We start from the raw sequence: 1110733 nt of genomic DNA, 5'->3' as shown, positions 1-1110733 counted from the left end.
TAACAAGTGAAGTTAGGAATTGTTATGATAACTCCCACAATGTAAACAAAACATTCGTAAAATATATAAAGATATTAATTTAATCTATAAATATTAATGCTCTTATGTCAAGGTATACCTTCGAATGATTGCTTTTTGAATTGTAACGTGATTTTAACTTAGATTAACACGTCATAGAGTTTTTATTTTCTTGGTTCTGAAACAGAGCTAAGCTGAGGGGAAGTAAATTACATGAATACAATTTTAAATTTAGTTAATTCTTGAATCTTACTGAGTCACAGAGAATCCAAGGCAATACATACGATCTCTCTATTCATAGACCAAATTAAGACTGAAATTAAAAAAAATCGTACACAACATACCTACTTCGAGAAGTTTTTTCTATAATGTAAATTCATAATACGATGGTCTCTACATAGCATTATGAATTAACATTGCACCTCTGTGCGCAATGCAATAATTTCAAAGAATTGATAATTGATAATATAAATCGCACAAACAATACATAACAATTCCGATCATTAAAATGTTTGCAATTTTTCTGAGATGATATACTTCATATTTTCCTCTAAATTATGGCTGTGTCATTTAATAGATACTACTGAATAATAGAAATAGTTGGTCTTTGATTTGCTTTTATTAAGAAAATATAGTATAGTCCCATAATTATATGAAACGAGGTTTACAAGTGAAAACATTGTGCTGTGTAAACGTGACTAAGGTAAATTGGGATTCATTTTTATATTATATATCTAGAGATTAATTATAAACTTGCCTATCCTAAGTATTAATATATTCTTATTTATTTATACTTTACCACAGTATAATAACTACAAGCTAGCTAACTTTACATCAGTTAACTTCCAAGAGATCGCTGATAATGAAGAGACGTCTGGTCTACTATTTTTTATTTCTTCTCTATGTATTTAAATATTAAATAGAGTTGTACCAAAAATAATTCATTAACAGTAACACGGTTACTAAAGAAATTAACTAGTCATTTTTACAACCGAAAAAGTCTCTATACATTAATAATTATTTCGTACCACTGTGGTACACACCAATTTTTATAAATAAATTTACAAACTCCTTTTCAAACGCGCGAAACTCTTCGCTATAATAAAAAAAAAAAACACCAAAGAGGTTACAGGTCCTATAGGGTCAATATTTCCCCCTCAAGCACCTTTCTCCATTCTTATGCCTATCTGATAACTACAATGCCACGGTCGGTCAGTGCATTTCTGAACGCAGCTCGCGGCAGTAGCCTCGCGAGGGCTGAAAAAAAAGTAAATGTTGTCTGTGATTCGTTATCTGTACTAGTGACATAATGGTGTGCAAAATAGCGCCAAAAGTTGACAGCCGTAAGTTTTTATGAAAAATTAATTTTTTTTTTTTGGGAAAATTAATTGCTGTCAGTTAATGTTAAATGGAATTTTAAGGGTTTAATATGAAATATATAATACGATCAATGAAATGAAATGCAATGAAAGGAAATGTATAAAATTCATACATGAATTAAGATCGCCGAATCAAGGAGTTTACGATAGCGTTTAATAATATTGTAGTAGGTGTTGTTTAAACACGAATTAGTAAAAGCAAGGAGGTGAAATGAATCTCTGAAGTATTAGGTACTTATAATTAATTTTTCATAGTATAATTAATTTATTGGAATGCTTTCAATAGAAAATTACGTAGCATTTTTCCCAAATTTTCTTCATATACATACGACTCTATTTTTAATGTTTCTTGAACTAAGAAATTTTTTTTTTATTCCAGCTCTTTTCCTTCAGTTAGATATTTCAAACAATAATATAATGTGTTCTTTTAAAATGTAATCACGTGCAATTTTTTAATTTTTAATAATTTTAGTATAATTCGTTTTAATTCATTTCAAAAGTAATTTTTCTTATTTATATTTCAAAATCCTATTCCATAATATTATTAACGGAAAGTTCGTTTAAAAAGATATGTAACAACTGAATTACACAGAAAGAAGAAAGTCGACAGTTCTATAATAACAATCTATTGCATAAAAAATTACCTTTAATTTTAAAATTTACAAACATCGCGGAATAGCGCATCCAACACGCAAAAAGACACAGTTGGAAAATAATGAACAAGATGTTTAAAATAATATTTATCCACCTCTATTAATTACGATTTTTTACATCTTTAATTAACATTTCAGAACATAAAACAATTTTATCACCAATCCAACACTTTGCTGATAAAACTATGAAGTTTGTAAACCTATACGTAATGTGTAATCGTTTGGAATTTTATATTTCGTCAATTTGATTTGTACTAATATTATTAGCTAATTTTTATAGGAATTATTTTTAGAGTTAAATGTATAAAAGAGTTTTGCAATAAAGTGTTAGTAACGAGAATATTTTACATGTTTAAATCAAAAGTATATGTACATAACCACACATTACTAAATAGTTAGTAAATAACCATATTTGAAAATGCAAAACAATATTGTTTGTTTTCAGTAGATGAAGTGTTTGGTTTTTTAATTAAAGATAATTTTTAGACACCTTATCGTAACACAATCGGAATTATCTAAGTATTTCTGATTCTTACAGTAGGTACGATACCTAATTTGTATATCCTGTTTTCTTAAATTGAAAATCGGAAAGTACTATGTTTTGTTGTTTTTACAGGAGCTTCTAAAGCTTCAAAACCAACTTGCATTTCCAATATTTTTGTCTTTTTTCAATAGTAATAAACTTTTCATCATATTTCACCACTACAATTAGGGTACAAGTGTTAGTAATTGTTACCTAAGCGTTCTAACAGACGAACTGCAAGACGACGGCAGCCGTCGACATATTGACTGCTGCCGACGACTGCCGTCGACATGAGGCGACGGCTGAAGTAGCCTCTGCCGTTCACAACTTGCCGTTCGTCTGAACTCTAAGCTGCGAATTTAGCATGGTAAGACTTAGGCGCCATCTCTTTGCATGTCTATATCAATAAATATATTTTGTTACAGCTTCCCACAGAGTGAATGGAGAAGCTCAAGATGCTGCCGAGATAGCCGATTATGAAACTGCGTTAGATGCAGCCGGTATGTATGAAATGTGTAATTTTATGTAACAACTTATAATGTGCTATCATTATTATTTATTACCTTGGTATAGACATAGGATATAACTGTAGAAAAACTTTACTTGTCTAGGCAATAGAAAGTTATATACTAGATTTGTGTCTTCATGGGTTCATAGGATTAGACTTATTTTTATCCAACTATGGTTTACCTATGTTTAGATTTATCTAAGGAAGGTTGTGCTGTTTAAAGTACACGGTAACGTAAGTACCTACATAGATTTTCGGCACCCCCTATGCCGTAGGCGACATAAAAATTTCCTTTCGTAAATATTAATTATGAATTACCTAAGTGTATCAAATGTAGTTTGTGTTAAGATTTATTTATTGATTTATATCTCATTAAAATTAATATTTTAAACAAATATTAGCATTCTGCACTCTCGTTAAAAAGAGCATTTTAGATAATTTATATGTTTATTTATGACCGGTTTCACATTTTTGGAAAAATGCGATTGAGCTTGTCTTTCAGTTTGTATTTACTTATAGGACTCTTTTCAATGATGGGCCGAAACATAATTATATACGTTTGCCTACCTCTACAAAAAAAAATGCAATGACATGTTATGCTATGGGTTCATACGCACTATGCGGGTAGCCGCATTGCGGGTAGCCGTCCGGCTGACCGCAGGATGCGGTTGCGAATGCGGCTACCCGCATAGTGCGGTTGAAGAACCGTTGCGATTTGCGGTCATGTCGATCCATTTCAAAGATGGATATGGAAGAAGTTGCAGCTATTTACTACATTTACACACGTTACGTATAGAAGAAAAGCAAAGAAAGAAGTACTGGGTGCATCCTTATTTGCAAACACGAGATGAGAGCAAGCATTTTGCAACCACGTGCACACACTCACTCAATGGCGGGCAGCCGCAGACTGAACCGCACAGTGCGTATAGCAACCGTCCGGCTGGCCGTCACTCGGGCCGCAGCTCTCCGAGCAACCGGAGCGGTCTGCGGGTAGCCGCATCGCAGTGCGCATAGAAATGAATATTACGTACATAATTGTGCTTGCGGTCAGCCGGACGGCTGCCCGCATAGTGCGTATGAACCCTAAGCTTCTACGTTTCTTAAGTTGATATAATAACATGGCGTGACCACAAATTATGACGCGGGAAATGCAAAAATGACTACGTTATTATAAGCAATAGTGTATTTCGTAATACCTTCTCCTGTAAACCAGATTTCTGATGCAATATGTCCGAACAGTCATTTATCATTTAAAGAAAATTCGAAACAAAAAATGACGGGACAGGCTGTATTTCTGGTTTTAAATACTGTTAAAATTGTCATGCGTCAGTTATGGTTGGAAAAAGAGGAACTGGTATTCTTCAAATTTGACAAGGAGGAAAAAGTACACTCACCGGCACGGAATCTTGGCCACTTACAAATTTGCCGATAAAATAAGTTTGAAGTGTTTTTCACGATTTTTTTGTATGCAGATATGTTAACATATTATTTGTTTAATTTTATGGTAAGAAATCATTGAGTTTGAGAATAATCTTTTACCACTTTTTAAGAGTTACTCGAAATTTGTGATTTGTGCGGTTAAACCGAAGTTACGAATTGTTCGTTTTAAACTTTTTTCGATATCTTTTATGCCGTTTTAAGATATTGTTATTGTTGTACTGTAGTCAATGATCATAACAAACAATAAAAAATGCCATTAACATCTGAACAACCTACTCAGGCCATCACAATGTTAGACCAATGACTGCCGCAACGTAAAGTACCTAATGTACAGTACGTACCTCGTTCAGCGATGCACTATGCATGGAGAAGATACCAGGAGACTGGCAGCCACATGTGCAGACCAGGAAATGAAGGTGTGAGGTGCACATCAGCTCGAGAAGACCCGTTTATTGTTCGAGAGATACTCAGAAATGGCTTTCTGACAGTTTTTAGGATACGCCACCGGCTCTAAAACACCAGGATAATAAATGTGAGTGAGCAATCGGTGAGAAGACTAATGAAAGAAGTTAATTTGAAGGTTTTCAGACCAGCACGCCGTCCAGAACTCCTCAGACATCACAGAGAAGCACGTCTTCGTTTTGCACGAGAACATGAAAACTGGACCCACAGCCAGTGCGCTCGTGAGGTGCTCACAGATGGCTGCTAAGGAACTTTACGAGCTTCTGATAGCCAACAGTCAGTATAGAGGAGACGAGAAGAGAGGTTTTCACACATCACCACACTCAAAATGCGATTTTTCATGGAGGGTCAATAATGGTATGGGGAGGTATAAGTTCCGATGCTCGCACGGAGTTATTTATCGTTGATAATGGCTTAAATTTGATCAGGTACATCGAGGAAATTCTCCAGGAACATTTTCAGCCCTATTACAGGTTTATCAGTGAAGAAAATTTGCTACTTATACACTATAACGCACGTCCGCGTGTCGTACGATACGTATAAGAGTACCTTTAAGAAGTTATTATTGAAAAATTGGAGTGTCCAGCTCGTAGCCCGGATCTTAATCCAATAGAACACATCTGGGACATGCTTAAAAGAAACATAAAGTTCGATTTCAACCCAGCACTAATGTTAGATGAGCTTAGAAATACAGCTGGGGCCGTTTGGTACACTATAGTCTTCTAGAGTATGCCAGACTGGATGCAAACAGTGTTTAAGGCAAGAGAAGGAAACACCCTTTATTAAAAGGTTCAATTTTTTTTATGGAAACGTTCTTTCTAATTTTTTAGCATTTTTTAAGAAATCATTTAAATTTCACAGGAAAAGCGTAAATTCTTGTTTAATTCATATCTACTCGGCAGTACTTCTTATTAACTTCCAATTATTACTAAAAGTTAGTAAAAACATTAAAGTAACTAGTTTTGATTAAATTTTTATTGAATTTTGTAGTAGAAAAGAAATAGTGTTATTTTACGCAAAAATTTGCAGTGGCCAAGATTCCGTGCCGGTGAGTGTAGTATTGGTAGTATGGATTAAAAAAAAATATGTACGTGTACTAGTGTACACACTTAAGAAGTGAAACTTCTTTATGACCTTATTTTTCAAAAAATAATTTTCTATATGCAACTTTACAGAAATACGTCATATCACGCGTGGTAGGGATAAGACAAAGAAGGCGCGTACAGAAAATGTCACACGTAACGAAAAAATGTTACACTAATTTTTTTTCCAACCCCGTTAAAGAAGTTTAACTTCAAAAATAAACATCGGGATATAAAGGAATTGTCACTTGAGCTTTTACATTTTTAGAAAATTTCATAAGCAAAAACATTTGGTTAGACTTTTACACGTTCATGTTAAGTGATGATATTAAATCTTTTCGTCGAAAGAACATTCCTCATCATACAATCATTAAATTATTAAACTAGTTATTTAAACAAGCCTTCTACCAATGCTATGATGGATCTATGATAAAATAAATCCAATTAACACAGTTAGTTCCTTTAAAGATTTGATAAAGTTTTACAGGTATGCTCTAGCTCTACGTCTAATTTACTTTACGTATTAGTTAGTACCTATTTTTTTGTTTGATTTTCACGAACTCTGTCTCTTATAACGGTAAACCTTATCGTATAAGTTTTCAGTATATTATGTTAATATTAAAATGTAGAGACTTATGGATAGAATTGGTTCCCATTTTTATTACCTGCTCTTTGTATGAAATTTTTCATAGTGAAATATGTGAGGTGACCACAAGAGTGAAATATTGAGCACTAAAAATATTCGGTCTATTACAATAATGTTAAACCAGATTTTTTGGAAGTAAAAATTGAAATAATTTTTTAAACAACACTCCTAAATTACCATGTTTCTATTTTAATTTTTAACTTAAATTTTTAAATTTTGTAAATTGTAGCTTAAACTTACACAATCAATATAGTTAAGTATATGATTTTCTTGAAAACAGGAAAAACTAGCGTCTTAATTTCACACAATACCAAAAACATTGTTACCAACGTCAATCATAGGCGCGGCAAGGCGTGCCCACTTTAGAAATTAAATTAATTAATATTAAATTAAAAAATCATACTAATAAATCTTTACTGGCGTAATTTGTACTTGCAAGATGTTAGAATTTATGAGAACGTTGTTATGTTTAATTTTGTCAACTTTTTTGGTATGGATAGAAGAAAACGTAAACATTCTTATTATAATACATTTTCATAGGCGTGAGTGCGGTAAATATCAACACATAACTGCAATTTAATCATAGTATAGGTATTATTTTTCTACTCATAGGGTATTTAATTTTATCGAAATACTTAGTAAATACAATTAATCATCAATATATTGTCATCTAATGTTGACACAAAAAAAAAGATTAATCTGTATCTTGCCTAACATATTTTAACACCTAAAAATAAGACTTAAAAAAATATTTGTGACATCTTCAATCTGAACCAGTAATGTGAGGCGCCATACCGAGCAAACCGGAGTGAGTTAAGTTGTATGACCTAAACGAGTTTCTGATGTAAGGAAATTGCAAATGATCGTCAACGTTTTTCAAAAAGTTACGGTTTTATAAGTTTACAGCTTATTTCTACTACGACTCTACAATAATGAAGTTTCGTTTTTTTGTCTGTTTATCTGTGCTGTTAAACTGTTTACCATCACTGTTAAACATACTTATAATGTACTAGCTTACTGCCCGCGGCTTCGCCCGCTTTGTCTAAAACCTATTATATTATATACTAAAACCTTCCTCTTGAATCACTCTATCTATTAAAAAACCGCATCAAAAACCGTTGCGTAGTTACAAAGGACATAGGGACAGAGAAAGTGACTTTGTTTTATACTATGTAGTGATGGTGACGAGTTGCAGGCAACTTAAAGCTCCCCCTAAAGAAGAAAAAAATGGAATTATTTTAAGTACACATTATTAAATCTGTTCATTTCTTACAACCTTAATTAAAAAGAATTTAATAAACTCTACATTCCCTGCAATATCCGATCCATCGCCCTCTAACCCATAAGTTGTGACGTCACAGAATTATGTCACACAAATACCCAATTCTAATTTTTGACACTCCCATAAACAGATAATATCTAGAACACAAGTAAAGAATCAATATAGGCTTATTAATTATATCACAATATTATATTATGTTTATGTTATTTTTTTCTCCGAAGCACGTACCTATGACGTCATTGGGCCTGCTACGTAGCAACATAGATAAATTAATACTAGATTATCATTATAACTAGATCTGTGCTAGATATCTTATCAATTGACCGTTTATTTTTATATAATAGGAAAGTAGAATTAAATATTTTTAACTTATAGGCATTGAAAGGATCTTAGATTTTAGAGATATCTTTTCATACGTAAAAGTTTTGTTTCTTATTGCGAAACAAACTTAACTACTAGAATAATATTATATTACACTAGCGACCCGCCTTCGGTTTCGCCCGCTTTGTCTAAACCCAATAAATGATATACATAATAAAACCTTCCTTGAAATCAGTCTATCTATGTATAAAAAAACGCATGAAAATCCGTTGCGTAAAGATTTAAGCATAGGGATATAGGGTTTTCTAGGGTTTGATTTTACGCGAGTATTATACATTTAGAAATTAAAGACTTTTTTAACGGATTTTAAACGCGATTTATATTATTAGCGAGCGTGGTCACGGGGAGACTGTAAAGTGTTAAACGTCGGGAAAATAATATAATGAATAAATCGCGTTTAAAATCCGTTAAAAAGTCTTTAATTTCTAAATACTTAGGGATATAGGGACAGAGAAAGCGACTTTGTTTATACTATGTAATGATGTGCCAAAATTAAGAAGGATTTTCTATTGTTTTCATGCTTTCAGATTATCAAATATTCCTCTTCTCGATATAGAGAAGAGGAATACCTTCTCATACCTTGTAATCCTGATAATGAACAAAAAGACTAAACGGAAACTGACAAGACTTTTACAGAAATGTAGACCAATCTTCTTAAGGTGATTAGAAACGGAAGTCATGTGCTACTGGGAATGGGGATAAAAAACCTTAGATAAGACCATTTGTTAACTTTTCCACGCAGTCTGGAGTTCTTCGTGATACTTGATATTTTCTCAATAAATCACAAAATCGCTTATATATTATTAAACAAATAAGTATAAAACAAACATCAATTACCACTAAAAAGTATGTATATCGCTTAATGTTATGTACTGACTTTCGCATACAAGGTCTTTTAATAAGAAAAGCTCTTCGTGTTTTAGTTATGAAAATTCAGCTTTATTTATTGACGTAGAAACTATATAAACGGTCATGCAATAGCCAATAAAATGCCCATAAAGATTATTTTTATTCTAAGTACATGGTTTTAAAGTATCTCGTACCGTATTTCACACATATGTAATTATTTTAACTGTTTTAAAATGGACATTCAAATTTTTACACTATTTATTCACATGGAGGTATGTAACTGCATACTAATTGTACAGTAAACAGTCTGTAATTTTGTTCTATATAATGTTGCAAATCTTACATAATATTATTTAAAACTGCATGGTATATAATAACAATAAAACACGTGGACGTCCAACCGAAGTGTTTTAGTTTTCGTTATGGGATACATCATAGCCAGGAATGCGCAATAGGGTTGTCAACGATGCAAAACTGGTCCTGGGGCTGGTTTTTGTTTGTCTTAGGTCTCTTGTAGGGTTTACATTGTACCGTTTAAAACAAGGTATGGAGAGTGCCTCATTATAATATAATTTTAACAATTTGTTAAACACTAAGGTTATAAAGCAAAATGTTTTTAATGGATACTGTTTGATATCATTGATAATTTTCTTGTAAACATGGCGGTGATCTGCTTTATTGCCTGCCAGATATAGTTTGTATGTAATTATTAAGCTATTGTATAGCTTCTATCGCGGGCTTTGAGCGCGGGGACCGAATCCAGAAATTCCGTAACGAAAAAACCTCACGCTCCCTACTCAGACGGGCACGGAGGTGTGGCTTGAAGGCAAGCTATGCAATAGCTTTACCACGGCAGTCCCCGAGTGCCACACGTCTTTTTTTTCTTATTGTGTCTTATGAACCGTTTTAAAAAAATTTTAAATAGTAAGAAAAATCTACACCTTGACGATTTCATAACAATTCAAAAAATATTCCCGTCTTACGTTTCACCGAAACTTTTTTTTACGTATTTCTCATAAAATATAAATGTATTTAAGCTATTGACAACCCTAAAACTGACCCTTATTTACCTTGACATTGGTATTGCAACGACTTTAATGGTCCGGCTTCGAGTGTTTATAGTGTGTTATAAAAACCGCATAATGGCCTATCAATATTTATCTAAAGATGTCTTATTTAAGATCCTTTATTTATTATGCTATTTAGACATTAGAAAGTACGCAGAAATAAAAATAGTACGATTTATTTAACGTAGCTATGGTACCTATAGGTATGTTTGTAAGCAAAAACTAACTAACTAGACTTAATATTATGGAGTAAATTAGTTGGTTGGTAAATTAGTTTAGAAAATCTAAATCTATCTCTTTTTATCAATATGACAACAAAAATACGACGTAAAATTACCATGTTTATGCATACATAATACAGGCACTCCAATCCACTAAAAAACAATGTTTATTCCACAATTTTTATAGCTATGGGGATCGAACCCACGTCCTCAGGGTCAATTCGCCAATAACCTCTGTACTTACCGAATCGTCGAAAGTCCACAAACTTAGTCAAACATAATTTTTACAGCTTTGGTGTACACCTACTTCATATTAGTTCACTGTAAAACTATCGTAAATAAACTACAAGGTTTTACTGTTGTGTCTGTTTGTTCATGGTGAAGGTCAGGGATGAGGGTAGGTATATGGGAATTCGATGCAAATAATACTTATGTTTTTTTGTGTGTTTGTTTAACATAATTACTCGAATACATTAAGCAAGTATTTAAACGTTTTGAAGTCGTTCATAGATTTTAATAGGTTTTAAAATAATTATCAAAATCTTAATTATGTAGAGTTAGGTTGAATATTCCTATTTAATATTATAAATTTATAACGTGTAATATTTGCTGATTTGACGAAATATTTTATAAAATAGTACATTATTTCCAATCAAGTTATTATATTTATTTGTATTAATTATTGTTTTAAAATGGTCTTACAATGTCTATGTTTTTCAGAACACTCTCCTTTTAGATTAAAGTGTAACCAAATATATGCGACAATCATTTCTAAGGCCTGTGACTATAATAAAATAGTAAAAGGCTTCGGACACACTTCTACAAAAATAGAGCATAATGCTAAATGATTAAAACTAATTATAGCTGTGCCCTGCGGCTTTACTCGCATTGCTCCGCTCTTGTTGATCTTAATCGTGATAAAATATAGCCTATAGCCTTCCTCGACAAATGGACTATCTAACACCGCAAGAATTTTTCTAATCGGACCTATAGTTCCTGAGATTAGCGTGTTCAAACAAACAAACTCTTCAGCTTTATAATATTAGTATAGATAATAATGATATAGTGCAGAATACCTAGCATATTTGAGCGAATGATACTAAAACAAACCCAGTAAATGATTTTGTTGTGAATGCTCAAGCATGGTTTTGATAGCTCGAATCCTCTCACACCTGACAGACAATGCTGTTATATAAATACCGTGTTATTGTTCTACAGATATTGTTCAATATGCTATAACTACGTGGTTAGGTAAGGTTAATAAGTATAGTAAACTATAAAATAATCCATTTCATTATTTAGTTATTTGGAAAATTATAAATGAGAAACATACATTGTTGTTTATGATTGTTTGTTGTTACTTGCAGATTGTTCGCTCTTTTTAGACACAAAATATCTAAAGAAGACCATTCATGATCAAAATAGGTTTTTTTCTTGTTAAGGTGGAATATGTAATATTATTTAAAAAACTCATATAAGTTAAATAATTTATTTTGTTCCTTCATCTGTTTGTTTCTTTATTCGTCTAGATTCGTTTAAATTCATAACCAATTTGATTGTTAATTTAATAAAGCATAGCGATAAATACCAAAAAATTAAGCCGAAAGACGCGGGTTCGAATCCTTAATAGAATAGAATTTCTTAAACAATACAATCTAATTTATTTAAAAAAATCATGTACATAAATAATTTGCTCTACGTTGGCACCCAAGCTCTTTTTTGACAGAGTATAGTCTTAATTCTTTTTATTACTTATCCTCAGGCTACGGCCGCTTCAGTCGGAGCGTGCTGGGGGCGTGCGCCTGCGCATTCTTCACGACAGGCGTGCAGAACTGCGTGATGTCATATGTATTGCCTGCTGCTAGGTGCGAATTGCAACTCACTACGTACCAGGCTGGGCTGATTAATATGGCTTTCATGAGTGGTAAGAGATTATTTTTGTGAAATTAATGAGAATAGATATATTTTCTCCTGAAATATAGCTAAACTTCTAACATGAATATATTACATGTTTACTAACTTACTAACTTTCTGTAAACTTGAATGACAATACATCTGATTAATATTTAACAAGTGATAACTGCGTTAAAAACAACCGACTTCAAACTGGCACTTGCAACATTTACAAATACAGACAAAAATGCTCATAAAATAAAAACTACTGGGCCTATCCGAATAAAATTTTTATGGGACCAATTCGACACCATCCCGCATCGAACAAAAAAAGAATCACGTAAATCGGTTCAGAAACCTCGGAGTAATTAGTGTACGTATACATAAAAAAAAACATACCGGCCGAATTGATAACCTCCTCCTTTTTTTGAAGTCGGTTAAAAATCAAAACAACGTGGTGGTAAGCTAATGAAATATGATTGTGTGAAGAAATTTAAATGTTACTTTTTGTTAGCAGCGAATAGGTGGTTGAAAAGGAACAATAATTAAATATATCGCTAAATATTGAGTGTTAAAAAATCTAAGGCTTTTGTATTTTTATGTCTCTGTTTTCGCTTAATTTTCGGAAACTGAACTGATTTGAAAAAAAAAATTGCTTGGTAGGTAATTGGTTTGGTAAAATAAAGACTACAAACATAGACTTTTAAAATTATAGAGACACATTCAGTTTAATAATCATAGAGTCATCAAAAATTCGGTGCTCTGTTTCGATCTTTCCAAAATAAAAAAAGCTAAATCAAATGATGTGACGGTCTTGCGGCGGTTTGTCAATGCATTAATTGATTGGCCATTTATTCCTTCCGGCTAATGGAGTAATTGCGTAATTGTCGAAACGTCTGCAAACTGCGGAATTGAAAACGATTACTAACATGTTTACAAGTTTGAAGATATTTATCTGATTGGGTGGTGCGTCATTTTTAGGGTTCCGTACCCAAAGGATAAAACGGGACCCTATTACTGAGACTTCGTTGTCTGTCTCCAGGCTGTATCTCTTAAACCGTGATGGCTAGAAAGCTGAATTGTATTTCCGTTGCCGCTATAACAGCAAATACTAAAAATTAAAAAAGTAAAATATTAAGGGGGGGTCCCCATAGTACGGAACCCTTCGTCCGACTCGCACTTGGCCGGTTTTTGTTTCAAGATTTTACACGCAAAATTCATAAAAGCAACCTTTCCGAAGAACAAGGTTTGGTCGATGGCAGTCTGAATATAAAATGGCGCCATATTCTGCCATTGGCTTTTATTAATTCCAAAAATTTAACTTTAGAATACAATTCGTAGTAATTATTTAGTTATCAATGGTAGAATATTAAATATAACATATTATTTGCTATTAATTACTAGTATTTTCCCGCGGCTTCGTTGTGAATATTAAATAATAAATATTGGTTTAATTTTCATTCTCTCCCGTTTTAATTTTTAATCTATCTGTATGTAGGCAGATCAAAATAGAGCATAACTATACATGGTGGTATACTGATCACGTAAAAATACTTATACAACAAAATAACGTCAAAAAATTTTGTTAAATTTTTCCTGAAAATCCATGTTTTCTTCCCTAACTTCGCGCAACCGACATACATATACCGCTTCGCTAATGTGAGCATTTTATCTATGAAAACATGCAAAGCTGGGCGGGTTGCTTGTTATGGGTGTACACTTAGAGTTTTAAGAATTCATCTATTTGAAAAAAACATGCGTCTGGAATTTTTAAGTACTTAGCGTATGCAAAACTATAACCTCCTATGAGCTTAATATACCAACAATGGGACACCCTGTATAATTAAGCGTAAAACCCAATCACGTGGAGTTTTCTTAAAATGAAGAATCTAATATTTTTTCGCAGTAACACACCTAAATAAACACAAAGTTAACTATGTGTGATTTAAAAAGAAACAGTTAAACTTACTAATCGATAACACACACACGGAATTACGTAAAAGGATAATATTTAACAATATAATGTGCTAATGTGATAAATTATTTGAAAAAAACACATAAGTACAATTCGCAAAACCATATTTGGTACTATATTTTGAGCGTGATCTAACTTTAGACCGGCATCACGTAGTACATAGCACCACTGATGAAAGGTAAATCTTAAATTTAATTTTTAGACCGCAGTTCCGCAAATCGGGTAAAAATTAGTTTATACTAGCTTTCCGCCCGCGGCTTCGCCCGCGTTTTCAAAGAAAAACCCGTTCCCGGGATAAAACCTATCCTATGTCCTTTCTCGGGTATCAAATATATCTCCATACCAAATTTCATGCAAATTGGTTCAGTAGTTAGGGCGTGATTGAGTAACAGACAGACAGACAGAGTTACTTTCGCATTTATAATATTAGTATGGATTATGGTCTTCTAGGTTATGCATGCCAAACTGCAGTTCAATGGGCCTATTTCTGGCACTAGAGTCCAGCCCTTATTTTTTAAATATTTCTGTGTTAGGGAACGATATTTTCAAAGTGTTTAGATGAAAACAAGCACCTTGCATGTATCTATAACCTAAATTGGTGTTATACGACTCTTCGATTTGAAAACAGTAAGAGCTAGCGCGCAAGAGCAACTTTTGTCTCCGCAACTATTTTGTCTCTCCCATCAACTCTATGGGGAGTTGCGTCGCTACGTGCGCGCACATTCTTACTAGCCCATGGAGAGATAGAAAAAGTTTCACTTCTGACACGTCTTATTGGCACATACGCTCTTCATATTTTAATTCCTAGCTACGAAAGGAAATCTCCATTTATGGCCAGTTATCTGTCAGTAAAAAGAAAAATTATATTATACTAGCTTACCGCCCGCGGCTTCGCCCGCTTTGTCTATAACCTAATAAATTATATACTAAAAACTTCCTCTTGAATCACTCTATCTATTAAAACAAACTGCAACAAAATCCGTTAAGTAGTTTTAAAGATTTATGCATACAAAGGGACATAAGGACATAAGGACAAAGAAAGCGACTTTGTTTTATACTATGTAGTCTTAAGTATGTAGTGATGATTTACGTCGAAAAATGTCAAATAGGCTATCAGATGCCCAGCAGTTAGAGGTAGCGCGCAAGAGCAACTTTTGTCTCCGCAACTTTTTTGTCTCTACGGTATAGTAATGACCTTGAACTTTGATTTTTCTGTTTTCAGGTGGTGTAGCAAGTGCATTCTTTTGGGGTATAGTAGGAGATGTATTTGGAAGAAAGAACATGCTCAGCATGACACTACTTATAGATTCTACTTTACTACTAGCACAGAGTACAGTATCAGATTATAGACTACTGTTGGCAGCGAGGTCTATTAACGGGTTTTTAGTGGGTAAGTAATTATACTAAAATAATTAGGAAGATTTTGTGTGGAGCAAAAGAATTTTTTTTGGTATTTGATTTTGTAGTTATATATTTTAGTTCTTTCTCTCTGTTTATTTTATATAATTCAACTGAATAATTATAAAATAATAATTTAATACTGAGAGATTTTATAAATAAGTACTCAAAATATGTACATAATAAATGACAGATCATAAAAATCTGTAAAGATGTATTATATGAAATTAAATTTTCCTAAATTACTTTTAAAAGTGTCTCTCGTCATTACTATTAAATTTAAAATTACTCAAAAACAATATTGAATTTTTATTTTAATACAATAAAATCTTGAAATTTTCATCGTAATTAATGTTATCTTTGAATGAATAATTATATATTTCTAGGAGCACCATCAACCCTTGTGTTCCCGTATCTGTCAGATTTAGTAGGGGTGAAAAAACGACAATTTTATCTCGACTTGACTGGCATGAGCTTTGTGGCTGCGTGGCTTTTGCTACCAGGTAAATGTTACTGTTTATTATAGGAAAGAAAACTAATAGATATTATTATAATAATTTAAAGAATGTTTGTCTATATGTTCTAATCACTACATAGTATACAAAGTGGCTTAGGCGCTCTATCCCCTATGTTTCTATGTATGCTTAAATCTTTAAAACTACGCAACGGATTTTCATGCATTTTTTTAAATAGAGAGAGTGATTAAAGTGGATGGTTTACATGTATAATTTATTAGATTAAAGACACAGCGGACGAAGCCGCGGGCGGAAAGCTAATTTTAAAATATTAACACCTCAACTTAACACCGCATTCCAATCAGTAAGAGAACTTTCATTCGCAAGTCATATTAAAATAGCAATTGTATTTAACTCGCTGTTACCAAGTGTTCTGTATGACCTTAACGGTAAAATAATATAAGGTTGTTGCAGCTTGTGAGCTAAGCGATAACGCGCTATACTTAGCTATATTGAAATTAATTATAAATCACTATACATACATTCATATTATGTCGCTATGAAGAGGAGATTATCGATTTATTGTACCAAAAAATAAATAACAAACACTGAAACGTGAACAGTTTTTACTCTAGAATGTAGATCAAAGGAAGAATCCATAATTTTAATTGATTATCTGGCAGTGTTTATTCCCTTTAAAAAAAGCGGAATAAATGTAATTAAAATGATTAAAAATGGAAAACCTTGTTTGGGAACGTCGATGAATTAAACAGTAATTTTAAAATACAATAAAATAAGTAAGCTATTTATTCGCTTGTAGTGGAAGACAACCCTTTCTTTAAAATAATAACCTCTAGAGAAAATATGAGGAGCTGTCAATCCAAATAAAACATTAATACAATCACACAGTACATCTAGGTAACCTAAAAGTTATCCTGGTATTAGTGTTAAGGCTAACTCTCACTGGAGTTTTGTTAAGTCATTGGTATTAATGATATAGTTTCTAAGGTTCTATAGATTAGTTATGAATATTGATACCGCTTCTGAGATCCAAGACACAGACAACAGCCTAGTTTGGATCTCCAGTAATACTGTAATGTTCTACACTTTTGGTTAAAAAATATTTTTATTATTTTTATTGAGTTAGATATACCTATGTAAGCGGACTTTGGAAAAAAAAGTAGGCAATGAAATGGATAATAAATGAAGTAATTTTGAAGCGAAACTTCTTTAGGCGTGTTGAGAGTAAAATTTCAAGGTCACGTCATGGCAATACCGTCACGTCATGGAGTTAGACGACGATTTTGGTAACTTTGAATCATGCCAAAGAAGCCACTTCTGACACGTGTGCTCGGCACACAAGCTTTTTTGGGGTATTTTTCACGATCCATTTTCTTTGTTTAGTTATAAAAATAATTTACTACGTAAGTAATCCTTTTTCGAAGATCAGTAAAGTATAACATTTCGATTTACCACCGAATATTTTATGAGAACTGCGTATTTGCTATTTTTGACTCTCAGCAGAACAATAAAAAAAAGTCATCGTAGGTACTGTTTCAGTTTGTTTAAAGGATTTATTTTAAAGTCTTCAACAAAATATTTCCAGCTGTCGCCTGGCTAGTTATCCCCTTCAAACTGGCTTCCTACTCCCACCTCCCCATCCACTCGTGGAGGCTGTACATTGCCCTGGGCAGCATTCCAGGGTTCGTCTCGGGGCTCTGGGTGTTATTCCTGCCTGAGAGTCCCAGGTTACTGACTGACACTAGCAGGGGAGATGACGCTGTGAAGATTATGGGTGATATTTGTAGGGGAAATGGAGGGGGTGAATATAAGGTTTGTATTTTTAGGACATTTTTTAATCGAATAGTAGAAAAAATAACCATAACTAACTAGGTACTTCTTTAAAAAGGCTATCGTTGGATTTCTTGGAAATCATGGTTAACTGGGTTGAAAAAAAGGTTCAGTTGCAAAATTAAAATATGAAGCAGTTTTTATCGTTTGTCGATTTCGCTAATGTTAAATTGCATGCGCTGTAATATATTTATGTTTGTAAATAAGCTATGCAAAAGTGGAACAGACAGACAGACATTCCCATACTTGTAATATAAGTATCGATTTATTTAATTATTGCCATAAATCTAAGGCCATAACGACCAAAAAAACAATTTTGATTTCCGACCCTGCTTTTCACTATTCATATTTATTGGTTAATTAATTTTCAGATAAAGAAGATAATCCAAGACAACATATTCGTAGCCAAATCACTGAATGGTGAAGAGAGTAGAACAAAGGCTTTATTTGTGAGCGTGTTGAAAGATCTAAAGATGTTTGTGTCTAAAGCCTATGCGGTGAAGTCTTCGTTGATACTCTTCGTCTTCTTCGCTAATATGGCTGCGTGAGTATTTTTTTTTTTTTTGAAGTTATACTTCTTTTGGCGCGATGGAGAAAAATGATGAGAGTGAATTTTTACGATGCGCGCGCACACCGACACCTAAATTAAACAGCATGAAGTTAGGTCTAGGTGGTATGGAAATTGATTACTATGTTCAAGTTGTATATTCTAGTATTTTTTTTCCATACGCCAAAGAAGTATAACTTCTTACGCGTGTACATAAGTACACACACTCTTTTTTTTAATTTTAGTTCCTAATAAATGTCATAATTAATGCTGTATTACAAAACATTTTTCGGGACTATAATTAATTTTTAAGGCAAATTTTATCATAGTAGAAATATGAAAAAATGTTGTAGGCGTAACCTATCAAAATAATTGTACCAAAACAAGTTAAATTAATTAAATATTTATTTAGCATTGTATGTTTTCTTTATTCATTCCCTTTTAATTTAATTTTTCTTTTCTCATGGTTAACTGGGTCAGACAGATTATTTGATACAAAAAGACCGCATAACGAAATTCAATTTTGTGCCGCTTTTAGTGTCAGTACTGCAACTTCTATAACTTTCTGATTACCTATGTCCCTTTCATTGTCCAATTAAGTGTTCTTCATATCCAACTATTGAAGTGAAACTTCTCTATCGGGGTTGGAAAAAAATTTAGTGTAACATTTTTTCGTTACGCGTGACATTTTTCCGTTACGCGCCAACTTTTTCTTATCCCTACCACGCGTGATTCGACGTATGTCTGTAAAGTTGCATATAGTAAATTATTTTTTGAAAAATAAGGTCATAAAGAAGTTACACTTCTTACGTTTGTACACTAGTACACGCACACATTTTTTTATTTTCATTTCTATTTGATTTCCAGTGGTTTCGGCCTAAACCTCTGGATACCAGAACTGCTCCTGCGCACTCAAGGCAAAGATTGCAGATCAGAACCAGAACAGGCGAAACTTTTGAACACTACGTGGAAGGGAAATTACGTGGAGCGGCATAATGGCAGCTATAACGAGCCCTGTGATGGAATTATTGACGATTCTGTGAGTATTTAGGGCATTTTTACTAGGCATATTTACTTAGTATAATTATTTTTAAAATAGCTGCATTGTTTTTATTAGTCTTCAGTCATTTTTATTAGTCAGCAGCCAATTTATTAGTATGCAGCCAGTTTTATTAGCCGATTTATTAGACTGCAGCCTTTTTTATGGCAGCTATAGGGAGCTCTGTGATGTATTGATGATTCTGTAAGTATTTTAGACTATATATAGTTCTGAATATTCTATATTCGAATGTGTGAAGATTTATATGTTTCCTATAAAATAAGGTGTATTACATAGTAACACATTCTCATCATTGAAGTGTAACTTCTTTATCGGGGTTGGAAAAAATTTAGTGTAACATTTTTTCGTTACGCGTGACATTTTTCCGTTACGCGCCATCTTTTTCCTATCCCTATCACGCGTGATTCGACGTATTTCTGTTAAGTTGCATATAGTAAATTATTTCTTGAAAAATAAGGTCATAAAGAAGTTTCACTTCTTACGTGTGTACACTAGTACACGCACACATTTTTTTTCTAGGTATTCACATCAGGCCTCATCGTCGGGGCAGTGTGCCTCTTGGGCAACATAACTTGCATCCTCTCAGCTCGGGGCAGTGGGGCACTTGGCATCCGTCGCTCCTCTGCCCTATGTGCTGGCGCGTGTGCACTCGCTTGCTGCGTGCTAGCGGCTGGCGCGTGTAGCTGTGCTGGGACAGTTGCTGTGGCAGCTGCGGCTGTGTTAAACGCGGCTTCGTTGAATGGGAATGTACTGCTTATTAGGTTACTGTTACATGCGCTACCGGCTAAGTTGAGGTGAGTAAAAGGCGGGGTCTTACTAATTTCAATGTTGGAAAGATATTACCGTGTTGTGTGCTAGTGGCTAGCATGTTCTTACTAATTCCAATGTGGTTGATACGTTGGGATGTGTATTTTACGTTGTGTATTGCATTGTTGTTGTTGTGCATTGTAATATAATTGTTTTTTTTTTTTCTGATTATGCGGAGCTGTTAAATTATGTGTGCATGCCAGTATAACTGGCAAATGTGCTGTACTTTCCAAAAAGTAATAACTTGTGAACCACATTTGAGAAAATAAATATATTTTTATTTTTTTATTGTACGTATCTCACGTGCCTCGGGGCCAATGTGCAATACGAATATACAGGGTGTCCCACTGTTGGTATACTAAGCTCAATGGAGGTTATAGTTTTGCATACGCTAAGTAAAACGTAAAAAATATTTATAAAATTCCAGACACATTTTTTTTTTCAAATAGATGAATTCTTAAAACTCTACCCATAACAATCAACCCGCCCAACTTTGTCACAAGCACGTGAGCTATCGTTTAAGATTATGTTTTCATGGACAAAATGCTCACATTAAAGAAGCGTTTTATGCCGGCTGCGCGAAGCTAGAGAAGAAAACATGAATTTTAAGGAAAAATTTAGCAAAAAATTTTTGGCGTAATTTTGTTGTTTAAGTATTTTTTACGTGATCAGTGTATGCAAAACTACAAGTCTCTTCGCGCTTAGTATACCGATAGTGGGACACCCTGTATAGTTTAAAATAAAATAATACTACCTAGATTTCGCTAGGCTTCGCCCGCGTTTGCAAAGGAAAACCCGCATAGTTCCCGTTCCCGTGGGATTTACGGGATAAAAACTATCCTATCCAAGTTACCCTCTATATGTGTGCTAAATTTCATTGTAATCGGTTCAGTAGTTTTTACGTGCATACAAATATCCATACATCCATTAAAAATTTCGCCTTTATAATAATACTAGAGGTCCGCCCCGGCTTCGCCCGTGGTCAAATTTCGCAATAAAAGGTAGCCTATGTCCTTTCTCGGGTATCAAAATATCTCCATACCAAATTTCATGCAAATTGGTTCAGTAGTTTAGGCGTGATTGAGTAACAGACAGACAGACAGACAGAGTTACTTTCGCATTTATAATATTAGTATGGATTAGTAGGATATATTATATTATATATTAAGATTATAATTCCAGCGGTCTGGGCGTGTGTTGGGGCGCGTGGTGGGGCCGGTTTGGCGGCGTGGCGTCCAACCTGGCGGTCGGCGCGCTGCTCGACTACTCCTGCCCCGCGCCTTTCCTCGCCGTCGCCGCGCTGCTCACACGTGAGTATGCTGCGTCGTCATCTACGTCATTATCGTCACCGTCATCGTCACCGTCATCGTCAATATCGTCGTCTCCACAGAACATATAAAAGAGGTTAGAATGGCAATAATTCGCCGTTCCTATAAGAACCGGTGTCACCTGTGGGTGTGGCCAAGTCCGTGCAAGTCCGCTTACGCACATATTTGCAATTTCAAATCTAGCCAATCATAGCGCCGTGCGATCACGCGATTTAAAATGGAACGAATCATACGCATGATGATGATGTGAGCAGTGCTCATATCCTTGGCGCGTTTGCCCCGCCTACAATGCCTCTCTACTCTTTTATATGTTCTGTGGTCGACACTGTCATATTCATCTTCATCGATATCTTCATTTTCATCGCCACCATCATCGTCTTTGGCTCCATCGTCGTCATTGTGAATAACACCGTTATCATTATCATAGTCACTATCGTCATCATTATCAGCCTTTTATTATCTACTGGACAAAATCCCTATTAATATAGGGGTCTAACATACTTCTGCATGAATTGGAACAGCAGGGATGGTAATACAGTTCCACAGAAGATGATGATAAGAGGATGGTCAGTAAGTAAGTAATAGCAGCAAATAAATAAATATTTCAGGACAATATTCACACACGGCACGATCTGATCCCATACTAAGCTTTTGCTTGTGTTATGGAAACCAGATGGCTGATAAACATTCATATTATATAATTTTAAATAAATACTTATATAGATAACTAGCGGTCCGCCCCGGCTTCGCCCGTGGTACATATTAACGTTTTGTCTACATAAGAACCATCCTCGTACTTCAAGGAATATAATAAAAAAAGAATTATCGAAATCGGTTCAGCCGTTCTCGAGTTATGGAATTACAACGAAAAGTGGCATTGATTTTTATATATTAGATTAACACCCAGACACAGAGCAAACATCTATGTTCATCACACAAATATTTGCCCCGGGTGGGAATCGAACCCACGACCTCTGGCTTGGAACTTGGAAGGCAGGGCCACTACCAAGCCAACCGGTCAGTCAAAGGCCATAATAATGTGACTGTTATTCTATACGGTAAGAAGAAGGTATAGTAAATAATTGATTTGCGAGTCAGTCTAGCAATCTGATTTGGAAATTCGGTTTTTGATAGGTTTTTAACTTATTAGCTGGAAGAAGAAAGGTGTTATACTCCAGCCAAAGTCTAGTCTAGTCTAGCCAGTATGGTAAAGATCAGCTCTTATCACGTAATTAAGACAAATGAACACCTAACCATTTTAACTAAATTGTAGAACTTGTAAGAGGAGAATATTAATTTATTTTTAAATTTTTATAACAGTATCAATCGGTGCCATAATGATGATTAAGTTGGAAACTACAGACGAAGAGAAGACTGAAGAATTCCCAGACAAGGGCTTTGAGAGATACATCTCTACACATATGTAGTTTTATAATACAATTGTGGAATATTTCCAATCGGAAAATTATGTAAAAAATGTTGTGTGGTTTTATGAAACCACAGTAAAAGTGAAACTTTTTTTCACATTATAGACATTTAACTAAAAATTATCGTATTTGTACGATAATTATCGTTGGTATCGTGCGTCACGCGACATGCGCTACACAGACCAAAAAGTTTGAGACGATGTAATAAAAGTTTCACTTTAAAAACTGAGGAATATTTCCAATCTAAAAGTTATGTGAGAACTATGAATTTTTCCAATCGAAAAAATCAAAAATGATAATAAGAGCTGTACCTGTACAATATTTCCAATTTTTGATTTTTCTAATACTGATTAGAAAATTCATTTATTATATTGTAAGAAAATATGTAGAATATTTTCGATCGGAAAATTATGTAACAATTGTGTAATTTTGTCAATCGAAAATATTATGTCTACAGTATTTTTTGTAAAGCTTTTGATGTGTGTGTATTTCGTTTCTGGACGCCCGTCTCTGTTTAAATGTTATTTTTGTAAAATTTGATGACATTTTTTGTTCTGTGATGAAGAAACAAAAACTACATGTATAAATTTTAATATCTTTTAGATTCTCATTAAGTCATCACTATTATAATAATTTATGTTACATATACTGAAAAAAAAAATGTGTGTGTGTACACACGTGTACACACGTAAGAAGTGAAACTTTATGACCTTATTTTTCAAAAAGTTATTCACTTTAAGCAACTTTACTGAAATTCGTGGAATCACGCGTGGTAGGGATAGGAAAGAGATGGCGCGTACCTAACGGAAACGTTAACGTTACGCTGTAGGTGTGACATTTTTGCGTTACGCCGTAGGCGTGACATTTTTGCGTTACGCCGTAGGCGTGACATTTTTGCGTTACGCCGTAGGCGTGACATTTTTGCGTTACGCCGTAGGCGTGACATTTAAGCATCACGCGCCAACTTTTTCTTATCCCTAAGTTTCACTTCTTACGTGTGTACTCTAGTACACGCACACATTTTTGTTTTGTTGCGTTTTGAATTTCGGAATATTTTACTATCTATTTTGATAAAAGATTGGTATTTACATCTTTTGAAGGTTCCTATCACAATCCGTCCGAAAAGAATATATTGGTTTTCAGAAGATTCGATATTTTCTAAGATCTGATTTAATGTGTGTGAAGTCCCATGTCCCCGTAGTGGGGTAAGGGGCAGATGCATTAAGCATAAATCTGTACTGATCGATTTTTCTTTAGAGACAAGTAGGTGATCAGCCTTCTGTGTCCTACCAGACCGAGACATTTTTTTTTCTTCGTCTCCACCGGGAATCGAACCCAGGACCCCTCGGATCGACGCTAACGCGTCAACCACTGTACCAAGGAGGCGGTCTGATTTAATATCAGTAGGTAAATATTTTTTGAAAATATTTTATACAGCTAGACAAATTTTTATTTAAGATATTATATCTGTAATGTTATGTGCCTTTTAATATAATAGGTGATAAAATCACTATGGAAAAGAAAACTAAAGGTACATTAAAATTTACATATAAAATGTATTTTATTAAATAATATAAAGTTGTATTGAACATATCTTTTTATAGAGATTTTTAACTTGCCTAGTATATTCGCGTTTTAAGGTGCTTTTTCACCATTAATGTGCGAGGAAGTGTAGCGAGGAATGTATTTATAAAGAACCAATCATATCGCTTCATTTAGTTTGGAGTTTGAAGCGATACGATTGGTTATTAACAAATACATTCCTCGCTACACATCCTCACACATTGGTGAAAAAGCACCCTTATGATAAAAATATATAGTTAAAAACAAAAACAAATGCTAAGCTTTAATCTTGGCTTGTGTATGAGAGAGAAATATGTAATATTGTGTAAATTTATATTTTATATGAACATGGTACATTTTATATGCATTTTTAATATCCAAAAAAATTAGTGCCAGTTTCATGACTTCCTGATAAAGTTACTGATAGCCTAAACATTTAGTCATTATAACAGATAGACAGATAAATAACTATAGTGACATAAATTGTGAAACTTACTTTTTGTATGTTTGTCCATATTTTTATATCATTAGCTACATACAATACTTCAACATATCGATAAGATTGTATTGTATGGAGGGTAGAGGTAATGGCAATTTTTATTTTGCGATAAGGTTAGACCGGCTACTCACATGCCTGCAGCAGGGGCAATATTGGTATTGAACCCTTAATTTGTGATGTGTATAGGCAAGCAGGGGCAATTTAGAGAACAACTGAAATTGCTCCGACCTCCAACCAACCGAGATTGTACCAATATTGCCCCTGCGGCAGGTACTTGAGTAGCCGGTCTTGACTGACTGAATGACTGACGATTGACTCTATTTCCTTATTTGATTCGAATTGTTTTTGTTTACCTATAAATTACTAGGTTTTTGGTAGCATCGCCAAAGGAAAACCTCATGGTTCCCGCTCCAGTGGGATGTCTTTTCTCAGTCTCCGACTATCTCTGTACCATATTTGATTCAAATCGGTTCAGTTTTCAGTGTTACTTTGATTCCTTAATTTCTACCCTCCATAGTTATCATTCGAAAAGTTTAAATTTAAACCTATAATAAGGATCTCTTAAAATAAGAAACATAATCTAGGAATATCTGTGATTAGCTTTATTTCATTAAGTATAACTATATTTAATTTAAATACATAGGCATTTATACACTTATTTCTAAGTATGAAATAGAAATATAATCCATGATTACATAAATATTGTTTTATTTTATTCAACCTCTACTACTACAGTAACTTTAACAATAACTTTAACGATTTCTTTGTTCTCACATTGACAACGAAGTAAAACAGTATTTAAATGTTACAAAATACACATTTTTCGTAAAAATATAAGTATCTTCACAACCAAAATATTGTACATTGAACCGGAGTTTGTTGTGTATTAGGTAATAAGTACATAATATCAAATCTATTGGATATAATATTGGATATCAAAATTCTAACGAAGGAAAATTCTTATCAAAATTAAATAATAATATAAATCTTAATTTGAAAATCAGCATATTTATAATCATTTTTTGTGTATACTGTATACATTTAGTAATAATACAGTATATGTATATAATTGGGTTTTACCCCACAGAGTTAAAAAAATACTTCTTATTTCTCTTCACTTTACAAAAACGCAAAACATTTCATTCCATACAATATTCCAAATCAAATTTCTTACAAAATTATTCATTAATACTAAAAAGTAATTAATTGGCTTGTTTCTTCTATCCTATTTACAAAAATAAAATCACAGTCAAGTTGCACACCCGATGTATCTCCCTATGTAAGTAAAAATAACGTCTTTTATTATAAAAATAATATATGGATTTTTCATCGTTTTTTGTTTGAGCTTAATATTTTGTACAAAACTGTGAACTTTTGAATTTTTTCACATAATTATTATTAATCACATCGAAATTACTTCATGTTATAATAATTTATCTAATTATACATGGCTCATTAAGCACTGTAATATATTCATCTTACTACAAAAAATCGACAATCCCTAACGGTACATTTAGATCAAACGAACATAGAGCTAGAGCAAGAGTATTATTTCGTGATTTTTTAGTATCAACGATAACTCAGTGTTGTTCATTATTAGAACATTGAATATAATCTTTTCAACGCACTAAGAACAACGAAAGAATACTCTACGCCTGTTTACACTAAAGGCTACCATTCACAAGCGCGCCCACCCGCTGGAGCTCCGCGCTGCACCCGAGCCGCGCCGGTGTGATTTGTCGGTGAACTTGTCAGTCATTCGCCTTCGCATTTCGCAGTTGTGTTGTTTGTTCACTAGTAAAATAAAATTACTAAATAACATGTCGTTTGACGATCATAGAGGGTTTTGGCGAGAATTTATTCTGCTGCTTAAAGAGAAAATTTGCTTAGAGCTAGCGCGCAAGAGCAACTTTTGTCTCCGCAACTATTTTGTCTCTCCCATCAACTCTGGGGAGTTGCGTCGCTACGTGCGCGCGCTTTCTTACTAGCCCAAAAAGCTTGCTCTTGCGCGCCAGCTCTTATGGGAAGTAAAAAGTAAGGGTAGCGTAATTATTAACAAAATCAGGTGGTTGATAGGACTGAATGCATTGCAACAATTTCATATGTGTATATTTTGTTCGTTGTTTCAGCCATTCCTTTGCCCATACGCGTATTATTATTATTTTTTTCTTTGTAAAAAGTATTGCACCGACTACTAGAGCCACTTTTAAGCGTTTTGAAAGCATCGGTCCCATGGTAGGGTAGATACGTGCAAAGCTCACCAAAGTTCACAGTCGTCTGGACTGCAACTCGGCGCTCGTGTAGTGTGTGGGTCATGACGGATTTTTCCAAGGATTGGTACAGCCTGGGGCTCGGCTCGCGGTGCGTGAATGGCGGCCTTAAAAGAATTTGACATAGTGGGGTTAGTATGAGTATTCGCTGGTTTGATGTAAATGCACCGTGATGAGCAGTTTTTTTTACACTCATAATAGACATCAAGTTTCTACAACACATATACTCTATATTCATATTTAATAACTAGCATAAAATTGTCTTAAACTGGTAATAGTAATAACATTTTTTTTAATACTGTATTAAAGCAAATTTTGTGTGAAACAAAACTTTCAAATATATATTTGCTTCTAAAACTCATTTATGGCAGCTCTTTTAATGGCATCTTTTATTTTAAGTTCTAGAGATTCTATTATAAAGTTGTAAGCTGTTGTTCTAGAGATTCTATTATAAAGTTGTAAGTTGTTCTAGAGATTCTATTATAGTAACTATTTAATAAATAAAGTAAGGGTTTAAACAAGGGGCTGTTTAACCTTATCCGATGGAAGGAACCATGCTACAACCACGCTACCTGAAAAGAATAATAAGGATATTAGCAGTTATTCTAAAAATTTCGTAACACTAATAATTAAAAAAGACGTGTGGCACTCGGGGACTGCCGCGGTAAAGCTATTGCATAGCATGCCTTCAAGCCACACCTCCGTGCCCGTCGGAGTGGGGAGCGTGAGGTTTTTTCGTTACGGAATTTTTCGATTCGGTCTCCGCGCTCAAGGCCCGCGATAGACGCTATGCAATAGCTTAAAATATAGCAAAATTATCTCTGCTTTATAGATTACCTATTTTAGATTCATAGTTCTTGTTTTTAGATTCTCATATTATAACTGCGTGGACATTCCATTTTATACATTTAGTTTTATGTTCATTTTATTTTATTTTGTACTAGTTTACCGCCTGCTTTGTCTAAAAACTAATAAATTATATACTAAAACCTTTCTTTTGAATCACTCTATTTATTAAAAAAAACCGCATCAAAATCCGTTGCTTAGTTTTAAAGATTTAAGCATACAAAGGGGCAGAGAAAGCGACTTTGTTTTATACTATGTAGTGATTTTTATAATTGCTTAGTATATAAATAAGTGTTTTTTCTTTCTTTCTTCTTTATCAAATATACAATTTATGTGAAAGTTTGTAAAAAAGTTATGAAATAGATATACATTTTGATTTTTTTTTTATCCTGAATTACTCTTTTAGCGTAGGTACATAACTAATTTAAAAGTAAATTAAAAGCATTTGGAAAACTTATTTTAGAGCTGATTTTACTTACTGAACACCAGCACAGAGCAGAAGTAGAAAGTGAAGTGGCAATGAGTGAATATGACGTTGCCAATCAGGTTGATACCAATGAACGCGCTGGTTCTGCCCACCATGATGCTAAGGCATGTCGCCATTCCTCTGAAAATTTATATAGAGTATTATAATTAGAATCATAATGTCATATTGAGTAGAGCATGAACTAAAGGTATTTTTATTTTAGTTTTTCTTCAGTCTTCCTTCCATTAGCCATGGTAAACGAAATTTTATAAATGTGTATAAAATATATTTACAACAAATTAAACAGATGTTTAAGCTTTCTCAAGAACCACGCAACTATTGAGTATTTTAAAGAAAAGACAGACAGATAAAACTATCAATTTTTAACAACCCAAACACTTCATTAGGTATCTACTAATAATATTATTATTTATTATCATCACATCACTCAATCAAATTTTATAGTGCCTTTAAAAGTTGTCTAAGCTATGTTCAATATATATCTTACTTAATCGGTAAAAGGTAAGCAACTCACCTACAAGACGTAGGATACAAATCTACAAAATACGACGCCAGAATACCCATTCCCAGATTCGTACCAGTAAATGCCATAACAAATATAACAGCAGATACAGGTTCTGGCATGATATTAATTAGCAGACCACTGAGCGCAGATAGGAAGAGTATGGTCAGAAGCACCACCTTTCTCCAGGGCATCAGGTAGGAAATTATAAAGTTTAGGAAAGCAAAGGTACATTGGGACATCGCTAGCGTGATTATCGTGTTGTTTTCTACGTAGCCAAGGCAGATTGGTTCCTGAAATAAAAGGTTATAGATAAGAATTCTAGTTTAATGTCGATAACTTTTGCGTATATTTGAATGTTTTCAAAATAGTTTTGGATATAAAAAATTGCAGTATAATCTGCATAAGGGACTTAATTAGCATGTTTTATTATTTTTGGCTTAACAAGATTTTTTTAATAAACTACCAAATAACGTAAAAAAGGACGATCTTATTTGATAGTAGGTAGCTTTCCACCCGCGGCATCGTAGAAGAAAGAAAAACCCGCATAGTTCCCGTTCCCGTGGGGATTCCGGGATAAAATCTATCCTATGTATCTCTATGTCCTATCTCGGGTATCAAAATATCTCTATACCAAATTTCATGCAAATTGGTTCAGTATTTAATTGAGTAACAGACAGACAGAGTTACTTTCGCATTTATAATATTAGTATCGATTTAATTGAAAATATTTAAAGAATAGAAAAAAATCTCATTAACCATCGATCTTTTTATCATCGTGCATTTCAACGAATACAAACTAAATATATTAATATATTATAAACTAGCGGTCCTCCCCTGGCTTCGCCCGTGGTACATATTTTGCAATAAAAGGTAGCCTATGTCCTTTCTCGGGTATCAAATTATCTCCATACCAAATTTCATGCAAATTGGTTCAGTAGTTTAGGCGTTATTGAGTAACAGACAGACAGACAGAGTTACTTTCGCATTTATAATATTAGTATGGATTACTGTTGTAATAAACTTACTGAAGACGTAGCATTGTCGAAACCAGTACTATTTACAGGTACACTACTCTTGGTAGAGATCAGTTGGCAGAGGTCCGTAAATTCGGTGGCGGAATCCAGTGAGGCTCGCACCACATTGAGGATAAATGGAAGCCAGACCAGGAAGCTGTTATTGCTGTAAAATATATAATTTCATTTGAAATCACTGTCTTAAATTTAATATAACACATTCTTAAATAGAATATATTATTTGCTTTTAAATAAACCTTTTTATCCCTAACTATTCCCATACACATTACGGTCTACCTGTGCGGGTATACCTGAACAGATGTTTGTGGCAGTAGATGTAGCCATTAGATATTTAGAATAAGCTATAAAGAGGACCCAGATCTAAAGAGATCACAAAATATAACTAACATCTCATCCAATTGAATGAACATAAAGCTATTCTTCCGGAGCCAAGAAAGATATGAAAATCCATACAAATTTCAAAGACGTGCCCCGAGTCATGAATCACTTCATACAAAAAGTATGCAATAATGTTTGATCGAGCCCCGTACGCAGCACGGCCTGGTCGCAGTAAAACACATACCGACCCTAAAACTGACTTACGTAATATACACAACGAAGACGATGAAGAAGAGCTGCAGGGTCCTCCAGAGTAGCGGGAGTCTGAACAGCGGCGCGCTCTGCTCGTGCATGGCGTGGAAGAGGGACTTGTGCTTCTTTATAACTGGCGCTTCTAGCATCATGGTGGCGAGCTGAAAGATTATCAAATTATTCACAAGAGAACATGGTTGATCCTTTGCATATTATTTTAATAACTTCCTTTGGAACAAAACATGTCTGCGCGTTCAATTGGAATCAAAAATTATCCAGGCTTTATTTCCTACATATTAAAAATATTTGCATGAATGCTTTATAGGATAGGAGGATAGGAGATAAGAATCTTCACAATATACCTGCCTACGTAGACAGAATAAACAGACTCAAAATCGAAGATCTAAAACATGTACTTAAGTCATCGCAAATTTAAAATTCATTTGAACAAAAATTATTTTTTTATGGGAAAAAAATACAGACAATTTTCTTTATTCATCGGAATCCAGTAAATTCATAGTTACCTGTTCATCGTGTTTATTCCGACCGTTGTTGATAGAATAAATAGATTTTAGTACATGTACAGCTTCCTTTTTTCTACCGCAGCTTGCCAGAAATTTGGGAGATTCGTGGAAAAAGCATATGGCAACACCACCCAATCCAGCTGGTAATGCCAGGACAATGTTTAAGAATCTCCATGGGGTAAATGTAATCCCTAATAAGGGGATATCAACGTTAAATGTCAGCTTGAGTGTTGGATAGGCTAGAACTGAAATAAAAAAAAGTGAAATTATAGTATTGCTTTTTCACTTACCTACTCCTATATAAAATTTGATAGCTAAAAAACAAATTATTTTCTGCATACATCCCTCATTTTAGTGGTTTCCTAAACTATAACTATACATTTTATAACAATTAATGATCTTCCTTAAATAATTTACTTTTAAATTAATTAACAAAATTTATTATAGACGAATTTAAACTCAATTATATTTTAAACAATTACATTACTCCTCAATTTAGGTTACCATTTTCTTCTATTACTATACTATTTTTCAAACAAACTTACTTGCAGCAAATCATTCATTGAACACTCCTCAGTCCTCAATCATCAACAAGTGATAACTGCGTTAAAAACAACCGACTTCAAACTTGCACTTGCAACATTTACAAATGCTCATAAAATAAAAACTACTGGGCCTATCCGAATAAAAATTTTTGGGACCAATTCGACACCATCCCGCATCGAACAAAAAAAGAATCACGTAAATCGGTTCAGAAACCTCGGAGTAATCGGTGTACATACATAAAAAAAAACATACCGGCCGAATTGATAACCTCCTCCTTTTTTTTGAAGTCGGTTAAAATGTTGACCTCATACAAACTTCTGTTACTATTTTTGAAACAAACTGACCTGCAGCAAATCCCGGAGAAAGGATCAGCAGACACGTTATAATCAGCACGTATTTCCCTCTCACTCGTTGCATACAAGACTCGCCGACCAGGGTGTACGTTGCAGAATTTGCCGCACAAGAACTGAAAATGGATCATTTTTATCTTTTTACAACTGTGTTCAAGCCTAAACAGTTATTTTAAACTATACAAGAAATTATCTTCTGCATGCTTAATATAATAAAGCTGAAGAGTTTGTTTGTTGTTTGTTTGAACGCGCTAATCTCAGGAACTACTGGTCCGATTTGAAAAATTCTGTCGTTGTTAGATAGCCCATTTATCGAGAGAGGCTATATATCATTACGCTGAGACCAACAGGAATGGAGCCATGAGGGTGTAACTGCGAAGCGCTGCAGCTAATTAACGATAATTCTTGATGATGATGAATGATTCTGAAATCGTTAAATTCGGATAATACTAAAATATTATATTATTTCTATAATCCCTTACATCCAAGCAAGCATTGACTTTTACTAGTCTGAAGCCAGAATCGAATTCGCGACTTGGCTAAAATTCTCTTATTCTAACTAACTTGTATTAGGAAGTTAACGGACTTGTAATTATTGTGAAATTGACAAATAATTTTAATTAAGATCTCAACGGTTATTTTCTTTCTGACGTGGTTGATAGGATAGATGTTCGTAGTATAAATTTACATTGCTGCGAAAAAATGGCCCTTAAAACCCACTTAGATCACTCCATAAGACCATACAAAACACTCAGCCAAACCTCGTAAACAGTCTACTTAATTAAAATATTTTCGTGTTAACAGTCTTCTGGAGTCTGGACATTATCAATTATGTTTACAATATTGTAACAGACGCGTACGAATTAATTTGACCTGTTTCGTTGATCTGTTGTAATGAGCGCGGATACTCGTGTCAAGTGTAAATATATACAAGAGGAACATTAGTTTCATAATAACTAGGAGCCCGGCTTTGTTTGTGAGCTCATCTCTTTTCAGGTCACGTTCTATCTATTCAGTACTAAATATAGGCATTTTACTTTTGAACTTGACTTAATTGAAATACATTTTTAACCCCGACCTTATCTACATGGTAATGATGTAGGTATATAGATATATAAGTGAAGTCCCGTGTCCCCTAGTGGGGTAAGGGGCAGATGCATTATGCATACATCTGTTTCACTGGTCGATTTTTAGTCATGTGTTTATTTATTTATTTATTTAATTTAGACATACCAACAGAGTACACATGAAAATTATCACAATTAAAACTAAACACTATCGAATATTAATATGATGTATGTACACCAATTACAGGTATGCACAAGAAAACTTATAATATAATTACGTTACTGTTGTTTTAAGTGCTTAAATAAATTTAATTACAAGAAAAGAAAAAATAAATCGTCAACACAATTTCTTCTACCGAATTTTTGTGCCAAACAAGAAATTTATAATTTTTTTGCGAAAAACTATAATTGAATCAAAATTTATGTCTATTATACCACCCAGCGACTTACATAGGTCATTAAAAGTACTACATATGCGAGTTACTGGAGAGTTTCTACCAACATTGTGTTGCCGGCCTTCAGGATATTATATGCCCTTTTTTGAAGATTTTCATCTTAGAAACACCTCAGATGGTACTTCATTCTGCCGCGATAACTAAGAATGCAGTAATCGCAAAATGGCGGTTTTGAGATAAACGCGGGAAAGACATTTTTACATATTTGAGGAAGATGTTTATATTTTATAGCCCTTGAAATCTATCAATAAAATTGGAAAAAATACAAGCTTTACAAAGATAATTATATCCATTAATAATGCGTATTATTGCGTTGAGGTTTAGCATCAGGCCATGTGAAAATCACAGGACACTAAGTCTAAATACAGTACTTGCGCTCATTACTGCATTATGTTCTAGCGCATGTTGATTACTGCGTTATTTTTTAGTATTTGATACAGGTTTTTAATGTCTGGGGCTAAGTAGATGTACACATAATATCTTCTCACTCTTACACAGATTTAAAAAAAATGCTCTACGGTTGAAACCTACTGCAATATTAAAATTAAACAATTAATTGTAGAAGAAAATTAAGTTTTATTAAGACAACATTTATTTTAACATCAGTTAAACTGACATGTACATGACTTAAAAAACAAACAGCGCGCAGGAGCAGCACACGTGCCGCACGTCTCACTTCACCGAACGACGACGACGCAGAGATTTGCTTCAACAAAACGCAGCACTGTATCGTACGGTTACGATCTCGCGAACTTTTACCTGTGCTTTTACTACACACAAATGCAGTAATGTGGAGAACTGCGTTTTGACGTAGCAATTGGTCTACAGACACTAGAATAAAATGCTACAGTAATGGCTATTACTGCACTTTGTTTTAGGGTATCTTAACAAGAACTGCATTATTTTTTAGCACTTGTTTAATACGGCGCTTTTTCTTATCATTGATATAGTTTTCATGTAAGTACTGCAAAAATCGTTAGCTAAAAAACATACTTCCGGGTACTTTTTTTATGAAATTATTTTTTTTTTCATGTTAATAAACCCCTTGGGATCCCATTTCTTGCAAAAAGTAAAAATCCCAAAAATGTCGATTACTGCATTCTTTGTTATCAGGGCAGCATTCCACAACGATGTTTTTCTTGGCAAAAATACCGAGAGAGTCGCTCTGTTGTAAATCGCCATACATCCAGATGGTGAGGATGATACTTATTTTTATACGTTATATCAAACTACACTGATTTATTATAGAAATTGTGTAAAATGTGTAATTATATATACTTACAAACAAACAGAGAGAAACTTGATCACTCCCAAGCATATCCAGTTGGGAGCGAGGCTGGCGAGACAGGACAGCACGAATGCGACTTGCACGGATATTATTAGCGAGAAACGACGACCTTTTGTGTCCGAGATGTAGCCCCACGGATAGGAGACTATGAGGATGCCTGAAAACATATATTTTATGTGTGATTTCTGTTTGATATTAATTATCCCTACTTCATTATCACTAAATACTATATGTATAGTACTTATAAAACAAAGTCGCTATCTCTGTCCCTATATTCCTATGTATGCTTAGATCTTTAAAACTGCGTAACCGATTTTGATGCGGTTTTTTAATAGATAGAGTGATTTTCTAGGAAGATTTTAGTACAATAATTTATTAGGTTTAAGACAAAGCAGGCGAAGCCGCGGGCGGATTGCTAGTAATACCTATAAAGTATATATTTTGTTTCTCACGCGTTCTTCTTTGAGTTAGCTTGAGACCTGAGAAAGGATATGGGATAATTTTTATCCCGGAAATCCCACAGGACCGCAAAATATGCGGATTTTTCTTTCAAAACGCGGGCGAAGTCGTGGGCGGAAGCTGGCTAATATGATTGGCATTTTGATGTTGCATGCATGTTATTATTTGCATTTAAATAGATTTATTATAGAAAATTCAGCACATTTTTAAAAATAAATTATCTATGCACTGATATTCTTGAAACGGAACAGCCAGCGCAAATAATGAGTTGGTTATGGTTTAAATACAACAGCATTGTAAATTGACGTAAGTTCATGACATAATAATGTATATCGAACAACACTATTGTTTTACTATGACTTTGATAAGGAATGAGACAGAATATATCTATATATTCTAATAATATATCTTGCATCTATCATATTAATAATAATCTTGCAAAAAGTCATCACATTTTTTTTTTTTAAAGGATTAGTTAGGTACATAAATTTTATTTTATTTTAAATATTTGACCTCATAAGATCCTACAAAAACATAAAAATGAGTCCCTTGACGTTTTTATTCTCAAAACAATAAACGAAATGATAGAAGACATTCATGAAAATTTAAAACATTAATTAAAGCGCTTTGTTGATTATTCGTATAATCGGTCGATTTGAACTTAATTAATATTTACAACGAAATGGTGAACTTTGGAATGTATTCTTTGCCCATTTAATATTACTAGATTTCCGTCCGCGGTTTCGCCCGCGCAGTCAAAGAAAAACACGCAGAGTTCCCGTTCCTGAGGGATTTCCGGGATTGCGTCATTTTCCCGGGATAAAAAGTAGCTCACTCGTGTATCAAAATAGCATACCAAATTTCATGAAAATTGGTTCAGTAGTTTAGGCTTGATTGAGTAACAGACAGACAGACAGAGTTACTTTCGAATTTATAATATTAATAAGTATGGATTGACGCATATACGATGGAGTAGTGATGCAACGAATACGAATACGAATATTCGTATTCGCCGAATAGTAGACATTTACCGAATATTCGTATTCGGCGAATATACAAATATTTAAAAACGAATATTTTTGTACGCAACTCTATTTACTACAGATTTAAAAATCGCGCGTAAAAATATGACGTGTGCAGAGGCCCTTAACCGCAACGACCCCGTTTTCCAAGTCTGAAAAATATTTTTCACTGAAGCCATGTACAGTCGCTTCGGAAAGACTTTTTTCAACGGCTGGAAACATCCAGACTGAAAAATAAAATCGCCTAAAACCAGAAAATCTACGAATTTTATGTTTTTTAAATAAAATTAGCCTATTGTAAATTTTCATTACTAGAAGAGTAAACATTTATTAAATAAATAAGTCTTTTATTACCAAGGTGAGACATTCGTATTCGTATTCGTATTCGTATTCGCCGAATATTAGGTTTGATATTCGTATTCGTATTCGTATTCGTAAAAGTAGTATTCGTTGCATCACTATTTCTACTTCAAGCATAAAAGTTTTCTTATGTGCAAAGACTAAAGAGAACTCGATCAGAGGTACAAATCTATGAATAATGCATCTGCCCCATACCCCACTAGGGGACACCGAACTTCATTTTAAAAACAACAACACGATAAACCCTTACTAGACCACCCACACTTAAATTTCGACGGACCTAAGGAAGTTTTTTCAAAACAACATTTAATTTAAACGTCTTTAATATGCGTTCCCTACATCCAGAATGAAATCTTAAACTATAGACTTATCGCTAAACAAAAATGCAACGCTGCAACAGCGTTCCAAGGATTACATGCAGGGTGGCCGCGTATATGTATGCCGCGATAACAAATACGACGTCACATGCATGTACTGCCGGTGGCCCTGATATAACTTAAGCTAAATAACTAACAGATAATTTACAAACAACAAATTTGAATACTGTATGGTAGTAGGTACCTACCATAAATTTATACAAACTCTTACCAATAAAAGGCAGCGAGGTGAGTATCCCCTTCTGCGTGGTATTGATGTCCAGGTCGCAAGCGGCCACCACCACCAGGCTGAAGCCGAACAGGTCCACTCCGATGCCCAGGAGAATGAGCCCGCAGGTCGCCACCAGTAGGATGTTGTAGAGCCCATTACCTGATACGTATAAAAAAACTATAATCATACATTGTATAAAACAAAGTCGCTTTCTCTGTCCCTATGTCCCTATGACCCTTTGTATGATTTTTATGCGTTTTTTTTAATAGATAGAGTGATTCAAGAGGAAGGTTTTAGTATATTATTTATTAGGTTTTAGACGGGCGAAGCCGCGGGCGGTAAGCTAGTTCACTTATAAAACAAATTCGTTTTCCGCCGTGCGTGCATATATGTTTAAATCTTTAAAAAAAACGCAAAAGATTTTTATGATTGTTTTAAATAGATTAATTCAAGGGGAACTATAATTTGTTAAGTTGAAAGCAAAGCGGGCGAAGCCGCAGGCGGAAAACTAGAATAGCATAAAGCTGAAAAATTTGTTGAATGAGCAGGAACTGCCGATATGACTTATTTAGACAACTGCAGGGGCTTGTGTCTCCATACACATTAATTACCGACTGAACCTTCGATTTTTACTTAGTCATGATTCCTCCATGACCTCCAATTTAGAGATATTCAGACTGTAATAATAATTTCAATAAATAATAAATAATTCTGCATTCAATTCACAAAAATAATCGGAAATATGAACTTAACACCTATGTAAGTACTATACAACCAGAGACATTATATTTCTTTATCGGGGTTGGAAAAAAATTTAGTGTAACATTTTTTCGTTACGCGTGACATTTTTCCGTTACAAGCCATCTTTTTCTTATCCCTACCACGCGTGATTCGACGTATTTCTGTAAAGTTGCAAATAGTAAATTATTTTTTGAAAAATAAGGTCATAAAGAAGTTTCACTTCTTACGTGTGTACAGTAGTAGCTACATGCACACATTTTTTTTAATGAATTCAGAAAATTAAAGTTAGTAGTAACTATTCCACATGATTAATTTACAGTAGTACTTTATGTTTTAAATAATATTAAATTATTGTAGTTAGTCATTAATTACGTTATTACAATCTTATATAATATCCAAAAAAAAAATGTAATCTTATCTAGTGATTAGGTACATATTGCTTTTTTTTTCCTCAAACACGACGACAAATATTCCTCATAAATACGTCGAAACTTGATAAAATTATTTTTGCAGACAATATTATTATGTCGATGATTTGATAACGTCGTCTACCTTTTGTTTTGATAAGAGACGTCAAGCATATTATGTTATATGGGTGGTATATGGGTGGTAGCTGTGGGTGGTAGAGAAACAGATAAAAACCATTGAGATAATATTAAGTCTACGTATGGAGGAGACACCACGAACAAAATCTGTGTGCCACCGCGGCGGCTCGGGGCGCATTTTTTTGCTCTAAGTTTTTAAAATTATTATCTAGTTAGGTGCTTACCGATGAAAAGTTATTCCTTTGCACTTTTCCGTATTATTTGTGCAATATCGTAACACACACGAAGGCATATTTGATGCGTTTCACTTAAAAACAAATAAAAAAGTTAAGCCATATGGCTTATGGTGAGCGGAACATAAGTGATGTAGGTGGTGTCGTCTCCATATGTATATCTCAATGATCAAAACGCGACAATTTTGTCGTGGCGCGCGTGCTATGCCGCAGGATCGCGTTAGCTGCTGCCCTCCCACATGAAAAGTTTTTTTTTTTTTTTTTTATTATAGAGGGAAAAAATACTGTTAAGTATCTCAGGTCATGATCTGCGACCTGGTATGTCGGTCTCGATCATGGTGTCATGATCCATACCGACTAAAACAACCCTCTTTCTCCAGCCCCATATCCCCGCGGGATGGCCGTTAGGCTTTACTTCACGGGGGGGACGTATAGCATTGCTGCTTTTCTTCTCCTTATTTAGGTGTTACGCCACAGCTTTTCGCATCTGCTCCTTGCTTCGTAGGTCTTTTAATACCTCTGTTGCGAAGTTGCTTGTTGCTTCCCAGGCTTGTTTGGATGAGAGCATCGCTGCTACTAGAGTTTGAGGACAAACTTCTGCTCCTACTATTCCCACATGAAAAGTGTTTGTTACTATCTGTTTGGTATTGGGCATGCAGTAGGGCCTATTCACAATGGGCAGCGTTGGCCCAACAAATGATCGTCGATGTTTGCCGCTTGTGAATTAACATCTACAATGATGGCCGATCATTTAGGCCCTCTACATTATAGCTGTGATTGCCTCTACTCGCCCAATGCTGCACATTGTGAAGAGGGCCCATTATTGCCATTTATCCATTTTTCCAACCTGGAAATAATAGTGCTTTCAAACATTGTAGTACGGGGGACAGATTTTGATTATAACCTTTTACTCTTATAACTTATTACACGTCCTACTGAAATTAGCTTGACATCTCCAATATACGATTTGTTTCTTTTTCAATACTGGTTATTTCTTACACGAGGAACCTAATCAAGTTACAAACGGTCTCTTTTGATTATTACGTGCTATATGATTCATTGTTATCATTTACAGTGATTTTCTCAATCAATGAGCCTTATATGGTGTAGAACAATGCGAACCAATTGAAGGTTATAATAGATGTTCAATATGAAATATGGTATTTGCTTTATTCGTTTGGAAATACAATGTTTTAAATTTACATTATAAGTATTGTTGCAACTATTTGCATGTAATCTTGTTATCAGGGCTTCAAAGATTTTATTTTTAAGCTATTGCATAGCTTCTATCGTGGGCCTTGAGCGCGGTGACCGAACCGAGAAATTCCGTAACGAAAAAAAGCCTCACGCTTCCCATTCCGACGGGCACGGAGGTGGGGCTTGAAGGCATAGTATGCAATAGCTTTACCGCGGCAGTCCCCGCGTGCCACACTTCTGTTTTATTATAATAGATTATCTAACCCTATTACTATGTAAAATAGATTTAAATTAAGTTTTATATCATCTGAATTATTTTTATTCTGAATAAAAATAATTCCCACTTTCAACTGTTCAGAAGAAGTAATCGTTCTTTTCACGTTAGTGCGTCAATTAATTAGTAGGTCTATCTTAAGAGATATACCAGGCAGCTAAACAGTTTAAACCAGTTAAAACTGTTCATCTACCGGTCCAGGTCTTAACGCGAACGCATGGGTGAACGGAAGGTTCACTCTGGTAGCGACATGCGCAAGGGCGTCCCCTTGACGGGCGGGCCAGGTCCACCACTCTTGTATCTATGCAAAATAATGTTAATCCCACCGTATGGAAAGTTTCTCGTGTCACATCTTTAGATAGCAATATAAAAAGTCAAGATAGTAATAACTCATAATTGTGATGTAACAAATCACTGACCAATTGCAATCACACATACATTCTTATCTGTCACATTTGGAAAATTATTAGTGATACTAGTAGATATTCGTATCAAAATCAGATTACTTGAGTGTCAGCAGGGGTTCTGATCTAAGTGGTCGATGGTATCTAATCATTTAAATTTTGGAACTTATCTTAATACATTCCTGAACGAAATCAGGTGGATGACTCTTATCTTGACTTTCAAAAGGCTTTCGATAAAATAGATAACTCTTAAATATACTTATCTCATCCGGATTTTGTCGTAAACTTTTGCAATTTTACACGGAAAGATCGTGTTTGCAATATTATGGTAACTACATAAGTAACATATTTATTTAACTTAATCAGGAATAAATAAAGGGCCGACGACCAACTCAGTTTTTAAACATTATATTATGATAGATAATGAGGATAGGATATTATTAATTATTATATAGGACAACGGCAGTGTCGTGATTTCTTTGCCGTGCCTGCAAGGCGTAGGGCTACCGCACATGGGCCACCGGCCACCGGCCACAAAACGCCGCCACCGGCATATTTCCTGCACTTTTCATACATTTTATATGGACTCGCTGCACACGGTTGACGCCTGTGGCGGCTACACGCTACACGCTTCTAGCTTCGCGTGGCGGCGTTTGTGAATTGTGGCTGTGGCCCGTGGCTCGTGTGCGGCGACCGTGTCTAGCACCGTAGTAGTCCGTAGCGGTCTAACCGGTCTCTCTGAGAGACCGGTTAGGTTAGGTTACACACGGCTCACTATATGTTTTTAGGCCCGAAAAAGTGATTTTCTTGTTTTATTGGATAAAACTAAGGAGCTTCTCTTTTTAAATGCACGAGTAGAACACCCAGAGTTTTATTTCAAAAACACGATTAGTACACGTCTACACGCACACATTTTTTTGTAGTTATTTTAATAAAATTCATATTATAACGCTATGATGATCTGATAAAGATTTTATTGAAGACGTTCTTTATCAAAACTACTGCCAATAATATTATTGCATGCACCTGCCACCTTGAACCTAGCGCGTGAGTTCAAGGCCAGTTGCGTTGGAGATTGAAAGAACATAGCAAGCTATGGAGACGATTTGATTATTATAAATAAATATTAGATATGTTACAATACTATAATACTGTATAATAAAATTATGTGATAAGTAGTATAACAATTTTTTCGTTTCATCATGTTAAGGTGTCGATACCTATCACGTCTGAGCAGTTTTCCTAGCTTATCTAATTTGACCCTGTATAATATGTATACAGGGTCAAATTAAATCGGTGTAGATAATATATATCTACACCATAATTAATGTAATAAACCCAAAGAAATTATTCATTATTTTTTTTTTGGGAATCAACCGAGGTGTAGTTGAAATATAATTTAAAAAAGAAAACAGTTTTTTGTGTTAATTTAACAAGACGTGATGGATCTTGATATCTAATATCCAAATACGACAAAAAAACAGATTTCTTAACTCATACTTCATGTAGCACCACTAGTTTGACCATGTTTTGAATATGTTTGTGTAGTTAGTGTTAAATAAAAATTCATAATTGCGAAAACTTTTTTTATTTCATAAAATAAATAAAGGTGTCTCTAATCCATCTATGTTCGCTATTCTAAAATCAAAATAATATAATAAAGTTGGAATATTCTGGCGACGCGCGACCACATGAGTAGGCTCATGTGGCGCGACGTTCGGCTCGCTCGCGGGAAATGAAACGCGGACCGCGGAGTGGCGGGGTGCATGGAGCAGCCCGCGGAGCTTACGTAGAAATTATTTTAGAGTGCCTGTGTTCCGAGACTAACGGCAGAGAATAGAATAAACGCTAAGGAATAGAAACTGCTATCGCTAATTTTTGACATACGGTCATGATATTTTAGTAATGGTTCGGTCACACTATCCACGACGACGACGACCACGACCAAAATTTTCATCCTGACAAAATTGGTTCAAAATAAAATATTAAAATTTCCCGTCATACTGGTAAGTACTCGGAAAGAAAAAAATTCGAGGTCAATTTAAAAAAAAAAAAGTTTTTTCGCGTTTTTCGCCTAGACGATAAGTTAATCATAGAATAACCTGGGACCAAAATTGTAGATCATAAAATTATCTATAAAAAACTTCAAATACATTTTTATCTAGGAGCCACCGTTTCTGCGAAAAATCTTTTTTTTTTTTCACTCGTTGATCTCAAAAAAAAATCCAATTCTTCCATTTATAATATTAGTAGGTTAGTAGGATAGGAATTATATTATAGCTAAAAGGTCTCTATAATTCGTTCATCTTAGATCATAATGTATCATTTTACGGGCAAAAAAATATTTTATCGTCATTAGCTCTTTCTCTGCCCTAATTGTAAAGTTTGGTTTTATTTATTCCAGTAAATGGTGTCACTGGACGATGAATAGATGGCATGTAATAGTACTACCCTTACCCTACACAGTACACTCCCTTAGAAACCTTCATACAAAAATTTCAGCTTCCTACGCTCAGTAGTTTCGTCTGTGTGTTGTCTGTCAGTCAGTCAGTTAGTCACTGAGTGACGGAAGAGTTTTATATTATATTATATTATACATAATTTATATTGATTGATTGATGATGATGATGATGATGGATGGCTGTTAACATATATTTACAATGTGTTAATATTTTGATACGTAACGTAACAGCGATTAGTTAAAACAAACAGTCTGGAAAAACAATTTATCTTTGACGAAATTGCTAGAATAAATAATTGAATATTATATCGATAAATTTACGATGCACTAATTAATTGAACATGTTAACTAGGTAGTAAAAACTATAATTATTATAAGTATAATGTCTTTATACCTTCACAGAACATAATATACTTACAATGCATAAAATTAAAACATCGTTTTAACTTTATTTAGGTACTTATAGAATATATTATATAACTATCTACATATTATCTATATTTCCACTTTTTAAATCAAACACTTGAATTCTATAAAACTAAATAGAAAATATTTAAATTGCATTATAATTACATTCACATATTATGATAAGTCAAATCAAACCGTTTAAACTAATTTAGTTTTCGCATCTAGATAGAGTTAGAAATCTATAGAAAACATAAAAATTAACGAAAAACGTAAAATTGAAGAGTTTGGACGCGATAATCTGGGAAACGCGGAACAGTTGGACCGATTTCAAAAATTCTTTCACCGTTGTATAATATGCACGTGGACACCGAGTGCTATCCTGACTAATATTTATAAATGCGAAAGTAACTCTGTCTGTCTGTCTTCTGTTTATGTTTCAACCACTGAACTGATTTACATGAAATTTCGCACAGATTCTGCTTGAGATTTGAGAAAGAATAGGATCTTGGAAATCCCAGGGGTATTATGTGGTGTCCAGTAAATATATTATGTGGTGTCGTAAATCGTCAATGGATACACCAAAGATGATACGGTTATTTTTTAAGCAAAGTTGCCAGGGTCCACATATTCTATTGGTCTACTTACATGGTGTATTTATGTATGGTGGTAAAAGAAACATAAAAGTAAATGATAAACTCTCATGGAAAATATTCTCAGGGTCTAAGCCAATATTGTAGGAAATAATATTAGTCGATACGTCGATTAGTTTTATGTTTTAATTTAATGAATTGTCAATAGCATTTTAGAGGTGGTTTAGTTTTGGTTTAGAAAAATTCTTTATTCATAAAAATGACTTTCGCGGAAAGAGACGATGAGTCGAACTCGTCGCGAGTTCGCCTCAAAGGGTTCCGTAGAACTATAAGCTGTTTTTATTTAATGAACCTTTTGAACCGCAATTGTAGCAAAATCTTGCATAAAATATTAATTTTTAATAAATTGATTTTATAAATCTAAATTTTTATTTTATTCTTATTTTTTTATATTCGTTGTTATAGAAACAACAGGAAAATAAATTTTCTCTGAAATTTTTAAATGTTAATGTAAATAACACAGTTCATGGAATAAGTACATCTTGGCGACAGACAGACAGGGAAGTCTCAGAACTTCAGAAGTCCCCTTTTAGTACGGAACCCTAAAAGCGACTGATAAGCCAATTGCTGTATGTTTTTATAAGTAATTTATTTTTTATAAAATGTCAGACATTGTTGGCATTGAAACAAATTGATACAGACATATAACATGAGATACATACTTTTGGAAATAATAAATAAATAAATGAATATTTTAAGGCCTTTTTCACACACGGGACGATCTGATAAACAAACATAAGTATATAATTTTAAATAAATAATTAATATATAGATAATAATTAACACCCAGACAGAGAGCAAACATCGGTGTTCATCACAAAATATTTGCCCTGGGTGGGAATCGAACCTACGACCTCGGAAGGTAGGGCACTACCAACGAAGCCCACCGGTCAGAAGAAGAATTGCAAATTATCCGGAGGTGTTTCTAGTTGATCAAAGCCAAATTCATAACATCCGATACTACTGAATAATAACACACACTACATAACCAACAAACCGCTGAATTTATGATATTTGAACTGTGAATAATAACACACACTACACTACCTATATTAGGTACTTGCTCTGTGTCCGATACTACGATAAGACGAGACAAGATTCAATTTACATTTTTCATTTTATATGTTTATATTATCTACTAGCGGTCCGCCCCGGCTTCGCCCGTGTTACATATTTCGCAATAAAAGGTAGACTATGGTCCTTTCTCGGGTATCAAAATATCTCCATACCTTCATGCAAATTGGTTCAGTATAGTTTAGGCATGATTGAGTAACAGACAGACAGACAGAGTTACTTTCGCATTTATAATATTAGTATGGATGTCGTAGATTAAAGAATTGGCCACTTGTATGTTTATCGTAAACATCACTTTGTCAGTCTGCATCTAATCTTGTATAAACCTACGACGTGTCGTGCCTATCTTATGACCTCAAGGATAATGTAAATATCGAGAGCGTCGGGCATATGATCTGATGAATATATTATATATTACCGAATAGTTACTACGTAGTAGATAAATCACTTCGTACAGAAATTTCCAAACCTACTGTTATCATCAACTACATTTTTTGCAATGTGATAGCTGCATGTGATAATAAACAGCTCGAACGCTCGACTGATTATTACGTAGGTATACATAATATTATCTAATTCGACGGCGCAAAGTCGCTCGCGCGTGACGAACAAAACTACCAGACGATATACAAACCAAAAGTCAACAATATCTTTTCGCCGCAGACGGGTAATTAGTAATCGCGATGTCAGATGTGAGAGACTGTCGGCAACCGCTGTTTGGGTCGGTGTAAGGTCGGTGTATACTGTATATGCCGCAGTCGGATTGTACAGGGTGCCTCAAAAGAAAGTTTATATTTTGTGGATGAATAAAAAAAAAGTAAGCGGTGTATTGAAAAAATGTTTATTAATTATTAAAGTGCATATTATATGGGAATTTATTTCTTAAAAATAATATCGTCCAAATGCAGTCCATTGCGTTCACGGCACTCATTTAATCGAACACTAAAATTATTTATGACAGCTCGGCAGGTAGACACAGTGACGGCTGCCATTTCGTGTCGGATATTTTCTTTTAAATGCACTAGAGAATATAAATTTATAAAGAATAGAAAAAATTCGATCACGAGGCGGGACTCGAACCCGCATCCTTCGCGCCATTCCGGGGCGGATGCCTAACCAACTCAGATAAGTCTTAAGGGACACACCGCGCGCCATCTATTGAGATGATTTAACAACCATCTCAACCAATATGAAGCACTTTTCAGTGAATACAATATTGTAACGATGGAACACGACCTTTTGTTGAATTTATATTTTTTGGTTTTTATGGCATTCAAATGCTTTATAAATATAAATTTATAAAGAATAGAAAAAATTCGATCACGAGGCGGGACTCGAACCCGCATCCATATCCTCGTGATCGAATTTTTTCATATTGGTTGAGATGGTTGTTAAATCATCTCAATAGATGGCGCGCGGTGTGTCCCTTAAGACACATAAAACTGAAAGAATAGATTAAATTCGATTGCTCAGGCGGGTCACGAGTGGCTGAGTTGGTTAGGCATCCGCCCCGGAATGGATGCGGGTTCGAGTCCCGATTTTTTCTATTCTTTATAAATTTTTATTTATAAAGCATTTGAATGCCATAAAAACCAAAAAATATAAATGCACTAGAGAAGTTGGTTTTTTGGCATACACTTTAGATTTAAGATACCCCCACAAGAAAAAATCCATGGGAGTTAAATCAGGGCTGCGTGGAGGCCAATTTATATCACCTCTCCTAGAGATCAATTTTCCCGGAAAAATTTCATGAATTCGAGGTAAAAACATATTGGATGTGTGTGATGTAGCTCCGTCTTGCTGCAACCATGTTCTCTGGTTATAGCCAGGAAAGTTTTGCAGTGCAGGCACTAAAAACTCGTCTACCATCGCTCTGAATTTACTGTAACTGCACGCCCCCTTTCGTCTTCGAAAAAGTAAGGGCCAATAATTCCTCGCTAATTTCTATTCTTGATAATTTCTTGTGGGGGTATCTTAAATCTGAAGGGTATGCCAACAAACCAACTTCTCTAGAGCATTTAAAAGAAAATATCCAGCACGAAATGGCAGCCATCACTGTGTGTACCTGCCGAGCTGTCATAAATACTGTAATTTTACTGTTCGATTAAATGAGTGCCGTGAACACAATGGACTGCATTTGGACGATATTATTTTTAAGAAATAAATTCCCATATTATGCACTTTAATAATTAATAAATATTTTTTCAATACACCGCTTACTTTTTTTTTATTCATCCACAAAATATAAACTTTCTTTTGAGACACCCTGTATAATCCGCCGTATTACATTAGGGCTAGCTGTTTTCAAAAACAGTGCTGTTTTGTAATGCGGTGGTTCAACGATTAGCCGTATTTCTGAGGATTTACCTTTTCCAACATTCTACAAAAAGACGGTCGCGAGCAGACGGAGGTCCACTTCGTGGGCCTCCTACTTCTGTGTAGTTTTAAAAACACGAACCTAATCTAACCCACCCCCTTATCCAAACGAAAAATTTCTGATTACGAATTCTCAAAATATTACAAAATGCCGAGCTTTTGTAAACGTTTATTTAGCCGCATGCAATACGGCTAATCGTTGAACCACCGCGGCCACATTACAAAACGGCCCTGTTTATGAAAACAGCTAGCCGTAATGTAATACGGCGGATTATACAATCCGACTGCGACATATACGCGATAAGCGATAGGTATTTGCGCGCAAGCACACATTGAGTGAGTGTGACGGAGACCTTGTAATAATATGGTCCGTAGATTTGCCCGTTGCAGCTGTAGTAATTGGTAGTAATCAGAATTTTTATATGGGGAGTTTATGGTTTGACTATAGCGATTAGCCGCGTGGAAATGCTTCGCTACCAGAGCATCTGGAATGTTCGCAAAGGGACATAAGGACTCATACTATCTATTCTTTATCCCGAAAACACGATTTCTTAAAAATTACTCGATAGAAAAAAATAGTTAAGTTAGGTCCGAAATTTCTTTGATAATTAGGATTGGACGTAATTAAAAAAACTGATAATATAATCATAAATTTATCAAATTTTTTACTCGTATTATTTTAATTGTGCTTGATAATAGCTTATTTAAACTTTATACATATAAGGAAGTATGATAGGAATATTAGCATAGATAAGATAGATTACATAACTAACATATCACGGGAATCAAAAATGCGACAAAAATTATTTGAAATTTTATCGACGGTTACTACATTTTTAAATTTGAATTCAATGTTATAAAGGGAATTCTGTTTTTTTCTTTTATTTGATTTTACGCGAGTATTATACATTTAGAAATAAAAGACTTTTAACGCATTTTAAACGCGATTCATTGATTATAATATTATTATTCTTCTTCTTCTTTTCAAATGGCAACTCCCGATCCTAGTGAGGACGGATTCTGCCAATGTCAGGTTTTGAACGGATGGTCAGTTTAAGTTAATGCTCATGTTAAGCGTGCTTTGTGCTGAGGAAAAATCACGGTTGAGATGATTTACTTTTTATTTACTCATAGACTTCTTACATGGAGCTGTATAACCTGACAAAGAACAAATATTAGTTATAGACAACACAACACATCACAAAAGCATAACATAAAATAGGTATAGGTAGTCAAGAGGGAGTTCAAAATTTTAGATTGTTAAAATTGATAAATTTTGATAGGATATTCACAAATGAGGTAGGGACAAGGCAAAGTAAACACTTAAAATTAGTAGGGAGGGGAACATCTGGGGGAAGGATATCCAGAAGTGAGATACGGAGCTTTGGGCAAACAAAGAATAAATGGTCATAACTACCTTCGTCTATTATACCACACTCACAGAGAATGGTCACGAACATGAATTTTAAATAAATGAATAGGAGTGGTATTGTGACCTAAACGGAGGCGGCAAATGGTGGAAACAGTAGGCTTGTCTATATTAGGGAAACGGAAGAACCAGGGCTTACGTGGAATTGAGGGTTGTATATCTCTATAAAATTTCCCTTCGGTTGAATTTTTCCACTGACTGTTCTATGTATGATCCAAGCGATCCTTAGAAAGAGAAGAGAGATCGTGGGCATAATTAGAGTAATGCTCTAGAGTACCATGTTGAATGGAAGATTTAGCCAGAACGTCAGCTTTCTCATTGCCTACAATACCAGAATGGCTTGGAATATGTACTAAATCTACCTGAAGCCCTTTTCTGAAGCAGTTGTAAAGTGCGGATTTGATTAGAAAGATGATAGGAAATTTAGACTTTGAGCGGAAAGGGTTAGAAGTAATAGACTGAAGACAGCTGAGGGAGTCTGAAAAAATTACTGCATTTTGGAGATTATGAGAGTCGATAAAATTGAGAGCTTCCAAGATAGCTGTGGCTTCACCAGTAAAAACAGAAGAGAGAGGGGGACATTTAAATTGTAAAATAATGTTGGAGTTATGGTGCCAAACAGCAATTCCTACAACAAGATGATTTGACACTTTTGAGGCATCCGTGAAAAAAAGATTATAAGCACGCCAGTAGGAAGAAACCAGAGAATTAAAAGCAACGTTAGAATCTGGAGCATATTTTTGAATACCAGAACTTAAATTAATGTTGGGGTTAAAAACTAGTGCATGAAATGGAGTTGAATATAAAGGATGGATACTAAATTGGAATGTTGGATCCGGAAGGCGGTTAAATTTGATGAGACTTTTAAGTAGGCAAGGAAAATCAGATGGACGACGGAGGTTGTTTAGGGTAAGTATTTGAAGTAAATTTCGAATTTTAGGAAGAAGGGGATGGGAGGATAATTGTATAAGTCGAAAGAAATACTTGTCTGCCAGATATTGACGGCGGAGAGATAAAGGAGGGTCTACACATTCTACCTGAAGGGTATTGACTGGGGTAGACTTCATGGCACCTGATTATAATATTATTATTTATTATCAATGTTTAAATGTGACAATGGCGTTTCAAAAAAAAAAAAGAAATATAATTTAATTTAATTCTTGAATTGGCATATATTTCCTTAATAATTCATCATGTCCCATGGTTGTTATTTTATTTTTCGCGTACGCCGTCATCGGCTGTGGTCAGAGACGAACGCGAGCGACACAACCGTCATCTGTTAGGGCGGGCGGATAGCCTGTGTACTGATTAAAAATTAATATGAAAAAAAATTAAAAGAAACTAATTTGAGTTATCAGGTAAGTACCTACTTATAAAAGTTAGATACATTGTTAAAAAAAGTTTCGTGACCTAATATTATAAAGTAGTAAGTTTTTTGATTGGTAGGATTTTGGAAAAAAAAAATTATATTACGACTTTTTTCCTGTCCGTTTATTCCGTGGGTCTTATTTCCAGACAGTTTACGCTGTGAATTGAACTGACTGGCAAATTCATATTATACCATAATTATGGCTGGTTATTTTAATCATAATAAGTTTTGGAAACAAATTTTTGTGTTGTCTGTGTAGTGTAAATTGGTTGTATGATGTTTTTTTATAAGTAGTACAAAATGAACTATTGAAGTATTGAACTATCGTGATCAGCACAATGCGTGACGCCACACAGCTGAAACAACCACCCTCATTGAAGGATGGATTCACACTAACAAAAAAACCGTCTTATAACTAAGCTATGGGGCAAACGACGACCATAGACTAAGAAATCAATAATTATGGAAGGAATGTAGATTAGGAAAAGAAATACTATCTATATTCTATACTAATATTAGAAAGATGAAGAGTTTGTTTGTTTGTTTGTTTGAACGCGCTAATCTCGGGAACTACTGCCCCCCTAGCCAAGTGGAGGGGGGCTGGTCCGATCTTTCGGTGTTAGATAGCCCATTTATCGAGGAAGGTTATAGGTTATATATCATCACGCTACCACCAACAGGAGTGGAGCCACGGGGGTGAAACCGCGCGTTGCAGCTAGTAAAAAATAAAGAAATATCAAGAACTTGAAAATACGTTGAAGTATATTTCTCGGTAGATACCTACTAATATAAATTTATGATAGAAAAACTAAATTTGAATGTAAAATACGTCCATATTTTTCGTTATAATTTGTATTGTGTGTAGGTACGCGTTAATTTCTGTGTACATAAGACGTAGATGTATGGAAGCTTATAGGTACTTGTTATCCAAGACAAAACTAATTTACTTTATAGAGCCCCTTCAACGAAGGTCATCCATTTAATCAATGGGAGCCATAGTATAATACTTGTATAATACAAAGTTGCTGTCGTCTATGTGTCTGTATACTTGTGTTGCTTAAATCTTTAAAGCTACGTAACGACTAACGAATAGTGATACAGGTTTTAATAGATAGAGTTATTATCGAGAAAGGTTTTAGTATATCATTGTTAATTCTTAATTCTACTAAGTACATACTATATTAATTGTTAGATTTTACTACTTATTGAATTCGTGAAGAAATTTAATGAACTTTAATTTGTAACTATGAATTATTGCAATAACTTAAATGTAGCGTTTATGTTATCTGTTAAGATATAGGTAATATAATCTTATTGTAACAATTTTTTTTATAAATGTATAAAATGTATTTTAAATAAGACATCCCTATCGCATTGGGTTAACTGTTAATGGAATGGTTTTGTTTATATTAATAAATAAATAAATTATAGTAATACATACTTGGAATATTCAATAACATTAATTACTAAATTTAATCAACCGGTATAACTGACTTACTATTTTATAAAAAAACAGGACTTTTATAAATAAAACGAGCATAGCTCTAATAATTATAAGTAAGTATATTATGTAGTTACAATTAAAAAACCTTTTAAAACATTTAAACGCAGAAATTTTTCATAAACACAAATTTTCAAACATCTCATCTGTAAATCCATTACCGAATTCAAAACAACAAATAACAATCTAAAAATAATTGAGAACGTACCTATTCCAACAAATAAAACGAAATAGTAGTTAAGTAATTTACCAGTTCTTTCTAAAGCTGCTTCGAAGCTCGAACCCTCGTCTTTTTCAGAAGTCATTGTAACACATCCGCACTTGAATAAATTCCTAATTGAACTGAACGAAAATTCTGAAACATTCAAGGTCTTAAGGCGAGACGCACACTGGGCAGGGGAAACGCGACGCGTGATTCACTGTACGCAGCTTTTCTGTTTCCCTTTCGGTTACATAATTTATATCATTTACAGCTATGTGACGTACGCATGACAATATTATGACGGAGTATACAGTTAATTTACGATATTACGATTTTTAAATTCTGGCGCAGGTTATTTTCTCTTAAAGGTAAGTTCGAAGTATAAAATTAAAATGTAATTTAACAAAAAGACGTCATAATTACATAATAAGTACGTATAACACTTGGAATAATAATTAATAAGCGATGAATAAAATTATGACGCTATGAATATATATAATTATATTTTTAGAATAATATTTTAATAATTTATTTTTACAGTTCGTTGTTTTCCAAACTAAAGGAAACCCTTAATAATAAATATTCTTCATTGTCATCAAACTTTTAAAAAATATACAACGTAAAAATTTCATTAATATTCAGCTGCTAAAAATTTTAGTTTAATTTATCTTTTAAAGTTCTACTTACATAAATATCATCATTAGTACTTTCATAAAAAGCTATCAAAAGAAAGAAGTATGCGTTTCTATCTTTCACTACAACACGACCCATTACGTCACTAAAATATTATAACGATGGTCGACTGAATTGATTGAACCAAATACATTTCTCGCTACTCTATCGTCTGCTTCGTAACTCAGATGTCAAAGGGTAATGTACGAGCAATAGACGCTTTGTGTGAAGATGGCGTTTTGCCAAATACGAACGAAATCGAAAACGCAAGGTCAGGAAAGTGACGTACGTAGTACCTACACGTAACGAAAATATAGGTATCAGCTTGAATCCACAGCTATAGATACATATTTATTATTTCCACAAGTAATGTGACAAACTTCTGATTCGGGAGATTATTTGTAATTGGCTGTTCGTTATTGCTTACACTTACACTATCCAATATACACACAAACGACACAAATCCAATATAAATTGACACAAATATTTCTGGTCCCGCGAACTTTGGTAGTCAGTTTTCTTCGGATATTTTCCGATGCTTTATTTATTTATAGAAGGCACAGTTACAGAATATTATAATCCAAAAACATTTACATCAATTTACTAAGTTAATTATATCTCAATTATTACAACTGCACACAACATTTAAATTAATACAATAAAATAAAAAGTGAATACCATTTACATAATTCAATCATGAATTATTGACTGACCTGTTGGCTTGGTTGGCAGTGGCCCTGCCTTCCGAGTCAGAGGTCGTGGGTTCGATTCCCACCCGGGGCAAATATTTGTGTGATGAACATAGATGTTTGCTCTGTGTCTGGGTGTTAATTATCTATATAAGTATTTATTTAAAATTATATAATATGAATGTTTATCAGCATCTGGTTACCATAACACAAGCAAAAGCTTAGTATGGGATCAGATCGTGCCGTGTGTGAAAATTGTCCTGAAAAAGAAATAAAATCACACAAAAATACACATTTGAAGCGGAGATAAATTCAACAATAAATTTTTCGGGCGTTTCTGTTTAAGTGTAACCCAGTCTAATTTGTACTTAAATAGCTGAAAAATGTGATGTTACCTCCGATACGCTTTTCACTATTCAGATCATTCAATCTGTGATCCGCCCTCCCAAAGATTGACTGATTTTTGAGGCAAACTCAATCCGGGGATCGCTTATTGGCATGATTTATGCGAAAAATGGATTGATATATCAATCAGAGATGGGCAAAACGGGATCAAGATTGATTATTAATTTCGGGCGTTAGAGTACTCTAATTATATTGGTCTTTAGATTAGCTTTACTTGAGTCAAGTCTGACTCAAGTATAAAGAGAGTGTAGTCACACTTTTGAATTATTCTCAGAGACACTTACTTACTATTTTAAAGTACTGTTTAATATGGAATACCGAATAATATTATATAAAGGTAGGTACTTACATTATGATCTTCTCGGGATTGTTGTATTAAAATAAAAATTTCTAGACTACTAAGTATTAACTACTTACTTACTTTTCTTTGAATGTCAAAAAAAAATTTGTCAAATAAGTTAAGCTATTTCCTACCTAGATATATGACATATTACAAGCACTAGATAGTATTTAAAAATATCCTAGTACTCATAATAATAAATAAATAAATACAAGAATTCTAAAAGTTAGTCCCTGATAAAAACTATAGCAATTACCATACTGAGAGAAAGTACTATAATTTTATTATAGGCGCTTTAAATTTCACATTTTGATAATCGTGCGTATATTAGGAACTTCCATAAATTATGTGATTAATGTCCAAGCATACATAATGTATTATTACAAAATTGATAGTTTATCTGGTTGATAAGCTTTTTTGGCTTAATATGGAGTAGTTGTATGAATTAAAAAAAATAACGAGAGTCAAACAAGTTTAGTTTCAAAAATCACAGTATAAAGAGTTAAGAAGAACATATTATAAGAAGCGTTTGCCATAGTAAAAAGCTCATTAATAATAATTATTATCCATACTATTAATATTATAAATCCGAAAGTAACTCTGTCTGTCTATCTGTTACTCAATCACGCCTTAACTACTGAACCAATTTGCATGAAATTTCGTATTCTAATAGAAAGGAGAAAGGACATAGGCTACTTTTTATCCCAGGAAAATGACGCAATCCCGGAAATCCCACGTGAAAGGGAACTATGCGGGTTTTTCTTTGACGCGGGCGAAGCCTCGGGCGGAAACCTAGTAGTATATGGGTTCGCAAAGCAGTTATAAAATAAATGAAACACCAATTTCTCAAAATAAGTAGGTACTTAAGCTAAAACCTTACACGTGTATCTAAAGCTTTGAAAGCAATAAGCTGACAATATTCAATTTCAATTTCGACGGTTGACTGACACAGACAAACAAATAATAATGAGAAAATAAAGATAGGTACTTATTATTTTCCTTTGTCTATAAATATAGAATAAATAAATAATAAATAAATATTATAGGACATTATTACACAAATCGACCTAGTCCCACAGTAAGCTCAATTAAGGCTTGTGTTGTGGGTACTAGGCGACGATAAATATAATATTTAATAAATACATATATAGATAATAACACCCAGACCCAAGAACAAATAATTGAGTTCATCACACAAATATTTGCCCTGACCGGGGATCGAACCCGGGACCGTCGGCTCAGTAGGCAGTTACTTTACCACTGCGCCAACCGCGTCGTCAAACAACAATATATTTTGTTATTTTATAAAGCTTCTATAAATGTTGGAAATCATGTCAGGGTTTAGGGTCATTTACAACTCTCATATTATCATTAGGTATTCATAATCTACACTAATATTATAAAGAGGAAAACTTTGTTTGTTTGATTGTAATGAATAGGCTCATAAACTACTGGACCGATTTTAATAAAATTTGGCAGAGACAATCTTTAGACCCTGACAAAGAACATAGGCTACCTTTTATTGCGAAATACCTATGTACCACGGGCGAAGTCGGGGCGGACCGCTAGTGATAAATAATATGAAGAAGTTAGAATGTAGGTATATTTGTTCTAAGTAGTCGTTGAAGTAGTCTCGATAATTACTAAAATATTTACGAAAAAAAAATTTCAACACAAGTAAAGTGAAGGAAAACATCTGCATCGTGAACTCAACATGTGAAAGAATCAAAAGTTCGACGACATGTGACACGAACCCGTACTTTTATAGGAGGCCCGTGTTCCAGCAGTGGAAACGTATGTGGGCTGATGATGATGATGATGATGAAAGTGAAATTCTGAACCCTATAATATACCTAGTTCATCGTCCATTCTGAAGTTTAGAATTTTTTTTTCAGGCTGCAAATCAACGGAGCCCTATAATTATTCATCTATAGTTTTGTAAAACCTAACCTAAAAAAAACCAACAAAACGATGATGCAACTGACCAATTACTATAGATATTCACTTTTTATTTCACTAAACATTATAAGTAAAAGTAAGACGTAATAAACAAATATTTTCGATATCATCCGTGAAATCTCTGATATTTCTCCATTTTCCTGTTACAGATAAAATATATTATATAATAGATAACGTCGCAGATATCGGTCAAGTCGCAGAGTATCTACAGTCTACACCCCATATTGACTAAGTTTCACAGTTAATAGTTATGTACACTATTCATTGCACATTTACTTCAGGTTGTCAAGTAGTGAAAAGTAAGGAAAGCCGCAACGTAAAACAATTTATAAGACAAGTGATACAGGATCACCTGTGTCCATAATTACGCAGTTGTTTGGCCTGTCTCCTTAAATTTAGATACTTTCCGCCCGCGGCTTCGTTTGCTTTGTAGAAAACTTTACAAATTTTATAATTATTATAACATACTGGCTTTCCGCCCGTGGCTTCGACCGCGTTTTGAAAGAAAAACCATGCGGGTTTTTCTATTTATTACGAATTTGATATTTTTTAATAGATAGAATGCTTCTAATATGCTTCTAATAGATTTTAATATCCTACTAATATTATAAATGTGAAAGTTAGTAAGGATGTGCGTGTGTGTGTTTGTTACTCTTTCACGCAAATGCTACTGAATCGATCACAATGAAATTTAGCACACCTATAGAGGGTAACTTGCACTAACACATAGGATAGGTTTTATCCCGGAAATCCCACAGGAACGGGAACTATGCGGGTTTTCCTTTAAAAACGCGGGCGAAGACGCGGCCGAAAGCTAGTCTTTAAATAAAACACTCACTAGGTTGAATAATTAAAATTGTGATATATTCCATAACCAAGGTTGAACAATATCTAAGATAATCACTGCAATCTCTTTCGCTTTTTTATTGTGATAGCTAATCCATATTATTCAATATAGTAACTATACTTAATATTATAAAGCTCAAGAGTTTGTTTGTTTGTTTGAATGCGCTAATCTTGGGAACTACTGGTCCGATTTGAAAAATTCTTTCGGTATTAGGTATATACCAGATACCTAGCCAATTTATGAAGGAAAGCTGTACCGCGTCGTTTTACCCGTATTGTTCGGCTCTTATTGGACAGCGTGATGATATATTATAATAACATGTAGCCTTCCTCGATAAATGGACTATCAAACAGTGAAATTATTCTTATCGGGTCCGTGGCTCCTGAGATTAGCGCGTTCAAACAAACAAACAAATTTCAGTATCGTCTTTATAATATTAGTATAGATAGAGGTCAATGTCATTAATAATTGTGAACTTTTATTTCACAGTATTGCACAATACAATGAATTGTTAAGAAATAATAAAAAATAATAAGTATTATTTAATCGGATATTTTAAGTACCCCAGTCCCCAAGCGATTTGGAGGATTAAAAATCAACAATTTAAACCGTAGGTTGTAGTTTTATATTTCGAGGACTTAAGGCCAAGAAGGGATCAGGGCTTTTACAAAATTTATTATTTTGTGTTTACTTTATAGTGAAGTACAGTTTAGCAGAATCTATAAAAATATATACTTAAATAAATAGACATCTATTAATATATTGTCTGTATTTTTTTTAGTTGGTTTTTTTGAAAGACCAGTTGTAAAAAAATAACGTAATTGATCACTTTTAAGATTTTAATCTATTCAATAATTATTAATTAATGTTTGTTTAATGAACATGTTTTTTACGTACACAACAAAAAGGCTTTTGCAATAAAATATCAATATCACGAGCATAAATTAGAGTCCAACAAGTCATTGTTGTTTCAACTCTTATCAATGACATTTTTGTTTGCTTAGATAAATACAATTTGTGATTTTCCTTAATTGATTTCATAATGCGACTTGACGGTCAAGGTAACATGTATTAGGTGCATGCCCGTCTCCGGACTCCGCCCGGAGTGCTGTTTTTATTTTTTTATCCGAACATAAAAGCCGAGATAAATCCAAGATACTGACAATTATTTATTTCCGTTCTTCAGTACATAGTATTTAACAAAGTCTTTATGGTCTTTCCCATGTCTTTCCCCAGATGTCGGTCTGTCTGTACAATTGTACACATATAAGTAGTATATAATTTATTAGGTTTTAAACAAAGCGGGCGAAGCGGCGGGCGGTAAGCTAGTATAATATATTATATAGCATTAAAACAAATTTTTTGCTTATTTACCCTCTAAATAAATTAAGAAATTGAACGTAATTTAATAATTTAAGTAAATTGAACGCATTACTACGGTAATAGAACACAATCTTTACTTTTTAACCGGGTTCCAAAATTTTGTCTTCAGCATGACAACACACAAAATTCTCGTCCTAGTTGATTAATTTGGAGCGGAACCGATAATTCCTGGATGTAATTACATTATTAGGAACGAGGAAGTCTTAATAATGGCCAGGATCAATAAACTATAGTAAGATTTCGATGGCCACTAGCAGGGTGGGCAACTATCAACCTTAAGTTGGTACTCACAAGTTTTTTTTAAGCTATTGCATAGCTTCTATCACGGGCCTTGAGCGCGGGGACCAAATCGAGAAATTCCGTAACGAAAAAACCTCACGCTCCACACTCCGACGCGCGGAGGTGTGGCTTTAAGGCATAGCATGCAATAGCTTTACCGCGGCAGTCCCCGAGTGCCACACGTCGTTTTTTTTTTTCTACTATTTTCGGAAGATCAGGAAATTTTTATAACTAGGTACTTATACCTACTTATCAAACTATTCACACCATTGATAGATAGATAATATGGATTAGAGAAGAAATACAAAAGCGATCTCTTCTAAGTTCTAGAATAAACTCAAACTCAAACTCAAACATTCATTTATTCAATTAGACTACTATTTAGTAGCACTTTCGAATCGTCATTACATAAGTATTTTTAACATTTACCACCGATTCGGAAAGCAGTATCTATGGAGAAGAATCGGCAAGAAACTCCATAGTTGCTCTTTTAAAATCATGTCAATATTACATAATATGTAACTTATATCTAACTTATACATAATATATCATAATATGCAAAGAACTGTCCTGTGGTTTTTACGCGACAACCCTCCATGGGTCTTTATCGTCCATATATTCCTGAATACTGTAGTACGCTCTCTGAACTAGTACATTTTTTATATAAGTTTTAAATTTAGAACTACTAAACTCTTTAATATTGAGAGGAATTCTATTGTATAAGCGTATACCTTGACCCATAAATGAATTTTTAACTTTAGCTAATCGGAAAAATGGCATTTCAATTCTATTCCTGTTCCTTGTGCCATAATCGTGTCTATCTCCTACTCTTGTGTGTAAGTCGGCGTTTTTGTGAACATGCAAAATATTATTAAATATATACTGTGATGGTACAGTAAGGATACCAGTATTCTTAAAATGATCTCTTAGTGAGTCCCGAGCACGTAAATTATATATAGAGCGAATGGCTCTTTTCTGTAAGATAAATATAGTTTCTATATCTGCAGCCTTGCCCCACAGTAGAATTCCATAGGACATAATGCTATGAAAGTAGCTGAAATAAACCAATCTAGCCGTATCTTCATCGGTGAGATGCCTTATTTTTCGGACTGCATATGCAGCTGAACTGAGCTTACCTGCAGCGGTGTTGACATGGGCTCCCCACTGTAGTTTCTCATCCAATGTTAACCCTAGAAATACAGTAGACTCAGTAGGATGCAATACCTCCCCGTTCAAGGTAATATCTCTGTTCAACTTTTTTACATTAGGAAGTAAAAATTCAACACAAGTGGTTTTTTTGGCATTTAATAATAAATTATTGGCAGTAAACCATTCAGATATGTGTAAAAGAGCACTGTTCACTTCGTCAACATTTGGGTCATGCCTATCCACATTAAAAATTAATGAGGTATCATCTGCAAACAGAACTATTTCACACCTATCCTGCAAATAATAGGGAAGATCATTGATATATACCAAGAACAAGAAGGGACCTAAAATGGACCCCTGTGGAACACCAATGTTAATTGACGCACCGCCAGAACGTTCTCCATTGACAACTACAGTCTGTATCCTATCATGCAGGTATGACGCTATGAGGTTCTGGGCTTTTCCTGTAATTCCATAGTGATTAAGTTTACGTAACAAAGTACAATGTTCAACGCAGTCAAATGCCTTGGAGAGGTCACAAAATATCCCCAGAGCATTTTTTGAGTTTTCCCATGCTTTATAAATATGTGTTAGAAGTGCAACTCCAGCATCTGTGGTTGAGCGCCCCTTTGTGAAACCAAACTGTTTGGTGTGCAGTAAATTATTAGATGCAATTAGATCAATTAATAGATAATGAAGTAGGTATGTTATGTAGGTAGGTATAAGATAAATAAAATTAATATAACGCGGGTAGCTGAAAACGTAATATTGAATAGTCGCAACAAACATAAACTCAAACTCAAACATTTATTTATTCAATTAGATTTCTTTTAGAAGCACTTTCTTATCGTCATTACTCATTACATATTTTTAACATTTACCACCGATTCGGAAAGCAGTATCTATGGAGAAGAACCGGCAAGAAACTCCATAGTTGCTCTTTTAAAATCATGTCAATATTACAATTTACAATCACTTACCAAACATAAAACTTGTGAGAATGTCTCGTTCTGGCAGGATACAGGAGACTGACCACCTACTTGTCCTTTAGGAAAATCGATGAGTGATCGCAATAACCAGACATGTTTAATTGTTATAATATGAATTTGCCAGTCAGTCCAATTCACGGCGTAAACTGTCTGGAAATAAGAGGTCATAATTCGGCCCCAGATCTTGAATGCATCTGCCTCTTACCTCTTACACGAGACTTCATTAAATAAATTTCGCATATTGACAAGCACATTCCTTATAATCAATTTAATCCCAGTCTTTCCATGATAACTAATTTCCACATCACCTTAGTTGGTCAAGGCGAGAGAACATGAGGCTTCGTCGGAGTAATCCCATTACAATATATAGGTACAAGTTCAAAGTTATTATTGTATTCTCCTTCAACTGTTAAGTCACTGATTTTGATTTGTATTTGTATTGATATAAAGTCTACCATCTTTGAGAATTAATATATGGGTATTGATTTTTCTTGGCGGTAGTTGGCTCTTTCTCAAGCGCCATTGTTTGTCGTTTGCATTTTATTTCTTTTTGTAAAAATCTTTTTAACATTTTAGTATTTTAATACTGCTTTTTAAAAATTGTATGAAAAGAGCAAAAGGATTATCTTTTCCTGGACTATTTAATAAGATCGAAGATTTCTAGTAGTACCTAATGATAAAAGTTTTTGGCAGCATTAATTAATTGTAAAAATGACTTTAACAATTTAGTAATTAGGTATATTATGCAGTGAATGATACCGTAAGGGCCACCGGATTATGGAACTCCCTGCCAGTTAGCATCCGACAAGCTCAAACGCTGTCCACCTTTACCAAACAAGTACGAAATCACTAATTGAACCTAGCATTCAACTCGGATTATTAAGATTAATTAATTTATTATTTGTATTTTTATTTCTTTTTCTAACTAAACTACAGTTTGAGTTTATGTATGTATGTAATATTGTAATATAATTATTATTTGTTTATGTATTATACTATATTATATGTAATATATATAATATTTCATATGTGTGTAATATGTATTTATAATAGATCATATATTTATGTATGTGTATATATATATACATATTTGTACTTCCTACCTACCTCCTTTTTCATAATATTACTCCACACAGTAGGTTGCCTGGAAGAGATCACTCTTAAGTGATAAGGCCGCCTTCTGTGCTGGACTAGTTTTAAATTTTAATTTTAAGAATTTATTTGTATGCTAGCACAATAAAGTGTTAATAAATAAATAAAATAAATAAATGATTACTATGTAGGAAGGTAGTAGGGTATATTAGTTCCGTTCAAAAAAAGCATTCAGAAATCTAAGTTCCGACTGGTTTTGTCCTTGAAATTATCAAAATTAAGCTCTTTTGCATATAGCAAGTCTTACCTAATTACATTCGAAATACTGTTACTATATGCTTAAAGTGTTATAATCCTGTTTATTTTTATTTCCGTTTCCTAATAAGATTAGAGAAATCTTGGCCTCAGCACAATGTCATGCTTGCACTAAATCAATTATATTTCTTTTGTTATTTCTTGGAAATAGTATTTGTTATGTTTTCACCTATTTCTTGGAATTCTTTTTTTTTTAATATTAAAGGTTGGTGTTGGAATTTCAAAGATGCAGTTTCTACAAGTAATTCAAGAATTTTAGATAACATTAAAATTAATTTTACGAGAGAACCCTCGTATCGTCAAATACAGGGAAAGTTGCGTGGGGATGGCCGTTAAAATATTCAATCATCTGCCAAATAACTTAAAGACGTGTAATGATTATAAATTTAGAAAACATCTTCTTATTTGGCTTAATGAAAAAAACTTCTATACCATAAAGGAGTTCATGGAAAGTTCAACCCGAACAGACCATTAACTCCTTTATGGTACCTAATTATTTTTGCATGCTTGTATTGGCTGAACATGTTTGTGCTTTATTAATATAATTGTATCACCATTGAATACCATGTTTAAAGCAAAATAAAGATTTTATTTATTTATTTATTTAATATTCAATACGCTGTTTGAAACTTTTGATTTTGTTAAAATAAGATATGTACTTCATATAATAATTATTTTTATTTAATTCTTGAATTTAAGTATACTAACTAATAGGTACCTCAAAATGGCATTGTCTGATACTTCTACGGTCTTTTGAAAATTAAAAATTTTCTTAATTACTTATTCAATACATTCAAATAAATTAAAAGCACGTACTAAATGTATCACTTAAACTAGGAAATAATATTGTAATACTGTGCTAATATCTTCATTTTATGATGTACTAGCTTCCGCCCGCGACTCCGTCCGCGCGGATGTCGGTCTTCGCGTGGATGGTTTATTTCTCCATTTTGAGTACCTCTGTCAATAAATATCTATTGGACCCAATTCCCAAATACGGCTAGGCGTGTGTTCGCGGTTCTACGGAACAACGTCTATGGATAAAACTGAAAAATTAAGATTAATTTTTTTCTACGTATTTTTCCAGGATAAAAAGTATCCTATTTTACGCCCAGGATAATAAGGTATAATTATACCAAGTTTCATCGAAATCGAACCGCTAGTTTTCACGTGATGCCTTCACATACAGACAGACAGACAGACAGACAGACAGACAGACAGACAGACAGACAAAAATTTTTTTAATCACATATTTGGGTTTGGTATCGATCCAGTAACACCCCCTGCTATTTATTTTTTCAATATTTTCAATGTACAGAATTGACCCTTCTACAGATTTATTATATTATGTACTAGCTTCCGCCCGCGACTCCGTCCGCGCGGATGACGGTCTTTGCGTGGATGGTTTATTTCTCCATTTTGAGTAACTCGGACAATGACATCTTATAAATATCTATTGGACCCAAATACGGCTAGGTCTATAATAATACGCAACGTGTGTTCGCGGTACCTACTACCTACTACAGAACAACGTCTATGGATAACTGAAAAATTGAGATTAATTTTTTTTCTACGTATTTTTACAGGATAAAAAGTATCCTATTTTACGCCCAGGATAATAAGGTATAATTATACCAAGTTTCATCGAAATCGAACCGGTAGTTTTCACGTGATGTCTTCGCATACAGACAGACAGACAGACAGACAGACAGACAGACAGACAAAAATTTTTTTAATCACATATTTGGGTTTGGTATCGATCCAGTAACACCCCCTGCTAGTTATTTTTTCAATATTTTCAATGTACAGAATTGACCCTTCTACAGATTTATTATATGTATAGATAGATAAATAAAATCTCTGACATCTTCAAACTATACTGTTTCTTTGTTTGTTTGAACGCGCTAATCTCGGGAACTACTTGTCCAATTTGAAAAATTCTTTCGGTGTTAGATAGTTCATTTATCGAGGAAGGCTATATATATCATCACGCTACGACTAACAGGAGTGGAGCCACGGCACGGGGGCGAAACCGCGCGGAGCAGCTACCTAGTTACTTATACAGGGTTACTTGTAAAACACCAGCAACCTCGCAGGACAAGATACCTAACATCATAAGTAACAACATTTGTTATACAACTTTTGATATTTTGTTAGATTTTATTTTCATACAAAAATAAATGTTCATTTCATTTTCGGTTTGAATATTATAAACTCTACGCGCATCACAAAAATTACATTACATTAAACAAGAAGCGAACGGGAGGGGAAAGGGGGCGTCGCGTCGCGGTTGTCCTTTCGATGATGAGACATGAGTACCTAGAACATAGACTTACAAACGTTAGGAGAGTATAATAAAAGCTTAAAAAATCATTTAAAAATAATTTATTTCGTTATGCCAAAAGTCGTAGAACAAATGTTGTTACTTAATATTATGATGTTAGCTATCTTGGCCTGCGAGGTTGCCGGTGTTTTACAAATAACCCTGTATATTTAGGAATTACAGATTGAATAAATAACTTTGCAATGTTTAAATCACTCCACTAAACAAATCTTGGAAAATGGTCTTCAGATATCCGAAAACGAATGAAGAATAAAACAAAAAAGATTCCATTAACCTTAACCTTTCTGCCAAATGTGTCCTTTAGAGATAAGAAGTCATTTTCATATTTTAATGCATTTCTAAGAGCGAATTTTTACAATTTCAAAGATTTGCATAACGCTGTAAAAGATTTTTGATTTTTTTTCAATTTTTTTTCAAAATATAGTAACATAGGTCAGTGAGAGCGATGTTATGAGCTGTGAATTTATAGCGAGATAATATTATCTCAGCTACCTATTTTTTTATTTATAATGGATTAAAACTACGCACAGTTTTCCAAAAAATTTCCCCGAAGGAAGCGGGCCTTGAGCGCGGGAACCGAATCGAGAAATTCCGTAACGAAAAAACCTCACGCTCCCCTCTCCAACGGGCTTGGAGGTGTGGCTTGAAGGCATAGCATGCAATTGCTCCCCGAGTGCCACACGTATGTTTTTCTTCATGCGCATACATAAAATTTAAATGATTGAGTTGAATCTACTCACTAAAAATAACGAAGCCATATTATGAAGCTATAGGAGATACACGTTTTCGAAAAAAGTACATTGTTTCTTCTTTACATTGTTTTAAGTTATAAATATTCCTTACAATTCTTACAAAGTACGAACGGTACTTACAGCTTATTATTAACCGACTTCAAAAAAAAGGAGGAGGTTATCAATTCGGCCGGTTTTTTTTTTATGTATGTACACCGATTACTCCGAGGTTTCTGAACCGATTTACGTGATTCTTTTTTTGTTCGATGCGGGATGGTGTCGAATTGGTCCCATAAAAATTTTATTCGGATAGGCCCAGTAGTTTTTATTTTATGAGCATTTTTGTCTGTAGGTATTTGTAAATTTTGCAAGTGCAAGTTTGAAGTCGGTTGTTTTTAACGCAGTTATCACTTGTTGTTATGCCAGCAAGCCTTAGTTGTGCACCAGATGGCGTTGTATATTGAAATATTTATTTATTTACCTTTGAAGTGATAATCTTTCCAAGAAAGTGATAATAACCCAAGTTAGTCCAGTTAGCATTAGCTCCTGAAACTCGGTCAGCAGGACAGTAAAGAAGCAACCCTGGAAATTAAGCCAAAACAAGGTTGGGATTTATTTGTGTATCTATACTAATATTATAAAGAGGAAAGGTTTGTATGTATGTATGTATGGTTTTCACGCATAAACTACTGAACCGATTACAATGAAATTTAGCACACATATAGAGGGTAACTTGGATTAACACATAGGATAGGTTTTATCCCGGAAATCCCATGGGAATGGGAACTATGCGGGTTTTCCTTTGAAAAAGCGGGCGAAGCCGCAGGCAGAAATCTAGTTTATTATATTTTACTAGCTGCGCGGTTTCACCCGCGTGGTACTCACTCCTGTTGGTCAGCGTGATGATATTATATAGCCTATATGAATGGGCCATCTAACACCGAAATAATTTTTCAAATCAGACCAGTATTTCCTGAGATTAGCGCGTTCAAACAAACTCTTCAGCTTTAAAATATAAGTAAAGATTAATAAGGTAGGTATATTAAATGAATCATATTGAGGAAGAATTACCTATTTCAATTGAGCAATATTCAAGTATGATGATGTCATTGTTTCCATGGATACGAGTTTTGAGAAAATTACGCTGAACAAAAATTGAGCTGTGTGTATTTGCCAGTAAAAATAATTGACTGCTAATAATTTTCTGTTTGCTATAAGAACAATATTTATTTATATGCTTGGTAAAAAGTAAATAGCAAGGTTTTAATTAAAAAAAAAAACGAAGTGTGGTCCTCAAGCGTAGAGTGAACAGGTACCTTCTAAGGAAGCGCGTTCCATCCACATACCACATTTCGGCGAGATTGTGGTCAAGCGCTTCCCTATCGACAATAAAAAAAAAATACTGTATCCAATAAAAATCCATCAAAATAAGTACTTACCTACCTACCTAAATAACTTGAAGTAATTATTCAGTTTAAGATTTAACTAGGTTCCATATAATTGATCTTTGTTCTAGATTTTGATAGACGTATTTAACATCAAATTAATGCTAAATTATTAAAAACAAAAATACGTAAACAAATTAAAATTGCATACAATTTATAAATTATATATCTGTATAATTGACCTGTTTGATATAAATTAATAAATAATTGTGCAACACTGTGTCGTTAAATAAAATAATTAAAATAATAAAATATATTGTATCACACTTATTCTTTTGTAAAAAAAAAAAACTATTAGGTGCGTACCTACATCACAAATAAAATTAATGGTATTTGTAACATCATAGTTATTGTACCTACATAATATTTTTAATTATTTTGTTAAAAACATTTTTTAATGAAAAAGTGATGTTTTCTAAAGAATTTTCCGTGAAATTCACTGAAATCAGCAAGAACCGCGGTAAAAATTATATTTCTATAAGCACATTATTGTAAGCTGCTAATTGTGTGCCTTGGGTGAGAATGAATATAATATTTTCTAGTCGATGCCGGGGTTTCTTGCATTCTCATTGTGTGTGGATGCGTTCTTATTTCTCATTTAACCTATTTAGTTTAGTACATTACTGGCCGACGCATCGCATAGACGCAGCTGTCAAAATTAAAAAGTTAACCTCACACGCCTGTTAAATTCCCGCGTGTTCGGTTTAAAATTCGAACGCTAAAATTCTAAATTATCTGTTATTGATTGAATAATACCTACGATAATTTCAATTCGTGTTGTAGCTAGATAATAATTGTTTATGAGTCTACGATTAGATTAAAAATGGTGTCAATGTTGGTCCAGAAATAAATCGACAGGGGAGCGCTTGGTTTTTATTAGTTTTACTTAAATTTAGAGAATAGTTAAGTATGTCGACTAATAATTCGGTGGACAATAGAAATGGGAAGTCGAATGGAGAGAAATCTGTGTCGGAGTCGAAGGCGAATGGTGCAAAAAATGGAAATCAGTCGAGTGATGTTGAAAGAAGTTTAGGGAAACTGAACGAGGTGTGCTTCGAGGATGCGTTTGAACTTACGGGTAAATTGATTTTTGGTTAAAATTAAATTTAATTGTAATAAATTATTATTTAATAGAATTTCTACTGAGGAAGACTATACTAATTAGTGAGTGTGAGTTAATTTTAATTAATTTAAACTATTAACACATTATTAATTAATAATTGCCATAAAACTTAGACAAAAAGGGAAAAATGAAAATTTGCCTGAAAATCAATAAATGGTTTTTGTTGCAAAAAAAAAATTATGAAAGTTCTACCTTTAATGTGATTGATTTGATAGCATCATTTTATTCACAAAATAATGAGCATGGATATCCATCCATGAGGAGGATGCATGAGGAGGCATGAGGTAGGAATGGGCTGAAAAATACATTGGTATTTGATTGAACATGGTTCATGGTTAAGAAATACCTATCTAGTAATTAATGTTTTTTAGGTGAGTACTGGGTAAAGTGGGTAATATTTAATTTTTATTTTTAAATGTTATCACTAAGAATTAAATACTGAAAAGAAAATGGATAGAAAAATATAAGTTTATAACAAAATGATTTACGCTAAAATAAACAATGATTACTTAAAAATATTATTCATAAATATTACAATTAGTTTAGTGTTATGGTAAAACATATTACGAAATAAATAAAACACTATAGGTAAATAGAATTACTTTCAATATAATTTTTTTTTAAATATAGTGAGCTAAAAATAAAATTCGTAATTATTTTTAGCATCTCTATTTAATCCGGAAATGAGTTCATATAGAGTTGTATGTACTCATAATTACGTACCTAATATTATTTATAAATACAAATATTATTGTTCACAATAAAACTATGATAACTCAATGTATGTGAAATAAACTATTGACTTTCATCATTTATGATATTTCTTATACATATAATATGTAGGTACCTATATGCAATTTATACTTTTCATTGTTCTTGATGGAACTGAATTTTATATTTTAAAGAAACACACAATGAAGTGAAATAAATACAATTTATTCGTATTTTTATACGACATTCCTGAAAATGATGATCATTTTTGATTGTATATACTTACTTTAATGTTTTATGTAGGGGTTAGATATTATTACAGACAGTTAAATTCAATATAGGTGTTTATGTCATAAGTAATGGCTTTGCCTATAATCGTGAAAGACTGATTCAATGATATATTCGTACTAGCTTTCCGCGCGCGGCTTCGCCCGCGTTTTGAAAAAAAATACCGCATAGTTCCCGTTCCCATGGGATTTCCGGGACGAAACCTATCCTTTGTGTCCAAGTTACCCTCTATATATTGTGTGCTAAATTTCATTGTAATCGGTTCAATAGTATTTGAAAGAGCAGATAACAAACACACACACACACACTCACACACACATCCTCACAGACTTTCGCATTTACAATATTAGTAGGATTAACATATTTTAAAATGTAAATTATATTCAATGATACCTTACTATTTAGTACTTGTTGTTTAAATTGACATTGTCTTAATTGTTTTATTTTTCGTACAATTCTAATAAAATTCGCAACTGATAATACTGTAAACTGTAATTGACATAATTAATTGTTATTACTGATAATTATTTGTTTGTTGTTATTTCGTTAATTAAAAATTGTACATTAAGGCATCCTAGATACCGGGATAAAACCTATCGTATGTGTTAATCCAAGTTACCTTCTATATGTGTGCTAAATTTCATCGTAATCGGTTCAGTAGTATTTGCGTGAAAGAGTAACATACAAACATCGTGTATGTATGTTTGTACACATATAAGTACATCCATTCTAACAAACTTTCGCATTTATAATATTAGTAGGACTAGCCGTCCTGGCAAACGTTTTTCTCTCTCTTATCACTTTGGGGGATCAAAAATATAATATGTGGTCCGATTCTCGGACCTACCCGATATGTACATATGTTCTTTTACATTGAATGTCGGTTAAATGGTAAACAAGAAATAAATTACTTAGTATAAAAAGTCTTTGTAACGGTTTCTTCAAGTTCTTGCGCTAAGTTCCAATAAGTAAAAGCGTATATATATACCTTATAAGCTACAAGACTTTATGAAGATGGATGCCTGAATGTAGATAGCGGTTTAAATCGTACGATAACGATGTATCGTTACGATATATCGTCGTGTCTACGATTTAACTACGACTGTGTCGAAAAAATTTGTACTTTTTAGAATTATTTATTTATTTATTTATTTATTTATTACAAAGAACATGTTACATGCGTTTCAGTAAGATATATAGGTACATAACAATTATTAGGTACAAACAAACATACTTCCCTCCGTGCTAGTCGCTGACGCCACTGTGTTACAGCAGGGAAGTTTATTATTATTTTATTTTAATTTATTTATTTACTTATTTTTTGCAAAATGTACACTACGGTTTATATAATATTATAAATGTTCTCGTTATACAAGTTCTGATGCACATATAAAACTTGAGTATAAATAATAGTAAGGTAACTTTAAGTAATAGGTTCTAGATGGTACTAGCCACAAACAGTTTTTCTGTCTCGTTGTAGTCGAGGCGAAGCAAAAATTTGTCCAAAGATTTACTGCAAAGGTATCTACTCATGTCTTTTATTTTAATTTTATTGTTAATATAATTATACAAATAGGGAGCAATATAATATGCAAAATTTTTCGCAAAACGAGTTTTACAACCCGGCACACAGTAGATCTCTTCAATGCGGGTTTTTCTTTTTGTAACAACGGTAGAAGATGGAAGAGCTGTGTGCTGCTCCAGGACTATTACTTTTATAAACAATTGCCTCACAGTCAGAACGCGGCATTCGTTGTACAAGAGATTTGTTGGATATCTAAACGGCTTAAATTGCAGTACTTTTAAGATACATCTCTGTGTGCGTTCAAGCTTAAGAAGTGTTGTTTTATTTGCGCCACCCCAAGCCGAGATACCATTATTAAGGAGTGATTGGCATAAAGACTGGTAGACGATTTCGTTCGTGGTTTCATCTTTAAGTCGTCTTATTTTTTTAAAAATTGGGATAAGTTTACGTATTCTACTTTTTAAAACATCTATTTGCGGCTTCCAGCTTAAGTTTTTATCTATTGTTATCCCTAAGTATTTTATAGTATCGACAGGACAAAGAGTATAGCAATCGCAGTTTCCTACATTTAAGCACGTATGCGCCTTTATGGTAAAATTATGGGGAGGTCTGGTATTATTTTTAAGAGAAAAAGGAGAATGCCCATGAAAGTATGGACCACAGTATAGTGTTGCGTCAATGCCAGAAAGGTTTTGGAGGGTTCTTCAATATTCAAAAGATTTTTACCAATTGATTTTTTGTGATAAAAACAGGGGTTTTCAAGATATTGAGAAAAATGTGAAATAACCTCAAAACTTAAATAACCCCGATTTAGTTAGGTTTATGTGTGATTTAGGTAGTATTTTATCGTCCGAAGGTTATTTTTCGTTTAACATATTTAATCTATACGTAGAGCTTATGCTTTCAGACAAAGTCTATCTGTTCATCGGCTAGTGTAGGTAGGCACCAGAAATCTTCCGGGACGGATTTCAAGAAAACCTAAATATATATTTAAAAAAGAGAAGAGTTTTTATTCGGTTTACATGTTGTTGTTGTTGTTTGAATCATTTTTTCACTACATATTCGAAGAAAGAAACAAATAAGAAATAACTGGTTACCTACCAAGCTATGTCATAATAATTTTTTTTTATATGTATTTATATTATTTTACTTCACTATCTATGTTAAAACAACCTACAGTGTATAAACAATACCTTAAAGAGTGATTTTATGTTAATTGATTTTTTTGTAATTCAATGAAAACAATATTAATACATGTTATTTACCATAGTAAATGTCATAATAGTTACCGCTTGGTTACCGTGGTAACCGGTAATGGATACTAAATCTATGGTAACCAAGGTAACGGATCTAAACAATTACATGTCTTATTAGATTTTACAAAACATTCCCTGATCAAAATATATTTTCCGGTAGTAAGAAGGCCTCTAAATTGCCGAGATTTTTTTAATATTATTGTTATCTTGATGCATGAGAAAAACCTTTACCAAAAATGTAAACGGTAATGGACACTAAATCTATAATAACGGATCTAAACAATTACATGTCTTATTAGATTTTACAAAACAATCCCTGTTCAAAATATATTTTCCGATGGTAAGAAGGCATCTAAATTGCCGAGATTTTTTTAAATATTATTGTTGTCTTGATGCATGAGAAAAACCAGTACCAAAAATGGGCATTCTCCTTTATATATTTAGTTTTTGTAAAATTTAAAGTTAAAAGATTATGATTTAGCCAATTTATTACCAATCGCATGCCTGATTCAGCTGCCAAACGAGCAGATTCCCATGTCTCCCCTTGAAAAACAATAACAGTATCATCAGCAAAACTTATTATCTTCGCGTCAGGTATATGTAGATTACATAGGTCATTTAGGTATATTAAAAAGAGCGTAGGGCCGAGTACCGATCCCTGAGGAACGCCAAAATTTATGGACCGCTTTTGGCTATGTACATCACCAATTTTAACAAATTGAGTCCTATTTGATAAATAATCTCTAAACAATTCTAGCGGAGTACCACGGATTCCTATTGATTCAAGTTTTGCCAGGAGCAGGGGGACAGAGACAGTATCGAACGCTTTCGCCAGATCCAAAAAAACACCCAAACATTTTATTATATTTGTAAGATATTGTAATTTGTGGTTAGGATTACAAATTACAGCATTTAGAGGCTTTTTCTTGAAAAATATATAATATTTTGCACATTCATAATATATCATATCAAATGATACGATGAAATTAAAAAAAAGTCCTCTGTAAAAAAGGTATTACACGATATTCTGACATTGTATAATATTTTATAAAATACTAGCTTTCCGACCGCGGCTTTGCCCGCTTTTTCTAGTACCTTATAAAACATCTTGATGGAACTGCATTTGCTAAAAACCTTCTACTTGAATCACTCTATCTATTTAAACAATACGCATCAGAATCCGCATACACATGGGCATAGGCCATAGGGACAGAGCTAAGGCACTTTGTTTTATACCTACTATGTGATATCCTACTAATATTATTAATGGCGAAAGTTTGTGAGGATGTGTGTGTGTGTGTGTTTGTTACTCTTTCACGCAAATACTACTAAACCGATTACAATAAAATTTAGCACACATATAGAGGGTAACTTGGATTAACATATAGTATAGGTTTCATCCCGGAAATCCCACGGGAACGGGAACTACTCGGGTTTTTCTTTCAAAACGCGGGCGAAGCCGCGGGCGTAAGGCTAGTTGTACATATTATTCATACCAAAGCAGAATATCGAATTCTTTGTCTCTATTATACACACATAAAATCCGTCAAGTAATGATAATCATAGTTTATCAAGGTTCAAGAGGTCGATGATAGTTTTATATATTTATCTATTTACTTCTTCAAACATTAAGTACATAATATGAGTATTTGAGTATGATATCTATGTATACTATTTGCTCAGTTTAGTTTGAGTTATCTATACTTATATTATAAAGCTGAAGAGTTTGTTTGTTTAAATGCGCTAATCTCGGGAACTACCTACTGGCCCGATTTGAAAAATTCTTTCGGTGTTAGATAGCCCATTTATCGAGGAAGGTTACAGGCTATATAATCTTAATATATACTAGCTTCCGCCCGCGACTCCGTCCGCGCGGATGTCGGTCTTCGCGTGGATGGTTATTTCTCCATTTTGAGTACCTCTGTCAATAACATCTTATAAATATCTATTGGACCCAATTCCCAAATACGGCTAGGCCTATAATAATACGCAACGTGTGTTCGCGGTTCTACGGAACAACGTCTATGGATAAAACTGAAAAATTAAGATTAAGTAATTTTTTTCTACGTATTTTTCCAGGATAAAAAGTATCCTATTTTACGCCCAGGATAATAAGGTATAATTATACCAAGTTTCATCGAAATCGAACCGCTAGTTTTCACGTGATGCCTTCACATACAGACAGACAGACAGACAGACAGACAGACAGACAGACAGACAAAAATTTTTTTAATCACATATTTGGGTTTGGTATCGATCCAGTAACACCACCTGCTATTTATTTTTTCAATATTTTCAATGTACAGAATTGACCCTTCTACAGATTTATTATCTAGATACATATGTATCTAGATAAATCTCGTGTCACAATGTTTGTCCTCAATGGACTCCTAAACCACTTAACCGATTATAATAAAATTCGCACACCATGTGCAGTTCGATCCAACTTGAGAGATAGGATAGTTTTTATGAAAAAAAACGTAAACATGTAGGTACCACGGGCGAAGCCGGGGCGAACCGCTAGTATATATATATATACAGGGTGTAATCGTTAAGTGTGCACAGGCGATTATTCCGTAACTATTACAGATATCAAAAAACTTTAAACTGATATCGAAAGTATTTAACCTAATGAGTAAAATGGCCATAATAAATTTTTAAAAATAAAACGAGAAATATCTAAAAAATTAACTTGAAACCCTCCCATACATTTAGTATGAGATACGAATATCCCATGTACACGGGTTGATCCAAAAGTAATGATAATCAATATTAAACAAGGTCATTACAGTTATAATAATTATGTAGTTCTCTAGATAGTCTTCTAACTAGAAAATATACTTCAATATTTTTTTCCTAAACTTAATAAAAAAAACTTTGACGTCTTCATCCACAAAAACCCCTCCACGCGGCCATCACTTCGCTGTTGTCTTAAAATAATTTATTGCTAAGAAAGTGTTTCTTGTGCCGAGGAAAGAGATAAAAGTAAATAAGAGCTAGATCAAAAAAATAGGATAGGTGTTCAAGCATTTGGAATGCCGATTTTTGAATGGCAGCCATCGCAATTGACGCTTTGTGATCTGGTGCGTTGTCTTGGTGAAACAGCGTTCAGGTCCGCAGTTTGCCATGTCTCTTTTCCTTACTAACCTACCGCAATTTTTTAATTTGGTCTGTTTAGTAAGAGCCCAATAAAGTGGCTACCTTTTTAAAATATTCCACCATAATTATTCCTTCAGCGTCCCAAAAAACTACCGCTTTAATCTAACCTACTGATTTTCACTTTGAATTTCTTCATCGTCACTTTGGAAGCTCGCATCCAGGACATTGATTGTTTTTTGGTTTCACCATAAAAATGGTGAACTCGGGTAACGTCCATGATCACAAAACGTGACAAAAAATTATCCTGATATCATTAAAAATTTAGAAATTTACCCTCTACATGTCGAATCGTTGTTTCTTCTTTTCGTCGGGAAACATTCTGGCACGCACTGTTCACATTCAAATTAATGTAAATAATTGGAAACGTGGCCTGTTGATATAATTTTTTTGTGATTACTTAGTGAATACATGAGCAAGCAAAAAACATTTATTTTATATTTTTATGTGCACAGGAAATACCCAATTATCATTACTTTTGGATCAACCTAGAACATTTAATATGAAATATTTTAGCTTTTTCTTTCTTTTTTTTGTTTTACGCTTTAATTACTTCGCAAATTTGAAGGGAAGTTCATTTAGAAACTGTAAATAGAGCACCTCATTGTATTGCACAATGAGGACATAACTTCGAAAATCTGCTATGAATACAAAATGTATGGGAAATTAAATGTATGGGAGCGTTTAATGTAACATTTTTGGATATTTCTCGTTTTATTTTTAAAAATTTATTATGGCCATTTTACTCATTAGGTTAAGTACTTTCGATATCAGTTCAAAGTTTTTTGGTATCTGCAATAGTTACGGAATAATCGCTTGTGCACACTTAACGATTACACCCTGTATATATATATATATATATATATATATATCACGCCATCACGCTACGACCAACAGGAGTGGAGCCACGGGGGTGCAACCGCGCGGAGCAGCTGGTGAGGTATATACATATACCTAGGTACATAATATTGTACTTATAGTCCGTTGTTTTATGATAAAATGTGTATCCTGTCAGGATTGTTAGAAGAAAAAAGTCACTTATATACTCTTTATCAAGTCCTCTAAATATAACACAAACGGGTTACACAAATGTTTATAATTGACCCTTTTCAATTTGCATACGATTTGATGCAGAGTTGAATTAAAATAGGTATAATGCAATCTTTGGAAACACTACTCGTTTTGGTTTAATTTTCTGTTTGCTGAAGGATTTTTAAAACTGACCTTTTTCGGATAAGGGTTCAAAACTTTGATTTTTTTATTATTTTATTTATAAGAAGTCGCTTTAGAATCTTTAAGGTGCATATTACAGTTTTTGTGTGTACAGAAAACAATGGATTAAATTCTTACATTTGAAAAAATCTGCTCAGATCCTAATAAACTAAACAACTGTTATGGGTCGTGTAACTAATATTATCATTATCTTTTGTTTAGAATTTAGGTTAATATAAAATACAGATGTATGATTATTTTCAGGGTACAATGTCAAATTGTTATGTTTTATTATTACACTAGCTTCCGCCCACGACTCCGTCCGCGCGGATGTCGGTCTTCGCGATGGTTTATTTCTCCATTTTGAACTGGGAAGACGTTTCTCACTAAATTAATATACCGTGTGTTCGCGGTTCTACAGAACAACGTCTATGGATAAAATTGAAAAATTAATATTTTTTTTTTCTACGTATTTTTCCAGGATAAAAAGTATCCTATTTTACGCCCAGGATAATAAGGTATAATTATACCACGTTTCATCGAAATCGAACTGTTAGTTTTCACGTGATGATTTGATTGAAAATTTTTTTAATCACATATTTGGGTTTGGTATCGATACAGTAACACCCCCTGCTATTTATTTTTTGAATATTTTCAATGTACAGAATTGACCCTGCTACAGATTTATTATATGTATAGATTAAGGTCATAGGCGATTATTTTTTTGCTTAACACGTGTAAGTATTCTGTATATACAAAATAAATTAGCATAACTTATCGATTTTTTACACATTTATAGCATAAAGAAATCACGCACAAATGGTGAAAGAATTTTTGAATTCAGTTGTACCTCATATTAGTGCGTACAAACAAATAAACAAACTCTTCAGTTTTATAAAATTGCTCATCCATAAAATACCAGCTCTAGCTGTACTTTCATTGATAAATAATACAAATAATATAATACTGCAAAAATGCATGTCGATAACCTTCACAAAAAACGGCGCAATAGCGGCAGACTAATAACTACCTACCTATAATGTATTTCATAATTTAACGACCCTTTTGTTATAAGTATGATTGTTTGATCAATACAAGACGGGTTCAATAACCTTGCACTGAAGGGTGAGAATATCATACATCGTATTATCATCGTATTCATGTGTCTTGATTTTTCTCTAACCCTATGCTATAAGGGCGTTTATACAACTAATTACTCTGCTTCTTGCGGCTACCCACCACTTAAATGTCTAATTAATTATAGTAGAGTTCATCCCAGTTCGTTTAAACTATTTTTAATAAACTAGTTTCAGTTAAACATTACGTCAATGACCTATCTGGGTCTATACTAAAAAAATTTTATGTTAACAAAGAATCCACGTTATAATACACGTTTTATTTTTACTAGATAGTAACAATTTTCATATTATATAGATAGCATACATGAAATTTAAAGAATCTCAATACAAAATAAATTACCAAACTTTAACTCCTTCCAGGCCACGGCAAGTTCAACCACTTAGTACTGCTGACATGCGGCCTGATCATGCTGAACGTGTCCATGGAATCCGTCGGCATGAGCTACGTCATCACGGCCGCGGAGTGCGAGCTGGAGCTCACAAGCGAACACAAGGGCCTGGTGAACGCGGCCGCGTTTATTGGTGAGTATCACGTGTTCTGTGTAGTGTGCTAGCATTGCAACCAGTGCTGTGACATTAATTGCCTGATCATGCTAAACTTGTCTATGGAATCCGTCGGCATGAGCTACGTCATCACGGCCGCGGAGTGCGAGCTGGAGCTCACCAGCGAACACAAGGGCCTGGTGAACGCGGCCGCGTTTATTGGTTAGTATCTCGACGTATGAGAGCAATAAAACAATATTTCCTATATTGTTAGACTGTGGTATGAGATCCGATTAATGGGCCCTCTTCACAATGGGCAGCGTTGGCCCAACAAAATATAACCGTTGATGAAACAGGAGTTCTAACGTTAGCTTGTATGTTTCATAAGTGATACTAAACTCCAGTACCTTTAATTATGAAGTTAATGCAAAGCAACCTTAAAAAAATGCATGCTTTTTTTCTGTTTTTTATGAGTGCATCCTGTTAGTTGATACATATAAAAATGTAGGTAAGTGATTAAATTTTGTAATAAATTTAAGATAACGCTTAGAATAATACTTTCAACGAACTAGAATGATAATGGATGTTAATTGTTAATAGATTCTTATGCAATTTAGTGATTTTTTTCTTTACATTTTTCCTGTTGTTATTTTTATTGATTTAACCTTTACGTTTTATTATATATTTTTATTTGATTTGTGTTAAATTCGATGTTCATTGTAGGTGTATGTGAATTATTTAAGACTTGTATACAAAATAATATTTTAATTGATATTCTTATGATTGGAAATTTCAATTTAAAATTTAAAATTTTATCGGCTAGAACTAAGCCTATATAGTCCTAAATTGCCTAAGAAAAAATTAATAACTATCAGAAGTTTTAGTGAAAAATGATACTTATGTTAAAGCAGAATTGTAATTAAATGAATACGAAGAATATTATTATAACATAAATTGTATAATCTATACTAATATTATAAAGCTGAAGAGTTTGTTTGTTTGTTTGTTTGAACGCGCTAATCTCGCGAACTACTGGTCCGATTTAAAAAATTCTTTCGGTGTTAGAAAGCTCATTTATCGAGGAAGGTTATGGGCTATATATCATCACTCTACGACCAACAGGAGTGGAGCCACGGGGGTGAAACCGCGCGGAGCAGCTAGTGATTAATATCTATCGATATAAAATCTAGTGGAGCTAAAACGACGCTATTATAAAGAGCAATATAATTAGGAATTTAGAAGTGTTTTGTGTTTCATACTTATGACGCAATTCAAACCGAATAATTACCTACGAGTTCCTACCAACAATACCATTCCTTCGATATATTGTTTTTATTTTTTTATCTTAATGTGAGCGAAAAGGGGTCGATGTTTTTATTACGAGAAATAACGCAAGTGCTAGCTAGCTGTGAACTTATAAATAATTTTCGTTCGATGACCACATATTATGTATGTAATACTACAAACAATTGAGTATTTGAATAAAAAATTTTTTTTGTGCTAAATGGAAAGATTATAATATATTAGTTTTATAACAAAACTATTTTTTTAAATTTTCTTTTGCAATAATTCAAAAGTTATTTCAAAATAAAAATTAGTCTTTGAATCCAGTACCGAACAGACACACCGTCAACTCCCGAAGCGTCACCCGGACGCGTGTGACGTCATAATGTTAGTTTTCACTTGGTTTTCACACATTGCAGTTGATAGAAAAACGTATACAACTAAAACATTTTGACGTCACATCTATGGTGATTGGTGACCAGTCATGGCGCGTTTATAGTCACGTGATTTTAATTTAAATTTCATCAATTTTTAATTGCTTATTTATAATTAATTGAAAAAAAAAAATTTTTGAGTTAAGATAATAAGGTTTTAAAGTACATAAAAAAAATATTTTTTTTTATTCAAATACTCAATTCCTTATTAATTAATAAATGGACTGAAATGGCAAGGAATCGGACCGCCCTTACTTATATTTTTTGTCACTATTTTTATCTAGAAGAGAAAAATTTTAACTTTTATTCTCAGTGGAAAGGTAATAAGTATAGTTTAATAAGTTTAATAACCCGTAATACAGATTATTATCCTAGAAAGGGATCAACTTTCTTTATTGTATGATTGTATTACAGACGGTAGATTTTTGATGCATGGCTGATGGATTTACGATAAGAGTTACGGATTATAATATTATGTTTGTTTGCATAACTGTTAATATTCGCTGTATAAACATTCTGATAATGCATCACACAGTAAATATTATGTTAAGTAGATCAAGTCTGCTCTGTAGTCAACGTCATGAGTCATGAGTCATGAACAGACCAAAACATTTTGTTTATGAAACTTTAGCAACATATAAATAATATAATAAACTAGCTACGCTCCGCGGTTTCACACACGTGGCTCCACTTCTGTTGGTTAGCGTGATAATATATAGCCTATAGCTTTCCTCGATAAAAGGGGCTATCCAACACCGACAGAATTTTTCAAATCGGACCAGTAGTTCCTGAGATTAGCGAGTTCAAACAAACAAACAAACTCTTCAGCTTTATAATATGAAAAAAAAACTTAGCATACTAGGCAAGGTGCGGTAGTATTGCACAAACAGCTATTAATTGCTTAAAAATATTTATTTGCTTAATAGTTAAAACATGGTACAGAGAGATGTCAAAATATTTGATTGTTCATCATGTTTTGCTTACTCTAAAGCAGGGATGCACAGACTTATTAAGACTAGGGGCCACTCGGGCAAATTATGAACTGATGGCGGGCCACGGGAAGTATAGGTAATTAAAGACAATAAAGAATTGATAATAATATATTAAAATTGAAAAAGAATTTATTAATTTGAAGCGTGGCACTGCATAGTTCTTACAATCTTTTTTATATTTGGCTCAAATTTACTTGTAGCGACACGTAAAACTGCTTCCAAACTTTCATTTGCAAGGCGGTTTCGATTTTTAGTTTTATTGTTATTTAATATTGAAAATGTTTGTTCACATGTATAGGTAGAACCGAATAAGCTGGCACATTTCAGAGCGTTTCTTCTCAACTCTTTGTACATATTTTGGTCAATACAGCGGTAAAAGTTCAGCAAGTCTCCTTCATTGAATTTGTTTCGTAAATCTTGGTTGTTTTGGATGTCGATAATTTCCAACTGCATTGACTCTGGCGCATTTTCGACTGAAATTGTGAAAGGATTGCTGAATATGTCCAACAGAGGTTTCAATTTTTTAAACTCTCCAAATCTGTCTTGAAAAGATTGAATCAAAATATCCAGCTTTTCTACATAACTGGAATTAATCGCAGTTTTGTTGAATTTTTCAGCCATTTTCTTATAATTCTGAAAATGGATGTTATTTCCAGAATTCAATTGCGATCTGAAAAGTGTCAGCTTGCATTGAAAGGATGATACATGAGCGTAGAGCTGAGATACCAGTTGATTTTTGCCTTGAAGCCGTGTGTTCAAGACATTCAAATGATTTGTTATATCAATTAAAAAAGCCAAATCACACAACCAATCAGGATTTATAAGTTCCGGTACATCCCTTTGCTTTTCCGCCAGAAATATTTCAATTTCTTCAATTAAATTTAGAAATCGTTCCAGTGTCAATCCACGACTTAGCCACCTTACTTCTGTATAATACAGTAAATCTCCATATTCGCTTTCGATGTCATCAAGGAATTGTTTGAATTGCCTGTGATTGAGTCCTCGTGATTTAATGACATTTACAGTCGAAACTACCACTTTCATGACATTTCGAAATTCAATTTTTTTAGAGCAGAGGGCTTCTTGGTGTATAATGCAGTGAAACTGCATGAGATCTTCAGCGTTTATGTTTTTTTCTTGCAGATGCTGTTTCAGCAAAGTAACTAACCCAGAATTGACACCAATCATCGAAGGAGCACCGTCCGTCGCAACTCCCGATAATTTTGATAAGTCCAAATCAGATTTAGAACACTCATCCAAAAGTACATTGAGTATATCAACTCCTCTGGTTTGACCTTTCAATGAACACATTCCTAATAACTCTTCTACGACTTCAAAGTCTTGAGTAACACCTCGTATGAATATGAGAAGTTGAGCGGTGGAACTAATATCAGTGGATTCGTCGAGTGCTAATGAAAAAAATTCAATGATCTTAGCTTTTTCATTTAATTGTTCTACAATATTACCTGACAAAGACATAATTCGTCTTTGGATAGTCATACGATTCAGTTGAATTTTCTCAAACTTTTTTGCTACTTCTGGACACATTTTCTTAGCAGCAATTTCTAGGCATTCTTTTACAAAATCCCCATCATTGAGGGGGCGACTTCGCTTTGCTATCATTCGAGAAATTTCATAACTAACTTCTGTAGCTGTTTCTGAATCTTGAATGGGTTTTGTAAACATAGCTTGCTGACCAATGAGCTCCCGTTTTAAAGTCAAAATTTTTTGCTTTCTCAATTCGCCTGTAAACTTGGTAAAAGTAGGATGCTGCGTTTCATAGTGCCTTTTTACATTATATTCCTTTGGAATCGCAACAGACTGCTTGCAAATTAAGCAAACGACTTTGTTATGCGACCATACAAAAAACAAATTTCTTGAAACTGCCGATTTTCATCTTTAACCTTACGTTTTTTACTAGGCCCTGGCTTATCCATGTTGCGTTCTAATCCTGGCTAGGATTAACACAGCACCTAAAAACAATTACAGTTCCTACTTAAATTACTTTTTTAAATTACCTACCTAAATAATTTAGAAAGTATATGTAGGGAAACACTTATTAATAAATTAATTAACAGCGTTTTACTTACGATTTCACAACACAATTATACACGGCACTTGACGGGAAATCTATTCAACTCAATTCTTTGTATGGCACTTGTACTACGTTGAATGTAAATCGAAATATATAATTATGACACCTAGACAATTAACACTTCACGCAATTAAAACAGAACTGTCGATATCGGTCGCTGCGGTTAGCGTGACTTTTATTACATGCGTATAGAGTCGAAAACTGACTGGAGAAATCTCGCCGGCCGCGGCGCGCGCTTCCTCAAGAAAACGAATTTAACTGTGTTCGGCACGAACATTACCGACCGCTTTTCGAACATATATTTTTTTTATTTTTTTATTCTGGAACATAATTCAATATTTTTCGAATGTACGAGAGTATTATATTTTATGCTGTCGGCGGGCCACCAGTATTCGACCGGCGGGCCGCATGCGGCCCGCGGGCCGCGGTCTGTGCATCGCTGCTCTAAAGCATGCAAATACTGTCTCAATTTAAATTAGTTCGGTCATACGTGGAATACCTACTGCTGCCACCTCTAGGTTATTAGGCACCTTCTAGGTAGATGTGAACGCCTCCTTGATACAGTGGTTGGCGCGTGAGCGTATCACCAAGGGGTCCTGGGTTCGATTCCCGGTAGAGACGAAGAAAAAAATGTCTCGGTCTGGTAGGATACAGAAGGCTGATCAACTACTTGTCCCTAAAGAAAATCGATCAGTGCAACAGATGTATAATGCATCTGACCGCTACCCTACTAGTAAAGTACTTACCTAAAAAGGGGAAAATTTGTTGTTTGTTTGGCTCAAAGCGCTAATCTCGGGAACTGCGGGTCAGAATTGAAAATTATTTCAGTTTTAGTTATTTATCGAAGGAGACTATAAGTGAAGATTTGAGCAGTTATGTTTACATAATAATAAAAGAAGTAAATCATGTCGTATATTTTGGTGATGTTTTAACCTGTTTTTAAGTGGAAGGGTTAAATTCGATCTTAAAATAAACACAGAGGTCTTTCACCCCTAAATAACGGCACTTAATGTATTTTTAAGTTAAACTCAATTGATGAATGACGATACGGGAACTTAACAAAGGTTAACTCATAAAAGTTACTTAATATGCTGGACTCCATTTAAACTCATTTCACTTCTGATATTGTGTCCCTATGATAAAATGCTAATTCTAATTATAGAGTTCGTATATCATATTTTCTTTTATTTTTCATAAGACAATGCATATACACTTGCATTTTTTGAAGTGAAACTTCTCGGGGTTGGAAAAAAAATTAGTGTAACATTTTTTCGTTGCGCGTGACATTTTTCCATTACGCGCCATCTTTTTCTTATCCCTACCACGCGGATTCGACGTATTTCTGTAAAGTTGCATAAAGTAAATTATTTTTTGAAAAATAATGTCATATAAAGAAGTTTCACTTCTTACGTGTGTACACTTAGTACACGCACACATTTTTTTTTCATTGTAACTTATTTTTTATAGCTAAAGCATTTAGCAGACATTGTCCTAAGAATTTTATTGGAGCGCAGCGTCCGCAGCGTTAAAAAAATATTTATTTTGTAAAATGACTTATCCAGTGACTTATCAAAATTGCAAAAAAATCTATTTTCCCTTATTACAGGTATAATAAGCACATCATTTCTATGGGGTTACCTGGGAGACCGATTCGGTCGAAGGGCCGTGATGCTGCCCTCCATGATAGCATCTGCTGTGTTATCTGTGGCTTCTTCGTTCTCTGTCAATGTGTGGATGCTGTTCGTGCTGCGGATCCTTACTGGATGTTTGTGAGTATTGTAATTATTTAAAATAGCTACTTATCGATTTTGCTCAACAATTTTTAATTTTGGAAATCTTTAAAAAAACATCGTGAAGTTTAGGTACAAATTAAATTCCCTTTCTTATGTACATTTTGCAGCCGAGTTAAATTAGCTTAAAGAAAATGCTATTTTTTCACTACGGTTAAATATTATGAAATGAATACAATATATTCAATGCGTAAATCTACACTTCTACACTAAAATTATAAAGAGGAATACTTTGTTTGATTGTAATGAATAGGCTCATAAACTACTGAACCGATTTAAAAATTCTTTCACCATTCGAAAGCTACATTATCCACGAGTAATATAGGCTATATTTTATCCAAGAAATCCCACGGGAACGGGAACTTGCGGGTTTTTCTTTGACTGCGCGGGCGATGCCGCGGGTGGAAAGCTAGTGTTAAATAAATAGCCAACCAAATTGTGTCTATACAAACGTATTGTTCAACAGTTAAATAAAATTAAAAGTTTATTTTCAGGAACAGTTTCTATTAAGGCCTTCTCATTTGTTACAGAGTATCAGCTTCCAGCGCAACAGTATACGCTTATCTCGGCGAGATGCACACGGGAACTAGAAGAGCGTCCGCCATCGCTTGGGGGTCTGCTTTTATATCATTTTCCTTTATTATTCTACCAGGTTAGTGAGAAATATCCATCTATACTAATATTATAAAGCTGAAGAGTTTGTTTGTTTGAACGCTCTAATCTCGGGAACTACTGATCTTTCGGTGTTAGATAGCCCATTTATCGAGGAAGGTGGTTATATAACATCACGCTACGACCAACAGTACTGGAGCCACGGGGGTGAAACCGCGCGGAGCAGCTAGTAATAGATAAAAAGAACCGATATAATAATTACCTATACATAAAATGTTTTTCTTTAGTAAAAAGTTAAAATGACAGTTTTTATTGGTTTTTATTTAGTATTATTCATAGAAAGTTTAAATTTAATAAAACAAAAATAGACCTACCATTTTCTTGACATGTTTTTTTCTGCCTGATGTGCTAAACGGATGAACTTTTAATGAGTTTAACGGGATATGTATATGAAAACAGAGTTAACTACCCGCAAAACTTTTATGCTGTTTACAAGCCAGGCTATTTTGTAATTGTATTTTATATAATTATAAAATATAGGTTAATGCTAGATAAGCTATCACGTGAGTTCGTCCTAACATTGTTGGAAACGTGTGACTTTATCACAATGTCAATGGTTACTAAATGTATATAACCTAAATCGATAAGGTACCTAGAACTAATTATTATTAAGGCAATGGGTCAATAGAATTATCTTAAATTTATTGGTTTATATTTAAAGTAACAAATTAACTATAATTAATAATTATACTTTTACTGGTTGTGTCCCACGGCTTTACTCGCGAAGTAATCCACTCGCAAAAGGTTCTCATCTCTTGTATCTTCACGGGCTGATTGTTGAAGAAAATTGTACAAATTTGATGAAATCAGTGCTGTGTAACTTTATGTCAGTTCGATTTTTAAAATGAAAGTAGTTGGAGACACAGGATCAAACATAGTCGACATTAGACATTTTGATTTTGTATTTACTAAATGAGATGATAAAGATAATGATGGTATTTTGCACGTGGTTATGTCCGCTAATGTCCTTGACCAAACTAGTCTAAATCTCTTTAAACTTTAACTGAACACTCGGACACCATAAATCTTTAGCTACCCGCAACTTCTAAACTTATTCCAACATGTCACAAGGTTCAATGTCACTAAATGCGTTTCAAATTTTCTTATCACCAACAAATAATAACATTCAACAAATGATATTATCAGCACGTGCAATTGATAGTAATATGTAGTTATGTATCAAAGTGCATTATTTTGATAACAGTGACCTATTAATCTGGGATCCCTGGGCTCATTTTATAATTTGTTACTATGGAGATATTTTGTGATTTCCCTTTGAAGACACATCCCATATTTTTTTACAAAGAATGTGACTTAAAGGCAGACAAGTTAAGTTTGATTTTACACTAGCTGTGCCGTGCGGTTTTACCCTCCGCTCCTGCTGGTTTTAGCGTGATGATATATAGCCTTTATTGATAAATGGGCTATCTTACAACGAAAGAATTTCTCAAATCATTCCAGTAGTTCCTGAGATTAGCGCGTTCAAAGAAACAATCAAACAAACTTTTCAGCTTTATAATCCATACTAATATTATAAATGCGAAAGTAACTCTGTCTGTCTGTCTGTTACTCAATCACGCCTAAACTACTGAACCAATTTGCATGAAATTTGGTATGGAGTTATTTTGATACCCAAGAAAGGACAAAGGCTACCTTTTATTGCGAAATATGTACCACGGGCGAGGCCGGGGCGGACCTCTGGTATTATATAAGTATAGATTACACTCTATTTACGTTATATAGAAAACGGTCTGTTTCAAATATCAGAAAAATTTATTGCAAACTGCGATGATGACTTTTATGCATGTTATGCATTATTGTTGCCCGCAGTGATCGCAAATTTCATCCCTTGCTTTATCATACCATTTATCAAAATCCTTTCCTAGCTGATATATATCTGCTATCTGCTGAAAATTTCATCCCGATCGGTCCAGTAGTTTATGCTGTGCTGATCTATCAGACAATCAGTCACTTCTGCGTTTTAAGTAGTAAGATTATTTCTTTATTTCCCATCAGGTCTGGCCTGGGTAATAATCCCTGGCCAATGGTCGTTCTCTCTCCTGGGCTTCCCCATCGTCCCCTGGCGAGCGTTTATTTGGTCTTGGTGTGCTCCAGGGCTCTTAGCTGCTGTCCTTTTGTTCTTATTACCAGAGAGCCCTAGGTATTTGCTAGCGGCTAAGGGCCCTGAGTTTGCGTTGCCTGTACTGGCTCAAATGTTCGCGTTTAATCAAAACGCGGAGGCGGGAAATTTTCCGGTAAGTGATTTTGATCATTATTTTTTTCTTATTTGTTCACAATTGATGGTTAATTTTCTGGGATTAGAAGTAATTATAAGTACTGTAGTGCTAGCAAAGTTGACATGCATTAAAACTAAATCAATTTTGATGAAATTAAAAATAAAAGAAATAGACTTTGACTTGGGAATGTTCGTAGATCTTATCAAAAACATTAAATAGGGGTTGGTAAATTGGGGCTGGCACGCGATGACACGAAGAGCACGCTTTTTTACCACGAAATATGTAAATATTAGATAAAAGATTTTAAAACATATTGGAAAACTTTCATAATAATAATACTTATTATGATTAAAAAAGATCACTGAAAAATTATTTTCTGTTCATAATAAATTCATACAATCCTTCCAAACATAAAGGATCTTGCGCCTTGTTTCTACTTATAATAAGTTACTACTACTTAAATTATTTTTATTTAAAAATAATCTTATTTTAGGTAGAGAAAATCGTAACAAGCAGCATGGAATCAAGATCTGGAGGTTTTGTGGGCGCTATTAAAAATATATCTCTGATGTTCCGCCCGCCGTTGCTACGATGTGTTATCATTTCTCATATATCTATGTTTGCAGTATTTATGTTGTGAGTATATTATCCATACTAATATTATAAATGCGAAAGTAACTCTGTCTGTCTGTCTGTCACACAATCACGCCTAAACTACTGAACCAATTTTCATGAAAATTGGTATGCAGATATTTTGATACCCGAGAAAGGACAGCTACTCTTTATCTCGGGAAAATGACGCATTCCCGGAAATCCCACGGGAACGGGAACTATGCGGGTTTTTCTTTGACAGCGCGGGTGAAGCCGCGGGCGGAAACCTAGTAACTGATAAATATCACTTATTCCTCCGCAGGATATTGTCTTTTGAAATTCAAATTGTTGTGTGCAAAAAATAAAAAAGAGAGCTTATGAAAGAGAGACCAATATGTTAATGACATCTAAAAAAAAGATTTTTCTTAACGATCAAATTATTCTTTTTTTTTTGTAATAAAATTTTCTTTTTCTTGTATTTTCAGGTCAAGTGGATTATACGTGTGGGTACCAGATATACTGAACAGTATGCTCAGTAACACAAGTGAGAAGAGTTTAACAATTTGTGAAATTATTCACAACAAGTTTCAAGCGGCTAGGAATGCTTCGGTAAGTTGTAGGAAAAATCAATAAAAACCATTACATAATTTGCTTATTTTTTTTTCAGTACAATAACATAAAATCATTTCGATATAATATTATGAATGAAGACTGTAGCGGCTTTATATATTTAGGATAGCGGAAATTAAACACCGGATTGACAACCTCTTTATATTTGAGCCAATTTAAGACTGAAGTACAATTAGTGACACAATACATATTAATGTTATATGATGCATGACCTAATAAGTAAGCTGTAATGTGCTGACGGCACATAGCTTTCCCCTAAATTTGGAAAAAAATTATACATTGAAAAAAATTTTTTTAACATTACTTGAATAATATAAGAATCATCACAAACATAAAAAATTATCTTTATACATCAATAAGCATGAACTTTAAATTTATAATCACAAAATTGTCTAAAAAAATCGCAAAAGGTATATATAATAAAATGTGTATATAAAAGTGTATAGCAAAAAACAACATTATACAGTTAAAAATGTAAATAAAACAATAGAAATAAATGTAAAAATAAAATTGAAAAGTTAATATAAACATAATGCATTGATATAAAAAATAAAATAAACATGTACTTCTAATTACAATTTAAATCTTACGACAGGTTTAACAATGCGACCTGATCGTGTTACAGTCGGCAAGTTGTTTACATTAGGCGCTTGCGCTACCGTATTCGGACTATAATTATTGTCATCAATGTTTATTATAAAGGCTGGTTTAAGTCGATCAATACTAATTATGTTCTCTTTGTCTGCCTGTAATATTTTGAAATATTTATCATTTCTTTCCAAAACTTTGTAAGGTCCTTGATATGGAGGTGTCAGCGATTTAACCATTTTGTCACAACGTACAAATACATGTTTGCATTTTTGCAATTCTGGGTGAACAAATATATTGCGTTTACTGGACTCTCTTTTAGGAACTGACGATATGTTGTGTATTTTCTCACGCAGTTGGCTAAGGAATGTTTCAGTCTCGGAAATATTAGGCTTTTGCAGCTGGAAAAAATCTCCGGGTAATCTTATTGCTTCACCATAAACCATTTCGGCGGCACTTGTCTGAGTGTCGTCTCGTAGACTCGCCCTTAGTCCAAACAAAACAGATGGTAATTGTCCAACCCAGTCGACTGTATTACCTCTACACATAAGAGCTGTTTTTAATACTCTGTGCCATCTTTCTATAGCACCGTTCGCTTGCGGGTGATATGCACAAGTCCTTATCTTTTTAATACCCATTCGCTTTGATAAATTTGTAAATAAGCTTGACTCGAATTGTCGTCCTTGATCGGTAGTTATCCGTATAGGACATCCAAACCGACAAATCCATCCTGTATAGACAATTTCAGCTACAGTCTCTGCTGTAATATCTTTTATGGGAAAAGCTTCTGGCCATGAAGTACTTCTGTCTATCATGGTTAGAATGTATCGATAACCATTGCAATATTGTAAAGGACCGACGATATCGATATGTAAATGCTCAAATCGGTCGCTTTTCGTAAAAGTTCCAGTAGGTGAAATAGTATGCCTATGTACTTTGGAACGTTGACACTCTATACATGCACGTGTCCAATTGGTTACATCTTTGTTTATAGATGTCCATATAAATCTGTCTCGCAAGAGTCTTCGTGTCGTACGTATGCTAGGATGACTAATTCCATGTATGGCGTTGTAAGCCGATATACGAAATTCTTCGGGCAAATATGGTCTTGCGTTCTGCATAGTTACATCACAATACACTGGCATGTTACTAGGTGGTAAAATTATCTTTTTAAAGTTTAGATTTTTTGATTTTAGTAATAATTTGAGTTCCTCGTCATTTTCTTGTGCTTTAGCTAGTTTTTCATAATCGATGGGCGATGGCATATCTATTGTAGCTATCCTTGATAAAGCGTCAGCCACTACATTTTCTGATCCGCTTATATGCTCGATCGATGTACAAAATTGCAGTATGAAATCGAGATGACGTAATCTTCGCGGCGTATCATTTTTGCTGATTGTATTGTTTTTGAATGTATGAATTAAAGGCTTGTGATCAGTATACACGGTTAATGGTCTGCCTTCGACCATATATCTAAAATGTTTTATAGCCATGTATATAGCTAGCAACTCTCGATCGAATGTACTATAGCGTTGTTGCGCTTCGCTTAATTTTTGTGAAAAAAATCCGAGAGGCTTCCATGAGTTTCCTTCTCTCTGTTGAAGTACTGCACCGGCACATGTGCTAGAACAATCGGTCATGATAGCAATAGAAGCGTTTGCTGCGGGAAATGACAATGTAACGGCACTTTGAAGGTTTTGTTTACATTGCTCGAAGGCTATTGATGCTTCATCAGTCCATAGTATCGGAGTTTTATCTTTCTTGCCGGAGTTATGTATATACTGATTAAGTTTTGATTGTATTTCTGCAGCATGAGGTAAATGACGTCTATAGAAATTTAGCATTCCTAGAAATCGTCTTAATTCTTCGACTGTCTGTGGTTTTGGGTATTCTTTTATGACCTTGACCTTATCTTCCAATGGTTTTAATCCTTGTTGTGAAATGTTAAATCCCAAAAAACTTAATTCAGTTTTGCCAAATTCACATTTTGATAAGTTGATAGTGATTCCAAATTCATTCAAACGTTCGAAAACCATTCGTAAGTGTTTCGTATGGCTCTGGTGTCCTGATGATGCAATGATGACGTCATCGATGTAGGAAAATAAAAATGGAACGTTTTCCTCGCTTTTCTCGCCATTACTATTTTCGGAATTAGTTGGAAAGTGAAGGTCACGGAACACAACGTTGTTTAAAAATCGTTGGAATGTCTGCGCTGCATTTTTCAGACCAAAAGTCATTCTTTTGAATTCATATAAACCAAAGGGTGTAGTTATAGCTGTTTTCTCAATATCTGATTCGGCGACACCAATATTATGATAGGCACGTTGCAAATCTAGCCTTGAAAATATAGTTTTTCCTGCCAATAGGTATGTACAGTCTTGTATACGCGGTATGGGATATCGGTCCGGCTTAGTTATAGCATTTAAGCGTCGATAATCTCCACAGGGTCTAATATCTCCGTTCTTTTTCATTACCACATGTAAAGGACTGGCCCAGCAACTTTTTGAAGGTTGACAAATCCCCATCTCTTGCATTCGCTGAAATTCTGCGCGAACTTTATTGTATTTGTCAGGCGGTAGAGGTCGCGGTCGCGAAAAAACGGGTGGGCCGCTTGTTTCGATGTGATGGACTATAGAATGTCGTGGAGTCTCTATGAAACGCATTGGCTTAGTTATGTTCGGAAATTGCGATAACAGATCACTATATTTATGATTAAAGTCGATTGTGTTCACTGGTATATGTTTACTCAAAGTTACTGAACCGATTACACATAAGTTTGTAACTGTATCAATTAATTTTTGACGATGAATGTCCACTAAAAGTTTGTAATGTCCTAAAAAATCAGCACCTAATATTGCTTGTTTCACTTCAGCTATAATAAAAGTCCACCGGTAAGGTCTACGTAATTTTAAATCTAATGTAAGTGTCTTTACACCATAAGTCTTTATAACGCTTCCGTTAGCAGCGTATAACTCGTAATTATCGCACTTTGGTCGCTTATGCAGAGTTTTAGTCACAGGTATCACTGATATATTCGCTCCCGTATCAATTAAAAATTGTAGTCCCGATGTTCTATCGGTAATGTTAAGGCGGTGCGATGGCTTAATAGTGCAAATCTCCGCCTGCGATTGCACTCTTTCTAGTTTTCCTGCTGTTTAGTTTTTTTATTCCAAGCACACGGCTCTATACATTTGTTAGCTCTATAATAAAATCGCGCGTGGTAATAACAAAGACTGTCGGCGCTCCGCGGCTCACGCCGTATCATGTTACGTCCACGGGATATAGGGCGATAGCGATTATGAATATTATTATTTCGTTTTCTGTGACGAGTTGTTTCCATATTCTGCAATTCAATTATTTGTCTTGATAACTGAGCTACTTGCTCTTGTAGTTTGCGAATATGGGCTTGTTCGCACCAAAATTCTGATGATGTAGCTGTTCTCTCGGATGCTGTGCTTGCTGACGGAGCTCTATTTTCAGTTGTCATTTTGTAGGTATATTCTTATGGCTTCGTGTAAAGTCCGGGGTCACGAAATACGTTGTCAGGTTGTCGTGTTGTCAGGCGTTGTTGTTTGTCAGGTGTTGTTGTCGGGGTCACCAAATTGTAGCGGCTTTATATATTTAGGATAGCGGAAATTAAACACCGGATTGACAACCTCTTTATATTTGAGCCAATTTAAGACTGAAGTACAATTAGTGACACAATACATATTAATGTTATATGATGCATGACCTAATAAGTAAGCTGTAATGTGCTGACGGCACAAAGACTAATGACTTGTGACTTGTTGATAAAGATTTTGGTGTTATTTTTTACTTGGCTTTTATTGGCGTGTGTTCACTATCTTCATAGGGATGGGCGACGTGTTCCCTGTCACGTATCTCGTCCTTAAAATCTAAATACATACTTATAATTTACGTCTCATTTCCTCACTTACAAGTTTTAAAAAAATAATAAATTTTCCTTACAATATTATACTCTTTATTTTGACAAAAAATACAACTATTTGTATAAAGTGTTTGTATCCCATCGTATTGTTTATTGTATTGTGCAAATTAAGTGGTATCATTTATTCATGAATACAACTAATTTACCAAAAACGGCTCACCAGCTATCCGTGAGCCACGGGGCGTGTGAGAGTCACGTGTCCATCGGCGTGTTCACCATCTCTATGGGGATGGGCGCCGTGTTCGCTGTCACGTACCTCGCTATCGGCCTCTTCATCACAAAAGTTGGCAGGAAGACGTTTTATTGTGAGTGACTTTTATTTATTTTAGGATAAGATAAAAGTAGTTAATATACTAGTTATATAGTAGTACATAGTAATGTAGTAAGTAAAATAAGTATATTAAAAAAAAATATTCAATATCATTTTTAGTCAGACGAAGGTGATGTTTTTTTTTTCACTGTTTATATTTGTGTAATGTGTCACATGTACACTGTACACTACTTAAACAGCGATTGTAGGTACCTAATGTACTATATAAAAATAAGTCGGGTTTTCCTTCCTGACGCTATAACTCCAGAACGCACCAACCGATTTCCACGGTTTTGCATTCGTTGGAAAGGTCTCGGGCTCCGTGAGGTTTATAGCAAAGAAAAGGTGTCTCTGGTGGCGAAACGGAGTTCGCCCGGTTTGCTAGTCTAAAAGGATAAAAATATTATAGAGTATAAACTACAATATTACAGTATGTACATGGGCAATTGTTAGTGGTGGTTTCAAACGCTTGCGTTCAAAGTTTGTGTATGTGCCCGTGTTTCTTTGTTTGTACCGTAAGCGCATGGGCTGCTTGCCGAGCTACTTGCCAGGCTGTTTGCCACTCGTCTGGACGTACCTGTAAACAACAACATAAAAGTATAGGTAATATTTTTAGGCATTGTGATATGTGCTATACTGTGAACTTATCATAAAACAAAAGTATTTGTAGGAATTGTGCTATACTGTGTAACACAGGTACAACCAAGGTACAACAGGCAGTACAAAGTATACACGATTCATACTTACCACATTACAGGCAGCATAATGTTCGTGTGCGGTGTGGCAACAGTGTGCGCGGCGCTCGTGCCGCAGGGCGGTGCGGCAACCGCGCTGCTCGTGCTCGCGCTCTGTGCGGGATGTGCCGCGTCCATACTCGCCGCTATCGCCGTCGATGTGTTCCCCACTGCGCTCAGGTGAGACTGACTGACTGACTTACTCACTCACTCACTCACTCACTCACTCACTCACTCACTCACTCGCAGGGTTGGAAAAATCATGATTTTGTGAAAAATACGAATAAAGCACGATGTATTGAAAAAATCCTAATTAATCATTACTTTTTTTCATTTTTTCATTTTATTATTTTAGTATATTTTTGAGCGAAACGGAACACGCTGCGTGCCTAATGAGACAGTACGGGGATTTCCCTTTAGTCTAACGCGTAATGTCAAACAAAAGGGGAATCCCCGCGCAGCAACTTTCATTCCAACAATCATTTATTGGTTCAGTTTTGTTTACTTCTTGCTACAATGCATACGTGCGTGACCAATTTGTTGTAAGTAATTTAATCAAAATGCCTCGCCCAAACAGATAGTATTTGGGAACATTTCACAGAAAAAAAACATTAGCAACAAAACTGGATGTCGGGCTATATGTAACAAATGCAAGAATGAAATTCAAGGTCTAGTTGCGAGAATGAGAATGCATTATGAAAAGTTTAATTAAGATATCTTAATCTGTTTTATGTTGATTTCTTTGAAAGAAAGTAAAATGAAACCTTTTTGTTTTAATCATTGGTTTTTTATGAAAAAGCCGGATGATTTTAATCAAAATGATTTAATCGTGCCGACCCTGCAGTCACTCACTCACTCACTCACTTACTTACTTTCCAGAGCAATGGCAATGTGCGTGATGTACATGGTGGGTAGGACTGGCGCGGCCGTGGGTTCTAATATATTGGGAGCCACACTAGACAGGCATTGTGAAGCGGCTTTCACTGTTTTTGGCGCTTTTACAGCGGGTAAGGAAGCAGAAATTGTTTTTGAAGTTATACTTCTTTTGGCGCGATGGAGAAAAATGATGAGAGTGAATTTTTACGATGCGCGCGCACACCGACACCTAAATTTAACGGCATGAAGTTAGTTCTAAGTGGTATGAAAATTGATAACTATGTTCAAGTTGTATATTCTAGTATTTTCCATATGCCAAAGAAGTACCTATAACTTCTAACGCGTGTACATAATTACACACACTCTTTTTTTTGTTACTAGATACTTTTATTGAGTGGATTTTACAATTTTGGTATATTTCAATTACAAGGATTTTATTGCAGATAATTTTGGGAATAGTCATTGGCTGTTGAATGTTGATTGAATAAAAAATAATCCTATTAAAAACAATTACCTACGTCCAGTTTATCAATTTAAAGAGCAAAAAATGTAATACCTAGTTAAGTACTTAAAATTAAAATATTTGTTTACCTACTTAGTATATTTTTACTGTACTTTTCTGACTTTATGAAAGCCAATATCTAACTATGATATTTTAAAAACCTTTTCCCATAACAGGTTCGTTTCCATTTTACAGGTTCAGTAATATTAATCATATTTTGGCCAAAGCCAGAGAAAGTTCGAGAAGAGTTGGAAAAAAAAGGATTTTCTTATTAATAATAATTCGTTTTTAATTTTAAATGTTGATAATTATTGTTATATGTCGTGTTCATAAGTGAGAGACTGAGTAAATTAATTTTACTAATGTAACAATGTATAATTGAAATTTAAGGAATAAAATATTTTTTAATAAAATATGTGTTTTTATTTACTGACCCACAATTCGTTGAAATAACTGACCCGATTATTATCGGCATTCATTGTTCAGCTGACAGGATGCTCTTATCACTTTGGGCGTATTCAGAAAGAAAGCTTGAAACTTATAAGCGCTTATAAGCGCCTATCGGCGCTTGTCAGCGTTGGTAACCCGCGCAGGAAAATATATGAAGATGACAAGCGCCGATAAGCGCTTATAAGTTTCAAGCTTTCTTTCTGAATACGCCCTTTGGGACACTAAAAATAAAAATGTTTTAAAACCATACTCAAAAAAAATATTTGAAATAATTGATTTCCGCTTCTTTTGGCCACAAACACATTATATTCTAGGAGGTAGCAACGTTGACAAGTGAGCATTTTAGTATAGTTGGTTCTTTGATATGCTGTTCCTCTTGCTATTTCGGTTACAGTCCGGGCTGTCTGGCTGGCCGCAGTGGTTGCGTTTATTAGTGCGCATCTTATCTGCACAGGAAAATATCCTTAATTTAAAGTCATTTTTTAACGCGTAATTTTTAATCGTTTGCCTTTAGATAGATCCATTAGACATACTTTTTTTATTGCAAGACGTTTTTTTCGTTGTTAAATAGGTGCCAGACGCAATTTTTATTTCAAAATAATTAAAATATCATCGAAATAAGTGAAATTACATCAACATGAGTCCCAGTGAAGGATAAGTAATCACTGTGTTACTTATACTATATATAATATTCATTTTACTATTTACAGTTTTTTTGCAACAATCTACCATATCGCCTCCTTTTCCCAACGAACCTCAAATAGGACGTTAATGTAAACTTGATAAAAACCAAATATCATCAAGAAATTAAAGACTTTTTAACGGATTTTAAACGCGATTTATTCATTGTATTATTTTCCCAAGTCTTTAATTTCAAAATGTATAATACTCGCGTAAAATCAAACACTAGAAAATACAAATATCATCAAATTCATATTTATACCCAAAAGTGTAATAAATATGAAACCATCTATTAAAAATATTAGTTTACTAATTATTCAATATAAGTATTAAAAAAGGATAATATAATATAAATAATAAAGTTATTACTTACCTTTTAAGCGGACTCATGTTGATGTAATTTCACTTATTTCGATGACATTTTAGTTATTTTGAAATAAAAATTGCGTATGGCACCTATTTTACAACGAAAAAAACGTCTTGCAATAAAAAATTATGTCTGATGGATCTATCTAAAGGCAAAAGATTAAAAATTACGCGTTAAAAAATGACTTTAAATTAAGGATATTTTCCTGTGCAGATAAGATGCGCACTAATAAACGCAACCACTGCGGCCAGCCAGACAGCCCGGACTCTAACCGAAATAGCAAGAGAAACAGTATATCAAAAACCCAACTATACTAAAATGACTTTTTTTTAAACGTTGCTAGCTCCCGTACTATTACACAATGACAAGAATATTAAAATTTTACAGATTAGAATTTTAGTACATTTTTTACAGCACCATCTAGTAAAATCATATAAAACTAAATGAAAGATTTAAAAGTACATTACAATGAAGTTACACACAAGTGTTCCTAGATGGCAGTAATATCAAATATTTTTTCACAATTGAGTCGATACATATATCAAACTCCGGTAAGTCCATTCTAACAGAAATGTGGGAATCGAGGTATTTTTAATAACTTAAAAAAACAATATGTTTGGACCTTTATAATTTAAGACGGATATAATATAATACATTAGAATTATTTTTACGAAGAAAAAGAAATGTATTACTTGATGATTATGTCACAAAATTAGATTTAAATCTGGACATACAGGCGTTTGATATGTACCAGCAAAACTTACCGGGTTTTGAAAAACATCGTCTTGGACTTACAGGAATTTGAAAAATCTCTAATGGACTTACAGGGATTTGATAGAACTCAGTTTTGGGACGTACTGAGGTGGTGGAAATGGGTAGATAGTTCGTCGCGTTGTAAGTATTGGACATTAAAATAAAATATGTAAATTAAAAGATACAAATTATTATTATTGTTAACCTTTATCATCCCACTGCTGGGCAAAGAGAGGGGTCAATAAATCAAAACGGTTGAAAAAATCTCAGTACGGCCCTGGGCTTCATGGCTGGGATTAACTACTGTGCGTGTGCGGTGCGTATAGTTTCATTTATCTTTTAGCTGTTTTCTGAGCCTTGTCTGTTTTAGCTTTTGGTATTGTTTTTTTCCTTGCTTTGTCTAGAACCACCACCTCTATAGTAAAACTGTTTTCTTCCATCATTTATCAATTAAAACGATTTATAAGCATTGGTCACACGTGTCAGCTTCAACAAAATTGAGAGAAATGGCAGCCATTTTAGTTCCATACTGCGCTGTGATTGGTCGAAATGGACTTATCTGAGTTTGATAAACCACTGTCGACGGACATACCCGAGTTTGAAAAAAAACATTTACTTTAAACCTTATTTTAATAGAGATACGATTGACTTACCTAACTTTGAAAAGTACAGACTGGTTTAGTTTTACAATTCAAAATTGGCGCCATTGTTATCTCAATTTTGGCGGGGAGTGGACTTACCGGAGTTTGATATGTATCGACTCAATTATGAAAACCAAGAAATTAATAAAAAATATCAGAGTCGATTGACAACACTTTTTATTGGTTAATAAAATATATGGTATAAAAATAGAATATAATTATTATTTCATTAATAGTGCGCATATATAGGGGAAGGTTAACTTATATTTTTCATAGATGGCACTACTAGCACGCAAAATTATGGCCATCGATTTGAAACAAAAACTTTTGAGAGAGCAAAATGAGTCTTATTTTTCTATTTTTTTTTTTAATAATATACTTTTTACGTATGATTAGTAAATACCAAATTATCATAGGGCTACAGACGACAGAAATACCTATTGCAATTACCTAGGTACCTACTTACCTACATACTCCAAATTTCAATAGGTAGGCCATATTTTTAGATGTCTGGTACCTATACTTAACTAGTATAGTATTTCTATGTTACAACGAATCATAATTATTCTTATTGGTATTTTAATAAGTACCTAGATTACTTTCAGTGCAATTTAGTTAAATTTCAGTAGGTACATGATGTAGCTAGGAAATCGTGTTATTTCACCCTTGATATCTATAAAAAAACATCACAGTCCTTGCGGAATTTCTAGCTGTTCCTTTGCCCTTCTTATACATCTATTTAAATAGATACTTTTTGTACCAATCACGTCACCAAAAGGGTTGATGGGGTGACAAATGACGGCCATTATTTATCTATCAGAGATCGCTAAGCATGTTAACACGACCTTGCAACACTTATGACACTTTTTTATAACGTAAAAATAATCTATCATAATCTCGTTAAAATAATCTGGTATTATTATGAACCGTTAACATTAGAGGACCTTGTTTAGGAAATCCCTGAAATTATAAGGCAGAAACTTCATATTTTTGTCTAATAGCTTTACCGCGTGGCTTCACATTGACCTAACAGCACCTATTTCTAGATCCACACATGTTTCTGACAGGTGCAAAAATAATTCGGTAAGTGGTTTTCTGGCGAAAGAGTAACAAACTTGGGAAAATTTCTAACATAGGTAACACAGTTTACATCAAACTGCAACCCGCCTTCTTGCCAAAACTTCTGACGCATTTTTTTCATGAATTTAGCTTAGATATGGCTTAGAAATAGAGAAGAATATACACTGTCAAGTTCATAGCATGTAAATGAGTAACGGTTGTCACGAGATACTAATAAAGAGCACCCGAGCGAAGCCGCGTGAAAAGCTCATATGGAAAACACGTTGAGCTTTTATCTTTCATTAGCGTTGGTTATTATGTATTCTGTGCTTTCATTTCTAATTAAATGTAATTATAATACCAACATCACTACATACCTACCTAGTATTAAGTAGGTACAAAGTCGCTTTCTCTGTCCCTTTGTATATCTTTAAAACTACGCAACGGATTTTGATGCGGTTTTTTTTAATAGACAGAGTGATTCAAGAGGAAGGTTTTAGTATATAATTTATTAGGTTTTAGACAAAGCGGGAGAAGTCACGGGCGGTAAGCTAGTTATTAGGTAATAAAATTAACAGTCTTGCATTCATGAAATAGGACCAAGAAAAAATTGCCTCTTCAATGAATGAATGTAAAATTCTTTATTGCACACAAAAATACAGGATTACAAAATAAGAGCGATACAAGTTATAATATGTACAGAGGGCGGTCTAATCGCTGTAAGCGAATTCTGCCAGACAACCCGCCTCTTATTTTTAAATAAGATATGTCACGACTCACGGGTCGCTTAGTGTCAGCCTAATTTTTGTACCGTTGTATTTCTGAATATTTGGTGTTATTTCATTAGGCATATTTTGTATCCAAATATCCAGGTTTATAGCTTAGGTACAATATAATACATATAATATTATATGTGGTACAGCCTAAGTGTACCTTCAATACTTATTGTAACAGTAACGATTAACACTTTATGCGATCGGTCGAATTCCACAAGACCGGAGCAATTTTGTAAACGTTTTATGACAAAATAATAGCGGCTAGGTATCATTTGGTAAAAACTGACGTGAAATTAAGAGGAGACGTAAAAAATACGGTACGGGTCAGGTAGAAGATGCGGTTCTTTGGCACAGATAAAAAATGTGTCGTCTTGCCTACTAGAGGTTTGATGGGAAATTCTAGATGTAATCTAGTTTAAAAGTAATGTTTTTGTTATTGCAAATAATTTATTAAATATACCAATACTTCGAATGCCTACTTAATACGCTAGGATTATTGACATAAAATATAAAAGAATAACATTGTATCTAGACTTTAAATAAAAAAATAAAACATCTTTGTTGCTCTACCACGAGCAAGCAAGAGCAATTTTTCGTGATCTTTATGTGTAAACGAAAACTCGTATTCAGTGTTGTTCAGTATTCGAACATAGCATAGAATCTTTTCGAACGCACTAAGAACAACGAATGAATGCTCTACGCCTGTTTACACTAAAATAATTTAACATAATGGAAGAACTGGGTTAGAATGAGCATTCGCTCGTTTGTTGTAAACGTACCGTTATAAATTCAAATTCAAATTGTCTTTATTTGTTTTGTCTTTATAGACTAATATTTAAATTCATATTCTAATCGTTATAAGCCTAGGTTTCTGTAAGAAAAATATTAATGTAAGTGACGTGAAAATATTAATGTAGGTAAGTGAATTTGTTTTGTGACGAAAAATTTTTCTTGTAGCAAAAAATAGTACCACAATATTTAAAATCGTAATACATTTTCAATTTAAATACTACAATATACATATACGTAATTTAACTCGACGCACCCTCATGTCAGAGGGTAAACGTTTGACCTTGTGTATTGACCGACGATTGTTACGTGGGGTGAAAGTTAATTAGGGTATTCGTCATTGACTTATGCAATTTTAATATCTATAAACGATGCGTTAACTGTTGTATGTTTATTTATTTTTATAATATAATTTTTGGTTTGTAGAAAAAGTTATTTTCATTTCAAGGTTTGGTGAGGGTAAGTAGAAGCTGATGCTGTTTTTAATCCGGTCAAATTAAACCAAATTATAAGAGAAGCAAAACAAAAATTCCCAACAAGCTGCAAATCAGTAAAGTTATTCAATTGAAATGCATGGAAATGGAAATTTCCCTGAAAATCGCGAAAAACTATTTTTTTGACCTTTGACCTTGATTAAAAAATTTTCTATGCATTGCAATGATTGGTAATTTTTAAATTTTATTTATGATTGTATTTTGAACAACATTACTGATTTTCAGCTTGTTGGGAAATAATGTATCACGGAATGTTTAGATTAACCGGATTATTGGAAACGATTCATGAATAGGTATACTACAAAAAAGACAGAAATTGCAGTTTTTAGACAATACCTAAATCATTCTAGTTAAAGCAAAAGTACATAGGATTCGATTTTTTGTTAAAATTTTCTATTTCTATACTAACTTAGTTATTCTGTAATTCGAATAGAAATCCCATCCATCCAATCACAGCAAATCCCATATTTAGAAATTGGCCTTACATATTATGGGTAGGTAATGTAGCGCGAGTGGAGGCATTGAAAATATTCATTTCGTTTTTCTTGAAATAGAGACAAAAAATATACTTCTAATCTAAAGGCTAGCTACCGTTTAAATTAAGCTTTTTGACTTCAATAACATTCTTAAATAACAATTAATTTGTGACTTTATCGCTTCACAAAACCAGATATTCTATGAACTGTGATATTTTCGTAGCATAGCTACTAGGTCACATCAAATTACCTAGTTCCAAACTGACGTATCCATCAAACGTATCATAGATAATAGAGCTTGAATTACCCAAATACAAAAACAACACAAAAACGGTATAGCACGTGCAGAATCAGGTGGTGCTAACGGACGGACATATGTCGGATCCGGAACGTCGGGTACCTGTAGTCGGAAATAATTGTTGATTAGTTGTATCGATGTATTTGTATTATAATGTATGGATTGATCATTAACGCACTTTATGACACTTCTAATAATTAAACTAAAGATTAGATAAAGATTAGCAGTTTTTGTCACACTACTAAAAGATCTTGTTTTCAGAACCAATTACTTCCATAGACTTACCTCAGATAACATAGACTGATAACTAAAATATGCATTACCAAAAAATTTCATTAATTACGAACTGAAGAATGTGTTGTAGCTATCTAGTATAATAATTGTAGACTATGATCTTTCCTACCTAATGTAATCCAGATAAATTGAGCCGTTCTGGAGTTATTGGACCTACAGGCTATAATTTTACACTTCTTTGCTAAATTTCATAAATACGAATTTTGCTGATTATAATATATACCTACTACTTTTATGAACTTATGTATTTAGTTACTACTTTTCCTGTTAATAACTGTTTTGCTTAGGAATCGCTCATAAACTAGGTATCTCAAGCAATCATTGATCAGTCTTTTGTGTTCGATAGAGAATTTCCCGCTCTATGACATATACGTAGATAGATCATTACATGAAAGAGGCCATAGGTACTTACTATAGATAAGTAATTATAGGAAGAAGTACATAGTCTCACACGCAAACGTAACTATAATTCACAAGGGTGCTCAATAAAGGTAAGTGCGCATATATACATACCAATAAGGGTGGTCACAGTGACTGCCCGTGCCTTATGGGAACAAGACATACATCACAATCTACATAACAGGTGGTACGTTTCCCACGATATTACCAATTACCATGTAGTCACCTTGGAGTGATGTTATGGTGCTATACTAAACTTATAGATGAACTAGACGTTTGGCCCGGGCTAGCACGATTTACCTATGTTGTTTGTACTCATGTCATGTTTTCGGATACCCAAAATAAAAAAAAAGCTTATGTTATTCGATATAGATGTAGGTTGTTTCTTAAAATCAGTTTACTTAGTAGTTTTTTGAGTTAAGGTATATTACAAACGATAAAATCTCTCTGTATTTATAATATTTTTTAACACTAGATTTACCTATTCGTAAATATCGCAGTTAACTTAGTTACTTAATTTTTCCGAATAGGAAAAACTTTTGAAGCTAAAGTGAAGCATAGCCTGAGAACCGTGTTACAAACACATTTTTAAACAGTTATATAATAATAGGAACAACTAAATATTCTAGCTCTACCTTCGCTGAAAAATGGACTTATCAATACATAATTGCTTTTAAAATTAACATCTTTCTTTAAATCAATCTAGTGTCATAAATGATGGTCAAAATGACCATATGTCACCGATGTTATCACAGGGTTAACGTACATCGGTCACGGGTTATGGTCACATACCAACGGTAAAGCACGCTGTTGTTAGAGGGTTAATTATAATTTTATAAACATTCGTATTTTTGGATTAACTTTATGCAGCGGGTAATGGTGTTACTGGATAGTTTGAATTTAATTTCATAGTATGAGTAGACTAAAGGTACAATTCCGAAACTGCAAACGACAACACTTGTTTCTATGAACATCTATGAATCGCTGCGCGTTGCGTCTGCAGGCAGCAGTGTCGCGAAGCTTAGAATCAATTTCATATAGATGTTCATAGAAACAAGTGGTGTCGCTTGCAGTTTGCTGTTGCAGTTTGCGGTCTGCGGCCCGTCTCGGACTTGTACCTTTACAATAATAAAAGACTGAGACAATTGAGACTTTTGTGTCTCTGTAAATTTCAGGATGTAATAAATCAAATCCAATTTATTTATTATCAGAACATGAAATTTGTTTACTACTAGGTATGTTAGTACAGTACATTAATTATATCAATTTACAATAAAGCCTTATTAGTTTTAACTTTATCTACACTTCTACACTAATATTATAAAGAGGAAAACTTTGTTTGTTTGTTTGTTTGATTGTAATGAATAGGCTCATAAACTACTGGCCCTATTTTAAAAATTCTTTCACCATTCGAAAGCTACATTATCCACGAGTAATATAGGCTATATTATATTATCACGCTAAGACCAACAGGAGCGGAGCCACGCGGATGAAACCGCGCGGCACAGCTAGTATTAAATAAAAGAAATATAGACCTAAACATGTGTAATGTGTATGTTGTTTCGCCATGAAAGAGCACAATAAAAATCTTTACCTTAGTTTTATAGAAATTATCAGAATAGACAAAATAGTAGATACCTATATTAATAAACACTCATTAAGGACTGTGGAAAGTTAAAATCCATCACACCATTGATGTTCCTAAATTCCTAATAGACTATTTTTCAGTCACGTAAACTTTATCGAATTTTTAATTTCTAACCTACTCATTATTTACAACCTTACATACCTACAAAAATATAACTCCTTTTACCACCTAACACCACAAAGCATAAAGCCAACACAAAGAATAAGACATTACCTATTCCCAATTTGGTGCGCAGGCGCCGATGCTGTGTTAATGCTACCGACATAATACCTGTAATCGATTAAACAAACATCCGCCGGAATCGACTAGCTCATAAATCATGGCCCGCTGATTGGATTGGATCATAGATTATAGAGTGTGTAGACTGTGCAAATGCTACGTCACCTTTAAAACTTGCTTTTAACCAACATGGCGCCTTTTAGTACTGACGTTACTCTTATTTACGCCTTGATGATTTTCTGTATTAAATTATTGTGTTTTTTCTGTGTTCTGGAATAGCTACGTACAATAAATAATTAAAAAAAAATTCCAGTTTAAATGGCATTTCAAATAATCTATACCCACTACTTTAAATTAAAACACAAACACATTTAATAAATAAGATATACCTAACTAATAATTATAATAATTATAGCTTCTCTGTATCTGATATTAATCATCTAAACGAGCTGAGTACGAGTGATTTTGCTTAGTAATTAGGTATTTTATAATACCAACTGGCAACTACTAATAAACGAGAGCATGACACCTCTACAAATTTTTAATCTATGTCGGGTGAAAACGCGGTTTTTGCCAAACCAATTAATTGAGGCAGCCTGTGCCTTATTGGATGCTGGTAACACCATAATTTGCTTTTATTACTGTTTATATAGCCTTTAATGATTTTATTTTGTTCACCGAAAACTAACAAGGCCCTAAACATTTTATTAACACGTTTATGAAACCTCTATCTTGATTTTTCGTGTGAAATTTTGTTTTAAGAATTTTAAAGTTAAGCTCGTATTTAAGGGTTAAGGAGAAACTTAATGAAGTTTATGCCGTATATTTAGTTTTCAGAATAAATATTCAAGCTAATATAAAAATAGGTAAGAGCTATAAGATTAGAGTAGTTCAATATATTATTATAGTAGGTATGTAGAGATATTTTTCAAGTATTTAATTTTAAGCATACTCTACGATAAATTATATCTAATCACTAATAGTTTAATTTACATATTTAAATTCCTAATAGTTGCGCAAATACGAATACCAACATAAAAATGGTTAAAACTTTCTATTAAGCTACAATTTTAAGAAAGTATTAAATCTAGTAAAAATAGACAAAAAATTAAAACTACTGGTCAAACTAAATTGGCGCCAAATAGTTTTTTCAACCATAAAATTATCGAACCGTTTTATTGTCTATCGGACTGCCGTTTCTATAATCATTGCAATTGGTCTATTAAATTAAAAAACTTTGCTATTATTGGTCTAACCGTTGTGGAGTAATTTAGAAAATTGTATTTGTTTATGATTATAATAAGTATTTTCGTTAAATATAACACGCTACTAGGTTGTAAAAAAATCTATACTTATAATATACTAGCTTACCGCCCGCGGCTTCGCCCGCTTTCTCTAAAACGATTTGATATTTAAACTATCCTATCTCTCAAGTTGGATCGAACTGCACATGGTGTGCGAATTTTATTATAATCGGTTAAGTGGTTTAAGAGTCCATTGAGGACAAACATTGTGACACGAGATTTATATATATTAAGATAAATAGAGTGCTTTTGATGATATTCGTATAACGCATAAAAAATTTCATGCCCTATTTCATTTGTGCATTTTTATAAACGACAAAAATGAACAAATATGAAATAATATTGATTATTGATGTAATAGGTTCGTCTTGATATTGTACCTATACATTTTTTTCTTAAAAGTATAGGTACCTCCTACTCCTAATATTTAATAAATTACTATTATTAAACACTAGGAGTAGGAGGTATGTTTTTATAATTACTAATTGAAAGATAAACTATAAGAGTACAGCTAGTAGAGTCATATTAGAGTTATTAAAAGAGTAAACTAACATTAATAGAGTATCACTGACTTTCTATATCTTTAGTATCTTAAAATAATTTTCTAGTTCCTAGAGGTAATTTGTTACAACCCTTACATTTTAAAACAAAAAACCGCTCACAACAGTGTTAACAAGGCCCGAAAATACACAAAAACAAACAAACATAATTTATTATATTTACACAGCAGAATTAGATTGCACCAAATCGGTATCAAATATCTATAATCGAACCCGCGACCCGCAACCAATAATCAGATTTAATAACATCATCATAGCTTGCAAAGCTTCGATGAAGGTGCCGAAATAATAATGTACCTACCAAATTATTTTTGCTACTAAAACGGATTTAAAATAATAGGTCGAACTTTAGTAAATATAATTTCTTCTATTTTTTATATTACCTACTTATGACTTCATAAAAAGATGTTAAAGACTTATTTTATGCAGTATAAAGGCAGGCTTTTAGGCTTTTTTTGGCATTCGATTCATCCTTACGTAAAAATATACAAACAATATTAATAACCGAACAAAAAATATTCAAAATTCGAATTACAATATTAGAAATCACAAAAACCAATACCGCAGAAAGCTGTCACCGAAACATCAAAAAATATGGACAATTATAAACCAATATTTTTGCTAATAACGCCGCTTACAAAGACAATAATTACTTTTTTTTCATATTTGTTTAACGAAGTGTGCTATTTAGTCGCGCTATACCAATTTTGTTTGTAACCACCAAATTGATTGAAGCTCTTAAAACAATAGGTGTAAGGTTTAAAATACAATACCTCTACTGAAAAAGATTGCTACTGTCAACATTTTTTGACAAAATTATAACGGCTGTAATAACTAATCACGCTTTTAAAATGAACTCTAATTCAATGTATTAGAGTCTGATTTACATAGATAACTATAATCATGTGCATGATTATCTTTGTAGTTTTCGTTTGCGGTTTGCGACAAAGACATTTTTTGCGCAGATTTTGCGTAGTTTTTGCAATTTGCATTAGTGCGAAGGTGGCCGGCGCCTGCGCACTGACTTGCGCTTTTCGTCTATTTGTCATAAATGCGGTGGTGGCCTTTGGAAAAAAAATGTAAATATTATTTTTGCAAATTATGGATCTGTTTTGTGTAATTATAGTAACTTTCTAATTATTTAATAACCGGTATATTTGTCGGTATTATTGGTATCAATTTCAAGGAGTTTCGAAATTAATATTACCTTAACTAATAATAACATATTTAATTTATCATTATATTAATTAGATTAGAGTTTAAATAAGCCCCAGTATCCAATTATTTTTTAAAACACAAATCGTTTAATTTACGAGAGCTTTCCTGATATAACCTATCTTTTTACAATTAATGTTATTAATAAGTAAGCTTTAACATCACTAACATAATATTTTTTTGGTTACTTTTACTAAAGAAACATAATATACCCAAATCATACCAAAGTTGTATGCACTGAATAGGTGCGGCGACGGTTATCAATGTATATGTTACAGTCAAAACCCTGAACCAGTCAATAACCTTATTGACCGGTAAAATTAGTCAATAAGGATTTTGACCAACACCCTCAGTCCAGACCTTATTGACTAATTTAAAGAATATTTATATTTATTATATTTTAATTGTTTACAGGGTGGTACAACGTATACCTACTAGTTACTATTTAGTAACTAAAATATAATTAATAACAGTATAAATAAATAATAATCATTAAACATTCTTTACAAGAAACAAACCGCATATGAAATAAGTTCAATAATGAGGAATAATTTTATATAATAAGCACTTCCTCCGGCCTTGGACCAAAATCAACAAACACACAATATTTTACCTTAAAAGCCTTACTTCATTGCGTGATCATTGTGAAGGAAACTCAATAGGCCTTCTTCAGAACAAAATTGAATGGAAAGCCAGGGCCAGACTTGATCGATCAAAATAAATGCAATTAAAAACAGTTTTTTATTTACTTACGCTTATGAAATAGAGATGCGTTTAAACCTACAACAATTATTTTCTTTGGTCTTATTTTAAACTTTTATTGCAAAAGATTTTTCATTGTTTTATGTCATAATCATCTTTTATCCACTCTTTATAAGGACGAAACAAGACGTGTTGTATTTCGTGAAATATGTACGTACGTAAGTATTACGTAGGTCTTAGATTAAGGATTGGTCTTATATATTAAGGCGCTACGACCGCGCGCGCGGAGACCAATCCATAATCTAATGCCTCCTCCACACTACTCGCGAAGTTCCTCGGCGAAGTACTCGGCCGAAGTTGACTGAAGTCCGCGGTGCTACACTACACACTCGTTCAACTTCGCGAGGAACGCATACGTTCATATTCAGAACGAACTTCAGGTAACTTCGTGCCCTTTGACTCGGGCGCAAAAACCGACAACAAACGGAAGTCGGCCGAGGCGAGGTAAAGTTGGACGAAGTAAGCCGAAGTGCCTCTCTACATTATTCTATTCGTCTAACCTCGTTCAACTTCGCGAGTAGTGTGGAGGAGGCATAAGACGTATGTATTGTTTATCAATATTATGCATACTTATTAGATTTGCAGAAAAAATTAACGCAGGTAAGTCATTCTAGAAAATCAAATTTTATCCGGTCGATCTTAGGCAGTTTGAGTTATTCCCGCCAGGAATCCCTTTCGAATCCAGCCCTGTAACAAGGGCAGGATACCGTTTACTTACAAATTACCTTTTATGTCTCAAAGGTCACAAAATGAGGTCCCCTTTTCAGCGTAATACTGTAAACTGTTAACTTGTGAAAAAGCGTAATTAGTTATTATGTAAGATGACCTAATTCTTAAAGCAATTCTTTACAAATTACGAAATTGTTCATGTAAGTATGAAACTATACTACACACTTCGTTTGTCTCCCGAACACTCGGGAACGGCGCGACTAACGTAGAAACAACTAATAATTGAAAACAAAGAAATAAATTTAAAATCTTTCACTACTTCTTACATGATTGAGCAACAAACATTCAAACTATGGTTTAATTTAATCAAAAATCAGAACAGATGCTGAAAAATAATATAATTGATTAAAAAACTATAATTTCAAATGCGTGTTGTTTTATCTGCCTCTAGGATTAGGTGTTGATTGTGGCCTCAGGCTAAAATCAACACTTTCAATTTCTTTGATTCGTTCAGAAATCGATTTAATATCATTATAATATTAAAATAATCGATGCGTGATACTACTATCTGTTTATTTTAATTGTATAACGTTAGTTTTTGCAAATTATATAAATGTTTTATTTGTTTGAACGTGCCGACGATTTAGTTTACACGGAATATACAGAAGATAAAAATAATAATAGTTTAAAAAAAACTAAAAAACACGCTTTTTATAGAAAACCGAACTAAAAAATAGAAAATTTTATCAAATTAGTGTATTGTCATCGGTCCTCAATAAATCTACAAAGTTTGAACGAAATCTGGCCGTTTAAAGTGGGTCAAAATCGCGCCCAAAGAAGTCGGTTACAAACATACCTACAAACATACAGGTGAAGCTAATATAAAGCGTGTAATAATTTATTTGTTAGCCCTTTTTAATCATCCTACATTAATAAACAATAAATCCTGCATATCACTATCTATTCGGAATATTTTCAGTAAAGAGACGTACATGCTTGATATATTTCTAATTAAATATTACCATGATATAAACATAATATGTTCAGTTTCATGATAATATGGTAGATGAACAGTTTAGATACAGTAATTCAAGGTAACTGTTAAGGTATATGAATGCTCAGAAATCCGTCGTGAAATTCTTCCCGCATTTTATTTCAGCTAAGTTTTTTATATTATGTAAATACTTAATAGTGGTGACGTTGTATTTATTTATAATTTCATTTCCAAGTTAAAATTCGAGCATTTTCTACTTTTTTATTAGTTTACTCGCTTTTCTATATAAACAGACTCTCTCAGTAGGTACCTAAGTTTTAAATCTTTTATCAAAGTGGAAGTCGTCTGTCACGGTCACTTAACATAGCCGGTCAGCGCAATTTGTCAAGAATTCTGCAATTGTATCAATTATTGCTGTCCAACGGTTTCTAATAAACGCGAAGAAAAGAAATATTACTCAGAAATCGTGTAGAGCAAGCAAAGCTTCAAAGAATAACAGGATGATAAACTTCGTTTGTTTAAAAATGAGCTTTATACTGATTTTAATAAATGTTACAGGTTCGATTAATGTATGGAAACAACAGGAACTTATGTTGTTTATAATTAAATATTAGTTTCTTACCAAATGCTGTCCATTTGAGAGGTTTTATTATAATGGTAATGGCACAGACGATTAATAATATACTACGTATACAAGTAATGGTACATATGGCTATCGATGTGCTACGCTCTTTAAAAGTATTTAGTACTTTTGAAGTGCTTTCTTCAAAAAATAAGAAGATACAATTTTATTTAATATTTCAATATCAAACTTTCCAAATAAAAACAAATACGCATTGGAAACGTCTGAGTCGCTTAGAACTTCCCATAACTCATAAAGTTCTTTTCTCGTAAGCTATGTTTAAAAATAAGGAAACTATAGTTATTTGGTATAAAGTCATATCCTCTCTGGAACTATTTATCTAGCTATAATATTAGTAAAAACCTCCCAAGTTGATCCAAAAATGGACCATTAAATGTGTCAATTTTAACAGCTTCTGTCCGCCGCTCTATAATTTCGATAAGCTATGTGTTATCTGTGTGTCATTTTTGACAGATGTAATTTGGCGGGAAACGTTTAGGACGATGTTTTTTTTTGCATATTGCACAAAGGTTTTACTGTTATTATTTTTATTTTAATGGTTCAAAATAAGATTCATTATAAAATACTAGCGGTCCGCCCCGGCTTCGCCCGTGGTACATATTAACGTTTTCTCTACATAAGAACCATCCTCGTACTTCAAGGAATATAATAAAAAAAGAATTATCGAAATCGGTTCAGCCGTTCTCGAGTTATGGAATTACAACGAAAAGTGGCATTGATTTTTATATATTAGAAGAAGAGAAGATATCATACTTAAGTAATTGTTTTCAGAAAAATATTTAGAAGCTTAGCTTTAAAGCGCAGTTACAATAATTATTGTAGGTATGTCAATGCGTTATGCGAGATCTTTTATTGATGACTGAATTAATTAATTTGTTAATATAATGATAATTTATTTATTTTATTTATTTATTTAATTTAGACATACCAACAGAGTACACATGAAAATTATCACAATTAAAACTAAACAACTATCGAATATTATTATGATGTATACACCAATTACAGGTATGCACAAGAAAACTTATAATATAATTACGTTACTGTTGTTTTAAGTGCTTAAATAAATTTAATTACAAGAATAGAAAAAATAAATCGTTAATAAAACATAATTTCTTCTACTGAATTTTTGTGCCAAACAAGAAATTTGTAATTTTTTTGCGAAAAACTATAATTGAATCAAAATTTATGTCTATTATACCACCCAGCGACTTACATAGGTCATTAAAAGTACTACATATGCGAGTTACTGGAGAGTTTCTACCAACATTATTACGACAATTTAATAATAATATAGATTTAGCAATAATTCGTAAGACTTGCAAGTTTTAAAAGGGAAGTTATTCAGTTTTGGCAATATCCGCCTATCTGTGTGGTCATGTAAAACAATCAAGTCAGATTATCATAATTTTACGATCTTTATAGCAGAAGATTATTTTTGAATAATTTACTGGCTATTGTTAGACTAATAAAGTTATTTCGATGGTAAATTATATTAATTAAGTGTTTAGGACTTGTAGACATTCTTGCATTTTTGCGAACTAAAAATGGTTTAAAATTAGAGATAGCTTAAAAAGCAGAATTCAAAAAGACAGAGATCTTAAGTAAATTCGTGATAAATGATTTTAAAGCTTTTGTAAATCCTTAAGATGAATTCAGATAACTATAAAAGCTTTTTTTGTTTTTTTTAATACTAAACGAAACATCTAAAGAACTAAAAGTAAAAGTTGAAAATTGAAGTCATAATCCTTTATTGCGTTTTTATGAACTAGGTCTTGTATACAGCTTTGCTTTTAAAAATAAGGTTAATTGCTTCTACCAAACAAAATCCGCAAGAAACTGGATACACCACATAAGTCACAGTTCGATTCAAAGATTCAACCCTTTTCGGAAGTAACCCGGAACAAATGAACATAACGGTTAACCCTCCGCTTACTGTATACGGTTACGAACGACCCCTACTTTTGTGGAAATTATCACGCGTCACTTGAAGTGGATCCCGTTACGTTTGAGGCTGTTTTGGTCTTAGTTTTAGAGTTTTAATTAAGTTATTTATTGTTTTATTTTGTATAGGTTATTTGGTAATTGTACACTGAAAGCTCGATATATTTTGGAACTTATGTTAGGAACAGAATAAGTGAATAATGAAAATTATCAATGATATTGATACCAACTGATTCTAATGGCAAATTGCAATTATTATCTTAGTAACATAACGCAGTCACATCACGCATTATTAATTACCTATTATGCAGGTTGTTTGTGAATACCACAACTACAGTTATAGGTAACTTAAATCAAAGAAATTAGGATTTGGTTTACTCCTTTCAATACTTACCTGTTTATCTTCTTTTCCTATTTTTAAGGTTTAATAAGTAATAATTACAATTACAATGTGAGTGAATAATAATTACAATTACAATATATATCCTAATCTCTTATTAGGACACAAATTAGGAGGATCTCAGTGTATTTTAAGCCGTTTCCCACAAAAATCATTCCAGGTACAATCGGCCGAGCGGGCGATTTTTTAGCGCGAAATCCGAGCCTTGTTGGGGGGTTAATGGCGCGGAAAATGGTGGAAAAAAACACGTTCCTGACCCGATTCGACCCATCGCAATGTTTAGACGTGACTCGTGACGACTGTCAAACATTGTTTGTTTATTTGATGAATATACAATTTAATTATTAAAAGCTTCAACAATTAAAGACCTGTGTGCCTGCGATGGGAACAAAAATTGGCTGTAAATGACGATAATACTTAAGGTAAGTATAATGAGCAATAAATTAAAAATGGTTTATTAACTATACATTTACGTAGCAGTAGCGACCAAAAATTGTAGACCGTACGGCTTTGTGCTCGATTTAGCAATTATGTACTTATGCGTTACGCAAAAAAATTATTTTCATCATCTTAATGTTATTTCTAACATTATAGTTGTAAAATATCTAACAACATGTACATTGTACAATATACATATTTAAAAAGAATAACAATAAAATGATAAATGAGATTATTTTGGTTGAAACCTTATTACTGAAACTAGAGTTCCCTAAATAAGTTCTGTAATTGTATATTATATAGGCCACTAATAGAATCGTTTGGTTGCAATTAAAATCATTGTTATTAACGAGTTCTTGCTAATAATTTTGGCTCTATATTTTATTGAAATTTAGGTAATTTTATAACAGAATTTTGAGTTAAAATGAACAAAATCGTGGATTTAGGTAACGTGGGTGAGATTCTGAAAATCGACCGGACCACCGGGTGGAGGATGATGCTACAAAGATGTATAGAAATGGAAGAGTTTTTAAATGTTAAATTTAAATCTTTATTAATTTAATGTATAGACTATAATTAGAAAATGGTGGAATATTTATAATAATTAAATTGTGAAAATGTGTGTTTTTTTATACGATAACGAAAAATTATTTATCTCTAGAGTTAATAAAGCAGTTAAGTGTTCAAAAATAACGATAAAAATAGTTCCAAAACCCGTATATTTTTTTTATTTTCAAAACAAGTAGGTACCTATACAAAAACATGGTAATTTTCAAATACCTTTATGAAACAGTTTATAGTTTTAGATTATAGTTTTTTTATACTTCTATTTTTGATAACTGGTCATTTCTTGTACATGTAGATCGTTGTAAATCACAGGCCACCTACAGTCCAGTGTTGTGTTTCACTCGCGACTGAAAACTATATCAGGTTCGATTCCCGGCGGTGTCGTATGGTGACTGGTTCTCACTTCATTCATTTTTATCTGCTTTTAGATTTTATTGAGGATTTAGGTCTTATTATTTAATGCTATTACAGGTTTATCCGTTTTAAAATACATACTTACATTTTATAATATATTAGGTAGGTAACCTAATTAATAAAAAAACATATTTATGAGGTTTACTTGAAATTTGAATACTATACCTACTGATAATGTACCTAAGGCAAGATTTATAGATTTGAACCCTTCAAATCATAATAAAAAAATGTATGACGACTTCTGAATAAAAGAAACTGTGGCAGAAATAAATGTAGTTCATTTTATTCATGTTTAGGAGCATAAATGAAATGAAATAAAATGCATAAGATACTAATGTTAAAGTACCTACGACAATTTGAAAGCGCTGAATAATTGACCGATAGAGTTAAGAAACATTGTATAGAATCAAACATATATATGCAAATTATGGTTACATCTTTATCTATTCAATTATTTTTTTAAGAAACATTTCTTATTAATTATACATAAATTCAATTTAAACTTAAATACGTTGCTATTCGCTGATAATTGTAAAAGTTTAAGTGAGTTGATTACTTGAAGTAGAGTAAAACAATGTTTATACTAATATGAGCCTTACCTATAAAGAATACCTTATAGAGTTATATGTATATAGTTTAAGTCCACCTTCACTACTTACTTACTCAATATACATATAATAAGGTTATTTAAATTATAAAATCTTAATTCAATGAGTATTATTATTTCGCTTTATACAAATGTCTATCATTCGTAACATTTTTAACATCCCCAATTAAGTATTAGCTGATATTACAATAAAAGGCATCCCAGTATCATTATCCAACATCAATTTAATATCTATAAATATCCTTTATTAATATTGTTATCTATTACAAAGGGCAAAAATAGGTTGGCACGAAAGTAGAGTATCAAACAATACTGTACAGTCGGCACACGCACTGCCGGGGAACAAATAATTAATGATGATTGGCCTCAAATTACCCTCGATCGCATCCTCCGTCCCTTTCCCTCACGAACACAAAGCCTTAACGCACTCTCTCCAACACAACAGGAAAATATATAAGGGTTGACAGGTAAACGGGAGCGGTAGAACCCTTCGGGACCTCGAAACGTGTGCACCTGTGTCAAAATAAAACTTAAAATGGCAACCGAAACTTACGGACATCGGCTATTGTACTCCGAGAAGGATATATTTTCGTCTGACGTCATGTTGGAGTATTCGACGGAGGACTGTTATCTGAATTGGCCAAGGTCGCCCGATTCTGGGCGGTCCAGCTTGGAGCCGACCCCATCGCTGGATGGAAGTCACGAGTCCAATCACATCGCGTACAGAGGATTGCCCAACGATATTCTAGAAGATTCTGAGGATGTGGACATGGAAGGTTCTGGCAAACGTCGTGGTAGAGCAACCAGTGCTGCCGTGTTAAGAAGACGCCGCTTGGCTGCGAATGCTAGGGAGAGGCGGCGAATGCAGAATCTCAACAAAGCCTTCGACAGACTCCGAGGGCATCTTCCTTCACTGGGAGCTGATCGCCAACTCTCCAAGTACGAGACCCTGCAAATGGCGCAGACCTACATCGCGGCATTGTACGAACTTCTGCAGTAATAGTGAAGTGTTTGTTAGCTTAAGATGTACATTGAAGACGAAGCCAATTAGAGATTCTAGGTAATTTGCCAAATTATTAGACTCCTACAGGGATATTTATATTAGTACCATAATACTCGTTACCGTAGTTGTAAACCCGCAGGTTTAAGTTGTATTTCATATAGATTGCCAATTTTAGATGCTTTTCGATAAGTCACTAATACGGTGTGTTTGTATCTCTCAGTTTGTACATTATGTTATGAAAACCTACGCTTATATTTTTAATGTAAATAGTTAGATTTAATTGCAAAGAAATCCGTCCTACCGATGTTTAGTTTTACTTATCTTTTGGATTTATTTTTATGTGAAACATCTTGCCGATATAGTATTACATTCCAATATAGTTAAGCTTAGACTAAGTAAATACAGTATTATATAAATTATTGTTAAAATATATAACTCTAGCATTAATATGTTTGTAAATACACAAATTCCGTTTATAATTTACTACTTTTATTTTAACCCTACCATTCAACACTCAAAAGAATATATAATTTTCAAATTATATATTTAAAAAAAACAGAAATAATATTAGCATCAAAAAAAAATTATAACAATTTCTCAAAAGTAAATTTCCTATATTATTCCATATACATTTGAAATTTAAACAGTATTTATAGTAAAATATAGGACATTTTTGGTTATTGATTCAATATTCGAATATAGCTGAAATTATAATAATCTGTAACATATTTATAAAACTGTGAGCAATTTTAACATGCTCCTTTAATCATTCATCATTAAACAGAACAGTTAATTGATTTCATATTAATTACAAAAGGCTTAAATTCAAAAATTAAACACAGTATTTATCTCAAAATAAGTTCAGTCAAACAGTAAAATTTGAAAAAATGTGACCGATTTTAATGAAAATATGTTTACCTTCTAATGTACGTTCCTACCTATTACACATTAGAAAACAGAGATAAGTATAGACTTTTTAAATAAAATCATAAAAATTACTTAAATAACATGTATACTTCTTACAAATAATGCACTTTATAATATAGACGTATAAATATAACTTCAGCCTAGATCAAGAAAGTATCTAGGTATGAATTACGCACTACGTTATTTTGGTTTGAACTCCATATAGAGTTAACAGTTTGCATCGAAAAAAACCTAACACTTATTTTCTGTTTATCAAATTATTGTTACAACATTAACAACGTAGACTTATATCACAACAATAGCACATTATGCTGATGCATATAACATAAGAATTTTTATCAAAAGATATAGGTTTGGTTTAATATTTAAATATAAACCAGGTGTGGTAGTGTTATTGGAAACAAGAAAAAGTAATAAGTACATACTTATAAATTTATTATTAACTAGCGGTCCGCCCCGGCTTCGCCCGTGGTACATGTTTACGTTTTTTCTACATCGTACGAACCAATAAGAACCATCCTCGTACTTCAAGGAATATAATAAAAAAAGAATTATCGAAATCGGTTCAACCGTTCTCGAGTTATGCGCTTACCAACACATTTTGCGATTCATTTTTATATATAAGATTATTGTAGATACAACGGTTTATGACTTCTTAGGACTTCATAAAAATAGGGCTAACTTGTCAAAACCTTATCCGTCACGGTCCAATCAGTCGGTGTATGCAAATCGGGCAGATGTACCGACTTTTGTTTTAAACGCCGTGATAATAAAATTTATTCAGTTCCTTTGAATAATCCATATTTTTATTTTGTTTGGAATTTCTAATGTAAATATAAATATTGTTTTTGTGCATTGTAGAGTTTTCTGGAATCTCTTTATATCGTTTTTTTTTTAATAATAAGTAGATACTTTTAAACCATTACAGACATTATCTGTAAAATGCTACGAAAATTATATAGAACTAGCTGTGCTCCGCAGTTTCACCTGCGTGGCTCCGCGCCTGTTGGTCGTAGCGTAATGATATATAGCCTATATAAGCCTTCCTCGATGAATGGACTTTTTCATGAAATTTTTCAAATCGGACCAGTAGTTCCTGAGGCTAGCGCGTTCAAACAAACAAACAAACTCTTCAGCTTTATAATATTAGTATGGATAATCGAAAAGTATGTTGTATGTTGTATCACTTTACAGCTTTACATTACGAAAATAAGAAGCCTTTAATAAAAGGCATCGACGTGGAGTAAGTAATCAAAAGATACCTATATCTTATAAATATTAATCATTAGGCAATAAATACTATTTGTTACTTTTCAATTTTCTGTGCCGGGAAAGTCAGAGAAACTTATTTGAAATCAGTCTTCATGTTGACTCTACATTAGGTACCTTACCGTGCTACGGATGCAGAAATGTTACACCAGTGTCGCTTATGACATAGTTTTAGTACTATATAAGAATAGAAGTTCAAATATCTTGAATATTTTTATAAGATTTTTATGTATTAAAAAAAAGTGTTTCATTGCAGTTTTATAGCCTTGTTTTAGCATAGTTACCTATATACTAGCAATTTCAAATTACTTAGCACTATAGAAATTATTAACATTTCTTCACTTATTTCATTTATGGTTTAACTCCTAAATATTAATGGTAATTTATTTAATTATACCTCCTATAATACTTATTTCAAAACGAAAGAAACTTCGTTCCAATCGGGTGTCTCACATGTGACACCTCAGACATTTTTTAGTACAAAATGTGATTTTATGTTAAAACACACCTTAATAAATATAATCTTTACGTTCTTCTCAATTAACCTATTCCAAATTAACACCTCTAACGGTCGATCTATTTAAAATTTTATAATTTTCCCATAAAAATGATAATAACCCATCTCGCCATGTAATTAAAACGAAATTGGCGCTAACGTAATCACCACTTACCCGCGTCTGACAGTTCTGCCGCCTTACGTCTTCATCGAGCTGTCAGATCTGACAGCTGACAGATTTGACAGCTGTCAAATGCGCCGAGTCATACGCGTTTCTTTGGCGTTGCGTATTAATATTGGCGTATATCGCGGTGTTAAATGTTAATAGGTGGATTTTTTTGCGTGACTCGTGTTTTTTACGTGAGAAATACTTGTCTCGTTAGCGGAGTAACGCCTCAATAGTTTGATGCCGCCCCTTTAATAATCATAATATGTTACTTTGAATCGTATTCTTTCCATATTTTTAAACAATGTATTGCTATTATCTCAGTTGTAAGCGCTAAAAAGTCCATGATATCGACTTGTTAATATGCCTTCTTGGTGAATGTCCGTAAAAACAGGTTAGAGTCATTGAAATAAGAATTAAACGCTACGAGGTAGTCTAAATTCGAATCAATTGAGTAAACGTTCAATAAGTCAAATTATTGTAGAGCTGTAGAGCTTTCGTATTTAAGTTTCTTAGTGTATATTTTTTAGTTTAAAAGCTTGGGTAGATATAAATTGTATTTAGATTATACCTATACCTATATAAGTGTTTGTATGTTGAATGTTTTATTCATTTATATGTATAGCATACTAGCGAACCCGGCGAACTCCGATTCGCCACCTTATGTTTAACGAAATGTTAAACATACCAAACTAAATGTTACATAAGGCGCTGTATGTGAAAAATGATTTTCCCTATTTTCCCGCTTTTCCGTTGAAATTTTTCCTGAATTTTCTTTGCTACAAACCTCACGGAGCCTGCAGAGACCTTTCCAACGAATAGTTCAGGATACATCGCCCATTTTTGCAAGTGACTACTATCAAGCTAATTTTCCGTTTGTAGCTTTATTTTGATGAGACGCCCAATAATTTCGTGTACGAAAGTCTCGATTGTGGTAGCTAACAGAGATAACAAGGATAAAAATTTTTGATTTGATGGTTCTCAAATATTTATTACTAACTGAATTTTTTTTTGTTCAATCTCAAGATAATTACCTAAATTATTCGAAAAAATTTTTGTCCTACAAAATCTATGGTTTGTTCAAAGAGTCCCCCTTTCCAAAGTGTATCGATAACGAGGTCATCATAAATGATTACTAACAAGCTGATTTATATAGCGTTAGGAAGGAAAACCCGACTTATTTTTATATAGTAAAAGAATATAAAGACATAAGATCTAACACAGACATCAAAATCTACACAATTGCCTTACAACGTATAACGTATTCTACATTAAACCTAGTACCTATATTATATATGATCAAACAGCGGAAACACATCAACAATATCATCAAAAGAAAGCTCAACACATACTTATTGTACTTAACTGTACATAAATCAGTATGCACTTGAAACCCGGTCCCCTATACCCATTGAAAGCTGTGTACAGTATTGGCTGGCTCTCGACCAATAGAAAACGAGTCATAGCGCACGCGCACTGCATAGAATGAATAAACAGAGTGTGTTTTGTTTATATATGTGTGTCTTTGTGTTAGAAAAAGTTAAGTGAAGTTGTAGCGATCTTTTAGAACTGATATTGTTCTGGTGTAAAGTATTTTGTATTACTCTACATATAAATAATAATAAGCAGAGAAAGCTTAAATTTTCATTTGTCCCATTGCATTGTCCTAAAAACTGGGGATTACATAAAAACTTGAAAATCTGTGATACTTGCAGATCTTGCGTTTTTCTTATATATCCGTTTTATTTATAATCACTAATTTTCCATACGAGTTTCTATCTTTTTTGTCAGACTTTACGAAAAAAAAGCTATTTTGTACGCAATGTCATTACCTGATTATTGTTTACATAAATTGTCACAAAACATATCTCCCAGAACAATCACTAAAAACGACCTTTACAAAGTTAACTTCTAATTCAAAAAAACCTTCCAATTACACAAATTAACGAATTTCACCTTAAGTACAATCGAAATTATCAAGTCAAGAGTCTTACCGATTGAACAATTACCGCGAAGGTCGACGAATTAACCCCACTATAATCGGTCCACGATTTACAGACGTACAGACAGACGGACGGATGTGTCGCAATTACGCTGTCGGCTAAACGCAAGTGAGATCAAGTTAGATTGTTGAATTGTATTTGCAGGTGTAAGTTTTATGTGGGACATGACCCATGGCCCAGTGGGACGATTAATTTTAGTGTAAGTATAAATATTAAAGGGTAGTGTAATCTTTACTAATAATATATAGGAACGGGGCTTAATGAAAAACACTTTTGAACTTCTTTAGATTTATTTTCAAACCACAGTCATAATTTTTAGAAAATTCTTTAACAGAGAAACAGCCGTCTTCACCCACGATTCCTATAAAAGAGAAAGATCATTCTTTATTCGTTCTCTGCTTCACATTCACTGAAAGTGTATCGCTCTTCCATTCATATCTTCGTTCAACAATTAATCTTACACACTTTCAGAAACACAAATTTCATTCATCTCATCTTGTCATCCCACGTATATGCAAAATATATCATTTACCACGACATTTTAGGGAACTTATGTAATATGGAAATTCATAAAACCGTTCATAGCTAGACCGACCATACGCACGCGTACCTATTTCTTACATAATATGACAAGCGCGACTGACGTACGCACTGATGGTCGGTGAAGCTCTGCAACCGGCCTATATCTATTATCGAAACAGGAATAAAAGGAAACTAATAAAACAAAAACCCTGAAAAAATGCCTCTGCGCATTATAAGGTTATAAAAAATGAAGATAGATCGTTAAAAAATTAAAAACGAAATTAAAAGTAAATAATCACATTAAACCAACACCACCCAGTAGTAAATGATTATTTGATTAATATATCAAACATAAATAACGGAAATTAATCTTAGCAACGGAAGATAAGGCGTGGTTAGAACCATCATAATGTATAAAAGTTAATTTTTAAGATATCTATTTTAGAGATCCGCTGATTATCCAAAAAATTCTCGAACTCTTACAAGTTAATTCTCTACCGAATTCTCGAACTCTTATTATTTGAATTCTTACAAGTTATTTGCATGATAGCAAAACATCAACTTGATTTCATGATTTTTGGCACGTTTCTGAAACATTTTCCTTCTTTACGATTATTCCTTATCAGTATATTATCTTCTACAATACTAGTACTAGATACTTATTATTTATTTTATACCTTATTTAATATTTTCTTGCTCTTATAAGGCGATATTAGTACTACAAAATCCTTTTACAAGCCTATAAAGATCTCCCGAATCGAACTAATACGTAGTTAAATATACACGTACGGAACCCCTTACCTATAGCAAATAAAACTCACGCTTCGTTAATTTTTTACCATTTCCCTATCCACCTACTTAATTAGTAGAAATTGGATTAAATTTCTCAACTATTACAAAGATTTACTGAATCTTCCAATTGTTTTAAAGAATGAGCAATATTTTATAGTATAGGTAGTCTGTATTCCTTTAAAAAAAGTAAATTTAATTTATCCGACGTTTGCTGTCGTTTTGCTTGAAGCTTTTCATTTCATAAAATAATAATTATTAGTTTTAAACTGACCCTAAGTTAACAAACAATTAAAAGCCCTTGTTCTCTTTATTATATTAGTATAGATAAGAATACCTTATTGATAGACATCGATACAATAGTTCAGCTGTCAGTACTCCGCTACAAATTGCTTCCTCATATCAAAGTTTAAATCTATGAAAAACGTAACGCAAAGAAATTTATCGCATTTAAAACAGGCATAAAAATTATCTCAATACAAATCTCCGGGAGTCAAAGCGAAACAAACAATAAAACATAAGAAGAGAGAGAGGGACACACTCATACGTGTGAATGAAACAAAACACCGCACTTCTTCCGGTTGCGCGGGCGCAGGTGACACGAAATTTATTCCGAATTTGAAAATCGAAGTGTATTTCATTCGAAATGATTCAAACGGCTTTTTAAATATGGACATCCTTTATGTTGCGGCAACGGTTGACAGTTTTATATTTGTCGATGGCAAAATGGCAAAAAAACGTATGATTTATATGGAAATAATGCAGTGGGTAGCCACTAGCCGCGAGATGCGGCAAAGAGTACTTATGGATTAGATATTTTGTTAGAACTTTTTTGTGATATTTGGTTTTAATTTTCGGTTTTTATTACACCATATTGAAAATTGAAAATAGTACCTAGTTCGGTTAATCTAAAATTACTTAATATGTATTAAAAATAAAGTTTAATGCACTTAACATAATATTATGAGCAATGGCCAAAAATAAAATAAGATTTTTAAAACAGTTGTGTGTAGTACATAAAGATTAAGCAATAATTTTTCGTCTCTACATAGAGACTCTGCATAATATCACAAACTATTTCCAAAACAAACATAATTCCCATATTATTTATTACATACATTAATGACCCAGACTCCAAACATAGTTATAAACTGCTTTTCATATTCCATATAATGGTCTATAATATCCATATATTCCATAATAAAATAAATCTAATACTTCTGCCACATCTACACTAGCATAATCTATACATGATCATTGAGATATCGAGCTTCAACACCTTCATCGCGGGTTTGCTCGTAAATCTCTCATATTAAGTAGGATACATCTGAAGATTATTATCGCAGGACTTTTCTCAGGATACCCCTGCGTACTAGCTTTACCTGTGACATCGTCTGCTTTTAGGAAGTTCACTATTTGTTATGCAACAGCAAGATACGTAAATCTTTTAGAAGCTTATTTTTAACATTACTTTCTATAGAATAGACATATTACATCAGCAAGATGTTTCAATTTTTTCAATACCCTTTAAACCTTGATTTTGATAATAAAAATACGTTTATCCTGTTGTGTTTGAATATGATATAAAATTTTGCAGTCAACAGATTGAACTGAATAAAACAACGTAGTTGGTAGAGCTTTTTTGGTATTTTTATAATAGGAAAAAGAGTAAATACTACAATTATTAACAAAAAATCTTTAATAATTATCCACTTCAAACACATACGGTCCTATAGACTATCGTAGAAACACTCGCAAAATATTCAATACAAGACATTACCTACATACATAGTTCATTTTAATAGAAAAAACAAATTTAAAAAAAGATAATATATAAATGCAGATAGGTTAGTCTATATGAAATAAATAACATCTCTATTAAAAATACGTATCGATGACAAAATTACCATAACAATACAGTTAATATTAATTTAGTCACGGTTGACAAATGTGATACTTAATATGATGTAAACCCTTCTAATAATGCTACTAATAGCTTCTGGATTGTTCGAATGAAATTTAAAGAATTTTTTGATGAATTATTCATTCATTTCTTTGTTAGATAGAGGCGGGTTACTTTAGAACTACCGATCAGCATTCATTGATATCATCATCATCATCATCATCATCAGCCCATATACGTTCCCACTGCTGGGACACGGGCCTCCTATGAGGGTACCTACAGGCCATAATCCACCACGCTGGCCAAGTGCGGGTTGGCGGATGACACATGTCGTCGAACTTTTTTTAATTCTTCGACATGTCGGTTTCCTCACGATGTTTTCCTTCACCGTTCGAGCAGTGGTGATGTTACAACATGCGCAGATAAATTGAAAAAATCAATTTATTTCCTGCGCGTTCGCCTGGTCTCGAACCACGGACTTATCGATTCGAAGTCCGAGGTCTCACCACTGAGCCACCACTGCTCACTGAGCCACCACTGCTCACTGAGCCACCACTGCTGCTTCATTGATATGCTTTCAATATATTACTGTTCCTTGACCAAGATTATTAACTGTCACTGAAAATTGTTATAAAATTGATATATTATGTTCATCTTAATAACTAGAAGTATTCAAGTTACAATTTAGAAAATTAAAAATCACGTTAATGAAAAAATTATGTATTTATTAGCATGTAAATGTAGGTACCTATATCTAATATCAGTGATTATTAACTGTCACTGAAAATTGTTATAAAATTGATATATTATTATGTTCATCAATAACTAGAAGTATTCAAGTTACAACTATTTAGAAAATTAAAAATCACGTTAATGAAAAAATTATGTATTTATTAGCATGTAAATGTAGGTACCTATATCTAATATCAGTTCTCCTTCTTAGTTCATTCCTTTATTCAAGACAATCCTTTCTTCTAAATCTAATATTTTGTTCTTAATATCTTATACAATATTAAAGAGGGGCAAAGCATTTGTAGAGGCACCTATGGGATAAATATTCATGGGCGGTGGATGTCGCTTACCATCACTCAGATACCGAAGCTTTGCTCCAATATAAAAAATAAACGTGCTGTCACACATACATACACACACACACACACACACACAGATTTTATTCTTTCTTTTCTTTTCTGTTTTTGCATTGTATTCTTATTGTTTTTTTTTTTCCTGTTTCTGTATCTAATAGTGTTAAGGAAGAGCGGAACCTCCTGACACAAGCATTTATTTGCTTACTAGGAGTGTTCCAATCACAAATTAGTTAAGGACATATTGTAAAAGGATGCATAGCATTATGTCCTATGGAATTCTACTTTGGGGCAAGGCTGCAGATATAGAAACTATATTTATCTTACAGAAAAGAGCCATTCGCTCTATATATAATTTACGTGCTCGGGACTCACTAAGAGATCATTTTAAGAATACTGGTATCCTTACTGTACCATCACAGTATATATTTAATAATATTTTGTATGTTCACAAAAACGCCGACTTACACACAAGAGTAGGAGATAGACACGATTATGGCACAAGGAACAGGAATAGAATTGAAATGCCATTCAGAAATAAATAATTTTGAATGTTTTTTTTTTTAATCACGCGATGCACCAGCATAGTTGCCCGCTATAACATAAAAAGTAACAGTATATTAAAAAAATAAAAAATCAAGTGTTTAAAGAACCCCTCCATATTGGTATCAAGCATGTATTAAGCATGCTTGCTTTTTTACTGACCATGTGTCAAATAAGAGAGTAAGTACGCTTTGCAAAAAAAGTCAATAGGCACTTACAGCAAAAATCCTTTACTTATATTTGATTTACTTAGTTCTTGTTGTTTAACGTAAAGTGGCAAGCTAATTTTGAAGAAAAACTTTAAGAAAAAGAGGTTGTTTTCTATGTTCCTGTATATTAAATAAAAATAAAAATAAATATGATATAAAAAGCTCATCGCCTCTACAAACGTTGATTTTGCGCAACCTGCAGCTAAAATAAATCAAAAAAAATCGAGTAAAACAGGACACGTCATCAAGGAGGCTTTAAGTATCGTTTTATTTGAGAAAGCGAACCGGAAGTCGCAAGATAGATGGGCGTAAGCCTCCGACAAATTGTGCTTCCGGTCTTGTTATGGTAATATATCGTGAGAATATATTTACTTTCAGCCGGATTTATCGCAGATTCGCTTTATTTATTACGGTTATAGAGGAAAACGGTAACAAGGTGTAAATAATAACAAACAGATAAATAAATAAATATTTCAGGACAAATAAATACTTACCTAAATAAATATTACAAGACAATTTTCTCACACGGCACGATCTGATCGCATACTAAGCTTTCGCTTGTGTTATGGAAACCAGATGGCTGATAAACATACATAATATATAATTTTAAATAGATAATTTACACCTAGACATAGAGCAAACATTTAACAGAAATATTTAACCTGGGTGGGAATCGAACCCACGACCTCTGGCTTGGAAGGCAGGGTCATTAGGTACCAACCAAGCAACCGGTCAGTCAGATGAGCAGAAAATGTCTATAAATCAAAATAGAAATGCTAAAACTAAAATTTAAGATTATTTTTTCAAGAAAAATCTTCTGGCACGTCAATCACTGCTATGGTTGTCACTTATAATAAAAAAAAATTCTCTATGCAACATCAAGTTGCGTAAAAATAAAAAGCAAAGTTGGCACAACATGCATAATAATTATATACAGGCATATAAACATATTAAAATTTGAAATTATTACACCAGTATCGGGAATTAAGACTTATTTTCAAATATTTTAAATCATCTTAGTTACTTTCAATGAATGAAAGAGCGTGAAAAAGTCATGGCACTTTAATAACACTGGAACGGTCTTGGTCATAGAAGGCTCATTTTCCAACATAATGGTGTGGCTTGAATTTTAATTTCTTTCAAACTTAGATGGCAACAAATAAAATAAACACTTATAACAGAACATAAAAGATGAAAAAGAAGAAACTGATTAAACTGATGAAACTGATTAGCTATATACTACACCTATATTTAAAAAAATCAACTATTCAATTAGATGTTAAACTACATCTACCCATAACGCAGGGAAATTAAGTGAATAGAGAACTAAAGCCAGTAGCTAGCTTGTTTTTTACTCACCAGAAAGAATGAAAAGATTCTATGTTTGTCTGTATATAATAAAGAACAGGTCCCCTAACCCCTTAATACAGGTTATACCTAGTAAGGCGACCTGAACCCTAATCCAATGTGAAAAATTAATGTATGAATTCAAATAAAGATTTTATTTATTTATTTATATATCTTTTATTGATTCTTGTGCGTGTTTTCAGAACGTGTAGTAGTTTACACTGAACAATCGGGATTTCTTTACATCAGAACCGTCACGTTAACAGGCTGTTAAGTCTCATTATTACGAGCTAACTGCCTCGTCAATCGAGATTATAAAATGCTACCACTGATTTGTACAGAGTAATGAAGTTATAGAGACATATTTTACACGATACCCTTAATTTCAGTTCGAAAGTTTTCTCTATTATGGATGCTTGAAATGTCACATCGTTTGTTAGGTACACTGTTTTTGTATAAATGTGGATTTTAAAGCTCATAATATACAAGTATGTTTATAATCACATATTAAAGAAGTAGTCTACTACTGAATTAACTTCTAGTTTTAAATATAGATATATGTGAATAAGAATATTACACTTAAATTAAAATTGACGTTTGTAAATTTGTGCGTGCATAGGTACCTAGATGAATTAAAGTTTTTCCTAAATACAATTAATGTAGAGTCATTCCAGATACTCATATTATTATCTCTCTGATATACTCGTAACAAGTTAATATAACCCCAATTTAATCAGATTTTTGGTCTTTAGGTAGTCTCTGTTTATCCCTACTCTTATAACTCCAAGTGACGGCACGCGCACCATAATGTTAGCCCGCGGCGCCGCCGATTGATCGCATCACGCTATCTATTAGCGCTCATTTAGCATGAACACTTTTATTCATATTCAATTTCGCGTAATCAGTAGCTGATTGCCTTCAAATTAATAAAAAATTTGGTAACACGACTTGGTTCATTGTGTAAGTTGATTTTTTTGGAAAATCAGTTTTAAAATCAAACATTTTTTATTTTTATGAGCTCCATTTAACTTCAATCTCTGCTACCGAAAGTAGACTGTGTCTATAGAATAAAGCCAGCAAAAGCGTATACTGGTGGAGACGACAATACAAAATAAACTCTTCAAATAATATCATACTTAAAATCCTTTTTTTATTGAGTAATCGTTTGACTACGATTTCGTCGGATGGTAAGTTGAGATGTAGCCTCCTTACTAACTCCTAAGTTGGAGCACGTTTCTCCAGCAGATACCTTTTCTCATTTCTCTTGAATATGCATTCATAATCTTGCAATAAAAACACAAACTATAGAAACTCATGTACCTACACTGATTTTTACGCACACGATTATTCACTTTATGCTGATTCTTGTTACGTAAGAACACCAACCACGGTTTAACTATCAAGTAGTTAAAATAACGAACTTCATTCATGATCTTAATAAGCGAACAATAATAAAGTACGTAATTTCGCAAAGTAGCAAGTTTTTCCCGTTTCCGTAATAGCCGCTGCAACAATACTGATTGCGATAATCAATTGGTTCACAATGGTCCATCTCTTTAGAAATATAACCCGTTTGGTAAATCATTTTCGGTGAAATATGATAAGCACCTTGTAGTCCTAAAACGTTATGCAATCTCGTTAAGATTTCGTAGAAAAATATTTCATGAGTAGGTATACATTATTATATTATGTATTATTGTTTCTAAGTGATACCTATAAATAAAATTAATAGGTATAAATGCCATTTGTATGCCCGTCTACGGTACAGCATGTATTTTTGATGACATTTTGAATGATTAGTTAAAAACCAGGGTCAAATAAGCAACACTTTAAATAATGCGTTATGGCCTAAAAGCTTGAAATAGCAGAAAGGTTTTTCTGTATTGATATATAATCTCGATAACGATATAGATTTCAGAGACGTTTATCCTTCGTTTATCTATCATACTTCACTTTACTGAAAAAAAAACACTTGCTCTTGCAGACAGGTTTAGTTTTTGTTACTTGTTTAAGTTTTTTGACAATAAAGTACTTGTTACTATGTATAGTTATTTATTTCAATAATATATTGAAGGAAAGCCTTATAATCCACGAATTATCTTAATCGTAGCAAATGCAAAGCCTAGTATCAAACACATATATACCAAGTTCAAACTTTTACAATGATGTTCTTTATATATTATCATATACTTGTAACGGATTACCTAATTGCACTTATATTAAAATTAGAAGTAAATCTTAGATGCGATAGTGTCCCAGGTGTGGGCTGCGATAAGCGAGCGGAACCGGCACCTGCGCACGCGCCGATGCCACGCGTAGTGACGTGACGCGTGGCATAGGGATGGGGTGAGAGTCGATAAAGGGTAACGTGGGTTGTAAAATTTGTACAATATTATTTTAAATATCTTGTATATTGTATGTGTCTGTCTTACTTAATAATTATTAACATTACTAATACAATAGTATAACATGTATATTGTATACATTTAGTATATTTTTTTTGTTGTTTGCTTATCATGAAATTATTATTATTAATAATATCATACGCCAAATATACGCCTTGTTAGTAATCTACATAAATTAATTTATATACCTACCTAATTCAAACCTAGAAACATCACTTAGCTTTTTGGAGTATTCATCGATATTATGAATACCTAAATAATAAGTAATCATCTTAGAAAAGGAATTATTCTTTGCTAGTTTATTAAGTATCATAAGATACTATGATAATAGGTTTATTACAATTTATAATTAACATGTCTTGTCTAACATGTAAGTATCTAATAAGATTTGAAGTGGTATTTATTCCTGTACTATCGATATTTTATTGATATGTAGGCACATCACTAAGTAACCCCTCGATCGCTAGGGAAGATACAGTACTTGCGCGTACGACGGGGCTCGTGCCACCTTTTTTCTTCAATTATACATACAGTACCACTAGTTAGTTAATTATGAACTCTATTTATACCCTACTAAGGTAGAAATTACGTCATGAAAATATTTCAAAATGGGGTGAAAATTTTTTCCAAGACGAACAAAATAATTGTATCGAAATGTAGTAATGCTTTGTTAATTTGAATACAGGGGTGAATTTTATTTAGGGCAGGGTGCGCACGCGCCGTTGGGGTAATTATTTAGAACTAATTCATGGATGAAAAGTTCGTTGTTTCTGAATAAACAATTCGTATTCAATTATAAATGTATTGTTTACTATCATGTACAAGTAAAACTTTATAAAAAAAATTAAGTATGTTTATTTGCCCGTTTTTGTGTGGGTAATAAAAGGAATGGCGCTCGCGTGGGATTCAATAGACTTTCGCTTGATGATAGGGAAAGGTCATATCGTCAATCCATCCCGTATTACGTAGTGTCTGTTTGTCTGTAACAAATCTTCGAAATACCTCAATGACATTCTACGTTTCTTTTACACACACACCTATAACTTTTGTCACTATTCTTTGTTCACATACGTATATTATTTCACTACCTTTTAATTGGCGTAGCTTAGTATTTATTCCTCTCAAAAATTGTATCACTAGCTGTGAGGTACCTTATCAGAAACAACAACTTATTGAAGTAGATCCAATCGATAGTAGATAGTAGATCCAATTATAAATATGAAAGTTTGTGAGCATCGATAGAGATTTAGCTTTTCTTGCAAAACCTTAGAGCGTAACTACCTACAGATAGTTCAGAGCATGTACAAAGTTTTTACCCAAGAAGCTTATATCTAATACACTGGAGATTTCAGTACTTGTAACAAGAAAATATGACATTGAATGACGCCTGTATGTTTTTTATCCCTTTCACACCTAACTTGGTCACCCCCACAGAAAGAGATAAAAAAACATACAGGCGTCATTCAAGGTCATATTTCTTGTTACAAGTTAATGTTCATACTGAAATCTCCAGTGTATTAGATATAAGCTTCTTGTTTTTACCTGATACCAGTAAAACCTCTTTAATAATAATAGCATCAGACAACCATGCCTCAGTAATTCCCCTTTCAATTACCTATAATACAATGTACTTTTAAAAGTAATAAACACAACATTAAACATTGTAGAATCAATAGCCGCAAAGGGCGGGCGCACATTAGTCAAGCCTCATTGGAACTTGTGCCATATGGACGTCCCCTAAATTATTATGGTCATCCCCTAAATAATTGGCGTCATCAACGTGTCATCTGTTAAGCATTTTATTGAAACAGCTAATAAAATGAATAATAATAAATTAATTTAAAGTTAATATTGTATGTAACATGTAATAAGCATTAAAAAAGTACCGGTATGAGAGGCTACTGATACTCTGAAATTAAATATAGTTTGTACAAAACAACTGTAATAAAGAGCTTTTTATTTCACGTACAGAATATTTCAAAATCTTTCATTTGAATATAAAAAATTAGAGATACATATTTATCTAACGAAAACTAATTGATAATCAACTCTACAATCTGTATATTTTGTTAAATTTTAAAACTGAAACGCCAAGTCCAAGAACTTTTATTGCAAAAAACAAATTTTCATATCCCCAACTAATAACATAAACTGACTATAATAACTCCCAAAAAAACCTAATTTAAAACAAAGGGGATGACGCCTAGTTAACAAAACGCAAACAAAGCCACGTGCAAGCTTTATAGCTAATGAGATCAGTCGCGTGGGGATCATTATTCATTTTGTTTCGCGTGATGTGACTAATCAATGGATACATTTTATATTCGTCGGATCAAACATTCTGTGTTCGCTCAATATTAAAATAATCGTCAAGACTTCTGATCCTTGTCCAATTTTGTGCAAGAATTTTTGAATTAGTAGGTAATTGCGTATATTTCTAAATTATTAATTTCGTAAACATTAAAAATAGGCTGTTGAAATTATTATTGAAGTTAATAACATTTCATTACCTTCAATTAAACCATCCAAAACTACGTAACAAGGAAAGTATTGCAATAGATGTTCATTATTAAGTACATAGCTAAGTCTGTGCTTAACTCAGTCAAATTTTCTGTGATCCTTAATTGGTGAGGTTGGTGAGGCTTAATTACCGATTTAACTACTAGTCTAAAAGTCAATTTCTTAATAAAAAAAAAGCCTAAAATCGCACCGTTTTTCACATAATACCAAAAACGTTACAATCCCCTAAGCTTCCATAGGGTAAACGCAGGTATTAACGACCCCTCTAAGGCAATTTCAAAATCAACCATATTTTTTAAGTATACTGGTTCTTCTAAAGATTTATAATTTCATTTTATATGCTAGTGTTATGTATAAAAAATGTATTTATTGAAGCAAATACATTCTAATAAAGGATTATCTTGTAAAAAATAATTTACAATGTGACTTAGTCGATTGTTGCTATTACCGACCCATAAAAACGGCTGTGAAGCTATTAACGATTTTTATGCAGCTATTCCCGATCGTATGTGAGAGGAAGCCTTTTTCCAGCAATGGAATGTATAGAAGCTAGTGATGATGATGATTACCGATCTTAATAAAATGAAATAAAAATGCAAATATATTCGTATTTTTTTATTGTAGTTATTTTTAATAAAACAAATGAGTACTTTTTAGTAATGAACTAAATAATTACAAACTTTTAAATTAATCAACATAATACTATTAATATATGTACATATATTAAATTAAGGATTTCAAACTCTAGGATATTTCGTTATGCTATTTGATTGATTGCTTCGGCGAGTTGTGTTTTACTGAATACTTTTCGCCGCTTTCGTGGCTCCATATTTCTGGAAAAAATATACCTAATTATATGTTTTATGTTAATTGAACCTAAAAAAAATATAATTTTTAATAGGCACCTATTATGTCATAAAAGTAATAAAAATATATTTGCACGCTCAATTACGAGCGGAATGTTTAAGGATCAATATTATCTGTATATACAAACATCTTTATTCTACATTCTGCAAATAAAGCAATTTGAATTTGAATTTGTAGATGAGAAACTAAACAATCTATATTCGATCGGTAATAGCTTCCTATAGTTGCTATTGCCGACCCACATGGGTCGGTATTAAAGTATGTAAGTATAAACCTAAATTGTATTACCGACCCATAAAAAAATGGTTATTTTAATTCATTTGACCATCAGACTATAAAATAGATTATAATTGATTAATGTCATACAAAATATGAACAAATGCATATTGTTTAAACAAAAAAAAAACAATGATTTACTACTGTAACTATTCGTTAAGGATCCTCGAAAATATCATAACTTTGTATAAATTGACAACGCTAAAAGACACAACACTAGACAAAAAAGTTTAGTCGCTAATAGATTTTTATGAAGACTCATAGCTTAGATTTAAACTGGTCCATAAGACCACTTGTGTTAGTGTGATATAATAACATAAAAGAAAATAAAACAAAAAGTTACGTTGCTGCCATTGCCGACTTACGGGTCGTTGATACCTGCCACGACTTAAACTGGTGAAGCTAACACCGTCCCATTTTAATTTTAAGTTTTATCGTTTCAAATTACTTTTTATTAATAAAATGTTGTAAGAAATGAAAAGTTGACACTTAAATGCATTGACATTTAGTAATATAAATTAAAGTATAGATGTCATTTGTTTGTAAATGTCTTAAAAAGATACTCACAGTACTTACCCGAAGGAACAACGGAACAGTACGACACGTCCTGCTTCCACGCTACCCCGCAGCAACTTACGCATTTTAACTCTTTTTTGCTCAGTTACTCACTCTAACGTTAAAGTATACGATGCTCAATTAATACATTCGTGTATAACTTTGCCTACCTATAGCTAGAATAGTTCTGGAAACGTTTAAATTTCGAATTACTTTTATAGGTCGGTAATACCTTCAGATTTTCGATGGGTCGTTGATAGCTGCGTTTACCTTAATATTGACTCTACGTAATCCGTAACAAACAGACAAACAAACAGGAGTGAACTCGCGAGGTCGCGATAAACATGGCTCGTCAAACACTGGCCTACACTCGGTGAAAATATAAACAGATGGGTTAAGGCGACGTTGTGTCCTATTTTTTAGATTATTTAATTTAATTCAATCATTGTGGATTTTTGATTAGAGAAGCTTAAGATTAAATGTAGCTAAAAAGTGAAAAGACTAATCTTTACGTTTCATTGAGCTTATCTATACTAATATAATAAAGCTGAAGAGTTTGTTTGTTTGTTTGTTTGAACGCACTAATCTCAGAAACTACTGGTCCGATTTGAAAAATTATTAAGGTGTTAGATAGCCCATTTATCGAGGAAGGTTATATGCTATGTATCATCACGCTAAGACCAACAGGAGCGAAGCAATGCGGGTGAAACCGCGGGGAACAGCTAGTATATATATAAATATACTACTATATACACATTTTTTTCATTTTAATCAAAATTGATATGTACCTGTAGACAAATAACACTTCACAGGAATACATACAAAAACAAACCGAAGATTTAACTTTTACAGTGAATTTTGTAGATACAAGGTACTGCTGTTACACGATACTTCTAGTGAAAAGCTTTTTTAGTCTGTGAAAGATTCAATGTTTAGACGGATATTTGCACAGATATTTGCGATTTGCACTCAATGTCTAGTGCTAGTGCTAGTGTGACTTTCAAAACGATAATTATGTATGGAGTGTCCGGGGTGTGCCCACAGCTCGTTGGTAATTTTATAAAAATTCGCCTGAATAGTCTGCGCCTTAAATCGCTGCGGACATAAAGCAAACAGACAAAATTGTGTTGACGTCCGTCCATCAGCTCAGCTAACAAGCCTTTTGTCCAACAAATGAATTTGCAGTACATTTTTATACGTGTTTTATGAATTTTAGGATATATTTCCGGTATTCCCGGCTAGCATGGTTCTGTGTTTGACATTTAAGAATGGGAATAGATTTTTAAACGCGGTCCTACGTATTTTTAGCAGACACATGATTTAATGTAGGGTTAAATACTATGATAATATACAATTACATATTTTGTAATTAAATTGTAATGCCTACTGACGTCTGGCATTATTAAAAAGAGCAACTATGGAGTTTCTTGCCGGTTCTTCTCCATAGATACTGCTTTCCGAATCGGTGGTAAGTTTTAAAAGTGCTTCTCAAAGAAGTCTAATTGAATAAATAAATGTTTGAGTTTGAGTTTGAATATTGTTACATGCTTAGACCAAGGACATTTCCATGGAAATGATAATAATGATTACAGAACCTATTATGTCAGTTGTAAATAATATACGCTTGTGCCACACTAGCAGTTTTTATAGTATATTATATGTTATTAACCATATTATTATTATATTATCCATAACTTTAACTGGTCTTTTCACCGTGATCACACAAATTGTCCCAGCAGAGACAGCGCTCTTCAATTTGGAGCATTTTAGTGAAATTAGTATAAAATTAAATCACTTCTCGGCTCCGGGAGTCGAACTCGTTATTATTTCAACGTAATCGTAACACTCGACACAAAGTCAACACGCTAACGAGCTGAAAATAATGTTTATACAGGGTGCTCTATAATCGCGAGTAAAAAAAATATACGTAGGTATAGATTAGGGTACGTTTCAGACTGAAACGTCGTATATTAAAGATGAATCAGTTCGATGAGTGGTCAATTGAATAAAAAACAATTGAAGTATCAACTCAATCTATACTTATATTATAAAGTTGAAGAGTTTGTTTGTTTGTTTGAACGCACTAATCTCGGGAACGACTGGTCCGATTTGATAAATTATTTCGGTGTTAGATAGCCCATTTATCGAGGAAGGTTATAGGCTATATTTCATCACGCTACGGGCAACAAGAGTGGAGCCACGGTGGTGAAACCGCGCGGAGCAGCTAGTCATAAAATAAAACTTTATAGTTTAACAAAAATGGTGGAATTAATAAAACATTCGTGATTTTTACAATGAATGAATATCTAGTTCAATTCTACTATTCTACACTGAATATAGGGACGACTCTTATCCTCACCTTACCCATCAATCATCATACATTAAATAAATTTATATTTAAAAGTAATAAGGCAATTATTATAATTCACAAATAATGTGCATCTCATAGACTGTCCGGGTCCTCACAAAAATGACAAACACTTCTAAATATTACCACAGCTCCTTTGCTGAGAGAATTATTGCCTAGTTTAGTGTGTTTCTTCGTAAACCTAAAATCGTTAAATTCCATTTATGAGGCAGTCTAAAGTAAGTTTACTCATGAAAAAAAATATGTGTGCGTGTACTTGTATACACACGTAAGAAGTGAAACTTCTTTATGACCTTATTTTTCAAAAAATAATTTACTGTATATGCAACTTTACAGAAATACGCCGAACCACGCGTGGTAAGGATAAGATAAAGATGGCGCGTAACGAAAAAATGTTACACTAAATTTTTTTCCAACCCCGATAAAGAAGTTTCACTTCAAAAAGAAATTGTAAATTAAACACCCTGTATATAAATGATCAAATGGTCAAAAGTGCCAAATCACTGGTCGCTGAGGTCGCGTGTCTGTAACTGAGAATATATTTAATTTCGTCATATTTTCACAGAAATTTCATAAGTGCTGCTCTGTTTTAAAGCGAATTTAATATGTGAATTAACGTTTTTTATCATAATTGACATGTGTTATACCTATTATGTACCTACTGCATGATTGCTGGGTTTTAAGAATTTAAATTTTATTTAACATTCAATTAAATGCTTTTCGGAAACTTATCTACAGGTAAAATGAATTGTATTGTAACGTACAAGTAATGTTTAAATAGTTTTTTATTTCAAAGTTACCTTTTAAAGTTTTAATATACCTACGTATATCTTTAATTTTCAAAAGTAGTTCTGTGCTTCTAGCCTTCTAAGAGATATTATATATATTTTCATGCTTTTCATTTTAAGGATAATTTAAAAATATCAAATTTGAATTCCCATTCACACAATTTACTAGAGAATCTTGAAAGCTACATTATTCGGTCATTTAGTAAAAAGTTACATGAAAAAGAGAGTCGAATTAGGATTCCGTTATAAAACGACTTATCATTATGTAGATTGCACATAATCTATACATATAATAAATCTGTAGAAGGTTCAATTCTGTACATTGAAAATATTGAAAAAATAAATAGCGGGGGGTGTTACTGGATCGATACCAAACCCAAATATGTGATTAAAAAAATTTTTGTCTGTCTGTCTGTCTGTATGTGAAGGCATCACGTGAAAACTAGCGGTTCGATTTCGATGAAACTTGGTATAATTATACCTTATTATCCTGGGCGTAAAATAGGATACTTTTTATCCTGGAAAAATACGTAGAAAAAAATTAATCTTAATTTTTCAGTTTTATCCATAGACGTTGTTCCGTAGAACCGCGAACACACGATGCGTATTAACAATTATTATAGGCCTAGCCGTATTTGGGAATTGGGTCCAATAGATATTTATAAGATGTCATTGTCAGAGTTACTCAAAATGGAGAAATAACCATCCACGCGAAGACCGACATCCGCGCGGACGGAGTCGCGGGCGGAAGCTAGTATCATAATATATTAGCAAGCCAAATAGCCGTGCTCCGCAGATTTACCCGCAGTGCTCCGCTCCTGTTGGTCTTAGCTCGACAAAGGGGCTATCTAACACAGAAAGAATTTTTCAAAGCGGACTAGTAGTTCCCGAGATCAGCGCGTTCAAACAAACAAACTCTTCAGTTTTATAACCTATGTATAGAATAAAATATTATTAAGTATAGATATGAGCCGGCGCGTGTCCAAAGCTTCAAGAATATTTCGAAGCTGTAATGTGTAAAAATGAAAGAATTTCAATATTTGTGAATCAACGAGACACGAAGCGCCGCGAGCGAACCATTTGTCTTTGCTAACTAAATGTTATTATCGCCTTTAAAATGCCCTTAAGTTACTGTATTAAATACAATAATTGAAACGTTTCAGAGGCATTTGGGAAGCGACAAATTTTTTAAGCATTTTGAATACGCTCGCGGTATGCGATAATGTCAAAAAAGAATATTTTATTTTCCTTATTCAATTTTTAACTTTCAGTAGCATTAATAATTGAAACGTTCTTGAATTTAATTGCTTTTAAAAATCCATAACGTTCCCGATATAAAATTTACATCAACTAAACCAATTCGTATTTGCACAAACTTCTGCAGTAGTGTCAAAATTATAAATAAATTGTGCATGAAGACAATATCATCTGTGTCTGCTATAAAAAAAAGAAAAAATAACTATATCAATAAACCTTACAACTGACATTATCTCATCCAAAGTTCATTAATATAAATCAGACTACAAAAGCAAGCTATAACACTAACAATTCCTTAACGGAAACTTCCCCGGATACGACCAAAACAAGATGCAATCAAAACAAATTCAAAATTAAACGCTACCAACCCCTTCGATAGCAGTTAATCTAAACCAAAACATATGTTTAAGGGTTGAACAATTACATAAATTAATAACAACATCCTCTTTATATAAGAAAGCTTGAAATATACGCGTAAAATCACTTCCTCTATCATTTACATGTTTTTTCCCGCCACATGACGTTATTTTTTCTTCAAGATGGCGGCTCCATATGTCGCGCAGCACGTGTGTTGGGTGTCTCATTAAAGACACGAGCGGCTCAAATTAAAATTATTTTGAGTGTGAAGACATGAGTAACTATAATTTACTTTGCGAAATTTGTCTTGTTAAGAAAATTTGGAGTTACACAGCGAGTTATGCCGTACTTAAGGGTTTAAACGGGAAAATGATTGGTAAGTGCAATCATTTGCTCCAAGTGTAGCAAAATCTGACATAAATAGACTGCATTTAATAATAATTTTTTTTCAATACCTGACCTAATCTGGAATAGCAAAGGAAAATTATATGTTTAAACTTTTAATCACTTGTTAAATTGCGTTTTAAAAGCCTGTTATCTCCTTTTGCTATTAGCTATTAACAGGGGTAGATACATTATAAGACATTTCGTTAGAAATAGTATTGATAAATGATTGATAGAGAACTAAGTTATTTAGGTATGTACATTTACCGATTGAGTTTTCATCTGAAAAATATTTTTTAAAATTATTTTTTTCTCTATCTAGGTAGTGTGTTTTGTGTATATCTGTATCAGTAGTACCTACTGTGATTTTTTTTGTAGAGTGAACTTTTTAAAACATCAAAAATTCCTAGAAACTGTTTGATATAAAAACACAAACATTCTTATGGACCTCCCATACAACAATAGCAGTGATTATTAATAAAACACCATTTTCCCAGGGTTAAGTTTATGCAAACGGCGTCAATTAGCGAAGGGAACGCAGCGGGAGAGTCTATAAAATTTTATAGCTCTGATTTTGATATTTCTATTAAATATGATACCAGACAGGTATTCTTTATTTTTATATTGGACAAATGCAAATTATTGTAGAAACTTTTGTGTTAAAAAAACTTCACTTTTAAAAATATTGGTTTAGATAGAGATGGACCAATTTATTTTACTAAATATCAACTTTAGTGAATTGAATTAACAATTCCTAATATTTTTAAAAACATTGCTTAATCCAATATACTTCATTTTACTTAATTCATTTATCGTGAATGAAGTAAGAATGCTAAAATGAAATGATGAAACTTTAATCGCGCATTAAAAAAATCAGAATAAAAACGAAAGACATATCATGAAGCAGTACGAAGTTCATCAATTAGGCACATTCAAAACTATATTGTGTATAATTACTTTATCCCACCGCTATTTATAACACCGACCATATTATAAACCGGAAGAAACTAGAATTGATAAAAAACAATAAATCAAAAAGAATAAAGGATCAAACACAACAATGTTAACCCTGCCCTGTGGGGTGTATGTAGGCACGGACGTTGCAGAATTAATTCGTATCATTTTCAATTTAATCGCATTATACCCCTTTTGTTCAATCGGCTAACCCATTGTTCACAAGGACACACGTCGCGTTTGATAAATCGCGATTTTATGCCCAAAACGGTTTGTAATTTTTTAATTTTGATAAAAGCGTTTGTTTCCCTAATTGGCGTAGATTTTTTCGTATTTGTGTGTGATTTTTTTTTATCAATCCCTTTTATGCGGTGTTTTATAAGAGATTCATCTGTTTTAGTTCCTTTTGTATTTTGAAAGATGTTGCAAAAAAACATTTTATTAATAAACAATGATAAAAATTTAAAAAACAAAAACGAAATTATTTGTACAATAGTTTTAGAAAATAGGTATGAATTTAAAAACCATATTTTTAATTACGAAACAATTCAAAACAATGGTCTTGAATCCCGAATAACTGTCGTTTTAAATATGTTTTCATAGTTAAAAATGTTCCATTTAATTACACTTCTGACTCGTATCTTTTCGAGATCAAAGTCGTGTCAAAAACATAATTTTCTCATCAAATGTGGACCATTCAAACTTAATATTTTGTTAACAAAACACTTGAATTTGTCAAGTGTTTATATTTGCTACTGATTTTTTACTTTTGCCACCCTCAGAGCACTTCAAGTTTGTTGTAAAAACTTTGGAAGAATTTTAATAGAAAAGATTTAAGAGGATTTTTTTATTTAGTCACACTTGAAACATCAACGACCTGTGTTAGATAAAACATAGATATTTAATATTACAGTAAATTATTAATTGTCCTCGTAATGGTTTAATTTAGACTCTGATTGTGAGTCAGTTACTTAGATACAACAATGATTACCCGAGAAAGGACATAGGATAGGTTTTATCCCGGAAATCCCACGGGAACGGGAACTATGCGGGTTTTTCTTTGACTGCGCGAGCGATGCCGCGGGTGGTAAAGCTAGTAATAATAATAAATTATTTATACACCACATACTAGTATGTAGTACATTTTCAGGCCATAGTCCAATTACTAGCGAAGAGAATACAATTTTTTTTAGATAGCACTTTTATTCCAAACTAACCTAACCCAGTATACCTCCAAAATCGAATTGACACATCAATTTTTTCCCACAGTCATCGTGGATTGATTTTTATTTGGATAATGCTGAGTCACTGTCGGCAGAGAGAAAGAGCTTCCTTCCTCCTCATGTGGCCTGTTGGGATTCTTTTTCTTGTACAAACAGACCACTGTATTTTTTAAGAATATTACTTTTTAGTTTATTTTACTTTTTTTCGATTTGGTTGGCTTGGTTGGTAGTGAGCCTGGTCGTGGGTTCGATTCCCACCCGGGGCAAATGTGTGATGAACATAGATGTTTGCTCTGTGTCTGGGTGTTAATTATCTCTATATGATGTATTAATTTAAAATTATATATGTACTAGCTTACCGCCCGCGGCCTCGCCCGCTTTCTCTAAAAAGATTGGAGATTTAAACTATCCTATCTCTCAAGTTGGATTGAACTGCACTTGGTGTGCGAATTTTATTATAATCGATTAAATGGTTTAGGAGTCCATTGAGGACAAACATTGTGACACGAGATTTATATATATTAAGATGTTTATCAGCCATTTGGTTTCCATAACACAAGCAAAAGCTTAGTATGGGATCAGATCGTGCCGTGTGTGAAAATTGTCCTGAAATATTTATTTATTTATTTAAGCATCAGTATAATGTGGTTTTTACCACTTTCAAATGATACGATTATTGGTGAAAATGACAACAGTTTGAGAGAATTGACTCGTAAGTTTTATTATAGCAATATTAATAAATGCAAAAACTATTTATTTTGCCCATTTTTTTCTTTATTTTAAAGCAAACAACTACTCTTAAGCTAACATAATAACTAAAATACATACTACTAAATATGGTCATGACTACAAATAAAATATGATAACTTAGAAGTTAGGTATTAAAATAAATTTATACAGAACCAAAGCAATAGAGTCTATCAATTCGCCATTAGTTTTTTTTTTTTTTTAATTGGGTGGCCTTTGCTATTTTATGCGACCCAAAATATCTCTATCTCGCTCTCTCCTCACCTAAAAAACAGAGACGGTCATCGTATTTTTTCAATAATTTCCCACAAGGCAAAGGCGTAAAATATTTTATCCTCATATTTTTTAAATTAATAATGACCGTGACAAAAGGGTGGCGGCAATTTTGGCGCCTCAAATTGGACTTTTTTAACTTTTTTCGCCAGCTTTTTGACTTTTATTTTGATTTAAAGTAATTGGGTAGCAACATTAGATCGTGACCACCCGGTTTTAGCCATAGATTGCAACCTAAATTTTTTAGGAAAAAAAACCATAAAAATTAAAACGAAAAAGTAGCATTTGAGCTGCCATACACAAAAAATAAGAAAGAGCATTTGACATTTGAGCCTACAATAAGTGCTTATAATTGTGAAGGTAGATCTACAAAATTCTCCTATTTCTGAATTCGTAATAAATAAATATGCAAGTGGAAATTATTTTTAAATACTTTTTTTGTGTCTTTTAAAGACATTAATAATTAAAATTATATTGCAAACAAAACATATTTAAATGTAAAATCTTCTCACTCGTATTCTTTACATAATATTTACTTAGAACCTACCTAGTCGAATTTTAAGTACAGATACCATCTTATACACACAAAATAATATACATATATATAGGTACAAGTTTTCCAGATCGATCCAAAATTAATAGGTACTCAAGCATATTTCTGTGTCCTTTATTTCGGTGGTTTTATGTAAAAAGAAGCTACAAAATTTCTCTTCTTATTTCCGATTTCTTCAGTATAATAAATCTATTGTTGCCTGTAATAGTTTCTTAGAACAGTAAAATGATATGGGAACCACAATCATTTTGATACAGGACGTCATTATACACAGGTAGTGATGTTGGGGTGGTTACACACTGAGTTCTTAGTGGAGCGATTTTAGTCAAAACTCTAGGATTCATGGATTATATTCTGTTTTTCAGTATGTTTTATTTACAGTATATTTTATAAATTCATGGTTCTCATTTATTTCCTCGCGATGTTCAAATTTCCAATTTATTAAAATTTAATTATTATGCACCAAGTGACGTAGATATACAAAAATATTAACCAATTCAATTTTGATAACCTGTATAAATCATTAAAATTCTAATTTTGGAAACTATGGTAAAAACTATTTTTGTTATAGATATTTATATCACATTATATTCAGAACTTAATTGACCATTAAACTGCTGTATATCCAAATAACTTACACCAAAATATGTATACTAATTTATTGCCATACTCTACTATAAAGCTTGGTGTGCCCCAAACCTAAAGATGCTGCGGAAGTCTTCCGTCCTTTTCGTACATTATCATTACAAACTTTTTTAATTACACAAAAACGTGTTCCCACAATACCTTGGGAAGTTACATTTCTCCCCACAAACAACCCTTCTAAACACTTGGTTACAATTTAAAAAGTAAGTATGAAAAACAAGATTTGAGTTTTTCTAGAGTTCTACCTAAGTAAGAGGTTTTCTTGTTTTTATCAGAAACTAGTTTCCCGCCCGCGGCTTCGCCCGCTTTGTCTAAAACCTAATAAATTATATACTAAAACCTTCCTCCTGAATCACTCTATCTATTAAAAAAAACCGCATCAAAATCCGTTGCGTAGTTTTAACGATTTAAGCATACAAAGGGACATAGGGAATAGGGATAGAGAAAGCGACTTTGTTTTATACTATGTAGTGATTCTCAAAACCTTAACGAGTATAGAAATTCAAATGCCGAGTCAATAACCTAGGTTTTAAAAAAATAAAATTTTTAACCAACAATTATTTCTGGACAAAATATCTAAAAAAAATGGAACCAAACCTGCTATGTGAAAACATGTGTAAACTTTACATGTAACTCAAACTAAGAGGCTAACTAGAGCTAACCTATCAACTATCCTTACAACTACCTACACTTTTTACACTATGTTACGCCATCAGGTTCCATCTATAATATAGATGTTATAGATTCTATAACATCTCAAAACAGATAGACACACTGCACACAGTAGCCCTAGGTCATACAGGTGAAGAGAACAGTAGGGTAGTGGGTTGCACTCGTGGGGCTTCAGGCACGCTTCGTTGGCCGCTAAATGTGTGGTCAAACTGATTTACACTCATTATAAAAGATTAATTAACTTGTTAAAGGTAAAATACAATTTTATATAGGTTTTTGCTGTCAGTTAGACGTACATAATTCGTTTTTCAGTAGTATATTATGATACAATATTATATCTTGTGTATAAAACGTTTGATTTATTAATAATGTGTTAGTCTCGCGCGTAACTAACACGTAAATTAACCATTCAGTTTTTTGGAAGAAAAACATATTATAGCAATTGTTTATTATAATAAACTACAATATAATAATATTAGTAGTTACCTGCATTATCTGCAAGATAACTTTCTCCACGAATATTTAATGAATGCTTTTTAACAATTTATGTTATGACAAATGTAAGAAACATAGGAAAAATCATATTTACTGGAACAACATCTCCCGAAATTCCCTGTCATTATAAAAAAAACTGCTCTCACAAATAAGCAAATTCATGGATGGCGTGGAAAATCAAGTTCACCATAATTCATTCCCATGAGAAAATATTCGTCCACTACTAATCCCGTCTGTCACAAATTCCCAAGACTGACCTACATCTGCCAAGATTCACACGTAAGTATGCAAAATGGCGAAAGATTACACCAATTACTCGCTTAATTACACCACGCAATAAACAATTAGCTGAGATTTTGTAAAAAACAAAGCATCTGTTCGCGCCAAGAAAAAGAAAAAGGCGCGAAAAGTGACAGTTGTGACAATTCGAGCAACATGGCGACTGTACGGCTTCGCGCCTTCGCGCATGCGCCAACAGATGGTTCGCAATTGGTCGCTTTTTGTTGATAGTAACAATAGGCAGGTGCTATGTTTTTACGAATGGCAACATGAGTTTTTCTTTGTAAAAAATTGCCAACAGTTGCTCTACATTGTAAAAAAATGCGTAATTAGTTTGTTAATCCAAAAATTTAAACATAAAGAGTTGAGATGTCTCCTTTCTTAACATTTATTTTCTGTAAATGTTACTAAAGTGATATAATATGTATCAATAACGCCCTAATGAAATTATTATAAAAATCAATTTCAATAAAAATAAGTTCTATGTCGTTATTTTACTTTCTTCGATACAAGTGAAACCTAAAATAGACAATTTGAATATGAATTTACAAATACACAATTGCAAATATGAACCAGTATTGGTTAAACAAACCTTTGTCAACGAAGTTTTTAAAAAGCGACGGAGTTGCTCACTTATTTTTACCTTGTACGTAAAGGTATAATTCTATATACTTTCTCGCATATTTTATTAACCTGAATTTTCATTCCATTTTAAAATAAAGTATCTGCTTATTACTTCACCATAGAAATAAAGAGCCATTATTGAATTTCCGTCGCGTTAAATTCTAATTAAACCTAACGTTTCCCCGAAACGGATAAATTTCAAAATAGCGTACAAAATTACTGCTTCCTATAACTCCCCAAAAAGGTTTCACAGCGGAAGTTAGCAGAATTTGTAAGATATCGCACTTCCGCTTAATAGCCAATAATGTCAATAAATACTGTGAACAACATGACTTGATGCTTGATCAAAAAATAATTAATATTTTATGTGAACAAAAATAGATAACAGGTAAGGCACTGTAATCATAATATTATGTAAAGAAATGGCTTACATACAGCTACATTTTCAACGCGAGAGGCGTTTATAATAACAGTGAAATAACATAAATAGTGTGGTAGAGCGCTATCTAAAACCGCCGTTTGTCTTGTTTTAATTGATTGTACGGCTTAAATATTTATGTACTTTATTGCAATAAAATTAATCCATTCCACTCGTTCATAGCAGGTAACAATAAGTAGTACCTAAGTTATTAGTTTATTTCAAGTATCAAGACTATTCAAATCAGGAAGCTTGATCACATCTCTGTACTTCCACAACGGTCATTTTGCACAGCTCAATGGGCTGGACACCGGAATTATTGTAACTAGCTCGGTACCCCGGCTTCGGTTGCGACGATTTATTTATAAAGTGATCCGAAACGGATGTGTTGTGACATTGATATTTAAAATGTAAGAGAGTTGTGTCATTTTGTGATTTTTTTTTGTTTTAATAGTTTTAAGTTCACTTTTAAATTACAGTTTGATGATAAGATTATAACACACATATTATACATACTAGAATATAATATACTAGAAAAGTGTGTGCCGAGTGTCAGAAGTGAAACTTCTTTTGCAAGACGCAAAGATACCAAAATCGTCGCTTTACTCCATAACGTGACGATATTGCCATGACGTAACCTTGAACATAACTTCCAATGCTATTATTACTTAACTCGAAATCTTTAAAAAATATTAACTACTTCTTTAATATCTCCGTTTTTATTTTGCGTAACAAATATCACACAGCTAATGCGTTTCACACATTAGAAGCAAATTATAGAAAAGGCATGAAGCTAATTTTATTATTGGCCGTGCAGGGCTAATAACTCTATCTATTATGGCTTAAGGCAAGACATTTTGGAAGACATACTTACGAATATAACGGAAACCCTTGTCTCATACTTTGCGATTCGTATTTTAAAAAACTGAGAATTCGCTTGAAACAAAACTTCGATCAGTCGTTAAATTTAATAAAAAGCAATATTTTTTAATGAATTTAAGCTTCTTGTTTGAAGGAGCTTTTCCTCTAGAATAGAAAGCACAAAATTATATATTTTTAGCATACATTTTTAGTTACGTATTGATTTTCGACTCTCTTTCCATTTCATTCATCTCTCATTAAATTACCAATCTCAGCTGATAATAATTGCCAAACATTGGACACGTTAAGTACAACTACCTTATTCTGTTTGTCGTGTTTTTTTCTTCACTAATCCGTAGTAAAACCACAGGTAACAAATCAACCGCATCTAATTCAATTATTCGCAAGGAACTGGCCGCAAATGTGAAAATTATACCTTGTTATTGTGCTCATAATTTGACTTATTGGTAGACATAGTTTTGAGAATACTATGATTTATTTTGTAAATTAAATCAATGTTTGTGTCGTTTCCTCTCGTTAGAGAATGTGGCCATTTGCTGATAAGTGATAACTTACCTGTATCTATTATGTTAAAAGTTAATCTAAAAAATAGAGCTTTTTGGCTGAAAAAGCTTTTGGTTTTGGTATTGTCTGAAAAATTCATATTTTATGTTATTTTTTAATCTCATATAAAGTATTTTTATTCTTGTTAGGATATAATTGTTTTGTAATGCTATTAAAATTAACTTTCATTTCAAAATTTCAAGATATAACTTCAAGTGTAGTATAGTGTTAAGTGTAGTGTTTTTTTGTAAGCAAAACCCTACCTACTATAACTTCTAGTTTATCCAAGTTTCCTTTTTAGGGTTCCGTAGCCAAAATGGCAAAAACGGAACCCTTATAGTTTCGTCATGTCCGTCTGTCCGTCTGTCCGTCTGTCCGTCTGTCACAGCCGATTTACTCGGAAACTATAAGTACTACAGTAATGAAATTTGATGGGAATATGTGTTGTATGAACCGCTACAAAAATATGACACTAAATAGTAAAAAAAAGAATTGGGGGTGGGGCCCCCCATACATGTAACTGAGGGATGAAATTTTTTTTTTCGATGTACATACCCGTGTGGGGTATCAATGGAAAGGTCTTTTAAAATGATATAAAGTTTTCTAAAAAACATTTTTCTTAAAGTGAACGGTTTTTGAGATATCAGCTCTCAAAGTCGTAAAAAGTATGTCCCCCCCCCTCTATTTTTATAACTACGGGGTATAAAATTCTAAAAAAAATAGAGGTGATGCATGCTAATTAACTCTTTCAACGATTTTTGGTTTGATCAAAGTATCTCTTATAGTTTTTGAGATAGGTTGATTTAACTGTAATTTTGGTTAAGTTATTGTGCTTACACTGAAAACGATGGCTGAACCTTATAAGATAGATCAAATAAGTTTATTATATTTGCTGCTACGGAACCCTTTGTGCGCGAGCCCGACTCGCACTTGGCCGGTTTTTAATCTTAGGTTCCCAAGTACTTTTCATTGGCCTGTGCTTTCGTCAAAACTTTGCGGTGACTTTTAATTTAACCGCAAAAACCCAGTAGATTATATCACATTAGCCAAATTGATAGTCGCTCCTAAGTAGATGATCGCTCTTTGACGACAAGCCTTTTTTGCAAGCCCTTAATAGAATGTAATACCCGATAATTTGGGACCTTCTGATGCTACCCTTCATCATGACATCCTGCTTCGCAAATTGATTGTGAGCATATTGTGACCCACTTGACCATGGTAAATAGACGCCATTTTTACATAATATGTCATTGGTCAGGAATCGTCCTTACATCAGCCGGTTGCAGTTGCTGAAAATGAAAAGAAAAAAGACGTGTGGTACTCGGGGACTGCCGCGGTAAAGCCATTGCATGCTATGCCTTCAAGCCACACCTCCGAGCCCGTCGGAATGGGGAGCGTGAGGTTTTTTCGTTACGGAATTTCTCGATTCGGTCCCCGCGATCAAGGCCTGCGATAGAAGCTATGCAATAGCTTAATAAGTGTAAAAAGCTATCAGGGACCTAGCCTTTTACACAAATCTCGACCTACATTTTCATAAATTGTTTGTCATGTTAATAGCAAGAAATTCTTTTAATTTATATCAATTTTGATTGGTAAATGATTTTTGAGTAATTTTTACTAAGATTATAATTTTATTTTTTGTATTAAATCTTCACATTTTCACGTAAATAAATAACTAATCTATACTAATATTATAAAGCTAAAGAGTTTGTTTGTTTGAACGCGCTAATGTCGGGAACTACTGGTTCGATTTGAAAAATTCTTTCGGTGTTAGATAGCTCATTTATCGAGGAAGGCTATATGGTATATATCTTGTATATATCATCACGCTAGGACCAACAGGAGTGGAGCCACGGGGGTGAAACCGCGCCGAGCAGCTAGTTTATAATAAGGATTTTTAACACATAAAAAAATAGCTTCGCTCCCTTTTAGTGTTTGCTGTCTATAAAAAATATGTATACTACAAACTTCAATAATTTAATGAACAATGTTTGTAAGCAACAGAAAAGCATTACATGTAAACTAAATGAAACAAATATAAAAGGTCGGTATTCCCCATAAAACACAATTCAATATCACCGTATATCACTTAAATTCATAAAAATATGGGAACGTTAACAATGACTAAAGCACTTATGGTCAAAACTGGGCCATACGATATAGTCATAAATTGACCATGCCACGCCCGGAGCATACCATAATGCACGGTTTTTTGCTACCTACCGCCATGTTCAAATTTATGATTTTATTTAGAAGTGCGTGTAGCAAAAACTTAATCGATTGGGTCCAGCAGTTTTGGGTGGACGCGGGGTTGAGAAGGCAGTAAATTAAAAATATGATTTTTTTCGATATTCACTGTCAACCCTTGATTTTGAATTGCTCTATTACTGTATTTTGAAGAAACTGCTTTTATTGTCTCTCAGTCACTCCCTTTTAAATATATATGTGTGGATAAGCATAAAACTGGATTATTAATTTTTAAACTAGCTTTCCACCCGCGGCTTCGCCTGCTTTGACTAAAACCTAATAAATTATATATCTAGATACTAAGACCTTCATCCAGAACCACTCTATCTATTAAAAAAAGCCGCATCAAAATCCGTTGTGTAGTTTTAAAGATTTAAGCATACAACTAGGGACATAGACAGAGAAAGCTACTTTGTTTTATACTATGTAGTGAGTGATACACGTACCTACCTTCTACTCATAGCAAGCTAAGGAATAGGTGCCTACTACATACATTCATTTTAAAATGATGTTCATTAAAAGGGCATGACATTTACTTCATAACACATGATACTTTATTACAAACCTGTAAGATCCATGAACGAACGATTTCAGAAAATAAATTACTACGATTCCAATGTTAACGCTTTTACGGATGCTCATAGCAATCATAAAGAAGCCCACTCACGAACCGAATAAATCTAGAAATCACTAATGAACCAAATCCTCTTCCAACTTAATCACCAAAGATTTAATACCCATAATTATAATCCCACCCATTACATTTAAAATTGAAATAAATCCATACGCCCTACTACAAAGGTATTTAAAAAATATTTTGATGTTTCGCAACCTCTTAATAGCCACTTGCGTGTAGAACCAGCAATTATACTATATTTAGGTGGAAATATCAATAGATTAATCGATGACTATCCATTATTTGTTGCAACTGAAAAACACCCAATGTAAAAGTGCATTAATACTATTTTGCGTTTTTTACGATTTTCAACTTTAGTCCTAAAACTTAAAGTCTATTTTTGTGATAGAGTTAGTTTCTCAGCTTCACTTATATTTTAGCGTGGCTAAAGAGATAATTAATAGGCTGTATAGAAGCTTACCGCGTGTGATATTATATACGATTAGCCATTGATATTACGTCAATCTGTCGATCAATCAAAAAATGCAACGATATATTTTTTAGCAATCTATAGAAGCATTTTTTACGTTTCTCAAACCATGTTAAGTGATATTAAAACTGATAAGTATTCAGAATGGCCGATTATTTTCATACCATTTGAATCAATGTACCTACCTTGAAACGTTGCTAATAGTTGTGGAAACTATTTTTGCGGTAGTTTCCACAGTTGGCATAGAAATTTCACGTGATAAATAAGAAAAATCCTTAAAATCTAATAATATTAAATTTATGAATTATATATGAACATTTAAATGAACCAATATTGCTATTAGCTGACATAGCTAGGCACGACAGAGTCGACAGATAAACTTCTTTGTTTAATAAAATATTTTTTCTTTCTTCTTTAGCAATTATTAGCAATGATAACAAACAAATCGATATTTTACCTTTCAATTATTGTCTTAGATAAGACGCACGTCATTAATTAAGTTTCCCAGACAGTCTATTGTCAAATTAAGAAGTCAAAGCTGCCCATCGACATTCGGTCACTCAAGTAGAGCAATAAAACTGAATTTATTGTGTCCACGCGTCGATAATATGAACAAACAGACAACCCTATTTTACGCTACAATAGACGCATTGCTTTGAATAAAAAATTTAAAAGAATTTGAACTTTAATTGTTTGAAATAAAGTACATTTTACATCGCACTCGTCGTAGCGCCAGCGAGGTCTTAAGGACAAAGGGGTTTAAGTCTTGAAACTATAAAATTAAAAAGGTTTTTTGCTTGTATTCTCTTTCAAGTTAAGACGTTTTAAAGTAAGATAGCATATACATAACTTATTAACGCCCTAAGGTGTAAAGTTATTGTAGCATAGATAAGTTAAGCTTTCGTTTTGTATTGTTTTAATTGTTTCTTTAAACACTTCTACGAAGAGATAATGTGATAATAAAAACGGAAGTCCAAAGCCATATAGTTTGAGGAGGGACAATTATACGGTGGTCAATAGATTTAAAAAATATAAACAATAAGGAAGTAGAGCTTATCAAAATGTGTAGAATTTTTGATACATACATTAATCTTTTATCTATTAATAATGAAAATTTAAAATCTTCGTATCGTTTCCGATCGTTAAATATTAATAAATTATAAATATTATAAAATATCTGAAAAGGCTGTATTCAGCAGAACACAGACCATGCGTGTAACTAGATGTGAACATATTCCGACTTTGCTTGTGTTGAGCCAAGGTAAAAAATATACACATTGTATGTTACTTACGTGTTTTTTTAATGATATTATGGGAAATTATTAATCGATCGAGATGGTAATTAATACCTTTGCTATACTGTCCCACTGTTCGTATACTAAGCTCAAAGGAGCTTATAGTTTTGCGTCACGCTGAGTACCTACATAAAAAATACTTATAAAATTCCAGACGCAGTTTTTTTTCAAATAGATGAATTCTGAATCTCTATGTGTTCACTGTTCACCCATAAGTCATAACAAGCAACCCGCCCAGCTTTGCTACCAGCACGTGACCTATCGTTGTTTTCATAGATAAAATGATCATATTAGCGAAGCGGTAGTTGCCGGCTGCGCGAAGCTAGAGGAGAATACGTGGATTTGCAGGAAAAATTTAGCAAACATTGTTTGATGTAATTTTGTTGTTTTTTTACGTGATCAGTGTGTGCAAGACTGCAAGTCCCTTCGCGCTTAGTAAACAAATAGTGGGACACCCTGTATTATTAAAATAGATCAAACATCCTGAATTCAATCGCAAAATACAGCTAGAAGCATCCGCTCACTATCTTAACGACATCACACAGTAGTTACATATAGATCCTTCTTACTATTTATTGTTTAGGAAACTAATAAATATCACTTTTTGTGACTAATTTGCTTTAATACGCCGTAAAAATTTGGCAAAAAAAACGCTTTGTCGCTCAACTGTTTTATTGTTTAATGTTTTGGCTCGAGGGCAAAAGATTAGCTGCTGTGAAATGTTATGACCGTCGTAAAAGTTTTTTGGTGTGAAAAATTACTTAACATTGTTTTATTTCAAAATTCAAGTGTTCTAAGTATTACGTAAAATAATTTAATCTTCGTACTTTGTGCATTTGTAGCCAGATCCTACATTTTTTTAATCTCAAGTAGGCAATGTACTTTTCAGTAGATCAAATAGTTAGTCTCACTTTTCATTTTTTTTACGAGTTTTCGAGTCAACACTTATTTTCGCCCTAACATCACCACTGCATAGGTATACATATACCTATTGTATTTACTATTACACTATTAACTAGAATTATAATAAACTACAAAAAAGACTTTTAAATAGATCATACGAATAGCGTTAAAAAAACGTAACTTAGGGGACAACATATGGCGCGTGCGCATCTCTTTGACAACCGAGCACCTGAGGGAGCGATGTTTTTGTTTGTTAATAAGTATACACTAAACGCATATGCTTTTTTGAAGGGGTATTAGTGATAAACTGTATAGCCTTTAGATTGGTTGTAAGATCTAGAAGTTGGAAATAATGTAAGGTCTACATCATGTACTGTTAACCGATCTTGGCAGTTCTTTCACAATCGGCTAAGGCATTTCTTCTATTGAAATGTGTGAACTTTAAGTGAAAATATACGTTAAATCTAACAATTGTTTCAATAAGACTTAGCTAAAAACAACTTCTAGGTACTAGCAAGATTTTCGATAAACAAACGTTAAAAATATTTGACTGTTTCATTGATGACCAATATTACTGGGTCCTTGAGGGTTTATTTAGCAAATAGCTGATGCTTTACCTAATGAATAGGTATACTTATATTAATATACTTATAGGAATACTTAGATTACTTTATAAAAAGCAAGTAGAGAGAGTCCCTCAAAGAATCACTTCTATCGCGGACAAAAGTTGTCACCGTCATTGAATCCAACCTCAAGAAAGTTTTTCAAATTTTAGGTAACGACAATCAGTGGGTACCTACCTACTAGAACTAGATTATAAGAGTACTACCAGTACAATTATTAAGGACCTGAGACTATCAGAAATCAAACTACCAATCAACATCACAAAAGATCGTGTCATTCAAATGAATAGACCAGAAAAGGTAGAATCGTACCAAGGGGTAATTTTGAAACCTCAATAACATATGGTGATGGCAGACGCCATACCAACTGGCGTGGTCACCATCTCCCTCACTCATCCACGTATCACATTTACAAAAAAGAGACAGAACATTCATTAGTTATATTTATTTATATATTTTTTTGAATCGCAAAGAATTGTAGCCACGTGCTCCGGAAGGGAGGGTAGGCTTTGACGCGAATTTCAAGTTTAAATTTGAATTTGAACAGGATATTGGAAATAACATATGGATTATTACAATGGAGTTTAATCTGAACTGGAAAGCTGGAACAAGAAAGGGTTGGATATTCGAGAAGTATAAGAAAGATATGAAAGTAGAAAGTATTGAGAAATAAATATGTTCCGTTGCTAAAATTACAGCAATTTGATTAGGAACATGCAAGTTGATAATGGTGATGTAGGAAGTGTAAGGCATTTTAATTCTTTGAATACAAGAAGATGTCATAATATAGTAGGTAGGTACAGTATGAAAAAATAAATGTTTGATCTTAATAGCATTCATATTTATAACAACGACTGCTGTGTTAATTTCATATTTTGGGAAAGAGAATTTTATTCCCAATTAAGGCTCTTTTTAAAAATATTGTCGAAAGTAATATACTTAACACTTACATACCTACCTACTTTATGACCTTTTTTCTTGATTTTAATTTGCTTAATTAGAGGCAGATAAAACCCTCTAAAACTCATGCCAATTAATACAAAAATCATAACTATCATCCCTTCATTAATCTTAAATAAATGTAAGGTAAACTCCAAATACTGTTTACGACATTTCTCCGAAAGTAGGTATAATAAGGGTTAAAAGTGCCGAGAAGCCTTCAAAGGGTTAAACGACACAATTTACATAAATTGGAGCGCGAAGTAACTATATAGCCTGTCTAACCTTTCTAATATTTATATAATTATTTGATGCCTTTTTTAAATATATGGCTATCAATTAAGTATTTTGTTTGATAAGTACATCATTTTCCTACAAAAAAGCATGTGTGCTGAGCACACGTGGCAGAAGTGAAACTTCTTTGGCAAGATTTCCCAAGTGGACCGCATTTGTATAATAAAAAAGATTGAAAGATACCAAAACCGTCGCCTTACTCCATGACGTGACGGTATTGCCATGACGTGACCTTGAAATTTTAAATTCACATCAAAATACAATACAATAGGTACCTTCACGATACTCACAATAAAACAATGCTCTGAGGTGGTATTCACAATTTTCCGACATTACCCCACATCCGAAATTCTCCCAATGCACTGTACATAATGATATTTAAATTTTAAACAAGTAAAGATGTACCTAGGTGATTATGTATTTCATTGATAATTGCACAATTTCATCTGAAATCTATCACAAAATTTATTTGCCTTTGTCTACACTTGAAGTAAATCGGTCCAGTCCATAGCAATCCTTGAAACCCAAAAAATATCTGTACTTTAACCTGAATTATTGTTACTTTTCCCAACCGTCCCGGTTGAAACACACCGCCATTTAATGTTCCCATTTAGTCGATTAGTGGACCAACAATGAAGTCATTTAGAAAAATCCCTTGTTTGTTTAGCATTAAATATTATAATAGGGGTCTAAACGATCGCGCCGGTAAATAAAGGGTTGATACTATTCGGTCAACATATGGCCGATTTATTTTTTTATACGCATCAAATAAACATGTGAGATTTGCTGGTGTTTTTGTTTAATTAGAAGTAAAATAAAGTTAAATAGAAAAATTCAGACTAAAAGAATAATCATGTTATAAATAATCTATACTAATATTATAAATGCGAAAGTAACTCTGTCTGTCACTCAATCACGCCTAAGCTACTGAACCAATTTGCATGAAATTTGGTATGGAGATATTTTGATACCCGAGAAAGGACATAGGCTAAGGTAGTAGAAGTTATTGCGAAATATGTACCACGGGCGAAGCCGGGGCGGACCACTATTCATAATATAAATAATAATATAATAATCATGTTATAGGCTATAGTTACAGATGGGGTGGTTGTGAACAATCCAACAAATAACAATCCAAGATTCAATCCAGTTATCAGTTTTCTTTTTTTGAAGTAAAATTTCAAGTCACGTCATGGTAATACCGTCACATCATGGAGTAAGGCGACGATTCTGGTACCTTAGAATATTGCCAATGAAGTTACACTTTTGACACGTGTGCTCGGCACACACGCTCTTTTTTAAGCGTTAAAATATTATGTTATTCTAGTTTTATAATTCAACTAGCCAATTTATCGAAATTGACGAGAAATCGAACAAAGATCGAGTACCTAGTTACAAAAATTAGAAAGTTCGCGGAAACTTGCAAAAAATTAAATTCCATCATGACAGCTTGTCTCTCGTGATATTATTTGTAGGTAACCTATATCAAAATGGAAAAAAAATCGCAAACTCCCGCCTTCACGGTAGCGGTGTCCCGCGGTGTGGCCAGTGGCGGCTAACAATTTAACAAAAAAGTGTTGCAAGTCGAAAAAATATTGATCGATTCGCAATGCTTTCCATGAACTTTCGATTTTGCACGCCCAATCAATAATTGATTGGGAATGTGCATCCAAAAACAATTTTTCGAAAACATTAGTAGATATGCTTTTAATAGAGGTTATCCTATTGAATATTGATAGCTTCGAATATTAATTATTAGATACTTAGATATTAATTAACAAACTCAAACATGTGTTTATTCAATTAGACTTTTTCTAGAAGCACTTTTGAATCGTCCTAACATATTTTTAACATTTACCACCGATCCGGAAAGCAATTTCTGAGAAAAACCGGCAAGAAACTGCATAGTTGCTCTTTTAAAATCATGTCAAAAATGATCAATATCGAAAAAATAATTGACAAAATACCTACTCTGGATAAAAATATAAAAGCTCAAACTAATTCTCGCCTGCAAAATATTCAAGGTTTTCATTAGTATCCTTGTTTCCCACCAATTTTAAATCCCAAACGAGGTGTCATTACTTTAATCTAGATTGCCTGTGATCAACATAACAGGATATCCAGATTAAGTCATCAACAGTAGCTTTGAGTCATTGTGTGAAAATTATCATTACATTTTATTGAAGTGATCATACAAAATTACCCCGAAATGCTGAGATTTTCTGCGGTTTTGGTTGTTTGTTACCTATTACTATAGTTCAATGCGAAAACGTTTATTGTTATTCATTTGAAATAATATAATAATAAATAATATAAATAAGTTAAACGATTAAAATACATACCTAGTTATACACTTGTAGAAAATGTAACAAATTTGCTCCCAGATAATAATCTCAATTTCTAGTTCTATTCCTACAATATTTTGTATTACGATGTCATTGAAAGCCACAATCATTAATCTTCTCCATTTTTTGCCGCACCATTTTGAATAATTCCTTGTTTTCAAATTAACTAATTTACCAATTTCAAAGAGGCCGCAAAAAGTTTCTATATCAAATGACAATAAAAAGAATTTTTTATCTGTGAACCCGCGAATAAAGAAACGGCGGGAAGTCTGAAATTCTAAATTCAAATGGACGTCAATTCGAACAAAGGTCTCCTGCAAGCGCGCCAATCGCCCCGCACAGACCACACAATGACATAGGCATAGATAAAAAAGTATTTTAAATTCACGGGCTACTGAATTAAACAAATTAATTATAGGTGTAGACATGTGTATAATTTAATTAGAATCGGTCAAGTGTGACTGTTGTTCAATGTGGTCGGAGAAATTAATAATTTGGCTCTACACGTGGTCACAGATAGTAATGTAATGATTTTTGCAATATATATAGATAATTTTAATTTTAATTAAATTTTTAATTTTAATTTTAATGTAAGGATAGTAATGATTTTTGAAATATACATAGATAATATTATATTGCATTGTTAATCAACATTAAAATGCAATACGTTTATACGAGTCTAATATAATTATCGAAAAGTATAATAAGCTCAATCGATGCAGAATATATTTTTACCTACACTAACATTTCTACATTTCTATATAATTTTTCACTTATTTATTTAAATATAACCTTTATGTAAAATATATATTCTTATTCATAAACAACATTAGCTTGACATGCCGTCACATTGGATTTATAATTTCAAATTCAAAAAACCGTATTTCAAATAATCCCGCAATAATGTAAATCTTCAGAAATACTTAATCATTTCCTAACCTTGCCATTGTACTTTGGCATGAGTTAGGGAACAACAAACACATAGGTAAATAGGTATGTAGAATAAAGAGCTAGTAATTGTTACGGATAATAATTTTAGAATTTTAGTATAAAAAAATTACGAAAATAATCAATAAGTACATAAGTACTTACTTAGTATAAAACAAAGTCACTTTCTCTGTCCCTATGTCCCTTTGTATGCTTAAATCTTTTAAACTGCGCAACGGATTTTAATGCGGTTTTTTTAATAGATAGAGTGATTCAAGAGGATGGTTTTAGTATGTAATTGTATTTTAGGTTTTGGACAAAGCGGGCGAAGCCGCGTGCGGTAAGCTACCTAGTACCTAATAAATCTATAGAGCGAGGTGGGTATTGAACTTGTGTTATCACATTTGGTGACAGCAAAAAAGCTCGAAGCAAATGTACATGCTTTTTAACCGACTTCAAAAAAAAAGGAGGAGGTTATCAATTCGGCCGGTATATTTTTTTTTTTTTTTTTTATGTATGTACACCGATTACTCCAAGGTTTCTGAACCGATTTACGTGATTCTTTTTTTGTTCGATGCGGGATGGTGTCGAATTGGTCCCATAAAAATTTTATTCGGATAGGCCCAGTAGTTTTTATTTTATGAGCATTTTTGTCTGTAGGTATTTGTAAATTTTGCAAGTGCAAGTTTGAAGTCGGTTGTTTTTAACGCAGTTATCACTTGTAGAAGGTAATTTTAAATATTTATTAAAAGCTACTTCTATCACACAGTTACGACTTCCTACTACAAAATGGCCGATATCGCAAAAGAGTATTTAGAAAATTCTTTAGACCGCTCAATAATTGAACAGCGTTCATACAATAACCCAAATGATTTGGACACCCGGCAAACATTGCAGGAATCAGAGGTCAGACATTTTTAAACCAATATTATGAAATTAACTGTTACCTTAGCTTTTATTGGTAGGAATAACGAAGCATACAGGACACTCTTCCTCATCATAAAAATATAGCCTATGCCTTCTGCTCGAGAAAGAATTATTGAGATTTTTAAGCTATTGCATAGCTATTAGCTTCTATCGCGGGTCTTGAGCGCGGGGACCAAATCCAGAAATTCCGTAACGAAAAACCTCACGCTCCCCACTCCGACGGGCACGGAGGTGTGGCTTGAAGGCATAGCATGCAATAGCTTTACCGCGGTAGTCCCCGAGTGCCACACGTCTTTTTTTTTTCATTTAAATAATTTGGTTTATCAATTGCAAAAAAATCAATTCTATCCTTTTCATAATTTGTAGAAAGAGTTCAACAGATTTCTTTTACCGCAATGAATTGAAAGGAAAAGCTTTTCCAGAGCATGGTCACAAACTCATCTTCATATGTTTTGGCACGTGACGACAGTCACCTCAGTAGAGAGGTTGACCGGTGGATCAGGGGGTCAGCAGACTCTAATGTGAATGGGCTTCAAAACCGCAGGTTGTAATATTGTATACTCTAAGTATTTATAGATATATTCGAGCTCTGCATAAACATACTTTATAGTTTATACGGAATACGAGCATACGAGTATCTACCTATTCATGATAAAGGAAAAAATCTATTTTTTTTCGCCAAATCGAGTAAATTGAGCATTTGCGATTTTTGTGTGATGTTATTTACCTATTAATTTTTGAATCACACTCATCTACACTATCAGTGATAAAAAGAAATTATTCCTATTCATTCCAATCACAAGAAGTTTACAATCCATAGTCGAGGCCAAGTTTTATTGAATACTAGCGGTCCGCCCCGGCTTCGCCCGTGGTACATATTAACGTTTTCTCTACATAAGAACCATCCTCGTACTTCAAGGAATATAATAAAAAAAGAATTATCGAAATCGGTTCAGCCGTTCTCGAGTTATGGAATTACAACGAAAAGTGGCATTGATTTTTATATATTAGAATTGAAATTAAAATAAAACATAATTATTACTTACTCCTTTTCCTTCTATACAGGCCGCCTGTCATACAAAGGTCAACTCTCACATCACGGAATTCCAGGCTAAGTTCAAGCTTCTGGTACATCGCTGCCTTGCTCCTCCCGTTATTCAGCGCAAATAATTCCTATTGGAGATGCACGCCAAGGTTTGTATGAAAATATAGTTTACTGCCATCTATCAATTCGAAGTGAAAACTTAAAACAGTTTGATTACAGCGCCATCTGTTATCTGCCTTTGTAAACGTGAAGAATTTGTTGTGTGGTCAGCTGCCGTAAATTTAGTGTTTCTGTATAGATGGCGCTTAAATAAAATGTAGTACGTATTAATACATACTAGATGGCGCTTTTATAAATCGTAAGCACCCATAAGAACTTATAAAATTTAGATTAAATTTAATTGTTAATTTATTGATAAACTGTAAATGTCTATGATACATTTAATTAAATTAATAATATAAAATAAAAATAAATCAGTCAGAAAATAACTTCAAATTTCAAAAAAAAAAATATCATTTTTGAACGTTACAAAGAACACGGAATTCAAAATTTATTTTCTTAGGTACCAGCTATTTTACACTTTTTTCAGTTCCACGATGGTTCCACGTTTATTTTTCGATAGTTATTGTTTATTAATAATTATTCCGCGTTTACAGTGCAATATTAAACACAGCAGAGTTACTCGTAGTGCAAGTTGGACGAGCTTGTAGCCGAGTGAGATGCCACATCCAAAGGTTAGCTCGCAACCAAGCCTCAAGGGAAATCTTTGCGACGTTCATGGACATCATTTTAGTGGTATATGCTGTTGGCTTTCTGATCCTATCGATGTACCAAGCGTCTCTCATTGGATAAATGTACGTTATAAATTATTAACAAAATATCATAGTGAATTACAGTGCTTGCAAAATATGTTGATTGTTTCTTTTGGCTAACTTTTCAAAAAAAAACGTTTTATTATTTCGCTGTAGTACATAGTAACTCAATGCGTGCTGTTTACATTTTATCTAGGTATTTTATTAATTGGGCGAGAATTTTCAAATACATTATTAAATTGCTGAAAACATGATAAAAATGTTATCACTAGTTTCCTTAGGTAGTACCTAGTATTATTTATTTTGTAGTCATTTAAAGCTTGCTTAATTTATTTAAAATAATTTTCTGTTATTCATGGAAGTGCTTCTCCCGAGAAAGAGCATTTCTCTACCAGGCTTTAAATAACTACATTATTACATTGTAACCAAGAACCCGTATTCACTACCCAGTAAAGTATAAATAAAACAAATTAACCCAAGCACTTACATAAACTAATAAGGGACTCGTTTGTTCTCAAGTGGGTAGATAATAGATTAACAGAAGTAAGTACCTACCTATTTAATATAATTGATTGGTGATTTATGCGCAGCTATTTTTATAAGAAGTACCTACCTAGTAACTAAGTTTGATATCGCTTTCGAGATAATATTATAGGAATAGGTACCTAGGGGCTAGGTACCTACTTGAATCCGTAGTCATTTCGTATAACCTATTTAATGTTTCTATATAAACAATATATATTTAATAGGTTAACAAATATACTACACCCTTTATAACATACCTAACCCTTGGTAGTATAAATAATAAAACAAAGTCGCTTTCTCTGACCCTATGTTCTTATGTGCGACGTATTCTGATAGTGATTCGAGAGGGAGGTTTAAGTATTTGCGGGCGAAGCCGCGGGCGGAATGCTAGTTCAATATAAAAAGAAGTGTTTTTCAATAACAATATCTACTTGTGAGAGTGTAAGCAAATATAGAGCCGCAAAATAAAGATTTAGTTCCCAGTATATCATTAACTAATAACAACAGTTATCTACCTACAATGTATTTGAGTATAACAAAACAACCGAAAACAATTCATTCTTTATAAGCCTTACTACTTAACTGTTTATTGTAGAGAATTTTGTTTATAACAGCTCTGCTCATAGGTATTTCTATTATAGTGTTATCAGCACTTTAATAAACTTCCGCATTAGTGGAGTGCGTAAGTAATTATATGCTACCTATCATATTTCTACTAGGTACTTATATAACTATTTATTTATTAATATGCTTTTCATTACATTTGTTAGGATGGATGAACTGTGCTCTTTTTTTTTTTAAGTGGGGAAATCTTCGAAAGATACCCACGGCCCCCGGGAAAGGAGCCGTGGGCTATGTCGGATTCTTACCGACTCAAACCCCACTGTGTTCCGTCAAGCCGCGCAGTAACCGGGGCCGCGGGTACTCCTTTGAAATCGTCCACGACCACGGCAGCGGACGCCCGGTAGCGGGCCCACCTCCGTCTAACACTCTACTCTGCGACTGCGCGCGTACGCGCCTCCTCATTCCTCTGCGAGGCCGCATGAGCATGAACTGTGCTCTAATGTTTGATATTTTATTCACATAAGTATCATGCAAACGTAGCCATGGGATGATGGGTTAAAGATTAAAAAATATAGGTACCTATTTCCACAAGCCGGCAACTCCGAGGGAAACAGAAAATTGCCTACTCTTTGTCTCCTTCATGTCTCCGATCTACTATTGAAATCTAAAAAAAACTCATTTTCTTGTATCTGCTTACTATCAGCCCTTGATTATAAAGATGAAAAAAAAATACATTTTTTATTATAGCTCCATCTATTTCAACTATTTACTTACTTAAAATATTAAAACATATAGACACTCTTATTTAACTATTGAATTAAGATAGATACCATACAACTTTTTACAATGAAGTAGGTAGGTAGTTAGTGACTATTCTCGACTCACACTTATTTCCATTTACGATGACAATATAGATTAGTTAGTCATCCTAAATTCCTTAGAATATCCGTTTTCCTAACACATATGGCCTAGAATGTGATAGTGTTATCATTTGCATCACTGTTAGCTATTGGTGATGCATTCTCATTGGTTATTCATCTTTAAGATATTTTAATTTTAATAATATTTATTGTTGTTTCAATGTTTCAAGGTTAAAATTGTTGTGAGTAATTGAAAAATGAAATAATGAAACATGTGAAACAACAACGTGGCGTGAAATTTCTAATTTTAAATGCAGGTAAGTTGCTTGAGTAGGTATGTAAGACTTTTTATATCGTCAGATCTATTAGGTCTGTACTCTGTAATACACATAAAGTACACGTCATAAATGACTTTTATTGAAAATAACATATTTTAATGAGCTATCTACATAATATAATTAATAATTATCATCATCATCACTACATAGTATAAAACAAAGTCGCTTTCTCTGTCCGTATGTCCCTATGTCCCTATGTAGGTATGCTTAAATCTTTAAAACTACGCAACGGATTTTGATGCGGTTTTTTTAATAGATAGAGTGATTCAAGAGGAAGGTTTTAGTATATAATTTATTATGTTTTAAACAAAGCGGGCGAAGCCGCGGGCGGAAAGCTAGTATTATATATACTTACGATTTTTATTTCTATCGCTAATCATTATAAGTCCTTATTTTTTATTTTAGAGTACCTAAATAATACGTACCTACCTACCTATTTAGATTAAAAAATGAGCAATATCATTTGTCAGCATGTGTTTAAATTGCATTGCAACAAATGAATAAATCTACCTACTTTTAATTACAATAATATAAGTTATTTAAGTCCGTCAATAAAATTAATACAGTCTCTCCAACATGAACATAATGCACTGTTTCTCCTAAACCGCGATAAACTTATAAATTCCTAGTACATACTTTGTAACTCTTGAACTTAGATCATCAGAGAAATGTGCACACTGCAGTGTTTACAAAACTCTCTCCTACGTGAATTCCTTGTAGTCCCAAATTATTTTGTCCACATACCGACACGTACTAAATACTAAATAACAAACTGGTTTTGAGAAATCATTTGGTATTTTAAACCCTTGACGTAATACCAGGGATCTTCATGAATGGAGTTCTGTGTTATAAATAGCCTTTCGATTTTAATTAGGTAATTGTGTATCTATACTTCTATACTTACTAATATTATAAAGAGGAAAGGTTTGTATGTATGTATGTATGTATGTATGGCTTTCACGCATAAACTACTGAACCGATTATAATGAAATTTAGCACACATATAGAGGGTAACTTGGTTTAACACATAGGATAGGTTTTATCCCGGAAATCCCACTACTTGCGAACTATGCGGGTTTTCCTTTGAAAACGCGGGCGAAGACGCGGGCGAAAAGCTAGTATATGTCTGCATATACTAGCTTTTCGCCCGCTTATAAGAACACACAAATAAAAGAAAATTAAGAAACGTGTTGTTGTTTTCCAGGTAATCTATTGAAAAGTTCTCTGGTGATTTATAAATTATTATAATATATTACAATATGTATTGCATTCATCTTATATCCACTTAATAATATTATGAAGTTGTTATTAGGTGAATAATATTTATGCGGCTATGAAAGCTAATTATTACATGTCCATTTCCTGCCTTCATAAATGTAATTTCCAGCTAAACATAAACTCTAGGTACTAACTATCATCGTATTATTGTGATAAGTACGTACCTAGGTATCTAGAATTATTTATTATAGAAATAAATAAAAGTACCTAATATAGCTAACCACCCGCGGCTTCGCCCGCTTTGTCTAAAACCTAATAAATTATTTACTAAAACCTTCCTCTTGAATCAATCTATCTATTAAAAAACCGCATCAAAATCCGTTGCGTAGTTTTAAAGATTAAAGCATACAAAGGGATATAGCTTAATGATCTAAGGGATATACCTAGGGACAAAGAAAGCGACTTTGTTTTATACTAGGTAGGTAAGTACCTAGTAAATAAGCTTGTACGCGAATAATTATTGTGCATATTTGTTTGATGTTTCTTTATTTCCTAAACTTATGAACTACATAATAATTTAAATATTTTTTCAAGGTTCAGTAACAGTGTCCCGTTTTTACCCTTTGGGTACGGAATCCTAAAAAACAAATAGGCTTAGGCAAGTACACCAATACAGGCATAATAATCCCTGTAGGAGCATAAATATATCTTGGACAGAGATACAGCCGTAATGCCATACCTATCATGTTTGCAATGACACTCTACAATTTCCGACAACCAAACCCTATAACACATGTTTATCTAGATGCACTGAGATTAGTGTATGAAATTGAAAACGTAGTCTCCATTCCTCAGTTTGGAGTAACGCGCGCGCAGTATGGCCGTCCGTTTAGTGTTTTTAGTGCTTTACGCGGTGCTATCGAACGCGAGTGCTGAGGTTTGTCAAATTATTTTTCAGATTAACTAATACAAATATTTTGCACGTAAGAATAGTATTGCGTATTTGGAATGTTTGGTTTGTTATCTGTAGACTTAATTAAATAATACATATTTTATCTGTGATACTTGTTGATTAATTTAAAAATAAACAACTGTCAAATAGTTTAAACTTATTACCATAGAAGAAAAAAACAAAAAACGCCGCGAAGTACAAATACTACCTAGTAAATAAAAAAAGACACCTAATTTCGAGAATATCTAAATTACAGCAATCAAATGCAATTTTTAATCTATGGATGCAAACGTGTTGAAATTTATTGGTATTCGATAACGTTTCTAACAGGGTTATATTGGTTAGTTTTTCTTTAATCGTTTTACCATATATTCTAAACTTGTTTCATGCGACAGAAAGAACATTTTGTAATACTTATTGAAAGCAACTTTTTAAATGCCAATTATCTTATAAGTATACCTAAATACTATAGGATGCATAATATTTTTATTTATTTAAATTTATTTTAAATCATCATTATGCATATGCAAGTATGGTAATTCAAAATCGGTAATCGTTTTATTAAATACCGTTCTATTATTGATAAGATTTTAATCTCACATAAGTAACTAATAGTGTAGATTAGAAATAATTTCCGTGTGGTGTCTAGCATTTCCACCTTCTAGCACTAATTTTATCTTGTAACTTTGTCTGCTTTTTGTTCCTAAATCTTTGTAAGATTTTTTGTTTTGATTCATTTTACAATAAAATTTAATTATTGGAGAAGTTATCCAATTTTTTTTTAGTTATAGTATCGCTAAAATAATTCTAGATCTTAGAAAGCTGAATAACCTTTTGCCCGTAAAAAAATTATATCAACAAGGACACAGGTGTCTCTTGTATAAAAGGTTAAAAATTAGTTTTATTTTATAAGTCTGTTTATACATAGGTACCTACATGCGATGTTTTAGAATATAGTGAATAATAATTATTATGATAACTTAGCGTTAAGTTACGATGTGTGTGGTAATGAAATACATAGATATTACATTACACAGAGATAAAGTATAGCTTCATGTAACTTTATACATTAATTATATAAATATACAATTATAAATAACTATCAACTTCTTCCGGCTTCGTCGGGTTAAAAATATCTTATATCCAAATCGATCGAAGATGAAGAGTTTGTTTGTTTGGGAAATAGGTAGGTACCTACCTAGGAAGTGGTCAGATTTCAAAAATTCTTTAGGTTTTAGGTAGATAGCCCATTCATCGAGGAAGGCTATACTCTATAGGCTACATATAAATTATAATTATTATCATAACGCGAACGCTAAGACCAACAGGAGCGGATAAAACCGCGGGGCACAGCTGGTTGTTATATAATTTGTTATGTTCCTAGTTATTTATTCCTTATAACATGCTTTGTTACATATGCACCTATCTAATTCGTATCTACCTATATTTTTTTTTATTACAATATATACCTAATCCATACTTACTTACCTACTAATATTATAAATGCGAAAGTAACTCTGTCTGTCTGTTACTCAATCACGCTTAAACTACTGAACCAATTTTCATGAAATTTAGTATGGAGATATTTTGATACCCGAGAAACGACATAGGCTACTTTTTACCCTGGGAAATAGGATAGGTTTTATCCCGGAAATCCCACGGGAACGGGAACTATGCGGGTTTTTTGACTGCGCGGGCGAAGCCGCGGGCGGAAACCTAGTGTTTTTATAATTATTTGCCGTGCTTAACTATTGTGTTACAAAATTTGTATATTTCGTACAGTGAACTACTATTTGCTCAGTTGGTTGTTTCGTAAATAATGAAATTCTTTTGATAAGCCGTGAGTAATTGTTATCAGTGAGTAATTTTCATATTTACAATTAAAATAAATAACTACAATGTTTACTAAATTATAACATTTGTGAAGGGCACAAAAATGTTTAACATACTAACCTTGGGTTGGGCCTAGGTTTTATTTCGCGAGTGGCTAAAATAATAACTAGGTACCTAATAAGAGTAGGTAAAGGTAAGTACTATAATATTCTTGAATCTTGACCACTATTGATCGATCTACTTACATTTATTCAAAGTCGACGCAGCAATTTTTGCATGAAAAAACATATTCATACATTAAAATTATTAATCCCAACAAATTCAGCTGTACAGACGTAATAAAAATACGGATTCAATCTTTTTATTACTTAGACTGTGGTCTACAATCAAGTGTGTCACAATAAAGTGGAAGGCCTGGAAGAAATCGCTTTTAAGCGATAAGGTCACCTTTTGTACTTCGCATCCATACAAATATATATATTAATACTGTACATTGTAATATTAAATGGTGTGGTACAATAAATGATTAAATAAAGTGATAAAATCAATTGGTTTTGAATAACATAGACATTTATTATTATGGGAAAAGATAAGATTAAAATCTTTGAAAATCGATTAATATTGATATCTTGTCTGAATTTTCATGGGTATTTTTATAAAACAAAACAAATTGTATACTTTTAAAAAATAAAAAATTAAATGATACCTACCTACCTTATTAAAAATTTAAAACCTACTAACTACTTACTATCTAATACGTACTAATACTACCTACCTCATTAAAATTAAAACATCCTTTACAAATATTCTTGATCTATATCGCTTTCTGTTCATCTCTTTAAAATTATCTGTAATTTTTGAGCCACATAAAAAGAAACAATAAATATTATACAGAACCCAGGTTTCAATGACACCTGCTGACCCGTAGAGTCGAATGGACCGTGAGACAATGTTGTGCTGTGTCGACTGTCTGTCTGGTTATCACATTCATCGTGATGGGTGTTATCAACTTATTACCTATATACCTAGGTATTATCCGGTTATTTTGGGAAAGAATATATCGATAAAAATTATGAGTAAATAATATTGTTATTGGTTATTTTTATACGTAGGTACCTACTTAAATAGCCATAGGCAACTAATAGATATTTCGTATTCTCACTTTTTTTAAACTAATCTTTTGTATTCTAATATCCTAAATCCTAATTAATTCTAAAAATATAAGTATTGCCCATAGAAAGTCATAATCAGCATGTTCCAGTGCCCTATGACGAACAGACAGATATTCCACACCAAGCACTTTCAACCTAAAAATTACACCAACAATAAACACACATGCACATAAATAAAATTATCAACACATCACAAACCGGACTCGATTATATAATAATTATAAACTGCAAGCTATAAATATACTATGACGCTGTCTGCAATGTGCAAGGTCACGTCACAATGCACATGACGTATGGCCTATTTAAATAAACCGTCGCTAATCTAAATAATGAGGAATAAGTCAATATTATGATCTGTAAACCTAGATGTTTGGACAAGTCAATTATTTTTGTTAACCGCTCGTTTTAACTGTAAATGGATTGAACTGGAATGAAAAAAAATGAGAAAATTTTAGCCTATGATAATCATGAATAATGTAGCTTTCTATTAGTAGAAGAATTTTTATAATAAGTTTTAATAGTTTTCGAGTTAATCCTTCGCAAACAAACAAATCTTTTTCTTTGCCATATTAGAAGAGACATTGATGAATTAATATGATTGTATCTACCTATAGGTTTAAAAATTTTGTCTGCTAGTGCATGCATTTTAAGTTTGGCAAAGGTTCGAATCCTGATTAACTTAGAAATTAATTCTTACTTGCCATTGAAAAACTTCTATCAGTTCTAAAATAAAGATGAACTGCATGTTTCAATAGTCAATAGTCAATACCAAGGGACACAGGAGTTTGTTATTATAAATAGACAGACATAGTTAAGTACACTTGTGAATTGATCTAGACGGATTAGACGTTCAGTCTAGCCGTCTAGATCTGAGATCAATTCTATAAAATAAATTGCATTATAATTGTATACAGGTATTTTCTCAATGGGTGTTACTAAAACATTTTGGTGTGTGTTTCTGTTTATATTAAATTACAAAATTTTGTCGAAATCTATGATTTGTAGCAGTATGTTATTTATGTTACATTTAAAATATGTCATCCCGAAGTCTGTCTCATCTAAATTCCAATATTTGATCGATCTATAAATTTTTCATGATGTGGGAAAAATATTTTTTGTTAAAAAAATATCATGCTTGCCTATTTCAAAAATACATTCCTTCTGTTTCACGACGGTTTCAACTAGTTTCAAGTTTATATTTACCCATACTTAATCTTACCTTCCTGTTTAAAATAGCTAACATTAAATACTAAAGCCATATAAAATTAAATATCCATTATTCCATTCATAAATCACGAAGAAACATCGAGCCTAGGTCCCGACCCTGCCTAGGTCCAAAACTAACGGGACCTGAGACCAGCTAGTAAAAATAATTTACCTGCTGAGCCTATTGCATACCTCGTATGGAATGTATTTATAAATTGTTTATCTGTGCTTATAAAATTGTTTTCAAGTCGTCGTCATAGATTGTAATAATTATGTCTTTCAAAGGAGTTAAATATGATAATTATATCGGGTAAAATCTTTATTGCGTGGAGTCATAACTCATAAGTAAATAGAGAAAACCACTTGACTTTGATCAATATGAAAGTTTCAGTGACGCTTGAAATAAGTAAAACATAGGCCTATATTTCGTTGAAGATACCGACTAAATGTTTATATAGGTAGGTAAACAAACAAACAAACAAAAACACTTTATTGTGCACCACAGAGAGTCGAAGTACAATAAAGGTAGGTACCTACTTATTTAGCAAAAAAAATACATACCACTAAGACATAAGTAATTGACTAAGTATTACTAAATTGTTTATTTTTTTCAGTTAGAGTTGTTAAACCAATGATTACTGCTACTATATAATATTATAATCAGTTAGTTACCTGTTAAATAATTCAATAATTTGTCACCTAAATAAAAATACATACCTTCATACATTCCGTGCCTGAAACCTATCAGTTAACAAGTATACGAGAATAGCCTCTATTACAAAGTAATACATAACATATTGCCGTAACACAATAGCTTGGTGTTTGGTTACTTAGGTATGAACAAACATGCTGAATAAACAGAGTTATCTCGCACGGTGATCTTGATCCACATTGTGATTTATTTACATAAACTAAGAATGTAATTTATTGTACCTATATATATATGATAATTTTATGCTCATGAGAAACTCATTCTAGATTTTATCGTAATAGTTCGTAATTCGTATCGTACCTAGTAGTTTCGGTAGGTACCATTTTTTTATTGATATAAAATGAAAATGTTAAAAATTATTGATATAAAAAGTCTCTGGACTATTTACCACAGACTATAATGCTCTAGACTTCTAGAGGAGGCTGAGACAATACCTTGATGTGGCGGGTGCCTCTAAAAAAAGTTACAATTGCATATATACCTATTACCTACATAATATTTATATGTACATATTATAATGCACTCAGAGATTATAACATATTCCTAAATATCAAAGTAGATTTAGAATTTATCGACGGACGGCAGAAACACATAAACTATGTCGGAACATTCATATGATGTCACCAAGGAAACATAAAGTTTATATTATATTCAAAATAAAATATGGCCGCTAATATAAATATAATTCATTTGATTACTCCAATGTGAAGTTACTTTTCTGTATTATTGCATTTGCGATTAAATTGTTTTGTATTAAGTATTGAAAATTAATCACAAGTAGGTACTTAGTCAATTATTTCCCGCCAAAATCGATGCATAGATTATAGCAACATTACGAAGATGTTACTTGGATACTGAACCTGAACCTAACTATAAAATTTTAAATCTATACATATAATAAATCTGTAGAAGGGTCAATTCTGTACATTGAAAATATTGAAAAAATAAATACCAGGGGGTGTTACTGGATCGATACCAAACCCAAATATGTGATTAAAAAATTTTTGTCTGTCTGTCTGTCTGTCTGTCTGTCTGTATGTGAAGGCATCACGTGAAAACTAGCGGTTCGATTTCGATGAAACTTGGTATAATTATACCTTATTATCCTGGGCGTAAAATAGGATACTTTTTATCCTTGAAAAATACGTAGAAAAAAATTAATCTTAATTTTTCAGTTTTATCCATAGACGTTGTTCCGTAGAACCGCGAACACACGTTGCGTATTATTATAGGCCTAGCCGTATTTGGGAATTGGGTCCAATAGATATTTATAAGATGTTATTGTCAGAGGTCTCAAAATGGAGAAATAAACCATCCACGCGAAGACCGACATCCGCGCGGACGGAGTCGCGGGCGGAAGCTAGTCTAGTTTAATAATAAATCGAAACGACAGAATGTGTACACTGTACATAGACTAGAGAGAGTCTTATTATAAACCAAAAATATAAAAAAAAAGTTAATATTTTCGTATTTTATGAAATACTTACAACTAACTGCCTCTGTGTTTATCCCGAGTTTTATCTATCCCTGTACCAAATTTCAAACAAATCCGATCAGTTGGTTTTACATAAATGTACATTATTAAAACCTTTCGCGATTTTATTATTCGGACGATTTTCTAGAAATGTACAGGGATAGATAACACTTATAATCAGCCCTCTAAGTTTATCTAATTAATTTATTGTAGGCATTTGTCAATCATAGCCTTATCAACATTGAATAATTTGAGGTCAAAGGGGTTAATGAATGTAAGTATCATCTACCTAGTAATAGTATGTAGGTAGTTATTATTAGGTTGCATATTTAGAGACATTTGGGTGTAGATACAATATAAAAATTATAGTAACGCAAAAGCCCCGAGTTCAATAATTTCTTAGAAAATCAAATTAGTCTATGTTTTAAATAAAAAATACTTTTAAAGTAAATTGGGATTCAAACTGGTATAAATCCATGTTTCAGTTGAGCCAACATCAGACTATATTCTCTGTTTTTTACTGACGATAAAACTGTAAAAGCATAGATAATTATTATATTAAACTATTATAATTTATAATCAATAGATACATTTGAAACTTTTTTTGCATTTGTAGTATTCCTGCATGCTCATAAACTTGATTAGATACTATCAATTATCATAGATATGCGTAATATGATCATATACATGTAGACTGTACGGCGACCGCAAAAATACGTCATATTAAAAATAAACAAGTTAGGTTGCATTCCTATTCCTAGCTAAGCAGCCGTGTAGGCAAGGCATAAAATAAAACTAGATAACTGGCTGATTAGAAACCTAAAGAAAACGAAAGCAAAAAAAAAATTGCCGCATTCTTTTTTCAAATGACTTGCTTTTTTTCGAGACGACAATATTACCGAGTAACTTTATATTTTTTGCATTGTGCAGCAAAAATATATTTTTTTTTGTATTCAAACTTCAAAGCCTACTTTGTGTAATGAAGTTTCGTTTTAATTTTATATCAATTTCTAATTATAAAATAATTAAATATAGGCGCGAAAGCTGAAAGTGAAAACAATACAGTGAAACAATGACGTTTGAAACTGGCACGTCACAAAAAAAAAGAGGAAACAACAAAAAGAACGCATATGCTTTTCTCATCAAGCGTTTACTGTTAATTATGTCGTAAACGATATTTTTATTTGCTAATGACGTAGGAATTTGCGTACCGAAGGCCGCTTTAGTGCTAACTTTTTAAATAACTGACTTTTCGCAATGCTTTTCGCGAACTTTTTAATGATCAGCCTATTCTATTTTCAAGGTAAGATAAAATGTTAAATTAAATAATGCATTTGTTATTTTAAAAATAATTTTTATTTTATTAAAATCAGTGTTAATTACATTATACGGACACATAATAATGTTATTCGCAGCATCGTTTATATTACTCGACCATAATAAATACTTCTATAAATGTTATTACAATAAATTATAGGAATGACTCAATCAATAACTCCTTAGTGATCATTTAATACGATATTTAACATTTTATAGCTAACAATATTAAACATAATGCATTTTTGATCTATAAAAAAGGCAGTTTTTTAGAAGCCTTTACAGAAAAATACATCAAACTTTGAACACTTAACACATATTAGCATAGGTGACATATACCTAAGTACCTAATAAGTTTAATTTCATATGTTTGCGTGTTTTTAAACCAAATTAATATCTTTACAGTCAGACGCGTCAATATGGGTGGACGTGACCCCAGAGAACCTGATCGAAAGGCGGTACACACCTGAGGTGATTGACGAGCTACACTCCGCGAAGGCAGATGCCCTCCTCCTATACACGGAGTACACTGCACAAGCCGGGTCGGATCTGAAGAATTTTATTAAGAATATATCGAAGTTGACTGAGGAAACTGTTCGGGGAATGGACAGGAGCGTTTTGGAGAATGCGGTGAGTGAAATTTATTCTGACTGGAACTCGCGGTTTTACTTGCAGGTAACTCGGGTAGAAGAAGATGTGCCAGCCAAGTTAATAACTGTACCAAATTTTTTAAAGCTGAAGAGTTTGTTTGTTTGTTGTTTGAACACGCTAATCTCAAGAACTAAATCGATTTGAAAAATTCTTTCGTGGTTGGATAGCCCATTTATCGAAGAAGGCTATAGCACAGAATACATAATAGTAGCTAAACGCTACAGAACGGACACTCTCCGCCTCCCGCCAAAATTAAACACTTACCTCACCCCGCACGATCAGACATGTTATGGTACCCATTTCCCCGCAAGGACGATACCAACGACGTCTTTAGACGAAACGCAACGAAGATTGACAACATTAATCAAATTGACTTAAAGCAATTTTATTATTTTGGATTTGTGATTATCGTTTTTCGTAGAAAATGGTTAGATATTGTGCTGTTTACGGATGTATTTCATCAGAAAAACGCGAATTTTTTTTTACGCTAGTCACAAATGTGCCAACCATAAAGAGTTTACACACACATTTGCAGTCTCTACAGTGTGACTGTCAAAACTATAATTTTGTATGGAGTGTCCGGGGTGTGGCTATAGGCTATATTATATCATAACGCTAAGATCAACAGCCGAGCCACGCGGGTGAAACCGCGGGACGCAGCTAGTTATAGGTATATAGCTAGGTATAAGTAGGATTATTCTGCTTGCCCCGGCTTGCACGGGTTCACCTGAGGTAAAGAAAACCTAACTCGATAAAGATGAATATTTCATTTTATAAGAATTTTTGAATCAATGCAGAAGTTTATGCGGTACATACAAACGGCAAATCTTTCTTCTTTATACATATATGCTTTTTTTACACTAAGATCTTCGAAAACCAAACCCTAGAAACCATAGATATCGATATGCAATATATTATCCATAGACAATAAATCTCATACATTGGAATGCGGTCTCAGTATGCAAAGTGCATGCATCGGCATATGTATCATGTACCGGCATTCCAAAATTATTCAGTCTATTATTAGCATATATGTGTTCCTTATTTATATTCAGGATGTGTTTTATTTTGATATGTTAATAGATGTTGAGAGAAAACGAATAAATAAGTGCAATAGTAAAATGTCACATGCACTGTGTAGTGTGTTTAACATCTACTTATAATAATATTATAAAGAGGAAAGGTTTGTAATTGTATGTATGTATGGTTTTCACGCATAAACTACTGGACCGATTTCAAAAATTCTTTCACCGTTAGAAAGCTGCATCTTCACTGAGCAACATAGGTTTTATCCAGGAAATCCCACGGGAGCGGGAACTATGCGAGTTTTTATTTGAAAACGCGGACGAATCCGCAGGCGGAAAGCTAGTATTTTATATAAATCTATACATAGGTATAATAAATCTGTAGAAGGGTCAATTCTGTACATTGAGAATATTGAAAAAATAAATAGCAGGGGGTGTTACTGGATCGATACCAAACCCAAATATGTGATTAAAAATTTTTTTGTCTGTCTGTCTGTCTGTCTGTCTGTCTGTCTGTCTGTCTGTCTGTCTGTATGTGAAGGCATCACGTGAAAACTAGCGGTTCGATTTCGATGAAACTTGGTATAATTATACCTTATTATCCTGGGCGTAAAATAGGATACTTTTTATCCTGGAAAAATACGTAGAAAAAAATTAATCTTAATTTTTCAGTTTTATCCATAGACGTTGTTCCGTAGAACCGCGAACACACGTTGCGTATTATTATACGCCTAGCCGTATTTGGGAATTGGGTCCAATAGATATTTATAAGATGTTATTGACAGAGGTACTCAAAATGGAGAAATAACCATCCACGCGAAGACCGACATCCGCGCGGACGAAGTCGCGGGCGGAAGCTAGTAAATAATAAAAATACATAGGTACAAATTTTTATAAACAAATAAAATATACATGGATGACCCACCGCATTATGTAAGTAATTAAAATCCATAATCAGATTAGAAACTCCAACTTTTTACATAAGTAATAATATATTTGTAGATAGGTATAAAGTATGTATCAAAATCAAGATAGATTGTGTCATGTGTGAAACACAAATACAGAATTTCAGCTATACGGTATAGGTACCTAGTATTCTTTTATTAGGACCACAATTTATTATTAGCTTCGCCCGCTTTGTCTAAAACCTAATAAATTATATAATAAAACCTTCCTCTTGAATCACTCTATCTATTAAAAAAAACCGCATCAAAATCCGTTGCGTAGTTTTAAATATTTAAGCATACAAAGGGACATAGGGACATATGGACAGAGAAAGCGACTTTGTTTTATACTATGTAGTGATTAACTAGGTTAAGAAAACCCTGAAAAAAATGTAATAGTTAACTATTTAACATTTTTACCATTTTTTTTAAATTTTCTTCTGTGTTCAAATTATTATTAATATAGGTATTTGAAATGTTAAACAATTCTCCATTCAAGATAACTGTAGCAATAATTATAATCCCAGTGCTTATGTGACATAGAAAGTTCTAACAGCTAAGTCACGAACCTAAGCGAAAGTAGGATAAATTTAGAGCTCGTATGTATATCACTTAAATCTTAAAGTACGTTGCAGTTAATGGAGTGCATCACGCATGTAGTAAAGAAACTCATATAAAATATCGAGTATAAATTACTCATAAATCAATTATTATCTTATCAGGTAACAACGAATTTGACCGCCTCCTTGGTACAGTGGTTGACGCGTGAGCGTAGCACCGATGGGTCCTGGGTTCGATTCCCGGTGGAGACGAAGAAAAAAAAGTGTCGGTGGTAGGACAAAGAAGGCTGATCACCTACTTGTCCCTAAAGAAAATCGATCAGTGAAACAGATGTATCTGCCCCTTAGGCCTTACCCCACTTGGGACATGGGACTTTTACTTTTTTTTAACTACGAATTAGTAGGTAAATTTGAATTCACGCAGCCAGAATAAATTAAATTCTCATGCGAAATCAATCAATCAAATCAATTCAATTTGAATACTATAGGCGTCATTATGTTTCAGTTCAGTTTTCTGTTCTGTGTGCCTAGTGCGAGTTTTCATCGAGTACGAAACGTTACTATCGCGTCTGCGTCACAGCGAAATTTGTATGGGGAATCAAAGCTTCCCCATACGTCCGCTAGGGGCGCTGTTCGATTTCCCATACTAATTCGGCTGTGACGCAAACGCGATAGTAACGTTTCGTACTCGATGAAAACTCGCACTAGGCACACTGAAATAATTTCCACTGATAATAATTGCAGTTATAGGTATAACAGGATATCTAGGAATGGTAGGTCCAGGTGATTATTAATAGAGGCTTTCTAAATAAATCACTACATAGTATAGTATATCACTACATAGTAGATATATAAAACAAAGTCGCTTTCTCTGTCCCTATGTCCCTTTGTATGCTTAAATCTTTAAAACTACGGAACGGATTTTGATGTGTTTTTTTTAATAGATAGAGTTATTCAAGAGGAAGGTTTTAGTATATAATTTATTAGGTTTTAGAAAAAGCGGGCGAAGCTGCGGGCGGTAAGCTAGTACTTACTAAATTATTTTTAAAAATATTTTATTTAACTATTGTATATTAATTTTCCTCTAATACAATTAAACGATGCTATTCTAAGGGAATTATTATTTGATTAAAATGTATTGGTATATTTTATACTGTAAGATGAACAACTAAATAAATAAACAAAAGTGCATTTCCCATCCACTGCGAGCCAACTTAAAATATCAAGCCAATACTCGTGTTACAATTTATTTATAGACAGTCGACAATAAGCCAATTTTTCCTATCAAATGACTAATCGATTTTAAATACTCTCAATTTCTGTAGCCTAGACCTGGTCTAGAAATATATTTTGTTACCTAATTGATATTAGGTAATACATCATATGACTTGAGTCAGCCAGCGTATTGTTTGTATACCTACTACCGTTTATTAAATGGCATTTATGATTTCCGGATGAAAAATTGAATCTTTCTTCTAATATATAAAAATCAATGCCACTTTTCGTTGTAATTCCATAACTCGAGAACGGCTGAACCGATTTCGATAATTCTTTTTTTATTATATTCCTTGAAGTACGAGGATGGTTCTTATGTAGAGAAAACGTTAATATGTACCACGGGCGAAGCCGGGGCGGACCGCTAGTAGTCCATAAATTGTAATGTATGTATTGGAAAACAGACTGACATAAGTTCCGTATCCATTTATATTGTCATACTTTTTAACCGACTTCAAAAAAAAGGAGGAGGTTATCAATTCGGCCGGTATATTTTTTTTTTTTTTTTATGTATGTACACCGATTACTCCGAGGTTTCTGAACCGATTTACGTGATTCTTTTTTTGTTCGATGCGGGATGGTGTCGAATTGGTCCCATAAAAATTTTATTCGGATAGGCCCAGTAGTTTTTTTTTTATGAGCATTTTTGTCTGTAGGTATTTGTAAATTTTGCAAGTGCAAGTTTGAAGTCGGTTGTTTTTAACGCAGTTATCACTTGTTATAATTTAAAATACGCAATGCATGCGTCAAACCAACTTTATCTGTGGTCAAATTTAGTTACGTTAAATAAATTTAACATTTACATTTATTTACATTTTTCTAATAGACTCGTGACATACGTAGACACCAAGTGCATATTATGACCTTATGTAAACTATGTCTATAGCTGCGACTCATTAATTAATGTTTACAATTAATTTTTTGCGAAATCTATGCTCACACACTTTCGCATTTACCTATTACAATATAGAGTAGGTACCTAGCTGTTTAAACTTCGATTGCTACGTTAATCTACACTAACATTTTAAACTTAAAAATGGTGCGTTTAAAACGAATGGAACCAGGAACTCGACCGATTTAGCTATTTTCTTCGATCAGCAAAAACCTACATTACTTCTGAGTTACATATTATGTTTATTCCGGGTCATACCTGTCACATCGAAACGAGTGCCTACTAATAAATATACTAAAATTTTCATACTTTTGGTAGGTATCTAATTCACATTGTTCCTATAATTCAGCACGCAGTGTAGGTACATTATAGTAGTACTATAATATGAGCAGAATACACCCAGATGTTTCCAAGTGGCACGCATTGCACAGATGAACTACATCTATGCTATTAGTACTTAAGATAATCCTCTCTGGTTATTTATTGGAGCCTGCAAATGGTTGCGTGGTTGGGTTTTGTGCATTTCCGATGTAATAGATGAGCTTTAGAGATAGTAGTTTTAGAATATGATTCATGTATTTGTTTGACTGTATTGAGTAAGAATGACCTATTAAAGAGTCGCAATTCTATTAAATTTTGAACAAAAAATCAGTTTGAAAAAATCAGTCAATTTTGTGGCAAGGCAACAAGAAATATAGTCTGAAATATGGACATTTTTGCATTTAAAAAATGTAAGGATAATAATTCGTAACAGAACGCTACCTCACCACCTTACCTTCACCCCGCAGCAGCATTAATGATCACTATTATAGAAGACTGATGAGTGGCAAACGAGATATCCATTACGTATAAATATATAATAAAATTAACGTTTATTTCTTATCCTTTTATCGTTTAAACAATAATAATATGTACATATTATATATTTTATTAATTATCAAATTACAATTTCATTTCCGATACTACACATGCGTAAACTTATAAATAGATTAATTTATATCATTCCAAAATAACCTAATAGTGAAATTATTTATAATTATTCAATAATTACTATTTACGCAGATGCAAGCGCAGGCGTTGCCAAAATTTGATATCACGCTTACATTTGGCTTAAATTGCGAACATTCAAGGCTTTCGTCTTGTTTAATGTTTTAATCAAAATATCTCAATTACTAATGGATAGCTATTTAGAACTAAGAAATGGTAATAGTTATATTTTGCACTAGCTTTCCGCTTGCGGCTTCGCCCGCGTTTTCAAAGAAAAACCGGGATAAAACCTAGCCTATGTTACTCGTGGATAATGTAGCTTTCGAATGGTGAAAGAATTTTTAAAATCGGTCCAGTGGTTTATGAGCCTATTCGTTACAAACAAACAAACAAACAAACAAAGTTTTCCTCTTTATAATATTAGTGTAGATGAATGTTTCATTATAGGAGAAGTTTAAATTAATAACACCTTATTCGTTATCTTTTCACCAGATACTCTTTTAAATTACGATTTAACAAGTTATTATTAAATAATGAAACGCTATACATATAGGTACTATTATTAAAATATTAGAAGGTTTTATTAAAATAATTTTTTGACTTAGATTTTTTTTAATGAGTTGGTTTTTATGTCCAATAAAAGAAACAGGTGTAGACACTATTCAGATACCTAAACATTATGTTTATAATCGAATACTACTATAATATTATAATATAAGTAATCAATGCTAGGAGCAATTATTAATAATTGCTCCGAGATAATAATGTGACTAGTTTATACTTTATAGGGACATATTCTTACAATAGATGGCGCTACTGTCTAGCGCTTGATTTTAAATCGCGCTATTATTATTTTTTTCTCTCCTATACTTAAACTCGGGAACAAGATATTTTCGATACTCTGGTTTCCCTTCAAAACGTATAAATCTTTCGCCTTTTACTAAAGATTTCCGTGGAGGGGAACACTCAAATGAGTCTAACTCTATTTTTGACACCCTTGGTCTAACCAAGGGTTAATAAACTTAAACTATACAAATCGTAATTATTATGAAATGAAATGCTAAATGCAATGTTTTATTTATGTAGTATATTATCTTAAATATTTATTTGCTCCTAAAGCTAAGTTTCATCTAAATCCGTCCAGTAGTTTTTATCCATCCATACCTACTAACTAACGTTTATAATATTAGTATGATTTATTCATTTTATCCGATAGTACGCTATATTAATTGCCAACAATGTATATATGTAGTTCAATTGTTATTTATTTTTATTTGAATGAATCTGCAAAAATGTGCATTATATTACAACTACGCTCATAATTATAAAATTAATGATATTTATTAATGAATACAATAATATCTCGCCTTGACTGCGATCAGTTCATGGTACTTCTGCAGCTCATTAGCATCATATATCCACATTTTATTACACGACCCTGAATAACTCGACAATAGTCTTCTGTAGTTTACTCGAATAAACTTTAATATTGTGCTAAAATTTATAAGTTTGCAATTTATTTACGCGGTAAAAATAAAATACGGTAATGTCGTGAAATAAAAAAAAATTATCCGATATCATCTCTCTATATCTCTAACAAAAAATATTTTATGTTTATCTGTCGACAAAACCAAAAAAGTTTTAAAATTTGTTTTGTTTATTCACTGCAAAATATTGTTTATTCATTAATATTAATGGTGTCCTTCATCTTTTCATAACCCCATACAAAATCTTTAGAAACTCTGAATTTTCATTCAGGTGACATGCATTTTCATCTATTATTCTTTACAGCCCACTATCATTTTAATAAAACTGCTTCTTTCTTAAAGCCTCTGAAAAATAGACGCATCACATAAACGTGAAGAATACATTAGAAACATGAGTGCAATATTATAAATATTTGCGTACCGTCAAGCATGAAGGTTGTTACAGTTTCAGCAAGTATTGCAAGGTTGCATTTTATGTAACGAGGATTGTTATTTTAACGACTTCCCGAGAAACATTTTATGGGGTTTTAAAACTTGTGAGAGACTATTGCTTGTGATAATAAACATTTTGTATTTGTAATTGTATTGACAGCTTGTTAATGGCCTAGTTCTGTGAAACGATTCGGTAATATAACTTATTTTTGTTTGGTCAAAGTTGATATGAATCAAAAAATATTTCGATTTATCGTTCATCTTATAACAGCTCTAAAAATGGAGAAACATTTGGCTAGGCTGACAATACATACCTATGAAGACTCTTTCATAAATAGATTTTTGCAGCATAGACATTTGTTTAATTCATAAACAGGATTTAATTAAATGTTTGTGATAAAGAAAATACATAATAATAATAGTTAATATGTATATAAGAAGAAGAGTGAAGATTTTTTTAACCTATAAATAACTAGGTAACTACCTACAGACCTACTGCATCAAAATGACCGTGATTTAAATCCGTTTAAACATGTGATTTAAAATATAGATGTCATCCAATATCCAATAGCATTGTGTAATCCGCTGCGCAAACCTTGACAGTGATAGTGACAGACATATTGTTGTGGCCATTACACGGGCGAAACAAGCTCTATTAATAATAATTGCGCGTAATTATTTTGCATTAATATAATAATATTAGAAATTTTGTTTTTAAGCTATTGCATAGCTTCTATCACGGGCCTTGAGCGCGGGGACCGAATAGAGAAATTCCGTAACGAAAAAACCTCACGCTCCCCAATCCGACGGGCGGAGGTGTGGCTTGAAGGCATAACATGCAATAGGTTTACCGCGGCAGTCCCCGAGTGCCACACGTCTTTTTTACTTAAAATACTGTTCGTGTGTATTCTTATTAGGTTTTATTTAAAGACTGCATATCTTTCACAATGTTAATTCTTAATACTTTCTTTTTAAAAGAGTACATTCATTATATTGTAATATTATGTTCTTCAAAAGATTAATGAGTTAAATAATAATAATAAAAAATTATAACATTTATTTAAAAATATTGTCAGTGTACACGAAACAATAATTGCCAAATACAGGGTGTTCAAAATATATACAGTTTCTTTTTTACACGTATAAGCTACTACCTTGTATAATTTAGTTTTAAATCGCTGTTTCAATAGCCCCAAGCAAGATCGATGAGATCATTCATGGCCCTATATTTTATCGATCGCTGTGAAAAACAATTTATTTTATATTTGACGGACATCATTACGTGCGGACGGAAACTCGAACTATTTTCAGTTGTTTTCATAACCTCCCGGTGTTAAATTAACTTATGAGTGAAATAAAAAATTACACGTAAATTTTGTAGACAAATTTGTAAATATTCAACATTCTTAACCTTTCGAAATTTTTCATTCACTAGTAACGAGTGATGGCTTCGTTTGAGATTTGTTATAAAGAAATTATACACTCGGACAGACAGTTCTTATCCCGGCATTGTTTCGTATAATGATAAGTGAAACTTAGTTAGTTGTTTTACATTTTATAAACTATCTCACTGCAGTATTACATCCGTCTTTGTTCAGCTGTTCTTAATGTGAGATTGAGCAACAAACATATCAAATTTCACTTTAAAATATAAGTGAAGCCCATTATTACACTTTAAGGGATAAGGATAACACCTGGATACACTTATAATAATAATGTGTAGTATAAATTTATAAAAAAAAACAAAACTGTAATCTGGTACCAAAATCTTTTAAAGCAAATTAAGCAAATCAGACAAGCCATTATTATCTAAAAAAACCCATATTTCCAGCCGCCATCATGCAGAGCAGAGTTCGAAAGAAAGCTAAAGAAGATAGAGTTCGACGCGCACCGAGCGGCGACCTTCAGTGGGGAGAACCACCACAAGTTCTTCTTGGGACACATGATTGTGTTCCGGATGCATCTTAATAAGGTACGTTGGTTTTATCTTTATGAATCATAGCTTCTGAAATAGCTCCTGAGAATTCGGTCACGATATGCAGTCTGGAAAGAGAATACTGAATAACCATCATTGCAGGACACATATTATGGCCTATAGGTGATATCGTGGTTAATTTTATTATTTAACAGCAACTCAGCTTCCTTTTTACATCTATCATACGACATTGGCTTTTATTTAAAGTTGCGTTTTAATAGGTACAAAATAACCTTATAAAAATTCATTTTCATTTTTCATACTTACCAAGATAAGATTTTTCACATAATTTGACATCATGAGAAGGTACCTACTTCAATCTATAAATACAAAAAAAAATATTCAATCATCATCTAACTAGGAAATAATCAAAAACTGTTCTTTTCCAGAGTGAAGAATACATAAAAAAGTGTGACAAAATCATCAAAACATGTGGCACGCCATGTGAAGTAAGTATACCTACTTTATTACCTATTTTTTCCCAATCACAATAGTAGTTCCCCATATTAACTAAATGAATCCCACCAAAATTCGTAATATATATTTAATATTTGCTATTCTCATAACAGTACATACTTATTATAAATATTATGCACTCGTGAATGACCAAGGTGAAAACTCAGAATACATATTGCATCACTATCTTTTGAAAACATTATGTCCGTCTACATCGCAATTAATAGGCTAAATATAAATCAAGATCATTGCACTAGTAAATTATACTACAGACGTTATTCATTGCAAATGTTCGCTTTGGTCTTTTTTGCAAATTAATTTGGATGCTTCGTAAATCGGAATCGGTTCTTTAAACTCATCGAATCGATTAGTTTGGAACATTGGTATGTGTAACGGTGTTTTATTGTTGGCAATATAATACATCATAATTGCCCATAAGCATCCAACAGCACACGTGTCATAAGTGAAACTTCTTTGACAAGATTCAAAGATACAAAAATCGTCGGCTTACTCCATGACCTGATGGTATTGAAATGACCACAGAACTATATCGAGATATAGTTCTGTGGAAATGACGTGAGTTTTAAATTTTCCTCTCAACACACCTATAGAAGTTTCACTTCAAAAAAGCCAAAACATAACACAAGTTCTAACCTGGCAACCATAGCACATTTTAATTAAAAAATAAAAAATTAACTTCCAGACAACACCCCGTATAACCCGATGGCGGCGTCTCGCTCTAACCGAGATCCACCGCGTGCGCGACGACATACAGCACTCGCGTAGATCCTACAAGGATCTACTTGTGCACGCGCATCGTAAACTTAATCATTTCAGAAAACGCGCCACCTTGCGTGCTCAGGACGCAATAAATACGCTACAGTCTTGTGTAAGACGTAGCTAGCTTAAATAAAATTAAAATATTGTTTAAAATACCGTATTTTCACTTTCGTGTGAAGCGACGTGACATGTTTACAGACGTTTATTTATTCAACTAGCTATGCCACGCGGTTTTACCCGCATTGCTCCGCGCATTAGTCTAAGCGACTAGCGTGATGATATAATATACCCTATATGTAGGCTCCGACCCGTTATTAATTTTCATGCAATAGAAGTAAATCCATGCAGTTTTGAGTTTAGCCCAGTCATACATACAGACAGACAGGCAAAAATAATAAAAACGATATTGTTGGCTTAAATGTCGATTGTAGATTACGCCCCAAGTATTCTTTAAAAAAAATATTAAATGTACAGTTTTGAATTTCCCAAAAAAAATTTTTATATGTAGGGGAGCGGGGGGCACGTTGTTACAATTTTTAGATAATTATTAATATCACAAAAGCTATCAAATAATGTATACATTTTATTGCTTTTATCATTAGTATGTCTATTCAGCTAGTAGAATAGCATTGGAAAAATATTAAAATTAACGTAATTTTTCTCATAATAGAGAATTATTGAAATAAGTCGATTGGAACAACTTACCCCTGACTTAGGGCTAGTTGTTACAGCTTCGGGGTACGATGTTACAGTAGGTAAATAAACAAAATGAACAATAATAAATCACTTATTTTTTATTATTTCAAAACGTCATGAATAAAAGAGACTATTTTGAACGGTCGTATAGCATTTATAAACTATTTTAATATCTATATCGTAATTTTCCAACTTTTTAACAGTAATAATCACATAACTTTGGCAGGAACTTTCTTGAATCTTATATAAAACACTTTTTCATTACTGAATTAGAAAACTTCGTCAGTAAATACTAACATGTAATAAATTATTTATACTTTTTTAACTTGGCACTTCAGTCAAGCTAAAATCTACTACTACATTTTGCTTTCTTTACGAATGCTCGTTTTATTCTGCAGTACTTCTGTCGCAGCAGATTCATAAACTTCTTGACTAGTTGTACCTCTTTCCGCTTTTCTTTTATAGTTTATCATTCTAAAAAAAACATTGAGTATTTAGAATTAAAAAATAATTGAAAGATGAACCATTGTTTTAAAAAGCAAGAATGCGCCCGTCGGAACGAAAGCTTCAATTTGTTCCATTTATTCTAATTTTTAAGTACCTACTGCGTAGTCATTTCTAAATGATACTAAATGAGATGAACGATAATACAAGGTCTGAGGCAAGTCTTTACATGTAACAACCTACCCCGAAAAATTGTAACAACCTGCCCCATGGTACGTTTTTTAATTAAAATTAAAGCCGCCATTAATGGATATCAATAGCAGAATAAAACGCTATTACAAATTAAAACTTGATACATTATGAACGTTCGAGGTGAAAAAAATTTAGAGAATAACAAATATAGACAGCAGGAATCAAAAATTTCGTAAAAGATTTTGTTACTTTCTTGATGGAAATCGAGACACGTGCACATAACCTAACAGTTTGCCGCTCGGCGGGTCACTGATTGTTTTTTTGCAACGCACTATGTTATAACGAAACAAATGAGTCCACTTACGTCTACCAAAGAGTTAAAAATCCCGGTAAAAAATGCGTGTAACTTCTTACCCCTGTAACAACAAGCCCCCCGCTCCCCTAAAGATTAGAATTTTTCTAGAAGCACTTTTGCATCGTTATAACTTGTTCGTCTCTCACGCGTCCTACTATAAAATACAGATTTAGTTACGCGCGAATAACGTGCGTAGGACGTGCGAAGGTTTAATATTTACTACATGTTCGTTGTTCGCTTCGCTGTTCGCTCGAAAGTGTGAATGCGGCATAAGGAAATTACAAAATATTCATTTAGATCTCGTCTAGGTATCGATTGGTTATGCGAGTGCTTTAAATTTAACATTAGTTTAGATTTTCGCCATATGATATGATTTATTGTAATAATAGTTTGTGAAGATTGAATAATTTTCAGTGAAATAAATTCGGAAATAGAAATAGTATGAGTTACCTATTTCTCTTTAATAATTAATATAGTTAAACTCACATTAAATGCCATGGATACTTCGTTATACAGGATGTGTTTAATTTTGCCTAAGTAATAAAAAACTTTTTTTTTTATCATCAAAACATTATGCTTGTTTGTTTATTCTGTACCCTAATATAAATTAAAAATTATTGTTATTGGTTTGTGTTCAAATTAAGATAAGATTTTACGTAAAGTTCCTAATTGGTATTAAAAGAGGTGTACGAATATATAAGTATAATTCCTACAGTGAAGTATTTTTATTTTTTGTTTAATTGATGATACGTAATCAAAATGAGACTCGACTCGTATTTTTTGGTTTTATGGCATTCAAATGCTTTATAAATATAAATTTATAAAGAATAGAAAAAATAGAATAAATTCGATTGCTCTGGCGGGTCACGAGTGGCTGAGTTGGTCAGGCATCCGCCCCGGAATCGCGCGAAAGGATGCGGGTTCGAGTCCCGCCTCGTGATCGAATTTTTTCTATTCTTTATAAATTTATAAAATGAGACTCTTCATTCGAAGTAATAAAAAGAATAAATATCTATAAAATAATATAATATTATGTGTATTAAATAGAATACAGTATTGCTTTATTTCATACAAAATGCATAAAGGCCTATTCAAATTAGAGCGGTATCCGCTACTGCCGTGGGTAGCGGTATCCAGCGGTATCCCGATGGCACGCGATAAATCTATTACGTAGTATAATAGAGACTAATCGCGTAGGTACACCGATCGGTACGCGATTAGAGCCATCGGGAGAACGCTACCCACGACACGGTAGCGGATACCGCTCTAATCTGAACAGGCCTTAACACTATACTTAATGTATAGGCCATAAAATATAACTACATTGGATAATATTTATTATTATTTATTATTTTTATATCTTTAAACGAGCTGTCGATAAACGATTGTAAAAATATTCGAACGATCTATAGAATTATATTAGTTAGATAATTTATTGAAATAAGTGAATAATAATTCCCGTACAAACATGTAATAACTGTATTTAACCTTATTGTATGTTGCTTACTTATTAATATATTTGTGCCATAGGTGTCTTAATTATTTGGTTATATAAGTACAATATAGTACTTATATAAGTACAATATATTATATACAGGGTGACCCGAATATGTTGTATTATGTTTGTTTCATGGAACTCATAGTTTTAAGTAGAGCCGAGTGGGACACCCTGTATACGGAAGATTTTTATAATAAGTTAACTAAATAAGTAATATGTATCTGAACGAATATTACACGACTTAATTCACTTAACAACTACCTACAACTACTAATCTTTGTTTAACCACTTAAATTTTTAGATTTGAAATTGACTGACTTTTCAAAAATATTTTAAATCTAAGGATAATCAATTTAAAATGATCCGTATCCTTTAAATCGTTTTGTTCAATCATTCATTTTGAATTTCTTATATTTCTTTTATAATACTTGCTTGATGTATAATTCTCTAGAGAAGTATTAAATATGTTTATGTACAAACTTTAAAATGTAACTTTAAACTAACTCAAACATACTCCAATAACCTAAGTTATAAATGTTTATTTTTTAACAATTTTTGTTAGTAGGTTAAGTTGATCGTGATTGAAAATATGTATTTTAATTTTTTTAGAATTATATATTTAAAAATAAAACCTTTTGAAAGACTAGTATAGATATCTTTCTATTTTTAATGTCGTATGGTTTCAATAAGTAGCCTTATTTATGCTTTTTTATTAACTTACTATAAAAAATACGTATTTTCAGTCACATTAAAATGTAAGTCTAGGACACGCTGGTGATCGTTTGATAAAATAAATTTCCCACTTATTATGTTCGAACTAGTTATTTTTATAGACAGGGGAAACTTAAACTTTATTGATAATTATTATGATTATTTAGAATGTTCAAAATATAGGGGAATAACGGCGAAATCAATGCTTACTAAAACGTTATTACAATGTAAAATATATTAAATATTATTTCAACATAATTATTGTTTTTTTTCTATGTTAATACGTAATGAACACTCAGACCATCCTATGTTTTTACAATCTCCTTACTCAGTGAGATTATGTCTATCAAAATTATGCATTATTATTCATTCGATCACCCTAGTTATTAATTAGACGTAGCTTAGAATAATCTGTACTTAGTCTCACTGTGATAGTCGTAATTTATTAAATTATTGTAAAATAACAAAATATGTTATATCGAGAGTACAACTATTGCTAATGTTTGTTGTTAATTTGATGAATATTTTTGTAATAAAGTCTTAACGAAGAATATGTGTTTTATTAATAATACCTACACCTAATCTTTACATGTAACCGTAATTTTATAATGTATAAGAAGATTTACCAAATTTACGTTTAGTACCTACTCTATTCTTAGTAGGATATCGAGAAGTCTTTTAAGTAGTTTGGATAGAAATGTTTTAAATTTTTAGCTTTTTATCTAGTTCGATTCCCGGACTAAGTGAGTATTTAAATGCTATTGCTGATTAAAAATAAACGAATGTTTCCGAAAAAATCATATCGACAGTAAGTAGGTACCTATTTAAAGAATGTTCCTCCAGGCCCATTCAAACTTTTCACCCTGTATAAAAAATAAAGTATGTAATAAACCTATTAAGTAAAAATCAAACAAACAAATTTTTATAACATCTCTTACTTACTTTACTTACTTACTAGAGTGGCGCAGGGACAAAAAGTGAGTCTTGGCCTCCGACAATAAGAGCCTCCATTTGACTCTATTTTATATCATCAACGCAACAAATTTAAAACAGCACAGCACGGGTTCAAAGCTAGTATATTCCCTTATCTATGTCCCTTGACTCTTAGAACTTGACATGCACTAATCTAGTGCTTGCACTGATGCGATTTAGATATGATGTGTCGTGTTTATTTCATTTTCTTACTTCTTAGTTATGTGCATTGTAAGGTGAGTGCAGATTGTTAATAAAAAAAAAAATACTATGTACCTAGAGATATAAATATACTTAACAATTGATATAATATTTTCTGATTTAACTTAGTTGTTATGATAAAATAAAGATTAGGGAAGGATGCAAAAATAAAACAAATAAATGATTCTAACAACTTCTTTATTTATCATTTCACATTTGATTATTTTAAAACTTCAAAATAATACAGAAAAAATATCCTACTAATATTTAAAACGCAAACTAGTTAGTTATGCAAAAGTTTCAAATTGCCATTTCGCGCGAAAACCATTAAACGGATTTGATTATAGATACTTGTCGCCAGAATAACCAGAAGTCCAGAAGAACCTAGAGTCAACTAGTTCTTCCATAGTTATAAACAAATAATTTTTCGAAACACTAATATGTTGCCAATTCCCAGATTGCACCAGCAACCATATCGGAAACATTACTCAAATACGAACAATATATAAAATCATCCCACGACCTCGACAAGAGTGACAAAGTTCTTCTGAAGAGCTGGGCCATGGAAAATCAGGTGTTCCTGGTCAATGTGACGTCACATTATAGACTGGATATGACCAGGCATAAGGAACACAGCTTTAACACTAATGTGGTTAGCCAGAATGTATGTTACTATAATTATTTTTGGAACAGTAGCATGTAAGTTAGTCTAGAAGTAGGTATGTGCGAAAGTATGCATGGATAGATAGATTTTTGTTATTTATTATAAAGATGTTGATGTAATTTCGCAGTCTAATGTAATTTGGTACCTTCAGCCCTACAATGACCATAATATTATATAAGATAGAGCGAAAACCAGTTATTCCTATAAAACTGATAACGAAACATTTTACTGATAACAAATCTATGATCTATTATTGATATATACCTAAGCAATGTTTTATGAATCCTTTTCAATTTTTTTTTCATTGAATCTGTCCTAAGACCTACTCTGTAATTATTTTATCAGTGGCTCGATTGCCTATCCCTACACGAGAAGGAAATAAGGAAATCGGAAAGTACGTACTATGAGAGTGAAAAGGAATGTCTCAAAGTAGCCAGTGTTGCTGATAATGCTGAAAGGAAAGCTGTTCATCAGGTTGCTAAGGAGGTCAGGGAACATAGTAAATTGATTATTTTTTTTGTAGTTATAGCAAAAAGAAACCCAAGATTTTTTTAAGAAGAAAACATCGATCACTGAGCGTGATTCGATCCGTGATGGATTTTTTTTTATTTAAAAAACTTCTCATTTTTATAGCATTTGAATAAGTACCAATTAGAACTAAAATATTATATAAAAATAGCACTTACACGTTAAATTATTTAAAACCTTTTCAGTAGGTTATAGAGTATAGCTAGATTTTTATGGAATCACTAAGTTTTTATAAATAAATTTGATATGGATTCCAAGAAAGAAGTAAAACTTAGTTCTTCGATGTTAGTTATTATAGTGTAATAGGCTCATTGAAATTTTGGATTTGATTCATTTAAAGTAATATTTTTAGATAAAAAAATGGCGGAAAAGCTACAGATATTTGGCTAATCAGTGTCACCAGGATAATCCGGGGAATGAAGAGGCTGTTGGATTGTGTTTAGTCGAATATGTAAGTACATTACATTCAGTTAGACCGTATAGACGAGTGTAAAAGCCAGTATTTTATATGTTAATATCTAGTATCAGATAAGTACATAGTCAGTTTGACTAAAACTAGGAATATAACATTCTTTAGTATGTACCTAGATACTGCTCAATTTATATCCTAAACTAGCTTACCGCCCGCGGCTTCGCCCGCTTTCTCTAAAACGATTTGAGATTTAAACTATCCTATCTCTCAAGTTGGATCGAACTGCACATTGTGTGTGAATTTTATTATAATCGGTTAAGTGGTTTAGGAGTCCATTGAGGACAAACATTGTGACACGAGATTTATATATATTAAGATTACTTAGCTAAATTACTACAAAAATACCATTGAAATATGCTTCAAATCTTACCTACTTGAATCTTTTTTCTAGATGCAGCGAGACAACTTCGACATAGCTTTTCAACGGCTAATCAATTTGAAACATAAAGCGATGGGCGATTTGTACCTTAAAATGGTGTATGCTTCGTTCAGTTTGGAAGAGTGTTTAAAATCATCTTTATCTCAATATCTAAATACAGTTAGAAGTATTATGGATAACTTGAATATATGTTATGATATGAAGAATAAAAATAGTGCAAAATATTTAGTGTTTTATTGCTTTTCCTTCTTCTTAGGGCCGATTTTACAATTTTGGTTGAAAATTATCCGTCCACTAAAATATTAGTCAGTAATATAAAAAATGTCACATGAAAATATCAGAGATGGGAAATTAGCACATTTTTGTAATGCTTGTTTAATACAATAGTCCACGACATTGAGTTACACAGGCCCATGTTGAAAAAGTTATGGGTCATTTGAACCACCAAGCGACCTATCTAGAACGATATATGAGCATAAAATAATAAGATTCAGCACTATGACGTCACTTGTAAGCTGTCCAACTGAGTGTAGATGAGAATTGGAAAGTACAGGTAGAGATTTTTTCCCCTTGTCTCCATGATTTTTGTACGGCGTTGCGGAATAAAGGATTAAAAGCAGTATAGAAATAGTATGACACAGATGCCATAGAGGTAAATCAAGAATTATTTTCAAAAATAAAACAACACAAATAGAAAAATCATCATTTATTCATTAATATCAAAGTGGTATCAAATACTTCGTTGTAAATGTACGTATGAAATATGTACAAAAATACTTATTATAGTATAAAATCTTATCTAAAAATATATTCTATTACATACTTTGTACAATATTTTGATTTTGAAATTCATAGACCATGAAAAATTTATAGATTTCATTGGTCGCTTAGTTTCCTGGTCGATGAATTTATTTTATTAATACAATTTTATGGCAATCTATTTTTGTAAATATGTATTCAGAAAAGTTTACACATTGAAAAATAATTCGATTTTGACACACCACACGTAAATATTCGAAAATATATGTATAATTGAAAAAAATATATGTAAATCATTAAAAATCGATTCATTAAATAATACCGTAAACTTTAATAAAAAAAAAATAATTTAAAATACATCATGGCTAAGATTTTGAGATTCTGTAAAAAATATCACAAAATTATTGTCTTGTGTTAGAAACGCGTAGAAAAATATTCATATAAGTAAAAATTGATACAAAAATTATCTATAATATTAAACTAAATATACAAATATATACTATAGGAGTATTTATACAATTAATGAACGTTGACGACGTATTACTGGTGACTAAAGATCAAAATTTGGTAGAAACAAGAAAGTAAGGAGCATTTAAAACGTATGGTTTTTAAAATAGAAATAAGTAAAGAAAATGTATAGTAATAATGTCGCATTACGAACATAATAAAATAATATTTAAATTATTACCACAAATGATACGATTTCTGTGTTGAGTATTCTATAAGAGTATTAACCGACTTCCAAAAAAAGGAGGTTCATAATTCGGCCGGTAAATTTTTCATGACACATAGTTTTTAACAAATAGAAATGTATGACACAATATATTGCAATTTGTACTATGATTAATCTGATATATCACACTTGGCAATATTAAAAAAAAAATCTATTTTTATTTTATGCAAAACAGGATTTTTAAAGTGAAACTTTTATTACATCGTCTCAAACTTTTTGGTCTGTGTAGCGCATGTCGCGTGACGCACGATACGTACGATAATTATCGTACAAATACGATAATTTTTAGTTAAATGTCTAGCGTGAAAAAAAAGTTTCACTTTTACCGTGGTTTCATAAAACCACACAACATTTTTTTACACAATATTCCATTTTTATATATTTTTGAGCATTTCAATGAATAATATAAATAATACGTCGCCAACATGCATGCATTTTTTATTATATTTACATAATATCAACTTATCGAGATACTTTCATCTCAAAGCTAATGACTCGTTTGTCGTATTATAATACGTATAAAATATACAGGTTTTACAAAATGTTTAATAATATTAAGTAATCTATACCATGGACCCAATAAATATCTAGAGGACTTATCATAGCCATAGTAAACAGCGTAATTCGTTTCTCAGTTCCCAATTTAGTCGATAGATGTCACTCGCAGTATCATTTGGCATTTTTTTATAATTGAATGGTTCTTGTCTCAACTAGATGTCGCTTCTAAAAAAAATCAATGTGCCAAATAGTATCCTAAGGTATCTTGACGTAAAATATAATACGCAAAAAACGTAAACTATAACGTAAAATATAAAACGTAAAATATTATAAAGGCAAGAGGCGGCTCGTAACAAAATTGTACGGGTGTTCAATTATTGAACTAAAACAAAGAAAATACAGTAGCGTAGTAAATTCATAACAAAAAAAATGAGCACCACATTATAAATGTCTATTTAAACACTAAAAATTATAAAGTACAGGCTATTTCAAAACGAATTCAATGATTATCAATTAATAATTAGAAAATCCCCGAATTTGCTTTCGCGAGCGTATTTTTATTGTTTGTTTATAATAATATAGGAGTGGCAACTGGCAACGTCGCGCGCTTGTCGCGCGCAATTGCTGCTGTCATGCGATGCGGCAACATCGCGGTTTCGCGCAGGACCTCCGCAGGACTGTCGCAAAATTTCTCTTTCACTCTTATTGGATTCCGTATTTAGGCATTTGATATTCGTATTGGAGTTTAGGTATACGATAAATTTAATTTTAAATTAAAGATATATTAATTGTTAAATGAATGAGCACAACTTTATTATAATAATTATTATTTATGAGAGTTCAAGGATGAACCGCCTATTTTTTCACGGACCACGCTGCTATGAACTGTTTTTATCTAAGAATTACTCGAACAATTAGAGCATAAATTTCAACGTAAGACGTATATGTGTCTGTAGCTGTATTGACTCAGTCTCGTACTTATAAACTGATGGACGCTGGTTCAAATCATCGCCGTACATCTAGATTTTTTTTTCTTTTCCCGTATTTTTTGCTCATATAAATATGTAATACTGTTTACAAGGGAATAATTAAGAAGAAAAAAGATATAGACATATTTTTTTTTTTTAACAGAAAATAAAGAATATAATTTATACACTACTCTGATCACTATGTCGAATGTTTGTAGTCCCGTCCGCTTAGGGCCCTTCTGGCCTCCTCCACTCAAGCGACAGCTCAAGCCGAGGTTCGTGGTCCCCGTCAAGGGGGGACGCCCTTGTGCATGTCGCTACCAGGGTGAACCTTCAGTTCACCCCCGCGTCCGCGTTAAAATGTAATAGCCCTTCTGGCTAACATTGAGAAACACCTTACAAAAAAAAAAAAAATGTTTGTAGTGGGTGTCGAAACCTTATTAAAGGTACTCACTTCCTTAGATGCTCCCTATGTTCTTTAGCGTATGACTTGCAGTGCGCTGGAACCAACGATAAGAGATTTTATGCCATGTTACCTGAAAAGAAGTCTTCTTGGAAATGTCCAGCATGTCTTAGCCAGCGACCCAAACTTGATAACACCAACACAGTCAGTCGCTTACGACTTACGTCCACAGAGTACTTTTTTATATATGAGAAACTTACGTCAGTGTGAAGCGTACGTGTTTGATCAAGCGGGTTACAAATTAAATTCAAATCTAATTGAAATAGTAGGTATATCTTGTTGGAAGTTTTTATTAGTGGTGCTTAAGTTATCAAAAACAATCTGATTTGTGGACGAATACGCGTTATACATCACGATTTATTATTAAAATTAACATTGGAAACTTTTTGCGTAAAAGTGATAAAAGTGGTTGACGGTATAATATATTAAAAACAAAAGTTACAAATAAAATTAACATTGTCATCTATCGTGACGATTTACCAGATACAATAAGAAACATAATTTCGTTGAAAATTACAAGACACTCGTAGCTCTGTACAAAGTGAACTGGACTTAGAACAGTTAGTAGGAAGATCGATCCTGACAGGGGTCATATTATCAGAAATATATTACTATTTTTTTTTTCTTAATTACTTAAATTTTCCAATCATTATGCAGTTTGCCTGTTGCAAAGCTACAACAGAAGGCAGCGCTGGGATTTTATCTTGCCCTCATTGTAAACGAAATTATCATAATATTGCATGTTTGTTCCCAACTGACAAAAAGAAACAATTGACAAGCGAATTAAAAAAAAAAATGGTTTTGCCCTGAATGTTCCACTCATCAGTCAAGATCTCTGAATACTGAAAATACCCCAGTACGCTCATGCGCTCAATTGTTACAACGAAGTCCTGATAACATTACAACACGTAGAGGTGGCACATCTTTTAAATCCCCTATCGCTGTGAATAATAATGCATTATCAGCTGACTCTATTCGAGAGATTATATCCGAAGAGATGGAAAAGCTGCGGCGCTCACTGGAATCATCAATTATGAATAGGATTTCGTAAGATTTAAATTGTATAAAGCAAGAAATTATTAGTTTCAAAGACAGTATCACATTTATAAACAGCAGATATGATGATTTCAGCAAAACTATTTCAACGCTTGAAAAAATTAATAATTCTAATTCGTAATTCTGCACTAAGCCCTGTGAAGAGCATGAACGCTCTTAACTAAAAACTAAAATAATTCAAAAACACCGGAGTTTTTAAAACAACGCCCTCTAGATGTAATAATTGAAAATCGATAGTTTGCTGTTTCCATAGTTCTAAAATTGGTCACTAGTGGTGCTTTTAAAGCTGCAAATTAAATAATAAGCTCAAATCAGAGCGCCATCTAGTAATAGTCTGAAATTACGGGGTACGATCTCTAGTATGACCATTATCAGTCCTTTTAGATTATATTCGTCCATGTCTATACTAATATTATAAAGCTGAAGAGTTTGTTTGTTTGTTTGAACGCGCTAATCTCAGGAACTACTGGTCCGATTTGAAAAATTATTTCGGTGTTAGATAGCCCATTCATCGAGGAAGGCTATAAATCTTCACGTTATGACCTACAGGAGCGGACCAATGCGGGTAAAACCGCAGGGCACAGCTAGTTTAAAATAATTCATTTACTTTTATTTTAGAACACTATTTTAAATTATAAAGTAACTTGAAAAGTTTATGTATCATTTTAAATAACGAAGTATTTTTTCGTTTTCATTTTTCTACCACCAAAAATAATTTCTCAATATTATAAACATTTTGTAAAACCGTATAATATATCAATAAATTTATCTACTTTAATATCTAGATGTAAAAATTTATAGGGGTCCCAACCCCGCGGGGCGCGGCGGGGGCTCCGGGGTGTTCGCTGTTGGGGGTTTGAATGTGCTACCCTGGAAATAAAAAGAACTTCCTTTTAACAAGAAAAAATTTTTTATTTTTTTTGATGGATCGTTTTCTATTCAATATTGGATTTATATAAATGAGACAACTTTAAATCCAAAACATATGGAAATGCTCGAAAAAATGTATGGTCTATACTTATAACTTTGTTTAAAATTAATAGTATAAAGCTGAAGAGCTTGTTTGTTTGAACGCGCTAATCTCAGGAACTGCTGGTCCGATTTGAAAAATTATTTCGGTGTTAGCCCATTTATCGAGGAATATAGTTTATAAGCATCACGTTAAGATCAATGGATGCGGAGCAATGCGGGTGAAACCGCTGAAAACAGCTAGTTTAAAATAAGCAAACCCAATTTATGTAATTGGTGTTATCGTTTTAATTATAAATAAAATGCGCGAATTTGCTATAAAATACTGTCATTGATAGTCTATTTGACACTTTCTTTACATTCTAACTGACAGATAAGAACAGAATAATAAAGCAGTATTGTATTATCTGTGCTAAAGCTATAAAACCTGAATGAATATTAACCTAACCGAATTAATTTGCATATTATTGTTAAAATTGTTAAAGGATGGAACTTATTTCATATATGGAGGTGGGCGTTGGCATCCGTGCCACAGCTCTTATGCTTTTAAGGATGTCATCGTAATTTAAGTTTATGTACAATTTGTTATTATGTTTCAAATAAAGCATTTTTGAATTAAAAAAAAAATAGGGGTAAACCACCCAATTATTGGCACTTTAAGCAGCTACTTCACAAAACCGGTAAAATTTGCATGTACAATTATGATTAAATTAAGAAAAAAATATTTGTATTGGTACTCTAATCTATGGAGAATATTATAAAGTAATTGTCATTTTTAAATTAAATCGCTTTATTTAATATAGTGAACCTTTAAAAAAAACTCAAATTACCAGTTGCTGGCATAGTCAAACCTTTTATTGGCAGTGATTTTTACCTATTGTCACTATTCAAGACTGAAAAATATTTACTAGATCATAAGTAGGGCTTTCAAAGTGTCTACTATGACATTTTAAAGTTAATTTGTACCTTGAAATAAACAAAATAAAACTCTTTGTTAAAAGAAATGTCAGATTTATTTGTATAGGAACATACCATTTCAGTTGGAACGCTATTTTTAAAATATGGTTTTAGACAACCAAAAAACCTAATTAAATAAAACATAGAACAATTTTAGCTTATGATTACCTTACATTTAATTAAATCGCAGCTCTGATTGAATGAGATCATAAGTAATTTTTAAGTCATGTTAGTCATCTGAATCAGTCTGAATTAACATTTTTGTGTGCCAATAAAATGGATAAACGGATTTTAAGCAGCCCAATTGTTGGCATACCACAAATAACTAAAAGTTGGCGGTTAAATTTTAAAATAATGTTTAAAATAGGCAGTTCATACATTCAATAATAAGTTAAAATGAATATGCATAAGAAAAACACAACGGAAGTGCAATTTCTTTTAAGTTCATGATAGCTCTTACCTTAGTAAAAAACGAATATTTCGAATATTTTTGCTACACAAGTCCCGGCTTGTCAAACAGATGGTTGATACGCCGCAATGTTTTAATAAATAAAAAACATTGATTACTAGTTGAGTAAAGAATAATACGCTACTTATTAATTTCTACTACAAAATTTATACGGGCTACAAAAAAATCTTAATTTTCTTAAAAAACTGGAGCATGCCAATAAATTGGTAGAGTGCCAATAATAGGGTGGTTTACCCTAATATATGGATATAACAAATAGCAGTATACCTGGAAGCCCATAGCGGTTTCGTGCGCGTCGGGCGAGTGGCGGCCGAGCGTCGCGTAGTCGCCGAGCCGCTCGCGCCCGCACGCTATCGTCGCGTACGTGTTGTCTACCGTCTGCACGTGCAATAATACTTGTTATTACTTTTATTACTTTTAATGTAATAAAAATGTAATGCGACCAATAAAAATCGATGGAACACTATGGCACGATCCGTACGAATGCACCACGATTCATAGCAAAACGGATATTTATAGGATTCGACAAATAAACAAGTTCTGACAGAAAAATAACAACACAGCTTTTTATCCATAAAAATATAAACCCAGAAGGTACATCTAAAGTATACTTATTAAACTCAAACATTTATTTATTTAACACCACTATTTATGTATTTCTATGCTCCGTTTCGCAGTATTTATTTCGAGTGTGGGAAAGTGATGACATAAAACGTCGAGACTGGGCTTGAAAGTTACAATATTGTATATAGTTCAGGATACATCGCCCATTTCTGCAAGTGACTACTATCAAGCTAATTTTCCGTTTGTAGCTTTATTTTGATGAGACGCCCAATAATTTCGTGTACGAAAGTCTCGATTGTGGACTCGATTGTGGATTTTTTTTTTGTTCAATCTCAATATAATCACCTAAATTATTCGAAAAAATATTTGTCCTACAAAATCTATGGTTGGTTCAAAGAGTCCCCCTTTCCAAAGTGTATCGATAACGAGGTCATCATAAATGATTACTAACAAGCTGATTTTTTTTGTTTTCACTTAGTTAATGTTTATATAATTCAACAGACATATTGTCCTACAAATTGCGTAATAAATATTTGAGAACCATCAAATCAAAATTTTTTATCCTTGTTATCTCTGTTAGCTACCACAATCGAGAGTTTCGTACACGAAATTATTCGGTGTCTCATCAAAATAAAGCTACAAACGGAAAATCAGCTTGATAGTAGTCACTTGCAAAAATGGGCGATGTATCCTGAACTAATAGCTGTTAGCTATAGAAATATCTGCATCCTATGTCTAAATTGTGAAGTTTCGTCTCTTCCTAATCACCAAGCACCTTCCTTATCGACTACACCTCTATTTTCTCCTAAATATCACTTACAGGCTGGTCCTGCGCCTCTTGCTGGTCAGCGAACACGTTCATGGTCAGTTCTTGTTCCTCATACGGCCGTAACTTGGCTTCTAACCACAATGGGTTCTCTGTAGTACTGAGTTCTTCGAGAATTCGTCGCCGGGCAAGACTGTCGCCTTTGCTTGATTGGAGCGATGGTGGGGGGATTACCCTGGAAAAGGAAGGTGATTTCATTGAAACTTTTATAAATCAGTCGAAAATTGACAAAAATGACTTTTAGTGCCTGTGCAGTCGAAAAGTAACAAAAATAACTTTTAGTGCCTGTGCAGTCGAAAAGTAACAAAAAGGACTTTTGGTGCTATGAAAAATAAGAAAAATTTTTGAGCAAATTCATTGTTATTTTTAAGAAAACCAAATATAATTTTAATTACTTAAAGGAAAACAACAATTAGTTCAATAGTTCATCTATAATTTTTATGTTATAACTTAGAAACATCATTCATTACTTTTTAATATATTTTAACGATTTATAGAATGTAAGGGAGCTAAAAAGATCTCCAGGAAATTTTCTAAATTTTGGCAGTTGGCGCAGAAGTAGAAGTAGTAGTAGAAGAACTGTTATATTATATTTTAGTTTATTGGCTTACCAGTGTTTGAGGCAGGCGCACACCACTACAAATGTAACAATTCCCGTGAAGAGCACTATTAATAGTGCTATTAATGTCGCCAGAGCGGGGTCGAAACTGTCCGGTACTGAAACAAAAACAACAATAATTTTATTACTTAGAAAAACTATGTTTTTTTTGAGTTACATCGTTTTTGGTATAGTGAGAAAAGAAGTGTCTAAAGAAGGGATTTATGTCCTGATGGTCCATATTAATATAAAAAAGGCAAAAGATGCGCTTTCACGGCTGCACTAGAGCATCAAAATCAATCAATCCATACTTAATATTATAAATGCGAAAGTAACTCTGTCTGTCTGTCTGTTACTCAATCACGCCTAACTACTGAACCAATTTGCATGAAATTTGGTATAGAGATATTTTGATACCCGAGAAAGGACATAGGCTACTATTTACCCCGGGATAGGTTTTATTACGGAAATCCCACGGGAACGGAAACTATGCGGGTTTTTCTTTGAAAACGCGGGTGAAGCCGCGGGCAGAAAGCTAGTAGAGTATAAAAATGAAGACCCAGGAACAAAACATAAGCTACTTCTTTCAAATATCAACTTTATATTATTTTAACAGCTAAAAAAGACGAGTCTTTGCACGAAGTTTAGTCTGCGGGTAAATATTCACAGATAGTTCTTTAAATTTAGTATTTCAAACTTTTTGATATTATTAATCGCTATCTTAAAACTTCTTGGGATTTAATACAAAAAAAATATGATATTTTTATTTGTTACTTGTTTTGGGTCGTATTTATACAAAATTTTATCGATTGTTTTGTATTTATGTATTATTTCGCCCGCGTTTTGAAAGAAAAACCCGCATAGTTTCCGTTCCCGTGGGATTTCCGGGATGAAACCTATCCTATGAGTTAATCCAAGTTACCCTCTATATGTGTGCTAAATTTCATTATAATCTGTTCAGTAGTATTTACGTGAAAGAGTAACAAACACACACAGATCCACACAAAATTTCGCATTTATAACATTAGTAGGATGTTCATCATTCGTCATGAGTCATCGTTCGTTAGTGAATCAGAATAGACGTGTATTACTTTTTACTATAAAGTGCTTTGCGATTTTAATAATTATTTACATGATAATAAGAATTCAAGTTGCATAATAAGTGTTTGGTATTTATATCACTTCAATTTACGTTCGAAACACAGCGAGCGTATCAAGCGGGAGCAAGACAATTGCAATTTTTTGTCCTGCACGCACCGTAGAACGACTCATATTCGTGCACAAATTATCCATTGCGGAGTAAATATGAGTGTACGCCGATCGCCAACACGTTTAACCAGCAGTGGTGCAGTGGGTACTGCCGGTGGATCGCATCCCGATCTATCGAAGCTAAGTTCGTTTTCAACGAGTTCTACGTCAACTGATACTCAAATCACTTACAGAAAACGGAAACAACCGCTAGAACAAGATTGCAGATGTAGTGATGATATGAAGGATATTCGCTCGGAGTTGAGCCGTATTAGTACATTACTTGAAAAATATGTTTGCTCAAACGAACAAATAATAAACAAAATTCATGAAAACATTTCTGAGGTAAAAACACAAATTACCGAAATTAAATCGTCCAACGAACAATCCTTGAATTTAATTCGCCAAAATACGAATCAAATCAATGAAATTAAGTCATCAGCATGTATGATAATTACTGAACAAAACATATTGAAGAGTACTATTTCTCAATTAGAATCCCAGATCAACCAGGGTGAGAGTAAAATAAAATCACTGGAGTTAAATCTTCAATCAATAAATCAGTCATCCAATCCATCGGGTTTTACGTCTAAAAATCAACTACATATTAATGAACACTTAATCAAGGAACTACGAGACAGAAAAAGCCGCGAAAAAAATGTAATTTTTGCTGGTTTCCCAGAATCGACATCTTATAACTCAGAGGAGAGGATATCTAAAGACAACTACGAAATTTTAAAAATTACCTCGCTAATAAGTTCAGACCTACCGAAGCCAGTAAATATATATAGAATTGGCAAGTATTCACCGGGGAAAAATCGTAGAATAAAGGTTTGCTATGACACAATTGAATCTGCTAAAATAATCCTACGTAACAAAAATAAACTACCCAACAATATTAAAGCTTTTAGTGATCAAACGCCAGCTCAGGAAAAATATCTTAAAAGTTTACAGGATGAACTAAACCGTCGCATTGGTGAAGGAGAAACAGATCTCACAATAAAATACGTTAACGGAATGCCTACTATAAAGAAAATTATGTCAAAAAACTAGAAATAAATTTAAAGACAAACAACCAAAATATCAACTCCTACGAAATACTAGACAGCTATGAAAATTTGCAACTCTCCCGATCCAGGCTTAGATTTATATACTTCAATGCGCGAAGCATAAGAAAAAAAGGTAAACTAGATGAAGTAAAATGTATCCTGAGCTCATTAATAAAACCTATCCACGTAATTCTAATTACTGAAACTTGGATAAATTCTGATGCGCAAGCTTCAGAATTAAATATTGATAATTACACACATTATTTTAACTACCGGACTGACGCAAGAGGAGGTGGAGTCTCAGCATACATCCACAACGATTTAAAACACAATCTTATTGAATCACGATACGAGGAAGGGAACAATTACTTATGGATAAGTTTAGAACGATGTAAAATTGATGTAGGCGTTATCTATAAACCGGGCTATACTAACTGTCAAAAATTCCTTGAAATGTATGAATCGCAATTACAACAAAGGCACAGAGCTATTATTTTTGGAGATTTTAATATCGACTTGTTAACAAAAGATAAAAATACCAAACTATACAAATATACTCTTAAGTGTAATGGACATATATTACTCAATAAACTAACTAAAAAATACAGCACAAGAGACTCTTCAAAAAAATCTATCATTGACCATGTAAGTACGAACCTTCAAAATGATAATTTTCATTTCGCAATAATAAACTCATGTATTTCCGACCATAAGCACATATACGTAGAATTAAAAAAATATTTACCCCCAAAAAGTGTTAAAACTCAATATAAAGCAATTAATTACGAAAGATTATCATCCCTGTCTGACTCTATAGTTGATACTGAAATAAACAAAGATTATACAATATTAGAAAATAAAATTAAATCTATTATAGATAAAAGTAAGATTACTAAAACTAAATTTCTAAATCTGCCCCGAAAAGACTGGATAAACAAAGCAATTTTAACAGAAATTAACGAAAGAAATTTATTATGGTCTCAACTAAAAAACAACCCTAAAAATAAAAACCTTCAAATAAAATTTAACACTCAAAAAATAAAGGTAAAAAAATTTATTCAAGACACAAAAGATTCTTACTATTACCAAGAATTTACAAGGAATATAAAAAAACCCAAGAAATTATGGACTTTAGTAAATAAATTAGCTAATAACAAAACTGTAAAATGTACTTTACCTACTAAATTACTTATAAATTCTGAATATATTACCGAGCCAAATGAAATATGCCAGATATTTAATCAATATTTTTCTACAATAGGATCTCGTCTAGCAAATTTAATACCCCTACAATATCAAACCAACTCTTCCTCAACCTTACCTAAATCACCATCAAAAAAGTACGAATTATCCACTTTTGATCCGTGTACACCTAATGAAATTTTAAAAATTATAAATAACCTTAATTCAAACTGTAGTACAGGTCTTGATGGTATTACCACAAAAGCAATTAAATGCATTAAAGAAAAATTGAATCATACCTTAAGCGATTGTTTCAACCAAGCTATAAGTCAAGGACGTTTTCCGGATTCGTTAAAAATAGCGAAGGTAACTCCTATCTATAAGAGTGGTTCAAAATTTGAACCTGGTAACTATAGGCCAATTTCGGTGTTGCCAGTGTTGTCAAAAATATTAGAGAAAATTTTACACACGAGATTAGAAAAATATTTAGACTCATTTAATTTTATTTCAGTGCGTCAATACGGTTTTAAGCCAAAAAGTAACACTCTGTCAGCGACTATAGACCTGACTACTAAAATAAAACAGAACATTGACGCAAAAAATTTAGTTTTGGGAGTATTTATTGACCTACAAAAGGCCTTCGATACCGTTTCTCACGAACTTTTAATAAAGAAATTAGCATCCATTAACATTACTGGTAAAGCACTAGACATGCTGAAATCATATTTAAAAAATCGATCACAAATCGTTAAAATAGATAACTACAATAGCATTCCCTTGCCAATTACGTGTGGCATACCACAAGGTTCGATTTTAGGCCCATTGCTTTTTTTAATTTATATTAATAATTTACAAGATTTAAAACTAAATGGTCATCTAACACTTTATGCGGATGACACCTGTCTGTTTTATTTTGGTCCCTCTATACATGACATGATAAAGCAAGCACAAAATGATTTAAATAAATTAAATAAATGGTTTCAATACAATCTACTAACAATAAATATATCTAAAACGTGTTATATTAAATTCAAAGCTCAGAACAAAATTATTCCACCACACGCTCCACTTAAAATTAACGGTGTTGTATTAGAACATAAAACCCACGAGAAATACCTAGGTTTGCGAATCGACAGCTCTCTAAAATGGAATTATCACATCGACCACCTAAAAAATAAATTATCAGCACTTCTTAGATCTCTGCGTAATATCACTTCTTGCATTCCTCATAAATTACGCCACACCATCTACAACACGTTAGTCAAACCTCACCTAATGTATTTAATAGAAGTATGGGGTAGCGCTTACAAAAATAAATTAGCGCCACTACAAATTTTACAAAATAAAATTATTAAAACCATTTTTAAATATCCTTTTTTAACTTCTACAAATAAAATCTACGACGATACTAAAATAATGAATTTAAAACAATTATACTTTTATAATACGTGTATGTTCATCCACAAAGCGCTACATAAAAACATAAATACAAATATAATATTCTCAACATCAAATCGCCACTATCCTAATAGACGAGCTAGCTATCTTGCCCTCCCGAAGATCCGAACGAATTATGGAAGGCGAACGGCAACATACGAGGGAGCACGTTTCTATAACGGATTGCCAAGCAAATTAAAAAGTGTAAACTCATTCATTGTATTCAAAAAACAATTAGCGAAACACATCCTGGAAGACCACACGCTTAAACTTTGAATGCAATGAATGAGTACCTAACCCAAACTTATGTTTATAGTATGTAACTTACTCTAAATTTTTAACTAACGAATGATATTTTTTATAAATACCTATGTTTAAAATTTAAGTTTCTCATGTAAGTGACTTAATGTCTTAATGGGAATAAATGTCTTTAAACCTTTGAAAGAGTAACAAACACACACAGATCCACACAAAATTTCGCATTTATAACATTAGTAGGATGTTTAACTTTAGTGCTGATTTACACAGGGTCAGTAACTGACTACAAATTCGAGGCAAATCAGTGCTGACCCGAAAAAAAACCCTGTGTAAACAGATTTGAAGTCAGTACAGAGGCTTGAAGTCTATGTAAACAGTTAAAGTCTACTGACCCTGTGTAAATCAGCACTTACCTTTGGAAGCAGCACTGGCAGCGACCAGGGTCTCGACCCCGTACTGCTGGTACACGTCCTTCAGCTCGTCGTACTTCGAGTCGATGTTCTCCAGCACCCGGTCTACTGGGAGCACTTGCCAAGTGGACGGGTCTACTGCGTGCAGGTGGATCTCGCACCTATAGAGATAGAATTAAATTAAACTTGTCTTTTAGAAGCAGGTTGTCGCGGAAGAATTTCAACCAATACCCGCGGCCACATCATTAGAGCGGCTCGACTGAAAACAGTGGGGTTTTAGTTGGTAAGAATCCGACATAACCCACGGCTCTTTCCCCGGGGAATGCAAGGGATGCAAGATTTCCCCACTTAAAAAAAAGTTTGAATCGTTAAAATAAAGTTCTGGAGCTTCCACAAATTTTCACAAATGATGTATTTCCGTTGCCACTATAACAACAAATAATAAAATAAAAATAAATAATAAAAAAATTAAGGGGGTTTCCCATAGTGAGGAACCCGTCGTGTGCGAGTCCGACTCGCAAGTGCGAGCCAAGTGGCCGGTTTATTATCATTGTTATGGTATCTCACCAGTCGGCCTGCCGGCGGGCCTGCACGAGCGGCAGGCGGCGGCCCGCCACGAGCAGCGCGTGCGCCGCGCCGCCCAGCCGCCGCGCCGCGCCCGCCAGCGGCCCGCCGCACCCGTGCGACACCACCAGCCGCAGTAACGCGCTGCGGTCGATTATCCACACCTGCGAAATAAATCTTTATTACTTTCTTTAACGATAAACACTAACACGCCAATTACATGTCCCGCAGCCGGTGGCCCCAAAAGAAACTAGATTTACTTTATTAACTACATTTATTAACTAAAATGAGACTTTACACCCATGTCCGCACGATGCAGACCGGAGTCAAAGAATGAATTTATACATTTTAATAATTATAAAAACGTAAGCTTGGATGCTAATTCAGGGAAATCGCACCCACATTCTATTCCCGTGCGAACGGCGTATTCAGCAGTTTTGTATGAAGGCAGGGCCGTAACTCACCCCACTCGACACACACAGAAAACACTTCCACGCGCATTAATTCAAATCACGAGCCGAAAACATGTGCGTCAGTGCGGGCGACACGCAACGCATGGCATGCCGAGTTTTGCAGTGCCGTGCGTCATTTTGGAAGAATAACAATAGAATAGATTCCAATGAAATGAGTTAGAGACTATGAATACCAAAACGCAAATACGCACGTAAGTGCATAAATCCCACACGATAATGCAAATTTGCACTGGAGCAATTACGCATAGGTGCGTTAACACGTAACATGTGATTCGATAATTATGGTAAAATAATTTTTAAATAATGAACAACAAATCTTTCTCGTGTGTAGGCAGGTCTGTGCGAGGTACGTCCGTTATTTACCTACGACGCAAGGCCAGGCCAGCGCACAGTGGTCACAAATTTAAGTTTCATTGACACAGGAGTCAATTTCGGTCTATCGCGCTGAATTTTTTTTTTTCAAGACAGATTATTGACCACCTATCAACTTTTTCTAATAAACATCCCCTAGGCGTTTAGTTTTTGAGTATTTTTTTTATAAGGTTGCTAATTTAAAATAGCACAATAGTATTGTGTACAAGCTAAATACCACTAACTTCGAGCCTTACCACTGTATCGCGTAGTGGTAAGGCTCGAATTTACTTATATCTTCTTGCCGAGTAATTCTTCTGTATCTAAAATATTCACTATTCTGAGGTGTAGTGAGTCTCACGTCTCATACGCATTTAAAATTCCTTGTACATTTTTGGTCCGCATCTGGTAAACGATGATACAGTACGTCATGAATGCAATTATTGGCCTGGCAAATTCTTCGTAAAATAAAAACTGATTCACATATTAGGCTAAAAAATGAAAGAAACAAATGCTAATACACCGAAATGTAATATTAAAGCTAAAAAAAATTATATACTTCTTTTCTTTCTTTCAAAAACACAAAACACTTACATAAACCTGCGCCTTCGCCTGTCGGTGCGGAGGTGCTTCCTCTTGTGCGATAATGTCTAACACGAAGCGATCCTGGTTGTACTCCGACATGAATGTCGCCGTTACTAGTATACCTGGGGAAAATATATTTATTTATGAACATCTATAATAGGCATATTAATTACGACTGCCGAACTGATTTCACTGTAAATTGGTATGGGGGTAACTTAGAACCAGGAGAAGGAAGGAAGGATACTATGGTGTGAGAATATTAGTCTTAATCGAATATTGTTATGTATGCTTCTGCAACATGGTTAAAGATTAAGGCCGTGTCAGCACTGCGGATATTTTCCGCGCGCATAAAATCTGCTCGATTTTTATTCCGCGGTCAAAATTACACATACAATTAGCAAGTAAATCAAAATTGATTCGTTATCCATTTTAGACGTTCATTTTGTACGGCGAACTGCATCGAACTGACAAATTCCGCGCGGTATTTAATCCGCAGTGCGGACATGGCCTAAGATGACTTCTTCCACTAGAAAATATAGGATTGTAATCCTATATTTTCTAGTGGAAGAAGTCTAATGTAAGTCGCAGAAGTTTCCATAGAGAATTCTTACCAGTAAAAGTGTTAATTATTATTTTATTCGATATGAGAAACAATAATTGCGAATGTTTTTGCCATTTTTTTCCAAGTCTATCCTGGGTCATATTACTTATTATACTTGTACAAAGTTTTTTTTTTAAATCACCTGTCCATGTTTTTAATACAATTTCAGTAGCAATTGGCACAATTTGCCGTATACTTGAAACTACCCTCACCGTCCTGCGTGATGTTGAAGGGCGAAGGCACGACACTGCCGCTGGAGGCCTGCGCGCCGAACTTGTACAGGTTGGAGGCCGCTATGGCGTACAGCAGCGTGCCGTTGGGGCCCAGGTCCGGGTCCAGGGCCAGCACTGTGGCTATGGGCTCGTTGATTCGTGCTGTGTGCTTTACACCTGAAAATTTTGTTTTATAGCAAATACTTTATAGCGAAGTCCCATGTCCCCTAGTGGGGTAAGGGGCAGGTGCGTTATACATCTGTTTCCCTGATCGATTTTCTATAAGGACAAGTAGGTGATCAGCCTGCTGTGTCCTTCCAGACCTAGACATTTATTTTTCTTCGTCTCCACCGGGAGTCGAACCCAGGACCCCTCGGTTCTATGATCACGCGTCAACCATTGTACCAAGGAGGCGGTCAAATACTTTATTTTACACCTTTTAAGAGTAAAAAAAAAAATAGATAACAAGGTTGGATTTAAACCCGCGTCTTTCGCCATTTCGAAGCGACCGCGACGCCTGACCTCTTTGCCACCCGTGATCTGGCCAGAGCAATCGAATTTATTCTACTCTATCAGTTTTATGTGCTTAAGAGAGACCCCACGATATCTATTGTGATGATTAAACAACCATCTCCACCAACATGCAGTTTTCGATTTTGCATGAAATTACTTAAAAAAAGTTTTCTCGCATGTAGTAACGTTATAAAGTATAAAACAACAGATACATACTCGAAACAAACTAGGAATCACAAAAAAGACCACAAACTACATCTGTTACAAAAACATACTAAAGTTTACTCGTAAAGTAAAGCATTCTGAACTTTCTTACCAGCATAATAAAGATTATTTTCGAATTTCGGCGCATTATCATTCTCATCTAATATTTTAACCTTCACCACAGTGAAGCTGCCATCTTGGCTATCTGTGGAGTTGTCTATGGAATTCAAAATGGCCGCTGCGTGCTCAAGTATCGGGTTGTTGCTTGCGTATATCGTCATTGAGTATTCGTCGCGTTTTTCTCTGTAAATGCAGTTTATTATTATTTAACAGTAAATTTATTAATGCGTTAAAAAAGGCGAGGTTCTTAACCCTGCAATTTTCGGTATAAAATACAAATTTGGACATTTTTATATTAAAAATATGGATGAATTATCGGACAATGCAGAAAATAATATTTTACAGTTACTATAATGACATATAATATGCAACAAAACATTTTAAAATAAGAATATTTTTTTTAACCTATCAAAACTGACGTTCGCTCTGATGATCCCTTGCGTTCTATCGAGCGTGAAGGCGCCATCTTGGTTACCTTCTAGCACGTGGTAGAATATTCTACCATTTTCACCTGAATCCTTGTCTATTGCTTTTACTGAGCCTGTAAACAAATAACAATTATGTTTCAATTTTTCCATAAAATCTTGTATTTAAACGTTCGTTCATGGCCAAAATAAATTAATTTTGCATTTGTTTTGACATCAGAAACATGTAATAAGTTTATTCGGCATTTTGAATGAATGAATGAATGAAACATTTATTGACAACAAAGTATACAAGCCGCACAGAAACAGAAAAAAAAGTAAGAACAAAAACATGGTGAAAAAAAAAAAACAAACTTAAAAACTAAAACAATATACCTATTACACAATCAAAAACTTACAACCTAAAAATTAGATAAGTACTGTGCGGCAACGTCTGTTGTCAAAAGGGGCTTCTCAGTATAAAGCTGCAGTGACTTTTGAGTCAACTAGCAACACTGATTTTCAGAAACCCCTATTGACAGTCGGAGTTACAGCCTGTGTGATGTGTGTGCGTGAGTGAGTGTGTGAGGGTGTATGTGTGTGTGTGTGTGAGTGTGTGTATGAGTGTGTGTGTGTGTGGGTGGGTCGGTGCGTAGGTATATAAGAAAATAAAAATAAAAATAAACGTAAACATATAAATAAGTGAGAACTATATAGCATTCAATAGGACAGGAAATTAAAAATACAAATAAATACATATCAACTATAAATACTTACTATACTTACAATATTATCAGAAATATGGTGACAGACACTACAACGCGGGTACTAAGGCTGATTCGTAGAACTTAGAAGGTAGTTTCGATACTTAAAACAAAAACTACTGACTGACGTTAATTTAGACAGAGGTGGAGGGAGATCGTTCCAGCACTTAGTGGCCCGGTAAGTGAATCCACCTCTAAAGGCTGCGGTGCGATGCTTCGGAACTGAAAGTTTCACGCTGGCGAATCTTGTAATATAGTTGATTTCACTACGTTGTCCCAACCATGCCAACTTGTTGTACAGATACAGTGGTATTTTTTTATGAATTATTCCAAACAACAAAGTGGCAAAGTGTAGTTTCCTACGTCCGTCCATATTCAAGATATTGGCATCTCTCAGATAAGGACTGACATGGCTTCTGGGCGGAATATACCAGCAAAACCGCGCACAGGCATTCTGCACTCTCTGTATAGCAGTCTTAGTTCGAGCTAGCAGTCTGGGTCCGTATACAGTGTCAGAAAAATTAAATTTTGATAAGACAAGGGCATCGCACAGACGAATACGCAACTTTAAATCTAGATATTTTCTTATCTTGTATAATACTTTTAATCTATAAAACGAATTGGAAATAACATTATTTATGTGTTTTTCGAATCTAAGATTCTCGTCAAATACTACTCCCAAGTTACGTGTTTCGCGTACGCGTTCTATTATATTATTATTCACAGCTACTTGGGGGTTATAGCGCTCAGATATTTCTAGAACCTTAGGACTGCCTATGATCATAAACTTTGTCTTTGACAAATTCAGGACCAATGAATTGCTCGTAGACCATGCGAATACTCGACTTAAATCCGAATTCAAAAGATTAAATGCATTTTGTGTTTCCCTGGGATGATATGATATATACAGTTGTACGTCATCGGCATACATTTGATACTTGCAATGTTTGATGCATGACACAATGTCGGCACTATAAAGAATGAACAATAGTGGGCCCAGTATCGAACCTTGCGGAACACCTCTTAAAATATTGCTGCATGCAGACAAGTGCTTTCTACCATCCTCTTCCGAAACCGACACCGTTTGCGTTCTGCTACAAAGATAACTACTGACCCATTTCACAGCATTTGTACTTAGGCCGTAATATGATAGTTTAGAAAGTAATAAATCAGTTTGGATTGTATCAAATGCGCGTGAATAGTCGAGCAGCAGCAGTCCTGTAGCCATACCTTCATCCTGTGCTTTCAAAATATTATCTACTACGTCGATTAAAGCCGTAGAAGTGCTTCTGTGCTTTCGGAAGCCAGATTGTTCATCAGGTAAAATGTTATTGGACTCCAAAAAATCCATAAGTTGTTTATGCACTATTTTTTCTGCGACTTTAGACATGCATGTTAGTATGCTTATGGGGCGAAGATCTTTAAATTCCTCCGGGTTATCTTTCTTGGGAATTGGAATTACCAAAGCATGACGCCACAGTTCCGGGAAAGTATTGGTACTAAAGGAAGTGTTAATGATCTTTGTTAGCACGGGAAGTGTTTTGGATAGAGTAAGGAGGAGCATGTCTAGTGAGATCCCATCTATGCCGACTGCTTGAGATTTTAATTCATTAATCACTTTAAGTACAACATTTTCATCAACTGATTTAAATTCAAACGATGCTTCAGAAAAACGATGAAATTCATAGAATGTGAGATTAGATAATGGTAGCTTATTAGTTCCGGGAATGTCTAGAAAGTGTGCGTTTATCTCATCAGGATCTCTTAAGTGTGAAGGTAAGACGCTGTTCTTTATAGCTTTGAAATTAACCTGGTCTTTGATATGTTTCCACATTTCTCGAGGTTTTTTAACGTTAGCATGTATAAACGTGTCAAAGTATGCTCGTTTCTCACAATCAAGGGCAACTTCAGTATATTTCTTTAACTGTTTATAATATTCTTTGTGAGAGTCAAGCTTTGTTTTCCGTGCTCGTGTATGTGCTTCGTTGCGGCATCTCATAATCAACTTCATGTTATAAGTTAACCATGGATGCTGTTTGTCTTTAATGTAATGGACTTTCATTGGTGCATAAAAATCAAATAAAGATAAAAGATTGTTCGTGAGGGCTATCACCATGTCATTGACGTTGTTGAGGCTAAGGATATTATCCCAAATGATATTTCCCAATGATTGATTAAAAATATCCATGTCTATGTCTTTAAGTGATCTAGACATCATTCGTCTGGATTGAGGTTTCTCTTTGGCTATTTTAAGAACACAAGATATAAAAGCGTGACTACTTAGAGTTTCAATATAATCAACTTTTATCTGAGAAACATTAACATTTGTACAGAGTAAATCGATAAGCGTCTCTGAATGAGCAGTAAAGTGAGTTGGTTCAGATACATATTGCCTTAGGTTATAGAAGTGTAGAAAATTTTCTAGTTTATAAAAATTGGGCTGGTCCTTATTTAAATAGTTAATATTAAAATCCCCTAATAAAGCTAGATAGTCGCACCATAAAAATGAGCCCATAGATTCCGCCAATGCACTAAAAAACACATCAGGGTCCAACCAGGGAGGACGATACGCTGTGCCAATGACCAATGTCTTACCGCGCAATGTAAGTTTTAACCACATTTGTTCAACTGCCGAAGAAACCGGATGTGACAGGGTACGTACCGTCAGGCCGTGTTTTACGTAAAAGCCGACCCCACCACCACGGGTGCGGACGCTGGCCGGGCGCGGAATGTGACGTAGTCTGTATCCAGGCACAGCCGGAGCCCGACCATCTTCTCCCGGACGCAGCCACGTCTCATTAATAGCCATAATATCGACGGCACAATTCTCCATGGCAAAAATAAATTCATCGTGCTTATTTCCAAGCGAGCATGGGTTAAGAAAGCCAATTTTTAATTTATTTTTAGAACGACACGTCATTTTTGTAAATAAAGATTATTATTGTAGCTTATAGGCAAATCAATTATAATTAAAAAATGTAATGAAATAGTATTGTAGGACCTTATGTAGGACAATATAAAATGCACAATTTCTGTAAGTATAATAATAATATTATTATATTTCATCGGGGATAACATAATATTGTAAAAAAATCTAATGAGATATAAAGTTATGTTATAGTAAATGTAATTTATTAATATATAGCACCATGAATAGTATAAATTAATTAAAAGTATTACCAAGTAGTGTTTGATATTTTTCAGCTGTTGTAATATTGAAATAAAAAGAATAGACAAATAGATATAGAAATTACGCCACCACACAGCACTTTTCGATAAAATGCAAGAGAGAATTATTTTAAAAGAGTACAATAATGTAAAATAAAATAAAAATTCTTGCAATACGTTTGGCTTAATCTGACCATTGTTATTATTAAAAAGACAGACATTATTACATTTAGATATAAAAAAAGCAAAAACATAAACATTTACGGTTGATGTTAACAAAATATGAATAGAATTTATGCGTACGTTATGAATCTGAAGACAGGTAAACATAATAATAATATAAATGTCGCAATCAAACAAAGTTACAGGGTAAAAACCTTATCCAAATCCTCCTGCGAGCGAATACTATAAAGCTTTGAGTTTTGATTACGCCTAGCAAAGATTCTCCCGCCACGGGTCCAAACAAAACGCCAGTTTTTTATACGCCCTAATTGCTCTCGTGTTGTATAGAATAAGTTATGCGTAAGGTGTTCATTGATATAAAACCTCCGCGGCTCCCCTCCCACCCCCGTGCCGCTGGTGTCTGCGCCGCGCCGCACACGCGCCGCGTGCAGCAGCTCGTCGCGCAGATGTCGCCGTGCGAGGCGCACGACTATGGGCCGCGGCCGCGCGCTCGCCCCGTCCGCCGCGCCCGCGCCGCCCGTGTCGCTGGCGCCTCCCGGTGCACGGCGCAGTCCCCGACGCTGTGCATTTACTATGTCTCGCTCGTCTAGGGTTATACCTATTTTTTGCGCTAGGGTGATTACGACGTGTAACAAATTTTCACTACTATTTTCTGATACTCCTGTTATTTCAATATCGTTAAGTAATTTCTCTTGTTCGGACTCATTTAATCGTTTTTTTAAATCGGTTATAGTGTCATTTATCTCCTTATTCTGTTGGCATTGATTTAAACAGCTCTCAGCGCAGGACGCTTTTGGTCTTCACAATGTTATCTTTGTTTCCCTCCCGACTTATTTGTTAAAGAAATAACTATGAGACTTTCTAAACATCAATTTTTTTCCGTTGTTAGGACGCCAAAGGAGCAGCAAAAACCGCACTTCTCCTGAGTGCCAAATAATTTTTTTCCGCTTAACTTTCTATTTCCTAAACTGTCATTACTTACCAATAATAATGCCACTGGGCAGGTTTTCAGCCACAGTAAACATATGTACAGGCTCTTGAAACACCGGCGCGTGGTCTTCATTGTCAATGAGTATGATCGTGAGCACGCGCAGGCTTTCAAACTGGGCTGGGGTTCCGTTGTCTACTGCTGCTATCACTAACTATATGAGAAATTAATTGAAATATATTGTATGAAAAATCAGTACATAGTATAAAACAAAGTCGCTTTCTCTGTCCCTATTTCCCTATGTCCCTTTGTACGCTTATCTTTAAAACTACGCAACGGATTTTGATGCGGTTTTTTTAATAGATAGAGTGATTCAAGAGGAAGGTTTTAGTATATAATTTATTAGGTTTTAGACAAAGCGGGCGAAGCCGCGGGCGGTAAGCTAGTAAGTTATATTATAAATGTTTGTTGGAATAAATAAGGACATTTCATTGTTAAAATGGCAACTGATTAACGTAGAAAACATATTTTGTTTTATACAAATAAATTGTGAAAGAAATCTTAAAATAAGAGAAACTGTATAAAAAGACCGATACCAAAATCTTTGAGCATTAGATACTGATTAAAAAATATTTTCCGTTCCGTTTGCTGCCTATATTAGTAGTTATTTTCTAAAATAGAAACCTTAGGGTCAATTATTTTTTGTCAAAAATAAATAACAAGTACAATTAATATTAACGGTACCTATTTGTTTTAAATATGTAATTCTTACCTGATATTCAGGCTGTATATCCCGATCCAAGAACGTCTTAGTCCTCAATTGACCACTATTAGGGTCTAGACTGAACTCCTGCGTCTCGAGCACGTTGCGATTATCGACCTTAAGGTAGTACGACACACGGCCATTTTCGCCTGTATCCGCGTCGACTGCTTTTATAGTTGTTACTAGATAGTCTGCTTGTGCTGCGTTCTGGAAAGTGTAATAGTTAATAGTTATAATTAGGAAAACAAATGGAGATGGTGAAGTAACTTTTTTGACGTGATAACGTCTTTAAAATCGTTTTAGTCGGGTGACATGTTCAGAAACTTGTGTCACACCAAAACCTCACGAGCGCGATCGCAGGTATAACGAGAGAGAGAGAGACGGACTGATCTCCCGTCTCATCTCATCATAAGACGTCATCACGTAAACATCTCGATCGTAAACCTACTTTACAAACAACCAAATTTTTACTTTTAAATTATAATATATTACTAGCTATCCGCCTGCGGCCTCGCCCGCATTTTCAAAGAAAAACCCGCATAGTTCCCGTTCCCGTGGGATTTCCGGGATAAAACCTAGCCTATGTGCCAGTGAAGATGCAGCTTTCTAATGGTGAAAAAATTTTTGAAATCGGTCCAGTAGTTTATGCGTGAAAACCATACATACATACATACATAATTACAAACTTTTCCTCTTTATAATATTAGTATACATTACTTACAATATACAGGATTAAAATATTTATTAACATCGCTCCTACTTTTAATTTTTCCTGACCTGCTGCCCTGACCAACTCGGCCAAACGACTCCAAGTTTTATGTGTCTAAATGTAACCCTTCTTACCACAGGAATCTCCACACTTCTCGTTTCCAAAGGCGGGGCCACAAACACGGGTGTATGTCTGTTCACGCTAACCACGTGTATATCCACGCGGGCTGTATCCGTGGACCCGTGACCGTCACCGTCAGACGCGGTTACGGTCAATGTGTATGTGTTGTCGCCCATTACGGGTTTTGATGGGTAGATTATACCCGAGGATGGGTCTACTGTGAATGTGCCTGGAGAATATGAAAGATTATTATTGACTAGCTGTGCTCCGCGGTTTTACCCGCATTGCTCCGCTCCTGTTGGTCTTAGCGAGATGATATATAGCCTATATGAAGTCTTCCTCCATGAATGAGCTATCTAACACCGAAATATTTTTTTAAATCGGACCAGTAGTTCCCGAAATTAGAGATTAGATTAGATTTTTCATCCTTATAATATGAGTATAGATAAATAATTGATATGAATATGATTTAGTTATAAATGTGACGAGTAAATTAATAATATATAAAAAATATAGGACGTTCGTGTCGTCGCAATGGGAGGAAATATGGATATTCTGTTATATTTATTTATTTATTCATTTATTTATAGTCAATATAATAAAAAAGCTATGAGAATTAAATAAACATTTCTCTGTCTTAAACTTTGTGAATGCTTATAGACAATTATTTTTCAGTTTAGCATCAATAGTAATTAATAATATAAATAAATAAGCATTCCACCCGCGTTTTCAAAGAAAAACCCAATCAAAGTTATTAAATTCTCTTACCTGGTACACTCTGCTCCGTAATATTATAGGTCACTTTTCCATTGATCCCTTCATCTTTATCTTCCGCCAACACTTGCAAGATGGCGGCCGGTGGGTTTAATTGGAGATTCTCGGCGATTGTACTTTTGTATACTTTCTGACTGAATATCGGCGGGTTGTCGTTTATGTCCAGGATTTTTATATGCAACTGGAAATATTATAGTTTTGATTTGAGATTAATACAATAATATAATATGGTATAGGTCTCGAATACTTAAGATTGAGATTTAAAAGTTTTAAATGTTGAGTTTACAGAAATTATTTCATCTATTTATTTTTTTTTTATTTATTCTGTTATAATGCTAAGTTATGCAAAGTTTGTGGAATTAAGATACTGAACAGTCTAGCAGTAAGCTAGCAAGTGGATTAAAGTAATGACCATTGAGTCAATATTAAGGTTATCATTCGAAGGAGGATGATTTTTTTTACCTTGCAAAATTGTTACCAATTGTATTAAAAATATTAACACTACTACTATGTTATTTTAGTCATATTTTAAAAGCGATTAAGTTCACAACCCTGCAACTTACCGGCACACTAGTACTCTTGCTCAAATGTGCAGGGGCCTTATCGGTAGCGACCACTCGTAACCTCACTTCTGCTACAGTCTCCCGGTCTATGTTGTCAGCCACACTGATCACCCCTGATGATGGGTCAATGGTGAACAGTGGGGACTGATCACCGGTTAGTGAGTAGCGTACTTCTCCGTATTCTCCTGGAAAAGCGATTGTGGAAAATTATATTTTATACGTATCTGTAATATACTATGAGAAATTAGTTCATTTTGCGTATAGAGATTATTTCAAGCTTTTTATTATAAAGAATATAATAAATTCGATTGCTCTGGCGGGTCACGAGTGGCTGAGTTGGTTAGGCATCCGCCCCGGAATGGCGCGAAGGATGCGGGTTCGAGTCCCGCCTCGTGATCGAATTTTTTCTATTCTTTATAAATTTATATTTATAAAGCATTTGAATGCCATAAAACCTAAAATATAAATTCAACCTAAGATGTTTTAACTAGACACTTGTTAATAAGAATTATTTCAACTCACCCTCATCCCCATCGTCAGCGTGCACAGTGAGCACAGTACTACCAACAGGTGCATGTTCATACACACTGCCCTCGTACTGCTCCCTTGAGAACACAGGCTCCTCATCATTCACATTGACCACTTGGACCAACACCCCCGCTGATGTGGACAATTGGGGCACACCGGAGTCCATAGCGATGAGCGTGAAGTTTATGGAATGGGTTGATTCGTAGTCGATTCGTTTGATTATTTTTACGATGCCTGGTGGAAAATACAAAATATGTTTAGATTATTTAACGGTGATTTTAAAGTGTTTTGTTCTAGAAATTACAAACATATTAAAGGTGGTAAATTATTGAATGTCTAAATTATTTAACGGTGATTTTAAAGTGTTTTGTTCTAGAAATAATAAACATATAATAGGTGATATTAAAAGATGAATGTTTTCCTGCTAAGATTGGTCAGGATATTAAAGTCTTTTTCACATTAAATTTGGGACATCATAAACAGTCTTGTTACACATTAATTTTAGGATTTCTTTTACTTTCTAATAACATTTTATAAAACAAAAATCCTAAATCATCATTCTAGACGATTAAAACAAATATTCTAATACTGTACTACGTCTTTAAGAAAAAATATTTGGTCTTAATGGTCCAAATATTCTAAAATTTCTTGACTCACCGGTAACATTATCAATCTCAAAGTACGGGCTAGGGGGGTGTATAACAATCGCCGATATCGGTGTTTCACTGTCCGTAGCGGTATAAGTCGCTAGAACAGTTCCGATTGGCTGCTCTTCAGGCACTCGTTCCAAGTACGAGGGCTGTGTGAACACGGGGGCATGACGGTTCACGTCTACTATGTTGATTATTAGCTCTCCTGTACATTAAAATGGAAATAATGAGAGAAAAATATTAAAAAGAAATTGTTACAAAATGCACTTCATATATATAAACAATAATCTTCTCTATATAAAAATTCCTATTTACTTTAGTCTATGTTTCATAGCTATAGATATTATCTTCTGTATATAAAATTAATTCCCATTTCCTTTGGTCTTTACATATTCAAATGAATCCCATTGTCATAATGCGTGAACAGTTAATTATTTTCTTGTTGTGTTTATCATCAGAATAGGATTTCACGAAAGAAAATGTTTTATAAAAAAAAATAGTAATTAAACGGTCATAAAAATAGTTATAATCTAAGGTTAATATAGAAAAATAAGTTGACAGTTCACGCAATCATAAATAATAATAGAATTCACAATATATGTACCAGTTACAAAAACTTTTTAAAACAACACAGCATTAGCCACAATATTCAATATAATACTGGCCAATTTTTAAGAAATCTATAATCTTTAAAGTTCCTTACCCTCAGTCCTCTGCAAGTTAGGCGCAGACGCATCAGTAACAACAACAGGCACAGTGACCACAGCAGCCACTTCTCTGTCGAGCTGCCGGTCCACCACCACGCTGCCGTTGGAGAGGACCTTGAACCAGGACCTCAGGGTGCCTTCGTTTGTCACCTGCAAGATAAATTATTTGGTCTTGGTGTTATGAATTTCGGAAAAAAGGAACATACTTTTAAATCCTGGTGAGAAATTCATTAGGTCTGGGCAAAACCACTAGTTAAATGCATTAAAGTATTACAATGTTGCATGTTACAATTTGGATAGCATTTGTTTTATTACTGTTTTTACTTATTAAATAAATAGTGTTAAAAAAATCCCAAAAAATGGCTAGGTTTGGAATCATATCAATGTCAAACTCTCTTTATACACCGGCACAGAATACATAATAGTAGCTAAACGCTACAGAACGGACACTCTCCGCCTCCCGCCAAAATTAAACACTTACCTCACCCCGCACGATCAGCCTAAAAATGGTCCGTATTTTTCTGCAAGGACGATACGCAACGAAGATTGACAACATTAATCAAATTGACTTATAATTTTATTATTTTGGATTTGTGATCATCGTTTTTCGTAGAAAATGGTTAGATATTGTGCTGTTTACGGATGTATTTCATCAGAAAAACGCGAATTTTTTTTTACGCTAGTCACAAATGTGCCAACCAAAAAGCGTTAAAACACACATTTGCAGTCTCTACAGTGTGACTGTCACAACGATAATTTTGTATGGAGTGTCCGGGGTGTGACACCGGTTTAAATAATGACATTGGGTTAAAGATAGTAACTACCTTGTAACTACAGTCAATATAGACAAAAGTATTTTAATGAATAAACAAGGCATAACATTTCCGCTAATTTTGTTTGCAACACAGCAAATAACTTAACACTTATTATCATATGATATATCACACTTTGCCACCCATAAAAGCCTACCTCTTTCCCATTCTTATCGACCACTTTAACCCCTGCTTCCATCCCAAAAACCAATAGATCATTATCACTGATATCCGGGTCCACAGCTATCAATCTATGCACTATAGTGGCAAGAGCAACAACGGCATAACATTTTAAGAATTCTGGTTGCAACACAGCATCATAACACTATTTATCATATCATTCATCACATTTTCCATCCTTCATCATACAATAACACTTGTTATTACACTTTTCCATCCTCCTCCATAAAATAACAATTATTTCCAAGCTTTTACCCACCTCTTTCCCATTCTAATCGACCGCTTTCGACCCAGTTTCCATCCCAAAGACCAGAAGCCCATTATTGCTGATATCCGGATCTACAGCTATCAAGTTATGTACTATGGTGCCCAGTGTATCATCAGCAGACAAATGTATTTAAATAATAAGGGCATAGCATTTGGAGATATACAATTGAAGAAATTATATTTGCAAGAAAGCAACATAACAATAAATATCCTAAGTTTATCACACTTTTCCACCCTTTACAATAAAATACCACTTGTTATTACACTATTCCTTCCTTCACCATAAAATAACCCTTCTTACACTTTTCTACCCATAAAAACCCACCTCTTTCCCATTCTTATCAACCGCTTTCACCCCAGCTTCCATCCCAAAGACCAGCATCCCATTATCACTGATATCCGGGTCCACAGCTATCAAGTTATGCACAATGGTGCCGGGTGCTGCGTCGGCGGAAACTTCCGCGCGTTGGATGGGCGGCGTGAAGTTGGGGAGTTTGTCGTTTACGTTGATCACGTGGACTGTTAGTTCGGTTGTGCCGGTGAGGCTGGGGATACCTGTGTGGGGATAAATGTATTATGAAAGAAAGAGTTAAGAAATTATTTAAAATAAAATATAGGAAACTAGCTTTTCGCCCGCGTCTTCACCCGCGTTTTCAAAGGAAAACCCGCATAGATCCCGTTCCCGTCGGATTTCCGGGATAAAACCTATCCTATGTCCCGGGGTAAAAAGTAGCCTATGTCCTTTCTCGGGTATCAAAATATCTCTATACCAAATTTCATGCAAATTGGTTCAGTAGTTCAGGCGTGATTGAGTAACAGACAGACAGACAGAGTTACTTTCGCATTTATAATATTAGTATAGATATAGGAGGTAGCGTGGTATTAAGGTAGGTAAAAAGAAGGATTTTTTGTAGATAGCCTTTGTTTGATTTTATTAAAGTTCAAATGTAAAAAAGCTGTCTTATAAACAGAACAATTACAGTCGATCAACAATTTTGCTGGAGACTTTGTTAAAATGTTATTTCTCTTCCAGCAAGACATTTTCAACATACGTTATTAATACAGCAACATACAATATTGCCAGAAATTGACTTCAAATCCACGATATGTTTAGTCAACTTTGTTCCTAAACACGTGTATTTAAGGCATGTTCTCGTATAAACATTTACTCACCGGAATCAGTAGCAACAACTTGTATCCTGTACGTGTTCCGTTTATCATAGTCCAGTTTAGCCGCAACACTAACGACCCCGGACACACTATCTATAGAGAACGCATCTAACGCGCCCTTCTGTATGTTGTATTTAATTTCTGAGTTCACTCCGCTGTCCAGATCCGTTGCGTGGACCACTGCTATTTCCGTACCTGAGGGAAATATGTATTTTAGTGATAAGTAGAAAGAGAGGTAAAAAAAGGAGGAAATTTTTGTTAATTGTAATGTTCTTTACGGTGTGGTAAATGATATAAACTATGGGTGAAAACCATTTCACATGATAATTGGGAAAAATATTTTGGTCATTTCAACAAATAAGTAGTGAAAAGAGAGGATTTTCTCTTTGCAATAAATAACGCACTGTAATAACTTTACAGATGACAAAGAATAACTTGTTTCGATGACATCTATTTATCTATTTATTATACATATATTTTTACCGACAAAAAAAAAAGGAGGAGGTTATCAATTCGGCCGGTATATTTTTTTTAGTAAATATTTATCACACTATTTCAACTTGAAAAATCTCACCAATAACAGCATCTTCCGCGATGTCAGCTTCATACCGATCCGTGTCGAAAGCCGGCGCGTGATTGTTCACATCTCGAATTGTGATCTCTACTCTACAGGTCGCGTTGTATATTCCGTCTGTTGCCTATTCATAGAATAATATAATAAATACATTATTTGTAAAGTATATAAGCAGATAACAATAATAATATTGGTATGAAATTTATATCTCGAAAAATGTTATTGAAGTAAAACTTCTTTAACGGGGTTGGAAAAAAATTTAGTGTAACATTTTTTCGTTACGCGTGACATTTTTTCGTTACGCGCGCCATCTTTTTCTTATCCCTACCACGCGTGATTCGACGTATTTCTGTAAAGTTGCATATAGTAAATTATTTTTTGAAAAATAAGGTCATAAAGAAGTTCACTTCTTACGTGTGTACACTAGTACACGTACACATTTTTTTGCACCATGTATCGATATACCCAAATCTAACCGAAGCAGGTAACCTTTGTTTGTGACCCTCAAATCTGTTTGACTCAAATACTTATCAAACAAGTGGTCTGGCGAATCAGTCATGAAGTAGCGAATGTCAGACGTTGTAATAGAGTCATTTTTTCAGTCAACTATATAAAATTATACTCACAAGCACAGTCAGCACGATCCTATTATCCTCCGCAGTCACTGTAGCATTAGGTCTGACGAGGATGCGACCAGACACAGGATCGATCCAGAACGGATGGTCTGGCGGATCTGTGATGGAGTAGCGGATGTCAGACGTCGTGTCCGGGTCGCGGGCTTGTACCTGGTGATGGAATATAAAAATATATTTATAAGAAATATACATGTTATGGTGTAAGGTGACCATTAGTAAAACATGTGTCATGCCAAAGGTTTATGGCAATTCAATATTATGCCAGTAAGCGTTCAATGAAATTCAATATTCATTTAATAAAGGTTGTTTTTATTATAATTCGGATTATGCTTTGGAAACTCTTAATCAGATAAACTTACAAGTTACTACCTATTGTGTTTTTGCATACTTATACATTTATGAAATCTGTATTTACAAGGTTAAAGATAAGGGAAATGGTACTTCCTACGTATAATATTATAAATGCGAAAGTTTGTGAGGATGGATGTGTATGCGTATGTTTGTTACTCTTTCACGCAAATACTACAGAACCGATTACAATGAAATTTAGCACACATATACGTAGAGGGTAGCTTGGATAAACACATAGGATAGGTTTTATTCCGGAAATCCCACCGGGACGGGAACTGTGTGGGATTTTCTTTGAAAACGCGGGCGAAGCCGCGGGCGGCAAGATAGTTGTCACATAAAGCAAGGTATTCTTCTTTCCATAAATATCTAGCTTCTGCATACGAGAACTTTAAAAAAAATACACACCATTCAAACTCAAACTCAAACTCAAACATTTATTTATTCAATTAGACTTCTTCGAGAAGCACTTTTGAAACGTCAATACATATTTTTAACATTTACCACCGATTCGGAAAGCAGTATCTATGGAGAAGAATCGGCAAGAAACTCCATAGTTGCTCCTTTAAACCATTTCAGTATTACAATTTAATTTTACAAAATATGTAAGTAATTGTACGTATATATCATAATATGCCAAAGAACTGTCCTGTGGTTTTTACGCGACAACCCTCCATGGGTTTTTATTTTCCATATATTCCTTAATGCTGTAATAGGCTCTCTGAACTAATACGTTCACATTCACATACACACACAGGTACATTCCTGACCTTTTTCAACCAAATAAAAAAACTTTTCATTTAAGACATAAAACATTACAACCATTACTTACTTGTAACTCAGGCTCGAACTTTAACGCATCTTCATCTATAGAAGCTCGATACACTGGTGTGAGGAACGCCGGCGGGTTATCATTGGAGTCCGTCACTGAGATGTGAAGCGATACTACGCTCATTTGCCCAGCACCATCATCGTCTGTCGCCTGGAAGTGAAATAAGATAAAAAAATAAAAAAAAATCTTTATTGAAAATGTTTTAAAATAATACAGTTTATATATTTGGGGAATATAAAGCCTGTGCTAGTTCAAAACTGTGTTACAGGTTTTAGAATACCCTCACAATTTTAGTAGATAGAAAGATATAACTGGTTCGTAAATAAGCAAGTAATTTTGTTCTGAACGGAGTCAAAGAAAAAGGAAATGGAGTTATGGAGTTTCTTGCCGGTTTTCCCCCGTATAAACTGCATTCGGAATCGGTGTTAAATGGTGAAACTAAATTCAATTAAAATTTTTCTAATTGAATAAGTTAATTTTTATAGTTTGAGGTTTGGTCAGTATATGTCAAAAGTAAGCTAGGTATTTCGTTCTGAACACAGTGAAATATTTTGTAGAAATTTACAAAAGATAGCATGATTTAATTCCTTAAGAAAGTTTAACGTAAAATATTGACCCGACAATTATATATTTTTTTTTATAACAGAGGACAGGAGCTTTTAAGGTTATGAATTCTTAAAATAAACATAGAGTATAGACGATAAGAATTTCAAATACAAAAATATCATTAAAAAATCGTAATTTTATATTTCTTTCTTACCTTGTATTGCAAGAAATAGTCCTTCCTTGTTTCGTAGTCTAAGCACGGGGGCGTGCCCGGCGTGGGGCAAGGGGCAACAGAAATCACCCCACTTCTATTGTCAACGTGGAATAGATCTGCCCCATTGCCTGACAGCTGGTATACGATGCCTTCTGTACCGAACCTGTGTGATAGATTTTGATATTAAAATTATGCAGGGAGTTAAGTTATTTTCAGGATTTATTTCTCGGAAACATTAACGATTGGTGTAATAATATAGTGTTTTTGAAGTGAAACTTCTTTAGGCGCATTACAACTTGAAATTTTACTCTAAATGCGCATATCATCACAGCAATATCGTCAGTGGCGGTACGTTCATACAAGCCGAAAAGCCCGGCTTGCCTAAGGAATTCGCTACGAGACAGGAAAATACCCAAATTCACTTTTGAATATTCGCGCGCAACGAGCAATTCAAAATTTGCTCCGAAATTCAATGAAAACTCACCAACAAACAATGTCGAATTCGAGTCAAACTTTTTAATTTCATCCTTCTTGCTATCTAAATAAAGTCGTACTTTGTATAAACAGTGCGGTGTCTTTCTTGAGTGACATATAGTTCTCTCGCTTGCACTCGTGGGCTTTTACCGGGCTTTGCGCTTATCTCTTCTAACGTATGAAATTTCGTTGAAGTAGCTACATACCTATCTATAGAATTCTATAGCAATTTATATGGCCAACAAAGCCGGGCTTTAACAGTGTGAAGATAGTTACGATTGCGCGTCGCGCGAACGAACGTCGTGAATATTATTGTTAGTATGGTTTAGCGCGTGATTATACCGGTGTAATTTAGGTTAAGTTTTTCGAATTTTGTGATAAAATAAGTGTCGCGACACAGATTGTATTGTAAATTGTGATGGTTTGCTTTGTGCTCAGCGGGGAAAGGTAAAATCATTAAACTTTACTGTAAAACAACGATTAATTTCTTTATCAAAACCAACTCCCGATTAGTGCAGTAAGTAACATAAACCAAATTTTAATTGTAATGTTTACGAATTAATCGATTTCATGAATGAGAATTGGTTAGAAGAAGCCTTCTGATGAATCTTGCACATATTTTGGTATTTACGATTCTTGCTAGTTGTTCTTCCACGGAGCGTGCTTTCTCAGCGTTAAATCGAATTCATAGGTAGGTAGGTACGTATTTAAGAAATACACAAGGCCAAGAACGCCTTTCTGAATTAACAATGACTGTCATTGAGAAAGAGCTGTTAATTGAATTAAAACAATCACCTATGACCTAAGTAGGTACCTACTTCTATTCTGATGTTATAAAATATTTCCTTCAGAAAGATCGGCGTTTTGAATTAGAATATAAATGATCTGTACAATTTTATAATATAATGTCATACAGTTTTATATAATTTATAGATATAGATTTTAATATGATTGTAATGGTAAACGTTTGACTCAACTGTTTGCGGGCGCGCGTGAAGATTTAGAAGATTTGATTCGTACCGTTCACATTTTTTATAAGTTTTATAACGAACATAGGTACCTACTTAGTAACACAGTGTATACCTAATGCAAGAAAAGGGTACACAGCAAACACTTCGAAAAATTTGGGCTTGCCCAGTCCTTACACCCTAGGCACGCCACTGAATATCGTCACATCATGGAGTTAGGTGACGATTTTGGTATTTTTTAATCTTGCCGAAGAAGTTTCACTTCTGACACGTGTTCTCGGTAAACACGTTCTTTTTTATCAACGTGTTCGAAACCTGACATAATCGATATTGATTTCTGAAAAACTTGATGCAGTTTCAGTTTTCATCAAAATCAACGTGTATTCCTATCATCGTTTTTTGATATTACCCTCAGTTTCGTACTCTGCCAACCACGCCCAGTTGAAAAAATGTGTGCGTGTACTAGTGTACACACGTAAGAAGTGAAACTTTATGACATTATAATTTACTATATGCAACTTTACATAAATACGTCGAATCACGCGTGGTAGGGATAAGAAAAAGATGGCGCGTAACGGAAAAATGTAACGCGTAACGAAAAAATGTTACACTAAATTTTTTTCCAACCCCGATAAAGAAGTTTCACTTCAAAAATGCATCCTACATGTACCACATGTGTAGTCTGTAAAGTGCCGTCCCGTCCCACAGGGACATAATTGGCACAGGGACATAATTGGACATAATTGGGACATAATTGGCACTCACCGTCCGGTATCTCTATCCGTAGCGCGTATGGCGAGCACGCGTGCGCCCGCGCCGCCCGCCTCCGGCACACTGCCCGCGTGCGCCTGCTCCACGAACTGCGGCGCGTTGTCGTTCACGTCCCACAGAGATATCGTGACACTGGCCTTGGAGGAAAGACGAGGGGATGTGTGCAGCTCTTCTGCTATCACCTAGATTAAAAAAAAAAAATTATAAAAATACTTTAAACAGTACAAGAAAGCAATATATGAACGAAATGTTCAATCTAAAACAGCGTTACAGCAAACACGCGACACGACAAAACAACTAAAAATTCGTGAATATTCTAAAGATTCGATTCAATAACAAAAACATTTTAAAAGACGTCGAAAATGTATTTAAACCGAAACAAAAAAAAATATCTGTAATGAAGGAATTATTATAAAACTTCAACTACCCACCTCTAAAATAAACTTCCTCTGGTTTTGATCTTCATAATCCAGACTAGAATTCAGTCTTAATGTTACAGTAGCGCTACCCGTGGCCGTGCTGGGTTCCACTATGAATGCTCCAAGCTCGTCTGATAGACGGAGACTGAATACTGAGTTTAGACCCTGCGAAACATTAAAAATATGGTAATAATGGGAAAGTATAAATATCTCAAAATATCAGATTAAGCTCGCACAAAAAAATGACTATCATGTTGAATATACAAATTTCATTTATTTTCAGAAATGAATAGAATAAGAACGTAGATAAATAACATATACGGATGAGAAATAAAATGTAAAGTTAAATCTACCCTCATTTATGTAAAGTTAAATCTACCCTCATTTCTGGCTATCCCTATCCATTCTATGTTTACGGTCGCATCAATGCACAATCGCAACGCAATGAATGCCTTGTGCATTTGGAAATCTCACGGTTGAGTAAGTGTACCGATTTTTTCATTAATAAGTGTTTCTAAATATTTGTTTATTTTAAATACCCATATCGAAAACTGTATAATCAAAAAAAATGTGTTTTAGGAGTATATTTCGCACATTTATTACTTTACTTTTAATCTACTTTTACGCAAACAAAACATTTTTTATTTTAATTCAGATTTTTGTTTTGAAGTCCTCAATAACTTTATTATTTAAATACTAACCACATCAGTATCCGTAACCACCATATCCAAATTCGGCAGGGGAGTACCAATAGGAAGGCTCTCCGGTATCTCCACACTGTACTCTCTCTTGTTGAAGCGGGGAGGCTCATCGTTCACATCCCGGATTGTTATGGTGACGGTTGCTAGGCTGGATGTCAGGTTTGATATTATGGGCACACCGTTTACTATTTCACTTGCCTGGAAGATATATCAAATTGTTGAAATGGATGTCTGTGTTAATACGTTGTCTTATGTTAATAATTGATTGAGATTAGAGCTAATGTCATTTCGTTTTAAGATTTCATAATTTATGCCTTACATATACATAATTGTTCACTTGAAAATAATGTGAATGTGCAAGATATTAATGACAAATTTTAACTGCATTTAAAAGTAGTAAATCACAAATAACGCACATTCAGAGATATTTTGTGAACAATAGTATAAAATAAATATAAATAAAATTATTAAAAATATCTCTCTGTTGTATGTTGTACTCACTCGAACAGTAAGATTGAGTGGTGACGATGGATCAGCTAAGGCTTCTCTGTCTAGAGGCTTTGCTGTTTTCAATTCACCAGTTTTGCTGTCAAGCCAAAAGAAGTCAAGAGGATCTGAAATAAGTTAATTAGACGAATAAAGTAACAGTCATCTTTCTATGATTGATTGCATTGCACTGAACATTGACAGACTATTCTGAAGATTGGCAGGTAATTGTGAACAATGGCAGGCAATTGTGAACATCGACACCTTTTTTAATAGCCCAGTAGACCAAACTAGACAAGCCCAAGCCTTCTACCAACCCAGGAAAGTTCTTCCTCCTAATTTTTATGCTTTTTTCCTTAAATCCTAAAACTTACTGGTAACCAGCTCAAGTCTAACATCCCTGGGCTGTGCTCTATCCGCATCTCTGGGTTTGATGACCAGCGCTACACTGCCAACCGCTGCATCTTCAGAGAGACTGCCACTTAGAGATCCGCTGAACATTGACAGACTATTCTGAATATTGGCAGGCAATTGTGAACATCGACACCTCTTTAATATCCCAGTAGACCAAACTAGACAAATCCAAGCCTACTACCAACCCAGGAAAGTTCTTCCTCCTAATTTTTATGCTTTTTTTCCCTAAATTCTACAACTTACTGGTAACCAGCTCAAGTCTGACATCCCTGGGCTGTGCTCTATCCGCATCTCTGGCTTTGATGACCAGCGCTACACTGCCAACTGCTGCATCTTCAGAGAGACTGCCACTTAGAGATCCGCTGAAAATTGGCGGACTGTTTTGGACGTCTACTACTTTTATTTCAACATGTGCTGTGGAATTTAGTGTTCCATCCTGAAATAATAAATGTTTAAATAAATATGTGTTGCATTTTTTCTAGAAAATAATAATGACAATATGTATAGTTGATATTTTTAACTACAACATTATATTTATCTGTTTTAAGTAAAATTATACAATATCTAATATTATAAAAAATTGTAAATATTGAGCAAATTAATGAAGCAATATTTTTTTAGTCTACACAGATTTCAGTTGCAATATTATTTCACAAATCTTGATAAAAAAACATAATAACTACTGGTAATAACTAATAATTAAAATGACTTTTAATAATCAACTCACCGTAGCTTGTAATTGAAACTGATAGAATTGCTTCTCATTATAATCCAACTGTTTTCGTAGCACTAAAGCGCCTGTATACTTATTGGCTGTCGATTCCAGGCTCACTACTTCGAAATAATCGCAGACATCGGGCCACTAAGAAAAAACACATTTTTAAAGGGTTTTACAAAAATATAATATTATGTATGAATCGTTATTATGACCGGTGAAATATTTATTTACGGTCTTACTAATAAAATGTTTCGCTATGCAATGGATTAGTTATTGCAATAACCTGTCTTGCTTTTATGATTGACGTTTCATGTGAGCAAGATCAGGACACAGCTATGGTATAAAATGGTAGAAATCCATTGTTTAACTTTTTATTAGTAAGGCCGTTAATGAATAAATTATTGTCAACAAGTGATAACTGCGTTAAAAACAACCGACTTCAAACTTGCACTTGCAAAATTTACAAATACCTACAGACAAAAATGCTCATAAAATAAAAACTACTGGGCCTATCCGAATAAAATTTGTATGGGACCAATTCGACACCATCCCGCATCGAACAAAAAAAGAATCACGTAAATCGGTTCAGAAACCTCGGAGTAATCGGTGTACATACATAAAAAAAAAAAAATATACCGGCCGAATTGATAACCTCCTCCTTTTTTTTGAAGTCGGTTAATTAATAATCTATACCGGGTGTAATCGTTTAATAAATTATTGGATATTTCTCGTTACATTTTTTAATAGTACTTTCGATATCAGTTGAAAGTTTCTTGGTATCTGTAATAGTTACGGAATAATAATCGCCTGTGTACACTTAACGATTCCACCGTGTATACACCTGCTATTATAAATTTGAGTGCATTGGTGGGTTCATGTGAACTACAGTCTAAGAGGTCTGTCTCATTAAGACGGCATGGCAACATCGCTGCCAAGTGAGATACATACAATAAATTGAAGTAGTTATGACACTTGGCGACGGTCTGGCAACGTCGCTCATTTGGACATTTCTGTATCATAAACTGCTTGATTATGTGCTCGGCGACGTTGCCATGACGTCTTCGATAGGCAGAGCTCTGTCCTCATACTTCCACCATATATTATTTAACTTTTTAACTACCTGTTCATTTACAATACATCCAACTTCCAGACTGTCTCCGACTGAATCTTTATCTTCTACTTCTATATTCCGTAATATTGTTGTGCCTATTGCTTCGTCTTCAGGCACATCTACTTCATAGGGACTCTGGAAAAAACATTGTAATGTTTATAAATGATATGGTACAGTGTTGAATATTAAGTGTTACCTCACTGTTTGAGTTTGAGAGAGTAGTTCTTTTATTTAAAATATTATAGTTATTATTGTTTCTTATTGCTCATGAAACGTTTATATAATTGCTTGGTCGTCTTCGCAATTAGATCATCAAAAGCGTCGTTTATGAAATGATTTTTTGCTTTTCAAAAATTAATTCGCAAATACTTACCTACTCTTTACATAGTCATTATTTTTATACGTTACGTTAAATAAAATTACATACATTTTTAAATATAGGCGGATTGTCGTTCTCATCTAGAACGATGACGGTAACGGGCTGAGTCTGTACCAGGTTGATCGCAGCATCTGGGTCCAGACTCTCGATTACCACTAGGAACTTTATTGTATCTTCTTTCTGCAATAATATAGAAATTTTACCTGAAAATAAAATTTGTATTATGTTTCCTAAGACGTCCGTAGTCCATTATGAGAGAGAGTACATCGCCTTTTTCCCCGTGAAGTCGCTAGATGGTGCTAGTTTTAAGCCCGTCACGTGGTACCGCCGCCAGCGCCGCGAGTGGTGGGGACAAAACTCACCACAGTTCCGGCAAGCCACCAGAAATATCCTCATTGTTCGTCTCATAAATGATACGGTAGCACTGGTGCAAAAATAACACCAGGAAGACCTTATCTGGACTACGGACGTCTTAGGAAACATAATACAAATTTTATTTTCAGGTAAAATTTCTATATTATGTGTTCCGTTTGACGTCCGTAGTCCATTATGAGAGAGTTGTTTGTTATCTCCTGGTGGCTTGATAAATAAAACGCAACAATGTGATAGAGTAATGCCCCAAAAAGGTTATAAATATCCTATAAACAAAGTATATACTTAATGTATAAAATCATGACTTTGATAATTATTGAAAATTTGTCTCAATACCTTATACATGGTACATAATACATCATAAATATACTACAAGTACCTATATCTTGTCAACATTTTAATCAGTATATGCCTTTCAACCTGAGTAGGCTGAAAAATCTCGATTGTGATTACTAATGACTTCTATTTTGATTAGCATTATATACACTACGACAATATAATAATAATTCCACCATGTGGCGGAAACACGGGGGTTCGAATCCCACCTTGTGATCGAATTTATTATATTCTTTAAAAAATTTGTATGTAAATACTAAATAATAATGTTTATAAACATCTCTCTAGTTTACTTTTGCAAGAATGTCATTAACTAGATATTTTTCCAAATAGATTGATGATGCTACTATAACTATGTAACATCACCCAGATTTCGACCTCGACTCGAAAACAGCTCGCTTTACCCTGCCACCTATGATAGCCGCTGTAGCTGGTCTCACCGGATGCTGTGTAGTAATAAACAAATTAGTCAGAGAACCTCTTATGGATTGGAAATGCAAAGAAACGTTCTTATGTGCCTTGAAACTGGATTTATATTTACATAATAATTGCTAGTATGTGGAAGAATATGTTTTGAAGCCCAATGCGGAATGCGAGGTTAAAACGCGTCTTCACTATCGACCCATTGTTTTGAATTGTAATGTAAACAGGAATAAATAGAGAACACGTCCAAAAGCTAATAACAGTAATCACATAGCTGCGCGATAATAAATGCAAACAATTTTTTGTTTATTTTATTAATCACATAGATAAATAATTATTATGCTGATTTATTTGAAAATTATTTCGATAAGAGTTCTTGAATAATCTTCCTTGCCTTCCGGATTTGTAATTTTGAAAGATTTGTTCTAGCTAAGGAAATACCCTGAGGTAATGTTTGCTTAAATGATCAGATGAAATTTTTATATAATTTTATTTTAATACAAACTGACTGATTTTATGTATAAGAATAGTGTACTAAACCGTCAGTTATACATAATTTAGCTAAGCATTTAGCATCCTTTTATAGCCTGGTCAGTAGTTACCAGCAGTCTATGTATGTTTCTATTTTTTTTTTTTTTTTTTTTAAGCTGTCCATCAAGGTGTACAACAGATTGACCTATCCAAAATGAGCCAGACTTTCAGCTGTAGGTTCTGTATTTGAGTTGGTGCTGAACCTGTGCGTGTTTGTCAGTGAACGATTGAGAAGACTTATCCTGATAGTAGCACGGCTTTTGAGGTCTGGGTGCAAAGACCGGTTCTTCCACTTGGGTAGTATTATAATGAACTCGAGGCAATAGAGCCGGTTGTTTAAGTTTAAGTCTGTCTTACTTGAGATGACGTAAGCTGTTTGAGCTGTGATTAAAATTTATTTGTAGAATTCCCCTCTGAATGGAAATGTTTGTGTCGACTGTTCGAGCACGTTGCATTAGGAGCCGGCGCGATTGCGCGAGGATTCGGCTTCCTAGCTGTACAGCTTGTGAAGTGTTCAAACGTTCAAACTAATAACTCTTGTCGAAGAGATCTCGTTCTGCCTTTGAATGAAATTTTTTCTTACTACCTCGACTGTCAAGGTTAGGAAAGCTATTACTGCAAACATTTCAATTTCCATACCAACTTTTTTGACACTGGGTCCAAGGTCCTTTCATTCAATGCTTTGACTTTCCTGTGAATTGGATACGGCTGGTAGATATACTTGTTTTTACACTTACTTGCTTTTAAAAGATGTTTTTGAACTAGATCTTTAACAAGTGCGGCAGTTCATTCTTCCCCGGAGGGAGACAAAGGTTTCAAAGTTGATTAGCCCTAAGAGGCGTTCCTGTAGCGCTGTGGCGTGTGTCAGTACATCCTTCCCCGGAGGATGATAAAATTTGCAACGATGACAAACCTTGATAGGCGTTCCTGTGGCGCTACAGCGTGCGTAAGTGCATCCTACCCCGGAGGGTGATGAAGGTTTCAAAATGAAAAGCCTGAGAGGCGGTCCTGTACCGCTGCAGCGTGCGCCACTGCATCCATCCCCGGAGGGTGATGGAGGTTGCAAAAATAATAAGCCCGTGGGGCGTTCGTGTAGCGCTGCAGCGTGCTCCAGTGCATCCTTACCCGGAGGGTGATAGAGGTTGCAAAAGTGCTAAGCCTGTGAGGCGTTTCTGTAGCGCTGCAGCGTGCGCCAGTGCATCCTTCCCCGGAGGGTGATGAAGGTTGCAAAGGTAATAAGCCCCGAGAGGCGTTCCCTTGGCGCTATAGCATGCGGCAGTGCATCCTTCCCCGGAGGGTGATGAAGGTTGCAAAGTTGAGAAACCCTAAGAGGTGGTGTGCCTGCTTGAGGGACCAACTGCCTGCTATTAAGCCTGTTTTTAGGCACTGACACTTTCAATTTACCATTTCCATCGCCTATTTCCAACTTGCTTCCGTGCTCCAAACCATTCGTAGAAAATCTTAAACGCTCGGGTGTCAGAATAGATTCTATCGGATTGATATTCCAAAGTAGGTTAGAGACGAACTTTATTTCGAATTGAGTTGAATTGCAATTCCAAAGTCTCTGCAAGCCAATCAATTGGCGATTTGTGCTGAACAATGAAACAATATAACATAATATGTAAATTTTTTACATTTCTTGCAAAATAAATAATTTCATTTCATTTCAATGTGGTATACATGCTGTTCTGGTGAATGCAAATCATTGCCCACGTAGATCACCAAGTAAAGGCCACAGTCCCTTGGTTCTTGAGCAGTCCAGTTTGTGACTGTCGCAAACATTCTATGAGCTGACGCTAGCCCGAAGGGCTGATACGTTATCTTAAGTAATCGACCTTCGTTTATGATGTATTTATAATATCGATATGGTATTCAATAGTGATACAAGGATATAGGAGGCGTCGATACGTACGGGTAGTCGATAGCCTCGCAAATACAAAAATTATAATTTTAAGTAGAGTATGTCATGTCACAGTTAACAGTGGGTGTGAAATTGAAAATTACTCTGTATTTGCAGAACTTGCTTTTCTTAATTATAAAAAGAGGTGATTAACAATAGAGTCATGGTGTTCGATTGACGAACCCCTGATGTTCAATAGTGGCTTGAATCTCCAAAGACATAAAATATGATGTCCGAGTTAAAGAATAAATAAATATTATTACCTCTAAGTGAAAACTATGGCTGGTTTTCGAATTACATGGTATTCGAGGGTGATGAGATTAATTTGAGCTTTGTTTGTTGAAAATCTCTCCCCCCCCCCCTTTTTATTCTTTTGGTGTTTCCCCTGATTCTAACTTTTGTATTGATGAAATGATTTGAAACGACTTAAAAAGTCGATCTCAGCGGTTATTGAATGTACTGGTAAAAACTGATTGTGACGAGTTTTAAACCAACTTATCAAATCCGCCTATCTGCGTATGCAGATAGGCGGATGGCGTATGCCATGATTAGTAAGTTAAAAAATACATTCCACAGCGGGAGGAATTTTATATGAATTTAAACTTATCAATAATCTCCTTCAAAGCATCTCTATTAATTCTTAAACATTTGTATAGAGAATAGAAATCGCATTTAAATTTAGCAGTAATTAGGCACAGAGTCGCGGACTAATTTAATACGTCAGGCAAAAATTATTATTTATATATTTGTAAGAAATTGATAATAATAATTTACCTATTTCTATTGTGCTTACAAGATATAGGCAACTTCATTCTACTTGATTCGACTCGTATCGGATGGATTTTCTAATCTAACGATATTAAGAAATCGTTTTTTTTTTTTTTTTTTTTTTTTTTTTTAATATTTACCCTCAATTCGGAAAAGGAAGGCACAATTCACATACATTTATAATGTCCGCGTAGCGAATACGATTCAAGGAGGAATAAAATCAAAAGATCGAAACACGTTTCCGATCTGCTTTCGGCAACTAATACTATCTTAAAACCGATATTTGTGAAAATGGATTATCTAACGTGTAACATCCAGTAATAACCATTCACGTTGAAAGATTTGTATTGAAATCATCGTAAATCACGTATAATTTATTAATAACATGACTCACCGTGTTGAGACAATATCTCAAACCTGCACACGAGCGGCTGAGCGCGCGCTGGCGGCGCCATACAGCTGCGGCGGTTCCTCGTCGTCGCTGGACCCCGAACAAGTAGAACTCAGCTCGGAAACACGTAGAAAGCGCACTGTTAAGACGCTCAACACGATTCGGTAGGCCCTTGGCCTGCGCTATAGACCTATGGTCGCGATGCCACGCTCGTGGTTGCAGATTTATACTTCATATAAATCCGAATTTCGTTCTTCGTTTGAAATAACGATAACGCAGGTAACACTTGAATATTCATTTCACTATGAAACGTAACGGACTTTTTATAAAACTATAAAACTATTTAAAAATAAAAAACTGAACTTTCTACTTCAATCTCGAAAGTTCGTTTAAAATTGTTACTTAAATTTAAATTATGAATACTTATATGTATTTTAAAATACAGTATTTTAAAATAACATATAATCTAACGACTTGCGTACGGTTTGAAAAACGACGCAACAATGAGGATATTTCTGGTGGCTTGCCGGAACTGTGGTGAGTTTTGTCCCCACCACTCGCGGCGCTGGCGGCGGTACCACGTGACGGGCTTAAAACTAGCACCATCTAGCGACTTCACGGGGAAAAAGGCGATGTACTCTCTCTCATAATGGACTACGGACGTCAAACGGAACACATAATATTAAATTATTAAACATTTGTCTTTTATCAAATATTGAAATTTTGATAACATTCCGGTCAATAAATACTAAAAGTCGCAACTAAATCTGTTTTGCCATTTGATTGATTAAGAATCAAACATACATACCTAAGCCAAAACATGCATTTGTATTAATAACCTATTTTAAAAATTAACAATAACTAAGTATACCTACACATATTCATACCTCTAGTGTTTGATATTCTTTCAAAGACAATGGTATAATTTTATACATTAACTGATACAACATCAATATTATTAATCATTATTGTATATATATTGCACTGTTGAAAGTTTTTTATACAATGCAAACTGCTATTGTCCTAACACCTCTTGCTATTTCAATGTTAATTGTTCTGTAAAATGGGTTAAATTTATCCATTTTCTAGTGTTGTCTAGTAGGTATAATAATTTTATTTGTTACCTTTCGTATTTTTTCCTACCATAAAAATATAACAGTAATATAACATACCTCTCTGTCCAACGGTTGAACAAGCGTGACCTCTCCAGTTTTGGTGTTCACAGAAAATTTATCTGTTCCCACTAGACCATATTTAATCTGAAAAAAACAGATATCAATCATGAATAAATAATCTTTTCACAATGTGAGAACAAAAAATAAAATGAATAAGAATACCTTAGTCACTTATTCACATAGTAACTCTATGTAATAGCAGTTAACATATTTTATGTATTGTGTATATTCTAATGTAAATGGCACATGTCAGACAGTCAGCTGCACGTTATTTTGGTGATAATTTACGATAAAAAATTAATAAGGTACTCTACGATACTTCTTGTGGCTTTTTATGATCAAACGCACGCCTACAAGAAGTATAGTTGAAAGACTACATGAATGGGTTTGAGTTTGAATCTTTGCTTCTTTTCTATACCGCTAATATTAGCGATAATATCGTAAAGATTTTACAACTTTTACAGTTTTACTCCTGCGTCAATATAAATGTAGATTAATAAATATTCGATAGATGATCAGTTCCATTTCTTTACTTACCATATTCATAAAAACTGCCAACTAAAAACTACCTACTATACTATGCTACTATCCTCAAATCAAAACAAACAAAGATCCTTGTTTTAGTTGCTTGGAAGACATCTCTGACGAGCGATAAAGCCGCTCTTTGTACATCTCTATTATAAGTAATAATTACCTAGCTATCTCAACCAAGTAACAAACTATATTTCTATGTAACAATATACGGTATTCATTTCATCCTATAAACATTCTCGACTTACAGGTAACCCCTCAGGGTCGGTTCCCAGCAAAGTGTACACCACCTCGCCGACTGGCGTGCTCTCTGATAGCGGCAGGTTATCCATATCCTGGACAAATACTGGCAGGCCTTTGGGACATCCTGGAATAATTAATCAAGTATTTAATATTACGGAAATACTGGGAAAATTATTACAATAGAAGGCGTCTAAAGGCAGTTAGAGAGGAGGTAGTTTTGCTGTATTCAATTAGGTTTAGATTTTTTTGTTAACTTAAACTTATTACTACAAAATGTTAATTACTTAAATTAATAATGAAGGTATAATCGCGGGATGGTCGTCGTGCGAAGAAATTACCACTTCGTATTTTAACTCGTTTACAGCGTTTTTTTTTGCTAAAATTCGCAACGATACAACATACAAACATAATATGTAGGTACATCATTTCGCAGTTCCGTTCACATAACCGAGACCAGGATACAACCCTAATTGCATTAAATCATAAAAAGAGCAAACAATGCTGAGAAAGCCACACTTTCTGCCCAAAATAATTCTCCAATTTAAAACTACAATATACTATAACATACAATATAAGATTCCGTTACTGGTACATTCATCAAATTTTAACAATGGACACATTGTGTAGGTGTTAACGTTCGCACTCGCCTGTGTTAATTAATGTTACTGGTTCGTATGGAGCGAAGAAAAGTTCAGAGGTACTATTTTTGACATAGCTGTTACAATTGTTAAGAGAAATATAGCCTACATAAAACCTCATAAACTTGTTAAGAGGAATATATGACACAAAATAATACTGAACACCGAAAAATTATATAATACTAGCTGCGCTTCGCCCGCGTGGATCCGCTTCAGTTGGTCTTAGCGTGATGATAAGCCTATAGCCTCCCTCGATAAATGGGCTATCCAACAAGTAAATAATTTTTCAAATCGGACCAGTAGTTCTTGAGAATAGTGCGGCCAAACAAACAAATGAAGATTTGATATTTCATATTTCTATACAGCCTCAGCCACAGCTCTAGGAGAGGTTTTTCAAGAGATCAGCATGTCGGTAACCTACCTACATGTTGATCGTTAAAAACTCAATATATATACCCTCACTACAAAACTGTGTATATCGACCATTAACATGTAATAGCTTAAAAAGTGTTACCTGGTCGAATAAATATAGTTGCCCATAGCACAATCGGAAGCCATCTTATCGCCATGTCGTAACTATTATCTGTAACAAAGTAATAAAATATGTAAATAAACTGTTCTTAAAGTTCATATAACTACAGGGTGTCCCACTATTGGTAGTTATACTAAGCGTGAAGGGACTTATAGTTTTGCATACACTGATCACGTAAAAAATATTTAATCGAAAAAAATTTTGTTTGCTAAATTTTGTTTTCTATCTTCGCGCAGCCGGCATATATTATACCGCTTCACTAATGTGAGCATTTTATTAATGAAAATATAATCTTAAAAGATAGCCCACGTGCAGGTGGCAAAGTTGGGCGGGTTGCTTGTAGTGTTGTCCAAATTCAGTCTTGGTCTTGCAGTCTTGGTCTTGGTCTTGCGTTTTTGCAAGACCAAGACCAAGAACAAGACCGCGTATTTTTAGCAAGACCAAGACCAAGACTGACCGTGCAAGACTTGAGCAAGAACAAGACTTAGCCTGCAAGACTCTTGCGTCTTGCAGCTAGGACTTTGATTTTCGAATTTCTTATCAAATCTTCAGTTATTTATTAATCTGCTAGATCTTTACCATGGCTATGTTAATTCAAGCTCACAATGTTCCAATTGAAATACGTTTTTCTAAGATTTAAAGTAAACTTTTTGCAAGACTTGCAAGACTCTTGCTGCAAGACCAAGACCAAGACCAAGACTGGGAGCGCAAGACCAAGACCAAGACCAAGACCAGGTGTATTGGCGCAAGACCAAGACCAAGACCAAGACCAGGTGTATTGGCGCAAGACCAAGACCAAGACTGGCTAAGTCTCGTCTTGTTCTTGCATTTGGGCAACACTAGTTGCTTGTTAGGGGTCTACACATAGCGTATACACCTTTGAGCAGGTGGGACACCTGTGTATTGCGTTATTATTAATTTCTTAAGTAATAGGATTTCTTACACTAGGCACCCAACATACACATTGTACCTACAAATACAATATACATCTAAAATTTATTCGTTCCCGAAGTAGGAAATTTCATTGTTTTCTACACTTTATTGAAATAATGCAGGTACATATTTTTTATATACATAATTAATAATTTTAATTGAATGTCACTCGTTGCAAAAGGTCATCGTCAGAATACAATCCAATGATCTTCGCCATTTATAAATCAATTGAGATGAGAAGTCTATGATCCATACATAGGCCGGAAACCTATCATTACTGAGCCAGCATAAATGTCATTATTGATCTAACATTCCTAGTTGATTATGTTATTTACAAATTATATCACTCAACAATAATGCAGCTTTCTATGTGTGAAAGAATATTCCATGGTTTATCCATTTTCGGGTTCATGCATAACAAACATACAAATCACATCTTCCTCAAAAATATGAGTATTACCTTATATTAGGACCTATTGTCAGTCCTACCGTATTTAAAACCAAAAGAATTTCATCACAATCGATCAAGCCGTTTCGGAGGAGTTGGATTAAAAACGCTGCGACACAACAATTTTAATATAATGAATAAAGTTATTATTCATTGCTGACCCTCCTTATATTTGCGAGGTCAAGAATTTATATACATAATTATTATTTAATATCATTAGCCAGCTAACGACTTTAGCTCATGGTAATTTATTAATAGAGACCTTGTAATGATTGACCCAAAGGTAATTAACCTTATTATGACAAATTGCATGCAAAGGTACCTTAATGTTACATAGGTATTATGTAGGTTAAGATGCACATACATACGTTTATTACAATAACTAGGTCTAGACTAGCAAACAATAAAAGTTGAAACCTAGTCTTAAATAAGTTCGCGATGTAAAACTCGAATATGAAGTGAACGTAAAAGTAAACCAGATACGAAATAATATTTGTTTTTTTATAAAATGCATTCATGTAGTTTTAAGTTCTATAAGTTATATTTGATCGAGTAGAGGTGGACCTGCGCGTGCTACAAGCCAATAATAATTGGCAAGAGACCGCTCAGGACCAGGGAGCGTATTGCTAAACTGTATACTGACCCAGACCGGGGTTGCTCTGAGTTCGATCGCAGTTTGCCTTTATAGTTGAAGAGCAAACTGTATAGTTACCTATTCAGAGCGTGTCTGAATCGAAATACATTTTGCTTTAAAATACTTGAGCAAAATACATACGAGTCCAGACGTCCATACTAGGTTAGGTTAGGTTAGGTTAGGCTCCTTCCCCGGGAGCCGTGGGTATCTTAGGCAAGATTTCCCCACTTGAAAAAAAAAAAGTTAGGTTAGGTTTTTTTTTTAAGCACCCGCCATCTCAGGGTGTTGTGTGCTTTTCTCTGGAATATAGTCCAGAGGTGTGGTTAGGTTAGGTTAGGTTAGGATAGTAATTTTTCAAAATACTTACTCGTACAACGGGTTTTCTTTCGTTATAACCCAAAATAATTCACAATAGGTATGTTTTAGGGAAAGTTGTTGTCACGGATAGGTATAACAACCACACACAACCAGATAACAAAAATATACGGGAAATTATTAAACACAGTGTATAGGTAGTTACAGATATTCGCATGTCACAGTTTGCTTTACATACAAGCGAGCAAAGTGCATACCTACTCAGATTGGTATGAGCTCGTATATACTTTGCTCCAATTTTCAATGAGCGCGACGTAGTTCAATACAGACTATGGGCGTCTGGGTCAGTATACAGTTTGGCAATACGCGACCGGGGAAGATGGAGAGTTCTCGTCTCAGAGGCCAAGACCCACTTTGGGGTTTCAGCGCCAGAGGAGTAAGTAAGTAATAACTAATAAGTAATATTTGATATTTTATTAAAACTATCTTATCTGAAAAGGCTTGAAAACTAATGTTTTTGACAAAAAAAAGAAACACACTGAACTATCTAATCTGAAAGAGCTTGAAAACTAATGTTTTAGACAAAAAAAAGAAACACACTGAACTATCTAATCTGAAAGAGCTTGAAAACTAATGTTTTTGCCAAAAATAAAAAAAAAAAACACACTGTACCTACGATGCAGTCATGCAGATGTGTGATTACCAACCAAAAGATTACAGAATTATTTGTCTAAAAACTCAACAATTCCAATTCCAATGAATACTTGTCGAAATAATAAAAACATGCAAGGCAATACTTGGTGAAATCATTAAATAACTAGTTTGCACAATTAAACAATTAGCGATTTATAATTGACATAAAGTTGGCCAAATTTATCGCTCTCACGAGATGTAAAATGGTGATTAAATATTATTTAACTAGCTTTCTATACTCGGCTTTGCTTGCCACATCCATCCATTCATACTTTCGCGGTTATTAGTCGGATTTATTTATTTGCTCAGTAGGTTCCTAAGTTTTTAATAATAAATATAAAATGTACTTCTCAAGCCCTTTACAACCCTTTGTTGTTGATATTCCAGATAAGAAGTTTCTACGGAAATCAGTTTTATTTGGATAACAAATCTCATCTCTGTTTGATAACTTAATTGATATAGGATATATAGTTTTTTGTTTAAGTTTATTTGAAGTTATGTTGCTGCTAATTCTTGATTAAATAATTTAAGTTTTGCTTAGTAAGAGACGGTAAATAATGCTTTATGATAAACTAAACTAATATTATGAAGCGAGGATTTAATTTTTGGTTAAAATTCTTATTATTTAACTTTAAAAATACACGAGGCCATTAATCATTCATTTTATCATAAGAAAGCTACTAACTACCGAATAACATGGTTATATTTAATTTATATAGGTATTAGAAACGGCTGAACCAATTTTATATCGATTTTCACAATGTGTAAATCTGCACTTACAGTAGTTAGTAGTTAGTACCTAGGTAAAGCATTCATTCTTATACGGAGTCACGGACAGCCTTTACAATAATAAAAAATAATTAAAGTAGGCACACGTTGACTTTTAAACTATTTATTAAATTCTCATATACCGAAGTATGTACATACCTTGCGAAAGATGATAGTACATAGTACAAAAAACATCATAGTCACATTTGCAAGCAATATCTTGTTATTTCTTCAAACGAGTTCATACATAACAAGAAATGCAATAAACCAGATCTGTGGGAACAATAAAATCGAAAGGTTTGTGCAAATCGCTCGTCTGTATTGTTTGTTACAAATTTCTTTATCTGTGTTAAGAAATTCGTATTTGAGGGCATTGTTATAACACTTATTAAGTAACACCTTAAAAACTGGTGTAAGTATCACGTATACAAATTACTAAACTCTAATTTCACTAGTGTGAGTGTTTAAAACTCAACGCTTCGATAAATTTTTTTTTTTCGGTGTATTAAAAAAATAATGTGTTTAAAATGAGACAACAATTTATGCTAGTTTTAACGCTATATATGCACAAACTAAGTTATTCCATAACATATTAATTATTATAATGCGTCTTAAACTGCGTAGCATGCGTTATGTTATTCAATGTAGACACTAGACAAACGTGATTTACTTTACATTGAATTAAAAGCAACAGAAATACATTAAACTACACGTAGGACATATAAAATCTATACTAATTGATTTGAAAAAAATCTTTCGGTGTTCCGAGATAGCCCCTTTGTCGAGGAAGGCTTTAGGCACGTTTTCATCACGCCACGTTAAGACCAACAAGAGCGGAGCAATGCGGGTAAAATCGCAGTGCACAGCTAGTAATAAATGAAACTAGATCTATTGGTATCATTCATTTTTCATACCTACAAGAAAATCTTGGTACCCGAGACGATTTAGAGTATAAAAACCCATTGAATTTTTTTTGATTAATTCAAAAATTTACCAAAAGTAACTATAAATATAATTATTAAAGAGTGAGTGAACAATGAATGCATTTATTTCAAAAATCAAGAAATTGAAGTTTCTTATAAATTCAAGTCTTTACTCTTTACATAGTTAGTTATTCCAACGGAACTTATCCAGGATATCCCGTTTGCCTTGCCATGGGAACACGGTAGCCGTAACCGCATCACTGGTTACAGTTAAAGTAATTTAACCAGACACCTTCTACAGTTACTTTGATTTACTTTTACTTGAACGTGGTTTAGTGCAGGTTTCGTGGCTTGTTTGAAATAACTTTTGCGGTTTATTACTTGTAAGGTCTTGATCTCGAAATTTGACATAACAACAAGACAAAGTATCATCGAAATACTTTTTTTTTAATACTACTACCTACCTACTTGTAACAGAAAAAAAATACCTACGGCAAAAATATTACGTTATTATATATTTATTTTTTATAAAAAGTGCAAAAGTATTTTTGTAGTGCATAATTATGAGAAATAAATATTAAGAGAATTAAATATTAATATTTATTTTAAATATAGATACCTATTTTTCGTAAATCGCATTAGGTCAAATTGATAATTTAAACTAGATGGATGTTACTTCATCTCAAGTAAGACAACATTAAGCATAACATTACTCAACTGATCATTTACATTAATTAAATACAAAATTAACATAAGCATAATGTTCTGGATTAACATCTTTAAAATGCTACAAATCTGTTGCTTGTATAATTTATAATTTACTCATAATTCACTTATGATTACGTTTTATGTGCAATAAATTTGTTTATTTTTTCGAGACTTTCTTTTATAGGCGATTCAATCCATATACTCCATTCACCTTAAATAATAGATATATATTGACGTTTCTTTATTAATTTACTAGATTTCCGCCCGCGGCTTCGCCCGCGTTTGCAAAGGAAAACCCGCATAGTTCCCGTTCCCGTGGGATTTCCGGGATAAAAACTATCCTATGTGTTAATCTAAGTTACCCTCTATATGTATGTGTGCTAAATTTCATTGTAATCGGTTCAGTAGTTTTTACGTGAAAGAGTAACAAACATCCATACATCCATACAAACTTTCGCATTTATAATATTAGTAGGATTATACTTTTTGTATAAGTACTTATATATTCATAACGTAACAAAATTTACAAAAAAAATTAAAAACAAACAAATTACTACTACAGAAAGGAATGTCGACGGTAAAAAATTCTCATGGAGAAAATTGCGCTGTGAATGACGTCACAAAAATATTCAAAATACGTGATAATCAAACGATTCGTTCGTCCCGAGATCACGTTCGCTATTGATTCTAAAAAGCAATTGATGTTATGTAAGCTGTTATATTATTTCATTATATTGTATGGAAATAAATCAGGTACGGTTTCATTTTTGTTGTACCAGAATCCTCCGAACCTACAAACATTATCCCCCACAAAAACATCTAATTCTAACAAATGCGTATCCAAAAGGTCTTCTTAAAAAGCTCTGTACCTACTAGAGAGCTCATAATTTCTATTACAAATTAAAATAGCGTACATAATTGATCCTCACCTATTTAATTAACTAACAATCAACTTTAATTCACTATTCAACTGCATATTACTAAATTAAGTTTATAATTACTAGGCCACCGTCATTTCGCGCCATTCGCTTCCCCTCTCACCATAAAATGAAAATATCTTGCAGGAGCTTAACAGGTATGGAGAAGACAAGATTTTTCCGTTACCGGCTAGGAATAAAAACTAATCTATGTTTTACCACAGATTGCGTAAGGAAGTATAGTAAGAGAGCTGGTTGCGTTATATCTCACTATATCTAATGACTAATGTAATTGTTAATTTTAAGTAATATGATTATAAGGAAAACAGCTTTACGCATTTACTTCAATTCTTCAGATATAAAAATATATTAATAAACAAAGTATTTAAAATATACAAAAATAATAGAGCACAGAACAGTAACGTCGTAAACAGCTTAATTAAAAAAAATGGTGTGCGTACACTACACACGTAAGAAGTGAAACTTCTTTATGACCTTATTTTTCAAAAAATAATTTACTATTACTATGCAACTTTACAAAAATACGTCGAATCACGCGTTGTAGTGATTAGAAAATATTGCGCGTAACGGAAAAATGTCACGCGTAACGAAAAAATGTTACACTAAATTTTTTTCCAACCCCGATAAAGAAGTTTCTCTTCAAAATCTGGAAGGTATGTTGCATTTGCCATTTTTCAGGGAAAAACTTAAGTACCTAAGTAATTAAATATCTCGTAGATATGTATTTTTATTTACATCCACAAAAAGAAAATATAACTAGACTTCACCGATTCAAAACAGATCCATAAAAATATAGCAAGCTCTCAAACCATAATTCAATACGACATTTTTCTATCTAGGAATAAATTACACGACAATCATGTCAATGTAACAAGAAATACTAGTTACTTATTAACTCTTTTCATGTAGATAACATCGTAAAGCATCAAAAGGTCACTATAAATGGATAAAAGTAATGGAATTGTATATTTTAATTTATTTTAGTATACGATAGTTGTACCTAAGTTGTAACTATGACGTCGTTGTAACTCTCAAGTCTCAGCTAAGATTTTAGATTTCAAGCCCATGGTCGAAAACTAGACAAGTAAAAATAAATGATGTTAACTAAGACAAATAGGAAATTGCAGTATTGATGTTATTTACCTTTTCAATACATTGACTTCACATGACATCGTAATTTGTATTGGAATCTAGGGCTTGATCCGTCCTAAAAGGACTCAGATAATGATAATTGTTCTGGACGCTATTACAATTTTGTACCTATTTGTTAAAAAGTCGTACCTAAGGATATTTTAAACTTTAGATACAACTTACAATTCATAAGTCCAAACTACTTTCCCCCTTTTTATAGTTTGTTAAAAAACTCCATTTTAAAGTCGGTTAACAACATCACTACATAGTATAAAACAAAGTCGTTTCTCTGTCCCTATTTCCCTATGTCCCTTTGTATGCTTAAGGGCCACTTGCAGCAAAATTTTTAAAATCTTGATTCTATTAAAACTAGATTTAGTTCTTAAACCCGGTTTAACTTAAATCTCATCGGTGTTGTCTTGCACGTCCTAAAATTACGTTCGATTTAACTAAATCAAGATTAAGCCCATCATTCACTCACCATTCATTCCTTACGTTCCGTTGTTATGTCAAGCGTGATTTCGTGTACAAAAAAACGTGCTTCCTGTCACTTGTCAGTGTCAGTTTTGTTTTAAGTTTTAACGTTCCCGTTATTCTGTGTTGTGTTTCCGAGTTTGTTTGCGATTGTGCGGTGTGCGTGTTATTTTTAAATACATATATCAAATTGTGCAGTAGTATGAACAATATGATGAAGAAATCCAGGGGACCTAATTTTTCTACTGCGGAAATAATGCATCTTTTAAAGCTAGTAGAAAAATACCCCATAATAGAAAATAAAAGAACAGATGGGGCTACAGCAAAAGACAAGCAAATGGCTTGGCAAAGGTTAACTGCTGAGTACAACTCCCAAACTAATTTCTCCCCCAGAACGGCAGACAAACTGTTGTCTTGTTACAAAAACCAAAAAGTTAAAGTGAAAAAGATGCACTCTAATGAAAAAATGGCTATCAGAGGTAAGATATTCATTAGTTGTACCTACCAATTAATTCCATAATACACTTAAAAAATAAACAATTTAAAATTAATCTATAATTTTTTTAGCACCTTTGCTACTCAATGCAGTGGAAGAGTATGGGCAGGACTGGAACCAGGTTGCACAGGCAACAGAAGCAAGCAGTTTAGACTGTAAAAATACATTCGAGGAGTTGGTAAAGGATGCAAAAAGAGAAGAAGCTTTACATAAAAAAGAAATTAATCGTACAGGTAAGTGTTCAGAATACTGTTAGCAGTGATGCATACTGCGTTGTTTGTTGACAGATAATTTCAAAAAGATGTTGTTTACAGGAGGAGGTCCACCTCCAGAGTCATCTGGTAGCCGTGACCCTGTAATTGAAAAGGTCAAAACAATAATTGGACCCTCACTGGAAGGGCTATACACTATTTATGACGGAGATGCAGAGTTTATGAAGGAGCAGCAAGAGTCAGCATCCATTAATACAGAGATGCAACCGATAGATATGATAGTAGTTGACTCACCACAGGTAGAAAATGGTAAGGTTCTTTGATATTATCACTGCATCAACCCTGATGAATAGATTTGCAGTGTGCAAATAATCTTAGCACCCATACATTAAGTGAATTGAATACAGACATCATTTTAAAAGAATTTAACAATATGTAATATTATTTCAGGCAATGATGACAAAAAAAGGTTAAATATTATGAAAAGGAAGGTAGACCCAAGTCTGGAGTCATTGAGAAAAGGTAAAATTACAGAGTAATTATTTTCATAACACTCATTAAAGACAGTTTTTCTATGAGAGTGGTTTGTTAACAATTTTCACAAGTCTTTTTAACTTTACAGGAAAGAAGCAAAACGTATCTCATTCTTTCAAAGAGTTAGCAGAGGATAAGAAGGACCTGGTGAAAGCCCAAAAAGAACTGGCTGAACTTCAAATTGAACATCAGAAGATATTAATTAAATTAGCTCAAGAAAAACTGCAATTTGAAGAGAAAAAAAATAAAATGGAGCTGGAATATCTCAAAGAAAAATATGCATTAGAATTAAATAAAAAACAATGAATTTATTTATTTTTTATTTTGTTTTGTATTTATCCATCTAATTATAATCTTGCAAAATATTCATTAATTAATAATGTTCGTTCAATGTTGCCGGCTATACTTCTGGACAAAGTTCTGGAGTTTGTTGGTATTGCTATTGGTATATCAGGTATATGTGGTATATCTTCATCTGTAGGTGGTTCTGAATCCTTTTGTAAAATTGCAATATTATGTAGAACTGCAGTAGCAACAATGATACCTGTAAAATGATAAGTGAGATATTTTATAAATAAAGGTCAAAAAATGTATAGCAAGGTAACATAGATGCAGCAGACTGCAATTACAAATGTATAGAACTCGGCTAAGCAAACCAAGCTGATTTGATTTTAGCTCTTGGTCTGCAACCCGCTAAGGTATGGAAATAGTTTTACCTGGCACTCTTCGTAATTTAACATTTATTCCTTTTGAAAGAATAGGGAATCTTCTCTTCCAAATACCAAACGTTCTCTCTATTACATTTCGAGTTCTTATTTGAGACTCCTGGTATAATTTTTCACCTCTTGTACTAGGTGTATTTTCAGGCAGTGGTGTCATCATGTATCTGGTCTGAGAATAACCACTATCCCCAACCAATAATTTTTCATTGTAAACTCCCTGAAAAGTAGTAAGTAACAGCATTTAAAATTGCGTGTGAAATTCAGTTTGTAGTACTTTCCTTAGATGAATAATAAAAATTTACTTCAATAGTATTTAATATTTATTAATGTTAATTTCTGACATACATTAGGTAAGTAATGTTATAACAAGAGAGTGGTGCCAGATAGTGCAGATATATTTCACTTAATTTTTAAATATTGGATGAAAATACCTACTTGAACAAAGTTTCTCTTTTGTGCACAGTTGTCCCAAATGTTAGCATCATGTACTGAACCATGCCAACGAGCCACTACATCTAGGAAAAGTAAATTAGCCGAGCATATGCACTGGGTATTAATGGAAAAATAGCCCTTTCGATTCCTATAAATTTCAGCATAATCACCACCTGTTTATTTTTTATTTTTTACTGTTTGTTTATTATATAATCTGGATATTTAATATTTATAGACATGCAAACAAAAACAGAACAAAGATATTTCAACATACCCGGAGATAAAATTTTTATATGTGTACAATCTATAGCACCAATACAACGGGGAAATTTTGCTATATCATAAAACTTTGCCACAACATTGTTTTGTTCATCAACAGTAACAGGCATTTTAATAAACTCTGAATATAAAGAAGCAATTGCATGTGTTACTCGATGCAATATTCTACAGGCAGTGGACTCATGAGCTCCAATAACATCTCCACAAGCTGTTAATTGACTACCAGTAGCATAATATCTCAGGGTGCATAGAAGCTGGTTCATTGGGGATACAGCATTTCTGAAAAAATAAAATGAAGTTTGGGTTCGAGTGTCGTTTGGTATTTTTAGGTATTAATAGTATTTTTACCCATACATTTTATTTAGGTTAGTTGAAGGCGGATGGATTCTAGTCTAGTAGGTACATGTTTATTCACAGCTTACCTGTTGAAAGTATTTGGAAAATTATGAATAATTTTATCAAGCAGGAATGTTGCACTGCGTTTACTTAACCGGAATCTTTTCAAGAATTCGTCATCTCGTAACGTGCTATATAAATCACTTCCATTATAGACTCTTCGAGAGAAAAACGGGGTTTCTAAATATTGCACGATTAGCTCGTCATCGTCTGATAACAAATCATTATCATTGTACGCCACTGTTAAAGCTAATAAATCCATTTTCACGTAATAAAAGAAAGAACAAATCTACAATAACGTTATCTGTCAATAAAATCGAGATTTAACAACTATAAACCGACCTACACGCCGGTTTAACTTTGACGCCAATTTAAATCGAGATTTTAAGCTAAATCATAATGAGCAAGACGTTAAATCAGATGTAGACCTAAATCGAGTTTTTGTTTCAGTAAATCTCGATTTAAAGTATTGCTGCAAGTGGCCCTAAATCTTTAAAACTACGCAACGGATTTAACGGATAGACAAAGCGGGCGAAGCCGCGGGCGGTAAGCTAGTCTTTTATAATTACAAGCATACAGATCTTGTTCATCTCCTTAGCCAACTGTACTATGCAATATATGCCCACGAAGAATGGCCACCTGGGAATCGGGTCATTTGTCGCGACCTTCAGTTTCGTGTGAAACATAGCGAAAATATTATAAATACCAATTTAAAATACACTTGAGGTCGTCGTTTGTTCTGTGGCAAAGCATCCAAGACATGAAGCAAAAATCTTTTGAATAATTTTGTAGTGGGAACAAGAAGTTCTGACTTTAATAATTTTTAAGAATTATTCAATGTCTTTATTTCAATTGAAGAAGAATTTATTCATTATAATGTATTTGTATTCAATATGTACCACTAAGTACCTACCTAAGTTTAATCCATATCTTTATTTACAATACAAGGTAACAAGTAATTTCTACTTCTAATCATATTCCTACCTTCCAACAATAGCATAGTTGTAATATTAGTAGAATATCTCTCATAACTGCATATTGCTATAGGCTTTTGACCTCAGCACGTATTTATTCATTTTACGTAGTTCAAGACTCGATGTAAATCATGCAAATTTGAATTAAATGTCATGGTCATTAGAATTGTATTTTGCATGCCAATGAGCGAGCGGATTTGCTGTCCTGTTTGGTTTTAGGATAATGACTGTATGGTTATTGTGTGAGATAATTATTGTAATGAGAAAGAGGCAAAGCGGATTTTGTATCAAATTTGCTGAAATTAAATATATAAGCTTAAAGCGAGGTTATTAAGGATAATTATTGAATGCTGGCAAAGAAATGTGATTGTATCACAAAATTTCCCTCCTCAGTGAGTCCACGGAACCTCTTCTTTTTTAAAATACCATTTTAGTTTAGAAAGATCACGACAGATAATTAAGTAATTTAAGAAGGCATAACAAAATATTTATAAAATTGAATGGCACTTGTTTTATTAATTTATCAAAAATTATCGAGTCGAATTCCGAAATGAATATTTTATAAATTCATTGAAGAACAATGAGAAATTAAGTTATAATTAGTTTCCCAGTCGGGGTATTTGACCCTGTAGTAATTGTTCTCATAATCTTTTGTCTTCTAAAATAAATTTTCCGATTATAATATGACCCAATTCTGACGTTTCACCCCCTATAGTGTTTTTTCTTTTTCGTTGTTTTTTACCCATTGTTCTAACAATAGTTCCTTGCAGCTGCATTTTATGATATAACAACATCGTAACGCTCATAAAGAATGTGATTCGTAATTATCGTTAGGTAATTCGCTAATTTATTCGCACATAATTCTTAAACTTTCAATTAACTATAAGGTATTTACTTTATGTGTGCGTTGTTAATTATTACATAATATTCATTAGGGCAAATCATCATCAATTACTGAGAAAGTTTGGACCTTTAATTAGATGAAATTTGTAGCATTACAGAGATGTAAGTACAGTGTATGATTTTTGAATGCTTTTTGAAGATTTTATCATGGTATAAAACAACAATAAAAGAACATCTTTTCGTTTTAATTTTGCTATCTTTAAGCAAATAACTTGTTTGTTAAACGATGCGTGGATCAGAATTATGGAAACAACTGTTTCAAACAAAAATAAACCGCAGGGGCGCAGGCTAACTAGCAGAAAACATCAGGATATAAAATTGTATAGTAGTGCAGTTTATTTTCAATAAGAGAGGATATGAATACAATTCGGAACACGGAGCGATTTCTGAACGAAACATTACGTGACCTCCGAAGCGAAACGCAAAATAAATTATTTGTATAGGAGTTTATCTGCAAGCTTTAACTACTCTCTCCTGCATTCCACTTTAAGCTTTACGCGAAAACAATGATTATAATTTATAATATTACCTGTAGCAATGTAAATGCCTTACCTACTTATTTAATCATAACCACTCATAACGATACGGACGAGGCAACGAATTACAGAAGAAATGATGATGGAATTTTTGACATTTATCATCAGATAAATCAATATCAAAATAATTTCTAGAAAATGAACCGTAAAATATGATAATATAAACGTAATTTCCATTGCTCTTTCATAATATTTTCTCCCATTAGTCATGTCTGTTGGTCAGCGTATAAAAGTGAAACTTAGAACTGTTGTGAACAATACAACTGCTATGGTGTCGGGTTTCTAAATTATATTTCCTGGTTGTTCCCAGTTGTTATTATGTTTAAGTAACGGAGAAAGATTACGTGAAACATAAAGGCATATCCTATAAAATAACACCTACTTAATTGAAAAAAGTTCAAAAATAGTTTGGAAAATCCAAAAGTGCACGCCTCATAATCTCATCCTTTACAATAAAGTTGATTATTTATAAAGAGTACGTGACTATAAATATAAAAAAGAAATAAAATAAAACATTTGGAAAAGTAAAGAAAGCGGTACCGTAATAATTGAGCTATTTTTCTTGTGGCCCCACCTAGATGTGAAACTGCGCCACACCCCGGACACTCCATACAAAATGATTGTTTTGACAGTCACACTGTAGAGACTGCAAATGTGTGTGTTAACGCTTTATGGTTGGCACATTTGTGACTAGCGTAAAAAAAAATTCGCGTTTTTCTGATGAAATACATCCGTAAACAGCACAATATTTAACCATTTTCTACGAAAAACGATAATCACAAATCCAAAATAATAAAATTACTTTATGTCAATTTGATTAATGTTGTCAATCTTCGTTGCGTTTCGTCTAAGACGTCGTTGGTATCGTCCTTGCGGGGAAATGGGTACCATAACATGTCTGATCGTGCGGGGTGAGGTAAGTGTTTAATTTTGGCGGGAGGCGGAGAGTGTCCGTTCTGTAGCGTTTAGCTACTATTATGTATTCTGTGACTGCGCAGGTTTAAGGGACTGACTACCAACTTATTTTTTTAAACCTTGGCTTATAGTATAAAGAATCGAGTTTATAATGGTGAATTTTGAGTACACTATAAAAAAAAAAAAAAAAAAAGTCGATATTTTTTTTTGTTTATTTAATAACAATTAAACCACATCGAATCAGACCCTGAAAAATGAAAGGGTTCTATTCCTGAGCATACTCAAGCGTAAGAGAAAAAAAAAGACTTGATTAGTAAAATATTTCGGTCGCTATCGTGTTAACAAGAAAATCCTCCGCACATACAGACACACGGACGTCCAAGACAGAACTTTTTTAAACTGTTTTTTAACTAGTTTAAATAACAAAAATGACATCAAAAATATCATGAATGTTAAAAATAGTGTTTTTTCTTAATATGTGTGTGTATGTTTTATCTTACAAGTGCAATGTATGATACATAAAGACATTTTAAGTTTGAAAAATCAGATGTTTTGCGCGAAGTGACAGTAGTACCCACCTCAACGCTTCGCTTATGAGGCGTGCAACATATTTTCATTCAAATAGGTATTCAAATCTTATCTTCTCTAATACCTATATAGGTATATAAATCTCGTGTCACAATGTTTGTCTTCAATGGACTCCTAAACCACTTAAGCGATTATAATAAAATTCGCACACCATGTGCAGTTCGATCCAACTTGAGAGATAGGATAGGTTTTATCCCGGAAATCCCTCGGGAACTAGAACTATGCGGGTTTTTCTTTGAAAACGCGGGCGAAGCCGCGGGCGGAAAGCTAGTAGGTATATACATAGGTAGTTCAATAGGGAATCTATACATTTTTATCGGCTGCATTTTGAATTGGCAGAGTTACGAATAAAATTTTAAGTAAGTCCATAATGTTCCTCTAGTTTTTTGCTATTTACGTATGCTTTAGTTTCAACAAACCCTTTGTCTGTTCGCCTCTCTGATTGTGCCGATAATCCATGAAACGATTTTGACATAACTTTCATTGGAACAAGCTTGTAGGGCAACATAGGTGAAATTATATCTCATAATGTAGGTAGATAAAGTCACGAAGGCCAGCCAATTATTAATAAATATTCGATATCAATCTTTCGTACCGGATCTGGGCTAATATCTTTGTCTATTCATTCAGTTTCAAGTCATTTATTTAGTATTTCAATACATAATCTGCAATATACCTATATATACATAATGTTCAGTAATATATTGTGAAGGAATGCCGATCGCCTTGACGCCACGTGTTTACTTGAAAGACGATCGACGAACCCAATAAGGTTAGAATATGGTTAGAGTCAAACTATTATCCAAATAATTTACTGATAAATAGCTATAACCTTCTTCTGGATTCATCCGGTTGAAATGCTGCTTTTCCAGACGTTAAACGTGTGCTTATTTCATCTAGATCTAAAGAGCTGTGAGAGAGTAACAAACATCCAATTCATGTTAACAAATACTGTTCTTGATTATTATTAAAGGACAAGTGCTAAAACTAAGATATGATGAGATGTTTACAATCTTTATTCTAACTTCTAACACAATATGGTAACCATGGTAACGGTAAATTACCGTTAATTTTAATCAGGTATGTAAACTAGATGTAAACATTAAACAAAGCAAAATAAACAAAAATTATGTTTTCCTAATGTTGATAAACCCGGTGTCATAGAATTATAGTTGTGTTACGGAAGTCGTTAATTTAAAACCATTTTTCAAAACGAAATAAGCTTTTTCTGAATAAAATTAAAATTATAATCTAGACCGCAATAAGAAACAAGGAAATACAAAAATTTAAATCTTAACACATCCGCTAGCGATCTTCAATACGAAGAATATTTTAATTTTTAGTCATAAGTTGCATAAAATTGATTGGGCAACCTTTTAAAGGTTAATGCAGTCAGATCTAAAAATAAGTATTTGTATTGCTTTGGATATCTGGAATTCATATTACTAAGAGGAAGGGACGTATTTCAAGTGTAGATTCATTTTATATTTCGTTTTTAGGGTTCCGTACCGAAAGTGAGCTAGCGGGAATCTATATTTAAATTTCCGCGTAATATTTGTTGAATAATACGAAATGTTACCAAAATATACCTACTTTAGTCGTAATTTTTTTAAATAGACGTACTTATTTGTTTTCTTTTACATTCAGCCATATTAAGATATAAAACTGTTCTCGTTACCTTGGCACTCTAAAATTGAGGTGACTGTTTTAAGCGTTGTGCAAGATTCGAGTCTCGACGCAAGCATTAGATGTTAGATCATTCATGATTGGTGGGCACCAATTTTTTTTTAGATCGCTCTACATTGCATTGTAGGCGATTGTTACAGAAAAATTAGGTCTATAGGTAGGTATAGTTATATATACGCTATCTTCATGATCCGTGCAATTTTCATTTAGGTATTCCTTACTGTATCAGTAGTTATTTTAGATATTTTTAATACGCTATGTACCTACCAATTCAATGGGTATTTTTATTTGATAATTTATATTTATTCTCTCGTAATCGTTGTATAACCTTTTGTGTTATCATGGACAAAGGATAGATACTTTTAGTATTAACTTGTAGCAGTTTTACTAGTGTGTCACTGCTACGGCTATGTTTAAAGCTATAATCTGTATATTTAACTAAATAATTTAACAATTCCTTTGGGTTAAAAGCTAGATCCGTTTCAAAGCCTTTAATTATATCTACAAAATATCGAAGGAAAGCTATGATTCATATCGACTCACGACCGGACCGTGCGTGACAAACCGAGAAACCGGTCGACTCGGACCTTTACTACAAGGCCGTACGCCGTTACTTCACTTTTTCAATTCGCATATAACATAGCAGTAGACTATGGTCTAGAGATGTGAACAATAATGACGTGGGAAGATAAAGCAATACGATGTTTGGGAACTAGCTCCCCGAGTGGTGTCGCTTGCGACCATAGCACACTATCGCGCGAAGGTTTTACAAATCCCCATGCCCTATCTACTGGAGGTTTATTGTGATAGAAGAAATGGGCTCTATTTTTTCCTTTTTTATAGAATTTCATTCAAAACTGTTTACCGGTTAGCTTTCGCATTTATAGCATAGCATTGAGAAAGGCATATTTTTGCGTTCCCTTCACATCGAATGTATTTCCTCGTAGGTAGTAAGTACCTAGTTCTCAACTTTATTGAATGACAATAAACTTTTTGTTACCAAGATCAATTAAAATAATTAGTTGTAGAATGCGGCGATTGGGTAGGACTTTTAACTTTTTAGTTTTTCTTTAATTGCGTGATAAATACGAAATTGTTAAAAACACGCTTGTACCTAATTATTTTTGAAGAGTCAATTAAAAGATCGGTCTGTGAAGCAGGTTGGTTCTCATATACCTAACAGAGCAGAGCTTTTCAAGATATTGCTCCTGGCGTAGGCCATTAAATTAAGTAGCTACCTACCTACTTAGTACTTACATTTAAAATTAATATCCCTACTTGAGTATAAATATACCTACAACTAGGTAGGCTGGCTATACCTATAGTTACAACGGCTGCAACTCCAGCTGTTTACTCCCACGTAAAAAGCTGCAAGCTTTCCACCCTCTATTTCAAAATTGTAATAATAATTCATTAGGTAAGTATGTTTTTGCAATTAAATGTCGCTATGGTCGCTATTTTAGTATATGTTTTAATATTAGGTATGTCACTAAATTGGAACGTGTCATGCATATCTCTTCCTTTGTCCTATTTAATCGTCCTAAGTTAGGACATCCGACCTTAAAAAATCGACTTTTTAAATGGTATACCTAAAAGTTATTCCTTGTTTAAAAATAACATGTCGAAGGTACGAGTAGGTATATCGATACTTAATTATATGTACCTACCTACCTACCTCTTACGGGGTGACTTTTTTGTGTCTGCAATTTTTGGAAGATTAACAGAGAACATATTGATCATTAATTTACCTTTAAACCTTCGGATTATAATATTAGTAGGAAATAGTCTTTCTGAGATTGCGTATGCAAACCTTCCTTATTTATTGCTCTCCGCATCATAATATCGGTTACGTGCGTCGTTCAGAAATAATCGGTAAACAAACAACTAACTACCTAAGTATTATAAAGATATAGGTCTTAAATTGAAAAAGGTAGGTAGATAGAGAAACAGAAGTTCTAACTCCGACATGCTCGAAGTACCTACCTACCTATGCAGTTGCATTACCTAATAATTAGGGATGTAACGATACATGATTTTGCCGATACGATACCGATACCGATATTTGTAATAAAATATCGGCGATACCGATATGCTTGGCTTGTTAGAAAAATAAATGGTGAATTATGCATAAAAGTTACCAACATTTAACAGAGACTCAACTGTAAATCGTATTCTTTTAAATAACAATGCCAAATCAAAAAACAAGAAAACCATTTATTTTAGTAGGTATTATTATTTTGCAAAGTCAGTTAAACTTTAAGTTATACACATACAATCAGTTCCTAATAAAAGTTTACTATTGGTAGTTTTTTTCAAAAAACAAAGTGCGCACGCGCGGGCGGCCTCCCGCATCGTTCATTGGGCGCGGTTTTTTGAATTGTTTGATATCGGTATCGGTTGTTTTACAATCGGCGATACCGATATATCGGTATCGGTATCGTTACATCCCTACTAATAATTATCTGTACCTATCAATCTAGATTACCAGTTACCTAAGCTACTTACGTTATAGGTACCTATTAGGTTGTTCGTTAATCGTTATGAACGAAAATCTCATATGGTCATAGGCAAGATGTTAGGTATTTTCTAATTAAAAAACATACCTAGGACCTAATATAAAAACAAAAACTGCGTAGACGTCCATAACAGGAACTTTAGAATAAGAGTAGGTACCGTAACTATAATAAACTCATTATTACCCTTCATTTTTGGCCCGCGTATTGGATTACAAAAGCTCGCATTGATATCGTCACAAATGGGGGTCTTTTAAGTTTTAACAATGGGATCATTGACATAATTGTTAAAATAATGAACTCAAGTCATACGGAAGCAGCTTTTAAATTAAAACAAAAGATGAACGTAATACCTATTAAGGTTTTGTGAGTTTACTTTACGATCGTAAAAAATATCTGACCTGACCAAGAAGATACGAATAGACACAATGCATAGGTAGCTGTTCTTTACGGAGTTTATGAAAATTAGTTAGGTATTGTAATTCGCAACGTGGTTTAGTTTGTTTTACAGTCATTTTTAATTTCTTATTTCACTCACTATTCCCACAAGTACTCCTTTAAACTTAACTCTATTAATAAAAGCTACCTACCTCACTTAAGTACTAACTTATATTCAAACTTCTTTTGAAGTAGCACTTACCGTTTGTAAAAGTTCAAATTAAAGTAGCATGGCATATATCCGGGTATTTCGACGCAAAGGAGGCTGCAGCATCTAGGTAGGTATGTTAAATTTCAGACAAAACTTCACGATTCAATACCGTAGCTACAAGATTCCGACATCGGCTTCACTGAATACAAATTGACACAAACAATCACTAAACACGAACAAATCGGCCACGAAACGGGAAAGTACACGCACTTTGTCACTTTTTTTAGTAAAAACTCGCGGTCACTAGGTTTTTAACTTGTTTCCCCAAAAAATTGTTACTTGCCACCGTGGTATTGTGCCCGCGACTGACATCAAAACTGACATCCTGACATGTTTACAATTTGTACTAAGTTGAATAACTTGAAATGCGAGTATTGCTATCTCTTTCGTTCTAACAAGAATGTCGCTTGCGTAAAAGAGACGGAGCTTACATGAGTACGCTTTACTAGCGCCCCTTGTGGTAGGAAAGTAAACTACTTCGTTTCTTTAGAATACCAATATCGATATTTTGCGTAGTTTATACAGAATGCAGTAGATGGCGCTTATTCTACTTTGTTTAATCTTATCAGATCACTAGATGTCTCTGTATATTGCGCTTTTAAAAAGCTTGGAATTCAATATTATTATTTTAAGAAAGTCGGTTGAAAATTATTGTTATACGAATGGTTATACGTCATAATATAATATTTAAGTTTAATTCAATTAATAATATATGTAGTATTTTTCACATATAAATTTTGTTGAATCTGCATAAGTAGTTAGTAGGTATGCGTAATGCTTATTTTTGGTACATAATATTATAATTCTGATTATCTGAATACCTTCTAAAACATTGAGATTCTATTTTGTAATACCTAATAGAGCCTCAATGTTCTAAAATTAAAAAATATATAAGTATATTAAATAAAACCACAGATAATAAAATAACACTATCTATATATATAAAAATCAATGCCACTTTTCGTTGTAATTCCATAACTCGAGAACGGCTGAACCGATTTCGATAATTCTTTTTTTATTATATTCCTTGAAGTACGAGGATGGTTCTTATGTAGAGAAAACGTTAATATGTACCACGGGCGAAGCCGGGGCGGACCGCTAGTATGTATATAAAAGTTAGTGTATCTTGCCCTTGCCATTTATTAAAAAGTTTTATTTAAAAATTAATATTAGGTAACTAATCTATGAGTAGGTATTCCTAAAAAATACAATGTAATTTATTACATTAATAACAGCTATAATAATTATCAAATTGCTTACTATGATCAAGTAGTATAAAATACCTACTTTAGCTAATCAGCGGATTGTCACAAATGATTCGCACATAATTACGTGTGATTACTGCGAGTAATTATGCATGCAAGTATGAAATTAATATGTTTGAATAATCACGACTAAAAATATCCATAACTACATCGTTGCAGCAAAGTTGCAATGAAATCTAGCCATATTTTTAGCAACCAACCTGTTTAATAATTATTCTTAATGCATTCTTAGCTTGAATGCATTCTTAGCTTTTAATGCATTCTTAGCTTTTAATGCATTCTTAGCTTTTAAAGAGTTTGTTTTTTTATCATTGAAAACTTAGATCCACAACCCAAATTGTGCTTAAATAATTAAGTAATGATCTAAGATTGAAAATAAGGCAGGATAAAATATTGAAACTTTTTGTATTGCCCGTGGGCCCCGGTGGACGCTGACCTCTGTTTTTGTATATTTCCGGGGCTAGTCTATGCGAAGCAGGGGTGAGTGACTAGTATTATTAATAAATAATAGTTAAGCAGGTGCCCAGCTGTGACCACAGTCGGATAACGACTGCCACTACACAAGTAAATGGCCACGCGCCTGCGGACTTCATTTCACTCTCTATAGCTCTGTTGTGCTCAACATTTTGATTGTTATGTAAATTATAGAGCCTCCATATTATAATTAAAAAAAACGATGTAAGTATAAATTTTACTTCTAAATAAATTATTGAAGTAATTAATTACCTTATTTGCTGTAAACGAACCGAGGTGCAAACTACTGTTTAGATTTTTTTTTAATATTACAGTAATAATTTTCTTCTTTAGGGTCCGATTTTTCAATGCTTGGATAAAACTTATTCGTCGAATAATGTATAAAACTGCCATTTTAAAAACGTATTCTAATTGCCCGTATTTGACACTTTACGTGACATTTTAATATATTATCGTGTAATACTTTATTGGACGGATAAGTTTTATCCAAGCATTGAAAAATCGGCCCTAAATAATATTATAAAAGTCAAATAATATCAAGACAATATGAAACTCCTTTTTTTTTTTTTTTTTTTAAGTGGGGAAATCTTGCCTAAGATTCCTACCGACTAAAACCCCACCGTGTACCAACGCGCTGCTTTAGACGGGATGCGGGTACACATTCGCAATCTTCCGCATGTCCCGCCCAGCAGTTGCCCGTTTCCAGGCCCTCCGCCACTTGCCCGTTTCCAGGCCCTCCACCAAATGCCCACCCCGGGGTGGCGCAAGCTGTACACGAGCTCACGCCACCCGCTCGCCGATGATGGATTGTTCCCCGTTCCATCATCGGCGTTCCCCAAACCCTCGACCCCAGCATCGACCGGCCGAAGGGCGCGCGCCGAAAGGCCCTCTGAAACGTGATTCACGCGTCGAAGGACCCTCCGGCGCACTTTTATAGAGGTTTCCCTCGCAGCCCCCACCTCACACCAGAGGTGGCGGCCCTCGGTCCGGCCCCACGGACCGGATTACGAGTTGGCAGACGGCTGTCACAGGACAGCCGCCGCCCTACACCCACCTACAGGAGCCAATCCTGGCCCCCCGGAGGATCCTAGCCAGCTAGCCAGCCATCCAGCCAGCCAGCCAGCCAGCCGGACAACCAGCCGGTGACAGCATGCCAGCCAGCCGCCGCGGCTCAAAGCAGCCAGCCAGCCAACCGGTGGGGCAGCCGGTATCAGCCAGCCTGCCAGCCGGCCCCCTAGCCAGCCAGCGAGGCAGCCGGTGTGACCAGCCGGTTCCAGCCAGCCCGGCCAGCCTGCCTTCAAGCCAGCCAGCCAGCTATATGGATCCCTGGCCGTCGAACCAATCATGTCGTCAGACGACAGACCGGCCTTTCAGCCCCTCCGCGTCCAATTAGCTTCACTCAGAGTACACGAGTGCACTCCAAGCTACTGAGCCCCCCCGGCCACGACAAGGCTTGGAACTGATGGGGGGGACAATATGAAACTCCTGCTAAAATATGATCGAATTTATAATTAATTATTTTATAATATTAAAAACTAGTATTCTCTATAAATTAATTACCAAAAATATCTACATTGTATTTACATACGATACTACATTAGCAGTATCATGTATGGTGTGACGATACAAAGTCATTAGCATCAGAACAAATGGTTGTTCACACCTGCATTGTTAAGCGCAACCACAACATTTCCCCAGTGGGGATAGGCGCCGGGGCACTACCTACGGAAAAAAGTAAAAATACTCTACTTAGTCAATAATAACAAATGCGCGCGCGCACCTTTTTTCCTATCATTTCCAATTCGAATACCGTCAACCACGGATGGTTCGAACCGATTCCATTTTCTATTTTTAATTTCGCGCGCCATTTCGAAATAAAACCAAAACGTCAATGTCACTTTTACCGCGCAAACGTGATCGTCAATTTGTCCGTGATGTAATGTTGCTTTTATAAAAATTAATGTGATAATGAACTTGTAGTATTTTTGTGTTGTAAATATGGCAGTGAAATGGTATAGAAGTGTTGTTGGTAGTGTGATAATATTTTATATATTATTCAATGTTTTTCGAAGTTGTGATGGCTACAGCCCAAGAGGTGAGTTTTTCACACTAACAACAGTATTTTCAGGGCGGAAGTAACGAAACAAATAGGTATTAAATTTTACTAAAATAATACAAAATAATAAGTATGTACTTCTAGATTGTTACTACCAAATAATAATTTCACTGGAATTAAAATTTATATCTACCAATTCAATACATTTCTAATCTAAAATTCTTTCTAAAAAAAAACTTCCTGTACGCACGTAGTAAGGAACTCGTTGGTAGGAACCTATTAATATCTTATATATAAAATTCTCGTGTCACAATGTTAGTCTGCATACTCCTCCGAAACGGCTGGACCGATTCTCATGAAATTTTCTGTGCATATCGGGTAAGTCTGAGAATCGGCCAACATCTATTTTTCATATGTACCACGGGCGAAGCCGGGGCGGACCGTTAGTTTTAATATAAAAATAGGAACTTACCTTACTTACCTTGTTTACATAGTAGGTTAGTATAGTCTGTTTAGCTTTTAGCATTTCGGTCGCTTAGGTACATATTTGTAAAAAATAAATACATAATTGAGAACCTTTCTCGTATTCTAAATCGGCTAAATGAGAATAAAGTAACTTTCTTCGAGAAATATTATGAACAAAAGACTATCAAAGACATTGTGCTAAGCATTAGGACAACCTTTTGTCCTAATACTTAGTACAACATGCACTGTTAATTTTACGTTTCATTTTTTTATTAATAATTAATTAATATTTATTTGTAACTTTGTTTTATGAAAAGTATAATAAAAATGTATCTAGAAATTTAAATTGAAACAAATGTTTTTTAAAGATATAAGATGCAGCTGTGGTGCATCGATTTAAAACGTTTATTTTGTTAAGTTGGACACAAATTACGGGGTTTCACCCTACAGCTCTAGGCATAGACAATTATCTTGGCAAATTCAATGAGTTCACTTTGATGTTTTAGAAAACTGAACTAGATTTAGTGCATTATTGTATCTAGAATTTATGTTTAGGATAAGAGATATTTATTTGGTATTTCATTAATACGTAGGTACCTACTATTTATTAATAACGCGTGCTAAGTGTCTTAAAAAAGAAGTGAATTGAAGATTTTTCGGTAATTGAAAATAGTAAGCATTTAATTGTGCATTTATCGACGATAGATAAAAATCATAGAAATACAATCTTCGATAACTACCTATACATTATTGTTTGTTTATTTGAAAAAAATTCGGAAAATCTCATGAAAAGCGGTTTAGCGTTTTCGTAATAATATATTATGTAGTACCAATATAGTACCTTTAGATTGTTTCATTTTAAAAGCTATACATGTTTTTGCGGTAATCTTGATTGGACAACAGCCATCAATTGAATAATTCTTGGTTTGATCCCAAAGACTCTCTCCTTTCTGTACAATTTAAATTTTATTTCATTTAGATCATGTATCTATTCTTAAAGGTATCGAGCAAAGGTATCGATTTTGGTAGGTATATTGTAAATACCTACTTACTCGTTGCCGATTTTCTAGCATAACATCGTTCCAATTAATAATATTTTATCTGCCTCTAAACCATTTAATTTAACTTATAAGAAATTCCCATCATGCTAAGACGAATAAGGTACTCATGAAACACTTAATTATCATGAAATCAATCCATATATTTTTTATAAAAAATACCTCCATATTTTGCAAACCACGAGTAGGTATCATCTCAGTCTAACCTTTCGAAAGTAACCAAATTTTATATTTTATGAATAAAAGTTTTATTAACGATACCATTGACCATTGCGATCGTCACAGTCAGAGCTAGCGCGCAAGAGCAACTTTTGTCTCCGCAATTATTTTGTCTCTCCCATCAACACTATGGGGAGTTGCGTCGCTACGTGCGCGCACTTTCTTACTAGCCCATAGAGTTGATGGGAGAGACAAATTAGTTGCGGAGACAAAAGTTGCTCTTGCGTGCTAGCTCTAAGACTAATAATTCACGGACAATAATTGTAAAAGCTATATTTCATGCCAAAGAAATATTCATCCAATCATATTCTCCTCCAAAAATCCATAAATCCTATAAAAATCCAACCAATACACCACATAACATTAGCAGAAATTAATTAAAAGTTACACTTTGTTACGAAACATCATGTACCGAGAAACACAATTATAAAAAACGTTCCGCCAATTACAATACAACGTGACAGCACAATGGAAGTATTGATGAATTTCTCGTTCCGGTTTATTCCACTTGGATCTATAATTTCTCTAAATTAATAGATCTGTGTGAGAATCAATTAATTTTATTGATAGATGCATATGTTGATATGTATTATTCGTAGTAAGAGTTGATTTGTATAGCCTTCCTCGATGAATCGGCTATCCGACACCGAAATAATTTTTCAACTAGTAGCTCCTGAGATTAGCGCGTTCAAACAGACAAATAATCAAACTCTTCAGCTTTATAATACTTATTAGTATGCTAAAGCTCAGTTGTGAATATGAGCTCAGCAGAAGTGTATTTTGGACGTATAAAAATATGTCATGATTCATTAGGACACATGTCTTTGGTAATTAACTTTAAATTTATCAAAATACTGTTAACAACTAAAATAAGACTTAAACAGATTAAGGTAAGTATGCCGTTAAATTCAGTTTGAAAGTGAGACTAATCTAATTTTGCTCGAGTAATGTTTAACACTAATTGAACTCTTATTCGCGTTAAGATATACAGTGTTAGTAAGCGTAAACTCATTGCATAATAATTATATAAAAATTACGATTAGAATATGTAATATGCGTGAGAAAAGAATTAATGTTTGAGTCATACTGTTATTGTTTTAAAACATAATTATGTAAATATAACTAGGGCACATCCGTTTTTACTGATTATCTGATAAAAGCCTACTTAATTTCATTGGATGTTTTTTTATAGCAGTAAGTAGTATAAGTGAAGTCCCATGTCCCTTAGTGGGGTAAGGGGCAGATGCATTATACATCTGTTTCACTGATCGATTTTCTTTAAGGACAAGTAGGTGATCAGCCTTCTGTGTCCTGCCAGACCGAGACATTTTTTTTTCTTCGTCTCCACCGGGAATCGAACCCAGGACCCCTCGGTTCTACGCTCACGCGTTAACCACTGCACCAAGGAGGCGGTCATGTAAGTAGTATGGTAGTTGTTAATTCATTAAATATTGATGATAGAGATTAATATGTTAAAAAAATATTATAAATTAATTATTTGATGGTCATCTTATGATCTTAGCCACCCGCGTTACATTTAATTTATTTATATTTCCTTAAGAGTATGGAACGTGAAAAGCCGAGATTATGCTCTAAGCTTAGGTTACCTTTTTCTTATAATTAACCTCCATTGTATTTTACGTACCTACATTATAATATTAATTAGTGCAAAAAAGCAATAAAAAAATGTTTGCTTTAATTAAGTAAAGCACAATTAGCCAGAAACAAGTGGAAATCAGCAATTATCAACCGGCAGGTCTACAGTTTTCAGATATTTATCGAGTTTCTAAGATAGTGACGATTGTTAAATCGAATTAGATGCACTTTCACGTGTTGACAGTCGATGCGGAAGTTATTGCGTGCTCTAGCAGATGTTGCAACGGGAATATAATATTTGTGTTATTTTTTTTTGCAATTTTTTATGTAGTTATCATCATGATTATTATATGTTATGTTATGTGGCTTAATATGTGCAAAATGTTATGTATAGTGGACCAAACATTATTTTTTTCTTTTTTCGATGATCGACATTTTGAGTACAGCTAACGATAGTTTCTATTATTATTTTGTGGTAAACAGCTAATAAAATGTTATATCCTCTACTTTTGTAAAGACGAACGGAAATAATGGTTAAGTCCAAGAGGTGATTTAAAATTATTTGAACCATTTAACATAATGAACGAAAAACATTTTAAAAGTAAAAAAAAATATTTCCTTGAATTGGCAGATCGGTAAAATGTAATGAAAAACATTATCTATCCATATATTGACTGTGATAGAAGGAAGGAAATGTTAAAAATTTGTAATTGTATTTCTTGAGTATTAACGCATAATAATTAATCAAACTAAAAACAAATGACTAGTAAAAGCGATCAAAGAAATACAAGTTATTGATAAAAGGGACATAACTCAATGGGAATATGTCTATATGCATCATGGTTAAATTGATCTCTATAAATATAGAGCGAGCTGATAAAACCTCTTAATTATTAGTCTTAATTATTCGACAATCGTAAAGGCTTTCACAACATGTCTTAGTATACCGACTGAGGGACACCCTGTATAAAAGTTTGAAAACAAACATTCTCGAATTTCAAGTGTTTAGTTACTGTATCATTAGCTTACATCTATACTAATATTATAAAGCTGAAAAGTTTGTTTGTTTGTTTGAACGCACTAATCTCGGGAACTACTCGTCCGATTTGAAAAATTGGAAAATCCAAAAGTGCACGCCTCATAATCTCATCCTTTACAATAAAATTGATTATTTATAAAGAGTACGTGACTATAAATATAAAAATGAAATAAAATAAAACATTTGGAAAAGTAAAGAAAGCGGTACCGTAATAATTGAGCTATTTTTCTTGTGGCCCCACCTAGATGTGAAACTGCGCAGGTTTAAGGGACTGACTACCAACTTATTTTTTTAAACCTTGGCTTATAGTATAAAGAATCGAGTTTATAATGGTGAATTTTGAGTACACTATAAAAAAATAAAAAAAAAGTCGATATTTTTTTTGTTTATTTAATAACAATTAAACCACATCGAATCAGACCCTGAAAAATGAAAGGGTTCTATTCCTGAGCATACTCAAGCGTAAGAGAAAAAAAAAGACTCGATTAGTAAAGTATTTCGGTCGCTATCGTGTTAACAAGAAAAAGGATCCGCACATACAGACACACGGACGTCCAAGACAGAACTTTTTTAAACTGTTTTTTAACTAGTTTAACAAAAATGACATCAAAAATATCATGAACGTTAAAAATAGTGTTTTTTCTTAATATGTGTGTGTATGTATTATCTTACAAGTGCAATGTATGATACATAAAGACATTTTAAGTTTGAAAAATCAGATGTTTTGCGCGAAGTGACAGTAGTACCCACCTCAACGCTTCGCTTATGAGGCGTGCAATTCTTTCGGTGTTAGATAGCCCATTTATCGAGGAAGGCTAGAGGCTATATATCATCATGCTAAGACCAACAGGAGCGGAGCAATGCGGGTGAAACCGCGGGGAACAGCTAGATGTTAATAACATCCAAATGACAGATATGCGTTTAGTTTCAGTAGCATGTAACTTTAAAGGGCGCTAAGATGAATTAAAAGACGTGAGTAATGTTCCCGCCTAAAGATCTATTTTCCTACAATAAACAGCTTATAAAGCAGTTTCTTCTTTTAATTCTTTCAAGTGCACACTGATCAGGGCTATACCCAATGCAGAACCGATAAGACAATATCATGCCTGCGTAATTATTAGAAAATAATTTTATAACAAGCGATCAAATCACGGAAATATATCGATTTTATTACTGGGTAATTCTAGATGGCGGTTTCTCAGCTTTCACTCTCAAGGGTCACGGGTTCGATGCCTGGCTGATGGACGTTGCAACCATGCGGCAAATTAACGTATACAGCTCCTGTATTCAATTATATTATTCATTTGTCAGATTTCAATTGTTGGACGATGTGCGGGATAATTTTGATTGCGTCTATTGTCACGTGTTTATCCGATTACGATAATTATAGGTATGTTGTGTTGCGCAAAGGGCTTGGATTATATCTTGAGATGATATTAAGTTTGTTAAATTGTCTCAGAGAGGGTTTATTTAAAAAATGAAAATAACAGTTTTGGCGCCAAATGACGACCCAAATAAGCTAACTTGTGGTTTATGTACTCATAGCTCTTAAAATTTGGTAACTATTGTTTCTATTGGAGCATCTTAAATTGCCATAAAAACATTATAAAATAATGCTTACTCAGAATTTACAGAAAAAGATTTTACATCGTAACACATACTCTTCAGACATTCCCATACAATTATAGTCCAGGAGGCAACCGCAACATTACGCAACCATTCTACCATTACATCACAACGTCATTGCGTCACAAGCCTCATGTAATCGGGAATAATCAATACACCATAATGGAAATGATAAGTGCATTATGAAAGACTTAACATTACGCAAAGATGAAGCACGAATAGATGATTAGAAGATTGATTGTGGAGAGATTTTGGTACATAAGAAGTTCTTAATTCAGTTTGTAAGATGGAATTTAATGATGTCGTGCTTTACGAGTGAAGTGCTTTTGGATGCATTGTAATATGGGATACTAATCACAGATTACTAAATAGTTACACTACGTTAATTTATTCAAGTTATTTCGTATATACGGAAAGAAAATGAAGATTGATGTAACTTATTCGTATATTCCTCCCCTCATAGGATGCCCGTGTCCCAGCAGTGGGAACGTATATTGGCTGATGTTGATTATTCATATATGTGTAACTGAATTCCTATGAATTGTTAATAGTTTATTTAACAATTTAACATCTTTATGTGCTTAATATTTTCTATTTTTATTTGATTCAAGTTTAACAACCTAACAATTACGTGTGCGATATGTCGATACATTTATATAATTATTATATTTTTATTTCGATAATAATATTAATCTCCGCCGTATTTATGTAGGACTTTAAAAACCACTGTATAAAACAAGGACCGTTTATAGCACTAATAAAGTCCCTTGTAAAATTCCTAATCCATACCTAATTCTGTAATCACTTAGTGTTCTGTTAACATTATGACATCATTCCGCGTCAGCGCATTACATATCCATTAATTCTAATTTATTCTTAACAACGCACGCGCCAAGGAAAGCACATTAAGAACTAATTGTGACAAGTGAATGACTCACAAATGGTAATGTTATTGGAAAACTTCCCGTTCAGTTCCGAGTTCCTTTTACTTTCTGCGTTAATGAGAGGAAAAACGGTATGACCGAAGTATGTCTAGCTCTTCAGCTATGAAATATTATTTATATGCTACAAATGAATAGTCGTAGTTGTCTTAGGCGATTTCTTTAGTCAATTATCCAGACAATTATGAACATTTAGTACGAAAATTTTGGAAATCAACTGAGTTACGGTGTTTCTTAGTTTATTTTTATTTATAATATAAATACATGTTGTGTGCTTTTGTATCTAGATTAAGTTACCACTTAAAAATCAATGTAAAAACACAAATGTATCGTTGGCCTATTTGATCTGTGTTAGATCATATATGCAGTTACATTTAAATTTCAAAAATTTTAATTTATTAGTGTTGCAATTTTCCTAATCAGTCATGATTTAGGGCAGCGTCGTTCGTGGCTAAAGAGCCCGATTCTGGAGCGACAATAACGCCCACAAGTCTTACACTTATATGATGATGATGTGGAAGGTGATAAATTGTTTAATCTAGTCCGACGATCACGGAGTGCATCGAACCAACTGCGATCATGTGCCTTACAACCCTCATGAATAAGACTACGCCAAGAAGTACGATCTTATAAAATTGAATTAAATTTTTACTTACCTACATTAATGTAAAGTGTCTGTGTATTGAATTTGAAGTAATAACACCATAAAAGAAAAGATTAGGAACTAATATAATACAATACACATTATTTAAAACAACAATTCCAAATGAATTAAAACCAAAACAAAAATAAAAAGACAGCAAAAATTATCGCCAGCTCTCTACCTACGAATATCAGTGACAATAAGATCAAAGATGGCACAAATAACGAGATGCAATCTGGACCAGAAGCTGGCGGCTAATTGCTCTCATTAATGTGATACCATCGGTACGGATATGAAAGTTTAATTTTATTACTTTTAAATTATCGGTGCACAGTATGGATAACTATTAACCTCTTATTTTCAAATATGCAAAGGCAAAATTTAAAATGAAAGTGTTTTCTGAAATTTTTTATTGGTAAACGTAATGCGCTTTCGTGATAAAGCTTGTATCAATATATTTATTTTAGTGTAAGCATTTAAAGTATTTTAACTTCTTGCCGATGATTTCGTATCTACGCACATTCTCGATCGAAACCGTGTCAATTTTCATGTTTATAAGCTAGCTCTAATATGTATAATATTAACGGAGTACTATACTATTATACTATACCACTATACTTTTATCTATACTAATATTATAAAGATAAAGAGTTTGTTTGTTTGAACGCGCTAATCTCAGGAACTATTGGTCCGATTTAAAAAATTATTTTGGTGTTAGACAGCCCATTTATCGAGGAAGGCTATAGGCTATATGTATAATATCATCACGCTAAGACCAATATGAGCGGAGCAACGCGGGTGAAACCACGGGACACAGCTAGTATAAAATATACTAAGAAAAGTGGGTAAATAATTTAATTACTCAAAATCTTGTACACTTTAAACGGCTCTTTTGTTGCGTTTACAATACCAACTTGACAATTCAGACAGTAGGTACCCGTCAATTTCCCACGAGTCCTTCAAAGCCATAAATACCTAAAAAAACACCATTTATCCGCACAATAGATCAGAGAAAGTGAAATCATTAGGAACGGCTGATGCGATCTTGATGAGGTTTGTGACCGCAAGCCGATGTGAGAACGTTCAATGCATAAGGAAATAATTATATGCTATGTGCTATTAGTTTTTGTGTGAGTTACTTACACAAGCTTCATGTGGTTTATTATTAAAGTTTCTATGACTTATCAGTGTGCGTTATGACTTAATACGGGAGACGGAGAAGTTAATTCTCATATTATGTAGTCATAGAGACTAAAACTGTTTTACGGTTTAGGTACTACATGAGTGGAATCGATAAAGATTATTTTTTATACATAGCTATAAGAAAATATTTTACTAACATGAGCTTTGATATATCTTAGGTAGATAAAGAAAGAAACGTATTTTCCGCACTAATACTAATAAAATAAAATAAATATATCAGGATAATTTTCACACACGGCACGATCTGATCCCATACTAAGCTTTCGCTTGTGTTATGGAAACCAGATGGCTGATAAACTACATATATACAATTTTAAATTTTATTTTTATTTTATTTTATTTATAAAAGGTACCTTACAGCTTATAATACAATAAAGAGTAATTAATAATAAAGTACGCCAATAACAAGGTACACCATTATCCGAACAACTAAGTGACAAAAACAAAGAAATATAGATATAGTGTTTAAAGTACTTAAAACTATACAAATGGGAATTGATTATTATAATTAAATAGCAAATTTCAAATTATTGATTATTATAATTAAATAGAGAATTTTTTATTGAAAACGTTGGGAATTCTTTGAAAGGGTGTGTTTTTAATATAATTTGTTGGTACATTGCAGAAATAAATACTTATATAGATAATTAACACTCAGACACAGAGCAAACATCTATGTTCATTACACAATTATTTGCCCCTCGTGGGAATCGAACCCACAACCTCTGGCTTGGAAGGCAGGGCCAGCAAAGCCAACCGGTCAGTCAAATTAATTAGGAATCTTATCGCGGGGCGTAACCCCTTCTCTCGTTGCAACTGAATATTTAAAAATATAGTAGGTAGTTTTATACATGTTGGCCTGAAGTCTGAACCGATGTAGTAGGCATGAGTAGTTTTAATGGAAAAAAGAGAGAGGATGACAAAATAAAAACGTATTTTTCTAACATACCTAAGTACTTAAACAATATTGAAGTAGTTCCCGTTCCCGTGGGATTGCCGGGATAAAACCTATCCTATTTCCCGGGGTAAAAAGTAGCCTATGTCCTTTCTCGGGTATCAAAATATCTCTACAAAATTTCATGCAAATTGCTTCAGTAGTTAAGGCGTGATTGAGTAACAGACAGACAGACAGAGTTACTTTCGCATTTATAATATTAGTCTATGTAGTGAATAGGTATCTAGGTATAGGAACAGGATAAAACTCAATCAATCAAGATATTACTTATCAAGCATCTCAATTTGAATGTCATGATATGTCGAATTGATAGCAATCAATGTGAAATTAAATTTAGCATTGTACAACACTATCTACACAGCTGATCTAGATTATTAATTAGTGCTTCAATAAAAATCTAGAATAGGAAATCGGAATAAAAGTTTTTGTAATATATCGCACGATGCATCTTGGGACGGAAGTGTGACTCATTATAACATTTAAATTTTATTTTTATGGACCGGCCATTTGGAAATTAAATATTATTAGTCTATAATATTCTTATCAATAGTTTGTTTATTTATATCCTTAAGATTTATATATGGAACTGTGCCGCGCGGTTTTATTCGGAACCTGCGTTCATAATCAAATACCTACTTCTATGTATAGTCTATGGCTTCTATTAAAATATGTATGTACCTGTAAAGTTTCACCCAAATCCGTCTAGTAATTTTTACGTAGGTACATATCCATCCATACTTACAAACTTTCGCGTTATTATTATGATTTAAAACCGAATTAAACTGAATGTTTTAATTTCTCAAATAAACCATAACAATAGAATTTCGCAAATCGATTCGGCCTTAATAATGGTCAATAAAATTATATAACCCGATGTAATGGTCGTCATAATGTTCAGTGTGGTCGAAATGATGTAATCTTTGTGGTTAGGTTTAGATTTTATGGGGAACGAATATTTAGTCATGACGTCTCTTGTGCAATCGAAATAAAAGGAGTTTATTAAGAGTAAGCTTATATTTCATGACTCGGTAATCATCAAAGCTAAATTGCATTTTTTCTTTGTACATAGTTATTGACTGCCTAGAGTCTAGACTAACATTATTTCGATGACAATTAAATAATTTAGCTGAGCTTCCTTTACTAAAAGGACGAAATTTTGTGAAGATATTTTTGTCTAACTTTTAAAGTTGTGTCATATCTTATATATTCATTAATAGTTTATTTTTTATAGGTACAGCAGGACACATCTACTCATGGCCCATACAAAAATTCAAATTTTTAATATAACTACATATTTCTTAGTTTAACGCAGAAACATTTTAGTACTAACAGTTGGTAATTATAATCAGCCAGAAAGTCTGGCACAATGATTACTCTATTATGCACCTAATTTACAACTAATTTCTAACCACAAAGCAATAACCATATTAAATAACCAAAATTCAAATTGAGTGGTCAATGACGGATCCGGTAAGCAATAGCATCACGTAATATTTTTTGCGACGAAGAAAGTTACAAGAGCCTATCGTAATGCACATAAATGACAAAAAATGTCAAGATTGTTTTCTATTTCATTGAGACTTTGGCTGATTTTGATGAATATTATTTTAGCATCAATACTATTTTGGAACCTTTATCAGCTGTTTAGCTTATTAGATAAACCTAAAGGTTATCGTACCTCGTACCGTGGAAATCAATTACGAAAACCCTAATTCACAAACAATATTTTAACCACAATGCAGCTCTTACAAGTCAGATAAATAATATCTACCTAGTACCTACGTCTGCTCTAAAAAGCAAATAGCATAAAGTGAAATCCCATGTTCCCAAGTGGGGCAAGGGGTAGATGCATTATACATCTGTTTTGCTTGCTGATCGATTTTCTTTAGGGATAAGTAGGTGATCAGCCTTCTGTGTCCTACCAGACCGAGACATTTTTTTTTTCTTCGTCTCCACCGGGAATCGAACCAGGACCCCTCGGTGTTACGCTCACGATTCAACCTCTGTACCAAGGAGGCGGTCGAAAAGCAAATAGCATAATAATATATAAACTTTATTTTGATTCGTAAGGTATTGAGCTGTGGTATTGAGTACCTATAGGTAGCTAATACATTTTCAGTTGATAATTGATATGAGTATACGTCCACTACTGAATGAACAAAACCGTCAATAATCTAAATCTAAACTAATATTGTAAGTGTTAGATTGATTTTTAAAATAAATAAAATAAAATAATATTTATTTGCTAAAAACATGGTACGTTTTGCTTAGTATAGATAGAACTATAGAGCATGCAAATATTGTCAAAAATTTAATTTTTAGACACAAGTTAATTCAAAATTCAATCGATCGATTTTAAAATTCCTTCTCCACTAGAAAGCTACATAATTACCTAATAACATAGACTATATTTTACTTATTTTTTTCCCCGGTTAAACCGGATGAAGCCCGGAAAAGCGGATACCAATTATTGAGTACTTATTTCCTGTACCATTGACTTTCATTACATGTCATCAGTTGTTATACAACGCACACATTAACATATTCACATACATAATTCAAATAAACTATTACTTAACACATTTGTCCTCTTTGTGTTTAACCTTACAAAAGCTAGGTAATTGGTATGTCTATGGTTTTCACTTAAATCTTTAGAAATTGGATCGATTTTGAAAAGATTTTGTAGGTACATTTTCGAATAAACAATCCTCTTATCTAGTGAGAAAATTCTGTAGTAGTTAATACATTCTTTAAATCAAATCGTAGCTTAGTACGTTTTATGTTTATTTATTATCTTAGTTGATGTAATGATCTAAATCTTTACTTGTATATGTAGTATGAACCTAATAGTTAAAAAAAGTTTCAATCAATTCATGACACTAAAAGCAATGTTACTAATATATTGCTATGTATAGTATATTTTTTATCTCTTCCTACCAAAAAATATATAAATAAACCTCTCTCATCTATTGAAAGCTCTTCATATTTAGCATAAGATTGCACTACTCTACACTCTATTACATAAAAAATTGAACAGTCTCCAAGTAAAATGCAAATATTTGCAAAAGTGAAACTAGTAACAGTTAAACAGTTATTTACTAAGGGCGTTCGGAATATCAATTAGATGATAAATGTTCCTTACAAATTGCGCAATCGGTTATATAAATCAGGGAAAGGAATGTCGACTATTGCAGCTTTTATGAGGTAAATAGAGTGGTGAGGTTTATGAGATGAAGGAAATTTTGTGTACTACGTTCGTTATTTATTATTGCAATGAAAAACTTTATGTAATCTTTGAGAATAGATAAGAGAGAGCAATAAGCTTTTGTTCATGTTCAAGCTCTTGACTATAAGCTGACAAATAACAAGAAAAGAAATTAATAAATTATGTACTTTATGTTTATGGTAAACTGATTGTAATTTATGGTGTGAATTTAAATATCTGACGATTTATAAATAAAACGAATGAATTGTCTAAAAAGTACGTTTATTTCTTATTACAAGCATTTTAATTTTTTAATTTAATATGATATCAACAGTTCCGTCACAGCATAATTAATAAACCAATGTAGTTCTCCCATTTATTAAAACATAATATATAATTTAATCGTAACATCCGTCGCGCGTCACCTGCTACAAAAAACATAAAGAAAACTGTCGGAAAAGCACGTGGAAATGATTATAATACAGGAAATACTCAGATAGCTATCATCACGGAGCGTGACGTCGCGTGAACATACTATATTTCCGTATGCTTGCATATGCAAACATAGGGAAAGTGAGTGACGTTTGCGGATGACTTAGTGCTTAACAGATAGTGCTAATCTAGACTTGAAAACTACGTTATGTAATAACTAACTATAATTATCTTTATAATACATACGTATACCTAGGACTCGATTTCAAGTCAACAAATATTGTCTTTTACACTATTATTTTGAAACAGACATCTAAAATCAAAGTTTTCAAGCGGTTCACCATAAAGCATATATACAATACATATGAATTTTTGAATATTCCTACCTTAATAGAGCTTTTTACAATAGCTTAAATGAAAACCAAAATGTATAATGTTTCAAATAGGTACCTATATTATTAAAAGACGAAGGTAATAATATGACAGTCAGGTTTTAATAATTTATTAAAATTCAGCTTATTATTCCAGAATGTGGCGTTCCCCTCCGAAGGCATACGAGGCAACCTCGCGAGAGATCAGCGGGACAGTTGAGGATCATTAAAGGAAGAGAATCCAAAAGAGGAGCATGGCCGTGGCAGGTCAGTATTCTGTACACGTACCTATTTTGTATAATTGACTATTCAGTATTTTCTTGGAATTTAATTGATATATCAAAGTTGTTCTATTTAGATAGAGGGAGTTATGTAATTGTTATATCATAGTTTAGCAATTATTGCGAAATGGTCGTTCTATATCTATATAAAGCATAGATGAAAAACTTTATGCTTAAGTATTTGCCTATCTATTACATATTCAAGTATGAAAATCGCCTCAAGAAATAATTAAAATATGGAAATTTTGTTAAAATATGATATTCCAGGTATCTCTCCAACTCTTGCATCCAAACTACGGTCTGATCGGCCACTGGTGCGGTGGAGTGCTCATACATCCTCTGTGGCTGCTAACTACCGCACACTGCATTCACAAGTAATTATTATTTCTATTAATGCCAAATTTTGCTAATAATACTCTATTATCACGTCTCTATTATTAGAGCATTTTTAGAATACACGTGAAATTAAATAACATATCTTTTTTATCAAAGTTATTTGAATCAAAACCAACAATGTTGTTGAAGATAGCCATAGTGCAAAATATAAAAGATCGTAGAATTGTTAGAGTATATTTTTGTTTCTGTTCCATGTCATTTTAATGTATGTTAAAACGTATCTTAAAAATATGTAATCCATCTTTCTATATTAAACTCATCATCATTTCTCAGAGTTATGATATAAACTGACCAGTTGGCTTGTTTGGTAGTGACTCTGCCTTCCAAGCCACTGGTCGTGGGTTCGATTCCCACCCGGTGCAAATATTTGTGTGATGAACATAGATGTTTTCTCTGTGTCTGGGTGTTAATTATCTATATAAGTATTTATTTAAAATTATATATGTGTGTTTATCAGCCATCTGGTTTCCACAACACAAGCGAAAGCTTAGCATGGGATAAGATCGTGCCGTGTGTGAAAATTGTCCCGAAAAAACTTAAGGTTAAAATCTAAAAAGTAAAAACTCCCATTCCAGCGAGCTCTTCAACCTCCCAGTGCCAGCACTCTGGACAGCAGTGCTGGGGGAATGGGATCGCGCTGAGCAGAGAGGAGCCTACCTTCCTGTCGAGAGGATCGTGCTGCATCACCGCTTTCATAACTATCAGCATGACATTGGTGAGGATTTGTTGAATTTGTTAATACTTTACTACTCCTTTTCATTCCTGTAGGAAGCCCTCTTATTTTTTTTTGTTATAAATTAGGTTGTTATAAAGTCGTAATTGATTCTGAGTTCGTAATTAAAAATCATAAACAGAATTATGAATAAAGAATACTTTTCAATTGAATTCACTTAAACTTCAAATGAAATGTTGGATGAGATATTACCCTCTCTTATAAATAATTTGAATTATAATCTTTTCAGCGTTAATGAAGCTAACAAGACCAGCAGATGTCAGCCCCGGGAGTCGAATCCGCACCATCTGTCTCCCTCCCTTCGAACCCACAGTTACCAACCCCAACACAGAACGAAGCTACACTAAGCCAGAGAAACGAAAACCCAAACCCAGACCTAACCCCGATACAGCAAATAAATACCTTGAAAAACTCAACAATTTAACTAAAAACGTGTTTTCAGCATTTTCCAAAAAACACAAAAACATGAAATACAACGTCAGAGTAGCAAACGAACAAACAGAAAGGAAGACAGATGAACAGCGAAGCGATGATAATAGAGATATTATTTACGACAGTGCCACGTTAGATAGTGTGATAAAACTAATTAAAGCTAAAATAGACGATAGAGAACCCAATTATAGAAATGGTAAAAACGAAGAAAATGATGAAATAGTAACAAGTGAAAGAAGTATAGATCGAAGTGATAAAAAACTAATGTTTGGTGAAGAAATAGATCCATTTATAGATGATAACAATGGTATAGATGAAAAAGAAGAATGTTATACTACAGGGTGGGGAAGGGAACAGACAAACGGGACTCTAACTGATGTTCTCTTGGAGGCAGAAGTACCAATATTGCCCTTAACGTTATGTAGGGATAAGTATTCATTGACTTTGCCGCTCAATGAGGGACATCTTTGCGCTGGCAGCACTGATGGTACTACTGGAGCGTGTGTGGTGAGTTCATTTTTTATTAATTAAAGTATATATGATAATTAGATCGCTAATATAGTTTCCAAAAGCATATTTTTGGCAGGTATTATAAAATTCTAAAGAACGATAAGTTGTCTAGTTACTTAAATAATTTTTTTTTTTTTTTGGTTTCTATCAATAATTTTATTTTTATTTCCAAGCATTTATTTTAAAGCAATTAACACAATCCATCACACAATAATGTTATCAAATACAAAAAATATCTCAAAGTAAATGATGAATTAAATCTAATACCAAAAAAGTAAACAAAAGTAATATCCTTCCCTATCAAGATTTAAAAAAGTTTCTCTACTTTTTCTGGAACCAAATATAAAATACAACAAAACTTCCCCAACTTCTATAAAATACAAATAAAATGCAGTACCTATGTATCTAGCAATTACATGACCCCTAATTGATTCCCAAATATCAAAAAGACTTTCTACAGTCGGAATGTATCTTATCTGAATCACGCGCTTGTCAATAGCTTGTGTTTCAATCATTTGATCGCGATTGATAAATGGATTTTTCTAAATCGCGCGGTGGATTATTCACTTGATCTTTCTAGCGATGGTTGAGTTGTGTGTTAGTTGGAATCATAATTTAAACTGTAGAGCTGGACTATACCTTCACAGTTCGAATTTAATTACATGAAACAAAAAATATTATGACGACAAAAATAATAATTTTATTGCACTATACAAACAATTATTATCTATTTAAAAAAACCGCATCAAAATCCGTTGTGTAGTTTTAAAGATTTAAGGACATAGGGACAGAGAAAGCGACTTTTATACCATGTAGGTAGTGATATGAACAAAAATATTCGTATCGGATTTTTTAAACCCTTTTTTTGAGCCTAAAATCGCATATTCATTCTTCTGAGCCTAAAATTATCATACCATACGTAATCTATACTTTTTAATGATTTAAAATGAAAACTTTTAATCCTTTTTTAAAAAAAATTAACTGTATTATTTTAAAACTTTTTCAATAAAGATTTTTTCTATTTCTATTTCTTTGGTTGATTACTTTTAAAAATGCTCAATTTTTATGGTAGATATAATCATTCATATTTAGTACTACTTCCTGCACATGTTTTTATTATAATATTTATCCGTAGGGCGACAGCGGAGGCCCGCTCCAGTGCCGGAGCACCCGCGGGCGCTGGGAGCTCCGGGGCCTCACGTCCTTCGGCTCGGGCTGCGCTAGACGCGGAGTGCCCGATGTGTACACTAATGTGGAGCACTATGTGGCGTGGATTTATGCGCATGTTTATGCTAGTTAGGGAAGAAGAACAATAAAGAAAATGGTGGAAGACTAGAAAAGAGCGTGCTAGATTGTGTATAGAAAGAAGAAAGGAAAAAATAAAATATCACTAAAAAAATAACGTCGATTAAGCATGTATTCTGTTTGTGTGAAAAAAATTCTGAAAGAAAAGTGATAGATTTGATTGTAAAATTTTATAGAGAATTTATTTACATTAACACAGATAGAAAACAGTGATTGTAATAGAATTTATTTTTTGTTAGCAAATTTTGTAACATTTTATAGATAATTTATTTACATTAATAAAGGCTCCATACAGGGCCCATTACCGAATGAGATACCTTAATAATTATTCATATTATGTTGACTAATATTATTTAAATATTTAATTTAATAATATATTATGAGTTGAATAAAATTATTATTAGTGTATATTCACCACCGTGCCAGTGATTTTGATAATTCATAGTCACGTAAGTTTAAAAATTAAAATACCTTTAGTATTATTAAATTTGATATTTATTGTAGGTTTTTATTTACTGTAGGATTTAAAGTGGATTACGATACAAATCATAATATTAAGGTGTATATATTTTTCATTTATTTTCTAATCTCTCTGTGGAATTTATGTATCTAATATTGAAAATGAAAATTTTGTAACGCTTCCAGACAAAACTCTAAACAAATAAATTACCTTTGATTACAGAAACTAATTAAATTTCTCTAAGCTGATGATGAGGTAAAATATGTTTTATGTTGCAATAACTACATCATATTTTTAAGAAATATGGTAACTGTTATAATCATTACAGGATATGAAAAGCCTTAAATATTTTTAATTTTATTTTCAATTAGTTTGTCATATTCTAAACTAGCTTTCCACCCGCGGCATCGCCCGCGCAGTCAAAGAAAAACCCGCATAGTTCCCGTTCCCGTGGAATTTCCGGGATAAAACCTATCCTATGTCCTTTCTCGGGTATCAAAATATCTCTATACCAAATTTCATGCAAATTGGTTCAGTAGTTAGGGCGTGATTGAGTAACAGACAGACAGACAGACAGAGTTACTTTCGCATTTATAATATTAGTATGGATATGGATTTACGTTTAACTAGATCAAAGTGTAAAAGTAACAATATAGTAAAGATGACTTTTTACATATTTTTAACACGCTTTTATTAGCTTCACCTAGAAAATAATTCTTAATTTAGGAATCAAGCAATAACCAATACATAGCATATTTGTTAAAAAAGCGTGGGGTGCCATGTAGAATGTATCCTATCTATTATACAATCAGCTCATGAAAAGCGCCCCACGCTTTTTGAAGTTATACTTCTTTTGGCGCGATGGAGGAAAATGATGAGAGTGAATTTTTACGATGCGCGCGCACACCGACACATAAATTTAACAGCATGAAGTTAGTTCTAGGTGGTATGAAAATTTATAACTATGTTCAAGTTGTATATTCTAGTATTTTTTCCATACGCCAAAGAAGTATAACTTCTAACGCGTGTACATAACACACTTTTTTTTACAAAAATACTATGTATGAATGATTTCTAGATTAAGAATTATTTTTCTACTTTTTAGTTGTAAGTATCTATCTTGAAAGCGTGTTTTATAGTTTTTCAAACTATATTTATTGTTAGTGTAAGATAACGTTTGATTACCATTTGTAAATATAATGTCTAGTCTTAAATGTTACTCAAGTGAAATAAAAGACAAATTTATTATAATAATGTTTTATTTATACTTCAGTCTATATTTACAACTTATAACTATACTAATATAATATCACATTATATTCGACAACTTCAATAATGGTAACAATGTATCACTAACATACATACATACACTTTTATAAAGAGTGAAATCTAAATAACAGGAAATACATATTTACATGATATTATTACAAAAACAATAATTTAATTGTAATTGAAGTGTGCTAGAAACATACACAATATACCTATAGATTTTAAATCTATGTAAGCAGAAAATATTAGTTTACAAAAAAAAAAAAATTCTCAAACGATTTGAAAAGTTACATTTTTCACAATATTTTTTTTTCTAAAAATATTACACTTCAGTTTCCACTCTATACTTTTAAGATACACTTTTCACTTTATTTTTTGGAGAAATATTACCATTTAGTTTTCACAGATTTCACTCTATATTTTTAAATAGAAGTCCTATCTATAAATTATATAAGTAAATATAAATAACAGGGATACCTTACTACTAATTGAGCAATTTTACAAAGGTGTAATCATTAATTCATAATTTATACAAAATTATTATAAAATATTTCAGTTTCTTGTTCATGTAGTAGACCTAACAATAACGTCATTATTGACACCCAAACTCAACTTTAAGTTCCCCATTTTTAGATTTAAAAATGAGAACTTAAGTATTTCTGGAATATTCTTTCTATTTCAATGCAATATTGTAATATAATGAATAGTGAAAATTCAGTTTAAAATTGTATTTTAACTAAATTAAAGCCCATTTTACCGCAATATTTGTTCATAATAATATTTCTTGAAATCTTTATATAAATAATATTGTAAAACAAAATATTATTATTGTAATATTGTAAAATTGGAATAGATGAAATTTTTAAGCAAAACGAAATTAGGTATTAAAAACCCATTATGATAAATATTCTGTGTTACCATAAACTAGGTAATAATAATATAAGTACATAACACAATACCATAAATATTATTACTCTATTGTAAATAGCATTATAATTATTACTAGACCCGTATCAGGGCCCAATGTAAACATTTAAAAATAATAATTCACCACTAAATCTATGGGCAAGAAAAATATCTTAAGGCAAGCAATATTATATTATGATAATTTTAACAACTTTAGAAGATGCGTTTTATACAATAATATAATATTATAATAATACGATAATATTTTCTAGTAAATTATAATTCTTTTTAATTTACAATTTTGGAGTGAAATCTTTTAAATAGAAAGTGATAGGATGGCTTTCTATTCTATACAGGATTTATTAAATTTTAATTTATTAAAAATATTAAATACAGAAAAGTTTACGTTATTACCAAACACTATAATGAAAAGCGAGGTAAAAGGCAATTTTGGTATGGAATGTATTTCAAACATCTCTATACTTCACTAAATTCAAAATAAGCTAGCATTTCTATGTATTGATGATTTTTGTCTAAATTTAACGCAGTTCAATAAAAAACATGTCACTACGTAAAATAAATGCCTCTTGAAAATTATTTAAATAATCTTTTTTTAAAGTAGTTCCTAAGTACCTAATTACAGACCCAGGACTGAAAAATGTCAGTCTAGAAAATTAGACTACATTTTTGTCCAAAAAATAGTACTATAAAGGCAAAAGGAATGTATTTATTTACTTAAATATATTATGTCACTGAGGATTATCGATTTAAAAGAAAAGTATGAAAAATTCAGAATTTCATAGTGTTGGTAATTACCAGTTATTAGGTAGATAACTAGTTTTTCTAAGATACATCTATACCTAGGATTCACAATATACATATTTGGTTAAATATATTCCAAACTATACATCTCAGAATTCCAAGATATACATTACCATTTCAAGTTTCACTTAACCTTTACTTATCGTCTTCAATAACTTACCCTCCACCTAATTCCTACCAAGGAATCCACTTATCACGAGATTCATATTTCTAGCATTTTCACAGCTTCCAGTTCTTTATGAGATTCCTCCCACCAACTCAAAAACACAAGTCACAATTATACTTTTTGAGAAACTTCCACTATTGGGCACATTGTTCCATTTTCACCACTAACATTTCTTGTTATTATTCCTAACCTTTAAATGTTCAAATCACGATTCATTCATCAATAAGTCCGGTAGATCCATATCTTCTTCCCTTATAGCTAGTAAGGAAACTGCTTCCTTCGCCAGTTCATCATCACTAAAGGTATCCGCCATGTTTAGAACCAGACTGGTCTTCCTTCTTTCCACGACCTTCATGGGTTTATCTTCTTGCTGCACGAGCTTGTACTTGGGTCTCCACATGCGGAGTACGCTGTGGGTGATGAGGGCAATGCCGCTGATGATGGAGAGGATCTCCAGGGTGAGGAGGAGGGGTGGGGCGATGACGAAACGGAGTCGGAGGATTGATGCCACTTCTGGGGGTGGCCCTTTGCAGTACTGTAAAGATAGGAAAAAATTGGTGAAAACGCTGTGTGTTTATAGTAGGTACAAGTGTACAAAATGTCTAATGCAATGTAAAAAATTATAAAAAAATATTAAGAAACAAAATCTAATAACCGCATTAACATACTATTTATAATAATCTATACATATAATAAATCTGTAGAAGGGTCAATTCTGTACATTGAAAATATTGAAAAAATAAATACCAGGGGGTGTTACTGGATCGATACCAAACCCAAATATGTGATTAAAAAAATTTTTGTCTGTCTGTCTGTCTGTCTGTCTGTCTGTCTGTATGTGAAGGCATCACGTGAAAACTAGCGGTTCGATTTCGATGAAACTTGGTATAATTATACCTTATTATCCTGGGCGTAAAATAGGATACTTTTTATCCTGGAAAAATACGTAGAAAAAAATTAATCTTAATTTTTCAGTTTTATCCATAGACGTTGTTCCGTAGAACCGCGAACACACGTTGCGTATTATTATAGGCCTAGCCGTATTTGGGAATTGGGTCCAACAGATATTTATAAGATGTTATTGTCAGAGGTCTCAAAATGGAGAAATAAACCATCCACGCGAAGACCGACATCCGCGCGGACGGAGTCGCGGGCGGAAGCTAGTTGATAATATATTTTAATGAATGATAATGAATGTGATTTATAGAGTGCAGTGTGTAGTGTACTGTCGTGCGTATGGTAAATGTTGCAATGCAGTGTTTGTATACAGTGTAGTAGAGTGTATTGCAATAACATTTATACTGAGTGTGGTATATAGAGCTGTGTGTCCGAAATACAGTGTGCTGAAATCGTAGTGTTTGTCATACAGTGTACTGTGAGTTGCAGGACTGCATGTCACAGTACTGTGAGTCGCTGTACTATTTGTTGCAGTAATGTGTATCTGTGTGTACAGTTCAATGTGTGTGTTTGTTTGTACAGTGCCGTGTGTACAATGACTGCGTGTACAGTATAGTGCAATATACAGGGTTACTTGTAAAACACCAGCAACCTCGCAGGACAAGATAGCTAACATCATAAGTAACAACATTTGTTCTACGACTTTTGATAATTTGTTAGATTTTTTTTCATACAAAAATAAATATTAATTTAATTTTCCGTTTGAATCTTATAAACTCTACGCGCATCCCAAAAATTACGTAAACAAGAAGCGAACGAGAGGGGGAAGGGGGCGTCGCGTCGTCCTTTCGATAATGAATAGAACATAGACTTACAAATGTTAGGAGAGTACAATAAGGCTTAAAAAATCATTTAAAAATAATTAATTGCGTTATGCCAAAAGTCGTAGAACAAATGTTGTTACTTATGATGTTAGCTATCTTGTCCTGCGAGGTTGCTGGTGTTTTACAAGTAACCCTGTATAGTGTCAGTGTACAGTACATTACATACAGTGTGTACTGTGTGTGTGTGTACTCACCAGCGAGAGCCAAATGAGCGGCAGCACGCGCCTGGCGAGCGGCGCCGCGACCGGGTTGCCGGCCGCAGAGCGCACCGCTATGTTCACCTGGATGTTGGTCTCTAGCGCCATTGGGACGCCGAGCCGCTGGGAATATATGGACTTTATATTTTTGGATCGAATTAAGTGAAGTTTTATAAAGGCGACAGTAATTAGACATTTTTATTTATTTGTCTTTGGGAAACAAAAAAATAATACTATACACGTCATATCAGCAAAGTTTCCACTGAAATTTACATTCTTAAAATATAAAAACACATTCAGTCACATACAGTAAACATTAAATTTTACATTCAAATTCTTAATATTTGTAAACAGCGTTAGACTATAAGATCTACCTCACGGAATTGTTAACTGTCGAAAAATTGTGGTCCTTAACATAAAGAATTAAAATTATGCCCCAAATAATAAGCGGCGCTACTGCTTACAGTGGGTGTTCTGCAAAGTTATGTTTTGGGTCCGTTTTTTTTTCTTATTTGTCAATCTTAAGAAACTGTCAATACAATTTGCTTATGTTACCTCCTTAATTTAGGAGATTAGAGCAATAAATTGTCAGCCGAAAAGAATGTAGAATGTCTATTGTTAGAGAGTCTAAATATTATTATCTAAGACGATTAACAATTATATATCTCATCTAACTAAACTCTGTTGAATTTGAGTTCAAGCATAAGTTTGAGTTACTTACAGTTTCAATATCCACATGTGAAGCATGCCTGACGGGGTCGGGATGCATGCCTTCGAAGAACGCTTGCTGCTGTGGGTCCGTGTCCAGGAAATGTGGTTTTGATAACGCGATTGGGAATCCTGTAAAGTAGATAAGTGTTAGATTAGTCGAGAAAAAAAAAGAACTATGGCACTCGGGGACTGCAGCAGTAAAGCTATTGCATGCTATGCCTTCAAGCCACACCTCCGCCCGTCGGAGTGGGGAGCGTGAGGTTTTTTCGTTACGGAATTTCTCGATTCGGTCCCCGCGCTCAAGGCCCGCGATAGAAGCTATGCAATAGCTTAATATAACAAAACGGGACTATAATATTTTATACACTTATTTTTGTATCTTTAATGATTGATTGAGGTCTTCTGCAATAATTATAAAGTCTATATTGGAACGAAGTCATTAGAAAATAAAGATATCACACAAAAACAGGTAAACGGATCTCAATAATATTACAATAGTAGAGCTTTAAAAACCATCTGGATTTATTCAAGATAACAGACATTTTATATTGGAATAAAATAGTATTTTGCAATTTAACTAATTGTAAAATAAATTGTTTTAGCTTTACAAATTGTAAATTGTGTTGCAATTTAACTTTAAGTGTTGCAATTTAACATTTTACCTGACATAAATTATTATTGTTAAAGTTTTTTTTTATTGTTTGATAGGAAAGCGCTTGACCAAATGTGCTGAGATGTGGCCTAAGATGGAGCGCGCTTTCCTAGAAGGTACCTGTTCACTCTTTTCTTGAAGACCTTCATATTGTACTCGTCGGGGAACACAGACTCAGGAATCATGTTCCTGTCCCTCGCGGTTCGGATGAAGAATGTCGATCCGAACCGCTTTGTCCGGGTACATGGAACGTCCACCATATGGCGGTGCCTAGAGTCTGTGCCCCTCGAGTTATAGTTTATATATTTAGTTTAGTTTCATATATTTACCATAATAACAGCTTCCTATATCGACGAAGCCGTCGGGCAAGCAGTGGTCCGTGCAGTCACACGCATAGCGATTAGTCTTGTTGAACGCTGACTCTTCCATTTGGAACCTGAAATATTTAAATATTTTTTATATATATCTGTGTTTGTTACTGAACTCATCCTACTTGGCTGGATCTTTTACTATGAAAAGTTTGTACCTATGTCTTCAAGTGGATTAAATAATGATTTAGACCTTAGATAATAAGAACACGAGCGAAGCTATTATACAAAAAAACCCAAGTAAACGTATTTATAAAATTCATTTCAGAGGAATCTCAAGAGGTCTCTTAAGCTATATTAATACAAAACGTAAATCTGCATATTTTAACTATTTTTGTTTTTGTTTTACGGTCAAGAAGACACGGGTCAGCTATTTAGTCATTTACCCACTTAGAAGATAATATGAATATTGGCTAGGATCAGATAATTCAGATTACGGTTAAAATTGCAAGGCAATCGAAATTATTGGGAATATTTATTGCTAAAGCCAATTTCACTCTACGCCATTTTGGTTTTGTTGTTTTTCGCTTAATTGAGCCCAAATGTTTTAGCGAATTAGAAAGTTGCCTTTTCTTAGAAATATTATATTTTGATGGATTTGTCATACTTTCATAAAATTTGTAATTTTATTTAAGTTATATGTATTATTCTTTAATCCAAATAATACGCTATAACTCATTCTATAAACCACAACAGTGACAGTGACGGTGTCCGTGACAATGTCAGTAACATTAACAGCAAGAGCGGCCGTACACGGGTGGCTCGAGCAGTTAACGGCTGAGCGACGTACAAAGACTGCTCGAGCCGTCGGTCGTTGACTGCTCAAGCTGTCGCTACAAACCGCGCAGTGTACCGCCGCCCTAACAGTAACATTAACAATAACATTAACACTGACAGTCACACTAACACTAAAATTAACAGTTACATTAACAATAACATTAATACTGACAGTCACACTAACACTAACATTAACAGTTACATTAACAATACATTAACACTGACAGTCACACTAACACTAACATTAACAGTTACATTAACAATAACATTAACACTGACAGTCACACTAACACTAACATTAACAGTAACATTGACATTAACACTAACACTAACATTAAAATTAACAGTAACAATCACGTCTAGAGTCTAGCCTCACCTGGTCACACTAAAGCCGAGGTCACCCACGAAGCTGCGCTGGAAGGCGAACGGGTGCACGCGGCACGCTTGCTTGCGGAACACGGGGATGGGGTTGCTCGTGTTGTAGTTCGGGGGTAGCATCAACCCTTCGAACGTGCCCTTGAGACGGTTGCACGGGATGCTGGGGAGGGTTCAATAATAAGTGTCGAACATAGTATAGCAGAATATCTTGAAAAGAAGAATTAGTGTAACATAATACAATTGCTTTCAAACTAAACTAAACAAAAACCAAAATGCAATGGAACCCATGAAAAGGACCATTAAGACATACAGTTGCAATGAGAATCAAAGGTTTTTAATAAAATAACAAAAATAATTTAATCCAATATTAATTGATTCAAATGAGCGCAATTTAATAAACAGAAACATGTATACTTACTTCAAGGAAAAGATCCTTCAAACAAAATAAAATCTAAACTACAATCACTTCCAAAAATACTCAAAACTAAGCCTAACCTACTAAATAAAATCTAATACACAGTTATGAAAACCTACCTGGTATTAAGCGTTTTAAAGCCCTGTTCAGGCAGACCAGGTAACTTGTTCCACGTGTTAATGGAGTATCTTGTTTTCGGATCCCGAAGTTCCACCTCCACCTCTTCTCGTCTTTGAGCATAGAACTGAAGATAATATGTTACTAATTAATATGGTTTCTCCTATTTAAACAATGATTTAAACATGATACGCTACACCGTGTTGGGGCCGGACCGTACTGGAGCCGGGAAACATGTGAAAAATTAATATTCATAGTAATTTCAACGCGCGTTTCAGTGCCCCGTCCGAGCCACGGTCAGGCGTGAATCACTTCATACAAAAAGTGCGACACCGTGTAGCGTAAATCATGCTTTATGGCTTCATCTTCATAATTTCAACAAAGAATACATTTATATAGGGCGTCTTCCTATACCTACGTGAAATATCGAGCAAACAAAACAAGGTACCTACCTAGATGAATCAAACTCTTTCTTTATTTACCAAATTATCAGGTACGCTTTTGAATCATCGTAGTAATATTATTACAGGTTACTAAAATATAATAACTATCTAAATATTATCGAGTAGAATTTTTTATCCATCCGTTAAAAAAACTTTTATCAAATAATATTTATTTGAAATTATAATTTTTAGACATAATATTCAAACCATCATTTCATCTTTTTTTAACAAAAGGACGACAAGTCGAATCTATAATTTATTTTATTTTTAAATTCCGTTAGAATCCTGCCAATGATACTTTGTGCCATGTTTACGGAAGCTTTCCAATAATAACAACAATTTACAAGTTTAAAAGGTATTTGCGATATTATGTAGAAACACAAACACTCAGGTAAAAAAACAAATACGTCAGAACTCATGTTTGAGACGGGGATAAACCGTAATGTAGTTGTCAGCAAGATCGCAAATGTTGTAATTTTGATAAAGATTCCACAAATATTTATATTATATAAGAAAACTAGCTTTCCGCCCGCAGCTTCGCCCGCTTTGTCTAAAACCTAATGAATTATATACTAAAACCTTCCCCTTGAATAACTCTATCTAAAAAACCGCATCAAAATCCGTTGCGTAGTTTTAAAGATTTAAGCATACAAAGGGACATTAGGACAGAGAAAGCGACTTTGTACTATGTAAGTAGTGATAATGTACGTATATAGCTATTTAGCTACTACGTATATTGTCTACTAGCTTCCGCCCGCGACTCCGTCCGCGCGGAACAATTGAGAAAAATTAAGATTTATTTTTTTTCTACGCATTTTTCCGGGATAAAAAGTATCCTATTTTATGCCCAGGATTATAAGGTATAATTATACCAAGTTTCATCGAAATCGAACCGTTACTTTTCACGTGTTGCCTTCACATACAGACAGACAGACAGACAGACAGACAAAATTTTTTTTAATCACATATTTGGGCTTGGTATCGATCCAGTAACACCCCCTGCTATTTATTTTTTCAATATTTTCAATGTACAGAATTGACCCTTCTACAGATTTATTATATGTATAGATATTGATTTAATTTAATTATACTGTCTATTAATTATACTATTATTATAAAAACAAAAAATCCGACTGTTAATTTTACTATTAATTATTTTTTTCCGTTTTTTAGATGTTTTGAATTAAGAAGAAGTATTCTTATAATTAAGATAATACAATAATAATAATAAAATCATCTTTATTTGGTTCTCACAACATTAAAAGGTTACAAAGCTTAATAATACTACACAAAGTACAGTAGAGGATAACGTTGTGAGAAACTGGTGCCTGATATAGACTAAATAGAAGTCTGAGGTACAGGTCACCAGCCCAGATGAATCTATTGACATCACTCACATACATATTATAAAAACACGACAAGTACATACACTCGAAAAACATAACCTTTCTGTCGCAGTCGAGTAATAAAATTTGGTACATTGGAAGTCTACTGTTTCCTCCAAATACATTTTTACGAGTAGGTATGATGAATATGACAAAATATATCACGAGTCACGGCTAGCAACTGTATTTAATACACAAGTCACAAGACAATAAAATTAATTTTCAAAATAGGCGTAGTTTATATTTTTCCTTCTAAGTGTGAGTTTCGCGATTTTTTGCTCGAACCACGGAAGTGCCTGCGTAGAACTTGTTTATTTTATAGACAATAATATTTGTCACTATATAAATTATAATTATGCAAATTTCAGCTATACTGAGATTTATAAAAATAATATAATAGGTAGATATAAACTGGAAAATTTCCTACAGTAAGTCGTCATACATATTTTAAAGCCTTCAATTACGCCACGTTATTATATGGTGGTTTTCGTAGTAGATAATATGTCTAATGTATGTGTCATCGCGATGGATACAGTAGAACGCAGGTAACAGTGGCTTTAGCAAACAGACCGACAATAAATGACAATCAAAATAAAAATAAAAGTATAAAAAATGCGAAAATAGTAAAGTTCCGAATTTATAAAGAGTCTGAGACTGTGATAAAAAAGAAAAAGGTTGAAATTCCAAAAAAATCTCTAAAAGATATTTAACTTATCACATATCCTTATTATAAAAAAACACTCACCCGATCCATAATTCCAATTTTCCCGAAATCAATCCACCCTGGTACCAAACTACTGGCCACCTTCACCAGTGGATCTTCATATCCCCATAAGAATTCACCAGCCGTCATCTCCTTGAAGAGTTCTGAGTCTAGAGCCTTTATCGTGTAGTAGGCTGCTGCATTGGCGAGATAGCCTAGCCCTTGGTCAGCTAAAAGCGTACTGATGGCCTGAAATAGATGGTAGAGAGGTAATTATGTGGAAAAATAGGGTAGATTTTACAGGTATACAGAGAATGTTTAAAAATTAGTGGCTACAGGTTACAGGTTTCAATATCAACGCACAAAGATCGGCTCTACTCATGAAGAAAATCTGTTTTTCTAATTGTAAATGATTGACAGTTTATATTTTTTATACTTGACATCCTAAAAAAATAAAATTATTCCAACAAAAAGCAGCTACTTTACAACATCAAGTAGCAATTTTGCATATCGTCAGCCGACCGCCAGTATAAATAACAAGACGCTACAAAAACGAGCAAAAAATACGCAAAAAATTAACAAAAACACGGCAAAAAGCAATTTGCTAATGTGCTTTGACACCTGGTACAGGTGACATGACCTCCAACCTTGCTATCGCTTCCCATGTATTCATGAGAATACACGTGCTTCCAAATGTGCCTCGTAATGTATGCTAATAATATTATAGAGCTAGAGATTTGCTTGTTTTTCACGTTTTTGTTTTAGAACTATTGGTTTGAATTTAAATTATTTGAGTTGATAGCCTCATTACTCCTGAACGACTAAGGTTACATTTTTAGACCGGTCGGTTCGGGGAGTCCGTAGTTAAGGATATTTTTAACCTCGAAGATCTTTATATTTATCATAATATCAGTCAAATATCTTAATAACAAAAACCCAGAATATAATACACTCATTTTATTTTTCAAAATCCATCAAATCCAAAAAAAATATTAATAACAGCTATAAGTTATGTATTATGCACGGGTGTCATTTTTTCTTAAATTCCGTTTAGCATAATATACTGATACTATCAATTTAATGGCACTAACTTGAAGTTGAGGAAAATCTTTGGTATCAAACGAATGGTAATAGACCTCACCCGCCCATGAACAAAAAAAGCCTCTGCAAATGGCTTTTTAAAGAAAAGACCGTAAAGATTTGCGATTAGATTAAGAAAAAGTATTTTAAAGATATCTTTGCACTTTGCAGGTATGGACAGTTACTTTTGCAATAAATAATAATTCACGCCATTCCCAAAAAATCTATTGGTCATCTATCTAGAAGTAGCTGCAGAACGCCTCCCTTACTTCCAGACATAAATAAAAAAAAATTACTCAAAATGACGCCCTCGTATTACAATTTGCAAATTCATACAATAAATCAAAGATTTAAGTCTGCTATATGTGGCTATGTAGGAAGAAGTCGCTTTAACATGGATGTAATAATATTAATGTCAAACAAAAGACATTCAACTCTCGTAATGCGTTGTGTACACGTGACCACGTGAGCCGATTTGTTTCATTGAGGAAACTTTGTGACAACTTTATAATTGCAATGCCGAAATGTATAAAAATGATTTATGAGACTGGTCCAGAGATTTTGAATTATAATGTTTTTTCTCAAATTCTTAAATTTTTCATAAAAATTTAAATGACTATCATCGATAACATTTATGACCAAATAAGTTAGATACATCTAGTCGTGATAGTCGCTTTATGTCCAAAAATATTCAACATATTCTAGAAGGTAGGTATCCCGTATCTGAAAACATGGAACCAATATTATAAGTAAACTAAAATTGACATACCTACATATCTACTACTACATAACTAAAATAGACTAAATTATAATCTAAAACACGTTTATACACCACTATACTGTGAAAAACTACGTGCTTGTAAGGGTGGAAGTAGTCTTCTAAATGCATTTTTAGGCAATGTTTTTTATATTGTGTGGAAGAGATTTAACTGGCTAGAAGACTGCCATTCGTTTATATTCATAAATTGTTAGTGCAATTAAGTACAAAATAAAATTGAACTCACGAGCAATGCAATATTCGGCACGACCACAGTATCGTTGTAGTGCCGCACCGACTGGTCCGGGAGGAACTTCAGCTTGATCACCGGGTTCATCGTCATCACCCCGCGCTCTTTGTCTATCGTTATGTTCTCGTTCGTTCTCATCTCCCTGCAAGTGATCTAATGTTAGTGTTGCTTTGTGATTACATGTTATGCTGTTTCTATGTGATTAAATGTTATGCTGTTTTTTTGTGATTAAATCTATATGCTCTTTCTGTGCGATTAAATGTTATGCTATTTCTGAGTGATCAAATTTTATGCTGTATCTATGTGATTAAATCTTATGCAGCTGTTTTTGTGTGATTAAAATATATTATGCTGTACCTATGTGAATAATGTTATGCTGTTTCTTCGTGATTAAACGAACAGGTGCTAGTTTTTATAATAGTCATTAGTCAGTTTAAATGTCTTCTTATTAATGAAGTTTACATGAAAGAAAATATTCTAAAATAAACGCCAAAAATAGTTTGAAGTAAGATGTGATTGAGCGATGATTATACGCGAGCAAATAAAACAAGTACGTAAAAAGGTTTTCTCATCGGCGTTCTCGCTACGGCGCTTACGAAACTTTTTACCGATCGCTACGAAAATTGCGTTAGCTCATTCTTTACTCCTTCCTCTCCTTGATTTTGCCGATTCATCCTATCCAGATCTCCATGAATACCAACTAGACACCCTTGAGAAGCTTCAAAATTTTTGTATACGATTTATTTATGGATTACGTAAATTTGATCATATTTCTGAGTTTAGAACAAAATTAAACTGGCTCCCCGTTCGCTTCCGCCGGAATACTCACATTCTTCATCTCCTGTATTGTATTTTATTTCACCCTAAAACACCGTCCTACTTAAAAAACAACTTTAACTATCTTAGCTCTACTCACACTCTCACTCTTCGTTCTTCCAACCTTTTATTATTATGTACTCCTGTCCATCGGTCAAACTTTTATGACAATTCGTTTACTGTTCGTGCCATTCAGCTCTGGAACGCCTTGCCGGAAAGTATCCGACGTGCACAAACACTTTGTTCTTTTAAGTCCCTATTGAAAGCTCATTATCTAGCCATGCAATAGTAGCATTAGTAAATAATTTATGTATGATTATAATTTTTGTATATATCGTTATATATATTGTAGTTTGTGTAGTGTATTATAGAAGTATATTTATATTACTGTGTAGTATATATGTACAGTATATGTAGTTTATGTAGTATGCAGGCATTTTTATTTATTTTTTTTATATTCTGTCTTTTATTTCTTTTTTGCGCTATCCTTATTCTTCTTACATTTCCTTTCCTACCAGGTTGCCTGGAAGAGATTGCTGTGTAGCAATAAGGCCGCCTATTGTGCAAAATTGTTGTACCTTATTAGTCTGTACCACATGTCTTAAATTGCTTTGTACAATAAAGAGTTATAAATAAATAAACTTTTTTGAAAAAATACCCTCCCTTGGAAAGGTAAATTATTATTCCTACACGACATGTTATGTAGGCTATATTTTAAAATTATGATCGAAACGTCTTGTGTCAAAAAATATGAATAAAAAAAGATATTTTGTTTTCTACTACATATAACATAACTAATCTCTAAATTTCTCTACTGTCCTAAATAAACATAAGATTAAAATATTTAAGTTACGGTACTAAACATAATAAAATTACGGTATATCGCATGATTTATTTTTATCTCTCGCCTGTGTTCGGTTAATTAACTTCAATATGTAAAAAACTTATCACAAGAACATACGATATTTTTATACTTAATGTCATTAACTCAAGACAAAAAGAAATTATCACTTCTGTTAAGTGTGTTCTTAAAACTTTAAGAAAATATAAAAAAGTTGTGAATTAATATAATTCCTACGAGTGGTATTCAAAATTGAAATGAGGATCATTATAAAATAATCTTCAAAAATGACTTCTAAACATTATAAATAGGTACCAAGCAAATACCATCTAAAAATTCATACCAAAAGAACTACCAAAACAACTATATTATTAACTACCAAATTTCGAAATAGTCGAAACACTACCTAGGTACTACTTTTAAACATTGTCAAACACATAAAACCGAAAGAGTAGTTAGGGTAAATTTGATTACTCTGGCGCGGCGTGATCACGGTTAGCCGTCAGGAATGGCGAAAGACGCGGGTTCGAACCGCCTCGTGATCGAATATTTTATATTAGGTAATTTATTGCATAGCTACTATCGCGGGCCTTGAGCGTGGGGACCGAATCCAGAAATTCCGTAACGAAAAAAACCTCACGCTCCCCACTCCGACGGGTACGGAGGTTTGGCTTGAAGGCATGCTATGCAATAGCTTTACCGCGGCAGTCCCCGAGTGCCACACGTCTTTTTATTTAAAATGCTTTATAACTATATACTCACTGAAACTTATAAGGTCCCAATTCCTGTACTTTTAGGACTTTATCCTCTCCCCTGAGGAACTCCTTGACGTTCGTATAGTTGAAGATGTAGACGTCAGAGAACACTTCATACGTCGGGTTCGACCACATGTTGTAGATGAATTTACCCTCCTTTATTTCTGCGTACTGGAAGTAATATATTTACTGTATTATTTTGAATAATATATATATAACTAGCTTACCGCCCGCGGCTTCGCCCGCTTTCTCTAAAACGATTTGAGATATAAACTATCCTATCTCTCAAGTTGGATCGAAGTTCGAACTGCACATGGTGTGTGAATTTTATTATAATCGGTTAAGTGGTTTAGGAGTCCATTGAGGACAAACATTGTGACACGAGATTTATATATATTAAGATTTAATATGTTTATTTTTGTCTTATTTCCTTGTGTTTGAGACTTCAGGGGTTTATATGTCTTATTGCAGTATTATGTAAGACATCATTGTATTTCGATTTCTTTCTTTCATCTTTTCTTTTTGAATTTGTTGTAATATAACAATTTATCCAGTAATGTTGAAAATACTTATTTATATACATATTAAACTATGACATTATTATGATTGTTTACAATGAAAATAATATGTTGCATACTTGAGACAAACTTAACAAAACACTACAGATACTGAAAATATTTAAGTAGCATTGAATAATACGAGAATGTATGTATGTATGTATGAAACTGTTTTCTATATCGTAACTATTATTATTGTTGAATAACATAAAATAAAGAAAAAAATAATTTCAAAAATATAAGTGCACGATCAATGCTTATTTATGTTATCATTCACCTTACAGTAACCAAAATATTGACAACAACAATATTTGGCATTGAGTATAATAATAAATAAACTTATCCTAAATAAAGAAGGTTACTGAAAATTACAAGATCACGATGCACATTATGACATAACGAAATAGGTCAAAAATATTTTATTTAATATTTAGCGTTATTAACTAATTATTATTATTAACTTTAGTTATTATTCAATAACAGTGTGTGTACATTGTTAAAAATAAATTAACAAAAATAGCCATTGCTTAGTTTTTTTTTCGTAAAAGATGACAAAAAATATTATGGATATAATAATACGGATAATTACTGTTATGTCATTAAAATAAATGAATAGTTTGTTATTTTCTAAGGAAGTTTGTTCAGCAAATCAATTACTAAAACACTTAGCAACTCAAACAAATAAATAATTATGTGAACAATTAAGTTTGTTTGCAATGACGCCAGCTCAGTGTTAAATGTTATATTTGTTTTCTGAGCAAACTAAAATAAGTTTTACTTATACAGTGTTTCCTGCAATGTATAAATAAGCTCTAAGGAAGGTTTTTAAAGAACAATGTATCAATTGATGAGTTGTAAATTGAATGCTCTTTTTCGCTTCGTTAGCGAAAATCTAAGTATTTTATTGGAAGAATAATATGATGAGATTTGTTCCTTTTATATAAATGTTAAATTTTATTGTATATGTATGTATCGGAATGTTTTTATTTACTCACGGTCACAATTCTTTAATATAAATAGATAAAGTATTCTTAAATAGGAACAGGAGTAAATGTCGAGGTCTCATCAAAAATGTTGAAGATGCATCTCTGCTGCATATTATATGAATTATAAGTTGCAAGAAAACCTTTTAACTATTGAATGAAAAATACATTAATAATTAACGTATTTTTTGGAATCAGTACCTAATTTTTTAAATAAACTTCTTTATTGTAGGCAAGACGCTCGATGTTGTCTAATGGGCCCTCTACACAATGGGCAGCGTTGGCCCAACAAATGATCAACGATATATAATATTGTCGCCAATACGGCGATTATGAATAAACATCTACATTCAACAATTATAGTTTTTAACTATAGCTCCCACACTAAGAGAACTTGTGTCGTGGGGGCTAAATGCCGACCGATTACAGACAGTACACTATCGTGATGGCCTTTTCTCGTCCAACGCTGTGACAACCATTGTGAAGAGGGCCCATAAGCCTGTGCGTTGGATTATGCCCTACAGTTTTACGGTGACACAGGCAATGAGAATAAACTGATGATGATGATGATTGATGATGATAAAACTTACCCAATTTGTGACTATCGTAATCGGATCGATGATCATTGATACCATTCCAACTATAATTAATAAACTTCCATAAACTAGCGTGACTACCGACTCTGTGAATAAAAAAAAACCTTATTTTTAGCAACTTCTCAGTCTACATTAAATCTATCCTACTAATAGTATAAATGCGAAAGTTTGTGAGGATGTGTGTGTGTGTGTTTGTTACTCTGTCACGCAAATTCACTGAATCGATTACAATGAAATTTAGCACACATACAGAGGGTAACTTGGATTAACACATATAATAGTAGTATTATCCCGGAAATCTAACGGGAACGGGAACTATGCGGGTTTTTCTTTTAAAACGCGGGCGAAGAGGCGGGCGAAGCCGCGGGCGGAAATCTAGTATACTAATATTAATGGTTATGATTATAATAAATTATTACAAAGCTGAAGAGCTTGTTTTAACGCGCTGATTTCAGGAACTACTGGTCCGAAAAAATATTTTGTTGTGTTAGATAGCCCATTTATCCATGCTAAGATCTAGAAGAGCGGAGCAATGCGAGTAAAACCCCGAGGCACAGCTAGTATCTAAATACTAATATGAAGAAAATGTATACATTTTACCAAATTCTGGTCAATAATTAATTAAGTTTTCGTCCCCATTGATCTAATCTCTTTATATTGATATATTTATCTGAAAGCCTGTAAATAATCCCCCTTTTTTAGAACTATTAGAAGGTTAGGCTAAATATGGTCGCTAATTATTCTTATTTTACAAGAATCTTCACCAGTGTACTGCGTCTGATGTTATTTAAAACTACTTATTAAAGTTTATTATGTCTTCATACTTAATCTAATATTTTTATTGTTATAAGATAATGGCAGATCAAATAGTTTATCTTTAAGGAAGGTCAGGTTCAATTCAGAAGGTTATTTCCTATTTTTATTTTAAGTAACGGTCGATAAAAACTCATTAACCTATATTTTATATAATTATATTATTAATAATCCACCGCAAAAAAGCAAATTTAAAAGATATATGAGTGCGATTAATTTGCTCAATTTGTCTCTCTGTATGAAATTAATTGGAAGTCAATTAAAATCTTCGGTAAAAAAGTTTTAATAAATTAAGTTTCGTATTAATTTTTAAACACACGCATGATTTAACGGTAACGGTTGTATGAAGAGTCTATTAGTCTATACTAATATTATAAAGCTGAAGAGTTTGTTTGTTTGTTTGTTTGAACGCGCTAATCTCGGGAACTACTGGTCCGATTTGAAAAATTCATTCGGTGTTAGATAGCCGATTTATCGAGGAAGGTAATTTATTTGTAATGATGAAAATTCAGTTACATATTATAGTCCCCTATTTAGTCTCTTGGGGGTAGTTTTTATCAAAATGTTTTCTTAGCGGCCTACATCATATCGGCTATCTGCATGCCAAATTTCATCCCGATCGGTTCTCTAGTTTGGGATATGCGTTGATACTTGATAGTCAGTTGATAACTAGATCATTTTATGTTTTAAGAAAAATAACATAAAAAAAGAGTAACTTACGTCTTTTTTGTACGGTAAAGTTCTGTATTTTCATAATAGATATCCTCCCCTTGCTGGGGACATGTTGTATTGCTTTCTTCGGCCCTAACACCATTTTGGACCTGTAACAAGACAAACATACATTGAACATAATTATTATTATGACTTAAATATTGCCCTCTGTCCCCTGAATGCTGCAAATTGTAATAGACTAACAGATGTGGTTATAGAGACTAGAAAAAAAAATAAGACTGAATCTATTTAATTTGGCTGAATAACATATAAATTCCGTCACATAATATTAAAATTAATTAATTATCAAATATACCTCACCTTTATCTTATTATAACCTTTGTCAAGAGGACTGTTCTTGTTCTTGCGTTGGTATTAAAATTTTGAAAATTTTTATTTCAGATTTATAGATAAATTTAGATATAATTAATTAGTTACTATATATTTATCAAAAGCTTTATAATATCTAATAATGGTAATCACTTAGGTATTTTATGTGTGATTGTGATTTTTTTCGGAAACACATTCAAATATAATTATCCTTATTATGACCCTAATATTATTTAATGGTTTATGTAAATTGTGATTTAAAGCCGGCAATACGTTCCCTTAGATATTCATTCGCATTAAAGTTTTACTAACAATAAAAGAATATATATTCTTACATCGTTGTTACCACGTAAGTATTATCAAAATTGATGAAAATAAAACGATAAAAGTCGAATCCTTTTACAGTTTTTTAAAGAATAGTCGAGATTCTGTGAAATTCGGCAAATCAGTTAAATATTATACCTAATAACCGGCTTGCACTAATAAACCTGAAGAATTTCTAAAACGTCATATCTGACCTCAAACATGTATTTATTTAGTTATTTATTATGTTTACGTCCAATATATTCACGTTGACGTTTGCCAAAACTTAAGGATGTGTAATATAGATAACGAACAGGTAATTATGCTAAACTTTACTTTAACAAGTTATGGGAATTGACGCAAATTCTCAAATGCCAGATTTGGCTATGTGACTATGTATTATTTTGAATAATTTTAGCGATATTTTTTTAACTGAGCAATGTCTTGTTTTGTAATAAACATTTTAGCGCGTACTTATAAAGTTTTATTGTCAAAAAAACGCTTATAACTGGATTTTTTAGAAGTGCTCTTGAATTGTCATATCACTACATAGTATAAAACAAAGTCGCTTTCTCTGTTCCCACGTAAGTATGATGGTTAAATGTTTAAAACTACGGAAAGCATAAGGCTGGGTCCACATTTGTAGCATATTGACGTATCACGATCAGTCGTATCGTATCGAGTATTTGTATCATAAATATGGACCCTCATTTGTCGATGTCGTATTATAAATCCGTATCTTGAAAAAAAACGCGTCCATACTTATCAAATGCTGTATCATGTCAGTGTATCATTATAACACTTTCGTTATCCCAGCTCATCTTCAATGTTTACTCCTCTTTCACAAACCACGAAATGGCGGGAACACAGGCAATGATCGCGTATCAATTGCATTCACGTCCAAACTTGATCGATACGATGTGTATCCTCTTTGATGATTGCGGAAAAACCGACACACGATGGTTCGCGGTGTATCACGTATATCGTATCGTAATACAGTATCAAAATACGTCCATACCACCGATCGTGATACGCGTATCAGATACAAGGTGTATCATGATACACGGTTAGTGCGGATCGGGCCGTATCAGATACGGCGTGTATCATCAACGGGTATCATCTTGCGTCCAAACTAGCGATCATGATACGCGCCGAGGCCACGCAACGGAGATACGATACACCGAAATGCTACAAATGTGGACTCAGCCTAATGATGCGTTTTTTAATAGATAGAGCGATACAAGAGGAAGGTTTTAGTGTATAATTTATTAGGTTTTAGACAAAGCGTGCGAAGCTGCGTGCGGAAAGTTAGTTATACATAATATTATAAAATCATGGTCATGGACTTGATAAAGATTTAATAGATTGTTGATATTAGAAGAGAGAGATGAACACTGAACAGATCACAAATAAATTTCTAATACCTACACTCGTGACTCGTCTAGAGTTAGGTACATAAAGTTGAAATAATTAACTTGAAAGAACTCTAAGAAAATAACGGCACGTGCGTCATTAGATCTCTTGACGCAATATGCAATATATTTTTATTTATTTCTGTCGAAGTTTTTATAAAAGATACATTGGATCAACCTGCAGAACAACTTTCAAAGCTCAATAGAGACATAAATACAAAGTAACAACTATCGCTCTTTATCAGCTCAATTTATTAGGTAAATTACTTTATAATACCAAACTAGATTATTATAGATATATTTTATAATAATTAATTGTATAAAATTTTAATGAACATGCCTAGGCGTTTAAAATTACTGTTCATAATTTGGTACCAAAGCTTTTGTTAACCGTTCAAGTTAGAATGAAGTGTTCAATTGAAACCATTACTAATTCGATTACTTTTTTGTTTAATTAATGGAATAGCAATAGATGTAGTACAGCTTAATTGATTTCCTATTTATTATTACAAACCACCTATTATTTTGCATAATTTTCCTGTCGTAATTCATGCTTAAAATGTATTTAAATTATTTTCAAACTGGTTGTATTATAATTATTTCAAGTTGCCATAATGTACCGCGTCACAGATCGTATGACACTGGTTTTAAACCCGTTTAATTTGCGATCACAGATCACAGAGATACGCTTTTATTGAAGTGACAATTAGCGCTGTTTTTTTATGTAAATATGATACTTTACGTATGTCATATAATATAAACCCGGTTTTATTTTTAGGCATTTTTCGTTATTTTCTCGCATCAAACTTGCCGACTTACGTGACTAGTTTTTAATTGTTGATCACGCAAATCTATGCAAAACTGGACTGATAATAAATGTCAATGAATAACAAGAGAATTAGCACATGATATCAACTTATTGAAGATGTTTTTTGAATACAGAGAACTATTTTTGGAGAGACGCAAACTATAACATTAGGTACGAAAGAACCATAATCAAGTTATTGTTGCTCAAATGCCAGAGTACTTTAAGTAACACTATTATGATTAATTGTATATTATATTTACGAGTACATAATTGTATTGTAATATGATACCTAATCAAAAATGAAACACTATTTATTATCCATCATCATAATCGCATGTATACTCTTTTTCTATTACATATAAAACCAAAAATATCAAATTCGCGTGTATACTTTTACAAATTAAATTTTAAATGGTATACTCGTATCTACGGAATAAGGATGCTAAAATACATGAATCATAAGTCATGCTCTACATTATTCGAGTCATTTTCAGGTGGACATTATTTTGTCGAATAACAGTATCATTTCTATAATAGAGTTTTAATCACATCACTACATATTATAATTATGTATTGTTTTTATTTTAATTTTACAATGTATTACGTTGTTATATATTTGTTATTCCAAGACACTGCGTCTATTACCATGTAACTAGCTATTGAGCATTTATTTATGTTTTTTATGTATGTCGGTGGGACGATTTAAGTAAATAAACATCTGCTGTGTTTTTTATATTTGAATAAGTATTAAGTAGGTATATTCTTTGAAATGCTCTACAGGCGAAATAACCGAACTTAGAAATATGAAACTTTACACGGAAAAGAACTTACAGAGCAGAGTATAAAACCCATCCACAAAAACACACTGTAGTTTATTAGGCGGCCTTATCACTTAGCAGTAGTCTCTTCCAGGCAACAGCTTATACAATATGAAATTATTGCTTGCTTTTGCATCCGTATGAAGTCGTGGCAGTAATAAAAATTACTAGAATTAAAGCAATAATAAATCATATTTAATGCGCAATATAATAAAGTTAAAATAGTTTCAAAGGTGTGCGTTAATTGCATTAAGTAATTTATTATAGTGCATTAAGTAAATAATAATCGTTATTATTGTGAGAAACACTTGAATTATATTTATGCTAGGTGATAGAAAATAATTATAGGATATTTTAAATTATTTAAACAAATAAAAATTATAAGATTATAATAATGTCTTCTTCGTAATCTTTTACAAAATCGATGCTCATAGTATAAAGCTTGTTTGCTTGCACGCGCTGATCTGGAACTACCGGTCCGATTTGAAAATTTATTTAGTGTTAGACAGCCTATTTATTTAAGAGCGGAGCAATGCGGGTAAAACCGCGGGGCACAACTGGCACAATTATTAAATTATATGCCGATCTTCATGTTTATTCCAACTAATCTACGATGTTTGGCATCAATTTAATTTTAATCGTATTAAGCGTCCAAAATAGACCAATTATTTTTTTATCCATTGATACCTACGTGATACTTATTACAAAGATATTATTATTTTGTAGATAAACGATAACAAACTAATGATATGCTATGTCTTATTCATTGAACAATAATAGTTTTATCTCCTTTTAATTTATTTCTAAATCCCGTACAATGAGCATGACACGTGACTACATTCCTGTGTTCAGATTTCTTTAGTCAGAGAGCTGGTTATAATTTGTTCTAAATGATTGAATATTTAGAATATCGGTCACCAAGAGACTGAGTAAAAATAATGTGATGGTTAAAAAAAACATCACATTACTTACAATAACAAACATGACATTGAAAAAATTCTAATTTTGATAGGTTTTTTTCGCACGTAACTAAACGAAATCGGCTTGAAAACGGATTGAGTATGACTGGGAATTACCCTTATTTGTATATCTTCGCGAGCACAGCCTGTGGATGAAGTTTGTAGTAATATATAACTTGTTTATACCTAGTGCCTTTTATACAAATGACGTAATCGATTTATATCTAGTACGAAAATGTGGCGATTTAAGATGGTTTAAACATTGATACAAAAATTCACCACTGCCTCCTGGACTACAAGCTATTCAACCAATTGAGATTCAAAGCACAAAACGTCCAGTTAAGATTATACGTACAAAAGAATTATGTTAATAGCCGAGTAAAGTTATATTCAAGGATATAACCTTTTGCAGATAAATAGCCATTAGGTATCTGCACTAATACACCCTGTCAATATAAATGCAATAATGTGTTTGTTTGTTTGTCTCTTCGGTACTCATTCATACTATAACAGCTGTATTATGTATTATATTGTGTTGGTTATGTTAAATTATAAATCACGTTGAAATTATCCTTATTGGGTAATGTACCTATTGGCTGGCAAATTCATATAATACCATATCATGGACCAACCACGGCATGGACATAGGTTTTAATACGGACCATGCTTTATTCAAATTCCTGCATACCTGATACCTTTAATTTGAGTATAATAAATCTAAATCGAATGGTCAATGTTTACCCATACTACCGACTACCTTTAGGCCCTGCGTCTGAGGTCAACAAACGACCTCAGCTTAACTAACAGTGGGTTCAATTCCTGACATTTGCGAGTGGTCAAGGATGAAAAATGAAACAAATTACATTTTAACTAACAGTTGAGTAATGTTATTGCGCTATGAAAACTATTTGTAAATAAACACGTATGAATATTTTCCCATGGTTGAAGAAATTATAGGGGAGTATGATTAAGTTTCAACTTTTAACGTATCAAAGGTCAATCTACGGAACTACTAGTTCAGGATACATCGCCTATTTTTGCAAGTGACTACTATCAAGCTAATTTTCCGTTTGTAGCTTTATTTTGATGAGACGCCCAATAATTTCGTGTACGAAAGTCTCGATTGTGGTAGCTAACAGAGATAACAAGGATAAAAATTTTTGATTTGATGGTTGAGAACCATATTTATTACTAACTGAATTTTTTTTTGTTCAATATCAAGATAATTACCTAAATTATTCGAAAAAATATTTGTCCTACAAAATCTATGGTTGGTTCAAAGAGTCCCCCTTTCCAAAGTGTATCGCTAACGAGGTCATCATAAATGATTACTAACAAGCTGATTTTTTTGTTTTCACTTAGTTAATGTTTATATAATTCAACAGACATATTGTCCTACAAATTGCGTAATAAATATTTGAGAACCATCAAATCAAAAAATTTTATCCTTGTTATCTCTGTTAGCTACCACAATCGAGAGTTTCGTACACGAAATTATTCGGTGTCTCATCAAAATAAAGCTACAAACGGAAATTCAGCTTGATAGTAGTCACTTGCAAAAATGGGCGATGTATCCTGAACTATACAGCATCTATTTCAAATATATTTCACGACTTGAAATATGAATGCATCTTATCTACACTTTTTGATACGAAATTTTTGTTATAAATAAGCTGTTATCAGACGAACCAACAATTTTTTGTGTTTTTTACAACGAATAAATTGAATATAAATGCTATCTATAAATATAACAAATAAATGCTACTTATTCCCATAAGGAATATTAAAGGTATATACCTTTAATATTTTACACGGATTAATAAACCATAACAAAAACTAATACATCAATAATTATCATGTGCTAATTGATGACATAAGTAAATAATAAGTGTGTTAGATGCGCCAGCGCATCGGAGCGTTGAAAAATTTCGCTTTTTACGTAACTGAACACGTTACGGATATAGCGAATTGTTATCAAACAAAAACAATGAATTATTGATAATTTTCTTTGCTATTTTCCTTTATATATTGGTTACAATCACTGAGCTAATATTACGAACTTTTGAGTTAGGTGAAAAATATGTAACAAATGTAAATACGCAGCCCTTTATCCATTCTGTGTGAAAATCCTCTTAAAATAATCCGGGATCAATTTCAATCATCATCAATCATTTAGATGGAATACATTATTAAAATACCAATATCAGGTGTCCTTTATCCAACCGCATTAACAATTAGGACCTCTACGTCATTGCAACTTAAAATTTATAATCCTTTCAACTTTTTTTCAAAAAAGGAGATGATTTTTTTGTGTTTGTTACCTTGAAACTTTTCACTGGGTGAAGCGATTTTTATGTTTTTTATATTTTGATAGCCTGGTGCCTTCCGGCGGACTCCGGTCCTATTAAAATTTTGTATAATTCTGACAATTTCATGGCAGTTTAAGTTAGTTTAAGTAGAATTTCGTTAATAAATAATATATGAAGCTATGGATACGTAGAAAAAAAATCTGTTTTTTTCATCGTGTAAAATATATAATAACTCAGACAATTTGGCTAAAATTTTATAGGTGTCGTGACCTTTTAAACTCGTCTTCATTCATCACAAATGAACATTGAATATATACCAGAGCTAGATTTGATTTCAAAGCGTACCTAATAACTGCCTTGAAGTTTTAACTGATAATTTAAAAGCGATTTTGGATCCAATGACGTGTTTTGCAAAAAATAAACAAATTTGTATGAAATGAGGCTTTTTTTGAGGTTACTTAAATAAAGCCATTGTGTTTGGTTGGCTTGAGCGGATATTATATGTAGGTATATTGTATAATATGGCATATATCATAAATGAATAATATAATATTTGGAAACAATACACTATAATAGACAAAAAAAGTTGTTTTTGCGTTCAATAAGTTATACAAAAATGGAATATAGATGATAAACCGGCTCCCATTGGCAAGTTAGTGTCAAAAAATTAATGTTTATCCCAATTCCAACGTACCTATACTTTTATTTAAAAATAATAAATACACAATTATATTAAATGGTTGATGGTTTAATAATCGAATTCGTCTCATCTTGCCTTTTTAAGGCTTTAAAGGAAATAAAGAGTTATCATAATTATTGACGAATGCCCAATTTCGATTCAGTAATTTTTCGGTAATTTCGTGCCTTGTTAACCTTTACATGTCATATTGGGCTTTAAGAAATTAAACATAATATTTTATATCTATATTCAATCCTATCCTATAAATGCGAAAGTTTGTGAGGATGTGTGTGTGTGTTTGTTAGTCTTTCACGCAAATACTTCTGAACCGATTACAATGAAATTTAGCACACATATAGAGGGTAACTTGGATTAAAACCTAGGATAGGTTTCATCCCGGAAATCCCACGGGAACGGGAAACTATACTAAAAACTATAGGGTTTTTCTTTTAAAACGCGGGCAAAGCCGCGGGTGGAAAGCTAGTCTATAGGTACATAATTTTGATGTCTATATACTAGTATACCTAGTATGTATTATATAATCTGTCTTCACAAATATTTTTTTGTTAGAAACATATTATTATTGATATAAATAGTTGAATTCGCAATACCGCATATTTTGATATTGAGGAAAAATATACATCGAATTTATAGTTTATGCTTAATCAATGAATGATTAGTACTCCACGTGTTCCTTCACGTGATTATGAGTTATTAAATCTTTTTGTTTTTTATTCAATTACTTAATTCGTCAAAATAAACCTAGGTGTGAAATAGTTGTAGGTATAGTAAAAAGACCAAAAAATATTACACCATGACCATTTTAAATATTTCGTATGTGTATTTATTTTCATTTAACAAAAGTATTGTATAATTATATACAATTATACAGGTTGTCCCACTGTTGGTATACTAAAGGAGGTTATAGTTTTGCATACGCTGAGTTCGTAAAAAATACGTATAAAATTAGAGACGTATTTTTTTTAAATAGATGAATTCTTAAAACTCTATGTGTACACCCATAACAAGCAACCCGCCCAACTTTACCACCAGCACGTGACCTTTCGTTGAAGATATCATAGATATAGCGAAGCTATAAAGACGAAAACATGAATTTAACGTAATTTTGTTGTTTAAGTATTTTTTACGTGATCAGTGTATGCTAAACTACAAGTCTCTTCGCGCTTAGTATACCAATAGTGTACTAGTATTATATACAGGGTTACTTGTAAAACACCGGCAACCTCGCAGGACAAGATAGCTAACATCATAAGCAACAACATTAATTGTTCTACGACTTTTGATAATTTGTTAGATTTTATTTTCATACAAAAATAAATATTCATTTAATTTTCCGTTTGAATATTATAAACTCTACGCCTCCCAAAAATTACGTTAACAAGAAGCGAACGAGAGGGGGAAGGGGGCGTCGCGTCGTCCATCCGATAATGAATAGAACATAGACTTACAAATGTTAGGAGAGTACAATAAAAGTTTAAAAAATCATTTAAAAATAATTTATTGCGTTATGCCAAAAGTCGAAGAAACAAATGTTGTTACTTATGATGTTAGCTATCTTGTCATGCGAGGTTGCTGGTGTTTTACAAGTAACCCTGTATACTGACAAATACTTTTATTAAACGAAAAAAAATAAAACCGGCCAAGTGCGAGTCGGGCTCGCGCACAAAGGGTTCCGTAGCAGCAAATATAATAAATTACAGTTAAATCAACCTATCTCAAAAACTATAAGAGATACTTTGATCAAACCAAAAATCGTTGAAAGAGTTAATTAGCATGCATCACCTCTATTTTTTTTAGAATTTTATACCCCGTAGTTATAAAAATAGAGGGGGGGGGACATACTTTTTACGACTTTGAGAGCTGATATCTCAAAAACCGTTCACTTTAAGAAAAATGTTTTTTAGAAAACTTTATATCATTTTAAAAGACCTTTCCATTGATACCCCACACGGGTATGTACATCGAAAAAAAAAATTTCATCCCTCAGTTACATGTATGGGGGGCCCCACCCCCAATTCTTTTTTTTACTATTTAGTGTCATATTTTTGTAGCGGTTCATACAACACATATTCCCATCAAATTTCATCACTGTAGTACTTATAGTTTCCGAGTAAATCGGCTGTGACAGACGGACAGACGGACAGACGGACAGACGGACATGACGAAACTATAAGGGTTCCGTTTTTGCCATTTTGGCTACGGAACCCTAAAAACGAGACACGGACGAGGAAAAATAGAAATAATATTTTTTCTTTATTGCATTTTGAAATTAACTTCCTATTGTAACGATTTTCATTAGAGATTAATGTCGACCAGCGTTTTTGATCTATAAGAATTATTTTATTTAGTAGGTATTCATAAGGTATTCTTTTGGTTGTTATTGTAAATTTTTTGAACTCTATTTCTGTTTTATTGAGTGAATATTAAAAAATAAATTCTAGTGAATTATTTGCTATGGACTCAAATAGACAATATCAAGCAGTTTAGGTATTTCTGAATTAGGATTTGATTTGATGAAAGGTAGAGAAAGCTTATATCACATAAAATATTTAAAAGCAGAATTTCCGCCAGAATTGTTTGTTTTATGTTGTAGAATCTATTTTACTTATTTAAAAACTGATTTAATTATTTGTAATTTTGTAAATTTTTGTAAATATTAAGTATGGGAAATAAAACAAAACCCGTTAAGAGGACTAAAATCTGTCTAAAATCTAAAATCGTGATCTCCATCAACCGTCGCCGATTGTGTTAGGGCTAGCGCACAAGAGCAACTTTTGTCTCCGCAACTATTTTGTCTCTCCCATCAACTCTATGGGGAGTTGCGTCGCTACGTGCGCGCACTTTCTTACTAGCCCATAGAGTTAATGGGAGAGACAAAATAGTTGCGGTGACAAAAGTTGCTCTTGCGCGCTAGCTCATGTGTGCGCGAGTCGCTAAGTTTAGCTAGCTCTTGTAGTCATCTTGAGCGTGGTTTGAGTAATGTCAAATACTCAATTCAGAAACCGGCCGTAAATAATTAATTCAGTATCAATGTTTTTATAACTTTATTCTTGTTGTATAAATGACGTTTACGTTTTAAAATTAACATTAGATGACTAGAATTTGAAGACGTGTTTCGTATTTTAAATGTGTTTTGTATAATTATTACGCCATTTACCAATAATTCATTGAATATGCATATATTTATTGCGTAAACGGTGGAAACCCTTTGATAAGGTTATTTTTTTCTTAGAAGTTTATTATAAATAATCCATACTTAATATTATAAATGCGCAAGTAACTCTGTCTGTCTCTCTGTTACTCAATCACGCCTTAACTACAGAACCAATTTTCATTAAATTTGGTATGGAGATATTTTGATACCCGAGAAAGGACACAGGCTACTATATATCCCGGGAAAATGACGCAATCCCGGAAATCTCACGGGAACGGGAAATATGCGGGTTTTTCTATGACTGTGCGGGCGAAGGCGCGGGCGGAAACCTAGTACATAATATATATTTCATCAATAGGTACTCTATTCTTCATTTTTGAAGTACTTTTTAAATTCAAAGAACCTTTTTTTATACCTTATGTTCAATTGTTTTCTCTGTAACTTTAGGGCTACGGAATTAATTTTAACTTTGAGATTTTACGACACCTATGTTATAAATAGAACAAAGTTCAAACAAGTTGTTATCTCTAAAAGACTATCATTTATAGGTATTGCAATTGAATTATATTAAACGTTAAGTACATTGCAAGCCATTTTTCGAAGTCGGCTACTAAGTAAGTATACATCAATTAATTTCCCAAGCGATTACATAATAAGTTTTCTTATTGATTTATACAAAATAAATGACAAGTTTCCACACCGAATGAGTAAAATAACGAAAAATGTAAAACAAACGTTGTTTACTATATAATTTTTAAGGTCAACAACCTTTAATCAAGAAGGTCTTTGATAACTTTTGTGTATAAAATATTGATTCATAAGAAATGAGATTTATTGAGGAGAAAGTTTATAAACAAAATGTTTCCTTTGTTCGTTGCGGGGAAGATCATTTCTTATATTGATCCAATAATCTTACTAAATATTTATCCATTAACATTGCTATTTTAAATTATATATAGATACTAACACTATAACAGGATAAAGTTTATTAATATTTATGAGTTTATGATGTTTTAGAGGAGATTAACAAGATCTACTGAACTGATTTTAAAAATTATTTTCCCAATAGAAAGCCACGCTATCTACGAGTGTCTTAGGCTATATTTATTTCGTTTTAACACGGGTTAACTCTGTCGTGAAAAATAAAATAAACAGAGTTTTAGCTAGCTAAAATAAAAACCTGTGTTAAAATTAAAAATTTATTCAAAGAGATAGGGAAGATTATATTTTTTTTTCCATCAAGATAACTGCTTATGCCGGCTACTCACGTACCAGCCGCAGGGGCAATATTGGAATTGCACCCTTAAACATTGAGATATACATATGGAGACGACATCGCCTACATCACTTATGTTCCGCTCACCATAAGCCATATGGCTTAACTGCACGCTCATTTTTTATTTGTTTTAAAGTGAAACGCATCAAATATGCCTTCTTGTGTGTTGCGATATTGCACAAATAATACAAATAATACGGAAAAGTGCAAAGGAATAACTATCATCGGTAAGTACCTAACTAGATAATAATTTTTAAAACTTAGTTAGAGCAAAAAAATGGCGCACAGGTTTTGTTCGTGGTGTCTCCTCCATACGTAGTACATAATATTATCTCAATGCCCTTAAATGGCTTCTTAATTGTAATGTGTAAAACAAGCAGGGGCAATTTTTAAATTGGCTTATCTTTGGCTTTTTAATTACTCCGAATGCCGTGCAACCAGTATTGCCCCTGCGGCAGGTATGTGAGTAGCCCGCTAAATTAGTCCCTTTGCAATTTTTTTTTTGTACGACAAATTGAATGAAATTGATACGATTTGAAAATCATAACTATAGGTAGAGTTACTTGCACGCTCTACTTTGTAGAGACTGCCTTCTGGTAGCTGTGTTATTAACGATTAAAAAGTGCTTCTAAACAGTCTTGATTGTAAATATATGTTTGAGTTTGATGCAATCAGGATCGCGTACATGAAGGGGGACTCGGTTTTTGAAAGAATAAATTAAAATTATTTTGTTATTCATTGTTTTTCTTGTGGAATTTAAATATAGGAAAAGGATTATTATTATCATTTTGAACACATCATCAGTCAACATAAATGTGTATGAATCACCTAAATCACGTAGAATAAATTAACTACAGGAATATTTGACGTTATGAATTAATTTATTATTTTTTAGATAACGTTACATTACAAATTTGTACTCAGAAATAAATCAAAAACTATGTTTAGTGAATTATAAAAAATATTCTAAAATTATACTGAAATACTAGCTTCTGATTTATTGTTAAATAAAAAATCATATTTACATACAAGAATATCTTGATTATTTTAAAATGAATACATAGTATTAATATTAAGTTACCTGTTATATTGATCTTTTGCGTTGGTTTCAAGTCTGGACTCGGGTCAGTGGATTCGCAAACAAGTAATAACAAAACTTATTTATATATAATTGACTTTGTCGTTAGATTAACTTAAAAAAAGTCACTGCGTTTTCTGCGTTTATACCGAACTTAGGTATAAGTTATTTCCATAGAAATCTACTTGTAAACAAGATTTTCATATATGAATGAGGGAATCCAGTTTTAAACAATGTAAACCATCGCCCTAAAGTAAACTATAATATGAGATTTCAAAGTGTCCTCTTATATTTTAGTTTTCACACTAAATTTTCTTATAGCTAAAAGCATTAACTAAGGATATTTAAATTTTACCTATTCTAAATCCATGAAGGTTTGCTATTTTTATACGATCCAACTTAGAGGTTTATAAACATAACATCCTGACGTTTTTTCTCATTTTATGGGAATCCCCGAACCCACAGATTGCAAATTTATAATCCATACTAATATTATGAAAGTAACTCTGTCTGTCTGTCTGTTACTCAATCACGCCTAAACTACTGAACCAATTTTCATGAAATTTGGTATGGAGATATTTTGATACCCGAGAAAGGACATAGGCTACTTTTTATCCCGGGAAAATGACACAATCCTGAAATTCCCACGGGAATGGGAACTATGCGGGTCTTTCTTATACTGCGCAGGAGAAGCCGCGGGCGGAAAACTAGTACAAAATAAATTAATTAACTGTCTTAAATATAATTAACAATGATAAATTTATATTTATTGAAATTCTATAATATGTATTAAATAAGTTAAAACTGTAAGTAATACGTGTTATGGAGTTTTTTGTTTGGTATCGTAACTCCCAAACAAACGAACCGGTATGGATGAGGTTTTTTCATTTTGAAAATGTTTGTTAAAATTAATGTTTCATTTTAAATTTTTCTAACAATCGACAAACAATCAATAGCTTTTTGTATTTTAATTTTAATTATAATTAATGTAACAATTAACGTATAGTTTTGAATTTATTTGCATATTTTAGAAATATTATTGGCTTTGAGAAATGTATTATTATTGGCATGGTGTGTAAAAACCGAAGCTTTTCTCATCTTGTAAAAGTATGTCCGCATAATCCTAACATTAAATATTTATTTACATAAAAAATTCAACCCAGAATTTTTTTTATAAATTAAAATTTAGAAAGAAAGAAAGAAAAAAACATTTATTTTTAAATAGGCTTCTCTACATTGAAGTAAATTGATGATATTGTAATTAATTTTAAATTAACATAAAATTTACACATTTTTATCCTCACAATTTTACGTGAAAATTAAATTAAAACACTTACAAATTAATCACACCAATTAACAAAAAAACACCTCAATTAAAAAATGTACTCACCGATAATTTTTACCTGTATCACAAAACACACACAACACACAGGATTATCACTGAACGGTACAGAGGCGCACACACACAGCACAGTCGCGGTGGACTGCGCGCGCGCAGACCGCTTACTCTATATAAACTCTATTGAGATCCCGATACGCGTTACCGCTTCATTACATGTAGTCTATTATTTATTTATTTACATGGTCAAATATATAGAAAAATGATTAGAATTGTTTATTTGTAAAGCGAAATAAATTAGTTAGGAAATTTAATTCGAGTTAAAAAACACGTTTTTGACCGATCCCGGATAAGTGTATAGTTTGTATTAAATCTGTCCCGTCCGTCTGGGCCAAAATCGAAACTAAACTAAAGTAAAGTACCTAGTCGGGTTTTATATAAACACACAAACAGTACAGATAGAGCTAATAAAAGCGTGTTAAAATTAAAAATGAAGATTTTTGTTTTCAGTATATCTTGCTGTTTTGATAATCAAAGATCCCTTGGTTCCCTAGTTTTCAAGAGAAGAGAAAATTAAATCTATACAAATATTATAAAGAGGAAAGGTTTGATTTTTTGTTTGTTTGTTTGTTTGTATGAATTGAATAGGCTCCGAAACTACTTGGCAGATTTGAAAAATTCTTTCACCATTCGAAAGCTACATTATCCACGAGTAACATAGGCTAGGTTTTATCCCTGAAATCCCACGGGAACGGGAACTATGCGGGTTTTTCTTTGAAAACGCGGGCGAAGCCGCGGGCGGAAAGCTAGTATTATATATTAAAGGTTTCATTTATGAGATCACACTTGGCAAGAATTAAAAATATCTCGATATATAAAATAACAAATTAATCGTGACATAAATCCGGTGTACAGTTTCTATTTCCGAATGTCTGTCTCATAAATTTTCGCTATGATAAGAATATTATTTAGGTAAAAACATCTTTATATCATTTTTATAGTTAATAAAACAGGTATTTTAACAAATGTCTAATGTTATGTAGCAACATTCTGGGTTAAAAGTTCCTTAACATTTGACACAAAAAACCACTCAAAAGTATCCTTTTAAATAAATGAAATGCAATAATTATCAAACATAATCATGTATAAAATTGAAATATGTATTCAATTTTTTTTTTTACTATTAACGACTGATATTTTTTCTTTGCTTGGAAGTTTTTATCGAGATTTTCATACAATATATCACCATTTTCCAAGAATTACTTCGTCATAAAAACTATGTCTCAACATTAATAATTATTTATACAAAAACATGAACAAAATAAGCCGAGTGCAATAATCAATGGAATTACAAATTACTTTTTCGATTCATATTTTTAACATAATAAAAACTGTATGAAAGAAAGACATTTCCTTCTGAACGAGATCTATCTACTAATATTATAAAGCTGAAGAGTTTGTTTGTTTGAACGCGCTAATCTCAGGGACTACTGGTCCGATTTGAAAATTTCTTTAGGTGTTAGATAGCCCATTAGCCCATTCATCGAGGAAGGATATAGGCTATATTTCATCACGCTAAGACCAACAGGAGCGGAGCCACGCGAGTGAAACCGCTGAGCGCAGCTAGTCTCTCATATAATTTAAATTCATCAATGTTTATCCATATTATTATTTATTCCTGTTTATTGTTTGTATAATGATTTGGAATAATCTAGTTAAATATTGATACAATATTTTTTTTCTAAACCTTGAAATGCGTGAAACAGTTTCTCGAAATCAAATTCTGTGTGAGATTAGTCATGGTACTACCACGTTTATATTATTTGCTTGTTCAATTATTTGGCTTTGTAGCCAACGAAGGTAATATAGTAAATATTGTAAAAAAATCATAGTTATTTTACATCCAAGATAACTCTAGGTTTATTTTAACTTATCATCGTTACAACTTTATTGTCACTTTGATAAAAAGAAATGAAGATATTCAATACTAAGTATATAGTGAATTCCCGTGACATGTACACAGTACAATAGTGAATAGACCATTGCGCTTACATTTGTTACAGTATTCCATTTATTATAATTCAGTCACAAGTTATTTTTTTTTACTTAAAAGCTTTAATTACTAACGTTGAATTTTTTGGTAGGGCCAAAACTAATGAATTGGTGTCAACGACATGTTAATGACGTTTTGTTTCAAACAGTAGAGTTGTGCCTACATTTGTAAAAAAATCCATCTTTTAAGTTCAATCGATACATTGATAAACATTCTAGTTTAATGGTTTATTGCTTGGGTACTAGATTTTCGACCGCGTAGTGTATGTCCGTTATCAAAATCCACCATAAATGCACTCTGTTGAGACAATAAAGACAAATCAATTAAAACTAAAACACACTCATTGCAAAATTGAGGTGTTCATTTCTATTTGTAGGTTTTTACTGTACTTGAATACAAATTACAAACTATAGTCCAGTCATTTAAGCTTAAATTAGGTAAGAATCTCGAGAGATACCCAGTTGTAAGTCATATCAGTCGAAAGGTACATCATTTAACATAATATATAATAGAAACAATCGATCATATACAAAACTCTTCATTGACGTACATATAACTTATGGTAAGTAATTCATCATCAACTAACAGCTCATCCAGTCGAAATACTTGTTTCCAAAGGTAATAGATACCACACCCTCTGACGCAAAAGCATGATCCACTGCGCCAATCTATACGCAAATCTTTAATATGTTTTTTATATAGAACAGGTCGTATCGTTTGACAGACAGGTTCATACATCAACACGGAGCCGAAATTAATATGTGATGTTGAGAGAGATAATATTTTTATGACGGCAGCAAAAACATTCTTGAATATATGGACGGGCCAGAGCCCAGAGCCCAGATGGCGCTGATGAGCGAGTAAAATTTTTGAAACCTCTAAAGTGTGCTGTACTGACGCCTTCATAAAGGTTGTAAGTGCAGTTATGTTTAGAAACAGCTGTTTAGTTTGATTCTATCGCCGCACCGTTCGAAAACGATTATGCATGTTACCCGCTAGCTCCATCTGGCCCACAGATCACAGAAACTAAACTGGCCCGTCTGTCCCCTTATAGGGGATGAAAGTTAGAACCAATTGATTATTATGTAATTAATATTTAGTTCATACTAATGGATGTGGCATTGTTTTCATTCATCCGGCTTTAATCACTGGTCGGCAACCACAAGGTAAACAATATTGGTAATTAACAAAACATCTAATGAGTATCAACATTGTTATCACAAATCTTTATTTTTGGTTCACCTTTCGAATCCAAATGAAATATAATAAATATTCATTTATACATAAGTAAATTTAATTAACAAACATGTTATGTTCCATATCTACATAGCGTGATGGGTATAACCTTCCTAAAAATCGTTAGAGATTGGCGATTTAAATAATACCTAAACAATTATGTTGCATAATGTAAGTAGTTACTTGTTTGTGAATTGTACCCGTATCTAAAAATTTCTTGAATCATAATCATATTTAAGCCACTTTCAGCTTTAAGCCACTGAACTTTTATTCCTTGATGAAACAATAACGTAAAATACAATACTACCTAAAAATAGTACATAACGAAGCAATCGTTAGAACTTTCTTTATTTGATAAAAACCTTTCCTAAAGTTTGACCAATCAGATACTATCTATTAATCCCATATACAATATAAAGATAATATTAACTATATGTATACAAGTTACCGTTGAAAATACTAATAAACTTCTTAATTAGCGTTTATATTCTATTTGCGTACGATTAGCGTCATATTTTATAGCGTGATATTTATTATAGGAATCGCACATTTGCGTAAGTAACTTTATAATATGTTAAAGATTATCAATTATTCAATATTCTTATAGTAAACGGATTTATGGTTTTATTTTTTTATTGGAATCTCGTGGATTCTTAGAACAAGGGACTTTTTTTTCTTTTTTGATTATATTATATCTTAATAAGGGAGTTCTACTGTCTGTTGTATTCTATCTCTTCTGCAATCTATTAGAATAAATATGCCTTTATCAAAAGAATTACCACAACTTCGTCTAAGATGAAGTTAATTAATCCATACTAATATTATAAATGCGAAAGTAACTCTGTCTGTCTGTCTGTCTGTTACTCAATCACGCCTATTAAACTAATGAACCAATTTGCATGAAATTTGGTATGGAGATATTTTGATACCCGAGAAAGGACATAGGCTACCTTTTATTGCGAAATATGTACCACGGGCGAAGCCGGGGCGAACCACTAGTCTAATATAAAAAAAACTATCTAGTAATCTAAAATGATCTAGTGTCGCGGTGTTATCAAAACGGCTTCACTGATTCTCATGAAATTTTATGTGCATGTCGGGTAAGTCTGAGATTTGGGTAACATCTGTTTTTCATAAATTATATGAGTAAGGTAGAACATAATTAGGTATATAAATTATAAAGCTTCATCACTACATAGTATAGAACAAAGTCGCTTTCTCTGTCCCTATGTCCCTTTGTATGCTTAAATCTTTAAAACTACGCAACGGATTTTGATGCGGTTTTTTTAATAGAAAGAGTGATTCAAGAGGAAGGTTTTAGTATATAATTTACATATTAGGTTTTAGATTAAGCGGGCGAAGCCGCGGGCGGTAAGCTAGTATTATATAAAACCAGGTAAGTTAATCGTATTGTTTTTGTGGTGGAGCATTATTCTTTAATGACAAAACACAGTTAGGTCTTTATTTTTTTTGTAGTTTGATTTTATGGACGTCTCTATTGTGCAATTATTTAAGCATTTTCTGTGTTTACAAAAAAGCCTTTGTTTCAATTTGAACCCATGTCAGAGGATATATTCATATTATTTTAAACATTATCTCAAAGCGTCACAGTATTTTTGTCTGTGGTATTTTCACATAGTGTTATAATTTTTACAAAGATAAATGAAGATAATATTATGTCTATTTATTTTGAAATATAATGGCAAGGCAAAACTTTCCGCTCGAAAGTCGATTGAGGAAAAGACAATTTGAAATTAACAATTTGAATTGATTCAAATACAACTAATGTATGCTAAAACCTAGAGTCTGGAAGTAAAGCCTGATGTTTGCAAACCGTATATCAACCGAATTTTGTTTATTGAGTCGTCCTAAAGCTTATTGATATTTATAACCCCCGTTCACCTAAAACCTTTGTGTAATACTACAATAGTGTTTATAGCATTCACACTATAAGACCATTAAGTCTTAGGCCGGCTACTCACGTACCTTCCGCAGGGGCCATATTGGAACAATCTCAGTTGGTCGGCAGTAGGAGCAATTTCAGTTGTTCTCTAAATTGCCCCTGCTTGCCTACACATAATAATAAAGGAGCCAGTTAAGGGTCCGATTAGAAAATTGCCCCTGCTGCAGATACATGAGTAGCTGTTTTTAGACGCTGCTCGTATACGGCTCTGTTTGAAATATTAAAAATAATAGCGTATCGCGAGAATCAATTAGCAACACATTGTCAAATAAATATCCGGGATTTGTCCAAATTTTCCAGCTCGTTTGATACATAATGACATAAGATTTCAAGAAACGTGCGTAATTAAAGTATTGTATGAAAATAAACTGTTTTTACGCGGTTTTTACTAATCTTCTATACTATTTGTCATTTGTGATTTGTCATCTAAACTTACGAATTGCACGGTATTAATTCTATAGAATTTGTTTATTAGATGAATGAATAACTTTTGTTACTAGTTTTTTGTTATTTAGTTCATAGTGTTTTGATTTGGACAAAAAGTATTGTATTTTTCATTCACATCTACAGTTTCCATGATGTTTTAAAACCATATTATTTCCAGCTTGGTAAAGTGATGGCACTAAACGATCTATACCGCTCTATCATTATTCCATACTGGAATTGATACTGCTTAGGACATCATGGTAACCCCATGAATAAAATAGTGGGTTAATAAAGTTTAATCGACCTATCGAATCATCGTCATCAAACATTACCTAGAGGTACATTACGATGACAGTTCATTTAACGGTGACCAAAGTTTGTATTGCTAATTATTCATAACATGTATAAGACGGGTCTAGTGTTATGAGTAAATATTTTGGGACATTACTGTTACACTGACCTCTAGTTTTATATGATTATCACACTGCGAATTTTTATTATATTGAAGCAAGTTACGTAGACTCGATGCATGTGTGTGTGTTCTCGGTTCATGCTTATGACACCAAGTCTAATTTAATATGTTTTCTTACATAAAATGCATCAATAATGTTTGTTATTTCAAATTGTTGTTATACTGGGCGTAGGCGAGTGTGTGTGTCTGAAATAATTGCATATGATTAGTTTCCTACTAATCAAAGAATTTCCAAAATCAATAGTTCTCGACATAACGTTATTTAATAAGATATATTATATCATCATCAGCCCATATACGTTCCCACTGCTGGGACACGGGCCTCCTATGAGGGTACAGGCCATAATCCACCACGCTGGCCAAGTGCGGGTTGGCGGATGACACCATGTCGTCGAACTTTTTTTTAATTCTTCGACATGTCGGTTTCCTCACGATGTTTTCCTTCACCGTTCGAGCAGTGGTGATGTTACAACATGCGCAGATAAATTGAAAAATCAATTTATTTCCTGCGCGCTCGCCTGGTCTCGAACCACGGACTTATCGATTCGAAGTCCGAGGTCTCACCACTGAGCCACCACTGCACTCAGATATGAGATATATTATATGAATCTACCTAACTACCTACTCTTCATTTAATTTTGTAATAATATATGCAATATTTAATGTCATTACTGTAAGAAATTGATAATAATAATAATAATAAAGCTCATTTATTCCGTGTAATAAATCAAAATTTACATTTCAAATGTTTTGTTAGTTGTTAGTTTAACTTAATCTATTTTAGTATCTAATGTTAGTTTAATTTTTTTTTTCTTATTTCCACGGACCCCTTATTGGGTAAAAGCCTCCTCTCTCCTCTTCCATGTAATCCTATCCTGTGAAATTTTCATCCAGTTTTTGCCCACCGTTTCTATTAAATCATCAGCCCATCGCTTTCTTGGTTTACCTTTTTTCCTTTTTCCTGTTGGTCCTGCCCATTTAGTTGTCAGTAATGTCCATCTGTTATCTGTATATCTCGATATGTGCCCCGCCCATTGCCATTTGAGATGTAGAGCTTGGCGGAGAGCATCTGTTAGTTTAGTTTTATTTCTTATGTCTTTGCTTCTAATCTTCTGTATTTTTTTTATTTTTAATATACTTCGTTCCATTGAACGTTGGCATGTGGTAATTTTGTTTTTAATTTTCTTTGTATATGTCCATGTCTGGCTCCCGTATGTCAAACTAGGTAAAATACAGGTATCCATCACTATTCTCTTCAATCCTATGTGGTAGTCTCCTTTTAAAATTTCTTTTTGAGCCCAAAATTTTTTCCATGTCCCATTAATTCTTCTATCAACTTCTTCTTCATTACAGTTTTCGTTAAATGATACTAGCTTTCCCAGATATATGTAGCTGTTAACATATTCGATTTTATTACCGGATATTTGTATTAGTTTAGTTCGAGAATTGGTCATTATTTTAGTTTTTTGAAGGTTCATATGTAGGCCTACTTCCTGGCTGGAGTTCGATAACAGTTGTAGCATTTGTTCTAGTTCGTTGCAACTCAGCCAACGAACTAGAACTAGAACTGTAAGAAATTAATTGTTATTAATTATTATTAAATAGCATTTGTTAGCAACTAAGTTCTCAAGCATTCACGATCCATTTGCTAATTTACATAAAATTATGTTGTTTGTTTTTAATTAAAACTTACCAATTTTTGGGAAGAATTTATAAAATAATTCAATTGCATATAGTAATTTAAATAATATATTATGTAACGTATGTGTTCTCAATTATTTATTTAAATGATATTTTAATTTTAAAACTTAGTTCCCTTATTGACAAAAGATACCTAACCTGCCTGTCTTATCAGTACACATGCATACAAAATTAAAAAGAAAAAACAAATAAAGCTGATATACTATAATTATTTGCAGACTAAGTACCTACAGTTTTTAATTACTATAGTCTAAAGCTTTTTTAGCTGTTCTACGCGGTTTCGCCTGGAGGCAAAAGTATTTTTGAAAGAGTAACAATATGTTTAAGTATACATGTACATACATTCTTTACAAACTTTCCTATTTATCATACTATTTAGCTTTCTGCCTGCGGCCTCGCCCGCGTTTTCAGAAAAATCCGCATAGTTCCCGTTCCCGTGGGATTTCCGGGATAAAACCTAGCCTATGTTGCTCAGTGAAGATGCTTTCTAATCGGGAAAGAATTTTTGACATCGGTCCTGTAGTTTATGCGTGAAAACCATACATACATACATACATAATTGCAAACCTTTCCTCTTTATAATATTAGTAATAGATTAAGCAGATTAGTAGGAAGTAAGATGTTTAATACGATAATCATTTAAGTAACCAAAGTGTTGACAGGAAAACACAGGTTCCAGAGATCGTTTTAAAAATGTAATACAATCGCAAGGTAATTGCAAATTCTTCCTCGGCGACAAGTAATTGACCCCGTTGTGCTGTTAGTGTCAATTAGCGGCATGTCATGGTCTGGATATGTGCACTTGACGTAAATAATAGAGTACTTGTAAAGACCCGTATTCAAGTGTATTTGATGACCTCAATTTGGGAGAGTACAGGCAATCGTTATAGTATAAAGGGCCTAAATGTCTATGAGCGGCCGTCATTGTAGTACCTAGTAATTTAAATTGTTATTCATAATCGTCGTATTGGACATTGGTGGCAAACATCGACGATCATTTGTGGGGCCAACGCTGCCTATTGTGTGGAGGGCCCATAATATTATGTGCCCTAAGATGGAATGCGCTTCTGTAAAAGGTGAAGTTCAGTCTTCTCTTGAAGACTCCCAGAACGTCCATTTAAAATCTTTGAAATCCATCATGTATGATTAATATTCCAGTACTTAACGTGTTTCAATATAGAGATTAGAGGTATCTTTTATTTCCTCAGTTTACGCACGTAATTTAAATATAATGGCATGTTTTATGGAACTGTTCTGTGAAAAATAACAGACACACATTTCTGAACGCAAAAGCTAATAAAAAATATATAAAAGCGGTAGCCCAAAATCGCGATGTCCGCTGCTTTACAGTTTTTATACTTTTTTTGAACATCTATCACACTTACTGGGGTCAATAACCTGTGACCTGGTATATTAAGGTGATAATTTTTTTTATTTTACCAAATGAAGATAGTGATATGTTTGATATAGATTCTGGACCCGGGAAATGCAGTGTGGCGATAAAATCTCTAAATATAAAATTCTCGTGCCATACTCCGAAATGGCTGAACCAATTGTCATGAAATTTTGTATGCTCATCGGTTAAGTCTGAGTATCGGCCAACATCTATATTACATACTCCTGAGTGATAAGAAAAATGCAGAACAACGTTTGCCGGGACAGCTAGTCTATAAAAAAATGTTCTCAAAGTTTATAGCGCTTGATCATATAATATAACGTCCAATAAATACAAATTATATTATTTAATAACCAATTAGCACGTTCAACGTTAGGAATTATTTAACAATTACAGTACAAAAACACATTGACGTAACCCCATAGGTAAAAATTATTTTGCATAAAAAAATTAAATATTCTAGAACAATTGCACAAATGTGAATAAAATTAGTATTTCTAATTTTTTTTTGCACATATTATTTAAAGTACCTATTAGACATTTTGATTTATGCTAAATGTCTATTATTTGTATGTTTAAATCTGTCTGGATATATAATAATATTTGTATTTGTAACTATAAGATAAATAATCATAATGAACGTTAATTTTTATTTTTTTACTACAGAAGTTCGCTTTTGAATCTAGATTACTTATAAGCAATATATCTAGGTATTCTATTTTACAAATCATAGGTATAACATGATCATAACTTGCTGTTTGAATTAAATACGGTTTATCTAGCTGCGAATATATATCGTATAATTATTATGTACCTAATATCTATTATTAGAGAATACAGTAAATAATCTGAGTCCTAAAGAAATAGCGATGAAACATACCTACTTACATTCAAAACTGCATTTTAATACCAAAGCAAATTGTCTCCGAAATACGTGGTGGGAAAAATCTAAAATACATAATTTAATATCCATGTATTTAAAAATAAGTTAATTATCAAATTTTTTGACAAAAACTAGTTCTAAATTTATTTTCTGCATGATTTAAGTTTTACTCAAAGATCTAATTATTATTATAAGTACTTATTTAAGTAATTTAAATATATCGTTATTTTAATATGCAATAATAAACGCACTTTCTCGTAAGTACTACATTAATAATTTATCATTATCATTCATTCTTCGTGTACGCCCTTATCCCAAACATAATTTATTTAGACAACAAAATTATTATAAAGATCGTTTATTTTATTTGTTCATAACCGATAGTATGGTGTAAATATAGACATGACTTTGACCCCGGACCCCTACAACAAAAACGTGTTTTTGATTATTTTGAAAAGATAACGCAAATAGTATATGTGCATTGTTTAATATTTTTAATTAAACTTTAATATTCATAAATAATACTATTTTTACATTAATTAATTTCTATGTTTCTCTGATTTTTTTTTTCTAGCCACCTAAAGAGGGTGAGACAGGTCATGAAAACATAATATATCTAATATTATTATTTTTTTGCATTGTGTAAAAAGTCAATGACTTTTGAAAATGTTGTCTGGAAAACGGCTGCCCTACGCTTGAAAATTGTATAAAAGTAAAATAGCCTGTAATCAGCTCATTAACGATCAATTTAAAACAGTTCATCATCATCATCATCATCATCAGCCCATATACGTTCCCACTGCTGGGATACGGGCCTCCTATGAGGGTACAGGCCATAATCCACCGCGCTGGCCAAGTGCGTGTTGGCGGATGACACATGTCGTCGAACTTTTTAATTCTTCGACATGTCGGTTTCCTCACGATGTTTTCCTTCACCGTTCGAGCAGTGGTGATGTTACAACATGCGCAGATAAATTGAAAAATCAATTTATTTCCTGCGCGCTCGTCTGGTCTCGAACCTCGGACTTATCGATTCGAAGTCCGAGGTCTCACCACTGAGCCACCACTGCTTTCAAAAAAACAGTTCAGTACCTATATAAGCAACTTTTGTGCTACCCATCAGATTTACTTTAAAATTAAACACCATAACGAAGAATATGGCTATTTAATTATAATAAAATATAATATAATAATAATCACTCTCCTGTCCTTGTGTACAGCTTATCTCTGAAGCCACTGATATAATGACACACTTTTTTATCCGGAAATTTATCTAGCTTCCTCTTATTATGAGCACTAGAAACTTCTATCAGGAGGTCGGTAACATTTGATAAGATCGAGTTACAAATGTTGTAGTTGGGAGAGCCTATACACTAATAGTATAAAGAATATTAATGAATTTATAGAAGGTGGATAATCCAGGGAAAGTTGTCGTGACTGTTCTCTGGCATGATTATATATTATAAAGTTTACAAGTGAAGCTTAGCTGATTCACGCAGCAATCGCTTCGCGAGGCTGCTCGGTATGTGTGGAAACTCCTTATGACTAAAATATGTATTGAAATAAAGCACATAATATTATAGACAGTGTTATTAATAAATAACTGCTTAAAAATGTAATTATCGTGGTAACTCAAAATAAACACGCTACCTAACCCTTTAATCAAACACAAACAATAATCAAATTGCGACTTAGTCCCTTTGATTAGCACATTCATGTAAACAAACATACCATACACCTTCATATCAAATAACAAATGTTATAATAATTATTATATTATTAGTATAGAGTATAGACGATCGGTAGGAAAATTTGTAAACATCTGCCGCATTTTCATAATTATTGTGACCTCTGACTTGTACGGGGAAACAATGGAATAGATTCTATTGTATATCTTTATGGTGATTATGAGTAGAGCTTTGCTCGTCCATTTATTATAAATATAATAAATAAGTTTAATACCTACAATGATGTATATAAATTTATAAAGAATAGAAAAAATTCGATCACGAGGCGGGACTCGAACCCGCATCCTTCGCGCCATTCCGGGGCGGATGCCTCACCTCACCGAACCGAACCGAACCGAACCGAACCTCATGAATTTTTTCTATTCTTCATAAATTTATATTTATAAAGCATTTGAATGCCATTAAACCAAAAATATAAATTCAACAATGATGTATGTCTGCTTGTTAGTTTTCATAACCAACATTTTCCAAAGTTGGAAATAATGCGTTAAAGAAAACCAAAATCAAAGCGGTGTAATAACTACGTAATAAAGGATGGAAAAACAATATTTGGGAAGTTTTATCAATTAATAATAAGTTATAATATTACATTTAGCAACAAAATGCAGTAGGTAGTAGGTACTTGAGATAATCTACGATACGAGCGGAAAGTCAAAAATGTTTAAATAACTAAATTTAAATACTGAGTAGTACCTACATATTCAATACTCAAGTCCACAGTTAGATAGTCGACCTAAAATTCTATCCTATAATGTACGGTGTACCTACCCACTACCTATACATAAATTAAACTCCATTCACACACCTACGTTTAATATTTGCAAATATTAACAAACATTGACGATTGATCAAAAGAACAAAAACATTAACATCCAAACCAAACACAGTAATTAACACCTGAACGCTAATTTTTTTACCAAAAATACCATTTAAAGAAATAAAAGTGTATATTTTTTTCTATATTTATAACTAGCTTCCGCCCGCGACTCACATATTTGGGTTTGGTATCGATCCAGTAACACCCCGTGCTATTTATTTTTTCAATATTTTCAATGTACAGAATTGACCCTTCTACAGATTTATTATATGTATAGATGATGGAGTAGTGTGAATGAAAATAGACTCGTAAATATTATATAGTCATGTGCTTGATTAATTAATATACCTAACTAGCTGTGCCCCGCGGTTTCACCCGCGTGGCTCCACTTCTGTTGGTCTTAGCGTGGTGATATTATAGCCTATAAGCCTTCCTCGATATCTATCTATCGGCTATCCAACACCGAAATAATTTTTCAAATCGGACGAGTAGTTCTTGAGATTAGTGCGTTCAAACAAACAAACAAACTCTTCAGCTTTATAATGTTACTATAGATAGTAGGTACATAATATGTAAAGAAATATGTGACTTTAATCAGACTTTTTTAATTTTAACCGCTCTACAGTTTAATACCATCACATTTCACAAATTCACAACTTCGAAATAAAAATGTTTGTGTAAATCGTTGAATGAGCTACGTTTATTGCATGTAACATATAACTGCAGTAGTTACGATTACTTAAATTTTTTTAATTCATAGTTACATATTCCTTCAATAAAATCAAAAATGTGAAAAAAAATGGTTGTCATTTATTTGTCTTGGCTTCTATCGCGGGCCTTGAGCGCGGGGACCGAATCGAGAAATTCCGTAACGAAAAACCTCACGCACACCACTCCGACGGGCGGAGGTGTGGCTTGAAGGCATAGCATGCAATAGCTTTACCGCGGCAGTCCCCGAGTTGTGGCACTCGTCGTTTTTTTTAATTATTGTAATAATAATTAGTTAATAGTCGAGCCGCTAGCGTATTGTTAAAGCTCAGTTTATGGACCATTAAAAATATTAAGAATTTATCGACAGATAATTCATTAAAGCAAATAAATACGTATTTTATTCATATAGTTTTACAATTCCGCATCTTAATTTTAATATTACCATTATTATGAGCAAACATTGTAATCATCGTATTTGCTATATTTTAACAGAAGGCGTTTAAAAAAGAAACATTTTTACAGGATTTCTGAGATTAGCGCGTTCAAACAAACAAACGAAAAAATTCTTCAGCTTTATAATGTTAGTATAGGTAAGGTAGTGTTTTTAGATAGGTAGCTAGTGATCTTTACCTAGTTATTCGCCAGGTGTCTCTTTTGGCTCGTTTGTCCCGAGTTTCGAATATTCCCAATAGATAGAGCCATAGTTTACTTAACTCGCCCCGTCCGATTAGGGCCCTTCTGGCCTCCTCCACTCAAGCGACAGCTCAAGCCGAGGTTCGTGGTCCCCGTCAAGGGGGGACGCCCTTGTGCATGTCGCTACCAGGGTGAACCTTCAGTTCACCCCCGCGTCCGCGTTAAAATGTAGTAGCCCTTCTGGCTAACATTGAGAAACACCATACAAAAAAAAAAAAAAAAATACTTAACTCGCAATGTAAAATATAAACTTTGTCTTATTTTAACCTTCCATACATCCATCATTACGCCAGCTTCAGAAAGACACTTCTTACATTGAATTATCGAAACAAATTTCGTTACTTATCTCTTTTACCATAAAATCACAATAAAACTCATAATTCTAATAAACTATGCATGAAGAAAATACATTTAACGACTCTATATGATACGTATCATCTTCGGAGGCTCTCGGAATATGACAGTTGCCGAACAGTGACGAATTTTTCTATGCGCATTATTAGTTTGGGAGTACTGTACTTACTTACCTACTTTTTTCTTCAGCTACTGCATATAGGTTAGGTACATATTATTTTATTTAAATTTTGTCGAATTCTACGTGGTAAAACCATTTTATGGAAGACAGTAAACTCTCCATCAGATTGCAAGTTCATATTATAACAGACTTCTTTATAGCAATTAGCAACTGAATCTGAAAAGACAGTAACATTTATTTTTTGGTACTTTTTATTTAACCTTCTAGTGTGCATAAAATATAATTCATCAATTTTATTTTATGCAATTGGTTTATTGGTTTATTTTTTTTTTGTTTGATATCTAATAATTAATAACATGAAAACGTGTCAATAAAATAATATTATAATAATGGCATATCCAATACCTCTTGATATTATTTTTGCGTAGGTAGGTACATAAAAAAATATTATACTCGCACAGCTTTGTATATAAACACAACTTTAAATCACAAATAGAATTAGGTTTTGAAAGGGTTAAAAAAAATGATACATACCAATGACCTATTTTATATATCATAGATACATACTTAGATTATGGATTGGTCTCCGCGCGAATACTTAATCCTTACCGAATACCTACTTAATACTTACCGAATCCTTAATCTAAGGATACATAATACTTATTATCATTTCTACCAGCGTCTTAATTTTAGTCACATTCCATTTTCTTTGTTTAAAATTTTATTTTTTTATAAACTTTTTAAATCAATGGAAGGAAAAAACAATTTCAAACAGCCAGTCAGTCGATTACAAGATCCGTTTAGGAATATAACTATATTTTTTTAATTAGGTACATATTACATATTTCTATTCAAAGAAAAGACAATCAGAATTCAGAATTATTAAATTATTATAGCAATAAAAGTCCTTGACTTTTTCCGTTATATTCATAGCTATTCTGATTCAGTTCTGTATTATTGTGTTAGCAACGACCCTTAAAATTATCCCAAACAATATAACTACACCAGCGGCTTTCACCGATTACTAATAAACAATATGTGCATATTGCATTAATTAATGGAAATAATACGTACAATATCAAGACTTATTCCTTTAGAAATAAAGTACAATACAATCTGTAATTTGAAACAACAACGCATGAAAATATAGATAGGATATCCGATATACCCGTCTAGCGAGCTAGTCTACCACGCGAATTGTTACTGAGCGCATGTGCTGAATAATAATATATTTTTCATTCGATCGTTAAATAAATCAAATTCATTATTTTTCAAACCTTTCATGTATACATAATGAACACATCTAGACATTCAAACCTGTTCCATTTTTAAACGAAATAATTTCTTATCTGTGTTCGAAAAAATACGCGCCAATTATAGATTTTTTTTTATTATGAATTTCATATCTTTCACAGTTTCGTGTTTGGAGAGTCATTGTTTTATTGTTTATAGTGTTTTGATTTTGTTTTTTATCGGTTTCACAGTGTTTCACAAGAATAGAATAGAGACACGCCAAAATAGAATTGGCGATAAGAGGAGGGTCGCGCCAAATATTTATAAGGATGGTAAAGGTTAGTTCGCATTTGTTTATCTAGGTATTTATTACTTTTTACTTGAAAAGTTGTTATACTTAGCTCTTAAACGTTGTCTAGAAATAATTTCGGTAATTATTTTTAACATAGATTTAGGATAATTATTTATATTATATTAGTTACCTAGGTTTTTATCAATACACGTGAACGTAATTATGTTGATGTGTTTTTTTTTCAATAAACGATTTTACGGTTATGTTTACCTAGGTATCTAGGTAGGTACTAATTACGATTTACGATACTGTTGGTACAAAATTTTAATACATTATATAGATAACTAGTGGTCCGCCCCGGCTCCGCCCGTGGTACATATTTCGCAATAAAAGGTATCCTATGTCCTTTCTCGGGTCAAAATATCTCCATACCAAATTTCATGCAAATTGGTTCAGTAGGTTAGGCGTGATTGAGTAACAGACAAACAGACAGAGTTACTTTCGCATTTATAATATTAGTATGGATAGTAATCTCATCTTTGGTAGGTACAACAAATACCTACATAATAGGTATATATTTTCAGTAACTAGGTCCGTTTTACTACTCATATGAAGAAGGTACCTACATACAATCGTATTCATTTGGTGAATTCTGCCAAATGAAATTTCGTTCAACATTTTGATTCTCTCATGTGATTTATAAAGATTTATTTGTATTCAACGATGTATCCAGCACACCTTGGACTAGAAATAAACGCCTGAATTTTTATTACCATCTCTATAAACGATATACCTACTAAACATGTTTTTATACAAATATTTAGAAAACTACGATAAATTTTTGCAATTTTAAAAATGTTCTTGAAAAAAAATGGTATCGATAAATTCTACTACCTAAGGTACCTACTTATATAAACTAGGTATGTTAAAATTTATACTAATATTATAAAGCTGAAGAGTTTGTTTGTTTGTTTGAACGCATTAATCTCGGGAACTACTGGACCGATTTGAAAAATTCTTTTGTTGTTAGATAGTCCATTTATCGAGGTACGTTATAGGCTATATTTCATCACGCTATGGGCAACAGGAGTGGAGCCACGGGGGTGAAACCGCGCGGAGCAGCTAGTGAATAATAAACTGCCATAAACAGAGATTATCTGTACTAAACATAAAAAAAAATAGTAAGTAAATTATACGCCTTCCTCGATCGCATGTCAGATTAAAAATGAATGAAAGACGTAAGAAATTTATCTTTAAAAAAGGTTCTTTTAAGTACCTACGATTACATACCGTGTGCCTAGTGCGAGTTTTCATCGAGTACGAAACGTTACTATCGCGTCTGCGTCACAGCGAAATTTGTATGGGGAATCAAAGCTTCCCCATACGTCCGCTAGGGGCGCTGTTCGATTCCCCATACAAATTTCGCTGTGACGCAGACGCGATAGTAACGTTTCGTACTCGATGAAAACTCGCACTAGGCACACCGGTATGTTTACCGTTAACGATGCAGTAATGAATGAATATAATTTTTCCTTTTTTTTAACAAAAAATATTATTAATCTGTATGCAATATTTTTGTGAAAGAATATTAACAGCTATACTATAGGTAGGTAGTTCATACACTATTTATTATGTTTAAATGATTCATAACTATTATATTACAATTAAAATTAGCTTGGTACGATTGGCCTATGATAATTGATATGGCACTGGACACTGCCAATATAAAAAAATGCGACTTCGTGTTTACGATAGTCAAATTTCACCGTATAATCACATGTATAATATCAAATATGTATCACATATCGTAGTTTTTGTTTGAAAGATCACAAAATAGTTAGGTATATAGGTAGGTACTAGGTAGTTACCTACGCAGATGATTTTTATTTTTTAGATCAGACGTGGAGATAAAAGAGCATTAGGTTCGAGTTACGAACTAAAAGTTATTTTTTTGTATTTTTTATGTTAGTTTATCAAAAGGGCATCAAGTATGACTTACATAGTAGTTAGGTAGTATATTTACAAGTCGTTCTGTCTTGACTCTTGACTCAAATTTTTAAGCAAAGATTAATTAGTGGTCAACTTTCCGCATAATTTCCTATTTTTTAATTAGGTACCTATGTAGGTAGGGAGGTAGTTACTAATCCTCAAAAAAGTAATTATAAATTTCGCCAGCCATTCACCCTTTTTAAGTATTACATATACATATAGATTCACTAATCGTATGTTGTTTGATACATTTAGTTTTAAAATGGAGTGCTACAAAACAATTGAAAGTTATTATTACAAACAGACCAACGGACGGACACAATGTACTTAATAATGCGTATAATTTTCTAGGAAAAACTAATTTAAACAACTATAGTAACGGAACATCGTTGTAATATTATACATTTTGAATTATTATTCCTATCCACACATCGAATATGATAGTAATTATTACTTATTATTTTAAATCTACCGTCATCCACCGACTCCAAGCGTACCGGAAAAACAGAAGAAAAATAAAGAAACCAATAAAAAGAAGAAGCTTTTGAAAAAGATATTTCTCATGTAATTATTTATGTTACTCAATAAAAAAGACCTGCAAAGCACTAAATTGCAATCATTTTTTTTCCACTTTATGTGTCAAACGATGAATTATTTATTTCATAAAACCATACCCCAGCCCGTTATTTTTTACATCAAAGTGTTATAATATAAAAAAAAAACAATAATAATGATTACAACAAGAAGCTTTTACAATTGCATCTGAAGTTAAAAAACCCGTATGACGTTAATTTACCGACATGAAATTAGAAAATAATAGTAAAATGAAAGAAGAGACAAAAAATGCGAAGGTCAAATGATTCAAAGTTCAAACCAACATTATAGGACATTAAGAGCAAATAAAATCCAACACGATTACACGAGACTAATGACCCAGGCAGGCTTGGCATTTATTGCACAGGATACAGCAAAGCCAGTCAGAAGTCAGAACTCAGAACCATTACTAGTATATTTAGTCTTCCATGAAACGATTTCTATGCAATGTGTTTATTTCAACGTGTTCGCTGATATACAATATAACCGGTCGATTCACGCCGTTTATCTATAAACTAGATAGGTATAAACATTTTTCTATGTACGTTATTAAGTATCTAATTATTATTGGTATGATGGAAAATACCTAGTGTTAAAGGATGTTTGCTTTTTTGTGTTCGCTTGAAAATAATAGTAGCCACTCGTCCCGGCATCGACCTGATTGACCTAAGATAAAAAATATAGCATATTAGCTGTTCCCCGCGGTTTTACACGCATTGCTCCGCTTCTGTTGGATTTAGCGTGATGATATACTATAGCCTTCCTCGATAAATGGGCTATATAATTATAACACCGAAAGAATTTTCCAAATTGAACCAGTGGTTTCTGAGATTAGCGCTTTCAAACAAACTCTTCAGCTTATTCACACATAATATAAGGTGGTTTTCTATTGGTATTTTTTTTAAATCAAAACTTGAGTAAATATAACTTCACAACATTCTAATCTATCCAACATGTAATATTTGTAGTCTGTACTCTGTACCTATCATGATATTATTATCATGAAAATATTTAACGATACGTCTAAATCTACTGAATTTAAAGCCGCTATTCACACCCACGTATTAACAACATCTGTCTTACGATAAAGAAACAAAATAGCTAAAACGATGAAAGATTTATTCAACTTTACTCTTTAGGTGCAAGTAAAGCCTTGCGATCGACCTTGGCTTTGCGGTTGCTATGTTGAACTTGGCACAATAAAATAAACAGCTGTGCATAAAGTTGAGAACTCATACTACGTAGTTACGCATCCACCCCAACCCTCTGTGTTAGGTTGAGCAATAGCCTTCCGCTGGCCTCAGCAAGACCACCGGAGAGTTCTTGCAATTTAACATAAGCATTCCACATAATGGAAAACATTTGTTTCGCAATATTGTATCGATGGTACCATGTATGTAATTCTGATCATTAACATTTGTGACTCCAAATCGTCCACTTGTTATAGTTAAGTAATTAAATAAGTTTAATTTTAATTTTATTTTATTTCTTTTTTAAAAAAGTCAAATCGCTCCCGCAAAGTTTAACTGGCGCAGCCGGTAGGATAGCCACATAAGGTCTGCATGTCTAGAGGTCTTCAAAATTAGCCCTAGAACATTGCTATAAAGGCCGTGCTATCCTAAAAGAACCGAAAAATAAATTTGTTAAACGACCACGACGAGGACATGGGATCGACGATCGGTTGGTGAGTAAAACTTTTTGCCATCCTTTCTGATATATTCCTATATCCTTTTCACGAGAGTGTAATTTTGACTTTTAATTATTTTTTTTAACTGTTATTTTGGGATTGAACGTCTCTCATTATAACGGATCTGGTTTTAATATGAAATTCTATTAAATCAGTAATTAGTTATAACTCATACAATAAGAAATATCGTATTTAATTCTAAGAATTGTCTTGCATAAAACTCTGCACAGACTAATTAGCTATAGAGTGTAACTTAAATAAAAGTTTTACATAAGAAAAGTAAATGAATTTTTGCATAAAGAAATATTAATATTAATTGATTTAAATGATCTCAAAATTGATCGTAATTCAATTAATAATTTTTATATTTTATATGTGATTTTATACTACTTCAAGTTTTAATTTTTATAGTAATTGGTAACATATAATTTTTTTTTTATTGTGCTATATTTTAAGAATTTTTATTATATTGTGTTTTTAATTGATTTCTGTGTGTGTGATTTTAATAGTTCGAAATTATTGTAATTGGTTAAAGACTTCAGAACTTTAATTACTCTGTACTTATTTAACATGGAACGCGAAATCCAAAGCGTAAACGTAATAACAATTCCGAGTGATATGCTAAAGCTTATTCCTCTTTTTGGTGGAGACAAAAGAATTTTGAATTTATTCTTTCGAAAATGTGAATATATAATTAATAAATTTAGAGGGCATGAAGAACAGAATATTTACGTTTTACATGCCATAACTAGTAGATTAATAGGCGATGCCGCCGCGTTATTATCCGAGCGCGAAGATATTAATACTTGGCCCGCTTTAAAGGAATTACTAGAACAGCATTTTGGTGATCCACGTAGTGAGGATTGCATAAAAATCTCTCTCGAGTCCTGTAAAATTAAATCCGGCGAAAGTTACCTTGAATTTTGTAATAGGATACAGAATATTCGATCATTATTAATATCGAAGGTAAATTTATCGGTAGATACGGAAATGAAACGCGCGAAAATTGCGATTTATAATCATACAGCCCTGAACGTTTTCTTGTATAATTTACCCGAGAGCATGGTGCGTATTGTAAGACTGAAATCACCTAGTACATTAGAACAGGCTTTAGAAATCGTTTTAGAAGAAGTTAATTTTCACGAGCAATACCAATCACGCAATCGTATCCACAATAATACAACGCTGCCGAAGCAAACGCCTAACGTTACGGTGCCCCAATTTTTACAAAATAATCCTCAACAAAGATTTAATTTCGGGATACCAAATGTACCTCAAAATGCACAGCAGCCAAAATTTGGTTTTAAATTTACATCCCAACAACCGTTTAATAAAAATCCACAATTTGGTTATAAGCCACCGTTTAATAAAAACCCACAGTTCGGGTATAGGCCTTCATTCAATCAAAATCCACAGTTTGGTTATAGGCCTACATTTAATCAAAACCCACAATTTGGTTATAGGCCTCCTCAAACTTTTGGTATGAAGCCGCAGCATTTCGGTCAAAGACCTCCACAAAATAACCGCTTTGAGTCTACTGACGTTTCCATGAGGACGGCACCCCCTCGACCACAAATAACTCAGCAAGGTTTTAGACTGAATGAAACCGACATACATAATGACAATTTACTATATGACAATAATTATTACTATGACTATAACCCTTACGACTATACGAATTACGAATACGATGAGAATGATATTTATACACCCACTGACGATACTGAAGACATTAATGTGCTTCCGTCTGATGAAGAAAATTTTCAAACGGAAGCCTCTACAAAGGAGAAATCATAGAATTAAATTGCGATCCAAATCTGAAATTGCCACACATTTATATTCCTGAAATTAATTCCAAATTTATGATTGATACTGGGAGCACGCGATCATTTATCAGCCCCCGAATTGCCTATCAATATTTTCCGAATTTTATAAAATATGAACCCTTTAAAGTTATAAGCACCCATGCATCCAGTCAACATGACGAAGTTATAGAAATTCCGCTTTTTCCAACGTTAAATACCCCTAACGACCACAAATTTCATTTGTATGACGTAGACGAACGCTATGACGGACTTATTGGTAATGACCTACTAAAAAAATAGACGCAATAATTGACCTGAAACATTTGCTACTGAGAACCAGGAACACAGACATCCCCATCATTAATAATAACTTAGATTATATTATCCACTTGCCACCCCGATGTGAGCAGAAGGTAAAAATTCCTACCGACCTTCACTCAGGTGTTGCAGTAATCGACTTTAAAGAATTTAAACCCGGAGTAAGAATGCCCTCAGCATTAGTTAACTGTAATAATGGCTATGCAACAACAATAATCCAGAATAGCGTAGAATCACCCATGACTCTGAAAATTAACGAACCTCTTCAAACATCAGACCCTTCCGATTGTAACTTTGTACATAACGACAAACACAACGACAACGAAGATGACGAATTACTCAAAAATAATTTATCAAAGCTGAGACTTGACCACACTAGCGAAATAGAGCGTAATAAGATATTCGCCCTATGTCACGAATATAGGGACATATTTTATTGCGAACAAATCCCATTAAGTTTTACCAACGAAGTTAAACATAAAATTAATACCAAAAACGAAGACCCGATTTTTGTTAGACCGTATAGACAGGCTCCTGCGCAAGCAGATGAAATTAATAGACAAGTCGAAAAATTACTTCAAGACAATGTAATACGAGAATCACATTCCCCGTGGAATGCTCCAGTTCATTTAGTTCCGAAGAAGCGCGATGCTTCCGGATTAGTAAAATGGCGTATGGTAGTTGATTATCGGAGACTTAATGACGTGACTGTTGACGACCGTTATCCACTTCCTAATATTACTGACTTACTGGACAAACTTGGTAAGAGCCTCTACTTCACTACACTTGATTTAGCAAGTGGTTATCATCAGATTGAGGTAGACGAGCGAGACATTAAGAAAACGGCCTTCAGCACTCAGTATGGACACTATGAATTCCTTAGAATGCCATTTGGCCTAAAAACAGCTCCTGCTACATTCCAAAGAGCAATGGACAATATATTAAGAGGGCTACAGGGAATACATTGCATGGTCTACTTGGATGACGTAATTGTATTCTCCTCTAGCTTAGATGAACATATATTAAAGTTAAGAACCATTTTTGACCGACTCAGACAGACAAACTTAAAGGTACAACTAGACAAATCTGAATTTTTACGAAAAGAAGTAATTTACCTCGGACATACTATTACTAAAGACGGACTGAAACCTAATGACGATAAAATTACTGCGGTACTTAATTACCCGATTCCCAAAACAACTACTGAGATTAAATCTTTTCTTGGTCTTATCGGATACTATAGACGGTTTATTAAAGATTTCGCACAGGTAACGAAGCCCTTAACATCTTGCCTGAAAAAACGAAATAAAATCATTTTAGATAAAAATTACATAGACGCATTCAATAGATGTAAGGAACTCTTAACGAATGCACCACTTTTGCAATACCCAGACTTTGAAAAACCTTTTATCTTAACGACTGATGCGTCTAATGTAGCGTTAGGGGCAGTATTATCACAGGGCCCCATTGGAGGCGATAAACCCGTTGCATATGCAAGCCGCACCTTAAGTGACACCGAATCACGCTATAGCACCATAGAACGCGAGTGTCTAGCCATTGTTTGGGCTATTAAACATTTTAGGCCTTATCTTTATGGTAAGAAATTTATGATATACACAGATCACAAACCTTTATCATGGCTTAACTCTCAAAAGGATACAAATAGTAAACTGACTCGTTGGCGACTTCGACTCCAAGACTATGATTATGAAATAGTTTATAAGAAAGGGAAGCAAAATCTAAACGCGGATGCTTTGTCTAGAATTAGGGTTAACGCTATGCATTCCGATAACGAAAACGAATCTATGGTTGTTAATATAGGCGATAGAGACAATAGGCCAAGAACGCGTAACGACTCTAGTACAATTACTATATCAGAACGCGATTCTAGTGAAACGATATCTATTCCCGACTCTGAAACTCTATCGGCGATGAGTTCTCCTAGAACATGTGACTACCCAGTCAGGTCACCATCTGTAACGTCGAAATCGGATACAGTTCATTCAGCTAATATTGTAGAATCGTCCGGTATACCTATATTACATGAAGCAATAGACACAAAACCAAATCAAATTTTAGTATATACGTGGTTTAAGAACGAAATGCAAGTTCACGACCTTTCACGTGAAAAGCAAAAGGTTTTAGAAGTTTTCTTGCCTACTAATAATCCGGATCTAGTAAAACAATTTTTAAAAGAGTATATTAAACCGAAAGTTAAGTATTTCATTTATTTCGAAGATGATGAACATCGCAAACAGTTTACTAGCATTGTCATAGAATTATTTAGAAAGGATACAGTATTGTTATTTGAATGTACAGAGCGTGTAGTTTTTATAGAAGATGAGAAGGAACAAAAGGCTATTATTATAAAACACCATCAAGGCAAAACGTGTCACCGCGGTATTAAGGAGACTCTAGCAAGTATACGTAGAAATTATTTTTGGCACAATATGCAGGAAACTATTTCAGCCCTTATTAATGCTTGTGAAACTTGTTCTAAAATGAAGTATGATCGTAATCCCTTTAAACCTATTTTACAATTAACTCAAACACAAGACGCGCCGTTCCAAGAAATATTTATTGATATTTTTCAGATAGAAGGAAATTATTACTTAACTATTATCGACGCATTTAGTAAGTTAGGTCAAGCCATTCCAATAGACAATAGATCAACGGCAGAAGTAGTGCGTGCACTCATGAAGTATTTTTCGTTTTACGGCACTCCTAGAAAGATTAGTTCAGATCCCGGTAGTGAATTTAATAATGAGCTAATGAAAGAATTTTTGAATTTACATAAAATTGAGCTTCATATCGGCTCACCTAATAATCCTAATTCAATGGGATTAATTGAGCGTTTACATTCGACCATTAGTGAAATTTATAGATGTGCGAAATACGAAGAGAAATGCACGGATGCAGCATCAGTAATGATGTATTCAATTATTGCCTATAATAGTTCAATTCATTCAGTTACGGGCTTAACCCCTTTTGAAGTCGTATTTGGTCACACGGATTCAGGTAGCTTATTTAACGCTGATTTCGAGCAGCATTATATACAGCAATTGGTTAAGGACCATGCAAAACGTTTAAAGGTTCTATATAAACATTTAGCAGAGAAAATGATCGAAACTAAGCAAAAGGTAAAGGATAGGAGAGGTGGTGAAGATCCAATCAGTCTCCCATCAGGAAAAATTATATTTGCAAAAGACGTTAATAAGCGAAAAAGCAAGGATAAGCCGCGATTCCATAAAGCTAAGGTTATAGGACAAGGTTCAAGGAACGTTGTACCGATAGAGATTGGTAAAAGGAAGACTAAGGTCCCTATTATAAATGTAAAACGCCCTCCGCAGGTGGTGTTGGCTGATAGTGATGAGGTCCGCGCTGGCCCTTCAACTACAACCTCTTCAACATAACCCGGGAATTTATCCTGTGAAAGAAGGGCAAGCATATCTTCAAACAGACTATTGGACTATAATTAAGGTTTTAAATTTAGATAAGATTAATGATGACTTAAATCTTATTATTAGCAAATACAGTGAATTCGATAGTTTAATTAATAAGAATATTTCATACTTACACGATTTTCAAGTGGCAAAATATCACGCTGAATATATTCGTGATATAACGATTCAGAAATACGAACAGTTAGTCCCACAGAAACGTGTCAAGAGAGGAATCCTCAATCCTCTAGGTTCCTTAATTAAAATTATAACCGGAAATTTAGACTATAGTGACGCAATGAGATACGATAAACTTACAGCTAAACTTGAAAACGATCAAACTATCGTTAGAAATAAAATTACTTTAATATCTAAAATGCTCGATAGTTTTATTAATACTACTGAAGTCTTAAATCAAAATTCTAAAATATTAGATAAGCGTTTAAAAATTGTAGAATCTATGATTAAGGAATTAGCATCTAAGGATAATCATTGGGTTTATACTACTTATGTTGTAAGCCTTTTAAATTTATTTGTAAGTAACTTTCGTACTATTTTTATAAAATTAGGAGAAATAGAGACTGCTCTAGCATTTAGTAAAGTATCCATACTACATCAAAGTATTATTAATTCTACTGAGTTGTTGCAACATTTAATTCTCATATCTCAAACTGAAAATTTAGTGTTTAAAGCGAGTGAGGCAAACTTAGTAAAACTAGAAGAAACTATTAATGTTAAATCGTATATTAAACAAAACCAGATTACGTTCATAATGGAGGTTCCAATTACAGATAATTATACTTATAACTATTACAAATTATACTCTATACCTATGTACCGTGCATCCGATAGTAAAACCCTTTCCATTTTTCCTAAATATCCTTACCTGTTGGCAAAGGGGATGAAATACTTACCGATCGTAAAACCGTGCCGATCGCTCGCTGCTGGAGAACAATTTCTATGCGATGAACGAAATCAAACGCCTTATCCTGAAACTACTTGCATAGAACAACTGCTTAAATTTGAAGGAAACCCAATGCACTGCGAACAACAGCTAATCAATATAGAGAATGTGAGAATGCAAAGAATCACATCTATAAGTTGGATACTTTTCTCAAAATACAGAAATACTCTGACTCAAATTTGCAATGGTGATGTCAGCAAATATCCTGTCGTGGGCACATACATAATGACCATCGACGAACCATGTAGCATCGAGATCCAGAATATAACGATTCGCCCTCACCAAGTAATCACTGAGAATGATCCTGTAGAACCAACAAAAATTATAGTTTTGCCGCAATTACCTGCGAATAGAACTCCAATATTATCCAGTACACGTGCACTCAATATGCGAGGAATCAACTTGGACGAAGTTAAATATATGTCAACGATATTAAAGCAATCAGTGTTCAGTGATAGTGAAATGGTTAACAGTGAAAGAAATTTTAGATTCAGTGCTACTTTAGGCTATACGTCTCTATTTTTAATATTTGTACTTGTAATTCTATTTTTACTTTACTTACTTCGTTATAAGATATTAAATGTAACGTGTCTGCGAAATCATCGGATAGTTATTAAAAATGAACAAACCGATAATTTCGCACTTAAGGAGGGAGGAGTTACGCATCCACCCCAACCCTCTGTGTTAGGTTGAGCAATAGCCTTCCGCTGGCCTCAGCAAGACCACCGGAGAGTTCTTGCAATTTAACATAAGCATTCCACATAATGGAAAACATTTGTTTCGCAATATTGTATCGATGGTACCATGTATGTAATTCTGATCATTAACATTTGTGACTCCAAATCGTCCACTTGTTATAGTTAAGTAATTAAATAAGTTTAATTTTAATTTTATTTTATTTCTTTTTTAAAAAAGTCAAATCGCTCCCGCAAAGTTTAACTACGTAGGTAAAGCGAAATCATACACATAAGTAGGTTTTTTTAAAGGAGGTAAAATATTTACTACTAGCTTTCCACCCGCGGCATCGCCCGCGCAGTTACTCTAAATTTAACAAATATTAATATATATACATATATTTTGTTCATCAAATTTCGTTCACTACGTTTTAGTATAGTAACTATACCCACTTTCAAACCATAAACATTTACTAAGTTTCTTAAAATGCTTTTATTATTACTTGTTTATGTAAATATATTCTGCAGAAGACCAGACTAACCTTTATTGTTTTGAAAATAAAAGCAAATGAGATAAAACCTGATTGTGTGACACGTATATGCAACCAAGATAAATAATCTCTGCATATATCTCTCTTGCACTTTAAATGGGTAAGGATGTTTATGTATGAATCATCAGCGTTGAAGACTGATTTCAATTCCAAGAGATCTTACACTGTAGAGTGTAGACTGTAGTAATGTGATTTTAATTTCCTTTTGATTGCACGCTCTAACTTTTGTGCAGAATGCAGTGCCCGAACCGCAACTGATTTAAAAAGTTTTACGCATATAATTTTAGTATAATTCTCCGATAGACTGTTTACAATTGAACGTATCCATCAGGTATTGCACTACAAGAATAGATTATAATGAAACACATCGATTTCCGAAGACCTATGAATGTTTAATCAGACCTTCGTAAAATGCCCTTTCAATCGATACGATATGCTACATTTTCTCTTCATATTTTAATAACTGACTTGCAATATAAACACCTATCAACAGACAAATATCTATTACGAAAAATACTTATAATATTATTAGAGTACTTTAGAGGTTTATACGTATTAGAGTAATTTAGAGGTACCTATCTGTGGTACCTATGCTTATATCTGGTACGATAAGCTCGAATTGTAAAGTTTAATTTTATTATAATTCTTTTGTACTTCTTCTTTGATTGAATTATTGTTCCTTTAATTTATAATGGATGGAATAAAAGCCATCGTTTGATATAATCTACTGAAATAGGTAGGTAGATATATATTACACAGCTCAACAAAAAAACAATTTTTTGTTGTTGCCCTGGATATTTCTACAGATTTATATAATTCAACTACCCAGTTTGCGAATGTAATCATTAAAATTATTCAATTGGCTCTAGTTTTTTTTTTTTTAAGTGGATTTTCATATGTTTAATTTTCTTACGGCTCTTTAGAATACGGGTTACTAACAAGTGTTGATTTTTTTTGGTGAATTACGTTTTTTACACATTTCTTCGCTCAGACATAACCCTATTCTATAAAACTGACTGTAGAATATGAGGATAATTAATAGTTTCTCCAAAAAAATCATTTTTATGAACAACAATTGTTCGGTTTGTATTGAGTTTAAGAAACCGAGTAGCACAATGGTCAGCAAAGTGGATACACCAAATTCCCTTGATGTTTTTATTAATGGGATTAAACAAAGCAAATGCATTGGGAATAATTATTAAAAATGGGAATTAAGGCCTTTGAGGGAATCTAGAAGTATAAGAAGAAGGCCCGACGGCCCTACAGGACGGGCGTGTCGAAAATTGATAAAAGATGAAAAATTAACAAAATTAACAACTTATGCTGAATGTGAATTATGGAGAGGCATAGTATTGGTAAATTTAATGTAAATTTAAAGCACCAAACCATATAGAAATTGCGCAACAGATGTTGAAAAACTCAATATTTTATGAGCGATGATACGAACATAAAAGCTACACTTTCCCCACAGTCTCCTGGATATATTTTCAGTAAATCTGGGAAATTTCTGTAAGAAACAGGAAGAACGCATCCAAAAATAACCAAAATTATGGAATAAAGTTATCAAGGTACATGGGATCGTCAACTGATGGCAGTTTGCTGATGGTCCTTAAGAAACGATTGTCCCCAAAATAACTATAGAAGAGAAGCTTATAAAATATATTTTCTAGTACTATTTCATAAGTTTTAATGATTTTTCTCTATTTTTATGTCCATTTTAATGAATCAAAAACTAAAACAAAACAACAAGTAAAACTTTGTAATAAATAAATGATGTTAAACAAATAAACCCTTTTATTCCATACTGCGTTTTAGAGTCTAATAAGAAAATAAGGATTAAAAAAAACTAGAGCCAATCTACCAAAACCATTAATAGTTTTATATATAACATGCATTAAATTATTCGAAACCACTTTCATATCCCGGGCAACAAAATCATTGTTGACCAGTGTTATCTATTACTAACTTATCGATACAAGATTACATAATAAATATTCAGAATATTTATCATTATTATCTGCCTCTTACATTAAAAATAATAAAACCGTTAGATATTACTATTTGTTACTAGCGGTCCGCCCCGGCTTCGCCCGTGGTATATATTCACGTTTTCTCTACATAAGAACCATCCTCGTACTTTAAGGAATATAATAAAAAAATAATTAAAGAAATCGGTTCAGCTGTTCTAAAGTTATGCGCTTACCGACACATTTTGGGATTCATTTTTATATTAATAGATAGATTTATCAAATTACTCATAAAATGCACTTGAGTCATCTTGAATGATATGATGTTCTTGTTGTTGGTTTTCAACATGGTGTCTGTTTCTTTGAAAAGTTTATATTATATAATGTGTATCTAATCAATTTCCTGTAGGTAGTTATCATCAAATCAAATATAAAATGATATTTGAATCTAACTAGTCATAGCCATCCTGTTACAAATGACCCGAAACACTGACACAAAATTTCGGGTCATTTGTAACAGGATAGCGGTTCTACAGGGGTCTTAGTACGCAATGACAAAAAGAAAAATGATGGTCCGAGAATCAGTATCTTCATTCTTCACCGTGTGTGACGCGCTTTACTTAATTATGGAACCCGTGTGAAGCTAGGTTGTGCCGCTTGTAGAAAAATAATGAAAAACTGTTCTATAAAGACCTATTTTTAATTTTTAATCATCTCGGTACCTATCTTATCTATACATATAATAAATCTGTAGAAGGGTCAATTCTGTACATTGAAAATATTGAAAAAATAAATACCAGGGGGTGTTACTGGATCGATACCAAACCCAAATATGTGATTAAAAAAAATTTTGTCTGTCTGTCTGTCTGTCTGTATGTGAAGACATCACGTGAAAACTAGCGGTTCGATTTCGATGAAACTTGGTATAATTATACCTTATTATCCTGGGCGTAAAATAGGATACTTTTTATCCTGAAAAAATACGTAGAAAAAAATTAATCTTAATTTTTCAGTATTATACATAGACGTTGTTCCGTAGAACCGCGAACACACGTTGCGTATTATTATAGGCCTAGCCGTATTTGGGAATTGGGTCCAATAGATATTTATGATATGTTGTAGATGTTATTGTCAGAGGTACTCAAAATGGAGAAATAAACCATCCACGCGAAGACCGACATCCGCGCGGACGGAGTCGCGGGCGGAAGCTAGTTGTTAAAATAAAACGATAAAATGAAAATATAATAAGTACTCAAATTGGTATCTAAGCTGATGTCATTATCCAGTTGATTCATTGTTCTATGTGTGTATTTTTATTATACTTAAATACACATAATTATAATTTCGGTTATTTTCCTTAGGCTATTAATGCATTGCATTTCAATTTAAATTAAACATATGGACCACGTGTATCGTGTTGTGTATCATATTATGTAATACGTATGTTTTTGATGGTTCGGTGTTTATTTTTAGTTGTTTTTTTTTCTGTTTGTGATGTGCATCATTGCATGAAAAAACACATCATGCTATGGTTGACAGAAACGAAAAAATCACATCTTGCTACTATGGACGACAGAAACGAAAAAAAATATAATTAGAATTTAATTATAGTTATTCATTGTACCAGATAATTCATAGAGAACCAGCTATTTTGTACCATACAAAATTTGATAATTATATTTCTTATATCCTCTACCGCTCGGATTGTGTTAGTGTTCAGACGTGTATTTTGCTGCGCCGCTTCTATAAAACCGGTTTACCTTGACTACTTAAACTACGGACTTTTGTCAAAAATGTCTAAAGTACAAAGATCTCCACCCGGAAACAAAGTGCACCATGTCTCGTCTGAAAATTATATTACTAGACTTGATCCCGAAAATACCTTAATTGGAAGAAGGCAAAAGAGGCTTCGTACCGATGTTCACTCCTCCGAGGAGAAATCTTTGAAAGAAGAACTACTTGCTATGCTTACTACTTGGAAAAAGGATCAAGATACGACATTCCAAGCTATGAGAACTGAAATTGCTGAGTTGAAACAACAGTTAACTGGAATACAAAACCAAAATATAGAATTAGAAAAGTCTATCAATTTTTTGTCACAACAGTATGAAGATATCAAAGAAAAACTCTCTTGTATGGATAAAGAAAGGCGTGAACAATTGCTACACATTTCTACTTTAGATAATAGAATTGATGATATGCAAAAAAAGGCGAAGTTCACAGTTTTGGAGTTTCGTAACTTACCTCAAGCACAACAAATAAAGTCTGAGACACAACAAGATTTATTTGATATTGTTCAAAGAATGAGTAATGCATTAAATATCGAATTACAAAAATATGACATAAAGGATATCTTTCGAATTAAGGGAAAATCTGGTAATTCAACAATTATTGCAGACTTTACATCCGTGTTAACTAGAAATAACATTCTAAGTGCAGTGAAACAGTATAACAAAGATAACTCACAAAAATTAACCTCCTCGTCTATAGGACTACCTGGTCCAAGCTCACCAATATTTGTATCTGAGAGTTTAACAGACAAAGACAGAAGGCTATTTGCTGTAGCGCGTAACAAAAGTAAAGAATTAGGTTTCAAATTCTGTTGGACTAATAAGGGAAGAATTTTTGTGCGTAAATCTGAAGGTAACCCTCGCTATGAAATTAAAACGGACTCTGATTTGTTAAAGTTAAAGTCAACCTGACTATATCACTTGTGCCAATTTACATTTGTAGTGTTTAGTTTTCCAATAATGTATTTTAAAGTCTTTGATATATTTTTAATGTACTTTTCTCAGTGTATCCAAATCCTTACCACAATCTTTCAACATTGTAAAAGTATTTTACGTCTACCCGCACTAACTCACATAGTTACTTATTACATTCCGTACCCTATTGCAATTACAGAAGATACAATTACCATGTTTAACTACACAAATCGTAAAATTATAAATTTCTTCATCATTCAAAACAAGCGTTTAACATTACAGTTTGAGTGCATTATAATATTATTTGTAGCCTTTATAGCCTTCAATAGTTTTGTGGTGACATTACATATATATTACACTAAAGTCTTATTAAATCATTTATTTGAATTGCAGTTTGTTAAACATCTAAAACAGATTTCGGTCTCTTCACTAATACTGTGGTATAATATGTTTGGCAAAAAATCAACGAAGTTAATTATGGATTTTTATTTGATACTAAATACAATAATTATAGATTTTTCAATTGCTTTGTGTTTGGTGGAAATTAAAATTCAGTCATCTTCATCATGTGTGTTCGACGGTTACGGGGCCTTGAGATTTAATTTTATAAATCATGATATTTCTGGTAAGTCAAGTTATAACCTCATTTATCATTTTTTATTCAAAGCTCAGTTACATAAAGATATATGTCGTTTCACTAGATTTTTGGTACCAGAAAATGACTTAAACTATACTTATAACTTGAAACAGTTTATGTTAAAAATCTATCGATCTAAGTTATTGGACCTGTTTGTGAGTATTTATTCATCTTACTCGAATAACTTAATTTTATGTCCAAATTATTTATTTGACACACAAATTGCATTTTACCAAATTTCCGTCATAAACTCACTAAGGATTAATTATTGTTTTCTGGTGACAAATTTTTATTCCGGCCTAATGCTCATCTGCTTTTTTACTGTGTTTGACACTTATGTAACGTATATAGTATTATTTTTTAAGGATCGTAAAATTAAAACCATTTATAATACACCGCTAACTAAAACTTATATTGTATATCGATTTACATTATTTATTTTGATTAAAATTATTGCGTCTTGGCTTGAGGTTTTTGTTGTAGATACATTGTGTATATTTTTATTTCAAATTCGCGGCGATTAATGACTACATAAATAATTTGGACGACACCTCCTTTTGTGAAGCTATATCTTGCTCCCCTGAGGATTGCTCCCACTTACTGTCTTCTGATAATAATCATCTTAACCTTACAATATTATCACAAAATATACGTAGCATCAAGGCGAATTTTTTGGGACTTGTAACCTTACTAGAACGAGTAAAAATATCGTGTGATCTTATTATTTTATCTGAATGTTGGCTATCTTGTAATCCTATTATTCCAAATCTGGATGGCTACTGCTCCCATTCAACTTCGTGTAACTTTAATCAAAACGACGGGGTTATAGTTTATTATAAAAACACAATAAAAGATGTAAAAATCGTTGAATTTCATATTGACGAAGCAAACTGTTTGCTTATATATATTGGCTGTGATTTAGTTATATTAGCTTTATACAGACCCTATGCTTTTCTAGATCCCTCAAATTTTCTAGTCTCGTTGGATAAAGTTTTATCTGACCTAAAATCTTATCGGAATATTGTGTTGATTGGTGATATTAACATTGATATTAGGCCTAATAATACATCCAATCACACATCGTCTTACCTCGAAATTCTTGGGCACCACGGTCTTATTCCGGGCCACTCTTTTCCTACTCACGGACTAACGTGCCTCGACCATGCCAACATTAAGACCCGTTCTCCGGCAAAGATCTTTGTTTTGGAATCAACGGTTACCGACCACTTTGCTATTGTATTATGCTTATCACAAAAAAAACGGAAAGTAGCGAATGACTCTCTTTGCACCAAAATAAATGAAGATAAAATAACTTCTGCTCTAAACTCAATTGACTTTCACCCTGTTCTTTCTACCTTAGATGCCAATCAGGCGGCAGACGTATTTATAGAAATTATCACCTCTGTTATTTTATCCTGCTCTATTGTCCTTTCATTACCCCGTAGACGTAGGCCTCTCAAACCGTGGGTAACTCCAGGATTATTGAGATGCATGCGTCATAGAGATAATCTTTTCAAAAAACATAAAAAATCCCCAAATGATGATTTATTAAAGCTGACCTATAAGAGATATCGCAACTTTTGTAACGCGTTATTACGTAAAGCTAAGATAGATTATGAGAAACTTGAATTTGCTAAGGCAGGCAAAAACTGTAAACAATTGTGGAAGGTCATTAAATCTGTTATTGATTCTAATAAACCGCTACCTACAGCTCACAATCTAATATCTAAAAATGAATATACCTCTATCTGCGCCATTAATAATTATTTTGCCAATGTTGGAAAAAACTTAGCGGAAGCAATCCCGTCTTCTCAACATAGCTACGTTGCTCCTGCTCACCACTCTGAATCTTTTGTTCTCTTAGCGACGGATGACAATGAAGTCCAGAATATCATAAATTGTATCAAGAGTGACTCCTGCCCTGGATGGGATGGTATCTCGTCTGCTTTTTTAAAAAAACATGTTAAGGTTCTTCTTGCCCCACTTACCCATATTTTCAATCTATGCCTTACTACCGGTACTTTCCCTAACGCTTTCAAAAAAGCCCTTGTGCTTCCGATTTTCAAGTCTGGGGACCGGAACTGTGTCGAAAATTATAGACCTATTTCCATTCTTCCAGCTATGTCCAAAATTTTAGAAAAGATTATAAACAATAGACTCGTAAATTATTTAGAATGTCGCAAACTTCTTTCGCCTAATCAATATGGTTTTCGTAAAAATCGGTCTTCCACAGACGCCGTTCACAACTTAGTTAATCACCTTGTTTCACAAATGGACAAAAATAATAAATGTATGGTTTTGTTTTTGGATCTTGCTAAAGCTTTCGACACAGTTTCGATCCCAATCTTACTGACGAAATTGGAGGCCCTTGGAATAAGAGATCTTCAATTATCGCTGTTTGAGTCGTGTCTCACTAACAGAACTCAATGTGTTAAAATTGGATCTCTTACAAGCTCCGAGCACCCTATTTCTTATGGCGTGCCACAAGGCAGCATCCTCGGCCCGAGTCTATTTTTAATTTATGTGAACGATTTGTGTGATATTAAATTGCAAAATGGTGCTATATTCTCTTATGCAGATGATACGGCATTGGCTTTCTCGTCTAAAACCTGGCTCGAAACTTATAATCTTGCACAGCAAGGCTTCAATTCTGTTTTACATTGGTTAGATAAAAATGTGCTGACCTTAAATGTCAAAAAGACAAAATTAGTAAATTTTGCAATACGCAATGACAAATCTGATATTAATCACCTCCAAATTTTAGTTCCTTCTATCATCAATCCATCGAGTCCAGCTGTTATCGAAAGAGTATCATCTATCAAATATCTCGGCATCATTGTTGACTCTTCGCTAGCTTTTAAGGAGCATATAGAAACTGTTGGTAATAGGATACGAAAACTTATGTACATTTTTAAGCAACTACGCTCATCAGCTGACATTTCAATTATGAAAATGGTATATATAGCGCTGTGCCAGTCTGTTATATTGTATGGAATTGAATCTTGGGGTGGTACATATAAATCTTATCTAATTCAGCTTGAACGTGCCCAAAGGGCAGCTTTAAAGGTTTGCTTTCATAAGCCTCGATTATATCCAACAGCAGAATTATACAAACTATCTCAAGTACTAACAGTTCGCCAATTATTTATTCTTAAAATCGCGTTAAAACAACACAGTTCTACTCCTTACAATCCCCTTACTGAGCGTCGCAATTATTTATTAGCTCCGACAATTAGACTAAATACTTCTTTCAGTCACAGATTCTTTTTATTTCTTGGCCCTTACATTTATAATAAACTCCAAAATATTCTATCTGTACATTCTTTAAACTATCACAAACTGAAAATTTTACTTGATAACTGGCTACAGGGACTTTCATACGCTGAGACTGAGACCTTTTTAGACTCATTTATCTAATTCGTTCAAATTAAGATTTCAGATGTTTACCACACGCATTCAAACTCACTCACACTTACTCACACTACACACTCACTCACTCGTCACAATCACTCACACTTCATCCGGGTAGACTTTTGCATGTTTAATTTTATTATTTTTTTTTTTTTGTATTATTTTATTTTTATATTTTTTTGCTAATGTAACTAAAGTAATTTAATTTTTAAGCTACATAGTTTCTTTCTTTGGCTTAATTATAATGTTCTGTTCATCCGAGTGGTGGAGACCTGGTGACCTGTATTACAGGTTTTACACCTACCACAGGCACCAGCTTTCTACACCTTGTATATGTTGTCTGTATGTATAATATGTATTGTAAAAGGAAGAAATAAATAAAGATTAAATAAAGATTATACTTACGTCGTCAACAATATTCCAGAAACACAGAAACATCTTATCTACTCATCACTACAACCCGTCAACAACGATCAAATTAATTTTATTTAATTAAACTTTTACGAGGATTCACCCTTGACTTTTGAAGAGGTAGATATTTTTTTATCTTAATATCAAAGTATAGGTAGTTTGAAGATAACCGCTTTTTGCATAAGTTGCGAAACTAATTGCATAATTAAAAAATGATTTATTAGTTACAAATGTTCCAAAGTTTTATTTTTAATGACAAAATATGCTATACGATTTTAATATTATCAAGCTGAAGAGTTGGTTTGTTTGAAGTGTTTGAACGCACTAATCTCAGAAACTACCTATCGATTTGATAGTCTCATTTCAAAAATTGTTTCGTTGTTGGATAGCCCATTTATCGAGAGGATATTATATGATCACGCCAAGACCGCAACGTCCAACAAGAGCAGAGCATTGCGGGTAAAACCGTGGGTAAGCTAGTTTTACATAATATAGATGCTGGATATTTACGTTTCATTACAATTAAGAATCGCATGGGTATAAAATAAAATAAATCTATTGATAACAAACACAATTCATAAAATTACATAAAAATTCGTGACTCAAGGGCAAAAGTAAATGATGGCGTTAGATTGAATCGTGCAATTTTTCTTATACAATAAACCTTACATCGAGGTTATTGTAATTATTTAATGATCATGATTACCTTCTTTTAATATATACGTATAATATATATTTATATTGATTTGTGGATTTACTAAAATTATATAGACGAATGATTAGTTTGTGTTTATCCTAAATGATTTCCAAATTGTAAATTTATATCAAGCTGTTCACATTACTTTTTTTTTACATAAGAAAATACAAACATAAGAAAACACAAAATTTAATTATGTTTAATGTTTCTTTGCAAACTTACGATCACAATAAAAAAATAATGACTAATTATAAAACGAATACGATATACGATATGAAATATCATTAAAACAGTATTATTTTAATGAATCTTACATACTTATTTTTTTTTTTTTTTTAAGTGGGGAAATCTTGCATAGATACCCACGGCCTTCGGGGAAAGGGCCGCGGGTTATGTCGGATTCCTACCGACCAAAACCCCACTGTGTTCCGTCAAGCCACATAAACGACGGGGCCACGGGTATAGGTAGAATTCGTCCGTGACCCGAATCTTACATACCTGATACCTACTCCGACACTCACGTATAAATCAGATGGTCGAGTACAATCCAGTTTAACAATAAATTCGTATATATAGAAATAATTATTAAAGTTGTTTCTGATATTTCTATCAACCTACCATACCGTTAGAAGTATTTAAAAAATACTTGCAAGATAAACAGTAGGTGGCTAATCATGGTTTTTTTATGTGGTTTTCCTTCAAACGCAGATTATGGCATAATATTTTAATACTCAACTAACTAAAGTTAGGAAACTCTATCACTACATAGTATAAAACAAAGTCATTTTCTCTGTCCTTATGTCCCTTTGTATGCTTAAATCTTTAAAACTACGCAACGGATTTTGATGCGGTTTTTTTAATAGATATAATTTATTACTATTAGGTTTTAGACAAAGCGGGCGAAGCCACGGACGGTAAGCTAGCTGGCATAAAATTGAACATTAGTTATGTAGAGAGTCAAGTAATAAAGTGATTCCCTTTGATCATTAGCTGAGAATATAATATAGGCTATCTTTAGCAACACTTAGCAAGCAAAACATGTGTTCAGTGTCACTGACCTTTGATTCCTAATCTATTAAAACATTTTTGTTATCAAACTAATGCCGGGTCCAGACTGGTGAAACGTAACATGCAATGTAACATTCTGCCTTTCATTGCATGTTCGCTGCTGGTGTGGACGCATAGCGCGCTCATAACGCGCATTCACTACGAACATCCCGCGTTCGTCTGTTTCCGCCATTCTGCCGCGAACACGGCCAGGGGGGGCACACTCAAAACTGTCATGTAAACGCATAGACGACAGCGACGCGGGCGGTGAGTGGTATAACTAAAATTAAAAAAAAGCCGCCATCTTGTAATGATGTGCGACTGTCATTGTCAACCATAGTTTTCAACTTTCGGACGGACGTTGATGCGATTTCGAGGTTATCTCATTAATTGTTTTTGTTAAATATATCTGGTTATCTTTTAAGTTTTTGTTTTGGTTAAGTTTTGTTTTGTGATTTTGTTACTTGTTTTATTATTGTTAACTGTTGTGAACGTTGTGATCATGAGTTTTCAACGGAGGAGAAAACACGCTAGAAGCTTAGAACTTTTTAAAAACTTGAGAATCCTGCCTCTTGCATGTATTTATATCAAAGAAATTTGTATTTTCATAAAAAACATCCTCAATATTTTAAAACTAATAAAGAAATTGGAAAATTAACAAGATATCCAAACAATTTGTTTTTACCGAGGCCTAAATTAACTTTGTACAAAAAAAATGTTCCATAAATAGGTATTCAGATATTTAATAAAATCCCAAAAGACTTGCAAGGGGTTCCTCTTCCAGGATTTAAAAATAAATTAAATAAATACTTATTAGAGAATTGTTTTTACAACCTAAATGAATTTCTGTATGATATGAAAAATGTCTAAATAATATAAAATAATGATATTGATATTAATTGATTGACTGTATGACTAATGATTTATGTATAACCTAATTTTAAATGACAATACTCCTGACTCGTATTTTTACTATAAATATCTAATCATTTTCATTCATTATGTCAATTAATAATAATTATTGTATGCTATGTAGTTATAGTAAAAACATGAATGTTCCTTAATTCTGATCTTAATATCTTTGTATGTACCATGTTTTTATGCAATAAATGATTTATTTATTTATTTATTTAGAACAAAAGCTTTAGTTATTTCAGTGACTGCACTGAAATAACTAAAACTTTTGGTTTTAGCAGATTTTAGAGGTTTTAGCAAGTGTATAGTACCTATATAAATCTCAATTTCAATTTAATAAACGTGAATACCGCTAAAGAAATTGTTTTTTATTCTCACCCCTGGTTGCCCTCATTACTTATTTATTATTTACTCAACTTACAAGGCAACTTATGGAGTGAGAGTATGTTTACAAAAATATTACTAACGCCACAAAAAGAGTGTTGTCACGAAAACGACGCTTTTCTTGGTGTTAGTAATATTTTTGTAAATATACTTTCGCTCCATATCTGGTGCTAAATGTCGATATGCATACTGCATAGCTATATATATATATATATGCCCCTTTAAAGCATTAGTTATCCTACAAAGTTGCAGATGGCAGCACGTTCCATACATGCACTTATTACCACAGAGTAGCCACTCTATCTCAGTTATACATCCTTCCTCTATGAACACGGCACTTCGATACACGTTTTTTTCGTGCGCGTCAAACCGGTAGATCACACGAAGCATGGAGTCCGAAGACCACGTTCTTGCTATGACGATTATCAGTACTTCATTATTAATAATACCAAACATAAATTAACCAACCAAAATATAGGTACCAAACAAAAATTCCACGCAGTCTCGTCCTCCATGTTCGTTGCGTTCTCAAACGACCGTCCACATTGGCTGCTCTGCGCACACTACGCGCCCCTTTGTGTTCGTCGAAAAACCGACAAATTTCGGATCGCTCCGCGCGTGGCTTGTAATGCTCGTAGCATGCGCGTGTAATGCACAATTCGCGCGCGCAAGACGTCCAAACTATGAGAAATTGTTACAAAGTGTGTTACCTTTCATGATACATTGCAGCAATGTGGACGGTGAATTCTTTCATTGCATGTTACATTGCATGTTACGTTTCACCAGTCTGGACCCGGCATAAGAGAAACGGAGCACGGCCAGCTTTATCTCCTAACCTACATAATACTGATAACTGATAAGCTTATTTAGAACAGAGCTTTTTATGTATTTTTTGTGTATTATGTATTTGTAATTGTAATTGTCTATTTGATAAAAAAAAACGTTCCAATTCATTCCTTATATAAGAATAATTATTAATTATCAGAATAAGGCCTAGTAGTACGTCCACTCTCTTCTTTACCTGTGTTTTCTTGAATCATTAAACGTACTGAATATTTTTATTTTTTTAAGCATGCCTACTTACGATTCATAAATATAATAACAAAATGAAGTATAGAAATTCGAGTTCGAATCCCAACTCAGGGTTATCCTTTAACTATCTTCAAAGTTTCATATTTTCAAAACCATAGTTATTATGTATTATACATATTATAGTGAACGTTGATTACCACTTTTATCTATAAATTGCATACCGAATATGTGCATACATAACTATCGTACTTATTATAATTATCATTGTTAATATACTCCAACAGAATAAACAATGAATAATACTGCTGTCTGCGACTGTGCTCTCATACCGCATTCATTTAAAGTGATCCATATAATTTATAAAAATAAAAAAGTAGTTATTTGTTTAGAGTTTAGACTACGGTAATGTTTACAAAATACTATAGTGTTATCACAACACACCGTGAGACCGTGACGTAGTTGAATGAAAAAACATTACAATTTCTTTTATACGAGCAAGATTTTAATATCTATTGTTGTGTTATTTAAAAAAATGACCTTATGTAATTTACTGTACCCTTACTTTTTCATTCTACATACACTGTATCCTAACACAAATTATTTAATAAATCCAATATCACAAATTCTCAACCAAAAACCATAATCTTCCAGATCATGAACACCCAGATGATGAAGACGATCCAGATTTCCTGATCCCTGCAATACCAGAAGACACCCCCCATATACCATACAAACCTATACGAAGGCCTGTCACAGACATGATTCAGAGGTCACGGGATTTTTATGATCTGATGGCAGCCAGGAGAACTGTGAGGAGTTTCAGCACGGAACCTATCCCTCAAGTGGTTTTGGATAATATTGTTAGGACTGCTGGTAAGATACAAAACCAACTATAAAATGATATCTTAATTTAAAAAAAAGACTAAGTATCCTATGTTAATTAATGACACTATTTCTCTCAAGACTAATATAAAATAAGCAATAATTTTATATTCACTTATTTATTGGAGTTTGCTATTTCGTGATGAAGTTTTTTTTTTTTAATTACAACAAATTAATAAAAGACAAAAAACTTGTAATTTTTATTATACTGTAAGCCTCATTTTACTTGTATAAAACATACACAACTCACGGTCTCGAATATCTTTCCAACCACCTAAAGCTCTTATTTTTGGTTTCATGTTCTTAATTTTATATGAAAGAGATTGAGGATAGAAACTTTTTTTCACCATATTTACAAACTTTTGAACAGCTATAACTTTTTCTACTTCATGACAAAACGTATCGTTGCTATACTGGCATTTTTCAAATCGAAACACCCTTGAACTTTTAATAGAGAGAACTATGAGTTTTCCCTTCTTTGTTCTACTAGCTATGTATTTTAGAGAATTACTCCACAGATAATCATTATAAGTACAGAAATAATTAGATAAGCTCTTGAATACATTCCATGTAGTTCTGTTAAAAGCGACAGCGATATTTTCACTATAACCCCAAGTTTCTATAACTGATGTAGTCTCATTGATGTGATAGTCTTTTAGTTTCGGAAATCGAGTGCCAAGCGCGATCATATCATAGTCAGGATAGTGATTTGGCAATATTTTTTCCACCAACTTCATAACGTAAACTAGGTCCTCTGCTACATACTGATCTTCTTCCAAAAACAGTATATTACCATTGTAGTCTCTTGTTATAGTTAGCTTGTCGAATACAGTGCTTACAGTCCACCACCAATGATGTTTTAACTGAGCCATATCTGGGTTTCTATATCTTATGTTCTCTTGACAACTGATTAAGTTTGTAGGGCAGTATTTCAAATCTGGACCAGGGAAAGCAATTGGGTGTATTTGAACATTATATGTGTAAACTATTCGTAAATATTTTGTGAAATAAATCCTTTCCATCAAGTTATTTAGTTCGTCGTCGATATAATCATGAGAGAGTATAATCAAACACTTGTGGATACCTATAGCCTGTTTTAAAGATTCTAGAAGCTGTTCTAAATAGTATGCTCTATCATGCACTTGGATAACAATAACTAGAGTAAAATTGGGGCCATATGTGGATAAATGTTCAATAAGCTGCTCTTTGTTAGTATCACTTATAAATTTTCTTAATTTCATAACTTCTTCCACATCAAAAACTGGTCTATCAGCGGACATTTTATCCGAAACATTGTCGTTATATTCATCGTACCAAGTTTTTTCATCAAAGTCGTAATATGAACGTCTACCGAATAGTGAGATTAACAGAAGTAAAATTATTGCAGATAGCAAAAGTATAACGACGCCCTTGTAAGAAATCTTCAAAATATACATATTAATTTATAAAATAAGTGATACAATAAGATAAAAATAAAAATAAATATAACATATAAGTCAATCCAAGAGTATAATTATAAACAATGTCAGCTAGACTTTTTAATATTTTGCTAGATTAATAATAATGCGTTCATTCGCGATTCTTTATCAAGTACGTTGAGATAAAAACTGAAATTGTACACGTATTAACGAACTAGAAATAAAATGCTATATGATATCTCTCTTACATGAATTCAGCAAAATCCTTGAATAATTATAAGTGATGAAGTTCCTTACTAATCAACTTTTAAAACTCCTTATTCCAGGCACATCACCATCAGGTGCCCACACAGAGCCCTGGACATTCGTAGTAGTCCAAGATCCAGATATGAAAGCAGCTATAAGAAGTATAGTAGAAGAAGAAGAAGAATTGAATTACGCTAGAAGAATGTCCAGACAATGGGTCACAGATTTGAAACCATTTGCTACGAATGCTAATAAGCCATACTTGTGTGATGCTCCAGCTCTGATCCTGATGTTCAGACAGACACACTCAATACGAGAGGATGGAAAGAAACGTATGCATTATTACAATGAGATTAGTGTTGCGATTGCAGCTGGGTTTTTATTGGCAGCTATACAGGTGTGTAGTTCTACAATTTTAATCGTTTTTATACCCGGCGCGGCCTAAGATGATCCCTATGACACTGACAGTTATTCTCAAGAGACAAACTTGTAATGGCGTCACCATTAAATTAGAAACGTATTGGAGGCGTCTAAAAATGGCATTTATTAATTTTTACGTAGCTTTATGCTATTACAATGATATTCCGTTGGAATTATAACAATTCTTATCATTTACGAGAAATTATATCAATCTGACTTTACGTTTACGTCCTTCAAAACTTACATCGTTGGCATTTATCGACTAGTGCGGAAAGTATCGATAAACAAATTTCGATAATGGAAAGTCACATTTCGAGTTCACATTTTTTCCATGCTTAAGCTATAGTTCATTCACTATTAAATGGAACAGAAGATCGCAGCATAATTAATTAATTAATTACCGTTCGCGTTAATTTACTTACCTATGAAAATATAAGTTTTTTATAAAAATTAAACGGGGGATTCCATTTTCATGATAAAATAATATACACTGTGTTAAACGGGTTAAAAATTACGAGAAAATGATAAGGTGCATTTTTATGTTTTGGAAAACTTTCGTTTTACTTACCGTTTCGTTTACATAATAGACGTTAAAAATTCATTTTATAATATTTGTAAAAACATGTTTACCGACGTGGCTGAATGCAAACCACGCCTTTGCCTATAAAATAGTAAAGTATCGACACGATCCATCATACGAGCAATCACTAAGACGAACTGTCATAGGGATCATCTTAGGCCGCGCCGGGTATAATTATATTGGTAGACTAGGGTAGACTATTATAAGGCTAATATCTACATAGTAATTTTAATCTTGAAGCCAATGTTGAAGCATTATGTGTATCAAAATTTCTTTAATTTCTTAGGAGTAAATTAGCTTCATTTAACAGGTTCACTATCCACAGACCAAATATGGTCTGTAGAGTATATAGCACTACTAGTCCACAGACCATATGTGGTCTGGTCGTCCATACGATTTCCAGGCTGTTTTTAACAGTGAACGTGGAGAGATCGTCATTTATTTCACGTGGACTTGACAGAACATAACCTATATACCAAATAGTGTCGGGACATAGGTAACAGATGTACCGTTTTATCATAAATAATTGCTGGACGGACATAAAAACATAACTGGACGTGTGGAACTATATACTCTACAGATATTTGGTCTGTGGACAGTGAACCTGTTAATTTTTACGTCATGACACAGTCATGATAAAAATTCAGTATCAATTTTTTATTCCAAATCTAAACGCACTCCTAACTACACTCATAATCAAGCTCATAATAGACTACTCGGTAAATAACGAATATATAATATAACCCTTTGAGCCGATTTTTCAATCCTTGGTTAAAATTTGTCCGTCCAATAAAGTATTACACGAACATATTTAAATGTCTCCTGTAAACTGTCAAATACGGACAATTACGATACATTTAGGGCCGATTTTTCAATCCTTGGTTAAAATTTGTCCGTCCAATAAAGTATTACACGAACATATTTAAATGTCTCCTGTAAACTGTCAAATACGGACAATTACGATACATTTAGGGCCGATTTTTCAATCCTTGGTTAAAATTTATCCGTCCAATAAAGTATTACACGAACATTTTAAAATGTCACCTGTAAACTGTCAAATACGGACAATTACAATACATTTAGAAATGGTAGTTTAATGTGTTATTCGATGAATAAGTTTTAACCAAGGATTAAAAAATCCGCCCTTAATTTAATATTTCAAATTGTCTATTGAGTAACCCTACCTTTTGTTTTCAACATCTAAATCCTTACTGTACAGTACTGCGGCCTAGTGGCGCTCACGTCAACTCCTCTAAATTGCAACTCACGTCTCCGAGCCCTATTATCTAGACCACCTAACGAGAGGCTGGAACTCCTCTTCCCTGTGGGTAGACCTCATCCAGAGGCTAGAGTACCGGATCTACAGAGGAAATCTTTGCCAGAAATTATGGTCAGCGTCTGATAGTGTCAGAACTTGTCTGGTCATCAGGGGAACTTTGGAATGATTCTGATGCTTTGGCTTGAGATTTTTTAGGATTAGGTTGTAAAACTTGGTGCAAATGTAAATGCTTAGTGAATTGTAAATCCTAATCCTATACACGCTTCCTGAGGGTAACTGTACGGCTGGTTGCAGAGCTTGACCGACCATCAGTGCGTACGTCAGTCGCGCTTGTCATATGTATGGAAATCAAGATGGAAATTCATAAAACCGTTCATAGCTAGACCGACCATACGCACGCGTATTGTCATGCGCATTAGTGTCATAGTCAAACAATTGTTGATGCGTATCGTCAGGACCGACGGTTCGCACTGACGGTCGGTCAAGCTCTGCAACCAGCCTAGGTATGCCTACGCAGGTCAACCGAACCGAACCGTAGGTAGGCTCAAAAAATGCACATATCTGTCCCACAAACGTGTCTACCTGCGCATGCATACCTATAGCTCAACTTTTTATAACAAGAATGTATGTCTATTTCTTCTTTTAACATAAGTGTAGTTAGCTAAAACAAATAGGTACTTAGTAAATCGCTTTGGATAATATAACCAAAGCAAAAGTTCCAAAGATGTTAATATTGGTGCTCAATGTGATATTTCTTGCTCAATAATTATAAAATAAACATATTTTATCATAATTTTCGTTTTATTCCAATCCTATTATCGATGTCTATTCAGTACAGTACATTTTTTCCTGCAGAAGGAATCAAATACCATAACTACAGAATAATACAAACAGCTAACATCGCAAATTTATTAACAACAATTCAAAAAATCCAAAGTCCGGTACGGCACAGTCGGTAGGCGGTAGGGTAACGTCAACGTCTGCGGCGTCGTCTTCGTCGCCGACGTCGCATGGAGCGTCGCCGACGTCGGCGGCTGCGGCTGCGGCGACGTCTGCGGCTGCGGCTGCGGCGACGTCGGCGACGGCAGCTGCGGCGACGGCGTCGGCGACACTAAACATTATTATTTAAAAAATCTATAATATTGCCTATTTCCTTTTTCCTTGCTTCTTCCCATAGAAGGCCTTTGAGTTAGTTACATATTATATTTCAATCATAATTTTATTGGTATTCTTTTATTTGCTTTTTTGCATGAGTCCATAAAAATGACTTTTTGAATAATTTATGAATTTATTCCGCAATTTCAATGACATACTAATTATTGCAAACAATATAACCATATAATAATCTAATGAAAAGTTATTCACATACCTACTTGAGATAAATATTATCTACATCCTGCTCTATAAATGAATTGAAAATAAATACCCCATGGCCCATGGCTTACCCTACAAGACCTTCTGCGCCGACGGCGACGTCTGCAGCACGCGTCCGCCGGCTCCGAACCCGCGCGCGACGCAGAGCGCCCGCGGTGCGTACACTTTTCGCCGTGCCTGACACAATTTTATAGTAAATATTATTGGAAATGCGTTAGCTATTCAAATGTTGCAGGATCTTTAATGATATCGTGGCATTGGAACGAAGTCATTCCAGTCATTAATTAAAATAAGAAATTAATAACTACGATGAAGAGCTGTTATAAAATAGTGTAAGTCCCGTTTAGTTGAGTAAATATTTTCAATCGATTTTTTTTTACGGCAAGTAAGTGATGTGATCAACCTTCTGTAATATGTAGCCTGTCAGACAGAAATTTTGTACCACTCGGTTCTACGCTCACGAGTTAATGAAGTCTATATCAAGGAGGCGGTCGAATAAAATAATCAAGAAGAAAGTAATTTAATCACCTCTTACTAAGACGATCATCATCGTTTCCGCGCATGTCACTGCAACAATGTATTGAATAATTATGAGTGAAAAAATTATAACATAAATCTTAGATGTGATATGATTTTGCATATACTAAGTGTCAATTTTTAATAATAATGTTTTCTACATATTTGTTTTCCCAAAAAATACAAGCAATATTTCAAAAATTATCAACTTTACTAACGAATTCTCAGCTTTCTTGTCATTTTGCTCAGCATCACCCTTTTTCTTGGCGGACGTCTTGTCGTGTTCGGAGTTGCGGCGCGCTTCTGTTGCCCGGCGACGCCTCAAGTAAAATATCATGTGTATTATTTTGTCATAAATCCGTAATAATTATAAAGAAGAAAGAAATAAAGAATTAAGCGTGTGTATAGTAAGTAATAACGTTCTGGAAAAGTTACACGCCTGATTATTTAACATAGCGAAGTATATCATTGACAACACACATTTTTAGCAGGAGTTAAAAATCTTATACTATGTCGACAAGTTTATTGTGATTGTCGTTAAATATTTATTATAATTTTTAAACCTGACCAATGACCATGTTTGCAATTAGCATTTTTAGCCATCACATGGTATCGTAACAACGAATATATTTCCATTAACTAGACACTTGGAAGCATGAAGCATCTCCAATAGAGCGAACTTGGGTTACTTATTAGTTATTCCATGACCGAACTACACAACAAGCTATAAATATAAACAACTCTGATCCTATCTCGTAAATAACATCACAAATTACAACTTACTTCCTATTCATCTCCAAATACGTCTTGATCCTGGCGGCATAGCGCGGCGCGTCATGGTCGCTCCGCTTGCGCAGGAACGTCACCACGTCGTCGCTGAGCCTCCTCTCCCGGTCGCCTTCGGGCTCCATACCGCCGCTGCCTCCCGACATTACCTGCCATTAACACGCTATACTACTACCAACTATATCAATCATATTTTGTACTAGCAGTGCACCCCGGCTTCGCCTGTAGATCAACGTTGAAGATACGTCGTACCAACTCATAAAAAATACGAAGGCATGCACAACACTTTGCTGCGTAAGGGATATAAAGACAATCATTTGTTTTTATACAGAATGTTCCACCGTCGATGTACTAAGCTCAATGGAGTTTTGCATACGCTAGCTTATCCTACGAATATTATAAATGCGAATGTTTGTGAGGATGGATGGGTGAATGTTTGTTAATCTTTCACGCAAATACTAATGAACCGATTATAATGAAATGTGATATGTAGGGAAGACCCAGAATAAGACATAGGCTACTTTTTATCCCGCTAATCTCACAGGAACGGGAACTATGCGGGTTTTTCTTTGAAAACGCGAAAATTATCTTACCATGAGTTAGATGGCGGACGCCAAAACATTCTTGTATGTTTTTAGAAAATTTTAAGTAAAATAAAAAAAAAACACAAAAATAAAATATAAAAAACCCAACAAGATCTTCACATCACAAAATTTTATTTGTTCTATCAGGTGTCAGATAAATTCTTTTTATGAAAATATTTTTGAGAAGATGGAAATGCTGCCAGGTATTTTAAATACACAAACTTTTTGTTAATTCGACTCTCATATAGTTAAAACCTTTTTGTTTTAACAAATCCGAGTCACTTCCACTTTCGACTCTTTCGAGAGATAGTATCATCTATACTAATATTATAAAGCTGAAGAGTTTGTTTGCTTGTTTGTTTGTTTTAACGCGCTAATCTCGGGAACTACTGGTCCGATTTGAAAAATTCTTTCGGTGTTAGATAGCCCATTTATCGAGGGAGGCTATATATCATGCGCTACGACCATCAGGAGTGGAGCCACGGGGGTGAAACCCCGCGGAGCAGCTAGTTATTAATATTTTTCTGTAATAAAAGTTGTTTCTTAATTATTTCCATCAAAGAATACATATTTATAGTAGGTAAAATATTTCTTAAAGCTTGCATTAAATAGGTCTCCTTTACCTTTAATTACAAGACAATGTGTTAATTTTTTATAGTAATTATATTTAATAACTATTAAAGAATTTCCTCTGTTTGATATCATAAAATATTTGTTTTTATTGTGGTTTTTATAAGTTATTAATTGGATTATCTTGGATTATATCCAAGAATATTTTGGATTATCCATCCTTTTATTTTTGTTTTTTATTCGTAAAATTCTTCGGAATGTATTTAACACTCAATTGTTAACATCTATGTATACCATGTTTTTTGGCAAATAAATTAATTTGAATTTGAATTTAATGATATTATTTTTATTAAATACATTCTGACCTATGACTTTCATAGAATAGTAAAAAGTACAGTAACTTTAAAACAATCATTTTTAAGTAGTATCTTCCTCTTAGACAAAACTCAGAATAGTGTTATAAAAATATACACGTAGAAGCAAATATTATGAAAATTCTCCTAATGAAAAACTCATCGCTTTTACTTAACCAAAACCGAGACAGTAACACAACACGTTCATTTATATCCATATTAAAAATATAGGTTAATGGGATTTCAGCTCGGAAGCATTAAGAAAATAGGTATAAATAATACTAATAATCTTGCAAAATTAGCGCTCTTTTAGCCTTTTATATAAGAGCTATTCTTCACCGACGTGTTAACTGAGGAAATTCTGGTTAAAAATATATTCGCTTCGGAAATATTCGACAGTTTCCGCGTGCGAGAGAGCGCGGCCGCCCGCCTTACGAGCTGCGCGCGCGTCTGGGCGGCCACCGCTCTACCGTTCATTTTACTTTTTATTTTTTATTAATATTCCTCTTGTATAATCAATTTCTTTATACTATTTAATTATTTTAATTAAACATTTCTGTGTCATACGTATACAATAGTGATTTAAACATGAAACAGTGTTGAAAATAGTTTATTGAATTCTAAACATCGCTGCACAAAATGTGATCCGTGTGCCGGCTTACAGTGTCTATACCTATCGAGTGATTTATACAAACTGCGTTTTCGTGTGTACATTTTATTCCCAATATTATAAACAGATGCATCAATGAAAGATACATTCCATAGGGCTCAGCCCATCCCGCTGACAGACACGTGCGTTTATTTTCATGTATAAATAGCCGAAGCGAGACACTCTGATACACGATGACGTCACCGAAAGAAAGTAGTGACGTCATCAATTTTACAGAAGAAAAGGCGAAGAGTCAGAAAGATTTATCTGAGCTTCCGCCGCCTGGTGCGTCTTTACATAGAAGGCGGAGAGGTGAACCTCCCGCTACACTCTCCGTGAAATCACCGCAAACTCCATCTGATGCAGAGGGAAATTCCCCTTGCACAGCTGGTCCGAGTCCTGAAGAATGTTGGACGAATGATGAAACTGACGTGGAAGGGCTCTGCGATCGAATGCTACAAAGGCTAAAGGACAACAACGATCCGCTTTCGAAACGCAGCAAAGACGTCGCGCAACGCACCAAGGACACGTGCGAAGCTTTGGACCAGCTGGAAAAGCTTCTTCAACTTTTAGACCACTTCGTTACATTAAAGGAGAAGAATAACCGTTTGATAAAACGTTTACGTGACGTGAACAATCTGAAGCAGCTTCACAACGCGTACAAGCAAATAAATATAGAGAACGAGAAACTTAAAGATGAAAGTAGGGAAGTGGAGCTTATCAATGAGGCTTTAGAGTCGGAATTAGAGTGTGATTATGGTCAGGCTCTATTTGATTCGATGTTGGCCGGGGGGCGGAGCATGAAACGTTCGGGGTCGAAGTGGAAAGGTCACGGGAGGTTCGGGGGGTCGTTGTTAAGGAAACAAAGGTCCCGGTCAGCTGGAGGGGAGGACAGTGATGTGCCTCTGGGAATGCCGCTACGCAGGAGGTCAGATGGTATCTTCCCCAAGGAAGTTGAGAAATCAAAAGTGTCGAACTGGACAAGGGTGAAAGCTGCATTTAGGTGAGTAACTACTTAAAATGCTACTTTAGGGTAATAATTTAATTCTAACAATTAGAAAAAAAGACTAAGCTCGTAACATTTAGATATGTCAAATATGGGTTAATAAAACGTAAAATGCAAACATGTTTAAATCGATCAATATTGTTTGTTTTATTATTGTTTTTTTTTTATTTGTAATTCCTTATTGTGTGGTCTTAGTATGTATTCTAAATACATACTTAGACTTTCCTTTTATAGAAAACACAACAACGGCTCATTTATACGTTGTATGTAAACGTGATGTAAACATATAAAATTCTCATCTTTTGTTAACTGCATTTCCCATTTTTACACAGGAGTGTTTAGGGTACATTAAAATTCATAAAACTAAATTGTACTAGCTCCTTATTGCGGGTTCGACACCCAGATAAAAATTTGGGTACATTTTACACCATATTCCCACCGAATTCTTTTAGGTTTTGCGTGAAACAGTAATCAACACGAATTAATATTTATTCTACTAGGTTACATTTATCATTTGTAATGTTTTTCCTTTTAATTAAACAAAAAAAAAGCTTTTAGTGTAACAAAACACCGTGTGATCTAGTTATTTACGAGGCAGGTGTAGATCTTCATCTAGTTTAGTTAATAGCCGTGTAAACAAGCAAATTGTTTACTGTATTTGATTGTAAACTACTTCTTTCACTTTTAGATATCTCCAAAAGTTTAAATTACGTATTTTTTCTTTAAAAAGATTTTTTTATGTAATCAGCTGTGGTATAGGTAATCTAAGTGTATAACAATTGATTATTATCTACATATGACTGACCGGTTGGCTTGGTTGGTAGTGGCCCTGCCTTCCAAGCCAGAGGTCGTGGGTTCGATTCCCATCCGGGGCAAATATTTGTGTGATGAACATAGATGTTTGCTCTGTGTCTGGGTTTTAATTATCTATATAAGTATTTATTTAAAAAATTATATATGTATGTTTATCAGCAATCTGGTTTCCATAACACAAGCGATAGCTTAGTATGGGATCAGATCGTGCCGTGTGTGAAAATTGTTCTGAAATATTAAATATTACCTAATTCAGAAAAAGTGTTTAAGCAAATATTTTTATTTTTTTATAAAAATATTTAACTAATTACCATTTCTTAAAATGGAATTATCGTAGATGTGTATATAGATACCTAGTATGTTGTTCAATATAAAAAATATCGATAGTTTTTTTCTTATATATCCTGATTTCTAGCATTAATGTTAGACTTTTGTTATTTAATTTGACAAATTATTACAATCTCATACATGCGCCCGAAACTTCATTCGCGACAAATTTATTTGAGTTTTATTGTTTTGGAAAATCTTATTTCAACACACATTGTTTTGGAAAATCTTGTTTCGTTAATGTTTATCAACCATTTTGTAGAGAAAAACGAATATAATGATAAACGATATTATTAAATGGTTTTATGTTCGCTTACCATATTTTACCTATGTACGAAGATACAACAACAAACCAAAAGTATTCTTTATATTGAAGATAACTCTCATTGAGTGTAGAGTATAGATGTATTGAGTGCAGAGTATTGATCTCATCAATTTATAAATAATTAATATATATTAATTCAGATGGGAAAAAGCCCAATGGCCAGCATCCACCATCGGAGGCGTGGCTGCAGTGGCCGCTGGTGCCATGGTCGGTGCAGTTGCGCTCTCAGGATCCACTCCATCATCAGGCCTCGCCAACCCGGAGCCGAGGGACTCCGCCAGCCTCACCCCGGGAAGTGCTGTGTCGCTCACACCTAATTCCTCTTGTGAAGAATTGAGGCTGGACTCTGGTTAGTAGAAAGTAATACTATTGGAAAGAATCAGGTTTTTATTTGCTTTTAATATTGTTATAATTAAAAAAATATATATTTAGTTAACAAATACAAAGTTGACAAGGTTACCAAATAATTTTTAAAAAGAATGGAGAGTTTTCATGGTTTTCAAATATCTTCCCTGATAACGTAAAGGTATGGCCCTATTTGGAGCAAAATCCATATTAGGTAGGCATAGATGTTGACAATATTTCGAATTGAAACAGTAGTGAATTGAATTATTTACTTCTTATCAATCCAAGATTTTCCAAGTATATACCTATTGTTTAGTAAAATTGTGGAATTCTATTAACTCCAAATTAACATAGAGGTCCGCTAGAATTTAGTAATTACAGCTCTATCAACAACTCATAATATGTTGTACATATTTTTGAAAATTTCATGAAAATCTATTCTCAAACGTGATTAGCAGAAATGGATATCCGCTCTCTCAACTTTAACATTGTTGATAATATAATTTTGTACGTTTGATCCTTTAGGTTTGATCATGAAATCTTTGACAGAACTCTATAGACAGTTTGTCTGTATTTTTTTGCATACAGGCATTTTTGATGAATCACGTTGATTTTGATATGTAATATTGCTTATATTTGTTTGCTGTTCTCCCTGTAGACGTGCATTTGATTTATTTATATTGGAGATAATCTAAGAAATCGTTCCTGTGAATAAAGTTGTTTGCACAGATAGGACCGTTCAATGTAGGTATACCAACTTGACTGTTATAGTAAAAGTTTAGGATTTATTTTAAATTTATTCAAACAAGTAACGAAACAAAGTTTCCTTTAAAATATAAGAATAATTCAGATATAATTTAATTCTATTATTTGGGTTCTTTAATAAACATCCTTATGCACATTACATCGATTCAATAACATTGCAGGTATGGGCAGAAAGAACGTGATTTTACGAATGTATGATCACGACAATACATTCCTACAGGCGCCTACACAAGTAAGTAGTCTATATACTAATAGTATTTAAAAATTTGATAACCCCGTTAAAATATTTTTAAATATTTTGCACCAAGATAGACAAATATAATAAATCTTTTACTTATCGACTGTAACTTCTACAGTCCTGTCATTATTCATGATTATTTTCACATACTTTATTAGGACGACAGTTCAACCTCCCCATCACCGAACAAGATGCACAAAAGCACATGGGGCAAGGTGGTGAACATAATCCAGACGCGGCGAGAATCAGTCAAGAAGAAGCGACCACCCAAGTCCCCGGACGGCCCGGGTCGCCGGCGGTCCTTCAGCGACGGGGGGGATAGCGACGCGCCACCCGCGCTCACGCTGACTATACCGTCTTCGGAGGAACTTGGTGAGATATGATTTGACAAAATGGCACATTTAACACATCGACAACCTTTAATCCAGGGAAAGATGAGCTAGTAAAATAAATAAATGAGTATACAAATACATTTTTACGACAGTTATGAAAAAAGTGATTTAATAGATTTTGGTGTTTTCTTTTCGAATTTCCACAACAACGCCACCACTCGTGACGCCACATTGGAAAATAGCGTCGTTAAGGCTCACGTTAAGAAATTCTTTGCGAAATCATTCACGTATTTTACAACCTTTAGAATCCGAGGGCTCCCACCCAATCTTACGCAAGCAGCGATCCCTGGAACTCGGAGCCCGACCTCCACAGCACAGACCACCTCGCGACTCAAAGTGGACGAGGGTCAAGCGAGCTTTCCTCACTTCAGCTTCTGCCTCTGTACCTTCGAGTCCGAGCCGACATTCTGCGTTCTTTACGGATGCAGGTAAGCATAGATTCTTAAAATTATTCAATCATAAAATGATGAATTTCTCTATATTTAGGTCTTTACCTATGATCGTTGATCATATCACATTCAAAAGCTTTGGAAATGTGCACAAAACTATAAAGCCCATAATTTTATTCTATAGAATTAGATATATTATAATTCCTTACACAGTTAATTCATATAATATTATATAAATACAGTATATTTTATCAGAATCAAAAGCTTTACCATAATTTTAGGTTAGAATTTTCTAAGTTTCAGTAATGTTTTGGGTAATGATGCCTACGATAAACTTCGATCCTATTATTCCTCAACAGTTCGCATGTTTCAATCGTATTACTCATAATAAACCAAATACGAATCCGTAACAAAGACACAAGTAAACAATGGTTATATTTACTGCAATTACAAAATAATAAACTAAATATAACGTTTGATAGCGAGTATCCATGCCAAGGCTTCTCATGACGAACGTTGTAGCCATTGGTTACTAGATCCCACTTAAACCAATGACTAATGCTACCAGAATATCGAATAAACAAACAGATTATGGAATATGATGCTATAAAAAACACGTTAACGTTTTTATTAATTTCCAATCAATATTACTGCTGTAATGTCTGAAGCCGCAAATAGTTTTGGTAGCGTGTTTTTGGGAAAAATCCTGAGAGGAAAGTTTAGTAAGCTATATTTTTATCGTATAATGTTATTGCATATGATTAAAGACATGAAATACCTTATGTAGAAGATCATAAACTAACAGGCAACACATTTCTAAGTCCGAATAAAGCACCATACCTCCACGACCATTTTTTATCCCGACCTTATATCCATAAGCCAGAATAGAAAATAGTTAATAGCAAGGTTCTAGTTTTTTGTCTTAGACAATTACACATTGGTAATTGACCCTGAGGTTTAACCAATTCATTATAAGCTCTACCTTAGATTACTCTACTATTAGAATTCTATTATTTAATTAAGTAGGGATTAAGAAAAAAGCTTAGTTTGACTCAGAACGGTAACTAATAAAAACATCTTAATAGCCGCCCATTTATTTGGAAAATTACAAATGCATTAGTTCATATCCGAGAAAATGACGCTCACTATATACATCTTTGTTTGAATGAACTCGTCTGAATAAAAAACTATTTGGCCTAAGTATTTGGCAAATAATTTCCCTCGGCCAATTGAAGTGTTATTGGCAATAAAACTCATTGGAAGGGAAACGGTCACGTTGCGTACCTAATGGGATTTTCCTAGCTATTTAAATGACTTTTATTACAAATTTCTTGAAAATAGTTAACTTCAAAGGAAAGTTCTGATACGCATGTTATTTATTTTTATTAATATTTTAATCGATCTTTCGTACATTACTGAATGTAGTATCGCATTAAGAGCTTTTCAGGTAATGAAGTCTAGTGTCGAAATGTATCTTGAAATAGCATAATCAATCTATACTGATTGTGTACCTAATAATATACTTTACATAATATAAACTTCGTATTAAAATAGTGCTTTTAGATTTAGCCTTCAAATCTATACTAATATTATAAAGCTGAAGAGTTTGTTTGTTTGAACGCGCTAATCTCGTGAACTACTGGTCCGATTTGAAAAATTCTTTCGGTGTTAGATAGCCCATATATCGAGGAAGGTTATAGACTATCATCACCCTAAGAGCAACAGGAGCGGAGCAATGCGGGTGAAACCACGGAGCGTAGCTAGTACAAAATAAAATAGCATTAAATACAATGTAAGAACTTGCTAATGTTAAAACGTGCCCTGGGTTCGCCTTACTCATATATTTTGGATTAGCTCACGTTTATTTGATCCGGTTTCGTTTTAGAAAATCAATCTCACACATCATTATTTTACTGTTTCAACGAAGGTACTGAATAAAGAGTTGCCAACGTTGTGAGGATACAATGTAACCCATACTAATATTATAAATGCCTGTCTGTTGGTACTCAATCACGCCTAAACTACTGAACCAATTTTCATGAAATTTGTTATGGAGATATTTTGATACCCGAGAAAGGACATAGGCTGCTTTTTATCCCGGGAAAATGATGCAATCCTTGAAATCCCACGGGAACGGGAACTATGCGGGTTTTTCTTTGACTGCGCGGGCGAAGCCGCGGGCGGAAACCTAGTTTCGAATATTTTCTAATTTCTATAAGCCCCGATCTCTTTAAAAACATAGTTATGACATGGTTCAAAATCTACAATATATCTAATTTAAATGCAACAAAATCAGATTTCTTGTTCTTCTTTTCCTATGATTTAATGGCTCCATAAGAGTTTCCAAAAAAATATGGTTTACGTATGAGTCAAGTTTAGTTTTGACAAATAATAGAAGATGTTAGTATGGATTGATTGTGACAGAGTTTTATCCAACTTCAAAACAATTAAATTTTAGACATAAGAATGAAAAACAAAGGAATTGAGTAAACAAATCCAGGTGTAATCAGTAGACTTTTATGACATAACTGGAGGGCAATAACCTATTGGTTTCAGACGCTTAATTAATTTTTCTGGTCGTCTGCCAACAAGTAATAGATGGCCACAGCCGGATGTCAAACCGAGTGTAATAAAATTATAATATTACTATTTAACCCTAGAACACTAACCTTATTTTTCGACGTTTAATACTAACCTTCGTCGTTTCGTCTACGCTGTTTATTGGAGGGGATTTAGGGGTTTAATTAAAAAAATATATTTGTAGTTATGTTTTTATTTTAAGGACAAGATATTAATCTACATATAAAAATATTAAAATATTTATTTTAACATAGTTTTAATTCAAACAGTCATCAAAATGAGATCACAGTTTACACGATTTATGAACATTCTTAAATTTTTTGAAAAATTCCGTACATATAATATATACCTATAAATTGCTCGAAATAAACTATTAATTACAAAAATAATATCTGAAAAATTAATTAAAAATATAATTTTGATAATAGCTTAGGATCTAAAACATTTGTGACACACATCAAGTTTGTGTTCCCCACACAACGATTTATGCACTTTGTGCACCTATTTTTAGGTCTACCTTTGCTTTACGGAGGGACATATAGCATATATGTGGGAATAGGATAAAATATTAAGATGTATTTCATGATTACTAGTTTTATTTTTAGTCTGTGTTTTTCTATTATTTAATCTGTGGACATGTTATCTGTAGACTGTAGATTTTTGGTTGTCTATGACTGGACTGTGTTTTTTTTGGTACGATGTAATGGAGGATTGTTGAAATGTATTTTTGATATGTAACCGGTGTCTGGGAAATAAATCGATTGGGCGAATTTGGCTTTTCATTTACACCATCCCCACATAATTTGGGGGATCGTCCGGGATACGGGATGGTAGAATAAAGAAAAAACAGACGAAGACTATGATGCCGGTGATTTAACCTGATTAAGAATTTACGAATTACGAACGAAGACTAAGATTTAAAGAAGCTTATGATTATACGATTACGACTTGAAGACTATAAAACTTTTTATTTACATTATTCAACATGCCGCCGAAACGAGTAAAAGATGATGATGATTGTGGTGAACCATCGCCGCGTATTTCCTTCAATGACTTAGAGAAATCAATGACGCCATTTTCGGGTGATGATGCCTATGGCATCGAAACATTCGTAAAAGATTTTGAAGATATTTCCTCTTTAATGCAATGGAGCGAAATAGAAAAACTCATATTTTCGAAGCGGCTTCTCGCGGGAACCGCCAAGCTATTTTTACGTTCACTAAGTGGGACCACCACGTGGGATACACTTAAGTCTGAGCTCCGTGAGGAATTTGGTAAGAAGTTGAACAGTGCAACTGTTCACAAGAGACTTTCAACTCGCTGGATGAAGATGAATGAGACTCATCAGCAATATTTTTTACATATGAAGGAACTTGCAGTACTTGGGAATGTTGAAGATGAAGCCCTGATGGAATATGTCATCGACGGTATTAAAGACAGTGAGTCCAACAAAAATATTTTATATGGCGCTTGTAACATTAAAGAATTCAGAAAGAAATTAGACATTTATTCAGAAATTAAGAAAAAATCATATTCACCTAATAAGATTCAAAGTAATTCAGTATCAAAGTCCATTGGCATGAAAATTCAAAAAACACTACGAGTAAAGAGATGTTTCAATTGTGGAGATTTAGATCATGAGTCGCCTAATTGTACTAAAGGCATTAAATGTTTTAAATGCAACTTGTTTGGCCATAAATCAACTGAATGTTCTAAAAGTATTAAGAAGAGTTTGGAAATTATGTCAACTAAAAATAATATTGATGTGAGACCTTTTAAGAAGCTGAAAATAAACAATATTGATGTAGAAGCCCTGATTGATACCGGAAGCGATGCTAATTTAATAATTATGTCTTATTTTAGGAAGATTCAAGGTGAAAAATTGTTATCTTATAGTTCAGGAACAACAGAAACTTTAACTGGAATAGCTGAAAAGGAAATTTATACAAAAGGATCTTTCACAGCAAAAATTGAAATTGATGATTGTTATTTTGAAACTTTATTTTATGTTGTTGATGATGGCGCTATCCCTGTCAACATTATATTAGGAAATCCTGTACTGAAAGAAGTAGAAATCAATTTTAAATCTGGAACTATCACTGCAACCAGAATATTACACCTTACAATGCTAGAGAATGAAAATGAAGATATCACAAATATTGAAAACAAAGAATATAAGAATAAAATACAGAATATTATAAAAGAATATAACCCCAAAAGATGTACTAAAGAATCAAATGTAAAACTTAAAATATTATTAACCGATGATGTACCAGTTTATCAGAATCCACGACGATTGTCACCTTTGGAGCTTAACATTGTTGACAAACAGATTAAAGAATGGCTTGATGAAGGAATAATAAAAACAAGTAAGTCTGATTATGCTAGTCCAATTGTGCTTGCAAAAAAGAAGAATGGAATGTTATGGAAGATTAAGGATGGAAATAAATTAATGGTTGTACCTAAGAAAATGCAAAATGAAATTATAAGAAAACATCATGAAAACGGACATTTTGGTTGTGTTAAAACTGAGGAATTAATAAATAGAAATTATTATATAGAGAATTTAAAGGAAAAGATTAAAACAAACATTGATAATTGCGTGGAATGTATACTTAATTCAAATAAAAGAGGAAAGAAGGAGGGATTTCTACATGTAATAGATAAAGGAGATTTACCATTGTCTACTTACCATATTGATCATTTAGGACCGTTGACATCCACCAATAAAAATTATAAATACATTCTTACCGTTGTAGATGGATTCACAAAGTTTACATGGATTTATCCGACAAAGACACTATCCACCAATGAAGTAATAGATAAATTAAATATTCAACAACAGACGTTTGGCTCGCCGCAACGAATCATAAGCGATCGCAACACTTCATTTACATCCAACATGTTTAAAGAATACTGCGAAGAAGAAGGAATTATGCATCATACAATCACAACTGGTCAACCGAGAGGAAATGGTCAAGTTGAGAGAATAAGTACATAGAATTATTATTGAAGTTTTAAGCAAATTATCGTCAGACGATCCTACAAAATGGTATAAACATATCAGTAAATTGCAAAGATGTTTGAATAACACATATCAGAGAAGTATAAAGATGTCACCTTTCCAACTTTTAACAGGAATCAAAATGAATGATAAAGATGATGATATTTACAATAAAATACAAGAAGAGTTTCAGCAACATTTTTACAACGACCGTGAAGAACTAAGAAGGATGGCGAAAGCAAATATTCAGAATATACAGGATGAAAACATTAAAAATTATAATAAAAGGAGAAAGAAGTCAAACAATTACGAAGTAGGTGATTTAGTAGCGATTAAAAGGACACAATTTGTACAAGGTTATAAACTTTATCCAAAATACCTCGGCCCGTATGAAGTTATTGAGAAGAAGAGAAATGAACGATATAATTTAAGGAAGATAGGTCAGGGTGAAGGCCCTCTGAGAACCTCAAGCTCAGCTGACATGATGAAGCCATGGGTAGCGACTGTTGACTCATCTGGGACAGATGATTCTGCAGGATGACCGTGTGGGAATAGGATAAAATATTAAGATGTATTTCATGATTACTAGTTTTATTTTTAGTCTGTCTTTTTCTATTATTTAATCTGTGGACATGTTATCTGTAGACTGTAGATTTTTGGTTGTCTATGACTGGACTGTGTTTTTTTGGTACGATGTAATGGAGGATTGTTGAAATGTATTTTTGATATGTAACCGGTGTCTGGGAAATAAATCGATTGGGCGAATTTGGCTTTTCATTTACACCATCCCCACATATATGTTTATTTTAGTTTGCTATGGAGGCACATCAGCAGCATTACTTTGCTCAGTCTCATTTATAACTTTCACATTATTTCTTCCTGGCATGTTTAAAATTTATGTAATTGAGTCCCACAGAGTATCAGTAGGTAATGTCACCAATAATTATACCTGAAAAACATTGAAGAGGATCTAAAATATCTTGAAAAAAGCGTACATGACCACGTGCTATGTATCTATGTTCTTTGAAGGTCTTCTGCTTTGTGACCTTGACTGTTGTGATGACCATAATATGTGTTTGTCTCTCCCAAGAAGAATGGTACGCGATGGTCTTGTAATCGCTAGGGTCAGCTGAAGTGCTATAGTTGTCTCGTCTTCAATAGAACGTGGGGAGATGTATTACTACTTGCCTCATAATTTTGATCTGGAAATTGCTCTTTATTTACAGTAGAAACTTCATCATCACCCTCCGTTTCATGCTTCTTCAGCCTCAATGTGGTCTTCAGGCTCTCTCGCAGATGAATCTTCCTTATCGCTTTCAACTTCTAAAACTAACATATGAATCGTATCTAAAAATTGAAATAATAGGCACCATTATAAAAGATAAAATAACGTAATTTTAACTTAACTAAATAGTACGAAAAGTTACGTTAATACTAACCTTCGTCGATGTGACGAGCCATGGTTGCTGGAACAGCGCGTGTGGACCTTCCACGCACAAAGCACTACCGTCCATCGCAAGCGCAACGGGTTGGTTGAGATTAGCTGAAGTCAGAAAATCATATGGTCGCGCGCGTAAAAGTTACAGCGATTTTTTTGGTGACGCGTCGTCGAATCGACGAAGGGTAGTAATCTAGGGTTAAATCGCACTCAAGATAACAGAAGTGTTAAGCCCGGCATTCACTACACGCACCGCGAGCCGAGCCCCGAGCCGTACCAATCCGTGGACAAATCCGTCATCGCCCACACACTACACGAGCTCCGATTTGCAGTCCAGTCGACTGTGAACTTTGGTGAGCCTTGCACGTATCTATGCTACCACGAAAAAAAGCTCTCTGGCTCTAGTAGTGGGTGCAATGCTTTTAACGCAGAAAAAAAAGCGCGTGTGGGCAAAGGAATAGCTGAAACAACGAAGAAAAAAAGAACGAATGAACTAGAACTGCACATTTGATTAACTTTTTTCAATTAAAATAATATATTTATAATAATAATGACCGATACGAGTAATTTTTATATTTTATTTTACTAATAAACCATTCTTAACATAATAAACATTTTCTGATTTAAAGAACTGAACCTTTTTTCTTTTTAAATACTTACTAGAGATAAGAGACGTTACTCTAAAAATCGAAATCTGTTATCTAGAATCCACCATAAATAAATAAATGCGTTGTAATTTATGAATTCTTTTAATCCATACTAATATTATACTTAAATGCGAAAGTAACCTTGTCTGTCTGTCTGTTACTCAATCACGCTTTAACTACTGAAGCAATTTGCATGAAATTTGGTAAAGATATATTTTGATACCCGAGAAAGGACATAGGCTACTTTTTATCCCGGGAAATAGGATAGGTTTTATCCCGGCAATCCCAGGGAAACGGGAACTATGCGGGTTTTTCTTTGACTGCGCGGGCGAAGCTGCGGGTGGAAAGCTAGTTATTTATAAAATTAATTATGTATATATGGCGAATGACTGACAAGTTCAAAGACAAATCCGCGCGCGCACACACACGTACGGATTTGTCCCGCGCGGCTCGGGTGCGGCGCGGCGCTCGCGTCTCCAGACGGCGAGCCCGCGCCGAGCCGCGAGCCGCACACAACTACACATACACACGCAGATTGGTCCGCGGACTTGTAGCCAGCTACAAATCCAGCGGATGGGTGCGCCTGTGAATGGTACCCATTATAGTTTATTAACTATTCCATTTAAGACCGGTTACTCACGTACCTGCAGCAGGGGCAATATTGGAATTAGACAAGCAGGGGCAATTTAGAGAATAACTCAAAAATTGCTCCGACCGCCGACCATCCGAGATTGTTCCAATATTGCCCCTGCGGCAGGAACGTGGATGATATCATTAGATAATCCTGTCTTAAAAAAGATACAAGAAATGTCTATAGATATTAGTTAGTCTGATATCTATTACTTTTCAAAAGTCGATCCCTGGCGGAGACTATCATAAAAATTCTTATCAAATTGTCTCAATACAGAAAATATATATTTATCATAAAATACGAGAAAAAAATGGATGACCGATGTCCTAGATAACTAGGCTACCCACAGAACCACCTTAGCGATCAATTTTGTTTCTGTTTGAGTGACGAACAGCCGCACTCCGTTTATCAAAAGACAGACACATTATTAAGGTTGATGCTACTCACTATAAGAAGTTTTACCAGTCAGACATAAGTCACTCACACAACTAGTTTTTATTTCTATTGATTAAATATAGCAACATGGAAAGCCATGTACATATTAAGAAGCCAATAAAATTGAAAGAAAATGAGTTAAACACATGTAGCATTTTACATACCTACATTAAATGAGAAATCCAAATCTCAGTAACGACACACCGTGACATGAATCCTCTGCTTTCAAATAAGTGGATCAACGTATAAATAAAATATGCCAGGAAGTGATTCGCAGAACAAACGTACTACGTAATCCATTGCCAGCTGCAAACCAAAATGTTTACGATCCCGCGAAGAGAAAACGCAATGTAAACAACACTGTCTCCGGTACACATCGGGATTCGTTATGACCTCTTTTCGTAATACCAATAAAGCTATGTATGACTAGATATAACCGCGAATCCGGTCAGGATTGCCACATTAGATTATAAATGTTTAATTCCTTCATTTTGACATTCTGGGCAGATGTATTTAGATCTAAGTTAGATCTATTTAACCTCTCATTCCTGTATTTTAAGATCAAGAAGTACTTTTTAACTGGTTGGTCTTTTATTATATACTAGCTTTCCTCCCGCGGCTTCGCACGCGCAAACAAAGAAAAACCCGCATAGTTCCCGTTCCCTGGAGATTTACGGGATAAAACCTATCCTATGTCCCGGGGTAAAAAGTAGCCTATGTCCTTTCTCGGGTATCAAAATATCTCTATACCAAATTTCATACAAATTCGTTCAGTAGTTGAGGCGTGATTGAGTAACAGACAAACAGACAGAGAGTTACTTTCGCATTTATAATATTAGTATGGATTATTTTGATAATTTGTTTATTTAAAAATAATAATAAGCCATATAATTAAACATCTTTATTATCTACATCATTTAGAACCAAATTGTTGTCAATATTATTCAAATCCTTGTGCAGTTCTTTCAGCTTAACTTTTAAGTTATCGAAATTCGTAGCACTATCTTTTTCTAACATTCGTCTCAATAAATCCTGCACATCTTTAACATTGGTTTCATTAGCTGTTTTATTATGCTTTTCTACATCAAGAACTGTAGCGTTGTTTTCAGCGATGTAATTATTAACTTCAATGAAAGTTAGGTTTTTGTATGCGCATTCCTGTATATCTTTGACGATATCCATAGCTTCAGTTTCTATAGCTTTAACGACTTCTATAAGACAAGCTTCGTGCATTGCCCCATGAGCCATTTGTTTCGTCAAATCTACAACACCTTCAATTAATTTCCCAGTTATTTCCATCATGGTTGATTTGATGACAGGTGACTGTAATGTGAAGTATTTTTATGAGACACTCGGGTTGTTAGTTGTGATGAATGCGTTAATTTAATGAAAACAACATTTCATGCCAGTTGGAGATAGATAAAATCATGGTTCATAATTTATTCGCTTCAATCTAAAAAGCAATTAAGAAAATGATATATTCCAAGGTTTCATGACAGAATGTATAGGAAAAACTAAAACTGTAAAATGATGACTTTAAATAACTCATGAGGAATCATAAAGAAAAATCTTATCTGCTAGCCATACAAAGAACTCTAATTAATGTTCCATTTTTTTAAGAAAGGAATACTTTTGCTAAAATCCCTTTTTTTGTTGATCATGTGCTGTATGCCTGTATCCCAGTAATGGTGATTAATTATTATTACACTTTTGAAAAGTGCTTCTAAAACTAAATCTATTTGAACTAAGATATTCGAGATTGAGTTCAATAGCTATTTTCACAGATTATTAATAAAATATCTAATCAAACAACTTCATGGATCGTGTAGGCCGATATTTTACACATAACAGCCGGATGTGAGTAATATTGTTTCGAAGTTTTCAAATATTTTCTCTTTGGCTCGAAGCCTTTATGCTTCTGGTTATTGTCCAATGAAAATACTGTTATATGTTACTGTTTATAAACACTTATATTTTCCTTAAATACAATTACTCACTAAGAAGGAATTTGAAACGATTACAGAATAATTTAATTAAGATTTAATTCAAGTCGTTCTTTTTTATATCATTCTTGTTTTAACGATGATTGCTCAATACTGAACACTGATCTACGACTCTAATAATAAAGCATAGAATGCCAATTAATTTACTGATTTCTTAACTTTATTTGATAAAATAACATGTGAAAATGTGTATTCCTTTGAACACCTACCATTTCCTCCTGTCATAGTATAATAAGAAAAACGATCTATGAATACGAAAAATTGTCTACCTGTCTACATTTCTTAAAAAAATCTCACATTGGCCTAAAATCGCAAACCTTGGATATGACGCATTTGACGACCTTCTTCAGGGAGTCATGCTCGTGGCCGCAGACTTTCAGCAGCCCATAAATTTCACTCTTTTGTTCGTTAATCTGAAATTATGTGTACTGCCTTTTAACTAGTGCCAGGTTAATAGATTGTGTAAAGTGAAAAACACTCCATTTCATGTGATAATTTGTCACTTTTAAATAGCACTAAATTCCTAAAAGATGTCTCTTGTCGCATTATAAGAATGCAAAAGAACAGAAATTTTTTTTAAACAAATGAGCACATATTGCGGGAACTTTGATCAGACATCTGTAATTAAAACATGTCTTGCCACACTGAAAAGCAATCAAGGAAATCCTTCAAAAGTGAAATATCTTCACAAAAATGTATAGATTGGAAAATCGATGACAAGTCAACAATTTAAAGAAAATACCGGTTTCACCCGTTCCTTAATCATGGTCTTCAAACCTAGGACATTCCTTACAGCCTGCGAAGGGTCCTGTCCGATCAGAGCATACCCACACACGACCATCTGATGAAGAGCATTCTCTGCCAATGCTGTAGTCACATTCTGCTTCTCAGACAGACATTTATTGACCTGGAATTTGACGTAAATTTATCTGCGAGTTTAACATGAGGTGTAAATGCTTTTCAGAAGTTTCGCTTATCGATTTTACGAAAGTAGGTGATCAATCTCTTGCGCCATACATCGTGTCTATTTTTAACTTCCTTGAAATTAGAATTCAGTTCGTCTTTACTATGAAGAGCGATACATAGGACAAATTCAAAATAATTTGTTTAAAGAAACATGCGTAATGTTAACAAAAATATTTAACCAAGTTTTTGTAGATCTTGAAAAACTCTATCACCATTTATCAGATTTATTCATAATAACTTTAACTTTCCTGTAGGCTTTGTTAATTTCCTGGTTTAATATTTTAGTAATTTAGTTTATAATTAAACATGTACCGGGTTGGACTGCTCCACAGTCAGACAGTCACAGTCGGACAGACAGTCCACCCCGGTACATGTTTACGTTTTCTCTTCATAAGAACCATCCTCATAGGTACTTCAAGGAATATTATAAAAAAGGATTATCGAAATCGGTCCAGCCGTTCGCGCGTGATGCCGTGACTAAGGTTAATAAGGATTCATTTTTATATATAGAGATATTTAGACATACCGCTTCCTCTCCATGACTTTTAATGATGTCCATCATGGTTTGCAACTCTATCAGTTTACTTTGAATGTGCTGGGTTCCATTTTGGAGGAGTAGTCTTATTTTTATCAATACCATGTCCACAGATCTACAAATTAAAGTTTCATAGTAACATTAAGCCATAATCAAGAAAAAAATGAACCCACTTTTTGCCTTACACAATGTTTCTACATTTAAATATTCGTATAACTATAAAAACGTTGCAGTCGCTTTCCATATAAATGTAAATGTAAAAAATACAGTACTTTTGAATATTAAGCTTTTTACAGCTTCACACATCGTGGGGAACTACATTTTTTCGCCTAATAAAGGCCCAAATTATAATTATTCTTCAAATAATCATGTTAAATATGACTTTAAGAGCTAGCGCGCACGAGCAACTTTGTCTCCACAACTATTTTGTCTCTCCCACCCATGGGCTAGTATGAAAGTGCGCGCACGTAGCGACGCAACTCCCCATACAATTGATGGGAGAGACAAAATAGTGGCGGAGACAAAGTTGCTCGTGCGCGCTAGCTCTTAGTTCAAAATTCAATAATGAAACCATAAATGAAACATACCAACGAATATCAAATTTATACATTTTTTAATTTACCTTTCTAAATCAACTTGAAACTTCCTCTCAATGCTCTGCACCAGGTCGCTGCTGAGCTTTTGGGTTATTTCATCTTCTATTACCTTGTCTACATCATCTTTTGCCACTTTTGCATTTACTAGCTACACATAATAATTTATTTAAAAAAAATATATTCTTAGAACTTAATGATATTTGACTTGCTAAATTCTTACTAATGATAGTTGTAGATTATTGAATATCCAAAGGTAGTTATCTTAATTAAATGGAATATGAAAATGTCTGAATGCATGTTAGCTAGTTTTCTATCGATAAGATATTTTGGGGCACATGGAACCTTTATAATTTAGGTCATAACCTTTAACCAAAAATGTAGTTAATCGCGAATGTAACCCACATAATTAGAAAATAAAAATACAATCGGATACTCGCCAAAGCAACCGCAGACATTACATAGAGCGAATTCTTCAAACGCATAGCTAGGTGTTAAAATAGTTGAACGAAAATAACTTGATATTTCTGTATCAAATGATAGGCCACTTGTTTACGATAAAACCACCGTAAAAACTATTTTATGGCTTATTGGAGTGCGATTATGTAATTTTAACAGAGCCGTCGGGAATTTTATTGTGCATTCCAATATAATACGGATATTTTGTAGGAATATTGATATTTCTGCAGCGCACTTGCAAGACTATTATTTGTGTCAAAAGTTTTGCATTTTGCTCAATAAGTACCTATTGTTTGTATTAAAAGTAATACTGTGTATTCATGTGTGCTATTACCTAAATATTTTTTTTTATTTTATACTCCTCAATACTTAAAAGGTGTCAAAAGAACAGTAACAAATAAAAAAAATATGGTACGGTCTTGGTACAGTACTTGGTGTTCGTTGTCATCTCAATTAAATAAAACATCACAATAATATTCCAACAGCACTTTATTCAAATAATAATTACAATATTTATACAACAATTTACTTCACCTAACATCACTATTTCACAATATTTCTCTTTGCATCATTTTATTTTGCATTTACTTCTTATGCATCTGCATGAACGATGGCGGTGCTCTTTCTTGTTTGGGTCATCTTTTTCCTGTAAAAAATACATATTATTATTAAAGCATTAAGAACATAATTTTAGTAGATAGGTAGTAGTACCTAGGTATTTCGAGTTTTAGCAAAATTTGGACCATATGTGGAGGTAGGTTCCTACATAAATCTGTCCGGCATCATTTCCAATTGCAAAGTAGATTTAATGGTAGCAATAACAAAGAATGATTTTTTTTTATAATATTTTAACTTCAAACAAAAAGTATAAAAAATAAACAAATTATACTCACATCAAAACAGCACACAGAACGACACAAATCTTTTCCGTCTAACTTCTCTAAAAATGTGTAAAACTGAAAGGAAAACACGAAAGTCTTATTATTTGGATTATAACTAACTAGTAGTTCCCCGCGGTTTCACACGCATTGCTTCACTCCCGTTCGTTTTAGCGATGATATATATAGATAATATAGCATAAATGGGCTATCTAACACCGAAATAATTTTTCGAATCGGACCAGTAGTTCCCGAGATTAGCGCGTTCAATCAAATAAACAAACAAACTCTTCAGCTTTATAATTTTAGTATAGATTACTATAAGTGCAAAAGTATCATTGAGAAGCAATTATTTCTTATATAATGTATCGTAATATTATAAAAAAGTGTTATCATACTCACTCTCAATTTGGCTTCATATAGAAGATCCACAAATATTGAAATAAAAAACTCTATTAGCTCTAGTAGTTTAAGACATAATCTGAAAATAACCAAAAAAAATCTTTTCAAGCACTCATAATCATTTAATTTAAATAATATCTCGCCCTGTACAATTTACTTTGTAAACCATTACCTATTTATTTTATGTTTTTAATGGGCCCTCTTCACAATGGGCAGCGTTGGCCGAGTAGAGGCAATCACGATAGATCGGCCGTAGTCATTGTAGGTAAACACCACATTTTATATAAACATTTATAATCGCCGTAATGGCAAACATCGACGATCATTTGTTCGGCCAACGCTGTCCATTGTGAAGAGGACCCATTATATTATAATTAATGAATCCACATTAAACACCAAACAACTCACTTTACGGCCATCATGTACAAATCACAAATACAACACATCGCCAATCGTTGGTCCTTCGAGTTGTGTCTCGTGGCGCAGTGTACTTCCGGATCACCGAGTGGTAAATACTGGAAATTTAACGGGTTTAAACCAAAATTAGATTAAAACTTACCCTCAATTAAACATGATGATTAAGGTTCGAAATAAAACTCTACAAATGTTAGAATATAATATTATATTCTGCTATTTCGAATAAGCGCCTCTATTAAATATGATATTATATCATATATGTATATATTGTGAGTTCAAGTGGACGATATTTATAAGCTATTTGACGAATGACGACAATGTGACTCTACCACAAAGCAAAAAAATATATTACCAAAACAAAAATGGCTACCAGCACGAAGAGTGTGGCTTTTACAATGCACAATATTGGACAACGAACATCTGGAAACAAGAAGAAACAGAAATATGTTTTATATGTAGAACAAGAGTCAACAAACAATTTCAACTCTTCAGAACGTTGAAGATTGAATCAGATCGTACATTTATTTATTGAAACTAACTATTTACAGTCACAAATTCATCAAATTCGCACTTGAACAAAGAGGCGGACTTTCTCATTTATAATATTAGCACAGTATTACAATATTATTATTAGTACTTATGTTATGTATCATTTACCTTTGGGCATAACACATCTCGGTGCCTCCATAATTTCATCAGAAATTTCTACAGGACATTTGTTTTCATGTAATCCATTTGATTAATGGTTATTTACTTGAATAAATTTTGCGTCGAAATGTATAAATTTGTCGTTTCTGGCGTTGGTTAGACGTTTATGACATTTCCATTTTTTAATATTTGTTGTGACTATAGCAAAGGAACAGGAATTTCAGTAAAAATGATTGCTTTAAAAAGGGTGAATTATTGTTATCATAAAATGATTACAATCAAATTATTTTTGGCCACCTGTTCATGTTCATTTTGCGTTCAAATTTCAAAATAACATAGTTGTATGCTTGTATGATTTTATGAATTGTTTAAATATAGTTTATCTAATATATAAAAATCAATGCCACTTTTCGTTGTAATTCCATAACTCGAGAACGGCTGAACCGATTTCGATAATTCTTTTTTTATTATATTCCTTGAAGTACGAGGATGGTTCTTATGTAGAGAAAACGTTAATATGTACCACGGGCGAAGCCGGGGCGGACCGCTAGTAATATTATAGTTATACTTACTACTACTATACAGCCAGATAAACTACAGACCAAAACGGAAAACCATCCAGCAATCAGAAAGATAAGTGTTTAGTACTTGGTAGTAATATTATAAAAAACTGATATAATTAGTAATGAAAAACAAGAGCTATGTTTATAAGATGCATTTATTTAATAAATAATTTTTATACGCATCTTATGAATAAAACATCATAATTTAATACCCTACTTTACTGAAAAAGTATTTCTTGTCCCCAATAAAACAGTCATAACCAATAAATAGTCTACATCTTTTTCGCTTTTGGACAATGTTTCATGCACGTAAATCCTTGCTCAATACATTTAGAACACTGTTTACGATGAGCAGATGATCCAGGACTTTCTATTATATTCGAAATGCTATCATTTTCTCTATTTCTAAGATTATCATTATCCTCAATCGTCTCCATTCTTTCTTCTGTGCAATTTGATTTTTGTCGTTGAAGAATAGACTTCATAAATTTCATTCGACTTTCACTTTTTTTCGCGCTTGTTTGTTCCCCAAAAGTTATGTTTTGTGATGAATCTAGATGCTTCGAACACAGGAGCTGAAAATTCACGTCTTGAACATTCTTATAGCGTTATGAAATTATTCCTTAGAAATACAATTAAATAACGAAATCATGAAAAAAACATACTTTTTAAATCAATTTTCTAGTGAAAAAGAATATAGACATAAAAATACACACAATTCAAGACCTACGAATCAGTTACATATCTAATAATAATCAAATGATTACCTGAGCTTGCCTTTGACAAGACATACCACAGGTACTCACTTGGGAGAAGTTTTCAAAAACATTACTCAGCTGAAAACAAAATCAATATATCAATACTTACATTAATAACGTTATAATAACTATATATCCCCAATAAATACCGTTTGTATGAAGCTGTAGTAATAGCCAGATACAACTTCCAATACTCCAGTATACATGGACGTAACCGGGCGGCATGTACTGTAAAGAATTTTCATAAAAATAAAATATTTGATCTTTCTGTTTGAGATATAGTACAGTTCAGGTACAGATGCAAAAGTAATTTTCGCTTTAGAAATAGGGTCAATGAAAATCAATCACGGTTTTTTTTAATATAAAAGATAATGCAAGTAATCATGTAAACCAAAATATTGAAATAGTTACCTTAAAAAATTCTCAATAAGTGCGCAGGGACACGTATCACAGACGCAAAAGTTGTGTCTATGGGAGGACCTTTGGCTCGCATACGGTCCCTGTGTACTCGTCCCTGGGCCCTGAAGCCCGCTGAGACCAGAGAAGCTGCTGTATTCACTCTGCCTACATCCCAGTCTACAGCTGCCTGACCATATCTGTCGAATGGCTGATGCTGTGGCTGTAAACTCTCCGTTATGATTTATCTGAAATATGATTGATTTAGTATTTTTCTGTATTAAATTAGCTAACAGTCTTCAATAATTATTATGCATTTTGTTCGTGATTTTTTTTTATGATGTAAAAGTTATTCCGTTAAACAGATCCTACATCCAACTTTCAATCAGCAGATACGGTCGCAGTAACATAAGCCTATATGATTTTCTATTGAAGATCTGTTCATTTTAAAATTGTCCTTTAAAATAAGATCACCGTCTCTGTTATAAAATGATATAAATTTACATACGTATGCATAAATTATAAACAGGAGCAAAAAGAACAGCAAAATTATGATCATTTGTTGGCTTCTTTTTCCACCTCCTGGAAAATTATGAAAGAGATTTATTCAGAAGATTTCACAATTATACAAAATACCGTGATATTATAAAAAACATTATTAATATAGACACATTTATATTAAACTCACATTTTTTTCTTTATTTATACGTTAATATTATGCAACACATTTAATAATAATATAATTTTTTTATTTTATAAACTGAAAACGCTGAATTTGACATAATCATGATGAATTCAAATGACAAAATAATTTTTACATAGCACTATCATAGAATTCAAAAACATGGATGGCTTTTTGAAAAATTGTAAATCCTGTAAACGATAAATTTTATCTACATCATAATATTAAGAGAATCGATAAAAGTTTATTTACATTTTGTGTATTATTTTCAGAAACAGAAGGGCTTAGCAGTGGTTGCGAAGCTACTGGAGTTCGGGAAGAAATTGCGAGAAATTACGCGGCGCTCCAGTCTCGTCTCACTAGAGAGTTCTCTGATAGGCACCCGGGGAAGGGTGTGGACACACGAGGTTAGGACTCACAAGCCGTTTAGTGTTAACAGAAACAGATTTTAACGTGTGTCCTGCACATAACATGTTGTGACATGGATGTGATACAAATGAGGAACCTTTATGTAGTAAATCTAATGACAAAGCCACGCCTAGCCATGTTTTTGAACAGAATTTAAAACACGTCAGACTTACTCTTATTCAAGTATTTTTTATTATTATTTCAGGAGCTCGTCCAGTGGCAACAGAGGATCAGCTTTCAGCCGATTTCCACAAGAAGCTGACAGAATGGCAACGCATGAAAGGTGCGAGGCAACCCCCTCCTATCCCGGCGAGACAGGACCTCAGCGAGGACTTTCTGAAGAGATGGGGTAATTATATCTTGTTTGTATATGGAATTAGATCTTTATTAGGTACATCAACTTATCAGCGTTCTTTGCACTTTTCTCGGAAAGTTCTGTATTGCCAATATTGTATTGTCTTTGATTAACTTTCTGCAGGGCAGTCACTTTTTGTATGGATGAATTACTCGTCATCGTGCAGCAATGCTATTCAAACGACTCTTAGTACTAAAATATCGATGAAAACTTTTAATTTCAGATGCTTGGACTCGGATGAAAGAAACGAATTCGGTTCCTGCTTGGGAAGAAGAGGCGAAACCAGATGAAGTTTTGGTGCAAACGTCGACTGGGCTCTTTAAATTTCAAGGTAAAAGATGAACTCTATACAAGATTCCTCAGATAGTTTGTTTTTTTATTAATCACCCAGTGGAATAAATTTTTTGATATGATTTGTGTCTGGAGATTGAAGGATAGATATCTAGTCTAGATATTGATTGAGATTACTTTTTACCACGGTGAAACATCTCCTTCTTCTTTGACCAAGCGGGTGAAGACAAGGAGTATGAAAAGGCCTTGGAAAAGGCTAAAATCTACAAAATTTTCTTTAATTTATTAAATTAAATCATAAGAACATTTCTACCGTCTTATAAAATAAGCTTAAAGGTGTTTTTCCACCAAAATTAAATAAATAAATAAAATGTCTGTGTCTTTGCAAACTCATTCCTTGCACTTTATTGATGGAAAAGCGCCCTAAAGCTCATTTCAATCGTTACTCCACTCTACAGGTATATCCCGGTCGTTCACGCGCAAGTTGCACGAGTGGGAGAAGTCCCGCGGCATCGCACCCGAAGCCTCCACCTCAGCGCTGCTCCAAGCTGCGCGTGCGCGTGGTCCCGCGCCCGCGCTCACCCGCGCGCAGAGCGACGGCAGTGTGGGCCCGGCGCTCGCGGGCAACGGACGTGTGCACGCGAGCAGCTTGAGCGTTAACGATGCGGATGATCTGGAGTCCGATTATGAGAGGGATCATTTGGTTAGTAGGGTTTTGGGTGGAATGATTTAAAATTGAGAGGCTTGTTGAAATCAGAAGATTCCAGGTTTGAATTCTGACAGGGTCGCCATGCAATGGTTGGTTGTTAAATTTAACACTTGTGATCCCGAATGCAGGCTGTATTATACTGTAAACTACACTTTATTTAAAACAACAGCCAGCGATACGTTTATCTACAGCTTACGTCAATCTCATACATTCGTAGTCTATTCTATTGAACGCTACGCTAACAGAAAGCCACTTGGCTAGGGGGGCAGGACTATATATGTACTATTATTAATACACACGCATACATTACACACTGCAAGGGTAGTTCTAAATTTGGTTGGCTAGATATTTATTTCTAACATTATCTTATTAAAACATATACAGGGTTACTTTTAAAACACCGGCAACCTCGCAGGACAAGATAGCTAACATCATAAGCAACAACATTTGTTCTACGACTTTTGATAATTTGTAAACTCTACGCCTCCCAAAAATTCTGTAAACACGAAGCGAACGAGAGGGGGAAGGGGGCGTCGCGTCGTCCATCCGATAATGAATAGAACATAGACTTACAAATGTTAGGACTTAGGAGAGTACAATAAAAGTTTAAAAAATTATTTAAAAATAATTTATTGCGTTATGCCAAAAGTCATAGAACAAATGTTGTTACTTATGATGTTAGATATCTTGTCCTCCGAGGTTGCTGGTGTTTTACAAGTAACCCTGTATAGTTCTCTAATGGTGTTGAGTAACTGAGATTGATTATTTTTGGAATGAAAAAAATTTGTAAAATACCATTCCCTAAAATACAAAATACTTGACGTGTAGCTGAGCAGCGGGAACAGTCGCGGAGCCGTGATAGTAGAAGTGGAAGCGGAGGAGGTGTGCACGGCAGCGCCGCTGGTGGCGGTGTCGCCCCGCGCGGCGCCGCACACGCCGGTGTACACGTACGGGCCGGCCGAGCGCCCGCTCACCGCCAGCGCCGCACGCGCCGCCGCGCTGCCGCAGGCTGCCGGTGAGCTGTGCCAACACAAACATTTATTTATTCAACTAGCTGAGCCCCGCCTTGATCCGCTCCTATTGGTCTTAGCGTGATGATTGTACCCCATTTTACCCGCATTGATCCGCTCTATCGGTCTTAGCGTGATGATAAGACCGATAGAGCCTATATATGCCTATAGCCTTCCTCTATAAATGGGCTAGCACAGAAATAATTTTTCAAATTGGACCCGTAATTATTCAAACAAACAAACTCTTCAGCTATATAATATAAGTATAGATTAGACTTCTTCTAGAAACACTTGTATCGTCATTACATATTTCTAACATTTGGTGGAGGAGATGCTCGTGCTGATTTGGTAATGTAGAATTGAATCTGGCGATTGACTGGACGGCCTGGCTGCAGGCTAAAGGTAGTAATTTTTGTGGCCCTTTGTACAAAGGACTACTGAACGAAATAACTTCGTTAACGCTACAGGGTCATCGAGTGAGGCTATAAGTTTTTGTAATACTCGTTTTGTTTTGTAATAATACTGACAATCAGGATTGAAACTCTTTATCAATTGGATAGCGTTACTCTAGGCGAAAGGTGATATTTTTTTTAACATAGATAGGTAGTTAGATGTTGGTCACACTAGCACCTGATGGAAAGTGAGGACGAGGTCTAACGTAGTAAATCACGTCTACCCAGAAAGTGACTGTTAATTAGCCTCTGAAAGTTTCCATATATAAAGTATGTAGTATGAAATGAACTATTGACAAAAATATTCACAATCGATAGGGACACTTTTCAAAAAAGTAAGGAAAGAACTCAATCTTGATTGGTCTTTGGAATAGATATAATAAAAGGAGTGTTTAAATATCATATGAAATATGCTAAATAAAATTATTATATAATATTAAATTAACATCAAATTTTACAGTGATTTCAGATCCAGGGCCAATAATATTGAGGGATCAAAGTGTAATGAAAAAAAATACTCGCGAACAGGTATTTTATTACTTATTATAACTATCTATTATATAATATTATCGTAAAATTAGCAATATTTTCATTCACCACGTCTTACAGATCAAAATAACCGAAAAAACATCAAGGCGAAGAATTTCTAGACAGACGAGTATCGAAGAAGACGCCAAATTTATCAGACAGACAATAGAAGAAATAGAGAGAGGGTCTCGTTGTAAAGAAAGTGTTAGTTCAGAAACCGAAAAACAGGAGAATTATGAAAGAGAAGCGACAATAAGTAAAAGTATAAGTGTGAAGAATCTCAAACAATTTGAGGCGAAAGAGATAAAAATAATTAAAGATTGCAGCGATGATACTAGAGAAGATAAACGTAAAGAATTAGATAAAAACAACGGAAAAAAGAAAACAAAATCTAGAGCCCGCTTAGAAAGGGAACAATCGAAACCTTCTGAAAGTGATACCGAGCCAGAAGTAGACACAGTGACCGTTGAAATACCGCGACGTAAGAAAAGACCGCGTAGACCTTCAGAAAGACCGAGAACTCCACCGACGTCACTTCATTCTGACTCAGAAGGTGAAGTAAGTATGTGTATTTTTATCATTTTACAAAAACATTTCAGAAAATCGTCGCTTATATCGTCGCAAGCATCATTAGCTTAAGTAAAATTTAAAATTAGGATTTTTCTTCAAATAACTTCAATTTTCTTTCGTAAATTTCAGGTTTTTGTTCTGAAAATTAAAACCCAAGAAGTTCGTGAAAACTCACCAGAAGTAATAGTTAAGACAACACGCAAAATATTCTCTCCCGTTGTGCGCAGCGGCGAGACCATACCTAGAGCAGTTATACCCGTAGACGTAGAAGATTTACCAGAAGTAAGAAATGAAAAGCCTGCAAAAAAGCCAGACCATGAATCGAAGATATCCTTACAATCGAAAGGATCTGCCAAAGGTTCAGGTGACCTGCAAGATGATGAGAGACCAAAGACAAGACCACCTCTCCCGACATCACCGTCTTCTCAGAGGAAACCTCCTTCGAAAGAGACTGCACCGTCGATAAGGATCATGATTCAGAAATATAATAAGAAAATTAATGAAGAAGGCAAGTTCTTTAAATGATAATTTATTTAAATTTTGTCTCATATATAGTTAGTATTCCATACTTTTTGATTTTAACCACAGATTTTAACTAATTTTAGGTCCAGCTTCGGGAGGTAGCAGTGGAAATACCTCTCCAGCCTGGAGATCACCGAAATCTGAACGGAGAAGGCCACCAGATATGCCTGTAGGCGTTAACATAAGGTTAGTAAATTAACGCATTTAACTGATCAAGTGCTTACGTTTATACTATAATAAATGGTTAATATATAATCTTTTTTTTTTTGCATAAATAATAATACTCAACAAAATACTTTTTAATTTTCGCACACATTAGTATTAGTAGCTGATATTTATTAATTTTTCCATATTTTTCAGAAACAACCCATTCCTCGAGCGAGAAGTGCAAAAATCTGCTAGCGCATGTCAACTATCGAGACGAGATCAGACCTCTGTAGACAAATGTCTGACACCAGCACCACAAACTGTAGAAGGGGTCCTTAAATCCCACAGCGCTAACACCTTACATCCTGAAGTAGAAGCAATAGATCCTATAACTAGTGAAAACAGCCAAGAAAACATACCACAGACCTTACCAATAGAGGAGAAAATTGTGCCGAAACCTGAAGAAATAGTTCGAACAGAATCAGACTCAATGATTCCAGAATTTTCCAGAATAATCGAGAATCCTGTGTACTTTGCTCGATCGATTTCAGAATTTGAAGAGAGCTCGGTTACTACAAGACTGTCGGAAAGAGCGGCAAAGATAAGGGAAGCTAGAGAGAGGTTTCTTTCCTCACCGCCGCCTATGAGAAGGGAAGGGACTAGTTCTGCTAGTGATTTGAGACCGGGTGATAGGTAAAGTATCTTATTTTAATTGCAAAAATTTTGATATTGGTACTTATGTGCATCTTATTATGTTTGTTACTCTTTCACGCAATACCGCACTACTGAACCGATTACAATGAAATTTGGTATGTAGGTAGCTGAAGACCTAGAATAAGACATAGGCTTTTTATCCCGAAAATCCCACAGGAATGGGAACTGTGCGGGTTTTTCTTTGAAAACGCGGGTGAAGTCGCGGCACTCCTTTATTATATTTACGTGATAAGATTTTGTAGTCTAAATTACAGTGTGTGTTTAATTTAATTATACAATAATTATATTATTTTCTTATTCAATAGATCAAGCCGCGTAAGCTGCGAGAGTGACGTGACGGAGGCGGGCGAAGCGAGCGAAGCGGCGCTCGGCCGCAGCGCCTCCACCGGCATGGTCAACATCGACCGCGACTCGTGGCAGAGACTCGCGCAAAGTAACTATATAACGTTTCCTTTACATTCCATTTAGATTTATAGAAAAGTTCATGTATTGTTAAATAATGTTCCCTTATTACCAAATAAAAAAATGTATCGACTTCACTTTTAAAATTAAATAATTCGAGGATTTTATATAAGTACTATTCAATTAACGAGGATAGTCCTTTACGTGTCAATTTCAGAAAAATCTTATTTGCATTTCAATAATGGATTGGGTTTATGTTGAAATAGAAATAGAAAAATCTTTATTGAAAAAGTTTTAAAATAATACAGTTAAAATGTTATTTGTCTCTTACATCAAATTTCAATATTTTTCTTTACTCGTCTTATTGGCCAAAATGCTCTTTAGGGTGCTTTTCCGCTAGTATCACTTCTAACGCTTAACGCTTCCAACTTCAAACTAACTAAATGAATTGATATATGATTGGTTATTTACAAATAGATACATTTCTCGCTACACATCACATCCTCGCAAATTAGTGGTGGAAAAGCACCCTTCTTACTATATCATTGTCAACTGTGATTGTCAATTATCAATCATGAATTTACTCTATCATTAAAACCTAAATTAATTCCGCAGCATGCTCCCGCTCGCGGCCCCGCTCGCGCTTCAGCCTGGCACGGCTGGCGGCCAAACTGCGCCGCAAGGAGGACGGCGCGGTGGCGCGGCTGTGTCGACAGAGCTTACTCGTTCACTTGCGGAAACAATAAATATTTATCACTTCTTTGTTGTTTTATTTTATTCACACTCGTTGAAACTTAGTAGAACAAATAGTCGTTGTATTTTTATACTAAATAATTTATTTCCAATAAGCAACAATGTGCATGTTTAACTTTCTTTTACGTCGCAAATTAACGATTATAATATGGTATGATTTTGTTTGGAAATCGTATATGCCTAGAAAATAAAAAGTGATAAAGGCTACCACGGAAAACATTTCACAAGCGATATTTAAATGTGATGAGAAAAGCTGAAATGTAAAAAAAGAGTACCTACCTACATAATATAATATGGAATCTTTTTTTCTTAACAGGAGGCTCCCTAAATATCCCTAGTCTTAAAGATAGAGTTGAAACTTGAAACCATTTACTTTTGTAAATATTCCCCTATGTATTTTTTACCATTTTATAACGTTGCGTTTACATCAAATACATAGAGCTAGAGCAAGAGCATTATTTCGTGATATTTTAGTCTAAACGAACACTCGTATTTTCAGTATTACGAAAATATCACGTATTCGGTATTCTTTTCGAACGTACTAACAACAGCGAAAGAATACTCTTCACCTGTTTACACTAAAACAATTTAACATAGTAGGGTTAGAATGAGCATTCACTCCTTTGATGTAAATGCACCGCTATAAAAAGCGGTACAGGTAAATTAGCTTGGAGAAATTTTTGCGTTTGTAGTAGTGTATGGTCAGCAAATAAAATAAAACAACATTTTATTTTTAGTTTTTATTATATATATAGACCGTATATATATATATATTATACATATATGGGATTTTAAATTAAACTATATGTGTTTCTCCTCTGAAAAAGATGAGACTTTAATTTAATATTTGCACATTTAACATACGTATAACTTTTACAAAATGACAATGTTACTAAAATGAAAAATTTACTAACCTTAAAAAGAAACGACATTTAAAGTTTAATTCTTTAGTTTGAGAAGTCAAAGGCTTGCCTCGACCATGTTTTAACACTGGAGCCATTTTGAATTAACAATATAAAGTTACAACACTTACACACAAATTAAACACTTCAACAAATATTATAACAATAATAACAAATAATAACAACAATCAACAAATCAATTAAACTACGTACATAATAATTATAATTTTTGAATGAAATGTGTGCTTTATGTTCTAACGGTACCAAACAACTGCATTTGGCACCTGCGGACAGCGTAAACTGGTTTATTCTGGTTTTGTGCGTGTTTCCACTTTCCACTATCAAGTGACGATTTATTTATTTATTTTGTTTCGTAATTATTATGGTCAAATATTAATTATGAAACAAATTATAATGGACACGATATTTTATTGTTTCACGGTAGTCGCCTTGTCGTTTGCTCAAGGACGTGAAATTGAATGATATATTTTTTTTATAAAGTCAAAACCATTTTATTTCAAATTAAAAGTTGTTTTTATTGAAAACAAAAGTGTTGCTAGGAATAAGTATAAAATTAAATAGTAATGTTAGGATATCGAAACATTTTTGTATAGGCCAGAACGATATAGTGGAAACGCGCTCTAAGATCTGAGTAATATACACACCACTACATATGCAAAAATTTCTCCAAGCTAATTTACCTGTAATTGCTCGTCATTCCACTAAATGACTGAACCGATTTTGATGGAATTTAGAAATACTAAGATAGATACGATTTTGGGAAGGGAGATAAGCTACGTTTATAAACTTGAAAGTTGTTGAAACTTAAACGATATGACACACTAACCCTTCACTAACCATTGTCTTATATTACAAAGTATCTATTTTGTATATTATGTTAAGGCCAATAGGCAAAGTGTTTAGTTATTATGTATTTGGGTTAATGTAGGTTCGATTCCCAAGATATGAAATGTAGTTGACCATCAATGAAAATATTATGTAATACCTTTGCAATACTTACATCTAAACTTATCAGAAATAAATCAATACATAACAAACATTGTAAAAGGTGTAGATGTATATGTATGTATATGATCTTTAAATCTATTTATTTCGGGGAGGAGTAAAAATAAAACATCATTAATCATTTTCAATTTTATTCGTTCAATCTTGACAATACCGTAGCAACATTTCATGTGACACATTCAAAATGTCGGCGACAATAATCACCGTATCAAAATGGGTACTCGAAACAAATATTAATTTTATTATAAAAAACACTACAATTCAGTATTTTATTAGTAATTATACCCAAGAACACTTATAAACGACGTTAATTGGTAATTTGGTTGAGGTAGATTCAATAGTATATGAACTAAATTAGTTTTGTGGGAACATGAACATTTTTAGCTTAGCCTTTATACTTTTATATGATTTTTAAACTATTTATATATTCCAAACGCGGTTCATTTCACGAAACTGTGAAACATTGAAAACAGTTATATACAATTTCATATCCGTAACATCAGTATAAAATAAGAACGACTTATTTCATTTTTATCTGTTTATATTTATTTATTATATTTTATAACGTTTATAAATCTCATGTTCCCACAACACGGTTCGAAAAACTTAAAAATAATAGAGATGAATGTAAACATTTTGACTTAACTTGGTTCTATTATTAATTCTAACACTAACTATTGAAAAGTTATATTGAGCCTTGAGGGAAGCGTTTCTCAAAGAACCTAAACTTGAACTATAGAAAATTCAACAAGGCATTATTCGTAGCAAATTGAATTGTCTACAAGTTCCTATGACTTTTTACCGTGAAATAAAAAATACCGAACTTGTAAACAAAAATTAGATACAATTTTAGCAAATTGTCTAAGTTAGGTACATTATAGTAAAATGACACAATAATTGAACGATTTTTTTAATTGATTGGGTTCTTCATTACTCATGAAAAACAATCGAAAATCATTATTATTATTAATGGTATGAATCAAAATGTTTACATTCATTTACAATAATGATGGGACATACCCTAAGTTAATATTTAGATTATATTTAACATTACAACAATAATTCAATCCCATATACGTTAAAGTGGCATGCGAAAAATTCAATAAAAACAAAGTCGACATTATAAAAACAACAATTTTAGTATTTTGTTAACACACAAAACTGCAAATATTTTTAACGATAAAAATCCCAATATTATGAAGAATTTTTCAATGAAAAAAAAAGTTTTAAATAGATTAAAAATGAACAATTCGCATATCACTTGACGCCTTAACATTTGCGTACCAAAAACAAAACATAATACAGGCCAAAATGCATGAAAATAAAACTAAAATAAATACAATTAGCCCTGAATCAATCCGGTACAAACTGGACGCGTTATATAAGTACATACGTCGATCGAATGTGGACCTTGTGGTTAAGATGTTAAGGTTCAAAAACTATAAGCAGAAAAGCGTAACAACATAATAAACTCGACGGTCAAAATAAATAATGCGTGAATATAATATATTACATAATATCTTCTTTTACATAGCAACACCATTTGGTACGAAAACAAAACTTAGAAATCTTATAAAAATATGGCAGATTTTTCAGTGTCATGAAATGTAGAAATTAATGCTTTTTCTCTTATCTTAATATTATAAGTAAGAAATATCACTTTCATAAGATGTTATAAGAGAGAGATAGCTCGATCTTTCATTTCACGAACATTGCAAAATCGACCCTCAAAGAGGCACACGCTACTGCAAACTTGACAAATTTGCTTGTTCACAAGTTTACTTGAAAACAATATAAAACACAAACGCTCAAGCAGACTTGCACAAAGTTTGTTCATGCTATCAAGCCTGCAGTACTGTGTAGACATTCGGTGTTAGTATATACTGTAACAATACTAAAGCTAAACTATCTTCAGTGTTGCTATGTTCAACATCAATACTTAATATTAAAATCTGTAAGGGACAACTATTGCAGCCAATCATGGAATGAGTAGGTAGTAACAGAAATTGCTATTGTAAATAAAATGGAATGGTTTACCCGCTTTTAATTACGTATTGTGTTCGCTAGATGGCGCTGAATATGTATCTTACACGTTTAAAAGTTTAATACGCTACTAATTTTAAAATAATTTCCAACCAATTAAATGAATTAAAAAAATAAAACAATAAACACCACCGTTATCATCATTCAGTAATATTTACACTTTTTTTGCATTATCTCCAAATGCAAAGTCGCATTTCCACAGCGCCACCTAGTGCCGAGTAACAATCTAAACGCAAGTGCCTTCACTTCAACTAAATTATTGCGAAACAATAATTAAACTTCGAGGCACATACATCAGGCTTTAAAATCATTTCCAAGGACGGAAAAGCCGTGTTGTAAATTGAGAATAAAAAATCTGTACAATTTTTATGGAATAAACTTAATACATTATTATAGCTTTGATCCATTTTCCGGGAACTTATGTTAACGGTGCAATTTAATAGGAAAAATGGACCATCGGTACCGTCGGCAACGACCCTACTAATATAATACGTCGTTGCCGACTTCAATACATTATAGTACTATACATCTACATACTTGTACATTACTCAGGTATTATCTTATTGCAATGGGAAATAACAATTTGGTGTAGGGTCAGTAAATAAAATTATTTAAATGAAAGTATAAAAACCTGTTAAATAAATACAATTATCAAACACAACCTCGAGTGAACTTGTGGTTTACAATATACAAGTAAAATATAATAAAAAATGTTACACTAACTATTGTATAAGCTACGTACAGTTTGAACATTCGTATTTGTTGTTACAGTATTATTATGAAATTTAACGGATTACTGGTTATTCTTTTGTCACTACTTTCGTATTGAAATCCTATCAATTATTAATAATTACATAATTACTATCTATGGAAGTAAAACTTTAATAAAATTAACAATATGTACTTGTAATCAAATAGTGTAGTGTACTATAAGTATCTAAGTAAAAAAAATCTTAAAACAAAGACAGATTTAAATAATTTTTTACAGGACATATTATTATGAAATAAGTCATCATAGAATTCATTGATGAAATCATTTTTTTTTCATTGAATCCAATCATTGAGATGCTACTTGCATAGTTGGCTTCAACAACAAAACTGAACAGTGTGTTGTGCATAATTGTCTATAGACCAGTGCAGATAACTAAGAAAATTGTAAAAAAAATATAGAAAATGTTGTAATGGAATGTTGTCGCTAAAGAACCACAGGATATTATATTGTGTGTAAAATTGACATAGTTTTAAAAGAACAACATAAAAGTTTCTTGCTCTCTTTTCTCTTTTGAAACTACTTTCCAAATCGGTGGTAATCTACGTTATGACGATTCAAAAGTGCTTCTAGAAGAAGTCTTATTGAGTAAATGTTTGAGTTTGAGTGTTATATGTATTAGTTTTGTTCAAAAGTTACTGATTATTATTTTTCTAACTATACTCTTAACTATAAAAAGATTGTATTGTTGTATGGTACTTAATGTTATGGATTAAGGGCCGATTTTTCAATCCTTGTTTAAAATTTATCCGTCCAACAAAGTTACACGAACATTTGAAAATGTCACCTGTAAACTGTCATATACGGACAATTAGAATACATTTTTGAAATGGTATTTTAATACGTTATTCGATGAATAAGTTTTAACCAAGGATTGAAAAGTCAGCCCTTAAAGAAGTAAGAATTTTATACAGCAACAAAAGAATAACCGGTAATATTTTTATGAGATTCATTAAACTGGAATACTTAAAAATATAGTTTCTTACCGGCAAATACTAATATCAAATTATGGAGCATTAATTTCAGAAAATATAGATTTCCATAATAATACGTAATTAAGGTGCATCTATACATAATTTGGCAGCAGCCATAGTTCAATCCAAATATAGACAACAGCAAAACTTTCCCGCGCTTTTCATAAAAATCCAACTCGTCAACGTGCCTAGATGTCAAGTCTTAGACCCTGTGATAAAACCTAGCGTCAAAGTTAAAATTCTAGATTTTTTAAGAGCTAACACTACACCTAAGTTAACTTAGTGTAATTGAAAATTCAGGTACATAGTCGGCGATTTCTTCATTACATTTTAACTGAGTTAATTCGATATTTACAATAATTGTGTGTGTTTTAAACAGTCAAACACGATCTCAATACACATCTATGTAAGGCGCAAATTCATTTTTTACAATTACCACGATAAGTTAAAATTATTTTATAATATATTTGTCTTTATTTGAAAATGTTTAGGGAGACAAAACCGACATAAATAATTGATATTTTATTTTAATTTTCTTAATACTTTTTATTGTTTTAAAAATGAATTCACAAAGTACTTCTTGAACACTCTTGAATATTAAAAAAAAAATTAGTTAATGCATTTTATAACAAGCAGAAATGATTTTCTTGTTTCTAAAATGATCTCTTCGTTTATGAAAACAAATAAGCAGTTAAAATAGTTTACGACTATAACAACACTTAAATTATTTGTAATAGTCAATTATTGGAACGTCCCTCTACTTTTAATTTTAGGCTTAATTCAATATGTGCTAATTATTTATTCAGATATTATTATACTTAGTTAGTATTGAATAGCAAATTACTTTAATATTATACTCTAAACGTTTTGACTGTTTAAAACACATTGTACTTACAATTTACTACAAGGTGCTTGTACCGAAAAGCTGACAAATCCAGTGTTGTATGTTGGACAAAACCTTAAAAACTATGAAATAAATAAACAAATGCTACCTAACCGGGTGCCAACTGGGGCCAACTTAATCAACTTTAACCTTATAATCAAGAAAATGAGGTAGATTGTAATTGTGATATGGGTAAACAACGAACTGTAGGGGCTTCTCTCAGCTAGCGAGAAGGATGGATTTCTTGCTACGCAAATATGGCGTTACATCTAAAACGTGGGAATTAACGTAAAAGGAGGTCAGTATTCTCGTTCTAAAGGGCGTACGGCTAAAAGAACTTTAGGAACCTTAATGTTAAATTGCAAAATACGCGTTCCCAGAACATTTCACCGCTTATTCTAGACCTTATCTAAAGACGAGTCGTCCACAATAAGTTTGAGCAATGGGCAAGCCTGCACGCATAGCCTTCCATCCACCCCCCTCCAAACATCAACATCAACGAACATTAAACTATGTCACTCTCAATATCGGTAGTTCGTTGTCGATTCATATAATTTTATTCACTATCTAATTCGATTCGCGTAACGGGTGTGCGCTTCGTATATAATAAATATATATATATATATTGGAATGTGGGGCGCGGTAACTGTAGCGTCTGGGGCTTCTATCTAGTGGGGGAAATAAATACGGTTCGGTGCTCGTGTGTCTGCGCGTGCGCTCGGGCGCTGCGTCTCGAAACTAAATTACCCGTACTATTGTTTAATAATCAGCCTTCGTCGAAAATAAATTCTAGCATAGGAACGAGACGCGGCCCGCCGTCCCCCGGGGGGTGGGGGGTGTGTGGGGTGTGGGGGGGTCACCTACCCCCGTGTGGTTCCGGCGGCGGGGGGGAGGGGGGGCTCAACCGTTCGGCTGGAGCGTGGGTTGGATTTTACTGTTGTCTAGTTGGAAGCGCGGGCCGCGGGTGAGCTCCGAGTTCATGTTGTCGTCGGGCAGCTTGCCGAGCGGCTCGGCGAGCGGCTCGGGCTCGGCGCGCGACACGTCGAGCGCGGCGAGCGGGCCGAGCGGGCCGAGCGGGCCGAGCGGGCCGAGCGGGCGAAGCGAAGGCGTGCTGGCGTCCAGCACCGTCTCCGCGGTCGTGTCGGGTGAGTAGCGCGACACGTCCAACGCGTCCAACTCGTCCACGCGACGACCTTTCCGCATTTTGCCGTTTGGCATTTTGCCCTGTAATAGTGGGACGAATTAGAAAGAAAGCATTCCTACTTATACCTTCCACACTGTTGCAAAAAGACAAGTAAAAACTAAAAACATATGTTTTAAGCGTATATTTTATTGTAGCGTTGCTTCTGCAAAGCAGATGAAGCGCTGGTTTTCAAAAATTCCCTATTTCAATAAACTTTATTTTTAGTTTTCATTTCCATATGTAAACGTGATTTATTTAATATTTCAAATAACTAACTGTTGTTAAAATCGCAAAAATTAAAAATGGTTCTGTAGGTACAATATATGTATAAGTACAATATATGTATGTAAGTAAATTTTTTTCTTTTTTTCTTTCTACTATTATTAATATAGACTAATATGTCGAACTCACATGGTGGTGATGCTGCAGGTGCCCGTTGAGCAGCGGCTCGGTGCCGTTGACGCGCGGCGCCGCGGCCTGCGAACGTCATAACATCTTCCAATATTTTCAGTCTCATCGATGCTTTCGTTACTAATACATCTACACTAATATTATAAAGAGGAAAACTTTGTTTGTTTGTTTGATTGTAATGAATAGGCTCATAAACTACTGGACCGATTTTGATGAAATTTTGCACAGACAATCTTTAGACCCTTAGAAAGAACATAGGCTACCTTTTATTGCGAAATATGTACCACGGGCGAAGCCGGGGCGGACCGCTAGTTTAATGTATAACAAGAATATCTTAATGAGGAAATTTCTTTAATGAATAGAACAAGGCTGGAATCTCTCCAATGAAACTACTAAACATCTTGGAAAGATATCAAAAAATAAAAATCTAACTATATAGTTATATACGATGCTTAAGGCTTAAAAATAATGATAATCGAATTAAGTTATATTAAAGATTTTAGATAAATAAATTATTTAAAAGTGCTTTTTCTTACCCTCATTTCCGATCCCTCCTCTTCCGCGTTACCCGGCGATGCATTTGGTCGTCGCGCCCTGAAACAATAACATATAAACTATTTACTTGTTATATTTAATATAAATATAGATACTGACGTAATTTTTATAAATGCACAACTTTTTATTCCATGAATACGATTTTTTATTTACTCACATAATTTTTTATAATAAAAAATAACACCTTATAAAAATATAACTATAGATAAACCTTAGAAAAATATGTACAAAAAATATGCTGAATAAACCTTATAAATAAACATAAATCACTTACCTAACAGGTGTCCGATTTCTCGACTTTCGTTTCCTCCAGACGCACACAAAGATGGCCGCCAACACGCACATCACGCAAAAGCACACACCCAACCCGATACCTGTTGAACAATGAATTATTTTAATATGTAACCAGGGTTTAATACCACACGGTATAATACCGTACAGTATAATATCATAAGATTTAATACCACACGGTATAATACCGTACAGTATAATATCATAAGATTTAATACCACACGGTATAATACCGTACAGTATAATATCATAAGATTTAATAGCACGCGGTTTAATACCGTACAGTATAATATCATAAGATTTAATACCACACGGTATAATACCGTACAGTATAATATCATAAGATTTAATACCACGCGGTTTAATACCGTACAGTATAATATCATAAGATTTAATACCACACGGTATAATACCGTACAGTATAATATCATAAGATTTAATACCACACGGTATAATACCGTACAGTATAATATCATAAGATTTAATAGCACGCGGTTTAATACCGTACAGTATAATATCATAAGATTTAATACCACACGGTATAATACCGTACAGTATAATATCATAAGATTTAATACCAAGCGGTTTAATACCGTACAGTATAATATCATAAGATTTAATACCACACGGTTTATATTTGATACATAATATGCCGTGGGTATAATTCAATGCGTAGTTATTTCGCAGTAATTTCGTAATATTAGTTACCGTTCAAATCATATTTCGTAATTTGTTTAATAAATGAAAAATTTTGACCAACATAAATGAAATAAACATTAAATATACTGACCCAAATGGAAGCCAAAGTTATTGTTCGGATTCGGAGGTATGTTCAGCACCTGGTTCCGCTTGCCCACACCCGCGAGGGATACCATCACGTACACGGGCAACTTTGGGTCTAAGTCCGTTAGCTGTAGAAAAGATAAATATAACATATAAAAACTTTTTGAAGTGAAACTTCTTTATCGGGGTTGGAAAAATTTAGTGTAACATTTTTTCGTTACGCGTGACATTTTTCCGTTACGCGCCATCTTTTTCTTATCCCTACCACGCGTGATTCGACGTATTTCTGTAAAGTTGCATATACCTAGTAAATTATTTTTTGAAAAATAAGTTCATAAAGAAGTTTCACTTCTTACGTGTGTACACGCACACATTTTTTTAGAACAAAATAACATAGTTTCAAGAAAATCAACAGCACACAAACATAATTAAATAGCATATAAAATTCGTAGCTTTTTCAAAGATTTAGGCTATGCAAATTCCTGTTTCGTTTCAAATTTTTTAAACTTTTACAATTTGTTACAAATAATGCCACCGATTCGGTCGCTTCTAGCAAGCAAGAATTGGTCAAAATTTTTTTATAAAAATTATATTTTTAAAAGATAGCTTCCTTTCTTTTTAAGAGCCCATGATTTTGAAAGTTTAGGCATTTTAGGCGCTGAGACGGCTCGCGCCCGCGTTCCGCAGGAGCCGGCGCGACATGAACTCCGGTGACCTATGGAGACGGGCGAGCACGCCACAGTATAAATAAATCAGTAGTTCGATTTTATTTGCTATCGTAGGAATGTTGTTGATAAATAAATTTACTATTTATCCTATACCATTAAACGAGCAATATTTGCATATTTATATATTTGTTTGTATATATACAGTGTGGAAATTTTCGATGTGCCCTGAAAGGAAAGTACTTGAAATACTAGGGATAGCAAATTTTTCTGAAAGGAAACATTCCTTTTTCAAATTTTATTTTATTATTCAAATCGATAGAACAATATAAAAGATAATTTATTGTTAATTTCTCGTTTCTTATTGTAGCATCAACATCATCTAAACATAAAGAACGCTTCTGGTTTATTGGTCTTTAATTTTATAAATACATTTAAAGTTTAAAATGAAACTCTCGTTCTGGATACATCAATAATTTATTTTCTTCTGAAAATATTGGTAATAATAATTAAAAGTAAAACAAATAAAAAAGGCAAAATAATAATTGAATTTTGTAAATTGAAGTCTTGCACCGCAAACATGTTTAAGGACGTTGTCACATCTTAATATATGTATATCTTAATATCTTAATCCTACTAATATTATAAATGCGAAAGTTTGTATGGATGTATGTTACTCTTTCTTTTTATATGTTTGTTACTCTTTCACGTAAAAACTACTGAACCGATTACAATGAAATTTAGCACACATATAGAGGGTAACTTGGATTAACACATAGCATAGTTTTTATCCCGGAATTCCCACGGGAACGGGAACTGTGCCGGTTTTCCTTTACAAACGCGGGCGAAGCCGCGGGCGGAAATCTAGTACATATAATATCTGCGTTACTCAAATTTAGGTATCTAATAACGTCGCAACGTGGTGCGCGGGAACATCACGCTCACGTAAACATAGCACATTCCATTTTATAGACCATCTTCAAACTTGATATTATATTATTTTTATTGAAATTGATTCTAGAAGATTACTGGGAACTTTAAAAATTCATTTTGTCTTTTTTATTAGTAGGTACGATCCTGATAAGTATGTTAGTGTATTCAACCAACTTAAAAAAGTGTGACTATTTTACAACAATTTGAATAATAATCAATTAATGAATTGTATTATTGTATACAATATCGAAGCTTATTAAGAAATGTATAAAATACTTTTTTATGAATTATTAATTATTATCATACATCATAATATTATGTTACCGGTAATATATTAAACCCTTCTTAGAAAATGTTTGTTATTCCGAGAAACGGTCGGAATGAAATTTCAAATTATAATCGTCACATTACCTATGATATCTTTAAATCTGAACTTTTCCTAAGTAGCAAATGTGGGTGGTTTTTGGGGTAGCGATTAACCAATATGAAGTCAAAACTAAAATCCAAAATGGCGCCGACGAAAATTTTAAATGTTTTCGTCATGGGTGTCATTTTCAAAGAGTTGGAGTAGCTATTAATAAATATGAGGTCAAATCTAAAATCCAAAATGGCGCCGACGAAAATTTGACATCATTTCGTCACGGGTGTCATTTTCATGGTTTTTGGGCTAGATATTAACCAATATGAGGTCAAAATCAAAATCCAAGATGGCGCTGAGGAAAATTCGACATCTTTTCGTGATGAGTGTCTTTTTCATGGTTTTTGGGGTAGCTATTTACCAATGTGAGGTCAAAACTAAAATTCAAGATGGTGTCGACGAAAATTTTACATCTTTACGGCATGAGTGTCATTTTCAAGGTTTTTGAGACAGCTATTTACAAATCCCCAATGTTACCGTGGATAATTAGGTATATTTTTCTTACTCCTTTAAAGTAAACATAAATAAAATAACAAAAACGTTTACAACTACAGTTTTGTAGACAGTCTTAAAAACAATTTTAAAGAACATTGAAATGCATATTTAGTAATGTAATATATATGTTACCGGAAATGTATGAAATCAAGGAATTGTATACAATTCCTAGGAAATGTGTACAATTCCGATACCATTTAGGAAATGTATAAAATATTGTTTAAAAAACTATTTAATGCATGCATATCCTAGGAAATGTATAATCTTCCTAGGAATTGTATACAATTCCTATATCGTATTTCCTAATACGAATGTGTAAAGTAAATGCTTTCTGTAATAAAACACGTTGTTATTTTTTTTATTATAGCTCTTATTGATACAATCGGGTAACAGTCATACCGTAAAATTGTAATAATATTATGTTCATATTATTATCTTCGATCGTTCGATCTTCGTTGACGGAGCCCCGCGAAGCGGGGCTCCTATGTCTGTGTAGTTTTTTTTTAACAAACCTAACCTAACCTAACCTAACGGCTAACCTAACCTAACTTTGAGGGCGAATATCTCGGCTATTTTTGATTTTAGAGAAAAGTTGTTCCTATAAAACATGCTTATATAAGCGTAATCTTTACGATAAAACAATAATAAATAGGTGTTATAATGATACCAACTCCATCAAAATTTTTTAAGTCCTGCGCCCCCTTTGCTTTAGTCCAACCCTTGCCTGCGACATATCAATATCTTAAATGTTTTACATTTCCGATAGCTATTTAGGAATTGTATAGATTTCCTAGGAAATGTGTATAAAATAATTTATTTCACACATTTCCTTACAATTTTAGGAATTGCATACATTTCCTAGGAATTGTATACAATGACGGATTACATACATTTCCTGTAACATATATAAAACGTAACTCTGTGGCAATCATGTTAATATTCTAACAAATATATTCGCTTAACTTTTTTTAAAATAAAGTTCATCTAAAACATTAAAACGAAGAGAATAAAATAATAAAGAGCGTGTGTGCCGAGATAACGTGTCAGAAGTGAAACTTCTTTGGCGAGATTTATAGATACCAAAATCACCGCCTTGCTCCATAACATGACAGTTGCAGTATTACCATGACGCGTTCTTGAAATTTTTACTCTCAATGCGTCTAAAGAAGTTTCACTTCAAAAGGCTATTATCTGTGTACAGTTCCACAGAATTTGAATTCTGCTCGAAAAATATATAAACGGTTGTAAGAAAAACATACCAAATTATCGACGGTTACATTGGGGATTTGTTAATAGCTGTCTCAGAAACCTTGAAAATGACACCCATGCCGAAAACATATAAAATGTCCGTCAGCACCATCTTGGATTCTAGTTTTGACCTCATATTGGTTAATAGCTACACCAAAAACCATGAAAATGACACCCGTGACGAAAAGATGTAAAATTTTTGTCGGCGCCATCTTGGATTTTAGTTTTTACCTCATTTTGGTTAATAGCTACCCCAAAAACAATGAAAATGACACCCGTGACGAAAAGATGTAAAGTTTTCGTCCGCGCCATCTTGGATTATAGTTTTCACCTCATATTCGCTAATAGCTACCCCAAAAACCATGAAAATGACACCCATGACGAAAAGATGTAAAATTTTCGTCGGCGCCCTCTTGGATTATAGTTTTGACCTCATATTCGTTAATAGCTACCCCAAAAACCATGAAAATGACACCCATCACGAAAATAAGTCATATTTTTCGTCGGCGCCATCTTGGATTTTAGTTTTGACCTCATATTGGTTAATAGCTACCCCAAAAACCATGAAAATGACACCCATGACGAAAAGATGTAAAATTTTCGTCGGCGCCATCTTGGATTATAGTTTTGACCTCATATTCGTTAATAGCTACCCCAAAAACCATGAAAATAACACCCATCACGAAAATAAGTCAAATTTTTCGTCGGCGCCATCTTGGATTTTAGTTTTGACCTCATATTCGTTAATAGCTACCCCAAAAACCATGAAAATGACACCCATCACGAAAATAAGTCAAATTTTTCGTCGGCGCCATCTTGGATTTTAGTTTTGACCTCATATTCGTTAATAGCTACCCCAAAAACCATGAAAATGACACCCATCACGAAAAAAAGTCAAATTTTCGTCGGCGCCATCTTGGATTGTTGTTTCATAAAAATAATATTTGTCATACTCATACAGATCAACCAACATCATAAAAGGGGTGACAGACGTACGAGTAAGTACGCGAACTTGTGGCTCGACGACCTTTTTCGCTCGTGTGTCACCCCAAGTACGCGTACTTAAAAACCGTCGAGTAAGTTCGTTGACGATCCAACATGTTTGAAATCTTACTCGAAGCCCGCCTTGGCTCGCACGTCTGTCACCGCCGCGAGCCGAGTAAGTACGCGAACTTTAAAACCGCGACTTTAAAGTTCGTACGTCTATCAGCCCTTTAATAGTCTTCCTACAGACTAGTACTTCAAAACTTTGCCGCTATTCCTATTCAACAACCCATAAAAAAGAGGGTCTCAGGCAAGGTAATTTTTAAAACATAATTTTAAATCTATACATATAATAAATCTGTAGAAGGGTCAATTCTGTACATTGAAAATATTGAAAAAAATTACTAGCAGGGGGTGTTACTGGATCGATACCAAACCCAAATATGTGATTAAAAAAAATTTTGTCTGTCTGTCTGTCTGTCTGTATGTGAAGACAATGAAGACATCACGTGAAAACTACCGGTTCGATTTCGATGAAACTTGGTATAATTATACATTATTATCCTGGGCGTAAAATAGGATACTTTTGATCCTGGAAAAATACGTAGAAAAAAAATTGTTCTGTAGTAGGTACCGCGAACACACGTTGCGTATTATTATAGACCTAGCCGTATTTGGGTCCAATAGATATTTATAAGATGTCATTGTCCGAGATACTCAAAATGGAGAAATAAACCATCCACGCAAAGACCGACATCCGCGCGGACAGAGTCGCGGGCGGAAGCTAGTTACAAATAATTGTAATATGAAACTTGTGTTGATTTGAAGAATAAAATAGAAAATTTTATTTTTTTACATTTTTAGTTCTTTCGATTCCCGGCCGAAGAAAATGAATTTTTGAAAATCTTTGAATGCAGGTCTATTTCTTTTTAAAAATAAAGGAATGTTTCCTTTCAGCAAAATTTGCTATCTCCAGTATTTCTAGTACTTTCACCCAGGGCACATCGAAAATTTCCACACTGTATTTACAAACAAATTTACAAACAAATATACATATATAAATATGCAAATATTGCTCGTTTAATAGTATAGATTAAGAAGTTAATTTATTTACACCAACAATAGGTAATAAAATTAAACTACTGATTTATTTATATTGTGGCGTGCTCGCCGTTGTACTTGCCGCTCGGTTCTAATTAAAACGAGCGGCGACTACAACGTGGTCGGGAGCAAAACTAGCACAGGTCCTCCCTCGATGACGTCCGGTTGGACTTTGGTGGCACTGGCGTGGTGCGCGCGAGTCGTAATTTACGTATTATATTTTATATAAAAAAAAATAAGGGCTAAATTATATATCTATCCAAAAATTCTTCTGTAAAACCTGATTAGTAAATGAAATGTAAAATTTTCATAAAAATAGCGTTTCCCTAATTCGCATAAAACTGTATCTGCTTTCAAAATCGATGCAACTTCTGATTTTTTTTTTATCGAGTTAAATGTTTAATATTGTGTTTCTATCCAAAAATTCCACTAGATCAAACGTTTATCTGTACTATATATTTTTTTAGGATTTTAAATATGATGATTTCTTTGAAAAAAACATGATTTAGAAACATGAATTTCGTATCAAGGCCCCTTAACTAAACCACACACCTCAACACTAGAATCGGTGACATTCACAGCCCGCCAGGTCTCCAACGGCTGCGTGATGTTCTGCGTAAATCGCACCACTCTGGGGCCAGCACTGTTCCAGAACACACGTACACCCGCGCTCGTGTACTCGTATTGTAGGTCCTTCGAGTCTGAGAAAAAATTAAATGAAATAAAATGTATATAATTGTATGAAAAGTAGTTGTTTTAATGTTAGATAAACATCTTTATACATATACAATAGTGTAAATTGAAAATAAATATTGAAATCAAAAGTGGAAAATTTTACGTCTTAACTTCAATTAATTGTACGTCTAACTCTAAAACAACTAACAAAAACAGAAAATATATATAGCTTCTATTTAGCCTTGGCAACTCTATATACATCACTTTTACAATCTTAATATACTATATAAATCTCGTGTCACAATGTTTGTCCTTAATGGACTCCTAAACCACTTAACCGATTATAATAAAATTCGCACACCATGTGCGATCGACGATCGACGATCGCACGATCCAACTTGAGAGATAGGATAGTTTAAATCTCAAATCGTTTTAGAGAAAGCGGGCGAAGCCGCGAGCGGTAAGCTAGTACGCTTAAAAAATTAACCAAAGAAAGGAAGGATCTTTTATTTACAAATGACGCTTATTTACCCAGTTCGACTCCCTGCACGGGTATGGTGAGTACGGGACTGTGTGCGTACGGTGCGTACCCCGTCACTATCACGTACGTTGGCTCCGTCGGGTCGATGCCGTTTATCTGCAAATAAATATATACATAGTTAGTAAAGCAGTCATGTAATAATTATCTAGGTGGTTTTAAGGATACAAATTGGGTAAAATTTTGCTGCGCAGTTTGCAATGTGGCTGGTGTGTTGCATTGTATCTCGTCCTGGAGAAGCGCACGGCGAGCGGTGCTGCAGTCGGACGGAGACGTATCTGCAGGACTTTGTCGTAACTCAGCCCCCGGAATCACAGACACAATAGAAAATCTATTGTGTCGTGGCCCGATCGGGCCGCTGGGGGCTCAATGGGTTAAAGCTGTAAGACGTAGAGTGGCTAGTTGTTTCTCTTGTTTGTGTGGTAGTGGGCAGGCGGGGCCCAGCGCTGGCCCCACACTCACCACGGCGCTGGGGCCGGCGGTGTGCAGCGCGGCCCACAGCTCGACGGGCAGGCGCAGGCGCGCGCTGTGCCGCACGGTGTAGTTGCCGCGCGGCCCCGCCCAGCGCTGGCCCCACACTCACCACGGCGCTGGGGCCGGCGGTGTGCAGCGCGGCCCACAGCTCGACGGGCAGGCGCAGGCGCGCGCTGTGCCGCACGGTGTAGTTGCCGCGCGGCCCCGCCCAGCGCTGGCCCCACACTCACCACGGCGCTGGGGCCGGCGGTGTGCAGCGCGGCCCACAGCTCGACGGGCAGGCGCAGGCGCGCGCTGTGCCGCACGGTGTAGTTGCCGCGCGGCCCCGCCCAGCGCTGGCCCCACACTCACCACGGCGCTGGGGCCGGCGGTGTGCAGCGCGGCCCACAGCTCGACGGGCAGGCGCAGGCGCGCGCTGTGCCGCACGGTGTAGTTGCCGCGCGGCCCCGCCCAGCGCTGGCCCCACACTCACCACGGCGCTGGGGCCGGCGGTGTGCAGCGCGGCCCACAGCTCGACGGGCAGGCGCAGGCGCGCGCTGTGCCGCACGGTGTAGTTGCCGCGCGGCCCCGCCCAGCGCTGGCCCCACACTCACCACGGCGCTGGGGCCGGCGGTGTGCAGCGCGGCCCACAGCTCGACGGGCAGGCGCAGGCGCGCGCTGTGCCGCACGGTGTAGTTGCCGCGCGGCCCCGCCCAGCGCACGCGCACCGCGCTCGCGTTCAGCGTCTCGTACCGCAGCTCCTTGAAACGCGGCGGACCTGCGAACAAATTATACATAGATGATAAAAGTCAGTATTTTATAAATTTATAACGAATTGAAAAAAAAATTTGATCACGAGGCGGGACTCGAACCCGCATCCTTTCACGCCATTCCGGGGCGGATGCCTGACCAACACGGCCACTCGTGAGCCGCCAGAGCGATCGAATTTATTCTATTCTTTCAGTTTTATGTGTCTAAAGTCCCGCGCGCCATAAAATTAAATAAAGTAAAGCATTTGTAAGATATAAAACAAAAAATATCAAATTCAAAAGTCAGTATTTATTTTTTTCCAAATATCCCTACGAATAAAGTGTAGAAACGCAACGAAAAAATGTATGACACTGCTTCTATCACGCGGCTATACGCACGCGCTGCACGCGCATCCCACCGTCGCAAAAAAATTCCATAAAATCGTCGTGAAATATTAATATAAGCACACGCGCAGACAACTGCGTTTCCGCGCCCGTGATTATAAATATAAATTTATAAAGAATAAAAAAAATTCGATCACGAGGCGGGACTCGACGGCGGTGTGTCCCTTAGACACATAAAACTGAAGGAATAGAATAAATTCGATTGCTCTGGCGGGTCACGGAATTGGTCAGGCATCCGCCCCGGAATGGCGCGAAAGGATGCGGGTTCGAGTCCCGCCTCGTGAACGAATTTTTTCTATTCTTTATAAATTTATATTTATAAAGCATTTGAATGCCATAAAACAATAAAATATATCAATTTCAACAAAAAGGTCGTGCTCCATCGTTACAATATTGTATTCACTGAAAAGTGTTTTATATTGGTTGAGATGGTTGTTAATCATCCCAATAGATGGCGCGAGGTGTGTCCCTTAGACACATAAAACTGAAGGAATAGAATAAATTCGATTGCTCTGGCGGGTCACGAGTGACTGAATTGGTCAGGCATCCGCCCCGGAATGGCGTGAAAGGATGCGGGTTCGAGTCCCGCCTCGTGATCGAATTTTTTCTATTCTTTATTTTATATTCATGTTTCCGATTAAGTGTTGAAAGTGTGCAGTTGAGTGTTAAAAGTGAAAGTGTCAATTTAGATTAAGAAAGTTATTTCCTCACCAGCAGGCGCAGTATGCACTCTATACGGCGACGAGAAGGCGTTGGAAGCGCGCACTTTGACACGCACCTCGTACTCGCTGTCCGGTTGCAGACCCTCGATTGTGGCGCTTGGTTTTTGACTGAAATACGATAGGAGTTTATGCATGAATAAAATATGAATAATTACAGTAAATAATTTTTGAGGTGGGATGAAAAAGGATTTTTTAAGTAAAATGTCTTATAGTAGAGTGCCGTAAGGCATAAAAATGGTCAAACCTCGGAACCCAGGGCCAGTCAATGAATCTGTATATCAAGTATGAGACTGCATTATTAAAACCTCAAATAAAAAAGTTAAAAAAAAAAATTTGACCGATCTCGATTTACAACAATTTTTAACAACAATTTACTGAAAAATGAGAGGCGGAAGGGGGAAAAAGTGTTTATAGTGAAAAATTTAATTTTATTTGTAATAAATTACATGTGCAGAGTAACTTCAATGTAAATTTATTAGATTATCGTAAAAAATAAGTTACAAAAAAAAATTATCATTAACTAAACACATTGTTACATCATTGTACATTGTTGTCGTCGTCGTCGATCTCGTTGATATAGATTGTAGGTTGTTTTTAATTCTGCGAGTGAAAATTGACAATCATCATTTTCTTCAATATATTTGAAAATCTGCTCCATTGCTGCATCTACTTGCATTGTTACTGGATGAATTTTTTTCTCCCTCTGAGTCTGTTTTAGCGTTGTTTTTAAACGCATGCAACAATCCGCGTGATATTTAGCCTATTTAGTTCCCTGAGCTACTAAAATATCTAACACGCCTACAATTCTTTTATAAATATTGCGACAATATTCACTTTTGTCTTCACATATCAAACTTATATTTTTATATGCATATATGCATAATATAAATGAAAAACAAATACTTACAATTTATGCCACTATTTTCAAAGTTTTTAAAACTCAGTAATGTTCAGTAATTATTAACATTAATTTTTAATAAACAAAAATCTTAATATATATTATAAAGGCGAAAGTTTGTAAGTATGGATGTATGGATGTTTGTTACTCTTTCACGTAAAAACTACTGAACCGATTACAATGAAATTTAGCACACATATAGAGGGTAACTTGGATTAGCACATAGGATAGTTTTTATCCCGGAAATCCCACGGAAACGGGAACTATGCGGGTTTTCCTTTGCAAACGCGGGCGAAGCCGCGGGCGGAAACCTAGTCTGAAATAAATATTTTTCGGAACGAAAACAACAGCTACGTATTAAGTCTAGCAAGTTACAACGTGTACTATCCTGTGAGGGCCCGCCATGAACAATACCGAACAGCTGCTGTTATCCCCTCTATTCTCCAACCCGACCTTCATCGGTATATCTGCGGTCCCTACAGATCCAAGATCAAGTTTTCAAGTTTGTAATAGTAATTGTTCTTTTTAAAATATGACTTTTGACTAATATAAATCAATGAAAACTCCAAAAAATTAATAATTGTTTATAATAATTTTTAAAAAATTGAGAGCGCCAAAAAATTTTTTTTTAACATTTTTCTATATACTATTAAAAACATATTTTCAAGGTTTATATTAAGATTCATTGACTGGCCCTGGATTCCGAGGTATAAACCTTACGGCGCTCCACTATAATAGAGAAACAAATCTGTAAGAGAGGTATAAGATCAAAAAAAAGAATAAACACAAAAAATTATCTTATATTAATTGCTATAAATATTGAAAGAAATAATGTAATTTTGAAAGAAATAATATACAAAGCACACTTATAAAAACATACAATACTGGAGCCAAACAAAAAAATAATAATTAAATTAGGCAGGTTGCACTTATTTTGCAGTGGAAGAACGCTCTAAAATAGTGGGCAAATTCATATTTTTATCCAGTTAAGTATTAAGTAAATAGTATAATTTATCTTATACACATATAGCCACTCATTCACTTAAACTACCCACCTCTCCTGACACTCATCCGCGCCATCGACCCTGCGCACGCACACCAGGTACGCACTTGGGGCACCTTCACACCGCCACTGCAGTGTGAACCCGTGCTCTGATACTTCGCGGGCTTCCAGCTCGTATGGAATCGCTGTTGTTTCCCTGTTGGATTTGTTGTCTTTAGAAATATTATCATTTATAGGTTTATAAATAAAAATTAGAAAAGATCCGTGGGGGCAGTGACTAGCGATAAAAATCAAAATAAAATGATAGAGAATTAACTTTTTCCTGAATTGAATGACGAATAATGATCTTGTCTAAATATCCTCATCAGACGATTAATAATTTTTTTTAATATTTTGCTCATTAAAATTTGAGTAACAAAAGTATTTGACCACACACATAGTTTTCTACCTAATCAGAAAAGTTAAGAACAGAGCACACGTGTATTTAGAAATAATAAATCTTCAAGGGGAGTTACCATGATGTCTTAAAGTATTATTAATTCTGATGTGTATATGCACAGACTAATAATAATATACTACGTATACAATGTATATGGTATATGGGTATATGGGAATGTGTAGATGATAATGGAGGTTAAAGACAAAGCTATTCAGTTCGTCTAGTGTCATCACTTTCCCACACAGACATCATAGTAATCCCCTAGATTCTAGAACACGTATATTCAGAACTGCCAAGCCATTGTCCACGATGGCCCATTGGCGACCAGACCCTCACCAATCGTCCGTGTCCAGGCCAGCCGTGTCTGTACTACTCCACTCCACCAGGGACAGGTTCTGTGGCAGCCATTCCAACGTTCTCGAACCGAGCACTCGCACGTATTGATGGGAAGATGGTTCTGAAAGGAACAATTATACAAGATTATTTAAAATTAAAAAAAGCAAAAAAATAATATAGAAGACCTTAAAGACGAGATATAATTGTAACGAATGTTGAAGTAATACTAAACTTTTGTCTTACGATGTGCTTACGACTACAAAATCGATACCTGCCATTACAATGAATAAAATTATATTTTGAACATTGATGTAACTATATAATGTTTGTTTCTGCTATTAATGTTTTACTCTCTTTCTAACAACGTCATCTGGTTCCAAGCTAACTAAAGCTATAAAATAGAAAAGAAAAAATCCAAAAATGTACATATCACAAAATTGCCTATAAGTCAAAATGCCTAACTTTATGCCCTACATCGTTTCCCAACCTACCTTCAATAGTATAATTATACACGGCTCCATCCAATGTGACATTCGTCACGTGAGCACTTGCTGACGTGTCGTTAGCGAGCTGCAGTATCCACTGCACCACACCAGGAGTGTCGAACGCGAACTGTCTCCAGGAAACAAGGATACCGTCCTCTTGTTTTAGCAGTTTTATTGGCACTGCAGGAAAAGTATGATGAAATCAGTTAGGTTTGATGGGTATAGAAGTTTTATTGACATTGCAGGAAGAATTAAGTGGATAAAATTAGTAAGGATTGATGAGTTCTTCTTGGTTAAAATGGCTATCAAATATGCAATTCACAACAAGAAACATGTTTGTAATTCACACGTAGTAGAAATTATACTTTCAAAAATTGGCTTCAAGATGATAAGAAGAATGTATAATTTACCACGAATATAATAAAACACCGTATAATTGTTACTATCCATTGAGGTATTATACTACGTATAGAGAGGACACCACGAACAAAATTTGTGCGACAAGCGTGGCGGCGCGTGGCGGCTAGTGAGTCATACGCTTTGTAGATATTCTGCCTCTTATTACTTATAAATTCAAACCAATCAATGTAACAAATAAATATTGTTTATCTTATTAAAAAAATATGAATAAACTTATCAATTAAAACCAATCAATGTAACAAAAAAATGGTTTGAGACGATTGACTCTAACTCGTGTAACAAATAGTGTAGTAGCTATGTCCTCTCTAGTACATAGTACATAGTAACTCAATGTTCCTATCTCATTTTCTCCCGCATTAATACTTATTTTATGTGGCTTAGCTTTTTAATCTTTCTCGTTTCATCATCGACTTTTAACCCACTTTTCTGAACTATCAACATATCAAATATTTCTAGTTGCATAAAATGCTACACCAAAACAGATATAGTTCTCACCCCCCTGCCCCATACACACGACGCTCTCGGACATATCGCTGGCCACGTTCTTGTTGGTCGGCAGCGGGATGTACGCGCGCACTTGGAACTTGTACGGTGTGAGCGGTTCCCGGAGTTTCACCGTTTCTTGCGTGTTCGTGTGCGGTTGCTCTGTGCGCATGTTGCCCGGCTTGTCTGGAATGTATACGAATATAAATGATTGTGGGAAATAAGGTAAGAAATTAAAAGGCTGTATAGAAGAAGGTTATTACAAAATAATCTAATATCATGATGGTAAAATAAATATGTAGTATGTATATTGTAAAATTCAAAAATCAAGAACAGAAAGTTATTAGGAAGATACTTATTGATACAGACACTTTTTATCTTTTTATATAGGGAAACATAATATGGCCAAAGATTCTTTAAAACAGCAGCTATCAAGTTTCTTGCCGTTGCCTTGAATTTTATTTTGAGTTTGAGTTTCAGTTCTTGATATCTCACTTCTACTTTTTAATTCACATTAAATGTTTTGTGTATCGCCTATTTAATAATCTTCAGGATCATTCAGAATTTGTTTATTTCCTTTCATTTATCCTACTAGCCCGCCCTAACCCGTGGGACATGTTTACGTTTTCTCTCAATAGGAACCATCCTCGTAAAGGAATATTTAAAAAAAAATTACAAAATCAGTTCAGCCGTTCTCGAGTTATGAGCTTACCAACTAAAATATATATCCCATCCTAAAGATTATCTTCCATATCCACTACCAAATCAGTTCAGCCGTTCTCGAGTTATGCGCTTACCAACTTAAATATAGATTTATCCTATCCTAAAGATTATCTTCCATATCCAATACAAAATCAGTTCAGCTGTTCTCGAGTTATGCGCTTACCACCTAAAATATAGATTTATCCCACCCTAAAGACTATCCCACATGTTTCCAACCCACCTCTGGGCGCCGAGTCCACAGTATACGCGATCACCTGACTGGCGGCAGGACGCCAGCGGAGCGCCACAGCCGCGGGGCCTGCGGGCGCGCACTGCACGCTCTGCGGGGCCGCAGCCCCCGGGCCCGTCACGTTCAGCTCCCCCCATTGGGACGCTATCGATATACCATTCGACGCGAAACATTGGTACACGCCTGGAAGTAAAATTGAATCATCATCATCAGCCCATATACGTTCCCACTGCTGGGACACGGGCCCCTATGAGGGTAAAATTTAATATATTATATAAATGATATGTGCAAATACATATGTGAATTCTAAAATTAGATATCACATCAATATTTTATGTGAAAATGTACCACCAACGTTGGTTTAAATGCATAAAAGATTAATTACTTCGTCAACATTTGTATTTATCTACAAAAACAAATCGAAAAATATCCTGTATAAAACTACTGTACCTACAAAATACTATTCGACGGACTGCTTGATGCGATTATGCAAGATTAAAAAGAGAATTCTTCCAAACGTCTTTACGTTTTAAAAATATAATATATTAATTTTAATTGCTATAACGAGTTAGATCCTGCAAAAAAAGAATTAAATAAAATGAGTAATTCTTACCTGCATCGTCGGAAGTAACTCCACTGATTACCAACTCGATGCGCTTGCGGTCCGCTGATGTTCGTAAATTTATCTGAAAATAGGGATTCATTTATAATAGTCGAAATGGGTTATTGATTCTGCTGAAATGATTATGTAAGTACGTGATGATGAACGGTAAGATGGTCTAATGTTAAAAAAAATAAAGTCTAATGTAGAAAAAAATAAGATTATCAGTTTGATAAATATAATTTTCTGCCCATTAGCTAAGAAGATTTTAGAGTAAATGATTTAAAACAGAGAACATTAAATATAAATTTGATAGGAACAAATTACGGGATAAAAATATAACTTTATGACCCATCAGACACTGGTTTGTTTTATCTGGTTTGTTTTTACACATTCATACATATTCGGGCTTTTTTTAAGTATTTCTTCATCTTTATAAATATTTTCTCTATTCCCAAGTACCCACCCTGCCAGCCAGCTGCAGCAGCTCAGCATCCTTGTACCACGTAATCTTTGGTGCTGGAGTTCCTGTCGCCGTGCAGTTGAACCGCACAGTACTGGCCCTCATCGCCTCCTTGGAGACAGGTGGGAGCGTGATCATAACCGGCTCCGTGTAGGTCACGTTGAAAGTCTGGTGAACGATAGTATGATATATTATGTATATGTTACCGGAAATGTATGAAATCAAGGAATTGTATACAATTCCTAGGAAATGTATACAATTCCGATACCATTTAGGAAATGTATAAAATATTGTTTAAAAAACTATTTAATGCATGCATATCCTAGGAAATATATAATCTTCCTACGAATTGTATACAATTCCTATATCGTATTAGGAAATGTGTAAAGTAAATGCTTTCTGTAATAAAACACGTTGTTATTTTTTTTTATTATAGCTCTTATTGATACAATCGGGTAACAGTCATACCGTAAAATTGTAATAATATTATGTTCATAATATTATTATCTTCGATCGTTCGATCTTCGTCGACGGAGCCCCGCTTCGCGGGGCTCCTATTTCTGTGTAGTTTTTTTTTAACAAACCTAACCTAACCTAACCTAACCTAACGGCTAACCTAACCTAAACCTAACCTAACTTTGAGGGCGAATATCTCGGCTATTTTTGATTTTAGAGAAAAGTTGTTCATATAAAACATGCTTATATAAGCGTAATCTTTACGATAAAACAATAATAAATAGGTGTTATAATGACACCAACTCCATCAAAAATTTTTTAAGTCCTGCGCCCCCTTTGCTAATTGCTTTAGTCCAACCCTTGCCTGCGACATATTATCAATATCTTAAATGTTTTACATTTCCGATAGCTATTTAGGAAATGTATAGATTTCCTAGGAAATGTGTATAAAATAATTTATTTCACACATTTCCGTACGATTTTAGGAATTGTATACATTTCCTAGGAATTGTATACAATAACGGATTACATACATTTCCTGTAACATATGTATAAGTTACATATTATGTAAAATTAAATTGTAATATTGACATGATTTTAAAAGAGCAACTTTGGAGTTTCTTGCCGGTTCTTCTCCATAGATACTGCTTTCCGGATCGGTGGTAATTGTTAAAAATATGTAATGACGATTCGAAAGTGCTTCTAAAAGAAGTCTAATTGAATAAATTAATGTTTGAGTTTGAGTATTGTTTATTTGGGAGGAGTTTCCATAGTGTGTAGTAGTTGTAATAAAATAAGAATGTATTACGTTAAAAAAACAAAACAAAATCATATACCTAGATATTATTACAGTATGGCTATATGCTACAGCTACAGCAATCGTATAATGCTGTTATTGATTCTTTTTTAAGAAATTTTAAATATTTTAAACGGATTTTAGAAGAGATGCACAGTGCCAAGGCAAGGTAAATTTATCTCTGTAACAGACATTAATCTATCCCATATCCTTACCAGCTATACTGCTAGAGGTTCGTTTGTATTTAATTTGTTATCTCAATACTACAGTCTACAATTTTAAATTATTATAGTTGCAAAGAGATGTGCTGAAATTAAGCACTTATTTCCAGTTGGTTATGTTTTTAAGCACTTTAGGCATTAACATAAAAGCAAGAAAAACTTAAAGTAAACCTATTCCTTTGGGACACTCTTAAAAATTTTCTATTTATAAAGCGCTTTACATAAAGACATGACAAAGTATCAAATTCGGATCTCTTATAAATTTTCCTTTATGGAGGAAATAATAAACCGCGCTGTAATTGATACCTACGACATAAAATTAAACTTACGACCAAAATTTTGAATTTTAAACGTCTAACTATTTGTTCGTATTTTGTGAAAATTTTCAATTTTTTTTTTCTTAATTACATTACGTTATATAAATTAACAACCCTCGAAAACACATTTCAATGTTGTGATGGGGGATTTCAACGCGAAACTGGGCAAGAGAGGTGATGATGAGTTGAGAGTGGGGCAATTTGGATTTGGGCAGCGCAACCCGAGGGGCCAGAGGCTCGCTGAATTTTTGGAGAAGGAAGGACTCTTCATGATGAATTCCTTCTTCCAGAAATCTCCGCACAGAAAGTGGACCTGGATAAGCCCTGACGGTAAAACGAGGAATGAGATTGACTTCATCATGACAACAAGGAGACATATATTCAATGATGTTTCTGTGATTAATAGGATAAAAACCGGTAGTGATCACCGAATGGTAAGAGGCACATTGAATATAAACGTGAAACTGGAAAGGTCTCGCTTGATGAGGTCAACTCTTCGACCGTTCCGCACCCAAATCCAGAACCCCGAAAGCTTTCAACTCGAGCTCCAAAATCGCTTTGCTTGCCTAGGCGATGACGTATCTGTGGACGATCTGAACAACAGGCTTATCGAAACGATTCGTACGGTAGGGTTGCATCACTGCAAGACACCCCGTCGAAATCGGTCCCAAAAACTTTCCACCCATACCCTCAAGCTCCTGGAGGAACGACGCTCCTTACTACTGCATACTTCCGATGATGCGAAGTCATATAGGCAGCTCAATAGACGGATTACAAAGTCCTTGCGACACGACATCCGCCTCTTCAATACGAAGAATATTGAAGAGGCGATACAGCGGAATAAAGGCACAAAAGTGTTCGCAAGAGATGAGTCTATTGGGCAAAGCCGGCTGACTAAGCTGAAGACGGATAGTGGTAAAGTGGTGTCGTCTCTACCAGAGCTACTAGGAGAGGTTGAGAAGTTTTATGGACATCTTTACACCTCCGTTGCTAAGCCTGTTGCAAGTCCGGCGAAAGATCCTAGAGCCCGACTAACCCGACATTACACCGAAGATATCCCGGACATCAGCCTGTACGAGATTAGGATGGCTCTCAAACAGCTTAAGAACAACAAGGCGCCGGGTGAGGATGGAATCACCTCTGAGCTACTGAGAGCGGGTGGCAAACCAATCCTCAGAATGCTACAGAGGTTATTCACTTCCACCTTACTCGAGGGCACTGCGCCAAAAGCGTGGAGCAGCAGTATGGTTGTCCTCTTCTTCAAAAAGGGAGACAAAACCCTGTTGAAGAACTACAGGCCAATATCACTGCTGAGCCATGTTTATAAGCTGTTCTCGAGAGTCATTACGAATCGTCTCGAACGCAGGCTTGATGACTTCCAGCCTCCCGAACAAGCCGGTTTCCGAAGAGGCTTTAGCACCATGGACCACATTCTTACGCTGCGGCAGATTATACAGAAGACGGAGGAGTATAATCTGCCATTATGCTTGGCGTTTGTGGACTATGAAAAAGCCTTTGATTCGATCGAGACTTGGGCCGTATTGAGGTCTCTTCAGCGTTGCCGCATCGACTATCGGTATATCGAAGTGTTGAGAAGTTTGTATGAAAACGCCACTATGTCAGTCCGGGTTCAGGAGCATTGCACAAAGGCAATTCCTCTGCAGCGCGGGGTCAGACAGGGAGATGTAATTTCTCCGAAACTGTTTACCGCTGCTTTGGAAGACGTCTTCAAGCTCCTGGACTGGCAAGGATTTGGCATCAACGTTAATGGCGAGTACATCACTCACCTTCGATTTGCGGACGATATCGTAGTCATGGCAGAATCCCTGGAAGACCTCAATACAATGCTCGGTGACCTCTACAGAGTTTCACAACAAGTGGGCCTTAGCATGAACATGGACAAGACGAAAATAATGTCAAATGTCCATGTTGTGCCCACTCCGGTATCAGTTGGAAACTCTATTCTCGAAATTGTTGACGAATACGTTTACCTGGGACAAACAGTCCAATTAGGTAAGTCCAATTTCGGGAAAGAGGTCAATCGTCGAATCCGACTCGGCTGGGCAGCGTTCGGGAAACTACGCAACATCTTTTCGTCCAAAATCCCTCAGTGCCTGAAGACGAAAGTCTTCGAGCAGTGTGTGTTACCGGTGTTGACTTACGGATCTGAGACGTGGTCCCTAACCGCGGGCATGGTGCACAAGCTTCGCGTCGCTCAACGAGCTATGGAACGGGCTATGCTTGGGGTTTCTTTGCGTGATCGAATCAGAAATGAGGAGATCCGCAAAAGAACTAAAGTCACCGACATAGCCCACCGTATTAGTAAGTTGAAGTGGCGTTGGGCTGGGCATATAGCCCGCAGAACCGATGGCCGTTGGGGCAAAAAGGTTCTCGAATGGCGACCACGTACAGGACGTCGCAGTGTGGGACGGCCCTCAACGAGGTGGACAGACGACCTGATCAAAGTGGCGGGGAGCCGCTGGAGTCAGGCCGCTGGTGATCGGTCATTATGGAAATCTTTGGGGGAGGCCTATGTCCTGCAGTGGACGTCCTAAAAGGCTGGAACGGATATAAATTAAATGTGTTTTATATCCTAGTTTAATCCAGTGAAAACCGGGTTGAACATATATCAAGTATACTCTAGATTTTTTTTTTAATCAATAATTTTTATCCCATTTAAATCCAGTGAAAGCCGGGTTCAACATCTAGTATACATATTTTATTCAGTTATCATAATATAACCTTCCTGTCAATTCCAGGAATAAAATTGGAGGCTCGTAATTCGGTAACTTGTCAGAAGTTTGCAACAAAAATAACAGGAAGCAAGGAAAGTATAACGAACACAATTATTACAAACATTATGAAAAGATCTCCCGGCGGTAACGTTCCGCTTCCGTAAGGTACATTTATAAGAATAAGAAATCGTATTTATTTTTAACGAGGCTCCCTCGAGGCCCGGGACCTGTTCTTACATAACATTTTTTGAGACAACTTATTTATGACAAGCTTCTACCCACGTATTCTACCCGATAAATTATAGTAGGAAAAAACTCTTATTTTAATTTTGGCCTGTGAAAATTGAGTATAAATTGTATAAACGGATGATGATAAATCTACACAGACAGGTAAAAATTGTTGTTTTGTTTTTGAGCTGGAAATTTAAATTGGAAAATTTCTAACGAATCATTTCACACGGAAACACTTAGAAATAAATCATATTATGTACATATTTTCCAATACTTTTAGCTAAGTTGACTTAAAACCTCCCTTATTGAAGACGGTCAATAATTCCCGCGAGTTTATCACAACTGTTAAAGAAAATTTACATAATTACCCGGGATAACATTTTATCTTACGTTCACAAAGCTATCCGGTTGATAAATTTCTTTTCTGTTTAACAATTTTGAAAGAATTTTGCGACATTTTACCGTGGGAATATGGTATTTATAGTTTCAGGAGTTTATGTTTTGCAAATTAAGTTATAAATAATTATAATGTTCGGAAGGGAAATAAATAGAATAAAGGCTAAGTAGGGATATGATATTTATTACAAACCTTTTTAATAATTTTACCAACGATTTCCTTTTATTATTAGCCAGGGTACCCTTTGCCTCACTATATTTTTCAACACATAGAATTGCACAATAAAAAGTAAATCTTATCCTATTTTTCTCCAAACTAATATTATCTTCAACACTCTGACCCTTTATTTTTTTAACATATTTCAACCTTAGAAACTATTTAAAATTCTCTTCTTTAATTCCTTTAACATACCTTAACCACATCGCTCCTCCCCTCCACGGAGCAGGAGTAGACCCCAACCTGGTCATCATCCAGGCTGACCAACTGCAGCACCTCCTCGCTGCTCTCCAACTCACTGGTCCTACCCCCAGGGGGTGTCAGCTCCCAGATTAACTGGAATTTTGGAAAAGATCAACTACAGTGCACAAATTGCTTATTTTATAGTACTACTAGATTTCCGCCCGCGGCTTCGCCCGCGTTTGCAAAGGAAAACCCTCATAGTTCCCGTTCCCGTGGGATGTCCGGGATAAAAACTATCCTATGTGTTAATCCAAGTTACCCTCTATATGTGTGCTAAATTTCATTGTAATCGGTTCAGTAGTTTTTACGTGAAAGAGTAACAAACATCCATACATCCATACATACTTTCGCATTTATAATATTATAGTAGGATAATTCTTCTTGAAAATCGCATGCCAAAAACACACGCATCAATCTATAATAGTTAATAAATAAATATACCTTAGGTCTTGGCCACCCTGTGACAGGACACGCAAGTTTCAAGTTACTCCATCTTGGCCTGGCCACTTGTGCCTCATGCTTCACTGGTAACAGCGCCGGTTCCTCATCTGACGACTCCTGGACTTCCACCCGACCTGGTCTGCTGTATTTCGTCTTGTCCGCGTTTGTGTTTGTTGCTATACATCTGTTGAATTAAAATAATAATTAAATCATTAGCTTATAATTATTTACCTGTAATTTTATATCGGATATTATTTTAAAGTTTACAATAACTTATAATTATAGTGATGTAAATGATCTTGAAATCTTTATGACAAAATAGAACTGAAAAAATTCGCAAATCTGTATTTAAATGTTGAAACGAACACACACATCCCAAAATATTGTTAGAAGTTCAATTTCAGTGCATTGATTATTATTATTATAGCATTAACGAATTTACAAATTGAATAAATCAAAATAATTGAGAAAAAGCCCTTACTTGTACACTCCAGCATCTTCTCTCGTTACGTCTGTGATCAGCAGCTCGTGTTGAAGCTGATGATATCTGCAATACAAAGAATTTTATTTATTTATTGAGACTTAAATAACAATCGGCGGCCTTATCGCTAAATAGCGATTTCTTCCAGACAGAATTTTGTTAAAATATTCAACTGAAAAAATTAATCTTGCTACATTTCAACCGTATGAAGGTGCAAGTATACCAGAAAGCTGATATTTGATCGGTTATTTTCTAAATAATTAGAAAGAAAGAAAGAAAGTATATATACGCATACAAGATAGCGTTTTAGGTAAACAATTTCAAATTCTGTGAATGTAATAAAAGTTGAAGAAACAAGACGAATTGGGACAAACTTAATAACTAAAAAATATTTTACGAAAAAGTCCCAAAACACATAGAACCACACAAGTGAACTTTTGGTATGTTTTACTTCGAAAGCATTAAAAAGTTAACAATTCTGTCACCAACAAACCTCAAGCGTATCTAGTTTAATATAGGATAGATGTCGCGAAAAGAAACAAAGTCCTAAGTAACTACGTGATTAGAATATTTAGTCTATTACTAGGACACATTAGAAGTCGTACTAGACTGAAACGTAGTTTACTAAAAAGAAAACCTTTCAACAAAGTACCACAAAGTTATTAAAATAGAAAGCTTTAGTACTGGAGCAAATAGTTATCTATATAGTATATATATATATATATAACTCAAAGGTGACTGATATAGTGATCTATCAACGCACAGCCCACACCACTGGACGTATCAGGCTAAAATTTGGCATGCAGTTAGATGTTAGACGTAGGCATCCGCTAAGAAAGGATTTCCCAAAATTCTTGGGGGAACGGGGAAAAACGGGGATGCACGTACAAAGTCGTGGGCGGAAGCTAGTTAAGTAATATGAGCAGAGACTGAAAATAACGAGTAAATTAAAGAGATTCCATCAAATAGTATCATAAATGAATAATAAAAATTAGAAGCTAAAACAGAAACAGATCTTTTTCAATTGGTAAACGAAATAAATCTCGTTATTCTAAGTATAAAATATCCTCTTTTTATGATAAAACTAATTTATTTACTGCACCCAAAATCAATAGGATTCCCGAAAATGAAGAGGTTTTGTTACATCAAAGGTTTTTCTTCGTAATACGGAAACTTCGGGAGTAACAATTTTAGCAATTTTAGGATATGAGAAAGAAATTACAGTACAATTTTTGAAATGTGATTGGTAAATGCCGATTCAATTTGAATATTTTTTAAGATCAATTCTTCAGTTACATACTATACATTTCTAAAGTTTTTATGTCTTAACTTTATAATCATTTAAGCACTGTAACAGTCGCATATGATTACATCGGTTATAGCCTGCATAAAAATAGCTCGAATTATTAGGTATTTCACCATCATAAAGGAAGGCATAAACCTCTAAGCCCTAAGCTTTTGGCAAGTGATCTCTCACTCATCGAGATCATCCATTGTAGACCAATGACTAAGCGAATCTACAACTAAATTAATAATGATACAACTCTGTTTACGCAATATAATTGTGTCAAGTCTATCCCTTTGTTTATATTTGAGATTTGTCTGCGTGGCAGAATTATTAACATCTATATTATAAAGAAAATATACACGCCGAATTGAGAACCTCCTCCTTTTTTTGAAGTCGGTTAAAAAACAAGTTTCATACCTTTTTCTTCGGACGTGTTTTAGTAACTTACCTAGGATTTTCTGGAAGGGTTTCTCCATTCTTCTTCCACGTAATAGTGGCGGGAGGACCTGAACCGATGCTGCAGGCAATGGATAGAGGCTGTCCGAGCTTCGCCATTACATCATCAGGTTGAGATGTAAACAGTTTGTCCATATCTGAAATAGATAAATGGATTATTTTTTTATTTTTAGTAGACATACGTTACTTTAGTATAGTGCTTTGTACATCATCAGCCCATATAATATGTACCCACTGCAGGGGCCTTCTACGAGGGTCCAGCCATAATCCGCGCAGGCCAAGTGTGAATTGGCAGTTAACTTTTATTTTAAATAACGACCGATATCGTGTATCAGAATATATTTTATAGACATGCACATGATAATGGATTTATTTTTAAGGGAAAATCAATATAATTGACAAGTCACCTAATGGAAAGTATTGAGTGCCCATTTTCACCCACAAAACCAGCGGCATTGTGAGAGTAGCCAGCATTTGAAAGGTATTTACTTTTTGACCCTCAATAAATATTTTTGCTAACATTGCGTTCATATATTTAGTATAACATTGGCTTTATATCTTTGAAATCGTGTAACTGATAACTATTAAAACAATTCTAACATAAAAATATTATTTCTTTGTACTTTCAATCCTGACATCCCTGTTTAGATACGTACATATTTACCATCAAACAAAGGTTGATCCAATAGTCAATATCAAAGATTATTCCGACATGAACCATTCCTGAATATCCAATTGCTTTCAAATATAAATAGAACTCGTTAATAACAAATCAATTTCGAGGAACGGAGATAAATCACTAGGAAATAATATTGAGGGAATCGACGGTATTCAATCTGTATGAATCATCAATTTCTTTATTTAGGGTGAACTGTGGCCATTGCTTGACTGATTACGTGGGTAGATCGTAGCGATTTTTCTCATCTTTAAAAGTGCCTACATGTTCTAGTTTGCGATTTCAGGTTTGTTAATATGTCGTTTGTTTCAAAAGCATATATTGAGCAAATTGCTAATTTAATTTAAGAAAAAAACAGGATTTGATGTTAGTTATTGAACCTATTTTGGCAATATTGAGGGTTCGATCAAGGTTCGATCCCTAGAAAAAATTAGCTAGTTACGAGTTTTGTTTTCTTATTGTATGTAGCCACTCAATACTATTAGAAGTATCTTAGATGGCTAAAATGTGTTTAGGAATGTCGTGACTCGTGATAAAGTTAGTTTATTTGTTTATCAAAGGTCTAGTTTCTAAAGTAGGAATAAACTTTTCTAAATCTGGATCAACATAAGCAAGCGCAAAATTATCAAAAATGTGTAATTAAGAATAAAAGTTATAATAGAAAAAGTTTATAATAATACCTATATTGTAACATGAAATCGTCTACTTTAAAAAAATCATTAAAATTTACACATTTTTTCTTAGGTAAAGTTTGGCATTAATTATTTCATCCTTTTAGTTTTACTTTTTGCATTTAAAGTATAAAAAATGTTTTCGTTGAATGAAATGCGTTCGTCCATATCAACTAATTGAATTAAAAATTCAAATTAGTTAGTAATAAACATTTAATGTTTATTGCTTACGTGTTACACAAATAATAATAATTTACAGGATCCGACTATAAAAAGGTAAATGCGCATACTAAGTAATCATTAAGTCGATGTAGATGTTTTTTTTCTTTTAAAAATATAGGTCACTACTAACTAACTCAAAAGATCAGATAGAAAATTTTCAAATTATTATTCTACGTCCTCCACGGACTTGCAATACAACTGCCGCGAATCTTTAATTTTACTTGGCATAAATTATTTCGATTTACTAGATACTAATAACACTCTAAAGAAAATCTGTATGTTAGACCTCCCTAAGCATTCCAAAAGACCGGGTATTGTTCTTCTAGTGGAAGTCATTTCGAAAAATACCATCAATGATCACATCGAAATGAGTTTTTACAGGGTTTTTTTATAAAATAAAAAGGTCTAATCACGTCCGTGCTTTCGGCTAAAGATGCAATATTAAGTAGACTGTAGAATTGCATGCCATTGCAGATGCATACTAATTAATTTAATTTAAATTACTTAGCAATAAAACCAAAATTTTTATTGTAACAGAGATTTATTTATAGCTATTTAAAGTACCTAAGTACATAACGTTTTTTGTTTATTAAGTACTAGCTTACCGCCCGCGTTGTCTAAAACCTAATAAATTGTATACTATTAAAAAAACCGCAACAAAATCCGTTGCGTACTTTGAAAGATTTAAGCATACAAAGGGACATAGAGAAAGCGACTTTGTTCTATACTAATTACTAGGTATGTAGTGATAGTGATACGCAAATCTAAAAAAAAGTTGAAGACTTTCAGCTTACACTCTGCGCAAAGATAGTCGATCTGTCGAGTCAGCTGATGTAATAAATCATCTTTGTTAGGTAAGTTTTTAGTTTATGCACATAAGATGTTAAAAAAATATAAATATTTACCATACATATTTCACGCTCAACTTCTAAGTGATAAATGTAGTAGGTATATATAGTTATGTGGTTAAACGTATAATAGCATTAATACTACTAATCCTACTTATAAAAACGTGATAGTTTATGTATTGCTTAATGATGAAATAGCTAACCGACTAAATATATAAATAAACTTCAACAGGGCGACTCTACAGCGACAGCTAATTTTAATAGGTATATGTTAAATAATGCAAGGCCAAAGTGAATAGGCTTTACCTTACTGATCAGCCCCCCTAGCCAAGTGGCTTTCTGTTAGCGTAGCGTTCAATAGAATAGACTACGAATATATGAGATTGACGTAAGCTGTAGACAAACGTATCTACAGCTTAAGTCAATCTCATACATTTGTAGTCTATTCTATTGAACGCTACGCTAACAGAAAGCCACTTGGCTAGGGGGGCAGGCATGTTTACCTGAAAGTCCGCATCTTCGTTTACAATCAGGTGAGATGGCGGACAAATGCCTGAGCAGTGTGTTTAAAAAAATGCTTAGATTTCACCCGCGTTTTCAAAGAAAAACCCGCATAGTTCCCGTTCCTGTGGGATTTGCGGGTTTTCAGCTATCTACATACCCATGTATTCGGTTCAGTAGTATTTGCGTGAAAGAGTAACAATATCCATCCGACCGTCCATCGATCCTCACTAACTCTCGCATTTATAATATAAGCAATATTTACTATTTATTATTTCACACTGTCACATCTAGTCTGTCAATGCTAGCTTCCCACTCAGTAAACAGTTCCAAACATCATCCATTACTCAACATCATCACTACATAATATAAAACAATGTCGCTTTCTCTGTCCCTATATCCATAGGTATAAAAGCTTTAAGGACGCTGTCACAAATCTGCGTTACTCAAATTTAGGTATCTAAAGTCGCCACGTGGTTCGCGGGAACATCGCGCTCACGTAAACATAGCGCATTCCATTTTATAGACCATCTTCATACTTGATATTATTTTTTTTTATATTTTTATTGAAATTGATTCCAGAAGATTACTGGGAACTTTAAAAATTCATTTTGTTACTATTATTAGTAGGTACGATCCTTATAAGTATTTTAGTGTATTCAACCAACTTAAAAAAGTGTGACTATTTTACAACAATTTGAATATGAATTGTATTATTGTATACAATATCGAAGCTTTTTAAGAAATGTATAAAATACTTTTTTAAGAATTATTATCATACATAATATTATATGTTACCGGCAATATATTAAACCCGGCATTGTAAGCAATTCTTAGTAAATGTATGTTATTCCGAGAAACAGTCGGAATGAAATAAATTAAATTCGTTACCACACATTCACATTACCTATATCTTTAAATATGAACTTTTCCTAAGTAGCAAACACATTTGCAAATGTGGGTGGTTTTTGGGGTAGCTATTAACCAATATGAGGTCAAAACTAAAATCCAAGATGGCACCGACGAAAATTTGAAATCTTTTCGTCATGGGTGTCATTTTCAAGGAGTTGGAGTAGCTTTTAAATAAGTATTAATCAATATGAGGTCAAATCTAAAATCCAAAATGGCGCCGACGACAATTTGACATCATTTCGTCACGGGTGTCATTTTCATGGTTTTTGGGGTAGCTATTAACCAATATGAGGTCAAAACTAAAATCCAAGATGGCGCCGACAAAAATTTTATATATTTTCTTCATGGGTGTCATTTTCATGGTTATTGGGGGAGCTATTAACGAATATGAGGTCAAAACTAAAATCCAAGATGGCGCCGACGAAAATTTTACATCTTTTCGACATGGGTGTCATTTTCATGGTTTTTGGGGTAGCTATTAACCAATATGAGGTCAAAACTAAAATCGAAGATGGCGCCGACGAAAATTTTACATCATTTCGTCACGGGTGTCATTTTCATGGTTATTGGGGTAGCTATTAACGAATATGAGGTCAAAACTAAAATCCAAGATGGCGCCGACGAAAATTTTACATATTTTCGTCATGGGTGTCATTTTCATGGTTTTTGGGGTATCTATTAACCAATATGAGGTCAAAACTAAAATCCAAGATGGTGTCGACGAAACTTTACATCTTTTCGGCATGGGTGTCATTTTCAAGGTTTTTGAGACAGCTATTACCAAATCCCCAATGTAACCGTCGATAATTAGGTATATTTTTCTTACTCCTTTAAAGTAAACTTAAATAAAATAACAAAAACGTTAACAACCACAGTTTTGTAGAAAGTCTTAAAAAAACAATTTTAAAGAACATTGAAATGCATATTTAGAAATTTAATATAAAACGCAACTCTGTGGCAATCATGTTAATATTCTGACAGATATTAGTAACTTTAAATATATTCTTTAAATATATTCGCTAAACTTTATTTAAAATAAAGTTTATCTAAAACATTTAAACGAAGAGAATAAAATAAAAAAGAACGTGTGTGCCGAGAAAACGTGTCAGGAGTGAAACTTCTTTGGCGAGATTCATAGATACCAAAATCGCCGCCTTGCTCCATAACGCGACAGTATTACCATGACGCGATCTTGAAATTCGACGACCATCTTGGATTTTAGTTTTGACCTCATATTCGTTAATAGCTACCCCAAAAACCATGAAAATGACACCCATCACGAAAAATGTCAAATTTTCGTCAGCGCCATCTTGGATTATAGTTTTGACCTCATATTCGTTAATAGCTATCCCAAAAACCATGAAAATGACACCCATGATGAAAAGATGTCAAATTTTTCGTCGGCGCCATCTTGGATTATAGTTTTGACCTCATATTCGATAATAGCTACCCCAAAAACCATGAAAATGACACCCATGACGAAAAGATGTAAAATTTTCGTCGGCGCCATCTTGGATTATAGTTTTGACCTCATATTCGTTAATAGCTACCCCAAAAACCATGAAAATGACACCCATGACGAAAAGATGTAAAATTTCCGTCGGCGCCATCTTGGATTTCAGTTTTGACCTCATATTGGTTAATAGCTACCCCAAAAACCATGAAAATGACACCCATGACGAAAAGTTGTAAAATTTTTGTCGGCGCCATCTTGGATTATAGTTTTGACCTCATATTCGTTAATAGCTACCCCAAAAACCATGAAAATGACACCCATGACGAAAAGATGTAAAATTTTCGTCGGCGCCATCTTGGATTTCAGTTTTGACCTCATATTCGGTAATAGCTACCCCAAAAACTATGAAAATGACACCCATCACGAAAAAAAGCCAAATTTTCATCGACGCCATCTTGAATTGTTTTACCCCACCAATCTATTCAACAACCCATAAAAAAGAGGATCTCAGGCAAGGTAATTTTAAAAACATAATTTTAAATTACAAATAATTGGAATATGAAACTTATACAGTTTACTCATAAAAAGTATCAAATATTTCAAATCACGAAAAAGACAGTGCACGCACAATAATCTTTTTTATTTCGTTTTTATTTTTGGCACGAGGAGCGATACACCCGCCCTTCCAAGAGCGCTTCTGAGCGCGGTCTGACGAACCGCGAGAACAAAATGTATGAAGAAATCGACAAGTATTTTTAATTTAGCTCATTATTGAAATAAAATTTTGATTTAGATTCATAAAAATTACACCATATATAAAGGACTATATATCCCTCAATAAGATATAGGTAAGAAGATAGATTAGGCTCTTAATTTTCCTAAAATGGTACCGGTTTAGACCCCATTTTTTTGCATTTTATGCGTTTATTGTGATGGAAAAAACGTATTTCAGCGACAATTTTGTATGACGTCGTACAATTTTTATAAGATGAACGTAGAGCTGAATATATTATCTTTAAATTAAGATATTACTATGTTCTCACGTGTAATTGCTTTAAGTTAAAATGGTACCGAAAAACAGCGTGTTTTTGTAAAAATACGTTATAGCGTCCTTAAAACTACGCATCAGATTTAGATGTGTTTTTTATAATAGAGTGATTAAAGAGGAAGGTATATAATTTACTAGCTGTGTCCCGCGGTTTTATCCGCAGTGCTCAGCTCCTGTTAGTCTTAGCGTGACGATATATAGCCTATAGCCTTCCTCGATAAGTAACGAAGTCTAACGAAGGAATTTTTCCAGTAGTTCCTGAGATTAGCGCGTTCAAACAAACAAACTCTTCAGCTTTATAATATTAGTATAGATTAGGTTTTAGACAAAGGGAGCGAAGCCGCGGGCGGAAAGTTAGCATCTATAGTAAAGCAGTCAAAACATTAAAAAACTGCACGTGCTACCATTACATAATTGATAATACCGTTATTAGCCGCTACATTGAGCGGGAAATTCGCAAAATATTTGCTCAGAGATAAAACACGGGCTATTTGGTGAAATAACATTATATTTACTTTATATACTTTAGTTACACGTGTCGAATTCGTTGACTTCAGTAAAAAACACTTATCAGCCAATAACTTCTACTCGCTGTTCCCGTGTTTACACGAGCCATTCATATAGTAATTTAATCATTTAATTAACGGTTGTCTTGTATATTTGCGTGACACTTAATTGAATTTTATTGTTATTATTAATATCCATACTTAATATTATAAATGCGAAAGTAGCTCTGTATGTCTGTCTGTTACTCAATCACGCCTTAACTACTGAACCAATTTGCATAAAATTTGGTATGGAGATATTTTGATACCCGAGAAAGGCTACTTTTTACCCCGGGACAAAGGATAGATTTTATCCCGGAAATCCCACGGGAACGGGAACTATGCGGGTTTTTTATGACTATGCGGGCGATGCCGCGGGTGGAAAGCTAGTAATTAATAAATGGAAAAATTTCATGAAAAAACACTTATCACTACTCGCTGTTCCCATGTTTACACGAGCCATTCATATATGTAGTAATTTTATCATTTAACGTTCTTATGAATATTAATAAATGGAAAAATTTAGGTTCGATATCATATATTATTTTACTAGCTTTCCACCCGCGGCTTCGCCCGCGCAGACAAAGTCAAAGAAAAACACGTATAGTTCCCGTTCCCGTGGGATTTCCGGGATAAAACCTATCTTATGTCCCGGGGTAAAAAGTAGCCTATGTCCTTTCTCAGGTATCAAAATATCTCTATACCAAATTTCATGCAAATTGGTTCAGTAGTTAAGGCGTGATTGAGTAACAGACAGACAGACAGAGTTACTTTCACATTTATAATATTAGTATGGATATTTCCTCAATGACGTTACAAACAATATTTATTGTGTTTATTAATGAATTACATATTGTATTACCTACTTCATTATTTTAACGGTGGCACCATTGCTAAAAAATAATTAATTTTCTCCTGATAAAACTCGATGGTGCAAATTAAAAGTGCATCGCAGTATAAGAAACTACGTAAGTTCTCTAGAAAAATAAAATATTTATTAAGTATTTTTTTAAGCTATTGCATAGCTTCTATCGCGGGCCTTGAGCTCGGGGACAGAATCGAGAAATTCCGTAACGAAAAAACCTCACACTCTCCACTCCGACGGGCGGAGGTGTGGCTTGAAGGCATAGCATGCAATAGCTTTGCCGCGGCAGTCCCCGAGTGACACACGTCTTTTTTTTTTATTACAGAGCAAATCTAGTTTCTTTAACGTCTCAATATCTGTAAATATAATAAATCTGTAGAAGGGTCAATTCTGTACATTGAAAATATTGAAAAAATAAATAGCAGGTGGTGTTACTGGATCGATACCAAACTCAAATATATTAAAAAAATTTTTGTCTGTCTGTCTGTATGTATGTTCAGGCATCACGTGAAAACTAACGGTTCGATTTCGATGAAACTTGGTATAATAATTATACCTTATTATCCTGGGCATAAAATAGGATACTTTTTATCCCGGAAAATAATGTAGAAAAAAATTAATCTTCATTTTTCCGCGCGGACGGAGTCGCGGGCGGAAGCTAGTGATTCATAATATTAAATGAGTGATTACAACTTAATTTATCCTAAATTGGGTGATCCGTAATAATTTGTTCCTTTTATCTTCTATGAGGAAAGTGCCAAGGTTTTCTGTAATCAAATAGGTATAATGAAGTTTCTCTCCTTTTACTAACTTGTTTATTATATTTTTGATTTACCGAAATATTATGTCTAGTGGATAATAATTTTACATGAACATTTAGTCACAAGCTGAAAATGGAAGATTTGTCAAATAGTTATTACACTAAACACTTCAGTTATAGTAGCGAAGACGTTCAAAACAATCAATAAGTTTTAAATTTCTGATAATTACTTTAATGTAAAATAAAACACACACATCCCAGAAACATTCACCAAACAAGCAATATATAAACTCAAATATACGAAAAGAGGAAGCGAACTCGATTACGTTTAACAGAAAACTTAGGTTCATGTAAAAGCCCTAACAGCCTAATGCATACGTCTTATTGCAGTACTATTTCCAATGTGGGAACGTGACGGCGCTAGACGACCTATATAGCGCTGTCATTCTTCCACACTGGATATAATACTGCTTTAATACATCATGGTACGGGAGTACGAAAATGTCAGCTTGTTCACAACATAATCGGATTATTCGAAGCCTTATTACGCAGTGGCAGTAAGCTGAGACAAATTGTTGTTTAGGTGTTATTTAGAGGTTTAAATTAGATAAATAATTGCTTGCTGCTGTTCGGAACGAAAATATACGCTGCGTAAATGGTCTTGATGAAATAATGTGTTTTTGGGTTAAATATAAATTAACACTTACAAATTAGGTTGTTAGTTAGAGTGCTTTAAACTTCGTTGTTTACGTAGACGTATATCATTTTTTTATTTGTGTGGTGTTTCTCAATGTTAGCCAGAAGGGCTTCTACATTTTAACGCGGACGCGAGATGTATATCATAAATTATTGCTTTCTTTAAAAAATAGTAAGTAAAATAGTTATTCAAGCATAAGCAAAAAACATTGAAGACAGTTTAAATTAATCACTGTCAATTAAATCATTTTCCGACCCTTTACTTTTCATAAAATAACAAAAAAGCTCTGGTATTAATTCCGCTATTGTAATAAAACAATGCCACTTTAATTTGTTCGTTTCAGTTGAATGAAAAGGCCGCATTTTAATCAATATAATATTAATTTTCTGCGTAGTTATTCCAAAGGTATGAAAAATGCGAGATGGTAATAACTTGCTGAATGAGACAGTCACACAAAGGGGCGCAGGACAAAGGCATCGCCGGGGAAAAGGCTTGTATAATAAAACCTCATCTCAAAAGGAAAGTATTAAAAATGTTTCTTGGTACTTTTAATAGTTTTTCGAGCCTTTGGTCATATTGTGCTGGATTTAAATTGTCATCTGATAGTTAATCAGAACATTGTAAAAGCCAATTTATTTGACGAAGTTACACGTTCCTGGTAGGTTATGTATAAATTCACTAAAAGGTATTTGTTGATGTTATGTCTATTTACATAATATGTAATTATATTTCCACCAAACATATATGAGAAATAAATCGACAAATAAGACCTAAAAGAATCCTTATTACTATAATATTCAATGATTGACTAGATATGACACATTCATTCATTTTTTTCATTCATTCTTTCATTTCATATGACACCACAAACACACTATAAAACATTAAACTTTTTTGTAACCGACTTCCAAAAACAAGAGTCTTATCTATTTTATGTATTTATTATTGAAGTTAAAAGAACACATGAATTTGATTGAGTCAATAGATAGGGTAGTTCTCGAGGAATGTTTTAGCTTACCACTTGAAGTATAAGACAAAGCAGACGAAGCTGCAGGCGGATAGATAGTAGATGAAATAATAGACAAAGATAGTAGACAATTTATCCTTTGACACAATCAAAGCAACAAGCTCCAATCTGCTATTCCCAACCACTTGACGTTCGCAGAATTTAAATCATATGTATCAATAATTGATGAGAAAGTGCTTTACGTGGAAGTATTGCTCTCAATTCGATTCTTGTAACTGTTGCAGTGACCCAGTGGTTAAAGTTCACAGGAGGTCGTGGGTTCGAGATTGCAAGAACTTTTTTTTTTGTCGATACATAAGTGCTTGACCACAATCTCGCCCGATGTTAAGCTGAGATGTGGTGTAAGATGGAACGCGCTTCCCTAGAAGGTACCTGTTCACCCAATTGAGCAAACCAACAAATAGGTTTCCCACAACAGAAAGATCAACACTTCATCAATAAACAAACAGGAATTTCCATTGTAAATCACAAGTCCATTACAAGAACCACCCGAACATTACGCATCTCAATTTAACTTGTATCGCAATTTTAAGCCCATTTGTGCCAAGTCTAAATAGACGAGGGTACTTCCAAGGGACGGATGTACCTAACTTTAATAGTTTTGGGAAAGGGATTGTAATTACTTTATTTGATAACATTCTTTAGAAAGTCCATTTTTATGATAAAGGTGTTATTAACGTAGCTGTAGGGATTAAAATTATCTTGTATGTATGTATAGCAAGCGTTCTACAAGAGATCCCGGAGTCTCCGTTACCATGCTTTGGGTTTGGTCGTCGTCGTCGTTACCAAAAACAAAAAAAAGGTATGTACCTAAATATAGCAAAGTGCATAAAATTTGTAATTTAGAAGCTTTTGCGTGACTAAGTAAATAACAAACTTTTTATAATAATAGCAGGAATTAATTGAATGTCATGACTAGACAAACATTGGTCTATAAAATTAGACACTATTTTTATATTTTTATCTTCATAGAACCATGCGCTCAATTTATATGTAATATAACTATTTTAAAGTGGGTAATAAAGTTGAATAAATAATCAATTTTAATTGCACTATTTCAATGTAGCTATTTTCATACGTTTGACATCAATTTAGTTTCTATTTATAAAATGTTCGATTTAAAACTTGTTTACGATGCTAGACAATTTTTTCCTTGAAAATATATTAAAACTGGAAAAAGAGGTTATCGGAAAAATGCAATTACTTTAATTGCAAAACTATTTTAGTATTAAGTGCGATATTTGTATTTGTTGTTGTGTTTAAGTATATTCATTTAGTTTTCCTTGTATAAATTTATTTAAATGAACAATTGTAACAACTTATTACGAATTAAAAATACCTGTCACGTTTTTTTTTTTTTTCTATTTTGTGACCATAAAATAATAAAATAAAAATCCGAGTTTACCAACTTTTAAAACACGTAAAAACACTACAATTTAGTTTCGACAACATCTCATTTCTGTATTATACCATTCTACAGCCTAACAATTTTTTTACATAACTAAAAGGCTAACTCAAATACTAATACATATATGTCAAATAATATAGCTTTATATCCTACTAGCTTTCCGCCCGCGGCTTCGCCCGCGCAGCCAAAGAAAAACCCGCATAGTTCCCGTTCCCGTGGAATTTCCGGGATAAAACCTATCCTATTTCCCGGGGTAAAAAGTAGCCTATGTCCTTTCTCGGGTGTCAAAATATCTCTATACCAAATTTCATGCAAATTGGTTCAATACTTTAGGCGTGATTGAGTAACAGACAGACAGACAGACAGAGTTACTTTCGCATTTATAATATTAGTATGGACTAGCTGCGCTTCGCAGTTTCACCCGCGTGGCTCCGCTCCTATTGGTCTTAGCGTAATGATATTATAGCCCACTAGGTTTCCGCCCGCAGCTTCGCCCGCGCAGTCAAAGAAAAACCTGCATAGTTCCCGTACCCGTGGGATTTCCGGGATTGCGTCATTTTCCCGGGATAAAAAGCCTATATCCTTTCTTGGGTAAGTATCAAAATATCTCCATACCAAATTTCATGAAAATTGGTTCATTGGTTTAGGCGTGATTGAGTATACAGACAGACAGAATTACTTCCGCATTTATAATATTAGTATGGATAGCCTTCCTCGATAAATGGGCTATCTAACACCGAAAGAATATTTCAAATCCGACCAGTAGTTCCTGATTAGACTAGATTAGCGCGATTAAACAAACAAACTATTCACCTTTATAATACTTACTAAGTCAATATACCACCAGTGCATTTAAACTCTAATTCCGACTAACAAAACGATTCCCCAACCAATCAATATTGCGTATACCTTTGACAGTAGTTGAAAACCCTTACATAAAGAAAGCAAATATTATCCTCCATCACGCTATATTATGAAGAGGTTAATATTTTACGTCAAACCGAGGAGTAATAGCCCTCCCGGGATGAGGGATCAACTTTATTAATAACGAGTGGAAACTAGCCATGATCTTACTATATACATAATATAATAGTAAAATGTATTCTATGATGATGGTGGGATGACAAATAGCATTGAAATAATAAAAAAGAAGTCATCTAAAACTGGCACTATTACAGCCAAAAATCAAAATAAACGCAATTTGAAAGTTTCAACTTTTGCCTGAAATTAATTAGTGCAATTGTACATTTTCTTTCAATAAGTGCAAGATTGTACAATATGATCCCTAAATGTTTATTTGTACTAAGTACCTAACGAAATAATTTATCAACGCACAGCCACAAAATACTTGACCGATCGGGCTGATATTTGGCATGCAGATAGCCAATATGATGTCGGCATCCGCTAAAAAATTTCTTTTAAATAATAATAAATTCTATCCCAAGGCCAAGGGTATAAAATAGCCGATCTTAGTTTGAACCATGAGAATTTATATCGACCATGCAAGCGAATCCACGGGCAACAGCTAGTGTACAAAAATACTCACATGAAAATTTAAGATTAACTGGATATCCGAGCACCGCACCGTCGTGGTGCCGCACCTTGCACTGGTAGACGCCATCGCCACCCCCATTCTTGCGTACTTCAAAATTATTGTTTTCGGACACCCTGCAAATGAAAAATAATATATGTTTTAGAATAATACATGTTAAAGTTATCTTCATAATTGTATGTTCGAAAACCTTATCGAAAACCTATCGCGCCGCATATGAGGTATACATATATATAAAGTAGCATTTTTAAAGTTAATAATACAACGAAATTTTTTCAAGTATTGGATAGAATATAAGTCATTCAACATAACTGTAACCACTTGTCCCTAGAGATGATTGAACATAGATTGAGAAAGCTGGTAAAACCATGATGCATAGCGCGTATAATATAGGTAATCTATCTCTTAAGCATAACAGAGATACAAGTAAGTGCTTGTTTCTTCCCCTCTTTCAAATATACATACCGTTTATAAGAGAACTCCCGATCCCCTCTCCGCCAAGCGGCCGCCGGCCAGAACGCCCGCTCATCGTCGAGCGGCGGCGGCGGGCGGCGGGCCTGCACGCGCGACCAGCCCGCCACCTCGCAGCCCAGCACCGCGCTGCGGCCGCTCGGCGACCATGTTACCGGCACATCTGTGAAACAATAATGGAATAATATAGGTATATGTTACTAGAAGATCTGCAGAACAATATAGGAACGTTCTACAAAGAACAAAAATTAGAATATTAAAAAGTGGTGGTATTTGGCACATCTACATAACAAGACGTGTAGTAATTAGTTGTACAAACTTTGGTCCAGGTTACTCGGACATCTTTTGAAGAAGTGAAATATTAGACAGCGATGCTGAGTCTTCTGCAGGGAAGCGTTTTATCATTAGACTATGTAACCAGGACAACATAATATAATACTGACCATCTTACCAGGACAAATGTACTAAAATTAATATAAACGGGTAAGTATGTGAAATTGAAAAGCTCTGTTACGCTTCCTGTAACAGAGATATTCGACATTAATATTGTACAAACCATCTCCCAATTTATACTAAGATCTCTACAGCTTGTCTTGATCCCCAGCACCAGCTATAAATTATCTATGATACTACAAGAAATAAAAATAAAGATAACCTATACAATTACTTAGTAAACGATGCTATTTTCTTTTCCTGAAATTGAGGATCAGAAATAACCACTTACCAAAATGTATTCAGCCATAAATTTACGTTATGATGTCCAAATAAACATACAGACCTTTTTCGAAGTTACTATAATAACATTAACTGGTAAAGAAACTTTATATTTCAGTAAAACCGTCAAGAAATAAAAAATGGCTTTGGTTAGTTATTTGAGGTTTTAAAGTGGAGTCGATTATAAAGTGAAAAATCTTGTGAATATATGTAAGAACATCATTTGTGTGCGATTATCACTACCATAGAAATCTAAATAACAAGACACTATATTTAGATTTCTATGATCACTACATAGAATAAAACAAAGTCGCTTTCTCTGTCTCTATGTAGTATGTATGCTTAAATTTTCACAAATACGCAACGGATTTTGATGCGTTTTTTTAACATAGCTTGATTATATATCATTTACTAGCTGCTCCGCGCGGTTTCACCCCCGTGGCTCCACTTCTGTTGGTCGTAGCGTGATGATATAATATACCCTATAGCCTTCCTCGATAAATGAGCTATCTAACACCGAAAGAATTTTTCAAATTGGAACAGTAGTTCCCAAGATTAGCGCGTTCAACCAACCAAACAAACAAACTTTTCAGCTTTATAATATTAGTATAGATAAGGATTAGACAGAATGCGAAGCCGCGGGCGGAAAGCTAGAAAGTGTATGATAATAAAAATATTTTGTATTTTCTGTGTCTTAAATGTATATATCTGTACAGATACTACAATTACAAAATACAGCCCAGACTATGCGGTTTCCTGCTTAAATCTATGTTCCAATGATAAAGTTAAAAAAAACCTACAGAGCGGGATTTAATACGGTTTTGATCTGATAGAGCTTTAAGCTCGGTTAAACCATGTTAAACTGTAGAAGCCCTCATGGGGTCACAGCAATATTTAAAAAAATCATTAGAGTTAAAATATAAATGAGATTCGATTTGCAAATCATTTTACCCCACGGGATAGCAAATATAAAAGAAATAGAAAAATATTATCCATCGACCACGCAGTTGATTGATGCTTTTCTTTAGTTTTCCTTTTCAAATAATGACCTTTTCCACAATTTTTAGCTTTCTATGTTCTCAATTATGGATCTACATACCATATAGATAATATTATTATACGTCGCAAAGACGTTCTTTGGTATTTCAAATTGCGGATATCGTTAAATAAAGAGAAGATTCAATAAATTTCGTGTTCGCGAAAGATAATAATTCATTTCAAAGACAAATTGTGACAATTTGAGGTATTGTTCTCGTTTCCGATTTCATCATTTCTGATACGAACGTTATTCCATCGTTTTTACTGGATTAAATAATTTTGGGCAGGGATGTACTTGATCGTGTTGTTGTAGAGGCCCCATGTATTTGTATGTTACCTATGTCATCATCATCATCATCATCAGCCCATATACGTTCCCACTGCTGGGACACGGGCCTCCTATGAGGGTACAGGCAATAATCCACCACGCTGGCCACTTGGCCAACACGCACTTGCGTGTTGGCGGGTGACACATGTCGTCGAACTTTTTAATTCTTCGACATGTCGGTTTCCTCACGATGTTTTCCTTCACCGTTCGATATGTTTCCTATGTAATTCTTAATATTTATATAACGGTTTTTTTTTTAATTAAAAAATAATTCTTATACTCAAAGTTAAACAAAGCATCAAAAAGTATCTACGTATTATAATGTTATTTTTTAATGTGCGATTACAACTAAGTCGTCATTCATATCATTAACATGGCTAATAAACGTTAAAGATTTTGAACTTTACATAGTATTTTTGTTCTCATATTTTCACTGCTAGATAAATAATAATTTTTGACATGTTTGAAAGTAACTGGGGCCCCCAAAATACGCGCGTATTCTATACCCTTAGGGCCCCACTTTATCGGTTATATTTACGACAGATAATTACGTGAAATGGGGCGTAAATACTGGAATATCGGAGGTAACAACCATCCTTCCTGTCTTGTTGTTAGCCCAGTCAAGTGGAACCTCCCATCAATTTTTATTATGTTAAACAGATTCTACTTTGTGATCGCTTCTTTGTAACGGAGTTAGGAAAATCCATTATATTATACTTTAAATATTGGGGCTTTTTATATACTTTTATACGTGATTAGGTCGAATATCGTGAATTTCTAAAATTAATAAATTTAAAGTGATTGCTAATATATTTTTTAGTTGTATCTTCACAATGAATTTTAAGTAAATAAAACAACTGAATGTCATTAATAAATTAAAGTTTAAACAAGTGTAATAAAAACAAGAGCGAAAAAGCTTTTAACGATCGGTAAATATATATATACAGATATGTATATCGGAATATAAGAAAAAAAATATACCGGCCGAATTGATAACCTCCTCCTTTTTTGAATTCGGTTAATAAAGAGTAGAAAATATAATCTATTTTCCACTCTCCTTTTTTGTCAGTTAAATAGTGATTCACAGACCTTTAGTAGGTGTAAGGGCACACACATAAATGGGTCATTGGGCCAATTAAATTACGACTTAACTCAAGGCTGATGTTATTAACACCAACCTAAATATATTCCATAATTAGGTACCGGATGTTATTACATTATAAATATTTTACAATTTATAATTATTCAATGAAGCGAGTTCTTTTTTTATTGTACCATCTCAGATATGAGTCGTAATTTGTAAGTTTTAATTTGACATAACTTGATGTAACTGATAAATCTTGACATAACTTTTTATTAGGCAGATGAAAATAGCCATAACAACTTTGGGAACCAATATACATTTATAACTATGTACATAACTGAATGAGATAAATTATTTTTTTTAATCCGTATGATTTACTATTAATAGTACCCTGCCAGTAAACGTAGATATTTCAACCTTCCTTATTTGTCAGTTTTTATATTTCGAAAAGTTGTTAACTTTTATTAATCTAGTAATGGTCCTCTTGCATTCCAGTGTTCCTTTATGGTAGAATTGAATTCCATAAAATTATTTATCAAAAAATAACTTTTTTACAGCAGTTTACTTGTTAACAATTTCAACTTTAAAAGCATTTATGTATGAAAGCTTAACTTAATAACGTTATCTATAAGCTTGTAAATCTATGCAAAGCCATAAATAACAAATGTTTTAGAAAACAGAACGAAACAAGCCTCGGGGTCTGTTTCTATCTCGGAAAAACACGTAAAATGCCCAAAAGATATTTTCTTACACGTGGAAGGCTCGAGGAAAATGTGTGTATTACGGTATTTTCTGATAAATTAGCAAATGGGTAATATCGGGTCAACGAATTTAATTTTCTTCCTCAGTCTCTGTTTTAATCGAGCTACACGTGGAGATGAATAACTATATCGCAGTAAGCCTTAAGGGGCTTATCTTTAGAGGATCGGGCAAAGACTAGTAAAACAAGTGAATTTGAATGTTATGGTTAAAAAGTTTCGAGTTAAAATGATTATAAACATAAATTTGCTCGAAACAAAGTTATTCCGCGCCATTTTGCTAGTTTGGAGCAGGACATACCGCTTACACAATTCGCGCGCAGGTCAAGGCTGAATCGCCTCTCCTTGTCGCACCCACGTGGCCGCGCGCATGGTGACATCTCTGTCCGACTTAGGGCTCGAACCCTACTATGTGTGAGTAATAGTTTTTACGGGGATTATTACATTTCAATTAGGTAGCGGCAAAAACTGCTGAGGCTATAACAATTTTAAATTAGGTGTATAGAGAAATTGGTCTCCTTATTTGGTCCGGCAGACCTTTTGCGGGATGACGTAAGCGTGGTGTGTGTACGAGTGCGTGTGTGTGCGTACTGTATAATGTACTCTTACATTTGTGGAATGCGGAATATGTACGCATGTTGAATTATTTTAAGTACCTAACTAATAACGTGATGTTATAATGTTATATTTTGTACAAATATGAAATGCTCGTTTGTTTTTATAACTGTTTTAGATTGTAATATAAACCAGTCGTATTGGTTGTAAATTGATTTAATAGCTTTTACAAGGATTATAACTACAAAAACTACAGAAATTATCATATAAATGTTAAGTTTATAGGTAGGTAGGTAATTCACAAACTTTCCGCCCGCGGCTTCGCCCGCGTTTTCCGGGATAAAACCTATCATCATTCCGGGATAAATCTATCATGTATTAATCCAAGTTACCCTATATAATGTGTGCTAAATTTCATTGTAATCGGTTCAGTAGTATTTGCGCGAAAGAGTTACAAACACACACATCCTCACAAACTTTCGCATTTATAATATTAGTAGGAAGTTATACCTACCTAGTTAGTATAAGACACCAATCATTATTGAAAAAATAATACAATATCTCCACTCTCCAGGGACAAAGATCTCTATATTATTTTATTTATAGATATAAAACAATAATATTCGTGATAACAATATCTTAATTGTACAGAACGATAAAAATACATAACATTTTGGGATAACCCTTCAACTTATGTAATTGATTAAAAAGTATTTATCAAAGAAAATAACTCTTAACATAGTTTAAGTGATTTTAAGGTTAATAAATGTGTTATTTGTAGGTAATTAATATTTGATTAAATGTAGTAAAAAGTAACATTATTGCATATTTATGTTATAAAAATTACCTATTTATTAATATTGTACCTATGCCTTGGTTTCGAGATACCTATATAGGATAGCACATAAATAAATTAATATAAATTTCTACCCACATAAGTGTTTTTCAAAATAAATAAAATTAATTCGGAAATTAAAACAAAATAATAAACTTTTCATTCAAAAAGCACTCCAAAAAGTACACGTTCGCAAACAAACTATTATTCATGACCTCTATATATTTAGCAAAACATGTTTTTCTATGTACACGTTCCCTTATCAATATTATGAGAATTATAAACATCCGATTTCCGCTAGGGCCAGGCAGTGGGTTCGCAACTATTATGGCATTTATTTAAAAACAAAATATTTGCTGGAAAAAAATTTTTTTTTTCAGATTTTTCAAAAAAAAAAGAGATTCTCAAATCGATTGTGTTGTCATTCTTGTAATACATTTAACCTTAAAGCTTACAAGTGATAACTGCGTTAAAAACAACCGACTTCAAACTTGCACTTGCAACATTTACAAATACAGATAAAAATGCTCATAAAATAAAAACTACTGGGCCTATCCGAATAAAATTTTTATGGGACCAATTCGACACCATCCCGCATTGAACAAAAAAAGAATCACGTAAATCGGTTTAGAAACCTCGGAGTAATCGGTGTACACTGTACATACATAAAAAATAAAAACATACCGGCCGAATTGATAACCTTCTTTTTTTGAAGTCGGTTAAAAATATAAGCGTTACGAGTTATGAATGAATGAATGAAGTAAAATCACATTTCATTTTAAGTACCTATTTATGAAAATAAAACAATGTTTATTTAACATTAGAAGATGATAACAATGATTGTTTAGGTTTGTACGATTAATAAATGAAAAAACATAAGGGTTTTTCCAAGCAAACTCAAACTCAAACTCAAACATTCATTTATTCAATTAGACTACTATTTAGTAGCACTTTCGAATCGTCATTACATAATTATTTTAACATTTACCACCGATTCGGAAAGCAGTATCTATGGAGAAGAATCGGCAAGAAACTCCATAGTTGCTCTTTTAAAATCATGTCAATATTACATAATATGTAACTTATATCTAACTTATACATAATATATCATAATATTCCAAAGAACTGTCCTGTGGTTTTTACGCGACAACCCTCCATGGGTCTTTATCGTCCATATATTCCTGAATACTGTAGTACGCTCTCTGAACTAGTACATTTTTTATATAAGTTTTAAATTTAGAACTACTAAACTCTTTAATATTGAGAGGAATTCTATTGTATAAGCGTATACCTTGACCCATAAATGAATTTTTAACTTTAGCTAATCGGAAAAATGGCATTTCAATTCTATTCCTGTTCCTTGTGCCATAATCGTGTCTATCTCCTACTCTTGTGTGTAAGTCGGCGTTTTTGTGAACATGCAAAATATTATTAAATATATACTGTGATGGTACAGTAAGGATACCAGTATTCTTAAAATGATCTCTTAGTGAGTCCCGAGCACGTAAATTATATATAGAGCGAATGGCTCTTTTCTGTAAGATAAATATAGTTTCTATATCTGCAGCCTTGCCCCACAGTAGAATTCCATAGGACATAATGCTATGAAAGTAGCTGAAATAAACCAATCTAGCCGTATCTTCATCGGTGAGATGCCTTATTTTTCGGACTGCATATGCAGCTGAACTGAGCTTACCTGCAGCGGTGTTGACATGGGCTCCCCACTGTAGTTTCTCATCCAATGTTAACCCTAGAAATACAGTAGACTCAGTAGGATGCAATACCTCCCCGTTCAAGGTAATATCTCTGTTCAACTTTTTTACATTAGGAAGTAAAAATTCAACACAAGTGGTTTTTTTGGCATTTAATAATAAATTATTGGCAGTAAACCATTCAGATATGTGTAAAAGAGCACTGTTCACTTCGTCAACATTTGGGTCATGCCTATCCACATTAAAAATTAATGAGGTATCATCTGCAAACAGAACTATTTCACACCTATCCTGCAAATAATAGGGAAGATCATTGATATATACCAAGAACAAGAAGGGACCTAAAATGGACCCCTGTGGAACACCAATGTTAATTGACGCACCGCTAGAACGTTCTCCATTAACAACTACAGTCTGTATCCTATCATGCAGGTATGACGCTATGAGGTTCTGGGCTTTTCCTGTAATTCCGTAGTGATTAAGTTTACGTAACAAAGTACAATGTTCAACGCAGTCAAATGCCTTGGAGAGGTCACAAAATATCCCCAGAGCATTTTTTGAGTTTTCCCATGCTTTATAAATATGTGTTAGAAGTGCAACTCCAGCATCTGTGGTTGAGCGCCCCTTTGTGAAACCAAACTGTTTGGTGTGCAGTAAATTATTAGATGCAAAATGACTACTCAATTGGTTTAATATTAACTTCTCGAATACCTTACTTAATGTTGGTAAAATAGAGATAGGTCTATAATTGTTACAGTCTTCTTGATCGCCCTTCTTAAATAGAGGTATAACTTTACTAAGCTTTAGTAAATTAGGAAATGTACCATAGTCACAACACTTATTAAATATGAAAGCTAAATTTTTCGCAATATTTTCTATTATATTATTAACTAAATTTACGGACATTCCCCAAAGATCACAAGTATTTTTTAGATTAAGCGTCTTAAAGGCAGTAACAATATCACTAGCAGTTACGTGTCGTAATTCAAATAATGTACTGCACCCCGCAACATGGTCCCTCAAAAAGGTTTCTGCAAGTGCTGAAGACGAATTTAAACTATTAGTAATAGTAGCAGGGACACTACTGAAGAATTCTTCAAAAGCAAGCGCAACATCAGCACTTTTGTCAATAACCCTGTCATTATTTACAAGTTTTATGGTATTACTTGATTTGCTTTTACCCATTTCACCATTAATAATAGACCAAACTGTTTTAACTTTATTATCAGAGTCGCGTATTTTTTCTTTGATATACAAACGCTTTGCAGTAAAACAAACTTTTTTAAAAATTTTTGAGTAATTTCTAACATAACTAAGAAAAGATGGGTCTTTATTATATTGCTTCATACCATATAATTCATAAAGAATGTTCCTGCACCTATGTATACTAGCTGTCGCCCATTTACTAAATGGTAAATCCTTGGTAATATTTAAAGATTTAACTTTAAATATTTTTTCAAATTCATTATGTACTAAATTAAAAAGATTTTTAAACATTTCACAAGGACTATTAGGAAAGGATTGATCATTTAGTACGGGCAGGTTTTTATTAATATTATTCCTAAATTTATTAATGCCTTTTTTAGTTATAGGCCTAACATTAATCCTTTTAAATGTAGGTATGCAATCCCATTCAAAAACTACTTTCTGGCCACAGTGATCCGAAGTCAATGTATTGAGAATATTTTTCTCTAAACAGATGCAGTCACAGTATATATTATCAATACAGGTTGCAGAAGTAGGTGTAATTCGTGTGGGTTCGTTAAAAAGTTTATATAGATTAAATGACTGAAATAAATTAACAATTCGTGTAGCCGTTTGTGTTTGTAAAAGTAAATCAATATTAAAATCACCACATACTATAACTTTTTTTTTACTCCTGCTTAGACGCTTTAATATTTCTTCCATGACTTTCTCAAACATATTATAGTCACTGGAAGGGGGTCTATAAACGCAAACAATAATATAACGCTCCAGCTCCACACAGGACAGTTCAATGGTCCGTTCTACAGAAAGACTAACAATGTCAGTTCGTTCTTTACATTTTACACTATCATGTACAAAAATAACAGAACCTCCGTGAATAGCCTGCGTCCTAAAGTATATACTTTTTAATTTGTAATTTTCAATATTTACTAACGACTGACATTGTTTAAGCCAATGTTCTGTTACACAAAATATTTTAATATTGTTATCATTCAGAAACAATTCTATTTCTAACAATTTGCTAGCCAAGCCTTGAATATTTTGATGCACTATAGTAAAAGACTGCTTAGCTGTTGTCTTATATACTAGTTTAAATCTAGCTTAGGGCTAGATTGACTGTCAACACTTAACCTAGGTTGATGTATATTATAATAACTACTACATAAAATTGTAGTAGATTGATGGTCTGATACCGAACATGTACCAGACTGGTTAATATTATATGCTATTAACATAGCAAGTTCTCGCTTATATCTAGTTGGCAGATACACTGTATTCTTTGTCAAAGTAAAAGATTTAATACATAAGTTAATGTCAAAGTAAATAAATGCATCACGATGATGATTTGTTAGGTTATACAATTTTAAATTCATATTATGAATTAATCTATTTTGTTCTTGTGTTAAACCAGGTAGGTATGGCAATGTACACAACATAAATTTACATTTAGTCCTACTACTAATATCTAACATTTTTTTAAATCCTACATCAATATCCTTATTATTTATATTTAAACTGTCCCCATATAATATAATTACAATATTATTCTTATTAAAGCTGAAATGATCCAGTGATTTGATTATATATTTAAATGAACTGTTAGGGGTACAAACATTAGTAACTTTAAGCCCTAAATTGTTAAGCATAGCGCCAAATCCCTGACCAATATTATCTGACAACACAATCAATTCCTGCTTTGAAAGGTGTTTAGTATTACTGGATGAATTTGTGGTATTGGGTTTACCACTATGTATGTCTGTGTAGTCAGACTTATGGGGCGACGGTTGCTCATTGTCACTGTTTGAACACTGACATACATATTTATTGGTCAGAGACTCAAAACGATCCATATTCTCATTGCTCAACTTAATAAGGTGATCTGCCTGTTGTATATGCTCGTTAATTTGCATTTGGGCAGAAGAATATTTCTGGTTCACATCATTTAACATTTGACTTAAGGAGTCTATCTTCTCCTTAAGTTCAGTTGTTTCTACATCATACAAGATTTTATAATAATCTAGATCCCTTTGATATTTATCTAATTCCTGATGCAGGTTTTTGTTGGCTTTCTCTAATTGAACTACATTTTTTGAAGAACTCTTTCTTACAATTGATTGCGTACGCTTGATGAACTTACTTAATCTAAGATATTTTTTTAACTTGTTATGCGAAGAGAAATTGATCTTTTTAAAGTTTACAGAACCACTTAACTGTCCACATTCAACAAATTCATCATGAAGACTACTTGGTGTGTTGCATTGCCGCTTGGGATTGTTCTCTTCCACTTCCATCAAGCTACATTCCAACTCCGCAATACGGCTGAGAGCCTTTTCATGGTGACTAGAGCACTGCTGGTAGCTGTCCACAACGTCTTGTAGGGCTTTGCACTTGTCTTCACTATTAATATATTTCATATGTAGTTCAGCTAGCTCGGCTTTTAGAAGAGAGTTCTTGTTTATAATTTCTTGAATCTCTAATTCACTTTCATCCCGCTCTTGTATGAGTTTTTCACATAAAGATTGTGAAGCTTTTAAATCATGGAGTGTAGCTTTTAATTTATTCTCCATGTCCTTAGCTACTGCCTTGCGGGTCAGCATGTTGTACTTTTAAGTTGCTGAAACAGATGAAAGGAAATGTATGAGATAGGTAATTATTCCTGAATACTATTATGATAGAACTGAATGTTGATATTAAGTGATTAACGGTATGATGTAGTAAAGAGTAAAGAATAATATTGTCTGGGGCGATAAGTTATTGTCTTCTAAATTGCTTCCAACTTGTCAAGCAAAGTGAGACGGTAACTTTTGTGCCAATGTATTAATTGTGACGTAGCTCATTAAATATGAGCGGTGTTAGTATTACAAATGAATGTAGGTGTCGTTTATCATTAAATATGAAATTATAAAACTAGTACTCCCCTGGTTTATTGGAGAAGATGTTTGAATTCGGTTAACCGTTGACACGTTGACCTCCGCGTCATACAAAGCGTTGCATATATCACATATAAGGTGTGTTTCACAATTATTTTCACTTTTACATCAATAAAATAGTTAATAATTACTAATATTAACTATTTAAGCACTAATTAATTAATTTTAATTAATTTTATAATTTAAAATATAACAGCTGATGTTAACTCCGCTGTTGACACATCTTCCAATAAATATCTCTATGCAAAGCAAATTAAAGCATTAAGGAAATTCATTATGAAAATAGATAAAATAAAAATTATATTAATATTATAAATGCGAAAGTTTGTGAGGATGTGTGTTTGTTACTCTTTCACGAAAATACTACAGAACCGATTATAATGAAACATAGCACACATATAGAGGGTAACTTGGATTAAGAGATAGGCACAGACATAGGATAGGTTTCATCCCGGAAATCCCACGGGAACGGGAACTATGCGGATTTTCCTTTGAAAACGCGAGCGAAGCCGCGGGTGGCAATATAGTAAATAATAAATCATAAAGATTTGCATGATTTTGACCCATAGAGTCCGACGGTCGGCAAACAAAATATAATTGTAGCTTGTTAATTTTAATTTTTAACCCAACCCTAGGTACTTACATTATGAAATATTATTTCAGATTCTTTGGTAATTAATATAAATCATACGAAAATTCGTATGTGTTGCTCTTTTTAAAATTTGTCAAAATCGACTGAATCGATGTCTTAATGAATATAACATCGAAAATACTTTTAACTCGTTTATTGTTCAACTAAAAAGCTACAAAACCGATTTCAAATTTGCTCTATCGTTAAAAAGACTCCTACAATGTTAGTAATTAATACAATTTGTAACAAAGCATATTTGCAACTCGGCACTGTAAGACTATGTAATACGAGTAAACCCGCGGTTAGGCGCTAGTGTCAAGTAATTATATTTCTCTCACGGATATTCGCGCTTACAGTATCACTATCGCATTTGACATTGCGCAATTAGAGATATCGCCTTTCATCGCTTTTAATATACCTTACACCTAAAATATACGTACGTATTAGAGCTTATAACTGTTGTATAATATGTAACTGTAACTAGTAACTCGCCCTGGCTTCTGGGTCGAATTGATAGGAAAATACTAACATTTTATGTTACACAATGATAGTGCAGTTTTTGGCAGTTGAAAAAAAGTTTTCATAGTACCTAATCTAGAAGCTTCTCTTTTACACACAGAAATTCCTTTTCCTCATAACATCATTACAGATACAGAAAAACAACTCGTCTCCACAAGGCCAACGAACATTCAGCGTAAACCATCCGCATTTGACCCCAACCGAACTGGGCACCACCAAAGCTCCTACCCAGCATCGAATCCGTCGTTCTTAACGGGAGTATCTATACACTGCTATATACTGCACATTCTTCCAAGTGTCCACTTATTGATGTAGGTCAGCAGCCATCTCGCTCGTTGCCGTGGGAACGGATGCCCCGTCCCGCTCGCACCCGCTGAATGCTTCAGCCTGTGCCGTTAACTGCATTCTAGATTGAATTCCTATGCATTTATTTATTGCAGTCTTACGCCATGGATGGAATTGTAAGGGAAAGATAGATCTGGGCCATTGGCATTCTAATGCTAACTGTTAACCGGAGCATTGTGCAAAATAAAACCTATAGCTGACTAACACGATCTATGTATTTTGACCTTTTAAATTTTTTTGTTAATTTTCAGAAATTTCGTGTGAAAATATCAATTCTGCAATGAGACACCAACTTGCAAATCGCCTATTAAATAATTTTTTGGTTATTATATCTTTTGCATAAAAACTAAATAATATCGTCATTGTTTAAAAGAATCCATTTGGTTATAATAATGAACTCTTCATTCAGATTAGCCAAAAAATATGAAAAATATATCCTGGTCTCCCAAACACACACATATCGATACATTTTGGGGACCTAACTCCCTTGGCTACTTATTATTCTTATCTCGAAGCGGAATACAGTCCTTGTATAACAATCACAGCCTCTAATCACTAGAAAATATAATTCGAAAAGAAAATACCTTAAAGAAACATTCCAAATAAGCCTAAAAGGATTTAAAATCGGAGCACTCCTGAAGAATAATTAAATAAATTTCCTTTTTATGCCAGCATCTAGAGATAATGAAATGCTTTGATAAAAAATAATTAGAGGGGAAATTGTTCCCGGAATATTGATACTTAAAATTAAATATTCTTTCGTGTCTAATAATTTTATTTGAAATCCTTATTATACTGGGAAATTAAAATGAATTTTATTATGTGATTGTTAAATTCTTCTGAGATGAATTCCAAAAGAATTTCGATTATATTATAAGTTACTTATCTATACTAATATTATAAAGCTGAAGAGTTTGTTTGTTTGATTATTTGTTTGTTGAACGCGCTTAACTTGGGAACTAGGTACTGGTCCGATTTGAAAAATTCTTTCGGTGTTAGATAGACCGCATTTATCGAGGAAGGCTATAGGCTATATATTATCATCACGCTAAGTCTAACAGGGTAGGAGGAATGCGGGTGAAACCGCGTTCGAAAAATACTTGTTACTATAGTGACCCTCAAACAAAACTAATAAATTATTTCTTCTGATCACATCAATTTGTAAACGTTCGAGTGATACAGACCGTCTGTATTTTCTCATCAAATAAGTAGATATAATGACAATTTGACCAAAACTAAGTTCGCGATAACATCTGAGTCAATCCAGAAAATTACTGATTCCATCTGAATGAAATTTGGCACAGGGATAGCCAAAATACTTATGTAACTGGGCACTCTTAATATACATTTGTCTTCTTTGTTGTGTAACAATGACGAGCGAAAGATAACATTTTTCAACTAATGGCATAATATTTGTTCGAAAAATACTTGAAATACGTCGGAATCGGTATTTCTATTATTATCAACAAACACGCATCACTACATAGTATAAAACAAAGTCGCTTTCTCTGTCCCTATGTCCCTTTGTATGCTTAAATCTTTAAAACTACGCAACGGATATTTATGCGGTTGTTTTAAATAGATAATGATTCAAGAGAAAGGTTTTAGTATATAATTTGTTAGGTTTTAGACAAAGCGGGTGAAGCCGCGGGTGGTAAGCTAGTAAAAATATAAACAAATTAATTATCTCCTTTTGTTATTTATTAAAACTGGCAACTTGATGTTTTTCTGAAATTATCATTATGTTTGCAGACTACGTATTTTTTATATGAATTATTTCGCGACTTTGTCTATATACATCAAGATGTTCTATAATTCTTGACAGAAAACGTGAACAATCAAACTCAAACATTTATTTATTCAATTAGACTTCTTCGAGAAGTACTTTTGAAACGTCAATACATATTTTTAACATTTACCACCGATTCGGAAAGCAGTGAACCGGCAAGAAACTCCATCCGGCAATCGTTAACTAAAATACAATAAATTCGACTAGTAATAATACCTACAGAAGTTTCATGTGTAGCCAAAGCTTTAAGCATTACTAAGCGAAGGACGGTCTTTTCCACTACAAATTTTTCTGTCAAATAACCTGTCTACAACTCTTTCGACTCCCTTAGGAAGCGCATCGCGGGTCAGCATTTAAACGGTGACGTCACCACTGACGTCACGAGCTAATTGGTCGTTATTAGTCGCGAATTAGCGGAGGTGAACGACCGGTATCGATGTGGTATGAATATCATTGCTTTGTTGAGGCTGTAATGAGTAAATGTAATGATAGTGTAGGAGACGTGTGCGTGTAATTTCTATTTTTTGTTCTGTCTGCTTGAGGTGTTACCAAATAAAAGCATACCTTAATATTATAATGCTGAAGAGTTTGTTTGTTTGTTTGTTTGAACGCGCTAATCTCAGGAACTACTGGTCCGATTTGAAAAATTATTTCGTTGTTAGATAGTCCATTTAGCGAGAAAGGATATTTATACAATTATAGGTACATATATCATTACGCTAAGACCAACATGAGATGACCCACGCGGGTGAAACCGCGAAGCGCAGGTAGTATATAATAATATAATAATAGGGCGAGAAAGGAATTAATCACTGCAAAGGTAACCGATGTAGAATAATGAGGAAATAAAATATGTTTTGTGTGTTTTCATGAGTCCTTGAACGCGTTGAGATTTGAACCATTTCTAAATTCATTGGTAGAACACATGTTCTACTATACATTTTACGTTACATATATTAACGTTGTACTACGTACTGCAAACAAGTACATTTCCAACACAATCAAACATAGGAAGTTTTTATTTTTTATTTGTGTATTTTAATACCTAATCAGGCTTAACCAGATAATACCTCAAAGACTCAACCTGCGTCGTCTCTTCACTAACTTCCTAATCATCATTTCGTCCATTTAAATAAGCATCATTGTTTGTAAGCTTTGTCCTAAACCCCATTTCGACCACTGCATCCTTTAGGCCTTTCTGGCCCTTAGCATTACGCAACCGGGATCGGATATACCAGGGCAATGACGTCAAGCCCTTGATATATTCATGGATCGCCGTGGCGTCCCGCAGCCCTGAATACTAAGTAGTAGTAGGATATTGGGGAAGTGAATTATATCCCTGCATATTTACGTGCTGCGGTATGACGAGTATTTTTTGAATGGCATATTAAAAAGTTAAGTGACGCATTTCCCTACAACACACGTATAGGTATAGTAGGTACCTAACTACTACGTGATTTGGTATACCAATCTTATTTACGATCTTTTAGTGTGGATAGTGAAGAGAATATTGGAAAAACTATAAAAAATGTGATTTCCTAATAGAGTGCGGTATAGGCATATGCATTAAACATCTGTTTCACTGATCGATTTTTCTTTACGGACAAGTATTTTTTTTCATACAATATGTACCACAGATAATATAATACTATAGTTATAATATATACTCTAGAATACCCACAAGTATATGACCCACTATTATTAAACCTAAATCAAAGAACAATTACCAAATTTGCATATAATAAATGAAATAACTAGAGGTACCTACACAAGTAGGTACATAAAGCAAATATGTACTACGTAATCCCCTTCTTCTCCAAAAGCCGTAAAACATACCAAATCACAGCAGGGGAGTATCGCGAATGTCGCCAGCTTTTTACTTAGACATCCATCCCGTGGATTGCGTAACGGAAGTCGCGGACGAACTGTTTGTCTGCGCCCGCGCATGTATTATACGGCGTGATCGGCCTCGCTCAAGGATGCGTGGATGTAAGGGATCGGCGGTAGCGGGAGCGATTGGCGGGTTGAAAGTATAGTAAGTTGAGTATTTTATTTTTAGTTACTAGAATGTTTTGTTAGTTGTAATGCACGTTGCAAAAAAAAAGTATCATACATTAAACGACGTCAATCATCATGTCAATTGTAATTAATTATTACAAAAACATTTTATTTTAATTTTTTACATTAACATTACCTACCAATATTGACAAGTACCTATGACTTAAAAATACATCAAGTAGAACGCTTTCAAAGTTTCCTTAAACTAAACATTGCATTTAAAGGGTCCCTCAGAATCCCACGTGTGAAATTACGATACAATCCAATCAAATAATTTACTCGCTCATATAATCGCTTTCTCCTATCACTTAGACCACACAATAGCACTAATCTCATTCACAATACCGAACCTGGCCTCATTTCGTCTTGTTTACGTTCATATTTGTCATTTATCGCAGATGCTTTTACAATACATCTTACATTTGTTTCAGTTCTCCGAAACGGTATTCAATTTGAGTCTACTACATTTAAGTTCGAGGTTGTGTGGTAGGATGTTTTTCCGCAAGAACTACTGAACGAATTTTGTTCAGATTCGGCAAGTATGTAGATGACTTAAAAAATATATATGTTTAGGCTACTTCTAATCTGGTCACGGAAGAATTGTACTTATACCCGTGGCCCTGTCGTTGATGAGGCTTGAAGGAACACAGTGGGTCTGGTCTGGGTTTTGGTCCGTAGAAATCCGACATAACCCACGTCCTCTTCCCCGGAGGCCGTGGGTATCTATGCAAGATTTCCCCACTTAAAAAAAAGGCTACTTCTAATCCGGGTAAACACAAAGCAGAAGAATTAACCCAGTATGTATTTATAATGACGTTAATAAGATGAAGTTTGTTAATTTCCTATTTCAAGTTTACGAAGAATGGTTGAGAAGGTTTAAATATTATATTGTTTTATGGAAATTCTATTTTATCTTATAATTTTCAGATTTCTTGGAAAAAGTACTACAAATAATCGAAGCTTATAACAAATTTTTCTTAAATTTCTAGGAACAATAATAAAATTGCGTTATTCAATAGGCGCTTACTTGATTGAAATAAATTTTGGATGAAATTATTCACAAAAATATGTTTCAAATTTATTAAGTCCTGAAACATATTTCGAACGATAAAATTATATAAATCCAGGATTTGTGTAAGCTATGTCACCGTAGTACCTACTTAAATATAAATTTTTCCTAAATTTTAACAATCTCCGATAGCAATCTGAAATACACGAACCCAAATGGAAACAAACTGTTTTACGTATAAATACTCTCATAAATAAGAAATTAGTACAATATGATATTGAAATTTCTCATTTACAAATTCCAATAGGTCCTTTACACATATCTAAAATAATATATGGCGATAAATTTTCTAGCACTAGATGTGCTCCTAGTACGAGATCCGGCTGCAGGATTAGTGCGTTCATCGGTTTTTTGCTGAAAACGGTATTTTTATGTATATTTATAATTAGGAGAATATATATCGACTAGGTTGCCAGTCAAAATTTGGCCGCAAGCATGTTTAATTAAAATTTTTCTAATCGATTTTTGGGAAAAAATTCGTTCACTTGTTTTTTGAATAAAATGTAGTCTACATCACGGCAAATGATATAAAGATTCAAAAAAATCACGGTTGCCGTTTTTCACCTGGCCGCAACATCTTGGCAGCCTGGTGCAAACAGGTATGATTTCGATTCATTTTTACGTTCATAACGTACATTTATGAATCATATATCAAATTAAAGCTAATTTTTTTCTATTTATTATCATATATGGTTGCCTAATTAAATCCGGCCGCAAATAAGGGTTGCCGGCTGTTAAAAATTATACACCGACGCATTCGCGTGCGGCAGCGAAACAACGAGAAAAAGAGAGGATCGGCTGTTAATTATATTAAATCAATATTACTTTTTAAATTTGTCATTTTGAAAAGGACGACATATTTTCTTTCACTCAACCTTAAATATTCAACATCTTTAACAGCCGGCAACCCTTATTTGCGGCCGGATTTAATTAGGCAACCGTATATGATAATAAATAGAAAAAAATTAGCTTTAATTTGATATATGATTCATAAATGTACGTTATGAACGTAAAAATGAATCGAAATCATACCTGTTTGCACCAGGCTGCCAAGATGTTGCGGCCAGGTGAAAAGCGGCAACCGTGATTTTTTAGAATCTTTATATCATTTGCAGTGATGTAGACTTCATTTTATTCAAAAAACAAGTGAACGAATTTTTTTCCCAAAAATCGATTAGAAAATTTTTAATTAAACATGCTTGCGGCCAAATTTTGACTGGCAACCTAGTCGATATATATTCTCCTAATTATAAATATACATAAAAAGAATGCGTCGGTGTACTAATAGGCGTAAATATTTATAATTTTTAACAGCCAGCAACCCTTATTTGCGGCCGGATTTAATTAGGCAACCATATATGATAATAAATAGAAAAAAATTAGCTTTAATTTGATATATGATTCATAAATGTACGTTAAGAACGTAAAAATGAATCGAAATCATACCTGTTTGAACCAGGCTGCCAAGATGTTGCGGCCAGGTGAAAAGCGGCAACCGTGATTTTTTTGAATCTTTATATCATTTGCCGTGATGTAGACTACATTTTATTCAAAAAAACAAGTGAACGAATTTTTTTCCCAAAAATCGATTAGAAAAATTTTAATTAAACATGCTTGCGGCCAAATTTTGACTGGCAACCTAGTCGATATATATTCTCCTAATTATAAATATACATAAAAATTCGGTTTTCAGCAAAAAACCGATGAACGCACTAATCCTGCAGCCGGATCTTAGACTATCCGCGGTTTTACCCGCAGTGCTCCGCTCCTGTTGGTCTTAGCTTGATGATAATCCATACTAATATTATAAATGCGAAAGTAACTCCGTCTGTCTGTCTGTCTGTTACTCAATCACGCCTTAACTACTGAACCAATTTGCATGAAATTTGGTATAGAGATATTTTGATACCCGAGAAAGGACATAGGCTACTTTTTATCCCGGGAAATAGGATAGGTTTTATCCCGGAAATCCCACGGGAACGGGAACTATGCGGGTCTTTCTTTGACTGCGCGGGCGAAGCCGCGGGTGGAAAGCTAGTATTATATATGTGCTATCTAACACCGAAATAATTTTTCAAATCGGACCAGTATTTCCTGAGATTAGCGCGTTCATCAAACAAACTCATCAGCTTTATAACATTAAGTATCGATTCGTATTGAACGAAAATGCAAATAGATACTTTAGTCTTAAAAACTAAAGTATCTATTTGCCTTTCCTTGCTAATTTTCATATCTTTTCTTTTTTATAATTTCTATCAACTTGCAAGGTCTTTTTTGTCAAATCGTCTCTTTATCAAAACTCAACTTTCCTGCCTAAATTGGAAATGTTACGTAAATCCTGCGTCCTGTTTGCTACAGTTCCTAGAACTAGACCACTCGTGCGCAGCATTAACTAGCCGATGCATAGGAACTTCCGTTTCCTCGCCGTGACGTGAGTGACATGCGAAACCTTCTCAATGGCGGCTTTGTTTTATTTTCAAAAAGGCTAATTGCACCCTGATATAGTTTTCTTATTTAATAATGGTGGCATATCTATGATTTCTTTATTAAATATCACAAAAGGTATACTCATTACTCATTAATCAATCAATATAAACCTACAGATGACATTAAAATATACCTTGTCCTATCCTAAACATGTTAGTTTATAAATATAGGAAACTAGCTTTCCACCCGCAGCTTCGCCCGCGCAGTCAAAGAAAAACCTGCATAGTTCCCGTTCCCGTGGGATTTTCGGGATAAAACCTATCCTATTTCCCGGGGTAAAAAGTAGCCTATGTCCTTTCTCGGGTATCAAAATATCTCTATACCAAATTTCATGCAAATTGGTTCAGTAGTTAAGGCGTGATTGAGTAACAGACAGACAGAGTTACTTTCGCATTTATAATATTAGTATGGATCATATGGATGTCATTGACCATATAAGCGAATGGTCAATGAAATTTCCAGGATTGAAAAGATTTGAATGCTAATTCATAATTTTTTAAGTAATGTTTATTTCAGAATTCAAAATAAGGGATTAAAACCTAGACGTTTTCATATATAGTAGTAGACAATCAGTAGGTATAAGGAGTTGATCCCTTTAACAGCTGTCTTAATTTTAAGTTTTGTTGTTGAACCCAAACAATGTTGCTTTAGGGAACAAACACAACAAATCTTTGCTACGAAGATTAATCGTTGAACCATAGCTTAGTTCTGATAATCCGTTGAAATTATCTTTTATGACTAAAAATACTTCACTTCATTTTCATTTCCTTAACTGTATTCATCCTTTGAGAAAAAAATCTACATGACATGTGCCACCCATCCAATCGCAGTCCACAGCTAACTCCGCTTAACGTCATGGTCGGGTAACTTTCAATTATCCCCCCATATTCCGATTGGCGAATCGATAGCCAATAACAAGCGCCGGCGCCTGCTCGAGGAAACTGCGCATGTTTCATTACAACCATGCGCGCACGCATGCAATGCTCATAGATTACATTTGAATATCATTTATTTTGATTAACATAGTAAATATGAGTAATTGATCGGAATGTGTAGGTTGGACACGGTTTGTGACAGTTAAATCACTTTTTTAATAGTGTTAGACTGAACAACTAGATTGAGATAGACTTTAGCTTGACTTTAGTATTTAAGTTACTCAAAAATATTTGTATTATCTGTGTCAACATTTTATTTCTTTTCTCTTTCTAGAATGACACTAAAGCTTTCTTATCATTTATACTTATTTTGTATCTATCTATACCTAGATATAAAAGAGTCGGGAAAATAGAGTTTCACTTATAATTCAAGATCGTCTGAAAGATAGTATGGTTAGTTGAATTTGTTTCAAAAATATGTACCCAGCTGAAAAGGTGTACTTACTAGTTAATAATTTTCAATATTTTATTGTTACGTAGGTGTTGATTCTTAAAGCTATACTTTGATTAAATGTTATTAAACAATAGAAATATCCGATCTTCAGAGCTGGAAATTTCAATTATTGTAATAAACGCTAACGCCTTTTAATTTATTTACATCTTTTATATAGAATTTGTATTAAGATTACTTTTACTACAAGGTCTTCATTAAACTGTAGTAGAACATTGTCTTATTATAATTCCTACTTGTAAGCCATCTTCATAATAAACATAAGAATAATACCTAAAACAACAACATTAATTATAAACACGTGTAATTAATCAATAGTTGTTTATTGTCTCTAATACAAACGTATTGACTAAACACAAATTCTGTTATATGTTAATTATATAAAACTGAAATGGTATTATTAGTGTAAATGTAGACTAGAATTAGAACTATCCTAACCCTCCGCCTTCGTTCAATATAAGGCCCTCCAAAGCCTCGATTAGGCTAAAAACTGTGTAACAAAATCAGTTTAGGCTCCGTATCCACAACAAAACTATCCTATTATTTTACCATCCAAATGTAACTTCACACACAAATTTCATGATTTTTTTTATCAATTGCCATTACAAGGCTTTCTTGAATACTTTTTTAACCAATTTCAACGAACAACTTAACCTCTAATCTAGTCAACATTGAACAATAACCTCTATTAATTACGAAGCCTATTAAATAAGTTAATAAACGTAATAAATAATAATAACACGAGCGGCCGCGGCGTTCTCAAAGGCGCCTCATGCAATATTCAGAGCGGAAGCGTCAAGGAGGCTCGAGGGGTCTTCCGGAGGGTTCTGAGTTCTGGCAGAACTAAATCAGCGGTTTACAAAGTATGTATATAAATTTATATGCGCTAATAATTAAGTGAAGCTTCGAATGCTTAACTTTAAAAAGCTTGAAAAAAAATGGAAACGATTTAAAAGGTAGGTTTAAATATTACCTACTATTCTTCATCATCATCATTCTTAGATACTTGTAAAAGTTAACAGGTACAAAAAAGCTTTTTAGTTTATTTTCCATATTTATCACTATTATAACTGATGGCCAAGAAAGAAACGTTGAAAGACATTAAAATATTTTCCGAACTGTACTAACTAAGCTAGGCGTAATGAGTAATGGCTTGTAGTGGCCTTCGTCGGCCTATGTCCTTGCGGCTTGCTGTAGGATGAGGATGATTATATTAAAAATAAAATGTAATTAAATTATTTTACGTCAAACCTAATACATATTTTTTTATTTTTTATTTTATTTTATTTATTTATATTATAAACAGGGAATATTTTTAAAACAAAAACGAAAATTAGAACGCTAACTACATCTGTACCAAGTAGAATAGGCGTTTTTGTCTCTTAATTATTTTTCAAAGTTAATCAACACAAATTCAAATTCAGCACGTGTGCCGAGCACAGGTGTCAGAAGTGAAACTTCTTTGGCGTGATTCAAAGATACCAAAATCGTCGCCTTACTCCATGACGTGACGGTGTTGCCGACTGCCGTGAAATTTCACTCTCAACGCGCCTAAAAAAGTTTCACTTCAAAACATGTTTCATTCGACCAGGATAAAGCTGGACCTTAGCATTAATATCATATTGAGTCAATACCAATCTTATGTTATGTAGCAAACTAAACTTGGTGTATTATAAAAAATTAACATCATTACATTATTTTATTTAATAATTTTTATGTCGTTTTAACGACTCTATATGAGTCATATACAGTTTTAAATATTACTAGATAAGTGTTACCTGAAATAGATTTTTATTTTATGACAATCAATATGAACCATTAATTATGAATAAATAATTATTATTTAATGTAATAGTTAATAAGAACTTGTCTGTTCAGCTCATTAATCTTGAAATTATAAAATGTCTTAAGGCTCTTTTATAACCCAATAAAAAAAAATGTAAACACGTGCGTATTCGGCATGTTTAATTAAGAATTATTGTTTTTTATTTTGTTCCCATAAATTATGTAACAAGTACAACGTATGTTTAGACACTTCCCTTACTACATAAAAATCAAAAACCTGTGTATTCTCATTTACATTCACGTAATTATATTTAAGAAAAAAAAACATTTTAAGTTTTAACCAATTTAAAACCCCGATTTATTCCTAACATAACTCAACGCAAATCACTTTTAACCTATCTATTCATTTATCGTTTAATTTCTGAACGCAGCTACTACCCTACGTGTAAAAGGATGCCATAATAGAATTAACAGCAACGATACAGTATCGGAAGCAGACGCAGCCACCCTAGGAACAAGTGTAGCTGTCGTCGCAGAAGTGCTTAGACTAAGAGATGATGAACTTTTAATATACTGGAGCCAGTGGCTTCATTTGCGAAATTCGGTTAAAAAGTACCAGAATAGAAACCATATAATCTATCTCTGTATACACTATGTGATAGGTACTACTGATTGTAATCTCTTTATCAAATTCCATTCGGATCCAAACAGTCGATTTGCGTAAAAGATTAACAAATATTTACCTATATTCACAAACTTTTACGTTTTTAATGAAATTAGAATACGACTAAGCTTTGGAAGATGCACTTTCTGCATCAAATCTGCACATTTGATTTCACTGTAAAGTCTTTATACATTGTCAATCCACATACGGAAGTGAATGAAATTGTTTAGGTACTTTTTCATATTCAAAATATTGCATATGCTGCAGAAATAATAAGCAATAGGTACCTAGGTTTCTTTTATAAGACTTTTTACGAAGTGTTAATAAAGTGTAGGCGGCCACGAGACAATAGAATACTTTAACACTTAACATACACCTAATAAATGCGCAATTATTCTGTAAATATACTTGAAACGTATATAACGCATAACACACGTAATCCATATGTACAGAGAGTATATAAAATACTAGCTTACCGCCCGCGGCTTCAAACTCAAACTCAAATCATTCATTTATTCAATTAGACTACTATTTAGTAGCACTTTCGAATCGTCATTACATAAGTATTTTTAACATTTACCACCGATTCGGAAAGCAGTATCTATGGAGAAGAATCGGCAAGAAACTCCATAGTTGCTCTTTTAAAATCATGTCAATATTACATAATATGTAACTTATATCTAACTTATACATAATATTATATCATATCATATCATATCGCTTCGCCCGCTTAGTCTGAAACCTAATAAATAATATACTAAAACCTTTCACTTGAATCACTCTATCTACTAAAAAAACCGCATCAAAACGAATTGCGTAGTTTTTAAGATTTAAGCATACAAAGGGACAGAGAAAGCGACTTTGTTTTATACTATTTAGTGAAGTGATAAATAATACAATTTAAATTTCCAACATTTCTCCACTATTTAATTCCAGGTTGAAAGTTAGTATGTATCTCTTAGTGTATGTGCAAGCTAGGCAAGCCTAGGGTAGGGTAGGCCATCGAACCCTGTCACCCCCGGCACGCGACGCTCTAAAAATCCCCTTAAATGTCAATACCAACATTAAACAAGTCTGATACTAATTGGCCAGGTAATTACGCCATTTTGTTTTTGCCAGTTATTTTTATAGTTAACATTCCTATTAATTTCTTTCACGTACTATTCTGCCGACGACTTAAAATTGCAGAAATGTTTTCGAAAAACATTAATTCAGAGAAAAACGCTTGCAAAAAGTAATTAACGAGTGTGAAATTCGTTTGATATTGCGTATAAATAATATTTATGTGTCTGTTTGTGATGTCAAAATAACAGCTTTTTGTTAAACGTTGATATTATATGAAAGCATATATACAGTAATTAAAACAAAGTTATAATTGTAGAAAAAAGTCTGTCTATCATGCGAACTCCAATTACGGCCATATTTTCTTAAGACATTTTCACTACAAGCAAGCAATGTCTCTGAAATTTTACTTTTGAAAAACTAAAAAGAAACTCTCTGACAATTCTCATACTATTAAGCTCTAAGTAGGTACCACTAAAACCCATTACTACCTACGGCCATTATCCTCAACGTGCCAAGGTTTCGTTGATAAAAAAATATTGAGTTATTACGATTTATCGGTCTTTGCGTGAAATAGGACCAACGTGGATACGAAACGGTCGGCGCGAATCGATTGCCACAACGCACATCTAGGTGTTAAATAATAAACTGGTAATTAACCGATACAATTAGTTAAGGGTTATTCGATTTTTTTCGGTTAATCAATTATTAATAGAGTACTTTTTAACTACACACACACACACACACACACAAACAGAAACGCACACGCACACTGTCGAGATAAATGTGTAAATGCGTCGCAGCCAACTAGCATGCAAAACAGCCTTAAAAGGACCCCTTGATTATCTGCCTGAAATATATCCAGCCATATCGTTTAATGTAATATTTAAAGAATCACTCTCTCAACTAGGACACATTTAATAAACTATGAAATCATATAAATATTACTATAATTAACTAGGTACATAAAAGTCAAATTGTAAAATTAAATGTGTTACTAATTAAGCTTCAAACTAAATTCAGCAAACGCCATCTACGTTCAACCAGCATTGATTTTCAGCCAGTCCTTATAATTTTGTAAAGTTACTGTAATAATTATTAATAGATGACACTATTTTATTCATTCTTTTAAATCAAATATGAATTAACAATTACATAACATGTTACTCACCAAACAGAATATTTAATTTTCTATATTTATTTAGTAAGCAATTAATTAATTCAAATAGTACCTAACAGTTATTATTAACTGTAATTTCGTCGACGAAATCAAGCCTTTAATATTCTCTTTATTCCCACAATCGTTCAGATATTAAGTTAAGCGTTTTTTCTAGAAACTAGACTATTTGTTAAAGACCTAGTTTAGATAATTGACAAAAAGTAACAACAGTTACAAATTACGTCGCATTTCATTCGCCTAAAATATTATAAAGCCTTGTCGTTATGATTATGTTTTTACTTGTTATACATTTTTTTGGTTCCATTATATTTAAAACTTTTCACACTATCAAATTTTTTTCACAATATTTGAACCAAGAAACATCTTAATTTGGTAAAGCCTTGATGCAAGAAGAACGTATGTAGAGCTTCAGATTAATTTTATTTTTCGAGTAAGTAATTCAATCAGTGTTGCCTGCACCTTCTGCCTTATTTATTAGAACAAATAAACATACTCGTTTTATGTCATATCAAAGTCATATCCCTTTAGTCGGTAAATGACCGACTTTAAATAAAGAAGGAGGTTCTCAATTCATCGTAATTTTGATATTATTGTGTGCAACTACCTGCTACAAATATGGTCATGTAATTACAGCGAACTATCCTTACCTATATCTAAACAACCTTATTCTTTTACAAATTCAGTACTATCATGTACTATCGAAACTAAGCTCTTAGCGTGAGAAGACAATAATATTAAAAAGTAATCACCGTCGGTTCGTCACGCATTACCAGCAACATAACGTTTTTGTCCGAATACCGGCGAGGTATCTGCCCGTGAACCCGTAATGACTAAACACTTCATGGGGTGGTTTTAGCGATTCGATAGGCCGACTATTGTATGTTAATGTTGGACCAATTATCCCTGTTAGGGATGTAACGGCTTATTTTCGACAGTTATTTCATTACCACCTGAATCCATACTTCATAATGTTATTTAAATTTTAAATATTTAAATGTGTTTGTTTTTCTGTTTTAAACTTAATGATAAAAACCTTTAGAATAATTGAATTGCGGGTCGGGTATTACAAGCTTTATCTATTCAAAATTATGACAATACATTTGTGCCAATTCATGCATAACATTTTAATTTTCATAATTATTAGAACATTTAATATTCTATAGTTTGATTTACTTCACTACATAAGTACATAGTATAAAATAAAGGCGCTTTCTCTGTCTCTATGTCGCTTTGTATGCTTAAATCTTTTAAACTACGCAACGGATTTTGATGCAGTTCTTTTTTAAAGATAGAGTGGTTCTCGATTAAAGTTTTACTAATTTATTAGGTTTTAGACAAAGCGGGCGAAGGCGCGGGCAGAAAGCTAGTTACACATAAAGCAATCCTTGGGTTTTCCCTACAAATAAAATTAACATGGTATCAATAATGAAACGAAATTTTCTTATATTATTCTGTTAAATATTCATTTAATACCACAAACAGCATATCATCTAAGAGTTTACATTGAGAACCCTATAATAACACTAGATCCAAACAATCTCGTATTTCCCAAATATGTTGTTTATTAAAATAATACTCCACACATAAACGAGTATATTGACAAACTACGTCTGCCATACAACGACGCGCGTCTCCACTTGACTAAATATTTATTTTACACAATTTACTTTATAGTACATCTAGTACTCTGTACTCGGCACATACATCCAATAACAACAATCCAATATTCACTCTATGCAAACACAATAAGACGCAATTTCGTAAACTTCCGCAGTTACCTCAAAACTCGTCAATTTAACTAAAAACTCGTTACGATAGACCGTAGTTTTTGTAGAAATATCATCGTGTGTTATTTTTGAAAAGCGTCATTGAATAAGTACCTACATTTTGAATTTTATACATTCACCATCTCACAAGGTTTTTGCCATAACATCGAGCTTTAATAGAGTTTAAGTTATCATCGACAAAATTACATTTTATCCACGTGTTCCTAAACCTTACAAAACAACAACGTTAAACGTTATTCCGTCCCAATTCCGACATTTCAATTAATTATCATAATTTTGACAATCGTGTATCTTAGGTACTTGGAAATTAATTGGAAAACAAATTTCAATACAGTAAGGAAACGGCTCAAAACAGCTATCCAGTTAATTATTATTGGAAGTCATAACAATTATCATGTACATTTAAAAGGCGGGATAACAGGAAAACAAGGAAATTGCCGTTAGCAACCTAAGCTAATATTATTTTTTAACCCCACGTTACAATGTTTAAACCAGCTGTTGCTGCTTTTGCTTGCTTTTGTGTATGTCTATACCATCTCCCAAACGGGTTAAACATTTGGGGGTCATACTCATAACATATGATAAATACAATAGTCTGCTGTCTGTGTGTCTGAAGCTTTACCTATCTATGTTGAAGCTTGACAATTTTTAAATGCAGTCTGAGCAACCAATTATCCTAATAAATAATAACTTTAGGCCTTGATATAATTATGATATCTATAGCAGAACTAGCTTACCGCCCGCGGCTTCGCCCGCTTTCTCTAAAACGATTTGAGATTTAAACTATCATATCTCTCAAGTTGGATCGAACTGCACATGGTGTGCGAATTTTATTATAATCGGTTAAGTAGTTTAGGAGTCCATTGAGGACAAACATTGTGACACGAGATTTATATATATTTAGATATGACTAAACTTTATATTCGCTTCTGTCTTCCTCCAAAAAGCAGAACTATAAAAACGTTATAAATATTAACCAATAAAAATTCATGAGGCGGCACACGGATACATCCTTATGTACAACATATTATCAAATACAAACTACAATACACTGTAAGAACAAACAACTCCAAAGCGTCAAGATAATTGTATAAAATTCGCAATAAAATTGAACTCCACGTTTCCCTCGACCTTCAAAACAAATTAATATCAACAGTGTAACATTTACAATTCCCGCGCGTAATGAGCGGAGCCGCACGCAAAACATATAGAAAGGTTAACAGCCTATAAATCTTGGCAGGTGGAAGTACATCTGCCATCTTCGGCAATAATTAACAAACACTTATCGTTCATTAGTTTCGAATAAATGTACTTACTTGTGTTCATTGAAAATGTTCATTTACTTATTCAAATTTTTTGTCTGAATACTAGAGATGGGCCGAACATGGGTTTCACCGAATACGAATAATCGGCCGAATATTCGGTACAGCTAGATACCTATATTTTGCATTAAGTTATTATCTTTTTACCAACCTACTTTAATTGAAAATAAAGTTTCAGTGACGACAAAATCAGAAAGCACTCTAAAATACTTACCTCATTACACTGTACACTCAAATCATGATAATACAGGGTCTTAACAGTAAAAACTTTGAGTATCACCTTGTCAAACATAAGGTGATTCAGCCGAATATTCGGCCGAATACCGAATATAAAACGAATATTCGGCCCATCTCTACTGAATACCTAGTACCTAGCAAATTGAAAAGGCGGTACTTTTATACGCTAATCACTTAATTTACTGAAGTCGTAAGAAGGACGGAGACAAGAAACTTACTGGTAATTACCTACGCTGTACATTTTTTTAAATTCTTATTAAGTTTGCGTATTGATGTTATAATTTATTTCTTATCAGAAATAATTTTCTAATACGTTTACTCTTGTATATTAATTTAGTTCTATTTATTTTATTAGTGTCAGCAGATATGTCTACCAGTGGCCATGATTTCCATATGTAAAACATTTGAATTTATTGAGGAAAAAGATAAGAATCTGCTTTTATTTTTCAGTAGGTATAGTGCATAATGCATTTAGATTTTAGACAATTGCGGTCGTTACCCTTGATATTAATTTTTGTCATTCAACTAGCAATCAACACCACTATAAAATATAAAAAAAAATGTTTATTACAACTAAGAAAAACAAGCTACAAAATAATAATTGTAATTACACGAATAGATCACTCAGCTTATGCTTTAATTTTATTATTAAACCACTTATTAACTAGTGTTTAATAAGTATTTTCCGAATCGGTTTATAATTTTATTTAAAGTGACGTAATTCAGACCTTACAAACATTTAGATATTTTTATGGTTTTACCAAGCACTATTATTAAAATTCTAATTCTTTCAGAGCCACACTATCGCACTATAATATTGATGGAATGGAGTGCACATGCGTATACTCAAAGGTATATTTGTGTTCAATAATAAATCTCCTGGGCAGTAATAGTATCTGTAGAAATTGGTAAAAATTCGCTTATCGGAACTATTAGCACAATAAATAAACTAATTTAAAAGTTCTTTCCCTGGCTGTAATGTAAAACTTACTGTTATGTAAGTACAACGATTATTACTTTAATCCTAGTCTTATCATTCTTATAACGAATAGTACTTTTAATAGTATTTCTTTCCATATGTTTTATCAGTCATTAACACTGTTCACGAGAAAACGCTCATCCATCTGAGTTTTTCTGACGCTTGATGAGAAATAAATATTTTTTTTTAAGCTATCTTTTAGATTACCTTTTGAATGGTCGGAATAAATGTGAAGTGCAAAATAGTTCTATCTCTTAAAACACATTTACAAAATGAAACAGTTACATTGTATTTACCTAATGGATAAAAATATATACTTTTGTACTTTAATACAATTTTAATATAATTGCTAGATATGCAAGTTCTTTTGAATAATAAAAGCTATTTAGAACATGCGTTTGAACTAATATTGTTATATGTGTCCAAAGAACACTATCCTTATCAAAGGTCAATATTACATACCTATATATGAACAACTATCTTTTCCGTTGCAATTTTCCGAATCGGTGGTAAATGGTAATACTATGTTATGACTCATGAGTCATGACCATTCAAAAGTGCTATAAGAAGTCTAATTGAATAAATAAATGTTTGAGTTTATCACCCGTAAAACAAAACACACACATTAAAAGCTCCAATATCTACGGAACCACAAAGCATTTCTGCACAGAATGAGTGCCCGCCGTGACAAGCGTTGACATTCGCAGGAAGTGTCGGGTGTCACAGCTATGCCATCAAATGGGCCGACCGGCTTCGTTACGGACACCCTACACCTTTGATTATTCTAGAATGTAGATAAATCTGTTTATTTTAAGAGATTTAGATAATATTCTAAGACCTATTAGTAGTACCTACTTATGTAGTGCGTAGTCGTATGCTTGTGTGTGTTTTAGTCGTCCATTACCAAAGGGATGTTTTTATTAGATAATTTCAAGTATTAAGTTTCAGTTTCATCTAAAGACGTACAAAATAATCGTGATTCGTTTGTATTTATTTAAAATTTAAAAAGTTTAAAAAAGCAAAACCTAAAAGCATGTTGAGTGTTGATCTATTAACCATCATTTATTGGATTAAAGCAAAATTTACAAAGCGTGCTTTCCTATGATCTCAAAGATATCAAGAAGATATGGAAGTAAATACCTTACACATAATGGGTCTCACAAACGTGAGTCACCAATATCTTTACAATCTGACCGGAAATATTCCAACGCATCCGTCATCTACTAGCCTACACCTCAACTATTAGCAACAATACCTACATAACTTGACGCATGACTAATTACAAAAAATGCAAGCACATAGACAACCATAGCCAAACCGCCGGTGACCGTCCGACCACAAGCAGTTGCCTAAGCCAGCCGTTGCATACCGAAGTATCGGCATTCCGCTAAGCTCCCACGCCCCCCTCCCCGCCCCCGCTACCCCCGCACGGCTCGCCCCTCGCGCGCCCCGCTCCGGAAATACCTGCGCCTGCGCAGCGCCATGCAAAGCCTATCTAGGGTGAATGCACTTGAGGGTCGTTCGGTTAAATTTAATAGGTTGTATCATTTGGCATTTTATGAGGTGCCTGGTGGTGGGATTTTTCGAACAATATAGAAATTATTAAGAAATTGTTAAATAGAAGGATAGAAGCTTAGAATTGCTATGTTTTAGAAGGTTAGTTATCAATTCAAATTAATGAAGATAATCTCAGAAAAATATTCAAGTTAAAATTAACTTGTAAAAAGCGCACGAGCTTTTAACCGTCAACTATCGAATTACCAAAAGCTTTCAACAAAAAGCGGAAAGAAAATTTCAGCAAAGCCACAGGCAAAGCTTTAATTTGTACGTGCTTACAATAACCACTTTGTGACATAAAACTTCTTTAAAACCATGCTAGATAAAATCTTCCTGACAAAATAGAACTGCCCATAGAGGGCGGAGGGAGATAAAATCTAAACAAAAAGACAGCTAGCAATTAGTCCCTGCACTATAATGAATAACACTTATATTATTTCACGCATGGCGATCTAGGCACGGCATTCAATGCCCTAGTGCCTTTGTCACCAGCTGCATTGTCTCTCAATACATAATTTAAAAATACCGTGGGGTTGAAATTATTCCTCCACAAGTATTCTAATAAGTTCCCATTATATAGACTTACGTAAGTGTCATAGTTATTTGAAAAATGTTCTCTTTATTATGATAATAAAATACCATTAACGTTCTTGCAAATAGAAAAAAAAAATACTCGGCAAGAGTGTTAATTTAACATGGAGCGCATTCGTATTTAAAAGTTTCATGCGTGAAGATGTATCAAATTTACGATTTTTCATGTATAGGTTGCAAAGATACGGTGAACTACAAGTTTATGTTATGATAGGATTAATATAGTATATATATGTATTATAGTTGTGAAGGTTTGTTAGGATTGGTGCGTAGAAATTTGTATGCACTTTTTATTTTTATCCCCTCAAAGCTGGGACAAATCACCATCAACTGAACCACAATCATTTTCAAATTCAAAAAGGACCAAATCGTGCTATCCAGAAGCATAGAAATTCCAAAGAAACCAATAATAGAATTCCTCCAGCAAAGACATCTCAATATAATTGGTTCTGCATGACTCCGTACTTCCCACTAATGCAGTAACTCCAATCTAATTTTTCATAGAACTGCATTGTCCAATTTCTGAGAAGTTTTGCTCATTCACATCCATTTTGCTTTTTATAAAGTTCCCTGACCCGAAGGAAATATAACGAAATTTCTTCGAATTTTACTATTTTGTTCGTTTTATAATGTCTAGTTAGAAAGCCAATTGGGTACTTTAAAATGTCCGTTCAAAAGGTCTCTGGTTTTGGAATATCTCCATTAATTTCTTTTCTTGGTCATCATCTGCCTATTGTGGGTATTTAAGATTCAGGATTGAATTAACGAGTATGTAATAAATGAATGAGCTTACATTATTTCAGGCACGATACTTGAAAAATATTCGTAAGTATTAAGTTTATGTTTTCACACCGTGTTTGTTCTATGATTTATTTAAGCGCAAATAATCTGTAAGTGTCGAATCTTGAAAAAAAGTCTTTATACACGTCGCGGTCGACGCTAACTCAATTGACTAAATCGTAAAATTAAAATACTAGTGCATACAGAAAACTTTTCTTATAACACATCTACGTATTATTCTATGACAGTAATATTTTTTCATCTGTGACACTGACAGGTGACCTTAGGTAAAGGTCCTCTTGAGATGCAATTTACTCATCAATATCTGTAATTGAAAGAAAAACTCGCATTCGAATGTCACGAGCAGTCACTTTTTAATGTAATTAGAGTTCGATGACATTTTGTTTGTCATAGATGAGATAAATAACAGAAAACTTTGATCTATTTTGATCCCTTGCGTAAAATAAATGTATGTGTATGGTACCATTTTTTGTGAATGATTGAACCGTTTTTAGTTAATGAAAACTGAAAAGTCTTATCGTTTGGTGGAAATAGAACATGTTAAAGTAAAGTAGCATTGTCTACGCTAATCACTTGCTTAATAGGGAAATATAGATAAGGCAATGTTTAAATGCAATTCATTCCATTGACGTAAAACTAATTCTTGTAGATTGGAGTTTGTCGTGTTCTTAACGCAATTTATTATGTCAATTATTTTTAAATCAACTTAGAAAGCTACATTAAAAGCTAAAGCACAAATTGAATTGTCTATCAGTAATGTGAATATTACAATCATGCAAAAGAAGGCATTATGCGTGTAAACAAGGTATTTACGTGGTACAAGTTGTACCCCGCGGTTTTACCCGCGATCCTCCGTTCCTGTTGGTCATAGCATGATGATATATCGCCTATAACCTTCTTGGATAAATGGGCTATCAACCACTGAAAGAATTTTTCAATGGTCCGATCATGATATTTAGTTCCTGAGATTAGCACTTTCAAACAAACAAATTCTTCATCTTTACATAATATTAGCATAGATTTTGAAAACTTTTATCTACCTATCTGCCAGTTTACAATATAGTTACCACAGTTAAAATATTGATAAATGTCAAACTATAACGCGATTTGCTTCGGTAAAAGTAAATGCAGTTAGACATTTCCTAGTGTTTCTATCAATTATCAAACCGATACATTTTATTGTGGACCTTACACCCATATGATAAGGATTATCGACACTATCTTACTTTCACTGGTCTAGATTTCTATGCTGTAGATTGGCTAATAGTTAATTTTGCGTTACGAAATCTGTTAGTTACCAATAAACTTGCCAATTAAAATGTGGTTATAAATCTCGCAGTAGATAAATGTAAAAAATGTTAGTTTGATGGTCTCTACCACAGGTCTCTACAATACTAAATCTATGACAGATTTTATATTGTACGTAGGTAATTATAAAAAAGGCTTTTGTAACAAAAAGGCACCCAGCACCAGCTAAGCCCTGGATTAGCTAGCTATCTATACCTAATACATAAGACAAAATTTTAACCAAATCGGTTTAGTAATTCTTGCGTGAGAGAGCAGCAAACACCGACATCCGCAAAAATTTCGTATTAATTTATTGTTTTGTACAATTGTAGGACCTGCCTCGTTTAATTTAATGGTTGTTCTTTTGTGAATCATTTTTCTTCTTTTTGACTTTTATTAATAAAATTTTGTGCATATTACATTATTAATGAACATTAAAAATAATTTATATGCGATTGTTTATCTAATGTTGTACCATAATCAGACTCAATTATGCAGTCATAAATTAATAACGTTTACATTTTTCTTACCTACTTAATATTTAATTACGTTTTTTAATTGTGTTTTTTCTTGAATTTCATTGTTTCCAAAACACATATTACGCCAATACAAATCATAATCCATGACAGAGCGAGCCTATAAAATCATTATAAGAATCTTGTATTTCATAAATGTTTATCATAATCAGCTCGAACAATAAGAACGCTTCGCAAGTACGGCGCACAAAAAGAAACAATTAACTTTATTTTTTCCTCATTTTCGTACTCGCGGCCAAAAATAAAAACATAATTATGACGATTCATTTAAATAAGGTTTTATGAATGGAGCGGGTGTTATTTAGCAAAGTGTAACCTCGGCGGGGGTCGTCGACCTTTTGACAGGCCGCCATGCGCGGTGGCGACGCGCGGGAAACCCGAACACTTTGCAAACTGCTACGTTTTAATTCTTGGCTTTGGTATTCAGCGAGCGGATCGGCGATCTAATGACTGCCTGTTTAACTTCACTAATCATAGACGAATTAGCATCGCCGCGGCACTCGGAGGCTCCGCGGCGGGGAGATCAACTAGGCGTGGACGAAGGGCCATCGTTTCGAACGCACATTCCGGCCGGTTTTGTGAATTTTGAGGCACGTAAACCTGTAATTACGCAGCTAAATATTTATTCACGAGGGGCATTATGGGCGAGCCGTGATTAAAATTCATAGTACCGCGGCGGCCGGCGCCATGTGTAGATTCCGACTTGTATTTGAATAATTGTCGCATTTCATAGATTTCCTTTGTTGTAAACATATAAATCATAGACTCAACGTATTCTGTCGCGGAGGCTTTTCCAATAACGTGACACTAATAATAACTAATAAGCTTGAACTGTATCGAAAATTGCCACTCCGTAGAGCAGCGTGTGTGATGTAATTTTATGTGTCGGTTAGTCCAAAGCTATGCATAATTTTGAATATATCAGAGTTTTTATACCTCTTTGATTTAATGATTGTTGAACTAAAACTCATTCATAAGGATATTATTTTGCTGAATAAGAACTCATCATCGAGTTCTTTTTATTTGTTTTCTGGTTATTTAAAACAGATATGACTGAGATTTAAACATGATACAACTACCTATCGCCATAATAAATTATGTTAATTTAAAAGGTATGGAGGCATAAAGAAATTACGTAGCAACGTAAAAGATTTATTAGGTACTCCTTTTTTGGACTTGATAATTAAAAATCTAAACATTTCAAACTACCTAATAAATATTCGACTAAATACTTTGGTTAAGATAAATACTTATTCCATGAACTTCATCGATTATTTAAGCTTCATTAAACACAAATACAAAAATTCGAAACTTTCAATAAATAAGGATTCTATGTGTAGTTTGAAAAAGTTGATAAGTTGCGATTTATAAAGAAGTCGTACTTACAGAATACTTTTAAGTTTTTCTAATACTTTATTTCAATACTTTATTTCAATTGAAAATAAGCTTTTGAAATCTTATTTATATTTCATTCTTACAACGACTATTGTGTATATTTTTGCAGAAATTTTTTTTATTTCTTCAATATAGTTATTTATACAGTACTTACATTTATTTCTTCAATTTATAGTTATTTATACAGTACATTTGTTTCTTCAATATAGTTATTTATACAGTACTTACATTTATTTCTTCAATTTATAGTTATTTATACAGTACATTTGTTTCTTCAATATAGTTATTTATACAGTACACATCAATTTATGGTCATGAAGATGTTATATAATATACTAGCTGTGCCGCGCGGTTTCACCCGCGTGGCTCCGCTTCTGTTGGTCTTAGCGTGATAATATATAGCCTGTATTATTCGTGGATAATGTAGCTTTCGAATGGTGAAAGAATTTTTAAAATCGGTCCAGTAGTTTATGAGCCTATTCATTACAAACAAACAAACAAAGTTTTCCTCTTTATAATATTAGTGATACAGTATTATAAGATTAAGAAGAAGGAATGCTTTTCTCAAAAATTTGAAGATTAATAGTATCTTTATCTACCAAAGAGACATCATCACCGAAACTATTGGTGGGATATTTTTATAAATAAACAATGATCAAATTACCTAACTAGGTGTTTGATTTAAACTCAAACTCAAACATTCATTTATTCAATTAGACTACTATTTAGTAGCACTTTCGAATCGTCATTACATAGGTAAGTATTTTTAACATTTACCACCGATTCGGAAAGCAGTATCTATGGAGAAGAATCGGCAAGAAACTCCATAGTTGCTCTTTTAACATCATGTCAATATTACAATATATGAAACTTATATCTAACTACATAATATATCATAAAAAAGCTTTTAAAAGCCCTAGCTAGGACTTACGTTCCCAATTAAACCCTGCAAGTGGCCATGACCTATCCCTAGACCTATATAATATCTATTCTTCTTCTCTATAATTGATTTAGTCCCAAGCTTATTCGATTATCCGATCCGTTCGGCGGTAAATTTCAATCAATTCGCATAATGCCAACAATTACGTTAAAATTAGTGGGGTAAAAATATCTGAGAGTAATTAATTAGAAGTGCTTTGCAGAATACCTACTATGGATCTGAAAGAAGGACAAGTTTTGAATAAGCTTGTATAATAAGCAGTAAATTAAACATAAACTTATCATCTATAGTTATATCCATACATATAATAAATCTGTAGAAGGGTCAATTCTGTACATTGAAAATATTGAAAAAATAAATAGCAGGGGGTGTTACTGGATCGATACCAAGCCCAAATATGTGATTAAAAAAATTTTTGTCTGTCTGTCTGTCTGTATGTTCAGGCATCACGTGAAAACTAACGGTTCGATTTCGATGAAACTTGGTTTAATTATTCCTTATTATCCTGGGCATAAAATAGGACACTTTTTAACCCGGAAAAATACGTAAAAAAATATATATCTTAATTTTTCTTAATTTTTCCGCGCGGACGGAGTCGCGGGCGGAAGCTAGTTAAATAATAAGTATACTTTTCCGAGTAAGGTTCTACCAGCGCCACTAATCATGGCTTTCAAAACGACACGTTCGCTGATAAGTACTTATTCGAAACGGAAAAAGGATAATAAAACTTTTCAAAACAAGATTATACCGACTTTCCTACAAAAAACGAACTTCAATATCATAGTGCAAAATATACTATTCTGATTCTTGCACTTTTATTTATTATGCGCCACCATGATTAATCTATATTTATTATCCTCGTCTTTTCTGGGTTGCCTGGTAGAGATTGCTGCCAGCGATAAGGCTGCCTTCTGTATATTGATTAATTGATTGTTAAGTTTATCAAATGTATCCTGTATGTGTACAATAAAGAATTTTTCTTTAATTCCATCATCGAGAACATCTATTTAAAAGGGCATTGCCTTACAGTTTTCAGCCATTGGGCCAATGCGTCACCGGCCATTAAATCTCTATCCATGTGTCCCCGCAGGCGTTCACCCCGAACCCCCGAACGATTTCTAAGTAATGAAGTCGTAAAACATCCATATGCCCGAATTGCATTTTCAAGAAAATCGCAAGAACATATTGTTAGTGGCTTTTGTTTAAGTTTTTTATAATATAGCAGAGGTTAAATAATCTTTTTTTCTAATAACAAATTAATTTGTCATTGTCCATTATTAAGCTATTTATTATATTTGCTAAAAATTAAATAAAAACGTTACAAAATTTGAATGTGTAAAACCGAGCTTTATATTCTAGCTGTGAAAAAGCATGTAACAAGTAATCGTAGTTGATTACATTATTATAAATTAGGTACTGTTACTATTTACCAGTTCATTGTTATAATTGTTAGGTACTATTTATGGGGAAAAAATATTACCCGTAGACCCACCAGTGGGTCATAGCGGGGGGCCGGGGGACCACGGGTAATACGTACGCCCTATTTATATATTATATATTATATATGATATTATATCATTATTTTTTTATCCATAACTTGTTAGTAATCACACACAACATGCCGAAAATCGTCTTGGTCCAAATACAAATTAGGGTACTCAAAAATGTAGCACATAAATTACTAGGCTTATCAAAAAATGTATATAAGAATGTAATCTAAAGTGCTTTCTTACAAGACATGCTTCCGGTAAACTATATAATGTGGTTGGTCGCTAGGGTTGCCTATTACATAATCAAGGTTATATATACAATATAAACAATATAGTCATATTCTGAATAACGACGTAACTTGTTATGTTTCCTTTAGGATAGAATTTAAAAATGAAAAGCATAAGTTATCAATGAAAAATCTTAAGTATCACGTTTAGCTACTATTATGTATTCTGTGGGATTACTAATAACTGATTGCTAACTACTGTTTTAAGGAAACTAAGGTCACTTATTGTCACAATTTTCATACCAATGCTAAATGCAGTCATTCATACAGTAGAATCAAATCTTAGTACGAAATTTCTCATAAAATATACCACGAATGCATTTAGTTTAACTCTTTTAAATTTCATACGTATGATGGCACATTAACATGTAAGAAAGACGTCATATCAAGCCAGTAATTACCTCTGTAGGCGTAATATGACGTGTTACCACAATTTAATAATTTAAGGCTCTTGGACAGTCCAATTTAGCCAACTTTACAGAAATAATATAGAGCTTTTAAAACAGTAGGAAGCTTTAATAGTTAGGACTTAGCGAGTCTGTTTTGACACAAGATATGCGAAATATTTATTATTACTTAATAGTTAATACATTACTTTTTATTTAATAACATAAAATATATTTCTACGGCCGGTTAAACCGTAAGTACAGTTTCAACTTTAATTTTATACCTAGTTTTCGATGTTTAGTATCAAATTTATAATTTTAAGATAAAATGGTAGATGAACATTTAAAATAAAGAAGTGGTAACTGGTAGCCCTATCACAGGTACTATGCTAGGCAGGATATAATGCGGGTTAACCCTTAGCTGGTATCGCCTTTTTTGGCAACACTACCGGTATCGTGGGTCAAATTCTACCCATACCAAACAATCTGTTGTAGAACGTAGATTTTTTATTATTTGTATAAAATATGGTTAGAAAAGTAATAAAAAAATATTTTTTTACAAAATAACCTTATTTAATATTAGAATATAAAAAAAATATCATGTTTTACACACATTTGTAAATAACCTTATTTTTTGGCACTTTTTGGTTAATGTGAACTTAAAACATAAAAAAAATATTGAAATGTTAGAAAAACTTTAACTAAAATATATTTATGGCACTTCTAATATCTTTATTATAACAAAAAAACAAATTGCTTCTGAAATCAGCATAAAATAAAGAAAATGACAACCAAAACCAAAATGACTTCTACCATCAACTATCATCCTCATCTTCTTCACTCTCATCTCTCGTATTTTCGTTCCTCGTATATTTTCTATTATTCTCGTATCTCCTCTTCGTTTTCAATGTCGTCAGAACTTACTCCAAATACACTGTCTTCTAAGCAACTAACAGATTAGGGATTGTCTCGATCGCTGATGATTTCGTCGTCACAAAGTTGGTTTACATTTGGTATTCTTTCATTTTTCAATTCCAAATCATCACTTAAGTCGTTCATCAACTCCTCGATTTGTCTGTCGTTCAAAAAGCCCTCCAATGTAGTACAAATAAACAATAAAACCAAAAAAGTAAGTAATTACACTCAGTGAAAAAAGTTACTTATTTGGTATCGTGGGTCGAACGTGACCCAGAAAGCTACTTACCTCCGCTCCTAAGATAGTCACAGTTCTGCACATCAACACCCCGCTGCAGCTAGCGACGCACTGAGAATACTTAGAAGCGCACAGTCGTTGCATAAAATATTTAAAGAATTATAACCGAAAATGTTCGCTTCTGGGTCAAATTTGACCCACGATACCTGCTAAGGGTTAAACAGGAAATTGACTACTGGAATAAAAAACAACACCGATTTGTGTCTAGCCTCTCCCATGATAATTCGCTAGCAATTGAACTTTTTTAGGTATTCAATATTATATTACAAAGTTGTCTATTTAATTAAATTTGGAATCTTCGTTTACTTTGTATATATTTAAACTTTTCAATAAATTCAACGTTTTCTTTAGGAAGGAGAAATTCATGTAGGTGTTTACCTACAAAAATAAGATGAATTTTTAAAGACATAATTTAGAAATATCATATTATATTAGGTACTAGCTTCCGCCCACGACTCCGTCCGCGCGGAAGAATGAAGATTTATTTTTTCTACGTAATTTTCTGGGATAAAAAGTATCCTATTTTATGCCCAGGATAATAAGGTATAATTATACCAAGTTTCATCGAAATCGAACCGTTAGTTTTCACGTGATGCCTGAACATACAGACAGACAGACAGACAGCCAAAAAAATTTTTAATCACATATTTGGGTTTGGTATCGATCCAGTAACACCCCCTGCTATTTATTTTTTCAATATTTTCAATGTACAGAATTGACCCTTCTACAGATTTATTATATGTATAGATTTAAAATATTATGCATATGTAATACATAATATGTTTTAAAAATCAAATGAACGTTCTACATCCGTATATCACCTATATGTTAGTTACGTACTGATTGATAGACAAACACACAAATTAGTAATTGGCAATAGTAATATATTCACCAATATTTCCAAAATCCAAATAATTATAAGATTTTATCATCGTGGGTGAAGTTCGTTCTTATTATTTACTTTTATGGGATCATTATACAGCATATAGTTACGAAAAAATGGTGCCTGAAATAGTTTTACTAATTACCACAGACTACATCAGTATACATATATCGTCATATAGATACCTATAACATTTATGATACAAGTGATATATACAAACTATTCATATTATGTAGGTAAAAATATAAGCAGAAACACAAACTATTCACAATATGTAACTAGGTAATATAAGCAATTGTTACAATAATATTGAACATCAAAGGCATCCGGAATTAAAACTAGGCAACTTGTCGCTAACTTGCTGATTTGCTCATACAAACGCAACCCTAGTTAACACTTGCGCTAAACTAGGGTTGTCAACTTGTACTTTAATTAAAAGATAAAATATTTTTTCACATTCAAACAGATAAATGTGTATCGTGAGATGAAAATTAATTTAATTGGAGAAAACATTAAGATTAATGTGAAAAACTTAATAAAAAGTACGCGTAACCACACACATGGTAACGTACGATTTAACTATGAGTACCTACTCGTATCTATGGTAAATCACGTTTTTCTATACACTACAAATTGTTTATGTAACAATTATCGATATCACTCAATCTTTACTAATTTGCATAGATATCTCACTTAAATATTTCAGCACAAGCCGCAATCACTCAACAAAACGTAGTAATTTTCCTAACCAATACTAATACGATAGTTACATGATTCAAAAAGGAAATCGATCACTACCCACACAGCAAATTATTATTAATCCATTGACAACCCTACGCACATTACAGCCCTCATTGTGAACAAATCGATCATTCCGCGCCCTTGAACCCTAGAAAATTATATTAAAAAACAACCCTCTAGGCTAGAACCAGTTATCAAAGTCAAGGTTTCTCTCCCCTAGCTAGAATTACAATAAAATTATTTATTGTTAGTGCAAGGCCATTATTCTATTTAGAGGTCAAGTTTATAATATTTATTCTGTACAAAAATAGTGAAATTGTGTGAAAAACATTAGGGTAAGTAGAGGTCAGCTAACTACACAATTATATATTATAGGTACGAGGTACCCTCTTATTCTGTAATCCTACTTATTCCACGATTCGTATTTTTATATTGAATTATGTTAAACAGGAGGCGCTTGAATTAAAATAAATGATATTTTTAGGTAATAAATACTACACAACAAAAAAATGACAACGACGACTGTTGTACGAAGACCAATCTCTACACACTATACAGACTATAAGCAGGCAAATACGCAGGAGATGCATACACGTAAATAATAATTACATTTAGGGCAGTATACGCGCAAATCCAAGTGCACTAGAGAGAAGAAGCCAACAGATAGCATAGAGATCAGGTCAAGAACAGCAAAAGCAGGAGAAAAGCATGGAGCTGTTCTAACACCGCAAATTCCCTCACAAAGATAAGTTAATTTAACCACCCAGCATCTTTATCTTATTCTCGAACCCGTGTCTCTAGTGATGCTAACCACTCTACCATCAAGACAAACTTGAAACATTTAACAAAGTTCTTAACTACAAGCATAACCGCTCCATATTAGTTTGATATCCGTGTTTTGCTCCTAACTTCAGCTATTACGGGAAGCCGGGGAGAGTTGGGAAAAACTTTATATAGCATCATTAAGTCAGATCTTGGATATTATAACTTGCGCTACGGATTTGTGATAAAAATGTACTCTTTTATCCTTGATAATAATAATATATAAAATGGCTCTTTGAATTATGCGTTTACGGCAATTGAGATTCAAAATGAGGATGGATAATCTGACACCAAATTTGTATACATTACTCAGATTCTACACAAGCAAAACCACGTGCTTCAACTAGATAATACTGACCTAATATCATCTAAATACAATAATAACCCTTGAATCTATATAGTTATAATATTATAACTAGAACGGAGCAAATTATAGAATTAGCTAACATTATTTATAACTTCCTAAAATAAATGACCTTATTATTTGTGGTCTAGTGCGTGGGGGTTGAAAATAATATTGACTGATAAAGTCGTATATAAATACTATAAGCCAAGCAGATTTAATTGAATAGCATTGAAGAGCTCTAAGTATACATCAATCTGTTGATAATTTTTCACCCTAATGCCTATTTGAACCCCTGACGCAAATGAAGGGTGTAATACGTGTACAATGTATATTTGTATGTCCCTCTGTAGCATCGTAATTCGTAGCTCCCAAAGCAATGAAACTATTTCAATAAAGTTCTTTTACGTCTCTATCACGATTTTGAATGTAGGTACCTATTTATTTGTTATCGAAAGACTTATTTTACATTAGTCAGTAATTATATTTCTAATCTAGTGGCCCATCCGTCACAGTCCCGCTTTACGACACCCAACATTAAGCTCTAAAAAGCTTTTTTTTTTTTCATTCTACATCATGCGCCCTGTTCACAATGGGCAGCGTTGGCCCAACAAATCATCGTCGATGTTTATCGCCATTAATACGGCGACGAATAACATAATGACGGACGATTCTAGACATAATATAGGCTCTAGACTATCGTCATTGCCTCTAATCGCCCAACGCTGTCCATTGTGAAAAGGCCTATCAAATATATTATTTTCTAATAATATACCAGCGTCACCTATTAAATGACGCGTCACCGACCATCGCCTACAACCGAGCTATCTTCTACGCCGCACGATCGTCATGTACTACAACTGAGGCCCAAAGAATTTTACGATCTTTATTTATAGATATTTATTAATAAATCTTACACGCTCGCTGCTTAAACAAAAACAGATACGATTTTGTTTACCATTCGTATTACCAAATCACTACATTAGGTTAAATTCGAACGCATGTATGTATGTTGGTTGATATTGTTTCAATAAATATTAAATCGTCAATGTTATATTATTTAAGTAGGCCTCCACGTGTATGTCTGTTTATGCTTAGTACCACATAATATTGTTATACTGTGGTACCACCATCACTCAACCAAATTTGAAACTAAATAAAATGTTCGTAAATATTCTTTTGCGGAAAATTAAAAGACCTACCTACTGATTTATTAATTTATTAATACAAGTAGGTGAAGTACATGCTGTGTAAATAATAAAGTTTTAGGTCAAATTAATTATTTTCATGGTTTACGTGGGCATCCGGGTTAAAACACAACTGTAGGGATGTAAATAAATAAAAAGATGTTGTCAGACTCAGAGTACGTCGGAACCAATGTTTCTTTGTTAATTCTTTTATAAAAAAAAAACACTTTTTAAATCGCTTAATAGGTACATAGGTTGTTAGAATATTCAGTAAAAAAAAGTTTTTATATTTTTTACAAAATCACATCCATGGAGCAAAATAGAGTGTGACGGTATTTGAATAAATAATCTAAAATATCTTACGTTCACAAAACAAAAGGGATATCTTAGACTTGTAGCAAAGTCAAAGGCGTCCCTTGTTCAATATAACCTTTTGGGATCACTGTCGACAGCTGTTCCCAAACTTTATTATTGCAAGATATTTCACCGCATTTTGGTATAAAGAAAATCCTATAAATTACAGAACTAGGATTCACACATGGCGTCACTCGCATCGTATCAATCATATTTCAACCATATATTTTATCTCCTTCGAATTTTTGTTAATAAAAATCTCTACGAGTACCTTTATCATAGTTTTGTTAATGAACTACTGAAACACCTCTCGGCTCTCAAATCTTTTATGATCAATTTCCTAAACTACATTTTTTATTTTACACACCATAAACAACAAATTACATTCAAAAACAATTAAATAATTATACTACCAACTTCATATTATAATTTATGATATCTCTACAAAATCTCAACCTCTCAGCATTATAATTTATTACTTACAAAGAAACTAACAAATATACCCGTCAAACATTTCTTTGTAAAAACGTTAAATTCGACTATATTAAAATACCTCCTGCATAACTAGACTCTAGAGTCATTTATCAATGAATTCTACATACATCAACATACATAATCAACACAAGTAATTGACTTAAAACAAATAAAACTTGTAAAAACATTACATAAACAGTACATTGTTAATGTTTTTGCGCTTGTAAATCAAATTTTCACGACCGTATTAATCAAAACAATCTCACAAAATATTCGCGTAGTTGTGACTACTACGTACTATTTTAACTCAAACATGTGGTTTTACTACTTCCGTAAATTTTTGAACAATCTTATTATTTATTTTAACTCTACATTAACTACGTCGAAAACTTAACGAACATATTTATTTTACATTTTAAATCAAAAAAACTTATAAATATTATCAATGCAAAAAGCCTATTTGCTATTATGTTACCTGCAGTAGGTACCTACTTGTATCAATAACGATAAAAAGTGCTTCTCAATTATTAAAAAACTACGGAGATTTTAATATGTATGTATTATGTATAGATATTCTCTTAAAGTAAATGGGAAGTATACGAATAATCGACTAAATCAAAAACATATTATAAAAGAAACAAATAATATATTCAAATGACAATCGACATGCAGTTATTAGATACGGTAAAGAAAAAAATAATCATGAATATTCTGTACATATTACCATTTATATATAAAACACAACCCATTTTGTGATTTTATGACAATTTCAGCCCCATACAACAACCAGCAACAGTTTAACGAAAGCCGTTTAAAATATGTACATGGTAAAAAGCTAAAATTTGTATTAATTCAAGAAATCAGTATAAAACATTACAATCGACTCACTACGAGCCATTAAAGTAGACAGGTGTACGTCCCTCCCGAGAGCGCCTCATTAGCCGCCACCGGACTTGCGACCTTCAATATTTGAAATAACGTCGATATTCCACCGCCACGCCGAATCACGCTACACTAGTGCGTACCATAAAAAAAATCTTCATTAAACTTCGTGACGTTGCTCAAAGATTACGCAACGGAGACTCGGCGTTGAATGAAAACGTTTTTTATTTACTCACAGCTCGGACGGTGCCAATTTATTAGCAATTGTAGCAATTTTGGAGTTAAACCGGTTATTTAGTGAGGCCGTACGATTAGTCTAATAGAGTTCGGACAAGCCGGATTTGTTACACGTATATATTATTGGATGGATACGTGTTTGTTAAGAGCTTCTGTTGTTTAATATGTCGGGTAACGTACTCCTTTACGATATTAATTATGTTTAAATCTTCTGTGTGTTACAGGTTATTAGGATTTGTCACGTCTGCGTGTTTCCGACTCTTTGTGCGCGCAAAGTTGTCTGGGGCCCTACCGCCCGGCGCGTCTAAACATCGCCAACAGCCACGTTGATAACGTTCGCGTTGTTTTGAAATTATAATTTATTGGCTTTAAACTACGATTTAACTAACGTTCAACGTATTGTTTTTGGTTAAATATATCCATTCATTTCTTTGGCCACTAACTATGGCTATAGTAAAGCTGGTTTCAATTTTATAACGTTTATGGATGCGTATAGATGAGTTAACGATGGATACAAATGGCCTCTTTCTGTGAAACTGAAACGACATCAATATAAACTTTGATCGAATCTTCTTTATTACTTTTTGATCTTAGCAATCTCTATAATCGATGGGGAGGTTTGTTATTATCTTTATACAGTACAACATTATTACCAAACCATACCTTCTTACATAACATGTTTTTCACAAGCATTTACAAACATTTAAAATAAATAAACAACGAAAACTATCAAAACAACCTTGAAGGACTCACTGTTCAAGGATCTATAGCGAAATATGGCCTAAATTTAAATGGGGCCTAAACACTCAAGATACCTTCGCCCTTGGAACAAAATATGTTTGTTGTTCAATTACACAAAAATAGCTGTAGCATTATCGCTTAGTAGCGATTTAAACATGTTTTGTTGGTTGTAAAATATTAAGAAAACTACTTCATTATATTTTATCACAATTCACAACAACTTTACAAGTAGGTATATTTCAGCGAGCCTGAAGAAAAGAAAGCCTGTCAGAATGAGCAAATGCATAGGATTCTTCCTAGGTTCCTTTTTAGATAGAAAAAAAGTGTTGGCACGAATAAAATAAGAGACAAAATATAACAAAATAAAATACACAAAAGTACAATATTTCTCAGTGTTTATTAAATTTGTAAGCTTTCTCAAATTTCAATCAAAACAATGCTAATGCACCTTGCAAGCAATGCCATCAAGAAACCATTAAAAATTGTGGCAACATGAGACAAACTTCACAGGCAGCTAGAAACAAGGAAATTAACCCCATACTACCATCGCAGTCGGTCAAGGAAAGACAAGTAAGTGACAATCCGATTCCCACGTAACAGAAGGGTCGAGCCGTCCGACCAGATCCGACAATCCGGTCCCCACAGCTGCCTAGTGATTAGACGATCGATTATCGACGTTTGGTAGTGATGAGCCAGCAAAATTAGGAGACCCTATGAATGTATTGTAACTTAGTATGCAAAAAATTGAAGGCATGATTAGATAGACGCACCTTGCAGTTGTATAGAGAGACCTACTTAAACCTTACGTGTAATCAACAATTTTGAATTTCTATGTACAATATTTTTTTGAAAAAATAACACTAGTTTCAAAGATACTTGAATATTATAGAGATGTTTACCTACTTCTATTTGCTCCAAACAGAAGTGACTAACAGCAAATAAGCCTTCTTTAAAGAAATCTTCACTGAAATCGGTTAATTATTTTTGTACTTACGAAGACACACACAGATACTAATTATAATTTTATAACATATTTTTTTTTTCAATGAATGAAAACTGCCATTTACGTTATTCGCTTGAAAATCAAATATACAGATCGAATCGACCATAAAATATTTTATTTACATATAAAATCGGGTTTATACTGCATTTGAATGACTTAACATTACTCTTTTACGAGATGTCGTTAAGTACTACAAATCTATTTATAAGTATCCTAGTACTTATCAATGTGCTATGTATTATAAATCCTACTAATATTATAAATTCGAAAGTTTGTGAGGATGTGTATGTGTGTGTTTGTTACTCTATCACGCAAATACTACTGAACCGATTACCATGAAATTTAGCACACATAGAGGGTAACTTGGATTAACACAAAGGATAGGTTTTATCCCGGAAATCCCACGGGAACGGGAACTACGCGGGTTTTTCTTAGAAAACAAGGGCGAAGCCGCGGGCGAAAGCTTGTTCTCAATAAATATAGCTAATTGTAGGTAGGTACTGCCAATGCAAAATACTAATTTAATAAAAAATTATAAGAATAAAAGCATAATTTTTAAAGTAAATAAAAATTACATAAAAACCAGACCATAATTTAAATTTTTCTTTAATACCAGGTATCAAAATATATGTACCCCTAAAAGCTTCCTGTCTAGCTAGCCTAAAATATGAATATAACAATTGAGACACTTAGCTTGTCAACTCTGACTATTTAATTTTTATTGATATTTAATATAATTATATTAAAAAAAAGTTGAGTGCTAATTTTTCATATTTTATGCATTGCGTAAAATAATGCTGAAAATCAAATAGTTAGTTTGATTATTCCATCGTAAAATTAAACATAGCAAAAGTTAAAATACCTAATTATTTTTTGGCCATAATTTAATTATTTTTAAATTGTAGCAATCCTTTTGTAATACGGTATTTTGTGTGAAAGTCGAAAATTCAAAACAGCACTTCAAAATTTGTAATTTTCACCTCGGAAGGTCCTACTTGAAAATAAAAGATATTATCTGGAAAAAAAATGTAATAAAATTATGATAAATAACTTGATTACCTATACAATGACATCAATGGTGTCTACAAAAAAAATATTTTTTTTTCGTACTTCCTATACAAAATTTTCGCTCAGCTTCTCCATGACGATTCATCGACACCAGCACACCACTATCGACACTTGCCCATCCCTAATTGTCGATAGGAAATGAATGGAGCGTGCTGGGCCGACCTTGGGGCCCATAACTAATACAAACTCGTTCGTATGTTTCAATGAACCACATAAATATACCTGATTTCACCATTATTAATTTACGGTCGCTTTTCATCGTTAGCTTGCGTCTCTCTCTAACCGGCTAAGCGCGAATCATCAAGGACGGGTCCCTAACTATAGAGTCCCTAGTATAGACACTGAATTTAAAGACATAAAACAAAATTTTTGGATATCTATCTTACATTAGAGAAAAAACGATTTTCTTGAAAGGTGTTGTTCAAGTTGAATCAATTTTAACTACGTTTAGTTTCTCAACTTCTTAGCTATGTTGGATGGAATTACAATCAGTGGTCATGAAGATATTTTATCAAAACTGGAGACAGAATATCAACTTGGAAATCAGTATGGATTTATATCTTTGATCTATTCGATTTGTCTCTACAGAATAGCAGGATATCTGAACTATCACCAAATTTTACGAGAAAACTTCGTCGGGTCATCTAATTTAATAAAAATAGAGAAAAAAAACATAAAAAAGTTCAATAACACGAGCCAAACGAAACAATAATCAATCCTAAATGCTCGTTTCCAAATGAAATAATAGTGTATTTTACTGTTATTTATTTTTATTCTCCCGTGTTTTCATTCACAAACCGTAGTCGTAAAATATTTTGTTTTTGTTGCAATCGAGTCTGATCTCAACAGAAATAATAAAATTGTAACAAAACTGTTTAATATACAAGCTTTTCGCCCGCGGCTTCGCCCGCGTTTTTACAGGAAAAACCGCTTAGTTCCCATCTCCGTGGGATTTCCGGGATAAAACCTATAATATGTGTTAATCCAAGTTACACATACACATCCTTACAAACTTTCGCATCCTACTAATATTATAAATACGAAAGTTTGTGAGGATGTGTGTGTGTGTTTCGATTACAATGAAATTTAGCACACATATAGAGGGTAACTTGCATTAACACATAGGATAGGTTTCATCCCGGAAATCCCACGGGAACGGAAACTATGCGGGTTTTTCTTTCAAAACGCAGGCGTAGCCGCGGGCGGAAAGTGTATAGTATTAGTAAGAAGAATAGGATATACGTACAAACATTTATATGATTTGAGCCAGTTTCTTATTGGAACTCTAAGTGGCAATACATGTAATCCATCCTAACAGTGAAATCCCGTGTCCCTTTAACGGGTATGGGATAGATGCATTTCATGTCTGTTTCACTGATCGATTTACTTTACTAACATTAACCTATCTATCTACCAAGCTACCTTATATCTAGCTATCTTTTGTACAAGAATATAGCCTCCACCGGAAACCGAACCCAGGACTTTGTTAAATCGTTACGCTAATCACTCCACAAACGAGGTTATTCATATAATTTAAATTCTGCCCCATACCCCACAAGGGGACTTAAAATATAAGCATTTTCGTTTCCCTTTAACCCTGGTCAATAGCAATATAATAGGGCCGGGGGTGAAAGCTTGAGGAAGGTCAGGCACCGCGACCTGGCTTCAATGGACGTGGCCATAGTGCAAGCTGGTTTGTATCCGCTATAGCATAGCGAAAGCGATTTCTTACTTTGAAGCCTTTGAAAATGTTTTAATGCACAAAACCAATGCAAGAGAAATGTCAAAGAAAGTTCGCATACGATTTGTAGAGATTTTGGATTGTTGTTCATTTAATTGCATGTGTAATTTTTATAAAGTATTCGTATATTTTGTAGTGTGAATAAACTCACAATTTTCGTTACAAAATATTTTAGAAAGAATTTGATTTGAAACAAAAGCGTGTGAACCATGTGTGAACCCTCATGTCATAATATACCTACTTCGTTATCTTTTTGATAAGAAATAACACTTTTCAGTGCTTATTGTTGTCTGCCTTTTTAAACATTATTCTGAATTCAGTTCATGTTGTCTGGCTAGTGGCTACTGATATTTTTAAACCTAGGTTTAACCTTGGATTCTTTTACCTGCTAATACCTATTCTATTGGGTTATCATAAACTAAAACTATGCAAGACCTGTCTAAGTAAGTTTTTTTTTTTTTTTAATTAGCAATATCGTTGCAATAACACTATAAAATCAAAAATGTAATACTATACGGAATACATTGAAAAAACAAGTATACAACTCTACATACACATATCCTGAAACCAAACCTAATCAATTAGGTGTAAAATAGTTCCTAAGAACAACAAACAGTATCTTCATTGCAATGCATCATAAAAATTTAGACCACATTTTCGCTTACCAACAGGCGAGCATTCCACTCTTTTCTCAGTCGGTTAAATCGCTGTCACTGCCGCCACCATCCCTCCCGATCCCTTCGAAGGGTCACAAGTAACCCGTTTGTGCCCCGAATTGTACAATAATGCCTAACTTGTCTAACCACGTTTTAGTGTCCGTGTGAGTTCTAAATCTTCATTCAGTGTGTTGAGATCGTCTGTATTATTATTAGTGGTATTTAAATTATTACTTGGCAGCAAGGAGTGAGGCGTGTGATGTTCAAGGTATTTATATGGTAGGTAGTATGTATCTACCTAAATACAAATAAGTACCTACATTGCAGATTTATTGTCGTCCCAATGTACCATTCACTTGACCCAAGTTTGAAAACTTTTGGAATTATTGTGAATTGATTGTCTTGACTGACTGGAGTAAGTATGTACTATATAATATAGGTACGTATATATTTGTGTAAAACTAATTCCATAATGTTTGAAAGTTTGTAAGGAAATAGATGTTTATTAGGTACTCCTTCATGCAAAAAGGTCGAATTATCTATCAATTAAGTGTAGAGTTTTCCCAAATAGGTACGGATTTTTTTTAAAGATTCCCATTCTAAAGGGTTAAATTTATAATTTAAATTTATATTTTATAATACATCATCTCAATCGGCAAATCTAAACACAAACAGCAGGCTATTCTAGAAATCTAAACGATCTAAAATCTTGATGGTATCATATTCTCGGAACAATTAAAGCCCACTTCATTAAACCAAATAACTAATTCAAACAAATCACAATACTATTGTAACAAGTGTTTATATTTCAGATTCCTGGAAGAGCTTTAATATTTAAGTGTTTTTCGGAACAATGATACCGATTGTTAAGTTTGTTTTTAGTTGTTGAACAATGTTAAGAAACATCATAATTAACGGATTTAAAATGCGATTTAATAAAATACATATTAATATTACTTACTTACTTACTGGAGTGGCGCAGGGACCCAAAGTGAGTCTTGGCCTCCGACAATAAGAGCCTCCATTTTACTCTATCCTGCGCCATCTCTTGCCAGTTTTCGATTTGGAGGGTGCGCAGGTCTTTGGCGATTTCGTCTTTCCAGCGGTACCTAGGACGCCCAACCGGACGGCGTCCAGATGGCCGTCCCAGGTACGCTCGTTTCGCTGCTCGATCTTCCCCCATTCTTTCTACATGGCCGAGCCATCGGAGTCTTTGCGATTTAATCTCACCGATGATATTTGGCTCAGCCATTAGGTCTTCAAGTTCCAAGTTTTTCCTCCTCCTCCAAATTCCTTCTTCAGTTAGCACTGGCCCAAACATCTTTCTCAAGATCTTCCTCTCAGTGACTAGGAGCTTGCCTTCTTCCTTTTGTGTTAGTGTCCATGTCTCACAGCCGTACACTAATATAGGTCTTAATATGGTTTTATAGATTAAGATTTTTGTTCGTCTGCTGAGGATCTTCGACACCAGTATTTTATGTAAGGCTGCACTGCAACGGAGGGTATTTTGTATTCTTATATCAATTTCCTCTTCCCTCGTGTACGTATCGGTCACAGTGCATCCCAGGTATTTAAATTTGTCCACACCTTTATTGACAGTGTCTCCTACTAACAGGTCGATCCTAGGTATCCTGCTGTTTTTTGTATCGGCGCATATGCATGTATTCGCTTTTGCCGTGGTTGATTCGCAAGCCTATTTTCTTTGCTTCCCTTTCCAGGGTGAGTGCGGAACACACTATCTCTTCCTTCCTACCTCCTAGTAAAGCAAGATCGTCGGCATACCCTATCACCTTATGCTGTCCATTTAATTGCACTCCGCCATCGAGTGTGAGAATGTGTCGGATGATGTGTTCAAGTGCTAAGTTGAACAGCATGGGTGACAGCGCATCTCCTTGCTTAAGTCCTGTGAGCACCTCAAATGAGTCGGTAACCTCCGAGCCTACCTTTATGACAGCCCTGCTTTCTTTGGTGGCGACCTGTATCATCTTGATTAATTTTGTAGGGATTTTAAAATTATGTAAGATTGTAATAACTGAGCTGCGGTCCACGCTGTCATACGCTTTAGCGAAATCCACAAACAGCATATGGATATCCTGCGCATACTCCCACCTTTTCTCCATGAGTTGTTTGAGGAGGAAGAGTTGATCGACTGTACTTCGGTTGCGTCTGAATCCACACTGGTAGTCGCCTATTATGGCCTCAGCGTACGGCTCCAACCTCTTGAGCAACACGTAGGACAGGATCTTAAAGGCAGTGGGGAGTAGCGCTATTCCACGATAGTTTGTGCACTTCTTTCTAGAACCTTTTTTGTGGATCGGGCATATAACTCCTACTCTTTTGGTATTTTTTCTTCGTTCCAGATGTTCTGTAGTAGGTCGAAATATTTTGATTGTATGACACTTCCACCGTATTTCCACAGCTCTCCAGGTAAGTTGTCAATTCCTGGTGCTTTATTGTTTTTCAGCCTCATGATAGCGGACCTCACTTCTTCGTACGTCAATGGCTGTGATTCTTCATCGCTTTGGAATTCGGTTTCGTTTATGTCTTGATGAGTCGACGGGCAGTTTAAAAGGTTTTGGAAATAGTCTCTCCACATGCTCTTAATAGTACGATGTATCCCCGGATACAACGCCAAAATTCTCCTCGGGGACCTGAATGCAAAGATAGGACGAGAAGAGGCATTCATGCCCACCATAGGAAAACATAGCAAACATGACAAGTCTAACGATAATGGTACTAGGCTTATCAGTTTTGCGTCATCAAAGTCAATGGTAGCCCAAAGCACTAAGTTTCCCCACAAGGATATACACAAAGGAACGTGGAAGTCGCCGGATGGAAAAACTGTTAACCAAATAGATCACGTCATAATTGACAATAGACACAGGAATATCATAGAAGATATAAGAACATTTAGAGGAGCAGACTGTGACAGTGACCATTATTTGGTGGGCATAAAAGTCAGGGCTAAGATAAAAGTCGCTAAAGCAAGAACTGTAACACGTGAAGACAGGATTAATATAGAAGAGATAAGAAATGAATATGTAAATAAAGACTTCCAATTAGAACTGAAAAATAGATTTGACGGGTTAGTGATTTCTGACAACATCGAAGAAGCATGGAACACCATAAAAGAAACAGTGAAGGAAACAAGTCTGAAGGTTCTGGGTAGAAAGAAACGGAAAAACAGAAGGAAATGGGTGACATCAAAGTGTGAAGAGCTCTTGAATGAGAGAAGAAAGCTGAAATTGCAAGCGGAACAGGACAATAAGTGGGAAGAAAAATACAATGAGATATGTACAGAAACTAAAAGGACAATAAGAAATGCAAAGAGAAAATACTTGGAGGATTCAATAACTGACATAGAAAATCTAATCACAGCAAACGAAAGTAGGCACTTTTACCAGAGAATAAGAAATTTCAAAAAAGGCTTCCAGCCTACTTTGCAACTCTTGGAAGACGATGACGGTAATCTGGTCACAGAGCAGGCAACTATTAAGACATATTAATATTACATAATATATTACGTAAGACCCTAACAATTCCAACACTTTGCAGTAAGTATTAATTTATATCAATTTCTTTCGATATTTTTCAATTAAATCATAGTTTTTTCACTCATATTGTGATTAAATTAATCCTTATAGCTATCACATCTTTCTCACCTTTTCGAATGAATGAATGAACTAATAACAAATTGAATAATCGTTCATTACGCAATATTAACAAAACTTAGCATGTAAAACTAACAAGTAACAACTACTCTACAAGCAATGCGAGTGTTTTTTTGCTATTTTTTTCAATCTCAACGACGCAGACAAGTTGGAACCGAAAGCTCTGACGTTGAGTTGAATGGTATTTTTAACTCACATCAAAAAGGATATAATCAATTGCAATATGTGCTTTATTTACCTTGAAAAATAGTATCTGTGTGTTAATTAAGCGATGGTAGAGTAAGAATTGATAAATTAATTTCGAAGATTCTTCTCAATTATTTTTAAGCTATTGCATAGCTTCTATCGCGGGCCTTGAGCGCGGGGACCGAATCGAGAAATTCCGTAACGAAAAACCTCACGCTCCCCACTCCGACGGGCGGAGGTGTGGCTTGAAGGCATAGCATGCAATAGCTTTACCGCGGCAGTCCCCGAGTGCCAGACGTCGTTTTTTTTAGGTTTCCTTAAATATCTATAAGGCATGTTTTTTTAAATTGTAATACATAATTCATTTGAATCATTTCTGTTGTGTCTGTGTGTATTGCTGATTTAGGTACTCTCGTCGATATTTTCTTAGAAAATATTTATCAAATGGTATTTCTATTATCTAGGTAGGTATTATATCTATACTAATATTATAAAGCTGAAGAGTTTGTTTGTTTGTTTGTTTGTGTGTTTGTTTGTTTGTTTGAACGCGCTAATCTCAGAAACTACTGGGCCGATTTGAAAAATTATTTCACTGTTAGATAGCCCATTTATCGAGGAAGGTTATAGGCTATGTATCATCACGCTAAGACCAACAGTAGCGGAGCAAGGCGGGTGAAACCGCGGGGAACAGCTAGTATTATATAAGTACAAAATTATTACAGTTTTAAATTTACGTGTTCATGTTCATTGTTCGTACTCGCAAAATAACAAAAACATATTAAAATAAATAGTAATGTTACATATTTGTTGAAATTTCATATTGTTATGTTTTTATTATAATAGCTGGTGAATAATCGAAGAGTTTTTATCGCACAACGCACAACATACACAAATGTTATTGACATAAAAACTTTGCTACTATTAATTTAGAAATAGGTATGTTTCATAAATTAGTATCTACACATTTAAAACAAATATTCTTTACAAAGACTCGAATACTTGAATATAATATGTACTGTAATGAAATTTTATTGCATTAAGGGCCGATTTTTCAATGCCCAGATAAACAGTCTAATAACTACCCCTCGAATAGATTTATTCAATTGCTTATCTAACTCATAACGGCTCGCCTATTTTTCAATCGTGATTTATTTGATGAATAACTATCTGACCAAATATTTCCATATTGGCAGCTCTGCTCTTGGAGTGGCGAAACAAACATATTAAATTAGTCAGGTTAGAGCGGGATAGAGTCAACTTGCAATATGTCAACAACCGTCATTATGACTCACGTCAGGAGTGCATTTTAAGTTTATCTTGTGTTCTATGATTGTTGATTATTGTTTTGATTCGAGTAAAGAGTTTTGATTAAATTTGTGTTAAAATTTATTTAATTTACGATGGAAACGACATAAAGGCAGCGTCCGGCAAATTTTCAATGGCATGATCATCAGTAGGTACTATCAAAAACATCAATTTCAATATGATTTTAATTGATAATTATTTTATAGAAAGAGGCTTTATTGTAATAATTCTACGCTCTATGTTATTACATACGAAAATATCCCAAGTTTGACGCGTCAGTTGTCAACTCAAACGTCTAATCGTCGAATAGCACGCTATCTGGCCGTTGGAGCAGCAGATAGATTTATTCCTCAAATAACGTAGTTATTCGATAGATAAGTCCTATTCGTCTATTGAAAAAATGAATATTTTGTTAACTGAAGAATAAAGTCTATCTAGCTGTTTATCTGGGCATTGAAAAATCGGCCCTAAAAATAAAAACATCCAATCAAAGAATAGGTATACAAAGAATATACATAATATTAAATTAGTAAAAGTCGGCCTTATCGCTAGGTAGCGATCTCTACCAGTATCCTACTCATTTATTTCTCAGTTCTCAATAAATCGCGATTTAAACCCAGTCTCTAAATACATCGATTGATCTAAACTCAATACATCGGGCCCCTGACCTTCGCTTCGATTCCTTGCAAGGATGGCAAGCTTCCGTAAGCTTCTCTAGCGAAATGATTACCTTGATTTAGAGGTTTCAGGTTCGATTACCATTACATACAGCTACGAAGCATAAAACATAATTGCTCCCCCCTGTCTATTTAGGGAAAAACGTATGTACCTATGTTTAGATCTTTAAAACTACACAACGCATTTTGATGTGTTTTATAAATTGATAGTGATTCTCGAGGAAGGTTTTACTATATTTTTTTTTTCGAGTTTTAGACAAGACGAAAACGACGACTAGTCATTGGCGAATGCAGTAATTTCAAATATTTAGAATACTTTTAAAATTTTTATGTTAAGTATATTAATGTCTTTAAATTATATGGTTAAATGTTAATACTTAACGAGTGGGAATACGTAAACTTAAAAGCTCTTATAAAATTGTAAAACGACTTTTATAAGCTTTTTATTGCTTGAGCACTAATCTTTATAGTTTTGTGCACTTAGGCAAAACAACATAGGGTTTAATGCAATTTATTTTTACGTTAAACATACATTTAAAAATATAATAACATTAGTTCTGAATAACTGATTCAAAAAACTACTTAGTATACAAATTAAGAAATGTTTTTAACGTTCTTTTTATTTATTATTTTAAAGTGAAACTTTTATTACATCGTCTCAAACTTTTTGCTCTGTGTAGCGCATGTCGCGTGACGGTCGAACCGTACGATAATTATCGTACAAATACGATAATTTTGTGCCTAAGTTTCACTTTTACCGTGGTTTCATAAAACCACACAACATTTTTTTAATAACTACTTATACCGATTCGTAAATAACGACAAGAAGGAAGTTGGGAGTCTTCTTTATATATTTAGTATGTTAATACATACTGTACTAATTGCAAAGATGAAACTAACTTTAAGAAATTATCTCCAAGGAAGCATTAATTGCAAATTGTACATAATATACCTATGAGAAAAAAATACGATTTCATAAGTATACCTAGATACTTATCGGTCAATTAAGCAAAGCTGGCATGTTCACAGTACTCACACTTATGCAATTTCACTTACAGTATGTTCAAAAATAAATGCGACTCTAGTTTCATTTTAGAAAATATTCAAGTATTCAATAGACTGGCTTGCATATTCGCTCGTCTTTTAATTCTATTGAATATGCTTAGGATATGTCACTACTAAGCGCTCTAAAAGATTTTCCGCAAAATTTAATTACGGATCAACAACTTTACGAACACTTCCAAAGAACACATACCGCAATAAGACATTGGTATTCAATTTTAAGTAAGAACAACCGATATCGTTTGTAAATTAATGTAAATGGTGATAACTCTGATTATTAATTAGTAATTTGATTTTTGAAAAAAAAAATGCCGATTTTAGTCAAAATTTATATTTTTCTAACAAGATCCTTATCATCCAAATTTCCACCTTGGTGAGAAAAATTGACATTTCTAATGAAAATGAACAAAAAATTAAATGATTTTATTAAATACTGTAAAATAGCTGTATATAATTCTTCCATTTACTGTATCACAAAATTCTTCATAGATTTTTAGATATTCGTACTACACCAATTACATCACCCTGTATTTATAAACAATTGCAAAATATGACACATACATAGGCCGGGAGATACTGACACAAAATTTCGGGTCATTTGTAACAGAATGGCGGTTCTACAGAGGTCTTATTACGCAATGACAAAAAGAAAAATGATGGTCAGAACGCTGGTACCGGCGGACTAGTCGCGTGGGCGTAAGTCACACTCGTCGGATAAGTAAGACCCCTCTAGACCGCCATCCTGTTACAAATGACCCGAAATTTTGTGTCAGTATCTCCCGGCCTAACATGTGCAATGTGTAAATGTGTTGACGTTCCAGCTCTTCTTAATATACTTATAGCACCGCTGCAGCTGTAGCCCGGATTAAATCTAGATTGAAGAATAAATTAATCCACATCAAGCTATTGCAAATTTCATTATAATGCCTTCGTTCGTCCAAACAAAAACTTGCCCATCGAATAAACAGAATAAGATACGCAACTCATACAAGATATGATAAAAAATATGTAGTTATTTCGCTTGATAGTGAAAATATATTATAATAAACGTCATGAAGGAGAGATTTACGATCCACGGTCGTTCCGAGGCTGCAAATGATTTTGGCAAGTTATAACAAGGCTCCATCATTCACATCATTTGTATACTATTTCGACAATACTCAAATATCGAGTTGGCACCACGCCCGGCCCCGGAACAACCGAATTATATAATATTTATTAATATTTCCAAGAAGATGGCTCAGCAGTTCATGTTCCTTGGAAACGTCGAGAAGTCGAAGATAAATGTAGAAAAATAAAATAGAATTTCCATACTTATTTAACTGCACGCAGTAGTTTAATAAAATAGACATTCGCTTTTGCTTTTACCTAATCCTTAAAAAAATAAGGAGAGGTTTTTCCTTAATTCTTTAAGGATTTCATTAAGGATTTTCAACCCAGACAAAGTCAGAGCGCGTAGCTTATGTCTAACAACGATAACAAACCAAACATAATCTATATATAACTATATATATAAAACTCAAAAGTGACTGATATAGTGATCTATCAACGCACAGCCCAAACCACTGGACGTATTGGACTGAAATTTGGCATGCAGGTAGATGTTAGGACGTAGGCATCCGCTAAGAAAGGATTTACCGAAATTCTTGCGGGAACGGGGAAAAACGGGGGTGCACGTACAAAGTCGTGGGCGGAAGTTAGTACCAAATATAGAGCATAGTATACCTACCTAAATTAAAGAAAATAATTTATTTTCATATACATTACGTTAAAAATACACTGCGTTTGTAAAGTTTCATTTCTAGATTTAATAGTTTCTCTTCTTTAATTGATTTAATGAAGTATAATTTAATTGTTTTTAGCATATTGCAAAGCGAAGGTTTGTTAATCGATGCTCACCGATTTTAAAACCTTTGTTCTGCCATCGAGCTGCCAAGCTTCTAAATACTTCTTCCAAGGTAGATATTGTTCTCTTTTCCTCCACAGCCTCTGAGCTACAAACAATGCTCGAAGACCTGAGCGATGCAAGCCTCAGGGTCGGACTTCAGATGAACATGACCAAAACAAAGCTTATGACTAACAGCACCAAAACCACCATCATTGTCGAGGGTGGGTCGGTTGCATATGTCGATGAGTATACTTACCTTGGCCAAATAGTTTCTTTTCAAGCAAGGCAGGATCAAGAAGTTGCCAAACGCATTGAAAACGCTTGGAGAAGCTTTTGGTCGATGAAAGAGCTGATGAAAGGAGACTTGCCTCTTTCACTAAAACGAAGGCTCATGGACATGTGCATCTTGCCCATCCTCACCTACGGTGCACAGACTTGGTCATTGACTGATCGCCAAAAGTCCGCACTTGGGGTTTGCCAAAGATCAATGGAGCGCAGCATTTTGGGCGTAAAGCTTTCTGATCGTATACAAAATAGAACGCTGCGCTCAAAAACACAGATTGTCGACGTAGCCCATAAAGCTGCCGAGCTCAAATGGAACTGGGCTGGACATGTTTGCCGAATGTCCGAAGAGTTGTGGGCAAAAATCACCACTATGTGGATCCCCGACAATGGAAAAAGGCTGCGTGGAAGGCCCAAAATCAGATGGCGCGACGAACTGGACTCTCATTGCAAGGAGTGGACAAAAATTGCTCACAATAGGAAAACGTGGATGAAGGGAAGAGAGGCCTTTGCCCAGCAGTGGGACAGCCATGGCTGAATAATAATAATAATAATAAATGTATATTATAATAATAATAAATAATAAGGGCGTAGGGATGTGACGACCCCATCGCCCACGGTTGGAATATCTATTGTCTACGTGACAGTAGATATTCCACCCGTGCAATCAGTCAACCCGCAGGACACCTTGTGGCGGGGTGTCGGGGAGTAGCGACCCCGCGGGAACCGAGTGCTCCCGGGGGAGGCCCCTGTCTTCATCTCCGGCTTGCCTTCACCGGCCGGTCGGAGTGGAGCCTGACGAGGACAGGACCCCCACCTCTGGCTTGCCTTAACCGGCCGGCCAGAGTGGAGTCGCGAGAGCTTTTAGCTCGAAGGGTGCATGCGAAGTGTAAGTGGCGAGTGGGCACGTGATGCTGGACCCTCAGGGAGCGCGTGATCGTCGTTTAAAGTCCAAGGACGCCTCTCCACCCTTAGCTGCTCACAATATGTTGCCCCCTTGTCGCACTATTGCAGCGACTTATTTCGGGGGCCCATACAGTGAGAGGGCGAGTCACCACCTGCCAACATATTTTTACTTTCTTTTAGTAGAAAGGCAGGTGCCATAGTTTCCAATAGTCCCCAAATACCGGCCCATTTAACATCCCACTCCATAGCCCAGTTTATTTTGTTTTTCCATATTTCGAAATAGTCCTACATCGGCCGCGGACTGCCTAGGACTGTATCTCTATAGTGCAGTCATGGGCAGGCTGCGGCTGGTGTCCCACAACACAGTAAAGTTCTCTAAAGGGCCTCTGCGTGTTGGATCCGTGTCCCCACGTAAGCCTTCCAAAGGACCGGGTACCTTCCTTATGATGGTACCCGAGTATTATGGAATGAGATACACATATAATAATAATAATAGCATATTGCGTTAAAAATAACCGTCCTCACTTATTTAATTTGCGAAAAACTATTTTTAGAATAATGGTTGCGATACGTGCGTGTGGTCTAAAACTTTTATTTTTATAATTGTATTTATTATAATAAAGATGTAGAAGATATGGCAAAAATTTGAAATTAAAACTAGTTTGTGTTTCGGAACTATTATATATATATACGAATATATAATGCGTCATTTTTTTTGCGAACACGATAGTCATTATGCTGACAGACATTCTGTTTTTGGATAAAAATACTAAATAGCTAAAGGTCAGTTTTTCAAGAATTTTAGAAATTATTTGTTAATCAAAATTATGGTTTGTAGAATTATTTTAATATATCTATTTAACATATGCTTAATATCCTCCATCCAATGAGTTAATAAAAAAAATTAAAACTGATCTCACTAAGTAAGAGTAGAGTAGAGTAGAGTAGAGTAGAGTATAAAATATAGAGCCTTAACAATAATTCCTTATTTAGTTTGTTTTATATTTGAGAACAAGATCTTGTAGGCATTACTTCAATCTACTTTCAAACTACACTAGTTAGTACAGAGACATTCGGAAGCCCCCAACGACCTTGGTGCGAATGTCAAGGGTGGGGGTGGGGGTGCAATCGATTGCAGGAAGTAACTCCGATGTTATGTACGCATTTGTTACGCAATCCGTACTACTTACGGGGTTAAAGAACATTTTTTGTATGTGATATTACTATTTTAACGTAGCAGGACTCTGTTACAAACATGTGTTTTAACACAGATTTTATTATCTGTTTCCTATAAGTTTTAGCAGAAAGTATGCTTGAGTGACATAGGCTCTACAATTTTTTTTCTATCCCTGTATAACCCGAGTAGAGCTTTTAAGTGTTATTAAATTAGCTTTTAGTTGTGTTTTATAAATCTGAGTTCCTACTTAGACGCTTAGGACAAAACTAGCAACAGTGACTAGACCTTACTTTCGCTCGCTAAAACCACTTTGATCGACTTTTATTTTGCACTAGCTGTGCGGTATGCCCCGCGGTTTCACCCGCGTTGCTCCGTTTCTGTTGGTCTTAGCGTGATGATAAATAGCCTTCCTCGATAAATGGGCTATCTAACACCGAAATAATTTTTCAAATCGGACCAGTAGTTCCTGAGATTAACTCGCACAAACAAACAAACACACAAACTCTTCAGCTTTATAATATTAAGTATCGATTACACCACTTTACCATTGTGCATAATGGTTAATGCTTAGCTTTATTACCGACTAGCTGCTCCTCCCGGTTTCGCTCGGGATAAAACGAAAAAAAAAGCAGCCGTTGTACCTACCTCATTCAGGAATAATGTAGCTTTTTCAGGTATTAGAATTTTGGATATCAGTCCAGTTATTATCGTATAAAAACATTACAAACGTGCATACAAAAATGTTTCCTCTTCATAGGTAATACTTATTAGTTTGGTTCGAATACTTGACTAAAATAAAATATAATTCACCTTCAGTAGGTTTAATGGCACCTAAAAGTCCCAAAATTTGCTATTGTCGTACCTTTTTATACAACCTGTACCTCAATTTACCCATTTTTTGTATCGTTTGAGTAAACAAATACAGGGATATTTGATATAGTTATTCATTCAATACAAAGGTAACTCGATTGCCAAATGGGCAAGGGATAAGTGCCCTTTGCCCGGGGCAAGAGGAAAGTTAAATTTTTCCCCTTAGTGGGGTGCCGCAGATGTCTGCGTATCTTTTATCGAATCTCTACGAAAATTGATTGTATATTATACTAGTTCTTGTCTACGGTTTTGCTTGCGAAATTCTTGTCATTTACTTAATAATTCCTCTGTTATTATACCTACCTAGGTATATAAGATAGTGCCTTTACACGTAATAAAATTAAATAAATTTACTCATAGGTAAGTACCTACGTACCTAATTTAATTCTAAATTCCATTTAAGTACCTACTTATTTCTTCACGTTAATTTTAGAATAATAAAAAATGGATTAAAAAAAGTTTTAAGTGTGTACCTGTCAATAGTTACTCTACTTCGAGCATTTTGGCGCCAAGCCTTATTAATTTTGCTTTGTACAAATAATTTATTTATATCTACTGTACACAATGTATAATTAAATGTAAATATATAATTATGTACCTAAAAATTATAAAGTTTGATTTTGGCTCTAGCTAAGCCCTCGCACAACAGCTTACAGGCTATCATAAAGTTACATATAAACAAGTTATTATAGTGAACAATAACTCATTCAACAAATAGTTTTGCCATTAACCGAGACCATATTAGCGAAAACAAATACGTTCTACAATTTATTGGCAATAAAAGCAAGGTGACCGACTTACATCTCCCCTAAAATAACAACAATTTCGTAAAATTTATCGCGCAATTCGAATCAAATATCATTTATAACTGTAATTTACTCAATTTAGACGATATTCCTATCTTAATCTCCTATCTGCGCAACATCTGAACGCGATGAATAAGATTTATTATCATTTAATTTATGCCTTTGATCGTCACAAATGCCTAGAGTCCATAACTCTACAAATTAGTAGCGAATAGAGTTATTACGATGGCGATACACAAATACGCTATAATTACATATTCACGTATACAACACTCACGTTTCGCCAAACATACTATTGTCTTGGAGAATTAACGATTTGTTCGGTCGATTAAAAACAAAAATTCATGTAGAAATGTTGTCTTACCGTTACAAATTGCGTAATAGTCTGGGAACGTTTTTATTCAAGTATTTTCCATGTTTAGCGTCCACAGACGGAAAAACAAGTGTCGTGTATGTGTGCGTGCTTATATATTTTATAGTATTCAATCTCATGAATTCTCAACTAGCGAGTAGTCGACTCCGCTCGACCCGTGACTCCAAGGACACCCTAATTCATGTTTTGATTGCGTTACATTTTAATTTTATACCTATAGACTTGTTTCATTGAATATGTATGCGTTTGAATGTTTGACTAATGTTTCAATGAATACATATTCGAATCTCGTGCGGTTTCTTTACCAGTTATGTCGTCGCTGGCGCTGCGGAAGGATAGCCGCTGCATCGGCCGCGCTGCAAGACTTACTTGGCTGCAAGGTATGTATACAGGCTTTGGGTTAAGCCGGTGTATGACCTGAAGACGCAAACAAGGTAGGCGCATGCGTCCAGCGCCGTAAACACTGCCCGGGCTACCACGTGGTATACGCAATAACAATAGAACACAACCCACCGTCGACGGCAGCCGCGATCACACCCAACACCAACACTTGTAGTAATATGAGCGCCATAAAAACAAAATCATTTGCACTGAACACGATATCGTCAAAGCGGGCTGCGTGGACACGAACGGCGCAGCCCGCTGTCTGCGGCGCACTGACGCGCTCTCGCGGCTAGGCGTGTGTGCGCGCTAGTCGATGGACTTAGTCGAGACCGACTGTCGACTCTACAACTTGTGACCGCTACACTTCAAATCCGCTCTATCATGCAACTCTGTCCAAGTTCTAATAAAAGTAGAGTTCTAGAGTCAAATACGATCATAATTTCAAACAATCTAAAGAAATATGTCTCTTGTAATATAACAATAAAAACATAATTATTCTTTGTTTAAATTGTTATGAAATTTGATCATTAAAACTGTACAATGTATGTGTTACTATAAACATGTTTCATTTATAATACGTTATACATACACTTGTACTAACTTTATATTTCCTCACAATAATCAGATACAAATATTTACGTCGTAATATCGATTACACTCGTCGGCGGCACGTCACTAGTCACATCAGCATGTCCGCGGTCCCCCGCCCCCCGGCCCCGCTACAATCCTGTCCATTCAACGCGTTTTCTCATTTCTGTCATAAGCGAATCGATAATCGCATCATACTTCCGCTTCTAGCACGCGCGCTGCATCCAAACTATGTCACCAGTTACATTGACACTTCTCTTAATACAATTTACATGTTTCGTGTTGAAAGACGGCATGTTGGATGTTGAAGTTGAACAATAAAGTTTGTTACAAAAGTTCGTCGAATCGTTCCGTTCGTCGAGTTACGTGCGTACGCGTAGTAACGCGTGTTTTGGTTTTTTTCTACAATACAATAGTACACTATTCGAGTATCGAGTTTTATTGCTTGTCGCAGTTGAATCATTGTTGAGTACTAATTATATTTATGCTTCCGCTATGAACTATTTCCCTTTTTTAATTACCTACTTGTCGTTTCGATACATTTTAGGTTATCGCTTTAATTATTTTCAAACTGTGATTAGAATAGTCTCGTTGCCATAGTAATTGTGCTGAAATATCGAAATATGTACCTACCTTAGTTCAGAAATTAACAATACAAAATTTGTTTGTTAAGAACTAGATGTTTTCCTTTTGACTAACGTAACTAAATTAGGTACCTACCAGTACCCTACCTACCTACCTATGTTTAAAAGTTCATACCAATGTCATTGCATGTTGTATTTTTAATGATTGTTTTTATAATTTGAACTCTGTGTGGCATAGAAAATAATATAAATTAATGACAGGTAATTAAAATAAACTCTACATTTTGTCCGACACGCCTGCGGCCCTACATAATATATTACTAATTATATAGGTACCTACTATAGATAAGAAATAACATAAAACAATTACTTAGGTATAATGACAAATACATATAATTACATTGTCCTTCATTTCTGTATAGGTAATTTATTTCATTTTGAATCTTTCTCCTTGAACTCTTTTATCATTTAGTAATTAGTTATGAAAGTATAAATTTACAAAAATATAAATAAAAAATTCTGTTTCCTCAAAAAATTTTGTTGAATAATTGTTGAATATCAATTATTTTAGTGGCAGTTTCTTCTATTGAATTTTTTTCAAGGGTAACTTGATGAATAAAATTCGTAGGCCAGATGTAGTTTGTATATGTTTACCATACATACATATTACATAAATAATAAACATTATATTTATCATACATATAACAATATGTTCATAGTAATACTAGTTTTTAGCTGATACGTCTATTTGCCATGACGAATAGACGGCAAAACTCCGTCAAATTTCCCCCATAAATGTATGGAATTTATGGACGTAAAACCCTTCTCCTTAAATTATTAATATTTATACTTATATTTATTTTTACATAATAATATTGTAAATTTATATTACAAACTTTTTATACGTAAGTACCTAGGTACTTATTTACTGATTTTTAAATTATTAAAAATAAATCAATGATGATGAACAAATTAATTTATTTTCATTTTATTAAACGTTATTAAACCATACAATGTATAACCTTCGTTACTTGTAATAAAATATTTAGCCTAGCCGAATTCGCGCCAATTCGCTCTTTCATCTTTTCAAAATGGCTGCGCAAATAATGACATGCAGTAATAAAATTAATGATTGTGCGTAAAGTAAACATTGTGAGCGTGTCGCAAACCGCAGTTGTGTAGAGGAGAAACAAAACTCGTTGCAACGTGGAGTGAGTAGAGGTAGGTCAGTGGTTGCACTGAGCGGCGAGCGCATCGCTAGGCAATTTGTGGTGTTGCCAGTTGAGATGTTAAATTTCGCGATATATGTAATTATTTGTTGTGATAAAATAGTAATCACATAGTAAAATTATGATTTTATTTGTCAATTGCTTAGTTGTGTGAATAGTGATAGTCATTTTTAATGATTGTAATCTATTTAATATTTTAAAAATTTAGGTATTTAAACTAATACAATATGATGTATTCGTAATGAAATTTTGTTGGTCATTCTACTTACATTTTTATGCAATAGAGTTTATTCTGTGCTTGAATAAAGCTGAATATCTATTTAATTGCAGTTTTTTTTTTAACTTTAAACTTTATATAAGACTAAACGTAAACAGTACATTATTTAAGTTATTACAAATGAAATGTTTCCATTTCTGATATTTTATATTTTTACAACAATTTTTTATTTCATTCAGCATATCATTTATTATGTAGGTATAGTAGGTATGTTATTCTATTGTATTCAAATAACGAAGCATTTTTTTACGATTCATTGTGAACTATGCTCAATGCAACATTAGGATTGTATTATACTTTTAAAATAAACAAATAAAGTGTTTTTATGAATGCCTTATGTATATGACCTATACAAAATATTTCGGGTGAATGACACGGTGCAACATAACGATCTACGTATATTTTTTACTCTTTCACGAAAAAACTTCTGGATGGAATGGATAAAACTGAACAGAAATATAACTCATACATCAGATTTACAATACTTGATTTTGGATTTGAGCGTGGGTTCGTCTTAGTGATATATTATTAAATGTATAAACAAACACTTAAACTTAAAAGAAAGAAAAAATTTATTGCCATAATATGTTTACTTAAAACTACTTATATTAACTTAGTAAATAATAATACAATAATCTATAAGGCAATCTGGTCAGACTCAGCCATGCTGTCTTGCTGTTTGCCCGTAAGTTTTTTAAACTTAACATTATTTTCCTGCCTTATTTAATTACTGAATATCACTTAACTTTACAGGATAAACCTAATACGATATCTTGAATATTGATATAATATTATTTATCCCATAAATTCATCAAATTAAACTAACAATCATACATATTTTCCTATTTAATAATACCATAAAATTAGTAACTAAGTAACTAATAGATTATAATACGACAATACATACATAAATACAGTGAAAATTTTAATGTTTGTTTGCATTGAATAGGCTCCAAGCTACTTAACCAATTTTCAACATTTTTATCTAAAAATATAATAATATAAGTACTATATTATAATTTTCATCCTAGACGAGGGCGGGAGATGTGAAACGTTTTATTATAAGATTAAAAAAGAGCGTGTGTGCCGACACACAAGTCTCAGAAGTGAAACTTCTTTGGCAGGATTCAAAGATACCAAAATCGTCGCCTTACTCAATGACGTGACGCTGACGGCATTGCCATGATACGACATTGAAATTTTACTCTCAATGCACGTAAAGAAGTTTAAAAATATTCGAAAAACATGTTTATCAAATCGTAAAATGATGTCCTATTTGTATAATTTAATGTTATTGTATAAGTAACCATTATTTTAATTGATAATAATTGTCTTTCTTTTTTATCTAATTTTAAATTGTAACCATTCCTTTGCCTTTAGGTAACTGTAAACTGTATCACATTGTTATAATAATTGTACACATTTTGTTGGGTTGCGATCTGCTCCTGAAATTAATGTAACGCCTATAGACACAATATCGTGATCTGTTAAGTGTATTCAATTTTAAATAAATAAATAAAATGAAATATACCAATGTGCGATTTTTTCAATATCAATTGGCCAAAATCTCCCATATTTCGGAATTTTTTTTCGAGCTGGCAATTTCAGGTTTTTGAGAGTGAGATTGTTACGCGGCGGGAGTTGGCCGGCGTCCAGAAAGTACTTGTAATATCGGAGATGAGAGCTTATTGGAATCGTTCCAATGTTTAATGTTGAATATTCATATGTTTGGGGATTTCGTAATATCTATAATAGTGGTTGGATAATATTGTGAAGTAGCGCCGATAAATTTGTACGTGTTGGTTATACGATGTTGATAATTGTATTTGTATACAAATGTTTAGGAGTTTGTAGGATTCTTGATTGGGATTGTATTTGTATAATTTTTGAATAATAAGAAAGGTATTACAATTTTTTAAGAGCACATACCTACATAATTTATGATGCTATTTTCCATCTCCGTAAAATTTCATCAAAATCGGCTTAGTGGTTTTATTCTAAAAGCTTCCGTCCAGAAAACATTCCAGTAGTGCCGGTTCTGGAGTAGGTAATGCGTGTAGGCTCACTGCTCAGCCCTAGAGCCTTCGCTCTACACACACCTATAGTCCTAGGCGAACGGCTTTATCGTACGTAATGGGCGTCAAAATGCACATACCTCACACAAAAAAAAAATCACAGTTCTTTGAACAACCTGTAGTTTAATCATAGATGTTTAATGTTCATCTTGTTGATAGCAAAAAAGGCAACTAATGAAAACCACAAGGTAGGTAAATTACAAAACTTTCGGCTCTACACGCGAGACGGTTGGCGCTAATCTTCGCAATTATTGTTGGCGGGAAAAATTACCTGTAGGTGAAACAATTTATAAAGTTTGACCTTTATACAGTAAATAATACACTTACCTACATAGCCTGTAGGTAACATAATATCTGCCTTTATATACGTACAACGCGAAGTAGGTACAGTCATTATTTAAGTACCTATTGTATTTTAGGATGTAGGTTCAATTTCCAAACAAATTGTATGATGAATGATACAATGTGTTTTGTGTTTATTTAGGTGTTACAGTTTTACGTGTAAATTTTTCAGATTCATAAATCAAGTATTTACAAAATATCGAGGAAATTTTGCATTTTGTTTTTGTCGTTGGATTTGTAAAATCTCTGATATCTGCATTTCACTGCGACATAAAAACTATCGACACGTTTTGAATCTCTTGATAAATCGCTTACCTAATAGGTATGTAATATCAGAACTCGGCTGTACAGTCTACATACAAACAATAGTAAAGTTTTTTTAGGATTCCGATTCTCAAAAGGAAAAAACGGAACCCTTATACGTTATAGCTATAGGATCACTTTCTCTCCGTGTCCGTCTGTCTGTCTGACTGTCTGTCAACACCCTTTTTCTCAGGAATGCGAAGCTGAAATTTATATCGAATACTCCTGTCTACGGTTCCTTGATGTTGGGAAAAAATCAAACGTATAAGCATAGGCAATCAAAAGATACATTCGTAAATGCTGAATTTTTCCCAAATTTCGACATTCGTAAGGAAATCAAAACCTACATTGTACTTCCCGTGTCCACAGAGTCTTGAAATTAGGTTAAAAACAAAAATTGCTAAAACATACATTTTAGAGGTACAACATAATAAAAAGTAGGTTAGTTCAGAGCCCACGGTGCGCGAGTCCGACTCGCACTTGACCGGTTTTATTTTATTTTTTAGCAAGGGGAGAGTTAACTTTTTCAGTTGTAATTTGTACTTTTATAGGTTTTTCTTAACCAGAAAGCGCTTCATTGATTTTAGATAAATATTATCAATAACGAAAAAAAGTTACTTTTTAGATTTTGCATAAATAAAGTCTTACCGTCGCGTCGCCGCACACGAGCCACGGGCCACAGCGGCCACAGCCACAAACGCCGCCACGCGAAGCTACGCGCGTGTAGCGTGTGGCCGCCACATAGTCCATTGAATGAGTCCCTCCAAGGGGGGTCTAGAGTGCGTGGGTTAGTAACGTAAGATGTTTCTTCGGAAACATGTCAAGAGTCCCTAGGTAATAAACATACTAAAACCCCGGGACACTGGGAGGAGCCCCGGAGTGGGGGGAGGGGGGAAAAGGTCCATTTTTTTCATTTTTCGCTTAAATCTCAAAAACGGTACATGTTAGAGAAAAACTTTCAAGGAAAAGTTGAACCCACCACTACTGAAATAACCCACTACTGAAATAATCCGTACTGAGTACCTACTGCTGTAAACGGTAATATATCTACTATTAATTATTATCTGTGCTATTATTAACTAAATTAATTAATAACGATTGATTAACCACGAAACTATAGCGGAAATAGTTATCTATCTGCAATATTACAAAGTTTTGCGCATGTACTTATCTTCCGTGTTTGTAAAACACAATAAATAATATTTAATACTAGCTGTGCCCGCGACTTCGTCCGCGTGGAATAGTGACTGCATAGTAGTTCCTACTTATCTTAATTATTGAGTAAACACAGACTACCATAAATAATAATTAAAAGCACTGTAAGTAAAATTTATTACTAAACTGAGCTGAACAATACAAAAAAAAATGCCTTATTAATTTTCTACGTAAAATTTCTTTTAAATTATGTCATATTATTTTTAGGCACCAGGGGGGAGGGGAGCAAATTTATTTTCCTTACTTCCTTGTATGGATGTTTTTAACTATGTATCGTGCAGCAACTGATCAGCTTAATCGATACTCAGTTTTTATCAAATCCAGCACAAATTCCAAATCAGATCTTTCCTGAATCCTGTCTCACGCCTGTAGTAACTAAACCGTTTAGACCGTGCAATAAAAATTAAATTAAAAAAAAAACAGCGCTACGAAGAAAAGTGCATAGAAAAAGGAATAAATAATTTCACAGCCTTCCCGAAGATTTATAAAAATAAATACCATTTTAAATATTTATAAAAAAAAACAAAGTCGTCGCGTCGGGCTGCCATGCCAACATCATCATAATATACCTCATTATCAAAATATATGGTACTTAATTTTAAAGATCGTCGGGAAGTTTGTAAAATAATTATTTATACCTTTCGGTTTCTTATTTTCATGTAATATTTTCAAGTGAGCGAGACCTACCTCTACCTCCATATTTCATTCCTACATCATATTGATATCTATAAGTTTGTTGCTCCTTGACATCTTTTAAGTTGGGCCGTAACCGTGCACAAATTGTAATGGACCACAGTGGCAAAAGAAGTGGTATACTTAGGAAAAAAAATATTGCCAAGGGCCAGGCCTATGTAGCTTTGAGTAGAGTTCAAAATTTCCAGGGTGTGGCTATCCTCTCGCTCCCGTATCCCCTCTTCTTTCACAGACTTTCAACACTTCCCTTTCCATCCCTAGTAAATGGCAGAACCGATTTTGATGTAAACCATATCTAATTGTACCTATAGGCTATATGTACAGTGTACACGTCATATCCTGTAGTTTGATGCTCCATTTGGTTTATTTATCCCCACTGTCACCCCTAAAAAGCCCTAAATGTAATAAACGGATGAATCGATTTCGATAAAATATGACTAATTGTAATTCACACGTTGCCCTTTCATATTTTGATATGCCGCTTGAGTATATTATTTGACCACATTCGATTATTGTTCATTCCCACTTTTACCGCTGTAATCTAATAAATGGATAAACCGAATTGGATAAAAATATAACTAAGTGTACTTCACCCGTTATGCACTTTTATTTGATATGTCACTTGGGTATATTTGACAACATTCGTTTTTTTTTTCATTCCCACTTTTACCCATATATAGGTATAATAAATGGATGAACCGATTTTGATAAAATATGTCTAATTATACTTTACACGTCATGCCCTTTCATTTGATATGTCACTTGAGTATATTTGACAAATTCTTTTTTTATTACCACTTTTATACCTATATCAAATAAATGGATGAACCGATTTGTTACTGATAGGTCGTTCACTTTCATTTAATATATAATATTATAGGATATAAATACTTAAATAAATATTATAGGACATTATTACACAAATCGACCTAGTCCCACAGTAAGCTCAATTAAGGCTTGTGTTGTGAGTACTAGGCGACGATAAATATAATATTTAATAAATACATAAGTATATAGATAATAACACCCAGTTACAAGAACAAATAATTGAGTTCATCACACAAATATTTGCCCTGACCGGGGATCGAACCCGGGACCGTCGCGTCGGCTCAGTAGGCAGTTACTTTACCACTGCGCCAACCGCGTCGTTATATCACTTAGGTACTTATATTTGACAACTTTCGTTTTTTTCATTCCCACATTTACCTCTATATACCTAGGTATAATAAATGGATGAACCGATTTTGATACACTTTATCTAAGAACCAGCGTCGGAAAATATGCTGCCTAACTAAAAAAACCGCATCTAATTCGGATTACCTGTTAGCGAGCTACGGTGGCACAAACAGACACACACACAGACACACATAGCGGTCTCCCATCCCATCTTTTTGCGTCGGGGGTTAAAAATATAATAAGTACGACATAATTTAAAGGACATTTTATGTATAAAATTTACCTAGAAGTAAGCATAATTCTATTCCCCCCCCCCCCCTTGGGCACTTTCGATATGATCACTTGGACATTTACGAAAAATAATTGTAACAGATAACTTACGTTTTATCGTACAGTGTATAGAATGCCTTAGCAAATGTTCGCCGTGAATACTTAAATGGTCATAACTTTTTTATTTACGAACCGATTGACATGAAATAAACACTAAATGTTAAATGAAGATTACCACAATATTTTAGTGAAAACCGCATCTTAATCGGATAAGCCGTTTCTGAGATTAGCGTGCACATATACAGACAAACAGACAAACAGACAAACAGACAAAATTTTTTTTAACTACAGGTTTAGGTTTGGGATCGATTTAATAATAGCACCTGCTAATTTTTTTTTATATATTTTGATTGTACAGACACGACTTTTCTAGAATTTTATTATATGTATTGATGATGATGATATTGATGATTTATCAACGACTAGCTGCGCTCCGCGGATTCACCCGCGGGGCTCCGCTCTTATTGGTCTTAGTATGATGATATATATATAGCCTATAGCTGACCTCGATGAATGGGCTATCTAACACCGAAAAAATTTTTAAATCGGACCAGTAGTTCCTGGGATTAAGAGTGGGCATAAAGGCAGAGAATTTCTAAAGTTATGGGCCCCGCCCTAGCGCGCCATGCCGCGCGCAATCTTTCTTCCATCATACACTCCGCACCCGGCTCATCGTACTTACGTAAAGTTCATCGGACGCTAAATTAAACACAATATTCTTCGCTCGTTCTACGCGTATTTTCGGTAGTTAGTATATTAATGAAATAATTATATAAAACAGTGAAGTTGAAATCATGGCAAATTATGTAATATGATAATTTATTATTATTTTTTATTTATAATTATTGATGATAATCTATACGTATATAATAATTAATAAAACAGTAAAAAAGTGTAAGTATGTATGTAATATATTCAAAAAAACAATATTAGGGAAACAGTATAGAGCACGAATCCGTAAAAAAATTCTGCCTGTGTGTTTATGTCTGTTTGTTTGTATGATTTGAATGAATGTTATATTGTTGTGTTTATATTATATTTATTATATACTAGCTTTCCGCCCGCGGCATCGCCCGCGCAGTCAAAGAAAAACCCGCATAATTCCCGTTCCCGTGGGATTTCCGGGATAAAACCTATCCTATGTCCTTTCTCGGGTATCAAAATATCTCTATACCAAATTACATGCAAATTGGTTCAGTAGGAGTGATTGAGTAACAGACAGACAGACAGAGTTACTTTCACATTTACAATATTAGTACAACATTAGTATAATATTAGTACAAGGTAAATTAGCTTGGAGAAATATTTGTATATCTAGTGGTGTGTATGTCGTGGTCATATTGTAGATTTGCTCATTTCATGAAATGGCCAACATAGTTTGGTCAGATCGTTAAATCGTCAACGTTTCACGATTTGGTCATCGACATTTGGCCAGAACGTATAAAATATAGGTTAGGTTAGACTTTAATAAACAACGCACGAGCCGAGCGAGCAAAGCGAGCGTGCCGCGGCAGCGGCCGGCGAGTGCCAGAAGCGAATCGCTTTAACAAAAATGGTCGAATTTCGTGAAATGGCCATTCCACGTTTGGCCAGATCGACGATCTGGCCAAATGTGGATGACCAAATCGTGAAACGTTGGCAATTTAACGATCTGGCCAAACTAAATTGGCCATTTCATGAAATGAGCAAATCTACGATATGGCCACGACATGTATATTACTCAGATCTTAGAGCGCGTTTCCACTATAACGTTCAGGCCTATACAAAAATGTTTCGATATCCTAACATTACTATTTAATGTTATACTTATTCCTAGCAACACTCTGATTTTTGTTTTCAATAAAAACAAGTTTTTATTTGAAAGAAAATGGTTTTGACTTAATAAAAAAAAAAAATTATCATTCAATTTCACGTTCTTGAGCAAACGACAAGACGACTACCGTGAAACAATAAAATATCGAGTCCATAATAATTTGTTTCGTTATTAATATTTGACCATAATAATTACGAAACAAAACAAATAAATAAATCGTCACTTGATAGTTGAAAGTGGAAACACGCACAAAACCAGAATTTGCATTCGCGAGTGTATATTCATACTTAGGGTTGCCAAACAGTATTCTACTGTTTTTCACTAAATTATACTTTTTACTGTTTAACAAAAAAAAAGTACTTATACAAAAGACTGTTTTCAGCATCAAAGTGCAGACACATTATTATGTGTTACATTTAGACGCTCACAATTTTTTTTATTTAGTCAGAGGGCACACACTACAATAAATAATGTTTGTTTTGCTAAAATACTGTTTAATAATCTTCATAGACCTGAATAATGAATTATGAATATACGTACTTTATTTCTTGTAAAAAAAGTTGGCAACCCTATTCATAGTGTTTGTCTACACTAATCTACACTAATATTATAAAGAGGAAAACTTTGTTTGTTTGTTTGTTTGATTGTAATGAATAGGCTCATAAACTACTAGACCGATTTTAAAAATTCTTTCACCATTCGAAAGCTACATTATCCACGAGTAACATAGGCTAGGTTTTATCCCGGAAATCCCACGGGAACGGGAACTATGCGGGTTTTACTTTGAAAACGCGGGCGAAGCCGCAGGCGGAAAGCTAGTGAATGATATGTATTTTATTTGTAACTAGCGGTCCGACCCGGCTTCGCCCGTACATATTTACGTTTTCTCTACATGAGAACCATCCTTGTACTTCAAGGGATACAATAAAAAAAAGAATTGAAAAAACACGTGATAACGTGACAACGCGAAACGCGAAATTTTATTGATACTAATTTTACGATAGATTTCAAATAATGAGCAGGTATAACTTTATAATTATTTATACATACACTAATATTATAAAGAGGAAAACTTTGTTTGTTTGTTTGTTTGTTTGATTGTAATGAATAGGCTCATAAACTACCAGACCGATTTTTAAAAATTCTTTCACCATTCGAAAGCTACATTATCTTACATAAACAACATTAAAATATATAAATATATAACATAAACAACATTAATAATCTTATCAACATTAAAATATAGTAAGCGCCAAAAGTGTTTTATCGTGATTAAACCAAAACTATAAGTAATTACAAAAAAGTGGTCGGACAAAGTTCTCACAAATGTTTCAATATAATTGTTTATGAAAAAAAGAACATAATAGGCATTACCATGTCAAGTAAAAAACGTAAAAGTGTGAAATTTAGAGGTAACTTCGTGAATTTTTTCTATCGAGTCAATTTCAATATTTTATGTTTTTGATCTGACAGTATAATCGAAAATATCATCAAGTTTTACATATATTTTATTTTTTATATTTGGTCTTGAATATTACACGTATGAACTAAATGTTGATTGGTGATTTGACTTTATTCGCGTTCTTAACGCGTTCAAACAAACAAACTCTTCAGCTTTATAATATTAGTATAGATTATTTCATTAAGAAGAAGTGTGCAGGTATATGTCATTTGACTTGAACTTTAACACTGTTCTGTGACTTTAACCACAGTTTAGACACAAACTTAGCTTTTTAACTACCTACTTAAAGTTTTAACTACCTACCTATGCTAAAAATATGCCTGTAAAAGTCACCGTTACTGTTAAATTTGACATAAACAACTGTAATTAAAATATGCTGAAACAATGCCTAGGTACCTAACTAATTAACTATATTAAGGCTGGTTGCAGAGCTAGACCGACCGTCAGTGCGTACGTCAGTCGCGCTTGTCATATGTATGGAAATTCATAAAACCTTTCATAGCTAGACCGACCATACGCACGCGTATTGTCATGCGCATTAGTGTAAAGTCATACAATTGTTGATGCGTATCGTCAGGACCGACGGTACGCACTGACGGTCGGTCTAGCTCTGCAACCAGCGTAAAAATACGTTGAAACATGGTTGAATCAACACATTTCGCAGTCACTGAAGTCACCGTTACTGTTTAATTTGACATTAATCTTATCAGCTGTAACTAAAATCAAGCTCTAATTAATATGGAACTAGCGGTCCGCCCCGGCTTCGCCCGTGGTACATATTTCGCAATAAAAGGTAGCCTATGTCCTTTCTCGGGTATCAAATTATCTCTATACTAAATTTCATGCAAATTGGTTCAGTAGTTTAGGCGTGATTGAGTAACAGACAGAGTTACTTTCGCATTTATAATATTAAGTAGGGATTTCGAATTCGGGTAAATAAACCCTTGACATTTCCTTAGGTATCTATTAGTGAAATCCATGTTCAGTCTTTCCAGAGCTCGGCCCGCACAAAGAGAAAGAAAATTTTTGTGCCATACAAAAGTAACAAGAGCCTCTTTTAAAGCACGCACTTTTTGAATGGGTTCGGGTTCAGAGATTTGTGCGTGATAGTAATAAAATATATACCTATCTTCATTGATTTTTCTACTGCTAGACCCTATCGGTAGGAGTGATTACGTATTTATACTTATTTATAGGTGATCAAATGAAAAGAAATAGTAAACAATGACCAATATATTATTTTGCCATATTTCCGTACCTATATGTCTCAGGCAAATTGTATGAATTCGCAAAATTAAAAACGCTCGACATTTTATCAAATCAAATCAGATTTTATCAAAACATCCGGTTATAGGGTGGATTAAGGTTCGTTTTATTTTAAAACTACGCAGAAATACATTCGCAGTTTGTAATCGGCGAAATTATATTTTATTGCTTGCGACATGCACAAAAACTATGTAGGTAGGAAAGGTAAAATAAAACAAACATTATTTGCTTAAATTTTATTTGAATTACAATTACCACCTTATAATTACAAATTTTGACTAAAATAAGAGAACATACACGGAGTTATTTCTACCTATAACATTTTATTGTAGATAAAAGTTCACAATTTTATGAAAAAATGAAAACAAACAAACATTATTTCAGATGAAAATAAAATGATTTTTTATTTATTTAAACATCTATCTATTACCTTAATTATAAGACTTAGGCATAAATTAATACCTAATTATTCAACCTAACTTGGGTAATACAAATATTATATAAGAATTTATAATGAAAATTCTCTTTACCCTAGTCCGGGCTATATTTACTGCCCTATCAAATTGCTAAAACATCGGCTTAGTAGTTTAGGAGTATTTTGATAAAAATTGAATTAATAATATTTCAAGGATATGGTTGTATCCTAACAATATGATGAACAATATGGTAAATGATGAATGGTGATGATAAAATAATGTTCTTCTTAGGGCCGATTTTTCAATGCTTGGATAAAACTTATCCGTCCAATGAAGATAATATTAAAATGTCACGTAAACTGTCAAATACGCGCAATTAGAATACGTTTTTAAAATGGTAGTTTTATACATTATTCGACAAATAAATTAATTGAAAAATAGGCCCTTAGAAGATAATCATTGTTAGATGTTACTAAATGTCAGAAGCATAAATATATTACTATTTGCAGATTAGCAAAAATATCTGTCACAAGAAGGAGTTCAATAATATCTGTCTGCCCGTATACAGCAAAAATATCTGACATTAGTAGGCAGCATAATAAAGTGGCGTCAAAATTATGTGACGAAAATGTACAGCAAATAATTGTGATAACCTCACACAGCATAAATATGTGACGTCACCTAGGAGGCAATAATATCTGACACAATTTTATATATCTATATTTCGATGTGATTCCTCATATAAACCATAAATATGTGACATCAACTAGGTGGCAATAATATGCCGGGCGGTGGAACGGGGAATGTAATCCATCGTCCGGTGCGGTGAGGCGACTTGAGACGTGTTCCGCTCATGCCGCAAACGGGAGGGAAGAGCAGGCAAACCTCCTTTCCTGTTCTTGGCTTGCGCCTGGCCTGGAGATGGGCTGCCGCCGAGGGGGTCGCGGAAGAATTCTAACAAATACCCGCGGCCCCATCATTAAAGCGGCTCGACGGAACACAGTGGGGTTTTAGTCGGTAAGAATCCGACATAACCCACGGCTCCTTCCCCGGGGGCCGTGGGTATCTTTGGAAGATTTCCCCACTATTAAAAAAAAAGGTGGCAATAATATCAATATTATCTGACACAATTTTATATTTCTGCATTTTTCATCGATTCCTCATAAAAAGCATAAATGTGTGACATCGTCTAGGTGGCAATAATATCTGACACAATTTTATATTTTTGCATTTTGCATTGATTCCACACAAAAATCATAAATATGTGACATCAACTAGGACGCAATAATATCTGACATCAACTAGGAGGCAATTAATATCTGACAAAATTTCATATTTAAGTATTTTGCATTGATTCCTCACAAAAAGCATAAATATTTGACATCAACTAGGAAGCAATAATACCTGACATCAACTAGGAGGCAATAATATCTGACGCAATTTCATATTTCTGTATTTTGCATTGGTTCCTCACAAAAAGCATAAATATTTGACATCAACTAGAAAGCAATAATATCTGACATCAGCTAGGAGGCAATAATATCTGACACAATTTCATATTTCTGTATTTTGCATTGATTCCTTACAAAGAGCATAAATATGTGACATCAACTAGGTGGCAATAATATCTGGCGTCCATGACATGTTTGATATATTATAACATAGAGCGCCGGTATATGTCTAACGCGATCATTGAGTGACGACATTCAATTGAATGACTAGGCCGAACGTTGATTTTGCAACCGTCACTCAACGTCCAACTAGTTAGCGGATTATAACATAGCCTAAGGGCTATGTTATAATCCGGATGTAAGGCTCGGATGTAAGGCTCGACATAATGTTGAACTAGCTTCCGCCCGCGACTCCGTCCGCGCGGATGTCGGTTTTCGCGTGGATGGTTTATTTCTCCATTTTGAGTAACTCTGACAATGACATCTTATAAATATCTATTGGACCCAAATACGGGTAGGCCTATAATAATACGCAACGTGTGTTCGCGGTTCTACAGAACAACGTCTATGGATAAAACTGAAAAATTAAGATTAATTTTTTCTGCTTTTTTTTTCCAGGATAAAAAGTATCCTATTTTACGCCCAGGATAATAAGGTATAATTATACCAAGTTTCATCGAAATCGAACCGTTAGTTTTCACGTGATGCCTGAACATACAGACAGACAGACAGACAGACAGACAGACAGACAAAAATTTTTTTAATTACATATTTGGGTTTGGTATCGATCTAGTAACACCCCCTGCTATTTATTTTTTCAATATTTTCAATGTACAGAATTGACCCTTCTACAGATTTATTATATGTATAGATAGATGACTATTGCGTTCATTGAAAAACAAAAGTTGCTGAGAATTTACAAAATCCACAAGAAGACGGTTGCGAGCAGCGCTGGCGCCTATTTCTGTGTATTTAAAAATTATATCGAACTCAACCACACCACCATATCCAGACCAACGACTACTGTGCTAAATGACGTTTAGAAATTGACGAGTTGTCCTTTAGTCATTAAATAAATGTCGCCATGAATGAAATGAACGCGCCAGTCATTCAATCAAATAGCACATTCTACCAGATGACTGCGACATAGGTATATAATTATTATGTCAAAAGCCGCTAACGTCAAACAAAACAAAATAAATTCGAAATGTGACATGCTAGCCGCGGATAGATCATAGAAATTATATCACTTAGGGCCGATTTTTCAATCCTTGGTTAAAATTTATCCGTCCAATAAAGAATTACACGAACATTTTGAAATGTCACCTGTAAACTGTCATATACGGACAATTAGAATACATTTTTGAAATGGTAGTTTAATACGTTATTCGATGAATAAGTTTTTAACCAAGGATTGAAAAATCAGCTCTTAGTGAATATTTCAATTTAATCGTGATATAATATTATGATATATCTAGACATAAATGTAGTATGCATACAATAAATAACGTAAATAATATTTATTTGTTTTGTAAATTTTAAATTCAACTGAAAATATAATCGTGTCAGATATTATTGCCTCCTAGGCGACGTCACATATTTATGCTGTGAGAGGTTATCACAATTATTTGCTGTACATTTTCGTCACATAATTTTGATGCCACTTTATTATGCTGCCTACTAATGTCAGATATTTTTGCTGTATACGGGCAGACAGATATTATTGAATTTGTTCTAGTGACAGATATTTTTGCACATCGCCCCCTAGGCATATATTATTGCTCGTGACTGTACAATCTGGTAGATAAATGATTATTTGAGAGAGGAATTCTTAAACATATAAACATCTTATTCTATTGTAATTTGATGGTAGTTGGTGGTATGTGTAATAAACCATAAACGGTTGTAGAAGAGATGAAAAAAAGTTTTACTTGGTATTGTGGAAAAATGACCGCGCTATATATTGTCTATCGCCATCACCACACTGGAAACATTACTGCTACATCATAGTTTTAAGTGATGGTAAATAATGTTAATTGATGATCTGAATCATGATCAGTGACTATAAATTAATGGTTTGTGAACAACTGTAACTGCAAATGATAGTCATTAGTGATGGTATCTGATGGTAAGTGACTAAAAGTGACTGTATTTGATGGTAAGTGACTAAAAGTGTGTGTACTTGATGGTATGTGACTAAAAGTGACCGTATTTGATGGTAAGTGACTAAAAGTGACTGTATTTGATGGTAAGTGACTAAAAGTGACTTTATTTGATGGTAAGTGACTAAAAGTGACTGTATTTCATGGTAAGTGACTAAAAGTGACTGTATTTCATGGTAAGTGACTAAAAGTGACTGTATTTCATGGTAAGTGACTATTCGTGATGGTATTTATTGGTTTAACGTTCAGAAGACCGTCGTCGGCGATGTCTGCGCGGAGATCGGGAACGGCGGTTACCACGCTCGCTGCTCTTACGAGATCTATGGAGAAAGTAATAAAAAAATAGTTTTTTTGTAAAAAGCGATACATATAAAAATGTTACTGAACTTTTACAGAGGTTTTTTTTTTTTATTTCTTATATAATTTGTTTTCAAAAAGAGTTCAGAAAAATTCTTAGGCAATATACTCTTCTATAGTTACCCTCTTTTAGTTTAGATTAAAATCATTCATTATGATCACATTTAGTACTATAAAATTTACAAATAACACAATTAAAAACATATATTTAAAGAACTTTATTATTGGTACAGACAAAATCTATGCAAGTATTACTGTACGTATACAATGTTTATAAATAAATTTAGTATTAAAAAAAGCAAATACTATGTGAAAAAAACTCATATTATACCTGCTCCTACTCCTCTTCCTGTCTCTATCCGAGGATTTTCTCTTCTTAGGTCTATCTTCCTCTGAAGAAGAGTCGTCCGATGACTCTGGCTTTTTCTTTTTTGCCTCTGAAAATATTATGGATTATACACCTAAATAGTAAAAGTTCAAGTTTAGGTTAAGTTAAATTTGCACTGTTTTTGAAAAAAAAAAACTACAGTTCTTTGCTTGGTTCGATAGATGGGCAGACATAAAACACACCTTTGCTTTATAAACTCAACACATATCACTACATAGTATAAAAAAAGTCGCTTTCTCTGTCCCTTTGTATGCTTAAATCTTTAAAACTACGCAACGGATTTTGATGCGTTTTTTTTGTAATAGATAGAGTGATTCAAGAGGCAGGTTTAAGTATATAATTTATTAGGTTTTAGACAAAGCGGGCGAAGCTGCGGGCGGTAAGCTAGTTGAGAATACAATTATTTGTGTCAATTGCGATTGGTTGGAATAAATAGACATACATTTTAATTATGTTACATCTTAATGTTCCCATATCTCTAGTTTCACAATTTTTTTGTAATTTTTGTATGTATGTTTAATTTATACATACCTGCGGCTTTAGTCTCTCTGTCCCGTTGTCTAGACTTAATTAGGCGCACTATTTCCATCAGCTCCTTGCGAGCTTCGTTCCTTTCTTCCTCCTAAAAAATGATCAATTAAAAAAAAATCTTTATGCCCTTTGTTGTATAAAAGTTGTTTGTTGTTGTTGTTAGAACAATGTTTTTTTGCAGGAAACTATTAAAAAAAAATCATAAAATAAACTAACTAAAATTATTTAAAATTGATATTTTGGTTTTATGGCATTCAAATGCTTTATAAATATAAATTTATAAAGAATAGAAAAAAAAATCGATCACGAGGCGGGACTCGAACCCGCATCCTTTCGCGCCATTCCGGGGCGGATGCCTGACCAACTCAGCTACTCGTGACCCGCCAGAGCAATCGAATTTATTCTATTCTTTTTTTCTATTCTTTATAAATTTATAAAATTATTTAATATTTTCAGCTATATTCTTTAATTCACATGCAACACAGTCGATAGAAATGTTTTCAACACGTAATTGTAAGTAAAGACTTGTTTTAGGTTTTTTAAACTAAATTAATTTTACAACATTGAAGAAGTCGATATAAAAAAACTCATTTTGGTTGAAATCAAACAAACTTGACTTACTTTCTTTTTCTCATCCTCATCTTTGTCTTTTGTCCCTGCGGCTGGAGCTTTCTTTTCTACTTCTGGCGATTTTGATCTATTGATAAAAAAAAAAATTATTGAAATTATAACATTTATATCCATCGAAAATTTAAAATGATGAAAATATTCAACATAAATCATTTTATTTGTATGAAATCAGTGGTTTGAGTCTCAAGTTTCGAATATTTTGGTACCTTTAATACTTAAAAATTTAAAGAAGCTGAATAGGCTAATTAGCATAACGTGATAACATTTCATATCATCACTAGCGGCGCTCCGCGGTTTCATCCACGTGGCTCCGCTCCTATTAGTCTTAGCGTGATGATGTATAGCCTATAGCCTTCCTCGATAAATAGGCTATCTATCACCAAAATAATTTTTTAAATCGGACCAGTAGTTCCCGAGATTAGCGCGTTTAAACAAACAAAGACTTCAGTTTTATAATATCAAGTATAGATAAGGTTAATATAAAATACAAACCTTCTATCGTCTTTATCTTTTCTCTCAAATCTCTCCGTCGACTTGTCCCGGCTGGTTTCTCTATCCTTTTTCTCCGAGCGCCGGTCCCGGGATCTATCTCTTGTCCTATCACGCCTCTCCTTCGATCTCTCTCTCTTACCATCCCTATCTTTAGATCTCTCACGTCTGTCCCTAGATCTATCGCGTTGACGATCCGTAGATCTCTCACGTCGATCAACAGATCGATCTCGCTTACGTTCACGTGATCTATCGCGACGATCCATAGATCTGTCTCGCTTGCGTTCACTAGATCTATCACGTCGATCCATAGATCTTTCTCTCTTTCGTTCGCTGGATTTCTCACGTCGATCTATAGATCTGTCGCGTTTACGTTCGCCGGATCTATCACGACGATCTCTCTCCACCGACCTATCCCTCTTCGGCCTCTCTCTGTCGGTGGATTTATCTCTCTTCTCGTGTCTCACTCTCTCTCTATCGGTAGATTTATCTCTCTTTTCATCTCTATCCCGTTTCTCTTTCCTATATCTATCGTCGGATTTATCCTTCGATCTATCGCGATCTACCGATCTATCTTTCGACTTGCTGTTTCTTATTCTCTCAGTCGATTTATCTTTTTGTTTTTCCTTTTCTGGAGTTCCATCTTTGTCTTCTGAAGTTTTAGTATCTTTTGGAGTGACGTCATCTTGTTTGTCTTTACCTTTGATTTCATTGTCTTTGTGATGTTCCCTCTCGACTGATCTCTCTTCTATTTTATCTTTCTTGCGGCTATCTCTGTCCTCTTTCCGCTCGTCTCTTTGGTATGAGCGCTCTCTTTCGCTCCTGTATTTGTCCCTTTTGTTGTATTTATCATCTCTCTGTCGTTCCATTTCACGGCGATTGTCTGCGGCTTCTTCACGTCTTGCCCTGTCAAAAAAAAATTTATAATTTCTAAAGAACAAAAAATTATATTTGACGATTCGTTATATTTCAGGTTCGTTGACTATCTGTATCGATCGACTGATTCAATCAGCAATTACTAACCAATTAGAATTAGGCACAAAAAGAACCAACCCACACTCCTTATTGCGGTTCGTACTCGACCTTTCTCGCTTGCAGTGCATTATCAGTAATAACTGACCAAATACAACTAAGTTAAAACTCACGCTTGCTCCTTATTCCTACTGAACGTGCTTCTCAGCAAGCTGAACGGGTCGTACTCGTCCTTGCCCTTCGGCGGCTCCCTCTCAGCATTTGCTGTGACGCTGGCAACCGCTGACGGCACTTTTGGCGCGAAAGCCACAGTGGAAGCGGGGCCTTCGCGGCGACGGAACTCACGCTGGTTCTTATTTGAGTCCCTGCTTTTAATTTTATACATATTATAATAGAAATCAATTCAAATAATAAAGCATTGTAACCTATTTGAAAGGTTGGAATCTAATAAAAGTAGTAATCTAGTAACATTCGGTGTGTAAGTGAAATGGCAAGAATCGAGTAATTTCAAACGCGTTTTAGAATTAAGAAGGACCAAAAGTAAACAAAGAAAGAGTACATAACATTGAAAGGTATACAATATACATACAAATGATAAAAACAAAACAGTATATTCTAATATTTTTATAGGTACAATGGGTATTGGGAAGATCATTCATATAGAAATGATTATAAGTATTTCAATATCATAAATTATGAATAATAAATAAATAAATATTAAATAAATAAAAGCTTTATTAACATAAAAAATAGGTACAGCTTATATATGAATCCATAGGCTTCTGAATCAGTAAAATACTGTGTCTTCAGTTATCTGGAACAACATGTCTGTAATAATCATTTTCACATCATGTCACTTTTATATTTACTTACTTACACATTTTTTTACATAAATTACTGCCCTAAAATACACTGATACCACAAAATAATCCAAACTCCTATTTTAGCAATCACCAATAGTATAAACTTAAAAATGTAAACTCACCTGAACAGCTGTTCATGTTTGGGGTTAACGCCGAGTGCTCGAGCTAGTATATCGGCCTTGTTCTCAGCGCGGGGCTCCCGTCTCTCTACCCTCTTGTGGGGGACTTCGCCTTCTTCTGTATAATTATAAAAGCATTAATTAATAATATAATAAAAATGAAAAAAAGAAATCTTATACTATTGTCACATATTTAAAAAATATCTTTATGCATTTTTGTTTTTTTATTGTAAAATAATTCGTTAATCTTTACTTACTGATCAAAACACTTATTTTAATGGTTTGTAAAATATAAAATAGGTATTTTATATCGGCACAGGAGTTATAGAAACTTTAGGTTCAATTCCAAAGTTAAATTTTCCTTATATAAACAAGATGGCGTTGTATTAACAAATACATAATTTCTCAATACCCGCATTTAAAAGAAAAAAATAATATAAAAAAATCGTATCCAACCTTCTTGTTCCATATCCTCTTCAAAGTCCAACGCATTGTAATCGACGCGTTCATCACGAGACTCTGTGAAAATCACTACATAGTATAAAACAAAGTCGCTTTCCCTGTCCCTATGTCCCTTTGTATGCTTAAATCTTTAAAACTACGCAACGGATTTTGATGCGGTTTTTTTTTAATAGATAGAGTGATACAAGAGGAAGGTTTTAGTATATAATTTATTATGTTTTAGACAAAGCGGGCGAAGCCGCGGGCGGTAAGCTAGTTTAAAATAAATCGAACACATACAAACAGTGAGAAAAATTTTAACTATTTAGTCAAGCTATCAGAGACAACTGAAGTACAATGTGGCTAAGTAGCCAAATTCGAAGTGCTACAGAATGTAAACAATTAAAAGTTAATTTTATTAACTCATAAATATTTATCACATTTTCATACATTAAAAAATATTTCTAAAAGATATTAAATAGATATTGTATACCACCTAAAACAGAATCATCACACTCGCCCTCCTCTTTTTCCACAAGCGGCCGCGGTGGTGTACGAGATGCTCCTAAAAAAAGATATTTATAAAAATATATATTACATAAAAATATTTATTACATTATTATTAATAAAAAGTAAACGCTACATGTTTATATGGGGACGTTCACAATAGAAATGAATAACCAAAATGCTAATAGATAACAATTTCGCGAAAGAGATTATAGAGTATTTCATATGATTAACCATAAATTATTTATCAAAGTTGTCTTATGTCTAGTACTTACTGCCTTGTTTCTCTATCATTCTTTTTGAAGTTTCATGTTCACGCTCAGCTTCTACGCGCTGAAATAAAATATACTTGCAAGATTTAACTAAATTGAATTCAATTATTTTTTTTAAATAATTAACACAAATAAAAATTCAATCACATGTACCATATTTAAAAAATCTTTAACGTAAATAATTAATTTTTGGATCGATTGATTGATCGCTTAATGTTGAAATTGAAATGTATCACTTGATTTATTTCAAATGCTCGATAGATTTTGATTATTTGTAATCGAATGATTGTTTGATGGATCGATCGCTTGATTTATAGCTAGATCAATGGATCGATTGCTTGATTTATAGCTTGTTTGATGGATCGATCGCTTGATTTATAGCTTGATTGATGGATCGATCGCTTGATTTACAGCTTGATTGATGGATCGATCGCTTGATTTATAGCTTGTTTGATGGATCGATCGCTTGATTTACAGCTTGATTGATGGATCGATCGCTTGATTTATAGCTTGATTGATGGATCGATCGCTTGATTTACAGCTTGATTGATGGATCGATCGCTTAATTTATAGCTTGATTGATGGATCGATCGCTTGACTTACAGATTGGTTGATGGATCGATCGCTTGATTTATAGATTGATTGATGGATCGATCGCTTGATTTATAGCCTGATTGATGGATCGATCGCTTGATTTATAGCCTGATTGATGGATCGATCGCTTGATTTATAGCTTGATTGCGGAGTTGATCGCTTGATTGACGGATCGATCGCTTGGTTGATGGATAGCTTGATTGATGGATGGATCAATCAATCGTTTATTTGATTGATCAAATAATCAATTGATCCATCCACCAATCAAGCCCCGCGAAGCGGGGCTCCGACCGTCTTCTTGTGGACATTTGGATATGGTTTTGCAGATTCCTGTCGGTTCTTTTCCACATGTACTGCTTTCCGAATCGATGTAAATGTTAAAAATATGTTATGACGATTCAAAAGAGCTTCTAAAAGTAGCCTAATTGAATAAATAAATGTTTATAACACTACCCACCTCGACGTCGGCCAGCTTGACGATGCGGCGCTGCGCCTGGCGCCAGTGCGGCGGCGTCACCGAGCGGGACCGCGAGCGGGAGCGGGACGGCGTGCGGTAGCGCTGCGACACAAACAACAATATTATATATATTATATTGTAAGAAATGACACGCGAGGCCGGTTTAAATATTAGTTTGAATGTAATAAGAATGTACTGCGATTCTACACAGCTACCTAATTGATGTAGGTAGTTGATAACAAATCGCAGCAAGTCAACGACTGAAAGTAGTAGGCAGCAAGTCAAAGTGAAGGTAGTTGGGTCGAACGTCGTATAAACAACGTCCGAGCCCCTAGGCACGATTCGTACGAATGCCCCCGAGTCAAAGGAAAGCTCGGACAGGAAACAGTGACAACTATATTGACATTTGACAACTACTCATACACAAAAATATTAAATCAAAATTTATGTCTAACAATATGTATATTACAAGAAAATTATAATTTCACCAATTCCTGGGATGGCTATCGCGTATGTGTAGAACCGAAAGGTCGCTAGGGTTCAATGCCCGGTACAAATATATCGGACTAACTATATACATAAATTAAACAAGCGAATGGATTGTTCATTAATTGTACAAAAAAATTAATCCAAATACATACATAAATATATACTATACTATAAAAATCAATATAAATAAATAAAATAAAAAAATAAATATTTTAGGACAATTGTCACACACGGCACGATCTGATCCATACTAAGCATTCGCTTGTGTTATGGAAACCAGATGGCTAAATATCTATCATAAAAGTTATAAAATAGAAACTTACAAACACTCCCCTGCCTTTAACGATGCGTCCGCTCCTTGTATACGCGTGACGTTCCCTCTCACGGTATCTTGGCCTATGATATTAGCAAAAAACAACGAAAATTAATATCAAACATTTAAATAAATCATATTTTTTATAACTATTTAGTATCAGATAGCGTATTCTCAGACAGACATGTCTACAAATATTGCGATCGACAATTTTGTAGTACATGAATGTCCCCAGAGCACAGGGTTCCTCTGGTTTCAGGACCCCTACGCAATTCATCATATTTTGTTTTAAAAATTCTATTTATATATAAAAAAAAAGTATTAAAAATGATTTTCCTTAATTTGCACATTAAATTCGTTTTTTAATAATTTATTTTTGAACAAAATTGACTACTAAAACTAAAGAACACACTAAAATAAGATGCTGTCCATTTAAAGTCAAAATCGTGTCTAAATGAGTCGGTTACATGAAAACATACAGGTGAAGCTAACAAAACCGTGTTAAAATGTACACTAGGTTCAAATAAAAAGGATATTTCATACTAATTTATTTGTCTGATCCTTAATAATTTTTTCCCACTATAATATATTTTTTGTAATATTTCTCAATCTTACCTTTCCCTTTCCCTTCTATCCCCTCTATCTCCCCTCTCTTTGTCCTGATCCCTTCCACCTCTCATGAGGAACCGGTTGGTTGGCACGTCTGGTATCTCCCGAGGGTCTATCTTGGAGGTGGTGACCAACGGATGGGCTGGTTCCGGTGTCTGCTCACCATCGGATGGCTCTGAGTGGTGTCTGTAAAGTTTATGGTATGTAAGTAGACTTTATGTAAGGTTGTGAATAAAGGTTAATTCGAAAAAGTGATAACTGCGTTAAAAACAACCGACTTCAAACTTGCACTTGCAACATTTACAAATATGTACAGACAAAAATGCTCATAAAATAAAAACTACTGGGCCTATCCGAAGATAAAACGAGAAGAGAATCACGTAAATCGGTTCAGAAACCTCGGAGTAATCGGTGTACATACATAAAAAAAAACATACCGGCCGAATTGAGAACCTCCTCCTTTTTTTGAAGTCGGTTAAAAAAATGACAATAATGAAGCTCTTTGCACCAAGTAAAAAAAAAATAACATTTAAATCAATGCAAATATTACATTTTAAAATATCTTTAATTCTAGGATTAACTCAAATACAGGTAAGCTATTTTTTTGGTACATATATTTCACACAGAAAACCATGTAAACAATCATAAAAGTAGGGAAAAGAGTAGATTTTTATATAGGATGACTTCAAATTTTAATTTTGTCTTAAATTTCACAATAGTAAACATTCAATTCACATTATTAGGTTATGAAATGAAAAATTATGTGTTACCTCTTCTTTTTCTTATCTTTCTTTTTCTTTTTGTCTTTCTTAGACTTCTCAGAGTCCGCGTCGCTGTCATCTTTTACTTTCTCCTTGTCCTGTTTGCGTTTTTTACCTGTACAATACAAACATATATATAAATATAATTCTAATGTTATCTTATATTTGTATTTTTGCATGACATAATGAATAAACTCAAATACTATAATAAGATATATCTACAAAATATAATATCTACAAAAATATTACAAGACCATATGTCCAACTACAGTAGTTATGATTGAAATTCTGTTCAAAAATAGACCATGTTAGTCCTTGGCATTAGTTTCTTTGTCTTTGTTGTTGTTTTTTTCATTCTTTGCGGTCTTTGGCCAAACATAAGGTGGCCTATACCTGACTATGGGTGAATTAAGGTTTGAAAGAAAGAGTTTCAAGCTACGCTATTCCTTTATGATCTACATACCCTTAACTCTTACGAGCTGTCCACAGTTGGTCACAGCTACATCTTGCAGCGGTCGCGCGTTGCGGTCCACCGGCAGCGCCTCCAGTTGCCGCACCAATGCCGCTCCGCCCACCACCACGCCGAACACTACGTGCACACTGCAACGTGCATATATGTTATGTATGTGCTTGCATGTGTATGCATTTGTCTTATTAATTGAATTTATTAATGGCAAAGTATTCTAAGCTGACCGCCTCCTTGGTACAGTGGTTGACGCGTGAGCGTAGAACCGAGGGGTCCTGGGTTCGATTTCCGGTGGAGACGTAGAAAAAAAATGTCTCGGTCTGGTAGGATACAGAGGGCTGATCACCTATTTGTCCCTAAAGAAAATCGATCAGTGAAACAGATGTACGAATAATGCATCTGCCCCTTACCCCACTAGGGGACACGGGACTTCACTTCACAAAAGTATTCTAAGTGTCCAGCCAAACCGAGACTTTTTTCCTTAGTCCCAATTTGGAATCGAACCCACAATGATGGTTCTACGCTAATGTTCTACAATCAATACTAATTTAAACAACTGGAGAGTGTATATCTGAGTTATTTAAGTCAAAAACTCAAAATGAAAAATTATTTTTCTGTTAAAGTAAGCTACATTTACAACTAATTATTAACAGATTTGTTTAAATAGAGAAATAAACAGAATAATGAACACTAATTGTAACTTCAACAAAAAAACTTTCCACATCTATATAATAAAAAAAATATATATAAATCCACTCACTTGTCGAGATGCGGTGCCGGCTGTGTTGTTCTACAACACACAGAACACATAGAATGATAGCGGGCCGCGACGCTGCCTGCGCGACCTTTACACAACGCATGTTATATATGTCATTGTCACTCGCTCGCCCCAGTGTAGTTGAGGGCGTAGCTTATACAGTATCAAGTTTCATGTATGTTTTGTAACATATTTGAAATATGTTATAAAACATAATTAAATATGTGTTATTAATATTTTTGATATACTCTAATTACTAATAGATTAAAATAGTTTGGAAAATCCAAAAGTGCACGCCTCATAATCTCATCCTTTACAATAAAATTGATTATTTATAAAGAGTACGTGACTATAAATATAAAAATGAAATAAAATAAAACATTTGGAAAAGTAAAGAAAGCGGTACCGTAATAATTGAGCTATTTTTCTTGTGGCCCCACCTAGATGTGAAACTGCGCAGGTTTAAGGGACTGACTACCAACTTATTTTTTTAAACCTTGGCTTATAGTATAAAGAATCGAGTTTATAATGGTGAATTTTGAGTAACACTATAAAAAAAAAAAAAAAGTCGATATTTTTTTTGTTTATTTAATAACAATTAAACCTCATCGAATCAGACCCTGAAAAATGAAAGGGTTCTATTCCTGAGCATACTCAAGCGTAAGAGAAAAAAAAGACTCGATTAGTAAAGTATTTCGGTCGCTATCGTGTTAACAAGAAAAAGGATCCGCACATACAGACACACGGATGTCCAAGACAGAACTTTTTTAAACTGTTTTTTAACTAGTTTAAATAACAAAAATGACATCAAAAATATCATGAACGTTAAAAATAGTGTTTTTTCTTAATATGTGTGTGTATGTATTATCTTACAAGTGCAATGTATGATACATAAAGACATTTTAAGTTTGAAAAATCAGATGTTTTGCGCGAAGTGACAGTAGTACCCACCTCAACGCTTCGCTTATGAGGCGTGCAATATCAAACTAAAATACATTTTAAACTTTATTTTATAAGAAGCTCTTAATTATACACAAAAGAGATAGAGAAGCATGATATTTTTTATATGTAAATAAATTCATTATTAGATATTAGAAACAAAAATCTAACTCAACATTGAAGAGAAACATATCAAAGTATATATATATGTATGTATATGTATATGCTCATATTTCATCCTTCTATGCATGATGTTTGAACTCACAGCAATTATTTATAAAAAAAATCTTAAAATATTCATTTTAAGAACTTGATTTATAGTAAAGAAAACCATCACTTTGCCCGTCATCTCACCGCAGGATCCAAACTTACATAAAGAACTGTGAACCATTTGTGTCTTTGCCTCTGTTAGCCATTGACAATAGGAATGGACTGTCATGTTTCAGTTCAAACGTCTCATCTAGAATAAGAGAAATATTTAGTTAATTGATTTAATATACATGGTAAGTTGGAACTGTTCTCTGACATGATTAATATTTTAAAACATGTAAAATTTTACAGTGTTATGTTTTAAAAGAGCAACTACAGACTTTCTTGCCAGTTCTTGTATCTAGAATTGTCTAGCTTTTCGTGTGATATAATATTTATAATATTTTCAGTATTGAGACAAGTCATGAACGCTTCTAAATAAAGTCTAGTTGTTTCAGTTTGAAAAAATATACATCAGTAGGCAGGGGCTGACAAAAACAAAGTAGAATTAATAGCATTAAACAATAGTAGATAGACTGCTCCTATTCAGTATTTGATATATTATGTAATTACCTTCAAAGGTTCCACCATAAATTGATTCTCCACCAGTCCCATTTGCGTTAGTGAAGTCTCCGCCTTGTATCATGAAATCTTTTACCACTCGGTGGAAAACCATGCCCTAAAAGAGATAAAACTCATCACACGTGTAGAATTAACAAGTTTATTATGGAATTACTTAGCGAAATTACATATATTTAATGTTAAATAATTCTAGAAGCTAACCTTGTAAGTCAATGGCTTTCCTGTCGTCTTCCCAACCCCCTTATCGCCTGCACAAAGGGCCCGGAAATTTTCACAGGTCTTCGGCGCCACATCGTTAAATAACTCAAAAACTATCCGGCCTGAAGGAAGATCTCCGATAGAAATATCCATGAACACACGGTCCCTGGACGGTTTGTCGTCGCCGTCCACAGTCATTTTGGTTAAATTTATTGTTTTTTGGTCAATTTATTTATCCCACGCCTGCAAATAGTCATTGATCGTTTATATATTGAATAATCAATCAACGAATACTTCTTTAAAATTAAATTAATTTAACATTTTATAGAAACAGCCGAAAAGTACAACAAAATTGACACATGAAAAGAACACAGTCATAGATAATAGAACAGTCAATAGTCAACGCCACAGATTATTACATAAATACCTTGTGGGCTAAACAGAGAACGTATAATACCTAAAAAACACTGTAATGTTAACTAAATACTACATAAATGGATTTAATTATTATTATGGATCGTGAGAGATTGTTAAATATGTTAAAAAGGTTGAAAAATTGCGATCCTAAACAATATACTGCTAAAATATACACCTTTTCTATAATTCATAAAGTATAGAATTTTATTGTTATTCTTTGTATGTCTGTGCAGTGTGTGGTATACACTCTGTGAAGTGCAAAAATAAAATAAAACGTCAAGTCAAGAGAACGACGCCGCAAAAGAAATCGAAGCGTCCTGCGTCTATTTTTAATGTGAAAGTTATACCTAGTACATCCTAGTTGGATACAAACTTTGTGAATTCCTTTAAACACTACTGAGAACTTAATTTACTGTGATATACATTTCTAATAACCGTCATAATGTTGGGTTCGGGCGATGGAGGCCACATTATCAAACTGCGTGGTTTGCCTTTCTCCACTACCGTTGAAGATGTTCTCGATTTTTTGAGTGGCGTCAACGTTTTGAATAATAAAGAAGGTATTTCTATTTATAATTTAATTCTGAATACCCAAAACATAAAACATTTTTATAGAACTTCTCTCTGACCCTAAGACTTGAATTATGTACAGGCGTTCATCTAACCGAAGTGCGACCCGGCCGACCCTCTGGAGAATGTTTCGTAGAGGTTGTAAGCCAAGCAGACGTAGAAGAAGCATTAAAGAAAGACAAAGAAAACATGGGCAAGAGATACATTGAAGGTTAGATTTCACTTTAATCTAATTAAGTTACCTACATAGATCCAGATAGTTGTGATAAATGCAATTGTATTCCTGTTATATAACATAGAATTCAACATGGTTTCAATGCTTACAAGTAATGATAATTATTTTGAGTTGTAGTATATTCTAAAACTACACTTCTACAACTACAATCAATTTGAATTGTTACTTAAATATTGACATTTTTAACTACATAGTAGGTATTTAAAAGAATTACATGTCACAGTAAATGATGCTTTGTAGCAATAGTTAATTGTTTATTAGATAATTTTATTTTCTTTCAGTCTTCTCCACTGACCACCAAGACATGGAGTGGGCGCTGAATGCTATGAAACAGACGGAGAATGGTTTTGAATCACTTCCCAATGTTAATGATGATATGGGTGTCGTCAAGCTCAGGGGTTTGCCCTTTGGTTGTTCTAAAGAGGAAATTATTCAATTCTTTGATGGTAAGTTTTTGTATTTTATCTGTACTTGTAATATTTTTTTAAAATATGACAATAGTGGAAATGCAATATCAAAAAAAAGAAAGTTAGATTTATAAATATTTTCACTGCATTTTTGTGTTCATTGTAACAATATAACAGATTTAAGTTTTAAATTATATATTGTTCATGTTATTGATTTTATTCAAACCATATAGGTCTATTATTATGCAATTTTAATTTGAGCCAAAATAACTACCACACGTTGTACTGTATTCAATAGCAATAAGGCTACAGTAACTGAAAAAAATCTCTTAATTTCCATGAAAATAAAATAGATAAATATCACATTTTATTTCATTTTCATAACACTTACAATAGCTTAGTTTTAAACTGAACATCCTCAATAGTTTGAAATATAAATTTTTAAAGAATCTAATAAATTAGATCACAGGGCTGGATTCGATTGCATCTTCCTTCAGATTTAAATTGCGCCATGTGATTGAATATTCTATTCTTTAAAATTTTATATTTATAAAACATTTGATTACTATAATACTAAATACCAAATGCATATAGATAGAAATAATAAATAGTGTCAGTTATCATATCCCTAAAAAATAGAATAGTTATTCTGGCTCCGCATATGGGTACATTCAAAACACTGTATTTATCGGGCGGGCAGGGCTGGAAGTGGCCCCCGAGGGGGTGCACTTGCTATCGGACCACACGGGGCGGGCCTCGGGAGAGGCGTATGTATACTTCGTTGACAAAACGGGCGCGCAAGACGCTCTCAGCAGGGACAGGGAGAAAATAGGACACAGGTGGGGGGAATTTGTATCGGCTTTGCGGATATTTGGTTCTGTCGTTGTGTGAAACCTCTTGGCTGATTTTGATGAGATTTTTTGAAAAAAAAAATTTTTTTTTTTTTGTTATTTTTTGGTTTGAAATGAGATGTATTTCGGATATTGGTTGTGTAGAGGTTTCACCATGAATTAGTTTATAAAGTATGTTATCTATGTATAGTTTTTAACACATCAATTAATTATTTCTTTTAATTTAAACATTAAGTAACATTTATTTATTTTTTGTTAGGAATAGAGCATATGATGGGCACAGGTTATCCATTTAAGAGGCACTCCTAAATAGTATTTTTTAATATTAGTTTTTGATAAATTTCATTCAATAAAGGTGTAGACGTGACTAGATGAACAACATTTCCTAATATCCGCAAAGAATATTCAGTTATTTGGTGTAGAGGGATAAGGGACCTCTTCATTTTGGATGTATATGATTTATAGAAAAATTATAAAAATAAAAAATAAAAACTGAAAATTATACAGTACATATTTATGACATAATCTATAAATCATAAATTCCACCTTATTGAGACTACAATAAGATAACTTTTGGGATAATTATAGTTAAATAAGGGCTTAATATTGCACTTCAGAAACGCTGACCGAAACTTGTGATCATGTTGTGAATACATTTTGTTTTTTACTGTTATTTTGTTAGAGTTCAAATTAAAATGGCATGCTTCTTGATAAGGAATATTTCCTAAAATTATATCAATATTTATTACCGTTTTATTTTGGTACTTAACCTATTTATAGCTTAGCTATAAGTAGTCTGATGATTTTAGGATCCTTATATTGATATAAAATATATTAGTATGTTACACCGTTAGTACACCTACGCATTCGCGTGCGGCAGCGAATCTCTGCGAAACTACTGCGTAGCGAAATATCTGCGGAACGTTAGTACACAGCAATGTTTTCGCAACTTTTTCGCAATGCGTCTGTGTAATGTCTGTGTCTGCGAAATCCTGCCTTACGCGTCTAACTCGAATGCGTCGGTGTACTAACGGCGTTAAAGTATTATAATTTGGTTAGTAACCAGAGATTATTTAATAATTTTAATAAGTTTTGATTTTATTATTTGGTTTTAAATCTTACTTTTTAAACTGCATACTAGTTTACTACTCTAGAATGTTCTATAACCATAAAATATCTTGAATTATTAAAAGTGCATGTTATTTTTAAGTTATAATAACTGCGAATTCACAAACATAATTTTTTTTTCGTCACAACGTGATCACAAAGTTTTATTATCTATGGTCGCGTTTGTGAAATGCACACGTGATTGGATGTTGAGTTGTCAGGCGAGGGGAGCGGGGAGGTGGGAGGTGGGACGTGGGGGAGCGGCGGGAAACTGAAGAGGGAAGACGAAGAGGCGGGAAAAGTTTTGCGTTATCTGTGGTATTTCAAAAATGGAACAATTGTTTTGGGTGTTGAAAAAAAAAATGTCATTCTTTTTTTTTGTGGCGGTTATTTTTATTCTTTCCCTTCATGATACACACTATTTTACATTTTGGTACAATATTTGACGTAAATTTTTATAAAAAAATTTCCAAATCAAAAATAACGTAGTTCGTAGGAAGCGTATATTCCTTTTTTCTTTGATTTACGCTATTTTTTTACCGATACGTCCAAAGATTCGATTCGATGAGGGACTTATCATGTTTCAATGTGTCCAAAATATTAACGAAGAACGTATTACACACATATCATACATAGTGCTCATTTATGTTAAATCACTACTTTTTTATACAATCCGTGCTTACTCTTTCAATTTTTATCAAATTTAATATTCACTATTGACATAATTTCTTGTATTATTCAAAAAGGTTAATATTTCCAAACACTATCCATATTTCCATATTACATTCCTTGGCAAGAAATTATATTACCCTTTCAAGATATTTCCCATATATCTTACCCACCAAAACCATAATGCTTAAACATAAACCATTTTCTGTACACTTTCCATATACGTTGTTTAATATAACGACTACTCACATCTTTGTCACGTACGCGCCTTCCGCGACTTCTAACTCTATCTACATGCTGTAAAACTTCCAAATTGACATTTCTAAACATACCTTTTCCAAATCCTATATCGGATCTATATTTTTCGTACCTTTTCCAGACTCTTTTATCAAAAAATCATGTTTTGACACTACTACAGGTACATAGAAGTGTTCCTAAGCTAAACGAGGTTTATTGTCACTATCCACATACATACCTTAAAACATCCCAACCAAAACTTTCATACTATACCTAAATGTCCAAGATACCATACCATTTCCAGTACCAAGACTTTTGACCACCATTTTCAATACAAAAACCATTATAGGTACAAATTATTATAGGTACATTATAATACAAAGAGAATTTAGGAATACTTCTAGTATTCCTAAATTCTCCGAGGTGCATACGCGGCTCAAACTTCCAGTACATTCCTTAAAACTTATAAAATACCTTTACCAAATCCTTACAGACACTATTTTATATAAAAAAAAATCATATGTTGACCACGTATTTAAACAATTACAGGTACATAGAAGTGTTCCTAAGTTCCCCGGACGAGGTGCGAGCGTACGCGTCCCGCGGGGACGGCGGGGCCCGCCCGCGGGGGGCTCGCCCCACCCCGTACGACCGGAACGATCGGTTCGCGGGACGCTTCGGGGCAAGGGGCAGGAGCTCCTTTGGGAGGGGTGAGGGTTTGTGAATTTTTTTTTATCTATTAGAAAATAATTAAAGAGAGATAGATTTATCCTGATGATATAGATTAGAGAGAGATTTATCCATTCTTTAAAAATTTATATAAATTAAGTAATTAAAAAAAGAGCGTGTGTGCCGAGCACACGTGTCAGAAGTGAAACTTCTTTAGCAAGATTCAAAGATACCAAAATGGTCGCCTTACTACATGACGGTATTTGCCATGACGTGACCTTGAAATTTTACTCTCAACGAGACCAAAGAAATTTGACTTAAAAAAAAGGTAAAAACATGGATGAAAGTTGCATATGATATAAGTACTGAGATTTATTGATTATTTTATATTAATTATAATCATAATAGAATATATAGCATGAGGATAAACAGATTGTTAATCTATATTTTGAAGTAAAATGTGTAGCAAAATGCTTTATAACACATTTTTGATTTACCAAAATTACTCCATTAAGATTTTACCATACTTTACGTTAATTTTTTTATAGATACATCCTCTAATATATTAATTTCTATGTATTTCATCTAAGATTTACTTAATATTTTACTCTTAATCACATTTAACCACATGATTCATTAATATTTTCTTTTGTGTATAGGTGCAGGATTCAGCGCGGCCCGTGGTGGCATGCGACGCAACAGCGGCATGCACTGTGTACACATGAGGGGACTGCCGTTTAAGGCCACCCCGCAGGATATTGCTTATGTAAGATATATGAGATTTTATACCTATGTGCCTGTGCCTCGCTGTTTTACCCGCAGTGCTTCGCTCCAGTTGGTCTGCGTGATGATATTATAGCCTATAGCCTTCCTCGATAAATGGGCTATCTAACACCGAAAGAATTTTTCAAATCGGACCAGTAGTTCCTAAGATTAGCGCGTTCAAACAAACAAATAAACTCTTTAGCGTTATAATATGTATTAGTATAGATTGCGTTTGTATTTCGAAAAAAAAAAAGTTTATTCTATCACTAGCCGCTCTTACTGGCTCCGCCCGAGCTGACGCGGGATTAAAACGAATGTAACTCAAGAATTTTTTTTGTAGACTTTTTGAAATTGGTGCAGTAGTTTTTTGAAAAATCATTACAATCATAAAGACACAAATGTTTTGTAACATACTAATAAAATATTTTACCTTACTTTTACATCAAATTAAATTTGAACGTTTTTTGTTTAACTTTGCTTGTTAATTTGTATTTTTTCACAACTATAACGTCAAAATATGGCGCCCTTATTCTTAAGACGTATGTATAATATTTCTGATTTATCGAATACATAATTTAACACAATTTTGTGCAGTTCTTCAAACCAATTCGTCCCGTGAATATTACAATCCTGTACGACAACAGCGGACGGCCGTCCGGCGAAGCAGACGTGGAGTTTGAATGCCATGATGATGCTATGCGGGTACATTTCATTTATATTCATTATTATTATTTATTTAGGTTAACACTTTACTTTGTGAAAGGTCAAATTTTTTACAGTTATTGTCTAAATCTACACAGAAAAATCCAATGTGCCAAAAATCATTACAAACCTTTTAGTTATTTTTGAGTTGTGTAGTTTCCATTATATTTTGATATAGGTACATCAATTAGAAGGCTGATTTATAGATAAAGAAAATTTGTCAGTGAAACGGTCGGGTATTGAACTCCATGACCAAAATTTCGAGTCTAATAAAAAATATTTGATAAGGTCTGATCAATCAAAGTGATATTTTAATTATTTTTTAAAGTGCATTATGAAATTATATCAATACCGTCACGTCGCGTAGTAATGCGAAGATTTTGATATCTTTGACTTTTGCAAAAGAAGTTTCACTTCTGACACGTGTTCTCGGCACACACGCTTTTTATTAATATTTTATTTATAGGCAATGCGACGGGACAAAAACAACATGGAGCACAGGTACATCGAGCTATTTCTCAACTCTTCGCCAACCGGCGGCGGCGGAGCTTTCAAATCCAACAGAAACTTCCGAGCCTACTGATAAATACACATGTAATAATAACACCCGGTTTCACACCTGCTGGATAAGTTCTGAATAGCTATCTGTCAGATAAAATGGAAAATAGAAAAAAATGTGTAATGGGCCTTCTTCACAATGGGCAGCGTTGGCCGAGTAGAGGCAATCGCGATAGTAATAATATTTTTTATTTTTTAATTATTCATTGATTTATTCGAGCAACTATAAAGACTCATTTTTGTTAGTAACATGTTTATCATTAATTGAAATTCAAATAATGTCTATAAAATCTAAACATTAGATAGTGGGGAGGGCCTAAATGTCTATGATCGGCGTCATTGTAGTTGGCAATGGCGGCAAACATCGACCATTTGTTGGGCCAATGTTGCTAACGTTATTTCTATACATTTTCCATTTTATCTTAAATGTGTAAGCTATGAAAAACTTTGTCAGCAAGTCGTGAAACTGGTCAAAAATATACTCGTTGAAATGTCGCTTTGACAAACGATAGTAAATTAAATTTTATATAAATTCAAATACATATATGTAGTAAGGTACAATGAAATAATGTGTTTATATGTTTACCCACGTTGATGATGTGAATGCGAAAGTTTTTTTTGTTAGTATGTTTAAATAGATGGTAAACGGCTGGACCATTTCTGATGATAAAAAAGGTATTTTTTGCCTTAAACAATTATATATTATGCATAAATGATTACATACATTTAAATGAGGCAAACGGATTTATTTTTAAATTTGTCGAAAAAAAAAACTTTTGCATTTATTTAACATGTACCTACCAGTTTGTTTGTCAAAGTAATAAATTTTAGTTTTAGTTGATTTTATATTGTATTTCATTAAATATCATGAAAGTACAATATTATGTTGGTTCTGGATTTAATTTCATTGGAAATATATTTTTACAGTTTTTTTTTTGTTCAACTGCCATAATGTTTCTTTGGAGAGGTTTTGAAAAACATTATATAAAAAATTAAATATTTTATATACTTAATGTAGTATGAATAATAGAATGAAACCGAATGGTATTAATATTTTTAAGATTTTTCACAGTTTTAGGCCGGTTACAGAGCTTCACCGACCGTCAGTGCGTACCATCGGCCCTGACGACAAGTTCTGAATAGCTATCTGTCAGATAAAATGGTAAATGCGTATCGTCAGGGACGATGATACGCACTGACCGACCGTCCGTTTGTATCATTCAGTGCTCTGGCCTCTGCGTATCAGTAAACTGATGGGACCTGGTATCGATGTTCATGTTCAAAATCACAACGACGATACACGTATGCGGGTAGTCAGTGCACCGGTCGGTACAGCACTGAACGCGTTCATTTGTTTGAAAAAAAAAATGAAATAAAATGAAAAAAAAAAACGACGTGTGTCACTCGGGGACTGCCGCGGTAAAGCTATTGCATGCTATGCCTTCAAGCCACACCTCCGCCCGTCGGAGTGGGGAGCGTGAGGTTTTTTCGTTACGGAATTTCTCGATTCGGTCCCCGCGCTCAAGGCCTGCGATAGAAGCTATGCAATAGCTTAAATAATAATTGTTTCCATAACGCGTCACTCAACCGACGGTCCTCGTACGCAGTGCGTAGCAAAAAAAGCGTGCGTATGGTCGGTCTAGCTATGAACGGTTTTACGAATTTCCATACATATGACAAGCGCGACTGACGTACGCACTGATGGTCGGTGAAGCTCTGCAACCGGCCTTACTAGTAAATAACTACATTATTTTCATGTTTGTGAAATTATAATTGTTTTGAAGTAATTTCTGATATTGTGGGTATTGTTTATTGAATAATCATTTATCATAATTATATAATATTATGTACAATTGTATATAAGGCTTCAGTTAATTTTAGCAGTGCCCTATCTCTTTCACTTCTATGATATTTCCCTAATAGAAAGTTACAATGTAGTAGTGGTTATTATAAATGTTGTAAGGGGCCATGTTATCTAGATACATAATATAATAAATCTGTAGAAGAGTCAATTCTGTACATTGAAAATATTGAAAAAATAAGTAGCAGGGGGTGTTACTGGATCGATACAAAACCCAAATATGTGATTAAAAAAATTTTTGTCTGTCTGTATGTTTAGGCATCACGTAAAAACTAACGGTTCGATTTCGATGAAACTTGGTGTAATTATACCTTATTATCCTAGGCATAAAATAGGAGACTTTTTATCCTGGAAAAATACGTAGAAAAAAAACATCTTAATTTTTCCGCGCGGGCGGAAGCTAGTTAACAATAAAATCTAAAGTGGAAGTAATTTTAAAGAAAAAATACTGGATATTCGTAATTACTTCAAAATAGTTAAGTTTTTTTGTATAAATTTTTGTGTAATGTTTTTCAAAACTCGTGAAATAAACTAACTAAATATAATCTACCTCTTTTTACTTTCTGTATTTTGTAATCCACTGTGTACTTAATTTGGAATTAACGCCTGTGGGTTGTACGATGTCCCTCGAAGATTTTGGAATAAAGCATTATTTACTATAATATGTTTTGTTTTATTTATATACCCTATATTAACTGCAGTTTTTAAGTGTTCAAGAAGGTTGTAAAAACGCATTGAGTTACTATGCACTACGTACTAGAAAGGACATCGCTACTACACTCTTTGTAACACGAGTCAGAGGCAAAAGTCACAAACTCATTTAGTCTGTGCCGGACTGTGCTTGCCGCGTCAACACGTGTTATTGCTCTGTTCAAAATGCCTTCATGTGTGCTAAGATATTGTTTTAATGTTCCTTTAATACTATTGAGTTAAGTTATATAGCTATTGAGTTAAGTTATGTACTACGTGTAATGTAAAAACGACAGTTTTTTTAAGAAAAAAATATTGGATCGACGTCTATCGTATCGCACCTAAATGCACATCATCAAAAACCAGTGCAGGCATTTAGAAGTTATTGAAAAATTCGCATTGTACCTACCTGTTAGAGTGGATTTACATCAAACGAACACTGAGCCAGAGCTAGAACAAGAGAAATCTTTGGTGATCTTTTAGTGTAAACGAAAACTTGTATTCACCGTTTACATCGGATGAACATAGAGATAGAGCTCGAATACTTTGAATAGGCCGCCTTCGACCGTTATAAGGTAACATTGATAAACTGAAAAATATATTCAACTAGCTGTGCTCCGCGGTTTCACCCGCATTGCTACGCTCCTGTTGGTCTTAGCGTGATGATAATTATATAGCCTGTAGCCTTCCTCTATAAATGGGCTATCTAACTCCGAAAGAATTTTTCTAATCGGATCAATAGTTCCTGAGATTAGCGCGTTCAAACAAACAAACTCTTCAGCTTTATATATGAATGATAGATAGACATTTTTTTGTATCGCATATACATATTTTATTTTGACAGGGAAACTACGATAAAGTTGCAATGTATCTGTTTCTGACCATAGAACTACGGTATTACGATAGGTGTCGCGTCCGATACTAATATAAATATTACTCTAGAATTTCGTAAATTTGAATACCTATACAAAAATAAACAATAACAGTGAACACTTGAATGAGCGAATCTCATAAAACTTTTAGTAATACCTTAAAAACCGATACTTACGTGGAAGGACTGGAAGCCCATATATGTAACTTTTAAATAGTTAGATACACAAAAATAAACGATAACAATAGGTGATGAGCGAATCTAGTAAATACACATTAACCATATAAGTTATAATATATGGTTGATATAAGCATGTACGTGGGTATAAGTTTACTTATTATAATATCTACTTATATGTGACGAACTTGTATGAAGCTTGTATTGTTTCAATAACGAACTTTAGTCTCGAAACATGTCGGCAAACAAACACCTTGCTGTCATCTCGACGCCAGAAATCGGGCGGCAATAAAAATGAGCTCTCGAATAAATCATGGGCAATCATTAGTGGGGTCCTCGGGGGTGTGGGGCAAGTGACGGGAGATAGCGATCTATTGTTTCACTGCTTGTGCAAAATAATGGCAATACTTTGTCTGCTGTAGGGCTGATGATTATTTAATGATGATTTGATTATTTAATGATGTAATCGGATGCGGAAATCGCTAAATGTAAAAAATAAATATAACTACTTAAGTAGGTACCTACTTACCTAAGTAAAAAAAAACGGCAACTGTTGATGCGTTTGATTTTTATAGCTATAGCGTAAGAAATAATACTACTTACATTAGATATCTATTTAAAAAAAATTCAGGGAATCAGTAAATTATTTCATTATTTGCGTAGTTACCTAGTTATGCTTTAATAAATCTATTTATTTATTATATATTTATATATATATTTTTATATATATTATTGCATTTGTGTGCATTTAATAATTTAAATTATTCAATATAAATCTCTACCTAACTCATAAAATTGACATCAACTACGTCTTATGCGTACTAACGTTCATGAAAAACATATCTTTCTAATTACTGTAATTAGGTACTATTAGTGTCTTGTTCATGTTATTTAGATTTCTATGGGTACTATACCTAATTACGTGCAAGATTAATAATTTTAATGACCTGAACGGACGTTTCCAAAAACACCTACACCTACTCTATTCCTATCATTTTATTTTGTCTCTATATAATATTATGTATTACATTTTACACACATTTTATCAATACACAATGTACAATATAACGAATAACATATGAACGTCTATCGCTTATTTCCGTCCACGCGGACGGCAGGGCGCCGCTCGCCTCTTGCGGCGCCTTGCCGGCACCGACACTAGGCGCCGTCTTATCCCACTCTAGGTGCCTGTGGACTTCATACTTCATGTATTTTTGGATGTAACTATGTTTTTTATCTAGTTAAAAGTCAAAGAAAAGTTTCCTTTAGATTATGGAAGTGTGTTTACAGTAACGAGAATTTTAAATTAGTAGGTAGTTCCTAAGGAGTAAAATCTAATATGCCTAAGGTCATTCTTTAGGGCTTAGGCACAGTATTACAATATAAAGGAAATATATTATGACATGCAAGATATATAGAAAAAATACTCGTATAACAAAAAGAAGCAGGTGGTCAGGTAGTAGAATTTTCAGTTCTTCTTTTTAAAAGCTATCTTTTGTACCTAAGTATCTACAATACTATAAAGTTGTACTCAGACTACAATAAGATGATAATAGAATCGCTTCACAAAGAAGTTCCGCAAAGAAATTAACATAGCGACGTCTGTTATCACTATACGACGTACATATTGCATTAATCAATTTACTTTGTTTACATGGCTCTAGCCTCTTACCTCTAGGCTCTATACCTATATGTAATTCAGTTATGTGAGAAAAAATATGTTTTCGTCTGATTGGTTTTACTTTTAAATATAAAACATAACAAAATAAGCCTTTATTTTGGCTATAGGCTTTATTAGTAACGTAATTCAAAAGATAAATAGTGTTAGAAGTGTTTTAAGAATAATTAAAAAAATACAGCTTTACGTAGAGTCAGATTTCAAAATCTTTCCACTCTATATTTCCTCATCTACCTCTTTTTTATGCTATCTATTGCATGTGTACAATTCACCACACATCATAACATATTACCCAGATATATTCAGTATGCAAAAATTGTCTCTCAATCGTCTATATGTAAATTATTCGTATTTTAAAAGTTATTTCCGCTCGCGACTAGATGGCGCTATGTGCGTATATTTTTAATAAATTGTTATAAACAACAAACTTTATAATCCCACTAATAAAATATAATTATTATAGCAATACTAAATTGATATTTACTAAAATATATTCGAGGTTTTTATACACATATATATTTTATGACCTCTGATACAATACAATCATATAAGGCGACTCATTCATAAAACTAGGTATGTTGATTAAAGTTAAAAATAGTGGTAGATAAGGTTATGGGTCATTCCAAATGACTTTTGGCGCCAACGCACCTACGACCAATAGACGCCTAGTATTTATTGGCGCCTAGTACCATAACGCAAAATAAAATTATATTGTCTGTTTGGGTTGACCGAAAAGGTTTTATGTACGCCTTTTTCGTATCTTTCATAAATATTTACATTGTTTTTCATATGACGAAATAAGATACCTATTTAAAAAAAATGTTGTGTGGTTTTATGAAACCACGGTAAAAGTGAAACTTTTTTTCACACTATAGACATTTAACTAAAAATTATCGTATTTGTACGATAATTATCGTACGTATCGTGCGTCACGCGACATGCGCTACACAGACCAAAAAGTTTGAGACGATGTAATAAAAGTTTCACTTTAAAAAACTACTACTACTTGAAAAAATTGCTGATGCAGCTGTGTCGATTTTGATGCAGCTGTGTCGATTTTGAGGCAACTTGGCAGTTAGCTTATGTTATAATTAACAGGCTAATAATTTTATTACAAAAAATAATAGGGCTACCCTAAGATGTTTTCAAACCTTTGGATTCGACTGCCCGTGTTTGTTTTCCTCGAAGGAGAAAAACCATTGCTACATTATCAAATTCTAATTTGGAATAGATAATAAAATTGTTATGTAAAAAAAAATGGATATAATCCTAACGAGACCCTAAAGCTAGTATCTAATCTGTGCCTAAGGGTCAAAACTCTAATACCTACAATGGCTACCACATTGCTACCACACCACTATATGTGTAGTATGTCCTAGAACCATCACAGCTTCTAAAAAAAATTTATAAATTAGTCTATATTTTTCCAGCTAATAGATACAAGTGAAGTTTTGTTTATCTGTATTGTTACGCCCACGGACCGGCTCCCGGCGGCCTGGCGCGTTGCACCCTTCATAAACACGTGTCGCTTTTTTATTTATTATCTATATTTTGTGTTTATTTTTTCTTTTGACGTCTGCTGGTAATTTTGGTCAATTATTTTGTAGTTTGTAAGACTCAATAATAAACATTGAATTAGGTATGCAAGTACATATTGAAAGTTAATCATAATTATATCTTACATTTTTATTTTTTTTAATGTTAAAAACCAATGCTTTATTATAAAAAATAAAAACAATAGAATATAAATTACATCATAAATTATTAGGCATCTGCACACATCTCGCTTGCAACCTGAATCAACGCGTATAGGTGTACACATACCTCGTCATCTATCCTACTAAAATTCAATACCTGAAAGACATACTTACATACCAAATTATACGTTTACCGATAATACAAACTGAATGAATCACAATATATCCGTTATATTATGAATGTGTAAACACGGCGGCATCAGCATGATCCGTCGCCGCGGCGTCGTCCCTGCGGCAACACGGGACTCCACTAAACTAGCGATTTGAAATAAATTAAGATATTAATTTTGCGTGTTGAATTGCGTGTATAAGAAGATAAATCATTTTTCTGTACCTTATATTTTTTAAGATAGGGTTCAGTTTTTCACCTGCGTTGTACTGTACTTAATACGATGAAATATAAATTCAATAAAATGCATCGCATATAATTTAATAATTAAATAACGAATAATGCCTTGATTTTTGGGTCCGGGTCGTCGTGATGTATGTGATGAGATAGGAAGTTTATCTATATGCAAAGTTTTAGCGATCTTACCTTGACCTAACACTTTTAGAAATTTATAACCAGAAAATAAAACGATGGATTTAAAACCTTTAAAATAAGTATCTTCTGCCTTTTATTGTAAGTATAATCCGTAGATATTAACTAAAACATGTAACCCTAACTGCATAAGTAATCAGTATCTTGAAAATATGCAGAGCATAATTATTTATGTCGGTTTCGTGGCCACGCACAGTTGTCCAAATGTTTTGAATGTTAGCAATGCATAGTCGGGCACTTTTATATAAATTAGGGAGCAGCTCATATTGATTCCGATTTCTTTGTCTTGGGGGAATTATGCGGGATGCCTGGCGACGGACGTTGTAAAAAAGTTATGGATAAATGTTAATAAAAACTATTGTTCATTTGTAACAGTAATTACTTATTATAAGTTTAATCACAGATAATATTATTAAGTATACTATACTAGTTTTCATTATCGTAGAGCGTGTTATTAAATAATATACTTACTGATGTAGAGACTTTTTATGGGTTTAAAATTTAAATTCGTTTTAAGTTTTTTAACAACAGTCTACTAAATAAAAATTTGTTACTGTACTTTTAATAAAAAATCTCGTTGCAGACTTCATTCAAGACCATAAAAAATAATAAGATGACTTTTCTAAACAATCACAAAATACTTAAGTCTTAACTTGCATGTTCACATAACACATACCTAATATAAGATATCTCAGTTTTATAATACCCCAAAATAAACAGATAAAAAACATTTAATTCAAGTATACATTTTTAATATGCGCATTACAAATTAAACAGTCGGAGGCGAATTATTTTATTGTGTGACATCATATGAATGTGACAACAATATGGCGACCGATTTTGGCGCCAAACGGCTCGTCGCTATGGCGCTGTCTTGCGCTGAACACTACGCAACCTACTACAGATACGAATCAATCCTTACACTGCAAAATAGATATTATCTATGTGACAATAAATGCGATTATTCCATACACACTTTTATACTTGCGAGTGATTTTCGTCAAAGTATCTCCAAGTAGTGGCGTCAGACGTAAACAGTTGTTTTGTCCAACTCCTTTGTATTTTCACGGCTGATTGATTGATATTATTAGCAGTCTGTATTATAAGCTGTTAATTAATTTTTCTAAGGAACAACTTACTTGTTTATAGTTATTATAGTGGTGATTAATTTTATTTTGCTGTGAACTTGTGGCCCACAACGATCATCCATTCATGTTATTTGCAGATTGTATGGATAAATATCTATTTAATAAATTAGTCGATTATTAAACCTGTTAGAATGCGGTAAACAATATATAAAACTAGTTAAGATTGTCTGAAGAAAATTTAATAGCATAAATATGTGTTGATTATAATTATTAGAGATGCGCCGAATAGTGGTTTCACCGAATAACCGAATACCGAAGTTCTAATAATAAACATGATTAAATTATGTTGATGTAAATTTACAAAATAAACGTTGGTTTGAAATGTAATGATCGTTTTATTTTATATACAGGGTGTAATCGTTAAGTGAGCACAGGCGATTATTCCATAACTATTACAGATTCAAAAAACTTTTAACTCATATTGAAAGTACTATACCTAATGAGTAAAATGACAATTATAACTTTTTAAAAATAAAACGAGAAATATCCAAAAATGTTACATGATACGCTCCCATACATTTAGTATGAAACTAGCTGTGCCCGCGACTTCGTCCGCGTGGAATAGCGACTGCATAGTAGTTACTACTTTACATACAATTATTTAGTAAACACGTACTACCATAAACAATTCATAGAATGGTTAATAGAATTTATTACTAATCTAAGCTAAAAAACTTACGTACTTTCCGGAAATCTGGGGCATTTTCCGGGGATATCCGGAAAATGCCTGTAAAATATCTGGAAAATCCCCCGGAAAATGTGTGAAAATGTCCGGGAAATACCCGGAAAATATCCGGAAAATGTCAGGAAAATCAGGAAAATGTCTGGAAAATGCCTGGAAAATTCCTGGAAAATATCTGGAAAATATCCGGAAAATGCGTGAAATGGTCCGGAAAAGGCGTGGAAAATGCCTGGAAAATCCCCGGAAAATGCGTGAGGGATTTCCCCGAAAATGCCCGGAAAATATCCGGAAAATGCGTGAAAATGTCCGGAAAAAGCGTGGAAAATGCCACTTCAAACTTGCGAAGTAATTAAAGCAGACAACCAAAAAAAGAAAAAGAAAGCTAAAATCTTTCATATTAAATGTATATAGGATATTCATATTTCATATTATGTACTTAATGTATGGGAGGGTTTAAAGATATTTTTTTTGATATTTTTCGATTTATTTAAAAAAAATGATTACGGCCATTATTAGGTTAAGTACTTTCGATATCAGTTTAAAGTTTTTTGTTATCTGTAATACTTACAAAAAAAATATCGCCTGTGCACACTGAACGATTACACTTTGTACATGAATGCCTTAGCAAATGTTCGCCGTGATTATTTAAATGATCATAATTTTTTTTATTAATGAACCAATTGACATGAATTTTAAACACTAAATGACAAAAAAAATTAACTACAGTTTTGGGTTCGGGATCAATTTAATAATTACACCTGCTTATATTTTTTTACATATTTTCATTGTATAAAATCGTAACATAATTTCCTTTATGTATTGTTCTATTAACACATAGATAATATCTTCCCAAGGTACTAAATTTTAATAAAAAAGTTGTTTTTGTTATTTATATCTAAAAAAGAGTATTTATATTAGACAGAAATAAACATAAAATTTTTATAAGTTTTATGGGAGCTGAATGTAATGCAAATGGGCAAATATAAAAGTAAAATTAGGTATTTAAAATAAATAAATGAAACAACTACCAATTACAGAAAAACTTCTTTTTCGGTTGAAAATTGCTGGATCATGAGTATAATTCTTTATCTCTTACCTTGGGCAGTCTGGAAGAGATCGCTAGTAAGCGATAAGACCGCCTTATGTACTACCGTGTTAATCCATTTGGTATGATTGTAAATATTTTACTTGGTGTGGTACGTATATTACCACACCAATTGATAAATAATATGTACTCTGATCCCAGTACGATCTGTACCGCGATAGCCATAACGATAATAAAACAATCAGATGACAGTAAAGCACGATTAAAAATCATACTTGTACAGTAGCTGTTGTGAGTGCAATATTTACGTTTCAAAATAACATTTTTTTGGTACTAAAACGTAGGTAGATTCTCACGCACGCACGCTGATACGTGGTTGGCTGCCCCTTTTCTCATTCCCGAAAAATATCCTCTAAAATTACCCAAGATTCTTCCAATGATTGTACCATACGTTGGAAATTAACTTTAGTCAACAATTGACCACGCGCCAGGATATTTATTTCTACTACATCCTCATGCAAATCGTTAATTTTTATGAACATTGAATCTGTAAATAAAAAAAATGAAAAGATTACTTTACCTAATTTTATTAAAAAGCTAATAGCAAATAAAATTCTATCAAGAACTAAAGTGACCTTCTTTGGGCGTTTAATATAGTCTTGTAAAAGTTATACATAAAAATAAAATTTCATCATTTTCTTATTTTGTCGTAACTTCAATTCTAATTAAAAACATGAGTCTAACTATATAATTAATTAATAAAGAATAAATATAAAAGCTACAACTTACCTTTTGTGGGAACGCAAGAAGGATTTTTTAAAATGTCACAATTAACTGTTAATAGTGTCTTGTTTGACATCAAATAATAAACATCTACCCTCACTTGTAAAATTTTATTTAGTGTATTCACATAAAATATAAGCACCTGAAGTGGACTCTGGGAAGACATGGGTTAAAAAGTTAAATAAATAAGTACAATTAAAAACCCCACCAACATCATATTATTATTTAATTTTTAATTATAAAGTTGCAAGAAGCGTTAAACATGTAAATTGATTTGATTTTAATGAAGTCTCATAGATGGCGCTGTTTCAAATTTGTCTTTATACTACTAAGATTCATTAAACTGTTTCTCTGCCAAAATTACGTAAATGACGTAGTTTTTATAGTGTAAAGCTAGATAATAGCGTGGCTTACCCAAAAACAACATTTAAACATGAGTCTTTAGATTGTACGCTGTGTAATACACGGAACACGTTAGAAAAATAAAGGTTCACAGCTCCTCCCCCGGAGGTGATAGCATGATAATGTGTATATAAAAGCCTCACCCGACCTGTTAGTAATATTCATGCAAAATTTGAAGTCAATCTATGCGGTACTTTTCGAGATTAGCTCGGACAAATATACAGACAAACAGACAAACAGACAAACCGACAAACAGACAAACAGACAAAAATTCTAAAAACTATGTTTTTGGCTTCTATATCGATTATAGATCATGGATTATGTATTCTTTTAAAAAAATATTCAATGTACAGTTTTGACTTTCCTACGATTTTATTATATGTATATAGATATGACTATTTCAAACATTTAATAAGAAAGGTTTTGCTTTGTTATTTGATTTTGTGCTATAATTATTTCGCAAATTTTAATGAAAGTTCATTTAGAGACTGTAAATAGAGCTCGATATGGAATACAATGGTATTCCAAATCGAGCATGTCGTCTCGAACATTGTATGGGACAATGTATGGGAGCGTTTCATGTAACATTTTTGGATATTTCTCGTTTTATTTTTAAAAAATATTATTGTTATTTTACTCATTAGGTATAGTACTTTCAATATCAGTTTAAGGTTTTTTGATATCTGTTATAGTTACGGAATAATCGCCTGTGCACACTTAACGATTACACCCTGTATACCTTAGGTTCAAACATTCTTCATAGGATTTCTTTGACTTGTGTATAGTATGACATAAATCATTCATAATATGAAGTTATTTATTTAGTTCTATAGCCAAGAAAGTAGAAATACTCATACCGAATATATTCGGCACCTAAACCGAATAATTCGGCCGAATACGAATAGTGAAAAAGATGCCGAATATGCCGAATACCGAATATGTATTCGGTATTCGGCGCATCCCTAATAATTATTAATATTGATTTTATTAATGGGTTTTTAAATTACTGAATTTTGAAAAGGATATACCGATTAAGATTAAAATCTTTGATTTATATAATAGGTAGGTATTTCGTTGACATCATCTTCAAGTAAAACAGAACAACAATTTAATATTATTCATGGACAATAAAGATGTGGAATAAAAGTAAAATTTGATTGATTAAAAAAAATACTCATCGAAAAATCTTGTAAATTTTCCGTATTGCATCCGTTGCATCTTACAATCACCATTTAAAAGTGCATTCCAAATGAATTCCACATGATGAAATAGGAAAAAACTTGCACATACCTATTAAACTTATTGAACCTTTACATTCTGATGATCCCATCACGCAAAATTTTTAGGGGACAGCTGATAGGTATTACTTGTCTATATACATATATATAAAAAAAATAGAGAACTTTTGTATAGGCAAATAGAAAAATGCGTGGTGTTTTCTTTAAAATTACCTATCATGTAGGTAGTATTTACCTGAAACTCTGAAAGTACATAAAACATTATTTATTAAAGTCGGTTAAAAGGGGCTGGATCATTCCATACATCTAATGTATAATTAAATAAATAAGCATATAGGTAAATCTCGTTATTTACGTGTATCATGAGACTCCGCCCATTTCCATTTTTGCAATAAAATATTCAAATATGTTAACAACTGCATAATATAAAACGTGTTTTAGGAATGCAAGGTTTTAGAAGGTAAGGATGGATAATGTCGCAGAAATGAGAAACCATACCATCATTATTATACCTACAAAAATACTTTGGTATTAATTTACAGAAACTTTTGAAATTGTAATTTTTAAAATTGTCTTATACACAAAACACATGAATAGTAAAATAATCGTAAAAATATTTATTTATTCAACTATTAAGAAAGTCTATAGTTCAGGATACATCGCCCATTTTTGCAAGTGACTACTATCAAGCTAATTTTCCGTTTGTAGCTTTATTTTGATGAGCCGCCCAATAATTTCGTGAACGAAAGTCTCGATTGTGGTAGCTAACAGAGATAACAAGGATAAAAAATTTTGATTTGATGATTCTCAAATTTTTATTACTAACTGAATTTTTTTTTGTTCAATCTCAAGATAATTACCTAAATTATTCGAAAAAATATTTGTCCTACAAAATCTATGGTTTGTTCAAAGAGTCCCCCTTTCCAAAGTGTATCGATAACGAGGTCATCATAAATGATTACTAACAAGCAGATTTTTTTGTTTTCACTTAGTTAATGTTTATATAATTCACCAGACATATTGTCCTATAAATTGCGTAATAAATATTTGAGAACCATCAAATCAAAAAATTTTATCCTTGTTATCTCTGTTAGCTACCACAATCGAGAGTTTCGTACACGAAATTATTCGGTGTCTCATCAAAATAAAGCTACAAACGGAAAATCAGCTTGATAGTAGTCACTTGCAAAAATGGGCGATGTATCCTGAACTACTATTATTTCATTAAGAAAGTCCGATATTACAAGTTGTAATGCAGAATCTTTCCCTACTAGAAAAAACATTCTAAATTAAGAAAATTATTATCCGAAATGACATAGATAGGTAAGTGGCGTGCCATAGGTGAGACCTACGTCCAACAGTGGACCAACACAGGTTGAAAGAGACTTTAATAATACAAAATTAATATATAATAAAAAGTATTATACTAGTTAATAGCTTCTAAACTTTTCAACAAAACTAATATTATAATTACTTAATGTGATAAATGTTATTCAAATTTCAAGGTTACTTACTCAACTGATTTGAAAATTGTAGAGTCAATTGCATTTTGAAAAATTAACCCCTAAAACTAATGATTACTACCTACTTACAGTATTTATTTGGTTATTTAGTTGACGTATTATTATAGAAAAGTACGACACTTAAATTGGTTTTAAGACGAGCTCTATGAAAAAGTTGCAGGACATTAGCTACATAGAAGTCACAGATAATAAACTTATAGTGTTACCTCAGACCATAAAATACTATGGTGTTAGTGTTACTATACTTAAAGATGATGTAATAAATCTTTCAACAAATTAGGCGTCATTAGTTAATATGCATGGAGGCACAGTAAACATCTCACAGGATACGAGTGACGTTAACAAGTAATTATTATTAAAAGTAATACAGAAATAGCGCGTAGGTATTTGAAGTTGGCGCGTAACACGATTTACGATTACAGTAAAACAAGGATGTTATTTTAAAGTAAGATACTTGATAGTAAAATACTCATAGTAAGATACTCTGCTTATTAGTTATTTTTTCAATTCAGACGATAATTTTATGACTTAAATAAGTATACAGACTTTTTTAAGAGATTGTTTAAGTAGGTATTTGGTGGGTTTATCATAGATAAGTACTAAATAGTTACTATGTAAGCATTATGGTCGATTAAAAAAATCCTTCCATAGTATGAATATGATAAATATTATACTACTAGCTTACCGCCCGCTTTGTCTAAAACCTAATAAATTATATACCTAATAATAAACCTTCCTCTTGAATCACTCTATCTATAAAAAAAAACCGCATCAAAATCCGCGTAGTTTTAAAGATTTAAGCAGACAAAGGGACATAGGGGCAGAGAAAGCGACTTTGTTTTATACTATGTAGTGATAAGGTAGTGATGTAGTGATTATACTTACTATTTTTTGGCCAAAAAGTTCATACTTACTATTACTAGCTGCAAAAAAAACTTCACGTCAACAAAAAAAAAAAAAAAACTGATGCGAGTGGCAACAAATTTAACATAACTACCTAAGTAATAATTTAAAATATACACGTTTTAGATTCAGTCACAACAAAGCAATTATCTAAACTTTATGCAAATGGCATCATAACTAGTATATATGAATAAATATAAATGACAAAACGCTGTTTTATTCATAAAATCATAAATATGGTAAATATTTCACGGCAATCGCGTTGTAATTAATTAATTAGGAATAAAATAACACGATTTGTAGATATTGGAAACGAGATATAGAGTAAAGATTAAAAGTAGGTATAATTTTTAATTATAAAGTAAAAGTATCATTTATAATTTTTTATAGGTACACCTCCATAATATATAGCTAATCTAAATAATCACCTTTATATACAAGAAACAAATCACGCAATTACATATTTAACTTGTCCGTTGTCGATCAAACTTGCACCAAGTGAAATGTCTGCACAGAAACCACTGAGACAATTACAGTCTACTAACTTTAGCAAAGTTAAATATTCAGGAAGAATATACAACTTTTTGCAAATGGATAGAACTAAATATGATTTCTAAACATTTCTAATTTATAAGTATCTAGGTACATATACCTTAAATTAGAGGACATTGAAATACTAGAAAAACAATAGTGATTACTGATTATACCTACCATATACACTGCCTATATATTATTATTTATTAAGTCACCAATGATAGTGCCAACTGCCAAATGAATTATCATTATCAATTTATTAATCTACATATATAAATAATATAATAAATTTATACAAAAACAAAATTTTGTATATATTCATATCAACAACAAAAAAATCGGAGATCTTCAGCTCTTTTTGGGAACATCGATAAAATCACAAAAAACTGCTTGACTCATTTTCAAAAATTTCCTAACATTATTTTTGAATAACATTTGTTTTTTAGTTTCAAGTTTCAACCCGGGCAAAACCGTATCAAGTGGATAACTGATATAATACATAAAAGATGAATATCGAATGACTACCAAATATTATCATTTATAATACAAAAGATATAGTCGATGTATCGACACTCGATTCATCATACGAATTATTCGATTTATTTGATATTCATAAATCACACAAAGTACGATTTGATGCGATTCATTCATAAATATTTCCCGTTCAAGTGTAAATGGAATAAAATACTGCAAGCTGGTGTGAAATAATGTTTTTTGATGAAATTTTTGTTTGTAATTTGTGAAAAATAAAGGTAATGGCCGATGCATTTCGCAGGTTTTTTGTGATATTTTTTTCTTTAATATGATTATAGTAGTAATTATCATTTTAGCAATAGAAAAAAAACATTAAATATGGCACTAGCTATGCTGTATGGCTTCGTCTGTGGTAGGTACTCGGTCGGTGCCTTTTTAAAAAAAAAAAAAAAAAAAAAAAGATTGGTCGTACTAACACAGAAACCTTCGTGGACTCATCTACAAGATTTGGCTATAGACCATGACAAGACCAAATGCATACTTTACAATTCTATAAACTAAAATTTTTATATGAACTTGTATATTATTATATAAAATATCTCTATAAATTACTATTTTTAAAAATATATTAAAGACATACTTAGCTAATTTCGATAGCTGATTGTGTTATACTAACTGCAAAATTGTTATTTCTCATAGGTAATATGTGTAAAAGATCATATTGTATTGTTCTTGTTTATGAGATAAATAAAGTTCTTTAAACCGAAAAATTATATGTTCTATTACCTTCATAAAGTTTCTATAGACAATATAGGCTTCGTCGGAATCACACTAAGCCGGGGCTGATGCTATCAACACTGATGTTAATCTCATTGTAACTTAGTCTAATTGTATTTGTTGTGTTTGAAATAAAAATGTTCTAATATAGAAAAACATGGAATAAGACATCTAATAAAATGACATGAGTATTTTTATCGGAGGTGTAAGAATTGAAAATAAATGTTCTAGGAGTGACAACATAAACTACATATTTTATATAAATGAAATAAACACAGAGAACTCATATATTTTTTTTCAGAAAATGGTGCTTAATTCGGGACTCTACATTTTAACACATATACTTACTTTAGAGTTACCAACCAAAACCGCATGTCACTAGTTAGCTAGTTATCAACAAAAATGATCGTTTATGAAATAAGAACTAGTGCATTTGCCCGGCTGTGTCGCGTCGGCTGGCCGCCCGCCGCCCGCCGCCCGCCTCGACGCCGCGCCGAAGCGTCGTCTGTCCGCCGAGCCAGACTTCACTCCGCTTGCAGGTAAATTGTATGTTTATTACCCTTTATAATAATATGTAGAGATATTTGTGTCTATTTTAATGTTATATTGTTAGGAGGAGACGCAAATGTTTTGACAAGTATGTAAAAGTCATTTTAATTTAGGTAGGTATGTACTTCAGATGAATGGAATCGAAGAATTCTTGTACCAATAAGAATATGATAAGAAAATCACTAACCTTGGCAATATTTGGCAATGCACTTACTTCAATTGTTATTAATTTAATACATACAATATAGGTTCTATTATGGAAACGTTATAGGCAACTCTACCAAAAATCCAGAGGTGTTTCTAAAGATGGTAAGTAACTACAGATAAACTACTTATAAGATAAGCTACAAGGCAAGCCCTTTTTATTATTAATATGGTGATATCTATGCATTGAACTAACAACTTCTGCTGTAATATTTAGGGTCAATAACTGCTTCAAGTACGGTTGTAAAATCTGTCTTAATCAATGGTTATGAACTTATGAATAAGTCCCGATAACAATACATTTATGGCTTTTATTGTAATTTATTATCACTGTAATAATCTATATATTATTTATATAGAATTAATATATGACAATATATAATTATGTAAATTACAGAAATATTGTGATAAATACAAAAAATCAAAAAGGCGTGGTGATTAGACTTCAACGGGCGCAGCGCGAGGCCAAATTCAAGAGTCCTCGATGTCTGTCTGGAAAGAAGGATTTTAGTAATAACTTTAAATTATTTTTGTTTATACTTTATATACGTTAAATGTATAAAACTTATTGTGAAAAATACTTAAGTTGTTATTAATAAACAAATTTTACAGAAACACGTTATTTTTTTTTTTTACCCTTCAATTTTTAAGATCTTTAACAGTAAGTATTATAACCAGACGTCGATAGATTTAATTATTTTTAAAATAAATGAATTTTAATGATAAATAATATACTTGTCATGTACACAATTTCAACATTACCTAATTGATTAATTGAAAATAAAATCATTTATCACTATAAACGTTTTATTATTTTTGCCGACATCCGTGGTCACCTATGCGTTTATCGTAATTAATTCTATATTTACCTATTACATAGGTAATATAAATAACATCTTGAACTATTTTCTTTACACTTAAAGATGAATTATATTTCTCGAAAATGACAAATTTATTATAGAAAATACTTTTTCGATATTATACTAACTATCTTAATAGTTAATACATAATTATATCTTATTGGTATTAATTCTAAATTTGGAACTTACTGTAAAGTATCTAATTTACAGGATTACAGAAAAAATTGCGTATTTTATTCCGCTTATTCTAACTCTTATACTTTACGATCTAATTTTGATCCATTAAAAACAAAACATATCAAGTAAAAGCCACGCGCATCAACGCAGAACTCCCAACACCAAGTCCCTTACAAATTACAATAAAGCCTCCATTCACAATTTTCCCCAGATTCACAATTTCCCCGCATTACTATTTTCCCTATTTCGCGCCACTCGTCGCTCAACTACCGTGGCGTGCGCGTCGTGGTGCGGATTGCGGAGGTTCGCGCGAACGTTCTTACAAATGATTTTCGAGTGTATGTTATGTGTTATGGACTTTTGGAGTATGTAAAATGCTTTATTTTGATGGTAAATATTATTATATAGTATAATATTATCGTAGATATTTAAATTTACAGATATTGTTTATTTGGTTGAGTAGATTTTGTATGGGTTTTTGTATTCAGTTGCATATAAATTTCTGTTTGGCTTCTTGAAAAATTAATGTGTAGTTTTAATTGGTAATTTGTAAACTTTAGAATTAGCAAATTTTTAATGAACAAATACAATAAATCTATTTAAATTAAAATGATAATACACAATAATATGTTAAATACTTCATACTTCACACATGAACACAAGTTATTTACATGTACATTAGTAACAGTATATAAAATTATATATTTAATTTTAAATTGTAGACTTTTCATTAATATAGTTTTTTTAGAGATCGATTTTTTCAAAGGATAACAATTAATGAATCCATTATCTGATTAGATTATACCTCAAAAAAAATTCTCCAGAAACTAAAAACTAATGTGTATCTACGCTCTTTATCTTGTTTTCTTTTTTTTTTTTTCTTCTATTGTATAGGGATTCTACAAAAATACTATTGGCAAGAGCTTAACAATGAATAAATGCAAAAATAATAAGCTTCGCGAAATATCAAACTATTAGGTTTGTTATTTTCTTAGACATTTTTTGTCATAGATTTGTGAAAATTTCGATATTTCATTTTTAACGTCAAAATTTATAAATGTGTATTTTCACAATAATATTCAAGAGCCTTTCAATAAAAAATTATATTTTCATTAAATTTAATTATTTCATATTCATAATTTCAATACAAAATTATCTAAAATGTATATAAAATTGTGTAAAATGGTGCTCTACCTAGAGCATTTTTAAAATATTAATTCTGGAAATTTTTCATTTCATTTCAATTTTTTTACAACTACATATCAGTTATTTTGCACACCCAATCAATGAGTAGAATGTATTAGCCACATAATATTGTAATCATAACATCTCATCATCATCAGCCCATATACGTTCCCACTGCTGGGACACGGGCCTCCTATGAGGGTAAAGGCCATAATCCACCACGCTGGCCAAGTGCGGGTTGGCGGATGACACATGTCGTCGAACTTTTTTAATTCTTCGACATGTCGGTTTCCTCACGATGTTTTCCTTCACCGTTCGAGCAGTGGTGATGTTACAACATGCGCAGATAAATTGAAAAATCAATTTATTTCCTGCGCGCTCGCCTGGTCTCGAACCACGGACTTATCGATTCGAAGTCCGAGGTCTCACCACTGAGCCACCACTGCTCTCTACATAACATCTAGATATTATTAATTGTAAATGCATTCTTCCAAATAAATGTAGGTAATTGAAATTTCAATATTATGTTAAATATCTTCGTTTTATGACTCTATACAAAAACAAAAAACTTACCGTTACCATAATTCAATTGTTCATTCAACTTATAATTACGTATTCAATTCAACAAAAATAAAATTTTACTTACGTGTTCAATTTCAAAGCTTCAATAAAAAAATAAGCGCTGAAATTTTCTTCAGCGCCATCTAGCGGCGATTCCCGGCAACGCTATAAAATTGCACAGCGCATATCAAAACCATTCTGCATCCAATGGTTTTGAATCAAAGCCAACATGATACGGTGGTGACTGACCTGCCAGACTATTTTATAATTCATTCAACAAAAGTTATATTTATCGACTGTACCTACATTATTCATTCACTGTAATGAGATGTTGCATTTTTTTCGTATTTCGTTTCATGTTTATGAGCAATGAAATTGTTTTGTTGAGTGCATTTTTCGTCATAGTGTTGTACTACTTATTAGTTCTTATAAGTTGTAAATGGGAAAGTTTGGATGAATGTGTGTTAGGTACCTACTCATTTATGTGATCCGCTGAACCGATATGAAAAAAAATTTCAATCAGATTATCTGTACTAATATTATAAAGAGGAAAGGTTTGTATGTATGTATGTATATGTATACATGTATGGTTTTCACGCATAAACTACTGAACCGATTATAATGAAATTTAGCACACATATAGAGGGTAACTTGGATTAACACATAGGATAGGTTTTATCCCGGAAATCCCACGGGAATGGGAACTATGCAGGTTTTCGGGATTGAAAACGCGGGCGAAGACGCGGGTGAAAAGCTAGTACATGATAATATATTGTTAAATGAGTGAAATACTAAATAGCATATCTAACTCTTTATACAAGTATCCGAATAATTACATTTACCTAAAACAAGTTGAATTTCTTTACTAATTTTTCATACACACTTAGGTAGGTAGGTAACAAATTAAAATAAGTACATAGTGACACTATAAATTTTGATATTTTTAAACAGCTATCTATAGACTACAAAAACATTGAAAAATAAAGGTAACTTACCAATGTATCGAAATACAACCCCGTTTTTTGATGTCGGTTAAAATGAGAACGGTTCGTGGCAAGGGGATCCAGGTGGGCTCAGGAAACCTTTTTATGTTCCACCATTTTGTTTTTATCCTGTTCGTCAGCTGACAGCTGTGCATCTTGAGTTTTTTATGTCTAACTACCGGTATATTGATAACTATGTATTAATAATTAATATTTTAAAAGCGTGAGTTGTTTGTATGTCCGTGTATTTGTAGCGCTAAATCTACTGAACAAACTACCTACTTTAATAAAATGTATGCATATCTACTAAATACATGTTCACAATAGGTACCTACTTATAATTTATTAAGTTTCACGTGCAAACAATATGTGTAACTTTTTAAACTAAAATAATAATATATTATGAACTTACTTTACTCATTAAACTTACTCCTACCTCTTGGATAAAATTCCACGATGAGAATCAATACAAAAACCTCATTAGTAGGTATTGATTGATGGTGATATTATATTTAACTACTTACGTCAAGTCGTATACCCATAAGTACAGATTCCCCACTGAAATATTTTAAGGAACGGCACCAACTACCAAATTACCTTCTTTGGGCGCGGCTGACATTGCTTTTTTTACTATCGAACCAAAAACGATGGAGGCTTTTTAAATACAGTAATATAATGAATATTGCATGAATGCTTAACAATAATAAAAAAATAATCGTTCAATTAAAAGATAGGTACCTACCTACCTAATTTATATGTTGCACTGTACCATGCACAGATCTAGTAGTACCATGTGTATCATCTGCTTCAGTTACCCTTTTGTAAATATTTATCTATGACAGACTATAAATTAAAAAAAAAGTTCAAAAAATAAAGGCGCGTTCACACCGGTGCAACTAGAGCTGTAAAGGCGCGTACACACCGCGCGCGGGCGAGATGTCAAAGATTCGGCGTTATCTACGCGGTGCGGACGCATTGTTATTTATTAACTTGATGCTATGTCGCCACTCGCCGAGCGCATTCCGCCGAACCATAGATTAACGACCGATTTTTTAGAGATGTGACATAGGCAATAATTTCGATAGGTAGCTTTCTGTAGATTTTGGACATTATCGTTTTTCAGCTAAAACATTGAATGCTTCTACGAGTTTACACGAGATTGAATTAACTGAATAATAACGAATCAAAGAAATTTAACAAAGCTTAAATCATTATAGTTTTTACGAAATTTTGTCGAATCCTATAATTTTGCTACTACATAATATTTACTTTTGAATCATAAGTCGTCATTATTTCTTATTTTCCAGATATTTTTGTCTCAATTTAAGACACTTATAACTATATCTATAGCTATATAAACTAATCTGTACATGCCAAATTATTAACGAAACAATTGCCAAAAACAAAATTCAAAGAGGATAAACCTCTCAGAGGCGCATCTCTATACCTACAAACTGCACCCATGTCAGTTCTGCACTTTGTGTACGGTGGCGCCGCACGCACACAAGCGCAGGCACCTGACGCCGCCGGTGGCGCCAGCCGCCCCCGCCACCCGCGCGTCTGTTGCACCCCCCCGCTGGAGCGACGCATGCGGCAGATTTCCCGAAATGTAGGGAGATTTTGTGGGTGCGGGAATTTTGGTTAATAGGCGATTTTTGTATTAATTAGTTTTTGCAGTGCTGTCGTTACTTGTTCTAAGTTTTTTTTATTTCACTAATAAAATGGCACATTGTAAAAAATCTATCATATTATTTCATTTTCCAAATCGTCTTGTATTAAGTGTTACAGTCATATGAAATATTTACGTTGCTTAGTTTCAACAAACTTCACGTGTTTATATGTATTTAGAATTTATATAAACTTTTTGTCTTTATTTGATGTTCTTTATTAAATAGACTATTAACAAGCAATTACATAAGTATTAGGTATTATCTTGTTACATGAGAACTTTTATTAGCGTTGCTACACTTTACAAGAAAAAATGAGAAGTGGGAAGTCGATTGATAACTACTTAAGTATAATTCATAATAATATCAAAATATGTGAGTTCATTGTTGAATATGAAAAACATCATTTGTGAATAATTGTAACGTAAATTGATTTAATTTTGTACAAACGGAAGGGAAATTTATTATGAACTATTAAATGCTTATCTACATCTAAACAAAAACATGTCAACGTGATTTGTTTCTCGTACAACGGTATTGTGATTCATAGCGAAAAATGAAGCAACAGTTTAATGTTTATGTGGGGAAAACAAGTTATGAAGGCGTCGCACGGTGTTGCGGGCGCGCGGCGTACGTCACGGAACGCAGCGCTCGTCGGCCGTCAGTAGTGAGGCCGCACGCCGTCAAGTATGTCGTGTCGGCAGTGCAGCGCGCGGCGCGGGCGGCCGCGCTCGTGACGTGACATGTGATGTTCCGGAGACGCGCGCTCCGGCGGCGGCTGGCAGCGGCCGGCGCGCCCTCCGCGCCCGACGAGCAGCTCAAGCGGCTGGCCAGCGCGCTGGACGCGGGCCCGCTGTCGGGCTGCGTGCCCGGCGCGGCGCTGCGCCTGGCGGCCGCGCGCGCCTTCCGCTTCCCCGACCTGCGGGACCTCGCCGAGCTGCGCCGTCTGCCCTCCTGCGAGCACCCGCTCTGCTGCAACCCCTATCACTTCAGCCGACTGTGCGAGCCCGGTACGTGACGCGCAACAAGTGTGAACGTGTGCAGTGGAGGCCGGGACGAGCCTCTCGGCCGGTGATCTCGTGTGTGCCTTTAGAGTTTAGAAAGTTGTGAGCGAACCTAACCTCCGCGCGCGTTTCGGGCGCGTAATTATTATTTAAGTATTTTTCCACGTTAGCACGTGAACGTTCAGCCGGCTGCACTTAGACGGTATCGGTGCAAATCGTTATCGCGTATCGGCCCTATCGCCACTGTTTGCCTCCTCTATCTATCGTTACGTCGCCGCGGCCGGCGTCATCTTGCCGCACGTCGCCCGCGCCGTTCGGTGTAGCGTTTCAGAGTCGCCGTCCTCCGGGGCCGTCCTATCCCTCGGAGTGCGATTGTAAACATTGCTTTCGGCACTCTATTAATAGACTGTGACATCAGTCGCGCGGTAAAATGTTCGCTTCGCTGTGCACGGCCCGTTGCTGCGTGAGAGTGGCCCAAGCGAAGTCGGCGGCTCCGCGTAGGTGCGGAGCGTGCGCGAGGCGAGCACCTAATCTGCCGCCGAGGGTCACTCGCTCGCGATAAGCAGACAAGGTCACGGCGTTGGCGCCGCTACGCCGCGACGCCCGGCGCGCGCAGCCCGTTAACTTTTTAATTCGCCAGCGATGGCCGCCGTCAGCTTTGTACGTAATTATTTAAACTCCTTAGTCGGTCTCCTCGCATGTCGCGCCGCCGATGACCTTTAAGTGTTTGTCTTCCTTAATTTTTATTTCCTAATTATATTGAGCGGGCCGTTTAATCTCTCGGATTTAATGTCGCCGTCGATTGCGCCGGCGAGGCAGTGTAATTTATACTCGTCTAGCCGGCGGTACGTTATTCGTTAGTAAATTAGTATTGATAAAAGATAAAACTTGACTTTTATGTTCGATCGACTCACGCGCATCGCCTACAACCACCCACATTTCGGCATCACGGTTTGGTACTTAACCTGGTGTAGGCGTTTTGACAATGTTAGCATATTAATTAATGAGAAAGCTAATATTTTAGTACCGTCTTTTTAATCATTGACGAATGAGTTATTTTTAATGCCCTCGGTATCCGTGAGAACTTCGTTAAGATCACTATTAGTTCTTAATTACATTCGAATTCTATTGATTGACGAGTAATTGACATTCCAATTTTAATACTTAAGTATTATCTAATTGAAATCTTTCTTCTCTTTATAATGATTCATAACAATTAACTATAAAGTTAAAAGTTACTACCGAGGTACCTATTACTTTCATACCTTATTAGGTATATTTTACTTTTAATTTCCATTCAAAAGATCGAAAGTTAAAACTGTGTTCAGTGTTCTAGTCAATTTTTGAATAGCTACATATTTCCTATTGTTCGTATCATGTAGGTATGTAAGTGTAAAATTCACTAATTTATCTGTTCTTATTAAAACTGATTCAATTTGATTCATAAAAGTTGAATCACCGAACACAAATTACGAAAGAATGACAATTTGCAAAAAACATTCAGTTCCATTACCATTAACAATTCAAAATTCCAACTGGTTTACATTAAATTCAACACTCTGAAACACCGCTACAATGTTGTATGCAAATAAAGGGAATATAAATTAGTGTAAAATTGAGAGGTTTTTGCGAGAGTCCACCTGCGTATTGAGTATTTACCGTCGCGCCGCGCGCCGGCCGCCGCTCGACGCCAGTGTTTTTTTGCCAACTTTCCCCGCAGACATCCTCGCCGGCTGGTGACCGTCGCCGCTTATTTGATTCATATTCCAATTTTCGTACATTATCGTTTAATCGTCCCCTCCCCTCTTGGATCGATTCACAACAGTCGTGTATTTTGTTGCTTATTATTTGTTTAATTAAAACGCATAAACTTAAAAAATTACACCGATAATAATAGGACAACAGCAAGCGAAAGATATTCAAACGTGCAGCTACGTTCGTAAACCGAGCTCTTTGCGGCTCATAGTCTCCTGGTACACAAGATAAGATCGCAATTGTGAGTACAACTTTATATACGCTATCCTTTTCACTCCTGCTGCGCCCTTGCTACGCACCTTGCACTGAGTCATCATCGGACTTCATTCACCGCTTACTTACGATCGATCTATCGAAGGCGCATGAGTAAAGTCCGCCATTCTATTGTCAAGAAGTTTTTTTATCTACCCTCAACTCAAAAATGCATCGATCACCACCGACAAGTTATAGAACATTATCTGACTCACAACTGTGCACTACGGCAGGCGATGATGAAAATAATATTACCTTAAGGAGCGAAAAAAGGCGAAGATTGTCGGGCGACAAGTCCGATGAAATGATAAATTTTAAAACTGATATGCGAGATATGCTTACGAAATTATTCTCCGATTTGTCCGAAAGGCAGAATAGTCGTTTAGAGTCCATTGAAAAGCGTATTTCACTAATGGACACCAAAATTACTAATGTCCAGCACACAAATAAGGACATAGAAAATTCATTGAATTTTACAAACGAACAAATAAATGAACTCACATCTAAAATTGAATCTATAAAGTCTGAATTTAATAGTGTCAACCTCAAAATAGGTATAATAGAGGAAAATATCGACTTACTGCAGAGAATTTCACGTAAGACAAGTATAGAAATACGAAAACTCCCCAAACAGATAAACGAAAAGAAAAAGGACCTGTTCTCGATTGCATCCAATTTATTGTGTCATCTTGGATTAGAAAACGAACAGAAGAATGTACGTGATGCTTTTCGTCTGCCGAGCAAGAGAGACTCTGCTGACTCAACCTTGATCATCGAATTTACAAATACATTATCCAGAAATACGGTAATAGACGCCATCAAGAAATTTAATAAAAGTAACCCATCGCAAAAGTTAAATAGCAGTAATTTAGGTATTAACGGTCAATCGAAACCATTGTTCGCCTCCGAATACCTCACCCCAAAAGATAGACGATTATTTTTCCTAGCAAGGGAATTTGCGAAGTCAGAGCAATATCATTTCTGTTGGATGAGTAACGATAGAGTTTTTCTCCGGAAGAAGGAAGGTGCATCTTATATTTTGGTAAAAAACGAAGACCAATTGAACCAATTAAAACTTAAGAAGTGACTAGATGTTAAGCTAAAATTAGTTATAATTTTTTTCTATTTTTCTTATAAAAAACATATAAAAATAATTGTAATTTACTCAACAATTTACATAACAGTTTACAAGAATTACAAACTTTACACGCTCAATTTTAAGTACAATCTTTTACTTTGTGATTTAAAAACCACTCAAATCAACATCACACATATTCCACACAGACAAATAATGATTAATATTGCACGTTTTGTTTTACAAAATTGTCAACGATCGCTTATTTCGCTAAAATTTTCTAACAAAATAATATTGTTTTACGGAATGTTACAATTAATAATCTATCCAATAATATTTTTAAAACTCGATCATTTAATTTTGCGGTTCCTAAACTTAGTTAAAAATATTAAATCACAACTCTTATATATTGTATGGCGGTTGAATTTTATAATTGAAATTGCTTATTTATTTCTCCTAACAGCACAATTGTTTAAACTTTACAACAAAATTCAATATTTTAAGTGATAATTTAGAATCTGATATAACCGAAAGCCTTAATATCACGTGTCAAAATGCAAATACATACTCTGAATGTCCCTATCTAATTGAATATCATACTACGCAAGGAATATCGGTACTATGCGCTAATATCAGGAGTATTAACTGCAACTTTGACTATCTTGTATCAAGTCTATCAACTATGAACATGACAATTGATATCATTGTCCTAACCGAAACCTGGACAGATGCTAACAGTTCTCCCCCGCTGCTTCAATCATATAATATGTTTCATACAAAAAAATCATTCAATCAAAATGACGGCATTGTTGCATATGTAAACGAAAACCTAGGATGTACTTACACAGAACCTCTTTTCCAGGATGGAAACTGTCTGATTTTATATATTAAAAACTCATATAGTATTATTTGTTGTTATAGACCTCCTAGCTTCGTTAATCCATCTAACTTTCTTAATTCTCTCGTATGTATACTGGAGCAAACAAAAACAAAAAATATTATTCTTACGGGTGACATAAATCTTGATATTATCCAGAATAGTATCACGCCACACGTTAACGAATATTTAAATATAATAGCTGCACACGGACTAAAAGTAGGCATTAATCGTCCTACACGGCTGCTAGCCTGTTTGGATCATTTTATGATAAAGTCCACAAAAACATGCCGTACCGTCATTCTTCCTGAAATTTCCGACCATAAACCTATACTGCTTTACGTTCAAGATCGCGAATCATATAATAATCATGTCATTCCTTCTTCAAAAATAAACATACGCCTGCTTAAGGAAGCCCTTAACCAAAAGACCTGGTTGCATTCTAACTTTTTTGAACTAACTGATCCTGATGTTGCTGCATCCATATTAATTAGTTGCTTACAAAAAGCAATTAATACTAGTTCTACAGTTAAGAATATCCCTAAACGAAAGCAGATACTAAAACCATGGATAACCTCGGGAATTCTTAGATCAATTCGGAAAAGGGACGTACTACACAAAAAATCTAACAAGACACCGAACGATTTAGTACTTAGAAACCGCTATACAAAGTACAGAAATACATGCAATAACATTATTAAATCACAGAAAGAACTCTACTTCCAAAATAAATTTAAACTTAACGCAAAAAATATCAAAGGTACATGGGAAACTATCAAAGAATTATGTAATCTAAAACGATGTAATAATTCAGCTATTGACCTGTTGAATTTAAAAAATACGCACACAGAATCATTAGACTCCGTTAATGAATATTTCACGAATGTGGGATCAAATTTGGCTAACAATATCTTAACTACAATCAATAAAACTGTCGCGGATCTCTCTACTAAAGCTACACATTGTAATGGACCGATTAATTCCATGGCTTTAATCCCCACTGACGCTAAAGAAATAGCTAATATAATTATCTCGATGAAGAAAAGTGCTTCGGCAGGCCTGGACGGTATAAGCTCATCGGTGTTATATAACCATGTTGATATTCTTTCTGAACCTATTAGCTACCTTTGTAACTTAAGCATAAGCACGGGCCAATTCCCCAAAATTTTAAAGAAAGCAGTTGTTGTTCCGATATATAAATCAGGAGAAAAGACCCTACCATGTAATTACCGGCCAATTTCCCTTTTATCTAGTATCTCTAAGATACTAGAAAAAGTGGTTTCAACCCGATTGATAAAATTTCTAGATGCCAATAACATTATTTCTAAAAATCAGTTTGGATTTCGTAGTAAACTCTCGACCCAAGACGCTATCCTCAAACTCACTCACTGTATCACACATAACTTGGACCGAGGCAATAAATGTTTAGGTATTTTCCTTGACCTTCAAAAGGCATTCGATACTGTGAGCATACCTATTCTTTTGTGTAAACTCCAGAACATAGGAGTGCGTGGCAATGTCTTAAAGTGGTTTCAGGATTATCTAAGTGATAGAGTCCAATGTGTCAAAGTAGAGGGATCGATGAGTAATCATTCTACATGTTCTTATGGTACTCCGCAAGGCAGTACTATAGCTCCTATCCTGTTTTTAATTTATATCAATCCCTTATGTGAGTTAAAAATAAATAACGCAGATATTGTTACTTTCGCGGATGATACTGTTATCTTGTTCTATGATAAAGATTGGCTCAAGCTCAGACAGATTGTGGAGAGAGGACTCGCTTCCGTGACAACTTGGCTTGAGGATAATTTACTATCTTTAAATACTAAAAAAACTATTTATATCTGCTTTTCTAAGAGTAAAACTCTCTCTCCTTCACCTGATTTTGAAATAAAAATTCATACCTTCCCATGCAATAGGATTCCCAGACTGCAGACCACTTGCAATTGCGAGAAACTACTTCGAGTCGAGCACACCAAATACTTAGGTATACAGGTAGACAGCCACTTAAAATGGGATGTTCAGGCCTCTTATTTAGTAACGCGATTACGAAGGATGATCTATATATTTAAAAATCTAAGAGCAGTAGTAAATAAAAATACCGTTTTACTAACATACAAGGCACTAATAGAAAGCCTCTTAAACTATTGCATATGTGCATGGGGAGGCATGGCTAAGTCCCACCTTATTCATGTCGAACGAGTTCAGAGGGCAATTATTAAAGTAGCTCTAAAATTACCATTCAGATATCCCACTACAAATCTATTTAAGGATTCAAACTTATTAAGCGTACGGAAAATATATTTAAAGGAAATCCTACGACGATACCATACACAGACAGTACCAGCCTTACTGAGTGTTAATAAAAGAAGAGACCGATTCCCTATGCCGCGTACTAATAGTAGGTTTGCTAAAAGGTTTTTTCATTTTGCTGCCCCTAAGTTTTACAATATTATAAGTAGGACCCAAAAAGTTAGGACTTTAAATAACAGTTTATTTAAAAAAGTGGTCATTAAATGGCTTGACAATTATGACTATGATGAAATAGAGCAGCTCATAATTAATAATGGATAGATGTCAATAATATAACATACACAAACACACAACACTCACATGCACAAGCACACACATTAACAAACGCACACAAACACACACACACACACTCACACTAACAAACTCACACACTTTACTTGTAAAAGCTTGTAAACGCGCAGCTGTATTTATTATATGTTTTTTTTACTTTCTCTGATTTTTTTTTTTTAATGTAATCTTTGTTTTGTACTGAACATGTTCTATGGGAAGGAACTGTCTTCCTTAACACAGGATTTTCCTAGCTAGGAAGACAGAGCCACACTGTAATTGTACTGTATTAATTTTTGTACTCAATAAAGATATTTTTATTTATTTATTTATTTAATTACTTTTTGTTTTTAATCCATCTCCGTTTATAGCCATACTAGGAAATGTTTACAATCGTCGCGAATTTTAAATAATTGTAAATCATGTTTTTTGTATCGATTTTTAATTTTACAATCCGCGCCGTCGTAAAAACGCTGTAAAATTAATCGTCGGATGATACTATATTTTTATATAGTTTAATCATATGATTAGTTCGGTGCTTGTAAGTTTTCCACTATTCAATGTTATCGAGGTAGGTAATAAAACTTTATTTTTCTCGTTTCAAATTTAAACAAAGAAACGAATGAATTATTTAGGTACCTACACCTAAAAACATATTTTGGAAAAATGTGTCAATTTATTTAGATAACGTTTCATATTTTTATATTGATTAATACCCCATAAATTCAGAAAATGAGACATTAAATGTACAAGCAATAAGTATAAAATCAACGTTTTATGTTCAAATACACATTTTTATAGTAAGTAGGTACCTACGTGGCTTAACCACACTTAACAATCATGCAGACTGCGGTTTAAGTCTTGTTATACACGATGGCTAGACAAATATCATTTGTTTCAATGTATGTAATAGAATGTAACGTCAACTATCGCCAATTACTCTTCTAGATTCGTTGGCAAACAAAATTTCTTTGAAATGTTTGAAGTTTCAACAGTTTTGAAGTTTCAACAGTACCTAGTTTTCCACAATATGACATAAATTCTGGCCGAATTTCAAATATAAAATCTATTTAACCTTAATAAAAAAAAGTAAGCGACAGTCATTCATATTTAGAATATTCTGTCTATAAGGGCTGATAGACGTACGAACTTTAAAGTCGCGGTTTTAAAGTTCGCGTACTTACTCGGCTCGCGGCGGTGACAGACGTGCGAGCCAAGGCGGGCTTCGAGTAAAATTTCAAACATGTTGGATCGTCAACGAACTTACTCGACGGTTTTTAAGTACGCGTACTTGGGGTGACACACGAGCGAAAAAGGTCGTCGAGCCACAAGTTCGCGTACTTACTCGTACGTCTGTCACCCCTTGTAGGTATTTGATTTTTGCAAATAGTCACTGGTTTTTATTACTTAATTTTAAGAAAAAATTAGCAATAATAGGTGAACATAATAATACACACTAGAAGTCGTAACTCTGGAATGTCAAACATTCATTTGCCGGGTAAACCATTGTCGCTAGACGGGCGACAGATAATAAATATCGTGGATCACCTGTCAAACGCGGCATACAGCCACGAGTACTCGGGCGAGCGGAATGCAATGTCTGCGGCAGACTCCATCTGCTATCGCATGGCATGGCCGATATTTATTTAGCCATAATTGCTCGGCGGCTGGCTGGCGCCGGCGCCGCGAGGGAGGGGCGCAGCGCAGGTACGCCAACTGCCGACTGCCGCCTGCGTAACCGCAACTTGTCCAACTTTTTGTCGCGTTTTTGGGCCGCTTTGTTGAATTTGTGAATGGTCTTTTTGTATTGTGTTCGAAGAATGGACGCTCGATAACTTCCGCCCGCGATTGTCCATCAATTGGTTTGATCTCAGAGGTAGTCAACGCTCGCGCTCCAAATTCCAATACGGTAATTGTCAAACGATCCGCAGATTAGAATAACCGATAAACAGAGCTAAAGCCATAAATTAATCAAGTGACGCGCTAAGGAGGTCCATAAATTACGAAATTAGCAAACTTTCGTCTCGTTCTTGGCTAGAAATCGGAATTATCGATGATCTCAGGTGTATTTCGTCCATTGAGCGGCACCTGTGACAACCGGTATCGGAAACTGGTCAAATTCGCTTTATCAACGCGAATATCGATCCTCTATTCTAATATCGTAATCGTATCGAAGACTCGGCAGTACTGTGTCTTTATGACATTGAAATACTTACTTAAATTCGTCTCAGTTAAAGTTAATTTTAATCTAATGTGAAAATCATCTTTTCTACAACTACCACTTGAGTAAGTTTTTTGTTAATTATAAGCATAATATTGACTGCACACATTGCCCAAAACTTTATTAATTACTAATTATTCTATTTCTTCCGAAATATTTTTAGTTTTAACATTTACTTCACTCGAAACTTTTAATAAACACAACCAAACAAAACAGAACAAATGACAGTTTACACAACTATTTGGCGCCAATACTTCAATAACTAGTAGATACAGATAATCACGCAAAGTCGTGTGCATTCACTAGTTCTGACGTTATCTGTGAAAATTTCACAATCTTTCGTTTTGTTCGGCCATACTTTTTTTTCTTTGTTTAACGATTTGCTAGATTCACGATTGTCATTCATATTTTTTTCATATCTCATTGTTGATAGGCTTGAAAGTTTATTTTTACCCGACTGCCAAAGAAGGAGGGTAATGTTTTTCGAGTGTATGTAAGTATGTATGTATGTCTTTTCCTTTGTGACCACCTGTAGCCTAAACGGCTTGATGGATTTTGATGTATGAGGTATCGTTAGATTTGTCTTGATTACGGGAGTGTCATAGGATACATTTTATCCTAAAAGTCCCACGGGATAAAGACATAATAATATTTTTTCTAAATTTCCCTTTAAAAAAATATGTATGCGGTATCATTAGATTCATTTCAATCACGGGAGTAATTAATATAGGATTTTTACTCTTTTTTTAGTGTGCAGTCGGGTATTTTGTTTTTTTAATAATTATCAACACTTGTTTAACATCAATAGATACTTATTTAGTAAAAGCATGACTTCAATAAGTAAAAAATGTTTACTATCATTTCTTTTCGATCTTTTTCTCGGCTTATTTTATCAAGAACTAGCGGTCCGCCCCGGCTTCGCCCGTGGTACATATTTACGTTTTCTCTACATAAGAACCATCCTCGTACTTCAAGGAATATAATAAAAAAGAATTATCGAAATCGGTCCACCCGTTCACGCGTGATGCCGTGACCAAGGAAAACGTGTTTCATTTTTATATATCAAGAATTAACATCAAATATTAAAATATATTTACCCTTATAATAAGTATTTATTTTAATATATCTAAATTTCCCACAAAACGATAATCTTGTTTGTAAGTATTCTTTCCAACTACTTATTCTAAATACACATAAACTAGGCTTCTTGCAACGGCTTTGTGTGACATAGTAATTCTATTGCAAATAGGTGTTAAAATTATTGAAGGAATTTAAATTGATTTCTATAGTGTATTGTAAGCCAAGTGTGTGTGATTTACAAATAGTTCCGTGTCATACACGCATAAATATCTATTGAATACACAATCTATTGAATACACATATAACAAAACCATTTATTTTCAATGCCTTAAGATTATATTTATTAAAAAAAAAACAATTTGTTGAACACACAATATAGTAAATATTCTTTAAAACTTCAACAAATAACATCTTGGCATTTGATATATTAATTTAAACATTTTAAAACCCATTACTTACAATACAAGCTTAATGAATACAAAAAAAAAAACCTTAACAAATCCTTAGAAAATTTAAACAATAAAACTGAAATAATTTTAACTACAGTTTACAATAGTTTTTAAATGAACTTGCTTATTGCACATTAATCGGTGTTTCAAAGGATAACCGACAATTATTTCCCAGTAATTAAATAATTATTCAATCATTCCGCCAACTCTTTACATTTTCATGAATGGATACCTTTTATGGCACAACTATGCGAATTCAGATTCTAACCGATTCGAAGAATATTGTTTTTTTCCTTAACAATTCAACCACAAGTCTACTATTTCTGGACTAGGTACGTTTTATTTTAAAAACATTTTAAAGTTAACTGGAAGAGATTGTTAAAAAATGAAATTTCCACTGTATTTTGTACTAGCTGTTCCCCGCGGTTTCATCCGCATTGCTCCGCTCCTGCTGGTCTTAGCGTTATGATATAGCCTTCCTCGATAAATGGGCTATCTAACACCGAAAGAATTTTTCAAATCGGACCAGTAGTTCCCGAGATTAGCGCGTACAAACAAACAAACTCTTCAGCTTTATAATATTAAGTATAGATAACTTATTTTAAATTCACGACATAAGGTACCAATGCTAATAAAACTACATATTATAAATTAATCTAGTTGTTTTTAATCCTATTATTATAAAAGACGACACTTATCAAATTAAATGTATAATATAATAAATTGAATACATAACAAATTAGTTAAACATTAACAAATAAAAAGATCGAATCATATTTAAAAAGCAATTTCGATTCCGATTTATTCACGCTAGGTCATATAAATTATGTATTTATATTATGAATTATAAAATAAAAAAACTTGTCTCAAACTTAGGTATTAGACGTATTCCGATCCGGGAGGCCTCTTGAGGTCTTTATGAGTACAAATTATTACATAATAACATTTAAATATGCTATACATACGTCACTAATCACGAGGCTAATATTCGTTTAATTTGATCTTTGTAAAGTTTAATCATTATCGTCTCGACATTACCTACTAGTCTCGGCTGATGACATTTAGCCATTTTTTTTTGTGGCAACGAGTTTGCTAGTGTCGAGCAAATATTTTTTAAATTGATTATTGACATAACGAGATATCGTGAATATTGTAGAATTATCATAAAAGAGGATTCATAAAATAAATCGATAAAGAATCAAATACTTTTCGTTCCGTATTTTTCTGAGCAGTTTTTGCTACACTAGAAAAAAAATATACCGGCCGAATTGAGAACCTCCTCCTATAATTGAAGTCTGTTAATATAATTAAAAAACATACTTCATCGTAATATACCTCAAAATATTCACTAATTTAGTATGTATTTACAAGTGCAAGCCGTGTGCGGCACAAGATTCGAATCGCGATGTTATCTCCAAACATTTAATTACCTTAATTTGTATATCATTACCAAAGAGCCTTGCCCAATGAATTCTTTTAAGACGCCGCTAATAAAACTGACTTATTTCCTTTCTAAGACAAACTAACTTTGATTGATACTATCGTCTGTTATATTGTCCTTAATATGATTAATTTAAAATGTTTTCTTTGAGAAAATTAAGCGCCATTCGTCAATTAGTTACCTAGATTAGAAACAATAAAATAAAAAAAGCAGATAATATATGGCTTATTTATTACGACAGGAACTAAAAGCAACATACAATATTTTTTTAAAATTTATATTACCTTTGGAAACATAATTTTAAAAATATTTCACCAAAGGGTGAGTGTCAGCTCACTGTCAGCATAATAGAGTCGCAGAATATAATAACAGGGGTCATTCGCTATCTCGGGTCCGCCTAAAGCAAAGAGGGCGCAAAGTAAGGACTTAGAAAATTTTTGATCCAAAGTGAAATTTTTTTTTACGCGTCGTCGTCCTATTTCTGTGTAGTTTTTTTTTAAGAAACCTAACGGCTAACCTAACCTAAACCTAACCTTTGAGGGCGATTATCTCGGCCATTTTTGATTTTAGAGAAAAGTTGTTCCTATAAAACATGCTTATATTAGCGTAATCTTTACGATAAAACAATAATAAATAGGTGTTATAATGACACCAACTCCATCAAAAATTTTCTGTCTTTTCTGTCCTTTGCTTTAGTCCAACCCAAAGGTTCTTTATAACCACCTGGAGCCGTATTATGACCTCTTTCTTCCAGACAGTTTACGCCCTGGATTGAAGTGACTGGCAAATTCATATTATGATCGCAATGAGCAGCCATGGTTATGACTGGTTCTAATAAATGTAATGTATAATTTTACTATAGACAACTATGCTTGGAATGTTGCTAGAATAAAATATGAATTTGTATCCATTTCATAATGCCATTTATTTGTAACACGTGGATTTATTATTGTTGTACGTTTTCTTCCATTGTGACAAATTCCTGTAATAAAATAATTAGTAACTTATAAAATTTCCATTTGAATTACGTATTTGAAGGTATGCTAGAAGATATTAAATATTCCTTTTTCGAATATCTATTTTTTTCGAATCAATGGTAATCTATATACGAAAATGACTATTCATAAGCATTTTAAAAGGTTTTAACTTCTAAGGACATTCATTGGTCGGAAAAGTCCTGAAGTTGTTTCTAAATACAATTTCAGTGTGAATCACACTGTAAAATGTCATGGGACATTCAATTTAATTTATCTGTAGGAACTGTGTAGAAATTGAATTCATCTATATTCTATACTAATATTCAAGCTAATATTATAAAGGTGAAGAGTTTGTTTGTTTGTTTGAACGCGCTCATCTCAAGGACTACTGGTCCGATTTGAAAAATTCTTTCGGTTTTGGATAGCCCATTATCGAGGAAGGCTATAGGCTATATATTAGCTTATATATTATCATCACGCTAAGACCAACAGAAGTTGAGCCACGCGAGTGAAACCCCGGAGCGCAGCTAGTAATATTATAAGTGTAAGCGTAATAATTTTGCAAAATCTAACCTATTTATTCTGTTACATTCCGTTTTCAATTCCCTCTATCGTACGTTATATCAATCGTCACTATTCAAAATGTATCGTTTGGTATGCCGAGGACGTGACGGCGTCTTCCGGCGTCTGCAGCATCAACATGGACTGTCTGCTGACTGACTGACGCTGTCTACTTTCTTCGTGATGTTCCTTATACACCGCGAAAGCTGTCGCTTGCTGCAGAATGTGTCATATTTATTAATTTCATTCTGCGAATCGTTTAGACTGTTTGATAGTTTAGTTTTGCTTGTCTTATTTAAAATAACTCGTATACCGTTTATGTGAACATGAATTCCTTTATACCGCACTTTATTGTTAGATCCAGCATTAATTTTTCATTGAATGTTAATTTATCCAAAGTAGGCATTCTCGTTACGCATTGACGGCTTCCACTAAGACACAGGACTGTTAGTATTGTCTTCGATTGAATAGCAATAGATTATCTTGAATTAAACATGTGTTTTGCGTATTAATGTGACCACTGGACGAGCGAGGTGTGTCCAGCGGCGACCTTATCTCCGCCTACATTATATTATACAAGTGATATGGCGCGGTGGCCGGTGAGCTGAGTGGAATGCTAGGACAGGTATGTGTCGGTACGGACTATACCGAGTGCGATCCGACCGCTCCTCCCCGTCACATCTTCAACTTGGCATTTATGAGCGTGACGTCAATTCTGGCGCCTAACTACATTCCGCAACCGTTTGTTTCCTATTATATTCGAGATTATTATTTAAATTGATGATTCTAGCTCCATTCCGCGATAACATCGTCCGAAACGCAAGCGAACCGACCGAGAGTTCACTCCGAAGAAATTGGAAACGGAACGGATGTTTTCGATCTCGAAATAAAATTAATGGCAACAATCTAAATCTTATTTGAACTCTCGTTTTTTATCTTTAAAGTTGATAAATCGTAAAAACGTATCCTGCGTCTCTTATCTATTCGGTGGAAATCTGTGTCGCTTTTATATAATGTTGGGAGATTCGAGAGTTACAACTATTCACGCGAAAACATGTCATTATATTTGTATGTTTACCCGTGCTTATCGCCAAATAAGATAAATTTATTTTTCGTCGCGACAATCGCGGGTCTTTCGCTGGAAGTTGGAGTCGGCTGAATGAATCGAAACGAGTTAAGCGGTGATTATGAGTGATGGATCGACGGGCGCAGGAGTATTTGTGTAAATGTTAGTACATTGGGGTGATGTCGGTAGTAAATGTGTCCGGCGCGAGTGCGGCGCAGGCGCGTGGGCCCGCGCGGCCGGCCGGCGCCGGCGCCGGCGCCAACCGACATGTTATAATTCGGGCAAACTATTTCTGGCGACTCGCACGCGTGCGCTGGCTCCGTGCGTATAGTGCTTTTTAAAATTAAAAACTAAACTATACAGCACCTTGAAAACAATCGAAACACCGATGTTGCAGCATACAGCGTTATGCAATCGTAAGCTTAATGACTAATAGCTGTTGCTGAAATGCCAAGTGTAATTTTATCAGGAGAGGTCTCGTTGTCTAAATATCTAATCTAGGTAATTGCAAAGCCTTCCTGCTTTTGATCGTGTAATCCGCTGCAGTGATTCATCGTTAACTTCAAAATATTTAACTAGGTATGATCTCTTGAGCTGCCATAAATACCGCGAAGCTCTTCAAAGTTAATTCGGCTCCGATGTCCTTGACGTAACTATTCTTCCTTGGCGTCCGCGTCGCGGTCGTAGGTTGAGCGAATTTATTGCGTATAAATTGGATTTATTGTTTGTTTATTGTTTTTTTCTTATTTATAGCGCAACGTGCGGATGTTTACTATTAATCTTGACTCAGTTTTGTTTAGTTTCGTTATCGTGGATCCGGGAAACTGTTGGATATTTAAATTTTTCAGGCGACACGTTGGATATTTTGGGAGATTAATGAAGGAACATACTAAAATGATAGATTTTATAGACGCACATTATTCAAAGTTAATTTAAATCGAACAAACTGACAAGAACTCCTGTTCCTGTAGTGTTTTTACAGCTATAGAAAATCATTATAATTATTTGTGCGAATAATTAGGCGGCGTTGGTTTCAAAGAGATTTTATTACTTCCCAAACATGCTGGGGACCGGCGAAATGTTAATTAAGTTCGATTTTATTGCTACTTCAGATAACCCTTAACCAATGTCGAAATATAGATGTTATGGCTTCCGTTGATAGAGCAATTAATAGACCGGTTGCTAAACCGAGGGACAAACAGACAGAATCTACTGATTGTAAACTAGATTCGCCTCCTTCCTTCCTTTTGTGGAGAAAGCGGGAAGTTTTGTTCTAAAAATTATAATTAATTAACTAAAAAATTTTTTAAATAAATTTAATGAGAGTCACATGTTGAAAAATGTTAAACTGTATGAGGTTGACACGAGGCGTCAATATTATATCTTTGACGATTCTTACTAGTTCTATCTAGATTTTTGTCGATTCGTATCAAAACAAAACTTAACACTGCATTACTGTCCATATACTTATTTACTAGTGTTGTAAATGACATTCCATTCACTGCAATCGAATCAATACTTTATTCATCAATTACACGGTTCAATATCCATTGGCAGATGATTTCATTAATTGAAATGCGATCTCTACTGGCAATGTATTCGAATTTTAACTTTGGTCCTATAGTAACACGATGCTATTTTGTTTTTCATTTTGATTTGTGACTAATGTGCGAGGCGTGCAATTAATTGTGAACTTTAGTGGCTGTCTAGTTTACAGAGTGTATTTTCGTTCATTCAATTGAAGGTGGTTGTGACGTATCTGTACGGGCCAACAGTGCACGCGGTCACGCCACGTTACACACCGTATGTTTATATGAATTAAAAAGTTATGTGGATCTATCGTTTATAAATCATATTTTACAGTTACTGGTAATGTAAAATAATTGGAGAGAAATAGTTCTCGTCAAAATATGTAGGTACTCTGCAAACGTCTAACAGTTAGATTGCGAAAGTTGATTAAAGATATCGCGTGTATCTAAAATATGTTTTAGATTAGAAACATAGGTGTCCTTAAACATTTTAAAACAATCCAACTAAAGTTCAAACAATCTACAACTTAGTTACTTCAAGTCTTCAACGCCTGTGAATAAGAGCCAAAATCTCAAAAACCACAACAGTACAGCATTAGTCGTGCACACCAAGACGTCCATAATCGCCATTTTCGCGACAAAATTGCTGTTTATTTTGCACGACTTCGGTTAACTTAGACAGACAGACATAAAATGTCAACACTGAATATTATTTATAGTGCGGCCGTTTAGGGTCATTTGCTTTTACTTTTTCTGTGTCTTGGTATGTACGGCTGACTCATGCGAAAATTCTCAACATTTAAATTTCATTTAATTGTTCCTGCGTTGAGTGACACTTCTTCTCGACAAAGGTTTGAGCTAATTATTGTCAAGGATTATCGTTTAAGTGATGTTATGTGCTGAAACGCTTTGTGAGCTGAAGTTTTTATTACCTCCAGGTTTTGCAAACAACGCTCAATGCCATCTCAGTCAATTTCTTAGGCCCGAAGAATGTGTAGGTACTTGATTTTCCTTGAATTTATTTAAGTATTGTGATTACTACAGCAGGACAAACGAATGTTCTAGTTGTTTGAATATCAAGCGCAACAAACACGAGCTTTGTATGCGAAGTGTGCTTCCGCGGAATGAGATTTCGATTCGCTAGAAATACGATACTATCGCTCGACTCGCGGCGCTCATCAGCTAATAAAAATCCAAGACAGCCACAGATTTTATTGTTATTTTCATGTCATAATTCGATCCGACGAACGACTCAATATGCAGGTGCATAAGCCAATTGTTTAGAAACGTCTTGTGTATGCGCCGTTAAAAATTTCTCAGAACCGTACGTCGGCCACACGTCCTAAAGTATCGTTATGCATTATTGAAATTCGTTTATTAAATCGTATTCAGACTTCACACGTCCGCCGCCGACGGCGCCGAATCGCAAATGACGATTGCACGACACGCATTCTGAATTCAAAAATTTGAATGGCGCCCGAAATTTTGGAATAGCCAATCGCGCGTGCCGATTATATTTAATGACTCATTTACATCAGTCGATATGTTGATATAAATCTATATTGTGACCACTGTAAATCTTTCGAGGCATTTTAACCACATTTTACATCGCATTATCTCGGAACGTGTTTTTGATATTTTCGATTTAATAAACTGACATTTTGGTCGGTTGTAAAATGCGCATTATCAACCTAAATTATTTCCTTGTTTTATATTTCGGTGGTGTACGATTATTATGGATAATTGTATCGAAAATTTGATAGGACCGTTTCTACCTGACCCTTACACTATTTCCTCTAGACGGCTGTAATTTGACAAATCTAACGCATTTTTAATGACACATAAAATGGGTTATTTGAAAATCAAACGACAGTGTCTTTGTGGGCCTAAAATACAGGGTCGTGGGATCGAAGCAGACATAATTGGAGTGCATAGTGTAGGCTACCTGGTCGGCTTGTTTGTTCAAATATTGCTTTCCCTTGAGGCGTCGAGTTACCGTAACCGACCAGGAAAAAATAGGGTGAAAAAATTGTAAATGAAATAGATTTGATAATTTTTTTTCACTTCAAAATAACATGCAACATTTCTATTGTTTTATTTTATTGTGCTTTTCAAAGATAAAAATGCAAGTTCATTCGTTATAAATAGTTTTAAATAAAGAGTCGAAACTATCACATAAAGATTAGGTTTATATTATGAAAGTATATTTAAATTGTGTATTAAATTAATTTTTCTTCTTTCCAGAGACTCCCCCACCACCGTACAGTCGAATCGCAATGGAAGAAGTAAAGAGTAAAGGTGAGTTTACATTTAAATATGTACAATTATGTATATAATTTTATTTGTACAAAATAGTTGATAGGTCCTTAAAATTTAAAGTCTTATGTAAGTTAGGTGTAGATACATACTTCTGGTGATGTGAACAGTATCTGTTTGTTACTTTCAAATTGATACACAAATTTTGATATTCATACTTCGTCTGGACACCTTTTAAACGATCTCCGAATTCATAACGATGACCAATAGAATTGTTAGGTAGTTTCCTAATACTCCAGGAAATTCTAAATCATTTCCTAAAACCAATAAGAATAATAACACTTAAAAAATTCGGACACAGAAGCGATATTTCTAAGAAGTGTAGATACATGATGAGCTCAAAGCGTCTGTTCAGTGTTCACTGTAGATCATAGATCTCAAAAGCGCGGTAGATCGAGGAATCCGGCCGAGGACCGGCGCCCGCGCCGCTTCCTGGAAATTCGGGATCACTAGTGATGTACTGCACCTTATCGATGATTTTAATTTTATTATTTTTACAATAATAAGTTATGATTTTTTTCATATTATCTGTAATGTGTAAGTTCAAAGTTTTACGATATACGCATAATTAAAAAAATATATCTTAAGTTGTATGATAACGCGCGAGTACAATGTCATCAAATCTAATACGAGAATAACTGTAATACGATAAAGTGGGAATTATCTTTGCGCATTAAAAACAGACTTATGATAACAGAGTTTTGTTCATAAATAGCGTTATCGTTGAATTGGCCGTGCATCGTTCTGGCAGTACTCGATATGCGAAAATTATTTATTTACTAGCTGAGACCGTAAACTTCGTACTGCCAGAGCACCTTTCTTACGTAAATATAGTTTATAAATTATAATCTCTTCTTATTCCTACCGAGTCCATAAAAGAAGCATAAAAATCGCTTTAGCTGTTTCAGAGGAATTTGGTTGCAAACACTGTGACACTAGAATTCTATATACCTACATGGATTGTAAATAGATTTGTAATGTGTCGATACAAGATCACAAACAGCACTATTTATCTAATGTACTTGCGGTTCTCGGTATGCAAAACGTCGGCTGTTTTGTTATGTTAATGATAGAATCGACACGAGTTAATATGCACTGCTTTGATAGATTCAGTGTATTGATTTGCTTCGATAATTGGTTATTTATATGTTCATAACACAATTGTGTAGAAACTATACATATTGGAAATACTCATTAAATTAAAATAACTATATGTAGAAAATCTTTTTAATTTTTCGCTAGTACCTAATTGAACACAAGTACTGGTCTTTCGTTCTTTAACCACGCTATTCTAGCTATAAACGGAATACAATTTCCCTTTATAAATAATAAATCTCTATTCAAAAGATTTTATTGAATTGATAAATCTAAAAAATGAAAATTTATTATCCTATCACCTAAACTTTGATATATCGACACGATTAAATTATAACTACTCAATAATCAAAAATTAACACATGAATACGAAGCATTAATGGTTAAATATTTAAATTGTTCTATCAACTATACAGTTAAGCAAGGTATCTGATTAATTTTCCAACATTAATAAATTGCGGTATGTAGAGTCGATACGATTAGTCGACTCTTGCGCAACCCTATGGAGCTGGTCCCTCGGCCTGTGCGCATTCCAACGGCGGTCGCCATCTTTAAACTACATTATTAATGCTTACGGCAAACATCACTGGCTTTTTTCTTCCCTTTGTACGCATCCCTGCCGGGAAGATATTTGTTTTCAATAAGCCCTTTCGTATTTTTGTACGAGCCCTTTCGACGATTATTAAAAGCCAATTAAGTATTAAATTTGACATGTATTGACGTGTTAATATGGAATTATTGTGTATCTATACAAAAACTAATGTATACTATCTTTTGTCTTGCGATATAAGAATAGCCTGCTGTGGCCAATCGAGAATTTCGATACGATGTTATGACCGGACATACCAGTGTGTTGTTTTACTCATTTTGGGTTTAATGGTCCCAAAACTGCTTGTACAAACTCGTCCTGTTTGATTTCCAGTTACGAATTATGGTTACAGACCATATTATAGTGAATGGTTTGGACTAGGCTGACTGATTTTATGTAATAATTTTAGATCTATTGCAATATTTACCTACTGCTTTCAAGAAGTATGCAAAATTTGAACTATTTGTCATACCAGACGTTTAAAAAACAATCAGACGCCATTGCTGATCCCGCGTCACAGGATTTCCCGGCATTTCCACAATCAATGTTCCTGCAGGCTAGCGAGTTGCGAGCTATCGCGGGATTCCCTTCCAGCATTCATCATAGGGTTTCCCGAGGCTCCAGACAAATTCCTCCCCTTCGTTTAGTTAATTTGACGCTTGTCTGCGCATTTATCAACCCTTATAAATAACCCTTATCAGTGTAATTCGCAATTAATATGCGGCGACACTGGTAATACTTGTTAATGAGTAACATAAATTGTGTAAATGCTCTTCGTGTGGGGACCGCTTCATTTTCGTTATTTGCTGTTACATTTCTTATAATTACAGTAATTCATTCCGCGATCGCTTTTTTTGTGCGTTCGCATGTACACCGAATATATCGTCGGGGCTAAAAGCATGTGAAAAACTGACGTGGGAAATTAATTGATCCGGTGATATCTTAATATTATTCGTGAGCGATAGAAGCGAGTACCGCGGGGTCCTGAATGGCCGGCCGCGGGTCGGATCTCCTTTTTCCGATACGGGTGACATTGACATTCCGATCGGGTCCATTACGGTGTGCTCGTGCTTCCCCGAATCCATTCACTCCATTTACCCGGCGACTGACAAACGAGCGAGATAGCGGAGTTTGAACCCTAACTGTTAAGGTTAAGAGGACCTTTTAAAAATGTTTCTCGCTCTAAGTGATTCGGTCCCTCGCGGGTATCGGGCGGGCGATAACGACGGTATCCATTAACGTTATCGTCACGTTATCGTGGCGCCGGCGCCGCTCGGCTGACACAAATATAACTGGTCAGTGTTTGTCTTCGCCTGCTCTCGTTAGCCGCCTACTGCCTGCTGCCTTCTCGCTACCCTTTTATGCGTCAAATGCCCTATCGAGTGCTTTCCACTTAATTGCTGAGCGCATTTAACGTGAACTTGTTTACTTCATACCTTTATCAAAACTTTATGTAACTCGCTCGGCGCCTCGTCAATTATATAAAGTCGTCTAAATAAATACGCGACTCGTCGGACAATGGACACGGTTTTCGTTGGACGGTAATTTATTTGTTCAAGTCTTTTTAGTTTCATTACAAGCATTAACTTTATTTTACGATAGCCCACTTCGAGTTTATTTGTGAATCTGCAATTTAAAATTATAATTTGACTTGATAAAACACCAGTCTACGGTCTAATGTTTTATATTGTGGATCGTTTGAAGGTGGCATGTTTAACACGTAGTTAATTGTCATGTCCAATGCAGAGGTGTGTCCTCCAATACGTCATAATAAGATTTATGGCTGTACTATTATTGTAGAACTTACTTTTTTGTCGCAACACCCATTTTAATGACTAATGATTTTGTTATTTTATGACTGCTACCGTCGGTCGCGTGGCTAATGCAGTAAATTGCACAAAGCTGATAAAAATCATTAACATGTTACAAAGTATTTTTACAAATCATTTTTCATACGTGATATGCCATATCAGAGCGTACAATTATTTTAAAGTCTACCTTATATTTTCTTTCGAAATCGGAAATACAAACGTTAGCATATATTTTGTCATAAATCACAATAATAAGTAATAATTAACTTTATGTATACGGAATGTTTACAAAAAATGTAAGTCATCTGAAGAATCCTTGTGGTCGGGATCGCAAGGGCTATTCCTCGGTTATTTTAGTCATGGCTGCTTATAAATGTTTATTTGGATTTGTAACTGACGATTCAGTGAATGCAGTCGGTTTGTAAACAAGCCACGGTGTCGGATTGGCGTCTGTTTATACTTCACGATATTTTATATGCTTAATTCTTTACGTTCGCAGCATTCGCGATGCGTTACATTTTTATGTGCGAATAAGTCCATGCGTCAACAAATGCTATAAACTATAAAGGTATAAACATGTCCGTCACATGTTGTCATTACATGCTTAAGTTCTCGGGAACATATCATTAGAATCAGGTTTTACATCTCCTGTAGTGGGTATCATCATTGAGATTCAAATATCTCTGAAAGAGTAGCTCAAAAACATAGCAGCAAACCACAAAACGCATGTAAATTTTATTCCAAACTTCAAAAAGTGTGTTCACAGTAAATGAATATTTAATGCTGATTGTAATATCTTTTGAATAAACATAGTAGGCCTCCCGTGGCTTGTAAAGAGCCGGTGTCATTGCGCTTTCAAATATTTCTTTGGAGTCGTGTGAACGGCGCGAGAGTACTTTGGAATTCGGTAAGCACTATGCTTGTACTGTCTCTGCCCTCTGGTCTTACCTCTCTATGTAGCGTGTACTTATTAGGTTGCGTATATTTGAGTGATTAATTGAACAAATGAAGGTGGTTATATCATTTAATATGAAATTTGGTTACGTTTATGGATGTTTGATGAATTTAAATAACTTAATGTTATGACAAAATTTTAAGACTTGAGTCGCTGACGTGATTTGAAGTTTGGCATAGAGACAGTAAAAAATTTAAACTCAAATGGGCAAAGCTTTTATTCAAAACCCCAACCCCTAACGCCGTTAGTACACCGACGCATTCGCGAGCCGCAGCGAAACAACGAAAATCTGTCAGTAGTATGGCAGGTTTTCGCATATGATATGTCGCACATAGATAGATGAAATAGTTGCGTCCTTGTCAGTATTGTTTTGCAAGGAACTGCGAAATGGCCATTACACAGACGCATTGCGAAAAAGTTGCGAAAACATTGCTGTATACTAAGGTTCCGCAGATATTTCGCTACGCAGTAGTTTCGCAGAGATTCGCTACCGCACGCGAATGCGTCGGTGTACTAACGCCCTAAAGATCAGAAATAGGCAATGCAAAAGTATGCAAGATGTAAAACTTATTTCGTAAGGTAGGAGCGACAAAGTGAAATGTAGATTTGGCTCACAAGATTTGTGTTGCTATTCTTATTAAACACAAAATTTATTGCACAGGAAATTGCACATTCTTCTGTGAAAACCATTGAATTATATGAAAATTTCTCAACACGTTATAATAATATCGGCGAGAGGAAATAGTTTTCAAACATTTTACTGCACTTACACGTGCGTCTATTGTTGACGATATGAAATCAAACAATTTTGCAGCCATCCGTTGATTTATAATAAAATATATTTATGGGAGTTAGCGGTATTGTTTTTCGTAAATATTTGAAAGTGAATGTAGGAAATAGACATAATAAGCGAAATAGGAATCGTAACATGATCAGTGAAAGATTTATATATCTACATTGATTCAATAGTCTAAGAATAGGGTATTGATTCCCAATTACCACAGTAACAACTGGAAAATAAAGTACTTATATTAAGGAAGACACACCTTATGATAGCTGTCGCTCATATTAATCTTAAAAATTAAAATCAATTGGATGTCCGAACTAGATGTACTTACCAGAAAACCAAATGCTTTAATATCCGTTATTTAATTATCCTGCCAACTTTTATTTTCTACTAGCTTTCCGCCGGCGGCTCCGCCCGCGGTTTCAAAGAAAAACTCGCATAGTTCCCGTTCCCGTGGAATTTCCGGGATAAAATCTATCCTATATTACTCGTGGATAATGTAGCTTTCGAATGGTGAACGAATTTTTAAAATCGGTCCAGTAGTTTATGAGCCTATTCATTACAAACAAACAAACAAAGTTCCTTTTCCTCTTTTTAATATTAGTGTAGAAAAATAATTATGTAGGTGCTAATCGCGCAAAACTCAACTACCGAACGAAGCCGCTCCATTAGTTAGGAGAAACAAAACAGCAGTATAGTTTTTGTAACAACTACCGAATATTAATGAAACGTGCTCGCAACTGACTCATGCTGTGACGAGTTTTTGCTTCGTAGTTTTTTTTGTATAAATATTTAATATACTCGGTATATAGCTTGTAATCTATCCATATATGACTGTCGGCTAGCCTTGATATGATCTTCAATATGCTAATACATACCCACTTTATAAGTACACATAATATGTTGGTACAAATACCAATTCTGTTTTATTATAGTAATGCTGGTAATGTTCAAAATGTAGTTGTTTTTCATTTATTTTAGGTGTTTATTAGACGATAGTTTTTCTGCTATTCGTCCTTGTAAGCCAGATTAAGTAAAGCCGTTCTTGAGTAAAATGATAAGTTAAGTAAGTATATTAAACCGACTTTTAATAGAATTCTTATGTTATTTTTTCTACACATATAGCATCTTATAGTAGATAAGTACTTACTTATACGCTTGTTCAGAACTGTATTATTTTGTGTTAATAGATTATATGGGTGCATTATAATTCCTTTTTTAAATTAATTGATCTTATTTTAGCATAATAGTGTATGGCCATAAAAGCAAATGGAAACAACGTTATTGCTTAATTTGTGTTATCTTTAGGATTCAACACTTTAATATTTTATACATTATTTAGTATTTACCTACCTATTTATGCAAATAAAATTTGTTTATGGAGGAATACCCTTTACAATTTCAATAATTTTCCCAATCTTGTTTACACATAACCTCTATGCATGATATTTTCTCGCCATCAAAATATCGAAGTAAAATCATAGAAAATTTCGGCACCAAAACCGTGCGCAGGCGCAGCGCAGGTGTCCAGAGTGTGATGTCATCGAGAACTCGATTAACTTGTTCCGAGGAGCTTTATCACCGATTTTTTTGATGTCATTTTGACCGTGCTTATAGGTATTTATTATTATCTAACGCGTGGCGGCATCTGTCTGCTGTTAGGGAACGTTAGATAAGTTAGGAACGATAGATGGCGCTGGTTGGCACTTGGATTTATTAATTGAGTCGATACATATCAAACTCCGGTAAGTCCATTCTAACAGAAATGTGGGAATCGAGGTATTTTTAATAACTTAAAAAAACAATATGTTTGGACCTTTATAATTTATGACGGATATAATATAATACATTAGAATTATTTTTACGAAGAAAAAGAAACGTATTACTTGATGATTATGCCACAAAATTAGATTTAAATCTGGACATACAGGCGTTTGATATGTACCAGCAAGACTTACCGGGTTTTGAAAAACATCGTCTTGGACTTACAGGAATTTGAAAAATCTCTAATGGACTTACAGGACTTTGATAGAACTTAGTTTTGGGACGTATTGAGGTGGTGGAAATAGGTAGATAGTTCGGCGCGTTGTAAGTATTGGACATTAAAATAAAATATGTAAATTAAAAGATACAAATTATTATTATTATTAACCTTTATCATCCCACTGCTGGTCAAAGAGAGGGCTCAATAAATCAAAACGGTTGAAAAATCTCAGTACGGCCCTGGGCTTTATGGCTGGGAATAACTACTGTGCGTGTGCTGTGCGTCTAGTTTCATTTATCTTTTAGCTGTTTTCGGAGCCTTGTCTGTTTTAGCTTTTGATATTGTTTTTTTCCTTGCTTTGTCTAGAACCACCACCTTTATAGTAAAACTGTTTTCTTCCATCATTTATCAATTAAAACGATTTATAAGCATTGGTCACACGTGTTAGCTTCAACAAAATTGAGAGAAATGGCAGCCATTTTAGTGCCATACTGCGCTATGATTGGTCGAAATGGACTTACCTGAGTTTGATAAACCACTGTCGATGGACATACCGGAGTTTGAAAAAAAACATTTACTTTAGACCTTATTTTAATATAGATACGATTGACTTACCTAACTTTGAAAAGTACGGACTGGTTTAGTTTTACAATTCAAAATTGGCGCCATTGTTATCTCAATTTTGGCGGGGAGTGGACTTACCGGAGTTTGATATGTATCGACTCAATTGATATGATTATGAAAAATCGTTCGTTTTGTCCATTGAAAATATACCAGAAAGAAACAAGTGTATAAGAGTAATCCAAATATGACTTCCTATATGACTCTTGAGTCATTTAGAAATACTGGATGTAGGAAGATATTGAAACCTGTATAAAAAATTAAACAATAGTTAGGTGTTTAAATCCCTTGATATAAATGACTAGTACTTTCGAGGATCTGAACGATCAAACACAAACAAACAAACAAACAAAAATACTTTATTGTGTACCACAGAGAGAAGTACAAGTAAGGACACAATACATTACACACACACAAAATATGACTATCATATTGATCCATAATTAACGAAGAATATTTTATCTTTCCAGAGAAAGGTGAAAACACACAGGACGCGAGGAGGACAGACCATGAGCGGCTGGGGACGGGATCCCTCGCCACTGATGGTGAAGGTAAGCGTCTATTTCAATAATATCAATAATATTATAGGTTATGTCTAGGATTACATTTCATTTCATCATAGTGTTTCTCGTATACCTAGTCTTTCGATAAACTGCAGTCAAACTCAAACATTTATTCAGCAAGCTAGGTTTTCAGCAGTGCTTTTGAATCGTTGCGTTATACTGTTACCATTTTAGGTACATGTACAGAAAAGAGGTTTAATTTAAAAGAGACAAGATTTACTAGTTACATTTATGAAAATATTCAAACGTTACAACGTAACAATATTAGGAATAGCTTGAGTAAACCAATTCGTATTTACGATCCAGAAAGATCGATTGCTAACCGATCAGCTGTTTCGATAAAATGCACTACAATGTACGACCAGCCGTAAATGATTTAAATAGGTCCAATCATAAATAGCTGGATATTTTGATCCACAGACTATATTACGTACTGTATTATGTTACAATGAGGCCGATGAGAAGGTTGTTCAATTAGCCACAATTGCTCGGTCGATGAACCTCTCAAGGCTTGATGTTTTCTCCTATGTTAATGCAATGGTGACATTGTTTGGACTCAGGCAGGTCTATTTTGTGATGTGGTCTGTTCTGCTATGCAGCAGAAGCGTAGCGTGCCTTGGCGGGGCCCCGTATAAAAATTTGTTTGGGGGCCCTTAGGAAGGGTAAAGATTTCTCACAAAAGCGCACGTTGGGGGCCCCCTTGGCGCGGGGGCCCCGTATAATTGATACGGCAGATACGGCGGTAGCTACGCCCCTGCTATGCAGGCTTAGGTTTTCGTTTGGTTCGTTCTTCCTTTCCCAAATTTCTATCCCATTACGTTTTTCCGATAAACAGTAGCTTATATTATGTTATTTTTAGACCCATATAATTAGATAATATGTAGATCCATTTAGGTTTAGGTGAAAAGTTACATACGAACTTACGAGTAGTTTCGCAATTATAGTTTTGGTGTGGAAGTACTTATAGAATATAGATCGTCGTCGAGTATTGGTTCCCTGTTTCTTTCGTACAGCAGAATTAAATGATTTTAATTGAAAAGTTTTACAGAGCTATTGGTCTTTATAGGTCCATGTATAATGTTTATTAAAAAGTTGACAGTTTCATGTTCACGATTCTATAAAAATCGTGATGATTCTAAAGAGACAGAGAGGTTCTGGATTCGCATTTTCAAAAATTCATGTCAGACCAGATTCGGTCTAGTCTAGATAAAAATAGCAGGTAACCCACGAGGCTGGTGGCGGTAACCTTGAGTATCGATCGACGGGCCGTCTGCCCGGCGCCAACCCACATTACCTACCATTTTCATGGGATTTGTAAGACACCTGATGGTACTTTCTAGAACCCATTTGCAATATCTTTTTCTTGCCATCCTATTTATTTTAGGTACTTACATTCAATTCTTTTTTTTAATTTTGCATTCGCAGATAACTATTTAAAAGATGTAGTACCTACTTAGGTGTATAATTTGCTGATTCATTTCTTATGAAAATAACATGTTATGTGCAGGATTAATGAGTTTGAGTTAGATGCCAAAGATCACTAATAACTAGGTACCCAATCTTAACAATCATACGAAACAATGGTTTACTAAATTCCCCTTTTCTTATTATTTTTACTATCTAATACCACCTAATACTGTTTATAATGCAGGCTTAAATCGTAGGATTAACTAAAGTTAGTTCTAATCACACCCAGTACCTAGATATACCGTTATTTAATTAGTATGGTGACATCATAACGTTATGACAGCTCGTCACTTCGGAGCCAAGTGTCTGAAAATTATGATGTAATTTCAACAAACATTGTGTCAAACGTTGAGTGCTTCAAGAGTTCACATCCGTTTTTATTTTAGGGAATTAATGAGGATCGAAAGATGGCACTATCTATGTATGTTCTATAGTAAAGGTTAATGACTGGATGACTGAAATTACAGAATAAGGATGATGAGGCTAAAGTTAAAGTTATTATATTTTCTACAAACAAACATTTCATAATTCTAATAAGACTTCTTCTAGAAGGACTTTTAAATTGTCATAACATAAGTAGTTTTAAAATTTAGCACCGGTAAATTACCTACCAAAATTTTCGAAGCTCTGAATAAGCTGTGGAATAAGTGAATAAATTGACATTAAGGATTGTAAACATGTGCAAATGATAACCTTGGAGAATTTATTGCTTCTTAATAACGCGTACGACAAACAGCTCCAATTCTGCCTTATAAATGCCATACCATTCACGATCTTCCCAAACCTTCCAGAACGCCAAAGCTGGGAGTCAGAATGGTGTCGTCTGGCGTACTGGGAGCTACAGCAGCGGGTCGGCCGCCAGTTCAGCGTGCGGGTCCGAGCTGTGGACGTGTTCGGTGGCGGCGGCGGCGCGTGCGGCTCCGGGAGATATGGGCTGTGTCTAGATGCGCTCGATAAGTGTGAACCGCAGGTTGAACAGGTGAGGATCTGATGTTTATTTGGTTTTCGGGTGACTAAGGGTCTCCGGCGGCCCCAAGATAACTTAGGATAAGGGTCTCCGGCAGCAATACCTACTGATCAAACGGAACAGTGGCTTATACAAATAAATATTCACACAGACATATGATCATAATTTAGCAACAGCTTAAAAAAGTTCTTCCTGTCTAACCTATCTTAATCACAAAGGCATCAAAAACGTAGCAATTTTAATATGTAGTATTGTTTGCTAGTCATACTTAGGCGGTAAAATTCGCACTGACATTTTTGGTTATGTGTACGTGCGGTGTGACATGTGCAGTCTCTCTTTAAATATTTATCGAAATAATTGAATACCATATTGCTTATTACTACAAGAATTATTTAATAGTTATTTATAATTGGTAACATTATTACTAGATGGCGCTCGCGGCTCGCGCTGTGTAAAATTTGAAAAGATACTTTTTCATAAAGATTCATAAAGATGTGACTATTTACTATAGAAATTTCTTGAGAAAACAAATTGATGATGATGAAGATATAATTGATCATCATGACTAATAAACGTGTGATGAATGGAGAATTTAAAATTTGTCAATCTCGTGATGTATCTTACTCATGATGATGATATTTAGAACTGCGTTAAAGGGCTGATAGACGTACGAACTTTAAAGTCGCGGTTTTAAAGTTCGCGTACTTACTCGGCTCGCGGCGGTGACAGACGTGCGAGCCAAGGCGGGCTTCGAGTAAAATTTCAAAAAGGGGTGACAGACGTACGAGTAAGTACGCGAACTTTAAAACCGCGACTTTAAAGTTCGTACGTCTATCAGCCCTTAAACATGTTGGATCGTCAACGAACTTACTCGACGGTTTTAAAGTACGCGTACTTGGGGTGACACACGAGCGAAAAAGGTCGTCGAGCCACAAGTTGGCGTACTTACTCGTACGTCTGTCACCCCTTTTAGTGTTTTCTTTTGTTCTTCAAAGAATTATTTATTTCTCAAAATTTGACTTTTAACTTGACATTCCGAAGCAGCGGTAGCTTGCACTTGTAAATAGTATTTTTTAAAGTTCTATGAGTAGGTAAAAGTTTTGAGTTAAAGCCTGCATTGTCTTTTTTATAGGCAGTATTTTCATTCTAACTGCAAACAAACAGAACCTATATCACAATTATGAAAGTATTATCAGTCTGCCAAATGAGCATTAGATAATAGATGCACTCGCTACGTTTATAATGACGTTGTTTATCGTAACGATGTGGATTGAACGATGACCCTAGATTATAAATATCGATTTATTTCGATCATCAGTACGGTGGGCCGATTCGCTTGCCCTTTCTGACGTCAGAGATTGAATAAACAAAAACTGCACGTGTATGTCGATTGCTATACCATAAACATTATTAAAAATTATATATTACTAGCTGTGCTCTGCGGTTTCACCCGCATTGCTCCCCTCCTGTTAGTCTTAGCGTGATGATATATAGCCTTATAGCCTTCCTCGATAAACGGGCTATCTAACATCGAAATAATTTTTCAAATCGGACCAGTACTTCCTGAAATTAGCGCGTTCAAACAAACAAACAAATAAACTCTTCAGCTTTATAATATTAGTAGATTGAATGATTATAACAAAACGGTTGTAGTATTTTAGGTCACTTTGTATTATTACTAGAAATTAGATGGTAAATTGGTCTTGTTAATATATTTCGAATCGAATTTCGTCCATTTTGTTCTTACAATAATTTTTAGTGGATTTATACTGGAGGTATATCACAGTGATATAATATTCCTTTGAACTATTTGTGATCATAATTTTCACAGGTTGTTTATATAGAAAACACGAGCATAGGAATAAATCTAAAATAATGGATAGGACAGCGAATATAAGTTTGCAAATGTAATTGATTTGGCGCGGAGCGTGATAACCTCTAAACCAGAGATAGACGCATGCGCTTGCTATTTGCTAATATAGCTCTTAGTGTATACTGGTGATATTTTATATCCCTGTTTAACAATAATAATACCTATAGATTAATTTCAATGAATTTTGTATAGGAGTCAATCAAAACTAAAAAAATCTGTTAAATTTAATAAGAAAAAAATGAAGATCGAGTTTCTTGTGTTCTGAAGTGACAAAATATATACTTATAATCGTTCACGAGTTTTTGTCACATCGGTCACATCATACTAAATGACATTTCTATCTTTACAGGTGCGGAAAACTCGAGCAAAAATCGGTTTGGGCGTGACTTTATCCCTGGAGTCGGACGGCGTGTGGCTGTACAACCGCAGCCAGGAGCCTGTCTTCGTGAGCTCGCCAGCGCTGGACGCGGCGGCCGCTAAGGCCCTGCTCGTGTGGCGGGTTGCTCCTGGGCACTGCCTGTGCGTGTTCGACCCCGCGCGCCCCCCGCCCGCGGTGGCCCCGCCCCACGTGGGCCCCGTCGACCCCCGTTCCGTGCGCATCTCCTTCGCCAAGGGCTGGGGCCCCAAGTACTCCCGCCGTGACGTCACCGCCTGCCCCTGCTGGCTCGAAGTCCTACTAGCTCCCCCGAGCTGACCCAAACAATAAGTGTACTGTGAACGGTGAACTGTGAAGTGATAGTGGAAAATAGTGACCGGACTATGCCTATTTTTCGTGACTGCATTTTTTTACCCAGTGGGTACGGTTGTTTATCTGGCAATATTTATTTTTACTGTACATAATTCAATCCATTAGCTGATTTTTCTTTTGTTGTAATGTTGTATAGTTTTTTTCAACTCTGTCAAGTTGTATTTGGCAATTTGAATGTCGAGTCAAGCTTCAAATCAAATCTTTTGTGGTTATGTAGACCATAATTTTATATTAGCCAATTATACGTCATATTTACTGTGAAAACTTTGCAATCGTTAAAAATTATATTTTAGCTAGATATTGTGAAACAATTTATGTTGTACTAATTTGTATAGAACTCTGCTTTAAACGCGAGACTGTATATAGAAATGTTATATGTACATTATATATATTTGTAATTATTTATAATTATATGCCTTATCTTAGTGAATAATTATTATTTAAGATTTAGTTACATTCTGCAGTTGTACCGTGAATTTAATTCGATGAAATTTGAAATGCTTAAACTACACAGAATCGCGCAAAATATCAAATAAAACAATTACTTTTTTATGGCTTGCCATCCTTTTTCCATCTGAAGTTTAAGAAAAAGAAACAGATTTGACATTCGTGTAGTGTGGCAAATTTAAAGATATTTTTTATACATTGCTAACAACTATAGTCCGGGTCTTTTGGGTAAACATTATCGACATCGACTTATTTCCATGGTACAGCTGCAGTAAAGTTTCATTTTTGTACAAACATATATAAAGTAATTTTGTATTGAGACGTGGTTAAGGGCTGTGTGAAACGCATTTTTAAAAAGATAAATATCTCAATTTGTGGGAACAACTCAATCCCTAGATTACTAGTTTTTTTAAAAGATCTGTCATCGTACATACAAAAATAGTGCAATCGAGTTTTTAATAGATTATAATTATAACCGTTAAACTTTGTGCCTTGCGTTGTATTCAAATAATTATAATCCGAAATTTATATAGGGTAATACAGTCAATTTCACTGGCCTATAATATTAAGTATACATTAATTATATTATACAAAATAATTGTTTAAACTCGAATTTAAAGAGTGTGCGTAGACAGAGCAAGCAATTTGACAATAAGATATATTCTAGTCTTTAACAGGCTTGCTTTGTCTATTTTGGTTAGTTATGGCCAGTCTATGGATAAGTATTTTTTTAATTGGAATAATGTCTTTGGTAAACTAAACATAATATTTGATCTACAAACCTTATTTATTGAAAACATTTAAATATTATGTTGAATGTTGATACTTTTGCATCACATTTTTTTGTTTTATACATAGCTCCTTTATTTTAAAAGCTATGTCTGATTATGAATATATAGACACTTGATTCTTGATTTGAAAAATTGGAATTGTATCACATGAATTAAATAAATAATTATTTATTTTTAATATATTGCGAAACAGCAAATAGCAACAATTTTCCACAGTGTAAGTGCCATTTTGAAACGCTTTTGAATGATAGGAGCTGATTTGTTTTTATAATAATTATATAATGAAATGTGTAAATTATTGTTTCATAATTGATATTTATGTATATAAACACCAGTTTAGTCATTACCTTAGACTGATCAAGCGCCTTAATAAAAACGTATTTTCTAACAATGTATAAAAGTTAAATATATATTACAAAAAAAAAGATATTTCAAAATTGACATTGACAGTTCACCTATACAGATAATAAAAGTGCGACTGGCTGTAAAATGCATAATGATCGAACTTAAAACAGGTCCATAATATAAATTGTTCTATATTGCAATGTACTTATTGTATATTATGTATACATTGTTGAAAATATGTGAAAGCTATATAAAATTGTAGATAGCGACTGTTCTCTATGATTCGCTGATTATTGTTAAGCGTGAGTCTGACTGAGATGGATGAGATTAGGATACGATAAATTATAAATAAAGAGAAGAATATTTTTAATTTTTGTACTTTTATTTCGTCACCTATTTACAAATCCACACATTACAAATATATTATATCACAGTGTAATAAGTAATTGAACTTAGAATTACTCCAGTTTCTTCAGTGTCGTATTCGGTATGAAGAAACATGCGACTGCACAAGCTGAAATAAGAGAAAATCATATCTAATTAAAAATATTTTACAGCCCAATGTTTATTCATTTTTTATTGGGTTCATTTTAAAGTCAAAAACTACTGAAAGAGTTTAATGGTATACATAACCTATGCATATTATAGTGATAGAAAGGCCTATATCACCTTATAGTTAAAAAAATCGATTTCTGCAGTCTGTGTATATATGCTTAGATAGTATGGTATATATAGTATGTGTGATTAGATCTTTAAAATTAGGTTCGCAACCGATTATGAAGGGCTTTAAAAGATAGGGTGATTCAAGAGGTATTTTTTAGTATATAATTTGTTAGGTTTAAGACAAAGTGCGGGCAAAGTCTTGTGCGGAAAGCTAGTCAAAAAGAAAAAGTCTAAAAATAAAAATCATCTTTTCAATTTTCATTAAAAAAGTATTTTTTTTTTTGCTTAGCTTCTACTATCATATCGGTCAGAATAATTATGAAATTAGAACGAAAATTTCACATAGTCACGTCGAAGTGCCATCTAGCGATGGATTTGAAAACTTGTTCACATTGAAAAAAATTGTCAGAGCTACATTGGTTCTCAGTACCCAGACACAGAATACATAATAGTAGCTAACCCAGATAAAATTTCAAATTCCCTAAAGGTTATATAAAGCTCTGACAGATGGCGCTGTATTAAATATTCACCTGTTAAAACGGCAGATATTGTGAAGAACGGCGGTAAGCAGCCGTAGTCTATAAGCGCCGGAAACGCGACCGTCCCTGATATGGTGCCCAACCTTCCACACATGAGGAATGTAGCCATCGCCATTACCCTGTAAAATATTTATTTATTATGGTGACATGGAAAAAGCATTAAAATATTGACTAGCTATATAATACATGCGACATGGTCGTAATGGTAAAATAATCAGTGCCGGCTCTTGTGGAACGTGAATGGAGCGGGGGCGCCAGATCTGAAGGGCGCCGGAATGCATCATGCAAAAGATAACGCATTTATTTAATCTAATAGCTATATTGTTGATGAAAAAAATTTAAATCATAAGTTGTATATATATAGTATTATAGTCAGTTTAAAACTCGTTTTTCGTAAAAACGCATTTTTCTTGCTTAGAAGTAGAACTATATATTTGTAACTTAATTATTTTGTTATAACTAGGGTCCGTCTTTTACATTAGTATAGGTCAGCGAAGAGCGAAGCGACAAGCGTATTTAGTTTGACTGTGAACGAACGCCCAAACCGAGCGTGCGTGCGTGTGTATCGGGCATTTGCCACTCAAACATAAACCAATAAAGAACATAAAATAAACATTAAATCGCTTATATCGGTACAATACCTGAGCGACGTGGGGAACAGATCCACAGTAATACTGGACAGCGAGGCGCCGCACAGCGAGGTGAGCGCAAGCGCCGACGTCACCAGCGCCACCACCGCGCCCGCGCTGCCGCCCAGGAATGGCAGACTCACTATCACAGCGGCGCTGAGCAGCCCGCATATCGCGGCTACTAGCTTCTTGCCGCAACTGGGAATTATATTAATGTTTTCTTACATTCACAAGTTAACGGTTTCACGTATAGAATATACCTTACTGAAAAATAATGCTTTTTGTCTGGCGAGAATACATAAATTACGAATCATATTGTTTACTGCATACTTGCATTATTCTATAATATACTAGTTAGGTGGTTATATTCGATCAAAATGAATCAACCTGCCACCCACCACCCTGCTTATTATAATCGCTCATTCACAAAAATAATCTTATGAAATATATACATAACATGACTTGCATCATTGCATGTCAGCAATTCTGTAACGGGAAGCTATTAAAAATATTCCAAAGAACATTCACCGATTTATCAACACGCTGCCAATGCTATACGTGAGCACGGAGCCGGCCCCCACCACCGCGCTCTGCAAGTACGTGAGCATGTCTGTCTGTATCGGCTGGCACTCGCCGGGGTCCTCGGGGCTCGCGGGGCCCGGCACCAGCGCCGCGCAGAGCCCCGATGTGCCGCCAGCGCCTATCATGGCGGCTAGTTGGGGGTACCAGAGGCGGAGCGTGTTGGAACTGTTGAATATTTGTTGTTTTAGAAATGGGCAATAACAAAACATAGTTAAAAGACAATAATATTATATGTAGAAAGTACTCAAAACAAGTTTAATATTGTAATAACATATTTCAAATAAAGTAGTTAAAATTTTCCTTACGATATCAAATCAATGTAAATTATGAAGAAAAGAGTTTTGAGCATTTTGAAGTGAACAAAATTATTTTTATGAGTTTTATAAATCTTTAAACCTAAGTACCTAAGTATCCTGCCAAATTCTCTTTTCTTCATTTTTCATGGAAGTGGGTTGTTGTTTTCAACAAATTTAAACATATAAAATAATATAGCGTTAGGTACAGGCGCCTTTAAAACAATTCACACTTGTTTGTGTTAATTTTTCACATTTTTCCAGCAATAACAGGAAGCAGTAAATTTATTAATACTAAATTTATATGATAATAATTAATCTATAAGTACAATAAAATTGCACATCTAAGAACATTACTTACAATTAAAAATGAACATGGTTTACCCAAACATGCATCCGGCGTGAGTAGCACAAATGAGCAGCAAGTAGGCGCCATACGGGGCCCTAAATAAGGGCGCCATTTGGTCGCTGCCAGCTTTTAGGGCGGCAAAGCCCTTCGCTTGCTGTTCGCTCTTCTCTTCGACTAGAACCTTCACCTGGTTTTGCATAAAAAATAATAAGTTATAACAAGATGGAAGATTTAACTTCAAAAGCGGAAAAGCCTTTTTCAAATCAAAGATATGTTGACCATGCACTTTATTTTATTTATTTTAAGTGTGTCGTATTTATAATTATTTTAATTTAAAGTAGGTAATGGAGTCTTTTCTTGTGTCATATAAATAAATATTTCATTAATATATATACCTATTAGTGTTGTAGATTTGATTAACTGTAATGATAACTTGTATCGGGCTTTTAAAATACGTTTAAGTATGTTTTCTGCTTTTCTAATGATAGGTACCAAAAAATACAAAAACAAATCAACATACAGGATAGCTATCAGCGGATTTCCCCGTGTTCAACACATAGATCTTCTTAAAAATGGCGAGTGCCTCCTCATTCCTGCCCCTGGACATCAGGAACTTGGGACTCTCAGGGAGGAAGAAGAAGGCCAGTCCAGTGAATAGGGGCACGAGGGCTGCAGCCAGGAGGAATAGGTTCCACACGTGGATTTCTGGAATATATATTATTTATATATTTCTTAAAATTTTACACTTAAGAACTATGAATAAATTCGGCTGCCATGCGTAAATGTCCTCAAATATTAAAAAAAAACTCTGAATAAATTCTGCTAACAAAGTGATCACATAAGCGAAATAAGACTAAAAACCTATATTGAATATTAAAGAAATTAAAAATCTATTCTGAATATTACGTGACTACACCTCATATTTCTCAGGTCTATCAATAAATCCTTACTTATCTAAAAGCAAAATTGAAATACCTACGATTTCTAAACATGTGTTCTACTTGCTTATACATAAGAAGTTTCTTCACATGTTACCAACACACAAATCTTTTCTTTAAATGTATCCATAAACAAGAATTGTTACTTTAAATTTATTCATACCAAGTTACCCCGTGCTACTCTTAAACAAAATATTATGAGAATATCGCACGCAAAAAAACTACCAACCAACTAAACAACTAAAAACTTACCAATAGCACCCCCAAACAGCACGAAGTCCCAGTCGTGCGTGAGTATGCCCCACGCCAGCAGCGGCAGCGTGGTGTTCGCGATGGTGTAGAACAAGCTGGTCAGGAGGATCACGCGCGCGCGCAGTTCCGTGCGGTGCAGCTCAGCGAGGTAGGAGATTAGCACTGCGAACGGGCCGTTGAACCTGGGGAATTATTTAGAAATTAAAGACTTTTTAACGATTTATTTATGATATTTAACCCGATGTTGTGAACACTTTACAGCGACTAGCGAGCGTGGTTAAATAACAACGTTCACGTAAATCAAACATAAAAATAGATAGGTACTATTCATTCACAAAGAGTTCATTTTTATGTGTAAAAGAGAGTTGAGTTTGAATAATAGCCATCAACCAGCCTTTTTTAAATGCATTACCAAATAAATATTAACAATTTGTTTGTTATAATCGCTCATAAAACGATTGATTAAATCTTATATATAAAAAATGAATCGCAAAATGTGTTGGTAAGCGCATAACTCGAGAACGGCTGAACCGATTTCGATAATTATTTTTTTATTATATTTCTTGAAGTACGAGGATGGATCTTATGTAGAGAAAACGTAAACATGTACTACGGGCGAAGCCGGGGCGGACCGCTAGTTTTTTATAAAATTTTCATCAGCTAATGTTTATGTAATGTTAATAGTAGAGCTTGATTCAGGTATTCAAGTATCGCAGCGGTGTGACTTCTAAGGGTAATGGACAATTCTGCAAATCCTAGACAAAAAAATAATTGTATTAACATAATATTTAAAAAACATTAAACAAACGTACAGAAACCCGCTAGCGAAGCGTGTAATCAAAAGCATGGTGAAGTTCTGGCTCATGGCTGCCAACATCTCCACGATGCCAGAACATATGAACCCCCACACGAGGATCTTGCGCCGGCCCAGGGTGTCGGACAGGAAGCCCCAGAGCATCGCTGATGCTATCATACCTGTGACAATATATTTTAAAGACTATCTTCTAGAAGATAAAAGATTCCATCTGATATAGGAACTCCCTGTCATCCATGTTTCATTTTAATAAAGACCTCTGAATTTATAAACCTGTTTTACCATGACAACGTTCATAAATCTCATGAATTATCGACATTTTTAAAGTTATTTAGTGGCATTTTTACAGTGCCCTATTGTTTTATAAATGACTAGCTTCCGCCCGCGACTCCGGAAAAATTAAGATTTATTTTTTTTCTACGTATTTTTCCGGGATAAAAAGTATCTTATTTTATGCCCAGGATAATAAGGTATAATTATACCAAGTTTCATCGAAATCGAACCGTTAGTTTTCACGTGATGCCTGAACATACAGACAGACAGACAAAAATTTTTTTAATCACATATTTGGGTTTGGTATCGATCCAGTAACACCCCCTGCTATTTATTTTTTCAATATTTTCAATGTACAGAATTGACCCTTCTACAGATTTATTATATGTATAGATGTTACAGAAGCGACATTCTTTCATATATTTTAATAGGTTGTGGTTTAATTTTGATTTATCCAAATAATTTAAGACAAATATTTTGATTTATCCAAAAGACTCCTATTACCTGTTACAAAAGTAACATAAATGATATACTAGAGTAAAGACATTATTATTATTATAAATCAAAGAATTTATAAGGAAAATGAAAACCATAACATCAAACAAAGAAAACAAACATGTTATAGTAAAATGTGTAACTTCTTTATCGCTGTATGCTTAATGATTTCATAATTTATACGTATTAAGTGGACGATGGCTTTGTCAGTAATTTACTTTAAAAACATGAAAATTAATGATGAAATCTCATTATTTATCTATGTACTAATTCTTGCATCATTGTCATAATACTATATGTTTTTAATTATGTATGCCTTAAGTTTTAAAATGAGCGATGTGTAATTGGGAGTAGTAAAAACAAGAACTGTTAATCTTCTCATATCATTATTTCTTCGCTTACTTGTAATTACTTTTTATATACCCTATTTTTGAGTTAAACAACCATGCAATGGCGCTCTAAAATAATTTAAATATTTATTGAAGTGAAACTTTTTTATCGGGGTTGGAAAAAAATTTAGTGTAACATTTTTTTCGTTACGCGTGACATTTTTCCGTTACGCACCATCTTTTTCTTATCCCTACCACGCGTGATTCGACGTATTTTTGTAAAGTAGCATATAGTAAATTAGTTTTTGAAAAATAAGGTCATAAAGATGTTTCACGTCTTACGTGTGTACACTAATACACGCACACATTTTTTTTATACTAAGTTCGAAGGAAATAAAGAAAGCAGCAACTATGCCAAATTCCCTCTAATCACTAAAAAATATAGAAATCACATCAAACCCTACCTCCATACGTGATGGCGTTAACCGTGCCCATGTCCAGTAGCTTCAGCCCCATATCGCACTGGGCCCTTGTGAAGATGTAGGACGCCGCGCTGGTCACAGACACTGAGCTCCAGAACGCCGGGAAGGTGCACAGCATGAGGAACACGTGGAACCAGCCGTAGCTGGTCGCTGCTATTGCCTCTTCGAAGTCGGAAGGTGCTGATAAATCACATGGTGGTTCTGAAAAGCGATAAAATACCACCTGTCTCATGTCTGTGAATCATTTTTTGATTTTGCGTTTTATATTTCTATGCGTTATATTATAAATTCGAAAATTTGTATGTTTGTTTGTTACTCCTTCACGCAAAAGCTACATAACCGATTTTCATGCAATTTGGCACACAGAGGGTAACTTCGATTAACACATAGAGTTTTTAGGAACTATGGGGGTTTTCCTTTGACAACGCGGGCGAAGCTGCAGGCACCATAATATAGTAAAACAATATATGAACATAACATAAATAAAGCTTTTTTATTTCAAAACCTGACATGAAACTTTAACTTACTAAGATAAACAACTTTTCAGCTTTTTAATATAAATCATTATCGGTATTGGCATAAATGAAAATTGCTCGTTTAAAAAACTTTAAAAAAGAAGATTAGCTCAGCAAAATAAATATTGAACAGGCACTTTGAATGAATATTTTTTGTTATGTTATATTTTTTTACTTTTTAAATTTCTTGGCTAGTCAATAGTCATGCAGCTCCTTCAAGTAATCTAAACTTATCGATTTCTGAATTTCAGGATATCAACATTTCAGAATTCTTCGATAATCTACTCAATTTTATGGGAGCTAGTTTTAAAGTTTAAATTTTAAAGTTTTTCATTTGCCTTTCAAAAGGTATTATTTAATATTTATATTAGATGTTTAGTTATTTACATAGTTCTAGCTATTATTAACATTTGCAAATAGTCAAATGATCGTAGCAAATGTATGAATTTACTATCAGTAAATAATGTGATGAAACATAAATAAAATAAATGTGTCACTTATATTATACAATGTCACGTTGCATCATAATTATTATTATTTATATTTAGACTAAATAAGGCCCGTGGCTTCGCTCGCTAAATAAATTGATTAAGTTTAATTAAGTCTAAGTAATATTATATTATTCTTATGTTTTATCAAAAAACCTGTTTCAAGAAGATAGTGAATTGGATAATAGAAAGATTGTTGAAATCAAAGAAGAACTTTCAATATCGTTCGTAGCAATATCGTAGTGAACTTTTTATTTAAATACATATAAATGAAAGGAATAGCGCGCTCTACGAAGAGGTGCTAGAATATCTAACAGTGAAATATATTTCAAAATTTAACTTATTTTACTATGCAACAATGATATACAAGAAACATTACCTACTCTACTTTCGTAGCTTCAAATATTGGTGTTCAATAACTATGTCCGCTAATAAGCTATAAAATGTGTATACGTTTTGGAAGTCATAAGAGATCTTCACATTTTTATATAGGTACTCCAATAAATAAATGTTTCTTCCTTTCTCTCAATACGAACATTTATAAATATACCTAATCGATATCCTCTACTTTGCACAGCCATATGAAATTTTTAACCATCTTTTCAATATCCTAACATCTGCTATACAATACGCATATACAATACGTAAATAAAAATATGATATACATCATTCATCTATTGAGATGACACTGATCACACTTGGCCACTCTCCAGCTTCCCAAACAGACCGGAATGAGACGTTAACTACAGATATTAAAAGTGCAATAAGTCTGGGAATGTGGATGAAGAGAGACATTAGGGTTAATACTAAATTAACAAGAAAATTATTTACGATCGCACGCGGGTAGAGTTGATTATTGTTTAAACTGAATGTTTTAATGATCGGTTATTTTTGGATTTATTTTTAAAGGAACTTCAAATACAGAAAGATGAAAATCTAAACTATGCACGTGGCCTTTACCAGAAGCGTCAAGCTCTCATAAGACTTGCCACGCCACTGGTATACGATATAGATTTTAAAAATAAAAACAAGTAATCATGGCGAAATTAAGGCCTTTCTATCAGTTATAACAACAGTATAAATACTACAAAAATTGAGAATCTATCCGTTCGCTTCTTGATAATTAAAAATTCACGGAAAAATAATGTTATTGAAAAGCTGATAAATTGAAAAAGCATCTGACCGAAACATGTCAGCAGGTCAAAATTAATATCATAAGTTAAATATGTATACCTATACATCTATTAAAATTTCACTAGTGTGAGCCGTGAGCCCGTCTCTGTACTGACAAAAACCCACGTAGCTTACTGATTATTCGTTGTGTTAGGCCCTAATCGATGCACCAAATTCCACTAACTTTTTCTGCGCAGTTGAATAAAAACATCACAAATAACTGATAAATAAGATAATATAATATAACATACTAAAAAGTAACAGTACCTTGAGCCATCTTCTCCAAATTCGTCGAGGACAATCCGGTCACTTTAAAGAGGTGATCATGGGGAATCTCCTCCTTCACCTTCCCGCCCTCCAGATCAGTTTTCGCCACCATTGTTAACACACTATAATAATTGTATCCATATATGCATATTCCTCTGCCTCAGACATCGCTTGTACGGTAGCGTAATGTGTTACACCATGATAATTACATCACGTTATATAGCGCATACAGATTTTATCTCCAAAGTTTGTCAAAGGATTCGTGTGCTTACTCGGTAAACATGTAGCTGTATTTCTCCGGCTCCTATCTACATCAAACATAGGCTATTCAAAATAATTGCTCTCATAGGAAGAGGTTTGGATAAATATTGACGAATCAGGTGTTTGTTGACAGTATTACGCCGGTAATATTCTATATTGTATGTACATTTTAATATATTATTATGTACATTTTATTTCATTTTTATACTGATAAATATAATTATATATTTACAGATATCTGCTGACATAAAAAGACGAATTTGCAACTATTTTACATAGGAATGCGTCATGCGTGATTATCAGCGCCACTTTTTATTTGGCTTGTTAAAAAGGTCGTTGATATACGAAAAATAATATTGAAAAGAAAAAAATAAAATGAATCATTTAAGTTAAGTAGCTTCATAATTCAGGATCGTCTCACAAAGCATTTTTGCGAACGACGAAATGGGACTATTTAGATTTAGAATTTTTTTTTTAATATTTTATACACCGCTAGACTACAATTTACAGGAACATATTAAAATACATTGGAAATTCCAATGTATTCAGTATTACTGTGGATTTTCTAAACATATCACTTTATTATTTAACAGAGTGAAAAGTAAATGTATCCATGTTTACACCTCTTAAATATTGTAATACCACAGTAATACTGTGCCTCTTCCCGCCTGCAGACTTACTTTAAAAAATTGTCCGCTTCACACCGTCACTCTTTCAATTATTTCCTATCATCTGTCATCTAAATCGGTATAGTGGTTTAACCTTGAATGCTTCATTATATTTTAATATTATCATGAAAGTCCATTTGTCTAAAGACAGCAGCATATTTAGGTATTACACAAGTATTTTGTCTTGACCGTGATGTAAGAGAGATAACAGGTTGTTGAACTGTAAGTGACCTTACCACCTCCTGGCCAATCCCCCCAATTATCCAATTAATTAACAAATTCGTCAACATTGCAACATTATAATTAATTATCTCATTTTCGTTCAAATACTTTCGCTATCGCATTGAGATGCAAATAATTTGTAGTTATTATTTATTTTAGAGTTTTTTTTAATTACTGTGAATATTTTATAGAAATTGGGACGTTTATAATTTTAATAAACTCAAAAGGGAAATTAATACAAAGACAGGATTTATGATAAATATTTCAATTTCAAAAGATTACAAGAATATGTTGTGTATCACAGATTACAAGAATATGTTGTGTATCACAGATTACAAGAATATGTTGTGTATCACAGATTACAAGAATATGTTGTGTATCACAGATTACAAGAATATGTTGTGTATCACAGATTACAAGAATATGTTGTGTATCACAGATTACAAGAATATGTTGTGTATCACAGATTACAAGAATATGTTGTGTATCACAGATTACAAGAATATGTTGTGTATCACAGATTACAAGAATATGTTGTGTATCACAGATTACAAGAATATGTTGTGTATCACAGATTACAAGAATATGTTGTGTATCACAGATTACAAGAATATGTTGTGTATCACAGATTACAAGAATATGTTGTGTATCACAGATTACAAGAATATGTTGTGTATCACAGATTACAAGAATATGTTGTGTATCACAGATTACAAGAATATGTTGTGTATCACAGATTCAATCATATTTTCAAGGGGTTTTACCTGACTGTACAGGGAAGTTTTTATCTATGCATATAATAAATCTGTAGAAGGGTCAATTCTGTACATTGAAAATATTGAAAAAATAAATAGCAGGGGGTGTTACTGGATCGATACCAAACCCAAATATGTGATTAAAAAAATTTTTGTCTGTCTGTCTGTCTGTCTGTCTGTCTGTCTGTATGTGAAGGCATCACGTGAAAACTAGCGGTTCGATTTCGATGAAACTTGGTATAATTATACCTTATTATCCTGGGCGTAAAATAGGATACTTTTTATCCTGGAAAAATACGTAGAAAAAAATTAATCTTAATTTTTCAGTTTTATCCATAGACGTTGTTCCGTAGAACCGCGAAAACACGTTGCGTATTATTATAGGCCTAGCCGTATTTGGGAATTGGGTCCAATAGATATTTATAACTTTATAAGATGTTATTGACAGAGGTACTCAAAATGGAGAAATAACCATCCACGCGAAGACCGACATCCGCGCGGACGGAGTCGCGGGCGGAAGCTAGTATTATATATTTTAGTTTGTAGGATTTTAACTTTTCGGTAAGGAGGCACTTATTTTTGCTAATCCCATATTTGATACGTAATTTTTTTTTAAATGAATAATATGATAAATTTTGAATAATTAATCAATAGACAACAGACAAAAGCAGAGTCGCAGTCTCGCAGTGTAGCGCATTCAATAGTTCTGTGAGCGCATTGACTTTAGATTCATATATACCTACCTATTCTTGATCATCACTTCAAGTGTCAAGAAATAAATTAAAGTAAACATATTTTATTTTTCCTAATGATAAAACATTAAAAACAAAATTACTTACATAATATAACAATAAGTGACGATGGCTTCATGAAATTTCATTTCTTTTTATATCACGTTCCGATATTTTCTCCACTTGGACTTTGTACCGACGTAACTTTGGACCTGGGCAAAGTCCACTCAGGGTTGGCACTGACACAGTAAACAATATTATGTGCAGTACCTTAAATACTACTTCTGATGTACGATTAAAAACATTTTTTCTTATAAGGAATGGCGTTTAAAATACTTGTTATAAAGAGCATTTCGAAAAGTTTATGTAATTTCAGTAAAACAAAAGAATTAAAGATTTTTATTTATTGAAATTTTTAAAATATATGTTAATGTGTAAATGTAATACCTACCAATTTCATTTGATCAATGTAAACAATTATTTGGTTTGAGCTCATCTATAATGAAATACAGCGCTAGTTACCTACTACTTTTCTATTTCACAATACAACTGACGAGCGTTCATTTATATTCTTTATTTACACAATTGACAGCCCTATGAGAAAATAATTCCTAACAAAGAATCCTAATAAGTGCTGATTGCAGCGGAGAGTTACAGCTTTTCCTTTTATTTTATAATTTATTTTCAACTAGCTTTCCACACGCAACTCTCATGCAGCTTTAAATTTAATCGACAATTACCTATCGATAAATTAAAATTGATCTACAACACTATAGCAAGCTTTCTGGAATATACAAATTCGTAGACATAGCGAATTGCTTTCCCATTTATTTGGTGGAAATTGCAAACGTTTCATCGTAACACTAAACAGTTAAAAGATAGTATGATATAAAAGAAGTTAATCAAGCCACGCTATGGGCGCTATGGCTAAGGCCATAAAGCCAAGGCCACACGGTCTGGGTCAACTGTGTGTGCTCATTATGGACACACCTTTACTATTTACTATTTATACTACTTTCAGGGACGGGGCTTGGGCATTTCTGGGACAAGATTGATTTGCCCCCTTGTTTCAATGACAAGTTCGTATTTGTATGATAAATGTTATATTTTCATGAAATTAGGACAGATATATTTAGGTTAAAGCATTTACGAGGTATTTATCTATTATAAGTAAGGTTTTCAGACGTTTGATTTTAGGTCGTAATAATTGTCCGCCCAAGCCCCAAGCCGTGCTTTAATAATCGTTCATAGTAATCATATTTTAAACAAACCGATTTTGCTCCAAATTTACAGAAGATAATCAAATAAAGCACATCTTCTTAGTAGACAATATAATATAGAGAAAATATAGAGAATATATCTGTCCTAATTTCACAAGAAATGTATCATATATAGTTATTCATTAGTTGTTTGTTGTGTGGTTACCATGTTTGATTGCAAATAAATGATTTGATTTGATTTTGAGAGATAGAAAACCATATTCATTTATTTGAGAACTATATTTCCGCCCGCGTTTAGCCTATGTCTTAGTCTTCAGGTACCTACATACCAAATTATATTGTAATCGGTTCAGGAGTATTTGCGTGAAAGAGTAACAAACATACATCTATCCATCCTCACAAACTTAGGATTTGAGATTAATCTTTATTCATATTATAGAAGACAGTTTTCAGTTATACTTATGTCAATATCATCCTGTTACCATCAATCTATTTTATTTCCTCTGCAAGGACACAGGCCTCGTGTAATTAAGGCCATCCACCGCTGTCAAGTTGTTGCTAGATGTCACTCCTTCAAACTGCTTGAAGTTGCTTAGAAGCACAGAATACTTAATAGTAGCTAACGCTATTAGAAGTTAGAGTTTCATCTTTAGAGGTTTAGAGATAATGTTTCGTAAATTAATCACCTGATTATGATAGCATGTTTAAATCTTAGAGGTGCCTGAAATCTGACCAAATGGGGCACCTCTCAAGTTCGACAGCATTTTAAATAATATACTGACAATGTAAGATATGTATTTTATGTAATTTTAATAACTTTCAGCATAATACAATCGTCTCATCTTCAAAATGCAACAAGCATAAAATAACTATGTATGAACGAATAAATTTCTGCAACGAAAACTACTTAAAGGTAAGTAGTTACCTAAGAAAGTACTCTCATTTTAAGTCGGTAAAATGTTACCACAAGGTGAAGAGTTACTTTGTTTTCAGTGTCATCGTGCGGTCCGAAGTTTCAGCATAAATACGCGTGGACGAAATAATCAAAACAATACATCGACATTCGACTGCACTAGTGATGTTCGTGTATTTTAACGATGTCGATAAACTATATTTTATACATTAAAAAAATATCTATAGTCAAAGTGTGTTTCATTATATTAACTAGTAGTTCACCCAGACTCCACCCACACATTAATTAATTATTTATTATTATTGGTTGTTAAAATGCTAAAATACGCTCCTGCAAATTACACAAGATGTCCGTTAGAGTGTCCGTTATTATATCACAGACAAATTCGGTTAAGTCTCTTTAAAAGATTGATAAGAGAAAATATTTTAATACAGTAGAACCATATACCTACCCAACATCTAAAGAGCTCTAATTTTTTTTTTATAAGGAAAATACTAAAACTCAATTGAACTGAATCGATCTATTATTGCATGTTTGTCATTGAAAAGCGAGATTATCGAGAAAGTGTTACATTACTTTTTGTCGGAAAAATTACCTATTTATCTTTCAAGACAGTCATGTTCAATTAATTAAAAGAATTTAACTTTACGTTTCTATTTGATCTGTTGTCATCTTGTTATGTATAATTGTAGTTATAAAACTAACTAGCTTGCTTTTCCCGGCTTTATTTGTCGTTGGCCGTTCGTACAAATCTCTGCTTTCTGTTTTGTTATTAGATACTAAAAATCCTGTGTTTTTTACAAGATCAGCAAGATTCTTTATGCTAAAATATCTTAAAATTAAACATCAAACATACAAAGACAATTTTTTATAAATTGCTTATTCATAAATCGAGATAATGGTAGATTCTAACAAGCCTATCAGTCATCTCATTTAGAAGGCAAAATGTTACTATCTATCATCACAGAGATATAAGCGAAGGAAATATCCCATACATATGGCATTACGCCAGTCCTTTAATCTACACGACAGGCCACTAAAATTGTAATAATAAAGATCGTTACAGAACAAAGGTTTCTTAAACATTTTTCACCTTATTATGAAAACCTTCGTAAGAAAGAATGTCTCAGAAGAATTCAAATTAATAGAAAATCAATGAAAACAAGGAAAATATTTATTGCTATAGAAAATTATTTACCTGTACACTTTCGTTGGCCTAGAAATTATTCGCTCATTAAACATTATACGAAGTGATAGTACAAGGTCCTGACCTACTGTAGTCGAATATTATCATTCATTTATAGTCAATATCTAATACTTACTCGTCATTTATTTTTCACAAACTAAAATACATATATTGATCAACTTCTTTCAAAGGTTTCTATCGAGAAAATCTGATAAGAAACACTGGTAATTACTATGGCCCTTAAAAACATTTTTTACGATATATAACTTATATATGGGTTAAAAAGTATACAGACAAATATTTATTGAAAAATGATAACAGCTGGAAATAGGGGATGGTTTGTGTGGCAATTGGATTTTATGCCATAACTTGAAGATTAAAATTAACAACTACATTGCTTTTTATTTCAGAATATGTGGGCTTGTAACTCTCTATGTTCTGTTGTCACCACCGGTCCAGTAACGTATTTCATCAAAGTTGGCGTAGCAGGTTAATAGGCAACCGTACACTCGTTTCTTGAAGACTCCAAAGTTCTTTTCAAATAAATATCTGAAAATTAATGAATGTTAGTAACAATAATGGCAAATAACTTAAAACTTAATTAGACGACAAAATATCATGACAACGTTTTACAAACTGATAACATCGACAACTTAATGAAGGCACTTTTATCGATGTTCAGCACATCATTAATTTCGATTCCCATTGATTAAAGGAATCGATATAATTAGCTCATATCGATAGCTCGCGTCCCTAGCCCAGTACTTGTTGAACTGTCGCCAGCTACACACGCCCAATGCCGCCCAAACGACGGTTTCGGGTCAAACTCAAATAATACCTTTATTTACTTACAAAAATAAACAAATGGGATAAAAAGTTTCTTGCACAGTGACTTGAGTGGCAAACTATTGTGATTGTTTTTAGTAAAATTTCGTGTGATATTAGTTTAAGTGACTTTTAGTGTAGAATGGAGGAACAAGCAGGTATGTTTACAGGATATTATGCCTATGTAAATTGTAACTGTAAAAGTTTGTAAATAAATTGGGGAATCGTTAGAAAATAATTATCGTGTATTGTAAATATAATTAATGTGTATATAGTACGGTATATCACAAATAAAATAGATCGAGTACTTTTACCTGAAACATCAGAAGTATTTATATTTTATTAAACACAATACGTTTTAACGCACAATTTTGCGAATAAATTGAATTTTTTGCGTAATATAATAATATGTGGATATTCAATAATTTATAATGCACTAAATAATAAGCTTCATTCAACTTGTTGATGCAATAAATTTTATGTTTATAAATAGAAAAACCACTGATATAATGTAACTTATAAGAAATAACGAGGGTAGCTGTCATTAAAAATGACTTGTAGCTGCTTATCGGAATGTTTCTTTATATTCATTGGTAAATGTGCGTACTTTTTTATCTATATGGGAAAATTTAGAAATATCGTGTAAAAAATCGCTTTAAAAAGGTTGATATATTTTATTGTTTAATTAGAGTTTCTTGGAATTGTGTTATAACATAAAATTGCTACATTTTTAGTAATCTGTTTTTATTTAGCCTTAATTTTTGAAATACATATTAGATATATAAGTATTTTAATACTGTGAAATTATGTAGTTGATCCAATCTTAGCATCGCAAATTCCGCGAATGAAATGAAAGTGAATCAGCAGTTTTGGTGGTATGAGGATAAATAAAAGAGTCTTTACTTGATTTTTTTTGATAAATATTCAGGTATAGTAGAAAAGTATCTATTCAATTAAAAAAAAACGCATTTATGAATTTTAATGGTCTTGTTAAATTGTTTTAGAACACATTCTATAGTTTGATAATATTCAATTACCATATACATTTATGAATTTAAATATATATATAAATAACTATATTAAGGTAAAGGCTCCTAATACGGCGGTAGTCAAAATCGCTTCCTAATACGGTGGTATTTCTTTTTTCGAGTTTTATTCCTGTTTTATAAATTTTAAGTACACCAAAACGTAAGCTATTTATTCCAAATTTATTACTCCATGACTTAACTAACGTTTGCAAGTATAGCACATAGACAACACAACAAGATCAATCAATCTGTGTAACGGCATCGACATGAGAGGTGTTTCCATACAAACGCGAAACAACAAAAGTAAGTACACTAATATTTATAAACTAAGTTTTTCGTATTAAAAAGCCGTTCAAGTTTGTATATGTATTGTTTATTGCATTTTCCTACTATTACACTCACTATTTAAATAGCTTGTTTCATATTTGTAAGTCATTTTCTACCCAAAAAATAAGAAATAAAATACCGCCGTAATACGATACAAATTTTATAGATTAATCCTAATACGGTGGCATAACTCCGAAATAGGAAAAATACTGGGCATGTTTAATTGTTTATAACTTTAATTTTATTTACTTATTGAATTAATTCCAAGATTAGTTGGAATAATTATTAATCTGATAAATTAGAAACCATATTCTGCGGTATGTTTTCTTAATTAGAAATCCAGTTAAATATGAAAATGGTTGAGTACAAAATGTTTGTTTCTTAGAAGGGGTAAAAATAGGAAGGTGTATTTTAATGTATCACAAATCATTTATTTTGTATAACTGTTGATTTGAGTTTTACACATCTGAGCCAAAAAACTGTTATCATTTGATTAAGCATTTACATTCTCTTGTTTATCGAATTTTTGATGGGTCAGAATTAGGATTATTAAAAACACGAGTAGTTTTCCTATTACGGTGGTAGATATTTCCAGGTAACTCTGTATTAGGTTATATATGATCTCCTATTACGGCCCTATTTCATAGAACTTAAAATTACCAGATTTAGGGTTGCGTAAATAAATAAGAAGTTTTGTGTCTTTTTTTGTGGATTCTTATTTGATATGCGTGTTTTTTTTCCGATAAAACTAAAAGCATAAATGAAACACATTAAAAGTGAATCAACGTAATCAAACCAATGGTTAATGAATAAAAAACTTACAATTTACTTTACTAACACATTCCTATTATTTAACAAATATTATTTGTACGGAACTTCAATGTATATAATATCTGACCCTCCGTATTAGGAGCCGCCTACCGCAGTATTAGGCTCTGACCAAAATCATACCTCCGTATTAGGGAAAATCGACATGACTATTTAAATATTTTTTTTAAATAAGAAATATTATGAAAATAAACATAGACTCAACAGCAATACAAAATTTAAGTTCCACTTTTAACGATAAAGTGGTTTGGCACCTTTACAAATACTTACAAATGCTTATTTTTGATACTTACTTTCAAATGTTGCGAAATACCTCCGTATTAGGTGCTTTTACCTTAGTAGGTATACGACTCCGGGCACTCACAAATATTACATGGGTGATGGGCTTATCGTCGCAAATGTTCCTTAACGATAAAAGCAATTAACAGACAGACAGGCGATATTTTTTTTTTTCATTATTTTCTTTGAATAGTGAGTGGTTCAGAAAAAAGTTCGGTTCCAGATAATATTTAATCCTTATACAAAATAATTGTTCCACGTTTTTAAGTTTCTAAACAATAGATAGATAATTTTACAGATAAAAAAATAGTAGTTTATGAGTTTAAGACTTTTAAGAAAGACAATTTGAAGTAACACCTTGTGAACTATGGAATAAAGCTTTACCAGTTTCTAGACGTTTCACGGTCACCCATCCATTTCACGACCGCGCTGAAATCGCTTAACTCGCGGCGTAATCAAACGACAATAATATATTAATATTTATTTACATAGATATCGCCTGTCAAACGCAATGATGAGTCCATCGACGCTATTGGTCTGATAAAAGTGTTCTATGAAAGAATATTATGTACCTACTTACATATTAGTATAACATGCACTCATTGTTCGGGAATATTGTTTTGTCATTTTGTCAAACATTTCAAGGCTTTTATAAAAAACTAGCTGTGCTCCGCGGTTTTACCCGCAGTGCTCCGCTCCTGTTGGTCTTATAGCGTTGATAAAAAATAGCCTATAGCCGCTATGGCCATCCTCGATAAATGGGCTTTCTAACACTGAATGAATTTTTGAAGTCGGACCAGTAATTCATGAGATTAGCGCGTTGAAACAAACAAACTCTTTTATTAACTTTAATTTGAATTCAAACTGAAACGTAAACCTAAAACTCAAAACTACTTTTAATTAGTTAATTTTGAACAAAATATATGGCAATTTTATACTACTTGAAATAGATAGTTTATTCGCTTCTAAATACAGACTTTTCTCATAGTATAAAGCTTTATAGGTACTATACTGTTCTGCTCCAAGACTTCAATTACCTATTAATAAAACAGTAATAAGTATATTATAAATATTCTTTTAATAATATAATTTTTAAAATATAATATAATAAAAATATTCGGTTTAGAGGTAAGATATGATTTGTGTCTTTGAAAAGATTTAACTCAAAAAGGGTTTAAAATTTTATTACTTTTACAAAGCGCCATCTTTATCAATCATTATAAATTACATTTTTTTATCAAGTGTAGCCGGGATAATTGACTAGTTAATAATAAAGTAGCTCAAGGAAAACCATGGGTGGAAGGTTAGTTTAAATTTGTCAACTAAAAAGTAAATATTTACACTCAACAAGGACCGGTTAAAATTGGAATTTTACTAGTTTCAAAAAAGGGAGGTGTCGATTCTTTGTCCAAACATACTGACTACTGAGTACTTATATTATATTATATCCGCTATGATGTCTGTACATGGACATGTCAATTTAGACTGTGGAATTTTACAAGATTATTATTGAAGTGAAACTTCTTTAGGCGCGTTGAGAGTATAATTTTAAAGTCGCTCATAGCAATACCACATAATACTGTGGCAATACCGTCACGTCATGTCATGGAGTAGGGCTACAATTTTGGTATCTTTGAATCTTGTCAAAGAAGTTTCGCTTCTGACACGTATGCTGCGCAAACACGCTCTTTTTTGGATTATTTTCAATTTAACCGACTTGGAAAATGTAAATTATATTTTTTAATTTGTCCAGTGTTTCCATTGCCAGCTTTCATAGAAAACAGTTTTTTGTTCTAAAAATAATTACTTATTTAGTATTTACTTTATCGTACTAAGTCCCGTCCGATTAGGGCCCTTCTGGCCTCCTCCACTCAAGCGACAGCCCAAGCCGAGGTTCGAGATCCCCGTCAAGGGGGGACGCCCTTGTGCATGTCGCTACCAGGGTGAACCTTCAGTTCACCCCCGCGTCCGCGTTAAAATATAAAAGCCCTTCTGGCTAACATTGAGAAACACCTTACAAAAAAAAAAAAAAATCGTACTAAGTAACATTTTGTATTTGCAGTGAAAATGATTAAAAGAAAATTACTTTTAAACTGAAGTATTACTGCGATTATTTTATATCGCGTATCAAAACATTTTTAAATACAAATAAATTCTTCAACTCTAGAAGTAGGTTATTTTCACAGATACGAATTAGAAAACAGGATCCATACACACTATGACAACAGTAGAACAGTACTGTAAAAGCCTTGTACCTTGAATTTAGTTTAAAAACAGCTTCGCAAAGTAAATATATTTCTTTTAAATTTCTCAAAACAGCGAGAACTAATTAATTGATAAATAAATTCAGTTTACAATAAGTTTACGATAATCGGGTTGACTGACATTCGTCGTCTTGACCTACAGAGGAGACAAAACATTGCGAATACGTAATAATATGCTTCGTAGAGATAAGTTATTTGTTTTAGTATGATTCATAGCTTTAAAAAAGTAACAAACCCAGTCGAAAAAGTCTTTTCTACTTTTTTTTTGAAGTCGTTTGAAAAATTATTATTAAACTTTATAATTTTGGCATGCATGATATATGCGTTGTTATTTTTAATCACTAGCATTTTTTATATTCCCTAGAGGGATATAGGTCTCTTTAGGCTTGTATTGTATGTAGCACTATGCTTAGGACATAATCCACGCTGACCTTGTGCGGCTAACTACTTAAGTAGTTGTGCCTTATAACCCAACTTTTGTCATTACGAAGTTTTAATTAAATTTCATTTTTTTGTAGCTTTTAATAATAAGCAACATTCAAATTACGGTCGATACTCTTTCACACAAATACTACTGAACCGATTACAATGAAATTAAGCACACATATAGAGGGTAACTTGGATTAACACATAGGACAGGTTTTATCCCGGAAATCCCAATGGAACGGGAACTATGCGGGTTTTTCTTTGAAAACACGGGCGAAGCTGCGAACGGAAAGCTTGTAATCTATATTATTAAAATTTATAAACTCAGAGTATTTTTTTATTGAAATAAAAGAAAATTATTGCCTATGTTTAATCCACCAATTAGGTTTTAAATAGGTACTTATAATCCTTCAGTTAGTTTGAAAATATATCGTATTGAAGTGTGCTTAAAGTAACACGATTAAACTAAGTGGCCATTACCATGCATGTGGGAAATATAATGCGTTAGGTTTTCTAGCCTTTATTAAATAAAACTTGTGTACAGTCAGCAACGAAGTTTGATTAAGAAACTCTTAATAATGTTCTGAATATCAATTAAAATACAAGTATAGTCGTGATGTAGCGTTTTATGTAATGGGAACAATATAAATCTTTTACATGTGATAATTGTTATCTTCATAACATTATTGTTTTTATTTTTAATACGTTTCATCCGGGCAAAATATATGCAGGTTGTCAGGAAGTTGTTCTTCATTCACGCTTATAACTTCCTTTACAATTATTATAAAACTGCACTAAATAATTTTTCCTATATACACATTCCGTTGTTGACTGTACCAGGCTGTATATCGTTATCAATAGATAGGCGCAATCGATACGTCTGCGAGTGATGTCACCGTCTCAGCTTGAAGATTCCAGTGACGTCACCGCTGAACCTACACGAATCCTGAAAGCCTGGTACTATTGATGAGATAATGGTTGAGATTTAATCGGTCATAATATTTTATTTTAAGGGGCTTATTGCTTTATGATAATCAATGCATTGTACCTATGTTTTTAACATTGATCTTTTATAATTCCACGCGGATGAAGTCACGGGTACAACTAGTATTCTTCTCGAATGTGGAGGTTGGAATTTAAAATCTTTGAAGAAACGGGGGTCAAAAAATAATACTTTATTCAAACTCAAACTCAAACTCAAACTCAAACTCAAACATTCATTTATTCAATTAGACTACTATTTAGTAGCACTTTCGAATCGTCATTACATAAGTATTTTTAACATTTACCACCGATTCGGAAAGCAGTATCTATGGAGAAGAATCGGCAAGAAACTCCATAGTTGCTCTTTTAAAATCATGTCAATATGTATTACATAATATGTAACTTATATCTAACTTATACATATATATTATACATAGAAACTTGAAATTTTGTCGAAAATTTTGACCCGATGTGTTGTTTGCGGATGAATCCGTGGGCCATAGCTAGTTAGCTTTTTAAATAGAAATTGATTTTTTGGATAAACCGAATACCTAATCTTTGTATTTAGGTAAAGATGAGAAAGCGCCTTTATAACATTCGTTTGGACCTGAGATTGCTCCAAACTCCAAGATCTCATCAGATTACCATCGGGACTTCACTATTATCATGAATTTGAAGTATAAGTTAAATATAATGTACCTAAATTAATACGTTATTTGAGTGGCTGTGAGTGGTGATAAAAGATAAGGAAATAACTACATATAATGTTAGTGATTAGGTTTTTGTTCATTGATTATCTACTACTACGCATTTCTACGACTTTAGTTGGTTAGGGAGCCAGGTGCAAATTTGGTTAATTATTTCCTCTCAAGAGATAATTCGTCAGACGCATCAGAGTATAGTTTTATAAAGCCTCGTGAACGTCAGCTGGCGCTCGGTTGGGGGGGTGAGCGGTTGTAGCCTCCCACGCACGTAGGAAAAAAAATACATTCATTCATTTCCTCTCAGCTAAAAATTTGTCAAATTGTAGCTAACCCAATATCTGAACGAAAAAAAATAATCAGCTGGTTACAACATGGTGTATTATACGTCAGCTGGTGTCTCGAACATGAAAAAAATAAAATTATTTTCCGTGATTTCCTCTCAAACAAAAATTTACCTGATGATAGCTTATATGTAACTGTGGATAAATATATAGGTCAGCTGGCTGTATCTTGGTGGAAAAACCGTCAGCTGATACTTTGAAAGTTATTACTTAGGAGTTAGACAGAAGCATCTATTGCCAATTTATATGCATCAACTGACTAGGTTTTCCTCGAATTATTGCTAGCTGATTTTTTTTATTTATCGCATCACTATATTAACAATCAGCTCACAAATTTTCATCTGAGATGAAATGACGTATCTTTAATTATTATCGTTATTTTTAAAAATTCAAGCAACACACGCTAGCATAATATAGACAGTAATAAGGTACTTGGAGGTGGTTAGTTGTGCGCATGATCGGGGTACTACGTACATTCAGCCACATCGGTAAACATGTTTTTACAAATATTATAAACTGCATTTAAAAATAACTATCATATCATCAAATTCACATAACTACCTAAAAGTGTAATAAATATGAAATAACCCACTAAAAACATTAGTTAACTATAATTATTAAAAAAATAATAGTATAATATATAATTAATAAAGTTATTACTTATCTTTTACGGGGACTTATGTTGATGGAATTCCACGTATCTCGATGATTTTGTTAATGTCTCACTATATTCGAGACACCAGCTGACGTATAATACACCATGCTGTAACCAGCTGATTATTATTTTTCGTTGAGATAATGGGTTAGCTACAATTTGACAAATTTTTAGCTGAGAGGAAATGAATGAATATACTTTTTTTTCTTACGTGCGTGGGAGGCTACAACCGCTCACCCCCCCAACCGAGCTCCAGCTGACGTTCACGGGGCTTCATAATACTATACTTTGATGCATTTTACTAATTACCGCTTGAGAGGAACTTGGTCATAAAATCTGCTTCTGGCTCCCGGACCATTATTTATTACTAGCTTCCGCCCGCGACTCCGTCCGCGTGGATGTCGGTCTTCGCGTGGATGGTTATTTCTCCATTTTGAGTACCTCTGTCAATAACTTCTTATAAATATCTATTGGACCCAATTCCCAAATACGGCTAGGCCTATAATAATACGCAACGTGTGTTCGCGGTTCTACGGAACAACGTCTAAAACTGAAAAATTAAGATTAATTTTTTTCTACGTATTTTTCCAGGATAAAAGTATCCTATTTTACGCCCAGGATAATAAGGTATAATTATACCAAGTTTCATCGAAATCGAACCGCTAGTTTTCACGTGATGCCTTCACATACAGACAGACAGACAGACAGACAGACAGACAGACAAAAATTTTTTTAATCACATATTTGGGTTTGGTATCGATCCAGTAACACCCCCTGCTATTTATTTTTTCAATATTTTCAATGTACAGAATTGACCCTTCTACAGATTTATTATATGTATAGATATATCAAATATCTAAGGGAGTGAATTGTCGTATTTACAGAAAAATGAATTCTAAGTATCTACTCCATCTCCCTAGATGAAGATAAACTAAATTTAATCTATCTAAATAATTGATATTTTTCACATTCTTGGGATGATAATTTTTTGGTCGATTGAAAAGCTAACAATTCTTTTATTGGTAGTATAAATGATTTTTATATCTGACTAGCGGTCCGCCCCGGCTTCGCCCGTGGTACATTTTTTACGTTTTTTCTCCATAAGAACCATCCTCGTACTTCAAGAAATGTAATAAAAAAGAATTAACGAAATCGGTTCAGTTGTTCTCGAGTTATGCGCTTACCAACACATTTTGCGATTCATTTTTATATTAGAGATTGTTGTCAGGTAAAAATGTATCTTGGTTACTGGTATATGTCAAATTCGTAATCTTACCGTAAAATACTAGATTTTATTGCAATCGTAACAATAAAATTTTGCACACATAACATAATTTCACGGGTAGCTCCGATTATAAAGATGTCATTTTATCAATAAAAAAAATCATAAATATGAAAACAGCGAATTTACTGTGGGGAGTTTCTGGGAATGCAGTGCACACACACAAATATGATGTCTAATTTTATGTATCGTACTTTCTTTCTTCTTCTATTTTGTGTTTTCTTCTTGTGTGTGTGCCTTTTTCTAGAAATACTTCCTTTACTTTTTATACTTTTTCTAGAAAATAATAATCCTTCAGGCTATCTAGTACAATAAATTATATTATTCAAAATAATTCAGCGTCAAAATGTAAGGACACACATAGATATAAATTATAATACGAAACGTCAATATTCTTTTATTATTGTTTTGATGGATTAGCATGCCGCAGCCAAAACAAACAAAAATATAAATTATACTAAAACTGCTTATGAAGAGGCTGACCTTCTCAACACTGACATTCGTTGGGCAGTACAAACATTGACCAATGCAATCTAAATATATCCAGAAATGGCCAGTTAAAGCTGGTCTCTCATTGGTGCTAATTGTTGATATTGAGATAAAACAATCCGCAAATGGTACTGTGGGAACTGCTGGATTAACTTTGATTAACGCTTATCAGAGAAGATGAAAAGTTTTAGAGTTTAATTGATACAGTAATTGGTAACGAGACGCAGCACGCATTCTGTTTTATGCTTTGCGTGCAAGTATATTGTTTAATAGAGAACTAGCCGCGCGCAGCTTCGCCCGCTTTGTCTTAAACCTAATAAATTATATACTAAAACCTTCCTCTTGAATCACTCTATTTATTAAAAAACAGCATGAATATTCGTTGGGTGGTTTTTAAAGATTTAAGCAGAAATAGGGACATAGGGACAGAGAAAGCGACTTTTTTATACTATGTAGTGATGTGGTTATCAAACTGTAGAATAGAATGAACTCATCTTATGTTGATATGAAATGAATTAATAATCGTTGTAATGTGGATTATGAATATTAAAGTGTGTAAATAAATTATAGCTACGAAATTCATTGAAATCAACAATGCATCTTGGTAACAAGCTACGTTTTTCATAAACAGTTTTCGATTCATTAATTTTCTTACTCGTAATATTAAAATTATTCGTAAATAATTTCAGAGTAATTGTTTCCTAATTTCCTACAATCATCGTACATTCTAGAACGACAAAGTCAAACAAAGAAAAACGTCAGTTAAAAAAAGATTTGTTGTGTCTGCAAAGAAAGCAATTGATTGACCGCTTGTGTACATTTCAATTGTCAGATCGAACGTTCTAGATGGTTCCAGATTCTGTTTATCTTTCTGGCAGTATTCAATGGCAGTGAGATGAATTTTAGGTCACTATTTAGTTGATGTATCGATTAATTGTTATTGTTTATTATTGTTACGATATTTTGAGAAAGTTAATGCGCTTTACTATTGAAAAAGCTGGTTACAAAGTTACACACACAATTACGTACAACTAATCCACTTGTATTACTAATATTATACTGATTTCGAAATAATAAACTTACTTTATTAGGTTCCAGCGTAAATTTTCTGGAAAACTTAACCAATTTCTTCGAAAACTTGAGTACTTTCTTCATTGTCATTTTTGAAAGTGGGTAGATTCTGATTGCTTCCAATACCTATTAGTTAATGAACCATCTAACCAACCTTCCATATTTCTGTATTATATGACGGTAAATATTTAGTATACTGTCATAAAATTTCTTCACTTCGTTTCACTTACGTAGCAACTTTTCAGTAAGCCGTGATTTCACTGATGTTTTTTCCAAAAAAAAAGAGCACAAAACATTTAGGTATTACAAATGTTGGACAACACTATATTTTAATTATATAAGAATTTATATCAAATGAACTTAAGCGAGCGAAATTAATTTGGAAGCCAGTGAATTTCTGGGACGCATCTATTTTGATTTCGCTATGGCGCGGAGGTCGCGACTGTCAAGTTCAATAACCCGTATTCGCGGGAAAATACGTTCGAAGTTCGAACAGATCCCAGCTGCTAATGACGTTGCATGTTTGCTTTTTTTTTACTGAAAGTGAAACTATGACGAAGGCTGACGAAGGTTTTTGGTTTATACTATATACAGTTTAAAAATCTATCGCTGTGTCAAAGATAGGTAATATAAAAGTTTATAATATTTGTAGCTGTGTCGCTACAGCTGTACAGGTACACATGTTACAATTTGGGATAATCGATTACGAAACAGAAAATTATATCTGAAGGAAATATTTTATTACCTAGTTGTAATTAGTACCTAGCAATTTTGAAGGTCGATTTTTTTCCACCACTAATCTTCACAATCTTGCTACTTTTAAAAGTAAACTTTATATTTCATCATAGGCTTTATGAAAATAAGATGAATAGGTATATACAAAATAAATTATTTCTTGTCTTTCAAGAGCGAAATGAATCGAATTGTATATTATAGTCTTTAATATTATAAATTAAATGCCATTTAAAACGCTTTTAATCGTGATAATAGCTGCTATCTTTTGACATCGATTGTTATTTATTTTGCGGTAGATACTATCTGTCGTTTATTATAATGCAATATTTAACATCATACATTTATTTATATGCGTTTATTTCAGTCCCGGATCCGTAAATAATACTTTTTACATAGATTTTGCATAACAAGAACAAAAATCGAATGATTGCATTTGAATTTGACAGTTTTTCTTTATTAATTTCGTCATTAAGAGCGGTTTATTTGTAGGAGCGGTTTATATGGCAGACAAATAAAAATTATATAACTTTGGCACTAATAACAGATGGGTAAATATGAACATCACCATATTATACTTAGGTATTTATACTAAATTATAAGCAAAAAAGCTAAAGATTGCCAACATCCTGGAGTCATAAATATTAAAGTAGGATATCCTTCCATCCTATTAATTACTAGACAGACTAGCTATTTCTAGTGATAATTAATGGAAATTAGACTTTCATAACTGTAATAGAATATATTATTTGTATTTTTTAATTATTTTTACAAAGCTTATGATATTTCTAAAAGTGAAATGCAATTTTTTATGCGGGCAACATCGCGAAGCTAGGCTTTATCAGACAAATGCAGAATTTCATAAAGTCTGCAGGCTGTGTGAGCCATCTCTGTGACCTGAATAAGAAATGGTTTTCATATTTTATTGAATATTCATATCAAATTCGTACTTCGAAGAGAATTTGCAATTATTAAAAGTACGATGAATTTATCGACGACATTATCGAATACATTTTATTCTAAAATATTTTCGTTTTTCATAAATTGATAATGGAAATTTCACAGATAAGTATAAAATAGTTTCAATGTAACTATATGACAACACTGGCACATTAAAAATTATTATCAATGAAAAAAAAAATCAAAACGGCGCGCGTTTGACGAATGAAAAAAAAAAAACGAATTTAGAATTTAAATTGAAACTTAATTTTCAGCAATAGTTCCTGTTTTTTAATAATTATTAATTAATGAGTGATTAAATGTTATTTTTAGGGTAAAAAATTTGTAAGTAGTTGAAGCTCATATTTTCACGTTTATGTAGTATGTATTATTGTTGTCAAAATATGCAAAATTACTAATTGGCTAATGATTGGCTACCCAAATTTTTTTATTTGTCCTTTGCCTGAAGGTTGCCTGGCAGAGATGGCTTTGAGCCATAAGGCCGTCATTTGTGCATTTTGATTGGTTTTGTTGTACTTGTATTTTATAAGACTTTTGTACAATAAAGAGTAAATAAAAATAAATAAATTATGATTATTATTGGACAGGAATAAGGAACGAAGTTCTGGAGGTCAAAGTCCATTTTCAAAAGTACTATCAGCATAATGAAATTATTAATTATAAGTAAGAAGTGTAACTACATAAGTTTTTTTAGCGCCTAATTTAAAATAGTAGTGATCCCAATTAGCAACAATATACAAGTATTAGTAGTTGAATCATGCCATCTTGCTTCGACGTTCTGAGCCTTGTGCGTAACTGAGCCGTTTTTAATTGATTGTTGTTTAAAGTGACCTAAAACTTTTTATTTATAATCACACTTATAATATACTAGCTGTGCACCGCGGTTTTACACGCAGTGCTCCACCCCTGTTGGTCTTAGCGTGATGATATACTTAATTATAGCCTATAGGCCTTCCTCGATAAAATAATTTTTCAAATCGGACCAATAGTTCCTGAGATTAGCGCGTTCAAACAAACAAACTCTTCAGCTTTATTAGTATAGATTGGAAATTACCCACAGAATAGTTCGTAAACTTTGGCCCATATCCGTGTTTGGCAAACTGACTGGTTTATTTCCGTTCAAATATTTGTTATTTGTTGGCAGAGAGCAAGGAGAGACTGCAGCGGGCGCCCTTTGAGACCGCCCTGCACCATGCCGGTGAGTTGTTTATCTGTTTGTTTATGTATTTACTATTTATAAAGGCAAAAATCTTATGGAAAAGTATTTATTAAGGAAAATTTTATACAATTTTCTTTTGGGAAAATATAATTAGGATTGTAAACTAAACTGTACAAAACGGTTTAACCTCTGTACCAAAAAAAAAAAACACTAGTCTACTAATTTTAGATTATGAAAAGGTAAGTAGTTAATTTATTTCTAGACCTATTTTCAGTAAGGGTTTTTATTATGCTTACTGTATTGGAGCGAGCATAGATACATTTAAATACTACTGCAACTGTCCATCCCCTATTTCATTCTTAAACGAATTAAATGAAAATAAATACTTCTCACAAGTTTCCATCAAACTCTCTCTCTCACATTTCAAACGAGGAAAGTTTAAACGCTTTACTTATAACTACGTTAAAGAATAGTCATCGTTCATAACTTCATAGTATACCAAATCCAAAAGTTTCATTTTATTACCGCGCCGCGTGATCTACAAAAACATCGTATTTACAAGGTGACAGTAATAATTGACAGTTTGCTTGTAATCTTCCACGTGCCATCACAAGGTGGAAGAAAAATTGGATCGACATGCACGTGCAGTATGCTATCCTAGTAATTAAGAAATACTGTTAAGTTATCACACAAACCGTTACATAAAAACTATTAGATATATGCGACACCTTTAATGTTTATGTAAGTATTTTTTATAGTATGTTTTAAAAGTGTTAAGGTTTTATTTCACACTAGCTTTCCGCCTGCGGCTTCGCCTTCGTTTTCAAAGAAAAACCCGCATAGTTCCCGTTCCCGTGGGATTTCCTGGATAAAACCTAGCCTATATTACTATTAATTAATGTAGCTTTCGAATGGTGAAAATTTTTTTAAAATCGGTCCAGTAGTTTATTACAATTTACAAACAAACAAACAAACAAACAAAGTTTTCGTCTTTATAATATTAGTGTAGACAAAAAGTTGGTCGTGGCCGTTGGTCAAAATGCGAATATTCTCACCCGCGTTCCATTGCACGTGCTTTGCGATGAAATAGGTACATTCGTTAATCACCATTGCGATATGAAAACAAAGAAAACTCATAAACAAACGAAGAATAAATTAAAACCATAATTTTAGAAAATATCATCATTATCATCGGTCTAAAAGGTCCATAAAATACTGAAGGGAAGGGAACCCAACCGACCGAAAGGTCGGAACGTGACATCACACTTATTTCAATATTTCAGCTTTGTATAAGCATCTTTTTCATTAAAATAAACTAGAAAATATACTCTGTAAGTAGATTATTTTTATTTAAAACGAAAGCTCAACACAGCAGAAGTCAGAACACGTTCCATTGAAGTAATTCAGCTTCTATGAAGTACCTATCAGTTACACCAAAAAGATCAAGTTCAATGAATCAGCTAGTTCCTCCCAAAATTCCTTCAGACTAATGCAAACACTTGACAGGTCTCCCTCTCCCTCTAATGACCGTTATCACACAGAGAGCACGTGACTAGTACCATTGCCCCGAAGCGCATGAAAACAAACTACAGATGAAACTTAAACTCAAACATTTATTTATTCAATTAAGCACTTTTGAAACGTCATTACATATTTTTAACATTTACATTATGATTATAATGAAACCCATTTCTATAGTTTATTTTGTTCAGGGATTAGTGGTAATGAAAATGTATTGATAGCCTTTATAGTGTATCGTAGATAGATTTAGGATAAAATAATGATAGCTCATGAGATTATATTATAATTGAAATGATTAATTTTCAGAATCAATTCTATCGAACCTATGTTTTGCCGTATTTTTGTTTCCATATTATTTCTATAACGTTTTTAATATTATGGCATTCATACACCAATTTATTAACGTTTTTTTGCATAATTCACCATTTGAATATAATTATTTGAGTCGTTACCACTTTTATGAAATGAAATGAAATGAATTTATTCGCAAGAAAAGTGGTAACTTTCATTCTGTAAATTATAATATATTACAAATTACTTCCTAAAATCCTAACCTCAAATCGCACGTAGCTTAAGTTATTCAGCCCTATACAATTCTTTCCAAATTGGCTGAAATCGCCTGAAAAGCCACGTTTAGATAAACCCCGCCCGTCGGGTCTATTTTAGCGAAGATTAGTAATTTGTCAAACGTTGGGCTTGGCCGACCTTCCGCCAAGGTAAAGCGAATTATGTCGTTTAACATATTGCCCTAATAGTTTTACAAACTGTTAGTGCATTTTGGGGGTTTCGATTAACTAGTTTACTTTTAGCATCTAGATTGATAGTATTTTTAAATAGGTTAGGTAGATATTGTATTTATAAATTGTCTACTTATTAGTTATTATTTTGATCATATCTTTAGATGTAAGTAAATAAAATGTCCTATTATATGGAATATTTTATTATACCTAATTATTATTCGTATCACCACGTGTTTCAAAAATTATCACAAACCTGCCTTAAATAACGTAAAAATCTTAAAACCGTCGCCCAACGCATTTTACACCGTCAAATACCTGAATATTTCAGCCTTTTCTCTCATGCAAATTGAAACCTTGCCCTCAAATAAATGAGAAATGGCTTGTTATTTAGCAAACGGAAATAAACGTTGGCCCCAAGGACAGAATGATAAAACGACAGACGGGAATGTTCAGCTTTATGTATGCAATTAAATGCTCACTGTTAGCGGCTATTGTTTAGAAAATTTCCATTTCATTACTTCACTGATAGACGTTTAAAAGGGTGTTAATTTTTATTTAGATTGTTTGTATGTATTTTGCTCAAGGTCGATGAGCTTTTGTTTTGTAATAGTGTAGTTAAATAATCTTTCCTTATCTATACTAATATTATAAAGAGGAGAGGTTTGTAATTATGTATGTATGGTTTTGACGCATATAAACTACTGGACCGATTTCAAAAATTCTTTCACCATTAGAAAGCTGCATCTTCACTGAGCAACATAGGCTAGGTTTTATCCCGGAAATCCCACGGGTACGGATGCGGGTTTTTCTTTGAAAACGCGGGCGAAGCCGTAGGCGGAAAGCTAGTTTAATATACGTTGTTGTAGCCGTTCATTTAGTTTCTCAATATTCAAACTCAAACATTTATTTATTCAATTAGACTTCTTTTAGAAGCACTTTCGAATCGTCATTACAAATTTTTAACATTTACCATTACAATTCTTTATTTCTGGAAATTGTAATATTTATTGGTTGCTACGTAGATCCTTTCTGAACATATTAAGTTAGTAAGATTTTAATCACAGATAATTTAATATTATGTTGCAATAAAAAAAAAAATAGTCAAGGCTTTTGAAATAGAAAAAATGAAATTTTATTCCAATACTATGTTTTCTGTGCTTACTCATTCATATTATGACATGAAAAACTAAATTCGAAATTTGAATACCAAGTTCGCGGTACAAATCAAAAAGCGGTCACGAGACAGAACTAAAAATAGACACTGGCAAATAGTTTAGTCTTGTTGCCATGATAAACGAAAAAAAAAAAATAATACTTACTAAAAATAAATTTCCCGCTAAAACAACTGTCAAGGCGATCAAAGGACGTCTGAAAATTGCACTTGAGATTTATTGTTTCTTTTGAACTATCAAACAGTTGGTAGACATTTTGAATAATCTGTTCATAATTTTTTCGTGACTGTTTTAACTTTTATGTAATGTTATTTGATGTAATGCTGGTAAGACATTGAAACCGTCTTCATATTTTTTTTCAACTATCCTACTTAATAAATTTGAGCTTTTTCACAATATGAAACAATTTCAAGAGGTATCAGTTTTTTGCTATATATCTCTGTACAAAATAGTACTCATTATATCGTCATGTACTTAGAATTAGGGAAATTTACATTTCTTTTAATATAATACTGACTTTTTCACAATAACGACACAAAATTGTTGGCATTTTCTTTACTACTTTTCCGCCCCGGCTTCGCTTGCGTGCATTCCACGTAATATCGTGGCAGCCGGTCCCCAAACAAATTACCATCGAATTTTACATCTATTATTTTTGACATACCTTTATTCAAAGTTGTCAATCTCTATTCTAAAATCTATCAAAATTAGCCCATTTGTTTTGATATAACGAGACAAATAATTAAAGAAATTACAATTAATTGATATGAAATGTGCATTACCTAGTTCAGAAATACAATTATATTATTATGTTTATCTAAACGCCCTTGTTAGGGCACGCCCTTCGTTAGTTAAAAGCTATGGCATTGAGCTCTATGATTGTCTGCACTATTTACTGAAAAACTTATTCGCTTTTCTATACCACTGGGTTACACGAACATTGGTATTCTATTGGAGAGGTACTGATAAACATACCAACTTAGATTTTTTATGTCTTTTTTTATAAATAAAAACCTGGTTAGTGTTGACATATTGTATTTCATACAAAAATAATGTTGCTTTCGATTTTCTAAGTACCTACATCAGAATTGTAGTTTCAGAGATGTCTTCTTTCGAATGGACACACAAACATCAGATATATAATAACTTTAAAACACACTACCTACAAAAAATTATCACGTAATATTGAATCGAACCTAGAACTAGCAAGAATTGAAATCATTTAACAACTGTACTGTAGGTCATGTATAATGCCTAGATGAAGAAGTTACATAAAATACTTAGTAGTAACATTACAAAGTTGAACGTAATTCATAGACTTCCTCTATAACTCTATTAATATAAGCTAATGAAAACAATTTAATTGGTGCAATACTGTTTGTGTATGAACTAGACATAAGTCTAACATAGTATACATTTTGTTTTAGTTTATATAAGTGATTATATTATATTGGAAAGGATTTTAGGGATGGAAAAATATGTAAAAAAGAGCGATATTACGAATATAGATAATACAGATACGAAAACAGAGAAAAATCCAAAAATTTTATCTACAGGTATTTATTACAACATTTAAACATTAACGTTTTTGTGATAACAATATTTTCTATAATAGGCGCTACCATTGTAGAATATAATACTTACTCTAACGCGACCTACCAGGGGGTTCTATGTTGTTTTTAAGCACTATTAATTCCAGAGTGGGGACGTGATGGCGCTAGACGACCTATATTTTGCTGTCATTTATCCACTCTGAAAAAGACGTAATATAAACTCCCCAAGTAATAAACTAAGGACTGTATGAAGGCACGTGCGTTTAAACCTAAATTACTTATGAAACTACAACTATTAGCACGATTTTATTTACAAACCACTTTACTGGAATACCCAAAAGTACCATAAAGTTGCGTAGTTTATGAAAATGTCTTTTACGATTCCAAAAATATAGCCTAGATGGACATTTGGCCAAGGTCACGTATAATATTATACTCCAAGGTATTTACTTGAGTTTTAACATACGGTTTTAATTATGTATTCACATAATATAGGTATATCAATTTTGGTTAAACATGATGATTACGGTATAACATGTTATTATGAATTTATGATATTTTTGTCTTTATATTATTGCATGTAAAAATTAAAAAATATTAAAAAATAGACAATTTTTAGTCTTGATGTTTAATTCGACATAGCCTCTTTGGCAGCTTCATTTAATAGATGTAAATTTCGTTTAACATCCACTTATTGTTTTATTTCTAAACTTTACCGAAACGATTAAGAATATCGTGCAAAATGCTGCCAATCCATGAAGCTAAGTGCAAACCTTATCAGGGTAATTCCCTAGGGACATTGTGAAACTCGAATATAGTTTAAAATCAATATATCGCGTCATACTGGTGCATATGCATGGGTTTTCCTGTATTTAAATGGCGGAAAATCCCAGTTCCCACTCGCTTCCATGCCAGACAAAATAAATAAAAGTGACGGCTTTAAAAACATTGAAAGTTAAATATGTTTTCTTGATAAGTATCTTGCCTTTTCGTCTCCTTTTATTGAGATAAACTTGATTCAATAGTCTTATTAATGAACAAATAGGTAATCTTCCATATTTAATACTAGATTTCCGCCCGCGTCTTCGCCCGCGTTTGCAAAGGAAAACCCGCATAGTTCCCGTTCCTGTGGGATTTCCGGGATAAAAACTATAGATAGAGTGATTCAAGAGGAAGGTTTTTAGTAAATAATTTATTAGGTTTTAGACAAAGCGGGCGCAGCCGCGGGCGGTAAGCTAGTAATAAATAAAAGCTCAAAAGCCGCTCCAAAGTTTCTATCGAAGTTGGATAACATAGAATACAATTTACGACGTAATAATAACATACAAGATGAAAGTACTTACATACCTAGACAGGATATAAAACATGAAAGTGATACCATAAAATGATAAATGGCTTCACATTGATATGACAAGGCTTATACGGCTAGATTACCTGTGACAATACCGCCCACAAGTTGTAACACAAAAGAACATTGTTTGATTATAACGTTGTTTGTGCGGTTCAAAATAACTGCGGAAAAATCACGGAAAAATCAGATAAACACTGCGTCATGTTATGTATTTCACGCTTGAAATATTTCAATTGTTTACGGAGAAGTACAAGGGATCGATAGATTTTTGGAACTTTTTGCGTATGGTGTAATATCATGTGTTTGTTAATTAAATAAAAAACGGCATATTTCAACATTCACTATAGTCGTCTATGACTTTGCTGCCCGCTTGGGAATAGAAATTACATCGAAGTTATGTAATACAAAATGTCTGAATTTTGTCGCGGAAAGTTTATTGTGTACTAGTTTCTTATTAGATAAAAGCTATTTCTTTATACTTACACATATTTACTTGTCTAAAGTCCTACAAAATACCATTTATAAAACTGTAGGTATACCTATTTACATTTTCTGGGAGTGATAATTCTGTCGGCAGGTGATTAGCGCGTAAGTGTCTCAAAATATAAGATCTTTGACCGATTTATTTGCTGAAATCCGCAAATACGTATTGAAATAGAGTACCTACCTACCTACTCGTTATTTGTTTTCGTTTTTTTTTAAAGTATTCCAATAACAATAATTAAAGCGAATGTTAAAAGAAATAAAATTAAGAATAGATTCTAGAACCAGTTTAGAACTATAATTAATTATATTGTTTCATTTGTTTCATGTTATTTTTTCAAACATAATTCGAAACGAACACATAATGTGTGTACATAATATGCAATACATACATACATACACTCGAAAGTGTACACGGACCTACATGGGAACAGATAGCTCTGTACTAACTCAAAACAATGTACCAGGTTGTCATAAAATAGCAAGAGCAGGATCAATGTCTAGGAGCGAGCTCCTGAAATAAGTAATTTTTTTTTGTTACCGACCATTGAGTTAATATGTACATGTTACCGACCTCTGTTTTGTGGAAACATAAGGAGGTTCACATGACAGAAGTCAGAAGTAAAAATGAAACCATAGATAACTAGATAATAATTTCTTCATCTTCATAGGCCGGTGGCACAGCCGGTGGTGATAGGTGGTTATTGATGGCAATCAGGAAAACCAGCAGCTTGGTTAAGCTCTAACACAAAAAAAATGTTTTATAGCCAGTTTCAAAGGTAATTTCTCATAACATCTTCTATGTTGTTTTGCTTATGGCAGTCGAAATGACGATAATGTATGAAATTTGAAAATCTATATATACGTCAAAAAGTGTAAAATGGCTGAAGTTTGAATAAAAAACTCCTCACATTCTTTCACAAGCGAATCCCAGAGATGTGTCAGTTTTACGATAAATCAAAACATCGGGTACCAGGCGAACATGCACTGAAGGGAGGTGAAACCGCCCTGCACAAGGCTTGTGTGCATTCGTGTTTATGCTTGTGAGAATGTACTTCGATGTACTTATAACTTTTGCGTGCAGCTTTTCATGGTCATAATATTGTTAAAATCTTCATGAAAATAAGGGCTATTTGATATTAGTTATTTCTACGATATCATCGTTGTGTTAATTGTATTAAGAAAACGGTGTGTGGTAGAAAATATTTTTTTCATAATTTATCAAATCTTTTAATCACATTTTAGAATTTAGATGTTTTTTGTATCATAAAGTAAGTTCATTTATCTACTGTACTTATGCAGCTATGTGCGTACCTAATCTAATTTAACATAGGACAGAAATAAATTCGGAAATTTTGCAATTTAAGGATGGACATGACAAATTATTTTGCTGTACATAAAAGGGGTGGAGATAGTCACAAAACCCCGCCCCTTGTTTACAAAACATCCCTGTAACCCAAAACAATGTACCAGGCTGTTATGACTAGGTGGAGTACTTATGCTCAAGTACGAAAAATATTGTTTACAAACTGATGCGAAATTCATAACAATGTATCAGGTTTACAGATTTCTAAAGAGCATTTCATATTTCATCCTCCCTCATCGTTAGTCCCTCAAAATGCAAAAATCCATATTTAATATTATAAATGCGAAAGTAACTCTGTCTGTCTGTTACTCAATCACGCCTAAACTACTGAACCAATTTTCATTAAATTTTGTATGGAGATATTTTGATACCCGAGAAAGGACATAGGCTACTTTTATCCCGAGAAAGGACATAGGCTACTTTTATAGAAAATGGTTGGTAAAAATTTTTCTTTGACTGCGCGGGAGAAGCCGCGGGCGGAAACCTAGTACAAAATATATCGTAATATAACATAACAAATGACACTGTAAAAGCAATTGTAGTAGTAAGTAGACTCTCGAAGCGCTGATATCAAAATCGTTCTCAGTCTACGTTTACGACTGGAAAACCTGGTTATAATTATTATATGTATAAATATTACCTCTTATGTACGTGATTTTGTTCATGTTTGCGGGACAAATCCAATAAATGAACACGACAGTACTTTGCAAAAACAACAAAGTCGCTTCAATGTTAGTCTGTTTGTTAATCTGCGTTAAAATGAATTTTTTTGTAATAAAAAATTTCAAAAGTTATTTTAAATTTTTCATCTAAATATATAAAAAATGTACAAGACGAGCAAATCGAAACGCAAATTAATAATATTATTGACGCAATGCAACACTCAGGCGCAAACATTTCCGATTTTAATGTATTTATTTATAGCGAACTGATTGAGAGCACTTGTGCTAATAATCTACAATCGATCTGAGTGCTCATTACCTTCACGCTGAATAAAACAATAAAATAAAACGCGGAGATCAATTCGGTTCATGATGTATCTATTATTTGTGACCGTGGTTGAATTGTCTACGCCTGCTGTTAAATGAAGAAGTAAGCGAAAGGACAATCTTCTTCAATTATAAAAATAATTTTAATGATTAGAGCCTTCTCTGTTATCATTTCGGGATGAAACATAAGAGATCTGTTTAGGGAAATTTTTCGTGTCATGAAATCAAGCTTATTATTAGTAGAGTTCATTTTAAAATATATTTCAGCTCCATTTTTTTTTATTCGATTGGGTATATTTATATCAGCCATATTCATTATTAATTAATTTGTTCGTGCTTCTTGAATTTTTTTTTATGTTTAAGAAAATATAACTTTAATACATGCGACACGAAGCAAACGTGTCGCACTAATTCGATGAACTTTACACGCTTTTCACAAAAGTAATTGAAGGTTGGCTTTAATTAGTTTCCGTGCGAATGCGCAGGATCACTCGCCCGGATAATTTCTATGTAAATTGTATCACCATGCTATTATAAGTTTTAACCAACTTCGCAAATGGGATAAATAACACGAGGTTATGACTGTCCTGATTTTGTGTTCAACTTTAAGTAAAATAAAGGGGATCGTATTATTATGGGAAATGATCGGTTTTCTTTATTGGGAAGTTGATTTGCCTTTCGTATTTGACTGACGCTTTTTATTTACGGGGGTTGAAGCGTTAACTATTATTTGTTGGTGATGAATAATTGAATATATTTTAAAATTCAAAACTACTTAATTCCTTTATTATATAATATATTTTTGAGTGTAATGTTGTGAATATTCACTTCCAGAGATTTTAACCAATTCAAGAGGAATTTTTAATCACTTTATGAATAGACAGGATGCTTGTGTGATTCATTCTGTTTAACGGAACATTATTACAAAATTGCTATAATAAAAGAGTTATTAATAATATATTAAAAACTCATTTAATTATAATCAGAATCAAGGGCACACCCTCACCCCGGAATTAATTGTATCGGGTTTCCACCAATCTTGTTAGCTTGGCCCTGAAACGTCACTAGATTCTATTTCATATGGTTGGATTTCAGTGGATTTAACAATGTATGTACAATGCTTTTATAGTTTTAAGGGGCTTTGCTATCAGGGGTTTATTTCATGATAATACTTGTGTTGTTTTTTTTTCAATTCCTAGTGGCCTTCACCTCAAAGTGTATTATTTTTATAGCATATGCCCCTAATTATTGCTAAATTAAAAACATCTAAAATTGAAAAACTGTTTTATAGCAATTGCGGCTCTGTTTGCAAAACATATCTACTTTAAATAAAGTGAAATTTGAAACGCAGTCATTTAATCACATTAGCATTTAAAACGCAAGTTAGGACAATCAAACGTACACAATCATTTCGAATGTGTTTTTCATCTATTTATATCCGAATGTGCCTTGTGTCAGCTGTCTTCGTATTTACAAACATTTTGATTGGACGCAAGTTGGGAGAGTAAGCGATTCTAATACAATGTCACAGGATTAGGGTTCAAATCTATCTAGATTATGTCTAGTCATCACTGTATGTTAAAACCTACCTTGCCTACTTTTGTGTTACTACTTTTGTGTTGTTAGTTGGAATAAGAAATAGATTTATTGTCCGAGAAATGTCTATCACGCGATTATTTAAAATTCAGAGCCAAAGACCACAGACGGTTCGCTAATATTTTTTTTTTTAGTTCACGTGTCTTAACCATTAAATTAATTCATAGTTTGATAAAGCAATAAAGTAAACTTCTACCCCGCTACATGCTCTGCCTTGCGTCAGTCAATTTGACTGTCTGCCAGCAGTTTAGCTCGCATATCGTCATACGACCTACCACGTTTTCATGACGTACATAAACTATTCAATTCAGTTCAGGGTAAAGGTGGCGAGGTGATCTTGACAGCTTTCGTATTTACGCGTCTAATAATATTATGTAATGTCCTTTAGCCTTTCATCTCACGAATTTAGACGTTCGCCAGACTATTCCTGCGATCGAAAGACGTTGATATTTTTTTATAGATTGGTGTTACGTGATTAATTTCAGATTTAACGTCAATTTTATTTCCTTTTCTTTCTTTGATTTACTTAAATAAATTATTATCAAAGATAAATTTAAAGTTAGCTCATTAGATTGGCAAAAGTTTTATCATTGCATTACGATAAAGTAAATTTTAGGAAACACTGGCTAAATTATACCGTCATGATTGGTAGGTTTAAAATAATTTTCAGTATTATTTTATGAGCAATATTTTGACAAGTACACCAAGAGGAATTTAACCAAAACCTTCGACTATCGTCTTGAAATGATAACATCTGATTTAGTTTATGAGCTATAAGTCATTAATGGCCCGTTTACGACTATTTTACGATTATAGGATTTTGAGACAGTCAGAATTTACCGTACATTTGGTGAACACATTTTGAAGACTCAATTTATGATTCCAACTGCTTTCCTGTTTTGGTATGATAAATTGACGTCACTTCTCTAATGGATAAAATGAGTCATGGATGTTTAACTTACTAGGGTATTTATAGAAGACCAAGATGATAATGTTGATCTGTCTGTCCTTGCTGTTCTTTGTTCTATTAGTAGAAAGTGGTTCAAGACTTTCACTTTACATTCTTTAATTAAATGTATGCAGCTAAAAACGAGAGTCATATTAATAATTCTTAGAGTGAGTGACAATATTCATAAAACCATACACACTTATAGATATTATGTATAAGGAATTTCTTGTTAGCTCTTCTCTGTAGAAACTGCTTATCGATGGTAAATTTTTGACGATTCAAAAGCGCTTGATAGAAGTACAGTTGACGAAATCAATTCTTGAGTTTGAGTTTATCTTTCCTCCATTTACATAAACATAAAACTTCTCCAGGTTACGGCTGTTTCCAATGGCTCCTGCTGATGTCATGCGGCGCTGTGTACGCGGTGTGCGCGCTCAGCACGACCACGCTCAGCTTCGTGCTGCCGGCGGCGGAGTGCGACTTCAGCCTGTCCTCTAGTGACAAGGGCCGGCTGACCGCCACACCGCTTATTGGTGAGTGATCAACGCGTAATGTGGTACAGCGCTTCCCTATTGTTCATAAAAAATATAGTACCTAATAGGCACCAGAAATGTTGTAGTCAATCAAATTAGGCGCATGATAGAAGTTAATTTCAGATATAAATTTTTATTACTGATACAGAGAATTCTATTTCATTTGTAACATTGAAAAATAGTCGATACTTAACGTTTGAAAAATTACAATACTTAGAATTGATATCATTTTGTACAAAACTGAATTAATAAAAAAGACAAAAATATAAGTAAATATGGAGTGAAAAGTCGCCCTATACAGTTATATAACCACTTTAGTTCATAAAGTTATTTCTTTTTCCAGGGATGTGCGTAGGCTCCTACTTTTGGGGTAACCTGGCGGACGCCCGGGGCAGAAAGAAGGCTATTATTGGAGCCCTTCTACTGGATGCTTTAGCGGCATTTTTATCCAGTCTTGTACAGACTTTCCCTGCGTTTCTCGCTTGCAGGTATGTCTAAATAACAAAATACGCAAACATTACGGAAAGTACCAATAAAGTACGTATTATGCGCTTTTATTTTGTTAATTTATTTTGTTCAATCGTGGATGTAAGATAGAGATCTCCTAAAAGGGGGAAGAAGATTACTAGTGCACTCTGGTAATTTGTTTTCAGGGAACTAACTGTTTGTTGATTCTAAGTCCATAAAACCTTCTCCCTTCTTAGCTTCTTGATGAACTTCCAGAACCTTTAAATACGAGTGTAATATCCCCTTAAGCTTCTCACTGCCCACCCAATTCCAATGAGCGCAGCGTACCCATTGTGTGTAGACGTGTGCTGGTCGCAGGTTCTTCTCCGGGTTCGGCATCATCGGTGCCACGGGGCTGGTGTTCCCGTACTTCGGGGACTTCCTGTCCCTGCGGCATCGGGATGTGATGCTGTGCAGGTTGGAGGTGTTCTGGACATTTGGGACTATTCTGTTGCCAGGTAATGGAAGTGAATGTTTGTTTTGTGGATGTGTTTTCTTTAGCTCATTAATATTTATGAACATTGTGATGCGTATTGCGGAAAAATTAAAATCGTTTCTGTTTTAGAAACATGATAGGTTTGTGTAAATTGTTATTTTTTAGTCTATACATTCCCAAAATAACCTAGGTCAACTTTTATAGTTTTTTTGCCATTGAATGCCTAACTAATTATTTATCTAATATTTTAGAAAATTCCTACTTAGTATCTAATTTTAGAATTTTTAACTTTTAATTTTTTTTAAATACATATTTTTGTCTCCTACATTTGCCAGCATTTACAATTTAATAGCCCACTTACAATTTAATACTTTCCTAGTTTATTTATTTATTTAAATACTTTATTGTACTGCCAACAAAAATTACAAAAAGAAAACTTAGAGGTATACTAAAAGAAGACACAGCACAGATGGCGGCCTTATCACTTATAAGTGAAGTGAAGAAGATAATATAATAGAAAAAGGAGGTGGGTAAAAAGTATATGCAAAAATTATGTAATATAATACTTATTGACATCCAAATGTTTCCAGGAATCGCGTGGCTCATAATCCAAGACCCTCGTTTCAACATCACCGCCGAAGGAGCAGCATTCCAATACACATCGTGGCGAGTATTCGTGGCAGCGTGTGGGGTTCCCAGCCTGCTGGTGGTGCTGCTGCTGCTGCCGTTCCCCGAGAGCCCGCGCTACCTGCTTCACGCAGACAAAACGGAGCAGGCCCTACAAGTGCTGCAGCGCATCTTTGTTGTTAACACCAAGCTCACGGAGAGGGAGTTTCCGGTCAGTTCTCATTAATAACTCAGCCCCCGGAATCACAGACAATAGAAAATCTATTGTGTCGTGGACCGATCGGGGCGTTTGGGGCTCAATGGGTTGAAAAGAAGATAATGAATTAGAGTTCCTCAATCATTAAATTTGAAAATTTTGCTGTAGTAGGTATTTTCTGGTGTTTGGTTTTACGCGAGTGTTACTCATTTAGAAATTGAAGATTTTAACGGATTAAAGGCGATTTATTCATTATTAGACTGACACAGTCTCACCGTGACCACGCTTGCTGTAAAGTGTGCGAAACTTGGAGATAATAATTTATAATATAATGAATAAATCGCGTTTAAAATCTGTTAAAATCTTTAATTTCTGATCTATCGTTTGAGTCAGTACACATAACTCAATTAATTTAAAATAGTTCAATGTTAGAGATGGCTAATTAACATAGCTTGCTAATCACGCCATTAAACAAGTTTAATTGGAATTGACTTCAAGATTGGCATGTTTGACCCTCAGAATACAGAACACTATATTCTGAGGTTTGACCATGAATTAAGTTGATAAAAAATGTCAATGTAAAATTCTGGTGTGTTTAAAGTGTTAGAAAGTATGTTTAAGACATGTTTTTGATTTTTTTAAAGATCGTATCGTACTCGTTAAGTGTGAAGTTTTTTTTTCGTTTCGAAAATCACAAATAACATAACTATAAAAAAATAAATAAATGTTAATTATATTAATTAACATTTATATTAATTAACATTATAATTGTTAATTAGTATTTAGTCTTAATTTTAATGATGATGATGTTTGATACGTGAGTTTTGTTTTTGTTAATTTATTAAACAACATTGTCGAATTAGGTTAAAATAATGATAGTAAGTTCTATGAGGAAGTCCAAGGATGGTTCTTATGTAGAGAAAACGTAAATATGTACCACGGGCGAAGCCGGGGCCGACTGCTAGTAAATCCTACTAATGTTATAAATGCGAAAGTTTGTATGGATGTATGGATGTTTGTTACTCTTTCACGTAAAAACTACTGAACCGATTACAATGAAATTTAGCACACATATAGAGGGTAACTTGGATTAACACATAGGATAGTTTTTATCCCAGAAATCCCACGGGAACGGGAACTATGCAGGTTTTCCTTTGCAAACGCGAGCGAAGCCGCGGGCGGAAATCTAGTAAATTAATAAAATATCTAGGTGGAATCAATGATAAGCGCTTGTGAGGACGCAGAAGAAGAAGAAGTAGTAGCAGACACAAATGGTAATGAGACCAAAACCCCGCTCACTTGGAGCCAGCGCTGGCAGGCGTTCTGGAGAAGAAAGAAGATGTTAGTCACACCGCCGTATATCGGGCTCTTGGTGTTGTGCTGCTTTGTGGATTTTGGACTTATGTTTAGGTGAGATATGGTTTTTGATGGGTGGGATTCTGTGGTGGGATTGCTTTTATGATTATGTAAAGTCTGAAGTTTCTATGTTTTGAGTATAGATTTTCTGAGTTGTGAGAAAATATATTTTTTATAGTAACTAGTCTTTTTATAATATTTAGATGATTTATTGCATTATAATTTTGACCTTGTAAATAAAGTATCAAGAATTTTAGATTTACATTAAATATTTTTTGCAACAATTCAAAATTCGGTAAAAAACAGCTATCGCTTTTTGTAGGAATAAATAGGAATTTTGTAAGAACAAGTACTTTATATCTATAAATTTATACTACACACTTTTTTCTATTTTTTGTACATCATTGTTAAAATTGAGATGGAACTTATATATTATGTGTGAAGGTGGGCGTTGGCACCCGAGCCACAGCATTTATGCTTTTACGGGTCATTTGTGCTATTCCATCTATACCTATTTTAAACTATAAAAAGACGTGTGGCACGGGACACTGTAAAGCTATTGCATGCTATGCCTTCAAGCTCCACCTCCGCCCGTCGGAGTGAGGAGCGTGAGGTTTTTCGTTACGGAATTTCTCGATTCGGTCCCCGCGCTCAAGGCCCACGATAGAAGCTATGCAATAGCTTAATATAAATTTTTAACTGACTGACAAACACGATATCTTTTTGGTACAATTATAATTAATTATAATCCACCTATTCCAGTTATTACACACTAATGATGTGGTTCCCGGACCTCTTCGAGCGGTTCAGCCAGTTCTCGTCTCTGTACCCGGATATATCCGCCGGGGTTTGTGAAGTGTCCGCTAATGTCACCAGATCTGAACTATTGGTTAGTTGTTGTTATTTATATAAATAATCCTAATTTAATTATGAAATAAAATAATCAGATTTTCGTAGAAATACGTTATCAATTATGTTTTTGTCTCTTTTAATGACGTCTTTTAAAATGCGTAATTTGAGTATAATTTTATCATTACCACATCATTACCTTAACTTATATGCACAGATGTACTAAAATTGTAAATTTGAGGAGTGAAATTTTTTTTACTATACAAATTTTAAACAATAATAGCCCAAGTTTTTGAAGTGGGAGTCGAGCATGCTTCGGCACGAATTGGGCCACGCTCGCACCGGGGAAGGTACCACACCCTCACAGAATATCGGCGCCATAGTGACAGTTTACTGTCGCGTTCCGTACGGTGAGTGAGGGGTCCGGAGGCCCACATCCCTTCCCATCCCCTACCCATCCTCTCCTCCCCTATCCTTAATCCCTTCCATCCCCGCCCTTTCTCCCTAATTCCTTCCAAATCCCTTAATCCTTACAATATTTTTTACAACATGCAAGCGGCTTTATTAGGTTGTTTACCCCAGGAGGGTACCGGCACATGCTCTGCAGGAGAATCCCTCCCACAGCGCTTACGCTGTGGCAGCCCGTCGTACTCTGGGGCGGGCATAAATCCGCGCTCTCTAACATCTAGGGGTAAGAACAAAAGACGTAAAACATCTTGCTCTATGCTATCCGTGGACTTCTGCAATATCAGGGGGCTCCACAGCAACTTAAATGCAGTTCATCAGCATCTTGAAACAGCTAAGCCTGCCTTGTTTTTTCTTACCGAAACCCAAATTTCTCCTCCGTTGGACACGGCTTATCTTACATACCCAGGGTTTAAACTCGAGCATTCATTCGTTCCACGCGCTGGAGTTTGCGTATTTATCAGGAGCGATATTTGCTGCCGACGTCTCTGCACATTTGAAGCTAAAGATCTGTCCATTCTGTGGCTGCATGTCGAGTTCAGAGATTATTCTCGTATTTACGCCTGCCTGTACAGATCCCACAGCGGAAATAATTACACTGATCAACTTTTTGAGCACATCCAGAAGATGTCTGATAGTTTATTGCAGCAATTTCCTTCCAGTGAACTAATCGTGCTGGGTGATTTTAATGCGCACCACGCTGACTGGCTTGGATCTCGAGTTACAGATTACGCAGGAAGAACAGTTTTTGATTTTGCATTGTCCAATGGTCTCACGCAGTTGGTCTCCTCACCCACACGGATCCCTGACATAGATGACCATAACCCCTCTTTACTGGACTTGCTGTTGACCACACACCCTGAAAACTATCGGGTATCGGTTGATGCACCTATTGGTTCTTCTGACCACTGCTTGATCCGCAGTGTAGTGCCATTCGGTCACACTCAACGGCAAGAACAGGCAGCATGCCGCCGAGTTTGGCATTTCAAATCAGCTGACTGGGATGAGTTGCGAACATTCTATGCATCCTATCCATGGGGTCGAATTTGCTTTTCTTCCGATGATCCCGATACCTGTGCCGATTCCGTCGCCGATGTTATTCTGCAGGGTATGGAGCTCTTCATCCCATCATCTGTAGTTCCTGTTGGCGGCAGAACTAAGCCCTGGTTTAATCGTTCCTGCATTAAGGCGTCACACTGCAAACAGGAGCGATTTCAGGCTTGGTATCAGGCACAGGCGTTGTCCGATCCTGGTATCAAATCTTTAAAAAAAAAGTATAACTCGGCCTCCCGGGCTTACAAGAAAGAAATTGCCATGGCTAAGGCTAATTACATTAGGAGGGTTGGGCAGAGACTTGCCAGACTTCCGTCTGGAACACGTGCGTTTTGGTCACTATCTAAGGCTATACAAAACAACTTTAGTCGGTCATCTTTTCCACCCATGCGCAAAGGGGATAATGCTCTGGCTCACTCTGCAAAGGACAAGGCTGATCTTTTGTGCTCTATTTTCGCAGCGAATTCGAATCTTGACGACAGAGGGACCGTACCACCTTCCATCCCCAGTTGTAATACTACGATGTCTGAAATACGATTCACACAACGAGCTGTTAGGAAAGCACTCCTGTCCTTAGACACAGCTAAAGCGAGTGGGCTAGACGGTATTTCCCCTATTGTACTGAAAGCATGCGCTCCGGAGCTTACACCGATCCTGACGCGCTTATTTCGGCTCTCTTATTCTAAACGTATAGTCCCGAAGTCTTGGAAAACAGCTTTGGTGCACCCGATTCCGAAAAAAGGTGATCGCACAGACCCGGCAAACTATAGGCCAATCGCGATAACCTCCCTTCTCTCCAAGATAATGGAAAGTATTATCAACTGCCAGCTCCTGGATTATTTAGAACGAAATCAGTTATTAAACGATCGCCAATATGGTTTCCGTCGCGGTCGTTCTACTGGTGACCTTTTAGTCTATTTAACCCACAAATGGGCGGAAGCAGTGGAGAGTAAGGGAGAGGCGTTAGCCGTTAGTTTGGACGTCGCGAAAGCATTTGATCGGGTTTGGCACAAGGCACTTATTTCCAAACTTCCATCATATGGACTACCTGGGGGGTTGTGCGAATGGGTCGCTAGCTTTCTCGCCGACAGGAGCATCAAAGTCGCTATCGACGGTTCATGCTCCGCACTCCTGCCGATAAATGCTGGCGTCCCTCAAGGCTGCGTGCTATCTCCTACCCTTTTCCTCCTCCATATCAATGATATGTTGCAAATCAGCAACATACATTGCTATGCGGATGACAGCACAGGAGATGCTAGCTATTCCGGCCATGCAAAATCCTCCAAGGTATACCTAGATGAGTGCCGAATGAGGCTTGTATCTTCCATTGAAACCTCTTTAGAACAGGTCTCTGAATGGGGCAGACTAAATTTAGTTGAATTCAACCCCAAAAAAACTCAAGTCTGCGCGTTTTCGGCGAAAAAGACACCGTTCAACATTGCGCCTCACTTTCAGAGCACTTCCCTCAACATCTCACCCAGCATCGGAATCCTTGGCGTTGATGTTTCGAGTGACGTACAATTCCGCGGTCATCTGGAAGAAAAAGCAAAACTGGCCTCTAAAAAGTTGGGCGTCATCAATAGATCGAGACGGTACTTCGAGCCTAAACACCTGCTACTATTGTATAAGGCCCAGGTTCGTCCTCACTTGGAGTACTGTTCTCATCTATGGGCTGGCGCCCCCCAGTGCCAACTTCTTCCACTTGACCGCATTCAACGTCGAGCGACTCGAATTATCGACGACCATAGGTTAACTGATAAGCTAGATCCCCTCTCTCTAAGAAGGGACTTGGGGTCCCTCTCTATCTTCTATCGTATATATAATGGGGAGTGTTCTGAAGAGCTGTTCGATCTTATTCCTGCCGCTCAATTCCACCATCGCACAACCCGCCATAAAAATCTTTACCATCCTCACCACCTAGATGGTTGGCGGAGCTCCACAGTGCGTTTCACTCGCACTTTTCTCCCACGGACCTGTAAGCTCTGGAATAGTCTGCCACCTGCTGTGTTTCCTAGGAGCTATGATTTGGAAAATTTTAAGAAAAAAACTTATCGTTTTTTAAAAGGCCAATAAATTCCCGTTGCTTCCCAATCCACGCATAGCTTCCGCCTTATACCATTTTAATTCCGTCTTTCCCCTTATCCTATTCTGGTAGGCAACAACTATAACCTCTGTTATGGTCTATGGGCGACGCAACCTGCTTACCACCAGGCGGTGCGTCCGCTCGTTTGCCTCACTATAACATAAAAAAAAAAAAAAAAAAAAAAGTATAGATCCTTGTGGGATGCCGTATTCTATTAATTGTAGTTCACTTTTTATGTTGTTCATGTTGCTGATTTGATGTTTGTTGGTAAAATATTATATTGACTGAAGTATTTTGATATTTATTAATTCAAAACAGAAACTCTTATATTTGTGAATTTAAACACAAATATCTGATTCTTAACAGTATCAAAAGCTTTTTCGATTTCTGTTAAAATATTTTGAAGTCGTTAATTTGAACTTGAAATTAATACCTGACCGCGACAGGTGGACCGCGGAAGGAGGGATATGTATTTGCTTCTATGCATATTTATTTAGCACGTCCTAAAGCGTAAACGACTTGTCCACTGTTCAGTGTCAGGGTATTTCAGAATTTAAATAAATAACGCGAAGATTAAATTTTAATTTATTTTTGATTTTATTTGAATTTTTTTCGTGTCGTGTAAATGGAAGATAGAGGCTCCTGTATTGACGGGGCCGCGGGTATTCGATAGAAGCGCGTCCGCAGACAACACGTGGTGTTAGGCCGGGTCCAGAGCTCACCGACGAGTGCGTATGGTCGGTCTAGTTATGAACGGTTTTATGAATTTCCATACATATGACAAGCGCGACTGACGTACGCACTGATGGTCGGTCAAGCTCTGCAACCAGCCTAAGGGCTGATTTTTCAAACCTTGGTTAAAACTTATTCGTCGAATAATGTATAAAACTACCATTTTAAAAACGTATTCTAATTGCCCGTATTTGACAGTTTACGTGACATTTTAATGTTATCGTGTAATACTTTATTGGTCGGATAAGTTTTATCCAAGAATTGAAAAATCAAACTCAAACTCAAACATTTATTTATTCAGGGCGGCCGTACACGGACCGCTTCAAGCAGTTGAGACCGACCGCTTGAAGCCGCGACCGCGCGGTGAACTATAGGCATTCATTCACCGCCGTACACGTGACGGCTCGAGCCGTCGCGACCGCTTCAAGCCGTCAACTGCATGATGAAATTCCATCGTGCCGTTGACGGCTCGCGAGCGGTCGTGAGGCATACACTGACTGCTCGAGCCGTTGACTGCGCTAGAGCCGTCGACGGCTTCCTCTCCCCCTGAAAATCAATGACGCGACTAGTCAAAAAATCAACGGCTCGAGCGGTTGGTAGCGACGGCTCGAGCAGTCGAGAACCGACGGCTCGAGCCGTGAACGACCGACCGCTCGAGCCGTCTGTGTATGTCGCTCAGCCTTTAACTGCTCGAGCGGTCCGTGTACGGCCGCCCTTAGACTACTTTTAGTATGTAGCACTTTCGAATCGTCATGACATAAGTATTTTTAACATTTACCACCGATTCGACAAGCAGTAGGTATCTATGGAGAAGAACCGACAAGAAACTCCATAGTTGCTCTTTTAAAATCATGTCAATAATCAATATTACATAATCTGTAACTTATATCTAACTACATTATCCATACTAATATTATAAATGCGAAAGTAACTCTGTCTGTCTGTCTGTTACTCAATCACACCTAAACTACTGAACCAATTTGCATGAAATTTGGTATGGATGATACCCGAGAAAGGACATAGGCTACCTTTTATTGTGAAATATGTACCACGGGCGAAGCCGGGGCGGACCACTAGTATATCATAATATGCCAAAGAATGGGCCCTAAATGTAATTGACTGCACGTGTCAGGGCGCGGCGGAGTGCCCGCAGGTGATCGACGACGCGGTGTACATCCACACGCTGGTGGTGGCGCTGAGCTGCGCGCCCACCGCGCTCTGGGTCGGCCTCACCATCAACATGCTCGGCAAGAAGCTCATGCTCGGTAAGGGCGTTGACTTGCTTGACTTTAGGGTTCATTAGTAATCCCTAGTGTTTGATTTCACGCGAGTATTATACATTTAGAAATTAAAGACTTTTTAACGGATTTTAAACGCGATTTATTCATTATATTATTTTCCCGACGTTTCGAACACTTTACAGCGAGCGTGGTCACGGGAAGCGCTCGCTGTAAAGTGTTCGAAACGTCAGGAAAATAATATAATGAATAAATCGCGTTTAAAATCCGTTAAAAAGTATTTAATTTCTTAAGTAATCCCTACTAATATTATAAATGCAAAAGTAACTCTGTCTGTCTGTTACGCTTTCCCGCTTAAACCTCTCAACCGATTTTGATGAAATTTGGCACAGACAATCTTTAGACCCTGACAAAGAACATAGGCTACCTTTTATTGCGAAATATGTACCACGGGCAAAGCCGGGGCGGACCGCTAGTTATGCATAAACTAACAAATAATAAGCAGCCGCGCGAAACAATTGCTGCAAGAAGCAACTCAAAGTGGATGTGACACACTGTCCGAATAGACGGCTCGGTCAGTGTGTCACGCGCAACAGTTCCTTGGCGAAGCTGTTCGCTCTTCTCCCTCCAAACTTAACAAAATAGTGCTCTTCCTTCCTTCAGAACCATGCTATCTGATGAAAATTGGTAATAGTGTTAATAAAACTATTGCCAATTTTCATCATCTTTTTATGTTTTATACAGATAGACCGTAGACGGACGCTGAAAAATCCTACTGAATTATAAATTTAAATAACCTTAAAATTATTTTTTTAACCTCGATTTTGAATAAAATTAATCGCATTAAAAATAAAGTTCAGCTTTTTTCCTGAATCCTTAAAAACGTATTTGAGAACATCAACCAAATATTTATATCATAATAATTTATTTTCCCAAAAAATTAAGGCAAACTAATCAAAATGCTATTTTCACTTATGGTTTAAATATCTTCATCAGGATTTTCTAGAATACTTCATTTGACTTCACTTTCTCAATTCCAGTGATGATGTTAATAAGTTCCGGGCTAGCGGCCCTCGGCCTGAACCTCGTGCGTTCGTCGCTCGAGAACCTTCTGCTCTCTTGTGTGTTCGAAGCGATCGTCAGTTGTACTGAAGCGGTGTTGTTCTGTGTTATTTGCGAGATCTTCCCTACTAAAGTTGCGTGAGTATTTTAAACTTATTTTTTGTGTATAACGAACTTTAGTGCTAATGAACTAGATACTATTAGTCTTGCAGTTAAATGTTACAGTTCCTTTACATACTATAAACCCTCAGACACACAACATATCATCAAATTCACGTCCTTTGGCGCAACAGTGTAACATGTAAACAAACATACGTAAATACATACTTTTCAAAACATAATACGGTTTACTATGTTTTTTTGTTATTGGATGTCTTGCATTTATTGAATTGTAACAAAGGGGTTGGGTAAAGTTGGCGTCGCGTCATGGTGAACATTCGGGGCCAGGGGATGAAACTTGGATACTTTAAAAGAATAATATATTGTGAACAAAAGTTATTATGGACACAAATCTCAAAATGTGTTAGGAACAGATTGTATTTGGTTTTGTATTATTAATTTACCTAGAATCTAGATGATTTATTATAAGATTTATCTGAGTTTTTTACGTTTCTCCTTTATTTATTTAAGGATTCTTATCAAAACGATGTATGTGAACGCTTATAGGTATTGGTTTAAAGAATCATTTATTCTAATTTAAAGACAATAACATAACAAAGTAAATAAATAATGAAACAGTCATCCGGGCACAGCTATACCAAAGGTAAGTTGTTTTCTTCCAGAAGTGATTGGTCATCAGCTAGGCGCTTTTTAAAACATACATCGATTTAGCTTTTTTATATAACTGGTGAGTTTATTATAAAATTGGGCACCTTCAAATTTAATGCATTTTTGTCCATAGCCAATAGCCAACCTTCGGTATGTATAGATTCCTTGTGTTACATCTAGAATGTGTTGGTTTATTTTTTGTGAAAGTTAGTGCTGTATGTATTTTTTTGTCTAAAATTTTCTTAATTAGAATACATGTTGTATATTTATATAATTGTTTGATGTTCATCAGTTTTGTGTCTTGTGAATGTTCCAAGATAAGCCACTATCTATTCTTTTAAACCAAGATATTTTTTCATTGATTTTTTGTTGAAGTGGAATTCCATTCAAAGTTATTGGCACATGAGGTGGTATTTTTTTATTTTTTGCTTTAAAAATAATATAGTATGTTTTTAATACGTTAACAGTCAAGAGGTTGTACTGAAACCATTCAAATAAGTGGTTGAGGTCTTCTTGAGCTTGTGAAATAATATTATTTATACAGGATCCGAAATAAAATAGACATGTATCATCTGCGTATTGGGTAATTTCTTCATGTAGGCCTATGTCATGGATATTATTCACATAAATTAAGAACAACAGTGGTCCTAACACCGATCCCTGTGGTATTCCACAGGTCATAGGTAAGGGATCGCTTTGCGTATTGCCAATTTTGACAAGTTGTGTTCTGTTATTTAGATATGAAATAAACATTTTTAGTGCAATACCAGTGATACCAACAGCCTCGAGTTTTTTTTATCAATAATGAGCGACTAACTGTGTCAAATGCTTTTTTTAAATCAATGAATACTCCTAAAGCAATATTTTTACGATCAAAATATTAAACATAATATTTGTTTCTAAATCTATTGTAGCTGATAATGTATTAGACTGTGGCCGAAATCCGTATTGTTTGTTAGATATAAATTTTATTAAATTCAAATGATCATTTAAGCGGTTGTAAATAATTTTCTCGAGAACTTTGGAAAACACTAGTAGTAGTACAGAGATGGGACGATAATTGTTAACTTCCATTTTATCTCCCGATTTGTAGATGGAACTAACTAGGCAATTTTAGTGAGTCCGGGAATTCTCCGTTTGATAATAGATTATTAAAACTAATTGTAAGTTTGTCTAAAATTAATTTACTAATGAATTTTATGGCTTTAGTGGTCACACCATTTATGCCTGTACTACAATTAGGGTCAAGATTTTTAATTATATTATTTATTTCTTTTTCGTTAAACGGTACAAATTTATATAATGAGTGGCTAGTTTGTATGATTGGCAATGGTTATATCTTCTTGGAATATGTTTTGCAAGGTTAGGACCAACTGTGGAGAAAAACTCATTAAATGTTTTGCATATATCAGAAATTTTTGTAATTGGACCAAATTTAGAATTTAATTTCAGGGGACTATCATAGTTTTTAAGTTTATTTGTATACGCAATATCTTGCTCTTTTAAAATATTATTCAAGTTTGATCACTGGCCGCGAAAGCCCGACGCCACTAGCTCGCACAAAAGTGCCCAAACCCCTTTATAATTATGACAAATGTATGGGAGTTGACACTTGTTGCAGCGCGACCGCGATGGCGGTGACGGTGATGTGCGGGCGGGTGGGCGCCATCGCGGGCAACGTGGTGTTCGGCGCGCTCGTCGACCAGCACTGCGTCGTGCCCATCTACATGTTCGGCGCGCTGCTCATCAGTCAGTACCGCTTTATCACTACACTATACACTACGCTATCAGACATCGCGGGCAACGTGGTGTTCGGCGCGCTCGTCGACCAGCACTGCGTCGTGCCCATCTACATGTTCGGCGCGCTGCTCATCAGTCAGTACCGCTTTATCACTACACTACCTATACACTACGCTATCAGACATCGCGGGCAACGTGGTGTTCGGCGCGCTCGTCGACCAGCACTGCGTCGTGCCCATCTACATGTTCGGCGCGCTGCTCATCAGTCAGTACCGCTTTATCACTACACTATACACTACGCTATCAGACATCGCGGGCAACGTGGTGTTCGGCGCGCTCGTCGACCAGCACTGCGTCGTGCCCATCTACATGTTCGGCGCGCTGCTCATCAGTCAGTACCGCTTTATCACTACACTACCTATACACTACGCTATCAGACATCGCGGGCAACGTGGTGTTCGGCGCGCTCGTCGACCAGCACTGCGTCGTGCCCATCTACATGTTCGGCGCGCTGCTCATCAGTCAGTACCGCTTTATCACTACACTATACACTACGCTATCAGACATCGCGGGCAACGTGGTGTTCGGCGCGCTCGTCGACCAGCACTGCGTCGTGCCCATCTACATGTTCGGCGCGCTGCTCATCAGTCAGTACCGCTTTATCACTACACTATACACTACGCTATCAGACATCGCGGGCAACGTGGTGTTCGGCGCGCTCGTCGACCAGCACTGCGTCGTGCCCATCTACATGTTCGGCGCGCTGCTCATCAGTCAGTACCGCTTTATCACTACACTATACACTACGCTATCAGACATCGAATACGCTATCTATGGCGCTGAAACCCCGAACTGGGTCTTGGCCTCTGAGACGAGAACTCTCCACCTTCCCCGGTCCTGAGCGGTCTCTTGCCAATTATTACTGGCTCGTAGCACGCGCAGATCCATGCAAATCAATCGAATGCAAATTCAAATTCGTTTATTCAAATTTAACCTAACCTGGGATCTAAATACATTTAGGTGGTAATTGTATAATGATGACGAATTCGAATGCTCTTACCACAAAACAATTTAACAGTCTAACTTTAAACCAGAGATCTGTCACTTTAATAGTTGTCTATGTGAATACAACAAAACTAGATTAAAGAGAACCCGCGCAAGATAAGACAGGATAGTATTTTCTGGTGTTTGATTTAACGCGAGTATTATACATTTCGAAATTAAAGATTTTAACGGATTTTAAACGCGATTTATTGTGACCATGCTCGCTGGTAACTGCTAAGTGTTCGAAAATAATATAATGAATAAAACGCGTTTAAAATCTGCTATCAGGAAGGAAACGGAACACCCTACCCGCTTCTCTCAGAGAATTATAATTTAATTCTATTCAAGGCAAGAGTGAATAGGCTATATGTAGGCAGGCATGCAAAAAGAAGTACCTAATAATAATTTACATTTTTTTTAACAATCATACATTTTTATTGCAGCGAGCGGACTCCTGTGTATAATTCTACCAAAGAGCACTCGACCGGAGAGGCCACACTGATGCTAATATATTTTATATTACTATTGTATATTATTATTAATTAATATTATTAAATTAGCCATTGTAAGCACCACAATTGTGTTTTATTTCCTTTGTAAAAATGTTTATAGGCAGAAAAAAAAACAACGCTCCTTGGTACGCGTAGAACCGAAGCGGTCCTGGGTTCGATTCCCAGTGGTGACATAAAAAATTATCTGTCTATCAGGACACAGAAGGTTGATCGCTTACTTATACCTAAAGAAAATGGATCAGCGATACGTCTGAATAATGTATCTGCCCCTTAACCCACTTGCGGACACGGGACTTAAGTTATAGGCATATTCACAACTTCAAGATATATTCTGCTTAGCTTATCTGTCTGTTAAAATGTTCGAATACGATATCTAAAAAAAATATTTTTTCATCTTCATTTACTAATATCCAATTAAGTACAATACCGTCATTCTGCTAGTAGTTTAGTCCTATTTTTAGAACTACCTACACAATTATCTAAACCAGATTTCTATATATGCATAGATAGATATTAAATAGATACATATATGTAGAGAGAATTCATTATTCATTTATAATTTAACATCACTTGTATTTTCTAAAATATAAATATTATGTTGTCTGATTCGAATTTTTGTTTACTATGATGATATGAATTGATGATTCACAAAAACAGTAATAAAAAATTGAAATAATATACGTTATACGTCATACGCGTTATATGGGAAAAGAATTTTGTTATTTCACATACCTAAACTATACATAGTACAAAATTCAAGTCTGTCATTTTGTTTGAACACGCGTTATGTACTCGTAAGTATGAAATAAAAATTAATCGCCAAAAATGTGCTGAACAGATTTTATTCGTTTTTTTTATATAAAAAGATCATCATCGTTCCTACTGCTGGGATACGGGCCTCTTATGAGGGTACAGGCCATAATCCACCACGCTGGCCAAGTGCGGGTTAAAGAATTACTTACTTACTTTACTTCAACGGCGCAACGACCCAAAGAGGATCTTGGCCTCCGACACCAAAAGTTTCCAGGTTTCGCGCCTTAGCGCCCTGGTGTTGAGGTCTTCTACTTGAAGGATGTCCAGATCTTTTTGGACTTCGTCTCTCCAACGGTGACGAGGTCGGCCGACGGGGCGCCTACCGATCGGCTTGCTCATGTACACCCTCTTCGCAGCGCGATCGTTTGGCATCCTTTCTAGGTGACCGATCCATCGAAGGCGGGCAGCTTTTGTCTCACCAATAATGTTGGGTTCACGGATGAGATCTTCGATGTCTAGATTTTTCCTCATTCTCCAAGTTCCCTCATCAGTTTTTGTAGGTCCTAAGATTTTCCGATGTATTTTCCTTTCCGCAACTAAGAGCTTCTGTTCTTCTTTCTGGCTTAGTGTCCACGATTCGCACCCATACATTAGGATTGGTCTAATAATGGTTTTATAGATTTTGACCTTTGTTTTCCTGCTTATAATCTTGGACACAAGGATTTTATGGAGCGCTGCTGAGCATCTTAGTGCGTTTTGGATGCGGATATCTATTTCGGCTTCTCGGCGGTTAGTGTCCGTAACTGTGCAACCTAGATATTTAAAGGAGTCTGTTCCTAGGTATGTAGTGTCTCCGGTTACCAGATTTTTCCTACACACTCTAGTATCTTTGTACCTTTTCATATGTAGGTATTCCGTTTTTTCCCCGCTTATCTTAAGGCCAATCTTAAGACCTTCCGATTCTAGTGTCTTAGCCATTAACGTAAGATCTTGTTCACGTTGTCCTAGAAGCGCTAGATCGTCAGCGTATCCAATAACTTTGTGATTGCCGTTGAGCTCAATCCCGCCCTCAAGTATCAGGATTTTTCTAATAAGGTATTCTAGAGCAAGATTGAACAGAATTGGTGAAAGTGCATCTCCTTGTTTTAGCCCAGTGGTGACTTCAAATACATCAGTAAAGCCTCGACAAGCCTTGACTTTCATTTTACTGGTTTCAGTAGCTACTTTTACCATTCTTACCAGTTTTTCAGGGATTTGGAAAAGTCTCAAGATGTTATAGAGTGAATCCCTGTCGACGCTGTCATATGCTTTGATAAAGTCCACGAATAGGATGTGAAGGCTCTGTGCATACTCCCACCTTTTCTCCATAATCTGTCTCAAGAGAAAGATTTGGTCTGTTGTGCTGCGGTTTTTTCGAAAGCCGCATTGATAATCTCCCAAGATTTTCTCTGTGTAAGGTTCTAGGCGACCCAGTATAATATACGAGAGTACTTTATACGCCGTGGGCAATATCGCTATTCCTCTGTAGTTGGAACATTTTCTTCGGGAGCCTTTTTTGTGAACTGGGCATATCACACCTAGGTTCCATTCATCCGGTTGTTTTTCTTCCTTCCATATCTTAGTAATGAGCTCGTACATTTTGGAGGTTGTTATATCTTCGCCGTACTTCCACAGTTCACCTGGTATACCGTCAGCTCCAGGGGCTTTGTTGTTTTTAAGTTTTGATATTGCCTTTCGTACTTCTATTGGGCTTATCTCGTTTATAAAAGTGTCATTATTTTCTATCACTTCAGTGATGGGGCTCCCTGCTACTGGACAATTCAGTAAGGTCTTAAAGTATTGTTTCCACTCTTCTTTGATATCATCTGGGTTCGATAGGAGCATCCCATTCTCATTTTCCAGAAGCTGAGACGAGGGCTTGAAGGCTTTCCTGAATAGCTTTATCTCTTTATAAAACTTTTGGCTTTGGCCAGCTTTACTAAGAGTTTCGACTTCATGCAATATATTATCAAGATGTTCCCTTTTAGCGTGTTTCATGAGATTTCTGAGTCGATTCCGAGCTACCCGGTGTTTCTCTTTCCATCCTTCGTCCTGTTCCATGAGAATTTTATACTTTCGCCTCTCTTCATAGGCCTGTTCGCATGCAGTATTCCACCATTTTCTGTTCCCCGTTCTCTTTTTCCGTCCCAAGACTTTCAATCCGACCTCTTCCATAATACCCTTGGTTTCATTTACATTTTATTTATATCTTCTATGTTATCTAATTCCTGAAATCTATTTTTTAATTCTAATTGGAATGACTTTCTTATATCTATATCTTTCAGTTTTTCGGTATCTAGATTTACTATTCCTTCACTGCCACCACTGCGTTGTATTCGGATTTTTGCTTTAATTTTTATGAGTAGTAGGAAATGATCAGAGTCGCAATCTGCTCCGCGATAGGTTCTCACGTCCTCCAAGTTACTTCCATGTCTGCTGTCAACAAGCACGTGATCAATTTGGTTCACAGTGGTACCATCAGGTGATTTCCAGGTGCCTTTGTGAATATCTTTATGATCGAACATTGTGCTTTTTACTAGCATGGATTTGGAAGCCGCAAAACTTATCAGTCGTAGACCATTGTCATTTGTGTGTTGGTGCTTGCTGTATTTTCCAATAGTAGGAATGAACGTGTCTTCGCGTCCTACTTGCGCGTTTAAGTCACCCACAACAATTTTTACATCATAGTCTGCTATTTGATCATACACAAGCTCTAGGTCTTCATAGAATAAATCCTTTTGACTATCGTCTGTAATCTCAGTTGGTGCATAGACATTAACAATAGTAATGTGGGAGAATCTACTTTTTATCCGAATCACACATATTCTGTCTGATACTGCAACAAATTTTATTACGTTCCCTAACACTTTATTATCTATCAAGAATCCTACTCCATTAACATGTTTCCCGTTAGAATCACCGCTATAGAATAGAGTCGCCTTCCCGTCAATGTTGCACTCTCCGTTTCCTGGCCATCTCACTTCTTGAAGTGCTGCTATGCCGATTCTGTATCTTTGCAGTTCTCTGTGCACCTGATATATTGCGCCTGGGCGATACAAGCTACGAACATTCCAAGAGGCTAATCTTAAGTCCTTAAATCCACGCCGAGGGTCGTCGTTTTGAGAAGATCGTATATAACTTTAAAGAATTAAAGAAAGTTAATTAGAGTACGAGGATGGTTTTATGTAGAGAAAACAGGAAAAGGTGATGGTCGGGTAAGGACAACGTTTTCTGGGGTATCTATTATTTATACTAGCTTTCCTCCTGCGGCCTCGCCCGCGTTTTCAAAGAAAAACCAGCATAGCTCACGTTCCCGTGGGATTCCCGGGATAAAACCTAGCCTATGTTGCTCAGTGAAGATGCAGCTTTCTAATGGTGAAACAATTTTTGAAATCGATCCAGTAGTTTATGCGTGAAAACCATACATACATAAATACATAATTACAAACCTTTCCTCTTTATAATATTAGTATAGAAGTATAGATAGTATAGATAAATAAATGTCCTATGGTTCTGTAGGTTCCCTGTCACCAAAAATTGCATGATCGGAAGTGATTAAGCCGAAAGTAAACTTATTGGTAAATAAACAACGAGATTAATCAAATAAAGCAGTTGCAAAATGTTTCTGCCCTCATTACTCTCAAGACCAAGAGGTCAGGGAATTGACAACAAATTTTAGATATTACGTAGTAAAATTTTCAATTTTTGTAATTTATAATATCAGTTGATATTATGTAATTAAATTTTGGTAAGTATTTCGGTATATAAATTTCAATATTCTACAAAAATAAACAATAATAATATGTCGGGTCTTCAAAAGATTTTCAATTGTGGATACTAGTTTTTTTATCCAAAATAGATAGTAACCCATAATAGGTCTAATAAACGTCAAAAATCATCCTCTTAGTAATATTATAAATACGAAAGTTTGTGAGGATGTGTGTGTGTTTGTTACTATTTCACGCAAATACTACTGAACCGAGCACACATATAGACGGTAACCTGGATTAACACATAGGATAGGTTTTATCCCGGAAATCCTACGGGAACGGGAACTATGGGAGATTTTCTTTGAAAACGCAGGCGAAGCCGCGGGCGGAAATCTAGTAAAATATAAAAATACCAGTTTGTACAAGGTTTCATTTTTCAAATTATCGATATAAAGATTAAGTCTGACCTGCTTAATGGTATTTGGAATTAAAATCCTTTACTTAGTTATTACTTAATTGTATTGATCTTGAAGAAAACATGTATTAATTGTCGTATAATTATAGTTATATATAAATGATTCGAATTGATTGATCTATTTATCTATGAACTATGCGAAAATAATGCGTGGAAAATGCGTTTATACATTCGAAATGATGAGGGAAAATGCCCTGGGTTATATTATCTGAATGGTTAGTTCTCAGTGGACTATCGACCAGGCTGTGGTAACTACAGATTTTCTTACCGGGGATCCTTTCTTGGAACTGCTTTCTGGTAATTTATGGTAAATATAAATCTCGATAATTTAAAGTGCATCTAAAATAAGTCTAATTGAATAAATAAATGTTTGTGTTTGTGATCCGGGTCGTCTGTGTTATTAGAATTTAGCAGCTGCCATATTTAGAAAAATGTACAAACAATTGAGATCCTTATAGTACTATTATAGACACATTATAGATATGATATGAGAGCACTATTAGTATAAATGAGTTGAATTTTATTAGGTACATTCTACAGCAGTAGATCTGTCAGTAGATACAATGCTTCCATGCCGGAAAAATATCTGCCTTTGAATTTATCTAAGAAATGGTGACTATAACGACACAAGTAGGTACAAATAAATATACATTTGTAAAAATTTATAAAGAATAGAAAAAATTCGATCGCACTGGCGGGTCACGAGTGGCTGAGTTGGTCAGGCATCCGCCCCGGAATGGCGCGAAAGGATGCGGATTCGAGTCCCGCCTCGTGATCGAATTTTTTCTATTCTTTATAAATTTATATTTATAAAGCACTAGTGGTCCGCCCCGGCTTCGCCCGTGGTACATCGCAATAAAAGGTAGCCTATGTCCTTTCTCGGGTATCGAAATATCTCCATACCAAATTTCATGCCAATTGGTTCAGTAGTTTAGGCGCGATTGAGTAACAGACAGACAGACAGAGTTACTTTCGCATTTATAATATTAGTATGGATTTGAATGCCATAAAACCAAAAATACATTTGTAATTAACAGAAAAAAGATGCGGGTTCAAATTAGTCATTTTTTTCGAGAGTCGGTTAAAAAGCATTTGAGTACCATAAAACTAAAATTTCAAATTCAAGTAGGTCCAATATAGACTTATTTTAAATACGTTTGTAAATTCTACAAATTTTTGGCAGAAAACGAGAAACACCAGTTTTTGGGATCTTTGACCCTATTTTTTTTATGCGCGGCGCTTTTCATACTTCGTTTTAAAATAGTGTTCCAAAAATTTGAACTAATTTCAGCTTTGTGCGAATTTATGTAATTATAATATCCTTGCTTTCAGCGATTTTGCTTCATTGAACCATTAATCATTTTCTAGGCACATTCACTATGTAATAGCTCAGTGCTCCACACGTTTACATAATATATTAATCATCATCATCAGCATTTTTCGCACTACAGGGATATAGATGAAACTCAGGGTTAACAAAAGGTTTAGTTATATTGCGTGGCATGGCCAAGTGCGTCAATAATTTAAATATATGTAATTAATATCGATTATATTATTTTAATTATAGTGTTGTGTTAACAAGGATAGGCGAATTCAGTGGATAAACTAGTCAAAAGTTTATTATTACAAACTAGTTTTAAATCAAGTTCATTCAAAGTTTTTAATCGCGAAAGGGTGAACGTGTTTAGATTGACGTCAATTTATTTGTTTGTGTCAACGAGAAACTTTGCGTAAGTTACTTTCAAGTGATTTAAAGAAAATTTGTTCCATTATCATGCTAATTTTCAGATTTTCTTTTGTTATTATATTAATGGGAAGGTGATTGCAATAAAAATTAATTAAGCGAATGTTGTCTGAATTTTTAGTTACTTAGTTGTGTATTTCTTCTTATTTTAAATATACGATAAAACTGAAGTATTTTTCGATATTACCTAAGTTTTGTATAGCTTTTTTTGAAGTCTTTAATTATATAAAAATGAAACCCGTTTCGCGTTGTCACGACATCGCGCGTGAACGGGTGGACCGATCTCGATAATTCTTTTTTTATTAAGTATATTCCTTCTTATTTATTTATTTATTTATTTACTCTTCAATAAAACTATACATAGAAAACTTATTGCTAATATACAGAACAAAAGAGATATTCTATTATTCTTATGTAGAGAATACGTAAATATGTACCACAGGCGAAGCCGGGGCGGACCGCTAGTAATTAATAAGAATAGAGTGAAGCAAGAAAAAGCTAGGAGAAAATAAAACTTAGGTACTTAGGTTCGATAATAGGTCCACTAAAAATATTTATTGCTTAAAAACATTGACGAAGTGTTGATTTTCGGTGAACTTCACCTGAAGTTAAAAAATGCATTTATATACCTTATTTTAATTTTTACAGGTACCTGTAAAAAGATAACATTCAAAATCTAAATTGCCTTAAAATTTACAGATAATGATTTTGCAAATAATAAAACCTACACGTGCTTTGCCTGAATTGAGATTTATCAGTTTTCAAAAATGTTAAAAGTTCGGTGTTATTTTTGAAGCATACTTACAACAGTTTTACTTTAAACATTTCATGTTTAATATATTGGACTTGCAGTTTTATAATTGTTACAATATTGTAATTATTGCAATATTTTGATGATAATTGCGAAATTTCAATGTTCGCAGTTTAATTATTTATTTTTACTTACCTTTTTTTTATTTTTACTTTTTATACACTATATTTACATATTATACCTATTTGGTGACTATTCTAACTTGATACGTGGGAACCATTATTTAAAACAATGCATAATAAAATTATAAAGAAGTTTTTTTGTCATACTTGTTGAATAGCAATTCTTCTTAGCCGTACACTCTTGACAGAGTGGTCGTGGTTATGGTGATGGTGCTCTATTCCTGTTAGATGTGGTCACTTCTTTGTTCACTCCCTGTCCAACAATACGTCTCCATTTCTCACGATCGGTAGCATTGCGAGCACATTCTACCAGGCTGGACTGGGTCGTTTTACCGATAAGGTCGGTCCAACGTGTAGGTGAGCGGCCCCGTGATCTTTTGCCCTCAATTTGTCCCTGCACCACAAGTCTCTCCAAGGAATCCTCATTTCTAGTGATGTGGCCAAAGAACTTCAAAATTCGCATCTGCACAATTGACGAAAGCCTATTTTCGATGTTTAGTTCCTTGAGTATCGAGACGTTGGTTCGGAACGACGTCCACGGTATTTTCAGCATCCGCCTCCAACACCACATCTCCAGGGCATCAATTTTTCGGCGATTCTGCATTTTGAGCGTCCAGGTTTCCGCACCATATAGAAAGATAGGAAATACCAGACATTTCATTAGGCGCACTTTTGTGTTCTTGGTGATGCGCCTGTCCTTCCAGATTTTATTTAGTTTTTCTACTGCAGATCTTGTGATAGCGCATCTACGTCCAATTTCTTCTTCACATCCTCCTGTGTTGGTAATAGTGGATCCGAGGTATATGTAGCTGTTTACCACTTCACTATTAGCAACATAAAGTGGTCCTTCATTTTCCTGTCCAGTTCGATCAATTATCATGACCTTCGTCTTGTTTCTGTTGAGTGTCAAACCGAATTGCAGGCTTGTTGTTTCTAGACGACTCAAGAGTTCTTCAAGTTCTTGTTTTGTTTGAGCAAGAATCGTAGTATCATCAGCGTATCTTAAGTTATTTATCACACGACCACCTATTGATATGCCTCCATTCCACCTATCCAGGACAATTCTCATTATGTATTCTGTATAAATATTGAACAGCAAAGGTGATAACAAACATCCCTGGCGAACTCCACGCTCAGTTTTGAAAGAGTCTGAGAGCACATCATCTACCTTTACTACTGCTTTGCCATCCTCATACAGACGTTGCACCAGAACTACAAGATGTCTTGGTACCCCCATTTCCAACAGAATCTGCCAAAGGTACTTCCAATTGACTGTGTCAAACGCTTTATGGAAATCTATAAAGCAAACAAAAAGAGGTGAGTTAAATTCTCTCGATTTCTCGATAATTTGCCGAAGTACAAGTATTTGTTCACGTGTACCTTTTCCCTTCACGAAGCCTGCTTGTTCAGGTGCGATTTGACAGTTAAGATAGGACTGCAGTCTTTTGTTTAGAATATGGAGTAAGACCTTACTTGCGTGCGATATGAGAGAAATGAGCCTGTAATTGTTGCATTTCTTTGTAGATCCTTTTTTATGTAAGGGTTTAAATATCGATTTAGACTAGTCAGGCCATCTTCCAGATTCCCATATTTTGCAACAGATGTTATGCAAAAGGTCGACCCCAGTTTCCCCCATAGCTTTGAATACCTCTATAGGTATTTCGTCTACTCCAGTGGCTTTATTGTTCTTTAGATGTCGTATCCCTGCTCGCACTTCGTCTCGTAAGATATCAGGCTCTCGGTCAGCAATGAGATTTATCTCATATGTTGTACTAGTCAATCTGGAGTGATTAGCGAAAAGGGACACGCAGTATTGTTTCCATATATTCACTATGTCTTTTATCTCCGTTACCATTTGACCGTCAGAATTTTCTATCGCCCATGTCTTAGGTCTAAATTGGCGTGTTAGGTATCGCACCTTATCGTGCAGCTCTTTCGTTTGTAGTTTATCTGAGTGCTGTTCAAGTTCTTCACATATCTTTGTCAAAGCACTATTGCGATCCCTTCTACAAGAAGATTGAATTGCCGATCTTCTGGCATTGAGCTCTAAACTACTAGCTCCCCTGCTTTTGAGTAGTCGTCGTTCCTCTATTAATTGCCATGTCTGTGGTGTCATCCAGTGTTGCTTCTTGTGTGTTACCTTTTGTTGTTGAGATTCTGACAGTGCCTCTAGTATGTAATTCTTTGCAGAAATCCACATTGAATTGGCATCTTTATTCTTGCTATCAGTGCGCCACGTAGAGTGCTTGCTTTCGATTGATGTTTTGAGAGCACTTGGGTCATTTATTTGAATTCTTTTAGTTGTATTTGCATGTCTTGCCTTTTGAAGTTTTACTCTAAGATAGCCAATAAGGAGTTGATGGTCAGAATGACAGTCAGCACTTGGTAATGTGTATGTATTGGTAATAGAACTTCTCCATCGCGATCTAATCAATATATAATCAATTTGATTACGACATCTATCGCCTGGAGAAATCCAAGTATAAAGGCGCCGAGGATGTTGCTTAAAAGTAGTATTCATTATGGTAAAACTGTTGTTAGCAGCAAATTCGATAAGGCGTTCACCTCTTTTATTTCTAGTGCCCAGGCCATATTTCCCAACGATATTCCGTATACCATCATCCATAGCAGTATTACCAACTTTTGCATTAAAATCTCCTAATACGAGTAATAGCTCTCTTCTAGGTATTTTGTCTATAGTTAATTCAAGTTCTTTGTAAAATTCTTCTACTACTTCGTCGTTTGCTTGTCCGGTGGGAGCATATACTTGAATAATATTCAGTGGGGTTGGTGATGCGTTGAATTTTATTGAGATAATTCTGTCGTTAATAGGATTGTATCCAAGTACAGCATTTTTCCAGCTTTTCGGGATTGCAATAGCCACACCAGAGAAATGTCTGTTTTCGTTTCCAGAGAAATATATTGTGTGTTTTTCACCATCAAAGTGTCCACTGTTTTTCCAGTGCGTCTCGCTAAGTCCCGTTATTGTCAAATTACATCTTTCCAATTCTCGTTCTAGTATAGGTAGTTTACTAGGTTCCAGTAAGCCTCGGACATTCCATGTGCCAAAGCGATATGTTCTTCTCAATTGTAATCTTCGTCCAGTAGCATAATTTCCATGGGATGCCTGGTTGCCTGCATTGCCATGGCCGGTAGTCCATTTCACACTCCCAGTCCCGGAAAGCTCGGAGCGCCGATCGCTACTCGGGTCGTCCGGCGTTGGCATACTATTTATCATACTTTCCATATTCTTTACTCATCACCTTAACTCTCATGCAATAGCAATTAGATGTGCCTAAACATACATGCACTACGAAAAACTAATCGCTGGTATTTTATTACGATTTTTGTTTGTGTGTCTTTCACCATGCAAAGCAAAGCTGCTGTAACTTTAAGATTGAGGTTTTTAACAAAAATACAGATTATTATTTGTTTATTCATTTATTTATGTATACTTTATTGTACACTAGTGGTCGCCCCGGCTTCGCCCGTGGTATATATTTCGCAATAAAAAGTCCTATGTCCTTTCTCGGGTATCAAAATATCTCCATACCAAATTTCATGCAAATTGGTTCAGTAGTTTAGGCGTGAATGAGTAACAGACAGACAGACAGAGAATTTATAATATTAGTATGGATATATACCAGGCACAGAAAGGCGGCCTAAGCAATCTCCCTGATTGATTTTAGAAGGATCCTAACATTGTTTTTAAGAAATTTGGAAATGCAAATTATTAACACTTATTTAATTTATTATGTTATTAGCTTATTACTTAAATTAAAATAATATTCTTTTTATACATGTTATACGACCTCAAAAAATTACGTACGACCTTTATGTTATGCTATAAAATTATTTGACTAATTATATTTTTTTATCGTCTCTAGATAGTAATAATTAATACACGTTATATTATTTGCGCCGAGAATATAATCAGACTTTAAAGTAATGAAAAATCCGTGTAAAATAAACTATAGAATGCCCTTGTGTGTACAGCTTCCATATTTAATTATATAGATTTTAATTTACTTGACAAGAAATGTATTTTTTAGCTCTACCACAGAGAATATTATAATACTATACTAGTTGCTCTACCTTGAATACTTATAACTAATAACTACTACATATTTCTATAGATATCTCTCGATTAAGATCTAGGGTTGTTATAAACCAACTCAATACCTTTTGTTATCACGTATCCTTGTCTTGACCGCCTCCTTGGTACAGTGGTTGACGCGTGAGCGTAGAACCGAGGGGTCCTGGGTTCGATTCCCGGTGGAGACGAAGAAAAAAAAATGTCTCGGTCTGGTAGGACACAGAAGGCTGATCACCTACTTGTCCCTAAAGAAAAATCGATCAGTGAAACAGCTGATGTATGCATAATGCATCTGCCCCTTACCCCACTACGGGGACATGGGACTTCACTACTACTATCCTTGTCTTCATAATATGTCCTTAAAAGTCAAATGTTTCTTTCGCTTTTCATTGTAAAGAGTAATTTAGATCTCGCATTTCAAGTCTGGAAGATATTTATAAAAAATACTAGTTCTAGCAGGTCACAACTGATCGATGAACCTTATGTAATTAATGACCTTGTTGATAAGGAAAATCTATAAAAGAAATAGTTTGGAATGCTGATAGTTACCAGCTCATACAAGTTATTTTCCATAAGAAATATTGCATTTATAAATAAAGTCTGTCTGTCAATCTTTGAGGCTTATAACGGGCAATCGCAGTACGAATTTTGATAAAATTTGGAATGAATTATGAAAATAGTTTAAGAATAAGAAAAAGTGAAAAGTGAAATACTTACATTTTCTAGAAATATACCTACTCCTGAAGGCTTTTAATAAAAGTTTTCGTTTGCGGTTTTGTCCGCTGTTTGAAACCGCGACGCTACTTATTTGAGATTATCTTTACACGGGCCTCAAAATTAAATAAAAAATAAACCGACAAAATCCAACTTTTTATGAGTATAATAATTTAATATCCTGGTTGCTCGATATTATAAATTCTATATTATTTAATGTGATTATAATTAACTAGCTAATTAAATAATAATGCATGTAAAATGTTCTCACGCTTTTTTGGAATCATTAACTCATTATATTACGTTTGCATATTTACAGTTTTTTACACTGTGTTTTTGAAATGAAATGAAATGAAATGAAAATTTATTTGTATGAATTGTGGTTACAAAGTTATAATAAATTTTTCGTCCGCACAATTCGCCAACAATTGGCATACAAATATTTTAATTTTATAATTTAATTATTTAAACAATATATTATTTACATTAGTTCATTTTACATTTATTTACTACATACACATTATAAATTATAATATAGCAATATGACAATTTGATTATCACATTTTATTACATTATAAATTGATTTCTTACGTCAATTTTTGTCAAGTTAGGTACATTTATCGTTTCGGTAATTATAATCTAAAAAATTCGTTTAAGGAATAGAAACAGTGATTAATAAGCCACGCTTTTAATTTTTTGTGCATTAAATTTTTTGGTAGTTCCCTTGTATGTTTTGGTATATGATTAAAAATCTTTACACACATTACACTTGCATTCTTATGGTAGAGTGCTGAACGGCAGTTAGGCATCATTAGACGTGTTGGATCTCTTAGTCCAAGTCTAGAGTGGTCTTTCATGTTTTTAAAAAGTTCACCATGTTTTTTGACAAATATACAAATTTCCAAATTTGTGTCTGCTAATTAGAGAATTATTATAATATGATTTATATTTTAAATTTAAGACTATGTCAAATAGTTTAATCAGCCGTTTAATATGACTTTTCACTTTTCTTGCCAATAAATTCATTTCAATTCATAATTAAAGTTAATTGACTGCCTGAACTGCCAGCCATTCAATTGAATGGCTTGATATCACCATGAGCATAGCTGTTTAATTAAACAGCTATGCTCATGGTGATATCTATATATCTGCTCTAAATCTATTTTATTTTCAGATAGTACATTCGCTCCAAGATGAAACATAATGACGAAAAATGTAAAAAATGTACAACACAGAGTTATTGTAAGTACAATATATTTTATGGTCAATTAAATATTATTTTCCGATACAGAATGTATAATTTACATAACAAGCCCTACAAGTTCATTGAATTATATAAAACGTGGTCAGGGTCAATATCGAGCTCCTACTTTTAGTAATAAAAAAATTACATTTATATTATTACATTAATAAAATTTTAATGTCTGTCTGTGATTTCAAAGGTCTGCATTGGTTTGTTGATATCAATCTCTCATAGCTGTCACTAAAAACGGTCAAGGGAGGAATTAAATATTCTTTAAATATGTATTTTTAAATTATTAGTACAAAATAATACAATCAATAAAAAAAAATCTTTTGTTTGATTAATTTGTTCATCGTGAGAACTATACATCTCAAGAGACAGTTGTAACAGCATATTATCAAAGATCATAAATCTCATAGACGCGTCATAAATTTTACAAAAAAAAAATCTATCAATCGACCGGGATGTGCATAGTAACTGTACCTACTGCATATGGGTAGGCCAGATTAAGAGTTTCTTTATGACATTTAATCTTTATAACTGGTTGGTATTTCCGTATGGCAAGCGAAACTTACCTTATGAATGCAAACTACAATCCTTTCCAACATAATGGTTTGTTTTCTTTGAGTAAATTTGGTTAAATGTGAGATTCCATACAATGAAAAGGTCAAATTATTATAGAATATAATGGGAATTATCATTTATCTAAATATTCAAAGTTACAGAAAAAAAAACATAATAGATATTGTTATCTAAAGAACCAATTTATACAGCACCAAATTCTCGTAGAGTATTTGGATAATTACCAATAAACTATTATAATTTAAAAACCGGTTTCTCTTTGACAGTTTATAATTATGGTTTTAGCGGATATATTTAAATTAATTGTATACTAAGTATTATTTTTATAGTATGTAAATTCTTGTCATTGTTTGCATAATTTATTTTATAATTTATGGGTATCAATCGTAGACCTTTGACAGAGGCCTATTTATAAGGGTTTTGTATATATTTTTATTAGTACTTGTATGCATTTCTTAAAACCTTTAAGGTTTACATAATATTATAATTTAAACAAGACTGTTGCAGATATATACTTAAGTCTTTAATATATAATACGTTGTGAATATATAATATAAATATTGCAATTGACGAATATTAGCCGAGTGTTTAGCATTTTAACCGACTTAAAAAAATCTTGTAGGGGAGTCGATTTATTTTGTGTACCTATATTTTTTTTAGTATCCCAATTAATCCATACTTAATTACGTTACTCTATCTGCAATAGTAGATAGGTAATATAAGTTTATTTTGTTAAAAACAAAATTTCTTAATTTATTTCTAGGTAAGCTATCTATCTGCACAACAGTCGGCTTCGCATTTTTGGGCCTATCCGTTTTGATCTGTTTCATCAACCCTGCGCACATAATGTCTACATACGTGAGTTTATATTGAATTATTTTTTTTGGTAAATTTTTGAAGTGAAACTATCGCGTTGAAGGTAAACTTTCAAGGTCGCGTCATGGCAATACCGTCACGTCTTGGAGTAAGGTGACGATTTTGGTATCTTAAAATCTTGCCAAAGAAGTTTCACTTCTGAGACGTGTGCTCGGCACACACGCTCTTGTTTTGTCTATTTTCACTTTTCACACGTGTTTATTTTTGTATATTTAAAATTTTTAACACTTATTTATCTAGTCCATGCGGAGACAAGTGCAAAAATCATTAAAATCCGTTCATCCGTTTTTGTGTTAAAAGTTGTGTGACTAAAAAGACTTTCTCTACAAAAACTTATACACCATTATATCGTCATATCCTACGAATAAAGCCACTCGGGCCTTTGTGGCTTTTTATTTTTATTCTTTATTTGAAATCTACGGCTTATTTTACACCTATTTGTCTAATAAACCTATAAAATAAAAACTTGTATACGTAAAAAAAAATGTTTTATTAAAAAGCCACTATTTCAATTTCTCGAATCACCCGCCGAAAAGAGCCACTTAAGTCTACAGTGACTTTCTTCTTCGCGGGAGTCGAAGGAAGCGGGGTCTGGGGCGGGGCGCTCGGGCCATTCGGCCATTTTTCCGCGGATACGCGCGCGTCGTGCATCAAATTCACAAGCCGGCCGGCCGGTGGTGCCAAAAATAATGAAACGCCGAGGACTTAAACTGGTTAATTTGTTTTTCAGTAAAGAGAAAGTGACGAAAAGTAAGTACACGTTAACTATATCATTAGTTTTGAAGTCTAATAATCATTATGACTGTGTGTAACGCTAGTTAGGTAGAGTTGTTTCTAAAAACTCTAGCTTAGTAACTGCTTAGGTACTTATATTTCCGGTCTTTTTCCGGTGTGTCATTGTGATAATTAAGATAAACAACTAATTTTCTTTTAAATATTTCGAATATTATAGGAATTTTAAAGTGATTTCATGCTTATTTTGTATTTTAATAATATTTTATATGATTCCGAACAATAATGCCACTATTGCTAGCGTGGCTTTATTCCACGGAAATGGCTTAAAATACTTCTATGAAAATTTTATAATTCTAATGGCTTTTATGGCGTTGTTCTGCGGACATTTCCTGTTTTGTGTATTTTGTGATAGTAAGAGTTTATTTTCGTGTAACATTTATACATTAAAAATTATAAATTTATTGATGAATTTCTGTTTTTAAAAAATATAGGCAAATTTCATAGATTTAAGCTTTAAGATTAATATTTACAATAAAGGCCCTTATGGCATTAGTGGCTTTTTTCTTGCACTTTTTTAGTACTAGCTTCATACTATCTTTTTTCCCGGGTCTTCATTTATGCGGAAATTTAGGAAAATTATGTTCTTTATTTGTTATTTGGAAGTCTAAGCTATATTGATGCAAAAATTTCTTCACGATCGGTTTAGAAGTTTTTGCGTGAAAAAGGAACAAATCTCCAAACAAACTTTCAGGCTATAATGAAATTATTTAGTAAGAAAGCTAGCTATTTATTACAGTAATTAGCATTGTTATCATTTAAATTAAGCGTTTAATTAATTTCCAGATGCCCGTAAACGAGTACAGTCCCCGGTACCACCAAGAAACGAGGAGGAAGTATCATACTTATTAGAACATTTAGAATCTGGTGTACTCAACAATGATGACGTAAGTAAAATCTAAATTTTTTCGATGTATGGTGTATTATGTTTCTGTGTAAAGGGAATGCAACTTAACAGTATTTAGCCGATATTTATTCTATAAACACAATTATTATTTATTATACAAACAATAATACATTACGATTGATTGTAGGACAATGAAGATGATCCTGATTCTATTTGCAAGAATACACCGGAGTCAATCAGTCAGAACATCACCGACAATCTAATATTACCTACAACATCGATTACTCAACAATATGAAGTATCACAAAATGTGCTGATTGAAGACGTTTACCACTTACCGTTTGCTGAAAATACTTGCTCATCTGTCATAGAAGATGATGAGACCACACATGATATTATGACTAATAATGAGCCTGCCGTGGAAGAAAATAATATGTTTCCAAATTTATCTATTAAATCAATTATTGATCTTGTACTAGACAGCCCCAACACAACTTTTAATATACCTTCCCCTTTTGTTTTGACAAGCAAAAAGTTTTAAATTGTCCATCTGGTGACGTAAGGCGTAAGCATATTTTAATATAAAAGAAAGTTAAACCTTTATGATTTTACTGTTTATGACATGGCCAAAAAGACAGGGTTTTGTTACATGTGGACGGAGACAAATGGCAAGATATGTTGTGATCTTATGTCATTTTTGCAACCATTGATCGATGCGGGGACTAATCAATTTAGATTTTGGTCATAACTGCTGTGGGCAGAACAAAAACCGAATGGTTTTTGAAATGTTTCAATACATTGTTAAAAATAATTATGTCCACAGCATAACCCATCGATTATTGGAAGTGGGACACACCCAAAATGAGGGTGATTGTGTGCATTCAGTGATCGCATTTTACTTTAAGTCATTACAAAATTATAATATCACAATTAAATTAATCTCGGTCTTATCCTATAAGACGACAAAATAAAAACAAAATATAACTATTATTATATACCACAAAAATGATAACCATACACCTGAACAATGGTTCAACATTGTTAGATGGTCAAAAACAACAGGAGAGCCCTAGAGTCAAAGAAATGACTCTAGGTGACATACACGATTATCGGGCATTGTTAGATGGTAAAAACTGGACTAAAAATGACAACGGAGAAAAAGTAGCTTGGAGTAAAATCAAAGTTCAGGTTAGCAAAAACAATGTCGATGTAATCAAGTATAAGTATCAACTTGATGAAGCGTTTAAAGAAATAACAACACTAAAAAAGAAAACAACAAGAGGCAGAGGAAAAGATTGTATAACAGATATTAAACAAGCTAATACTACAAACTTAAAAATAAGTAACGATAAATACAAAGACCTCACCTTCTTATGTGAAACAAAGATTATACCAGATGAATTTCATCATTTTTTTTAAAACATTACCTCGAGAATACCATGGAGAGAACAACAAAAGCGATGATGAGTCTGAAGAACATAATGAATAATAGTTATATTTTGTTTTTATTTGTCGTCTTATAGGATAAGACTGAGATTAATTTAATTGTGATATTATAATTTTGTGATGACTTAAAGTAAAATGCGAACACCTTCTATTTCGTAAAAGAATAATATTTTTTTTAATAAGAATATATTATTATATAAATTTTATTAATTTAGTTCATAGTACACACCATTGATTAATCATTAAGTACCTATATTGTTACTTTAATTTAACATGACGTTGTAAGGTTGTAAAATTACTTTGTACATGGTCCAATAGAAACTAGTTTTATTTATAATTTGACTATTTGTTTTCTTTCTGAAGTGGCCTGCAGCTACCTAATTTTATGTTGCTATTAGATAAGGATAATAAGGCAAAGCCAATAAGTTACTAAAAACTTGGGCAAATAAATAAGCCAAAAGAGGCTATGACTAATGTAAAACGTCTGTTTTTTAATTTTATTTTTGTAAGTTTAAGCTGTTTTTTTTCCATAATAAAGTTAATGATTTTTTATTAACGTGATGATCAATACTATTAAAAAAATGAAATAAAAATGTACAACACACATGTACACTGCAGTTTAGTAAAAGACCCAAGTGCTCTTACGACCTCAGATGTTCCGCTGAACAAGGACACAATGTCACTAATGACTATTGAATCTCATTTTAGTCCCGCGAATAAACACTTAAGAGACATATTTATTAGAAATATCCAAATTTGGCGGACTTAAATTATGTAATTAACAACTTAGATCAGTTTTACATAGATCTAAATATTATATAGCTATTAATGTCTTCTAGAATTAAAACAAAACGTAAAAAACCTCCTCCTGTAAAGTTGACATTTTGCAATTACGCCTTTATTCGTAGGATATGTCGATATTATAACAAAACAAAAAAATGAAGTATAAATTGATTGACATGTCAAGCTAAATAATATGGAGTTGAGTCTTTATTATGAAAAGCAATTTAAATCGCCACCTATTTAGCATACAACTATGTATTAGGATAACTATGTTTTTTTCCAAGCATAATTATAAGATATAGGAAATAATACTGGTCGTAATCATTTACTATTAGCCGATCCAATGATGGCGACATAAAAATAACTTGAAACTAAACTATTCACGTGTGAACAGCGTTAACTTCCACGTGATCCTACAACTATTTAATTGTTATTTTTTTTTATAAATCTAACATATTACAAGAATATCTTTATTAAATTCTCCATTCTAACTTTGCCTGAATTACTTCGCCACACATGCAAACACGCGCGCACACACACTATCTCCCTCTCGTCTAATATATAAAATTCCCGTGTTATAATGTTAGTTACCTCCAAAACGGCTGGACCGATTCTCATGAAATTTTGTGTGCATATCGGGTAGGTCTTAGAAGCCAACATCTCTTTTTCATACCGTTAAGTGATAAGAGTAAGGCAGAACAACGATCGCTGGGACAGCTAGTATTAATATAAAAGGTGGAGTTTTTAGCCTTATTAAGTTATTAATTATCGTGTAGAATCATTATGAAGATTTTCCTTTATAATGTTTTCTTCATAATAACAGAATTTCCTTTACAAATCGCGAGTGAAACTAATTAAAAAATCCTTGAAATTCCAGGTACTACGTCTAACAGAGGGTTCTTACCTCTACGAAATTTTACACGAAGAGATACCTTGTGTATATCTGCATATTTATATATTCAATATAACTAATGGAGACGCTTTCTTATCGGGAAAGGATAACAAGCTAAGAGTGCAAGAAGTTGGACCGTTTACATATCAGTAAGTAGACTTTTCCTTAGTTAGTAGCTATTTAATTTGCACAGGTGTTAAAGATTGTATCACATATGCCAAACATAATTTTGTATACAAATTTAATTCATTTTCATTTCAATAAATTGTGAGGATCTACAGAGATGTGTGTTGAGCTAAGAAAATATAGGTACCTAATCATAATATAAATATTTTCAGAGAATTTCGCAAGAATGAAGATATGGAGCTGGATAAAGAAAACGGCGTTTTGAGATATTCCCCAAAATTCAGAACTGAGTTTATAAGAGAAATGTCCATAGCGGATCCCAAAGACGTTGTATTGCAGTTGCCTAATATTCCTATGTTGGTAAGATATTCAAACTTTAACACTTATAAAACAAGAATAAGGACAAATAATTAATTATGTACTCATAAAATAAGCAGTTGAAGCAGTTTGTTAAAAGAATGAAGTAAAAAATAGCATGTGTGCCGAGCACACGTGTCAGAATAGAAACTTATTTGGCAAGATTCAAAGATAGTAAAATCGTCGCTTTTCTCCATGACGTGACGGTATTGCCATGACGCGACCTTGAAATTTTACACTCAACGCACCTTAAGAAATTTCACTTCAATATTAAAGTAGGTACTTATAAAGTGAATTCCCATAATTCCAGTAATATAAAAGGCAAATGTAGTTACCTTAGATTCATTTCAGATACTTACTTTATTTTTCTGTCCATCCTACAATTCTCTATAATATCCATCTTATTCAGATTGATGCTATGAAAACTACTGATAAAATTATATACTTATCGAAGCAAATGTATTTATTATATATATATTAATTACTAACCATTCAATTTCCAGACACTGGCAACACGGCTATCTACAAATCCTTTCACCCAGTACGGCTACAACCTGCTCATCACCCAAATGAACAGCAAGGCCATCATGACCCTGGATGTTCAAAGCTACCTCTGGGGTTGGGACGATCCTATCATCAAAATGTTCAACTCCTTCATCCCTGGTATGATCAACTTCACCAAACTGGGCTTGTTGGACAGGGTAGGTAATTTTGTGTTTGTTATTATTATTATTATTTCGTTTAGTGAAGCTTAACGAAAACAATACCTATGTATAGCGGCCTAGTAAATTAGGTATTAACTATGATGTGAAGAACATATCTATCAATTATGATGTGATGTGATGAGGCATTTTACGTTTCTGACTTCAAAATTCCATAACCATAGCAAAATACTTCTGGCATCTTTTTTCGTTGTGAAAACTGCGCTACATTATTCGTAGTTTAATATAAAATTTATGAAACATTTCAGCTGTACGAAAATGAACGATCCAGAATTGAATTATCGACAGAGGAGCAAGACAAATTTAAAATCAGGAAATATAATGGAGAGGCGGGTCTCAGTATGCATGGTTACGGCACAGAAAAACAGTGAGTAATTATGACTGAATACAGTTTATCAATGCAGGTGATGTGTGGTCGTTTTGATAATTGTATGGTTTTATCGACGTCGTTTAAAAATAAGATTCATGTCTCAAATCATACCATTTTTTTCAAATTACGATGTATTCCTCCATTGAAGCTAATGTAAAAAAAAATATTAATTCATCAAAAAAATAAATATACTTAATACTATATTTTATAACAGACAATATTATATAATATATTTAGTAACAGATAGATATATAAGAGGCATGATCCCACAGACAAACTGCATGTGCAGTTTTGTGAGACTTAGACTTAAGTTATTGTAATAATTTGTAATAATAATTTCAATAATTTCAATAAATTAAGCATGAAGAATTATTTTTTATACATGAAGTTATAAAGTTACTTAATACAATAAATCCATACTAATATTATAAATGCGAAAGTAACTCTGTCTGTCTGTTACTCAAGCACGCCTTAACTACTGAACCAATTTGCATGAAATTTGGTATAGAGATATTTTGATACCCGAGAAAGGACATAGGATAGGTTTCATCCCGGAAATCCCACGGGAACGGGAACTATGCGGGTTTTTCTTTGACTGCGCGGGCGATGCCGCGGGTGGAAAGCTAGTTAAATATTATAATTTGAGAAAAGTTTTAGACACACTCTTTCAAAATTTCGATCGACTTTTAATCGTTGACTCTGATTGACAACCCTACTAAATCTGTATGTTTCTATAAATTAATTCTTATTTACAGAAGTCGCTGCAACACCTTCGAGGACGTGTACGAAGGTATCGGCTACCCCACCGACCTGACGAAGGAGAAACCTCTGCGAATCTTCCGCTACGCCTTCTGCAGGATCATGGACCTGCAGTACCAGAGCAGCAGGACCATGGAGAACGGTGCTGAGGGCTTCGTGTACAAGTTCAGTAATGAGACTTTCAGTGCGAACGAGGATAATCAATGTGTGTGCACTATGCCCAAGTGTATTGAAGGATTGTCCAATCTTGCACCGTGTTTTTATGGTAAGTGATAGAATAGAACCATTTTATCTAAATTACTGTCCTCATACGTAACTTTCGTATTTACGTTTTTCTCTAATTTCCTCTCTTTGCTTTCCAATGATATAAAAGCATTACTAATTAATTTTATACCTATCTTCAGATGCTAGCACGGGCTTGTCTATGGGACATTACCTGCACGCTGACCCCAAACTGTACGAGCGGGTTGAAGGAATCAAGCCTAATGAAGAGGAACATGACAGCGAGTTTGTTATTGATTCGGTAAGGATAATCTTATTTATCTATCTTCTATATAAAAATAAGCCGGGTTTTCCTTCCTGACGCTATAACTCCAGAATGCACGAACCGATTTCCACGGTTTTGCATTCGTTGGAAAGGTGTCGGGATTTATAGCAAAGGTTTATAGCAAAGAAAAGGTGTCTCTGGTGGAGAAACGGAGTTCACCAGGTTTGCTAGTACTCATATAAATAAATAAAAGTCTGTTTATTTCCAAACTACAAAATTGTTTTGTTACAAACGTTTTATAAACTTATTACTATAAATTAAACTAGGTATTTATTAACTTCAGTTTTAATTTATAATAATTTTCTTCTTTATCTTTAGGCGTATCCATAGTCTACTCACTCTAAACTAATATCTAATAATATTAGTTTTTTTATGTGAATTTTGTATCAAATTTTTACGCTGAAAAACTTCTCTATCGATTTTAATAATGCTTTACAATTTTACATTGGTCATTAATTGGGTTGTTACCCGGGAACATGGGCTAATTTTTATCATGGTCATCTGCCTTTTTTATTTTGAATATCAGGCAAATAAATTATATAAAAACAAAAACTTTACCCCTGCTCTTTGACTTTCAGAAACTCGGTATAGTATTATCAACTCACTTTTCTCTGCAAGGCAACTTGATCATCACCGATGTCCGCTATAACTCTGCCACCAGACCGTTCTCTAACATGATAGTGCCTACTATACGTTTTCATATTGTAAGTATCTATTGTTTAACTTTCGAAAAACGTACTTTTGTTATAAGTTAATTCTGTACAATCTTCTATTTATGTATCTGTTTAAAACCCAAAAATTAATGTAATTAGTCGTTCGTAATAAGTAGCTATTTTAAGTTTGGATGGTTTAAACTGAATTAGAAAAGTGTTGAATATTTCTATTAAAATTAGTACCTACATATACATATTATTTTATAACACGTTAGGGATAACTTCACATACAGCGTCTCTAAAACAGGATAACATGAAATCTCGCTCAATATATATAATAATAAAGAAACATAATATTATTATGTGTGTAAGCCTCAAATACTTAAAACGGTTATTTATTCCAGGTACAACCAGATCTAATACCATACGTTAATAAAATTATCTGGTTCGAGTATATTCTCGGACCCTACTTGCGCACCGTACCAGCAACTGTGTTCTTCAGCCTTGGTTTCTCTATAGTTATACTAGTAGTAAGGTCCTGTTTAAGTCTACGTTCCAAACGAGGTCTGGTCTATAAATTAAGCACAACTGTACCACTTATTGAAGACAAATCTGACGATTTATCAAAGAGTGATCAATGTCGGTAGCGTTTAATAACTATTGTTATATTGTAGATAAATTTTAGGTGCCTATTGCAATTATTTATAAAAGAATATCTTTATTAAATACTATAAATAAAATATCTATATTTTATACAGGCCTATATGTTGTATGTATGTAATGTGTACTATATAATACATATATGTAATAGTAATATAGGGTTAGGGGATTTACTCGTGGAATTTGCTCCGTTGCAGGCGTGATAACAGATGAATAAAAAGATTTTCGCATTTATAATATAAGTAGATACTTAGTTTGTTAATTTTGTGTCTAGTAAATAATGAAATGTAATACAATTCATGAAGATGTGATATTATTTTAATTAAGATAAAGAACCAATATTTTTGTACTAAACAAAATAAATTTTTATATTGGTATAACTTGTTTTATTTATTTCCCTGAGTGAGTTTTAGAAGATTTATGTTGTTTTTTTAATTCGAGAATGAATGAATAAATCAAAATTTCTTTGATGTACACCTTGGGTACACTATATTAGTCATGACTTAAATAAGGTACCTATTACGAGCGAGCTATCGTTCAAATTATGTTTTCATAGACAAAATGCTCACATTAGCTAAGCGGGATATATACCGGCTGCGCGAAGCTAGAGAAGAAACCATGGATTTTAAGGAAAAATATAGCAACAAATTGTCGTAATTTTGTTGTTTAAGTATTTTTTACGCGATCAGTGTATGTAAAACTACAAGTCCCTTCACGCTAAGTATACCGATAGTGGGACACCCTGTATACACGTACCTACATAAAATATTTGTACATACGAGGCATTCTATCATTTTTATGCAAATAGGAGCAGGATTGAATTAAAATGTCAAAAATTACTCATCGAAATTAGCTCAGCCTATACGTAGCTCGAGGCGAACTGGTCAATCCGATACTTTATTGGAACCAATTATTATCCTTGTAATGATTACATAAGTTATGTGATGATTATATTTATATGTTTACACGAGTAACAGAAAATAGATTTTAAAAAAATATTTAGCAAAATGGTTAATATAAGTATTTTATTCATTGAATTATTATTTTATTCATTCATTGAATTTCTATCCCTACGTTTTGAACACGACGCATGCAGTAAGTATGTAATTTGGAACTAAGTAGTTACTAAACTAAACATATTGACATGAAATCAAACACAGGTAGAGTTTTGTTAAATATTTTATTTTCACTTAATATAGTTTTGGATATCGATTCGTTTTTTCAAAGAAACAATTAATATGGTTAAAAATTACCTACAATTGAATTTTATTGAGAAGTGTCAATGACTTCCACTGACCGCTGACGAGATTTCAGAATGACTGTCAGTTTATATGTTCTGACTTTAATGGTGCATTTACACATTACGTTTTCGCTATTCGTCTCGTGACTTCTAGAAACATTCTTCGAACATTCTTAAACGAGTGTCAAACTGTAGGTACTGTACATTCGCATAACTTAAAATGAAATCAAATTGTATAGATTCGCTTCCAAGCAGATAGACGTGAAACCAAAATTAAATCAATTTGAGAACGATTGCTTTTGCGATGGACGATGGTTTCGTCGATACGTTAAGGCAGTCGGTCTTTATTTATTATTATTTATTATTTTACACTTAATTAATTGTACAAATAGGAAACCTTAGAATTAATTACATCTAAAAACAGAGTACAATTAACTTGGCGGCCTTAACACGAAATCGTGAATCTCAAGTAAAAGCTATTGCACTATTTACACATTTGTGTTCGTTATCCGCCTCACTATTCGCACGAGAGTGTAAATGCACCATTAGGTTTTATACTCACCGCAATTTTTCACTAATTAGTCTGTTGACATTGTATCATTAACCATCCTGGAGGATCATCATAATAAATATTCAGAATATTTTTTAAAAAGCAATGACTCACTGACCGTTATAATTCAATTCGAAATTAAACCTGGCGAGTCCAATAACCTTCAACACTTTATATAATAATTATTGACTATAAGTAAAAAATATTGATGAAATTAAAAATCGTGGTTTTATTAATATTCTCACTTACCTAGTACCTAACACTTTACGTTTTATCACTATTCAATGTGTTAAGTTTGAGTTTACTGTAAGAAGATGATTTCCTATCCTCTATTACTTACGATTTCTAGCAAATAGTTATATAGATTTTAACTGGTGAAAGAATTTTAAAATCAGCTTTATTATATTATAGATTTCGAGTTTATCAAACAAACGAAAAATATACAATGACTTTGGAAAGCTTTTCGCTTGGAAGGTCATGTTTCTATATTGTACAATGTTCTCTCGTTCGTGTAAATTCTGGAAAGATCTACAAATTTATAGGATAAGTGTATTATAGGTTCTAAAGAAGTATATACATGTTATTCTTAGCTGTTATTATCATCTATAACCACTTCAATGTAATACATATTAGAGAATTTATCGTATGTGATTCTTGAGCTTCCTTGAATAAATCTACGAGTACTTAGATAGACTTATCTATACTTAATATTATAAAGCTGAATAGTTTGTTTGTTTGTTGAACGCGCTAATCTCAGGAATTACTGGTCCGAATTTAAAAATTCTTTCGGTGTTAGATATAGCCCATTTATCGAGGAAGGCTATAGGCTACCTACAGGAGCGAAGTCACGCGTGTGATGTTATGTTTATTTTTTGAGCTTTTTATGCAGTTTTGTTTTAATTTTTAATGTACTTTTATTTGTAAATCTATTTTTATAACATTGACATAAAAAGGTAATGATAAAAAATTAATGTCACATACAAAATATTACATGGTACTTAACTAATTCAATTTTCATATGCATTTACATCAAACTAAAATAGAGCTAGAGAAAGAGCATTCCTTTGTGATCTTTTATTGTAACGAAAACGAAAACTCGTATTCAGTGTTGTTCAGTATTAGAACATTGCAGAAATTGCAGAATCGAACGCACGAAAGAATGCTCTACGCGTGTTTACACTAAAAGAATTTGACATAGTGGGGTTAGAATGAGCATTCGCTCCTTTGATGTAAATGCACCGTAACGGTTTAATTCGTTCCATTTCATATAGTATAACAGACAAAGACACGGACAGAAGCTATACCATAGAAACTCGTGTAATTAAATTCATTAATAATCACTTCGATACAAAGTAAAGCTTATTTAATTATGTTTAACGTATTTTAAATAACATTGTTCAAGTAGTTATGTATTTAACAGTTTAAAATAGTTTGAAAAATTAAATTATTGCTAAAAAGTATATGGGAAATAATGCAAAGAATAACAATTTACCAAAAAAATAAAACAAACTTATTAATTACTAGCTTCCGCCCGCGACTCCGTCCGCGCGGATGTCGGTCTTCGCGACAAATTGAAAAAATAAATAGCAGCGGGTGTTACTGGATCGATTCCAAACCCAAATATGTGATTTACAAATTTTTTTTTGTCTGTCTGTCTGTATGTGAAGACATCTCGTGAAAACTAACGGTTCGATTTCGATGAAACTTGGTATAATTATACCTTATTATCCTGGGCGTAAAATAGGATACTTTTTATCCTGGAAAAATACGTGGAAAAAAATCTTAATTTTTCAGTTTTATCCATAGACGTCGTTCTATAGAACCGCGAACACACGTTGCGTTACCCGCAGTGGATTATTTTTTTTATAATATGTCATCATTTATAAGATGTCGTCAGAGTTACTCAAAATAGAGAAAAAAACATATAATAACAATAACATAATTTCATCCACTCGAAGACGGACATCCGCGCGGACGGTTTCGCGGGCGGAAGCTAGTCCATAATAGTGCTATAAGGATTCGCTCTCCATTGTTTGTACATATTTCTGAATATGGCAGCTGCTAAATTCTTAACACCGACGACCCGGATCACAAACACAAACATTTATTTATTCAATTAGACTTATTTTAGATGCACTTTAAATAATTATCGTAGATTTATATCCATACTAATATTATAAATGCGAAAGTAACTCTGTCTGTCTGTCTGTTACTCAAATCACGCCTAAACTACTGAACCAATTTGCATGAAATTTGATATGGAGATATTTTGATACCCGAGAAAGGACATAGGCTACTTTTTATTGCGAAATGTGTACCACGCGCGAAGCCGGGGCGGACCGCTAGTAAATTAAATAAATAGTAAAAAAATACTTTTTATACTTTAAAAATACTTGCCTTAGGCAAGTGTTTTTTACCGTGTTATTTTGATTCACAAACTAAGGTACCCGCGGGTATAATTAAGGTCTAGTTAAGGAAAATTTTTGTAATAAAATGAAAAATACCCAACATAATCAACAAGTTTTATTATTAATCAGTCATGGACTTAAATTACTACTTACTTACTGCCTAGAAAGAAAAAAGTTCAAAAATTCATGCATACATTCATACAAAGTTTCACATTTATACCTAATATTGTATCATCGTTAACCGTTTATTATTTATCTATGTTTTATAATGCATTAGTTTAAACCTATTTATAACTGAGTGCAACAACCTATTCTTTTAAAATTGATTACAAAATGGATATATAATTATTTAAAATGAAATTAGTCTGGATTTGTCTAATTGGTGTTAGGTTGTGTTAAAATAATCTAGAAATAAGAAGAACGAAAGCTTATTTTAAAGTACCTAAATCTTTTCAATAACGACAATTGTTTCTATGATCACATACTACATCAAGTGCATGAGATTAATAAAGATATATTAACATAAATATACAATAATATTATTCTGATTTCTGAGGTTATGTTGTTGACTTAATCCCAGTTCAAGTTGTGAGGTTTGAAAGCGCGAACGTTCATAATTTATTTTTAATTGAAGCTCTTATTTATCTGTGGTTACGTTTTGCCGCATTTTTGAAGAGTTTGGCGTAAGTTTTTTCGTTTACAAAAGAATATTATCGTTTGTGACCGAATATTTAAAGTCATATTTATTAAAAAAAAAAATATTTTTAGAACGAGCTTTTCCCAAGCACTATTAAATTCTGAAGTAAGTAAATGCAAGCATTTTATTAAAAATTTAATTCTTTATTTCGGAAATATAATATCATTTATTACTGTTTATGAGCTTAAAATGGGCCTTCATTAAAATGATGCCTCATAAAAAAAAATAGTACCTACCTATTTATTTTGTTTCCAAGACAATTTTTTCACTTATTCCACATATTAATATTTAAATTATGTATTAATTCACTATATTGGCTTCAAGTTCTTTTGTTGACAAGAAGTACCTAGCCTGTTTTCGTATCCACCTATCTTTAGCTACAAATTCATCCTATTCTACATAGCCATGCTCTATTTATGAGTTTTTGAATGATGTTTTAGCGAAATATTGTACAATCAGCATTACTGTGATTATAATAATTAAAAAGTGTGGAGAGGAGTAGACCAGAAATTGAAGATGCTCTTTTAAAATCTTATTCCCAATTTTTACAACATTTTTTCTTAGCATTTTTTAATAATAATGACGTTATTGCAAATTCTACCATTCTCACTACCTATTTATAATATTATTTTATATCCCTTATCCAACTCAGCCTCTGTCTCCCCTTACATGATAATAAGATAAGGAGTCGATAATTTTTCAATATTAATATTAACTGCGATCATGGACTTCATGACCCGACCGATAAATGAAGATAATAATAATAATCAATTAGCGAAAAATAAAGGGATGGTGTTTTTATTTAGTGCAGTTTTATTTTCGAGAACATTGATATTATAATATACTAGTGGTCCGCCCCGGCTAGCCCGTGGTACATATTTCGCAATAAAAGGTAGCCTATGTCCTTTCTCGGGTATCAAAATATCTCCATACCAAATTTAATGCAAATTAGTTCAGTAGTTTAGGCGTGATTGAGTAACAGACAGACAGACAGAGTTACTTTCGCATTTATAATATTATATAGTAAGGATTTATTTGAAGGGTACAAGGATTCGCTTCCAAAGTAGATAGGATGAATGTCGAATGAAATCTACTCCTTGCTATTTACTGTCTCCCGAACCTAACCTAACAGTTTATCGTAGTGCAGAATTTTTTTCACGCCAAAAAATAAGAAATAAAAAAAGTTCATGCACACGTTTCCAAAACACCTTAAAAAGTTTTAAAGTTTCCCCGATGGCTCTTCCGAATTCAATAATTAAGACATTTTCTACAGATAATAATCGGCTCTACAATTTTTGTCTTCCGAACTAATTTTATGACAAAACTTATAATTTTGCTTAAACTTTTTTTGTGTTAATGTGATGCTATGATACCTAGTAATTTTATTCCTGTTAGGTAATCATTGAGTAGTATAGTACTCGTATATTTTTAGGTAAATATTATGTAAATGAAGTAATGAAAGGATCATTGTAACACAACAACAAGATGTCCATACTCACTAGTTTTGAATAGTATGAGTCAACTTGCAATCAAAATTAATAACTAACGCACTGTCCGTCCCTCGGCATCGATCGCGAGCTTTCCGTGGTAGCTTTAAGTACTGTGCGACGAAGTGTTGGAACAATATCCCACCGCCGATTAAACAAGTGTGCTCAAAGTATTCTTTCAAAAAATTGTTCAAAGCCCATTTACTTGATACACAAAGTAAAAAATAGATTTATATTTATTTCGCTCCACACCACACAGACTTAGGGCTGCCACGAGAAATCTTTTCTTTTTCTTATTATGATATTCTCACGTTTTGTTTCTATACACTATCGTTATTTTATACAGTATTAACTTATTTATATATTTATTTTATTCATATCACTTTTATGTATTTGTTTTCTCTTTAATCATATTTTCTATATTTTATTTCTATTATATACACAAATATTATTATTTCATACTATCTACCTATTATTATATTTTATATTTGGTACGCTGAACTTCCTCGAACGGGTCTTGGCAGAATACCAGCGCTATGGTTCAAAGAACTATGGCATTGTGCTAAGCCAAGACCTTTTCAGGGAATATTGCTTTTATTTTTCTTTTTATTTTATGTCAATTTAATTTTAGTTTTTAAGTATATATCTATAATTTTTAAATTGTTTAGTTTTAAGAATTATTGTAATAATTTCCTGAATAAATGATAAATAAATAAATAAATAAAATAAATAAATATTGCATTAGTCTTAAGCTCTGTGTCGGTAAATAAATTAAATATTCACTTATATACCCTGATTTAAATAAACGTCTCAAATTAAACTTATAAGTTAATGAACCTTATACATTGTACTGTTGCGTGATAAAAATGAATTTATTGATATGTGAAGATATTTTAATAACAACAAAAGTTATTTATTTACTCAGTTCGTTCATGATAAGACATAGTAAGTTGTCACCGTAAATGATCATTTTTAAATATTTTTGGATTCGAAATAATTAATAACTTATGTTCTCAGATAATGGCCAATAAAATCAATCCGAATGGCAATCACTGCGAAAAATTTACGAAGAAAAATGGTAAGTACTATTTAGATTATGCATTATAACGTTTTTCAAGACATTTAAATTGGACTAAGTTTGTTCGTATGTCTTACGGTGCATTTACATCGAAAGAGCGAATGCTCATTCTAACCCCACTATGTCAAATTATTTTAGTGTAAACAGGCGTAGAGAATTATTTTGTTGTTCTTAGTGTGTTCGAAAAGATTCTATGCAATGTTCTAAATACGCAACCCTGAATACATAGTATTCGTTTACACTAGACGATCACGAATCATGCTTTTGCTAGACTCTAGCTCTATCTTAATATTAATATATAAATCTCGTGTCACAATGTTTGTCCTCAATGGAGTCCTAAACCACTTAACCGATTATAATAAAATTCGCACACCATGTGTAGTTCGATCCAACTTGAGAGATAAGATAGGTTTTATCCCGGAAATCCCTCGGGAACGCGAACTATGCGGGTTTTCCTTTGAAAACGCGGGCGAAGCCGCGGGCGGAAAGCTAGTGTTATTATATATTTTTTTATGTGCTTAATATTTTATTGTTATTAAATTGATCTATCGAGTTTGATGTTTTCAAAAAATGCCCATTAATTTGGTCTCATCATCACATTTGAAAAATATATTAGAAATACATGTGCATCGAAAAAGTCGAGTTTTGTAATTACTACATTGGTAGATAATATTATAATGCTGAACTATAGATATTATCTTAAATTGTAGAGCATAAAGAAGAAGCAAGCTACTTATTTTATAAGAACTTCCGTATCTGTAATGAGATCCAGAGAAGTGATTATGCTATGTTGCACAAAGCTGAAATAATTTCTACGTATATTCAATGGTCGCAGGAAACACATACCTACATGATGCGTATTGGTCGACAATATTATGATAATATTTTCTAGGTTACAAATTAAACATTATTAAGCTCGTTGAACATGACAAATGCATCATGATTTCAGTTAAAATAGTCGTGTACATTGTCATCGGCTGCATTTTCTTTTCCTTGGCAACAGTATCTTTTTTAGTGGATCCCATACATTTGATGACACGATTTGTGAGTATAATACATAATAGTAAAATTTAGTTTATTTTTTTATTTTTTATGTCTAAATCTTTATAATTATTATCTATAGTATTCTATCTACTACATTGTTCTGCCCTATTATGCATTCCTACAAAAACTTAAAAAAATTGCCGTATCTGTAGAGCCGTTTTCGAGTTTAAAGCTTAAATTATAAAAAGAGGAATTTTATTTAATGTAACAAAGAAACTCTGTAACTACTAAACCGATTTTGATAATGTTATTACCTGACTAAGTATTTCAAGTGGTTCATATTCTTTTCAGCTAACGCGTATATCAATGGGTACAATATTATACAATTTACTAAAACAAGAAGACATGACAGGCGCGCATGTGTACACATATGTCTTCAATATAACAAATGCAGAGGACTTTATAGCAGGAAGAGATAGCAAGCTGAAAGTGGAAGAAGTTGGACCTTTTGTCTATCAGTGAGTGTTGAACTTATGTCTGTTTTCAAAAGAATTCTAGAATATTTTTATTTAAGTTTATCTACTACAAATAAAAATATTATGAATGAAATCTAAGGAAGCGATTTTAAAATACTTGATCGCTTCTTCTACGTTTAAGACACGCCTGGAGATAACAAGGATGGAGTCATAACTATTGTTATGACTCCATCTACAGATTCTATATCAATACGCGTGGTTACTTTCTTATTTACAATAATAATTTGTTATTACCATAGTACTTAGATAACTAGTTTGACCTTTTCATCGTAATGATACGTAGATGATGATAAAATGCAGTTGATGACACCATGAAACAATTATTTTATGAAAATTACCCTTTATGTTTTAAATGAAGAAATTTAAAACTTAAAACATTTTTTTTAATATCTTGCATGATTAGAAAAAGGTTTCCTCTCATTTTTGTCATAATATTCTGTAATCTAGGCTAAATTAAAAATACTCTTATTCATAAACGACCAAGAATCGATAAAGAAGGATTCACTTTTAATTTCAGAGAATACCGCACCAACACCAACTTCGAGCTTCACGAAGAGACGGGAACAATGAGCTACACCCCCAAAGTGTACGCCCGTTTTATCCCCGAGCTGTCGATAGCTCACCCCTCTAGTGTTAACCTTACTATGCCCAATATTGCTATGCTGGTATGTATCTTCGAAATAAATTGCCATAATTGGTTTTGACTGGGCTTTATTATCTTATACCGGTTTTCTACCTCTACTTAATAATCTAATCTAATTAATAAAAAAGCAATTACAATTAAAATATAAATGAATGATTAACATAATATTTCGTATAGACCGAACTTTTGTTCCCTAAATTGTATAAATACGGCAAATAGCTAGTTTCTCCGGAAGGCTTTTGATAGAGTCAATAACGATATTTGGCTGTCGAAGCTATATTATACTAAAGGGCAATACGCCCTGGGTCTGTTTCTGTTCCATGCATGCTGCTGCAGCATATTATTTGTGTGACCGTCAATAGTTCGACTCGGTCTCTATAAGTCTATCAAACTACTTACGGAGTTAGTCAAGGTTCTATGCTGGGGCCCCACATATATTTTTTTTGTTACTTATACAATCTATGTTATGTATTCTGTGTTAAAACTAGTATGAATCTATAATTAATTTGATCATGTAATTGGCGTTAAGTCATTTAAATTTTTATGATAATAAATATGATCACCATCAATTTGCGTTCCTCAGCATAATGTAATCGAATTATGTATGATATTGCATACCAGTATAATAATGTCTTAATTACTGCTTTTCATTTTTTTATAATAAAGAGTAAGAAACAACATGTCAATTTTATTACTTAAAATTAAATCACCATTCCAATCAAAATCTTTAAATACACTCGATAGTGGATAATATGTATTACTTATAACTAAAGTGTTATTTTATCGACACGGTCTAATTATGAAAACAACTCAACCTACACTTGACAGTATATACTTATAACTTTAAAAATTAAAATACTTGGTTAAAATATTTAATGATGAATCTTTATGAATACCTAGTTATTTAGATACCTTTACGCTAAAATTTACACAATTTTTCCCTAAAACGCAAAACCTAAGCCTCACTCAAGATTCTTGTCTCCAGACTATAACATCACTAGCTTCCTCGTACCCATACTGGACTCGTCTGGCCTACAACCTGATGGTCAAGCAGCTGCGCACCACCTCTGTGATGAAGGTGGACGCAGAGCGTTTCCTCTGGGGGTACGATGAGCCGCTTATTGCTATGGCACATAATATTCTGCCTGGCTGGATCGACTTTGAACGGATGGGCGTGTTGGATCGAGTGAGTACCATGTCATGTAATACTAATGGAAAGTAGAAAAATGTCTTGATGTTCTGTGCATAAATGAAAATGAAAATAAGAATAAAGAAGTACAATTTGATTGAGGTTTAATAACTCAGGCCCCCGGAACCAACACAATAGAAAATCTATTGTGTCGTGGACCGATCGGGCCACTTGGGGCTCAATGGGTTAAATCGATTTTACCTACACACTCGTCGATGTTCAGGTCTAACAGAATTTCTAATGCTCCTTTTAATATTATAATTTCCAGCTGTATAACTCCGGAGATATGACATTCGAGCTGGGGGCGACCAATAATGACAAATTCCGGATCAAATCATACAATGGAGGAAAAGGGATCGATGCTCTTGGCTATAGCAACAAACAGTACGTTGAAAATGTTCTTATTACTTTTCTGATTTCCTGATACATGATTAGAAACGTAATTGCAATTGCATTTTTTTTCTCACAATTGAAAGTTTATACTTACTGGATCCATTTAGCTGTTTTTAAGTGAAGGAGTTACAAACATTACAAACATCGTCAAAAACTTTTACGAAGCATCAGGTGTAACATTAACTTAGTATACCTACTACTAATCACTGTCCATTACTGCTTTTAAAGTTATTTGTACACTTTACAGAAGTCGCTGTAACACGTTTGAAGACACTTACGAAGGTATCGCTTATCCCTCAGACCTGACGAAGGAGAGGCCACTGCGCGTCTTCAGAAACGTCTTCTGTCGAATACTAGATCTAGAATACCAAGGCACCAAGACCATGAATTTTGGCCCTGAAGTTTTTAGATATTCGTTTAGCAAAAAAGTCTTCTCTAATACAACAGAAAACAAATGTTTGTGTCCTGATAACAACTGTGTTGATGGGATAACGGATTTGTCACCATGTTTCTTTGGTAAGGTATACGTAGAACGAATGAATTTCAAGATTGTTTTAAACGTAATTAAGCATGATAATATACTAGAATTAGTTAGTAGGCAATACACTAGATTTATCATGTTTTGGAATTTTTTATAGAAATAGTTTTGTAACATTTACAATTTATCTAAACATTTTGATACAAGTATATAAGTAGATTATCTAGCTTTTTTATCATTCATTCCTCACGTTTAAAAATTTACGCCAAAAACTCTATTGAATCCCGGAAACTAAAAGCTTTCATTATTTTCGTTACAGGTCTAAGCGTAGCGTTATCTAATGCTCATTATTTACACGGAGATCCTAAAATTTATGAACGTATCGAGGGAATAGCTCCAGACGAAGCAAAACATGGCAGCGAGTTTCTGGTTGATCCTGTGAGTTGTTTTAGTGGATTTTGAAACTTTTCGTTGATTAATCATTAAAGTAAACGCTACAGGGCAAAATTAAAAAAAACACACTAACGTGAAATAACCCACGCTAGGATTAGTTATATTAAATATTTAACAGGAAGGAAATAAATCTATTTACCTAAAAAATTTAATAAGACTCATGTAATTTTTTGTAGAAACTTGGCGCAGTTCTGGACACACGGTTCACACTTCAACTCAGCTTGGTTTTAAAGGATATAAGCTTCAACCCAATCGCTAAACCTTTCTCCAAAATGATCATACCAGTGACTTACTTTAAAATTGTGAGTGAATTTAGTATTAAGACCATAATATAGTATCCTCAAAAGTCAAAACTAAAAACATAAGTTTACTTTGAAGACGAGATCCTCATAGATAAAACATCTTCAACTACGTGATTTTTTTTTTTAATTTCTATCCCATCAGCTATATGCTATTTTGATAATAAATTTCTTCTTAATATTATCGCTGAGGACCATACCAATTTTTTATCATGTCTTACTCGCTCTCATCTGTAATTGCAATTGTAGGTCCATATTTTCTTTTGTATACTAATAAAAATAATCACAATATTTCAGGTGCAGCCCGAATTACCACAGGAGACCGTAACTAATTTCTGGATCATATACATCCTCGCTCCCTACATCATGCATACTATAGAAATTATTTTATTCGCCACAGGCATAGTATTAATAACCCTTTCAGCTAGATTGTATCACTCTTCAGTTTTCGAACAAAATAATATGAATAGAAATATTAGCCAATCGGAACCTTTGGTAGATCAGAAATACAATCCTTTGAGAAGATCTTGTGAAAAAATTCAATGCTTAGATTCTAGGTAGCAATGACTTTGAATATTGGATAATTCATTAGATGTATTTTGGTTGACTATGTGCATGATTTAAGTATTAAACTACTTACATGTAGTGAAAAGTATATGATTGCATTTTTAATCGTAAAATTGTTAAGTAGCTAATGTTTGGTTTGGTGTCTGTTTGAGACTAAATTTTCTGTATCTTTTTACACGTATAAGATGGATAAGTAAACCTTTTATAGACACATAATTATGTAAAACAAAATTAAAATAGATCTTATTATAGTTTATTATTGTGTGTGTGTGCATCTGCAACTAGTAATATTAAGGGCCGATTTTTCAATCCTTGGTTAAAACTTAAGTGGTGAATAACGTATAAAACTACCATTTCAAAAATGTATTCTAATTACCTGTATTTAACAGTTTACAAGTGGCATTTTAATATTATCGTGTAAAACTCTTGCACGGATAACCAATGATTGAAAAATAGGCCCTTAATATTACTAGTTGCAGATGCACACACACACACACACAATAATAAACTATAATAAGATCTATTTTAATTAGTAGTTGGTAAAATAAATTTGCTCAATTAAAAATGTGAGAGTTATGTATTTTTTAAGAATATTTAGGTAAGGACCTAAAATAATTTGTATAAATGTCGTGGCCATGTCGTAGATTTGCTCATTTCATGAAATGGCCAACATAGTTTGATCAGATCGTTAAATCGTCAACATTTCACGATTTGGTCATCGACATTTGGCCATGATCGTATAAAATATAGGTTAGGTTAGGTTAGACTTTAATAAGCAACGCACGAGCCGAGCGAGCAAAGCGAGCGTACCGCGGCAGCGGCCGGCGAGTGCCAGAAGCGAATCGCCTTTTAAAAAATAAACAAAAATGGTCGCATTTCTTGAAATGGCCATCCACGTGTGGCCAGATCGTCGATCTGGCCAAATGTTGATGACCAAATCGTGAAACGTTGACGATTTAACGATCTGGCCAAACTAAATTGGCCATTTCATGAAATCAGCATATCTACGATATGGCCACGACATAAATACTGTATTTTTAGGCTTAAAATGAAATGAACTGAATAAAATTACAAAAGTTTGTATTATTTACACTTGTTTAAACAAAAACATTGCACTTGTTTAAACAAATCATAAAAAACCGTACAAAATTACAAACAATAGTTTAGGATACCTTCCCCAAAAAGCTTTCATAATAAGCATAATCCGTATCCGAATCCGTGTTAGTATCGGTATCCGTATCAGTATCTGAACTAGTATCACTAAACTCGTAACTTACATAATTGTGCCGTTTTTTATCTGCTTTAATCAAATCCTTTATATCTCCTAGTGGAGGGTGGTTATGCTCCACCGGCTCGTATACCGTTCTTGCTGGTAATATTATAGGCATCTGTTGATAATTCGGCAAAATTGGATAGGTACACGGATTCGTACATATTTGCCCGAAACAACACGGCCCATTTGTTGAATTTGTATTCATTGTTGGTGGCTTCATCAAATCCTGTTATGATTTCATAAACTCCATCATAGATTTCGCAGCGGACTGGTTGTCTACGGGTAGCGAGTTGATACAATAGAGTGAGGTTATAACGAGTAAACTGGACCACATTTTTAAGAAGTATGGCGTATAATGGAATAAACAGCCTAAAATAGGTCACGTAATTCGATTGTTCATTGTTAACTCAATGCTAATTTTGTTTAAGTGCAAATAGCTGTTACATAGATTTGACTTCATATTTCTTAGAACTTTTGATGATAAAAATCCTTCAATGATTTTCTTTGTTCTTTCGATAATTAAGTATGAGAAATTTAGGCATTTACAATGATTGATTATCTTTTTGTTAGTCTCTGTTTAATATTCATTCACTAATTTCAATATTGCATGTGAACATAAAAAAAAAAAATAAAATAAAATAATATTTATTTGCCAAAAGGAAGGTTATTAAAATAAGTACAGATTTCAACAGCGGACCCCGCACTAGGCACAGCCTGTCTCGCGGGGCCATACAACGATTGTACGATGAAAATGGAGTTTCACAAAGGGTCCAACACGTTTAATACAATGCAACTTCGGACATGATACTTGGCTTATTTAAACAATTGTAGTTATAGTATTCTTAGAATCTGTTCTGTTTGCTTATAGTCCTTGGACACTAGAATGCTTAATAGTTTATATTTAATATTGGGTAACGTGTACTGCCGGAAGTTAATAAGTTTACTAAATTTGTTATATAAGAATGGGAACATAAAATTTTGAAAACGTTTGGAAAAGAAACATTTGGTCAATGGGGTCGGTGCTCTTAATAGCCGTGTTGATGTATTTGAGTAAAAATTAGATTTTAAGAGTTTGTTGTGCATTGAGATGATTGCATGTAAAATATAAAGTCCTCGTACATTTAAAACATTAGCATCCCTGTAGAGAGACACTGTAGGATAGAAAGGGGGCTTTCGCAGCATAACTTTTAAAATGGAACGGTGGGCTCTCTCTAGTTTGATAATAAGCGAGGCCGAGGCGGCTCCCCATACAGAAATGCAGTAGGTTATTAATGATTGGCATAATACCTTATATATGGTCATAAGTTGGTGTTTATCGACTTTGGTTCTGAGAGTTTTCATTACATATATCAGGCGTCTTGTTCGAGTTGACATGGCGTTAATATGTTCATTAAAAGTGAGTTTTTCGTCCAGTATAACACCAAGGTATTTTATAGAATCTGACCTGGTAATTTGATCACAATTACAACCACTGCCAATGCTATCGTGGTGAGTAGATTTACCGCACATGTGAATGAAAAACTTTGGGAAAGATTTAGGAGCTGTTGCCCTGGTTTTATGGAAGCATAGAAATTTAGTCTTGGCAGCATTGAGGGAGAGAAGATTATTATTAAGCCACAACATAATTTGAGACATACCTTTCTGGCTTTTTTGAAAAACTTCAGCCCAGCTTGGGCCATGAAATAAAATCGCAGTATCGTCTGCATAACATATAATATTTGCATCGGTAAGAGGGAGAGAAATGAGATCGTTTAAATAAATTAGAAATAGGATCGGGCCGAGAATGCTTCCTTGGGGAACACCAAACGTGACATGATCTGGTGAACTCATGAACGAGTTAATTCTCACACGCTGCGTTCTTCCCTGGAGGTAGCTTCTGAACCAATCCAGTGCACATCCTCTTATACCGACACCTTCCAATTTCCTAATCAAGATTGGAACTGACACATATTCATATAAATATTTAATTGATTAAAAAATAGCGTTGATATTTTAAGACATTCGATTTTTAATGAGTAATCATCGTGGACATATTCATAACTATATTCATATTAATTTCCATTGGCAATTGCATAGTTATCCTGTGTGTACCCCAAGAGGTTTATGAAAAACATTTTACAGTTTTTTGAAATTCTTTAGGTGTGTTGACAATAAAATTTTTAGGTTGCGTTATGGCAATGCCGTCACATCATGGAGTAAGGCCACTATTTTGGTTGCCAAAGAAGTTTCACTACTGACACGTGTGCTCGTTACACACAATCCAATTGTTCATCTTTTATTTATTTACTGTAATTTAAATTCGTTATTATAAAAACTACAATCGGTTTCGGTACGTGATCTTCAGTTGGAACAAGTTAATTGTGTTTCAAATGTTTGAGTTTAAAAAAATCTAAATGAAAAACATATGTAAAAATTAATGTAAAATTAAAAGATTAAATATGTAGAGTTAATTATAGGACTAAAAGATTTTTTAAGGTTCCAACTGCTTACGCCTTTTTATGTTAAAGCTACTATTAGGTAAGTATTCTGTGGTTAAAGTATCTGTTAGATTGTTTATGAAATAAACATTTTTTCATGAATTCTTCGTCTTTTATTATGTATTCTTCCATTCACAAATATTTATTTACAAAAATATAAACATCTACTTTAAAATTCATCTATTCTATATTAAACGACACAGATAAATTGCTAATCTTCTTGTTACCAGGAGGTCTAAATATCAATTCTTTCTTCCCACTACTCAGCACGTGGCTTGGTCCATTTCGAAGCACCACTTGCTTGTACCTTGCTTTATTATCTTCATCATTAGACATCACTACAACTTGCTGTTTATTTGAATTATCCTCTCTTGTCATGACTCTCACTGTTTTATATCTCCTTCCGTTATCACGTCCATTTAATAATTGATCAGCTTCATCGTTACTTATCTTTTTCTCATATTTAATTTCACCATTATTCGATACATACGTCAGCACTGGCTTCACTAGTTCGTTCTCACTTTCTGAACTTGCTTTGCGTCTGAGTATTCTTAATTTGCGGCGTTTAAATTTCTTTCCTCGCCGTAGATAATCACAGTCACTGCTCGTTTCGTCACTCGATTCTTCTGAACTTGAATACTTTGGTTTTGGTTTCCATCGCCTTGGTCTGGGTTGTATTTGCGGTGGCATTGGCACGACTACAACAGGTGGTGGTCCTGGCGCTACAGGCATCGGCATAGGATATACAGGAGCTGGTACGGGCATTGGTGGAACAGGTGGTAAAGGAACTGGTGCATCTCCTGGATTACGGCAGCGACATTTCAAGTGACATGGTGAACAATATGAGAAGAACGCCGGTGTGCATTGCGGCATGCATAGACACGGAGGGCATGGCGGACAGTTCTTTGGTCTGGGAGATGCTATGCAATATGAAGGGGCATATGCCGGCACAGCTACTTGCACGGGCATAGGCACGGGTACAGGGATGGCTATTGCAACACTCTTTTCCGTGGTCGTTGTAGTGGTAGTAGTGGGGACAGTCTGTTCAGGTATTTCGATGGCGATGATTGGTATTTGCATTGGTGGTGGCATTGCGATCATTGGCGGAGGAGGAGGAGGCATGTAAACTGGATACGCTAATTGTACGTTGGCCTTTCTTATGATTGTGACTAGAATTATAAGAGTCCATTTCGATGATTTGATCTGAAAAAATTAAATAGATATAAATTGTACAACTTTGGAAACTATTAAAAGGGTAAATAATATCCATTTAGTTTACATTATGAACACACAGTATAAAAAGTATTTAAATAAATAAACTGATACAAAATAATCAATCAATTAGTACGTGGGTACTGAAGTAGGTAATAGCACTCATGAAAACAGAAGAAAGGATACATTGTACATTAATGTAGGAACTACTTACGTAACACATATTCAGCTGTAGAAATTCAATCGCTCTTTATGTGAACGGAAAATGCTTTTATGCATTTTACAATTTCTTACATAATCTAGCTCATTGTAACGTGATGCGGAAAATATGAAAATTTTGCTTTGAATGCTTACACAATAACAAACCATTCAATAAGTTATGGTCATAAAGATCATAAAAAAATTCGTTTTATAATCATAAAAAATGTAAATTCATTGTAAAGCAACATTGTTTTGGAAAAGTATACACTATATTGAATGTATAAATCTATACTATAAAAATGTATCACAAAATGTGTTGGTAAGCGCATAACCCGAGAACGGCTGAACCGATTTCGATAATTCTTTTTTTATTATATTCCTTGAAGTACGAGGATAGTTCTTATGTAGAGAAAACGTTAATATGTACCACGGGCGAAGCCGGGCGGACCGCTAGTTTTTAATATTTATGAACGTCATCATCGTCCGTTAATGTTTGATGGACTTGTTTTCGCATCATTAATCGCTCAGCTGTTATTTTTCTTAGATCTTTAAAAATACACAACGGAAATCCGTTGTCTATTTGAAAATCATGCAGTTTTTGAAGTGACACTTTAGGCGCGTTGAGAGTAAAATTTCAAGGTCGCGTCATGGCAATACCGTCACGTCATGGAGTAAGGCGACCATTTAGGTATCTTTGAATCTTGCCAAAGAAGTTTCACTTCTGACACGTGTGTTCGGCAAGTACTCTATTTTTTTATAGAGTGATTCAAGAAGAAGGTTTTAGAATTTAGTATATAGTTAGGGTTAAATTTTAAACAAAGCAGGCGAAGCCGCGGGCGAAAAGCTAGTGTTATATTTAATGTATTTGTATGATTTATACTATATTATTATGTATTTGAAAAGTGGGCCCATCACAAAAAGCTGAAGTATATATTTCATTGATTTAATAATTATATTACAAAGATTGCAAATCATCTTTTTCTGTGTCGGCTACTACCTCAGTAAATAGGTAAAGCATTTAACCTTTAAAGCTGTAGCAAATAAAATGACCTAAAATGGATGGAGAATTAGCCAAAAACAATAAATCGGTTCATTAAATGGCTCATAAATCGTTAACGGTAACGGTTACGATAAGTTTTACAAACGAAATTTTATTCTATACAAGAAAGTCTGCATAACTTTAATTTGCCCTTAAGTAAATATTTGCCCTTAAGTAATTAGTTTCAGAGATATCGGCCAAAAACTTAGCGAAGCTTTTTGTTTTATTGGACAGTGTAAGTGACCCTTAATCTAAAAAACAATTGAATTCGGATTGGAAATTTAGTGCGATGTTCAGCATGAAAACGGTTTTATTAACTGGGGTAAAAGGATTTTGGTAGAGCAGGCGAAGCTGCGAGCGGAAAGCTAGTTTAGGTAGTATAGAAATAACTTAAATTTTTTTTAATAAGAAATGTTAAGTTGAATTTATTTAACTTGATGAAATTGCTTGCATTTTTAGTTCTATGGTATTGTACTTGTAGGCATATAGTACTTTGTGGTTCTAATAGTATTTCTGAGCATAGATGTGCCTAATATTAAAACAATTAAATTTTTCTCACTGTTTATTTATCAAAATTAGGTAACAAAATACAAAACTTATAATACTCATTGAGCTACTACATTTTTGGGCATTTTATGTTTCGATTTTCTCCTATGATGCTTCTGGGTATTGCGTTCTGTTTTAATTTCTACTTTTTCTTCATCTCTATCAGCTCGTATTGCATCTTCTATTTCTTCAAATTCGTCGATTACTTGTTTAGCGTGCGTTGTAGATTCAAATGTATCGCCCGTTTTAACTTTCAACCAATCCTTCGCTTCACCTTTACTTATCTTCTTCTCGAATATAACGTAGCCATCTTTAGTAACATATTGTAGAACTGGCGTAAGTAATTCTTGTCTTTGATGCCTTCTTCTCTTCTCTCTACGATGTCGGTTAGATCGTCTCCCGCTGCGTTTACCTCTCCAATAGCCGTCGTATTCTGAAGAAGAATCTGTTAACTCGTTAGAAGATGTATCGGTATCGGTATCTGTGCTATCATCAGTGTCAGAATAATAACGAGGCCTTCTTTTGCGTATACGTATCCTTGGTCTAGGATCAGGTCGAATTTGTGGCTTTTTGAAGGAGTTGTCTGGAGAATAGAACGGCATTACAATTACAGGAAGCTTGTGAGCTGGTCCAGGTGGGCCTGGGAGAGGCATAGGCATCGGTATTGGCATTGGTCCCGGCATACCAGGCATCCCAGGAGGTACAGGGATTGGTATAGGTTCAGGTTGTTTACCTGGTGGTGGACTTTGGTAAAATGGTGGTGGGAATGTTTGACTTTGGATTGGTATTTGTAAATTTGGCATATCAGCAGCAGTCGGCATGCGGCAGTGCATTGGAAGGTTTTGGGGAAAATATTGAATATTTGTTGGACATAGCGGTAACTCTGGGTCCTTGCCAATTACACCAGTAAACACTAGAATAATTATGATGGAATGTATTCCGGCACGCATCTGTAAAAAAGAATATTTTTAATAAATCTTTATTATTAAAGTGCTTAAAAATTTTATGAAAGTTTTGAGATACATACTTTATACTTTCATTATTGACTAGACCTCCAGAACAAATTCTAACGATCACTGTGTTACAAGCTGGTTATATGAAGCTATTTCAAGGAAATTTTTGTGTTTGAAAAAAGTTCAACTCTTGCGCACAATGCACTTTATGTAATCGACAATAACCTATTGTATGACTTTTAAATCTTAATACCTAATACTTGCATTTTCTTATAAAACATTTTAAAATATATAATTTTTCATGTTGATATCATAATGTCCATCTGGAATTATCTTATTTAGGTACTTGCTACATTATTCTATTTGCGACTACTACCACACAATTACGAATGTTTTGTTTTACATATTTTGTGTAAAGGATTTAGTACTGTAATGTATCGATTTCAAACATAATGCACTTTTTAATCGTAACACTTCTTAAAAGATAGAGACACATTAATTTGATATATATCCAGAATCTATCCAGAATCTCGCTTTTAAGAAATCGCATTTTATGTATACTTAAATATTTAATTAAATTAACGCCTGAAAATACATTAAAAAACACATAAATCTACGTAACGGCATTGCATAAGAACAAGTTAATTTTCAAACAATAGGTTCGAACAAAATCTCCTGTATTTAAGAACATTTACAACGGCATAACGTTACAGTCAATCCACTCATGTTTCGAAGAAAGTATCAACTCCATCTTTTAAGAAGGTATGTTCTAATTTATTACAAAAAAATGGTGATGTAATTAATAAGTAAGTCCTCATATAATTCTATGGCTTATAATACTCCAATTAATTAAACATCCCAAAACGTGCAAGAGCTCGTGAAAATCCATAAAATTATAAGTATCTTACGCATTAATTGTATTCCATGTTTTCGTTGATGATAAAATCTTACCGGCTGTTTGAATATTATCATGATCTAAAGTCTAAACGATTATTTCTACTACATACTTACATTGCATTTTCAGATGGACACAGCGTTACTTCAAACATCAATAGTATTGCATTTAGCACTACAGGCATTGTCACAGTTTCCTGCACCAGGACAATATGCCTATCCACAAATGCATGGACAGATGGCGGCTCAAGTGCAGTACCCGATGGTCCATGCTGGACCAATGCCGATGATGCCAGGCCAACCAATGCCTCTGCACGCTCCATACCCAGTAGGTCAACAACGCATGCCTCTAGTTGTTATGCCATACCATAGCAAAGCTGCTGATAGAAAATACAAACGTCGCCGAAGACCCAAGAAGAAGTATTACAAAGATTCGTCATCCAGCTCTAGCAGTAGCGAAAGTTCTTCATCCAGCAAGGAGGATTTGAGGTCGCGAAAAAAGAAAAATAAACACAAAAGGAAGCAGCGGCAGGTCCTGACTCCTGTGATCTCTTACATGACAAGGAATGGAGATGTAGTATACCAGAAGAAAATAAAGAAGGACAACGCAAGAGATTGGCTCGAACTGAGCCAAAGTAAAGTGCCGGCTAAATTGGAAGATAGCAAAGAGATCAATGATAGCCAGGAGATGACTATGCATGACTTAAAAAAGAAATTCGGCCTGAAACGGAACCATAAACATAAACATTAATTTTTTATATTTTTATACCCTTTAATAAACTGAAATTTAAAAATATAAAATACGTTTTGTATTTCAATGTACTTAGTTAGTAATCCTTTCTTATGAACACAGAACATATAAAAGAACCACTACGTCTACGATGTAGATAGGCCTGTATATTGTTTTAGGTGATCAAAATTATTTTCCTGATAGATTTATTTAATTACATTTTGCTTGTGTAATCATTTCTGAAACCGAAAACGTAACGACTTTCAAAGTACACAATAGGAAAAAAAAAGAAACTTACAATTGTTTATAAAAGGTTCTTTGTTTCATATTTCATTGTAACATAGAATTAGTCGAATATAAAGCAGGTACACTGGATAATTGCACAGTATTTTATTTAAATAGATAGATAATAAAGGTAAAATGTAAATATAATTTAAAATTTACCTACCTTACCTATAATTTAAACTTTACCTGTTTAATATCACGATATTTTTTTCCAGATGAAATATTTCCGATACATCGCAATACTAACAACTATTTTAAATTGTAATAGCATCCAAACCAAACCACAATCATGTTTTGGTTGTATAAATGAATATGACGAGTTTCTTGTAACTACTACAAAATATTATTGGCCTTGGCTGCCAGGATATAAGTATGACCCTCCCAACTATGTATGGCCATATTATTTTTCTGGCTAATTTAATATTTTAATCGATAAAATAAAGTGATTATATAGGTTACCTATGTTTTTCTATTCTTTGCCACTATCAACTGACTCCTCCTATGTAACTTATTTTCTTATTTCATGGCTCCACCGCACTGTTCATTGACAAAATATGGCAAATGTAGATCTCACTCACCAAATTTCTACTAAAATAAAGTGCTTGCCGGTGCCAGAGTGCTTGTGCTATGTTAAAAATTCTATTTTTGAATTTCCTCAGCTATTTTTTTTTTAATTTTTATACAATATGTGGATTGTGGATGTGTAAAAATTAAAAATGAAATGGGGTGAAACCACAGTGGAACCGAAGCGAGCGGTTGAAATTAAATTAGTATTCAAAATCGATACTGATGTTTCGTACTTTATAAAGTAATCATAAAATTGAATAAAAGATAGAAGAAAAAAATTGAAAGAATACGAGAACAGCCGAATAGGCTTGCATCCAATAACAACCAAGACTTTGACATTTTAAATTCAAGTGTCAACTGTCAGCTGAAAAAGTTTCGAATATGTCAAATGTCAATGTCAGCGGGACAGCCGACATTTGCTGATATAATTTCAGTTTATTTTTTGATGAGTTGGTGAACGATGATGCCGATGTTCGCGTTATGTGATAGTGTTTTAGTTATTTTACGCATTTAATGCATGATTTCGTGCCGGTATCAGTGTGCAGTGAAAAGAGGTGTGAATTGGACGTGAAATGAATATTTTACCAATATTTGCGATGTAAATCACGTGCTCTACGAATGAAAACATTTTAGTGTTAGCATGTTAGTGGTTCGAGCGTTTTGCATCCGGTTCTCCTATTTGCAAAATGGTTTCGAGCGGTGATAAGGAGTGGAAGAAAAAATTAGGGTTCCCTATAAACTACGATTCGGGCCAGAGCTCGGATGACGATTTGTAAGTACATATTATTATCATTTAATGCGTGCACGAGAAACGTGATAGGTTACTACGTCAGTGTTTACATTACGTATTATGTGTGAAATGCGATTTTCGAAACTAATTTGTAAAATATGTTTATGTTTTATTGCATCATTTATAGAAATTCTTATTGGATTCACATAAGATATGATTTTGTATGAAACAGGTTTATCTAACACACTTAACTAGGTTTTAAACTTTCCCATAACACTTTGTAAAACATAATATATTATAAACTATCCAATTAGAATCTTATTAGAAATTTATTACAAGGGGGTATAATTGAATCTCAAATAAAGATCCAAGACAAGTATTAAAAACATAAAAAATATATATTGGATAATTACACAACTGATAAGCTTGTTGTCTACACACATGTACCATATATTGTTTTAAGAATATTCAGAATATTTTCTTATCTAAATTCTTGACCTGCGATAACAATCAAAGTAAATTCTAACTGTAATCAGAAGTTTTTAAAGCATCAATAATTGCTATTATTTTGGTCCTCTTTAAAATACTTCCTTATTGTTAGTCTCAGTAAATATCACCATTTTTCTGATGGACAAAATGTGTGCGGTGTGTGTTTACGTTTAATATTTATATTAAAGAATACATGAAAAGTAGGGCACTTAGTTCACCTGTCAAATTATACTGGTTCATATATTATTGTTACCATAAAAATTAAACAACAATATTAGAATTGAAATAATAGACAAAGAGATGTCTTTTACCACAGAATACATATTAGTAGCTAAACGCTACAGAATGGACACTCCCCGCCTCCCGCCAAAATTAAACACTTACCTCACCCCGCATGATACGCTATAGATGGCCCGCATTTTTCTGCAAGGACGATAAGCAACGAAGATTGACAACATTAATCAAATTGATGTAAAGTAATTTTATTATTTTGGATTTCGATTTTATGATTATCGTTTTTCGTAGAAAATGGTTAGATATTGAGCTGTTTACGGATGTATTTCATCAGAAAAACGCGAATTTCTTTACGCTAGTCACAAATGTGCCAACCATAAAGCGTTAACACACACATTTGCAGTCTCTACAGTGTGACTGTCAAAACGAAAATTTTGTATGGAGTGTCCGGGATGTGCTTTTACTTTAAATATTTTTAACATTTACACACTCTGGGTAAAATTATTGCAATTTCAAGTAGACCCTATATTTATAAAGCACTTGACTTTTGCTTTGTCCTTGGTGTTTGCTATTGGATATAGAAAAAAAAATGTCTATCATTAAATGGATTATGAATTGAAAAAGTCCATTTTACCATGCTCATAATAATTAATCCATGTAATATTTTCAGTAAAAGTAATTTTTTTTAAATAATTCCACAGCAAATACATGATATGCATTCATCACCAATGCTAATGGCATTAATATATTGTATGCTACAGACAAAATGTTTGATTTATAATGAGATAGACCTTAATAGTGTGATAAAAGAAATGTAAAATGGTGAAATTAGCAATCAATATTATAAGGATGATGACTTGAAACAGACTGCGGGACCATTTTGGATGAGAGTAGCAAGGAACAGGATGCATTGGAAAGAATTGGAGGAGGCATATGCCGAAAGACACACCGAACTTAGGGACCTCTTGTTACCCTATGTTTAGGAATAAAAGGCTATATTAAATTATAAGGATGATTACTTCTATCATACTGTGAAAACTCAATTGAGATTAGCCACATAATGTAGTGTTTAGTTATGTTAATACTAGCCGTAAATTACTGATTGCGTATCACTAATAGTGTTATCTTCTTCACTTACTGATAACGCTGTTCAAACATCAAGTGGACAGTTATAGCAGGTGTAATATTATGTAATTTGATTAATGGATATTTTATGGAGATTTAGATTTTTTTGATCATTTTATTTTTAGGTGACTCCCCCTGACCATGCTCACTGTAAAGTGTTTGAAACGCCGGGAAAATAATATAATGAATCAATCACGCGATTTGATTTACTAACTTTTTATTTCACGTGATTTCGTAAGATTCGTAAAGAATTTTTGATTTGTTTATGATTTTTAAACGCTTAAAATCCGTTAAAATGTCTTTTATTTCCAAATTCTCTTACATTTTTTGATTTTGCATTTTCATGCCCAGAAACAACTGAAATAGCTTTGTGATACTGATTATTTAAAAAAGGGTTTGTCTGTTCATGATAGACATCTATTTTGCTACAAATTTAAATTTACATTGAGTTGCTGTCAACATGTTGCTGGCAACCCTGCATTTTGTCACAGTTGACAGATATATACTACGTACATACAGTTAGGAAACTAAGCCCCCCCCCCCATGAAATTATGACGTATAGCTATAGGGCTGTTACTTTTTGATATTTAACCGACTTGAAAAATAAAGGAGAAGGTTATCAATTCGGCCTGTATATTTCTGTTTGCTTTTTTTTCACAGTTGATTTTGTGGTAATTTGGAGATTAAAAACCCGTTAAAATACAAAAATGGTGTAGCCTAAATATGAATTTACAAGAAGAAACAATCCGAATTATATAGCTTGTAAAAGTAAATACGTTTTTAGTAAATACGGTTTCCTTTTTTTATATTTTCGTGCTCTTCTAGATTGCGTAAAAAATAGATGCGATCTTTAAATAGACTGGACTCCTAATAGTTAGGTACTATTTGTAGCTATCATTTTGATAGAAAATATGTCAACATAATTTAAAACTCATACTGCCATATCTATAGAAATTAAAAAATAGTCTCTTTTTAACTTGTAGTCAGATATGGTATTTACAAATATATTTATTGAAAGGGCTACAAACTGAAACAATCGATATTTATTTAATGTGAATTGACATCACTTTAAACTTTTTTCCATACTATATTCAAAATCTGTGGATGTGTCACCCGCTACTATTGATCCCCCTCAATACCCTCGTAAACACGCTTGATGGGGGGGAGCCATTTCGAACATTTTGTATGAAGTTTCCTTACTGTATGTATCTGTATATTGTGATTTTGTGGAGTTGATAATGCATGTCGAAATCTTGCCGAGATGTGTCAATGAAAAATTTAAACAAAGTTTTCACCATTGTTGTTAATTAGCTGTTGCTCTTAATGTTTCCAAGAATATAAAACTTTATTTGGACATAAATTGTACAATAAAACATCAAAACCTAGGATATATTACTTAGTATTATTAACTAGGTGTTCCCCGATGTTTCACCCGCATCGCTCCGCTCCTGTTGGTCATTGCGTGATGATATATAGCCTATTATAGCCTTCCTCGATAAATGGGCTATCTAACACTGAAAGAATTTTTCAAATTGGACCAGTAGTTCCCGAGATTATTGCGTTCGGACCAACAAACAAACTCTTCAGCTTTATAATATTAGTATAGATTATATACATTTGTATTGTTAAACTTTACTAAGTAGTAGTAATTACTAATTGTGAACATTTTTATTCAGAAATTTTCCTACAAGGAGGTTCTGTCAATTATTGTTTTCTAGACTGCAATGACCTTCATTTTCTTTTGAGAATATATTTAACAGAATAAGTTCTTTATTAATGCTTATTTTCATTGCAATAAAACAATGGAATAGGAAAAAAATTGCTATGGGTAAATAGTAGAGATGCGCCGAATAGTGGTTTCACCGAATAACCGAATACCGAATACTATTCGGTTAGAACCTTACCGAACCGAATATTCGGCCGAATTATTCGGTTCAATGTTTTGACGTGTTTTGATGCGTAAACCGGTTCTAACGGGTCGCAAGTAGCTGCCGGCTCGGTGGCGAGCGAGCCTTACCTCACCAGGGCGGTGAGGTAAGGCTCGCTCGCCACCGATTATTCCATAACTATTACAGATATCAAAAAACTTTAAACTGATATTGAAAGTACGATACCTAATGAGTAAAATGACAATAATAACTTTTTAAAAATAAAACGAGAAATATCCAAAAATGTTACATGAAACGCTCCCATACATTTAGTATGAAATATGACTATTTCAAACATTTAATATGAAAGGTTTTGCTTTGTTATTTGATTTTGTGCTATAATTATTTCGCAAATTTTAATGAAAGTTCATTTAGAGACTGTAAATAGAGCTCGATGTGGAATACAATGGTATTCCAAATCGAGGATGTCGTCTCGAACATTGTATGGGAGCGTTTCATGTAACATTTTTGGATATTTCTCGTTTTATTTTTAAAAAATTATTATCGTCATTTTACTCATTAGGTATAGTACTTTCAATATCAGCTTAAGGTTTTTTGATATCTGTTATAGTTACGGAATAATCGCCTGTGCACACTTAACGATTACACCCTGTATACCTTAGGTTCAAACATTCTTCATAGGATTTCTTTGACTTGTGTATAGTATGACATAAATCATTCATAATATGAAGTTATTTATTTAGTTCTATAGCCAAGAAAGTAGAAATACTCATACCGAATATATTCGGCACCTAAACCGAATAATTCGGCCGAATACGAATAGTGAAAAAGATGCCGAATATGCCGAATACCGAATATGTATTCGGTATTCGGCGCATCCCTAGTAAATAGGTTGTTATAGTGTCGCACTGAAAACATAATATTTATTGTTCGTGCTGATAACCGAAACAAATGAACCTCTATGAAGCTCTTAGCTGCTTTGCATTTTTATTTATTAATTACTCTTTACTAAAACTATACATGGGAAACAAAACAGCAAATACCTTTCTCAAGGACCAATTTAGCTCCGAATATCATTTAAACTATTTGTTTATTTAGACCTCAATGCATTAAACGAGAGTTTCATATAAGAAAAAAAATGTATGCGTGTACTAGTGTACACACGTAAGAAGTGAAACTTCTTTATGACCTTATTTTTCAAAAAATAATTTACTAACTATATGCAACTTTACAGAAATACGTCGAATCACGCGTGGTAGGGATAAGAAAAAGATGGCGCGTAACAGAAAAATGTTACACTAAATTTTTTTCCAACCCCGATAAAGAAGTTTCACTTCAAAAGTAATCCGTTTTTCCTGCAATAATTCCCAACAGAAATCGCAACAATGAAGTTACATCCCATCTTGTTTAAATATAGCTATAGTTACTGTAAATTACAAGTACCCAATGAATAGAACAAGCATTTTAAGTACGATTTTAAAGTAAATCCTCTATGTAATGTCGAGTTTCCGTGTTTGTATTCATTGTGTACCTAACAGTAACAGGCATACATTTAACATATAATTAATCGACAATAGGCTACACCGGCCAAGGTTAGACTTATTGAACTATGAATGTTTTGACAAAAAGACGTATAAGTGTGTAATTTTACTAATTGCGATCTTGACTTGTATTTTGTTAAATCTATACTTAATAATATTAAAAAGCTGAAGAGTTTGTTTGTTTGAACGCGCTAATCTTGGAAACTACTGGTCCGATTTGAAAAATTCTTTCGGTGTTAGATATCGAGGAAGGCTAGTTATAGAGTATAGGCTATAAATCATCACTCTACGACCTACAGGAGTGGAGCCACGGGGGTGAAACCGCGCAGAGCAACTAGTATGTTACAGTATGTACGTAATGTTTATACCTAGATTTCGAGGTAAAATACCTTATATAATTGGAACACACCATTTTAAAAACTTCAATTATAACCTAGGACCTAACTAGGTAAACCTAACAATATTTTTTATTAAAAATACTGTTTGGTACATGGTAATATTTGGCATTACTGTTAAAAAAAACGGGAATTTATCATGACGCGTTCAAGGTCGTCATTCGTAAAGAATTTTTGATAAACCACCAGTGTCGGATATAAGCAATAATGTTTGCTGTCGCACTCTATTCCGAGAATGATAGTAGATAACGGGTGATTATAATTACTAGGTACATTCACGGGTATGTTACGCTTATCATAGCGTTTGATTAGGTATACTAGGTATTTTATCTTCTTTCGTCTGTGTGTACATTTTACGTGACACGGCCTCAAGAGTATTCAGAAAGACCATCCAAGCAAATAACATACAATTACTAAGTAAAGAAAAATATTTAATATTCAATTCTTTATTGACTTGACTAACTATCACCTATTTGTTTGTTTCCACTAGTAGGCTGCTGCAGGCAGTGGCGTACCTATTATTTATTGCAACATAAGTAATAATTAAAATATACCTACAAGATTCATTTAAAATATCTGCGTGGAATATTGTGGTAATGTGGCATGTAAAGGGACACCACCTTAGAAATCTGGCATAGCCGCAGACTGATTTGTGGTGGTGCCCAACAGTATCTGTGACATTTTCACGATTTACTGTTAAAGTACCTGAATATCCTATTTAACACATATATGGATAAAAGTCAGAACTTAAAATTTCAGACCTACATTTGTCTTAACTGACGGATAAGCTAAACAATACAATTAAGGTCTTTAATTAATTATTGAATGTTGCCGAAAATACACGATTAATTACTATCACGTACAATGATAGTCGTATTTCGTTTTATTTAAGTTACTAAAATGATGCTTTTGTTAGCAATACATTATCCTTTTTTACCTCAAAAATATCTCTAAAAAGCTCTTAAAAATTATTTTTGATTTATATAAAGATAGGTACGTGGAGTTACTTTAATTATTAGGTATTCAATGACACCTAGTCATTTGGATACCAATAATTTATTGGAATTTAGCTGACTTTAATACATGATTATTGATTACCTAGTTACTTAAATTATATCATTTTGATATATTGCTTTTAAATTAATCGAATAAATTACACGGTCTATGTAAATTACATTTTCTCCAGGGTAAGGTGTGAAATCAACAGAACCTTCGGACAAAGATGGCTAGATCCATGCTAGATCAGATAAATTGACATGATTCTGAAAAAGTCAAGATGGAATCTTGATGTGTTAGTTTTGGCGTGTAACAAATTGTTAATTAGCGGATAAATTTCGGTTTGTAATCGAACTAGGTAGGTAGGTAACTATTAGAAATTTGTTTTTAAAATGGGCTATCCAGCTAAGGAGACATGCGCGTTTTGATTCTTAGAATTTAGAAATTTACAAGTTTTCCTTATTTACCTGAGTTTTGTGTGAATTTTTAATTAACATGTTCACAAACTATATTTCAAATTTGCTAATTTAAAAACAGCGTCTGCAACAGGTTTCGGTTCGACATTCTGACATGGTCATCGAACTCTTATAACCTTTGTTCACTGGAACGTCCTATTAATATACACATCATCTCAAAATTATTTAAATAACTAATTATTTGTACAATAATTGAGAATTAATTAAGGTTCATTCATCTCTAGTACAGGTGATAAGGTAGTTCCTACTTCCTAGAAGTGATATGCGTATTGCATATCGTTGTCTCTGTCTCGCAATCGTATTTTTAGATTGAATCACAGTAATAGACTGAAATGTAAACATTTATTTCAACTGAGATATTTTAGAATATTGGTCGGTAGAGATGAATCTAGAAATATAATTTTAATATGTTTAAAGTGATTTAAATTGTAAAGCTTAGCTAAAAAGTTATCAGAACGTCCAGACCACGTCGCATTAAACTGCAGTTTATAGTTCTTATAAAATGGTCAAACATACATATAATAATAAGTTGTATAGTTAATGGTGTTATTCATCGTATAGTGTCTCAAAGAATGATAATAAATATGAACTTCTGGAATAAATTAGCGACGGTTATTTAGAATTTCAGATTTCTAACTAGTTTTTATTTTCGAAGCCCACTAAATAACAACATATTATTCAGAAAAAATAATATGATCCCCATGACTTCCAGTGACAGCCAGGATGTAGTGATGCGTCATCCGCGGCGCTCGTCCCGCTTCCTCCTGCAAGAGAGCGGGGACGGCTCTGAGGCAGACCTGCTGGGGACCACTCCACCGAGGGCCAGGATACGGGACAAGGAGAAACGGAGGTCTGTGTATACAATGGTTTCATACTTTAACATTTATTGTTTTAAATAGTGCTTTTGAATCGTCTAAATAAGGAATAATTTACCAATTTACCACCGGTTTGGAAAGTAGTTTTTCTAAGTTGGCAAGAAATTCTGTTTTCATCATCATGCTATAATATAATATCACAAATTTATTTCTTTTACGGAGCCATTTCATCTTATATGTTTTTCATGAAATTGATGATAGGCTGGATAGTGGTATAGGCTAATTATTATTGCCGTGAAACATTAATTCATTTTCATGCGAAATACTTTTATCAAGATGGGCAAGGTCGCCAGAAAATTTATTGTAAAGCAAGTGCATATTATTTTGTTTGTTTTGATCATCCTGTTATCTTACGTTAATCTTCGTTGTTGGTTTATATGTGATAGGATAACAGTGTATGGTAATGCAAATACCTCTACAGCTGGTAGAGAAGACAATACTGTCGTGTTAAATTCAGCCACCGTACCGCGATAAGACATCACGGTACGGTAGCAGTAGTAGGCACTTAGGCAGTATGGAAAAATGACAGCGCTACCTATATAGTTCGTCTAGCGCCATCACTTACTCGCACAGGAAATAATCCATACTAATATTATAAATTCGAAAGTAACTCTGTCTGTCTGTCTGTGACTCAATCACTGAACCAATTTGCATGAAATTTGGTATAGAGATATTTTGATACCCGAGAAAGGACATAGGCTACTTTTTACTCCGTGACATAGTGAAGTCCCGTGTCCCCAAGTGGGGTAAGGGGCAGATGCATTATTCATACATCTGTTTCACTGATCGATTTTCTTTAGGGACAAGTAGGTGATCAGCCTTCTGTGTCCTACCAGACCGAGACATTTTTTTTTTTCTTCGTCTCCACCGGGAATCGAACCCAGGACCCCTCGGTGCTACGCTCACGCGTCAACCACTGTACCAAGGAGGCGGTCATCTCTCTCCGTGACATAGGATAGGTTTTATCCCGGAAATCCCACGGGAACGGGAGCTATGCGGGTTTTTCTTTGACTGCGCGGACGAAGCCGCGGGTGGAAAGCTAGTACTGCTATAAAACATCATGGTAGCCCAGTTCAAACTTATTCGCTCATATAAATAAATAAAATAAATAAATAAATATTCAGGACAATTTTCACACACGGCACGATCTGATCCCATACTAAGCTTTCGCTTGTGTTATGGAAACCAGATGGCTGATAAACATACATATATAATTTTTAAATAAATACTTATATAGATAAATAACACCCAGACACAGAGCAAACATCTTTGTTCATCACACAAATATTTGCCCCGGGTGGGTATGGAACCCACGACCAGTGGCTTGGAAGGCAGGGCCACTACCAACCAGTCATGCATATAGATACAAACATATTTGAAAAGCGCAACAAAATTATCCTATAACACGAATTATTCATTCCCAACATGCCAAAGATTAGATTGTATAAATACTAAACATACGCATATTTGAAGCGCAACCATATCCCACTATCAGGTATTATCGCGCTATAACACTCGACATTAAGCCTATCTGTACATTCATGCATTTTTGTAATACACACGTCAATTGAACAAAATACTGAATCAAATCAGTATATGTATGAATCAGCGATCAGGGATTATAGGACAGAAATCGGTTATGTCCCTCTGACTCAACAATAGAACAATACAAACATATTATATAAAATCATTTTGAAAGTACAGTATTATAATTATGTTAATGTTATTCTATTTTTACTCGAGGAATTCCCTAACAAAAGATACATGCTATTTATATCGTTCCGGAATTTTGGCCAGTACGGAAAATTTCACCGGTGACTACGCAATCTCTGTAGTTTATCAAGTCTAGTCTACCGATCCTGATTATATACGAAATGTACCTGCGTATTTGTGGAAAAGCTATTGTCATCGACTGATTACTGCGATAATCTAAAATGCTAATGGTGGGTTCAGACGCTTGCGTTCAAAGTGACATTCAACGAGCACAAGCACGGGCGCAAGCATGTAAATATGTTGATGTGCATTCGCACGTGTTTGTTTGTACCGTTAGTACACGGGCTGCTTGCCGGGCTACTTGCCGGGCTGCTTGGCAGGCTGATTGCCAGGCGTCTGAACGTACCATAATATTTTTTAAATTTACATTTATAGAAGTTGACTCAGGTCAATCATTTCGACAAAATGTATTTTTTATGCCCACTGTGGCAAAGCTCCATCAACCATCAACTCTTTTGCCAGCTTGCTGCCACATCTGAATATTTATTTATTTGCCAGTCGCCTGATAGTAAGCGCTATTATCGCCCATGAATATTTACGTAGTGTGCACATGTAGCATTTACTGCTATTGCACGCCGATATTCCGTGTAGATATAGTACCTATTGCGAGCTAGCCCAAGTCATTCTAAAGCTTGTTCGACCTCCACACTATAAATATATTGACCCAATGTTATTATTTTCAGAAATATGATGGATTTTAGTCCGTGCTATCAACGGTCATCTATCAATGAGAAAGAACCCGTTCCAGCATTTCAGCCCACGCCACCTGGTAAGTATTAAATTAGAATAACATAAGAAAATTAATATAAAACTAACATGACCTAAAATAAAACATAATCATTCGTCATGTCTGTCTGTCTGTTCGCGATAAAGTCAAAAATAATAATAATTAATTAATAATAAAATAATTATTTTCATTCTGGTTTCACCATATTTTTACCAGTTCATGGAGCAGTTCTCGAGAAGTTTTTTTAGTAATTAGTATGTAGTCATATTCATAAACGAAAAACGTGTAAAATCACTGTGTGTAAAATGTTATAAACTGATTATTTCAGAACGGTTAAAAAAGCGCGCGAGTCTCAAGCTAGTCAGGTCCAAGGAGAGGGACTGGAAACAGGAGTTTGGGCAGAGGGAGCCGAAAGCTGACTCCCTCCCCTCTCCTGGGCCCGTGCCTGCGGTGCCGACGTTGGTAAGTTTTATAGTAACATTGTTTCTTTACCAAAATGTAATTAATTGTTCATACTATCTATAAGCTTGTAATTTTACATATGTATAAAAAGAGCGTGTGTGCCGAGCACACGTGTCAGAAGTGAAACTTCTTTGACAAGATTCAAAGATACCAAAGTCGTGATCTTTTAATTTTACCCTCAACGCGCCTAAAAAATTTTCCCTTCTAAAAATATATTTTAGAGCTCAAACTTAAAATTCCCGTGTTCTTTTCTTTTAGGCTGGTTGCAGAGCTTGACCGACCGTCAGTGCGTACCGTCGGTCCTGACGATACGCATCAACAATTGTATGACTATGACACTAATGCGCATGAATTGTCACGCGTATTGACGCGTGCGTATGGTCGGTCTAGCTATGAACGGTTTTATGAATTTCCATACATATGACAAGCGCGACTGATGTACGCACTGATGGTCGGTCAAGCTCTGCAACCAGCCTTAGTGTATAAAGCAGCATTTCATGTACCTGTTTTTCGAGAATCATTACCAATCCTAGAACTAATACCTATATCATGTGTTTGTACAGTAGAATTTCATTATTTTTGTATTATTTAGTATTGTGCTACTTTATCTGTGTTGCCTTTTATGTATTTTATAACTTATGTTCTGTGTGTGTGCTGTCCCAAATAAATTGTCACAAAATCTGTCTTCCCGTCTTCTTTCACTCCGGAAGGTGGAGTCCTGCAACCGCTTCATGTCGCTGACGTCACGGCTCAAAAGCAGACCGACTGAGGAGTTGGTGCTCGAGCGACCTGATGAGGAACTGCCTCCGAGCAGAGTGAACTTCCACAATACGTTCAGCATGCTCATCAATATGGGGAACATTGAGAAGGGCTGCCGGCGGACTGTGAGTACGCGTTGTTTTCATATATTTTGCTTGAAGTGTAGATAAGTTAGGGTGAGGGTGATATTCAGGGTGAGAATGAAAATATGATAAGTTGCTTTGTGTGAAAACCAGTATCCTCGTAGCTGAACCCGTGAGATACGGGAGAGGGCTAGGGAGATGATAGATGATGATACAAGAAATGCAAAACAGCGTGGTGTAAAAAAAATGACAACGGAGTACGGAACCCTACTTTATGCGTGCTCCGACACGCACTTGGCCGTTTTTTTCTTATTTAGTATATTTCATAACACCATATGAAGAAAATCCAAAAAAATAATAATTTCTATTTACCTTTCAGATAAGTAGAGAAGAAAAAGTATGGCAGAACGAATTGAAGGATCTCATCTGGCTGGAAATCCAGGCCAAAATAGCCGGCCGCAGTCTGGCGCAGCAGGACGCGTTCCTGTGTGCACAGAGGAATGTCATTCCTAATATTGTGCGGGATATACTAGAATATAAGTGAGTATGAATACATTTTTTGAAGTGAAACTTCTTTAGGCGATGAGAGTAAAATTTCAAGGTCGTGTCATAGCAATGCCGTCCGTCCTGGAGTTAGGTAAATTTTGGTATCTTTGAATCTTGCCAAAGAAGTTTCACTTCTGACACGTGTGCTGGGCAAATACGGTCTTCATTCTTAAATTGTTTTCCAGATTCATTAGTCACCGTCCGTGCTGCAGATCGAGTGCCCAATTACAGACCACGCTAGAGTGTTCGAACGAAGATCTCTCCTTGGAGTATACGGATGAAACTCAGTTGAACCTGGGTGGAGATGGTGAGTATACAATGTACCTAAACATGCACATCACATCTCGATTTTGTCAGTGTACAGGTAAATTAGCTTGGAGAAATTTTTGCGTTTGTAGTAGTGTATGGTCAGCAAATAAAATAAAACAACATTTTATTTTTAGTTTTTATTTTATATTATATATATATATGGGATTTTAAATTAAACTATATGTGTTTCTCCTCTGAAAAAGATGGGACTTTAATTTAATATTTGCACATTTAACATACGTATAACTTTTACAAAATGAACATGATTTTACAAAATGACAATGTTACTAAAATGAAAAATTTACTAACCTGAAAAAGAAACGACATTTAAAGTTTAATTCTTTAGTTTGAGAAGTCAAAGGCTTGCCTCGACCATGTTTTAACACTGGAGCCATTTTGAATTAACAATATAAAGTTACAACACTTACACACAAATTAAACACTTCAACAAATATTATAACAATAATAACAACAATTAACAAATACAAAAGGAGATTGCCCAAGTGACTATGGCACTTGGTATCGCAATCAAACTTATTGTGTCAAGATGAAATATAGCTCAATTTAAAGCTTGATGTTAGTACTTTTAGAAACGATTAAAGTTTTTATGTAAATAAGCCGCAGTTCGCGACAATAAAAATAAAACAATAGTTTTATTCAACACTTCAAAAAAATACTTTATCGAGTTTAAACTAACGATGAACGTTAAGTTTTACATTTATTACATAGGTAATATTTTAATTTACAAGACAAATGTGAAAAGTAAATCGTAATAAACATTATTTCAAAATAAATTACGTAGAACATTGCGTCGAACACATTCATTCAAGATTCATTTCAAATAGAAACTATGACATAGGACGCAGGACGCTTGCAAGAGAGATAGATATATGTATGAAAGCAAAAACTTTTACTTTTATTTCTATTTATTTGGTATAATTACGACTTAATAGTGATAAATATGATCATTATAAATACAAATAGGAATTAACAATATCACGAACACGTGGCACAACTCAAATTTTACCGATACCACCCGTGGTCATTCTCCTTTATCAATTAAACTACGTACATAATAATTATAATTTTTGAATGAAATGTGTGCTTTATGTTCTAACGGTACCAAACAACTGCATTTGGCACCTGCGGACAGCGTAAACTGGTTTATTCTGGTTTTGTGCGTGTTTCCACTTTCCACTATCAAGTGACGATTTATTTATTTGTTTTGTTTCGTAATTATTATGGTCAAATATTAATTATGAAACAAATTATTATGGACACGATATTTTATTGTTTCACGGTAGTCGCCTAGTCGTTTGCTCAAGGACGTGAAATTGAATGATATATTTTTTTTATAAAGTCAAAACCATTTTCTTTCAAATAAAAACTTGTTTTTATTGAAAACAAAAGTTTTGCTAGGAATAAGTATAAAATTAAATAGTAATGTTAGGATATCGAAACATTTTTGTATAGGCCAGAACGATATAGTGGAAACGCGCTCTAAGATCTGAGTAATATACACACCACTACATATGCAAAAATTTCTCCAAGCTAATTTACCTGTAAATGCGTTTCAATTAAACTTATGTTCCTGTAAAAAAACAGACTTTTACAGATTTAGTTAATTTAAACCGTCCTTTTATATTTTGTATGCCTCCATGGAAGTGTGTATCTACCATCTTATTGCGTTCAAAGCTTATTGTACAGTGTTTTATGAAACAAATAAACGATTTTTGTTATTATTATTATTGAAGTGAAACTTCTTTATCGGGGTTGGAAAAAAATTTAGTGAAACATTTTTTCGTTACGCGTGACATTTTTCGGTTACGCGCCATCCTTTTCTTATCCCTACCACGCGTGATTCGACGTATTTCTGTAAAGTTTCATATAGTAAATTATTTTTTGAAAAATAAGGTCATAAAGAAGTTTTACTTCTTACGTGTGTACACTAGTACACGCACACATTTTTTATTTAATTTTAAGCTATTGCATAGCTTCTATCGCGGGCCTTGAGCGCGAGGACCGAATACAGAAATTGCGTTACGAAAAACCTCACGCTCCCCACTCCGACGGGCACGGAGGTGTGGCTTGAAGGCATCGACCTGACAACCACACAACCACGTGGTTGTGTGATCGATGCTTGAAGGCATGCTATGCAATAGCTTTACCGCGGCAGTCCCCGAGTGCCACACGTCTTTTTTATTATTTTATGTATGTGTACCAGAATACCAGACCGGCTGTCTGAACATCGAGTGCACAGTGTGCTCGGAGGCGATCGGGTCGGCGATGCGCGACGTGTGCGCGCTGCTGGACGCGTTCGACGCGGCGACCGCGCTCTACCCGTCCTCGCTGGCCGCCGCGAGCGACCACCCACAGCTCGCGCAGCCGAAGCTGGCACACCGCCTCAGGGTAACATACCTTTATCTTATAACAATAAAACAGAAAGACACATTTATTTATCAAGGACAGCACACACATAGACATAACATAAAGAACCGTAAAAATTATATAAGACAACATCACAACAAGAAATAGCAACAGTAACAGAGATAAACATTATAAACGTTGAAATAGAATGGAAACACATTTATTCCCAAAACATGTGCACAGTGTGTGTACACAGTGCATTAAATTACAGACATTACTTATAACTAAAAAAAAGGTATAGCATTATGTGAAGACGTAATACTATATCTGTATCATCAGGGAAAATGATTACTGACTCAGCAACATAGCAAAGTAACCAGCCTGTATAACCCTCGCTAAATATAAAAAAAATTTATCAATCTTATTTTTTTTCCTAACTAATTCCATCTTTTTATAAATGTCCAGGCGATGTGTCTCTGGTACAACACGGCTCTACACTTGCGTCTCAAAATCCTGTCCGTGCGGCGAATGTTGCACACCGTGCGGATGAAAAATCGCCGACGGAATATGCAGCATAAGACGTCTGTGGACTCAACTAGTAGGTGAGTTTCGGGTATTGGTGTACTGGAAAAAACAACTTAATGAGTTTGCAATAAGGTTTATTTTTAAATGATGAGCGACAGAGATTTGTAGAGCGGCGTCGTTGACGCAAATATTGCAAAGATTACGAGAAACCTTCAATACTAGATTTTATAATTACTGAGTATAAGTGTACAAACAAGAACTAAAATGAATCAAATTTTTAACAAAAAAATCATATTATAGTAATTTTCAGTCAAGTTCTTACAAAATATTGTCATAAATAAGTTTCTTAAAATATTAACGCAGTTTTTTTTTAAATAGCAATCTTAACACAAATTACTCACATCTCTTTCGCGACTTTCTGCAAACATATCAATTTAAGCAAAATAATACTTCGGTAAAAAAACATTCTAAGTTAATGCCACTCCTGCAGTAAATCATCCGACACGCCGCGCCCCTGCACAGTACGGTTTAACGTGAGTTGCAACCCTAGCGACTCGAACAACTCGAGTAACAGCGACACAAGCGCACAGTCTGATAACACGGATGATAAGAAAGATTCCGGTATCGAAGACCACGCCCCTCAAGACACGCCCAAAAGTGACAAAACTACCGTAGAACAAAGTGGTGAAGAAAAGGAAACAAAAGATTGTGTGGATGATGGTGATCAAACTAGTGATGATAAGAGAGACGATGGAGCTGACGAATCTCTGGATAAGGAGAAATCGGTGGACAGCGGATATAGTAGATCTGGTGAGTCGTTTCTTACTTTTTAATTCATTTAAAATTGTAAGTGATCACAAACGTAACAATTTTGCATAGCACTTTTTAGTCGACATATACGTAGAATTTATTTACCGCAGTTTCGTCAGTTTCGTTCTTTCAATTTGAAAAACTTTGTTCTGTTTCTTTTAGTTGTTTTCGTTTCTTTAGATGTACAAAGTATTATATACCACATATAACAGTTGCCACACATTATACCGCACATCACAGATGCCACACACGATATCGTACATCACAGATGCCACAGACGATATCTCACATCACAGATGCCGCACACGATATCTCACATCACAAATGCCGCACACGATATCTCATATCACAGATGCCACACACGATATCTCACATCACAGATGTCACACACGATATCTCACATCACAGATGCCAAACACGATATCTCACATCACAGATGCCACACACGATATCTCATATCACAGATGCCACACACGATATCTCATATCACAGATGACACACACGATATCTCACATCACAGATGCCACACACGATATCTCACATCACAGATGCCACACACGATATCTCATATCACAGATGCCACACACGATATCTCATATCACAGATGCCACACACGATATCTCATATTACAGATGCCACATACGATATCTTACATCACAGATGCCACAGACGATAACTCACATCACAGATGCCGCACACGATATCTCACATCACAGCTGCTACACACGATATCTCGTATCATAGATGCCACACACGATATCTCACATCACAGATGCCACACACGATATCTCACATCACATATGCCACACACGATATCTCACATCACAGATGCGACACACGATATCTTACATCACAAATGCCACACACGATACCATATATAAACTGTTCCAGATTACACAGCCAGCAGCGGCAGTGTGACCCCCGAGGTGGTGGTGTCGGACGGCATGGAGCCGATAGAGCAGCAGTGCGCCGGCGCGCTGCGGCTCGGCGCGCTGCACGACCTCACGCAGCTGCGCCTGCTCGCGCGCACGCAGGTGTCCGCCTACAGGTGAGCGGGGGGAGGGGGGGGGGACTGGGCCGATAGAGCAGCAGTGTCAGCTATGAAGTGAGGGGGGGGGATCAGGTTCCTAAAATTGCAGTAAAGAAATATTCCTATGCTTCTATGTTGCATAAGTGCCACACCAGACACTGGTATTATTGAACCAAATTAAATAAAAATAGAAAATAATACTTATAAAAAAAAATTGGTTGTCTGTAAAGTCGGTTCACTGACGATAGTTGAACGTGACAACGTCGGATTGTGCTTCTTTGTCGCTCGTTCCGCGCTCTCGCTTGCACATGGAACGCCTCAGAGCGAGGTAACGCCGCATGAGTCATGTTTTTTCGTGCGTGCAGCCGGCTCTATCGAATTATAAGACGTTGTCACGTCAAAAGACTGTCAACACCATCAGCAAAGACCAAAATATACGATTATCGATAATGTATAACAACGTATTAAAATAATATCCTCTGTCAGAGACTACCACCGCGAGATCCTGAAAACGGCCGGCGTGCGCCGCTGCATGATGTTCATGAACAAGATCTGCAGCACGCTGCTGCAAAAGGTCTACCTCACGCTGCAGGAGCCTACGGTAAATATTCGTAAACTATTTTGACTTTAGGTACCATTAAATAAAAAAAAAAAAAAATTAAATAAGTGCTCGATATATATCTCAACCATAAGAAGAATTGCAAAAGTTTCTCTTACCAATATATTTTGGGAATAGTTATACCTATAATATGAATAATCAATGATTTTTTTTCAATGAACACAGCAGGAAGACACTTTCACGGATGAAGAAGTAGAAGTGGAACATCGGGATGGAGACCAAAATAACAAGGAAAGTGGACAGAGTGTGACAAACATGAACGAATTGAGAAGGTGAGCTAATGATTACTTAGTCAAATTTTTTTTTTTGTAGAAGAAATAAATATGCATGTAAATTAATCTGATTAATTAACATGCATCCTATTATAATAAAATATATCCTTAATTATAATAAAAAAGAACTTGTGTGCCGAGCACACGTGTCAGAAGTGAAATTTCTTTGGCAAGATTCAAAGATACCAAAATCGTCGCCTTACTCAATGACGTGACGGTGTTGCCATGACGTGACGTTGAAATTTTACCCTCAACGCGTACGTCAGAAATCTCACATCAAAAAATCACTTTATATTTTTTTTTTAGGTTTGGATGTTGGTGTCCAGAAAACTTGTCAATGCGTCTCCCCTCCTACCGCAACCATTTTTTACTACTTAATTGTATTTGTATGGAAGCCTTGCACGACTATCTCTCACTCAGGATAGATATGCGTCCTGATCAGCCATCGTGTTTGACTATAAAACAGGTAATAAAAATGATTTTTTTTCTTTAACTTGTGTTAAGTTTGTTGATTGGCTCAAAGGAAAAAAAATTTCAGCTTAAGTTTTATTACCTTTATAGAAGCTATTTTATTATTTGATGTTTGTTTGGGTTGCTAGTTTGAGCTAAAAATAATATTTTAATCATATGTAAATTAGGCGTAGCTAAAATCATAAAAAATGGAAACATGCATAGAATAAGATGACTGATTAGAATATCTAAAGTCTTTTTCAAGGCCAAAAAATTTATTCAACCTGTAATTTAAAATTTTTAGGTAGATCTGTAACTTATTTATATTCATTCATTTAATTTACCTCCCAGCTCATCCATGAGCTCCGTGAGGGTCTGGATATAGCGGCAGAAACTCGCGCGTCGTTCGCACGTAACGTGTGCGCAGCTCTGCGCGGTTGGCGGGTCGATCCCCGAGTACGGTCTGATCTGGTGCAGATACTGAAGACTTATGATGCCACTGTTGAGACTGCTACACAGGTAAGCAGGAATACACTACACCAAAGTACACTACACTATAGTACACTTGGCACTACAATTACACTTACACTTACACTTTGATGTTATTGTTGATACTGCTATACAGGTGAGCGTGAATACACTACACTTTGATATGAAACACTACAATCCACCACAGTATACACTTCACTTACACTAAAATACCAAATATGATGTTATTGTCGATACTGCTACACAGGTAAGTGTGAAATGCACTACACTATGGTACACTTAACACTATACTTACACTTACACTTACACACCAAATTATGTTATGTTAATGTTGAAACTACCGTGCAAGACAAGTTGTACATCGTTTGTTTCATTTCAGTTTTAAAGTTCTATTTTTTATTAATGCAGTTAAATAACTTTATTATACACATAACCAAACAATTATACCGTATGTTTGACTCTAAAACTTAACTTTGTCAAATGATTTTGTATAAATACCAATGCACGCATGTAATTGCGGAAATGTTTTTCGTTTCGTTTTAATTGAATGCGACGGCAACAAGATACAGACAGAACCTCTTTAATTATGTTTTATTTATATTTATGTCTTGTACCTTTAGTGTTTGAAGTATATGCAAATTATTCAAATTCAAATTCAAATTCGTTTATTCAATCAAACTTAACCTTAACCTAACCAAACTTAACCTAACCTTAGAGCTAAATACATTAGGTGTTGTACATTTGTTTAATGATAGGTAATCTTATTATATACATAAATCTCGTGTCACAATGTTTGTCCTCAATGGACTCCTAAACCACTTAACCGATTATAATAAAATTCGCACACCATGTGCAGTTCGATCCAATTTGAGAGATAGGATAGTTTAAATCTCAAATCGTTTTAGAGAAAGCGGGCGAAGCCGCGGGCGGTAAGCTAGTAGGTATATATATCAATCAACGGTTCGAGACTGGCATCTTTGCTAGGTTACCGAGAAGGTAACCTGTATTAAAGATTTCTCTAAAGTTCCTTCCCCATATAATTTATATAATATAAAAAACATCTCAAGGTGGTAATCACAACTAAGTCAACGAATCGGACATAGAGAATATAATAACTGCGTTAAAAACAACCGACTTTAAACTTGCACTTGCAAAAATGCCCATAAAATAAAAACTACTGGGCCTATCCGAATAAAATTTTTATGGGACCAATTCGACACCATTTCGCATCGAACAAAAAAAGAATCGCGTAAATCGGTTCAGAAACCTCGGAGTAATCGGTGTACGCACATAAAAAAAAAACATACCGGCCGAATTGATAACCTCCTTTTTTTTGAAGTCGGTTAAAAAGAAATTAACTAATAATTATTGGTGATATGTGTAATTGAATAATAATTATCTCGCAGCAATACCTCTCGTACCTGAGCAAGATGTCGGCCACGGACGCGCTGTCTCGCGGCGCGCTGACCGCGGAGTGCGCGTTCGCGGCGCGCCTCGCGGCCCGCGCGCCCTCCGCCAAGGGGCTCGTGCCGCCCGCCTTCGCGTGAGTGTACACTGCACTAGCAGACACTGACACTACACTGACACTACTGACACTACACTAGCACTAAACTATAGTCGAGCCAATTTAATTGGCAACATTTGACGTCTATCAATTTTATCTTCGAAGAGATGTAACTTGTATAAAACATCGAATAAAGTGAATTAATCGATACGGATTTGTAACATTTGTCAATCGAATTTATTAATTTATGATGATTTTTATTCACAAGTAATCAATGCATTCGATTCTAGATGTCAGATTTCGATTTTTAGAGTAACATCTCTGGTATTTAAAAAGAAAAAAGGTTTATTGACACAAAATTGTAGCGACGTCAGTTCTTCAACTCAGAAATTGTTAATTATGTTTAGAATGGTTTATCAGTAAAATGAAATCTTAAAATTACTTGTATTGGTCATTAATATTATAAATATGTAATCGTAATTGAAAAAAGTTAAGCAAATGTGCAGTTCTAACAAAACGAAATATCATGTTATTCTATGTCGTCGTTACTAGGTTACGTTGTTGAATTTTGTTGAACTGTCAAATGTTGCCTATTAAAATGGCTCTACTATAGCACTATACTAGCACCACACTGAATCACACTTGCAGCAACAAAACAACACCAAAGAAATGTCCACCCTGAATATACGATGAAAGAAAGAAATAAAAGTTTATTAAAACCACACACTGTATAATAAAAGAAAAAAAATACAAACAAAAAAAATATGGAACCAAAAATAGTACTTATTCCTAATCAGTGTGGTGCTAAAAAGGGCTCAGCGTGTGCAGTGAAGCGCTGATATATGGCACTACACAACATTACATTTTCACTTTAAACGGGCATAACGCTTTCCACTCTGTAACACTTATTTAAGATGTTTACCAGATGGATAAAATTGTAATAATCGAACATTTGTAAAAAAAAGCCATAAAAACTTTTGTAAATTTAATAACCAAACAAGCCAAAAAGGAATACCTTTGTGATGCCGAGAACTGTCAAGTTACTACTCTATGACATTTTGAAAACTTACAGCGTATAGCTTCTTAATATATCTCTTCATTTATGATATACCTTATTTAATTTTACAGACAAATTGCGTGCAACCAACTCGATAGACTGCTAAAAGAATTCCAGGATCAGTTTGGAAATCTCAGTGAAGTTAAGGAGACCGCTATAATTAATGATCCCAGGTAAATTAATTTATAGTACGTTTTAACCCCTAATATTTAATAATAATTAAACACAAGAAAAAGCTTTTGTGTCCTTCTGTGAGTATGCATTAATAATTTTCCATTAAGTGTTTTTTTTTTCGTTTATTAGTATTGTTTCCTTTTCCAATTTAAATTCCAATTTGATAAAATACAGTATTTTCATTCATTCGTTAATTAAAGTGTTCAATCAGTTCATGTATATTTTTAATCACCATGTTTTATCAACAGCCTAGGCTCTTTATTAAACCTCGTTTTCTGTCCACAAAAAGTCCTGGAATAAATAAATTTATTGTACATTCATATACTATATAGATATCGATAGCTCATTTTCATGTTCCATCGAGTTTTATCAACAGCCTAGGCCCTTAATTAAACGTCTATTTATCAATCCAGGTACATAATATACCTAGTGTGTCGTGAAGCTCAAAACATCTACTCGTCGTCCCGCGAGGCGTCGTTACAAGCGGCGCAGTGGGCGAGACTACTAGCTTGTCGACTGCCGAAAATGTATAATAAGAATAAGGCTAAGATTTTTGTGAGTATCTCTATGTGTTATGTTTTGTGTGTGTGATAAAGGTTATATTCATATCAGCTGATATGTGTTAGAATATTGTAATATGTGCCAAAGAACAATGATAGACGTAGACCTTCATTCATAATAGTTAGTTGCGACGAAATGGTCTGTTTCATAAAAAATATGTTAAAATGTTTGAAATTTTAGAGAATTTACTTCATTCAGTTTTTTAACAATTTTTATAGATATAAGTACAGTTCGATTCAAACTTAATGGCGGTTTGGAAGTTAAATGCGAATGCACGAGTGCGCAGGTATCCGACCCTTAACGTTCCGGTAACATGTAAAATTATTTTCTGCGCATCAGATCGTTCGATGTTCCGAGCCGCCATTAAGTTTAAAACGAACTGTACATGCCTACTAACTAGATTGCCTCACATACCTATAACCTTTGATTGCCGAATTTTTGAGCTACATAATAATATTAACATTTTTTTTAATATTCGGCCCGTTTTATGGGCAAATTTGAATTCTGAGTTAGTTAACAAAGCCGTCACTTGCAGGACAGTTTAATGGCCCTCTGCAACTGCCTAGTGGAACAAACGAACGAGATACTACGCCGCAGCAACCCACTAACCGCGCCCAACCAGCCGACCCCACACCCAGTCCCACCGGAAGCAAGGGAAAGTTTGGGAGCACGTGTAAGAGAGCTGCTGCTGCAAATGTTCAAGCTCGGCTTCGAGGTGAGAAGGATGTTCTGGAACGTTCTGGAATGTTCTGGAATGTTCGAGAATGATCGGGATTGTAACAGACTGTAAGGGACTGTATAGGGAGTAGAGAGAGGTTGGATGGGGTGGAAAAGTTGACAGCTGTTTAGTCAAGTATTTTTAATAGTGTAAATGGTGGTTTAAATTTAAATATACGTCTATACTAATATTATAAAGCTGAAGAGTTTGTTTGTTTGTTTGTTTGTTTGAACGCGCATATCTCGGGAACTACTGGTCCGATTTGAAAAATTCTTTCGGTGTTAGATAGCCCATTTATCGAGGAAGGTTATAGGCTATATATCATCACGCTACGACCAACAGGAGTGGAGCCACGGGGGTGAAACCGCGCGGAGCAGCTAGTAGTTAAATATGTATTCGATTGTATTATGATAATACAATATATTAATTTTATAGAGAACATAAGAATTATAACTGAGCTTTGAATTAAAATAGATTTCTATAAGTTTGTGAATAATATCCACTAACTGCTATATCTATTGAAGCATGGAATAACTATAAATTTAATACTTAAAACTTTGCATGATAATTAAATACCAATAAGTTGCACACGCAAGCCGCATGTCGCATACGCACACTGCGCACGCACACGCACACACGCACGCATATGTCCGTAGATGCACACGGAGATGCACAAGTTCGTGCACGGCCCGTACAAGTCGGAGCGCGAGCTACAGGCCCGGAGGCTTCGCCCCGCGTCGCTGCAGCCCCTGGCGCCTCCGCCCGTGGAGCGGAGACGCCGCCCCGAGACTATACTCATACATCACTCGATCAATCCGATGGTATTGATGTGCTTGTGTTGTGGTTTTTGGTGTCCATGGTCTATGGTGTGCTTTTGTTATCGTGTTGTCTTGGGTTTGGTACGGGGTCTATACATTTTGATACTGTTTGTCGTTTTATGTTTGTCTATTCGTATTCAGAATACATAATTTTCATACATCTTTGGTCACATATACTTTATTCAATGAACGGTGTTGAGTTGGTTTTGAACAATGTCGTTCGTCAAGTTCATGGTTGAAAAGTCCATACACATCATTACTTCTTCATAACATGCGTATTATTACATGTCCATATTATTTATGTTTCTCTGATAGTCAAATCTTATATTGAATTTATTTTTCGGTTTACACATTTGTGCTCCTTACGTGTTTGGTGTTGGAATTTGTGCTGATGTAGTTCATGCGTGGTGGCTTCAGGTGTTGTAAATTATCGTATTTCATTCGATTGATAGTGTGACTCCAATATATCGTAGAAATCATTTACGGTGTATATTTTTTTAAATAAAGTTTATATACATACACTTTTTTTTAATTTAGTTCAATGATTCCTACAATATTGTGCTTTGATTGTCAATTTAGTTAATAAAACATTAAAATGCACACTTTTTTAACGAACACTGTGTGCGCATATATTAAAAACGCATCTGGTTTGTTTTCTATAACAATGTTTTCAATTTTTAACGAGCTTTCCATAACATACTGTGTCTGTTGTTCGAATTTCTGAAGTGAAACTTCTTTAGGCGCTTTGAAAGTAAAATTACAAGGTCGCTTCGTGGCAATACCGTCACGACATGGAGCAAGGCGACGATTTTGCTACCTTTGCATCTTTTTTTTTCAATCTTGCCAAAGAAGTTTCAGTGTGGCTAGTGTGAGTTTTCATCGAGTAAGAAACGTTACTATCGCGTCTGCGTCACAGCGAAATTTGTATGGGGAATCAAAGCTTCCCCATACGTCCGCTAGGGGCGCTGTTCGATTTCCCATACTAATTCGGCTGTGACGCAGACGTGATAGTAACGTTTCGTACTCGATCAAACTCACACTAGGGGTACAGTTCTGACGCATGTACTCGACAAACACGCTCTTTTTTCATGTTTTCGTCATTTGTTGACAATAGATGCACAAAGAGCTGCACGGTTTCGTGAATGACGCGGCGGTATCGGGGGCGGCGAGCCGGCCCGCGCACGCGTCGCCGCGCCGCATGCGGGTGCTGCGCTGCGACAGCATCGGGGAAGAGGTGGACAGCTCGGCGCTCGACGATGCGGGCTTGGTGAGTCAAGTGTTCTACACTTAACAGATGCACTAAGATACACGGCTTCGTGACAATTTGAGTTATATATAAATACTTATTTATTTGAAAAAAAGATGTAAATTCATGAAAAGTTAGTTGGGTTAACGCCTTTAGTACACCTACGCATTCGCGTGCGGCAGAGAATCGAAACTATTGCGTAGCGAAATATCTGCGCAACGTAGTACACAGCAATGTTTTCGCAACTTTTTCGCAATGCGTCTGTGTAATGGCCATTTCGCAGTTCCTTGCGAAACAATACTGACAAGGACGCAACTATTTCATCTGTCTATGTGCTAGAGTGAGACATATCATATGCGAAAACCTGCCATACTACTGACAGATTTTTCGTTGCTTCGCTGCTGCACGCGAATTCGTCGATGTACTAAGGGTGTAAGTTTTATGATAGTGTGTTTAGTAAAGTTAATGAGACAAAAATAATTGGTCATAAAATGACATTTGATTAAGTTGTTTGATGATTATTTTGAAAAGAAAGTTTTATATTTTTATTTTTAATTAAGTATGTTTTACTGTTCTACTGCTTTTTTGTAGGATTTCAAATGAATTAGAGAGAAACGATATAAATCGATTAACATAACACAATCAATATTCTTAAAGGTGTGTTTGTGTTTAAATTTATGAACAATTTTTGTTAAAATAGTTTTCCTATAACCAGTAATAATAATAATGTATTGTAATTATATTATTAGTGCCGTTTTATTGAATAGTAAACGATTTCACAGACTGTTCTGTAGAAATCGCGATTACTGCCCATTTAAATAATTTAGCACCCTATCTCTCTAGCCAAAGGACAGTCTAGAATGGCTGCTAACCGGCGACTCTAGCCCACCAGAGAGCTCAGAGCGAACAGAGCCGTCCGTAGAGCAGCCGAGTGCTGAAGAAACAGAGTGGGCCAAGCGGAGTGCTAGAGCTATAGTCGAGTTGGCGAAGTCCTGGATGGCCTTCGTTGTCGAGAGGTGCGATAGGGGCAGGGGGTTGAGGCCCAGGTAAGGTATTTTTTGCGCATTAATAAAGTGTCATATGAAAAAGAGTAGGTTTTTTATTTATTAAATAAATAACTCTTGTCCAGTTGTTACAAGTGGTGCATATTTATTGGCAGCGGTTTTAGAAGTTCTGTATTATGATGTGATTTTAAAATATTCCGCAGATGGGCGAGTCAAGGTCTAGAGTTCCTAATGTTAGCCTGTGATCCTTACAATACTAAACATTTGACTGATGAGGAATTTGAGGTAAGATAAAAGATTAAAAAAGTATATAAAAAATACCATCAGAGTGAAATTAAGTGTATCTACACTAATATTATAAAGAGGAAAACTTTGTTTGTTTGTTTGTTTGATTGTAATGAATAGGCTCATAGACTACTGGACCGATTTTAAAAATTCTTTCACCATTCGAAAGCTACATTATCCACGAGTAATATAGGCTAGTTTTTATCCAGGAAATCCCACGGGAACGGGAACTATGCGGGCTTTTCTTTGAAAACGCGGGCGAAGCCGCAGGCGGAAAGCTAGTCAGTAATATAATTATATATAACATTATTATTTCGTTTTGTATTTGCATATTACAATAAGAATATTATTTCATACTATTTCCTAATTATATTCCATGTATTAAATAATTATTACTTAATTCAATATGTATGCATTTATTAAAATATCAATTCCAGGCTCTAAAACAACAAATGGACGGTTGCATATCCCACGTGATCGGCTCCCGGCCCGCGCCGAGAACCGAACCCACATACTCGTCCTCCATGTCGCCCACACCGCACCGACATAGACTGAGATTGCACGTGAGGTTTTCTTTATTATTCCTTGAATTTATTAAAATTTTTGGTTGTAGGGGTAATTTTTGTGTAGGCTTGCAAACGCATAGTTTCTTTAATAAATTGTTGTAATAAAAAAAAATAATTTGTTGTGAATGAATTGAACGTTTATGAAAGTTTGATGAGCTTTATAGCGGTATAATAATTTATGTAAATATTTATTTAAATATCTCTTTTGACATGCTCTGCAAAGCTCAACAATTATAGGACTAAATTAATTAATATATTATTTCGATAAGCCTGTTACAAAAAACTTTAAATCTAATGATCATTAAAATACAATTTAGAGCCCAGTGCCAAATCCGAATACAATGAGCAAGGACTCTACTTCTTCGCCCCCCAGCGAGCAGGACACGCCGCCTGTCTTTAGTAGTCAAGATTCGATGGGTGAGTTCTTATAACTATACATTTGGTAATAATAATAATTTTATAATGACTTGAATTTCAGTTTATATGAATGCTATAATTATGTCGTCTATGTATTGATGTAAACATGTTTCAGAATAAAATCTAGAATTTGCAGCTCTAGAATGAAAATAATGTATTATTAGACTATTATTACTCATTCTTCATTCAGCACATAAAAAGGCAAAGCTTTTTTGTGTATTAAATCATTGAGTAGCATTCAAAACACTACTACTATACACTGCTGAAAACCCACACTCAAATCCATTAGAATATTTCAATGCTTTGTTAGGTTTTATGAAGTGCTACTTCGCGAGTTTTATTATATTAATTGACCGTGGCAAAAACTAGCCTTTATAACTTTCGTTCCGCTGTGACATGAAATATACACAAACAAACACACTTTTGTATTTGTTAATATAGCAAGAGTAGATAGTAAGGATAATCATTAGTAATTCTAGCTTCTAAAATATATCGTCCCGGAATGCGGCGAAGAACGCGGGTTCGAATTCCGTCTCCTGATCGAATTTCTGCCGCTATTTCAGATCACAGCAAACGCGTAACGCAAGCGATCCGCGAACTCGACGAGCAGCGAGACGCTACACTCCGCGCGGCGGGCAGCGTGGGTCGCGTGCTGGGCACAGCTGCGCCCAGCTACGAGCCCAAGCTGCGCCAGCTCACCTTCAAGTGGCAGCGCGGTCTGAAGATTGGCGCTGGCACGTTTGGCAAGGTGCGTTGTATGTTGATTTGATATTGTGAGATTGTTAGAGTAAAGTTAGCTCAATTTATATGAAGCTGAAAATTAGTAACATCGTTTAAAGTATGATTTATAAATAAAATTTGAAGGTTTCCCTGTATGGATTTTTTTTATTCAAATTAAAAATATAAAAAAAAAAGTTTTTCGGGATTTTCAGCAAAACGGAAGGTTTTATCATAAAAATACTTCAGACAAAAATTTTAGATCATAAAATTATAAAAAAAAAAATGTATCCATTTTTTTTACTTACGAGCTTACAGCTTTTGGGATAAAACGATTCTAAAAATTGTAATCGTCAATCGCACTAGTTGATAGTTTTGAGTCATTAAGGTACGTTTAAATTGGATATAACATACTAACTGTGTTCGCGAGCACAGGTGTACACAGTAGTGAACACGGAGAACGGGCAAGTGCTCGCGATGAAGGAGCTGAGCATCGGCGCGGGCGACCGGCGCGCGCTGCAGCGGGCCGCCAACGAGCTGCGCGTGCTCGAGGGCGTGGCGCACCCACACCTCGTGCGGTACTACGGCTGCGAGCTGCATCGGGTGAGACAGCTTTATTATTGTCATCGTCGTCGACATCATCTATATCATCTTAATCATCACCAAAACAAACGAACTCAAACATTTATTTATACAATTAGACTTCTTCTAGAAGCACTTTTGAATCGTCATTAAATATTTTTGACATCAACAACAACAATTATTACTTACTTATTACTTCTTACTTTGCGATCAAACAATTAAACATTAAAAGATTATCGTCCCTGCTCTTCTTTTGTATTTTGTCATAAATTTTTAAAACAATGTGGATTTTAACTATAATAATAATAATAATAACGACCCCATCGCCCCCGGTTGGCATATCTACAATAGATATCCCAACCGTGCAGTCAGTCACCCCGCAGGGCACCTTGTGGCGAGGTGTTGGGGAGTAGCGACCCCGCGGGAACCGAGCGCTCCCGGGGGAGGTCCCTGTCCTCACCTCTGGGCTGTCCCGGTGGCAGTTCGGAGTGAACAATGACGAGGTTCAGGATCCCCCACCTCTGGCTTGCCTTTGTTGGCCGTCCAGAGTGGAGCCGCTAGAGCTATATGCTCGGGGGTGGAAGTGTCTAATGGCGTAATAGCGGGGAAACCCGCTCCGGGCCCGCGGGCTCGCGATGGTGAAACCGGTGCCGCACCTCTCTACACCCCCAGCCGTTCAGCTGATGTTGCCCCCTTGTTGCCATTATCGGTAACCTTTTTGGGAGCCCATCGACCGAACTGGCGAGTCACCGTCTGCCATAATTTTCAATTTTTAATATTGAAAAGGCAGACGTCCATAGCCCCCATAGACCCAATATACCAGTCCATCTAACACCCCCTTCCATAACCCAGTTTTATTCATTTCCATTTTTCTGCAATAGTCCTACATTGGCCGCGGACTGCCCAGGGCTGTATCTCTATAGTGCAGCCATGGGCAGGCTGCGGCTGGTGTCCCACAACACATTAAATTCTCTAAAGGGCCTCTGCGTGTTGGACCTGTGTCCCCACGTAAGCCTTCCAAAGGACCGGGTATCATCCTTACGGCGATACCCGTGTATTATGGAGAGAGACATAATAATAATAATAAAGCTCATTTATTCCGTGTAATAAATCAAAATTTACATTTCAAATGTTTTGTTAGTTGTTAGTTTAACTTAATTTATTTTAGTATCTAATGTTAGTTTAATTTTTTCTTATTTCCACGGACCCCTTATTGGGTAAAAGCCTCCTCTCTCCTCTTCCATGTAATCCTATCCTGTGAAATTTTCATCCAGTTTTTGCCCACCGTTTCTATTAAATCATCAGCCCATCGCTTTCTTGGTTTACCTTTTTTCCTTTTTCCTGTTGGTCCTGCCCATTTAGTTGTCAGTAATGTCCATCTGTTATCTGTATATCTCGATATGTGACCCGCCCATTGCCATTTGAGATGTAGAGCTTGGCGGAGAGCATCTGTTAGTTTAGTTTTATTTCTTATGTCTTTGCTTCTAATCTTCTGTATTTTTTTTATTTTTAATATACTTCGTTCCATTGAACGTTGGCATGTGGTAATTTTGTTTTTAATTTTCTTTGTATATGTCCATGTCTGGCTCCCGTATGTCAAACTAGGTAAAATACAAGTATCCATCACTATTCTCTTCAATCCTATGTGGTAGTCTCCTTTTAAAATTTCTTTTTGAGCCCAAAATTTTTTCCATGTCCCATTAATTCTTCTATCAACTTCTTCTTCATTACAGTTTTCGTTAAATGATACTAGCTTTCCTAGATATATGTAGCTGTTAACATATTCGATTTTATTACCGGATATTTGTATTAATTTAGTTCGAGAATTGGTCATTATTTTAGTTTTTTGAAGGTTCATATGTAGGCCTACTTCCTGGCTGGAGTTCGATAACAGTTGTAACATTTGTTCTAGTTCGTTGGCTGAGTTGGCAAATAGAACTATGTCATCTGCGAATCTTAGATGACTAAGATATCGGCCTGAAATCCACAGCCCTTTGTTTTTCCAGTCAATACTCTGGAAGACGTCCTCCAATACTGCGATGAACAGCTTTGGCGATAAGGGGTCGCCTTGTCTAACTCCTCGTCCGATTTGTATCTCTTCTCCTTTGTTTTCTAACCGTATTCTGCTTACACTATGAGAGTAGATGTTCTTTAGAATGTTTATATATGTGGTACTTATTTTGCATGATTCGAGCGCTTTCCAAATTGAACAGTGAGTAATGGAGTCGAATGCTTTTGAGTAGTCAACAAAAGCTACATAAAGCGGGTGATTGAACTCTTTATATTTCTCTAGTACTTGGTCTAACGTGTGGATATGATCTATAGTTGAAAAGGCTGAACGAAAGCCTGCTTGTTCAATTGGTTGTTGGGAATCTATTAGTGGTGTTAACCGACTCAAAAGTATGGATGTGAAAAGTTTATAAATACTAGATAGAAGGCTAATAGGTCTATAATTAGCAATATCTAATGGATCACCTTTTTTGTAGAGCAAAACTATCTCTGAGCAGTACCATTGTTTAGGTACATTTTCGGTTTGAAGTACTAAGTTATAAAGTTGTGCGAGATATGGAGTGAGTACTGGTGCACCTATCTTTAAAGCTTCATTGGTAATATTATCTGGGCCTGGACTTTTGTCAGATTTTAGTTTTTTGATATGTTTTAATACTTCGTCCTCACTAACAAATTCGTTTACAATATCTACCTTATGTTGCGTACTCAAGGACTTTTTCTGTGTATTTTGTATCATTATTTCTGGTTTCTTATATAATTCTTTATAAAATGAAACTAATTTTAACTATATTGTATCCAATTAACTTTTTTTGCATTATTTTTATGAACGAAAACAAACTTTTGCGTTTAGTGAAGACTTCCCAGTTAAACCAAATAAATTTACACCAATATTTATACCATGTGCCGCAACCAGGAAGAGATGCTGCTGTTCATGGAGCTGTGCGTGGAGGGCTCGCTGGAGGCGCTGATCGCTACAAGCGGTGCGCTCGCGGAGCACACAGCACGCCGCTACACGCAGCAGCTGCTCGCAGCTGTGCGCGAGCTGCACGCACGGGCCATCGCACACCGGGACATTAAGAGTGAGTGGAGGGTATAGTTGCTGCTGGATCGTGTGTATGTTAGTTGCTGCTGGATCGTGTGTATGTATAGTTGCTGCTGGCTGGTGTGTATGTATAGTTGCTGCTGGATCGTGTGTATGTATAGTTGCTGCTGGATCGTGTGTATGTATAGTTGCTGCTGGATCGTGTGTATGTATAGTTGCTGCTTGCTGGTGTGTATGTATAGTTGCTGCTGGATCGTGTGTATGTATAGTTGCTGCTGGATCGTGTGTATGTATAGTTGCTGCTGGCTGGTGTGTATGTATAGTTGCTGCTGGCTGGTGTGTATGTATAGTTGCTGCTGGATCGTGTGTATGTATAGTTGCTGCTGGCTGGTGTGTATGTATAGTTGCTGCTGGATAGTGTGTATGTATAGTTGCTGCTGGATCGTGTATATGTATAGTTGCTGCTGGATCGTGTGTATGTATAGTTGCTGCTGGCTGGTGTGTATGTATAGTTGCTGCTGGATCGTGTGTATGTATAGTTGCTGCTGGCTGGTGTGTATGTATAGTTGCTGCTGGATCGTGTGTATGTATAGTTGCTGCTGGATAGTGTGTATGTATAGTTGCTGCTGGATCGTGTGTATGTATAGTTGCTGCTGGATCGTGTGTATGTATAGTTGCTGCTGGATCGTGTGTATGTATAGTTACTGCTGGATCGTGTGTATGTATAGTTGCTGCTGGCTGGTGTGTATGTATAGTTGCTGCTGGCTGGTGTGTATGTATAGTTGCTTCTGGCTGGTGTGTATGTATAGTTGCTGCTGGATAGTGTGTATGTATAGTTGCTGCTGGATCGTGTATATGTATAGTTGCTGCTGGATCGTGTGTATGTATAGTTGCTGCTGGATCGTGTGTATGTATAGTTGCTGCTGGATCGTGTGTATGTATAGTTGCTGCTGGCTGGTGTGTATGTATAGTTGCTGCTGGATCGTGTGTATGTATAGTTGCTGCTGGATCGTGTGTATGTATAGTTGCTGCTGGCTGGTGTGTATGTATAGTTACTGCTGGATCGTGTGTATGTATAGTTGCTGCTGGCTGGTGTGTATGTATAGTTGCTGCTGGCTGGTGTGTATGTATAGTTGCTGCTGACTGGTGTGTATGTATAGTTGCTGCTGGATCGTGTGTATGTATATTTGCTGCTGGATCGTGTGTATGTATAGTTGCTGCTGGATCGTGTGTATGTATAGTTGCTGATGGATCGTGTGTATGTATAGTTGCTGCAGGATCGTGTGTATGTATAGTTGCTGCTGGATCGTGTGTATGTATAGTTGCTGCTGGATCGTGTGTATGTATAGTTGCTGCTGGATCGTGTGTATGTATAGTTGCTGCTGGCTGGTGTGTATGTATAGTTGCTGCTGGATCGTGTGTATGTATAGTTGCTGCTGGATCGTGTGTATGTATAGTTGCTGCTGGCTAGTGTGTATGTATAGTTGCTGTTGGATCGTGTGTATGTATAGTTGCTGCTGGATCGTGTATATGTATAGTTGCTGCTGGATCGTGTGTATGTATAGTTCCTGCTGGATCGTGTGTATGTATAGTTGCTGCTGGCTGGTGTGTATGTATAGTTGCTGCTGGCTGGTGTGTATGTATAGTTGCTGCTGGCTGGTGTGTATGTATAGTTGCTGCTGGATAGTGTGTATGTATAGTTGCTGCTGGATCGTGTATATGTATAGTTGCTGCTGGATCGTGTGTATGTATAGTTGCTGCTGGCTGGTGTGTATGTATAGTTGCTGCTGGATCGTGTGTATGTATAGTTGCTGCTGGATCGTGTGTATGTATAGTTGCTGCTGGCTGGTGTGTATGTATAGTTGCTGCTGGATCGTGTGTATGTATAGTTGCTGCTGGCTGGTGTGTAATTATAGTTTCGGCTGGATCGTGTGTATGTATAGTTGCTGCTGGATCGTGTGTATGTATAGTTGCTGCTGACTGGTGTGTATGTATAGTTGCTGCTGGATCGTGTGTATGTATAGTTGCTGCTGGATCGTGTGTATGTATAGTTGCTGCTGGATCGTGTGTATGTATAGTTGCTGCTGGCTGGTGTGTATGTATAGTTGCTGCTGGATCGTGTGTATGTATAGTTGCTGCTGGCTGGTGTGTATGTATAGTTGCTGCTGGCTGGTGTGTATGTATAGTTGCTGCTGGATCGTGTGTATGTATAGTTGCTGCTGGATCGTGTGTATGTATAGTTACTGCTGGATCGTGTGTATGTATAGTTGCTGCTGGCTGGTGTGTATGTATAGTTGCTGCTGGCTGGTGTGTATGTATAGTTGCTGCTGGCTGGTGTGTATGTATAGTTGCTGCTGGATAGTGTGTATGTATAGTTGCTGCTGGATCGTGTATATGTATAGTTGCTGCTGGATCGTGTGTATGTATAGTTGCTGCTGGCTGGTGTGTATGTATAGTTGCTGCTGGATCGTGTGTATGTATAGTTGCTGCTGGCTGGTGTGTATGTATAGTTGCTGCTGGATCGTGTGTATGTATAGTTGCTGCTGGATCGTGTGTATGTATAGTTGCTGCTGGATCGTGTGTATGTATAGTTGCTGCTGGATCGTGTGTATGTATAGTTGCTGCTGGCTGGTGTGTATGTATAGTTGCTGCTGGCTGGTGTGTATGTATAGTTGCTGCTGGCTGGTGTGTATGTATAGTTGCTGCTGGATAGTGTGTATGTATAGTTGCTGCTGGATCGTGTATATGTATAGTTGCTGCTGGATCGTGTGTATGTATAGTTGCTGCTGGCTGGTGTGTATGTATAGTTGCTGCTGGATCGTGTGTATGTATAGTTGCTGCTGGCTGGTGTGTATGTATAGTTGCTGCTGGATCGTGTGTATGTATAGTTGCTGCTGGATCGTGTGTATGTATAGTTGCTGCTGGCTGGTGTGTATGTATAGTTGCTGCTGGATCGTGTGTATGTATAGTTGCTGCTGGCTGGTGTGTATGTATAGTTTCGGCTGGATCGTGTGTATGTATAGTTGCTGCTGGATCGTGTGTATGTATAGTTGCTGCTGACTGGTGTGTATGTATAGTTGCTGCTGGATCGTGTGTATGTATAGTTGCTGCTGGATCGTGTGTATGTATAGTTGCTGCTGGATCGTGTGTATGTATAGTTGCTGCTGGATCGTGTGTATGTATAGTTGCTGCTGGATCGTGTGTATGTATAGTTGCTGCAGGATCGTGTGTATGTATAGTTGCTGCTGGATCGTGTGTATGTATAGTTGCTGCTGGATCGTGTGTATGTATAGTTGCTGCTGGCTGGTGTGTATGTATAGTTGCTGCTGGATCGTGTGTATGTATAGTTGCTGCTGGATCGTGTGTATGTATAGTTGCTGCTGGATCGTGTGTATGTATAGTTACTGCTGGATCGTGTGTATGTATAGTTGCTGCTGGCTGGTGTGTATGTATAGTTGCTGCTGGCTGGTGTGTATGTATAGTTGCTGCTGGCTGGTGTGTATGTATAGTTGCTGCTGGATAGTGTGTATGTATAGTTGCTGCTGGATCGTGTATATGTATAGTTGCTGCTGGATCGTGTGTATGTATAGTTGCTGCTGGCTGGTGTGTATGTATAGTTGCTGCTGGATCGTGTGTATGTATAGTTGCTGCTGGCTGGTGTGTATGTATAGTTGCTGCTGGATCGTGTGTATGTATAGTTGCTGCTGGATCGTGTGTATGTATAGTTGCTGCTGGCTGGTGTGTATGTATAGTTGCTGCTGGATCGTGTGTATGTATAGTTGCTGCTGGCTGGTGTGTATGTATAGTTTCGGCTGGATCGTGTGTATGTATAGTTGCTGCTGGATCGTGTGTATGTATAGTTGCTGCTGACTGGTGTGTATGTATAGTTGCTGCTGGATCGTGTGTATGTATAGTTGCTGCTGGATCGTGTGTATGTATAGTTGCTGCTGGATCGTGTGTATGTATAGTTGCTGCTGGATCGTGTGTATGTATAGTTGCTGCTGGATCGTGTGTATGTATAGTTGCTGCAGGATCGTGTGTATGTATAGTTGCTGCTGGATCGTGTGTATGTATAGTTGCTGCTGGATCGTGTGTATGTATAGTTGCTGCTGGCTGGTGTGTATGTATAGTTGCTGCTGGATCGTGTGTATGTATAGTTGCTGCTGGATCGTGTGTATGTATAGTTGCTGCTGGATCGTGTGTATGTATAGTTGCTGCTGGATCGTGTGTATGTATAGTTGCTGCTGGATCGTGTGTATGTATAGTTGCTGCTGGATCGTGTGTATGTATAGTTGCTGCTGGATCGTGTGTATGTATAGTTGCTGCTGGCTGGTGTGTATGTATAGTTGCTGCTGGCTGGTGTGTATGTATAGTTGCTGCTGACTGGTGTGTATGTATAGTTGCTGCTGGATCGTGTGTATGTATAGTTGCTGCTGGATCGTGTGTATGTATAGTTGCTGCTGGATCGTGTGCATCTATAGTTACTATGGGCTCGTATGCTATCCGTAGTTGCTGTAATGCTCATCTATTTCTTCGTGCTATAGACTCTGACTTCTTATTATATGCCGTCTCTACATGATAATATGTTGAAAATACTTATAATGTCCGATCTCCACAGGTGGCAATATTTTCTTAACCAACGAAGGCAATTGTCTCAAGCTGGGTGACTTCGGGTGCGCAGTCAAGATCCGCGCCAACACCACCGCGCCGGGTGAACTACAGGGCTTCGTTGGAACCCAGGGTAACAGATACTTCATCATTTAATGCCCCATTATCACTTAATCGTTTATAAGAAACCGGAATTTTCTTTGCATTTGGTATTATTTTCGCTCAACTTTGCGTGTAACAATTGTTTCTATCGTTCTGATCGTCTGATTTTAATTGTTATTTTTCTGTAAAAGATTTTGAATTTTTTATTACCCTTGTCCTTTTTTCAGCTTACATGGCGCCCGAAGTGTTCATGAAATCATCTGGACACGGTCGCGCGGCCGACATCTGGTCGCTCGGTTGCGTTGTCACAGAAATGGCTACCGGGAAGGTATGTACATTTTGTCATAGCCAAAATAATTATTTAATGAATGAGATATAAATTAATTTTTACCGACTTCAAAAAAAGGCGGTTCAGATTTTGACTGTATTTTTTTGGATTTGTTAATAAGTACTTTTGATTTTGGTGATTTTTTATTATTTGTCCATTATTTTTTTGAAGTGAAACTTCTTTATCGGGGTTTAAAAAAAATTTAGTGTAACATTTTCGTTACGCGTGACATTTTTCCGTTACGCGCCATCTTTTTCTTATCCCTACCACGCGTGATTCGACGTATTTCTGTAAAGTTGCATAATATAGTAAATTATTTTTTGAAAATTAAGGTCATAAAGAAATTTCACTACTTACGTGTGTACACTAGTACGACACACATTTTTTTTTTTAATTTGAAGGCGGTTAAGTTTTTATTTAATACAAATGATTTTGTTTTTCCAGCGTCCTTTCTCGGAATATGACAGCAACTACCAGATAATGTTCGTGGTGGGCATGGGCGGGCGGCCCCACATCCCCCCCTCCCTCTCCCCGGAGGGACAGGACTTCTGCCTCAGTTGTCTCACGCACGACCCGGCGCTTCGCCCCACCGCTGATGCGCTGAGCTTGCATCATTTTCTGCTGGTGAGTTATTATACACGGCTCCTTAAGAAATTAATGATTTGAATTTGAATATAAATTTGAATTTTACCACTCTTATATCTCGCTCTGAATTGTGCAAGTGAAATTTTTTCGCTACAGAGAATATAATATACAACTTTCTCGCATCATTCATTGCGGCTTTTTTTTGTGTCACATAACTTGAGTAAATTAGGGTTATTTTATTTATATAAAATTCATTCAATAAATACCTAAATAAATTAATAATTGATTGTTTTTTTTTTTACAGGTGAAATCCGACGACGAGTGTAACTGTGAACCGGCAAATCCTTTGAGACGATAGATTAAAATAAATAAAGAATCTTGACAATGTAGTTCATTTTGTACGAAAATAAAACAATCAAGGAATTTAACTTTGAACAAAATAAAAATAAAATAACTTGCATGTTAATTTTGTAAAAAAGTGCTGTCTGATAAGTATGTATATTATAATTTATAATGTTTTATAGTGCCACAAACTTAACTGACCCGGTGACGATGTCACTGATGTCGATTTTAGTGCCGCTAAATTGTATTTTCCCGGATGCAAGGGTAAAAATAATGTCATTGCCAATGGTGTAAATTAATATTAATAAGTAACTTTTTATTTATACAAACTATTTCGTATGTAAAGTCTGTGAAAATGTGACATTTCAAAATGGCGGAACATAGTTCCAGTTTTTGCCACCGGGTCAGCTACGTTTGTGGCACTGTATATATTTATGACATGATTATTGTGACAATACATTGAAAAAGTATTTTACGGTTTTAGTGTAACGTAATTATTAATTTAAAAAAAACTGTATTATTGTAAAAGTTAAAAACGTACTTTCTTAACAGCCAGTATCTTGGAAAGAAATAAATATGTAAATATCTAATTATTGTATATATTTTATATTAAAGTACCTAATAAAATAATTGTTGTGCCTAAAGGAAATGTTGGTAATGGAATTTCATGACGTATTTTTGAACAAAAATGAATATTTTATATTGTAAAATGTTTAAAATGTCTACTTAAAATTATTTTTATGGGAAAAACAGAATTGATTTTACATTTTTATAACGAAAATGGTATTTTATGTAATATTTATATGCCTCATGCATGAAACTTGTAAATTTAAGGAATACTTAATGCAATTTGAAAAATGAAGTTATATTTATGAACTACTTATTTTATGGCCATGATGGTCCACTTGTAAGCGGAGTTTAGTCCGACTCTAAAATTTTGTACCCCATGAGAGGATATTTTTTTAACTTTATACCTAAGATCTTATAAAAACAAATATTGTTCGTCTTGTATTAAAAAGATTTCTACTGAAGAGGGAATGGATTTGATCTATTAAAAATATTTGAAGAAAAAAGTCGTGAAATTATTGAGGGAAAATTGTGTATTTTTCTATGTAACGATCGTATGAAATATGTGTAATGTGTATGTTAAATTGTGTAGTTTTCATAGTACAAGCTTTACTTAAAACTAGGCGTTGTATGCAAAATCTAAGAATATGTATATTTTATAAAGAATTAAAAATGACTATATTATGTTTATTGTTATATGTTCTGTTGTGTTGTTTTGTTATATTGATGAATGAGATTATGAGAATAAAATAATTGAATATTATTTTAGTTGTTTTATTTAAGCGCTAACTTTAAGCCAAGTTTTAATGCCACATACGCTCCGGTACACCTGACAGGTCCACCTGTTTGGACCAAATTTAACAGTCGGTAACTTTAAACAGTGACAGCGAAATTGCACCAGCGTATTGTAGCATAGTTAAAGACAATTATGACATCCCATTTTAGTATTCGACGCTTCTGACAGTTATTTAACGTTAACAATATCTTTTATCGGTGAAACACAAGCGGTTATAGTTTGCCATATAATCGCAACTCCAAATTTCAATTGCCCATATCTTCATTTGTAAGACGTTTTACAATCAAGACGAATGAGTTCCAGACACGAAATCCAGATGACCGTAATCCATATGCACGAAAGCCAGATTTTTAAAACACAAATTTTTGAAATACAGTTAATTGATATCCAGATTAATAATATCCAGATTTTTAAAATTCAAATAAACAATATCCAGAAAAACTAAATCTTTCCAGGAGATCGCAGTTCTAACCTAACCCAACCTTTTTTAAGTGGGGAACCTACCGAGTCGATTTTGACACTCAAAACATTTCAGTAATGGGCAAGTAGAACAATAGCGAGTCGGTTCTGGCCGCAGAAGGCACACTGGCCGCTGCCGCGGCACGCTCGTTTAGCTCGCTCAACTCGTGTGTTGTTTGTTAAACAAACCTAACCTAACCTACTGAATCGAATTTGACACATAAACATTACTGTAATGGGCAAGTAAAATAACAGCGAGTCGGTTCTGGCACTCACTGGCCGCTGCCGCGGCATGTATTCCGAGAATCTGGTGTACCTAAGTATTACCTATACCTGGAATAGGAGAATAAGCGGTACAAAAAATACATTTTAAGAATTTGGTTTTAGTGCATCTGGAAAATTAAAAAAAGGAATTTTAAAAAGTTACCATTCATTTCATCTGTCTTTTAAAAGTTCTACAAACCGTTTTCGGGGTTTTCAGATTCGGTTGTCGGTTGTTCGGTTCGGTGTGTCCATTTTAAAAATTGGCCTACATCATGAAGGGTGTATAAGAGTAGCATAACTTCTATGCTATTTATTTTATTATCTTTTTAATACTTTTGAGTTTTTATTACATTTAAGTACTTGCTATGAACTATGAACTTCACCGGGTACTGGTAGTAAAGGGTATTGAAATAAAACACGTTTTACACCGATAATTTATTGAGAGCAACAACATCAAATTGACACATAGATACCTTATACTAGTGATATGTTTACATTACATTCCCTGTCGAGCCCTAAGGGCCCCCAGCTAAGAACCAAGATGAGGTTTTCATATTGAATTGTTTTCTTTAATTTTACATTTTCAACACGATGAATTTGAAATTTTATTAAAGTGAAACTTTTATTACATCGTCTCAAACTTTTTGGTCTGTGTAGCGCATGTCGCCTGACGCACGATACGTACGATAATTGTCGTACATATACGATAATTTTTAGTTAAATGTCTAAAGTCTGAAAAAAGTTTCACTTTTACCGTGGTTTCATAAAACCACACAACATTTTTTAGATTTATAATAGTTTTTCATCTTACAAGTCGAAATGTTCTAATCTTTTTTGCATGTTTATAAATCTTGAAGTCTACTCATCTCAGATCCTTTTTTTGATTGTTGAAATCTCATTAAACCTCATAATTTTTTAAGGATAATATAGTTAGGTAATAATGATAATCGTGGATTTTTTTTACTTGTTCCACATTTTGAAAGAAAGTTTTTATATGGTAATACACGATTTCATGATTTCTCTAATGCAGCTTCTCACAATAGCATAGAATGAAACTAGAATCAATAATCCATATACAAAGCTCTTTACACATAATACAATCATTTTCATTCAAATACTATCTAATAATAGATACTATAAGAATCAGCTAACTTGCAACAGCTGCGAAGATCTTTTAGGTTGTGCTTTCTGCTATTATACCTAATACCTACACACATAATATTATGATATTTATGTCAAAATGTAAGTCTACAAGGTATGGCCGTCTACTACGTTAGATAATTTTATCGACACTAGGCCCTAATTAATAAATATTGACGTGCTTCTTAACTACCATGAACACACGAATTTTTCTACACAACTTTTTAACTATAATTTGAACTAACTACTACAAATACCTACATTTTGGCTAATTTCATTAATAATGTTGCATTAAATTGATAGAGATATAAATACATAAGTGAACTAAATCCAGTATATTGCGGAAAGTTAAACTGCTGTGATAACAAGTGTATGTACAAAGAAATAAGGGTTGCCAACAGCATATCTTCAGATACAAAAAAAGTATATTAGAAAAGACCGAACTTTGTACCGGTACATATAGTGTAAAATACCTACTACCTATGTGCGTTTCTGATTTCTCAAAAAATACTTTTTGATCGGTTGGCAACCATGAATGACTGTAGAGATTATTTTATTAAATACGATATTATATTATAATTTGTTCTATTGACTATTTCTTTTTTGTACATTAAATTATTAAAATTACATTAATTAACATAAGTATGCGATAAAGAAAGTTAAGGAACCATTTTTGCGATACATTTAGCTAATTTCTAATTAAAATTAATTGACTAGATTCAACAGGCGTAAATAGTTTCCAAATGTAAACAAAAACATTGTATATAGTTAAGTACAGCAAATATAACATTTAGTACAATACTTCAATAGATCCTTATTTATTACCTATATACTTAATTCTTAAAGATAAATTACTTAAAGTCTAAATTGATATGTCAAGTTACAAACTTTGATATGTTTTTGATATTCTTGGCCACGACTTACGTGGAGTCGATTTTTGATATGTATACTTAGTTACCTTATTACCTAGATATACGACTAGAATTGTTAATATTTTGCCTACATTAAAAATTAATAAAATACAATAAGAAATAATAAATAAGAGCAGTGGTGGCTCAGTGGTGAGACCTCGGACTTCGAATCGATAAGTCCGTGGTTCGAGACCAGGCGAGCGCGCAGGAAATAAATTGATTTTTCAATTTATATGCGCATGTTGTAACATCACCACTGCTCGAACGGTGAAGGAAAACATCGTGAGGAAACCGACATGTCGAAGAATTAAAAAAGTTCGACGACATGTGTCATCCGCCAACCCGCACTTGGCCAGCGTGGTGGATTATTGCCTGTACCCTCATAGGAGGCCCGTGTCCCAGCAGTGGGAACGTATATGGGCTGATGATGATGAATAAGAAATACAGGCAAAGGTTAACAATGATTAATTATTAACAAAATTACTACAAAAAATACCTTGCATAGGCTCTATAATTTACCTATAGGTACATAGGTCTCCGCAACATCGATATAGGTATAACAGAGAAATATATAGATTTATATAAGGATTAAGATTAAAAGCTTTGCTTTAAAGTAATGTAACAGGGAATAATTAATTGAGTAAATATAACGAAAACAGTGGGAAATTTAAAATTTCGCATAAACATCTAAGAAAACTTTAAACATCAAAACTACGAGTTTATTTTACAAATCTAATTCTTTGTTATCACCACAGCATTGACATTGAATTTTCTTACGAACTACCTTATTTTAATTGATTTTAATTTTGAATATATTATAATAATAAAGTAACTATAAACTATAAGTAATTGTTTTAGCGTTTTATAATATATAAATTCTAAATACATTCGCAGATAGTTTCAAAGAGTATTTTTAAATACTCGGTAGGTATAATGTAGATAAGTAGGTACTATATTATGTAGAATAGATACTATATAAGCTTATAATATATTTAATATTATTAACAAATGAGTTGTCCAACAATTGTATAAAGAAGTTTCTGTAGAAAATATTATACATATTATAAAATGTATATGCAAAGGTAAATAAATGTTTCTTGTATTCGACACAATATATTTTAAATTCACAATAAATAGATAGATATCCAATTTTAGTATATTTAGAGTATATATTTTTGCTTTTAATCCATAAAACTTATCCTTACCTATAATACATTTTTTCTAACACCAATAATACAATACATTATATTTTCTATAAAGTTACAAGAAGACAGACCATTCATGATATGTTTAGTTTTTAAGCACTAAGATGTGCGCTTTAATCTAAGACTTATTTCTATGATTTTAAGGTACAAATTTAGTACCAAAATCTAAAGGAGATTGTAAACAATATAGTACTTTTAGTATTATTATACCAATTTTAAATAATAAATATAGTAGCCAGTATTTATATATTTTGACCATTGACCACAATAGGTTAGGTACAATAAGAGATTCATTTAGTTACAAATTGACTAAGAAATTCAATTTCTATGGTTAATATAATGACCCAATACAAAACATTTACAGGTCAATGCCAATTTTCTCAGAAATGTTACATAGCAAAGATTTTACACGATTTCGAAAGATCGTTGTGATTTGAGCGCGAAATTCATTTTAAATGCCCAAATATTTAATTTAATTTTGTTTTATGAATAAATAGTTTCAAGTCAAGAGACGAGCTCAAAATATAAGCATTTATCATTTTTCTTTTGTAAATACAATAGATATACATATACATATAAATATAGTTTTTAACATCAATCTTCTACAAAAAGCGTAAATTGTTTAGACGTGTTACTTATCCGTCTTCCGATTTTGGAACATGACTTTCATAGCGTCTAGGGCCTCTTCTAGTGACTGCCTGAAGGCTTCAGTGTTGGTGACGGGAGATGACGTAAAGGAGGAGATGCAGAAGATGACGCTGTCCTTCTTGGGGTTATAGCTGCAGCCGTACCCGTCGGGCACAACCGCGCCATAGCCCATGAACGTGCCGTCCGTTGTTGTAGCCACCTGTGATTTATAATTATATTTCTAAAAACTATACTTTGGGATGTAAATCATAAAGTGGAATTAACTTTCCGTATATTTAATGTCAGTCAGTAATTAGTTCAAATAAGTTTAGGATTTTATAAAAACTTGAAGGGCTTGTATATGTAATAACTATATTTTTTATATATTTTTCGATAATATAAATCAATATTAGCTTAACTACGTAGATCATTTATAATGTATTAGGTTAAACATTAGGTGCAACAATAAATTCATTGATTTGCAACAGTTCTCCTTATAATTAATTTGTATCAACAATTTATAAACAGCTTTTAAAACTACCGTATGCTCTACATTCTACTATGACCATATCTCTTACTTGGCTAGTGCTCAATTTGAACTCCATCATCTTCTGATAAGTGGTATCAGTGAACAATGGTGGCAGAGAGCCGAGCGTCTCTCTCGCAGCTTCACGCAGACCCAGTAAATGGTTGTCGATGCCGCGACCGAGGATGTTGTCTTCCATGATCGTGGTCTGCTTGCGGGCTGCTTCTTCAAAGAGTTCGAGCTTCTTTTGTCCCTGGTTGTGTGAAAAATGGAGTCAGTTTCAAAATAAAATAGCTACAGTGTAACAAGTGGATTATTAACACATTGAGTCCAGAATCAGATTTAACTATGAGAACTTGTGGCTCTTTGCTTCGCAACTTGACCGTTAATAGCTCGAAAGCGGTTGTACATCTTTTACTTCTTTCAAGTCAAACAATATGATCATCTGACCATCATATCATGCAGTATACTTAGCAGATATACGTAATCGACCTAAAAAGTTTTATCTTTTAGAACATTATCAGTCACCATTTAGGTATAGAGACATAGGTAAATGAACCAATTCCACCACCTATAAAAAAAGACGTGTGGCACTCGGGGACTGCCGCGGTAAAGCTATTGCATGCTATGCCTTCAAGCCACACCTCCGCCCGTCGGAGTGGTGAGCGTGAGGTTTTTTCGTTACGGAATTTCTCGATTCGGTCCCCGCGCTCAAGGCCCGCGATAGAAGCTATGCAATAGCTTAAAACCTATCCCTCACCTCCTGCAAGTCGAAGGACACCTTCTTCGTCCCGTCCCCCACGAGCTCCGCGGGGCTGTCCGCACTGCACACGTGCGCGGCCCACGCGCGCGCCGGCCCGTGCGCCGCGCGGATGTTGTCCACGCGACCGTCGCGGAAACGACGGAGGGAGGCTGACTCGTACGTGGACACAAGGTGACCGTACATTCTGGTTAAAGTACACTTAGTTTTAAAGGAGGTTTAAAATATGCTACAATAAAAATGTAATATTGCTTTAATATAAAAACATTGCGCTACGGGAAAGCTTTACGAAATTCGATCTTTAGAAAACGATGCTGCCTTTTGATAGGTTCTTTTTATTGTAATGGCAAGGCTACTCTATATTTAATTAACATTTTTATACATCTTAACAAAATACTTAATGAGGAAAATAGGTTTTTGCATTACGACAAGACACATCAATTTCACTGTCTCATAAAGGAAACACAAAGGTATACAATCTCACTTGTAATAAGCATACTGCATGGCCAGCTGAATATACGCGTCGGGGCTGGTGCGGCACGACTTCATGTACTCCCGCCCGTACCCGCGGTATGTGTACACCTTTAGATCCAAGTCTGATATTGCCCTGCAAGAAATAAAATTTTGATAATCATCATCATCGTTTATGCATGTAAGTTCGTATAATTGTTAAATTTAGTTTATTTTTAATACACATAGCCTATTATCACAAACTAAACTCAAACTCAAACTCAAACATTCATTTATTCAATTAGACTACTATTTAGTAGCACTTTCGAATCGTCATTACATAATTATTTTAACATTTACCACCGATTCGGAAAGCAGTGATCTATGGAGAAGAATCGGCAAGAAACTCCATAGTTGCTCTTTTAAAATCATGTCGATATTACATAATATGTAACTTATATCTAAATACATAATATATCATAATATACAAAGAACTGTCCTGTGGTTTTTACGCGACAACCCTCCATGGGTTTTTATCGTCCATATATTCCTGAATACTGTAGTACGCTCTCTGAACTAGTACATTTTTATATAAGTTTTAAATTTAGAACTACTAAACTCTCTAATATTATGAGGAATTCTATTGTAAAAGCGTATACCTTGACCCATAAATGAATTTTTAACTTTAGCTAATCGGAAAAATGGTATTTCAATTCTATTTCTGTTCCTTGTGCCATAACAGTGTCTATCTCCTACTCTTGTGTGTAAGTCGGCGTTTTTGTGTACATGCAAAATATTATTAAATATATACTGTGATGGTAGAGTAAGTATACCAGTATTCTTAAAGAGATCTCTTAGTGAGTCCCGAGCACGTAAATTATATATAGAGCGAATGGCTCTTTTCTGTAAGATAAATATAGTTTCTATATCTGCTGCCCTGCCCCATAGTAGAATTCCATAGGACATAATACTATGAAAGTAGCTGAAATAAACCAATCTAGCTGTATCTTCATCGGTGAGATGCCTTACCTTTCGGACTGCATATGCTGCTGAACTGAGCTTACCTGCAGCGGTGTTGACATGGGCTCCCCACTGTAGTTTCTCGTCCAATGTTAACCCAAGAAATACAGTCGATTCTGTAGGGTGTAATACCTCCCCGTTCAAGGTAATATTTCTGCTCAACTTTTTAACGTTAGGTAGTAAAAATTCAACACAAGTTGTTTTTTTGGCATTTAATAATAAATTATTAGCAGTAAACCAGTCGGATATGTGTAAAAGAGTACTGTTCACTTCGTCAACATTTGGGTCATGCCTATCCACATTGAATATTAATGAGGTATCATCTGCAAACAGAACTATTTCACACCTATCCTGTAAATAATAAGGTAGATCATTGATATATACCAAGAACAAGAAGGGTCCTAAAATAGATCCTTGTGGAACACCAATGTTAATTGACGCACCGCTAGAACGTTCTCCATTAACAACTACAGTTTGTATCCTATCATGAAGGTATGAGGCTATGAGGTTCTGAGCTTGTCCTTTAATCCCATAGTGATTAAGTTTACGCAATAAAGTACAATGTTCAACGCAGTCAAATGCCTTGGAGAGGTCACAAAATATCCCCAAAGCATTTTTTGAGTTTTCCCATGCCTTATATATATGTGTTAGTAGTGCAACTCCAGCATCTGTGGTTGAGCGCCCCTTTGTGAAACCAAACTGTTTGGTGTGCAGCAAATTATTAGAAGCAAAGTGACTAGTCAATTGGTTTAATATTAACTTTTCGAAAACTTTACTTAATGTTGGTAAAATCGAGATAGGTCTATAGTTGTTACAGTCTTCTTGATCACCTTTTTTAAATAGAGGTATAACTTTACTAAACTTTAGTAAATTAGGAAATGTACCATAGTCACAACACCTATTAAATATGAAAGCTAAATTGTTTGCAATATTTTCTATTATATTATTAACTAAATTTACGGACATTCCCCAAAGATCACAAGTATTTTTTAAATTAAGTGTCTTAAATGCTGTAACAATATCATTAGCAGTTACGTGACGCAATTCAAATAATGTACTGCACCCCGCAACATGGTCCCTCAAAAAGGTCTCTGCAAGTATTGAAGACGAATTTAAATTATTAGTAATGCTAGCAGGGACACTACTAAAGAAATCTTCAAAAGCAAGCGCAACATCAGCATTTTTGTCAATAACCATGCCATTATTTACAAGTTTTATGGTATTACTTGATTTGCTTTTACCCATTTCACCATTAATAATAGACCAAACTGTTTTAACTTTATTATCAGAGTCGCGTATTTTTTCTTTGATATACAAACGCTTTGCAGTAAAACAAACTTTTTTTAAAATTTTTGAGTAATTTCTAACATAACTAAGAGCCAGCGCGCACGAGCAACTTTGTCTCCGCAACTATTTTGTCTCCGCAACTATTTTGTCTCTCCACCCATGGGCTAGTATGAAAGTGCGCGCACGTAGCGACGCAACTCCCCATACAATTGATGGGAGAGACAAAATAGTTGCGGAGACAAAGTTGCTCGTGCGCGCTGGCTCTTAGAAAAGATGGGTCTTTATTATGCTTCATACCATATAATTCATAAAGAGTGTTCCTGCACCTATGTATACTAGCTGTCGCCCATTTACTAAGAGCTAGCGCGCACGAGCAACTTTGTCTCCGCAACTATTTTGTCTCCGCAACTATTTTGTCTCTCCAGCCATGGGCTAGTATGAAAGTGCGCGTACGTAGCGACGCAACTCCCGGGAGACTTTTTTGTCCGCGGGTTCGGAGACAAGCCCGCGACGCAACTGTCGCCCTATCTATTGGTTTCAATGCAAGTGCGCGCACGGCGACAAAAATGTTGCCTGTCGGCGGCCGCCGGCCAGTTGCCGCGTAACCGGCGTAGCGATAATACGTATTTATGTCAACGTATTAATTATTCTCGTACACAGTAGTTTTAACCGACTTCAAAAAAAAAAAGGAGGAGGTTATCAATTCGGCCGGTATATTTTTTTATGTATGTACACCGATTACTCCGAGGTTTCTGAACCGATTTACGTGACTCTTTTTTTGTTTGATGCAGAATGGTGTGGGATTGGTCCCATAAAATTTATTCGGATAAGCCCAGTAGTTTTTATTTTGTGAGCATTTTTGTCTGATCTCGATGACTTAATTGAAATGTAGCAAGTAACTTTGATTCATTTCCAGATTACCGATTGAACTGAAATTTTGTATACGTATGTAAATTGGATAGCGATGAAACATTATCATGACATAGAGCTGATTTGATGATGGAATCGGAAGGTGGCCATAGGAACTTAGTAATATATTGACTCAACTTTATCGAGTTTGGGCTCGTTTGATTCGTGTTGAAAAATACACTAAAAAGTATTAAATAAAAATAACTTCGTTAAAAACAACCTACTTCAAAAACGGAAAAGTAAAAAATAAAAAAGATTGATATTGATATTATTAATTACTAATAAAATTTTTTTGGAAATGTTCTCAATTTTAAAAACATTGTATGGAATTTCCCCAATGTCAGTCTCTCACTCCATAATGGGTGCACCCAATATTGCCTTTTTCGCTGCCGTCTTCGGTTTCTAAGGACAAGAGCACAGACCACAACCGTCTCTTCGAAAGCCATGTTGATAAATGCAGAAAATTTTAAAGAAAAAGTTGCGTTGCTGTCGCTTTCGTGTGCGCATCGTTCAAAACTTTGCGAGGAGACAGCGACAGAGACAAAATAGTTGCCGGGCAACTAAGTTGCTCGTGCGCGCCCGCTCTAAATGGTAAATCCTTGGTAATATTTAAAGATTTAACTTTAAATATTTTTTCAAATTCACTATGAACTAAATTAAAAAGATTTTTAAACATTTCACAAGGATTATTATGACAGGATTGATCATTCAGTACGGGCAGGTTTTTATTAATATTATCTCTAAATTTATTAATGCCTTTTTTAGTTATAGGCCTAACATTAGTTCTTTAAAATTCAGGTAAGCAATCCCATTCAAAAACTACTTTCTGGCCACAGTGATCCGAAGTGAGTGAATTGAGAATATTTTTCTCTAAACAGATGCAGTCGCAGTATATATTGTCAATACAGGTTGCAGAAGTAGGTGTAATTCGTGTGGGTTCATTAAAAAGTTTATACAGGTTAAATGACTGAAACAAATTAACAATTCGTGTTGCCGTTTGTGTTTGTAAAAGTACATCAATATTAAAGTCACCACATACTATAACTTTTTTTTTACTCCTACTTAAACGCTTTAATATTTCTTCCATGACTGTCTCAAACATATTAAAGTCACTGGAAAGGGGTCTATAAACGCAAACAATAATGTAACGCTCCAGTTCAACACAGGACAGTTCAATGGTCCGTTCTACAGAAAGACTAACAATGTCAGTTCGTTCTTTGCATTTTACACTATTATGTACAAAAATAAGAGAACCTCCATGAATAGCATATGTCCTGAAGTATATACTTTTTAATTTATAATTATCAATATTTATTAACAACTGACATTGTTTAAGCCAATGTTCTGTTACACAAAAAACCTTAATACTATTATGATTTAAAAACAATTCTATTTCTAATAATTTGCTAGCCAAGCCTTGAATGTTTTGATGTACAATAGAAAAAGTCTGCTTAGCTGTTGTCTTATATACTAGTTTAAATCTAGCTTAGGGCTAGATTTTCTGTCAACACTAGGTTGGTGTATATAATTACTACTACATAAAATTATAGTAGATCCAGGGTCTGATACCGAACATGTACCAGACTGGTTAATATTATATGCTATTAACATAGCAAGTTCTCGCTTATATCTAGATGGCAGATACACTGTATTCTTTTCAAAGTAAAAGATTTAATGCACAAATTAATGTCAAAGTAAATAAATGCATCACAATGATGATTTGTTACATTATACAATTTTAAATTCATATTATGAATTAATCTATTTTGTTCTTGTGTCAAACCAGGTAGGTATGGCAATGTACACAACATAAATTTACATTTAGTCTTACTACTAATTTCCAACATTTTTTGAAATCCTACATCAATATCCTTATTTTTTACATTTAAACTATCTCCATAAAGTATAATTACAATATTATTCTTATTAAAGCTGAAATGGTCAAGTGATTGGATTATATAATTAAATGAACTGTTAGGAGTGCAAATATTAGTTACTTTAAGCCCTAAATTGTTGAGCATAGCGCCAAAACCCTGACCAATATTATCTGACAACACAATAATTTCCTGCTCGGAAAGGTGTTTAGTTTTACTAGTTGAAATTGTTGTCACAGGTTTTACACTATGTATGTCTGTGCAGTCAAGCTTATGGGGCGACATTTGCTCATTGTTACTTTTTGAACACTGACATACATAATTATTGGTCAGCGACTCAAAGCGATCCATATTTTCAGTACTCAATTTAATTAAGTCATCTGCCTGTTGTATATGCTCGTTTATTTGTATTTGAGCAGCAGAATATTTCTGGTTGACATCATTTAACATATGACTTAAAGAGTCTATCTTCTCCTTTAATTCATTTGTTTCTACATCATACAAGATTTTATAATATTCTAGATCCCTATGATATTTGTCTAACTCTTGAACCAGGTTTTTCTTGTCTTTCTCTAATTGAACTACATTTTTTAAAGAACTCTTTCTAACAATTGATTGGGTACGCTTGATAAACTTACTTAATCTAAGGTATTTTTTCAACTTCTTATGTGAAGAGAAATTGATTTTTTTAAAGTTTACAGAGCCACTTAACTGTCCACATTCAACTAATTCATCATGAAGACTACTTGGTGTGTTGCATTGCCGCTTGGGATTGTCCTCTTGCACTTCCATTAAGCTACATTCCAACTCAGCGATACGGCTAAGAGCTATCTCATGGTCACTAGAGCACTGCTGGAAGCTGTCCACAACGTCTTGGAGGGCTTTGCACTTGTCTTCACTATAAATGTATTTCATGTGTAGTTCAGCCAGCTCGGCTTTTAGAAGAGAGTTCTTTTTAATTATTTCTTGAATTTCTAATTCACTTTCATCCCGCTCTTGTATGAGTTTTTCACATAAAGATTGTGAAACTTTCAAATCATGGAGTGTAGCTTTTAATTTATTCTCCATGTCCTTAGCTACTGCCTTGCGGGTCAGCATGTTGTATTTTTTAGTTGCTGAAACGGATGAAAGAAAATGTATGAGATAATTATATTTGAATACTATTATGATAGTACTAAATGTTGATAAGTGTTTATCGGTATGATGTAGTAAGAGTAAAGAATAATATTGTCTGGGGCGATAAGTTTTTGTCTTCTAAATTGCTTCCAACTTGTCAAGCAAGGTGAGACGGTAACTTTTGTGCCAATGTATTTATTGTGACGTAGCTCATTAAATATGAGCGGTGTATGTATAACAAATGAATGTAGGTGTTGGTTATAATTAAATATGAAATTAAAAAACTAGTACTCCCCTGGTTTATGGAAGATGTTTGAATTTGGATAACCGTTGACACGTTGACCTCCGCGTTATACAAAACGTTGCGTAGATCCCATAGGTGTGTTTCACAATAATTTTCACTTTTACAACAATGTAATGGTTAATAATTACTAATATTTTCTATTTAAGCACTATACAATTCGTTTTAATTCTAAATGAATAAGTTGCGAGATAAACGCAATACAGATTTTTACTACCAAAACTTTTTTTCTGCTCTATGTTCTCTGATCGGGCCATTTAATGTTTAACACAAAGAATTGTTCTTAAAAAACAATCTATGGTATTTTTTAATGAAATTAATATATAATATACTAGGTCTCCGCCCGCGGCTTCGCCCGCGCAGTCAAAGAAAAACCCGCATAGTTCCCGTTCCCGTGGGATTTCCGGGATTGCGTCACTTTCTCGGGATAAAAAGTAGCCTATGTCCTTTCTCGGGTATCAAAATATCTCCATACCAAATTTCATGAAAATTGGTTCAGAAGTTTAGGTGTGATTAAGTAACAGACAGACAGACAGAGTTACTTCCGCATTTATAATATCTATTACTATGGATTAACGAAAAATTTACAACGTTATCAATCAGTTCAACAAAAACTGCTCTAACCCTCCAATCAACTTCTTGCACTTGCTCACCTATCCAAATCCCTGGCAGCTTTATCGATGCACTTATTGATCTCCGGCGTGAGGTTCCAGGCGAGTCGTGCGGGCGCGGGCAGCAGCGCGGGCGGCGGCGCGGGGCGCGGGGACACCGCCGCGCGGGCCAGCGCGCGCTCCGCCAGCCGCACCACCGCCACGCCCTCCGCGGGACTGTGCTCGTAGCACATGCCCACCGTGCCGTCCGACGAGATTATCAGCTGGAGAGAAATTAACTCGAAACGTCGGGAAAATAATATTATAATGAATAAATCGCGTTTAAAATCCGTTAAAAAGTCTTTAATTTCTAAGAGAAATTAACTGTTAGAGATAGCAGATTGAGAATATTTATCAATAGTTCTACTGAGAAAATTAATTGCAAAATCAAAATCAAAAAAATCAAAATCAAAATCAAAAATATTTATTCGTTAACAAATATGTTTACAATTATATCAGTCATTGAGACATCCTTTTAAGCATTTATAAGCTTGTGGTAGAATATCTCGCTCTTCCTAGAGTACATTACCATTTATTGTTACACGAATAACATTTCCTTAATAAAGTAAAAAGTGATATAAAGATAAATGGGTATGTAAAAACTATTCAGATATACTTTATGGAACAGAACAGGTGTGTATCTTTGTGTATCTTTGTGTATGTGTGTGTGTGCGTGTGTGTGTAATGTGTAAGTATATATTATATATGTTGCTTTATTTAAAAAAATATTTAATTTAATTTTAATAATTCCTCTATATCCTCATAATTTTTATATTTTAACCACTTAATGAGTTGTAATTTACACTCCTTCGCTGTTTTTGGATATATATTTAATGCTTTATTTATTAAGTTATATAGGCAAGAAGATTGTTTAGCCTTTTGTCTTCGAGCATATGCGGTTTTAACATATACGTTGGGAACCACACATGTTTTCCTCCTTCTATTATCAAGGTTAGGATCATATTTTAAACTCTTGTGTTGTTTCAGAACAATATTTAATATGTACAGCTTACGAACTGTAAGAACATCACACACCGAATATAATTCTTGAGTCGGAAATCTATAAGGTTTAAAATGGATAACCTTTAATAAAGATCTTTGTGCCCTCTCTAGATCTAGGAATTTTGTTTTGGTAGCCCCTCCCCATACGGTAATACAATATGTTAGCACCGATTGAACAAGTGACACATATACAATTTTCAGCAAATCTGTCGTTGCAACATGTCTTAAAGTCTTGAAGAACCATATAAACTTTCTAGTCCTTGTCATGAGGAGTTCTAGATGGAGATGCCACGACAAACGTTCGTCTATAATTACTCCAAGATATTTTGTGCTAGATACTTTATTGATTTGGTGACATGAACAATTTAATGTATTAAGGTTAGGGCAAGAATGAATTTTTATATTAATATAAGGTTGATTTCTACTATAATTTGTAAAGCAGATATAGTTAGTTTTATCTATATTAAGAGTCAAGAGATGCATTTCTAACCAGTGTGCGATTTTAGCTAGACCAATTTCAGCACTATTTTGTACTTCTTCCCAATCTCTTCCACAAAATACAACAGCTGTATCGTCCGCATAAGAAAACACACATCCATTTGTCAAAGACATATCGCACAATGAATTTACGTAAAGCAAAAATAGGGTGGGTCCCAATACACTCCCCTGCGGAACACCATAATATACCTTAGAATCGTCATTACAATGCTCTGCTATCTTAACCCTTTGTCTACGATCAGTGAGATAACTCTGAAATAGGTTTAAAGTAGTACCTCGTATACCAATTTGCTCCAGCTTCTGCACAAGGATGGGGATAGAGACACTATCAAATGCTTTTTTTATATCTAGAAATACAGTTAAACATTTGTTTCCTACATCTACTTGATTAACTATTACAGACGTCAGAGCTGTAACAGCGTCTTCAGTGCTTATACCATGCCTAAAACCAAATTGCGAGTGAGATAGTAAATTAAATTTTTGTAGGTAAGAAGTTAAACGGTTATTTAATAATTTCTCTAGAATTTTTGCCATTACTGGGAGGACTGAGATAGGTCTGTAATTATTGGGATCGTCTTTATTCCCACCCTTGTGCACAGGCGTTATTAAGGCCAATTTCAGAGCGTCCGGAAAGACTCCTGTTGCAAAGCAGAGGTTTATCAGATGAGTCATTATAGGCACAATTATTTCCCCGGCCTGCTTTAAAAATTTAGTAGTGATATTATCGTAACCTGGTGCGCTATCTGTTTTAAGACTCATTAACACAGATTTAACCTCATCATCATCTGCCTCTAACAAAACAAAAGATGAACCATGGGAACTCAAGGTCAAATATGTGGCCGAATTAGTACTATAACTTGGGCGGGATAGAATCTCCTCTGCAAGTGATTTTCCAACATTGGCAAAGAAATCATTGACGAGGTTAACACATTTACGAGGCGTTGTCTGTATAGATAGTAGCTCAACATTTTTGTCATGCAATGTCTTCCGTTGTGTGATGTTATTTATGGTTCTCCAGAGCATCTTAGGGTTTCCGGCAGCATTAGCTATTTGTTCTTGTTCATATCTACGCTTTAGCTTTTTAATGAGACTAGTACAATAATTCCTATAACGTCTGTATGTGATTTGCAATACCTGATTTTGTGGGTCAGATCGTAGCTTTATTTGTAAATAATTTCTATTGCGAATACACCTTAGTACCCCTTGAGTCATCCACGGTTTTATAATACGTTGCACATTCGGAATAATTTTTACCAAAGTATTGTCAATTATATGTTTTTGTATTAAATTTATTAATTTTTGAGCCAAAGTATTAGCATCAACACATAAAAATAAATCATTAATGTTAGAATTTTGAAGGCTTTTTAATGCATTGTCATAATCCAAAGAACTTTTATATTTGTTTTTACATTTTAATTTATTAGATATTTTTTTTAATTTTAGAAAAATTGTATAATGATCCGAGGTACTTGTTTTTATCACCGCAATAGAAGCTTTATTTTTAGGATCAATTTTCAACATAAAATGGTCGAGACAGTTCTTATCTCTCGTGGGTATTATGTGTCCCGGAAGTAAACCATGTGTCGACAACATATTTAAATATCTAAGTCGATTTGTTTTATCATGAAAACTTTCATTATCTTTGTGAATTAAGTTAATATTTATGTCTCCAGTCAAAATAATTTGTTTGCAATTTTTTATGGATTCTAAGTGAAGACTCAATGAATTAATAAAAATTTCAGCATTAATATTAGACGGCGACCGATAGATTCCGATCAAAATAAATTCCTTAAAACTGATTTGTATACAAGATGCCTGTGAGATATTAATTTCTTTTACATTTACCGAATGGATATTTTTTACATATGCTGTTACACCATCACAGTGGTTTATGTGTTGGCTCGTATTATATGAAGTATAGTTATTTAATATAGGTAAAGATTTGTTGCTGTCCAGCCAGCACTCACTAAGAATAATAAATAATAAATTGCAAAAGTGCTATTTTTAAAACTCCAAATGACCAAAATACAAAAACACCCGTGGTAAACATTTGCAATTTGTTTAGCAAAAGCCCAAACTCGATCCTTTGCCAAATACGTCATATTTTTCCAAATAACCAATACAACCAAAATAGAATAATCGAAAACAATTCAGCTCTTCACGTGTAATAAGTACCATGACCAAGAAAATTAGGGATTCATTTTTAAACATAGAAAAAGAATCTTTAATAGGTACTTAGTGTTAATCAGTACGTTAGTGTACATACTATGTGCTCGTTACATTGTATTCCGTTTGAATGAGCTCGTACTCGTAGTACTCATGGTTGTCTATGCATTTCCATTATAATTCTTACAAACCAACCAACCTGTACAGTCTTATCGAACCAGCGGTTAGCAGAATGGTACTTAGTGCCAGCACCATGCATGGCTCTCAGCAGGGCATTGGTATCAGCGTCACAGTCAGCGCGATCCCCGCCAGACTCGTCGATACACACCACGCAGAGCGCGCGCGTTAGCAGGTCCAAGTTCGAGCGGTTTGTCTCGTCTAGAGAGATGGGGATTCGTTAATTGCAAAAACAAATATTGTGTTGTATATTTGTTTTATCGGTTTATCGATTTGGTATAATTGTAAGTGATTGTTTTATTTCTACAGTTATTCTTTAGAAAATCTGGCCTTTATGCTTGCAAGGCCAAACCACGAATAGTAGATTAAAAGATATGTTACAACAAAAGTAGAGCACGTTTTTTGAAACACAAAACCAAGCAAGTCACGATAGATAATCTAAAAGCTAGAAAAAGTCATCTTATTGTACCTAAATAGTTCAATCTAACTACCAAGTCATTCTTCGCCTAATCACCTTACTTCGCTTAGCAGTCGATTTTACTAAAGTTTCTCATAAGAACGTAAATTACCTCCATTAACTTTGATGGCCTATTGTAAGAGCATATTGCAAAAAATAGTTATATTTTCGCATTATGAATGCTTTCTATTTAAAATTTAAACGATTGACTCGTTTTGTTACAATACGGAAAGGAATTCCATTCAATGAATCAACAGAAATAGGTACTTGTTATGTACTTAGTCCAAGTTTTTTATTTTGAGAGAATTTTCAGTTTCGTCTCAGGAAAAAGGACCGCTGTTTTGGTACAGTACCTAGTTAGCATTTTCTTGCAATACCGTTGACTAAGAAAGTTAATTAATGTTAAAAGAAAACAAAGTTGAAACTCTATCTTAAATAGATCGTTTACCTATAAAAAACTTAAATAAATACACATGTGAAATTGCCCAAACTACGATGAAGTCTCAATAAAATACGAGATCGAAATTGGCTAACGACAGTTATAGGTAATACATCTTCGATCTCTCGCGGGACACAAATAATATACTATTATTGATCACAAGTATAGCGAGTTTATTTCCTCTGAGAGACTGTGAACTTTATACTCTTTATATACTGGTATAATTATGTAATAGGTTTTTATTTTTCGGAATGTTGTGAACTATGTTCGCACGCACGTGACTTCGCGCGTGTACACGTTGTATCACAGAGGAGTTAGAATAAACTATTTTCTCTTTTTACTTACATGATAAAAAATTTCAAGATTTACGTCTATTTTGTAGATTAGACAAAAGATAGTGCTCTTATGCGAGTACATCTAAAAAGTTTATGTAAGGCTCTCTCTCTATTTTGTAATTCTTAGTTCCTTATACCTACTTATTAATGCGAATTTTTGTTTATTTGTTTGTCTTTTTTTTTACTTCACAACGGAGCGATTTTCAGGTATGATGTAAGTGTTCGGATAAATTAAAAACGAGAGAGTAACATTGAAATATTATGTTTACCTTAGTTCAACATCTAATTTCATGCAAAACCGTGGTATGAAAACTAGCACTTTATAGACGAAAAACTCGCTATCTCATATTGTATCGAATGCTTTATATACCTAAATACATATACAGTAAGTATACACCATACATACCCTTTGCCAGTAGTTCTCTAGCCTTCGCCCAATCATCCCTGTTCATGGCAGTGAGCAGGCCCACGCGCGGCGCGGGCGGTGCATCAGCCGCGTCCACCATCGCGTGGAGAAGCTGGCCCTGGATCTCGCCGGCTGTGAGACGACCCCGGTCGGATGCTTTTACCGGGATTGCGTAGAACTGAGGGGTTGAATACGAGCTGTAGTACTAGATGTAGGATTAGGAGTAGTTGTAAGAAGTTAAGAGATGTAGCGTTAGTTTCAATTAACTATATTTCGCCTGTATATTGGCCATTTAAATCGTTAAAATAAAAATAAAAAATGTCACTACGAAATACATAGGTAACTAGATAATACGTTTTTATACTAAAAAAATAAAAGGACAAGTACCTACACCAATAAAAAAAATATATTGTTTATTTTAAAATCATCCCAAGAACTTATTAACTATACACACATAATATACTACATAGCAATAAAGATTAAATCCTACACGACAAACCCGGGCTACAGCCAATATTAAATTACGAAGGTCTGTTGGATCGCATCCCTTGTAACTATCGGGTAAGTTTCCCGAATTTAGTCAGCGGGAATCTTAACGAGCATTATGTGGTTAAAGGGATATTAACGAGAGTTTGAACATTTTAGTAAGTAAATATTGTGTTACTACGTACTTGCTATGCGCACTTGGTGTCGTTTGCGGCACATATTAGATGGGTATCATTTGAAATTTGAATATTGCAAATTTCAAACAATCTTCTTAACGATTTAAAGTGTTTAACAAATTTTTGCAAGTTAGTTCAAGTAATTTGTTATGCTAAAATATTTAGTAGATCATTAGGTACTTAAACTGAATTTAGAGATCAAAAGCTATTAAAATAAACACGATGTTTTGTCACTATGTCACAAAGCATTCGATAAAATCTGGTCTTATATCTTACTCAACATAAGAACATCGTCTACAAAACATTTAAAATTACATATACAATTTAAAGAAGTTCCTTACATAGTTCTTGCAAGCGACAATGACCAGCTCCTCACAGTTATCCGGGTCTGCTGGGGGAACGGGCAGTGATAGCCTGTCTTTGCCAAGCCCGGGCTCCCGGCTCACGCCGAGCAGGCGGTAGAACTGCTCCATGCAGAGCGGCTGCCCCTTCTCGCGACTGGTTGCTCTCTCTTGGGGCAACTCGTCTCTGTGATTGGTTATTATATGGTTATATTATATTAATGCTAATCAAAATGGTAAGCAAGTGTACCTGTATGGAAAAAGCGTTGAATTGTAATATTATTACTATTTTTTATGAAATATTCAATATTTCATGACAGACAGTTAAAAATACGCTTTGTGTGTGTTTCTGGTACTAATTGATAATCATCTAAAAATTATTTCTTAGTCAAAAAATTAAAAATAGTCAACTATTCTACATTTGAAACAGCATTTCAAAGTTTCTTGTTCCCACGTTAATTTTAATTTAATACAAAAAGTTGAAAAAACAAAGGAACTGACCTGTCAAGCATCTCCTTATAATCCAACAGATCATCAATGTAAAGAGCAGCGAGATCAGCGACCTCATCGATCTTGGCGAACTGCCGCCGCGGGAACACCATACCGGGGCTCGAGTTGATGGGCAAGGGCAGACGTATCTTCAGGTACATGTCTTCCAGCCACCAGTCTGTTACCTGTGGAAATAGCAGTTCTATAGTGAAATGTCTATTTGGAAAAAACCGTTTGGAAAAGCTTTACAAATGAATTGGTGACGTTAGCAGTTAGTTAGATAGTGTTTCTTTAAATAATTTTCTAGATTTATCAGCTCTACTTTTCCATCATCATAGAAATTCGTATTAAGTCTCAATTTAATAAAAAAATACCTATAAATTGTTGCAACAATATCATTGCACAACAAATCATTACGATATATTTTTATATTTACTATTGAAGAAATATTATACTTATAGACCTTGATACTTATTTTCCTTTTTTTCTACATAATATTATACTGTTACTGGTAGGAGGGATAATTAAAGTCATAAAATTTGAATAACATTTTATTGTACTTTATAATGATTATCATTCTACTAAGCTTAATTGAATTAATTATTTACAAACTAAAAATATCGATTATAAGGAACTGTAGGACTTAAAAAGAATATTGTTCTTCTTTTTCTACGCGTGCTTCTTGCTTTGGTACTCGTCGAGATTCCGTCCATCCAGCCACTTCTTCTAAAGTAGTACAAAGGATCCACAAATTCTGGATTATCAATGTTCTCTGGCATTTCTGTAGTTTTAACATAATCTGAATTGTAAAGATAGTTTCTTATGGAATCAATACGGTCTCTTAAAAACTTTGGTTTTGTTTTTGGTGGTAAGAATATTGGCCTTTCAATAACATCATCTATTTTAGGTGTGTTCTGTGTAGCCACAGCATCTCTTACAAAGTTGACTTTATCTCTCAATGACAAACTATTACTATGATGCAAGGGAAAGTTATTTTTGTAGTAGTCATTATCGTTTTCTATGATTATTGGTTTTGGTCTGAAATACTCATGTGGCAGTTTAGTTGCGTCATCAATTTTCTTAAACGTCGGTCGTAAAACGTATTCCTTTGGTTTAGGCGTTATAGGTATGAACATGTTTAATGCTTTACGATCCACTTTTGCTTGATCATCATAACGACTTTGTGAAAAAAAATCTTGAGTGTTAATTGCCCAGAGCTCCTTTTTCTTTGGTATGTGAATCCTTTTCATGACTTTCTTCTGATTCTTTGATACTACTCTTTTAACCGGATATAAGTTTGTTTTCGCTAAAGGGTCAAGAAGATTTTTTACATAGGGATTGCTTTTTCTAAAATTTTTAACTATCCTTTTGGTATCTTTATTATTATCACTGTGATAAACGAATTCTTTGGTTGGTGAAACTTGTTTTGGTGTAGTATTTGCTTTAGGATATTTTGATTGGTAAGCCTTATTTTTTCGAGTTATTTTTCTTCCACCAGTCGATTGTATTTGATTATTTGCGTACTTCATAGTTATATAGGAATCTTCGTCACTCCTTGGTTCATATGTATTGTACCTTATTTTCTTAACTCTTTTTGCTGAATATTTTATTGGTTTTCTAGTGGTAAAATGATTCTTTAGAGCTTTGGTTGTAAAGTTATCTGTTCTTCGTGTCTTTTGTGTCGACATAGTAAGAGTGCTAGATTTATTATTTATTGAACTAGTGGATTTAGTTATTAATCTATTTGAGTGACTTTTGACTGACGAAAAGTTTCTTATGATATTAGTATGCTCTGATAAATTATATTTTTGAGTTGTTTTTTGTTTATGTCCAGCTTCAAAAGTTGAATTTTTTATTACTTGTATGGCTAATTTATTTAGCTTTCGACTTTCGTCATATGCTTTCGTGATGTCTTGCCCTGTGGTCAAGTTTTTGCAATTTTTATATATATCCTTCTGCATAGTAGCGTATATTATAGTGTTTTCATGATGCGGTAGTATGGTTACTTCAGTTGTGGTATAATGTTTGTCTTTCAACTCATTTTTGGTACTAGACACGATACTGTCTTTATTTATTTTTGGTTGGTAATTATTAGTAGTATCATTTGAACTTTTCCATCCTGTTTCCATAACGCCAAAATTTCTTAAAGTGTTTGTCCAATTGCATAATTTCATATCTCTATAGCTGGCAATAATTATTGGAATACTAATATGATACTTGTTTAACAAAATGGCGTTGTATATTTTCGTGCAATTTGTAGGTGTTATTTTAGTTCTTTGAAAAATATTTGCTAAACTTTCATGTAACTTGAAATCTTCAAATAGTCCGGTTGTGTTTTGGACGGGGGTTGTAGTATCATGAATATTATTTAAAAGTAAAGATTTAATAAATTTGCTTGTTTTGATATCGAATTTACTCGTAGGAAGAGTTGGATTCGTAAATTCTTTCAAGCCAATAGTCGTACTTTTAGTTGATAATTTTTCTTGATCGCTATGGTTTTTTATAGCTTTATCAAGTGTCACGTTAAACGTTTTTACATGTTCAAAATTGCCATTGTATTCCATCCTAGTTTTTGTCAAGTCATACTTCTTCATTGCCTCGAAGTTGGGTGTAACTTTATGTGTTTCATATTGTACCGTAGAAGGTGATATTCTTCGTTCGTCAGTTGCCATTTCAATGTCAAAAAGTACACTCGGCTTTAAGGTAGAAGTAGATACATAAGATTCTAGGACTGTTCTTATGTTTTTATCAGCGGTCGATTTAGATTTTTCCATTATTATATTGGACTGTGTAAATTGTATCGCCTTTGTAATTGCAAATTCTGTTGTTGAAGCAGGATGTAATGATTTTGTTGAAACTTTTGACCTGGGGAGATGGAGATGGGGATTTGTATTAATTGTTGGCGAATGTGATGTAATGATCTGATGATTTTGCGAATATGACTCAAGTGGATATTTTTTTCGCCTGGTTAGTGATATTTGTTGGGTTGTCTTTTCTGAAAAATTATTCTCGCCGGTAGTTTTAGGCAGATATTTGGTTATATGAGATAATACAAAAGGTGACGTTGATTTTATTCTATCAAAAATCTGTGAGTCTAGTTCAGAGGTATTACTGGATATAAAATTGGATGGTTCTATTTCTACTTTAAAAGTTGTCGTATGTTGTAAAGGCTTATTTAAATCGAAATCTTTGATGATGGTTCTTTTAACGTCATTCTTAGTTATTGATTTAGTAGTAGCTAAATCTACCGTCGACAAATTCATCATTATTTTATTCTTGAGTGACGTAGCCATAGGTAATTTACTTCTTTGTTTTGATTTATTGTCAAGTTTATGCTTTGGAAGTGATTTGAGTGACGAAATAGACTCAGTAAAGACTTTAAATACACTTTTATTGTTAAGTTTTGTGACTCTTGTGCTGTTTTCTGGAATGGCAATGGTGACATTCGTTTGATTTCTTTTTAAAAATACGTTATCTCTATTTTGAGGACTATTCAAAGCTTGAGTGGTCTCTACTAATGTTGAAATATTTGCAGTCAAGTCATCAAGACTTTTCATAGCAGAAGAAGTGCTACTGGCATTGAATGCTTTTGTAGTTTTTGAAGTCAATATTTCATCTTGACTATTAATAAAATCAATGATTTGGACTTGATGCATGCCTGATGTTTTATTGTCCTTTTTGTAGTATAACTTCTTGTTTAAAATGAAATCTAAATTATTATTCGTCGTATAATTCTTAGCATTCTGATGCTGTGGTAGAGATGTTGAATTTGGATTTAATACAATAGCTTCCTTAATTGAGTGATTATGAAAAGTTGTAGCTTGCTTGGTGGTGGTACTTACTTTCGTAACATTAGTTTCAATTCTATTCTTAGAGTCAAGTATATTAGTAACTATTCGACCATCTTTTATTTTATTCAATGTTTTCAAAATTGGCTCCGTTGATTGATATTTAAAAGCAGCAGTGTTTTCTTTGTCTAATTTAGGATAGTTACTGTTTTTGTCTGATTGCTTCAGGGTGCTTAATATGAAACTAATTCCTTTGTTGGACCTATTGACTAATTTATATTGAGGGGCGTTTGTTTGGTCCAATGTGGCATTATATTTAGACAAAAATTCCCCACTAAATGGAGTATCAGTCTCAAAGTCAGTCTTATTTTTGTTTTGGCTGACGTTAATTTCAGAAACATATTTATTTCTTGGTACTTGGTCACTTAAAATTCGTTTATCAACACTGGCAGTTGTTGAGGATTGACTTTCTATCTGACGATCTATCAAGCTTGATTCATTCAAGGTTATAGTTGTTTGTTTCATGGATAATGTTGTTTTCGATGATATAATTGAATTGGACATATTATTAATTCTTACCAATGATCCACCAATAGTAGAATTATTAATTAGATTAAGTGTTAGCAATATTTGAGTTTCTTCTGTAGATGTTGTATTATTTGAATACTTCGATATGTTTTTAAAAGATGACTTTTTCGTGTTATTAGCATTGTGTTTTAAATTTTTATTCATTAGGTGGCTGTTAGAATTTTTATTAAATAAGTTTTTGTTGGTAGAGTTTGTATTTAATTCTGTTTTTTCTTCGAATTTAGCGATGATATTTGTGGAGTTTTTAGTTTCCTTCTCTCCCATTCGTTCTAATTCCATTGTATCATTTTTGTTTAAAAATTTATAAGCTTCATTAACACCTCGATAACTTTTTTTATTAATTCTTGTATGTATATTTTTGTTTTCTATTGCAGGATACATTAATTTTGGATATTTCGAGGCAATCTTTACATGAGTATTATTTTTCACAAAATTTATTTCTTGATCGTATTTATTATAAGATACTTTTTTCGTAACATTTTGATACACAGGTAAATTTTCTCTCATCGTATCTTCGATTCTTATACTCGAATCAGTTGTCATCGTAATTGGACTAGAAAAGCGCTCTGTGTATTGAACATTGCTTGTGTTAATTGATGTTTTCTCTAATTTTTCATCAATTGGGAAAGCAATACGCTCAGCAGTTATATAGTTTTGTAAATTATTCATTTCGGTACTAGTTTTATAGAAAACAGTTTTTAATATCTCTGATTTATAAACACCGCTTTTGAATGAATCTGAATTATTTACATCTAATTTATTCTTCTTGTAATGCGACTCAGTTTGATAACTTTCTTCATCGATAATACTACGCATAGGATTGGTTGTATTTTCATTAAATGTATCTTGTATTTTAGTATAAGAGTCCTCGTTTTTCAATTTCTTAACATTTATATTTTTAATTACACTTGTTTTAGTATCTTTCATTATTTTATTGAGTTCATTAATTTTCATAGTTGGACTGATAATGTTGGGAGTTATTTTCCAATCAAGTGATTCAGGAGAGTTATATGACGATGTTTCAACTCTATTCGTTGTTATAATTGTTTGTTGTGAATTATTTTCATTTAATATTTTATTTCTTTTCGTTGTGAAATTATGAACCGTTTCAGTATTTTCAAAATCTCTATTAACAATTGCAGGTTTCGTTGAATCATTGTACTGTGATATTTTCGACATTAACGGTGATGTTAAATAATTATTATCAATTCGGATAGCTTTTGTTTGCTCATCACCTTTTGCTGTAATGTTATTCCAATTAAGCGGTAAAGTTTCAGTTGTTATCGTTTCTTCATTATTTTCATTTATTTTTATCGTTGCACCAACCAATGCTTTCCCTTCCAAAATTGAGTCTGGATGTTGAGATGAGTTAGATAAATTTAATTGAAATGCATCTGTGATTATATTCCTTGTTGTCTCATTTAAATAAAACTTGTTTAGATTTTTTTCATTTATAGGAATATCTGTAGTTTGCATTAACTTATTAGATTTAAATGACGTCTTATATGTTGGCTCTAAATTGAAAGTATCATCAACGTCCTGATTATTTTTGTCCGTGGTATCAATGTGTAAATGTAATGGTATTGTTTCGTTCGATTTATTAATCTTAATTGTAAAGTTAACAGATGAGGTAGTGCTTGAATACTTCAATCCTTGTGATTCAGGTGTACAATAATTTGAGGTTTTGTTTGAGATAGGATACTCTGAAGTAAATTGTAATGGTAAGGTAGGTGGATTGGTATTTTTAGGGGATGTATTATTTATAGAATTCTCTATTATGTTCGATGTATTATGAATAGTCTTACTATTTGAGTTTAAATTTTCTGTATTTTCAGTCATATGCGTTGATTCTGTAATTTCATTAAATTGTAATGGTGGGCCAGATAAAGCTATTTCTGTAGTTATGCGATGGTATGGTGGTGTCCACATTTTCTGCCGTTCATCCACAAATTTTGTTTGCTTATTTTTTATATTGCTTGTATTAGTCATATTTTTTTCCACTGGAACATCAGTTATATCGTTTATAGTTAATAAAATACGTTCTGTGATGTTGCTACCATAAAACTTTAAGTCCTGATTAGTACCTAATACATTATCCTTTTCAATATTGATTGGTGTAGCATCCAGAAATGAGCTGATTTCATCATTCATTAAATTCGGAATAACATGAGTAGGATTCATTATTCTTTCATTGTCAAATGGGTCTACCGCTTGTTTGAAATTTTGTTTAACAGTAGTGTCCAAATCTTTCTCAGCTTTTAAAAACTTGGTCACATTTTGCTTATTAGTTGTTACTTTAATGGTCACGTTGTTTAACGACACACTAGAAGTTTCATTTGATTTTATTACAATCTCTTTTCTTTTGTCCAAAATTTTTATTTTATTAATTGGATAAATAACACTTGATAAAACATTTGAGTTTTGGGATTTCGTTGTTGGATATGTGATATTATACATTTTATTGGGTGTAATAATATTATACTTAGGGGTATATAGTAACGACAATTCAGATAAACTATTTCCCGCTGTGCTTTCATAATATATTGTATTTTCTAACACGTTCGACATAATATTATGACTTTTCAAGGAACTTTGGTTTTTTGGATGTTCAGATTCATTTTGAAAATATGACTCAGTTTGATTTATTTCTTCGATCTTCTTTGCATGAATAGGATTTGTTATTTCTTCGCCGTAAAAGGATGATAGTGAATCTATAATATCCGTCGAAGAAGGCACGATAATATTATTTTCCATTAACGTTGTTTTCCTATTCTTATTATAAGTAAGGGACGCTTTGGTGACATTTTTTAGAAATAGCACTGAATGTTCACTTATATTCATGGTATCATTACTTTTGATATTATTATGGAGTGAAATATCACCAACGTATGTAACAGATAAATCGTTTTCAGTCTTGGTTTGATAGTATGCATTATTTTCAGTTGTATTTGTTATAGTAACATTGGTTGTTTCTGCAATTATGTTTTCTCCATGTATAAATCTCTTGTTTGAATAGAACTCAGGTAATTTAGTTTTATTTTGCAACGAATTATGATTTAATGCAATCAGATTATTTTTTGTTGTAGAATCTCGAATACTTATACGATCTGTTTTGCTAATTTTGTCATAATCTCGCGACGATCTTTCATTAGGCAGTTTTAATATTTGTGTAACTGTTTCAATACCTGATGCAGTGTTAAATTTAGTCGTTCTTCTGTTATTTTTATTAATTCCACGGGTTTCTGCATCTATTTTTCTAAAAGTATTTTCGTCTTTAGCAGAAATATTTATATCATGAGTGTTGGTCGTCTGAATTATTGATGTTGTTTTGTAATTTGATGGTGCTGTTATATGATGACGATTAGATTCACTTTGTAAATGATTTTTGTTATGTAATGGCTTAATCTCATTTGTAATGTCTATTTTAGTCGTATTATACAGCTTGCTCTCGGTTAATTCAAACTGTATATGTGATGGATTCTTAAAAATAAACAATAATTGATTAACTCCACTGTTTCTTAATTTAACGACATTTTTAGTATCATTCGTTGAATAATTTTTTACATATTTTACAGTACTAACATCGACGCTAATTGTATTTTCAAATGTTGTTCTGAACTTGTTCTTAAAATTATCCAACATAGATTTTCTAATGGGTGTTGTTTCTGGTATGTATGTTTGGATATCCGCCGTTGTATTTAAATCATTTTTATTTCCAACAGTATTATTAATTAACAGGTCAACACCGATTTCACCACAATTGTTCATGTCAATATCTAAGTATTCCGTACGTTTGCTTTTATTCTTAAACATTTGTATTAAAGACTTTATTTTCAATACTGTATCCTTATAGGTTTCATCTTTCTCTTTAAATTTTATTTTATCAACAGCTTTTAGTACTCGGTTTTCACATGATGGTAAAATTAAATCATTTTTACAGCATATAGTCGTTACATCATTATGAATCTGATCGGTAGTAACATCGATATAAATTTTAATTGTATTCAATTTGCGTATCAATTTAAAAACGTGTGTTTTATTTCTTATGTTATGGGATGCTAAGAAATTATAAATAGAATAAAGATTGCATTCATTTATCGATTTAGATATTTCTTTACCATCACGTTCTTGGAATGGTTTCTCATATTTTGTATCAATTACATCAATTGATATAGAATTATTGTTATGAATAGCATTTTTTAGTTCTTTATCATCTATCACCGTGTCTTGCGGTTTATTTTCGGCTTTAAGTGTGAATATTACAATAACATTGTGTTGTGGTTTGTCCTCTAAGAATATCTTCCTTCTTAACAAGCTGTATTTATGAATAGAGTACTCGTGCAAATGTTTGCTTTCTATTAATGTTTCGTATAATATTTTTTCTATATCACCATCCTTTCCTGAAGCATTTTCAACGTCCATTTCATTAACTGTTTTATTAATTGACTCTTGAACATCTGTCGTGTTGGTTCCTTGATATAATTGATTAAGTAGTTGAATACACGTACTATTGAATATTTTTTCATAGAAATCGTTATTACGTTCGGTTGTTTCCAAATTCAATAAATTCGCGCTGTCTTCGGTATACGTTTTCTTCGCTAATGTTTCGTTCATGCACAAACACAGAGTTTTTAATAAATTAATTGTCACATTATACAAATGGTCATCATTTTTTGCTTCGTCTATCGTTTGTAAAATTTTCAACAAATGCACCTCATCACTGTCACTATTTCCTTTGCTAGTGTAAATATACGAAACAATATATATCAAGCATATAACAATTATTCTTCTTGAGTACATTTTAAGCAAAGTTCCGTTTGTTTGACATTTTTGTTTTTTGAAAACACAGCGTGTAATGTAATTGTTTTGAGTTATTGGAGGGAAACTTCGTTATACGCTTGATAAGGAACGGAGGAGTGTTCTGAATGCAAATTTACGTTGAGAGCGTTTTTATCGTTTGGCGTGATGTAATTTTAGACGATTTATAATATAACGATGGTATCGAAAAGATAACAGTGCTTAGATATCGCTGAGTTAACACTAAGGCATATTTTTAGGAGTGGAATAATGGAAATTGAAACATTTAAATCTATTTGTAGTTGAATCAGACAATTCACTAAATAAAATACAACTTCACTTACTAAAAGTAATTGAACCAATTAATTTTACACAATGTATATTTAAACATAATTTGACCTCTTCCAATAATTATTTATAATAATTACGAAGTTTGTTGTAAGTTTAAAATTGTTTAAGAAACTCAAAACTTTCCTCCCATAACACACATCTACATTCTACACACAGATAAAACTGTTTATTCTCTCTACTATTACAAGTATAATTCTCTCTCTCTACTTACCCAATTAATCTTGTCCTTCTGCCGCTGCAGCAGTATATTCTGCAGCTTGGGACCCACGTCCTCGATAAACTTCTTGGCCAGGTCCCTCGTGGTCTCCATCTGTTGGGGGCTCACGATCACCGACGCGAAGTCCAGGTATGTGTCGATGGTGGCCTGCAGCTCTGGTACTGGTAGCTTGGCTACTTGGACGCACTAGTTTGTGAAGAAGATTGATTTAAGTATAGAAACGTCTTAAAATAAATAAAAATATAATTTAAAAATGGGTATAAGTACCTACCTATAAGTACTTAACCTATTACAGTATATAATCCATACTAATATTATAAATGCGAAAGTAACTCTGTCTGTCTGTCTGTCTGTTACTCAATCACGTCTAAACTACTGAACAAAATTTCATGAAATTTGGTATGGAGATATTTTGATACCCGAGAAAGGACATAGGCTACTTTTTATCCCGGGATATGACGCAATACCGGAAATCCCACGGGAACGGGAACTTTGCGGGTTTTTCTTTGACTGCGCGGGCGAAGCCGCGGGCGGAAACCTAGTTTTAAATAATAGACGTAATTATAGACATACTTGAAACTCGTCGTCCTCCGCCCCAGACATCTGCGTACTGAGCCATTTCTTTGGAAAGGAGAGCAGTGATTCTCCCCATCCTGAAACAATAGCAGTTCTTATAAACGAGACAAATATCTTTTGCTTTATAATTCAGACTAACATTTTGCAGAAAATAACGAAAACCTAAAAATAAACCATTTCTAAATAAGGTCTGTAGTTACTAAACTAAAAGTAAAATGTATCTTTCTTCGATAAAATTGTGTTAAGTAGTTTCAATGTTTTTTAAATTACAAGTAAACCCTCCTCTCATTTATCATTAAGCCCGCTCTAAGGTCTAACAAAATCTACACTAACAATTTTCGAAACACCTTGACTCATATCAAATTATCAAAAGGTGTTACCTATATTCTATACTATAAACCAATATGTATAAAAGCACCCAATGTCAATTATCCCAAACAAACACAGTAAAGGGGTTGAGGCAAAGAGGCAATATCCTGCCGAGGATTGCATCTGGACTGTTTGCCGGGATAGATTCGTATGATTGGTTGATTGATTGCATTTATATCAATATGTACATATATTATACGCATGGATAAAAGGAGTTGGTGAAATATAGTGCAGTATTTACGAAAAACTGCATAGTTGCATGTTTTTTTAGTTTGTCTTGGTGTTACTAAATAATTACCTATATGTATAAATATTTTACAAAACATGATTTCAACATTAAGGTTTTAAAATGCATGCTTTATATAATAATAAATTATTATTATTTTCCAATTTTTATAATAATCAATAAACTTTTTTCTTAAAACTGATGTTAAAAAATACTAACCAATTAGAAGATTAATCTCAAAAACCTTCATTCACGGCCGTCTCTAACGGAACACGTCCAAAGTAAATTAATTAGAGCTGATTAGAGGGGGCAGATGAATGGCCCTAATACGTGCCGGGGAATTGCCCGGGATGTGATCTAACGTGCCATTTGTACCTTTATTACAATCGCTATTGAATTTAAGAGATAGGTTTTACACGTTTAATATAAAGTTATCTAGCTTTACATAACCACTAACGGTTTTGTATGTGATATCGTTTTAAAAACCATTTTCTATTTTCCAACTAGAATCAACGACTCTAGAAATGCTCTAGAATAAGTAATTTTCCTCTTCTTAAATTAACCGTACAAACAAACAGACAATGTTACGAATGTAAACTTAGTGGTAAATAAAAATCATATTATATCGATCCAACATTTAAGAAAGGCAAAAAGCCTGCCTTCCTGGCGTCACCCGTGGTACATATTTACGTTTTCTCTACATAAGAACCATCCTTGGACTTCCACAAACATTAAAAAAAAAATTATCGAAATCGGTTCAGCCGTTCACACCTCATGCCGTGACAACGTGAAACGGGTTTCAATTTTATATATATAATAAATATTTAAAATATTTAAATTAGAACATTACTAAAGAGCACCCATCGACATCGTATTATCATATCAAAGATAAAATCGAAGAAGAAGGCAGAGAAAATACTTTATTAAGCTTGTTTTCCATTAAAGCTTAAGATTTGATCCAATTTCATTGAGAGGACGTCAATGTTACACGTTCAAGGCTCTCTGTAGTCCCTCGAGAAATAGAAGCTAAGACTAGACTCAGATAACTTCGTTCTAACTGCGAACGAGCTGAATAAATTCAATTTGTTTCCCTTCTAGTACTTTATATACGGGAATACGAAATGATGTTAGGAAACTTGTATTTGAAAGTACATTTTGAATTTAAAGGCATGGGTTAAAAGAGTATATTATGGAAGGTAAAATAAAGGATTCGGTTTAAAAAAAGGAGAACGTATAGTTTTGATACGGAGTGTGAACATGTTTTCTTTTAAATATTTTTTATAATTAAAAATCCCTTTCACTTATAAAAGCATCAATTTAAACGAATAAAAACTGCCTACATTTATGTAGCCACTAAGCCTTTTTATCTCCATTATATTTTTAGTGTTCATTATTTTATGATATTATATCAGCAGCACTTAAACAGAATATTATAAGCATTATTCTTAGACAAAATTAAACGGAACCAGATCGATAATCTCTTTAAAATATCCGATATAACTACATTAATATTTTGCGATTTTTAACCTTCCGAGGTCAGGATAATTGAATTGGATGCTATACCGTGATTATGAACGTGGGCTAAACCTATTTACGTACTAACTTCATTCCACAGGAAAAGGATTACATTTTCATATTTTTAGTTTCCAATATCGAGAACTTACACGTGGATATATTGAATAGAAAACCAACCTTTTTAGATTATATGTAAAGGAAAAGTATAACTCAATGTTAAAAGAAGATAAAAAGAGAGTCATAAAATAGAGTCGTAGTTGAAACTACTACCAAACTATAAATATTCTAATACATATACAATAATTGAATTAACGAACAACAGGAAAATTAAGTTCATTCCTACCTTTATACCTACGAGTATATGAAAATAAATTTCCATTTTCTATACATCTAATTTTACTATAACAATGTTCAATTTCAGAATTGAGCACAAAGTCCCCTTTAAAACCTTAATTGAAAAAGGTATACAGTGGAAGTTTCCATCATAATATCGTATGTAAAGGTACTCCCCCTCCCCCTCCCCCCACACGTGTTAGTTCCCACGGGGATAGTCTCCCCTCGACGGTGATGTTTGCCTGGTAACTTACACCTTCAATATTGAAACTGTAAGTTTGGGTCATTGTGACTTTAATGTAAGTAAATAAATAAGATGTAAGCTTACGTGATTTACGTCTGAAATAGATATGGAGCTACTAAGCCAAGTATACTTACTGACCGAATTTTACTGTAATTTAAATTTTTCATACAAATATTTGTTAGCGTCTATCAAACGCATGCAAAATAACAAACAATAATAAAAAAACGACGTGTGTCACTCGGGGACTGCCGCGGTAAAGCTATTGCATGCTATGCCTTTAAGCCTCCGCCCGTCGGAGTGGGGAGCGTGAGGTTTTTTCGTTACGGAATTTCTCGATTCAGTCCCCGCGCTCAAGGCCCGCGATAGAAGCTATGCAATAGCTTAAAAATTGCTGCATACACGTTCACCTATACTATAAAAAGTATCGTAATACCGTTTTGCTGAAAATTTCCAGCTCAGCTGCACATTTTCGCCCGCCGGCCAATTTCCTGTAATAAACTGGACGCTAGTGAATATCGAATAATAATAAATGGAAATAGAAACTAGTAGGAACTAGATTATATCTACGATTAATTGGCCGGTCTATAGAAAAAATATTAAAATCAATAACTTTATTACTAAGTATGGTAGTTGATCGTGTTAGTAGAATATGGAAAACTTAACTTATAATATTTACTACCCCAAATGCAACACCTAACAGCATTACTTAACATACAACCAAAATCGGTAAACCATACCAACCTACATAGCTGCACTACATACACATCACGACTTATAAGTTATAACATATTGTAATTTATTACAAAGTACTACATTTTAGTTTGATTTAAAAGTTTTCAAATACTAATTTACCAAAAGCACTAATATATATACCAAAAGTGATAAATGTAGCTTTCGTAGCACTCGTAGCGCTCGTAGCGGTCGCGAGGCGCGAGCCGACTACGCAGGTGTACTATTGATCTTTCACAGGTGCTACGGTGTGCTATCGTAGGGGTTTTATGTTATGAATTTAGGTGAAAAATCAATAATGATATGCCACAATATTGCAATGTTCGTGCTACGAATTTTGTTTACATGTTACATGTACGGTAAACACTTGTAGGCTAGCAATATGAAACAAAACATTCACAGTATTCAAATTTGATGGCGTTTCATAATCAAATATACACAGATTTTATTTATAAAGTCTAGTCATAACATTGTTAGATATTTTTATACAAGGTGTTGTAATCGTGTATACGTATAACTTTCATTTTAATTTTGCAAATGCAACTGTGCACATTATTAACATATTGCATAATAGACATTACAGGTTAGAGCTAAACATTGGCTGAACATAACACTCAACTTTTAGGCTAAATAATATATCTTCCAAGAATGTCCTCACGAATTTGTTAACAAGTAGCAACTTCTACCAAACTGTACTTAGGGATTGTTCGCAGTAACGACAGTATCGGTGAAATTAATGACATTTTCACACGCAACGCCACGAAACTGAGCTTGATTGATGAGTGTGAGGTTAGTAGAGTGGGTGTAGTCCTGTTCTTGTGTCAGTAGTTATTAGACAGGTAGAAATATGGTCTGCTAGAATATACGAGAGGAAGGTGTATCGTGTCATCGTGGAGCTGGTGATATCTATTAATTAAAAAAATAGTGATGATCGCTATCATATACTTAGATATTTCCTGTTTAATATATAGGAATAATTGTATAACTCGGTTGTATGTATTGGATAGACGATAGACCACAATCTTAGACCGCAATGGTATTTTAAAATCATTGAATTGTCAATCGAATAAAAGTGGAGTAGTTTCAATCAATAACGCATTTTCCCTTATTGATTCAGTTTCCTGGAATTAACATAAAATACATTTATTTAGTATAAGTGTGTTCAAAAATGTCCATAAGATAATGTCAAAGGTGCGATAGAAATAGACATATTATAAATTTAGGTCACGAGTATTCTTTGCCCCATCTCGAAGCAAGAGCTGCAAATCTCTCGGGAGATGGGAAGATAGATCGTATTATAGAGGTTTTGAAATAATATAGATGTTGTTATTATTGCTCATTAGCTACAGGCTATAATAGATGTATTTTGTTGTACCTACACCCGTTAAAAATTGTTTAAAAACACGATTTATTGATTTTATTTTATTTATTGATTAAGGTAAGCAGACATAAACAATCGTAAATAAATTTAGTGGAACAAAATATATGAAATCTCCTGTGTTATAAAATATAATTAATGAGATTAGAATTAGTGCAATAAGATCCTATACTTTCGTTCATAACGACGTAGTAACTATACATCTATTTACTAATTTATGACGACGTAGCGAAATGCTACGAGCCTACGAAATTTACTTCTGGACATTATTTTGACTTCAATCTCATCTGGCACTAGAAAAGATTTATGATACTTCAATCTTTATCTCCTTTTAATTAATTCCATCTTTGTTTTGTAGTATAAAATTAAATAAAGGTGCGTTAAAGCTGGATTTTCTCACATCCATTCAAACAATTTCTTAACGCTTGCCCAGTAGTCTATCACGGCTTTTACACAGCTTAAAATAAATTGGTATTAAAGCCACGTTTTAGGGCGAGGGCAGTCGGCGGGCGTGCTTGTTAAATTTTCATGCCTCGATTCACCCCTTCGCTTTAAAGGGACGAAGGGTTTTTGTATTTTTTAGGGAATCATGTCGGATGAAGCAATTAAGTACTTTTTGAGAGGTATGCTAACGATCACACTTGAACTAGAAAAATTTTAGAAGATAAAAACATAAATAATAATTTCTTTTTTATATGAGGCTTCTTCAAATTATTTTATAAAGTCATGTTTATTGAATTTAAAGTGTGTTGTAAGTAAAGTATGATTGTTCATATTTATATGGTTTTGTATAAATCTTATTAAGGTAAACGCAGGTATTAACGACCCCTCTAAGGCGATTTCAAAATCAACCATATTTTTTAAGTATACTGGTTCTTCTAAAGATTTATAATTTCATTTTATGTGCTAGTGTTATGTATAAAAAATGTATTTATTGAAGCAAATACATTGTAATAAAGGATTATCTTGTAAAAAATAATTTACAATGTGACTTAGTCGATTGTTGCTATTACCGACCCATAAAAACGGCTGTGAAGCTATTAACGATTTTTATGCAGCTATTCCCGATCGTATGTGAGAGGAAGCCTTTTTCCAGCAATGGAATGTATAGAAGCTAGTGATGATGATGATTACCGATCTTAATAAAATGAAATAAAAATGCAAATATATTCGTATTTTTTAATTGTAGTTATTTTTAATAAAACAAATGAGTACTTTTTAGTAATGAACTAAATAATTATAAACTTTTAAATTAATCAACATAATACTATTAATGTACATATATTAAATTAAGGATTTCAAACTCTAGGATATTTCGTTATGCTATTTGATTGATTGCTTCGGCGAGTTGTGTTTTACTGAATACTTTTCGCCGCTTTCGTGGCTCCATATTTCTGGAAAAAATATACCTAATTATATGTTTTATGTTAATTTAACCTAAAAAAAATATAATTTTTAATAGGCACCTATTATGTCATAAAAGCAATAAAAATATATTTGCACGCTCAATTACGAGCAGAATGTTTAAGGATCAATATTATCTGTATATACAAACATCTTTATTCTACATTCTGCAAATAAAGCAATTTGAATTTGAATTTGTAGATGAGAAACTAAACAATCTATATTCGATCGGTAATAGCTTCCTATAGTTGCTATTGCCGACCAACATGGGTCGGTAATAAAGTATGTAAGTATAAACCTAAATTGAATTACCGACCCATAAAAAAATGGTTATTTTAATTCATTTGACCATCAGACTATAAAATAGATTATAATTGATTAATGTCATACAAAATATGAACAAATGCATATTGTTTAAACAAAAAAAAAACAATGATTTACTACTGTAACTATTCGATAGGGATCCTCGAAAATATCATAATTTTATATAAATTGACAACGCTAAAAGACACAACACTAGACAAAAAAGTTTAGTCGCTAATAGATTTTTATGAAGACTCATAGCTTAGATTTAAACTGGTCCATAAAACCACTTGTGTTAGTGTGATATAATAACATAAAAGAAAATAAAACAAAAAGTTACGTTGCTGCCATTGCCGACTTACGGGTCGTTGATACCTGCCACGACTTAAACTGGTGAAGCTAACACCGTCCCATTTTAATTTAAAGTTTTATCGTTTCAAATTACTTTTCATTAATAAAATGTTGTAAGAAATGAAAAGTTGACACTTAAATGCATTGACATTTAGTAATATAAATTAAAGTATAGATGTCATTTGTTTGTAAATGTCTTAAAAAGATACTCACAGTACTTACCCGAAGGAACAACGGAACAGTACGACACGTCCTGCTTCCACGCTACCCCGCAGCAACTTACGCATTTTAACTCTTTTTTGCTCAGTTACTCACTCTAACGTTAAAGTATACGATGCTCAAGTAATACATTCGTGTATAACTTTGCCTACCTATAGCTAGAATAGTTCTGGAAACGTTTAAATTTCGAATTACTTTTATAGGTCGGTAATACCTTCAGATTTTAGATGGGTCGTTGATAGCTGCGTTTACCCTATGTGTTAAATTCTCGTTTTGCGTTAAGAATAAAGAGTTTTATCAATTTTTTTTTAATTACGAAAATAATATAATTTATAAGGAATTCTTTCGCAAACATAAATATAGGTACCTAAATTTACTTGCAATCGAATTATATCAAATTCAATTAATGATATCAATGGAAAATGTACCATTTGATCCCAGACACAATAAACCAATAAAACAAACAAACAGCAAAAGCTACGGCACTTCAGTATAAAGAGGATCGAGAGGTTCGGAGGGACAAACTTTATTTACAGAGGACTTCTCAATCCCTTTGACACATAAACCGAGTAATGTAAGTAGATTATAATTGGCAAATATCTTTGTACTTGTAAAAAGTAAAAAGAATTACGGTTTTAAGCCAGTTACAAAAAAAAACAAATTAAGTAATGTCTTTCTTTTTCATAATTTCATACTTAATCGGGCCAGTGAAATTAAAGTCTAAAAGCGAATTTAGTCAAGTTACAACAAACAATATTTTTATATCTTCCTGTCAACTAAGCTCTCTGAATTATATTTATAGTTGGTTCTAGTTTTACATTACTTTTTTATATATTTTGCTTACATTATTTACCGTCGAATAGCCCCTGAAACAAAAATATAAAGACCTACACAAACATTCCCTTTAATTCGACTAATTGCTTACTTCATTTAAGCCACCCACATTCAAATATATATTTTAATACACTCCTATTAAGATCCAATTTCATTTGCAATTACACTAATTTAAATTACAAACAAAAATGTACTTATAGTCAGAGGATTACAGTTTGCTTTTCAATGACATGCAATTTATATCTCATCGAGCGTTAATACACGGATAATTAGACTTTATGTATTGCAAAATAAAGCTCATTCTCCTATAATAATGTACGGAATCGATCTCTTTCCTAATTGGTCGATTTGCATAGCTTTGACGCATTTTGCAAATGGTTAGTATAATAAATTATTGTTCGGAAAATCCATACTGATATTATAAATGCGAAAATAACTCTGTCTGTCTGTCTGTTACTCAATCACGCCTTAACTACTGAACCAATTTGCATGAAATTTGGTATACCTAGAGATATTTTGATACCCGAGAAAGGACATAGGCTACTTTTTACCCCGGGATATATGATAGGTTTTATCCCGGAAATCCCACGGGAACGGGAACTATGCGGATTTACTTTGACTGCTTGGGCGAAGCTGCGGGTGGAAAGCTAGTATCTCATAAATAGACTATAAGACTTGCTTCTCTGTTTCAATAAGGAAGATATTAAAAAAAATATCTTCAGTAAGGTTATTATGGATGTCGTCCGTTGAGGTTTCTAAACACCACACTAAATAATCGGATATTTGTACCGTTTTCATGGTTTTCATGCCAAAAAAATCGAATAAAGGTAAATATAAATAATACCTGCCAAAAAGAAAGACAAAAATATTCATGGAAAAGACAATTGCACGATATCGTGAAGAACGTGCGTGCAAAGTTGCGAACAGTAAGCTACTTAGTAATAAATGATTGTTAAAAAGTTTCTTTAGCAGTAAACATTTATTACATTTCTCTAAGAACGACCAAAAACTTACGAGGAAAACTAAACCTACATTAAAACCACAAAATCTCTTATCAAATCATAAGATGAAACGTGAAAGGTTGATAAAAGGTTTCTTTACAAAAGTCCTAAAGATCTTTTTATATAAGTCGGTATAAGAAAGAATAAAACTTTGACTTTCCGCATTTTAAGATCGAACAAGAGCTTAACGAACAACTGGAGAAGTGCAAAAGTTTGTCGATCTTAAATTTATGCTGCAGGCGAAATGAAAGTTGAATCAGTATGGGTCCAGCATATATTAAAAGTTGTAAAGGATATTGGGGTAAATCTACCGGAATGCCGACTTAGGGAGTTACTTTATTTAAATTGCTTTTTGTATATCTATTATGAACTTATTGAAAACATCTTTAAGCATTATTATTTTTTATCTCATGCATTCTACAGACTTAGAAAACTTTACAACTTCCAGCTCCCGTCTGAAGATTACATGTTTAGCATAATATTGTGTCAGAGAAAGACAATAATAGTTAATAATCTGCGAATATATGTTATGTATATGTCCTTCATTTGATTGTGATTCTTAGTTGTGGTGCCTTAAAAATATATTCCTAACACTCATTTTCATTGTAGATATTTGTTTGAGCAACAGTTATCAATGTTGCTGAAACTTTGGCTGAAAAATTAGTTTATGTTATGTTAAAAACCAATATGTTATTGGTTTGAAGTAAATATATTATAATAGATAGATAATTTATAGTAGTAAGTGTTAATTTTGTGTTTAAGAAAAAAACATTGGCTTGGTGTAACAAGTTTATTCGATCACTGAATTAAATTTGACCACATTACATACAACTATAATATAGATTTATAATATTCGGTTATTTATTTCATCTAACACTAAAGAGTACAACCTACCGCATGTTGAGAACCGCTGAATTTGTTTTTGCCATCTTTAACACGAATGTAAATCGTCTTGAAGCAATATTTTTTTTTTTTTTTTAATTTACTATAACATAAAATTTGAATCTATTATGTTTTTATTAGCTTGAAAAGCCAGGACCAATAAATTGTAAAATTATATTTTTGCTATTCAAATAACTTTTGCCTATTAAATAAATACACCAGTGGTTCTCAACATTGTTGCTTTAGTTCCAAACGGCTAGATACACGCTTAATAGAGTACAGAACATTTAGCGAGCGAAATTACAAGCTTTAGCCGATAAACATCGAAATTTCTAATACTTAAAGTTTTAAAAATAAACCTCTACTTATAATACAGTTACAGTCACTAGAAGATTTTATTATAATTCATATAACTAGAAGCTACATTGAAATATTTCTTATTTTACAACAAAATGTCTAATAATAATTAACGAAATTAAACATTATTTTAATATATCATTTAATGTTTAAGATATTTAGACACTAAATACAATACCTACATTGTTGAATTTTCACGCATTTCATAACGGTAAGCAATCTATATAAAGTGTTTGCTACATTTTCTACGTGTTAACGTTTTTATATAGTTCAATGATAAGATATATAAATATGTACATAATAATGTATACGAGGTATTTAGCATACGATGAAGTTGATGTTTAATCGATTGTCGAAGTGTTTAACTATATTATTAGATTAATGATTCTATGAATAACGCGTAATTATTAATAGATTATTTGATTAATTTAGCTTACTGTAAAATATTATATCTATAGTTGATACGATTTATGCTAGACACGTCATAATTAAATTTAATATAGTATGATTTTATTATTTATTTTATTATAAGTTTATATTAGTTACAATACGTTAATTAGTTGCAAGTTAAGTATAATGAGTTGCTCTTTTAAATTATAATGAGATAGAACGAACCTGCAACTATCAATTCAGTGTGTTAAAAACCTATTGACTTATTTAGCAATTTAATCCGAAAATAGGTTTATCATAATAATTGGATAAAGATGTTCATACTACAGCGCACACGTCGCTCTAAAATTTGTCCGCAAAGGACAAAAATATTTATGTCGAAGTATTTTTGTCTCTGGTTAAGGGTCACATGATCAAGGCTTTATATTCTGCAATTTGCTAACCTTTATGATATTTTATAGGCTCTTCCATATGTTCTGACCTATTTTAAAAAACATGGACAATTTACGGGCATTGTTGGGAACCACTAGCGTCCTAGGTGCGGTCTATCCTTCTAGTAATTACAGATTCGTTCCATGCTAAATGTAAAGGCATCTAGTACAATAATTCAATCAATTATTAAAAAAAGCTTTTGTTAGTGCAAAATATTTGTAATGGAAATTAATTTATACGATTTGAATCATATTCACTTAACATGAAATTTAATAAAAGCGTTTTAAAGACGCACCTTTATGTACTTTTTTTATTATTTACACCTTACTTTACTATTGCTTTAGAAGCAAAACGAATTAACTACATAGCGATAACGCGAAAGAGACTTACTTCTTATATATTAATTTATTTAAAGATTTATTCGCGTGCGAAAATCTTCTATAATATAAGTAGAATTAATAGAGGAAATCTTAATTAGCTACACGATAATCAATCTCTTAATACTTCGATAATTAGTAACCGTATTTTTTCTGAAATATTAAATGAGTATATTAAATTTAAATGTACTTTACTATTCATTTCGGTTCAGTCTTTTTAATTTGTGTCTATATATTTTAAAATATTTGATCAATCATTTGTTTTAATTAATTACTCGTTAAATAAATTGAGAATAGCCATTTTTCTTTCATATTTTAATTAAATAACTTAAAAAAACCAGTTAGTCGAATTGACGATCCTTTCAAAAGCTCTACAGACGGAAAACCTACAACCTCATACAATATACATCCTTAATAAAGCGGGTAGAATCAAATTTGCGGCACAGATAAATAATGCCACAGCATCCGAGTTCCCTAACGTTTCTAACAAGATTACATTTCCCAATTTGTAGGAAATTTCATTAAAATTTAGACGTTTCGTACCCTCGTCTAGAGTTATTACAAAATAAATAGTAAAATACGTTTAAACTACATTTTTTATGGTTAGGTTATAGAAAGAGATAGATTTAGGTTATAGCAAGAGAGGAAAGAGACAGAAGAGATTATGGTATGAGAAATAGATTTTTATATCACTCGCTTCTGTGTGGGCTTTCTTCTATATGTACATTTCTTACTTACCACTAGTTAGCCTAAATTTTTTATAATGACACAAAAATAAAAACGATTTAAACAAAAGACTAGAACTAGTAAGAAACAGGAAAACTAATTAAACATAAACCTTATAATTTCTACTTTAAAAAAGTGATAATCGAATGACGTATCGCGTTCATTTTAATTTAAGTACAATTCGCTTTTCTTAGGGCGCTTTCAATTTAAACGTTTCGTATGCGGTACCGCAGCGTTGTGCGTCATGATCACCAGAACAAAGCTTTAGACGTACGGCGCACGGACGATCCTATTTTTTCATACAAATCGCTCGGTGCGGCAATAATGCGCACAGGTACCGCGAACGCTCGCGGCCGGCGCTGCGCTGTTGCCGCACCGCTGCCATCCAGTACGAAACGCATTAATTGAAAGCGCCCGAGATTAACTGACCCTTATGATAATAATTAATTAATAGGTAGCCTGGATGTGGCTTGATAGGTAAAAGTTTCATAAGATAAACAAATTGTTCTACGATTTTTAATATGAACAGGTTAAGTAATTATATGACTGATGATTAAGAAAATATAGAGTAGATGTGATATTTATGAATAAAGTTGAAAATAATGAATTTATTGATAGATAATATCTATCGGACGGGCTTGATCTAAAAAGGTAACACTGACTACAAACTAAAACCCTTCAAAATTTGAAAAAAATAATAATATACCAAACTACGCATGCATCAATTTGCATCATTTCTCTTTTTCAAAAAAAGTCAACAATCTGACCTATTTAGTAGGTAGTAAGGTAGTTGGATAAATAATTGTGTGTAATATTTTCGCCCTCCATATTAATTAATCTTTACATAATAATAATAGATCTTTATTTCAGATAACAAAATCCATATTTATATAATTACAATTAATTTAAAATTTAAAATAAAGTATAAAGAAAACGTTTTACGAATTTAAACATTATATAAAAGTTAATTAGTTTGCAGCCAGTTTTCGATTAGAAAGTAGTTACTAGACTCAAAGTAACCTAAGTCATAAAAACGATAATAAAATGGCTATAATGTGCGTGTTCGAAATATATATGAAAAAATATGAAGCTTTTGTAAAAAATACAATAAAATATTAAAGTACAATGAGCTGATAATATTTATTTGTATTAAAGGAGCTTAAGACAATAGTAAATCTGGATAAAGGTGTATATTTGATATGTTTACATTGCAATTGTAAATGTTCCTGCTAATTAATGGCAAAAATACTTTATATAATACTTATAATTTTAAATCAAAATAAATATTATTAGCTCATCGTGAATCTCTTAATCTAAACACCATGTGTGTAATCTTATAGATATGAATATAACTACTGTATATAATTTAATAATAAATTGTATAACCTTACTCTAGTGATATGTATGTGATATAGCTGGTTACATTATTGCTAATATAAAATAGACAAAACCACTAACACTTAGTGATATATTCAGCGTTATATTTCAAATGAATCGTGAATTTTAGTCATATTTTCATTTAAAAACGTACTTTGATACTTTTATTCAAGTTTTAATGTGCTTTGATTCGTTCAAACAGTACCGGCTTATGAATAGAGCGACAGAATAGCTCTGGGCGCCAAAAAACAAAGGCGCCAGATTTCAAACTTAAAGAGAAAAAAAAAAGGTTTAAGAAAAACATGAATTAAAATTACAAACTTTAACATCAATGAAACTAACATTTTTTTTTTAAAGTAGGGAACTGCTTTCATAAAATAATTGAAATATCTCATCAAAAGCGCGCCAGAAGATATACTCGCTTTGGGCGCACACGGGTCGCGAACATACTCCATTTATTTACTGTTTCTTTCAATTTAACCTTTTTAAACAAAAATATAACAAAAATTCACTCACATTTAACAATAAGCATAATATCAGCGCTGACAATAACTACTTATTAATTGAATTTCGGGAGAATTTGACACGAAAATTGACCTTAACTTACATCAACAGATCACCAACCTTAACCTAGTTTACATTAATTACAGATGCACACAAGAATTAATGCGATATTTTTTTACCTATATTTTTTTTAACATTCTTTGTTACTACAAAACACTCCGATGTGATACATAAATCTTATGACGATTCAGCCCTTGAAAAAATGTTTGAGCTCGAACTACAGCGGGGTATCCGCTACCGCCGCGGCTGCGTCCGTCTCTGGCGGCGTCTCTGTCCGATAGACACGCGATTAAATCCCTTACTTTGTACATTATAGAGACTCTAATCGCATACCAATCCGAGTACGGTAGCGAACAGCCAACGCCTATAGTTTTCAGTATGCATTAATTTTTGTGCACTCGATAATAATAGAAAGTTGTGCGCATCACAACATTTGTGCACTCATCTCTACCAATCCTATTGTACTTTGCAGGCTAAGTTTTATTAACACTTTCAAAACATATCATCAGTTCAAAAATTACTTATTACAAATGCCAAAATAATCAGTAACTTCAATTGAATTTAAAATGCTGCTATTTTGAAATATTTGTGAGATTTCGCAAATAAGTTTAACTTTAATAGTTACATTTAATAAATATAATATTATATTAAACGATACTCTCTATACAATCAATCAATTGACACTTGGGCACGTCATATCTTGTACAAGTCATTACCATTATTATAATTTCGTTAAAATTAGTAGTTTAAAATCCCAGTCATCGCGGCAGACAATCGTAAAAATCAATTCGTTAAATGTAATCGATTGTAACAAAAGTTAAGTAAATGATCTGTTTTAGAACACAATTTATTATAGAGCGCTCAAAACGCCGTTACAATGTTACGAATGATTTAAAATATATTAAATTTTATCCCAATTAAATCTACACTACTGTACACACACAAAAATATCACTAACATTACTTTACTCTAGGGTGAATCAAAAGATTCTGATATGTTTTGTTACCTTGGTTGCAACTTCTATCACAAGTTGAGGACTAATCTAATTGATAATAATTGATATACAGTTACGAATTGATATTAAACCTTATCCTAATATTGCTGAAAGCATAGAATATTAACACTCTATACGGAAATTATAACTTTATGATTCTAGTAAATATTTACGTAGAAAAGTCAACTTGCGATTTGAGACGGAAAATTAGAAAGTGAGTTTATATCAATATTGTAAATATGAATTCCACTTATTATTAAGGTCGTGAATTTTCATAGATTTTTGTCAATTCACATAATAATATTATGGTATTTCATACGCAATATTCCAATAAACATCGTTTCATAGTTTCTTACAATCACGACCAAAATAGTTCATGGATGGCAATAAGTAGTAGTTTCAGTAAGTGCCTTAACTATACAAGACATCGATGTTAGGCCCTTACATGAATTATAGAGTGAAACATCTTATCAGTAACTACTAAATAAAATAAGTGCTTTTTATGTAGTTTAGGTACAAACACCTAATATTAAATACCATATAATTACATCGCTATCAAGTATATTTCGATAATATAAAACGTGTTAAGTTTTATAAATTTTTATGAAATCTCGTTTCCGAATATATAAATGGTAATACAATAGTTTAATTTCTCTGTGAGAAAACTTTTCGTAACGTTTAACAGTAATCAGTATGAACAAGATCAACAAGAAATTCTGTTTACAAAATGGCATCTAAGTGATACATTAGAGTCTACTCGCACAATTAACTACATTTAGTAGCCAATTTTCGACATTCACTCTGGTGCCATTTCATTAGCAGCCTCGAAAGCTACGACATTAAGCACAGCTAGATAAAATATTTAGTCTGATACTAAATAACGTCGCAGACGGTAAGCGACTCAGTGATCGAAGTTTACTATAAGACATTTATAATTATACAACAAGTAAATTTAAAAATATACACAACAACACTAAATAGCTCTAGAAGCCTTGTCGGAAGGGGTTCCGAACGGGGTTAGGGGTCGGTGCCGGTGCGGGGGGAGGCGCGGGAGACGCCGCTGTCGCCGCGCGGAACGGGTTGCTGGCCACGGGCTGCGGCTGAGCCGGCAGCTGCCGCGGTTGGTTGTACGACTCCTGCTGGAACCCTTGCTGTTCATAACCTTGTGAATAATTCTGATAACCTTGCTGGTAGTCGCCTCGAGAATTATCCACATTCGACTCCTGTATAGAAGTATCCTGCCCTTGCACGTTGGAGTATTCCAAGTGATTCTTATACTCCCCGTTCACTGGCCGCTGATCTTGCATACTATACGTCTGATACTCTTTATCTGGCGGATCAGCCATTAGGATATTCGCCTCATTTTCGAATGGCTTGAAATCATAGATATGCCTGAGTTTGATTAGTACAGGCGCGTATAGAAGATTACTGAAGGCGATAAAGAAATTGAGAGCAGTAAAACCGATCATTTCAACCACTTCTCCCGCTATTATGGGTCCCACAGCATATGCAAATGAATAAGATATATCAGCAATCGCGTAGATGCTGCCATATACTGACACATATCTCACGTCTACTAAGTACCCGAGTGTTGGGAGCAACGCTGTATCGATCAAGGCAATGCCGAAACATATGCCACAAATTGGTATCATGAGCATTTTGTACGAGCTGGCGAAGGGAATTAAGAAGCAACATAGCCCCTCTAATGCTAATCCTCCGGCTGCCATAAGCCATTGATGTTGCGGATATTGCTTGGCCATTTTCACCGTAATTATAACACCTAACACATGTGGGAAGAAAGCTGGAAGCCATATCATACCTATTTTCCAGTTATCTTTAGTAAGATTGTCTTCCATCCAGAAAGATATTGTAGGTTCCAAAAACGCTAACGCAACGTTCGACATCATGAGTGCTCCGGCACATACCGCTATGTACGGATCCATCAACAGTTTCCAAATTGGTGTACCGTCTGGCTTAGGTTCTTGAGCTTCCTTCATTTGAGTTTTCAAGGGTTTCATGACAAGGAGTAACATAAACCCATCTAGCAAGGAAATCAAAGCGAGAATAAGGAACGGTACCTCTTTTCCAGCAAACTGATACAATGCTCCACCAAAGGGAGGCGCAACAAGACAGCCGAAACTGATGAATGCCAGGGCGATACCGAGGGCTTTTGAACGTTCCGACTCTACTGTGAATCTATCAGCTATCATCGCTAAACCGGACGTATCAGCAAACGCTGACCCGACGCCTTGTAGACTTCTAGCAAAGAACAGCATACCATAACTTCTTCCACATGCGAAGATTGACGTTGAGAGAAACATAATGATTAGTCCGATCATCATGGGTATGTCGTATCCTATACGATCGATTAAGGCACCAGAGAAAGGGTTAATCATAAGTTGAACTATAGCTTTAGATGCAAAAAGTACTCCGGTCGCTGAGTCTTGACCTTGATGTGATGCAGGAATAATTTTAGTCGGTATGATTGTACGGTTACCCTCTTGAATTGGAGCTAGAGTAACTACATGGTCGTAGCCATCTTCTCCCCAAGCGCCGATATATCTCAAATAGTCAGGTATTATGGGCACGATTACCATGTACAACATGTTATCTAACAGCAGGGCTATAGACACTATAACTAGGATGATCTTCCTCTGTGACGTCGGCTCTTTGATCTTCTCCCATAGTATCTCCCTCACTTCCCGCACTTCTAGGTTGATAAACGGGATGATGGAGCTGTCGATCTTTTGCCAGATCGTTTGAGGTCCTTCTTCCGCCATCTTGGTACGTTTTGTTCACTCTCAGAAATGTACCTTATTACACAGCATATCGTTTACATATGATTCTATATTTATTGCTTCGTTGATAATTCCAGTGAACATTTGCTAACGCTGTCCCTCGCCGCAACCCTCGAATGGGACTTCGGAACCTGACAACAAACAGAAATGATCATTAAATATCATTTCCTCGTCAAATAATGAAAGGGTGGAATTGTTTCAAAAGGAATTTGAGTCGGTCTTGGTTTCTGTTGGTTGGCATGGTTCCTCTATCCCATTATTACAAGATCCTCGAATTCCAAAGACGATTCAGAGTCCTTTTGAACATAGTACACAAAACAATAAACAATCAGTTATTAACTGAAAACAATCATATTAAAATGTACATATTATTTTCCCTATAATAAACAAAATCATCAAAGTTTGGCGTAATTCTATTTCCGCTTATAAATAGCTGTCATCAGTAAATTTAACACGGAATTAATCACAGTGTCGTGGCCTAATTACCTACCTATCCAAAAGAAGGTCAATCAGAGAAACTTTGATTGGGTATAATCAAAGAGAAGTAAGAGAAATCGGCTCGTTTTTCCTTTCAGGGTCCTAACGACTTGTTTGGCCCAAATTCAATTTGCGTCAAGCGTCGTCAGCCAACGTCATTATCTAGAGGGGAGCTTGTTTCTCAATTGAGCCCTTCGTTTTAAGGACTTCTTCTTTATAAAATGTTAAATACCTACAATAAGGCATGGACCGTTCAAAAGGTTAGGGTTTTCTGACACTCAAAAATATCACCGATAACGATGAACAGAAAAATAATTATACCCAAGTCAAACTAAAAACTCAAATTCTAGTAGTAGTAACTAATGTAGTAGGCAGTAGTAGTATATAATTGATGCTCTCAATAAATACAAATATATTTCTCTTCATTTACAAGATATTATAAAAATATAATTTTATCATCAATATAATATTATATTACATTAGAAACAGCATAAATAAATGAAATAATCTAGAAAAATAATCCCGACCCTCAATATTGGGTTTCTTTCATAATAAATTCTCATTACATTTATCCCGATCTGGCCGAAAGTAATCTTTTGAAGCCATAACGTGCCTTATATAAATTCTAGTTGGGAGACGGGACCTTAAGATGTGGTACGCGCGCAGCATCCGAATTGTGGACCGCGGGAGAGGGCTGTTACACGCTCAATCTGATCACGAGAAATACTTTGAATAATCCTTGTTACATCAGTTTGTTTATTTTTAAACGGCTATGAAAAAGTAGGTTTATCTACATTTTACAAGTGATTAATATTTTTTTTGTTTGTATTTCATGCCCTTTTGAATAGTTTTATATTTGGTTCAATACAACAATGTCATAGAAATCAATCGTTTTTTTTAGCTAAATTAGAAAAAAATAATTGTCATTTTGATTGTAATTATAATAACGTCCATATTACGGTAAATCCTCGAAATCCATATTTTCAGAATAACAAATGAAACACATTAAAAATCTTATTACATTAATTGAAGTGCATCTCTTTTTCTATAGTATAATCATAGACTAATAATAATATACTACGTATACAAGTATAATATTATCTGTGTCTCTATTAAAAAATTCAATGTTCAAATTGATTCCACAAGAATAAACTTAAATTGAACAGCTTATTATTAATTGTAAGAACCATGTAATCATGACGATCTAGTTTCAATTTCTTACAGTTATTTCGATTACAGCCATGTTTTCATTTCCATATAAATAAAAAATTATAGATAAGAACGACATATTAATAATAGAATTTATTATCGAAGTTACGACTTATAATTTCCTACTTCGGCCAAAGTGCCAGGTTTCCGTGTGTGAAACACGCAAGGGCCATTATTTCTGGGAAATTTTAAGTTTTATATTGTTCCGTTATGCCCTTGATCTAGTTAACAATACTGCAGTGTTACGTAAAACTCGAAGGTGAATTCCGTGGAAATGAATTGATTGTATTTTAGTGTGTTAATGGTCAATAGTGCTTTTGGTAGCTTACTTTAATAATATGGTTGGGCTGAGTTCAAATGAAGTTTGATTAAACATGATATTTAATTGTAATTGTTGTTCCGTATTTAGATATTTGTTTTATTAAAACCTTAAAAGGAATTGTAATTACTCAGATAAAGTAATCATTGTATATTCATAGAGTCGTTAAACCATCTTGATCATCATAATCAACTATTTGGACGTAGACCGAAAAGCATCGATAGAATTCATTTTGCTTTTAAAAGTAACTTGTTAATTACGACTGATAAAGATCTGTTTCATTGCCTAAATTGAACATCAGTTTTAAAAATACATAAATACTCTAACATACATGAAGGTACTAACTAAAAATAAGTTGAAATTTCCAACTTTCCGTCTGAAATATAGACAAAAAGTTATGATTTACTGTGTTTTGCACCCTCGTTCCACCCCGGCCGCACCTCCCATGAAGGTAAACAGACACATTCAATTTTAATGAAATTGCTATTTCTATGAACGACCGGTACACTCACGTAGACATTTAGTGGTTCATTTTTAATGCTATTTAGTTTAAAACGGAGACGAAACTTAATTCTGGCACGTTCTTCTGGACATACTAGATTTTAGCATAATGCAGTCTATAGAAGAAACAATCGTGCATGAATATAATCTATACTAATATTATAAAGAGGAAAGGTTTGTAATTATGTATGTATGTATGGTTTTCACGCATAAACTACTGGACCGATTTTGATTAAATTTGGCACAGACAATCTTTAGACCCTAGGAAAGAACATAGGCTACCTTTTATTGCGAAATAAGTTCCACGGGCGAAGCTGGAGCGGACCGCTAGTAAAGGATAAATGCATCTTGTGACAAAATATGAAGCATGGGTTACGAATGCAGGTATTTTAAGCATCACATACAAGCAATGTTTTTGTCTTTACATACAACTAGCTTCCGCCCACGACTTTGTACGTGTATCCCCGTTTTTTCCCGTTCCCGCAAGAATTTCGGGAAATCCTTTCTTAGGGGACGCCTACGTTATGACATCTACCTGCATGCCAAATTTCAGCCCGACACGTCCAGTAGTTTGGGCTGTGCGTTGATAGATCACTATATCAGTCACCTTTGAGTTTTATATATATATAGATTATAGAAAAATGTTTATACTCAATACTACTGGAAAGTGAAGTAAATTAATTTCACTTCATATTGAATTAATATAGTAAATTCTACTCAAAAGAAGTTGTCTACGACTGTACCGCCGCGGCCGGCGTCTTCAAAGGCCAGGTGAGGGTTATTCCAGAGGGCGCTCTCCCAAGAGAGGTAGGGCGATTGAACCTCTATTCAATGTGTTTCCACAGCAAATTTAAACTCTCTTCCATTGGAATAAAGTTAAAAATCGGACGCTGGGCAGATGGAAAATTCTCGACCTTATAACAAAGCGAATTTAGCGCAGACGTGGGCTGATGCTATGGTTTTCAATATTTAATGAACAGTTTCAGGCGCAGTAAATGTTTTACGACTTCAACGATTGTGAGAAATATGAAGCTCGCTTTTATTCTAAAACTTTTGCTGGGAGTGCATTAAAATTTATGTAACGTTTTTTTTTATTTTTAAAACAGTGATGTTCCTCGCAATGAACAGTAGAGTTGAATATTTTACAGATGTAACTAGGATAAACTGTATGTCTGTCGAATGCTACAAAATATTACCTTACAAACATTGCATCGGTGATTTTTGATTGTGATTTGATATTCAGATTAATTTAATGCCAAACTGACTACCCTCACTGCGTCATTAGTCGCAGTCATTGACTATAACAGCTCAGTTTTGATTCGCGATAACAATTCCGCTTATATTCCGTAAATAAAACACAAAATACATAAAAATGTTCATCTACCACTGTTAAGTTATAGGTAACAGGTTAGGGTATAACAAAAGCTAAATCGCGCAATTTGTCACAAGTATTGAGGAAAAACATGTAACAATGTACCTTTAGAGCCTTTTTAGAGCAGACTAATTTTTTTGTTTTTGTTATTTTTAGTTCCACACAATATTAAACAAATGTTATTAAGACTATTCACTAAAAACTAATTAGTCATGTACATACACTCGTATTGTGAGGCACCGGGCGTGTTTCTTTTGTTTGTTCATCGCAACCCTCTGTCCGCGACGGGCTTAGCCTTTTGTTGTGTTTTGACGAATTTAACGTGTTATTGTAAAATGTAGAGCTATTGATAATGTTAACGTGTATATGGAGAATATGAAGTAATGAAAAAAATGTGCGTGTAGGTACTAGTGTACACACGAAACAAGTGAAACTTCTTCATGACCTTATTTTCCAAAAAATAATTTACTATGTGCAACTTGATAGAAATACGTTGAATCACGCGTGATAGGGATAAGAAAAAGATGGCGCGTAACGGAAAAATGTTACACTAAATTTTTTTCCAACCCCGATACAGAAGTTTCACTTCAAAAATATAGCTGTGGATATGACATTTGATAAAATTACAATGAACAGAACATAATAAGTTAAGTTTTCATAAACTTCATTGTTCAAACTACATAGTATATAAATAGGTAATTTCATCCTTCCAATATTTTGAAGTTTTACATACACCTACCACATCTAAACAAAGCATCTAATTTAATTAATACAAGTGGATTATTGCCTAAACCACCTAAAACCGCCATTTGGATTTGTAAGTCCTTTCAAAATATGGAATGAACGATTTTTATTTATTATTTTTTTCAGTGAAACACCGTTTGCCTTAGCCATATCAAAATAATTACCATCCCCAATGCTAAAACAAAATTGATACAACTATTACGTCACAGAATGATCTCGAAGCGGGTCAGCTGAAGGGCCCTCCGCGACTGCGATAGGGCACGCTTGACCCCGGGCCCCTTGTGCGGGCCCTTAACTCGCGTATTGTTTCATTACATTGTTGGCTTTTATAATTGAAGCTTTCGTTTACATTTGTTTGGTTTTATAACATATCAAAAAAGTAATCATAGACATAAAAAGAAACAAAACTTAAGAAGGCATCAGCTTGAACAAGTAAGTACCTAGCTGGTAAAACTGTGGCCTCTGCTAATCCTGTTCAAAATGAATTATCAATAAGTCTTTTTTTGAATGATATAATCTCAAAGTCGAAATTATTAATGTAAACAACCCCACTACAACAGATAAACAACAAAAATATTTCCAAAACAAAAGATATGCGAAGTCAAGGCACAGAATACATAATAGTAGCTAAACGCTACAGAACGGACACTCTCCGCCTCCCGCCAAAATTAAACACTTACCTCACCCCGCACGATCAGACATGTTTTGGTACCCATTTCCCCGCAAGGACGATACCAACGACGTCTTAGACGAAACGCAACGAAGATTGACAACATTAATCAAATTGACTTAAAGTAATTTTATTATTTTGGATTTGTGATTATCGTTTTTCGTAGAAAATGGTTAAATATTTTTTTTTTTTTTTTTTTATTTATTTAGGTTATCCAACATCAGTCACAACAATAATTAGAGCTAGGGTACATAATATAACAAAAAAAAAAGACAATTGTGACAAACATTTACAGGATAACACAACATGATTAATGAGTCAAGTCACTATGTGGTATACAAAGCAAAAAATAAATAAATAAATAAAAAGTAAACAAAATCAAGATAATTCCTTTAAATACTTGCGGATTTTATTACAGCTGTCGTGAAAAATATCAATAAAATTGGCATGCTCGTTGACCAACTTACTTAATCTACAAATGGGTGAATTTCGGCCAAATACGGTCCTACGCAGAGGAGGAGCCAAAGGTGTAATTTTATTACGCGGGTACCTAGTAGGAACTCTGAGATTAAATTTATTTAATAGTTGTGGACAATCAATTTTATTCTGGAAAATTTTGGTGACAAAAATAATATCCGAAAAATATAAAACGGTTTTCCAGAGATATAATGTGAAAATGCGACAAACGCCTCTGGTAAGAGGTGAGCCTTTTGTGAGATAACCTGCTAGAGAAACTCAGGTGCCATAAGAATTTCTTTTGTATACGTTCAAGTCTTAAAATGTGAGTCGCGTAATGTGGTCTCCAGACAACCGAACAGTATTCAAGAATGCTACGTACGAGACTGTTGTATAACATAATCTTAGTTTTGATGTTATGAAATCCTTTAGAGTTTCTCACAATAAAACCCAACATCTTTGAAGCACGATTCGTAACATATTCAAGGTGATTATTAAAAGTTAGCTTGGTATCAAATAGCACTCCCAAGTCTTTAGTGACAGAATTCTCCTGGATTACCTTATTGTTTATCTGATATTTAAAAGGAATAATTTTAGATTTTCTAACAAAGCGGATAAAAAAGCATTTTTCAGTGTTCAATTCCATACCATTGCTACAGCACCATAAGGCTAGCTTATCAAGGTCCTGTTGTAGTTTCAAAGCATCCTCAAAGCAATTAATAACTCTACAGAACTTTAGGTCATCAGCATACATGAAACAACGAGAATTTTTTAATATTTCTGGAATGTCATTAACGAAGAAGTTAAAAAGAACAGGACCAAGGTGCGAACCTTGAGGAACTCCCGAGGTAACATTGTGTGGCGAAGCATCAAACCCGTTAATAGCAACAAAGAATGTACGATCGCTTAGGTAGGAATTTATCCACTTCAAAAACAACGGTGAGAGTCCATATCCACATAATTTTTGCAGCAAGATGTGATGTGGAACCCTGTCAAAAGCTTTGCTAAAGTCAGCGTAAATAGTGTCAATTTGTTTATTCGAATCCAGCTCGTGGGTAATGGTTTCGGTAAACTCTGTCAAGTTGGTCATAGTAGATCTATGCTGAACAAAACCATGTTGATGAAAAGAGAGAAATTGTTTGAAATGGTTAGTGAGAGATGGACAAATGAACGACTCAAATATCTTGGCAAAGGTGGAAAGAATTGATATGGGCCTATAATTATTTATTAGTTCTTTTGGACCAGACTTATGTATAGGTATGACCTTAGCCAGTTTCCAGACTGTAGGGAAGAAACCAGAACTCAATGAACAGTTAAAGATTTTTAAAAGAGGCTGAACCAGATTTACTGCGCAAGCAACAATGAACTTTGGATGTATGCCATCCGGTCCAGCGCCCTTATAAACATCGATAGCCTTGAGTTTTTTTAAAAGAGGCCCATACTCAATATGCGGTAACGTCAGAAGAAGGTCGTTATTATCGGAAATTATAGTTGATGGCTGCTGTTCTTCAGGATTGGGACCCCTCTTCGAATACACAGATCCAAAATAATTGGAGAAAAGCTCGCATACTCGAACACTATCCGAGGAGGTTTCATCACCTAGAGACATAGTAGGTGGGTATGCCCCATTACCACCTCGTTTGGACTTAATATATGACCAAAAGTACTTGGGGTTAGAATGAATTTTATCTTCCACAGACCTAATATATAGATTATAGCAGTTATTTGCAGTTTTAGAACACCTAGCGCTTATTATATGCAGTTCAATTTTATCTCTAGGATTGTTGTACTTCCTATAACGCTGTCTTAGTTTAAACTTCTCCTTCAACATTTTTTTAAGATTATTATTGAACCAAGGAGGATATTTATTATTTTTGGGCTTAATTTTAGGCACATATTTATGAATAGTATTCCTAATCTTAGCATATAAAATATCTAACATTGAGTCTACGCTATCAAGGTCGCAAAACAGTTCATTCCAATTACAATTGCTAAGATCGTTGTTAATAGACTCGTAATCTGCTTTAAAGAAATTGAATTTACAAGCTAACCTATTATAAGGGAGTTTCGCTTCAATTTTATTAGTTATTACTATATCAAGAGGAGGATGATACTTATCAAGGTTACACAGTGGAGACACAGACTCAACGACACTGCAAAGGGGCACGTTATTAGAGATTACTAAATCCAAAATTCTATTTCTTGAGTTAAGGACATTGTTGTGCTGCTTTAAATGGTTTAGAAATAAGAAGTCGACTAAAATTTGACAATGGTTGGGAGCAATGTATTCATTCGTTCCAACTAAGTCCCATTTAATATGACCCAGATTAAAGTCTCCAAGTATTAAGTGACCATACGACAATTCAAGTAACCTATTACAATTATCTAAGAAATGCTCCAGTTTCGAACGATCCACCGGAGGAGGTAAATAGACGGCACATATTGCAATATGACGAACAGATTGTGACAAAGGCCAGTCCAGTATAACCCAGAGATCTTCAAGCTGAGTTTCCCATTCAGGCTTACGTCTCGATGTAAATTTTGAGGAAACAGCAATAAGTACCCCACCTCCATCCTTTTTTGATGAGAAACTGGAATCGCACCTATCCCTTCGATATACAATATAACGGTCGTCAAAAAGCTCACTACTTTTGATATTATCATTTAACCAGGTCTCTGTAAGTATAATTAAGTCATAATTAGAGCATGCCAATTGTCTGAAAAATTCGTGGGTTTTAGTTCGTAAGCCCCTAGTATTTTGATAATACAGATTTAGCGTACCAAATTTAAATGAAAACAATCCACATACATCAATCAAAAAAGAAAAGAAAGAAAAATATATATACTCGTTCTTAGTCTAACTTATCTAAAACATTAAAGTTCTTGACTAGAATATATGGGGCTTCCTCATTCTTCCTCATAAAAATACGTCCACCCCGTATCCAGACAAACTTGTATCCCTTTTCTCTGGCTCTTAGACGAGCTGCTGCGTGTAATCCTTTATAGAATGGTGATAAATGTTCACTAACGTATATAGTTGATGGATTTCCTGAAACCCCAATAAGGCCGCTGTTTATTCTATTTTTATCATGCTTTTTATTATAATTTTGAACCGCAGCTATGACTTGATCACGAAGTCTTGTAGATGACAATTGTACAATAACAGATCTAGGACGGGGACTAGTCTTGTTAATCTTTGAGATACGGGTACAATGAATTATGCTTTGATCTTCTAAGGGGCAGCCAACAACATTACCAAGGTTTTTAATAATATGCAATAAGTTCTCATTCTTATTTTCGGGTATACATTGTATCTCTATGTTATTCTGACGAAGCTGTTGTTCTATTTGGTTACAACGATGCTCAAGACTAGAAACTGTATGTACCAAGCCATCGTTTTCTTTCTCAAGAGCGGAAATTTTTAATTGAGACGCGTCATAATTCTTCTTAATGTCTTCGTATTGATCACTAATAAACATCATAGAATTCTTAAGAGCCGTAATTTCATCCTTTAGAGGTTTTAATTCATTATTAATTGCGTTCACAATGTTATCATTCATTTTTGCGAACAAATTATTTAAGGTATCCTTTAAAACCTCCTGTACGACATCCTTAATGTCTTCGCGTGTAATAGTGGGAGACACATTAACCATCGGGGGAGAGTTGACAGCCTGTCTTTTATTGCCTCTGATGGTTGAAACGTTACGTAGGGGGGTATTATCATTATTTGATGCTCTTGGAATTGCCCGCACACAGTCGGGACAGCTCCAAACGGAGCGCATTTCAGGACTAAGCGAGGCTTCATCAAGACCCATACATGCAAAATGATAATTTTTGTCACATTTCACACAAATAATGTAAGCATCTTTATTTTTTTGATGCGGCGTACAGCATCCCCAAATATTATTATTACTCATTTTTGTATTGATTTTATAGCCACTATTATAAATGCAACAATATTTAAGCAACAATAAATATGATACGTGTCTTCGATAAAGATGTCTATGACGCTGTCGAAAAGGCTTGTATCTGTTCCGTCGTTGATTGTTTATAAAGTAACTTGACAGATTCAAACAGCGTTGGGACAGGTGACATTTAACAGAAACAGATTTGAGTTCTAAACATCCTTCAATAATAAATTCATACCAGTATAGGGCTTCGGTACACTGATGATAAAACTTGAATTCCTTGGCTCAGCATGCAGGTGAAGATATCGCCAAAATTTAGAACTGCCCGCAGTTGGTTTTCGGTAAAATGTGTCTTCGAAATGTTTAAACACTTTTTGTCGAGTTGTGCGACGTTCTGATTTGAAGATTATTATAGGAAAGTATCAATTCCTCAACACCAAACAAACTCCAACAAACAGCAAATCAAACGAAGGTAAAAAAACAATTTTTAAGGTAATTAAGTACTGAGCGTGGTGAACTCGACAGACGTGATACCAAAAAAAAAAAGTGCTGTTTACGGATGTATTTCATCAGAAAAAACGCGAATTTTTTTTTACGCTAGTCACAAATGTGCCAACCATAAAGCGTTAACACACACATTTGCAGTCTCTACAGTGTGACTGTCAAAACAATAATTTTGTATGGAGTGTCCGGGGTGTGGTCAAGGCTGAAAATTCTGTATGCGAGCATCACATATTAGATTATGCAGTATGAGTAAACCATTGTTCTACATACAATTTGTAGTAAAAATGCAATTTCATGTTCAGTAGTAAATATAATAAAGAATGCACATACTAAAGGAAAAAGCATGAAAATAATTCACGAAAATAAAACATTTCTCGTCGCACAAAAAGTGGGAAACAAATTGCTTTTTCTGAATCCCATTTTGCGAAGAATGGTTAAACTGGATTATATCGCCAACGTCCCGAGGGGTTGCGGGTTGCGGGGTGCGGGGGGTTCAGAGGGGTTGCCTAACTAATCTTGTTTCGTCAGTTTGGTTAGCGCTACGTTCAAACATTTATTTGGGCTTACAATCTACTTTTGACTAGGCTTTAACGGTTGTTATGCAATATTTTAGAGTGAACTAACTTTGTTGTTTACGTTTTTGATTGTACATATTTAGTTTTCATTTCATTCATTTGAAAAGATTTTAAGGCGTAATAATTCATGATGAAGTAAATCATTTGTAATACTAGATAAGTGCCGACTACCAATTTAGGAAGTTGTTTTACCGAGCGAAAAATGGAAGAAACTCAATAGTTATCACGTTTAAAATAATATAATTCATCCAATAGATTTAAATTTCTTCAGACTTCGAATTTCGATCTCTTTTACTAAATACTGATACGAAACTATTATTAAAGTAGGTAGCGATAAAGGAAACTCGAAGAAAAGACTTTTTCGAGTTGTCCTCAAAATATGTCAATTGTTTCAGAACAAAAAGTTTACAACATCATCTGCACCATAAAAGAATAAACAAACGGTCGAGGAAACAAAGTTTATATCCATTACAGTTCTGTAATAAGAAAATAAATGAAAAAGAGGAAAAAGCATTTCGTCCATATTCTAAATTATGTTATCCAAGTTACTTTGAGTTTATTTCTCGTTATCAACTTTCATTTCGAATATCTTCCTGACAAAACTTTGCCATGAGCCTATTGGAATTTAAAAGACAACATGCTAAGGACGCACGTAATGTTTATCGATGGTTTATACCCATAACACGAAATAATTTTTTTTGTATAAACAAAAGCGTCACAAAACTTCTGTAAGTTCGGTGTAGCCTTTCCAACTAACAGATTTGAAAATAACTTTTTCAATGAAATTATCATCAATCCTTTTCAATCGAAATCAATCTGAAATAATAACGAAATACTCAGTATTTTGTACAAGCAATAAGCATAACAGACAGTACTTATTGAGGACTTCAATGCAATGCATCTTCTTTTCTTAGCACAAAGAACTATCTATGATAAGTATTAAATCACCCACCAGATATTTACTTCTAAAACAATGTATTTAGGTACACAAAATAGTGTTCTAGACCTGTATCTAGCTCAACTTATGTTTACAGAATGCTTTTAAAACTAAACTAAACCTCAATAAAACAATGACCACTAAGCTAGAAAAATATACAATATATTATACGTTACATTTCCTACATAATAACAAAAGGAATGAAGGAAAACATTGCCGCAGTCCGCACTTGATTAACTTAGCAGTCACTACCGAGTTCTTTGCTTGTTTCTTATTACAAAGTTGGCGGACAGACATTTTTAGATGCTTCTATTTATATTAAAAACGTACATAGTATGGATGAAAACATATGTTTTATAATATTTTTAATGAAAAATAACATACATAATTATATTATGTATGTCTATTGTCTAATTCCGTTTCTTCCTATAATGAATTATTATTTTCATTTCCAGTTACATTTATGGTTAATAAATATGAAAAATATCAATATTACGTCGTGTTTATATAGAAAACGCTTTACCTGTTTACGATTATAACCCGACCAAATACAAAAGCATCTTGAAATATTTCAACGCAGTTTACAACACACTCATTATTCTTAATTTATTTTAAAATAAAACAAAAATACACCTTATTGCTTCGTACAAACTATTTTTAATGAAAGCGCAGTCATTACTTTCACACTTCCCAGCATAATAATTGCTTGCGTAAAATAAAACGGTAGGGGATGCTTAGAATATTTTTATAAAAAGGCACTCTATTCTCTCTTACTAAGATTTAATTTTATGTGTCAAAATGTAACACGATCTGCAGGTTTCAACTAACATGTTCGTAGCTCCCTCTGAGCTTGTATTTCAAAGGAAAATGTATTAATTTTAGCTTCATATTATCTCAGGTAACCTTAGATAGAACTATTTAGTTATCTAATACACAAACACACATATAAATTTACTAGACTCTCTAAATATTAATATGTTAATATTTGGGTCCTTCTATATTTTCTTCCGCTTTTGTTATTGTTGTAAAGATGAAAAAGTAGGTATTTAAATAGTATTTTCCTCTGACTTATTTTATCAGACCAGAGTAAAAATTTACCAGTAGATATCATTCTATGTCATCGTTTATAATTAATGCACTAACTAAGTACTTGCTATTGTTATACTTTGCTTGAGATGTACTTTACTCAGTGTAATCCACATTTCGTTTATTATACCATTTTATATTGTTTCATTCCTTTTATAGCACAGATAGTGAACGCCTCAAGCCCCATACGTGGTCCCTGTATAAAGACGTCACTACTAACAGCTACTCGCAGTAAATTCCAGTAAAAATGAATTACAAGTTCCCTCAGCCAATCTTACGTAACGTCTCCCTCGAGGAAATGTTCCAAGGTATTCCACAGAGCATTCCACTTTTAGAAATGGCGCAAATATTCCGCTTTTGTTATGACAACAATTTTGAATGTCAAATGTAGGGAACTGCTGTTATGGTTATTACTACCGTTTTATTTAGTCGGTTAATATCAATGCAAGAACAAAAGAATGCAGACTTGTTTCAGAACCAGTGTTTGTTATAAAGAACGAAGTCGAAATCTTAGTACATAATAGAAAAGTACGTTGTTTTTCATGGTTAACAAAATTCGGTAAAAATTGTAAGAGATTGGGAAGATTATGAAGCAAATATTTATCAAACAATTTCCTGGATACATCTATATTGACGCATGAGCGTTTATGTTTTTGCGGTCCCATACCCGCCAGCAAAGGGAAAAGGTGGGTACTTACTGTTACATATAGAACCAGCATTAACTAATTTATGACCATACAAAGCCCCTTGTATGTATGCAGTCAGCAGCAAAAGCACCTACTTGAATGATTTAATAACGTTTACAACTGTATGATAGATAAACAAAACCTATTGTCACATATTTTATAACCACCGAAAGGAGAAAACTGTACATTCTAATTTCAATTCTAATTTTTAAAAGTTTCACTAGAAAAACCACAACATAATTTAAAAAAATATACCATGCCTTTTTTGCTGACCGTCCTCACGCTATCTGTCAGGCGGGACGTGTCCAAAAAAGGCACTTTGTTCTCTCCATTAGCCATTTGTTCCCTTTGTGGAATTTTATCGCGAGTGTCGGGTGTAATGCTATCGGACATGGCTTTGAAATAATATGTGCGAGAATTTTATACAATTATATTATTGGCGAGACGAGGACATCCATTTGAAATTAACAAGAAGTCAAACAAATCGAATCTGTTATGTTTTTTTAATTCTTCTGCAAAAGTATAAACGTAATTATCAACAGTTTAATGCACTTTACGTTATAATTTATCTCAATAATAGTAGATATGTATTTGCAAACTGATAAAAATATATTTAGCGGAAATAACAGCAGTTATAAGCGAAAAACCACTGTCTATTTCCGTCAAACTGATAATGTTTTCTTATCATTTTGATTGACATGACATGACAAGGCAAATATGAATACTGTCTACATAACTATAATTATTTCAATTTATATAATTAATGGGCAAAGGTCAATTCGACCTTTATATCCAGTTAATTTTCCGAATACAGGGAAAAGATATAAAATTGTCACAAACGTAAAACACTTAGGGTTCCCTCAGAGGTCCCTACGCACCCTCCCTTCTATTGTGGCTTGCAATTACCGAGGGTTCATTAACAAAGGGAAACAGTTTATTAAAAATGGTATTCGGTTTGTATACCTTGTCTTTATTGGAACTAAAATAGGTAGGTAGTCTACATAAGTTGAACATATCCGTTGATTTAAATCAATCACCAATCGTCGTAGAGCTTTAGCCTCAATCTTTCTTACAGCCGACAATAAATCGTGATTCGTGATATATGTATTTCAAACAAAATACTCATAATTATTGTCTACAACTAATTACAACAAACATTATTTGTTCCATTCATTTTAAATCAAACAGAATTTTTCAATGCAGCATATAATAAATAACAAATAATCAAAACCATACACACACAATAAACCAGGCACCACAACTACCAAATAATAGTCGAAACATGTGGCTCCATCGAAAACTTAATGGCGCGTGAAAAATAAGCAATAAAATGGCGGGAATCGCACCGCCTATTATGACACGATAATATTCGCGACCCTAAACATTTATCATTTAAGAAGCTGTCCTTATGCTGCGAGACAGCGTGGCCAAATATTTGCGTTGGGGCTTTGAAGGGAATAATAATATTGCTGTTTACATTTTTGTCCATTTTTCTTGAGATGTTTATATTTATAATATCTATTCATATGGTTTTTATACATGATAGTGCTTTTTCTACATTTATGGGGGAAGCAGTATTAATTAAAACACTTGTGATTTAACAACAGCTGAACGGATATTACTGATTATTTGCTTTGTTTGCTTTGCCTCCGACTGAACAAGGATTATGTCCAAAATTAAATAATAAAAGTATCCCAATCCATTTAATGAAATTAAAGTACAACTAGTCAGTTTTAACTGTTTGCTGAACAAACAGTTCTCTGCTACGCTTACTATAAAAATGTTTCAACAAAAATAATATATCCCAGCTCCCTATAATTCGAAACATGACCATGTAGAATCATCTAGAAGCCTTGCTTCCCCATGTCCGATTCTCCTCGGTGCACCCGCGCTAAATTAGCCGACAGAGGGGACCGGAGATGATTTGTGTGTGATAACGTAGCTAATACGACCCTCGTAACATGCTCGTGAGGAAAATTGACCAAGATTTACATCTGGGGGCTTTAGTAATGTCGTGGACGTTCAGTCGTAAAATATTATCTAGCTAGCTACAAGTTATCATTCTGTATCTTAAGGTAGGTAATATAGATAAATGTTAAAAGCTTAGATTTCTACTTGACTGTATGCAGCAAAAGGAAGATTTTGTTTTGTATCTATGCAACATAATAAACGCGGTAGTAAATTGTAAGTGTATAACTGTTATTACGACTCAAAGTATTTCTAGAAGAAGTCTTATTGAATTAATAAATGTTTGAGTTTGAACAATGAATTTAAAAGTTTACGAATTCCTTATTTAGGCGAATTTAAATACCACAAACATATCTTAAATGAATTAATTGTTATTTCATATCATATTCTAGCCATCGCATCGGATCATTCTCAAACAAGAACTTTCACAAAACATAAAACTTTATTACATAGTACGTAATTTACGTATGTAAGTAGGTATGTCACAACAAAGGTTAGAATCCACAAAGGCCCAATCCAAGTTAAATTATAAAATACGTGTTTGAAACACAACTTCAAAATGGCTGCGGCACACCACTTCATACGATCGTTCTGTTAATTAGATTTTAAACTGCTAACGAACAACTTATAACAAGAGCAACAAAATCGAGGATTACGCAACGCCTCTTGTAAAATAATTCGGGGAACGGAAATTGTGCAAAATTTACCAATCTGCGGCAGATTTACCTTTGAAACTCTCAATTAACTGCCTTCAGAACAACATGAATTAAGCGGTAAACACGACAGATTAAATAAACACGTAACTCTACTACACGATATTATAAACGTGTATTTTTCTTTTTGTTATCCCATTTGAAAGAAACCAAATGAATTGTATTTAAATTAGTAGTTGTAGGATACAGTCTGGAACAACATATTGACTATTTTTGAATAACCGCTTTTTACAGTCTATAATATAATATTTTAATAACAATCATGTTTAATATACGTTTAAGTTTTCAAATGCCAAATGTAAATTAGAAGTGATCAAATTAACCTAGAAGTAAAAGAATTGGCACAAACAAAGATACAGTTGTTACATTTAAATTCAGTAGGGGGAGACCGTGGTGATTAGGTGATCACGTTCGAGTTCCAACCGTCGAGAGCAAATCGCTGACGGGGCAGAGGGCGCTGATTGCACACGCGATCGATAAATTTACGTCTATTTGCAAGATTTGATCTCGTTACAGTTACTGACTTAATATACCATTGGAAAAATACTGCCATTACATTCACGTACTATATTTGGTATCGATATTATTTGGAAAATTATTAAATTGTTCAAAAAACAGTCCTTTAAGCTAAGCTAAATACTAGATACTTTGTAATTTTCACTAGATAAATTCCGTCTTAAATTTCCTCTCAAAGTCCTTTAAGAATCCGAAATACTGTAAAATAGTATAAACAGTATGATAAAACCTTTACATTTTTTTTTTTTTTTTTTTTAATAAATCTCATTTATAGTTCAACAATATAAGTGCCCTACCATAATAACTTTACAATGTAATAGCTTCAGATACAGAAACGTTATCGCAATCCTAATTAGAAGTCATAACCATTCCCCTCTACCCCATGTTTGCATTTTATCAGATCGTGTCCCACCGCACCTCTAGTTATCCCGGGAAATCCATTTGTCACGCGTTGTCAAAGCGACGAGGGCCACGCGACACAATAATACAATCGGCTGTTGTCGTTCGAGTGCCTTTGATAGTTATTTAATGGGCCCGTTTTAATTTTATTAATGCCGTGATTTTCCTTTTATTGGAACATGAGTTATTGACTTTGTTACAACATAATCGCTGAATTCAGGTCACATTTGGGTATCATTTAACATTTGTCTACTTTACCTTCCTTTCACAATATTGTTGCTTTTTTTTTAATTTTCATTTGTGTGCAATACATAAGTGATTTTTGTGGCCGCAGTCATTAATAAAAAAAATGCTATATATTTAAAATTAAGAAATTTATAACTGTAGTGCTCCTTCCTTTCCTAATAAGTTCTCGATTATAATATAATTTCACTCAAAGACCCTTTTTTATTCAACGATCATTTTTAGGGTTTATAATAAATAAGTATACCTGCTATTGCTAACTGGTTTACAAATAACTAACTAGTTATGTACTAACTTATGTACAGTGTACTATTCTTAGATCTGAAGGAATAAATCTCAAGCCCCTAATAAAACCAATTTTCGCACCTTTACCCAGAACCTTTAACCAAAGCCCCATACATTTTATCATTCTATTCACAAAAGGAAACCCAAAATAAAAATTGTACTGTATAGGAAAATCGATAATTCCCATTAACACCGTCGCCCCAGGCTTTTGTGTTATCCAATTTACCTGCGTAAATAATATACGAGCTTTTCGCATTTCTTGTATACAATGAATTACTTGGGAAATTTAACGTTTTGGTGTTATTTTATTTTTGTGTTACTATGGTTACCAACTTAACAAGAATATAACCATTTCAATCAAATAATATTGTTTAAGACGTGCTATATATGCCATTTTCAGCCCGCTCACAGTTTTCAATCTTAATTATAATGTAATGTATGTAGGTACATGTTATACTTTCGTTTTACTTAAAGTGTTTAATATTATTTGCTTTAAATTCAGGATTAGATTACTCAAACTCAAAACTCAAACATTTATTTATTCAATTAGACTTCTTTTAGAAGCACTTTTGAAACGTCATTACATATTTTAACATTTACCACCGATTCGGAAAGCAGTATCTACGGAGAAGAATCGGCAAGAAACTCCATAGTTGCTCTTTTTAATCATGTCAGTTTTACAATTTAATTTTACAAAATACATTATATGTGTTATATGTACATTATAATCATAATATGCCAAAGAACTGTCCTGTGGTTTTTACGCGACAGCCCTCCATGGGTTTTTATCGTCCATATATTCCTTAATACTGTAATAGGCTCTCTGAATTAGTACATTTTTTATATAAGTTTTAAATTTAGAACTACTGAACTCTTTAATATTATGAGGAATTCTGTTGTAAAAGCGTATACCTTGACCCATAAATGAATTTTTAACTTTAGCTAGCCGGAAAAATGGAACACTTTACATAAACAACATAACTAATATAAAATCAAACCTAAAACCCTAACTATCTCATACATAAATGCGCAACGCAATATCCCAGTCTAAAATAACGCAATAATTTCGTATTTGCATAGTACAAGGGTTTAGACTTATGCCGCCGGCGTCAAATATTCATGACATGGGATTCAGCCCTCCCCGGTCTCCCCTCAGGTACTCTCGGCGAGTAATGTATTTAAATATAATATTCGTACGTTATTAAGCTAGGCGATGCTGCAGAGTTCTAAAATTGTATGAGGTTATTTAAATTTGTTGTAATCTTCACATCCACCTTTCCTATAAGAACGTTGTTTTAGTATAATAGTCATCTGTACCTATCATACACAAAATACACACCTAAAACTTTAACCAAACTAAACTATAATATAAACTGTATAAGCTTGCAACTTAAATATAAAAAAGCAATCCGTTTAAATCATAATAATTCCAAGACAAAACTACGCCAAGAAAAGACGACATCAAGTAAAACAGAAAGAAAAATGTCAAGAGAGCAAAAACATCCACAGACGGGAAAATTGTACCCGACTAGAAAACGTAAGGACTGACATACATTCTAAATTATTTATTTAAAAGATGCTGTTTCATGTACGATCTTCTAAAAGTTGTTTTATTTTTTCTGTTCAAGAAAGATACATTTTTTATTTTTCTGAATGTTAAATAATATGTTACCCGAACACATTGAGTTACTATGTATTACATACTAGAGAGGACATCGCTACTACACTATTTGTAACACGAGTTAGAGTTATTTTAGTCAATCGTCTCAAACCCATTTTTTTTGTTACATTGATTGTTTTGAATTTAGTTATAAGTTCTCTAGCTGCCACGCGCCGCGGCCGCGGCCGCCGCGCTTGTCGGACAAATTTTGTTCTTGGTGTCCTCTCTATACGTAGTAATAATACCTCAATGCCCGAACAACATGTTTTTAGTAATTACGCGTTTGCCCTAGTTAAAAATAGTAACTAAATGTTTTGATACAACTAGTATCAACGAAGACTTTTTCTATCGAAAAATGCGTTATAACTGTATCCTACAGCTACAAAATGTTTGTAAACGTAAGACAAGCTCGTCGCAAACCACGTAACGAGAACTTCAAAGGATATAACTTGCTTCTTCACCTCACTCTAATTGCATCAATTATGCTCCCTTCTTACAATCTCCATTATTACCTCCCTTCTTTGGTAAATTCGCGTTGAATGCTGTACATTGCTTGCTTTTACAGAATATAATTGTATGATAGTGCTACGAATTGTGTTGTATGCAAAAATGTGCAGTTTTTCGCAAACATTACGCGTGTTAATTTAAAATTTTCATTTTCTTGTGAGTTTATTTAAAATGTTATAAAAATATTGAAAGAGAGACGATAAGAGCATTTAATTGTCTATGTAATAAACTAGCACATACTTAAATAATTTAAAATATCTTTTAATAATCCGCAATATTATACTACACATGCGAATAAGTACAAACAAAACAATGGTTATGAGCTTTAGCGATATTTTCCCAGTAACATGGTAGGAGGTTCGATCGCAGGGCGCTTTCGGCCATTTTGCCAAATTTTTCCCGTAATTGTATTTATGTCGTATACTAATTGCATGTTGTTAAAGCGGAGCTATTACGGGGTTAGGGCAAGATATTATTGAGAATTTAAGTAAATTTGGTGTTCCGCAAAATATAATTAAAATCATCTTTTCAAATGAGGAGTGAACGGGTACCCTAGACCACATTTTAGCTTTACATCAGGTGATATTGTGGTCAAACGCTTCGCTATCTACAGTAAAGGAAAAAAATTCTATGCGTTCTCATTTTGTTCAGCAATCTTTAAACTTGGAATAAAACTACGAAAACTTTAAACTGGTACATTGGTAAGTTAGTAATAAAATAGATTAGTATGTTCCTAAATATAAAGAAAATGCAGAGAAATAGATACCTCAAACCACGTAGATACACTTTTCATAAAAACATTTTTTATCTGAAAAAAACTTTCAAAATAAAATATAAAATATTGCACTAAGATCAAAGATACTACATATAACATTCTCAGTCTTTGATCGGGGTCGACATCTGCCCTTCGCCAAAGGTAATCATCCCTTTGTAAGCAAACTTACAACTCTGTAAGTGACGGCTTCAGATTGCCTGTCATTGAAACTTATCGACTTTCGGTGTTTAAAGGTATCTTTCTTGTGATAAAGCCGTTTTTATTAGAACATTTGTGGAAGTTAGATTTGATTGCGTGATTCGCAAAAATAGAAAATATCTTATTTCTTCTTATATCGCACAAATCTATAGATCTAGTTATATAACTTGATCGCTATGAAGTTCGTTACAATAGGAAATGATTTTTTTTAATACGATAGAGAACGATGCCATTACAGCAACCTAACTTGAGTATATTTTGACGTTTCATTAAGTGGCGAGTAGAAGGACATTATTATATTTTTTCTTCTCATTTATTAAAAATAGAACAATATAGTTTCGTATTTATTGAGTGAGAAATCTGTGTTATAACTATGTCCCGCCATTGAATTCGTTCCTGTTTGATTTTATAATGAGGTAAATCTGTGTGTGTTTGTAAAATGTAAATATTTCATTAACAACGTTCATTCAGTATATTGTAGATGCTGTTTGTCTACTGCTGAATATTTTATGAAAATATTAAACAATACCTAAACCCAATTAATATATTGTGTATTTTTAATAATAATTAATATGTTTATTGTTCATAAAATTTATATGTGTGTGTACCTACAACGTACGACAAGGGTTTGCAAATTATGTAAAAAATAATCATGTAAGCAAGTTGTAAAATTTTATTTAAAACCATTGAAAGAATATCACGCTACACCACGTCTGAAAAACATACCTACAATAAAGAAATAAGAACACTTTCCACGCGACACGCGCTCTTACCAAAGGTCACACCAACTAATAACCATTTTTAAAAGAGCAAAAATATAAAAGCAAAAGCTTTCTAACTCAAGACACGATATTTCCCAAGTCCCGAACACGCGACCCTCGCACGAGAGCATACAAGCCCGCCGCCCGTGTTTGCTCGTTATGTATTGTTTTAGTATGTTTGCACACCGTTTGCTCCCTTCTATTATATTTACAAGTGATTCTTGTTTTGATAACATCCCAGTTTGTTCTATTATTGGATGGTATTTATGTAACTGTCTTTAAATGTTATTTTTAGAGATTTTTGATAGAAATATTTTTTGGTACAGTGAAAAAATCGCAATGTAATCTACGATACTTTGAGTGTGATTTAAACTAGTAAGTATTTATACAACTAACCTGAAGAAATAATTAAATAACGATGTTGTAATTGCTAAAGTTTATTTGTATATTAGGTAGTTCGGTACGTACCTAGTTAGGTCAATGTGACTCACATTTTAATTATATCATTTTTTCAAACATTCCAATTTCAAAAATGCGCGCCGTTCCAAATTCAAATAGCTACAAAATTTTCAAACATTGTTAAAAACAATATAACTCACCTGTATCTCTCAGCTGTAGCGAGCCGACCTTGTTCAGGTAGCCCCTGATGGAGCTAGCGACACGCGAGGGCGAAGCCGCTGCGGCGCCGCCCCGCAGCGCGCCCTGCAGCCGCCCGAACAACGCTCCCCCCTCGTCCTCCACGGTCGGGCCCCAGGGGGCGACTGCCCCACGCGACAGATAAAATCGAACACTAACTTTTTAAATTTCAAAAATCGAAGGCTTTCGCTTATACAGTCTAGTTGGCTATGAAATTGTGTATAATCTGTGCTTATTACTATGCTATCAGTGCATGTTTGATATGTATTGGTTATCTAGAGCGGGCTCATGGTGCGCCGGATCTGTAACAAAAAAGTAACGTTTAATTTTATATTTCTATATTGATATTTTGTCCTATCAATGTTGTTGTATTTCGTTATGTGTGTGTGTATTTCGTACTTAAGTTAAACTTTTCTACTGTAAAGTGTCGCCATCTAAAGCTTTACAAATGAACAAAAATGCATGTATTTACATTTCAATCATTATTTTTTCCCTTAATTCAATAATATTGAAGAGGAATCGCTTAAGGCAATCGACACAATACGCCACCCCAAATAACTTTCATTGTACGAGAAAATTAAAGTTGTAATTCGCTGGGGTTACATTTACGTAGGAAAAGTAACGGAAGTCATAAATTGAGCGGGTTTCCGCAAAATGGCGGCCGGAAGCGTCTCGAGAGTCTGTTTCCGGTGGCACACATCCGAAAGTACTTTGGCAGTTCTTAAAATTTTCTTTGTAGTTTATGTATTTAGGTTAGTGATGTTTTACGCAAAAAACTATGATTTATGTGTGTGCTTGTAATCATTTTATTTTGTTTTAATAGTTAGGTATTTCATATTCCCGTCGGCATTCGTTTAGGTAAGTACGAATTCAGTTTTCTATTTTAGTTATTGTTAAAGTTTTGTAACAATTGTATGAAGCAAAATTACAAATAAAATGTTTGTGCATTCATTATGAGCGTGTAAAACTGTTAATTAGCACCAAAATTTATAAACTGGAACAAATGACGACAACGAAATAATTAACGGCTGTGTTTTATTTCTATTTGACATTTACAATTGTCTCACATGTGAGTACATAACTTCAAATTAACATTATAAGTAATTATATTTATATCTGGTTGAATCGAGCATCCGAGTCGCCATCGAGTTGATTTTCATAAAACCTACCACTTCAATAAGCTTTATTTAAATGAAATATTAAATAAAATCGAAAATAACATTATTATCGCATCGATATACCATCCCCCTTCACAACTAGGTTAAACATTGCAATACCCGCAGAGCGGAAAAATGACAAGTAACAGTTTAAGCTTATATAATACCGCCCGCCCTAAGGATCAGCGAGAGGTATACCGCAAAAGCTTTACTGAAAGCTCCCTACGTTTGACTTATTTTTACCTACTTTGTTTTCTTGGTAGTTTTTACAGATAATTACAGGCGATCGCGATGGTAACTTTTGTGTTTTTTAGATATTTTCTTGTTTTATTAACTTTATTAAGACTGACAAGTGTCTGTTTCTGATGGCATTGACATTATTAAATATTGTTAAACATTAAATGCAGTAATAAGATAACTATTAGTAGACGTTAATTTATAAATTGTTATATAAATAATCATAAAGAGAACTTCTATAACATCAAATTATTATGATACAACCACGTCTATTTCGTATTAGACTATATTATTATAATGACATCATAAACAATTAAAACACATATTTTAATTGTTTATTCTAGTCACTTATTTTGAAAATGTATAAAAATAATACCTATTTTAGAATTTATCTTTGAAAATAATCAAAAAGAAATCGAATTAAGTAAATAAAATCAAATTAAGTGTCATATTATGCTACGAATTACACATATCTAGTCATATGTATAAGGCCTAAATAAATCAAAGCTTCTAGAAATAGCACTACATTATATTTTCATGGTGGACCTCTCTCTCTAACACACATAACAACAAGCACCCTCTCACTCGCACACATTACGCAATCACCCTATTACGTAACTACACAAAATTTAAAAACACACACGAAATTCAAATTTTGAAATGAGAACACTATTAGAATTAAATATAACGGTTAAATTTAAAAAATAGTATTATAATATTGACCTTTGTTTTGTGTAGGCGCTAGCTTGGCACACCTGGTGTCCGCAAGCCCAGACTGGCAGGCTTCGAACAAGCTTCGTCGAAGCCTCCGCCGTCATGCGCAGAACCTTGCTCGCTGATTGGTTGCTGAAGAGCTGTGACGTCACAGGGCGCCAGCCAATGGCGTGCTCCTGAAATTCATGTAGGTATAGCTGGCGGGTCGATCACTAAAAATAGGCCCGAGGGCACATACTCCGGTCGATATGATCATAATGGTTCATCCCCTATGTGCTCGGATTTGACAAACGTTTGTGGTCTATTGCAAATTAGTTTTACATTACAAACATTCACATATTTATGAAAAACAGTAAAAGAACGTGTTATGAGCAAGATGAACACATATTCATTTAGATTTTATTTGGATTGAACATATAAATTATATATTTTCTATAATGTGCTACAAATTTTATAGCATACCTATCTTAAGAAGTTCATTCAGTTTGATTAAAAACATGTAAATACCTAGAATAACGTATGAAAAAAGGCTCATTCATGAAAATATGCTTCGAATATTCATAACATTTTGTGTCAATGAAAGGATAAAATACTGACTCAGTTGGAACGTAATTAATTAATCAAAAAAAAACTTTACACTTGAAAAACGTTGAAGTCCCGCTGAGTCAATCTTTATGTCATAAAACAAACAAATACAAATAGCGATAATATTTCTTAAAAAATCACCTATTTGGGCTTCTTATTAGTTACACTGAAATTAGTAGGTTCCTATCTACATAATGGGTAAATAGTATGGACTAATGCATACTGCAACTAATGCATATGGGTACTTGCTTATATTGAGTATCAAAGAGTGATTGAAATGAAATGAAAAAACGTTTATTTAAACACACCTTATAAATAGTTACACAATATTTTTTTTTAACTATAAATAAAAATATTAATGATTGTAAACTTATTTAACTATAAATAAAAATGAAATTCTAAAATTACTTCTTAATACACATTTCGTCTAGTGAATACTGTAAACGAATTAATCGTGAATAAATCTTTTCCATTGGGAGGATAGTGTATTTTGAAATCTTCATTCAGTTAGTGATAAGTTTCTGCCAAAGGCTTTTTGCGTCTGGGGACTAAACCCAAGATTTCTCTGGTTATATTATGTTTACACGAAAACAGTAATAAAGTGATATTTAATAATTAATTGTGCTATTACAATTAAAATATTTTTATTACACTCAGTATAGTCAAATGTCAAAGTTAAAAAATTATCTTCATATAAAATGCTAACATCGTTGTGCTTTAACAAAATTGTTATAGGTAATAAGACCTCGTTAGCAATTTTATAAACTAGCCTCTCACGCGATAGAAAATGATTTACTAGAATAATATAGATTTCTTGTAATAAAATAATTTAAAAATTGGTTGATTGATTATAGTTTGTGGTACAATTATTATATAGATAATACTTACTAGCGAAATAAAATATAGCCTTCCTAATTCAGGAAAAATATCCTTCTGCTATTGAGAAAAAAAATTGAAATCGGTCAGTATTTTTTGTGTCAAAAAATTACAAACTTAAAAAAAACATGTATTTTTTATATCTTTAAATTTCTAGTTTAAATAAGTGTCAATGTAAATTAATATAGAACTTAAAAACGTAGTTACATCAATGTACAAAAACCTCTACCAAGCTGCCAAAATAACACAAACTTACAGCAAAAGGGGTGGAGTAAGCATTTGACTTGCAAATGAGGCCAAATCGAGCGACACAATATCGAACCAGAGGAATTATAATTAGAACTGACGTCTCTAATCGGGATAAAATCTATAAATAAATATAGACCAAAAACAATTACTGTTACAATCAAGGTTACAATGATGTTTTTATATCAAAATAATAGCGATAACAGTTAAATTAAAAAGGATTAAAAACTTGCTGTCGGTTTACTGATCTGACAGGAGCTTTATTGTAGCATTACTTATTACTTAGCACAATAGATGTAACTTGCTTTTCAACATAATTAATATGTATTTATCTGAGTTAGGTAAATGTTAAAAATATGTAATGACGTATCAAAAGTGCTTCTAGAAGAAGTCTAATTGAATAAATAAATGTTTGAGTTTAAGTTTGAGTTACTGCTTCTGTGACCTGTTTAAGACTACTGCAAAATAAACTTCTCCTACCAAATACCATCTACAAATTAGTTTCTCTCAGTAAATGCATGAAAAACTACTAGATTAATATTCCCCGCTAAACTCACCAAGGGGTGGCTACAGCAATCTATCAATTTGTTCCATCGATGGTGTACATCAGAACATATTTAAAGCAATATTCCTTATTTATTATTAAAGTTTCAACTAAGTACCTATAACTATTGATGCTTTTAGTTATACCTATATTTATATAAATTAAACTCAAACTCAAACTCAACTCAAACATTCATTTATTCAATTAGACTACTATTTAGTAGCACTTTCGAATCGTCATTACATAAGTATTTTTAACATTTACCACCGATTCGGAAAGCAGTATCTATGGAGAAGAATCGGCAAGAAACTCCATAGTTGCTCTTTTAAAATCATGTCAATATTACATAATATGTAACTTATATCTAACTTATACATAATAATATATCATAATATGCCAAAGAACTGTCCTGTGGTTTTTACGCGACAACCCTCCATGGGTCTTTATCGTCCATATATTCCTGAAAACTGTAGTACGCTCTCTGAACTAGTACATTTTTTTATATAAGTTTTAAATTTAGAACTACTAAACTCTTTAATATTGTGAGGAATTCTATTGTATAAGCGTATACCTTGACCCATAAATGAATTTTTAACTTTAGCTAATCGGAAAAATGGCAAATTTTATTGTAATCCATTCGTCGATTGCTGTAGATATTTCATACACACACAATTTTGTACATTTTTATAAACCGAAAAGACTGTATAGTGTATACATTACAATCGCAATTAATTACCAAAATTCACACATAACTCTTCTTAGTGAGGTTGATTATCAGAAAAACATTTAAAACAGCATAAAAGCCACCATTTAAAAGTTTTATTAAGCTTGTTTAAGTCTCTTTGTTACAATTTTCTTCTCTTTCAGTACACATGATAAATATAAGACAAAATATAAGTTTTACAATCCTGCAACCTTTTAAAGTCATAGAGTAACAACTAACAAATTAATCGTTGTGTTAAATGCGAAAAAACCTTCATAGATGCAAGTCTAAGGGGTGATTTTTCAATCCACGGTTAAAACTTATTCGATGAATAATGTATAAAACTACCATTTTAAAAACATATTCTAATTGCCCGTATTTGACAGTTTACGTGACATTTTAATAGTATCGTGTAATACTTTAATGGACGGATAAGTTTTATCCAAGCATTGAAAAATCGGCCCTAAATCATTTTATGACTTCTGACCAATCAATGATTAGTTTTGCAATGGAGGCTAGAAATCTGAATAAATCGATCACGTGTCAATGTGAAATATGCAAAAAGCATTAAAAATAATTGTGTATTAGGTACGTAATAAGTATTTCCTAAAACTGAATTTTAAAACTAGCTTCTTTTTCACGATCTGGTGTGAAAATTAAAACAACTATATCATATGGTACTTCAGGCATAATTTTCTTTTCTACTGGTGAAAATTTTGGTTAAGTAGATACTTTTTGGTAAACAAACAAATCTTTTGTCACATTAATTTTACTAACATTTAGAACAAATAAGTGAATTCGTAATATAATACGTGTAATATTTGGATCAAATACAATGCAAGTCTTTTTTTCTTAATTTATATTTTATTTCCTTATTTCAGACATCTTAGGGAAAATATAAAATAAATAACGTACACATAAATATTAAACTTAAATATATTGCATGAATCCTTGGAGCTACACTTTTATCATATTTAATAAATAAATATGGGCCAACACCTACCAACAACTACCCCCTAACCTTCAACATTTCCTTCCAAGCATAAGAAATGTAGTTTTATAAGTTAAAAGTTATTATGTACTACGCATGCGCGGTCCAATCGATTCGCACACCTGTGCCGTGGAGAGCAAAGCTCTAAGACCAGACCACTTGTATTTGGCTGGTGTATTTTTGGTGTACCACTGCCCTCGTTTTAGGTGGTATTATTGAGGAAATAAAGAAAATTTAAAATTTAATATCTAAGTCATATTTGTCGAGTTTATCATAAGTCTTTCATAAGTAGACAATTAAATGTATCAGGGATTTTATGAAGAACATTTTTAGTGTTGTTTTTTCTTATTTACATAATACAAGAAGATACAAGACCATTATTTTTTGTTAGTTTATCTGTCCTATTTACCGTGATTATCTTGGAACGGGTGAACCAATTAGAAAAGGTCTTCTTTCTACATAAAGTAAAATTATTATCTCTTAACTTTTTAAAGAGACATAATTATAGATTATAATTAATTTTTTTTTAATATTTTTCAAATCAAACTTTCACCATAACTTGTTAGGTACATTAATTATCTCTACCGATATTATTAATGCGAAAGTAACTATTTTTGTGCTACGATTTCACACCTAAAGCACTGAACCGATATTAGTAAAATTAAATAGAGATTATAGAGAAGGCTTTTATTAATTATAAGTGGTAATTTATAAGGGGTACACTCGTTTAAATAAGCTTAAACTTGAACGTTAACCAGAAGTTTAGATTTGAAGCGGTTATCTACCTGAAGTGCATGCAAGTAAAGTCGCGGGCGAAAATCTACCTACTAAGCTGTAATATACATATAGAAATATACTGTCTCAATTACTACGGATAAAATAATGCAAGTTGAGACCAAATTGATTTCTGGAGCAAAAGTCACATCCATACAACAAGAAAACCCTAAATCCGTCTTGTTATCCCTTCAAAGCTTCCTACATTGTATCATTTTAAAGTTAATTACAACACATTCAAATGTGTACTCTATTCCCTTAAAATAAAATCCAGTTTCGCTCAAAAGAGTTTTTAAGATATACGTCTTTTTAAAATGACAAGAAAAATGTCGTGGGAAAATCTTTACAAAATGTGTGTCAAGATTATTTGAATTTTCTCCCTCGAGCAGTAAGGTCTATTTTTGATGCACACGATAACAAATTCTTTCTTCACAGCTTTATTTTATAGCGTAAATTTTTCTCAACGCATTTTAAAATTGCAATCTTCAAAATGCTACAGTTAAAATTAATTTTATGGTTGCACCTGACTTTTAACTATGACCTTTAGGACCTTTGCTATTTGAGTACATTTTTCTGTGTGATGCCTTCTTAAGGTTTGAATACTTTATAGTAGAAATGGCTAAGGTCATGTATTTTTGGAACAAATAAATAATTCCTGGATAATTTTACATAATTTCCCTTACCTCACTTCATTTCCGAACGTGGGTAAAAAACAGTTGGATAACATTATAATTATTATTTAAATAATAATATAATATCTATAACAAATATTGTGTTCAATTTCACACGAAAGTAAAAAATTTAAAGGATGGAATCGAAAACAGAACTTAGAATCTCCCTTCATCTTATTTAATAACAATTCAGAAACAGTCATAATTCAAAGAAAAACTCTATAAACCGAATTGTGCAAAACACATAGAATAATTGTTAATTCTTAAAACTTATTTAACACACAAGTAAAAAACAAAGAATTTAAATACACCAAATAAAATTACCATATGTCGCCTAATCTCTCGCTCACAATTTACACAACGAATTCATTCATATATAAATAGAGTTAATTAAATTTCCTTATAGACGCGGCTAAGTAAAGTTCATTCAGTTCGCCTCTACGCGCTTCATTAGTGATCTCTTTTCATGGCACCTGGTAATTTGTCGCGTTTATTTTCAAAGGGCCTTAGCCCAAAATAAATACACCTTTAGAGAAAATGTTTTGAATATAAAACGCTTTTTAACGTTAACATAATTGAATTTCTAAATGTGGAATTTATTTTTGAACATTATAAGAGGATCTCTTACTTGTAAATAATTGTCGTTGATTCACAGGAAGACTGTTGTCATATGTGTTCATATAATCATAAATTTGTGAGTATACCTACTATTAAAGTACCTACGAAGGTTTGTGAGAATAATGATACTATTAGATAGATGAATTGTAGAACGCTTATAAGAAATAAAAGTGATGGCTTCTGGATAAAGAATAAAATATTAGCTGGTAATAGTTTTTATACAAATACCATCCAAATTATGTAAACCAAAAGAAAGATGAGGAAAATGATAAGGATGAGGTTGATAACGTCATTATGATTTATGTCGATAATCTGCTTATAGAAGTAAGGATGAAAAAATAAAACTAGATACAACATACAAAACGTATATTTGTTTATTTATTTGAAAACTACACAGCTTACAGTTTGACTTAATCTACTTATATCTATGATACAATACGCCTTATGCGCCAATTACGAGTTTTACAATTATTATCTTAATATATATAAATCTCGTGTCACAATGTTTGTCCTCTAATGGACTCCTAAACCACTTAACCGATTGTAATAAAATTCGCACACCATGTGCAGTTCGATCCAACTTGAGAGATAGGATAGGTTTTATCCCGGAAATCCCTTGGGAACGGGAACTATGTCGATTTTTCTTTGAAAACGCGGGCGAAGCCGCGGGCGGAAAGCTAGTCAATTATATATTAAATAAACATTACAACAACACATGTCCAGGGAAACATTACACAATAAAAATCTTGTAAACCTTATTCTAGAGTCGAGTAAACCTAATAAAAGCGGAATGCTTTTAGCGTTGCAACTCTAAAGGCACCGTAAAGACTTAACTGAACATAATGCGTTGCAAATCCCCTGCGGCCTGTAACTCAGACTCAGTTGGAAAGGTTTCAAACTTAATTCTACCCTCTTTTAAGATTATTTAAACACGAAAGTTTTTGAACAACAAAGCTGTATTTAGTAACCTTTTGTGGAAAATGTGGGAAATAAATTTCAAATCTTGTTTAATGATCGATTTTATTTACTACCCTTCTGTACACAAAGTCACATACCCAGCAGCATAACTTTTAAAAATTATATTTTATTAATTGACTTCAAAAAAAGGAGGAGGTTCTCAATTCGGCCGGTATATATTATATTTTTTAAATCTTTATCTGTTAAGTTACAGAAGTAGATGATAGTCTCAAAATTTGTAATAATAGCAAAATTAGCAAGGGACCTCAATTCCTGAATAATGCAAGCTTCACTCCTTATCTTATCCCTGTCATTATAACCACATCCTTTTTACAAAAACATTTCTACCCTGGCTTAGCTTTCTCATGAAAGTCGCGTCACATACCAAATGCGTTGATCCCTTGTGTTTTTCGTGGCCGTTTTTATGCGAATGGCAATTTGTTTACGATGTGTCTACCATTTTGTGGAAGGCCATTATTTTTATGTGAAACAAGACGATTATCCCGGCTTCACCCGGGTTGGAGCTGGAAAAAGTAGAGCCTACCGTACTTGATACATTCGCTATTTGTAATATATTATAACGAAAATCGGTTGATTAGGTAGTTTGTAAATGAAATCGTAAAGCAATTAGTTAATTTGAATATAAATGATCCTGTGAATTCCACATTGTGAATTCTACGTAAATCAGTCTAAAACCAAAACCCGAATACAAAATATTATCTAAATATTATGGTCACTGAAAATGTGTGTTTCAGAACTTCACGAACTTGCTGTTTCAACTAATGGCCTTAACACATACAACCTCTACTTATAACCTTAAGATAAGTAAGCCTCACACAAGAGCCTCTAAACTCTAAACTATCAGCTTGACCTTACCAGTCAATGGAACTTCAGATCTTCGTGGTATCGACCGGCCACGCCCACCCGCCCTCCCGCCGCCCCCGGACAATCGTGCTCATAATTCAATAGGACAATTTAATTAATGTCTTTGTATTTTCTTCCGTATGTAGAGCGGTTTTTAAATGCCGATATATAGTGGGTAAAGTAGGTCAATTTATTTAAGTAGTTAGTATTAGTAATTATGTAATGATCATTCTGTTTAAGTATAATTTTGTACTATTAGGACAGCCAAAAAAGTGTTTTTGTTATTTCAAGATTAATGTATTGAATGGTATATTTCATAATCGGTTTCTATTTATTATAATTAACTTGAATGGTCTAAAATAATCACAAAATATAGACTAATATTGCAATTGTTCTTTCAGTATAAAACATACTTTTATGTTTTTGTTCAATTTGCTGTCCGGCCATATTGACTCCATCGCCTACTGCTTTTCCAAATAATTATTTGTAACGATGACTGCAACAACGAACAAGGGTTAAACCAAACTAATTATACCTATATTAATTAATGCAAAGAACACAATAATTGTAACAAATTGTCTTCAATGTGGTTTTCTTTATTTACTTTTCAGCAAGTTACAACCGCAATAAGAAGGTTAACCGCGCGGCACAGCTAGTCTTCCATAAATTCATACATTTGACACAATTCGCAAATGAGAGCGCGGCAGAGCGCCAGAGATGTTATCCGAAATGGACGAGCGGTCGCCAATCAGCTTTTAGCTTAATTGGAAACTGTTTGGGATTGCATTTTGTCATATCTCGATGTTGTACTAATTTGATAATTATTGTAGTGCTATAGTTGCAAATGTTAGATATTATATTGAGAGTCTTGACGCAGGTTTTAAAAACACTGATGTAGGTACATTGTACAATTATATGCAATCCATAATATTATAATCTCGTATAATACATATCATATAAGTAATTAATAAAAAAAATATTAAACGTAAACATATATCTATACTTTATACATTTCCTGACAAAACCGATTAGACAATAGACATACAAATACACATAGGTATTACAAGTTTATTGCAACTCTCACTCTATCGATAAAACTGTGTTTTTCCAATTTTGAAACAGGAAAATGCTCAGACACGTAAGTTTTGAATGCAAACGGAGACTTTCCTGATAATCAAATTCTTAACAACCATACTGATGGCAAGGTAATTTAAAAGATTAAATAAAAAATTAAGCAATTTTAAACTGATTTTTGAAACAAGTACTCCTCACCTCGAACAATAAATATTAACAAGTAATGACAGACTACACCATAACTAACAAAGAAACATCATATTCTCTTTAACTTTCACACGACTCTGGTTCCTATTTACTTTTGATAGCTACTATAATCGTATAAATCTTTAAACAAGTGCATATTTGGTTGTATGATAAAAAATAATTGATTTGTGAAAGCCCGGCCTCACATGTCGTGAAACAAAGGCTATGACACACTAGGGATGGTTTTAACGAACGTTCATAAAACAATATTGTTCGCACGAATTCCCTTTATTTCGGCTCGGATAAATGCTATAAAAGTTTGTTGTAAATTATATAAAATGGCGTATTTTCACATCATCAGACCAATAAAATTTATTTATCGGAGATTTCTACTCACAAATATATGTTATAATTAATGACAAGCCCTTCAATGACCCCGGTCAAGGCAAAAATATTGCACGTGTCGTTGAAAACTATTCTACCAGTAATGTAAAAGTAATGTGTGGAACTCCTCCATTATAAATTCATAAAACAAATAATGAGCTTGAAAATGTAATTTCTTTTGATTGCTATTTCAATGTTAATTGGAACTTAGGCGAAACAATATAAACTTTTATAATAGCGCTAAAGATTTGATTAAATTTCAATTAGTTACAGAAATATTAAACCAGAAACTTTATGACTGAATAAAACACGTCTTTTACCTGGTTTCTTATGAAATGTTATATTTTATATCCATTTTAAAAATATCTTCCTAGTATAATGCATCTGTCCCATACCCCACGAGGGACATGGGATTTCACACAAAAAAAAATATTTGTTGATGGAGGAATGTCCACCCCACAGATGCCGATCTCCTGAGGATTCGTACCTAAAGTTTTTGAATAAAATTATCTTTATTATGAAAAATAAAAATTTGATGAATAAAATGACGCTAAAAATTTAATCTCGTAAACAGTTTATTTTTGTTTTATGTTCTTAATTTGTATTTACATTTTACTGTGTGCCATAATATCATATTTTATAAACTTACTTACCTATAACATAGAATATAATATACTCCAACGCGACTCTATAATAACCAAAAAAACATATTACTTACTTATCAATTATCATACCTAATATTACTAAGGATCCTAGAGAAATAATAATTATATTAAGAGAAGAAAAATGGCTCATTATATCTCAAAGTTTTAGACATTAAACATGGCCTGCAGGACTGTAGTGGCTGGGATAGTCATACAAACAACAATAGCTATAACTCTCAACTAATTATCCCAATGCTTGAGCTAAAATTTCATTTGCTATGTTGTGTATTCACAATATAAAGTTAGTTTAGGAACGAAACAGCGTTGTGAAATTACAAATTAAATCTGTTTCTTATATTATACTGGCTCATGCTGCGGCTTTTGTCGGGGTTTCAAGACTGCAGATGAAACCAGGCAACACTGCTAGTGCACATTAATTTTTAAAATGTAATATGATAATTTCAAATTAGGATAAAAATAAAACTAGCGCCATTATTTTTCTTTGTATTTATTAGACATAGATTATGCTCGTAAAATAATTCGTTAAAACCAAATGTGTCATAGCCCTTAATCACATTTGAACTTTACTTCAAAGTTAAAAGTAAAAAGTAAAAGGAAAAAATTATGATAACATCAGTGTGATCATAATTTTTTCTTTCATTATCTTGTTAATGATTAATTGCCGCTTAAAATATTTGTAAATATTTTCTACGTATACCAAAATATTATAAAGATCTAAAGAATTTTAAATTACAATTAACAATGGCTTAAAATATTCCCTTCAAATTTTTTGCTATTAGTTCTTCAATCGTCCCTGCACCTAAGGCCTCAGATACACGAGGCTAGTTTTTCAAGATAGGAAAGCAAGCTAGTCTAGCAAACTAGTAATGTTTGCTTCGTGTAGACAAAACTAGTTTCATTTATTAGCTAGTAGTAATCTAGTAAGCTCGTGTGATAAGGGAAATAATCATTTTGACAACAGCAACTTAAAAATACAAATGCAGCAGATCTTTATTAATTTACACACTTTATAAATTTTTGTTTTATTTAATCTTTAACATTTTGTAATCTAAGTCTTTAACAGAAGGGTATTGGCAGTGTTGGACACCTGCCAATCAATGCAGTCATATCCTGTGCTCACCGCGGCACTAACTGCCTCGTTTTGACGTTTCACTCGCATTCCCTACAGAATTGTGCAGAATAAACATTTGGTAGCATTCAGGGATGTTGGTTACGATGGTTCTTTCTTTTTAATTCGGCTATTCATGAACTGAAAGGAAAGAGAGAAATAAGAAACATATGTCGTAAAAAGATTACAGAAGATTAATCAGATAGAAGGTGTTTTCGTAAGAGCTAGAATTAAGCGTCAGACTTATAAGTTATAGGTAGTAGGTATATGAATTGATACGTATCCGATAAATTAAAATTAAAAAACAATCTTCTCTATTTAAATTTCATATAACTTAATAGATATTCAATATAGGTATTTTAAGGATTATAAAAGAAAAAGAATTTATTGAAATGGACGTTACTTTTTTCTTATTTGGTACCTACATTAAAAATAGTCATCCTACCTCTGCATCAATTTATCAACCTGCATACATTTCCCGTGAGTCAGTGATGGATGGCGTCCCGGTAAAATCTCCAATATTGTTGCAATGTGACAATCCGAGATGTGCACACCTGACAGATTTCACACACTTTGTAAACTATCTGGATAAATGGAAGATATGGGTGTATTTACTATTTTCAATGAATAGGGTAAGAATATTGTTGTTGTCACTTTGTCAGCAATATGATTGTTCAAATAAAAGTTTACGGACAGGTACGAGAGTTACCTAAGGATTATTTAAAAGATTTATTAATTTTTGTTATTAATAGGTACTTAGTCTGATTTATTAATAGTCTGAATGTAAAGTTACAATCAAACAGTAAGTATTGCATTGTTGAAATACCTATATCATTTCTAAGGGAAGAAACAAATTGATTTTGTACATTAAAACCTCCCCATAAAGTCATAAACTAGTAATAGGTTCATTCAATTTCAAATTAATAGATTTCCTACCCATTTCAGTGTTCAAATTCAATTCAATTTTAATGAACTGTAAAATCTGTGACTTTTATTAAATTTAGACATAAACTTAAAGTAATGTTCTAACACGGTAGCAAAATAAAATGCCGTTTACCCCATGGTACCTAAACTCTGCATCCGCGATAAAATCGCGAAATTAAAACAAAATATCTAAGTAAATTACATTCGTTTCACAGAATGTGGCAAATGATGGATTTCTCAGAACGGCGGTTTATTTCATTTTTGTTTTTGAACTCGACTTGATTAGGGTTCTGTTTTCCTCCATCGTTGCCTGTCTGGTTGATCTGGTAAGCTTTTTAGCTATCTAATAAAATAGATTTAGTAGATCTGGATAGGATCACTTAGAGATTGTTTTGTTATGAAGGGCTGCGAATCATGAAATTGGTTTTATCAAAATTCAAAAAGATTGGAAGATACAGATTAAGTTCGTTATAAATAACACGAGTATGTGATGCTATCACCATTAAAATTGACCTCCTCCTTCCCTCAGTCCTTTTCAACATTTTTTATTGTATTGCTTTAAAAGTACCTAAAACATTATAGTTAATGTTTAAAAGAAATATGAATAAAGCAGAAACATACGTACACAAATTCTAAATACGGAATCCACAAAACTCAATAAAAAATACTTTATGGTTTTATTGACCCTCAGTACAAACTGAGATTTATTATTACCTGAAAATATATGAATATTATGCTACTACAATCGCGATGATAAAAATGCATTACATATTATTTAGATATAATACTGGGATTACTGAATAACGTCTCTTTTTTAAGTAATTTAGCTTTTCTTATAAAGTGATTAGATATAATACAATAATTAGAATTCAATCAAAATAAATATTATATTTCATTTGATTCTTAACCATTTCCGTAAACATATCACAGAACGCCATCTAGTTTAAAAATGAGAAAACTTTGTATCATGTAGGTACATTGTACATTATAGCAGCGTGGAGTATTATGTTCACGTTTCAAAAAGGCATATTTCACACACTAGGTAATAATAATCTATGAAAAAAGATTGCCAATCGCTTCATCAATCTACTTCTGTGCTATATTTATTCCACATAATTGAAGCCGTTCTGGAGTTATCTTATTACGAACTTATGCATTCGTTACAATGTTATAATCATTAGAATGAGTCTCATTTAAAGTACCTTGTCTAAAAATGTAGTGGTGTCTACTACGTAGGTACCTCTTCGTCATCATCATCATCATCACTACATAGTATAAAACAAAGTCGCTTTCTCTGTCCCTATTTCCCTTTGTATGCTTATATCTTTAAAACTACGCAACGGATTTTGATGCGGTTTTTTTTAATAGATAGAGTGATTCAAGAGAAAGGTTTTAGTATATAATTTATTAGATTTTAGACAAAGCGGGCGAAGCCGCGGGCGGTAAGCTAGTCAAATATAAATAAGGAAATTGTAAATAAACTAAAATAAAAAAAAATTCGTTGAGTAGGTACCAAAATTTTTCACTGAATAATTATTACTTATTTATTCACAATCTTTTATGAAACAAAATATAATAGAACAAGATAATATAAATCACTAGGTACACTAATTACTATATTTCTAGTTACCAAATGGCGAATACAAAACATAGGTACACTTTCACGCACTCGAGTAAGAACCATACGCGGCCGAGTGACCGAGAAATAGCGGAATACAATTAGCGAGTATTATCTAAAACTTACATAATTCATGGCCCTGTAGCTGTGGGTCACTTCCGATCAACAATGAGTAAACTTTAGGGTCTATTCTTTGTGGAAGTTTCAACTCTCTCTTATAAATATTATGTGTAATTATAAAGTGTCATTTTAATAAAGCTTTTATGTAGTAGCGCCATCTATTGGTGAGTCTTGAGAATTAATAAAAGTGCTATAGATCTAGTAACAATTTAGTAATACGTGATAGTACCTGCAGTGTATTTTTTATAGTGTTATAATACGAGATTATACTATACAAAACTTATAGATAGTAAACCCATTTATTAGAAGAAGGTAAGATAGACGTTTTAACTGCTAAATGGAAATAAAATATTCTGCATATTATATACATCATACAACCTTAGAAAAATTTATAGTAAGTACTTAGGTAATATAGGTTCCGGATTTATGGGGCTCGCGCGTGATACCTATCTTCGAGTGCACGCGACGATAACAGCAGTACCTATAAGTATTAATAAACAAGGTAGGTATAAAAATAGTGAATAGTATAGAAAGATTAAGATCTCTTAATAATAAGATTATTATCCTTTAGTATTGTATATACTTATTTGGTTTAGATGTTTCATACAAATATAAAAGGTCAACTAAAAATACGTTTTATAAAATTTCATACAATCATTTCCCTTTAGGGTATCTAAGTATCTACCTACGCTAGCGAAATTGCTATTTTAATAATTGCGAATACAGATTATAATATACACTAAAAATGAAATTAATATAACCAGAAGTAAATATAATTAATGTATTCATCATAACAATTCGTTTTTACTGCTTCTTGCTCAAGAAGGAAGCTGTAATTTAAGACAATTCAAAGATGCACGCAATAAACATTTTATATAATGACATATGATTTTATTACCGCATTTTATTAGTTGTAATATCAATTTAAAATTCAATTTCCTACTATGAAATTGGTCAGAGTTCAAATGATATTAACATTGCATTTGTACAATAATTATAGCCACATACTTATATTTTAAAGAATTGTAGGTACCTATTTCTTATTTAAGATAATGGTATTCTAATTCGATAATATAGTAACTAATCTTCTTAAAAAATAAACCTAAGTAAATAAAAAAAGTAATTATTTAATAAAACTTCATCATATTGTTTCTATAAAAATATATTTAATTCAAGTAAATAAATTACCAGATAGTCAGAGAAACTATGAATTCGTAAAAATATGGGTTTATTAATATATAATTATCTAATATTATGATGACTCTACCTAGATCAGTAAAGACTAATTTGTATTGCTATCCAGAACTATAAAGCATAAATCACTTGCATAATGTCAATGAACATTTTTTCTCTTCAAAATATTACTGTAGATGTAGCCCAAACGTTAAAATAATCTTGTAGATATTGTATCCTCCTAATCAAAAATCTTCTCGTCCTTAAAAACACCATAAAACGAATACATTATCAAGGTCGATAAACAAAATGGCGTAACACAAATCTAAATTCAAGATGGCTTCCTAATCCTTGCTACAGAATTAAACACATTGCGATACTTTACGTGATGACTGTTACTTTTGAATTAACATAGATTGTCTATTATCTTACGATTACGAATTTGTTACCGAATAATACATGATTTTTGGCAGTCTCGATTCGTCATCTTTTTCCCAACTGCGTGGAAGACTGTATGTTATGGCTTTCGGATGCTCTACTTAAGCCTAAATTCGGATCGATTGGAATGATATTCGTTTTAATTAAGAGATTATATGACAAAGTTATTTAAATTTTATAAAGGCAGTCATAAAAAATCAGTTTACATGTCGATTTTTTCTACATTATTATCCTTTTTAGAATCCTTAAAGATGGTTTAATATGTAAAGCGTAATAATTTAAGTAGCGTTGTAACTTAAGTGATGTAACCACAAACATATCAGTGATCGTGGTCACATCAAAGCGGTCATCTGACCATGGATATATTTCATATTATTTCCACATATCGCTCACAATTATTAATACAAATAGAGTTGTAGTGTTTACACTAGTAATAATAACAGCTGTGTAATAATTGCATCAATATATTATGTAGAGACCACGTGCCCATAAAACTTTTCGATCGTTGTTAATTTGACTGCAGTCTGTGTCGAATTGGTTCAACCCTTATTGAAGTTTTCGCTCAGTAATAAATATAAAAAAAAATCTTTACATAGAAGATTACAATAGATATCTACTAACTTAAAAACAGTGCCTACCAAATTAAAATTACCCATTATAACAAAACTGCGCTAATTAAAAATAAATAAATAAAAGCCCACGTTTTCTACTCCATAGTTCCTAATAAAATCGACCTTACACCTCACGATCTATTTATTTAAGCAAGTCCTACACCATTTTCACAAACACCGAGGTCATGTTATGACTTATGCCGTTAGTACTGATACAATTAAATATTACGAGAGAATTTGCGTCAGATAAACAATATAACCTTCGCGAACATCACAAGAGCACTTGCTACACAGTTATTAAGTGCGGGTCAAGCGAAGCCGCGTTACATTGCGACACGGACACGACACGATATCGTGGGATATGAGGGTGACAATATATCGATCGAATTGCAGGTCTAATCAGGCTTTTTTATTTCTAATCACATTAGTTGTGTAATACAAAGCTTCTTAAAGAATTATTGTATTAAGATAAATGAAACATTTTAATGAAAAGCATACGGTCTTACTTTTAATATGGTCAATGATTGAACATAATATGCAAACACACAGATTAAACTTATGGCACTTTTAGGTTAAAGAAACGAGACAGAATGCTTAGCACATACACCTTAGTTATACTTTTATTAAAATCGATAAACTCATTGCAATAATAATATAGAGTCCAAACCTAAAAATAAAACCACTCATTTGTGTATATAAACTTTATTAAAAACACGCTACAAATATACAAAAACATATAAATAACAACAAAATTGAAAGAACAACAAACTTTCACTTTTAGCAGACGTATGTTAATACATATTCAAAATATTCAAAACAGAGTATATTATTGCAGAAAACATTTTATTTAGCGTTGTACGTTATACCATTTATGTATGAATCATTATATTTAGCACTTATATACAGAACCATAAAGCGTGAATGAGTTAATTTTATCTTGCCTCTATTGTGACAAATATAACGTAGACTTCAATGAAATGTGAACTTTATAGGTAATAAAAGATATCCTAAGATATCTCATGAATCTACCAAACGTCTCAAAATGTTTATAACATTTTTTATGACATGCAATATTCGCTAAAATTGACGAAGTATAATATAAGTAAATTGTATAACTTTCATCATCATCATCATCAGCCCATATACGTTCCCACTGCTGGGACACGGGCCTCCTATGAGGGTACAGGCCATAATCCACCGCGCTGGCCAAGTGCGTGTTGGCGGATGACACATGTCGTCGAACTTTTTTAATTCTTCGACATGTCGGTTTCCTCACGATGTTTTCCTTCACCGTTCGAGCAGTGGTGATGTTACAACATGCGCAGATAAATTGAAAAATCAATTTAATTCCTGCGCGCTCGCCTGGTCTCGAACCCCGGACTTATCGATTCGAAGTCCGAGGTCTCACCACTGAGCCACCACTGCTCTCTAACTGTATAACTTTGGACTATCATAAAATTACTTAAAATTTCAAGGCTATTTTTAGCAAGATACTAATTGCATCTAACGACAAAAAATATCGTGCCACAGTCGTACAGTATAAAAATGCAAAAACATGTCAAAACGTCTTGACCCCGAGCCTAAAGTAACATCTCTAGGTCGCTGCAGAATGAGATCATCCACATTTTGTCAGACCATCCATTTTATTATATTACGTGTGACCTAAACATTATAAACCCTTACCAGTATTATTGACCTCTCATGTGTATGACTACTTGTATGTAACAGGGAGCAAGTTACACTGGTGCTCTTATGTTTCAAAACCTTAGTAACTACAGCCTCTACGTTTATATTTTTTTTAGTAAATCTGAATCATTTTTCTTTCTGCCTATTATTTTTAGGACTCTTAAGATAAGTATTTATGTGATACCTACATGATTACGGTGAGCTTTGACTGCAACACTGAACACCCTAATTTTAATTTGCTTAAAAATAAAACAGATTTTTATTAAATCTACCAAACAACTTTGCATAATGATCCATCCTAATGAACGTTGGTTAAAAAATCTCGTTGATTTTTCTATTGTTCGGACCTGATATAAATCCAATAAACATAGCCATAAATATTCTTCTAGCTCTTCTTAAATTTAAAAGTAGGTTAGGGAATAAAACTTTTGACTCCATACTTTTAACACAAAGACATGTACTGAGCAGAACTTGTTTACGTATATTTTATATTGTTCGAACCTGGTATAAATCCTACAAACATTATTATTATAGAGTCTAGCTCTTTTTCTAAGCAATGTAACTTACAAAAAGAGACCGAAGTTTTAACTTGACCGCTTTATTTAATTTTAATAAAATCATCTTAAAACCCAACGTCACACTATACAATAACCATTAAAATTGGTGTGAAACGGAACGCCGAACTTTTAACACAAATATTGTCACTTCTATATACAATTTTACTTAGTTCATCTCCCACGTCACACCATACAAGAACCGCTGACGCAATGAGCTATAAAACGCACCATACCTTAGCATCATACCGTCAATAATTATACATTCGACACATCGCGTGCCTATGTCAGTTCCAATGCCTTCGTCCTCAATACAAAGAGGCATGGAGAACTGAATTAATGCGAGAAACAAAGAAATATTATGGAAGTTCCTCGCAAAAAGGAAATGTATAATGTAGTAATGTTACAATCTGGATAGTTGAGCATTATTCTTCTGAATTGATTTTCGGCAATGCTGGAAAAGCTTGTAGGAAGCAAGCTGATTGCGAATAATGCATATCTCTTATCATAGCTGGCTTAAAAGAACTAAGCACATAACCAACGAAGAAGTCATTATTGATTAAGTATAAGTACCTACATTAGTACTGAATATGGTCCCAGACGCCGTGATGACACAGACCACCTTAAAGCTAGCTGACAATGTGGTAATAGGACAGTTATCATAAGTCTGGTTTGCAATTTAATATGGTAGTTTTCTATTACTAAATGTAGACTTCTGTTTCTCATAACTCTTAACAATACCTTGGACGTTATCACACATCCTATTAACAAAAGAATATAAACATCAGAATTCAGACGTCATAACCTCATTTAAAAATCGGTTAAAAATGATAGACATTTTTATGGCTTATCACTTCGTTTATTGTAATTACGGAACCGGTCGAGAGAATGCATCGCTTCCGTAGAAAGGTTCCAAATGTCATCAAATGTCGACACGAGTGCGATCATATGTACGTAATGCTATCATTTGTTATTCAATGCTATTTCTTTTGTGCTAAATTGTTGCAATATTGTATGAAAGGAACGAAAGGAATGACGTTTCAATACGCGCATCTTTACAACGGATGATTAAAAAGATTTTGGCGCTAATAATAGCTAGACTTTCTTCCCCTATTTTCCTTTGAGGGTCGAATTCATCTAAATAATTAAAAATCTGATGCCTACATCCTATTACGTATCTGCATGCCAAATTTCAATCAAATCAGTCCCTTAGACCCTTAGCTTAGACCATTATAGTAAACTTTTTCTTTTACATAGATATAATATTAAAAACTTAATTAAAAAAAAAAAGATTTTTCCGACGATTATTTATTTTTAATATCTATTGTATGACCCTGGCCATCAAGACTTCAAATGACAATAACCTTTTTACTGTTCTGTGTTACTCACTCATTCAAGAATGCGTAGGCTTCATAAAATTATAACCCGTATGTTATGACGAGTACCAAGTTAATAAGATATGAAATATGTAAGTAATTCAAACCCATATTATATACTTCATATTTATCTAAATAAAGAGAATTATAAATATCAGTATAATATTAATTTGTCTAGAGCTTCCGTAACCTTCACAATGTCATGCGATAGCGATGAAGTATATAAAAATAAATGCTGATACTTTTCCAATCTCTCAAATATATCGAATCTCGATAATAAACTATATCGTAATTTTTTCGTAGATAAAAACGAGAGGCGGGAGGAACGAACCATATATAATGTTTGTTACCCATTACGTATCTAATATAATAAAATTTAAACATGGCCCAGAAAAAACCTCAATTCATAAATATTAGGGCATAAAGCACAATCTTATTCTACAAGTAAACATTTTTACCAAATAAGTTCACTAACATTAACCATCTACAATATATCAAATTTTATAGCGCAGTCAAACTTGCTTCTTTGCATACATTTTTCTTTTTTTATCACCAACGTCAAGTCAACGCAAAACTTACCGTATCCTAGAATATATTTAAAATTACCGTGAAACTATGACTATTATTATCATTTTTTTATAGTAATATCTTAACATTTGTAGCGGAGTGTAGCGATTTGTAGCGGAGTTCGTCACAGCCCATAAACGTATTATAACACTTTAGTATAAAGCTTTACGTAACTTTAATCGAGTCTTTTATGGTGATAATAATTTTGGTACCATCTACAGTTGTGTTAAGTACTAGCTGAAAGAAGTTTTCAAATCAGAACCAGTAGTTCCAGAGTTTCAAACAAACAAACTCTTCAGCTTTATAATCTTAATATATATAAATCTCGTGTCACAATGTTTGTCTTCAATGGACTCCTAAACCACTTAACCGATTATAATAAAATTCGCACACCATGTGCAGTTCGATCCAACTTGAGAGACAGGATAGTTTAAATTTCAAATCGTTTTAGAGAAAGCGGGCGAAGCCGCGGGTGGTAAGCTAGTATTAGTATAGATTAGTGTAAAGACCTGAGATAAAGACTTACGTCCTAGGGTAGATTTTTCAATCCAATGGTATCCATTTCAACTTTATAAAGCTCTTTTAAAAGTTGCACCAAATTAAAAGTAGTTAATGTTTGAGTGTATATTTAAAGCTTTGTAAACATTCTATTCTCGTATTTAAAATTCTACTCGCATTACTGTATAATTAAATGAAATTAAAGAATTTAACCCTCAAGGGACCTTAAACTAAAATTACAAATAGTATAATGGGCGTTAAAATTTGTTAAATTTAATATTCATACTCATAGGTACCAGTTGTAACAAATGCATTACTTAGGATAGTAGAATCGAAGGACCAGATGCTTCCCTTTTGGTAGCCTCGTTCCTAGTATTTCAAACGAAAACATAAAACGGCAAAGGTCAAACATCAAGACTACTTGAACTGTGACAATTATACCGAATTAATAAACAAAATATTTTAATAAAGGTATTTTTGCCCTACAAATTGAATAGTTATTTTATTTCGAAGCAAATCTCAAGCAAAATATAAATGTAAATGTAAAAGTTCAAAATATTTTTTTTCACAAATTACAAATGACCAAATTTTTTATTACTTTACCTACGATAAGTCTTTTGTCTAAATTCATTAAAATTAATGTCCGTTTGAAACCTTAACCTTTGTATGGGATTAGAGGTCAGAAATCACATGATGGGATGCTACGCACATTTTGTGTCGAATACGTTTCTTATTGAAGGACAAAAAGTATGAATTTAGTAACGGTTTTTAAATGACCATGTGTATGTCTGTATGCAAGTGGATTTATTAAATTGATGTATTTCAGTCAGCTCCTAAGCTATATTAGTTAAATTTGTATTTTTTTAGAAAATGTTTATACTCATTACAATTGGAAAATTTCTAAACAAACTATCTATATCACGAGGTTCATTAGTTTAGGTATATTAATTATACTTTTTTTATATAGATAAATTAGTAACACTTAATAAATTAACAGAAAATTCATGATTTAAACCATATACCTGTATACATATTTAATATGTATGTATAGGAATACTATAATTACAAGTAAACCCGTGGCATGCGCTACCGAATTTCGGCCATGCACATTATAATTATAAGCTAAGTACTAAATGAAACAAGGCGGAAAGCTTCCCAAATGAATCGCCATTAATCTGTATCTTCTTAATTATGTTTAAACTGTTACGTATATTTTAGAAATTATTTCAATTACCTTATGCCACTTGGTTCTTAACTTGGAAAGTTAAGTTTCACATCTGAAACCAATTCTTTGATATATGAATTACAATTTGTTATACTCATAGGAAAGCTAAAACTATAGTTCAATTAAATATGGCATTAATATCTAGTACTCGTCGTTTTGACTCTACATTTGAGAAATAGTACTAACTTTTATAATCCGCTAAAAATCAACCATCAATGCTAGTAAAAACAACATTTATATAAACAAATTTAAAATTTACGTCATTGCAAGAACTACGCTTATAATTAGACTATACGCATAAATTCATTGCGTCGCGTAATATTGACAAATTTTACATAACTATGGGCGTGTGAGATTATGTATTTTCTTCTGTTTGGACACCGCTGACCTCTGATCTAACGGTTAACTTATTTGCAAATCGTATTTGTTTGGCTTAAAGAATTAGCAATATGGGATAATGTCCAAGCTACATTAACATTAGATGCAACCTCTTGCTTACGGCTCCTTAAATCTGTTTTCGGCTTGAATATATTAAATGGACGTCATCTATTATATTACTAGCTGCTCCGCGCGGTTTCACCCCCGTGGCTCCACTCATGTTGGTCGTAGCGTGATGATATTATATAGCAGCAGTTCCCGAGATTAGCGCGTTCAAACAAACAAACAAACTCTTCAGCTTTATAATATTAGTATAGATTATGTATATTAGTTAAATAGTTATCTCCTTGAATTAAATTCGTTGAATGATTTTTTTTACTGGTTGTAGAGCAGCACGAAGAGAGTAAATTCTACCCCGAATTTTCATTTTCTGGAACGGGAATTATGCGGATTTTCTATATTATATTTATTTAAAAGCTAGTGTGTTTACATTTTATAAAATAATATTGAAAATGGAATTGTTATCAAGTATAAGTAATTTTAATTAATTATATTGTAGACGGTTTGGTTTGGTTTATTTACGGTACGGATAATCTATACATATAATAAATCTGTAGAAGGGTCAATTCTGTACATTGAAAATATTGAAAAAATAAATAGCAGGGGGTGTTACTGGATCGATACCAAACCCAAATATGTGATTAAAAAAATTTTTTTCTGTCTGTCTGTCTGTCTGTCTGTCTGTATGTGAAGGCATCACGTGAAAACTAGCGGTTCGATTTCGATGAAACTTGGTATAATTATATCTTATTATCCTGGGCGTAAAATAGGATACTTTTTATCCTGGAAAAATACGTAGAAAAAAATTAATCTTAATTTTTCAGTTTTATCCATAGACGTTGTTCTGTAGAACCGCGAACACACGTTGCGTATTATTATAGGCCTAGCAGTATTTGGGAATTGGGTCCAATAGATATTTATAAGATTTTATTGTCAGAGGTACCTACTCAAAATGGAGAAACAAACCATCCACGCGAAGACCGACATCCGCGCGGACGGAGTCGCGGGCGGAAGCTAGTCTATAATATAAAAATGAATCCCAAAATGTGTTGCGCATAACTTGAGAACGGCTGAACCGATTTCGTTAATTCTTTTTTTTATTATATTCCTTGAAGTACGAGGATGGTTCTTATGTAGAAAACGTAAATATTATGTACCACGGGCGATGCCGGGGCGGACTGCTAGTACTGGATAAAAATATTGAAAGCGACGCGACGTTCATATAACTGCTACAAGTGCCAAGCTTAGCTCTACTGTATAACCTGCGGAAACAAATCATCCAATTTGCGCAGCTTACTTCAATCCCACACTCATATTATATTTCATGTTTTATTTGGGATATGTTTTACTTACATTACTAAGAAAACATTTTTTTACATTACATTACTATTTACTTTCTAAGGAGTTCGATTTCTTGAATATAAAAATTAACAATAACCTCGTCAAAATAATTGAACCATCTTACTCAATGAAGATGAGAAACTACAGCATCTATCAATACAGTTATTTAGTATTTAAAACACAATAAATATATAAAAAATACATATGTCGTGTAGTACGATATCTCCTTGATTGGTCAAGCGATCAATCAAACAATAGTATATATTATATTATAAATGTGTCAAAAAGCAGTGTCAAGTGTCTTGGAAAGGCGAGGTGTCGGGTGTCGGCGCGGTCTACTGGCTGTCTGATAACCTTGTAATTGAACACTGATGGCTTTATTGACTTCGTTATAATATGGATTAGGTAATAATGCTACCTGTCTTTAATAGAGCTTTAGGGTTGGTAATACCATGCAAAATGATAAAACTTTTAGACTCCCTAAATAGACGAAATGGAGCAGTGTCTTAATTAGTCTAGTTTACTAAAACTTGACTATAAACCATTATTTCTTACCAATATTAAGTCTGTAATAAAAACAATTCACCAAGTAGCAAACTACTTGTATATTTACAAATCAATGTTAAAAAATAAAAATAAAAACTCCTATTCCTCACTCGCCTTATGCTGTGTCCCGCGGTTATACCCGCAGTGCTCCGTTCCTGTTGGTCTTAGCGTGATGATATATAGACTATATAGCTTTCCTCGATAAATAGGCTAACACCTAAAGATTTGTTCAAACAAAAAAACAAACAAACTCTTCAACTGTATAATATTAGTATAGATTATTTTAATTGAAAGCGAAGACGAATGTTCTGTACATTCATCGAACCAAATTCATTCTGAAAATTGGTTGGAAACTTCAATATTCTTATGATATTGAAGCAGTTACATGACTCGATATTCAGTCGAGTTTGCTGCTTGAACCAGGATATCAGTTACCATGGTTACTGCAGGTTTGAAACCTTCGGAATTATTTTACTTAGAGAACTTAGAATAAACAGCAATATTAGTATTTATTTACTATAGCAGCTTTTACAGGCTGCGTTTGTGTCATCAGTTCTGCTATACCTAAATCATTTAAATAATTATTTATTTATTTATTTATTTATTTCTTCGTAATCATACAGCATTACAGTAAATAACATTTCTTAATATATTGATACAGAACTATGAGCCAATTAAAATTACAAAACAAGGTACTTACAGCTAGATAAAAAAAAAAAAAAATAATGTCAAAAAAAATTTTTTTTTTATTCACCATCTGAAACTAGTAAATTTTACTAACAAGCCTGCTACATTAGGCATATAGGTTTTTTTTACTAATAAAGAAGCCGGAGACACTTGAAAACCAAATAAAACATTCATAAGCTTAAGGATTTAGATGTGGCTTATTACTTTTATGGTGAATATACACATCCGTGTTACATCATGGTCTGGTATTCAATTAAATGAATCGTGTACTTTTTTCGAAACATTGAAGATGTTACGAAAAAAAATGTAAACTATCGATAGATCTTTTTGCTAGTTACATAATAAACAATCGCCCGTCACTTGAAAAAAATTGCAACGTTTTTATACATTTTTTCCTTCTAGTTCTAGACTAGGCTATCAAATCCGTTAATTAATAATTATGTGCCTATTTACATATGAAATATTTTTATTAAACTAGGTTGCCAGATGTATTTAATTTTCATCTTTCTTACTGCATAGTAGTTAAAATCGGCAAGTCGTGAACTTTTACGACAATTATTTAGGTAGAGAGAAATATTTTAAATGGTAATTCGGCCCATAATTGAGTAAAATTTACATAATATAAGTAATAACTATAATTGAGAAACTAAACTTTACCAAAATATAAGAGGTGAAAGAAACTTTTAAGATATAATTATGTCGATCTATCTATATATATAAAACTCAAAGGTGACTGATATAGTGATCTATCAACGCACAGCCCAAACCACTGGACGTATCGGGCTGAAATTTGGCATGCAGGTAGATGTTAGGACGTAGGCATCCGCTAAGAAAGGATTTCCCGAAATTCTTGCGGGAACGGGGAAAAACGGGGATGCACGTACAAAGTCGTGGGCGGAAGCTAGTTGTCAATAAGAATCATTGTAGTCTGAGATCCGGTGAAGAACTTTTTATCCATAACTAGGTATAATTGGTTGATAATGAATGCAAAATCACTGTTTCATTGATCGTCTTTACTATTCAAACTTCTTTTCCTTATTTTCGATTGAATCTTAGAAATGTTTCATCGTGAATGTTCTTTTATTTAACTACAACCTGTTTTCGTCAGTACAGCTAACTTTTTCACTATATTGTATTATATATTATGAATTAAAAAATTAACAACATAAAATACGAATTAAATACCTATATTTTTACATTGAAATGTTAGATGAGTTTAATTAATAATATTTTAAAGATTATGATTTATTTATTTACAAAAATTACTCAATGTAATAAACTATAGCAGAATCTTTATTAATAATTGCACCATTTCTTTCCTCAGTTTCTGAACTATAAGGAAATTCCGATAATGTCATAGGTATTAATTCTGACATTCCGTGACGAAATCATTATAATAATTAAATATAATGATACGGTATCACTTTAACAACACAGTTAAAGTAATGTATCAATTGTTACTTGAATATTCACAAAATTATTCCATATTATGATGTAATGATAATTACGAAATGTTTAATTTAAATCAAAAAAGGAAATAACCCACTTCCTAATTCTTAAATATAAGGAAAGCAAAAGTGTCAGAGGTCATTAAAAGCCTACCTACTAAATTCAATTCAAATTTTTTAATTTAATTTAAAATTAAATATAAGTAAAAAATAAAGTAAGCTATATTATTTAATACTGTTAAAATATATATTACTACTCGTAGCACAGTGATAAAGTATTGATTTTATTCGTATCTGAACAAGACCCAAATAAAACTGATCCCGTCAAGAAAATAATAAAACGCCTCTCAAATCCTCCATAATATGTTTTATTATACAAAAAATGGAACACAAACACGAAATAGAATGTAATTTATGTAAAAACACGAGTAATAATGTGATATAGACTGACTTTCATATTCCCTCCGCATTTCAAGCGAGCCGTGATCGGCATACCCGAGGCTTTGTAATTCCGGCTTAGCTTTATAATTTGGGTCAACCTATAAAACCGTCCTATCCGTGTATAAACATCTATCTGTAGAAATATCTATACCGATATTATAAATAGAAATGATATGAGCTTTTGTAATAAAGTCAAAAAATAATTAAACGTGTTCATATACCTTTACTATTCAGTATTCTTTTAGCAAAATATATTTGCTGAGTGACATACAAAAAGCTATTTTTTTTACGATTCAACCTAGACAAAGCCGGGGTGAACGGTTTACGTCACCCCGGCTATTCAGTTACTAGTTCCAACGAACTAGTAACTGAATATGAATATAATATTGCATGCGTTGAACATGCGTTGAATTCGATGTAATTAACAGAACTTTGAAGAAAAGATCCTAAATCTTTTCTTTATAATTTATATTCGATAACTTGAAAGGAAAACGAGCAACGCCAATTACTTTAACCCGTGTAAAATTTCTTTAATCTCCGTTTTATATACTAAAATATATTATATAGTGAATTCTCCCGAGGAAGGAAGCAAAAGCCGTAACTGCTGGTGACGTTAATTAATCTCTTGAGAAAATAAGCAAAAAAATGGTAGCTCGAGAAAATATAGAATGAGGGAAATATCAACAAATAAAAAATGTAACGAAGCGGAACTCAGGTGGAGATTTCACGAAATAACTTTTTTATCCGAATGTGCAGAAAAAGTTATGTTTTCCCAGTTTTTGTAAGTATGGGAAAAGCTTGAGGGATTTTAGCTTGAGAGGTGTCATTGCTCATTATAGATTGCTGCAGTGAGCTATTAAGACCCAGTATTATAGAAAAAGTTTTTTACTGCATCTCTCTGATAGCTTATGAGGCTTTTTACAAACAAAGATAATTTATATAAGAATACCCGAACCTTGAAATGGTTAAAAATACAAAGATAAAACTATTGCTTATCTGTACAGGACGCTAACGTCAAGTATTTTAGGAAAGGAATCGATATTTTCTTTAGCAATAAAACCTTTGTTTTACCTCAACATTCTGCAACGGAACTTCTCAACCAGGATGTTCTATATTTAGTCATAAACCACAGACAGACAAGTATATTATTTATAAGCAGATGACATAAAGCGTGCGGCAAGATGTAAAGTCGACCGGTTGCTATCTACCATCTCTGGGGCAATGTCACGGACGGGATTGTAGTAGCATCCTGGACATTTTAACGGTTTTAAAAGCCAATTTTTCCTCAAATCATTTACTACTAAAAAATAAATTAAAATGTAGAATCAGAGCTTAAAATTAAGAACCATTCTTCTAATGTGAATATGTAAAATATAACTATTGTTACATTTTTTATATTGTGTAACTATTGTGCTATAAATAAAACATTATCCTAATGACCTGAAAACCTAATTTAAATATAAGAAAAAGAACGACCCTCTTACAACCCTCTTTTAGCTCTAATTGGGTACTACTGATCTTGGACGATATTTTATAAGAGCGCACATTTCTTTTAATATAGACGTCCTTTATTCGAATCTTATTAAAACTAATGAATGGAAAACAGACTAAAACAAATACTTATAGTTAAAACTAAAAACACGCTTTAAAAGATAACGTCGTGAAATGATTGTATCGTCACCGAGCCTTGATATGTGTACAAAATTTTGATCAAATCTATATTATGTTTGAAGTGGGTCAAAATCGAGTCTAAAGGAGTCAGTTACATAGGTACAACCATCTATATGTTTGTATTAGCTTCACCTATGTGAAGTGTGTGTTAATATTCCTGCACATTCCACATAAATTCTATTAGGTTCTTCAAAAAAACTTTACTTTTAAAAGGCCGTCAACACATACAGGATGTATGACGATTAATCTGCATATGGCTTCTCTCGGTCATTTCTATTAGAAGTATTTTTCAACACAATAAAAAACGCCCTCATAACCTTGTTCTATGAAACTAAACAAATAAGAAAAGACATTATCATATAGCTATCTAAACTATCTAGGTTCTGTTATTCTAACACAAAATCATCACGCTATTTTTTTTAAGTAAGAAAAAAAACCAAATTCCTAAGCCAATAGACTCTGTAAATTAAAACCTGGTTGGAATCCCGCCTGATCGACTATGGTTCCCGTCCGATAGGGCCCTTCTGGCCTCCTCCACTCAAGCGACAGCTCAAGCCGAGGTTCGTGGTCCCCGTCAAGGGGGGACGCCCTTGTGCATGTCGCTACCAGGGTGAACCTTCAGTTCACCCCCGCGTCCGCGTTAAAATGGAGTAGCCCTTCTGGCTAACATTGAGAAACACCTTATAAAAAAAAAAAAAAAAGACTATGGTTTTTTTACGAATCTTTCCCAATCCTACTTATATTATAAATGCGTAAATTTTTGAGGATGGATGTATGCATAGTACTTAATAAATACTACTTTTTTACGAAAAACCTAGTGGACCGATTTGGATGAAACTTTACAGTAACGTAGGTAACTTATAACACAGCTTTAGAAATACCAGATTTGCCCTTGCGGCTTTATCCGAGGGTAAAACCGCGTGGCACTATAAATTTACATAATACTAGCTTTCCGCCCGCGGCTTCGCCCGCGTTTTCAGAGAAAACCCCGAATACTTCCCTTTCCCGTGGGATTTCCGGGATAAAACCTATCCTATCTCTCAAGTTGGATCGAACTGCACATGGTGTGCGAATTTTATTATAATCGGTTAAGTGGTTTAGGAGTCCATTGAGGACAAACATTGTGACACGAGATTTATATATATTAAGAGAATAATACTCTATCTTAATTTAAGCTATCTCCGCAATGAGGTTACAAAATATGCAAATTAAATTTGACCTGCTCAGTAATTATTCACAGAAAGTGCATAATAATTGTATTTCAAATGCAAGAGTAATTCTTGTATTATGTAATACATTCCATCCTAATTTAGAAGATGAGCTAACCCACCCTTACGACAATAAGAGAAATAAGACCATACAGCATATAGGCCTCTCCCAAAGACTTCCAGAACGGCTGATCATCAGCGGCCTGCATATAGCTACTGGCTTTAAATGATAACTCAGTAATGTTTAGCTTAAATTATGTGTGTGTGATCATTCATAGCCTTTTCATTAGATATATGAAAAGTAACATCATTACTTTAATATAATTAAATGAGTATGTCTTTCTTTCACGTCACATCGCAACGATTTTATGGAAAAATGATTGTAGGATTTAGGAAGTTAACTTTTTACCACGGCGAAACATCTTATTCCCATTCTTTTGTGCAGTCAAAGCCGCGGGCAAATAACTAGTAAGCTATGTGTCAAAAATTAATTTGAACTGATCTTTTGGGATAATGTCAATCATTATCTTTCAATGAACCGACGTAATATACTCCTAATGAGACTGTATTATGTATCAAACTCAAGATCTTAGAATAAGATAGCTTAAGATCCAATTTTTTAGTAATTATGGGAACCATCTTGACATTTCCTAACCATAATAAGCTAATTAAGCTATAAATCTATCAATTAAAGTTCAACTTGAAGTCGGAAGTGTATGTTGTATTTTTTCGATAGGTATAGCTCTAACGAGCTTTCGATTATAATCGATTTTTTTGTATATTCTACACTAAAATATGATTTACTTAATGAAATAAATATAATTTTATGTACTGTTTTATATTTTTTAATTTATTTGCCATTTTTAGGGTTCCGTAGCCAAAATGGCAAAAACGGAACCCTTATAGTTTCGTCATGTCCGTCTGTCCGTCTGTCCGTCTGTCCGTCTGTCACAGCCGATTTACTCGGAAACTATAAGTACTACAGTGATGAAATTTGATGGGAATATGTGTTGTATGAACCGCTACAAAAATATGACACTAAATAGTAAAAAAAAGAATTGGGGGTGGGGCCCCCCATACATGTAACTGAGGGATGAAATTTTTTTTTTCGATGTACATACCCGTGTGGGGTATCAATGGAAAGGTCTTTTAAAATGATATAAAGTTTTCTAAAAAACATTTTTCTTAAAGTGAACGGTTTTTGAGATATCAGCTCTCAAAGTCGTAAAAAGTATGTCCCCCCCCCTCTATTTTTATAACTACGGGGTATAAAATTCTAAAAAAAATAGAGGTGATGCATGCTAATTAACTCTTTCAACGATTTTTGGTTTGATCAAAGTATCTCTTATAGTTTTTGAGATAGGTTGATTTAACTGTAATTTATTATATTTGCTGCTACGGAACCCTTTGTGCGCGAGCCCGACTCGCACTTGGCCGGTTTTTAAATATAGAACACAATGGTGTGTGACTGCTATTATCCCGATTATTTCGTCTGTTTTCAATTTTGAAGCATTGTGCTGCTGTAAAACAAAGACGGAAATTTTATAAAGCAAAGAGAGAGATATTTATTGGGTTCCTCTATCAAAACAATATTTTTACGATGATAAATATTATTTTTTGAATATTCTATAACTAAATTAATTATTATATTATATACCAAGTGCTCCCGATTTTAATAATGTCGAGATGAAGCCTCCCACCGTGTGAGAGGGGGCGGCCATATATATCGGAGATGTGCTACCCACCGTCAGTCGGCGCACGCGCTTTGCTGTTTGTCTGTGTGTGTGATATTCGGATAGTTTCGCGCCTTTTCGGTGAGTTGCGCGGGAAAATTTATTTTTTAATTTTATGGTAGTTTATTGATATAGTTAATTTTTTATTGGTGGTTTTGTAGAGTGCTTAAATTTAGTCATATATCCTTAAATGAATTTGAATTAGCTATTTAATCATATTAATTATAATAATAAATTATAAACTTTAATATCCAATTATAAATAAGATCATTCAGTAGAAACGTCTTAGTACTTTTATTTTTCATAAAATATTTTAAAAAAGTTTATTCAAAATTGCGAAGATTTCTTAGAAGCCATATGTAGGTATCCAAATCATAAAGTTGCTTCAAAATATATAAAAACTCTTCATTATTGTAAGTTAATAATTTATAACGTTAGCAAAAAATATTTTGATATATTTCGTAATTAGCATTATACAGATTTAACTTGTGCCGAAAGTAAAATTATTCACCATTAATTTTTGCAACAACAATTATGCAGAAAATAATGGTTGTATAACTCTAATTTGGACATAGAAAATTTATATTTATACTTGTAATTTAATTTTTTATTCTTTTTAATTTATTTTAATGTGTGTAACAACAAATTAGTCAAATTAATTATGAGATATGATATAATTTATGCCGCAATTAAAAATATATACAAAATACTATTACTATGTAATATCTTCGTTGTTACTTTAAGTTTATGCCAATTCATTTTTGAACTCCGATATAAAAAAACACCGGATAATATAAAAAAATGTTACTTTTGAACTAAGAATTAATAACACAATAAATTACAGAATTATATTAATTACATTATCATCACATATTTCGATTTTAATTATTACATAAGATTTAATATAAATTACATACTTACCTTTAAATGTAAGGAAATTATAACCCCAATTACCGCTCTTTTTAAGTAACCATGATTTTACTACAGATCGTTTTTAGGAATAAATCAGAGAACAAAATATATTTATTTTTTTCTTTACAGACAGACAACCATCAAACAACAATGATGCATCTTAAGACGATGGTAAGCTTTTGTTATTCTTATAAGAGATTGATTGATGAATGAACAGAAATTTAAATAACTATTTTACATAAAAGCAGCAGTAAAACATTCAACGAACAAATAAATTATAAAAATAACGTTTATTTTATATTATAATTAGTTTTGCATTGAGAAATATATATAGAAAGTACATCGAGTATCGACGCGACAATGGATGCGGGCTTATTGATTCATGGTTTAAATAGAACACATTTCTTTTATTTGTGGCCGTGAACAATTTATTATTTAAGTATACGTATATTTATATATATATATATATAAATAAGCTTATATAGATATATTGTTATAGTGTTATAACGACCAATCTAGTGAAATCTTTTAATATATATAAATCTCGTGTCACAATGTTTGTCTTCAATGGACTCCTAAACCACATAACCGATTATAATAAAATTCGCACACCATGTGCAGTTCGATCCAACTTGAGAGATAGGATAGTTTAAATTTAAAATAGTTTTAGAGAAAGCGGGCGAAGCCGCGGGCGGTAAGCTAGTTTTCTTTATAGACTAAATATCATTTTGAAACCTTTTTGGTTTTTCAGTTACATCTTAACAAACAAATAATTCCTTCCCTAACAGCTGCTAATCTCATCACCAAATTACCCATTATATGTATTAATCTATAGAAATATACCGTGTTTATAAAATGTAGAGCTGTAAAATTAATCTGCTTTATACTCACAATAGGTAACTTCATTTCAACATATTTATAAAACATAGTCATTTATTTATATAGCAACACACAATATACAACGATTCAATCTGGTAACATTTGCATATTAAAATAAAACTCGATTCCCGATAGGTATAGGTGGTTGGTGAATAAAACATTTGGGGGAGATTTAGCGAACGAAATTTATACAGTCCAGTTGGATATTTTAAATGCGGTTTTATTTAAACAACTCAAATTTGTATTTGAAATAACGTATATTGTCTCTATTAAATTTGTGCCTAATTGTTTACATATTTCATATGGGCTGGTACCTATACCTATCAATTCGCAAGTAGATTATTAATTGAAACCTAAAAGAAGTACCTACATATATTCATTTATTCCCTAGTCACATTTCATCCAGTTTTACATTGAAGCTTTTTCTCTTATTTAAAACGTGACATATAAAACGCCCGAATAAATAAATAAATAGTTACAGAAGGTACTTATAATAATATCCGCATGTTTACATTTGCAAATTCACAGGAACTCTGAACACAACCTCACACATATTTTTATTCTAAACAAGAAGTAATAAAAAATATGCGAAAATTCCTTAATTTCCATATAGTTACAAAGCTGCCAAAGAATATTGCGTCACACGTTACGTCACGTGAAATATGAAACTCGTTAGATTTACTTTTATTGCTTTTATGGGAAAAAACGCGGCTCAAATGCCGGGTCCAGACTGGTGAAACGTAACATGCAATGTAACATTCTGCCTTTCATTGCATGTTCGCTGCTGGTGTGGACGCATAGCGCGCTCATAACGCGCATTCACTACGAACATCCCGCGTTCGTCTGTTTCCGCCATTCTGCCGCGAACATACACGTTTTTTTCGTGCGCGTCAAACCGGTAGATCACACGAAGCATGGAGTCCGAAGACCACGTTCTTGCTATGACGATTATCAGTACTTCATTATTAATAATACCAAACATAAATTAACCAACCAAAATATACCAAAATATACCAAACAAAAATTCCACGCAGTCTCGTCCTCCATGTTCGTTGCGTTCTCAAACGACCGTCCACATTGGCTGCTCTGCGCACACTACGCGCCCCTTTGTGTTCGTCGAAAAACCGACAAATTTTGGATCGCTCCGCGCGCGGCTTGTAATGCTCGTAGCATGCGCGTGTAATGCACAATTCGCGCGCGCAAGACGTCCAAACTATGAGAAATTGTTACAAAGTGTGTTACCTTTCGTGATACATTGCAGCAATGTGGACGGTGAATTCTTTCATTGCATGTTACATTGCATGTTACGTTTCACCAGTCTGGACCCGGCATAACACATATACCATAGACGCTATAGAAGATATAACCAGTCAATGTAGACCTCCATATTGTATGGCAGCTTTTATGTTACAGAGCTCAAGTAGACTCTACTTTAAATGGTTACGATTGCTCGCGACATCGATTATAATCGAAACTATGGTTAATAAAAATATCGTAATGGTTTATGAATAGTTAAATCATCATTAACACATAACGACAAAACAAATGTCCCAAATTCTATACAAATCTAGGATTGTATTACTATTTACTTAAAATATCATAAATTCATTATTTTGATAGAAAAAAAACAAATGGTTTTTCGTCTCACCAGTTTAATAAATTCATTGTATAATTTTATAAAAAAACATGATCTCCAAACAAATGCGACAACTCAAAGCTGGAGCTTAAAATTAGAGTATTAATAAAAACATATTTCAACACATTGATAACAAACCTTTTTTATATATCTAGTTAAAATATTAAAACGTTATAAAATCGAATAGAAAGCTGCAGAAGATCAAGGGCACAGTGACTTATTCACGCAAACCGTCACGTAGCGCCGGGCTTAAAAGCTTACTCGTATAATATCACAATTACTTTAACCCTTTTTACATTCTAGCTTCCCTAAAAAGGTTTTTTTCACATGAACACACTTCTTGGATTAATTTATCTCGACTATTCAAATATCAAATGCACATATTATGTATATAGAACACAGCCCATAATTAAAATACCATTATACCTTTTTCAGATTAATGCAATTTAAAATGCTTTTTTAATCAAAGTTGAGGTTTTACCTATAACCTTCCTCGATAAATGGACACTACAAATGTTCCAAAAACAACAATCGCGACACGGTACTAACACAAAAAATTATACGAGACGAAATACCTACATATACATATAAATATATTTCCGCTTTCATAGTATCCGCTATCTAATATAATAGACGTGACAAATAACAATACAAGAAACATGATATATTCGCTGTCGTGACACAAAACATCTCACTTGCACTAAATAGTTTCACTTTTCTATCACATCGTTGTACATCTGATTGTGACCCTTTTTCGCTGTGTAATAATGCATAGTAACAGACATAGTTTTTAATATATGAAACAAAATATAACGTGTGTATGCAGTTATATTTTTAAATCTATACTAATATTATAAAGCTGAAGAGTTTGTTTGTTTGTTTGAACGCGCTAATCTCGGGTACTACTTGGTCCGACTTGAAAAATTCTTTCGGTGCTAGATAGCCCATATTTATCGAGGAAGGCTATATAATATAGGCTATATATCATCACGCAATGCGGGTGAAACCGCGGGGAATATCTAGTTGATCATATACTTGATAAATTAAATGTTTTTAATGAGAAATTAGAGGAAATACACAAATGTGTGCAAACACCGAACTTAAATTCCAAATTACAAATTGTAGAGCCATATTTGCAGTTTTTTTTTTTATTGTATGTAATTCGCTCAAAATATGCTTAGATTTTTTTATATCAATTTGCACAGATAATAACCGTGCAAAATTGTTATGTTAGATTAATAATAATGTTCAATCGGGCTGTATTTAAACGACTTTCAAAAGGTTATATGTTCGTCTGTATATTTATTTGTTTTATTTATTAAAACTTATGAGTATAAATATTTAAATTTAATACAGTATTCTTATCTAAAAGTGAGTTCAACTCTTTTGTCAGTCATAGTACTGCAGCGGGACAAACGCACACTTTCCTCGCGTGTTAAATTTCAAATGGATTACATAAGATGCAACAGTCGTTTGACCAAAGACTCTATTGACTGACAACGTCATAGTTTTGGCGCGGAAATACTTGTCTATGACCTCACAATTCAAATACGGCACAGATAATATACCATAGTTTGGAACATATTTAAATAACGAAATAATAATTTAGGCCTAATATTATAAAATAATATCATTTGAATATGTTGATTGATGTAACTTATTTAAAATGTTTATTATAAAATATAAATTCTCATGAATCAAACGATTTGATTTTGAAGTTAAATAGATTTTTTTCTTTCTCAAGCCTCTAATGATCAAAGCAAGATCAAAGTTATGTAGTAGGCACGTGGAATTTTTGCATTAAAACTTTGAACTCACAACACTGTAAAGTCTGACCCAGAAACATCATATTTTCCAAATGTACTTCGAAACGAATCGTAAAGCCAGTAAAAAGCAATGTATAACCTGGGTCATAGTTCACGCAACTGTGTTCGTTCGCATTTACATAACTCAAATGACAACGTACATCACCCATTCAAACGTTCGAGCAACCATAAAGTTGATATAAAAGCATCAATGTACAGTTATCAATGCGAGATCGTCGCTCATGTCTCGTTACTTACACTTTCTACGCACGTGACGGATTATATAACGTTTGTTATTCAAATATTCAACGGTGCATTATTTTACAATGTTTTCCCATTTATGCGCATAAATTAAAACACAAAATATTAATTATTGGGCTCGGTCCAATAAAAACAGGTCAAACTGAACGGAAGAAGAGTTGAATTAAATTTCATTTTTGTTCGTTCTGTTTGATGATTATCTTCAAAATTGTGTTAAGATCGTATTAAGGTCAGTTTACGTTATTTATGATAACATTAACATAATCATATAATCACATTCGTATGTAGGTACAGAACAATACAATATCATCGTCTTCATAATTACACCTTTACGTGACAGACACATTGCATAATCTGTGCAGTGCAGGAAAATGGGCGGCAAAAAGATTCATTGGAAAGTGTCATGGCGTCTTTAAGTTCCGTCAATTCTGATCATCTGTAACGACTTCCTTTCGAGACAACTCAATCAAAAACGTCGTGTGAAGTTCTATTCAATGCTTAAATTAATTAATCTTAACTCGTTATCCGTTTGCAATAAAAAGATGCGGCATTGTTTCGCAGATTCACGTAATAAATTAAAACGGTTGCATATTTGATTTGCACAATTTTGGAACAATACGGGGTGTTGCGCAGACGGCGGGAGCTGGCTGTAGACATGGCAGTTCCCGTGAGATACCTTGTGACTTATGGCTTATTTGATTATTGCAAGCCTCCGTATACTTACAAGTTCGTTTATATAGACATAACATAGATGTAGAGAACTTGTTATTGTAGGTACGCGTTGAAGTATGTAATTTAAACAATCAAGTTTAAATATTATGTTTGGATAATAATTAACAATGTTCAATATTAATTATTACCTACAAGTTGTATTTCACACAACAAGCATTTTAGTAACACGAATGAAGAATTACCTTTTTCCTTAAGTAACGAATAATCTTAAAATAAAGATGAAATAGAGAACCGCTTACTTCTCGCCATTTCTAGATTATAAATTCCATAGCCACAAGTTTTATTACAAAGTTAATGTTTTAAAGTTTCAAGAACACAGAGTTTGAAAGTTGTTATATTTCCTGCTCATCCAATTCCAAGTTATTTTCGAGATAATCCAAGAAGAAATATTATATACTTATATCCACAATAGTTCGAAAGTTATACATCTAGTTCGAATATCTTACTACTCACAAATATATAATAAACATAGAGTCAGAATAAGAGTTTAATATATAACGGTTATAGTAATCTGAATGAAATGTTTATCCATTATATTAGACTGAAAAAACATCTTTCATCTAGGTAATACGAAAATAAAACACACTCAGACTTGGAAGCTGTTTATTTATTTATTTATTTATTTATTAGAAATACCAACGTTTGTTTACATTGTTTCATTAATTATTAATTACAGACTTATTGCATTCTTCTAAATGTAACAAACAATTATAGGTATTCACAACATGCAAATATAAATTACACAAACTGTTTATTAACAAAAGTCTTGCAAAGTTTTGAAAAGCTCAAGTCTACGCGAACTAAAAAGCGAAATAAAAGCCTAACAATATTACAATAGACGTAATTCCGATATAATCACAAGAAACTAATTAATCACATTCATTAGCATAGCATTGTACTTGCAGTTCATATTTTATCATCCATACAATGCCTATCGATGACAGGTGCGATTCTGTGTGAAGGTATCACAATATATACTTATTGCCTAATAATCTTTCTGTACATTTGAATGGATTAAACCTAACCTACCTAAAATCTACCAAAATTACCTGAAACCTATGAAGGCGGAGAAGAAGGTAAGAATAACGGCCGGATTGATTTTCATGTTTTATTTGTGAAGATATTTACATACTTTCTTATATGACTATAGATTATAATGTGAATAATCCTCACATCCGTATATTTATTTATTTATTTAACAAATATTCACAAATATACAAAAACGATACAGATTACAGTACATAGGTATGTCCGTATAGCACATACCTATAGAAAATCTAATTTTATATCTACACTTCAAAAACCATATGTAATCTAATGATTACAAAGTTCAAGCCACGTAATTTTAATCTTGATAATCTTAATTTTAACCGTAATATAAAATAATGACACTGTCCTTTGTTCTAAGCGCTCATTATTTCGCCACGCTAAACGGTGTTGGCGTTTAAGTACATTCCGACCTTAGCCGTAATTACCAAAATATAATGAGAAACATCTGGCCCTTATATTTTATCGTAAGAAATTTTCTCTGAAGAAAAACATGAATACCTACAAATATAACGTCTGTTAAGTATCTCTTTTTGACGCTAAAATTACATAGTATATGAAGAGAAATGTAGCATAAACCTAGTACCTACTTATACTAATATTATTAATATTATCATATCTCTATCCGTCTCCTTGATACGTTTTCCCATTACATTACTGAAATGAAATATCGATCGAAAGGCTCAGAATGAAAATGTCACTTCATGTCCCGAATACAACAATATAAAAAAAACATAAATTTCTACAAGCAAACACAAATCACCGCAAAGCTGCCAACAAAAACGATCCTAATTAAAGCCACGTACGCAGATAAATCTTAGCGTTTCTATTATCCGCACAAAATACAAATTGTTGAGATAACATCAGTTAGAAAGTGTCCGCGACCTGCGTGCCAATTACGATAATACTTTAAAACTTTCCTCTCATCCTTTAAATTCTAAACATTTATTGGTATTAACTCGTAGGGTAAACGCAGCTATCAACGACCCATCGAAAATCTGAAGGTATTACCGACCTATAAAAGTAATTCGAAATTTAAACGTTTCCAGAACTATTCTAGCTATAGGTTGGCAAAGTTATACACGAATGTATTACTTGAGCATCGTATACTTTAACGTTAGAGTGAGTAACTGAGCAAAAAAGAGTTAAAATGCGTAAGTTGCTGCGGGGTAGCGTGGAAGCAGGACGTGTCGTACTGTTCCGTTGTTCCTTCGGGTAAGTACTGTGAGTATCTTTTTAAGACATTTACAAACAAATGACATCTATACTTTAATTTATATTACTAAATGTCAATGCATTTAAGTGTCAACTTTTCATTTCTTACAACATTTTATTAATAAAAAGTAATTTGAAACGATAAAACTTAAAATTAAAATGGGACGGTGTTAGCTTCACCAGTTTAAGCCGCGGCAGGTATCAACGACCCGTAAGTCGGCAATGGCAGCAACGTAACTTTTTGTTTTATTTTCTTTTATGTTATTATATCACACTAACACAAGTGGTTTTATGGACCAGTTTAAATCTAAGCTATGAGTCTTCATAAAAATCTATTAGCGACTAAACTTTTTTGTCTAGTGTTGTGTCTTTTAGCGTTGTCAATTTATACAAAGTTATGATATTTTCGAGGATCCCTATCGAATAGTTACAGAAGTAAATCATTGTTTTTTTTTTGTTTAAACAATATGCATTTGTTCATATTTTGTATGACATTAATCAATTATAATCTATTTTATAGTCTGATGATCAAATGAATTAAAATAACCATTTTTTTATGGGTCGGTAATACAATTTAGGGTTATACTTACATACTTTAATACCGACCCATGTGGGTCGGCAATAGCAACTATAGGAAGCTATTACCGATCGAATATAGATTGTTTAGTTTCTCATCTACAAATTCAAATTGCTTTATTTGCAGAATGTAGAATAAAGATGTTTGTATATACAGATAATATTGATCCTTAAACATTCTGCTCGTAATTGAGCGTGCAAATATATTTTTATTACTTTTATGACATAATAGGTGCCTACTAAAAATTATATTTTTAGGTTAAATTTAAAAAATTTAAAAAAATTATATTTTTAGGTTTTTAGGTTAAATTAACATAAAACATATAATTAGGTATATTTTTTCCAGAAATATGGAGCCACGAAAGCGGCGAAAAGTATTCAGTAAAACACAACTCGCCGAAGCAATCAATCTAATAGCATAACGAAATATCCTAGAGTTTGAAATCCTTAATTTAATATATATGTACATATATTAATAGTATTATGTTGATTAATTTAAAAGTTTATAATTATTTAGTTCATTACTAAAAAGTACTCATTTGTTTTATTAAAAATAACTACAATTAAAAAATACGAATATATTTGCATTTTTATTTCATTTTATTAAGATCGGTAATCATCATCATCACTAGCTTCTATACATTCCATTGCTGGAAAAAGGCTTCCTCTCACATACGATCGGGAATAGCTGCATAAAAATCGTTAATAGCTTCACAGCCGTTTTTATGAGTCGGTAATAGCAACAATCGACTAAGTCACATTGTAAATTATTTTTTACAAGATAATCCTTTATTAGAATGTATTTGCTTCAATAAATACATTTTTTATACATAACACTAGCATATAAAATGAAATTATAAATCTTTAGAAGAACCAGTATACTTAAAAAATATGATTGATTTTGAAATTGCCTTAGAGGGGTCGTTAATACCTGCGTTTACCTTAGTTTTTGGTTATTTAATATCTTAACAAGTACCTAGGTATCTTAACTACTTAATAGTGCATGTTTTTGAAGTTAATGAAGGTAAGAAGTAATATACCTACATTTCTTCTTACAGCAGGAAGTAGGATGGATTATCTAATTATATAAAATTATACATTGTTACATTATATATAAAAGAGCCGTGCTGGTTGAAGCTGGTCACTAAGATGAACATCGCATTGACAAGAGTTATGTAACGTGATATAACAGTTCGAAGATGACTTTACAATATTATATTGTTACGTTTCGTTTCTTAATCCTATATATTTAAGAAATGCTTTTGAAGCAATACTTGAAGGCAGAGCAAGACCGCCTCTAGACAACCTTTAGAACTTGAATCTTTAAAATAAGATGAGCTCTATAAATTATTTTTATAAAACTTAAAACGTAGAGTTTTCGTAAAATGGAAAATAACATTTCACTTTGTAGTTGTGTGGGATAGTTAGAAAACTTTGAAGGCTTTTCCACCATTCAAAGTTTCCTCATTAAAATAACATTTACTAACAACTATCATTTGTCAAGCTCAAACTAAAATCAGAACATTACTTTTAGTAATATACTTGGCATAAAAATTTCAACTTTTCGATAAAGTCAATCACTAAACAAGTTGCGAATCAAGCTTGCTAAGTCAGTTATATAACAAACATTTCTATTTTTTGTCGTCTTAACATCAATACAAAGATCCCTTGAGCCAAAGGTCACATACCATTGAAGTACGAATTATATAACGCAATTACAAACGAATTGACCAAGTAGGTACGTTAATTGTATTCATAGTTTTCCTATTTCTTAACACCTACTTGAACATGTGTTTTTATTTCGTCACATTGGAAGTTTTATAATTTCCTAGCATGAAACCACTTTGCGATTACATATTTTACTTCAAATATTCGCCGAATTCTATTTCTCTATTAATTTGTTCAAATAGAAATTGATTCATCTATTCACGTTAATTTCTTCGCTATTCAGTATACCATTTCTAATTTCATCAAAAAAATATTAAACAAAAGATGTTTAACGAGCAGAAAATGTAAACCATTGTGTTAATTTATATTCTTTCTTTATATAGATAATATACCTAATAAAGTTTTCTTTGTGAGTTTAGAATAAAGTAGTATAAATTATTTTTGACGTTAATTAAATCTTTTTTTTTTATTTGCAGCTCGCGAGCGTGCTCCTAGCGGCTGCCCTAGTCTCGGCAACACCGCACAAAAGTCACAAGCGTGAAGGTAAGCTACGATTAATGCCTTATCAGTTGTTAGTAAAAATAGCAGACATTCAGTGATATATTATTATCATTTGTTTAAATTTAAAATAAATCTTTATACACAACATTAAAGCATGTAACAAAGTAAACATCTTTTTACAGCGCCACTGAGTTCTTCCTACCTACCGCCATCTAGCGGTGGGTTCGGCAAACCCTCCTCAACGTACGGCGCTCCCCGACCTTCCAGCAGCTACGGTGCCCCCAGGCCTTCATCAAGCTACGGCCCACCGAAGCCTTCAAGCAGCTATGGAGCTCCCTCTCGCCCATCATCGTCATACGGACCTCCCAAACCGTCTAGCTCTTACGGCGCCCCTGCTAGGCCACCATCGACCAGCTACGGCGTCCCCACTGGTCCCTCATCACTGTACGGCGCCCCTAAGCCATCTAGCTCATACGGCGCTCCATCATCCAGCTTCTCCGGTTCGTCATCTGGCTCTTTCTCCGGTTCTCATTCAGTAGGAGCCCCATCAAGCTCTTATGGCACTCCATCCAGCTCGTATGGCACTCCATCCAGCTCGTACGGTGCTCCATCCAGCTCGCACAGTGCTCCTTCTAGCTCGTATGGTGCTCCAGCCCCTTCTTCTTCATACGGAACTCCCTCTGACTCTTATGGTGCACCAGCGCCATCATCATCTTACGGCGCTCCTTCATCTGGTGGTTTTGGATCCAGCCATGGCTCGAGCAGCAGCTTCAGTTCTGGACATGGAAGTAGCTTTGGTGGCTCTGGGCACGGCAGCAGCTTTGGTGGTTCCGGACACGGCAGCAGTTTCGGTGGTTCTGGACACGGAAGCAGTTTCGGCTCTGGCTCATCTGGATTCGGCAGCTCTGGATTTGGCAGCAGCGGCTTCGGTTCAAGCGGATCTGGTGGAATATCTTCCAGCTACGGAGCTCCAGCTGCCCCATCAAGCAGCTACGGAACCCCCTCCAGCTCTTACGGAACACCATCAAGCAGCTATGGAGCCCCTAGCAGCGGTGGTCACGGCTCCAGTTTCTCATCTGGTGGCTTCTCTGGTATCTCAAGCGGCTCCGGTGGATATTCTTCTGGAGGATCTGGCAGCTACTCTTCCGGCGGTCACGGATCAGGTGGTTTCTCGTCTGGCGGTCACGGATCAGGTGGCTTCTCGTCTGGCGGTCACGGATCGGGTGGCTTCTCGTCTGGCGGCCATGGAGGTTTCTCTGGCAGTTCCGGCGGCCACGGTAGCTCCGGCGGTTACTCGTCAGGAGGATCTGGTGGTTACTCGTCAGGCGGTTCAAGCGGTTACTCCTCAGGCGGTTCAGGTGGTTACTCCCTAGGAGGATCAGGAGGTTTCTCTTCTGGTGGTTCAGGAGGTTACTCTTCTGGAGGATCAGGAGGTTACTCATCCGGAGGATCAGGTGGTTACTCCTCCGGAGGATCAGGTGGTTACTCCTCGGGTGGTCACGGGTCCGGCATCTCTGGCGGAGTGCCCGCCACCATCGGCCAAAGCTACGACTCCAACGGTGGTTACGTTTACTAAATTATTCAATAAGTTAGGAGTTATGAAAATATGTGATATACGTCACGACTTTCATCAAATAACGAGAGTTACCAAATGAATTTAAAATGCTATTAGCTTCAAATGTATAATGATCACCAAGCAATACTAATAATAATTCGATAAGTGCATTTGAAGGAATTATAATAAAGGCGAAAATAACAATAGTTGCACCGGTTAGTGGCTGCCTGATGACGTATGTATTAACAGCTGAGTGTTCACCGCTGATATTAAAGTATTATTATTTAATTGTTACGAATTATTGTACAAAATGTAGTTGTAAGTGCAAATTATTTTGTATTAAATAAAGTATTGTAAATATGTTACTTTGTTTTATTACCTACCGTATTTCCTTTATAAAATATAAACACATCGCACGTGGTTTCTGAATGTCTAAGCTTAAAAAAATATTTAGATATAAATCCCTCAAAATCTACTTCTTATACTTTTTCATTTATTGTATACCTCTGAGATTTATTTTGTCCATGCTTATAAATATTGAAAAGTACTAGTACCTTTATCTGTTTTTAAAACTTGGGTATAGGTACCTACGTGGGCACTTACGCCATCTTGTGCCAATAATATTAAAAATATGTACAACTTACCTACCTTACCAATTTATTTTAATTAACTGTATGATTTTATTTTATAACGGGCTCGAGGAATTTATTATAATAAAATAAATGATTTTATAACAGCCAATATCCGAATAAGTGTTTCAGAGTAACGCACTTACAGTCTAATAATTGCAACAGATTTTGATGAAACTTGATATATCTGTAGCTTACTTAGGTGCATTACATAATCTATTGAAATATAAGTTTTTGCACGTGTTTTGTAGTATTACACACTGCTGCTGGGATCATAAATTACTTATTTTAAGTGAAAAGGTAAATAGAAAACAATTTCAAATTGTATACCTTCTCTGAATTCAAATTCTACCCGCGGCTTTTCCCGCGTTGTCAAAGAAAAATTCATATAGTTCCGTTCCCATGGACTTTCTAGAATAAAACAAACCCTATCCTTCTGAAATCTCAACTTGTCCTTGTGTCAAATTTCATCCGAATCGGTTCAGTGGTTTAGGCGTGAAGAAGAGACATACAGAGAGACATTAATAGTGATTCTTATCTGATTATCGTACCAATTAGGTACCTACTATAGTAGAGCTGCCAGTTCTATCTAAACTTATGCATCTTACTACATTATTTCACCAAAAACCAGATCAAAGGAGGGTTATAAATAAAACAATCGAAGCCAGTCAACATACTATATTTTGTTAGTAACGCAGATTACTGCGAAGTCACAACGTTACACATTTATACACATTTCAAATGATCAACAAGAACTAGGAATAAGTCAATAGATACTACATCTAACAGTGGCCCGGCCGTGGTTCATCGACCATTTAACATCTCATCATCATCATCATCAAACCAACATATTAAAATTAACTAATAATTACATAACTAATTAAAGAGATGTTCCTTTCACACTCTATTGATATTAAATTAATGGTTACAAACTTGAAGAACTATTTACTGAAATAAATACTCTCTGTGATGACTAGGTCATAGATATACAGAAAAAACAGAGATCGATATCTTGATGAAATAATGGAGAATAAAATTAGACGTTAGGTATGAAGAAGAACTTTTAAACGACTCCTACATTACAAATATAATATAACTATCTAAAAAGATAAATAGGACGATTCTTTGATTTTAAAAACAAAACAATAGTAAATTATCATAACAAAATTTTAATAATTTCAAATAAATTATCACAACTCACATAGAGACGTTAAATGCGCGACGATAAATACATATACACACAGACATCATAACAGTCGATAAACATCTATAAAATATTATTTAAAACTAAATACAAACCAAACTAAACTTCAACAAACTAAATTATGTTACATGTCTGCATATAGATGTAAGAACGACTTCGAAACAACAATAATTACATACTACACTTATATATAGTGATATGCATTGCTAAGTCTATCGTAGGTTCACATTACCTTAATAATCTGATATGTATCGTTTCATCGCCTGATAGCGACTATCACATCTCTATATTAAGTAGCAATGTATAATTTACTTCATGATAATATCACAGTATTACCATATTATAATATTGTAATACTGTGATAATATATTCATCGCAATTTATTGCACAAGTTTTTATATCACATTTTTATTAACATAATATAAGTATGGCAATCTTGCAATTTAGATTTTTCTATCGTTTCTTGTTTATAATATTTTATAAACTTTCTTGTGAAAAATCATCAAACTTTGATAGTGACTGCATATTTTGGCAAGTTTAAATTATTACATAGTCATACTTTGCCTGATCATTTTGTTTAATACCTTTTTGGTGTAATGTATATGTAGACTTAAATCTACTATCATTTTAAAAATCATTGTATATCAAACGATTACATTTATCGAAAACATAGCCAATTTATCATTTCAGAGGCACTTTGACCCTTAAACTTTCAACACTTTCATTTTGCAAGCAATTATACATCGCCACTTTACAGGATTCATATTTATATCTATAGAATATAATCAACGATATAATATACTTTAGAAAAGCCAATAAAACCATCGAATATTGATATAAATAGGATTTTACAATTTTTGAAATACATATAATATATTAAAAGCGTCATAGTTAACATTGATGTTTATTACAAGGAGGGAAGGGACACTGAACACCGATATTAATTACAACTACATTTGTCCATTCATGACACCAAGATTTTTCGTTGAATTGGATACTTTTTTATTTAATACTGAATTCTTCTAGTCTATGAAGATATTGATCCGCGAAGACAAATAGACCAAGTTATTATGTTTATTGGAAGATATTAATTTGATATACTTATTAAATGATTTCCTTAACATTGTAAAAGAAAGGAAATAGAGAAACTCTTTTTATCCAAAATTTAAAAAACTTCAATTTCAAATTTCGCTTGGCAAAAAATTGATGGCATGAAATAATTACACAATTTTTTGTACTAAATAATGAAATAATTTGTACTTTCAAGCTAAATTTCTGCAATATCAATTTTAGAGACAGCCATCGATCGTTCATTAATTTTCAATATTTTGTTTGTTTGTTCACATTTCTGATAATATTCATTCTTTGATAAACAGCCTTATTAATTAAGCCTTCTTAAGCCTTTCTCAAAGAATACAAAAATCGATGACTGTCTACAAAACTTTGTTTCGCTAAAGAGCTGTGCGAAAATTCGTATAGCATCACAATATATATGAAATATAATCATTAATTTGTGTAAAAATACTAAAACTCTAAACACTTTAACTTACAGAATAAAGTATTTTCATGATATGTATTTTTGCGCTTTACTTATGAAATATAATCTCATTTAAATGTATCGTAAAAATATGAAACTCTAATCTATTAACTAAATACAACATTAGCAGATATATTTTATAAGCGATATGTTTGTAGCGGAATACATCAAATTCGTTATATAACACACGTATCCGCACGTCTGTGTGCTCGCACTTATTATAATTGACGTAAATAAGGATCAATATAATAGATAATATATAAGTTATATAAATCTAACATCGATTCACAACATGATATGTATGCGTTACTTTATCACTCCATTTAACATTTAGTCCGACTACAAAATAAATTCTCTTAAATTCAGAATAATTTACACTAAGAGTATTGCTGGGCTAAGTCAGGTCTGTCGCTTCGGATAAAAATATATTGGCATTCAAGTGTGCTTCGGAAGATGTCCGTCATTGAGCATACTTAGGCCATTTACACACGCGTCGCATCGTATGTCGCGACCCCGTATATTTTAGGAATTTGGCCGTTAAAATAGCAGCTTGCCGACACGTATTTCCCTGATGCTCTAAAACCTACAAAAGGTCAGATCTACGCTATGTACTAAGAAACACGCATACGACACGACTCGTGTACAAATTCTCTAGATGTTTATCAAAAACAGCTTATAGAAAATCATTTCTAATTCATGTGCAGTCACTACGTAAAACCATCGAAAACACTCACGTACATCAGTTGTCTCAGAAGGCGGTCTGTTTGCCGAACGGCTGCACAGGCGGGGGGGCGCTGCTGTTGCCGAAGAGGGGGGTGGGGCCGTCGTTGGGGTCGTCCAGGTCGTCGTCGTCAGTCTCCAGCGCAGGGTTAATGCGGCCGGACTTCTCGTCGGGACCTACTAGCGTGGACGCGGCGCCGTACAGCCGGCCTGGTACACCACCCAGCACGGACATCTGTTCTCCTGCCTCAGAGGGCTCGTCCACGCGGCGGATGTCTTCAGGAATGTTCACAACACAGTTGAAGTAGTCCGACTCGGGGCTCAGGTAGCCAGAGTTGAAGAGGAACCTAAAAGGAGTGGTTATTTAGGCACGACAACGATCAACTTATCGTAGATACCTCGTCAAAAGCTTTGAGCTTTGAAATCATAGATATAATATCGCAAGTTATTATACCTAATGTTGAAAGTATACAGGCAAAACATAACTTATTAATTTTACGACACCATTTAATTAATTTCGATATTAATTCGTGTATTATGTATATCGTTAAATAATTAACGTAAATCAAATAACAAATATTTAAATCAAATCTCAGAAATAACTCTCTGAAAGCTTCGGAGAAATTTAATAACAAGAAAATAAACTAAGTCCGCCTACTATACTCTCAAAGGACTGAAAGTTAAACATTTCTCTTTCGTATAATTAATTGAGCGAGGATATTTGTTCTTCGAATATTTCTTCAGTTTTCTTCAACGTTTCCAAGATTTATAAGCTTTAATGAACTGAACTCAAACAGAAATGTTGTAAATTGTAATAAACTGAAGGAAAAACTGGAAAAAGTATTTTAAATGGTTGGCTCTACAAAGAGAACTATAAAGTGTAGGTGTACTTGCATAGCTCTCCAAGTGCAGTAAATCTGTTTTATTTTCACATAATTCTTTTAAATTAGAAATATTGCACTTTAGTGTAAAGTTTTTCATTCACAGATGTTTCTGATTCAGTCACAAATTAATTCGTTTGTCTCTATTATCTCACAAGTCTAAATAAATTCTAGGAATCCTCCCATCCATCTTAATTTTGCACGTTTCCAACTTACCAACAAATGAAAACCTTACTACTACTTATAACCTTGTAGAAAAATACTATTCTAAAATCAGTATCAATACACACACGTTGCCAGAATTTCTGTAATCACAATTATCAATACCCACCTTCCCACAATTTCTGAACCAAAAATACTTACACGGACAGCCAAGATATAAACGCCAGGGTGAAAAGCGACAGCGACATCGCCAGGGTCCTGAAGGGGAACAGCTGCACCTCGTTCTCCGCGTCCCACCCTGGGTAGTGTATCAGTGGGGGGAGCCCCAGCAGCTTCTCCCCCCCGGAGAGCCTCACAAACAGCGCCACGATGTAGGCCGCCAGCGACCCGTAAGTATTGCAGTACTTCTTGAAGTGCACAACCATCAGCAGTTGCGGGAATAGGATCACGTACACCAGGTCTGAACACATTGACCTAGAGAAAAAGGATGGTACAGATTTTCTCAAAGACTTCTTGTGATATCACAGCGATAAGTTTATTTTAACCAGTAAAATCTTAATAATATGTATGTGAAATTATTGATATCAAATTGAGACTAAAGGCCGGCGCAGATATGGCGGAGCACAGCGCAGAGCATTTTTCATGGTCAAACTATAATTATCGACATTGTCATCATTAGAATAATATTTAAAATCAAATAACAACATTTTATTCCCGAGGAGCATTGAAGCGTCACGTGCGAAAGGTACCGCGCTGCGCTTTTGAATATTATTTACAGAGGACCATGTTGATAATATGTAGTTTGATGCAGAAGAAAATGATATCTATACATATAATAAATCTGTAGAAGGGTCAATTCTGTACATTGAAAATATTGAAAAAATAAATAGCAGGGGGTGTTACTGGATCGATACCAAACCCAAATATGTGTTTAAAAAAATTTTTGTCTGTCTGTCTGTCTGTCTGTCTGTCTGTCTGTATGTGAAGACATCACGTGAAAACTAACGGTTAGATTTGGATGAAACTTGGTATAATTATACTTTATTATCCTGGGCGTAAAATAGGATACTTTTTATCCTGGAAAAATACGTAGAAAAAAAATTATCTTAATTTTTCAGTTTTATCCATAGACATTTTTCTGTAGAACCGCGTACACACGTTGCGTATTATTATAGGTCGAGCCGTATTTGGTCTTTATAATAGATATTTATACGATGTCATTGTCAGAGTTACTCAAAATGGAGAAATAAACCATCCACGCGAAGACCGACATCCGCGCGGACGGAGTCGCGGGCGGAAGCTAGTTCGTTATAAGATTTCAACAAAATTATAAAGGATTTCGTAAAACTGGTCGATAGTATCATTACAGCGTCTATTAGACCTCAGCCCCGGTTTTTACTCAAAGTGTTACAATGTTATACCCAGTGTCATCGCTTAGCTGATGTCTTGTAGATATTAAAGTTTTTGCTGTAATTCCGAGTAATAGATTAGTTACAACATAGTTAAATGTCTGTATCATAACGCATAGGTCAATGTTAAGTATACTAAGATTAATCTATAAATACTAATTATTTCAACTTGAAGTTAAATAAGGAGGTATTTTAATGCTCTATGAATCGATATAGAGCTTTCATAAAATAAGATAAATTTAGCAATATTACTCTTCCATTTCAATGTATTCCTTTGTTTAAGAACGACTTTAATATTGTGTTCTCTGAAAATGTTTCCATTTCTCTACTTCGCGAATGTTAAGATTTTTTGTATAAAGTTAAAAAACAACAGTACAACCAGATTCAAATAACGTGGTAATGAACCAGATGCATACTTTTAACCCATTGAGCCCCGAGCGGCCCGATCGGACCACGACACAATAGATTTTCTATTGTGTCTGTGATTCCGGGGGCTGAGTTATTGTGAAAGAATATTAAAATTTGATCTAGTATCCCCTTCAACATAATTATTTTATTGTTACTAATATCGTGCTCTCGGGAGCATAATCGCTGAAATTTAAACACATCTCTGTTGCATTTTAATTGAATTTTAATCATCAAATCCTCTTGGTGCTCTCGTTTGTAAGTATAATGAAATAATAATTCAGGAGCGGGTTTGTGTTATTTCTGTTAAACTAGACGTTGTATAATAACTTTATATTCTAGACTTCAAAAGCGATCACGTATTCTATTAAAATTGAATCGTGGTTTAGTTCAAAACTGAAGGGACGTTGGGAAGGGGAATTGGGTTATCAGTTTTATTAAATAAACGTGATTTTGTGGTAATTGACGCCAACAACCCTTCTATTAAGTGTATTAAAATACATGTCTGTTATAAGCTAAAGCTAAGTAAATATTCCAATTATCTTATGTAACTACGCAAGATCTTTTATTTTCTATTACTTTAGGCTCTATTTCACAAAAAGAAGAGTGCTTCACATTTAAAAAACGTACTTGATTTACTCTAGGAAAGAAGACGGAGTATAAAAAAAAAGTTTATTTAGAATATGATATTGAATAGAATTCTCAATCCTATTATATCACAGTTAAATAACATTTGCATAAATTACTACAAAAAAGCCTATAAGTCGTTAGAAGTATCTACAATCCGCACATATATTATACATTGTACATTTGCAGTAGCGTTAGCTAGTATCATTAAGGCTCCATGCAGACAGAGAGCGTTCTGCGTTCCGCGTTCTGCGTTCTGCGTTCCGCGTTCTTTGTGATGCGAAGGATCTATAGCGCAGCGCCGCGCCCGCCGGCCGCGGTCTGACTGCGTCCTGTGTGCGCCGGCGCTACACGCACGCACGCAGAACGCTCTCTGTCTGCACGGAGCCTTAGTATTCTGTGTTTGCAGGAGCTTTCATTGGATTATGAGCTGATGATGGAATAAACATAACTTCCCTATATTTCTATTTGCTACATTATAAAACACAGAAAAGTGGTAGTAATTCAAGTATGGGTATTTAATAAAATATTTACGGGGAACAAACAAGAGCGTTTTAAACGTCCGTTTACATTAAACGCACGATTTAAAAAATATGTCGATAAAATTTGCGCGAGCTAAAATTTACGCATTTGTTCTGAATTAAAATCTTTGATTATTATAACTCACAAAATGAAGACAAATTGCGTTCCAATCCCTTCGTATTTAGTGGTATTTATTTGAAGGTAACGGGTGACATTTAACCGCAAACCAATATAATTAGAGCACATCGCATGTTTGTGACATTATCTCGTAACACATAAATCTTTGGCCAGTCGATCGTGCAATATATCCATGGGACTTGTGATAAAATTAAATGTGCTGAAATATTTCTTCTATTTAGTACCTATAGGAAATGGTTAGTTGTATTATTTTTTATTTTTACAAAAACTATTGACAAATACTTCTGATTTTCATTTTTATTTTACGTGATTGTAATAACGAAAGTTTAACTTTGAAAAATTAAATAGAGTTTTAAGCAAAGCTCGACTCTTTAAATTTTTTATTCATCCTTAAAATAGTTAATAATTCCACGCTCTATTTTAAATTACCCAAAATAGCGTTTCCAAATTTAAACTTATAAAATAAAGTATGCCGACGTGAAAACGTAATACAAAATTCTAATTATGTACATATTAATTATTATTTCTAATAATTGCTTAATCTAACTGTAATCATTCTCATATGTATCACAAAATAAGTGTCACAATAATTATACTATTCACGAGACAAGGATTAGATTTCAATCAGCCGAGAGCGGGCAGCGCGGTAACTGACTTGGGAATTATATTTTAATATTTCACACATGTAATTGCTATCGTGTACACAAAGAGCATAAACAAAACCTATCTGTGTTCATTTGATTATTTTTATGTTTTTTGTGTTACATAATACAGAGAATTTATCAACTTTAATACCTATATTGTTGTTCAAACTTCGCTCCTGACTCCTGTAATATAAATTCAATCTGTCAGCGATATATGACATTTTTCGTTAAGAAATCACTCTGGTAGGTAATAGATATTAATTCATAAAACAATTTCAGCTATTTGCTAATTGATATACCTACTTTTAAATCTATTTTAAATTTACAACGGCACGAAACATCTCAATACGATATTTCAATAATAAAATACAATTATTGATAATAATGAATAACAACAATCCACAAACAAATAGATCGAACATAACACTGCAATGAATAGAATCCAGGTCATCAATGCATCTAGACCGTAATCTGCGACGGTCGGTGTGCGATGTGACACGTCGTGCGACGGGAGGACGCGTTGGTGACGCAATTCAATAATTGGATGACTATCGTGATCATCTAGGGTTACCTATCAATTATTTATGACATAAAGGCTCTAATATTCATTAAAACGTATTCGTCTTTCTTTGTGAACGAGCGAGTTTATTTTATCAGGTTTAATTTATCAAAACGTGCATACCTACTAGCTTTAAGCTTTTATTTCTCTATATTTTTACTTCGGTTAGGTATATATACCTGTAATGTCAGTTTTATAAGCTTAATTAAAACGATGAAGGAATTATATATTAATGAGAAACGTACATCATTTTATTACTGGGATGAGAAACCGATGTAACTAGGATAATTTAGTATCTATAATATAATATATTATTATCCTCGATAACTAAGGCTTCCAAACCCTCAAAGACCGAATTCTGATTCATTTTCTATTCCCCGTGTATAGCGGGATTACGGATTAATCCATTATCCATTATTATGTATAGATAATAATACCTACTATACCTTCAACTACTAGATACAGATTATTATTATGTATACTCTACCACAGAAATTCTAGAATGCCGTTTTTGAATCGGATAGGATACCTATGTTTAATGTTATTGTAGGTACCTAAGCAGACATACAAATATTACAAATACTGAAAACAATAAAAATATTTTCGTTACTCGAAATTATAATAGCGACAATTTTCTCCACTTTCTCAATACAATTTACTCCAGTGATGTTAATTTATTACTTCCACAAAAAATCTGAAAATTTTTGTTGAAAGTTGCAATTTTTCAAATGGTAAATAATAAAAATCCACAAAGCTATTATAATAGCGTGTCACAAATTAAAACACTAATGAACTATTTGTACACTTAACAGTCGTTTGTAATTAAATCATTTGTCGTTCAACATAACTAATTATATCGCACACGACATACTTCATAACTTCATTCATAATACATTCAATGAAATAATCATATTATTATCAAAAGAATAAACTAGAGAGAATGATAACTTCAACTGTACTGTTCTTTGCAATCGATGTCAAAATTGTCCTTAAATCATTAAAAAATAAATACATATGCAACTGGAAAATCATTAAAGCTCATTAAATTCGTAATCTCTGCGTGCGAGAAACATAAAAGGTGCTTACGGGCCACAAATGTGAAGGTATCCATTGCCGCGGCCGGCACGTCTCCGTTACGAAAGCTAATGGAGCCGTCACGATCACAATCGACTATAAACCCATTTTGTGACCACACTCAGCCACCTACTGTGATGAACGTGCCACAATTATTTGGAGATTGTCTCACGTGATATACACTTCGTGCAATTTTCGCATGAACATCCGCTGATTTAATTTTGATTAGTCAATCTTAAACATAACCAACTACATATATCACGATGATATTGCAAGCTCAACTGTTGCAAAATACATTTTAGTTTAAGCATATTAAATCGCAAAGAATAAACAAAGAAATCAACTTGATGATAGCAGCAGCATAAACCGCTCCAAATAACACGCTGAAAACACGTTCAAATAAAAATGTATACTCAGGCACACATTTCTTCTCCCGCATTTTAGGGTACTGCTTCTATGACGATATATCCAACAAGTACAAAGTATTGGACTCACCATAGACCGTAGATGGAAGGTATGGTGAGCGCCATGATGGTGGATAGCACACCAACTACCAGGATGGAGACGCGCATCACCCAGATGATCTCCATCTCTGAAGCGTTCTGTCTGAAGATCAGCTTGTATACGTTCCTGTGGCGAAAAATAATGTGTAGAGATCTAGCATTTAAAAGATAACTCTTTATTCTGTGTCTTTTTAAAATGATAATGTTTTATTTTATTTTTTTATCATTGTAATAAACACGCAAGAATATGTACCATCTATACAGATGATTACGCATTAGACCTATTAAAATTTATTGACTCTATTAAATCCAGAATATGAAAAAAACACTTTAAACATGAATTAGTATGAATCTTTCCAAACCTGGCGAACATAGACGATGCACTGAGTACGCTAGAGTCAGCTGAAGACATAACAGCTGCTGAAATGGCACCAAGCCCGAAGAAGGACACAAAACTCGGCGTCAAGTGCTGGAGTACCAATGGTAAGATCATTGATGTTTGGTCTGAGGTTAAATCGCCTTCTGGAGTCAGGTCGCCGTGGAAATCCGTTTCGTTCCATGCTAAATATGAAAGAAAGCGTCAAATGAACATCATCAATATTAAATAAAATTATTTAATAAATTCATTAATTTTCTTGAAGTGAAATTTTTCAGGATTCAAGAAAACTTCAGAAAAGTGGAGATATAACTTACCAGTTCCCTTAGCGATAGCTCCAATGAGGACTGGCGGGATGGCCATGATGATGCAGCCGATGGCGGCCACGTAGGAGAGCACCTGGGCGCGCCCCGCTGTCTTGCTGCTCAGCACGCGTTGGAAATATACCTAAACAATAGTATTATGTATAAGAAAAATACGTATTCTAATCTATATATTTAAAAAATATGTATTTTGGTACACATATAACAGACTACGATAATAAAAATAGACGTAATAAATAAAACTATATTCATAAACAAGAACATCCTAACCTGCCAAGGAATCCCTCCAAAGATCAGCAGCAAGCCATAATCCACATAGAACCAGTAATAATCAGGGTCGACTCTGCCAATCCAGTCCACCTCCATAGAACTGAGGGGCTTTACATGTGGGCTGGCCCACGCGAACGGGATGCACATCCACAGCCCAATGAAGATGCAGAACAACTGGATGACATCAGTGTACGCCACGGAGTACAACCCTCCAAAGAGGGTGTAGAACACGGCCACACAGGCACTGAAGATCACGGATGTCTTGTGGTCCATGTCAATGATAACAACCAGGGTGGCACCTACAAAATGCTATAATTAGCAAAACTGCCTAAATCGGTGGTTCTGATAAGCGTTTATGAGATTTACGTGAATGGAATATTATTCGCAAAATATTTAAGTGGACAAAAGTAATAAAACAGAGATAAACGAAATATGTTTTTGAGAGTTATGTATTTTATGAAGCGCAATTTCGTTGGATAAAAGTTCTCCTTGAGAATTGAGATTTAAGATGTGATAATAAAATTTCGTTCAATATTTATTCCTCTTTATAATAAGCAAATAAAACGATTCAATGTCGAAAATCAAAGAGAATTTTATGGAATCACAAAATTATCATATACAAATAATATTTCTGTACAAAGTGAACTTGAAATAAGTATTTTCTATTTTCTTTGACGAAGAATATCTTATTTCTATGTCAAATTTATAATGATAACGTTTTCTTTAATGTAGGTAATCATATTTAAATAATAATTAAATATCTTTCATTATAATTTTGTACATATATTAATATTCATATATTTAAGTAAATCTGCTCATTATCCATAAAAATGATGTTCATTCTAGTTATAAAAACATCATACCTAGCTCATTAGCATTTACCCGTGACTACACAAATAGTACACGTTGTTCAAACAGGCAAATTAACGAGCTACAACATCGCATTAGAAATCTATTGGAATTAGAATCTAGCTGAGAGCCTACGAGCTAACTCAAGTGAATACAAAGAGATGCTTTCAAACATAAAATCAATATTTTGCAACCGCTCACATCACTGCGTCAAACCACACGACGAAGTTATAGTTAGCTTATATAAGAAACTAGCTGACACCCGACTTTGTCTATTTTAAATTTAATTTTTGTACAGCCCTGTTACATTTTTCAAAAAGGAAAGAAAGATATTATGAGTAGAACGGAAGGAAAGGCCTTAGTTTCTACGTATAATAATAACTTCTATCTGCCAATAAAGACTCTAAGAGTAAACAATTTATCCAATTGTTCCTAAGAAAGAAATAGACGGACGTTGTTGTTTATGCAATCCTCATAAAGTACGTTATTTAACTTTAATTATTTCAAATATTATTACGTTTATACGCAGCATAAACGTTAACGTAACTGAAGAATCTACATATAAAAAAGTAGAGTTTAAAACGTTTGACGATTCCAATATACGCGGTTCATTTAAAAAATCTTGTGAGACATCGTTTACTTGAATCTATTCATAATTGGCCACTCTAACAATCTGTCCACAAATACATTTATGTATTTCAAGCACAGATCCCGTTTGAGATCACAAAGCTGGCCTTTAGTCGCCAATTTTGCTTTATAAATAATTCCAGGCGCAATTCAATGCTTTGCTTTGTTAGAAATTAGAAAGGATTTCACAGAACTTCCGAAGTGTCCTTGGCATTTGACGGAAATAGAATTGTTTCACTGAGGAATTCTCTGCGTGCACCAATTTGTATTCGCGGATATATTGCATAAGTTATTAGGAGCAACCACTGTAAGAATATTGAGATGTTTTACCAGTTTACAGACACAAACAACTATAGTTTATTGTTTAGAAAGAAAGCTACTTTTTCGTAGAATTACGATTAAGATATAATTTGCTATTTTAACACCGTAAAGTTTATGTTTTAAAGTTTCTTGTGCTATACCCGAAAAAATGCGTCCTTCCAATTAAACCGTCCTTGATTTTAAATATGTAATTGATTCATTTACAAACATTCCATTCATAACTCAAACTATAACAATGTAATTAGTCACTATTTAATGACGAGGTATTATTTCAAAGCTAACAATAAAAATACTGCTACGACGTAGCTATCATATTTGTATGTCGTGAAATATAGCCATTAATCGTCCGTTTAGTAAAAGTTTAGTAACATATGATTATTTCGTTCATTTTACGTAGAAATAGAAGCAGTCTTCTGAATATTTCATCAACAGGCCACTCTGACAGCGTCTCTCTTTTACTATGTTAAAGCTTTTACTATGAATATTTTATTATGTATATCTCGCCCAGACCCGGATTAAGACATTTAGCAATTTAATCCGATGAAGTTTCGCAGGATTATATCTTATTATATTTATGAGTAAGTAGAATATTTTTATCACTTATAAAGTAACTAGCTTTCCGCCCGCGGCTTCGCCCGCGCAGTCAAAGAAAAAACCCGCATAGTTCCCGTTCCCGGAAGATTTCCGTGATAAAACCTATCCTATGTCCCGGGGTAAAAAGTAGCATATGTCCTTTCTCGGGTTTCAAAATATCTGTATACCTAATTTCATGCAAATTGGTTCAGTAGTTAAGGCGTGATTGAGTAACAGACAGACAGACAGAGTTACTTTCGCATTTATAATATTAGTATGGATAGCGTTAAGATTAAATATGTAGGAACCATGTAGGAACGTTTAATATCAGTACATATATTTTAACGAAAACAAATCATAAGTACTTCCAAGATTAGTTATGCTTACTATCATGTAGATACCTTTGTAATAAAAGCTACTGTTTTCTATGATACACGCCGCCAAGTTGAAGATCAATCATAACAGAAACATATAACATAGTTGCTGATAAACATTATTTTTCACTCACCAAGCGCAGCTAAGATGCCGGCCGCCCAGAAGACCTCCCCGCACAATGCGGGCAGGAACAGCAGCCCGCCCATGCGGCTGCCGAACGAGTCCTGCAGCGGGTCCAGCATCGTCACGTAGCCCTGCTTGCGCATCGGGTTTGCGAAGAATATACCACCTAATAATATATCTTAGGTTGGTCATCGTAGTGGGTTAACTGACTTTGAAGAATAAAAACTATTTCGAAGGGATGGACATCATGAGCTGATGATGGATACAGTCAAATAAATATTGTGACTACGTGAGCTTTTCATTTTTATTTTAACAAAAATTTTAAATACATTTTTGTTAAGTTATTCAAATCGATACCAAAAGAGACGCGTTTTGAGAAAAAAAAGTTTCACTGTAGCTAACGTAATCACATGTTAAACAACATCAGCAAGTTAAAAAATGTAGTGAACTTTTAACTTAATAAGATAGAACGTCTACGTCTGAAACTTTGCAAACCCGCATAATAATTTATAATGAGAGTAGGTAATAAATAATAATTATGCAAATCTGTATGCTACAAAGATTTACGAAAACGTAAGCCCACAACACACCGCCTTTCCATTACTTAACTTATTCAGTAGATAATTAAAGTAAAATAAAAAAGGAAAATAGGTAATTCTTCTTGAAGATCTTTATGACTCCCAATTGTTACAATAAATAAGTTTTATCTCGTATTTAATTAATTAAACTCATGTTCAATATCTACTGAAGTCATAATGAATATTCCGTGCTCGTATTTTCAAACTAATTAAACATACTACAACTACAACACAAAGGCGGAGATCTTGACAATGCAATATAATTAAAGAATTAGCGTCATATATTATATAAGGTAACAGCGAAATTATTAATTTCACAAGAGGCCCTCGTCCCGCCTCGTTAACCCAGAACGTGCGAAGGGCTCTCCACTATGGCCACGTGACCAAACTACTTATAAAAATATATCTAGACACAAATTTGGAGCTAACTTTGTCACCTTCAAGATAAAGGGCAAACGAAGCGTGTTGTATTTTGGTGCATAGTTGTGTGGCTTTTCACAAGACATTCAAATATAAAATATAGTATAATTTTCATACTAAAATCATAGTTGAAAGATGAAATTGATAACGTAAATGAGTACATAAAACACAATATTCATTAATCAATGATACGATACCAATTTTTGACTCCGTTTTATTTCAGAGAGCTCTTCCTAATAATTATAAAGAACCGTAATGTAGAGCTTTATATGGGGCGGGGTAAATCGTAATCATTTTTCGTTTTCTTACTTCAAATTGTCTAATAAATTCGGAATTACATTTCCAAAGACTTAAACGACATTTTATACCCATTAAATTTCAGTTAATTGCTTTTCTTTACTTTTATGTTTTTGATAATCTTCATCTAAATTTTATTAAACATCGATTCTGTTCCTATGATATTTTGATAATAAAATTATTAAAGGGCAATCATGATTCAATAAACGCACATACTGAATTATAAATTGATAGACTTTGTTACATCTCCAACAGCGATTGTAGGCAAGCCCTCTATTTCATACATAAACCATCTTCAAAACCAAACGATACATAGAAATACACAATAAACATAGGTCATACTAAATACAAAATATAACTTACCGAACACCAAGGAGAGCGCATAACCAAACGGTGCCTGACACCACACCAGGCCCGAGGTGTAAATCGCCTCAGCCGTGCCATTGATGTAGCCGCCGCCCACCCACGTGGCTGCAACAAAACTTTGATGTACTAACTAGTAGAGGAATGTTAGTTATGTGTATAGACCCCCGTACCATTATATCTGATAACAGTACCTATACTAATTCCAAAATGAATGGCAAAATGACAGCTTTAAACTTCCATTAAGAAATAAATGTATTTTCTTTTCTTCTTCTTTCCCACGCTGAAAATATACTGTATACTGCTATTAGACATCACGATAACCCTCCTAATTTGTTGGTACAGAGTATACTTCTGTCTTCAGTCTTTCTCTGTCGATGCTGGGACTCTAGAAACCAACTAATTTTTTACTGATCTAAGTACAAGTATTTTTCCCGTGTTTTTTAACTTCTCTCTACAGGAAATGGGATAGGGCCTTTGTAAATATAAACTCACTATTTTATTAGAATGATAATGAACAATTATACACTTCAGGAAGAAGGTACAAAAAATTAAAATGTGATTTACTCATTTTATTATTTAGTAAACCGATGTCTCACGTGTACACTCACAATTAACTCAGGAAACAAAAGAAAATAGTCAGTGTTATTACAATGGAATATAATTGAAAAGCTTTTGTCCATTCGTACTTATTTGAATAAAACAATTCCGACGTGAATGGCCGACCATAACAATTACTTGCGGTTGTGAACTCAAACGGGGTTGCGATTTGAACAGGGAAAATGAAGGAAATTGGATTTTACTTAGTAATTTAATATTCCTTGGTCTTGACCTCAAATATTTATGGAAATTAGTTATAGAAATAACTTAACTGTAGAATTATTATAGAAATAAAATATTTTACGATAGAATTTGAACGCTGTTTAATTTATTTCATAATCCGATACTATGTAAGAGCTTCCCCGTTACATAGTAAAGAAATTGCATTTCTCCTCTACTTCTACCTTAATATTTAAGATCCTTAAGAATCAACAAATTGTATAACGTTAATTGCAAATGCACAATTTCTTCCCATTTCTATCACACCACTCACAACATACAGTCTATATTCACCTGTCATAGTGAAGATGCCGACGAAGAGGCCGATGGAGCGGCCCGCCAGCATCACCTCCTCCTCCGACTGGTCCCCGGCAGGCTTCTTGCGGCCCGCCCAGATGCCCACGGCCAGGATCAGCACGTAGAATATTATGATCGAGATCACACCCGCTATGTTTATCATTTTGGATTGTTTGCCCCGCCTTATCTGGACAAGATAAGACAAGAAATGGTATAGGATGCGAATATTGTTTGGATTATTTTCTCTACATAATCAACAAAGCTATTTTATTCGAAAGCAATTTCTTTCTTGCTTATAACATTCAAGAAAAGTTGGATACTTAAATAACCCCGTTTCTAATCACATCCAAACAATAGCATAGAAGAATGATTGTATTTTTAAGACGTTATTAATATCTACCTATCTACAATTACTAGTTTTCTTCGTAAATAAAAGGCTAATTTAAATAAGGTTAATTACAGATGAATATTTCCAAAAATACTTATCAATTATCACACAACTTCGTGACTGTAACAATTCAGTATTGTATCATCACTTGGCCTATTTAATTCGCAGCTATTATTACGATTTTGCACAATTACACATTGAGTATCATTTTCTGATTTACATAATAATAATTAGTTGCATTCCGTCGGCGAATCTTCAATGAAAATCGTGCTTTGATCATTTAAATAAGTACTACTTACATTTAAAATCAATATATACAGAGAAGGTATGAGCAAATATGAGCTTTTAAGTTTTAACACACGTTATATTTAAATGTCATCATGAACTTAATACATAACGAGGGTAACTGTCACCTATTTTTACTTCTTATATATTTAGCGATTACCTAATGGATGAAGAACGTTACTGTTCACTAAAATGTATGTCTTACATTTTGTTTCTCATATTACTTGACATTATGCCCACAAACTCTACTTCTAAGCTCTTGACCTTTAACCTTACGTGTAAGATAGAAATGATGAATAAAACACTTACTTATATACAAAAAGCCAGCAGTAGCGCCTCCCTCACACACAGCGAACGTCTTTTACGTGTAACATTCAAGAGAACGGTACATTATTATGTCTAATTTACACTATTATGTCACTCGCGTGCGGGTGCCTCCGGAGCGGTTAGACGCGGGGGCAGCTATCGCCCCATCGGAGGGAGGTCTTTTGAGATGGGCTATTCCTTGTTCTAAAGCTGAGCCCGCACATGAGCGCGCGTAACCTCGGCTCCAGGCATCCAAAGGGTTTCGTTACATAACCGTCCCGCGCTCCTCGGTGTGCCTGCTGTGACAGCTCCAACCTGCGCCGAGCTTCGCGATCGATCCTTTGACGTCATTGGTCTCTACTCCGTTCGACCGCGCATGCTCTACCACCCACACACCCTCTACAACACTCTACGATACTGTCGTTAGGGATACTATACATTACTGCACATCCAGAGCTCTATAGTGACTCGCCACGTTATCTGACATGCAATGTATGGTACACAAGGAGCTTTTGCTAACATAAGTACGAGTAGGCGTTGTAATCGTAACGAAACGGTAGAGTTCGCATTCCCATTGACAAATTGATTGATGAGAGTCCGTAGAGGCTGTCAAAAGGCACGTATCGAAATAGCATTCAGGGCTCCGAGACCCTTCAGGGTAGAGCCCTTGTCTGTTTTATTATTCAAACCTACAATGTGGTTTTGATTTTACTCACGTCGTGACAAAAGCTTTACTTAGTTTCAGTAGGTAGGAAAATAAAATATGCTTTAACTTATTTTGTTTATCTTTACACAATCTAGATAAAATAAAACATATATTAGAGTACTAGTAATGGCAATGAATAATAATAAATAAAAGAGGTGTATACGTTAGTTTCGGTTTAATAACTTTAAGCCTGCCGCTTCAATTATCTCCATATTTTATTTATTAAAAGTGGATAAAAATAATACTATAATAAAATACCCACTTTTCATAACACGTAACAATGGAACAAGAGTCACGACAGTATTATATAATGATGATATACAACCTTAATTATGATACAAATTATCATAAGTCATTATTTTGACATACTTTAAAACATTGTCTATCAAATCAATGTAGCTTTTAAGCTTGTTCAAGTACCTATCGTGCTTTTATACATTTCTATTCAAAATTATTTGCTGAATATTAAAATTACCTGTGCAATTATCAGATATCATCAACAACATTATTGTTTTATTAAATTAGTTTACAACTGTGTGATACAAAATGCATGATACAGTAAGTTTTACTTATTATTCTGATATTTATTATCTACTAGCTTTCCGCCCTCGGCTTCGCCCGCGTTGTCAGAGAAAAACCCGCATAGTTCCCGTTCCCGTGGGATTTCCGGGATTGCGTCATTTTCCCGGGATAAAAAGTAGCCTATATCCTTTCTCGGGTATCAAAATATCTCCATACCAAATTTCATGTAAATTGGTTCAGTAGTTTAGGCGAGATTGAGTAACAGACAGACAGACAGACAGAGTTACTTTCGCATTTATAATATTAGTATGGAGGATAAAAAGTAGCCTATGTCCTTTCTCGGGTATCAAAATATCTCCATACCAAATTTCATGTAAATTGGTTCAGTAGTTTAGGCGAGATTGAGTAACAGACAGACAGACAGACAGAGTTACTTTCGCATTTATAATATTAGTATGGATTAAATATACGTAGGGGTTGTTGTTTAGTTCTTTTTTTTACAAAAATAAACCCCATAATTCGGTCTCATTAGGTATAGGTACCTTCTTAGAATTACCAACTTATGCTTCACTCACAGGACTTAAAGAACGAAACATAGAATTTAATAATCACACCTTTTCTTTATGAATTAATAACTTATTAAATTTGCGTTCCTGTGCTTCTGTAGAATCTTTTTCGAACCAGTCGTTAATGATAGATGGTAATTGTTATAAAATACGTCTAATTGTATAAATAAATGTTTGAAATCCTGATAAGTATACATTCAAAGCGATAATAAATTGTAGATCGTTCGTCTGGCCGATGTTTGGAAGACGTGCAATAAGATCCGAGCCGCGTCGTTCCGCGTCGGCCTCAATCTGTGGGACTTCTACCGGCCCCTCGATCCCGAGGGAAACTCACTTATTTCTGGTAAACGGCAATTTAACCTAGATATAATTGCTTTTGTTAAAAATAATTTTATGAAAACGACTGCTGCCGATCTATGGAATGCATTGCCACATAAACTTAACTGTCTTGCCCTTACTTTTGTTTATTTCAGTACCTAAGACCGTTTAGGTGTATTAAAGAGTATCTAATTAAATGAAATAAAACGATTTAGTCAATTTTTTACGCTTTTATTAATTCCAGTATATGATGATAGAGCAATGTTCTTATCATTACCTGGTTATATAATAAAAAAAAACCTGGCTTTTTAATATTGTTATTATAAAGCATGGATTCTTCCGCAAGCAAGAGTTGTCAACATTCTTATAATACTCTAGTATTATGTCATTATTGTTTTATTTTCTGCATTAATACGAATATAAAACAATGTAGTTCGACTTAACCTGTTCTATGTATATTCACAGTTTAGTATACCAGATATATTTTGCCAAAATGTAAGAGATTTTAAGAATCATTTCCACGAATTTTCATGAACCACTTTTATGGATCGTGAAACATTTATCCATATCATTTCATTCCATTACTGTTTGGAACAACGCGAGGTAATATCGTAGCATCATTTCATTCATTTTAATAAAGCAATATAAAGGTACTTGCTACTTTTACCTTTTTCAGCGAAGTACATATTCATGATCAGAATTTTTTTTGTTTTCAAAATCAGTCAGTCTTGCCTGTATGAATTTCTGAATAAAGGCATTGTAATACTACAGTACTAGATAGTAGTAGTAGATAATTATTATAATAACCTACTTTCTAAGAGGATAATAATTCTTTGCCAAGAATATTTTTTATCATGACAGTAATAGGTACTAGATTACTTAGGTTCCCTAAGTAGTTACTGTTTAGTAATCTCTTCTTTAGGTTGATTTACTACCAGGACATGATCGACATAAAAAAGCCTCTCACAAGATATTCGATATTGTCATATAATTAAAATAAGAAGTCGGTTAAAAATAAAAGTTTATTTTCTCACATCTTAAAGTTCCATAAAATAAAATTTTAGATACATTCGCTAGTAAAAAATAATATTGAGTTGTTTATAAAAAGAAACAAGAGTACAAAAGAAACATAGGTAAGACGATAAACTAAATATTGTTACAGAGTCAAAATTCGTGTCCGTGCTGGCCGGGCCGCTCCGCTCTGTCATCGGGCTGTCTGATGCTGAGATAGCGCAGCTGGCCGACTACTTCAGAGCGCAGGACGGCCGCGTGCTGTACCATCAGCTCTGCCAGATTGTGCATGGCGAAGGTGATAACGTTTGATGGATTAATAAACTCTTATTGTATTAACAATACCATTAGGCAAAGCGTGTAATAAAAGAATTGAAATATGGCTGATGTTTTCATAAGTACGTACGTTTACCACGTTCGATTTTGTTGTCTATACTTTCTATACATTGATGAATTTCACATATAGGTAGTAAGTATATCTGTATTTAAAAATTTTAAAAATAGGTCAATAAGTCAAAATCTATTAGATAAAAAAAATATCGTATATTTTTGTAGCTCTCAAAAGATCTATTTGAGCTAAAATTTGCAAGTGGATACTGAATAGCCACTTCATAACTTTGTGATCAATGATTATTCTATATTTTTAGATTGTAGCTACATTCGATTTCTAGTTAGATAACAAATATCTCAGTTCAAGGATTCCGGATTAGCTGATCTTGTCCGCTGGCTGCTCTCCAAGCTTGTTGTATTGCTTCAGTCACGTCCAAATATCGACATGTGTTAACATTTAAAATTGCTTCGTCGTACTTAACGTCCAATCCAATTTACATACTTAAAACACTTAAAAATGAGTTGATGTATAAGGGATGTGTGCAATATAGGTCAATAATGAAACGAAAAGTATCATGTATATAAGCTTAAATGAACTTACATTCAAACAAGTATAAATTGAATAAAATTTATACGTTAGTTAGGTTGCATAATTTGTTGGTGCAAAGTATGAACCAGATATATATGTAAGTAATTTACGTTACTTCTATCAAATATCTACTTAGGCACCAATATAACTATCCTACATTAATACCCATATTGATTATGATGTAGATGCCGGCGGACGCGACAAGACCACGTCGGATTGCCTGCTGGAAGCGTGCCCGCCGCCGCCCGAGCCCGCTTGTCACAAGCTCGACATGTGGCAGTTGCGTCGCCTGTGCTGTCTGCTCGCCACCATCGCGCAGAGGGACATACCGCTCAAACCTTACTTTCAGGATTATGAACTAGTAAAATATAGTAGATAGCAGTAGATATAGTAGTAGTGGTGTTGCTGATTTGCAATTTGCAAATAACAATGTGAAGATGAAATAGCACTTAATGTAAATTAGGTCTTACTTATCGAATCAAAAAACATTTTTGATCGGTACCTAGAACAGAAATGATGTACCGGTTCCATGCTGATTTCGAAAGAACTTGCGAAAAATAAATAGCTTAAAGACTAATATAAAAAAAACATATGTAGGTAACATACCTACCCACCTGCACATAAGGTTAACGTGTATACGGTGTAAAAAGGAGACTCGTTTAAAATGAGTAAGAGAGACCAAAACGTTCAAATGATTATTTAATAAATTTGCATTGAAATAGATGGCTCTATTTGTGAAACCTTTATAGAAGAGCAAAGATCAAAATCGATATCTGCAGACAAATTGATCGGGTCACAGCCGAACGCGGTCTATTCAAAGCTTCCCTCATTAGTCAGTAAATACCTATAAATAAGAGATGTAGAGTCTCTGAATATTTAATCATTTTATAGCGAGCGTTCCGAGAGACATTTTAAATCAATATCCGTCGCGCAGTTTCACTACGAAGCCGTCACAAAAATAAACATCGTACCTTTTCCTCGTGGTCGCAAAGAGTTTGTCCTACATAAATTATGTAATGGTCCGTAAACATTGCGAACAGAGAAATGTTTTTCAGAATATATTTTTATGCTCCAATCATTTTTGTTTTATGCTCTTTCTAAATTTTAACGCCATATTCTTTTACAATTATTATCTCGACTAGATTAACGCTCCCGGCTTCGCCGCCTTTTCAGAAAAACCTGCATAGTTCCGTTCCTGTGAAATTTCCGGGATAAACAGCCTGTCTTATTCTGGGTCTTCAGATACCTACATACCAAATTTTGTTGTAATCGGTTCACTAGTATTTGCGTAAAAGAATAACAAACATCCATCCATCCATCCTCACCAACCTCCGCATTTATAATATTGTGAGGATATTTATAGAAATTTCAGTCAGTCTTCCCGTGACCACGCTCAATGTAAATCGTCGATATTTTTTTGTTTTTAATCCACCAGCTCAGGATGTTGGTTGTATTAAGAATAGATATTAGAAAATTGAGCAATTATAGTTCTTACGCCATGCAAATAAACAATCTAATCTGTACATAGGTTGCCAAAAACGATGGTAGAATAACATTCGCCCACTTTGCGCGTATCCTCAATTACATTGGGATCCTGGTGTCTCCGGAAGACTTCAACCTGCTCGTGCGTCGCTTCATCAAGGATTCCTACACGCTGGATTATGTGGAATTCATTAAGGCCGTTGAAGCGGTCAAGAAACAAGGCATTCAAGGATTAGGACCAGTGCGTATGCTTTGCAAAATATGATAATCACATAAAATAGGGGCGATTTGTCTTCGTTAAATGTACGTATTTATTCCATATGAAATGAAATCAATTATTTTATGAAAGAATTTGCCATATAGATCTTAGATATCGTTACGCTATTTATATCAGAATTCAGCTTTTTATTTTTTAAAGACCTACAGTAATCCTTCTTCATATCTTTTTTTAGGAATACAACAACCCAACCGCAGTGATAGATACCACACTGCCCAAAATGGTGCGACCGGAGATCGAGGCGGGGCGCTCCACCGCGCCGCTCGGAGCCTCCGACGTGTTCCACCCCGCGCTGCAGGCTCCCAAACCGACTCGGCAACTGTTAGACCTCATGCTGCGGGTGCAAGAATTCGTGCTGCAGCGCCGCGTCAGAGTGTCTGAGTTCTTTAGGGTGAGTGCGTTACAAGACTTTAGAGGTACCTAATAAACGAAAATAAATGATATGAAAAGTATTGGTAACTAACTGTGAAATAAAGTGTTTGTGAACTTAGCTAGGTCACTCTCCAGCAGAGCATGTAAAAATTGGAGTTCCGTTAGCATGCACCGTAGTTCTGCAGTTCCTGATAATTTTAAGAAAAAGTTCTGGAAAATTGAGCCCAGAAAATCATCTATTTAAAAACATAATTTTATGCTTACATAGCAGAGCATTTGTTGATTTTTACAAATAATATGCTGTAACTGTAAGTACGCGACGGAATCAGACAGTGAACTTCTACAGGTCTCTCATACTTTTATAGAGCATTCAATTCAACGACGTAAAATATATATAAAGTAAAATATTTAAAATTATGACAACATATGAATTAATATCAAACCAATAAGTAACTAGTTAGGTATATATGTTACGACACGGAATAACACAAAAGCTTAACTTCTCAAATATCTCTAAACTGTTTCAGGACTACGACCCCCTGAACAGCGGGCGCATATCGCCGCAGCAGTTCCGGCGCGCGCTGGACATCATGGGCTTCGGCGCGATCATGTCGGACCTGGAGATGCTGTGCGTCACCAGGCACTACCTCGACCCCAATCAGCCAGACCGCGTGTGCTGGAGGACGTTCGAGGACGATTGTGATCAAGGTAAATTGGTAACTGATTTAATAAATTACCTAATACTAATACTTTGAATGTAGGCAGCGTGGAACAGCTTAAATTTTTATTATGTATTATATTTAAAAGGTTATCTAAATAACATAGTGACGTAGGTACTTATTTACTGTGTTTTAAGATATAAAACTATGTAAATTTTACCTATCTAATTATCGAAACTAATTTCACGCCAAAACACCTAGTTAAATAAATGTTAGACGAAATTTTGACAAAGATAAAATGATTTACACTGCATTATTGTGAATTTTACTCAATATAAATTATTTAAGTAATAGTAAAGCATTTTATAGGTAATGAATGATTAGGTAGGCACTTTTAAACCAGTAATTTAGACCTGTTCCTACTTATTTCAATATGTAGCCACATTCCTGTACATATTTCAATCTGTCTGCATGAATGAAACTATGAATGTGTTTCAGTTTTCACGATAAAAGAGCTAGAGAAGCACCCGGACGTGTCGGCGGGCGGTGTGGCGGCGGCGGTGGCGGAGCTGCCGGCGGTCGGGTCGTTGGCGGAGCGCGGCGGGCCCGCGCCTGCCGACCTCGACCTGGCGCAGGCGGCGCTGCTGCGTGTGCGCGCCGCTTGCAATGAGCGCGCTATCGATCTGCGACCCGCGTTTGGGGAACATGATGAGTCAGTATATTATGTTAATTATGATAGGCTTTAAGATAGAAAAGTTTAAAAGATTTAACGAGCAAGAACTTTCTGGCTTTCGCGGTTTTACCTTATTTTTTAATTTGAAAAATATGTATTTTATATTTTAATGTACCTAAGTAACTAGGTGTTTATTTTTACATTAATAATTTAGCATATATCAATGAATGCCGTTATATTAACTTATAAACATATGCTGCTCGAATGTAGTAACCTTTTCAGTCGCAATTCAAATTCAAACTCAAACTCAACCATTTATTTATTCAATTAGACTTCTTCGAGAAGCACTTTTGAAACGTCAATACATATTTTTAACATTTACCACCAATTCGGAAAGCAGTATCTATGGAGAAGAATCGGCAAGAAACTCCATAGTTGCTCTTTTAAATCATTTCAGTAGTTAAAATTTAATTTTACAAAATATGTAAGTAACTATTATCATAATATGCCAAAGAACTGTCCTGTGGTTTTTACGCCACAACCCTCCATGGGTTTTTATGTTCCATATACCTATTCCATAATGCTGTAGTAGGCTCTCTGAACTAATACGTTTTTTACATAATTTTTAAATTTAGCACTACTAAACTCTTTAATACTATGAGGAATTCTGTTGTAAAAAAGTATACCTTGGCCCATAAATGAATTTTTAACTTTAGCTAACCGGTAAAATGGCATTTCAATTTTATTTCTGTACCTTGTGCCATAACAGTGTCTATCTCCTACTCTTGTGTGTAACTAAGTGTAATTCGCATAACATACCTTTAGATAGGTATTGCTAGACTTGTTAATCTTTAAATTTTAACTTCTATCCACATTCCACAGGCACAACAACGGGCACGTGTCCCGCTCGCAGGTGCGGCGCGTGCTGGCGCGGCTCGGCGTGCTGCCCACGCCGCAGCAGATACGCGCGCTCGAGACACGGTATTTGGATGACTGTGGCTTTAACTACGTGGCTCTGCTTGATGAGGTTATCATATTTTTACTAATGTAGGTCATAGTATAAATCGAACAATATTTACTGATAGTATAATTATTTGTTTCCAGCTAGAGGAGCGACCTGCAGAGAGCGCTACTATCGCGGGGCCGGCAATCGCACCACGCCGCCCGCAACACTCTGCCGCAAATCCTCTCGAAACTGATATTGTACAAATCCTTGCCAAGATCAAAGGAAAGGTAAGAAAACTTCATATAGTCCTGTGATGTTGTGACTATTGAAGTTAAACAAAAAGTCTGTTTATTACAACAAGTCTTCTTATTTATAGTTATTAGATAAAAAGTAGATATTATTTTTAAGATAATCTTGTATTTTTTAATTGAAACCATATAACTAGGTACTAAGATAGAAACAACTTTGCAATTTCGTTACACTAACAAATAAATATCATAGACTCATAGAGCCTGTGCTACATAAAAATATTACAATAGTGTTCGTTTTCTATTGCTATTAGTTTAGCATAAACATGTATCCTAGTCAAATTTTCTCTGCTTATTTCATAAGCCTTTTTCTCGGTGAAAAAAGTGAAGTGCCCATGTCCGTGTCCCCTAGTGGGGTAAGGGGCAGATGCATTATACATCTGTTTCACTTATCGATTTTCTTTAGGGACAATTAGGTGATCAGCCTTGTGTGTCCTGCCCACAGAACATATTATAAAGAGGTCCTGCCAGACCGAGACATTTTTTTTTTTGAAGTATACATAATATTATAGTAGTAAATGTAAAAAAATGTTATGACGATTCAAAAGTGTTTTATAAGATTGAATAAACAAATGTTTGAATTCAATGCTAACAGATGGTGCGAGAAGGTGTACGTCCGCGCGATTTCCTGCAGCAGTTCGACCCGCGCCGTGAGTTGGTCATTCCTCGCGCAGACTTCTACCGTGGTCTGGGCTCCGCTGGCCTGTCGCTTACTCCACGGGAAATGGACACTCTTATGGAAGTGTTAGTATAGAATAATTTATGGTAGTACCTAGTACCTACCTACACTCAATTACTTGTCATCAAGTAGGTAACTAAAAAATGTTACTTACCTAGTTACGCCTGATAAGTTTCTTGTAAGTATTTTCATATTATTAGTTATTACAAACACATTTCTGGCGTAATCAGATACTAAAGTAGATAAATAAAACCACTAACTTACTACATAAATATATTTATTTTTCATCTAAACTTAGTTAAATTGATGCATTTCAAAAATAGATTATGTAGACATACTTACTGACTACTGTTTGAGTATTCATCATCATCCCAAATACATAATGGTGTGATGTCAATTTACAATTGTTTCGTCTTGAATAAGTTTCTGTGCGCCGGGTCGCCGCCGCTACGTGGAGTACGACAGGTTCTGTTCCACGGTGGGCGAAGCGCTAACGCAGAGCGGACTAGAGCGCGCGCCGCTGCTGGAGCCGGTGCCGCACGTGCCGACCATCGACACGCCGCTCAACTTCCTCAACTTTGAGGAGAGGAACATCGTCGCGATGGCTCTGTCCAAGCTGGCCAAATTTCCTGACCAACTCTCAAATATACTCGAGGTGTTTAAGGTAATTACAACTTTTATAGCTTATCAGAAATGAAATTTACTTTTTTTTAGTTGGCAACAACATAGATTTGAAACTTAACTACCTAATGGTTTTCGTTATATCATATGGAGTAACTATGTACATTTTCGAATAATTTAAGTTTATAAGTTATGATTATAAAATAAATTTTACTCGCTATTTTTAAAAATAGGACATCGACAAAGAACGTTGCGGCACAATCCCACGGGTGTCCATTGAGCGAGCGCTCTGCCAGCGAGGTCTGCTCGCTTTGCTGTCTGCTCGCGAAAGAGATGTGGTGTACAAATGCTTCGGCTACCGAAGAGGGTGTGGTGACGAGGTTAGTATCAAAGCAAATCATGATTATTGTATAACTGTAATAGCGCTATAGAGCCAATAATGTACCTTTGTAAGTAAGCCTGCCTGGGATTAGCGCCATCTTACGATAGTAACCGTTACTTGTATTATGCTGTAAGTTCAAACATAAACACAGAACTCTCTGTCCCAGTTTGGATTATACATACAATAAGTCATTAAGAGAAGGATGTTTTCCCAATATTTGGAAAAAGGCTTTAATAACACCCATTTCAAAAGGTGGTAATAAACAAAACGTTCAAAATTATAGGCCGATCTCTAGATTATGCGTATTAGGAAAAATTTTCGAAAAGATAGTCACAAACCAATTAAAACAGATAACATCTCGACATATTTCACAGCATCAACATGGTTTCTTCCGGGGGCGGAGCGTAGAGACTAATCTTGTACTATATACGGACTTTATTTTGAATGCTCTTGATGCCGGCCTGCAGGTGGACGCCGTGTATACTGACTTTTCAAAAGCTTTCGATAAGATTAATCACTCCACACTCATAATGAAATTATCCAAGTTTGGTATACACGGTGACCTTCTCCGCTGGATTCAATCGTATATTTCTAATAGAAGCCAAGCTGTCGCAATTAAGGGTTACACTTCTGGATTCTTAAAGATTCCTTCGGGTATTCCACAAGGTTCCCATTTGGGTCCATTCTTGTTTACTGTTTATATAAACGATATAGGTTCTTGTTTTCAAAATTCACACCATCTACTTTACGCCGATGATACAAAAATTTTTATGACAGTTAATACACTTGAAGATTGTTTAAAATTGCAATCAGATTTAGAGAAGTTTGAATTATTCTGCAACATCAATCAATTATTTCTTAACCCCGATAAATGTCAAATTATTTCATTCAACAGAAAACGTAATCCCCTTATTTTCGATTACGCCTTCTCCGGTTATAAAATAAAACGCGTCACGGAAGTAAGAGATCTAGGAGTTATTCTCGATACAAAACTACGCTTTAATTTACACATGGAATACATAATCTCTAAAGCCTATAAGCAACTAGGAATGATACTTCGTCTCGCTAAACCATTTAAACAACCGTCCACTTATAAAATATTATATTATGCTTTTGTTCGCAGTATTTTGGAATTTTCATCTACTGTATGGAGCCCTTATTACAATGTCCATGTCGTGGTCATATCGTAGATTTGATCATTTCATGATATGAGTGGCCATTTCACGAAATGGTCGCATATCGTGAAATGGCCAACATAGTTTGATCAGATCGTTAAATCGTCAACGTTTCACGATTTGGTCATCCACATTTGGCCAGATCGTATAAAATATAAAGAGTCCATAAAATATTAAAAAAAATTCAGAAGAACTATATTCTAAAAACTTGTTTAATGTCATTTAAGTTAGTGCCGCGGCAGCGGCCGGCGAATGCCAGAAGCGAATCTTTTTTTCAATAGAAAACAGTTAGGTTAGATTAGGTTAGACTTTGATAAACAACGCACGAGCAGAGCGAGCAAAGCGAGCGTGCCGCGGCAGCGGCCGGCGAGTGCCAGAAGCGGATCGCTTTTTAAAAAACAAACAATTATAATAATATAGTAGTTATTAGTAGTTTCTTAAATTATTTTATTTAAGTCGCATTTTTTCTTAAATACATATAAGATATCCACATTTTCCATAGTACTCGTACCTCTTCGTCGTAAATTCTTTGCTATGACTTTCTTCATAATATTGTTATTAAACGAATTATGAAGTTTTTAACTGCGAATAATTTAATTTTCGCCAGCGGCCGCCATCTTATCACATACCTAAACACAGAGCTTGCAGCGCCTCTACCAACGATTAATGTAACTATTTTACGATATGATCAAATAATTTTGATTATTTCATGAAAAAACCGTGCGTTAATTGGCCATATCGTGAAACGATTTCTTATCATTGATCTGCCCAAACCACAACATGATGTGGCCAAACTAAATTGGCCATTTCACGATATGCGACCATTTCGTGAAATGGCCACTCATATCATGAAATGATCAAATCTACGATATGACCACGACATCCACATTACTCGTATAGAAAAAATTCAAAATAAATTTCTAAAAGCTTTAGAATATCGGACTGGAAATACCTTTATCAATTATGAAACTACTTCTAAAAAACATAATATAAGTTTACTGGAAAAGCGTCGTCTATTCTTGGACCAGATGTTTCTTTATAAGATCATGCATTGCATAACTGATTCAGGCTTGCTATTAGAAAAAATAAAATTAAGAGTTCCCAGAATTTCCTCACGTTGCAGATTTACATTTGAGGTCACTCCCTGTAACACAAATTACGCCAAGAATGCCTTTTTAAAAAGAGCAGCCAAATTTTATAATGATGAATTATTAGACATAGATATTTTCAATGTTCTTGTAACAGTTATAGACATCAATTAAGAAATATAATTTTATAATGTACCTATCTAATGTATAACTTAAGTATAATTTAAATTATTTAGTTTTTCTTAGTTTGTAATGAAATGTGGGCTCTATTTATTATTTTAAGATTAAGATTAGTAGTTAGTTCATTTGCGTGAGGCTCGTTTTCTTTTTTATATGTTGTCTTTCTTTTTAATATAAATAGAACATGTTGTGTGGTCATAGTTAATTTTAGAACTTTGTTATATTAAGTAATTCATGTATGACTGTTGTGTTCTTATAAAAATAAAAATAAAAAAAATAAAATATATTGGTCTAATCCGAATATAAGTCGAAATGCAACGGCGTGATAATAGAATGAGACCAATTTTGTAATAAATTTAGTGTATTAAAAAATATCCTGTCCAGGATTTTCCCAGTCAACCCATTTTTAATAAATTTTTTAATACACTAAATCTTATAAATAAAAATGAATCGCAAAATGTGTTGGTAAGCGCATAACTCGAGAACGGCTTAACCGATTTCGATACTTATTTTTTTATTATATTTCTTGAAGTACGAGGATGGATCTTATGTAGAGAAAACGTAAACATGTACCACGGGCGAAGCCGGGGCGGACCGCTAGTTTATTATAAAATTGGTCTCATTCTATTATCACGCCATTGCATTTCGACTTATATTCGGATCGTAGACCATATCAGTAGGTATTGTGATGGAACATGAAATTTTCAGATCTCCATTGATCTCTTATAACTACACCATTTAAAATTAATGTTTCATCTCTATAATACATACAGATACTTTACTTTCGGGCGGTAGGCGTAAAAAAGTACACACGCAATTAATTTACTCTATGCTATTTAATTGGTATTTATTTTTAAAAGTATAATAAATAATGCTATAAACCACCTACGTACTTACCGGACCATTTTCCTACAAAATTAACACTCAATCTCATAGTATAAACCAACAAATCACTTTTTTTTACTTTGTCATTCATAACCTCTCTGGACTTCACTTTTTGCAATCTGTACAATGAATGAAAACACAGATTTATTGGCAATTAAAGAATCCATGGCACAGATGTCGGAGATGTTTAACAAAAGAATGCTGGAATTCCAAGAGGATCTCAAGAAAACATCCACCACCACTTCTTTGGCCAGTCCCCCGACTAGGTTGGCATCCGATTTTACAGCGTTCCGCTCCTTTGTTATAACATCCCTGCAATGTCTACAGACTCAGGTTGACTGCCTTTATAAGTTATATGACAATCAGGAGATGAGAAGTAGAAGGAAGATTTTATTGCTGCATGGTGTTCCGGAGCACAAAGATGAAAATGTGACTTCTGAAACTTTGAATATATTATCCACCCACTTAAAATTGCCTAATTTGTCAAGCAATGGAGTGAGTCGCTGCCATAGGTTGGGCAGCCCCAAGGAGAACAAACCACGACCAATTCTTTGTAAACTCCGTAACTTGTCCGACAAGGAGCTCATTTGGTCATCCAAAATAAGTCTCAAGGGTACGGGAATCACTCTCTCGGAGTTTCTCACCAAAAGCAGACATGAGGTCTTTATGGCTGCTCGGGAACATTTTGGTGTCACTAAATGCTGGACAAGAAATGGCCACATATTTGTCATCGGATCCGGGGGTGTTCGCCATCGCGTGGAGAGTATCGCTGATTTTAAGCCTATATCTGCATCACAAGACAAACCCAATCCAGGTACCTCTGCTTCATCCCATATTTCCACCAAAGATAGTAAGATAGTGGTTCGTTCAAAAAGGCTTGTTAAAGGCACCAAATAACAATAGTACCAAATAATATAATATAGGTACATAGTTCAAATGATCATCCTTTTCAATATTTCCGTTTCTTCAATTATGTATTATTATTAGTTATTACCGTTTGTATCAATTATTGTCTTTATATGTTAGTTTCACCATTTTATACTACTATATAACTATATAACGTCTATCTACCTTCTGCTATATTTAATTATGTTTTACTACCTTCTTTCTAACTGCGTTTACCTTTGTTTGTTTATAATTTGTATTCTGTTATAAAGTTGTCAACTGTCAAGTGTCAAGTATTGTCAATGTACGTCTGTCAAATGTCAAATTCTTATTCTACGATAATGTTGCCATTTGTAAATTAGCTCTTGGAATTGTCATTTACTTTTAAGTTTCGTTTTTTTTTGTTGTTTTTTTTATTACTTTTTTGGCTTGTATACTAGTTTAATTTATAGATAAATTCCGGAGAGTACGAGGTGTAAAGTATAAGTAAGTTTATTGTTATTTATTAGCTGATATTAGTTAACTATTCTGTTTTTTTTTTATATATATTTTTTTAATATTTTTATTATATAAGTAGTATATTATTATTATTAATCTCTATATATTTATAATGTTAAATATCAGTTCTGAACATTCCGAGTATCATGATTGCAGTCAAACAACGTCACCGGATTTTTTAAGCAGCGATGAGAATAGTTTTCATAGTGCTTCCTCTCCCCTCGCCCTTGCTCTCCCTACTCTGTTTAATAATCTCCAGAAAAATTTTAATGTCGTTCACATTAATGCACAGAGCATTCCGGCTCACTTTCCTGATATGCTTGCATCATTCGTATCCAATAATATCCATGCTATCCTGGTTTCCGAATCTTGGCTCAAGCCTTCCCTTCCTTCAGCCAATTATTCCCTTCCTGGTTTCCATCTTATCCGAAATGATCGTATTGGCAGAGGTGGTGGTGGAGTAGCAATATATCTTCGGACTCATATCCCCTTCAAAATGATCCAATCTTCCTCCCAACCCCCTCCAAGCAATACTACCGAACATCTCCTTATAGAAGTCAAACTTCCTCATTCCAAAATTCTCCTCGGCGTCTTCTATAGTCCTTCTTTGACCAATAACTATTTCCCTTCCTTTGACCTTCTCCTTGATGACCTTACTCCTGAGTATAATCATCTTATTCTCATGGGTGACTTTAATACATGCTTACTTAAGAATGACCACCGAAGTAAGAAGTTATACTCTCTCCTTAATTCACATAATCTCCATTTACTGCCGCTTAATCCTACACATTTTTCTCCTGGCTGCTCCCCCTCCCTTCTTGACCTCATTATTGTCTCCTCCCCCCTTTCCGTATCCAAACATGGTCAGTGCTCTGCTGATGAATTTTCCTATCACGACCTCATCTTCTTATCCTATAAACTCCGTCCTCCTAAGCTCAAACCTTCAACTATCCTGCTGCGTAATTTTGCCGGTATGGATCACGACCAACTTCGACTGGATGCTTCTGAGTGTGATTGGCAAACAGTTTTTGATGCAGATACAGTGGATCTCAAAGTGAACTTATTCAACGATATTATGCTCGCACTGTATGATAAACATGCTCCTTTAAGACCTGTTAGGAAAAAGCACACACCTGCTCCCTGGCTGTCTCCAGAAATAAAATCCCTTCTTAGTAAAAAACATCGTGCTAAGACCAAACTGAAGATGGCCAAATCCACAGAGATGCAGGACAAATATAAAACTATACGTAATCGTTGCAACGTATTGTGTAGGGATGCACAAAGACGTCATATTCACAAGTCGGTCGAGAACGGCGACCCTGTTAAAATATGGAAATTTTTAAAATCTCTAGGAGTTGGTAAATCTTCCCATACTTTCCCTTCATGTAACATCAATCTGGATAATTTAAATTCTCACTTTGCTTCTTCATCTTCACTTAACGCCACTGTAAAAATAAACTCTACTCTTAATAATCTTTCTACCGCTTCTACTCCTGTTTTTCCTCCGTTTGTTTTTAAACAAAGTTCTGTTGATGAAGTTAAGAGGGCTATCCTGTCCATATCGTCGAATGCCATCGGTACTGATCTTATCAGTCGTAATATGATCATTCCTATCCTTGATATCATTATTCCCGTCATTACCCATATCCTAAATTTTTCAATCATCTCCGGAACTTTTCCTAGCTCCTGGAAGGATGCTCACATCATTCCCCTCCCCAAAAAATCTAATCCATCAAACTTATCTGATTTTCGTCCTATTTCCATCCTACCATTTTTGTCCAAAGTACTCGAGCGCCTTATCCATTCCCAGCTTAGCACTTTCCTTAACATTAATAATATCCTTAGTCCTCATCAGTCTGGTTTCCGTCCTGGTCATAGTACGACCACTGCACTTGTTAAAGTTACAGATGACATTCGTTACGGTATGGATAACAAGCAACTCACAGTTTTAGCACTTCTTGATTTTAGCAATGCCTTCAACATGGTAAATCATGATATTCTGCTGAGTTTGCTTCGTCTTATTAACTTTTCATCGACAGTTCTTGATTGGTTTTCAAGTTACCTGGGCGATCGGCGGCAGCGTGTTTTGATGGATGAAAATCAGTCAACTTGGTGCGCAGTTGCCGCCGGTGTGCCTCAGGGTGGCGTCTTGTCACCTCTTCTCTTTGCTATTTTCATAAATAATCTTACTTCTCAATTAACTTCTCCCTACCATATGTTTGCTGACGACTTACAAATTTATACCCATTCGACGCTCGATGAACTACCAAATGCTGTTCATTCTATTAATAATGAACTGGCTAAAATTGTCATTTGGTGCGATCAATTCGGCCTTAAGATCAACCCCGCAAAAAGCCAGGTTATTGTAGTTGGTAGTCCTTACCAAATATCTGAGGTTGACTGGGGTATATTGCCTGCTGTACATATTAACGGTGTTATAATACCTTTTAGTAAGCATGTTAAAAACTTAGGTATTCACTTAGATCAAACTTTATCTTGGTCCCACCAGATTCAAGAACTTGGTCGGAAATTTTACGCCGCGTCTAGTTCTCTACGACGTCTGCGTAACTTCTTACCCATACCGACAAAAATTATGCTAGCACAGTCCCTACTCCTTCCCATTATTGATTACGCTGATGCATGCTTTCCTGACTTAACGGTTGAGCAACTAGACAAACTTGAGCGACTTCAGAACTTCGGTATTCGGTTCGTATTTGGTCTCCATAAATACGACCACGTCTCCTCTTTCCGCAAGAAACTCAAGTGGCTCCCAATTCGTCTTCGCCGGAATGTGCATTATTTGCTTCTCCTGTATCGTATCCTTTTTGACCCCAAGACCCCCTCCTATCTCAAAATGAAATTTAACTTCCTGCATTGTGAAAGCTATTCTCTTCGTTCGGTCGATAGGCTTGTTCTGTCTACTCCTTTTCATCGAACACATTTCTTTGGTAATTCCTTTACAGTCACTGCCATAAACCTCTGGAATGAACTGCCGATAAACATCAGACAAGCTCAATCCCTAACTTGTTTTAAAAATCTCGTCCGAAATCATTACTCAAATCTGGCTTTTGACTCGGTATAGCATATTTAGCTCATTATAATATGTATTATTATATGTATGTATATTATTTCTCTAATGACTCCTTGTTCTTTGTCTTTTATTATTTTATATGTATTATTGTATATGTATTTATAATATGTATGTACATATATATATATATATATATATATATATTTTACATATGATATGTTTATTTTTTTTTATGTATGTTTTTATTTTATAGTATTTAGTTTATAATCTTTACTAAATAATATTTTTATTATCATTGTATAACATTATTATTTATTTATCTTTGCGTATACTTTCTACCAACCTACCTCCTATTTCTAGTTTATTATTTATCCTTCTATCAGTTGGTTGCCTGGAAGAGATCACTCTTGAGTGATAAGGCCGCCTTCTGTGCTGTTTTTCTTTTAGAATAAGTTTTGTTTGTATTGTATGTATTTTGGCAGCACAATAAAGAGTATAAATAAATAAATAAATACTTTTACTAATTTCATCACGGAAAATTACCCAGGATCTACCTTCAGTTTGCAAAACAGCCCGTTGTTCTTCCTACCGGGAATCGCATCCAAGATTCCACGGTTTTAATTCAAGAAGGCGATCATAAAACTTACCTACCTACTCAATCCATACTAATATTATTGCGAAAGTAACTCTGTCTGTCTGTCTGTTATTCAATCACGCCTAAACTACTGAACCAATTTGCATGAAATTTAGTACCTAGGTATGGAGATATTTTGATACCTACCCGAGAAAGGACATATGATAGGTTTTATCCCGGAAATCGTGTGCGTTACCCAGGCAAAATGTTTTGCTTTAGAGAGATGAGACTTAAACAAATAATTAGTGTATCATGAGGAGCAATTTGTTTACTAATAGCAAAATTTGTTTGAATTGTAGTTTTTAAGTTATTTAAGAAAAACAAATTTTGCTGGAGTAACGTTTGAAACGTTACCCAGGCAAAATCGTCTTTCAAAAATTAGTTTCAGCACGGAACCAAATACATGAATAGATAGCTTTTGTTGCGTAGTAAATGTTTATAAATAGCAAAATTTGTGTGTGGTATAGTTCTTTAGTTATTTAAGATTTTGCTGCGGTAACGTTTTGGGATTTCCCAGATCTCGAAAACGGCTCAACGCAGAAGTTTGAAAAAAATACCAATAAAAGACCTCAATTTGTTTAAATTTGTTTAATCATTAGTTTTTGATTTGGTTGACGTAAACCAATGTAATTAAATGGTTTCAAAAATCAGAAGAAGCGGGTTTACATGTAAACCAATACACTTATAACCAAATAAACAGCTGTAAAAAATACCCGTGGTTCGACGCTTGTTTACATCAGAAATATTAGATTTCATACTTTACACATTAAGAAGATAAAAACAAATTTGATTTATTTTAGACTGGTCGTACTTTAGCGATCAAATACGCAGTTCCCATAACATTAAGAAACATGGCATACTTTAAACAAATTAAAATGATTCCTGAAAATTCCTTCCTGTTAATTGCAGCTTTGAATTACGGCTCTAATGAAAGTTATCTCAAAAACAAGATTATGTCAGCAATTCTCTAATGAGCCGACCAAATTGAAAAGGTCACATAAAAGCGACCGCACCATACATAAGCGCAACCATCTGAAATGAACAGGATAATATAGATGTTTTGTTAGTACAGTTGAATACAAAAGTTTTCTGGTCAGGTTAGTTAAAATAATAAAATGGTTAAGATTCATTATTTTTATTTAAAAAATCAGTCTCATACAAATTATATGTATTGCTTTGCCTTAGCATCAACATTTTTGAGTTTTGTTTACGACTTGCTTGAAAAAATATTTATTTTTTCCGATTATCTCGTATTATTAAGTGTAATACTTAATAGAAAAGGGTAAGGGTAAAAGGTCTAATTGGAATATAACGTTTCCTATGGTCTAACTTGAATATTTTAATTTATTTTAATTTTGTAAATAAATCGTTTATTTTTTAATGATTTTTAATTATTTTTACTTCATACTGAAACACAACTGTACTGTAAAATAAAAACATTTAATACTCACATCGTTCAAAGACGTCATCGTACACACACACATAAACCACAAGCACTTCTCTCCAAAACACTTGGTTCACGACTGATTGTTTCATTGGTTCGGTCGGAGCTTACCCATAGATAGAGCGTAGGTACTCAACTACTCACAGCTAAAGAGTAAGTAAGACAAGGCATATAGCTGTTGCGTTGCATTGCACACAGCGATGCGCGCTGCTCTGACTAGCATCAAGAACGTTAAAACGTTTTTAGCGTGGCTTTGCGTTGTGGTATCAAAATAAAACATTTGGTTTAACAGAAACAACAAATTAAGTACTAAAAATATAGCTACATGTATATATGTTTGTATTGTTTTAAATCACACTATAAATTATACACTATGATATTACACTTTTATTAACTAGTAAAAATTGTGTAATATGGTACTGCACTTAAAAAATATTAAAAAATCGGCTTCACGAATAACGTTTTTCTGCTTAACTGTACAAAACATCGGTTACCAAGCTGCTAATTTGCGAAGATTACCCGTACGTACGGTGCAGTCGCTTTTACGTGACCTTTTCAATTTGGTCGGCTTATTAGAGAATTGCTGACATATTCTTGTTTTTGAGATAACTTTCATTAGAGCCGTAATTCAAGGCTGAAATTAACAGGAAAGAATTTTCATGAATCATTTTAATTTGTTTAAAGTATGCCATGTTTCTTAATGTTATGGGAACTGCGTATTCGATCGCTAAAGTACGACCAGTCTAAAATAAATCAAATTTGTTTTTATCTTCTTAACGTGTAAAGTATGAAATCTAAAATGTCTGCTGTAAACAAGCGTCGAACCACGGGTATTTTTTACAGCTGTTTATTTGGTTATAAGTGTATTGGTTTACATGTAAACCCGCTTCTTCTGATTTTTGAAACCATTTAATTACATTGGTTTACGTCAACCAAATCAAAAACTAATGATTAAACAAATTTAAACAAATTAAGGTCTTTTATTGGTATTTTTTTCAAACTTCTGCGTTGAGCCGTTTTCGAGATCTGGGAAATCCCAAAACGTTACCGCAGCAAAATCTTAAATAACTAAAGAACTATACCACACACAAATTTTGCTATTTATAAACATTTACTACTCAACAAAAGCTATCTATTCATGTATTTGGTTCCGTGCTGAAACTAATTTTTGAAAGACGATTTTGCCTGGGTAACGTTTCAAACGTTACTCCAGCAAAATTTGTTTTTCTTAAATAACTTAAAAACTACAATTCAAACAAATTTTGCTATTAGTAAACAAATTGCTCCTCATGATACACTAATTATTTGTTTAAGTCTCATCTCTCTAAAGCAAAACATTTTGCCTGGGTAACGCACACCCGGAAATCCCACGGGAACGGGAACTATGCGGGATTTTTTGAGACTGCGCGGGCGATGCCGGGGATGGAAATCTACCTAGTTTTACATAAATTTTTAATATTAAATTTTTCGTTTCAGGTCAACTACAGGGCTTTGTGTAATGCACTGGATTTACTGTTTGCTACCTCTGCACAGCCTTGTTAACTATCGTATCGCTTACAATAAACGTTGGTTATTAAAACATTTTGTTTTATTCCTGGTACCTCCAAATGATTAATTAGGTACTTATCTATGAAACATGAAGCTCTTACCTATACCTACTTATAGCCGATCCCACTGCTGCGATTCTGCAGATATCAGTTACCTATTTGTTCTATAATATTTCGCAGTAAGCATGTTGGTACTGTTAGAATTAATATCAAAATATCTAGTACATTTATAATCTGTATTTTGTTTACCTGCTCTGTGGTTTAATATGAATAAAAAAGTCTTTAGTCTTTGAACCGCCATCCGTGTGTTTTAATAGGTTATGGGCCCAGTCCCTTAAATTCTCGTTTAAAAAGTGTATTTTCGCCATAGAAGTTCGTGAAAAAGACAAAGACACGCTCAGTATTGTATTTGATTGGATTCGTGATAAAAAACTATCGTGGAACTGTATTATACGTCGTTGTGAAGATCGGGTGTGTTTGTGCTACGCATCTACGCAACAAAATGGCCGGCAGCTATTTGGTCAACGTACCGAAACTCAAGGGTCGCGAAAACTACGATGAGTGGGCGTTCGCCGCAGAGCATTTTCTCTTATTGGAAGGCACGGACATTACAAAAATTCCGACTGCAGATGCATCAGATGTAGACAACAAAAAGACAAAGGCGAAATTAATCATGACGATTGATTCAAGCTTGTATGTCCATATCAAAGATGAGAAAACTGCTCAGGATGTGTGGAAACGTCTAAAAATACTCTTCGATGACTCCGGTTTTCAAAGAAAAATTAATTTGTTAAGGCACCTAATATCAATACGACTAGAAGATAGTGAATCCATGACAAGTTATGTAACCCAGATTGTGGATACAGCGCAAAAATTGCAAGGCACAGGGTTTCACATTACAGATGAGTGGGTTGGCTGCTTATTATTGGCAGGATTAACTGACAAATTTTCCCCAATGATAATGGCAATCGAACATTCCGGCATGGCAGTTAGTACCGACGTTATTAAATCTAAATTATTGGATATGAGTTCTGAAGTAGATAGTAATGGAAATGACAGTGCTTTTTTATCGAGAGGTTGGCAGCAGCGCAATAAGAAATATAGCAACACCACAGAAACGTCAGCGACGCCATCTTCAAAATCTGTCAAAGTAAAAACAATTCGCTGTTACAAGTGCAAAAAGATTGGCCATTACAAAAACCAATGTAAATTAGATAAAACAAAAGAAACTGCAGTATTCAGCGTATTCTTCATGAACTCGAATTACAAAAACACAGATTGGTACATTGATTCCGGTGCCAGTGTTCATATGATTACTGATGAAAAACGTTTGCAAGATGTGTCGTATAACAATGCTATGAAAAACATTGTTGTGGCTAATAAAACGACAGTACCGGTACTATGTTCTGGAAATACACAGATAACGACGGTGGTGGACGGTTCAGAATTCAATATTACTGTTAAAAACGTCTTGTGCATTCCTAAACTTACTACAAATCTCTTATCAGTGAGTGAGCTTATAAGAAATGGAAATCAAGTTATTTTCAAAGGAGATATTTGCAAAATATTAAATCACAACAAAGTGGTTGTTGCAATTGCGCATCTCGTGAATGGAGTGTACAGATTAGACACAAAACAGGATTGTCTGTTAGCAGGAAAAGCAGAAACAGCAACCAGCATTTTATGGCACAGGCGGTTAGGCCACATAAACAGTAAGGATTTGAACAGTATGAAAAATGGCGCTGTGGAGGGGGTCTCTTTCCCAGAAAAGGCTGAAATTGACAAATCCCAGTGTGTCACATGTTGTGAAGGGAAGTTAGCGAGATTGCCATTTACACACAGAGGTTCCAGATGTGACAATGTGTTGGAGGTAGTACACGCAGATTTGTGCGGGCCGATGGAGACCAAGTCAATTGGTAATTCAAAGTATTTTCTTCTGTTTGTGGATGATGCCAGCAGAATGACTTTTGTCTACTTCTTGAAGGAAAAGAACCAGGTGTTTCAGCATTTCAAAGAATTTCGAGGTTTAGTTGAAAATCAAACAGGAAACAAGATAAAGAAGCTGAGAACCGATAATGGAGGTGAATTTTGCTCACATGAGATGGAGAATTACTTGAAACAAGTCGGTATAGTTCATCAGAAGACCAATCCTCACACTCCGGAGCAGAATGGACTCTCAGAAAGGTTCAACAGAACTATAGTTGAACGAGCAAGATGCTTGTTGTTTGAAGCTGACCTTGACAAAAGTTTTTGGGGTGAAGCAGTTAATACTGCAGTATACTTCAAGAATAGGACACCAGCCGCCAGTTTAGGCATGATGACACCATTTGAGAGGTGGACAGGTGAGAAACCAGACCTAAGCCATGTTAGAATTTTTGGCAGTAAGGTATTGACACATGTTCCCAAAGCACAAAGACAAAAATGGGATAAAAAGGCTGATAAATTGATATTAGTTGGATATCCAGATAATGTTAAAGGATACAGATTGTATAACCCAAAAACTAGAAAGATCACTACGAGCAGAGATGTCAAAGTCATGGAGAAGACAGAATCAGACAAAGCTCAGGTAGTAGTGAATAATAGTGAAGAAAAGTTAGAGAACAATGAAAACTTAGAAGAAGATAGCCAGAGTGAAATAGATGACAACAGTAGCTCAACAACCAGTCTAGAGACCAGTGTAGATCCAACGGATACCACGTACATACCAGATCATACCTTGGATTCATCAACTCCAGAAGAACTCTGCGACAGCCTGTCAAATGAGGAAACTTTAAATGCAGAGAAATCAAACTATGAAAGAAGGAGCCAGCGTGAGAGAAAGCCAACAGTGAGGTATGGGTACAGTAATGCATGTGTTACAGAATGTTTGGATATGCATGATGACAGTCTTACATATGAAGAAGCGATGTCCGGTCCAGAAAAGGAAGAATGGTGCAAGGCTATGAAGGAAGAGTTGCAGTCTTTCGACGATAATAAAGCATGGACATTTGTAGACAGGAGTGAAGCTGATAGAATAGTGCAGTGTAAGTGGGTGTTCAAAAGAAAGTATAAAAGTGATAATAGCGTGCGCTATAGAGCAAGACTAGTTGCGAAAGGTTTCACCCAACGAGAGGGTGTGGACTATTATGAAACATACTCACCAGTGCTTCGTTACTCTACATTAAGACTCTTATTCGCTTTAAGTGTTAAACTTAACTTTCAAATTACTCACTTAGATGTAATAACAGCATTCTTAAATGGTTATCTACATGAAAATGTATACATGCAAGCTCCACCCAATTTGGATTGTAAAGAAAATTGTGTTCTCAAACTCAATCGAGCAATTTATGGTCTTAAACAATCAGCCAGGGCATGGAATGACAGAATAAATGATTGTTTATTAAAGTTAAATTTTGTTAAATCTAAGTTAGAACCATGTTTGTATACGAAAAAATGTAAAAAGGAGCAGGTTGTAGTAGCGATTTTTGTAGATGATTTTTTCATTTTTTCGAACAGTAGTAATATGGTTAAGGAATTAAAAACTAATCTAATGTCAAACTTTAAAATTAAGGACCTGGGGCAAGTAAAACAGTGTTTGGGTATGAGGGTAAAGATGTATGAAAATGGCTGTATTTCCTTAGATCAAGAAAAATTTGTAGATCATATTTTAAGTAAGTTTAATATGACAAATTGTAAAGTTGTTGATACTCCCATTGAAGGTAACCTAAAATTAGAAAAAAGTGTAGAAATTTGTAAACAATATCCATATCAACAACTAATAGGCAGCCTGATGTACTTAAGTGTTTTAACTCGTCCAGACATTTCCTACAGTGTGAGCTATTTGAGCCAATTCAATAATTGTTATTCCTATACACATTGGAAGCACGCAAAACGTATCCTAAGGTATTTATGTAAAACTAAATCATATGGGCTTATGTTTAGCAAAGATAATTGTAGATTGGAAGGTTTTGTTGATGCAGATTGGGCCTCAAACACTCTAGATAGGAAATCCTATACAGGTTTTTACTTTAAATTCTCTGGAACTGTTATCTCATATGAATGTAAAAAACAATGTACTGTAGCCTTATCAAGTACTGAGGCAGAATATATGGCGATAGCAGAAGCCTGTAAAGAGGCGATTTATTTAAAAAACTTGTTTTCTGAAATTGTAAATGGTTTTGACTATGTCATCACATTATATAACGATAACCAAGGCGCTCAGAAGTTGACTGAGAACCCATTGTTTCATAAAAGAACCAAGCACATTGATGTGCGACATCATTTTGTCAGAGAAGCTGTTGCTGGTAATCTCATTAAGATAGTTTACATTCCAACAAATGAAATGCCAGCGGACCTCCTAACAAAGGGATTAAATAGAATAAAACATAATTATTTTATAAAGAAACTAGGTATTCAAAGCATTGTTTAATAGCAGACTATGTAATAAATAAAAGATTTGTTTTTTATAGTTTAATAAGTTTTCTGCAGAATGTTTAGATTATTTTGATAAGTGGAGATGTTAGAATTAATATCAAAATATCTAGTACATTTATAATCTGTATTTTGTTTACCTGCTCTGTGGTTTAATATGAATAAAAAAGTCTTTAGTCTTTGAACCGCCATCCGTGTGTTTTAATAGGTACTTCTCTTTCGAAGCAGTCGATCAATAGAAGACATAGGTATTCGTATCACAGTCTTCGAACTTTTGCAACATTCGCTCGTTCGTTATAAAATTGATTTCCTTATTATTATGTAATTCATTTATTAAATACAAACTGTTTTACATAGGTACATACATATATATTTACCTGTTTACGATTATCCGTGGTAACTGCCAGAAAATTAAAATGTGGTAAAAATTCCATTCCAAAATTCTTAAGAGATAGGTAGGTACCTAAATGATAATATGGCAGGCAACCTATAGCTAGATAGGTACCTACTTTAGGTAGATAGGGACCTAGACCTTTTTATTTTTTTTATAGTGGGGAAATCTTCCAAAGATACCCACGGCCCCCGGGGAAGGAGCCGTGGGTTATGTCGGATTCTTACCGACTAAAACCCCACTGTGTTCCGTCGAGCCGCTTTAATGAGGGGGCCGCGGGTACTTGTTAGAATTCTTCCGCAACAGGGACCTAGACCTACCTACGACAGATATTTTCTATTACCTACTATATAAGTAGGCACCTAGGTAGGTACCTATGTAACAACTCATCACTACATAGTATATAACAGTCGCTTTCTCTGTCCCTATGTCCCTATATCCCTGTCTACGCAACGGATTTTGATGCGGTTTTTTTTAACCTTTTGACCGCCAGAGCAAAAACGCATCGCCGTGCCCTCCACGCCAAGCCACAAATTCAATGAGATAACCTTGAAAATAGTAGGGAGTCCAAAATGTTATCGATAAACATAATAATTCACGTCTGAATATTTGAATAAACAGCTTATAACACAAAAATAATATTCATTTAACCTCATCTCCTACTGTAAAAACTTAAGACCACATTTATAGCAACTATCAACAAAAAAAATCAACCTTTTGAGATACAAAAATACATATAAAATTGCAGCAAGTTACAGCACTATTCTCTATCAGTTACGCCCCATTGGCATGTATACATGCCAATGGCGCGGGCAACCATCCTTTTTTTTATAATCTCTCGCTTCTGATTAGGGATGTGTAGCTGTATATTATTATAACTTATCGAGTTTATTTATTAAGTTTATATGAACTATAGGTATTATTGTGGAGTGTTTATTTGTAAATATCAAAACAACTATTACCTTTAAATAAAGGGAATTGCATTAAAACTACATATTTATTTTCCAATCATTTGGTTTAATACTTGAGTTATTACAAATACTAATTATATGTAGGTACCTATTTAGGTCAATTACCATATTTGATATGACATAGCGACAATTTGTATCATAAGAATATTCTAATAAAGGCACTGATTAGACTTATTAGGTAATAAATTTTGAAAACTGCTAAATAGGTAAGTACCTACCTTAGATTACAAAATAAAAGACAGATGGAGCGTTGCCGAACTAAACCGAATAATTTATCGTCATTTTCAATAAAGCTATGTGTGCTGTCATTTCGCCGCTGCGCTGTACGTACACGGTGCTTCTGTGTGCGTGTAATGTTGCCAGATATTGAAAAATTTCCCAAATTTTTCCCCGACTACGGACAAAAGAGGGTTATGTTTTTCGAGTTTATGGATGTATGTATAATATTTCTTTGACACGCCCTGCAGTATAAACCGTTGGACCGATTTTGAGTTGTGAGGTTTCATTGCAATGATCTGAATTATTATGTTAGTGGCGGTAGTGACGTAGGCTATATACATAAATGAGAAGTCAAGTTTTAATTTTTATTTAAATTCTTTTATTACATAAAGTACCAGCCTACTAAAGCTATATATGGACAAAATAATTGTATTCAATTTTTTATTAAATAAATTACATAAAAAAAGTTTCAATATTAACTATAATAATTATATTATTTTTTATTTTTCATAATATATGAATACGAATAGCGGTTGTTTTTAGTCGAGAATACGGGACATTTTATTTTCATCATATCCATCATGGAGTTCACATAAATTAAATCGCTAGCGAAAACGACTATGACGTTTTTAAGCTTTATAAAAGTAACAAAATAATGTATTATGCTTATTAAAATAATCTAATAATTATCATGAAACTTTAGTGCACTATACAAATAATCACATTCACGATCGAAAAATCCAACAGCATTACCCTGAAGATCTTTTAACCATTTTACCGTTTTACCAATAAAAATGGCAAATTCATTTTCAAAATACTGGCAACATACGTTGAAGTTTTGTATTCCTTCATATCTGTAAAATTATTATTCGTATTAAAGAAATAAATCAGCCAAATAATCTACAGAAAACCTGTGAAACGATGTTTAATCTTTTTTTTTGTTTTCGGGAAGAAATTTTACAGCGTTTTATTATCACAAAACGGCATTTTTTTACTAAAATTGCAAACCCTTTTTGACGTATTGCATGACACTTTATGCGCTATAGCACTGGTGCAGCGACGTATTTGTTTTTGATTTCGTATTTTCTTTGACAAGGGCGACGGGCGGTTGTCATGCTCCATCTGTACTTTATTTTGTAATCTAAGGTACCTACAGATTTTTAGAGATATTTATATATTTTGGACCTAAGCGAATTTTTATCATTACATGGACAATAAATATTATGCTAGAACGCATACATTGTGTTTGTGACGATAAAATAAAAAATAATAAAAAATCAACAATTGTATATAATCATTATGTTCATTAACAGCCTTGTATTTACCTACCTATCTATATAATTATTATGCTCATTAATAGCCTTGTACTTATTTGATTATAATATTGGTAGATACCTTCTCGATAAAATATTTTTACAACTTTCCGCACTTAACAACACGGCACGCGCTTACGACGTCACCAGTCCGACATCTATTCATGTCAATGGCGCAGAAGGGATTGCATATCGATACTGTGCTAGGGATGCGCATGATTGGCGAAAAGGAAAATATTCAAATCAACAATATCCACAATATAGACAATATGGTATTATACCAAAGAATGTAGTATTTACCTTTTTTCTCAGTGACTAAGCTTATATATTTTTTTTTGTAGTTATTACAAAAATTAAGCGAATTAGAGTAATTTCGCTGAAATTTTAATGAAGTTACTTGAATATTACACTACATCACTAGTAGGCACGTATACATGTCATTGGCGCGAGAGAACATGCTGTTTTAGCCATTAAACCCTCGTCTGTCGGAACACAGATCTGTGCCAAAAATTTTGTACCCGTAGTCTGTCGGGGCACAGATCTGTGCCAAATCACCGCCGGTTGGAAATTGGCTCATTGTAACGCAAATATAGTTCAAATCTGCATAAACGACTATTTAGTTGATAGCTTATGAATTACTGAATATTTAAAGTCCATCCAATAATAATTTGACCGATAAATATTCGAAATATAACAGTAATTATGTCATACTTTAGTCGAGTAACTTTTAACTTTTAAAGTTTTACAAAATGTAAAATTTTGCGGAAAGTTGAAAAACAGTAATTATTTATTGGTCTTTTTATTATTATTGACTATATAACCTAATGTTTATGTGCCGAAATAATGAAAATTACCAACAATTATACCATAAATAATGGTTTCAAATATGTATCTATCACTTAACTGTACGTTGCTTAGTTTTTGACCCCTGTTAAATCATATTTTTTTTTACATATTGTATTTGTTCTTTACATCATTTTACGAGAAATTTTATGAAGATTTTAATGATATAATTCAAAATTTGATACTGTGTTCCATTTTAGAGATATTTCGTTTTCAAATCAAAACCGACAATAATTTCCCCGTAAAATCCGCATACAGGATGTTCACAAATTCAACGTCACTATTTTTTAAATTTCGTCTTCAATTAAATTTTTCATTTTCATACAAAATAAAATGTACATGATAATATGTTTTGTTTATATTGAAAGGTATCGTTTTTGTGGTATTTATAATTGTCCTCAGGTTAAAAACGATATACATAATCAACTACAAAAATTATAGTCCGTAACCTGCTTACGAAAAAATTCCAGAGACACATTTTCTTTCTTAATTCTTTTAGTTTTAGTATATTATGGTTAAAAGTGTATATATGCTGGAAAAATAGTAAAAAAACCTACAAACAACAATGAACAAGGGAACAATGGTTTTCACTATGACCTATATATAGGACAAAGCGATACTATGTAATTTGTGTAGGACAAACTCAAAAAGAAATTTAACACTTTAATTGTACAACATATTCTTACCTTCATACAAATACAACATATTATTATTTATTGGGGAACCTTAAGTTTCAGAAAAAATTAAAAGCCGGCCAAGTGCGAGTCGGACTCGCGCACCGAGGGCTTCGTACAAACTTATTTTTTTTATTATGCTGTAGGTATCTTTTAAATTGTAAATCTGAGTTTTAAATGTGAATATCAAGTTAATACACGTAGGCGTTCATATTAGTTGAAAGTTGAAATTATTAAGTACTTTTTTTATTTGTAAATGGCAATTAAAAAATCATGTTCTTTGCAATTATTCTTATATCTGTTTTTATAAAACATTGCTTTTTACCAAATTTAAAGATTTTATGTACTTGGGAAGTACCCTGTCGGTTTTGATTGCCTTGCAAATGTCAAAATTTGCTAAAAATTGCAGTATTAACGGCTGCATCCCAAAGGGTTTGGTTTTTAAGGGTCCAGAACCCTAATAAGATTACGTCTGTCCATCCCATCTGCCCATCTGTCTGTCTGTCTGTCAAGAACCATTTTATAAGGAGCGCGTAATGTGACATTTAACTGAAATTTATATTGATTACTTGAGTCGATTGAAGCTGCGAAAAAATCAAACTTATAAACCAACGCAATCAAAAGATACAGCCGTTTATGCTGCAAATTTTCGCAAATTTCGACATTAGCAAGGGAATCGACACCTACAGGGTACTTCCCGTGTACGTAGAGTTTTGAAATTGGGGTAAAATAAGCTCTTATAGCGCAGGTTGAGGAATAATTTCGAAAATCATAAAATTTTAGAGTTACAACATAATAAAAAATTGGTTTGTTCGGAGCCCTCGGTGTGCGAGTTTTTTATTCTTATGTACTATATGTAGTACATTCGTAGGCAGAACGTTATAGATGTAGATCGCTGTCTGAAGACGATTATTTTTTTGCATTCATGACTTTAAATAGCCTTGGAACATTACAGATTTAATAAAACGAATTAAATGCATCATTTGCAGTACGCCTGAAAATATAAATCTATCCTCTCATTTTGTAAATGACTAGCGATAACAATTATTGTATTTTTGGTGTCAAAACTGCTTCTATTACCCAGAAGAAGAAAGCAATTTTGTTATTTGAAGATATCACATTGCTGTCTAAAACTACATAATCAATAATTACTTATTTGTTAGGTAACCCTAAATAAACTTCCACCTTGATATTTTAATTTTCATTTGAAGATAAAAATATCTAAGTAACTATTTGATAGGATTACCTTTTTCCGATTCGTAAGCATTTGAGTATCAATAAAAGAGAATTCAAATGGAACAACGATCCTTGTGGCAATGGAAGACAAGACACTCCAAGGCTTACTTTAACAATAGGACGTAACAGTATTTGAAATCAAGAAAATATAACTCTGTATACTTTGTCAAATGAACAGATAATAATACTTACACGATCAGTGTCTGGGAATTTGCAGCTTTTAATTCCTGATACCAGGATTCTTCATGAAATTCTACACATTACGTTTTATTTTATTCCAATCAAAATATTTTTAAGTTCCATGCCGTTTGTGTACTACGGACTTAGTAGTTAGGACTAAACTACTGAACCGATTTTAATACAATTTTACCGATTAGTTTATATCTTAATTACAATATGCTTGGAAATACTGCATGTATTGAAGTAAAATAAAAACTAGATTGGATAGCTTTCATCACTTTCCTGATCAAATTCAAGTGGAACCTCGTGGTAATAAATCGTCGTCTCAAGGCGGTCGTTGTGTTCGATATATTACAAGAAATAATGAACAGAAGTTCGTTCTGTTCGACGTTATTTGTGCTAAGTTGCAAATATTCCTATTAATTGGCCAATGTTGGTGTCAACATCACACATTACAACCACATGAGTATATAAATAGTACAGACACAAAGCTTCATAACAATTTTTTATAGTGCTATCAGTTAAATAAAATTTATTTAAGTACTTACCTATTATTTCAATCCGTTAGATGATTGATATTTTTTTAAGAATCTCTGTACTATTTATTTACTCATAAGCTAATTTAGCCCACGGACAAAATTATTTGAGTAACGCGTGGCTAAGTTATATGCATAAATAGGATTGGGAGCGTTAATTTTATTAAGGCATAACGTTCATTTTTTTAATAAAACAATAATATGATACGATTCTTTCTTCTATACAACTAGGGACATAATATAATGATTTTCATTTAGTATGCTTTCTGATTCCTATTATTTGTTGATTTTTAGAATGATAAGTATAACATTTAGATGTATAATATCATTTATATGTAATTGTTTATTTATTCTGAATCTTTAAGTTTATTGATTTTTATCCTTTACATAAGCTGTATTTTATAAAAAATGTTTCAAACTCAAATTTCCGTAAATTTTTGATTTATAAATTAAATGTAACGGTTTATAATTAAGTTATGGTATAATTAAATGTAGATTTCACATTTGTACAGCTTAGACATTTTTCTGAATGGATACAGTGCCTTTCGATTTGTAGTTGGACAACATTTCATATTATACGATTACTAGCTTCCGCCCGCGACTCCGTCCGCACGGAAAAAATTAAGATTTTTTTCTACGAATTTTTCCGGGATAAAAAGTATCCTATTTTACGCCCAGGATAATAAGGTATAATTATACCAAGTTTCATCGAAACCGAAACCTTAGTTTTCACGTGATGCCTTCACATACAGACAGACAGACAGACAATAATTTTTTTAATCACATATTTGGGCTTGGTATCGATCCAGTAACACCCCCTGCTATTTATATTTTCAATATTTTCAATGTACAGAATTGACCCTTCTACAGATTTATTATATGTATAGATTAAGAGCATGAAAGAAAAAAAAAGCATTTCTTCATAATGCTATTGTTACCACAAAAAATATTTTCTTAAATGCAAATTTTAAGAGAAAATAAATTAGACATGTGGAGACGTTATACATACAGACGTTAGAACAAAGCCCACTATAAGAATAACGTCATTTAGGAATAAGACGATTTTTAAACATTAATAAAAACCTAAATATTTCCAAAAAGTAAAAATTACTGTTAGTTTTTATCTAGTTTTGATTAAAATAAAAATAAAAACAAGTAGCAAAAAATTTTGAAATGTTGTCATTTTGGAGCACCCTGTAAAGTCTGTATTTGTATGAACATGATTGGAGATCGCGCCCGCTTATGCTCATGCGTAAACGATGATATTCATAATCAACTTTCTCGAATTTTTATTAAATAAACCTATGTTTTTGTTATATTCACTCAAAAGATTGTCTATTCTAATATGAAAATACAAAAATAAAAATCTAAAATACCTTGATATTATTTTTTTATGAGTATTTTTCTTTACAATGTCACATTTATTCAAAATGTGTGGGAAAAAATGCTTCTAATAAGTAAAATAAGCATGCCAGGGAGTAAGTAAGGTAACTAATATAAAGTTTGGTTATCTAGTTAGCATCAAAATTTACAAGAGTCTCACAGGTTAAAGTTTATATCACAAATTTTAATATCGATAAAAATCGGCAAATCAGCGCCGAAAGCTCGAATTTGCCCGACAGACAGCACCTTTTTGAGGCGGCGCGCCGCGACAGCTGAGGGGTTAATTAAGTTATTTTTTGTCATCAAATATTTGAATAACTACTTGGCAATTTTGTTTACTGTGTATATTTATGTAATAACTGGGGATTCAGTTCATAAACTGTATAAATAAAACACGTAAAAGTAAAGGTTTAATATGTTTATTTTGTATTTATCTATGATCTGTTTCTTGGCATGTATAGGTGTCGTTGGCGCACAGGGCACGATTGCGCATGGCATCTATAGATGTCATTGGCGTTCAAAAGGTTAATAGATAGTGTTTCAAGAGGAAGGTTTTAGTATATAAGGTTTTAGACAAAGCGGGCGAAGCCGCGGGCGGTAAGCTAGTTACCTAATAAAATAAAACAGCAAATTTGAATAAACTCTGCCCAAATTGTACCTATATTTCATGCAGGCGTAACTAAATTTAATTTAATTCAAACAAATGGGGCGTCTGTACCCCTGTGTGTTCAATGACAATTTAAAATGTTCATATCAAAAAAGCTGTATTTTTTATTTTAGGTAGGTACCTAGGTATGTATACCTAGGAAGGTATCTCTTATATTTGTATCTAAACTTACCTATTCTATCATTTTGGCTAAATGCATACGGATAAGCGAATGGGCCACTCTGTTCAGGTAAATCTGAAGATGAGGACAAAAACGCAGAAAAAGTCAATATTTTATTTACACATTGTTTTATTCGACATACATAACTTTGTATATCTCCAGAGTTTGTTCATGTCTGAGCACTTACACTAATTTCATCCCTACGATTTGGAAGAAACACTATACCATACAAAATACATGATTCAGATTTTCTTTGTTCGATTACCAAATAAAAAATACAAATCTACAACATGTTTGAGATCCAGAACTTCCAGAGGGGGCGGCTTCGGACACGCTCACAGACAAACACCACGCACGTACACACACACTCGCGCGCCAAAGGGACTGTATTCATTAAGCTCTGTTATTAATCATTACTCTACAATCAGTTCAAAGGTGATTCGGTTACTATAATGTCAAAATTGAATCTATTCAATAATACTCAAGTAATCTATTAAATCCATACTATATTATATTAAATTTATGAAAGGACCGGGACGCGGCCACGTCTAAGCGACGTACTTTTAGACTTAAAAAATCTTCTTATTTAGTTTTCTTAAATTAATTATGTGGAATGGAATGAGGCTTCCCGCGCGCCGGCGCGGGCCGCGCTCATCTCCGCTGGACTTAACCTGCAACAACATCTGAGTCACTTGACAGTTGACACGCTCTCTCTGCACCCACATCGCAATTCAATTACAAGTCTAGGTCATCTACAATTATTAATAATATTACTATTTTGTCTTTTATTTATTACGAGTTTTATTTGTGAAAGTACTTATTTATTTGCAATTCAGATCAAAATATAAATATGAAATGGTGGCAAGGTATCGTGTGGGTAAGCACCTTAATGGAGTGAGATGACTATCGTGTCGCAGGTACGTTAGTAGGGCTGGTGCCTCTGGTTGGCGCGGCCGCCGCCGCCGCCGCGCTGCTTGCCGCCCTGGTAGCCCGCCGCAGAGTTCGACCCTAGTGGAACACGCACCTCACTACACCTGCTCGCGATTCTCCACCACCCACGCTCAACTTGACGAACCGACTGTCCAATTCTTTTCAATTTATTAACTGTACTACGCGTACAAAGACATGTCGAGCGTTTCGTCAAGTTGCCGAAGGTTGTATAGACAATCGTGAGCACATAGTGAAATTGAGAAAATAAGACCAACCGATTATTATCAGTATGTGTAAATTATTATTCGATGTCGATTGTTCATCTCCGATATGTAATACGTTTTGGTCATATCTTCCGAAATTAATTATTATTACAACAAATGTGTGAAACATTTAGGTTTGCCGAATGCCACTCGTGTCTATATAATTTTGAGAAAATGTTCCACCTTCTGTGTTAATAAAACGTGTGAATGAGTTAACAAGACCTCACACTACATGCAGTCTCCTTATTTTTCGTTTCGATGGGACGAATCTAAGTTTATATACGTACTAAATAAATAACCAACTCTAAGCTAAGACTAATAGGAAGTAAATGCGATATTTTAATAATTTTGAATCATTTTACGTAATCCTAATGTACTCGTGCATGTTAAAACGTTAATATAAGCGCAACACAACGTACTTTAAATTAATGAGATAAATGCCAATCGTTATACCAAAAAATGAAGCAGGGACTATCGGTGATTAGAATGAAACATTTGATTATCGCCTCTACATCCGTAAACTGTTTCGACACTTCGACTTATCGCGATATCACGTTTGCACCTAAAGCGATAACCAAATAGTTTACAAGTCGAGCTCAGTTTTGCCAACACTAGACGGTTCAACAATTTCTATCTTTTTGGAATAAAACCAGCCCAGATTTGTCAATCGAAGGATCCCCTGAAAGATGCGGTTGGCAATACAGAGCGCACTACGCAGTGTGGGAGTGAGGTGAGGGTCAATGGGCAGAGGCTGGTACCTTTCCCGCGAGGAGCCGCGCGCGCGCCGTAGCCTCCCTCGTACCCTCCGTACCCGCCGTAGTCTGCCCGCAACACAAAGCCGTTAATAGCGCAGTCGCCCCGAGCGTGCCAATAGCGGACCGCGCTACTTGCCAACCAATCTTAGAGGAAAGCATCTCCCAGATACCGACAAAGTATGCCCCCATAGAGAAAAGTACTTACTAGAGTTCGAAGCATCGCTTCGTGCTTTCAGCAAAAATTTTGAGTTCGCAGCGTCTGCGACATTCGGGTGCGTCCACTATTGACATGTCGAATGGCACTAACTATAAGCCCTACTCGTGTCGAACAGATAGTTCGCTTGTAGTAATAGATTCTCTAAATGTGGCATTGGCGAATTTAAACGATTTTTCTATTAGTGCACTTTTTCATTCTCTTTTGAGAAAACTTAAACATTTTATTAACCACAAATTTTAATAAATAATTATTCTCACTAAAATACAAATTGATAGCAAATTTTCCTTGTTTTTGTCTGACCCAGTAACTAAAGAAATATTTTCAATATCAATCAAATTGAAATGAAGGAAATTGATAAAATACATATTTTATTTATAATAAATAAAAATGTTAGTAAAAAGCAGAAGGCTCCTTTGTAATTGAATGATTACTCTGAATAAAATGAAGATTAGCGACTATCACCCTGTATGTAGTTACTGAAGTATAGATGTTCCGTGTGGCATGCAGATGATGATCTGTGGGGTCAGGGAGCGGGAGTTGGGAGTGGGGTAGTGGGAGGTGCGGTGTATAGGAGTGGGGCATATATGGAAACACATTGGTTTTTGGTAACAGTGCTTTATTTAAAAGCTTCATCATATCTTTATCACTTTCACAATGTCTCTCCATATATTACCCCATTTACCCAGATGTAGCATGTGGCAAGAGTATGTAAGGTAAAATAAAAATATACCAAAATAAATATAAAACTCGGGCAACGATGCTACATATGTCAAAAGTGGTATTACAAAAACACTTATTAAGATAAGGCGGTAACATATATGTACAGAACATAACCCTAGTGAAACAATGATAAAGAGTGATCGCTGGGCACCGGAGACACTAGCCAAATGGAATTTAAACAAATGCAAAATCAGCCAAATATATAACATAAGATTAGATTAGATTACAAATAGGAGAGTGCGAGTATGTCGCCCCGTTCACTACACATTATCTCGATAGAATATCAATGTAAATACGTAGCTATGATAGAAAAATAAATATTTTCTAAGCACTAAGGTATACCTAACGTTCACTGTACGTCGATAGGAGGCATCTCAGGGACGGAGTCTCCTCATTACACGCTAAGCCTAGCGCGGGCGGGGCGCCGCGGCGCCCGGCACGGAGCCCGGCGCTGGTGCGGGGCGCCGCCGCGCCCGCCCGCCTTACGTCTACATTTACATTCTACTATCAGGTAACATCAGTCGAGGTAATGTGTCGGTGAGAACGCGCCTAGTGCTGCTTGCCGCGTTTACCGTAATTCGGGTATCCGGAGTAATCGTAACCACCGTAGCCGCCGTAGCCGTCATAGCCGTAGCCGCCGTAGCCCCCGTAGCCGTCGTAGCCACTGCCATAGCCGCCCTGGCCGTAGCCGTAGCCGCCGTAGCCCTGGTTGCCCCAGGCCTGGCCGCCGTAGCCCCCGCGGCCGCCGCGGCCCCCGCGCGCGCCGCGCCCCCCGCGCCCGCCGCGCGCGCCCATCGCGCCGGGGCCGTCCGGCTTCGGCGTCGCCCTCTTCACGTCAACCTGCAACACGCGTCAACCGTTAATATGGCTATTCACATGTAACGCAACTTATACGATTGAGTTTTATACAATGCAAGAAAAGATGAAGAAACTAATAAATTACCTCTTTGCCAGCAATGGTCTGTTTGGGAGTCTTGAGAAGTTCGTTGACCACTTGCTCAGACTCAAATGTGATGAAACAGAATCCTTTCCTTTGATTCTTCGTTTTATCGAATGGCATCTCGACATCCACTATCTGTAAGACATGATTCACTTAGAGATCTATTTAAAAATAAACAAATATAAGTTTTAAGTTTCTGTGTCAGTGGCCCGGGTTCATCTGCAGCAATGTGTTAGAAAATTTCAATCTCACCAATTCCGGTATTTTCATCATTAAACATGTATTTATAAATGTGTTGGGTGGGTGTTCATTTTAAAACATTTATATTTACCGTGCCAAAATTGCCAAAGAAGTTCTTGATCTCATCATCTGAGATTTCACTACTGAGTCCACCAACAAAGATCTTTCCGTGGCGGGCTTTAGCTTTCTTTGGATCCACTTTCTTGTTGTTGATGGTGTGGTCCCCGGCGGCCATGACCTTATCAATCGAGTCTGGGCTTTTGAACACGATAAAGGCGAACCCTCGTGATCTGCCAGTGTTGGGGTCAGTCTTGACATTGATGCTTTCAATTTCTCCATAGGCGCTGAAGTGTTCACGTAATTCCTCTGCAAAAAAAGTCTTAATGTAAACTTTGTTTGGTAAAGTATTATTCATAATTAGTAATAATATAACTTCAGTTTTGTGGGTAAAGGTTGTCTTCAAATTTATCAGAAGCAGAACTGATATGTTCATCATTTTAACTAAATATTTTATTTAGAATTATTCATGTTTTAACAAATAAAATAATATTTCATGTTATGTGAAATCAACTTACTGTCTGTTGTTTCCCAGCTCAATCCACCGACAAAGAGTTTTCTGTAATTACACAAAATAGAGTGAACATGGGTCATCAACAGTACGACAAATGTGCCGCGAAAAGAAACTGACTTAAAAATTACAATTTAAAATTATAAAATATTACTATAAACTATGCAGTACTTGTTTTCAGTACTTTACAGCTACTTTTTTTAGTCAACAAAAATAAAAACAAACTCCAAGCACTGCAGCAAAGCAAATTGAGAAACCTGTAAGTTACAAAAAAATGATCTCCAAAATTTTAACATTAAGACAACGAGAATATGATACAAGAATGTTACAGTTTAACGCAAGATTTGAAATTGGCAAGAGTGAGGGCCCAAAGTTAAGTGGCCGAGACAATGGTAACTAGTCAGTTTGGTCGAGTTTACTTTAGTGTGAGCCCAGCGGATATATACCATGACGTCCTCCGGCGGCTGCTGCGGCGGCGGCGCAGGCTCACACCTGCAGAGAGACAGGGCGTTAGTAGCGCTCCAAACTGACCGCGAGAGCGAGCCCTCGCACCTATTTCCACTACCACCGATTTAAAATCTTGCAAAATATACTCTCAATAAACCGTTAAAAAGAACGGTCCACGCCCGTTCATTAACCGTAACATTCGAACCACAAGTCGTGCGAAAAAACTGATGCGCAAAATCGATAACGGGACTGTGCCGGTGGAGTGAGGAGGGACGCGCGAAAGACGCCATTTTACATCGTGCGCCATCAAATTGATTTTACATAAACTTAACCTGCGAATTATCTGAAATGAAAACTATAATGTCCAGGACTAAATTTTATTCGCGAACATACCACTGCAAAAACAGAAATAGTCAATTTGGAATAGATCTTAAAGATTAAAGTGGATTAAAATGGCCGATACGTTAAAATGCCGGACCGCCGCCGCCATTGCGGCGAATGAATAATGTACTGCAAAATAAGTTGAAAACAAAGAAAAAGACATTAAACCGCATAAAAACTTTGAAAAACATTGCTTTTTAGTAAAACTAAACAACAATATAGGAATATAATAAGGTTAAATTATAAATCAATACCTGTCGTCATCTCGCCCCGGAGCATCGGCACTGTTTTGTTCTAATCCACCATCACCTCCACCGTTTTCCGCGTTTCCATTTACTTGATTTTCAGTAACGTCTTGTGCAAAGTTAACGATATTAGCCATGACTTATGAATAGACTTAAATTAACAATAAACTAAAACTAAGGTCTACACACGACCTTCAGTAACGAATGCCAAACGCAGAAGAAAGATGGAGTGACGAACATGTGACGAAGGAAGCGTAGGGTGAGTCGGCGCGAAACAGATTTTCATGTTGGTAATCCTGCAGGAAAATACGCTTCGCGTTGTGCGTTGCTATCCCCACCTTAAAATTAACCAATGAAATGTAAGCCGGGCTTGGGGTCAATGGCATCATTTTGTATCAACAAGAATAGCAAATAGCATGTTACACATATCGGACAGAGATAGATGTTAATTTACGGAATCAATACTTTGACCAACATTCTGGAAATATTTACCGCCATTTTGTGAGCACAGAATAATATTCGTCTAAAAATTAAATCCAACAATGTGCTAATCAAATAATACGATTGCATAAAAAAATTGCATGAATATTTTATAATCCTAAGATAATCGAAACTTTTCATAAAAAGCCTCAATGACCATTTTGATGATTGCATGATCTTTATAGCTTGATAGTTGTGTCTTATTTTGTTTATAGCTTAAATATGCGTAACATATTTAATTGATATATAAAAAAACTTAAAGATGTTCTAAATCTTTGCAGAAATATTGTATTATTAAAAATAAGACCTTCATTATGACTATAACCCCACAATGCAAGTTGCAATTTTAAAAAGTCGAAGCCATTTCCAAATTGGCAAATAAAAATATGGCAATACCGAAATTGAATTGACACCGAACGGTGAGGTAGGCTCTTTTTCTGTTTTCGTGAAAAATAAGCACTGAAAACAGACACAATTCGTTACAAATTACTATCACAATTATTTTTGATGCCTATAATTTACTGAGGTAAGATTGTATTTATATTTTTTTCACCTATGTGCATAGGGATGCAATATTTTGATTGTCGGCAGACGGATCTCTTTCTTGAGGTTAAAGCCCTAATGTTTCGTTTTTGTGTCCGCTGCAATGTGCGTATACTCGAATGCAGTCATGTTCAATTTTATTGCACTTATTTTTGATCGAATAACACATGTACTTGTAAACTTGTAAAATTCATGCAGAACTGTAGCAAATTCGCCTATAGGTCGCCATGCATGCTTTGACATTGCAAGACTATACACGGAATTATTTTTGTGTTGATAAATTTCGTAGCAAATTGCAAAAGGTCTTATCTAATTTCGATCTTATCTAATGATAAATGTTTATATACTTTCTTCAAGCTTGTGTATTTTATGAAATAAAGACCCATTGAGATTTATATAATTTCATTTTTTTTACTTAGAATAGTTGTAAAGGGTTGGAACTAGGAAGTGAATTTTTAGTTCTATGTTTATTATTATATTTTATTGATCGAGCCATTGAAGGCAAATTTAATGTTTATAATTATATAGATACAATGAACATCATCAAAAAGTTTCAAGATTAAATACTCAGAAAAATCAGTGAATTAAGAAAAAACTTATTGATTTTATAATTTACTACCTAGCTGCTCCGCGCGGTTTCACCCCCGTAGCTCCACTCCTGTTGACCATAGCATGATGTTATATAGCCTATAACCTTCCTCGATAAATGGGCTATCTAACACCGAAAGAATTTTTCAAATTGGACCAGTAGTTCCCGAGATTAGCGCGTTCAAACAAACAAACAAACATACTCTTCAGCCTTTTAATATTAGTATAGATTTATTATAAACATGATACCTAGTATGTAAGAATGTATTTATATTTGTTACTCTTTTACACAAACACTGCATGGATTTTGATGATATTTGGCCACTATATAGGTAGCTTAATGTATTAGAATGCTATCTACAACATAAAATACTTTGTGCTGACATCTGGCTCATCTACAGGGGAAATCTTGCAGCACAGCAGGCTGAGACAAATGACAGAGAATAGAATAATGCTAAAGAATAGCAACTGCTATAGCTAATTATTGACATAAGCTCTTGAAATTTTACTAAAGGTTCGGTCGCGCTACCAACGATGACGACCACAACCAAAATTCCCATCCAGACAAAATTTGTTTGAAATAAAAGATTAAATTTTCTGGTGATTGGAATTTTTTTTTGAGATCAATGAATGAAAAAATAGATTTTCCGTAGAAACGGTGGCTCCTAGAAAAAAATGTATTTGAAGTTTTTTATGATCTACAATTTTGATCCTAGGTGAAACTTTCCGTTTTGGCGAAAATTGCAAAAAACATATTTTCTTACTCATTGAACTCGGCAGTTTTTTTCCTTCCGAGTACCAGTATGAAATAAAAGATAAATTAATTTTCCTGTCTTATTTCTTTATTTTCTATTTTTACAAAGAAATATTTTTTATTGCAAAATCTGGGGGTAATATGGTTTAAATGCATTGATTATAAAGTTTAGTTATCAACATTTTTCTTCATTTTACTTCATTTATTACTATGCTTATAGCGTTTGTCACATTGCAGGCGTACAGCGCAGGGGTGTATCGGCGCACAGTGACCAACAGCGATGGTAATGGAGGCGTCCCCGTCCCCGCAGAGCGTCGGCCGCGAGTTTGTCCGCCAGTACTACACGTTGCTCAACAAGGCGCCCGCCCATCTGCACAGGTATTTATGTATATGATTTGAAGTGAAAATTCTTTAGGCACTTTGAAAGTAAAATTTTAAGGTCGCGTCATGGCAAAACCGTCATGTCATGGAGTAAGTCGACGATTTTCTTTGAATCTTGTTGAAGAGTTTTACTTCCGATACTCGGCACACACCATCCTTTTATAAAAATGCTACATTTTCCATGCTTCACTCATTCACATCAAACTTAACCATTGCAAATCTGCCTAAAGACACACAAAAAAGTTTAGGAGGAGATTGACAAATACAAGCAATAAAGGAATAACGGCCTGTGTATTTGTAAAAAAATCTGCAGATATAATATCAAAAGGGGGGGGGGGGCAGATAAAAATGTTTATCTAAAAATACCATGTTTAATGAAAATAAATAATTATGAATTATGAATAAGCGTAGAGTGAACAGTGAGTCAGCTTAACATCAGGCGAGATTGTGGTCAAGCACTTCCCTATCGTCAATAAAAAAAAAAAAAAAAAAAAATTATGAATTATGAAAGGAATACATAATATTTTCTGATTTTAATCCAATACAATTATTATTATGCAGTTAATTGATCTATTATCTAAGTGCTTGAATTTTAGTGAGATTAGAGTATGCAAAATACCTTGTTTAAATAGTTAATATACGTAATACTTTTGTTTTGTTATATTAAAAGGTGGTGAAATATCAAATAAGTCATAAAAATTTGTATGAAAAAAAGCTTATGCACAATAACTTATTCACTGATAAGTTGAGAATAAATATTATTTCATAGTTATTATGATTTCCAAGAAAGCCCCAGTGTTGCTTACAGCTAGGTATCTAAATCATTTCCTGATTGCTTTCAGCTCACATACAATTATTAACACAATGTTATAAAGATATCAACTTACAAGTATGACTGTACTTGGCACATATTATGTAGGTACTCTTTGGGAATAAAAAAATCAAACTCTGAAGTAGGATAGTGTTTTTACAACTTCCAGTGATAGTAACTTTAAAAAGATAATGTTAAAAAGTTAATTTTTAGAAAAAAAACAAAAACCGACTTCAAGACTATACCTATACTATATGTACAAATTTAAACTGAAAAGTAGAAAATAATATTAAATAATAATAATGATATTAATTTTTTATATTAATTACTTTAAACTTTCAACGAAAAGGTTTCCTAAGTTATTTTTGAAGTCGGTGCCGCCCAAGAACAGTTTAATTGATGCAAAGGCAGCAACAAATGGAATGTACGGCGGCACGACGCGGCTGCGCGCGAGGGCACACATCGTTGACGGTTGTGCATAAAAATTTTGATGCGCTTCTTTGCAATTTATAAGTAAGCTTACGTGCGATTTTCTGTTCTCTAGTAAAAGTTAAGGTAATTAATATAATAAATAGTGTAATTAATTATTAGGTTATTATTTTTTTATTAAGGATATTTTTGTTTTGGTTGGCACCGACTTCAAAAATAACTTAGGAAACCTTTTCGTTGAAAGTTTAAAGTAATTAATATAAAAAATTAATATCATTATTATTATTTAATATTATTTTCTACTTTTCAGTTTAAATTTGTACATATAGTATAGGTATAGTCTTGAAGTCGGTTTTTGTTTTTTTTCTAAAAATTAACTTTATTTTTAATTTTTAAGTGGAAAGTTTGTGTGTATAGGTATAGTCTTGAAGTCGGTTTTTGTTTTTTTTTCTAAAAATTAACGGTCATAAATAAACGCTCACACTCACAGCCCAACTCTAAAAATGTTTATCGTATCCGTGTATCCTAGGTGCCGTGGACAAACAAAATGTACGATTGTCAAAATTGGCGGAATGATCGCGTATCAAACATACAAAAAGAAAACATACTGTCGAATCAAAAACCCTCCTTTTTTGATGTTGGTTAAAAATCGACTAGCATGAAGCTCCTAGTCGAGACGAATCAAATGAGCACAAACACGGCGGAATTGCTTTATTTTATTACAGAGTTCCCATGGCTATTTACCGTCTCCATCATCAGACCCTGAATACCACATAGGATCGGAGTCCTTATGAATTACCGTCGCCGCACACGAGCCACGGGCCACGGCTGTGGCCCGTGGCTCGTGTGGCTACAAACGCCGCCACGAGAAGCTAGAAGCGTGTAGCGTGTGGCCGCCACAGGCGTAAACCGTGTGCGGCGAGTCCATATAAAATGTATGAAAAGTGCAGGAAATATGCCGGTGGCGGCGTTTCGTGGCCGGTGGCCGGTGGCCCGTGTGCGGAAGCCCTAAGACTCAAACACATTAAAATTCGATGGTATTACATAATTTTGTTACAGAGATCCCATACTCCTAAACCATTCATCATCAGCTTCATCATCAGCTCAGCAACATCAGATGGTGACCATTAGATGCAAAAATCTGCATAGATTAAGATAATTTCTGATAAACAGTGTATATGCCTACAAAATTTGAGGGTTTCCCTCGATTTCCCCAGGATCCCATCATCAGATCCTGACCTGGTGAAAATGGGACCACCTCTGACGTATGACCTACCAAATAAAAAAAGAATTATTCAAATCGGTTTATAATTGCCGGAGTAATCGTGTAACAAATATACAAAAAAAAAAAAATACCGTCGAATTGAGAACCTCCTCCTTTTTTTGAAGTCGGTTAATAAAAAACAGTTACATTGAGGTCTGAGGGTTGTGTTGGAGGATAATTTGCTTAAAACTTTTGTTGATGCCAGGAAAATATATTTGTCACGCTTATTACAGACTATCATTAAACTTAGCAAGGAAATAAATGAAGATCAGAAGTCAATCATGGACATGGGATTTTTCTATAATTAATAATTAATATAATATAATATCTAGAGAAGAAAAACTGAAACGGTTTTCTATATGCAGAACAATTTTCGCGCCATAACGCGAAATGCTCACGATCGAACGACATTTAAAAAAAGTATAATATAACAAGGGTGAAAAGGTAAAATGCAAACAATTCAGGTACAGAATTCTTTATCTGTGCAATACTTTTTCATCCAATGACGCGTCAGGTATTTAACCAAGCACGCAAGCATTACGGGACAAGTTCACCAACAAAACGCTCGTAAAACCCAAATTTACTTCCATTGTATTGTTGCACTGACTTCTTGAAATTATTTATTGTTAAAACATTTTTAGATAGCGCAGACCAAAAGCTTTGTTTTATTTTAGTTGTTATCTACCGGATTTGCTAATGTAATGAGAAAAAGTATTGTTATCTTAGTGTATGTAACACGTGTGAGATTAGACCCATTATTATTATTAAACTCGATACCCGCCCTAGTTCAACTTGTTTTTCTAGGAAACACGATATTACTCAAGTTTCAACCCTCACACTGTAACGTGCACAAATAATTAATGTCGATCGATGTCGACAAACAAACAGTCTCATATTATATTAACTGCCGATATTAATCTCTAGCGTCTGTACATGATACATATCCAAAATAATTGCCCTGTCGATTTCCGCTATGTTCAATTTTACTTGAAAAAAACTATAAAAACTTATAAACAATTAATTGATCTCATAACTTATCCAAATCGATTATCGAATTGTGTACACTCATGTCTATAATGTGTAGAGTGTTAAACCCGTTGATATGATGTTCTAAAAATAGATACGTAAAGTTTATCCGTGCATTTGATTGTCATTAATCATTTCATTTTTATCCTGTTTCTGACTCATACAACTTTTTTGCATGAGCCACTAAGCACTACAATGTTGGCTTTGTTAAACTTTATCAAGGGGAAACGTTAAAATAGCTAATAGATATTAAACAATTAAACATATTTTAAGTGTAAGGAGATTTTGTTAAAAATGTGAATTTACAATACGATTTATCTTAAGCTAATTAATTAGGTACACTATGAAAAATATCCCATACAACAGATGTTCTAAACTCTATTGTAATTTTCTTCACAGATTTTTTTCAAATATTAATCATATTATACATTAATCGATAACAAAGGTTAACGTCTATTTCTATTCTACAAAGAATAGCGTCGTTTATCAACAGCAATAAATCGTCTCGTATCAGTATGTCGAACTACCTACAAGGAAACATACAAAGAAAAATTATTTATTCTAAAAGTTTAAAAATAAACATTGATACTAGCCTATCGGTAGTCGGTACAACAATGTATTCATTTAAGTATATATTCATGCACGCGACTTCAGTCGCATGATGCGTGGTATGAAAAGAAGCTAAGTGCTTATCCTGTTATCAAAACTTATCCAAACTGTGACAACATTTTTATGAATAGGGTTTTTTTATCTATCACGTTTTTTTGTATTTTTGAGAAGTAATATTATAGTAATAAGGAAAAATGAATATTTTAAATATCTAAGCGATCGAATGCGTCCCTAAGGTAGGTACTAAGAAAGGTATTATATTAAAATAACATGTATCTAATTTGAATAAAGTAAGGAAGTCTACAAAAAAAAAAAAATATGAGGGGACAGAAAAAAATATCTCACGCGACCGTTTTCGTAGCACCTGCAACATGTCAGCTTTTAGTATTGTTGTCAACAACTTTTAACTCAGCAATTTATAATTTAAGTTTATATGTATTTACGTACCTACTTGTAAATTTAGAATAACTCGGTTTTCTTTAGTTTTGTGTTTCGTATGATTTGTGTTCAACACATTCACATATTATTATCAAATGTCATTATTACGGACAGACAAATATTATTCAATAATATTTTTAAATAAATAGTAAGTATGTTGTTATTTTATATGATTTCAATTAACGTCAACATATTTATAAATATCCAATGGTAGCAGCGTTATATAATTTAAGAAATAATATAACTAAACAAGTAGCCATAAAATAAGAAGTAGATAATATAAGTATTGGGGTTTATATGCGATGATGTACGTATACATTCTCTGATTGTGATTGCATTTGAGTACATTCTGTATTACTTTGTTTACCTTCTGTCTGTGTTCGTTGCAATCGAGTGTACTTATTTTATTATATCCAGTTTATCTATACTTTTATCTACTATCTAATTATATTTAAATAAGTCTGAATCATCAAGTTCACAAGAATGAATGAAAATACATAATATGAACAGAACAGAATATGTAAACAAATTTCGTTATGATTTTTTTTTTATATATGATTTTAGGTAATTATTATATAGATGATATAAAATAACATTTGAATACTTTCTTGCAGTAGTTTTTTCAGTAATTGCTGGAAAAAATATCTTGCATATAACCAACTACACAGTAATGTTTGAGCACAGTTTACATATTTTGTGTGAAATATCAATACAATATGAGTATATGCGTTGTCCACAGATTTTACAACAACTACTCGTCGTTCGTGCACGGCGGGCTGGACGCGCCCAACCGCGAGACCTTGCCCGTGGTCGGCCAGAAGCAGATCCACAACCGCATCCAGCAGCTCAACTTCCGCGACTGCCATGCTAAGATCAGCCAGGTGACGAGGACATTATTTGTGGTGTTTTATGATTTTACTATGGACTGTATATCTTCCGATTTCTGACTATATTTGTTTTAAATAAATAGTTATGCAGTGAGCCTTATTACTTGTGAACCTTTGTGTGACGAGAATCTACATTGGAAATTTGAAATTTAATATGAGCTCAAGCATTAATAGATATATTTTTAATTTTGATTTTTCTGTTTATAATTATATGATATATTGACTTATTGTATCAAAATAACAATAAATTAACGATCTGTATTGGTGCAGGTGGACGCGCAGGCGACGCTCGGCAACGGCGTGGTGGTGCAGGTGACGGGCGAGCTGTCGAACGGCGGCGCGCCCATGCGCCGCTTCACGCAGACCTTCGTGCTCGCCGCGCAGTCGCCCAAGAAGTACTACGTGCACAACGACATCTTCCGCTACCAGGACATCGTGTTCTCGGACGAGGAGGGCGAGGGCAGCGGCCGCTCGGAGGGCGAGGAGGAGGAGGGGCCGGCGGGCGGCTACTTCCCCGGCGGGTTCGCCGCGGCGCCCTTCCCCGCGCCGCCCGCGCCCCCGCACGCGCTCGTGTCGCCGCCCGCGCACCTGAGCCCCGCGCCCCCGACGGCGCCCCCGGCCGCGCCCGCCGCGCCCCCAGCTGCGCCGGCGCCCGCGCCCGCGCCGCACCTCAACGGCCACCCGCATGAGGACCCCACGCGGCACCTCGTCGCCGCTCTGCAAGGTATGTACAGTGTACACGTCATACACGTCACATGTAAAAGTGGATAGTCGTACTATGAATAAACATTGATAATGTTGAAAATATTTAATATCCACTTAAAACTTTATATAACTCACAGTATCTGTATCAAAAACTTGAATTTCTGTTCACTATTTCGATACATGTCTGTTTTGCCATAATTTAGTTAAACTAGTCTCTTATCTGTTTAATTTCTACATTACTAACATTCCTCCAAGTTAATATTTATACATATTTTCGTTTCATTTATTTTTTGCTTATATTTCTGATTTGTGGGCTTAGTTATTAGTTTTAAAAATATACAAATTGTCAATATGTGCAGGCGCAACAGTATCAGGCGGTGCGGGTGCAGCGGGTGTGAGCGCTGCGGAGGCGCAGAGCCCCGAGCTGAGCGAGCCGCAGCCCGAGCCGGAGCCCGAGCGAGAGCCTTCGCCGCCACCGCAACCTGGTATGCACTCATGTTGTATTTAATTTCAATCATTATGACCGTTAAATGTTACCGCATATAGCTAGGGATATTTTCATAAATAACCAGGAAATATTTTCTGATACAGTAAATGGCAAAATTAAAGCTAGTTTGTTTTAAGGTCTCTAATAAGAAATGTATATTTTTTTTATGTTTTTTTTTAATTGAAATTTTTGTAATTTAGATGCAATTTGTGTTCGATACGTATGCTTATGATCACTTTGCACCCGCAGCAGCGCCGCAAGCGCCGGCCGAGCCGAAGACGTACGCGAACCTGCTGAAGTCGGGCAGCCGCTCGTCGCCCCCCGCCCCCGCGCCCCCCGCCCCCGCCGCGCCCCCCGCGCCCCTCGACCCGCGCCCGCCCCGCGCGCGACCCACGCACGCGCACACCGGTCAGTCACATTCACAAAAAGATAAAAAAATGTTATTATAAAACCCCAAACCTTTCATACAATATTTTCACGATACTCCGATAATCAGTTATCCAATTTGCCTTTGGATTCTTCTGTTGGGGTCACCGATTTGCCAGAGTTTGGGGTTGTGGCAATACAATAACAAGACTAAATGTTATAATGTATTTGTGTATATTGCCTCTATAATTACTCTATAACGACTTACTTATTTTACATACAACTTTGTTTTATATACATATTATTCACTATGTCCTGTTACAATTTTAATTCTAAACAAATAACTAAAACGTGCGTTAATCTATCTACGTGACAATATTACTGATACGTATATATAAATACTAGGTTTCCGCCCGCGGCTTCGTCCGCGCAGTCAAAGAAAAACCCGCATAGTTCCCGTTCCCGTGGGATTTTCGGGATTGCGTCATTTTCCTGGGATAAAAAGTAGCCTATGTCCTTTCTCGGGTATCAAAATATCTGCACACCAAATTTCATGAAAATTGCTTCAGTGGTTTAGGCGTGATTGAGTAACAGACAGAAAGACAAAGTTACTTTCGCATTTATAATATTAGTATGGATTTATTGTACTATTCTTCTGTTACAATTTTTATGAATGTAAATGTTACAGGTATGAACGCGGACATGCGTGACGCCCGCGAGGGACGCGACATGCGCGACATGCGTGACCAGCGCGACCCGCGTGACATGCGCGACCCACGCGACTCCCGCGACCCGCGTGAACAGCGTGACCAACGCGACCAGCGTGACCAACGGGACTCGCGGGACGGGCGGGACGGGCGCGAGTCGCGGCGCTACTCGGACTCGCAGCAGCTGTTCCTGGGCAACCTGCCGCACTCGGCCACGGAGGAGGAGCTGCGCGCGCTGTTCGGCCGCTTCGGGCCCGTGGCCGAGCTGCGCGTGCACAGCAAGCCGGCCGCGCCCGGCGCCCCAAGACACCCCAACTACGGGTTCATCACCTACGAGACGCCGCAGGCCGCCGCCGAGTGCCTCAACGCCGCGGTGAGTTTCTGTGTAATGCTGGACAAAATGTTGCTTTCTTTAACTGTTACAAATTTGGGTGTGAAATTTCCTTATTGATTAATATGATTGTATACGTGCAAATATGATTGTATATATGCAAATAATATTCATTATTACACTTAACACAAAATAAAAGAGCCGTTGGCATCAGTATTTGATCGATTTGTATGTGTATTGTAAATCCTGATTAGAAAATTAAACTTAAATGTTGATATTTTAGATTTTCTTAAACGATAAAATCTTGCGATACTGGTAATTTTTTTTATTTTATATTTTTGATGCAATAACATTCACTTGATCACAAAAAAAACGACTCTAATTTTATCTTCTGTCAATAATTCCTGTAGATGATAAGTGAAAATTGACGTTATATCTTGGTCTTGATTTATTTTCTTCTATAATCGGTTATTAGTAGTTACGTTATTAGAACAGTATTGAAACATTATGATACACAGCACTTACCCAAGTGAGTATCACCCATTATATTTTGAAAGTACGTATTACCTTCAGCACATTTCGATTTCTAAAAAATTGAGACTTTCATCATTGGCATAAACCTTATCATAGCGGGCCTTTTATTTTGCGTATGTCTATAAGTACAGTTCCCATACTTATCCAAATAATATTGACTACTATGAAGCTATTTATTATTGTAGCCATTTAAAGTTTGTTTACCAGAGGTCGTGGGTTGGATCCTCACCTGGGGCAAATATTTGTGTGATGAACATAGATGTTTTCTCTGTGTCTGGGTGTTAATTATCTATATAAGTATTTATTTAAAATTATATATGTATGTTTATCAGCCATTCGGTTTCCATAACACAAGCGAAAGCTTAGTATGGGATCAGATCGTGCCGTGTGAAAATTGTCCTGAAATATTTATTTACTAGCGGTCCGCCCCGGCTTCGCCCGTGGTACATATTTCGCAATAAGAGGTAGCCTATGTCCGTTCTCGGGTATCAAATTATCTCCATACCAAATTTCATGCAAATTGGTTCAGTAGTTTAGGCGTGATTGAGTAACAGACAGACAGACAGACAGAGTTACTTTCGCATTTATAATATTAGTATGGATTTATTTATGTCGGTAGCCGCTGTTCTACCCGGCGGAGAGCGGCGAAGGGTGTGAGCGCGTGAAGCTGAACGTGGAGGAGAAGAAGGCGCGCCGCGGGGAGGCGCCGCGCCGCCGCCCGCCCTCCGCGCACCGCGCCGCCCCGCGCCAGCCCTACCGCCGCTAGCCCGCACGTACGTCACTGCCACGTCCACAGTATATACAAAATTGAATATTAATAAAACAAACTGATTTTAAACACAATTTATGCATTACATTATTATTTTTGTGATACAGTCTAAAAACATATTTGTTAATGATTCATGTTTTAAGTAACTTAGATTTAACAATTTAACGCCAATTTATAGTTCAATTTTGTATAGTTTTCATAACTCTTCTTTCACGTGAACACAGTGCTAACAAAATAACGTTTGTTTGCAGCCCCGTGGCAGGCGCCGGCGTGGCCCCCCGCCCCCGCCCCCCGCCCCGCGCCCCGCGCTTGCCCCGCGCCGCTAGCGCGACACACTGTACTCACTGGCGCGCCCGATACGCCATGACATCGCCGCGCCCGCGCCGTCGCCATGGTTACCGCGCCACGCCCGTTGCCATGGTTACCGCGCCACGCCCGTTGCCATGGTTACGGCTGACGCGCGCTACACGTTCTCTATTTAAAATTCGAACAGTTGCAGTTATTTGGCGCGCAGTAATCTCTGTCCAAACGACGCTTGCGGCGCACCGTAAGGTCGTTTGGACACAGACTGTTATGTTGCATAGATTACCTTAAATCAGAAGAAAAACTCCATTAGTGTTTAATGGACTCGATCGAAATTATTCATGAAGTTTTTCCGTTTATTGTTTTATAAAAGTATTCAATCAAATTTGAAAATATTCCACGATGAATTATTGCCGTACTCTGGTGTCGATATCGCTCTCAATTTTCGTTGATCGCCGTCGACGAGCGAGGATTATATTACGCGTGATCCTCTTCAATTCATACGATGTTATATCGTAGTCTGATCGTTCCCGTTACGTCCCCTCGGGCTGTAAACACGCTTCGCTTTCTTTTAAGTAGTTAGATAGTAAATTAATTTTATTAGTGCGTCGATGCTCGCGGCGCTTCTAACCTTCCGACACCGCGACCGTCGACGATACGATCTATACACGATGGCGTCGGACGAGCTGGGTGACGTCACTGAACGATCTCTGTATTGGCTTAGATTCGCGCTGTCGTATTGGGAATTAACACTATTTTGTTCAATGAAGTCGTCTCGCAGCAATAAATATCGATAAATATGTATTTATTTTTATCCTATATTCACATAAGACTTAATCATTAATAAAACGACATTCTCACCCTCATTAAAAATCATAAAGTTTTCATTTAGTCAAAATAGTATTAGTTCCATTTACAAGGCACGACCGGCGACGACATTTGGTTTTGTAATTATTATGTGTAAGTATTAAAATTGCAGGAAAACAATCGGATCGTTCAGTCGTGTCGCATCGTCGCCGTATCATTATCAGTAATTTAGTTGTATGTTAAGGTTTCAATGTTTTGTTACATAATAAAATTATTTGTATGTGTGAATAACGTGTATTTATACAATTACTAACGCAATGAAATAACACGTCACGTTTCGTTCCCCGGTCTACTTTCTCGTGCTCATAAACATGTGTTTGATGTCTCGATACAAAACTGTATATATACCATTTTTTCGTGATTCTTGTGATAACAATCTTCAATAGGACTAAACATGAAATTAACTATACGTATATAAAATATTATGAATTTCACTATGAATTATATGTCAATTCTTAAAATGACAGTATATAACTATACTTAAAGCTCATCGTCAAAGCGATGTTTATGAACACGCTCATTATTTGAGTCTTGCATAAATAGAATTGTGTTCGCGCGATCTCATGTAACGATGTACTATACAAGAAGCTCCGACCCGACTCTGTGCGCAGTCGGTTGCATGCTCTGGTAGCATTTATTGCCATATCGTGATCTTCTCGGTGTACCGTCTAAATTGTACCGACCGTAACGGTTACAGTATACAGAATATTGATTATAACATAGACAATATTTTTTTATTTGAATTAAGGTTTATAGTATTGTAAATCGTTCGAAAACGTCAAGGTGCCGTACGTCGGAATGTTCGTCGCTTACTTAACGCCTCGACTTAATAATTACAATAAAATTTTGTTTTGGAAACTGCAGTTTTACTTTTAGCTTCGTGCAACCCCATCTTCAGTTGGCGTTAAATGAACGACGCACTTGTCTCTGACGCCTTATGGTCGTTTCGTAAATCCTAACTACGTAACTGACTTGCAATGAAAGGGCCAGAAGTGTACTGTGACATATTATTGTAATTTAAATGCAAATCGAATGTTGAAAGCTGGATTTTTTCAAGCATGACATTTATTTATTCATTCTTCATTCAAGTTCACTTCAAGGTATGAGGGAACTAAATGGCAATACCTACATGTCACAGTATATCTGCCCGTAAAACTATATATTATGTATTACGAATTTCTTTCAAATTTATAGAGATGTCATTATTGAAAAAAAAGCCTATATGGTTAAGTCTTGAATGACGCCATAGCCCAATCATCAGGCGTGATGAAAACATATTATTTCGGCCAATGGGCAAGTTTTCTCTATCGCCTTTACAAAGTAATTATTTGTGTAAATACAAGTTTACTCGATTGCTATTGGTCGAAACATGTATTAGAGATTTTACTCCTATCTACGCAAAGTGCGAAATATGTTTATCAAATTATGGTCCGTATTAATGTACATTATTATTATTATTAAAAAAATCTGTATATCTAAGTCATTTCAAAGGATTGTGTTTCTTATTTGTTGAAAACTTTACAATACTACGGTCCATAACATTGAATGTTTGTTCTGTAACGTGTGAAGCGTCCCGTCTTTACATCTATTTCCAGAAACTTAATTCTACCAATAAAACATTTTAAATAGGCGTTAGGGTTTTGTTGATTTTTTCCCGCTTGTACCGAAGTCTAACATTTTCAACATAAATGATGCTGTGTTTTTATCGTTAGAATTGTATGGACGCTCCACATGTTGTGTGGCAAATCATTACATAGAACTACATAATATTATATCTTAGTGACCGTCTTATACTTTGTTCTATGTATATTTGTGTATTTTTATACCTTTTTTTATTAGAACCTAGTATCGATCTTGAAGAGTTCTTATTTTTTTTCATAAATTCCAATTATGTTACTGTGACAATCAACTAGTGGTTTTTGTATACGTAGCGATATATCTTAAATAACCACGATATCCACGCGAAGCGTCGCTGTCTTTTAATATAAATTGATAATAATTAACACTTTGATATTTAAATGTATTCAGACTCGTAATTTGGAATAGCTTAGGATAGTAGAGTATTGAGTTTTAGATTATAAACATTCGATTATCAATCTAACTCGCTACATTTAACATAACTTCTATATAGTAAAGAGTCTTGAATTAAATAATCACTGCATTAACAACAAGGGAATAACGCCTCAATTGTTTGATAATATGCAAAAGACACCAAACTTCAGAAAGAGTTTCGCTCATTCATAAAATACACAAGAACCTAAGAGTGCGAGTGAGAACAATCTATAGGTTATAGAATTTTGAATGTATTCTTAATTGGCACGTGTTATTCCTAGTTGACGTGCGTAATGCGTATAGGTAGCTGCGTGTTGCTGTGGGTGCGCCTCATCGTAAATAAATTGTTAATCTACCGCCACTTTCAGTAAATTGTTCATTAGAACTGTGATATCGCCGTGTCTCATAGCAAATTCATCAGTGTCAGTAATTAATAATATATAAGCAGGCATATTATGTAATTTTTGTATTGACAATAAACAATTCAAAAGTATTTTTGACATGGATACTAGAAGCAGTTTACACAAAGCGACGTGAGAAAGTGCCATTTCTACAAGACACAATATTATGTGCATTAAAATTGAGTTAATTCTACGCGTGAGTGATTTTTTTGTGATTGAGCGTGTACCCACAGCGCAAGAATGAAATGTCACTAAGTGCTTAGTGTTTGAGTACACGTGTGTATCTCTGTACTGACTGTACTGTACGTGGTTGTATGTGTGCGGTGTTGCTGCGTCTTGGCGTTATAAAGATTTTATTTTTTCAACAATTAATGGTATACATAACAGCTATTCCAATGAAAATTATGTGACATTACTTCCTACGGTAAAAGGCAATGTTATTTTTATGAATTCAAAAAATTTGTGAGAAGTAAAAAGATCCCAACAAAACACGAACCAGAAATAATGAAATTGAACGCGTTAAGATGGAGCAAACCCACACATAATGCTATCGTTTGTGAAAATTTGGATGTACTTATTTATTGTAAATGTACCTATTTTCCCATCGCCGGCTTGGGGTTGTATCATTAATTATATATCTATCATATAGGTACATATTATTAACATACTCAAATCCGCCACACTGCCAAGGTTTAAAACATAATATGTATCCTATTGAATAAAGAAATTACAATACTGACATGACCATAATAACCATAAACAATACACGATTGTTTTGATTAACAACATAATATAATTTATACCCATTTGTTGCCAGCACATAATTGATGATATAAGATTGTGAACATCAATATAAAGCCAAGTATTCATGTGAAGTATTTGTTGAGCAACAGTTGATCAACAATGTTACTGGAAACTGTCTAACAACTCTGTAACATGTTGAATCAACTCAAATGTTTACCAAGAATACTTTATAAATATTCCTCTAGTTCGATTCACTTTCTTGTCTTTCTGATTGGCCTCAATCAGAACAAGGTGCAAACGAACAAATTTAAAACAGTTTAATAGAGGCATGCCCAAAGAAGTGATTTATTATTGAACATAAATAGGCTTCATAATATCACAATCCAAGCCGGTCCTTCGACTATGCTACAAAATACCCTGGAACGATAGCGATCATAGAAATTATTGTATATTTTCTAGCCGTTACAATTATTTCTAAATTTGTGACTCTAGGGTCTTCAAATTCTTGTCAAATGTAATGGTGTAGTGTGCGTGAGACGCGCGTGTGTACGTTCGTGCGTGTGACGCACACCACTGCAACAAGTTGTCCTCTGTAATAGAGATGTACTTTTTGTAACAATTCGGTTGTTTTATTTGGAAACTCCTCTCCTGTTAATTGATTCTATATATCTAAGTATTCGCTCAAGGACTTTATAGAAAGTTTTTTCAATATTTTCAAATGAATAGTCAATAGACCCGATAACCTAAACTGAGTTAAATTAAGGATTAATAACATAATGTTAATATACTTAATAGTAATTATTTTAAAAGAATGATAAGTGCGAAGACAAAAAATTTAACAACTATTTTATCTTCGTAAGAAATATAAATAAATGATCTCATGTCATGCTAACCGTCCGGTATTGATTACAATCAATTAAAATATATAGGACATACCGAAAGATTTAGAACTTTTTGTTGTTTCATTACATTCTTTAGAACCTACCAGGAAAATTCAATAGATAATTTTAAACTTTATTCAATTTACAATTTTATTCTGATTCCTGATTGCCTATGATTGTAGGTATAGGTATTTGCAAAATTAAATAAAAACCGTGTTCTACTAACTTCAAACTTCAAGCAATAATCAAGCATTCACAATAATAATTTAGGTTCAACAATTTTTAACTAAAAAACAAGTCCAAGAAAATGGGTTACACATATAATTGCGTAGTGCGCATACGCATATATTGGGCGATCGATCAACACCTCGCGCCCACGACCGAGCAGTCGGCGGCGTGCGCTCACATTAGGAGCAGCTCCTCGACTTTACACACCCTGTGGACAGCGACAAGGTAAGTACATCGATATTACATACAAAATATATGTATGCAATATTTATTTATTTTAAATACCATTATAAAAGTGTTTATACATACCTAAAATACCTATTTCATAAATAAATATTGAATTGTGTTACGTTCGTAATTGAAACTATCGCAAAAAAATGAATAAAAATTAGGGACCCCAAACGCGATTCCCTTTGATAAACTGGTTTCTGGAACGTCTCCTGCGTTCTTTTCAAGTTACAGGTTGTTTGAGCTTTAATGTGATCTTTTCAAATCGGAAGTAACTTGCAAAGTATTAAAGTAATTATAGTTAATAAATTACTGAAAATGCAGAAATAAATTCGACATAAATAAATATAATATATGATGCTTATGATTTATTTAAAATTTATAAACGATATTTCATGTGAATAGGTTTTAATTAGATACAGTCCAGAAATCCTGTTTATTAGAAACGTAGAAATTAAATTTCGTAATTAACTAATTACATAACTAAATTTAATTAAGAATATGTAAAGAATACCTTATTCAGCACGCGAGAGGAATTTTGTTTGTATATTATTTAAATCAAACAACAATATTATACAGGTCATTGTTTTGTGTTACTGTTTCGACTACAATAAAACAAGGTAGTGCAATTTTTAATGATTGCATTTAGCGTAAAAGTAGCGTTTAGCTACTATTATGTATTCTGTGGTAAAAGCTAAAACTTCATAACTAAGTATCTACCTATAAAATATTTTATTACATAATTACTGGCCAGGACATTTTTGAAAATAAAATATGTAGGTACCTTATACTTTCTTACGTTAATAATAATTAATAAATCGGACTGTTTTTCAGAGATTTTTCATAAGTTTCCCTTATTGTTTTCTCGAAGTTATTAATGATTTTTTTTAATGTATGATAGATGTTTACGTAAAATATATTCTAATTATTATTATTAGGAAAACACGAAGGCATCAAAACTAAATCGTAAATTTCTTTCATACACGGTATATTGGAAAATAAATAACTTTTATTACCTATGTAAGCTAGTTGCAACTGAATTAGGCAATATAGTCACGTATACAGGGTATTTCCAGGCAATTATAAATTGGATAGAATTTAGACATCCTAAAAAGACTATTTCCGGAAATTTTATATGCACCTAACCAGTTACTAGCTGGCAAATGAGCTGCAGCACGGTACCACAGATAATAGAAGCTAACCGTACTAAAAAAAATGAAGCTTATTTCAGGTTACACCTTACAAACTATCTGATGGTACCGGCTTTCATACACCTGACCTGAGCAAAAAAACAAACATACAAACATCCCGTACGATATTATGTGAAAGGTAGTTTTAAATCGAATGTTTCCTCTTATTATTATACAAAATATAATATAGATATAATTAATATCTCTAACTGGTAGCAATAATTTAGGCCGTTATCATCGCACATCCCAATAAGTCCATATTCGCTTCAATTAACCCGTTTATCGCAGCAATGTGACACAAAAGCTGTATTTTTAATATTTTTATCGTCGAGGCGGGGTCACGACTATCAACGGACACCAGATAACTTGGCTTCCGTCCGTGCGAATAACCAACCATGTTTGCCGCGATTTATGTGACCCAATTTTTTAAAATTTGAGCGTTTCCTCTCATTAAAGTTATCAGCCCCCCTAGCCAAGTGTTAGTTATTATTTTTCACCTGGATATCTAGTGTCCTCCATGACTCCATGTAATGCCGTAGGGTAGCAAATGAATTAAAATCGTTAGGTACTTAATTAGTATAATCGTGGTTTAAAGTATTTTAACAGAGGACCAAAAGCTCGTTAGATGGCCGCGCTATTTTAAACTGAAACCTACCTAAACCTAATATGTAGATTACCTCTAAACACTATTCCCTGAATAACGCATCACGGTAGACGGCACAGTTTGGATGCTGTGTTATGAGAAATCGTAAATTTTACGAGTTTTACCCAACAACGTGCGACCGGCGCACACAGCCCGCGAGGCCGAGGGGTTATCGATGCCTTTATATTTATTTTAATCAATTTTAAAATATTAAACACAATCTCACTAGGTTACAAGTGCATGTTTTGAAACAATCAGTTAAAAACTTGTTATTTACGTCGCTTCACTATCAACGAGTGCTGAAAGGGTTTTGTTAAAGCTCTCGTCTGTCGTTAATTCCCCATGATTATATCGTTTAGACTTTAGATAGATGACATATTTGTATATCAACTCGAACTTGAATGGATAATTGAGAATGAAGTACCATCCATGTTAATTTAAAAATTATAGGTTCAAAAAACAACAAGCAAAGTAGCAATTATTCAGGCAGATATCTAATCCGGCTACCGGAAGGACACGTAATACTTGGTCAATAAGTTTGTGCCTACACAGTGGGCAGTTAGCACATCCTGATGACCTCCGCAGATGTGCGTCTGCTACTCGCATCAATATGACTAAGCACGTTTCATTTCGAAGCTTTTCATTCACTTCAGAAATCATTCTATTAAAAAATGTAATAGAACGAAAGTGCGATTTAAGGGCACAGGCACGTAGAATTTAAAACGTATAGTGCACTCTATCGAATGATACAAATACTGGCTACTTAAATATTAATAGTTAGGTACTAACCGTGCACCAACTCTGCAACTTCGATTCTAGAAAATATTTCACCCAAATCAGCTATAAGTGTCGCCTACAGTAACTAGAGTAACTCGCAATCTATTTCCAATATAGTTCAATTTCGCCGTGCAGATGATGCCCCGCCGCAGTTGACACGCTGACCGTCTGCAAGTGGAAATGCCTCTAGGGCTCGTATATCAATAATTCAATGACAATGATCATTCCAACGCTGTCATTGAATTAAATTGCGAGGTGACCGTTTATTTGGGTCAATAGAAACAAATGATACGCGCCTTCGTCACCACCAATTACTCTATGGTCCAATTTCTTTCTCTTCGCATGTACGCAAATGGGTCGAATGAATAGAATTCGAACGATATGGGATGCCTTTATAATTAAGCCATAATAAAAATAGTATCTATCTACCGCAATTTTTGTATGATGTTTTGTTTATTCAGCCAATATTAAACATATTTAACAGCAAGAAGCAAAGAACTTAACTATGCTACTTGAAGAACTTGCAAAACGTGTACCTACCTAGTACCTACCCAAGATTTCTTCGTATCGGTTTTTCAATTGAATTCGCTTGTAGACCATAACAAAATACAATAATAAGCTGCGGATCAGCATTAATAGAGTTAGCATCTGTGAGTGACATCATCGCAAGTTCGCAAAAGTTCAGAACGTGACCTACTTAGTTACCTACTGAAGCCATCATTTATTGTTTACTGCATACCTGACGGGCAATAGATATGCAACATTTTTATTTGTATTGAAAAGCATTATCGTAAACTGTCTTCTTACTGCATGCTGTGCAGGTGGCGCTTATCATTGAATAGAGTCGCCTAATAAAAATAAAATTAAAGACATAATAAATACATATTATGAACTACAAAAACTTATTGCTTTAATACAATACATACTTAGATTTATTTTTGAATCATAAGTCATATGTTATTACTGTAAAAGAAAAGTCTTGTTCTATTAAATAATAATAAACAAAGTGTTAAATATATTTTTTTTAATCTCCAGCATTTATTAGCAACATATAACCATTGTAAGACGTTTAAGCACTTTCTTCACATTAGTCATAGGAAACATGATAGTGTGGGGTCACACGGCAGGTCGGCGGACACTGAACTTGCAAGACGAGCGGGTGCGATGCCCCTCGATACTGCTGACTGGCGACATCCACGTGGTGATCGTTGACGTCATTATATTTACACCGGTCCATATGACCTATCACCTTACAATTCTTACTTACTTTCGCATTCTAACTGTGCGCATGATCTTTCAATTATTATTACCTACACCCTAAATCTTTTAAAAGTGTAGGTAGGTAGCTTAGGGCAGGGCAGTAACAATCCTTACAATTGCGCTCCAAATATATTACTTTTTTTGTAAGTACAGTGTACAGCTGCCCTAGTTAAACATTGTATAAACATAGGATTACTGCTTTGGCCGGAAGCGAAACACCTCGATACAAGTCGTAAAAGCTCAGACAAATACTTGGCGGAAAATTAACTCGCACCTATAAACTATTTATTGTGGTGAACGATATTAATAAAATATATGTTTGCATATTTTTAAAGAATATTTGCTTCACGGAATATAAGAATCGGATGTTAAATTAATTAATATGGTCGGAAATATGAATTAATGTCTCATTTTTAAATACACCGGGTTAGCAAATAAATCTGTATTTATTTAAACGTAAACTCGGTTTGTGTAAGGCCTATGCAATTGCATAGTTATTCAAACCTGAAAATTCCTTGACCTGAAAATTTTTCTCAATTTTCATCCATCCAACCATAATATGCCACAGTTGTGTTGCGTTGCAAAGAACTGCGGCTACTTAGTCATTTAATTTTATCGTTTTGATTTATTTAATACTAGTGGTCCGCCCCGGCTTCGCTCGTGGTACATATTTCGCAATAAAAGGTAGCCTATGTCTTTTCTCGGGTATCAAAATATCTCTATAGCAAATTTCATGCAAATTGGTTCAGTAGTTTAGGCGTGATTGAGTTACAGACAGACAGAAAGAGTTACTTTCGCATTTATAATATTATAATGGATGTACTTACAAACAAGCTGCAGTTATAAAAATTATCGCTCCTGTCCCATTGCGTCATCATTATCGACATAATATTATACTGTCTGTATCTACATACTGTCCTGGCTCGTTATGTTGCAATAATTGATTCCTAGAAGCTGCGCGTGATTCATTGCAATATTTACGACTGAACCAATTCAAGAGCGATTACAGATTACCTACTTTGCGATCTTTTATAAAATGACGAGTGAGGATAATTTTCATAATAATAAAATCAACTGTATATTCTGGTAACCTTATTTTGAATTGCAATAAACGATTGATATCTATTGCAGGATAAGATGAGGGGCCACATGCTGTTGCTGACCTTAATGGTCGCAGTTATCTGCTCCACGGAAGCAGTTGTAAGTTATTGTTGTTGAGTTTTATAAAATTATTTTGTAATAATCTGTTTAAAGTATCTCGTAGGCACTTTTTAACACGCTTTTATTAGCTTCAACTGATTTTGACCAACTTTAAAAGGACAGATTTAATTAAAACTTTCTACACATCGGTGACACTACAATAATTTCATGAGTTTAAGCCTATTTTTGAAACTAGGTATATTTATAACGATTATATGTAAGTAAATAAATGAATATGTGGTAACAGCGGCGGCGGCACCGTCGGCTGCGCACGACGACGACGACCGAGCCGGCCATGCTGGCGGCGGCGCGGCTGTTCCCGCCCGCGCACCGCGCCGACAGCGAGGCCGAGCACATCGAGCTCGCCATGGCCGAGAAGCTGGACGAGAAGCGCTTCCAGGTGAGTTCACTGATATGTGTTAATGTGTTAAGTGTTTGATGGCAAAGTCGGTTGGAAACTAAAGCCTAGCATTCACTACACGCACTACGAACCGAATTCTGAAGAGACAATCCGTGGACAAATTCATCATGGTCCACATAGTACACAAATGCGACGCTCGCGTCGTACATTCATTTATCTGCGGATGGGTGCACCGAAAAATGGTCGCCATAAAACGCTAAACCTTACTTACTAGCTTTTTTTTATAAATTAATTTATTCATCAATCATAGTTATTTGTAGCAAGGCCCATTCTTTCATTTCATTCTTTATTAAAACACATTTGCTCAAGTGATAATATTTTTCAGGAATCAGAAAAAGCACGCGTAAATGAATTAATGAATGAAAACTCCGATGAAGAAAATGACAACGAAGTCTTCATGGATGGTGAGAACAAAAAATATAATTTACATCCTTTTACTTTTTTAGGTCAGCATTCTATTGCTAGGTACTGTGATAGGTACAACTTTACTACTGTAACTTTATATGTAGCTTTAGTAAGCTTATTAAAAATCACCTTTATGGTTTGTTTATACTTAGTTAACGCAATGATCAGAAAATCAAAAATATATCTGCAATGTAATATATCTGCAAAATATAATGTATCCGTGGTAGATAGGGAGGCGAGGTAGCTAAATGGCGTAATTAAACGGCGCCGTCGAGACTTATCAAAATCGATAGATAAAATAATTTCGAAAAGAAAAGCTTCTATGGTAAAAACCATTTTAGCGGTGGGTTTGGCGTGTACGGATTTTCAAAAATGTAAAAAAAAATAGTTACTTGGGCATTCTCGAGCGCGTCAGAAATTCATACTACGTATGCCCCAAGTGCCTCTGATAACAACGGTATACTAATCTGCCGGTTTGCGTGGTGGGGCTAGGCATATTAATTCGTCAAAAATGCACAAAAAAAAAATTTACTCGAGCGCGTCAGATTTTCGGAAGGGGTGTTAAGTAGGCCCCAAGGAAGCTCCCCTTAAAAAAACTGACGATTTCGGCGTGACGATAAGTTACGATGAATTTTTGAAAATGCAGAAAAAAAAAGTCATTTTGAAATACTCGAGCGCGTCAGATTTTCATAGGGGAGGTTTATCTCGGTCTCCTGAAAGCATATTTTCTTAATCTGACAAAAATGTTGGTGGGTTCTCTTAATCTGACCGAAAAAGGTTTGAGAGTTTCTTTTTTTTAATCATCGTTATTTCATATCAATTTTTCTTAACACCCTCAGTTTTCGAGATATACTCAAAAAACCGGGAGTTTGAGTTTTTATGATGCTTCAAGTCAAAAAGTTTTAACTTTGGACAAAAATGTAAAGAGACCTTTTTTGTGTAAAATAAAATTACCTTTTTTGTGTATTCAAACTTTTTTTTTTGTAAAATGTATCGTTCGCGACTTATATCCTGCAACGCGTTTTTCGGAAGACGAAATGGCTCCTCCAGACTTCCGGTCACGCGGAAACCGGCAGATTTTGTATTTTTAGTAAGTTTTAGATTATATTCTTTAAAATAAAAATAAAAACAATCGCGCTCGAGAATGCCGGATTAACGTTTTTTTTTTACAAGTTCGCGACCCTATAACTTGGCGGCGTCAAGGACTTATCGTCAGATTAGTTAAATTTAGTCTTAAAACACTAAAATCAACCCCCAATATCTTAATCTGACGCGCTCGAGTATTTCAGACTATCGATTTTTTTTTACTAATCTGATCGTCTATCCGGCGCGCGTCACTACTTAAAGAGCTAAATAGTTAACAAGGTTGTTCTATTAGGTCTAAGGTATCTCTCATATCTTAATCTGCCACGCTCGAGTATTGCAGAAAATTCCCCTCTTCGCCTCCCTATCTATGGTATTCACCACGGATATTAGATATTTAGAGATATTTTTTTTTAATTTATATACATTATTTTAATCGTATCTTTCGCGTCACCAATAGACCCATGCCTGAAAGTGCACTGTAGCGCCGGTCGCGTGTGCGAGATAGACGAGCACGGTGACGCGGTCTGCAACTGCATCAAGGAGTGCCCCTACGAGACTGATTCTAGGAGAAAGGTCTGTTTTTGTAACATCATTACATAACAAACAACAAATAACAAACTCCGCAATAAATATAATAACTATAATCACAGTCGCTTATTAAAATTTAAAAGATCATCAAGAAAACTGCCTAATACACGCAGAGGCAGAGTTTTGCTTCGGACTACTTTAAATTGTGATTCTGAGTCTAGTTGTATGTTGTAAGTCAATAATTAAACTATTCTCATTTATTTTTTTGCTTTATGTATATATTATCATTACATGGTTTTTTACCAGGTCTGTACCCAAAACAACGAGACCTGGTCATCGGACTGCGAGGTTTACCGCCAGCGGTGCCTGTGTCTCGACAACTCGGAGCTGTGCCGAGGACCCGAGTACCACCACGTGCAGATTGAATACTACGGCGCCTGCCGTGAAATGCCGGTATGTTATAACGTTTTACATGTTAAAACTGACCTTTAGCATATATTTTACAGTTTTTTAAATCATTGAGATTAAGAGATTACGATTAAAAGATAATTTACAGTCCTCTAATCATTTGATTAAAATTTCTTTAGCTAGATATATTCTGAGATATGATTTACTTATTATATTTTTTCTTCTTTCATTTTACAGTTAGGCCAGCCACTTTTGCTTATAACTTTGCTTTTGCTTATATTTTTCGTGGCCAAGCGCTTCCATAACAGACAAATAAAAAAATATAATTATTTGCCAATTTAACTCTAAACAAAACCATGCGCTATATCCCGTATTGTGTGTTGGTACAGGAGTGCACGGAGAGCGAGATGTCGGACTTCCCGCGGCGCATGCGCGACTGGCTGTTCAACATCATGCGCGACATGGCCGAGCGCCGCGAGCTCACGCCGCACTTCCTGCGCATGGAGCGCGAGGCCGAGTCCAATCTCACGCGCCGCTGGACCAACGCCGCCATCTGGAAGTGGTGCGACCTCGACACGCACGACAACGACCGGTCAGTTCTTGTACTACGATACTAGATATGCATGGTCCTTCCTATAGTGTGACTAGGAATATTCAGATTTCGTTGCTGTTCACTTCACCAGTCCGAGATAACGAGAATTTTGCCTGATACTTTTAAATAGTAAGCTGACATGTAGGAATCATAGAGTAATTTGGGTATCATAAAATAAGAAAATTCTAATTAATAAACAATACATTCAGATTACTTCAGCGGTCAGCCTCAGCTTCCTTTCGCTTTCGTAGTAACTTGTTTGTTTCGTAGTAACTTTCGTAGTAATCTACTAATACTGTATTATTTATATTTGTGATAAAATTTTATATTCTATTACACGACAACAAAATATATACGTATGCTATGCGCCCGTGTGCGTACATGTAATGACGATAAGATGCTCTATCTCATATTCTCATAAACCACATAATATTATGCCTTGTGCAGGTTCGTGTCCCGGCACGAGCTGTTCCCGATCCGCGCGCCGCTGATGGCGCTGGAGCACTGCATCGCGCCGTTCCTGGACCGCTGCGACGACGACAACGACCACCGCATCACGCTCGCCGAGTGGGGCAAGTGCTTGCAGCTCGATGAGGTACGTGCTGCAGCTTACAGATATGACGGCGCCACCGTCGAAGCTTTAAAAAATAACGAACGGCGAACCGATATAAAGCAGCGCGCGCGCACGACTCGGGTCATTCGTTCGCCGTTCGTTATTTTTTAAAGCTTCGACGGTGACGCCGTCAGATATATATTATTTGATGACGTCATTATTCACTGTCTACCCCCTATTGGCTATTATTGGTTTTTTTTTTGTCCTCTTCCATATGAATTTTAAAGCGTATTCTGTTTTACTGCTTATCTAAATTATTTTACTTATTTTAGCATCAAGCTAAATCCTAAATTTGATGAAATTTTATTCCCATTTAATATGACACATTCGCAGTTTTCATAACAATACTTAAATACCATGTAAATAAAAAAATACTTCATATTTTTATTTCTAGTATGAGCTGGAAGACCGTTGCGACGAGTTGTCGGACGACGCGCTGTGAGGGCCGCTGATCCTCAACTACAATACTAGTGTACAAAACCTCGTCATAAGCTGAATGCCTCTAGCTTTACTCACTCTAGAATACACTTATTGCATTTACTTTCTTAGTTTATTAATTGTATAAAACTTAAATAATGAAAAGCAATGAACAAACCGAATATTTCCTCTGTAAATTTTTTAATTAATTCTTGTTTACTGTCTTCTCAACGATCACTGAAATCACTGTGATTATGGAAACCAAAAATTGTAATTAAACTTATACATGTTATGTTACTTAAGTATTTTAATAAATTTTACTACTTACCAAATTGTTTTTTATTCATAGAAAGTTGTTGTTTCTTATTTTATTCTTGCTGAAAGCTTTTACAGTGCTTTTACATATTGTGAAAAAAGTTGACGTACTAGGTACTTTATACAATCAGACTCACAATCGCCCATTAACAGTGTTTAATAAAACATTTACTGAAATCAACACTTTTTTGTGGCAATAATACCTAAAATTTATTTTATCGTATAGTCGAAGTAAGGCTGCGGTTTAACAAAAAAACTGTACCCTTGTAGCATCACTAAACTAGTAATGCTCACGCGTTAGCTATCAACACAGTATTACCATATTTCCTAGGAAATAATATTGTAATACTGTGCTATCAAGCTGAAATTTATATTGACTACTCATGTACTAAGCCCTTGAAGCTGTGAAAAAATCAAACTTATAATATAAGCCAAATTAAAACATAGTAGGTTTATATTTTGGAGCCTATCTCGGTGCACGAGTCCAACTTGCACTTCGCCGATTTTGAGAAACTTCTGGCGCGTTAAGAGTAAAATTTCAAGTTCGCGTCATGGCTATACCACCACGTCATGGAGTAAGGCGACGATTTTGGTATCTTTGAATCTTGCCAAAGAAGTTTCACTTCTGACACGTGTGCTCGGTACACATGATCTTTTTTTAACTTATTCAATAGAATAAAAAATGTTGTGTGGTTTTATGAAACCACGGTAAAAGTGAAACTTTTTTTCACACTCTAGACATTTAACTAAAAATTATCGTATTTGTACGATAATTATCGTACGTATCGTGCGTCACGCGACATGCGCTACACAGACCAAAAAGTTTGAGCCGATGTAAAATAAATAAATAAGTAGGTGCTCATTAATAATTAATGCATAGCAGCTGTACCCGCTACTTCACCTTATCGGAATAATTTATCACAGGCGCCCGCCAGCGCGGCCCGGTCGAAGCACAGCATTTCAAAACTAATTTCGTTGTGTATTATTTTGCTTAAGCAAAATCTCCTGTCATAAGACGGTCAGGATAAATACTCTTAGGCTAAGAGTATTTAATTTGCATGATATAAAGAAATAAAGTCTCAAGCATAGCGCAAGCGTATTTAAAATTAATAAGGCACGGTAAAACCGTATTTTTAAATTTCTGTTTGATAAGGTTTGAAATGAATATAGTAAGTAAAGTTTCCAGACGGCATGTAAGCGTTAAACTCAAGATAAATTACTACATCTATTTCCATTCTTTCGTTTTCACCAATCATGGGTAGGTTCTACTAATGGTACTCGAGGATGAGGTACTTTTATTTATTATCACTGTAACCTGTGCTGTAACTTTGAGTTGATAAATTTAATATTTTTATTTTATACAAAATAGTAAATCTCTAATAATTGAGGCCGTTCTGATTATAATATTAAAATTTACTTCATTTTTCAAATAGTGATGTTAATTTATATAGAAAAAAATATTAAAATAGGTAATAATCTTGGTAATAATCTTGTTAAAAAATATATTTTCTCTGCTAATTTTAGCATCTGTGCTACAAAACATCACCCTTGACTTTGACAATCATTGTCATAATTCAGTAGTGTTCGTTTATGCCACTATTTGGCTTGGCAGCACTGAGCTAACCCGCCATTTTGAAGCACGCTTATTGGTATGCTTGGTCGATTTACGTCCTACGCAGTTTCCGCTTACTGTTGTTAGGTTGGCCAGCCTGAAAATTTCATCAAATAGCGCGGCGCTGCCATCTTTGTCTTGTCGATTTGGCTTGGCGCCTTTCCTGTGTTGGTTATTCTCAGTAGTGGTGATAGTGTGTTACACGTTTCAAAATGGTGAGTTTTGCAAGATTTTGTGAAAAATAGTTGGTGTTGTGTAAATTCTTTTACTTATTTCGGTGGAGAATGTTGTGATTTACTTACTGGCAAAGTTTCAGCTTCGTACGACTAAATTAAATAGGTTTTTTCACGATTTTTAGGCTGGAGGTAAAGCTGGTAAAGATTCTGGTAAAGCTAAAGCGAAGGCGGTCTCAAGATCGGCAAGAGCAGGGCTACAGGTATGTTTATACACCATTTTAAATTATTTTATGATTTTACAGAGCGTTAAATATAGAAATCAATGTATTTTTACATATTTGATAAAATTAAATAATACGTATGACCGAATCAGTATGGCGGCTTTTTCTGTGAAGTGCTAAATCGATGATAACAAAAATGTTAATAATTTCAGTTTCCAGTTGGAAGAATTCATCGGCATTTAAAAAACAGAACGACAAGCCATGGACGCGTTGGAGCTACAGCAGCGGTATATTCTGCTGCTATTCTCGAATATCTTACGGCTGAGGTAAGCGACGCCTTATCAATATGGCGGCTGAGAATATAACAATTCTAATGTTGTAATTCTAGCGTTTTCTAGAAATTTTCCCTTTGATATTGCAGTTGTTATGTTCCGTTATATTACATTTCCATATTTTTTACAAATTTATGTTGATTATTATAATGTTCTATTGACATTAATTTTGGCGGGAAATTAGTTCGTTTGTATACACTTACATATAAATATTATAATTACTTTGTCGTATACCATTTACTAATGATGATTACAAAGCCATTTATTGAAAAAAATTCAATACCTACTACCTACTAGTTTATTTCTACTAGGTATTAATTCAAACGTCTATTTCATCACTTCGTGTTATTATTACTAGTTAAATAAAATTGGCGCCAACATGGCTTGCTCCAATCTATTATTATAAATTATTATTGTTCTTACTCTTAATAATAAATGGAGAGTGATTTATTTTTGTGTTTACGATAAATATATAGTTCAGGATGCAAAATGCAATGCTATTTTGATTTATTTATGCAATGACCTATCAGTTAAATAAAATATACTATTTAGTTATGTACATTATTTTAAATAAGTTCCGTCATATTTTTATATTGAACTGTGTGTAATCATGTTTTTTATATAATATTAGATTAGATACTTACCTATTATAATGTTTAAATTACATGCACCAAAGAAGGTGTTGTCACAAATGCAATTACACTTGCATTTCAAATAAATCATGTTTGATTATTGTTTATCGTAACAAAAGGGACATTTCAATAAAATAACTCGATCTAATATTTCAATTGTGTTTTTATAAAAATTAAACCATTATTTATTTCATCCATTAGGTTTTGGAGTTGGCTGGCAATGCATCAAAGGATCTTAAGGTGAAGCGTATCACTCCCCGGCACTTGCAGCTGGCCATCAGAGGAGACGAGGAATTGGACAGTCTCATTAAAGCCACCATCGCTGGAGGTGGTGTCATCCCTCACATTCACAAGTCTCTCATCGGCAAAAAAGGAGGTCCTGGTGCTCCAGTCTAATAAAGGTAATACTCCGTTATAACGCTACTTTTAATTATTTGTATTACAAGGAAACATTTTCTCTTGGTTTTATTGTATTTTGCATATAAATGTAGATTTTAATGTGTAAATGTTTTATATTTAATCTTGCTGCGATAAAGTTTGTTTTCAGCCATGTTATTTCATAATAATTTTGTTTGTTTCAGTGTATAGCAAGAATTTCCGCATTGCATTTCACGTTGGGTACATTATCAGCATTGTAAAATTCATCACGCATTGGTTAATAGTTATTAGTGATGTGGACAGTGGAGTGACTTCATTGAACTGTCGGTCTGGACTAACTTGTAGCATAAGGCATAGAATATTTAGCTTAAGGAGATTTAAATATGATTGTATTAGAAATAAGGTTTATTTCCTCTGTTCATGATGGGAATGTTTTATTTAGTAAGCATTGTGTTCTACTTTGACTTATAAAATTTGTTGTTGCGAGCCTCGGCGGGGATCTGTTGTTATATCCCTGTCGCCAGCTGCATTGACATAATTTTATTACAATATAACTTTATCTACATTTTTTGTTTGTAAGCTATAAGCTATTTAACATAATTTGCAGCATTTTGTAATTTTTTTAAGACAAATTGTAATAAGCAATGGTATATTGTTTGTAATTTGGTATGATTGAACTGTTACAAGTTGTAAGAAATGTATTTTGATCTTTAAAATATATTGGAAAACAATTAAATAATTTTGTCTACTTCATTTCTATTCCTCTCTAATATTTTAGTATAACTCACAATAAACTGATTTATTACTATCATCAATAACTATGGGAATGCACTGCAGAATATGTAACTTCGTTAATATTTAAAATTATTATAATATAACCAGATTTGTTTTCACAAATCCATAATCTCAAATCATACATACTTTATGTAAATATTTACAGGGGTAATAATTATTTTGGGGTTACCTATCATAAAAATTTAAATATAATCAACTTATTATTTATAAATCAACTTGTTTCTTATGCTGGGTGGCTAAAATAATTGAGTGCCTATGCTTACATTTTATAATTATAATAGACTAGCTAGCCATGTGCTGCGGTTTGACGCGGGATAAAAAAGCCTTTGTTATTATACGTACTCCTAAAAAGTACATTCGAAGATTACAAAATTACAAACTAGCTCTTTATTAGCGATTGCGAATCCGATTCAAAATATGATATTTAGAGTACACATTTTTGAGTAGGTTCCTAAACTACCTATAATATAACGTAACGGCACCAGTCTTGTACAGATTAAGGAAAAAAATCAAGTTTTTTGCAAATTTCTCATAGGTTTTTTAACTTTATTGGATATTGTTTTTGAATACCTTTAGTTCAATGTTAGTTTAACATAACCACTGTTAGAAAAAAGATTACAATGCATAAATAATGAAGTTATTAATAAATTAAAAAACCACTTTTTTGCACCAGTGTTGGACAGTTAAAATCTAATGATGGACACCCAGTTTTGGACAACATCCAGTTATGAACACCCATTTATGGACTGTACCTAAAGTTGTTTCTCCAGTTATTCACACTTGGAGAAGACTTATAGTTATAAATTAAATGTTGCAAATGATGATTGGAATACAATAAATCTGGGATGTATTTATAAAAAATAGTAGGTATTTATTAATTATTTTGCATACTTGTAATATTTTAAACAGTCTTAATTTCCATTTTCTAGGAAAAAATTGACTTGTCCAATTTTTCATCGTTAAATAAGAGTTGTGTCCGTTAAGAAAAAACAATATGGGTTTTCTATTATTACTCAATAAGTCAGGGATGAAAAATATAACTAAAAAAAAGTACTGCCACACATCCATCCATTTTGGGAACTCTTCTTCTTCATCGTATCACTCTAGTCAGAGTGAAGGTGGTCAACATGAGGTTTGAAGGGTAGATGTTACCCGCTTCACGATGTTCCACCATATCTCTCTGTTTCTTGGCATTCCGCTACACTCGTGAAGTGAACCGCCAATAGCAGCCTTAATCTGATCGATCCATCGATATGGATTCCAAATTGTAGCACGAGGCAAAAAGCTTCTTTTAAACTGTTGTCAAGATGGTGTGGATTAAATTTAAGCGTGTGTGCTGTATGGTGGTGGATTTAGGAATTGATCCATTTAATTGGAATGGATCGCTATCCAAACAGTTCATCAGAGATGATAGATGCGTTAAGATGCGCTTATGGATGCGATTTATCTACGCAGTGATAGAGGATGAAGCGAGAACGAGTCGCACAGCACATAGAGACCCATTGTTCTAAAACATATTCTTCATGTTCAGATATATAATATTATGTTGTTGGACCCATTGAGCAGGCCTTAGGACTTTTAACTGATAGTTTATTGTGCAAAATTATTCTTGGCACTTCAAATCCTTCAGCGGCTTTTGTTAAATCCCCATTATTAAGGGCATTGATTGCATTACCAATTTGTCGGGGAGTGTAATTTTAACAATAAATATCAATGTCCATTATAGGAACCAAAGCAAATCCAGTCATGGACAATTGTTGTACAATATTGGAACCCTGTGTTCAAAATGGTCGTGATAGGTATATTATTAAACAGAAAGAAAAGACAATATAGAAAAGCGCATGTAATTAATATCTTAAAAAAAAGTTTAGTTTCGACATTTGTCCATAAATGGATATATCCATAGAATTAAATCCAGTTATGGACACTGACGAATTTTATTTAAACAACTTAACCTATCATGATACTAAATCGTGTAATATTTCGTACACTTAACTACTATAAATAAAAGTAATGTCAAATTTTGCTAAGATTTATACAAAAATTCTTAAAAACAAAATTGTGTCCTCACTTCCTTAAGGATTTCCTTAGTAAAAACGGATTTCTTAGAAACGAGTCGCAGCAACTAAACACAAAGTTATGCCATCTTCAAACATTTTGACCGAATAAGATGAAGTGTCGTATTTTGATAGTTTATGAACCAAACTTTTATTTTAAGTATTGCCAAATTATATAACGTTTATTTTGGTCTTATTATTTAAATTTTATATTTATTTTGTCCATTACTGGATGCTTGTCCACCACTGGTGCCGTTACCTTAATGAACTATTTTCAGCCTGAACTGCTGTAGGTACTTAATTGGATGATTTTTGTACAAGTAACCCTTAGTTCCTTAATAGTTGATATATAATAAGTTTGATTGCGATACCAAGTGCCATAGTCACTTGGGCAATCTCCTTTGTATGGAGTCCATCCAAAAGACATGATTAATTTTATCATTATAACTAGCTGGTGCGTTGTGCGCGGGCTGCAAGCAGCCCGCGAGCCCCTTTTGCCCCTGGGTTGAAGGAAAAGGGCAGTCATTAGAAAATGTGTTAGAATTCCCAGTCCATTTGTAATTTTCTGCTAACAGCGATTCCACAGTCAGTCGGTAATGCTTATAAATTCCCCATTCAAGTATTTTCCACTCCGGGAGGCTGTCCACCTTCGAGGGAGCGTAGTGCGCGGGCTGCAAGCAGCCCGCGAAGCATCCCAGGACAGAAATCTTCAGTCAATTGAAAATGCATTAAAATTCCCCGTCAATTTGCTATTATCTGCAAACAGCGATTCCACAGTCAATCCGAAGTGCTTCTAAATTTCAAATTCAAATATTTTCTATTCCGGGGGGCGGTTCACCTTCGAGGGTGCATGGTGCGCGAGCTGCAAGCAGCTCGCGGCTCATCCCAGGGCAGAAATCTTCAGTCATTTGAAAATGCATTCAAATTTCCTATCCATTTGTTACATCTCCTAACAGCGATTCTACAGTCAGTCGGTAATGCTTATAAATTCCCCATTCAAAATTTTCTATTCCGGGGGGCTGTCCACCTTCGAGGGTGTGTGGTGCGCGAGCTGCAAGCAGCTCGCGGCTCATCCCAGGGCAGAAATCTTCAGTCATTTGAAAATGCATTCGAATTTCCTTTCCATTTGTAACATCTGCTAACAGCGATTCTACAGTCAGTCGAAACTGCTTATAAATTACTTATTCAAATATTGTTAAATTTTTGAAACGTCTTATCGATAGCGGGCAGTGACTTTTCATAATAAACTGTTCAAGAGTTAACCTAACACGCTCGTCGCTTCGCTCCTCGCTACCTATTTGAATATTTAGACCGGCCGCTGCCGCGACTCGCTCGCTTCGCTCGCTTGGCTCGTGCGATAGGTAGTTCAAAAGTTAACCTAACACGCTCGTCGCTTCGCTCCTCGCTACCTATTTGAATATTTACACTGGCCGCTGTCGTGACTCGCTCGCTTCGCTCGCATGGCTCGTGTGGTAGTTCAAAAGTTAACCTTACACGCTCGTCGCTTCGCTCCTCGCTTCCTAAACTGCTTATAAATTACTTATTCAAATATTGGTAAAATTTTTGAAACGTCTTATCGATAGCGATAAATTTACGTTTTTATGTTTGCGCCAAAAATGGAAAAATTCCAAAATCGAGCGTCCCACTACGGCTCCCTGGTAGCGTCCCAGGGTGGTGATCATTTTTAGTTCCGGGACCCCCCACCCAACTCGCACCGTTTCCGCGGGCCGTTGGATTTTCCAATGTATGAAAGTCGGAAACCAGGGCCCGGAGCCACTCGAACGGGGCACCGATCGATTTGCCGGCTCGAACAGAGCACGTGTGCCAAATTTGAGACGTAAGGATTCATAAACGGCGATTTTAGCAAAGTACGGCGGCCATCTTGTTTTCGCGAAAATCCCCATTTTTCCACCACCCCTGGTAATCGCCACCAGTTCCGAGCATTTTTTGTTCAGACACCCCCCCTCCAAGTGGCACCGTTTCTGCGCACCTCCAGGGGTCCACTCTCTTGTCCAGGGTGTTGGAGATGTCAATATTTTTCCGGTGGTCACTCGGCGCACCTCTACACGATCACGTCGAAATCCCCCCAACTTTCCGCGTAGTTTCCGAGAAACCCGATGTCAGTCAGTCAGTCAGTGGTAGTGTAGCTTTATATATTATAATAATAATATAATAATAATAACTAGCTGGTGCGTTGTGCGCGGGCTGCAAGCAGCCCGCGAGTCCCTTTTGCCCCTGGGTTGAAGCAATAGGGCAGTCATTAGAAAATGTGTTAGAATTCCCAGTCCATTTGTAATTTTCTGCTAACAGCGATTCCACAGTCAATCGGAAGTGCTTATAAATTACCAATTCAAATATTTTCTATTCTTGAATGCCGTCGACCTTCGAGGGCGCGTGGTGCGCGGGCTGCAAGCAGCCCGCGAGCCCCTTTTACCCCTGGGTTGAAGCAATAGGGCAGTCATTTGAAAATATATTCGAATTTTCTGTCCATTTGTTACATCTGCTAACAGCGATTCTACAGTCAGTCGTTAATGCTTATAAATTCCCCATTCAAGTATTTTCCACTCCGGGAGGCTGTCCACCTTCGAGGGAGCGTAGTGCGCGGGCTGCAAGCAGCCCGCGAAGCATCCCAGGGCAGAAATATTCAGTCATTTGAAAATGCATTCGAATTTCCTATCCATTTGTTACATCTCCTAACAGCGATTCTACAGTCAGTCGGTAATGCTTATAAATTCCCCATTCAAATATTTTCTATTCCGGGGGGCTGTCCACCTTCGAGGTTGCGTGGTGCGCGAGCTGCAAGCAGCTCGCGGCTCATCCCAGGGCAGAAATCTTCAGTCATTTGAAAATACATTCGAATTTCCTTTCCATTTGTAACATCTGCTAACAGCGATTCTACAGTCAGTCGAAACTGCTTATAAATTACTTATTCAAATATTGTTAAATTTTTGAAACGTCTTATCGATAGCGGGCAGTGACTTTTCATAATAAACTGTTCAAGAGTTAACCTCACGCTCGTCGCTTCGCTCCTCGCTACCTATTAGAATATTTAGGCCGGCCGCTGCCAAGACTCGCTCGCTTCGCTCGCTTGGCTCGTGCGATAGGTAGTTCAAAAGTTAACCTAACATGCTCGTCGCTTCGCTCCTCGCTACCTATTTGAATATTTAGGCCGGCCGCTGCCGTGACTCGCTCGCTTCGCTCGCATGGCTCGTGTGGTAGTTCAAAAGTTAACCTTACACGCTCGTCGCTTCGCTCCTCGCTACTTAAACTGCTTATAAATTACTTATTCAAATATTGGTAAAATTTTTGAAACGTCTTATCGATAGCGGGCAGTGACTTTTCATAATAAACTGTTCAAGAGTTAACCTAACACGCTAGTCGCTTCGCTCCTCGCTACCTATTTGAATATTTATGCCGGCCGCTGCCGCGACTCGCTCGCTTCGCTCGCTTGGCTCGTGCGGTAGGTAGTTCATAAGTTAACCTAACACGCTCGTCGCTTCGCTCCTCGCTACCTATTTGAATATTTACGCTGGTCGCTGCCGTGACTCGCTCGCTTCGCTCGCTTGGCTCGTGCGGTAGGTAGTTCAAAAGTTAACCTTACACGCTCCTCGCTTCGCTCCTCGCTACCTATTTGAATATTTACGTCGGCCGCTGCTGTGACTCGCTCGCTTCGCTCGCTTGGTTCGTGCGGTAGTTTAAAAGTTAATAAATATTTTCTACTCCGGGAGGCTGTCGAGCCTCGAGGTTGCGCGGTGCGCGGGCGGCAAGCAGCCCGCAGTGCCGTCTTTTACCGATGCTATTCCTATTACCCTTCCTACTATGGAAATTTCCATACAAAATTTTCGAAAAAAAAAAATTTCGCATTTTACCAAAAATTTTTATAAGCCTGGAAGCGGACCAGGTTTTGAAGTATTTTTTACTTCTGCGACCCCGACCTACCTGCCACCAGTTCAGAGAGCCATTGAATTTCGTGATGTATGGAAAATGGAAACCGGGAGTCGGAGAAAAATTCTAAGTATGCAGTTTTGTAAATCTGGCCGATTCAAGCACAGAAGTCAATTTTCAGACCGATCGTGAAGTAACCGGCGCCACCATCTTGCTTTGAAAAATTGGCCATTTTTTGAAAAAAAATTGCGTCAAATTTGAAATTTCTCGATTGCCCTGGTAGCACCCCATCTTCCTGATCATTTTTTAGTTCTACACCCCCCACCTATCTCGCGCCGTTTCAGAGAGCCGTCGAATTTTGCGTTGTATGAAACTCGGAAACCAGCGATGGAAACTCGATTATGAGTATGCCAACTTAATATGCGACTCGATTAAAGCCCCTGTGTCAAGTTTCAGCGCGATCGGACCAGCGATGGCCGTTTTAGAATTTATATGGCGGTGGCCATTTTTTCCGCCATTTTGATTTTTTTTTGCATTCTGTGGTAATTGCTCGAGGTCTACTACAAGTTTAGTTTGAGCACCCTAGATGCAGCTGCTACCGTTTGCGCGGGCCGTTGACCGTCTCCATGGGCTGTGAGAAAGTTCAAGATTTCGGATTTTTCTGGATATCCTGGGAGCTGGGTGAGTATGAATGCGTCATTGGTGTGTTTCTCCATCGTGCCACCTTGGCTAAATTTACGTTTTTATATTTGCGCCAAAAATGGAAAAATTCCAAAATCGAGCGTCCCACTGTGGCTCCCTGGTAGCGTCTCAGGGTGGTGATCATTTTTAGTTCCGGGACCCCCCACCCAACTCGTACCGTTTCCGCGGGCCGTTGGATTTTACGTTGTATGAAAGTTGGAAACCGGGGCCCGGAGCCACTCGAACGGGGCACCGATCGATTCGCCGGCTCGAACAGAGCACGTGTGCCAAATTTGAGACGTAAGGATTCATAAACGGCGATTTTGGCAAAGTACGGCGGCCATCTTGTTTTCGCGAAAATCCCCATTTTTCCACCACCCCTGGTAATCGCCACCAGTTCTGAGCATTTTTTGTTCAGACACCCCCCCCTCCAGGTGTCACCGTTTTTGCGCACCTCCAGGGGTCCACTCTCTTGTCCAGGGTGTTGGAGTTGTCAATATTTTTCCGGTGGTCACTCGCCGCACCTCTATACGATCACGTCAAAATCCCCCCAACTTTCCACGTAGTTTCCGAGAAACCCGATGTCAGTCAGTCAGTGAGTGAGTGGTAGTGTAGCTTTATATATATATGATGATAATAATAATAATATAATTATCCTTATTAATATTCTTCTTATCTATGAACTTCCTAATTATTTTTTATTTTGATTGTGTCTCTGTCTCTTGACGCCTACACCATTGAACCGATTTGGATGAAACATCGTACAAAATAGTTTGAGATCTGAGGACATACCGAAAATCCCACGTGAATTAGAACTACCCTTGAACTACCTATGCGAGTAAAATCCCGGGACTGTAATATATATTTCCGACTACGCGTATGCGGGCGAAAACAAGTGATTATAATAATTTTTTAGAAAAGCAAGTATAATATATTTATTATATAAAAATGTTATGTGGTACTGGTAGGAATGTAATGTTGAAATAAAATGAACAGCAGTTCAAGTGTGGTGTGTCCGTAACTGTCTGGTAAGGTTACTGGCGTATCAAGATTATATTTCAGATGATTATAAAAACAGTGATAAAACAAAAGTGCTATGTAATAAATATGCGAATTCGAATTAATAATCAAATAGATATATATTATGTAAAATCACTGTAAAATCTTGTAAAATAGAAAGTAACATAGACGCCTGTAGCAAACGTCAAATAAATGTCAGACTGTATGGTTTTAAACCTTTGCTTCTATAAAATGAAACATCTTTGACAATCATTATTTATTCATTGTCAATGTCAAAATCAAAACTCCATTTTGATTTGTCGTGTAGAATGTGGATTGTGGATTTGTTAGTTGTGAATTTTTAAAATTGTTTTTTGCACGATAAACATAGTGCTTTCTATACTAAAGTATAGAATTTTAACAATAATTGAAAAAAAAGCAATACATAATAATATTATAGGAGTTAAGTTCGATTAAGTATTAGTAATGAGTTCGCGACACAGAAGTCGTTCCAAATCTAAGGATAGGGATAGGCACAAGGAAAGAGATAAGGGCCGTGATCGTGAGCGTGATAGGGATCGGGATAAGGAGAGGGACAGGGACCGGGACCGAGATCGTGACCGTGAACGAGATAGAGACCGTGATCGTGATCGTGGTCATCGTGATCGGGAACGTGACCGTGATCGCGACCGCGACAGAGATCGCGATAGGGACAGGGATCGTGACCGGGATCGCGATCGTGATCGCGATAGGCATCGCACCAAACGGTATGTTTAACTCAATTTGTCTTTATATTGTTTCACAATTTGTATCTGTAGAGGTCTATATTTATCACTGTTTTCACAGGCGAAGCAGCAAAGAACGTGAAAGAAGTCGAAGCCGTCACAGAGAGAAAAAGCGAAGTAGAACTCGCTCTCGCTCACGCAGCAGGGGAAGAAAATCCAAAGACAGGTCATTTATTTATTCAATGGTTATATACGTTTTACTTTTAGATCATAATATTAATGTTATATGTATATATTACATTAACAGGGATGGCACAATTGCACTGTTGGACCAGATGGTGGGCACAACCACGAAGGCTACCGCCCGGCAGGTCACCACAAACGGCAACATTAACCCGGCCACACAGGCTGCTATACTTGCTGCAGCTGCAGTGGCACAGGTAAACGTCCTCCTTAATACTTATAGTTAGCTAAAGCTGCACATATTTCTTACATTTATAACAAATGGGTGGGAAATTCCAGCATAAAGCTCAAGAATTGCAGGTAAATAAACTACTACAAAATTCAACACTTATGAAATTGATAAATTCCTCTAGAGACTCAATGTATATGTTTATATTAATTATTGTACTTATTATTTGTAGAATTACATCAATATAGCGGTAAGGTTTACTTCTATTGGAAATAATAATTTTATTAAAACAGGGATTGAATTAAATGAGACTTACTGTTATATAACAATAAAACAACTATAAATCTTTGAATGTTCTGTAGAGATTGCATTTTATTGATATAACTGACCCTAAATGTATGACAAAGTCTTCTAAATTAATTTGAATGTGTCTTAACAGTTTGATAGATAATATATCAGAGTAACTTTTATTATAATTTATAATTAAAACTGTTGCTATAAAAATTATGAGAAAAATGGTAGCCCTTTACTTCTTCCATATTGAATTTGATACAAATTAATATATATCTGATGATCTTTGATTATTTTTGACTAATTAGTTTGAAAACTGTACATGCGTTGCATAAATATTGTGTGCAGACATTCGTGGCGCAGCGGCGCATCGCAGCCCCGGTGCAGCCAGCGGCAGCGGCGGCGGCCGCGCTGTCCGCCGCGACCGCCATCCCGCCGCCCACCTCCGTGCAGCAGAAGCTAGAGCTGCTGCAGGCACGCACCGAGTCGCGCTACCGAGACAAGATGATGCTCGACCACCACCCCGATGACGACAAGGAGGACGGCCTCGGTGAGACTCCCCGCTCGCTATCTCTGGCCATTTGCTACTTATTCCGTGTTCACATGCTCATATTGCGTCAATGCTTACATATCACTCCCTGATGATAAGGAGGATGGATTGGGTGAGGCCTGCTTATTATTTTAACTATTTATAAATGTGCATCGCCTTACTTAAATCATCGTGCATATGCGTAAATTTAAATGTAATGAGCAAACGTTCAAATATAAATGTTAAATGTGTATCAGCAAATATTCTGTGCATGTATGATGCAACCTGTTAGTTGAGTGTTGTGCTGGCGCGCTATATATCGTTCTCTCGGTGTCGCTAGGCGCGGGGCACGCGTGTTATCATATGGAGTGCGACATGTGCGCAGGTCCGGAGGGCGAGACGGCGGCCGAGCGGCGCGCGCGGCGCCGGCGCACGCGCTGGATGGGCTCCGAGCACGACAAGACCTTCATCCCGGGCCTGCCCACCGTGCTGCCCTCCACGCTCACCAAGGAGCAGGAGGAGCAGTACTTGTGTGAGTGTCCCCCCGCACCCACGCTCTCTTACCCCCACTACATACACGTGCACACATACATGCATTACACCAAGCTTTGTGGCCAATTTGAAACATGTACTACTATGAGACTCAAAAATCATAACATTTTCAAGTGGTCAAATACTGAAGTTCACATTCGTTAAAAAGATTGGTGTTGACCATACACTCTTATATTACATATAGTAAGTGTATTTAGCTGTGCTGAGAATTTCATGAAAATAAAATGAAAATTTAATTGTGTTTCCTGGTTTGGTACAAATTATTAGATTTATTAGTATGACTAAATCTATTATTTTCATCAAAATTCTCGGTATTGCTTGAATAATAACACTTGTTAAATACATTCCACAATAGCTTTCAATCAATTTGTATCAACAAAACTATTAGAATTGAAAAACCCATTCTAAATTACCCGTTAATTATCCCCCTGTTATAACTGTATCAAATAGTACTGATGATTGAAAGTTGTTGTTACAAATGATATCAAGAAATACAATTAAAACTTAATGAACAATCAGAAAAATTACAAAAACAAAATACAAATGAAATAATATGAAATTTGCATTTATTGTAGGTAATCAAATAAACTGATATGTGCATAATTATTTTAATTTTAATTAATTAATCATAATTTATCACTTTTACGTTTCTAGGGGTTATTTTATTCTGAAATATGAAAATTTTATTTTCAGGATAACTAATGCTTAATGAATTTTATTATATTTTATATCTCCAAATTCAGGTATAATTAATTTAAAATAATCATTGACTAATTTTTAATTTTTTTCTTATTTTCGTAACGTAATTTTGTGTTTTCTACAACTTGCAGCATTAACAATAACAATGCAAAATATTTTAAGATTGGAAAGTTTAATTGATTTTTAATAATTAATTTAGAAAAAGATGAAAGTTTAAAGACGGATGCGCTAATTGCAGCCGGCGAAGTAAATGTAAATGTATAAGTATGTGTTGGTAAGTGTGTGTGTAATGCGCCCTTGCAGTGCAGCTGCAGATCGAGGAGGTGTCCCGCAAGCTGCGCTCGGGCGACCTCGGCATCCCGCCCAACGTGGAGGAGAGGTACACCGCACCAGCCTGAGTATCCGACACATCACATTATTACTAGACTTACACCCCCCCCCCCACCCCACCCACCCTCACTAATGTTTTCATGTTCGCAGGTTGCGCACGCGCCGCACCCGATAATTCAATTAAACTTAACGTTTTCAGGTTGACGATAACCGAACTTTTCAGCTCTAATCCCGATTGATGTTTCAGGATTTAATTGAATTATTTTTTTCTCAGGGCGTTAGGTTAGGTTCTGTGCTCCCCGCTACCGACGGTCCCACGAATAAAGGCATCAATCTTTGTGATCATGGGGTTTCTTTTTCTAATTCACAATACTTGTTTTCGAATAAATTGCAATATTTTCATATAATAATATATGGGGAGCATATAGGTAGCGTTAATACTGCTTGAAGAACAATTCAATGTAAAAAAAGAATATAAAGCAATTGGAATAAGCTTATCATTTTTAATAAATTAGTCAAATATTTATTATGAAACCCAAGTTTTCAATTTTCAAGTCAATTATAGCTTGCATAGAAAATTATTTTGATTTAATCTTTGATTATTATCTGATATAACTATAACTGAAACCATCTATTTTAAAGAACTCTTATGAATACTCCTCTTATAAAAATAACGATTGGCTAAATACAATTAAATTTATCCCTGTTTTTCCATAGATATCATTTTTGTAATAATAATAATAATTTTTCATTTATCTAGTTTAATTTATAGGTGGAGTGTTGGATCTTACCATCGCACCCTATAATGATTATAAGCTAATATATTATCCAACAGACACAGCATTTATTCAAATTTAATACATATTTGATCGGAATTATTAATAATCTAATCTATATTGTCCATTACAGCGAACATTTTCATAGGATGTAGTTTATAAGGGGATAGGTGTAATAATAGTTATTTTATGGAATTTAATAGTAGTTTTAGAAGTGAAACTTCTTTAGGCGCGTTAAGAGTAAAATTTAATTGTTGCATCAAGGCAATATCCTCACGTCATGGAGTAAAGCGACGATTTTGGTCTATCTTTGAATGTTGCCAAGGGGCAAGGAAGTATCACTTCTGACACTTGTGCTCGGCACTCGGCTGTTTTTTTATTTGTTTGTATGTTGTTCGTGTTTATATAAAACGGGGTGGTGTCTTAGGTCGCCGTCGCCGGAGCCGATCTACTCGACGGACGGCAAGCGGCTGAACACGCGCGAGTACCGCACGCGCCGCAAGCTGGAGGAGGAGCGGCACCGCCTCGTGCAGCGCATGCAGCAGATCAACCCCGAGTTCAAGCCGCCGCCCGACTACAAGTGAGCCGCCGACATAGTGCTCTAGTTTCATTTCGAATGAGACATTTTTCTCGTAAATTGACTCGGGAAAAAAATATCGTCTATAAAAGCTACCTTTCGACGACTTTTCATTCCAAATTGGCAGAAAAGTGAATATATGAAAACAGTTCTTCTCTTTTCATCATTCATCTTCACTATCTAAGAAATCACCAATTTTCTATGCTCCTGGAAAATTTTTTAGACTGACCTAATTTTTTGCATCATATGACTGAAATATAAGCAAACTGTTGGTAAACAGGTATTATAATTTACAAAACTGAATATTATTAATGAAAACATATCTGTGCGCAGGCCGCCAATAATCCGCGTGCACGACAAGGTGATGATCCCGCAGGAGGAGCACCCCGACATCAACTTCGTGGGGCTGCTCATCGGGCCCCGCGGGAACACGCTTAAAGGTATGTTCATCGCTATACATTCCTACTTATTAAATTTGGGAATTTAACATTAATTATTTATGTCCTAATTTTTGCTTTTTTTTTTTTTTTTTTTTTTTTATTGGTAATAGGGAAGCGCTTGACCACAATCTCGCCTGATGTTAAGCTGAGATGTGGTCTAAGATGGAACGCGCTTCCCTAGAAGGTACCTGTTCACTCTACGCTTGAAGACCCCCATATTGTACTCGTCGGGGAACACAGACTCAGGAAGCATGTTCCAGTCCCTCGCGGTTCGGATAAAGAATGTGGAACCGAACCGCTTAGTCCGGGTACATGGAACGTCCACCATATGGCGATGCCTAGAATCTGTGCGCCTCGACGATCGATGGAAGAACGGGGATGGCGGAACGAGATCGTGCAGTTCCGCAGCGCACTCTCCAAAGTGTATCCGATAGAAGACCGATAAGCTGGCCACTCTGCGGCGGTGACCGAGGCTCTGGAGCTTTTTGCCTACTAGGTCATCGTCGTTTATGAGCCTCTTGGCACGCCTCTCTATCGCCTCAAGCGCCTCCAGCTGGTACTTGGCGGAACCGTCCCAGAGGTGAGAGCAGTCCCAGCCAACACAGATTAGCTGAATAAATTTTGCGTAAAAGCAATTCTTTTAACTTTAAGCTGGATAAAGTATTTGTATAACTTCTGTGTAAGCGCTTATACAGATGATATTCAAGCAATTTGGGCACAAAATATCTTGCTTCAATTTGGATAACATTTGATTAATAGCCACATAGCAGCTGAATAAATGTACAACACACTGAATATCTTCTGCATAAATTCTGATTTTTCTTTAGTCCAGAAATTATACAGCTTTTATGCAGTTGTTAATTTGTGAGTTCAGATATTCAAATGATATTCAAAATTCCGATCTTAGAAGTAGTTTTACAAAGAAATTATGCAAGTAAAAAATGTATAAATGTATTTTTAATTGTGACGAGAGTATATTTTGTGTTATTATTAGTTGAAAATTTGTTAAAATGTCCGCTGATGATCACTTCTTCAAAAATTGGGTAAGTAAATTGTTTAATACATTTATTATGTAAGTATAAGGTGAATTATATAAACGCATGGCACTTTACTGTGAATTATCAATATGATAATTGTACATTTTTTGAGCGCCTCAAGATAAAGCTACAATTTAAAAGGTAAACAAATGTGAAATAATATTGAAAATAAATTATCTTTACTTTTTATCAAATTTCAGTCCCAGCAAATAATGAGAATATAATTTTATATCACTGCTAATGTTTCCTACTCACTAAACAAAGCGTTTCATAAGATAAATGGTGAGGATTTTTTTTAAAGATGTTATGTCGAACCTTATATTAATGGCGGATGCCAATGCGGCGGCCAATTTGAATAAAAGTGTCTAATTCAGTGATTATTTTGCTTATTTCTGCATAATAGTTCACATACGACTACATATCCAGAAAATATTTGGTTTAAAATACAATAATTATACATTTCTCAGAGAATGGTCTTAAATAACATAATGCAGTATAGTCTTATTCAGCTTTTTAGGGTTCTTTTTATAGAAAATAAATCCATAAATATTTGAGGTTGATGAGACCTATAATTATGTGGGTAGGACCCACTATTAGGTATTTAAAGTTATTTATTACAACTATGAATGATGCATTGCGTAATATTTAGTTAGACAATTGTTTATATTACCAACTAAAATATTTATTAATTTATTATTTTAAACTGAAACAATTATAAGCTTCTTAAAGTTGGACCCGCGGGTCTATTTGTTTGAATCACTAATCCTGATGGTGATGCACAATCATCGTGTACAGAACCCTCTTCATTATATCAGTTTTGTCACAAAATGGTGTAATATCTGGATATAAACATACGATATCTTCAACTAATCAGTTATTTGCTGTTTTAGATATCCACATTTGTAACTGATATTGTTTTAAGCTGAATATAAGACAATTGTACGCTTATAGCGCTATAAGTTAGGTAAAACAAAGAGTTTATTTACAATTATGCAGAAGTCAGCTGTGTAAAGAAGAAAAAATCTAAAATATTCAGCATCTGAATAAATTAGTACCATTTCGTACACTATCCAGCTTAAAGAAAATATTTCGTCTACTATTCAGCGTTTTGCTGTTTAACTGCTTTGCTTGAATATGTTATACAGGACAATGCATAAACTACAGCTACTGTGCAGATAATAGCTGTTTCAATTACTTTTATTTGAATATCGCTTGTTTAGCAGATTCTACTCTTGATTACTATTCAGCTTGAAATAATACCACGAACTTTATACAGAATTTAGTAAGCTTACAACATTATTTTAAATTATGAACTCTCTTATTCAAAATAAAGCAATGATGTCAGCTGAAATACAAAAGTAATAAAACTTGACACTGATTAGTGTAGGGCGATAGACCCAGTGGTGGGCTGCGTGGCTAGTGTTGGAGGGATTTTGTTATAAAATCAAACTAAAATGTACACTAATTAATTTATTACTAAAATCACTGCTATTACACTTTCACTTGTTACTTAATTGTTAATTGTTATACTATAATATGTTAATTATTCTCTTAAATAAATGTTATAATAATTATGTTATATTATGTTTAATGTTAATGTTACGCGTCGCGACGGTTATATGTTATTTTGTGGACTGTTGATTGTGGACTGACTTAAATTTATGCTAAACGCCGCCCGCGATACCTAGTATTGCTGACTAGGGTGTTCGGTGGTCATTGCACCGAACATGCTCCCGGGCGACAAAGATGAGTGTGAGATGAAAATGTTAAAAATGATACAAAGATTTAAATGATTCAATGATAAGAGATATTAAATATGTTACTAATTATTCATGTTTGCTTAATCTAAAGTAAAGTGTAAAATATGAAATCTTAAAATCCTAAATGTATATAAGTTAGACCTAAAAATGGAATGTTAAATTCTTAGAGTCAAATATAAAGACTTAAAATCCTAGATGCATGTTAATTAAATCTAAAAGTGGAATGTTAAATTCTTAGAGTCCCTAAGCACACACTAACACTATCACTAACACTTTCTTCACAAAATAGTCTCATCGTCTGTTTATTGTTTTATGTTGCTTGGCTATAAGGTCTTCGGTCCGTTGCAAAAGGTTATATTGTGCTTCAATTAAAGATGTCTGATTTTTTAATAATTCATGTACATGTCTATTGTTTGCGTGTATTTATTCTATGTCCATTCTATATTGTTCCGCGAATCGCTCGTCCAATACGCCAAACAGAGTGTTTGCAACATAACCCACACCATTGATAAGGCCGCGCCGCTGTCTCGCGTGCCTGTCGCGTGCGCCTGGCTCACGTGCCTGATTCAGCAAGACGTCGTTGTAATATAATAACTCCACCTGTTCATGATGTAATTGTGTTAGAATCATATGACATCGTGCATTATTGTCCATACTATCACATGATTTTTGCAAATATTTTGTAAACTTTTCGGGTGCTTCTACTCCTTCCCAGTAGGGTGACATGTTGTAATACGCTACCATGGTCCATTCATCTTGAATTATTTGCGTATCAGCCACAGAATCGAAATATAGTGACTGATTATTATTTTTAAATGCTGATGTTGTATAATTTGCACTTGCGGTTGTTAAGATATTTAAAATAATAAAAATGAAATTGTTAGGGATAGGAAACTTTGTGAACCTTTTCGTGAGCTGTTTTTAAATTTGTTGATGTTGATCTTTGTCTTCTGTTATTTGTTTTTCCGAGCTTACCGGTAAAAGTGATATTTTATTGCAGGGTCTTTTTATTAACCCATTTTTTGTTTTTAGCGTTACTACTCTTACTAACCCATCGCCACCTGGATGTAACTCGACCACTCTTCCCATAGCCCATTTTCCTGCTGGTAAATTATCGTCATGAATTATCACTATATCATCAATTTTTATGTTATTTTGTTGTTTATGCCATTTTGCTCTTGCCGATAATTGAATGAGGTATTCTGACTTCCATCTTTTCCAGATATCATTAGAAAGTTTTGTTACCAGTTGCCATCTCGTTCTAGCGTCTTCTGCTGTTTCGATGACCGTAGTACCAGCTCGCCCATGAAGAAAGTGTGCTGGTGTAAGGCAATCTATGTCTTCCACACTCTCAGTTAACGCGCAAAGCGGACGAGAATTTAAACACGATTCTATACGAGCTAAAAGCGTGCTGTACTCCTCAAATGTTAATTTTTGATCACCGATAACTCTCTTCAAATGATACTTGACACTACGTACTGCTCTTTCCCACAAACCTCCAGCTGTAGGCCAGGCTGGTGCGTTAAAATGCCACTCAATTTTCATATCTGTTATTTCTCTGTAGAAACTGTTGTTGAATATAGATTGCAGCTGTTCGTATTCCTCTGACATGATGCGGTTAGCTTTTACGAAATTTGTACCGTTGTCGCTGTAAATATGTTTAGGTGTTCCTCTTCTAGCAGCCATTCGGCGTAGGGCTGATAAAAATGCGGAGCTTGTGAGCTCCGACACGATTTCTAAATGTATGGCTTTTGTTACCATGCATACAAATACTACTATATAGCCCTTTGTTGTTCGTACAGATCTCCCTTGGCTGGCCTTCACGTCCACAAATCCTGTATAATCCACCCCTGTATGGTAGAATGGAGGGGCGGGGTTACAGCGTGAATCTGGTAGATCTCCCATAAGTTGGTTTTTTAACTCCGGATTCTGTTTACGACACGTTACACAGCTTCTTATTTGTTTCTTCGTTGTTTTGTATCCACCCAAAATCCAATATTTTCTTCTTAACGTATATAATGTTAATTTAGCGCCTCCATGGAATGTAAGACGATGAGCTTGATCAATTAATAAATATGTTAATCTATGATTATGCGGGATGATTATCGGATGTTTAGTGTCGTAAGGTATAATGCTATTCCTTAACCTTCCCCCGACACGTAGAATGTTGTCCTTATCTAAAAATGGATTAAAACTTAATAATTTGCTAGTTGAACTTAAGCGATTATTTATCTGTAAATTATGTAGATCATTATAAAATTCAGTTTGTTGTACGTGACGTATTATTCGTAATTTTGCTGCATTGCATTCTTGCAATGTAATATGTTTACATGTAGGTCGATGCTTGCTTTTCGGTGTCAATGCTCTCTGTAACCATGCTAAAATTCTTGTTATTTTATTAATTGAATTATGTTTTTCTAATAACTTGTCAATTAAGCTTTCTTGAATTGTTGTTATAGGTACCGATACGTATGTTTTTGTTTCATGGTTGGTTTCGTAATTGTTTTTACTAACTATATTTTCCAGATAATTATGTTGCGATAGCCACGATGGGCCCTTCCACCATAGAGATTTATCCTTTAATTGTGCAACTGTTAGGCCTCTACTCGCCGCATCAGCTGGGTTCTCTGCGCTTTTCACATAACGCCAGCACTCAGGCAACATTACTTCTTTAATTTTCTTTACACGATTCGATACAAACGTATTCCAACGAGCTTCATCTCCATATATCCATCCTAAAACGACCATAGAATCACACCATCCATACATCTTAATATTATTTTCATTATAACATGAAATAACTTTTAACATTAGCTTTGAAAGTAGCTGAGCTCCGCATAATTCGAGTCGCGGTAGTGATACGGACTTGTTGTGTGGTACAAGTTTTGTTTTCGAAGCGATTAAAACAGTTGAATAATTATTTGTTCCCTTTTGAACCCTTCCATAAATTGTTGCTGCGTAAGCCTTTATTGATGCGTCACAGAAACCATGCAATTCGATGAGTCCTCCCTTTGAACAGCCTATCCAACGTGGTATATTAATACTGTTGATGTTTTCAATATCCGCTTTTAACTTAAACCATTCACGTTGTATATAAGTTGGTATGACGTCATCCCAATTGAGCTTTTCTTGCCATACAGATTGAAATAATAATTTTAATTTCGTGACTACTGGAGCTAACCAGCCTAATGGGTCAAAAATTTTTGAAATTTCAGCCAGGAGTATTCTCTTCGTGATTTTATTTGTGTTATTGAATTTAATGTTGCAATTGAATGTAAACATGTCTTCTGACGAGTCCCATTGTAATCCTAACGTTTTAGTGATCCCTTCAGCTTTAAAACTAAAAATGTTTGTGTCAGCATTTTGTTCGTTATTCAGACTACTTAATAATTCAGATTCATTCGATGACCATTTCCTTAACGTAAATCCACCTGATTTCAACAACTGATTTAATTGGTAAATTTGTTTTTGACCCTCTTCAATAGTGTGTGACCCATGGAGCAGGTCATCCATGTAAAAGGACTCCATAACTATATCTGTTACTTCTGGAAATGATAACTTTTCATCCGTTGCTAACCTCCTTAACGTCATCATAGCCAAGAAAGGTGCTGATTTTGTGCCATATGTGACTGTTGTTAGTTGATGTTCTTGTAAACTTTGCTCCGATGAATCTCTCCATATAATTTTTTGAAATCGTTGATCTTCTTCGTGAATTTTAATTTGCCGGTACATTTTTTCGATGTCAGCAGTGTATGCGTATCGAAATTGACGCCATTTTAATATTAGTTTTTGTAAATCTTGTTGTAAATTGGGCCCCTTACACATAATATCATTTAAGCTTTTCCCTGTTGTTGTTTTCGCTGAAGCATTGAATACCACCCGAAGTTTTGTTGTGGTGGATTCTTGTCGTAAAACTGAGTGATGTGGTAAAAATATTTCCCTTGGTAAATTACTTGTTGATCGACGCATATGATTTAATTGTTGATATTCGTGAATAAAATCTCTGTATTGTTGTGCTAGCTCCGGTTGTTTGTTGAACTTCTTCTCTAAATTTTTGAATTGTGCTACTGCTAATTCCTTTGTTGACACCAATTCTTGTTCATACTGTTCAATAAATGGGATTCTTACTTCATATCTTCCATCTGTTAATCTTCTCGTTGTTTTGTTGTAGAAATCTATACATTTCTTTCTGATCTTCTGTTGATAATTCTTCTGTTTCCGTGATTTCCTCAATTTCCCAAAATTGTTTAATGTTGTCCATGTTTGTTAACACAATGTTGCATTGAAAAGTATGCACATTACCACATAAAATCCACCCTAAATGTGTTTGTTGAGCGAGTGGTTGTGTTGTGCAGTCACCTCTGATGATCCCTTCTAAAGCGATTGTTGAGTAAATATCTGCTCCAAGCAATAAGTCCACTGGTCTGCTTATATTAAAGTCCGGATCTGCTAAATTTATTTTCTTTATGTAGTTCCATGCTGGTTTTTCAAATGTTAAACTTGGTAAATTTTTGATTAAATTGTTCATTATATATGCTTCTGTGTTGAATTCAAAATTGTTGTATATCGACGCGCATTTAATGTTAATTTTTCCCTTGCAATTGTTCCTGTTTTGTCCAACCCCGAATATAACCCCATGACATGCTTCCCGTTTCAACCCCAATTGTTGTGCACCGTTTTCTGTTATTAGTGATATTTGTGACCCCTGATCTATGAGTGCTCGCATAGTTATATATGTACCATTGCTGCTCCGTACTCTTAACATTGCTGTTGAAAGTAAAATTTCTGACACATCATTTTGCGACACGTGTGACATGCCGGCCCCGTTTTTATTCGAAGAATTATTGTTTAGTGTTTTGTACATTACCGGCCGTTCTGAGGTCGACGATCGCTGACTTATTGCATCATGCAAAATCGTATTATGCGCTCGGTTGCATACCCGACACCGATGAAATGATGAGCAAGGCTTTCCATTATGAGAAAATAGACAATTTATACAAATGTTGAATCTATTCAATGTTTTAAATTTAATTTCATTCGGTTGATCTAAAAATGTCTTGCATTTGTATAATCCATGTTCTAAATTACAGAGAGGGCAAGTTATGTTAATCTTAGATGATAAGTGATATGTTTTCATAATGGGTTTTGGAGAGTGGCGATTTCCAGAGTAGTTGTGCTGGTTGACTTGATAATTGTTATTTCTCACATAATTTGGCAGACGATTAACTTCCTGAGAATATGTTGGATAGAAATTGGGCTTTATATACGAAGGTTTTTGAATGACAGGTTCTTGTTTTCTTCTAGATTGTTCTAACATGGTAAATTTACTCTCTAAATAATCCAAAAAATCTTGCAGGACCGGTAGCTCTCTCGGTTGTTTTAATGATTCCACATAATCGGCATGAGATTGGTTGTCTAATTTGAGCGCTAAAATATGTACTATAATGGGGTCCCAAGAGCTTATGTCGACATCTAGGTTTTTAATTGCATTTAAGCTCTCCTTTGTAGCATCATACATTTTCTTAAGTTGTACTAGCGATTGAATTTGCATGTTTGGCAGGCCTAAAATCATATTCATATGTGATGCAAATATTAGTTTTTTGTTTTCATATCTATGATTCAAAATGTCCCAACAGGTTATATAATTCTCCGAACTTATTTGTAGGTGCTGAATCAGGCGTTCAGCATCGCCCTTGATTTTGCTCTTTAAATATTGCATTTTCTGTGCATTAGATAAGGTGGGGTTAACGTGTACTATTTCACAAAATAAATTTTTAAAGGAAACCCATTGCTGATAGTTGCCTGTGAATATTGGTATGTCAACTTGAGGTGTAATATGTTCTCTGTGGGATACAGACCACAGCTTGGTGTTGATTGCTTCTTTGAGGCGGTCAAAAATACCTTCGTGATGAGTGAAGGCATTTTCATACTCATGGTCTTGCCCATCCAAAATACTATCAATCTCCCAGTGCAGAGAGTCTATTACGCCCCATCGCGAGTTCAATTGCTGTAGTACATCCTCAAATTTCCATTTAGTTGTTATTTTTTCTAAATCAATGTTGTTCACTGTTCTCATTAAAGCTTTAAAATTAACCGCTTGCTTATGCAACATCTCTTGCAATTTACTTGACCCTATTGAAACGGGTGCGGGTGAAATTGCACCTTGTTCCGCCTGTTTATTTGTTTCTGTTAGTTGCTTACTTGGACCTTCCCCTTGATTATATATGCTTGTAAATGTTGTTGGAAATTTTGTGGCTAATTCCTTCGATACCCTACCGATATAATTTTTAATTTCCAGGTATAGTGTCTTACAGCGGTCGTATTCCCTTCGGGCGAAGTAAGGGCGCTCCCTGTCTTCGTAGGGCAATAATTTTTCATGATTGGCCTGATACTCAGACCAATATGATTCCAAAATGTCCAACTTCTTTTTAATATACCCTGAAGACATCTTTCTTTCTTCCCCATCCTTTTTTAAATTAGTATAGAGCTTTTCTAGAAACGAGAAAAGCTCCGATTGTGCTTCGTAAATGTCCTCCATGATGTTGTTAATTAAAAAATAATGAAACGATCTTACTTGTTCTGGAACTGTTGAGCTTTACACTTACACGGTACACCCACTTAATTGTCACTCACTGTTACTCACAACACTAGCGCGTCAGCCCGGCGGCGCTGACTCTCAACGAGATACGAGAGGCGTAAATTCCCGAATCCCGTGATCCCGCTACGGTAGCTCGAAGGACCAAAATGTAGGGCGATAGACCCAGTGGTGGGCTGCGTGGCTAGTGTTGGAGGGATTTTGTTATAAAATCAAACTAAAATGTACACTAATTAATTTATTACTAAAATCACTGCTATTACACTTTCACTTGTTACTTAATTGTTAATTGTTATACTATAATATGTTAATTATTCTCTTAAATAAATGTTATAATAATTATGTTATATTATGTTTAATGTTAATGTTACGCGTCGCGACGGTTATATGTTATTTTGTGGACTGTTGATTGTGGACTGACTTAAATTTATGCTAAACGCCGCCCGCGATACCTAGTATTGCTGACTAGGGTGTTCGGTGGTCATTGCACCGAACAATTAGTGTGGTATATTTTCGCTACTATCTGGCTTATGTGTTGGCTGGGGTATTCCATGCACGATCGGACTTGTGCTTGATAAAGGTTGAGCAACTGTCCCGGGCTGAAATACTGTCTCACCTTCGCCAGAATTCCAAGCTTTTTTGAGGCTACTTGGGCTTTAGATTCAATGAAGGAACCAAAGTTCAGAGTGGGCGTTAAGGTGATACCAAGAAGCTCGAGGTGGTTAGTTATCGGCACGGACACACCTTGGAAATTCGGAGTCAGGTGGAATTGACTCCGTTTAGCGGAGAATAGACACGCCTGGGTCTTAGACGCATTGAACTTGACCAGATTGGCATCGCCCCAGTCGGAGACCGCCTGTAAGGACAAGTTCATGCGATCAACCATCGCCTCCCGTAGAGACTGAATTTGTGCCGTACTGGCTCGCGCGCTGGATACATATCTCTCCACAACAGTGCTATCGTCTGCGTACCCATAGATACCGGGTTTCAGCAGATCGTTGATGTGTAGCAGGAAGAGTGTTGCGGAAAGAACTGATCCCTGAGGGACTCCGGCATTTATAGCCATTTGGTCGGACGAGCAGCCGTCGACGACTACCCGAAGCGACCGGTCTCTCAGAAAATCTGAGATCCAGGCGCAGAGACCAGCAGGCAGACCGTAGGATGGAAGCTTGCCAATAAGACTATCATGCCAGACCCTATCGAAGGCCTTTGAGATATCAAGGGAGACAGCAAGTGCTTCACCATGATTCTCGATGGCCTCGCTCCAGATGTAGGTGGCGTACGCTAGAAGATCCCCAGTAGACCGGTTTCGGCGGAACCCGTATTGTCGGTCACTGAGGAGGTCGTTCGCTTCTAGGTGTGCCAGGAGCCGGCTGTTCAGTACACGTTCCATAGTCTTACAGAGTATGGACGTGACTGAAATGCTTTTTGATTTTGATTACAAAACTGACAAAAATATTACTAATTTTTTTTTCTAGCTTGATAACATTGGTAGGATCATTATTATTAATAAATTTATAATATAACTGTACTGTACACTGGTATATTATACCAAATACTTTAGTGGATTGTGCAGATTATATTAACTAGTATAAACTTTCTTATTAATAAAATGAATGTTTTATTAGCAATGGAGAAAGAGACAGGCGCGAAGATAATAATCCGCGGCAAGGGCTCGGTGAAGGAGGGCAAGGTGGGCCGCAAGGACGGGCAGCCGCTGCCCGGCGAGGACGAGCCGCTGCACGCCTACATCACCGCCACCAACGCCGACTGCGTCAAGAAAGCTGTGGAGAAGGTGACGTGTTTTTTGTATTATAGGAACATTGATTTGGTTACAATAGCTTCTGCATTGGGATTTTAATTTCAAGAAATGCAAAAAGAAAAAAAATGTTTTGAGTTCTCTTTTGTTTTTATTTTACATTTTTTTTTTCTTTTACTGTGTGCAGATCAAGGAAGTGATCCGGCAGGGCGTGGAGGTGCCGGAGGGGCAGAACGACCTGCGGCGCATGCAGCTGCGCGAGCTGGCCCAGCTCAACGGCACGCTGCGCGAGACCGACGGCCCGCGCTGCGCCAACTGCTCCGCGCTCGACCACAAGACCTGGCTCGTGCGTACACACACACACACACACGCGAGCTGGCCCAGCTCAACGGCACGCTGCGCGAGACCGACGGCCCGCGCTGCGCCAACTGCTCCGCGCTCGACCACAAGACCTGGCTCGTGCGTACATACACACACACACACACACACACACGCGAGCTGGCCCAGCTCAACGGCACGCTGCGCGAGACCGACGGCCCGCGCTGCGCCAACTGCTCCGCGCTCGACCACAAGACCTGGCTCGTGCGTACATACACACACACACACACGCGAGCTGGCCCAGCTCAACGGCACGCTGCGCGAGACCGACGGCCCGCGCTGCGCCAACTGCTCCGCGCTCGACCACAAGACCTGGCTCGTGCGTACATACACACATACACACACACACACACACACGCGAGCTGGCCCAGCTCAACGGCACGCTGCGCGAGACCGACGGCCCGCGCTGCGCCAACTGCTCCGCGCTCGACCACAAGACCTGGCTCGTGCGTACATACACACACACACACACACACACACGCGAGCTGGCCCAGCTCAACGGCACGCTGCGCGAGACCGACGGCCCGCGCTGCGCCAACTGCTCCGCGCTCGACCACAAGACCTGGCTCGTGCGTACATACACACACACACACACGCGAGCTGGCCCAGCTCAACGGCACGCTGCGCGAGACCGACGGCCCGCGCTGCGCCAACTGCTCCGCGCTCGACCACAAGACCTGGCTCGTGCGTACATACACACATACACACACACACACACACACGCGAGCTGGCCCAGCTCAACGGCACGCTGCGCGAGACCGACGGCCCGCGCTGCGCCAACTGCTCCGCGCTCGACCACAAGACCTGGCTCGTGCGTACATACACACATACACACACACACACACACACGCGAGCTGGCCCAGCTCAACGGCACGCTGCGCGAGACCGACGGCCCGCGCTGCGCCAACTGCTCCGCGCTCGACCACAAGACCTGGCTCGTGCGTACATACACACACACACACGCGACCGCTATTTATGTTATTCATTGTGTTAAACTCATAAAATCACAACACCTATAAATAATTGTCTTATTATTCCATTTATCTAATAACTACACAATGTTATGTGTTATGTTATTGTTATGTTATGTGCGGTGACTACATTAGCGATATTGGTTTGTGTGTCAGTGTCCGGACAAGCCGAACGTGACGAACAGCATCGTGTGCTCGTCGTGCGGCGGCGCGGGGCACATCGCGCGCGACTGCCGCGCCAAGCGGCCCGGCCAGGGGCAGCTGCTGCCCGCCGCCAACAAGGTGAGTGCAACACTATGTTTTTTTTATGTTAATATTTTTTTCGTCTCAGGTTATAAGACGACTCAATACTTTTCTTAAACTTTTTAAAATTAATAACTAGTTGAAAAATTAAAAGTGTACTCATTTTAATATATTTCTAAGGGTGCTATTAATATTGGTAGATTCTAATAATAATTATTTTCTGTAACGTTTGGCAGGCGAAGATCGACGAGGAGTACATGTCGCTGATGGCGGAGCTGGGCGAGGCGGCGCCGGGCGGGGGGGCGCTGCGCCGCGCCGCGCCCTCGCTGTTCGCGCAGCACGCGCCGCACCCGCCCAGAGCCATCATGCCGCCGCCCGGTAACCGCACACACAGCACGTGTCGCTGAGGGCGGAGCTGGGCGAGGCGGCGCCGGGCGGGGGGGCGCTGCGCCGCGCCGCGCCCTCGCTGTTCGCGCAGCACGCGCCGCACCCGCCCAGAGCCATCATGCCGCCGCCCGGTAACCGCACACACAGCACGTGTCGCTGAGGGCGGAGCTGGGCGAGGCGGCGCCGGGCGGGGGGGCGCTGCGCCGCGCCGCGCCCTCGCTGTTCGCGCAGCACGCGCCGCACCCGCCCAGAGCCATCATGCCGCCGCCCGGTAACCGCACACACAGCACGTGTCGCTGAGGGCGGAGCTGGGCGAGGCGGCGCCGGGCGGGGGGGCGCTGCGCCGCGCCGCGCCCTCGCTGTTCGCGCAGCACGCGCCGCACCCGCCCAGAGCCATCATGCCGCCGCCCGGTAACCGCACACACAGCACGTGTCGCTGAGGGCGGAGCTGGGCGAGGCGGCGCCGGGCGGGGGGGCGCTGCGCCGCGCCGCGCCCTCGCTGTTCGCGCAGCACGCGCCGCACCCGCCCAGAGCCATCATGCCGCCGCCCGGTAACCGCACACACAGCACGTGTCGCTGAGGGCGGAGCTGGGCGAGGCGGCGCCGGGCGGGGGGGCGCTGCGCCGCGCCGCGCCCTCGCTGTTCGCGCAGCACGCGCCGCACCCGCCCAGAGCCATCATGCCGCCGCCCGGTAACCGCACACACAGCACGTGTCGCTGAGGGCGGAGCTGGGCGAGGCGGCGCCGGGCGGGGGGGCGCTGCGCCGCGCCGCGCCCTCGCTGTTCGCGCAGCACGCGCCGCACCCGCCCAGAACCATCATGCCGCCGCCCGGTAACCGCACACACAGCACGTGTCGCTGAGGGCGGACCTGCCCGATGATATCACATCTCATACATTTTTCTCCTTACACATAATTATTTAAATTATAGGTTAACTCTATTTACTGAAACATTCCATTTCATAAATATAATAATGCAACCTTATATGACAGGTATGTGCGGTCCAGGCGGGCCGGGCGTGCCGGGCACGTTCCCGCCGCACCCGCCGCACGCGCACCCGCAGCACCACGCGCCATGGCTAGGTCAGTGTATTAAATTGTCCAATTGTAAACAAATAAAAGTCATATTCATCTATGTATTGTTTTCTTAATTTCTGTAATACATTGTTAAAAAAAAAAGAATATAATCGTGTAGGTGCAGGCAGCCAGCCGCCGCCGCCGGGCAGCCAGCCGCCCCCGCCCGCCTTCCCCCCACCGCCGCCGCCGTCAAGGCACCAGGTAAAACAATCGTAGTCTAACACACTTAAAGAATTTTTGAAATTGGTAAAATATTTCCTGAGTTTATCTCGTTCAAAATAACGTCAGATCTATAAGTATAGACATTTTGCTTTATATTTTAAAAACAGAGAGTATTAGTAATACACACTTTGAGCATCATTATTATTCATTAATTTATCTCATAGCGTCATCTTATCGCAAGTATTTTAATGAATAATATTGTAGCGTAAAATTCCAAATTGTATATAAATGATAAAAATCTTACATTATTTGAAATTCTAAAGGCGTTTTAATAATTACAGGGAGAGAACGGATCCGGCGGATCGGGGCCTAATCCTGGACAGATGCCGCCACCTCCACCGGGTAATTGTAATTTAATTTAGAACATAAATACAATATTAATTTAATTTATGTGCAAATGCAGACTTATAATATTCACGGTTAATCAATTCACAGATTTTTCTATCTATTTTCTAAGTAAGATTGATATATATCATAAATATTGTCTGTAATATTTAAAAATAGAATGGATTGATATGCATGTTGTTCGTTCCAGGCATGATGATGGCGGGTGGCGGGTGGCGCGGCGGGTTCCCCCCGCCGTGGGCCGCGCCGCCGCCGCCCTTCCTCGCGCCGCCGCCCCCGCCGCCGCCCCTCTCCTCGTCCTAGCCGCGCGCTCCGCCAGCGCCCGCCGCACACGCAGCACGGGCACCGCACGCAGCACGGGCACCGCACGCAGCACGGGCCAGCGCCGAGCCGCCGCCGCCGCCCGGCCTAGAGCCGCCGCTCCCGCCATATCGCTAGCGGCTAGCCCACACTCGATACGCGTGTATTCAATTAAATGTACATTTAAAAACGTTCAACTTATTTAATTTAGATTAAGCGTTTGATTCTAAATTGATATGTTTTAAACCGATAACGATTTTCGGTGACTCCGTCGCCCCGATGGACTGTGAAACTGTGGGTACAAACTACAAATATATTTGCGAGCATTCGAGTGTACACTTAATATGATAAATATTAATGTTGATAAGTAAAAAAAGTGTTCATGTCCATTTTACGCACATTTCGTCCGCATAGTTTCGTTACGTCTAATAAGTGATTATTAATTAAATAATTATTATAAATCGAGAATTAATGATATTGACAATTATGAAATATTGAGGACTGAATGAAATTTTACTCGTAGTATTTTCTGCACATTTTCTTCAAAACGTTAGATTCAAATCGATAAGCATTAGTGTGTTTGTTTAGTTCTTAGTTTGGAAACTGAGTAAGAGCTCTATCGGGTACACTATGTACTACTATGTATTATAAATAATAATAAATTTATATATAGCAATACAAATTGTGTTTTATTTATTTTGATTTAATGTCCAAATAAATCCTTTTACATCGAGCATTTACTTTTAAAAGAATATAGAGCGTTCTCTTTTTTAAATTTTGATGGACCGCTTATGGAACAGGAGATTCACAACCAGAGGTTAAATTAAAAATCAACGCTCGTATTGTAGTAACACTTTACCGACAAAACTAATGCAAGATTATGTAACTGATAAACAGTGGCGGGACAAGACCTAAATTTTATTACAAAATTGATTTATATAAAAAGGAGGAGGTTACCAATTCGGCCGGTATATTTTTTTGTATGTATGTACACTGATTACTCCGAGGGTTCTGAACCGATTTACGTGATTCTTTTTTTGTTTGATGCAGAATGTTGTCGAATTGGTCCCATAAAAATTTTATTCAGATAGGCCCAGTAGTTTTTTATTTTATGAGCAATTTACTCTGATCTCGATGACTTAATTGAAATGTAGCAAGTAACTTTGATTCACTCCCCGATAACCGATTGAGCTGAAATTTTGTATACATAATATTATATACTTAAATTGGATAGCGACATGACATAGAGAATTTGATTATGGAATCGGAAGGTGGCCATAGGAACTCACTAACTCAGTAATATCGAGTTTGTGCTCGATTGATACGTGTTGAAAAATACTCCAAAAAGGATTACATAAATAAAATAACTACGTTAAAAACAACCGAATTCAAAAACGGAAAAGGAAAAAATTAAAAGATTTGATATTATTAATTACCTACTACATATTATTCAGATGTGCTATTAATTATTAAATTGGTTTGAAGTCGGTGCCAAGCACTAAGCACGTGCACCGACATCAAACCTTTTTAGTTTTTAGTCAATAGCACATCTAAATATGTACTATGTAATTACTTATGTAGTAATAAATAATATCAAATCTTTTTATTTTTTGCTTTTCCGTTTTTGAAGTCGGTTGTTTATAACGTATGTAGTTATTTTTATTTTATTTTATTCTTGCTTTAAAAATTTTGAGGCGCGAGGCCCCTTATACCGCGTGACCGTAGGCGGTGGCCCACGTCGCCCACGCCTTACGCCGCCACTGCTGATAAATGCACATTACTGTGAGCATAACACTGAGCATTCGTAGGAACATAACATAGCACAGTAACTCATTCTTAAAGACTGGTTACAGAAATGCTAACCATTTAAAGGTTTTTGAAAAGTTGTTTTTTACTTATTGTTAATGATTATACACATGATTATGAACATATTAGATAGGTACATACACCATTCAAGCACCACCAAACTAATGAAGAGATTTGGAATAAGTTTCACAGAATTGCTTATTTTTTACTTTAGTTCACAACTTGAAATTAACACAGTTTACATCTTAGTCTTAAAATGAGATCACAGTGCAATTTCATAAATAAACGAACACAACTTGCACAATATTTTAAACAACATAATATTATGCTATCATTACTCATTACAGTCTTAAGAAAAATTCGCAATGACGTGTAGAGGAAAATCTCCATTTCTTATTAACAAAAATCTTAAAACTAAAACATCTTCAAAGATGTAAACCACTAGGTTTAGATTTTACCATAAAGTGGATAAGTACATAGTTAAATCGGAACTTAGGTACTTGTTTAATAATATATACGTTTGCTTATAACTACTTCTATCTGATAGTTGCAGTCCCATCAAAATCGGTCAAGCCGTTCCTGAGATTAGCCGGTACAAACACACGAAATTTGTAAAAATTACTATTTTGGTAAGTAAGTATATACCTAAGCATTTAGTAATAACAAAATAGTTAGCTATTCCGTTGCTTTAACAAATCGATTTTTTTTAATAATTGAAAAATTCGGTTACAATAACGAAATAATTTTGTTGAGTGAACATATGATTTTTAATTTTTTAAACAACTATTTGTTTTGTAGAATTAAAATCCTCTTTAATATACAAAAATTTGTCAATATTAGAGAAAACGGCTAAAGATAATTATTGGAAATAAAAATTAACATCGAGTCCTGCCTTATCGACTGTAGAGAAAAATTATAGAAAATTTTAATTATTTTCTTACCTTATCGACTATAGATGAAAATTATATAAATTAACAAAAATCATATTTTGCAAATTGAAAAATGGAATAATTTTATCAAATTAGTGTAGGTATTGAACGAAATCTGGCCGTTTAAAGTGGGTCAAAATCGCGCACACAGAAGTCAAAAAAGTAACAAACAAACATACAAACATAAAAATGGAATACATAATTTTATCAAATTAGTGTATTGTCATCGGTCCTCAATAAATCTACAAAGTTTGAACGAAATCTGGATAATGCTATATCGTATAGGAGATATCAACGTTGACAAGAGGAAATTTTATTATAGTTGGTTCTTTGATATGCTGTTCCTCTTGCTATTTCGGTTATAGTCCGGGCTGTCTGGCTGGCCGCAGTGGTTGCGTTTATTAGTGCGCATCTTAACTGCACAGGAAAATATCCTTAATTTAAAGTCATTTTTAACGCGTAATTTTTAGTCTTTTGCCTTTAGATAGATCCATCAGACACACATTTTTTATTGCAAGACGTTTTTGTCGTTGTTAAATAGGTGCCAGACGCAATTTTTATTTCAAAATAATTAAAATATCATCGAAATAAGTGAAATTCCATCAACATAAGTGCCCGTGAATGATAATTAATCACTGTGTTACTATATATAATATTCTTTACAATTTTTTTGCAACAATCTAGGTACCATGGTGCCTCCTTTTCCCAACGAACCTCAAATAGGACGTATGTAAACTTGATAAAAACCAAATACATATCATCAAATTCATATTAATACCCAAAAGTGTAATAAATATGAAAGCATCTATTAAAAATATTAGTTTACTAATTATTTAATATAAGTATTAAAAAAGGATAATATAATATAAGTAACTAATAAAGTTATTAGTTACTTATCTTTCAAGCGGACTCATGTTGATGTAATTTCACTTATTTCGATGACATTTTAATTTTAAATTTGCAATAAAAAAATTATGTCTGATGGATCTATCCTATGGCAAAAGATTAAAAATTACGCGTTAAAAAATGACTAAAGTTAATTAAGTATATCTTCCTGTGCAGATAAGATGCGCACTAATAAACGCAACCACTACCGCCAGCCAGACAGCCCGAACTCTAACCGAAATAGCAAGAGATCTCTAGTGATTACTGTATGCGTTCTTGCAGACAGACTTAAATTTTTGTTCGTCACAACCAGAAATCTAATCCGGGCCCCCTTGATTCTACGCTCTAAAGTCTAAACCAGGAGACGGTTCGTTGGACAAAGAGCCCCGTACTTGAATTGTTATTTTACGCAAAGGATTACTATAGGAGTGGAAAATACTTATTTAATTGGACGCAAAAGGTCTACAAAGTTGTAGCTAACCAAACTTATGTAAATGAATGTGAATGATTGGTATGGTTCTTCCCTAGAACGAACTCAATGGTGATAAATATTGTTTTCAAACCTAACAACATACACAAGGAAGGAAATGAGGATATAAATAATAAAACAGCATATTTGATATTCCATATAATACATTTGCTTCAAATACAAAATCATTATAAATAAATCGTACTATGTGAGTGTACACTAAATCAACAAATGTAAATGAAATGCATTCAATATCTACACTTAAACTATGAGATATTTTGTTAAATAAACTTATACACCGAGTGCTCTCTACAAATATAATATAAACTAAATTAAGTGTAACTCGAATGCTCGTGCACTCGAGTTCAATTCATCACAATAAATAAATAAGGAACTTAAACTAATTCGTTTCAAACTTTTGCCGCGTTAAGTTTTTGAAGTGAAACTTCTTTAGGCGAGTTGAGAGTAAAATTTCAATATCACGTCATGGCAATACCGTCACGTCATGGACTTAGGCGACGATTTTTGTATCTTTGAATGTTGCCAAAGAAGTTTCACTTCTGACACGTGTGCTCGGCACACACGCTTCTTTTTTTATTTGTTTACTTATTGATAAGTCTGCAGTGATAAGAAAACAAACACAGTATTAAAGACGTCATTAATCATTATAATGAACATGCCGAAAATAGTTGAAACAGCAAATAAATGTTTTTATAATAATTTTCACAGGTTATTTCTGTCAAATAAACAATGTTATTTTTTCCATTCGAGTTATAAAAAAAAAAGTAATACAATTTGATTAAAAAAAACAGATAAGTTTAAGTAATATAAATAAGTAATGTTTAATCTATTCTTATATATAACGGGACGCGATCGGAACTGCAAATGATGAATCGTCCCACATCTTATAATAATTGATATATTTCTGTATCAAATCTAGATCCTCTTTACATATTATAAACACGTAATCTCTCGCGAGCGCTAAGGCAGTGGTCGGGCGTCGAGCGCGGCTTCTCGACTGTCATATAAAACTCAGTTATTATTAAGGAATTTCCGTTTATCGCTTTTATTTCGCTACACTTTGGAGTTCATATATAAAAAATCGGAGAGAGTAACTAGGCACTCTGTATTCAGTCAAATAGCGTATTAAAATTGTAAAGTCCATTTCGTTTCATTTCTATGGCCATGTAATATTGTGATAGCATTCACATTTTTCGCTTTCTGTATAATTAAGGTAAGAGTAGATGATGGAGAAGAGATGTGACAGAGTGAGAGTGAGAGGGAGTGGGGAGGCGGGAGGACTGTTGGGGAGGGTAGTGTTGGGGAGGGTAGTGTTGGGGAGGGTAGTGTTGGGGAGGGGAGTGTTGGGGAGGGTAGTGAGGGGGAGGGTGGTGTGCGGCCTCATCGCGCCTCCTTGGCGGTGAGCTTCTCGATGAGCTCCTGCAGCGGCGCCAGCTCGCGTCGCTCGATCAGGTTGAACTCCTGGAAACGCGCATCTCATCATTATCAATAGTTATGATTATAATTTTTTTCATTCAATACGAAATAAATTATGTTTGGTTATTCAATTTTTTTTTGTATATTTCCCATTTTTTTCTAGTAGAGATTGTAACTCTTTGTTTATAATTTTAGGTGACATACCATTTACCAATACATTTTATTTAATTAAATGTTTGCCCCCATTTACATAAAGAAAAAGTTATTATAAAACAAAAGAAAGCAAATTTTCGAAAAGCAATCTCAATGTAACATTTGGATAGTACCTGCACAAAGAAGATGAAGTGCTTGAAGGAGGTGTTGAGGTGTGCCTCCTCACCGAGCTGCACCACCTCGGGGAAGTGCTGGTGGTAGATGTGCGCGTACACGCGGAACAGCCGCTTCAGGATCGTCTTCGCCATCACCAGGAAGTTCTTGGGGAACGGCACACCTGCGCACACAACATAGCGCTCAACATTTTTTCTTATTTATCGATCTTGCTCCATTTTTTATTTTACAGAAAGTAATAAACATTAAACTTAAAACCATGTTTTTTATTATGAGTTATTTTATTCATTGTTAATTGTTATCATATTGGGACATTCCTTTAAAAAATGAACTGAAATAATAATTCTAAATTAATGTTATCTCTCTAAAATGATAAGCTGCAGTTCAATTATTACGTGGATAATGTTAAAGATTAAAAAAATTCATACCTATTTTGGAGGGAAAGAGTGTTTCATCATCGAGTTGATCCTGCGCCCACGTCATCAGGTAGTCAATATACTTGGGCGCGGAGCACTTGATGGGCTTCTTGACGGTGTGTCCATCGGCCCAGTGGTACTCGTACTTGGGCCCCGCAGACATCACCGCACACGACTCCTCTGTGCAGAACTCTGTTATTGTGCCGTACAACATGTTGATCTGGTTGAAGAAGTCTACAGCTGAAACATTTATATAAACATTATAACATAATATACATATTATGTAATGCAAGTATAATATTCACAAGCGTGTTATACTTATTAAAAATAACAATTAGATACAGTACAATTCCTTTATTAAGACCATTTTAGGACTTAGGTTTATTTAAAAACTAATATCTATGACATCTTCTATGTTTATATTTTAATATTTATATTAAACAAGTGGTCCGCCCCGGCTTCGCCCGTGGTACATATTTCACAATAAAAGGTAGCCTATGTCCTTTCTCGGTTATCAAAATATCTTCATACCAAATTTCATGCAAATTGGTTCAGTAGTTAAGGCGTGATTGAGTAACAGACAGACAGACAGACAGAGTTACTTTCGCATTTATAATATTAGTATGGATGTGGTAAAGTTGTTGGTTCAGATAAAGCACATTATGCACATTATACACAATGGCCAGCTGGTGTGAATCAACTTCCTGTGGCAGCAAGCAACCATATCTGTACAACAATACTGTTTTGCACAATCACATTGCCTCACACAAACATTACTCATTGATTTCTAAAGAACTGGATACAATTAAAATTTACAATAATACTTTTTTTTTCATTTGAAGAAATTTTTAATACAATTTTCTAATACCAAATGTATTGTTAGCATAATTATTAAATGCCTGATATATTTGAAAGTCTTACTGTTGACGGCGACCCACTCGTTGAGGTCCTCCCCCTCAGGCAGCATGACGGCCAGCCGCAGGTTGCCCGAGCCCAGGGTCGCCGCCGCATGCCGCATGAGATCATATTGGTGGGTGCCCTCTGGGATGTTCTTCTTTGGCTTAAAAGTCTTGTTTGACCGGCTGCCACTGGAAAAGTTAGCACAAAACTTTTGTGTTTCAAAACATATACATACAATGCGTTGTTCAATATTTTGATAACGCGAACACTATCTATTATGATACAATATTTTTTTAACGTGTAAAAAAATTAAATCTTCATAAATACAAAACATAAAATAATGAATTTTAGGAAATAAACAAGACGTCAAAAACAGGAAGTCTTGTTAAAAATAGACCTTATCTATTAAAAACGATATTGCGGTTATACTCACAACAAAAAGCTCATTTTGTTCCTTAGATTATTCGCTTCCACTTAATTAAAATATTAATTTTAAATAAATAGCACCGAATCATTAAAGAATAGGTTATATATTTTAATAACAATAAAAATCTAAAAATTCTAGTCTTGGTAGATTTGTCATTCAGCAATACATTTTTTTAATGTCAATATGTTCATAGATACTTAAGAATAATGTTAGACAATGAAACTATCATATTTAATACAATTTATATTTTAGAACATATTTAAATATTTTAAAATATCTATATTTCAATAGCTTATATTAATTTTAGTTTAATTTCTGAAAATGAAAAAGAAGTCAATTCATATTTTATATGTTGGCAACAAAGTCTGCGCAATGCGTCAGATTGTCAATTTTATCAATAAAATTTTCAGAAGTGTACATAGTCGAAAGTAATTTTACGCAGTATTTTCAGAATAGAATAGCAACGAAAAGGTTATAATAAAACATTCAAAATGCAAGGTCTCAGTATTCAAAGTCTTAAAAAGCACAAGGCCGTAAGTAAATACAGTTTTCAATATACTTTTAATTTACCTATTGCTTACATAATTAACCTCGAATCGTTCTTATACTTATTAAGATTTTATTTTCTCACATATCTGTTACAATTTGTATGTCATGAAAGTGATATAGGTAAACATAATAGGCTTTGCTGAATAAGTACCGATTTTTATTAAAAATACTAGTATGAATGTACATAATATCTTTATATCCAAAACAATAAAGTTTGTTTTAATGATGAATCTTTAACGATTAATTTTCGTGTAACTAAACACAGTTAATTTTTTTCCTTTTTTGTAGTTACACAATATTATTTCAACTCCTATCAACTTATTCAACTGACCTATTTTCATTAAGTATATATTTAAAAAACGGAAATAAGTTAATTAAATGATAAATTGCGATTTCAGTTGATCCCCCTGTTTGTGTGTGTGGGTTTGGGTTGTGGAGCGTCAGTGTTCTACACCCTGCGTCTGGCCCTCCGCAACCCTGATGTGTCGTGGAACAAGAAGAGCAACCCTGAGCCCTGGGAGGAGTACAGAAACAAGCAGTACAAGGTAAACTGTTTCATATAACACTTGCAAGATTATCAATTTGAAATATTTTTATGGACATTTTCAATCAAAACCAATATAAATTATAATTTTTGATTTTGTTTTCTTATCCCTGATTTTATTTATTTATTTATTTTTTTTCTTTATGATTGTGTCTTCGCGCTTAACCAGCATCGTACATGTCCTTTATTTTTCGGTTGCCTGGAAGAGATTGCTTTAAGCAATAAGGCCGCCAATTGTGCACTTACCATAATATTCATGTTCTCCATGTTAAACTTAAATTATACATATATGTTTTTTTTTATATTACTGGTATTGTACAATAAAGTGTATAAATAAAATAAATAAATAAATAAATTAATGTCACATCCGTGAATAGTTATAATTCACATAACAGTGTCTTTGTACAAGTATAAAAGCAGATTAATTAACCTATTATTAAATGGGTGTAATTATAAAATTTATGTATATTTTTCAAATTAAAATTACATGCTACAAGTGTTGTCATTATCTAAATGTATATTATTTTAACATTGATACTCTTATTGCAGTTCTACTCTCCCAACAGAGACTACAGCAAGGAGGAATGCCCCGCACCAAAATACTGAGCTCTCAATCATTATGTTGCATAAAGTTTTAGATGTTTTAATTTAATAAATAGCCAAATGTGATCACTTTTTTGTTTTTATTTCTCAAATCTCTGACTCAACTTACTTAGCATAGTAATCCGTTTCTATTATTATCCTATATCAATTACATATTAAGTGAATTATGAGCTATAAATTTTCTGATTTATATGGAGCTTTTACTTTATGTTAATGATCATTCATTATACAGATAGATACAAGGAAACCACTAAAAGTATTTTCATTTGTAATCAGTACAAGGGTTTTGGGGAAATCATTGCATTTGCATAAATTATTATTTATAAATATTTTTTTTTATCCTATCAAAGGGATGAGAAGAATAAGACAGGTTGTTCAATTAATCTATATATAGATTCTTAAAGAGGATGGGTTTGTTTGCAGTCCAACAACCAATTTGATAACTGTTTCAATAGATTTACATTAATTAATCTTTAAGTAAATCAGGGTACATTATTTGTTCAATAAAAAACAACTGTTTAGATAAAAATATAATTATCAACTTATCAAAGTACCAATGAATTAAAATTAACATTCAATGAAACATTTCCCAGCCATGAGAAATATAGTTTGGTAAATTCATTAAAATAAATATTTGGAACTAATGCATTGTAACCGCGCACATAGCACCTACAGCCTACAGCCTACAAAGTTCCACCTACAGCAGATCAGATGAATTAGTACACATTATTCACAAGCATATTGATGTCTACTACATAGTACATACAGTAAAAATTAATTTAGTAACATTGAAGGATATAATATCTAATAATAATAATTTGAATATTCAACAATCACAACTCTTATAATAATAATTTCAAAGTCTAATAAAATATTAGAATGTTACATGTTGAGTCACTTGAGCCTAAACATAGAAATGCATTAATAATATCCAACACCTGTATACAATCGCACCATTCCTTGTTTCCTCTCACTCCATACCGTGAGTTAGTCACCTGTCGTTGGCAGACCATACAACTCTATCGAATTTATTACAGCATGTTAGCAGAATTAATATAATCAGGTAGAAATACTGAAATATTGTTTGTGAATAGACACTTTTATTTATTTCGAAAAAAAATTAGATAGAATGTAAATATTCTCTAAGTTGTACAGTCTACCTTTGTATCAAAGTTGGTTGAAAAAATAGTAAATTTTACACACTCATAATTTTTAAACTTTTCGAAGGCTCGTAGCTTACTTATAGCTAGCCTTCGAAGCCTTGATAACTTGTTTGTTATATTATGAAGTTAATAATGAACATACACTATCATATTAGAACCTTATGAAATGCAACTTATATCTAATTCTTGACAGAGTTATAAAAAATAAGTTTCGTTATTCGCTTTCTACAAATAATATATTATGATCTTTGGGAAGAATACAATAAATTCCCGTTTATAGTATCGGATTCACATAGTACAAAAAATATAAAGAATTACTTTTTCAAAGACCTTTGCATTATATTATATTATTCTTGTGTGTGGTGTGTGTGTGTGGGGGGTGGGGGTGTGTGGGGAGGTGTTACTGCGGCGCCGGCGGGTAGGGGTTGTAGCCGGCGGGCGGCGGCTGCGGGTAGCCGGCGGGCGGCGGCGGGTACTGGTAGGGCTGGTAGGGCTGCTGCGGGCGCACGTGGTGCGGGTACGGCAGCGTGGCGTACGGGTTGTACATCGCGGGCACGGGCGCGTACACGGCGTACGGCGCCGCGCCGTACGGCAGCGGCATGCCTGCACACACACACGCGCACATACATTATATTGCACACTTCTACCGAGAAGAATCGGTATAAAACTCAATAAGTAGTTACTATTTTTAATGATAGACATGATAGAATTTAGACGTATTGGCTCATAACTGGACATCATCGATTTGGACCATAATATTGCACTTTGTAAGAAAGGGCATTGAAACTTTCTGGCATATCAACCCGCCGCCATTTTGATTTTTTTTCAAAATCGCGGCGCACGATTAAAGTGGTATGTATGGATAGAGGACACATAGACGAACAAAAAATGTCCCATAACATAGTAACATAGCAGATTATTATTATTAACAGTTTATAGGAAGAAAGTAGGTACATTCATTACATAAAAATATTTATTTATTACATAGATAATATATTACTTACATAATATATTTTTTATGTAAGTAATGTAATGAATACCTACTTTCTTCCTGTAATTATAATAATCTACCTGGGAGTGATTATGTGGAGATAATATTATGCATATAGACACGTAATAAGTAAATTTTTAGTGTTTGTCGTTGTACTCATAAGTGAATATTTGCCTTCAAATATCTCGGTAATGTGACGCTTTAGGCGTCTATGTGTCCTGTATCCATACATACCACTTTAATCGTGCGCCGTGATTTTGATTTTGAAAAAAAATCAAAATGGCGGCGGGTCGATATGCCAGCGTCCATACAAAAAGTTTCAAACCCCTTTGTTATTCAAAGTCTCACCTTGTGGTTGCGCGGGGTAGGGCAGCGCAGAGGACGTGGCCGCGGGGGCGGAGCCCGCGCTGGGGGGCGGCGGCCGAGGGGGCGCCTCCTTCTTCACCACCGCCGGCTGGATAAGGGAAATAATACAAATCAATTTAACATTGAAACTGAATTGTAAATATTTTAAATTTATTTATTTCAGAAGCAAACAGCTATTTACGAACAAAAATGCGTAAATAAATACACAAACAAACCTAGTTTATTTTTTTTACCTATATGTAATCATTATAATAGTAGGCATTACTATTATGGGTGCCACAAAATAAATATTGGGGAATATTCATGTTTTTCTTTTTTGTCTTAAATTAATAGTTTACTATTTTATAACGTAGAAAAAAATATTAATGGGCTTCAAAATACTCTAGATATTTTTAAAAATGAAATTTAAATCTTTTAAAAAATGTAAGCAGTTCAAACGCCGCCATTGTGCGCGCGCTTTGCGTGACGTCACATGACACGTCCAGTGGGTGTTTACCTTAGTGTTTACTATGGAGTATGGAGTGATGATTCATACAATGTCGTGTCAAATGACGTCACATTTCGTTCGACCAGTGGTGGCGCGTTCTGGCAGTTTGAATTTCGCTCACTTATTTTGCACTTTTTGAATATTATTTTAAGGGTTTAAATAAAAAGTAAATAAAAAAAAATCCTTTTCATTATAATATTACGATAATAAGTATTCGAGAAAAAAATATTTTAGGCCATTTAAATTTTTATGCATATTCCCTAATACGACATGATTCCACACAAATATCACCGTGAATATACACCGTGTTCCTCGAAAGTTGTTGTTCAGAATGAGTGATTTGTAGTTGTTGTCGTGTGATTTCGCGCGTGTGTGAGTGCGTGTATGTGTACGTGTATGTGCGTGTATGTGCGGGCTGACCTCGTTGGCGGCGTCGACGTGGTGCTGCGGCGGGCTGGGCGCGGGGCGGGCGGTGCCGCGCGACGCCTCCTGCGTCAGGTCCTTCAGCAGCTCCTCCTTCTCCGTCTTGCGCGCGAAGCAGAAGTCCGACACTTTGTTCTGGAACGCCACCAGCAGCTGGGCACGGGGAAATGAGAGACTCGTTATTGAAAATTCAATAAATTATGAAACATTTATAAAATATACGACAAATTATTAGATAAAAATTTAATAGAAAAGAATATTTAGTGAGTGGCAAAATATTATGTTTTTTTTTATCTTTTTTTCAATTTAGGTAAACTGGAACTCTATTACATTCGCACAATAATTATTGTAACTGGGCAGAAGCGTACCTGCGTGAGGTCGTTGTAGAACTTGACGCCCTCTTGCAGGTTGCCGGTGAGGTCCTGGTAGGCGTCGTGCGCCGCGCACAGCTTGCCGAGCGCGGCGTCCCGGCCGCTGGCGCCGCCGCGCGTCGCCATGAGGCGCGCGTGCGCCGCCTGCAGCTCGGCCGCCAGGCGCTCCTGCGCGGCCAGCGACGCGGCGGCGCGGCGCTGCAGCGGGGCCAGCGCGGCGCCCAGCGCGGCGGCCGACAGCGCGGGCTCGTCCAGCGCGCCGTCGGCGGCCAGCGCGGCCAGGAAGCGCTCGCGCAGGTCCAGCGTGGCGTCCTTGAGCGCCGCCTCCAGCTCGTCGCGCTGCGCCTTGAGCGCCTCCACGTCGGCCACGAGCGCGCGCAGGGCCCGCAGCGCGTCGCCGTCCGCCCCGCGCGGCGCCGGCGCGTCCGGCACGTCCGCGTCGATCTCGCCCTCGCTGCGGCTCAGCAGCTCGATGCTCTGCCCGCACACTCGCTTATTTAATACTATGCGAGAATGTGGCACATTCCATTACCAAAAAGATTAGAATGAGACGTCACGAAGAGTTTTCTACCGATGATTTTGAATACCGATGATATTAATAAGTTAAATAATGAGAGTACATAATGTTGAGATATTACTGAACTGACAACGAATAACGGAACATATGAATTTCTCCGAGTGAAATAATGTGATAAATCTTAAAATTTTAGTGTACAGAGGCTGGGGTCTTCCAATAAAATACTGTATTCGCTGAACTACTTTATTACATTTATAAACTTATACTTTATTACACGTTAACTTAGATAGGCGAGTGGCAGGCGACTGGCTCTCGCAGGAGTGTCGCCATTCGCCGCGCCACAAACCGCTGAATTTACGATATTTGATTACTGAGAATAATAACACACACTACATACACCCCCTTCTAAAAAAAAATGATTTACATAACTGACAAATATAAAAAAAAAAAAAAAAAAAAAAAAAAAAAAAATAGCAAACATTAACATTTTGGGAGTCTATGCTGTGACAAAACACTTAAATCTGTACCTTGACTACAATTTAATTCCTTCTTTAACATTTTCCTTGCACGTATAACACAAACTTTGTATATTAATATAGCGCACAACACAAAAAGGATGACTGCCATAACCGTCACCGTGATGCTCAACACTTCCAATTTAAAATCAGTATTAGATGCTGTGGCGTGATTCGCTCCGTTTTGAGCGATAACAATTTCTTCATCTCTCTTTTCAACCGAATATGTTTTTCCCATTTTGTTAAATATTGTTTGATGCTGATAACTTTAAAGTTTAAACTATGTGAAATGAACCGACACTCAAATTTATATATTATTATTATATATAATTAACTGGTTGAGCCGAGATTTGAAATAAAATGAATACAAATATTCCTAACAATTACTTATAACATTAATATGTGCTGAGGTGACATTACGCAACCTTCGCGTGCCTACTTCTAACAAAAATGCCAATGCAACATTAACCTACTTACAGTCCAAAAATCTTACAGGTCTTTTAATTATTCTGCCACTACGTGATTTCTTTAAAGGCGTGCACACACTAGCCTCACTATGCTGATCTAATCTACTGTCATGTCTAACTTCATTTTCTTCTAAAATATACGCAGGCTTAAGTCTATCAATCGACACATTACATTCTCTATTATCAATTAATATTTTAAAAACTTTACTATTTCTTTCTAAAACTTTATATGGTCCGCTGTACGGAGGCGTCAGCGGTCTCCGTACCGCGTCCACTCTTAGAAAAACATGTGAACAGGAATTTAGATCAGCATGCACAAACGTACTATTACTATTTTTACATACCCTTTTTATGGGCCTAATTTTATTCAAAGTGTCTCTTAACTTACTTATAAACGAATGTGGATTATCAATTTTCGTACTTTTATCCGAACAAAATTCTCCCGGCAACCTTAAACAATGACCCAGAGCAAATTCCGCCGCGCTGATATTATCAGTGTCTGCTTGACAAGCTGCTCTCAATCCTAACATGACCGTAGGTAGTTCTACTAACCATGCTAGATTATTGTTCAATCTAGCCACCAGAGCCGACTTCAAGGACCTATGCCACCTTTCTATCTTACCATTACACTGCGGGTGGTACGGGGTAGTTCTCGTTTTTTGAATACCTAATAATTTCATTAAATCTGTAAACAATTCGCTTTCAAACTGTCTACCTTGATCGGTGGTAATAACTTTAGGACAACCGAAACGACAAATCCATCCTTCATAAACTGCTCTAGCTACCGACTCCGCAGTCATGTCCTTCACAGGGCAAATCTCAGGCCACCGCGTTAACCTATCGATCATAGTGACACAATAACGGAAACCGTGCTCGGTTTCCGGTAAAGGTCCTATCAGATCCACGTGCAAATGTTCAAAACGCTCGCTATTGTTAAAATCGCTAAGTTTTGAAACAGTGTGCCTAATAACCTTACTTTTCTGACACCTAACGCACGTCCTGGTCCAGGTCCCCACGTCCTTATTCATGCCTGGCCAAAAAACTTTTTTACTAACTAACGCACGCGATGCTCTAACTCCGGGATGGGAAACGTCATGAAATTTATTAAAAATACTTTTCCTAAACTGTGCTGGTATATACGGCCTAATATTCTGAGCTGATGTTTCACAATATATTTTAATATCGTCATTATTATCGAGCGCTAACTGTTTCCATTGCAATTTATCATTTGTTTTCATCAAATCTGCGAGCTCAGCGTCTGTCGCCTGTGCTCTCGCAACCTCCACGTATTCACTCGAACTAGGACATACGATACTCTCGATTCTCGATAAAGCGTCGGCCACTTGATTTTCAGTGCCTTGAATATGTTGTATGTCGCTTGTAAATTCGCTAATATACAACAATTGACGCGCTCGCCTAGGTAACTCTTTATTAGAACTTAATTTACTTAAAGCAAAAGTGAGAGGTTTATGGTCCGTGTAAACTGTTAAATTTCTGCCTTCGATTAAATCCCTAAAGTAAACTATTCCTGAATAAATCGCTAGAAGCTCCTTGTCATATGTGGAGTACTTCTTTTGCGATTCCGATAATCTTTTTGAAAAATATCCTAAAGGTTTCCAAGAATTTCCTTCCCACTGATTTAACACTGCCCCTATACTAAAATCTGACGCGTCGGTCATTAACCCTAATTTGGCACTAGATATTGGATGCGCAATAGTAACGGCATTTTTTAAATTTTCTTTACACACTTCAAATGCACTATTCGCCTCGTCTGTCCAATCTATACGCGTCTTATCTCGTTTTTTAGTCCCGTGTAAATACCTATCTAAAACTCCCTGAACTCGAGCAGCGTTAGGAATATGATTTCTGTAGAAATTTAACATGCCCAAAAATCTACGTAATTGTTCTACTGTCTCCGGTTTCGGATATGACTCGATAGCTTTAACTTTTTCCGGCATCGGACTTATGCCCTTTTCTGAAACTAAATAGCCTAAAAATTCTATAGAGGACTGTCCAAAAACACATTTACTTAAATTAATAGACATTTTATATTTACTCAACCTCTCAAATATTAATCGTAAATGTTCTCTATGTATATCGGGGTTATCCGATCCTATGATGACGTCATCTATGTAACCGAACACGACTGACTGACCTTTGCCCCCTGTACAGTCGCTGCCATAATTCAATTGTTCTATGCCTGATAAAACTGTATTATTGATAAATCTTTGAAATGTTTGTGCCGCGTTACGCAGGCCAAACGTCATTCTTGGAAATTCGAAAAGCCCAAACGGCGTAATAATGGCTGTTTTTTTAATGTCGTCTGGATTAATACCTATAAAATGATACGCTCTACAAATATCTAACTTTGAAAAAAAATTCTTATTATGTAACCCATACGTAAAATCTTGTACCCTAGGTATCGGATACCGATCTGGCTTTGTAATTGCGTTTAACATCCTGTAGTCCCCACAGGGTCGGATACCACCATCCTTTTTAGGTACAATATGTAAAGGACTGGCCCACTCACTATTTGAAGGTCTACATATGCCTAGCTCTTGCATCAATTGGAATTCCTTTTTAACCCTATCGTACCTGTCGGCCGGTAACCTCCTGGCACGCGCGTGCACAGGTGGTCCAGTAGTCTCGATGTGATGATACACGGAATGCTCTGGGACATCCTTGAAGGCTGGCGGGCGCGTGATGTCCTGAAATTGTTCCAGTAAATCCGCGTAAGGATGGTTGCTATTTATACTTTTAATAGTGCCGAAAAAATGTGTACTTTTAATTCCACCGACATTTAAACTGGTAACTGAATCGATTAACTTATTATTATACAAATCTACATTTAATTTAAAATTCTTCAAAAAATCAGCACCTATTATCGGCTGTTTTACATCACATACGACAAAAGGCCATTTAAATGACCGTCTTAGGCCCAACGATAACTCTAAATTACATATTCCATAACATTTAATTTCGCTGTCATTTGCAGCATACAACTTTAGATCGACTTTTTCGATAGGCTTTCTAACACACCACTTTGGAATGACGGAAATGTTAGCGCCTGTATCGATCAAAAAACTATATTTCGTTAAATTATCTCTAATTAATAAACGATGGCTTTTGGTTACCTGACCTTGAGTACATCCGTCCACCGCGCCCGCATGTACTCCGTCTAGTTTCCCGACTGCTTGGCTCGCCACGCGCAGGGTTGCTCGCAGCGGTTAGCTCTCGATCTGTACCGAAAGTGAAAACGGCACAGCCAGTCCGGGTCTCCAGGTGCTCTTCTCGGCCGCGATGTCGATCTTCTCCTGAAGTTGGTCCGTCTGTCGTTGCTCCTAGAGCGCCCGCGACCCCTCAGTTCGGCGCGGAGCGCTGCAACCTCCAGCTCCAATCTGCTCATCTTCTCGTCCGGCTGCTCATCTGTTTCCTTCTTGCATGACACGGCTGCCACATCCCCGACGTTGGTGTATTCGGTAATCTTGTCTGCCATGGCCGCCAGCTTGTCCAGAGACTGATCTTCACAAACCGCCATGACTGCTCGAACTGATGACGGCATTTTCGACAACCACAGGCTCTTGAGTGTGTTGTCCGCAATTTGTGCGCTGTGACCCAGATCCTTCATGCGCCTTAAAAACTGGGAGGGTCTTTGCGAACCCAATTCCAGCTCCGACACCAACTTCTGCATTTGTCTTTCGGCACTCTCTTCATAAACCTGCAGCAGCCTCTCCTTAAGCGCCGTATACCTGTCCTGGGCGGGTGGTGACATCACGAGGTCGCTGACCTGCTGAATGGCCTCTTTTCCGAGTTTCGATATGACCAGGTTGAATTTGGTCTCTTCCCCCTGCTTCTGTGGGGCCATCACGGACTCGAACTGTGCGAACCATAACCTTGGCAAGTCTGCCCAAAATTCTGGTAGCTTGGTGGACACGCTTATCGATGCCAACGCCGCGCCTGACGCCTCTTCCTTGATCTGCGTGTCTGATGCTGCTGCTTTATTCATTATTAAGCCGATGAGTTACTAGCCAATGAGCTGGTGAGCCGCCTGCCGCTGTAGTCGCCACGTGCCACGCGCGCTCTTCGATTGCGTCACGCTAACTTCCTGTCGCCGTGCCGCGTGGAATTTGATCTCGAACAAAACTTACCCCACAGCCAATGTCACTAATTACGCCGATTCCCTTTACTACAAACTTTCTTCGAGAGTTCTTCGTCGGGGTCACCAGTTTAGTGTACAGAGGCTGGGGTCTTCCAATAAAATACTGTATTCGCTGAACTACTTTATTACATTTATAAACTTATACTTTATTACACGTTAACTTAGATAGGCGAGTGGCAGGCGACTGGCTCTCGCAGGAGTGTCGCCATTCGCCGCGCCACAAACCGCTGAATTTACGATATTTGATTACTGAGAATAATAACACACACTACAAAATGTTTAAATCTATTCTGAATTGAAACTTCTTTAGGTGTGTTGGGAGTAAAAGTCTCTGAGGCGACTAAATATTTGTACTTATCTGCAGTATAGTCACATAGGTAGATCAACACACATTTAACTTATTTTTTAAGATTGTAACAAGCATGTAGTATGTAGTATATTATAAATGTTGTAAGCAAAATAATTGAGTCATTTTATTGAGCCGTCAAGTTTGTCTTAGTCTTCATTAATAAAAAAAAATCTAATATCTTATTAATTATGAACTACTAGCTTTCCATCCGCAGCTTCGCCCGCGCAGTCAAAGAAAAACCCGCATAGTTCCCGTTCCCGTGGGATTTCCGGGATAAAACCTATCCTATTTCCCGGGGTAAAAAGTAGCCTATGTGTGTCCTTTCTCGGGTATCAAAATATCTCTATACCAAATTTCATGCAAATTGGTTCAGAAGTTAAGGAGTGATTGAGTAATAGACAGACAGACAAGAGTTACTTTCGCATTTATAATATTAGTATGGATTTATATGAAGTTTTATAAAGCCTCTATAAAAAATTTACAATTGTTCTTTATTGTATTAATTTATATACTTCTTGTTTAGGAAGCTTTACTTTTAGCAAAAGACAATGGCAGTTACGCGATAAACATTGATACAATATTGACATGTGTGCGAGCGCGTGTGTACTCGTGCGCGCGTCTCACCTCCTTGTGCTGCTGGAATTTCTGCTGCACGATGGCGTCGGCGCGCACGGCGTTGTCGATGATCTGCGCGTACTTGGCGCTGTTGGCGCGGAACGCCTCCGTGAGCTGCGGCGAGGCGGTGCGCGCCCAGCGGGCCCCGAACTGTGTGCGCAGCGCTGCGTCCGCCTGCTCCTCCTCGCGCAGCATGCGCTCCGCCTGACACATGCAATGTTTCGAGAGCATTGAGTACTATTACTACGTATGGAGACGACACCGCCTACATCACTTATGTTCCGCTCAACATAGGTCAAATGGCCTCACTGCACTCAGTCGCTTTAGCGCGATGGTCGCGTTCATATTGTCTTGTTTGTTATAAAGCAAAAAACCATGAAACTCATCAAATATGTTAAGCCCTCAAGTGTGTTACGATATTGCACTAATGATTCAAGTAATGCGGCAAAGTGCAAAGAAATAAATTTTCATCGGTAATTAACAAGGTAATCATTTTTAAAACTTGGTTCGAGCAAAATCTTTGGCGGGCGCCATTTTGCGTCATTTGTCATAGACTCAAAATTTAAGAAATGGCATTTGGTATGAAAGATGTTTTAGTTAGTAATATTACATGACGTAAATTTTTATAGTGGAAAATAATAATTTTACATATTTAGAAAATATTGTACTGTGGGTCTGTGGATATTATTTGAAAAAAGGTTAAAACATGAAAATATGAAAATAAATTACCAACGCATCAATTTTTTTTTGTTACATTGATTGGTTTTAATTAAAAAGTTTTTAATTGATAAGTTTATTAATAATTTATTTATTAGATTAATTATATTTTTTTTGTTACATAGATTATTCTTAATTGGTAATAGGCAGAATATTTACGAAGTTTCGCCTCTAGATGGCGGTGAGTCGATGACATCGCTTAATCTATGACTCACTACCACCGCCCACGCCGCCGCGCTTGGCGCACAGATTTTCTTCGTGGTGTTCTATACGTAGTAATAGCTCAATGCTCGAGAGCTTTCGATCGCGTCCATCATGTCACTTTGCAACGTGACCTTGACTTTTACGAGCTAGAGAATTGATATTCTTATATTTATGTATATACTTAATAGAGTAAAAATAAATCTTTAGCGTCTTTAACGTCGCAAACCGGTGTTCCGCAAGGTTTAGCTTTAGGTTCCATTTTATTTTTTAATATGTTTCCATTCGATATCGATCGCAATTACCTCAATTTATATGGCAATAATACATAATATTCGATCGAAAAACGATGCTATCTGATTACTGTAAAATTTAATTGTACGTTATACGATCCATCGCACTGCAATACCTGCATAGGGTCGCTAATAATTATTATATGTATCAATGAATATATTGGTATGCAATAAACGTTAGTGTGGTGTCGGGGCGCAGTGCGCACCTCGTTGAGTATGTCGCGGTTGCGCTGCAGCAGGTCGGGCAGGTCGGCCATGAGCTGCTGCAGCGCGGCCAGCCCGCCCGCCTCGCGCACGGCGCGCGCCTTGCTGCGGATGGACTCGGGCAGCCCGCCGCCGCTCGGGCTCTCGATGCACGCCGGCAGGTTCAGCGACGCCATTATGCTGCGGGCACATTAACACTGTAGATGTTGCAATCGGACGATTCGTTTATTAGGTTTGTCCCGCCTTTCAACATGCGTTCTCGATGAATGGCCTATCGAACAGTGAATTGAGCAATGGTTCTTGAAATTTGGTGCATTAGAGCCAATGAAATTTGCAATATTAGTATAGATATTATCTAATCGCCAACAAAGTTATAATGAAATAACGACGAGGCCGACCTGTTGAGCAGCTGCGTGGCGTCGCGCAGCTTGTTGATCTCGGCGCCGACGAGCTCAGCGCGGCGCGCGTCGCTGGCCGCCAGCGCCGCGTGCACCACCGCCGGCAGCAGCGCCTCCCACAGGTCTGCGCACACAACGCGTTACACGTACGGAGACGTTAACAGTTTCAAAAGATTTAAGATTATACTGATTATCAACATTTTACTCGTTGAGTGAATTCAACAACTGACAAATGACCAGAAATAGAGGAGCCTCCAGGTGAATATTCGGCGACTTTTTATGGCAAGGCAAGGGGAGGTTCTAATTTATTTAATTATACTCGAGAAAAAAAAAAAGAGAACGGGAATGAAAAAATTCGGTGAAGCGGACACAATAGAGGTAAAAATAAAAAGGTCGGGACCTGGGGCGGCGCCCCAGCGCGGCTGCGGCGGCAGCGGCTTGGCGACGGGCGCGCGCGGCACGGGCTCCAGCGCGGCCGCCTCGGGCACGCGCTCGTGGTAGATGAAGTCGTTGTCGCGCGCGGCGGCGGCCAGCTGGCGCCCGGCGCGCGCCGCCAGCTCGCCCACGCGGCCGCCGCCCGCGCCGCCCGGCGCCGCGCGCAGCAGCTCGCCCGCCAGCTGCAGCCGCGCGATCTCCTCGCCCACGCTCTTGTTGGCGCGGCACACCTGCGCCTGGTGGTACTGCGTCAGCCCGCGGAACGTGGCCTGCTTCGCGCTTATCTGGTGAAACATGCGACGACATCAATTAATATTGTAATAGTATCACAAATAAATAACTATACATGTGTGACGACACTCACTGTGGATAGCCAATCTCTCTCCCACAGATTTTTGAGCGCATCCTTCTGCATGGAGCGCAGGGCGTCCGTGAATAGCTCCTCGCACTGCGCACACACCTTTGCAACCATGCTATCTTTCATTTCATCTAAAAAATTAAACCCATTGTGAAAATTAATTCTGTGTTTATTAATTTTTGATATGTTTACATGACAAATGCGACATACTTTATTCCAGTTCCATTATGCAATCGAACACACTTTAAAGTTGTGACAATACAAGTGATAACTGCGTTAAAAACAGCCGACTTCAAACTTGCACTTGCAAAATTTACAAATACCTACAGACAAAAATGCTCATAAAATAAAAACTACTGGGCTTATCCGAATAAAATTTTTATGGGACCAATTCAACACCATCCCGCATCGAACAAAAAAAGAATCACGTAAATCGGTTCAGAAACCTCGGAGTAATCGGTGTACATACATAAAAAAAAAAAAATATACCAGCCGAATTGATAACCTCCTCCTTTTTTTTGAAGTCGGTTAAAAATATAAATTAAATATTTCCACACCCACATAGTGGGTAGAATGTATTAGCGCTATAAAATTGTAATAACAACACCTATATTTTTACTGCATTCTTGCAAATAATTATAATTTGAATTTGGATAATACAGTATTATCTCACTAGCACTTCAATATAATTATACCAAACTAGTGAGATTCCACTGTACATTATAGATAAAATAATTAATAATGCGACAATTTTATTAAGTTAAGGTTTGTACCTCTAATACATTTGTAAGCGATGACTTCCTGAGCCTGAGCCAGCATCAGTTGTGACAGAGCATTCAGAGTGTCCGGGTTGAGGTCGGGAGTAGTCTCCTGGTGCACCGCCAACATTATGTTCCCTTTCAGATATGCAAATATACCAGCCGATTGCTGTGAATTAAAACAAGCATATCAATCAAAGGTCAGACGAAGCAAACAATCAAATGAAAGGATTTAAGTACCTGCAGTAGTTTAGCTGCTAGTTTGAGTGATTCTTCAGTGTCCAGAGGCTGCTGAGCAGCTATAGCACTCTGCATGGCTGCTATGTTGAACAGGATGCACATTCGTTCATAAGCTAAATAGCTTATAGCTACAACACATTGAAAATTAATTTCCTGTAATAACAAATATATGAACACAAATCTCTGACCTTACTTACTGAGACTCATTCGACCGCCAAATATTGATCCTTTGTCGAAGGCATCCTTCCATTTAAACGGAATCTGCACCTCCTGCGGGGGAATCTTACTCTCCAGTGATACGAGTTGGTCATAGTAGCTAGAAACATTACGTTTTCTTAATCCTTTTATCTTTTAGTATAAACTAAACGGATCGTATTTGTATCAACGCTAGTAAATAGTTTTTATTAACTTGAAGTATGATTCAATAATAATGAATGACTCATACTGCGCTAATATACCTGTAAAGATCATCCAGAGTGGACTTCTCGAACACTTTCCAAATAGCTGCGGTTCGCAGGCGGCTTAACTCGTTGATCGCATCGCTAAAGTCTTCTGTACTTTGACTATACGTATTTTGAATTAAATTTTTTAATGGTTTGACGATGTCTACGTCGGAAGATTTTTTAAACGGGACGGCTAATAGTTCAGCCATTTCTAGCTTCAATGACTTTGTTCAACTTTGTTTGTGAATTGTGATTACTGATTATAGGTACAGAAAAATTGCGACATTTGACCAATATTTGACACATGTGACATGACAAACAAATACAAATGTTGGCAGTAGCAAAAAATACTCAATAAATTTAATGTCTTCTTTGTGGTCTTCTTATTGCTTTAATTTTAATAGTTTCCTTTTTGAGCTTATTCGTTTATTATCTTGCTGTTCGTCCCAGATCTGCCCCAGACCCCGCTTATAATTTTTTTTCGATGGGCCCTGGAGAGAAAGACGAAAGTGCTTGAAATACTGGAAATTAAAAATAAATATATAGAACTGCATTCAGAGATTTTAAAAAAATTCACTTGCTTCAACCGGGAATTGAACTAACTAAAATTTGTTTGTCTCTGAACTCCTCTTAACGACTGGCCCTATTTTAAATAAAGTTTGGGTCTTGGGCCGCCTGTCCACCTGCAAGAAAACTTCCGCGAGAAATTTCCGACAGTCTGTCCGACTGCCGACAGCAACTTGCAAGTCTAATTCCGCGTTTCCACGTGCAAGTAGACTTGCAAGTTGCTGTCAGACAGACTAACGGAAATTTCTCGCGGAAGTTTTCTTGCAGGTGGAAACGCGGCCTTATGCAGATTTGAAAATGGTTTTAATCACAGAGCAGTAAAAACAACTTACTAACTTTGTTTTTACTGTTCTGTGGTTTTAATTTAAAATTAAATGAATATAGTTTTTTATTAGATATTAATACCACAAGTTCACACCACAACACTAAGTACAACTTACAATAGCGAGCAAAAACTAGAAAAGTCTTCACCAAAATATTGCTCTGTCTTATATGTATACCAATTACTAAGGAATCCTATGATTCCTATGAATCCTATGATCCTATAATCCTGTGATTCCTTATTCATTGATGTAGACTGAAAAATAATATGTTGTATTATAGATAATTAATAATATTATTATGTACATAATACGTATGGTATTTGGTATAATACAATACCTATCTATCTAATTGAACTAAATATGTATCTGTTTTCGAGTTTAATAATATTCATTTGTTTTTTCATGGCCTATCTGTAAAAAGATTTTCATTTATTTTATGTAGTTTTAGGTGTCATTTAAGAATACATAATTTTTTTTTATAAAAATATAAAATTTTTGTGAATATTTAAAGCAATAATTATGGTGTTAAAACCAATTTTGCTTAAAAAACCGTGAGTATAATAGAAAGCGTTTTATTTGCCACCATGTAAAAATAATATACCTAAATCAACACACAGAACAGAAAAAAAAGATAGCAATGTCAGCAAAGTAGCAACCATTAATTAAAATGTTTTGCTGCACTGATTTTCAGAGGAGATAGGTCCTACATACGACCGTCGTCCACCTACTATTTATCCACGGAAGTCGATCACACATAAAATAGGTACTTCTTTCCACATTGAGCTATTATTACTACGTATAGAGGAGACACTACGAACAAAATCTGTGCTGCAAGTGCGGCGGCGCGGGGCGGCTTGTGAGTCATAGATTAAGCGATGTCATCGACTCACCGCTATAGAGGCGAAACTTTGTAAATATTTTGCTTATTACTTATCAATTAAGAACAATCAATGTAACAAAAAACATAATTACTTCTTAATTACTTAATCTAATAAATAAATTATTACTTAGTAAACTTATCATTTAAAAACTTTTCAATTAAAACCAATCAATGTAACAAACAAAATTGATACATACTAGGTAATTTATTTTCATCTTTCATGATTTAACTTTTTTTCAAATAAGTAATATCCACAGTACAATATTTTTTAAATGTGTATAATTATTTTTTTCCACTATAAAAATTTCGGTCATCTAAAATTACTATCTAAACATCTTTCATACCCAATGCCGCTCGGAGCAATAATTAGTTACTTAATTGCTCCGAGCAATGCCGTTTCTTAAATTTTTTGTCTATGACAAATGACGCAAAATGGCGCCCGCCAAATATTTTGCTCGAACCAAGTTTTAACAATGATTATCTAATTAATTACCGATGAAAAGTTACTTCTTTGCACTTTGCCGCATTACTTGAATTATAAGTGCAATATCGCAATACACTCGAGGGCATATTTTATGAGTTTCTTGGTTTTTTGCTTTAAAACAAACAAGATATTATGAAAGCGACCATCGCACTAAAGCGACTGAGTGCAGTTAAGCCATATGGCTTATGTTGAGCGGAACATATGTGATGTAGGCGGTGTCGTCTCCATATGTATATCTCAATGTCTTTTCAACAGTTTTAGCTTTCTCCTCACTAGAGACGAATATCCATGCGTGTACACCGAAACATCTAACGTCCGTAACGCACAATTAGTATTACAGGACTATAATGCGTCTTCCATCTGGGCCGATCAAGTGATCAGGCACTTAAAAGTTATGAATTAAATAAAAACTCATAGGTACTCTGAGAACATATTATTTTTATTCTTTTAAAGATATCTCACATCCCGATAACCCACCGATACTTTAGATAATCTAAAGTAATATCTAATCTACATAACATGGATGTGACATGAATCATCTTAGACTGAAATGCAAACAATCGTTTCGAATGCTGCTTTGGGTTGCTGTCAAGCTGCATGCAAAAGCTTAGTTTCATCATGGACCAATATAATATATATTGGGTTCATGGTTTCATGTACAGTTCATGTAGACGTAGCATGCATAATGGATATATTCCTCGGGAGGTTTTCGAGTCGACTGTATTTTTTTTATTTTGTTAAGTAGGTACTTATCTCAACGCTTTCGACTGGGTGTACCAATTTTGGTGATTTTTATTTGAAAGCTTATGCCTTCCGCTTAATCCTATGTAGTTTAATAAGTTACTTTAGTTAGCGTTTTTTTGTTTAAATATAATATTATCGTCGAATGAGTAGGCACCTACGGCTGACTTGGTTCACTGGATGATGGTTTACCAGTCACCGCACTCACCACCCTAGAGTGGGTCACCAATTTCTTTCAGCAATTGGACGTTTTAAGTGTCTATTAATTTCGAGTTGTAACATTTAAAGTTGAACAGTAGCTTCAACTTTTAAATTAATTCGCTAACCAATGTACCTATCCTTTCTTTGTAAACTACATATAGAGACATAGGCTAATATGAGCCTATTATAATAGGTATCCTTTCTCATAAGATTATTCAAACTTCAGAAATAAATAAACCCAGCTTTACAATACTGTTATAGAATATAGATTCGAACTCTAAGGTAGTGTTGAATCGTACCATGGATCATAGGCTATCATTTCATGCGTAAACGGTATCATGTAATATTATGTAGGTATACCATATTAAATGGAGCATGCGCGATGAGATTTCCTTTTTCGCGCGGCGTAGTATCGAATACTCGGAGGGAGCACGGTGGAAACGGCTTACGCCTTCCGACAACCCAAGAATTCCTTTGTTTCTCAAGTGAGTCGTTAGAAGTGTTCTGGAATAACTCCGTATATGGAGGTAATTTGCACAAAATATATGTACAAGACGGCATCTCGAGCATAGCGGATTACAGTAAAACTAACTGTTGCTCTTGAAATCGATAAGTACATATTTTTGAGGTGTGCTTTTGTTTTGGTCACGATTATGCCACGTATTAACTACGCAGTTTGTGAACGAGTGAGTTTGGATTTTTATATGTAATACGTTTTATTGAATGGAAACTACAGCTTTATAGCTAGAGCTTAGATATCTAGTTTCTATAAACCAACAGTTAGCATATTCAATATTCATATTAAAATATGAATATATTGTTTAAAAATTCATAGTTACATATTATTTTCATTCACAATATTATATACCTATCTATTTAATGATTCAAACAAGAATACTAATAGTTATTTCATTATTTTGAAATAATTTTGGAAATTTATTCTGAGGTTATTAATGTTCTTTATTAAAGATGTAGGATGAGGCCTGGAAGAAATTGCTTATTATTATTATATACCTACCTACTGTATATTGTATTGTTAAATGGTGTGGTACAATAAATGGTTAAATAAGATGACGTATTTCGTATTGAATCCCATAAAAAAATAGGAACAGAAGTGATACTACATATATTGTTCGAGATAAATATTGGTTAATGACGCACGATGGGAACTTGTACAGTCGGTGGACGGTGTACGCCGTGTACGCGTGAACATCGTGTCACACGGGCGCCACGCGGCCGCGGGCACCACGGCCCGCGGGGGTTACTCCCTCATAAGACATAGTCGGTTCTGTACTCGTGGTTAAAGGTATACGAGTCGACTGGTTAAAAACATTGCATTCTTAAAAATATAATTAAAATAAAATACTATAGTGCATTAATGTTTAAAATTTTAAATGCAATTCGGCGTTTTAGTTTTGCATTATTCAAGCCATTAGCATAGCCATACGTATCGAGCCATTATCACACACCATTTCGTGATATAGAGCAGTTTCCGCTCGACCTACACTTACTGACTTACTGACCACTCCGTGACTCCACCAAGAGCACGCTTTCAATCTTCTCGACTCCTCAAAGAATACCTAGGTATTATGATTATTATTTCCTTACGATGTCTTTAAGAAACCGTTTTAACCAACTAAAAAAATGTTTTGCTCAGGTATCCCACAGAGCCACCGCCGGCTAAGAGTACCAAGAAGGAAGTCATCGTGGTGCCCTCGCATCTCGCCGAGCGCTTCGACGAGATTGGGTACGTTATGCCTCATATCACGTACGATAGCTTTGTCGCAGCCAAATGATTGAATTGCATTGCAATTTTATAATTCACTAGCTGTTCCCCGCGGTTTCACCCGCATTGCTCCGCTCCTGTTGGTCTTAGCGTGATCATATTATATAGCCTATAGCCTTCCTCGATAAATGGGCTATCTAACACCGAACGAATTTTTCAAATCGGACCACTAGTTCCCGAGATAAGCGCGTTCAAACAAACAAACAAACAAACTCTTCAGCTTTATAATATTAGTATAGATTACTAGCCTAGGCTCTTTATTAAAACTGAAAGTATTGCAGTTATACTATGTAAAAAAGAGCGTGTGTGCCGAGCAAACGTGTCAGAAATGAAACTTCTTTGGCAACATTCAAAGATACCAAAATCGTCGGCTTACTCCATGACGTGACGATATTGCCATGATGCGACCTTGAAATTTTACCCTCCACGCGCCTAAAGAAGTTTCACTTCAAATAAACTTGGTAGTTAAGTATCTATTAAATAAGTTATTTATAATTAATAATTATTACATTTACATACTAATAAGTAATAACTACATTAATGAGAAGTGTGGTTGGAAAGGGGAAATGGGAATAACTCAAACAAAACATAGATATATGATTGTATATTATATCTAGTTATCTACTTGTACGATTTGGTACGATGTATGAGCGGCCGCGGCAGTGCCAGCATCGATCGCGGTAGGTCTGGCTGTAGGACTGGCTGCAGTAGGAGCATTAACCCGTTCGTGGTTTCCACTAACCCACTTTTAATACCTATTTGTCTTGTACGGTTTTAACCTAAGTAAAGCGTACTACTTAATCTTAACTTAGGTATACTGTTGTATACAGTTCATAGCTCAGTTTATATGAATTTCTAAATAGTAGTTAGTAGGTAATCAGCCTTCTGTGTACTACTATAGACCGCAACATTTGTTTTGCTTGTCACCATTGGGAATCGAACCCAGGGGTCAGGACCCCTCGGTTATATGCTCTGGTGGTTAACGAACTACCAACCGCCTTGGTACCAAGGAGCAGATCATGAAAAGATAAGGTAGATATGAATAACTAAAAACGAAAAAGTCGTATCGGTACAATATTAAGTCGTGGTCATTAGCAAAATATGTAAGTGTGTTACTAGGTAATTTGTAAAAAATAGCAATATTTTGATCCATTTCATCATATTTTTAGACGAGCTGACCTGAATTTTTATCGTATATCATCCTTCCAGTTACTTAACTGAGTGTTGAGTAAACTTGTAGTATGAAATAATATTAGCTACGCCATTGTCGAGGCCAATGCTTATGTTAGGTACTGCTTTTATGCTGCCTTATCTAATAATAAACTTTTCGTGTTAATTATAAGAGTGAATTATATATATATATTTTATAGATCAGCAAGTGAGACAGGAGTGGATGTGATCGACCTGGGCGCTCCGCGGCGCGCGCGCCTCTCCCCCGCCCGCCCGCGCACCGCCCCCGCCCGCCCGCGCCCTCTCTACACGCCCAATCCGCGCCTGTGAGCTGCAAATGTTATATTTTTTTACTAGTAAATAATAGATGTAGTTAACTAACTGAAAAGGACTTTTTGACAACAAATTTTTAGAAGAGAAAAACGTGTAGAACTAGTTGTTACAAGTGCATTTAGCTATTAGGTACTAGGCATAACTAGTGAAAACCCGTATTACCCGAAAACCCTAGAAAAACATTTTGTTTCACTTCTCGCCCAGCTACCCGGGCCCAGCGATTCAATCGAAGCGGAAGGCGGACAGAGGGAGCTCGAATCGTGGTCGCAGACGAAAGCGCGTGTTTCGGCGACCCGTCCCGAACTCGCGCTTGTACCGGCCCGCGCCGCCGCGGCCCGCCCCGCCGCCGCCGCGGCCGCGCGCCGCCTGGCCGCCGCCCGCCAGCTCGGCGCCGCTCGCGCTGGACACGGCGTCGCGCGCCGCGCTGCGCCTGCTCAGCTCGCGGCTCGCGTCGCCGCCGCGCGCGCCCGCCGCGCCGCGCCCCGAGCGCCGCCTGGTGGTGAAGCTGCCGCCGGCGCCTGAGAGCGCGCTCTCGGTCTCGCCGGAGCGGCTGGTGCGCGCCCGCGCCATGGACACCGCCACCCGACATTCCACCAGCCCGGATTGCTCAGACGGCAACGAGCCTTCCTCGGCGCCTTCAGAGTTTCTAGCTGAGGTGAGCTGTCATATTTATTGAATTTATATTCAGACATATAACCACAGCATATAACTAATAGAGTTATTTTACGAAAAAAAAAAATTACCGGCACAGGGATTTGCCTGCTAATTTTTAAATTTGACATTATATGTGTCAGTTCGGTATCAAATATCAATTAAGGTCACCTTTCTATGAAGATAAAAATGTTCTAATAGTCAAAATATGTTGGCTATTAAAATAACTCCACTATAAATCAGGCAAATTTCTCAAACGAGCTGAAATGTTTTTATCGAAATCATTTCATGTGTTTTGTTTTTGAATACCTATGCTGCAAAATATTAGCTCTTTTATGGTTACTTAGAAATCTAGGTATTATCGAAAAACCGATACAATACAGATTTGTGAAATGTGCCCGGTTAAGTAAACCTCTAAAAACTGAGAACAATTACTATGGTGATGTTATTTTTTTTTTGCACAATCAAAAAGTAGAGATTTCAATGAACTAGAGGCACTAGGAAAAAAGGAAAGTTTTTTTGAAAAAGCTGATATTTTGACGTGAGAATTTTCGATTGAAAACTAAGCTGCTCCTTTTATATTAAGTTGAAGTAAGACGAAAAAAAAATTACAGTTAATTTCGGATATTACAAGGTAAGTTTTCACCAAATTTCGTAGAGAATTTTTGTTTTAAAAGATAGCTAAAAATAAAAAAACCAAAAAATTGGTTATTTGAAATTTTCACCTAAATCTTGAGGTTATGTGAAAAATTGTAGATACAAAAGTAAAGAATTAAAACCTACAGGGTACTTCCGGTGAACACAGAATCCTGAAATTACGAAGCAACGTTGTATAGCACTGATAAAGGAAAAACTTAGGCCCAGATTCACAGTCGTGACTTTACTTTAGAGCAAAAGAGTCTTCACAAAGTAAACTTTGTATGACCGAAGTTTACTTTCAACATATTTCATTTCAGAGAGAATTGCTTGACTTTCCTTAGAAAAGTACGGTCCCAAAGTAAAGTACAGGGTAAGACGTGTAACTGTTACTTTATACGCATAATTTATGTTTTTATTATTATTAAATTAAGTTATATTTCCATAAAAAAACATATTATATAATAATAACATTATTATTTTATATGAAAAATGAAATGTTTACAAAAAAAACCATTATGTAGGAAGATTATAGTAGAAATATCAAAAACCGGTAGACACCGCAAAATTCGTCAGAAAAATATTATAATAATGTTAAAAGACAAACGAAACAATGCAACGATCAACACATCAACAAAAAAATGTTACTCGACATGACGTTTCGATCTATAACCCAACCATATTAAAATGTGTTTCTGTTCTAGGAAATTGGTTTAAAATGAAGGCCTACATAATTTATACGCATAGTCATGTAAAGTTTACTTTGAGACCAAAGTCATGATTATCGGCTCCTTAGGCCGAGATTCATAGATCGCACTTTAACTTTACTTTGATGGAAAGATCTACTTTCAACCAAAAATATATATCTTAGTCGTGTCAAGAAAGAAAGAAAGAAAGAAAAGAAAGAAAAAAACATTTATTTCAAGGACATTAAAATAAACACATTTACATAAAAAACAACAACAAAAAACTTAAAACATAAAAAACAAATATAAATTACAATTTAACTACAACTTAGAAAAGAGAAAAAAAAAATAATAATAATAAAAAATAAGGAGACAAAAAACTACACTAAGTTAGTACGGTAGGGTGTCCTTGAAAAAGGGTTACCAACTCAGCTAAATACTGTACGGCAGTAATGCACGCACAGCGCTGGTTTTCAGTGGCCCCTTATCGTTGTTGAAATTAGAGTGACCTCCATCCCAACAATAAAAAGAAAGATAAAATATAAATATAAAAAACTATAATAATTAACCAAATAAATAATAATACAATGTGCAGGAATAAACGAAATAATTTAAATAAAAAAATAAAAAAATGATACGTGATAACTATAAAGATAAGTAGGTACATAAATTGAAAAGAGGTAGATAATTATTATATTCATACATTTGTAGCCACTAAGGTTGGATCTGTTTCTCTAATAAAATAATAACATATTTTTTCTTAAAATTCTCAACCGTGAGAAGGCTGGGAAGAGGCGGTGGTAAATTGTTCCAACACTTAGTATTTGAAGCTACCTCGAAAACTGGCAGAATGGTGTTTTGGAATCATTAATTTAGTCGCAGCTTGCCTCGTTTTGTATGTAGACTGATGATCACCGATCCAAGCCAACTTTTTAAAAAGGTATTGAGGAGATTTCGATTTTATAATATCAAAGAGGAAAGAAGCGAAATGGAGACGCCGTCTATTTTCCATGTTTAATAAACAGGCTTTATTTAAAAATGGCGTAATGTGCTCCCGTGGAGGAATGTTCCAACAGAACCGGGCACATGCGTTTTGTACGCGCTGTATTGCTCGTTTCGTTCGCGACAATATACGACATCCATACACTACATCCATATAATTTAATTTAGATAAGACAAGGCTGTCGCAAAGCCTAACACGAAGTTCCGTATTAAGGTATTTTCTAATACGATACAGAACTTTTAACCGATAGAAGCAGTTAGCTACAGTTACATTGATATATTTTTCAAATCGGAGATTTTCGTCAAAAATGATTCCCAAATTTCGAGCTTCAGCAACACGTTTAATAACTTCGTCATTTATAGAAATGGGAATAAGACGACTTTGTATGGAGCTGACTACTTTAGGAGTGCCTAAAACCATAAACTTGGACTTATTGGGATTAAGTACAAGTGAATTTCGACTTGACCATGCGAATAATGAAGCTAAGTCCGAGTTTAAGTTACTTATTGCGGAACGTGTTTCATCAGGGTAGAAGGAAGTAAACAACTGAACATCGTCAGCATATAAGTGATACTTACACGATTTTATTTGCTTGACAATGTCGGCACTATATAGTATGAATAAAAGGGGTCCCAAAATAGAGCCTTGAGGAACACCTTTTGTAACTGTTTTACAATCTGATAACCTATTACTGCCATCTTCCATTGCAACTGATACTCGTTGTGTTCGATTACTCAAATAGCTATTTGATACGTAAATGAAAGGCGGGCTTCAACGACAGACTGGTTTATTGAAAAGAAACAGATTTACCCTCAACCATAATAATTAATTTGTCACTTATTCTATACTACCGTTATTACACTCCTCCGCAACAAGATCACAATAACATAATATAGGACAAGTAATTAACACACAACTTAAAAGACACAACAGTAATTAACATACAAACTTAAAAGACAGCTTGAAACATAATAAACATAAGGAAACGCCTTGATCGCACAACTATACATATAAATACCATAATCCAAATTACATATACTTAATGTTATATAAATACTTACTACTAGAACCTAAATTACATAATATATTTCGTTACGATAATTTTTTTGCTCGATTAATTGCACGCAGTGCACGAGCGGACATTTGTGATGTCTCAGGGCTAACCTGCGACGCCGTTGGTGCCGCCTCTACGCGGGCCGGTGGGGACAGCCCTGCAGTCTCTGACTGGTGATTTGTTTCGTCACCACTGGCTGCCTCTTCCCACGTCTCCCCCTCGATTTTTTTTCCGGCCTCAAGGTCACCCGCGTCGTTTGCACAGGTGGCATTTGTCCGTGTTAACGAGAACCTATTTTTCGCGGATATTATTTGATCGACGTGCCTTCGCCACTCGATACCGTTCCCTAACTCGACTTTATATGAAACCGGCCCTGTCTTTTTAGAAACAGTGCCCTCTACCCACTTATCTTCCTTAGACCTATAATCCCTCGCGAGCACAGCATCCCCCACGCTAAACTCCCTTAGCGTCGCCGAACTGCGCGCGATTTGCTTTTCCTGTTTATCGCGAACCGCAGCCGCCACGTCGGGTCGCAATGCGTCGAGGCGACTGCGTAGGCGTCGTCCTTGTAGTGCTAATGCTGGTGATATACCCGTCGTGGCGTGCTCACAATTGCGATATTTAAAAAGAAATTTATTTAGTGCTGTGCTCACGTCCTCGCCTTCAAATAACGCTCTTTTAATTGTTTTTTTAATTATTTTAACGGCGTTTTCCGCCGCCCCGTTCCCTTGTGGCCGATAAGGGGCCGAAGTCGTGTGCCTAATACAATTATTTTTACAGTAAGTCTTAAACTCATACGAAGAAAAGGGTGGACCGTTATCAGTTACAAGTTGCGATGGTAGACCGAACCTTGCGAATATGCCTCTCAAAACTTTTACAGTGAAATCTGCATTCGTATACCGCATTGGATAAGCTTCAATCCACTTAGAATGTGCGTCCACTAAAATTAAATAGCGTACACCCCCGCAATCTGCAAAATCTGCGTGAACGCGCTGCCACGGGTGCAGCGGGAACTCCCACGGGTGCAGCTGTGCGCGCGCCGGCGCGTCCAGCACCGAGCGGCACGCCGAACACGACCTACATGTTTCTTCAATATCCTTATCTAAACTCGCCCAGTATACATAATTTCGTGATAAAGTTTTCATTTTATTCATACCAAGGTGCCCCTCATGAATCTCCTCTAAAATCTTGTTTTGTAAAGCGTATGGAATGACTATTCTATATTTATATATAATGCACCCCTTTTCAACTACAAAATCCTGTTTTCTAGCAAAATAGGGTTTCTCCTCATCGCAACTCGGACTAAGCGGCCAGCCAAAAATAATATACCGCTTAATTTTACACAACAAGTTGTCACGTTCCGTTTCCGCAGCGACATCACTGTAACAAACAGGTAATGCGTCCGCAACTAAATTTAAATAATCTACTGAGTCTGTAATGCGACCCTCTCGTGTTAACGGTAACCTCGATAACGCATCAGCCGGCCCGTTGTCCGCCGACCTAACAAATTCAATCTTAAAATCGTATGCAGCCAGACGCGCTGCCCATCGCTGCAAACGGCTCGCTGCCGTCTGCGGAATACCGCCCTTACTGCCAAAAATATATGTTAGTGGTTGGTGATCTGTGCGTAATGTGAATCGTCTACCGAATAAATACTGGTGGTGTTTCGTTACACCGAACAAAATAGCGAGCGCTTCTTTGTCAAGTTGGCTGTAATTACGTTCAGCCGAGTTAAGCGTGCGCGACACACAGCTTACCGGCCGCTCGCTGCCGTCCGCGTAGCGATGCGCCAGCACAGCGCCCAGCCCGTACGCGCTACTATCCACCGCCAATACTAACTCGCGTCCTTCCTCATAATGTGCCAAACACCGTTCACTTAAGAGTGATCGCTTTGCTTCATTAAACGCTTCCCTACAGTTTGAATCCCATTTCCAGTTCACGTCCTTTTTTAATAAATTATGTAAAGGTTGTAATATAGTACTTAAATTAGGAATAAATCGACCGTAATAGTTAAGCATGCCTAGGAAACTCTTAAGTTGCGAAACATTATTAGGTGTGGGTGCACTGGAAATAGCTTCTAACTTTTCTGGATCCGGCCGTAATCCCTCCTTATTTATAATAAACCCTAAATATTTCACATAATCTTGCAAAAATTTACATTTACTTAATTTAACAGTGAGCCCCATTTCCCGTAACCGTTCGAGCACTAATTTCAAATTTTTCATATGTTCCGAATTATTAGAACCCGTTATACAGATATCATCTAAAAATACGACACATCCCGTCACTCCCCGGAGGGTTTCTTCCATTAATTTTTGAAATTTTTCGGGTATACAAGATAAACCGTACGGGGTGCGCCGGTATGCAAACGTGCCCATATGCGTAGTGATAGCGGTGTACGGTTGTGAATCATCCGAAAGAATACACTGTTCATAAGCGTGTGTTAAATCAATCTTTGTAAATTTCTCACCTCCCCTTAAGCTAGCAAACAATTCTTCAATACGCGGTAACGGATAAAAATCCCTCTTTAATTTTGGATTAATTGTAATTTTGTAATCACCACAGATTCGAATTTCCCCATTCTTTTTTACAACGGGTACGATCGGGGTCCCGTAGTCTGAATATTCAACGCGATAGATCGAGCCGTCCGCCTCGAGACGAGCTAGCTCCTTCTCAACCCTCTCGCGCAGCGCTAGCGGCACCGGTCTCGCTCGCACATAAACCGGTTCGTTATCCGCGAGTCGTAATCGAATTGTTTGTTTACAAGTACCTAACTTATCACAAAATACTTCTGGGAATTCTTTACATAACTGGTTCACGAATTCATCCTCACTGATTTCATTGAGGCGGATTTCTGTAATGTTTAACGCACGCATCCACTCTCTTCCTAACAAAGGCCGTGCTCCCTGTTTAATTACATATAATCGTAATTCTTTTTTATACACTCTGCCCAGACGTACGTCCACCTCGATGAAACCCAGAGACTGAATTCGTGAACCCGAATAACAACGTAAAATTAAATTATCAGCTTTTATTAATTTATGCGAGAACAAACGATTATACATATCCTCGCTTATTGCCGAAATACGACTGCCCGTGTCCACTTCACATTGAATAAGTTTATTGTCAATTAACAAGTCAACAAAGAATGGTTGGTTACCTCGTGTCGTAACGTCGATGTTGTACAAACCGTCGTCGTCCGACTCGTCGCTTACGAAATTTTGCCGACCTGACACACGTTTGCACATCACTTTTATATGGCCCCGCTGGCCGCACTCATCACAGTTGTAATGCTTAAACCGACACTTTTCTGCCGCATGCGCCTTGCCGCAGCGCCAACAGTTGCGCCCGCGGTGCCCTAGCGCCTCCGCGCCGGCGGCCGGCCGCGCCTCGAGCGTGCGGCCCGCGCCCCGCGCGCCTGCAGCCCGCAGCGGCCGCGCGCGCTGGCCGGCCGAGCCGCCGCCGCCGCGCGCGTAGTGCAGGCCCTCGCCCGCCTCGCCGCTCACCGCTGCCGTTGAATCCGTCGTCCCCGTCCCGATGGAGCCGCTCACTTCTGCATGCTTCTCCGCAGCCTCTAAAGCTAGCGCGAGTTCCACGGCCTCCTTGTATTGAATTTTTTTCTCGGCGAATATTCTGGAACGCATCGCATCGTTCGATAGTCCCGACACGAATTGATCGCGCAGGTTCTCCTCCAGAGTTGAACACGAACTGCATTTACCAAAATTGCAAGTAGCCGCGAGATGCTTTAACGCCTGTAGGTACTCAGTGAGCGATTCGCCGGCACGCTGACGTCGTAATCTAAACACGTGTCTCTCGGCGATCTCGGAGCGCTGAGGTTCCAAATGTTCCGTCACAATTTGTATTAATTGTTCATAAGTTTTATTTTCAGGAAAACTCGGAGCACATAGATCGCACATCAACGCGTATGTTTCTTCGCCCACGACCGTTATCAACATGGACACCTTTAAATCGTCACCAATTTCGTTCAATTTAATGTACTGATTTACTCGTCGTATATACGCAGGCCACTGCTTCGAACTCAAATTGAAAGGTTCAATTTTACCGATAGGCATCTTGGATTTCGCAAAAACAAACAGTTTAAACACAAAGGAAAAAAAAATCCTGCCTCGTCGCCAATGATACGTAAATGAAAGGCGGGCTTCAACGACAGACTGGTTTATTGAAAAGAAACAGATTTACCCTCAACCATAATAATTAATTTGTCACTTATTCTATACTACCGTTATTACACTATTAAACCAATTTATAGTAGATGGACTTAAACCATAGTACGTGAGTTTGGATAACAGAAGTGAAATATTTATAGTATCAAAAGCTCTCGAGTAATCCAACAGTACAAGGACTGTACCTTTCCCTTCATCTTGCGCACAAAGAATGTCATCCATCACATCGGTCACAGCTGTTGTCGTACCTTTGCGTTTTCTGAAGCCAGACTGTCGATCAGGTAAAATATTTTCTTTTTCTATATAGTCCATTAGCTGTTTGTGCACTATCTTTTCTAGAACCTTCGACAGACATGGCAATATGCTAATTGGTCGGAGATCCTTCAAATTTTGCGGATTATCAATTTTTGGTATGGGACGTACTAGCGCGTTACGCCACAGACTTGGGAAGGTACCAGTTGCAAAAGATAGATTAATGATGTACGTTATATTTGACAAGGTTGCTGGAAGTGTAAGCTTCAACATATCTAAGGAAATATCGTCAATACCAGCAGCTTGCGATTTGAGTTCCTGAATAGTACGTAGCACAGTCGCCTCATTAACAGGTTTAAAGGAGAAAGAAGCATCACTGTGGCGATGGAACTCATAGTAAGTTAAGGTGGATAGTAGTAAGTTATTTCCAGGGACATCAAGAAAATGATTATTTAGAGCATTGGGATTGGCAAGATCTTCAGTTAGTAGAGGCTGTTTCTTTGCGTTTATACCAATGTTTTCCTTAATGTGCCTCCACATAATTTTAGGTTTTCTCAAATTTGAATTTATAAATAAATCAAAGTACGCCTTTTTTTCACGTTCCAATGCCAAACTTACATATTTTTTTAATTCGATATAATATTTTTTATGTGAATCTGCTTTGGTAAGTCGTGCTTTATTTCGCGCTTCATCACGTAGTCTAAACATCTTTTTAATATTATAAGTTATCCACGGTGGTTGCTTATCCTTAACACATATTTTCCTGAGGGGAGCATGAATATCAAAGAGCGATCTAATGTACGAAGTTAGTGTGTTAACTAGTTCATCCACGTTATCAAGAGCAAGCAACGATGTCCAGTTAATTATTTCCAATGATTTGTTGAATTCATCTTTATTAATGTTTTGTATCGGTCTAAAGGTTATATATTTATGCAAAGCTTTTTCTTTATATATGCTAAGTGCACATGATAAGAATGCATGATGGCTAAGTCCCTCAATGTAATCAATTGCAATATTTAGAATAGGCGTATTAGTGCATATTAAATCGAGTAAAGTTTCACTTGAATCCAAAAAATGCGTAGGCTGGGAAATATGTTGCGTAAGATTAAAAGTTTGAAGGAAACTTGCAACTCTTCTACTATTCACATGACCAGTATTTAACAGATTAACAAGCTCATCTTTACTTTCCAGAAACTATACTTTACTTAGTAAAGGCTAAGGAGCCGATAATCATGACTTTGGTCTCAAAGTAAACTTTACATGACTATGCGTATAAATTATGTAGGCCTTCATTTTAAACCAATTTCCTAGAACAGAAACACATTTTAATATGGTTGGGTTATAGATCGAAACGTCATGTCGAGTAACATTTTTTTGTTGATGTGTTGATCGTTGCATTGTTTCGTTTGTCTTTTAACATTATTATAATATTTTTCTGACGAATTTTGCGGTGTCTACCGGTTTTTGATATAATTCTACTATAATCTTCCTACATAATGTTTTTTTTTTCTAAACATTTCATTTTTGATATAAAATAATAATGTTATTATTATATAATATGTTTTTTTTATGGAAATATAACTTAATTTAATAATATTATGTTCTCAAAAACATAAATTATGCGTATAAAGTAACAGTTACACGTCTTACCCTGTACTTTACTTTGGGGCCGTAAGCAATTGTCTCTGAAATTAAATATGTTGAAAGTAAACTTCGGTCATACAAAGTTTACTTTGTGAAGACTCTTTTGCGGTAAAGTAAAGTCACGACTGTGAATCTGGGCCTTAGCCTTTACTAAGTAAAGTATAGTTTCTGGAAAGTAAAGATGAGCTTGACACGACTATGAAATATATTTTTGGTCGAAAGTAGATCTTTCCATCAAAGTAAAGTTAAAGTGCGATCTATGAATCTCGGCCTTACAGTTACAACGTACATATAAAGAAAAACAGTTTTATACAGAATCATCGGTGCGCGAGTCCGACTCGCTCTTGGCAGGAGTTACTTCCGCCCCACTTGTAACGAATGTTGCCCTACCTCAAATTTGTCTGGCCACAGATTATATCTCTGGCTACGGCCGTGTCGCTATCGCACTCCGTTATTCACAAAATTCTATTTGATAACTAGCTGCGCTCCGCGGTTTCACCCACTTGGCTCCGCTCCTGTTGGTCTTAGCGTAATGATATATAGCCTTATAGCCTTCCTCGATGAATGGGCTATCTACCGGGCTATAACAGAAATAACTTTTCAAATCGAACCAGTAGTTCCTGAGATTAGCGCGTTCAAACAAACAAACAAACATACTCTTCAGCTTTATAATATAAGTATAGATATTATGAACGTTCATTCCGTAACTTATATCTATTATAAACAATAATCCACAATGTAAAATCCTACTTTTAGGTATATTATAGAAGAGTTGAAATCGGTAGTCCTATATTAGAGCAGCTGATGAAGATAAGTGGAAATTTCCATCACATTCATAAATGCATATTATAGGTTCTTATAAAAATGTGATGTGTGTTTATTGTCAGTTGTAATTTCAGTTTCTATCTGCGATAATGAGACGGCAGTACGCAGAGGCGCTGAAGTACTGCCGCTTGATCCTGCAGTACGAGCCGCACAACGCGACGGCGCGCGGCTTCTACCCGCTCCTGCAGCACAAGCTCAACAATCACAAAAGCAATAAAGGTAAATCTCTTTTTATACCTTATTTCGTTCTAATGTTTATTCTGCTGAATCAGTAAATAAAAAAACAAATTAGTGAATGAATATAAACACCTAGTTAAAAAAAGACGGGTTGCACTCCGGGAGTGCCGGCAGAAGTGAAAACTTGATTATTAACGTTCAGCATGTTTGATATTTTGGAATGGTATCCGTCTTACGCATGGAATATAAGGGCTAAAAAAAATCCGTCTTACGCTTATTCGATCAGGCCACGACGTGTCCTGACGCGAGTTTAAGATTTTATACCCAACGCCGCTAAAGAGGTTTTCACTTCAAAAATATTCTTTATTATTCTCTTTTTCGCAGATGAAACCAGTTCAAGCGAGGAAGCAAGCCCTCCGCATGATCTCAAAAATGTACGTTTATACCAAACCTAAAAAATAGGTAAATGAAGAAAGAATTTTGTAAATTGCATCTTGTAGGTATTGCAACTCAAGATTACTAATCTGTAACACAGTGGCGTAGCATGGGGGAGGGGGGGGGGGGGGCGCCGGCGGGGGGCGGCACTTCGGCGGGGGCGGCATTTCACTGGTGGTCAAAAAAAAAGTTTTTTTGGTCAATTTTTTGATGATACAACGTTCTCCAATAACTATTATGTATTAAGAAAACTTATTTACTTTATTACCTACAATTTTTTGACAGAGGGTCTGGCATTCTGTCTGTCTTCTTTTTATTCAATCACGTTACAGTTTCGCATGTTTTGTAACTTTTGTAAGAATGACTGAGTAAACTTTTTTATGTGAGAAAATTAATTAGTTCACTTTTCAGTTTAGTTATATTATGCTCGACATTTTTTGTAATTCATTTAAAAATGAAAAGTCGCAAATTCGGGATCCGCACCGGGTGCTAATGACCCGTGCTACGACACTGCTGTGTCACTGTGTTATATACCTCGTAGACGTTATCGTTATTGTCACCTGACGAATTAATTAGGATAAACACTAAACTCTTCGGTAAAGGTAATTTAGGCATTTATAAACTAGTTTCCGATGTGTACGTGTACGTTCGAGTTCGAACGTCCATGTGATTAGTTCGGAAAAAATGAACAGTTATAAATATTAAACCTTATTCCAAAATTGTATCAGTAAACGTCACTTATCCTATAACAAAACCCCATATTATGTAGGAATGCGACACTGAGGAGGGTTCGGGCGGCTTGAAGGTGGACGGCGGGGCCGGAGCGACGGGCGGCACGGGCGGCACGGGGGCCACCGGGGCCACGGGCGGGGAGGACAGCGAGGACGCCTGGGACGAGTCGGAGCGCTCCGGGGCCTCTTGTTCATCCCTGGAGCTGGACTCGTCGTCTCCCAGCCGCGCACAAAATTCACGGTCAACGCGCTCTTCCGACAGTAAGTACCTACCTACTTAAAATTATGGAACATGTGGTATAAAAAAAATATTTAAGAAAATCTTTATTTTGCCAAAACATTATAGCTCATATTATCACGTAAATAACTATGTATACTCAATACTGTGTCATAAAACTAGAAAAGCTCACATTGAAACATCTTATGAAAACACGTTCATTCCGCGCATTTTGATACCTATCCGATTTAAGAACGCGCCCTTAAAATTATTATATATAGTTACCCACGAGTTTGCAAAATATGGGAAATTTGTGATCCGTATTACATCCCTTTGCAATGGAGAAGTTTACTCAAAGATAGATTAATGATGTACGTTATATTTGACAAGGTTGCTGGAAGTGTAAGCTTCAACATATCTAAGGAAATATCGTCAATACCAGCAGCTTGCGATTTGAGTTCCTGAATAGTACGTAGCACAGTCGCCTCATTAACAGGTTTAAAGGAGAAAGAAGCATCACTGTGGCGATGGAACTCATAGTAAGTTAAGGTGGATAGTAGTAAGTTATTTCCAGGGACATCAAGAAAATGATTATTTAGAGCATTGGGATTGGCAAGATCTTCAGTTAGTAGAGGCTGTTTCTTTGCGTTTATACCAATGTTTTCCTTAATGTGCCTCCACATAATTTTAGGTTTTCTCAAATTTGAATTTATAAATAAATCAAAGTACGCCTTTTTTTCACGTTCCAATGCCAAACTTACATATTTTTTTAATTCGATATAATATTTTTTATGTGAATCTGCTTTGGTAAGTCGTGCTTTATTTCGCGCTTCATCACGTAGTCTAAACATCTTTTTAATATTATAAGTTATCCACGGTGGTTGCTTATCCTTAACACATATTTTCCTGAGGGGAGCATGAATATCAAAGAGCGATCTAATGTACGAAGTTAGTGTGTTAACTAGTTCATCCACGTTATCAAGAGCAAGCAACGATGTCCAGTTAATTATTTCCAATGATTTGTTGAATTCATCTTTATTAATGTTTTGTATCGGTCTAAAGGTTATATATTTATGCAAAGCTTTTTCTTTATATATGCTAAGTGCACATGATAAGAATGCATGATGGCTAAGTCCCTCAATGTAATCAATTGCAATATTTAGAATAGGCGTATTAGTGCATATTAAATCGAGTAAAGTTTCACTTGAATCCAAAAAATGCGTAGGCTGGGAAATATGTTGCGTAAGATTAAAAGTTTGAAGGAAACTTGCAACTCTTCTACTATTCACATGACCAGTATTTAACAGATTAACAAGCTCATCTTTACTTTCCAGAAACTATACTTTACTTAGTAAAGGCTAAGGAGCCGATAATCATGACTTTGGTCTCAAAGTAAACTTTACATGACTATGCGTATAAATTATGTAGGCCTTCATTTTAAACCAATTTCCTAGAACAGAAACACATTTTAATATGGTTGGGTTATAGATCGAAACGTCATGTCGAGTAACATTTTTTTGTTGATGTGTTGATCGTTGCATTGTTTCGTTTGTCTTTTAACATTATTATAATATTTTTCTGACGAATTTTGCGGTGTCTACCGGTTTTTGATATAATTCTACTATAATCTTCCTACATAATGTTTTTTTTTTCTAAACATTTCATTTTTGATATAAAATAATAATGTTATTATTATATAATATGTTTTTTTTATGGAAATATAACTTAATTTAATAATATTATGTTCTCAAAAACATAAATTATGCGTATAAAGTAACAGTTACACGTCTTACCCTGTACTTTACTTTGGGGCCGTAAGCAATTGTCTCTGAAATTAAATATGTTGAAAGTAAACTTCGGTCATACAAAGTTTACTTTGTGAAGACTCTTTTGCGGTAAAGTAAAGTCACGACTGTGAATCTGGGCCTTAGCCTTTACTAAGTAAAGTATAGTTTCTGGAAAGTAAAGATGAGCTTGACACGACTATGAAATATATTTTTGGTCGAAAGTAGATCTTTCCATCAAAGTAAAGTTAAAGTGCGATCTATGAATCTCGGCCTTACAGTTACAACGTACATATAAAGAAAAACAGTTTTATACAGAATCATCGGTGCGCGAGTCCGACTCGCTCTTGGCAGGAGTTACTTCCGCCCCACTTGTAACGAATGTTGCCCTACCTCAAATTTGTCTGGCCACAGATTATATCTCTGGCTACGGCCGTGTCGCTATCGCACTCCGTTATTCACAAAATTCTATTTGATAACTAGCTGCGCTCCGCGGTTTCACCCACTTGGCTCCGCTCCTGTTGGTCTTAGCGTAATGATATATAGCCTTATAGCCTTCCTCGATGAATGGGCTATCTACCGGGCTATAACAGAAATAACTTTTCAAATCGAACCAGTAGTTCCTGAGATTAGCGCGTTCAAACAAACAAACAAACATACTCTTCAGCTTTATAATATAAGTATAGATATTATGAACGTTCATTCCGTAACTTATATCTATTATAAACAATAATCCACAATGTAAAATCCTACTTTTAGGTATATTATAGAAGAGTTGAAATCGGTAGTCCTATATTAGAGCAGCTGATGAAGATAAGTGGAAATTTCCATCACATTCATAAATGCATATTATAGGTTCTTATAAAAATGTGATGTGTGTTTATTGTCAGTTGTAATTTCAGTTTCTATCTGCGATAATGAGACGGCAGTACGCAGAGGCGCTGAAGTACTGCCGCTTGATCCTGCAGTACGAGCCGCACAACGCGACGGCGCGCGGCTTCTACCCGCTCCTGCAGCACAAGCTCAACAATCACAAAAGCAATAAAGGTAAATCTCTTTTTATACCTTATTTCGTTCTAATGTTTATTCTGCTGAATCAGTAAATAAAAAAACAAATTAGTGAATGAATATAAACACCTAGTTAAAAAAAGACGGGTTGCACTCCGGGAGTGCCGGCAGAAGTGAAAACTTGATTATTAACGTTCAGCATGTTTGATATTTTGGAATGGTATCCGTCTTACGCATGGAATATAAGGGCTAAAAAAAATCCGTCTTACGCTTATTCGATCAGGCCACGACGTGTCCTGACGCGAGTTTAAGATTTTATACCCAACGCCGCTAAAGAGGTTTTCACTTCAAAAATATTCTTTATTATTCTCTTTTTCGCAGATGAAACCAGTTCAAGCGAGGAAGCAAGCCCTCCGCATGATCTCAAAAATGTACGTTTATACCAAACCTAAAAAATAGGTAAATGAAGAAAGAATTTTGTAAATTGCATCTTGTAGGTATTGCAACTCAAGATTACTAATCTGTAACACAGTGGCGTAGCATGGGGGAGGGGGGGGGGGGGGCGCCGGCTGCGGGCGGCACTTCGGCGGGGGCGGCATTTCACTGGTGGTCAAAAAAAAAGTTTTTTTGGTCAATTTTTTGATGATACAACGTTCTCCAATAACTATTATGTATTAAGAAAACTTATTTACTTTATTACCTACAATTTTTTGACAGAGGGTCTGGCATTCTGTCTGTCTTCTTTTTATTCAATCACGTTACAGTTTCGCATGTTTTGTAACTTTTGTAAGAATGACTGAGTAAACTTTTTTATGTGAGAAAATTAATTAGTTCACTTTTCAGTTTAGTTATATTATGCTCGACATTTTTTGTAATTCATTTAAAAATGAAAAGTCGCAAATTCGGGATCCGCACCGGGTGCTAATGACCCGTGCTACGACACTGCTGTGTCACTGTGTTATATACCTCGTAGACGTTATCGTTATTGTCACCTGACGAATTAATTAGGATAAACACTAAACTCTTCGGTAAAGGTAATTTAGGCATTTATAAACTAGTTTCCGATGTGTACGTGTACGTTCGAGTTCGAACGTCCATGTGATTAGTTCGGAAAAAATGAACAGTTATAAATATTAAACCTTATTCCAAAATTGTATCAGTAAACGTCACTTATCCTATAACAAAACCCCATATTATGTAGGAATGCGACACTGAGGAGGGTTCGGGCGGCTTGAAGGTGGACGGCGGGGCCGGAGCGACGGGCGGCACGGGCGGCACGGGGGCCACCGGGGCCACGGGCGGGGAGGACAGCGAGGACGCCTGGGACGAGTCGGAGCGCTCCGGGGCCTCTTGTTCATCCCTGGAGCTGGACTCGTCGTCTCCCAGCCGCGCACAAAATTCACGGTCAACGCGCTCTTCCGACAGTAAGTACCTACCTACTTAAAATTATGGAACATGTGGTATAAAAAAAATATTTAAGAAAATCTTTATTTTGCCAAAACATTATAGCTCATATTATCACGTAAATAACTATGTATACTCAATACTGTGTCATAAAACTAGAAAAGCTCACATTGAAACATCTTATGAAAACACGTTCATTCCGCGCATTTTGATACCTATCCGATTTAAGAACGCGCCCTTAAAATTATTATATATAGTTACCCACGAGTTTGCAAAATATGGGAAATTTGTGATCCGTATTACATCCCTTTGCAATGGAGAAGTTTACTCATGTTGAAAATATTATATTCACCATAATAGTGTTAAAATATAGAACAAAACTAATCAATAGCCGAAAAAATTGTTGAAATCCATCAATAAGATACTTAATTGTAAAAACTATTGAAGTTAACATATTATTGCACTAAACATATTCTGTGGATTCGATGCGCCTGTGACGTCATCATACACACTCGCGCTAGTAGCGCTCGAGCTACAATCTAACCTACAAGACTAAGGCGCTTGTGCACTACAAGGAATTTTACTGTCCGGCATTCTGATTTTTTACGGTCCGGTGTGGCATGAAAAAACCGATGAATTGCTTGTGCGCCTGTCCGTCTTTACTCGGATCAGTGCGGTACAGTTCAAAGAAGATTGGCGGTATAATGCTATCATAAATGATTGTTTTTGCATTTTACAAGAAACGAGTAAAAAATATATAAGGTGAAATATTATAATTATTACTTCGTTATAATAAAAAGTAAAGTTCCGTAAGAGATTTAAAATGCGTTTTTCACTTATTTATTTTAATCGGTGACGAGGAGCCTAAGCCTTTCCCACTTGAACTTTAACTTACCAACACTTACTTAGATAATAATTATAGGTCAATGCTTGGTCAATGTATATAAAATAACAATACTGACTTCTCAAATCTCATTGCCAACTAAAAGAAATTAAAACAAGAGCTTGCTTTTGTAGGGGTTTTGCTGACTTACAAAACACATAATGTAATAATAAATGTAATGTATTATAACACAGTGTGAAACTCTGAACTGACGGCGCCGGACGTTTACGCCGCGCACAATAAATATGTATGCTTCGTAAGCGAGTATTTCATTTAGTACACCCAACACACCTAAACTTTCAATTGGCATATGCAGTAAAAAGAGTAAAATCCAAGCAAGTGGGCATTCGAAAAGACCTACAGCGACTCGTAGACACAAAAAAACATCCGGAATAGGGAAAAGTAAAATGTCGGAATGCCGGACCGTAAAATTCCTTTTAGTGGACAAACGCCCCTAAATTTCTAAATAACTTATTCTAATTGCATTGTCACTTGCTTAGTGTCTGTTAAGGGGAAGTAAGTCACTTTGCTCGTGTGCTTTGGGTATACAGGTAATTGTCACTGTTCACTTTTCACTTATCACTACACTAACTCAAAAGGTTTACCTTTTTAGTCTTCGCACTACTTAGGTCCGTGGTGTCAAGGAGCTGGATAGACTCAATTGGATATGTTCGATGATGATAGATAGATTCACGTGATGATGAAGTCGATGTTGATGAGATCGGCGATCGATGTCGATGCAGAAGGCATGTTTAAAACGTGAACAATTTTGTTCACGTTTATTTATTCTTTATTTATGAGTGTTTGCTTTAGTTTTAATTTCAGTATAATGAAATAAGGCCTCGTCGAAGGTGGAAATGATTTAATTTGCTTAATGTTAATACATACTTTAAAGTATATACCTACTGGTTGTTTTTTTTTTTTTTTTTAAAAAACAACCAGTAGGTTTAGATCAACACTTTATTATTATTTACTGAACTAGCTCCGTTTTAATCCGCGAGCAAAAGCAAACTATTTTCTATACTTTATAATATTCTATTTTCTATACATTATTCTGTTAATAATATAAGGTGCATGTGCATCTCTCTCTACAAAGTATCATCAAAATCTGTTTAGTAGGGTGTACCGTTTCCATTTTTCTTTATTAGTTTTATTATTTGGTAGGTAGGTACACGAAAAAAAATGTTTTGTGGTTTTATGAAACCACGGTAAAAGTGAAACTTTTTTTCACACTATAGACATTTAACTAAAAATTATCGTATTTGTACGATAATTATCGTACGTATCGTGCGTCACGCGACATGCGCTACACAGACCAAAAAGTTTGAGACGATGTAATAAATTCACTTTAAAATACAATTTTCGGGCTTTTTTACTATTGTGCTCTGGCACATACGGTCAAAAAAATATTAATAAGTATTGGAAAATTAACATAATAAATAGTATTTTACAAATAAAGTACCAAACGCAAACAATACAAATTTGTATGAACTCTGCGCGTCAAGAATGTGTCGTGACGTCACACGATGTAGCGCCGCGTTTACAAAATTATTTTTCAAGCGCAACTTTAATGTCCCATAACTTTTTCATTTCTTGAGATATTTTATTGAGTTTTTCACAGTTATGTTATATTTTATTTTAATTTTAATTTTTTATAATTTATAAAAAAAAAATTTAGTAAACTTATCCAAATTGAAACTATAAAATAGGTATATAATATAATGCGCTGAATTACAAGCGGATCGAATATTGAGATACGGATCTAAATATCCGTTAGCGAGATAAATAAGCGTCATGTTATCTAATCATGTACAACGAGCTTTCAAAGGCGCTGTACACGAAAATGTGAGATGTTGTATACAGGGTGTAATCGTTAAGTGTGCACAGGCGATTTTTCCGTAAGTATTACAGATAACAAAAAACTTTAAACTTATATCGAAAGTACTTAACCTAATGAGTAAAATGGCCGTAAAATTTTTTTAAAAATAAATCGAGAAATTTATTCCGGACATTTCCCAGCCATTTTCCGGACATTTCCCTGGCATTTTACGGGGATTTTCCAGACATTTCCCACGCTTTTCCCGGACATTTCCACACATTTTCCGGACATTTCCCTGGCATTTTACGGGGATTTTCCAGGCATTTTCCACGCTTTTCCCGGACATTTTCACGCATTTTCCGGATATTTTCCAGACATTTCCTAGGCATTTTCCTGGCATTTTCCGGATATGTTCCGGGAATTTCCCAGGCATTTCCCGGATTATTTCCGGGCATTTCCCAAGCAATTTCCGGGGATTTTCCAGGCATTTTCCACGCTTTTTCCGGACATTTTCACGCATTTTCCGGACATTTTCACGCATTTTCCGGACATTTTCCAGACATTTCCCAGGCATTTTCCAGACATTTCCGGTCAGTTTCACGCATTTTCCGGGAATTTCCGGGCAGTTCCCAGGCATTTTCCAGGCATCTCCCAGGAATTTTCCAGGGATTTTCCAGGCATTTTCCACGCTTTTTCCTGACATTTTCACGCATTTTCCGGGAATTTGCGGGCATTTCCCAGGCATTTTCCTGACATTTCATCAGATCATCAGATAAAAGAACACGGTTACAAGCCATCTTCCAAAATTTCTGGACGTGAACAATAAACGAGAGAAATGATACAGTGAACACTTTTATCAACCAGATCCACTTCATTTTTAGTGCGATTATAGGGAGATATTCTTTCCGGTTTCAATTTATCTCCAGTATAGGCATCTACTGCTGCTTCTCTACATGGTCTTCTTTACTATCTGAACTTGACTAGTCGCCACCAAGATCATCACGACAATGGTCTTCTTTCAACCATGCCTCGATCAGTCTCTTTCATCTGTTGTCCATATTTATCTAAATAACTCTGTTTTTACTTGCAAATATAAATAAATACATTGTTAAATAAAAAAAATGTGTGCGTGTACTAGTGCACACACGTAAGAAGTGAAACTTCTTTATGACCTTATTTTTCAAAAAGTAATTTACTTTATGCAACTTTACAGAAATACGTCGAATCACGCGTGGTAGGGATAAGAAAAAGATGGCGCGTAACGGAAAAATGTCACGCGTAACGAAAAAATGTTACACTAAATTTTTGTCCAACCCCTATAAAGAAGTTTCACTTCAATAATTTATAAGTCTGTAACATTATTTTTAAAATCACAATATAATATTTGTAAAAAATAAATGAAACAGTCACAACAAAAAATAAACATAGTTGGTCGCGCAGCATACGTACGTAGACCGAGAATTTTGCGGAGCTCCTGTTGCACAACCACGCGCACCCGACTCTCCGCGCTGAGTGAGTGCATGCGGCAATTATTCAACTTAGAGTACATGAAGGATGAAATAACTGGAGCTATTAGATTTTTAGAAATTTGCAATTTTGTATCACTGGATTACACTTGTAGACCACGCGACTACTGTAGGGTTAATTAATTATACATATACAGGGTGTAATCGTTAAGTGTGCACAAGCGATTATTCCGTAACTATTAGAGATGTCAAAAAACTTTAAACTGATATAATAAATTTTTAAAAATAAAACGAGAAATATAAAAAAAAAAAATAACTTTAAACCCTCCCATACTTTTAGTATCTATACATATAATAAATCTGTAGAAGGGTCAATTCTGTACATTGAAAATATTGAAAAAATAAATACCAGGGGGTGTTACTGGATCGATACCAAACCCAAATATGTGATTAAAAAATTTTTTGTCTGTCTGTCTGTCTGTCTGTCTGTATGTGAAGGCATCACGTGAAAACTAGCGGTTCGATTTCGATGAAACTTGGTATAATTATACCTTATTATCCTGGGCGTAAAATAGGATACTTTTTATCCTGGAAAAATACATAGAAAAAATTAATCTTAATTTTTCAGTTTTATCCATAGACGTTGTTCCGTAGAACCGCGAACACACGTTGCGTATTATTATAGGCCTAACCGTATTTGGGAATTGGGTCCAATAGATATTTATAAGATGTTATTGTCAGAGGTCTCAAAATGGAGAAATAAACCATCCACGCGAAGACCGACATCCGCGCGGACGGAGTCGCGGGCGGAAGCTAGTGGGAAATAAATTGTATGGGAGTGTTTAATGTAACATTTTTGGATATTTCTCGTTTTGTTTTTAAAAAAATATTCTGGCCATTTTACTCATTAGGTTAAGTACTATCGATATCAGTTTAAAGTTTTTTGATATCTGCAATATTTACGGAATAATCGCTTGTACACACATAACGATTACACCCTGTATATGCGGTGCAGGCGCGTGGTCGCGCTGGGAGAGCAGCGGCTCGCGCTCGGAGCGCGACGACAACGGCAACGAGCTCACCGCGCCGCCGCTGTCGCCCGCGAGCGCCCCTCCCGCCCCGCCCGCCCCGCACCCTGCGACCGCAGCCACCATCGCGCCACTCTACTGCGACGGCGACATTGAGAACGACAATGCAGCCGGTGACTCCTACCCGTCTACCGCTCTTAAGGTAGGCAACGAAAAGGTAGAAATATAAATTGTACCTAGGGTTACAACGTGCTATAATATAATAGCTCTATATAGGCTTCGACCGGGCAAATAATATTTAATTCGAGCGAAATTGATTTTGCTGAACATTCAGAGATCTGTTATAATATTATAGTGTTAGATTTCATGCATTTTTCCATTCGAAATGATAATTGATTTTTTTATGATATACAGGGTTATTTGTAAAACACCAACAACCTCGCAGGACAAGTCACAAGACAGCTAACATCATAATTAAGTAACAACATTTGTTCTACGACTTTTGATAATTTGTTAGATTTTATTTTCAAACAAAAATAAATATTCATTTAATTTTCCGTCTGAATATTATAAACTCTACGCGCATCCCAAAAATTACGTCAACAAGAAGCGAACGAGAACGGGGAAGGTACAGGTCAATTAAGGAAAGCTGGCATGTTCACAGTACTCACACTTATGCAATTTCACTTACAGTATGTTCAAAAATAAATGCGACTCTAGTTTCATTTTAGACTTGAATTGTAAAATGGGTGCGTTGTAGATAAATATATTCAAATATAATTATGAAAGCTCTCATAATTTACCTGTAAAATTATAATTTAAAAGTAAATCAATTGATGAACTTAATTATTTATTCTAAAAATAATCAATTGAATAAAAGTATTAATAATCATTCAATTATCAAATAATAATTAAATTTCAGGTCATAAAAACAATACAAATAACACGTGCGCTCACTCCCAAGTCCCAACACACGGATGGTTGTTTTGATAATGATTTAAATAACGGACGTCTTCTGCAGTTGCGGAGCAGTCTTGTCCTGACTTTGGTCGAGTAAAAATATCTAAGAAATATTATTGTAGCGACACGTCGCTCTGAATCGCGCAAGCGAAATGTTTTCGCTACAGAGCTATATATACAACTCTCCGACATCATCCATCGGGGCCTTTACGGCCGGCCAGTCGAGTTGACTGGTCGAGGATCCTCCCTTTTTCGATGGAGGAATTCCACCTTCCTTCCTCCACAGTGGTGACCCCGACGTGATGTCTGTAGCGACACCTCGCTCTGAATCGCGCAAGCGAAATGTTTTCGCTACAGAGATATATATACAACTTTCCGACATCATCCATCGGGGCCTTTACGGCCGGCCAGTCGAGTTGACTGGTCGAGGATCCTCCCTTTTTCGATGGAGGAATTCCACCTTCCTTCCTCCACATTATATATTTTGTAGTAAGTACGTAATACCTACCAATACGCGCTAACAAATATATGTTACATGTTTATTGTATAATTTTCACACTATTGGTTTTAAACTCAAACTCAAACATTTATACTACCTATTAGACTTCTAGAAGCACTTTTGAATCGTCATAACAGTTTAACAGTTTTAACATTTACCAACAATTCAGAAAGCAGTATCTATAGAGAAGAAGAAGAATCTATTTAATCATAATCGTAATCTTCTACTTAACTGAAACTTTCATCGCTCGAAGAACTCGATGTTTCGCCGTCGGAATTTCTTAATGTTATTATAAATGAGTCAGTGTAATTATATACTTTTGGTTCTAATTGAATATATTTTTCCTCATGTTCTCGCGTCTTTCTCCAAACGTCACTAAACATATCCAGACTAATGGCATTTGCTTCCTTTCTAAATAATTCTTCCACAGTTTTCAAGTTAAAGTTCACATTTTGTGATGCTACTTTCCCTTTAATTATGCCCCATAGTAACTTTATGGGGTTGAGTTCTGGATGGTACGGTGGAAGGCGCAATACACTATGTCCATGATCTTTGAGGATTGCATCAAGTAAAAATTGTGTATAGTTTGGCTTATTTTTTTAATAATATGGATAACTTTGATTATTAATTAGTAATTAGATTTTTGAAAAAAAAAAATGCCGATTTTAGTCAAAATTTATATTTTTCTAACAAGATCCTTATCATCCCAATTTCCACCTTGGTGAGAAAAATTGACATTTCTAATGAAAATGAACAAAAAATTAAATGATTTTATTAAATACTGTAAAATAGTATATAATTCTTCCATTTACTGTATCACAAAATTCTTCATAGATTTTTAGATATTCGTACTACACCAATTACATCACCCTGTATTTATAAACAATTGCAAAATATGACACATACATAGGCCGGGAGATACTGACACAAAATTTCGGGTCATTTGTAACAGAATGGCGGTTCTACAGAGGTCTTATTACGCAATGACAAAAAGAAAAATGATGGTCAGAACGCTGGTACCGGCGGACTAGTCGCGTGTGCGTAAGTCACACTCGTCGGATAAGTAAGACCCCTCTAGACCGCCATCCTGTTACAAATGACCCGAAATTTTGTGTCAGTATCTCCCGGCCTAACATGTGCAATGTGTAAATGTGTTGACGTTCCAGCTCTTCTTAATATACTTATAGGGGCGGGTGGCGCGCTAGCACCTTTGAACTTGACCTTTCTGCGACAGTCAGCGCATAGACTTACAAATGTTAGGAGAGTACAAAAAAAGCTTAAAAAAATCATTTAAAAATAATTTATTGCGTTATGCCAATAGTCGTAGAACAAAATGTTGAACTTACATATGATGTTAGCTATCTTGTCCTGCGAGGTTGCGTAATCGCTCACATTTGTAATTGTTACATATTAATGTTATTCTAGCCGTGAGAATCTGTAAATGGCTTATTATGATTGAATCATGTGACTATTTTTAAGAATACAGCTGTAGTTTCTCCTAAAATATAAATAAATAAATAAATTTTCTAGACGACTTCGTTGGACGACTGTATGATTTTTAGATGTGCTTCCCTACCATTAATAAACTGTAATTTATGTTGAAATTTGAAAGTATCCGTTCGTGCAGGCCAGCTCGTCAGCGGCTTCGTCGCTGCGGCGGCTGCGCGCGCAGTTCGCGTGCTCCATCAAGTGAGCGCGCCGCCCTCAGCGAGCCCTCCGAGCCCCTCCCTCCCTTACTTAAAACTACTTTCTGTCCTTTTCGCACCAACCACGCGGAATTTTATACGATCACAAATTATTTGTACTTTTTATATAATACAAACCTATATTTTATTCATAATTATTATTCTAATTGTTACCGCAAGCGAATAGAAGGTTAATAGAAAATTGTATAATTCAGTGACCTCTTGAGCTTCCTCGGTTGAGTGAGTACGGTGGTCGGTGCCCTTTGTGCTCGGCTGTGGACTTACAAGCTGCTGCCTGTGACTTCGTCCGCGTGGATATAGTCACTTTGGGCTGACGCTAACTTTAACCCGCGATTTCGTTTATTGGTTATCATAAAAAAGTTATAGCGAGTCAACTATACATGACGGCAATATATTATATTATTAACCTACTTATGCTGTCGCTGAATTATTTTTAGTGCTTATAAAGAGGAACAAATTATTGTGTCATACATGATTTTTGCGTAACTTTAACTATTTACGAAGCGGCTGCAACTGAAACTCTCAAAGGGAAATAAAAAACGATTTTGAAATATTTTCCAGTAGGTACCTAGTGCTCTCTGGTTGGTCGGCCCGAGCGAGCCGGCACCGTCGTACTCGCTCTACCAGGAAGCAACCCACTACACACGTTGTATTGTGTTATTATAACCTAGTACTTACCTGTATCATTTTCATTCATCAGTTTCTAAATTCCTTAAAACTATAAATCCTACGTAGTATTTAAGATTATCTAAATTTAATAAAATTTGTCGACGATGAGATTTTTATAAATCATATTATACTGAGCGCATGCAAGTAAACAATGTTTGTACGATGAATGTTTGAAAGTTAGATGTACTATTATATTATATTTTATAGAAAAGTATATTGTATGAAAGTATTATGGACCTAATGTAGTCGGCCTAAAGGCACTTTATGTAACATATTCTGTAGATACATATCTCGGAGCGTGGCGTGTGCGCGCCTGCCCGTGCCCGGCGCGTCCCGTGCCCAGCGCTTCCCGTGCTCGGCGCGGCCCTGCCCCGTCGCGTCGGCTTTGTTATTGTAAATCACTGTTGTTGTTGGTGTTATTTCTCATTAGACGTCATGGGACTGTAGTGTATATATTTTTTTCTGGATGTCTAAAATTACCATATCTCTGTCATTTGACGTTTTTGAGAATGTCGGTTAAAATACCTACATACCTATAATATGAGATGACGTATATCGGTTATAATCTTGGTTATAATACTTATGTAAGTATATATATGTACATATCCAGCGGAATTTGACACTTTGCAATGTACCTAACTACTTACTGGAAAATATTACATCATTTTCATTAAATTAAAGAACCAAAGATTGTTAGTACCTATGTGTATAATGTTAATTATTTATTATATCTCTATTTGTTGTTCATCAATAAAAAGGGATCAATTGCATATTGAAGTACTCTGTCTGTCAATCTGCAAATGTTCTCCCGCGATGTGTATTAGAGATTTGAATTTTATCGATATGACCTCGATATACCTGTTGTAAATAAATATACCTACTCGTAGTGAAGCGAAGCCCTAACCCCGCGAACTGTGGTCCGAATGAGCCGAGTGTAACGAGAAGACTGAACGAATTGACGACTGTATTCTGTAGATTGTTTACCTATGTCATTTGTCTTTTCCTAATGTCTGCGAATGTTTCCTATGAGAGCGGCAGCAACATGATTGGTTATTAGATTTTGATTGTAATAAAATTAATTAATATACCAATCATTGATTGTCTATGGATGATAATAAGAATACGAACAATATACAGACAGCTCTTGCGCTCGCGTTGCACCGCTCTCAGCTCGTACTACTCAACTACTGTGTATTAGCGATGAGTACGAACGAAATGACTAGCTGATGCTGTAGGTGAAGTGCAGTATTGTCTTAACTATGTGAATCTTATATATGGTTTATTATATAATAAATTAAAGATACTGTGTGTAACTATTTTTTTTTCTTTATCCAAGCCAACAGTTCACAGTTCACACTGACCCTATGAATTTGGAGGCTTCAACTCCGGATGAACACTATTGAAAATTAAAACAGCGCACAAATATGCTGTCCTTACGTTTGTCATTATTGTCTCACAGTGAGAATCTTACTATTGATGTACAATTGATTAACAACACCTTAAAATCATTTTTTTATTTGTAATATTAATGAATATAATGATTTGGGATATGAAAAGTATGAGTTTTAGGAAAAATTTTGTTACTTTTACTTTTCATGTTAGGCTCGATAGGTAGTTTTTGAAAACATTAATAAATTGTTCCTAAATTAATCCCGTATCTCCCGTAAAAAAATTCACAAGTTATTTCTCGGGAAATTATGAGTATGAATAATAATAAAAAATCAAAAAAAGAGACTAACTACGTAGGTTTAAGCAACTTGTTTGTATTTTATTTAACATAACCTCAAAAATTGTTTTGCATTTTTCTCGAAAACGGGGGGGTTCCCCTTCCCCGCTCCCCTCCCCCTCCCCCTCAACGGCCTTTAAAGTACATTTTTACCCTCAGTATAAATAAATCATTTATGCCAAACTAGCGGTCCGCCCCGGCTTCGCCCGTGGTACATATTAACGTTTTCTCTACATAAGAACCATCCTCGTACTTCAAGGAATATAATAAAAAAAGAATTATCGAAATCGGTTCAGCCGTTCTCGAGTTATGGAATTACAACGAAAAGTGGCATTGATTTTTATATATGCCAAATAATGAAAATGATACAAGACGTAATTTTGTCACTCAAACAATTAATATTTTAATTGCTCTTAAATGTTGTATTTGATTTGATAATATGATTTGTGCTCACATTTTATACGTTATTCTGGACTGAAATTTGTAAGCTTAGTTTGTAAGGCAACCCAGGGTTTGGTCAAATTAGAATTATTCTTACTTCTAGGTAAATTTTATACATAAAATGTCCTTTAAATTATGTCGTATTATATTTTTAACCCCCGACGCAAAAAGATGGGTGATAAGTGTTTGACCGCTATGTGTGTCTGTGTGTGTGTGTCTGTTTGTGCCACCGTAGCTCGCTAACAGGTAATCCGAATTAGATGCGGTTTTTTTAGTTAGGCAGCATATTTTACGACGCTGGTTCTTAGATAAAGTGTATCAAAATCGGTTCATCCATTTATTATACCTAGGTATATTATTATAGGGGTAAATGTGGGAATGAAAAAAACGAAAGTTGTCAAATATAAGTACCTAAGTGATATATTAAATGAAAGGGCTAAACTGTACATTATAGGGCGTAGAGTTGAGAGTCGTAAGTCGTTTTTTATGGTTAGCTATTGTCCTATGGAACCTAAATCTGAAATTTCACACCAAGGAAACTTTTAGTTTTTGAGTTACGAATTTTTGAAAATCGTAAAATTACTATAGAAAGTTACTCCATCTTGTTTTTGTTACGCATAATATTTATTGTTTTGTCAATGTCAACCTGACACACAGTACCTGCTTAGTGTGATTCATTTCAAGTACAACATTTCTAACCATTAAGTAGAGTAATTAATTTTGTTTAACTTTTTACGAAAAAAAAAACGCTCCGAACTCGAAACAAGTTAGGTTAGGTTATGTTAGACTTTTTTTAAACAATCGAGCGGAGCGAGCGCAGCGAGCGGAGCGAGCGCATCGAGCGGAGCGTCTCGAATTGTTTTACGTGAAATGAATAGCCAAATTTGACACTTAATGTATTTTGTTTAACTTTTTACGAAAAAAAAAAAACTCTCCGAACTCGAAACAAGTTAGGTTAGGTTATGTTAGACTTTTATTAAACAATCGAGCGGAGCGAGCGCAGCGAGCGGAGCGTCTCGAATTGTTTTACGCCAAATTTGACATTGACAAAATAATAAATATGCGTAACAAAAACAAGATGGAGTAACTTTCTATAGTAATGTTCCGATTTTCAAAAATTCGTAACTCAAAAACTAAAAGTTTCCTTGGTGTGAAATTTCAGATTTGGGTTCCATAGGACAATAGCTAACCACAAAAAAATTGTCGACTCTCAACTCCACGCCCTATAATGTACAGTTTTACCAATGAAAGTGAACGACCTATCAGTAACAAATCGGTTCATCCATTTATTTGTATACGTACGTCGAAATGAGTCATCTAACGCTATTTTAATAAAAAACATTGACACTCTCAGTGCTCTTTAGTTTTAATCTAACTCACACGGACTTATGTACAATGTTGTCATTTTATTTTTTCTATTTTATGGACGTATTTTATCAAAATGTAAATAGGATAAGATCTAAAACTAAGGACATTTATCTTAATATCTTAAGTAACGACTACGACATCATCTGTTTAACCGAAACAAATTTAAACGACTCTATAAATGACAACGAATTGTTCGATGATCGCTATATCATTTATCGAAGAGATAGATACACAACGAATATTACAAAGAAAGAGGGTGGAGGAATTTTAATTGCTATAAATAAAAGGCTTAATGTGGTTCGTAAGTATCAATGGGAAAGTGTGATTGAAGATCTTTGGGTGACGATTATCCCATCCCAATCAAATAATAGGCGTATACATTTATGTTTATGTTACTTACCACCAGATTTAACTTTACCCTATATCAAACGTTTTTATCAATCCATTCATAATATAGTTCTTCAATCTGATAATACTGACGAATTTATTTGCCTTGGTGACTTTAATACTACTAATATTGGCTGAAAAGCTCCGATAATTTCTCACTATTACCTTCTAATCCACGGGATCAAAAAGCTAACCTTCTCTTAGAAACTATTAATCTTTGCAATTTTTACCAATTTAATCATATTAAGAACATTAATAATCGTTATCTTGACTTAGTCTTATCAACAATAACTAGTGTTTCAGTAAATGATGCAGACCCCATAAGCCGAGTTGACCGCCACCATCCCGCATTGTCAGTTACTGTAAATTATACAGTTAATCACTGCCCATTACCCCGCTTCAAACAACCTAAGCGTCCCAATTTTAATAAGTGTAATTTCTCGCGTGCTCGGTATGAAGTTTCTCAAATTGAATGGAACAACGTGCTTTGTTCCAACGATATTGACGTCAACGTCGATATATTTTACGGCATAATAAATAAAATCATTCACGATACATGCCCTTTAACATCCAAAAGAACCGATGAATTTCCCTTATGGTTTACGCCTGCATTGAAACGATGTGTTCGTGAAAAATTAAAGTTTCACAAAAAATTTAAAAAGTTTAAAAATCCACGCGATTACGATACATACTCTCTATTACGTCGTCGCAGTAAATTGCTTATTTCTGAATCTTATAATAACTTTATCTCCTCAATTGAAAGTGCCTTGCAGGATAATATTAAATGTTTTTGGCGGTACGTTAATGATAAGAAATCTTCCAGGTCCTCAATTCCTAAGACGATGAAGTATGGTGATCTAGCATGTTCTGATAGTAGGGGGATATGTGAGTTGTTCTCTAATTATTTTAATTCTGTTTATCAAGGCGCGCAATCCTCCACTTCATCATTTACCGATAATACAATCTCTGCATATTTAAGCAACTCTGTACTCAACAACATCGCAGTCAGTAAGCAGAAGATTATTACAACAATTCGAAAACTTGATGTGCGTAAGGGAGCAGGACCAGATGGAATACCACCCCTCTTTATAAAAAATTGTTGCAAGGAATTGGCGATTCCATTAACGATCATGTTTAATCAATCCCTGAAGACTGGTACATTTCCTAGGGTATGGAAAACGGCTCACATAATACCTATTTTAAAGTCTGGTGACAAATCGAGCTGTGAGAATTACCGACCGATTAGCATACTATCTTGCCTGGCTAAATTATTTGAAGCAGTAGTCTACGATACACTGTATTTTCATCTCCTTCCCTTGATTTCTCCGAATCAACACGGATTTATAAGACAACGCTCGACAACTACAAATCTCCTGACTTACCACTCATATTTATGTTCTGCCTTTGAAAAAAGACAACAAGTGGACGCCATCTATACCGATTTTTCCAAAGCTTTCGATAGAGTAAACCACATAATACTTTGTAATAAACTAAGTGCTTGGGGAATACATGGTAATTTACTCAGATGGATTACTTCCTACCTGTCCAACCGTAGTCAGCTTGTTGCTCTTAATGGCTCATTATCCTCACCTGTTCTAATACCTTCTGGCGTCCCGCAAGGGTCCCATCTCGGACCCTTACTCTTTATCGTATTTATCAATGACCTCATCGACAACTTAAAATGCCCATCTCTTATGTATGCTGATGACTTAAAGGTATTCTCCACTGTGGCCAATATTCAAGATGCTTATATACTACAAAATGACCTAGATTCTATAGCGAAATGGTGTGAACTTAACCAAATGACCCTGAACGTTAATAAATGTGCTGTTATAAGCTTTACGCGAAAGTTTAACAAATTAAATTTTAATTACAGTTTTAGAAGTCAGGTTCTTCCTCGTGTTTCCGTCATTAAAGATCTCGGTGTTTACTTTGACGATAAATTGTCTTTTAGAAGTCATTTCGATGATATTATCAATAGAAGCTCTCGTCTCCTTGGGTTTATCTCAAGGATCACGAAGGGTTTTAAAACACCATCTAGTCTTTTACATTTATTTGAAACCCTGATTCGTTCAATCCTAGAATTTAACTGTGTCATATGGTCACCGCACTATACAATTCACATCAAACGCATTGAACGACTTCAGAAGCGTTGCTTAAGGCTGGTTTCTCTTCGTTACAACATCGGTCGAAGTGGATCTAGCTACGAAAGTCTTCTTGAGAAATTTAATCTTGTCTCGTTGGAAAAGCGTCGACAGAGGCTAGAACTCATAACACTCCATAAAATCGTTCACTCATCTATCCACTCTCCGTCACTACTGTCAACTGTTAATTTTAATGCTTCATTTCGCTTCCGGACTAACAAAACTTTTTCTTTACCTTTAACCAGGAATAATACCTCTTTTTATAACCCCATATCTCGTTTCTGCCGTTTGTACAATGACTTATCCACAAGATTCCCCGATTTTGATATATTTGATCATCGAATAAACATATTCAAAGAACATGTCTGTCGAATCTTGAAATGATGTCCTAGTTTTGTTGTAATGTATTGTGTAATGTAACCATTATTTTTATTGTCTTTCTTTCATACATGTAATATTGAATTATCGAATTTTTAAATATGAATTTATTGTAAGTACTTACTTAATACGCTTTAGATAACTTTAAACTGTATCCCATTTTAGTATTGTAATTGTACACATTTTGTTGGGCTGCGATCTGCTCGTAAAATCGATGTGGCGCCTATGGACCCGGCAAGATCGTGGCCTGTTGTGTGTATTAAATTGAATAAATAAATAAATTTGATAAAGGCTTAGGATATAGGTATAAAAGTGGTAATAAAAAATGAATTTGTCAAATATACTCAAGTGACATATCAAATGAAAGGGCATGACGTGTAAAGTATAATTAGACATACTTTATCAAAATCGGTTCATCCATTTATTATACCATATACCATGTAAAAGTGGGAATGAAAAAAAAACGTGTCAAATATACCAACGTTGTCAAATATACCCAAGTGACATATCAAATAAAAGTGCATAACGGGTGAAGTACACTTAGTTATATTTTTATCCAATTTGGTTTATCCATTTATTAGATTACAGCGGTAAAAGTGGGAATGAATAATGTGGTCAAATAATATACTCAAGCGGCATATCAAAATATGAAAGGGCAACGTGTGAATTACAATTAGTCATATTTTATCGAAATCGGTTCATCCGTTTATTACATTTAGGGCTTTTTAGGGGTGACAGTGGGGATAAATAAACCAAATGGAGCATCAAACTACAGGATATGACGTGTACATATAGGTACAATCAATTAGATATGGTTTACATCAAAATCGGTTCTGCCATTTACTAGGGATGGAAAGGGAAGGGTTAAAACTTTAAAAGTCTGTGAAAGAAGAGGGGATACGGGAGCGAGAGGATAGCCACACCCTGGAAATTTTGAACTCTACTCAAAGCTACATAGGCCTGGCCCTTGGCAATATTTTTTCCTAAGTATACCACTTTTGCCACTGTGGTCCATTACAATTTGTGCACGGTTACGGCCCAACTTAAAAGATGTCAAGGAGCAACAAACTTATAGATATCAATATGATGTAGGAATGTAATATGGAGGTAGAGGTAGGTCTCGCTCACTTGAAAATATTACATGAAAATAAGAAACCGAAAGGAATAAATAATTATTTTACAAACTTCCCGACGATCTTTAAAATTAAGTACCATATATTTTGATAATAAGGTATATTATGATGATGTTGGCATGGCAGCCCCGACGACTTTGTTTTTGACGTGACAACGTCTTATAATTCGATAAAGCCGGCTGCACGCACGAAAAAACATGACTCATGCGGCGTTACCTCGCTGTGACTCATCTGAGGCGTTCCATGTAGGTAAGGCTTGAAGTGCGAGCGAGAGCGCGGTACCAGCGACAAAGAAGCACAATCGGACGTTGTCACGTTCAATTATCGTCAGTAAACCGACTTTACAGACAACCATTTTTTTTTTATAAATATTTAAAATGGTATTTATTTTTAAAAATCTTTGGGAAGTTTGTGAAATTATTTATTCCTTTTTCTATGCACTTTTCTTCGTAGCGCTGTTTTTTTTTTTAATTTAATTTTTATTGCACGGTCTAAACGGTTTAGTTACTACAGGCGTGAGACAGGATTCAGGAAAGATCTGATTTGGATTTTGTGCTGGATTTGATAAAAACTGAGTATCGATTAAGCTGATCAGTTGCTGCACGATACATAGTTAAAAACATCCATACAAGGAAGGAAGGAAAAGAAATTTGCTCCCCTCCCCCTGGTGCCTAAAAATAATAAACATAATTTAAAAGAAATTTTACGTAGAAAATTAATAAGGCATTTTTTTTGTATTGTTTAGCTCAGTTTAGTAATAAATTTTACTTACAGTTCTTTTAATTATTTATGGTAGTCTGTGTTTACTCAATAATTTAAGATAAGTAGTAACTACTATGCAGTCACTATTCCACGCGGACGAAGTCGCGGGCACAGCTAGTATAAAATATGTTTCATTAAATAAGCATCTCGGTGAAGGTCGTTTTATATTAGTCTGTTTTCTTATGGGAAAAGGTATACATTTTTGAGTAAAGCAATGCCATTTGGTACGAATGTTGTACTCGTCCACCTAAGCCCAAATCGCCCGGTAGCCAGTATTTACTCCCCTGCAGAAAGGAGGGAGGGGGGTTATAGAACAGCGCCCGGCACTCCGAAAAAAAATTCTGGCGGAGCCATTTGGACCTTTGAGTCGAATTTGGTTTCGTTTTCAGGTAACTAGATGATGCCTGATTCATTCCCCATACAAGTTTTTTTAGGTTTCCCTAGCAAAATATATCACAATCCTAAAAATAATGAACATTTTGGTAGTGGCAAAATCCAAACAAACCAGTATATTTTCATATTTTTGTATTAAACCTGGTTTATAAAAAAATACTGTCTGAAAGGCCATTTAATGCAGATTATAAAAACATTAACATGTAACATATATTTTACCATTGTCAATGTAAAATTAATTATAGAAAGTATAGTAACGCTCGTTAGCGCAACATAGGGGACGGCTAATAGACCCGAAAAATAAGCGATACCCAAACAAAAACCAGCCAAGTGCAAGTCTGACTTGTTCATCGAGTGTTTCGTACTTATTTGTTCCATACCATGTTAAATTGTCTGTTAGAACCTCGTTAACTGATACACACACACTTTCGTCTTTATAATATTAGTGTGATTTTAAATCATCTTTAAATTATAAATGAAGTCAGGTAACATTGTTAAAAATAAAGATATATAATAATAGAACGTTTTTGTAGTAATAATAATAATGACAACCACTTCCACAATTACATACCTAACTAGCGGTCCGCCCCGGCTTCGCCCGTGGTACATATTAACGTTTTCTCTACATAAGAACCATCCTCGTACTTCAAGGAATATAATAAAAAAAGAATTATCGAAATCGGTTCAGCCGTTCTCGAGTTATGGAATTACAACGAAAAGTGGCATTGATTTTTATATATTAGATTCGGTACATTTGAACTGGCATATTCAATCCGGAACTACAAGATTTCACGTACCAACATCTTATCAATTCAAAGCTTCTCTTTTCTTTTTATTACAAATGGGCAAGGAATATTTTGATTTTTATAGGCCCCCAAATATATACACTATACAGCCTGTAAAACTGCCCTTGAGGTGTGTTGTTTAAGGGCAGCTTCTGTGGGAGTCAAATTATCGATCTGCCTATCTGTGTTTGTTTAAAATTTGTTTGCAACTCTCATTTACTGTCACAGCGGGGTAAGATGTGAAAAACAAACATGTACTTATAATACTTATAAAAAAATATAAGTTCTGGATAAGAGCATTTTTAAAATATCGTGACCGTCCTTACGCTATCATGCATTGTAATAACAAACTTTTCAATTTCACTGTCTGTATATTTGCCACTGTAAAGTGTTTCAAATCCTCCTGTGACATTCGGATATGTATTCCATACCTTAAATGCATGTGTACCTATAGTTCTTTTAGACCTTCTAGCTTTATAAGTATTATAAGTGACTTGACTTGACTTGAGCTCCGGGCGCTCTGTTCTATAACCCCCCCTACCTCCTTTCTGCAGGGGAAAAAAACTGGCTACCGGGCGATTTGGGCTTAGGTGGACGAGTACAACATTCGTACCAAATGGCATTGCTTTACTCAAAAATGTATACCTTTCCATACAAGCATGCCCATAAGAAAACGGACTATATCGGGATCTTAGACTATAACTATTTCTGGGAAGGGCCTAGTTCTGATCGGTGAAATAAAAAACAGCACTTAAAAACATTGTTAAATTTTATTTAAAAACGATAAAACATTTGTCAATAACGTAACATGCTTTACATTATCTCCACAGCGGTCGCCGGGCGTACAAACGTTACACAATATTCAACAATGGCCGCGAGTGTGCTCACTTTATTGTCACACACGTTGCGATACAGTTTAATAGCTACGTCAAGTCATTAGGAAACTCATTCGCGGCCCCACGCGGCACGAGACCGCTCGGCACGGCGGCGGTTGGCACGTTGGCAGTCGGCACGTTGGCAGTTGGCACGTTGGCAGTCGGCACGTTGGCAGTTGGCACGTTCGCAGTTGGAACGTTGGCAGTGGGCGGCGCTTACGGGGCGCGCGCGGCGCTGCGGCGGCGGCGCTCGCCAATATCTATCGTGACAGTGACGGTGAATCGGACGAATAATTTTACGAATCGGAACCCCATAAACTATCGTAAACGTGAACTATTTCATTGTGCATCGTCTACGCGTCGGCTTCGTCTACGTTCGATAGAAAAAACTTCAACGCGACGCATACGGGACGCGAGAGCCGCCGCCGCCTGCAGCGGCCCGACGAAACGATCGCATATAGTACCCGAAAAGAAAAACTTACAGCTAAAATTGAAATATCATAAAAAATACGATAGGCCGACGGTGGCGAGACGCGCGACGGGCCGGCCGCGGCCCGGCCGTCGAGCGCTCGCAGATCCAAAATTAAAACGCTAGGCAAAACGCTATCTAATCATTTGCAGTTCGCACAAAAACCATTTCACTTTCGTAATCTACGCTTAATTTTAAATCACTATGTACAGAATCGGGCCGCGCTTCGAATTCGATAGAGAATCGAAAAGAATAGATCCGAATTCGACGTTCACTATATCGTCGGCGACGCGTCGACAGGAAGCGCGAGTCGAACACAATCGGTGCGGCGCGGGCGCCTACAGCAGCACGTCGAGGCGGCTGCCGCGGCGCACGAGGCGCACGCCGGCGCCGGGCTCGGCCCCCGGCCCGCCGCCCGCCGGCCCCGGCCCGCCGGCCAACGCGCCAGGCGCCGCGTGGAACGCGACCGTCACCAGCTGCTGCCCAAAGTTTGCCTCGAATCTGCGCATGGAAAAATTCAAACATTTATTCACTCCATCGGGCTTTTCAATCTAATTGAATATTTAGCACCGGGTCGGAGAGCGGTCTCCAGGGGCACCCACTCGGCGGCGATGTTGACGTGCGGCGGCGCGCCCACGGCGTTCTGCACGACGAGGAACAGCTTGGTGGCGAGCTCCAGCACGTGGCACGTGCGCAGCACCACGTCGCCGCGCCGCCGCCAGCCGCCCTCGCTCTGCGGCAACACGCGTGTCCTCGTTATACCCTATGCTAATTTTTGTTGGGCCCCGGAGGGAAACGTTCCTTTATTTTTAAAAAGAAATAGAACTGCATTTGAAGAATGAAATAACAAATTTTATTTTTTTTAATTTTTAGTTAGTTCGATTCCCGATCGAAGCAATGAATTTTCGAAAATCTTTAAATGCAGTTCTATTTATTTAAAAAATACCTAAAGGAACGTTTGCTTTCAGCAAATTATGCTATCTCCACTACTTTTTTTCCGAGGCCCATCTAAAATTCCCACATTGTATATCATCGATTAGATATACATGTCGTGGCCATATCGTAGATTTGCTCATTTCATGAAATGGCCAATTTAGTTTGGCCAGATCGTTAAATCGTCAACGTTTCACGATTTGGTCATCCACATTTGGCCAGATCGACGATCTGGCCAAACGTGGATGGCCATTTCACGAAATGCGACCATTTTTGTTTCTTTTTTAAAAATCGATTCGCTTCTGGCACTCGCCGGCCGCTGCCTCGGCACGCTCGCTTTGCTCGCTCGGCTCGTGCGTTGTTTATTAAAGTCTAACCTAACCTAACCTAACCTATATTTTATACGATCTGACCAAATGTCGATGACCAAATCGTGAAACGTTGACGATTTAACGATCTGATCAAACTATGTTGGCCATTTCATGAAATGAGCAAATCTACGATATGGCCACGACATACATACTTATAAGAGAAACGTCGAGATTAATAATATAATTTACCTATTAATATCCTACAAAATTAAGTATATAGATTCAAATTTAATTTTGGAAAAAATTACTTTTAAAATTCCGCGACCCATTTCACGTTCACAAGACATATTCCGACAAAACTACAAGTCCTACGGAAAAAAGTTCAATGGCAAAGTTGTAGGTAATTAAAAGTTCTACAACTTTTGTATTCACAATTTTTTCACATAACCTCAAAATTTAGGTGAAAAATTCAAAAAACCAAGTTTTTGGTCTTTTATTTTTATCTACTTCAAAAATTTTTTTTTCTACGAAATTTGGTGAACTTTTTTCCGTAGGACTTGTAGTTTTGTCGGAAATCGAGAGAAACCATTTTTTTCTCTTAAAAGCTCCTCCCTCCCACTTCCCGAACTCGGATTGACCGTAATTTATTTTTCCTTTTATTTTCATCATATTCCCCTCCTTTTCTAATGGGTTTCATCCGACTGCGATTTTTTTTTGTTTCAAAAATTATCTACTCTAGTCTATATAGTAAAAATACTTTCGTAATACCACAGAATAATAACTAGTACATAATATTACAATATTATTTACTACAGTAAGGCAACGCCTTTGATGTCGCGCGATGCCGCCGCCAGTGTAGGTACTTACGCTGCCACACGAAAATATGCTAGGGTTGCAACAAATGGGAAATAAAACAATTGTGATTATTAATATTATAATGTACTCATTTATTCATAATATTATGTACATTCAAAATAATTGCGATTTTTAAAATCTGATGGAATTATTTGTTCATAAATATATAATTTCACTAGCGGTCCGCCCCGGCTTCGCCCGTGGTACATATGAAAAATAGATGATGGCCGATTCTCAGACTTACCCGATATGCATAGAAAATTTCATGAGAATCGGTCCAGCCGTTTCGGAGGAGTATGGCAACGAAAACTGTGACACGAGAATTTTATTATAATTTCATATTTTATTGCACTGCTAAATATTTACGTAGACACTTTATTTTTGGATGTTCTTAATAGTCTATTATAACATTTAACTAAATAAAGCATACGCATTGGGATGAACAATCTGACAAGACAAGAATGAGAACAACATATACACAGCTTTGATTAAAATTCTACAGAAACAAATACAACCTATCTAAAATATCTTAATAACTTCTGGGATTTCAATGCCGATTTACATCCATACACAGAACAGTTTGTGCGCGCTATTATAGAATATGTAAGTATAATAAAATTATTACACAAAAAATACGACTACGTCGTCCTTTCGCGCTAAGTACTGCAAAGTGCAAACTAAGCGTGTTTGCAGTACGCGGCCCGCGTCGCCCGACCCCCCGCCACTTCCCCTTCGTTTCTCTGTGCAAGTACATTCGTCACCGTACTGTAGGAAATATTGTAATACTGTGATAGTAGCTAGCTACAGAAGCCTGTCTTCGCAATGGTTTTCAAAGAAATATGTACTGAATCTTATAAACAACTAGCTTTCCGCCCGCGGCTTCGCCCGCGTTTTCAGAGAAAACCCCGCATAGTTCCCTTTCCCGTGGGATTTCTGGGATAAAACCTATCCTATCTCTCAAGTTGGATCGAACTGCATATGGTGTGCGAATTTTATCATAATCGGTTTAGTGGTTTAGGAGTCCATTGAGGACAAACATTGTGACACGAGATTTATATATATTAAAGATATGATTTAATTTAGCTCGCGTTGCAGTCGAAGCATGTGTTTATTTACATACCTACAAATTTTATTTTGAGGGAATATAGGCCTTTATTCACGGGACAACGGTTCATAATAAGTTATATGTGGTTATACGTACATATTGAAAGAGACTAGGGTTGCTTATGTATGTGTAAAAATTGTTTTTTGTTTCCGACGAAACATCAAAATTCTTATGTGGATGTTTCTTAGCCGATTTTGATCAAATAGGAACATTATATTATCCAATCTAAATAGATTTTACCTGTCAGCGTCTTTAGGCAAACAAAAAAAGTTAAATTTCGATCATGATCACAGATTGTGGCCCTTGCGCAATGGCACTCGCATGTTTTTAATACCTACACACGGAGATACACAGGCTAATAAAATAATACGAGCTTGTTGTGCTTGTCTCACGAGGCGGGACTCGAACCCGCATCCTTTCGTGCCAAACCGGGGCGGATACCTGACCCATTCAGCCACTCGTGACCCGCCAGAGCGATCGAAATTATTCTATTCTTTCAGTTTTATGTGTCTAAGCCTAAGGGCTTAGACTCTAAGGGACACACCGCGCGCCATCTATTGAGATGATTTAACAACCATCCCAACCAATATGAAACACTTTTCAGTGAATACAATATTGTAACGATGGAACACGACCTTTTTTGTTGAATTTGATATTTTTGGTTTAATGGCATTCAAATTCTTTATAAATATAAATTTAAAATTTTTAAATAAATAATATTTTTTCTATTCTTTATAAATTTATATAATTAAGTTTATTATGTTTATGATTTTTGGCATACATTATAGTAATGTTGTATTGTAATTACTACAACTAGATAAAAAAAAGAACTATGGGTCTGTTAATATTATATATCGGTGGCGGCTGAATTTTAAAACTATGTGGGCTGGTTATATCCTCTACATTGGGCATCTTGGGTAACTTCAAGCATCAAAAGACATAAACGGAATCTAACACTCACAATCACTAATGAACTGAAATGAATACTTTGTATAGCGAATCTAAACTCAAACTAATATAGAGACTGATATAGACTCGAACAGACAAGTCCGCTCGGCACGAGCTCCAACACTTGAATGCCCGTCCGCTACCACGGCCATGTCCAAGTGCACTTCGTGAGTCATACGCTTGCGTTCGGTAATACCAGGGGGGGATCTCCGACATATATTTTGTTATGTGATTGTTTATTTATGTATGTAGGTATATGACCTTATGTTTCTAAAATAAATAAAATAAAGATATCGCTCACCCCGAACAGGCAGCCGGGCGCGTCCAGCGGCTCGCGCGCCGAGCACTGCGACAGGTCCTCCGTCGAGCTCTCCGCCGCGCCGCACTGCAACCGCACACACATATTGCGATTCTCTATTCATTCTTATACGAACCGATGTGAGCTCGAGAATTGAGTATTTGAATAAAAAAAAAATATTGATTTTTTTTATGTATTTTAAAACTTTATTATTAATAATATTGATATTTAATGCAAAAAAATTTTTTTTTCGTTAAAGATTACAAAATAAAGTACAGATGGAGCATGACAACCGCCCGTCGCCCTTGTCAAAGAAAATACGAAATCAAAAGCAAATACGTCGCTGCACCAGTGCTATAGCGCATATAGTGTCATGCAATACGTCAAAAAGGGTTTGCAATTTTAGTAAAAAATGTTGTCTTGTGATAATAAAACGCTGTAAAATTTGATCCCGAAAAAAAAAAAAAAAACATCGTTTCACAGGTTTTCTGTAGATTATTTGGCTGATTTATTTCTTTAATACGAATCATAATTTTACAGATATGAAGGAATACAAAATTTCAACGTATGTTGCCATTATTTTGAAAATAAATTTGCCATTTTTATTGGTAAAACGGTGAAATGGTTAAAAGATCTCCAGGGTAATGCTGTTGGATTTTTCGATCGTGAATGTGATTATTTGTATAGTGCACTAAAGGTTCATGATCATTATTAGATTATTTTAATAAGCATAATACATTATTTTGTTACTTTTTTATAGAATGAAAATAAAATGTCCCGTATTCTCGACTAAAAACAACCGCTATTCGCTATTAATTATATTATTATTAATTATTTTTGAAAAATAAAAAATAATATAATTATTATAGTTAATATTGAAACTTTTTTTATGTAATCTATTTAATTAAAAATTGGTTGCCTGTAAAGTCGGTATACGGGCGAAAGTTTTACGTGACAACGACTTTTTATGTCTGTCTCTCTCGCTCTTAGGCGGGCTAACCATGCCCGAGTGGAAGGGACGCGTGCCTCTCACTCGCTCTCATTGTGAGCGCATAACGTGAGCGGAGCGTAACGCAGTTTCTTGAAGTGTCACCCGGCAAACCAATTTATAAGACGTTGTCACGTCAAAAACTGAATTCAATTATTTTGTCCATAACTTAAGTAGGCAGGTAGGTACTTTATGTAATAAAATAATTTTTACAATATTATAAAAAAAATATCATTAACCCGAAATTATATTATATATTAAAATTAAAATTAAAACTTGACTGCTAATTTATGTATGTATATAGCCTTCGTCACTACCGCCACTAACATAATAATTCAGATGATTGCAATGAAACCTCACAACTCAAAATCGGTCCAACGGTTTATACTGCAGGGCGTGTCAAAGAAATATTACACATATATACATAAACTCGAAAAACATAACCCTCTTTTTTCCGTAGTCGGGCAAAAATTTGGGAAAATTTTCAATATCTGGTAACATTACACGCACACAGAAGCACCGTGTACGTACAGTGCAGCGGCGAAATGACAGCACACATAGCTTTATTGAAAATGACGATAAATCATTCGGTTTAGTTCGGCAACGCTCCATCTGTCTTTTATTTTGTAATCTAAGTTATAAGCAATTAAAAATTGATGAAATTTAAATTCAAATCACGTGACTACCAACGCGCCATGACTGGTCACTATAGTTGTGACGTCATAATGTTATAGCTATTAACTGCAGTACAGCGTTTACGGCTATTACACGTGACCAGCACTAGACAATTGAAAATTTATTGAAACTACTATATTGAAAATTTATTGCTAAAATACGATTTGTTACTTGGTTCCGAATTAGTTAGTTAGTTCCTAAAATAATATTCTTGGTGTTGATATATTTATGATCACCGATTTTTGTCAGGAGTTGCCTTTGTAGTATTCGTACATCATGGTATCACTTTTGAGGTTCGCCATTTTCAATATAAATTTAAATAATATAATTAACAATTAATATAATTAATATATAATTTAATAATGACAACAAAATTAAATAGATCAAAACACTGTATTTATTATTAACCCACTTAAAACCGACGGATATTGTTCAAATTTTGAACACTGATTATCAAGGTCCGACGACAATACAATAATATCATAAATTTATCCTTTTATCCTGATGAGGATCGCTATCAGTTTAAAACATATGTTTGTATGTAACCAATTCTCCTTTCGATTCGATTTAGACCCACTATAAACCGACGGATTTAATTTAAATTTTGTATACTTATAAAAACCCGTAACAATACAATAATTTATCTTATTATCCTGATAAGGATGGCCAAGATTAAAGATTTTCTTACGTAAAGTAACCGTCTTCTTTACACACGATTTCAACCCAATATTTGTGAAAAAAGCGTGGGATGGCCATGTAGAATGAAGATACCTATCTATTATACAATCAGCTCATGAAAAGCGCCCCACGCTTTTTCCACAAAAATACTATGTATTGGTGATTGATGCCTAGATTAAGAATTATTTTCTACTTTTTAGTTATAAGTATCTATCTTGAAAGCGTGTTTTTCAAACTATATTTATTTTTCTAACTACTACAATGAGTGAAAACTAACATTATGATGTCACACGCGCTCGGGTGACGCTTCGGGAGTTGTCGGCGTGTCTTCGGTACTGGATTCAAAGACTAATTTTTATTTTGATATAACTTTTGAATTATTGCAAAAAAAATAAAATAAAAACAGTTTTGTTTTAAAACTAATATATAATCTTTCCGTTTATCACAAAAAAAAAATTAATTCAAATACTCAATTACTTTCGTTCGGATTCATCATTCTAATTATTATTCTTTGAAAACATACAACCCGGCGACGGACAGACAGACGGGGTCCCGTTTCACCCTTTCCGGGAGGAACCCTAAAAACGGTTAAATAAAAAAGGTCACTGACCGCGCGCACGTGCACGACGAGCAGGTCGTCGGCGTAGGGCGACAGCGACAGGCGGTACACCGTGTGCGCGGGCACGCGGCGCTTGAGCCGCAGCGAGCGCGCCTCCAGCAGCAGCAGCGCGCCCGTGGACACCACGGCCAGCACGCGCGACGCGCCGCCGCCGCGCGCCACCTTGCCCACCACGTCCGCGAACACCACGTAGCGGTCCGCCGCGCCCGCGCCCAGCCCGCGCCGCCACGCGCCCGACGCGCGCAGCCGCACGTAGTCGCCCACGAACGGGTGCGCCACGCTGCGCGCGTACAGCGCCTTGCGCTCGCGGAACAGCACGCTCGCCGTGACCTTCTCGCGCATGCGGTTGCGCGCCGTCTGGTCGAACGCGCGCCGGTACAGCAGGCAGCGCCAGCGGTGGTGCAGGCGCCGCAGCAGCGCGTCCGTGCGCGCCAGCAGCCGCGCGGGCTCGGCCGGCGGCCACGCGGCGCACGCGGGCGAGCGGTGCCGCGCCGGCAGCCGCGCCCACAGCCCGCGCAGGTAGCGGCGCCGCGCCCACGTGGCCCACGCGCGCCACAGCACGGCGGCGGCGCGCGCGCGCCGGCCCGGCTCGCCGGCGGGCCCCCCGGCGGGCTGGCGGGCCGGCGGGCCGGCTGCGCGCGCGCGGCGGGCGCGCCAGGCCCGCGCGATGACGCGCTGCGCGGCGGCGCGGCGGCGGCGGCGGTGCGCGCGCCAGGCGCGCTGCGCGGCGGTCACGAGCTGCTCCACTCGCGCGTTCCGCAGCGCCTCCAGCTCCCACACCTGCCGCAGGCCTCTCGCGTTTCATTTCTCGATCATGTATAATGTCTCCGGTTCGGTGAGAATGTTATGTTCGTTCGAAAAACATAAGACAGAGTACGGAAAAAAATGATTTACAAAAAATATAAAAATAACTACGTTAAAAAAAACTACTTCAAAAACGGAAAATTAGAAAATAAAAAAGATTTGATATTAAACCTATGTAAAACATAATATGTATGTAGTAGTAGTTTTGATGTCATAATGCCCGGTTTACACGGGTTTAATAAGTGCTTAGTGCCTGGCACCGACTTACTTTGTAAATACCTAGCACAACAAAAAAATATTTAACAACATCAAATCTTTTTTATTTTTTACTTTTCCGTTTTTGAAGTCGGTTTTATTTAATAATTTTTAGTGTATTTTTCAACACGAATCAAACGAGCCTAAATTACTCGACAAAGTTGAATCAATTAATTTCCTATGGCCACCTTCCGATTCCATCATCAAATGAGCTCTATGTCATGATAATTTTTCATCGCTACCCATTTTACATACGTATACAAAATTTCAGCTCAATTGGTAACCGGGAAGTGAATCAAAGTTACTTGCAAGATTTTCAAATGGGCCTACCCGAAACAAATTTTTATGGGACCAATTCGAAACCATTCCGCATCAAACAAAAAAAGAATCACGCAAATCGGTTCAGAAACCTCGGCGTATCGGCTTCAAAAAATAGGAGGATTTAAAAAAAAATATACCGGCCGAATTGACCCCCCTCGACTCCTCCTATTTTTTGAAGTCAGTTAAAAATATGGACGTAAAGATTGAAACAAAAACGTGAATAAAACGTGTCGAAAATGTGGGAAAATCGTAATCGACATCGACACAGATGAATTATGAAGCAAAATGGGAGTTTTAAAAGATTCGGTCGAATTGAAAACCCCCCTATTTTTTTTTATTTGACTTCTATAAAAATTCTGTCGTAATCTGATAATTTAGTTTTATAGTACACAGTGGCGTGCCTAGAGTGTAAGGACTGGGCAAGCCCAAATTTTTCGAAGTGTTTGCTGGACCGTACCCTTTTCTTGAATTAGGTAGGTAGGTATACTGTGTGCGTTATGTTCGTTATAAAACTTATAAAAATACGTGAAAATCAAATCAAATCTTTTAAATATTCACGCGCGCCCGCAAACAGTTGAGTCAAACGTTTATCATTAAAATCGATAAATTACTTATATTAAACTGTATGACATTATATTATTTATAAAATTGTACAGATCATTTATATTCTAATTCCAAACGCCGATCTTTCTGAAGAAAAGATTTTATAAAATCGGAATAGAAAGTAGGTGATTGTTTTAGAATTCAATTACGGTAATTCAATTACCTAACAGCTCTTTTTTCTTGATAATTAAGAAAGGCGTTCTTGGCCTTGTGTATTTCTTAAAAATACGTGGTACCTTCTAGGGAAGCGCGTTCCATCTTAGACCACATCTCAGCTTAACATCAGGCGAGATTGTGGTCAAGCGCTTCCCTATTACCAATAAAAAAAAAAAAAAAAAAAAAGTAGGTACCTATGCGATGAGAAAGCACGCTCCGTGGAAGAACTACCTACTAGCAGGAAATCAGGAATCGTAACTACCAAATAAATGTGCAAGTTTCAACAGCTGGGGAAAGGCTTCTTCTAAGTTCTAAGCAATTCGTAAACATTACAACTAAAATTTCGTTTTAAATGTGACTTACTAGTTTGGGTAATGCACAAATCGGGAGTTGGACGTTGGTTTTGATGAAGAAATTAATTGTTGTTTTTCAGTAAATTTTAATGATTTTACCTTTCCCCCGCTGAGCACAAAGCAAACCATCACAATTTACAACACAATCTGCTGTCGCGAGTCGCGACACTCATTTTATATGAAAATTCGAAAAACTTAACCTAAATTACACCGGTGTAATCACCCGCTCAAACTATAATAACAATTATATTCACGACGTTCGTTCGCGCAATCGTAACTATCTTCACACTGTAAAGCCGGGCTTTTTTCGCTAACAAATTGCTATAGAATTCTATAGCTAGGTATGTAGCTACTTCATCATTTCATACGTTAGAAGAGATGAGCGAAAAGCCCGGCAAAAGCCCACGCGTGCAAGCGAGACAACTACATGTCGCTCAAGAACGACACCGCACTGTTTATAATCCATCCAATTTAGATTGTAATGTCAAAATAAAAGGTACGACCTTATTCTGATAGGAAGAAGGATGAAATTAAAAAGTTTACTCGAATTCGACATTGTTTTATGCTAGGCGTCATTATAATTGAGAGGTTTCATTGAACTTCCGAGAAAATTATGAATTGCTCATTGCGCACGAATATTCAAACGTGAATTTGGGTATTTTCCTGTCTCGTAGCGAATTTCTAAGGCAAGCCGGGCTTTTCGGCTTGTATGAACGTACTGCCACTGATAGTACATACAATATGTAAAAATGTTTAAAAAATTGGATATATAAAAATGTGTGCGTGTACTAGTAGGTACACACGTAAGAAGTGAAACTTCTTTATGACCTTATTTTTCACAAAATAATTTACTATAAGAAAAAGATGCCGCGTAACGGAAAAATGTCACGCGTAACGAAAAAATGTTACACTAAATTATTTTCCAACCCCGATAAAGAAGTTTCACTTCAAAAAATTACGCTCCGTGGAGTCCTGAACTAAACGAGGCCACGTCATAAAAGTATACAAAAAATTAATAGATTGTATAAATAAAGCAGTTATCGTAAAACGATCGCCTACTTTGCCTCAGTAACAGTATAAATGTGAGATCGCGATCGACTTTGAAGGCAGCATGTGATCACATAATATTCCGATTTCCGTACGAACAACAGAGAAGCACTGACCGTACGCGGGCTGCGGATGAAGACGCGCGTGCGGCCGTACGTGAACTCGGCGCTCGGGATGGGCAGCGCGCGCAGCAGCGCCCGCGCCGCGCGCACGGGCTCGTCGCGCGAGCCCGCCGGCCCGCCGGCCCCCGGCCCGCCCAGCACGCCGTAGCGCGCCAGCACGCCGCGCGCGCACAGCGACTCGCACCAGCCCGCGCGCCGCAGCAGCGCCATGTCCATGATCCTGCACAGAAGGGCGCGGTGTAGCGCGGGTGTGTGGGGGCGGGCGGGGCGGGGCGGGGCGCGGCGCGGCACTCACCCCTGCGAGCGGATCTGGTGGCGCAGCAGGTGCGCGTCGAAGCGGTAGGGGCGCAGCGCGGCGTCGGCGCGCAGGCAGCGCACGAGGCGCGGCGCGGGCGGCAGGCGGCGCACGAGCGCGCCCACGAGCGCGCGCTGCCGGCACGCCAGCGCGCTGGGCCGCCGCGGGGACCCGCCGCTGCACACGACACGCCCGCTCTCATTGCGCCCGAAGATATAATACGTGATAGGTGATAGGGCGTAGATGCGTTATGCGCGCTCACGAAATGGCAAAAACGAAAAATGCCCACTTGTGTGATGAGATTCTGCACAAACTATTCGATAAAGATTTCTAAAAGTCATGGGATCACTTATCACCTGTAAGTATTACTGTATCACTATTGTCATTATCCGAAAGCGACAAAAAATGCTACAACTGACGAGTGCGACAGAGACAATAAAATGTCTGTCAAATACATATATGTATGTTTATTTTTTTCGTATACAAACTAGCGTGCTGTCTCTTTATCGGTCTTCAAATGCTATACGTTGACATTATTGTACTACATTTTCTATATGTGCGTTACCGGGGCTTGCCGGGGCCATGATTTTGCGAACTATTACTTATATGTAACGCATCTACGCCTTTTATATTATATCGTTGGTAGCGCCTATACTCGAAAAACGATTCAACCTATCTACTGTTGACGTTCCAGCTCTTGTTAATCTATATTAGCATCGTGTGTTTGATCATTTATAATCTTTTTATTTCAAATAAAGCGCAGTCAGGGAATTTAGTATACAGTGAGTGACAACAGTCTGCATGGAGTGTTTCATCGAATAAGTTTGCACATTTAATGCAGAAAGTCGATTCTCCGATGTAAACCTCGTATTGTCAGTCTTTTTATACGAGCAACCTCTGGGTTAATTATACGCGTAGGACCATGAACATTCTAAGAGTTCAATATAACAATGCTTTTAGGATGTTTATGGGCCTGCCGCGTTACTGTAGTGCTTCCTTAATGTTTGCATTATATAGAGTAAATGACTTTTATGCAATTATGAGAAAAAAGATTTTTTCTATTAGAGACCGTATACGTAAAAATTCAAATATTGTGTTAAAGGTGTTAAATTATTCGGATAATATCATTAGTAAGCATTGGATATGTAAATTAAGCTGTAGTAATAAACGTATGTAGGTAATAGGTAATTGTAATACTAACACTAGGATAAGATTTTACTAACACTTTATGGGCTATGTGGCCTGAATTAAATGAATTTTATTATTATTATTATGTATCTCAGTTCCATAATACACGGGTACCATCATAGGGAAAGTACCCGGTCCTTTGGAAGGCTTACGTGGGGACACGGATCCAACACGCAGAGGCCCTTTTGAGAACTTTACTGTGTTGTGGGACACCAGCCGCAGCCTGCCCATGACTGCACTATAGAGATACAGCCCTGGGCAGTCCGCGGCCGATGTAGGACTATTGCAAGATAAGGAAACAAAATAAACTGGGCTATGGAATGGGATGTTAATGGACCGGAATTAAGGACTATGGAAGACTATGGCACCTGCCTTTCTACTAAGATATAGCAAAAAATTGTTGGCAGGTGGTGACTCGCCCTCTCACTGTATGGGCCCCCGAAATAAGTCGCTGCAATAGTGCGACAAGGGGGCAACATATTGTGAGCAGCTAAGGGTGGAGAGGCGTCCCTGGACTTTAAACTCCGATCACGCGCTCCCTGAGGGTCCAGCATCACGTGCCCACTCGCCACTTACGATTCGCATCCACCCTTCGAGCTAAAAGCTCTCGCGACTCCACTCTGGCCGGCCGGTTAAGGCAAGCCAGAGGTGGGGATCCTGTCCTCGTCAGGCTTCACTCCGACCGGCCGGTGAAGGCAAGCCGGAGATGAAGACAGGGGCCTCCCCCGGGAGCGCTCGGTTCCCGCGGGGTCGCTACTCCCCGACACCCCGCCACAAGGTGTCCTGCGGGTTGACTGACTGCACGGGTGGAATATCTATTGTCACGTAAACAATAGATATTCCAACCGTGGGCGATGGGGTCGTCACATCCCTACGCCCTTATTATTATTATTATTAAAGGCTGATTAAAAAGAGCTGGAACGTCAACACATTTCCACATTGCACATTTTTTTATTTTATTCATAAAAGGTACCTTAGAGCTGTTGGTAAGATAAATTATACTAATTACATATAAAACCGCCAATTACAAGGCACACCGATAATAGTAAAATTGTGTGACAAAAACGGTAAACTACAAAGGTACAATAATTATTTTCTTTTACTGTTACAAAAATACAATTATTCTTACGCAAAACATAAATGAATTAAATGCGACTTCTCGTGAACAAGCATAACATTAAAGTTGAGAAAAACAGAAAATAAAATTGAGCCTGTTAACGTGACTGTGTGAGTGAATGAGTGGATGTGTAAATGAGTGTGTGTGTTTGGGTCTGCATGTGTGTGTGTTACTTATTTAAGTTATTGATAATCTGAAGAATTGCACTTTTAAATCTAGGACACATGTGTAGTGTCTGTGAAGACGCGCGCGGCGTGGCGGTGAAAGGTGGGAACGGCAGTTTGAATTGATGTGAATGAAATTTACGGAAGGAAGTGGTTGCTAAGGAACGGTTCATAAAATACGTTCGCATACAAGTGGGGGGGACGAGGAGTCTGGCCGAGTGCGACAAGGGAGGACGGGTCTACGTCGTGTTCAAACGACGTCATTATACTATCGCGTATTACCTACTCTAAATACGTGCGAGCAAGCGAGTCTATATCTCTACATAGTACAGGGCAGAAGGTCGAACCCGGCGGGGGCGTGCGGCGCGTGCGGCACGTGCGGCACGTGCGGCGCGGCGAACAGCGCGGCCAGCAGCGGCTCGCGCGCGGCGCCCAGCGCGGCGGCGCAGCGCCGGCACAGCGCGTCGCGGTTCTTGGCCACGATGCCGCGCGCGCTGTACACCACGGGCCCGCCGAAGTGCAGCACCTGGAAGCGGTCGGGCGGCAGCACCAGCAGGCGCGGGTGGCGGCGCCGCGCCAGGCGCGCCAGGAACGCGGCGTCGGGCGCCGCCCGCAGCGCGGCCTCGCGCAGCGCGCCCAGCACGCTGTCCGCGCCCGCGTCCAGCAGCTCGGCCGCGCTCTCGTGCTCCGCGTACGGCAGCGGCGTCCACGCGAGCCCCTGCGGACCCACAGCTGCAGCGCCTGCCGCCTCGGGGCGCGAAGGGACCGGGACTCGCGGTCCCTTCGCGCCTACCGATCGGTGCGTCCGAACTGATCCAGTTTTCGAATAAAAAAGAATCATCGAAATCGGTCAACCGTCGAATCACCCGGGCGAAAGTCGTCTTAAACTAACACAAAAAAATACAATCCAATTGAGAACCACCTGCTATACATATTTTTAAAGTCGGTCGAAAATACACTTAGATAATCGCGAGATCGAACGCGAGAGCGGCCGCAGTATAGTTTCTAAATCGACTCAAAGAAGCGGCGGGAAAAGCTCTCGATATAGCAAATCTAAAATCCTCGCCCTGTCCCCGTTATAATCCGAAATTGGAAAGCGACGGTCGCACCTCGCGCGCGTACTCCTCCTGCTCGCGGCGCAGCGTGAGCGCGGTGACGGCGGCCTGCACGCGCTCGGCCGCGTAGTTGATGAGCAGCCGCTCCAGCCCGTTGTGCGCCAGCGACTCCAGCCCGTACACGTCCAGGATGCCGAGCGCGCGCCGCCCCGCGCCGCCGCGCGCCGCCAGCGCCGCGTTCACCGCGCCCACGAGCCAGTTGAACAGGCGCGAGTACAGCGCGCACAGCAGGCGGTCGCGCAGCGCGCCGGCCCACTCCGCGCCCGCGCCGCCCTCCGCGCCGTGCTCCGACCCGCACTCCTCCTCCGCGCCGCACTCCTCTGCCCACGGGTTACGACACTTTTTAAAATCATTTTAAGTATAGGTAGTTTCAAAAGGGACGACACGAAATTATAAAACGAGCGACTAAAAAACTTAATGACCGACGATCGCATACCGTTCGAGTGACTAGAGCGGTATGAATCAGAGGGAGCGAGAGAACGTTAACTTCCGACGGTAAAGAACGAAGAGAAAGAGAAGAAATGTGTTGCGAGTATCGTGTTCGGTGTGCAGAGTATATTTAGCGGCGACGTTGGACCGGACCGACCCGTACCGTGCGGCGAGGGCTCGGCGCGCGGCTCGGCGAGCGGCTCGGCGAGCGGCGCGGCGCCCAGCGCCAGCGCCAGCACGTCCGCCTCCACGCCCACCAGCGCGCACGCCTCGCGCATCTCTGCACACAAAATTTATTTTTATTATTTTACAAAATAATACATGTCGCCCATTTTTATAAAGTACTCGTAAGTAGTACGGTGTATTTCATTAATATAATTTATATTGCATTTTTATATCGTGATCCAAGCGTTTTGTACGCTTAGTGATATTGAACACTAGCCGTGCCGGTTTCACCCGCGGTCGAACCCAGAATAGAGAACGTTTCCAACGAGCGAGTCAGGTCTATTAAATGAGCGCACGCACCGTACTCGTGCACCAGGCGCGTGCCGATGGAGCCGTCGATGTGGTGGTGCGGCTCGAACTGCACGTTGCCCAGCTTCAGCAGGAAGGCCAGCACGCGCAGCACGGCGCCGCACTCGGCCGCGCTGAAGCCCAGCGCGTTCATCGCCGCCTGCAACAAAGAGAATACAAATACTACGTAAGAAGAGACAGGACTTCCATAGATAAAAATAAACTTCAGAAACGTCAAAACAAGGCTAGGTTAGAATAGCCAACATCACAACTTCTAGTGTCTGACAGAGCTACCAACATAATAATAAGTGCATAATGTAGGTAATACCCTCGATGTCGATAATAATTTTACTTGCACTTTGGTTATAGAAATTTGTTATTGTCGTTTAATTATATGTGAAATAAAAGAAACGCGTACAAACAACCATTTATTTATTTATTCCTTATAAATACCCATCAGTTCATATAATCATAATTAACAGGAATCACTGTCTTTGAAATGCTTTCCACTCACTGATGTAGCTTATGATGTAGTTTTTCAATGGATAAAGCAAGATCCTCTTTTCCTGTCATTTTCACCTGAAAATGAAATGTCGACACCTGTCTTTACACCTGAAAATGAAATGTCGACAATGTTGAATTATTCCGTGTCCCTACACTGTTTCCCCGATTCAAAATTATAACAACTTATCTGATAAAAAGAAATATAAGTTTTATGAATGAAAATACAAAGATAACGCTGTTGCATAAAGAAATTTCTACTTACCGCAGTTCATCAAGAGGAAATCTAGCCATAAAATAGCGTTTTATGCCGTCTTTACGCTCAGAGGCGGCTCGTCCTCAGGAGCGCTGGTGCAGTATAAATAATTATAATAAAGTTATACCTGCTCAATATTTAAAATCTATCGTAAAAAACTCCAATACTAATATCAATAAAATAAGTAACTTTCCACATTACAAATAAAATACATCATTACATACACTCTTGTTCATTTCATAAGTAACGCGCGAAACGGAGCTTACGGAGCGCTCTCGATTGCGCTCCTATGAAACAACATTCAGTACATTGCCTACATACGAAATCCAATAAGAGTGAAAGAGAAATTTCGCCACAGTCCTGCGCGTGAAACAAAAGATTTACTATGGAAAAATAGCCATTTTCGGAGCGCCGCTCTCAAGCGACGTTGCGCATCGCATGACAGCAGCAGCAATTGCGCGCGACGTTGCCACTCCTATATTATAAACAAACACTATGAATATTGAATAAGCTCGCGCATGCAAATTCAGGGATTTTCTAATTTTGCTAAATAATAATTGAATACGTTTTGAAATATGTACTTTATAATTTTTAGTGTTTATATACTTAGACATTTATAATGTGGTGCTCATTTTTTTTGTAATAAATTATCCTGCTAACGCTATTGTATTTTCGTTGTTTTGTTTCTGTTTACGCTCCGATCTCAAAGCACATATTTCATATTTTCTGTACGTCATTCTTAGCAACAAACGGTCCAGAATATCACAAACTGCACAAAAAGCTTTTAAACACTTATTTATTCAGTTTCGCGTTGAGCGGCTACTGCACAATACGTGCCTGCGTCCGTACGTAACTTCAAATTAAATAAAAATAAATCATAGTGAATTATTATACTTTTATATTACGATCATTAGTAAGTCAGTGAAAATTGCTATCGTGTGGAGATATTAAATTGTGTATATGTGAAATAATCGAATAGATATACGCTTGCAAAGAAAAAAACGGTTATAATAAATTTAAAACTTACCGTAATCAGAACAAACAAGTGCGATTCATGACTCACCGTTCGCCGGCCGTCCACGCGTTAAACCGGTCCTGCGCTTACACACTACGCAGTTTACTGACTGTGCTACAAGAAAAAAAGATATATATATATATATATATATATTTTAAATTAATAAATTTTATCCATACAAATGACGCCAAATCCTACCTGTGCTGCTTGCATGACTCCAGTGACCGATGACAATCGCTTATCATGCTCAAACAAAAATTGTAAGAAAATATTCCACATCCCTTGCATTGGAAATAATTGTCCTGTCGGAGATGATAATTTTATTCATTGGATCTGTCCAGAATGCCAGGCACTTAGTAAGAAAGGTGGAGATAATTCTACTACCCCAGCACGGGCCAACACGCTTGTAGAAAATAGTCGCAAACGAAAAAAAGTGGAACATCTTAACAGCCCGATTACCCAGGCATCCAATGAAATTTCCAATTCCTCATCCGACGTGCAAGTTCTAACAGAAGAAATTCGCCTTCTTCGTGAGATTGTGTTGAATTTTAAGAGCGACTTGGCAAGTTTTGTCTCCTCTCTTGCTCTTTGTGAAAGGAATCTGGAAGAAATAAAAGCTGTTCATGCCACAAAAATACAAGAGCTTGAAGAAAGACAACGTGAAAATGCTGAACTTAAATCTACAATTATTTCTTTACGCCAAGAGCTTGATTTTCGTTCACAAGCATTCTTAATAAATGAAGTGGAAGTAATAGGCATAGAGGAGGAATCATCTGAAAACCCCATTCACTTAGCTATGACGACGGCCAACAAAATAGGATTAAATATCACGGAAACCGATCTTGACAACGTTACTAGAGCAGGTCCACGCCAACACGTTAAAGACTCGAATTGTGATTCCAGTAATGTAGCTCAGCCTCGTCCATTAATAATCCGCTTCACTCGCAAAATCGTTCGCGATTTGTTCCTAAAAGCTGGAAGATCACGTCGAACGTTGCATAGTAAGGACATTGTAGGACATGGACCGGAGCGAAAAGTCTACGTAAACGAGCGTCTCACGCGTGAAAAAAGGCAATTATTTCGAGACACCAGAAGGGCAGCTACCGATGCAAACTTTAAATACTGCTGGACTAGAAATGGCTCCATTTATATTCGTAAACGTACTGGGTGTCCTGCAATCAAAATCCAGTCTAACAGCGATTTGCTTCGTATGCCTTTTCATTCTGGTGACTAGTAGTATAATAATTGTTCCAGTCAACTATCATAAAGCTATTTTTTGTATTAATTTGTGTACCTTGCTACTTATCTATTTAATGGGGTTATGTATGTCTATTATAATTGTTGTGTATACTTCAAAATGGCTTATTATTATTAAGAGTTCGCTTGTTTATTATTATATACTTTTTTTTGTACTGCTTAAATTGATTACAATTGCACTGCTTTTCAAAGTCTGCTTTGATACCTTACCAGATCTTATGTTTTTCCGATGCTGCTTCAGTCTTAACACTTTCCTATGGCCCTCTTAGAGGTAATTGGTGATATTGACAATTCCCATAGCATAGTATGTCATAATATAATCGCTCCTGAACAGTCCTCTCAAATTCTCAACAAATATAATGTTCGAATTTTATGCAGTAACATCAGAAGTTTAAATAAAAATTTCCTCCCTTTCCAGGTTAGTTTAAAGAGATTCTCTATCAGTTTTGATGTAATTGTATTTACTGAATGTTGGCTTCCACTTGCATCTATCATCCCTCAAATAGATGGTTACACCTCGTACTGCACAACAAACCATAAAACTAAGGCTGGCGGCGTTGTGGTGTATATCAGAGATAGTTGGATGGTAACAGTTACCGAACTATCTGTAGAGGAATCTGAATGTTTATCTATAGAAATACCTGATAGGAATACTCATCTCATCGCTATATATCGTTCTCCCTCTCTTAACCCTAAACCTTTTCTTGAGTCTATTTCCGAGGTTTTAAAAGACGTAAAGGGTTTTACTTGTAAAATACTAACAGGGGACATAAATATTGATATATTAGATACTTCCAGGACCACCGATTTAACATCTGAATATATCTCTCGTTTGACTGAATTAGGTTACCTCAGTGCAATCAATATGCCGACCCATAACAAAACATGTTTGGATCATTTCTTCGTACAAACAGAGTACTCTGGAGAATCGTTTGTCTGTTCTTCTGACGTAACTGATCATGACCTCATAATTCTTGGGATCTTAACCTCCCACAAGAATTCTGCTAAACACAGAAGACTCAGGCAAAAGATAGACGTCGAAGGCATTATTCAAGATCTTAAGGAATTAACTTGGAGTGAAATCCTAAATTCCGATTGTGTAACAGAAGCAACTAATATGTTTATGACTACCATTACTAACTCTGTAAAAAAGCACACTAAAACTTCTTGCATTAGTAGACGTAAAAATAACTTGCAAAACTGGATGACACCTGGACTTATACGCTGCAGTAGAACTAAGGATAAGCTCCACTCTCTTTCTAGACTAGACCCCAATAACGAAGAGAAAAGATTAGTTTTCACGAGATACAGAAACTTTTATATTACCTTGTTGCGTCGGCTGAAGGATGCTTATGATTCGAAGATTCTTCTTGAAGCTGAAAATAAACCTCGAACATTTTGGAAAACAATTAAAACCGTGACTGGCTACGACAAGAAAAGAAAGGATTCTGAAGAACTGCTTAACCTTGAACGTAATCCGATGCACTCGCTTAACACCTGTAACCAGTACTTTTCATCAATAGGCCAAAAATTGGCTAGCGCTACGTTAAATGAAACCAATGAATCGGAGATGTCTCTGGCTTCTAAAGTAACCTTAAAAAGCACACCTGTAAACTCTTTCTTCATTGAACCAACTGATTGTCACGAAATCCATTGTATCATTAAATCACTTAGTAACAGTAGCAGTCCAGGATATGATGGTATGAATAATAGACTAATTAAATCAATTGCACTTTACATTCTCGAGCCTCTAACAGCTATAATTAATTTAAGTATCGCAAAGGGAGTATTCCCCGAACCATGGAAAACCGCTATAATTACCCCCATCCATAAAGAAGGTAGTCGTAGCGATCCATGTAACTATAGACCCATATCGTTGCTGTCAACTTTCTCAAAAATATTAGAACGGTGTATTAGTAAAAGACTGATCAAATACTTAGAGTCCAACAAACTATTGGCAGATGTCCAGTTTGGTTTCCGAAAAGCTAAATCAACGGAAGATGCTGTTAGCCACCTGATAAACCTAGTCTCCTCTCACTTGGACAAGGGTAGAGCTTGCACGGGTGTTTTCCTTGATCTCAAAAAGGCGTTCGACACGGTATCTATACCAATTTTGCTTCGGAAACTAGAATGTATGGGAATAAGAGGTTGTGCTTTGGATTGGTTTCAAAGTTATCTTACAAACAGAACTCAACAACTTAAAGTAGAATCTTTTCTTAGTAAGCCGGAACACGTATCTTTCGGTGTCCCGCAAGGGAGCATTCTTGGGCCGACTCTTTTTCTCATATACATCAATGACCTAATTTCATTGTCCCTTGATCAGGCTGATATGATTTGTTACGCAGATGACACGGCCTTGGTCTTCCATGGCTCCACTTGGAAGAATTGTATAACGGCCGCTGAGCATGGTCTTTCGCAAGTAGCAACATGGCTACATAACAACCTCCTCACTTTAAATACTCAAAAAACTAAATTTTTAAGGTTTCACAAAACTGCTAGATCAGCGCCCAAAGATAACACCCCTCTTTTTATACATACTTGTTCAATGAGTAGCTCCGTTGATGGCATGAGACTTTGTTCTTGTGTCTCAATCAATGGATCTCATGACACAAGATACTTGGGTGTCTTGATTGATGAACGTCTGTCCTTTCGACCACATATAAACGTAACTGCTGAACGTACAAGAAAACTAATATACATCATGAAGAACCTTCGGAATAAAGTTACTTTGGATATTCTGATGAGGATTTACAAAGTATTATGCCAACCTATTATAACTTACTGCGTATCGATCTGGGGTTCAGCTCCAACCTCTGCTCTTATAAGACTCGAAAGAGCTCAGAGATCGGTACTTAAAGTCATGTTAAAAAAGCCCTTTCGTTTCCCAACCTCGTCACTCTATTCTGAATCTAAAGTTCTAAGTGTTAGACGCCTTTTCATTCTGCATTCAGTCCTTAGGATATATAAAACAGCTTCATCTAATCAACCATACTCAAATAACAGACGAAATAACCTACAACTTCCTAGATTAAATACCTCTTTTGCAAAACGTGCACCGAATTATATGTGGCCACTTTTATACAATAAAATCAAGAGACACGTGGACCTCTCTAAAAGTAGTTACATTACTAAAGACATGCTAACGAAATTGCTGCTCTCCTGGGACTATGATAAGACTGAGCAATTTGTACGACTTCAACTCTTTTGAATTATACTAGTTACGCGACGCTTGATAGGCCAGTGCTGTTGTGTTCAATAAGTATGTGACAGGCTTTTTGAGTAGGTATTGTTGTTAATTTAATTTGACATATTTTTTTTTTTCGTTCTATTTCTTTTATTTTTAATTTAATTTAAACGAATTTAATGAATTAAAATAATATTTTTATTTAATACTTGAATACTAATTTAAATGTTAACCACATAATCTATGCCGCTCTGTTATAAATTATATTATATATTGTTAATCGTTTTTTGGTCCCGCAGGACAGGCTTCGCCTAGTGCGGGAACCAATGAGTCTCATAATTATATTAATATCAAATTATTTAATTAATTAATATTGTGAAATACACCATATTGTAATAATCCTGTCTTGTTAAATAAAGGAATTATTTATTTATTTATTTTATTTATTTCCCACCTTGGTGAAGGCGAAGTGGTCGCGGTCGGCGTGCGGGTCGCGCGGGCCGGGCGGCGCGGGCGGCGGCGCGCGGCGCGGCGACGCGCCCGCCTCGCCCGCCGCGCCCGCCGCGCCCGCCGCGCGCCCCACCAGCACGCGGTACGTCTCCCACGACCGCTGCAGCTTCAGCCGCTCTGCGAAACTCATGCGTTATCCTTATCCTCTACGAAGGTCTCGATATAAATACAATTTTCCGTGCACTATATTTTTTTTTCTTATATAATCTATTCGAATTAAAATCTATACTAATATAGCTGAAGTTTGTTTGTTTTGTTTGAACGCGCTAATCTCAGGAACTACTGGTCGATTTGAAAAATTCTTTCGGTGTTAGATAACCCATTCATCGAGGAAGGCTATAGGTATAGGCGCATATCATTACGCTAAGATCAACAGGAGCGGAGCCACGCGGGTGAAACCGCGGAACGCAGCTGCCAGCTAGTCTAATATCCAATTCTAATCTTATATATATTACTAGCGGTCCGCCCCGGCTTCGCCCGTGGTACCTACATATTAACGTTTTCTCTACATAAGAACCATCCTCGTACTTCAAGGAATACCTATACATAATAAAAAAAGAATTAAAGAAATCGGTTCAGCTGCTCTAAAGTTATGCGCTTACCAACACATTTTGGGATTCATTTTTATATTATAGATAAAGGCGAAAGTTTGTATGGATGTATGGATGTTTGTTAATCTTTCACGTAAAAACTACTGAACCGATTACAATGAAATTTAGCACACATAGTGGGTAACTTGGATTAACACATAGGATAGTTTTTATCCCGGAAATCCCACGGGAACGGGAACTATGCGGGTTTTCCTTTGCAAACACGGGCGAAGCCGCGGGCGGAAATCTAGTCTAGTTAGAAATAAAAATAACAATATCAATATATGAATTAAAATCCACGTTAACGTTTTAATATGAATCGCGGAGGGCTCGAAGCCGGGGCACTCACTGAGCAGATGCGCGTCGGCGCCGGCGAGCAGCTGGTACAGCACGTGGAAGTTGCGCTCGCCCTCCGCCACGTGCGCCACGCGCTCCTGCAACAGAGAAACAGACGCGTGTGAGCGGACCCGCCCCCCCTCGGCCGCCCGCAGGCTGCGCCCGGCGGCTCCGCGATGTAGACCTCACGGTCTGTTATAGGGTACTCACCTTTTCCAAAAGGTCTGCATGTTGAAAAAGATACGATATGTTATTACTTTATTCCGTTTCATGCGTATGAATAAATTTTAATATACTCACAGTGCGTCAGATGTCCGCCGACGGGTTCGCCTTTGAAATCGAACTCTATGTCTAATAACTTGCCCTGAAATATATATTCGCAGTGTATATAAATTATTTTAAAAAATCGCTCCTCATTTATACTATTAAAGGTAGGTTAGGTAAATAGAAACGGTTTAACTTTTGCAAGTTTCAAATTAATTAAAAAACGATTTCGACATTATCGAAAGCGAGTCACACTGTTCCCTCGAGAACTCGTAAAGGCAGAATATTTTGATCTTAAGTAATTCAATAAACTTTTATATGTTTTTCTAATAGACATTAGAAAGGGGAGGTAGAAAGGGTGTGAGCTCACGAAGCGGCTGGCGTTGTGGTTGCGCGCCGTGGCGGCGTTGCCGAAGGCCTCGAGCAGCGTGCCCGCGGCCGCCAGCGCGCCGCCCCCCGCCCCGCCCGCCCCGCCGCCCGCCACCACCGCGCACTGCAGGCACACGCGCGCCGCCTCCGTCTTGCCCGACCCGCTCTCGCCTGCAGACACGACCCACGTTTCGAGATACGCCCCAATGTGGCCACACGTCACACTTTGACTTTCCTCGTGTGAGAGTTTGTGTGGTAGAGTGCTGGTTTTGAAGTTCGAATGTGTGGTGACCTATCTACACTTTTTCACTAATAATATCATTGTCACACGCGCTCATCTCACCGTTTAAATGTCGACGCTACGACTTCGAGCTCCTGAATTATTACACAGCATGAAAGCTAACCTATGCTTACGCATAATTTTTTGCGACCCTATAACATTTTTGTATTTAATTTCAGGTATGATGTAAATGTCGACTGGCAAACTCAGAGATTATATTTAAGTTTTAATTTATTTCAATCATATAATGACAATGTGGACATTAATGAAAGGAATTATATAACTTTACTAGTGGTCCGCCCCGGCTTCGCCCGTGGTACCTACATGTTTAAACTATCCTATCTCTCAAGTTGGATCGAACTGCACATGGTGTGCGAATTTTATTATAATCGGTTAAGTGGTTTAGGAGTCCATTGAGGACAAACATTGTGACACGAGATTTATATATATTAAGATGAGAGATTTCTAGCCTTCCAGGTTGCAGACTACATATTCGCTTACTTAAGTACATAAGTTTACTCACCTGTTATGACTATACACTGGTTCTCATTGCGATCTCGGACCCAGCGGTATGCCGTGGCAGTTATTGCGTACCTACCGATATAAACTCAGTATAAGGTTTTTTGATTTTTTTTTTTTTAAATTTTAAATCGTTAAACGCAATTTACCTTTCATACTACGGATCCTTCATTTTTAATTAAATTCTGGTAATACAATTATAGTAGGGTAGAGGTATGACAAAACTTACAGATGCGGAGGTAACAAGTAAGGCGGACGCGCTAGGTACGTGCGCACGAGCTCGGCGGAGTACAGCGGCAGCGGCCGGCACGGGTTCACCGACACCAGCGCGTTACCCACATATGTCTGCAACCAACCAACATTGCCATGTCACCCCCGATTACCTGATTTGGTCACTGTTAGTCAATAAATCTGATTGAATTCAATTATACTAATTTCTAATTTATGTATATGGAAATTTAATTGTAAGGTTTTTAGAAACCCTTTTTAGAACTATAAGCAAAATATATATACAACAGTAATATATTTTGCATATAGTAATAAATCTTAAACATACAATATTTGATATTTGATGAAACCAAAACCATCTTTTTAAGCTCTTATTTACCTGAATGTGACAGAACAAGGTTAATGTTTTATTCTTTCAATATTTAAGTGATGAACTAGTTTATTCTGTCTTTACCTTTAACTTCTGAGTAATGAAAGACTTTAGTATGAGTGCCAACTTTCAACTAATCGTAATATAAGTCTAGCAATTTCTCAGCACATAGGCAAAAATGAAAAAAAAAACATAGTCCTAATAGTTACAAATGATCCTATTAGGACTATGTTTTTTTTGTAAGCACATTAGAAGTTAAGATGTTACTCAAAAAAATTCTTAGGTTAAAAAAATGTCACAACTGATATTAAACATGTATCCCATTTATAAAGAAGTAGGGTCGCAAGGATTCACCCAGATAAATGAGTTTTTCCTTTTAATGTTCCTGTGAAAAAATCAATACATATAAAGGGAAGTCTATGCCCCATGCATGAAATTACATTAACTTATTAATAATAACTAATAAGATATAAGATTACCACCATTTATGCTACTCCAATTTTTGATAGTTTAGAGTAATGCTGTTTTAGTTAATAATTAATTATTATCAATATAAAAAACAAAAATTGTGTTATAAGGCTTATAACAATTAATGTCAAGCGTCAATTAATGACATTAGACCAGGTCAAGCGCTTCCCTATTACCAATAAAAAAAAAACTAAATTAATGAAAAGTTGAAGATGCTATATTAGGTACTGACATATATGATGTCCCTTTTATAGCGGACATGCAGGTTGTGCAGGAAAGAGTCCTCGGTGAGTGGTGCCAGCAGCACGGCGTCAGCGAGGCCAGCGGACGCCGCCTCGGGCTCCGCCATGGCCCCGCGCCCCTTCTCACCGTGTACACTCAATAAGCTTTTGCATCATTCGTAGCATTTTTCTAACTTGTGATACTGAAATTAAATAAATCAAGCAAATTCCGATATATTGTACAATTATTAACTAATAAAATACGTATGTAGGTATAAATTTAACTCAAATCGATCAATAATAATTATTTTTAACAGTCCTATTATCTGAAATTGATATTTCATTTCGTCTTTTTTTTTATTTTTATTTTATAAGCTAAATAAATCTTGTTACAGCCCCACTAGAGCCTATGACCTATTCTCAGTACAGCAGGAATTTGTGTTTTATTTGCGGTCCCAAATATTCTATAAGCTTACCTTTTCATAAAAATATGTTTTAGTAATTGAAGTGTTTCTGTATAAAGGTAAACTTCAATATCATTGCATTATATTTTCATATCGCAGGTTGTATCAGTCAATAGGTATTCAATTTCAATCAGTATATTATAATATTACTCAAAGACTACTATGTATATACGGACAATATTACTATACCTATCACGACAGGTAGGTAGAGGAGCTCTTTCGAAACGTCACTGTGACTGTAACGTCAATAATTGTCACCTGATTGTCATTTGATTGTCATAGCAATTTACAGCTGATGAGATGCAGCTTACCATACACAAAAATAGTGCTACACGCTCTGTCTACGGCTACACGGAACTTTCGGTAGGTACGTGGCTAAGGTACACTGACCTCTATAACTATACGCGTGTAGTTATACAGGTCAGTGCTAAGGTCACAGATCTACCAGCTAAGGTACGTGGCGATATTTGGAACTAATTCCGAATGCCGCATCAGAATGACACATGATCACATCAGTGATATGACCCTATAGAAATGCTTTATTTTGTCCGCGGGTTCGTCTTCAGATAAAACCGCATGGCACGGCTAGTTAAAAGAATAAAGTGGAAATTCACCACATACCCGCAAATAATCTTTTTAGCTTAATTTATTGTGACAATACTGATATTACTTTGAGAAACGTAGCAGCAGCATCGCTGTGTGCAGCGCCGGCCGTAACGCGCATTGAGGATACCTATATACATTATACTCTTTGGGATACCTACATCATACAACTGAAAGCCCTCAGCGCAACTACAGTATAAGGAAGCTAGCAGTTATAGCATAGAATATATTATACTCTAAATTCTAATGCCGCGGTAGTGTCCTAGAAGCCAATACTTATGGTCGGTCTTGGGTCGGTCAGTACGTTACAGATGATCAGATGTACATCTTATAAATAATATACTTTGAGTATGTGACATAATTTCTAAGCATAATAATCATTAGCATGCATAGTAAGATCCAATTACAGCATTTTTGAGTTATTTCAAATTATAGTTTCTAATCGTAGTTTAAATTCTAATCAGAAAACATTATTCAAATCAGTATAACTTTAACGTTTTTATATTTATATTTTTGAATATTTTAAGGTCATCCGCGAAAATTATAAATTTTGAGTACTTAATTAATTTCATGGGACAAATCGTTAATAAAAATTAAAAACAAAATAGTCCCCAAGTGCGAGCCCTGATTAACACTCGAAGTAGCTACAAATGGCTGCGATTCATAGCCATTAACCGTAACTTTTGACGTTCTTTTGCCTAAGTAAGTTGCAAACCACTTTAACATTAGACCTTGTATACCAACCCTTGACAACTTTCTAAGCAGCAGCGAATGATCCACCTTATCGAATGCCTTACTAAAATCCATATGTATTGAATAAGAATAAGAATAAAATAAATTTAGGCACACCAAATTACCACCACCAACACAAACAAAAAAAAAAATTAAATCAAAATACACTCTTAAAAATAACAAACATAAAAATTAAAACTAAGAATATAATTTGTGTGGCGACTGGCGACCTAAAGGGTAAGGCCGCTCAGCATATGCTATGCCGATGTGGTCAGCATAGCGCTAGTTTTCAGGGCCCCACCAGACAACAAAACGGAAACAAACAAAAAACATCTATTTCTTGATCACTATCGACAATATCACACAAATCATCAGTGTGTGACATTAGTTATGGTAGACATCCCGCCACGGAAGTTCAGGTATTAGGCCCCGTTTCCACCTGCAAGTAAACTCGCGGAAGTCTTGCATGAGTTACTTGCAATATCGTTTACATATCCTGCAATTGATTGCTGCAATAAAATATGTCATGTGAGAAGCTCGCGGATCATACTATCGCAACTTATCGCGGAGGTGTTTACACATATCTTGCGAGTGACGGGATAGGAATTAGGTACTGTCATAATTTTTCTATTCTATTTTGTGAAATAAATCGTATACTATAATTTATAATGTGTACTATTAATGAAAAAAGATCTAATGAACAAATATATTGTTTAAATAATAACTTAGTTAAATTATAAAATTAGCTATGCATAATATAAATATATATGCCAATATAGATATGCCAATGTGTTGGTGAATTGTGCGGACATTATAAAAACTTTGTAACCACAATTCAACAAATAAATTTTAATTTTATTTCATTTTCAAAAAATAATCACATTATTCCATCTTAAGATCTCATAATTATAATCCTATTGACTTTATAGTTTCTTCATTCTTCACAAGAGCATTCATGACTCATTAATTTCAAATAAACAAAAATCAAAAGCCGTGCGGGCGATACTTGCAGCTTGCTGCGAGATATACGGAACTAGACCGATAAGCTGCGAGAACTGTCGCGAGTAGACGCAGTCATGTTTACACATGCTTTCGCAACTTCTCGCAAGAAGCGCTTGACAAACTGTCGCGACAGAACTTGCAACATAGTTTACACATGCAAGCTGCTGTCAGACAGACTGTCGGACAGTTCTTGCAGAAGTTTACTTGCAGGTGGAAACGGGGCCTTAAGTCGGACTTTAAGTAGGTACTTAGTATCACAGAATACATAATAGTACTTATGTTAGTATGTTAAATGTGGGTATATCAGCGATTCAAAACATTTAGCAAATATATATAACAGTAAAATGGGTCTGTAGTTTTATATATCTCTAATGTTCATATTATTATGTCACATGTCAATTTTATCTACGCATTTCTGTGAACTGTGAAACTACTAAGATCTTAATTACGCATTATATTTTATTGATAATTGAATTTAAACACCCGTATTAACAGCACAGTAGGTACATAATATCTTCTACGTGACATTTTCAAGTCGTGTCGTTTTCGCGCCACTTGTATGGAAATAAATTATGTACTGTACTGGTTAGTAGCAATTAGTAGTTACGTGTCACTTATGACAGGCCCAAATCCCAATAAAAAATATATGCAGAGTGCAGACTAAGGCCGCGTTTCCACCTGCAAGAAAACTTCCGCGAGAAGTGTCCGACAGTCTGTCTGACAGCAACTTGCAAGTCTACTTGCAGGTGGAAACGCCGAGTTTACACATGCAAGCTGCTGTCAGACAGACTGTCGGACAGTTCTTGCAGAAGTTTACTTGCAGGTGGCAACGGGGCCTAACATAGAACCTCCTCCTTTTGTTTTTGGAAGACGGTTAATGTATTAATAGGGTAATTATGCGAAACATCGTAAAGGCAAATTTGTTTTTTTCTGTCTCCGCAAAATATAATGATAATTGAACAACTTGGACAACTGCAACGGCTGTAAGCCTGTAAACTGTAAAGTAACTTAGTGTGACCACCTGTGGTGACTACAGACTACGGTTGTGACATGGTTGTAAAGACTATATACTTCTAACAAGACTGTGCAGTGTGCACCATCCACGCAACAACCGGTCCCAGTGAGAGCGTTTTTCATTCCAACTTGTCTCTTTCTAACCGTTTGTGTTTAGCTTCCGCTTCTAGAAAAAGCAACCTTACGCAACCTTAAGTATATATTTATAGATTTATACATTTATAGATCATATTTTATCAAAACAATAAGACGGCAATTAAATGTTCGAACAAACCTTATTAATAATTAATAACGTTTGTAATTATTATTGAAGAATAATTATTTTTGAAGAACAAACGATAATAAATATTTATAAACTAATAATGGAAAAAAATATTAATAATTTTGAAGGGGGGGGGGGGCAGTATATTCTTATTTTATTTATTGTTAATAATTATTGTTATTAAATTAACGAACAAACTACGGAACAAACAATTATTTATAGCAAACAATTAAGATACATACAGATTGTGTGCGTGTTGAAACGTGAGTATTGTGATTGCTCCAATCTCGCAGTGTTACCAACTCTCAAAAATATTTATCCCTAAAGTTTGTGTCAAAAACCCCTAAAAACGCCTAAATTATTCAGTTGTCCCCCTAAAAAAACATACAAATATAAATTCATGATGATTTAGAAATAATATGCTGTAATATGTTTCAAAAGTCTTTTTATTACAAGTTATTTAATACATAAAATATTTCGTCTTCATCTGAAGATTCAGCGTTTTTGAAATCATACATGTTGAATAAATTTAACATTTTATTGGATGGATTAAAATATGTTGTACAAGATCCACCATTTCGATTTAATGTAAATCGGACCATCATGATGCTTTGCAAAATTTTATTTAATTACGTACTGGATGTCGCTATGAGTCGCTAGGTCAAGAAATAAATATTAAAACTAGTTATGTAATTATCAATTTAAAAATATTAAACAGTCAAAAAAAAATCCCTAAAAATACCCCTAAAAATTTCAGACCCCTAAAAAATTCCTATCTCACTTATTTACCCCCTAAATCTGAGGGGAAAACCCCTAAGTTGGGAACCGTGCAATCTCGGCTCAATCGCGCAGCCGCGTTAATCGCAAAATGGCGGTTTTGAGATAAACGCGGGAAAGACATTTTTACATATTTGAGGAAGATGTTTATATTTTATAGCCGTTTATACTTTATAGCCCTTGAAATCTATCAATAAAATTGGAAAAAATACAAGCTTTACAAAGATAATTATCTTATATTTCATAAATTGTATATCCATTAATAATGCGTATTATTGCGTTGAGGTTTAAAATAAATAAAATAAAATAAAATAATATTTTTAGCATCAGGCCAGGCATCAACGTGACGTGCACACGTTGTGGCAAGCAATCGCGGAATGAAATTGTGTCATCAGATTGAGGGTTGGATGAATCGTGAGTAGAGAACGCTCAATCGCGACTGCAACAAATTGTTTCAGCAGATTGTTGGTTGTGTTGAACCGTGAGTAGGGCGCATTACGCATTATTAATGGATATACTAATTTATGAAATATAAGATAATTATCTTTGTAAAGCTTGTATTTTTTCCAATTTTATTGATAGATATCAAGGGCTATATAGTATAAACGGCTATAAAATATAAACATCTTCCTCAAATATGTAAAAATGTCTTTCCCGCGTTTATCTCAAAACCGCCATTTTGCGATTACTGCGCAGCGCGATTGAGCCGAGATTGGAGAAATCACAATACTCACGTTCCAACACGCACACAATCTGCTGAGACAATTTGTCGGGTTGCTTCCGCGCCGATCCAATTCGCAACATGTTGGGTTACGCCCCCAACGTGCCCTCAACTATATACTATTCACGACACAATCTGTCAGCTCACTGCAGATTGTGTCAACAGATTGTTACTGAAATTGAATCGTGAGTAGGCTACTGGTATGCGTTACCCAGGCAAAATGTTTTGCTTTAGAGAGATGAGACTTAAACAAATAATTAGTGTATCATGAGGAGCAATTTGTTTACTAATAGCAAAATTTGTTTGAATTGTAGTTTTTAAGTTATTTAAGAAAAACAAATTTTGCTGGAGTAACGTTTGAAACGTTACCCAGGCAAAATCGTCTTTCAAAAATTAGTTTCAGCACGGAACCAAATACATGAATAGATAGCTTTTGTTGAGTAGTAAATGTTTATAAATAGCAAAATTTGTGTGTGGTATAGTTCTTTAGTTATTTAAGATTTTGCTGCGGTAACGTTTTGGGATTTCCCAGATCTCGAAAACGGCTCAACGCAGAAGTTTTAAAAAAAATACCAATAAAAGACCTTAATTTGTTTAAATTTGTTTAATCATTAGTTTTTGATTTGGTTGACGTAAACCAATGTAATTAAATGGTTTCAAAAATCAGAAGAAGCGGGTTTACATGTAAACCAATACACTTATAACCAAATAAACAGCTGTAAAAAATACCCGTGGTTCGACGCTTGTTTACAGCAGACATTTTAGATTTCATACTTTACACGTTAAGAAGATAAAAACAAATTTGATTTATTTTAGACTGGTCGTACTTTAGCGATCGAATACGCAGTTCCCATAACATTAAGAAACATGGCATACTTTAAACAAATTAAAATGATTCATGAAAATTCTTTCCTGTTAATTTCAGCCTTGAATTACGGCTCTAATGAAAGTTATCTCAAAAACAAGAATATGTCAGCAATTCTCTAATAAGCCGACCAAATTGAAAAGGTCACGTAAAAGCGACTGCACCGTACGTACGGGTAATCTTCGCAAATTAGCAGCTTGGTAACCGATGTTTTGTACAGTTAAGCAGAAAAACGTTATTCGTGAAGCCGATTTTTTGATTGTAAATATATATCTTTAAATATAAATATTATAACACAAAAGGGTATTGACTTCTTGGAAGAATCTGCCACATCGTGTATTAATAATGATAATGTTTCACTGTGTCCTGTATGCGAGACAGGAAATGTATATTTTACATATGAATTAAAACCATTACTTTTCTTCGAACTACATGACATGTCTGTTAACCTGAATGATATACCCATTAATATAGAGTTAAATGGCCAACAGTATATGATTTTGGCAGTAATTGATTTTGACCCACCATCAAGTTCCACATTGATTGGACATTACAGAGCATACTGTTACAGAACGAAAACTCAACAATATGAATGTTACGATGATCTGTACTGTAAACTACAGAAATGCAAAAACTCCATAATGCCACATTTGATTATATATTCATTAGTGTAGGTAATTAAAACGTTAGAGACTGGAAGCATAAAACACATAATTTTATACGGTCCCAATGACCACACAAATTTTATTGAATTAGGTAGGTACGAATCTGTGATTATGAGTGATATTAGTAGTTATTAATGATAAAAACTGTACTGTTTCCTATATTTTTAAATAGGTACATAAGTGTAAAAGTTGTTTATTTTTTATATAATTGTTGGAAGATTTTTATTATATTGTTGTTTTCTCATTTAAAAGTTTTGTGATTATATACATTTTTTATAGAATATGCTCGAAACCGTCCCTCATAAGGGCAAGAAATATAGGCAAGCCGATAATACATATTTTGTAAAAAAAAACATTAAATGTGCTTTGCACATTACACACACAACGCCGACTCAATTCCAACTCAAGTCACACTGTGGTATTGAAATATGAGCTTTATGTCGTGTTACTTAGAGTGGATATTTCAACATTAAGTTAAAAGAAGGTTACGACGCTTTGACAATGATTGGTTCACGGGTTATCCACCTGTGGCAGTCACATGTAATGTTAAAATATTCACTCTAAGTAACACGTAACAAAACTCAAAAATGTTGATGCTAAGGCAAAGCAATACATATAATTTGTATGAGACTGATTTTTTAAATAAAAATAATGCATCTTAACCATTTTATTATTTTAACTAACCTGACCAGAAAACTTTTGTATTCAACTGTAGAGTTTGGCTAACGAAAGATGAGACTGGGTTTTTATTTCGAAAATTTATATGGCAACACTTATAATTACGTAATTGTCATTAAAACCTGAGTTGTTGATGTGTCAAAGTGAAAATGATTTCCGCGATTTTAGTGATTTCTAATTGAAAACGAGACGAAAACATTGAAATGCGACTTAAAAAAGGTTCTTTTTATTATGATTAGTAAATTTGAAAAGAAACAAGTTGAAAGAGATGTAGTTTTCAAAGAAAAATAAGAGTGTTTACGTGAAATATCTCAATGCATTGTTAAGTGTGACTTTGATATTTTGATACTATTCATTTTGATTGCATTGTTTAATGTTTATTATTTTGCAGGTAACATGGATGATACCAATAGTCCAGTTATAATCTATTCAAGCAACAATAAAAAAAATTGAATGATCTGTTTCGTTCAAAATGTTTAAAGACACAAAATCAGTATCTTGACGAGATTTCTTCTATGACCGGACCATGTTATTCGTGTTGAAGATAGTATAAAAAACGAAATGTAATAACTGCAGAAATGGAAGGGTTCATAATAAGAGTCAGAGATAGTGATAGTGATTCTTACTATTCACTCGCGGTTGAATTTTTACATTTGATATGATTATATTGATTAAACAAACTTTAATTGTATTTTTATTGTGTTTTTTCTTGCTTTCATTCGGTGTTCTTTTTTGTCTATCTGTATCACTTAACTGTTCTAAGTATATTACATATAACAATATTATAAAGATGAAGAGTTTGTTGTTTTTTTTTGTTCGTAAGAGAAAATAATAAATAAAAGTATTAAAACTATATTTCCAACTATAACCTAAGTTGCCATTTGTTGATTTTTTGAATTTGCCGCCTTTTTCCAGTCTCATCTTTCGATAGCCAGACTATACTAACAAAACATCTATATTATCCTGTTCATTTCAGATGGTTGCGCTTATGTATGGTGCGGTCGCTTTTATGTGACCTTTTCAATTTGGTCGGCTCATTAGAGAATTGCTGACATAATCTTGTTTTTGAGATAACTTTCATTAGAGCCGTAATTCAAAGCTGCAATTAACAGGAAGGAATTTTCAGGAATCATTTTAATTTGTTTAAAGTATGCCATGTTTCTTAATGTTATGGGAACTGCGTATTTGATCGCTAAAGTACGACCAGTCTAAAATAAATCAAATTTGTTTTTATCTTCTTAATGTGTAAAGTATGAAATCTAATATTTCTGATGTAAACAAGCGTCGAACCACGGGTATTTTTTACAGCTGTTTATTTGGTTATAAGTGTATTGGTTTACATGTAAACCCGCTTCTTCTGATTTTTGAAACCATTTAATTACATTGGTTTACGTCAACCAAATCAAAAACTAATGATTAAACAAATTTAAACAAATTGAGGTCTTTTATTGGTATTTTTTTCAAACTTCTGCGTTGAGCCGTTTTCGAGATCTGGGAAATCCCAAAACGTTACCGCAGCAAAATCTTAAATAACTAAAGAATTACTATACCACACACAAATTTTGCTATTTATAAACATTTACTAGGTACGCAACAAAAGCTATCTATTCATGTATTTGGTTCCGTGCTGAAACTAATTTTTGAAAGACGATTTTGCCTGGGTAACGTTTCAAACGTTACTCCAGCAAAATTTGTTTTTCTTAAATAACTTAAAAACTACAATTCAAACAAATTTTGCTATTAGTAAACAAATTGCTCCTCATGATACTTACACTAATTATTTGTTTAAGTCTCATCTCTCTAAAGCAAAACATTTTGCCTGGGTAACGCACACAGGCTACTGTAGTTAATTGCTCCGAGATATGGCATAATAAAAATTTAAAACTTAAAAAAAATAAAATTGCGGAGGCCTTTCTCATATATAAAAAAGTACTCTGTGCAGGGTTTTGTGAGCCGTGTGTGAGCCGGTTGCGTACATCAGCGTACATTCTCCGTCACCTATATCTTCTTCCTAAATATAAAAATGAATCGCAAAATGTGTTGGTAAGCGCATAACTCGAGAACGGCTGAACCGATTTCGATAATTCTTTTTTTATTATATTCCTTGAAGTACGAGGATGGTTCTTATGTAGAAAAAACGAGAATATGTACCAAGGGCGAAGCCGGGGCGGACCGATAATAGTCAATAATTACCTATTATACCTACTGAGTTGTCAACTTGTCATCAAATCTTGTCATTAATTGTCAATTGTCACGAGGGATAAAGACCGTGCTCTTGCCGTGCTTTGAAGTCTGATTGCTCAGTATTCATTCATAATGTTTATATAATAATTTTTGAATTGGTGTAATTTGCCTAACATTCAAAGTAACTATTTCAAAAAACCTTCAAGCGCTGTAATGGCAATCTGTCTGAAGCGGTTGCCACATTATATTCATAAAATCGCGAGTACAAAAAATATAATGACGACGGCTAGCAAGTGTGAAAAGGCTATGGAAAATTTACAAAATAACCCTTACTTTGAAAAGTATGCTGAGCGCATTGCATCTTTGCAGAAAACTTCACCTGAAGAGTTTTTGAAGAGACTTGAAGAGCAAGAAAAAAGTCGAGAGCAAGAGAAAAAAAAGAAATTTGCTTCAGTGGACACTAGGTATTCAATATAATAATATATTAATTAAGTATGAAGTTGTTCTTATGCATTATTTTCGTACAAATCACTATATAATATATATACTATATAATCACTAAATGTATTTTCTTTCTTTCTTTCTATATTATGTGATGTCAATTCAAATCAATCAATTTTACTTTTCAGACAGTATTCCTCAGTTTTAAATCCCAAAAAAGATGGTAATGATAAATTGGCAGTAGAAGATAAAAAGCTGGATGAAATTTTCAAAATCAATCTTGTTCAAGATAAAGATGCCTCTGAAATTAAACTAATTTGGGAAGAGTATCATAAAAATAAGGAAGTTATATCTGCTACAATTCCTTCACCATTGTATCGGGAAATCAAAGAGAGAATGATTGAAAACCCAACTTTCCTCTTTCCCTTGCCAAGAGAACAAGGTTACGAATTTATCATGTGTCAGAGCTATGGACACGCAGTTCATTTCACTCCCCTCTTAGCATTTCAGGTTAGTTTTGTGATCTCTTGATCATAGTATTAATCTATACTATATATATATATATATCTACAAGTACCAATAATAAAATTGGAGTGTCTGTTTTAAATTTTGATATAAAATATAATAATTATATATAAAACCAATTATTACTAAATGCATATGGGATGTATACACTGTACATATACCAAGATATTAATTTTTATAATTTTTATTTGTATGTTTGTTCTGGCTATTTCAGAAATGCAGGTGAAACCGCAGGGTGCAGCTATAATCTATACATATAATAAATCTGTAGAAGGGTCAATTCTGTACATTGAAAATATTGAAAAAATAAATAGCAGGGGGTGTTACTGGATCGATACCAAACCCAAACATGTGATTAAAAAATTTTTTGTCTGTCTGTCTGTCTGTCTGTCTGTATGTGAAGACATCACGTGAAAACTAACGGTTCGATTTCGATGAAACTTGGTATAATTATACCTTATTATCCTGGGCGTAAAATAGGATACTTTTTATCCTGGAAAAATATGTAGAAAAATTTTTTTATTAAGTTTTCAGTTATCCATAGACGTTGTTCTGTAGAACGGCGAACACACGTTGCGTATTATTATAGGTCGAGCCGTATTTGGTCTTTATAATAGATATTTATAAGATGTCATTGTCAGAGTTACTCAAAATGGAGAAATAAACCATCCACGCGAAGACCGACATCCGCGCGGACGGAGTCGCGGGCGGAAGCTAGTCTAAAATATAATTATAGTTTAATATTTTAACTTCAACTTACAGGTACATAAAGAGAATGCTCCAGAATGCCTGACTATGTTTCACTACATAGAGCTGGAAGACAAGGGTATTGTTTTGATGCGGGGTGAATATGATAAGGTAAAATATATTATTATATACATTTTCCTTCTACCAGCTGACCCATACTCATTTTGCTGCATGTACAATATTGCTATTTCACATTAAAACTTACCCATGTCATTGAGGAATAATGTTTCATATAAAAGTTTGTCCCTAAAAGTTTCATTTACAATTATAGAAATCTAAATAACAAGACACTAGAAGTCATAAGCACACATGCCCTTGTCGCCAGTCAGGTGACTCTCAAGCCAGCACTACAACAAATTTCAATCTTATTTTTATGTGTTTAGGTTCAAAGATACATCTATTGAAATTTAACACCCTCTGTTGTAGAAAAGCCCAATTTTTTCGTATTTGTATTTTTCTAAAACAAAACATCTCGTGTACCTAGGGATGTTATTCTAAAATAAACCATAAAATCGTGCGTTAGGGTACATATTAAAATGCTGAATTTATTTTTTAAGTTTTCACTGAAATGAAGCTGTTCAATAAAAGGTATAGTTTACTTAAACACAACCCTAAGATCGAAAACGAAATTGACAGATATACTCGAAAGAATAGACAAACAAAAATGGCGATGGGCAGGGCACATGATGCGTGACAAAAATGAGAAATGGAGCAAGGCTACAACAGAGTGGTACCCAAGAGATGGAAAACGAAATAGAGGAAGGCAAAAAGTAAAATGGGAAGACGATCTGAAACTGACGGCAGGTGCAAAGTGGAGAAGGGTGGCAAATGACAGAAACCAGTGGAAGTTTTTGGAGGAGGCCTATGCCAACAGGCACACTGAAATTAGAGACATATTGTAAAATAAACTAAAATTTATTTATGTATAGTGTTAGATTATGTTGAATTGTTTACTGATTTCAGAATAAAGGGCTTTATTATTATTATGTCTCTCTCCATAATACACGGGTATCGCCGTAAGGATGATACCCGGTCCTTTGGAAGGCTTACGTGGGGACACAGGTCCAACACGCAGAGGCCCTTTAGAGAATTTAATGTGTTGTGGGACACCAGCCGCAGCCTGCCCATGGCTGCACTATAGAGATACAGCCCTGGGCAGTCCGCGGCCAATGTAGGACTATTGCAGAAAAATGGAAATGAATAAAACTGGGTTATGGAAGGGGGTGTTAGATGGACTGGTATATTGGGTCTATGGGGGCTATGGACGTCTGCCTTTTCAATATTAAAAATTGAAAATTATGGCAGACGGTGACTCGCCAGTTCGGTCGATGGGCTCCCAAAAAGGTTACCGATAATGGCAACAAGGGGGCAACATCAGCTGAACGGCTGGGGGTGTAGAGAGGTGCGGCACCGGTTTCACCATCGCGAGCCCGCGGGCCCGGAGCGGGTTTCCCCGCTATTACGCCATTAGACACTTCCACCCCCGAGCATATAGCTCTAGCGTCTCCACTCTGGACGGCCAACAAAGGCAAGCCAGAGGTGGGGGATCCTGAACCTCGTCATTGTTCACTCCGAACTGCCACCGGGACAGCCCAGAGGTGAGGACAGGGACCTCCCCCGGGAGCGCTCGGTTCCCGCGGGGTCGCTACTCCCCAACACCTCGCCACAAGGTGACCTGCGGGGTGACTGACTGCACGGTTGGGATATCTATTGTAGATATGCCAACCGGGGGCGATGGGGTCGTCACATCCCTACGCCTTTATTATTATGTATCTCAGTTCCATAATACACGGGTACCATCATAAGGAAAGTACCCGGTCCTTTGGAAGGCTTACGTGGGGACACGGATCCAACACGCAGAGGCCCTTTCGAGAACTTTACTGTGTTGTGGGACACCAGCCGCAACCTGCCCATGACTGCACTATAGAGATACAGCCCTGGGCAGTCCGCGGCCGATGTAGGACTATTGCAAGATAAGGAAACAAAATAAACTGGGCTATGGAATGGGATGTTAATGGACCGGAATTAAGGACTATGGAAGACTATGGCACCTGCCTTTCTACTAAGATATAGCAAAAAATTGTTGGCAGGTGGTGACTCGCCCTCTCACTGTATGGGCCCCCGAAATAAGTCGCTGCAATAGTGCGACAAGGGGGCAACATATTGTGAGCAGCTAAGGCTTATTATTATAGTTTACTTGTGTGTACTGTTTAACTATCGCTTTAAATCTGTGGGTTTTGGCGACAGTGTTTTTTATAATTATGACATTATAGCAGTTCTAGTGTCTTGTTATTTAGATTTCTATGTTTACAATGCATTTACTCACACTCACATCTTGGTTTGGAATATTAATGCAAAACACAATGTAACAAATTGTCAATGTTTCAAACGCGGGAGAAGCCGCGGGCTGAAAGCTATTAATAAAATGAAAATAATAAAAAAAATATATTAAAACCAAGATTTTTTGAAAGTTTTTTCTTGTCATTGATAATAACGACATCTGTTGTAATTGTCTTATTATTTACTTTTTTCCTCAGAATGTGCTAAATGGTAAAGAAGCTCAGTGTCTAGCAAATCAGTTCCAGATGTACTATAATGGCAAAGATGAGGAAAAGCTTCAACTGTTACACTCCTTTACTAAATCTCCAGACTCGTTCAAGCATATGGACCTCATCACTCAATTAGAAAATATTACTTTGGTTTAATCATTAGCATAGATACTGCATTGTTTTGTCTTTTAAAAATTTATATAATATGTTAATACCATTTATGGAGAAAGGAGTAAAAAATTATGAATTTAGTTTTGTTCTCATGAATGGCACCTTTAAAATATAAAAACTGTTGAAACAACATACCATATGAAATACCATTCCTACTTGTTTTATTTTATATAATAGAGAAATAAGGTAGGTATTAGTGACTGAAACATTTCTAAACTCCGGTACAATGATATTATATATTATAGAAACAAGAGGTAGATACGTCACCAACGCACCAAAACTGATTCCGTGAATTGGTCCTATTTGGGACTCTCCGTTAATAAGTATATAAGTAGTCTATGTTTGGGACAAATGCAATCAGTCAGATTTTGACCGGTTCCAGCGAGCGCACGTGCCGATAGGTACATGAAAGTTTTCGAAAATGCCTTCCTGTGTGTTCAGAGAGTGCACGTATTCGTGCAAAAAATAAAGAAAGATAAGGGAATATCATATCACAGGAAAATATATTAAATTATTACAGTTTAAGAGTAAAAATAACAATTTACAATTCTTTATGAATAACACTTGCTTGACACTTGTATTGAAATAATGAAAGCCGAAAGGGATAAAACATTGCTTCAATCACTAGTGTGACAAAGCTAGCGTACACTGTGTTCAAAGATTATCATGTATATGTCGTGGTCATATCGTAGATTTGATCATTAATTCATGATATGAGTGGCCATTTCACGAAATGGTCGCATATCGTGAAATGGCCAACATAGTTTGATCAGATCGTTAAATCGTCAACGTTTCACGATTTGGTCATCCACATTTGGCCAGATCGTATAAAATATAAAGAGTCCATAAAATATTAAAAAATTTCAGAATAACTATATTCTAAAAACTTGTTTAATGTGATGTAAGTTAGTGCCGCGGCAGCGGCCGGCGAATGCCAGAAGCGAATCGTTTTTGCAATAGAAAACAGTTATGTTAGGTTAGACTTTGATAAACAACGCACGAGCCGAGCGAGCAAAGCGAGCGTGCCGCCGCAGCGGCCGGCGAGTGCCAGAAGCGGATCGCTTTTTAAAAAACAAACAATTATAATAATATAGTAGTAGTTTCTTAAATTATTTTATTTAAGTCGCATTTTTTCTTAAATACTGTATATAAGATATCCACATTTTCCATAGTACTCGTACCTCTTCGTCGTAAATTCTTTGTTGGTGAAAAGAGTTTGTATAAACAAATGTGTATGTCAAATACCTATGTGTCATCTTATAATTTCTCTCTTCCGTCTTTACCCTTCGTACTACGCGCATCGTCTAATAAAGAATCTTAAGTTTATTTAACAATCTTTGCTTTTTCCTGCCCAAAACCCATCAGGTTATGGGCCCAGGACGTTATCTTTGCTCTGTATATAATTATTTTTGAGTTTTGGCAGAATAAAAGTAATTTTATAAATAAACTAAAACGCCCGTCCATACATGTAAAAATGGCGACATCGACATCGGTTTCGACTTTAGCTCCTGTGGAGAAGTTGAGCGGCATAGAAAACTACAGTAATTGGAAGTTCCAACTGAAAATGCTACTCATTCACGAGGACTTATGGGACGTCGTTTCGGAAGATAAAATTGAAGATGTCAAAGATGCGGCTCATATGAAGAGATCTCAGAAAGCTCTTGCTAAGATCTGTTTGTCAGTAAAGCCCTCGGTTTTTACGCATGTAAGGAACGCAGAGACGGCGCGGGATGCATGGATTAATTTGCAAAAGGCGTACGAAGACAAGGGGTTGTCAAGGAGACTGAGTTTGCTTCGTCTTTTGTTTGCAACAAAATTATGCGAATGTGAAAGCATGGAAGCTTACGTTGCGAAGATTAGCGACCTAAGTCAACAGCTGAACGATATTGGTTCACCTCTGGAAGATGATTTCGTTGCAGTTCTCTTACTGAGTGGCTTGTCTCAAGACTTTGATCCACTCATAATGGCACTTGAAAATTCTAATATCAAGTTGTCGAGTGAAGTGGTCAAAGCGAAGCTCATGCAGGAGAAGCATCGACGTGATGAAAAAGGTGACACGAGTTCAACAGCTTTGGTGGCGGCACGTAAGAAAATCAAATGCTTTAAGTGCAAGAAGCTTGGTCACTTCTCGAGGAACTGTAAATCTGTGAAACCAGTTAAGGCGGAGAGCTCAACAAACCAGTTACTATTGACAGCATTATCAGCTTGTGTGCAGAATGATATATGGTTAATAGACTCTGGTGCGAGTAGTCATATGTGTCATGACAAGAATATACTAAATAACTTTGTTCCTGGTTATGTGTCTGAAGTCAAGGTGGCTAATGGTGAAAAACTATTTACTGCTGGTCGTGGTGATGTAAAAGTAAATTTAAAATTAGGCGTCAAAACAATCAGTGAAGTTTATCATGTACCGAATTTAGCTACAAACTTGTTGTCAGTCAGTGCGTTAACTAGGAAGGGTTTTAGAGTTATTTTTAATGAAAAATGTTGTAATATATATGACCCTGAATTTGGCAGACAGCAGACAAAATGTAATTTCAGATTGGGATATCTCTAAGCGAAATTAAGTTTTACATGTTTACCAAATTGGAAATTGTTTGTCGTTGATTGAGAGCCAGCGCGCACGAGCAACTTTGTCTCCGCAACTATTTTGTCTCTCCCATCGATTTGTATGGGGAGTTGCGTCGCTACGTGCGCGCACTTTCATACTAGCCCATGGGTGGGAGAGACAAAATAGTTGCGGAGACGAAATAGTTGCGGAGACAAAGTTGCTCGTGCGCGCTGGCTCTTACCTACAGGTGATAATAAAGAAAATTTTATTTTATTTTCTTTATTTTTTTTTAAATAAAAAATAAAATTTTGGGAAGCTCTCACCGTGTTCCCAGTTGTTTGATAAATCTGAAACTTTCAAATTTAGTTTATTATTGCATTCTGAAAAGGTGATATCAGTTAGTTTTTTCATTTCGGCTCGGAATATTCTGGGACGTATATCTACCAGTAAAATTAATTATCAATGGAAAAAATAAAAGTCATATTTTCGTCTTTAAAAAGTCTAAAGGTGATATTTTTTTAATTTAAAATTTGTCAGTCGGATCATAAGATATCCTAATTTTTAAATTTTGATCCCAGATATCTAAGTGAAAATTAATCAAAATAAAAATCAAAAACATGTCATGTCTTCATTTTTAATAAATCTACAGATGATATATCTCAGATTTTATAATTTCTTATTTATTTATTGAATATGCTCATCTTTTGATTTTTTATCCGAAATGGAGAATATCAGGCATGCATTATTCTTTTTTTTATTAAATAAAGAAAAACATATTATCAAGGCAATTCAACTGTTAATATTCAGCCCATAATAAGAATAAATTAGTATGGAATAAAATATTTTCGGTCTTTATATCATAGCCCAGTCAAATTTTTTCATAGACCTTTGCAATGACAATAATTCCTACAGAGCCAAATTATTGGTGGAAAGCTGGTGAGTTTATAGGCACGCCCTCTAAACTCTCGTAACTGTTTGGGAAAGAAAACATGGAGATCATTTTTGTACAGAATAATTATTAGATCTAGTACTTATTTGAGGTATTTTTTTTGTAAAATTTACCGTCCTGTCTGTTTTTCTTTGACTCCAAATAACTTTTGTTGCACACATGGGATCTTAAAACTTGTACTTTTAAAACTTTATTTGTTATGGTACATCCCTACCACAATTTAGCTCTGTAGGAATTATTGTTATTGCAAAGGTCTAATTCGACCGGGCTATGATATAAAGACTGAAAATATTTTATTCCATACTAATTTATTCTTATTATGGGCTGAATATTAACAGTTGAATTGCCTTGATAATATGTTTTTCTTTATTTAATAAAAAAAAGAATAATGCATGCCTGATATTATCCATTTCGGATAAAAAATCAAAAGATGTGCATATTCAATAAATGAATAAGAAATTATAAAATCTGAGATATATCATCTGTAGATTTATTAAAAATGAAGACATGACATGTTTTTGATTTTTATTTTGATTAATTTTCACTTAGATATCTGGGATCAAAATTTAAAAATTAGGATATCTTATGATCCGACTGACAAATTTTAAATTAAAAAAATATCACCTTTAGACTTTTTAAAGACGAAAATATGACTTTTATTTTTTCCATTGATAATTAATTTTACTGGTAGATATACGTCCCAGAATATTCCGAGCCGAAATGAAAAAACTAACTGATATCACCTTTTCAGAATGCAATAATAAACTAAATTTGAAAGTTTCAGATTTATCAAACAACTGGGAACACGGTGAGAGCTTCCCAAAATTTTATTTTTTATTTAAAAAAAAATAAAGAAAATAAAATAAAATTTTCTTTATTATCACCTGTAGGTAAATCAACGACAAACAATTTCCAATTTGGTAAACATGTAAAACTTAATTTCGCTTAGAGATATCCCAATCTGAAATTACATTTTGTCTGCAGTCTGCCAAATTCAGTGTCATTAATATATTCTATGGTAAAAAGCTAGCAGCTACAGCTGTACATAAAAATGGTGTTTATCAATTAGAAACTGCAGAATCTGTTAGAGAGCGTGATCTGTGTGTGGTAGGATGTGGTGGCTGTTCTATGTTTTCAGGGAATAGTGTAGAATCTGCGACTACCAAGGTAAATACAGAAGCTCAAGATTTAGTGCAGAAGAAAGCATCTGAGAGCTGTAAGAAAGAAACTGAGCTGAGTTTCCAGGCGGCTGCTAACTCTGTTACGCAGGAGACATGGCACAGGAGACTAGGACATCTCAATATGAGGAGTATGCATTTGTTAATGAAAGGTATGGCTAGTGGTATTACTTATGATAAATCACAGTTCAGTCAATGTGAAGCTTGTGTTAAGGGGAAGCTTAGCAAATTACCTTTTCCTAAGAAGGCACAAAGTAGGTCAAATGAACTGTTAGGTGTTGTACACAGTGATTTATGCGGGCCTATGCCAGTGAAATCTTTCGGTGGTGCTAGTTACTTCCTCACGTTTATTGATGATTGTAGTAGGAAAACATGGATTTATTTTCTGAAAAATAAGAGTGAAGTTTTCGATAACTTCAAACATTTCAAGGCAATGGTGGAGAACCAAACCAATAGAAAAATAAAATTGTTGAGGACGGATAATGGAGGCGAATATGTCAATTCTATATTCCAGGAATATTTGAAGGATAACGGCATCATTCACCAGACTACCATACCGCACTCGCCTCAGCAGAACGGTGTTGCTGAGCGGGCCAACAGGACAATCGTCGAGAAGGCTCGCAGCATGTTACGAGACGCAGGCTTAGATGGGCAGTTCTGGGCAGAAGCGGTCAATACCGCTGTTTATTTGAAGAACCGGTCCCCTACAAAAGCAGTCTACGGTAGCACGCCAGAGGAAAAATGGACTAATGAGAAGGTGAATCTTAGCCATTTACGTATATTTGGTTGTGTGGTTTATGCCTTGACACAGAATCGTAAGAAATTAGATTCAAAATGTAAACCTTACATTTTTGTAGGATATTGTGAAAATAGTAAGGGTTATAGATTGATTGATCCAGAGAATCTCAGCAAAATTATTAAATCAAGGGATGTTGCTTTCTTTGAAAACAAATTCTATACAAAAAACACTGAAAAATGTGAAAATGGTGATTTTTTCATGATGATAAATAATTTACAGACTGAGAATTTAAACTCAAATGATTCTCATGTTGAAGTGGCACAGCCTGAAAATTCACTATCACCAGAAAAAGGGGAAGAAAATGAGATTGTAACTAATCCCAGAAGACAGTGTATTTTTGAGTTAGATGACTCTGACAGCAGTAGTTCTGTTGATCCTTCCGATGTCACTTACATTCCAGGTGAATCGACACTTGAAGATGCGATGGATACATCGGAATATGACAGTGCGTGTACTGCAATGCTGACCTGCATTGGAGATGAACCAGAGACAGTTCAAGAAGCTCTAGGAGGGGCTGAAGCTGTTCACTGGAAGAAAGCAATGGCTGATGAGTATCAATCATTTATTAAAAATAAATGTTGGACATTAACTGATCCACCTAAAGATCAAAAACCGATTAAGTGCAAGTGGGTTTTTAAGAAAAAGAAAGATCTTGATGGAAATCTAAAGCAGTATAAAGCCAGATTGGTAGCTAAAGGTTTTACACAGCGCTATGGAATTGATTACGAGGAAACTTTTTCTCCAGTGGTTCGATATTCCACTATTCGCATATTATTGGCTTTAGCAGCTGAAAAGCAGATGGATATCGATCATTTGGATGTAAGAACTGCTTTTCTAAATGGAGATTTGCAAGAAAAAGTTTTCATGGAACAACCGGAAGGTTATAAAGTAAAAGGCTGTGAGCATAAAGTATATAAATTGCATAAAGCAATTTATGGCCTAAAGCAAGCTTCGAAGTCTTGGTATGAAAAGATAAACCATGTGTTGGTTACAAAACTTTGTTTCAGAAGACTGTCCTCAGAGCCCTGCGTGTATTTTAAATCAAATGGTGAAGAATTAGTCATCATTGGGTTGTATGTGGACGATATATTATTATTTTCAACCAGAAATTCACAAATGAAAGTTGAAATAAAGAAGAAACTCATGCAAGAATTCGAAATGAAGGATTTAGGGCCAGCCAGCCATATACTTGGTATGCGCATCACAAGAAACCAAGATAATATCTATCTTGATCAGTCTAGTTACATAAAGAATGTTTTAGACCGTTTTCATATGACTGACTGTAAGCCAGCTCAAACTCCAATGGAATCGGGATTGAAACTTGTAAAGGCTGATAAAAAGGAGGAGAATTTGGAATATAGAAATTTAATTGGTTGTTTAAATTATATTTCAGTTAGCTCCAGGCCAGACATCGCACACGCGGTAAGCATGCTGAGCCAGTATAATGATTGTTATGATCAGCGTCATTGGAAGGCCGCGAAACGCGTACTACGGTATTTAAAGGGTACTGTAAACTACAAACTTGTTTTTAGTAGAAGTGGTCTAGACATCAATGGGTATATTGATGCTGACTGGGCTTCGTGTGAGGTCGATCGTAGGTCGTACACTGGGTTTGTGTTTCAAATTGGGAACTGTTCTGTATCGTGGGAAAGTAGAAAACAGCGAACAGTCGCTCTTTCTAGCACAGAAGCAGAATATATGGCTCTATCAGATTCTTGTAAAGAAGCGTTATTCATAAGAACTCTGTTGTATGAATTGTTAGGTAGGCATTGTTCTGTTACGATTTTTAATGATAACCAATCAGCACAAAAATTGTGTAAGAATCCTATGTATCATGCTCGTACGAAACATATAGATGTGCGGCATCATTTTATAAGAGAAGTTGTAAAAGATAATATTGTTAATTTGAATTATTTGTGTACTTCTGAAATGACTGCCGATATTTTAACAAAACCACTTACTAAAGAAAAGCATTATAAGTTTGTAACGTGTTTAGGTTTACAATAAATTTGTTAAATTCTTAAATTGTAAAAACTAAACTTGTTTAATGTTGTACAATAATTATGTATCTACACATTTGTTTAAGGGCCAGTGTTGGTGAAAAGAGTTTGTATAAACAAATGTGTATGTCAAATACCTATGTGTCATCTTATAATTTCTCTCTTCCGTCTTTACCCTTCGTACTACGCGCATCGTCTAATAAAGAATCTTAAGTTTATTTAACAATCTTTGCTTTTTCCTGCCCAAAACCCATCATTCTTTGCTATGACTTTCTTCATAATATTGTTATTAAACGAATTATGAAGTTTTTACTGCGAATAATTTAATTTTCGCCAGCGGCCGCCATCTTATCACATAAACACAGAGCTTGCAGCGCCTCTACCAACAATTAATGTAACTATTTTACGATATGATCAAATAATTTTGATCATTTCATGAAAAAACCGTGCGTTAATTGGCCATATCGTGAAACGATTTCTTATCATTGATCTGCCCAAACCACATCATGATGTGGCCAAACTAAATTGGCCATTTCACGATATGCGACCATTTCGTGAAATGGCCACTCATATCATGAAATGATCAAATCTACGATATGACCACGACATATATACGATTATTGAAAATAGAACGGTTATTTTATTAATTTCGATTTGGGTAATGTGGGTAAATACTTGATTATTTTTATATTTAAATCCACACAGTGCATGTAATTAATAAATATATCTATTTATTACTAGTGGTCCGCCCCGGCTTCGCCCGTGTTACATATTTCGCAATAAAAGGTAGCCTATGTCCTTTCTCGGGCATCAAAATATCTCCATACCAAATTTCATGCAAATTGGTTCAGTAGTTTAGGCGTGATTGAGTAACAGACAGACAGACAGAGTTACTTTCGCATTTATAATATTAGTATGGATATACAATGAAATCGTGATGGCAAAAATGTTTGTTTGGAAAAATGATGTTGAATATACGTATACATTAAAGAAAAGATTATCGCTACTGACGAAAAATACTACATATTTGCTTTTCTGTAAATAGCTATTGAACATACATTTTTAACCGACTTCAAAAAAAGGAGGAGGTTATCAATTCGGCCGGTATATTTTATTTTTTTTTTTTTTTTTATGTATGTACACCGATTACTCCGAGGTTTCTGAACCGATTTACGTGATTCTTTTTTTGTTCGATGCGGGATGGTGTCGAATTGGTCCCATAAAAATTTTATTCGGATTGGCCCAGTAGTTTTTATTTTATGAGCATTTTTGTCTGTAGGTATTTGTAAATTTTGCAAGTGCAAGTTTGAAGTCGGTTGTTTTTAACGCAGTTATCACTTGTATTTGTGTTTTAGATAAAAAAGGCATACTTCATCCTTTCTTTTATTTCATCCTTTTTTTTCATCTAGGCACCACTATTATTTTATCCTACAAGTTGGAGTGATGACCTTGTACGGGTTCCGAGAACTGCCTTGAAACGAATAGCGTAAGATCGGTCCTGGAGTTCTATAAGGAGGACTATGCTCAGCAGTCAGCAGTGGTTGTTTATCGGGTGAAATGATGATGACCGAAAACGAACATCACAGCTAGAAATAAGTACTTAATACAGTTAGGTATATCTCCAAAAAAGTTTTTTTCATTTTAATACAACTTCATAATAATAAATAAATAGTACTTAAATGAAATTGTCACATTTGTTTTCGTGTGCATTGAACCTTCTGTGTCGGTCTATGCCAATTGCCATGGCAACTATTTGTTTATTTATATTTAATTGGTGAATTCTTATGACTTTTTTTGCTTACACCTGCGCGGAAGTGACAAACTATCTTTGTCTTTTTTGTTTATATCATTTTATTAGAGCCATCTCTCTTAAACAGTCTGTCAATGTAATAAATTAAGTAAAATGAAACTTGTATTTGTGTGTGCCTGACACTGCATAGGAAGCATTTTTTTTGGATATATTGTGAGTATATATAACGTATCTATACATAAAATATCATTGCTCCGGTATTAGTGTTTCGTTTACTCAAAATACAAAAATAAAGAAAGTATTATTTTACGTTTATTAAATCTTTAAAACTAAAATAATGTGGAGGTTGGAAGGTGGAATTCCTCAATTGAAAAAGGGAGGGACCAGTCTACTCGACCGGCCGGACCACAGAGCAAGTAATATAGGGCCGGACATTATGGTCTTGATGAATTAATGTCGGAAAGTTGTATAATTTAAGCTCTGTAGCGAAAACATTTCGCTTGCGCGATTCTGAGCGAGGTTGACACAAGAAATAATTATTTATAACAAATAAAGGTAATCGTTATTATTGGTCTTAAGCCCCCAGTACACAATGGCCCATGCTGATCCATTGCAGGCAATGCACAACTGGAGGCCACGATCAATTGCTGTTCACACAATGGCCTATGTCTCATTGCTGCCTGGCAAGCCACTCGCGATGGACGTACAGGGCTCAGATTGATATAAATCAATAAACCTGAAAGTTTCTTCATTGCTCCACGATACTGACATTTTAGGCGATCAAGTACTATATTTTAATACAATAATAAAATTCTAGTTCTAGTACGCAACAAAAAAGTGCTCTATTCCGGTCAGCGGTCGGTTACGAACTAAACAATGGCCCATTGTGTGAACACCGCAGGCCACGCTACGCCACGATTCCTTTGAAGTGTGCCCAAAAAACCGACAACTCCCCGATTGCGCGCCACGACAGACCATTGCCCGCCATCATATACCATTGCCCCGTGTACACAATGGCAATGGCCTGCAATTGATCAGCATGGGCCATTGTGTACTAGGGGCTTAAGATCCGAATATAAGTCGAAATGCAACGGCGTGATAATAGAATGAGACCAATCTTAATATATAACTACTAACTAGTCTGGTCATAAGTTCTGTCATTATGTTAGATTTTCAAATTTTTAACGTTTTCCGCAAATTCCTTTTTCACGTTCGATTTTTGATTATTTTACGCGTTAAAAAACGATACATTTTATTAGAATAACGTATTTGTTACAATGTACTAATTATGAGCAATCTATATGTACCGGTCACAAGTTGCACTTTTGAGTTTTTTGGAAGAAAAAAATAAAAAGATCAAGTTCAATAACTCAAACTACCCTAACTAATATAATACTTTGACAATCGATTCCTCCTAAAGGCTTCCATGGAGGAATGTGTTTATTTTACCAATTATAGATAATAGACCTAATAAAGAGCAATCTATCAGTACCAGTCACAAGTTGCACATTTGAGTTTTTTGGAAGAAAGAAATATTTTTTGATCGATTGATGTGATTAACATGTTTTATGTAGTATGGGGAAATTGTTTGAGCCAAAATCATTTTTTACTGCGTGTTACTCAGAAACGGTAGGATATAGGAAAAAATTATTTAGGTACAACTTGTAGATAATTTTATGGCCTTTCAACAATAAAAAAAAAAAAGAAAAAGTCCATGGGAGTTAAATCAGGGCTGCGTGGAGGCCAATTTATATCACCTCTCCTAGAGATCAATTTTCCCGGAAAAATTTCATGAATTCGAGGTAAAGACATATTGGATGTGTGTGATGTGGCTCCGTCTTGCTGCAACCATGTTCTCTGGTTATAGCCAGGAAAGTTTTGCAGTGCAGGCACTAAAAACTCGTCTACCATCGCTCTGAATTTATTGTAACTGCACGCCCCCTTTCGTCTTCGAAAAAGTAAGGGCCAATAATTCCTCGCTAATTTCTATTCTTGATAATTTCTTGTGGTGGTATCTTAAATCTAAAGTGTATGCCAACAAACCAACTTTTCTAGAGCATTTAAAAGAAAATATCCAGCACGAAATGGCAGCCATCACTGTGTCTACCTTTTTTTTTTTTTTTTTTTAGTGGGGAAATCTTGCATAGATACCCACGGCCTCCCGGGAAGAGGCCGTGGGTTATGTCGGATTCCTACCGACCAAAACCCCACTGTGTTCCGTCAAGCCGCATCAGCGACAGGGCCACGGGTATGTGTAGAATTCATCCGTGACCCCATCAGCGACAGCCCGTCGCCGGGCCCAAACAAGCTAAGAGCCTGCCAGCTCTACCCTCATGGAGCGGCGTGAGCGGAACACGTCTCACGCCGCCTCATCCCACCGGACAATGGACCGTTCTACCTGCCGAGCTGTCATAAATACTGTAATTTTACTGTTCGATTAAATGAGTGCCGTGAACGCAATGGACTGCATTTGGACGATGTTATTTTTAAGAAATAAATTCCCATATTAAGTATGCACTTTAATAATTAATAAACATTTTTTCAATACACCGCTTACTTTCGTAGGAAGCCTACGACAGTCTAAGCAACACACTAGACAAAAGAAAGTTGCCCTGTATATGGTCGGTTGTTCCAACGTCCCTAATATGGCTAGCTTACTTTAGCTACCCCTTGATTGTAACTGCTACCAATGGAGGCATTGCTCATGTGTTGTCCGCAGTTCTGCGAGTGCAAAATTGAAGAACTGAGCTCGTGGAGAGCTGTGTCGAAAGAATCTGTGTTAAGATGATGAGAGGACAGTTGGTTTTGGATGCGAAGATAGGACATTAGTTTATTCATCCGTAACCACGAGAGGCAGCCACGGACAGCGACATAGCAAGAACTAAACTAGCAGTTTAGTTCGCTTACCTGACTATGTCATATTTTAAATACAGTATATCCTCTGTATAGCATTGTATGTATGACTACAGACAAACTTAATTCGCCCGTAACCACGAGAAGCAGGCACGGACAGCGATATAGCAAGAACTAAACTAGCAATGATTAGTTCGCTTACCAGACTTGGTAATGTTTTAAATGCATAGTCTAGTAGTATAGTCTGTATTGCATTGCGTTTATTGCACCCCCCCCCCCCTTCAAATCAAAGAAATGAGAGGTCCTGCGGCAGAGCTTTCTCGTGAAGGGTAGGGGTTATATGTCTTATAACACGAAGCTTTTGTTTGGAAAGATTGACTTTCCGTTATTTATCCTCTATCCTAAGTAAAAATATATATATAATAATCCTGGTGGAATAACAAGAAACTGTCGAAGCAAATGATTATCCTAGTCCTTCAGCGATTTATTGTTTGACCCCTGAAGAAACCTCATGGGTGCCATAATGAGGCCAAATGGGTTGATATGCGAGTCGAATAAATTGCCTACAAGACCGGGTAACTAAAATAGGCCTATGAGAGGTCATAAGACCTAGAAGAGGTATGAGACATAATCAACCGTCATTTGTTATATTCAATCGCTTTGATCTCTTCCGATGTTTTTATGAGAAAATAGGTCGGCTAGTGCCATTGAATTACGACACTTAACATACCGTCGCGTTGACACAAGGTTTGGTGACATAGGGGCTTCCTCGAAACCAGCGCCACTAATCATCTACGAGATGATACTTGATCCGACTCGCTTTCCTTTGTTATGAATTAATACAATTTGTTCAGATCCAATTTCCATAAATGGTAAACCAATGGTTTCCTGATTAAATAAGCGTAAGCGGTACCCTTTTAAGAAAAACGAAGTTCAAATTTCATGCGCCCATTATTTAACGTCTCTAATATTGTATAGTAGGTTATATTACTATACTTATATTGTATAGATGTCCCACACAGAACAGTAAGATGTCCTACTATGAAGTTGATTTCAAAAACCTTTTTCTACCTACCTTATTTTTATTTATTTATTAAAAAGGTTCATCACCAGTTGTTACATAATATGTATCATTCTTGTAAAACAGTAACAATAGGATTTACACATTATTATGCATAACTATTATAGATGAACACTACATTCACAGAAATTAATAATAAATAAGGCGATGCCGATATCTATACAATTAAACAAAAAGAAACATAAGAGTGAAGATCCGTTACTGTCATCTCTAAAACTTCTTTCGTGGGTCCTTGTTGGCGAAAGCAAATATCTATGATCATTTTATTGATCAATCCTTCGTAAATTTGCACCAACCGTATAAAATATTTCAAAAGAAAAGTTACTATTTCAAGTAAAATGTAACGGTTGTATCGTTAATTTTAAATATCTTTATTCATGCTATTAAGTATTTAAGCATATTGAAAAATAAACTATTGCTGAAGGATTCATTAAAAACTTCAACATTTTAAATAGTCCAATGGTTATACCGTTGATTTAAAATATTTTTACTCATTTTTAAGTAAAATATCATTAGAATAGATGTAAAAATAACTCACTGTACCGATGCGACGGGATACACTTTTCACACTTGCTTTATGCAATACTTAATCCTTAATAGCACCAAGGTTGTAGTCTGGTACACAACCTTCTGGCGGCGGAAGCTAGACGCCAATGAACAAGATTTAGCGCCTGCACATTATCGTGCGCCCCGCCACCTGGTGGGAGGTGTGCCGAGTGCGAGAGGGATAGCATACGTACAACGAGAAAGAGAGGGAAAATAGGCGGAAAAAGCTAGGTGCCTTCTCAATATGTAAGCTTCAAATTACGGTCAAGTGTTTAATAATAAAATTACTTTAAGTCAATTTGATTAATGTTGTCAATCTTCGTGGCGTATCGTCCCTGTAGAAAAATATGGACCCTTATGGACCATTTTTAGACTGATCGTGCGGGTTGAGGTACCTAAAGTAGCCTACTCACGATTCAATTTCAGTAACAATCTGCTGACACAATCTGCAGTGAGCTGACAGATTGTGTCGTGAATAGTATAGTTGAGGGCACGTTGGGGGCGTAACCCAACATGTTGTGTATTGGATCGGCGCGGAAGCAACCCGACAAATTGTCTCAGCAGATTGTGTGCGTGTTGAATCGTGAGTATTGTGATTGCTCCAATCTCGGCTCAATCGCGCTGCGCAGTAATCGCAAAATGGCGGTTTTGAGATAAACGCGGGAAAGACATTTTTACATATTTGAGGAAGATGTTTATATTTTATAGCCGTTTATACTTTATAGCCCTTGAAATCTATCAATAAAATTGGAAAAAATACAAGCTTTACAAAGATAATTATCTTATATTTCATAAATTAGTATATCCATTAATAATGCGTATTATTGCGTTGAGGTTTAGCATCAGGCCAGGCATCAACGTGACGTGCACACGTTGTGGCAAGCAATCGCGGAATGAAATTGTATCAGCAGATTGAGGGTTGGATGAATCGTGAGTAGAGAACGCTCAATCGCGACTTCAACAAATTGTGTCAGCAGATTGTGGGTTGTGTTGAACCGTGAGTAGGGCCTTTTAAAGGCCCTACTCACGGTTTAATTTTGGTGTTTAATTTTGGCGGGAGGCGGAGAGTGTCCGTTCTGTAGCGTTTAGCTACTATTATGTTGTATTCTGTGGCGTGACAGCCGTAGTGATTATATATCCTCTTTGGTGACAGCTATACATATGTCAATTGTCAATGGCTGCCAAATTTGTAGCTGAATATTTTTAAGTAATACTAGTTTATAAATAAACAATAAATGGAAAATTTTATGAATGTTGAAAAGATTGGTGAAGGCACATATGGAGTGGTTTACAAGGCAGAGGATAGAAAATCAGGAAAGGAAATTGCACTCAAAAAAATAAAACTTGAAAAGTATGTTTTGGCGCGAAATGTGACAGATAACCTATTTTATTATTGTTATTAAATTCCTTCAATTTGTATTTTATAAAAATGAGAATATGTGTATCCATAAGATTGTGTAGTTTTTTCCGACGAAACATTGGTATTTTATCATAATCCTTATTATGAACTCGATGAAATAGTTTCAGGCATACTTATGATAGTAACTAATTGTCTGCATAGTTTTAAAATACCGTTGTAGACGTGTAATGTATTTATTCTTTCAGTGAACCGGAAGGGGTTCCCTCTACCGCTCTGCGCGAAATATCAGTTCTTCGAGACCTAAGGCACCCGTCAGTAGTGCAGCTCTTGGATGTTATCCTTGCAGATGCTAAACTATTTCTTGTTTTCGAATTCATGCATATGGACCTCAAAAAGTTAATGGACCTGACAAAAGGACCCCTTAGACTGGATCTTGTGAAGGTATTCTTGAAATTAAATTTTAATATTAATTTCAAATATATTATAAGAACAAGAAACTACTTACTTAACTGATTATATAAAATTTGTTACATTTTCAATGTAAAATATTTATAATATGTGAAACAATAATAGATAGACTAATACAGGGTGTTTTCATTAAGGGTGTACAAGCGATTATTGCGTAAATATTACAGATATCAAAATACTTTAAACTGATATTGAAAGAACTTTACATAATGAGTAAAATGGCAATAATAACTTTTTTTATATAAAATGAGAAATATCCCAATTTTTTGACATTAAAAACTAATAGTTGAGATCATTTAGTTTGAGATCTTAATATCCCATATATTTAATATAGAAGGTTTAATTTTTTTTTCAACAAGTCAATGATCCCTGACTACTGTAGACTATTATAGTAACATGGGTTACATAATATATTATATGGGGAGACCACTAGGAGTTTTTATACAAAATGAGTGCAGGATTGGAGCAAACATTTTTCACAAAAACTATGTTTTATTAATTAACATTAAATTAATAATAAAATAAACACTACAAAGCATTTGATGCACACATGAACATACACCAACATAAAAAAACAAATGTTTATGTGTATGGTATACCTCTAATTGAATACATAATTGATTCAATGCAAAAAATCCTATAACAGAAAAATAAAGAAAGAGGAAAGAAAAAAAACATTTATTTAATGGCACATAACCTCACAGGGACATTATGCAAACAATTTATACAATACTTACGGAGAACATCTGTGACGTAAAAAAAAAACCGTTGCAGTACCGATTTTCAGTGAGCCCTGAGAGCAATAATTGAAGAAATAAAAAAGATAGGAAAAAATTTAAAATAAGACAGCTAATTAAAGTTCACAAAGTACATTGTCTCCAATTTTAAAATTAAAAGTAAGGTACTACTACTTTTTACAGGTAAACCACCTGTAAAAAGTAGAAGATTAAAATCATGAGTATAAAGGCGTAGAGGAATATTCTAGGCACAGATATGGATACGGAAAACCCCCCGCCTAAATTCTCAAAAAAGGAGATCAACAATACTATAAAGTGCTCTAACCCAAAAAAATCACCTGGTTACGATCTCATCACCAATCGTTTATTAAAAGAGCTGCCTGAATCGGGAATGATCTACCTAACGTCTCTTTTCAATGCCATAACGAGGCTACGATTCTTCCCTGATCAATGGAAGGTTGGGATGATTATTATGTTGCTTAAGCCAAGCAAAAAACCTGAAGAGGCGAAGTCATATAGGCCCATAAGCCTACTACCGATCGTTTCTAAAATATATGAGTCACTTCTACTGACACGCCTGCTACCCATACTCGCGGAAAAGAAATTAATACCAGATCACCAGTTCGGGTTCCGCAGCAAACATGCCACTGTTGATCAGGTACATAGGCTCACAAAAAAAATTATGGAGTTCTTGGAAACAAAAACATACTGCTCTGGTGCTTTCTTGGACATATCCCAGGCAATGGCACGATGGCCTACTCTATAAAGCTAAATCCTCACTACCAAATTACCTGTATGAACTTATAAAATCATTCTTGGAAAGAAGACACTTCATTGTCCGGGAAGGAGAAGCGTTGTCCGAGCTGTGTCCTATAAAGGCGGGAGTCCCTCAGGGCAGCGTGTTGGGACCTGTACTATACCTGCTCTTTACTGCCGATATACCGACACACACAACAGTCATCACAGGTACATTTTCCGACGATACCGCTATCCTAGCAACGCATAGTGACCCAGTAATAGCCTCAGAGATACTTCAAAAGGCACGTAATGAAATCTCCCAATGGCTCAAGAAATGGCGTATGAAGGCAAATGAAACAAAATCTGTAAACGTCACATTCACTTTGAGAAGAGGCTTATGTCACGCAGTAAAATTAAACGACATTGAAATTCCTCAAGCTGACCATGTGAAATACCTCGGAATTCACCTTGACAAGAGATTAACCTGGCAAAAATACATCTTCACTAAAAGAAAACAACTTGGGCTACAGGCTAGAAAACTGCACTGGCTCATCGGTGGAAAGTCCCAACTGTCCCTTGAGAACAAAATATTAGTATATAAGGCTATCCAAAAACCCATATGGACATACGGGATCCAACTTTGGGAAACCGCGGCTAATTCCAATATTGAGATATTACAAAGATTTCAAAACAAGATGCTAAGAATAATGACTATAAAATAAATAAATAAATAAAATAAATAAATAAATAAAAATAAAAATAAATAAATAAAGAAATAAATAAATGACAACCTCTCCGTGGTACATACCTAACGAGCTCCTCCACCATGACCTAAAAATCCCTACTGCGAAACAAGAGATCCAACGATACACAAAGTCATATAAAGACCGCTTAGCGCACCACCCTAATATTCTCGCCCAGACCCTTAAGGGTGAAGATCATCAAGCACGACGACTGAAACGAAAAATACCTCAAGATTTAGTCCGCACACAGTGACCACACTGTTATAATGAGGATGTGACACAGGTCACATACCGTGCATGCCATATGTCCAACATGCCGCTTATTGTCCCAAGCATGATGGAGACAGATCGCAGCAAAAAAAGATAAAAAAAAGGAATATTCAGGTTATAATGTTGATGTGATTTTTTTCCTTTTTATAATAAATTTAAATTTGTACATGTTAAAGCCCCTCGCTCTTATTATTGTCCACCAGAGCTATCTGCGGCAGCTGCTCGAGGGCATCGCTTACTGCCACTCAAAGCGCGTATTGCACCGCGACCTGAAGCCGCAAAACCTACTGGTCGATGCGGAGGGCCGCATCAAGCTGGCCGACTTCGGGCTGGCGCGCGCCTTCGGCATCCCCGTGCGCGCCTACACGCACGAGGTCGTCACGCTGTGGTACCGCGCGCCGGAGATCCTGCTCGGTGCTAAGTTTTACTCCACCGCTGTCGATATTTGGAGTCTCGCTTGTATTTATGCTGAAATGGTGAGCACTATATACATGTACATACATAAAATACTTTAAAAATTTAATAGAAAATAACTTAAATTTTATTATCAAACTAGCTGTGCTTCGCGGTATCACCCGCATTGCTCCGCTCCTGTTGGTCTTAGCGAGATGATATGTAGCCTATAGCCTTCCTCGATAAATGGGCTATCTAACACTGAAAGAATTTTTCAAATCGGACCAGTAGTTCCTGAGATTAGCACATTCAAACAAACTCTTCAGCTTTATAATATTAGTATATTTATTTATTTTTATTTATTTATTTGATTTATTTCAGATAATTGCATCCATATAATTGTTAGTATCTTTTTACCTTAAAAACTATGTTAGTATCAAATTACACAAATAATTATTAACACTACTATTTTAAATCATAATGCGCTTGAGACATGGATTTTAATCCAGTGTCTCAAGACATTGCTTTCCCATTTGTCTACGAAGACAGCTAGGATGCTGCTGGACGATTGCCGGACACGGTGCATCATGGATGCCGCTCTTTTTCGCATGATTGCGTGGAATCCGTCAGTGCGCGCCTCCGAAAACATTCCTGACGCACTGCAGTATCTCGGCAACCCCAGCAACATCCTAAACATATTATTATACTGAACCCGGAGGGTATTGATCGCCCTCTGAGTGTAGCTAACCCATAGGCTGCACGTGAAAAAGGACTGGCAGAACGCTTTAAACAAACTCACCTTTACTTCGCGAGAGCAGCGTGCAAACCTACGGGCCAGCATGTTACCCTTGACGGCCAGCGCCCTCCTCTCCCTCTCAATATCGGCGTCATCCACGAGTTCGTCCGTGACCCAGTGGCCCAGATACTTATATTGAGAGACCCTCTGTAATGGTGTATTGTCGAGAAACACCGGCGGGACTGAGAACTTTAAAACTAAATAGATAATAGTATAGATAATAGTAGAATCTGCTACTGCAGATTTGTCTTTAGAGACTTCTTTATTTTATTACTTACATATTAAATCGAGAGAATCTATATTTAATTGAGATTAAATTGAGAAATATGAAATTTTGCTGTTGGAGCGAAATTAATCAGCTTCACATTGACAACTCGTACAGGCCAGCGGCAGGACTCTCTTCCCCGGGGACAGTGAGATCGACCAGCTGTTCCGCGTGTTCCGCGCGCTGGGCACGCCCGGCGATGAGGTGTGGCCGGGCGCGCGGCTGCTGCCCGACTTCCGCGCCGCATTCCCGCGCTGGCCGCGGCGCGAGGCGCGCCAGCTGCTGCCCGCCGCCGCGCGCGCCGAGCCGCTGGCCGGCGAGCTGTTCGAGGCCATGCTGTGCTACGAGCCCAGCGAGCGGCTGGCGGCGCGCGCGGCGCTGCAGCACCCGTACCTGGCGGACGCGCGCCGCACGCCGCCCGACCTGCCCGCGCTGGCCGCCCGCGCGCCGCGCCCGCCGCCCGAGCCGCACTCGCCGCTCGCCCCGCTCGCCCCGCCCGCCGAATCGATCTCTGCCCTGTTTTAATATTAGACAAATTGTAATTAATTGTAGATATTTATTATTTTCTGATTATATCCTGGATATTAAAGTCGATGTTACTTGGTTCGTCTTAGTTTTATTCTGTATTTAAGTCACTCGCCGAAAACTTATAAAATGCAAAATATCTTTATGCATTATCCAAAACAAGCTGTGGCCACAGTTTATTATCCACTTGTCGAAATTTGTATTGTGACTAATGAAAACGACAACCAGCGCATTGAGGTCCTACCTATGCGATCATTTTCAGTCTTTATAAATAAAATAAAACAAAAATTCTTTATTGACAAAAAATTTTACACTTTGAAATATTGAAGTCTCTAGACTCCCAAACTAGGTAAAAACCTGTATGTCAGGAATCAGCACCCTCTTCCAAAGAGTATTCAAGAAATGCCAATAAGAAGAAAAAAAAAATGTATAACAATCAAACAAATAAAAGTAGAAATTGTTTTTTCGGCACGCATGTGTGTGTTTTGGTGTTTAGGCCTTGTATGTGTGTTGTGTGTGTGTGCGTGTGTAATAGTGGGTACTATATAGGTACTCAAGTTATAAGATTT

At 34.5% G+C, this 1110733-nt stretch overlaps 54 protein-coding genes, 2 long non-coding RNA genes and 2 other non-coding genes across 78 annotated transcripts; 33 read left to right on the top strand and 25 right to left on the bottom strand.

Moving 5' to 3' along the window:
* Nucleotides 1-1242: 1242 nt before the first annotated feature.
* LOC123695128 (synaptic vesicle glycoprotein 2B-like) lies at nt 1243-23381 on the top strand. Its single transcript, XM_045640862.1, has 11 exons — nt 1243-1361; nt 2999-3073; nt 12274-12435; nt 15602-15769; nt 16164-16280; nt 17839-18065; nt 18455-18627; nt 19498-19669; nt 20210-20484; nt 21680-21807; nt 23146-23381. Exons 1-11 carry the CDS (start codon nt 1328-1330, stop codon nt 23250-23252), a joined length of 1638 nt encoding a protein of 545 aa, XP_045496818.1. The 5' UTR covers nt 1243-1327; the 3' UTR covers nt 23253-23381.
* A 2982-nt stretch (nt 23382-26363) lies between these two features.
* Nucleotides 26364-52736, bottom strand: LOC123695086 (synaptic vesicle glycoprotein 2B-like). The gene is made up of 12 exons (XM_045640791.1): nt 52598-52736; nt 37686-37844; nt 35251-35413; nt 32441-32562; nt 31551-31795; nt 31039-31187; nt 30448-30601; nt 29432-29712; nt 28910-29037; nt 28119-28156; nt 27576-27691; nt 26364-27108 (listed from the first exon to the last, which is right to left on the bottom strand). Exons 1-12 carry the CDS (start codon nt 52650-52652, stop codon nt 27066-27068), a joined length of 1653 nt encoding a protein of 550 aa, XP_045496747.1. The 5' UTR covers nt 52653-52736; the 3' UTR covers nt 26364-27065.
* Nucleotides 52737-67764: 15028 nt separating this feature from the next.
* Nucleotides 67765-96178, top strand: LOC123694846 (4-hydroxybenzoate transporter PcaK-like). 2 transcript variants are annotated; one of them, XM_045640441.1, is made up of 11 exons: nt 67765-68266; nt 77959-78120; nt 84493-84655; nt 85207-85328; nt 87365-87603; nt 88079-88221; nt 88662-88785; nt 93507-93648; nt 94411-94567; nt 95267-95394; nt 95961-96178. In XM_045640441.1, exons 1-11 carry the CDS (start codon nt 68098-68100, stop codon nt 96038-96040), a joined length of 1629 nt encoding a protein of 542 aa, XP_045496397.1. In that variant the 5' UTR covers nt 67765-68097; the 3' UTR covers nt 96041-96178. The 2 variants fall into 2 exon arrangements, with proteins under 2 accessions (XP_045496397.1, XP_045496398.1); XM_045640442.1 differs by lacking the exons at nt 67765-68266; nt 77959-78120 and adding an exon at nt 78173-78303.
* A 19983-nt stretch (nt 96179-116161) lies between these two features.
* Nucleotides 116162-116626, top strand: LOC123694852 (protein atonal-like). Its single transcript, XM_045640450.1, has one exon. It carries the CDS (start codon nt 116162-116164, stop codon nt 116624-116626), a length of 465 nt encoding a protein of 154 aa, XP_045496406.1.
* A 41970-nt stretch (nt 116627-158596) lies between these two features.
* On the top strand, nt 158597-161533 carry LOC123694851. Its single transcript, XM_045640449.1, has 5 exons — nt 158597-158710; nt 159422-159558; nt 160002-160123; nt 160645-160773; nt 161281-161533. Exons 2-5 carry the CDS (start codon nt 159442-159444, stop codon nt 161474-161476), a joined length of 564 nt encoding a protein of 187 aa, XP_045496405.1. The 5' UTR covers nt 158597-158710; nt 159422-159441; the 3' UTR covers nt 161477-161533.
* Nucleotides 161534-165738: 4205 nt separating this feature from the next.
* Nucleotides 165739-185211, top strand: LOC123694850. The gene is made up of 5 exons (XM_045640448.1): nt 165739-165878; nt 174013-174237; nt 183692-183832; nt 184225-184284; nt 184995-185211. Exons 1-5 carry the CDS (start codon nt 165819-165821, stop codon nt 185193-185195), a joined length of 687 nt encoding a protein of 228 aa, XP_045496404.1. The 5' UTR covers nt 165739-165818; the 3' UTR covers nt 185196-185211.
* LOC123695240 lies at nt 180838-180955 on the top strand. Its single transcript, XR_006751915.1, has one exon. It is a non-coding gene; the product is annotated as a U5 spliceosomal RNA (small nuclear RNA).
* Nucleotides 185212-190115: 4904 nt separating the features above from the next.
* LOC123695175 lies at nt 190116-192489 on the top strand. The gene is made up of 5 exons (XM_045640935.1): nt 190116-190175; nt 190598-190792; nt 191150-191290; nt 191685-191783; nt 192196-192489. Exons 1-5 carry the CDS (start codon nt 190122-190124, stop codon nt 192487-192489), a joined length of 783 nt encoding a protein of 260 aa, XP_045496891.1. The 5' UTR covers nt 190116-190121.
* Nucleotides 192490-197417: 4928 nt separating this feature from the next.
* On the bottom strand, nt 197418-260468 carry LOC123694843 (cadherin-87A-like). Its single transcript, XM_045640438.1, has 36 exons — nt 260162-260468; nt 240353-240421; nt 239206-239324; nt 238424-238510; nt 232579-232710; nt 232161-232286; nt 231050-231184; nt 230566-230758; nt 229924-230036; nt 229423-229620; nt 228734-228886; nt 228297-228484; nt 226090-226252; nt 225330-225479; nt 224141-224299; nt 223515-223638; nt 222944-223135; nt 222096-222325; nt 220508-220661; nt 219812-220009; nt 219149-219388; nt 218627-218811; nt 218058-218244; nt 217304-217518; nt 216470-216667; nt 215752-215911; nt 210656-210791; nt 210243-210433; nt 209414-209590; nt 208610-208722; nt 207195-207355; nt 206631-206788; nt 201057-201162; nt 200440-200620; nt 199323-199433; nt 197418-197530 (listed from the first exon to the last, which is right to left on the bottom strand). Exons 2-36 carry the CDS (start codon nt 240405-240407, stop codon nt 197456-197458), a joined length of 5463 nt encoding a protein of 1820 aa, XP_045496394.1. The 5' UTR covers nt 240408-240421; nt 260162-260468; the 3' UTR covers nt 197418-197455.
* LOC123694848 (myb/SANT-like DNA-binding domain-containing protein 3) lies at nt 248249-249982 on the top strand. The gene is made up of 5 exons (XM_045640444.1): nt 248249-248814; nt 248903-249064; nt 249146-249352; nt 249494-249565; nt 249666-249982. The coding sequence occupies exons 1-5, from the start codon at nt 248538-248540 to the stop codon at nt 249881-249883; spliced, it is 936 nt and encodes a 311-aa protein (XP_045496400.1). The 5' UTR covers nt 248249-248537; the 3' UTR covers nt 249884-249982.
* Nucleotides 249841-251816, bottom strand: LOC123695174 (putative nuclease HARBI1). The gene is made up of 5 exons (XM_045640934.1): nt 251433-251816; nt 251006-251289; nt 250735-250904; nt 250294-250516; nt 249841-250121 (listed from the first exon to the last, which is right to left on the bottom strand). Exons 1-5 carry the CDS (start codon nt 251666-251668, stop codon nt 249925-249927), a joined length of 1110 nt encoding a protein of 369 aa, XP_045496890.1. The 5' UTR covers nt 251669-251816; the 3' UTR covers nt 249841-249924.
* A 3206-nt stretch (nt 260469-263674) lies between the features above and the next one.
* Nucleotides 263675-282221, top strand: LOC123694847 (transmembrane protease serine 7-like). Its single transcript, XM_045640443.1, has 6 exons — nt 263675-264004; nt 277876-277985; nt 278267-278373; nt 278971-279110; nt 279358-280067; nt 281206-282221. Exons 1-6 carry the CDS (start codon nt 263908-263910, stop codon nt 281368-281370), a joined length of 1329 nt encoding a protein of 442 aa, XP_045496399.1. The 5' UTR covers nt 263675-263907; the 3' UTR covers nt 281371-282221.
* Nucleotides 282222-284410: 2189 nt separating this feature from the next.
* Nucleotides 284411-315711, bottom strand: LOC123694844 (scavenger receptor class B member 1-like). The gene is made up of 12 exons (XM_045640439.1): nt 315622-315711; nt 301094-301194; nt 299555-299646; nt 297432-297595; nt 295010-295154; nt 292968-293174; nt 290397-290521; nt 289861-290022; nt 288669-288775; nt 287698-287816; nt 286974-287099; nt 284411-285533 (listed from the first exon to the last, which is right to left on the bottom strand). The coding sequence occupies exons 2-12, from the start codon at nt 301185-301187 to the stop codon at nt 285204-285206; spliced, it is 1671 nt and encodes a 556-aa protein (XP_045496395.1). The 5' UTR covers nt 301188-301194; nt 315622-315711; the 3' UTR covers nt 284411-285203.
* Nucleotides 315712-331340: 15629 nt separating this feature from the next.
* Nucleotides 331341-362515, top strand: LOC123694849 (iodotyrosine deiodinase 1). Of its 2 annotated transcripts, none has more exons than XM_045640446.1 (4): nt 331341-331715; nt 357549-357770; nt 359524-359840; nt 361663-362515. In XM_045640446.1, exons 1-4 carry the CDS (start codon nt 331538-331540, stop codon nt 361843-361845), a joined length of 900 nt encoding a protein of 299 aa, XP_045496402.1. In that variant the 5' UTR covers nt 331341-331537; the 3' UTR covers nt 361846-362515. The 2 variants fall into 2 exon arrangements, with proteins under 2 accessions (XP_045496402.1, XP_045496403.1); XM_045640447.1 differs by lacking the exon at nt 361663-362515 and adding an exon at nt 360616-360654 and having other exon boundaries at nt 359524-359870.
* A 101-nt stretch (nt 362516-362616) lies between these two features.
* On the bottom strand, nt 362617-363871 carry LOC123695109. Its single transcript, XM_045640831.1, has 4 exons — nt 363831-363871; nt 363625-363663; nt 363168-363273; nt 362617-362833 (listed from the first exon to the last, which is right to left on the bottom strand). Exons 1-4 carry the CDS (start codon nt 363862-363864, stop codon nt 362617-362619), a joined length of 396 nt encoding a protein of 131 aa, XP_045496787.1. The 5' UTR covers nt 363865-363871.
* A 6-nt stretch (nt 363872-363877) lies between these two features.
* Nucleotides 363878-365087, bottom strand: LOC123695108. Its single transcript, XR_006751897.1, has 3 exons — nt 364992-365087; nt 364396-364547; nt 363878-363932 (listed from the first exon to the last, which is right to left on the bottom strand). It is a non-coding gene; the product is annotated as an uncharacterized LOC123695108 (long non-coding RNA).
* A 1239-nt stretch (nt 365088-366326) lies between these two features.
* LOC123694822 lies at nt 366327-396057 on the top strand. The gene is made up of 17 exons (XM_045640407.1): nt 366327-367557; nt 369166-369374; nt 370297-370367; nt 370532-370745; nt 371011-371193; nt 389462-389596; nt 389803-389946; nt 390176-390283; nt 390702-390946; nt 391781-391967; nt 392875-392942; nt 393024-393500; nt 393642-394020; nt 394118-394220; nt 394395-394874; nt 395201-395328; nt 395913-396057. Exons 1-17 carry the CDS (start codon nt 366749-366751, stop codon nt 396041-396043), a joined length of 4071 nt encoding a protein of 1356 aa, XP_045496363.1. The 5' UTR covers nt 366327-366748; the 3' UTR covers nt 396044-396057.
* Nucleotides 374550-375728, top strand: LOC123694825. Its single transcript, XM_045640409.1, has 2 exons — nt 374550-375173; nt 375598-375728. The coding sequence occupies exons 1-2, from the start codon at nt 374720-374722 to the stop codon at nt 375651-375653; spliced, it is 510 nt and encodes a 169-aa protein (XP_045496365.1). The 5' UTR covers nt 374550-374719; the 3' UTR covers nt 375654-375728.
* Nucleotides 380776-384534, bottom strand: LOC123694827. Its single transcript, XM_045640413.1, has 6 exons — nt 384427-384534; nt 384016-384137; nt 383385-383508; nt 382635-382799; nt 382210-382305; nt 380776-381212 (listed from the first exon to the last, which is right to left on the bottom strand). Exons 1-6 carry the CDS (start codon nt 384469-384471, stop codon nt 380781-380783), a joined length of 984 nt encoding a protein of 327 aa, XP_045496369.1. The 5' UTR covers nt 384472-384534; the 3' UTR covers nt 380776-380780.
* Nucleotides 384939-386936, bottom strand: LOC123694826. 2 transcript variants are annotated; one of them, XM_045640410.1, is made up of 6 exons: nt 386800-386936; nt 386495-386562; nt 386134-386240; nt 385726-385804; nt 385339-385401; nt 384939-385091 (listed from the first exon to the last, which is right to left on the bottom strand). In XM_045640410.1, exons 1-6 carry the CDS (start codon nt 386828-386830, stop codon nt 385014-385016), a joined length of 426 nt encoding a protein of 141 aa, XP_045496366.1. In that variant the 5' UTR covers nt 386831-386936; the 3' UTR covers nt 384939-385013. The 2 variants fall into 2 exon arrangements, with proteins under 2 accessions (XP_045496366.1, XP_045496368.1); XM_045640412.1 differs by lacking the exon at nt 386495-386562.
* On the bottom strand, nt 387529-389135 carry LOC123694824. The gene is made up of 5 exons (XM_045640408.1): nt 389016-389135; nt 388523-388755; nt 388261-388339; nt 388121-388189; nt 387529-387928 (listed from the first exon to the last, which is right to left on the bottom strand). The coding sequence occupies exons 1-5, from the start codon at nt 389064-389066 to the stop codon at nt 387626-387628; spliced, it is 735 nt and encodes a 244-aa protein (XP_045496364.1). The 5' UTR covers nt 389067-389135; the 3' UTR covers nt 387529-387625.
* Nucleotides 396058-402372: 6315 nt separating the features above from the next.
* LOC123695173 (protogenin A-like) lies at nt 402373-509195 on the bottom strand. The gene is made up of 25 exons (XM_045640933.1): nt 509065-509195; nt 443268-443436; nt 442797-442918; nt 429607-429751; nt 427871-427936; nt 427390-427573; nt 426901-427041; nt 421340-421504; nt 420886-420958; nt 420264-420455; nt 419333-419506; nt 418424-418597; nt 417933-418053; nt 417210-417353; nt 415246-415364; nt 413753-414158; nt 413548-413695; nt 413390-413494; nt 412921-413026; nt 412267-412415; nt 405878-405998; nt 405071-405170; nt 404778-404835; nt 404242-404307; nt 402373-403871 (listed from the first exon to the last, which is right to left on the bottom strand). Exons 1-25 carry the CDS (start codon nt 509120-509122, stop codon nt 403548-403550), a joined length of 3630 nt encoding a protein of 1209 aa, XP_045496889.1. The 5' UTR covers nt 509123-509195; the 3' UTR covers nt 402373-403547.
* Nucleotides 509196-526041: 16846 nt separating this feature from the next.
* Nucleotides 526042-538664, bottom strand: LOC123694834 (peptidyl-prolyl cis-trans isomerase G). Of its 4 annotated transcripts, none has more exons than XM_045640423.1 (19): nt 538304-538664; nt 538094-538199; nt 537644-537731; nt 536336-536365; nt 535573-535709; nt 535119-535224; nt 534355-534534; nt 533750-533822; nt 532938-533039; nt 531890-531947; nt 531604-531672; nt 531123-531185; nt 530670-530784; nt 529858-530052; nt 528716-529618; nt 528215-528290; nt 527594-527684; nt 527006-527111; nt 526042-526637 (listed from the first exon to the last, which is right to left on the bottom strand). In XM_045640423.1, the coding sequence occupies exons 1-19, from the start codon at nt 538496-538498 to the stop codon at nt 526556-526558; spliced, it is 2775 nt and encodes a 924-aa protein (XP_045496379.1). In that variant the 5' UTR covers nt 538499-538664; the 3' UTR covers nt 526042-526555. The 4 variants fall into 4 exon arrangements, with proteins under 4 accessions (XP_045496379.1, XP_045496380.1, XP_045496381.1 ...); XM_045640424.1 differs by having other exon boundaries at nt 529858-530049; XM_045640425.1 differs by having other exon boundaries at nt 534361-534534.
* A 338-nt stretch (nt 538665-539002) lies between these two features.
* On the top strand, nt 539003-546189 carry LOC123694835 (heterogeneous nuclear ribonucleoprotein F-like). 2 transcript variants are annotated; one of them, XM_045640428.1, is made up of 8 exons: nt 539003-539277; nt 539370-539498; nt 539804-539968; nt 540630-540768; nt 543343-543503; nt 544122-544228; nt 544822-544929; nt 545396-546189. In XM_045640428.1, the coding sequence occupies exons 1-8, from the start codon at nt 539160-539162 to the stop codon at nt 545510-545512; spliced, it is 1044 nt and encodes a 347-aa protein (XP_045496384.1). In that variant the 5' UTR covers nt 539003-539159; the 3' UTR covers nt 545513-546189. The 2 variants fall into 2 exon arrangements, with proteins under 2 accessions (XP_045496384.1, XP_045496383.1); XM_045640427.1 differs by having other exon boundaries at nt 543343-543509.
* A 23230-nt stretch (nt 546190-569419) lies between these two features.
* LOC123695233 (mothers against decapentaplegic homolog 6) lies at nt 569420-603353 on the top strand. Its single transcript, XM_045641018.1, has 5 exons — nt 569420-569767; nt 587869-587922; nt 596253-596333; nt 598604-598791; nt 601002-603353. Exons 1-5 carry the CDS (start codon nt 569506-569508, stop codon nt 601344-601346), a joined length of 930 nt encoding a protein of 309 aa, XP_045496974.1. The 5' UTR covers nt 569420-569505; the 3' UTR covers nt 601347-603353.
* Nucleotides 603345-612255, bottom strand: LOC123695231 (synaptic vesicle glycoprotein 2A-like). 2 transcript variants are annotated; one of them, XM_045641015.1, is made up of 10 exons: nt 612065-612255; nt 609604-609822; nt 608041-608203; nt 607229-607410; nt 606559-606743; nt 606074-606225; nt 605343-605561; nt 604827-605012; nt 604177-604304; nt 603345-603497 (listed from the first exon to the last, which is right to left on the bottom strand). In XM_045641015.1, the coding sequence occupies exons 1-10, from the start codon at nt 612174-612176 to the stop codon at nt 603442-603444; spliced, it is 1602 nt and encodes a 533-aa protein (XP_045496971.1). In that variant the 5' UTR covers nt 612177-612255; the 3' UTR covers nt 603345-603441. The 2 variants fall into 2 exon arrangements, with proteins under 2 accessions (XP_045496971.1, XP_045496970.1); XM_045641014.1 differs by lacking the exon at nt 603345-603497 and adding an exon at nt 603605-604076 and having other exon boundaries at nt 604107-604304.
* Nucleotides 612256-618772: 6517 nt separating this feature from the next.
* LOC123695232 (synaptic vesicle glycoprotein 2B-like) lies at nt 618773-659358 on the top strand. Its single transcript, XM_045641016.1, has 12 exons — nt 618773-619003; nt 632360-632413; nt 644466-644627; nt 644971-645115; nt 645453-645592; nt 646161-646408; nt 647604-647803; nt 648512-648638; nt 654064-654196; nt 655210-655369; nt 657621-657748; nt 659227-659358. The coding sequence occupies exons 1-12, from the start codon at nt 618988-618990 to the stop codon at nt 659283-659285; spliced, it is 1572 nt and encodes a 523-aa protein (XP_045496972.1). The 5' UTR covers nt 618773-618987; the 3' UTR covers nt 659286-659358.
* Nucleotides 659359-662279: 2921 nt separating this feature from the next.
* Nucleotides 662280-664230, bottom strand: LOC123695172 (craniofacial development protein 2-like). The gene is made up of 2 exons (XM_045640931.1): nt 664211-664230; nt 662280-663225 (listed from the first exon to the last, which is right to left on the bottom strand). Exons 1-2 carry the CDS (start codon nt 664228-664230, stop codon nt 662280-662282), a joined length of 966 nt encoding a protein of 321 aa, XP_045496887.1.
* Nucleotides 664231-664534: 304 nt separating this feature from the next.
* On the top strand, nt 664535-683741 carry LOC123694978 (lysosome membrane protein 2-like). 3 transcript variants are annotated; one of them, XM_045640630.1, is made up of 11 exons: nt 664535-664579; nt 672934-673001; nt 674348-674442; nt 679206-679369; nt 679559-679706; nt 680207-680404; nt 680674-680792; nt 681551-681819; nt 681959-682077; nt 682680-682805; nt 683159-683741. In XM_045640630.1, exons 2-11 carry the CDS (start codon nt 672953-672955, stop codon nt 683399-683401), a joined length of 1530 nt encoding a protein of 509 aa, XP_045496586.1. In that variant the 5' UTR covers nt 664535-664579; nt 672934-672952; the 3' UTR covers nt 683402-683741. The 3 variants fall into 3 exon arrangements, with proteins under 3 accessions (XP_045496586.1, XP_045496587.1, XP_045496585.1); XM_045640631.1 differs by lacking the exon at nt 664535-664579 and adding an exon at nt 665733-666002 and having other exon boundaries at nt 672938-673001; XM_045640629.1 differs by lacking the exon at nt 664535-664579 and adding an exon at nt 665734-666002.
* Nucleotides 674802-677943, top strand: LOC123694979. The gene is made up of 3 exons (XM_045640632.1): nt 674802-675210; nt 676039-676139; nt 676287-677943. Exons 1-3 carry the CDS (start codon nt 675150-675152, stop codon nt 676638-676640), a joined length of 516 nt encoding a protein of 171 aa, XP_045496588.1. The 5' UTR covers nt 674802-675149; the 3' UTR covers nt 676641-677943.
* A 4459-nt stretch (nt 683742-688200) lies between the features above and the next one.
* On the top strand, nt 688201-696717 carry LOC123694977 (scavenger receptor class B member 1-like). 2 transcript variants are annotated; one of them, XM_045640626.1, is made up of 11 exons: nt 688201-688295; nt 690814-690874; nt 691824-691918; nt 692210-692376; nt 692912-693059; nt 694023-694223; nt 694495-694610; nt 694867-695135; nt 695417-695535; nt 695727-695852; nt 696147-696717. In XM_045640626.1, exons 2-11 carry the CDS (start codon nt 690817-690819, stop codon nt 696408-696410), a joined length of 1563 nt encoding a protein of 520 aa, XP_045496582.1. In that variant the 5' UTR covers nt 688201-688295; nt 690814-690816; the 3' UTR covers nt 696411-696717. The 2 variants fall into 2 exon arrangements, with proteins under 2 accessions (XP_045496582.1, XP_045496583.1); XM_045640627.1 differs by lacking the exon at nt 691824-691918.
* Nucleotides 696718-700308: 3591 nt separating this feature from the next.
* LOC123695136 (SH3 domain-containing protein C23A1.17-like) lies at nt 700309-706156 on the bottom strand. 2 transcript variants are annotated; one of them, XM_045640874.1, is made up of 2 exons: nt 706040-706156; nt 700309-701369 (listed from the first exon to the last, which is right to left on the bottom strand). In XM_045640874.1, exon 2 carries the CDS (start codon nt 701286-701288, stop codon nt 700347-700349), a length of 942 nt encoding a protein of 313 aa, XP_045496830.1. In that variant the 5' UTR covers nt 701289-701369; nt 706040-706156; the 3' UTR covers nt 700309-700346. The 2 variants fall into 2 exon arrangements, with proteins under 2 accessions (XP_045496830.1, XP_045496829.1); XM_045640873.1 differs by lacking the exon at nt 706040-706156 and adding an exon at nt 701593-701736.
* Nucleotides 703174-706599, bottom strand: LOC123695137 (classical arabinogalactan protein 9-like). 2 transcript variants are annotated; one of them, XM_045640876.1, is made up of 2 exons: nt 706486-706599; nt 703174-704114 (listed from the first exon to the last, which is right to left on the bottom strand). In XM_045640876.1, exon 2 carries the CDS (start codon nt 704112-704114, stop codon nt 703224-703226), a length of 891 nt encoding a protein of 296 aa, XP_045496832.1. In that variant the 5' UTR covers nt 706486-706599; the 3' UTR covers nt 703174-703223. The 2 variants fall into 2 exon arrangements, with proteins under 2 accessions (XP_045496832.1, XP_045496831.1); XM_045640875.1 differs by lacking the exon at nt 706486-706599 and adding an exon at nt 704192-704395.
* LOC123695138 lies at nt 704790-705812 on the top strand. Its single transcript, XM_045640877.1, has 2 exons — nt 704790-704879; nt 705142-705812. The coding sequence occupies exon 2, from the start codon at nt 705142-705144 to the stop codon at nt 705760-705762; it is 621 nt and encodes a 206-aa protein (XP_045496833.1). The 5' UTR covers nt 704790-704879; the 3' UTR covers nt 705763-705812.
* A 435-nt stretch (nt 706600-707034) lies between the features above and the next one.
* On the top strand, nt 707035-746534 carry LOC123694837. Its single transcript, XM_045640429.1, has 32 exons — nt 707035-707365; nt 715181-715318; nt 717800-717885; nt 718172-718305; nt 719013-719189; nt 719527-719687; nt 719879-720000; nt 722227-722411; nt 722835-722971; nt 723385-723704; nt 724596-724752; nt 725221-725335; nt 725519-725625; nt 725932-726091; nt 726427-726594; nt 727971-728107; nt 729197-729298; nt 729713-729854; nt 730396-730575; nt 731235-731399; nt 732511-732663; nt 733486-733688; nt 733850-733931; nt 734369-734494; nt 734815-734914; nt 735478-735662; nt 736067-736234; nt 739137-739302; nt 743884-744006; nt 744203-744303; nt 744748-744927; nt 745193-746534. The coding sequence occupies exons 1-32, from the start codon at nt 707280-707282 to the stop codon at nt 745244-745246; spliced, it is 4620 nt and encodes a 1539-aa protein (XP_045496385.1). The 5' UTR covers nt 707035-707279; the 3' UTR covers nt 745247-746534.
* A 4669-nt stretch (nt 746535-751203) lies between these two features.
* On the bottom strand, nt 751204-759123 carry LOC123695171. The gene is made up of 5 exons (XM_045640930.1): nt 758363-759123; nt 752970-753092; nt 752486-752672; nt 751778-751978; nt 751204-751419 (listed from the first exon to the last, which is right to left on the bottom strand). Exons 1-5 carry the CDS (start codon nt 759121-759123, stop codon nt 751204-751206), a joined length of 1488 nt encoding a protein of 495 aa, XP_045496886.1.
* A 968-nt stretch (nt 759124-760091) lies between these two features.
* On the bottom strand, nt 760092-789852 carry LOC123695169 (choline O-acetyltransferase-like). The gene is made up of 8 exons (XM_045640929.1): nt 789726-789852; nt 777379-777458; nt 776800-776991; nt 767077-767249; nt 766576-766762; nt 765573-765777; nt 763958-764136; nt 760092-760316 (listed from the first exon to the last, which is right to left on the bottom strand). Exons 1-8 carry the CDS (start codon nt 789850-789852, stop codon nt 760092-760094), a joined length of 1368 nt encoding a protein of 455 aa, XP_045496885.1.
* Nucleotides 789853-790378: 526 nt separating this feature from the next.
* LOC123694804 (vesicular acetylcholine transporter) lies at nt 790379-819463 on the bottom strand. The gene is made up of 3 exons (XM_045640372.1): nt 819407-819463; nt 817253-817591; nt 790379-795315 (listed from the first exon to the last, which is right to left on the bottom strand). The coding sequence occupies exon 3, from the start codon at nt 795164-795166 to the stop codon at nt 793370-793372; it is 1797 nt and encodes a 598-aa protein (XP_045496328.1). The 5' UTR covers nt 795167-795315; nt 817253-817591; nt 819407-819463; the 3' UTR covers nt 790379-793369.
* Nucleotides 803785-804747, bottom strand: LOC123695168. Its single transcript, XM_045640928.1, has one exon. It carries the CDS (start codon nt 804745-804747, stop codon nt 803785-803787), a length of 963 nt encoding a protein of 320 aa, XP_045496884.1.
* Nucleotides 819464-850922: 31459 nt separating the features above from the next.
* Nucleotides 850923-864093, top strand: LOC123695062 (loricrin). The gene is made up of 4 exons (XM_045640761.1): nt 850923-851027; nt 851988-852029; nt 862154-862220; nt 862361-864093. Exons 2-4 carry the CDS (start codon nt 852009-852011, stop codon nt 863752-863754), a joined length of 1482 nt encoding a protein of 493 aa, XP_045496717.1. The 5' UTR covers nt 850923-851027; nt 851988-852008; the 3' UTR covers nt 863755-864093.
* A 2820-nt stretch (nt 864094-866913) lies between these two features.
* Nucleotides 866914-882625, bottom strand: LOC123695110 (high-affinity choline transporter 1). The gene is made up of 10 exons (XM_045640832.1): nt 882341-882625; nt 881356-881545; nt 880243-880350; nt 878595-878750; nt 875717-876015; nt 875441-875570; nt 875110-875308; nt 874740-874874; nt 869068-869340; nt 866914-868170 (listed from the first exon to the last, which is right to left on the bottom strand). Exons 2-10 carry the CDS (start codon nt 881519-881521, stop codon nt 867852-867854), a joined length of 1785 nt encoding a protein of 594 aa, XP_045496788.1. The 5' UTR covers nt 881522-881545; nt 882341-882625; the 3' UTR covers nt 866914-867851.
* Nucleotides 882626-883554: 929 nt separating this feature from the next.
* Nucleotides 883555-904177, top strand: LOC123694998. The gene is made up of 14 exons (XM_045640674.1): nt 883555-883601; nt 884351-884474; nt 885612-885758; nt 886565-886740; nt 887908-888102; nt 888314-888529; nt 889038-889218; nt 889668-889881; nt 890725-890869; nt 890947-891075; nt 891692-891840; nt 892199-892439; nt 892630-892776; nt 904075-904177. The coding sequence occupies exons 1-14, from the start codon at nt 883590-883592 to the stop codon at nt 904138-904140; spliced, it is 2142 nt and encodes a 713-aa protein (XP_045496630.1). The 5' UTR covers nt 883555-883589; the 3' UTR covers nt 904141-904177.
* Nucleotides 904178-917228: 13051 nt separating this feature from the next.
* Nucleotides 917229-923065, bottom strand: LOC123694997 (RNA-binding protein squid). Of its 3 annotated transcripts, none has more exons than XM_045640671.1 (8): nt 922844-923065; nt 921769-921809; nt 921285-921559; nt 920957-921088; nt 920586-920853; nt 919080-919142; nt 918014-918136; nt 917229-917811 (listed from the first exon to the last, which is right to left on the bottom strand). In XM_045640671.1, exons 1-7 carry the CDS (start codon nt 922969-922971, stop codon nt 918051-918053), a joined length of 993 nt encoding a protein of 330 aa, XP_045496627.1. In that variant the 5' UTR covers nt 922972-923065; the 3' UTR covers nt 917229-917811; nt 918014-918050. The 3 variants fall into 3 exon arrangements, with proteins under 3 accessions (XP_045496627.1, XP_045496626.1, XP_045496628.1); XM_045640670.1 differs by having other exon boundaries at nt 917229-917799; XM_045640672.1 differs by lacking the exon at nt 919080-919142 and having other exon boundaries at nt 917229-917799.
* LOC123695236 lies at nt 921625-921694 on the bottom strand. Its single transcript, XR_006751911.1, has one exon. It is a non-coding gene; the product is annotated as a small nucleolar RNA snR61/Z1/Z11 (small nucleolar RNA).
* Nucleotides 923066-923718: 653 nt separating the features above from the next.
* Nucleotides 923719-935241, top strand: LOC123694833 (ras GTPase-activating protein-binding protein 2). The gene is made up of 9 exons (XM_045640422.1): nt 923719-923840; nt 925437-925577; nt 930897-931038; nt 931315-931768; nt 932109-932234; nt 932486-932619; nt 933425-933682; nt 934794-934947; nt 935195-935241. Exons 2-8 carry the CDS (start codon nt 925480-925482, stop codon nt 934938-934940), a joined length of 1359 nt encoding a protein of 452 aa, XP_045496378.1. The 5' UTR covers nt 923719-923840; nt 925437-925479; the 3' UTR covers nt 934941-934947; nt 935195-935241.
* Nucleotides 935242-940536: 5295 nt separating this feature from the next.
* On the top strand, nt 940537-950519 carry LOC123695028 (SPARC). The gene is made up of 9 exons (XM_045640713.1): nt 940537-940644; nt 945649-945717; nt 945965-946117; nt 946464-946542; nt 948087-948202; nt 948464-948610; nt 948955-949157; nt 949605-949752; nt 950165-950519. Exons 2-9 carry the CDS (start codon nt 945655-945657, stop codon nt 950210-950212), a joined length of 957 nt encoding a protein of 318 aa, XP_045496669.1. The 5' UTR covers nt 940537-940644; nt 945649-945654; the 3' UTR covers nt 950213-950519.
* Nucleotides 950520-952189: 1670 nt separating this feature from the next.
* LOC123695029 (histone H2A.V) lies at nt 952190-954592 on the top strand. The gene is made up of 5 exons (XM_045640714.1): nt 952190-952329; nt 952473-952550; nt 952724-952837; nt 953677-953876; nt 954057-954592. The coding sequence occupies exons 1-4, from the start codon at nt 952327-952329 to the stop codon at nt 953869-953871; spliced, it is 390 nt and encodes a 129-aa protein (XP_045496670.1). The 5' UTR covers nt 952190-952326; the 3' UTR covers nt 953872-953876; nt 954057-954592.
* Nucleotides 954593-962586: 7994 nt separating this feature from the next.
* LOC123694813 (splicing factor 1) lies at nt 962587-980886 on the top strand. Of its 4 annotated transcripts, none has more exons than XM_045640387.1 (12): nt 962587-963037; nt 963117-963221; nt 963303-963435; nt 964047-964248; nt 964613-964759; nt 965782-965857; nt 967012-967164; nt 967495-967601; nt 978622-978788; nt 978940-980068; nt 980258-980383; nt 980581-980886. In XM_045640387.1, exons 1-12 carry the CDS (start codon nt 962757-962759, stop codon nt 980724-980726), a joined length of 2772 nt encoding a protein of 923 aa, XP_045496343.1. In that variant the 5' UTR covers nt 962587-962756; the 3' UTR covers nt 980727-980886. The 4 variants fall into 4 exon arrangements, with proteins under 4 accessions (XP_045496343.1, XP_045496342.1, XP_045496344.1 ...); XM_045640386.1 differs by having other exon boundaries at nt 964568-964759; XM_045640388.1 differs by having other exon boundaries at nt 964568-964759; nt 978940-979098; nt 980581-980767.
* Nucleotides 980887-981218: 332 nt separating this feature from the next.
* Nucleotides 981219-982729, top strand: LOC123694814 (basic proline-rich protein-like). 2 transcript variants are annotated; one of them, XM_045640391.1, is made up of 5 exons: nt 981219-981562; nt 981723-981812; nt 981925-982007; nt 982310-982370; nt 982564-982729. In XM_045640391.1, exons 1-5 carry the CDS (start codon nt 981550-981552, stop codon nt 982674-982676), a joined length of 360 nt encoding a protein of 119 aa, XP_045496347.1. In that variant the 5' UTR covers nt 981219-981549; the 3' UTR covers nt 982677-982729. The 2 variants fall into 2 exon arrangements, with proteins under 2 accessions (XP_045496347.1, XP_045496346.1); XM_045640390.1 differs by having other exon boundaries at nt 981223-981422.
* Nucleotides 982730-986906: 4177 nt separating this feature from the next.
* LOC123695096 (MOB kinase activator-like 1) lies at nt 986907-990417 on the bottom strand. Its single transcript, XM_045640815.1, has 6 exons — nt 990276-990417; nt 989864-990030; nt 988955-989182; nt 988526-988689; nt 988124-988244; nt 986907-988063 (listed from the first exon to the last, which is right to left on the bottom strand). The coding sequence occupies exons 1-5, from the start codon at nt 990287-990289 to the stop codon at nt 988164-988166; spliced, it is 654 nt and encodes a 217-aa protein (XP_045496771.1). The 5' UTR covers nt 990290-990417; the 3' UTR covers nt 986907-988063; nt 988124-988163.
* A 227-nt stretch (nt 990418-990644) lies between these two features.
* On the top strand, nt 990645-992034 carry LOC123694809 (cytochrome c oxidase subunit NDUFA4). Its single transcript, XM_045640380.1, has 3 exons — nt 990645-990802; nt 991217-991363; nt 991912-992034. Exons 1-3 carry the CDS (start codon nt 990761-990763, stop codon nt 991966-991968), a joined length of 246 nt encoding a protein of 81 aa, XP_045496336.1. The 5' UTR covers nt 990645-990760; the 3' UTR covers nt 991969-992034.
* A 448-nt stretch (nt 992035-992482) lies between these two features.
* Nucleotides 992483-1006728, bottom strand: LOC123694808 (programmed cell death 6-interacting protein). Its single transcript, XM_045640379.1, has 13 exons — nt 1006451-1006728; nt 1006190-1006308; nt 1005993-1006120; nt 1005768-1005921; nt 1005001-1005125; nt 1004602-1004920; nt 1004202-1004325; nt 1003806-1003983; nt 1002398-1002592; nt 995764-996243; nt 995393-995548; nt 994468-994573; nt 992483-993731 (listed from the first exon to the last, which is right to left on the bottom strand). Exons 1-13 carry the CDS (start codon nt 1006642-1006644, stop codon nt 993529-993531), a joined length of 2481 nt encoding a protein of 826 aa, XP_045496335.1. The 5' UTR covers nt 1006645-1006728; the 3' UTR covers nt 992483-993528.
* Nucleotides 1006729-1009765: 3037 nt separating this feature from the next.
* Nucleotides 1009766-1025751, top strand: LOC123695167 (serine/arginine repetitive matrix protein 1-like). Its single transcript, XM_045640927.1, has 7 exons — nt 1009766-1010116; nt 1011289-1011378; nt 1012788-1012913; nt 1013125-1013575; nt 1023930-1024074; nt 1024417-1024466; nt 1025237-1025751. Exons 1-7 carry the CDS (start codon nt 1010007-1010009, stop codon nt 1025477-1025479), a joined length of 1215 nt encoding a protein of 404 aa, XP_045496883.1. The 5' UTR covers nt 1009766-1010006; the 3' UTR covers nt 1025480-1025751.
* Nucleotides 1025752-1028096: 2345 nt separating this feature from the next.
* On the top strand, nt 1028097-1039954 carry LOC123695057. Of its 2 annotated transcripts, none has more exons than XM_045640755.1 (5): nt 1028097-1028246; nt 1028589-1028638; nt 1029409-1029631; nt 1034795-1035009; nt 1037894-1039954. In XM_045640755.1, exons 1-5 carry the CDS (start codon nt 1028117-1028119, stop codon nt 1037957-1037959), a joined length of 684 nt encoding a protein of 227 aa, XP_045496711.1. In that variant the 5' UTR covers nt 1028097-1028116; the 3' UTR covers nt 1037960-1039954. The 2 variants fall into 2 exon arrangements, with proteins under 2 accessions (XP_045496711.1, XP_045496710.1); XM_045640754.1 differs by having other exon boundaries at nt 1034795-1035024.
* Nucleotides 1039955-1049709: 9755 nt separating this feature from the next.
* LOC123694838 (unconventional myosin-Ia-like) lies at nt 1049710-1076371 on the bottom strand. Its single transcript, XM_045640430.1, has 19 exons — nt 1076239-1076371; nt 1075774-1075965; nt 1074705-1074820; nt 1074480-1074550; nt 1073678-1073847; nt 1073344-1073407; nt 1073254-1073267; nt 1073057-1073141; nt 1072062-1072234; nt 1065407-1065554; nt 1065045-1065161; nt 1064447-1064772; nt 1063730-1064055; nt 1060869-1061045; nt 1060568-1060793; nt 1056904-1057692; nt 1053956-1054039; nt 1050105-1050235; nt 1049710-1050003 (listed from the first exon to the last, which is right to left on the bottom strand). The coding sequence occupies exons 2-19, from the start codon at nt 1075888-1075890 to the stop codon at nt 1049841-1049843; spliced, it is 3297 nt and encodes a 1098-aa protein (XP_045496386.1). The 5' UTR covers nt 1075891-1075965; nt 1076239-1076371; the 3' UTR covers nt 1049710-1049840.
* A 7212-nt stretch (nt 1076372-1083583) lies between these two features.
* Nucleotides 1083584-1084345, top strand: LOC123695033. Its single transcript, XR_006751889.1, has 2 exons — nt 1083584-1083764; nt 1083937-1084345. It is a non-coding gene; the product is annotated as an uncharacterized LOC123695033 (long non-coding RNA).
* A 1487-nt stretch (nt 1084346-1085832) lies between these two features.
* LOC123694811 (ATP synthase mitochondrial F1 complex assembly factor 1) lies at nt 1085833-1090311 on the top strand. The gene is made up of 4 exons (XM_045640381.1): nt 1085833-1086193; nt 1086359-1086680; nt 1087458-1087553; nt 1089980-1090311. Exons 1-4 carry the CDS (start codon nt 1085943-1085945, stop codon nt 1090145-1090147), a joined length of 837 nt encoding a protein of 278 aa, XP_045496337.1. The 5' UTR covers nt 1085833-1085942; the 3' UTR covers nt 1090148-1090311.
* Nucleotides 1090312-1105038: 14727 nt separating this feature from the next.
* Nucleotides 1105039-1110164, top strand: LOC123695166 (cyclin-dependent kinase 2-like). Its single transcript, XM_045640926.1, has 4 exons — nt 1105039-1105220; nt 1105475-1105670; nt 1108389-1108661; nt 1109757-1110164. The coding sequence occupies exons 1-4, from the start codon at nt 1105105-1105107 to the stop codon at nt 1110162-1110164; spliced, it is 993 nt and encodes a 330-aa protein (XP_045496882.1). The 5' UTR covers nt 1105039-1105104.
* The last annotated feature ends 569 nt before the right edge of the window (nt 1110165-1110733 follow it).

This window comes from Colias croceus, chromosome 10 (genome assembly GCF_905220415.1).
Source record: "Colias croceus chromosome 10, ilColCroc2.1".
NCBI classification, from domain to species: domain Eukaryota; kingdom Metazoa; phylum Arthropoda; class Insecta; order Lepidoptera; family Pieridae; genus Colias; species Colias croceus.
The sequence above is the reverse complement of the archived record's forward strand: the minus strand, read 5'-3'. Positions and strand labels throughout refer to the sequence as shown.

Coding starts and splice junctions, on each gene's coding strand:
- LOC123695128 (XM_045640862.1), top strand. CDS start 1,328: ATGGTGTGCAAAATAGCGCCAAAAGTTGACAGCC. Junction 3,074..12,273: donor AACTGCGTTAGATGCAGCCG/GTATGTATGAAA, acceptor ACTTATCCTCAG/GCTACGGCCGCTTCAGTCGG. Junction 18,066..18,454: donor ATGGAGGGGGTGAATATAAG/GTTTGTATTTTT, acceptor ATTAATTTTCAG/ATAAAGAAGATAATCCAAGA.
- LOC123695086 (XM_045640791.1), bottom strand. CDS start 52,652: ATGACTTCTGAAAAAGACGAGGGTTCGAGCTTCGAAGCAGCTTTAGAA. Junction 27,692..28,118: donor GGTTCCTTCCATCGGATAAG/GTTAAACAGCCC, acceptor AATTCTTTTAAG/GCCGCCATTCACGCACCGCG. Junction 27,109..27,575: donor CCAGACGACTGTGAACTTTG/GTGAGCTTTGCA, acceptor TTATTTTACTAG/TGAACAAACAACACAACTGC.
- LOC123694846 (XM_045640441.1), top strand. CDS start 68,098: ATGTCGACTAATAATTCGGTGGACAATAGAAATGGGAAGTCGAATGGA. Junction 78,121..84,492: donor GAACGCGGCCGCGTTTATTG/GTGAGTATCACG, acceptor CCCTTATTACAG/GTATAATAAGCACATCATTT. Junction 88,222..88,661: donor ATGTTTGCAGTATTTATGTT/GTGAGTATATTA, acceptor TTGTATTTTCAG/GTCAAGTGGATTATACGTGT.
- LOC123694852 (XM_045640450.1), top strand. CDS start 116,162: ATGGCAACCGAAACTTACGGACATCGGCTATTGTACTCCGAGAAGGAT.
- LOC123694851 (XM_045640449.1), top strand. CDS start 159,442: ATGGCCGATATCGCAAAAGAGTATTTAGAAAATTCTTTAGACCGCTCA. Junction 159,559..160,001: donor AAACATTGCAGGAATCAGAG/GTCAGACATTTT, acceptor AAGCTTTTCCAG/AGCATGGTCACAAACTCATC. Junction 160,774..161,280: donor TATTGGAGATGCACGCCAAG/GTTTGTATGAAA, acceptor CCGCGTTTACAG/TGCAATATTAAACACAGCAG.
- LOC123694850 (XM_045640448.1), top strand. CDS start 165,819: ATGGCCGTCCGTTTAGTGTTTTTAGTGCTTTACGCGGTGCTATCGAAC. Junction 174,238..183,691: donor GGAGCGTTTTGGAGAATGCG/GTGAGTGAAATT, acceptor CCATATTTCCAG/CCGCCATCATGCAGAGCAGA. Junction 184,285..184,994: donor CATGTGGCACGCCATGTGAA/GTAAGTATACCT, acceptor ATTAACTTCCAG/ACAACACCCCGTATAACCCG.
- LOC123695175 (XM_045640935.1), top strand. CDS start 190,122: ATGATGTGTCGTGTTTATTTCATTTTCTTACTTCTTAGTTATGTGCAT. Junction 190,176..190,597: donor TTAGTTATGTGCATTGTAAG/GTGAGTGCAGAT, acceptor GCCAATTCCCAG/ATTGCACCAGCAACCATATC. Junction 191,784..192,195: donor GATTGTGTTTAGTCGAATAT/GTAAGTACATTA, acceptor TCTTTTTTCTAG/ATGCAGCGAGACAACTTCGA.
- LOC123694843 (XM_045640438.1), bottom strand. CDS start 240,407: ATGGCGATAAGATGGCTTCCGATTGTGCTATGGGCAACTATATTTATT. Junction 220,010..220,507: donor TAACTTGCAGAGGACTGAGG/GTAAGGAACTTT, acceptor TTTAATGTACAG/GAGAGCTAATAATCAACATA. Junction 199,434..200,439: donor AAGAGGCGCAGGACCAGCCT/GTAAGTGATATT, acceptor TTGCACGTGCAG/ACGGTAGACAACACGTACGC.
- LOC123694848 (XM_045640444.1), top strand. CDS start 248,538: ATGAACAATATGATGAAGAAATCCAGGGGACCTAATTTTTCTACTGCG. Junction 249,065..249,145: donor AAAAGAAATTAATCGTACAG/GTAAGTGTTCAG, acceptor TGTTGTTTACAG/GAGGAGGTCCACCTCCAGAG. Junction 249,353..249,493: donor CTCACCACAGGTAGAAAATG/GTAAGGTTCTTT, acceptor ATATTATTTCAG/GCAATGATGACAAAAAAAGG.
- LOC123695174 (XM_045640934.1), bottom strand. CDS start 251,668: ATGGATTTATTAGCTTTAACAGTGGCGTACAATGATAATGATTTGTTA. Junction 251,290..251,432: donor TTTCCAAATACTTTCAACAG/GTAAGCTGTGAA, acceptor TTATTTTTTCAG/AAATGCTGTATCCCCAATGA. Junction 250,122..250,293: donor TAAATTACGAAGAGTGCCAG/GTAAAACTATTT, acceptor ATCATTTTACAG/GTATCATTGTTGCTACTGCA.
- LOC123694847 (XM_045640443.1), top strand. CDS start 263,908: ATGGCAGTGAAATGGTATAGAAGTGTTGTTGGTAGTGTGATAATATTT. Junction 277,986..278,266: donor GAGGAGCATGGCCGTGGCAG/GTCAGTATTCTG, acceptor ATGATATTCCAG/GTATCTCTCCAACTCTTGCA. Junction 279,111..279,357: donor TAACTATCAGCATGACATTG/GTGAGGATTTGT, acceptor TAATCTTTTCAG/CGTTAATGAAGCTAACAAGA.
- LOC123694844 (XM_045640439.1), bottom strand. CDS start 301,187: ATGGTGTTAGGGCCGAAGAAAGCAATACAACATGTCCCCAGCAAGGGG. Junction 290,023..290,396: donor TTTAAAACGCTTAATACCAG/GTAGGTTTTCAT, acceptor AACCCTCCCCAG/CATCCCGTGCAACCGTCTCA. Junction 287,817..288,668: donor TATAGGAAGCTGTTATTATG/GTAAATATATGA, acceptor TCTACTTTACAG/GATTCCCAATCGCGTTATCA.
- LOC123694849 (XM_045640446.1), top strand. CDS start 331,538: ATGAATTTCATATCTTTCACAGTTTCGTGTTTGGAGAGTCATTGTTTT. Junction 331,716..357,548: donor TATTTATAAGGATGGTAAAG/GTTAGTTCGCAT, acceptor ATAATCTTCCAG/ATCATGAACACCCAGATGAT. Junction 359,841..361,662: donor TTTTATTGGCAGCTATACAG/GTGTGTAGTTCT, acceptor CTTACTGTACAG/TACTGCGGCCTAGTGGCGCT.
- LOC123695109 (XM_045640831.1), bottom strand. CDS start 363,864: ATGCTGAGCAAAATGACAAGAAAGCTGAGAATTC. Junction 363,664..363,830: donor GACAAGAAAGCTGAGAATTC/GTTAGTAAAGTT, acceptor ACATTGTTGCAG/TGACATGCGCGGAAACGATG. Junction 363,274..363,624: donor GATGATCGTCTTAGTAAGAG/GTGATTAAATTA, acceptor AAATTGTGTCAG/GCACGGCGAAAAGTGTACGC.
- LOC123694822 (XM_045640407.1), top strand. CDS start 366,749: ATGACGTCACCGAAAGAAAGTAGTGACGTCATCAATTTTACAGAAGAA. Junction 367,558..369,165: donor AGGGTGAAAGCTGCATTTAG/GTGAGTAACTAC, acceptor ATATTAATTCAG/ATGGGAAAAAGCCCAATGGC. Junction 370,368..370,531: donor TCCTACAGGCGCCTACACAA/GTAAGTAGTCTA, acceptor ATACTTTATTAG/GACGACAGTTCAACCTCCCC.
- LOC123694825 (XM_045640409.1), top strand. CDS start 374,720: ATGCCGCCGAAACGAGTAAAAGATGATGATGATTGTGGTGAACCATCG. Junction 375,174..375,597: donor CATCGACGGTATTAAAGACA/GTGAGTCCAACA, acceptor GTCTTATTTTAG/GAAGATTCAAGGTGAAAAAT.
- LOC123694827 (XM_045640413.1), bottom strand. CDS start 384,471: ATGCGTTTGAAGAATTCGCTCTATGTAATGTCTGCGGTTGCTTTG. Junction 383,509..384,015: donor TTTCAAGTTGATTTAGAAAG/GTAAATTAAAAA, acceptor TTTAATTTGTAG/ATCTGTGGACATGGTATTGA. Junction 382,306..382,634: donor TTAAGGAACGGGTGAAACCG/GTATTTTCTTTA, acceptor ACATAATTTCAG/ATTAACGAACAAAAGAGTGA.
- LOC123694826 (XM_045640410.1), bottom strand. CDS start 386,830: ATGGAGGCACCGAGATGTGTTATGCCCAAAG. Junction 386,241..386,494: donor TGGTAGCCATTTTTGTTTTG/GTAATATATTTT, acceptor TTAAATTTCCAG/TATTTACCACTCGGTGATCC. Junction 385,402..385,725: donor TATATGAAGCCAAATTGAGA/GTGAGTATGATA, acceptor TTTTCCTTTCAG/TTTTACACATTTTTAGAGAA.
- LOC123694824 (XM_045640408.1), bottom strand. CDS start 389,066: ATGATCATAATTTTGCTGTTCTTTTTGCTCCTGTTTATAATTTATGCA. Junction 388,756..389,015: donor TGTTTATAATTTATGCATAC/GTATGTAAATTT, acceptor ATCATATTTCAG/ATAAATCATAACGGAGAGTT. Junction 388,340..388,522: donor CTTATTGAGAATTTTTTAAG/GTAACTATTTCA, acceptor AATTCTTTACAG/TACATGCCGCCCGGTTACGT.
- LOC123695173 (XM_045640933.1), bottom strand. CDS start 509,122: ATGGCGCTCATATTACTACAAGTGTTGGTGTTGGGTGTGATCGCGGCT. Junction 427,937..429,606: donor ACCCTTCCAGAAAATCCTAG/GTAAGTTACTAA, acceptor TTTGTATTGCAG/ATATCATCAGCTTCAACACG. Junction 404,836..405,070: donor AGAAATCGGACACCTGTTAG/GTAAGTGATTTA, acceptor TTATTGTTTCAG/GGCGCGACGACCAAATGCAT.
- LOC123694834 (XM_045640423.1), bottom strand. CDS start 538,498: ATGACTGTGGACGGCGACGACAAACCGTCCAGGGACCGTGTGTTCATG. Junction 536,366..537,643: donor AATGGTTCACAGTTCTTTAT/GTAAGTTTGGAT, acceptor TGTGTGTTGTAG/AACAACACAGCCGGCACCGC. Junction 526,638..527,005: donor AGGAAGAGGAGTAGGAGCAG/GTATAATATGAG, acceptor CTTTCTCCATAG/ATCTCGTAAGAGCAGCGAGC.
- LOC123694835 (XM_045640427.1), top strand. CDS start 539,160: ATGTTGGGTTCGGGCGATGGAGGCCACATTATCAAACTGCGTGGTTTG. Junction 539,969..540,629: donor AATTATTCAATTCTTTGATG/GTAAGTTTTTGT, acceptor TCGGGCGGGCAG/GGCTGGAAGTGGCCCCCGAG. Junction 540,769..543,342: donor AGGGAGAAAATAGGACACAG/GTGGGGGGAATT, acceptor AAACAATTACAG/GTACATAGAAGTGTTCCTAA.
- LOC123695233 (XM_045641018.1), top strand. CDS start 569,506: ATGTTCCGGAGACGCGCGCTCCGGCGGCGGCTGGCAGCGGCCGGCGCG. Junction 569,768..587,868: donor CAGCCGACTGTGCGAGCCCG/GTACGTGACGCG, acceptor TCTTCTTTCCAG/AGACTCCCCCACCACCGTAC. Junction 587,923..596,252: donor GGAAGAAGTAAAGAGTAAAG/GTGAGTTTACAT, acceptor TTATCTTTCCAG/AGAAAGGTGAAAACACACAG.
- LOC123695231 (XM_045641014.1), bottom strand. CDS start 612,176: ATGGTGGCGAAAACTGATCTGGAGGGCGGGAAGGTGAAGGAGGAGATT. Junction 609,823..612,064: donor TTTGGAGAAGATGGCTCAAG/GTACTGTTACTT, acceptor ATCGCTTTTCAG/AACCACCATGTGATTTATCA. Junction 606,744..607,228: donor GCTGTTTGGGGGTGCTATTG/GTAAGTTTTTAG, acceptor TATATATTCCAG/AAATCCACGTGTGGAACCTA.
- LOC123695232 (XM_045641016.1), top strand. Junction 645,116..645,452: donor CCTGCGTTTCTCGCTTGCAG/GTATGTCTAAAT, acceptor TGCTGGTCGCAG/GTTCTTCTCCGGGTTCGGCA. Junction 657,749..659,226: donor GTTCGGCGCGCTGCTCATCA/GTCAGTACCGCT, acceptor TTTTTATTGCAG/CGAGCGGACTCCTGTGTATA.
- LOC123695172 (XM_045640931.1), bottom strand. CDS start 664,230: ATGAAACCTTGTACAAACTG. Junction 663,226..664,210: donor ATGAAACCTTGTACAAACTG/GTATTTTTATAT, acceptor AATTCTTTAAAG/TTATATACGATCTTCTCAAA.
- LOC123694978 (XM_045640630.1), top strand. CDS start 672,953: ATGAAACATAATGACGAAAAATGTAAAAAATGTACAACACAGAGTTAT. Junction 681,820..681,958: donor TCTTGCACCGTGTTTTTATG/GTAAGTGATAGA, acceptor ACCTATCTTCAG/ATGCTAGCACGGGCTTGTCT. Junction 682,806..683,158: donor CTACTATACGTTTTCATATT/GTAAGTATCTAT, acceptor TATTTATTCCAG/GTACAACCAGATCTAATACC.
- LOC123694979 (XM_045640632.1), top strand. CDS start 675,150: ATGAAACGCCGAGGACTTAAACTGGTTAATTTGTTTTTCAGTAAAGAG. Junction 675,211..676,038: donor TAAAGAGAAAGTGACGAAAA/GTAAGTACACGT, acceptor ATTAATTTCCAG/ATGCCCGTAAACGAGTACAG. Junction 676,140..676,286: donor GTGTACTCAACAATGATGAC/GTAAGTAAAATC, acceptor GATTGATTGTAG/GACAATGAAGATGATCCTGA.
- LOC123694977 (XM_045640626.1), top strand. CDS start 690,817: ATGGCCAATAAAATCAATCCGAATGGCAATCACTGCGAAAAATTTACG. Junction 692,377..692,911: donor GTTGGACCTTTTGTCTATCA/GTGAGTGTTGAA, acceptor TTTTAATTTCAG/AGAATACCGCACCAACACCA. Junction 695,853..696,146: donor CAGTGACTTACTTTAAAATT/GTGAGTGAATTT, acceptor ACAATATTTCAG/GTGCAGCCCGAATTACCACA.
- LOC123695137 (XM_045640876.1), bottom strand. CDS start 704,114: ATGCGTGCCGGAATACATTCCATCATAATTATTCTAGTGTTTACTGGT.
- LOC123695138 (XM_045640877.1), top strand. CDS start 705,142: ATGGACACAGCGTTACTTCAAACATCAATAGTATTGCATTTAGCACTA.
- LOC123694837 (XM_045640429.1), top strand. CDS start 707,280: ATGGTTTCGAGCGGTGATAAGGAGTGGAAGAAAAAATTAGGGTTCCCT. Junction 720,001..722,226: donor GTTGAACCTGGGTGGAGATG/GTGAGTATACAA, acceptor TATGTGTACCAG/AATACCAGACCGGCTGTCTG. Junction 724,753..725,220: donor ACGCAGGTGTCCGCCTACAG/GTGAGCGGGGGG, acceptor ATCCTCTGTCAG/AGACTACCACCGCGAGATCC.
- LOC123695171 (XM_045640930.1), bottom strand. CDS start 759,123: ATGCTGACCCGCAAGGCAGTAGCTAAGGACATGGAGAATAAATTAAAA. Junction 751,979..752,485: donor TGTCCTTCGACTTGCAGGAG/GTGAGGGATAGG, acceptor TCACACAACCAG/GGACAAAAGAAGCTCGAACT. Junction 751,420..751,777: donor TCAAATTGAGCACTAGCCAA/GTAAGAGATATG, acceptor TATAAATCACAG/GTGGCTACAACAACGGACGG.
- LOC123695169 (XM_045640929.1), bottom strand. CDS start 789,852: ATGCGTTTCGTACTGGATGGCAGCGGTGCGGCAACAGCGCAGCGCCGG. Junction 765,778..766,575: donor TTGTCGCTTGCAAGAACTAT/GTAAGGAACTTC, acceptor TCCTACATCTAG/TACTACAGCTCGTATTCAAC. Junction 764,137..765,572: donor TAGAGAACTACTGGCAAAGG/GTATGTATGGTG, acceptor CCATCTCTCTAG/ACGAGACAAACCGCTCGAAC.
- LOC123694804 (XM_045640372.1), bottom strand. CDS start 795,166: ATGGCGGAAGAAGGACCTCAAACGATCTGGCAAAAGATCGACAGCTCC.
- LOC123695168 (XM_045640928.1), bottom strand. CDS start 804,747: ATGGGTCTTGATGAAGCCTCGCTTAGTCCTGAAATGCGCTCCGTTTGG.
- LOC123695062 (XM_045640761.1), top strand. CDS start 852,009: ATGATGCATCTTAAGACGATG. Junction 852,030..862,153: donor TGATGCATCTTAAGACGATG/GTAAGCTTTTGT, acceptor TTTTATTTGCAG/CTCGCGAGCGTGCTCCTAGC. Junction 862,221..862,360: donor CAAAAGTCACAAGCGTGAAG/GTAAGCTACGAT, acceptor ATCTTTTTACAG/CGCCACTGAGTTCTTCCTAC.
- LOC123695110 (XM_045640832.1), bottom strand. CDS start 881,521: ATGATAAACATAGCGGGTGTGATCTCGATCATAATATTCTACGTGCTG. Junction 876,016..878,594: donor CGGCATCTTAGCTGCGCTTG/GTGAGTGAAAAA, acceptor AGCATTTTGTAG/GTGCCACCCTGGTTGTTATC. Junction 875,571..875,716: donor TTGGAGGGATTCCTTGGCAG/GTTAGGATGTTC, acceptor ACTATTGTTTAG/GTATATTTCCAACGCGTGCT.
- LOC123694998 (XM_045640674.1), top strand. Junction 890,870..890,946: donor ACGTGGCTCTGCTTGATGAG/GTTATCATATTT, acceptor ATTTGTTTCCAG/CTAGAGGAGCGACCTGCAGA. Junction 891,076..891,691: donor TTGCCAAGATCAAAGGAAAG/GTAAGAAAACTT, acceptor CAATGCTAACAG/ATGGTGCGAGAAGGTGTACG.
- LOC123694997 (XM_045640671.1), bottom strand. CDS start 922,971: ATGGCTAATATCGTTAACTTTGCACAAGACGTTACTGAAAATCAAGTA. Junction 920,854..920,956: donor AGACCATTGCTGGCAAAGAG/GTAATTTATTAG, acceptor CGCGTGTTGCAG/GTTGACGTGAAGAGGGCGAC. Junction 919,143..920,585: donor CTCCGGATACCCGAATTACG/GTAAACGCGGCA, acceptor TGTTGCGGGCAG/ACTACGGCGGGTACGGAGGG.
- LOC123694833 (XM_045640422.1), top strand. CDS start 925,480: ATGGTAATGGAGGCGTCCCCGTCCCCGCAGAGCGTCGGCCGCGAGTTT. Junction 931,769..932,108: donor CCTCGTCGCCGCTCTGCAAG/GTATGTACAGTG, acceptor CAATATGTGCAG/GCGCAACAGTATCAGGCGGT. Junction 932,235..932,485: donor TTCGCCGCCACCGCAACCTG/GTATGCACTCAT, acceptor TTGCACCCGCAG/CAGCGCCGCAAGCGCCGGCC.
- LOC123695028 (XM_045640713.1), top strand. CDS start 945,655: ATGAGGGGCCACATGCTGTTGCTGACCTTAATGGTCGCAGTTATCTGC. Junction 945,718..945,964: donor TCTGCTCCACGGAAGCAGTT/GTAAGTTATTGT, acceptor ATGTGGTAACAG/CGGCGGCGGCACCGTCGGCT. Junction 946,118..946,463: donor TGGACGAGAAGCGCTTCCAG/GTGAGTTCACTG, acceptor AATATTTTTCAG/GAATCAGAAAAAGCACGCGT.
- LOC123695029 (XM_045640714.1), top strand. Junction 952,551..952,723: donor CGGCAAGAGCAGGGCTACAG/GTATGTTTATAC, acceptor TAATAATTTCAG/TTTCCAGTTGGAAGAATTCA. Junction 952,838..953,676: donor TCGAATATCTTACGGCTGAG/GTAAGCGACGCC, acceptor TTCATCCATTAG/GTTTTGGAGTTGGCTGGCAA.
- LOC123694813 (XM_045640386.1), top strand. CDS start 962,757: ATGAGTTCGCGACACAGAAGTCGTTCCAAATCTAAGGATAGGGATAGG. Junction 964,249..964,567: donor CGACAAGGAGGACGGCCTCG/GTGAGACTCCCC, acceptor CGGTGTCGCTAG/GCGCGGGGCACGCGTGTTAT. Junction 967,602..978,621: donor CCGCGGGAACACGCTTAAAG/GTATGTTCATCG, acceptor ATGTTTTATTAG/CAATGGAGAAAGAGACAGGC.
- LOC123694814 (XM_045640391.1), top strand. Junction 981,813..981,924: donor GCACCACGCGCCATGGCTAG/GTCAGTGTATTA, acceptor ATAATCGTGTAG/GTGCAGGCAGCCAGCCGCCG. Junction 982,371..982,563: donor GATGCCGCCACCTCCACCGG/GTAATTGTAATT, acceptor TGTTCGTTCCAG/GCATGATGATGGCGGGTGGC.
- LOC123695096 (XM_045640815.1), bottom strand. Junction 988,690..988,954: donor ACTCTTTCCCTCCAAAATAG/GTATGAATTTTT, acceptor TTGTGTGCGCAG/GTGTGCCGTTCCCCAAGAAC. Junction 988,245..988,525: donor ACTTCATCTTCTTTGTGCAG/GTACTATCCAAA, acceptor GCGCGTTTCCAG/GAGTTCAACCTGATCGAGCG.
- LOC123694809 (XM_045640380.1), top strand. CDS start 990,761: ATGCAAGGTCTCAGTATTCAAAGTCTTAAAAAGCACAAGGCC. Junction 990,803..991,216: donor GTCTTAAAAAGCACAAGGCC/GTAAGTAAATAC, acceptor TTGCGATTTCAG/TTGATCCCCCTGTTTGTGTG. Junction 991,364..991,911: donor ACAGAAACAAGCAGTACAAG/GTAAACTGTTTC, acceptor CTCTTATTGCAG/TTCTACTCTCCCAACAGAGA.
- LOC123694808 (XM_045640379.1), bottom strand. CDS start 1,006,644: ATGGCTGAACTATTAGCCGTCCCGTTTAAAAAATCTTCCGACGTAGAC. Junction 1,006,121..1,006,189: donor TGGCGGTCGAATGAGTCTCA/GTAAGTAAGGTC, acceptor AATGTGTTGTAG/CTATAAGCTATTTAGCTTAT. Junction 1,004,921..1,005,000: donor AGAGAGATTGGCTATCCACA/GTGAGTGTCGTC, acceptor ATGTTTCACCAG/ATAAGCGCGAAGCAGGCCAC.
- LOC123695167 (XM_045640927.1), top strand. CDS start 1,010,007: ATGCGCGATGAGATTTCCTTTTTCGCGCGGCGTAGTATCGAATACTCG. Junction 1,012,914..1,013,124: donor TACACGCCCAATCCGCGCCT/GTGAGCTGCAAA, acceptor CTTCTCGCCCAG/CTACCCGGGCCCAGCGATTC. Junction 1,024,075..1,024,416: donor CAATCACAAAAGCAATAAAG/GTAAATCTCTTT, acceptor TCTTTTTCGCAG/ATGAAACCAGTTCAAGCGAG.
- LOC123695057 (XM_045640754.1), top strand. CDS start 1,028,117: ATGAGACGGCAGTACGCAGAGGCGCTGAAGTACTGCCGCTTGATCCTG. Junction 1,029,632..1,034,794: donor GTCAACGCGCTCTTCCGACA/GTAAGTACCTAC, acceptor TATGCGGTGCAG/GCGCGTGGTCGCGCTGGGAG. Junction 1,035,025..1,037,893: donor TTAAGGTAGGCAACGAAAAG/GTAGAAATATAA, acceptor CCGTTCGTGCAG/GCCAGCTCGTCAGCGGCTTC.
- LOC123694838 (XM_045640430.1), bottom strand. CDS start 1,075,890: ATGGCGGAGCCCGAGGCGGCGTCCGCTGGCCTCGCTGACGCCGTGCTG. Junction 1,073,848..1,074,479: donor CCAGTGTATAGTCATAACAG/GTGAGTAAACTT, acceptor TCGTGTCTGCAG/GCGAGAGCGGGTCGGGCAAG. Junction 1,065,555..1,072,061: donor ACCACTTCGCCTTCACCAAG/GTGGGAAATAAA, acceptor TCTTTGTTGCAG/GCGGCGATGAACGCGCTGGG.
- LOC123694811 (XM_045640381.1), top strand. CDS start 1,085,943: ATGGCAATCTGTCTGAAGCGGTTGCCACATTATATTCATAAAATCGCG. Junction 1,086,681..1,087,457: donor CTCCCCTCTTAGCATTTCAG/GTTAGTTTTGTG, acceptor TTCAACTTACAG/GTACATAAAGAGAATGCTCC. Junction 1,087,554..1,089,979: donor TGCGGGGTGAATATGATAAG/GTAAAATATATT, acceptor TTTTTTCCTCAG/AATGTGCTAAATGGTAAAGA.
- LOC123695166 (XM_045640926.1), top strand. CDS start 1,105,105: ATGGAAAATTTTATGAATGTTGAAAAGATTGGTGAAGGCACATATGGA. Junction 1,105,221..1,105,474: donor AAAAAAATAAAACTTGAAAA/GTATGTTTTGGC, acceptor TTATTCTTTCAG/TGAACCGGAAGGGGTTCCCT. Junction 1,108,662..1,109,756: donor CTTGTATTTATGCTGAAATG/GTGAGCACTATA, acceptor CAACTCGTACAG/GCCAGCGGCAGGACTCTCTT.